The sequence below is a fragment of the Hyla sarda genome, chromosome 6, assembly GCF_029499605.1.
Source record: "Hyla sarda isolate aHylSar1 chromosome 6, aHylSar1.hap1, whole genome shotgun sequence".
Taxonomy (NCBI): domain Eukaryota; kingdom Metazoa; phylum Chordata; class Amphibia; order Anura; family Hylidae; genus Hyla; species Hyla sarda.
In genome coordinates, this window is record NC_079194.1 from 251215899 (window position 1) to 252092976 (window position 877078).

Below are 877078 nucleotides of genomic sequence, written 5' to 3' on the forward strand. Positions count from 1 at the left end.
ATTGGGGCTTCCTAAATGCGACATGCCCCCCAAACACCATTTCAGCAAAATGTGCTTTCCAAAAGCCAAATGTGACTCCTTCTCTTCTGAGCATTGTAGTGCGCCTGCAGTGCACTTGACGTCCACACATGGGGTATTACCATACTCAGAAGAGATGGGGTTACACATTTTGGGGGGCATTTTCTCCTATTACCCCTTCTAAAAATCTAAAATTTGGGGGGGAAAATGCATTTTAGTAAAGAAAAACTAAAAGAAAATTACACATCCAAAGTAGTCAAACACCTGTGGGGTGGTAAGGCTCACTGGACCCCTTGTTACATTCCTTGAGGGGTGTAGTTTCCAAAATAGTATGCCATGTGTTTTTTTTTTTACTGTTCTGGCACCGTAGGGGCTTCCTAAATGTGACATGCCCCCCAAAAACCATTTCTGCCAAATGGGACTCCTTCTCTTCTGAGCATTATAGTGCGCCCTCGGTGCACTTGACGTACACACATGGGGTATCACCATACTCAGAAGAGATGGGGTTACAAATTTTGGGGGGCATTTTCTCCTATTACCCCTTATAAAAATGTAAAATTTGGGGGAAAACCAGCATTTTAGTGAAATTTTTTTTTTTTTTCATTTACACATCCAACTTTAACAAAAAGTCGTCAAACACCTGTGGGGTGTTAATGCTCACTGTACCCCTTGTTACGTTTCTTGAGGGGTGTAGTTTCCAAAATAGTATGCCATGTGGGGTTTTTTAACTGTTCTGGCACCATGGGGGCTTCCTAAATGCGACATGCCCTAGAAAAACCATTTCAGCAAAATGTGCTTTCCAAAAGCCATATGTGACTCCTTCTCTTCTGAGCATTGTAGTGCGCTCTTGACGTCCACATATGGGGTATTACCATACTCAGAAGAGATGGGGGTTACAAATTTTGGGGGGAATTTTCTCCTATTACTCCTTGTAAACATTTTACATTTGGGGGAAAACTTGCATTTTAATGAAAAAAAATAAAAATTATTAACACATCCAACTTTGACATAAAGTCGTGAAACACCTGTGGGGTGTGAAGGCTCACTGTACCCCTTGTTACATTCCTTGAGGGTGTAGTTTCCAAAATAGTATGACATGTGTTTTGTTTTTTTTGCTGTTCTGGCACCATAGGGGCTTCTCAAATGTGACATGCCCCCCAAAAACCATTTCAGAAAAACTCACTCTTCAAAATCCCATTGAGCCCTCTACTGCGCCCGCCAAACATTTGACATACACATATGAGGTATTTCCTTACTCGAGAGAAATTGGGTTACACATTTTAGGAAGATTTCTCTCCTTTTACCCCTTGTAAAAATTCTAAAACTGTGTTTCCAAGAACATGCGAATGTAAAAAATTAAGATTTTGAATTTTCTCCTTCACTTTGCTGCTATTCCTGTGAAACACCTAAAGGGTTAACACACTTACTGAATGTCATTTTGGATGCTTTGAGGGGTGCAGTTTTTATAATGGGGCATTTGTGGGGTATTTCTAATATGAAGGCCCTTTAAATCCACTTCAAAACTGAACTGGTCCCTGAAAAATTCCGATTTTGAAAATTTTGTGAAAAATTGGAAAATTGCTGCTGAACTTTGAAGCCCTTTGATGTCTTCCAAAAGTAAAAACTTGTCAACTCTATGATGCAAACATAAAGTAGACATATTGTGTATGTGGATCAATGTATAATTTATTTGGGATGTCTATTTTCCTTATACGCAGAGAGCTTCAAAGTAAAAAAAAATGCAAAATTTTCAATTTTTTCATCAAATTTTGGAATTTTTCACCAAGAAATGAAACAAGTATCGACAAAATTTTACCACTAACATAAAGTAGAATATGTCACGAAAAAACATTCTCTGAATCAGAATGAAAGGTAAAAGCATCCCAGAGTTATTAATGCTTGAAGTGACAGTGGTCAGATGTTCAAAAAATTGCCGGGTCCTTAAGGTATATTTGGGCTGGGTCCTTAAGGGGTTAATGAGAAATTAAAATCCTTAACATGCTATTCTAGGGCTTAAAAAAAAAAGTTATAAAATAAATAAATAAATATAGTTGTAACCGTAAAAAATTTGAATACCCCAGAATACCCCTTTAACAGGACTAATAATGACAAGGACTAATAAAGTTTTTTTTTCTTTCCCACACCTTTTCCCAATATCTGTATGTAGCGTACCCGTAGCGTTCCTGTCATGTCACAGAAAAAATAAGCTTAATTATGTTACACACTAGGTCATGCAGATGCTTTATGTCTTTTGTCTGTGTCAAGATTCTCTATTTGGCTCACACATCCCTCTGTTCTGCTGCTCGCTCATTCTGACATTCACTGCTCAGTAAGGGGTGTGTCTGAGGCCGCCCTCACTCTCCATGCATTCGCTTCCCTAAAGGGATTTGCTCCTGCTCTGGACAGTTGCTGTCATGGGCATAGGTGGCAGCAGAGAGCACTGTGGTCAGACTGGAAAGAACTACAAAACTTTCTCTGGATCTTACAGCAGCTAAGTACATTTTACATACTTAACATTTTTAACCCCTTAAGGACCAAGCTAATTTTGACCTTAAGAACCAGGCCAATTTTCTTTCTGCAATTTCATTTTTTCCTCCTCTCCTTCCAAAAATCATAACGCTTTCACTTTTGCACCTTTAGACCCGTATAAGGGCCAATTTTTGCGCCATCAATTGTGCAATCATTTAATAACAAAATCTACTGCAAAACCAAAAAAGATATATTTGTGGGGTGAAACTGAAAAAAAAAACAAAAAAACGCCATTTTGCAATTTTCGGTAAAAATGACACCATATCTTTATTCTGAAGGTCCATACGGTTACAAGCATACCCAACTAATTTAGGTTTTATTTTATTTTACACTATTTTAATTAAATTAGAACTACGTGCACTAAAATTAGAATGTTTAAAATGTTTCTCCTGACCCCTAAAAATAACAGCATGCCTACTAAGACGGGCCCCTCCTGCAGCCAGTGGCGTACCGAAGGCCCCTGCAGCCCCCTTGGTGTGGGGGAGGGGGGCATCTTAGTAGGGGACCCCAGCCAGCCTGCAGTTTTTTGTTTAGTTAGTTAGTTTAGTTAGTTTTCACCTACCTGTCTGTGCCTTGGCCAGGGCCCTTTAATGTGGCTATAAGAGGGGTCTGGCGGCAGCAAGATCATCCACAGCAGCAGAGCAATCATCAGGGTTATCTGAATTGCTGCCTGCGGCTGCACCGCATCCCAATCCCTAATACACAGAGCGCAGGGGAGCAGCGGGGACGTCGCATCACGTGATTCCCTCAGTGTCTCCATGCAATGAAGCTCAGACCCGAGTAAGAACAGGAAAGATATGAGACCAAAGATAGGGTGCGGAGGGGAGGCTGCGGAGACCAAAGAACAGGTGCGGGGTGGGGGTGGTGTGTGTGTGTGTGTTGGGGTTGTAAGGAGACCAAGGATGAAGAGGGGGTGTATGTTTGTAAGGTGACATAGGATGAATAATAGGGGGGGGGGGGGGTGAGGAGACCAAGGATGAATAGGGGGGGGGTGAGAAGACCAAGGATGAAGAGGGGGGGTTGTAAGGCGAACAAGAATGAAGAGGAGGTAGTGAGGAGACCAAGGATGAATAATAGGGGAGGGGAGTGGGTGAGCAGACCAAGGATGAAGGGAGGGGGGTGAGCAGACCAAGGATGAAGAGGGGGGGGGATGAAGAGACCAAGGATGAAGAGGGCGGGGATGAAGAGACCAAGGATGAAGGGGGGGGGGTGAGGAGACCAAGGATGGGGGAGGTGACCAAGAATGAGGGGAGGTGACCAAGGATGGGGAAAGGGGTGAGGAGACCGAGGATGTGGAGGGGGAGGTGAGGGTGATATGTGACCGGGGGGGGGGGGGGTGAGGGAACCAACGATAGGGGTATTGGGGAGGGTTAAGGTGAGGGGACGAAGGTTGGGGGGGGTTAGGCTGAGAAAAAAAGAGGATGAGAGGGGGAGTTGTATATGTATGATAGATAGATGCATGCACGTATGTATGATGTGTGTGTGTATGTATGTATGATAGATCGCACATCTATCGTACATATATCTATCAGACACACATCTATCATACATACATATACTACTATATTTTGATGCGGAGGGGTGGGGGGCCTGGGAGTGATTAAGTGCGATTGGGTACAGTGTCTGGCAGAGTTAGAATGCTTATTGTCTTTGTTAGCAGATCCTAATCCTCTATATAAAGTGAGGAATCAATGATGTCCGGGTGACCGACTCTGCAGAGAAAATGTAGCTGGAAGAAGACAAGGACCAGATGAAGAGGAAAAGGAATGACAACAGAGAAGACATCACTCAGGTCACTGATATCATTGTGTATTCTTCTGACTTTCCCATCACTGCTGTTGTAATTTTTAAGTTCTGAAGTGATGATGGGTGACACTGAACCCCAATCTGCGGCTCTGCAGCTGTTGCAAAACTACAACTTCCATAATGCCTGAGACTCTCCAGACATGATGGGAGTTGTAGCTTTGCAACAGCTGGAGAGCCACTTGAACCGCGGTGATCAGTCAGGGTCCCAGCATTTGGACCCCCACAAAAAACAAATGGACTGCTTATTCTACAATGCCAGGGCCTAATTTCGGTCCCTGCTTACCCCTTGCGTGAGAGGCACTTTTTTTTTTTGCATCAGGGCCCTGTGGTTTCTAGCTATGTCCCTGATGGGTGGTTCACCGTATATAATCTAAATAGGGCAGTTACAATATCTAATCCATACAAGAGGGCAGAGTATTTAACCCCTTAAGGAAATAGCCCATTTTGGCCTTAAGTACCAGAGTGTTTTTTTGCACATCTGACCATGGTCACTTTAAGTATTAATAACTCTGGGATGCTTTTACCTTTCATTCTGATTCCGAGATTGTTTTTTTGTGACATATTCTACATTATGTTAGTGGTAAAATGTCGTCGATACTTGCATAATTTCTTGGTGAAAAATTCAAAAATTTGATGAAAAAATTGAAAATGTTGCATTTTTTTTTTTACTTTGAAGCTCTCTGCTTATTAGGAAAATGGACATTCCAAATAAATTATATATTGGTTCACATATACAACATGTCTACTTTATGTCTGCATCATAAAGTTGACATGTTTTTACTTTTGGAAGACATCAGAGGGCTTCAAAGTATAGCAGCAATTTTCAAATTTTTCACAAAATTTTCAAAATTGGAGTTTTTCAGGGACCAGTTCAGATCTGGAGTGGATTTGAAGGGTCTTCATATTAGAAATACCCCACAAATGATCCCATTATAAAAACTGCACCCCTCAAAGTATTCAAAATGACATTCAGTAAGTTTGTTAACCCTTTAGGTGTTTCACAGGATTAGCAGCAAAGTGAAGGGGAAAATTCAAAATCCCAGTTTTTGAATTTTTGAAGGGGTAAAAGGAGAGAAATCTTCCTAGAATTTGTAACCCAATTTCTCTAGAGTAAGGAAATACCTCATATGTGTATGTAAAGTTTTCGGTGGACGCAGTAGAGGACTCAGAAGGGAATGAGCGACAATGGGATTTTGTAAAGCAAATTTAGCTTCAATGGTTTTTGTGGGCATGTAACATTTAGGAAGCCACTATGGTGCCAGAACAGCAAAAATCCCCCCACATGGCATACTATTTTGGAAACAACACCCCACAAGGAATGTTACAAGGGGTACAGTGAGCCTTAACACCCCACAGGTGTTTGACAACTTTTCGTTAAAGTTGGATGTGTAAATGAATTTTATTTTTTCACTAAAATGCTTCTTTCTCTATCGGCTCCATTGGGGGACACAGACCGTGGGTGTATGTTGCTGTCTCTAGGAGGTGTGACACTATGGTAATAAAAAAAGTCGGCTCCTCCCAGCAGGATATACCCGCCTTCAGGCTCTGAGCTAATCAGTTTAAGCTTAGTGTCTGAAGGAGGTGGACATGGTCTGGAATTCTCCAGACCAGGTCTTCTGATTTTTTTTTTCCTAGTATAGGGACGTGTTAGTTTTTATTCCTTTTTCTTTTCTGTTTTCAGGTGGGGGCTCAGGGACTTCGGTTCCCTGTTTCCACATTGCGAGTAAGGGGGCACAGACATTGCGTAAATGCGCTGTTCACCCCCCCTCGCCAACGGTCAGCACCTGGGTTGGTACCTCATGGGTCCGGGTACCCCTATTTCCCTGCTCGCCTCGCTCGCGCATAGCAGCCAGGCGTGATGCAGGTAACTAAATACTCACTGAAGACTCCATTAGGTAAGTTCTTCTGACTGAGGTAAGTACTTCCCCCCCCCCCCCCCCCTTTTCTCCATAGGTATGGACTTGCAACCTCTGGAGACCCCCTGTTTTTGGCCCACCTTTCAGGTTATGGGGCTGGCTTATACAGGGGCGGCACTTTTATTCTGGGGGAGCAGTGGCACCTGAGGGGGCATGTAATATATGGGGCACTTCACTTTATGTGTGTGTGTGTTTGGTGCGACTATGTCCACAGCGCCTTATATGCGGCTGTCAGCCGCGGCGCTGTTACGGGCCGGGCGCTCTCAGCGCCGGCTTGCTTTCACTTTGCCGGCAGCGCCTTATACGTGGCTGACAGCCGCAACGCTGGTACGGGCCGGGCGCTTCAGCGCTGGCTTACTTTCTCTTTCTCCGGCAGTCTCTGCCGGCGTTTAGGCCGCCCGCTCTATTCCCCCGAGCGCATATGCGGCTGACATGTACGCTCGGGACAAGGAGCGGGCGCCATTACAGTTCTTCTCGGCCGGTCTATAGCTCCGCCCACAGGGCTGGGAGCTCTCAGAGGCGCGAAGCAGCCTCCTATTTTCAGTAAGAAGGGGTCAGTTAGTTAGTGCCTTGCTTCAGGCACACCCCTCTTTTCCTCTTGGCTGCCCTGTTCCTTCACTTTAGCTGCACGGAGCGAGTGCTCCTCACTGCAGATGACAGGGGACACAGACTAGGGTGAGAAAGTTCCTGTCTTTTTCCACATAATGTCCGTGCCCAGAGCTGTACCTCCCTCTAAACAGAAACCTGGAACTTCAGTGACTTATTTTGCCTGTAAGCACTGTAATACCAAGATGTCTGGCTCTGCTGAGCCCACATGCCCTGCCTGCTCCACTGCTCCCCCAGACCCACTGGTACCCCCTGATGCCCTTTCGGTCCCGGTGGGTTCAGCCGCTCCACCAGCCTGGGTTTCTTCCCTGACCCAGTATTAGGCTGACTTGACCCAAGTCTCCCGTTCGGTGGCTGAGGCCTCCCGGGAAGTGGTGTCCGTCTTAAAGGAGTCTTCCTTGCGCAGGACCTCTGAGAGGGCCCGCTCCTCGTCTCCACATACTTCACGCTCTCACAAGCGTACTAGGGGTGCCTCGTCTGACTCTTCCATGGAGTCTTCAGATAGACGTGAGCGTTCCCCTCGTGGGTCCCGCCCCCCCATTATCTGGGCACAAACATCGCTCCTCCAGAGGACGTTCTCGGAGTCACCGCGTACCCGGTCAGGGTCGCCCCCCTCCAGGACTGCCTCTACTCATTCACATTCCCCTGGTGAACTGGTGGACGAGGTTTCCGAGCCGGCATCTGACTCAGAGGATTGCTCGGACTCAATTGCAACGGTGAACTCCTTGGTGACAACCATAAGAGACACCTTGCACTTAGAGGACCCAGGATCTTCGGATGTCAATCCAGGAGTATCCTTTCATCGTGCTAAGCCAGCACCTCAACGGTTCAGCTCTCACGCTGACTTTGACGACATTCTGGAATCTGCATGGAAACATCCAGACAAGAGGTTCCCGAGAATCAAGACAATTAAAGAACGTTATTCATTTGACAAGGACTTTGTCGCTAAGGTGGTTTCCCCTCCCTCAGTGGATCCTTCAATCTCCCGGATCTCTAAGGCGACTACACTGCCTCTGGCAGATGCCGCTGCCTTCACGGATCCCACGGACAAGAAGGTAAAATCCTTAGAGAAGTTTGCTTCTGAAGCAGCTGGCTCTTCTCTTCTTCCCATCTTCGCCTCGACATGGGTGTCCACGGCCCTGTCGGAGTGGTGCCAAAAGCTCCATGAGGATATCTTAGCGGGATCCCCCCCAGAGGATCTATCTGCTCTGGCTCTCCAATGCTCTAAAGCTGGGGACTTACTGTGCGCAGCTTCCATGCAGTTAGCCCGTTGTTCTGCCTTTGCTGTGGGTCACCTAGCGGCTCTCCGCCGCTCTATGGCTTAAAGCTTGGAATGTGGATGCCACTTCCAAAAGGTCTCTCACTGAGCTTCCCTTTATGGGTGGCCGTCTTTTTGGCAAACACCTTGATAAGATTATCTCTGAGGCAACAGGAGGTAATAGTTCCTTGTTACCTCAAAATAAGGCTCGCCCTACTTCTCAGAGGAAGTCCTTTTCCTTTCGGTCCTTTCGGACCTCTGGCTCCAGCAAAGGGTCCGGGCAGGCGCCCTCGCGGGACAAGAAGGCTCCCTCGTTCCGGGCACGCCCGTCTGGGAAGTCGGACTCCAACCGGTCCGGCCGTTTTGTGCCCAAATCAGGCAACCGCAAACCCACTTCTGCATGAAGTGAGGCCCCCACCCGCGGTTTCTTCTCGGGTGGGAGGTCGTCTCTTGCTTTTTCGAGACGTCTGGACCTCACACGTTCAGGACTCTTGGGTCAGGGACGTGGTGTCCAACGGTTACCGAATCGAATTTGCCTCCCTTCCGAGGGATCGCTTTTTTCGATCCCGGGCCCCCCGGTCTCCTCCTCTGGTGAAGCAATTTCGAGCGGCTCTCCAGTCTCTGCTTCTCCAGGGGGTTATCGTTCCCGTTCCTCCAAGGGAACGGTTTCGGGGTTTCTTTTCAAATCTTTTTGTGGTCCCCAAGAAGAACGGTTCTGTGCGACCAATCCTAGACCTCAAGCGTCTCAATCGTCACCTTCTCATCCGCCACTTCCGAATGGAATCTCTCAGTTCGGTGGTGGCGTCCCTGGAACAAGGGGAGTTCCTTTCATCGGTGGACATCAAGGATGCCTACCTCCATGTGCCAATATTTCCAGGCCATCATCGGTACCTCCGCTTTGCGGTTCCGGAGGGGCACTTTCAATTCGTAGACCTCCCCTTCGGTCTAGCCTCGGCTCCTCGGGTCTTTACAAAGATCCTTGCGCCAGTGATGGGCCTGTTACGGTCGAGGGGAATCTCGGTGATACCCTATCTGGACGACCTTCTCATCAAGGCTCCAACCAGAGCCCAGACTCTGGAGAATCTGGACGTCACTCTCCACACTCTGACTCGCTTCGGGTGGATGGTCAACCGGGACAAGTCAGTCCTCCGTCCTACCCAGTCTCTAACCTTCCTGGGACTTTGATTCGACACGGCCTCTGCCCGAATTTGTCTTCTGCCGGACAAACGTCTGGTGCTCCGGTTGGGGGTCCGCTCCCTTCGGACCCAGTATCAGTCTCCATCCGCACTTGTATGGAAATCCTGGGTCGAATGGTGGCAACTATGGAGGCCATACCCTTTGCCCAGTTTCATTACCGCCCCTTTCAACTGGCGATTCTCTCTCAATGGAACAGGTCTCCTCTGTCCCTCGATCGTGAGATTGTTCTCCCTCGTAGGGTCCGTCAGTCTCTGCTCTGGTGGCTCCGCTCCCCCCTTCTTCTACAAGGGCGGTCGTTTCTTCCCCTTCACTGGTAGGTTGTTACAACGGATGCCAGCCTGTCGGGCTGGGGCGGTGTGTTCAGGGTTTGGATGGTTCAGGGACTCTGGTCTCCCCAGGAGACCCTTCTTCCGATAAACATATTGGAATTACGGGCGATTCTTCTTTGTCTTCTTCATTGGGAGTCCCGTCTTCAGTCCCGTCCTGTCCGCGTTCAGTCGGACAACGCCACGGCCATGGCGTACATAAATCGACAGGGCGGCACTCGCAGCTCGGCAGCCGTGGCCGAGGTGACCAAGATTCTCACCTGGGCGGAGAGCAAGGTTCTGGCCATTTTGGCGATTCACATTCCGGGAGTGCTCAACTGGGAAGCGGACTTCCTCAGTCGGTCCTCACCCGACCCCGGCGAGTGGTGTCTACATCCGGAGGTCTTCGCGCAGCTCTGCGACCTCTGGGGCATTCCGGACGTGGACCTCTTCGCGTCCCGGCACAATCGGAAGATCCTTCCTTTTGTGTCCAAGTCCCGGGACCCTCAGGCTCTGGCCGTGGACGCCCTAGTGATTCCTTGGGCAGGGTTTGCCCTACCCTATCTGTTCCCTCCTCTTCCGCTCCCAGGGTGCTGAGGAAGCTCAAGGCAGAGGACGTCCCCGCCATTCTGTTAGATCCAGATTGGCCCCGAAGGTCATGGTACGCCGACGTAGTCAGGCTCCTGGACGATGCTCCACTGCGCCTTCCGCTCCGCCCGGACCTGCTCTCTCAGGGTCCTCTTTGCCACCCCAATTTACAGTCGCTGCATTTGACGGCGTGGCGGTTGAGACCGCGGTTTTGAGGGCCCGCGGGTTCTCTTCCCAAGTCATTCACACCATGCTCAAGGCTCGTAAGCCCTCCTCCGCAAGAATTTACCACCGTACTTGGCAGTCTTATTTTCGTTGGTGTGAAGCTCAGGACTTCTCCCCGGTAATCTTCTCGGTTCCCCTTCTTCTCTCCTTTTTGCAGTCGGGGTTGTAACTGGGGTTGTCTCTCAGTTCACTTAAAGGTCAGGTGCCCTTGCTGTTCTTTTCCAGCGGCCCCTGGCTTCTAATTCTCATGTCTGGACCTTCCTTCAAGGAGTGGCGTACCCTGTTCCTCCTTATCGGTCACCCTCTCCCCCTTGGGACTTGAATTTGGTTCTGAGTGCCCTCCAGGGTGCACCCCTTGAGCCCCTTAGTGAGGTGTCTCTCCACCTCCTTTCTTGGAAAGTGGCGTTTCTTGTTGCTATCACCTCCATCTGGAGGGTGTCTGAATTGGCAGCTCTTTCCTGCCGTTCTCCGCTTCTTGTGATCCACCAGGACAAGGTTGTTTTCCGGCCAGATCCTTCCTTTTTGCCTAAGGTGGTCTCAGCCTTTCATCTCAATGAGGACATTGTCCTCCCGTCCTTTTGTCCTGCTCCTTCTCATCCTAAGGAGCGCTTACTACACAAGCTGGATGTAGTTCGGGCTGTTCGGTCTTATCTCTCCATCACTTCTTCATTTTGTCAGTGTGATTCCTTTTTCGTCCTTACGGAAGGACGTCGCAAGGGACAACCTGCTTCCAAGGCCACCATTTCTCGGTGGATTTGGTCCGCCATTTCGGATGCCTATCGCTGTAAGGGGAAGATTCCTCCTTTCAGGGTTGTGGCTCATTCTGCCCGTTCTGTTGGGGCATCCTGGGCTCTCCAGAATAGAGCCTCGGCCTCATAGATTTGCAAGGCGGCTACCTGGTCGTGTTTGCACACTTTATCAAGGTTTTACCGAGTTCATACTTTCGCATCGGCTAATGCTAGTCTGGGTCGTAAAGTGTTGCAGGCAGCAGTGGATCGGCCGTCTGCCTGACGGCTTATCTGCCCACCCAAGGGACGGCTTTGGTACGTCCCACGGTCTGTGTCCCCCAATGGAGCCGATAGAGAAAAGGAGATTTTTGTTTACTTACCGTAAAATCTCTTTCTCGAAGGATCCATTGGGGGACACAGCTCCCGCCCCTTTTTGGGATTTTCCTTTGGTTCTCTGTCATTGTGTTCAGTTATGTTTTTTCTTCTGGTTCTCAGCCAGTTTTGGATTTTTGATTGACCTGTTGGTCTTCTCCTATTGCTCTGGAACTTAAACTGATTAGCCCAGAGCCTGAAGGCGGGTATATCCTGCTGGGAGGAGCCGACGTTTTTTATTACCATAGTGTCACACCTCCTAGAGACAGCAGCATACACCCACGGTCTGTGTCCCCCAATGGATCCTTCGAGAAAGAGATTTTACGGTAAGTAAACAAAAATCTCCTTTTTCCCACAAATTTTACATTTTTACAAGGGGTAGTAGAAGAAAATGCCCCCCAAAATTTGTAACCCCATCTGTTCTGAGTATGGAAATACCCCATGTGTGGACGTCAAGTGCTCTGCTGGCGCACTACAATGCTCAGAAGAAAAGGAGTCACTTTTGGCTTTTGGCAAGCAAATTTTGCTGAAATGGTTTTTGGGGGGCATGTCACATTTAGGAAGCCCCTATGGTGCCAGGACAGCAAAAAAAAAAAAAACACATGGCATACTATGTTGGAAACTGCACCCCTCAAGGAACTTAACAAGGGGTACAGTGAGACTTAACACCCCACAGGTGTTTGACGACTTTTCGTTAAAGTTGGATATTTAAATGAATTTAAAAAAAATTTCACTAAAATACTGGTTTTCCCCCAAATTTTACAAGGGGTATTCAGAGAAAATGCCCCACAAAATTTGTAACCCCATCACTTCTGAGTCTTGAAATACCCCATGTGTGGACGTCAAGTGCTCTACGGGCGAACTACAATGCTCAGAAGAGAAGGAGTCACATTTGCAAATTTTGCTGAAATGGGGGGGGGGGGGGGGGCATATCGCATTTAGGATGCCCCTATGGTGCCAGAACAGCAAAAAACGTAACAAAGGGTACAGTGAGCCTTAACACCCCACATGTGTTTGATAAATCTTCCTTAAGTGGGATGTGAAAAGGAAACCTTTTTTTTTTTTTTACACTAAAATGCTGGGGCTACCCCAAATTTTTCATTTTCACTAGTGGTAATAGGAGAATGTTACTGTAACAACTGTAACATGTTACTGTAAATTTGTAAATACATTTCTTTGGAGTAAGGGCATACCTCATGTCTGGGCGTTAGCAGCTCTGCGGGTGCACACCGGTCTCTGAGGTGCAGGAGCGCATTCAGGGGCCTTGAGCTTCTGCATTGCTGCCTATGGAGCCAGAACAGTGGGACCCCCCTCAAGGGAAATTACATGGGGTACACTGAATAACTAAAATGGGGTACAGTGGGATGTAAAATAATAAAACAGGTTATGTTCCCAGAATGAAGACCCAGAGCATAGCCAAAACTAAAAAATATGCCCACCCCAAACCCTAAGCTCTTAATCATCATTCTGGGAACCCAAAATCGACACCTCCCCATAGATACAGGCGGTGATCCTACACCCCCAATCACCATGTATCTCCGAGTCAGCGTCGCCGGAATTGCCGCAAATCGTAAGTGTGAATTTACTTACAATTTGCGGCGATTGCCGACTTGGGGGGGGGGGTGGGGTGTCGATTTTGATGAGCCCTCTGGGCATTTACGCGGGGTGCATGCTGATCGATATCAGCAGTCACCCCGGTCCGGTCCCCGCCCAAAGCACAGCAGGGACCGAAGTTCCCACGGGCGTACAGGTACCCCCGTGGCCCTTAAGTGCCAGGGAGCGAAGGCGTACCTGTACGCCCGTGGTCCCTAAGTGGTTAAGGACGCAGCCAATTTTATTTTTGCATTTTCATTTTTTCCTCCTCGCCTTCTGAAAATCATAACTTTTATATTTTCATCCACAGACCCATATGAGGGCTTGTTTTTTGCACGACCAGTTGTCCTTTGTAATGACATCCCTCACTTTACCATAAAATGTATGGCAAAATAAATAAATACTATTAATGTGGGAAATTGAAAAGAAAACCGCAATTTTGCTAATTTTAGAAGGTTTTGTTTTCACGCTGTACAATTTACGGTAAAAATTAGATGTTTTCTTTATTCTGTGGGTCAATACGATTATAATGTTACCCATGATCGCATACTTTTCTATTATTGTACCGCTTTAAAAAAAATCTCAAACTTTAACAAAATTTGTATGTTTAACCCCTTGCAGAGAAGAAGCCCTCATATGGATTTTTAGGTGGAAAATTTAAAGTAGTTTTTACCTCCTCACCTTCTAAAAATCATAAAGTGCAAAAATGAAAAATGGGGTTAAAATCACTCTATGTTGACCCCTATAACTTTTTCATATAAAGGGATATATCAGGGCTCATTTGTGCCGTGATCTGTAGTTTTTATTGATAGCACTTTTGCATATATGTAATGTTTTAATCGCTTTTTATTAAAAAAAATTGGGGAATGTGACAAAAAATGTTGCAACTTTTTTTTATGTTTACAGCGTTCACTGTATGGGATATTTAACATTATATTTTGATCATTTGGACATATATGGATTCAACAATAATGAATATGTTTATAATTCTTTTTTTTTGTTTTACTCTTTTTGGGATAAAATGGGAAAAACGGGTGATTTACATTTTTATTTTATTTTTTATTTTTCTTTTTCACATTTTTTACACTTTTTTTTTTTACAGTCTATGATGGGGATATATCAAGGGATTTAGAGTTTTTTTTTTTTTTGCTTACAAAAGTCGCATATGCGCCTAAGCAATTTTTTGTGCGACTTTTGTGGGTAAGCAAAAAATACACTATCTAAGCAATTTTCAGTTTTCACTTTGCAGTGGTTGGGAATTTATCACGTGCGAAAATCACACGTAAGCAAAAAAAAGAAAGTTGCAAAACCCCTTCAAAGAATCGCAAGTGTAAGCCAGGTCACCTTTGACAGCAATTTTTGTGCGACTTTTTGCGCAGCGCCGCTCCCCGGCCACCCGCCCGCATCTATCACCCACCTGCTAGGTATTGCAGAACTACAACCCCCAGTTTGCCCTTACAGTGAGGACATGCTGGGAGTTATAGTTACAATAGCTTGCAGGCGGGTGGCTGGGGAGCGGATCCGGCCGACAGAAATATGAAATTACACCACTGTAATTTCATATTTAACGGGCAGACCTGTGATTGATCCAAACCTCCTGGCCAATCACAGCTGTTAGCAGGAAATATGAAGTTACAGTACCATAACTTCATTTTCCCTGCTGGGAAGCCAGGGAGCAGAGCACAGTAAAGATATGCTGGGAGTTGTAGTGGTGCAGGGCGGGCAGAAGATGTGCGGGCGGGTAACAAGCTTGTCACCTGCCCACAGATCTCTCGCCCGCGCTGCACGTCTACAACTCCCACCATGTCCTTACTGCAAGGGCATGCTGGTAGTTGTAGTCATGCGGCACGGGTGGCAGGAGATGTGCAAGCGTGTGACAAGCTTCCCTTGCTTGCTTGTCACCCGCCTGCACATCTCCCACCAGCCTGTCATCGTATGACTAAAACTCCCAGCATGTCCTTACTGTAAGGGCATGATGGGAGTTGTAGATGTGCAGCGGGGGCAGGTGACAAGTTTGTTTATTTGCTTAGGGTATAAATCATAGATAATTGTAGTTTTTTTTTTCTCTATGCTATATATTGTACATTACACTGATATTTGAAGTATTACGTACAGATGTTCTTCATACGTCCATAAAAAATGCTGATGGGCAATGCATACCAGTATGGGCAGAGCAATTTGGTACTGGTGGAGTATATTGACATGGGTGTGGCATACCTTGTGGGGAGGAGCTAAGTGGCCGCCTCATTGAGGCTTGCAGGGGGGCCCCCAAATTCATTGTTACTCCACTGCTTCCGCTACACCACTGGGTACCTCCACATGCTCTCCCGGGCAGGCGCTCATCTGGCATTCTCGGTGTATACACTGGAGTTTGAGGAGCTGGATCTGCTCTGTGTACAAACTGAAGGTTAGCAGGAATAATGAGGCCTGAAAGCATTGATCACAGTGCAGTGTGAGGAGTTTGTCAGATGAAATGCATCTCAAACACACCTTGCGAACGTTTAATACGCCTGTCAGCCCACTGAATAAACACGTCTCCTCCAACCCAGAGGAATTCATACCCTCTGTATGATACTAGTAACTCCTTCTCTGCCAGAATCTGGCACCACCACACACATTGCTGCTTTTCCAGCTTTGTTTTAGAGTGGGAAATTGGCAATGCAAGAGTTATCTTGCAGGTAGAATAATGGATTTGGTTCGTGCTCAACAAATATGTTGTCCAGATGGTTGAACATCCTCTATTTTCTGAAGCCTAAATACCACAAAGCTTTGTCTATGACAGCTTGTGCCCTATTTGTGGCATACAGAATAAAGGCGCCAGCAGGTTCCATTATTCTCCCACTCCAATCTAAATGTTTCAGTGCTAGTATTGTTTTCTCTGCAGTATCTACAATGTTTTAAGCAGACGTGTTTGTCTTGTGTGGAGAGAAAATACTTGTGTGATTCATAGATTAGTAGCTAGGATCCCTCTCTCACACATTCTGATTAGAGATGAGCGAACTTACAGTAAATTCGATTTGTCGCGAACTTCTCAGCTCGGCGGTTGCTGACTTTTCCTGCATAAATTAGTTCAGCTTTCCGGTTCTCCGGTGGGCTGGAAAAGGTGGATACAGTCCTAGGAAAGAGTCTCCTAGGACTGTATCCACCTTTTCCAGCCCACGGGAGCACCTGAAAGCTGAACTAATTAATGCAGGAAAAGTCATCAACTGCCGAGCCGAGAAGTTCGTGACGAATCGAATTTACTGTAAGTTCGCTCATCTCTAATTCTGATCACTGACCCTCTTATCAGAGACGTCATGAACCTTACACCAATATAGCCAGTCTCTATATTAGGAATGTTGGGAGATCCTTGTGGACGTTCTTCCCTCCATGTCTTAGCTTCCGTTTATTTATTTCTATGAGCAGCCCCCCTTATTAGAGCTTCATATCACAGGGAATGTCATAAAATGTCAGAACCATATGTACATAAAGTGGATATTAAAAGTCTACACACCCTTTTAACTCCTTAATGGGGTACTGCGGTGGAAATTATTATTTTTTTAAATCAATTGGTGCCAGAAAGTTATTTATACAGATTTGTAAATTTCTTCTATTAAAAAATCCCAATCCTTCCAGCACTTATTAGCTGCTGAATACTTTTTGATCACTTTTTCTTATTTTTTTTTCTGGCATATTATGTGATATAAAATCAGTATTTTTGGTGTTTGGTATTTTTCTTACATTTACGCAGTTAATATTTTAATAGTTTGGACAATTACGCATGCAGTGATACTAAATATCTAAAAAAAAATTGTAAAATAAGGGTCATTATATTTTTTATTTGTAGGGAGGTGGTTTTAAAATTTTTTTATTTTACACTTTTTTATATTCAATCATTACATTACAGTGATTGCATTCACTGTACAATGTTATGTCTATGACATAGCATTACATAGTGAGATCAGAATCCACTAATACATCGGTGTCTCCCCCGTGATCACTGAGATATCAGCAACCTTTAGTTTCACTTTAGACGCCTTAATAGGCATTGATCGTCAGGATCGCTGCTGCCTGTCAAAAGGAGTGAGTGTTTGGCTACTGCTCTTGCACTCACTTCATAGTTAATTAATGTTCCAGGGCATGGAGGTATGCTCTGGTACGTTAAGACCCCAATGGGTTAAAATGCCAGGTTCTTGTGATGTAAAAAAAAAAAAAGACAAAAAAGATATAAATTGTGTCATAACTTTCTCCACCTTTAATGTGGCATATAATGTAAACAATTCAATTACAAAACAAATCTAGAAAGAAAAAAACAACACACTATAACCTGGTTGCATAAGTGTGCACCCCCCCTCTTACAGCCATGGCCGTAAATGTTGGCACCCCTGAAATTTTTCAAGAAAATGAAGTATTTCTCACAGAAAAGGATTGCAGTAACATGTTTTGCTATACACATGTTTATTCCCTTTGTGTGTATTGGAACTAAACCAAATAAGGAGGAAAAAAATTGGACATAATGTCACACCAAAATTATTGGCACCCTTTCAAAATTGTGGAAAAATAAGATTGTTTCAAGCATGGGATGCTCCTTAAAACTCACCTGGGGGCAAGGAACAGGTGTGGGCAATATAAAAATCACATCTGAAAGCAGATAAAAAGGAGAGAAGTCCACATTCTTTGCAATGTGTGTCTGTTTGTGCGACACTAAGCATGGACAACAGAAAGAGAACTGTCTGAGGACTTGAGGACCAACATTGTGGAAAAATATCAACAATCTCAAGGCTTCTAGTTCTAGTCCATCTCCAGAGATCTAGATTTGCCTTCGTCTACAGTGTGCAACATTATGAAGAATTTTGCAACCCATGGCACTGTAGCTAATCTCCCTGGGCGTGGACGGAAGAGAAAAATTTATGAAAGGTGTCAACGCAGGATAGTCCAGATGGTGGATAAGCAGCCCCAAACAAGTTCCAAAAATATTCAAGCTGTCCTGCAGGCTCAGGGAGCATCAATGTCAGTGCAAATTATCCATCGACATTTAAAGGAAATTAAACGCTATGGCAGGAGACCCAGGAGGACCCCACTGCTAACACAGGGACATAAAAAAAGCAAGACTAAATTTTGCCAAAATGAACTTGAGTAAGCTAAAATCCTTCTGGGAAAACTTGTGGACAGATGAGACCAAGATAGAGCTTTTTGGTAAAGCACATAATTCTACAAAGATAAGAACACAGTACCTACAGTGAAATACGGTGGCGGTTCAATGATGTTTTGGGTTGTTTTGCTGCCACTGGCACTGGGTGCCTTGAATGTGTGCAAGGCATCATGAAATCTGAGGATTACCAACAGATTTTGGGTCACATTGTACAGCCCAGTGTCTGAAAGCTGGGTTTGCGTCAGAGATCTTCCAGCAGGACAGTGACCCCAAACATACGTCAAAAAGCACCCAGAAATGGATGGCAACAAGCGCTGGAGAGTTCTGAAGTGGCAGCAATGAGTCCAGATCTAAATCCTATTGAATACCTGTGGAAAGATCTTAAAATGACCTTCAAAAATGCTTTTGGGAAAAAGCGCCCTTCTAAAAAGAGAGACCTGGAGCAGTTTGAGTGGAAGAGTGGTCCAACATTCCGGCTGAGAGGTGTAAGAAGCTTATTGATGGTTATAGGAAGCGACTGATTTCAGTTATTTTTTCCAAAGGGTGTGCAACCAAATATTAAGTTAAGGGTGCCAATAATTTTGCCCATTTTTGGAGTTTGGTGTGACATTATGTCCAATTTGCTTTTTTTCCTCCCTTTTTTTTGGTTTAGTTCCAATACACACAAAGGGCATAAACATGTGTATAGCAAAACATGTGTTACTGCAATCCTTTTCTGTGAGCAATACTTAATTTTCTTGAAAAATGTCAGGGGTGCCAACATTTACGGCCACGATTGTTTATATATATATATTATATATAAACATTAAACCATTTTCTAACACATTCAACAATATCATGCAGTATCATATCTCAAAGAAAATGTATGTATTGTTCTGATACTTTTGGTTTGGGATCAGACTTATGGACACACTACTGAGTCTGTACTACTGCTGCAAGTCCAGAAGCAACCACAATATAATGACCTGAACAGATGCATTTTTGAATCCGTATTAAGCTGCAAGTCCTAAACCGGCCACAGATATAATGACCTGAACAACAGGCATCATAGATCATTAGATCTATGGCTGGGCAAGGACTTGACTGTATTATGCTTATCTGAAACCAGGTGGATTTGTAAAAACTATGCTATTCTATAAGCTTAAAGGAGATGTCCGGTGCTCACTTTTCTTATTTTATCCGTTCCGGGCTGAAAAATAAAAGAAAATAAATGTTCTCTTATCTGCCTAGGCTCCCCCGGTGCTTTAGTACAGGTGTTCGGTCCCCGAGCTGTATTCTTCTTACTTCCTGTTAGCCCGGCACGTCACACGGAGCTTCAACCTATCACCGGCCGCAGCGTTTTCCCGCCTCGGCCGGTGATAGGCTGAAGCTCCGTGTGACGTGTCGGGCTAACAGGAAGTAAGAAGAATACAGCCCGGGGACCGAACGCCTGTACCGGAGCACCGGGGGAGCATAGGCAGGCAAGAGAAAGCTTATTTTCTTTTTTTTGCAGCCCGGAACGGATACAATAAGAAAAGTGAGCACCGGACATGTCCTTTAAAGATCAGCAGTGAAATCCACATGTGATGCAGATTTTAGTGCGGATATAGCATAGAAATAAGCAATAAACAGAAGTGGAAACAAAAAGACACTGGAGGCACCATTAAGGGAAATACACACCTAATAAAATTGACTACCAGATGAAACAGTCCAGAAAAAAAATCATATTCCCATAATAAATGCAGTGGTAGGATGGTTCTGGGACTGGAAAAAATGCATAAGATACTGGACACAAAATGTAAAAATTAGATGTTCCTGCACTCACCACGATCCACTGTTCACTCTAGAGGAAGCTGTCATGGAGGTTTGGGAATAGCAGGGGGGCTCAGAGGCAACAACCGGTGGTTTCCTAGGGAGGCCGGAAGAAGTGCATTTACTGCACATAACCACCAGTTGTTGCCTTTGAGCCCCCATGCTATACTCATACCTCCATGATGGCTTCCTCTATCGTGGTGAGTGCAGGAACATCTTGTTTTTACATTTTATAGTATAGATATGTTGTGAAAAATCCATAGCATTTAACCAAAAGATAGGGTATACTGTGGATGTTAAAATTCACAGCATGCCTAGAATCGGATGAATATTGTTAACGCTGTTTGTTAAAACCCCATTCTAGAGCACATTTTAAGGAATTTTGGTATATTGATGAGGCACAGCAGTACTGTCATAGCTATACTTTGTTGTACCTGGTAGAAAATGTATTTTGCTCCCTCAGCCACCTTTAATACTGGTCAATGGTACGTGGCTGGTTGGTGCCCGCTGTAACTCAGCCCACATGTGCTGCCCGCATCTTCCTTTGGCTTAGCTACTCAGCAAGAGATTTTTTTTAAATGTAAATGTACATGAAAGTACAGCTGTAAATATGTCGGTGCTCTTTGTCATTTTTAGAAATGCAGCATCTATTAGATGTGAAAGTCCCCTGTAGGTAAGAGCACAAATATATGAAAGGCTTGAAAACCAGCTGAATAGAATATCACAATAATATACTGCGGACGGCCCAGACCAAGGACAGCATGCTGAATGGCAAAGTTGAATTAATAAAAGTCGTCAGCGTGGGAAGGAAAAAGGTTATCAAGAGTCTAACATTGCAGAACTGGATTTATTTGGTAATACCGGCAGATAAACCTGAGCTGTGTATAATATGCCAATTCAGCTGCATTCCCCTGCATTCCCCATAACGCAAGCAGCCGCAGATAGCTATCTTGGCATATCATATCCTGCATTTACATCTCCCCTAATCCTTTCAGCTTCCAGGCTTGCATGTCTTGACAATATCCGCTCAGTTTTAATGTGAAACAAAAATCTTTCTGTTTGATGTGTTTTGAGCTTTTACCACAGAGAATCCTGTGACTGAAGTCGGTTATTTCTTCTCGATCACTAATAAGCAGCAGAATAGTAGAGGCCATAGAAAAGGTTTGCATTAATTCTGTGCACATAGGCACCCCGGTCATTATCATTGCCTGCTTTCACGCTGCAGACAAACCAGTTAAGAGCTGAATGCGTTAGTAATTGGTGCAGCCATATATAGCGGTAATGAGAATATTCATACCCTGCGTCTGATGACATCACACAGGATTGGGACAGACTGGACTCTGGAGCACGGCTTTTACTACCAATCACAGCACATATTGTAGGATTTACGAGCAGTGTTCTAGAGCAGATGTCTGTGTCTAATACATCTATCTTCTTGAGACAGGTCTGCGGCACATTACACCTGTGTCTCTGCTCTATACTCATTACCTGTCAGTAGTATTTACACTGCTGCCTCCATCCTTTTACTTCTTCAGCACAGCTACAGTAAGTCTCCAGCGGCAGCCGTCTGCTGATGTGGTTCTAAGTTCATTAAGTGCAGATTTTTTTTTTTTTAACCATAGTATGTCACCCTATAAAATCAAAGGCATACAGAGTTACACAAGAGTCCCCATGCAAAGTCCCTCATTCAAAGCCCTATTACAGCAACTAACAAAACTGAGCCAAAATTTGACCCTTTGCAAGAGCCCCTACACAGCAGTTAATGAATATGAATGGACAAATTTGTGTAACCTGTTCCTATCTCCATCAAAGAGGAGATTGCAATAAGGCTAAAATAAATGTATGTATGTTCACAATGCGTTCCCTGCAGGCTGTGAGCATCATGACATTTTTTTTTACTGTTAGAAATAACCAAACCACCAGAAAAGTCCAAAGACAGTTGTAGGAAATAAAGTTTATTAGTTGTATAATGAAAAGTGATGTAATTTCCCCACTCACATTTTGTATTTCCCCCACATAGAGTGGTACCTCCTTGCTGTCATTCAATCAGAACCTTCAATGTTTACTTCAAGAGGATGAAATCATTGATGGCGTCACAAACATTTGATGACATCATGGGCACATAACCATGAGTGAGCAGGTCCCGCACCTAAGGGAAGCGCAGCAAAGTCTAGAGCAGGCATAGGTAACCTTCGGCACTGCAAATGTTTTGGACTACATCTCCCGTGATGCTCTTAAAGCCAAAATACTACCAAAGCATGATGGGAGATGGTAGTCCAAAACATCTGCAGTGCCGATGGTTGCCTATGCCTGGTCTAGAGAGTGCAGGAGACTACAGGTGAGCTGCAGATGAGGTAGGACAGCTCTCCTATCTTTCTTCACTTCCAGTTTTTACTTTGCAGTTTTTTTATGTATATGCATTACAAAGAAACTGATCCAGTTCACTTCTACCAGTAATGGTGTACTGTGGTATTTAGTGCTGCTGGAGAGGTATTTTTTGCTGCACTGTTGTAATAACTTGGCCCTGTTGGAGACAGGAGATTCTGTGCTACACTGTGGTTTTTGGCGCCACATTGGAGGTATTTTTTTCTTTATGCACTTTAGTATTTGGATGGTGCTCTTTGGAATAATGTGGATGCTGCATTGTGATATTTGGCACTGCACTACAGTATTTGTTTGCTTTTAAAGACCCCAGTACCACCATGGATTGGCAAGTGAGGCCTGAGCAGAGAAACTGTGAGATGCCCTGTTCTAGACTGTTTCACTAGGATATTTCATAATTTTATGATCGATGGGACTCCATCCTCTGGTACCCCAACCTATCTAGATATTGAAGGGCCACAGTGCTGGTATAGCGATATGTCAATTTTACTTTTGTCCCTAGGCCAGCCACTTATGCGGTGGCAGCTGCTATAAATGTGTGGATATCGCTTTATATGCTAAACAGCAACTTACCTGAAATATGTCAAGGCATGTGACTTACTGCCAGGGCATTGTGACAAGGCTTTATACATGAGTAGTGCTACATAGAGTAGTGTAGTAGTCATTCATGGAGTTTAGCAGGAGTGTGGTCAGCTGTATGGCTCATACACATGTCAGAGCTGAGTGTTCTCACAACATGCACCTCATTCAAAGTCCTATTACAGCTACATTAAAAATTGCGCCATAATACGACCCTGCATGAGCCCTTACACAGCTGCTTCATAAAGACTGGTAAATTTGTAGAGTTATATTGGAGACATATAGGGAGTGCTATGAGTAATTTCCCTGTAGATATCAATCCACACATGATGTCATTAGCTCTGCAATGGCCGGAGATGTAGTTTGTCCATGTACTCAATATACACACACACAGCATCTGATAAACATTTTTATTAGAACAAATTTTCACTATACTTCTTGCATAAATTATGTATATACACTGAAAATAGGGAAACATAGTGAGAAACTCTGCAGGGATCTTACAGGAAGCAGTCATCATTGAACCTACAATGTGGGTGAAGGGAATGATGTCCAACTTAAGCCTTACCCCTCGGGGCTGAGGCAGGGTTGTGCCTTCATATAAACTGAACCATAAGTGCTTTAGTATGAATGGAAACATTGAGAAGGAGGAAAATCTCAGTAGCTGCCTTTATGTTTTTGGATAGTGTTGTCTGGTGTCACTTCCAGGTATCCTACTGGGAGAGGTGGCATGAAGTGTAAAGGCTCTGAAAATGCTTTAGAGCTATGCTTGGCAGACACTTCGGAAGAGTTTCAGCATCGAAATGCATAGTCTTTTCACTGTAACACTCTCTATACAGATGTTTTTTTTTTTTTTTTTTTTGATAGACATTGTTTCTATATACACATTAACCCGGCAGCCTCCCAGGGTGACGTCTCACTGACTTTAATCATGCCTGTAATGGGCAGAAATGCTTTTTCTAGTCCTAAAAATATGTGATTGGTAATCCCTGCCTATAACATTGACAGATAATTTCAGACTGGAAAAAAAATCTAAAAAAATAAATAAAAATTATAATACAGAGTGAAAAACACATTAGGCCTGTAAAGGAGGTTAGCGGAAGATGGCATAGTCCAGCCAACTAGCTCCTCTACTGGGTCATACAGAAATAAGTATCCTCAATGTAGATTTCCATGCATGTTTCTGCATAGTTTAACTATTTTATGACAAGATGTGGAGTTACAGAAGCTGCATGTAAAGACGACTCAAGTACTATACATTCAGATGTAGGGAACAAAATATTGTCCACCTGACCTGTAAGCATTATGCTGAGCAGAGAAACCACATATGGTGACATGGCTCCAAAGAAAAGTAGTCTTAAAAGCCAAAACCTGAAACCAATGATAGACTCCACATATACTACAGTTTACACAATGCAGAAGTGCATTCTGGGATTTGAAACCTACATTTTTTTCACAATGTACTGAAAGCCAGGTGGCATTGACTTTAGCTTGACTAGTTGGCAGCTTAAAAGTTATCGAAGGATGTTCACTTCAGTGGTATATTATCAGGTTGTCGTTTAAGGACACATTTTCATAGACAAGGCCTTTTCCCCAACCAATCTCTGTATACATAGGCTGCATTTGATGGTATATGATCACATACTGATACCTTCTGAATATAGACCCATAGTCAGTATTACTGTATATTCCAGTAATACAGCAGGTAGAATGTTAGGCTTTTGTAATTATGTTTAAACAACTCAACCAAAAGGTAAGCACTAGAGGCAGTACAGTTCTTGTATAATACAGTATTGGTTGGAGAGAACAAGTAAAGATGTGCTTCCATTGATCATGTGGTGAACATTAGAAAACCCACTGCTCTCTCCCCCCCCCCCCCCAAAAAAAAAAAAAGAGCACATAGGACCCTCCCTGGAGTCTTGGCTTCTGCAGACCATGTGGCACTGTTCGTTTCAGGGCCTGTCTTGTAGACTTCTCAATTTCCCACCCACTGTCTATCCTCCATACCTGGAGAAAGTTGTGATGTTTCAGAGGGCTCTTGTACGTTTCGAGGCTGTATGTGGTGGTTTCAAAAGAGGAAGAACAGAACTAAGGAAGATCTGCTTTAAAAACCTCATAGGTTCCTCCCGGGTATGTCTCAGTGATGAGAGCAGGGAGCTGACGGGCTGGATATCTCAGGCGTAGTATGTATCGGTTTTTGCCATCTGGCAGTACATAGTCATGGCAAATGTAAGTCCAAGGATCTAGAAAAGGAAGATAATTTCAGTACTTGAAGAGAAACAAGATGTTATGTCACTTAAATCAGAGCACATGATTTATTTTCTGTTTGTAGCAAAAATTTTAATTTAGAACAGCGGATCGAGGCGTTAGATTGTATTATTTCCCAACAAGTACATATTTGGCATAAATTTTCTTTGTATTTTATACAACTTTAACTTCAATTTATTAAGGACTTTGTTAATTTCCGACATTTTAAACACATTTAATTCATAACTGTAGCATAACTGTAATTTCAGATGATTTCTTAAGATAATCTGTGTATACAGTAGCACCTTAATGATGTCCCCCATACACACACACACACACACACACGGTGCTTTTTTCAAATTTTGTTATGTTTTGGACTTATGCTAAAATAAAGTATAAATTAAGTTTTTCCTCATTTTGCACTCATTTCACCATAAAGACAGTTAAAACAGGATTTTAGACATTTTTGCTAACCTAGGGCAAAGGAAAAACTAAAATATTGCATTGACATAGGTAGAAGCACCTTTGGCAGTCATTACAGCCTCCAGTTTACTTGGCCGGTGTGCACACCTGGATTTGGGGATTGTCTGACATTGAGATCCTCTCAAGCTCTGTCAAGTTGAATGGCCACTCCAATGTTGTCTTGGCCATATGCTCAGTCTTATTGTCTTGTTGGAATGTGAACCTTTTATTCAGAATATCTCTGTACTTTGGTCAGGATTGAAAGAAACTTAAATTGATCAGTCTCTCTGTCCCAGCTGCTGAAAAACACCCTTACAGCATTATGCTGCCACCACCATGCTTCACTGTAGGGATGGTATTGGGCAATTAATAAGCAGTGCCTGGTTTCCTTTAGACATGATGCTTAGTTTACATTTTTAGTTGCCCAAACTTTTAGTTTAACCCCTTAAGGACACATGACGTTCTCATACGTCTCCATTTCCGAGTCCTTAAGGACACATTACGTATGAGAACGTCATGTGTTTTACCGGCCCCCCGCAACCATCTGGAGCGGAGCCGGTGCCCAATGCCTGCTGAAATCGTTCAGCAGGCATCGGGGCATATCGCCCAGGGGGGTCATGATGACCACCCATGTCGGCGATGGCCGCAGATCGCTGGACAATTCAGTCCAGCGATCTGCAGCGGATTCCGGGTCAATCGGGTCTCCAGTGACCCGGCCCCGAACAGCCAGAGCCAGCAGGGGTGAGGTGGCACTGGTGCCACCTCACGATCGCCCTGATTCGTCGGCCAGATTACTGGCCGACCAATCAGGGCGCCTGCTGCGGGTGTCACTCCCGAAACCCGCTCCGCCCCTCTTCCGGAGGACGTGAGCGGGTGCGGGACGTGCACCCCAGGTGCTGGGGACCCTGATCCCCGGCGTCCCTGTTGGGATCGGGGCCCCAGGAGCAGCGGCGGCGGCGACGACGAGGGACTGACCTGTGCGGCGAGGATCGTTGGAGGTGAGTGACAGCCTCCTGCTGTTGCTTAGCAACAGCTCCCAGCATGCAAAAAGGGCATGCTGGGAGCTGTAGTTATGCAACAGCAGGAGGCAGACCACCACAACTCCCAGCATTCCCTTATGGGCATGCTGGGACTTGTAGTTTTGCAACAGCTGGAGGCACATTTTTTCTATGGAAAAGTGTACCTTCAGCTGTTGTATAACTACAACTCCCAGCTTGCACAATCAGCTAAAGTGCATGCTGGGAGTTGTAGTGGTGCATCTGGTGGTTGCATAACTACAACTCCCAGCATGCCCGTTGGCTGTCGGTGACTACTGAGAGTTGTAGTTTTGCAACAGCTGAAGGCACACTGAGTTAAGTAGCAAACCAGTGTGTCTCCAGCTGTTGCATAACTACAATCCCCAGCATCCCCAGCCAAAGTAGTATGCCTCCAGCTATTGCATAACTACAAGACCCAGCATGCCCTTCCGCTGTCCGTACATGCTGGGGGTTGTAGCTTTTGCAACAGCTGAAGGCACACTGGTTGCAAAACACTGAGTTTGTTACCAAACTTGGTGTTTCACAATCAGTGCGCCTCCAGCTGTTGCAAAACTACAACTCCCAGCATGCACTGATAGACCGTACATGCTGGGAGTTGTAGTTTTGCAACAGCTGGATGTCCCCCCCCCCCCCCAATGTGAACGTACAGGGTACACTCACATGGGCGGAGGCTTACAGTAAGTATCCGGCTGCAAGTTTGAGCTTCGTCAAATTTTCTGCCGCAGCTCAAACATGCCAGCGAGAAACTACTGTGAACCCCCGCCCGTGTGACTGTACCCTAAAAACACTACACTACACTAACACAAAATAAAATAAAAAGTAAAAAACACTACATATACACATACCCCTACACAGCCCCCCTCCCCTCCCCAATAAAAATGAAAAACGTCTGGTACGCCACTGTTTCCAAAACAGAGCCTCCAGCTGTTGCAAAACAACTACTCCCAGTATTGCCAGATAGCCGTTGACTGTCTAGGCATGCTGGGAGTTTTACAACAGCTGGAGGCACCCTGTTTGGGAATCACTGGCGTAGAATACCCCTATGTCCACCGCTATGCAAGTCCCTAATTTAGGCCTCAAATGCGCATGGCGCTCTCACTTTGGAGCCCTGTCGTATTTCAAGGCAACAGTTTAGGGCCACATATGGGGTATCGCCGTACTCGGGAGAAATTTTGGGGGGTATTTTCTGCTATTACCCTTTTTAAAAATGTAAAATTTTTGGGAAAACAAGCATTTTAGGTAAAAAAAATATATATTTTTTGACATATGCAAAAGTCGTGAAACACCTGTAGGGTATTAAGGTTCAAATTACCCCTTGTTACGTTCCCCGAGGGGTCTAGTTTCCAAAATGGTATGCCATGTGTTTTTTTTTTTGCTGTCCTGGCACCATAGGGGCTTCCTAAATGCGGCATGCCCCCAGAGCAAAATTCGCTTTCAAAAAGCCAAATGTGACTCCTTCTTTTCTGAGACCTGTAGTGCGCCAGCAGAGCACTTTTCACCCCCATATGGGGTGTTTTCTGAATCGGGAGAAATTGGGCTTCAAATTTTGGGGGGTATTTTCCGCTATTACCCTTTTTAAAAATGTAAACATTTTGGGAAAACAAGCATTTTAGGTAAAAAAATAAATAATTTTCTTACATATGCAAAAGTCGTGAAACACCTGTAGGGCATTAAGGTTCACGTTACCCCTTGTTACGTTCCCCGAGGGGTCTAGTTTCCAAAATGGTATGCCATGTGTTTTTTTTTTGCTGTTCTGGCACCATAGGGGCTTCCTAAATGCGGCATGCCCCCAGAGCAAAATTTGCTTTCAAAAAGCCAAATGTGACTCCTTCTCTTCTGAGACCTGTAGTGCGCCAGCAGAGCACTTTTCACCCCCATGCGAGATGTTTTCTGTATCGGGAGAAATTGGGCTTCAAATTTTGGGGGGTATTTTCTGCTATTACCCTTTTTAAAAATGTTAAATTTTTGGGAAACCAAGCATTTTAGGTAAAAAAAATATATATTTTTTTTACATATGCAAAAGTCGTGAATCACCTGTAGGGTATTAAGGTTCACTTTACCCCTTGTTACGTTCCCTGAGGGGTCTAGTTTCCAAAATGGTATGCCATGTGTTTTTTTTGCTGTCCTGGCACCATAGGGGCTTCCTAAATGCGGCATGCCCCCCAAAAACCATTTGTCGCTCCTTCCCTTCTGAGCCCTCTACTGCGCCCGCTGAACAATTAACATAGACATATGAGGTATGTGCTTACTCGAGAGAAATTGGGTTTCAAATACAAGTAAAAATTTTCTCCTTTTTACCCCTTGCAAAAATTCAAAAATTGGGTCTACAAGAACATGCGAGTGTAAAAAATGAAGATTTTGAATTTTCTCCTTCACTTTGCTACTATTCCTGTGAAACACCTAAAGGGTTAATACACTTACTGAATGTCATTTTCAATACTTTGGGAGTGTAGTTTTTATAATGGGGTCTTTTATGGGGTCTTTCTAATATGAAGACCCTTCAAATCCACTTCAAAACTGAACTGGTCCCTGAAAAATAGTGAGTTTGAAAATTTTGTGAAAAATTTCAAAATTGCTGCTGAACTTTCAAGCCCTCTGGTGTCTTCCAAAAGTAAAAACTCATAAATTTTATGATGCACACATAAAGTAGACATATTGTATATGTGAACCCAAAAAAAATATATTTTGAATATCCATTTTCCTTACAAGCAGAGAGCTTCAAAGTTAGAAAAATGCAAAATTTTCATTTTTTTCATCAAATTTGGGGATTTTTCACCAAGAAAGGATGCAAGTTACCATAAAATTTTACCACTAAGTTAAAGTAGAATATGTCACGAAAAAACAATCTCGGAATCAGAATGATCACTAAAAGCATTCCAGAGTTATTAATGTTTAAAGTGACAGTGGTCAGAATTGCAAAAAACGCTCCGGTCCTTAAGGTGTAAAATGGCCTGGTCCTTAAGGGGTTAAATTTTGGTTTCTACCAGAGAATCTTGTTTCTTACAGTCTGAGAGTCCTTTATGGCTTTTACATGTCCTTTACCAAGGAGAGGTTTCTTTCTGGCCATTCTCCATAAAGCCCAGATTGTGGAGTGCTGCAGTGATATATATTTTTTGACATATGCAAAAGTCGTGAAACACCTGTAGGGTATTAAGGTTCAAATTACCCCTTGTTACGTTCCCCGAGGGGTCTAGTTTCCAAAATGGTATGCCATGTGTTTTTTTTTTTTGCTGTCCTGGCACCATAGGGGCTTCCTAAATGCGGCATGCCCCCAGAGCAAAATTCGCTTTCAAAAAGCCAAATGTGACTCCTTCTTTTCTGAGACCTGTAGTGCGCCAGCAGAGCACTTTTCACCCCCATATGGGGTGTTTTCTGAATCGGGAGAAATTGGGCTTCAAATTTTGGGGGGTATTTTCCGCTATTACCCTTTTTAAAAATGTAAACATTTTGGGAAAACAAGCATTTTAGGTAAAAAAATAAATAATTTTCTTACATATGCAAAAGTCGTGAAACACCTGTAGGGCATTAAGGTTCACGTTACCCCTTGTTACGTTCCCCGAGGGGTCTAGTTTCCAAAATGGTATGCCATGTGTTTTTTTTTTGCTGTTCTGGCACCATAGGGGCTTCCTAAATGCGGCATGCCCCCAGAGCAAAATTTGCTTTCAAAAAGCCAAATGTGACTCCTTCTCTTCTGAGACCTGTAGTGCGCCAGCAGAGCACTTTTCACCCCCATGCGAGATGTTTTCTGTATCGGGAGAAATTGGGCTTCAAATTTTGGGGGGTATTTTCTGCTATTACCCTTTTTAAAAATGTTAAATTTTTGGGAAACCAAGCATTTTAGGTAAAAAAAATATATATTTTTTTTACATATGCAAAAGTCGTGAATCACCTGTAGGGTATTAAGGTTCACTTTACCCCTTGTTACGTTCCCTGAGGGGTCTAGTTTCCAAAATGGTATGCCATGTGTTTTTTTTGCTGTCCTGGCACCATAGGGGCTTCCTAAATGCGGCATGCCCCCCAAAAACCATTTGTCGCTCCTTCCCTTCTGAGCCCTCTACTGCGCCCGCTGAACAATTAACATAGACATATGAGGTATGTGCTTACTCGAGAGAAATTGGGTTTCAAATACAAGTAAAAATTTTCTCCTTTTTACCCCTTGCAAAAATTCAAAAATTGGGTCTACAAGAACATGCGAGTGTAAAAAATGAAGATTTTGAATTTTCTCCTTCACTTTGCTGCTATTCCTGTGAAACACCTAAAGGGTTAATACACTTACTGAATGTCATTTTCAATACTTTGGGAGTGTAGTTTTTATAATGGGGTCTTTTATGGGGTCTTTCTAATATGAAGACCCTTCAAATCCACTTCAAAACTGAACTGGTCCCTGAAAAATAGTGAGTTTGAAAATTTTGTGAAAAATTTCAAAATTGCTGCTGAACTTTCAAGCCCTCTGGTGTCTTCCAAAAGTAAAAACTCATAAATTTTATGATGCACACATAAAGTAGACATATTGTATATGTGAACCCAAAAAAAATATATTTTGAATATCCATTTTCCTTACAAGCAGAGAGCTTCAAAGTTAGAAAAATGCAAAATTTTCATTTTTTTCATCAAATTTGGGGATTTTTCACCAAGAAAGGATGCAAGTTACCATAAAATTTGACCACTAAGTTAAAGTAGAATATGTCACGAAAAAACAATCTCGGAATCAGAATGATCACTAAAAGCATTCCAGAGTTATTAATGTTTAAAGTGACAGTGGTCAGAATTGCAAAAAACGCTCCGGTCCTTAAGGTGTAAAATGGCCTGGTCCTTAAGGGGTTAAATTTTGGTTTCTACCAGAGAATCTTGTTTCTTACAGTCTGAGAGTCCTTTATGGCTTTTACATGTCCTTTACCAAGGAGAGGTTTCTTTCTGGCCATTCTCCATAAAGCCCAGATTGTGGAGTGCTGCAGTGATGGTTGACTATCTGGAAGTTTCTCTAATCTGCTCACAGAATTTTTGGAGCTCAGCCAAAGTGAACACTGGGGTTTTTGGTCATCTTTCTTACCAAGGTCCTTTCTTACCAATTACTCCATTGGTGGGGCAGCCAGCTCAATGAAGAGTTCAGTTTTTTCAAAACTTCTTTCACTTATGAATTATAGAAGCCTACTGTGTTCTTGGGAACTTTCAGTGCAGCAAAAGTTTTTTGTATCCATCTCCAAATCTGTGGCTTTACACAATCCTGTCTCTGATCTCTACAGGCAGTTCTTTCTACCTCATTATTTGATTTTTGCTTTCTCTCTGATAAAACATCTCTTTAAGGGTGGTTTCACACCACGTTTTGTACTTACGGTTCCTGTATACGGCTGGGAGGAGGGGGGGGCGGGGCTTAATCGCGGCGCCCACACTCAGCCGTATAGGGGAACCATATTTAATGCATGTCTATGAGCCGACCGGAGTGAACCGCAGCCTCCAGTTAGCTGCGTTTTCGGCCGTATGCAGTTTCCCGACCGCAGGCAAAAACGCGGTCGACCACGTTTTTGCCTGCGGTCGGGAAACCATATACAGCCGAAAACGCAGTAGACCGGAGGCTGCGGTTCACTCCGGTCGGCTCAAAGACATGCATTAAATATGGTTCCCCTGCTCCCAGCCGTATACGGGAACCATAAGTACAAAACGTGGTGTGAAACCACCCTTATACATATACCAAAATATAAAAGTGGCTCCATTGAATTAATGGGCATTGAGAGACCCCCATCCTTTTTCAGAAGAGTTAAAAAAGCTAATTTTTTTCTGACACATTTCCCTTCCCATATTAGTTTAAACCACTTATCTGGAATATGAACAGGGGCTGCGGTTAGGAAATATAACAAGATAGGAAGAATCTTACTAAGGGAGATACGATCTGCCATAGATAGGGGAAGATTTAACCAAATATCACTACGCTTTTCTATGCCACTGATTGCGGGAGCAAGATTTAATTTAATATAATGCTTGATTTGCAAAGAAATTTTAATTCCCAGATATTCAAGATGTTCATCTTTTTGAAGAATGCGTAATTCACACATGTTAAGGTGAGGAGTTTCGTCTAGGGGTAGAAGACAAGACAATTTGGTACAATTGATTTTTAATCCAGAGATAGGAATAACTTTTTCAAACCTCATGCAAATTTTATCTAATTCTTCTTTGGGGTTATTTAAAAAAAAAAAAAAAAGTAATATATCACCTGCATATAGCAATAGGTTAGTGGATACCCCCCTAGGACCAAACTTCTCTAGTTGGGCTCTGTTTCTAATGTATATTGCCAGAGGTTCAATAAACAATAAAAATTAAATATGAAGATAGAAGGCATCCCTGCAGAGTTCCTCAAGATAAAGAAAAAAAAAATTGGTAAAGCTCCATTGATTCCTACTCTTGCTCTAGGTTCAGCATAAAGCATGTGAACCATCCCTAAAAAGGCCATAGGAACCCCCACTCCACCCTGTCGAACGCTTTGGCTGCGTCAAGTGACAGGATGGAGCGGGAGCCCCCACCTCCGAACTGAATTGCTACAAAGGTTTTATGGATGTTCTCAAAGACAGATCTACCCGCAGTGAGTCTACACTGATCCGGATGGATAACTTCCCTCAAGCAAGGCTTGAGATGGATAGCCAAAGCTTTTGAGAATAACTTCATATCTGTGTTTAAAAGAGAAATGGGCTGGTAGGATTCTCTCTTTAATGGATCCTTATTCTTTTTCAAGATAATAATTATAATTGCCTCTCTCATGAAATACGGAAGGACACCCTCTTTGCAGGATTCATTCAAAACCTCTGTCAATATAGGAAGCAAAATATATGTCCCAACCATCTATAAATCTCGAAAGGGAGGCCATCACTTCCCGGTGAAGAATTATCTGAAAAAGATTTTAACGATTGCTCTCGCTCATTTAATACTATATTTTCTTCTAGACCTCAAATCCTGGTTCAGTTTGGGCACTTCAAGAGAGTCAAAACATTTCTCCATCTCCTGTCATTTCCCCTTCTATCAGAGCTATAGAGGTTGTGGGAAAAAAAAAAGAAAGAAAGGCATCTTGAATATCTTCTTCTTTGTATAGCAGTTCTAATATTGCTGTGAGTGCGCTGTTCTTTTACTATATTAGCTAATAAACTATTGGGTTTCCTCCCTTCGGCAAAATTCCTACTTCCTTGAAAAAAGATTTGATTTTGTGCCTTATCTAGTAAAAAATGGTTCCTTTTGATGAAAATTTAGTTTTAACAAATTCTGAGGTGAGGCACTCAGAGTGACTTCCTTCATGCTATTTTCAACTTGTTCTAGCAGAAAATTATCCCTTTTTTGACATTTTTTTTTAAGGAGTAAAAATTCCTTGAAAAGGAGCCCACGAAGGAAGGCCTTTAAGGCATCCCAGACAATTCCTATAGCTGACCAGCCTCGTTTAATCTGCCAAAACTCTTTGATCTTTTCCACAATCTCTGACAGGTCACCATTTAAAGATAGCCAGTGAGGATTACATTTGAAATAGGAAGAACAAGGCCTGTGCGAGGGGCACTATCAGAGTATCGTGCGGTGGTCGACACGTCCCCTTCCATAGACTTGCATTGAGGGGGCGTGGTGTGATGTCACAAGGGGTGTGGCTGTGACGTCACAACCCACGCAGCCCGCACCCAGAGTTCGGAACAAAATGTTTCAAACGCTTGAGCAGTGGAGTACCCCTTTAAGTACACAGCACAGTTCCCCCACATTAAGTTGTCAGCATAGTTACCCCCACATTAGGTTGTCAGCATAGTCCCCCCCCCCACATTAGGTTGTCAGCATAGTTCCCCCCCCCACATTAGGTTGTCAGCATAGTTCCCCCCCACCCACATTAGGTTGTCAGCATAGTTCCCCCCACATTAGGTTGTCAGCATAGTTCCCCCACAATAGGTTGTCAGCATAGTTCCCCCCCCACATTAGGTTGTCAGCATAGTTCCCCCACATTAGGTTGTCAGCATAGTTCCCCCACTTTAGGTTCTCAGCATAGTTCCCCCACATTAGGTTCTCAGCATAGTTCCCCCACATTAGCTTGGCGGTATAGTTCCCCCACATTACGTTGTCAGCATAGTTCCCTCCAGATTAGGTTTGCAGTATAGTTCCCCCACATTAGGTTGTCAGCATAGTTTCCCCACATTAGGTTGTAGTTCCCCCACATTAGGTTGGCAGTATAGTCCCCCCCCCCCCCACATTACATTGTCAGCATAGTTCCCCTCACATTAGGTTGTCAGCATAGTTTCCCCTCATTAGGTTGGCAGTATAGTTCCCCCTCATTAGGTTGGCAGTATAGTTCCCCCTCATTAGGTTGGCAATATAGTTCCCCCTCATTAGGTTGGCAATATAGTTCCCCCACATTAGGTTGCAGCTCCCCCACATTAAGTTGGCAGTTTAGTTCCCCCCACATTAGGTTGGCAGTAGAGTTCCCCCACATTAGGCTGGAAGTTTAGTTCCCCCCACATTAGGTTGGCAGTATTGTTCCCCCCACATTAGGTTGGCAGTATAGTTCCCCCCACATTAGGTTGGCAGTATAGTTCCCCCCACATTAGGTTGGCAGTGGCCCCCACAGACATACAGCCTTCAGCCATATACAGTGTATGGTTGGAGGCTGTATGTCTGTGTACTGCCCCACTTCAGTGCTCCGACCACTGCTCCTCTGGTCAAGGTTCATGATCTACTACTAGGTCCCGGGTCCGGAGGGGCGGTGGTCGGAGCACTGAAGCTGATTTCCCGCTGGTAACTTACCATGCAAGCGTCCTCCTCCTAGCTGCTCCGCTCTGTTTCTATGGGCACAAGCACCAGACGACAGTGACGTCCCTGTGTGCACTACCTCCTGGCGCCCCACCCCAATCCGCTACTGGCCTGTGCATGGGTTTCTGAAGTACCATAAAAAAGGAGAGAGTGATCTGAAAGTGATCTTGGAGCATATTTCAAACCTTTAACCATACACAAAGAAATGGAGCTACCCAAATCTATTCTAGAAGTGGCTTGGTGCGTATTGCTAAAACAAGTGAGAACTGTTTTGTTGGGGGCGTGGCCTGGCTGTCAGGCTGAATGGTCACGAACTAGTTGAGCTCCACTTTCTATAGCCCTTTCTAGCGACCTCACAGCAATTTCCAGAACCCACCTAGCACCCACAGACGTGGGAACCCTTCGTCAACATGCCTGTCCGAAGAAATAGGCTCAACAAACACAGTTCCCTGGCTAAATTCAAATTTTCCCAGCAACGGCCTCCCTCCCAAGATGGCGCAGATGGAGCAGACTTGGAGATGCAGCTGTCCCAGCCTGCACGCACCTCGCCTTCACTACACAGGCGCTCCACATCACATCCTGCACTTCAAAGTGCTCAGCTTCTGCCTGCCACAGGATCAGCGGCTTCAGCACCCCCATCACCAGCTTCCTCACCATAATGCAATCTTCAGGTACAAGCTATCTCCCCTGTGCCCAGGCCCCCCGTCCACCTCGGGTCTGACGGGGACATCTCCTCCTAGCCCATTGCCACAACGGCAGTCTAGCGGCTCCCAGCTGTTTATAGCACAGCCTCAGATTGGGGTTCTGACCCCTTCCCTCCCGCAGAGGAAGATGATCTGCAGTGTATTTATGTTTGTGATCAAGCAGTTACTGACACTCAAATAAAACACATGCTCCTCACTCTGCAAAATCCTTCTGGAGAGACATAATGGCTATAATTAGCCCTTTGCACACTACTGTAGAAGATCTCACCGCAAGGGTGGATCTTATTGAAGTTAAATTTGGGGAGTTCGATGCCTCTCACAATGAGGTTATTGATTCTCATCATGCTGCAGAAGATGATATTGGTGCACTTAAAGCAAAAGGTACAGATCTAGAAGATCGCAGTCGGCGCAACAATATTAGGCTGCGTGGAGTGCCAGAATCTGTTGGGACGGCGGACATTCCCAACTATGTTTGCTTGCTCATACAAACTGTCCTACCAACCAGTTCTCCTCAAGAACTTGAAATATATCAGGCTAACAGTGTACCCCGCCCTAAGCATTTGGACGATTCAGTGCCCTGCGACATCCTGGCGAGAGTACTTTTCTTCTCTGTTGAAGAAAAACAAATGAACTTTTTCACACCTCAACAGGTCTGCGTGCACCGTACCTCTCTTTCACCCCTCTCAGGTCTGCATGCACCGTACCACCATGTTGCCATATATGCAGATTTATCTGCGGCTACACTACAGGTACGTTAAGCCCTGCAACCACTTACCTCTGCTCTCCGATTAGCAAACATCCAGTAAATATGGAGTTTTCCTGTGGGTCTGCTTATCCACCACACAGATGCAACACATGTAATCCGTTCACTAGAAGAAGGAGAAGCTCTTCTGTGTCGATGGAACCTTTCCGTGGATCTCAACAAAGGACCTCCTAAGCCTGTTCGCAAGGTTCAAGACAACTGGTCCTCAGCCCGCTGACTCTGGACTTTGAAGATTTTAATCTCCTTCTGGGCTGTTCTGCTGTGAAGTCTGGTCCGGCTTGGGCATGGACATTTCCCCCACTCAGGAAGATAGGCTTAGGCCTTCACCTTCCATATCATTTACTATTTTTACAGTTTATTGGTTTGCACTGTTTTATGTGTACATGTCTGTTGTAAGGTGGCATTTTGCCTGTCTGTCCATGATGCACTGCTCAGGTTCCTATGACCCAGGCATGCTGGCTGGGAGGCGCTTGTGATGAACCCCTTATGTGACAATATCGTCCATTACTATGCTTTTTATCTTAGTTTATGGTTATTAAATTTATGTGAACGTTATGTGAACGGTCTCAATAGCCAGCATAAGCGCGCTTTCATGTGGAAAGTGGCTGTGACATTGGGAGCTGATGTAGTCTGCATACAGCAGTCTCACCTCCTTAGTAAAGATGCCTTTAGGATTAAACATCCATCTTACCCACACATCTTTCACTCACACTACAATACTAAATCTAGAGGAGTGTTGTTGGCATTCTGGAATACAGCAGCTTTTATGGTACATGACTCAATCTGCGATCCCAATGGGCACTTTATCATAATCTCCTGCTCGATAAATAACTTACCTTATATCCTCATGTTATTATATGCATCCAACTTAGGTCAGCACCGCTTCCTCCGAAGCACTCTAACGATTGCTACCCGCAATTTCTAATTCGATTGCTAACCTCCTATTTCAATATGAGAAAAATCTCAGGCGTTCTAAAACTAGATACTACTCTCAAAATGATAAAGCGGGAAAACTATTAGCTTTATGCCTTAAAAAACAGCATGAAGGCTCCTGCATAGCCCACCTCATGCATCCTGTCTCTGGGTCTCCAACGTATACACCGGAAGAAATAGCCAACAGCTTCCAAGACTTTTACTCTTCCTTATACAACTTAAAAGACTCCATACCCTCCCCTCCTTCACTATATAAGTGATAGCCAGCATGGGTTTACTAAGGATAGAAGTTGTCAAACCAATCTAATTTGCTTTTATGAAGAGGTGAGTAGAAGCCTTGACAGAGGAATGGCTGTGGATATAGTGTTTCTGGATTTTGCCAAAGCGTTTGATACTGTCCCTCACAGACATCTAAGTGCCACAAGATAAATCCCCTAGGGGTTTCTGGGCCAATTTAAGTTCCACAAAACCTACTTGGGGAATGAATCCCCTCAGGATTAACCCTGACTAGAAATCCCCCATAAAAATTTACTTTTAATTACGCTCATTAAAATAGTGTCCAAACTAGGAGGTTGCACATCAATTGCTTCTAATTAGCAGTGGTGTTTAAAATTATCAGTACTGTATCCAGTTAAATCCTATAATATCATGCAATGTCTGCCATGCAGACTATGGGTTTATCGTTACTATCTAGTGTACCACGGTGCCGTGCTGCAGCTTGGGCACTCGGTGTACTAACTAGAAAAGGTCTCTGGTACAGTCTGTGATTAAAACATTAATCCTCTCTTCTAAACGTTTTCGCCATTCTGAATGGCTTTCTCAAAGAAATGAGACATGCCTCATTTCTTTGAGAAAGCCATTCAGAATGGCGAAAACGTTTAGAAGAGAGGATTAATGTTTTAATCACAGACTGTACCAGAGACCTTTTCTAGTTAGTACACCGAGTGCCCAAGCTGCAGCACGGCACCGTGGTACACTAGATAGTAACGATAAACCCATAGTCTGCATGGCAGACATTGCATGATAATATAGGATTTAACTGGATACAGTACTGATAATTTTAAACACCACTGCTAATTAGAAGCAATAGATGTGCAACCTCCTAGTTTGGACACTATTTTAATGAGCGTAATTAAAAGTTAATTTTTATGGGGGATTTCTAGTCAGGGTTAATCCTGAGGGAATTCAATCCCCAAGTAGGTTTTGTGGAACCTCACAGACATCTGACAGGTAAGTTAAGGTCCTTGGGCTTGGAAACTTTAGTTTGTAACTGGATTGAACACTGGCTCATGGATCGTACCCAGAGAGTGGTGGTAAATGATTCGTACTCTGATTGGTCCCCGGTTATTAGTGGTGTACCCCAAGGTTCAGTACTGGGCCCGCTGCTGTTTAATTTATTTATCAATGATATAGAGGATGGTATTAACAGCTCTGTTTCTATCTTTGCAGATGACACCAAGCTTTGTAGCACGGTACAGTCTATAGAGGATGTGCATAAGTTACAAGATGACTTGGATAGACTAAGTGTCTGGGCATCCACTTGGCAAATGAGGTTCAATGTGGATAAATGTAAAGTTATGCATCTGGGTACTAATAACCTGCATGCATCGTATGTCTTAGGGGGGATTAAACTGGCAGAGTCACTGGTAGAGAAGGATCTGGGTGTACTTGTAGATCACAGACTACAAAATAGCATGCAATGTCAGGCTGCTGCTTCCAAAGCCAGCAGGATATTGTCATGTATCAAAAGAGGCATGGACTCGAGGGACAGGGACATAATACTCCCCCTTTATAAAGCATTGGTACGGCCTCACCTGGAATATGCTGTTCAGTTTTGGTCGCCTGTTCATAAAAGGGACACTGCAGAGTTGGAAAGGGTGCAGAGACGCGCGACTAAACTAATATGGGGCATGGAACATCTTAGCTATGAGGAGCGATTAAAGGAGTTACAATTGTTTAGTCTTGAGAAGAGACGTTTAAGGGGGGATATGATAAACGTATATAAGTATATTAATGGCCCATACAAAAAATATGGAGAAAAACTGTTCCAGGTTAAACCCCCTCAAAGGACGAGGGGGCACTCCCTCCGTCTGGAGAAGAAAAGGTTTAGTCTAAAGGGGCGGCACGCCTTCTTTACCGTGAGAACTGTGAATTTATGGAACGGTCTACCTCAGGAACTGGTCACAGCAGGAACAATTAACAGCTTTAAAACAGGGTTAGATACATTCCTGGAACAAAATAACATTAAAGCTTATGCAGAATTATAAAACTACATCCCTTTCCCTTATCCCCTTACATCCTTCCCTTCAATCCCCTGGTTGGACTTGATGGACGTATGTCTTTTTTCAACCATACTAACTATGTAACTATGTAACTAGATGACTCCATAAAGGATTTCCTCTCCGGTCTCGAAGCTCGCTGAGATACAATTAACTTCCCTTAATTTTCCTATATCTGTGACTGAAATAGTAAAAACGGTAAAAGCCCTTCCCTCTTAAAAAAGCACCAGGCCCTGACTGTTTCATTAATTTATATTATAAAACATTTTGTGATACCCTCTCCCCACTCCTTAGAAATTTCTGCCAAGCAGCTATATTGAGGAGTACTTTCCTAACTGAAAACCTTCAAGCCCTAATAGTAACTCTTCCTAAACCTGGGAAATCCCAAGATCTTCCCCAAAATTATAGGCCAAACTAATTGCCTCCCGGTTGGCAGCGATATTACCATCTTTAGTTCACGCAGACCAATCCGGCTTTGTGCCTGGTAGGCAGGCATCAGACAACACCAGGCGCTTCCTGAACATTTTCCATCATATTGAAAAAAAAACATACCCCTGCCCTGGCCCTTGCATTGGATGCCGATAAGGTGTTTAACTGGCTTCGCTGGTCGTATGCCTTCTCGGTTCTATAACATATGGGCTTTAGTGGACCAATTTTACAAGCAATCACCGCGCTATATACTATACGGCTGTGTTCACAAACGGGTCATTATCTGAGTCCTTGAACATCACCAATGGTACGAGGCAGGGGTGCCCCCTTTCCCCCCCTCATTTTTATTTTGTGTTTAGAGCCCCTTGCACATGCTCTCCGTGCGGACCCACAGATCCCAGGAGTATGCATTGGAGATAGGCAACACCTCATCTCACTATACGCAGATGACATCATCCTCACCCTGACCCATCCATCTATCTCTGCACCAGCTGCCATGGAAGTTATTCAGAGCTTTGGGAATCTCTCGTATTACTACCTTAATATCTCTAAAATACAAGCTCTGTCTCTCTTTTTGAGCTCTGAGACAGTACACACTCTCAAATAGTCCCATCCATTTGACTGGCGCACATCTGAGTTGACTTATTTAGGGATCAAACTCACCTTCCCCCATAAAATCCTATACCAGCTTAACTACAAACCCTTATTAAAAGATATTGAAGAAGAGATCCGAAGGCTGTCCCAATATGATATATCTTGGGTGGGACAGATAGCCATGTTTAAATTGTTTCTACTACCACGATTTTTATATTTATATAGAACCTTACTGGAATACCTTTTTCTCTGAAGCACAGAGGATATTGTCGAGCTTTGTCTGGGCGGGCAAGAAACCTAGAGTGGCAGCTCCTATCCTAAATAAAGCCAGGGAGGCGGGAGGACTGGGTGTACCAGATTTGTATGGGTAATATATAGCCACGCTGGTTAGCTCCATGCGTGGATGGTGGAAGGGGTTTTGGAGGTGCCTTGGGTGCACATAAAAAACACTTACACTTCCCCATACCATATTGCAGATGTAATCTGGTCTCCCTTTTGGAACTCCACATCTTCACTTCCACTTTCTAACCCTGTTGTGAAAGCATCATGTAATGCCTGGTTGAAATATCTGGCAGGAGCTGTCTCTAGCAACACCGCTGTCTGCATTTCTCTTTCTCTTACTTATTCAAGCCTCTATCCCACACCTGAATATAAACACATGGGCGGTTAGGGGGATTAGGGGGTTAGTCACTTATATGATGCTGGGAGGTTATTGACTTTTCAAGAACTGCAGATAAAATATTCAAAAGAGATTTCTACATGTACCTATAGATTAGACATTTCCTCAGCACTTTGTCCCCCTCAGGAATCAACCCACACACAGCGACGTTTGCTTTCTTGAGTAGCAATCTGAAAGGTCTAAATCTCATTTACTCTACCTATTTATACTCCACCACTTTCCATAAATCCCATCCTTTTCACTCCTGGGAAAAATCATTAGGCAAACCAATAGAGGAGCAAGATTGGAAACAGGCATTCCAAGTGGCACATAAGGCATTCCAATGTGTTTCTCACAAGTGATGGTTTCTTGGGTGAGATGAGTCTCCAACAGGCAAACGACCGCTGGGAAATCGTTATCTACACAGTTGAAAATGGCCCTAAGTTTAATTCTATTGCTTATTCCACTAATGTTCCAGGTAAGTATTCGGGTACTCACCTCTTTTCAGGAGAAAAAAAAAAAAAGAAAACCTATGCCCGGAGTAACCTTCCCCAACAATCCCCCGCCCCCCGTCCCCCTAAAGATGTCTCATGGCCTGAAAGCAGAGCAGAAGACCCTTATCCTGTTATCAAAGGGCCCCTCACCTCTACTCCACCCCTCCAATTACATTTTAAATACCCCTCTGTTCCAGCCATCCTCCACTGCTTCATATGTTAATCTCAATTTGGCTGGGAACAGTAGGGAAAAGTTTATGGCTGCTTTGCTCAGCAGCTTTTTGACCTCTTTTCATGAGGATCTACTTTTCTGCGTATCCCTTGAGAAGTCTGGAAATTTTTTTTTTTTAATCTATTGTAAGTGAGGTCTTTTAGCTCTCTGGCCCATCTCAGAATTTTATCTCTGTCTATAGAGCAGAAGATTTTTGCTAACAGATTTCGTGGTGGGGAGCCCGATGGTGGTTTCTTGAAAGGAACTCTGTAGGCTCTCTCTATTCCAAACATACTTGACAGCAGAGAAACATCAATTGTATCATTTCAGGGGTTCTCCAGTGCTTAGACATCTTATCCCCTATCCAAAGGATAGGGGATAAGATGCATGATCGCGGGAGTCCCGCAGCTGGGGAAGCCCGTGATCATGCACGCGGCACCCCGTTTGTAATCAGTCCCCGGAGCGTGTTCGCTCCGGGTCTGATTACGGGCGACTACAGGGCCGGCGGCGTGTGACGTCACACCTCCGCCCCCGTGTGACGTCACATTCCGCCTCTCAATGCAAGCCTACGGGAGGGGGCTTGATAGCTATCCCGCCCCCTCCCGTAGGCTTGCATTGAGGGGCGGAGCGTGACGTCACACGGGGGCGGAGGCGTGACCTCACACGCCGCCGGCCCTGTAGTCACCCGTAATCAGACTCGGAGCGAATACGCTCCAGGGACTGATTACAAACAGGTTGCCGCGTGCATGATCACGGGCGTCCCCAACTGCGGGACTCCCGCGATCAGGCATCTTATCTCCTATCCTTTGGATAGGGGATAAGATGTGTATGCACCGGAGTACCCCTCTAATCCATGTATCCAAGAAGCCCACTGGATCTGAGTGTTTTGCTTCCTCAGGGAAGCCTATAAACCGGATGTTACATCGATGTGATCTGTCTTTCAGATCCTGGACATTGTTTTTAAGAGTCTGATTGTTAGCTGTGACACCTTATATAGACAGGGCTGTGTCCTTCTATCGCCTGTCCAATCTACTGAATTTACCACATGTGACACAAATCAAGGTGTAGAAACATCTTAAAAATGATTAAGAGAAATGGTAGGCTCCCTGAGATATATTTAACCAAGGGTCTGAATACTTCTGTCCATGCAAAATTTTATTCATTTTAAATAAATATGCAAAGCCTATTTTTTACACTCTGATTATGGGGCATTAAGTACAGAATGATGGCAAATTTTTTTTAGCACAAGCAAAATATGAAAAAAGTGAAAACTTTCCAAATGCAGTGTAGAAGATGACCTTTTCTCTATAGGTTTATAGTACACCCAAAGAAGCAGCAGCAAAGAGGACATTTTAGAACAGTGGTGAGTTTTCTAAGCTATAAATTAAAGTGGTACTCCGGTGGAAAACATTTTTTTTTAAATCAACTGTAGCCAGAACGTAAAACAGATTTGTAAATGATTTCTATTTAAAAATCTTAATCCTTCCAATACTCATCAGCTGCTGTATGCTCCAGAGGAAGTTGTATAGTTATTTTCTGTCTGACCACAGTGCTCTCTGCTGACACACTTGTCCATGTCAGGAACTGTCCAGAGCAGGATAAGTTTGCTATGGGGATTTTCTCCTGCTCTGGACAGTTCCTGACATGGATAGAGGTGTCAGCAGAGAGCACTGTGGTTGGAAAGAAAATAAATTTTTTAATAAAATAACTTCCTCTGTAGCATACAGCAGCTGATAAGTACTGGAAGGATTAAGATTTTTTAAATAGAAGTAATTTACAAATCTGTTTAACTTTCTTGCACCAGTTGATTTAAAAAAGAATAGTTTCCCACCGGAGTACCCCTTTAAACTTTGGGTGAGAGCTAATACCTTCAATAAACTTGTGTAGTCTCTTTGCAGTCTCTGTATCCTCTCTGCCTCTGCTCTCTAAACTCACCTCTTCCCTCCCAATAGACTTGTGTTTGTTCAGAGCACATTAAAGTTTAGCAGGGTGAGAGAAACTTGATAAGTAGAGAAAGAAGCATTTTTCAACAACATTACATTAGACATTTTTCCCCTCATTTTACAAAATTGGCATGGTTTGGTGCAGTTTAAGACAATCAATACTTGGTCTGAACTTTAATAGACCTGTTAAACTCTTAGATTGTTTGTATAATTAGTTTTAGTAAATGTGGGCCATTATTCCTCATCTTTGTTACTGACCTGTACAAGAGCTGTGCAGAGTCCAAAGATCCCGACCGCCAGAAGATTCTCATGGAGCCAGATCTTCACGGTTTCATAACAAGGCTGAAATAAAGTAAAGCATATCCGTAAGCAGCTTCAGTGTAGCATAGTCTGTATTGGTAATCGCTTACATCTGGAATACTAGAAATTTACACCTACATCATGTCTCTTTATAGCTAAAGATTTAAAGGGATACTCCACTGCCCCAGCGTTCTCAACATTTAGTTCCGAAAGCTGGGTGTGGGCTGCGGGGTCGTGACGTCATGGCCACGCCGCCTCAATGCAAGTCTTTGGTAGAGGGCTTACGCCACCTCCCATAGACTTACATTGAGGGAGCGTGATGTCACAAGGGGGTATGGTCGTGATATCACGACCCCGCAGCCCACACCCAGCTTTTGGAACTAAATGTTCTTAACGCTGGGGCAGTGGAGTACCACTTTAAAGGGCTTGTCCAGGACTACAAAAACATTTCTGAACTCTGCTACAAACAGTGCATTACCTTACCAACTGTTGCTTCTAGTAGTGCAGCTCAGCTTCTCCAAAGTGAACAACGCTGAGCTGCAATAGAACACACATCCTATGGATGGGTGCAGCACTGTTTTGGGAGAAAGCAGCCAGGTTTTTAATTGGAGAATGGTGCATATTTTCACAGCGCATTTTACTCTTTTAGGGTAAATTCACACATACTGTATCCATTGTGGATTTGATGCCAGTGTTAAAGTCCAGATATTTTACAAGAACATTTACATTTCTCTAGCACAATAAATCCCTGAGGTTTCAGTCCGTATTACCAGTTTACAGGCTATGATCATAATCGCAGTGGAGATGGATTTGGAAAATTCTCTGAAATGATAGATCTTGTGGGGAACTCCCAGAATGCAGTGGTCAGTACTCACCAAAAATGGCCCAAGGAAGAACAACCAGTGTTTACAGGAAATGATCATGCGCGCCTATGGCGTTTTAATGCATGTTGGGAGCAAAGGCTATCCTGTCTGGTCTGATCCCACAGAAGAACTACTGTAGCACAGACTGCTGAAAATGTAACTTCTGGTTATAATAGAAATGTGTCAGGGCACACGGGGCATTTATCTTGCTTTGTATGGGGCTACGTAGGCACAGTCCCGACTGCTGTTCAATGTCAAAAGAATAGGCACAGATTAGGCATTTCATACAATCATTGGATACTCACTCACAGGGAACAGACACCAGTATTTTTCCCTTCCTTTCATCTAGCCTTAAGGGTATGCTGCCTATCTATATGACTCTTATAAGCGCTTTACCAAGAGTTACCCTATAAGTCTGTGGGAAAGAGATATGGGACATAAATTTGATGAGCAAACCTGGTGTCAAGCGTTCAAACGCATTCATAGAGCCTTTCAATGCTCATCTCATATAGAAAGTGTTTATGAGACCATATTGAGATGGTATTACACCCCACACAAGTTGGCTAGAGCATATCAAGGAGTTTCACATATGTGTTGGCGTAATTGCGGACAGAGGGGTTCCCTGTATCATATCCTTTGGAACTGTCCAGTAATACAACTTTTTTGGGTGCAATGTAGGAGACTCATACAGTCTCTAATACCATGTTTTCTTGACTGGTCCCCGCAGTTAGTATTACTGTTTTTGAATATGGACCATATCCCTCCCTGCATAGTATATGTTGTGGTGAAAATAGCGTTCACAAGTAAATAGAAAACTGACTCTGTACCTAGTATAGAAACAATTATAACTAAACTAAATACCACATATTGTTTTGAAAAAATAATAGCCTTAGGTAACGGTAGATACAAAGCTTTTTCCTCCCGGTTTCTACCTTGGAAGAATTCCACTCACTGCATTGATCTTTAGATAACGTATTCAGGTTCTCTGTAAGGTTCCGATAGACCCTTCCACATCTTCACTATTAGCAAATAGCTGGTATATAATAAAGATGGCTATAGGCTATTACCGGCCTTTTATGAAATGCTACATAACCAAATCCCTTCATGACTACTTTCATTATGGCTAATGGGTAATGTTTCTTTCATTTAAATATATATTTCCTTTCAATACATCATGGTCCCATTTCCAACGATTTGTATTCTTTGTTATGTTTTTCTTATAGCGCTTTGTCATGCTAAATGTTTGTACTTTTTCCTCTGTTGATATAAAAAAACTCAATAAAAAACTATTGAAAGTAAAAGAATAGGCACAAATGCAACATAAGGAAGCCTAGTGGGATTATCTTGTGGGCATAGATGCATCTTTTCATAATATTTTTTTGTTTGGTGATTCCCTGACTGATCTTTCTGCCATACAGCTATGACAGATACCACTTTGTAGCATGTTCCATGTAACATTTGTTTCCCCCCCAGTTTCCAAGGTCTTAGTACAAAAACTACATTCTGTCAGTGAATTAAAAAAACACACATACTGCTTTCCACCATGTCCCAGGAGAGTGTAGTCCACAGTTCTCACTGAACTCCAGGCAACAGGAATCCGGGACCCGACTCGTGTTATATACCTCAAACCAGTCTGTGTAGTTTGCTACTCCACAGCATCGGAACTGCAGGGGGAAAAGAGAATATTATATCTGTATTATCACCACTCCATAGCTGAGATTATGAGATATTTAGTGACAAAAAACCTTTTGCTATCATAGTTTCACATTCGCTATACTCCATTCAGGAAGAACACCATTTTCTCCATACAATACACCTTGTATAAGTAGCAGTGTGATTTGTCCCTGACATTATATGTCAGCACTAGCTCGCTTCTAGTGTTGTGTCCTTGTTTCTGTACTTACAGTACATTTTATCATTTATAGTGGGTTTACCTGCAGTCCAACATAAAAAAACATATTTTCTTTTTTAGTTATTCATTAAGAAGTCTTTGTTAGACCTCCAAGTATATTTCAAGTAAGTACAAAAAAAAAAAAAAAATACCTGGCTAGGCTGCTGTACATAGAGTATATATTGGATGTTGTGCAATCTGAAATGTTGAGTGTAACGGTCAGACTTTGGGTTTGCATGCCATGATTAAAGGGGCACTCCGGTGGAAAACTTTTTTTTTTTATATATCAACTGGTGGCAGAAAGTTGAACAGATTTGTAAATTACTTCTATAAAAAAAATCTTAATCCTTCCAGTACTTATAAGCTGCTGAATACTACAGAGGAAATTATTTTGTTTTTAGAATACAGAGCTCTCTGTATTCTGTGGGGGGGGGGGGGGAGGGGGGGTCGCCGCCCGGTGCTGCGCCATTTTATGCTCGGGACATTAGGGACCCACTCTAAATAGGTGGCCTTGATGTGGCAGGTGGGCCTGTACTTTTTGATCAAAAATGTATACTAACTACCTGTTAGTTTTTGATATTATGCTGAGAAGCAATTAGATCATTATACAAGATTGTAGATGTGCACCGTGTCTGTTTTTTCTACCTGAATTTAATTTACAAATCTGCTTAACTTTCTGGCACCAGTTGATTTAAAGAAAAAAGTTTACCCCTGGAGCACCCCTTTAACGACCATGGACGTTTATGCTCGTCCAGTGGCCGTTAACGGGGTATGAAGCGGGCTCCCGACCATCATACCGGCCAGCCCCCAGCTGATTCCTGTAGCAGGGGGCCGGCATTAATAGCCGACATGTGGCGATTGCCGCGGCTGGCTATTAACCCTTTAGATCGCCGCTGTCAAGGTTGACAGTGGCGTCTAAAGGTGCCTTTATCCTGTCCCTGGTGGTCCAGTGGGGTGGATCGCCGCCCCGCAGCCATGGCCAGGCTTTATCAATTGAGTGCATTGATCTGAATGAGGAATAAAATGATTCCTCCTAAAAGTCCCCTAAGAGGACTAAAAGTGTAAAAAAAAAAAAGTTAAAAAAAGTTTAAAAACACACCCATTAACCCCTTCCCTATTAAAAGTTTTAATCCCCCCCTTTTTCCCAAATTCCATATAAAAAATATATAAACATAATAAAAATAAACATATGTGGTATCGCCGTGTGCATAAATTGTTCGAACTATAAAAATATTTAATAAATTAAACCGCACGGTCAAAGGCGTGCGCGCAAAAAAGTTCCAAAGACCAAAATAGTGTATTTTTGGTCACTTTTTATACCATAAAAAAGGAATAAAAAGCGATCAAAAAGTCCGATCAAAACAAAAATGGTACCAATTAAAACTTCAGATCACGGCGCAAAGAATGAGCTCCCATACCACCCCATACGTGGAAAAAAAAGTTATTGGGGTCAGAAGATGACAATTTAAAATGTATAAATTTTCCTGCATGTAGTTATGATTTTTTTTCCCCAAAAGTGCGACAAAATCAAACCTATATAAGTAGGGTATCATTTTAACCGTATGGACCTACAAAATAAAGATATAGTGTGTGTCATTTTTACCGAAAAATGTACTGTGTAGAAACGGAACCCCCCAAAATTGTGTTTTTTCTTAAATTTTGTCGCACAATAATTTTTTTTCCCATTTCGTTGTAGATTTTTGGGTAAAATTACTGATGTCATTATAAAGTAGAATTGGTGGCGCAAAAAATAAGCCCTCATATGGATTTTTAGGTGCAAAATTGAAAGGGTTATGATTTTTAAAAGTTAAGGAGGAAGAAACAAAACTGCAAAAACAGAAAAATGCTTGATCCTTAACGGGTTAAGGTCTATTAACACATTAAAAGGTTTTGGCATTTCTTTATGTAACATGTTCCATTTTTGAGATTTTAAATTTGTCTACAATAAAGCTTTAAAAGATTTTTATCAGGAGTTGGAAAAAAACATTGCTTTTCTTCTTTGCATTGTGCAGGTAATAATACATTGAGAATGAGCTAATTGGACATTTTGTCCGTGCTGTCAGTGATAGTTACCAAACAAACAACTAATCAAATGTAGCTAAAATTTTTACTTTATTAATTCACATATAAAAACCTATTACAAAAGGCTTCTAACAACAAAAAATATATAAAAGGATCGTCACTAGGTTTGGCTATAATTACCAGATATCCCTAATGAGAACCTCAAGCTTCCATTAGTGATATCTGGTAATTAAAGCCAAACCTAGTGACAGTCCTTTTATATATTTTTTGTTGATGCCTTTTGTAATAGGTTTTTATATGTGAATTAATTAAGTAAAAATTGTTGCTTGTTTAATACATTGTTAAAGGGGTACTCCGGTGGAAAAACATTTTTTTTTTATGAACTGGTGCCAGAAAGGTAAACAGATTTGTAAATTACTTCTATTAAAAAATATTTACCCTTCCAGTACTTATCAGTTGCTGTATGCTACATAGGAAATTCTATTCCTTTTGAATTTCTTTTTTGTCTTGTCCACAGTGCTGTCTGTGTCAGGAACTGTCCAGAGCAGCATAGGTTTGCTATGGGGATTTTCTCCTGCTCTGGAGAGTTCCTGATACGGGCATCAGGTGTCAGCAGAGAGCACTGTGGACAAGACAAAAAAAGAAATTCAAAAAGAATAGAATTTCCTCTGTAGCATACAGCTGCTAATAAGTACTGGAAGGGTAAAGATTTTTTTAATAGATGTCATTTACAAATCTGTTTAACTTTCTAACACCAGTTGATTTAAAAAAAAAAAATGTTTTCCATCGGAGTAACCCTTTAAGCTGCATCGGACATGTGCTCAATTTTGAGTGGTTACCACATTAAACACACTGGTGTCCACATTCAATGTGATGAATGTTGTATTACCTGCGCAATGTTTGAATAAAGTATAAAGATTAGAACAAGACTGTTGCAACACTTTCTTATCTCAAGTTTGCCATTTGGATGTTGGACTATTTGTTCTCTTAACCCGTACAGGACCTAGGACGTATGGATACGCCTTCTGTACCTGGGTCTTAAGGACCGGGCCGGGGTGACTGCTGATATCGATCAGCAGGCACCCCGTGCAAATGCCCAGGGGGGTCATCAGACCCCCCATGTTGGCGATCGGCGCAAATCGCAAGTGAATTCACACTTGCGATTTGCGCCGATTCCGGGTCATTCGGGTCTATGGTGACCCGGTGACCCGAAATAGAAGGGGGATCGCGGGTGTCTAAGACACCCACGATCCCCCTGTTGCCATAGGAGTGAGGTGGCAGAGTTGCCACCCCTCCTATCTCTGCTATTGGTGGTCTAAACGCGACCACCAATAGCAGATCAGGGGCGGGGGGGGGGGGGGTTTACTTTCGTTTTCCCCCTTCTGCCCACCCACAATAGGCGGGGCAGGACGGGGAAATGACGGGGACCGAACGCCGAAGATCCACTTACCCGTCGGTGGAAGCTGCGGGACCAGATCGGCGGCGGTGATCGGCGCGGGCGGCGATGTCGTGCGGCAGAAGAGGACGGCTCCCTGGATTCGACGGAAGCCGGTAAGTTGCCTAGCAACATCTAGAGGGCTACAGTCTGAGACTGTAGCCCTCCAGATGTTGCAAAACTACAACTCCCAGCATGCCCAGACAGCTGCTGGGCATGGTGGGAGATGCAGTTTTGCAACAGCTGGAGGTCTAAAGTTTAGAGACCACTGCACAGTGATCTCTATACTGTAGCACTCTAGATCTTGCAAAACTACAACTCCCAGCATGCCCACATAGCTGTTTGCTGTCTGTGCATGCTGGAATTTGTAGTTTTGCAACATCTGGAGGTCCACAGTTTGGAGATCACAGTGCAGTGGTCTCTATCTGTAGCCCTCCAGATGTTGCAAAACTGCAAATCCCAGCATGCCGAAACAGCTGTCTCGGCATGCTGGGAGTTGTAGTTGCAATCCCTCCAGCTGTTGCATAACTAGATCTCCCAGCATGCCCTTGGGCGATCAGTACATGCTGGGAGTTGTAGTTTTGCAACAGCTATAGGCACACTGGTTAGAAAATACTGAGTTAGGTAACAGAACCTAACTGAAGGTTTTCCAACCAGTGTGCCTCCAGCTGTTGCAAAACTACAACTCCCAGCATGCACGGTCTGTGAGTACATGCTGGGAGTTGTAGTTTTGAAACAGCTGGAGGTTTCCCCCCCCCCATGTGAACGTACAGGGTACATTCACACAGGCGGGTTTACAGTAAGTTTCCTGCTTCAAGTATGAGCTGCGGCAAACTTTTCGCCGCAGCGCAAATTTCTAGCGGGAAGCTCACTGTAACCCGCCAGTGTGACTGTACCCTAAAAACACTACACTACACTACACATACACCCCCTTACACTGTCCCCCCAATAAAAATGAAAAATGTATTGTACGGCAGTGTTTCCAAAACGGAGCCTCCAGCTGTTGCAAAACAACAACTCCCAGCATTTCCGGACAGCCACTGACTGTCCAGGCATGCTGGGAGTTTAGCAACAGCTGGAGACACCCTGTTTGGGAATCACTGGCGTAGAATACCCCTATGTTCACCCCTATGCAATCCCCAATTTAGTCCTCAAATGCGCATGGTGCTCTCTCACTTCGGAGCCCTGTCGTATTTCAAGGAAACAGTTTAGGGCCACATATGGGGTATCTCCGTAATCGGGAGAAATTGCGTTACAAATTTTGGGGGGCTTTTTCTCCTTTAACCTCTTATGAAAAGGAAAAGTTGGGGGCTACACCAGCCTGTCAGTGTAAAAAAAAATTTAATTTTACACTAACATGCTGGTGTTGTCCTTTACTTTTTATTTTCACAAGTGTTAAAAGGAAAAAAAGCCCCCCAAAATTTGTAAGAAATACCCCATATGTGGGCGTAAAATGCTCTGCGGGCGCATAACAAGGCTCAAGAGTGAGAGTGCACTATGTACATTTGAGGCCTACATTGGTGATGTGCACAGGGGTGGCTGATTTTACAGCGGTTCTGACATAAACGCAAAAACAAATACCCACATGTGATCCCATTTTGGAAACTACACCCCTCACGGAAAGTAACAAGGGGTATAGTGAGCCTTAACACCCCACAGGTGTTTGACGAATTTGGATGGAAAAAAAAAAAAAATTCACAAAAATGCTGGTGTTACCCAAAATTTTTCATTTTCACAAGGAAACATAGGAAAAAAGCCCCTCAAAATTTGTAACCCCATTTTTTCTGAGTAAGAGCATACCCCATATGTGGATGTAAAGTGCTTGGCGGGCGAACTACAATGCTCAGAAGAGAAGGAGCGCCATTGGGATTTTGAAGATAAAATTTGTCCGGAATTGAAGGCTACGTGTGTTTACAAAGCCCCCATAGAGCCAGAACAATTGAACCCCCCACATATGACCCAATTTTGGAAACTACACCCCTCACGGAATGTAATAAGGGGTACAGTGAGCATTTACGCCCCACAGGTGTCTGACAGATTTTTGGAACAGTGGTCCGTGAAAATGAAAAATGTAATTTTTCATTTGCACAGCCCACTGTTCCAAAGATCTGTCAAACGCCAGTGGGGGTGTAAATACTCACTGCACCCCTTTTTAAATTCTGTGAGTGGTGTAGTTTCCAAAATGGGGTCACGTGGGGGGGTCCACTGTTCTGGCACCACGGGGGGGCTTTGTAAACGCACATGGCCCCCCGACTTCTATTCCAACCAAATTCTGTCTTCAAAAGCTCAATGGCGCTCCTTCTCTTCTGAGCATTGTAGCGCGCCAGCAGATCACTTGATGTCCACACATGGGCTATTTCCATACTCAGAAGAAGTATTACCCCTTGTAAAAATATAAAATGTGGGGGGAAACCAGCAATTTAGTGAAAAAATTTTTTTTTTTCATTTACACATCCGAATTTAACGAAAAGTCATCTAACACCTGTGAGGTTTTAAGGCTCACTGTACCCCTTGATGTGTTCCTTGAGGGGTGTAGTTTCTAAAATAGTATGCCATGTGTTTTTTTTTGCTGTTCTGGCACCATAAGGGCTTCCTAAATGCAACATGCCCCACAAAAACCATTTCAGAAAAACTCACTCTCCAAAATCCCATTGTCGCTCCTTCCCTTCTGAGCCCTCTACTGCGCCCGCCGTACACTTGACATACACATATGAGGTATTTCCTTACTCGAGAGAAATTGGGCTACACATTTTAGGAAGATTTCTCTCCTTTTACCCCTTGTAAAAATTCAAAAACTGGGTCTACAAGAACATGCCAGTGTAAAAAATGAAGATATTGAATTTTCTCCTTCAATTTGATGCTATTCCTGTGAAACACCTAAAGGGTTAACAAACCTTTTGAATGTCATTATGAATACTTTGGGGGTGCAGTTTTTATAATGGGGTCATTTTTGGGGTATTTCTAATAAGAAGGCCCTTCAAATCCACTTCAAAACGGAACTGGTCCTTGAAAAATTTCGATTTTAAAATTTTGTGAAAAATTTGAAAATTGCTGCTGAACTTTGACCCTCTGGTGTCTTCCAAAAGTAAAAACATGTCAACTTTATGATGCAAACATAAAGTAGACATGTTGTATATGTGAATCAATATATAATTATTTGGAATATTAATTTTCCTTATAAGCAGAGAGCTTCAAAGGTAAAAAAATGCAAAATTTTCAATTTTTTCATCAAATTTTGGAATTTTTCACCAAGAAAGGATGCAAGGATCGACAAAATTTTACCACTAACGTAAAGTAGAATATGTCACGAAAAAACTATCTCGGAATCAGAATGAAAGGTAAAAGCATTCCAGAGTTATTAATGCTTAAAGTGACAGTGGTCAGATGTGCAAAAAATGGGCGGGTCCTACAGTGAAAATTGGCTGGGTCCTTAAAGGGTTAAAGGGCTATTCCGGCTTTATACATCGTATCCCCTATCCAAAGGATAGGGGATAAGATGTATGATCGCAGGGGTCCCGCCGCTAGGGACCCCCGCAATCTCTGTACATCCCCCGGCATTCTGTGAATGAGATCGCTGCACAGAGATCGCGGGGGTCCCCAGCTGCTGACCCCTGCGATCATACAGTGGGGCAAAAAAGTATTTAGTCAGCCACCAATTGTGCAAGTTCTCCAACTTAAAAAGAAGAGAGGCCTATAATTTTCATCATAGGTATATACCTCAACTATGACAGACATAATGAGAGAGAAAAAAAATCCATAAAATCACAGCCACGTTTCATCTTCAATGCCCTTGCTGATAGAAGGAGGTTTTCACTCAAAATTTCACAATACATGGCCCCATTCATTCTTTCCTTTACAGGGATTAGTCGTCCTGGTCCCAAAGCAGAAAAACAGCCCCAACACCCCCATGCTTCACAGTACGTATGGGTGTTCTTTGGATGCAACTCAGCATTCTTTCTCCTCCAAACACGACAAGTTGAGTTTTTACCAAAAAGTACTACTTTGGTTTCATCTGACCATATGACATTCTAGCTCCCAATCCTCTTCTGGATCATCAAAATGCTCTCTAGCAATCTTCAGATGGGCCCGGACATGGGTATTGGCTTAAGCAGGGGGATACGTCTGGCACTGCATGATTTGAGTCCTTGGCGGCGTAGTATGTTACTGATGGTAACCTTTGTTAGGCTGCATTCACACCACGATTGCAACCTACAGTTGCCGGATCTGGCTGGGGAAGGGGAAAACTGGGCGCTCCCGTACCCCAGCCGTACTGGCGCTGAAATCCACTCACTTTAATGAGCCGATCGGAGTCAAACGGTAACGCCGGTCGGCTCATTTCCGCCCCGTATATGGTTTTGTGACCAGACCTAGAACCGTAGTATACTACGGTTTTAGGTCCGGTCACAAAACCGAATACGGGGTAGAAATGAGCCGACCTGAGTCACTGACTCCGGTCGGCTCATTAAAGTGAATGGATTTCAACGCTCGTCTGGCTGGGGTACGGGAGCGCCCGGTTTTCCCTTCCCCCATCCGGATCCGGCAACTGTAGGCTGCAATTGTGGTGTGAATGCAGCCTTACTTTGGTCCCAGCTCTCTGCAGGTCATTCACTGTGGTTCTGGGATTTTTGCTCTCCGTTCTTGTGATCATTTTGACACCACAGGGTGAGATCTTGCGTGGGGCCCCAGATCAAGGGAGAGTATCAGTGGTCTTGGATGTCTTCCATTTTCTAATAATTGCTCCCCCAGTTTATTTCTTCACACCAAGCTGCTTGCCTATTGCAGATTCAGTCTTCCCAGCCTGGTGCAGGGCTACAATTTTGTTTCTGGTGTCCTTCAGCAGCTCTTTGTTCTTGGCTATAGTGGAGTTTGGAGTGTGACTGTTTGAGGTTGTGGACAGGTGTCTTTTATACTGATAACAAGTTCAAACAGGTGCCATTAATACAGGTAACGCGTGGAGGGCAGAGGAGACTCAAAGAAAAAGTCACAGGTGCTGTGAGAGCCAGATATCTTGCTTGTTTGTAGGTGACCAAATTTTCCACCATAATTTGCAAATAAATTCTTAAAAAATCAGAAAATGTGATTTTGTGGATTTTTTTTCTCTCATTATGTCTCTCATAGATGAGGTATACCTATGATGAAAACTACAGGCCTCTCTTATCTTTTTAAGTGGGAGAACTTGCACAATTGGTGGCTAACTATATACCCTACTGTACATCTTATCCTTTAGATAGGGGATAAGATGTATAAAGCCGGAATACCCTTTTAAGTAGAGCACCACCAGTCTGGACGTTAAGAAGCAACCCTGTTAGTGAAGCAGTGGCAATTTAAGGAGAGGCGAGCATTGTCGACCACATTTCTTTATAGTTGATTTGCGGTTTTACACAAGACAGTCTTTACTTTGTGGAGTTGGCAGACAAGGAGGGGAGAAACTACAGGCTGCTTTACTGTGAAGAAGATTCTACTTTTCTCTTAAAAGATATACCACAAGACCTTTCCAAGAGACTACATCTATAAGAAGAGTCCCTGTTTTTTGAGTGGGCCATCTCTCTAGAAGACCATTTTTCAATGCAGTATTCACTATAGAAGAAAATGATCCATAGAAGACCAATATATGGAGGGTTAATCCAAGCTATTCACCAAAAGATCACCGCAGTGATCCACTGATTCCCTAATTTCCCATATATTAAAAAGGTATAACTTTAATGATTTATATTGGTTCACACACAAAATAGATTAAAAAGTCAGGGTGTCTCTCTTTCCATATGTGAGATTGTCAATGAGTACTAATGTAACTCAGTTATTGAGATACTGTATGCACCTGCAGTGTGCCATACAGATAGGAAAGGACACCACTGTGTTTAAAATCAATTGGCAGCCCCCCTCGACATGTTTCACCGTTCACACGGCTTTGTCAAGAGGCAATGGGGCTATATGACCAATATAAATCATTAAAGTTATACCTTTTTAATATATGGGAAATTAGGGAATCAGTGGATCACAGCGGTGATCTTTTGAATACACTATAGAAGAAAAGTGCCAAGAGTGCATATTTATACATGTGACCAGCCATTCTGGTCACTACATCTGGAAACAGGATGATGTGGTCAAGGAAAAGGTAGAGTTTAGATTGTTAGGTAAGCAGTAGGCAGATCTGGAGAGGAACAGGTATGGGCTTGCATCAGTCATGTCTTCCTGTAGGAGTGACGTACTACAATGCACAGATACATTTTAAATGCTTCATAAGGCAGATTTAGCTCTTCAGCATCACCATGCATCTGTTACAATTTAAGACTTTATAGCTATTAAATTACTTTCCAAAATGCAATGAATATTTCTAGCAGGACACTACTGGACCAATATATGCAGTCTATTGCCACACAGAAGAACAGCAGCAGGTATAGGACTGTCACAGCAAAACAGCCTTTTTGTCTCCTGGAGTCTTTTTTGTTTTCCCTGCCAAATTCAACCACAGCGTCACATTATGCCATTATTTTCTTCCAGGTGACATACTTCTCATAAAGACCTGGCATTTCAATGACCTTTTCTTCTTTTTGTGAATGCTGGTGAAACAATGTGGCATAAAATTGCACAAATCACTCTAACCTCCAAAACCAGTCACATTCCCTGTTTAACAAAGAACAAGTTATCATAAACATTAAAAAAACAGTAGTGTTGGGGCTGGTTCCATTATGGTGTCCCTTTTAATAGCACAACATGCAGTAAAAAAAAATTCTGGTATAATATTTAGCTTATTTTTTTAGCCTTTTTTTTATGTCTTTCAAAGAAGGCTCCTAACAGCCTCTAACACAGATATGGACCTAACCTAATACCTAAAACACTCTGGGGGAGATTTATCAAAACCTGTGCAGAGGAAAAGTTGCTGAGTTGCCCATAGCAACCAATCAGATCGCTTCTTTCATTTTGCAGAGGCCTTTTCAAAAATGAAAGAAGCAATCTGATTGGTTGCTATGGACAGCTAGGCAACTTTTCCTCTGCGCAGGTTTTGATAAATGTCCCCCTCTATGACTAATGAAATACATAAATATGACACCAGTTAATTGTGTTAATGTAGATACATGGCGTATAATGTGTTAGATACTTGTTTACCACATTATATAGGGAATGCTGAATGAACCACTATATATGATCCATCATGTGTGAGAGTTTCACAGCATATAAGGGGATGTCTAATTTAGAAAATCAATTTTCAGTTAATCTTAGTTGAGAGAGTTGGATCCCTGTTCAGGATCCTCATCTCTTGGCTAGAGCTATGAGCCGTTATATAGAGGGCCTCAGTCATGTCCAATATTACACAGACAACACACTGATACACATAGAATGTGTGTCCAGTCCTGCGCACAATACTCCAAGTGATGCCTCACCAGTGATTTGTACAGCCTTATGAGCACTTCCCTCTTTCTACTGGTAATACATCTCCCTATACACCCATGAGCACTTCCCTCTTTCTACTGGTAATACCTCTCCCTATACACCCATGAGCATTTCCCACTTTCTACTGCTAATACCTCTCCCTATACACCCATGAGCATTTCCCACTTTCTACTGCTAATACCTCTCCCTATACACCCAATCATTCTGCTAGCATTTCCTGCTGCTCTATTACATTGTCTGCCTACCTTTAAGAACATCCCTTTCCTCAGATATTGAGGACAGGACTGTCTCACAGATTCTATATTCTGCCCTTGGGTTTTTACACTCAAAGTGCATTATCTTGGATTTAGCCACATTAAATGTCAGTGTTCAAAGTTCTGACCATTTTCCTAGTTTACCTAAATCATTTTACATTTGGAGTATCCCTCCAGGAACATCAACCCTGTTACAAATCTTACAGTACGTTCGCTACTTACGTCAGTCTGAATGATGCTCCAAGCATTAGTGAGGCCTATGTTTCCCTCGGTTCCGTACAAGTGAAGACCCTTCTTCAAATCTTGTTGTGCATACCTATCAATCTGAAAAGAATTGTCTCAGTTAGCACATGCAATGCAATCTGACATCAAATGTAAACATATCTGAGAATGTGATCTAAAGATTTATTCTTGTGCTACTGATCCCTTGGAATGATGGGATTTTCTCAGATCCTAAAGAATTAGTTACAGTCAGCCTGTTGGATATCGGTGCAAGTTGTGTAGCAATCTTAGGCATCAGGTTTTCTTTATGCAGCATGGAATTGTGCAACTTCTGGGTAATATGAGACGGCCAAGGAGCATTCTATTACTATCCTCAAACTACTTTGAGTTGCAGCGACCATCACTGCCCAGTGCCACATCATTATTTTAGGTTAGGGACCCACTTGAATTAGGTGACCGTGAAGCGGTAAGTGGGCTTGTACATTTTGATCAAAATGTTTACTAACTACCTGATGTTAGTTTTTGTAATAATGCTAAGAAGCAATACATAAAAGTACAACATGTGGATGTGTGGCCATGTATTTTTTTTTCTAAATTTGTACTAAATAAGAATGCCATCTGTCACCTAGCATACCCAAGACCTGGGGCAGTACCCACATGTACTACCGATGCCAATTTCCCAACAAAATAATATTTTCTTGATTGTGCCATACATTTAATGGTAAAATGAAAAATGTCATTACAAAGTACAATTGGTCACACATTTAAAAAAAAGCCCTCAGTTATGTCTCTTAGAAGGTGAGAAGGAAAAAACTAAAATGCTAAAATTAAGCTGGTCATCTCCTTAAGGGGTTAAATGAGATATTTGGAAAAAGGTTCCAGAACAAGCCTAAATGGATAACAGATGCATGGCTATGTAGGGAGCATAATGAATCTGTCTTGCCACCGATAACACTTTGTTATCATCAGGTAGGATGAACAGGTCTGATGAGAGCAATATTATCCAGAACAAAGGCGGTAGAAAAGGACAAAAGCTGCACATGGCAACGTGAAGGAAAGCAGATCTGATGGTGATAGGGAATCAATGCGCTTTGTGTGGAAACAAACAGAGAACAACCATTTAACCGCTCAGCTCTAATCTCCCATCACATCTGACACTGAACACTCTGCTATTATCAGCAGTCTCAAAGATGAACTTGGCCAAATACACATTGTGCTGTATATAGAACATTAGCATCAACAGGCATGGCTGTGAAGATGCCCTGCTGCAGCATAGTAAACAAGACACACAGTTTTTAACTATACAGTTGCCTATAGACTACAATTGTATAAAAATGTATACTGTGCAGTATGTTTTTTTTTTGTGGTTGCCAACTGTGTTTACTATACAACGGAAAAAAAACAAATACTATCTGGCAGAAAAATCTTCACACAAACATCTGGCACATAAGCCAGGCCTACACATTGAAAATGGTGTGCACATAGCCTTGGTACATTTGTAAGCAGTGCCATGGGCATGAAGCAGAGTCACCTAAGCGAAGCCTATGGCTTCTACACTGTAGGTACTCTATATTCCAGAATATGGTAGCTCTCCCCTAGAACCAATGTTTTTTTCTTCAGCTTTTGTGTGAATCCACCAGTGAAAAGCATTGTATGCCTCAGATTTCATGGAATCAGAGGTACAGAAGGGCACATTGACTTCACAACTCTTTGGAGCCATAATATTGCTGTGTGCATGACCTAGAAGGATTTATAATTTAATATATTTTATAAAATGTATTTACTTTACAAATTCCTATTTCCTGTCATATACAGTGGGGCAAAAAAGTATTTAGTCAGCCACCAATTGTGCAAGTTCTCCCAGGAGTTTTTCCACTTTCATTTTTTCCTCCTTACCTTTAATAAATCATAATGCTTTCAATTTTGCACCTAAAAATCCATATGATGGCTTATGTTTTGCGCCACCAATTCTACTTTGTAATGACATCAGTCATTTTACCCAAAAATCTACAACAAAACGGAAGAAAAAATCATTGTGCGACAAAATTTAAGAAAAAAAAACATTGTAACTTTTGGGGGCTTCCATTTCTACGCAGTACATTTTTCAGTACAAATTGCACCTTCTCTTTATTCTGTAGATCCATACGATTAAAATGATACCCTACTTATACAGGTTTGATTTTGTCATACATCTGGAAAACATCAGAACTACATGCAGAAAAATGCATACTATAACCGAAAATAAGGGCTTAAATAATCACAGATTTAATAGGTTTAATAGAACGTCAATGGGAAACGTACATGTATACAGTTTCATACGGGAAACCATATACGGTTTTTAATTTGCACATGCACATTTGCATCCTAAAGTCCCCACCCAACATCCCTCCCATTAAAAATGGACAACATTTTCAAAAACAGTTTAAAAATGCATACGGTTTCCTTTTTGCCTTATGGTTCCATCCATTTTTTTGGGCCTTCCGGTTTTCTTTAGAAAAACTGATTGAAAACAGTATGGCAAAAATGTGGTATGAACCCAGCCAAACAAAGGCTACCATCAGTAACACACTACACCACCAGGGACTCAAATCATGCAGTGCCAGACATATCCCCCTGCTTAAGCCAGTACATGTCCAGGCCCGTCTGAAGTTTGCTAGAGAGCATTTGGATGATCCAGAAGAGTATTGGGAGAATGTCATATGGTCAGAAGAAACCAAAGTAGAACTTTTTGGTAAAAAAATTCAACTCATTGTGTTTGGAGGAGAAAGAATGCTGAGTGGCATCCAAAGGACACCATACCTACTGTGAAGCATGGGGGTGGAAACATCATGCTTTGGGGCTTTTTTTCTGCTAAGGAACCAGGACGACCGATCCGTGTAAAAGGAAAGAATGAATGGGGCCATGTATCGTGAGAGTTTGAATGAAAACCTCATTCCATCAGCAAGGGCATTGAAGATGAAACGTGGCTGGGTCTTTCAGCATGACAATGATCCGAAACACACCGCCCTGGCAACGAAGGAGTGGCTTCATAAGAAGCATTTAAAGGTTCTGGAGTGGCCAAGTCAGTCTCCACATCTAAACCCCATAGAAAACCTTTGGAGGGAGTTGAAATTCTGTGTCGCCCAGCAACAGCCGCAAAACATCACTGTTCTAAAGAGATCTGCATGGAAGAATGGGCCAAAATACCTGCAACAGTTTGTGGAAACCTTACGAAGACTTGCAGAAAATGTTTGACCTCTGTGATTGCCAACAAAGGGTATATAACAAAGTATTGAGATGAACTTTTGTTATTCACCAAATACTTATTTTCCACCATAATTTGCAAATAAATTCTTTAAAAATCAGACAATGTGATTTTAGGGATTTTTTTTCTCATTATGTCTCTCATAGTTGAGGTATACCTATGATGAAAAGATGAGAGAGGCCTGTAATTTCCAAGTGGGAGAACTTGCACAATTGGTGGCTGGCTAAATACTTTTTTTGTCCCACTGTACCTTTATAGAAAGATTTCAGACAGGCAAGTTACCGTGACATCATTTTTTCCAAAGGATAGGGAGATAAGATGTCTGATTGCGGGGGTCCCACCGCTAGGAACCATTGCGATCTCTCCTGCAGCACCGCAGTCATCTGCAGCATGGAGTGAACTTCGCTCTGTGCCTGATGGCGGGCTATACAGGGGCCGGAGTATTGTTCTGTCATGGCCCCGCCCCCTGTGCCATCACGCCTCATCCCCTCAATACAAGTCTATGGGAAGGGGCGTGACGGCCGCCATGCCCCTCCCATACACTGGTATTGAGGGGGTGGGGCGTGACACATTAAGGGGTGGGGCATAATGACATGAAGGGGCGGGGCCGTGATGTCACGTTACTCTGGTGTGAGGTGCAAATTTGCGTCCCGTGTAAAATTGCTTCTGCTCCGCGCCTCAGCTCTCTGAGAGCTGGGGAAGGGCAAAGCGAAGACAGAGCAGGGGAAGAGAGGAGGAACATATGACTCCCTCCTCATCCCCAAATGCAGGTTTGCACGGGCTGCTAGGGGGAGGACAAACTCCAGGGGCTGGGGCTGATTGCTATGAATGTGATGTACAACACTGCTGGGGATGATTTCTAGCCTGCCTTTGGTGAACGCAGGTTTGCACGGGCTGCAAGGGAGCGGGGCTGAGAAGGGGAGATGAGGAGGGAGTCATATGTACCTCCTCTCTCCCTCTGCTCTGCCCGTGCAAATCTGTGTTCTCTGAAGGCAGGTGGAGCAAAGGAAGGGGAGATGAGAAGGGCGTGTACGTCCTCTCTCTCCCCCTGCTGTCTTCACTCTGCCCTCCCCCAGCTCTAGCTTCAGAAATTTTTGGAGAGCTGAGGGGAGGAGCAGAAGCAATTTTGTGCGGGACGTAAATTTGCACCTCACACCGGCCTGTGTCGCCTGTCACGAGGCACAGAGCGAAGTTCACTCTGTGCAGCAGATGACCCAGAATGCTGCAGGAGAGATCGCGGAGGTTCCCAGCGGCGGACCCCCTCCTATCCAAAGCATAGGGGATAAGACATCTAGGGGCGGAGTACCCCTTTCTATTGTATACATTTGATGTCCACAATCTTCGTGCAATACCTGCTATAGTGCCGACCACCTACTCTGGACTGTTTCTGTTCCTTAAGCTGCTGTGACATCACAGAAATATTTCAATCTCGTGACATCCTGTGATTTCCAGTCAGATAACCCAATGTGACATCACAAGTCTAATTCTGTTAGATAAGATACTTTGACAGGTAGATTTTAGGCATATGTCCTCGTTTGCTAAGGAAAAAGAAACTTGCACCAGTTCACCTGCACCCTTACCATCTGGGCATCACAGATATGTGGACTTGTTAGCTCCTCATGAGAATGTGAATTTATCCAGCGCCACAGACAGACTTGTTGAAATTGTATTCTTTATGGTAAGTGGTTTCAGTGGGTTTCAGTAAGGCAAGGTATTGACACGACATAACAAGTAATTTATAGTCAATTACACTTTTGGTCAGAGAGGCTATTGTGGAATCATATTTATTTGCCACACATTTATCCTAAATACTGAGAGTAGGAGAATGATGGATGACAACTCATTCTTCCACACAAATTTAATGCTTTCCTACACCATTATAATTATTCTGCAGGATTCAGGACCCATTAATACTGTCCACTGAAGGTCAGGAATGAAAATGACAGACTTAATTTTTTTTTTTACTCTGCACATGTCGAGGAAGTGGTATATTCAATGCAGGTACCCCAACCAGTACATGTTCCCCATCTGGTATGACCACTTTTACCACTCATAACATCCTCACAAACAAAATTCAAACCTGCTTTGAGTGAGCAACCTGGCTCGTACATGACTTTCTCTGGTAAAAATGTTTTAAAAGGAACTTGTCATCACTTTATTGCTGCCTGATCCCCAAGTCATGGGGGGATGGTCCCTGGCAGCTATACTTACTCAGCCAGCCTTGACTAATAGATCTCTTTGTATGGCTTGGGAGAGATTTATTGGGAGAGATTTACCAATCAAGGCCGGTAGGGCAGGGAAAAGCTGCTGGGGACCACACTCATGACTTGTGTTCAGGCAGCATAAAAGTGATGACAGGTTCCCTTTAACTGCTCTCCTAAAGGCCCATTTATACTACGTTTTTCCTGAGCGGAGTTCCACTTCAGAAAATATGGTGTGGCAGCCTACCATTCTTTTCAATGGAAATCTGCTGCACCATTCACACTACAGAATTTCTGCAGTGGACATTCTGACGTTCAATCATTCAGTGGAATTTGCATGGAAATGCATTGCCCTCTATGAAGATGGCGCATTGCAAATTTGTCCTATAAAGGCAGAGATTCCATAGTGTGAATGAGCACTTGCTGGCTGACCTGGCATTCTTGAAGAGGTTGTTATATTTAATTGTAAAATAAAAACATACAATCATGGCCGTAAATGTTGGCACCTCTGAAGGATTACAGTAACACATGTTTTGCTATACGCATGTTTATTCCCTTCGTGTGTATTGGAACTAAACCAAAAAAGGGAGGAAAAAAAAGCAAATTGGACATTATGTCACCAAACTCCAAAAATGGTCTGGACAAAATTATTGGCACCCTTTCAAAATTGTGGAAAAATAAGATTGTTTCAAGCATGTGATGCTTCTTTAAACTCAACTGGGGCAAGTAACAGGTGTGGGCAATATAAAAATCACACCTAAAATCAGATAAAATGGAGAGAAGTCCACTTAGACACACAATGCAAAGACTGTGTGTGCCACACTAACCATGGACAACAGAAAGAGTAGAAGAGAACTGTCTGAGGACTTGAGAACAAAAATTGTGCAAAAATATCAACACTCTGAAGGTTACAAGTCCATCTCCAGAGATCTAGATATGCCTTTAGCTACAGTGCCAAACTTCTTGATAATGTTGCTCACTGTGTACAATCTCCCATGGCACTGTAGCTAATCTCCGTGGACGGAAGAGAAAAATTGATGAAAGGTTTCAATGCAGGATAGTCCGGATGTTGGATAAGCTGCCCCAAACATGTTCCAAAGATATTCAAGCTGTCCTGCAGGCTCAAGGAACATTAGTGTCAGCGCGAACTATCCGTCGACATTTAAATGAAATTAAACGCTATGGCAGTAGATCCAGGAGAACCCCACTGCTGACACAGAGACATAAAAAAGCAAGACTACATTTTGCCAAAATAAACTTGAGTAATCTAAAATTCTTCTGGGAAAACGTCTTGTGGACAGATGAGACCAAGATAGAGCTTTTTGGTAAAGCACATCATTCTATTGTTTACCGAAAATGGAACGAGGCCTACAAAGAAAAGAACACAGTACATACAGTGAAATATGGTGGAGGTTCAATCATGTTTTGGGGTTGTTTTGCTGCCTCTGGCACTATGTGCCTTGAATGTGTGCAAGGCATCATGAAATCTGAGGATTACCAATGGATTTTGGGTCGCACTGTACAGCCCCGTGTCAGAAAGAGTTTGCGTCTGAGATCTTGGGTCTTCCAGCAGGACAATGACCCCAAACATTGTCAAAATCACCGTGAAATGGATGGCAACAAAGCGATGGAGAGATCTGAAGTGGCAGCAATGAGTCCAGATCTAAATCCCATTGAACACCTCTGGAGAGATCTTAAAATTACTGTTGGGAAAAGGCGCCCTTCCAATAAGAGAGACCTGGAGCAGTTTGCAAAGAAAGAGTGGTCCAACATTCCAGCTGAGAGGTGTAAGAAGCTTATTGATGGTTATAGAAAGCGACTGATTTAAGTAATTTTTTTTCCAAAGGGTGTGCAACCAAAAATTAAGTTAAGGGTGCCAATCATTTTGTCCAGCCCATTTTTGGAGTTTGGTGTGACATTATGTCCAATTTGCTTTTTTTCCTTCCTTTGTTGGTTAAGTTCCAATACACACAAAGGGAATAAACATGTGTATAGCAAAATATGTTACTGCAATCCTTTTCGGTGATAAATACTTCATTTTCTAGAAAAATTTCAGGGGTGCCGCCAACATTTACGGCCATGACTGTAGTTGGTTGGGCTCTTTCCACAATATATTTTAGTCTACACAGAGGTAGGCTTCATATGTTTTTGTCTTCGCTCCATGCAGCTGAACAACGGGGGTGCAGCAGGAGAGATCGTGGGGGTCCCCAGCGGCGGCCCCCCATGATCAGATAGGGGATAAGATGTCTAGGGGCGGAGTACCCCTTTAACTGCCATCTGTGGTGGACTGGTGGCGACAGGCAGCAGCAGGGCTCTGCGCATCATGAGTCATGATGACACAGAGGAAACTTCCGAAGGAGGGTGAATTAGCTTCTGCTCCTGACTGACGTGTGCATGTCACGTTAGGGACATCGCTGCTCAATGTTCTGTGATAAAGCTGTCATGTGACCAATAGAGCAAAGCAGCAGCAAGTGACATCCCTTGCCTGACTGGAGTGCAGTGGAGCAGTGCAGAGGATGCTGGTCTGAGTTAGTAAACAAGGTCAGAGTCAGTCAGGACTGAGAGGAAAGAGGGCAGAGACGCGTTTCAGTGTGGATCGGTGCAATGTGATTCATGGTGCACAGTGTAAGGTGGTAAAGTATATATGGGTGCACAGTAAGATGGCACTGACACAGGAATCCTGTTTTAGAGCCACCATGTATACTGTGCCCCCATATAGTTTAACAGGTCACCGGATATAATATATGAGGCACAGTATATACAAATGGCACAGGCTATAGGGGCACAGTATATATGGTGGCACAGAATATTGGGGCACAAATTTGTTATGAATATAGGGGACAGCGAAAAAAAGGTTAGGAGCCAAGATTTGGGCTAGACAGGCGATTGGGGGGGGGGGGGGTATGAATGATGTGTGTATGACAGATGTGTGTACAATAAATATGTGTATGTATAATTTATCTATCATATATACACACACATCTATCATACATCAGTCATATAGAAATCTTTCATACACATACATACATCCCGTTCCAAATTATTATACAAATGTTATTTTTCTCATTTACCTACATAATTGATGTAAATAACAGTCAGCATAATTCTCATGTTATCAACAATTCAAGATTTTTTTTTAAATCAACTGGTGCCAGAAAGTTAAACAGATTTGTAAATTACTTGTATAAAAAAATCTTAATCCTTCCAGTACTTATTAGCTGCTGAATACTACAGAGGAAATTATTTTCTTTTTGGAACACAGACCACAGTGCTCTCTCTCTCTGCTTAATCACGAGCACAGTGCTCTCTGCTGACATCTATGTCCATTTTAAGAACTGTCCAGAGTAGGAGAAAATCCCCATAGCAAACATATGCTGCTCTGGACAGTTCCTAAAATGGACAGAGAGGTCAGTAGAGAGCACTGTGTTTCAAAAAGAAAATAATTTCCTCTGTAGTATACAGAGTATACATTTCATTTTTTGCAGGTTATACTATGCTGCAATACATTTGTATTGCATCACAGTATGACCTGTTGAGCTGCAGACACTACAGCCTGTGTGATCCAGTGATATAGCTGGACCCCACAGGCTTCTGTAGCAGGCAGGGATTAAATATAATTTGCACAATAATTTGGAACAGATTGTATATCCATAAATTTACTGTACATCAATGCGGAAAGGTGGGGGCCAGGGGGGCCATGGGGCACAGGTAAGCCTAGGGCCACACAAAACTTGAGGACTTAGTGGTCTGGGGGGGGGGGGGGGGGGTCTAACAGAAGAGCCGGGGGAAGAGTGAAGGAGGACAGATGGGTCGGGAGGAGGAAGACAGTGCAGGGGTGGGATTCAGCTGAACTGTGCAATAGTGTTCAATTGTATAATTATTATTATGGGCACAGTGTGTGTCAGGGTTATATTCAAAGTTTTCAGTGTGATAGTATGATATTCAGGGGGTACAGTGTGTGACAGTATAATACTCAGAGGGTACAGTGTGTAGCAGTATTACATTCAGGGGGTATAGTGTGTGGCAGCATTTTATTCAGAGGGTACAGTGTGCAGCAGTATTATAATTAGGAAGTTCAGTGTGTGGCAGTGTTATAATCATTATTGTCTTCAAACAGAGGATCTGCTGACAAAATGAGGAGCCAATGAGTCTGGGCATCAGAATCTGCAGAGGAAGATGTAGCTAGAAGAAGTCACGGCGGTATGTACCAGATGAAGAAAAAAGGAAAAGGAAAGACACCCGGAAGATGTCACTCAGGTCATTGTATCATTGTGTTTTATCCTGACTCTTCCATCAGAGCTGCACCACAATCTGTGGATCACCAGATGTTACAAAACTACAACTCCCTGAGGCTGTCCAGGTATGATGGGAGTTGTAGCTTTGCATGAGCTGGATAGACACTTTAACCAAGGTGATTGGTGGGGGTCCCAGCAGTAGGAACCCCAGCAAAAAAAATGGGCTGCTTATTTTAAAATGCTCAGGCCTATTTTTGGTCCCAGTCCTGGGGGTCAGGACAATTTTTTAGCATAGGGCCCTGTGGTTTCTAGCTATGCCCCTGTTAATGAGGGTCCTTTTTGGGAAAACCGCTGAAAGGAGACCACCAACAGTTCTGAGCTATCAAAACTGCGGTCAGCCCTATGCAGTGGTTGGGTTGAGGAGTGGAATGATAATGTTCCAGATGCTTTCCTTCTCCTAAGCTGCCCTGAATGAAATACCTGTCTTGACAGCTTCTCAGCCCCTCCTCTCTACTTTGATTGATAGTTTGAGCAGTCTCCTGATTGGTCACTAGAGCTGTCAGTCATAGCTAAGGAGAGGGGTCAAGAAAACCCAAATACATGGAGCTCCATGCTCTAACAAGAAAAGCCCACCTTCTGGATGTTTGCTGTGGCAGTAAGTTGGAGATTAAATAGCATTTCTCCTGGTCACGCAAACTCTATAACCATACCATCAGATATCTGTATCTGTGTAGGGCTGTTAGCAGGTTTTGATAACTCAAAATTGTTTACTCCTTTTAAGGTTGTTTAGAGGCTAGTTCCCCCCCCCCCCCCATCCTCTTACATTCCAAGGTAGCTGGGGTGCTGATTACTGGACAGTCATCAGAACAAGTGTCCAGCTGAGGGTAGGGTCACACGCGCTGTATTTTCCTACTCATTGACTTCAATAGGTAGGAAAATACGCAGCAGCAAATATGCAGCAAAATACGGCACATGTGACCCCACCCTAAAACTGTTTATTTCTTGGCTATAGGATGAATGTAAAGGGGACTCTACTAATTTCACCGTTTCTCATCTATGTCTTACTAGTGTAAAGTCCTTATGGACAAATATCGAAGGGCTGTGTTCTTCTATGCTCCAGCAAAGAGAAAAAAAATAAGAAAGAGAGAACCTATATAAATGTAAATAACGCCAACTCTGTGATGAATCACTAACACTAGACACCTGGAATATACTTGAAAAGGGAGATGTAAAAAGAAAATCAGACAGAGTAACAAACTAAAAATATAAACTAGGCCCAGGGTTCTGTCCATAAGAGCTTACAATCTTCATGTGCTTTAAATAAGGCAAGAAAAACTAAATACCGAAACAGTCCTACTAGGCTAAGAATGATAGAAGGGAAGAAGAAAGAGATATAGGGATATGTCCAATAAATAAATGTATTATACAATGTTAATAGAAAATATAGTATTATATGCTAAAGTGTCTTCTGCAGGGCCCTTGCATCAGACGGATAGCATGTTTAAAAAAAATAAATAATAATGAAAAATACAAAACATTCATATGCACCATTGGAAAATACTGTTCCCCTACTTGGCAAGCATTTGCAATAGCTTTATAATCTTTTCGTTGTAATTGGCGTAATATGACAATGAGGCAACAAGATTATGTCTTTTCCGCAATGCAGGGTAAAGTTATTCACAATACAGTTCGTAAGTTGTTCCTTATGGTGATGGCTCGGGTGGTGCCGTGATGTGGACTGTGAATGTGACTGGCAAGTGTTCAGTATGAGCCCTGATTTGGTGCCCCTATTTGCTGCCAACTCTACCCTGATGGCACAGGGCTAGTGCGTATATTTTCTTTAGTGGGGTGGGGGTTAAGGATAGATGCCGGACAAGTTCGCTATGGGATTATCATATAAAAGGGCCCAAATGGGATAAGGGGTTGGCACCTTGTGCCTCTTACCGGTGGTACCGATATCAGATGAAGAGATAATCGCTGCGGGGCACGTTATATTTCAGTTTGCTGGCCGGCAAGATGGATAATGTTCGTAGAGCGCACGCTCTGCTTCTGGATTCGCAATAGTAGTTACAGTAGTGCGGATCCTCTGGTTTCGCCAAAATTGGGGTATAGGTGCATATAGTATAATATCTAGACGCATTTTGGGGAGCCAGGTCCCCTTTTTCAATTGCTGCTACAAGTAGTTGTGTAAGTAAAATGCCTGGGAAAGTTATGGCATTTTATAACTGATGGTTCATTACGTCAGATAGGTTTCAGGTGAACATCAGACTGAATTACCTGAACCACACCTGGTAGTAGAATTCAAACTAAAGTCTACATAATCATTGGACAGAAAAGGGAAGAGGGGAAAAGAGAAAGTGTGGAAACGTTGTATGCATATTATAATGAATAAACATTGTATCAATAAATAAAACATAATTGTTAATAGGATGAAAATAAAATAGGGATAAGTATATTTAAAAAATACACTTGTGCTAATGTATGTACTGAATGTTTAATAAAGAATGTATATATATATGTATATATATATATATATATATATATATATAAATAGAATAAATGTATAGATGAACTGTGTAATAATGAGGAGTGTGATAGTGATGTTATGTATGGCCTGTATTGTTGAAAAGTCTTGATAAGGATGAATGCAATATAATTAAACAGAATTGTAAATAGGTTTTGAACATAATTCATATGACTGTAAATGGTGGGAGTACTATACTATTCTTGTGTAATAAGAAGTGTTATACTATTCTTATGGAAATAGAACATCATTAGTTGCAATAAATAGGTAGGAAAAGGGGGAAAAGGAATATAAAAAATGTATAATATACTGCTGGTGCGTATAATAATGTTTGATAGATTATGTAAACATGGATAAATTGTATATAAAAAATATAAATAGGAATATGTACATACATGTAGCATGTATAGAAACAGCAGCACACCCAAACTGCGTATGGTGAAGAATAAACAGAGCTTTATTGGCCCATGTTTACAAACCATTGAAATGTTGCACTGTAAACATGGGCCAATAAAGCTCTATTTATTCTTCACCATACGCAGTTTGGGTGTGCAGCTGTTTCTATACATGCTATACTGATGGACAAGGTCTGCGACTGGGACTTCGCTTCCCCCCCCCCCCCCCTACCTATTTGATATTACTACAGAGGTTGTGCTGCCTTTCCTATGGTTTTGGATGTACATACATGTAGATATTGAATGTGCTATATATGTGAGCTATACATGGAAGAAAAAATTTAATAATGATGATGTGCATTAAAATACGCATAAAAAGTATACTTACCATATATGCCGGCGTATATGACGACTTGGCGTATAAGATGACCCCCAACTTTTACAGTTAAAATATAGATTTGGGATATACTCGCCATATAAGACTACCCCTCCTACCACAATGTACGGTACCTTGTAGTTCCCCCCACATTAGGTAGGCATCATGTTCCCCCATATTAGGTAGGCAGTATAGTTCCCCCACAATAGTAGGCAGCTCCCCCACAATAGGTCGGGAGTTACCCCACATTAGGTCAGCAGTTACCCCAGATTAGTAGGCAGCTCCCCCACATTTGTAGGCAGCTCCCCCCACATTTGTAGGCAGCTCCCCCCACATTAGGTCAGCAGTTCCCCCACAATAGTAGGCAGCTTCCCCCACAATAGTAGGCAGCTCCCCCCACAATAGTAGGCAGCTCCCCCCACATTTGTAGGCAGCTCCCCCCACATTTGTAGGCAGCTCCCCCCACATTTATAGGCAGCTCCCCCCACATTAGGTCAGCAGTTCCCCCACAATAGTAGGCAGCTCCCCCCACATTTGTAGGCAATTCCCCCACATTAGGTCAGCATTTCCCCCACAATAGTAGGCAGCTCCCCCCACATTTGTAGGCAGCTCCCACCACATTTGTAAGCAGCTCCCACCACATTTGTAGGCAGCTCCCCCCACATTTGTAAGCAGCTCCCACCACATTTGTAGGCAGCTCCCCCCACATTTGTAGGCAGCTCCCCCCACATTAGGTCAGCAGTTCCCCCACAATAGTAGACAGCTCCCCCCACATTAGATTGGCAGCTCCCCCCAACAGACATACAGCTTCCAGCCATATACAGTGTATGGCTGCAGGCTGTATGTCTGTACTGGTCTGCCCCCACAGTGTTCCGATCACCGCTCCTCCGGCCCAGGTCACCATCTACTGCTATGGCCTATGGACCATAGCAGTAGGTGCCGGGACCGGGGAGCGGTGACCGGATCACTTAAGAGCACGGCCGGTCACTCACCAGGCCCCGGTCGGCGCGCGTCCTCCTGGTCCTGCGCTCCTCTGCCTCTATGGTTGTAGGCACGTGACATCACTGACGTCCCGTGCGTACAACCATATAGACGGAGGACCGGACCGCAGGAGGACCGAAGGAGGACACCGGGGAATGGTAAGTGACCGGCGGACATCCTTATGTCCCGAAAAGATTTTTCGGGACACAGGGATGTCCAGCATAGGAATACCTATGATTATCTGCCCAGGCCGGCTCCCGTGTGTGGCTTCAGGCGGGGGCCGGCCAGAGCAAGTAAAAACTAATACTGTATACTAAAAACCAGGGGGCCTCCAGCTGTTGTAAAACTACAACTCCCAGCATGCCCGGACAGCCTTTGCCGTGCTGGGAGTTGTAGTTTCACAACAGCTGGAGGCACCCTGGTTTTTAGTATACAGTATTAGTTTTTACTTGCTCTGGCCGGCCCCTGCCTGCAGCCACACACGGGAGCCGGCCTGGGCAGATAATCATAGATATTCCTATACCGGACCTCAATACCCGGTGTATAAGACGACCCCCGACTTTTCAAAAGAAAATTCGGGGTTAAAAAGTCGTCTTATGCGCCGGGATATACGGTAGTCCTTCCTCCCTGATGGGGATAAATCTAAGGAAGGGCCGTGCAGCCGAGCCCCACATGTCTATCTCATAAGAATCCAAACAACTCTATTTCTGCGTTTAGTCCTTTCGGTTCCAAACTCCCAAATTCATAGATTTTTCTTGCTTCTGCTCTAGACATCTGTAACAAGTCATCTCCACCTCTCCAATTCTCCAAGATGAGGCCGGACAGATCTGGATGTTTATCATTACTTTTTTTTACATTGTAAATGTGTTCTGCGATTCTGGTTTTTAGCTGGCGTTACGTTCTCCCAATATACTGTTTGTGACACATGAATGTTAATATATAAATTACTCCCCTTGAGTTGCACATTTATAATTGTTTTATCTCCCACTGAAAAGCATTAGATGTAGATATGATTTTTTTCTGTCTTTAATGGGAATTTGGTGGTTTTGCAACATGAACAAAGGCCACATTGGAAAAAACCCTTTGTGGATAACAACATGCCTGATCTATTTTCTTGTCTATTGCGAATGGTTGGGGTAACTTGGATGCCAAAATTGGGAGCTTTGGTAAACATGATGGGTGGTGTGTTTGGTAACAATGTACCTAAATATTATATCTTGCTGTAGTAAGTGCCAGTTTTTTTGTTGCATATTTGTTTCAGTTTTTTGTAATCTTGATAGAAAGGTAGAATTAAATGTATGGAGTTGTCATTGGTTTGTGGTTGTGTCTTGTCTTGAACAAAATCATATCTATCTAATTTTTGGATTTTTTTCTTTGGAGATTGTTAAGGTTTTGGGAGTAATTTATATATTAACATTCACGTGTCACAAACAGTATATTGGGAGAACATAACGACAGCTAAAAACCAGATTCGCAGAACACATTTACAATGTAAAAAAAGCAATGATAAACATCTCTTATCAGCACACTTCCACACTTACCATAACTCAGATCCCGTCCGGCCTCATCTTTACAGCAATTCAGTCAGTCAGGAAGAATTGGAGAGGTGGAGATTACTTGTTACAGATGTCTAGAGCAGAAGCGAGAAAAATCTATAAATTTGGCAGTTTGGAACCGAGAGGACTAAACGCAGAATTAGAGTTGTGTGGATTCTTATGAGATAGACATGTGGGGCTCGGCTGCATGGCCCGTCCTGAGCCTGGTCGTGTTATCGACACCAGGACGGTCCCTGCGACCTAGTCCACTTGTCAGTCTGGTACTTCTATAAATTACAGAAATATGAGATTCGGTTAGTTTTAACATGTGCACACATCCAATATGAATACAATTTCACTATGACATTATCCAATTCCTCATTACCCCTTTCCTTACATTTAACCCCATCAGGGAGGACTAAGTACACTTTTTATGTGTATTTTATTGCACATCATTATTATTAAATTCCCCCCCCCCATGTATAGCACATTCAATATCTACATGTATGTACATATTCATATTCATATTTTTTATATACAATTTATCCATGTTTACATAATCTATCAAACATTTATTATATGTACCAGCAGTATGATATTATAAATTTTTTATATGCCTTTCCCCCCTTTTCCTACCTATTTATTGCAACTATATTTCCATAAGAATAGTATAACACTTCTTATTCCATATGTGACTGGGGGGGGGGGGGATGTGACAAGGAGGTGGGAATGTGATATGGGGAGAATGTTCTAAAGGAGAGAAAAGGGAGAGCGCTTCTTGGTGTGATAAAAGAGAGATAATCAGTATAAAAATGAAATAAGACAGCAGCTCACCATATTTAGTTGTGTAATGTCATACACAACAATGGTAAGCGCATCAAGAGGTAGTGTATCCGCAGCACTCTGGCTAGACAAGGTATTCAATCGGTCTGGCTTCAAGGAGAATGCCGACTCCACGTGGTGCAGGATACAAAAGGAATGGAGATCAGATAAAATCGAGGTAGTTTATTTCCCAAGATGCACCGCGTTTCGTTGCGGGAAAGCAGCTTCTGTCACATACCTGGATGTGGATGTCACGGAGCAGGTAGTGGATCCTCTACCTGTGTGGCTGATGACTCGGACCGTATTGGGGAGCTGAGTCTAAGGTGCCACTGGTCTTCACCAGAGCCCACCGCAAGGCAGGATGGATTTGCTGCGGCAGCCGACACCCAGATCGCTACCCCCCGATACGGCTCGACCACACAGGTACTGGGCTAGGCGAGCTACAGGAGGATGAGACAGAGGCGTAGTCAATGTAGCAGAAGGTCAAGGCAGGCGGCAAAAGTTTGTAGTCAAAAAACGTAGCAAGTAAGTCTGGTAACATGGGTAGGCAAAACAGGCAATGGGAACCCTTTCTCTTAGGCAAAGTGCACTGAAGATCCGGCAGGGAAGTGTGGGAGGTGCAGGGACTTTATTAGTTAGTGTCAGGTGCATACAGTAATTAAGGGCATACTGGCCCTTTAAATCTCAGAGCTCCGTCGTGCGCGCGTGCCCTAGGAGACGGGGGCGTGCGCGAAAGGGCCGAGACACAGGAGCGGAAGCGGCAACAGTACTGGGTGAGTGACGGGCCAGGATTCGCATACGTGCACGTCCCGCGATGCGCATCCCGGCCCTCGCCGGGAGTAGGAACAATGCGCTCATGGCCGACATGTGCAGCCGGAGCGCAGGCAGTAACAGTACCCCCCCCCCCTTTTGGTCTCCCCCTCCTTTTGCGGCACAGGAATTTCTTGAGAAGATCTTTGTCCAGAATATTTTCCTGCGGCTCCCAAGACCTCTCCTCCAGTCCGAAACCTACCTAATCAATCAGAAAAAAGCATTTTCCTCTGATGGACTTAGGATCCAAGATTTCCTTTACAACATACACATCAGAGGTTCCGGAGATTGGGGCAGGAGAGAGGTCCCTTGGAGAGAAACGGTTGAAGATGGCTGGTTGTAGGAGAGAAGCATGGAAGGAGTTCGAGATCCGGAGAGAGGAGGGAAGATGGAGGGAATAAGCCACAGGATTGAGCCGTTTCTTGACTTTATAGGGACCCACATAACGAGGACCTAGTTTATAACTGGGTATCTTAAAGCGGATATATTTAGTAGATAGCCAGACTTTGACACCAGGAGAATATTCAGGAGGAGGACGTCTCTTCTTGTCTGCCTGAACTTTCATATGAGCAGTAGCCTGTAGAAGTGAAAGACGTGTTTTACGCCAGATGGAAGAAAAATTCCGTACTTGTTCATCAATGGCAGGAACTCCAGAGGAAGAAGACAATGGATGAGGAGGACGGTGGTGAAGTCCATAGACCACATAGAAGGGAGAAGCACCTGAGGAATCGGAATTATTGTGGTTGTAGGAGAATTCAGCCCATGGTAGCAGATCGACCCAGTAATCTTGACGCGCAGAGATAAAATGGCGTAGATAGTCTCCCAACACCTGATTCACCCTCTCGACCTGTCCATTGGATTGGGGATGGTGTGCTGAGGAGAAATCCAACTTGATTTGTAGACGTGAACATAGGGCCCGCCAGAATTTAGAGACAAACTGAACCCCTCGGTCGGAAACAATATGGGAAGGGAGTCCATGCAAACGAAAGATATGATGAAGAAAAAGCTTGGCAAGTTGTGGAGCTGATGGGAGGCCAGGTTTCGGTACAAAATGAGCCATCTTAGAAAATCGATCTACTACCACCCATATGACAGTATTTCCTTGGGAAGATGGAAGGTCTGTAATGAAATCCATGGCAATATCAGACCAAGGAAGCTCAAGAACCGGTAAGGGCAGAAGCAGACCTGCTGGCTTGGATAGGGCACAGATTGAGCAGGACCGAACAAAATCAACGACATCCTTTTTCAAAGTAGGCCACCAGTAATGTCTTGAGATGAGCTGTAGGGTCTTACAAACACCTGGATGGCCGGCCAAAAGAGAAGAATGTCCCCATTTCAAGACTCGGAGTTTCATACAAGGTGATACTTAAGTTTTTCCAGGAGGAAGCTGTTGGACACTTGCTGGTGCTGAGAAAATGAGACGCTCTGGCGGGATAATATGCTGTGGAAGGATTTCACCATCGTGCACATCTGAAGACCTGGAGAGAGTGTCAGCTCGGACATTCTTTTCTGCAGGACGGAAGTAGATGAAGAAGTTGAACCTGGAGAAAAATAATGACCATCGGGCCTGTCGTGGGTTGAGACGATGGGCTGACTGAAGATAAAGTAGATTCTTGTGGTCAGAATAAATTGTGATGGGATGTACAGAACCTTTCAGGAGGTGACGCCACTCTTCTAAGGCCAGCTTGATGGCTAGGAGCTCGCGATCTCCGACAGTATAGTTTCTCTCAGCAGGGGAGAAGGTTTTAGAAAAAAATCCACAGGTTAAAGTTCTCCCTTTGGTAGACTTTTGTGTTAAGACTGCCCCAGCACCTACTGAGCATCCACTTCCAAGAAGAATGGCTTGCAAGGATCGGGTCTGGATAAAACAGGAGCAGAGGCAAAGGTGGACTTCAACTGTTTAAAAGCTTCTTCAGCCTCTGGTGTCCAAACCCTAGGATTAGCCGTCTTTTTGGTTAGGGAGACGATGGGAGGTACCAGAGTGGAGTATTGAGGTATAAATTGCCGATAGTAGTTGGCAAAACCAAGGAAGGTAGGTAGGTGGGTCAGACGGTAGAGGCCAGTCCAAAACTGCAGACAACTTGTCGGGATCCATTTGGAGACCTTCACTTGTAACAATATAGCCCAAGTAAGAAAGACTGGTCTTTTAAAAGTGCATTTTTCCAATTTGGCATAGAGATGATTTTCACGGAGACGATGTAAGACTTGGCGGAGAGGAGAGCGATGAGATTGAGGATTGGGCAAAGAGATGAGTATGTCGTCCAAGTAGACTACGACATAGGAGTAAAGAAGATCTCGGAAAAGATCGTTGACGAACTCCTGAAAGACTGCTGGAGCATTACAAAGTCCAAATGGCATGACAAGATACTCGAAATGTCCATCACGGGTATTAAACGCAGTCTTCCATTTGTCCCCTTTACGAATGCGAATCAAATTATATGCCCCACGTAGATCAAGTTTAGAGAAGATTCTGGCACCTCTCAGGTGATCAAATAATTCCGAGATTAGAGGTAGTGGATAGCGGTTCTTCACAGTAATTTTATTTAAACCACGGTAATCAATACAAGGTCGCAAGGAACCATCTTTCTTCTCAACAAAGAAGAACCCAGCACCGGCAGGAGAAGAGGACTTCCTGATAAACCCCTTGCGCAGATTTTCTTGGATGTAGTCTGCCATGGCCTGGGTTTCTGGAACAGACAAGGGGTAAATTCTGCCTCTGGGAGGGGTGGTGCCGGGCAGGAGATCTATGGGGCAATCGTAGGGACGGTGTGCAGGCAATATTTAAGCTTGCTTTTCGCTGAAAATGTCTGCAAAGTCCTGGAGGAAAGAAGGCAGTCCAGGCAAGGGTCTAGAAGTTGGTTTCTGCTTAGTAACACGGACATGGATACAGTGACTGTTACAATGTGGGCCCCAGCGTAGAACTTCTCCAGTTTTCCAATCTAACTGTGGGGCATGGAGCTGCAACCAAGGTAGACCAAGCAGGAGAGGAGAAGTACAATGTGGGAGAACGTGAAAAACAGGTTCTCCTTATCTGAAACTCGACCTGCATCGACAGGATTTCTGTGCGGTATAGCACGGTACAGTACAGTCTTTCTCCATTTACCGTAGAGATGTACAGGGGTTTCTGAAGGCGGGACACAGGCAGACGATACTTATGCACCAGGGAGGCGTCAATAAAGTTTCCCGCAGAGCCAGAGTCCAGGAAGGCCAGAACGGACATGATCTCTTTGGAGGAAAGAAGTAGCTGGACCGTCAAATTGAAACGTGGAGAGGAGGAATTCACACCTAGGGCGGCCTCTCCTACAAACCCCAGGTGCGAGCTTTTCCCTGTGGCTGAGGACGCAGAGGACAATCCTTAAGGAAGTGGTCTGCACTGGCACTGGCACAGTAAAGACAAAGATTTTCACTTCGTCGGCGAGTCTTTCCTGCTGGGTCAAGCGAGACTGTTCCACCTGCATAGCCTCCACTGCGAGAGATGGTTGGTGGAAGACTTTGTGCCAGACAAGGAAAGCGCCGAGGTCGTGCAGAATCCCTTTCTTGGCGTAGTTCCTCAGGTCGCTCGGAGAAACGGATATCTATCCGGGATGCCAATTGTATCAGTTCATTCAAGGTAGACAGCAATTCCCGGGCCGCGAGGACATCCTTAATTTGGCTAGATAATCCTCTCTTGAAGGTAGCACAGAGAGCTTCATTATTCCAGGACAACTCCAACGCCAGGGTTCGGAACCGGATGGCATACTCGCCAACAGTGGAGTTGCCCTGAGAAAGATTCAGCAGGGCCGTCTCTGCAGAGGAGGCTCGAGCAGGTTCCTCAAAGACAGTGAGGAATTCGGTCAGGAATGCCTGGAGATTAGTAGTGACGACATCACTGCGATCCCACAGCGGGGTTGCCCAGGCCAAAGCCCTTCCAGACAGGAGACTAATGACGAAAGCCACCTTTGCACGTTCCGTGGAGAACTGGTCCGCCATGAGTTCTATGTGCATGGAGCACTGTATCACAAAACTAGAACAGAACTTGGGATCCCCCTCATATTTCTCTGGAAGCGACAAACGGAGTTTAGTTCCGGAGGAGACTAAAGCAGCGGGAGGTTGTACTGGAGCAGGAGACGGAGGCTGTGGCAGTTGCTGCTGAGCAGAAAGCAACTGCTGCATAATGGCGGTTAGCTGGTTGAGCTGCTGTGCCTGCTGGGCCAACTGCTGGGACTGAAGCGCCACGATAGGTGCAAGATCCAAGTTGTCAGGCAGAGGAACCCCAGTTGGATCCATGGCCGGATCTTGCTGTCACGTACCTGGATGTGGATGTCCCGGAGCAGGTAGTGGATCCTCTACCTGTGTGGCTGATGACTCATACCATATCGGGGAGCGGAGTCTAAGGTGCCACTGGTCTTCACCAGAGCCCGCCGCAAGGCAGCATGGATTTGCTGCGGCAGGCGACTCCCAGGTCGCTACCCCCGATACAGCTCAACCACACAGGTAATGGGCTAGGCGACTGCCACATGCGGGCGCGTCCCGCGATGCGCATCCCGGCCCCGCCGCGAGTATGAACAATGTGCTCATGGCCGACATGTGCGGCCGGAGCGCAGGCAGTAACAGCTTCATCAGGATGCCTGATAAAGCTGCTTTCCGCAGCAAAACACGTTGCATCTTGGGAAATAAACTACCTCGATTTTCATTCCTTTTGTATCCTGCGCCACGTGGAGCTGGCATTCTCATTGAAGCCAGACCGATTGAATGGGGAGAATGTGGCAGGGGGAATGTGACATGGGGGAGAATGTGGCAGGGGAGGGGGAATGTGATATGGGGGAGACGCCCCCTGACGAAGCCCATACGCGAAACGCGCGTTGGGGTACAGGTAGTGATCTCCCTTATTGGTGTATGGCAGGTATTTGTTACTTTTTGCTGTTTTTCATGCTCTCCTCTTTTCTATTATATAATGCTGCTGATTTACCTCTGAACAGGGCTAGGTGCTATATAATTTGTTACGTGCACTTTACTCATAGCCCGTTTGAGGATATATACCAGCTCTGTACACTCATTATATGTATGTTCCATTATTTAATTTTACTATCTATGGGCATGTTGCAATTTGACATCTGTGGACTGTATTCCTGCCGTCTGTACTGTTTACCATTGTGGATTTAGTATCACTACCTCTTTCTGTAGCTTTCATCTGTATAGTACCTTGTATTTTATGTATGATTTTATGATGCACTTGAATAAAGATTATTCACTATTTTTGTATTCAAATCAGTATACTGGTATCTTCTTTTGTTGGTGTAGTTAGTTCATGATAGGATCCAGTTTACGCAATTGCCTGTTAGCCAATTGTGTTTGTTCAGTGACAATGGGGGAGAATGTGGCAGGGGGAATGTGATATGGGGGGGGGGGGGAGAAAGTGGGGAATGTGACTGGGGGGGCGAGATGTGATATGGGGGGGGGGAATGTGACATGGGGGAGAATGTGATATGGGGGGTGACATGTGATATGGGGGGAGAGAATGTGGCAGGGGAGGGGGAATGTGATATGGGGGGAGAATGTGGGGAATGTTACTGGGGGGGTGAGATGTGATATGGGGAGAAATGTGACATGGGGGAGAATGTGATATGGGGGGTGAGATGTGATATGGGGGGAGAGAATGTGGGAGGGGGAGTGTGACAGGGGGAGGGGGAATGTGACAGGGGGGAGAATGTGGCAGGGGGAGGGGGAATGTGACATGGGGGAGAATGTGGCAGGGGGAGGGGGAATGTGATATGGGGGGAGAATGTGGGGAATGTGACTGGGGGTGAGATGTGATATGGGGGGGGGAAATGTGACATGGGGGAGAATGTGATATGGGGGGTGAGATGTTATATGGGGGGGAGAGAATGTGGGAGGGGGAGTGTGACAGGGGGAGGGGGTGAATGTGACAGGAGAGAATGTGACAGGGGAGAGGGGAATGTGACATAGGGGGAAAAGTGATGGGAGAAGATGTGACCATGAGTGGAGAATGTGACAGGGGAGATAGAAATTAAATGGGGAGATGTGAAATGGGCGGTCTCCATAAAATGGGTGGATAGTTGTAAAATGGAGGAGATTGGACATGAAATGGGGGGATTTCACCATTTATTTATTATATCGCATCGCATATCGAAATCGCAGTATTTAGGCCCATAATTGCAATCGCACATTTTCCCATATTGTGCAGCCCTACATATAAGTATACGAACCTGAGCGATTATTTCTCTTAACCATCAGCTATCTGTTAATAAAGAATACGTTTATACTGTATAATATTTTATTTACAACAAAACACTATTTCTGATGTAGGGTAAATAGGATGCACCCTTAGTTCCCAATGTACCACAGATTCTGAATAAGGTAAGGTATTATTCTCTTACTATGGTCTTGCTATATCCTAGTATGCTATTATGTGTTAAAGGGGTACTCTGGAGGGAAAAAATTTTTTTTTAACTGGTGACAGAAAGTTAAACAGATTTGTAAATTACTTCTATAAAAAAATATTAATCCTTCCAGTACTTATCAGCTGCGGTATAATACAGAGGAAGTTCTTTAATTTTTGAATTTCTTTCCAGTCTGTCCACAGTGCTCTCTGCTGACAACTCTGTCCAGGAACTGTCCAGAGCAAGAAAGGTTTGCTATGGGAAATTGTTCCTGTTCTGTAAACAGTGACATGGACAGAGGTGTCAGCAGAGAGCACCATGGTCAGACAGAAAAGAAATTCAAAAAGAAATGAACTTCCTCTGTGTTATACAGCAGCTGATAAGTACTGGAAGGATTAAGATTTTTAAATAGAAGTAATTTACAATTCTGTTTAACTTTTTGGCACCAGTTGATTTAAAAAAAAAAAAAAAAAAAAAGTTTTCCACAGGAGTACCCCTTTAAGAAGGCTGCAATTCAAAGCACTATTTCATCTTCCATTTCCCACACACAAAGGTTTTTGGCATTCAGCTCTGCTATTTAGTCCTATCAATTGTATGCATAGGTGAGCATGCCCCAGGCTGTCACGGTAAGCTGAAGGGCCCGTCTAAAACAAACAGCTGCTGAGAATTATACAGAATAGACCGAGCACAGCTCAACAGGCCGGTGAACCTGGAGGCGAGGGATTGCTGTCATAAACAACACGCACTTTAAATCTGACTAAACACTAAACACACATCCAAAACCCTGCGGCACCATCCCTTATGAGACATAAGGAGAACACTCATGCACAGTGAGGGGAAGCTGTGGGTTTTATACAGAGGCAGTCTTGCACTCCAACACACAGTTCACTTTAATATAGTATATATATATATATATATATATATATATATATATATATATATATATAAAGAGAGAGAGAGAGAGAGTATATATATATATATATAAATATATATATATATATATATTTTTTTTTTTTATAGTAATTTTTTATTGAAGTTTTACAAATATACAAACAATGGCGAAGGAAATTGCAATATAAATCTGAACAGAAAGCGCAAAAGCGCCAGGAAGCGTCATGACAATAATAACCTTGTCAAAAATACTAGTAATAGCATGAGGAACATTAAAGACACAATGTATCAAGAGTCAAAAGCAGTGTCCCCATTATTAACTCGTTAGGTAGCTGTTAGGGCTCTGGGAAACCGTAAGTACATATTTTATACAAAACGTTTGAAAACATTTATATAAATCAGGTCCATGTACTATACAGATAGCCACAAGGAGTTCAGAGTGTGCCTGGTGTTCCCTTTTGCCACAATAAACACAAATTTATAGGAGGAGGCTCCCTATTTTTTCTGGTAGATAAGCCTCTGGCTACAGAAGAATACACATTCATATATCAGGCTTCATAAGACCAGGTACATAAATACTCCTGAATGCAAAAGTAAAAAGTCTAAAGACACAAACACAAAACAACTCCCATACAGTAGTTTTCTAAGTTTCATCTGCATGGAAAAAGCCAATGCTGCTCCCAGAGACTAAACAAACTTTAGGGGTTTTCAGCAGGTACAACTTACACTTCTAAGCCAAATATTTGTGAACATTGGGAAAACTGGATGTGATAACGGTTGGCCGAAAACTATACTCAATCTGCAGATTACTGCACCATTAGATCTATGTTTGTATTATTAGATAACATACATATACTAAACCAGTGAGGTTGCAGCACATTCTATTCATTGCCTGTCCGCTCCTCTGCATGTGGCATTGCTCAGCACAGGGCAGCATGGTAAAAACACACCTTCTCTCCCCATTCACAACGTTCAGAGCTAAATTTTTATGAGCATGGGGTGAAAAAAAGAGAAAGTGGATGGCCAAAAAAATGACCAACAGCAATTAAAGGTGCATGGGGATAGATTTTTGCGGTAAGTACTTACCGGTACTTTCATTGAAAAGATCAGTGGTATGGCTAGGATCATAAATTTTTCTTTCTTCTAGAGGACAGTGAATTTGCAAACTTTTTTCCCCATAGAGCATAATCTGGAAAATGTGTCCATACTATTGTTCTCTTTAATGAGAGTCTGTACGTCCCTCTCGTAGCATTTCTTTAATATATTCTTAATATAGCTGAAAGGCTGTTCTGCTATATTTGTTAACATTGATTTTTTTTCTTTTCCCGTCATATCCATTTTTGTCAAATAAACACTTCCAAGCAGTGGACGTGTAGATGAAAGGTGTGTAATGGTGCTATTAACAATATATAGCACCAACCCAACATAAAGAACACAAGAAGGATGCAAAACCAACATGGTCAACTTTACAGTATATGCATCATTAAGACACCCATACAAATGAACAGCTACAGCCCAGAGCAAGGGATCTCTGCACGACTAGTAGCGGCCAGAGCAGCGCAAGACCTGGGACAGAGAGACAAAATTCTCAGGTGAAAATTTGTGTTCCCCCACCTGTGACTCTCCAGTTGTTGTAGAACTATAGCTCCCATCATGACCTTCTGTCTGTGCATGATGGGAGCTGTAGTTTGCAACAGCTGGAGAGTCATAGTGGCTTCATGTGGAAGCACCGTTTCTGTAAACACAGTGACACCATTCATTGTGGGCACAGTGGCATCATTCATTGTGGGCACAGTGGCATCATTCATTGACAGGCCACAGTGGCATTCATTCTGTGGGCACAGTGGCATAATTCATTGAGAGGGCACGGTGGCATAATTTCTTCAGTGGGCACAATGGTATCATTCCTTCTGTGTGCATAGTTGCATCATTCTTTCTGTGGGCACAGTGGCATAATTCATTCCATGGGCACAGTGGCATTATTCATTGACAGGGCACAGTGGCATCATTAATTCTGTGTGCACAGTGGCATCATTCATTGTTTTAAGGGACACAGAGGTACAATTAGTCGGTACAGGCCACAGTGTTTGTCAAAATCATATTTGGGGCATAGTGTGTGTCAGTAATATACTAGGGGCATAGTGTGTGGCAGTAATATACCAGGGGCACATCATGTGGCAGTAATATACCAGGGGCATAGTGTGTGGCAGTAATATACCAGGGGCATAGTGTGTGGCAGTAATATACCAGGGGCACAGCATGTGGCAGTAATATACCAGGGGCACAGCTTGTGGCAATAATATACCAGGGACATAGTGTGTGGCAGTAATATACCAGGGGCACATCATGTGGCAGTAATATACCAGGGGCATAGTGTGTGGCAGTAATATACCAGGGGCATAGTGTGTGGCAGTAATATACCAGGGGCACAGCATGTGGCAGTAATATACCAGGGGCACAGCTTGTGGCAATAATATACCAGGGACATAGTGTGTGGCAGTAATATACCAGGGGCACATCATGTGGCAGTAATATACCAGGGGCATAGTGTGTGGCAGTAATATACCAGGGGCATAGTGTGTGGCAGTAATATACCAGGGGCACATCATGTGGCAGTAATATACCAGGGGCATAGTGTGTGGCAGTAATATACCAGGGGCACAGCATGTGGCAGTAATATACCAGGGGCACAGCATGTGGCAGTAATATACCAGGGGCATAGTGTGTGGCAGTAATATACCAGGGGCACAGCATGTGGCAGTAATATACCAGGGGCACAGCATGTGGCAGTAATATACCAGGGGCATAGTGTGTGGCAGTAATATACCAGGGGCACAGCATGTGGCAGTAATATACCAGGGGCACAGCATGTGGCAGTAATATACCAGGGGCATAGTGTGTGGCAGTAATATACCAGGGGCATAGTGTGGCAGTAATATACCAGGGGCTCAGCATGTGGCAGTAATATACTAGGGTCACAGTGTATGGCAGTACTATACCAGGAGTACAGCATGTGGCAGTATTATACTCAGGGGCACAATGTGTGGCAGCATTATATTCAGGTGGTATAGTGTGTGGTGTATTATATTCAAAACGTACAGTATGACAGTATACAATTCAGGGGGTACAGTGTGTGGCAGTATTATATTTAGAGGGTATATTATGAGGCAGTATTATATTTATAGGGTACAGTGCGTGGCAGTATTCAGTTTGACATATTTCCTTCATGGCACTAAGGCCACTAGGTGTGAACCAGGCCTTAGTGTTCAGCTCGGCCCCTTACCGGATTGCAGACATCGATAAGCGGACCCTCACTAAAAATAGTTGAGTACCCCTGCTCTAGATAAATGTCTAAGTAATGTGATACGTTATTAGTAAAGTCTAAGTTATTGTATTACATCTGCAAAAATACATCCTATAGTAGAGATTTTATTAAGACAATACAACATTTTTATTCCAAGGGTCATGTCAATACGTCTAGTATTTCAACAAATAAGCATGCATGAGGATTTTACTTCGAGGCTAACAAAGCCAACTAGTGAGAAGCCTGCTGTGCATCATTCTTCCATTAGGGGGCACAGGATATAGATGACTCGTGCTCAGTCAGCACTTCACATCTCGCTGTAACGGGGTTATGGATGCATGTTTAAAACATACAATTGTAAGTAGAGAGCCAGGGGTCCATTACATATAACATGAGGCCCACCCTCCTGGGTTTACTTGCTTTTCATATAGTCCTATATCAAGACAAACTCGCTAAAGGATGAGGGCAGCATAAACTGTAAGGAGGAGATCAAAACATATGCAGAGGAAACGTTGACCAGTTGCCCATAGCAACCAATCAGATCGCTTCTTTCATTTTTCAGAGGCTTTTTTTTGTGAAAGAAGCGAACTGATTGGTTGCTATGGGCAGCCGGTCAATATTTCCTCTGCACAGGTTTTAATAAATCTCCCCTCTAAATGTAGTCCTGATCTACCAAACTAGGTCCACATTGTGTGGAGACGGTTAACAAGAATGACCTATAACACACTCTACAAATATGTCTCTTATTTCATATTACTTCTCTCTATAACCACAAAGATTATACTATGGAGGCATATAGGGTCATTGTGGAGAGGACACCTATTGTATGAAACCATCTGCACTGGAAGCTGCTTACTGGAGCAAGGCCCATGTAGAAAGAACTTTTAGTGTGCGATGATGGTGATCCAGGCTGAAGTGCTGTCAATTATTCATGGAGGTCATTTCTAAGACAACCCAGAACGGCAAATGCATACTGCTGGCATATGTCAGACAGTCTTTCAGGTGGGTGCAACATACAGAGATGGTTTGGATCCTAGTTATCCATTCAGCACTTCAGAATCACATGGGGGCGTGAATATACTGCGCTCCACTTAAGGGCATCACTCTTCTAAGCACCCTAAGGGTGGGGACCCTAATTTTGTATTTCATATTACAATGAAGAAGACAAAATTTTTCCCACATAATAATCTATGATCAGTAGATTTAGACATATGATAAGAACCCCGGTAGGAATTCATGGAGGTTGAAATGGGATTCACATGTGGCAGATTTGGTGTAGAAATGTACATTTACCTGAATAGGGCTTGCAGAAATCTGTGTGCTTGCTGCCAAACCCACCCAACTCAAGGATTTCAGTTACATAAAATAATCAAGTGAAACAATAGCCGTACTTCTTATTGCAGTGCCATGTGCCAAACAATATGTCTGAATGGAGCTAAATGTAACAGAGCTGGGCTACATCATTAGGCATGGTTGTTAACACATACTAAATACATGAAAGGTACTCCTACTTAGAAGTGTGGCTATCTCAGCCTCAATGAAAGGTGACAGGTGCATAAAGTATAGCACACAGCTATGCAAAGAACATACGTGTATGGTAGTCTGGGGAAGGGGTTGCCCTTTTATGGGTGAGTGCCCCGATGGTGAAAAAAACTTAAAAAAAATCTCTATTGATATAAACACACTACAATACCAAAAATGGGCAACCCTTTCATTAAAATCTCCCACTTCTGAGACCCGATGCGATCAGAAGTTATTAAACAGGGGAGCGGGCGGCATGCTGTGCTCCCCTGCTATGTACGATGTACATTCAGGGTTATCCGCAGGTTTTGTTTTGAAATAGAAGCGCTGCAGTGGGAAAAGATATATAGAATCGCTGGGGGGGGGTATATATCTGGCCCCCACAGCGCTTCTATACATGTTCCCCCCCCCCCCCGTAGCGCATTTATATGTTCCTCCTCGCAGCGCTATTATAAGCCCCCGGCAGAACATATATATATATATATATATATATATATATATATATATATATATGTTCCTCCTTGTAGCGCTATAATAAGCCCCCGGCAGCGCATGTATATATATTCCTCCTCGCAGCGCTATTATAAGCCCCCGGCAGCGCATATATATGTTCCTCCTCGCAGCGCTATAAGCCCCTGGCAGCACTATGAATGAAAAGTGTTCTACAGCAGCGCATCTGGCCGGCGCTTGTCATTTATAGTACTGCAGCGGCATCTGTATATAGATGCGCTGCAGGGGTCAGACATCCATATGTCTGGCTCGCACAGCGCTTCTGTAATCAAATGCCTCTGCAGCGCTATGTATGAAAAGTATTCTACAGCAGCGCATTGCGCCGGCCAAATGCGCTGCTGTAGAACACTTTTCATTCATAGCGCTGCCGGGGGCTTATGATAGCACTGCGAGGAGGAACATATATATGCGCTGCGGTGGTAACATATAACTGCGCTGCGGAGGGGAACATATATATGCGCTGCGGTGGTAACATATAACTGCGCTGCAGAGGGGAAGATATATAAATGCACTGTGGGGGCCAAATATATAACAAACCCCCCCCCCCCCCCCCAGCTTTCCCCACCGCAGTGCTTCTATTTGAAAACCCCGCAGAGAACCCCGAATGGATCCTCAGTACCGGCCATTCAGACGGGGAATTTAAAAATGAAAGATTGTACATCGCAGGAGAGCGCAGCATGCTGCCCGCTCCCCTGTTTAATAACTTCTGATCGAACCGGGTCTCAGAAGTGAGATCCGGAGCGATCAGTCCCTCATCCTTTGTACTACAACCCCCATCAGCTACCGGCAGACTTCCATCATGAAAACAAGTCTGTTCCATGATGGGAGAAGTAGTAGTCCCTCAGCACTGCAGGAGTCTGCGGATGTCACCTCTTCTGAGCATGCTCAGAAGTAATAACAGATATTATAAACCAGGTGCAAACCGATGACATAAAGGGCTCATCCGTTTGCCATAGACTTCAATGTTAAAAATAACGGCCGTTAACTTACCCGTTTCTTGTGACTGAAGAAAAATTAGTGCATGTGCCGTTTTTTCTTCCGTCACAATTAACGTCCGTTATTCGTGACAAGCCATAACGGGTCATAACGGATAATCAAAAAATCGCATAGACTTGAATGGGATTTTGTAACGGACGTTTAAAGGGTACCTCTTATCAAAAAAAACTTTTGATATATTATAGATTAATGTATGCAGAATAACTTTCCAATAGCATGTTATTAAAAAATATGCTTCTTTCTATTTAATTTTCCACTTTGAAAAAATGACCACTAGGGGTCTCCCTACCAGTCCTTTTTTTTATAGATTTCAGACTCATGCAGGAGTCCTAAATCTCAGACTGCAGCCGGAACACAGACAAACTCAGCACTGCTCATTGCCAGGGAGCAGTGCTGTGCTTGTCTGTGTCCCAGCTGCAGTCTGAGATTTAGGACTCCTGCATGAGTCTGAAATCTATAAAAAAGGACTGGTAGGGAGACCCCTAGTGGTCATTTTTTCAAAGTGGAAAATTAAATAGAAAGAAGCATATTTTTTAATAACATGCTATTGGAAAGTTATTCTGCATACATTAATATATGTTACACCTAGCGCTCCGGGTCCCTGCTCCTCCCCGGAGCGCTCACGGCGTCTCTCTCCCTGCAGCGCCCCGGTCGGTCCCGCTGACCGGGAGCGCTGCACTGATATGGCCGTCGGGGATGCGATTCGCACAGCGGGACGCGCCCGCTCACGAATCGCATCCCAAGTCACTTACCCGTCCCGGTCCCCTGCTGTCATGTGCTGGCGCGCGCAGCTCCGCTCTCTAGGGCGCGCGCGCGCCAGCTCTCTGAGACTTAAAGGGCCAGTGCACCAATGATTGGTGCCTGGCCCAATTAGCTTAATTGGCTTCCACCTGCTCCCTGGCTATATCTGCTCACTGCCCCTGCACTCCCTTGCCGGATCTTGTTGCCTTGTGCCAGTGAAAGCGTTTAGTGTTGTCCAAAGCCTGTGTTACCTGAACTCCTGCTATCCATCTTGACTACGAACCTTGCCGCCTGCCCCGACCTTCTGCTACGTCTGACCTTGCCTTTGCCTAGTCCTCCTGTCCCACGCCTTCTCAGCAGTCAGCGAGGTTGAGCGGTTGCTAGTGGATACGACCTGGTTGCTACTGCCGCAGCAAGACCATCCCGCTTTGCGGCGGGCTCTGGTGAACACCAGTAGCCTCTTAGAACCGGTCCACCAGCACGGTCCACGCCAATCCCTCGCTGACACAGAGGATCCACTACCTGTAAGCCGAATCGTGACAGTAGATCCGGCCATGGATCCCGCTGAGGTGCCGCTGCCAAGTCTCGCTGACCTTACCACGGTGGTCGCTCAGCAATCGCAGCAAATTGCCCAACAAGGACAGCAGCTGTCGCAGTTGACCGCCACGTTACAGCAACTTCTGCCTCTGCTACAGCAGCAACCATCTCCTCCGCCAGCTCCTGCACCTCCTCCGCAGCGAGTGGCCGCTCCTAGCCTCCGCTTGTCCCTGCCGGACAAATTTGATGGGGACTCTAGACTCTGCCGTGGATTTCTGTCTCAATGTTCCCTGCATATGGAGATGTTGTCGGACTTGTTTCCTACAGAACGGTCTAAGGTGGCGTTCGTAGTGAGCCTTCTTTCAGGAAAGGCCTTGTCTTGGGCCACACCGCTCTGGGACCGCAATGATCCTGCCACAGCCACAGTCCAGTCCTTCTTCGCTGAAGTCCGTAGTGTCTTCGAGGAACCAGCCCGAGCTTCTTCTGCCGAGACTGCCCTGCTGAACCTGGTCCAGGGTAATTCTTCAGTGGGCGAGTACGCCATCCAATTTCGTACTCTTGCTTCCGAATTATCATGGAATAACGAGGCTCTCTGCGCGACCTTTAAAAAAGGCCTATCCAGTAGCATCAAGGATGTGCTGGCCGCACGAGAGATTCCTGCAAACCTGCAAGAACTTATCCATTTGGCCACCCGCATTGACATGCGTTTTTCTGAGAGACATCAGGAGCTCCGCCAGGAAAAAGACTTAGATCTCTGGGCACCTCTCCCACAGCATCCTTTGCAATCTACGCCTGGGCCTCCCGCCAAGGAGGCCATGCAAGTGGATCGGTCTCGCCTGACCCAGGAAGAGAGGAATCGCCGTAGGGAAGAAAATCTTTGTCTGTACTGTGCCAGTACCGAGCATTTCTTGGTGGATTGCCCTATTCGTCCTCCACGTCTGGGAAACGCACGCACCCAGCTCACGTGGGTGTGGCGTCTCTTGGTTCAAAGTCTGCTTCTCCACGTCTCACGGTGCCCGTGCGGATTTCTCCTTCAGCCAATTCCTCCCTCTCAGCCGTGGCCTGCTTGGACTCTGGTGCCTCTGGGAATTTCATTTTGGAGTCTTTGGTGAATAAGTTCTGCATCCCGGTGACTCGTCTCGTCAAGCCGCTCTACATTTCCGCGGTCAACGGAGTTAGATTGGATTGCACCGTGCGTTACCGCACGGAACCCCTCTTAATGTGCATTGGACCCCACCACGAAAGGATTGAATTTTTCGTCCTCCCCAACTGCACCTCTGAGGTCCTCCTCGGTCTGCCATGGCTCCAGCTTCATTCTCCCACCCTTGACTGGACCTCCGGGGAGATCAAGAACTGGGACTCTGCTTGCCACAAGAAATGCCTCTCCCCCCCTCCCAGTCCCGTCAGGCAAGCCTCAGTGCCTCCTCATGGCCCCCGTCCTGGTGTCACCCTGCCCCGTGCCAAGCTTCACCCTCTGCCCTCCCTCCCCATTCCCACTCCTGCTGTACTGCCTGCCGTTGAGGAAACCCTCCATTCTTTCCAGGTGTCCTCGTCCCAGGTAAAGCAGTTGTCGGACAAAAAAAGGGGGAGACCTAAGGGGGGGGGGGGGTACTGTTACGCCGAGCGCTCCGGGTCCCTGCTCCTCCCCGGAGCGCTCACGGCGTCTCTCTCCCTGCAGCGCCCCGGTCGGTCCCGCTGACCGGGAGCGCTGCACTGATATGGCCGTCGGGGATGCGATTCGCACAGCGGGACGCGCCCGCTCGCGAATCGCATCCCAAGTCACTTACCCGTGCCGGTCCCCTGCTGTCATGTGCTGGCGCGCGCGGCTCCGCTCTCTAGGGCGTGCGCACGCCAGCTCTCTGAGACTTAAAGGGCCAGTGCACCAATGATTGGTGCCTGGCCCAATTAGCTTAATTGGCTTCCACCTGCTCCCTGGCTATATCTGCTCACTGCCCCTGTACTCCCTTGCCGGATCTTGTTGCCTTGTGCCAGTGAAAGCGTTTAGTGTTGTCCAAAGCCTGTGTTACCTGAACTCCTGCTATCCATCTTGACTACGAACCTTGCCGCCTACCCCGACCTTCTGCTACGTCTGACCTTGCCTCTGCCTAGTCCTTCTGTCCCACGCCTTCTCAGCAGTCAGCGAGGTTGAGCCGTTGCTAGTGGATACGACCTGGTTGCTACTGCCGCAGCAAGACCATCCCGCTTTGCGGCGGACTCTGGTGAACACCAGTAGCCTCTTAGAACCGGTCCACCAGCACGGTCCACGCCAATCCCTCGCTGACACAGAGGATCCACTACCTGTAAGCCGAATCGTGACAATATATAATATATCAAAAGTTTTTTTGATGAAAGGTACCCTTTAACATCCGTTTTTAAAGCTTGTCTAACGGACGTTTATAACGGATCTTTTAACGGATGAATTTTATAGTGTGAAAGCAGCCTAACTGTGGTCAGGAAAAAACAGAAACCTATATTTACACTCATTGCTTCTCCGCTTCCACTGCTGACTCCGTATCTGCCCCTTCTGTGCTGCACTTTCTTGTGTCTATTTCGGCATAGAGACTTTGCCACTTAGTAATTGCAGTGGTGTCCCATCTCCGTCACTGATTGCCTGAGTGAAAAGGTCATTTTACCAACATAAACAGGAAGTGCAACATAGCAAAGACCAGCACGGAGACAGCAGACAGATTGGAAATGGTTTTTCATAGTTGGTAGCTATGCTATGATGTATACAACGGACTGAAATGCTTCAGATTTGTTGGCAAATTTGATTTCCCTATTGAAGCTAAAGCGGGTAGTCTGGACAGTTATTTACTGTGTAACTGTGCTTAGAGCACAGATAAGTTGTAAAGAACTATACTTACTGTCTCGTGATTCGAGAGCATGTTCCTCGGCAATAACAAAACAAAAAAACTACTGGCATCGCTGTTCAATGATGGCAGCCATGATGACAGTAGTACGGCACATGTCCAATGAGGCCACCGACAATGAAGGACTAAGGCACCCACTGGAGATTATGCATTGTATCAGCATAGCATCAGTGAGGTAAGTAAAGGTTTTTAGGTTTACATTTTATTACATTTGATCCTCCTATTTCTTCATGGGGTGCATAACTCTTTGACATTCATGAACAGAGCAGTCAGCTATGCTGTTCAAAACCAATGCATCCCACAAAAAGGCAATATACCATTCAGGCAATATTTGTCTATAGTCCTGGCAAAAGTTTTGAGAGTAACACCAATTTAGCAAAAAGAAAAATTGCAAAGTCATTCCTTAATCAAAAAGACATTTTCCACTGAATTCCAGCTCAGCCACAAAATAACCTGCTAATATAATTTCAAAGGTCTTCTCCTTAGCTCAGGAGAAATTTTTAACAAGGAGCTAATATCACAGTCATGCTGACTACATTATAAGACAAGGGGATGATGCTTGATATCATAGTCTTCTTCCATTAACCATGGTTACCTATAAGAAAAGACGTGCATCCATCATTGCTTTGCCTCAAAAAGGCCTTACAGGCAAGGACATTGCTGCTTATAAGATCATCCTAAATCAACCATTTACCAGATCATCAAGAACTTCAAAGACTTCAAGGGGTTCAATTGCTGTAGAGAAGCTTCAGGGCACCCAAGAAAGTCCAGCCAGTGCTAAAGAGGGTTCAGCTATGAGATTGGTTTAACACCAGTACAGAGCTTGCACAGAAATGGCAGCAGGCAGCTGTCAGTGATTCTGAATGCACAGTGAGGTGAAGACTTTTGGAGGCTGGCCTGGTGTCAAGAAGGCTGCAAAGAAGCCACTTCTCTCCAAGAAAAACAACAGGAAAACACTGGGATCCTGCAGTAAATAAAATGATTGGACGGCAGAAGACTGGGGTAGAGTTATTTTTTCTGATGAAGACTGTTCGGGACACCTAGAAGAATGATTGTCCAGAGAAGAAAAGGAGCTCTATCATGAGTCCTGTGTCATGCCAACAGTAAAGCATCCTGAGACCATTCATATGTGAGGTTGCTTTTACTCCAAGGGAGTGGGCTCACTCACAATTTTGCCTCAGAACACTGTCATGAATTAAGAATAGTCTCTATATATCATCCTGGAGCAACTTCTCCCAAAGATCCAGGAATAGTTTGAACAATGAACAAACAATGAACACTGCTTTTATCATGTCACAGGCTAAACTGATAACTATGTGCTTTAGTAAACAAAACTATTTTTTGGGTCCAAATCTCCATCCCATTGGGAACCTGTAATGAATCCTCAAAAAGCGGGTGCACATATTGAAAGACATAAATGGTGATAAACTCCAAGCAGTGATTAGGTAAGAATGGACTGTCACCAGTCAGGATTTGGCCCAGAAGCTGATATCCAGCACGGCAGGGTGAATTACAGAAGTCTTAAAAAAGAAGGGTCAGCACTGAATACGGTATTTGCATAAGGTTTATGTTTTTGTCAATAAAAGTTTACACATTTAATAAATGCTTCTAATTGTGCTTAGAAACCATATACTGTAATTGTATTTGTACTATAGAAACATCTGAATAAAAGATCTGAAAACACTGAAGCAGAACACTTTGCGAAAACTAAATTTGTGTCCGTCTCCAAACTCAATCTGAATATATGGAGAGTACTTCATGACATCTACCTATAACACACTGTGAACATAGTGTAAACCTGGGTAGAAGTATGGACATTATTGGCTTTAGCCACAATAGACTGTGAAGTCAGAACAAAATACTAATAGGTGTGAAGCTTAGCTGCCACCCCAGTTACACAGTTTCTCTCCAATGCTCAGTTTACATTTTCGGAGAACAGTACAGGCCGCGCTTTAGTTAAATGTTATGCTTTTACAGAAATCAGCTGGTAATTACCTAATGAAGAAAAGTGAAGTGATCCTGGGTATTAATAGTAATGTGGCGCAGTAAATTGCACCCGCGTTCCTGAGAGGCTAATTGGATATTGTGGATTAGTGTGGGCACGAAGTGGACAGGTAGTCGTCAGCCGTGTAATTATTACATTTCGCTGCAGTGCAGACTGGCATCATCACAGCAGTGGGTTAGGCCTCAGCAGGTACTTTCATAGAATGATTTTTACTCCTGTATAGAGGTCAGGGCAGAGCTTTACTAGAGAACAGTGAGGGGTGAAGGCCATCTTACATTTCATCCTGAAATCTGTATCATCACACAGAAGGAGAATAATAGCTTTAACCATGGCCATGACCATGCGCTGTGACTAGAAAAGATTATGGCCCTCATTTACTAAGAAAATCGGGTTGTAAGTCTATGTTGCTTTCTTACCCGACTGCTTTTTCCCCCTGGTATTTATTATTATGTCGCATCCTGTTTGTCGCACGTGGGTTTTACATAGTTACATAGTTACATAGTTAGTACGGTCGAAAAAAGACATATGTCCATCAAGTTCAACCAGGGAATTAAGGGGTAGGGGTGTGGCGCGCTATTGGGGAAGGGATGAGATTTTATATTTCTTCATAAGCATTAATCTTATTTTGTTCCAGGAATGTATCTAATCCTGTTTTAAAGCTGTTAATTGTTCCTGCTGTGACCAGTTCCTGAGGTAGACCGTTCCATAAATTCACAGTCCTCACGGTAAAGAAGGCGTGTCGCCCCTTGAGACTAAACTTTTTTTTCTCCAGACGGAGGGAGTGCCCCCTCGTCCTTTGGGGGGGTTTAACCTGGAACAGTTTTTCTCCATATTTTTTGTATGGGCCATTAATATACTTATATACGTTTATCATATGTAGGTTTTGGTTTCCAACTCCTCTGAGCTGTCGGGAAAAAATCCACAACAATTCAACAAATTCGGGTTGGAAACCTTAATAAATACGTGGGAAAGCTCAGAAATGTCGGGTTACGCCCCTTTTTCGGGTTTGGGAGAATCCACATCGGGTCTGTCGGGAAAAAATGTCGCATAGTGTCGCAGACTGGCGCACGATGTCTGCGACATGGCGCAGACAAAGATGCGCCAAAAAAACCCGACAAAAGAGGTCGGGTTTAGAATAGTAAATGAGGGCCTATGAGTGGGGCAGTGTGGTGACAGAGCAGGGACCACTTTACATAACACAACCCTGGATGTATAGAAACCTGCTGCCAGCCTTCTATGTACATTAAGAAGAAAGAAATTAATTAATCTTGGCTTTCTTTAATGGAAATGCCGCTTATTGGTCTACGTATCTGTCGCTAGACGACTTCAAGATCTCTTCTTACTGCCTGAATGGAAACATCGCTGTCCTGATCATCCAATGAAAACATCGCTGTCCTGATCATCCAATGGACACAATTGGGTAGTTAGAAGAAAGGGCATTAAAGGGGTACTCCGGTGGAAAACTTTTTTTTTTTTTTTTTAAATCAACTAGTGCAAACAGATTTGTAAATTACTTCTATTAAAAAAATCTTAATCCTTCCAGTACTTTTAAGGGTCTGTATACTACTGACAGAATGGTTTTCTTTTTGGAACACAGAGCTCTCTGCTGATATCATGACCACAGTGCTCTCTGCTGACATCTCTGTCCATTTTAGGAACTGTCCAGAGTAGGAGAAAATCCCCATAGCAAACATATGCTGCTCTGGACAGTTCCTAAAATGTACAGAGATGTCAGCAGAGAGCACTGTGCTCATGATGTCAGCAGAGAGCTCTGTGTTCCAAAAAGAAAACCATTTCCTCTGTAGTATACAGACCCTAAAAAGTACTGGAAAGATTAAGATTTTTTAATAGAAGTAATTTACAAATCTGTTTAACTTTCTGGCACCAGTTGATTTAAAAATAAAAGTTTTCTACGGTAGTACCCCTTTAATATATTCTAACGTGTTGTGCCTAGGGTTGCCACGTGGCCAGTATTTTTATATTAGAAATACCGGCAATGCAGTGCTTGGTATATATATATATATATATACTATACCAGTGTTTCCCAACCAGAGCGCCTCCAGCTGTTGCAAAACTACAACTTCCAGCATGCCCGGACAGCCATTGGCTGTCTGGGAATTATAGGAGTTGTAATTCAGCAACAGCGAGCCTCCAGTTTAGCAACAGCTGGAGTCTCGCTGTTCCTAAACTACAACTCCCATCATGGGAGTTGTAGTTTAGCAACAGCTGAAGGCACCCAGTTTCTAAACTACAACCCCCATAATGGGAGTTGGAGTTTAGCAACAGCTGGAGGCACCCTGAGGGGATTAAGTAATCAGTTTAGACAGCTTTTTTCGTCTAAATTTGTTGTAGGAAAAGTCGCAGGCTGGCTCTGTGTGTCTTTTTCTGTGAAATTTCATTTAGACCGTTTACATTTCCTGACCATGAAGTGTTCTTATTTAGATCTCCTTGTGCAGCGGTCACTAATTTATCATGTGCAACTTTTTGTGAAAAGTCTCAAAAAAATCGCACAGGCCAGATTTAGCAGTTATTACAGGGTAGGTCAACCCTACCCTATATAATTCTATGCGACAATTGAAATAAGGTCCATGCGACATTTAATACAATTGTGGCATGGCCGCCACTCTCTGCGACATTTAAGGTAGAACAGTTCTGTGGTCATTCAGCAAAGTCTGTGTGCCATTTGATGAAATTGTTTCACGACCGCAACTAATTCTGCAACTTTTCAGCAAGAAAGCCAGCAAAGGACAAAGTACAGATCTGATAAATCCCCCTCCCTGTTCATAAACAACAACTCCCATCATGTGAGTGGTAGTTTAGCAACAGCTGGATACACCCTGTTCCTAAACTACAACTCCTATTATGGGACCAAAAATCAGCAGTCCTGGACTTTGGTGTAAATCTAAAAAAAAAAATACCATTCACCATACTAATGCCCAATATGTTGTTGTTGTTTTTTTTGTTTACATTTTTATTTATAAATGGGAAAAGGGGGTGATTTAAATCTGTATGAGGGGAGGGGCTTATGCCTGTATAGATTTTTAAGGGTGAAAAACAGAACCTCTTTTAAGGTCCTCAAACGCATAGAAAATATGTTGCCTGGACCCACCTATTTTAGCGGGACTGGCTGTCTGTCTAATGTGTATGATGAACAGATATGGGAGAGAAGGATCGGACATGTTGGCTTTCAATTGCCCGAGTTTTATTCTTGGAGAAATAAGCTGCTCCCAGACTCATCTGATCCTCCTCCTTCCATTCAGAGCACATGAATGGTAAACTGAGCCAAACATTCTGTTCTTTATAGGGATCGGGAGACTTTTAGGCCGGATTCACAGGGAAGAATGTCTGCACTGAATTCTGCATGAATTTATAGCCCATTCACTTCAATGGAATTCTGCTGTGTTGTAGTGATGGGACAGCGGAAGTGTATTGGCTATAAATTCATGCAGAATTCAGCGCAGAAATTCTTCCCTGTGAATCTGTCCTTATTAGAACAGGCCAGGTAGGTCTTGTGTTGAGAAGTCTCTGGGGAAGACTTATCAAAACCTGTCCAGAGGAAAAGTTGCTGAGTTGCCTATAGCAACCAATCAGATCGCTTCTTACACTTTTGAAAAGGCCTCTGAAAAATTCAAGAAGCGATCCGATTGGTTGCTATGGGTTAACTCAGCAACTTTTCCTCTGGACAGGTTTTGATAAATCTCCCCCTATATGTTCATCATTAAAATATCTCCATTCAGATAACCGGAAGTGATACCAGCTACAAAAATGTTGTGTACATACTTTCACTATTATACAGTTCTATATGCAAAGTGCACAATTTCCAGCTCTGGACCCCTCATCCAGGCATCTTGTGTCCTTCTACAGGCAGTTTATGTGCAGGTTGTTTATTATATTTTATATTGGGATTTAAGGGCTCCCTGTGTCAGGTTGATCGCATGTGAACTCTAACACCCCCCCCCCCCATAAGGCGATTAGCTCCATGTCTGGGGATTTTCCTTATTTACCAGGTTGATCCTATTGAAGATAATAGATAATTGGTGGGGATAATGGGATCATCCTGTCTGTACAGAGGCTCCAATTGCAATCTATTGTGTGCATAACATTGTGAGCAGGCTAGGCTCTCATTGTGAGGTAGCTGTGAATAAAGGATGGACTTTAGGATCTCTATAGGAAGGATGTGAGTTGCCAGTGGTAAATCACTACTATAAAACCCTCAGTCATTATCTCCAACACCTTACCTCACCCCCTCCCTTCCTTCTTTCCCACTCTCGGAATAGAAACAAATCAATGCTCCCTTTTTTATTCCTGTCCCTGAAGAGGGGGCAACCTTGAAATGTTCTTCCCTGACAACAAACAACCCATCAGCCATGAGCCTGGTTCACACTGCGGAGAATGGTTCTGCAGATTAGAGGTCTACGGGACCTACTCAACACATGGATCAGCCCCCAAAGCCTTCCATGAGCCTGTTTCTTCACACATTTCCCCTGCAGTATGCCTGTCAGCATATCTCCTATTGTTCTCAATGCTGCTAATCTTCATTCTTTATGATATCCTCTACAGAGAGAACAAGCTGAGCGCTTACACAGACAGATATTCTCAGTGCAATTACTTTCGCTTTTATCAACAATCAGGTAGTAAAAAAAAAAAGAAAAAAATTTGTTGGCGTAACTATATGAATAAAAATATTCATCCAAACTGCAATGTGTCCAAGTGGAGATTGTTTAACCTGATGAATTGTTTTTATTTTTAATTTTTTTGCTAATTCAGCTACCGTATATACTCTAGTATAAGCCGACCCGAATATAAGCCGAGGCCCCTAATTGCACCCCAAAATCCCAGGAAAAGCTATTGACTCGAGTATAAGCCTAGGGTGGGAAATACATCATCCCCCCCTGTCATCATCCAGACCCCCGTCATTAACATCATCATCATCATCATCAACCTGTCATCATCCAGACCCTCATCATCATCACCCTGTCATCATCCCCTTGTCATCATCCCACACCCCCCCTTCATCATGCCCTTGTCATCATCCCCTTATCATCATCCCCTTGTCATCATCCCCACCCCCCTTCATCATCCCCTTGTCATCATCCCACACACCCCCTTCATCATCCCCTTGTCATCATCCTCTTGTGAACTATCCGCCCTCAGTGGTCTTCAACCTGCGGACCTCCAGAGGTTTCAAAACTACAACTCCCAGCAAGCCCGGGCAGCCATCGGCTGTCCGGGCTTGCTGGGAGTTGTAGTTTTGAAACCTCTGGAGGTCCGCAGGTTGAAGACCACTGCGGCCTTCGACATCATCCAGCCCCCTCTCACCCCCTTTAGTTCTGTACAGTACTCGCCTCCACTCGGCGCTGGTCCGGTGCTGCAGGACTGTCCGGTGGGGAGCTTGTCTGGTGGGATAGTGGTTCCGGGCTGCTATCTTCACCGGGGGCGCCTCTTCTCCGCGCTTCGGGCCCAGAATAGAGGCGTTGCCTTGACGATGACGCAGAAGGACGTTGGTAATGAACGTACCTCTGCGTCGTCGTCAAGGCAACGTGACTATTCTGGGGCCAGGCCCGAAGCGCTTAGAAGAGGCCTCCCCGGGGCTGGATGATGTCGAAGGCCACAGTGGTCTTCAACCTGCGGACCTCCAGAGGTTTCAAAACTACAACTCCCAGCAAGCCCGGACAGCCGATGGCTGCCCGGGCTTGCTGGGAGTTGTAGTTTTGAAACCTCTGGAGGTCCGCAGGTTGAAGACCACTGCGGGTGGAGAGCTCACTCGAGTATAAGCCGAGGGGGGTGTTTTCAGCACGAAAAATCGTGCTGAAAAACTCGGCTTATACTCGAGTATATACGGTAATCTAATAGAAAACAAGTATTTGGAACAAAGCATTTCTTCCTGACTCATTCTACCAGTATCAATCAGGATGTATGAAAGAATCATTTGTGTTGGATGCCCTCAAAGCAGGATGAGAAAAGAAAAAACAATGGTGACACCACAAGAGACTACAACATTCACATGAATATACCCTTACACTGTTCAGTAAGGTGACATTTTATTGTTTGCGTGACTATTTACAATTGGTCTTAGAAGTAACTATACAATCTGTGTCTACATGAGTTGATTTTGATGTTGCAATGAAGTTGTAATTGTAGTCACGCGATAATAAGTATGGATGGGTGAATTAAATGACCTTACTAGCAAACAATGCATTTACATACAGTGATGTGCGGCTCTTACACTACAGCTGTGCTTGCTACCATCCACTGGAGAGTTGTGAGTGGCTGAGTGTAAAAGGTTTGCTTAATGCATAATGAGTATATCAGGTACTGGAGAGTTTTGGAAAAAAAAAATCTAATGCATACACTAAGGTGTTAAAAGTGTCAAGGGTTAATATTTCTTGCCTTCCTCTTCTGGCAAATGAAAAGACCTTATATTACAACCTCTTAGTTAGTCTGTCCCTCAGCTCTTCTCTTACAGAGGAGACACATAAAGTGTTCTTAGGTACTGCTGAGCATACATTACATATAAGTCCCTATTTCTAAGTTTTCTTCCTGTCTGCGCTGTGATGTTCTGCTATATTACAGTCTCTGAGAGGGAGGGCTTTATACTGCAAGAGAGCAGGAGATGAACAAGAGCCTCTCTGTATTACATCAATCTTTTGTGGGCCTTTGGTCATGTCAGGGCTGCCTTTCTGCCATGTCAGGAGGACTTCCCCGGATGTGTCTTTCTGAGTATTGTGTCACAGATTGCCACCAAAAAGTGAGTAAATGAAGTCTACATTTCCACCATGCACCACAGTGAACCAATCTGTAAAGATGCTCATCCAGCAGTTTCAGTAATTTTGGACTGAGTACTTTAGAACCAGACAGCATGGATCTCCTATATATGCACATACATCTGTAGCTCCCAAAAATTACTAAACTTACCCAAGCTGCTATGAAGGGACAGTGACCAAAGCTTTATTCTCCTGACTCATTGGAATTGCGAAAGTAGTTCAGTAAAGTTTACAAATCGTTCCACAAGATCCTATTGTTCAGGGGTCTCACACTGACAAAAGGTTGTGGGTCACTGAGGAACATTGGGTCAGCTCTATAAAAAGAAAATTGTTTTGGGCCACCAAAAATGGAGGTCTTGTGAAACTTAGCTATTATTATTATTTAAAGGAAAAAAAACAAAAACACATTTGATATCTGTTGGTGTTTTTTTTTTTTTAATAATAATATTTAAAGCAAATTTTTATGGCACATTCATTTTTGGCAGCTCAAAAACCATTTTGTCAAATGGTAGGCATTGTTGATGCCGGTTTAGTCCCATATAATACTGCATCCCAATTTAACCTCTTGAGGACGCAGGGCGTACCAGTATATAACGTGGGGCTAATAAAAGTCAGGACCCTGTGCTAATAGCGTGCGGCACCGATGGTTGTGCCGCGCGCTATTAACCCTTTAGACGCGGCATTCAAAGTTGATTGGCGCATCTAAAGTAACAAAAATAAACTCCCGGCAGCTCAGTCGGGCTGATCGGGACCATCGAGGTGAAATCTCGATGTCCCGATCAGCTAGAATGCAAGCAGAGGGTGCCTTACCTGCGTCCGATCGGCGATTGATTGCTCTAAGCCTGAAATACAGGCTTGATCAACCAACCCGTCGATAACACTGATCATTGCCATGTTAATGCATGGTAGTGATCTGTGTAGCAGATCAATATGTGCAGTGTTATAGCCACTAGAGGGGGCTATAACACTGCAAAAAAAAGTGTGGAAAAAAGTTAAGATCATTTAACCCCTTAAGGACTCAGCCCATTTTGGCCTTAAGGACTCAGACAATTTAATTTTTACGTTTTCATTTTTTCCTCCTCGCCTTCTAAAAATCATAACTCTTTTATATTTTCATCCACAGACTAGTATGAGGGCTTGTTTTTTGCGCGACCAGTTGTCCTTTGTAATGACATCACTCATTATATCATAAAATGTATGGCGCAACCAAAAAACACTATTTTTGTGGGGAAATTAAAACGAAAAACGCAATTTTGCTAATTTTGGAAGGTTTTGTTTTCACGCCGTACAATTTCTGGTAAAAATGACATGTGTTCTTTATTCTGAGGGTCAATACGATTAAAATGATACCCATTATTACGTACTTTTATATTATTGTTGCGCTTAAAAAAAATCACAAACTTTTTAACCAAATTAGTACGTTTATAATCCCTTTATTTTGATGACCTATAACTTTTTTATTTTTCCGTATAAGCGGCGGTATGGGGGCTCATTTTTTGCGCCATGATCTGTACTTTTTTTTGATACCACATTTGCATATAAAAAACTTTTAATACATTTTTTATAATTTTTTTTTTAATAAAATGTATTAAAAAGTAGGAATTTTGTACTTTTTAAATTTTTTTTCGTTCACGACGTTCACCGTACGGGATCATTAACATTTTATTTTAATAGTTCGGACATTTACGCACGCGGCGATACCAAATATGTCTATAAAAAATGTTTTTTACGCTTTTTGGGGGTAAAATAGGAAAAAACGGACGTTTTACTTTTTTATTGGGGGAGGGGATTTTTCACTTTTTTTTTTACTTTTACTTTTACATTTTTTTACATTTTTTTTTACACTTGAATAGTCCCCATAGGGGACTATTCATAGCAATACCATGATTGCTAATACTGATCTGTTCTATGTATAGGACATAGAACAGATCAGTATTATCGGTCATCTCCTGCTCTGGTCTGCTCGATCACAGACCAGAGCAGGAGACGCCGGGAGCCGCACGGAGGAAGGAGAGGGGACCTCCGTGCGGCGTTATGAATGATCGGATCCCCGCAGCAGCGCTGCGGGCGATCCGATCGTTCATTTTAATCGCGAACTGCCGCAGATGCCGGGATCTGTATTGATCCCGGCACCTGAGGGGTTAATGGCGGACGCCCGCGAGATCGCGGGCGTCGGCCATTGCCGGCGGGTCCCTGGCTGCGATCAGCAGCCGGGATCAGCCGCGCATGACACGGGCATCGCTCCGATGCCCGCGGTTATGCTTAGGACGTAAATGTACGTCCTGGTGTGTTAAGTACCACCTCACCAGGACGTACATTTACGTCCTGCGTCCTTAAGGGGTTAAAGGAAATCTGTCATCAGAATCACCCGCACTAAACCTGATACACAGGCTTGTAGTGCGGGTGATCCTGATTAAAATGCTCCTTACCTGGTTAAAAATGGTTCAGCGGTTCTTAAGATATCTATATCTTTAGTTTTCTGTTATTCCCTGGCTTGGGACTCAGTGGGAGGTGTTATCATCTCGGACTCGGCCACACATCATTCTAGCTGGGCGGAGCTGCCTCCCGGCTCATGAATATTCATGAAGTTATCCACACAAATATATCTATATATAACCTGCTTGTTCCTTCAGTTTGTGAATAAAAACACCCTCCGTCCCTCCCTTCCTCCCACCCCCAGCTTTTCACTCATGCAGCCCGTCTTCTTACTTGTATAGGGCCGCTGCTCGAGTGAAGCCGGGGGGAGAACGCCACTTCCGGGTGTACGGAACGCGGCGCATGCGCGGCCCTCCCCACCAGACCGAGAAAAAGGAGTTAGACCACGAGGATAAGTTCATGAATATTCATGAGCCGGGCGGCAGCTTCGCCCAGCTAGAATGATGTGTGGCCGAGTCCGAGATGATAACACCTCCCACTGAGTCCCAAGCCAGGGAATAACAGAAAACTAAAAATATAGATATCTTAAGAACCGCTGAACCATTTTTAACCAGGTAAGGAGCGTTTTAATCAGGATCACCCGCACTACAAACCTGTGTAACAGGTTTAGTGCGGGTGATTCTGATGACAGATTTCCTTTAACCCCTTCCCTAAAAAGTAATAATCACCCCCTTTTCCCATAAAAAAAAAAACTGTGTACATAAAAATAAACATATGTCATATCGCCGCATGTGGAAATGTCCGAACTATAAAAATATATCGTTAATTAAACTGCACGGTCAATGGCGTACGCGCAAAAAAATTTTTATATAATGAAAAAATGAATAAAAAGTGATCAGAAAGTCCAATCAATACAGAAATGGTACCGATAAAAACTTCAGATCACGGTGCAAAAAATGAGCCCTCATACCGCCCCATACGCTGAAAAATAAAAAGTTATAGGGGTCAGAAGATGACAATTTTAACCCCTTAAGGACGCAGGACGTAAATGTACGTCCTGGTGCGGTGGTACTTAACGCACCAGGACGTACATTTACGTCCTAAGCATAACCGCGGGCATCGGAGCGATGCCCGTGTCATGCGCGGCTGATCCCGGCTGCTGATCGCAGCCAGGGACCCGCAGGCAATGGCCGACGCCCGCGATCTCGCGGGCATCCGCCATTAACCCCTCAGGTGCCGGGATCAATACAGATCCCGGCATCTGCGGCAGTGCGCAATTTGAATGAATGATCGGATCGCCCGCAGCGCTGCTGCGGGGATCCGATCATTCATAACGCCGCACGGAGCAGACCAGAGCAGGAGATGACCGATAATACTGATCTGTTCTATGTCCTATACATAGAACAGATCAGTATTAGCAATCATGGTATTGCTATGAATAGTCCCCTATGGGGACTATTCAAGTGTAAAAAAAAAAAGTAAAAAAATGTAAAAGTAAAAAAAAAAGTGAAAAATCCCCTCCCCCAATAAAAAAGTAAAATGTCAGTTTTTTCCTATTTTACCCCCAAAAAGCGCAAAAATTTTTTTTCATAGACATATTTGGTATCGGTGCGTAAATGTCCGAACTATTAAAATAAAATGTTAATGATTCCGTCGGCGTGAACGGAAAAAAAAAATGTCCAAAATTCCTACTTTTTTAATACATTTTATTTAAAAAAATTATAAAAAATTTATTAAAAGCTTTTTATATGCAAATGTGGTATCAAAAAAAAGTACAGATCATGGCGCAAAAAATGAGCCCCCATACCGCCGCTTATACGGAAAAATAAAAAAGTTATAGGTCATCAAAATAAAGGGATTATAAACGTACTAATTTGGTTAAAAAGTTTGTGATTTTTTTTAAGCGCAACAATAATATAAAAGTATCTAATAATGGGTATCATTTTAATCGTATTGACCCTCAGAATAAAGAACACATGTCATTTTTACCATAAATTGTACGGCGTGAAAACGAAACCTTCCAAAATAAGCAAAATTGCATTTTTCGTTTTAATTTCCCCACAAAAATAGTGTTTTTTGGTTGCGCCATACATTTTATGAAATAATGAGTGATGTCATTACAAAGGACAACTGGTCGCGCAAAAAACAAGCCCTCATACTAGTCTGTGGATGAAAATATAAAAGAGTTATGATTTTTAGAAGGCGAGGAGGAAAAAATGAAAACGTAAAAATTAAATTGTCTGAGTCCTTAAGGCCAAAATGGGCTGAGTCCTTAAGGGGTTAAACGTATAAATTTTCCTGCATGTAGTTATGATTTTTTTCAGAAGTAATACAAAATCAAACCTATATAAGTAGGGTATCATTTTAACCGTATGGACCTACAAAATAAAGAGAAGGTGTCATTTTTATCGAAAAAAATGCACTGCTTAGAAATCGCCGTGGATATTTGGGTAAAATTACTAATGTCACTGCAAAGTTGAATTAGTGGCACAAAAAAAATAAGCCATTATATGGAATGTTAGGTGCAAAATTGAAAGTGTTATGATTTTTAGAAGGTGATGAGGAAAAAATGAAAATGCAAAAACGGAAAAAACCTTAAGGGGTTAAAATAAACTCTTGTATACTATTCCATAGCTACCAAGCACAATGTTATCTAGAACAATTTCAATGAAAAAGAAGGCATTTACTGGAGGACATAGATCAGTTAGTGGAAAGGGCAAAAAAAAGAATTGCTGAAAAAAAAATCACGGCAACGAAAGGTCTGTATCATGATTGATAAAAGAAAGGATCGAGCATCAAGAAGCTCTATTAGATACAGTCTGTTAGGAAAGACGATATATCAGAGGAACAGAATTATCAAAGTGAAGTCATCTTCACAGGTCAGAAAGACTGCTGTCAACATTTCATGCTAATTCATTAAAGAACATTTTGAGGAGATAGGAATCATGGTACGGCAGAACATTGTAAGACAATGGACTGTGATGGGTGAGTTCTTCTGGAAAAAATAAACCAGCTAGAAAAATCATAGGGGTTGAATTAAGTTTACAAAAGCGAACACTGGGGACATAAAGAGGCCACCGATGCCCTTATCGATGATAATGTTTTTTTGATGTTTAGCAGTCACCCAGTGTCAGTTCTCTAAAGCTCAGCATCAGAAAATGGAATACAGCATTGTACTATGTAAAAAGTATGCTGTCTTACTGGAATGGAAATAGATAATGGCCTGTGGTAGTAATCCCAACTGATGGTAACACTTTGCCAAGATATTTCCGGACTACCGTCAGCTTGATAGGGAGTCCATTCCTGACTTTTATACTTGGCCCCATGAATTCTAGTTATGTGTCTATTTCTAGTATCAGAAGTCAAAAACCTTCTTGTAGATTCACTGTTCCACAGGAGTAAATGTTTCCTATGGACATTAACTTAAAGTTCATGAAAATGGTCTATTCAGCCAAAAAAGATCAGTTCATTTTAGCTGATAGACTTTCATAATCCAGAAAGAAATCAACAATGTTCAGCATTTTTGTTTGAAAGCCAGTGCGGTGGTCAACATACAGTTGTGCTCATAAGTTTACATACCCTTGCAGAATTCATGATTTTTTTTTAACCATTGTTCAGAGAATATGAATGATAACACAAAAACTTTTCTTTCACTCATGGTTAGTGGTTGGCTGAAGCCATTTATTGTCAAGTAACTGTGTTTACTCTTTTTAAATCATAATCACAACACAAACTACCCAAATGACCCTGATAAAAAGTTTATATACCCCAGTTCTTAATACCGTGTATTGCCCCCTTTAACATCAATTACTGCTTTAAGTCTTTTCTGGTAGTTGTGGATGAGGCTCTTTATCTTCTCAGATGGCAAAGCTGCCCATTCTTCCTGGCAAAAAGCCTCCAGTTCCCCTAAATTCTTGGGCTGTCTTGCATGAACTGCACGTTTGAGGTCTTCCCAGAGTGGCTCAATGATATTGAGGTCTGGAGAATGAAATGGGCACTCCAGAACCTTCATTTTATTTTGCTGTAGCCAATGACAAGTTGACTTGGCCTTGTGTTTTGGATCATTGTCATGTTGGAATGTCCAAGTACATCCCATGCGCAGCTTCCTGAATGATGAGTGCAAATTGTCCATCAGTATTTGTTGATACAGCACAGAGACAAGTCTCAAACCTTCTGACACAAAGTCATTTGGATAGGAGTCAACAAGGCCTATGATCAAAGGTATACCATTCCTACTGTGAAACATGATGGAGGATCACTGATGTTTTGGGGATGTGTGAGCTACAAAGGCACAGGAAATTTGGTCTGAATTCATGGCAATATGAATGCAGTAATGTATCCATAAATACTACTTGCACTCATCATCCAGGAAGCTGCGCATGGCACGTACTTGGACATTCCAACATGACAATGATCCAAAAGACAAGGCCAAGTCGACCTGTCATTGGCTACAGCAAAAAGTGAAGTAAAGTGAAGGTTCTGTAGTGGCTATCTCAGTCTCCAGATCTCAATATCATTGAGCCACTCTGGGGAGACCTCAAACGTGCAGTTCATGCAAGACAGCCAAAGAATTTAGGTGAACTGGAGGCTTTTTGCAAGGAAGAATTGGCAGCTTTACCATCTGGGAAGATAAAAAGCCTCATCCACAACTACCACAAAAGACTTCAAGCTGTCATTGATGTTCAAGGGGCAATACATGGTAGTAAGAACTAAGGTATGTAACTAAGGTATGTAAAATTTTGATCAGGGTCATTTGGGTAGTTTGTGTTGTGATTATGATTTAAAAAGAGTAAACACATTATTTTGACAATAAATGGCTTCACCATAAATGGCAACCACAAACCATGAGTGAAAAACCTTTTTGTGTTATCATTCATATTCTCTGAACAATGGTTAAGAAATCATAAATTCTGCAAGGGTATGTAAACTGACGAAGCACAAGCGAAACGTACGTTAGGGTTGGAGTGGGTAGGTAGGCAATGCATGGCAGGATGTTATGGTCTTTCTTTACTTGTGGCTTTTTATTAACCTTGTGAATGCTATTTGTGTACTTCTTATCTGGTTACTTATTATATACATTCTGGTCTCATAATCTCTTATTGTGATTTATGACATATTTTTCCCTGAATTCCGTGTTTCGTGCCTGCTGTACTTCCTCCACTCACCTGCAGTTGTTCTTGTAGTGCCTTGTTTTTACTCTTCCATATTTTAAATGTTTGTCATTCTTATATTTGTTAAATTAAATATATATTTTTCACTATTAGTTTTCTTTTTGTTGGGGTGTATATATATATATATATATATATATATATATATATATATATATATATATATTATGAGTACAACTGTAGCTCCGTGCATGGAGTTGGTCAACATAGCTCCAGGCACGGAGCAGTGGTCCCTCTGGGGCATGGGGAGAGCTGGGGTACTGGGCGGGAGTTCCCAGGGGGTCTTAGCGTTCAGACCCCCCGTGATCAGAAACTTATCCCCTTTCCAGTCAATAGGGGATAAGTTGTTAAGTACAGGAGTTCCCCTTTAAGGCTGGAACCCAAACAAGGTCTAGATGTAAGGCTTGTTAAAACATTGTCAGTGTATGGAAAAATATTATGCACAGAAACTACAATTACTTATAGTAAACATTTTAGGTGGGACACCTGTACTTGAACAAAGAAACTGTATTGTTTGATTTGTCTAGTAAAAGTTATCCTAATAGGAGTAACCACCATAACTGTGGATCATGAAAGGCAAGAGTGGGAAAATAATAAAAAATGATAGGAGACCCAGGAAAGGAGGACAGAGACCAAAATAATCATAAACCTATCTTGAACTGATAAAGTAGAGGCCCCTTATAAAACTTAGGTTATAGTTACATAGTTCATAAGTAGAGATTAGCAACCCGCACCCTCAGAGCCTGAGTTCAGTAAGAACTTTGCTAAAAGTTCAGTTTGGCAGGGACACTAAGCAGAGAACAACACAGATAGGAGAAAGACCACAAATATATAATAATTGTAGTAAGGCAGCAGAGAGCGTTCTGCATCTATTCTGTCAGTGCTAAATCCTTCTTAATTGGAAGTTGTGGGCGGGTTTTTAAAAGTTGTTTTACACTAATTGTGAAAAAGCAGCGTAGAAGGTTTTGTCACTTCTATGCACTTTCTAGGATACCAATCCTGTTGCTATGCCCCAAAATGGGAATATATTGTCATAGCTTGTAACCAGTCATTGCCTCTTCAGTTTTCAGGAAAAAAAAATTAGGAGTAGCAACAAACCTGTTGCTACTCCTAAAAAGGGTAATTTCTGGACCCCTTGGAAAAAGCCATTGCTTCATTTTTTACCTCTCTATTCAAATAAACACCGGCAGACATCTGTCTCCAAAAAGGGATCATTTTTGGACATTAATTTTAAACTGCATAAAAAATCCGGTAGTGTTGTGTGTTTTTGGTTAACCTGTTAGCTACCACTGGCTACCATCTGTTTACCCATAGCCATACAAGTTGCCATAACTTTGAAATAAACTTTGGCCTTAAAACAGCTCAAAAGTACATAGATACAGTCCTAGGAGACCTAACAGTGTTATACACACTTTTTTGGGCTACAGGTTTGGACAGAACTAGTTTAGTCAGAACCAGAAATTTTTGACAGAGTTTGGCGAACCGGCAGAACTGAACTTTTTTATTTATTTATTTTTAAATATACTTTATTCACGGATCCAGAACATGTACAAACCATATATGGCAAAGTTGCATTGGAAACAGTCAGAATAGTATACAACAATACAATATCAGAATAATAAATCAAAGAGCTTATCTCTGGATCCATTTTCATAATATGGAGGACTCTCGTCCAGAATATAGGAAATAACATAACAATAACTGTTAAACAATAACTCAAATCTCCCGAGGTAAGCTGCACCACTCACCACACAGAAGACAGTTTCTTGCCCATATAGTATTCTGGCCACCTAAGGTCAAACTATTGACTATGCAGACATAGATTTCTAGGAGTGGGACCTCAAATGAGACAAATAATGCAAAGAATCCTGCAATATTATGACGGTAATTCCAAATTACCAAGTGTGCCTTTAAGAACTTTAGTTAAATACCATGTGGTATGTTTAAAGTACGCCACTATCCTATGTCGTTTGTCTACATCTGGTAGGTATTGCAAATAACGTTTCCATTTATTAAAAAAAGACTTTGCATGTACTTCTGAGCATCTTATGGACAATAACATCTCTCTGTGTAGTACAGAATGATATTCCTTTAGGATTTCCGAGATCGTCGGCACTGTTGGTTGAAACCAATGTCTAAGCAGGCACAATTTAGTAACCAAGATAAGTAAGTGTACACCTTTGGGCATTTTGCCTCTATCAGGAGGATTCAATTCTCTTGCAGGTATATAGTGAAATATGTATGGTTCTGGGGAGAATGGCAAGTGTCTATCCCAAATGGTCATTATTAAGGAAGATAGGTCGGACCACAATCTCGACACCTGTGGGCATTCCCATAAACAATGCCAAAGGTCCGCACCCTGTAGCTGACATATCGGACAGTTTGTGAGGAATGGAGGGGGGGTTGGGGTGTACCTCTCCAGTTAAATGCATACGTAGCCTTGTGCAGAATACGCCACTGAATTTCTCTTAACTGTGCATTGGGGGTAGAACCATTAGCTGCCAATAGACCCTCCAATAAACAGGGGGCGATATCCGTGTCAACCAAATTTGGAGGACCACTTGGCAAGAGCCTTGTCCCCCTGTCCCTTTAACACTATATCCCTGGTGGTTGCTTAGATCAGCGAAATGGAACGGTGGACTTGTGTGCACCCCAATAACTTATCAAAATCATTAGGCTTCTCCACCGTTGCATAACCTCGCACCATGCTATGAAAAAAGGAGCACATTTGATTATATAAACACTGGTGAGAGTCGGGAAGGGTATATTTGCTCTGGAATTCCCCCCAGCCCATGATCACCCCAGTGGAGTCAGACAAGAAATCCTTAAACTTGGTTATACCAAGCGACTTCCAATGTTTACCCACTGGACTATTGGCACAGTGACCAAGCGCAGGAGTGCCCCACAGCTGAAAGTGCTTAGAAAGACACCAAGGCATCCCACATAATTTACGAAGTGCTTTCCATGTTGCTAAAGTATCACTAAACAATACATTCCTTCTTAGTGAGCTAGGGATATCTTTATAAGGTAGGTGGAACAGAGTGGACAGTGAGCCCAATGGACAGAGTCCTTTTTCTAAGGGCGTGTTGGAAAAATAAGTGGTATCAAAAATCCAGTCTCGGACATGTCTAAAAATAGCTGACAAATTATATAGACGAGCATTAGGCATTTGCAATCCCCCCTTTTCCCTTGCTAGACAGAGTGTCATAAGCCACTCTTGGGCATTTACCCGCCCAAATAAACCTTGTAAAACTGGCATGAAGCCTTCTAACATCAGTATGGCGTAACAACAGGGGGATTGTCTGCAGCGGATAAAGTATTTTCGGGAAGCTCATCATTTTGATTAATTGAATCCTACCATAGAATGAAAGAGGCAAGTTCTGCCACCTTTTCAGATCACCCTCGATCTTTGCGAACAGAGGGGGATAGTTTAGAGTATACAGGGAGAGTGGAGTGCGGCCTAGCTTTATACCCAAGTAAGAGATGTATTTCTGAGCTACTTGGACCAAGGGTACCCGGGCAGGGTCATGAGATCCTGTACCCAAAAACAGCAGTTGACTCTTATCCAAATTCACCTTATAGCCCGATAGAGAGCCAAAAGTGGACAAAGCCCTAAAAACAGCCGGCAACTGAGTCTCTGGTTCGTTTAGGTATAGCATTATATCATCAGCAAAGCAGCTAATTCGAACCTCTTCTGACCCCACCGTGATACCTTCATAGATACTGTGCTGAAGAAAATACTGTTCCAGCGGCTCTAAAGCCAAGTTAAAAAGCAGGGGCGAAAGAGGGCACCCCTGTCTCATGCCCTTCTGTAGTTGGAAAGGGGTGGAAAGATACCCCAGTAGATGTATTCTAGATATAGGATTTTTATATAAAGCCAACAAAAACGTCCTAAAACTACCCGTCAATCCTGTCTTGTTTAGTACCAACTCCAGCCAGGACCAGTGAACATTATCAAAAGCCTTTTCGGCATCTAAAGACAATAGTGCTGGAACCCGGCTGGAGTATGGACGAGACGCCACTGCCCCCTGAACTGCCAAAACCGTCCGTATATTGAATACTGCTGCTCTATTTTTAACAAAGCCAACCTGATGTGCCCCTATCAGAGATAGCAAATAAATCGCCAGCCTGTCTGCCAGGATTTTGGACAAGAGTTTAATATCTACATTTATTAAAGATATAGGACGGTAGGCTCCAGGTTGAGAAGGGTCCTTCCCTGCTTTATGTAGGACTTTTATATGGGCCAAGTTACCAGATGGGGGAAACGCCCCCACCGACAATGTATGATCATACACTTTTTAACAATACTGGGCTGAGCCTCTCTCGCTAAACTCCCCCGTAAAGCCGTCAGGGCCAGGCGCCTTGCAACTTTTCAAGTGAGAAATCGCTTGAGAAACCTCCTCCAGCATAATAGGAGCATTAATCAAGTCTCTATCCTCTGCAGACAATGTAGGAAGTGTAATGTTATTCAAAAATTGATTCCCTGCAGCAATATCTATATTTTGGGCAGTATATAGGTCTTGATAAAACTGACGAAAGGCTTCCACCACTCTCCTAGGTTGTTTATGTAGTGTACCAGATTTATCTCTAAGAGGTCTGATGGGTTCCAGGGGTCGCTGACCACGGGCCATATTGGCCAATAGTTTTCCAGACTTGTTTCCAAACCTGTAAAACTCTGCCCTAAACTGGTCCCTGTAATAGGAATCAATCGCAGCCTGAGAGAGTTCAAAATCACGCTGCGCTTAGACCCATGTGTTTTTCTTGACTGGAGTCGGATCATCTAAGAAGGAAGTGTAGGTTTGTCGTAGCCGTGTAGTCATGCAATCATATTTGTCCCTAGCCAATTTCTTATGGTAAGCAACATGTGCTATAATTTTCCCCCTTAATACTGCCTTACCAGCCTCCCAATGAAGCATTTCCCTCAACTGCTGCTCTCAAATTCAATGCAGCCATAGCATCTTCAAGTTTTTTGTTTTTAAAAGACAATAGTCCATTATAATGGAGCTCCACTGTTACTTGCCCCTAACTAAGCTTTACTATTGTACTGTATATCCATCATTGTGGCACCTACATTCTAGGAGTAATTAAATTTCCTTCCATACATTCTATTGCATGTGTTGTATATTAAATATATAGAATACTGAGAAATTCTGAACCTTAGTAGTTTATTATGATAGGGATTGATCAAGATAACAATGTCACTAATATCTGCATCAGCATTCATACCCCAATACGGCAGTAAATCAGCCATAAATAAAAGCACACATTGGATCAGGCATTCACATTAAAATAAAATGAATCCCAGTCTGGAACTAAGCCTGCTTGTCACTAAATTTCCCAGGCGCATCAATTTATAGTCATCCAGGCACTTGAGATGTAAATATTGAGTGGCAGCTACTCATGGCTCTGCAAAGTCTGATAAAGCGATGGGTCACTGCAGTGCGGATGACAGGACACCAAGTCCCCTTTTTTTTTTTTTAATAAACACAAACTTACTGCAATTTAACTGAATCACACACCACTTCATAAAGCAGAGATCATACATTCCTGAGACTGTCCCATTTATTTAAATTGGGGCCTGAAGAAAACCATGTGCTTACTGCTGAATATCCCCAGGGGTCTGTGCCTGACCTAGCTGACTTTATAAACTTAACAGTATTCAGTACCACAGGAAATACAGAGTATACACTGTGATACAGGAATGGTTGTAGGGGATCACTAAATTTCTCCAAGGTACATGTCATACGTAGCTATCAGGTTTAAAGGGGTATTCCAGGAAAAAAAATTATATATATATATAAACTGGCTCCAGAAAGTTAAACAGATTTGTAAATGACTTCTATTAAAAAATCTCAATCCTTCCAAAAATTATCAGCTGCTGAAGTTGAGTTGTTCTTTTCTGTCTGACAACAGTGCTCTCTGCTGACATCTCTGCTTGTCTCGGGAACTGCACAGAGTAGTAGAGGTTTGCTATGGGGATTTGCTTCTACTCTGGACAGTTCCCGATACAGGTCTCATCAGAGAGCACTTAGACAGAAAAGAACAATTCAACTTCAGCAGCTCATAAGTACTGAAAGGATTAAGAATTTTTTATACAAGTAATCTACAAATCTGTTTAACGTTCTGGAGCCAGTTGATATATATAAAAAAAAGTTTTTCCTTGGATAACCCCTTTAAGAAGGCGCATATCTCATCCAGTAAAGCTGGGTAAGTTATATGAGAAATCCAGGAATAGATAAATCCCTAGCTAAACAAAACTGCTGAGAAGTTTGGTAAAGTCTGTTTTAAGGCCTGGGTTTTAATGGAATGAAAGGCAGATTGGTAGTGGGGCCTATTATGTCCCTTCCTGGCCGCTCCAGGTTTTTAGTGTGGCCAAATTCAGCATAGGTGCTGAACACAGCTGGATAATGGGCTTTAAAGCAAGATGTAGTCTACGGGCCTAGACTATAAGGATTCTGTACCTATCATAGGAGTTGGAATCCTAAGGTTTGCAGCCTTAAAACGCTTGGTTTGGCAGAAGTTGAGGGTTGGTGTTGTGGAGCGTTTAGGAGAATCATCGCCCAGAGGTGAGAGACAGGGCTTCATTTGTGAGATTGCGGGTGTCAGTGAGGTCACCACATAATGACCCCCCCCCCCCCCCCAAATCACTTTTCTTCAATCCTGTGGATGGCAGTTAATCTAAAGTGTAGTACCCCTTTTAATTGTGCAAAAAAGAAAATAAAAAACATTTTTATGTAACAGGGTGGTATTGCATATTGTCACAACTTTGGTTTGGGTGTTCAGGATTTAGATAGAAATTGCAGACAAGTCATTGTGGACTAATTTCAACTAATAGAGGATGTTAAACATCATGGTGGCGAACAGGCTGATCTTTGGAAGTGGTAAGCCTTAAAGGGGTACTCCGGTGGAAATATATATATTTTTTTTAATGAACTGGTGCCAGAAAGTTAAACAGATTTGTAAATTACTTCTATTTAAAAATCTCAATCCTTTCAGTACTTATTAGCAGATATATGCTACAGAGGAAATTCTTTTCTTTTTGAATTTCTCTTTTGTCTTGTCCACAATGCTCTCTGCTCAGACCTCTGTCCATGTCAGGAACTGTCCAGGGCAGCATAGGTTTGCTTTGGGTATTTTCTCCTGCTCTGGACAGTTCCTGATACGGACATCAGGTGTCAGCAGAGAGCACTGTGGAGAAGACAAAAAAGAAATGTAAAAAGAAAAGGATTTCCTCTGTAGCATACATCTGCTAATAAATACTGGAGGGGTAAAGATTTTTTAATAGAAGTAGTTTACAAATCTGTTTAACTTTCTGTCACCAGTTTAAAAAAAAAAAAAAATGTTTTCCACTGGAGTACCCCTTCAAGGATGTTGTAATGTTAACTTCATCTGGGTGCAGGCACGGTGGCCCCCTCTGCCACCAACCCCTACTCTCCTCGATCAGATTTTTATCTCCTATCCTGTGGATAGGGGATATTTTTTAGGGCTGGAATACCCATTTAAAGCCCAAATAGGCTTGGTTATTAAGGGGTTAAAGGTTACTGGCTCTGGGAGAATCTTGCATGGCATGCCAGAGTGTGCCGCCCCTTTATAGCTGTCTGGCCAGGTGCTGTGTATCAGACGGCTGGTGATCTCACAGTACTTGGGGATGCCAATGCTGACTGTATGCAGTGCGGACACTCACTTATGATGGGGAGCAGCAATCCCGCTGCTCCTTGCTGTAAACCAGTTTTCAGACGCCGTGATTGGCATTAATTATGGAGTCTAAATTATTTTTTTTTAAATCATTTAAAGGCCCCTCCCCTTATAAAAATAAAAACACTCTTGTTTTCCCATTAATCCCCCCCTCCAAAAAAAAAAAAAAAAAAAACAAGACCAAAACAAAACATAAAAATAAATAAAGTTATAGGGGTCATATAAGGACAGTTTTAGCCATACCGATTTTATTAAATTAAACAAGTCATCAGATTTTACCATATATAACACGTGGCAACACAGAGATGGCGAGTAAATGTCATTCAAAATCATCCCCCATTGGCCCCGTAAGTGGTACCCTGGACAGGGAGCTATTTTCACATAGCCCTGGCTCCTCAGCCCGCGTCACTGCTCTGTTCCCTAAGCTGACGGAGCAGACCGATGATGCAGGCCATGCCCAGGCTGTCAATCACACTGAGGAGGCATGATTGCAGCGGACGGGACTAGGTGAGTATAGCTCCCCACCCAGGGGACTAGTCACAGGGCCGGCAGGGTATGCTTTTAAACTATATATCCTCACCATCCCTGTGGGCAGGTATATCAACCGAGGATGGTGATTTTTATTATACATAGTGCTTTGCCATGACATGTTCCCTTTAAGTTACATGAATACAATAATAGAAATTCTCTATAATTTAGGTATTATTTTAATCGCATTGACCTACAAAGAACATGTCATTTTTACCATAAAGTGCACTGGGCGCGCAAATAAATAAGCCCTCATATGGTTCTGTGAATGGAAAATGGGTCCGTCATTTCTGCACCAATACGCCCCCTCCCATAGACATGAATGGAGGTGGCATGGCGTGACATCACATCTTCGGCTGCGGAAACCCAACATTCTAAACCTTCTGTTTAGAATGCTGGGTGCACGGAGATCACGGGGGTACCAGCGGTGGGACCCCTGCACGATCAAACATGTAAGCCCCTATGCTTTGGTTAGGAAATAAGATATCTGTGGGCGGTGTACCCCTTTAAGATATTCCCTGCACAGCATCACTCCCAGCATTTGCAGCACCCACTCTTTATTATGTCCATATATCCTAATAGGACATATGCACAGAGTTTGTGGTAGTGGGACAACCCCTTTTAGTAGTCATTAACCTGGTCCTTATGTTTATGTTTTGCATATGCCATATGTGTTTCATAGGCGTAGCACCCTGCGGTGGAATCCCACCTATAAAGAGAATTGGGTCCCGTGTCTCTTATTATGTCTTAACATGCGGGCAGACTTGTAATCCATGGAAAAACAGTAAAGAGGGAAAACAAATATAATCAATCTTTCTACTTCCTCTTCTTTGACTTCGTGGAATACTTTAGGACTGGATTTGTTTTTTACAACTTTGTAAATTTAGGCACGTAACAGATATTTACTAATTTTTCAGGGTAATATATTCTAGGCAGAAAAAAATGTAAAAGACACAACTTTAATGAATTTCATTACCCAGAAAAATATTCAGCCAAATGGGAGTGACTCACTTGTCTAGAAAAATGAAATTCTTCATTACAAGTCTGATAATTAACATCTGTTAGACTAACCACATGTATAAATATTACTGGAAAAAGAACAATCATCTGTGCTCGGTAGGGCATGGAGAAGAGGGAACCTCAATGAGTGCACAATAATGAATGTACATATATAACAGGCAGGCACATCGCTTACTAACAACAAGCAAATTCTCCCAGCAGTGATGTGAATCAAGTACTGACAGTAATATCATCTGCACCACCTGATGACAAAACAGAAGGTAGAATGCAAAGTAGGAAGAACGCTGCTTTACAGAACTCTACATCTACACTCACGTGTATCAGAAAACAATAGGGATGTGCATTAAAAACTGGATTGCTTAAAGGGGTACTCCCGTGCCCAAGCCTTGTGAACATCGGGTTCAGAAGGCTTGAAGCAACGGTCGTGACGTCACGGCAACGCCCCCTCCATTGATGTCTATGAGAGGGGGCGTGGCAACTGCCATGCCCCCTCCCATAGGCATCAATGGAGGGGGCGTGGCCGTGACATCACGACCATGGCTTCAAGCCTTCTGAACCGGATGTTCAGAAGGCTGGGGCACAGGAGTACCCCTTTAAGAAAAAGTGCCGCACCTGTTCATAGGTTTTTTTCAATATTACAGCTCAGATCCATCCACTACAGTAAAACTGAGCTGCAATAACAAACACAGGCCATAGACAGGTGTGGCACTATTTCCGAAGCAGTCATGTTTAAGGCATGTGCTACTAGGCAACTGAGGTACAATACAAAGGACGGGACCTTGACATGAATCTGTGTTAGCTAGCAGTGGAATTTGTTTTTAATCTTTTTGTTTAAAAAAAAAAAAAAAAGCCCCAAACAATAATCTGGGTGTTTTACTAGTGGCACCTCTGAATTGTGTGTGTGTGTGTGTGTGTGGGGGGGGGGCTTGATGGCAGATGTTCCTTTTTTTTTTTTTGCCGCACCCTCACAATAGAAAAATGATTATATATTTACTATTGAAAGCAATGAGCTGCCCGTGTGATGTACAGACATGCCGGGTCCTCAAGAGTCAGAGATGATATTTGCAGTCAATCTTCACTGTAGGCTTCAGATGTTAGAGGAACACTTATTAATTCAGAATACCCTAAGTGGGTATGTGACAAGAGTTTTCTTAATCAGATGGCGCTTTTAGAGAGATTTTCTCACTGGGGAAAAAACTATTGTAGTGGGTAATCTCCCTACTAAAGAACCCCTCTATGAGCCAAAATAGGAAGTTGTTACCCACAGAATCAGCAGTTTGTTGGGAATGTCAAGAGCCAGACCAGCAACTAACCATTGATAATATGACTGGAAAAAAAATATCACTAGTTGTGCCGCAGTCACATACATTGGCTGAGATTCCTATTACAGTCTAATCACAAACCAATGCAAACATTAGATTAGACAGTCCACAAAACACAGTGGCTCATGTGTGATACATCTGGCTCACCTGAAGACTGTGGAGTCTAGCTTTGCACTGTCTAGTTTATTAGTTGGTTTACTTTAGCCAAAATCTGTGTGTCAAAAAAGGTTTGATTTTTTTGGCACCCAAGGTTGCATTTCAAGTCAGGCTCTCTTGCTGTGCAGGACCCCTTTTCTCATAGGCTTTCAAATTTCCTGTTCTTTTTGTGCATAGTGTATAATAAATGTGTCAAAATTGCCCCATCCCACAATTCTAGCACATTTGGAGCCAAAATTATTTGGGTGCGGCAGCCATAGCTAGTTTGGGTGATTGTGATTGCTGACAGCTCCATCTTGTGATCTCCATATACACATTCATGTTATTGTTTTTAAATTCGGAGAGAGGTGTATGACACTGCTGTCACAGTAAATACACTTTCTAGAGAACAAGAGGATAGAGCATATTGAAATGGCACTGCCCAAACCTTCTCCAACAAACATTAAACTCATGTGTACGGTGAGCTTTGGAATCAGTGGCAAACATTCATAAAACAGTAGAAGTGATTAAAAAAATGAAGAAAGGTGCAACTAAAATGCAGAGGGACATAGGTAGTTCACAATGGGAGTATAATTAGGAATGACCTTTTCTATTGCCTGATAACTAGTGCCAACTGATCGGTGGTCATATAATGAACATTTCCAAGGCTCACAGCAGGCTGCACAAACCAACTCTTTAAAGTCATCATTTGTCATCCTCACACCTACACGACACAATGTGTTGCAATAAAAGTTATATAAATGGATTTGTTTTCTTATTGATCGCTGGCCCTTTTAAATGGACAAATGATCTGCCATACCAAAAATAATCTAATATATGTAACAGATCCAACACATGTAGCCGCAAAATATCAACAAGAAGAAGAACAGCGCATATATGGGTCAAATAATAGCTTTATTGGTACATAAATACAAAAAAGACATTTAAAATATTTATTTACCTTAAAAGCAGAAATAATTCACTGCTAAAACAATAAAGACAGAGAGTAAGGGATGCCAAGAATGGGACAGACTAAAGGTGAGGGCTCACAATAGTGACCAAAATACAAAATAATAAAGCAAAGTTGCTTATGTGATACATAGTAGTAGTACTAGCAGCCATTGCTGCTCGTCATGTAAACATAATACCACCCATAAAAGTGATGGAACCAAGTACAAAAACACAACTGTATTACCAAGTGGGAGAATGGTAATCTGGTGTGTCACCAGTCACCACCCACCCAGTGGTGGCTGCTCTGCTCAGCCCACTACCATTTCCATTAGACCTGGTCTGTTTGGGCCGGAACCACGATCACTATATGATCTACAGAGGATGGCACGACACGTAGCAGAGTCTTTAGATCCCACTCCCTGCCACCGCTTCACCTTCTGTCCTGATCGGCTGTGATATGATAGCTGAATCCTGTGTTGTGACAGCGTTCTCCTCCTCCTCACTGTGATTATTCTTGCTGCAAATGGCTAACACAGCCATCCATCATCTTTGGACATACGGGGCAGTTCCTTCCCTTCATTTGTTACGTGGCTAGCACGTCATCACCTGATCGGTACTGTGAAATGACGCTGTATCAGCTGTTCATGCTATCGGCCATTCATTGGTATGTGGGTCAGATAAATAGGAGGGTTGTACCAAGCCTGATCACGCCCTGGCAGAAGCCATTCTGTGAGAAATGTTGGGTGGTGACAACTTACAATTGTGTTTTTTGTACTTGGTTCCATCAGCAATGGCTGCTAGTACTACTATGTAAATTTTTTTAGGTATCACATAAGCAACTTTGCCTTATTATTTTGTATTTTGGTCACTAGTGTGAGCCCTCACCTTTTAGTCTGTCCCATTCTTGGCATCCCTTACTCTGTCTGTATTGTTTCAGCAGTGAGTTCTTTCTCCTTTTAAGATGTATAAATATTTTAAATGTATGTAGTTTTTTGCATTTATATACCAATAAAGCTATTATTTGATCCATATATGTGCTGTTCTTCTTCTTGTTGATATTTTTTAATTATCTGCCATGTAAAATGGCATTAAGATGTGAGGTACAAGGGTAAAATGTGACATTCAGAGGAAGGGTTAAACAGAAGTAGTCTTTTGTATTAACTATAGAATTGTCATAGCCTTGATGTAAGCATCATCCTTACACTACCAACATTTCAGGGTCATACGGCCCACACTTTATCTCATCTCCTTACATCGAAGGTTATTAAGGTCAGGTTTTCTTCTGTATGTTATTGTAACATCTATTTTTGTACTTATTATTATAATCATATGATTGGAATCGTGTTTTCTTTCACATTCTACAAGCACAGATGTATGTGCCATAGTAATTTCTGTCTTTTGCTGATTGTATGGGTTCATCCTTGACCAATAAGCTTGACACTATCACATTCTCTATTATTTCATGTACAATAGCTAAACACGTCCTGTACACAAATGCAGAATAACTAGTGCCGATACAGTTGTAATGGTCTAAAATATCCCCATGGGGACCCAGCAGTGATAATACAGTGCTCATGGCCTGAGTCATTTACATGGTAAATCCCTGTCAACCTAATGTAATTAATAACAATAATAACCACCTCCTATTACTACATGTGCAAATGAGCCTGTAATGTGGGGTCCCACACGGCAGGACGCTGGCGATGGTGAGGGATGGCCTGTCAGTGGTAATGTCACAGAAAGGGCTTGTGCATTTGTAGCCAGAGAGGAAAATTAATGTTGTCTGCTTTGTAAGTCCATAATTCACTCCTGAATCCTTTACGTTGCACAGCGGCAGATAAACCTGATGGATGTTTCAGCAGAGGGACCGAGGTCTACATGACACCAGAGGACTTTGTCTCCCCTGAGTTTAATTGCCAACAAAAATATGGCCACTGTCTCAGAGTGGCTGTCCTGACACAATTTATCTTAGTTACACTACAAATAATTGGAACAATGGTGAAGGGCTCAGTTCTCCAAATTATCTTTCCTATTCCAAAATGCAACAAGCATGCCAAAGCTGAAAACAATAAGGACACAAAACCCATACAATATAATACACAGCAGCTTCTTGTTTTAGTACAATGGTGCACGTAACATTACCGTCCCACATTTCTGGCCTTAACGGGACAAACAAACATCAAAGAGGAGTCCTTGTCCAGGAACCCCACATAAGCCAATGGTGGGAGTGCCCTGACCCATCCATGTTATTACCCTGACCAAATAAATGGCTAGCATGTAATACTAGACATTCCAATACTACAGTGGTATAAATGTATGAAGTGACACATGGGGTCCCCACCAATCAGTAAAAAAAGGAGACAAATAAAAATCTGAGAAAATCCCTTTGAACAATGTAAAAAAAATCCTAAATGAACAATTCTACCTAAGGCCCCTATTCACTTTACACAAAGTTGCTGATATCTGCAGGACCGGACAACTCTCTGATGTGTATCTAGGCCTCCAAACTCTTCCCCAACATACCAGAGGAGAAAAGGAGAGCGCTCCATATCGTAAAACCGCCTTCAGGTAATCTGGTATAATAACTAGGAACTCTTACCATCGGTGGTTGCGTGACCCCACACACAACAATGGTAAGCGTGGAGGGGTAATAATGTCCGGTCTGCAGCCTTCCCAATCACAGAGCTAAAATGGAGAAAGGACTTCCAAGGGATGAATGACTCGGAACAGTGCTGACCTGGTCAGCGCCGTTCAAAGCCATTCATACCTTGGAAGTCCTTTCTCCAACATACCAGAGACAGGGGTTGGGCAGGTTGGCTTTAAACTCCCCGAAAATGTTGTTCTTTAAGAATTAAGCCACCTAATTCCTCCTCTCTTCATTCAAAAAAACATGAACATTTGGCCGAGCTGAACAATAAAATAAGGTGTATGGAGGGAACAAGCGCTGGGCTGACAACAATCCCATGGGGGAAATGTATGAAAACCTGACCAGAGGAAATGTTGCTGAGTTGCCCATAGCAACCAATCAGATCACTTCTCTTATTTTTAAGAGGACTTTCCAAAAATAAAAGAAGTGATCTGATTGGTTGCTATGGGCAACTCAGCATCTTTTCCTCTGGACAGGTTTTGATAAATCTCCCCTCATGAGCTTACCTTTACTTTAGCTCCAGGATTGTTCTTATATAAGAACATAGGGCTGGGTGAGGGGAGTTTACTGTGATAACCTAATTCCTATGAATCTACTTTATCCAGAGACATTACATTAGTGACACTAACCGGACTTCAGCCATTTTTAATGCAGATTTGTACTTGTAATAGTCAGAAATGACTTTGCCCAAATAGTTGTAATTCCCTGTTACTATTAGCTGTAAATGGAGAATTGGGCTCATTATAAGAGATGGAGTGTTTTTTTTGTTTTTTTTTACCAGTTGTGAGATTGACTGCTCAGTTACTTGCCTGGTGTTTTAATTTTTTATTTTTTTTCCTTTGTGGAGTAAAACTATTTTAATCCATCTGAACTTGGCTCACTGTTCAATAAAATATGCTTTATTGGGTTTCATATATTCAAGGCTTGATTCAATTTACTCGGTTATGTTCTTTTTATACCGGGGAAGGTACTTTCAGCTGTAATCCAATTCTACGTTTTTTTTTGTTTTCATGGTAGATGAAAGGGGAGGAATATCTACAGCATGAAAAGAGGGAGAGAAAACCCTGCACCTATGAGCAAGGCTACAGCAGATCATAGTGTGGTGGACCACCAGGTGAATGGCGGGACCACGGGTGTTGCAGTGAGAGTGCTGGGATCTGATGTTATTAAAGGGGTACTCCGGCGCTTAGACATCTTATCCCCTATCCAAAGGATAGGGGATAAGATGCCTGATCGCGGGGGTCCCGCTGCTGGGGACCCCCGTGATCTTGCACGCAGCACCCCAGTTAAAATCAGACCCTGGAGTATGTTCTCTCCGGGTTTGATTACCGGCGACCATGGGGCCTGCGGCGTGTGACGTCACACCTCCGCCCCCGTGTGACGTCACGCTCAATGCAAGCCTATGGGAGGAGGCGCGACAGCAGGAGGTCACACGCCGCCGGCCCCGTGGTTGCCGGTAATCAGACCCGGAGCGAACATGCTCCGGGGACTGATTTTAACTGGGGTGCTGCGTGCAAGATCATGGGGGTCCCCAGCGTGGATAGGGGATAAGATGTCTAAGCGCCGGAGTACCCCTTTAACCCCAGGGGTCAGATGGTATTAACCCCTATGTGTTAGTGACGCAGTGTGGTTTCGGGTTCTGGAACACCACACGCCCAGATTCTCCGTTATCCCACAGGCTAGTAGTGAATAAAGAGTCCACAACCAGTTATGGTTAAACAAAGGCTTTACTGAATAGAAGACAGGTGTAATTATCTTCACAGCTAAGGCCAGATTTCCCAGAGAGGTGGCCAGGACCCAGAGGAACTCGCAGCTTGTTGGAACAATAATAAACTTGATGGACCTTGTAATAAACTTGACTTGTAATTAGACTTGACTTGACTATGTGCAGGACTTGACTAGCTTCAGTGACAGCAGACGTAGACTGGAGACTTACTGGATAGACTTCCGCTTCGTGGTCTGCCAGATGGTGAACAACAATTCTATGTCGGATGGAAAATTTGCAGATTTATTTCCAGATTTTTCAAGGCATTAAAGAAATTGAGACCAGTCGTACGACCTACAGTGGCCTCATGGGATTTAACTCGTCCTAAATGCCCTCACGGAAGCTCAGTTTGAACACATTGCAAAAGTTTATCTAAAATGGCTATCCATTTCTCATTGCAGTCACCTCAGCCAAAAGAGTAGGACAATTGCAAGCTCTCTCCTCCAGGGAACCATTTCTCACGATTCTTCCGGAAGGTGTAAAACTCAGAACTGTTCCATCATTTTTTCATTTCTACCCAAAGTATCATCCTCTGTAAATATTAATAGGGAGACTTTTCATCCGGTGTTCTTTCCCAATCCAGTGTCAGAAGAATGGTAAATGATCTCTGTCTTGTTATGTAGATGGTGTCCAACAATTTCGTAAGGAGGAAAATCTTTTTATTCTTCCAGCAGGAGCAAGAATGGGCTACAAGGCTTCTAAAGACACTTTTGCCAGATGGATCCACTCTACCATAGTGGAAGCTTACAAAAAAAAAAAAAAACGCAAAGGAGCCACCTCATCCGTTGAGAGCCCATTCAACAAGAGCCACATCCACTTCATGGGCAGAGAGGGAACAAGTATCCTTGTTAGAAATCTGCAACGCTGGTTCTTGGTCATATTCATCTACTTTCACCAGGCATTACAAACTGGATTTGCAGACCTCGAACCCAGCCTTTAGCACCAGAGTGTTGTCTGCTGTTGGCAAGAATTAAACCAATACCCCCCTCCCAACAACCCCCCCCCCCCATATCTTTGTTATTTATGTTAGATCCCTTCTGTGCTGCTGGAGGGACTATGAGGAAAGTCGGTATTTTACTTACCGTAATTCTACTTACCTTGAGTCCCGAAGGCAGCACATCACCCTCCCAATAAAGTAGTGTTTTGCATTATTTGATCTATCTTATTACACAATGAGGTCTAGATGCTGGGTACCTTTATGGGACCACTGGCCCGTCCCAGCAATTAATGAATTAATTCATTAGTATTTATTCTAGTGGACGGTCCTGGGATAAGATCGGGAATCTGGAATATCCCTTCTGTGTTGCCTTCGGGACTCTAGGAAAGTAGAATTACGTTAAGTAAAATCGACTATACACAGACCAGTATCACTAATATCACCACTATACACAGACCAGTATCACTAATATCACCACTATACACAGACCAGTATGACTAATATCACAGTTGTACACAGACCAGTAACACCACTGTACAAGGGACAAACAATTGCACCAAGCCATGACTACCAGTACCACAATATAGTGAAAGGATATAACTACCATACTGAATACAACCACTATACACAGACCAGTATCACCAACAACACCACTTTAAAAGGGCCAATTTCTTCCCATTGACTTCATTGGAATTCCTCTATTATCTGATTCCTTCCTCTTCCATACATGTTGCATGTATACACGCATACATACTGTATACTCATACTACATATATGTATACCAGATTGCACACACAGATACATATGTACATATACTGCATTTATGCATACATACATACATACTGTATGCTCCTACTACACACGTTTATAGCAGATTGCACACAAAAACATATGCACATACATATACTGCATGTATACACACATACATACTGAATGTTCCTACTACAAACCTGTTTACCAGACTATATACAGATATATACACTGCATTTATACACTCACTGCATTTATACACACAAACATAATGCATACATACACTGCACACGTGTGTATACCAGACTGTAAATATACACACATGCTGAACACATACAAATCCACAATGCACACATACTGCACTGCCAACAGACATGGTACACATGTCAACAGGTGTATATATACACACTTATACATAGCAACACATGCATACACACACGGCCTAAAAACATGCATACACACATGGCCTAAAAACATGCATACATACATGGCACCTTTACTTTAAAGAGGCTTGATCCTTGGTTTCTTGCAGCTTCTGGTGTGTGTGGACAGCAGGGGAGGACTCAGTGGTGGCAGCCTGAATGGGAGCAGAGGATGGAGAGGAGCAGGAGTGAAGGGCCATCACAGGGAGCCCTCAGCAGGAAACAAGGAGGAAGAGCCTTCAGTTCACAAGAGACTGCACTAAACTGCCTAGGGAACACCAGTGACATCATCAGCTGGAGTCCAGGACCTACGCACTGCGGACCCGCTCTAATGTAATGCAGAGCGGGACTCCAGTGAGGATTTTACTACTGTACAGGTCAGCAGCCTGTCAGTCCTGCTCTGTACCTCCTCAGTGTCATGTCTGTGATCCCCTCACTCCACCCCTGCTGCTGCCAGTACTGAGGGAGCTTATAGAACGAGCACTGCACTTGGTGGTGTCACCTGGCCGTACTCCTGCACCTCCCTAGCAATGCCACTGCCAGTCAGGGTGGGCGAGTTAAGCGGCTTTGAGGCCCCTTCCAGCACGAAGCCTTAGGCAGTATATATTTTTTTACTAATAAACTGTAGGGCTGCATTGCTGCTGCAGGGCCAGGATACCTTGTTATTATTGAAAGAACAATGGATTCAAAGGTGTATCAAAACATTTTGAAGAAGAATAAAAGGACAGCAGTCTATGACTTCAGGGTGAAGAGACACTGACCCAATGCAATGAGATGAATTAACTAAAGAACAGTTAAAGAAAGAAGATACTTGTTTTGGAATGGCATACCATATTTGCAGTTTTGATGGACATTAAGTGGGATCTACAGGTACTAAATACTAATTAAATACTCTCTGCACTGTGGATGTTTACCCATTGGTGCTCAATAAAATACATAACCAGTACAACTATTTGTGTGCTATTAGTTTAGTTAAATTTTATCTGTCTATAGTTGTGGTTACAATTATTTCATCAGTGATCAATTCAGACATCCAGATTATTTCACAGGTTACTTATTCTTGCATCTATTATGTTAGTTAGCCTGCACTCATGTTTTGTACTTTTGAGCTTTATATCAAACCCAGTATTTTGCATTTCTCTAAATGGTTTACTTCAATAAAAGAGGCTTTATGCAGATTGTGACTAATTGCCATAAAAGTCACAAATCCCTTTAACGTGTTAATTGTAATCTTAACATCATACAATCTTCATCTGAATAGAATGAGTAAAATAATATCTGTCCCTTCCAGGAACAAGCAACGCTACATGAAGCTTATTAAGTATGGAACATTATATAATATCCTGAGAGTCTTTCCACGCTTGCTGACTCCGCACATATATTTCAATACATTTTTTTGTGATGCTCAGTTGGCCTTAAACTGACAATTTCCCTTATTTGTATCCAACAAATGCAGGGCTTATTTCCATTTTCCTGAGGTTTGCTGAATTTATGCAGATCAGCCACTTATGTCTCTGTGTTTGACTAATGCCGGCTTTATAATTGCTTTGCAAACAACGAACAGCATTAAAAAAACAGCAGCAAAAAACAACAACATCAATTTACCTGAAGACGTGCGCATAAAAGAGATGGAGGGGGACCGCCGCCATGTAATGCATTAGTTCATGGTGTCACATACTGAAAGGCAGGGGAGCGCTGTGCTGCGGCCTCTGCAAACTTCTACTGTTCTAATGACATGTGACAGATGAAAGCTATTCTCATGGTGATGACATATGTCCGATGCCACAGTGCAAATACAGGAGCTTAACACCAGGTTTATGATGTCAAGTGCACACATTGATGGGACTTCACTGTAATGCACGGCTGCTGATGACAGGTTATACAAGGCACTTTCTACTTTACACAGATGGTCATAGAATCTGCTTTGTGCCAGTGTCAGGGGACTATAATAGGGCAAGCATAAATGTGTAATGTCCCAGTACACGTACATGATCCTATACTACCTGTAGGCCCTTTCAGGTTGAGTCCCTCAGTGACCTGGGGGCTCCCCTGCAGGGTTTCCCTTTGTTTTCACCCTGTTTTATATGGTGTGTATATCCCTTTAATGCATAGACAGGATCCCTATGTAAAGCTAATATAAAGGACCTGTGGGAGGTCTCAGGGACCTGTGAGTAAGCCTGTCACATGTTATTTTATGCAGTCACATGATTTGTTGTCACATGTTCTCCCAGAGTGCACCAGTTTAACCTATGACCTACAGTTTGACCAATGGGCTTTAGTCCAGCCCCCCACTATATAAAGGGGCGGCCATTTGCTACCAGTTCTTGTACCGTCCCTTTCTTTGAGAACAAGTCTTTGCTGAAGCAGCTACCAGAGATCTCAGCACAAGTGTTCATCGTCTGGAAGGCCACAAAGCTAAAGTATATCCAGTAAGTCTAAAGTCTATGTCTGCTGTCACTACAAATAGTCAAGTCCTGCACAAAGTTAAGTCAAGTCTAATTACAAGTCAAAGTCAAGTTTATTACAAGTATTGGTCCAGCAAGCTGCGAGGTCCTCTGGGTCCTGGTCACATCTCTGGGAAATCTGGCCTTCTTCTACTCAGTAAAGCCTCTGTAACCCAAACTGGTTGTGGACTCTTTATTCCCTAATAGCCCGTGGGATAGCGGAGAATCCGGGCGTGTGGTATTCCGGATCCCGAAAACCACACTGGCATCACGAACACATAGGGGTTAATACCATCCGACCCCCAGGGTTAATAACATCTGATCCCACCAACCTACACTGCAACACCCGTGGTCCAGCCATTTACACCAGTGGTCACCACAAATGTATACCCCAGTCCAACCAAATCACATAACTCATGAAGAGGCTGCTAAGGTAAGACACAGTCATCTAATATCAGAGGGACCCATGACCATTATGTACAATGCAGTGGAACACATGACAATAGAAGACAAGGCACAATACCTTATCATCTCACATCTGGACTTCCAGGTATATACAAATATTGGGAGTAAAATTAAAGGGGTTATACATCAAAAAATAACTGGGGAGGAATCTGGCCGCTGGCACCCCCTGTGATCTCCAGAAGGGGGCCCAGACTTTCTTAGCTTTAAGGAACAGTAGATGGCACGTCTGCCACTCCGTGCATTGTCTAATCGAGCATCAGAGATTCCCAAGTACAGCACTCAGGAATCTCCAGCATGTACTGTCTACCGCTCCATAGAACTAAGAGAGCCGAGGCCCTTTTAGCAGAAAATAATTTTTACACATAGGTTTGGTTTTTCCACAGTTTCCACCTCATGAAAGTCATTTTTTAAGGTCAAGACAGGTTACTGGGGAAACTTCTTAAGAAATCCTCTCATAAAAGAAACCTGTCACATTGAATATTTAGTTTGATATAACATATTATAGAGCAGGAGGAGATGAGAATATTAATATATAATTTTGTGTGAAAAGATTCAGTGTAACTTGTCATTTATTAATTGAAATCTCTGATCTTTCCATGTTTAGGAGTCCAGTGGGCGGTTCTATCATTGAGCGACACTGTCCACAGGACTCCTAAGAACAGAAAGAGCAGGGCTTTTAATCAATAAATTACAAGTTATATTGAATATGTTCCCAATCAGCTCAGCTCTTCCTGATCTATAACAGAATGCCCAGAGATTTGAGCATTTTCAAGGTGATTGCTTCCTGTTAATGGGGGATTGAAAATATGATCATTACATACTGAACAACAATGTAGCACTAATCCTACATCCTATGTATCTTTGCCTTTTTTTGCCATGTTACTACTTCTCAGCACAGCAGGAGTGGGTGGGCTTCAGCATCAGTTTTCAGAGGACAGTTCCCATCAGGCATTGCTGTCATCTATTTCAGACAGTTTTCCCCTGTATTTCCATGGCTGTAGCTCAGGGTTTTATTTATCAAAACTATCATTATATATTAAGGATTTTTATTTTGTGCTGAATACTTTGAAAGGAAATGAACATTCACATAGTGGATTAATTCTTTATGTCTTTTTTCAGTAAATCTTAAAATGGACCTTAGAACTGCAAAACAGTGACCGAAAGGATTTTTATCTCCCATTGGGAAAAAAAATGCAGGATTACAGTTTTTTTTAACACACCAGAGATATAGGTTCTAGCATATTTTATGGGATCATGAGATTATATTTTTTAGTCTCAAGCTTCGTTTGTAGAATATCATTTAGACTAGGGCATTCATAGGTCAATGTAAAATTTACAAAAATAACCTAAAATGTATTAGTATGAAAGAAAAAAAAATCATGCGGCTACAAGTAGTAAGCAGCAGTATCTCTGCAATACAATTATTGAAAGCATATAAAAGGCTAAATAAGTTAGAGATAAGGATTACCTTATCTGTGTAGATGAAGAAGAGAGTAACAACAATGAACTCCAGTAAGAAGATGATCAACAGCACGATGAAGAACTGAGGAAAAAAAGATAATAAATTATTATTAGTAGTAGTACTATTTGACAAAGACATATACATAACTGAGACATCTTATAATGTCACAATTTATTACATTTCCCTTTTATCTTGGACATTTGCTTTACACCACTCAGATGACTGGTACACTCTTTTCCCTATTGGACTGTTTACAATCTGATTTCGAGCTCTACATTGGAAAGGAACTGTTCTTACTGCAGTTTTCAACAACCTCTTGTCTTAAAGGGTATCTCTCATCAAAAAAAACTTTTGATATATTATAGATTAATGTATGCAGAATAACTTTACAATTGCATGTTATTAAAAAATATGCTTCTTTCTATTTAATTTTCCACTTTGAAAAAATGACCACTAGGGGTCTCCCTACCAGTCCTGGCAGCAAGCATTTCAGACTCATGCTGGAGTCCTAAACACTACGAGCTGCCAGTCTGCTTTGATCACAAAGGAGAACACTCAGAGCTGCCAGCCTGCTTTGTTCACAGCCTGTTTGGCTGTGAACAAAGCAGGCTGGCAGCTCTGAGTGTTTAGGACTCCAGCATGAGTCAGAAATGCTTGCTGACAGGACTGATCGGGAAAAATACAATAGAAAGAAGCATATTTTTCATTAACATGCTATTGGAAAGTTATTCAACATTCATTAATCTAAAATATATCAAAAGTTTATTTGATGAGAGGTACCCTTTAACAACATAACAGACATGACTCAATCTCAGTCCTTCCTATTGATTGCATTTGGCACAGATGATACCACTTACTACTGAACACTTAATAATAATAATAATAATAATAATAAATGTAAATTAGCCAGCATAAATAAGCCAGTGATTACCTGATGAACAAGCAAATGCTCATTTGGGGTCCGATTGGATCTTTTTCCAATAAAATCATCATCACAGGGGTAGTGCGGCCGATAATGACACAACTGACTGACCGCACGATTGATTGTGCCTAGTGAAGACCCAGCGAAAGACTGCCCATCTTTTTTTTAATATAAAATTATCGCACAAAAAGTCTTTGCCAGTTCCCATGCGAGTTTTGTGAGACTTTTGCTTTTGATCATATCTAAAAGTAAACCACCATTTGCAGTGCTTTAGAATAGTTTCATGCAGTGGGCACCAATTCATTATGTGAGACTTTTCTCTGAAAGTCTCAAAAAAGTCACAGCGCCGTGATTTACACACAAACTCACAGATGTCACTTCAGCCCCTGAAAACAGTCCAAACGGGTAGCATGGGCGTCAGTAAAGTTGGGGACAGGTGGAAAACATCCCCCAGATGAACTGACGCAGTGTTGGTCCTCTAATACCCAAGCCACCCACCAACCCTCAACTGTGCCCACAGGATCATTTAGGATAACAGGCGGCAGGGGGAGGATGATGATGCCAAGCAGGCAAGTGGGGCAGCCTGTTTCCATTCCCTGACGCGTGGCTGCTTAGTTTATTTCCAGTGCCACACGCTGACTGAACAGGTCGGAAAAATCTGAGGTAATGCTCCCGTGTGCCAAAATCATGAAATGGTGTGCGACTTTTGGTGTATTTGGTGCAGGAAGGTGTATTCTTAGGTGACTTTTCTCATTTATAATAGCACATATACTAGTAAAATATTGATGAATGCCCCTCTTAGGGTTTCCTTTGTAGCTAGTCTAACAATAGGGAAGGTAGCAGTTACAGTCACTGCCATGAGGCCATACACTTAGCGGTATTCAGTTAAATTCTCATTTAGCCGACAGCTATTTTTCTTGAAACCATCCCCCCCATCCCACATACAAATATGCATGCTCAGTTTGAATGAGCATGCATGTGTTCTCAAGAGACGGGAACAAACTGCTTCCTAATAGCTCTGGTGGCATCTTATTTCTCTTGAGAACAAAAGGGTTCATCTTTTAACATGCCCCGACCTTCTTTCCCCCAGCAGATGACATTGGGGGAAAGACGGTTGGGGCATGTTAAAAGTTGAACCCTTTTGTTCTCACCAGCACCAAGCACCTTTAATGGCTTTTCTGCCACATAAGACACCTGTATTGAAATTAGCAAATTTGCAGGCCCTGTTAGAGATATACATTGGGACCAAGGATTTTCCATTATGCCTCTTCTTTGCTGATTCCATCTTTACTCTTCCTCTCACTAGTGAGTCCCCATGTTGCCTCTAGTACCATGTCTATGCCGATGATACCCAACTGTACATCTCTTTCCATGTAATCTCTCCTGCACTACCACGTCCCCTCTTTACCTAAACAAACTCAATCTTCTACCATACTTATGACATATACCATATGATATCTTACTCAGTGTGAGAAATTCTGTGAGAGCTTCAAGCCTACTGTCTTAGGACTTTATGTCAGTTAAATTCTCTTTTATTTAGTCACTTTCCTAATTGTATCTTAAAGCGGTACTCCAGTGGAAAACATTTTCCAGAAAGTTAAACAGATTTGTAAATTACTTCTATTTAAAAATCTTAATCCTTCCAGTACTTATCAGCTGCTGTATACTACAGAGGAAGTTGAGTAGTTCTTTCCAGTCTGACCACAGTGCTCTCTGAGATTACCATAACACTGTGGCTAGCTTTTTTTGCCAACTTGTATTTCCTGTTTGACTTTTCTTTTTTTGACTACAAATCCCATAATTCCATTTTCCTCCCACACATCAGCCACCCCACCCATTGAAACATAAATGAGCTGCATCCATTCAAAAGACTTGTGACCCAATCAGGGTGCCTACAGCTGTTGCATTAGTTGCAGATTGATCTCTCTCCCACCAAGTGATCGCTCCACCCATTGAAGCAGACAGACTCCCTGTCATCAGCTGACTGGAAAAAATCTGAGACAACAGTCATTTTGTATGCTGATAAAAATAAATATTGGAGTGAACATCACAGAATAATTGTGAGGAAACTGTCACACACAGGTACAGACACTATATTATGAACTACACTAACTTAACAGCCCCTGTAGCATAGTCAAATAAAAAAAATCCTGGAATACCCCTTTAAATACTCTCCACCATACTGCACCTACAGCATCACTTCTGTAGTCTCTGATCACTCTACCTGTACTTTCCGATTTGCAGATAAATTGCATTTATTTTCTTCCATTATCTAAAACGTCAAGTTCAACAATGAGTCAAGTTTTCTTATATTTCTATACTATGTGCTTGTTGATCTCATACTTTAAACCACACATTGAGTTAAATATCATTTTCTTTTGAAGAAAACAGACCCTCTCCACACAAGGGGGGTAACCTCTGGCAACTCCGCACAATCTGTTCTTGAAAAGCAGGCAGGGGATTTTGTACATGATTATATTAGGTAGAAAAGCAATAAAGACATAATATGTTCTCTCAATGCCCTTGTTCTCTTACTTCTTCCATCTAAAAATTACATTTTACATGATCCAAGGAGTTTCATTAAGAGAGGAAAGAAATCAGCAATGTGCTTCCTTATTTCCAATAACTACTTGTAGGCGATTAGATGGTTGGAAGCACAGACAGAATATCCTACTGTTGAGAAGGAACAACTCTTTATGAGCTTCTTCCAGGATAAAAGACAGAGGCCATTAAATGGCCAAGAGATTTCAGACAGCAGGGTAACAGAGAAAGACACACCTCACCATACAATACACCTCAGAGTATTTATAGAGTACAGCTTTACTGACAATAAAGAAAGACTTTGGTGGCTGATAACAATGCTGTGCCATGGGGTACTTTACTACTCACACTTTATTACAGTAAATATAGTTGTAAGCAGTTTTACACTTTTTAGAGATAAAGCACCATAGCACAATGTGGAAAGATTCTCAAAGATAGAGCTAAGGGACAGTGATACATTTAATTAAGGTGGGAATACATTTTCAACAACTGTTGGCTGAAGCAACCGAACGTTCATGTGTTGTCTATGGGGTTGGGAGGAGTAAGCTGCAGCCAGACAGATCTGGTACCAGTTTATCCCTTTTAGAACAATAGGATTGGGTGGAAAAATTCCAACATGCCAGACCCTTCTCTCCACTGGGATCAACATCTGTTGGGAGTTCGCCATGCAACCTAGATTGCGTGCCAAAGCTAATGTGAATGGGACTGATGTGAATGAGGACATTCCCTGTACAGAGTTATGAAATATGTGGATGCTATAAAAACAATGGAAAAATGTATGTGTCACAGTCACACCCTATCGGTCCAGCAAAGACGCTAGAGAGAGTGTGATGGTGCAAGGGTTAAAGCTACCAGACTTTATCCACTACTAGTCCCAGCAAGTCACCAAATTAACCCTTTGATAAACGTGTTTCACCAGAGCTGCCTTCAGAAAGGTGAGCTCCTATATTTAGAGATCAAAGACCAGAGCTGATTAATTAAACATTTAATCTGATAAAAGGTATCATAGTGCTATGCATAAAAATAAACAAATGACTCACAGGTACAAAAATATACAAAAGTGCAGCAAGACAAGTTCAGAAAACAAAGACTTGAACCCTCACCCATGTCTTAGATTATACATTATACACAAATACAATTATAACACATGTATGATTCTATAATCAGGCCTTGGGCCTGACATTATGCTTGTGACAAAATCCTATGTATGTTATAGAAGTAATGTGTGAAGCATTATAAAACAAACAATCTTAACCACTTAGGGACCAAGGGCATACAGGTACGCCCTGACACTTAAGGACCAAAGGCGTACATGTACACCCGTGGGAAGTTCAGTCCCTGATGCGCGTGGACCGGACCGGCATGCCTACTGAAATCATTCAGCAGGCATCCCATGACAATGCCTGGGGGGGATCCTGAGACACCCCATGTCGGTGAATTTACACCGGCGATCTGTGGCGATTTTGGTCATACGGGTCACGTGTCACCCGATGACCCGGAACTGGAAGGTGATTGGCGGTGTACTATACGGCCAATCACCTCCTGTAGCTGGGGGGAGGTGGCGATCCCGTCACCTCCCCAGGAGCGCTGCTATTGGTCAGACAAGAGCAGCTGGCACAGAAGGGGTTAATATTCTGCAAGGGACCAGATCTGCGCCCCTCAGGGCTGAAGAAGTGTCCTCCAGTGTTCAATAGCTCAGGGTGAGTTTCCAATACAGGGACATTTTTTTTTTTTTGGTCGCAGTGTTTTTTTTTAATATTTTTTATTTATTATAATGGTGTGTGATTTCTAATCACAAGCCTTCATATAAAGTTTGCACCAAGTACATACACTACACACTCTCCCCCCCCCCCCCCCCACCACCACCACCACAGAAAAAAGGTGATGGCCCGCCGGGCATTTTCGGGGGAGGAGGCATATGCTTTACTTGCCTCCAACTCCAAATCTGCCAGTGAGTATGAGGAGGATCCTACTTTTCTGTGTTCTTCCTCGTCCTCCCCATCATCTAGAACTGATGATGATCCCCCTGCACGGCGGCGGAGACACCGCCAGGCGAGGCCACCCCCCCATGATAGTGACCCAGTGGCCGACACTAGTATGAGTGTCCATGCCGCTCGTAATAAGAGTCCGTCCCCCCAGACAAACGTACCGGAGCCCCCTTCCGGTGAACCTGTCTGGAGCCCCCCAGAGAGATATCAGCCATGGATTCCTGAGTTTGTTGGCGACTCAGGAATCCGAATTGACATGGCCGGATACACTGAAATAGACTAGTTTAGTTATTATTTCAGTGACGACTTTGTCAATCATATGGTGGAGCAAACAAACTTGTACGCCCAACAGTTCATTGCCCACCACCTAGATTCGTTTTTGGCTAGGCCCAATGGATCGTACACCATCAATGCTGCCGAAATGAGGACATTTTGGGGCCTCGTGCTGCATATGGGCCTAGTCAAAAAACTAAGTGTCAGGCAGTACTGGAGTGGGGACGTCGGCTTTACAGTATGGTCACGGCACGAAGGTGGTTCAAGGCCATTCGGAAATGCCTGCATTACACTGATAATGTGGCCTGTCCCTTCCCGAAATGACCCAGCCTATGACCAGCTTCACAAAGTGAGGCCAGTTATAGATCACTTTGGGGGACACATTTTTGGAGGCCTACGTACCCCTCAAGAGACTCATCTACAGAGAGCTCCCTATCAATTTTAAGGGGAGACTCATCTTCTGCCAGTATATTCCCTGAAGGCGGGAGCGGTATGGCGTGAAGCTCTACAAACTTTGTGAGAGTACCTCTGGGTACACTTACAAGTTTAGAGTATATGAGGGACGAGATTCCTGTATTGAACCCCCAGAATATCCCCCCACTCTGGGTTTTATTGGGAAAATCGTTTGGGACCTTGTGCACCCATTGCTGGATAAGGGTTACCAGCTTTACGTTGACAACTTTTATACCAGCATCCACCTCTTCACATCCATTGCCACCAGATCTCTGCTTTTGGGACCGTGCGAAAGAACCAGAGAGGCCTCCCTCTAAATTTACTCAGGACACCTATGCCCAAGGGTGAGTCCCGTGCCCTTACCCATGAAAATCTGTGGCTGGTCAGGTATAAGGATAAGAGGGATATCCTTATGCTGACCACGATTCATGGTAACGGCAGCTCACCTGTCCCTGTGCGAGGTACCACAACACCGGTCCTCAAGCCCGATTGTATTCTGGGCTGCAATCAGTATATGGGGGGAGTTGATCTCTCTGATCAAGTCCTCAAGCCATACAATGCCATGCGCAAAACATGGGTATGGTTTAAAAAAGTTACGGTTTACTTGGTACAGGTTGCCATGTACAACTCTTTTGTACTGTCCCAGTATGCTGGCAACACAGGGACATACCTCCAGTTCCAAGAAGTCCTAAGGGCCCTGATCTTCGGCGACCGGGAAAGAGCAGGCCGAAGTTCCCAAGGAACTGGTGTTATAGGTGCCAGGATTGTCACAGGCCAGCACTTTCCCCCACACTGGAACATAAAAAATGCAGAGCGTGTCACAAGAGGGGGATATGGAAGGACACCACCACTCAATGTGACACTTGCCCCGATCATCCGGGCCTCTGCATTAAAAACTGCTTCAGGGAATATCACACTTCCATGGAGTACTAAATTTTCCCTTTTCATTTTAATTTCCTATAATTTGACCCAAAAAACTTCAAAAACAAACAAACAAAAAAAACCTTATTAGACCTCTGGGGTCATGGGTCACTTTTTTATGTTGCCTCAAACAGGCACAGAGTACCCCACTTTACTAACTTAGTGTACCCCATGTAACGCTTCTTGAGGGGGGTCCTGCTGTTCTGGCTCCATAGGTAGCTCAGTAAATGCTTAAAGGAGTACTCTAGTGCAGAGTATTCCTGCTCCGTTCTGCCCGGGCTGCAAAATAAATGAATATGAACCATCACTCACCTCCCTGGGTTCCCGCGGAGCGCCACTACAGCTGTTCGGTCCTCCGGTGCATCTCCTTCATACTTCCGGATGTAACGAAGCATCACATGGCGCTCAGCCTATCACCGGCCGAGGCTGAACATCGCGGCGGCCGGCGATAGGCTGAGCGCCATGTGACGCTTCGTTACACACGAAAGTATGAAGATGATGGACCGGAGGACCGATCAGCTGTAGTGGCGCTCCACGGGAACCCAGGGAGGTGAGTGATGGTTCATTTTCATTTATTTTGCAGCCGGGGCAGAACGGAGCAGGAATACTCTGCACTAGAGTACCCCTTTAAGGCCCCTGACTGCGCTCCTGCTCTTCCGAGATCCGATGTGCACCTGCAGAGCAGTTTACATCCAGATATGAGGTATGTCCTTACTCCATTGAAATGTATCTACAAATTTATGGTGACATTTTTTCCTATTACCACTTGTGAAAATGAAAAATTTGGGGTAACCCCCAGCATTTTAGTGTAAAAAATCTAATTTTAATGAACATTTATCAAACACCTGTGGGGTGTTAAGGCTCACTGTACCCCATGTTACATTCCTTGAGGGGTGTAGTTTCCAAAATAGTATGCCATGGGTTTTTTTTTTTGCTGTTCTGGCACCATAGGGGCTTCCTAAATGTGACATGCCCCCCAAAAACCATTTCATCTAAATTTGCTTTCCAAAAGCCAAATGTGACGCCTTCTCTTCTGAGCATTGTAGTACGCCCGAAGTGCACTTGACGTCCACTCATGGGGCATTTCCATACTTAGAATAGATGGGGTTACACATTTTGGGGGGCATTTTCTCCTATTAACCCTTGTAAAAATGTAACATTTGTGGGGAAAAAAACAGCATTTTAGTGAAAAAAAAAGAATAATTTACACATCCGACTTTAACGGAAAGTTGTCAAACACCTGTGGGGTGTTAAGGCTCATTGTACCCCTTGTTATGTTCCTTGAGGGGTGTAGTTTCTAAAATAGTATGCCGTGTGTTTTTTTTGCTTTTCCGACACATAAGGGCTTCCTAAATGTAACATGCCCCCCAAAAACCATTTCAGAAAACCTCTCCAAAATCCCATTGTCGCTCTTTCCCTAATGAGCCCTCTACTGCGCCTGCTGAACACTGTACACACAAATATGAGGTTTTGGGGGGGATTTCTCTCCCTTTACCCCTAGTAAAAATTCAAAAACTGGGTCGCATTCAATATATAGTCCAGATACAGATAAAGTTCACCCAGGTGCAGCTAGGGAAAGACAGCTATCAGTCAGCAACCGGAGCGTAGTAAAACGACAACGCGGTTTAGCGTCAGTAACACATCATCCGGTTCCTCAAGGAACCAGATGATGCGTCACTGACGCAAAACCGCGCTGTTGCTCTACTACGTTCCGGCTGCTGGCTAATAGCTGTCTTTCCCTAGCTGCACCTGGGTCAACTTTATCTGTATCTGGACAATATATCGAATGCGTCCAAATATGTTATATACATGGACATCTCTTCATTCAAGATGAAAAAGATTTGGACTTTATTGGTGAGTACAGACATTCTTTCTTTTGTGGATTTACATGTGGAATTGCTGGTTCTACTAGTGTCTAGCACCCCATTGATGTTATCATTGTTCACCAGGTGCGCTACTGCTGTGCTGCACTAAAGCTGTCTCATAAGTGTGCAGTGCCCATCCACCACACTCTTGTTATTTGTATTACAAAGTAAAATTGTTGGCACAAAGGACAAGACCTCATATAGGTTTGTGGGTGGAAAATTGAAAGTGTTTTGATTTTCAGAAGGTGAGGAGGAAAAAAATGCAAAAATGAAAAATTGTTGAAGATTTAGAGCTGGGACAAGTGATATAGAGCTGGGACAAGATATCCCGAGACAGTGGGCCTGCTGGGCTTATCCTGTGGCACGTAGGCATCATGCTATGACTTATCACAAATCTGGTCTCCGAGTGTCCGAGAAGCATTGCTATGCCCCATTTCACAGGTAAGGCTTCCTGACTCTCGTGTTGTGAACCACTGAGAACTAAACTTTAGATGAGAAAACAATATTGTTCTGTGTACTCTCTAACCACTGATGGCTTCTGACTAGAAAATGAAATGTTTCATGGAGAATGGGATGGAAGCTGCATGGCTGTTATTTAAAGACGTGTCACAAAATAACCACACTTGCGCTGCCGCCATCACTGCGGTGTACACAAAGATAGTAAAATCAATTTGAGTTTCTGCTCAAACTGACATGGTAATTTTGTAGAATTCAGGGGCAAACATAATTCACTACATAAATACACCATGGGCTTTGTGTAATGCTCCCTATAGAAGAGATAAAGAGCTGATACATCGCCTCCCACAGATGGACAAAGGGCCTGATGGGGTACACAGGGTATTACCCTAACATTTTGGAGGAGGCGTACACGGATCTTATTGTGTTTATAGGGGCACTCGATAAGCAACCCCAATATGGGCGACCAGGAACTGCATAAGAAATGGATAGGTAAGGTTAATGCTTGTAACAAATGGCTTCCTGCTAGTCTATGTTGGGTCTGGTATTGTCTCTATGTAACACAATGGGATTAGGATGTCCGTTCTGTGATGCTGTATAAGTGTCTCTGATGTACATGCATGTGGAATGTGGAATGAGTAAGATGAACATGCTTGTGTAGTGTGCTTAGTGCCATGGTATGGGTAAGAATGATTGAATGCAATCAAATGTACAGGAAGAATTTGGCATTAGTAGTGAGAAGTCCTGGTTTACAATAATTGAGTGAAAGGTGTAGCAGTTAAATAAAAAAAAAATATTTAAGGGGATTACTATGGTAGTACTTTTATAAATCCAGTGGGCAATCAGGGGGCTTTTTGGAAAAGTCTAGTAAATTCTGTGTGCTGTGTGGAAGACATACCAAGGTAAAACTTGACACCTGGTGAATAATTGAATATTAAGGTAAGACATTGGCCCTCATTTACTTAGAAAATCGGGTTGTAAGTCTATCTTGCTTTCTTACCCGACTGCTTTTTTCCCCTGGTATTTATTATTATGTCGCATCCTGTTTGTCGCACTGGGTTTTGTTGGTTTTGGTTTCCAATTCCTCTGAGTTGTCGGGAAAAAAATCCACAACAATTCAACAAATTCGGGTTGGAAACCTTTATAAATACGTGGGAAAGCTCAGAAATGTCGGGTTACGCCCCTTTTTCGGGTTTGGGAGAATCCACATTGGGTCCGTCGGGAAACATTTTTGCATTGTGTCGCAGACTGGCACACGATGTCTGCGACATGTCCCAGACAAAGATGTGCCAAAAAACCCGACAAAAGAAGTCGGGTTTAGAATAGTAAATGAGGGCCATTCTGTGTGGTCTGGTGGATATTCAGTTATTAAAAGTAAGGTGCGGGACTATAATGTATGTTTGGCGGGTGACGTTACAGGGGCTGTGTCTGGCAGGTACTATAGCGTCAAACTATAAAGTTGATAGAGTACTATAGAGTTTATTGGGACTGTGTCTGGCGGGTGTGATTATCAGAACTTTGGGAAGTCTGGTGGACAACACAAACATTGTCAGGGCTTCTTGCGAAAGTTTGATAAATGACGTTGGGAGATTGATCAACTCCTGAAGTCAGACGGGAACCATCCAATGAGGGATGGGTTATTCACTGACTGCTGCAGAGGTAGTGAAAAAGGGAACTGCTGTACAAAGTTTGAAACAGGATATTGTTAACTTGGCTTTGAAGAAGCTTGTAGGAATGTCAAAAGAAGGTTAATGCATGGAAACATGGCTGAATGTCTGTGTGGAGAATAAAAGAAAGGCTATGATGGGAGTCGTAGCTGAATTGTGTCTGAATTATAGTCTGAGAAGCTGAGTATGATTGTCAATTATCTCTCTAAATATATAGACTTCCGTATTCGGTTGTCCAGAAAGCTGGAAGTTAGCAAATACCTTCAAGTAAGAGGAACAGCATGGGGGATGGGTATGTCTAAGATAATTGACAGAAATATCCTGATGCGGTGGACAGAAGTAAATAACAGTGTTATTCTTGAAAAGCAAAGTATTATCTAATTTTGAATTTGATTGAAGATTTAATTGAAGTAGTCCTATGCTATGAATGAAGAGAGTGAATAACTTAGGACTGAAGAAAGTTGTGTGTCTGTACTTTAGAAAAGTTGTGTGGCTGTATTTGTTGGTGAAGCTATATGATGTGTGTTAAAGGATGTTAAAAAAGAAAAGATAATTAGATCTGAATTAAGGCATTGGTTTCCGGTAATGTATTAAGTAATATAGAATATTAATAAATGAACATCAAAATTAAAGAATGTTTGTTTAGACTATGAAGATCACTACTGTAAAAATAATAACAACAATGATTGTATTACACCATGCAATGTTTTCTAAAAATGCTAATTCAGTACAACAAAATGTAACTAACATTAACATAGCAGAAAATGAATTAAAAACTAATTATACTCACAAGATTTTGTGTGTAGAATGTGTAAACTTGTGAGTATTGTGAGTTAAGTGATTGATAACAGATGCCTGGAAGTCATGTGATGTACGTATTTATATTAATGATTGACAGAAGACAAATGCATGAGAGAAAAATGTTGTAGGGATTCTTTTAAATTGGTATACAGTATAGGAAAAAATATCATGCGGTATTAAGGTTATTCGACTTTATTTAATTAATTTTTTCATAAGATTGTTTCCACAGATGTGCAGAATGGAAATCGGAAATGCAATTAATTTCCTTATTATATTTAGAAAAGAAAAAAAGAGAAACCTTAAGAAGTTTGGCCAAAGGAATAAATAAAATAAAGCAAAAAGAGAATATAAAAATGTTATCACTATAAATTAATAGTATAATGTTATTTTACATAACCACCTAAAATCGCCAAATGTTTTATATGAGCATTGGAGGGGAATTTTATACCGTATATACTCGAGTATAAGCCGACGATTTTTCCTGCTGAAAATACCCCCCTCGGCTTATACTCGAGTGAACTCTCCGCCTGTCAATCCCTTTCAGTGGTCTTCAACCTGCGGACCTCCAGATGTTGCAAAACTACAACTCCCAGCATGCCCGGACAGCCATCGGGAACCCAGGGAGGTGAGTGATGGTTCATTTTCATTTATTTTGCAGCCGGGGCAGAACGGAGCAGGAATACTCTGCACTAGAGTACCCCTTTAAGGCCCCTGACTGCGCTCCTGCTCTTCCGAGACCCGATGTGCACCTGCAGAGCAGTTTACATCCAGATATGAGGTATGTCCTTACTCCATTGAAATGTAGCTACAAATTTATGGTGACATTTTTTCCTATTACCACTTGTGAAAATGAAAAATTTGGGGTAACCCCAGCATTTTAGTGTAAAAAATCTAATTTGAATGAACATTTATCAAACACCTGTGGGGTGTTAAGGCTCACTGTACCCCTTGTTACATTCCTTGAGGGGTGTAGTTTCCAAAATAGTATGCCATGTGTTTTTTTTTTTTTTGCTGTTCTGGCACCAAAGGGGCTTCCTAAATGTGACATGCCCCCCAAAAACCATTTCATCTAAATTTGCTTTCCAAAAGTCAAATGTGACGCCTTCTCTTCTGAGCTTTGTAGTGTGCCCGAAGTGTACTTGAAGTCCACTCATGGGGCATTTCCATACTCAGAATAGATGGGGTTACACATTTTGGGGGGCATTTTCTCCTATTATCCCTTGTAAAAATGTAACATTTGTGGGGAAAAAAACAGCATTTTAGTGAAAAAAATAATAATTTACACATCCGACTTTAACGGAAAGTTGTCAAACACCTGTGGGGTGTTAAGGCTCATTGTACCCCTTGTTATGTTCCTTGAGGGGTGTAGTTTCTAAAATAGTATGCCATGTGGGTTTTTTGCTTTTCCGACACATAAGGGCTTCCTAAATGTGACATGCCCCCCAAAAACCATTTCAGAAAACCTCTCCAAAATCCCATTGTCGCTCTTTCCCTTCTGAGCCCTCTACTGCGCCTGCTGAACACTGTACACACAAATATGAGGTTTTGGGGGAGATTTCTCTCCCTTTACCCCTCGTAAAAATTCAAAAACTGGGTCGCATTCGATATATTGTACAGATACAGATAAAGTTCACCCAGGTGCAGCTAGGGAAAGACAGCTATCAGTCAGCAACCGGAGCGTAGTAAAACGACAACGCGGTTTAGCGTCAGTAACACATTATCCGGATTCCTCAAGGAATCAGATGATGCGTCACTGACGCAAAACCGCGCTGTTGCTCTACTACGTTCCGGCTGCTGGCTAATAGCTGTCTTTCCCTAGCTGCACCTGGGTCAACTTTATCTGTATCTGGACAATATATCGAATGCGTCCAAATATGTTATATACATGGACATCTCTTCATTCAAGATGAAAAAGATTTGGACTTTATTGGTGAGTACAGACATTCATTCTTTTGTGGATTTACATGTGGAATTGCTGGTTCTACTAGTGTCTAGCACCCCATTGATGTTATCATTGTTCACCAGGTGCGCTACTGCTGTGCTGCACTAAAGCTGTCTCATAAGTGTGCAGTGCCCATCCACCACACTCTTGTTATTTGTATTACAAAGTAAAATTGTTGGCACAAAGGACAAGACCTCATATAAGTTTGTGGGTGGAAAATTGAAAGTGTTATGATTTTCAGAAGGTGAGGAGGAAAAAAAATGCAAAAATGAAAAATTGTTGAAGATTTAGAGCTGGGACAAGTGATATAGAGCTGGGACAAGATATCCCGAGACAGTGGGCCTGCTGGGCTTATCCTGTGGCACGTAGGCATCATGCTATGACTTATCACAAATCTGGTCTCCGAGTGTCCGAGAAGCATTGCTATGCCCCATTTCACAGGTAAGGCTTCCTGACTCTCGTGTTGTGAACCACTGAGAACTAAACTTTAGATGAGAAAACAATATTGTTCTGTGTACTCTCTAACCACTGATGGCTTCTGACTAGAAAATGAAATGTTTCATGGAGAATGGGATGGAAGCTGCATGGCTGTTATTTAAAGACGTGTCACAAAATAACCACACTTGCGCTGCCGCCATCACTGCGGTGTACACAAAGATAGTAAAATCAATTTGAGTTTCTGCTCAAACTGACATGGTAATTTTGTAGAATTCAGGGGCAAACATAATTCACTACATAAATACACCATGGGCTTTGTGTAATGCTCCCTATAGAAGAGATAAAGAGCTGATACATCGTCTCCCACAGATGGACATAGGGACTGATGGGGTACACAGGGTATTACCCTAACATTTTGGAGGAGGCGTACACGGATCTTATTGTGTTTATAGGGGCACTCGATAAGCAACCCCAATATGGGCGACCAGGAACTGCATAAGAAATGGATAGGTAAGGTTAATGCTTGTAACAAATGGCTTCCTGCTAGTCTATGTTGGGTCTGGTATTGTCTCTATGTAACACAATGGGATTAGGATGTCCGTTCTGTGATGCTGTATAAGTGTCTCTGATGTACATGCATGTGGAATGTGGAATGAGTAAGATGAACATGCTTGTGTAGTGTGCTTAGTGCCATGGTATGGGTAAGAATGATTGAATGCAATCAAATGTACAGGAAGAATTTGGCATTAGTAGTGAGAAGTCCTGGTTTACAATAATTGAGTGAAAGGTGTAGCAGTTAAATAAAAAAAAAATATTTAAGGGGATTGCTATGGTAGTACTTTTATAAATCCAGTGGGCAATCAGGGGGCTTTTTGGAAAAGTCTAGTAAATTCTGTGTGCTGTGTGGAAGACATACCAAGGTAAAACTTGACACCTGGTGAATAATTGAATATTAAGGTAAGACATTGGCCCTCATTTACTTAGAAAATCGGGTTGTAAGTCTATCTTGCTTTCTTACCCGACTGCTTTTTTCCCCTGGTATTTATTATTATGTCGCATCCTGTTTGTCGCTCGTGGGTTTTGTTGGTTTTGGTTTCCAACTCCTCTGAGTTGTCGGGAAAAAAATCCACAACAATTCAACAAATTCGGGTTGGAAACCTTTATAAATACGTGGGAAAGCTCAGAAATGTCGGGTTACGCCCCTTTTTCGGGTTTGGGAGAATCCACATTGGGTCCGTCGGGAAAAATTTTTGCATCGTGTCGCAGACTGGCACACGATGTCTGCGACATGTCGCAGACAAAGATGCGCCAAAAAAACCCGACAAAAGAAGTCGGGTTTAGAATAGTAAATGAGGGCCATTCTGTGTGGTCTGGTGGATATTCAGTTATTCAAAGTAAGGTGCGGGACTATAATGTATGTCTGCCGGGTGACGTTACAGGGGCTGTGTCCGGCAGGTACAGCCATCGGCTGTCCGGGCATGCTGGGAGTTGTAGTTTTGCAACATCTGGAGGTCCGCAGGTTGAAGACCACTGAAAGGGATTGACAGGCGGAGAGTTCACTCGAGTATAAGCCGAGGGGGGTATTTTCAGCAGGAAAAATCGTCGGCTTATACTCGAGTATATACGGTATAAAATTCCCCTCCAATACTCATATAAAACATTAGGCGATTTTAGGTGGTTATGTAAAATAACATTATACTATTAATTTATAGTGATAACATTTTTATATTCTCTTTTTGCTTTATTTTATTTATTCCTTTGGCCAAACTTCTTAAGGTTTCTCTTTTTTTCTTTTCTAAATATAATAAGGAAATTAATTGCATTTCCGATTTCCATTCTGCACATCTGTGGAAACAATCTTATGAAAAAATTTATTAAATAAAGTCGAATAACCTTAATACCGCATTATATGGGAGTTGTAGTTTTGAAACATCTGGAGCTCTGCAGATTGAAGACCACTGCCAAGCCTTCGTCATCATCCAGACACCCCCTTTAGTTTTCTACTCACTTCTCCTCGGTGGGAAGGAAGGGTGAGCTGGTCCGGGCCATCTATGCTGCAGGGACCGTCTGGTGGGGAGGGTTAGTCGTTCCGGGCTGTTCATCTTCACCGGGAGGCCCTCTTCTCCTTGACAACGATGCACAGGGACATTCATGCGCAGGGATGATGAAGGGGGGGGGGTGATGAAAGGGTGATGATGTCGGGGGTCTCAATGATGACAGGGTGATGATGACGGGGTCTGGATGATGACAGGGTGATGATGAAGGGGGGATGATGACAGGGTGATGATGACGGGGGTGTTAATGTTGGGGGTCTGGATGATGACAGGGGGGATGATGACATGGGGGGGGGATGATGTATTTCCCACCCTAGGCTTATAGTCGAGTCAATAACTTTTCCTGGGTTTTTGGGGTGAAATTAGGGGCCTCGGCTTATATTCTGGTCGGCTTATACTGGAGTGTATACGGTAATTTTTCTAAGAGCTCTGTGTATTTTTGAGTTTTGTTTACATTATTTATGATAAAGTTGATGGGCCCATTGTATATTGTATGTCTTGTAAGTTGAGTTATTGAAGCATGTCTGAATGTTACATGTTATGGGTGTATGGTATGTCTCTTGATGCTGAGACCCATGAACACAACCAGTTAGTAGATGTTTAATTTTATAAATATAATTTTGTTAAATTTTAAAGTTGGTGTTAGGCAACAACCCAAGACTAAGAATTTGTAAAGACGCAGACTCAAAAGGGGTGGTGACCAGTGATGTAGAGGAGTGGGAGGAGAAAGGTGGGGCCTTATAGGGATACTGACAGCCTCCTCTCCTGAAACACCAATTCATAGTAGACTTGAAGGAAACATATATACTGATTAAAATTGAGTATGTTTATGGTATGAGTATATGCAAGGTAATCCATCTAAAGTTTATAATAAATCTATTTATGTAACATTAATTTAAATGGCTATTGCACCCTACAAAAATAAGATAATATAAGATAAAGATTCTGAAAGAAAAGATTGATCTTAGGTAGATGTGCTTTCCTTGACACTATGAATAATTTTGTTAAATATATAAGGTTTAAAGTTTAAGAGCCTGATAGAATATCAGATAATCTATGATGGTTAATGAAGAGTGTGAAATGTTAGCTTACTCCAAGTTATACAAAAATGTAATCCATAAGACAAGATATATATGGTAATCACACAGAATGATGTTCCAATACAAATAAACCAACTTCTCTCTCTGAGCTGTGAGGTCAGAGAGCAGAATTGAGGGTATTCACTGAGATGAGTAAGATGGCGGAAGGTAAATGTGTAAACTGATTATAGGTACACTTGAGGTCGCTCGACATGTATGGGCCTATTGGTGAAGTAGAAATTTTGTTGAATACTTGGGTTAACCAATGAAAATGTAGAACCTAGTATTCAAATGTTCAAAATCTTACAGCTTCCAAAGAAAGTGGCCATCATGAAGTTTAGGCCTATATGAAGGAAACAACCCCAGTAAAGGGGGACCAGATGGTGGAAAAGGCTGCCAAGGCTGCAGAGCTCCTGTCCTCCCCACAGTTATGATACAGAGTGTACAGGTGGATGGAGAAGTGTGGATCTGTCTGGTTAGGTCTCTTACAGGAACCCGCAATGCATGCTGAGAGAGACCAATGGAAGAAGAAAGAGGTGGTACAGGGCAAAGACGGCATTTAGAGAGTTGGTAAGAAACTGTGAGTGCCAACAGTCTTGTACCCCAAGATGACTATGGTTACTTATACAGCCATGTACAGTAAGCGAGGGAAACTGTGTGTATATAAAGTAATGTCCTTACATTGGGTGGCCTCACGATTCAACAATGCAGAAAGAAGGTTTGCACAGACTTGCATCTGTTATGACATAGGTAAAACATTAAAAGGTACCTGTGACATTCTATGACCATCTTACCTGTTCCATGAGTAGACTTCATCTTCCTGCCTAAGGTGGACCAATATAAGTATGTCCTTGTCTGACTGTACATAATAATAGACAATTGTATAATGATATGAAATCTTGGATATCCAATTTTTGTATATGTTACTCATTCCGTAAAGTCTAATTATTGAGTGTATGAACAAATGAAGAAAAAGACACCCAGATATAACGATTCTGTCCAAATGCATTCAACTGCACCATAGATGAAAAATATACACCAGCCATTGGAAAAGACTTCTTCAGTTGTTATAATCTAATTGTATGGACTATGGACTTGATCAACTATCGAAGACGATGTGGCAATATGTTTATAAACATCATGAATGATTAGAAGGATGAATAATGAATGAAATTGTTGGTTCTTTACATAATTGATAGATCTATGTTGTATATTGCAATTCAGAAGAGGGGCTAATATCCAAAGTGAAATTATGTTTAAAAGGGGGAAATTACATGGTAATTTTGTAGTATTCGGGGGTATACATAATTCACTATATAAATACACCATGGGCTTTGTGTAATGCTCCCTATAGAAGAGATAAAGAGCTGATACATCGTCTCTCCAAGAATAGTCTTGTTGTATTGAGCCATTACCCAATAAGCTGTGTTTGCACTTCCCATAAGAGAAGATGCTATATATATATATATATATATATATATATATATATATTTGTCTGTCCTTAGAAGGTTTTGTCTAAACTGTTTAATCTGCTTTACTGTAAATGGAAACACATCATTGTACCATCGGTTGACATATTACTGAGGACATAAATAAAAAGGCATGGGCAGCAGTCAAGTGAGCAGAGCTAAGGTTGCCACCATGGTAGAATGAGCTGTGTGTGGTGTGTCTTTCCTTGTATGAATGTATGTATGTATGAATGAATGAATGTATGAAAAGTGCCTGATGGGGTACACAGGGTATTACGAACAAAACCCTCCTGAGTTGAGCTATAAAGTGTGATTTTATTTCCTGCTCTGCCCTCGGCTCCTGACTTCTCTTCTGTAACATTGCATGCTGCAGTTGCTCAGTATTTGAGCACGGAGGATTGAATGTCACACAGCTGGCATCCTCTGTAAGATCACTGTTAACCTTTCTGCTCTGTGTACTGACACTACACATAAAGGGGCAAACTTTGGGTAACAGAGGACAACTGTGTCTTTTCTAAGAGGATCAATACTGAAAAATATAGGACTTTATTAACCTGAACGCCAGCTACAAACCTAAAGAAATATTTATACATGTTAGGCCACAGGGTGAATTTCCATTTTTATGGTGGATTTCAGCACATTAGAGTCTTGAGACAAAACGTGTATACACTCAGAAAATAGTCACTAGCTGACTACATTCAGGTCACTGAAATGAATAGGGCCCTTACATCTTATTTTGCTGATGTATCCACTCCAGGGAGGAGGGCACAAATGTGATGTGAATGAGACCTTAAAGATCCCAACAAACTATAAGCAATATGCCACCCACAGGAGTCATAGTGTATCCAATTTCACAGTTTAATTTCTATTGGATCCTGTATGAATGCTCCATCTGATCCCATGAAGTATTCATTTTAGGCAAGAATATGACCATCTAATAGTGAGCCTTATATTGATACAACAAAATGATTTCCTGTCTTGACAGAAAGAAGATGATCTGGAAGTATAAAAGCAAAGGAACAAACGGAGGAGCATTATGTGTCATAAAATTACTTTAACTTAAGAGAATAATTAAAGGAACAAACAAAGGCCGGCGTGCATTAAACAATATAAAATGGGATAAACAGAACACCATATACTGCTGCCCTGGAGCGTATATAGTATATGCATATATCTTGTAATCAATGGTACAAAGATGAAATCCACTATGCTGTTGTCGTAGGATAGCGATGATCGTTGGGCCCTGATCCGCAGTCAGTTAAGAAAACGTTGTTGTCGTTTACAAGTTTAATAATCCAATAACACATTTCGAGTATGGAACCATTTGTCAGAAACCAATCTGACGAAGGGTTCCATACACAAAACGCATAATTGGATTAATAAACTTGTGAATTACAACAAAGATTTCTTCTTGCACTCCACGCCGATGTAGCGTCTTTTTCTTGCCTACTTGATAAAATTACTTTCGGATGAGTATTGACACGAATGATAATCTGCTCACTTTTTGGTGCTCTGGGCACATCACCGCTTTTTAGTAATTTCATTCCTGGAGCTGCCTTTATCCACAGTCTATTTCTCCTGACAAATTCCTGGAGAAATAGCAACAAGAACAGATGCTTTTGAGGCAATATCTGGCTGGAGACCGTCAAGAAACCGGGCAGAGAATAAGAAATAATAAAAAGCAATTTATTTTAAGATAGCAGACAAAGCATTTCGAGAGCCTGCTGCTCTCTTCATCAGGTCCTCTCTGCGCCTCAGAAACCTTCATACTTGTTGCGATTTCTTTAGATCTTTGCCTCAACATTGCTTGACAGAAACAAGATGATTTTGAGACTTATCAATTGGAAATACCTTTTATATGACAAATTCAAGAACTTGTACCTCCTTGTACCTTTATAAATGTATAACAAACACAGAAAAAACTAGTGGCACCGGTACCTTACTGTACAGCTCCACAAGATGGACAAAGTAGGTATGCCGGAAAGCAGCCAGAAATATTCAGAAATCGGTGGTGCTAGGACAATGAAAGACGTAGTAAATGCAATGTAGTACACAAGAAAAACTGACGTCCTGCACTCACCATGTAGATTCTGGACCTTCAGCTCCCAACTCGGGCTGCTAATTCGGCATCGGAGACGAGGTAGCGCCACACTACCTTGTCTCCGATGCCGGATTATCAGCCCGAGATGGGAGCTGAAGGTCCAGAATCTACACAGTGAGTGCAGGACGTCAGTTTTTCTTGTGTACTACATTGCATTTATAAATGTATGATAATAGCCCTATAATATCTGGCATTTATATTTTACAGCTTTGCTGCACTTCAACATTCTCATTTGTAGCTCGTGACAGATCTCTTTAAAGGTATTGTTCACTGTGCCTTGTTTTTCTTTATTATGAGGATGTCCAGTACTATACAACTCCCACCAAGCCCCGAACTTACGCTCAGCAGTAGGTATTTGTTCTCTTTTATAGCACCGATGCAGCCCAGGAATCCCACGATCATCACGATAGTTCCTGTAGCTATTAACAAGTTGGCAGCAGACAGTGAAGGGAAAGAGGAGGAGAGCGTGGCAAAGTTCCCCTGCGTGACAGCCAACCAGATACCGACTCCAAGGATCCCACATCCTCCAAGCTGCCAAGACACAAGAGAAAAAAAATGATGATGAACAATTTCTGTATGTAAGAACAGTCTGAAACAGCCTTAGACTCACTGCGGCCCCTGCTTAATCATTCATAAAGGCCCAGTCATTTTATCAACACATATTTTTTGGATTGGGGGAACAAAAAAAAAAAAAAAGTGAAGCGTTCTCTTCTGAGCCAAGTACACTGCTTGCTGCAAAGCAAACTTGTTATTCCCACGATGTTTGTAAAAGTATTTGCTACAGTTCAAAGAGAAGCACCAGGGGCCCAGCAGTAATATACAGCACATTCACTTTCCGAGGCATTTACAGCTGTCTACTAAAAGCCAAGGTGATCAATATTGTGCCGTCCAGGTGAAATACTGAGGGGGATTTCTGACATCAAAGGGGGATAAGGGCTACTCAAAGGCGTGAAACAAAAATGCAGCAGAATAACTTTAGCGGTGAAGTCATTTTTTACTTTAAAAGACAAAAACAAAGCTGCAGTGCTGAGGGCAGAAAAGTGTAGTACAAGACATGCTTTACATTTACTATGCTCTGTAGACATGTTTATGTGGCCTTGACAGCTTAAAAGGGTACTCCTGTGAAAACCTTTTTTCTTTTAAATCAACTGGTGGCAGAAAGTTAAACATATATGTAAATTACTTCTATTAAAAAATCTTAATCCTTCCTGTACTTATTAGCTGCTGAATACTAATGAGGAAATTCTTTTCTTTTTGGAACACTGATGACATCACGAGCACAGTTCTCTCTGCTGACGTTATTATAATAATAATGCTTTATTTATTGTTGTCCTTAGTGGGATTTGAACCCAAGTCCCCAGCAGTGCAAGGCAGCAGTGCTAACCACTGAGCCACCATGCTGCCCTTAGCTTACATCTGCTATGCATGGTTGCTAAAATGGACAGAGATGTCAGCAGAGAGCACTGTGCTTGTGATGTCATCAGTGTTCCAAAAAGAAAGGAATTTCCTCTGTAGCATTCAGCAGCTAATAAGTACTGGAAGGATTAAAGGGGTACTCCGCCCCTGGCATCTTATCCCCTATCAAAAGGATAGGGGATAAGATGTTAGATCGCCGCGGTCCCGCTGCTGGGGACCCCGGGGATTGCCGCTGCGGCACCCCGCCATCATTACTGCACAGAGCGAGTTCGCTCTGTGCGTAATGACGGGCGATACAGGGGCCGGAGCAGCGTGACGTCATGGCTCCGCCCCTCATGACATCACGGCTGGTCCCCTTAATGCAAGTCTATGGCAGGGGGTGTGACGACCGTCACGCCCCCTTCCCATAGACTTGTATTGACGGGGGCGGAGCCGTGACGTAACGATGCTCCGGCCCCTGTATTGCCCGTCATTGCGCGCAGAGCGAACTCGCTCTGTGCAGTAATGATGGCGGGGTGCCGCAGCGGCGATCCCCGGGGCTCCCCAGCAGTGGGACCGCAGCGATCTGACATCTTATCCCCTATCCTTTGGATAGGGGATAAGATGTCTAGGGGCGGAGTACCCCTTTAAGATTTTTTAATAGAAGTAATTTACAAATATGTTTAACTTTCTGCCACCAGTTGATTTAAAAGAAAAAAGGTTTTCATCGGAGTACCCCTTTAAGAAAGCGTCTAAAAAAGGAGACTTGGATAAAAAAAAATAGTTGTAAACTGTGACAAATGTACTAAAGATGTCTGCCTTATTCAAAATATGTATTGGAAAAATATTTATAGATTCAGAGATCTCATGACAGTAATGATAAAACCAATGACTGACTAGTGTAATACCACACTAATCTAATGGCCAGAACTGAAAGTACTATACGGATCTATTAAGAATGTAATTAAGGCAATTATGTGGGGACCAATGTGGTGGCTTGTCTGTCTGGAGAGATCTATATACACCACAGTAAGAGTCTTCTGTCACACTTACTCTGTGGGGGAGATTTATCAAAACCTGTCCAGAGGAAAAGTTGCCGAGTTGCCCATAGCAACCAATCAGATCGCTTCTTCCCTTTTGCAGAGGCCTTGTTAAAAATGAAAGAAGCAATCTGATTGGTTGCTATGGGCAGCTCAGCAACTTTTCCTCTAGACAGGTTTTGATAAATCTCCCCCTATGTGTTTAGGACACTCTGCACCAAGGCGTATTTCCTCCCTCTATGAGCAAGGCTATGATGGTCTTTACAGTGATCCCTCAACTTACAATGGCCTCAACATACAATAGTTTCAACATACAATGGTCTTTTCTGGACCATTGTAACTTGAAACCAGACTCAACATACAATGCTATGGAATCTGCGAAACATGTCAATGACTGGAAGAACCAACCAATCAGAATGGATATTTCACTGGTAAAACCCCTGTATTCCTAAAGTGCATGCACTGACCGGTGTCTGGTAGCGCCCCCTACAGTACAGGGAGGTATTACATGTTCTGTACTACTCTTTACCTCTGCCAGGGTTAGCTGCTCCTTTGGGCATCAGGTGAGGGCGGCTCCATTTTCCTTTTTTTTTTTAGGACACTGCGTGTTCTGTACAGGACCCTGAAGAAGCTCCTGTCCTCTACATAGACCAGTGTTTCCCAAAGAGGGTGCCTTCAGCTGTTGCAAAACTACAACTCCCAGCATGCCCGGACAGCCTTCGGCTGTCCGGGCATGCTGGGAGTTGTAGTTTTGCAACACCTGGAGCCACCCTGGTTGGGAAACACTGAAATAGACAGCTCCCAGCTCCCAGCAGCTCTTTCTTACTTTTATATGTAAGGACTTACTTTATCTATATTAGTTATCTACTTATTTTTCTTTAATCCTCGCTTTTTCCTATTTTTGGATGACATTTTGGTGGCTTCAGAACCAATTACCAGGTTTCCATAGAGTTCTGGTCTCAACATACGATGGTTTCAACATACAATGGTCATCCTGGAACCGATTAATATTGTAACTTGAGGGACCACTGTATTTCCTAACCAGGTAAAGACTCCCCTGACTCTTATCATTTCTCTATGGACATCAGATATGAGGTTGTTGGCAAGAACCTTTGCAGACAATCTGACCTCATCTCTTCCCTAATATATCTTGTCCAGTCTGCCCTTATGCCTAATAGATTCCCTTCCCATAACCTTTGCAGAGTTTACATCACCTTACAAGCACGCAGAGCTGATGATGGTAGAGCTGCGGTCCTCTCACTTGACACGGCCAAAGCATTTGACAGCATTGAGTAGGAATATTGATGGGGTGCTATGCAGCTTTGGCTCAAATTTTATGGCCTGGGTACACCTTTTATATGTGAGGACCGATGTGTTTTGTGCCACATGTGGCATAGCAGGTGGCCACTAAGGGGCATAACTGACCTGAAAGAGGTGTGGCCTCAGAGGGACTTAAGGTGGAAAAAAAAGGTACCCCAGAATTTTGGTGCACATTAATAAGCCAAAAATATCTCGTCTAAATTTACTCTACACAGTCCATGAATGGAAGAGATTTATGAAATAGCATGCACCACAAATCTGGCACACTTGTAGACTGTCTACGTTTACACTGTCAAACAATGACACCACTTTTATATCTCTGGGCCATTGAGTGCTGGCCAAATGGTGGGATTGGGTGTTGAGATATCACGGCTGAGGAGGAGCTGTTCAGACTATGCACTGGAGGGGGTTAGCAAACCAAAGACTCACCCCTACTCCATGTCTCTTCTGCTTCTGGCTCTCTTCCAGAGCACAATTGGTTTCCCCTCTGATGTCAGGTGGTTTTAAGGTTTATATATACAGTGGTCCACCAACATACGATGGCCCCAACATACGATCATTTCAACATATGATGACCTCTCAGAGCCTATTGTATGCTGAAGGCAGCATCCAAATACGATGCTGCTGTGTGTCGGGGTCATCGCAAAAACGGCTATCCGGCAGCGCTGACTGCTTCATGTGCCCATTTCTGCCTGACTGAGCTCCGCCCACAGTATAATCGTGTGTTTTTCCTCCCCGGCATACAGGAGGAGGAGGAGACGCTGTCCATGCAGTGATCACTGAGCGACTCTAGAAGCAGGCGGGACCTGGGCACTCACTGACAGCAGCTGGATTCTATGAGTACCTTCCTCTGTCCTCCTCTCCTGGGACTAAGATTCGCCTGGATACACAATACACCCCATACATCAATGTTTCCCAACCAGTGTGCCTCCAGAAGTTTCAAAACTGCAACTCCCAGCATGCTCAGACAGTCAATGACTGTACAGACATGCGTGGAGTTTTAGTTATGCAATTGCTGGAGGCACACTGGTTTGTTAAACACCCCCCATACACTCAACATACAATGGTCGTCCTGGAACCAATTACCAGTTTTCCATACAGATATGTACTCAAAATACGATGGTTTCAACATACAATATTAATTGGTTCCAGGAGAACCATTGTATGTTGAGGGACCACTGTGTATGTGTATATGTAGATATATATATATACACACACACACATTTTTTCCTTGGTCCCTACATCCCCCTGTAGTTGACTTTGGAGCAGATCACTTACTCCTCCTCCTTTATTACTACAGAGTTATAGTCACTGTAGCGATGTTTATCACATATAGTAAACTCTGCTCTATGCACAAATCCGGATGAATCCTTTATGTATCTTTAAACAACAGGAAAACAAATTATGAGTTTACACAACCCAGCTATCCCCTTTCTCTATAGACAGCTGAGATCTATATATACGGCTCGCAGCAAGAACAATAGCTAATTGTGAGCGGTAACACCCAGCGCATTACCCGCTAATCCCTCATGTCTCCTCACAAGAGGACATGGCTACTGTTTGCATCTAATGCCAGGATTTGGTCTTCAGCAAGATTTTCAGGAAAAAGGATTATCGACAAATCCGAGATATAAGTGACTACAGAAGAGAGAACAATGGAAACAATCTAGAGGAAAACATGCATCCCCTACTATAGACAAAGATGTGTGCTGAGCCTGGAACATGAAGCAGGATACCTGAGAATATTGGATGGCATATAACAGGACTCTAGATCTCAAGAGGTTAAAATGTAATATTTGCAAAGCAGGAAACAGCTTGCCTATAAGATCAGTGGTCTACAATGTAATCCTTTATATCCAGCCTATTCCAATTAATATTCAGTCCGTTTTATGGCTGACAGTTCTCTTCATATTAGAAAAAATAAAATAGCGTGATATGTAAAAGTACCCTTAATAAAGAAATGATTTTATATGTACATTTTGTTGCAGTAACACTGGATCTGCAGGAAAGTCTTAAAATTAAACTCAACCTGTTTGCAAAAACTTTTAATATAATAATACTTTTTATGTATATTTGAAATATATAATGGTTAAAAAGTGTGTATAATATGGGGGAATAAAATACTGTCCCTGCAGCTATTACCTTTATTTCTCTGTACAAAGACAAAATACAGTAAATGTGGTCAGGACAAGCAGGACTCTGTGCAGGCGGTTTACCGGTGCTTACACCATGCGCAATTCACCCACATATATTATACAGGAACAAGTTAGAGCTGTTTTGACTCCACCCACACTACTTATTGAAAAAAATGTAAATAAATGTTTGCACATTTTACCAATAGCACAACCATTTGATACCACAATGATAACCCCTCCTCCCATTGCTCCTATTTATCAGCCATACCTATTACTACATAGCTAGGAAGATTTGCCATCTAGGATTCAATGAAAGCTCGGTAACACCTACTAAGACAGCTAGCACCGTACTAGCAACATAAGTCACCCTGTTCCTAAGAAATAGACAAGCCGAAACTAAAATATTACTAAACAGTCATTCTAACAGCTTCCCTAAAGAAGAGAAATTAAATACGTACAGTGACCATGTGTTAGGTCACGATGGATGAGCTACTGTAACATTACATTTCTTTATCGCTCAAGGGTACATTCACACATCCAGGATCTGCTGCATATTTTTGCTGCATACTTTGTGCAGCTGATTTTGATACCAATTAACTTCAATGGGTAGCAAAATCAGCTGCAGAAAATATGCAGCAGATCCTGTACGTGTGAATGTACCCTAAGGGTGCGTTCCCACCTGGCGTATACACAGCGTATTTCACGCTGCACAAAATTTACGCCAGCAGCGGGAAATATGCTGCATATTCCTTGCTCACTATACACACAGGGCTTTCTGGCGGCAGCCCTGTGTGTGCAGTGAGTTTTGGAGGCGGAGCTGCACGTCACAGTCACGCCAGCACACGGCCCCGCCTCCAAAACTCACTACACACATAGGGTAATTTGCGGCGCTGACCAGGAGAAGACACGTCCGGTAAGTAAAAAGGATTTATTCAAATGCAACGCGTTTCACCACGCTACCAATTAATCCATGTAAATAGAATTAATTGGTATATTTTAAAAGGAATAAAAGCCATACTTGATGTTGCAAATGAGATAAGTCGTTCCTTTTGGTGAAAGTACATAGTATTTGTTAAAATTAGTGTTATATATGGGTGAGTTTTGAGACACAGGACTATTGTAAAAGAGAGGTGGTTACTGTAATAAACAATAAGTACTGAGGTAAAGTCACGTGTGCCGACGTGACTGTGATGCGCAGCTCCGCCTCCAAAACTCACTGCACACATGGGGCTGCCGCCAGAAAGCCCTGTGTGTATAGTGAGCAAGGAATATGCAGAGTATTTCCCGCTGCTGGCATAAGTTTTGTGCAGCGTGAAATACGCTGTGTATACGCCAGGTGGGAACGCACCCTTAGGGTACATTCCCACGTACAGGATCTGCTGCATGTCTTGTATATCCTTTGCTGATGCCTATCTATTGAAATCTTACTGATCCAAGTATTCTATTATTAATACCTCTTAGATTTTTTTCTCCCCTGTATGAGAGAATGCATGTATCACAACCTGTTGTTTAAGTTCTGGCGCATGCGCAAGATGGTGCGCAAGCGCAGTACTAACAATTTATTCATGGTCTTTCAAAGTTCTTGCTCATGTGCTAACTTGCAGCGCAGCACAGAGAGGATTCACGAGAGAACAATCACAATTATCAAGTTCTTGCACTTGCGTGGACCAGGACTTTCAAGATGACGCAATAGGTAAGACTGACAGCTGGCAAGTCCCATAACCCAGGGCGTTTTATATGAAATCAAGAGGCTTGGATCTTGTTGGACAATATAATGATGACCATGGTAGGCAGGTTAAGCTGTCAAACTTAAATTATGCTTTTGATTTGTCACTCAATTGTGTGTGTGTGTGTGTGTGTGTGTGTGTGTGTGGGGGGGGGGGGGGGGGGGCAATTTGAAAGAGTTTTTAAGTTCAGCACGTACCCCATAACCTGGACATCCACTGCAGGTATGCCCAGGTATCCACTTATGTATGCTGGTATAGCAATGTGAAACAGTTTTATTACAGGTGGCCATTAGTGCTGGGTTTTTAATTCACGCTCCAAACTTTAGCTCACAAGATAATGAATAATTATTAATAAGAGTTAATGTTTAACTCTTCATAGAGAGGGTTAAAAAGTGGGCATGTTACCTAGTCTAATACAGGCTAGGTTGCATAACAAGTACCTGCTGTTAGCCCACCCCTCATTTGGGTATTTTCTTTTGATATCACATCTGTAATATAGCACACAGTATAGCATAGTCTAAGGAGAGGAAGTCCCTCCTTATAGTGCTGGTGCTTGCACCGTGGGCAACAGACTTTAGTCTTTGAGTCCCCCATGCCATTTCCATGTCAGCAATGCATTTTCTATGGATAGGAGAGTCTGGAACAGGTCCTTGACCCCTGTACTAACTAGGTCTTGGCCGCCTCTCTGCAAGGGTTGTATGGCAACCATATGGTCTGCCTCTATAGTATGTATGCCCTTGCCTATAGATAGATATTGCCATATTTGTAAATTACACTGTATTACAAGTTTGGCCAAATCTCCTGACAGAAGTGTAAAAGTGATGGTAGGAGAAGCAGCAAAGTCATGTGACTGACTGGTGCCTAGGAACCATAAGATGCTGACAACTTTTACGTTCCTTGGCAGATAAGGTGTCTACCACTGTATGGCTACCAATGAATAGACCATAAGACTTTTCTACTATGTGAGCTGACTATGTGGTTTGGGCTTCTATAAAGCTAAGTGATGCTTGGGGATCACAGACCTCACAGATATAACTATAAACATGTCAGATCATTGTCTTTCTCTGAGGATTGTTCCTTTAACATTTACTTCTGCCTTTTCATTACTCCCCATATTGTAAACCTCCTGACAACCCACAGCAGCTCATTGTCATGTTATTAAGTCCTATCTGAAAAAGAAACATTATTAAATGAAGACGACGGCTCAATGAGACATATTGAACACATTGCACATAATTAAGTGAAATGAGATGAAAATGAAATCGACTCGGTGAATAGCAGGGAGAATTAATATGTATTCATGTAAGTACACTAATCCTATGTATCATGTAAGGCAATTTGGTCAGCACTCTGGGTAATGCCACCATTGTAAACATCATGCCAGATCCATGCAAATCATACCAGATCCTGTAAACTTCAGTGAGATCCATCAGTCGGACTAAAACACTAGTTTTCTGGGCTAGTTTTCCATATACATAACCCTCCCTGATTGCGTGGCAGCGTATGCGCCGTACAGTAGCACAACCGAACATGCCAGGAGGGGGTTATGCATATGGATGAGCAGGGCGCAACGCCTGCGTGGCCGAAGATTACGTCAGAGTGCCCGGAGCTCAGGTCCATGCTCCGCGCATGCCCCAAGGACCTAATCTGCATACCCCGAAAATTATCAATAACGGCGGAACGACATGGTGGTTCCGGACGCTGTAAGTATAATTTTGATCAGTATTACCCGCACTACAAGCTTGAATGACAGGTTAGTGTGGGTGATACTGATGACAGATTTACTTTAAATCTAGCAGACCATAGGCCCAGGGCTGTTTCCCAAACCTCAGTCCACCTTCATCACCACTCTACAATGGGTTTATAGTGACACCCCTTGAGTATAGGAGAGGGAATTGCGTACTGTTTGCAATTCTTGAGGTCTGGAGCAGTGAAGGGGTTAAATTCATTATCCCTGATGGTCTGTACCAGAGAATGGATTGAAGCCAGCAACCTAGGGCAAACAAGGGGTTTATTATCAGCATCCCCATATGTCTAATGCACAACAAGGGTTAATTACACCAGTCCTGCTGATCTAGGGAAGAGACAGTGGTTATAACCAGAATCCATTGAAGTCTAGTGCAGGGAAGGGGTTAAAGTATGTGTTATTGTTTATGACATGTGCTGTAAGGCTATGGCCATAATCACTGGGAAAGACTAATTCCACAATAAGTCTAAATGTGTTGTGGGAATTTCTGCCGATCCGCACCACAGCAAAAGCCACAACTGCCCATTTAAAATACATAAAGGGGCAGAGGCTCTTATTTATCCCCTGTACAGTACTTAACAGGAATGCCTCATGTATCACCGTGCACATAACATTTGCTGTACCAGGTATATGAGCACCAGTCTAACCAATCACTGTGCATATAGAGAGCTGTCAATCAATGAGTAGGACCGCCCACTTGACTACTTAGCCCAAAATGAGCAGAGATTTTTAAGAATAAATGACAAGTTATCCTGAATCTTTTCCCATAAAACTGCTCAGCTCTTCCTTTTGTACATCTCGGTGCCTGCAGATTGGACTGCATTTTCAATTTGATGGGTTCCCTGTAAAGAGGTACTCCGGAGAAAAGAATAATGTTTTCAAATAAACTGGTGCCAGAAAGTTAAACAGATCTGTAAAATCTTACTCCTTCCAGTACTTAGCTGCTGTATGCTCCAGAGGAGGCTGGGTAGTTGTTTCCAGTCTGACAACAGAGCTCTCTGCTGCCATCTCTGTCCATGTTGGGAACTGTCTGGAACAGGATTGGTTTGCTATGGGGAATTTCTTCTGCTCTGGACAGTTCCTGACAGGGACAGAGGTGTCAACAGAGAGCACTGTGGTCAGACTGGAAACAACTATATAACTTCCTCTGTGGTATACAGCAGCTGATAAGTACTGGAAGGATTATTTTTTTTTTTAAATAAAAGTAAATTACAAATCTGTATAACTCTCTGGCACCAGTCCATTTGATAACTTTTCTCCCTCTGGAGAACCCCTTTAAGCTTTAGGACCATATTGCTAAGAAGCCTAAATGAAGCAGTGTCGGATGATGAACCATTTGAGTTGCCATGGTCTCTCTAGAGCCTTAAGCCCCTGGAAGCTGACCACACCATCCATATTACTGTCTGCCTTTGTACCTCCCAGATTATCGGGGGATCAGGCTGCTGCTCTGCCCACCCCCCACAACTTACCTTACAAGTACAATTCTAACATGTTTTAGAATGCTTCATGAGATAACAGCCATAAAGATGACGGTATGAGATCCCAAATGATCAGATGGAGGGAAAACATATTTCTTTAGAAAAGACTTATTTTCTATTAGCTATATGGCGCCAAATATTCTGTAGCACCGTACAGGTCAGTCCCTGTCCCCAGTGGGCTTCCAATCTAATTTTTCTCTTTCACACCATATCAATATGCCATCAATGTCTATAGACAGACAACCTCTTCTCAGACATCTAGAGATAGTACAACCCTGCAAGTCTCTACGGAGCGAGAGACTGTTCAATGTAATACTAAATAGGTCAGTATCTATTTTATTGCCCTAATAAAGCAGCTGTTTTCGGCCGCCCTAACTACATTAACCCAACCTGGGTGCTATGGATCAAGACCAGATCCCTGGCAGACAGGCGGAAACTATTTCCGAGCCTGAGCTTCTCTGTACAGAACAAGGACGAAACGATAAACCTATCAAGACTACAAACGCGGCTGAGCATAAAAAAAAACAAGGTGATGCTGCATGGAATCACAGGCTGCCATATTGGGATTACGGTCATGGTTTTAGAAAACGCTGCAGAGTTCTGGGCCCCTGGAAAGCAATAGTTCGGCAGGACATTCTGTGGATGTGTACAAGAGGATATATTGGTAGCAGTTGTTTAAGGGTACGTTCACACTACGGAATCCCCCGCAGAATTCCGCAGTGTGAACTTAACATTAGTGTGAATGGGTCTCCGCGAGACCCCTTCACACTGTGGAATTTCAGCGGCGGACAATTCCGCCGCTGAAATTGTTCCGCGCAAAGAAAGAACCTGTTCATTCTTTGCACGGAAGTCCGCGAGCACTGCATAGCCGTCAATGGTGACGGCACAGTGCCGCGCAGTCCTCCCGCCGCCGCCGGCTGCCTGGCTGAATCTCTGCTCGTTAAATTCAGCGAGCGGAGATTCCGTTCACACACTGTAGTGTGAACATACTCTAACCCTGAATTATAATTTAAAGGGGTACTCCGGTGGAAATCTTTTTTTTTTTTTTTTTTTTTAAATCAACTTGTGCCAGGAAGTTGAATAGATTTGTAAATTACTTCTATTTAAAAATCTTAATCCTTCCAGTACGTATCAGCTGCTGTATGCTCCACAGGAAGTTATTTTCTTTTTGAATTTCTATCTGACCACAGTGCTCTCTGCTGACACCTCTGCCCATGTCAGAAACTATTCAGAGTACAAGCAAATCCCTAAAGCAAACCTCTCCTGCTCTGGACAGTTCCTGACACGGACAGAGGTGTCAGCAGAGAGCACTGTGGTCAGACTGAAAAGAAATTCAAACAGAAAAGAACTTCCTGTGGAGCATACAGCAGCTGATATGTACTGGAAGGATTAAGATTTTTAAATTGAAGTAATTTACAAATCTGCTTAATTTTCTGGCACCAGTTGATTTAAAAAAAAAAATTTCCAACGAGGACCCCTTTAAGCCAGGTTTTCACAACCAGTGTGTGCCCAGCTGTCGCAAAAGTACAACTCCCAGCATGCCCGGACAGCCGAAGGCTGTCCGGGCATGCTGGGAGTTGTAGTTTTGCAACAGCTGGAGGCACACTGGATGGAAAACATTGATTTCAGCTTTACTAACATACATATGCATGTGAAATATAGGGAATGAGCCATGACTTGGATATGACTGCTGTCCATGGTGCTAAACTATAGTCACAGTACATCCCCTTGTTCGTGGGTTTACTACCTTGCCAAGATCTTTTAAAAACTTTCTCTTCCTGCAACTCTTGCGTCTTGGTATCTTTTGAAGCATGTACAGCTGTCTGGTCATGGAACAAGAGTATGAATAATATATGGGCCAACGTTTCCCCTAGAGTAATCATCATGGAGTTCTACGGCCATATAAAACCACACGACTAGTATTGCTAATATATTTTATTAGAAGCTGGATTATTCCTTAAAGGGGTTATCCAGAATGAGAAAAACATAGCTGCCTACATAACAAAAAACACAGTGTCACACCTTATAGTGTATAGTGTTCACTGGAACTGCTATATCACACACAAACTTTGGACAGGAGTGGTGTTTATGTTTTTTTTTTTTTTTTTTTTTTTTAATCCCGGATAACCTCTTTGAATTATTTCAACTGCTGCAGAACCTCTTTTGACTGGTTGCTATAAAAAGGGATTATAATTTATAAAGCCTACCCGTCATGATGCTAAAGGGGTACTCTGTGGAAAAGTTTTTTTTTTTAATCAACTGGTGCCAGAAAGTTAAACAGATTTGTAAATTACTTCTATTAAAAAAATCTTAATCCTTCCAGTACTTATTAGCTGCTGAACACTACAGAGGACATTTTTTTTCTTTTTGGAACACGGTGATCTCTGCTGACATCTCTGTCCATTTTAGGAACTGTCCAGAGCAGCATATGTTTGCTATGGGGATTTTTTCCTACTCTGGACAGTTCTTAAAATGGACAGAGGTGTCAGCAGAGAGCACTGTGATCGTGATGTCAGCAGAGAGCTCTGTGTTCCAAAAAGAAAAGAATTTACTCTGTAGTATTCGGAAGCTAATAAGTACTGGAAGGATTAAGATTTTTTAATAGAAGTAATTTACATATCTGTTTAACTTTCTGGCACCAGTTGATTAAAAAAATAATTCCACCAGAGTACCCCTTTAAATCTTACGGCAATTTCATAGCCAGAGACATGCCTCAGATTGACGTGACCAGGAGACGTAGGTATGGAATTCCCATTCAAGTCTAAAGGTTGTGTCATCACAGAGCAAGTCTCCAGCTACGAGATTGCGTGGTAGTTTTCACACAGTATTTTCTATCTGTGTATTCTTATGGGTATTCTATGCTGCAATTGGTGTGAACACCACATTTAATACATTTTCCTTCATTCGAAAGCCAATAAATAAGTGATATGTCGCTTGCTGAAGGGTTTTTCGCATCTATTCCATGCAGTGAATGTGTCTGGGAGTGATGACAGGAGTGTATGCAGAGGGTATGCAGAGCGTTTCATAATGCGTATTTATAACAAAAAATACATTGTGGGAACACAGCCTAAAAAATCAGTCTGCGTCATTTGGGAGCATGTATAGTATTATCTAGCAGGTTACATATAGCATTATCTAGAAGGTTACGTACAGTATTATCTAGCGGGTTGTGTATAGAATCATCCAGCAGGTTGTGTATAGTATCTAGCCGGTCATATACATTATCATCCAGCAAGTTGTGTATAGTATCATCTAGCAGGTTATGTATATTATCATCATGTGGGTTATGTATAGTATTGTGCAGGTTGTGTATAGTATCATCTAGCGGGTCATATATATTATCATCCAGCAAGTTGTGTATAGTATCATCTAGCAGGTTATGTATATTATCATCAAGTGGGTTATGTATATTATCATCCAGCAGGTTGTGTATAGTATCTAGCGGGTTATATATATTATCATCCAGCAGATTGTGTATTGTATCATCCAGCAGGTTGTGTATAGTATCATCTAGCAGGTTGTGTATTGTATCATCCAGCAGGTTGTGTATAGTGTCATCTTATCTAGCAGGTTGTGTATAGTATCATCTGATCTAGTAGGTTGTGTATAGTATCATCTGATCTAGCAGGTTATGTATAGTGTCATCTGATCTAGCAGGTTGTGTATAGTATCATCTGATCTAGTAGGTTGTGTATAGTATCATCTGATCTAGCAGGTTATGTATAGTATCATCTGATCTAGCAGGTTATGTATAGTGTCATCTGATCTAGCAGGTTATGTATAGTATCATCTGATCTAGCAGGTTATGTATAGTATCATCTGATCTAGCAGGTTATGTATAGTGTCATCTGATCTAGCAGGTTATGTATAGTGTCATCTGATCTAGCAGGTTGTGTATAGTATCATCTGATCTAGCAGGTTATGTATAGTGTCATCTGATCTAGCAGGTTATGTATAGTATCATCTGATCTAGCAGGTTATGTATAGTATCATCTGATCTAGCAGTTTATGTATAGTGTCATCTGATCTAGCAGGTTGTGTATAGTGTCATCTGATCTAGCAGTTTATGTATAGTGTCATCTGATCTAGCAGGTTGTGTATAGTGTCATCTGATCTAGCAGTTTATGTATAGTGTCATCTGATCTAGCAGGTTGTGTATAGTGTCATCTGATCTAGCAGGTTATGTATAGTATCATCTGATCTAGCAGGTTGTGTATAGTATCATCTGATCCAGCAGGTTGTGTAAAGTATCATTGTGCAGGTTATGTATAGTGTCATCTGATCTAGCAGGTTGTGTATAGTATAATCGTGCGGGCTGTGTGTAGTATCATCCAACGGGTTACGTATAGTATCATTTAGCGGGTTATGTTTAATATAATTTAGCAGTTTATGTATAATATCTAGTGGGATGTGTATAGTATCATCTGATATATGTTTTAAGTTACTTTGCAGCAGGGAAACACCACATTCCAATCCATACTTCAGCTGCTGAAGAATCTCTTTGTAAATCACCTGGCATATGAAAAAACAAGTGAAGCAGTACAAAATAGACCAGTTCTTCAGGATGGGAAGAGCCGCGTAGATGTGCTGACACTCACCCCTATATAACCGTCAGTCCCTGACATCGGAATGTGTGGATTGTACAGAGATTATTTACAAACATGTCGAAGGGAAAATGTCAACTTTAATTAAACTATCTTCACACCCCGGGGATTTGTGGTTGTAACACAAAATAAGAAATAAGAAGTAGGAAAGAAAGATGTCCATCAATGCTGTGATTTATCACAAAGATCACTGACATCGCTCACAGTTCACGAGTGCAACTACTTCCCAGCATACAGTGCATCCGACCAGAAAAGACACTAGTATTTCAGTCACTGGATTAAGAAAAGTCCTGAAGAGCACTAACACATTGCCCAATTGAATGGATTAAACACTACTTTTTTTTTCTAGCTAAACAGACAGTCAAGGGTGTAAATACAGGGGTACAGAGATAACAGCTGCACTTGGGCTCAAGGAATCTGCGCCAGGTGAGACAAGATCAGTATTGTAAATAGTACATGGTGGACAGGGGGACACTAAAACATATCTTTCACTGAAGTCCGGGACCTATAAGTTACTACATCTCTGGTTAGACAAGTGTAAATAAGTGAAAAATGAATACCGTATATACTCGAGTATAAGCCCCCCTCGGCTTATACTCGAGTGAACTCTCCGCCTGTCAATCCCTTCATCAGTGGTCTTCCACCTGCAGACCTCCACATGTTGCAAAACTACAACTCCCAGCAAGCCCGGACAGCCATCGGCTGTCCGTGCATGCTGGGTGTTGTAGTTTTGAAATCTCTGGAGGTCCGCAGGTTGAAGACCACTGCGGCCTTCGTCATCATCCAGACACCCCCCCCCCTTTGTTTGGTACTCACCTCCCCTCGGCGGGAAGTTAGGGTGAGCTGGTCCGGGCCATCTATGCTGCAGGGACCGTCCGGTGGGGATGGTTAGTGGTTGCGGGCTATCCATTTTCACCAGGGGGGGGGGCCTCTTCTCGACGCTTCGGGCCTGGCCCCGGAGTAGTGACGATGCCTTGACGACGACGCACAGGGACGTTCATGCACAACGTCCCTGTGTGTCGTCGTCAAGGCAACGTCACTAGTCCGGGCCCGAAGCGCGGAGAAGAGGCCCCATCGGTGAAAATGGACAGCCCGTAACAACTAACCATCCCCACCGGACGGTCCCTGCAGCATAGATGGCCCGGTACAGCTCACCCGAACCGCCGAGTGGAGGTGAGTACCAAACAAAAGGGGAGGGAGGGGGGGGCACACTTTGGATGACGAAGGCCGCAGTGGTCTTCAACCTGCGGACCTCCAGAGGTTTCAAAACTACAACACCCAGCATGCCCGGACAGCCAATGGCTGTCCGGGCATGCTGGGAGTTGTAGTTTTGCAACTTCTGGAGGTCCGTAGGTTGAAGACCACTGATGAAGGGATTGACAGGCGGTGATGATGAAGGGGGGAGGGAATGATGACAGGGGTCTGGTTGATGACATGGGGGAATTATGTATTTCCCACCCTAGGCTTATAGTCGAGTCAATAACTTTTCCTGGGTTTTTGGGGTAAAATTAGGGGCCTCGGCTTATATTCGGGTTGGCTTATACTCGAGTATAAACGGTAAGTGAAAAATGAATAAGTGGAAAAAAAAGTGTAAATAAGTGACAAAAGGATGGACAGATAGAATACTATTGTATTGTATTACGTGTGATGCATAATAAAGCATAGTAATCCCCCCCCTGCTTCATCGTGTAGCAGCGCCGCACAGTAATTAAAACCTTTTCATTTATCTGATGCTCGCATCTAAGTCCAGGCAATGACGGGATGGATAACATATGTATGCAGAATCATTGTTCCCAGCACGGTCTCATGGGAGACATAGGATACTTGCTTTCCTAATCTGTCTCACACACCTCAATGCTCTGTTTTACCCAACTTCACTGCAACTCATCCCTAGAGTCCCCCCACAATGGCAGGCTCAATCTATGTCTTCTGCATTTTCTCCCGACAATCTCTCCATATCCCTCCATCCAGCTCCTCTCCCTCCTTCCCACTCCCTTTTTGCCTCCTCCTTACATTTCGGCTCCCGCACAGTAGTAGTCGTCCCTTAGCATGATTAAACTTTCTGCTGCCTGCAGTGCTTGGGAAGCTGTAGGAATAATATTTATTTCTATGAGGCAGATATTCTCCCCAGTCTGCAGTACAGACGGGATATGGATAGAGCCCTGAAAGAACCAACGGTGGGAGAGAGAAGAGTAGTCACACAGCTGCTGACACATACATATTTATGGCATGGTGCCACCAGGGCTATTAGATTGTAAGCTCTGCAGGGCCGGAGACAATTGTATTTGGGATTACATATAAGGAAAGAGCACTTAGGCTAGGTTCACACTTACACTAAGGAGCCATTTGGGGACTTCATCGCAGATTCTGCTTAGTTCCACAAATTTTTAAGGAATAAAGTAATTGGTATGGAAGCATAAATCCCCATTTACGCAAAATTATGCGACATGTAAACAAAAAAGCTGTGTAAATGCAATGATCAATTCCCCTTATTATCCTGAGGTAGCATTCAGAAAATGTCAGCTTATGATCGAGAATAAAAGTTGACCAAGAATACTAAGCTGCACTGAAAGATGTCCTGTAACTACTGAGCACCATGGAACCTACATTCACACTACAGCCTGGAGATATTATGGGGGGAGATTCTGTAGTCAGCATGGGCCGCCAAGATCAATCGGAGCGAAGACCGTGCACAACTGTGCCGTCACCATTGACTGCTATACAGTCCGTGTGGAATTCTGATGTAATAATAACCATAACCCTACCTACAGAAGGGTCTGGAGTCCGGAATTTTCACAGTGTCAACGGATCAACAGAACAGATAGACAGATAGATAGATATGGCAGTAATATACTGTAGTAATAGGGCTATAACAAAGCAGAGTACTCCCCACATTTAGCCCCTTTCTTAATTAAATATTGCATCAGCTATTGTGATGGACAGAGAAGACCCTGGTCACACTTCTGTGTCATTAATATGTATTTCATACTGCAGTACCTGTCTATGTGACAGAGCCCTGCACCATGTAAAAATCAATTAAAGCAGTTTTCTTGGAAGGACTACTTACTGCATAAGACGTTTAATCATTTCTCTGGTCTGAACATCGGGATCCTATTGTCAAGATGTCATCGTCTACAATAGCGCCGGCGACAAAGAATTTCTCCTTTTCAATAAATTTTTATATCGTGAATGTTTTGCAGCTCTGTGATGTATTAGAATGGGATTTCTTGTAGCAATTCTGAATATACATCTAGTCCTAGAAATAGATGCTATGGGTGAAGGGAGAAGCCCAAATTCCTGTGGTATATTCACATGCGACAGATTAGTTGCACTAATTTTAATGACTGTCCCATCTTATAGAAATCCTGCGGAAACAACCACATTCAGATGCATGGAGCAGAATTTTCAGCTGTAGAAAATTCTAGTACAAGTGACGTGTGAAATTAAACTCCATACAACTTTATGTCTGGTGATTTCCATCTGATGTGTATGGGGACCTCACTACTATTCCTTGATGGAGAGAAAAGGTTCAGGCAAATGAATGACAACATGCTATTTTTTTGTTCTCAGAGGAGATGAGCATGTCTGGCAGCAGCTTACTCCTATTTAGAACACATACAAGCTCAACTGACTTAAGAATTCAAATGTATTAGATGAGTCAAAAGGTAAGGCTGGTTTCTATGATAATGGCAGCCATCTGAAGCGTATGGCCAACTTAAATGGGCCCTGTCAGATTCAAAAACGTTTTATATGTGGTAACTGGCTAAAACTAAAGACCTTTTGTAATATGGTTGTTTATTTTTTTTTTGAATATTTAATAAAGAAAATGTCTCCTGAAAATTTCACCACTAGGAGTCCCCATACCTACTGGGACACTAATCAGTCTTGGACGAGCCAAGGACAAGGCTGCATGAGCAGACACACCGGATCACCTCCCACCACCACTAGGGAGGGACCCCCCCCCCTTCTCCTGAGAGGATTTCTTACACTGTGAACTAATGAAAAGACATATTTTTATAATAAAAATTGGTGATAGAGTATTGCTACTTTCATCAAATGGTTCTACTCAAAATTCTTACTTTTATTCTTCCTCAATACCACTATAGGACAATACTACAAGAAACAAACTCTGCAGGACGGCATTTCCTGGAGTGTACTGCGGATAATACATTGAATCTAATCTGTAACATATTTCTAAATCACTTTATTTACCAAACATTACACTTTAGCCCAGAAAAAAACCTAAGGTCTTGATCATTAGGTGCCATATGCTGTCCACAACTTGGGCTCAGTCCTTCTGTAGTAACAAAGAAACCAAGGCAAAAACACAGAAAGCGACAGTGGGATTTAGCTGCTGCGCTGTGAAGGAAAGCATACAAAAGCCTGCTAGTTGTGAGCATGTCTTGATCCTCCATAGGGTTCACACTGTTCTTGAAAGGTAAATCAAGGCTTCTCTTTCATTACTGTAGCAGAAGTTCAGTGCTTAATACAACCCTTTCCTTGCTGTAGTTTGTTTCCTTTAGTGTGCATAGTGTATAGTAGTGTGTAAATCCTCCCCCGCATAGTACTGACCTCTTCAGCACCATGTCATGGTATAGCAGCGAGCAGAGCTGCTCTTCATGCTGTGACATGGCTGGCCTGGCCTATGGGAAGGTGTGGCAGCCAGGCCAATCAGCAGCTCCAGCGGTCACACCTCCCAGGGGCAGGATAAATAAATCCCTGCTCTGCTCCCAGCCATTGCTTGTGATTGTGGCTCAATCCTCTTTCACCAGCGTTTGTTTCTGCCTGTTTGCTATTTGTTTCTCTCTTTTGCTTGCACTTGACAATTCTTTGCCTGCCATTTTGTACATTGTAATCCTCCTGGCCCTGACCTTGGCTTGCCTAACTCCACTTGTTTACCTTGTTTGCTGTCTTCCTGGTTCTGTAACCAAGCTTGTTACCTGATTAACCCTTGGTATCCTGACTGGGTCCCTGGCATGTCTAACTGTTACCGTGTTGCTTGTTTGACCATTCGTACGCCAAGCACTGATTCAATATATATAACATAACACAGTTGTGGGCCCATCGTCTACAATGGATCATCAGGTAGGCAGGGACAGGGGCTGTGGGCAAGCTCAGGGCTGCACTTTTCCCTGCCCAAGAAGACAAATGGAGAACAGAATGGAAAAAGGGACAAACAGGAACCAGAAGTGTGGGACCTTCACAAACTTACTACACTAAGAACTATTATAAAATGTGTATTTAATAAATTAGATGATAATAAATGCCAGTGTAAATGCGTTCACAAAATACAACTAAAATCATAAATTTACCGTAAATCATAAATTTACAGAATTCCCTGCAGGTTTGCAAACATTTTTGACATATTGCTGGGTCATCTGTTTGCAAAGAAGTGAGCTGTTTCTTTAACAACCATACATTATCATACAGTATGACTTTATATGCCGATCCAATGTTCCTCTGCAAATGGTGGACAGAGACAGAGAACCTCATCCTTAGGATGGTGGGGGTTTAGCAGTCGGACACTCAGATATTCATAATTTATAAAAGTTTGGAGCAGAAAATATAATTTAGGTCCTCTAGTTGTAGAGATAGTGACTAATGGTCATAGTAACAAACGTAAGGCTGTTTGGACAAGAAATAAAAACTGATGATCTATCCTATGCTATGTGATTTATGGGGGGACAGATTATTAACTTGCTTAGTGCTGAGCTGTATGCAACCAGACACTGTTGCCTGGAAAACATTGTGTGAACGGAGGCTGCTGAGCTTACCACAACCCCTTGGTTCTGCTGGTAGTGGGATTCCTGGGAAACCCTCATCAGTAAGGGTCGGTTCACACTACAATTTGGCAATGCGAGAACCGACTACGGCTGGGGGGAGCGAAAACCGTGCACTCCCATATGCCAGCCAGGCACAGCATTTATGTAATGCATTTCAATGAGCCGACCGGAGTCAAACGCTGACTCCGGTCGGCTCATTTTTGCCCCATTTAGAGTTTTCTAACCGGATCAAAACCATGGTATACCACAGTTTTAGGTCCGGTCAGAAAACCGTATATGGGGCAAAAATGAGCCGACCGGAGTCAGCCTTAAACTCAGGTCAGTTCACTGAAACGAATGGGGTTCAGGCCGGATCTGGCTGGGATACTGGAGCACCCAGTTTTTGCTCCCCCCAGCCGTATCCAGTTCCCGTACACTACAATCGTAGTGTGAACCCAGCCTCACTCTTAGGTGGATTACCCATTATTGTGTATTCCTGGAAAAACAAAACCTATAGGACAATGTTTATGGGTGCTAATTTTATATTTTGTAGAAAACAACATTATATGTATATTTATATGATACAATGGTTAAAAAATATGTATATTTTTTGGTGAAAAGATGCTTTCTTGTCCCCACAGCTATTGCTTGTGTGCAGAGACAATATACAGGAAGTGTGGGTGGGACAAGCAGGGTTCTGTGCAGTGAGGACTTGCAGGGCTCTGCAGTAAAGACAAGCAGGGCTCTGTGCACTGAGGACAAGCAGGGCTCTGGGCACTGAGGACAAGCAGGGCTCTGTGCACTGAGGACAAGCAGGGCTCTGGGCACTGAGGACAAGCAGGGCTCTGTGCACTGAGGACAAGCAGGGCTCTGTGCACTGAGGACAAGCAGGGCTCTGTGCACTGAGGACAAGCAGGGCACTGAGGACAAGCAGGGCTCTGGGCACTGAGGACAAACAAGGCTCTGGGCACTGAGGACAAGCAGGGCTCTGGGCACTGAGGACAAGCAGGGCTCTGGGCACTGAGGACAAGTAGGGCTTTGTACACTGAAGACAAGCAGGGCTCTGTACACTGAGGACAAGCAGGGCTCTGTGCACTGAGGACAAGCACGGCTCTGTGCACTGAGGACAAGCACGGCTCTGTGCACTGAGGACAAGCAGGGCTCTCTACACTGAGGACAAGCAGGGCTCTGTGCAGTGAGGACAAGCTGGGCTCTGTGCAGTGAGGACAAGCTGGGCTCTGTGCACTTAGGACAAGTAGGGCTCTGTACACTGAAGACATGCAAGGCTCTGGGCACTAAGGACAAGCAGGGCTCTGTACACTGAGGACAAGCTGGGCTCTGTACACTGAAGGTCTATGACATGCTCCTGGCTCACACAGCAGGATGATTGACAAGACAGGAGCCTGCACAGATACCTACTTGTACTGCCCTCAATTCCTGTATTATGTCTCTGCACAGAGACACACAAGACAGCATTTTTGCCCAAAAATATACCCATTTTAATCAATGTAAATTACAAATACACATATAATGTTATTATTTACATAGTATAAAACATTTTTTGCAAAAGGCAGGTACACTGAACGATTTTTCAGGAAAAAAAAAGCTAAAAGAAATTGCTGGAAATACCAATTAAAAAAAAACAGACGGGAAGAGGCCATGTCAATTAATTTTAAGGACATAGGAATTATGGCCATAAACTTAATGTGTACGCACTAATAGATGTAAAAAAGTAAATTTTTAAGCAGTAAAACCCATCCAGTCTATAAAAACAGGCAAAAACACATGTTGTATGAACATGGCCTTATCCTTCAAGCAAAGCAGCTGATATACATTTGTGGGATTCAATCACCCCAGTCACTTATCTCTGTTTAGATTGTATATGGTTTAATTGGCCACATTCCCACTATGAGGAACATGTACAGTGGAGAGAGAAACAATTCCTGGATCCCAGAAGGTGCTGCCTGCCCTGAGGCATCCATTATTAAACAGGACCTAATGACCCCGTCCTGTGCTTACACTCAGCGCTGGTGATAAATAGGTAAGCAGCGTAATTTTTACTTCTTCCTGTTTGCTTAACTCAGTGTGTAAAATTCCTCAGCGCTGCTTATTGCACAATTATCTTTGCCTGAACAATTTAACTATGAAACTGTTGAACTAATAGGATAATCTCGGGGCTGCCCAGCGTGTGTGTTCATTAAAGTACATTTGGTGCAGCGGTGGGTACCGACACAACCATTTATCACACCAGCTCCATGCCGACAACGTATGAAGGAGTTTCCCAGAGAAACAGTCGAGAGTGAACTGGGAACAATTTACCTGGCTTCCTTTGTTTGCAGGGACGGGGCAAAAATGGAGCAGTGATCCATCTCCAGTACCTTGTAGTGGCATCGATTCCATTGCACAGTGGAGGCAGCTTATAGCCATACAGTTTTAACAGTAGCCCTGTGCATTGCCATGGTTGAGCTCCTGTGATGTCTGGGCACAGGAGCAATGTGCTTTTCATTTTTACACTACTAAGGAGAATGCATTATTTTAGATGTGCAGAATGTGCACTGAAGCTAAAGGTCTGGTTGCTTTAGTAGTCCTGTACAATACTGTATGTATCTTTCTTCATCATACCCCATAGAAACCCTGAGGCCTGTGACTACTAAAAGAGATGTCGAAAGTTGGAAACATGGGATTTTTATTTTGTGGGGCATCTTTGCCCCAAAGATAAAACACCTATCATATTATAGATTTGCATAAAACATCATTTTGTGGTTTAAGGGACAAAAAACAAACCAACAAACCTGGTCTGTTGCCAGCCCTCAATGTCACCTAGTGGGCAACGTCTAATGCCATACCATAAGTATACAATAATTGGACAGAGAGCATCTATAGCAACATAGTTATCCTCCTCAGTCATGCAACTAGTAAGACATGGAGGTTGTAACGAATAGAAATCAATGTTAATCTAATACACGACACATATAAATACTGTGGTTGTAGAAGTGAGAGAAATGTACATAGTGCAGCACAAGTCATGTGAACCTCCTATGCAGGTATTGTACAATCGATGTAGCCATCTAGCCAAGGTCTCAGAATTATTGCTGCTATGGAACTTATACTTTGTTTTATACACCTCAGCTAGAAATGAACACTATCATACAGCGGGTAGAATGAGTCAAAGATTCTAGCGATTCTTCACTAATAGAAGGCAGTCACGGCCCCTCCCATAGACATTAATGGAGAAGGCGTGCCGTGATGTCACCACCACGGCCGCCTGAACCCAGCATTGTAAACATAATGTTCAGAACGTAGAGGTGCCAGCAGGGAGATCATCAGGATCCCAGCCCCCACCGATTAGACATCTTATCCCCTTTGGATAGGGGATGAGATGTCTAGGGGCGGAGCACCCCTTTAATGCCCTTTTACATGCCATACCAATCTGACTGATCAACGCTCATATGCTCAATCAATCATGCGGTCCTTTCAATCCATCATTACTGGCCTGTGCAAAGAGAAGATGTGCAGACCATGACCATAATTTAAATGTCCGCCACAAAAGATCCAGTCAGCAAACACATAAACATTTGCTTGTTAGTCGGCTGATCTTTGGTCCTTCCTAGGAACACTCATTTGCCTTATCCTTTGTCCATATTGGCCATTACATGATCAATACCATCAAGTGGTATTAAACTGATGGTCTTAAACTGGGATGAGGACTTCACCTAAAACAATAGTTCCTTGCTAAATTTCACCTGACAAACAACCATAGTCAACAATATGGGTACTTTTACAACCCAGTCTTAACCCATTTGGACTTTGCTGTATTTTCTCCTACCGCTGACACATTGCTGTCTTTAGCCCGCTTTCTCTGATGTCCCAATGACTTCTCTCACAACCTTGTTAATTCTACTTTCATATAGGGACATTGTGCCCCCCCCCCCCCCCCCACCCTGTAAAGTCATATACATTATTTAGCCTGGAATATTTTCCTTTCTGTTATCTAGCTGGTAGGTTCTCACCCTAAAACAAATGATTCTGACATAAGGTCACAAATGATTTAGCTGATACTAAATGCTATGAAGAGGCCATATTGTAATGAGGTAAAGTGAGATAAGTGACTGTGAAGGGGCTAATTTCTGACTAATCCTCTCCTTGTGATAACACTCACGTCTGCATCATATGACTTCTTGTTCTCTACTGACTTAACATACTGAACCAGCCACACTTCTAGCTCACATATGAAAAATATATGGAGATTTATGAAGAGAATACCCAGATGTAATTTGTATGGTAATGAGAGCTGTGTGCTAAATGCTGATCAGAGGTCACCATCCTGCCCTTCTCGCCTGTGCATCTTTTATGGATTATAGCAGAATAATTATTTATACCCTGATGGGTCAAATAGAGAATTTAATTTCTGACCCCATAATACAGCAGATTCATCAATGAGACTACTGTATAAGGCTATGTTTACATGCCAGAATTTCTGCATGGAATTCTGCATGTAAATTCTGCATGATTCTGAATTTCTAGTTCAGAATTTCCACTGCTGGAATTCTAACAAAGTGAATTGGCTATAAGTTCATGCAGAATTTTCATTCAGAATTCCGTGCAGAAATTCTGCTGTGTGAACATAGCCTAAAAGGCTCAAAAAACATAGGCTGCATAATAAAAAAAGATTTCTGTCCAGCTCAGACCTAATGTAGTTTTATGACCATAGTCCATAGTCATAGCTAGGCTTTCTGTTACCTCCCAGAACCTCCACAATCAGCTGTGTGAAGAAGTCGCAGCACTTATGTGAGTGTTGCTGCTTCTTCAGTGTTTACTGCTGCTCCTCCTTACCTTCATCGTAGCAGTGGCGGTGCAAGGTACTGCCGCTTTGCTCCACCAATCTATTATAAAGGACCCATCCCACGGATAAACTTTCTCATAATACTTTTCAACTATACTGTTTTGCTTTGCACAATGTGTTTTGAGCTCTTTGTCTGTTTAGTGCAATATGGACAAAATAATGAGTATAGTTTACTACTAGTTTACGCAGTCCAGAGAACAAAGTAAAGTTCTATGCACATGAGCAGTGCTGCACAAGAGATGCCAATTTTCTTTGTCTGGTAGTTGGTATCAGGATTCTTTTTGCATGGATCGAATACATTCATGGAAAACCATAGGCTGCAGCTCCTCAAATTATATTCTGTATTCAAGGTGATACAGAGTGATGTGCTCCAGGCGCAACATCAATAGGTAAGTGCACCCACCTTCTAAACCGTTGTTTTGAATAATTCCAGGATCTGCACATGAAGCATTCTGGGCATTTTGCATAGATTGAAGACTGGTAATCTTAGCATAGTAAGTAGGGAAGATCATTGTATGGGTGACTACATTAACATGGTGAGCTTTTAGCTGGGTTCACACAATGATGCCCTGGGTTACGAGTGTGCAAGTACAGGTGAAGCACATAAGAACATGTACAAGAATGCATTAATTCATGGTAAACCATGTGACATTTTGTGATGCAGTTCTCAGCCACATGCGACAATCTCACCCTATGACTACAATATGTGAACCCAATGTCTTTACTACATAATTTATAACTTAGGTCTTAAGTTCAAGTAGCAGAAAGTAACCATCACCTGCCCAATCCATCCATTTTAAACAAACAATGTGAATCATATACGTGGGTGCACGCTTGTCTTTCTCGGTGACTGGTTAAGAAGTGCAAGGACTCATGAGACAGTATAGTTTTAGACTCACAATACACTACATAAATCCTTAACAATGTATGTTGCAACCACTTAGGGTTTCCTAAAATGTGCCCCTTGACACAGGGGGCGGTGGCTCCAGAAATGTTGCTGAACACTTAGATCCAGCCGTCTAGTTTGCAGATCACTGTGGACTATGAGGCTCTGTGTGAAGTGAAGGAATCCGTGATATGCCGTATATGAATATCTGCTGACTTCAACTGGGTGACCATTTGCTTATGTACAAGACATTAATGGAATGTATTGTTCCTGATGAAAATTGGATAAACCCTGAACTATCATAGGCTTATGTATTCTTTAGTGTAGCCAACACAACATCCAGAGTGTCTACCATGGATGCCCTTTCCTGCAACAGATGACCCCTCTTTTTTTTTTCAGTCATGTTCCATGGTGGTCCAGATGTATGTATACCAAGAGATTGATACTTGTAGTTTATGGCTCCACAGATTTATTTTTAGGACAATGAGAACTCTGTGAGGAGTTACAGGTGGTATTCCAGGCAAATACATCTTATCCCCTATCCAAAGGATGTCTGATCGCAGGGGTCCCAACAGGATGTCTGATCGCAGGGGGACTCAACCACAATCTCCGTGCAGCACCTATGTCTTGGAAACCTCTTTGTTTCCGGGACTGGAGACGTGACGTGACGCCACCCTCGTGAAGTCACGCCATGCCCCCTCCATTCATGTCTATGGGAGGGGCCATAACGACCATGCAGGGTTGCGTCTCCAGTCTCGGAAACCTCTTTGCTTCCGGGACTGGAGATGTAACATCAGGCCACACCCCCTCCATTCATGTCTATGGGAGGGGGCGTCACGTTCCCTCGCATAGACATGAATGGAGGGGGCATGACGTCACGGGGGGGCATGGCGTGACGTCGCGTCTCCAGTCCCCCAAAAAAAAAGAGGTTTCCGAGACTGGAGATGCAGCCCCGCATAGAATGTGGTTGCTGCACGGAGATCGCAGGGCGTACCAGTGGTGGGGCCCCCCGCAATAAGACATCTTATCCCCTATTCTTTGGATAGGGCATAAGAAGTATTTGGCTGGAATAGCCCTTTAACAAGGACACATATAGCAATGGGGAAATTCAGTACAGCCGTAGGGAAAAGAACATTGGTGGCAATAACATAATTTCCCCAAGAGATAATTTTAGAATAGTTGCTGTAAAGTTTGCAGTTTTATTAATTTCCCGTCATTAGTTAAACAATTGCATTTTAATTTGGTGTGTTATCTGACAAACCTTTCCAGCAAGTGCCCCGTTGGTTATTATCGCAGTATAACTCCAGCACACACAGCTAACTCTAAATACTGATTATAATGTGGAATAATGATGGGATTTCAACACATAAACCCCCCATCTGAGTATTAGCCGAGATATCAGCTGAAAAGCAGCTACAGTAAACATTGCTTTATTGGGTTTGTTTGGCTTAGAATACACCTTTATTCACTCTCCTCAGTAAATAAAGTGAGTGAATAGCAGCTACAAAGAATCTCTCATTTTGGAGGTCCCAGCACTCCTGTGTCTTAAACCAGCCATACACATGAGTATTATTAGTCATGTGTCGGATAATTCATGTCAACCATCAAACCATCCACATGCCAGACAATCAGGGAGATATTTAAAGGGGAACTACGGTGGAAATTTTTTTTTTAAATCAACTGGCTCCAGAAAGTTAAACAGATTTGTATGTTAATAAGAAAGGTGCAATGTCCGGCACTGCTGCTGATACCCGCAAGGACCAAGGTGCTGGGATGTGTTGGAGTGTTTTCCCGAAGGTGTGGTGGTGCTCTGACTTGTAGCAAATCACATTTATAGCACATAAGGTTAATGAAACAGCCGGCAGACTCACCAAAACTTCTTTTTCAGGGTTGCTTCTTTATTCCATACTCACATACAAAACATTGTGCAGGGGGGAGAGGGATCACAGTGGGGGGGCATTCACTGCCCGACAGAGAATGCCACCCACCGTGATCCCTCTCCCCCCCCCCCCCCCCCTGCACAATGTTTTGTATGTTACATAGTTACATAGTTAGTACGGTCGAAAAAAGACATATGTCCATCAAGTTCAACCAGGGAATTGAAGGGTAGGGGTGTGGCGCGATATTGGGGAAGGGATGGGATTTTATATTTCTTCATAAGCATTAATGTTATTTTGTTCCAGGAATGTATCTAATCCTAAAGAAATTGGGGTATGTGCAGCTCACAATATAGATTAGTCGAGGCTAAATGGAAAGTATTTACACCAAAAAAAATACCAGTACAAAATAATATATAAGGAAAAAAGAGGGGTACCAAATGCCTCTAGACTAATACCATAAAATGGTACATGATGATGGAATTACAGAAAAATAGAATCGGACTGTGCTTCACTTTAAATGATGTACAAATTTAATATAAAATATTACAAATAAGACATAAGATAAATAATGCAAATCTAATACATAAATGCCTCCTACCACAGGGCCCTTGTGGGGAGGTATGGTATTGAAATACAAAAAATATATTAAAAAAAAAGTGTTTAAAAAATAGCATGTAAACTATATTCTACCGCTATCCCAATATTGTGCAAATCGACATAATGTACTTTTGTAAGGTACACTCCGTTTTCATGTGGTTTAGAACAGTTCGCAAAATGATATAGTTACCAACTTCTAAAGGTGGTTTTTGGCTGGACGTCCGAGAGATAGATGTGTGGAGGCTGTGTCCAGCGCTAGTATGCGCTTACGGTGACAGGCCCGGATGCCACAGGCCAAAGAGAAATCACCGGTCACGGAATAATTCTGGAGATGAATGCAGGCTCGATGACAGATGTAGTGGAGGCTGTGTCTAGCGCTGGCATGCGCTTGCGGTGACGGGCCCGGTTGCAGCAGGCCGAGGAGAAGTCACCGGTCACGGAGTGGCTCCGGAGATGGAGATATACTCGGAGATAGATGGATCTTACTCCGGAAACAAAGGAAGGAAAGCCTCGTGGAGGATCTCTTGGCGTCTGGTAGAATGGCGAATGGAATGCAGCCAGGTGTGAAAACAGCAGATGATGGAGTTGTATCGGAGGTAAGTGATAGCGGTTTGTGGATTGCGGTGGTCATGCGATAAATATTTCTTTCTCTAGACGCGTTTCAGGGTACTTTATATATGACCCTTTCCTCAGTAGAGATATCTTTAACAGTGAAGCTCAAAGTCCGAGGTAATTTCTCCCCTCATATTCAGGACATCCCTGTGTCCCGAAAGATCTTTTCGGGATACAAGGATGCCTCGGTTACCTTTCTTCGGCCCCGTGTTAACATAAAAAATGCAGGGGCCTCCTGGAGGTAGCGCACGCAGGGACGTCCCATGCGTGCGCCCATAGGAACGGAGGAGTGGAGCATCGAGAAGGAGTACGCGCGCTGGCCGGCATGGTAAGTTACCAGCTGCACATCAAGTTCGGTGCTCCAACCACCACTCCTCCGGTCCGTACTGCTATGGCCTATAGGCCACAGCAGTAGATTGTGACCCCTGACCGGTGGAGCAGTGGACGGAGCACTGAAGTGGGGCAGTACACAGACATACAGCCACCAGCCATACACTGTATATGGCTGAAGGCTGTATGTCTGTGGGGGAACTATACTGCCAACCTAAAGTGGGGGAACTATACTGCCAACCTAATGTGGGGGAACTACAACCTAATGTGGGGGGATAATACTGCCAACCTAATGTGGGGGGAACTATACTGCCAACCTAATGTGGGGGAACTATACTGCCAATCTAATGTGGGGGAACTGCAACCTAATATGGGGGAACTATACTGCCAACCTAAAGTGGGGGAACCATACTGCCAACCTAATGTGGGGGAACTACAACCTAATGTGGGGGGATAATACTGCCAACCTAATGTGGGGGGAACTATACTGCCAACCTAATGTGGGGGAACTATACTGCCAATCTAATGTGGGGGAACTGCAACCTAATATGGGGGAACTATACTGCCAACCTAATGTGGGGGAACTATACTGCCAACCTAATGTGTGGGAACTGTGCTGCCAATCTAATGTGTGGGAACTATGCTGCCAATCTAATTAGGGGGAACTGTGCTGCCAATCTAATGTGGGGGAACTACAACCCAATGTGGGGGAACTATACTGCCAGCCTAATGGGGGGGAACTACAACCTAATGTGGGGGAACTATACTGCCTATCAAATGTGGGGGAACTATGCTTCCAACCTAATGAGGGGGAACTATACTGCCAACCTAATATGGGAAAACTATACTGCCAACCTAATGTGGGGGAACTATACAAAAATAGAAAATTGTACTATTCTGATCTATAACTCTTATTTTTCTGTATATGGGGATGTATGAGGGTTATTTTTTGCGCTGTGATCTGTAGTTTTTATCGGTACTATTTTTGTTTTGATGGGACTTTTCAATTGCTTTTTAGATATTTTTTATGGTATTTGAGGTGACCAAAAATGTGCAAATCTGGTTAGTGCATTATTGCGACTTTTGGGGCACCACTTTAAATTAAGCCTAAAACCGGCCCAGACTACAGAGAAATTTGTGAAGTTCTTTCCAGTCTGACCACAGTGCTCTCTACTTACACCTCTGTCTGTGTCAGGAACTGTCCAAAGCAGGAGAGGTTTTCTATGGGGATATGCTTCTAATCTGGACAGTTCCTGACACGGACAGAGCTGTCAGCAGAGAGCACTATTGTCAGATAGGAAATAACTGCACAATTTTCTCTGTAGTATACAGCAGCTGTTAAATACTGGAAAGGTTAAGATTTTTTTTTATTGAAGTCATTTACAAATCTGTTTAACTTTCTGGCACCAGTTTATTTGAAAACATTTGTTTTCCACCGGAGTTCCCCTTTAATAGGCACCACTAAATACTCAAACGGGTTGTCCTACTAACAACACTCCTCCCCGAGGATAGGGGATTACTGTACGGTCACTGTTGGCATGGCTGTATAGAGCCACAGCAGTCTTCAGTACAGGGGGTCCCAAGTGTAACCTTATGGGGCACCAGTTATGGATGTATCATGGTCAGTCCATTGACAGCTTTTGGGACTGCTGGAGATAGCCAAGTATAGAGCTTAAATGAGAACAAAATACTGCAGGAATCCCATATTGTGAAAAGGAGATGTGTAACATTTATTTCATCTTATATTAAGCAATGTTTCAGTTGGTCAATTGCTGCCTTTCTCAAACATACAGTGAACCAGCAGTAGTATATATATATATATATATATATATATATATATATATATATATATACAACAGGAAGTGATTACATAAATGAGCGCAAATTATTACAAATTACATAAAGGAAGCATTTAGATAAATACTTTCTGGGACCACATGTTCTATGAAAACGTGGACTGTAAACAGTCCAGAGAAGTAAAATTGTATAGATCTAATACCATGAAATCCAATGTATAGCAGCGAATATTAGGTCCATATTCTGCAGCATTAAACTTATATCAAGAGGTGGGGTTAAGGACATGGACCATCATACAGGAATAAATGGAAGCTAGTTGGCGCCATTACAGTAGCAGCGAGACAGATACACAGAGTATGCCCATAGAGGATATGAGCTGGAAATACATCAGTCAGAAGGCAGCAATATCTAACTCCTGATGCACAATCACACGCACCCCCTAAGAACAGCCAAGGGATAACTTTATAAGATGGCGATGAAGGAAATGGAAGCACAGAAAATGAGGGGGTTCTGTCTCCCAAGCGCTACTGGGAAAATGAGTCAGGATGCCAATGGATACACAGGATTCTTTTATTTTATTCATACGTAAAGGGTACAGCGCGTTTTGGCGTGTTCTCACGCCTTTCTCAGGTCCACAACAACAATTTTGAGGTGTCCTGTTTGTGGGTTCCTGTGTATTGGCAGCCAACAGAGTTGTGCCCTATTCGTCGCACAACTCCTGGAGGTCAGTGCCACTGCACAGGTGTGGTGGTGGGTTTTCTCCTCTTTCCTTTAAACCATCAAAAATCCAACCTACTTGCTGTGATGTTCTCCCACTGACTAGTCTAGGATGTTGACTTGCTGTAATTTAAAGCTGCCTTAATGAGTATTACCTCCCTAGCTGAGTAGGTATTTTCTGCACCATATATATGATCCTGCTTTGTGCTATTATTTTGCCATGCGAACAGACTTGTACCCTTTCTTTTTTCTTCCTTTGTATGGAAATGTTATTTATGTATACTTTTTTTGTTGTTTTCTTGTTATAATACAATAAAACTTTTCAATGTAAAAAAAATAAAAATCCAACCTACTACGCCAGAGAGCGCCCCGCACCTTTTTTTTCCGTTTTCTTCCCTCCTTCTTTATAAGATGTCAAAGCCCCTTTACTGCATTAGCAAAATCCAATCGCTGATTTTACTAAGGAACAATGTGTAATATAAAGTTTTCAATAAATTCCTCACCATTTGCAAAATAATATACTCTTTAATATAAACAGCCTGGACTGAGACATCAAAGCAAACCAGCAGTGAGATTTGTGAAGCTGTTGCTGTTGTATTTAGCTCAAACAGGTTACAAATAGCAGCTGCCTGGAAGCTAAGATGCAGCTGAGATGCCGTCGAAAAGTTTGCAGACATGCAGTTTTACCGTAAGTTAGGACAGTTTTCCAATTTATTGTTAATGGCTCAATAAAATCTGATAAAACAATTTCACAGTCATGTCTGGGCCACTATGGGAGAGATTTATCAAAACCTGTGCAAAGGAAACATTTCATTTTACAGAGGCCTTGTTAAAAATAAAAGAAGCGATCTGATTGGTTGCTCTGGGCAAATCAGCAACTTTTCCTCTAGACAGGTTTTGATAAATCTCCCCCTATGTGCTTTAAAGGGGTACTCCGGTGCTAAGACATCTTATCCCCTATCCAAAGGATAGAGGATAAGATGCCTGATCGTTGGGTCCCGCCGCTGGGGACCCCCGTGATCTTGCACACAGCACCCCGTTACAATCAGTCCCCGGAGCATGTTCGCTCCGGGTCTGATTACTGGAAATCACGGGGGCTTAAGCATTGTGACGTCATGGCCTCACCCCTGTGTGATGTCACGCTCTTCCCCCTCAATGCCATGCCCCCTCCCATAGGCTTGCATTGAGGGGTCGGAGCGTGATGTCACACGGGGGCGAGGCCATGACGTCACAATGCTCCGGCCACCGTGATTGCCAGTAATCAGACCCAGAGCGAACGTGCTCCAGGGACTGTCCCGTCATCAGGCATCTTATCCCCTATCCTTTGGATAAGGGATAAGATGTCTTAGAGCCGGAGTACCCCTTTAAGATTAGTTAACTTAGTCTGACATCTGGTTGTAACCATTAGGCACTGGATGATTTGGAGAGTCAGGCTGGTGATAGCATCACCAAGTTACAGTAATGAAACACATGCATGCAGCTGCACTGAAATACAACAAATGTTGCAGTAGGACTAGTGATGGTGAGTGCGTATGATAAAGGAAACAAAAAACTGAGTGCTTCTTTAAAACTTGCGTACGGTATATAGCTACTCTGGTCTTCTCCTGGATGAAGGGCTCTCCCTGCTCTGTGGAGGGTGGATAGGAGTGACTGGGTGCTAGTTTGTATATTTTGCTTATTTATGCCCAAAGTCTGCACTTGAAGCAGTAAAGCTGTGTTCTGATTGGGAAGCAGAACAGCTGGATACACCTATAATAAAGAAGATGGACACGGTCAAGGCATGTGTGATGTCAGGCAGGGGTGTGGATGTGCGCATAACTGAGACCCAGACTTCATTACTATTGATGGCAAAATATCTGTAGGCATTTCTTTCCAAAAGTTAGTGAGCATGAGAAACAATGTTTTGCCAAAGACTGTGAACCCGCAGAGAATACACAGCCAAGTGCATGGATCACTGCATTGTAATTGAGTAGAGACAGGCAGACTGGATTTCCCATCAAACATTGCTTCATGATATTATGGCCGTACCGAGTATGCGCATGTAACTACACAGCGGATATTGATATGTCGTAGATGAAGACTTTTCAAAGGCCATTACTATTTAATATTACACGGGGGCCACTTGTTTCTTTTCAATAGTTTTAAAGCAGCAAAAAAATCATTAAAACCAAATGTCACCCCCTGATGTTTTGTGTTGGTAATATAAGGGGGTTAGGAACATTGTATTTATGGATCCTAAGGTTTAAGAAGTGATGAAGAAATTACAAGACTCCTTATAATAATAAGGCTTCTTCTCAGCTATCCTTCCATTAGATCGATGCAGTGAAGCATACACTGTATTGTTATCCGCTAGGCCCCATAGCTGGTAATCAGGTTGGTTTTCATCTTCCACTCGGTGCTCGGAGCACGACGGGCGCGATTTGACAGCTTAGTTCTAGTTACAGCATATTTGTTCACACATATTACCATCATAATAATACATCATGTCTGAGCTATTGTCTTCAACCTTGGCTCTACAACAATTGCAATACTACGTCTCCCAGCGTACTGAACGTGGGGAGTGGTTGCTTAGTATTAGAGAATTATTTATTAACCAATTATCTAACATACACTTGTGACTGATAACAGCACAGACATTGTAAAAAAAATCTACTGTTCTATAGGTAGAAAAAAGGCTGGTGTAAACTGTAGCCTGTATTGATGGATTTTACAATTGCCCTGCAATCTGATTGGAATATGCTTATAAAGGGAGCAATTCCAGAATAAATATGTTTAGGAACTGATGTTTTGTCATTGTCAAGTATTTATCTTATTATTTTCGAACCAAGGTTTCCAAGAACCCTAGAGTTCCTTGAAGACCGGTCAACCAGGGGGATAGCAAAGTAGCACTAAATGCTGATATATATGGGTAGGGCACAATGCATTTTGAGGTTGAGGAGACATCTTTTTAGAGTTATAGAATGTTGCATAGTTCAGTTTCCCCGGAAGACAGCAACACAAAGAAATCCAAGAAGATGGTCCAGTAGGCTTAAAGGGGTACTCCGGTGGAAAACTTTTTTTTTTCTTTTTATCAACTTGTGCTAGAAAGTTAAACATATTTGTATATTACTTCTATTAAAAAAATCTTAATCCTTCCAGTACTTATTAGCTGCTGAATACTACAGAGGAAATTCTTTTCTTTTTGGAACACAGAGCTGTCTGCTGACATCATGAGCACAGTGCTCTCTGCTGACATCTCTGTCCATTTTAAGAACTGTCCAGAATAGAAGACAATCCCCATAGCAAAAATATACTGCTCTGGACAGTTCCTAAAATGGACAAAGATGTCAGCAGAGAGCACTGTGCGTGTGATTCAGCAGAGAGCAGTGATTCAGCAGCTAATAAGTACTGGAAGTAATTTACAAATCTGTTTAACTTTCTGGCACCAGTTGATTTAAAAAAAAAAAAAAAAAAAAAAAGGTTTCCACCAATTTTTCAGGAGACTACCAACGCACCAATATATACCTTGCGGACATGGGCTCTTTATACAAGAGAATAGCCAATTCTGTACCATCTGCCTAATATGAGTCATTTTGGATAATGCTTTTATAATTAAATGGACTATACTGAGGATGCTTATATAAATAACTGTTACAAACAAGAATCTGTGATTGTAACTATAGGTTGTTACATTCTATATCTTCCAGCAGTCCATACAGACTTGAATAAAAGCCTATAACTGGTTACTTTTAAGCAATATCTTTATTGGTGACATATGAACAATCAGTGGCATATATCACATTAGATCTTGACATTTTTATTTATTATTGAAATATGTACAGTAATTTATGTGTAGAACAATGTAGATCACAAGGGCCCTGTCACATACTAGATTGGTATATATACATTAATAAATTGTATTACATATTGTGTTCTATATCCATATTTTAGAAAAATGCCATGTGACTTTTTTCTTTTATATTTACATATTGTGCACCAAAATCCACTGAAAATCTGCATTATTTGGTGCTGATTTGCCAAATCAGACTTACCTGCCTCCTTTGTCATATCTGTATAAAATTGGTGGTAACATCATTCACACCTCCTCATGGCTTACCCTGGTGGAAGGGCTGCCTAGCGGTCAAAAAAGATTTCATTTTTAGGGAGTTTCCCAAGTCAACAAGTTTGTGAATCTCTGATATAACAGATAGATCACGATAGGAACAACCTATACAACTTACTTCTTTACTCCAGATATCACAACCAACCTCTGTTTAAGCATAAATAATATAGATGAGTAATTATCTCTCATGCCTTATAGCCAGGAATACGAAATAGTATTTTCTTCCCAATAAAAGAAAATCTAAGAGAACCTTATGTTCATCAACATACTATACATACACACATGGGTCTGAGTAATTTCCACCTGTTAGTATAGTACAAGGCAAACAATAAAGGCTAATGAAGTGTAAACACATGGCCAAAAAGTTCTGTATACTCTCACTCCTGTCATAAACTATCCCACAGCCTCTTAAATGAAAGAAATTAATATGTTGAATATATGAATGGAAGAGACGCGCAAAGTCTCTTGTGTGTACGAGGTCATTGCTCAATGCACTTTGATAAACAATTCAATTTATCCTGAAACACGAGACGTTCCGAACTGTATCTCATCATAGGAAAGGTCTACAGGAAAGAGTAATCTCAGCCTATGAACTAAGGGATATTGGTGCTCCTCAAGACGTGGAAGAAAGGACAAGAAGTCACAGTAAATGCTCCTTTATTACTGAAGGATCTCGGCTGATAATGTCCTACCAGCTTTGTCTTCTGTAAGTCGCCTCCACCTCATCCTTCAAGCCTCCCTATGCCTGTTCTGTAGAAGATAAATCCGCATGTTTGTTCCATATGAATAAATAAAGCATTCGTGATTGTTAAGGAAATGGCTGGAGAGCCCAGATGACCCTTTCTTATCGACACAGCACAGGCACTTTATTAAAAAGAGACATTCATTGGAGAATGGTCTCTCTTGTACCAGTGAGGAGATACAAAACACTATACATCTACAGTACATAATATACAATGGCCCTGCTCAGAATTTATTAGAGATCTGGAGAAGCCAATGCATATTATAACAGGAGAAGCATTAGAGACAATGTTCAGGACCTGCTTTACTACACATTCATTATATTGTTTTGCAAATTCAAGTCGTAATAGTTCTTTTATATCACCTAGAATAACCAAATGAAAGCTGAGCAATAATGTCATGGAAAATGAGGATTATTGATCATAAGTCGGGGACAAAAAGTTATTTTATTTACAACCCATTAATAACACAAAAAGTATAGGTGAGAATTTTGAAAATTCCCATTAATATACAGTATTAAATACACATCCAGAAAAGATGAAATGGTTAAAGAGACAGGAACATTCCTCAGGATCCAGTGAAGTAATATTTTAACCCCTTAATAACTTTGGACATAAATGGTAATTAATGCACCAGGACGTACATTTACGTCCTATACACATAGGATTGGTGTTCGCATCATGCACGATCGCGCTGATGTCCACCATTAACCCCTCAGATGCCGTGATTAATACTGATCAAGGAATCTGCGTCATTGCGGCACTTTGAACGGATGATGGGATCGCTCGCGGCGCTGAAGTGGGGATCCAATCACCCAAGATGACGGGTGGAGGTCTCCTCACCTGCGTCCCGCTGTCATCCTGGTGTCTTTTGCTCTGTTCTGCAATCGAATACATCAGAGCAGTAGATAGCCGATAATGCTGATCAGTGCTATGCCTATGCCCAGCACTAAACAGTATTAGCAGTCAAGTGATTGCTATAAATAGTCCTCTCTGGGAAAGTGTAATAAAAGTAGAAAAAAAGTTAGAAAAGTAAAAAATAAAAATAAAAAAATAAGCCCCTCCCCCAATAAAAAAAAATCTCCCTTTTCCCTTTTTACAAACAAATAAACATATCTGGTATTTCTGCGTGCGTAAATGTCCGAAATATTAAAATATAATGTTAATGATCCCATACGGTGAACTGTGTAAACGTTTAAAAATTTAAAAAGGTCCGAAATTGCTGCATTTTGGTTACATCACACCCCAGAAAAATCTAATAAAAAGTGATCAAAAAGTCATATATACACACATATGGTACCAATAAAAACTACAGATCATGGTGCAAAAAATGAGTGTCACTACAAAGCACACTTGGTCATGTAAAAAATAAGTCCTCATATGGGTCTGTGTGACTTCACATTTTATTTTCATCCCTCCCTCTCTCTTTTTTTTTTTTTTTTTTTTACTTAGTCAGCACTCTGCTCCTCCTCCTCAGCCCAGCCCAATATTAATTTGGCAGGAAGCTGCATAGGGCCCCATTCTCCCTGGCAGTCTCCCATTCTCTGACGTGGCTAGCGGGCTTGCACTTAATAAGCAAAAACTACACTAATGACCTGTTAGTTTAATAAATGTTGCTGAGAAGTCTTAGATCATTGTGCATGTTGCAGATGTGCGACCATGTTTGTTTTCTCTATTTGAATTCACCTTTTATTAGGTTTAAATAGGTGGTTTGTGGTTTAAATAGGTGAAATGTACTTTAGCTAGCAGTAATGGGACTGTCCAGGATACCATGTCTCTTACTGTTAGCATTGGGGCAAGGACTGGGGCTGAGATCGTTTACGGGGCACTGCTGACTAGGATTCAACATTATAAGCTCTGGCATAAAGTATATCATTGATTTAAGTGCAATGATATAATGCATTACCTAAATATTCTCTTCACGAACTAGAATACAATGTAAAGTAAAACTTGTGTGCAGAAAATTGAAATGTTGATTGCATCGCCTCCACATCTCTGACTAGTGAAATAATACCTGCTTAATTTAAAAAGTATGCAAAAAAAAAAAAAACATTCCAGATATGATAGTAAAGTTGATTAGATTACCCAGATTTGGCAGCTCTTAGAATAAACCAAGGTTTCTTCAATCCCCTTGAGAGGCGGCTTCTACCTATAATCAGATTATCTCTTCGACAGCATTAAGATGGGTGCATGTTTTCCTCTTGGCAACCCTGGATGAGATTTTTTACTATTTAACTACTTTCTGGTTGTGTTTTATGCTTTGAAAACGGCAATGCTAATATAAAAGTATAAAAACTCAATAAAGGATCGTTAAACAAACATGAGAATATGAGACGATGGAAGCCATAAACATTGTGATGAATGACCAGAATTAAGACTCTGTTTCTCGAGCACATCCTAATTATACGGTGGTGTTTTGCTAGGCAGCGCTCAAAGTGATACTGTATACTATTATGCTTCTGGCTTCTTTTGTGGCATTGTTTCATTTCTGTGCCAATTAAACCCAGCTGTAAAATAGCTTAAAAAAGTGTCAGTATATAATATGGCAGGAATAGCCATGGCAGAAATAATTACAGGAAACTTTCTCAAAAAATTATAACTACCTAGGTAGAGGATGATGGGGAATTGTCTTCTTTTATAGGACAGTGAACCAAAAGTCGGTATACTCTGAATTTATTTTAGAGCTAAATATACAGTGGTCTGTTGTATGTGAACATTAATTTTAGAATATGGATAATGCGGGGGTGGGATTCAGCCTGTTCTCTCTGGTTCAGGGGATTAAGAAAATTGTGGAAAAGCAGAATCCCCATACTAGTTCCCTGGCTGTAATCGACTAAAAGAGCTTCCTTAGGACGCGCTTACAATTGAATTATCACTGTCCAGTCATGTATGAGAGGCCTAGACTCTCAACACGACCGCTTGGAACTCTATGCGGGATGTAGATAGTGGGATTACATAGAAACCCTGGCTGCATCTGTATCTGAGTGCCAGACCTGGCTAGCTAAGGCTTAGTAAGGACGACATGAGAGCAAACATAGGACATAAAACTTATACACAGTGGTGGTACATTGAATGTAATTCATTCATTTATGGGGCACAGTATGTATTTAATTCCTTTGTTGGGCCACAGGGTATTAAAATAAATTTAATTGAACACAGTGAGCAATAAACTTTAGGGGAATGTTGCATATTAAAAGACATTTCTGGGAGGCATCAGTTCAGGAGCTACAGTATGTTGGAGTATTGTATTTAGGAGGCACAGTCTGTGGCAGTTTTATATTTTAAGGGGACAGTGTCTGGCATATGCAGGGGACATGGTGTGCGGCAGGGTAACATTCAGAGGGTACAGTGTGTGGCAGTACTATATTCAGAGGGTAAAGGTTCTGGCAGGGCTATTGTCAAGGGGCATGGTGTGTGGTGTTATATTCAGAGTTGTGTGTCAGGGTTATATTCAGATGATACAGTTTGTGGGGAGGTTACATTTAGAGCAGTTCCAGGGTTTGGCAGAATTATACTCAGGCGACACAGTGTGTGGTAGATTTATATTTAGAGGGCATAGTATATAGCAGTATTATATTTAGAAAACACAATGTGTGACAGTATTATATTTAGGGAGCACAGTGTCTGGCAAGGTTACGTTTATTATTGTCTTCAAATAGAAGATAAGGATCTGCTAACAAAGTGAGAAATCTATGATGTCTGGGTATCTACAAAAGGGTCAGATGTAGCTGGAAGTAGTCATGGCAGTATGGGGATACGCCCCTTTTACAAGACCATGCCTGATTTCAGGCTGAGTAAAATGGAGAGTTGGTCGGGTTTTTTTTTTTCCGGTTACAAATTCTGGCGCAGACACAATTTGTGGCGCAATGCACCAAATTCTGGCACACTGTGCCACATTTTGTTGCACAACTCAACAAAACAGGTCGGATTTACAATAGTATTGGTCAGGTTCACAATAGCATTGTTGAGGAAAAAAGTGGAATTATTGTAGGATTCATCAAAAATTTGCCATTCTTTTTGACCCCAGAAAACTTGAATGCAGGCCTTAATAAATCCATTGCATCGATCAACTTACATTTTGTTCTAATACATCAGATTCCTTCTTCAAATGATTGAATGTTAATACATTTGCAAGGAACTTAACAATTAAAGGGGTTATCCAGGAATCGAAAAACAGAGCCAATTTCTTTTAAAAACAGCTTCCTGTCTGTCTCCAGGCTGTGTGTGGTATTTCAACTTGGCTCCATCCACTTCAGTGGAACTGAGCTGCAGAACCACACCCAACCTGGAGACAGAGGAGGATTGGTTTTTAAAGGGATTAGCTCTGATTTTCTATTCCTGGATAACCCCTTTAAAAAAATGTTTGCAGGTACAACATGCTGAGACTCCTGAAACCAATGGACTTTCTTCTAGTGTGCCATAGGTTTCTGATGTTACTTCACCACAGGTTATGCCTAATACATCTGTGTGTCCCGAAATACAGGATAAAAATAATCTTGTTACCCTCAATGTACTGCTTGTGGAATATAGCCCTATTTGTGACTAAGTTGTCTTCCTTGGACTTCATGCTAGGAATCCTGGTTTCTATCCAGTATCCTCCTGGTGTAAGGCGCTGGATAGAATTCAGGATTTGGTTAAACAGGATCTCTGTCAGCTCCAATGTGAAATTAGTCATGGCAGCTCATGTCCAAATTTGACCCACTCTTAATACCGATCCATCATAGATCTGAAGGCTAGCAGAGATGTTTTTTTCTTTAAAGTGGGCAAAGCTGGGGTGGTAGTGGCCCTTGATTCTGGTCATTATGTTAAAGAAATAGTGTAATGAAAGATAACTTATCCCCCCGGCAGTTTCCTGGAAGAGCTGCGGCCGACACGCCCCCTCCATGTATCCCATAGATAAACATGGAGGGGGCGTGTCGGCCGCGGCTTCCTGGGGGGGGGGGGGGGGTCACAACAGCCACTTCTGGCAGACTGCTGGGGCCACGTTCAGGAGATTGCAGGGAATCCCATCGGTTGGACCCCTGCGATCTATGGCTTATCCCCTGTCCTTTGGAAAGGAGATAAGTTATTTTTCACTGCACTACTCCTTTAAGCTCAATTTAAAGATGTTATGTGACACAACCACCTATAAAAAAAAAACCACCTACAAAAAATCCTACTATGAAATATAAGAAAGATCTCGCAAAAGTGCTAAAAGAGGGATTGGCACTAGGTAGTATAGATTAAAAAATATATAATTTTTTTTTACTCCAATAAGACTGATCTTGACAGGTATTGGCTTACTGGGGGAATGTTTGGGGTATTGGATGGATCATTTTCTTCAGCCCAAAATTACTCCTTTACATCTTCATGACAGATTGTAAATATGGTAGAAGGCATAGAGTAGGAAAACCCCTATATGATGTGGTAGGTCTACACTCTGCTATCCCACATGAGCTAGGTTTGCAATGTGTGAGCTGGTATCTAGAAAATTACAGCACCTATAGCCCGGCCCTATAAGAGTTCCTTGTGCTTGCCTTAGAATTTCTACTTACATCTATTTTATTTTTGATTCAAAGTTTTATCTTCAGATAAAAGACACAAGTATGGGGGAAATTTTTCCTTTCGTACGTGAATATTTTTATGTCTTACTAGGATGTACATTATGTCTTCACTGTCCGCAACCCGTACATACAATACATACATACAGACGACCTAATGGTTGTATGAAGAATTCATCACACATTAGAATTCCACCCACATGCAATCGGCAGTCACTGGCTCATTTGGGACTCAATTCAGTTTCTAGATAATAATACTGGTCACCAAGGTTGTAAAGTAACAGTTGCACCATTCAGAATGGATTGTGCAGGGAATACGATCCGCCTGGTCACATCTTGCCATTCATACAATGTATAAAAACATTCCATATGATAAATGGTCTTTGCAACATTTATTTCTTAATACTATAAATTATATGACAGATTGCAGAGTAGAAATTATCATCCCAAAATCCTTAGTCATGCTTACGAAAGAGCCAAGACTTTCTGTGATAAACCTACAACCCGTTACACTCTGATGCCAGTGAGGTTTGTCACAATTATCTATATATATATATATAAAACTGAATGGGGTAGATTTATGAAAGTTGTCTATTTTCCGGATCAATATAGACCAACCTACAGAGGGTTAGGTTTATTGTGTGCCCAATTTATCAAAAGTTGCACGGCTCTTGATAAATTTTGTGCATGGACTTCAGGATCTACGGTTTAGACTGTATTTAAACCTGCTTCAGTATGGTATGACATTTTAGCGTATTTTCGCACAATGCAAAACCGGGCAGCGTCAGGTACTCAGCTAGTAAACAATAAAATCTATCTTTTTGCATAATCTGTGCTCATATTTCTGTTGGATGTGTGTGCTGGCTTTTAAATGAACAAATAAAGCTTTACATTTTTACAGGACCCTATTTAAGTTGGGCATTCCTTTACTTTGACATACTGAAAAGGTCTGATGGGTTAAAATCTAACAGGTTACCTCATGTTTTCCCTGACTGTAGGCAGTGAAGAAGCCAGACTGTCCCTTAATACAATACATTGAAAGAATTGGCAAACATCTATCAAGGTGACCTTTAATTTGACTGCTGACTTTAGGATAAGCATTTCCTTAACAATAAAGTCTTATTTTTTTCTATCATAGGCCGCTAAGTAAAATGGAAAGTTAATAGTGACAATACCTACTTTTATTGCTCCCTAAGGTATTAGGTAATAGTGTCATCACACCAGATCCTACAAACAGAAAGTTCATGAAGATATGGTTTAAGTAAAATAAGCTACTTGCCTTCTTGTGGAGCTAAATGACCAAAGCTGTCCACAAAAACCGTAAGGAAAAATTTACATTTGCGCCATTACATTTTGCTAAGAGAACCATTGGTGGTATTTCGCAGTGCTCTAAGATCATGTGTTCATGCTTCTGCATTGTGTCTGAGGGTAAGGAAGTGACAACTGTTCTGACTGCCATAAAATGGCACTTAAGGCTTTGAAAAACAGCTGGAATTGCTTTTTAACTATTCTGTATACCAGCAGTCAAACAAAGAAGTCATAAACATACATAGATTATACCTAATGAAATGCCAAATGCCAGGCTAAGGAAAGGCTGCAGACATATTCAATTTTCCTGTCACTGCCTAGAACAAATCCACGTAAAAGGAGAAAATTTGTGGACGATGCCTGAAGCGAATGTCATACTGATACAATTCATTATAGATGAGCATGGGTAGTAAGAGCTGACAATGTAAAGGAAACATACAAACAAAATTAAAGACAAACTGTGTGATATTGATTGAACAAAGGATGTCACATCTTTACTTCTCTTTCTCCATGACACTTCCTGTACTGTATGCCATAATCTGGTGCATTCCATGAGGACACTGTGTGAATACAATAAATCACCCACATTACACACTGGCATAGCACTGCAAGTTACATTGATTGTGTACCTCCTGGAAACCAAATTTACATGATGGAAATGCCCCTTTAAGGTAATGATATGGGTAGAGATCTAGATTCAACAAAATGCTCCAGCAATTGAACCCCCACCACTTCTTGAGATTGGAATACCCCTTTAAAGGAGTGGTTGCTGCCATCCTAATGGTAGGACATTCTATTTACACCCCACTGACTCAAGACCGATTAAAAGGAATGAACGTTTCATAAAGCAAAGGAATGAACGTTTCATGAAGACATGAAAACTTAGGCAACATACAGCCCCATCCATGCACTTTAGGGAAGGGGGCACTACTTCACCTTCTGCTTCAAGAATATGCAGGGTAATTTGTATTATGGGTGACAAGCAAAAGCTAATGCAACACTAAAGGACCTGAGCCTAAATCTATTGTAAACCTTTTTTGGATAATATAAAATACTTATTCTCGAGGGATAATAGAGTGGTGGGAAATCCTGAAGCAAGCAAAATGGAGAAAATAATAAAAGCAGTAAGAAGTGCATATATAGAAAGCACAGGTAGAAACAGCATGGAGGCAAAAGAGCAAGGTCAAAGCAATTATCGAGAGAACAAAAAGAATATGAGGAAAACCGAAGGTAGAGAATGAAGAATTAATAAAAAGCATTAGAATCCCCGCAATTACACAGATCTGGGCATAGAATGGGAAAAGAGCAGGCACACTGGATACAAAGAGATAGATGTCACCAGAGGTTAAGCTCTATACAGGTGAAGAAGAGACTGAAGATGAAGGTGATCAACATAAAATAACTGAAGGACATCTGGGCACAAAGCAGTAGGTTAACATAAATAATGAATAACAAGGCCGGATGAGGCTTAAAAATTAGATAAAATAGTAAAGGATATAAGAAAATAACGTTGTTATTCAAGTTATTAAAAAAGATGACATGTTTTTCATTGAAAAAGATCCTCAACATAATTCTTCTATAGAAACTGTATTTTTTCCAGTTCCCCTGCTTGAGGCATCCTACATATATTTCCTTTTAACTCAACCAACATTGATTTCCCGTCTGTACAAATATATTTACATATGTGGCCAGTCCACAGCCTCCGGTGTTCATTTCATGCCCAACCGAAAGATGACTAAATATGAGGAAGAGAAAGATTTTCTAAAGAAATTTTGGGAAAGCATGTGTTCTTAGTATTTTCTAATATTTTTACTAAGGTTTTTCAGTACAATATAAACAAAATCTTAGGGCAAAATGTATGCAATATAGGTAAGGGCATTGTAGGCTGTTCCGTTAGAGACATGTATATCGCTAAAGAAACGTAGGAGAGAAAGGAGGAACTTCTGCTCCAAGGGAGAGATTTGTTGGGTGTTGGGACTTCCATTATGTTTGTTTACTGGAAAAAAAAAAAAACACCATTATTTCTTCTTGACATTGTCAGTTACTTGAGGATGGTATTTTTTGTGCATACTCATTTTTGTCACTGACTAATTATTTGTATTGTTTTATTGGTGATATAATAAAAAAGGAACTACTGTTCCGATTCACAGATCCCAGTACCATATATATAGAACTCAATCAAGGACTACATAGAACTGAAACCCCTGGAGTTCCTGAAATAACAAACAATGAACAAACACAGAAGGAAAGACAAACCAGACCAATAAAGGAGAAGACTGGGATAGGGGACAATAATTTAGCAGAAGCAGTCAGTTAGGGAGAGTTATTAAGTTAGTTACTCATGGCTGCCAAGAAAAGTCAAAAACTTTGTGCAAATCGTTAAGAAGGCTGATCAACTTATCAAATGCTATAATCCAATTTAATTTTGACTTGATCAAATGGAAAGGTATCGCTTGCATCTTCCAACTTGTAGCAATGATGCCTTCGCCTTGGGCCCCAATGCAAAGTCTGTTACAGCTCCCACTTAGCAAGTGCTATTTAGATTACCAGTGTCTTTTTGTGACCACTAAATCTACTTCAAGCATCTACCACCAGAAGGTCCAACCATTAAAGGGGTACTCCACTGGAAAAAAAAAATTTCACGTCAACTGGTGCCAGAAAGTTAAACAGATTTGTAAATTACTTCTATTTAAAAATCTTAATCCTTCCAGTACTTATCAACTGCTGTATACTATAGAGAAAGTTATTTTCTTTTTGAATGTCCTTTCTGTCTGACCACAGTGCTCCCTGCTGACACCTCTGCCCATTTTAGGAACTTTCCAGAGTAGGAGCAAATCCCCATATCAAACCTCTCCTGCTTTGGACAGTTCCTAAAATGGACAGAGGTGTCAGCAGAAAGCACTGTGGTCAGACAGAAAGGAAAATCAAAAAGAAAAGAAATACAGAGCATATAGCAGCTGATAAGTGCTGGAAGGATTAATATTTTTAAATAGAAGTAATTTACTAATCTGTTTAATGTTTTGGCACCAGTTGATAAAAAAAAAAAGAAGTTCATATAGGAGTGAATCTGACATAGCTGAAAAAAGGTGAGTTTGAATGTATAATGATATTACAATGTATTATTTGGGGGCTTTGCAGGACTGCTGGTAAGCCTATTACATATCAACATATTAAAAGACAAACTTGGGACATCAAGACCCAAGTTTGCTTGATGTCCCAAAAGAGCCACTTTGGGAAGGGATTACATGAACCCCACCCTTTAGGGGCCTAATTGTTCTAGATTAGACAACACTAGATTGTTCTGCCTAAATTGGCACTGTTGCAAATACCCTAATGGATTATCCCTGAATATAAAATCTATGTGATGGTAAATCCATTTGTTATCAAAAAGACCAAATACCAGATATAGTATATTTGGAAGCTTTCTGAGCCCTTCATCAGGCAAGTTGTAACTCCTGACTCCTGTGACTCCATTGTACTCCAATTCCAGTTGACTTTTTTGGATTGTACAATATTCATTTGAGTCATCTTACAGTGTTTGTATTAATGGGTCCGTGTTAGTATTGGGCTCTGCTGGCTTCTAGTCTACAAATGTGGACTCTCTGTTTCTGTTCTCAGCAGCCACAAATAAAGAACCTCTGAAAGCTGATGCCTGCAAATAATAGACAATCAAGGCTAAACCTGCTTCTCTATTAAATAACCTTTAAGGAAAGCTATTTCCATCCACTACCTGTGATACAGTGCAGTGCACGTGTAAAAAATATTACAAGATAGTATTGTCTATTATTGTTTCTAATATTCTAGTTTAGATAAAGTCTTATCCTTAGTCTGAATTAAACAGGTTTCTGTGGAGAAACCCTTTTTTGGCCTAATTTCATACATGAGACACATAGGTCATACTATAGGATGTGTTCTTGTTCTTCAGTTTAAGCTGTATTCACACGTTCAGGTTTTTAATTGCAATTATTTACTACAAAATGGAAAGGATTTGAAAAGTGAAGTCTCAGTCTCACCTTTATAAGTGTCATCCAGTTATGATCTGTTCCTGATTATAACTTCAATAACTGCAATTAAAAACCTGAACCTTGTGGCCATTAAATGAACTATAAATACAGTACGATAACTGAAGGTTAATTTATTCCTCATAATAGATGAAGGTGGATTTAACTTAAGATGAAGCAAATGTGAGAAAAGTAGAACATTGCTTAAATTATAACACTTTACAGTATGTGGAATGTTCTTTAACTCAATGGAAATGTAATAAGTTCTAAAAATTCTAAAAATAAGTTGTTGCTTAAGGACATAGGTCATGCACTGACGCCGAGTCATATCTGTAATAGTTCTACATTACATTGAATGTGGTTTAAATAGATGAACAAAACCAAATTAGGCCTTGAAAGGTCTCATATCTAACACTCGTCTTGGACCGAAATAAATATGTCAGGAAGAATGTTTTTAAGTAGAATAAGACAACCGAGTTTTCCCACAGAACATAAATAGCACAACGTACAAGCTATATATTATGCATACAAAAATGGAGCTGTCTCGAGGAAGTGAAAATCCATAAATTGTTCTTTTTTTTTTTTTTTTACAAGATGAAAAAGAACTTAGGTGTATGGACCTGTGCAGTCATGCACTGCATTGATTGTGACTGAGCCAAAACAGACACAGGAAAGGCTTATAAAAAAAAACAGCCTCAAAATGCACTAGGCAATCTGGTTAGTGCTAAGTAATGCAAGGACATCGTAATATTGCTAATAAAAGGAGACAATGGTCCCACTGAGAGGTCATTGCCAGCAGAAAATCTCACAATGGTACCATCAGCTAAGTAAACTGTGGGAAACAACCTTACTAAAAAGATTTGCTTTAAAAAATCATGAATGAAACGGATGACTCAGTTTATACTACAAAGATGCCATTGTTTAGATCGTCCGCCACGAACTATTTCAGTAATAGCTAGTGCATCTCAGCACTTTGCATTAACATTATATGTCAATTTACATTAATGGCCTATCTTTAGGTGCATCTTCAGGCCATCAATGCATCCATGTCAAGTCCTGTGGATCCTTCACGGCAACCTATCTGACACAGCACCATCTAGATACACTTAGTTGGGGCTGAGCTACAGTAGCTTAGTGTATTCAAGTGACTGGGGTTGAGATACAGTACAGACCCAGTTACATGGATAAGTGTTGCTGTGTTGACACTCTAAGTGAATGTTAGCACCCCTTTATAGTGCTTATCATGAGGGTCCTAGGGGCGGGACTCTTGTTAATTGAACATTGATGCCTATATGAAGGATCAAAGTAAAATTCTGGAAATCCATTATAAAGGGTTCTCCACTAATTAGGCACAACACAAAGTGGGACTTTCAGCAGTAAGCTGTTACCCTTGGAGAAACCTAGTAGAAAACATTGAGTTTTCCTGAAGCACCCCCACAGGCATTACATGGTAGTGCCAATTCAAACCAATAGGCTGTCTGTGTAATGTAGGTCAGGGAAGGTCGTCCAGAGGGGGTAACTCTTTGTAACCAACTTCAAATATGGAAAGAGATGAGGATCAGGAACAAGATCATACTCTGTATTAACTCTGAATTATAAAAAAAAAGTCCAGTACTGGTGTTTCTAAAACAGACAACCCCTTAACCCCTTTAGGATGCAGGGTTTTTTCTACTTAAGAAAAATGATAAATACATGCACCAAAATTAGTATGTGTAAAACTGTCATCTTCTGAACCCTATAACTTTTTTTTAATTTTTCCATATATATAGGGATTAGAGATGAGCGAACTTACAGCAAATTCGATTCGTCACAAACTTCTCGGCTCTGCAGTTGATGACTTTTCCTGCGTAAATTAGTTCAGCTTTCAGGTGCTCCGGTGGGCTGGAAAAGGTGGATACAGTCCTAGGAAAGAGTCTCCTGGAAGCTGAACTAATTTATGTAGGAAAAGTCATCAACTGCCGAGCCGAGAAGTTCGTGACGAATCAAATTTACTGTAAGTTCGCTCATCTCTAATAGGGATGTATGAGGGCTTTTTGCGCCGTGATCTGAAGTTTTTATAGGTGCCATTTTTGTTTTGATGGGACTTATTGATCGCTTTTTATAAATTTTTTAAGGTATACAAAGTGACCAAAAATACGCAATTTTGGTCTTTGAAATATTTTTATATGTACACCATAGACATGTGGTTTAACCCCTTAACTACGAAGGACGTATATTTACGTCCTCCGCCGGCTCCTGCGATATGCCGCGGGGTCACGCGGTGTCCCTGCGGCATATCGGGTCGGTCCCGGCGGCCATCAACGGCCGGGACCCGCGGTTAATACAGGACATCACCGATCGTGGTGATGCCCTGTATTAACCCTTCAGACGCGGCGATCAAAGCTGACCGCCGCGTCTGAAGTGAAAGTGACCCAACTGCTCAGTCGGGCTGTTCGGGACCGCCGCGATTTCACCGAACAGCTTACAGGACACCGGGAGGGCCCTTACCTGCCTCCTCGGTGTCCGATCGACGAATGACTGCTCCGTGCCTGAGATCCAGGCAGGAGCAGTCAAGCGCCGATAACGCTGATCACAGGCGTGTTAATACACGCCAGTGATCAGGATGAGAGATCAGTGTGTGCAGTGTTATAGGTCCCTATGGGAGCTATAACACTGCAAAAAAAATTTTTTTTAAAGTGTTAATAAAGATCATTTAACCACTTCGTTAATAAAAGTTCGAATCACCCCCCTTTTCCCATATAAAAATAAAACAGTGTAAATTAAAAAAAATAAACATATGTGGTATCGCCGCATGCATAAATGTCTGAACTATAAAAATATATCGTTATTTAAACCGCACGGTCAATGGCGTACACGTAAAAAAAATTCCAAAGTCCAAAAAAGCGTATTTTGGTCACTTTTTATAACATTAAAAATGAATAAAAAGTGATCAAAAAGTCCGATCAAAAACAAAAATGGTACCGATAAAAACTTCAGATCATGGCGCAAAAAATGAGCCCTCATACCTCCCTGTACGTGGCAAAATACAAAAGTTATAGGGGTCAGAAGAGGACATTTTTAAACATATACATTTTCCTGCATGTATTTATGATTTTTTCCAGAAGTGCGACAAAATCAAACCTATATAAGTAGGGTATCATTTTAACCGTATGGACCTACAGAATAATGATAAGGTGTCATTTTTACCGAAATATGCACTGCGTAGAAACGGAAGTCCCCAAAAGTTACAAAATAGCGTCTTTTCTTCGATTTTGTCGCACAATTATTTTTTTTTCCGTTTCGCCGTGAATTTTGGGGTAAAATGACTAATGTCACTGCAAAGTAGAATTGGTGACGCAAAAAATAAGCCATAATATGGATTTTTAGGTGGAAAATTGAAAGGGTTATGATTTTTAAAAGGTAAGGAGGAAAAAACGAAAGTGCAAAAACTGAAAAACCCTGCATCCTTAAGGGGTTAATTAACATTATATTTTTATAGTTCAGACCTTTACGCATGCGACAATACCACATGTTTATTTTTATATACTTTTTTTTTCATGGGAAAAGGGGGATGATTCAAACTTTTTATTACTGAAGGGGTTAAATCACATTTATTAACTTTTTTTTTTTACACTTTTTTTTAGTCCCCATAGGGGACTGATACATGCAATCCTTGGTTTGCATACACTGTTCAATGCTATGCCATAGCATAGCATTGGTCAGTGTTATCGGTGCTCTGCTGCTCCAGCCTGGATCTCGCAATGATCGGACGGTTGGAAGCAAGGTAAGAAGCCTCATGCTGTCCTCTCAGCTGTTCGGGATGACGCGTTTTCACCGCGGCGATCCCGAACAGTCCACTGAGCTAACTGGCAACACTTTTCTCCCGTTTTAGACACTGCAGCGTCTAAAGGGTTAATTCCAGACATCAGCCTGATTGGCGATGTCCGGTATTAGCCGTAGCTCCTGGTTGCTGACAGCAACCGGGACCTGCCAGGTATGAAGTGCGCTCAGCTCCTGAGCACGCTTCACATAACGGGAGCATAAATATACGCTTGTGGTTGTTAAGGGGCTAAAATACATGCTACTACTAAATATGTATCAAGATAAACCAAATTCACCACAAGCAGGTTCCTTAGTTTAGTCAATTGGATGTGTGATTAGTAGATGGGTATAAACATCTCAGTCAGTGCTTATTCTACGAAAGTATGTTGTTGGCAAGTTACACGCCACTGACAGACTACATGAGGACAATGCTCATATCTCCCAGTAGTACACCCAGGAGGATCAAGACTATTCCAATTCATTAAAAAGAGTAAAGCTTATTTAACACTATAGAAGCATTTGTGTTGCTTGTGTTCATTTGTTAATGTGCACGTCTGAACTGGTTTCACAACCTTTATGTTCTGTGCCATGCTGCCTCTCACTGTTCTCTATGCAAGTCATTGATATGTTTTGATTTTCATTTCTGTGATGGGATTTGACCCTGTTTTTGTTGAAGATTTTTTTATTTAATTTTCTTAAGTAGCATCTGAATCACCTGTAAAGCTATGGTACCAAAATATGCAGCTCATGTTGCTACCCACTGACTTCAATGGGTAGGAAAATACGCAGCAGCAAATACGCAACTCAATACAGCATGTATGACCCTACCCTAAAACCAAAAATAAGGACAAATCATGATACTGTAAGGGGATGGTGTATGTTTGTCCGAATGCCCTCTTTGTAATGTAACTGTAATGCAGATACCAGCTAAGAAAACCAAAAAAGGCTGCTCATCTAAAGGGATGAAACTGCTGTCCATGGAACTCATGCATTCAATTCATTCATTCAAACCACACACTAGTCAGCAAACTATAACAAATTTAGAATTGAGAAGTTTTGAAGTTTATTCTGTCACAGCCCATGAAAACACGAGAGGTGGTTTGTTCAGCATTAAGGTATTTTATTCAAATAGGAAAAAAAACAGTACTCACTAGTCAATGCCCGATGCTGTTTCGATGCTCACTGGGTCTCTATTTATATAATTCATGCTTTACTGGTTGTCCTTCTTTGGACCCCTTTAGGACCCTTGTAGGTACTAGCTGTCTAGCCGCCATCATTTTGTTACTCAGATCCTTAAACCTGCCTATTCCTTTTGCTTCCAACACACAAATTCTGTTTTTGCCTCCATAACCATCAGAATGTAATTCCATGATTTCCGTTTTAACACTGCAACACAATATATAAAAAAAAAAAAAAAACTCTTAACATATCCCACCTTTGACCCCTCACACCTGGCTTGTGAATTGGTTTCCTCCATCGATTTCATTTAGCAGTCTCTAGAGTAGTCACGGCACAAGCACATTTCATATCACAAGGTGAAGCCAGATGAATTTCATGGCTCATTAACATGTCTACATTGATTTTACATTCATGTTTATGTATGATGACATGTATATCATCTCGCTTTGGGTTTTATATGTCAGGTAGGAGATAATCAAGGACATTAGTCCTGCAGTGTGTGACAGTCAGGAGGTGGCAATAAAGGAAGCAACACAACTGATAACCTTGCTCCAATGACTTTCCAAAGAGGAACATTAGCATCTTTATCTACCTAGGCAGAGATGATAACAATATTATACAGAATATGATACAACAAAAGTAAATGTTATTTACTTGGCGATCTCTTCACATTTTACGGTTAGAAAAGTAGCAAATTATGGCACACACCATCTTTGAGCTATATTTTGTATTTTTCTTGCAACAAGGGATAACTGTGAGGTATTTATAATGGCTTAAATTACAACACAAATCTAAGCATGTTACATAGTTTGTAAGGCTAAAAAAAAAGACATGAGTCCATCAAGTTCAACCTTATGGCCTACTGTGTTGATCCAGAAGAAAGAAAAAATAATAAAATAACCATGAGGCTGATGCCAATTGTCCCATGAGAGGAAAAGTTCCTCCCCCAACTCCAATAGGACAATCAGAATAAATCCCTGTATAAATGTTCTATCCCCAATAATTCTAGTATTCATAACCTGTAATATTATATTTTTCCAGAAAAACATCCAGTTCCCCCTTAAATGTGTTTATTGAGTCAGACATCACCACGAGGCAGAGAGTTCCATTGTCTCACTGCTTTTTCAGTAAAGAATCTCTGTCTGTGATGATGCTGAAACCTTGTTTCCTTAAGACATAGAGGATGCCCCTTTGTCATGGTTATTGGCCTAAGTAAAAAAAGATCACTAGAAAGATCTGTGTACTCTCCGTTCATATATTTATACATTGTAATCCGATCACCCCTAAGACATCTTTTTTCTAAACTAAATAACCCCAAGCTTGATAACCTGTCTTGGTCCTGTAATCCTCCCATACCATTAATTATCTTTGTCGCTCTCCTCTGCAGCCTCTCCAGTTGTGTCATATCATCTTATATACAAGTGCCCAAAATTGGACACAATACTCTATATGTGGTCCAACTAATGATTTATACAGGGGCAAAACTATGTTCTTGTCACAAGCCTCTATCTATCTCTTGATACATCCCATGACGGTACTTCTCAAAAAGAAAAGACGCTGCACTTCCCAAGAACTCCGATTAATGTCTTCTTTATTCTTTAAGGATAAAAGACACCAGCAGGTACAGCGGGAGAGCGGGTACACAGACGTGCGGGGGGAGTGGCGACGGACCGTTGCGTGCTTACAGCATTTCCTCAGGCCTGAGGAAGTGCTGTAAGCACGCAACGTTCAGTCACCACTCCCCCCGCACGTCTGTGTACCTGCTCTCCCGCTGTACCTGCTGGTGTCTTTTATCCTTAAAGAATAAAGAAGACATTAATCGGAGTTCTTGGGGAGTGCAGCGTCTTTTCTTTTTGAGAAGTGTGGACTATTGTTGTTGGCTGTGTTACGCTTGCACCACTGTTACCGATAACCAGCAGTAGTACACCCGATTACGCCCCACCTGGTGCGAATATATTAAACAGCCGTGCAGTGGAGATTCTAGTGCCGGTGACTGTTCGCTCTCGTTGAGAAGCATCCCATGACTGTAGCCTTGGCAGCCACTGCCTGACACTGGTCACTAAAGTAAGTTCAACAGTTCCTTTTCAGTAGAAGTTTTACCCAATGGCAGATTATTTAGCACATAACTGTACTCTATATTTTTACTACACAAGTGCATAAACTTATATTTATCCACATTAAATGTCATTTGTCATGTCTGTGCCCAAGCCTCCAGCTTCCCCAGATCCCTCTGTAATATTATATTATCCTCCTCTGTGGTGATCCCTTACCCAGTTTAGTATCAGTAATCCCTCTAAAAGAAGTGGCCCGAATACTGACCCCTGTGATACCTCACTTGTAACTCTTACCCAATCAGAGTTTTGATACCCACCCTCTGTTTCCTCTTACTGCTCCAGCTGCTAACCCATTTACATATATCCTCCCCCAGTCCCAGCATCCTCCTTTTATGTACTAACCTTTTGTGTGGTACCCTATGAAAAGTCCAAACTGATCAGATTAGTCTGACAGGACTGATCCCATTTGGGCCATATATGCTATTTTCAGCAGACTCAAAAGCATTGTCTGCTGTGTTGTCCAGTTCATTTAAAATAACATTCATGGCCTGATTGGAGTTACTAGGTGACTCCATTCGGGCCATTAAAATAAATGGCATCTACTGCTCTCCACTACAGTATAAGTTGGCATCACGTTCTGACAGATACCAGTGAGCCCAAAATGCAATATGAATCTAGTCTGAGTGGTAAAAAATATGGGAAATGAATAAGCTTATGGATGCCAATATTCCATCTGCTATTAACCTCTTACACCTGGTAAGCATTGTAGAATGTTTTTTTTCTCTTGGAATAGTGAAAAGTGTGTTTCTATTTCGTTATATAAGAATAGACCTTGGCATTTTTTTATTTGCACCATAGAGACAGTTATTTTGCTCACAATAACTTGTTTTCGTTGCAAAGTGATGATACCTCCTATTATTTCTCATAATGCTCTGTAATAAGCCAAATCCTCTGTGTTAGGTACACAACATCCCTGTACAGAAGCTATTAACTTCCAGTTATGCCATGTTTTAACTGTGTGCAGATGTGTGTAAGATACTGCTAAGTGCTCCTGATGTATAATTCCGCCAGAGTCTTTTGTGTACGTGGCAGCATCTCCCGAGCTGTTAATCCATCGCTGCATTATATGATTTGTTATTCAGTCGTTTGGCTAACATGGTCGCATACTATGATAAATATGCTTGAGGTCATGACAGACAAATCTGTAATGAGAAAGTCTGATTTTTAGGATTACGGCTTAGGACTCACCACATACACAGGTCATCCTGCATTGTAGATGAATGTCACCTCTCTATCCCATATTTACATCTAGTGTAAGGAAAGAACATCTGTGCATGGCTATAGTACAGCGTGAGGATAGGCACTTTCTTTTTCTTCTCATCATGCAGAGACCAGCACCCCCTCCCCCATTGATAAGCTTCTCCACTGGGTACTTAAGAGTCAATTAAGTTTCCACAATCAAATCAGTTGGTTGCAAAGTGAGCAACAACTCTCAGCATTACAGGATGGAGAACATTACAGGATGAAGAACTTTTGGAAAATCCCCCCATAGTCTCAGCTAAAACATATTATTCTACAGTACATAGAAACTATTGAGGGTTATCATATGTGGAATATACTGAGCTCAGGGAAGATCTTCACAAGTCAAATACTTTATCCAAGACGACTGTCTGCCCTATTATCCATTATTTACACCATAAACACTGTACATTTTATATATTGTGTATATTTCTATCTATTTTTTTGTTTAGTGTGCACTATGATATTTGGATGCACTGAATGATTTTCCGTGTCTGTCAATCCCTTTGACAAAAATGAATGAAAACCTCTGGAGAAGTAATTCCTTGCTCCCTGGTTTAATATAGGTTTTCCTCATACTTAAAGGGGTACTCCAAAGGATAGGGAATAAGATGCCTGATAACGGGGCTTCTGCCGCTGGGGACCCCCGTGATCTTCCACGCCACACCCCATCAGAATCAGCCCCTGGAGCGTGCTCGCTTTGGGTCTGATTACTGGCGATCACGGGGACAGAGCATGGTGACATCACGGCTCCGCCCCCGTGTGACATCACGCTCCGCCCCCTCAATGCAAGCCTATGGAGGGAGCTTGACAGCTGTCACACCCCCTCCATAGGCTTGCATTGAGGGGGTGGAGCGTGACATAACACGGGGGCGGAGCCGTGATGTCACTATGCTCCGTCCCCGTGATCGCTAGTAATCAGAATCGGAGCGAGCACGCTCTGGGGGCTGATTCTAATGGGATGTGGCTTGGAAGATCACAGGGGTCCTCAGCGGCGGGACCCCCGCAATCAGGCATCTTATCCCCTATCCAAAGGGGTTTCCTAAGATGTCTTAGCGCCGGAGTACCCCTTTAAACATTAGAGGGGAGGAATAGCAACAATGATAATGAATAAAAAGAAGATGCTCACTCTCAATTTTCGCATACATGTCAATGATAAACTGATGAAATGATTGTATGCAGTTTAATATGGGATACAGTTCGTTGTTTTTGTTTTGCACCATGAGCCTGTATGCATAAAAAAAACTTCTTGCTGACCATTTCCTCTGTTTCTGGGTTGACCTGCCTTAAAAGGGGTATTCCAGGAATTTTTTTTATTTGACTATGCTACAGGGGCTGTAATCTTAGTGTGGTTCATAATATAGTATCTGTACTATATTGTAATATGTGTGATGGTGGTCTCGCAATTCTTCTGTGATTTTCGCCCCAATCTTTATTTTCAACATCATACAAAATTACTCAGGTCTTGGAATTTTCCAGATTGCAGTGCATCAAGACATGACATCACTAGTCAGTTGTCCAAAGGTAACCTGTCCTGCGTCTGCTGGGTGGGAGAGAGATTATTTTGCAACAGCTGTAGACCTCTGGTTAAAATGGATGTAGTTTATTTGTGCTGCAATGGGTGGGGTGGCTGCTGTGTGGGAGGGACGAATGTAATATCACACTTACAAACATGGAACTATGGGATGTGTAGTTTAGGAGACCGAACTCCAACAGGAAATACCCAGTTCACAAAAAGATAGCCAGGCAGGTATGTACTAAAATCCCCTTATGATGGATAACCCCATTTAAGTTAAACTGATATCCATCTTTACCTTAAGGGGAATATCTTTGGGTAATGTTAAGTATGGTCCCTATGCACTCCTACAATGAGAAGTACAGGGAGGACAAGCAGCCTATTACTCTTGGGGCTTCAGGAGACTGTGTTCCACCCAGCTTTTCCAGTGTTCTGAAGCCCCAGCAGTAATAGACTACTTGCCCTCCCTGCATACCCCACTAAAGCTGTGCTGCCATGGCCACTCCCTGCCCCCCCAGTGATGTCTTCTCTTCCCCCTCACTCTTCCAGCCCGCAATAGATAATCTCTTTCTTGTCCATCCCACATGCAGAAATCCAGCAGGTTTGGATTTCTGCTGGCTGTCATGTTGCAGTCGCAATGAGATCACTTTCACTATCATTACTTGTGATGCAGCAGCACAATATTGTGATGTTATGTGGCATGGTCAGCAGTTGCCTTGTATCAAGCCTAAGAGTGTAATGTTTTTGCACAACATCTTTAAGATTGTAATCTACTGCAGAAAATCTGCTACAAATGACTTCAATGGGTCAGCAGAATGTCTGCAATACTGGCAAACTTTCCACTGGCACATTGAAGTCAATGGTAGCAAAATCCATTGTGGATTTTCTCCAGCAAATGGTCTGTGGAAAATCTGTTAACTAGCCCATAGACATGAATGGAGGAGGCCTAGCGTGACACCATGAACACGGAAGCCCCAAGCTTCTGTGTTCAGAATACTACAGTACCGGCCCAGAGATCGTGATCAGACATCTTATCCCTTTGGATAGGGGATAAGATGTCTAGGAACGGAGTATCCCTTTAAGGAGGTTTTCAAATTAACATGAATATAACAAATTCACTAAATCTTGATAGATAATTATAAATGTCTGTTTGCATAATGTCATGCTGTGAAACTGTGACACCGTCATCACTCTGTGTGAAATGTGTAGCCTACTCACGTCATCAGGAGAAAGCCTGAAACTAAGTAGATCCTACAAGGAGGCAGTAATATATAAGAAGCAAGGGTTTTGTCACAAAGAAAAAATCCTATTGGTATTAGAATGTGCACCAAGTGTAGTGACTGAGCTGGGAAGACAGAAGAAATCTGCAGAGAAAAAGTCAGTGCATCTGAGAATGTAACTGCAATGTTCCAAACTTGCAGACCAAGCTATTGTCAGAGTGCATATGCAATGACGCTGTCAAAATAGCTCAATACATTACATGGTGTATTCTGGACCTCAGGAAGGTGCAAGGGTTAGCACCGAAACATGCTGTCCAATGAAGAAGTATACTGATTTGCTTCATGCCAGAGCTGGGTTAGTGAATCCTTGTATGTTAATACCTGCCAATAAAGAACTGTCTGCAAACTAGTGATGGAGTCATAGATGCCAGGCTGGGCGTCAGGTTGGTCGTCTAACGGTAATGATTTATTGAAGAACTGGAAACATCGAACAATAATCATTTCAGTGTAGGAAGGACAGGCGTGTAGCAGCAGGGCTAACTAGGCAGGCAAAGCCTGCCTAGTTAGCCCTGCTGCTGCACGCCTGTCCGTCATGCACTGAAGTGATTATTTTTCTGTGTTTCCAGTTGTTCAATAAAGCATTATTGTTTGAAGACCAGCCTGGTAAGTGCCCTTTTTTGGAAGAAAGGAACACATTGTGATGTCTAGATACCTGGTAATAAGGTTATGGGTTTTATTCTGGTCCCATCTGCCACACTAGGTGTAGTCTATCCAGCACTTAAAGGGGTACTCTGGTGGAAAACATTTTTTTTTTTTATTATCAACTGGTGCCAGAAAGTAAAACAGGTTTGTAAATCCATTTTAGGAGCAGCATATTTCTCCTACTCTGGACAGTTCTTAAAATGGACAGAGATGTCAGCAGAGAGCACTGTGCTCGTGATTCAGCAGAGAGCTCTGTGTTCCAAAAAGAAAATAATTTCCTCTGTAGTATTCAGCAACTAAAAAGTACTGGAAGGATTAAGATTTTTCAATAGAAGTAATTTACAAATCTGTTTAACTTTCTGGCACCAGTTGATAAAAAAAAAAAAAAAGTTTTCCACCAGAGTACCTCTTTAAAGAAAAAAAAAAAAAAAAAAAAGTTGGAATAGTGCCTAAAACTTAGCTTTTAACAATACAACTAAAATTCACCAAATACCCTGAGTCCCTTTCTCCATAAAAAATGTGTTATAGTAAACAAAAGTATATTTGTCCGTCACAAACACTATGCTCACTATGATAAACACCTGAGTGACTAGAGTACAGCTCAGGATTTACGAGAGATCAAGCAAATCATTTATCAACATCGCCCTTTTCATAGTGAGCATAGTGGTTTTCCCGTGACGGACAAATATACTTTTGTTTACTATAAAATATTTTTTTATGGAAAAAGGGATGGTATTTGGTGAATTTTAGCTGTATTATTGAAAGTTTTAGGCACTATCCCAACTTTTTGTTTTTTTGTCTAGATACCTGGGTCAGAACATCTCCAAAGTGGCAGGCCTTAAGGGGTGTTACCTGCATGCAGTGGTTAATACCTGCCAAAAGTGGGCCAATAAAGAACTGCCTGCGAACTAGTGATGGAGTCATAAATGCCAGGCTGGTCGTCTAACGGTAATGCTTTATTGAAGAACTGGAAACACCGAACAATAATCACTTCAGTGCAGGACGGACAGGCGTGTAGCAGCAAGGCTAACTAGGTGGGCTTTGCCCACCTAGTTAGCCCTGCCGCTACACGCCTGTCCGTCCTGCACTGAAGTGATCACTTTTCTGTGGGTCCCGGCATTCATGTGGATGCTACTGCGACATGTACCACCTACCTAAACATTGTACAGACTAAGTACACCCTTTCATGGAAACTATTCCATAATGGCAAAGCATTTTACCAGGATTAATCCCCAGCCACAATGCAAAAATTCTTCAAGGAGTTCAAGGTTTTTTCGCCTCTCGGTTCCCCAGATCTCAATTTGGTCCAGCATCAGTGAAATGTTCTGGGAAAAACCCTCAGATCCACGTGCTTCATGCCAAAACTGGGTTAGTGAATCCTTGTATGTGTATCACTCTAGCAGACATTTTCTTCTTTTAGCATACTTTATTACAAAGCTTCACGATGAGCGTTTTACCATAGAAATAGCAGAGAGGGCTCTTCATGTGAGCGATGGAAGGATGAGAGCTCAAGAGCAGCATTCAGGCACTTGCTCAGAATTATTGCAGGTTTGCAGTTGGCTTGAGCTTGCAATTGGAACTTAATGGATATTGATCGCTCCCAATGACAGAGAGAGACATGAGGGGTAATGGAGCTTGATGCTGCCCAATTGGGGGCGTGATATATAAAATATATATAGCCTGAAGAAGGTTGTTTAGATTCTTTCAGTTATATTTAACATTTTACTCAGCTGTACTATCCATAACGTGATTAAGACATTTTATTGCTATTAAAGTGAGTTACAGTCTTTAGTGGCACAGTACACAATATAATCGATAGAAAGCCTCTGGGGGAGAGGGGAATCGCAGGAAATGTAGTTTATCAACAAAAGTTTAACTGAAGGTTAGCTGCAATAAAGATACGGTAAGCAATGTGCACTATATACAGTAGGGGTCTCAACTCATTATCTGGGGGCCACTGGAGGTAGAGGCTGGGCCGCATGCGCCCCTCACATATAATGCCCCCATCATGTGCCTCTCACGTATAATGCCCCCATCATGTGCCCCTCACATATAATACCCCCATCATGCGCCCCTCACAAATAATGCCCCCATCATGGGCCCCTCACATATAATGCTCCCATCATGAGCCCCTCATATATATTGCCCACATCATGCACCCCCACATATAATGTCCCCATCATGGGCCCCTCATATATAATGCCCTCATCATGCAACCCTCACATATAATGCCCCCTGTGCTGTGCCCCTCACAATAATGCCCTCATCATGCATCCCTCACATATAATGCCCCATCATGCATCCCTCACATATAATGCCCCCATTATGCGCCCCTCACATATAATGCCCTCAAAATGCACCCCTCATATATAATGCCCCCATCATGTGCCCCTCACATTTAATGCCCCCATCATGCATCCCTTACATATAATGCCCCCATAATGCGCCCCTCCACCCCTCACATATAATGCCCTTATCATGCATCCCTCACATATAATGCCCCCATCATGCACCCCTCACATATAATGCCCCCATTATGCGCCCCTCACATATAATGCCCCCATTATGCGCCCCTCACATATAATGCCCCCTGTGCTGTGCCCCTCACATATAATGCCCCCATCATGCGCTCTTCACATATAATGCCCCCTGTGCTGTGCCCCTCAGTCTGTAAACATTGTACAGACTAAGTACACCCCTTCATGGAAACTATTACATAATGGCAAAGCATTTCACCAGGATTAATCCCCAATCACAATGCAAAAATAGTTCAGCACTAGTCTGAGGACTATGACAAGGAGTTCAAGGTGTTTTCGCCTCCCAGTTCCCCAGATCTCAATTTGATCCAGCATCAGTGAAATGTTCTGGGGGAAAAAAACTCAGATCCATGGAGGCCGCACCTCGTAACTTACAGGTCCTATAGGAGCTGCAGCTAACATCTTGGTGCAAGATATCACAAAAAATCTTCAACTTTTATTAAAAGCAGGTAAAAACATGGATACATGTGTGAATGACTTTTGTGTTTCAGAACAAGTCCTTAGACATAGTTATGACCAAAGATTCATTCTGAAATGTGCACCCAGCTCCCTGTACTCTGTACTCTTATAGCAGTGTACGCATGTATTCAATGTGCGTGTGTGTTTTGGCTGTATGTAGTGAGTATGCACATGTATGTAGTGTGCATATGCCTGTATCTAGTAAGCGTGCTTGTGAATTATGAGTGTGCATATACACCCGTGCCTGTACATAGTAAATGTCACACCTGTATGCATTCGTGTAGTGAGTCTATGTATGTTTAAGTAGTAGGGAGCGTCTGTATGTGCATGTGCCTGTGGGTACTTGTACTTTATGACATGACTGATTTTATCTTGTGACCACAAGTGTGTTCCTGTGTATTATGCATGTGCTGATGATGTATGTGTTCCTGCATCATGAGATTATACACACGCCTTGACACGGAAAAACTGGAGGATATAGAGTACACCTAACCAAATACAAAAGAGCATACAAACTCCATGCAGATGTTGCCCCAGTGCTAAAAACATCATAAGACAAAATGTCTTAATATGAAAAGTTTGTATCAAAATATTAGCAAAGTTTCTTATCTTTTCTTGTAAATTTTAACTATGAGATGTTATTTAAGGGTAGGGTCATACGTAACGGATCTGCAGCCTATTTTACGCTGTAGATCCGCCGGTGACCCGATCCATTTTGTGTCTCCAGCTGTTCTCCTGCCTCGCCTCTGGCCTGCTTGCAGTGGCAATCCGTCGCTACGAGCAGCCAAACAGGGGGCCTGTGCGAGTGCACTGTGACATTGTGGAATGCCGCTGCGAGCAGGCCAGGGGCGAGGCAGGGGAACGGGGGGGGGGGGGGGGGGGGGTCAATAGCTGGAGGCATAAAATGGGTCAGGTCACCGGCGGATCTGCAGCTTAAAATATGCTGCGGATCCATTACGTGTGACCCTACCCTAAAGTGGAATGATGATACATTATTGGTCTACAGGTGCCTTTCTACCAAGGTGCAGATGCTAAAAGCAATCCCTTATTTTAAGGTTACATCTAATGATGATGGAGACAATAAAGATTCACCTCTTTTTGCCTTTTGCTGAATAAACAGGCCAGAAAATGATATGCCTACTATAAAACACAGTTTGTACCACATAGAAGAACATGAAAAGAATCATGAATTGTAAGCCTGGGATTCTTGATTGACAGCTTTGCTTCCATAGACTGGAGATAGACTTCCAAGGAGTGGCGGGTATCCACGGCGCTGACCAGGAACGGACACGTCAGGTAGGTATAAAGTAGCTTTATTTGGATAATGCAACGCGTTTCACTGCGCTTGCGCGGCTTCATCAGGCCTGATGAAGCCACGCAAGCTCCGTGAAACGCGTTGCATTATCCAAATAAAGCTACTTTATACCTACCTGACGTGTCTGTTCCTGGTCAGCGCTGTGGATATCCGCAACTCCTTGGAAGTCTATCTCCAGTTGCTGTTTACTTGGTTGGGAGGCTGCAGACCGGATCTATCTGCTCAATCATGCTTACCATTGTTGTGTGTGAGCTCGCACAACCACCTGGGGTAAGAGACTTGCACAATCCATTCTCTTAAATATATTCACCCAGGTGGTATTACGCTATGGAGCGCTATCTCTCTTGTTTTTATTGCTTCCATAGAGGCCAATATCTTTCTACTGAAAAGTCACATTCCTTTGATTTTCCACTTCTCAATGGGGACTTTTACCCATTCTGCCGGTCTTGTCATGACTGGATTCATCTCACAGAGCGCCTCCTGCTTTAGCACTATTTTTCTTAGGGTGTTTCTATGTAAGTGAAAGGACAAATGCTTTCTCACAAGGCTTGTTTCTACAAAACTGAAGAAGTTTTGTGCTATGGTCTTAGACAGTTATTTTGTAAGCTTTACCCTTGAGCCCTTGATTTTCTCTTTATTTTGAGGTGAGGAGGCCAGACAGACACTAATGGGCAGATAATCCCATTCACAGCATTGCCAATCTGAGTGCAAATAGATTCCTAATGCTCTCGAGCCGACAGAGACAACCTCAGGATAAACCAAACCTTATGGGCTCCATGTAAATGCTGTGCAACCAAATATTTTATTCAGTATCGATCATCCAACAGTCCATTAAGATCTTGTATAACTGACTACTGACAAAGGCCAAAAAGAATTATCTAAGTTTATATCACTTTAAATTAGTTCAGAGCTGTGGTGTCTGCCATTGTGGTACATAGTAAATTTCATTAACCCCTTAAGGACCAGAGCATTTTTTGCACATTTGACCACTGTCACTTTGAGCATTAATAACTCTGGGATGCTTTTACTTTTCATTCTGATTCACAAATAGTTTTTTCGTGACATATTCTACTTTATGTCAGTGGTAAATTTTTGTTGATAATTGCATCATTTCTTGTGAAAAATTCCAAAATTTGATGAAAATTTTTATAAGGATTATAAGGAAAATAGACATAACAAATAAAAGTTATATTGATTCACAAATTCAATATGTCTACTTTATATTTTCATCATGAAGTTTAAATGTTTTACTTTTGGAAGACATCAGAGGGCTTCACAATTCAGCAGCAGCAACAAATATTCGTTCTTTTTCCGCTAAATCTGCATATTAGCTATGTTTGTTCACTATTTTTCCCATGCGGAAATCGGAATGAAATTTGTATAGTGCGCATGCGCGGGTCAACAGTATGCGGTTTTCCCACCACACCTAAAACCGTAGTCAACTACGGTTTGAGGTGCGGTGGAAAACCGCATACGGGGCAAAAATGAGCCGACTGGAGTCAGCTTTTCACTCCTATCGGCTCATTGAAATGAATTACATACGGGCGGCATACGGCAGGGATACGGGAGCGCAAGGTTTTAGCTCCCCCTAGCCGTATGCGGTCCCGTATTGGTAAAAATGTGATGTGAACCCAGTCTTAGCCTCCAGAGATACATAATGTGGGCTGTGTATCCAGATATCCCAGTGTTTCAAAAAATATAGATCTTATTGATTCGACAATGCGAACGTGCGTTCATAGTCGCAAGTAAGGTTTACATAAGACAGAATTTCTGACAGAGTCGGAACTACTGGGGATTTCCATTTCCTAGTGATAAATAGTTTAGTGGTCATAAGGAGATGTGCAGTTCTAGACACAGAGGGAAGCTAATCTAGATCCAACATTAGTAAAGCAAGAGACGGAGATAGTGTGAAGCGCATACCCATTAGTCTAGAAATTACTAGTTCGATGCCTTTCCAAATCAATCGTAATGCGGGACAGTCCCATAGTGTATGTAGCAGGGTACCCACTTTTCCGCAGCCTCTCCAGCACAGGTCAGAACAGGAGGCTTCTATTATGTGCACCTATAGGGAGTATAGTACCATCTGTGGATAGTTTTAAATATTACTTCTTGATGGTTGGCACACTTGAAAATATTGCGTATATTGGGGAATGCCGTTTGCCATTGCTTTAAAGTGATAAAAATACTGAGGTCCCTCTCCCATCTCCCCATGTAAGGAAATGTTGCTATGCTTGACTTGTCACCCAGAAGGTTATAGAAGGAGACACCTCACATCGTTGAACTAGAGGTATTCAAGGTACCTAATAGTCGCGTGGGCAGCTTAAAAGAGTTCAACCAGCCCGTGGTAAGTAAGCTCCTAATCTGTAAGCTTTTATAAAACTCCCTATGGGGGATACGGAACCTTTACCTAATGGTTGGGACGCGATTATATCTTTCAACTAACACACACTATACCCTAGACTAGAACCTGCTAAACTAACCCACCCTATCTAAAGCTAAAAGAAGTGAGGCATCAGTGTCCTCGGAAAGTGGCGATATTCGCGAATATTTGCATATTCACATATACGAAATATTCACGCTCCACACCGACTCACACAGTAAATATTGGAGCCTTCTTTGGACCACAAGTTGGAAGCAGGGAGGGATGATCACTTTCTTTCTTTTTTTTTTTACACAGTACACATCATTATTACTGTGAAGGAAGAAAAAAAAAACGAATATTCGTCATTGCGAATATATATTGCTATATTGTAAATATTTGCGAAATTGCGAAGTGCCAATATTCGCGATCAACACTATTGTAGACTATTAACAAACCCTGTGTATAGTCTGATCCTGCAGTCATGCAGTGAATACTCCCCTCAATCTGCTCTCCTTCTGGGGGATATGAAAACTGTTGTTTTACCTCAATAAATCATTTCATGTTCTGAGTTCACATGAACCAGAGGTGTGTGATGTCTTCTCTGAGGTAAGGGGACATAAGGATCACATAATCTCAGGACAACACAGAGCTACCCAGGGCTCTGTTACCGCATGATTATGAAAAAAAAGTTTACCGCTAGAGCACTCCATTAATTTAACTCTGAATACCCCTGTAAAGAAACACTTCTTTCAAATTTTATTCCATATATTTGTTTTACAGATTAACAGGCTGTGCGTGGCTATATGTATTATTTTCCCAAAATGTCCCTTTATTATTTTTCCTCCATGTAAATGCTGGCTTTTAGGATATTTACAGCATATAGATTAGGGGACTATTTTAGACTAATGCCAGGCCAGCTAGACTACATTAAGTTCTGTTAAATGGAAAACAAGAAATAATTCTTACAGGAATGTGCATTACTGTTTACAATGAGCTCTACCATCATGACTGGTAACAAGACTAGTAAGTATAGGCTTGATATATAATGGAGTATAGTAGATTATTCTGTATAGAGAAGTCAATAGCTATATAAGTCTATGTTCACATCAGTGTTAGGAGCTCAGCTAACTAGCTCCATTGGCTTATTCCGTTATAATGACCGACATCTACCGGGACCCCGATAGGTCCCATTCAAAGTGATCTGTTGGTGTCCAGTGTCCCACCTTCCGTCTAGCCCTGTTATCAGCGTGTGTAATGGAGTTCCCGAACTTCACAATGCAATCTATGTATGTAATATATTTCAACACATCTTACACTTAAAATAAAAAAGCTAATAAAAACAACCTGCACCAGCCACGTAACCTACTCACCAGGGGTCAGACGCTATTTTTTAGCAAGAGAAATAAAGTCTTGCTTTCTCCATGCCAGCTGGATTGCTACGTGATTTGCCGATAATGAAGTATGTTAAAAGAAATAAGGGTAATAGTTCTCACACCTGCCTGAGTGATAGCAGCATACACTTCATTTGTAAATGACCTGGAAATTGGAATACGGTAATGCAGAATCCCTGCTGTGAATGAATTCTGTCTGTAATATAACTGCATGGCAAAACTTTCTGTGTGTGACAGTAATGAGGCTGTAGAAGGTGCAAGTCTATGACAAGTAGCCTTGCCATGTCCTCTGGTGTTAAAGTTTCCTGCCATCTCCGGAGAGGCTGTTGGACATGCAGGAAACTTATGTATCGGTGGTACAGTGCCAGCAGGCGTTAAAACATTTTAGCAGGTAAATTGCTTGTGGAAAAGGGCAGCAGGGGACTCTTTTATGGGGGCCGTCAAAAATATTAAAAATATTTAGGAAGGACAAGCAGAGTGCTTATTCCAGCCCCTGGGGAAAGTGTCAGAGCAATGCTGAGAAAAAGACACAAAAGCCGGAAAGTAAAGAAGGGCTTACAGATTTAGCAGTACATTCTAGGTATGTGTTGTACCCTACTGAGCGGCGTGTCAGTGTCTGTCCCAGAGCAATAACAGCTAATGAACTATTGGAAGACGCATCTTTATAATACAGAGTAAAGGAAATATTTGGGCTATGTAGAACACACTCAGGCGCAGCAGTTTTCTATCATTGCTGAAGGATGCAACATTTAGCAGGCGTTTGTGCAATGGGCAAAAACAGGTGGATGTATGGGAGGTTGGAGCATGTTCTGTGTTGGAGCAAGCTTACTTAAAGTGCTCCTGTCTGTTCAAAAACCTGTATAATTTTGTTAGTTTAACCCTTCAGCATGGTGACAAGGTGGTTTCAATGCTCCTACTGCTGTTATTGATCCCCCTTCATAAAGCACAGATATTTCTTATTCTCTACATTTCAGGGAGCAGGACTAGAGCTGAGCTGTTTGTCAGTAGTACACAGATGGATCAGGGGTGTGGAAATTAAAAAAAAAACTACTTGTCCAAGGGACTAAAGCGGAACACAATCTACTTGTCCCTCAAGAAAATCCACTTGTCCTGGTAGATGAAATAATTTCAACCAAAATAGTCTGATCCCCCCCACTAGACCACCAGGGATGGATAGAAGATCCCTTTAGACACTGCTGACAGCGCTGATCTAATGGTTTAATAGGCGATCGCAGTATGCCAGGATATTAGAGGCCGGAGAGCTGTAGCTCCTCTTACACCCGAGGCAACCACAGAAAAGTCTAGATGTAACTTTTTGATCACCTTAAGAAAAATTTCTAATATGAAGTGACCAAAAATGAGCAATTCTGGACTATTCTTTACATTTACACCGTTCACCGTACGGTTTAATTAACATTATATTTTAATAGTCTGGACATTTCCACATGCAGCGATAACACTTATGTTTATTTTTGTACATTATTTCTATTTAAAGAAAATTGGAAACTTTTATTAGGAAAGGGGCTTATTCACATATATACACACTTTTTAAAATATTTTAATCACTATTTTTCAGTCTCAATAGAGACTTATGTTACTGGGGGGGGGGGGGGGGTTCTGCTTCTCCAGTTTATGTGGTGCATTTTGTGTCAGAAAATGCTGGAAGTTGCATTTAGTTACTAGACAACTACATCTCCCAGCATGCCCTGATACAGCCTATGGTTGTGTGGGTGTTGCAGCATGTTGCACTATATAGTAGTACAATTAAGGTTATTGTGTAACATGCTGGGAGTTGTTTTGGTTTGTGTCAGCTGCAGAGCCATAGGATGTGTCAAGGAATACTGGGAATTGCAGTTAGCAACTACAACACCCAGCATGCCCTGATGCAGCCTATAGCTCTGCAGCTGACCCGAACCAAAACTACAACTCCCAGCATGTTGCACTTTATAGTTCTACAGTTTAGGTTATGGTCCAACATGCTGGGAGTTGTAGTTTTGGTTTGGGCGTGTTTGTGTGCATCCGTGGGGCTCTTGGTCGGCGGGTGAGTATGAAGGGTGGGATTCTGGGGGTGCAATTTAGTGCGGGGGCCACTAAAAATAAATAAAATGAGATGGCACAACTGCCCTAATGCCCGACGTGACAGTCCGCTCCTATACAAAACATTCATGCATACACATATCATACATGCACCAGCCACTGCCCCCATATACATACACACCCCCCGCCACTGCCCCCCCCACACATCATACATTACATACACACATACACTCACACCATACATATACACCATACATATGCACACATCATACATACACCTGCCGCTGCCCACCCCACATCATACATCACATACACACATCATACATTACATACACATAACACAGACATCATACACACATACACTCACACCATACATATCCACCAGTGTTTCCCAACCAGGGTGCCTCCAGCTGTTGCAAAACTACAACTCCCAGCATGCCCAGGGCATGCTGGGAGTTGTAGTTTTGCAACAGCTGGAGGCACCCTGGTTGGGAAACACTGATATACACCATACATATGCACACATCATACATACACCTGCCGCTGCCCCGCCATCATACATTAGATACACACATCACACATACACTCACACCCTACATATACAACCACCCTTCCCGCCGCCTGCATTCTCTGCCTCCTCACCTGAGCCGCCATGAGTGGACATCAGAGCTGTAGTCCCGGCCGGTGTGAGATGAGATTTCCGTCCTCACCTCCCCCGCTCTGTGTTTTCCCCGTGCAAACTAACAACCGCCCCGTGATGGATTAGGTCCTGTGAAGAAAGAACAGGGGCAGGGGGAGGAGCTGAGTGCGGGGGATGGAGCTGTGCACGGAGCTGTCTACATCCTTTCTCTCACCCTGCTGTGTCTTCTGAGCTCCGTCCATCCTCTGGGAGGGAAGATAAGGGGGCTCTGCAGTCAGCTGGAGGCCGCCGCCCCCTCCATACACTCAGAGCTGGTGTGAGGTGTAGACTTCCATCGGCTCCTGGGCCTCACACCGACATTAAAGAAAAATAAGGGGGAAGTCTGTCTGTCCCTGCTAGCCCGATACAGGGCTAAATCTATAAACAATTCACCTGCCCGGCGCCCAAAACTACTTGCCCCAGGCGTCGGGCTATAGGATTTCCACATCCTTGTGGATACTTCCTTTTCCTTAGTTATTTGACCACACTACACCTACTCCTGCAGGTCACATAGGGGGTTACAGTGGGGCACAAGAACACAGGACTAGCCTTCCCTATCTTCATGCACTCACCCTCTATGAGGTTTGCGGTAGCTTTTCCTAACTCTGCTTCCTGTCGCACGAGGCTGGTCACACAAGGGAGGACAGCTGCTTTTTCATACATAGCCATTGCTGGGAGCTGCTGCTGATTTCTACATCCCTTGTACTGTTAAAGGGGCATATGTGAACTCTGTAATAAAGAGGAGGATTGGATGCTGTCAGATCTGTAGACAGTTCTCCTTACTGCAGCAGGAAATTGCATTTTTTAAATCTGAGATGTTTAAATTATCTGTTAAACTCAGACTGGGACTGCTGCAATGCCACTGCCACAGAGGACCCCTAGAAATGGCAGATCGGTTACTGTAGGTTCTGGAAGACTTACAGTCTGTGGTTCTCCATAATTCATTTGCCGCACTCTCAGAATGTAAGGGCAACATGGATATTGACCAAGGACAAAAAAGATAAAGTAAAATCTGAAAGGAAGCAGCTGTTGCTGGGTGATTCAATCATTAGAAGTATGGAGCTTAAGGAAAATGGTTATGTGAGATGTCTCACAGGTGCTACTGCTAGAAGAGATAGAAGACGTATTCTTAATATTGTTAAGCAAGCAAAGCAGGAAGGGGACGTGGATGTTCTTGTCCATCTACGGACAAATTACCTGGCTTGCAATGAAGTTTCAGAGGTGAAGGAATCTTTTATTACACTCGGTAATGATGTACAGGATTTTGCATCCACTGTTTCATTTTCTGAAGTTCTGACTGTGCATCATTTTCAGAATGACAGGAAGAGACGCATTAAGGAGTTCAACTAATGGCTTAGTAAATGGTGTCAAGAGCAAGGATTTGGCTTTGTGTATCATGATAGCTCTATTTTGAATAGAAAGGAACTGTAAAAAAAAAAGATGGTTTGCATCTTTCTCTCAAAGGAACGAATGTACTCAGTGAAAAATTCCAAGAATTTGCTAAGAAGTATTTAAAATAGGAGGGGGGAAGCAAAAGAGTAAAAATCCTTGAGTCCAATTGCCCCCCGAAACAATGCCAGAGCACGTCAGTAGCACAGAGGTTAAGAAATTACAAGCTCAGAGTCCTGTCTACAAATGCTCGCAGTTTAGGTATTAAAATCAATGAACTTGGGTCAATAATGGCATCTGAGAATGTAGATTTAGTGGCTGTTACTGAGACATGGTTTAATGACAGTAATAACTGGGACATATCCATACTAGGGTACTCTTTATACAGAAGAGACAGAGAAGGCAAGAAAGGAGGAGGAGTGGCCCTATATGTGAAAGATAACATAAAATCTAACCTAATACAAGTTAGTGAGGCAAACATAGAGTCAGTTTGGGTTACGTTGCAGTTTGGCAATCAGACAGTAACTTGTGTAGGTGTGATATATAGACCACCTGGCCAAGTTAAAGAATTAGATGATCTACTAGTTGAAGAAATAGCTAAAAGGACAATGAAAGCAGAAGTTGTCATTATGGGAGACTTCAATCTTCCGGATATATACTGGAAAACTAAAATAGCTAGTTCTGCCAGGAGTGCAGATATTCTAAATTCCCTACTGGGATTATCTTCACAAAAAATGGTTGAGGAGCCAACCCGGAGGGAGGCTATTTTGGATTTGGTATTCAGAAAAGGGGATTTGGTATATGATGTTATTATAGGCAAAAGCTTGGGATCTAGTGATCACCAGTCAGTGTGGTTTAATATAAGAACAGTGAAAGAGTCACACCACACAAAAGCAAAAGTTTTAGATTTTAGAAAAAACAGACTTTTCAAAAATGAGATTAGTCATAAATGAGTCCCTATCGGACTGGAACGGATTACATGGAGTCCAGGAGAAATGGATTACTTAAAAGACGCATTATTGAAAGCAACAGAAAATTGCATTAGACTTGTCAGTAAAAGCAGAAAAAGGAAGAGACCAATGAGGTACTCCGCAGAAGTGGCCAAAATCATAAAAAACTAAAAGCTAGCATTTAGTAATTATAAAACAACCCAGAGCAATGAAGATAGGGAAATCTACAAGAATAGGCAGAAAGAGGCCAAGCAAGTCATAAGAACTTCTAAAGTGCAGGCAGAAGAAAAACTAGTCCGTGAAAAAAGGGGATAAAACATTCTTCAGATACAGTGGGGGAAAAAGAGAGGCCTGTCATTTTCGTCATAGGTACAGTGGGGGTCAAAAGTTTGGGCACCCCAGGTAAAAATTTGTATTAATGTGCATAAAGAAGCCAAGGAAAGATGGAAAAATCTCCAAAAAGCATGAAATTACAGATTAGATATTCTTATAATATGTCAAAAGTTAGATTTTATTTCCATAATTTACATTTTTAAAATAACAGAAAACAAAAAATGGCATCTGCAAAAGTTTGGGCACCCTGCAGAATTTATAGCATGCACTGCCCCCTTTGCAAAGCTGAGACCTGGGAGTGTCATGGATTGTTCTCAATCATCATCTGGGAAGACCAGGTGATGTCAATCTCAAAGGTTTTAAATGCCCAGACTCATCGGACCTTGCCCCTACAATCAGCACCATGGGTTCTTCTAAGCAGTTTTCTAGAAATCTGAAACTGAAAATAGTTGACGCTCACAAAGCTGGAGAAGGCTACAAGATGATAGCAAAACTTTTTCAGATGTCAATATCCTCTGTTCGGAATGTAATTAAGAAATGGAAGTCATCAGGAACAGTGGAAATTAAAGCAAGATCTGGAAGACCAAGAAAATATCCGATAGAACAGCTCACAGGATTGTGAGAAAAACAATTCATACCCCACGTTTGACTGCACAATCTCTCCAGAAAGATCTGGCAGACACTGGAGTTGTGGTACACTATTCCACTATAAAGAGATACTTGTACAAATATGGTCTTCATGGAAGAGTCATCAGAAGAAAACCACTTCTACGTCCTCACCACAAAAATCAGCGTTTGAACTTTGCAAATGAACATATAGACAAGCCTGATGCATTTTGGAAACAAGTTCTGTGGACCGATGAGGTTAAAATTGAACTTTTTGGCCAGAATGAGCAAAGGTACATTTGGAGAAGAAGGGGAACAGAATTTTATGAAAAGAACCTCTGTCCAACTGTTAAGCATGGGGGTGGATCAATCATGCTTTGGGGTTGTATTTCAGCCAGTGGCACATGGAACATCTCACGAGTAGAAGGAAAAATGCCATCTGTAAAAAAGCTGAAGTTAAAGAGAGGATGGCTTCTACAAATGGATAATGATCTAAACACACCTCGAAATCCATGGGGGATTACATCAAGAGGCGTAAACTGAAGGTTTTGCCATGGCCTTCACAATCTCCTGACCTCAACATAATTGAAAATCTATGGATAGACCTTAAAAGAGCAGTGCGTGACAGACAGCCCAGAAATCTCATAAACTGGAACTTTTGTAAGGAAGAATGGGCAAAGATACCTCAAACAAGAATTGAAAGACTCTTGGCTGGCTACAAAAAGTGTTTAAAAGCTGTGATACTTGCCAAAGGGGGCAGTACAAGAGATTAACTCTGCAGGGTGCCCAAACTTTTGCAGACACCATTTTTTTGTTTTCTGTTATTTTGAAAGTGTAAATGATGGAAATAAAATCTAACTTTTGTTGACATATAAGAATGTCTAATCTGTAATTTGATGCCTTTGGGAGATTTTTCCATCTTTCCTTGGCTTCTTTATGCACATTAATACCAATTTTTACCTGGGGTGCCCAAGCTTTTGATCCCCACTGTATACCTCAGCTATGAGAGACATCATGAGAAAAAAAATCCATAAAATCACATTGTCTGATGTTTAAAAAATTTATTTTCAAATTATGGTGGAAAATAAATATTTGGTCAAACGTTTTGTGTAAGTCTTCACAAAGGTTTTCACACACTGTTCTGGTATTTTAGCCCATTCCTCCATGCAGAGCAGTGATGTTTCGGGGCTGTCGCTGGGCAACATGTACTTTCAACTCCCTACAAAGGTTTTCTATAGGGTTGAGATCTGGAGACTGGATAGGCCACTCAAGGACCTTGAAATGCTTCTTAAAAAGCCACTCCCATTGTTGCCCGGGCAGTGTGTTTGGGATGATTGTCATGCTGAAAAACCCACCCACGTTTTAACCTTAATGCCTTTGCTGATGGAAGGAGGTTTTCACTCAAAATCTCATGACACATGGCTCCATTCATTGTTTTCTTTACACAGATCAGTCGCCCTGGTCTCATAGCAGAAAGACAGCCCCAAAGCTTGATGTTTCCACCCCCATGCTTCACAGTAGGTATGGTGTTCTTTGGATGCAACTCAGCATTATTTCTCCTCCAAACACGACAAGTTGAGTTTTTACCAAAAAGTTCTACTTTGGTTTCATCTGACCATATGACATTCTCCCAATACTCTTCTTGATCATCCAAACGCTCTCTAGCAAACTTCAGATGGGCCCCGGCATGTACTGGCTTAACCCCTTAACGACGCAGGACGTATATGTACGTCCTGGTGAGGTGGTACTTAACGCATCAGGACGTACATTTATGTCCTATACATAACCACGAGCATCGGAGCAATGCTCGGGTCATGCGCGGCAGGTCCCGGCTGTGATAGCAGCCAGGGACCCGCCGGTAATGGCTGACATCTGGGACCGTGCAGATTTCCGCCATTAACCTCTCAGATGCCGTGATCAATACAGATCACGGCATCTGCAGAAGTTCGGGACTTAATGTGGACGATCGGATGGCCCGCAGCGCTGCCTCCATCCGTCTCCCGGCATCTTCTCCTCTGGTCTGAGCTTGAGCAGACCAGAGCAGAAGATAGCCGATAACACCACGGGATGAGATCTTGTGCGGAGCCTGGTGCAGGTCTACAATTTTGTTTCTGGTGTCCTTCGACAGCTCTTTGGTCTTGGCCATAGTGGAGTTTAGAGTGTGACTGTTTGAACTTGTTATCAGAATAAAAGACACCTGTCCAAAATCTCAAACAGTTGCCATTAACACAGGTAATGAGTGGAGGACAGAGGAGACTCTTACAGGTCTGTGAGAGCTAGAAATCTGGCTTGTTAGTAGGTGACCAAATACTAATTTTCCACCATAATTTGCAAATAAATTCTTTAAAAATCAGACTATTCTCATTATCTCTCTCATAGCTGAGGTATACCTAGGAAAAAAAATTACAGGCCTCCCTCATCTTTTTAAGTGGGAGAACTTGCTCAATTGGTGACTGACTAAATACTTTTTTGCCCCACTGTATATAAATGAAAAAAGGAAATTAAAAGAAGGAATAACTAAATTAAAAACAAAGGAAGGAAGGTATGAAGAGAATAAAGGGCTAGCCAACTGCCTTAATGAATACTTCGGTTCAGTTTTTACAGAAGAAAAAGAAGGAAAATGACCTCCATTAGGGAGGAAGACTAATGAATCGTTTGATGCATGTGTCTTTACAGAGGAAGGGGTTCTATGTTTGCTGTCTAAAGTGAAGACAAATAAGTCCCATGGGCCTGATGGGATACACTCAAAATTATTAAAAGAGCTTAGTGGTGAGCTAGCAAAACCGTGGGTTTACTTCAGGAAGATCATGTCAAACAAACCTTATTGCTTTTTTTGACTGGGTGACTGAGGGGCAGTAGACATCGCATATCTAGATTTTAGTAAGGCTTTTGACTTTTGACACTGTCCCACATAGAAGACTTATCAATAAACTACAGTCATTGAGCTTGGACTCCCATATTGTTGAGTGGATTAGGCAGTGGCTGAGTGACAGACAACAGAGGGTTGTAGTCAATGGGAGTATATTCAGAGCAAGGTCTTATTACCAGTGGGGTACCTCAGGGATCTGTACTGGGACCAATTTTGTTTAATATCTTCATTAGTGATATCGCAAAAGGTCTCGATGGTAAGGAGGAGAAACACACTAAGAAATCTGTGTGCAGCAGAGCAGGCAGCCCAGGAGCAGTGTTCCATCCTGGTCAATATATTACTATATATGGACTAAGCCTAACAACTAGCAGTGGACAGCAGATTGCAGAGAAGTGCAGTAAGGAGTAATTGGATGGAGGGACCCAGCAGTCATGGTACATATTGGCACCAATGACAAAGTAAGAGGTAGGTGGAGTGTCCTTAAAAATGATTTCAGGGACTTAGGCCGCAAGCTTAAGGCAAGGACCTCCAAGGTAGTCTTTTCTGAAATACTACCAGTACCACGAGCCGCACCAGAGAGGCAGCGGGAGATCAGGGAGGTAAACAAGTGGCTCAGAAGCTGGTGTAGGAAGGAAGGGTTTGGGTTCATGGAGAACTGGGCTGACTTCACTGTCGGTTACCGGCTCTACCGTAGGGACGGGCTGCACCTCAATGAGGAGGGTGCAGCTTTGCTTGGGGAGAAGATGGCTAGAAGGGTGGAGGAGTGTTTAAACTAGGGACTTGGGGGGAGGGAACCTACAGCAAAGAGGGGGAAGATAGTGTAGATAGAGAGGTGGGAATTATAAATGTACCTGGGGGTGGAGCGGAGGGAGGGGTTAGAATAGTTAATAGGAATAGGCTTCATAGGAAAATAAAACTTACACCCTTGAATCCCATTAACCCCAATAACATAAAGGATGGAAATGTAAAGTGTATGTTCACAAATGCCAGAAGCCTAGCAAATAAAATGGGGGAGCTTGAGGCCTTGATACTGGAGGAACATATTGATATAGTTGGGGTCACTGAGACATGGCTGGACTCCTCGCATGACTGGGCTGTCAATCTGCAGAGGGTTTACATTGTTTCGCAAGGATAGAATGAACAGAAAAGGTGGTGGAGTCTGTCTGTATGTAAGAAGTGGTATGAAAGTCAGTGTGAACGATGCCATAGTGTGTGATGATTCTGAGGATGTGGAATCATTGTGGGTAGAATTACAAAAGGAGGGAAATACTGAAAAAAATGTATTTGGTGTAATCTACAGACCCCCTAATATCACTGAAGAGATAGAAGTTCGGCTTCATAAACAAATAGAGAGGGCCGCCCGGGCAGGTACAGTGGTAATAATGGGAGATTTTAACTATCCAGATATAGATTGGGGTCCGGGGTTGGCTAAAACTACAAAGGGGCGACAATTCCTAAATTTATTGCAGGATAATTTTATGGGCCAGTTTGTGGAGGACCCAACAAGAAGTGATGCCTTGTTGGATCTGATCATTTCCAACAACGCAGAGCTGGTTGGTAATGTAACTGTGCGGGAAAACCTTGGTAATAGCGACCACAATATAGTTACTTTTGACTTAAAATGTAGAAAACAAAGACAGACGGGGAAGGCAAAAACATATAACTTTAAAAAGGCAAATTTCCCTGGGCTGAGGGCTGCACTACAGGACATAGACTGGGGGGAGGTGTTGTCAAATACTGATACAGAAGGTAAATGGGACATCTTTAAATCAACTCTAAATAACTATACAGCTAAATATATACCAAAGGGGAACAAATATAAACGATTAAAACTAAATCCTACATGGCTGACACATGATGTTAAAAGAGCAATAAACAACAAAAAAATAGCCTTCAAAAAATACAAATCTGATGGGTCAGCTATAACATTTAAACAGTACAAGGAGCTTAATAAAATCTGTAAAAATGTAATAAAAACAGCAAAAATTCAAAATGAGAGACAGGTGGCCAAAGAAAGCAAAACTAATCCTAAATATTTTTTTAGATATATAAATGCAAAAAAACCAAGGACAGAGCATGTAGGACCCCTTAATAATGATAATGGGGAGGTTGTCACAGGCGATCAAGAGAAGGCGGAGCTACTGAATGGGTTCTTTAGTTCTGTATACACTATGGAAGAAGGAGCTGACATTGGCCAGGTCAGTGCTGGTAACACATGTAATGTACTGAACTGGCTTAATGTAGAGATGGTACAAGGTAAGTTAAGTGATATAAATGTAAGCAAATCCCCAGGACCGGATGGACTACACCCAAGAGTTCTTAGAGAGGTAAGTTCAGTAATATCTGTACCCCTGTTCATGATATTTAGAGATTCTCTGGTGTCTGGTATTGTGCCAAGGGACTGGCGCAAGGCGAATGTGGTGCCAATCTTCAAAAAGGGCTCTAGGTCTTCCCCAGGAAACTATAGACCGGTAAGTTTAACGTGCATTGTGGGTAAATTGTTTGAAGGACTTATAAGGGATTACATACAGGAATACATAGGGGATAATTGTATTATAAGTGATAGCCAGCATGGGTTTACTAAGGCTAGAAGTTGTCAAACCAATCTAATTTGCTTTTATGAAGAGGTGAGTAGAAGCCTTGACAGAGGAATGGCTGTGGATATAGTGTTTCTGGATTTTGCTAAAGCATTTGATACTGTCCCTCATAGACGTCTGACAGGTAAGTTAAGGTCTTTGGGTTTGGAAATTTTAGTTTGCAACTGGATTGAACACTGGCTCATGGATCGTACCCAGAGAGTGGTGGTCAATGATTCGTACTCTGATTGGTCCCCGGTTATTAGTGGTGTACCCCAAGGTTCAGTACTGGGACCGCTGTTGTTTAATTTATTTATCAATGATATAGAGAATGGTATTAACAGCTCTGTTTCTATCTTTGCAGATGACACCAAGCTTTGTAGCACAGTACAGTCTATAGAGGATGTGCATAAGTTACAAGATGACTTGGATAGACTAAGTGTCTGGGCATCCACTTGGCAAATGAGGTTCAATGTGGATAAATGTAAAGTTATGCATCTGGGTACTAATAACCTGCATGCGTCGTATGTCTTAGGGGGGATTAAACTGGCAGAGTCACTGGTAGAGAAGGATCTGGGTGTACTTGTAGATCACAGACTACAGAATAGCATGCAATGTCAGGCTGCTGCTTCCAAAGCCAGCAGAATATTGTCATGTATCAAAAGAGGCATGGACTCAAGGGACAGGGACATAATACTCCCCCTTTATAAAGCATTGGTACGGCCTCACCTGGAATATGCTGTTCAGTTTTGGTCACCTGTCCATAAAAGGGACACTGCGGAGTTGGAAAGGGTGCAGAGACGCGCGACTAAACTAATATGGGGCATGGAACATCTTAGCTATGAGGAGCGATTAAAGGAGTTACAATTGTTTAGTTTTGAGAAGAGACGTTTAAGGGGGGATATGATAAACGTATATAAGTATATTAATGGCTCATACAAAAAATATGGAGAAAAACTGTTCCAGGTTAAACCCCCCCAAAGGACGAGGGGGCACTCCCTCCGTCTGGAGAAGAAAAAGTTTAGTCTCAAGGGGCGACACGCCTTCTTTACCGTGAGGACTGTGAATTTATGGAACGGTCTACCTCAGGAACTGGTCACAGGAGGAACAATTAACAGCTTTAAAACAGGATTAGATACATTCCTGGAACAAAATAAGATTAATGCTTATGAAGAAATATAAAATCCCATCCCTTCCCCAATATCGCGCCACACCCCTACCCCTTAATTCCCTGGTTGAACTTGATGGACATATGTCTTTTTTCGACCGTACTAACTATGTAACTATGTTGTACGGTGATCATATGAAGACAATCTGTTAGCAGTTTTAAACCATCAGTTCTCTGTAGTAAGTTTCTTTGTCCCCTTTTCTCAGCTATGACTGAAAGCTCTAGAATTGTCATTTAGAGTGAGGAAAAGCTCTTAGTATGGAGATTTAAGGGCACCAAACCAGGAGAGCCCACCCTTTGGACATTTGCTGTGTCAGCGAAAGGGAGATTAAACAATGTTTTTCATGGCTACATAACCGAAACAGCTGTCAGACTCATACACAGGTACACCTGGTTTAGCTTGACTTTAGCTTTTTAGAACAAAACATTCTTTACAAAGTAGGCATAAGCTTGTGAGAAATTCAACTATACCCTTAAAATGATTAACCAGCAATAGCAAAACAGAGCTCTCCTCAGGTTGCCTAAGGTATTACAACTTGCCTCCATTTACAACAATGGATCTTAACTGTAAAACTACTGTAAAAAACAGCGCTCCGGCCGGACATACCGGCCGTGAGCACCTCTCTCCCCGAATGTCGGCTCCCGGTGGGGCGGGACGCGCCCACATGCAAGTCCCGGTTCGTCACTCACCTCCGTCCCCGATATCTGTCTCTCAGCTCCAATGCGTGCGCCCCCGCCTCCTAGCACGCGCGCGCCGGAGCTTTGAAATTTAATGGGCCAGTGCGCCCGTAATTAGTATTAACACCTGAACCATTATTATAAGTTTTAGCACCTCCCTAGTACCCTTGCTGGATCTTTGTTTGTCTTGCGCCTTAGAGAAAGCAGTCCTAGTGTTTCCTTGCCGTGTACCAGACCTTTGTATTCCGTGACCCGACCGTGTTTCTAGCCGCCAGCCTATTGACCTTCTGCTTCCCTACTGACTATGCTCCTGTGCCGCCTGCCCTGACCTTTAGCCAGCCCTGACCTTTAGCTATTCCATCGGTGCCACGCATCACCTCAGCCGCCTGTGTGGTCGAGTCGTACCAGGGGTAGCGACCTGGGTGTCGCCTGCGGCATCAAGTCCAACCCGCTTGGCGGCGGGCTCTGGTGAAAACCAGCAGCACCTTAGACTCCGCTCCCTGGCACGGCCCGCGTCATCTGCAACACAGGTCCAGCGGATCCACTACATCACCCGCTCCAGACTACCGTGGAACTACGGATCTACTATTACCTGGGTAAATGCCGTCTGCGATGAGTCTTACAACCACAACCAAGCTGCAGACAAATGTCGTGAAGTTTATTGAGCTCTGTTTTTTGAAATGCTGAATAACCTTCTTAAAAAAGGGTGGTCACATGAAGACAACCCCTGTCTATATGTATTCTTTGACTTAATGGACCTCATAGAGCAAGGTCCCCCATTGGAGAAGTGTCACTCACTTGGGCACTGTACCCATGTGGCAATATATTACACGGTTGACCACTCATTTACATGTGCAGCACGAAAAACTACATTTTCCCTGCAGTGGCCATAAGTTGACCTTGGCAATAACTAATTGTTGCATATTTTAGGGCCGAAATTGGTGGCCATCAGCTGATTTCCTTTGGTCAGAGTGGTCACGAAATGCTTGGTGGCACAAATTATGGCAACCTCTCCTGTGCTATTTGTCTAATATTCATGCGATACTATAGGATTGTGCAATAAAGTATTTCACAGCAATAAAGTGTAAAGCAGTCAAGCAGGTCAATGAAGTTATCAAATCACCATTCGTACATTGCCGAAAAAAATCTATGCAGATTTGAGGGATTGCTGCGGATATTACATTTTGACGATTTTGCTTCTTGCTGCAAAAAAAAAAAAAAAGAGGCAGGTTTGCAGTGAATTTTATTCCTGCCATTACATTTTTTTAATGTTTCATATTATTTCAGTTGTTCTGTGCAGAAATATAAAGAAAATAATCCTGCACATACTCTAGACAAAGAGTAATACTCTTAATGACATTTTATTATGTTGACTATTATATTAAGTCTACTTTTTATACACTTATATTAGAATTTTTCATTGGGAGGCAAATTTGTATACAATATTTGTGCTATGTGACTTCACAATAATTATATAAAACATGCATAAAAGGACTAGTACAAGTACAAACACATCAAAACACCAGCCTGTGCTAAGCATCCATCGAAGCCCGCTCACTATTAAGATCCCAAATACACTATGGGGGGATTTTTCAAAACCTGTGCAGTGGAAAAGTGGTGCAGTTGCCCATAGCAACCAGATTCTTTCTTAAATCTTTATAAAAATAAAAAAAAGCCTGTGAAAAACAAAAGAAGCAATCTGATTGCTCCCACAAACTACGCAGCCCTTCTATTTTCAGACTTTTTTTTTCGGTTTAAGGCCAAAAAAAACATTTTCACCCAATACAGCAACATCACAGGTCTTCAACCACAACTCAGCTCCACTTTACTCCATAAGCTCCACATCTCCAGGTGAATGTGTCGATCTGGCTTGCAAGCCATGCCCCTCCCCAAAAAGCCATGCCATCTTAAAGGGGTACTCCGGTGAAAAATCTTTTTTTTTTTTAAATCAACTGGTGCCAGAAAGTTAAACAGATTTATAAATGACTTCTATTAAAAAATCTTAATCTTTCCTGTACTTATTAGCTGCTGCATACTACAGTGGAAATTCTTTTCCATTTGAAACACAGAGCTGTCTGCTGAATCACTAGCACAGTGCTCTCTGCTGACATCTCTGTCCATTTTTAGGAACTGTCCAGGGTAAAAGGAAATCCCCATAGCAAACATATGCTGTTTTGGACAGTTCATAAAATGGACAGAGATGTCAGCAGAGAGCCCTGTGCTCATGATGTCAGCAGACAGTTCTGTGTTTCAAAAAGAAAAGCATTTCCGCTGTAGTATTCAGCAGCTAATAAGTACAGGAAGGATTAAGATTTTTTAATAGAAGTAATTTACAAATCTGTTTAACTTTCTGGCACCAGTTGATTTAAAAAACAAAAGTTTTTCACCGGAGTACCCCTTTAATTTTGGCCTACAATCTCTTCATCATCATAGCTCAGCCCCATCTGAGGACGTGATATGAGGACATGATATAAGGTCCCGATATGAGGACATGAGCGTTATAATTGCTTTTCCTCTCCCACTACTCTGCTAATACTATATAAAACATATACATATACTGGCTACTAGTTTTATATAAAAAATATTAAATTCACAGCTGGAGAAGGTGCCGTGAGCAAAAAATGAAAGTCAAGAGACAAATGGTAGAACATTTCAATGACCTTAAGAGTAGAGAAATAAGTCTATCCTGATGTTGGAGAATAGCAGGGCTCATCCACCGGACCCTCTGCTGTAGTCCTCCTGGCAAAGTGACAGCTCAACTACAGCTGGGGTCATTGACTATTCCTTTTTTTATTTCCTTTTTCTGACAGCAGTCAGCCCAGAGCTATCTGGGTAATTCAAAACAGTGTCTGCAATTGTTAGGCTTCTTGAATCTGCTGCTTCTTTGGATAAAAGGATTGGAACGTAAAGAAAGGCTACATGTAGTACATTTTTTGCTAAATTATCAAGATTTGGAAGTATCCTAGATATTAAGAAGCCCGCCACAACAGTAAGGGAATAATTTGTCAAATTGATCACATTATTTACACCATAAGCTTTGAAGGGGTTGTTCCAACATTTACACTTGTGCTGCTAGAGACAGAAGTACATACACATGTACAAAAATGTGTATTTAAACCTTTTAATTATTTTCCTGTTGCTTCCAACAGTAGATGGTTTGAAAAAAAAAAGAAAATATTTTCCAAAAGAAGTGTGGTTTTTAAGTTTAGTTTACATCTAAAGTGAGGTTTCCAGCCCTGGAAAAGAATATTAATTTCACTCAAAATGACATAAACATAAAAAAGAAGTCATACTCATCTGCCCCATTCCACCACAGCTGCTGCACTGACACTCTGGTCCCTTATTCCTGGTTACTGTTAGGTGGCAACCCTGCAGGAACTGCGGGGTCAGCAAAGGACACCACGGCAGCTAGTGATTGGCTGAGCAGGCAGTTCCTGAAGGGTCGATATCTGACAGGAAGCAGACTAGAGCGACTGGGACTGGAAAGGCTGTTGCAAGAGGATTGAGCAGGCTGTTGCAAGAGGATTGAGAAGGTGAGTATGGCCTTTTTTTTGTTTTTATTTCTCCCTTAGTCAATTTTTTTTCTGGGAAAACCCCTTTAAAGCCTTCTTCTCTTTTTTAAACTCTACAGACAATACCACTGTACTGCCTAAGTTAATGGCCCACAACCATGCTTTTCAGTTCTTTCCTAGTAAAGACCTGTCAGGTTGAATCTTTCTCAGGAGGCATTGTATTGCATGAATATATTCTACCTTTTTTGTTTAGCAAAACTTTTTTTCTCAAATGCTCTTTAATCTTTTAACAAACTTTGTATACATTAATAGTAGAAAGGAAAATGCAAAATTCCATCTTGGAAACCTGTCAGCAGAACTGATGCCATAAAAGCAAGGGCAGGGCATGACAGACATCTTATTAAGATTTCCCACCAAGCAATTGGAACAGAATGTCCCAAGTCCCATACTGCCCCTAGAAGTATATTAAGAGGGGAAGGGGAGGAAAGAGGTCATGAACAAGGCAGAGAGAGACTCTGTTAAAAAGAAAAAAAAAACTCTCTCTTGCCAGTGCTGGATTCACAGCTAATACTGCTCAGTACTGCTCTAAAATGTCATCCATCAGATTGCTTCTTTTTTTGGGCAACTGGTCAACTTTTCATTTACACAGGTCTTCCTCTAGTTGCCTTTATGCCACGTATCCTTTTTATCTTACATGATGTTTGTTTTACTGTGTACGTCACAATGATTAAGAACTTATATAGATAAAAATGTGTTAGTGTTCTTCTTTCTCTCTCTCATATCCATGGCCTGCTTTTATGCCTTAGCCCTGTCACTGGAGGATTCCGCAGATTGGCTATTGCTTGTGCTTTTACTGGGGTTTGGCACAACTTGCTTCAAACTATGTACAGCCTCTACATCCATGGTTATAAAATATGGCGGTTAACTAATTTTTTCTTGCTTCCTGTGTTTGCAAGCAATATCTTTGTCACGCGGTGATTTTTTAAGGTGTCCCAAAAACAGATGTAGCCAGATCACATCTATTGAAAGTTATAGGAAGAAACAGGAAAGGGACAGGAGAGGTTGCAGACTGCATCCTGAGCAACAACATGCATGTCCCAGGCAGTGAGAAAACTCAAGCCCCTGCAAGTAGTGACAGATGTCTTACATCATCAACCGTATTAAGACTGAAAAAAAATCATAAACAACAGAATAAAACACATGACTAAGAATAATTTAAGTTGTCACCCAGTACAATCCTTGAATCTTGCTAAGCAATGGTACAGACATATTCTTCCTAATATTTTATGGCTCAGTAGCCTACAAGAAAGATCAGAGATATCAGACAACATGATCAAAAGCAAGGATTTAATTTAGATGGCAGCATCAACTCCAAATGCATCAGTGATAATTCCTAGTCATGGAACAGCAGGTGTCCTTCTCCACAGAGCACGTGCCTCTTGTGACTAATGGAAAATATGTCTCTTTAATGAGACATGATCTACATAAATAGCTGAGTGATACTGTGACTACACTGCTTTACTTATTCACACTAAGCTGTATTACAGCTCAGTTCACATTTCTGCCAGTTGCTACAGGAAATAGTTAATAAGCTTATAAATACCCACAATCTTACAGGTTAAGTGATTCACGATAATGCTGTGGGGTTGTCCACAGGACATACATTTTTTAATATATGGCTGGGGGAGTGTTAAAAATAAGCCATACTCACCACCATCGATCCCCCAAAGCTGCCCTTCCTCCTTCTGCTCTTGGCCGGTTCCTGTACAGTCAGTGTGTCAAAAGAAACACGAAGTGAAGGTGACAAGCAGGGATGACAGGGGTTGGAACGGCAACTGCAGGGGACTGGAACAGGTGAGATGACTTCTTTTTTTTAACATAACCCCAGCCATATATAAAAGTGTTGCTTCCTCGGACCACTCCTTTAAGACACATGGATATATGTTTTAAATAAGGGTAACATTGAGACAGATAACCTAAATGCTTGAACACTGATCATACATTTAAGTCTGAAGTCTCTTCTTCATTACCCATGAGCCAATGAGTAACAGAGCAGATGATAGTCACCTAGCCACTAATGTATTACAACTAATTCCACTACCCTAGTGCAGCATCTTACCTTGGAAAATGAATGTTATCACTATTGTTATTATTATTATTACTTTGTCAATAGGGTTTCCGAGTAGTCTGCCACTGTCAGCATTGACTGGACTGTGTCAAATGTACATTCCATTTAGAAGGGGAATTTATTTCTACATTAACAGAAGAAATAGCAGAGCAGTGGCACAATGAAAAGATAGAATATGAACTGTTATACAATTGTTTTCCCAGGGGGATACATATATTTACTGAAACAGACACATCAGGAGAGCTGACAGCTCCTCTTTCATTTGAATTCATTTGGATTTGTGGGAGTTTAATTTGTACATTTATCCCTCAAACACCTATATGAATCATGATGCCTCAATTAAACCACATGGGACAATGAATATGAATAGGTTTTACACAACATTGATGGACATGTGCCATTACGACTGATGAGTCAACACATCTGTTCTATAATGCAATGCTGAACACCAGATTACTGCATTATGGGAAGAATTAGCAGGCGACATTCCTTGAGATGAGCAAACAAGACAGACATTTTTATGCTGAATTCAGGCATATTACATTGGACAAATAGTACAAACAAAAGTCACTGAACCTTCACAATCACAATTACCTGAAGAATTATGGGATTTAGAAATGGTTACTATCTGCAGGGCAATGATCAATCACAATGTAAGAAGCATCAGACACTCGCAATTATGTTCCCACCATTATGATTTTTACTAGATAATAGATTTATGGGGATAGAACATTGTTCCAGGAATTTATTATGATTCCCATATTTAGAGTTATAAGGCTTGTTTTGCCTTTCTCTGGATCAATTTAGTAGAGATACAATAGGCATAAAGGTTGAACTTAATGGCTCTGGTCTTTCTTCAACCTTATGATCTATGTAACTAAATAATTTGTTCATTTCTTTAGAGCTCCGTAGATCTGCCACAATAAGAAGATTTGTCTTCCCTATAGTAACCAAATCCCAACAGTCATGTATACAAAGTTTACAAAATGTTCTTTCTATATACAGTAAGAAGGTCTATTGGAAGGCAACCACATGTCAGGTGTAGAGCTGCTCTTCTCATTAACTCAGTGTGGCTGCTGTCATCTATTAATACTGCCCAACAATCCCTGTCTTGTGCCCATAGATCGATCTCCGAAGCCAGACAATAGCATTACAGGGATCAGTCATGTATTTAGTTACATTTGATCTGTGCTGTACAGTGCCATCTTCTACTCCTTACTAAGCGTCTTCTTCTATATTCCTGCAGAGCAGGAGACATTTAGTGAGGAGAAGAAGATGGCGCCGGGCAGCACAGATCAGATGTAACTACAAAACAGCAGCAGGCCAGTCTCCTTCAAGTGGTCGCGGTCGCAGCTAATAGCCTGTGGCAGGTGGGGTCGGAACAAACTGGGGCGCAGGATGTACTTCTTCCCGGGTTTGCATTTTAAAGACAGCAGATGCCTGTGAACCAGGGAGAATGGTCATAATCCCACCACTGTGGACCTCCACCAATCAGACACCAATGGCCTATCCTGAGCATAGATCATCAATTAAAAAGTCCAGAAAAACCCTTTAAAAAAGGCAATAATTTTACAGGACTGAAAACTATTTAAATAGTAATAATGGTCAACAGGGAATGGGTGCTATCACCAGGTATTTGCTATTATTTACCATTGCCCATCCAGCATTAAAGGGGTACTCCATTGGCCAGCATTCAGAACATTTAGTTCCGAATGCTGTGTTCGTGCTGGGGGGGGTTGGTATCGCCCCATCATGACGTGGCGTCATGAGGGGGCATGGCCAACCCCTGCAGAACGCGCACAAAGCGTTTGGAACTAAATGTTATGAACGCTGGCCAGTGGAGTACCCCTTTAAGGACTGTGTAAAAAAATTAAATACTGTTACATACAGCACTGATGATTGGGAACCAACTATTGCTTATTTAGAACTTGTTCTATATATGTCAGCAATATTCGTAAAAGCCAATGTACAGCCAGGCTTTTGTTCGCTCAGCAATCATGCAACCCATAATATAATGCTTCAATCATATAAGGATCTGTTGATATCTGCATTAGGGATTTCTGTTGCTTTGCTCTGTCACTGGAGCATATCATAGACAATAAGGAGGTGATATATTTCTTCCATGCCACACACCAATGATATGTCTTGGTATCAAATGTTTTACCGGACAAAATGGGCTTACATGTTGCACTATTTATCCTGCCATTTTTCAATGGATCTGTGGTGGAGACCCTAAAAGGTACACCTTATAATGATAAAGGAGAACTGAAAATAAGACTAAAAAATACAAGCTAATTTACTCCAGCCCAAGAGGACCCTTAACAGAGACTACGGTGGGAGATTTATCATTGCTTTTAGGGCATTTTGTTTGTCTATGTTTTGGCGCAGTTCGGGTGCAAGCAGTATATTTAGCAACTTTTAATGCATCTTTTGATATAGACAGTTTCACTCTTTTTTCCTACCCGTAGAACTTTTTCTTTTTGACCATGTAGTGGCCATGTATTTATCATTCGCGACTTTTGTCAAAAGTCGCTATTTTGTGCGCAAAAGTACTTTAAGGCACAAAGCTACACCACCTACCAGTAGGCGTGAGAATCACTTCTACCTTACACAATTCAACCTTTAACCTCTTGTGGATGACAGCGTCCCACTCCCCTTCTATGACACGTGCTCAGGAGCTGAGCGTGGGTCATAGCTGGGTGGTCCTGGCAGCTATCTGCCACAAGGACCCATCTCTAATGCCAGACATCACCAATCACAGTGATGCCCGACTTTAACCCCTTAAACACCGCAATCAAATTACTAAAATGCAAGTATAAATGTCCCGACAGCTCTGTGAAATTAAGTAAAAACACTTAACCTTCTAAATTCAGGACCCAGGAAAGTGTCTACTTCCCTCCCTCACAAGCTTCTAGAAAAAGTGTATGTAGTAGAGCTTTTCCCACCACAGCAGAGCTGTGCAAAATTCATTATCCTGCTGCACCTTCTTGATAAATAAGATGCACGCTAGTCAAACCCAACACCCAAATAAACGTGGGAAAATAGCTCTACTGTAGACATTCTTTGATAAATCTTGGCCTACATGTTTATAAGAACACTGTCACCACACATATATGAAGGGAAGCCAAAGCTTGTTTCTCTGGGGCAAATGCACAATGGAAAATGGATTTCTTTTACATTTGTAGTCTGTCCCCTTTTCATAGCCAGCACTCCATTCCACTAATTCGGCCCAGGTGTTTTTAATTAGCAGGAGACTGCGAGGCAGTGGTCGCCACCCGGCCCTATGCCAGTGCCAGGTTAGGGACCCACTCTGACTAGGTGGCCTTGACGTGGCGATCGAAATGTATATGAACAACCTGTTAGTTTTTGAAATTATGCTGAGAAGCAAGTAGATCAAAATACAAATGGCTGATGTGCGGCTATGTTTCTCTATTTTTGTTTTACAATGGAAAATGGTACAGGACATAGGAATCAATACTGAATAAAATTATGTCTACAATTGGTCATCTAAGTCTTACAGTAAATGTTATGTGGCTTAGTAGCATAATTTAGCTATACTTTTCCAGGAGTAACAGCAGAAAAATATAACCTCAATTTAGGGACAGTCAGCTATGGTCAGGGTAAAAGTCCCCACTGTATATCATCCGTAAGAAATGTGACTGTTGACCATAATGCCGTTTATTTTGGAGTGATATGTATCAAAGAAGGAAAAGGATTTCCATCTTGATTTGCTATTTATTCCAGTCTTCTGTAGACCTAGAATCTAACCTAAAGTGTGATACACACTGGAGAAGCCCAGATTGATTTCTTACACCAGACAAGAGAGAATGGGTCAATTCACTGAGCTGTATTCCTTGTCATTGTTAAGCACTGTTAAGATTAAGATGGCTCAAGATATTCTTAACTCCTTTGGAATATCCAATGCTCTGTCTGCACAATGTCCAGAGATAGTGAATATCTGACTCTTCAAAAGTAGCATCCAATAATCCATACTATACATAAGTGGCTTCCAATATGTGTTTGAAGCTATAGGATATGTAAGGACAAGTCATTGAGTATAATGTGACATTACCCTCCATGAGATACTTTAGAGAATACAGTACAGTATTTTAACTTCTAGCTTCCCTTTATTATTCAATATAATTTCTGATCTTTCAACAAATGGATATCTATAAAACCACAGTAAGAACCAATATTATTCCAAGGAAATAATTCAGAAAGTCAAGAACATACAGTACCAAATGAACGTCTATAGCACTACAGGGCTCTAAAACAAGATGCAAACTACTTCTTATCTAGGAGAATGCCAAGAATACAGGGCTGGCAGCCAGAAATTTCAACATCATGGAGCTGTATTATTTTGTCATACAACCATATTCTATCAGCTGATGCAAGTGTAGTGTGAGACAGTAAAATACATTAAACATACCAAAGCAGGCAGAGTGTTCCTTATTTATTGACTCCTCCACTTACATTATTTAAAATATGTCTTTCATGCTTTACTCTGGTCCGCTCCTCACACAACCATCTCCAAGATTTCTCTAGTACATCCCCCCAAATAGGGAACTCACTTTGCCATTACATCAGACTCTAACCCATCAGAACCTTAACAACATCCTGAAACCCCATCTCTTCAGAAAAGCCGCCTACATCATTTAATGACTCTTGTTCCATCACACTGCTATACAAAATTGTTTTATTCTTTTTACTAAGTATTTATTATACATATTTCTTGAGATTTATATTTTTTTATATGTATAGTCCCCTTGAATTAAATAATTCAATATGTTTGATGCACCACTATTTCTTTAGTCAGTTTTCCTACTCGGGTTACCCAGGATTAGAAAATCAGAGCTTATTTCTTGCTAAAACAGTGCCACGTCTGTCCCCAGGTTGTGTGTGGTATTACAAGTTGGCTCCATTCACTTCAATGGAACTGAGCAGCAATATTACACACAACCTGTGGACAGACGTGGTGCCCTTTTTGGAAGAAAGTGGCTCTGTTTTTCTACTCCTGGATAACCCTGGGTAATCCCATGAGAACTATTGGAGGTAATTTATTGAGGCTTAACACCAGGAAAGTTGCATATTTTTGCACAAGCCTACTTACTTCAGAATAAAACATGCCACTTTTTTAGTGTTTTGCAGAAAAATTTGCGACTTATTACACTAGTTTTCTGGTGTCAAGAATTGCTAAATTCCCCACATTGTGTGTATTTTCACAGTATGTATGAAAATAAGCATCCATAATGAAACCAGAACAGACATCTCTAATTAAATAAATGTATTCAAAAACAAGAAATAAACACAATGGAATCGAAACTATGCATTTAACTAGATGAGAATTATATAGAAACTGTGCCCCTCATATATTAATAATGCCCCCCCCCCCCCCCCCCCCCCGTGCCCCTCAAGTGCTTATAGTGCCCTTCGTAGTCAAACAGAAGAAAATAAACCAAAAATACTTATCTAGTCCAGGTTCCAGTGATGTATGGAGCTCTTCTCTTTAGCTGTGCAGCCAATGAGCCACAAGGACAGGATCCCCAGGCCAGGTCAATGACATCATAATAATGCACCAGCCTGCCGGTGGATCGTATTGTAGCCACTTATAGGATGCAGCGCTAAAGTTCCTACAGCCTGTGACAGTGAATGTTGGAGCAGGAAGCTAATGCCCCCCGCTCTGCCATTGTAATGCACTGCATCTGCACAGTGACGGATGGTCAACAAGCCCCCTCCATGTATCTCTATAGGAGAGCCGGAGATACATGAACGCTATATTCTATCCCATAGAGATGCATGTAGGGGGTGGGTCGGTCACCTCTTTGTGAGGGGGTCAACACCACTCTGTTCATGGGGAAAGCCTGGCACCGGACAGGAGATCCCATCGGTCGGACCCCCAGCGATCAAACACTTATCCCCTATCCTTTAGCTAGCACCAGAGTACTGCTATAAGCCAAGTCAACACCACATGACATAAAAACACTACACAGCAGGTCTGACGTGTCTTGGTCTTATGACCTTAATCATAGACCATATGCACCTGGACGGTCAGCATATATATAGGTAAATTGAACAAGACATGGAGTTGTAAACCTGCACATAAGGTTCTCTTAATGATCACAAATGAAGATGGCAATGCCTTTCTATAATTCACACATTAGTGCATAGTGCTGTCCAGATGTCTGGTCTGCTGTTATTTTGGTGTAAGCGGCTGAAACAATCTGTATTGTCACAGAACAGAAGGGACTGAGATTTCACAATTACAAGTTCGGAGTTGCCAACATCTTAATATAATTTCGAGGGACTAAGCAGCTGAGTCAGTTAATGTAAACGTATTGCCCACAATACTAACACAACAAAAATCCCCATCATAAAATGGTTACAGAATACAATTTATTTAATGAAACTGGTTTACTGAAAGAGATATTTTCAGTGGAGCCTGCCAAGACTTATTCCTAGCGATTAGGGACAATAAACCGCTATACAAGCCATCCTCAATATCCTGCATATATGTGGGATACACAATGACATATTTGACACCAGGCAGTTGTGAGTGGCAGAAACTTTTCTGATTCATTTGCTTTTTATTTGTTTTACTATAGCAGCTGCAGTGGAGGATGACTGGTTACAAATCTGCAGAGCCATCATGTGTGTTTGTGCTGTGAGTGTGCATTTATGCCCATGGCAGTATTATTTGTGAACTGTATTAGCAAAGGAAGTATTATAGCACTGTTTGGTAGTATTATTTGACAATAATAACTGGACAGTGCATGACATGTCCACGTGAAGAACGGGTAGCTGTATTATTTGAGTACTGTATGATTGTGTGATTACAGCACTTAGAACTGTTATTTAGATGCTTTATGTTGGTATTACTGAAGGTGGTAAGTAGTTTACTGTTACAGCCATGTAGTGGTACAAGCCAAACTAGGGCATTGAGTCTGAGCATTCCCCTGGATCAAACACATAGGCAAAGTCAGGATTTGTAACGAGGAGTAGCAAGACAGATACAAAGTCTAGGCAGGAATTTAGTCTGGAATAACCAGGTAGAGATAAGGAATAGGATCAGAACAACTGCAACAAATAGCAAAAGTACAAACAACTGAGAAAGGAAGACAGTACCTGGGTAGCTCCCACCATCCCTTTTTTCCCTCTCTGTCCCTGCCTATTTCCCATCTATCCCTAACCCCCTCCCTGCCTTTAAATTTTTTTTTTACTATATAAAAAATGCAGTTTTGTCTGCCTGGTAGTGTGCTCACCCTTCCCCAGCAGGCAGACGTCACTGATGCCTGCTGGGGCTGACTTCCGCCCTTAGTTCACCTGTACAGGGTGCCTCCAGCTGTTTCACCACTACAGCTCCCAGCTTGCCCTGACATCTACTGGCTGTCAGGGCATGCTGGGAGTTGTAGTGGGGAAAAAACTGGAGGCACCCTGTGTTAAAAACAATACATGGCCGCGGAGCAACCCGAACCCCGCCCCCCTCTGAACCCCACTACCCGAACCCTGCCACCTGAACCCCGCCGCGCAACCCGCTCCTCCTCCCCCCCCAGACATACCAGGACAGCGTAGCAACGGGGCCGGCGTGAAAAGTAAGTGCAGGAAAGCAGCGTCGAGATGCCGGGAGGCGGGGCCGGCATGCGAGGCCAGGCAGCAGGGGAGCCAATGCGCGCTGCTTCTGTTCTCAGCGCTTGCTCCCTCCTGTCTGATTGATAGGCAGGGAGCGAGTGCAGCCTGAATGAATTAGGACCGATTGCCTGGCCGGCATCGTCACGCCACGTGACGTCACGCCAGGCTGCAGCCGTCCACTAGGAGGGAGACCCCTAGTGGCCGGTTTTCAAACGTAAAATACACTGTGTTAATTAAAAAAAAATTCAACTATATTAGAGATATGTTGTAGTACATAAGTACTACAGCATATCAAAAATAAAAGTTGGTGACAGTGCAGCATTCTGTAGCAAATAAATGGCTGGACTCAAACCATCAGGAGGTGATGTTGGCTATAGCAATGCCAAGGACCATGAAAAGGAAACGGCACCTAGAACACTTTAAACTGTGAAAAGGGAGGAAGAAGCCTGTGACCACCCAGCAACCCATTGTAATGGTAAACCGCAACTGCGGCTGCCAGCAGAGACCAGATGTTACTGAAGTAGTGTAAAGCAGAATTCGTACAATGGTTTTCAGGGAAAACTTCACAGCACTGTATTGTTGAGATTGTATAGGTGGTATTATGTGGAAAGCATTATGTGAACGGCATGTGTGCACTATTGTTTGTATATAATCTAAAATATAAGTGCTGCACATTGGCTACATGGCATATTTAGTCTTCGTGTGTAAAGCAGCAGGAGCTGTAACTGTGGCTCAGAGGGAATCTACATTAATTTCTATTGATGTATATCACCTCTGTACATAAATCAAAAACCTTCTATTGAACTGCAGCTTCTACTTCGTATCAGCAGGTATGAAGAGCACTTCTAGGTCTCAGCTGCTTCTGCTATTTTTATGTTCTCCCCATGAACTCCCCAGGATTCAGTTTTAACCTACATACCAGAAAAAGAAAAAAACTAAATAGGACTAAATAAGACTATTCAGCTTCAAATGGGACTATAGAACTGAACTCCCATTGCCCTGTACAAACAGGATACATAACAATGTATAGACCCATCCACACATACTATAGTAAGTCAGAAACATCCTGCTGGGTAACTCTGGTGCTGTCCTACTTATCTCCTACACACCAATTAAGATGACATGAAATAATACAATAAGCCAGAAGAATTCCATCTATATACAGAGGAGACATATGGATGTCAATGACAAACACTACGATTCCAAATGAATGTCTGAGACAAATATTGCATTAGGACAACAAAGATAGTCATCTACCAAAATGGTAATAAGAGCGTGACTAGAAACAAACAGTCTTTGTCATACGATATTTAAAAATGTAAATTACCGTCATATCATGATTGTGATGTCTGATAAGTGCGGATGGCAGAAAAATATACAAAGCAATATATAGAATCATGCACTTCAGGGTCAGGTAAAAGCATTGTGATGCTAAGAGTAAGGCGTGAATGGGCACTGTCAGATTCAAAAACATTTTATATGTTTTACATCTTGGCAAAACATTAACCTTTCTAATATACTTCATAAGAAAATGTTATTTCCTTTTTATATAAATCATGGCTTATAAAATCATGGCTTTGTCCAAGCTGAAGAACAGGCATGAACAAAGTCAGGTAAGTGAGGGTGGGCTAAAACTCCTCTGTGCCGTCTCCTGTCTAATAGCACTCCTCTGTGCTGTCTCTCCTGTCTGATACCACTCCTCTGTGCTGTCTCTCCTGTCTGATACCACTCCTCTGTGCTCTCTCCTGTCTGATAGCACGCCTCTGTGCTCTCTCCTGTCTGATAGGACTCCTCTGTGCTCTCTCCTGTCTGATAGTACTCCTCTGTCCTCTCTCCTGTCTGATAGCACTCCTCTGTGCTCTCTCCTGTCTGATAGCACTCCTCTGTGATCTCTCCTGTCTGATTGTACTCCTCTGTGCTCTCTCCTGTCTTATAGGACTCCTCTGTGCTCTCTCCTGTCTGATAGTACTCATCTGTTCTCTCTCCTATCTGATAGTACTCATCTGTTCTCTCTCCTATCTGATAGCACTTCTCTGTGCTTTCTCCTGTCTGACAGCACTCCTCTGTGCTCTCTCCTGTCTGATAGCACTCCTCTGTGCTCTCTCCTGTCTGATAGGACTCCTCTGTGCTCTCTCCTGTGTGATAGCACTCCTCTGTGCTCTCTCCTGTCTGATAGCACTCCTCTGTGCTCTCTCCTGTCTGATAGCACTCCTCTGTGCTCTGTTCTGTCTGATAGCACTCCTCTGTGCTCTCTCCTGTCTGATAGCACTCCCCTATGCTCTCTCCTGTCTGATAGCACTCCTCTGCGCCCTCTTCTGTCCCATCAGAGTTCTAGCCCATGGTTTCTATAAAAAGGAAATAAAATGCTCTCATGAAGTATATTACAAAGATTAATGTTTTGCCAAGATGTACAACATATAAAACGTTTTTGTAACTGACAGTGCCCATTTAAATGCTGAAATCATACAGACTTTGGAAGCTTTTATCCATGTCAATGTAATGTTTGTATGTTCCCTACAAGAAAGACAAATAAGATTTTACCTGACACTGAAGTGCTGAATTCTACTTAAAGGCGTTTTCCAGGTTCTAAGCTTTTATCCCCTCCCATTCATGTCTATGGGAGGGGGCGTAATGGCTGTCACGCCCCCTCCCATAGACATGAATGGAGGAGGCATGGCGTGACATCACGGAGGGGGCGTGACGTTATGTTACGTCTCCAGTCTTGGAAATCGGGAAGTTGCTGACAGAGACAGAGACAGAGCCCTGCATACAATGCGGGTGCTGCAGGGAGATGGCGGGGGGTCCCAGCCGAGGTCCCCCCCGAGATCAGACATTTTATCATTTTATATAAAAGCTTAGATCCCGGAATACCCCTTTAATTGTTTTGGATAATTAGGCTGTTGCTTTCAGCCATCCGTACACTATGGGAGATAACAGAGAGAACTTAAAGGGGTACTATGACATCAGAAAAAATAAAAACGCTGCAGATGCATAAAGCATTGCTCACATGTCTGCCCCAGTTCTATACCCACCATAAATCTACTTGTTTTGTGGTCTTAGTCTGAACTACCTGGTTGTCATTTCTTGCTAAGCAGTTGCTCAGTACTACAATTCCCAGTATGCACTGCTTTCTCCTTTCACTCCTCAGCATCAGTTCTCAGATATTACTTTGCAATCCCAGTGTCTCAATAACACCTTCTCCTTCTACATACCATGTAGTACTGTACTATGTAAATAGCCCAGCTTTAGCCCTGCCTCCTTAAATGGAGAGAATTATAAATATTTGTTTACCATGGAGGGGGTTAATATCTTTTGAAAGATTTAGTAATATACAAATAGTTTCAAGTTTTTACCATTTTCAAGGTATCTAATTTGTTGTCAGCGAATTAGAACGTCATTGTTTACATTGACTGTCTACAACCCTATTCATAGCTATATCCAGTTAGTCCGAGATACTAGATCCAAATATTTATTGGAAGTAGAAAATCAGAGCAATTGCCCTCTTTCATCTAAATAATGTACAATGAAGAAGAGTCCCTCTGGAACTTCTGTCCCCAAGCCTAGTTCTAATCCAGTAATGCACACTTGTAGGGAATGAGTTAAAAGAAACCTTTTGCTATTTTATCCTCCAAGTGTCTCCTTTTATCTGCAAGGAAAAAGCCTGTTCCTAAGCAAACATTTCTTGATTTATAATGTCACTGCCAGGCTGCAGAGAGACAGATCTCTTTTCATCTGCTGCGCTGGTGAAGTGGTGTTATGACACCTGAAGGAAACAGTTTAAAGACAAGAATACATATACACACACACACACACACAAACCTCCCACACTTCACCCTCCCAGCACATTACCGTAACAGCATGCCCTTTAAATGCCATTAAAGCACATACATGCACATGTAAAAAAGTGAGGAAAAGGTGAAGCATACAATTTTCAGGTCAACTGTCTATATTAATACATTAACAAATTGTATCACTGCCCGACTATATATAAAAATTGTGATGTTAAGAAATAAAAACAAAAATAGAGATTAAAAAATAAATAAATAAATACAAAACAAAAAAAAGTTTAATTGGAGTCTTGTGGAGCCTGGTACGTTTTAAAGGACCCTTGGGAAACGTGCAAATCCAGGACTTCATATGAAGTCTGTTTTTCTGTTTTAGACAAAGAAATTGGACTGTGAGCTTAAAGGGGTACTCCGCCCCTAGACATCTTATCCCCTATCCAAAGGATAGGGGATAAGATGTCTGACCGCCGCTGCGGCACCCCGCTATCATTACTGCACAGAGCGAGTTTGCTCTGCATGTAATGACGGGCAATACAAGGGCTGGAGCAACGTTATGTCACGGCTCCGTCCCTTGTGACGTCACGGCCCGCCCCCTCAATTCAAGTCTATGGGAGGGGGCGTGGCGGTCGTCACGCCCCCTGCCATAGACTTGCATTAAGAGGGCAGGCAGTGATGTCACGAGGGGCGGAGGGCATGACGTCACGCTGCTCCGTCCCCTGTATCGCCCGTCATTACGCACAGAGCGAACTCGCGAACTCTAGGGGCGGAGTACCCCTTTAACTGGGGACAGAGACTGATACAATTGATAAATAAAAAACAGAGAAAATATTCCTTAAATATTCCTAGGACTACTGAACACACTTTTTGGAAAATGTATCATTCCCTACACCAGTGCAGAGTGGCAAAATTGTGCAAAATTTGGGCTTCAGATACATTTTTGTGCAAACATTTCTGCAAACAGTAGGAGTTTGTGCAACATTTTTTAATAATTCACTTACGCATATACAGTAAACAATGCTACAGAAAACAGATCTATTTATTACACCTTTAGGAATACGGACAAACTAACCTGGTAACTAAGATACAAGCCAGGAAAAAACAGGAATGACCTATACAGCCACAATAAATGATACACATAATGCATACTAAATTCTGAATGTTTCTATTAAACATCCATAAGGGAATAATCAGAAACACAAAAAATCAATAATAAAGATTATTTTTATCTCAATAAATCTTAATGTGTACATAAAAATACATTACTCAAGACCTAATCCTGACCATGTACATCAAATTTTTAAGCCTCTTTCACCAATATTTATTATAATACTCCCTCTTCTCATTAGCTCACAGTGTTAGAAAGCCACTCAGGTGAAGGGGGTGTGTCCCTCCCTTGCGGTGGTGGGAGGTGATTGGTCTCCTCATGCAGCCTTGTCCGTGACTCATGGACAAGCCTGATGCTGTTGCAGGACTAGTTAATGTCCCAGTAGGTACGGGGACCCCTAGTGGTGGAATTTTCAGTAGCTGTTTTTTTAAATTAAATATTCTAAACTTTGGAAACAATCATATTACAAAAGGTCTTTAATTTTTATGAGTAATAACAAGTTTTGAATCTGTCAGTGCCCATGGCACCTGTCATCAGAATTATGCTGCCCAAACAGTGCAATTCCAGACATTCAGAAGTTTGCAGCTTCTCCTCCTAAACATTGTTAGGGAGAGATGTGTTACTCAAGCCATCCGGATGGGAATCAGCTGCCAGTACCTGCTTCAAGGACTAGTTACCAAGGTCCCAGGGGTATTTTTATGCTGCTTGCAGTCTGAGCAACATAAAACTAGTGACAGGTTCTCTTTAAACACCAGTCACCAGTTTAATGCTGCCCAAACCGGTGTAGGAAGCATGATCCTGACACAGGGAACCTGTCATTACTTCCCTGATCCACAAGTCATTTGGTAGGTCCCCAGTGGCTTCTCCCCACCCTATCAGCTTTGATTGTTAGATCTCTTCCTGTTTGGGTATATGGAGAGATCTATTAATAAAAGCAAACAAGGAAGGCAGAACAGTGGCGATCTAAGGGGTTAATAGGCGTATGTGGCGATCGACGCATGCTGGCTATTAGCGGCAGCCCCCAACTACTGAAAACAGCTCTGGGTCACCGGGTATGGAGCAGGCTCAAGTCAGGAGCCTGCTCCATACACCCTGAGTGGCACCATGACGGACTAGGTCCATCATTGTTTCAAAGGAAGGGGTCAAAAATCCAATGTGAAGGTTCTGCCTGGGTCCAATAGACCCAGCGAGACCAATTTTAGGGCTGGCCCTGTTCTGATAGACAAGTGGACTGTTTAAAGTCAATCATAGATTGTGAGACTGTGTTCCCACTGAGCAGTTGAATTTTAGGCGGTTTTATGGGTTTATTAACTGCATCAGGTACTGCATTAGAAAACTTTTTAGTTTTTTTTTGTTTTGCCTAACAAAAAAGAGGCCGCAGCAATATTATACTTATCGGTTTATTTTTTAAAGGGTACCTCTCATCAAAAACACTTTTGATATATTATAGATTAATGTATGCAGAATAACTTTACAATTGCATGTTATTAAAAAATATGCTTCTTTCTATTTAATTTTCCACTTTGAAGAAATGACCACTAGGGGTCTCCCTACCAGTCCTGGCAGCAAGCATTTCAGACTCATGCTGGAGTCCTAAACACTACGAGCTGCCAGTCTGCTTTGATCACAAAGGAGAACACTCAGAGCTGCCAGCCTGCTTTGTTCACAGCCTGTTTGGCTGTGAACAAAGCAGGCTGGTAGCTCTGAGTGTTTAGGACTCCAGCATGAGTCAGAAATGCTTGCTGACAGGACTGATCGGGAAAAAAACAATAGAAAGAAGCATATTTTTCATTAACATGCTATTGGAAAGTTATTCAACATTCATTAATCTAAAATATATCAAAAGTTTATTTGATGAGAGGTACCCTTTAAAGCCATTACCAACTAATCTAAGAACACAGCTCGGCTGCTCATGCAGACTCATCCTTAAAGGGGTACTCCGGTGAAAACCTTTTTTCTTTTAAATCAACTGGTGGCAGAAAGTTAAACATATTTGTAAATTACTTCTATTAAAAAATCTTAATCCTTCCAGTACTTATTAGCTGCTGAATGCTACAGAGGAAATTCCTTTCTTTTTGGAACACTGATGACATCACGAGCACAGTGCTCTCTGCTGACATCTCTGTCCAATTAAGCAACCATGCACAGCAGATGTATGCTAAGGGCAGCATGGTGGCTCAGTGGTTAGCACTGCTGCCTTGCAGTGCTGGGGACTTGGGTTCAAATTCCACTAAGGACAACAATAAATAAAGCGTTATTATTATTATTATTATTATAATAACGTCAGCAGAGAGAACTGTGCTCGTGATGTCATCAGAGAGCATTCCAAAAAGAAAAGAATTTCCTCTGTAGTATTCAGCAGCTAATAAGGACAGGAAGGATTAAGATTTTTTAATAGAAGTAATTTACAAATCTGTTTGACTTTCTGCCACCAGTTGATTTAAAAGAAAAAAGGTTTTCACCGGAGTACCCCTTTAACCCCTTTTTTTCTATGGAGTACACTGTGTGGTAAAAGTGATGTTATGTTTATTCTGTGGGTCAGTAGGATTATGACGATACCCATTTTATATAGCTTTCTATGTTCTTTTTCCTTTTCTGAGCAAAATTCTCAACAGCCGTAACTTTTTTATTTTTCATCCAACACCATTGAGTGAGGGCTTATTTTTTGCGGGCTGAGCTGTACTTTTTATTGGTATCATTTTAGCGTTACGTGCTACCTATTGATCATTTTTATTTCGCCATTTGTACCAAATTGTACCACATTTCCCCCCCCCCCAGCATTCACTGTGCAAGATAATTTACATTATAATTTTATAGCACACGTCATTATCTATTATGCATAGGATTTGTATTTTTGATCTCTTTCAGTGATAATATAGGGCTTTTATTGGGAAAGGGGCTTTTTTTTTACGCTTCATACTTTTATTGAAGAAATTTTTATTCAATTTTTTACACTTTTTACAGGTTATACTATGCTGCAATACATTTATACTGCAGCACAGTATGACCTGAATAGCTTCACAGAGTACAGCCTGTGTGATCCACAGGCTGGAACAGGCTTCTGTACCAGGCAGACAGGAGGTCATGATCTGAGGTCATGATAATAGACAGAACCCTATTTTTAATATTTAGGGACTCTATAGGAACAGGAACTTTTCCCCAGGACTGGCGCATGGCAAATGTGGTGCCAATATTTAAAAAGGGGTCATAAGGTGACCCCGGGAATTACAGACCTGTTCGTTTAACCTCCGTTGTATGTAAATTGTTTGAAGGTTTTCTAAGAGATGCTATTTTGGAGTACATTGATAAAAATAAATGTATGACCCCATATCAGCATGGCTTTATGAGGGATTGGTCCTATCAAACTAACCTGATCAGCTTTTATGAGGAGGTGAGCTCCAGACTGGACCAGGGGCAATCGCTGGATGTCATATATCTGGATTTTTCCAAAGCATTTGATACGGTTCCACATAAAAGGTTGGTGCATAAAATGAGAATGTTTGGGCTGGGGGAGAATGTGTGTAAGTAGGTAAGTAACTGGCTCAGAGATAGGAAACAGAGGTTTGTTATTAATGGTACTTATTCTGATTGGGTGACTGTTACTAGTGGGGAACCACAGGGGTCCGTCTTGGGTCCTGTACTATTTAATATATTCATTAAATACCGTGTAGAGGGGTTGAATAGTAAAGTAGCAACCTTTGCAGCTGATACTAAGCTCTGTAAAGCGGTAAAACACTATAGAGGACAAGGCACTGTTACAAATGGATCTGTATAGGTTGGAAGTTCAGGCTGGGAAGTGGCAGATGAGGTTCAACACTGATAAATGTAAGGTTATGCACATGGGGAAGAAAAATCCGGGCTGCCTAAGAATATGATAGTGTTAGCAAACCTGGGTCACTCTTATACTGTATGTAGCATGAGTACACAATAGTAACTAACAGCCTAAAGAATAAAAACTTTTGCTGCATTTTATAGAAAAAAGTGAAAAATAATGCAAAGCCCCATGGTAACTTTTGTTCATTCAACAGTTGCAACACCAATGTTTCCTTAAAGGGGTATTCCAGTGGATAACAACTATTTTAAATCAACTGGTGCCAGAAAGTTAAACAGATTTGTAAATGACTTCTATTAAAAAATCTTAATCCTTCCAGTACTTATCAGCTGCTGTTTACTACAGAGAAAGCTCTTTTCTTTCTAAGTTTATTTTCTGTCTCACCACAGTGCTCTCTGCTGACACCTCTCTCCATATCAGGAACTGTCCAGAACAGGAGAAGTTTGCTATGGGAATTTGCTTCTGCCCTGGACAGTTCCTGACATGGACAAATGTGTCATCAGAGAGCACTGTGGTCAGACAGAAAAGATATTCAAAAAGTAAAGAACTTCCTCTGTAGTATACAGCAGCTGATAAGTACTGGAAGGATTAAGATTTTTTTTTTAATAGAAGTAACTTACAAATCTGTTTAACTTTCTGGCACCAGTTGATTAAAAATAAATTATTTTCCACGTTAGCCATGCAAAGAAATTCAGGACCTGCTAAGTGTAGAACAGCAATCAATATCCTACAGAATAGGCTTTTTGCTAATCTATACTAATTTTAATCCAGGACAAACATCAAAATGGACTTGTTCTCTAAAACATGTGTTGAGAAATCCTGGGAAATGTAGGGCTAAACCACCTTGTCTCCTTTTTGTCCTCAGCAGGTTAAGCTTGGGTAGAATGACTGAGTAACCTAAGACTTACTATCTGCCAGAGAGATGACAACCCCATTTAAAAAAGCTGCCTATCCACATGTCAGGGATTTGCACAAATTGACCACAACGTGTGAGTAAATTCTCAGTATGTATGTTTAGTTGCTAGTCTGTCCCAAATGACTCAAAGCTGAACAGTCATCATTTTGGCTTCAGAAAGGGAGCTTGGCAGCAGTCAAGTTATACCATTCTAAATCTCATCTTGTGAGATTCTCTATAAATAAATTAGATATAGAACATCTTTAAAGGCAAATAACACCATCACCTGAATTTTATCAGGCATTCTCCAATTCAGTAGGCACCTTGGATATTCCAGTGGTGTGCACACCATGTTATAAATGCAACAGCTTTGAGTGAATACAGTTCTTTGTGCATTTCCCCCAGGGCCAGAATACATGGGTGGAAATTGCACTCTGAAGTTGGAGAGTTTGTGAAAAATTGGAGAGGTGGCGAGGAGCGAGACCAACAGTTTACCAATCCTCTGGGCTCCGTGCCTCAGTCTCCCATCTTATTACATACACATTAAGGACAGCGAGACATCTGCTCTCTGCACATTTGGCTTTATTTCGATTTCTTCCTTCCCAAATACAAATCATTTCCCAAATGTCTGACAGCGAAAATTACTGGAGGATGGGAGAATAAAAAGACCTATCTGTTTTAGGAGGATATGAGAATAATAAGAACTATCTGTTAAAGGTAAAAAAAAAATACATATATATATGTATTTTTCATGCACCAGATAAAGAAGGGAAAAAACAATAGGAATGTGACAGTGGCAATAGATCAGTGTAATGGGACTGCAAAGAGATTTTTATTTATTTGTGTATGTTTAACGGGACGCCTTAGGCAAGAGATGTGATGAACAGATAGAGGAGCGCAAGAAGCTTTTGGAAATGTAGTTTCTTTGGGGCTCAGAGGAAAAGGAGCTTGCTAATGAAATGCCACATCTTGACCCCTAATTCAATGCACTTGGGTTTACAGGCACGATGTGTGATCGGGGAGGGGGTGCGTAATAGCTTCTGAACAGTTGTCAGTGATTAAATTGCCTCTCTACTGATAGAAGAGTCTTGTCTTAATATGCAGGTGCTGCAAGGCAAGCAAAGGAGGTTTAACCCAGTGCAGCTCGAAAGAATCGATGAGTGCTCGGAGTAAAGTATTGTTTGGGGACTTGCACAGAGAAGTAAGAAACAATAAATATAACATGCCTATTGCCAACTCTTATAAAAGAAGGCAGTTTGTAGACAGTAACAAAAATATGATCGCTGTTGGTTAAATACAGATCACCAAGCCACAAGAGGAACTACGTTTTCCATCCATCCTGTACATCATATGCAGCATCAAATGTAGCCTCTGCAACTATATAACTTACACTCTGCACTGGCAACAGGGGAGTAGGTTGATGCCTCTTTTCACACTGACAACCACATGACCTACATGTGCCAAGAAGGCTTTTTTAGGTTGGAATCACACTTAACATTTACGTGGCAGTGTTTCAAGCTGTTTTATGAGCCAAAGTCAGGAAAGGATCCAAAAAGAAGCACAGTAGAAAGGAACTCTTTTGCATCTACTCTTGGACTTGGCTCTAGAAACTGCATGTGAAACTTTAGCCTTAGGGTATGTTCACATTGCTTTTTGGCCTTCCAAGGCATAGATATGTTGAAAAACAATCTCAGAATAGGGTGCTGACATGTTAATGGTTAGACCGGCAAGGGCCCCATTAATTTTAATGGCCTGAACATGGCAAGTAGCTGTGTTTGGTCATTTACAAACCATGTGACAGACTGAAAAACATATTTTCTTGTACTTTAAAGTATTAGACAAAACTGGAAACTGTTGCACAGTTTACATATATCAATCTAATGACTATGGTTTTCAGAATGCTATGGTTCCGATCTTTGAATATAATTTTATATTTTACTAAAGCATGGGTGTCATACTGTTCCCTTTTCAGTTTAGCTCATATTTGTCTTCTTCAGATTTTGACAATACCTACTAGTGTGTAAAACATACAAACATTTAAAGCCCATCAATAAAGGAACCAACTACAAAAATGCAGTAAAATACATTTTATTATGTAAAAATGTATCCAATTTAGAATAAATAAAAACAAATTATGCAAGATATGCTTGCATAATAAAAATAGAGGGGTACTGGGGTGAAAAATCCTATATAGATACACGTAAAAATACAATACAAGGGCCACAAACTGATGCATAAAAAAGTGCAAGTGCTTAAAAAAGTGCTATCAAGAAAACAAAGTCAAGGTGCAACAAAGTGCTATAGTGGATCACTATTGGTAAAGTGCATACATGCAGAAAATCTAAATACAAGTACATGGAATAGTGAGAAAAATAAAAATGCAAACAAGTAGGAAACAAGATATAGCAACAGGTAATACCAGTAGCCAATGTCTGTGTTGAGAAAGCAGGACTCACCCCAGCCCCATAACTCTGACGCGTTTTGCAAGCGGCTTTATCCAGGAGGCCGCTCCTGGCGAAACGTGTCAGAGTTGTGGGGCTGGGGTGAGTCCTGCTTTCTCAACACAGACATTGGCTACTGGTATTCCCTGCTGCTATATTTTGTTTCCTACTTGTTTGCATTTTTATTTTTCTCACTATTCCATGTACTTGTATTTTGATTTCCTGCATGTATGCACTTTACCAATAGTGATCCACTATAGCACTTTGTTGCACCTTGACTATATTTTCTTGATAGCACTTTTTTAAGCACTTGCACTTTTTTATGCAGCAATTTGTGGCCCTTGTATTGTATTTTTACATGTATCTATACAGGACTTTTCACCCCAGTACCCCTCTATTTTTATCTATTTTTATTTACCAAGCATATCTATATAAATATTCTGTTTTTATTTATTCAAAATTAAAAAAAAATGTTTATAATAAAATATATTTTACTGCATTTTTGTAGTTGGTTCATTTATTGGTAGGCTTCACATGTTGGTATGTTTTACACACTAGTAGGTGTTGATGTTGTTAGCTTTGGTTTTTTGTGAACTCCCATTTATTTACAATACTATATATTCTCTTGAGCCTACATATAGGAAGGACAATTTTTTCGTTGGCATTCTTCAGATTTTGCTCAAATGTCCATAGTTTTATCCAGACAGGGAGGTCATGTTATTGCAGCTGTAAAGTGATAGCTATTATAGTGATATAGTGATATAGTGATATTATGATAGTTATTAACCATAACTGGATAAAAACTAATTATATGTTGTACATTACTTTTTATATGTTGTACTTGACAAAACAATAGTTTTTTTTTTTAGTTGTTTTTTTTTTTCACATTTCATTTCAAGAAAACTGCCTTTGAAAACCCCATTACTAAGGGTCCCCATACCTCCTGGGACGCTGATGAGTCCCACAGCAGCATAAGCGTGTCTAAGGGTCATGTACACAAGATGGCCGAAGGAACACAGCTTGCAGCAACACATGTTTTACCAAACATGTGTCTCCAGCTGTTGCAAAGCTACAACTCCAAGCATGCCTGAACAGCCAAAGGATGTCTTGGAATGCTGGGAGTTGTAGTTTTGCAAAAGCTGTAGGCAGAGTGAGGGCGGGAGAGGAGTCATCACAGGCAAGAGAGGGACAGCTGTAATATGCTATTATTTTTGTGAAATATTGGTGAGAGAGACATATAAATTACATGTACATGATGAAGATGAGGTACTGAGTAACATATAACAGTTTTTTTTGTGTGGGATCTGACAGGTACACTTTAAATAACAATATGCCAGTGATAAACATTAAGATTACTAATACAAACACAATGCATTACACAACCAGTATGTACAAGTCAATCATAACTGTGTTGTCCCATTATAAAGACACAGAACATTATATCACTGACTGTGACCTGAACACTACAGCAATGACAACATAGACATAATGTATAATCGCCAGCTACCAGCAAGAGACCTCTAGACAAGAAAATACAGCAGCATTAAAATGCTCTAAGGAAATGTCACTTGTTGATTTTCAGACACAATGTAATGATTGTACAATACACAACCCGTAGGCCCTGACCACTAGGTATGATCATACTGGAATTGGGAAGAATGGGAAGAAAACATGAAGCCTTCTGAATAACAGTTAACTACCAACCACCACTCATCTGTAACTACAGAATCAAAAGGGAACAGTCAGTAGGAAAATGGTGCCTGATCTAAGGACACTATTTCATAGCTGTAGAGATGTATAGTGATGTACATGTTTGATGACGGTAGGCTTTCTATAATCTGCAGCACCATGCTGAGCTGTTGACCATGAGCAAGAATCTGGTGGATGTGTCTGTCTGGGAGCAGTGGTTTGCTTGTACCTCTATGGATGACAATTTAAAGTAGCCTTCTAAAGAATTTAAAAAACTGCATTTTATTTTAATAAGATTCATCTTTCTGAGTGATGACAAGGTGATTTTAGTGCTCTTATTGTAGTTACTGAGCTCCTGAGAGTCCCCTCTAAGAAGTACTGCAATTCATCATTTTCTCCAATTTAGGGGGCAGGACCAGAGCGGTGCTGTTTGCCAGCATTACACACACAGGATTTCCTTTCCCTTACTCCTATGACCAATTAAAGGACAGCACCTACTGCTTACTGCTATGACATAACATAGTGCTGGTGAAAGTGCCTAGGCTGAACAGACTGGCACTGTGCTCTAGGGCATCATTTACAGTACACTTCTATCAGGGCCAGACTGGAACTAGAAAGCAGCCTTGGCACACCAAAGTTATCAGCACACATACAATATCAACTCCCCCCCCCCCCCCCCCCATTACCCCTTGCTTTAATATTGGTGGTAAATAGAAAAAAAAAAACCTCTCTCTCTCGGGTTTGCACGGTGCTATGTGAGCTGAAAGGGAATAAACAAACAAACAGCAGCACAGCAAGGAAATGGTTACATCATAAAAGCAGCCCTGGTCTACATACTTACATAGTCTTGAAAAAAGATAAGAGTCTATTACGTTCAACCTTTAAAACCCATGTGTTGATCCAGCAGGAGGCAAAAACCTTTATGGGGCAGATTTCCATCCTGATTTCACAAATGGTCAACGGTCATAGCAGTGAATCTGAAACTGATCAAGTCGCAAGGACCCTGTGGCATAGGAAGATTGACCTATCAATTTTGCCATCTATCAGCTTATCTCTCCTTTTATTTAAATATAAACTCCTTATACAATATGTTTACATTTTAGGGATTACCAAGAGGACTGAACTATTTTTTAATATTCCATTTGAAGGGAGTCTGCCGGAGATATTTGCACAAACTAACTACAGTGTGGACAACATTATTAAAATAAGCCTTTCATCTTGGTTCACCTCAAATAAAGACATTTTTACTAAGTAAATCGCTACAGGTGCTCACTGTCGTCTCCACTGTCCAAGCCCAGCCCCATACCCTTGACCTGGTTGACAGCCCCCTTGCAGTACATGATCTAGTGATTGTGAATGCTCGGAAAGGGGACTGTTGATCAGTTCACAGGGGAAGACATAAAGCTTAGTTAAAAGGATATTTTTGACCCCCACAACAGGCAGTGGCACATGAACCCTAAGTTTGCGCAGGAGGCTGTCTCTCATGCAAAGCATGCTGCGAGGCACAGTTAAAATGATTTGTTTGACTTGCAGAAATGTCAGCTCCCCAAGCAACCTCATCCCTAATTGTCCCAAAGACCTCTGGCAAATAGGACAAGATGCAATGACCTTCCTTTAGTGGGTCTCCCAGAATTCCTGAAACCATAGGAACATTTGAACATCTGCAGTACTGGCATGCTGATTGGGCCTGGTTCCCATTGGTTCGGAGCTGTGTCATTCACAGAGCAGCCAGACCACAAACCGACCTCAGCGCCCAAGACATGAAGTTGCTGGATTTTAATGATAAAATGGCCATGTTGTGGTCCGATTGTCCAGGAATCTCATGATCAGGAGGACAGAGGAGTCAAAGATGTTTTAGATTATACGGTTGAGTTAAATGATACCTTTCCCAAGGTCTCTGTTATATTATGAGGTTCCCTACCTTCCTGCTCCATAATGATAGGTTTGTGGACACCTTCAGAGAGTGGTGGTTGGAATTTAAATGGTCACTGTCAGATACAAAAACTTTTGATATGTTGTAAAGCATGTATAACCAATAGGTTTTGCAATTGTTTTCATTAGAAAAGGTTTAGTATTTCATACTGAAAAAGCCAGTCAAATAACTGCCCCCCTGCCTGCCTGGACACATACTAGTCCTGCTGTGTCCATGTGTCATCCCCTACGACATGGACACACTTGATTGACAGCTTTGAGTGCAGGGCTCTGAGCTAAAGGAAAAATCCTTCCACTGTCAGCTTGTGTCCCGCTACTGTCAGTGAGGACAAGCTGGGAGTTGTAGTTTTGCTAAGGCTAGGGGAGATGTGAGCAGACAGCATACTGAGGGAGGGGGTGGAGACCTGCACAGTGAGTCCACACCCCCTCCCTTTGAGAGGAATTCAGACTAGTGAGCTAAATTAAAAGTGTAATAAAAAAATAAAAATAAAGGTGCTAGACACAAAAAAATTTTATGTACATGGTCAGGATTAGGTATATATATATATATATATGTATATATATATATATATATATATATATATATATATATATATAAAAAGTTTTCTTTGTTGTATCTGACGGGTACGCTTTAAGTATACTAATGGTGAGCATGGAAAACATAAAAGCAGTGTTGCAGGGTTGAGTGATTGGTAATACGATTTCCCTCCACAGAAAATTCTGGTGTCAATATGCTGAAGCCAGTGCTAAATTGTCCTTTTGCCAAGTGCTGATGCCTCTTTGTTTATGAAGTACATGTAAATTATTCTTTGTAATATATTTTATAAGAAAAAAAATGTTACCTTTTCCTCTTATGAGGCTACTTTCCTGCTTCCCCTCCCTCCCTCTCTTGAGAGGCATGATGGACTAGTAGCTCAATAAGGGATCAGGTAACATCCTTTCCATAAAAGTCTATGGAGAGAGATGGAAGAGGAAGAAGAGGGGGAAGTAACTGGAGGCAGAAAGAGGGAATACAGAGAAACGTAAACTTATAGCACTAAAACAGTGAGCATTATTTACAGCTTAGAGTCCTCAATACTGCTTTATAATTTCCTCACTGCTGCTGCTTAGAGATTGTACCTCTGTGTCTCTAAAACCCTATTATTTTCAATCGTGGTCCGTGATGAACAGGTGTGGGCCCTTTAACTAGCCCGTTATAATAGAGGTTCTTTTGGCATCCCTTTTGCTTTTGAATTTACTGACCGCTAGGACAGCAGTTCGGGATGTATAACGCATACTGATACAACATTGTTATATGTCAATACAAGTGTTGAGTCCTCAGCCCAACACCCAAGTGTGAGAATCTTTCTTTTTTCACATCAAATACATACATCAAAGGTTATTGAACCAAGGAGCGCCCTATATGTCCCTTTTTTCAAGCACCACATTTGCAGTTTACAGGAGACACAACAGATGCCAGATTTCATCCACTAGCTCAGAAAAACTGAAAATTAGAGACATATATAAGTGATATATATTTGCCATAAATGGTACTTCTTATGTATACATACACACAACAGCTTATGCTGAACAGTTGCCTGAAAGGACAGGTACGCTTTGAAAGCTAATTTATGCTACTATCCTCCATCCACAGTAATACACAGCCATTAATGTAATGACTTGCTTCATAATGTCAGTATTGTGATCAAGTAAATTCCTATATATAGAGATAGGCACATATGTTGTATCATTGTGAGGCTCATCCAAATCACTCCCTAGTGGCTTCCTTCACCAGGCTGCCTGCACAAGGCGTTCAGAGTATCTTATCAGAACAAATATGATTATCTCAATCTCCTCACGCAAGGATTTCTGTTAATGTCCCAGAGAGGAGATTAATAACCATGCTAATTGAGGTTTTGGGGCTAATCTACTTAAAGTCTACCAATGTCACCGAATCAGACGGGATTGACAGTTGTATAACCCTTACTGTCGGAGGTGCCAGCAACACATTGCAGTCAATTAAATGCTACACCTTGACTCCTAATTCTGAGCACTTGGACGTGTAGTCTTCATAGGGTATTACACGTTCTGCAATAAAGATCAGTGGTTGCCAGAGATTAGATATTTGTCTGTGTTAATATTCACCTTGTGGTGAATTCACCTGCAATTGAAAAAGGGAGCTGTGACTCCCGAAATGTGTCTTGCTTTATTTATTTATTTTCTTTGATTTCTTTATGCTGTAAAAATAAATTATTTACTTTATACCTATACCCCGACTTTGGGTGAATTTCATTTTTCTACATTTTCTGCAATTCTACATACGGATACACCTCTGGGCTCCGTCCTCATGCTGCAGGCCTGCATACCAAGCTACCATCACCGGCAAGGGACACGCTACCCTCTACCCGGGTACCCACCTACACCGGCTAGAGACCTACAGGCACCCGGCGCTACCTCCGCTTTTTTCCGCTATATACTGCATTTTAGGAACTGTCCGGAGTAGGAGCAAATCCCCATAGAAAACCTATCGAGCTCTGGACAGTTCCTAAAACGGACAGAGGTATCAGCAGAGAGCACTGTGGTCAGACAGAAAGGAAATCCAAAAAGAAAAGAACTTCCCGTGGAGCATATAGCAGCTGATGAGTATTGGAATGATTAAGATGTTTAAATAGAAGTAATTTACAAATCTGTTTAACTTTCTGGCACCAGTTGATTTAAAAAAGGTTTTCCAGCGGAGTACCCCTTTAACCTTTGGCTGCCACAGGTGCTTCATACTCATCACTTGATGGGATATTCCCAGAATGGACATTCTTGCTGTGCCATGCTCTGCAACTCATGCAGCCAACATTATCTGTCCATTACCAATGTCACTCACTGCAATGAGTGGTGATAGCCTCTAGTACCCAATATGCACCTGGGTTCTGCAGCTTTGTGTTCATGTTCTGGAGTACAAGAAATATCGACAAATCATCTAAACTTTATAAAAGAGTGCAGGAACCAGGTAGGGTTGCCACCTTTCTTGCCCAAAAAATACCGGCCATGCTAATTTGCATAATTAATTCTATATGTGTAACATCACAGGATACACATATGCGGGGGGAAATTTGTGCTATTCTGACCCCCTATAACTTTTTCTATTCCTCCTTAAATGGGCCTGTATGAGGGCTCATTTTTGCGCCCTAATCTGTAGTTTTTAACGGTACCATTTTTGTTTTTTATGTGACTTTTTGATCACTTTTTTTTTTTTTTATTAAATTCGGGAGTTGAAGTAAGTTACTAACTACAACTCCCAGCATTCCCTGGTACAGCCTGTCGCTCAGTAGCTGCCCTAAACAAAAGCTACAACTCCCAGCATGTTGGACTATATAGTAGTACATAGTATAGGTCAGTGTTTCCCAACCAGGGGTTCCTCCAGCTGTTGCAAAACTACAACTCCTGCTGGGAGTTGAAGTTTTGCAACAGCTGGAGGTGCTCTGGTTGGGAAACACTGGCATTGTATATGGTGAAACATCCCGGGAGTTGGAGGACTGGTTGGATAAATGCCGGACATTGCATTGCTGGTATTTTTAATATAAAAATACTGGCAGAGTGGTCAAAATACCGGCCGTGCAAACCGGTAAAATACCCTAGAACCAGGATAGCCAGGCCTATTATCTAAACAGCCAATTGCCCTTCCGATTTACTTTCTAAACCGAATGATGATTAAGACGATCTCTGAATATTATTTTCTCTTCGTTCTGATATTCATTCAGAATAAATGTCTCTTGACCTTTGTGCCTATTACCAATATGCGGTGTACACAAGTAGCACTAGACCCTTGTCCACTCAGATTGACCTTTCCTCTGTCGGCTCGTAGTAATCTGAGCCCAGTTACATGGGCAGCTTCTCTCTCCGCCACGCTTTGTACATGACATCTCATATTCCCTTCTCTATGCAGGTGTCGTCTTTAAACAGTATTATGTAAATTGTTGCTGGTAACAGAGGGGAAGAAAAGACGTCTTCTGGAATACTAAAATGATGACTGTATATATCAAGCAGAATAGAAATATTCTAAAAGGAACACAAAAAGGACGCAGAAGAATAGTGAGCCCACAGTGTTTCCAGTCTGCAGGCTTTTCCCCACGTTCCTTGTAAAGATCTTACAAATACAACAGGTGTTATTTTCTGCTTGATCTCCTCCATTTCCATCTGGCAGATGGGTGCAGGGGGCAAGCTTGTTCTGTCTGGTCTTCTGCAGCATACAGACCAGGGGGGGGGGGGGAGGCTTGTTCTGTCTGGTCTTCTGCAGCATACAGACCAGGGGGGGGGGGGAGGCTTGTTCTGTCTGGTCTTCTGCAGCATACAGACCAGGGGGGGGGAGGCTTGTTCTGTCTGATCTTCTGCAGCATACCGAGAGGGGGAGGGGGAGGCTTGTTCTGTCTGGTCTTCTGCAGCATACCGAGAGGGGGAGGGGGGAGGCTCCTGCTGCCTTCAGGGTTCTTACAAAACCATATAAAAGGTCTCATCTGAGGAGTGGGAGCAGGAAACTGATCTTTGGGGACACATACAGGAGAAAGGCACTGTAAAATTTGGTGCATATTTTAATTTACACACCAATTTTTCGGAAAATGGGCTCATAATACTCACATTTTGCAGGATACCCACTCATTAAATAAAATACAGGCAGAAAAATTGACATGGTGTAAACCCAGCCTAGCAGTCAAAGTTGCAATATGACAGAATATGAAGAAAGGATAGAAGGACATTAATGGAAGAAATTTCTATCTGCGTATTTTCTATATTTAAAGCTACACTGCACAATTTGAGCAGATTTAAAGGGGTACTCCGCTGCCCCTGCTTTCGTAACGTTTTGTTCCGAACGCTGGGTGTGGGCTGCGGCAGTTGTGATGTCGCAGCCATGCCCCTTGTGACATCACACAACACCCCCTCAATGCAAGTCTATGGGAGGGGGTGAGACAGACACGCCCCCTCCCATAGACTTGCATTGAGGGACACGCCCCCTCCCATAGACTTGCATTGAGGGAGCGTGGAAGTGATGTCACTACCCCCACTGCCCGCACCCAGCGTTCAGAACTGCTGCTACTATGGGGGAACTGCTGCTACCATGTGGAAAACTGCTGCCTACTAAGGGGGACCTCTGCCTACTATGGGGGAAACTGTTGCCTACTGGGGGAAATCTGCTTCCAACTATGGGGGAATCTGCTGCGTACCTAATGTGGGGGATTTCCGCAGCCTACCTGGGGGGGGAGGGATATCTGCTACGTTCAAGCCTAGCAAATATGGGAGGCTATCTACTACCTACAAGCTATTAGGAGACTAACTACCAAGCTAATAGGGGGGATAACTACTACCTTTATATGACAGATTTCATACAGGGGGCAGCTATCTGGGGGATTAAGCTACTGAGACAACTCTCTCTGGGGGGCCCCTAACTACTCGGGGAACCTATGTGATGGGGGAAACTACCTATAGGGACCTGTCTACTTACTGGAGCAACCTAACTATGCAATGGGAGGGACTTCCGACTACTAAGGGAGGCATTATTATAGTTTAGGGCATTATAGTTATAGGAAAAGTGCTGAGCCTAAAATGTTTTTTTCCCGCCATGTTCTCCAGAGATGAGTCGTAGCCGGAAGATATCATCATAGTGGTCTGATCTGAAGTAAAAGGAAGTGACTCCGATCAGAGAAGACGTTACCTAATGTAACTGTATGTAATCTCTTACATGGTCTGTAGTTGTAATGATGGGGGCTGTTGTCAGTCACCTGATATAATGTATGTCATCTCTTATATGGTCTGTGGTGGTAATGATATTAGGTGACAGACAACATTATTGCTGTTAAAGAGGTACTCCCACCCTGCAGCTGCAGGCGTGGTTAGGTCGTGACTGAGGGTGTGGTTAGGGGTGTGGCAATGGGTGCAGTTAGGAGGAGTGGCTTGTCCCTCTATGCTCTCAGCACAACTTGGAAGGTATGTTTTTATGTGGAAATCGAAAGGATAGCACACCTTGCCATTTTCATCAAATAGACCAGACATAGTCACTAGTAGATTCTGAAAAAAGAAAATGGTGAAAATCAGCTTATCACCATATGAACAATGTCCTATGTAGAATGCATAGAGTCCATGAGGAGCACAGAGAAAGATGGTCTGGATCACATTTTCTTCTTTTTTTTTTCTTTGCAGGCAGGCTCTCCAGAAATCTTTGGAGTCCGATTTTTAATAAACCATCCATTTCAGTTTTCTTGCACCAAATGCATGATGAAGGCCCTGAAGGAAGCACTGATGCAAATGTGTCATGCCCACTTCCATAGACATGAATAGAAGGGACGTGGTGTGATGTCACTAGGGGGTGTGACATCACGACCACAGCTGCCCAAACGTGAAGTTCAGAACGCCGGGTGCCTGCACAGAGATCATGGGGGGTCCCAGTGGCCGGACCCCCGTGATCAGACATCTTATCCCCAATCCTTTGGATAGGGGATCAGATGTCTAGGGGCGGAGTACCCCTATAACAAGGCTATTCCATGTCTGGTTAACTGATACGGTTTCCGCATAAAGAGGTGTCAGCACTGTCCTGTCACAGTGGTGACCCACCTCAGCCAGTCAAGTGGGCATGTTTTTAGTATTTTTTTTTCCTGACCTCTTGAACAATTTTAAGTTTAAAAATATTTCTCTAGAACAACCCTTTAAATAAAAAAACATGAGAATGTATTTTACAGAGATACAGATAAGGAGGCTGTCCAAAAAGCCAGCATGTGAACTAAGAGATTATGATAAAAACAGGTTATTGGGAAAAACATTTTTTTTTTAAATAGAATATTAATATATAAATGTATACAAAAAATAAATAAACATACTGTGTTGTTTAAGGCAAAGACAAGAAAACGCTTCCCTTTTATATATTTTTCATTTTGCCTTTACAACATTTTTTTCTTCCATTGATCTGAACGCGCGCAGATTGTGTAGTAGACTGTCCATGTGTTTTATGAGATCCATCAGACAGTTTTATGTGACTATTATATAACACAGAGGCATATGGGAAATCAGCGTTAGAAAGTTTGTCAAATGAGCAAAGTATCCCAGAAGTAATCTGAGAACATTCTACCAAAGCAATGCAGGAGAACACAATACAAGGCGCTTCATCGTGTTAAACAAGGTTTACATGTCCTTGGTAAAACGCACGATACATCAGTATATGGATTTATATTTCTACAGAAGTTAGGCACTAAATACATGAAAGACAAACTTTATTCGACTTAAATCTGGAAGAACGAGAAGACAGGCTGAGCGGTAAATAATTCTTGGTTGTCACAATGTCTTATGAACCATAGAGTAATACAGATAAAGTAACTGTGGTTTTTACAACTCATGTAAGATATCACATTAGGGGACACGCTGTAATTATTCAGTGACAGATCCGCTACTCACTAATTTTCTGTGAAGTAACAAATTCATATTGCAGCGCCATAAAGCGATACTGGTGGCAGGTTCCAAATGGAAAAAGTGCAAAATAATTTAGGACTTGAGCCGTATTATGGCTCTTTAAAGCATCCAAGATGAAGTGTATGAGCCCTTACTGTACTGCTGTACACCTTCGATATTATATAGGGGATCTTTACTGCATTATGAATCAGAATCCAATAGAAAAATTGAGCACACTCCCTTGAACGCTGTATGTGGAGCTATTTTACCCAACGGGAGAATTTTTCCTTTCATCCGGCACCAAGCTGAGCCTATGGAACAGTGCAAAGAGGCCTATGGCAACTTGATTCATCGCTCTAAAGCTACGTGAACTGTATGTAGCACAGGCTCCATGCATAGGGCTGTATTATTTACATGAGCCCTTAGGCCATAAAAGTTACATTTTTTGGGGGATCATCTCTAATCATGTGACACAATATAAAGGATAGAGAGAAGTCTCTAAGAACAAGATTACTTTCAAGTAAAAAAGTATTCATTTACACTGTTTTGCTTACATACAACAGACTGGATCCACAGCATAACAATGTATCTATCTATAAAGCAGCAGAAGTGTACAGGAAAAGTTATTGACTCAACTATAAGCCTAGGATGGGAAATACATCATCCCCTCCTGTCATCATTATGACCCCCGTCATTAACACCCCCATCATCATCACCCTGTCATCATCCCCCTCGTCATCACCCCCCCCCCCCCCCCTTCATCATCACCGCCTGTCAATCCCTTCATCAGTGGTCTTCAACTTGCGGACCTCCAGATGTTGCAAAACTACAACTCCCAGCATTTTGAAACATCTGGAGGTCCACAGGTTGAAGACAACTGCGGCCTTCGTCGTCATCCAGACCCCCCTTTAGTTTTCTACTCACCTTCCCTCGGTGGGAAGGAAGGGTGAGCTGGTCCGGGCCATCTTTGCTGCAGGGACCGTCCGGTGTGGAGGATTAGTCATTTCTGGGCTGTCCATCTTCACCGGGAGGCCCTGATCTCTGCTCCGGGCCGGCTCCGGAATAGTGACGTTGCCTTGCCTTGCTAACATACAACATCTTTATCATACCATTGCGGGGGGGGTTGATAAATTTGCTGCACGAAAGCAAAAAACAATAAATCCCTTCAGAACACCATTTTGTATGATTCCTTACACTTTTTGGGTGTAGGCCATGTCTGGGTTGGTGTAGATTTGTGGTGTTTTGGAGGGGTGTGCAACTTTTTTTTTTTTTGCGCCATTTGCACTTGATCAATCAGTTACCACTGCAAAGTGAAAACTGAAATTTACTTTTGTAAGATCATTGGTAGCTTTTTGCTTACAGTCAAAAGTTGCAAAAAATAAAAAAAAGCTTTCCTATATCAACCAAAGGTGCACAATTTTGGGGGGGTCTGAGGGGCTACATGATCACTCTATTAACCCCTTCCCACCCCAGGATGCAATAGAATGCTGCCATACCATTTTGTCATAGTGATGGCAGTGGAAAAAAATAGTTTGTAGGACTAAGACCGCCAATGGACCTAAACTTTTGACCTGTCTGTGTGACAAGTCAAAAGTTTATTAAAATGACAGTACCGTATTTATCGGCGTATAACACGCACTTTTAAAACTTAAATTCAAGGCAAAAAGTCTGCCTGCGTGTTATACGCCGATAAATCTTTTTGTCACTGATTTAAAGTGGCCGCAGCAGCGTCTGCTTTGATAAGGATTAGCAGCCTGGCCGCGGTCACTTTAAATCAGTGACCAGCGCGCGGCTCCCGCTTTCTCCCCCCCCCCCCGCCCCCCGCTTTTTATTGTATATTTTTTTTTTATCTTCCTTACCTAGCCGCGCTCTGCAGGCCAGATCCAGTGTCAGGTCTTGCCGGCTGCGGTCAGAGAAGCAGGATGAGTGACGTCCTCTGCCGGCTGCACAGCATCTGGGACGTCACTCATCATTCACTGCAGCCACCGCTGGTCAGTGTGGTCGCAGCAACCGCAGCCATTAGAATAGTCACAGCAGCACCATTGAATGAGTGACGTCCCTGATTGTGCAGCGGAGCTAGCAATCAGGGACGTCGCTCATTCAATGGTGCTGCCGGGGGGGGGGGGGGAAGGGCATGAGGAGCAGGGAGGCATGATGAGCAAAGGGGCCATGATGAGCAGGGGGGCCATGATGAGCAGGGGGGCCATGATGAGCGGGGGGCCATGATGAGCGGGGGGCCATGATGAGCGGGGGAACGATGAGACAGTGGGGGAACGATGAGGCAGTGGGGGAACGATGAGGCAGTGGGGGAACGATGAGGCAGTGGGGGAACGATGAGGCAGTGGGGGAACGATGAGGCAGTGGGGGAACGATGAGGCAGTGGGGGAACGATGAGGCAGTGGGGGAACGATGAGGCAGTGGGGGAACGATGAGGCAGTGGGGGAACGATGAGGCAGTGGGGGAACGATGAGGCAGTGGGGGGAACGATGAGGCAGTGGGGGAACGATGAGGCAGTGGGGAAATGATGAGACAGTGGGGGAATGATGAGGCAGTGGGGGAATGATGAGGCAGTGGGGGAATGATGAGGCAGTGGGGGAATGATGAGGCAGTGGGGAATGATGAGAGGGTAAGGGGGGGGGATGGGTGTAAATGTGGCACAGGGGCTGATAAAAGGGGAGGAATGATGGGGAAGGGCATGAGGAGCAGGGGGCCATGATGAGCAGGGGGCCGTGATGAGCAGGGGGCCGTGATGAGCAGGGGGCCGTGATGAGCAGGGGGCCGTGATGAGCAGGGGGCCGTGATGAGCAGGGGGCCGTGATGAGCAGGGGGCCGTGATGAGCAGGGGGCCGTGATGAGCAGGGGGCCGTGATGAGCAGGGGGCCGTGATGAGCAGGGGGCCGTGATGAGCAGGGGGCCGTGATGAGCAGGGGGCCGTGATGAGCAGGGGGCCGTGATGAGCAGGGGGGCCGTGATGAGCAGGGGGGGCCGTGATGAGCAGGGGGGCCGTGATGAGCAGGGGGGCCGTGATGAGCAGGGGGGGCCGTGATGAGCAGGGGGGCCGTGATGAGCAGGGGGGGCCGTGATGAGCAGGGGGGCCGTGATGAGCAGGGGGGCCGTGATGAGCAGGGGGGCCGTGATGAGCAGGGGGGCCATGATGAGCAGGGGGGCCATGATGAGCAGGGGGGCCATGATGAGCGGGGGGCCATGATGAGCGGGGGGCCATGATGAGCGGGGGGCCATGATGAGCGGGGGGCCATGATGAGCGGGGGGCCATGATGAGCGGGGGGCCATGATGAGCGGGGGAACGATGAGCGGGGGAACGATGAGACAGTGGGGGAACGATGAGACAGTGGGGGAACGATGAGACAGTGGGGGAACGATGAGACAGTGGGGGAACGATGAGGCAGTGGGGGAACGATGAGACAGTGGGGGAACGATGAGGCAGTGGGGGAACGATGAGGCAGTGGGGGAACGATGAGGCAGTGGGGGAACGATGAGGCAGTGGGGGAACGATGAGGCAGTGGGGGAACGATGAGGCAGTGGGGGAACGATGAGGCAGTGGGGGAACGATGAGGCAGTGGGGGAATGATGAGGCAGTGGGGGAATGATGAGGCAGTGGGGGAATGATGAGACAGTGGGGAATGATGAGAGGGTAAGGGGGGGGGGGGATGGGTGTAAATGTGGCACAGGGGCTGATAAAAGGGGAGGAATGATGTGGCACTGGAAGGGGGGGACCAAACTGAAGTTCAGGCAAAATCAAAGTTAGAGGGATGATATGGCATTTAGTCTGTTATTTATCTTATATGTATTTTTTTTTTTACTTTAATTTCTCTATTAAAATGGGGGTGCGCGTTATACACCAGTGCGTGTTATACGCCGATAAATATGGTAATTCTTTACACAGGACCCATACTAAAAGTATACACAAATCCTCCCACCTTTGAAGAGTTTGCATGGTTTTACAGTGTTTGCATAGGTTTACTGTGGGGAATCCTGTTCCCTCCCATATTCCAGAAATATACAGAGGTTAGATTACGAGCCCCAAGTCCAAAGAGATAATCTCTGTACAGCACTGCGGAATATCTGCGCACTGTATATAATAAATTAAGCTAAATATCTAACTTCAACCCAGACTGGACTGTGGAAGACTGAAAACACATTGCCTGGCCTGAGAAATCCCAATTTCTGTGCATTGCGCAGATGGCAGAGACAGAACTTGGCCCTTGAGCCTTGTGTAAACAGCTCGGGCCTGTGATGTAACGGTGTGGGAAATGTTTTCTGGGCACACATTAGGCCCTGTAATAGCAAACAAGCATTTTTATGCCATAACACAGTATTGCTGCTGACCTTCTATATCCTTTAGCTTCTTCAGGACTTAACCTCTTTTGGTATTAAAGGGATACTCTGGCAAAATCTCTCTTTTATTTCCATATTCCCAGGCTGCTGCCATTTAAAAAACAACAACTTTGACTTACCTCCCACCGCACTCCCGGTACGGTCAGCTCCTGTGTCTGGGGCCCGACACACAACAATGCAGCTCAACTAATCACCAGCCGCATCCAATGTCCTGCCTCGGTCGGTGTACCTGAGGGGCAGTGGGATGTACTGAACCCCAGCCCCGGTCTTCACAGGCCCAATATGTCACACTGCCGCTCAAGGCCACTTGCCAAGGCCAAACATTGCTGCAGCTGGCGAGTAGCTAACATGCATTGTTGCATCTTGGGCCTCAGGAGCAGGAAGAAGACTGCGCCGAAGAACAGGACAGTGCTACTATTAACACTGTGGGAGCAGCAAGAGGTAAATTAAGGGGTTTTATTTTTTTTTTAATTGCGGCAGCCTTTTTTTTTTTTTTTTTTTTAACCATTGATGTAGTTAAATAGAAGGTTTTTTTTCCCAACAGGATAACAATTTCTCCATGGCACTATTTTCTTTATTAACCCTCTATGGGTAGGAGACAGAAAAAAGTCAATTCCAACTGTCTGTGTTTTCAAGGCCTACATAAAGGGTATATAAATAAGTTTAATCAAAGGAGACTATGAAAGGGTGGGGTGTCCTCCTGCTTCCCACCCAGCTGGAAAGTTAATATATGTAAAAGGGGGAAGGGAGGGGGGAAGGGAGGTGGGAGGGTAATTTTGTAAAATTATTGGAATGTAAAATGATATTCTTGTAAATTTATACATGGGAAAATAAAAGTAAAAAAAAAAAAAAAACAGGTAGTGACAGGGTATGCAGTTATCCATTGTGCCAGCTCTTCGAAGCATATTTCTGACATATAACTATCATGCATCACGCCATTCCGCCATGATGAAACTAAGGCCAAAATGACAATATTGGCCTTCATCAGGTATTGAACCTATTTAACATACCGTATTTAGCCTAAAGTCTATCTGCGTGTTATACGTCGATAAGTCGCTGCAGTTCAATGATTTAAAGCGGGCACTTTAAATCAATGAACTGCAGAGGCTTTTGCAGGTCCAGAGACCTGCCGTCTTCTCTGCCCCTGCCTATCCTGGGGTCCAGAGACCGCAGCCGCCACTGCCCCATTGCCTCCCCCATCCCCGGTTTTATAATTACCTGTTCCCGGCGGTCTCCTGCGTTATTGCTATGTGCTACGCAATGACGAGTGACGTCTTCAACGCGACATCACCGTCAGTGGCCCGGCGCACAGTGACAGCTAAGGACGCCTCCGGAGCCAGAAGTAGCGCGGGCCCCGGGAACAGGTAATTATAAAACCAGGGATGGGGGAGATAATGGGGCAGCGGCGGCGGCAGTCTCTGGATAGCCAGGGGGAGAGAAGCGGCGGCAGCAGGACTCTAGACCCCAGGAAAGGAAGGAGGAGAGAAGCGGGCAGCGACGGCGGTCTCTGACCCAGCAAAAGTATACGACTGACGGCGGTCTCTGACCCATCAGAGTATACACATGCACACACACCCTCATTTTACCAAGGATATTTGGGTAAAAAACTTTTTTTAACCAAATGTCCTTGGAAAATGAGGGTGCGTGTTATAGGCTGGTGCGTGGTATAACCCCGATAAATACGGTATATACCAGGAAGTAAGAGCCAAGGGGCAGAATGTGTAGGACCCCTTTAAACACACACTGTGTAAGGCAGAGTGAAACCAGTCTTATAAATAACCCTATTCTAGTGCAATATTTGTTATTTTTTGACAATATTCTTCATAATGGGATCATGCTCCAAGAGATGTTCTTTCAGGGAGGTTTCATAAAACACGTAATAACTAAAGACAGACATTCTTCTAATGAATTCCATAGCCATACAATAGCCAGGAAAAAATATACAATGACCATAAAGCCATTTCTTCTTAGAATGAGAAATAATTACAGCCAGGATTACTCCACGCTCACGTCACGACTTCAGAATAATGCATTAATTCGGCTTTAATGTGACACCATACCATGCCCGGCTCATGGACCTCTAGCTTATTACTCCAAATGCACCAAGGACGGCCCTGTTCTGCTGCTGCTAATAAATTCTGTAAGAGCAATTCTTAACATTTCTCCTCTAAATCTCAGCATCTGTTCTGATTCAAAGCCTGCTATTTCTCCTCTCAGCAAGACGTCTTACTGTATTTCTATGAATTCCTTTCAGGGAGAACTATCTGAAGAAATAAGCAACATTATATGGAAAAAACTGAAGAATACCAGAATGCCTCACATAGTCATATTCACATTTAAATGCAGCAATGGCTATTGTGATGGGAAACATATAGAATTTTATGATTTTTTACTGTTTATATGGAAAAAATGTACTTATGTGCAGAAAAAATATAAGATAATTGTAAGAGGACTTTGACGTGATCCAGCAATCATGGCGGTCTCTCAGCTTCTGTCATCTCTTTCAGCAGGATCAGTGTGGGATGTCACTTTTAGGGTGATTGAAGTTAAACAATACATTAAAGGAAAGAGCTCTAGAAAGCACTCTGTATAGAACTGTCAAACAATATCGTTTCTTCTCGTATAATGGATCTCAGTGTAAGAAACAATCTGGGAATGTCAAATAGAGATTTATGTGACTCTTTACCTATTAACATTGCCTATGAAGTCAGCAGATGTAAAATATTGCATCTTTGTAATTTCTTCTGCGACTTTTTTATCTTAAAGTAGCGTAGAAAGAAATGTGCTGCAACGGGAAGACTGTCAACTATCAGGCGAGATGCCACTGACAGATCGGATTACTGCTTTATTTTATTTCTAAAGATTGCCTAAGTATTCATATTGTAGGGATATATATATATATATATATATATATATATATATATATATATCCACACCCCCACCTAGCCTGAAGATACGCCATGATTTCTTAAGATGAATATATTCCTTTAAAAGAATAAACAGAAAAAAGGCAAAAGCAGATGCATGTTAATACGTGTTCTTTGTGTCCTGGTTCTGCGGTAGTTAATTTAAATGAACATTTCTAGAACAGCTTTTATGGGAAAATGAATCACAGAACTGCATGTAAAGCCACAATGGATGGCGTGCCTTGAAAACCATCTCATTCAATAAAACAGCACATCTGGCTGCTGCTAAAACATACTGAAACATTATAAAGGAACCTAATATACCTGATAAACAGATTGTAGAGAGGAAACTGTGGCAATTCATGAAGGAGAAATGTAATGCAATGCATAGTGACACCAAGTACGCCAGGTCAGGCCTAAAGGAAGAACACGACTATGACACCCATACACCCTAATACAGCATATAGACAGGTCTCACCAAGAAGGAATTAACAGATTAGGAGGTAAAACTCTTTAAATAGGGGCACCTACTGTACAGTACATACAGCGGCTCAGGCTCTCTGTTCTCTTATCTCTCATGACAGATACATTTTGAAGGGAACTTCCAGGCATCATGTAATACAGCAGAAAGAGCTAAGCAGATTGATGTATAGGTTTGTAGGAAAGTTTCCAGAAGAACTTAAATGTATTACTTATAATTTATTCATGTAAATCTCTGCTCATTCTGGGCTAAGCAGTCAAATGGGCGGTTCTCTACTTTTACAAACCTCCCACTTGACTAACAAGCCAATAATGAGAAGACATTAACATTCAGAAATAATTATTGTGGAACCTTTCCTACAAAACTATATATATGAATCTGCTCAGCTCCTCCTGCTCTATAATATGTGCCTACAGATTGGCCAGCATTGTCATTGTGGCGGGCTTCCTTTAAAGGGAACCTATCACCTACTTCATACTGTCTTCTCTTGAGATCAGCATGCCATAGTGCCAGACATGAATACAAAACCTGTTATATAACAATACGCTCTAGTAGGAGCAAACTGAATTTTATTCACTGCAAGGTCTATGAGCCAGTCTGACATATTTATATGCTGTGGGCTTCATTCACCCACCCATCTCTTTATTACTGCACATAGGAGGTGACAGGTTCCTTTTCAAAAGCTTTACCAGTAAGACTTTGTCTCCATTTATTGTTCCCCTCCATGACATACAGAAATTGTACTCTATTGGAGTGTGTTTGGTTTCCATCATGGTATCTGGTATTTCACCGGACAAAAGATCATTGCCTGCCGAACTATTTGTGATGGAATTTGCGACGGACGGAGCCCCTAATGGAATCTCTAATGCAGAATGAGTGAGCCTAACCATCAATACATCAATAATGTAGCAAACATTTTCAGACTGTTTTACTAGATACATTTTGTTTTATTCTGTTGCTCCCATTAAGCTTTAGGATGGAGCACAAATCTAGTGTATTCTCTTTATTCACTCTTTGGTTGTATGGCTGCCTAGTGCAGATGAGAAGTAATAGCCATTTCAAACACATTTCACAGAAAAGTGACTGTCGCTTCAAACCATTCACTGGCAAACAAAGGTGACGATCTATACTACATCCCTTACAATGGAAAAGTACATACATGAGAACGATGAGGGAAAAGTGTATAAATGGAGGTCATCTCAAAATAGAAGGAGACCAATCTGCCTTCATAGTATCATCTAAGCCTGTGACACTGGTGGGGTGGGGGGCTCACTATTGGAGGATTTCACATTTCCCACACACAGAACGTTCCCTTCTCTCCTCTCATTCTACCCTAGAGATGAACACGTTTTAATGTTCACTTGATAATTACATCAATGTTTTCCAGATAGTTGAACATTTTTGCCCTGATGACATTGACGTATCTACATAAGTGATTTACTAGTGTGTTTATAACCATTCTGACACTCTGGTAATTGAAAATACTTGTTTGCACCATTTCAAGGATATAAATGGGCAATTATAGCAAATTTGCTTCAGCCCCTTAAAGGGAACCTGTCACCACAAAAATGCTAAGCAACCTATTGGCATCATAAACTAGAGCAGGAGGAGCTGAACATATATATATACTCTTTCTGCTTCATAACACGCTGATGTTAGAGCAGATAGTATTTTGTTATACTTTATTATAACCAAAATATTTGTCTTTTTACGAGAACCTGTCCGCACTTCTAGACTGCATGAACCATAAGTCACTGGGGTGGTCCCTGGTGGCTTCTGCTTGCCCAATAAGCATGGATTGATAGATCCTCTCCTGCTTCGGTCTAGGCGAGATCTATTAATCACGGCAGGAGGGTAGCCAGAAGCTACTGGACACTACCACCACGACTTAGGGATTTGGCACCAATACAGGTTTCCATTTAAAAGACAATTCTTTCTATACGGCCTAGAACAGAATGGGTCATCACTATTGACAAGCCAGAGCAGTTCTCACTCTTTTAAACCTGGCCTGTTCATGTATTATCTAGTTGTCCAGTTCTACTGCAGTGACCACAACAGGGAGAATGTATGGTCAGACATAACTTCTCCAGATGATAACAGATTCCTTGGGGTTCCAAAAAAGAGTTATCCTAACACAATTTTTAATAAAAAGTTTTCAATTGAAATTAAGTTTAAAAAAAGGACACTTGTGGGAGATTTGCTCCCTTGAATTGCTCACAGCCTCCCTGAATATATCAATTCCCCAGTTCTTCTCAGTTTGGGAACCATGGGATCGTTTCTCCAACAACCTCCATGAACTCTTTCAATTTTGCACCTAAATATCCATATGATGCTTATTTTTTGCGCCACCAATTCTACTTTGTAATGACATCAGTCATTTTACCCAACAATTTACGGCGAAATGGAAAAAAAATCATTGTGAGCCAAAATTTAATAATACAAAGCAATTTTGTAAGTTTTGGGGGCTTCCGTTTCTACGCAGTACAGTAAAAATGACACCTTCTCTTTATTCTGTAGGTCCAAACGATTAAAATGGTACCCTAATTTTATAGGTTTTATTTTTTCGTACTTCTGGAAAAAATCATAACTACATGCAGGAAAATTTATACGTTTAAAATTGTCATCTTCTGACCCCTATAACTTTTAAATTTTTCCATGTATGGGGCGGTATGAGGGCTAATTTTTTTGCGCAGTGATCTGAAGTTTTTAGGGCTACCATTTTTGTATTGATCAGACTTATTGATCGCTTTTTATTCATTTTTTCATTATATAAAAAGTGACCAAAAAAACACTATTTTGGACTTTGGAATTTTTTTGCGCGTACACCATTGACTGTGCGGTTTAATTAATTATATATTTTTATAATTCGGACATTTCCACACGCGGCGATACCATATATGTTTATTTTTATAAACACTGTTTTTTTAAATGGGAAAAGGGGGGGGGGGGTGATTCAAACTTTTATTAGGGGAGGGGTTAAATGTAGGGATCGACCGATATCGTTTTTTTTAGGGCCGATACCGATAATCTGTGGAGGTTAGGGACAATAGCCGATAACTTATACCGATATTCCGGTATAAGTTATCGGCTATTTATCCCCCCGTGACACCGCTGAAGATCATTGATTTAAACCGGGCACTTTAAATCAATGAACTGCAGCGGCTTTTGCGGTGCCATAGACCGCCGTCGCCGCCGCCACCACCCGCTTCTCTCCCCCTGCCTGTCCGGGGTCCCGAGTTCTATCGCCACCACCGCGTCCGCCCCCCCCCCCCCCAGCGCCGCACTGCTCCGCGCTCCCTACCGCCCCACCGCACCGTGCCGCACCCCCCACCGGGGTCCACTCTACATCTGGCTCCGGTGGCGTCCTCCTGAGCTGTCACTGTGCGCACTGACGGTTATGTTGCGTCACGTCACTCGTCATTGTGCACAGCGTAACGCAGGACGCAACAGGAGCCAGAAGTAGAGTGGACCCTGGGCCCCGGGAACAGGTAATTATAAAACCGGGGATGGGGGAGGCAATGGGGTCGGGGCGGTGCAGTAGGGGGTGCGATGCGGTGGGTCTGTGCGGCGGGTCGTGGGGGGGCGGTCGCGGTGCGGGCGGGGCATTATCGGATTATTGGCAAGGTAATTGCCGAAACAGATAATGCCCAAAATCGTGATTATCGGCCGATAATATCGGCCAAACCGATAATCGGTCGATCCCTAGTTAAATGATCTTTATTCACTTTTTGCAGTGTTATAGATCCCATAGGAGGCTATAAAACTGCACACACTGATCTTTTACATTGTTCAATGGTTTCTCATAGGAAACCATTGCTCAATGATTCTGCCGATTGACTGCTCATGCCTGGATCTCAGGCACTGAGCAGTCATTTGGCGATCGGACAGTGAGGAGGCAGGTAGGGACCCTCCGGCTGTCCTGTAAGCTGTTCGGGATGCTGCGATGTCGCCGCGGTGATCCCAAACGGCCCCCTGAGCTAACCGGCATTGTTTTACTTTCACTTTAGACGCGGCATTCAAAGTTGAACGCCGCGTCTAAAGGGTTAATAGCGCGAAGTACTGCGATCAGTGCCGAGTGCTATTAGCCATGGGTCCCGGCCATTGCTAGAGGCTGTGGCCCCGCGTTATAGAACGGGAGCAGACTCAGGGCGTACAGGTACGCCCTGGGTCCTTAACAGGTTAAACAGATATATAGATCACTTCTATTAAAAAATCTTAATCCTTACAGTACTTATTAGCTGCTGAATACTACAGAGGAAATGGTTTTCTTTTAGGAAGACAGAGCTCTCTGCTGACATCATGACCACAGTGCTCTCTGCTGACATCTCTGTCCATTTTAAGAACTGTCCAGAGTAGGAGAAAATCTCCATAGCAAATATATGCTGCTCTGGACAGTTCCTAAAATGGACAGAGATGTCAGCAGAGAGCACTGTGGTCATGATGTCAGCAGAGAGCTCTGTGTTCCAAAAGAAAACCATTTCCTCTGTAGTATACAGACTCTAAAAAGTACTGGAAAGATTAAGATTTTTTAATAGAAGTCATTTACAAATCTGTTTAACTTTCTGGCACCAGTTGATTTAAAAAAAAAAAAAAAAGGTTTTCCACGGGAGTACCCCTTTAAGATCACCCCAGAAAAATAAGTCAAGGAGGCTAAGCTCGAGTGGCCGAGGAGACCATACCACATAGCCATGTTATCCAATCTAGTTAGGCAAAATGCATTTTCTTCCCGACATATGACAATTTCTCTATTTATCCAGACTTTAGAGAGACCCTGTTCCAGACCAGCCAATAAGTGTCAGCACAACATCAATACTGATTTCTCACCTCAATACATTTGGTACTGTCATTATACAGGAATATAAGAAAAAAAAAAGGGGGGGGGGACCATGAGAAGCATCAGTAATACCTAGACCAGTGTTTCCCAACCAGGGTGCCTCCAGCTGTTGCAAAACTACAACTCCCAGCATGCCCGGACAGCCTTCGGCTGTCCGGGCATGCTGGGAGTTGTAGTTTTGCAACAGCTGGAGGCACCCTGGTTGGGAAACACTGACCTAGACACAGGAGCATTTTTTTAAATATTTTAATTCCATTTTAAGACTTCTTATTATTTTTTGCTCATTTCTAACAGGGCAGATAAATATTTCAAGCACTTTTAAGGTGATAAAACAACTCAGCTTTGGTTTGTTACTTGTTAGCATTATATGCATTACAATGAATGCATTGAGCAAACTGCTTTTAAATCATCAGGTACAGTTCAAGAAGAAATAAATTGTTAATTGTATCAAATTAAATTATTCATGTAGAAAACGGGTGAAATCCAATTCAATAGAATAATGCTCCTGCCTGGGACATTTCATCTGGCTCTGGTTCAGAGGAGAGGCAGAAGTTAATTAAGAGCAATAATAGGGCATTCTGCAGTACACAAGATAACTGGCTCCTACCTACATACTGATCGCAACAATCACATCACAAGATATTTCCAGCAGAGAACACTAAGCTGAGGTATAATTTGAAATCAATATTACTGTCATATGAAATGTATATCAGTCAGACTTCAGATCAGTTGGCATCATACAGTTAAAGGGGTATTCCAGGAAATGTATATATCAATCAAATGGCTCCAGAAAGTTAAACAGATTTGTAAATTACTTCTATTAAAAAATCTTAATCCTTTCAATAATTATCAGCTGCTGAAGTTGAGTTGTTGTTTTCTGTCTGGCAACAGTGCTCTCTGCTGACATCTCTGCTTGTCTCGGGAACTGCACAGAGAAGAAGAGGTTTGCTATGGGGATTTGCTTCTAAACTGGGCGGTTCCCGAGACGCGTGTCATCAGTGAGCACTTAGACAGAAAATAACAACTCAACTTCAGCAGCTCAAAAGTACTGAAAGGATTAAGATTTTTTAATAGAAGTCATTTAAAAATCTGTTTAACTTTCTGGAGCCAGTTGATATATAAAAAAAAGTTTTTTCCTGGATAACCCCTTTAACACTGAACAAATGGTAAGAGTATGACTCACCCCTAAAGTTTAACCTCTTCAGGACGCAGGGCGTATGGATACGCCCTGCTTTCCGAGTCCTTAAGGACGCAGGGCGTATCCATATGCCCGTGGGAATTCCGGTCCCCACCGCTAGCCAGTTGGGGACCAGAGCCGGATGCCTGCTGAAATCGTTCAGCAGGCATCCCGGCATATCGCCCAGGGGGGTCATGATGACCCCCCATGTCGGTGATGGCCGCAGATCGCTGGACAATTCAGTCCAGCGATCTGCAGCGATTCCGGGTCAATCGGGTCTCCAGTGACCCGGGAACCCGGAATTACTGGCTCATCGGGGCCGTCTCTGACGGCCCCGAACAGCCATAGCCAGCAGGGGTGAGGTGGCACTGGTGCCACCTCACGTTCGCCCTGATTTGTCGACCGGATTACCGGCCGACCAATCAGGGCGCCTGCTGCGGGTGTCACTCCCGCAGCCCGCTCCTCTTCCGGAGGACTTGAGCGGGTGCGGGACGTGCACCCCGGGAGCTGGGGACCCCGATCCCTGGCGTTAATGTTGGGATCGGGGCCCCAGGAGCGACGGCGGCGGCGAGGGACTGACCTGAAGCGGAGCAGCAGCAGGAGGTGAGTGACAGCCTCCTGCTGTTGCTTAGCAACAGCTCCCAGCATGCAAAAAGGGCATGCTGGGAGCTGTAGTTATGCAACAGCAGGAGGCAGACAACCACAACTCCCAGCATTCCCTTATGGGCGTGCTGGGACTTATGGTTTTGCAACAGCTGGAGGCACATTTTTTCTATGGAAAAGTGTACCTTCAGCTGTTGTATAACTACAACTCCCAGCTTGCACAAACAGCTAAAGTGCATGCTGGGAGTTGTAGTGGTGCATCTGCTGATTGCATAACTACAACTCCCAGCATGCCCGTTGGCTGTCGGTGACTGCTGAGAGTTGTAGTTTTGCAACAGCTGAAGGCCAAATGGTTGTGAAACTCAGAGTTTCTTTTTACCTAACTCAGTGTTTCACGACCGGTGTGCCTCCAGCTGTTGCAAACTACAACTCTCAGCAGTCACCGTACAACATGCACCGTACATGCTGGGAGTTGTAGTTTTGCAACAGCTGGAGGCACACTGGTTGTGAAACACTGAGTAAGGTCACAAACTCAGTGATACATAACCAGTGTGCCTACAGCTGTAGCAAAACTAAAACTATCAGCATGTACAGTCTGTCAGCGCATGCTGGGAGTTGTAGTTTTGCAACAGCTGGATGTCCCCCCCCCCCCCCCCCCCCCCCAATGTGAACGTACAGGGTACACTCACATGGGCAGAGGCTTACAGCAAGTATCCGGCTGCAAGTTTGAACTGCGGCAAATTTTCTGCCGCAGCTCAAACTGCCAGCGAGAAACTACTGTGAACCCCCGTCCGTGCGATTGTACCCTAAAAACACTACACTACACTAACACATAAAAATAAAATAAAAAGTAAAAAACACTACATATACACATACCCCTACAGAGCCCCCCTCCCCAATAAAAATGAAAAATATCTGGTACGCCACTGTTTCCAAAACGGAGCCTCCAGCTATTGCAAAACAACAACTCCCAGTATTGCTGGACAGCCGTTGACTGTCCAAGCATGCTGGGAGTTTTACAACAGCTGGAGGCACCCTGTTTGGGAATCACTGACGTACAATACCCCTATGTCCACCCCTATGCAATCCCTAATTTAGGCCTCAAATGCGCATGGCGCTCTCACTTTGGAGCCCTGTCATATTTCAAGGCAACAGTTTAGGGTCACATATGGGGTATCGCCGTACTCGGGAGAAATTGTGTTACAAATTTTGGGGGGTATTTTCTGCTTTTACCCTTTTTAAAAATGTAACATTTTTGGGAAAACAAGCATTTTAGGTAAAAAAAAATTTTTTTTTTACATATGCAAAAGTCGTGAAACACCTGTGGGGTATAAAGGTTCACTAAACCCCTTGTTACGTTCACCGAGGGGTCTAGTTTCCAAAATGGTATGCCATGTTTTTTTTTTTTTTTTGCTGTGCTGGCACCATAGGGGCTTCCTAAATGCGACATGCCCCCCGAGCAAAATTTGGTCTCAAAAAGCCAAATATGACTCCTCTTCTGAGCATTGTAGTTCACCCGTAGTGCACTTCAGGCCAACTTATGGGGTACCTTCATACCCAGAAGAGATGGGGTTACAAATTTTGGGGGGTATTTTCTGCTATTAACCCTTGCAAAAATGTGAAATTTTGGGGGAAACACATTTTTGTGAATTTTTTTTATTTTTTTACGTATGCAAAAGACGTGAAACACCTGTGGGGTATTAAGGCTCACTTTATTCCTTGTTACGTTCCTCAAGGGGTCTAGTTTCCAAAATGGTATGCCATGTGTTTTTTTTTGTTGCTGTTCTGGCACCATAGGGGCTTCCTAAATGCAACATGCCCCCCAAAAACCATTTCAGAAAAACGTACTCTCCAAAATCCCCTTGTCGCTCCTTCGCTTCTGAGCCCTCTACTGCGCCCGCCGAACACTTTACATAGACATATGTGGTATGTGCTTACTCGGGAGAAATTGGGCTACAAATATAAGTATAAATGTTCTCCTTTTAGCCCTTGTAAAAATTCTAAAATTGGGTCTACAAGAACATGCGAGTGTAAAAAATGAAGATTGTGAATTTTCTCCTTCACTTTGCTGCTATTCCTGTGAAACACCTAAAGGGTTAAAACGCTTACTGAATGTCATTTTCAATACTTTGGGGGGTGTAGTTTTTATAATGGGGTCATTTGTGGGGTATTTCTAATATGAAGACCCTTCAAATCCACTTCAAACCTGAACTGGTCCCTGAAAAAAAGCAAGTTTCAAAATTTTGTGAAAAATTGGAAAATTGCTGCTGAACTTTGAAGCCCTCTGGTGTCTTCCAAAAGTAAAAACTCGTCAATTTTATGATGCAAACATAAAGTAGACATATTGTATATGTGAATTAAAAAAAAAATATTTGGAATATCCATTTTCCTTACAAGCAGAGAGCTTCAAAGTTAGAAAAATGCTAAATTTTTAAATTTTTCATCAAATTTGGGGATTTTTCACCAAGAAAGGATGCAAGTTACCACAAAATTTTACCACTATGTTAAAGTAGAATATGTCACAAAAAAACAATCTCGGAATCAGAATGATAACTAAAAGCATTCCAGAGTTATTAATGTTTAAAGTGACAGTGGTCAGAATTGCAAAAAACGTCTGAGTCCTTAAGGTGAAAAAGGGCTAAGTCCTTAAGGGGTTAAGAGGCTAATATACTCAATCGCAGTATGAACCCCTTGCTCAGATAGCAAGTGGATGCTACATGGACAAAGGAAACAATAAACTGAAAGGGAATCTGTACAGAGGTCACTGTGCAGGGAGGGTGGAGGCTGAGCTCTAACCATCACCTACTGTGAATGACTTGATCCTGTTTTATCTAGATTCTGGGGTTAGATTAACCTGTAATCTTGTGATGGTAGGGAGAAGACTGCTGAGAAGTTTTCTCTACAAAGCAGTAAACAATGCAGCTTGGATTAGTGGTCAGAATGAAAACTGCTAGATTTAATGGCTTTACAACCTTAGTAAAATTGAAAACTAGAAAAACTTCACCAAAAATTACTTAAAAATATGTTTTACATTAAAAAACATGATTTTAACAGTAGGTAATTTTCTGATGGCACATTTAATTTAATGAGAAAAACTAAAGAACTGGTAGGCAGTACCCTAAAAGTCCAACATCCAAAGGATTAGTACTAAAATATACATCTATAGCTGGGCAGATATCCAATTTCACATTTGTGGGAGAATAGGAGGGTTAATCTAACTTGTAAATGTATAGGGCACTGCTATGGTTGCAACCAGCTCTCCTTCAAAGAGGGGCAAGAATCTATTTGAGCGGTAGGGAGGGCTCATACCTTGTAGAGAATATAATTATAATCACATTGTGTTTTCTATCCCCCTCTTTTTTTGTTTTCACTAGGTCAGCACTCTGCCCCTCCCCCTCAGCCCAGGCCTATATAAATTGGAAGGAAGCTGCATAGGGCCCCATACTTTGTGGCAGTCTCTCAGTCTTTGACTGGGAGCACATGGTAAGTGAGCTTTTACACCTGTTCCCCCTGGTGCTGTGCGGTGTCCATTGCTGCCGTGGCATGTGTCTGTGGGGAGGCGCAGCATTGGGGCTGCTCTGCCAGTGGGTTGTTCCCCCTGTGGGCACTGGTGTTGCGGTTGTCGCCGTTCAGTTCAGCGCCATTTTATGCTAGGGATGTTAGGGACCAGCTACTTACAGATGGCCGTGACGTTGCTAGCGGGCTTGCACTTCATGATCATAAAGTACACGAACGACCTGTTAGTTTAATAAATCTTGCTGAGAAGCATTAGATCAAGGTGCATGTTGTGAATGTGTGACCATGTCTGTGTTTTTTCTCCTCTTGAATTAAAATAATTATAAACCCCTCATCAAAAATAGCAATCTCATAGTAAACCGAACTTTAAAGAAGATGTGGAGAAGTAAGAATTGTTTCCCCTGTATGTGATGTTTAGTACCCAGCAAGTCAGCTGGTCGAAACACGCCCCCTTCATTCATCTCTATAGGAGAGGCGGAGACACAGGATTCGCGTGTCTGCCTCGCCCATAGAGATCTAGAGAGAGGGAGGAAGGCGCCTCATGTGCGGGATCAGTAGATCTTGTTGGTGGGGGTAGGGGACGGTATTTCCCAAACCGCTTACCAAAGTTGGTTGTGCGCCCACACACAACAAGGTAAAGTGCAGAAGGAGTAAAGAAGAAGGTCCACTGCAGCCCTCCTGGGTAAGAGTAGAATCAAAACCGAAAGACCAGGGAGTCAGGAGTTTGTCTGGCGCAGAGAGGAACCATCAGGCAGCCGAGTAAAATCAATGGATTTATTAGATGCTAATCTAATAAATCCATTGATTTTACTTGGCTGCCTGATGGTTCCTCTCTGCGCCAGACAAACTCCTGACTCCCTGGTCTTTCGGTTTTGATTCGCCCATAGAGATGAATGGAGGGGGCGTGTTTCAACCAGCTGGCATGCTGGGTATGAAACTCGCTCTAGCAGAGCAGAACTGGGGCCCCGTACAGGAGAGGATGAATGGAAAGTTGTTGCTTACGTCATGCTGCTAAAATCAACATGTCTTATTACCACATCCTGTTCTTAGAGGGGACAGTATGATGTTAGGGACATGTTCGCACTTGCCAGAAATGCATCAGATTTGCTGTGGATTTGCTGCAGATTTTGTCTTTCCAAATGAAGTTAAAGGAGTAGTCCAGTGGTGACTCAGTGGTGAGCAACTTATCCCCTATCCTAAGGATAGGGGATAAGTTTGAGATCGCGGGGGGTCCGACCGCTGGGGGCCCCCTACGATCTCCTGTACGGAGCCCCGACAGCCCGCGGGAAGGGGGCGTGTCGACCTCCGCACGAGGCGGCGGCCGACACGCCCCCTCAATACAACTCTATGGCAGAGCCGAAGCGCTGCCTTCGGCAATTTCCGGCTCTGCCATTGAGATGTATTGAGGGGGCGTGTCGGCCGCCGCCTCGTGCGGGGGTCGACACCCGCTATCTCGGTGGAGAGCCGGGGCCCCGTACAGAGAGATCGCAGGGGGCCCCAGCGGTCGGACCCCCCGCGATCTCAAACTTATCCCCTATCCTTAGGATAGGGGATACGTTTTTCACCACTGGACTACCCCTTTAATTAGGAAAATCCCTAACAAATCTTCAGCATATCTGCCATGTGTGAACATACCCTAAAAAAAAGCTTTCTGAATGCTTAAGGAGGGGTCACTAAGGGCCCATATACAACTGGCGTCCTCGTTCTATAAGGACATAATTGAGGGGGACAGTAGATGCAATGTCCCCATATATCTAGTGAAACATGGAAAGACTGGGATGGAGCATACTGGTGTACAGGGAACATAGAGGAAGTACATAGTTACATAGTTACATAGTTAGTACGGTCGAAAAAAGACATATGTCCATCAAGTTCAACCAGGGAATTAAGGGGTAGGGGTGTGGTAGTAGTCAGGGATATACATATAGTAAACACAAACTGAGGGGAAAACGGTATATGCTCCGGTATATGTTCGGTACAGCACACTGCTAATTAAAATAGCATAGTTAGCCTGTCCAACGTTTCGCCGGTGGGACCGGCTTTGTCAAGGACACGGAGGCTACTGCTGGCGTTCGCGTCTGCTGGCTCTTATATAACCTCGGTTCTGCATCACATCTTGATCGTGATTTGGCCAATCAGAGCCCACTATTTATGATCTTGTGAAATCCCAAGCATTAAACACTTTGATGTATTGCGTTCCATGATCTGATATATTCACGCGCATGTTTTTGGACTTAAAAGAAATTTCAATGCGTACTTTTGCGCATGTTCCCGACATCCAGGAACTCCTGTAGGGTTCTAATGCGCATGTTACCGGACCTGGCATTAAGAGCTGTCTCTTCCCTTTTTTTTTTAAGTCCAGTAGCATGCACATTAGAACCCTACCGGAGCACCTGGATGTCGGGAACATGCGCAAAAGAACGCATTGAAATTTCTTCTAAGTCCAAAAACATGCGCGTGAATATATCAGATCATGGAACGTAATACATCAAAGTGTTTAAATGCGTGGGATTTCACGAGATCGTAAATAGTGGGCTCTGATTGTCCAAATCACGATCGGGATGTGACGCAGAACTGAGGTTATGTAAGAGCCAGCAGACGCGAACGCCGGCCGTAGCCTCTGTGTCCTTGACAAAGCCGGTCCCACCGGCGAAACGTCAGACAGGCCAACTATGCTATTTTAATTAGCAGTGTGCTGTACCGAACATATACCGGAACATAAGCCTATTATTCAATGCATGTCCCTCTCCTTTGTGACTGCTGTGATAACACAGATATATATATAGCATGTCACATATGTACAAAAGGAGTGATATGCATTCTTCTATGTGTTAATCAGTGCAGCTGCACGCTATCGGAAGCACACTGTGTTTTTAAATAAGTTTGCATTAATTTGAGTTACACACTCTACGGAGTATAATAAAGTTTACTAATAATTTTATACTAATGTGGGGGGTTTCCTAGTTTGGGGATATTATTCTGAGGGTTTTTCCCTCAGTTTCCCTAAGTATTAACCCCCGGAGCCTCTGGGAGATTGTGTTTTGTGGATATGCATATATAAATATATATATATATATATATATATATATATATATATATATATACATATATATATATACATATTGGACTTTTTTTCACTTGTTGCCCCCAAATTGTCAATTTTTAAACCAGAATCAGTAAACATTTTTATTGTATTACCACAATCATTCTTTAAGATCACCAGTGAAGAGTATGAGCTTTACTCTCAGGCATTTAAATCTTGAAAAATTTTACAACAAGGAAAAAAATAGAGGCAGTGGCGTACCAGTGGGGGGCTGTCCCCCCGGGTACCACTCACAAGGGGGGTGCCATGACGGCGTCACCCCCCCAGGGCCGGACTGGCCACCGGGCACACCGGGCCATCCTCCTGCCCTGTACAGTAACATGGGCCAGACTGGCCTATTGGGCAACCAGGAAATATCCCTGTTCGGCCGCTCGCACTGTCGGCCGGCCGGTCCGGCAGTGCGAGAGCCTGTCGCTGGAGTAGGAAGCAGAGAGTAAAAACGATTGGCCTCCGGCTCCCTTTTTTGTGCCTAGCATTTGTTCTCCGGCCCACCCAAATAAGAGATAGCAAAGCTACTCGCGTCAACCGGCCGCTGCGTAATGACGCTCACTCATGTCACACTCCCAGAATTCAAGGGCTGGCGTCCCTACGTCCTGACGCCGGCCCTAGGTATTCTGAGAGTGTGACCGAGCGTCATTACGCGGCGGCCAGCCAACGTGCGTAGCTGTGCTGGCTTTTATCTGAGGGAAGGTGCTGCCCTGAATCTCTGGTAACTACAAAAAGGTACCAGCCGGGGGTGGGGGATTGTCTAATCTGGGGGTACTACCGATCTAATCTGGGGGTACTACCTACCTACTGGGGGGTCTAATCTGGGGGTACTACCTGCCTATTGGGGGGGTTAATCTGGGGTTACTGCCTGCCTACTTGGGGGGGGGGGGGTTAATCTGGGGGTACTACCTGCCTACTGGGGGGGGGGGGTCTAATTTGGGGGTACTGTCTACTGGGGGGGATTCATCTGGGGGTACTACCTGCCTACTGGAGGGGAGGGGGTTAATTATAGAATACTACCTGTCTATTTGGGGGAAGGGTGTTAATCTGGGGGTACTACCTGCCTACTGGGGAGAGGGGGTTAATCATGGGGTACTACCTGTCTACTGGGGGGGATTAATCTGGGGCTTCTACCTGCCTACTGGGGGAGGGGGTTAATTTGGGGGCACTATCTGTCTACTAGGGGGGGAAGGGGGTTAATCTGGGGGGTAATTCCTGTCTACTGGGGGAAGGGGGTTAATCTGGGGGTACTACCTGCCTACTGGGGGGTTGGGAGAGGGGATAATCTGGGGGTACTACCTGTCTACTTGGGGGATTAATCTGGGGGGGTACTGTCTACTGGGGGGTCTAATCAAGGGGTACTACCTGACTACTGGGGGGAGGGGGTTAATTTTGGGGTACTACCTGTCTACTGAGGGGGATGGGGGTTAATCTGGTGGTACTACCTGTCTACTGGGGGAGGGTCTCATCTGGGGATATTACCTGTCTACTATGGGGGTCTAATCTGGGGGTACTAACTGCCTACTGGGGGGGGGGGTTTAATCTGGGGGTACTACCTGTCTACTGGGGGATTGATCAGGGGGTACTACCTGTCTACTGGGGGGGAGGGAGTTAATCTGGGGGTACTATCTGCCTACTGGGGGGGGGGTCTAATCTGGGGGTATAACCTGCCTACTGAGGGGGCTAATCTGGGGAGACTACCTGCCTACAGAGGGAGGGGGGGGGTCTAGTCTGAGGGGACTACCTGCCTACACACCTTCCAACCTAACTACCAGGAGATGAGCATAGGGGGAGGAGAATGTGGCATGGGGTGGAATGTGACATGACATGGGGGGAGAATGTGGCATGAAATGGATATGTAACATAGGGGGAGAATGTGACATGGGGGGGGGGGGAGGAGAATTTGACTGGGGGGATAGAAATGAAATGGGGGAGATGTGAAATGGGCTGTGGACATGAAATAGGGGAATGAATGTAAAATGGAGGGAGATTGGACATGAAATGGGACGATTTAACCATTTGTTTATTATATCAAAATCGCAATATTTAGGTCCATAATCTCAACTGCAGTTTCCCCATATTGTGCAGCCCTACTAGCTATGTACCTGGTTACCTAACTGCCTACATCAGTGTTTCCCAACCAGGGTGCAAAACTAAGACTCCACAGCCAGAAGCTATCTGGGAGCTGTAGTTTCGCAACAGCTAGAGGCACCATGGTTGGGGAAACGGTGACCTACCTACATACCTGGCTACCTGCCCTTTTACTGAGTGGGACACCAAGGGGGACATTATTACAGGCCTATAGATGGGAAGATTGTGTAGCATTAAGGAGAGCACTAGAAAAATGCAGAGTCTAAGATGTTTGTTCTGCAGATGAAGAGAGAAAGTATTGGCTGGAAGAAGACATCATGGCAGTCTGAGTCAGACAGGGAAGAAAAGGAAAGAGGACGACGCTGATCAAAAAAGACGTGACCTGTGAGTTCCTTCATGTAGCTGTAATCACTTAAATGGTATATATCCAGTGTACAGCTGGTATGTACCTCGATATGGTCCTGTATATAATCACTTATATGGTATATATCCTGGGTACAGCTGATATGTACCTCAATATGGTCCTTTATATAATCACTTATATGGTATAGATCCTGTGTACAGCTGGTATATACTTCAATATGGTCCTGTATATAATCACTTACAGTATATGGTATACAAATCCAGTGCATAGGTGGTATCTACCTCTATATGGTGAATGTATGTGGGGATATTGGTCATTTGTATAGTCGATTTTATTCAGTAACAATATAGCGGTATTGGTGGTCAGTGGTAATGGTGGTCATGGTGTGGCAGTATTATTTGTCCCTTACTGGTAACACACAAAACTAGCACTGTGCACGCATTTTCATTTCGTTTGGAGATGCCCTGGGAAATATAATAGCAATGTCCTGCAGTAGTGTGGTGCCTATATTACCACAACTACTGTAGGTGAGTTTCCTAATCCACATACTACTCTATTCATTCATATTGGCCTATGAGTGCCTCTTCTTCTGTCTCTTAGGTTATGTTCACAGGGTGAAATGTCCGTGCAGAATTCCGCAGGAATATTCCACTGCAACAGAGTCCCATTGATTTCAATGGGAGTCTGCTGCACTGTTCTCACGGTGAAATCCCAATTCCGTAGTCCGCAAAAAGGAATAGATTTATCTATTCTTTTTGCAGATTTCACACGGAAATGCATTGCAGTCTATGAGATGGCACATTTCCAAGCGGTCCTAGTGCCCAATGGATTATTCATGTGTTTTCCGTGCAGACATTCCATACATTTTACGTAGTGTGAAAATTACCTTACACGACAAGTTCTGCAAGTTAGCAATCTAAAAACAACCCTAATTCCTTCATTACTGGGTGTCCAATATGAACAATGTGTGACGTAGGTCAACCCAACTCCAGGTGAAACTGGTGGTAGATCTGGTTGGGCCAAGAAATAAAGAAAAATCTTCTGCAAACTTTAATGCTTTGTGGTATCAATTTAATGTAAATTACATTTCAGTCCATGTCCCACACAACTCCGCCAACAACCTCTCCTTCCTGTCTTTAGAAGGACTCCCACAACAAACAATTGGATCCAGCAGGAGCAGTTAAGTGTCTGAATATCAAAGGTGGAAAGGGGAGAGCACTCACAAACAACCCATCCAAAACGGACTATATCTTAGTGATTGACATCAACTAGTAAGGGAGCAGTGATACCTGTGGGGTGCATATACGTACAGCTGAAGTATCAAGGTATATAATACAAAGGGGTGTATATGCACTCACCGCACGGGGAGTGAGGTTTCTTGTACAATTATCATCTTTCGTAGTTTTTACGTTTTTTGTTAGATGTTTCAAATGATCTGTGATAGTTTTATTTTTGCGATCATGGGACGCTGCTTCGCGGCATCTTTCAAGTCACTATAGTTTTCGAGAATGTTCCAGTGTAACATTATGCTTTTATTTATCCGGGAGTTCGTTTGGGAGTTCCCGAATGAGAAGATGAATCTTTGTTTCTTGTCATGGTCTTTGAGTCTTAATCTTTTTCTGTATAGGATGTCATTATGGTTCATGTTTTCTACTTTTTCGTAGGTTGTTTTGATGACTGTAGAGGGATAACTTCATTCGGTTAATCTATTCATGAGCTCGTTGGCTTGTTGTTAGTATGTGCCAGGACCGCTGTTCAATCTTTTTAACCGAATAAATTACTTAGGGTATCCCCTTTCTTATAATGCCCTGTATTATATTGATATTATATTAGTTTTATCCTAGGTTTTCTCTAGATAACTGTTCACAAAACTGGTGATCCGTTCTAGCATTTTTGTTTTTGTTTGTCCTACATCACGCTCCATACCTTAGTTGAAACATTGTGTTGGATACCGCTCTAGTTACCGGATGCATGCACGATGACATTGATCTGAGGCCAGAAGAAGTACGTTCTATCGTACGAACCAGCTGGCGTTGCCTCTGAGCGCTCCATACCATCGAGACCTGCAGTTAAATGTTTCACTTTATTAGAAATATCCACACATTACAGAAAATATCGCTTAGCGGCCAGAACACTTTTGGCACATTTCTGGCACCTAGGCACCCTTAATCATAAGCCGTGATAAGGGGGCCTAGGCACCAGAAACGCGTCAGTGTTTCAGCTGCTAAGCAATATTTTCTGTAATGCATGGCTATTTTTTAATAAAGCGAGATGTTTTACCTACACCTGCTGGATCCAACTTTTGTTCGTTGTGGAGTTTGCTATGTGCCCCGGATCGAGGATATAGGATCCGTGCAGCAGTCAGTAAAACCATTATCTTGTTTGCTTTACATGATAGGAGGAATCCCTATAGGGTTTGCTACTGCCTTTTTTTTTTTTATTGGGACCCAGAAGAATTTTTACCATCAGCTTCAGAGACTGAATCTCACTAAATTCTGTTCTAGTTCTCTCTAAAAGCCACCAAAAACATCCAGACACAGAGTAACACCCCCAGGTAAGAATTTAGTCATACCTATAATGATGGGTAATAATGTCAAAAATAATTGTGTACCCCCATTTTAAAGCTCAGAAGGCAATTTTAGTCTTAAACAGACATTTTCTGTCATTCAAAAAACCTGTTTGTTCACTACTATAAATACTTATATCTGCCTCTATAGGGAGTATTGTCTTATACACCTTAAGTGGCTGCAGGGGGTACAGGTACAGATATACTGATACCTTAAAGGGGTACTCAGGTGGAAAACATTTTTATTTATTTATTTATTAAATCAACTGGTACCAGAAAGTTAGGGTCAAAAGGAGAAAATTCATAGACATGAGAAGTAAATGTGTACAAATGTACAAACAATAAGGGAACAGCAAATAAGGAACGTAAAGTAGCAACATAGGCTACAAAATATGGGAAGAAGAAACAAAAAATGAATAAATACAGTGATCAAAAACTAAGGTCCTGAGGGGGATAGAGAGGGAAGCGGGGGTGGAGGGGGGATAGAGAGGGAAGCGGGGGTGGGGAGGGGGGTTATGGGGGTAGGGGCAAGGAGTGCAATAGATAAACCGAAGGGAGGTCTAGGTAGCAAAATTAAGGGAGGTCTAGGTAGGTCACCATAAAAAAATTTTTTGTGTTAACTAACTCACAAAGACAGATAATAGGACATATCAAACGCATATGAAGATGAGATCCAAGGGTACCAAACCCTATCTAAGAGTGTCATAGTATCAGCCCGAATCGCATTTAATCGTTCAGATAACATAATATTGTTCACACGGGATATCACTAATGTTAAGGAGAGACCAGAAGACCTCCTTTTGGTGGCGATATGAATGTGGGCAGCTAACAATACAAATTGAACTAGGCGGAACACTGCATAGGGCAGTCTCAGGTTTAAGACCCAGAAGGCACATCGTTGGATCAAGGGCATAGGGTCTTCCTGTTACAGAGGAAAGCAGGTCAACAACCTGTCTCCAAAAGGTGGAAACCAGTGGACAAGTCCACCAGGTATGAAGCATAGTACCAACCTCCGCGCATTCCCGAAAACAATGGGGAGACACAGAAGGAAATATAGCATGGATTCTGGTGGCAACATAATAAGCCCTATGTAAAATTTTGAGGGCAGTTTCTGTCAATGAGGCTTGCCAACTACCCTTGCTCAGGTGAGTACAGCAATCATGCCATGAGGAGAGAGGGAGATCAATCTGTAGATCCTCCTCCCATTGTGTCATGAAGGGCAGTTTTATACCTCGAGGGGGTTGATTAAAAGTAGAATACAAAATAGAAAGGGTACCAGGACGAAGAGGATGTAAAGTGTAAATATCCATGGCTTCATAGGAGGTGGAGTCAATTAAAGTAGTAGGAGAAGCTAAAGAATGTAAAATGTGGAGAATTTGAGTTAAGAGGAAGGACTCCTCAGGCAGAGGGTGATACCTTGAAACGAAAGTGGAGCGTGAGATTAATTTCTTCCCCACAAAAAAAAGGCGTTAGGAGGTCAACCAAGAAAAGTCAGACCTTCGAAGACCAGGAGGAAAAGGGGGTTATGAAAAATGTGACAGGGTACACAGGGGATTGCAGAAACAGACAGAGCAGGTATCTCCAAAGGATAGGGGATAAGATGACTGATTGTGGGGGTCCCGCCGCTGGGAACCCCCGCAATCTTTCATGCAGTACCCCGCCATCACTCCAGGTCTGATGAATCACGATCATGGGGCCAGAGTATAGTGACGTCATGCTCCGCCCCCTCAATGCAAGCCTATGGGAAGGGGTGTGCTGCACCCCACTATCATCAGCCTCCAGAGAGAACATCGTTCCGGGTCTAATGAATCACGATCATGGGGCCAGAGTATCATGACGTCACGGATCCACCCCCGTGTGACGTCACGCTCCACCCCATCTATGCAAGCCTATGGGAGGGGGGGGGTGACAACCGCCATGCCCCCTTCCATAGGCTTGCATTGAGGGGGCGGAGCGTGATGTCACGATACTCCGGCCCCATGATCGTGATTCATCAGACCCGGAATAATGATGGGGTGCTGCAAGAAAGATTGCGGGGGTTCCCAGCTGCGGGACCCCCGCGATCAGGCACCTTATCCCCTATCCTTTGGATAGGGGATAAGATGTCTTAGGGCCGGAGTACCCCTTTAATACAGTGTTTCCCAACAAGGGCGCCTCCAGCTGTTGCAAAACTACAACTCCTAGCATGCCAGGATAGCCAACGGCTGTCCGGGCATGCTGGGGGTTGTAAGTTTTGCCACAGCTGGAGGCACCTTGGTTGGAAAAACACTGCCTTAATAAATGAGGAGCACATTTAAGAATACATAACAGACAGCAATAGAAATGTTTACAATGGTAAAAGCTTAGAAAACTTTTAAGCCTAGTGTTAACTCTTTAATATGCATAGGTAACAGTAACATAGTTCATAATGTTGAAAAAACCCTCATACTAGAGGTAAAAATTCCTGAAGTTGCTGCAATTCACCTACAGCACATCAGTCTTTATTGTAACAACCTGATGGTGGAGCCTTAGACGAGGCTTATGGGGATTGGACAGATCCAAGCTACGTTCTACATGTCCCGACTGCTGGGATACAGAATGTAGAATGACTTATTGGCAGAAATAATTATTTGGAGCCTTTAACGCATCATACAGATAGCACTTCGGTTAGCGTTGTTTCTTGTTACATATGTTAAGACCTATCTCGCCGTTTCAATCACAATATGTTTATGAGCCAAATGATCCAGCAAAGCTGGGTAGTCATAAACAAAAATGACAGGTTATATAAAGGAGAAGACATATACGATTGTTGATAGGCTGGATTCCACATCCATCAGCTCTAAAACCCCCGGCATTAAAACCCTGACAGCTCTTATCGGGGCCGGTGCCAATCTATCCTGTGCATGTATCAGAGCCTGGAGAAGACGTATTACTTGCCTGATATTGCAAACACAAACAGCTTTGAAATTGAAGGGCAGTAAACTCATTTACACCTAAATGTAGCAGAACACTCAAGGCTACGGCACAGCGGTGAATGCGGCTCTCATTGTACACACAGGGAGTTTCTGCCGGGGCAGGTTTATCTGACACACACAGGAACACAATGGATGGCGGTAATAGAACCAAGGCTCGCCGTGCTGCAAGAATAATATTAGCTGGAGAGTAGACACAGGGTTACAGAGCAATGAAAAGCAACGACATACGGCACAAGTTTGGGGCACGCAGAGCAACATTGTAAAGCTTGGAACCAGAGAAGCAGCAACACGCCACCTCCGGGGGATACAGATTTATTTAGGGGGGAAAATGAAATAATTTATAACTTGTAGATTTAGTTGCAATGTTTTTAGGTTAGTTGTCACTGTCACAAGCCTTCAATGCAGGACAAGCCCAGTACAGTCTTCTAGGCAATGAATATTTAGTGCTGGGCTTATTGCCCTGGGGCATGTGCTGGGATCCAGCTTTTATGTTGGAACTGCTCAAGTGCTCGCTCAGTTTTTAATGAGTTTGTGGCCATTTTATGTTATTTTCACGAAACAGGTCATTGATGGGTCTGATGGACTAGCTTATGTATCATTGTCTTCAACAGTGTTTTCCAAAGAGGGTGCCTCCAGCTGTTGCAAAACCAAAACTCCCAGCATGCCGGGACAGCCTTCGGTTGTCCGTGCATGCTCGGAGTTGTAGTTTTGCAATAAAATTACATTTTGCAATAAAATGACATTGTCTTCAACAGTGTTTTTCAGAGAGTGTGCCTCCAGCTGTTGCAAAACTACAACTCCCGGCATGCCCGGACTGCCTTCGGTTGTGCGGGCATGCTGAGGGTTGTAATTTTGCAATAAAATTACATTGTCTTTGAGTCTGTTTTCCAGAGTGTGCCTCCAGCTGTTGCAAAACTACAACTCCCAGCATGCTCGGACAGCCTTCGGTTGTCCGGGCATGCGGGAAGTTGTAGTTTTGCAATAAAACGACATTGTCTTCAACAGTGTTTTTCAGAGTGTGTGCCTCCAGCTGTTGCAAAACTACAACTCCCGGCATGCCCGGACTGCCTTCGGTGGTGCGGGCATGCTGAGGGTTGTAACTTTGCAATAAAATGACATTTTGCAATAAAATGACATTGTCTTTGAGTCTGTTTTCCAGAGAGTGTGCCTCCAGCTGTTGCAAAACTACAACTCCCAGTATGCTCGTACAGCCTTCGGTTGTCCAGGCATGCTGGGAGTTGTAGTTTTGCAATAAAATGACATTGTCTTCAACAGTGTTTTTCAGATTGTGCCTCCAGCTGTTGCAAAACTACAACTCCCAGCATGCTGGGAGTTGTAGTTTTGCAACAGCTGGAGGCTCACTCTTTGAAAAACACCAGTCTCCAAGTTTACTGCACTTATATCTCTTATTGTCTACTGTAAACTCAAAGGCCAAAACTCTGTGAGCAGTGCAGCTGGATATGAAGATGACCCAACACAGGTATACAGGTTACACTTACGTTAATATATGCAAACTTTGCAGACTATAACCAAATAACTTAACTAACATAGTCAGCAGATGACAATAAAGAGACATTTCAAGCAATTGAATAAAATGACAGTATAAGTCACATTGGCATTTCAGGTCATTACAGAATCCCGCTCCCATTTGTGCCCAGAAACTTACCCAAAAAAGGAGGTTGAAGACAAACATGAGATATTTCATACACTGCAGGCAGTTCTGTGCCATCCTGCACCTCTTCAGCTCTAGGAGGAAAATGAAGGAGAGATCCAGGTAAAACACCACGTACTTGTTGCCCTTAGGGGATGTATACTTTGATTTTGTAGCTTTCGGACCAGGGTTAGTGTGAAACCCGAAAAAAGAGCCACCTCCAGATGCCCCAAACTGCCCCCCGTAGAGGCTGCTATAACGTCGGAAGGCACCCCCCTGGGGAAGTGAGTAGTCTTTGCTGTCCAGGGATGGACTGCGATGGTAAGTAGATTCATCCGTACTTGACCGTCTCATGGCGCAGGTGGGTGCACAAGTTTAGGGGGCAGGGATGGGGAGGGATACAACTGGCAGGTAGAGGGGTTTACCCCTAAACTTAATGATCAGGATCAATCCATCCAATGGCAAATGTGTCCCATTATCACAACTGAGAAGGTGAGAAGCAGAAGCACTTTTTTTGGGGTATTTTTTTTTTTTCTTTTCAAAAGACAGAGTTAGGAGTCAGAGTGCCACTCTACCCACCAGTCTTCAGCAAAAGCGGCCATTCTAGTAGCTGCCCCAAACAGAGAAAATCCCTAAACCAGTGACTTAGGAACATCCCCTCTGGCCTCCGCCACATGTCTGCATGCAGGGCAGCTGTGCTGATGGGTGCCTGAAGGGTGCAGGTGGCATGTCCCCCGTGCCCTGCTGCAGCAGGCAGGACTAATCTGCTCTTCTCCTGCACAGTCCTGTCTGATCCTCTCTCGCCTGCGCACACTCGGAGTGAGCTTCATTCACACTGCTCTAATCTCTCAGTGATAATGCTTCACTCTCTCCTTGTAAGTCCCCCTCCCTATTGACATTTCCCTGTCTCCCTCTCTCTCCATTTGGCATGCACAGAAGCGGTTTCTCTGCGGTCCACTCAGAAGAAGAAGAGGAGGAGGAAGAAGGGAAGAGATTCCTCATACAGGCTTATTTATGCATGCTCAGCACTCTCACCCTCCCAAGGATGCTTCCCCCTTCCCGACCAATCACAAATTTATCTCAGTCCATCATCACAGTTTCCAGCAAAAAGGGGCGAAAGAAACTGGAGAAGCTTTGCAGCGGACTCTTCTCCTACCCCCCCCCCCCCCCCCCCCCACCCACCTAGCAATTATTTGGTTAACAAATCGATAAGGAACCCTGAGCAGATAGAACTCACAATAGCCTCACTTGCTGGTTGGCTGTTTAATACAGTTGACTCTTTGATAGCGTCAAATCTGTGGACGGAGGCTACACAAAGCTGAAATTAACACTTACAATTACCATTGATGGCAACATTATAAGAATGTGCTATAATCCGGAGAGAGAGCGAGAGTATTTACGTAAGACCAGAATTCCATCTTCACACTTCAGACCAGAAGACGTAGGTTTTATGCATAATGTGCACAGATGATCTAAATGAGGATATGGATGAGATTGATCACTGTGAGTAACCTAAGGGGAACACGAAGTCCATGTGTGTGTGTGTGTGTGTGTGTGTGTGTGTGTGTGTATATATATATATATATATATATATATATATATATATATATATAGTGTTTGCATAGCTACATCTACATGGTATGGCGAAAACTGATACATGTTCATCAAGTTTATTCAGGGTCGTGGCTGAAAGCTCGAGGGAATAGATTTCATTAGGAGAGACTTTTACCATAGGAGCTTTTGTGTGGCAGCCATGTTCATAGGAATCTACAGAGATCCCAAGTACATACAAACCAATATGTCTGTAAGGCAGTGTTTCCCAACCAGTGTGCCCCCAGCTGTTGCAAAACTACAACTCTCAGCATGCCCGGACAGCCGAAGGCTGTCCGGGCATGCTGAGAGTTGTAGTTTTGCAACAGCTGGAGGCGTGCTGTAAAGCATCGGTCACAAGAAGTTGAAGAAGACTGCAGCCTCCAGCCTTAGTGTGACAGCCATACATCAGAAGAAAAGCAAGCGTCACACAAGCCTAGTGTGCCCTCTCCTGTATGTACATTGTCCTATAGTCCTATATATAACCCTTTAAAGGGGTATTCCAGGAAAAAACTTTTTTTATATATATCAACTGGCTCCAGAAAGTTAAACAGATTTGTAAATTACTTCTATTAAAAAAATCTTAATCCTTTCAGTACTTATGAGCTTCTGAAGTTAAGGTTGTTCTTTTCTGTCTAAGTGCTCTCTGATGACACCTGTCTTGGGAAACGTCCAGTTTAGAAGAGGTTTGCTATGGGGATTTGCTTCTACACTGGGCGTTTCCCGAGACAGGTGTCGTCAGAGAGGACTTAGACAGAAAAGAACAACCTTAACTTCAGAAGCTCATAAGTACTGAAAGGATTAAGATTTTTTAATAGAAGTAATTTACAAATCTGTTTAACTTTCTGGAGCCAGTTGATATATAAAAAAAAGTTTTTCCTGGTTGTAAGAGTGCATGCTTTTTTCTCTCTCCGTTTAAAATGCCCATTGTTCCAATGGACTGGCCGGCAGAGCTCCATTTAACGGAGCACAACGGCAATGTGAATGAAACCCTTACCGGATTGCTAGATGTGCTTAAACAGTAAGTGACGGGCATGGATCAATGGAGCCACGACTGCAGGATTCACCTAGTGCATCCACCTTGTTACCTGTACACTGTTCTCTATCAATGCACCACATTAGGGTGATAAACTGGGGTGGTCAGTGGGCATACAACAGGACAGTATGACATGGCGAATTACCTTTCCCGCTTTCTTTAGCAGACTGGCATGACCAAAAAATCGTGGCCAGTATACGGTAAGTATAACAGTTCCCACTGGAAGGATTCCTTAGGGATTACGGGATTACAGATATTTTTGAAGATTGGCTGACTTAAAGAAAAATGAGCAAAAAGGTAATTCTGCAATTAAACACAGTGGCCCAGATTTATAAGACTATCAGGTTTTAAAAATCCCCTCAACATTAGGGTTTTGCCTTCACATTTCCTTTTTATAAAAATCATGGCTTATAAAAAGACCACTAGGGGTCCCCATACCATCCAGAACATAATCCTGTCTGGCTGCATCATCACTTTTGTCCCAACTGAAGCACAGGCAGGGGACAAAGTCCAGTAAGTGAGGGTGGGAATAGCACTCATCTTTGCTCACTCCTGTACTATTAGACTGCAACATGAAAAGGGGGAAGGGTGGGGGTACAGAGCAGCCTGCAGTGATTGGATGAAGAGACCCAGCACAGTACAGCAGACTCAGGGAGGAAGAGGAGTCATGCACAGTGAAGGTAAGAGACAAGGCACACCCCCTTATAGTATAGGATGGAAAACCAAAAGTGAACAATAAGAAGGTATTTGTGATAGAAGTATAAGTGCTAGACACATCAAAGTTATATGTACATGATCAGGATTAGGTATTGAGTAATATATAACTATTTTTGTGGGATATGACAGGTACTCTTTAACCACAGGAAAATTTGCAATAACAAATCGGCACAAGTTGTGCATACGAAAAATTTTCTGCAGCCAGTCTGACCCAAGTGAACTCCAGGTAACTTCAAGTAACACCCCAAGAGCCTGCTTATAGCAGCATGGGAAGTAGGACACAATGAAAGCATGTAATGTAGTATACAGGGCCTTATGTACTATTGGAGTTCTGTGTAAATTTATGTGAAAAAGTATACGGAAATGCATTTTATGATTTATTTATTTTTAACCCAAGGAAAGTGTTACTCCCATCAGGAGACAAATCCAGCACTCACAGAGAATTTATGTCCATGGGCTACAAAAATACAATATAAGACCAATGCATTTTGATACATATTTTTCGAAGCTTGAAAAAGATGTATCGAAACGCGTTGGTGTTTTTATTATATTTTTGTAGTCCATGTGGATATTTTAATGGATTTTTGAAAAAACATGGATCATTTTCAAATTCTCTGAGAGTGTTGGATTTATCTCCTGATAGGGCGAACACTTTACTTGGATTATTTGCCACAGGGCGGCTGTGTATTGTCCCATGGGCCTTGAAGAAAGAAACTCTGAAGCTGGTCTCCTAGATGTGGTGAGCTGGAAAAACTTTTTCTTTTTTTGTTCCTAAATTCTTTTTTAACATTGTGCTTGTGCCAAAATGTCCTTATTTTTTCACCCAGACATTCCAGACATGCTGGGAATTGTAGTTTTGCAACAGTTGGAGATGTACTGTTACGAAAACACTGTTCTGGACAAAGCTATCTCATCAAGTTACCATTCATAAAATATGGTGGCATGTAAAGGCTCTCATTTACTAAAACTAAGAGGGTAACATGTGCTTTCTACCAAACACATCAAAACTCACCCTCCTTTAAATAAACCTGAATAACTAAAGCTATGCCTGCGGAGGACATGCTACGCTTAAGTCACCAATTCTACATGATGAATCTGGCCTAGTCCAATATCCTTTGAAGAATATAGAAGTTCTTATCTATTTCTGTATGTTACAGTAGACAGCAAACCAACATCATAGTAATATAAAAGACATAACACTGATACACATTAAAACACCTAGTGCAAGACCAGGAGGGCAGCGCAAGACACAAACAATCTTTCTTCAAAGTTTCTTGTATTCTTTAGTCATGCACTTGCCCCCTCAGGTCTTGTGCTAGTCATAGAAAGAAGATCTGTCCGGCACCAGGGAAGGTAGCATTAAATCTTTATTACCATATATTAAAATCCAATTCAGAATGAGTTGCGCTGGCACATTTACGCTTACGTGTTTCGACTGCCAAATGTGTTCATAATACCTAGGCCAGGCAAAACACAGAGTATCAGTTTAGCCCAGAATGCTTCTTTAATTATGTGAACATCCAACTTTTGTGTAGGTTAGAGGTGACCTTAAAGGGGTACTCTGCCCCTAGACATATAAGATGTCTGATCATGGGGGTCCTGCCGCTGGGGACCCCCGCGATCTCGGCTGTGGCACCCCAGATATCCAGTGCACGGAGCAAACTTCGCTTCCGTGTCGGATGACTGGCGATGCGGGGCAGAGGCTCGTGACGTCACGGTCACACCCCACTCGAGAAATCACAACCGTCACGCCCCCTCCCATAGACTTGCATTGAAGGGGCTTGGCCGTGACATCATGAGCGGGCGCGGCCGTGACATCACGAGTCTCTGGTGCAGCACCCGATGCTCTAAACGAACGCTGGGTGCCACAGGGAGGTTGCGGGGGTCCCCAGCGGCCGGACCCCCACGATCAGACATCTTATCCCCTATCCTTTGGAAAGAATGTCACTTTAGAAAACAGCAATGGAAGAAAAAAAACTAAGATAAATGGCAGAATAGAAAGGTGATCTTAAATAGTACCTGTCATATCACAGAAAAAATAATGCTTATATATATTACTTACTAGGTCATACAGATTATTTACATTTGTTGTGTCTAGCTTCTGTATTTGGTTCACAAATCTCTCTGTTCTGCTGCTCACTCATTCTGACATCCACTGCTCAGAAAATGTGTGTTCAGGGCAAGTACTGAGCCTGCCCTCACTCACCATGCATTCACTTCCTCCCTGAGTCTGCTGTGATGTCTTTTCATCCCATTACTGTTACTCCCTTCTCTCTGTTTTCAGACCGGAGTCGAGTGAGCACCAAGGAGTGTTAGACCCCCCTCACTTGCTGGACTTTGTCCATGCCTGTGCTGCAGCTGGGACAGAGATGATGCTGTACAGGATTATGTTCTGGATAGTATGGGACGCCAATGGTCTTTTCTATAAGCCAGAAATTATTTAAAAAGGAGACAGCACTTTTTTATTAAGTATATTAGAAAAGTCAATGTTTTACCAAGATGTAAAACATATAAAGATTTTTTTTAAGTCTTTGAGATGCCCACTTAAGTCATGTTCACCTTAATCTCAGGTGTAAAAAAAAATGGTAACAGGGCCATTTAGATGATAGACATTAAGGGTTTATTACTAGAATAAGTCATTAACATGTAATAAGCAGATGTCTAACATTTTAACCAGACAATTACAACAATGAAGTAACCATCTTCTATTTTACTAAATGGCACATGGCCAGAAGACTCTAATGGGCCTACAAAACAGCCTACCAGGCCAAACCAACAGGAGACTGAATGGTAAGAAAAAGATGGCATTTCTTAGTGATGTCTGTCAACATAAAGCCCACTAGAAAGAAGACTATTCAGCACCATGGACAGCTATACAGAACCATTGCTATACTTCTTCCACATATAAGGACTGGAATCTTATTACTTCCCGTTCTCAGAACAGTTACTGGACCTTAACAGATGAATTCTGAACAGAGAACCTTATCTCTTTGCTTGACTGTATCAATTTACACAAAAGGTTCAACTCGGGTTAAAAGAAAATTGGCAATACGGTCGTGCAGAGTTTTTGTATCTTACAAACTTTAAAAGAAGTACATTCAACTCAGATGTTTTTGGCCAATCTCCAAGAGATAGATGCATCTGGGCCATTTTGTGAGGTAGCCACTGGCCCCTGCATTCAGGAGTAGACTAATACTAATAAAGGGGGCCACTCATATGCACAGCTCTTTCCATTCACTGCTATGGCATTTACCAAAGCTGGGACTCAACACTCCGATATATTTATAGCATATCTTATGGATACTGAAGTCCAGGCAAAATAAAATAAAACTCCTCCAGTGAGTGTGGAACATTTGGAAGAGCTAAAAATCACTGCGTCATTTGTCATGCTTGAGCCTAGATCAACAATGAATAAGCTGTGGTTCACTAACGTCCTCAAAAAGAACACAAAAACAAAGAAAGGCTCTCTAAGGCTTCTTTCACACTGCCATTAGTGCACAGCACAGCTTGTGCCATTTTTTTTCTCCCACTATTCCTAACGGCCCCCGGTGGCCCCCATAATAGTAAATGGGAGCCGCCAGGACCCGTTTGTCGTTACTCCCCATCATGAGAACGGCTGTTAAAGTAAGGGGGAAAAAAAGAGGCTTTGACGGCCCTTCTCGATGGGGAGCAATGGCAGTGTGTAAGGGGCCTTAGTGTAATATCTCAGATAAGGGTGTGTGGCCCGTGCCCCGTTTCACAACTGTACCCCCTAGATAAATGCACTCACCTCAAATGGTTGTGCTATAGGAGGGCTCAACACTCTAATTCATTTACTGTATAGGCTGCACATAAAATGGAATTGCTGTCTCAATGGGTAAATCTTATTAGAGGTTTGGAATGCAGAGGATGCTAATGCAAGTGTATCCCTACCAAAGAAAGTCATCCAACTTTCCAAGGATACAGTAATGATACTTGTGCTGACTCCTGTGGTATTGGAGAACAGACCCTCACTGACCTAATATGTGTTACATTTGAGATCAATAAATGGATTTAACTATCCTCTTCTACTCATTCTCCTTGTTGAGAAGTGTTAACCCTGAATCTCTCCTCCATTACTATCCTGAGGATAGATCATCAATGCAAATTAACACCAAAACACTTTACGCTTAAATACAAATATCTTACCACAGACTATTGCATAATTTAGTTCAAGAAGTGGAGGATTTAAATGGGTTTTCGGCATGGATTCTATACTGAATATCCACAACAAAGTAGGAACGATTGGAACTTTACAAAAGCCTATTCACAAACATTACCTGAAATTCCACGAAGAAATCTTTCGGTAGAGTTATATTTTTTTTGCTCCTGTTGAACGTATAGGTCAGGACTAGAGCACTGGAAGATTATAGTATGAGCGGCAAGAGTAGCCACCGACACTATTAAGCCAAAGCACCATAATTTAGTCTGCAACTGTTCTGATCCCCCAATTAGGAGAAGTCTTCTCCGGCTGAACCCTTGAGCGCTCCCCTTTAATCACTCCTGATCATAGAACTGTATGGCCATAAAGTTACAGCTGCACAGCCTTCTCCATATCCTCCCTGCATTCATATGCAAATGCCCAGTATCCACAAAGTTCAAAACATTGCTGACATTTGAAGCTTATAATAAGCAGGATGGCATAAAAGATGCTGGGATTAAAATGTCACTCCTGAAACATCTTTAAAACCCGGATTAAGTCTTCATAAATTTGGGCAGTCAAACCCTTTTTTGATTAACTAAAAATAGATACTGCATTATTTACATACTTTTATGCCTGCAGACTATTCGAATGAGATGGCTGCAGGGAGGCGTATTTTGGGACTAATAGGCCTGGATCACTGTAACAAACCTTAAACCACATATTAAGCCATTTCCTTTACCACCATAACAAAATTTTTTTTTTACTGCAACCAATTGCCGGGCACTGATTGGTCTGGTATAGAAGTTTAGATTCTGCACCACCCAAGTGTACAAACTTTTGGATAAACTTAGACATCAAGTTTTGCTTTGTATTGATTTGTATATATGTAAACCAGTGGTCTCCAAACTGTAGCCATCCAGATGTTGCAAAACTACAACTTCCAGCATGCCAGGCAACATCTGGAGGGACCAAAATTTGGATACCACTGATGTAAAGCAAAGAGTAGATATTGCACTCGAAGGGAATTTAATGAGATATCTGTTCAGATCTTTGCAGAAACTGGCTAATATACTTAACGGAGTCATCACTTCAATCATTCATCCTGACCAGACTGTGTTCATGCCGGGTAGGGCTATGGACATTAATGACGGTGGCTCCAGATCAATATTGCTACAGCTGGACGTGATGCTGCCCCGGGATTTGTCGCTAGCCTGGATGTTTATAAGGCTTTCAGTTCTGTGGAGTGGCAGTACCTCTGGAGTCTGCTGCATGTTCTCCGTTTTGGTCCTGGTTTTCCCCTCCTGGGTATGCCTCCTATATGATTGGCCTAGGGCTCGGATTTGCAGAAATCTTGATGTATCTGACGCATCTTCCTTGGGTAGGGAGACCTGCCAGGGATGCCCGTTGTCCCCTCTTCTGTTCGCACTTGTGGTGGAGCACTTTGCTGCGGCTGTCCGCGCGTCTTCCTCTATCCGTGGTATAGGTAGTGGTTCCCTGGAAGAGAAGGTTTCTATGTACGCAGACAATACCCTGGTCTATCTGGCAGATGTGGGGGGGTTCCCCGAGTTTGTTGTTTGGCCTCCTTGATCAGTTTAGCTCTTTTTTGGGCCTGTGGGTCAACTGGGCTAAGTCATCCTTGATGCCTCTTTCTAGTGGGGCAGCCCTCCCATATTCCCTCCCTCCAGGTGGTGGACAGGTTTCGCTACTTGAGGGTGGAGGTTTCCGCCTCCCTGGCGGACTTTCTCCCCTCTAACATGGAGCCCCTCCTGTCTAGTACTGAAGTCCGGCTTCGGTCCTGGTCTTCCCTACCTTTGTCACTGACGTTTAGGGTAAACATATTTAAAATCATCTACCTCCCGAAATTTCTCTACATGTTTCAACTATCACCTACTATCCCTCCCAAACATTTCTTTAAACAACTAAACAGTGCTCTGAGATCCTTCCACTGGCAAGGCAGGCCTCCTAGACTTGGTCAGTTTCTTCTTCAGGCATCAAAGCAGCAAGGTGGGTTGGTGGCTCCGAATATGCATAATTATTTCCTTGCTTCTCAGCTGGTGTATGCGACCTGGTGGATTGACCTAGATCTTTCTAATGTTGCAACAGCTCTGGCTGGGGCACTCATGGGCTTGTACAAAACCCCTTACTAGTACAATGTACAGGTATTCTCCCTCTTCCTCTTTCCCGCAAATGTAGCTGCTGTTTGGTCTGTGGTGTCTGGGCGCTTCCTACAACCCGCTGTCTCTCCTAGAACACCCCTGTGGGTGAATGTACATTTACCTCACCTTCAGGAGTTGGCGGCAGCAGGTTTCTGGGGCACCCATGGGTTTAAGTTTGATATTCATTTGTTTGGGGGGGGGCATTTGTTTCCTTCATTTTCTGACATGCAAGCCAACTTTAATGTCCCTCAGGGCGCCTTTTACTAGTACCTCCAGCTGTGACATGCACAGTTTGGCTTTTTTTTGGAGGTTGCTCCTGCATTTTCGGATGTAGAGTTGCTCCTGAGCATCGCGGACCTCTCTAAGCCACTAATGCAAGGGTATGCTTTCCTTCAGTCTGTGGGACCCAGCCCATTTGGGCATGCTGATTTGAAATGGGTGGAGGATGTGCCTACTTTGTCTGAGGATTAGTGGTGGAAGGAGGCTCAGCAAACTTACTATGTTATGGTAGTTGCCCGAGTGTTGTCCCATATTGGAGGAAGGTGATGCAGTTTCTGGTGGACCACTTAGACTTTCTGTTTCTATTGACCCCTGAGGTCTGTTTGTTGGGTTTCATTAATGGGGTGGTAGTAGGTTCCCATAGATGTATTCGCTTTTTTGTTCTGTGCTCGTGAGGTGATTGCTATGACCTGGAAGGACACTAATACTCGTCCTTTATCACGCTAGACTAATTTGGTTAATAAGTACATCCCGCTGAATCAGGCCCTATACATTAGTAGGAAGTGCCCTAAGAAGTTTGACAAGGTTTGGATGCCCTGGTTGGTCCTAGAGGCCTCGACAGATTCTCCTGGACATGTGTTTCCGCCTGTCTAGTTTTGTTCTGGGTTTGCTCTATTGTGCTGTATGGCAGGAAGGGGGGGGAAGTTCCAGGGGTTAAATGGTGTGCCTCTGTGTTTGTTTGTCTGGTTGTCGTTGGGCCAGTTCTACACCAGGGGTTGTGCAGTGTATGCCTCTCTCCGGAATCACTGTTATTGTTACTGCCTTATTATATGTATAAACTGTTATTGCTGTTTTGTTTCCCGATAGCTGCTTCCCTGTGGCCCATGTTATCCCTGTTAACTTAGTGATCGGGTTTCACTGTTGTAGCTGCCTGGAGTCTTGCCTGGCTCTTTATTTATAAAATGCAATATAAATACTTATTTATAAATAAATAAAAAGATCTTTGTAGAAAAATCAAACATACACATAAAGTATTCACAATCATAGAATGGCAAACCGTACACAAACATTGTCCACAAATGTAGAACAACCAACTGTACATGGACAGTGTCCACAATTGCAACCAACCATATATCAGTGTTCACAACAAGAGAATTTAATAGTAGAAAAATGCATTATTTTTAGGTATTACTATGAGGCAGCCCTGACTTAGACTTGTGTGACAGCCACAGTCCATTAGTTAGTGAAGCACATATGTGGTGCCGTAGTGTTCAATCTTGTCACAGGTTTTTATTTTGAGATGTTGGGGTAGTAAATAAGTTTGAATGGCTATCCATTCTGGCAACCTCAAGAAAGAATACCTGACAAAGTTTGGAGAGAATTAAGTTGTTTTTAAAATGAATAACACTGAGAAGACTCTGTTCCCTGAAGAATAACATAAGCTTGGGGATCCTCAGCGCCCATAACCCCATGTTCTTGTTACCAAATCTGGGTTGTTGTAGCAGAACTTAAAGGGAACCTGACAGCAGCATCCCCAGCAATAGCCTGAATATATAGGGTTATAGTGCGGGCAATGCTGATTCATATCCGTGAAGGCGGCAGAGTTATCGGCTGAAGGGAACCAAGTGATCGTCCGGAGCTGGCGGGTGAAGCATTGCTAGCACAGCATAAAGAACGCCACCTATACTATTACCCTGTATATTCAGGATAACACAGGTGATGCTCCTGTCAGATTACCTTTAACCCCTTCAGGACACAGCCCATTTTCACCTTAAGGACCAGAGCATTTTTTGCACACCTTACCCCTGTCACTTTAAGCATTAATAACTCTGGAATGCTTTTACTTATGAATTTGATTCAGAGACTGTTTTTTCGTGACGTATTCTACGTTAAGATAGTGGTAAATTTTCGTCGGTACTTGCATAATTTCTTGGTGAAAAATTCCAACATTTCATGAAAAATTTGAAAATCTTGCATTTTTCAAACTTTGAAGCTCTCTGCTTGTAAGAAAAATAGATATTCCAAATAAATTATATATTTCAAAATCTGAATTTTTCAGGGACCAGTTCAGTTTCGAAGTGGATTTGAAGGGCTTTCATATTAGAAATACCCCACAAATGACCCCATTATAAAAACTCATACACCCATCAAAGTATTCAAAATGACATTCAAAAAGTTTGTTAACCCTTTAGGTGTTTCATAGGAATAGCATCAAATTGAAGGAGAAAATTCAAAATCTTCATTTTTTACACGCATGTTTTACAAAGCCCCCATGGTGCCAGAACAGTGGACCCTCCCACATGTGACCCCATTTTGGAAACTGTGTGTTGTGCGTCCACAGAGCATTTTATGTCCACATATGGGATATTTCCGTACTCGTGAGAAATTGCGTTACAAATTTTGGGTGTCTTTTTCACCAGCATGTTAGTGTAAAAAAAATTTTTTTTTTTTTAACACTAACAGGCTGGTGTATACCCCAAAAGGGGTAAAAGGAGAAAAAGCCCCCAAAAATTCGTAGTTCAATTGCTCCTGAGTACGGAAATACCCCATATGTGGCCGTCAACTGTTTCCTTGAAATACGACAGGGCTCCAAAGTGTAGTGTAGTGTATTTAGGGTACACTCACACAGCTGGAGGTTTACGGTGAATGTCCTGCTAGGAGTTTGCACTGCGGCGGAAAATTTGCCGCAGCTCAAGCTTGAAGCAGGAAACTCACTGTAAACCCGCCCGTGTCAATGTACCCTGATTCACATGGAGGGGGGGGGGGGGGGCAAACCTCCAGCTGTTTCAGAACTACAACTCCTAGCATGCACTGACAGACCGTGCATGCTGGGAGTTATAGTTTTGCAACAGCTGGATGCACACTGGTTGGAAACCTTCAGCTAGGTTATGTTACCTAACTCAGTATTTTCCAACCAACGTGCCTCCAGCTGTTGCAAAACTACAACTCCCAGCACAAACTGATCGCCGAAGGGCATGCTGGGAGATGTAGTTATGCAACAGCTGGAGGTACAAAACTACAACTCCAAACATGCCCAGACAGCAGTTTGCTGTTCGTGCATGCTGGGAGTTGTAGTTTTGAAAGATCTGAAGGGCCAGAGATTAGAGACCACTGCACAGTGATCTCCAAACTGTGGCCCTCCAGATGTTGCAAAACTACAAATCCCAGCATGCCCAGACAGCAAACCGCTGTCTGGGCATGCTTGGAGTTGTAGTTTTGCAACATCTGGAGGGCTACAGTTTAGAGACCACTATATAGTTTTCTCCAAACAGTAGCCCTCCAGATGTTGCTAGGCAACAACTCCCCGGCTTCCATAGGATCGCCGCACCAGGGAGCCGCATCGCCATCCTCTGCCGCCCACCGCCGGTAAGTGACCTTCCGGCGCCGGTCACATCACGGTTCCCCTGCTCTGCCCGGACTACAGTGGGTGGTCAGAGCGGGGGAACCGAACTTTATCCCCCGCCAATCACGGCGATCATCGGCGGCAATCAACGACATGGGGGGGTCTCAGGAACCCCCAGGGGTTTGCACGAGGTGCCTGCTGAATGATTTCAGCAGGCATCCCGGTCCCCGCCCGGTGAGCGTCAAGAACCAGAATTCCCACGGGCGTACAGGTATGAAAAATGTTTTATATTTTCTAGTACTACTGATAAGATGACTTATTTATAAATGTATTTAAAAAAGAATTCAATTTTACTAAAAAATGAAAATAGCCACCACTAGGAGTCATCTATCCTTATGCAGACAGACTACTCTGTATTTTGAAGCATACCTGAGACCGGCTGTAAAGTGTGTTGGTATCCAGTATAGGAGATCACCATTGCACAACTGCAACCCCAGCTGGAGGTACAATCTTTGTAAAACTGTTGTGAGCTGTGTATTCTCCAGCTGTGTTCCTCCAGCTCTTGCAAAACTACAGACAAAGGATGTGTGGGCATGCTGGGAGTTGTAGTTTTTACAACAGCTAAAGGCAAAACTGCTCTAACACAGTGCTTTATAAACGACATGGGGGGGTCTCAGGAACCCCCAGGGGTTTGCACGAGGTGCCTGCTGAATGATTTCAGCAGGCATCCCGGTCCCCGCCCGGTGAGCGTCGAGAACCAGAATTCCCACGGGCGTACAGGTATGAAAATTTTTTATATTTTCTAGTACTACTGATAAGATGACTTATTTATAAATGTATTTAAAAAAGAATTCAATTTTACTAAAAAATGAAAATAGCCACCACTAGGAGTCATCTATCCTTATGCAGACAGACTACTCTGTATTTTGAAGCATACTGGAGACCGGCTGTAAAGTGTGTTGGTATCCAGTATAGGAGATCACCATTGCACAACTGCAACCCCAGCTGGAGGTACAATCTTTGTAAAACTGTTGTGAGCTGTGTATTCTCCAGCTGTGTTCCTCCAGCTCTTGCAAAACTACAGACAAAGGATGTGTGGGCATGCTGGGAGTTGTAGTTTTTACAACAGCTAAAGGCAAAACTGCTCTAACACAGTGCTTTATAAACACTGCAGCGCCAGCTCTTGCAAAACTATGACTCCCAGCATGCTTGAACAGCCAAAGCTTTCTCTGACTTCTGAATGACAAAGAAGCTGATCAGACATTCAGGAGTCTGTGAAAGCTGAATGACACACACAGTGAAAGCTATGTTGTATAGCATCCAGCTTTACTAGGAACATATAGAAAATGTATGCACAAAAAGTATTGTGCAGTGATTTGCAGACTGCCAGGCTGCTCCTAGACTCAGAGCAGAGGAGTCATCCACAGTGAGGGAGAGAGATGGACACGCCCCCTCCATAAGGCAAGAACAAAAAGCAAGTGAGCAACCTATAAATGCTATTTGTTAGGGATATTTGTCCTAGACACATAAATTATATGTACATGATCAAGATTAGGTACTGAGTAACATATCACTTTTTTTCGCACTATGACAGGTACACTTTAAGAAAGATTCTGCTTCAGAAGGTGTCAGTCTTGTCAGCCAAACCACACCAACCTACAAGGAATAGGAGATTTTAGGATTTTGCTCCCTACTTCAAAAAAAAATAAAAAATTGAAAGGACAATATCTAAGCACAATTTATCTCAGGTCCTCATAAAATCCAAGGTGTCTACCCCACAGTCTATTAACAGTGAACTATTAATAATGCCCTAATACATGGAATTGCTGAACTTTCCATATACATAGCTGTACTGTTATCATGGCACATGTGGTCAGACCAGTAAGTCTGGTTCTAATATTAATCTTTTAGATTTTGAACTCTCTGCACCACAGTATTTGCTGACATTACATAAATGATTACAATTGACATCTATTTAATAATGAATCGGTCTTGGGTAACTCCAGAACTGTGGTTCACAGACCGAGCATTCCCTGAATAAATAAAAACATCTCCATTGATTATTGGACCTAAGGAATGAATACTCTTTGGCCTTTGGGTGAGTTCAGGACATGCTGGCTATGCAGTCAAAGCACATACAGTATATATTAAAGGAAAAATCTATAAAGAATGAATAGAATAACTGTATTTATTAAAAATTATATAGGTTTACAACTTCTGACTATATAACAATATGGGTTTCATTTGAAAACATCATTGTATCTCAGCTATTAGAGGACACTGTCAACTTTCTATCATTCATCGTTCAAACATTTTTCTTGCGTCCTGTAGGTTGTGAGGTTGCCTTCAGGGATCAGACCCCCCCTTATAACTCTATGGGAGAGCCGTTCGGCTATTTTGGCTCTCCCATAGAGATATAAGGAGGGGGCGTGGCGACCCCAGTTTCGGGTGGGGGTTGTGATGCGCCACTCCAGGGGAGAGTAGAGGGCCCATACAGTAGATCACAGGGGGCCCAAGCACTCCTGCGGATAGGGGATACGGTTTTATTCATGAGACTACTCCTTTAATGGTATGGGAGGATTACAGGACCAAGACAGGTTATCAATCTAGGGGTTATTTAGATAGGAGTAAAGGCGTCTTGGCGGTGATTTGATCACAATGTACAAATATATGAACGGACAGTACAGAGCTCTTTCTAGTGAACTTTTTATACCTAGGTAACCATGACAAGGAGACATCCTCTACGTCTAGAGGAAAGAAGGTTTCACCATCAATACAGACAGGGATTCTTTACTGTAAGAGCAGTGAGACTATGGAACTCTATGCCACATGATGAGCTAATGTCTGACTTAATAAACAAGTTCACGGGGGTCTGGATGATTTTTCTGGAAAAATGTAATATTACAAGTTATGGATAATGTCATGGCTTATCATTGTAGACTGATTAGATAGTGTGTGAGATAAGCAGCAGAGTCTGGCAAATAGCATGTAGATACATAAGACAAGTAACCACAGAGCGCTCCGTAGTGCAATAAATTAGGGTGAAAATCTCAAACAAATTAGTAAGAAAATTGCTCACCCCGTAGGTTGTGCTACCAGTCAGGCACAACACTGATGTTAGCATATAAGTAGAGGTTCCACCATGCAGCCGATCCCACCACCAGGAATTAGGTGTCAAGATTAGGGATCGACCGATATCGTTTTTTTAGGGCCGATACCGATAATCGGACGGAGGTTATGGCCAATAGCCGATAACTTATACCGATATTCCGGTATAAGTTTTCGGCTATTTATCCCCCCGCGACACCGCTGCAGATCATTGATTTAAAGCGGGTGCTTTAAATCATTGCATTGCAGTGGCTTTTGCGGTGCCATAGGCCGCCGCCGCCACCCGCTTCTCTCCCCCTGCCTGTCCGGGGGTCCTGAGACCTATCACCGCCACCGCTCCCCCCGCCGCACCGTGACCGCCGCCGCACCGCACCCGCCCCGCCGCACCGCAACTGACCCCCCCGCACCGCACTGGCCCCATTGCCTCCCCCATTCTCGGTTTTATAATTACCTGTTCCCGGGGTCCGCTCCACATCTGGCTCCGGTGGCATCCTCCTGAACTGTCACTGTGCGTACTGACGGTGATGTCACGTTGCGCACGTCACGTCACTCGTCATTGCGCACAGCATAACACAGGACGCAGCAGGAGTAAGAAGTAGCGTGGGCCCCGGGAACAGGTAATTATAAAACTGGGGATGGGGGAGGCAATGGGGCCGGGGCGGTGTGATCGGTCGGGGGGGGGGGGCGGTCGCGGTGCGGTGGGGGCGGGGCATTATCGGCTTATCGGCAAGGTAATTGCCGATACCGATAATGCCCAAAATCGTATATCGATAATATCGGCCATACCGATAATCGGTCGATCCCTAGTCAAGATACAATATTAAAGCCTCACACCACTCAGGGATTTAAATGTCGCAACAGGTGAATAGCAGCAGTAGTCCCATGGACACTCAGGCAGTAGCGAGATACAGTAAAAAGAGAAATTTATTCGAACAACCGGTTGTTCGAATAAATTTCTCTTTTACTATATCTCGCTACTGCCTGAGTGTCCTTGGGACTACTGCTGCTATTCACCTGTTGCGACATTTAAATCCCTGAGTGGTTGGAGGCTTTAATATTGTAAATAGCATGTAGAGACAGGGACATGGAGATAACATTTCAGTTACACTCAGGCATAAAAACACAAAAGAAATCCTGCTTGTCCTGCACTAGCTATACAGAAAATGTCCCTGTCTATAAAGTTAGCTTACTGCCAGCTACCAAACAAAATAGACAACAAATTCTTGAGGCAGCAACCGCTGGATTCAATCTAGAACCAGTGGTGCAGGTTTTTGCAGCCTCAGCTTGCGGACTGAGTTGTTCCTTGTTTTAAAACCCAGTAACTAGCTGTCTTCAGCACCTGTGCTTATCTGGACCACACTGAAAACCTGGACTGTCCCTAGAAGGGGAAGAAAGGCCTTACTATTAACCTGTCCTTGATCACATAATAATCAAGGCCTGAAAATAATACTTACTTAGCCTTAGTCCTTAGCAAGCTAACTCTGGCCAGGGGTTTTAAATGGGCGCTCTCATTAAAGGGGTACTCCAGAAAAACATTTTTTTTTTATATCAACTGCCTCCAGAAAGTTAAACAGATTTGTAAATTACTTCTATAAAAAAATCTTAATCCTTCCAATAACTATCAGCTGCTGAAGTTGAGTTGTTCTTTCCTGTCTGGCAACAGTGCTCTCTGCTGACATCTCTGCTTGTCTCGGGAACTGCACAGAGTAGAAGAGGTTTGCTATGGCGATTTGCTTCTACTCTGGACAGTTCTCGAGATAGGTGTCAACAGAGAGCACTTAGAAAAGAACAACTCAACTTCAGCAGCTCATAAGTACTGAAGGATTAAGATTTTTTTAAAGATGTAATTTGCAAATCTGTTTAACTTTCTGTAGCCAGTTGAATTATTAAAAAAAAAACTTTTTTTTTCCCCTGGATAACCCCTTTAAAATTTTTTTTGCTATTGCACTCCCGGTTTTATAATTACGGTACCTGTTCCCGGGGTCCACGCTGCTTCTGGCTCCGACAGTGTCCTACGTTGTTGCTATGCGCCGTGCAATTACGAGTGATGTTTTCAACGCGACGTCACCGTCAGTGGCCCGGCACACAGTGACAGCTAAGGACGCCTCTGGAGCCAGAAGCAGCATTGACCCCGGGAACAGGTAATTATAAAATCGGGGATGGGGGAGGTAATGTGGCAGCGGCGGCAGTCTCTGGATAGCCAGGGAGAGAGAAGCGGCGGCAGCAGGACTCTAGACACCAGAAAAGGCAGGGGGAGAGAAGCAGGCAGCGACGGCGGTCTCTGACTCCGCAAAAGCCACGCTTCTGCGGGGTCAGAAACAGCCTATCAGGATATACACATGCACACACATGCACCCTCATTTTACCAAGGATATTTGGGAAAAAAACTTTTTTTTACCCAAAGATCCTTGGTAAAATGAGGGTGCATGTTATAGGCTGGTGCGTGGTATACCCCGATAAATATGGTACTTTGTTTAAAAAAATAAAAATAAATGAAGCTTTCTATGTTTTATTTGTGTTTAAAAAAGCTGCCACAAAGTGTCTCCCTACTTGTCCAGAGCACATTGTACCCCATCTCTTGCACAGTCTTTGGACTCCTGCTGGCCTGGCAGAAGTCCAAAATTAGAAAATGCTGAGGGCGGGGGGGGAATGCACCCTTAGCCAATCATAGCTCATCCCACACTGAACTGCTCTAGTTAGTTCAACTGCAAACTAACTACAACTCCCAGCATGCCTTATACAACCTGTGGCTCAACAGCTGCCCCAAACAAAGACTACAACTCCCAGCATGTTGGACTATATAGTGGTATATAGTATAGGTCAGTGTTTCCCAACCTAGGGTGCCACCAGCTGTTGCAAAACTACAATTCCCAGCATGCCCGGACAGCCGCTGGCTGTCCGGTTATGCTGGGAGTTGTAGTTTTGTACCAGCTGGAGGTGCTCTGGTTGGAAAACACTGGTATAGCATATGGCAGCGGTACTCAACCAAGACACCGATACAATTGAATAGCTTAGCGCTGCCGGAGCAAGGGAACGCTCTGAGAAGATAGGGTTGAAAGAAGACAAGGACTGGATGAAGAAAAAAAGTAAAGACAACAGAGACGACGTCTCCTGTGAGTCATTATACAATTGTGTATTCTCCTGACTGTCCCATCAGAGCTGGAGTCACTTGAAATTTCTGCAGTGATGATGGGTGACTGTACCCCAATCTGTGGCTGTCCAACTGTTATAAAACTACAACTCCCATAATTCCTGAATCTTTGCAGGCATGATGGGAGTTGTAGCTTTGTAACAGCTGGAGAGCCACATAAACCGAGGTGATTTTAGAGTATGCAACTCATTTTATTTTAATGGGAGTCTGACTGCTGCGACCCCATTGTAAAAAAAAAAAAAATAGGCGGCATTGTCTAATATCCCTGGGCCTATTTTTATTCCCAGTCTGGAAGTAAGTGTATTACAGTATTTCCCAACCTTTAACGCTACAGTTGTTTTACATCTACAGCTCCCATCATACTCTTCTGTCTGCATGATGGGAGTTGTAGTTTTGCAACAGCTGGAGAGTTCACAAGGGGGTAGGCATAGTTTATATGGGGGGGAAGCATCGTGGCACAATTCATGTGGGGCATGAAGGCATTGTAGCACAGTTCATATAGGGGGCAGGCTTAAATGGCAGTATTATACTGAGGCAGCACCAATTTCTGGCATGGCACTGTGGCCGCTAGGTGTGAATCAGATCTTAGCTTTTAGCTCGCACCTTCACCGAATGGCAGACCTGGATAAGCGGACCCCTACTAAAAGTAGTTGAGTACACCTGGCATGTGGTGTAACATTCTGGGAGTTGGAGGATTGGTAGGATAAATACCGGCAATTGCACTGCTGGTATTTTTAATATAAAAGAACTGGCAGGGTTGCCCAAATACCAGCTGTGACGGTAAAATACCGGCCAGGTGGCAAACCTAGACACTTCAGGAAGTCCTTCAGGAAGAGGTCCAGTCAGGAAGAACCATTGCAAGGTGGGTTGCACCTGACTTGGAGGGGTTGAGGTGCACCTCTATAATTGTCTGTTTTTTGGACCTTAGAGCAGTGTGTGTAGCAAGACTATGAAAAGGAGCGAGGAGGACTAGAGCCTGGTGTACACTGATCTGCAAGATCCTGAAGAGAAGAGCCCTCAGAGGGGCCACTCAGAGATAGTAAGAGATATGCACAGGTTGGTGAGGTTGAAAGACATCTGCAAAAGGAACTGTGGCTGTGCACTGCCCACATCACTGTAGAAGCCCCAACAAGTTACCAAAGACACTGGTTATTCTGTGGCCTTGCACAGACCTATATAGTGGGAGAGCAGGTGCTGTGAATGGAAATAGAAGAAATTGTGTGTACAAGTGGCCATGCCAGTAAGAGATATTAGAAACTAGGTCATCATATGGAAGTGGTCCCAAACAACACCTGGGCATTCTGTGGTGGTGGGCATATCCTTTCTTGGACCTGCAGCACACAACCTGATTATTCTGATGTTCCAAAGACCAGGGAGGTCAAAGGGGGCTAAAGGCCCTGCCCTTTTAAAGCAGCTGCCCTATAATGCCCTCACAAGCTGTTAGAAGTCATTGAAACTTCCTGGCTCAGAAGTTAATAAGCAGCTGGGGGCAGAAGGAGGAAATGGAGGATACCGCAGCAATGTTTACTTGCACTCTGTCCCCAGGCTTCCTTCTCAGCTCCTCCCTTCCTCATGTTCCCTGCACTGCTCGTCTGGGCTTCTTTCCCGCTCCTTCAGGTCCCAGGGCGAAAGGAGGGAGAAGGGTGCACAGCACAGGGAGAGGAAACGGGGTTGTGTCCCCCTCCTGCCCTTTATGGGCTAAGCTGCCTCCACCCCAACTGCTGCCCTGGGGGAATGATGGAATGTGGGGTGACTACTGACTAGCCTAGGAGGTAAGTGTGCATATAGTGTGCATGTGTTTGTGCATAACGTGTGAGGTCCATATTTTATGCATATAGAAATGTTTCCCAACCAATGTGCCTCCATCTGTTACAAAACTACAACTCCCAGCATACCTACACAGCTTTTGACTGCCAAGGTTTCCCAACTAGTAGGCCTTCAGCGGTTGCAAAACTCCCAGCATGCCTACACAGCCTTTGGCTGTCCGGGCATGCTGGGAGGAGTTGTTTTGCAACAACTGGAGGCACCCTGGTTGGGTAACACTGTCATATAGTGTACGTTTCCCACTCCAAACCAGTTACCTCTCCAAGCCCCATTACCTCTTTAAACATTCCATGGAGAGCCCGTCCCCTTTCAAACTCACAGCTGGAAACACGCTGCGCATTTGAAAGAAAATCAAAGGTTTGTGTGTTGGGGCAGTGGGGGCAAATATTGACTATTAGAGCCTCACAGCTTTTTTTTATTATTGTAAAGCAGCATAGATTGCAATGTCCCTCTGTGGCGTCAGTTGCTGCAGCCAGGTCCTGACCGGAATCCTAGCACCATTGGTGATGCCCCCTATGCCCCCTCAGAATGCAGAGGAGGATAAAGCCTGACTGAGCATGCTGTCTGACTGAGGTGATTCCTTCCCTGCCTCCCCCCCATCGCCATCCTTCTTACTCCTACAAGTTTCCAGAGTCCACACAGAAATTCTAGGAGTCAGGACTCCTAACTGTAAGCAATGCAATGGGTGACACTGACTTCAGAACATTTTATATATTTATATACTCACAACAGTCTCTCATGGAAAAAGCAGAACTCCAGCAGAAAAAAAACAGAACACATTTCTTCATTGTCGTGTCATTGCTCATCAATTGGGACTTGTATATAATGTACGTGTCTGCCTGAGATACATATATTAATATTCTTTATATATCTTGAATCTTTGAAATGTTTTTTATTGTTACTTTGCTTTTTTAATTAACTATCTAATGACACTTGATTGACATGTATGTTGTGTGCTCGCTAAGGGACTTTGAAGCGAGCTCAGGAGCAGTGCATTAAGACTTTAGATGCTGCGATCAAAGTCGATGTGATCATGCTGGTGGGTTCTCGGGGCCTAATTGGGACCTCTGTGGGGTGATGCGGGATCCCATTCAGCTAACCTGACTGTGCCAGAGGTTCCTTACCTCAGAAATTGCATTGTATTAACATATGTAAGGTCTTTACAAGCATTTTTTAAATTAATAATAAGTGCCTTTTTTTTTTTTACATGAGCCTCCCCCCCGCCCCCCAAAATGTCTGTGCACATACCTGCCAAAGACTGTACCTACTAAGTGTGAAAGAAAACCATGTTTACTGCTCCTGCACAGTTGATCACAATGTCCTAAAGACAGTGAACTGAGCTGTGGTCATACAACCTTTTACAGGAATACCATTATCGCAATAGTGGTGAGAAAACCCCTTTAGGGAAGCTGCTAGGTCCAGATATCACAGGACATCTCTAGAAGTCTTGTGGAGCCCAAGCTTTCATGGGTCACAGCTGTTTTGGTGGCACGAAGGCAACCTACACACATTAGGTCATTGGCGTTAAAGGGGTACTCCACTGCCCCAGCGTCCAGAACGTTTTGTTCCGAATGCTAGGTGCGGGCTGCGGGGGTCGTGACGTCACGACCAAGCCCCTCGTGATGTCACGCAATGCCCCCTCAGTGCAAGTCTATGGGAGGGGGCGTGGCGACTGCCACGCCCCCTCCCATAGACTTGCACTGAGGGGGCGTTGCGTGACATCACAACCCCCGCAGCCAGCGTTCGGAACAAAATGTTCTGGACGCTGGGGCAGTGGAGTACCCCTTTAATGTTATGGCTGATCAGTTTGTGTAGAATAGAGAAAAGATCAAATTTAATTAATGAACCACAAATGAACTTGAATTTCAAAGACGCATACTAGTATAGAAAGGAAATCTGTTCAGCTCCTCTGGCCATTTAGAACGTCATGAGATGATGCATATATCTTTTTGACTTGGCATATGGCACGCTGTATGTGCAGCACGAAGCTCACTGAAGCATACCTGCTCCATACCTTGACAATATGTTTTCACTTGTTGTTTGATGAACTGTAACAATACACTTGAACACTAGATGGCGCACTAAAGAAATCCAATGTTTTCAATTTACATGCCGTACCTCGCAGAAGCAGCTTTGGTGCTGTCATATTGCTTACAAAGCTATAACATGCCAAAGCAGTAAAGAACAATACTGTCCAATTTATGCACCCTGTTTTATGATACGTATTACAGGATATGCACTGGGTTCTAGTAAGACATAGGTCCACAACTTGGTCCAGTGTGACCACTTAGCTTTCTTGCCTTACATATAAAATATAGTACAAACACCATGTTTTGCATTTCTATATATTTTATTTTATTTTTTTACAATTTTAGCATTTTATTACACGCCTGCAGACAACTGGAAAAACTAAAGACTCTTAAGAGCTGGAGCAAATTCTAATACGGTAGCATGCTATAAAGCATAACCTACTGAGCCCTACGAGATCAGGCCTCACAATAAGTCAATTGACTATTTGTGCATGGAGGTCAGAACTAGAAGTTGACAGAATGAAGTGCAGAAAGCTTTCATATAAAACAATATCACAATATAAAAAGAAAAATGATTGCTTTTTTATATGAAATGCTTTAAAGTTTACATTTCAGACAAATATCACAGCTGCAAAAAAGCCGTCATCAGAAATGTATATAGACAGATCATACCGAGGAAGTCAAGGGTGGCATTAAAGGGGTATTCCAGGAAAAAACTGGCTACAGAAAGTTAAAGGGGTACTACCGTGCTGACAACTTATCCCCTATCTAAAGGATAGGGGATAAGTTGCCTGATCGTGCGGGGTCCCGCCGCTGGGGCGGGGTCCTTGCACGCAGCACCCCGCTCTCATCAGGCCCCGGAGTGAACATTGCTCCGGGTCTGATGACTGAATATCACAGGGCCGGAGTATTGTGAATTCACGCTCCGCCCCCTCAATGTAAGTCTATGGCAGCGGGCGAGACAGCTGTCACTTGGACAGAAAAGAACAAATCAACTTCAGCAGCTCATAAGTACTGAAAGGATTAAGATTTTTTTAATAGAAGTAATTTACAAATCTGTTTGACTTTCTGGAGCCAGTTGATATATTAAAAAAAGTTTCTTCCTGGATAATCTGTGGCTATGGGAGTACAAAGAAACAAGTTTAGAGGCTGATACGGACACATCTACAAGTCACAAGGTAAAAGAAAATCAAAGATTACACTGAGAATAGATCACAGCAGGCAGCGGGTGGACAGATCGAATGGGTCAAGTTTTCTATTCTCAGTACCAAACTCCTCCATGTGCATCAAATTGTAACTTCTGAGAGCGTGGCACTTCACAAGTTAGCAGGACCCGATTAGCATATCGAGGACACAAGCTGCCATGCAACTATAATTTATGGTTGTAATTATCTATTCCAGCTCGTCAAAAGGAAAAAAAAAACCTACGCCACAAGTTCTGTAATCAAAGAAATCGCAGAGCGTGCCAAGCCGGGAGATTAGCACTGATTTTATGGGCATCCAGCGCCTGCCAAGATGTAAGGATCTTTTAAAAAAGCAGCACAGGAAGATGCTGAGAATTAAAGAAAAATTTAGAAAATCAAGAAAACTTTAAGAAGATAAAAACAGTAATAAAAAACTGTACAGATCCTGGGACAGGATACCAATGCTGGATGTTGCGATGAAGTGAGGTCACAAGACTGCCAGCGCTGAGCTATCAACCGGAAGAGGCCTGTAGACTGCTGTGCTCTGTTCATCGCGGGATGGGGCTACTGTATGCAAGTAGAGGTTTTGTTATGTATGGAGGAACTAAGTGGGTACTAGAACTGCACGATTTGGGGAAAATGTGAGATTGCGATTATGGAGGGAAATATTACGATTTCAATATGCAATTGCGATAAAATAAACAAATGAAATGCCCCCCATTTAATGTCAAATCCCCTCCATTTCATTACTGGCTATATGAAATGAGGGGAATAGCTATATGAAATTCATTTCTCTCAATTTATATAACCATTTTCCTATCATGCCATTCCCCTTATTTCATATAGCCATTCCCTCATTGCCCATTCCCATAATTTCATATAGTCATTCCCCTTATAGCCCACCCCCTCCAATCCCTCAATTTTATGTTTATTGAGTAAACATGAAATGGAGGGGATTTGATAAGAAATGGGAAAAAATTTACTTAATTCCTCCTCCCAATTTCATGTACTTGCTTGGCCTGAGTACAGCGGGTTTGTACACTCTCCCACGTTATTGCTCACCGGCATGCGGCGGCACTGCACATTATAGAACGCTTAGAGCAGTGTTTCCCAAACAGGGTGCCAAAGGCTGTCCAGACATGCTGGGAGCTGTAGTTTTGCAACATCTTAAGGCACCCTGGTTGGGAAACACTGGCTTAGAGGATCAACTCACTTGCTCCAGTGCTAGGCACTGCCTAGTTCAACCACTCCGCGGCCGACAATCAGCTGGGACACGGGAGCAGGGCTGAGCCGCTGTTGTCAGCGTAGTCAGGCCGAACTGCTGCCGCAACTGCAAAACAAGTGACATGCAGGCCTGAGGTAACTGCAGGATTTTCCTGGGGACATAACAGACATATAACAAAACCCAAATATTACAATGCAATTACAATATATCATGCAGCCCTAGTATGTACCTATGCTGTCATGGAGTGCCTATACTGTAAGGAGGAACAAAGGGGATAACTATACTGTAGACTGCATTAAAGGGGTATTTCGGCCATAGACATCTTATCCCTTATCCAAAGGAGCTTTGGTCCCCGTTTTCGCTCATGAGTCCGCCTTTGGTATGACTGTCCTCGGACTCCCATCCGTACGAATCTGGATGTTTCTGATCCCTTTCCCCTGAGTAGGGGGACGAGGCAGGGCTTCCTGTTGTCTCCCCTCCTTTTCGCACTGGCGGTCGAGTCTCTGGCAGTGGCTGTCTGTGCATCATAAGTAATACAGGACATTCTTGACAGGTTTGGCCTTTTGGGCCTACAGGTCAACTGGGCCAAGTCCTCCTTGATGCCTCTCTCTGGCGCTAGTCTTCCAGCTAGGCTGTAGGTGGTGGGGAGATTTCGGTACCTGGGGGTGGAGGTTTCGGCTTTCCTGATGGAGTTCCTCTCCCTCAATCTAGAGCCTCTCCTGACTAGTACGGATGAGAAACTTAGGTCCTGGGCCTCTATCCCCTTTTCATTAGCGGGCAGGATAAACATTTTTTAAATGATCTATCTCCCCAAATTCATATACTTGTTCCATTTGTCACCTCACATTTCCCCCTAAATGTTTCTTTCGGCAGTTGTATAGCATTCGGAGATCCTTCTACTGGAAGGGCAAACCTCCTAGACTCGGTCGGGCTCTCCTCCAGGCAACAAAACGTCAAGGTGGACTGGCTGCTCCTGACATGTATAACTATTTTCTTGCCTCTCATCTGGTTTATGCAGCATGGTGGATCGACCTAGATCTCTCAAATGTAGCTACTACCTTGGCTGGGGCACTCATGGGGTCTTACGAATGCCTCACCAATACGCTTTACAGGTACTCTTCCTCTTATCTTGCTCCAATTAAAACTGTGGCTGCGGTTTGGTCGGTGGTGTCTGGGTGGTTTCCGCAACCGATTGTCTCTCCTAGAGCACCCTTGTGGGGGAAGGTCCATCTGCCCCACCTGCAGGGGTTACAGGAAGCCAGTTTTATGGGTACCCATGGATTTGTTGCCCATCTGTTTGGGGAGGACCAGGCATTCTTGTCCTTCGCTGACATGCAGGTTCTCTATCATGTCCTTAGGAGTGCCTTTTTCTGTTATCTCCATTTGCAACATACTGTCCAGGCGCTATTTAGCTCTCTGGTGGTCACCCCCGTTTTCTCCGAGGTGGAACTTCTTCTAGGCACTACTGACCTCTCTAAGCCCCTTACTCAGGCTTATGCTCTGCTTCAGACTCTGGGGCCTAATCCGTTTGAGCTGGCACTTGGGAAATGGGCAGCAGATATCTCTGGATTGACTAGTGAACAGTGGAAGGAGGTGGAACAGTCGAACAATCCTACTGTAGTTAGCGCTAGGGACATGCTGATTCAATCCCGATTCATTTTACATCCCTATTATACCCGGAGAAACTCAAGCACATTGGTGTGTCTCCCTCAGATGTTTTTTTTTTTTGATGTTCTGCAGAGGTGGGAACGTTTATGAATGCAGTGTGGGACTCCCCCGCGATCTCCGGGCCGGCACCCTGGCGTTCTGAACATAAATGTTCAGAATGCCAGGGTGCCGGCCTGGAGATCGTGGTGGTCCCAGTGGCCACACCCCCCCGCAATCAGACATTTTATCCCCTATCCTTTGCCTATGGTATAAGATGTCTAGGGGCTGATTACCACTTTAAGATATATATGTAACATGTACGTATGTTATGAGCTTAGTTTTGGTGCTGCAGTTAAAGGGAAACTGACAGGATGTTTACAAATTGCGGCCACAGTAAGTAAAGGTACCGTATGTCCCACCTTCTTATGCCCTGAGGTGACAGATTCTCATACTGTATTTGTACCTTTTGATTTGGGAGCTGGGTGTTATGGCAGAAAGATGGGAGATTTATTGCTGCTCACAGCACATATCTCCTATATCTTTTTAAATTGAATGGAAACTCGCAGAAGCAGATATTGTCTGTTACGGGCAGAAACAGACAACAAAAGGCTTCTGTTCAAGAACAATGCAGAGCACACTGCTTGATTTTTCACTAAAAATGCCATGCCCATTGACCAACACTTGGCTGAACACTCTAATTTCCACTCCCAGCAGATGTTTGGGGTAAAGAAGGATTGGGCATGTTTGGTTCCACCAAGTCGATCTTTTGTTCCTATGGGGGATTTGGGATTCCATTGGACAGATATGTCTCAAGATCATAAAGACATGTTGTATCCATTTAAATACATAGGTTTCAATTATAAAATGTGTGTCCAAAATGTGTCTGTTTTTTTTTTTTTAGGTAGATAGAATAACACAAACCTCTGTTCTATTCTGCCCAGGTAAAAACTGCATGTGTTGCTTTCCGTCTGAATCAAGCAAAAAAAATCTATTTACGTATAGGAGGGCGGATTGTGCTGGATGGCATCAAATCTGATTTTGCTCACCATTTTACATATCCTTCTTATTTACGAAAGAAAACATGTCAATACCAAAGCCCTCCCACGGTCCCTTCCCATGATCCCGCTGGATAAATAGTGTCAACTTTTGTACACCTTTTTTTTGCTGAAAAAGAAAACAGATACTCTGCTAGAATGTGGCATAAAATGGTGCCAAAGATTTATGCAGTAATATCAGGAAGTATTACTTTACTGAGAGAGTAGTGGATGCATGGAATAGTCTTCCTGCAGAAGTGGTCGCTGCAAATACACTGAAGGAGTTTAAGCATGCATGGGATAGGCATAAGGCTATCCTTCATACAAGATAGGGCCAGGGACTATTGATAGTATTCAGATTATTGGGCAGATTAGATGGGCCAAATGGTTCTGATCTGCCCACACATTCTATGTTTCTTACATGTGATCTCTAGAAGGTAGGAAGCTGCTTTTATATTTGACCTAGGGTCATCTAAAAGTAAAAAAGAAACCACACTCATCTACCCCAATATCTCACCATTGTCAGTCTAATTACTCCTGATTCTTATCCCAGTTCTTGCTACTTCCTTTACATTAGGAATCAACATCCATGTTAAGCCAGTAACCTGCTTTTTTCTCTTAGCTACTTCATTTCTTTTAACCCATTCACCAGCGATCCATGCCACTAGTTTCAATGTCTGATATCCTAAGGAGTACAGTATATGGATTGTCACCTAGGTGGTCACCAAAACTCAGTGTTCATTGAGAAAAGCCTTATAAGACCTGAGGAGTGGTGACTGCCCCCTTGACACTCTACGCAAATCACTGCAGTCAATGTAACAATGGCACCAATTACTGAGGAACATGGGGAGATGAGAGAAGAAAAATAACAACACAAACATTACTAGCTAAACATGGATGACAGATAAAGTTTTTTTTTTAAAGACACTAGAGATTATTTTTAGCAGAAAAGACTGATTCTATTACGGATGAGAACTGTATTAAATATTATTCAACGCTCTCTGAGATTTTAATTATACAAAGCAGAAGACTTTTATTTAATTTGTACTTTCTTTGATCATCGCATTCAACCACTAGTCGGAGCAATGAATGCGATAAAATACAATACAATGTTTTTCATTAAAGGAAATCTGACAGCTTGTTCAACCGCACTAAACCGCATACACATGGTTATAGTGCGGGGAAACAGGAGTAAAATGGTGTTTTACTCCCCTTGATCGGTTATCCCATTAGTGAGATAAAGCCTCCTTTGCTAATATGCGAATGAGTGCTTTCACGCAATGGAGGCCGGAGCCGGCATTGCAAGCATCCCTTCCTCTGTCCTCTCTTCTACCCTATTCCCTCCCACCTCTTCAATATTCATTTCCTCTTCAGCACTCAGCAGTATAACCAGAAGAAGGGTGTCTAGCTGGCCAGGATGATGTTGGCAAGCCCGTAATTTTGCTAGTAGTTTTGAGTTGAGGGGCTCACGCCATGCATGAGCAGAGTGGAAATGAATATTGAAGAGGTGAGAGGGAATAGGGGAGAAAAAAAGGACGAAGGCAGGGATGCTCGTAATGGCAGCTCCCACCTTCATTGCGTGAAAGTGCTCATTTGTATATTAGCATTGGGGCTCTCTCTTACTAATTGGACTGATCGAGATGAGTAAAATATTATTTTATTCATGTTCACCGGCACTATAACCACTATAACCCTGTTTATGGGATTTAGTGCAGGTGAACAAGCTGTCAGATTCCCTTTAAAGCATTACGGTCATTTAAAACAACTTGTCTTCCAGACATGTCAGTAGTTGAGATGAAACAAATTCCCACTGCGATCACAAGTTGCAAAGCTGGTGAAGTGTGCAGCCCACTCCACTATGCAGCCAGCCACTCTCCTGATATCCCCATACCGTGATGCCTGCAGATCAGAGAGGGCCACGGCACAGCGCTGCACATGAGCGTGGATTATGCCCGTGTACACATGCCTTAATACAGATATTTTAACCGATTCCTTGTGATTATTAACAATTAGCCCCATTTAAGTGAACTGGGCTAAGCTGCAATACAGCCTATGGATAAGAGTGGAACTGTTTCTAGAAAATAAGCTGTCCATTTGTTTCTAATCATAGAAAACCCCTTAAAAACATATATTGAAATAAGATGCAAGCAAGCATATTTTTGTACAAATACTTTTGTGACTGTCAATACAGCATGAAAAGCCAATTCCTCCACACACACAAAAAAAAAAAAAACATCAAAAAAATAAAATAACCTTTATTCCATACGGTTTACTGAAATTATAAGATTATTGTGAAATGTTTAAGTAAGCGTATTAATACTATTACTCCATCCAAAAGGGATTATAGGGTCAATAACCACAGGCAAATAACGTGTTCAGTCATTTCATGATTTTAGCGTTTCCAAGTATATTACCAAGGACACTTGAGGGTTGAGGTCCTTATTTGCATTTAACTTCCTACTAAATCTTACATCATGGTTTCTGTGTAGCAGATGTTGGACGGGAAGGTTCAGTAAATCATACAGTAAAATTTACCATTCTCTAGGGCAGGCATAGAAGTTTAAATGCACAGTATTACATTCTCTATTGAAGCATATCCTACAAATCTTGCACCTATAATAAATATTATTCAAAGATTTATAATAATGTACCATAAAGAGGGAGTGTAACGCTCAGCACCATAATAACACACAGCCAATGTGCATTAACCCCTTCCCCATCTCACCATTTTCATGGCTAAATGTTAAGAATAACACATTAACCACGACCAAGTTTTTTCTCCCTTAATGCCCTAGGGATGAAGACAATTTTAGAGTTAAGGTCTACATACAATTTTTTACTGTCTGCTGTGTCAGTCAAAACATTTATAGTTAACAGGCAACATTGCAAGACAGCCCTGGGGGCCTTTTTGTCATCACAGCTGTCATTACATAAAGAAGAGCCCTGGAGTTCATAGTGCCAAAGGGATGTAAGCTTGTGACTGGAGGTTTATCTGATGCCAACCATTAGTAGAGCACTGCGGATGCCAATCACAGCTCCTCTATGTAGGTATAGCTGCTGTCATCAGGACCTACTGTATATACTCGAGTATTAGCCGTTCCGAATATAAGCAGAGGCCCCTAATTTCACCCAAAAACCCAGGAAACCCTATTGACTCGAGTATAAGCCTAGGGTACGAAATACATCATTTCCCCCCCCCCCCCCCCCGGTCATCATCCCAACTCCCACTGTCATCATCCAGACCCCCCCATCCCTCCTGTCATCATCCAGACCCCCCTCCTCCTCCCATCATACAGATCCCCCTTGCCTCCCATATCATTATCCAGATCCCCCTCAAACCCCCTGTCATCATCCAGACCCCCCTCTCTTGTTCTCTACTCACCTCCCCAGTTGCAGCTCTGTCGTTCCTTCTCTAGCAGCCATCCAACATCGCTGCAGGGACAGTCAGACTTCTAGTGGGGAGGGGGGTGAGCCGGTTTGGACCATCCATCTTGACAGAGAGGCCCTCTTCTCCGATGAGGGCTGGCCCCGGACTAGTGACGCTGCATTGAAGCCGCCGCGTAGGGACGCCCCTGATGTCACAGACGTCTGCTGCGTACGAACGTCCCTGCACGGCGGCATCAATGAAGTGTCAGTAGTCCAGGGCCGGCCCGGAGCAGAGAAGAGGGCCTCCTGGTCAAGATGGACGGCCCAGACCGGCTCACCCTCCCCACTGGAAGTCGGACGGTCCCTGCAGCATAGATGGGCGACGATGGGTGGCCCGGCCCATCCCCTCGCCACCCCCACCGGTATTCCTGTGATTTTTCTTTTCCCCATCACTCGAGTATAAGTCGAGGGGGACGTTTTCCGCATGAAAAATGGTGCTGAAAAACACGGCTTATACTTGAGTATATACGGTATGTATCAGTGCCGAGGTTGTAAAGGTAAGTCCTAGGGGAAGGTCTTCATGACCGAACACAACTGCCTATTTAGGGAATCCATTATTTTTTGAATATAACAAGCCAAGTTTTACTTCTTTTTACAGGTGGGTGAAGGGAATTTAGGTGTAGAACATAATTGTAGAAATCGTACATTTGATGTATTAAAAAGTTAAGTGTAAGAAAAGTTTAAAAACAAATAAATGCATTCATAAACGCCACTGTACAGAACAAACACTTAAGGATGCGCCAGAAGGTCCTCTCCTACTGAAAATGTCATGACTGTATTCCATAGGAATTTAGGAATACTTCTTTCACTGTAGGTCATCTAGAGGTTGTGCAAGTACAGAAGTTAAAGGGGTTTTCCAACCACTAATTATTACATTTATCTTGTTTTATTATAAATAATTTTTTTCATAAGGTACCTCTAAGTACTAAAATCTCAAGATCTTCTGAGATCATTTTAGTGATTGGTGGGTGTCTGAATACAGGGACCCCCACCAATCACAAGAACTGAGGTCAAATGTCTCCTAAGTAAATAAGAGTGCCAATTATCTCTAGGATAAATCTATAGGGCTTCTATAGGACTTTCGAACAGTAGTTAAGAAACAGTTGAACAGAATGTTTAATAGAGTGGTCTCATCCAGACAACCATTGAAGTTGCCCAAGTGATCCAGTGATTGTTAGGCAGAGTTCATACCACGGAAACCAAGAATTTCATTTACAGCATGGGATTCTGCTGCACCAAAATGTCTGAGCACAATTTTAAAATTAAAGTCAGCTCAAAAATCTCGTAGTATGAACCTAGACGTACAAGTCTGGCTTCTCCCTGGGAATCAGCTTCATTGCAAAACTTCCACTCACATTTAACCCCTTCCCGCAAATGGACATATAGTCACATCAACTGCAGTCTACCGCTATATGAAGCGTGCTCAGCAGCTGAGCGTGCATCATACCCGGTGGGTACCGATTGCTATCAGCAACTGGGACCCACGGCTAACACTGGACATCGCCGACCAGGCTGATGTCCTGCATTAACCCTTTAGATGCCATGATCAAAGTTGATCGCGGCATCTAAAAGCGGTAAATTCCGTTCCATGCTAGCTCAGTGGGCTGATCGGGACTGCCGCAGCAAAACCCCCTTTTCCATTTTTCAATAAAAAAAATGTAAAAATAAATAAAAACTAAAACATGTGTGCCATCGCCGTGTGCATAAATGTCCAAACTATTAAAATATAATGTTATGTAAACTGCACAAGCATAAAAAATTCCAAAGTCCAGAAATGCGTATTTTTGGTCACTTTATATACTTGCAAAAAATTAATACAATGTGATCAAAAGGTGCCATCAAAAGAAAAACGGTCCCAATAAAAACCACAGATCACGGAGCAAAAAAATTGCCCTCATACATCCCTATATGCGGAAAAATAAAAAAATTACAGGGGTCAGAAGTGGACAACGTTAAGCATACTCATTTTCATACAAAGTTAGAATTTGTTTTGTAGTAAATTAAAACAAAAACTATATAAATTGGGTTTCATTTAAAATTTTTACAGAATAAAGATATTGGCCCTGATTTACTAAGAGTAGAGTGTAGTTTTCTTTGTGGGCTTTAAAGGGGTTATCCAGGAAAAAAAAAATAATAAATATTTTTATATATCAACTGGCTCCAGAAAGTTAAACATATTTGCAATTACTTCTATTAAAAAATCTTAATCCTTAGTACTGACAGTAACTGTCCAGAGTAGAAGCAAATCCCCATAGCAAACCTCTTCGACTCTGTCCAGTTCCAGAGACAAGCAGAGATGTCAGCAGAGAGCACTGTTGCCAGACAGAAAACAACTCAATTTCGGCATCTGATAATTAATGGAAGGATTAAGATTTTTTAATAGAAGTAATTTACAAATCTGTTTAACTTTCTGGAGCCAGTTAATATAAAAAAAAGTTTTTTTCCTGGAATACCCCTTAAATTCCCTACAATTTTTTTCCACGGTATTTACAAAGGTTTCCCTACATTTTGCACTTTTCCCTACATTTTGTTTTTTTTTTCACGCTCTGATCTGTCGGGTTTTCCTCAGTTCAAATCCACCAGATTATCTGTTGAAACCTTAGTAACTATGTTTTTTTTTTTTTTGTGAAAATGTTGGACATGCCCCCTTTTTGCAGCCACACCCCCTTTTTCTGGTTCGCTTAGTAAAATGGAGAGTTAGTCGGGTTTATTTCAATGCTGGTGCAAATTCTGGCACAATGCGCCAGAATTTGGCACACAACACGACAAAGCATGTTGGATTTACAATATTAAATCAGGGCCAATGTGTCATTTTTATGCACTGGGTATAAACGGAAGCCCCCAAAAGTAGCAAACTGGTGTGTTTTTTTTCCAATTTTGCCCTAAATTATTTTTTTTGTTTATTTCACTGTATATTTGGAGGTAAAATGAGTGATGTCATTACAAAGTACAATTGGTGATGCAAAAAAGAAACAAGAACTCATAATGGTATTTAGATGGAAAAGTAATATGTCTATTAGAAGGCGAGGAGGGGGGGAAAAAAAAAAAAAAAATGGCCCAGTCCTGAAAGGGTTAAAGGTGACCATATAAAGCATGGCTGCTTTAAGCATGTCAGAGCTAGAGCAGCTCTATGCAGCAGAATAGCAGATCATTAATCTGGCTTAAAGATGAGGTCCTGAGATGGGTTAGTCCTTCTACAAGACCCATATGCCCTTAAATATCTTAAAATATAGGCTATGTATTTAGAACAACCCCTTTAGCAGTACTCTGCTTTCTTTCCCACTTTAAGGAGTACTCTGGCATCAGGTAAAAAAAAAAAATGCAGCAGAAGTACATAACATTGTTAGGCCCCTTTCACACTACTGTTATGATCCGGTAGTGTGACGGCCGTCAGGACCGCCAGGGTGAATAGCGGGAGAAAAAAATAGTGCTTGCACCATCTTTTTCTCCCGCTATTCTCACTGAAAATAGCGGCGTCCGACAGACCCCATTGACTATAATGGAGTCCATTGGGATCCGTTATTGCTCGTTGTGCCCTGTCAAAATGACGGCCATCAAACACAGACCTCACACTTACAAACGAGGGATTCTGGGACTTGTAGCTGAAGGGAAGGAACTCCAACAGGAAATACCCATTTCATAAAACGAAAGCAGCAGCGTTATATTGGACTCACAACACAGCTATTTAGCCCCTATACCTCACCTTATGTCGGATAACCCCTTTAATATGCAATGGATTGAAAATCGCACCAAATAACATTTGGTTGCAGAGAAACTCAGGAGCATTTGTAAGATTTCATCCACATGCCTGATAATAAAATACAATGTGGATTGTACTTGCTCAGATTTGAAGGAAAAATCTGCAGCAATTTACCAGGAACTGCAATATGAACTAGAAGAAAGATTGTAAATAAAACATAGGCTCTGCCGTACTATGATCCTACATTGTAATTCTTCCCCAACATGCCATAAAAAACTGAATATCATTTCACTAAACTCAAGTTCAGAGTAAAATATGTATTTGCCATTGAAATGTCCTGACATTATGCAAAAAGGACGTTGTGCTCAAAAACTCCGGAGAAGTGCTAAATTGGCATCAGTGAGTAGTGGCAGCCCTGGCTTCTCCATGCCATCCTTGTCCTCATGCTGTAATGTTCCCATCGGTGCCAAGATGATGGGCTGCACACACCATCTGTTGCCTCAAGCACTTAGCTGCAGGCGACACCGAAGCGTATGCACACATTTATAGATCAGGTATATATATACACCAATAGTAATAACAGATATCCCCATATTCATTTAGTTACTCTGGTAAACTACAGATAACACTTTCCTCCTTGAGCAGGTGACAATTATAGGAGACAAACCAAGAATTGTGCTGTGCAGACAAAACACTCTTACAGGAAGATGATTTTATCTAACAAATATCTCTTCTTCGAGAATTGCATTACTAACATATTTGTCAAAAATAAATAAGATGCATCATTTGTACTATACCTAGGGTTGCCACCTGGCTAGTATTTTACATTTTACATATTTTTATATTAAAAATACCAGCCATGCAATGGCCAGTATTTATCCAACCAATCCTCCAACTCCCGGAGTGTTGCACCATATACTATATACCAGTGTTTCCCAACCAGGGGTGCCTCCAGCTGTTGCAAAACTACAACTCCCAGCATGCCCCGACAGCCAACGGCTGTCCGGGCATGCTGGGAATTGTAGTTTTGCAACAGCTGGAAGCACCCCTGGTTGGGAAACACTGACCTATACAAGGATCCAGGTTCGATGCCCCTTTTCGCCGAGGCTACTAAGGGGCTGAAAATGCTCCTGGCTTCAACCTAGGCGTTGACCAAAGCCAAGATGCCCAGGGGTTGCAGGGAGGTGAGAAACCTAATGGCCACACACACCTCGGGACACCCAGAAGGGCTACCGCATCCTGACAATCCTGTGTACAAATAAAGACACAAACGTGGCACAGTGACAAACAAAATAAATTATAAATAAGTGGACGAGTGCAGATATACTGCCCGGGCGGATCTATAAAAATCGCCCTGATCCTAGCCAGAAGACCGGGATACCAAGGGTGAGTGCCAAAGGTGAAGAGTAATGGTGCAGTGCGATAACACCCAGCGAGTTTCAGCACCTCAGTGTCACTACTCCCCGAGGCACAGAAGTACCTCGGCTCTACACCACTCTACCTCATGGCGAGACCCGGAGGAAAACAGGTCACATCAGGGCATACATATAGTCCAACATTCTGGGAATTGTAGTTATCGTCTGGGGCAGCTACTGAGCCACAGGCTGCATCAGGGCATGCTAAGAGTTGTAGTTAGTAACTAACTGTAACTACCGGAAAAAAAAAAAAAAAAGCAATCAAAAAGTCACATCCAAACAATGACTTGTTAAAAACTACAGATCGAGGCGCAAAAAATGAGCCCTCATACAGGCCCGTATAAGGGGAAATAAAAAAGTTATAGGGGTCAGAATAGGACAAAAATTTCCCTCACATGTGTATCCTGTGATGTCACGCATACATTATTAGTAATGCAAATTAGCATGGCAGGTATTATATTTCAAGAAAGGTGGCAACCCTAACTATGCCATAGAACAAGAGTGTCCCTACAGACACCAAAAATGAGAGCAACCTCATAGACCATGGTACGGAGGTGAAGAAAGAAAACCCTTCTGAGGTCAGGAGCTGCTTACCCCAATGTAATGGATCCCAAGTCCCGAGTAACGTTCAAATCCAAAGTGGTTTATTTGCAGTACAATAAAATAATACAGTAAAAGGAGAAACTACGTGTTTCGGGGTGCACTCACCCCTTTCTCAGATTGTTAAGGTACAACAAGTATCAACAACACAACACACAATGGGACCCAGAGTGAGTGGGAGGGCCAAACAGTAAAGTGCACATAGTAGTGGGTGCCATTTTATGTTATGTAATAAAATGATGCAAACCTTATTTTCTTACTGTTAATTGTTGGTTCACACATATACTTTTAATGTGTTGCTTTTTTAAGTGCGTCTATGAAAAATGATGCATCTAGCCATGCGGGGGCTGAGCAGAAGAGTGGCTTATGTGACACCGGCATCTCCAGAACATTTACTGAATATGTATTTTATTATAACATGCTTGATTTAATTTACATTATGTTTGCTGGTAGAAAGATAGATGACTAGAATAGATTTATTTTCATGAAATCTCTGGCCAGCATACGATGTCTCCTTCCTCTCTTTATCTCCGCACTTGACCTAGGAGTGTGTGGGTGCACTTACATGCCAACACAATACCCACAGTATCGCTGGTGTGGAGCACAGGCAGGGGGCGGAAGACAGCAGTGGCCCGAGCTGCATATGTTGACTGAGCTCTTTCCACAACAGCCAGGTTAAAGCTAATCTGCCAACAGCTTGGAACTTACTCATTTTTTGGCTGCATAATAGAAGCAGCCTATACGTTCTGTTCGAATCACACACCCCTCCCAGCATGGCAACCTGTTACTTCAAGTGATGACACGATGCGCATAAGACATACAGCATAAACTATCCAGTCATTTTATACAGACTATTCTGCTTGATAAGCCCCGTTTAAAGGGACCTGACACCTTACATACTGGATGAGACACCATTAATATCACATCAGTCTGATAATGGGGGGAATCTATCCCTACATTCCTGGAACACACTATGGCAGACTGTATTTCCTATTTAGCTAATATTTTCTTCTACATGGCTGGACAAAATAACTAGAACACATCATTTTTACATAGTGAAACTGAACCCTTGACGTACCAGCCGTCATGTGTAGCACCCCTTTTCTTAGTCACGTAGCTTATATGGCTGTTGACAAATATATCTGTTTTAGGGGTGTGTTATGTCATACCTCACAGAGCTTCAAAGGGGAATGATTGTTGGTGTACGCCTAGTAGGGGAGTCTGTGACCTAAGTAATTGAGTTCATGGTTAAGTCTAGGTCTACTGTTTATTTGACTTCCTCTTAGTATAAAGAGACCGAGAAAACATCAGTAGACAGGGGTAAAAAGTGGTCAAAGTTTGATATATGGCGCAAGAAAGTACTTTGTCGAATGATAATCACAAAATACAAAACTAAGGCTCCTCAAATTACTGCAGAGATGAATGCACAAAAAGGTGTACTCCACACCTAGACATCTTATCCCCTAGCCAAAGGATAGGGGATAATAGATCTGATCACGGGGGGTCCCGCTGCTGGGGTCCCTCGCGACCTCCGTGCTGAACCTGGCATTCATTTAGAGCACTGGGTTCAGCACCAGAGGCTTTAGACGTCACGGCCATGCCCCCTCAATAAACGCCCCCTCCCATAGACTTGCATTGAGGAGGCACGGCCGTGACATCACAAGCTTCCTCCCCGCATCGCCAGTCATCCGGCACAGAGCGAAGTTCGCTCTGTGCACCGGGTGTCTTGGGTGCTGCAGCCGAGATTGCGGGGGTCCCCAGCGATCAGACATCTTATCCCCTATCCTTAGTAAAAAGTATAGGTAATAGGAGGGGAGAAAATTGGTCTTAAAGGGGTACGCCAGCTAAAAAAAAAAAAAAAGTATCCCATATCCGAAGGACAGGGGATACGATGTCTTATCGCGGGGTCCCGCTGTTACGGATCCCGGCGATCTCCAGCGTGGCACCCAGGTCACCCGTGACATCATGAACATGGAAGCTTTAAAGGCGTACTCTGGTGGAAAACTTTTTATTTAAATCTATTAAAAAATTACTTCTATTAAAAAATCTTAATCCTTCCTGTACTTATTAGCTGCTTAATACTACAGAGGAAATTATTTTCTTTTTAGAGCACAGAGCCCTCTGCTGACATTACGAGCACAGTGCTCTCTGCTGACATCTGCTGTCCATTTTAGGAACTGTCCAGAACAGCATATGTTTGCTATGGGGATTTTCTCCTACTCTGGACAGTTCGTAAAATGGACAGAGATGTCAGCAGAGAGCACTGTGCTCTGTGGTCCAAAAAGAAAAGAATTTCCTCTGTAGTATTCACCAGCTAATAAGTACTAGAAGGATTAAGATTTTTTAATAGAAGTAATTTACAAATCTGTTTAACTTTCTGGCACCAGTTGATTTTACAAATAAAAGTTTTCCACCGGAGTACCCCTTTAAGCTTCATATTCCGGATGCCAATGCTGTTGGGACGGAGATCGCGAGGGTCCCCAGTGGTGGGACCTCAGCGATCAGACAGGATAAGATGTTTTTAAATGAGTGTTGCTGTATGTGTCCCACAAAACAATTCTTAAGTCACCACAGTTGCAATGAACAAGGATATATTTGATATGTATAAAAGTGGACAACACATTTTGGAACTCACTTGTGCCTTCCTCAGGTCAAAAAAAAAAAAGTAGTCAATTCTGTGCTGCATCAGCAAACACGTGCGACTTTGGTGCATCACACTAACTCACTTTAAAGGGGTACGCCTCCCCTATACTTTTGATAGGGGATAAGCTGTCTAGGAGCAAAGATGTCTGATCGCAGGGGTCCCGCAGCTGGAACCCCCGCGATCTCTGTGCAGCACCCAGCATTCATTTAGAACACTTGGAGCGGGTGGTGGGGTCCTGACATCACAGCCACACCCCTCGTGATGTTACAAGGGGTGTGGCCGTAACGTCACAACCCCTGCCGCCCGCTCCAAAATGTTCCAAACGTTGTGGCAGCAGAGTACCCCTTTAAATGCATTTTTCTGGATTTTTTGGTTGTTATTTTGTCCCTCTCTGTTCAAAACCATTATTATGGACTGATCATTTCTTTGCCAGTGGGCAAACGTACAAAATCAGCAAGGGATCAAATAATTTTTTCCTTCACTATATTTATGTTTTGTACACTGACACTATGTTTTCCTCATAATTATTACATTGTGCAATGCTTCATGTGTATGCTTATTTGTAACATTGTGGTAACGTGTTGTTATTGTGGTAACGTGTTAGTTATTATTACTATGAGCCTTTAGATAGATGCTGCAGCACCATGTTTGATGAGCACATTTGAGAAGGGCTTCAGAGCAACCCAAAATAAATCATATGACTTGCTACACATCAGTGCTGGACTTAATACTTACCTGAGATACAGTAACCTGAGATATGTAAATGAATGCTTCCTTCCTCCCATAAAAAGGGTTCTTCAGCAGCTGCAGTATATAGTGTATTGCACATGACTGTGTCTGAGATGCTGCACACTTAACCTGAGCTCATGCATAGTATTAGATCAGCATTTGGTCATTTGTGCTCACTATTTTTAGCCCAAAATGTGCGTGGAAAACACTGAGAAAAACTGGAGGATGATTTTTTTTTAAATAATTTTTGTAAACAGGAATTACTGTAAAATAGGAGGTTCTGCAGCAATTGAGGTGTGTATTATATTGGTAATGTACCCCCCCCCCCCAATATAAATTGTTAAAACTATGCCATAGCAGAGCCCTGTGCCCTTGCTTCTAATATTCTAAGAATGTATAGTAGGAGGTACATTATCACATATATAACACAGGAGGTAATAATAAACCCTCATCCGCACCACTAGCTAGAACAATGGTAGGGGGGATGCTTAATTACTGTACACATAGGTCATCGTGTTTTGCCTCTTCAGTACCTACTTTTGCATTTATTTGTGGTCGTGTCTGAAGAGTCTTTGCTGGGACCACTTCACGGTGCACTCTCAGCAGAAGAGGCACTATAAACACATTTTAGCAATAAGTACTTTCTGAAGAGCCAGAACACATCTATTTTACACCCCTTGACCTCACATCTACGACTCACAGCAAAGCTGCTAATTCGCAGTAATGTTCCAGACTTGTGTGCTGCACGGCCTTTGTCTACCTACGTTATACAACGTAATGAAGAGTTTATCAATCTTTATCCCACTTACATGGTCAGGATTAACAGAAAACTGGCTGAAAAAGAAAAAAATAATAAAAGGGCTAAAAAATACATAATGTTGTGTAACACTGATGTAATTACTTTCTGAAAAAATACATAAAGTACTCTGTCTAGAGACTGTTTATCCAAACACACAACAAACATTTCTAACAATATATAACAATACTATAGGTGTCGCAGAATGTATATATTTATTTCAAAAACCTCAAACAAAGCCAAAGTAACCTGGCAGTGGGAGTGCTGCACAAGTTTGCTCATGAACTCCAAAGAAGAACCAAACCTTTGGTGTTCTGGACAGATGAGGCAAAGATGGGTTATATGGTAACAGTAGTTAAAGGGGTACCCCAGTGGAAAACAATATTTTTAAATCAACTGGTGCAAACGGTTAAACAGATTTGTAAATTACTTCTATATAAAAATCTTAATCCTTTTAGTACTTAGCAGCTGCTGTATGCTCCACAGGAAGTTCTTTTTTAATTTCTTTCCTGTCTGACCACAGTGCTCTCTTCTGACACCTCTGTCCATGTCAAGAACTGTCCAGAGCAGGATAGGTTTGCTATGGGGATTTGCTCCTACTCTGGACAGTTCCCGACATGGACAGAGGTGTCAGCAGAGAGCACTGTGGACAGACATGAAAGAAATCCAAAAAGAAAAGAACTTCCTGTGGAGCATACAGCAGCTGATATGTACTGGAAGGATTAAGATGTTTAAGCAATTTACACATCATTAATAAAAAAAATGTTTTACACTGGAGTACTACTTTAACCCCTTAAAGACCACAGATGTAAATGTACATCCTGGTGCTGAGGTACTTCGCGCACCAGGACGTACATTTATGTCCTGCACATGACCGAGAGTATCGGAGCGGTGCTCACATCATGCAATGCAAGTCATCATGCACTGCGGCAATGCGCGCGTTTAATTGGATGATCGGATCGCCACGGTGTTGCCTCGGTAATCCGACCATCTAAAATGGCGACCTGAGGTCCCCTCACCTGCCTCCAGCCATCTTCAGGGCTCTTCTGCTATGGTCTAAGATCGAGCAGACCAGGGCAGAAGATAGCCGATAACACTGATCAGTGCTATACCCTATGCATAGCACTAAACAGTATTAATCAAATGATTGCTATAAATAATAGTATATATAGGACTTGTGTAAAATAAAAAATTTGAAAAATCCACTCCCCAATAAAAATTTAAACTGTCCCTTTTTCCCATTTAACCCCCAAAAAGTGTTAACCCCTTAAGGACGCAGGGTTTTTCAGTGTTTGCATTTTCGTTTTTTCCTCCTTACTTTTTAAAAATCAAAACGCTTTCAATTTTCCACCTAAAAATCCATATTATGGCTTATTTTTTGCATCACCAATCTACTTTGCAGTGACATCAGTCATTTTACCCAAAAATTCACAGCAAAACGGAAAAAAAAAATCATTGAGCGACACTATCGAAGAAAAAATTCAATTATGTAACTTTTGGGGGCTTCAGTTTCGAAGCAGTGTATACTTTCACTTTCGCTTCAGACGCAGCGGTCAGCTTTGATCGCCGCATCTGAAGGGTTAATACAGGGCATCACCGCGTTCGGTGATGTCCTGTATTAGCCGCGGGTCCCGGCCGCTGACTGCGTGACCCCGCGGCATATCGCGGGAGCCGGCGGAGGACATAAATATACGTCCTTCGTCGTTAAGGGGTTAAAAAAATGATAAACATATTTGGTATCACCGCATGTGTAAATGTCCGAACTATCAAAATATTATGTTAATGATCCTGTACAGTGAACGGCGTAAATGTAATAATAAAAAAAAAAGTCCAAAATGTATGCTTTTTTGCCACATTTAAGAAAAAAAATCTATTAAAAGTGATTTAAAAGTTTCATATACACATATGTGGTGTTGATCAGAAGTACAGATCATGGCGCAAAAATGAGCCCTCAAACAACCGCGTAAACGGAAAAATTAAAAAGTTGTATGTGGTCCAAATAGGGTGAATTTAAACATACTAGCCCAGATTTATCAAAGAATGTCTACAGTAGAGCAATTTTCCCACGTTTATTTGGGTGGTGGGTTTGACTAGCGTGCATCTTATTTATCAAGAAGGTATAGCAGGATGATGAATTTTGCGCAGCTCTGCTCTGGTGGGAAAGCTCTACCACATACACTTTTTCTAGACGCTTGTGAGGGAGGGAAGTAGACACTTTCCCGGGTCCTGAATTTGGTAGGTTAGGTGTGTTTATTTAAATTCACAGAGCTGCCTGGACATTTTTACTTGCATTTTATACACTACAATCAAATTTGATTGTGGTGTCTAAGAGGTTGAAGCCGGGCATCATCGTGATCGGTGATATCTGGCATTAGAGATGGGTCCTTGTGGCAGATAGCCGCCAGGACCACCCAGTTATGTTCCTGCGTTCGGCTCCTGAGCATGTGTCATAGAAAGGGAGTGGGACTCTGTCGTCCACAAGAGGTTAAAGGTTGAATTGTAAAAGGTAGAAATTATTCTCACGCCTACTGGTAGAGGGTGTAGCTTTGCGCTTAAAAAAGTACCTTTGCGCTCAAAATAGCGACTTTTGACAAAAGTCGCAAATGATAAGTACATGACCACTGCATGGTCAAAAAGAAAAAGTTCTACAGGTAGGCAAAAAGAGTAAAACTGCCTATATCAAAAGGTGCATAAAAGTCTCAAAATATGAACTGCGCTAAAATATAGACAAAAAATGCTCTAAAAGCAATGATAAATCTCCCCCACTGGTTTTGTACAAAAAGTTTGATATTTTTTAAAAGCAGTACAATAATAGAAAAGTTTTTTCTACCGTTAAGTGATGGTACCCTCCAAAATGTGCAAAAATTATTTTGGGTTCGCCGTATATTTTATGGTAAAATGAGAGGTGTCATTACAAAGTACAATTGGTCACGCAAAAAACAAGCCTTCATATGGGTCTGTAATGGAAATCTAAAAAGAGTTATGGACTTTAGAAGGCAAGGAGGAAAAAATGTAAACGCTAAAATTAAATTGGCCTGGTCCTTAAGGTCAAAATGGGCTTGTTTCTTAAGGGGTTAACCCATACCTCCCAACTGTACCGTATCGGGAGAGGCATTCCAGTTTTTGCCTTGACCTGTGTAAGGGGGCCCCAAAATTTCTGATGACAACCTTATGAGGCTTCAGCTACGTCCCTGGGTCTGACTGCTGGGACCCCCACAGATTTAGCAAGCAGAAGACAATTGCCCCCCCCCCCCCCCCCTCTAGAACACCGCCAATCTCAGTGTGGGGCAATGTTTGGAAGCCCCATAAAGAATGAATGGAGCTCTGGCCACACTTGCATGATGTTGCACCACTGGTTCAGGGGACAATTGTCTTCTGTTCTCAGGATCTGTGGGGAATAAATGTCTGATAACAACCAGTCTGACCACTGAGACCTCACGTGATCACGATTACATGGTCCCGAGGCTCCTTTCAGAATGAAGCGGTGGCCATGTGAGCACAAAAGCACTCCATGCATTGTTTATGGGAGCAGATAGATAGTCGAGTACAATGCCATGAACAATTTATTAGAATTGTTCAATTATTAGAAAGGTAATTAGAGTCCAATTTGCAGTTGAGCCATATTTTTCCTTTTTTACATAAGAAAAATTACATTTCTCCCAACCATTGTTGTCTTACAGTGTTCCTGCTTTGCATAGAACATAAAAGACAAAAAAATTAGGATACAGTAAACAACTGAAGTCACACATCTGAAGCCACACAAAGAAGAGCTGCTAATGGTATATACAAGCAAAGAAGCATAAGGCAAAAGTCAAGGACTTGGCTCATACATGGTGCACAATATGTGAACTTAATTAACCACCTTCGTTAGATCAGTGGCCGCTACATAAAGACAATGCAATATCATGGGTAAAAAGCCTTTATGTGAACACATTATCAGCATATATGCTGCAGTTTTGCTGTCTCCCAACGCTGCTAAAGTGGGCGCTAATAGGCTTGGCAGGACTTGCTGACGTAGCCCTGCATGATCATCACCTTCTCAGGTCTTTCAGACGTAATAGTTCTCCTAATGCAGCTGTTCCCTATCACTTGGCTACAATGCTGTTGCAAGGACTGATGAGTGGCCAGGGGGCGCTGTAGCCACATCCTGTGTTAGGTGGTGACACTGAAGGAGAAGGAATGAGAATCATATAGGGGGCCATGAACCCAGTTCTAGCAGAAGTGAAGAGCCGGAGTCATTGTAATTGAAGGCTGAGGTGCATCGATATAAATGTCTCTTTTCATGCCTCATGTGTAGTAATGAAGGAGGAGAAAATCTGAGGCTGAGATCGCGCTGTTGCAGACAGGTTTTAAGGATACTGGTAGATGTCTTAAATTCTTTTATTCTATTCTATTCACACAACGCGTTTCTGGATATTAATAATCCTTACTTCACGCCTGAAGTAAGGATTATTAATATCCAGAAACGCGTTGTGTCAATAGAATAAAATAATTTAAGACATCTACCAGTATCCTTGAACCTATCTGCAACAGCGCGATCTCAGCCTCCGATTTTCTCCTCCTTCACTGTCTCTTACATGCCGGTGGATCCAGCGTGGGAAGCCGCAGCAGTTGCTATACCAAGCTTACATCAGCGTTGTGCCTGGAGTATGCACAACCCGACCAGGTGAGTGCGTTCCTCACTCACCCACATAATCCGACCTGGCCTGGAAGATCGCAGACAGAAGCGCTCTGTTGTCTTTTGTCTCATGTGTAGTAGGACACCCCTGTCCATCTGCCTTTAAGACTTGATGCAGACCAGCATGACGCAATGTGGTCAAACCGGTCTTCCCCATGCCACAGAGAAGACATAGGCTAAAAAAGGTTTGCAGCTTGAACTGCTCCAAATGTTGTGGGAGCAGGGGGATTAAGATAACTTTTTTTTCAGGGACATGAGGCTCTTTAACTGTGTGGAGACATTAAAGGAGTTGTCCAGCCGCCCAAAAGTGAATTCCCTATTCACAGGATACGCTATAAGTTTCTGATTGCAGGTTAGACCTTTCCCCCACTAGCGATCTCCAGAAAAGGGGTACAGCTCTTCGCACATCATCTAGTAATTTTATTGGGAGCACTGGAGATATTCATGTACAGGTAGTGACCCTCCTCCTCCTGCAAATGGTGCGCTTGACACCTAGTGTTCAGAGTGATGAAATAAAGTGAACCTGTCAAAGTTGTTAAGTGTGTTGTTACAAGATATCGGTGATGCAGTAACTTAGAGGGGCTGCTAGCCCTACAAAAAACTTTGGATTCAAATTGTATTGACTATTTGTGATTGAGGACCACTCTCTCAAAATGCACATGTGAGCTGCATACAAATTCTACATACAAATTCTACACAGTAGGGTTTGGCCAAAAGGAGCAAATTGGTCACAAGGGTCATAGAAATTGATACGACATAGATATTCAAGAGGTCATCAAAACTCCCTGAACAATGTCGAGACAAGAGATGCTGTAATATGGCTAAAGACTTCCTTACACTCACACAGCACAGAAGATATAAGAAACAGCAGAAAAACTTGACCTCCTGGAAGATTTGTGGTGTCATCCAAAGACTTCTAGGCCCCAGTGAAGGATACTTTGTGTTATTATTTTGGCAGTGTAGGGAACTATTTTTGGTTTGTATGATGCAGGGGTGTGGATTTTTTTTTTTTAACTACTTGTCCAAGGGACTAAAACTGAGCACAATCTACTTGTCCCTCATGACAATCCACTTGTCCTGGCACATAAAATAATTTCAACCAAAATAGTTTGTAAATAAGGTCTTTATTAATAGAAACTTAATAGGCAGACCAGTATGTCACCCCATTAGGTGGATAGAGCCCTTGATAAGTAAGTCCACCCCATTAAGTAGGTAGTCCCCCCTTCAGGAAGATACATCCCCTAATCAGGTAGGCAGGTAGGGCTCCCCTTGTAAGTAAATAATTCCCCAGATAGATATGTCCCCCCCCCCCAGTTGGTAGGAAGGGTGGGCTCCCCCAGTAGGCAGAACCCCAGAAAGATTTGTCTCCCATTAGGTAGAGCTCCCCCATATGTAGACAGGTCCGCAGATAGATATGACCCCCATCAGGTAGGACTCTTCAGTAGGTAGAAAGGCCCCCAGATAGATATGACCTCCATCAGGTAAGGCTCCCCAATAGGTAGTCAGACCACCAGATAGAGATGATCCCCATCAGGTAGGGCTCCCCAGTAGGTACACAGGCCCACCAGATAGAGATGACCCCCATCAGGTAGGGCTCCCCAGTAGGTAGACAGGCCCCCAGATAGATATGACTCCCATCACTGATGGGGTCAGATCTATCTGGGGAACTATCTACCTACAAGGGAGCCCTACTTGATGATTAGGTGGGGCTTCCCAGTAGGTAGAAAGGATACCAGATAGATATGACCCTGGGTAGGTAGGGCTCCCATTTAAACAATTATACCCCTTAAGTTTCAACCAGGGAGCCTCCAGCTGTTGCAAGGCTACAACACCCTGCATGCCAGGACAGCCAAAGGCTGTCTGGGCATGCTGAGATTTGTAGTTTTGCAACAGTTGGAGGCACCATGGTTTGGAAGCGCTGTCCTAAGTAGATAGGTTAGCCCCTTTTGGTAGGCAGGTCCTCCCTTATATAGTAAGTATCCAAGTTTGAGTAAGTAACTCACTGCTAATTACATCTCCCTGTTCCCTGGGGGACTTCCTGGAGGAGGTGCTCGCAGTAAGTGATGCCCGGTGCCCGGAACTGCGTGTCCTGGGCATTGGGCAAAACAATTCCCACATCCCTGTGACGGTACTTAGTATTTAATGGAACTGCTACATTACTTCATGGTCTCCAGTGTTAAAGAGTACCTGTCACGGTCTTGATAAATTCTTTAATCCTCCCAGTTAACTCCCCCATCATGATAAACCACCCCCTGCCTTTATTTTCATTATGCTTTAGTTTTCTACCCTGATATTGTGCTGTATATTCTGCTCAGTCAGCTCCACGGACTGGGAAGGGGTGCTCCCCAGCAGGCATGACATCATCTGAAGCCTTGCAGGGGAGAACTCCCTCCCCTACGCTACAGTGCTGCTCTGAACACACAGCCTAGAGCAGATCAGTGTGAGATGGGCTGTGATTGGTTGAGACGGCACAGACACCCTTAACTCTGTGCACTGAACTTGCCTAGCAGCTGCAAAAGGGAGCAGAAGTATTCAGCACAATATTTAGCATTATATTTAGCACTATGCACTGGAGACAACATGACTCTACAGCAGTGTTTCCCAACCAAGGTTCTTCCAGCTGTTGCAAAACTACAAATCCTAAGATGCCTGGACAGCCTTTAGCTGTCCAGAAATGATGGGAGTTGTAATTTTGCAACAGCTGGATGCACTCTGGTAGGAAAGCCGTGCTCTACAGTTTAGCTCAGCTCAAAGGGAAAGGGAGCTGAAATATTCAACTCTTTACATTCTATACGCTGTGCTGAGCTGAGGTCCCATATGCATTTCCTGACTTTTATCTATGCAGGAGACAATCTGCTAGCAGGACTGCAGGCAGTACCATAATAAGGACCCTTGGTGGCCAAACTTTTAGGGGTTCATTTACCACAAGCTCTAGAATTTTATAAGGAAGTACATTAGGAAAGTACTTCAAAAAGGTAATATATAACATATTAAATTTCATTGATGGTGACAGGTACCATTTAAAGAAGCCTCAGGTGTGATGTACGGATTTCACTGTCCTCCCACCAGATAGAAAGAGAAATATAGGAGTGCTGAAATGTCGAGGAATGGAGAAGAGGCAATGGACAGTATAAGTTACCATACATAATTATCATAGGCTTTCTATTTGTATAATTCCTCTACCATTGATTGTGGTATAGTGGAATGGGGTCTTGATATTTAGTTCCATGATCAGTAAACTCCAGAACTATGTAGGTCACTTAGTGAGATATAAGACTGCTGAAGGCCTTTGCCGCTAATTCTCTAGGAGGCTGCTGCAGAGTATTGTAAAGAGCAGTAAAGTATATAGTGAGAGGATTTACAGCAGCATGGGGACAGAGTGCAAATTGTGCCTCTGCAGTCTTGCAATATGCAAAATAAAACTAACCTTTAATAGTTTGTGCATCAGCTTTTTTATACAGATGTCTAATGCTCCTTCATCCCTATCCTCTCAATACATTGTTCTTTTGATCACATAGAAATCGCACCGAGGATTTACGATAATCTCAAAAGAAAGGAAATTCATTTACTACGGAGCCACAAAGTGCAGATATGCAAATATAATTCTCTATTAACTGGATTTGGATGCAGAGCTGCCAAACGAAAAGCTATGTTCTGAGATGAGAGTTTTTCCTCAAGAAAGAAAATCTATCAATGAATCGATTTACTATGCTTTTACTCTAAGCACCTAGGCAAAGAGGTGAGACGAGAAACATGAAGAGAACTGTTCTGTTTTAAGTGTATGATCACACTCTGCAGATTTTTCACAGAATACAATCTTCAGTATTTCTGCTACAATGACATATGTTAAATACAGTTTTTTATGTACTTATTTTTTGTGTGGAAATGCTGCAAGTTTTCTGCTGCATGATCCAACCAGTACAGATTATGCACCAAGTAAGGCAATACAGTCCATTAAAGAAAATCAGTCAGCTATATTTGCTGTACGAGCTGCAAACACCATTGGATAGCTGTTAGGGTATAAAAGCAAACTGTATCTGGGACGGTCTGGACGTCGATGAAGAAGAGGACTAACGCCTCTCTATTTCCCCATCTCCCCATATGTTTGCTGAGCAGTTTGGCCCGATGATCCACCACTCTGTACCCCAAAAGACCCCACACCCCTCTCTTTGCATCTTTGTTTCTTTTATAATGAGTGATGGAGCGGAATGTTAGTGTAGCATATGGTATATGTATAGCTTAGGGAACCTGTGCTGTATAATATGCTGTCATGCTTTTTAAGATTGTAATTTATTGTATGACTTGTAATGACGACTGAATGATCAATAAAGCTCTTTTAATAAAAGTAAACTGTAACTTTCCTGGAGCTCAAAATTGCCCTTTTATTTCTTAGCTAAGTGTCAAGGGGTGGAGTTAAGCTACCCAAGTGCCAGAGTCTGGCGCATTTTCTTACTAGAAGGATAAATGTAAAGAAAAAAAAGGAAGGAGGGCAGCGCATCACGTAATTCCGTGGGCTAAGAATCCCGAAATGCCCTTAAATTGAAAAATATGCGGACCTTGTGTGAACCTTGGTTTCATGCTTATCACCCCTCTTTGTGGGGTATAATTGTGGAATCACGGGCTGCAGCCTGCAGGAGTAGACCGATCTCCTCTTGGGGGTCGGTAACGGGCCAAGCAAATTAAAGTAGAAAAAAGTTCTGCAATGGCGCTGCCTTGTAGATTCACATTAGGATTTGAGTCTGAGTAAAAAGTAACAGTGTATTTATATTTAACACATGAAAATGTGGCAACCACATTATCATAGCGTAAACAAGTATCCAAGGGGGGGAAAAATCATATGAGCAGAAGGACTGTGGTACAACAGATCTCAGCAGTTTGTCCCAGTGGCACCCATAGAGGCACACACTAGAACAAGTCCCAGAGCTAGTAGCAAGTTCCATAAGATATGCTGTCATAAATTAAAGCTGCTACATCTAAGTCAGGATCAATCGAAAGGCTGTGTGCCATGGGGGGATATTGCAAAGTAATAAGTGTATCACAACCCTATAATGGCAATATCGTTGTGTCTTAAGTAAGCAGCATAGCAGCTGACTAACACAGCTTCCTGTCAGGACATACAGGACAAGACACATCATATACAGGAACATACAGAAGCAAAGCAAAAGGCAAACAAAAAAAACAAGCAGGGCAAAAAAGGCACATACGTGAACAAACTACAATGACCCAGTGGAGACCCACCTCCCTCTGATAGACAGATATGGCAGGCCTGTGAGGACTTATAAGGGAGCTTCTCTCCTTCAAATAGATGGAAATCGCAGTGAGCTGTAGAGTGAAGCCCCGAGCCTCGTTTCTCCATGCCCATTCTAAACCTTTAAATGTTTTTGTGGTATGAAAAGCTTTGTTAAATGACAGGTATGCTCTTACAGGGTTTTACCCAGAAGGGCACTAACCACTTATTCCCTGGAGAGGTGATGAGTGTCTGATCACTGTAGGTCTGACAAATGGGACCATCACCAATCACCAGAATGAGGGTCCTGTGTGCTCCTGGCTGAATGAAGCAGCAGTCAGACATGCACATTGCCACTCGAGCCAACTCTATCGGCCTGACAATGATAGCCAAGAACAATGATAGTAGAACTGAATGGAGAGGCAGCATGGATGTTTGACAGCTTGGTATACATTTTCACTGCATGTAAAAAAACGTACAACAGATGGTTACACATAGATGGTCCATGTCCACCACAGCTAAAGCCACTTCTTTGTAGCAGTTCGCCTTTCTGGCTCAAACAGAAAGGGCCCCAGCAGAGGGGCCTCCTCTACAAAATTAATATGTCCTAAGAGGAATATGCACAATGGCTATCCTGATACTGTAGGACACCCCATTTATATCCTAGGACCAATTATGTAACACTGCAGCTTATTAATGTAACAAAAAGGTAATATTAACCGCTCAGTATTATTTCCATTTCTTACACTGAGTATTGCTTATGAGTGTCAATTTGCATTTACTAATTGCAGAATTCCATGTATCATTGCTAGTCAGGTCTTTATAGCATGTTTCTGCATAACTTAATGTTCCCGGGTCAAAGCTATTATAATGTCCTTTTCTATACAGAAGCCTATTGATTTCTCATAGCCCCGAAATGACTGCAGAACTTCTCTCTGAAATGTTACTCATGTGTATTGATCAGGATATGTAGTGACTATTGGGAGATTTATCAAAACTTGTGCAGGGGAGAGGTTGACTAGTTGCCCATAGCAACCAGAGTGCTTCTTTTATTAAAAACCAAAAATCCTCTGAAAAATAAAAGAAGCCATCTAATTGGTTGCTATGGACAACTGGTCAACTTTTCCCCTGCATGGTTTTGATAAATCTCCCCCATGTCCTTTCATTAGACTGCTGACAAGAAAATCACACAAAAATGATCAATGGAAAATCAAATTTATCTACCCATGGAGGTCTGGATATGAAGTCACACTCAAAATCAAAGTGGAAAACCACACTACAGGCCACACTACAATTTTTATGTAATGTCCTTAAAACAAGTCAACATGAGGTTCAGTAGTGTGTGTGGCCTCCACGTGTCTGTATGACCTCCCTACAATGCCTGGGCATGCTCCTGATGAGGTGGCGGATGGTTTCCCGAGGGATGTCCTCCTATACCTGGACTAAAGCATCCGCCAACCCCTGGACAGTCTGTGGTGCCACGTGGTGTTGGTGGATGGAGCGAGACATGATGTCCCAGATGTGCTCAATTGGATTCTGGTCTGGGGAATGGGTAGGTCAGTCCATAGCATGAATGCCTTCCTCTTGCCGGAGCTGCTGACACACTCCAGCCACATGAGGTCTAGCATTGTCTTGCATTAAGAGGAACCCAGGGCCAACCGCACCAGCATATGGTCTCACAAGGGGTCGGAGGATCTCATCTCGGTACCTAATGGCAGTCAGGCTACCTCTGGCAAGCACATGGAGGGCTGTGTGGCCCCCAAAGAAATGCCACCCCACACCATTACTGACCCACCGCCAAATTGGTCATGCTGGAGGATGTTGCAGGCAGCAGAAGATTCTACACGGCGTCTCCAGATTCGTGCTCAGTGTGAACCTGCTTTCATCTGTGAAGAGCACCAGTGGTGAATTTGCCAATCTTGGTGTTCTCTGGCAAATGCCAAACATCCTGCACGGTGTTGGGCTGTAAGCCCAACCCCCACCTGTGGACGTCGGGCCCTCATACCACCTTCATGGAGTCTGTTTCTGACCGTTTGAATGGACACATGCACATTTGTGGCCTGCTGGAGGTCATTTTGCAGGGCTCTGGCAGTGGTCCTCCTTGCACAAAGTCAGAGGTCTCCTGGTAGCGCCTCCATGCTCTGGACACTACACTGACAGGCACAGCAAACCTTCTTGCCACAGCTCGCATTGATGTGCCATCCTGGATGAGCTGCACTACCTAAGCCACTTGTGTGGGTTGTAGATTCTGTCTCATGCTACCACTAGAGTGAAAGCACCACCAGCATTCAAAACATCAGCCAAGAAGCATAGGAACTGAGAAGTGGTCTGTGGTTACCACCTGCAGAACCATTTCTTTATTGGTGGTGTCTTGCTAATTGCCTATAATTTACACATGTTGTCTGTTCCATTTGCACAATAGCATGTGAAATTTATTGTCAATTAGTGTTGCTTCCTGAGTGGACAGTGTGATTTCACAGAAGTGTTGACTTGGAGTTACATTGTGTTGTTTAAGTGTTCCCTTTTTTTTTTTGAGCAGCGTATTTAGAGATTCTCTGGTGTCTGGTATTGTGCCGAGGGACGGGCGCAAGGTGCCAATCTTAAAAATGGGCTCTAGGTCATCTCCAGGAAATTATAGACCGGTAAGCTTAAGGGGGTACTTCACCCCTAGACATCTTATTCCCTATCCAAAGAATAGGGGATAAGATGTCTGATCGAGGGGGTCCGGACCCCCGCGATCTCTCCTGCTGCACCCCCGTACATCAGCAGCCAGGAGCTATGTTTGCTCCGTGGCTGATGACGGGAGATACAGGGGACGGGGTATTGCGATGTCACGGCCTCGCTCCCTCGTGATGTAGCGCCCCACCCCCTCAATGCAAGTCTATGGGAAGGGGGGCATGGTGGCCGACATGCCCCCTCCCATAAGCTTGCATTGAGGGGGCAGGTGTGACGTCATGTGGGGCCGGCGCCGTGCCGTCACCATACCCTGTCCCCTGTATCGCCAGTCATCAGCCACAGAGCAAACATAGCTCCAGGCTGCTGATGTATGGGGGTGCAGCAGGAGAGATCACGGGGGTTCCCAGCAGCGGGACCCCCACGGTCAGACATCTTATCCCCTATCATTTGGATAGGGGATAAGATGTCTAGGTGTGGAGTAGCCCTTTAATGTCCATTGTGAAAAAATTGGTTTGGGGGCTCATAAGGGACTACATAGTATTATAAGTGATAGCCAGCATGGGTTTACTAAGGATAGAAGTTGTCAAACCAACCTAATTTGCTTTTATGAAGATTTGAGCTGAAGCCTTGACAGAGGGATGTGGATATGGTGTTTTTGGATTTTGCAAAGGCATTTGACGCTATCCCTTATAGACATCTGAAATTTAGTTTTGTAAGTGGATTAAAAACTGGCTTAACCCATCCAGGACACAGGGCGTACAGGTACACCCTGGTGTCCTGGGACTTAAGGACCCAGGGCGTACCTGTACACCCGTGGGGATTCCAGTCCCCGCCACTCGCCGTGCGGGGACCGGATACCTGCTGAAATCATTCAGCAGGCACCCCGTGCAAACCCCTGGGGGTCCCGAGACCGGCAAATAGTGGCAATTCTGGGTCAATCGGGTCTCTGGTGACCCGGAAAAAAGGGTGATACCAGTAGGAGTGAGGTGGCACTGGTGCCACCTCACGACCCCGTGATCAATCGGTCGGAACGACCGACCAATCACTTTCCTGCTGGGTGGTAATCACTGGGCGATCAGGGCCCTACTTCTGTCTGGAGGTCGGCGGGGGTCCCTTTAGGTGGCAGCAGCGGCAGGCGCAGCGAAGGCGGCAGGATACAGCAGGAGGTGAGGCCCGTTCGCCTTCTGCTGTTGCTTAGCAACAACTCCCAGGATGCAAAGCTGAAGGGAATGCTGGGAGTTGTAGTTTTGCAACAGCTGAAGGCACAACTACAACTCCCAGTATGCCCTTTGGCTGTCTGGGCATTCTGGAAGTTATAGTTATGCAACAGCTGGAGGCACATTTTTTTCGATGAAAAAGTGTGCCTCCAGCTTTTGTATATCTATAACTCTCCGCATGCGCGGACAGCCAAAGGGCATGCTGGGAGTTGCAATACTGTGCCTCCAGCTGTTGCAAAACTACAACTCCCAGCATACCCTTTGGCTGTCCATGCATGCTGGGAGCTATAGTTTTGTAACAGCTGAAGGCACTCTGGTTGGGAAACACAGAGTTTGTTACTTATCTCAGTGTTTTGCATCCAGGGTGCCTCCAGCTGTAGCAAAACTACAACTACCAGCATGCATGGACAGCCAAAGGGCATGCTGGGAGTTGTAGTTTTGCAACAGCTGGCTGTTTGCAAGTTTGAGACGCGGAAAATTTTCCGCTGCAGCTCAAACTCCCAGCAGGAAACTCGCTGTGAACCCCCGCCCATGTGAATGTACTCTAAAAACACTACACAAAATAAAAAGTAATACACTATATATATATATATATATATATACACATACATACGCCTCTACATAGTTAACCTTCCCCCCCCCCCCCAATAAAAATGAAAATCCTCTCCTATGGCACTGTTTGCAAAATGGAGCATCCAGCAAAACAACAACTCCCTGTATTGCTGGACAGCCATTGACTGTCCAGGCATGCGGGGAATTTTGCAACAGCTGTGTTTGGGAAACACTGTCATAGGGTAATGCTTGCATCTGGGTCCGTCCCTATGCAAATCCCTAATTTAGGCCTCAAATGCGCATGGCGCTCTCTCACTTCGGAGCCCTGTTGTATTTCAAGGCACATATGGGGTATTTCCGTACTCGGGAGAAGTTGCCTAACAAATTTTGGGGGGATTTTTCTCCTTTTACCTCTAATGAAAAGGTAAAGTCGGACCCTCAAATACACTTCAAAACTGTAATGTCCCTGAAAAAGATTCAGAAAATTTTTGAAAAATTGGAAAATTGCTGCTGAACTTTGAAGTCCTCTGATGTCTTTCAAAAGTAAAAACATGTCAACTTTATGATGCAAACATAAAATAAACATACTGTATTTGTAAATCAATATTTAATTTATTTAGTATGTCTATTTGCAGAGAGCTTCAAAGTTAGAAAAATGCTAAATTTTCACGAAATTTAGGAATTTTTCACCAAGAAACTATGCAAGTATCGACGAAAATTTATAACTATGTTATAGTAGAATATATCATGAAAAAACATTCTCTGAATCAAATTCATAAGTAAAAGCATCCCAGAGTTATTAATGCTTAAAGTGACAGTGGTCAGATGTGCAAAAAATGCTCTGGTCCTTAAGGTCATAATGGCTTGGTCATTAAAGGGTTAAGGACCATACACAGAGAGTGGTGGTCTGTGACTCATACTCTGGTCCCTGGTTGTTAGTGGTTTGCCCCAAGGTTCAGTACTGGGCCCACTCTTGTTTAATTCATTTATTAATGATATAGAGGATGGTATTAACAGCTCTGTTTCTATCTTTGCAGATGACACCAAGCTGTGTAGCACGGTACAGTCTACAGAGGATGTGCATAAGTTACAATATGACTTGGATAGGTTTAGCGTCTGGGCATCCACTTGGCAAATGAGGCTTAAATAGGTACTCCCCTGGAAAACATTTATTTATTAAATCAACTGGTGCCAGAAAGTTAAACAGATTTGTAAATGACTTCTATTTATAAATCGTAATCCGTCCAGTAATTATCAGCTGCTATATGCTCCACAGGAAGTTCTTTTCTTTTTGAATTTCCTTTCTGTCTGACCACAGTTCTCTGCTGACACCGCTGTCGATTTTTATGAAATGCCCAGAGTAGGAGCAAATGCCCATAGTAAACCTCTCCTGCTCTGGACAGTTCCTGACATAGACAGAGGTGTCAGCAGAGAGCACTGTAGTCAGACAGAAAAGAAATTAAAAAAGAAAAGAACTTTCTCTGGAGCATACAGCAGCTTATAAGTACTGGAAGGATTAAGAGAAGTCATTCACAAATCTGTTTAACTTTCTGGCACCAGCTGATTAAAAAAAAACTAATAAATTGTGACAATCTGCTAATTCTCATCACGAACCCTGAAGTGGCTCTTCACGCCGTCCAGGATTTAATTGATCACTTTGGTACCATGTCCAATTTCAAAGTAAATTACTCGAAATCTGAGCTATTGAACGTGACCTTACCTGGACGGCAGGCAGACGCTCTCAGAGCGGGCTCACCATATAAATGGCCGTCGCGCTACATCTCTTATCTGGGCATTGCCCTTACTGCTTCGCTGTCCGATTTTTTTGAGTTAAATTATACCCCCCTCCTCCAAAGGATGAGAAAACAAATCGAGTCTTACAATCTTCCCTTCCTATCGTGGATTGGAAGGAAAAGCCTCCTACAGACTTACATCATGCCCGCCATATTGTACGTGCTTAGGATGGTGCCAGTTACGCTGCCGCCCTCCTATCTCTTACAATTGGAAAAGTTGTTCACCTCCTTCCTATGGATGGGCAAGAAGCCCCGTCTCCCCTACAGCTTACTTACCAGAACCAGAGCTCAGGGAGGCCAAGGCCTGCCTGACGTGGAACAATGGTATAAGGTGGTCCACCTTAAGAGGTGGGCGGAGATGGTGTCCTCCACTAGTCTGCTACAGGGCAGCTCATTGGAATCACTCCAACTCGTCAACCTAACCATTCTCTTAGAGAGGGCGCTTTGGCTCCCAGCAAAAGCCTTACTCTCCAACCCCTTATTGCGAGGCACCCTAGGAGTTAAGAAGGCCTTTAACAGAGGCAGCCACCCCTCCGCTGATCCCGCTCCTTTCCTTCCTATACTTTCACCCCTGCTTCCTAGCTCACTAGTTCCCTATGTGCTCCATCCCGATGCAAGAGAAGTGGATGGGGTATGACAACACCTTAGGAATATACCACTACAGGTCTTATGGTCTGACGGACATCCCCCGACGCAAACTACCCTGACGGACTTACTGCCCTCGACTTCACTTAACTTCTTTCAATTGTACTTAATCAGGAGGGCATGTACCTCCTTGTTGAGGAATTATAAAATAGGAGACAATCCGAATTGGCTAGAAACCCTGGCCATGACGACTACTCCCACTGGAAACCACGCAAAATTGGTGACATACCGTTCCCGCTACATATCTGACACTCCTTGCTCCCCCCTTCCCCCCACTCTACTTATCCTCATGGGAGAAGGAACTGGGATTGAAGCTTACGGCTGAGAAGTCTAAATGTATTCCTCAGAACTCCCACGGTATGTCTCGGTGTGTTAGGCTGCAGGAGGGTCACTACAAGCTGTTATCCAGATGGTACAGCACCCTGGAACTGCTACATGCTTGGGGCCTGACCCCTGATGCCTCCTGTTGGCGATGTCACACTCATACTGGGTCTCTCTCCCACATTTGGTGGTCGTGCCCACTCATTTCTCCCTTCTGGAGGGATGTCACAAAAACATTGAAAGCAGTAACGGAATGTGACATTCTACTCACCCCAGCTCAGATGTTTCTAGGACTTCCCACCCCCACTTGTCCCCCAGCCTACAGACAGCTACTGAATCACCTGCTGTCGGCTGCAAAAGCCCTTATCCCCCTCCATTGGAAACAACCTTCCCCGCCCTCACTACAGGAGTGGACTTGTAAGGTCTCTAATTTATGCAGGATGGAGGAACTCTCTAGCTGGAGCACTCATAGTTACGACTGCTTCTCCAAGATCTGGAAGCCCTGGAAGGCTTACAATGCTCTACCTCTCACCTGTCCATCCCATTCCCCCCTTCCCCCCTCTATATCTACTACTTCCTTGGGGTTCTGGGTGGCCAGGGAGCCCATACATTTCACCCCCCTCCTTCACCTCCGGGTCGCCGACATCCTGCGTCTGTCCCCCTGGTAGGCCCTGTCTGTTCGACCCCCCCCCCCCCCCCTTCCTTCATCCTCTTCTTCTCTCTATCTTTTTGTATCTTTTTCTTTTCCATCTTCCTTTATCGCATACTAGTTTCTGTCCACTGTGACTTTATACCGACTCCCTACCTGTATTATTGGTGGATAACAGGCCCTGCATCTATGGCCTCTACTATTCTGTCTCTGGGCCTGTTGCCCAAAAGTTGTTAGTGCTCGGGTACTGCGATACCCGCCTCATGTTCTTGTTTGTATGTTCGTGTTTGTCTGTTGTGCCAACTTCTTTAAAATGAAAATAAAGAATTAATAAAAAATATATATATATTTTTCCAGTGGAGTACCCCTTTAATGTGGATAAATGTAAATGCTATGTTATGCATCTTGGTACTAATAACCTGCATACATCATATTTTTTGGGTGGAGTAAAACTGGGAGATTCACTGGTAAAGAAGGATCTTCTTAGAGATCATAGATTACAGAATAGCATGCAATGTCAAGCAGCTTCGCACTTTTTTCAACCAATTTTCTTACTTTCTCAATGAACACAGGAATAATAATTACCCAAACTTGATTATGTAATTTCTTCTGAACACAGCAGTATCCCATAAGGGGGTCATATGAATCTACATTAAAGAAGGGAGGGAAAGATTGCCTTCTTGAATGCAGATTTTGCTGAATCCATTTTTGACACCATGTACTTTTGCAGTGTCCACCGTGGTACCAGTACAGAGGAAACCCCCCAAAAGTGACCCCAAAATAAATTTTTATGTATGATTGCACTTCTAGCACCAATTTTCTCACTTTCACAAATAACATAGGGATAATAGTACACCAAACTTTGTTATGCAATTGCTCCTAAACATGCTAGTACCTTATATGTGGTATGCTGATGCCACAGCAGATGGCAAGGCTCAGGAAATTTTAGGTCTACTTTTATTGGATTGTGCTTTAAAGGGGTACTCTGGCGCTTAGACATCTTATCCCCTATCCAAAGGATCCGCTATCCCAGAGGGGGACCCCCGCGATAAGCCATCTTATCCCCTATCCTTTGGATAGGGGATAAGAAGTCTAAGCACCGGAAAACCCAAGAGAAGTGACCCCTTTTTTAGAATCTGCACCCCTCAAAAAAAGTCATATAGGGAGTTTTAACCTGACAGAGGTTTTTCAAAAGCTAATGCTTTTGAAGATTGTGCAGAGCTGCATTTTTGATTCTCCCAGAAATATGCAATGGAGGACAAAGGTCCCCACACCAGCCACCAGTCTCCCAGACTCTTCTCTGGTCTCACATCAAGCAGACCACAGAACAAGATCGCCGATAATACTGATCAGTGCTATGTCTATGCATAGCACTAAACAGTATTAGCAATCAAATGATTGCTATAAATAATAGTATATATAGGACTTAAAAGTTTGAAAAAAAATTGAAAAATTCCCTCCCCCAATAAAAATGTAAATCACCCCTTTTTCCCATTTTACCCCTACAAAGCTGAAAAAAAAAATGTAACAAACATATTTGGTATCGCCACGTGCGTAAATTTCCTAACTATCAAAATATAATAATGATGATGATCCAGTCCGATGAATGGCGTAAACGTAAAAAAAAAAAAATAATAAAGTCCAAAATTGCTGTGTTTTGGTCACATCAATAAAAAATTAAATAATAATTAAATGCGATCAAATAGTCACATACGTAAAAGTTGTAAAAAAAAATACAGATCATAGCACAAAAAATGAGCCCTCATACAGCCCCTAATACCGAAAAATTTGAAATTTATCAATTGGTCAAAATAAAGTGATTTCAAGCATACTTATTTTTATAAAGAAGTACAATAATAGAAAAGTACGTAAACATGGGTATCATTTTAATCCTATTGACCTACAGAATAAAGAAAACATGTAATTTTAACCATAAAGTGTACAGCGTGAAAACGTAACCCTCCAAGATCTGCAAAATTTCAGTTTTCTTTTTAATTTCTTCACGCAAATAATAGTTTTTTGGTGTTTGCCATACATTTTATGGTAAAATGAGTGATGTCCTTACAAATTAAAATGAGTCACGCAAAAAACAAGCCCTCACATGGGTCTGTGGATGGAAAGATAAAAGAGTTATGATTTTTAGAAGGCTCGGAGGAAAAACTAAAACACAGAAAAAAATCGGCCCAGTCCTTAAGAATAAAATGGGCTGTGTTAAAGGGGTACTCCGCTCCTAAGACATCTTATCCCCTATCCAAAGAATAGGGGATAAGATGTCTGATCACGGGGGTCCCGCTGCTGGGGACCCCCGCAATTTTGCATGCAGCACCCACCTGTGGGAGCTGCACGCAGCGCTGCAGCCTTCGAGTCTGCCGGGTCACGACTATGGGGCCGGAGTATTGTGACGTCACGACTCCACCCCCTTGTGACGTCACGCCCCACCACTGCAATGCACGTCTATGGGAAGGGGCGTGACTGCATCATAGACTTGCATTGTGGGGGCGGGGCAAGACGTCACAATACTCCGGACCCGTAGTCGTGACCCGGCAGAGTCAGAGGCTGCAGCGCTGCGTGCAGCTCCCACAGGTGTTTGCGGGAGTCCCCAGCGGTGGGACCCGCGCGATCAGACATCTTATCCCCTATCCTTTGGATAGGGGATAAGATTTCTTAGGGCCGGAGTACCCCTTTAAGGCAAAGTATAGCCAAGAAAATGACGACACATAAAGGAATATATACTATAGGCAAAGCCACATAAACAGCAGTACCAAGGGATGTACACACAACATTTTCCTGCATACAATCCCGCTCTGATATTAGTATGGGCTAATGGCATTTGAAAGCTGTAGAAATATGCCGTGAAAGCACTTATCAACACGCGGCCTGCTCTCCAGATATTAAAAGCATTACTTACCATTACAACAGCCACTTCCCTGTGGAAATTGAGAGTGATTTTGCCACTTTGCAACATGGCAATATCTTTGGGCTTTGATCTAGCAAATCTCACTACTCCTCCAGCAAAAAAAAAAAAACATGTGGAGTAAAGCATTCTTTTTGCAGCTTAAAAAGTCCCAAATCACACAGCAAGAGGAAGGTGTGGGCACTTTATTTCTTACCAATCTTGCTAATGGCACCTATTATATATCTGTCTTTTAAAAGTCCCACAAAAGCATTTGATATTCAAAGGAAGGACAGCTAAGTGGGGCGAGAACCTGACAGGCTCTGTGCAACAGGTATAAGCATTAAAATGAACCACAACTGTTCCACTTATCTAAACAGACCAATATGCATATTCCTTAAAAACTCAGCCAGATATGTAGCAGACCTGATTAGGTCATTTAAAAGGGGTACTCCACTGGCCAGCGTTCGGAAGTAAATGTTCCGAACACTGTTTTCGTCCTGTGGGGGTCGGCCACGTCCCTCTCCACGTCACGGCCAGGCCCCTCAATACAAGTCTATGGGAGGGGGCATGACGGCCGTCACATCCCTCCCATAGAGTTGCATTGAGGGGGCATGGAGTGGAGTGGCTGACTCTCGCAGCGCAAAAAAAAGCGTTCAGAACATTTACTTCCGAACGCTGGCCAGTGGAGTACCCCTTTAATGCTTTGAAATTACTCCCTTTATACATTAAAACCTTAAAGGGTGTATTCTAAGCTGTTATCCCCTATCCAGAGGAAAGGGGATTAAATGTCTGATCGTGCGGGGCCCGCCGCTGGACCCCCCCCCCCGATCTCCCATCAGCACCCGCATTGTATGCAGGGCTGAGTCTCCAGTGTCGGAAACTCCCGGGTTTCTGTGACTGGAGACGTGACGTAACGTCCTGCTCCCTCCGTGATGTCACGCCCTGCCCCCTCCATTCATGTCTATGGGAGGGGGCGTCCATAGGGGTACATTGTCAAGGCATGCTTTTGGCCTCCATCTAGCTTGTATACTTTGGTAGATCCCAAATAAGGTATGGATGTTACTCCATACCTCAGCATCCTTTAAAATAATAACCTGTGACAGATGCCAACATATTACATCTGTCACAGGTATCCAGCTAGTAGATATGTCACAAGCTTTTCAGTAGCTTTACACAATATATCTGTTAATCGGATACCATTATAGTCTATGAGAAGAAGGAGAATGTCCAGCGCAGCAGAAGCTCAATTGCAGATAATATTTATTCTGACACGGCAATACAGGTAAAAGAACAGCAGTGACGCGTTTCGACCGCTTAAGCGATCTTAGTCATACTGGCATTATAGTTTATGGGTATGAATAGGGGAATCCATCACCCATAGGCTATAGTGACATCTGTTTATTGGATCATCATGTACAAGCTCACTAGGGATCTGTTAAATGGAAATAGAAAATAAAATTCATACTTAGCATGCCCACAACTGTCCCTCAGTACTCCAGTTTGGCTACTGGAGCCGTTGCCCGGCTCTTGTATCTTCTTTCTGCCTCGGAGGCAATGCTGCAGGATCTGCCAGCTCTGTCAATCACTGACCATCTGGGCCAGTGATTGGCTGAGCCAACGGGTCCTGCAGCGAACCTGCAGCAAACCATTCATCTTAAAAGAAGGGAAAAGAGAGAAGACTGGAGGACTCTTTTTTGTGTGGATTGGATGGGAACTGTGGTATTCCAATAATGTGTTTTTAGCAATCGGTTTACGGAAACCTTGGGTGGTGATAGAGTTGTGGTGATAGAATTCTAGCTGTTGATCTCCAAAGTTGGATGTGAAAAGCATGTTGATATTACTGAAATTTAGATATGCCACAAATTCCTCAAACCTTTCACGAGTGCCCTCCCAGACGATGAGGACATCATTGACGTACCTAATAAAGAGCTTAACGTTACTAACATAAGAATTTGTTATGGAAAAAACATAGTTACGTTCAAAAATGGAAAGAAAATTATTGGCATAGGTACAGGAGGCGGGCATGCCCATAGCAGTGCCGGTCTCCTGACTATACCATCTGTCCTCAAATGTAAAGGAGTACTCTAGTGCAGAGTATTCCTGCTCCGTCCTGCCCGGACTGCAAAATAAATGAAAATGAACCATCACTCATCTCCCTGGGTTCCCGCGGAGCGTCACTACAGCTGATCGGTCCTCCGGTCCATCCTCTTCATACTTCCTGGTGTAATGAAGCGTCACATGGCGCTCAGCCTATCGCCGGCCGAGGCGGAACATCGCAGCGGCCGGCGATAGGCTGAGCGCCATGTGACGCTTCGTTTCACACGGAAGTATGAAGGAGATGGACCGGAGGACCGATCAGCTGTAGTGACGCTCCGTGGGGAACCCAGGGAGGTGAGTGATGGTTCATTTTCATTTATTTTGCAGCCCGGGCAGGACGGAGCAGGAATACTCTGCACTAGAGTACTCCTTTAACCTCATTGTGGGAAAGAATAAACATAAGGGCTTCACTCACAAAGGAAATTAATTCAGAGTTTTTTCCCATGTCGGAAAGGAGTTTGCGAGTAGCCTGTACACCCACATCATGAGGGATGTGGGTGTACAGGGATTCGACATCGATAAATGCAAGATGGTAGCTATCACTCCAGGAAAAAAACTGTAACTGCTGCAACAGGTCACCTCTGTCTTTTACGTAAGTGGGCATAGAACTTAATAAGGGTTTAAGTAGCCACTCAAAATACTGGGACAGGGGTTCTGTCGCAGAGCCGATCCCCGCGACAATGGGTTGCCCAGGGGTTTGGCTCTGCGACTTGTGACCTTTTGGGCAGAATTAAAAAATAGACTTCTTGCCAGAAATTATCCAGAAATTTTTTATTGATGATGCCTTTGCACATAGTGAGCTGGTCCCTCGTGAAAAACTACTTCAACTAAACGCACTATTCATAGATCAGATACTAATACCTCATCAAGATTTTGTTTCTCTTTTGCCAATTCCAACCTAAACTCTAGGATATCTTCAGCAATTTTCAGGTTCTGGTCCATACTTGAATCCGATCCAAAGATTGGAGGTGTAGCTGTCAGAAAACCCTAATCACCCATCGCTGGTGTGATGCACTAACGTCACCTATGTTAAATGTTAATAAACACTCCACATGGTTGGAGAAGAGCACCCCCAGATGAAACTTCGCATGTGGTCACTGTAAATTCTGTCCACAGAACATCAAGTCCAGAACAGTTAAACACGGAGGTTATACTCATGTTATTAATCAATTTATACCTGTCGATCCAATTAATTAGTAGTGTATGTTATCATTTGTCCTTGCGGATTCTTTTTCTTTATGTGGGCAAAACCATTAGACACCTTTTTACCAGTGTATGGGGGAAATTTTTATTCCGTCAGTTCTGGACATGATGCCCCATGACTCATTGCCCACATAAAAGAATTCCACAATGGAGATTGTAGTTGTTTAAAGTTTGCCGGCCTGCAAATTATTAACCCTCCCAAGAATGGAGGAGATCGTGGAATTCAATTCTTGCAATGCGAGGCAAGATGGATAATTAAATTAGAAGCCTTGGGTCCTATAGGACTCAATGATAGAAACGATTTGCGTTCATTTTTGCAATGTTTTATTTATTATTTGTTTGCTATTTTTTGTATCATATGTTGTAAGTCCCACCTGTGCAGGTGTGGATACAGTCTCCTCCCCCACGCCCAACTATGAGCATCGGGAGACTAAGTGTGCTCAGCACACGAAACGGATACCATCCGTCCCGTGGGGATGCTCCCACTAGGCTGATCCGTACACCCGTGGACTAGTCTTCAATAAAGAAGTTTTTTCTTGGACCGGTGAGTGCGACATTCTTTGTTCCTCCATGCATGATATTTGCCTCACTCTATCAGCGTCAGCACCGCTGCAGGTCCCGTATTTGGGTCCCACCGTGTCAGCTTGGTCCGCATGCATCTAGCTACAGCTGTGCTCCTTATGAAGTTTTTGAAGTGCCAGCCACTGAACTCCTTCTGAGCGCTGAAGTTTAATTAAACCATAATGCAGTTACAGTGTTCTGATCAGCTGCATCGGCAAAGTGGCAGGCTGAAAATTAAAGAGGGTTCCACTCTTGGAATTTCATTATTGTCGTAAAAGACTAACAGCTTTGCTGAAATAAAGGGATTCTGCAAGCTCGACACGGATACTGAGGCCATGTTAAAATATGCTTGTTATATTACACCAGCTAGGGCCCAACGGAAGGCTTCCCAAGCTGCATTAATCCATAAACTGCAAACTGGCACTGCTGAGAAACGAGGAATATGTTCCAGAATAACGCCAGATAGTATAAATGGCCCATTCACTTCATGAGAGGCATATTTCGGATATCACTAGGCATTCCTTCCCCCAATCCTATTATTACTTGGTTATGGCTTAGAGGGAAAATATACTGGGATCCAAATTGTGCTTTATTACCTTACTGTAATCTATGGCTTACTCTCTATCCGTAGTTTTTCATACGCACATACGGAATCCCAAGAGACTGATTAGCAATGCCGCTTACATGAGGTTACTGGAGCATCCATTTTGCTTGCCTGCAGGTCTTAATACTCTCAATACAGAGCTCATTTCTTTTTTATGTTGTATAAAGAAAGCGATTGATATAATGATCTTACGCGCATGATACGTTACAGCCAAATGCTATAACAAACATTATTTTCCTTACTTTATGTGCATTGCTTACGAATAACTATGGCTATCACTGCAGTGAAAGCAAATTATAGATCAATATAAAGTAAATCAGACTGGACACTTTCCCGGTCTGGTTTTTAGCGCCCCACACCAGACACAAGTGACCTCTGGGCTTTTCACTCTGTAACTATTCACTTGGCTTGGCGGCACCTGCCCAAAGAGATGTTAATCTTAGATGGAGTACCTCCAGCTTAGACTCCAATAAGCTCTTGCACTGAAGACAGGGACCCCTGTCTGTCTCTCTCTCAGTATATCACATTGGCCATGACTTGGCGAGTTCTACTAATCTTGCATTTATGAGGTCTTTCGAGAGTGACTTAGATGTTCAGATAACTAAAAAGGAGCAGTATACAGCTTTAATTCTTAGGGTGCGTTCACACTACGGAATTCCCGCGGAATTCCACGAGCGGAACTCCGCGAGCAGAATTCCGCGGTGTGAACTTAACATTAGTGTGAATGGGTCTCCGCGAGACCCGTTCACACTGCGGAATTTCTGCCGCTGAAATTGTTCCACGCAAAGAATGAACATGTTCATTCTTTGCGTGGATTCCGCGAGCACTGCATAGCCAACAATGGTGACGGCACAGTGCCCCGCAGCCCTAGCGCCAAAGAACCTCCGGCGGCTGCCAGTCAGAATCTCCGCTTGCGGAATTCAGCGAGCGGAGATTCCGCAGTGTGAACGCACCCTTACACAAAAACGTCAGCTAGCTTGTGATGCACAAGAGAAAAAACTACAAGAGCATAAATTGTCATTGTAAAAAATGTAATATCTCAAAGAGACACGTCAAAAATTTTGATCAGTTGGGGTCTGGGTGTTCAGACTACCATCGAACGAGGGAACAAGGCAGAAGAAGAGATCAGCTAGGCACTTTTCTTCCTGTCTCTAAAGATGGTCTCCATAAACTTACTGTGGTCTTTGATTCATAGATTGTAGACCAAAATTCTTTGTTATTCAACACCGTCACTAATGGCCAAATACCTATACCATGACTAAGGATACCAAGTAACAGGTCTGAAATCTGTTTGATTCTATGACTACCACCTGGTACACATAGTTGTTTTTATAGTCTATCTGTATGTCCATTTAATGGATATAATTAAACATTGGGGGGTTTTAACCAGGACATGTGCTGGAGACATCGGATTCATTCCCCTCATACTTTTCCCTCCAAAAATTTTCCTGTTATCTATTATACTAGGCCCTCTTCACTGCATTGAAAATTATCATACCTCATCAGTGGAAAAGCCACATCTCCCCTCTATATATATATAATAGATTAGCCTATTTGAATTACTTTCCTAATATACTTCTCAATAAAATGTTGTCGCTTTATGTGTTAAATTACCTGTAAAAGGTTGGCCACCAGGGGTCCTGCTCCTGGTTCTGTCTGCTGTCTTACTTGCAGAGTGTCTCCTGCAGCAGCCTTGCAGAATCAAGAAATGCATATGGGACCTCAGCTCAGCACAGTGTATAGAGTGTATATAGTGACCAAAACATCAGCCAGGAACCATAGGAACTGAGAAGTGGTCTGTGGATACCACCTGCTGAACCACTCCTTTATTGGGGGTGTCTTGCTAATTGTCTATAATTTCCACCTGTTGTCTGTTCCATTTGCACAACAGCATGTGAAATGGATTGTCAATCAGTGTTGTTTCCTGAGTGGACAGTGTGATTTCACAGAAGTGTCATTGACTTGGAGTTACATTGTGTTTAACCCCTTAAAGACGCAGCCCTTTTTCACAAGTCTGACCACCGTCGCTTTACTCATTAATAACTCTAAAACACTTTTACCGAATATTCTGATTCGGAGACTGTTTTTCGTGACATATTCTACTTTATTTTGGTGGTAAATTTTCGTCGTTACTTGCATCCTTTTTTGGTGAAAAATCCCAAAATTTCATGAAAATTTTGAAAAAATTTTGCATTTTTCTAACTTTGAAGCTCTCTGCATGTAAGTAAAATGGATATTCCAAATGGGCATGCTGAAGGTTGCAGTTTGGCACCCACTAGGAAGGGCAGCAGTAAATATCGCTTACTGCCCCCTTCCCCAAACCCCCCCCCCCACTGTCGTTTCCCTACCTGCGCCTGTCTCCAGCGACGATCGGTGCGATCGGTGGTCCCCACGCATCTTCTTTGCAGGTAACGGCCTCCATCTTCTCCCCCCGTTCTGCCCGACATCCAGGGGTGGGCAGAATGGGGGTTGCCATGGCAACCGACTGTCCTGCGCTGCCATTCGTCAGAATCAGTTCTGACTAATGGCAGGGGATAGGAGGAGATCGCAGCACTGCGACCTCGCTCCTATCCCTCAGGATGATCGGGGCTGTCATTGACAGCTCCGATCATCCCTATTTTCCGGGTGATCAGGTCACCAGAGACCCGATCAGCCCAGAATAGCAGAAAATCGCATGTCTGAATTTTCTGCGATCGCCGACATGGGGGGGGGGGGGGACCCCCCTCGGCGATGTGCCGGGATGCCTGCTGAATGATCCCGGTCCGGTCCCCAACCGGCTAGCGGCGGGGACAGGAATTCCCACAGCCCACGTCCTTAAGGACTCGGGATGCACGGCATATGCATACGCCCGGCGTCCTGAAGAGGTTAAGTGTTCCCTTTATTTTTTTGAGCAGTATAGCTTTAAATCTTCAGCTTCAAATCCTGCGCATCAAATATGACCCTTAATGTGGATTATTTTTTTTTTTTATTGTCTTACCACTGGAAATTTTAGCAGACTGTTTCTTGTTTATGTAATTTTTTGTACTCTCTGTATACTGAAAAATGCTTTATAAAAGATTTAAAGAAAGAGAAAAATGTGAATGTAATATGAATACTTCTACTTGACAACAGAAACACCTTTATTGTACGCACCAGCGATAAATATGCAATTGAAAAATGGAGGAATTGACATCAGAAATATTCCATATCCACTAGAAGAGACAATGATTGATACCTTTAAAAGGAATATCAGAAATGTGACTATTTCCGGCAAGTGGCTTGCGCTCTGTTAATCTCCCACGAAATGACAGCAGAAATTACATTGGTGTTACTGAAAGTCATTGTTATGCACAATTTCAGCTTTTGAGTCATCTGGATGTGACCGTGAATATGCCATTTTATTTCCTATATACCAGTGAACGCACATGAATCGGATAAGAAGAAGCACAGGGCAGACCATCACAGATTACAGGTCACAACTTCTAAAAAGGTAAATTTTTATACACTGGAGGTTCCTAAAATTTCAACTTTGCTTTATCCTGTGTTCTTTCCTCTTTAATTCATTATATATGTGGTGTGCTGAATGATTGATTGCCCTTTATGATGTTTGCAAGCTTTGGCCTTTGGCTGGGATCTTTGAAGAACAAATATCATGGGAAAAAATGCATCCCCTATTCGAAGGATAGGGGATAAGTTTTAGATTGCGGGGGGTCCGAGCGCTGGGCTCCCCCCTCGCGATCTCCTGTTTGGAGCCTCTCCTTCGCAGTGGCGTGTCACGACCACCACCTGAAGCGGGAGCCGTCATGCCCCCTCCATATAGCTCTATGGGAGAGCCAAAGATTGACGAGTGGCTCTCACATAGAGCTATATGGAGGGGGTGTGGCGGTACCTTTATTAATAATAATAATTAAGAAAAGGTTTATTTTTTCCCACAGAAAGAAAACCACTCTTGGCTGTGTCTAGTATTGCAGATCATCACATTTTTACATAAATAGTCACTGTTGTTTTAAACAATTTCCCTCTATCTGATATGATTCCTAACATATTTGTAAATCATTTTATTTACTATAAAATAGAAAAAAAAAAACAGACCTAAATTCTTTTCCCCCCCACTTTATAAACTGTGTTGCTATTTAACTTAAACCTATATCCATACTGTGTCCCTTCTGTGTTGATCCAGAGAAAGGCAAAACCCCTCATGAGGCTGATGCCAATTGCCCCATACCAGGGAGAAAAAGTCCTTCCAGACACCAAATATGGGAATCAGAATAAATCCCTGGATCAACGTTCTATCCACATAAATTTTGTGTCCATAACCTGTAATGTTATTACTCTACTGAAATGTTACTAGGCCCTTTTGAACTCTTTTATTGAGTTCACCATGAGCACTTCTACTAGCAGAGAGTTCCACAGCCTTACAGCTCTTACAGTAAAGAACCCTATTTCTGCTGGTGTAGAAACCTTCCTTCCTCTAGATGTAGAGGATGCCCCCTTGTTATAGACAAAGTATTGGGTATAAATACATCATAGGAAAGATCTAAACTAAATAACTCTAATTATGATCATTTTTCTGAGTGATAACTGTAGTCCTCCCATTCCTTATTATTCTGGTTGCCCCTATATGAACCCTCTCCAGCTCCACTATATCTTTCTTGTACACTGAAGCCCAGTGCTGTACACCATGTGTGGTCAGACTAGAGATTTCTACTGAGGTAGAATTATTTCCTTGTCGTGGGCATCCATGATTTATTTGCCTTGGCAGCAGCTGCCTGACACTGGTCACTACAGTTATATTTACTGTCCACTAAAACTCCCAACTCCTTTTCCACGTCAGTCGTCCCCAGTGTTTTCCAATCTAGAACATATTCCCAGCCTGGGTTTTTCTCCACATATACACAACCTTACATTTATCTCTGTTGATTCTCATCTGCCACTTCCCAGCACAAGCCTCCAACCTATCCAGATCCATCTGTAACAGTGACCTGTCCTCTATTGTGTTAACCACTTTACAGAGCTTAGTATCTTCTGAAAATATTGTCACTTTGCTCTACAATCCATCTAAAAGGTCATAAACTAATGTATTAAAAAGAATAGGACCCTGTGGTCCACACTAGTAACAGTGACTAATCTGAGTATGTATTATTAATAACCCTCTGTTTTATATCACTGAGCCAGTTACCCACTTACACACATTTTCCTCCAGCCCAAGCATTCTTATTTTATGTACCAACCTTTTATGTGGCACCATATCAAATGCTTGGGAGAAATAAAATACAAATACAACACCTCCTCATAAAAGCCGATCAGGTTAGTTTAACAGGAATGATCCCTCATAAATCCATGTTCCTATGTGGTCATAGATTTATTTTTACTGAGATATAGCAATAAAGCATCTCTTAGAAAACCCTCAAACCATTTATACACAATGGAGGTTAAACTAACAGACCTTTAATTCCCGGGGGCACACTTTGGCCCATTTTTGAATATTGGCACCAGATTTGCTATGCGCCAGTCCTGGGAAACCGACTGTGTCCTTGAATAATAGATATAGGGCATGGAAATTCACTAAGAACAACTTTTTACAGGTTGATCCAAAAGTGGTGATAAAAGGGGGTCAATGAGAGCTGCAGCACAAGGTCAGCCACAACTGTATCAGGCTTATTAAGAGGTGTGTGTCTTTTTATAAATTGAAAAGCAAAGCCAAACTTCAGGGGTAGCAGGAATGAAGTGGCGCTGACTGAGACAGACACAATGCAGGAACGGTGACTTGAAGTAAAATTCTTTATTAACAAAGATACAACACGTTTCACTGCACATGTGCAGCTTCCTCAGACATAGCAAGTATGGGTAGTTAACAAGGTTATATACCGAGGGATTAACCCTTACGTATAAACAAAAATACACTTATAAAATATAATGCACATATCCAAAACACAACTTAAAATAAAAATATGTATACTATTATAAACAATATATGTTACAACAAACAAAAAACTGTAAAAAATAAAAAAAATAATTCAGAATAAAGACGGTCAAGTACCGCTGGGGAGAGGGACAAAGCGATTCAACGCTGGTTCCCGTACACACTGCAGCACCATCTATCACACACTCAATTAGGTGTTCCATTGCATGTAAAATAAAATATTTAGCAAAAATAAAATATATTGCATTATAAATGTTGTATAATAGATAGGATATACAGCAAATAGAAAATATATAGAATATAACAAATTATGTAAAACGCTACATATAAATAGATTACCGAGTATTTTCTATTGTTTCATTCAAGCCCAAAGGCGCTAAAGTAGCAAGTTTGTGAATCCAAAAGGATTCTCTATTTATTAATTGCTGATATTGATTTGGTGAATCCCTGTGAATAAACTCAATGATTTTTAAGTTCAGTGAATCTAGTGAGCTCTGGTGTATGGTGGTGATGTGTCTTGATACACTATGAAGAATAAAACCATGTTTAATGTTCCACCTATGTTTGTTAATACGGGACCGCACTGCTTGAACACTGCGGCCCACGTATTGTAAATAACAATTGCAAGACAGGAGATAGATTGCATATTTAGTTTCACAAGTAACATTGCCTTTAATCTTAAATACGTTTTTTTGTTTGAGAAGAGGTAAAATCATATGTTTTATTTTTAATAAGTGTACAACACAGGCAGCGACTCATACCGCATGCGGCACAACTAGACTCAGACTGAATAGTATCATACAATGATTTCTTAAGTCTACCTGGGGTAACTAGGTTATGAAGGATTTTGGAACATCTAAACGTAGAATTGGGGGTACTAAATCTTTCAGAACGGGATCATTAAGAATGATGGGCCAATCTTTATTTGATGCCTCACTATTATAACCAGTTATGAAATTGGATTTTAAATTATGTTAAGTTTGTAGATCAGTTGTTAATTTATTATTTTCCGCAACCACCAGTTCTGATTATAATTTTTTACTTTTTTATAAGCATCATGTAAAATATATTTGGGCTATCCCTTTTCCAAGAAGCGACCCCTCAGGACAGCAGCCTGCGCATCAAAGTCGCAATCTAAAGTGCAGTTTTTCCGGATGCAATTTAAATTGCGACCTTGATGCACAGGCTGAAGTTCTGAGGGGTCGCTTATTATATTTATAATACATTAATAATAATAAGTTAACAAGTGATCTACAAACTGAACACAATTTTAAATTATAATTGTGAGGCATCAAATATTGAAAAAAAATTCTTAAGAACAATTGCCCCATCATTCTTAATGATCCCATTCTGAAAGATTTAGTCCCCCGAATTCCCAATGTTATGTTTAGTCGTTCCAAAAACCTTCATAACTTAGTTGCTTCAATTAGACTTAAGAAAACATTATATGATACTATTCAGTCTGAGTCTGGTTGTGCCCCGTGCGGAAAGAGCCACTGCCTGTGTTGTACAGTTATTAAAAATAAAACATACTGTTTTACCTTTTCTCAAACCAAAAAAGTATTTAAGATTAAAGGCAATGTTACTTGTGAAACAAAATATCCTATCTCCTGTCTTGCTATTGTGTTCAGGCAGTGCTGTCCCGTATAAACAAACATAGGTAGAACATTAAACATGGTTTTATGCTCCATAGTGTATTGAGACACTTCACCACCATACACCAGGGCTCACTAGATTCACTGAACTTAAAAATCATTGGGGGATATTTATCAAAGTTGTCTATTTCCCGCATCAATATAGACCAAACTACAGAGGGTTAGGCCGGTCTATTGTGCGCCTAATTTATCAAAAGTCGCACGGCTCTTGATAAATTCTGCGCACAGACTTTGGGATCTATGCTTTAGACTGTATTTAAACCTGCTCCAACATGGTCTGATATTTCGGCGTACTTTCAGCCGATGTGACTTGTCGCTGAAAAGTCGCTTTTGATAAATTCAGCACCAATGCATTTTCCAATGCATTTCTGTCTAAAATAGACTAGAATGCATCATGTTCTAAAAATTCTTTAGAGCAAAAGTCGCACATATTTAGACTGCGACTTTTTGTGCGACAAATTTAGATGGGTAAAACCAGTCTAAATCCTTTGATAAATATCTCCCATTGAGTTTATTCCCATTGATTCACCAAATCGATAAACAATTAATAAATAGAGAATCCTTTTGGATTAACAAACTTGCCACTTTAGCACCTTCGGGGTTGAATGAAACAATAGAAAATACTTATTAAACCATTTATATGTAGCGTTCATTTGTTATATTCTATATATTTTCTATTTGCTGTATATCCTATCTTATATTATACAACATTTTATTTTTGTAAAATATTTTATATTACATGCTATGGAACACCTAATTGAGTGTGTGATAGATGGTGCTGCAGTGTGTACGGGAACCAGCGTTTAAAGGGGTATTCCAGGAGAATTTTTTTTTCTTTATATCAACTGGCTCCAGAATGTTAAACAAATTTGTAAATAACTTCTATTTGAAAAATCTTAAACCTTTCAATAATTATCAGCTGCTGAAGTTGAGTTGCTGTTTTCTGTCTAGCAACAGTGCTCTCTGCTGACATCTCTGTCTCGGGAACTGCACAGAGTAGAAGAGGTTTGCTATGGGGATTTGCTTCTAAACTGGGCGGTTCCCGAGACACATGTCATCAGAGAGCACTTAGACAGAAAAGAACAACTCAACTTCAGAAGCTCATAAGTACTGAAAGGATGAAGATTTTTAATTTTTTTTAAGCTCCAGCAAAAGCCAGAGCGTGCAAAAGTTGCTACGAAACTCCGTTTCATTCCTCTCCATGGAAATCTTTAGTAAAAGGCGAAAGATTTTTACAATATGAAGAGAAACATAGGATGAAGATTTTTTTAATAGAAGTAAGGGTGCATTCACATTACGTTTTGCACATACGGGTGCCGAATCCGTATGTACAAAACGTGGTGTGAATGCACCCTAATTTACAAATCTGTAACTTTCCGGAGCCAGTTGATAAATAAAAAAAAGTTTTTTCCTGGATAATCGCTTTATCCCGCTCACCTGTGGTACTCATCCGTCTTTATTTTGAATACATTTTTTTTATTTTTTACTGTTCTTTGTATCATATATTGGTTATAATTGGTATACATATTTTTATTTTAAGAGGTGTCTTGGATATGTGCATTATATTTTATAAGTGTATTGTTGTTGATATCTAAGGGTTAATCCCTCGGTATATAACCTTGTTAACTACCCTTACTTGCTATGCCTGAGGAAGCTGCGCTTGCGCAGTGAAATGCGTTGCATCTTGGTTAATAAAGAATTTTACTTCAAGTCACCGTACCTGCATTATATCTGTCCCGGTCAGCGCCACTTCATTCCTGCTACCCCTGAAGTTTGGCATTGCTTTCTAAGATACACCAGGAAGGCTAGCAGACGGAAACTTCCCATATTCACTACGTGCTGTCCATTGTTGTGTATGTCGGTACACAACCGGAGTCTGTAAGCAACCATCTATATACCCCCTCCGATATTCCTTCCACTACAGCACGTGTGATACCCTACATGGAGTGCATCTTTCTTCTTTTTTAATAAATTGGGCACTCTGATGTCCGCTGGCTTTTATTTAAAGGGGTACTTGCTTTTCCTGGGGGGAGCATAAAAATAAACTGTATACTTTCCTTCCTTTGTACCCATTGCCACTGCCGTTTTCCTGGTGCCAGTCCAATTGCACAACACTTGATGTGTTTAGGATCGGGGTGTGCCTTGATTCACTGAGCAGGCAGTGCAGACGCTGACCCAAACCGCTCAGCACTGGCTCCTTCCCCTGAAATGTCAAGAATGAGTAATAGCTGTGTGCCCTAAAGGGGAATCTCAGGGGCTCGGTGACAGCATTGAGAACACTCAAATTACCTGGTTACTATTCTAAAGAGTTAGAAAAACTAAAACATGCAGGTTTAAAAAAATATATTTTTAGCTCACAAGTAAGATTTAACAGTCTGCTTTTTCTCACAATATATTTTTTTCTAAGACAGTTTTCATCCATTTGATCCATGCACATATGACCCACATTTTCTAAACAAATATTCAAGATAAAAGACAAGTGATACTGTCTCTTTAAATCATCTCCGGTCTTTACCACCTGTTAAACAGTGAGAACATAAGAATCCACTGCGCACAAACACTCGCCTCTTCTATGCTCCGCGCCACACTATGAGATGATTCAGCTTCTGTATGCAAAATAACCTGTGACATTTACTACAGCAATATAAAAAATGTGCTTTATAATGATTTCAATGACATTTCCAAAGCTGCTGTTTTGGGTATGCCACATGTAACAAGCAGAAAGGCGTCTTGTTTGCCAAGTATTATTAGGACTAAGTGGCTAGCAAGACTATCGGACACTCGTGCCCCAAACATTGTGGTTTATTCATAAACATGGATTATATACTGAGCGAGGTCACAGTTTACTTTACAGAAATTCCTTTGGATAGTTGAAAGTGTTAAACACCATAGCAAAATCTCATCAACCCTCTATAAATTACCATTTCCCTTCCTCGCTAATGCCTGGAGCCGGCCTCCTGAGCCTGCAGTTTATTCATGAATGAGCTTGAAGTCATTTTCAAAGCAGGTGCATCTTCTATTCTGAGGCAGCTCTGGGGCATACAGTAAAATCACCAAATTATGCAGATACCGAGACAGTACACCTGAATATCTGGCAAGGAGCATTAGGCGGGGGCATAAAATCAATCAGTGCCTGTGTTAGGATGAGGTGGGGGTCCCCATGAAAGAATAACTAAAGCTGGTAAATTTATATTAAAGGTAGAAAAGGTATAAATAGATGCATGGAACAAAAAAAAAAAGCACTGTCTACATTGAAGAGGTAATGTACAGTTTGTATATGAATAGTAGACTTATAGATAAGTACAACATACAATCCAGAAACGGGGCACACAGTTCTCCTCACCTGTATACTTTAAAGTTTGGTGGCAACAGTTTAGATAGCTGTACTAACCTAAGTATCCGAGGAAAGGGATTTAGGGGACATTATTTCAGAAGACTTAAAGGGGTACTCCAAAGGATAGGGGATAAGATGTCTGATAGCGGGGTCCAATCGCTGGGACCCCCCTCGATCTCTGTGCTCGCACCCAGCATTCTGAAAATTATGTTCAGAACGCTGGGTTCGGGTGGCTGTGGTCGTGACGTCACTCCACATTCCCTTGTGACATCACGCCACGCCCCCTCCATTCAGCAGCTTGACCCCCGCGATCAGACATCTTATCCCTTATACTTTGGATAGCGAATAGGATGACTAGGGGTGGAGTACCCCTTTAAAGGTAGGCAGACAATGTCAGAGTGTAGCAGGAAATGGTAGCAGAATGGATTGAGGAGCGCGACGTCATGAGCCTCCGGCGTCGTTCTAAACAAGCTCCGGGTGCTGCAGGAAGATCGCGGGGGGTCCCAGTGGTGGGACCCCCGTGATCAGACATCTTATCCTCTATCTTTGGATAGGGGATAAGATGTTTAGGGGCATGTGCCCATTTAACATGTATAGCTTGGAAGAAAGACGAGACAGAGGGGATATGATAGAAACTTTCAAATACATAAAGAAAACTAGCTACCGGCACTGCCTGGTTTTTCCTACCAAATCCTTGTGGGGAGGAAAAGCAACAAAAGAGAAAACGTTTGTCCTCATATCCAGTCCTAAAATCCTGACCCCATATCCCGACCCCAAATTCCCTCCTCAAATCCCAACCTCATATTCCGTCCTTTTATCCCATCCCCATATCCTGACCTCATATCACGTCCTGATATCCAGTCCCTATATCCGACCTCATAACCCTTCCCCGTATCCCGTTCCCATATCTAATTCTTATCTCATCTCCCTTCCTCAGGTGGGGCTGAGTTGTGATGAAGATATTGTAAGCTGAAAGGTTAAAGATTAAAGGGGTGTGGCTTAAAGGGGTGTGGCTTAAAGGGTGGGCATGTATTTTCAAGATGGGGCATGGAATGCGTGGCGGTCCTGGCTTGCCAGCTGGACTGACACATACACCAGAAGATGCAGAGCAGAGCTTGTGGAGTAAGGTACCAGAAGTCCTATATACTTGGGGTAGGTTAGGGTTAATTTTACTATTATATATTCTTATTTGACATATATCCCCCATTGTCGGCGATCAATTCAGACCGGCGATTTGTGGTGATTCCGGGTCATTCGGGTCTCTGGTGACCCGGAAAAAAAGGGGTGAATGGGGCTGTCCAAGACAGCCCCATTCACCCTTACCCAGCAGGAGTGAGGTGGTACGGGAGCCACCTCACGATCATGTGATTGATCGGTCGGAACGACCGACCAATCACTACCCTTCTGGGCGGTGATCGGGGCCGGCGGGGGTCTCTTACCTCTCCCTGGCTTGGCGGGGGTCCCATGAGAAGTGATGGTAGCAGCAGCGGCGGCAGGATATGGCAGGAGGTGAGGCCTGTTCACCTGCTGCTATTTAGCAACAACTCTAGCATGCACAGCCAAAGGGCATGCTGGGAGTTGTAGTTTTGCAACAGCTGGAGTTCCAACTACAACTCCCAGCATGCCCTTTGGAAGTCTGTGCATGCTAGGGGTTGTAGTTAAGCAACAGCTGGAAGCACATTTTTTCTATGAAAAAAGTATGCATCCAGCTGTTGCATAACTACAACTCCCAGCATGCACGGACAGCTGAAGGGCATACTGGTAGTTGTAGCAGTGTGCCTCCAGCTGTTGCAAAATTACAACTCTCAGCATGCCCTTCGACTGTCAATGCATGCTGAGTGTTGCAGTTTTGCAACAGCTGGAGAAACATCGGTTGTGAAACAGAGTTTTGCAACCAGTGTGCCTCCAGCTATTGAAAAAATACAACAACTCCCAGCATGCACTGAGAGACTGTACATGCTGGGAGTTCTAGTTTTGCAACAGCTGGAGGCACACAGAGTTTGTTACTTAACTCAGTGTTTCGCAACCAGTGTTTCACAACCAATGGGCCCCCAGCTATTGCATAACTACAACTCCCAGCATGCTGGGAGTTGTAGTTTTGCAACAACTGAAGGTTTGCCCCCCCCCCCCACGTGAATGTACAGGGTAAATTAACACAGGTGGGGGTTTACAGCGAGTTTTCTGCTGCAAGTTTGAGATGCGGCAAATTTTCCGCCGCACCTCAAACTCCCAACTAGAAACGCCCAGTAAACGCCCCCCCCCCCACGTGCGAATGTACCCAAGAAACACTACACTAACAAAAAATAAAACCCTACATATACCCTTACACAGTGTCTTCCCCCCACCCAAATAATTTTTTTTTTTTAAAAAGGCTTGTACAGCACAGTTTCCAAAACGGAGCCTCCAGCTGTTGAAAAACAACAACTCCCAGTATTGCCGGACAGCCACTGAGTGTCAAGGCATGCTGGGAGTTTTGCAACAGCTGAAGACACCCTGTTTGGGAAACACTGCCATAGGGTATTTTTGTGGTGGATGCAAATCCACAATTTAGGCCTCAAATGCGCATGGCACTCTCTCGTTTTGGAGCCCTGTCGTATTTCAAGGCAACAGTTTAGGGCCACATATTGGGTATTTCCATACTCCGGAGAAATTGCATTACAAATGTTCGGGGGCTTTTTCTCCTTTTACCCCTTATGAAAAGGTAAAGTTGGGGTCTACACAAGCATGTTAGTGTAATTTTTTTTTATTTTTTACACTAACATGCTGGTGTTGCCCCATACTTTTAATGTTCACAAGCGGTAAAAGGGAAAAAAAAAAGACCCCCAATATTTGTAACGCAATTTCTCCTGAATACCGAAATGCCCCATATGTGGGTGTAAAGTGCTCTGCGGACGCACAACATGGCTCAGAAGTGAGAGCACACTATGTACATTTGAGGTCTAAATTGGCGATTTGCACAGGGGTGGCTGATTTTACAGCAGTTCTGACATAAACGCAAAACAATAAATATGCAGATGTGACCACATTTTGGAAACTGCACCCCTCATGGAACGTAACAAGGAGTATAGTGAGCCTTATCACCCCACAGGTGTTTGACAAATTTTCGTTAAAGTTGGATGTGAAAATGAAAAGCTGTCACACGGGGCGGAGCCTTGACATCACAACGCTCCGGCTCCGTGATCGACAGTAATCAGACCTGGAGCGAACACACTCCGGGGACTGATTTTAAACGGGGTGTGGCGTGCAAGATCACGGGGGTCCCCTGGTACCAAGATCAGGCATCTTATCCTCTATCCTTTAGATAGGGGATAAGATGTCTAAGCACCGGAGTACCCCTTTAAGGCTCCCTGTACCCCTTGTTACGTTCCTTGAGGGGTGTAGTTTCCAAAATAATATGCCATGTGTTTTTTTTTTTTGCTGTTCTGGCATCATAGGGGCTTCCTAAATGTGACATGTCCCCCAAAAACCATTTCAGAAAAACTCACTCTGCAAAATCACATTGTTGTTCCTTCCCTTCTGAGCCTTGTAGTGTACACGCAGAGTACTTGACATTCACATATGAGGTATTTCCTTACTCAAGAGAAATTGGGTTACAAATTTTGGGGGGCTTTTTCTCCTTTTACCTGTTGTAAAATTTCAAAAACTGGGTCTACAAGAACATGCGAGTGTAAAAGATGAAGATTTTGAATTTTCTCCTTCACTTTGCTGCTATTTCTGTGAAACACCTAAAGGGTTAAAGGGGTATTCCAGGAAAAAAACTTTTTTTATATATATCAACTGGCTCTGGAAAGTTAAACAGATTTGTAAATTACTTCTATTAAAAAATCTTAATACTTCCAATAGTTATTAGCTTCCCTGGAAAAATTCCAATTTAGAAAATTTTGTGAAAAATTGGAAAATTGCAGCTGAACTTTGAAGCCCTCTGATGTCTTCCAAAAGTAAAACATGTCAACTTTATGATGCAAACATAGAGTAGACATATTGTATATGTGAATCAATATATAATTTATTTGGTATGTCCATTTTCCTTACAAGCAGAGAGTTTCAAAGTAAAAAAAATGAAAAATCTTCAAATTTTTCATCAAATTTGGGGATTTTTCACCAAGAAAGGATGCAAGTAAGGCAAAAAATTTACTACTATGTTAAAGTAGAATATGTCACGATAAAACATTCTCAGAATCGGAATGAAAAGTAAAAGCATCCCAGAGTTATTAATGCTTAAAGTGACAGTGTTCAGATTTGCAAAAAACGCTCTGGTCCTTAAGGAGAAAATGGTCTCGGTCCTTAACCCCTTAAGGACACATGACGTACTGGAACGTCATGTGTCCACTCCCGATCTATAACGCGGGGCCACGGCGTGGCCCCGCGTCATAGCGGTTCGGGCCCGGCCTCTAACAACGGCCGGGACCCGTGGCTAATAGCGCGCGGCATTGATCGCTGTGCCGCGCGCTATTAACCCTTTAGACGCGGCGTTCAAAGTTGAACGCCGCGTCTAAAGTGAAACCGAAAGCATGCCGGCTAGCTCAGTGGGCTGTTCGGGATAGCCGCGGTGAAATCGCGGCATCCCGAACAGCTGACAGGACAGCGGGAGGGCCCCTACCTGCCTCCTCGCTGTCCGATCGCCGAATGACTGCTCAGTGCCTGAGATCCAGGCATGAGCAGTCATGCGGCAGAATCATCGATCACTGGTTTCTTATGAGAAACCAGTGATCAATGTAAAAGATCAGTGTGTGCAGTGTTATAGGTCCCTATGGGACCTTTAACACTGCAAAAAAAAAGTGCAAAAAAAAAGTGAATAAACATCATTTAACCCCTTCCCTATTAAAAGTTTGAATCACCCCCCTTTTCCCATAAAAGAAAAAACACAGTGTAAATAAAAATAAATGGTATCGCCGCGTGCGGAAATGTCCGAATTATAAAAATATATCGTTAATTAAACCGCACGGTCAATGGCGTGCGCGCAAAAAAATTCCAAAGTCCAAAATAGTGCATTTTTGGTCACTTTTTATATCATGAAAAAATGAATAAAAAGCGATCAATAAGTCCTATCAATGCAAAAATGATACTGTTAAAAACTTCAGATCACGGCGCAAAAAATGAGCCCTCATACCGCCCCATACACGGAAAAATAAAAAAGTTATAGGGGTCAGAAGATGACAATTTTAAACGTATAAATTTTTCTGCATGAAGTTATGATTTTTTCCAGAAGTGCGACAAATTCAAACCTGTATAAGTAGGGTATCATTTTAATCATATGGACCTACAGAATAAAGGTAAGGTGTCATTTTTACCGAAAAATGTACTACGTAGAAACGGAAGCCCCCAAAAGTTACAAAATGGCGTTTTTTTTTTCAATTTTGTCTCACAATGATTTTCTTTTCCCGTTTCACCGTAGATTTTTGGGCACAATGACTGACGTCATTACAAAGTAGAATTGGTTTGCAAAAAATAAGCCATCATATGGATTTTTAGGTGCAAAATTGAAAGAGTTATGATTTTTTAAAGGCAAGGAGCAAAAAACGAAAATGCAAAAACAGAAAAACCCCCGGTCCTTAAGGGGTTAAAAAAAAACTTTGACAAACGCAAATGACGGTAGGCTAGGGTTCAATTAACTATCCTATATTTTAAGTGGACATATAAGTAACATGTGACTGAGTATTATTGAAATGTCTCCAGCTGATTGGAAGTCATGCAGTAACATATATTTCCCATAGACTTGTATGAGACTATAAAGGATAGGGGATAAGATGCCTGATCGCGGGGGTCCTGCCGCTGGGGACCCCCGTGATCTTGCACGCAGCACCCAAGTTAAAATCAGTCCCCGGAGCATGTTCGGTCTGATTACCGGCGACCACGGAGCCGGCGGCTTGTGACGTCACGCCTCCGCCCCCGTGTGACGTCTCGCTCCGCCCCTCAATGCAAGTCTATGGGAGGGGGCGTGACAGCCACCTGCCCCGTGGTCGCCAGTAATCAGACCCGGAGTGAACATGCTCCGGGGACTGATTTTAACTGGGATGCTGTGTGCAAGATCACGGGGGTCCCCAGCGGCGGGACCCCCGCGATCAGGCATCTTATCCCCTGTCCTTTGGATAGGGGATAAGATGTCTAAGCGCCGGAGTACCCCTTTAATGACCAACAAGCAACGCCTTTCGCTGAGCATGAGCAGCTTCTATATATAAAAACAACCATAAACATACAATAAAATTTGATATTCTCAATACTGTCTTTTAATTCTCACGGAATCAAAGTTGCTAGTTTATAAATCCAAAAGGATTTGCGGTTAATCCGCTGATATCTGTTTGGGGCGCTAACAGGGATACATTCTAATAGAACAGTAATGACTCAATCTTATTTTGATGAGCTATGCAAAAAGTATCTGGAGACACTATGATGGGCAACACTATGTTTAATGCGCCACATATGTTTATTCATGTGGGATCGCAGTGTCTGCACGGTGCGACCCACATACTGGAGACGATAACTACGGGATAACAGATAAATAGCAAATTGTGACACACAAGTGACGATATTTTTTATAGAAAATAATTTTTTCATCTGAAAAGATTCGAACATGGTTAATCTGTTACCTATCCTAGTGCAACATAAACAGCTATTTTTTTCCACAGGGGGAACAACCAGACTCAACTTCAACAGTTAGGGTGCATTCACACCACATTTTGCAATTTAGTTCCCGTATACGTTTTCAATTTGAAAACCGTAAGGAACCGTATTGAAAACTGTATGCATTTACTCTCCATTGAAAACCGTATGGCAAATGATGTATCTGGTTGCATCTGTTTTGCGTCTTGTACGGTTTAGTCCGTTTTTTTCCTGTACCCAAAATCGTAGCCTACCACGGTTTTTGGTCCAGGTGAAAAACCGTATTGAAACCGTATACTGTTTTTTTTAACATGGGAGTCAATGGGAACCATAGAGAACCGTATGTGCATACAGTTCCATCCGATTTGCCCCATACGGTTTTTGACTATGCACATGCACAGTGCACGACAAAAGTTTTTTTTCTTGGAATTTCAATCAAACAAGTGAAACTTTATTTATAATGAAGTGAAAAGTTAAAATCGCATACATTTATTTCTTCAAAAACCGAAGCAACCGCACATAATTTTTCAAACCGTATACAGGTTAAATTTTGTTTTGATACAGTTTAGTCAGGTTTTGAGGAATCCGTTTTTCATCAAAAACCTGATACGGGAACTGTATTGCAAAAATGTGGTGTGAATGCACCCTAACAAAAGAAGAATTATTTTTATCTTCATTTTATTTGTTTTATTTTTATTAGAAAATCTACTTGGGGCAACCAAATTATGTAAGATCATTGGCCGTCTAAATGTAACGTGAATAGCTAAAGGCAGGTTTATAGAAATGACCCAATAGGCCAGTCTTTTAAGTATTTGTTTAATCTGGGAATATATTACTGTTATAGGTTGTCAACTTCACCCTGAGACATATTCTTTTGTAATTGTTTTTGCTCATTTGATTTTTTGCTGATTTGACATGATCCTTAACTGTACAGTATGCTTCAGGAAACAAAGCTCTAGGATAACCCTTGGCCAAAAAAATGCCGCAAGAATGGTAGACTGTGCATCAAAATCTGCATCATTACTGCCCCAGGTAAAAACTGCATGTGTTGCTTTCTGTCTGAATCCAGCAAAAAAAATCGATTTAACCTATAGGAGGGCAGATTGTGCTGGATGGCACCAAATCAGATTTTGCTCTCCATTTTACATATCCTTATTTACTAAAGAAAACAGACTTCCAGTAGAAGTGGTGCTGCAAATACAGTGTTAAGCATGCATGGGATAGGCATAATAAGGCTATCCTTTATATAAGATAGGGACAAGGACTATTTATAGTATTTAGATTATTGGGCAGACTAGATGATCCAAATAGTTCTTATGTGCTGACACATTCTATGTTTCAACTGCAATGTAAGTCATTAGAAAGTCAAATGTACATAATAATACAGCTCTATTTCCATATTTCATTCTTGAAGTCCCCCTCTAGGCCTAGGCATATACTAGACATGAGTGGATTAAGTAGTGTTACCTCACTGCACCAAACACAGGTATGGGACCTTATATCTTTGTGGATTATTTGCTATGTAGGTATAAAGCATTACATGTCATGGTTGCTCACTCCTGAGACCCGCTGAGATTGTAAGTTACAGTTGGGTAAAGTCCACAACAGCACGTGCATCACTCCCTGGCTACCACTTAAAGCAGAACTGTGGCACAAGACTTTTAACTTCCCCAGTACCCGGGCTGCAAAAACTCCAGTGCTGCTCTGCTTCCTGTTGCTTAGGCTCGGAACAGGAGTAAGCAGAGTACTAGAACACTAAGCAGGAGAGTAGTCAAAAAGCCGAGCCAAAGGTCATGTAAGGAGCTTGGGCCCCAACCTTCTCCCTGCTGCCCAGGCTCCTTACATGACAGTGCGCTCAGCCTATCACCAGCCAAGGCAGGACATCGCTGCGGCCGGCGATACACTGACTGCAGTGTGATGTTCCGAGCCTACGAAGCAGGAAGCAGAGCAGCACTGGAGGAACGGATATTTACACCTATAGTGTGCTTCTAGTCCTTGCCAAGGAAAGACTCTGTTTAGTAACCAGCAATCTTATAGTGTTTCTGACTTCAGGTTTTGATCTTTGGCTCAGCTTTTTGACTACTCTCATGCTTAGTGTTCTGGTACTCTAATTACTCTTGTTATCGACCCCGGCTAGTCTGACCTCGCTTTACAGTGTGTTTGTCTACATTATTTCTGTTAGTTTTGTGTGCCTCCAGCTGTTTCCTAACTCAGACTGTTTTGTATTTTATTGTTTTGACAACACTGCCCCAGCACTTAGCAGGGAGGGTTTGTCATACTAGTTGTTGATCCGTCACTTAGAAGGGTAGGCAATAGGAAGGGACAGTGGCTGTGGGTGAGTTAGGGCTTCACTGTTCCCTTCCCATACGTGACAAGGATAAGGTAAACTCCCCAGTATGTCAGCTGTCTAACCCAGGAAGAAGTACAGTGCTGCCTAAAATTAATCAAAATAGACAAATAACCAGGTCCAGATGGCATTCACCCGCACATTCTACAGAAGTAATGTAGTAGACAGACCCCTTTTTCTAATATTCAAGGACTCTAAACTGGCAAATGTGGTGCCAATATTTAAAAAAGGTACTTAAATGTGCCCTTGGGAATTATAGGCCTGTTCGTTTAACCTCCCTGGCGGTATGATTCTGTCTGGAAATTTGTACCAAAAGCGGTACAATTTTTTTTAACTGAATTTCACATCTCCCTTCGTCCATTTCACATCTCCCCTGTCACATTCCCCCTCCCTTGTCACATCCCCCGAAACATTCTCCCCCCTCCTTGTCACATTCTCCCCCCTCCTTGTCACATTCTCCCCCCTCCTTGTCACATTCTTCCCCCTCCTTGTCACATTCCCCCCCCTTGTCACATTCTCCCCCTTCATGTTACATTCCCCTCCCCCTGTCACATTCCCCCTTCATGTCACATTCCCCTCCCCCCCTGTCACATCCCCCCCTGTCACATTCCCCCCCCAGTCACATTCCCCCCCCAGTCACATTCCCCCCCAGTCACATTTCCCCCTTGTCACATTCCCCCCCTGTCACATCCCCCCCCCCAGTCACATTCCCCCCCTTGTCACATTCCCCCCTTGTCACATTCCCCCCTTGTCACATTCCCCCCCTGTCACATTCCCCCCCCCCCTCCTGTCACATTCCCCCCTTTGTCACATTCTTCCTATCCCCCCCTTGTCACCTTGTCCTGCAGCAGGATACACTGGGTTTGCCGGCAGATTTCAAACCTAGTGTATTTGCTGCAGAACAAGTCCTTTTCCCTTCAGCCAATCACAGGCTTTACACCACTGCGGCCTGTGATTGGCTGAAAAGTGAAAGGTCCTAGAAGATGAATAGTGAAGAGAGGACACCCCGGACCGCACGGAGGGGAACGGCATCTTCAGGGACCAGGACTAGGTGAGCAAAAGGTTTTTTTATTTTAATACTTCTTTCTTTTACACTTATCTCAGTGTTTTTCTAACAGGGGGCCTCCAGCTGTTGTGAAACTACTACTCCCAGCATGCCCGGACAGCCTTTGGCTGTTCGGGCATGCTGAGAGTTGTAGTTTTGCAACAGCTGGAGGCCCCCTGGTAGGGAAACACTGACTTTTAGTATTTTTCTTTACCTGCTCTGGCTGGCCCCCGCAACGGGAGCCGACCAGAGCAGATAATCGCATGTTTTCCCGGGGGCCGCATCGCTATATCGCATTGCTTTTGCGATATATCGTGCAGCCCGGCCGGTAACTCTGTAATTCTACCCCGAGCGTGACTCGGGGTTACCGATCCTGGCAGGGAAAATTAACCCCGAGTCACTCTCGGGAATACCGCTCAGGAGGTTAACCTCCTTTGAATTTAATTTGTTTGAGGGTTTTCTTAGAGATGCTATATTGGAGTATCTCGATATTAAATGTATAACTCCATATCAGCATGGGTTTATAAGGGATCATTTCTGTCAAAATAACCTAATCAGCATTTATGAGGAGGTGAGCTCCAGACTGGATCAGGGTGAATCACTGGATGTTGTATATCTTGATTTTTCCAAAGTATTTGATACTAATCCACATTAAAGATTGGTACATAAAATGAGAATGCTTGGTCTGAAGGAGAATGTGTGTAAGTGGGTAACTGGCTCAGTGATAGGAAAGAGAGTGGTTATTATTGGTACATACTCTATTTGGGCAACTTTTACTAGTGGTGTACCACAGGGGTCAGTTCAGGACTACAGTACCAAAAAAGATTATCAGAATTTGTGTTTTTGGTTGAGAAAAAAAAAAGTCAGTTAAGGGGCGGCCATATAACTATGTATAAATATATCAGGAGGCAGTACAGAGATCTCTCCCATGACCTATTTATATCCAGTACTGTATGAATAACAAAAGGTCATCCTCTATGTCTAGAGGAAAGAAGGTTTCTACAACAACACAGACAGGGATTCTTTACTGTAAGAGCAGTGAGACTATGGAACTCTCTGCCAGAGTAAGTGGTCATGGTGAACTCAATAAAAGAGGTCAAAAGGGGTCTGAATGCATTTCTGGAGAGTAATAACATTACAGGTTATAGATAATAGATATATAGGGATTTATACTCATTGCAATATTTGGAGTCGGAAGAACTGGCATCAACCACATAAGGGTTTTTGTATTCCTCTGGATCAACTCAGTAAGAACACAATAGAGATATAGAAAGAAATTACTGCCACAACGGCTCAATGATAGGAAACAGAGGGTGGTTATTAATGGTACTTATTCTGATTGGGTGACTGTTACAAGTGGGGTAATCACAGGGGTCCGTCTTGGGTCCTGTTCTATTCAATATATTTATTAATGACCTTGTAGAGGGGTTGAATAGTAAAATAGCAATATTTGCAGATGATACTAAACTCTGTAAAGCAGTAAACACTATAGAGGACAGTGCACTGTTACAAATGGATCTGGATAGGTTAGAGGTTTGGGCTGGGAAGTGGCAGATGAGGTCCAACACTGATAAATGTAAGGTAATGCACATGGGGAAGAAAAATCTGGGCTGGGATTATGTATTACATGGGAGCACAGTTGGGACGACTGACGTGGAAAAGGATTTAGGAGTCTTAGTTAATAGTAAATTTAGCTGTAGTGACCAGTGTCGGGCAGCTGCTGCCACTGCAAATAAAACCATGGGGTGCATCAATAGGGGCATAGATGCCCATGACAAGGAAATAATTATACCGCTGTACAAATCACTAGTCAGACCACACATAGAATACTGTGTACAGTACTGGGCACCAGTGTGCAAGAAAGATATAGTGGAGCTGGAGAGGGTTCAAAGACGGGCAACCAGAGTAATACGGGGAATGGGAGGACTACAGTACCCAGAAAGATTATCAGAATTAGGGTTATTTAGTTGAGAAAAAAGAAGGCTTAGGGGAGACCTAATAACTAAGTATAATTATATCAGTGGACCTTACAGAGATCTCTCCCATGATCTATTTATACCCAGGACTGTATCTATAACAAGGGGGCATCCTCTACGTCTAGAGGAAAGAAGGTTTCTACACCAGCACAGATGGGGGTTCTTTACTGTAATAGCAGTGAGACTGTAGAATTCTCTGCCTGAAGAGGTGGTCAGGGTGAACCCTGTAAAAGAGTTCAAAAGAGGTCTGGATGCATTTTTGGCGAGTAAGAACATTGCTGGTTATGCATATTAGATTTATAGGGACAGAACGTTGATCTAGGGATTTATTCTGATGCCATATTTGGAGTCCGGAAGGGATTTTTATCTCTAGTATGAGGGTTGTTTGCCTTCCTCTGGATCAACTCAGTAGGGACTCAATAGGGTTATAGGTTGAACATGATGAACTCTGGTCTTTTTTCAACCTTATGAACAATTTTGGAGAAAGAGTTTCTTGTTACACAATAAGTTCAAAGTGAGAATAAAAAATGCTTTTCAAAGTTGTCCTTTGCATTTAAACAGCAGTATGGTGGGCTATTAAGTAGGGATCGACCGATATCGTTTTTTTAGGGCCGATACCGATAATCAGTGGAGGTTAAGGCCGATAGCCGATAACTTATACCGATATTCCAGGATAAGTTATCGGCTATTTATCCCCCCGCGACACCGCTGCAGATCATTGATTTAAAGCGGTGCGCTTTAAATCAATGCACTGCAGTGGCTTTTGCGGTGCCGTAGGCCGCCACCGCCACCACCCGCTTCTCTCCCCCTACCTGTCAGGGTGGTCCGGGCCATCCTTCCTTCCTGTAGTGTCTGGCGGCATTCCGGGTGGAGGGAGAACCGGTCCGGGCTGTCCTTCTTCTCCGGGGGTCATCTTCTCCACTCTGGGCAGGCTCCGGCCTAGTAACGCAGCATAGACGCCTCTGCGCAGCGACGCCCGTGCGCAGCGACGCACCTGACATCACGGCGTAGCGGCGTCTATGCAGTGTACTAGGCCGGACCCTGCCAGGAGTGGTGAAGATGACCCCCGGAGAAGAAGGACAGCCCGGACCGGTTCACCCTCCACCCAGAATGCCGCCGGACACTACAGGAAGGATGGATGGCCCGGACCACCCCCATTACGGTTAAGTTACATTATTTTTTCAAGGATGGATTGTATCTTTATATTGTTGGAAACATATTTACAATAACTGATATTTCAAAACTGTATAAACTAAAAGGAAAATCCGTGATGTATTATACTGAGGTCATTTGTTATATTATTGTGCAGACATTTTGGCTTAAACAAATATCTTTTGCTTCTAATTTCACATTTCACAGTTGCTATAAAGAATATATCTAAGGCAATGCTCACACCCCAGTGACACCATCCGGTGTCATGCCATGGCTGCGCCCGCAGTCTGCAAAATGTCCGCACAGAGATTTTCCGTGCGGACATTCTGCAGACATCGGCATGACATGACACCGGAATTTCCGCGCCAGAAACATTCGCTGCGTGCACAGTGCAGCAGAATCCTATTAAAATGAATGGGACTCTGCTGCTGCAAAATCTGACATGTGAACATAGCCTAAGGGTCATGAATTGGAGATTTTAAATGAAATGGGGTGATTGTACATGAAATGGGGGAATCGGTCATGAATTGGAAGGAATTATACATGAAATAGGGGTACTGGGTATAAAGTGGAGGGAAATGTACCTGAAATAGGGGGACAGTACATAAAATGGGGGGAATAGTCATGAATTGGACATTAAATGGGGGAATGTTCATGAATTAGAGGGGATTGCACATGAAATGAAGGGAATGGTCATGAATTAGAGGGGATTGTACATGAAATGGTGGGGGGATTGGTCATGCAATAGGGGGATGGGACATGAAATGGAGGGGATTGTACATGAAATGGGAGAAATGTACATAAAATGGAAGAATTTTATATATTTTTTTTATTATACTGCAATCCCATATTGAAATTGTAATATTTACCTCCATAATGGCAATATGCCATTTACCCATATTGTGCAGCCCTAGTCAGAATACAAGAGGAGATCAGCTGAAAGAGTGTGTGCTTATTTGTCATCAGATTGCTGGGCCTTTTACATGGGGTAATAATCGGTTGATATCCATCCCTACTAACTTATTTTTGCTACCTTTTTTAGATTGAATACTGCAGCTAACCAAGTGACAATGAAAGAAAATCAGAAACAACATTTTTGCTTTAGTGCAGATTTTTCGGAATAAAACAGATCAGATTTCCGTCACATTTCCTTTGCTTATTGATGCAAATTTATATGATCTTTTGTTTACAGCTCCAGTCCATGCTAAGAGCTCAGAAACACTTGAAACGTGTGCCCAAAAATTATGTTCATAATCATCAAATTCAGGAGTATCATTCAGCCAGGTGTGAGAGGCTTCATTGATGGTAGAAGCAGTTAGAAACCAGAGCAACTCCACAAGGCGCTGAGGAGAGAAGTGCTGAGGTGCATAGTACTCAAAATTTTCCAACGAACTGATGAAAATTGCAGTCCTGAGCTCATCGGACACTAAAATCTGCACAAAAATTGTGCCCCCTACAAAAGATTATTGACATGACTAAGAAGCTGCGTGCAAACCTTACATCACCAAGCACAATACCAAGCATTGGATCGAGTGGTGTAAAGCTCCATGGACTCGCAGCAGTGGAAAAGTATTCTTTAGAGAGATGAATCACACTCTATTTGGCATCTGATGGAGGAATCCAGGTTAGGCAACATTACCTGCCTGAGAGCATTGTGCCAGCTGTAAAGTATGGTGAAGGAGGAATAATGCTTTGCAGTTAAGACCTTCCTAGCAGTCACTACTACTTTCCACTGACATCTCCCAAGGGCTGTTCAAGTGCTTCATGACTGGGGCCACACCTACTTGATTTTATCACATCTCTAATGCTCCACTCAGCTTGGTGGCACAGCGCATCACCATGTGTATCCTCCCCCTAGCACTGGATGCTTACACAATTCCTGCCAGTAACTGCACTTTCCCCATGACTGCAAGCCCAGAAGATTTCTGTTGCCATGTTGCCACCAAGAATCATGGCTCACCACCAAGTAGTTAACATACGTATGGAAATATAAATGTAAGGTGTTAACATATTGTAAGTACCAGGTATACACTAAACCACATAGAACAAGTGCAAAGTCAACACAAACAAAAGTATTACTAAGCAGTCTCTCAGGTGCAAAATTATTTAGATGATGCAGATTTATTTAAAGGAAAATGGTCATCCTGTTCACCCACACTAAACCTAATACACCAGGTTATAGTGCAGGTGAACAGAAGACCGATGCGGGTTCTCTGGCTAAGATATGTACCTGCAGCCCGAAGAGGTGTCCCTTTGAAGGTCCGCTTCTTTCGTAGGTGAATTGCGCACAGGAGGCGAGCCCGCTGGGTGAATTTGAATATACATGGGCTCTGGTTACGTGACCCTAGGGAGAGCTCTCATGACCAGCACCCATGAATATTCAAATTCCCCCAGCGGGCCCGCCTCCTGTGCGCAATTCACAGAATAAAGAAGCGGACCTTCAGAGGGACACCGGTCCGGGCTGCAAGTACATATCTTAATCAGAGACCCCGCATCGGTCTCCTGTTCATCCGCACTATAACCCAGTGTATTGGGTTTAGTTTGGGTGAACAGGATGACCGTTTTCCTTTAAAGTGATAGGTAACTATTCATATATCTACACAGTTCAGCTCCTCGGCTCTGAGCTGAGGAGAAGGGAGTGTGGCATTGCAAAGTGAGGTGTCACGCCCAGAAAACTGGTGGCCGACAGTCATGAGGTGTGATAAGAACTACTGTACTTAGCGATTGGAGAAAAAGCAGAGAGAAACAGAGTATGTGCTCAGCAAAGATTACCCTTGTGCATTAAAAGGTTATATAACTAACGTACAGCTATATAAAAGGTAATTTTATTTGGCTGGGGTTCTCATTTTATATTTTTTATTTGTCACCAATAAAGGTATCTATTTACTTTTTATGTGTGTTGATATGACAGGACATATACTATATAAATAAACATTCTTGCTAATAGAAACTTGTCTGTGTCATAGAAAAACAAAATGGAAAGGTTACTCTGGGCAAAGTTACTGGAAGTAAATATGGACTAAGAGCATTATAATGTGACATTTGTTCCTTTGTTTTATTCATTTGATGTAAGGTGGTGAAAAGTAAACAACATACAGGACCCAGGAATGAGATAATACCTAATTTTGAAAGTCTTCTCACATAGACTAGCACCACGACCTAATATTTAGGACTTATTTTAACATAATTATGCCACTCAAAATATTGGGAGGTTTTCAAGTTTGGTTTACTTTGGCCCACTCCTAAGGGCAATGTCTAATCCTCCTCCCTCCCCGGTTTTAACCCTTTAACTCTCTCCTATGAGGAACTGGCCTTCTCTGTAGGAGACTAAAAAGTCGCTACCTCTGGGAGTATTAATGATATAGGTGAGGCTGGTCCTGTAGGTCCAGACAAAATAGTGCAAAGCACTGAGGGGCGTGGAAAAGACGAGTCCAGACAGAGACAGATATCTTGCTAGCAAGGTATGTGTGCGGAAAGAGATAGGTAGACCGGTCATACATGATTCAGAACAATAGTAGAGAGCAGGCAGGAATGGGAGGAGACTGAGGTCATTTACTCTCTTTATACGAAGAACACCTTTGCTGGAACTGTCAGAACCTATAGGGTTAAAAGGTTCTGACATGTTCTTTGTTTTTGTTGCCGGGTTACATTTAGCAGTCTGGCTGGTCAGCTGACCTTTTGATGAAAGCACTTGCAGGGTTGCCTATTTAACCTTGCAGTTTGCTCTCCTTCAATGCATGTGAAAGAGTCCAACTCCAGTAGCTAGCAATTTACCCTGTTTATTCTTGTTTACCCGGCATCTGTGACTTTTGAATAAAAAATGGAAGAAAGAGTGCAGTCCTCAGGTATTCACCAGGGGATATCTGTGTGTGATGAGGGTGAGGTGTAGGCATAAAAAGGAGGGAGAAGGGGGGGATGGATAGGAACAGAGTGAGGAGGGGGGGGGGGGGAATTAGAAGGAAAGGAAAGGAAAAGAAAGAAAGAAGGGGGATAGAAAAAGGGCGGAGGAGAAGGGGATAGTGTGTGGGGAATGATAAAATTGATCAGACTCCAGTTAAGTCTCCAGTAAAGACTAAATAATTTATTTAAATTAATGTTTGTGGTGAAAAAATGTGGGGAGGTTCGCTTGGCCCTAGCGACCACCCACCTAGTCACCTGTTACAAATAAAATCAACAGAAGTAAAACGACATGCAAAAATCTCCCCCTATGCTGCCAAAAGTATGGTTGTCACCAACAAACGAAAGAGTCAGTGTTAGGCAGGCACAAATCTCGAGAGCCCCCGCCCCCCCCCCATAAATAAATAAGCCCTACCCTGAAAATAAGCCATAGTGTGTTTTTTGTGACCAAAATTAATACAAGACCCGGTCTTATTTTCAGAGAAACACGGTATGAGAGCAGGGTTTTTCCGTGTGGCAAAGAAGGACGGAGGATTATGGTCTTGTATGGATTACCGGGGTCTGAACAAGATTACAGTCAAAAATCAATATCCATTGCCTCTAATTCCAAATTTGTTTTCTCAAATTCAGGGGGCTTGATGATTCTCTAAACTGGACCTTCTAGGGGCTTAGAACTTAATCAGAAGAAAAGAGGGTGATGAATGGAAAACTGCTTTTAATGTCCCTGAGGGTAATTGTGAGTATCTGGTAATGCCTTTTGGTCTCAGTAATGCCCCAGCAGTTTTTCAGAATTTGGTCGATATTTTTCGTGAATTTTTGGTTAAATTCCTAGTATTTTATCTAGATGATATTCTGATTTATTCTCGAGATTGGTCATCTCATGTTGACCATGTAAGTTCTGTTCTTCAAGTACTGCGTCAAAACAAATTGTTAAACAGAAGTGTGTCTTTGGTGTCAAAGAGGTACACTTTTTGGAGTACATCTTAACTCCAGGACATTTTAAAATGGATGCTGAGAAGGTTAAGGCTGTTTGTGACCAGGTGTGCCCTACTTCTTTAACCCCTTAAGGACTCAGGGTTTTTCAGTTTTTGCACTTTCGTTCTTTCCTCCTTACCTTTTAAAAATCATAACATTTCAATTTTCCACCTAAAAATCCATATTATCGCTTATTTTTTGCGTCACCAATTCTACTTTGCAGTGACATTAGTCATTTTACACAAAAATTCACGGCGAAACGGAAAAAAAAATCATTGTGCAACAAAATCGAAGAAAAAACGCCATTTTGTAACTTTTGGGGGCTTCCGTTTCTACGCAGTGGATATTTCGGTAAAAATTACATTTTATCATTATTCTGTAAGTCCATATGGTTAAAATGATACCCTACTTATATAGGTTTAATTTTGTCGTACTTCTGGAAAAAATCATAACTACATGCAGGAAAATGTATACGTTTAAAAATGTCATCTTCTGACCCCTAAAACTTTATTTTTCCACGTACAGGGCGGTATGAGGACTCATTTTTTTGCGCCGTGATCTGAAGTTTTTATTGGTATGATTTTTGTTTTGATCTGACTTTTTGATCAATTTTTAATGGTATAAAAAGTGACCAAAAAGACACTTTTTTGGACTTTGGAATTTTTTGCGCGTACGCCATTGACCATGCGGTTTAATTAATGATATATTTTTATAGATCGGACATTTACGCACGCGGCGATACCACATACGTTTATTTTTATTTATTTACACTGTTATTTTTTTATGGGAAAAGGGGGGTGATTCAAACTTTTATTAGGGAAGGGGTTAAATGACCTTTATTAACACTTTTTTTTACTTTTTTTTTTGCAGTGTTATAGGTCCCACAGGGACCTATAACACTGCACACACTGATCTTTTACACAGATCACAGGCGTGTATTAACACTCCTGTGATCAGTGTTATCGGCGCTTGACTGATCCTGCCTGGATCTCAGGCACGGAGCAGTCATTCGTCGATCGGACACTGAGGAGGCAGGTAAGGGCCCTCCCGGGGTCCTGTAAGCTGTTCGGGACGCGCGATTTCACCGCAGTGGTCCCGAACAGCCCGACTGAGCAACCGGGATACTTTCACTTTAGAAGCGGCGGTCAGCTTTGACCGCCGCTTCTAAAGGGTTAATACCGTACATTGCCGCGATCGGTGATGTGTGGTATTAGCCGTGGGTCCCGGCCGTTGCCCGGCCGCTGATGAGTGCCGGGACCGACGAGATGTGATGCGGGGTCGCAGCGCGACCCCGCTTCATATCGCAGGAGCCGGCGCAGGACGTAAATATACGTCCTGCGTCGTTAAGGGGTTAAAAGGCATTACAACGGTTTTTGGGCTTTACGAACTACTATAGAAAATGTATTAAAATATTTTCTATTGTCACAAAACCATTGACAGATTTGACTCGTAAAGGGGTTAACTGGTCTCTGAAGGTGGAGGAAGTATTTGAATATCTAAGGACCAAGCTCATTTTGACCTTAAGGACCAGGCCAATTTTATTTTTGTGTTTTCGTTTTTTCATCCTCGCCTTCTAAAATCCATAACTCTTTTATATTTCCATCTACAGACCCATATAAGGGCTTGTTTTTTGCGAGACCAATTGTACTTTGTAATGAATCCTCTATTTTTTACCATAAAATGTACGGCGAACCCCCCCAAAAAAATTTTAGGAAGGAAATTTTAATGAAAACCACAATTTTGCACATTTTGGAGGGTTTTGTTTTCACACTGTACATTTTACGGTAAAAATGACATGTGTTCCTTATTCTGTGGGTCAATATGATTAAAATGATACCCATGGCTAGATACTGTTATATTTTTGTACCACTTAAAATAATCTAAAACTTTTTGTACAAAATCAGTAATCTAAAATCGCCCTATTTTGACCACCTATAACTTTTTCATTTTTCCGTATATAGAGCGGTATGAGGGCTCATTTTTTGCACCATCATCTGTACATTTGATCGATACCACATTTGCATATATAAAACTTTTATATGTGACAAAAAAAGCAGAATTTTTGGACTTTTTTATTTTTTACGTTTACGCCATTCACCGCACGGGATCATTAACATTTATCTATCACAATCATTTGATTGCTAATACTGTTCAGTGCTATGCATAGGACGTAGCACTGATCAGTATTATCGGTGATCTTCTGCTCTGGTCTGGTCGATCTCAGACCAGAGCAGAAGACCCCGGGAGATGGCCGGAGCCAGGTGAGGGGACCTCCGTCCGGCATGCTGGATGATCGGATCGCAGCGGCAGCGCTGCGGGGGGCTACGCTATGTCAGACATTGGATCTCTGGGGATGTTGGGACGACTTCGGAGCATTCTCTGGCCATGTTTGTACTGTCGTTGACCTTGCGGATGGTGTTGGATATTCCTACGCTGGGTGATCGGGCTTATCTTCCCCTTCACAAATTAGCTATAAAGGTTTGGAGGGCCGTTAAGGGGATCTATGGTTATATCGATGTTCCTGAGGACACCCCACTGTGGCATAACCCTCACCTCCCACAGTTGTGCGTTGCTCTGGACCCGTTTTTTTGGCAAGGAATGGGGGTACTCAATTTAGAACACCTATACACTGACAATGTGCTTTGTTCATTTGATCAATTGCAAACCAGATATGCTTTACCGAGAAACTGCTTTTTTAGGTTTCTTCAGCACCGCCACACGTTGAATGCCCAGTTTCCCATGGGGAGCCCTCCAATCTCGGCTTTTCCTCTTATTGGTATTTTGAAATCGCAGGGACCTAGGGGGCTGGTGTCCATCCTCTACACACATCTTATTCAGGCAAAGAACTCCCGTTCCCCATTGCCGGCAGTTCGGCACTGGGAATCCCATATCCCTAATTTGACCAAGGAAAATTGGGAGGATATTTTTTCCTATCACATGCTTGTATCCCCGGCAGCCAATAACAAATTGATCCAACTGAACATTATTCACTATAGTTATATTACTCCCCTTCGACTGCATAGAATGGGTCGTTCTGACTCTGATACTAGTCATCGTTGTGGGGCGGCCGGGGCTGACTTTTGGCACCTGATATGGGCGTGCCCTTTTATTGTATCATTTTGGCAGGAGGTTCTCCAACTTTTGGCCTCGATTGTCCAACCTTCCATATCTCTTGATCCCTTGATTTGCCTCTTTGGTGTTATGGATGAGGAGGTATGGACGCACCATGTCCGCACATTTCTACGGGAAACATTGTTCATGGCCAGGAAGGCTATTGCCCTCAAATGGATGGACCCCCGCTCCCCTACCCTGTCTCAGTGGAAGGCTCTTGTTAATGCCATACTACCCTTTTCGCATTTGGTGTACAAGAATAGGAAGTGCCCGGGTAAATTAATTTCTGTTGGTGTGGGGTGGCTGGTGCTCCTCTCCGTACACTCAATGCTCTTATTCTGTGACCTCCTCTCGGGCCCCGTAAAAGCCCTTCTAGTGTTTAGCATGTTGTCTATTGTGCCCTTCTGTCTGTGTGTCTCTTTCGGTTTGTTCCTCTTAGTCCTCTGTCTTTTCTTTAGGTGCATGGGTCGATCGTTTCTCTCTGTCTACATACCTCCTTGACACAAGGTGGTCTGTTTCTATCTCGCTGTATGCTTCGTGAGAAATGTTTAAGGGGTCGTTAACTTCATGTTTAGTTTTTATTGCCTAGGTTTAAGTACACATAGTGTATACTTGAATCCCTATATATATGATGTAAGATGGACTATTCTGTCGTTTACATTCTGTTCACATGTACTGGGTTTCATAGGCCTGTTCAAGTGTATTTTTCTTTGTGCACTGTGTTTATTGTCCTGGGCCTGCAAGCTGATACTGTTTTTTTTTTTAAACACGTTTTATTAAAAGTAAAGGTTCATACTGTGTTCCACTGCTCTTTGTTAAAACTGTATGTTCCTACTCAGTTTCCAGTCTCGGTGCCACCTCCTAGAGTTGAGATCGACTGAGAACTGGAGTATGAGGTCTCCAAAATACTGGACAGTCAAAGGGTTCACTGGAAAGGTTATGGCCCAGAGGAGAGGTCGTGGGTTCCAGCCTCTTCTATTCATGCTTCCACTTTCGTAAAAAGGTTCCACGATTCTCATCCGGACAAACCTAAACCCAAATTTAAGGGTCCAGTGGTACTGTCAGAACCTATAGGGTTAAAAGGTTCTGACAGGTTCTTTGTTTTTGTTGCTGGGTCACTCTTAGCTGTCTGGCCGGTCAGCTGACCTTTTGATGAGAGCACCTGCAGGGTTGCCTATTTAACCTGGCAGTTTGCTCTCATTCAATGCCTGTGAAAGAGTCCAACTTCAATAGCTAGCAATTTACCTTGTTTATTATTGTGTACCCGGCATCTGTGACTTTTGGCTTATCTTCTTGACTTCTCTCTGGTATTAGCAATTTTGTACTTTGACAACTCCTGGTTTTTGATGCGGATAGAGGAAATGTACTTATTGTGTGAGTGTGTTAGTTTTGCTTCTGTTAGGCTGTCTGCTCCCTACTGTAACTTGACCTGTGTCTGTAGTATTGTACTTTATTATTTTGACAATTATGCCCCTCACTTGATAGGGAGGGACTGTCACCATAGTTATGGACCAAAGTGGAAGCATGAATAGAGGGGAGTGGGCGAGAATAGTGTGCACTCCTTCCCTGCCCATACATGACAGGAACATTATGGAACCTTATTGCTCAGGCAGCATGGTTAAAGTAAAGCTGTCCAATCCAGTTCCACCAAACAGGCAGCATGGTGAAAGTAAAGCTGTCCAATCGAGTTCCACCAAACAGGCAGCATGGTGAAAGTAAAGCTGTCCAATCGAGTTCCACCAAACACCTCTAAGCACCAACTATATCAGAGTTTGCACGCTGGTGCTTTAGCAGGCAGAGACAGCACACATGCACATATTAGGGGCAAAGTCTGTGGAAATGGCAACAGGAGAAGTGTTGTGGGGAGAGGAGGCACAGACTGGACCACATGGACAGAAGGGAACCAGGTGACAGTATCTTCTGGAAGATGCAGGATGTTGGGGGAAGTGGACTTCTGGTATTACACCTGTCTCATTGGAGAAATACCCAGGCCATGCACTAGCCAACCAGAAAACTGTCGGAGGGAGGGAGAGAGACAGGGGGAGAGAGAGGGAGAGAGAGAGGGAGAGAGAGGGAGAGAGAGAGAGAGAGAGAGAGAGGGAGAGAGAGAATTTTTCTAGTAGTTAAAAGGTGGACATAATTATACTAATATGAGATTGGCTAATTTAAATAGTGATGTATGTCCAAAGGGACTTTTGGTGATACTGATATTACCTATTAACTTACAGGACAACATGCAATTGATCTTGCTATAGTAGAACTGGAGACCTCAGGGCACTGGAAATGAAATTAATGCCCTCTATAACAGCAAGAAAACAGATCTCTTATCTCTCACATTCCTGCAAGACCTGAGTTTTGTGATATATACATATGAACTGTTAATGCAAGGTCAGGCAGACTATGAAGAGGAAAAAAGTCAAAGAACCTCCAAGACACCATTTTTACACTAGTTTTTCAGTCCTTATTTTGTAAGCCAAAACTAGGATTTTGGAAAACACCCAGGGTTTAACCCCTTAACGACAAGCGCTGTAAATGTACGTCCTGGTGGCGTGGTACTTAACGCACAAGGACGTACATTTACGTCCTAAGCATAACAGTGGGCATCGGAGCGATGCCCGGATCATGCGCGGCAGGTCCAGGCTGTTGATCGCAGCCAGGGACCCGCCGGTGATGGCGGACATCGGCGATCCCATGGATGTCCGCCATTAACCCCTCAGATGCCTTGATTAATACAGATCACAGCATCTGCAGCATAGCGGTCACTTAATTGGAAGATCGGATCGCCCACAGAGCTTCCGCGGCGATCCGATCATCCTGCACGGCAGCCGGAGGTCCCCTCACCTGCCTCCGCTGTCTTCCGGGAGTCTTCTGCACTGATCTGCCTTCCTGTAGACCAGAGCAGAAGATGACCGATAACCCTGATCAGTGCTATGTCCTATACATAGCACTGAACAGGATTAGCAATCGAATGATTGCTTTAAATAGTCCCCTATGGGGACTATTAAAGTGTAAAAATAAAAGTAAAAGTAAAAAAAATTTGAAAAAAACCCTCTCCCAATAAAAACGTAAATTGCCCCATTTTCCCTATTTCACCCCAAAAAGTGTTAAAAAAAATATTTTATATACATATTTGGTATCGACGCGTGTGTAAATATCTGAACTATTAAAATAAAATGTTAATGATACCGTACGGTGAACGGCGTGAACGTAAAAAAAAAAAGGTCCAAAATAGCTGTTTTTTTATAACATTTTATTCCCAAAAAAATTAATAAAAAATGTATTAGAAGTTTTATATAAGCAAATATGGCATCAATAAAAAGTACAGATCACGGTGCAAAAAATGAGCCCTCATACCGCCGCTTTTACGGAAAAATGAAAACGTTATAGGTCTTCAAAATAGGGGGATTTTAAACGTACTAATTTGGTTAAAAAGTTTGTGATTTTTTTTAAGCGCAACATTAATAGAAAAGTATGTTATCACGGGTATCATTTTAATCGTATTGACCCAAAGAATAAAGAACACATGTCATTTTTACCATAAATTGTACGGCATGAAAACAAAACCTTCCAAAATTAGCAAAATTGCGTTTTTTTAATTTCCCCACACATATAGTATTTTTTTGGTTGCGCCATACATTTTATGGTAAAGTGAGCGATGGCATTACAACGGACAACTGGTTGCGCAAAAAACAAGCCCTCATACTAGTCTGTGGATGAAAATATAAAAGAGTTATGATTTTTTGAAGGCGAGGAGGAAAAAATGAAAACGTAAAAATAAAATTTTCTGCGTCCTTAAAGAAGATATCCCATGCAGGAAAGAAAAAAAAAAATACCTAGCCATTCCATAGTATATTCACCTACCACCTCTCTGACATGTCTGTGATTTTTTTCCGGACCCCATTCACCGGCTATTCAGCTCATAAATTCCAGTTACTTCCTGGTTATGGTGGCTATGCCTGTGATCTCAAAGACTACATTTCCCTGCATGCACTGCTCACATTTCCTGCTCTCAGCTGCCTGAGCAAAGAGCTTGTTACCACCCCTAACTTATGTTAGTCACTCCCACAGCTCTGCTAGCTCACTCCCACATAACACTGAGCTCCAATCATAGCCCTATACAGCAGGGTGGCCACGAGGACACAAACTAATCTCAGTGCTCAGAGAGAGGGACCCTGGAGTTGAAGCTGCAGTTTTACACTGTAAAATCACTCCCTCCCCCTCCGCCTCTCAGTGAAACAGCTTTACACTGGCACAATCACCTCGCCCCTTCTCTGCCCTGCACTCCTCTCTCCCCAGTGCTCAGTGTGACAGCTCTACGCTGGCAGCTCCCTCCAGAGAATCAGCCTGTTTGCTGGGGCTGCTATGATCTGAATCAGCCGACATATAGGCAGTGCTGCAGAACAGAGGGAGGACAGTGTGAATATTAATCAGATGGGAGGGGTTAAGGCCGAGCACAGGGAGCTCTCTGCAGCACAGGTGTTTTCTGGGTAATTGTCACGTCACGGCCCCAGGATGCTGCTGATAACAGCTTGAATAGGGGGTCGCAAGTCATGAAAACCTGGAACAGCTGAATTTCCTGTCAGACAGAAGAATGCAGAAAAAGCTTGTTTCTAAGCAGCATTGGTAATGGAAGTGATTTACAAACCTATATAACTTTACCTTCTGCACTAAAAGCTGAACAATTTTTTCTGTGAGACTTGTCATTTAAGGCCAAAATGGGATTCGTCCTTAAGGGGTTAAAGCTGTGGAGTGCCCACAGATTTGATGTGCACTAATTTAGTATTTAAATGGGCACTGTCATTAAAGTTATTTTTTTTGCATATGATAAAGCAGGTAAAAAATATAAAATCTGCAATTTACTTCCTGTAAAATAAAAAAGTATTTTTAGGTCACTTTCATGGCTTTATAAATATGCCCACTAGGGGTCTCCCTTCTGGTTTAGACTGCATTTTGTCTGCTCAAAAGCACAGACTTTGGTCTCCTGGCAAGAGACCAAACTCAAGAAGTGCTGTCTGACCATAGGCAGTGGCACATGCTCTCCCTGTGTTATACACAGGGAGAGAGCGAGTACAATTCGCTGCCTATGGCCAGACTGCACTTCCTGAGTTTGGTCTCTTGCCAGGAGACCAAAGTCTGTGCTTTTGAGCAGACAGAATGCAGTCTGGACCAGAAGGAAGACCCTACCTAATTTTTGCTGGTCAACTTTGCCTCTGAACAGGTTTGTATAAATCTCCTCAATTGTGTATGTATTAGCTCATGGGGTCTACATTTATTTAGGTGGTCTGGTTTGAGGGTGGCTATTTAGAGGGTCTGGTTAAAAGTCTGCATTTGTTTGGTGGGTGGTCTGGCCTCTGCATTTATTATAAGGTTTGGTCTGAGGCCTGAATTTGTTTTAGAATCTGTTTAGGGGTCCAACTATTAATAACATTTCCCCCATCCACAGGATAGAGGATAAGTGTCTGATTGCAGGATGTTCAAGCACTGGGATCCCCCCCCAGCGATCTTGAGAAAGGGCACCAGAGTTGCATCTTGGCTATGTTTGGCAGTGCCATAGGCAATTAATGGAGTAACAATGAGCATGCTCTGCAGTCAGATACTCTTTCTTTTGATATTGGAATTTGGAAAGTTTCTCTGTAGAAAATTATAACCACAAGCATTCATTTCATAAGGCACAATTAAAGAAAATTAAGATTTTATACAATTTTATCTAATTAGGAAACATTTTGCTTAATCTGCCCATGGGTAGTCATCTGCTGGAAGACAATAATGGATTATATCAAGACTCGCTGGTCCATGAAACTCTTATTAGAACTGCAGGTTACATCCACAGGAGGCTACCCGTGAAACAGTGAAGTCCATATGTAAAATAATCCGATGATCCTTTTAATAGCCAAGAGAGAGTGTGTGTCTATATATACCGTATTTATCGGGGTATACCACGCACCGGCCTATAACACGCACCCTCATTTTACCAAGGATATTTGGGTAAAAAAAGTTTTTTACCCAAATATCCATGATAAAATGAGGGTGCGTGTGTGCGCGTGTATACCCCGATATACCCCCAGGAAAGGCAGGGGGAGAGAGGCCGTCGCTGCCCGCTTCTCTCCCCCTGCCTTTCCTGGGGTCTAGAGCGCTGCTGTCGGCCCTTTTCACCCCCTGGTTATCGGCGCCGCTGCCCGTTCTGTCTCCCTGACTATCGGTGCTGGCGCCGATAGCCAGGGGGAGAGAAGCGGCGCCGACAGCCAGGGGGAGAGAAGGGGCAGCGGCACCCATTGCCTCCCCCCATCCCCGGTGGCATAATTACCTGAGTCGGGTCCGCGCTGCTCCAGGCCTCCGTCGTGCGTCCCCAGCGTCGTTGCTATGCACGGCGTGGCGCTCTGACGTCATGCGCTGCGCCGTTCAGCGCATAGCAATGATGCCGGGGACGCACGACGGAGGCCTGGAGCAGCGCGGACCCGACTCAGGTAATTATGCCTCCGGGGATGGGGGGAGGCAACGGGGCAGCGGCGCCGGCAATGGGTGCCGCTGCCCCTTCTCTCCCCCTGGCTGTCGGTGCCGCTTCTCTCTCCCTGGCTATCGGCGCCGGCACCGATAGTCAGGGAGACAGAACGGGCAGCGGCGCCGATAACCAGGGGGTGAAAAGGGCCGACAGCAGCGCTCTAGACCCCAGGAAAGGCAGGGGGAGAGAAGCGGGCAGCGACGGCCTCTCTCCCCCTGCCTTTCCTGGGGGTGTATTGGCGTATAACACGCACACAGACTTTAGGCTCAAAATTCTAGCCTAAAAAGTGCGTGTTATACGCCGATAAATACGGTTTATATATATATATATATATATATATATATATATATATATACACACACACACACACACACATATATATATATATATATAGAGAGAGAGAGAGAGCGCTGAAGCAGCACTCTCAAAAAAGAGAAAGTAAATCTGTGGGTCCAGGCAGTCCCAGGGACCCCGGTCCTGGTCCATAAATTTGTAGAAAGAAGGAAATGGCTGCAGCACACAGGAGTATCCAAAAGTGCAAAAAAGTGTTTTATTCCAGCTAAAAATAAGACAACGTTTCTGTGGTCTCACACCACCTTTCTCAAGTGACAGAAATGTTGTCTTATTTTTAGCTGGAATAAAACACTTTTTAAAGCCATTTTCTTCCATATATATATATATATATATATATTGTGAGAAAGTGAAAGGTATCGTGCTGGATGGGCGATATGTGTCATCAAGGCTCCTGCCTTTGGTAAAGTAAGAGCTGGTATTCATTCAGTGTCTGTGCTGCGATGCAGACTGACACTATGGCCGTAGTATGGCTGGAAGGCCAATCCGGGACACTTCTTACTGGGAACGATCAAGTACAGGGTCGGGGTCATTCCCCACAATCCAGGCCGCCTTTTTGTTGGCCTTTAAGGCAACCTGTTTCACCAGCTGAGGGGGATTTGCTAGTTGCAGCTCACACTGCCAGAGAGAGCTGACTGTGGAGTTCTTTCCTGCATATGCTCCAAGGTTGGAAGCTGGTGAGCAGCCTGCCTGTAGGCCTGGAAAAGACTTGCTTGATGCCGCATATCAACTGGCTCCAGAAAGGTAAAAAGATTTGTAAATTACTTCTATAAGAAAATCTTAATTCTTCCAGTATTTATCAGCTGCTGAAGTTGAGTTATTATTTTCTCTCTGAAAACAGTGCTCTCTGCTGACACCTGTTTGTCTCAGGAACCATCCAGCGCAGGAGAGGTTTGCTATGGGGATTTGCTCCTACTCTGGACAGTTCTTGAGACAGACAGAGGTGTCAGCAGAGAGCACTGTTGTCAGACAGAAAAAAACAACTCAACTTACGCAGCTGATAAGTACTGAAAGGATTAAAGGGGTACTCCAGTGGAAAACATTTTTTTTTTTTAAATCAACTGGTTAAACATATTTGTAAATGAAAAGTTTGTCCGTGTAGAGGTAGGATAGTTCGGCACTACTACAGGATACTCCCAAGCAATCACACACAAAATCCTTTATATATCGGGCATAGCTGCAATGTGAACGGAGGCTAATAAACTGGTTTCGTGATGGTGCTATCCACAGATAATGCACAAGCCGAGGTACAGTATTGTAGAGAGGAATGCACTCACCAGTGGTGAGTGCATCCCTCTCTTCCTCTCTACAATATTTGTAAATGACTTCTATTAAAAAATCTTTACCCCCAAACCCCCACCCCCCCGGTCACCTGTTTCATACCCGGCATTGTCCTTCTAGTATTACCTCTGCGCTGCCCCTTTTTTTCTTTTTACCTCCCCTGTTGATAGTTATGATGCATTTGTAGAGTTGACAAATGATGGCATTTCCAATCCAATCGCAGAAGATGTCATAGTGCCTTACCGTTGTTTAAATTTTTCCCTCTCAGTGTGGCTTATTTTATTTTACTGGGCACTTCCTTTCTACTGACACTATCACTGTATGCCTAATGATTGTGGAAGATAAAAAAAAATTAATCTTTACCCTTCCAGTACTTTTTAGCAGCTGTATGCTATAGAGGAAATTATTTTCTTTTTTAATTTATTTTTTGCCTTGTCCACAGTGCTCTCTGTTGACACCTCTGTCCGTGTCAGGAACTGTCCAGAGCAGCATAGGTTTGCAATGGGGATTTTCTCCTGCTCTGGACATTTCCTGATACGGGCATCAGGTGTCAGCAGAGAGCACTGTGGACAAGACCAAAAAGAAATTCGAAAAGAAAATAATTTTCTACATACAGCTGCAAAAAAGTACTGGAAGGGTAAAGATTTTTTTTAAGAAGTAATTTACAAATCTGTTTAACTTTCTGGAGCCAGTTGAAATGGAAAAAAAATAATTCTTACTGGAATACCCCTTTAATGAAGAAGGCTCTGCTTCCCCCTGCTAATGTGATAACATAAATAAATGTATGACCCCATATCAGCATGGCTTTATTTGGGATTGGTCCTGTCAAACCCCGCATCACATGAGAAACCTTGGCGTGGTGTGCGGGCTCAGGTATGTCCTTTATATAAGGATATACTGACTAATGTCTCAATTTTACATCAGTTTTGAGGATTAGCTAATATCATTGTATATATTTACCACAGGATTGAAACCCCACTCTTGTCCATAGGTGCGGGTCCTCTACCCCACTGTATGTGTGCACAATTGCACTTGGGGTTGAGCACCTGTTATCACCTTGAGACTACGTTGTTTTGTTTTTCTGTTTAAAGTTAGTCATGTTGTACGCATCCATATACACATTTATCAGGTGTCAGGATGTGATTGTGGTACTTGTGACCGTCTGCCGGCATTCTCCATTGTATGCAATTTTTGCTGGGGATATCGCCCTTAGCAACGGTTGACAAGTGCAGGACCTCCACCCCAGCGAAGGTGCACAATTGCACTTGGGGTTTAGTTTCCTGCTATAGCCATGTCCATGCAAATGTAAGCCGGCAAGTGTCTTTTAAGGCTTATACCAATGCGCCCTTTTATCTTATTGGGTAGCGTTGGGGGTTTCACCTGTGAGGCCTGCTATATATAGACCAGCAAGGGTGGGGCTTGTAACCTGTCTCCCCCCTCCCATTGTATGTGTGCTGAGTTCACACTGGAGGCGACTGGGGAGCAGTCTGCAAGTTGGACCTTAGGCTGCTGTATATCTGGTTCCTGGTGCTATGCATCTGGCCAGGTAAAAAAGGTTAGTGGTTAGGTCCCGCATAACATGAGAAACCTTGGCGTGGTGTGCGGGCTCAGGTATGTCCTTCATATAAGGATATACTGGCTAATGTCTCATTTTTACATCAATTTTGATGATTAGCTAATATTATTGTATATATTTACCACAGGATTGAAACCCCACTCTTGTCCATAGGTGCGGGTCCTCTACCCCACTGTATGTGTGCACAATTGCACTTGGGGTTGAGCACCTGTTATCACCTTGAGACTACGTTGTTTTGTTTTTCTGTCTTGTCAAACTAACCTGATCAGCTTTTATGAGGAGGTGAGCTCCAGACTGGACCAGGGGCAATCGCTGGATGTCGTATATCTGGATTTTTCCAAAGCATTTGATACAGTGCCACATAAAAGGTTGGTGCATAAAATGAGAGGGATTGGGCTGGGGGAGAATGTGTGCAAGTGGGTAAGTAACTGGCTCAGTGATAGGAAACAGAGGGTGGTTATTAATAATATTAATTAGTACTTATTCTGATTGGGTGACTGTTACTAGTGGGGTACCACAGGGGTCAGTCTTGGGTCCTGTCCTATTTAATATATTTATTAATGACCTTGTAGAGGGGTTGAACAGTAAAGTAGCAATCTTTGCAGATGATACTAAACTCTGTAAAGCGGTAAACACAATAGAGGACAGGGCACTGATACAAATGGACCTGGATAGGTTGGAGGTTTGGGCTGGGAATTGGCAGTTGAGGTTCAACACTGATAAATGTAAGGTTATGCACATGGGGAAGCAAAATTTGTGTTGGGATTATGTATTAAATGGGAGCACACTTGGGACGACTGACGTGGAAAAGGACTTGGGAGTCTTAGTTAACAGTAAATTTAGCTGTAGTGACCAGTGTCAGGCAGCTGCTGCCAAGGCAAATAAAATCATGGGGTGCATCAATAGAGGCATAGATGCCCACATCAAGGAAATAATTCTACCACTGTACAAATCACTAGTCAGACCACACATGGAATAATGTGTACAGTACTGGGCACCAGTGTACAAGATAGATATAGTGGAGCTGGAGAGGGTTCAAAGACAGGCAACCAGAGTAATACGGGGAATGGGAGGACTACAGTACCCAGAAAGATTATCAGAATTAGGGTTATTTAGTTTAGAAAAAAGAAGGCTTAGGGGAAACCTAATAACTATGTATAAATATATCAGGGGGCAGAACAGAGATCTTCCCCATGATCTATTTATACCCAAGACTGTATCTATAACAAAGGGGCATCCTCTACGTTTAGAGGAAAGAAGGCTTCTACACCAGCACAGACGGGGGTTCTTTACTGTAAGAGCAGTGAGACTGTGGAATTCTCTGCCAGAGGAGGTGGTCATGGGGAACTCTGTAAAATAATTTAAAAGGGGTCTGGATGCATTTTTGGAGAAAAATAACATTGCTGGTTATGTTTATTAGATTTATAGGGACAGAACCTTGATCCAGGGATTTATTCTGATGCCATATTTGGAGTCGGGAAGGAATTTTTACCTCTAGTATGAGGGTTTTTTGCCTTCCTCTGGATCATTAGGGTTATAGGTTGAACTTGATGGACTCTGGTCTTTTTTCAACCTTATGAACTATGTTACTATGATGCCCCACAATGGGTGCACTTACACCTCCTGCCACCATTAATTTGAGTGGTACAGGCATTGACAAACTGTATTTTCCTGTTACTAATGTTGTTAAGATTGACTATATTTGAAACATTTGCATAACATTTATGGAATAATAATAATAATAATAATAATAAGACAATTTAAACAATTTTAAGTGATATCTAGCAATGTTGTAAAGACACTGGTGTAGTAAAGACCCCAGCATGACTATCTGGAGGTCTGGAGTATAATCACGATTTGCCCTATACTCTACAGAAACAAATACTCCCTTTAAAAGTTATTTTAATATCTAGAAGAAGAAACACCTATTAATAAAACAATATTAAGGTGTCATGCTCCAGATGAAAAAAAAAATATTTAACATGACCAAACTGAAAGTCATCATATTTTGGATGGAATATCAAGCCTAAGGATCTGTTCATACTGTATTTGAGTCATCTTCTAGTGGTATAAATGTGAAGAGCAGTCCAGAGCTGACCGTGACCATCAAATGTACTTTTAATATATGAACTTGCAAAAATATTTTTACTATTTTGGTTAACACGACTTACTAATATTTTTTTGTTGCCCTAGCTGTATCTTGTCGGTAAATTATTATTGTAGCTCATTCCTATGCCAGCGGACAAGAAAGTAAAATACAATTTAGCAAATATTGCTAACGGCTGAAAACTAAACATGCAAAGCTGCAGATATCTGTATTTAGGTAAGGCTATGTCATTTTATCTGTCACAAGGTCAGTAGGAAACCTATAAACAAAGGCAGAAGACGTGGTTGTACGTATATATTACAGAAGAAAATGGATTGTGAAGTATTTCATTATCTTCTAACGGGAAGAAATGCATTAAAATTCCCTCTATTTTCAAGTACTGTACGTCTTAACACTGTTGCACAGCAACTGGTATGGCGCTATTATTGGCATATGAATAAACAGGGTTTCCAATGTGTACTTGAGTCTCGGCATTATTTTATTTATGTGGAAGTCTTTTAAAATGATCTAGTTTACTCAAGACACTTATAAGACCTGTGATGTTAAATACCAGTTTCCACTCCACCGGTTTAAAAATAAAAAATACATAGACACAAGTAATAGCCAGAGGTTTATAATAGAATGCAGGAACATCCCGCTTTGTGATAGGACACAATAGTCCGTATTGTTATTAGCACCTTAGTGTAGGAATCTGTCTTGTTAGGCTTCCCTACCTTACTCAAGACTGAGCCATAGGGGGATTTGCTAGGATTTTTGTGCCAATTTGGTTTGGATTTTGCCCTACAACACATCATTTTTTAAGATGTGTGGTCTTTTTTTTTTTTTGTTTGTTTCTTTGGCCTTAAAAAGGAAAAATGGAATATGGTTAAAATGTTGTGGGTTTTTAGATACATAGGTGGGCATTTATCAAAGGATTTAGACTGCCATCTAAAAAAGTCGCACAGAAATTCACAGTCTATATTCGTGCAACTTTTTTGCGACTTTTGGTATAGAGGACTTTTAGTTCACTACAGCATAGTAGTCTATAATAGTTCAAAAAATGCAGTGGTCTGGAATTTATCAACTGTGAAAAGTCGCATTGGGCAAGAATATGCCTTAAATAAAATCTAAACTACAGTCCGTGCGCAAAATGCGCAAATTTTATGAAGAGCCGTGCGACAGTTCATAAATTAGGCGCACAATAGACCGGGACTAATGTGCTGGACATTGGTCTATATTGATGACTATAATAGACAGGGATGATAAATGTCCCCCATAATGTGCAATTCCACATATTAGGTTGCATAACAACCGCGCCTTGAATTTTTTTTTTCAAATTTATCATACATTGTGTAACAATATGATACATTTTGCTCAACTGAAACTGGCATAGAGGGGAAAATGGGGTTAAAAAGTCACAAATAATAAATTCTGGGAAAGCATGAACACTGCTGCCCCTTCTTTCTCAGTATCAGTGGGGATTCCTAAAGTCAGACCCCAACTGGTTATTGAAAATCTAAAGGGGTTGTTTGGGCTTTAAAAATTGATGGCTTATGCTGCGGATCAGCCATCAATGTTAAAATCGGCTAACTTTAATGGTGCAACACCGCAGTACCTTGACCACCACAACTAAACTTACAGAGATTGAAGGATGAGTAAATGTTAAGGACACTGCAGTGTTGGCATAAGTGCTGCGGCCCATTCAAACAATTAATCAGGCAGGTGGGTTCCAGGACCCCAGCAAATCTAACATCGATGTCCTATCAGTTTTACAAGCCTGTAGAACTTCCTTAAAAGGAGTACGCTGGCATTATTTTATTTTTTTATTTATTTTTAATCCCCAAATTCTGAGGCTGGTGCAAAAAAAACAAAAGAGCCTTAATTTACCTCCTGCCGCTCTCCCACCCTCCAGTCCTGGTACTCTTCCTGCTTCTGGGTCCCGACAAGAAACACTGCAATCAGCTGTGATTGGCTGTATGGCAATGGGATGTTGTGGGCCCGGCCTTCACGGGCTTGATAGAACACCGCTCAGCCAATCACCGGCCGAGACAGGATGTCAATGCGGATGGTGATTAGGCGACAGCAGTGTGTCAGAGTACCCCTTTAAGGCATGTCATGGCAATATGCAATCACTTTAGAAGATGGGAATATCTAACCTTAAATTCTACCGTTCATGTTATACCGCTGGATCGATTTTTCCCTCCACAAAAAATTTGACAGATTTATAAAACCAATGATAATGTAAGTCAACAAGTTCTTCAAATCTTTGTTCTCTAATGACTCCAAGGATCAATTCTATACCGATATCTAGTTGCCATTATCTTTTCTATTAAGCGCACTTGAATGAAGATGAAAGTAAGAATGTAATAGAATATATTTTTTCAATTTCAAAAGAAAAAGAAAGAAATTACAGACAGAAGGAATTAGGTGAACATTTGTTATTCTGCAGAGAGTTGGTCCAGGGGTCGTCACACAAACAAATTACATTTTTAAATAGGCACGTAGGAGACATTTTTTCCATTTTATTTAGCTTAAAGAAGATCTGAATTTAACAAAGGGAAATACACTTTCCAAAGCAGATCTATTAATATCTGTTCTCATTTCTCATATGTATATAATAAGTGAACACAGGCATGCAAATAAATAAACTGATAAGAATTTTGGTGCTATTCCAGCAAAAGAAAAACAGATAATTAAGATAACTTTTAGAGATGAAAGAGTTTGCTGCCCCGGCTGGGAAAAGCACTTAACAGTGCCACTTATGCTTAACCTAGAAAGGGCAGCGGACGATATGAATTTGCCTTCTTCTGGAGGCACAAGTCAGGCCAAAGGCCTTGTACACACCTGCACGGAGGCTATAGAGGAGCAAAAAATGAAGCTAGATGATCTGTTGCAGAATGGAAACCAAAGGATCCCATTGTCTGTCTGATTAGGCCTGGAAAGTTAACTGAATTCTGTGATGGAGCTCCATCAGTGCCATCAACTGGGCATTATTGCAATAGATACTGGATTTTATATAGCTACCTATAAATGGTATTATAATAGTCCATAAAACTGCTTATCCTGCGACTAATTAAAATCTGCTTAAGTAATTTCTTTTCTTGTTGTCATATTAATGCAATCTTCTAGGCAGACCTCCATCAACCAGTTGTGTGCTTATTCTTCCCTAAAATTAGACAAATGTGACCAAGTTCTCCTACTGTTTCATTTTTATGCTGAGGCCTTCAAAACCACTGACTGCCTCCATATATTAATGGCACTATGTTGCCTGCATACATCGGAATACCAGCACTGTTTGCCATATTTTCTCCAATATATTTTATTTGTTGGATAAATCAGCAAACACTTCAACACTCTTCTCTCCCACACATAAAACATATACCACCCTGAAGCAGACCAAACTTAGCCTCAAATAAGGTAAGTATGATCTATTCAACCCTATGGGCATGCCGCAGGTAGATGTAAACTAGGTCTAAATTACACAGAAATCTAAAGACATTCACACCATGACTTTAACAGTGATGAGCACAAAAACTTGTGTTTAAACAAAATTTTTCACCTTTCTATTCATTTAGCCCACTGCTTCCATTTACTCAGTTGCTTGCTACAATATCGCTGCACATTATTAATATTGCAAACTGACTAATTTTGATATATTCTTCTTGGCTCTGGGAGTGACTGAAGGTTCTGGAGATAAAGTCACTCCCTAACTCTATTTCGGGTGTGTGTTGGAGTCTTAAACCTGATCTCACAGGTCACAGGGCGGCAGAGAGGAGTTGCTATCAAGCAGATCAGCTTTTCTGTGGTATGCTGGATACGGATACATGGCACATTCAGTATGAAAATCAGTCTTTGTTTGGTGCAAAGTTTTGCGTGATAAAGCTCAGAAGTTCATGTTTATGTAAAGAACCTGACGTGAAAGATGTTTAAGTTTCTGTTATATTGCAACCTGCAAGTGGAACTTATTGCTGTATGTAAATTATTACAATAAACCCAGGACTACTCAACTGGGACACCTGCCTGTTTCATTCTGTTTGCTTGCTGCCAAGACTTAAAGGGTACCTCCGCCCCTAGACATCTTATCCCCTATCCAAAAGATAGGGGATAAGATGTCTGATCACGGGGGTCCCACCGATGGCTTTGATTCCGTGCCAGATGACTGGAGATGTGGGGTGGAGGCTCGTGACGTCACGGTCATGCCCCGCTCGTGACATCACAGCCATGCCCCCTCAATGCAAGGCTCCCATAGACTTGCAATAAGGGGGCGTGGCCGTGACATCACAAGTTGGTGCGGCCGTGACGTCACAAGCCTCCGGCGCTGCACCCGATGCTCTAAACGAATGCCGGGTGCAGCAGGGAGATTGCGGGGGTCCTGCTGCTGGGGATAGGGGGATAAGATGTCTAGGGGCAGAGTAGGCCTTTAAGGGTCCATTCTATAAAACATACTAAGAAATTTTTATTGTTTGTTAGTTATGACATTTTAGCTTAAGGGTCTATTCACACGTACAGTATTCTGTGCAGATTTGATGCACAGGATTTCAAGCTGTGTTCAGTTTACATTGAAATCTGCAGCAGAAAATCCAACGCATTAAATCAGCATGTCAAATCTGCACAGAATACTGCTACTACGTGAGAATAGACCATAAAGAGGTTTTTCCACTAACATAGCTTACCTATTTAGTTTTGGAAAGATAAAAACAACTCCGTAGTGTGATACCTTGGGATGAATGGTAACGCTGAATATGAACTGCTCTTACCAAAGCAAGTTGTACTCTGAACAAGTACAATAATGGGATAGCAGGTCTCTGCAGCCGCTCCAAGCCAATAATCAGCATAAGACCACAGTGACTCCTCCAACACACGGCGGGATCAATCAAGTGCTGAGAGCAAAGTAAGATGAGGTAATTTTACTACTCACAATGCAACGTGTTTCTCGGAGAATCCGCTTCCTCAGGCATGTAGGACTGGACTGAATACAGAGGTTATATAAGGAGGATTTTTAACCCCTAAATGGGATAAAAAATTTACCCTTTACAAGTAACTTCACAATATGTTTTACACATAATAACTGATTGCAGGTCAATCAAATAAAGAGTGACAACTGAACAAATGAGAAAAACATACAACACTAAGAATTATTCACATTAAAAAGTATATATACCTATACAACAGTAGAAAATATAAAATTGATAATAAAAATACTGAAATAATTTAATGAGCATTTTCTAATGTCTCATTTAGTCCGTCCAGAAATAACGTAACCAGGGAGAATATCCAAAAAGCTTCTATATTAATTTTTGCACGCGGTTATGAGTATGATGTGGAATGGTGTCAAGTTTTGTAAGTTTTAAATCATTGATGCATTTATCTTGCTTTATGGATAGATGACTGGAAATGCTGTGGAGCATAAACCCATTTTTTTATATTTGACTTGTGCTTGTTGATATGCGACTGCACTGTCTGAACAGTGCGACCCACGTACTGAAGTCCACAAGCACAGGTCAAAAGATATATAGCAAAAGAGCTTTCACAGGAATGAAGTTTTTTTAGTAACATGGAAAAAGAAAAAAAATGGGATTTCCTATCATGAAACAACACATCCCATTCAGGGGTTAAAAATCCTCCCTATATAACCTCTGTATTCAGTCCTATCCTACATACCTGAGGAAGCAGATTCTCCGCAAAACGCGTTGCATTGTGGGTAAAAAAAATTCCCTCATCTTACCGTGGTCTCATCGATTGATTGACCCCACCATGTGTTAAAGGGGTTACAATGGTCTTATGCTGAATATTGGCGTGGAGCAGCTGCAGAGACCTGTATCATACATATGCTATCCCATTGTTGTACTTGGTCGGAATACAACTTGCTTTGGTAAGTGCAGTTCAAATTCAGCATTACCATTCATCCCAAGGAATCACACTACGGAGCGCATACTGTTGTTTTTATCTTTTTAGTTTCCATCAAGCACCTCCGCTTGGATTCCTAAGGAATATTGCCACCTTTGGATTGCTGCACTGTGTTTTAACTATTTTCTATTGCCTGGAAATCCTTTCATTCATTAAAAAAAGAACAAATGGAAAAACCAGCGCTCGGAGGCAGTATAAAACATAATAACAATCAAACCAAAATATAGCAGATTGTCACTGAGATCAACTTACTTCACTAGGGGAGATGTGTAGGTACAATTACCTTTCACATCATCCCCTTCCAGGAGAGTATGACAAAAAGGCCCGGAGGTCCGTGGATAGATAAGGTAGGGTTTATTGCGACGCGTTTCGGAGGGCTTACAGGATCGCCTCCTTCCTCAGGCATATATCATAACAAAGTAATAACAGCCCCCTTAAATACATACCATGTCCGGGGTAGAGGCGTGTTAATTGGCTCTTGTGTTCTAATGAAAAGATGGTTTGAGGACCTGTAGATCCGGTTCTGCAGGTCACGTGTTCCAGGGTCACGTGATCATAGATCACGTGATACCCAGAGGTATAGTGATTACCTCCTAAGGGGAGGAAAACCGGAAGTCTCGGCAGTGTGACCCGCGACCATGTGACGTGAATCACCACGTGATCGAGGATGACACGCCGGCCCTCCGGACAGGTGCGTTCCACGCTGGAGCGCACCAATGCGCAGGCGGAGATGGGTGGAACGCACCTGTCCGGAGGGCCGGCGTGTCATCCTCGATCACGTGATGATTCACGTCACGTGGTCGCGGGTCACACTGCCGGGACTTCCGGTTTTCCTCCCCTTAGGAGGTAATCACTATACCTCTGGGTATCACGTGATCTATGATCACGTGACCCTGGAACACGTGACCTGCAGAACCGGATCTGCAGGTCCTCAAACCATCTTTTCATTAGAACACAAGAGCCAATTAACACGCCTCTACCCCGGACATGGTATGTATTTAAGGGGGCTGTTATTACTTTGTTATGATATATGCCTGAGGAAGGAGGCGATCCTGTAAGCCCTCCGAAACGCGTCGCAATAAACCCTACCTTATCTATCCACGGACCTCCGGGCCTTTTTGTCATACTCTCCTGGAAGGGGATGATGTGAAAGGTAATTGTACCTACACATCTCCCCTAGTGAAGTAAGTTGATCTCAGTGACAATCTGCTATATTTTGGTTTGATTGTTATTATGTTTTATACTGCCTCCGAGCGCTGGTTTTTCCATTTGTTCTTTTCTCATACACGGACCACGGCACTGTGATTCCGGCTTACCCTGCGCCCTCCCTAAGGGATGTCTACATGACGGAGATTGTTTCAGTGTAAAAGTGACAAGAGGACTCCAGGTGTTAGTGGGGGATCACTGTCCTGTGACCTCCCACATACATCGGGTGAGTACAAACCTCTTCTATCTTCAACTGCTTTTGGGATCTGAGCGCCGCCTTTTCTGTTTTATCTATTATATTTTCATTCATTAAAGGATCTTTCTTTAAGGAACATGGAGTTTCTTAACAATCGTGAATCGACCCGGGATAACCAGTTGATTGGAATGACACCTGTGTATCGCTGCACTGCGGACACATTACATCGGACATACTCTATGAAGCTGACCGTAACTATATGAATGACGTATTTAAACAATATGAGGGCTGTTGCAAAGCTGAGATTCAACATGTTATAGATGTTTTGTTTTTAGCTAGATATATTGCTAACCATATTACCCCATGGGGTTTTACGTCCCCCCCCTTGAATCTTTTCCCGACGATCCAGTATTTACCCGTGAGTGGGAGGATTATTTGTAATCCTGCTCTAGGGGCATGATGGAACGTCTATATGTTAAAAGGACTAATTTGGTATCTGAGTTAGTAACTAAAGCTTGTGATATTAGAGATAAAATATTCAGTTTTTGTGCCTCCACGGAGTTTACTAAACTTGATAATACTGTTTTAAATCGATTAAATTTTTTTTTTTTAAATGGATATTATAAATAAGAAGGTTCATAAGTATAACCGGGATAAAAACAATTATGTATGTGGACGAATACGTAAATGGCCGAAGTATTATCAGCTATACCAGCAAACTGAAATTAAAAGCTCAAATAGCAATATGAATGTTAATACTGCAGATGTCTCAAAATCTAAGACCATTGTTCCTAATACTATGACGATCCCTCTACAGATAGATATTGCAGACACTGGGAACCGCAGCAGACCATCAGAGGTCCCTGTGTCTGCTTTAAATAAAATACTATCATATTCTATGGTTACCGCAATTAGGGGCACACAGCCTAAAATATGCCACTCCCCCTATAGTGGTTGTATGGTTTATAATTCTAGCTACCACAAGCATAGTAAGAAAGTATCTGAACATCATACTATGCAAAACAAAACTAACAGTAATAAAAACACAACTATAGACCGTGTTATAAGTCAGCATGCGGTTTCTGTGGACTGTAAATCTCCTACCAAGTCTTTTCCCACCATTGTTAGCCAAGCTGATCTTGAGCCCTTGATATGTGAGCATTCAGACCGGACTCTGCATGTCTCCAGTTCATTGTCAACATCTTCTCCCCAGATTCCAAGTGCAGCAAATCTGTCATGTACAACGGTTTCTTCAGACGAGGAAACTCTTACACTGGATATCACAGTTCATGAAGCTATGGATGAAAGTCCCATTTCTGTCGATATTCCACTTGATAATTATTCTATACATGGGGACTCTTTGTTTAAAAAAAACGTATGCAGTTGCAGTACGGTTTTTAAACCGGAGACAAAATCGTGGTCAACCACGGTTTTGACTCCGGTTTAAAAACCGTACTGCAACCGCATACGTTTTTTAACATGGACGTCAATGGGAAACGCACATGTATACGGTTCCATACGGGAAAAACGTGTACGTTTTTACTTTGCACATGCGCATTTGAATCCTAAAGTCCCCACCCAAGCCCCCTCCCATTAAAAATAGACAACATTTTCAAAAACGTATGTTTTTTTTTTCTATAAAAACTAACGGAACTGTATGCACTTTTAAAAACAGTATACTGTTTAAAAACGCATACAGTTTACTTTTTCCCATACTGTTCCATCCGTTTTTTTGCCATACGGTTTTCTTTAGAAAAACAGATTGAAAACAGTATGGCAAAAACGTGATGTGAACCCAGCCTTACCTAATAACTTTCAGCTATTCTTGGACCTTAATACATTTATTTGCAAGCTCACTTTGGGGCGACACTTTTCTTTGCAAAAACTTGATGCCGATAACGCCACTTTTGTGATATACAGTTCAGACCAAAAGTTTGGACACACCTTCTCATTCAGAGTTTGCTTTATTTTCATGACTATGAAAATTTTAGATTCATATTGAAGGCATTGAAACTATGAATTAACACGTGGAATTATATACATAACAAAAAAGTGTGAATCAATTGAAAATGTCATATTCTAGGTTCTTCAAAGTTAGCCACCTTTTGCTTTGATTGCTGCTTTGCACACTCTTGGCATTCTCTTGTTGAGATTCAAGAGGTATACATGGTTTACACTTCACAGGTGTCCTGGTGTGGAGGAGAAGGTGTGATGGTGTGGGGGTGCTTTGCTGGTGACACTGTCAAAATTGAAGGCATACTGAACCAGCATGGCTACCACAGCATCTTGCAGCGGCTGCTATTCCATCCGGTTTACTTTTAGTTGGACCATCATTTATTTTTCAACAGGACAATGACCCCGAACACACCTCCAGGCTGTGTAAGGGCTATTTGACCAAGAAGGAGAGTGATGGGGTGCTGCGTCAGATGACCTGGCTTCCACAGTCACCGGACCTGAACCCAATAGAGATGGTTTGGGGAGCTGGACTACAGAGTGAAGGCAAAAACGGCCAACAAGTGCTAAGCATCTCTGGTAACTCCTTCAAGACTGTTGGGAGACCATTTCAGGTGACTACCTCTTGAAGCTCATCAAGAGAATGCCAAGAGTGTGCAAAGCAGTAATCAAAGCAAAAAGTGGCTAGAACCTAGAATATGACATATTTTCACACTTTTTTGTTATGTATATAATTCCACATGTGTTAATTCATAGTTTTGATGCTTTTAATGTGAATCTACAATTTTCATAGTCATGAAAATAAATAAAACTCTGAATGAGGTGTGTCCAAACTTTTGGTCTGTACTGTACCTGTATCTATTAATACCCCCCATACATCTAGCGAGAATAAGTATATTAATTCTGTTAGCCGCTCTATTGTAAGACATGTAAGATCACACCAGTTTCCTCTTTTTACCCTCTGCAACACAGGGGTTCTCATATAGAAACATTTTATTCTCTGGTATCTAAAGAGATGTGTAACCTACACAAGACCAGATTTTCTGGTTTCATTGATAACTTACTAAGGAGGAACGCAATGCAATTAAATCATTGCAAAACAATACTGAAATCATTGTCCGCCCCGCCAAAAAAGGGGGGTTGCCATTCTAAACAGGGATGACTACGTCAGGGAGGCTCCGAATATCGTGTCTGATACTAACTAATATGAGGTCCTTGATATGGATCCCTCTCATACAGTCATGGCCGTAAATGTGTGCACCCATTACATTTTTCTAGAAAATGAAGTATTGACATAATGTCACACCAAACTCCAAAAATGGTCTGGACAATATTATTGGCACCCTTAACTTAAAATTTGTTGCACACCCTTTGGAAAAATAACTGAAATCAATTGCTTCCTATAACCATCAATAAGCTTCTTACACCTCTCAGCCGGAATGTTGGACCACTCTTCCTTTGCAAACTGCTCCAGGTCTCTCTTATTGGAAGGCGCCTTTTCCCAACAGCAATTTTAAGATTTCTCCACAGGCGTTCAATGGGATTTAGATCTGGACTCATTGCTGGCTATGGCGATTTGTTGCCATCAATTTTTGGGTGCTTTTTGACGTATATTTGGGTCATTGTTCTGCTGGAAGACCCAAGATCTCGGACGCAGACCCAGCTTTCTGACATTGGGCTGTACTGTGCGACACAAAATCCGTTGGTAATCCTCAGATTTCATGATGCCTTGCACACATTCAAGAAAAAGGGAGAGAATTAGCGCTCCATAGTGTAATATTGCCAATAATGACAAACGCCAAATGTGAATAAGCACTTACCAAAAAATGTTGTGCAACGGTCAGCAGAACATGGAGAAAGGTGTATATCAATAGCCCACTGCCATTCCACAAGTAACCAGAAATACCACAATCCACCTCCAAAAATGGAACTTCAGGCGCTGAGGGACCAGATAGTAGTAAAGGGAAATAGCTTTATTCCCAGCATGCAACGCGTTTCGCGCATCAGCGCTTCATCATGCCTGATGAAGCGCAGATGCGCAAAACGCGTTACATGCTGGGAATAAAGCTATTTCCCTTTACTACTATCTGGCTCCTCAGCGCCTGAAGTTCCATTTTTGGAGGTGGATTGAGGTATTTCATGCACACATTCAAGGCACAAAGTGCCAGAGGCAGCAAGACAACCCCAAAACGCGTTTCATTTCATTCAAATGTCGACGGATAGTTTGCACCGACACTGATGCTCGCTGAGCCTGCCGGACAGCTTGAATATCTTTGGAACTTGTTTGGGGCTGCTTATCCACCCATCTGGACTATCCTACATTGACACCTTTCATCGATTTTTCTCTTCCGTCCACGCCCAGGGAGATTAGCTACAGTGCAATGGGTTGCAAACTTTTTGATAATGTTGCGCACTGTGGACAAATCTAGGTCTTTGGAGATGGACTTGTAACCTTGAGATTGTTGCAATTTTGGTTCTCAAGCCCTCAGACAGTTCTCTTCTCTTTCTGTTGTCCATGTTTAGTGTAGCACACAGACACACAATGCAAAGACTAAGTGAACGTCTCTCCTTTTTATCTGCTTTCAGGTGTGATTTTTATATTGCCCACACCTGTTACTTGACCCAGGTGAGTTTAAAGGAGCATCACATGCTTGAAACAATCTTATTTTTCCACAATTTTGAAAGGGTGCCAATCATTTTGTCCAGCCCATTTTTGGAGTTTGGTGTGACAATGTCCAATTTGCTTTTATTTCCTCCCTTTTTTGGATTAGTTCCAATACACACACAGGGAATAAACATGTGTATAACAAAACATGAGTTACTGCAATCTTTTTCTGTGCGAAAAACTTAATTTTCTAGAAAAATTTCAGGGGTGCCATGACTGTATGAGTTTGAATATAACACACTAGTTAAAAAAGCTATAGATCTTTCTTTCCTAAACAAAAAGGAAAAAGATTTTTTTTTATTAGTTAAGCACTGTTCACTACCTATCTTCTATTACTTACCGAAACTCCAAGTCCATTACACATCCCCCTGGTCACCCCATTATCTCTGGTATAGGTTCCCTCACTAGTAATTTGTCCCATTATATTTATTTATTTCTTCCACCTTTTGTGTTACAGTTACCTTTATATTTAAAGGATTCCACACAGCTCATTAGAGAATTACCGTACATGATATTGTTTTACCCCCCTATTTATCATTTATCACGTTAGATGTATGTGCACTGTATTCGAACATCTCCACATAGATAGGCTTAAAAGCCATTCATGACACTAATTCTCTGCTTCAATCCAGTGTCTGTTCTCCCTCAAATTTTAATTTTCAGAATAATTGCAATTGATAAAGCTCTTATTCTTCAATGTGCTGTTGGTAACATAGGATTGAAATTAGTGTTTTTTCCCATAACTGTACATGTGACATACCTGTTGGGCCCCCAATTAAAATTGCCTGCACATGACCGTCTTGTTGGGGCCATTTCTGGCCGATAAGAATAAGCTGGGCAAAAAGAAACCCCCTTGAAGTGGAAAGCTACAATGTCTATGGGGGAGATTTATCAAAACTTGTGCAAAGGAAATGTTGCTGAGTTGCCCATAGCAACCAATCAGGTTGCTTCTTTCATTTTGCTGAGGCCTTATTAAAAATGAAAGAATCGATCTGATTGGTTGCTATGGGCAACTCAGCAACTTTTACTCTGGACAGGTTTTGACAAATCTCCCCCTATGTCCTCCCTTATTACCTGCTTTAGGATGTCATCCTGTGGATGTACTTCTGAAGAATGCTTTTCATTTCCCTAGTTTATTTGCTGGATGGCGTCACCAAGCAGTATTGATTAATTTGATTTACTCTTCCCTGTTTCTTTGATTAGATCAGCTGCTGATGTGACGGCTGCATCAATACACCAGTGTGAATAACCCCTAGTGAGTAGGCGTAGAATAGTTTACTCAGTTCAGAAAAAAAAAGAAAAAACAACTTTCATTGTCTGTTCATCTCAGGCGAAAAAATCCACCATATGGAATGTTGTGAAACATGAGTTTCAGGTGGCAGGGACTGGCCTATAAAACTGAGTTGTCCCCAACCCCCTTTCTATATCGGCTCAGTGGGACATGGCACTCTCTACTGCGGAGTCTGACGTCAAGAAAAAATAAATATTTTGCCTTAAAACTCTGAGGGAATGAAAAATTCAAAGTATTCCGATTCATATACAGAACAAAATTATGACAATCCAATTCCTCCCTGTGACGGATTTGGAGGGGCCTGGGAGCTGGATATATGCTGGATGTGTCGCTCGGGTACCCAACACCCAATTAGGACCATGCTTGGACTAGAGATAGTGGGGACCTCAAGCATAAAATAACACCATGGCTGGGAGTAAGCTCCCTTGGGGAGACACTGAGTGACATAATTTATGTGCCCTTGACTCCATCCCCACAGGGTCAGACACCAGAGGACAAAGCTGTCAGCAGAACTTGTCACTATGCTAATGTTAATAGGCTTGCACCTGAAGGAGAACTGTATGTTTTACCTGTTGCTATTGTCATTTTTAGTAGTTTCATGTTAGGCACTGAGCTGTCTTGACCTAACAGAGATAGCTTCAAGAGAGCAGCGCCAGAGAAGATGCCATTGTGTTTTATGTATGCCCCCAACTATTTTGTCCCTATATAAGCTAAGTTGGAGTCACTTGTTCCTTTAAGGGAATGTATCCCCAAAATGTTTTTCTGATTAGAGATAGATACTGAAATATGTTATTTGTTCTAATCTGTTTCTATTTTCTGATTGTAATTATTTTATATCATTTTTGTGATCTTTTGAGAGGCCATTCTTCAGGTAGGGGAAATGCTAATATCTGCTGTAAATTGTGGTGGAACCAGTGTTATCTCTCAGGTGGTGCCCCCTTTTACTGTACTCCTGGATTGTGGTGAGAAGAAAGGCATTTCCTTTAAATGTGTGTCATCAAGTTATTTGGACAAGAAAAAAGCTACCTGGCTGTCATTAAAAAGGCAGCAGCTAAAATCTCAAGACACCAAGGGAAAGGAGGGATCCTGGATGAGTATTTATTGCTAACCCACCATGGTATACTACAGCGTCATTGCGGATTCTGCAAAGCGTTGTTCCTGTTGGATTCAACAATGGTTCTTCTCCATATTACCGGGAGGTCATCTAAATAACACCCTATCCATTATTTATGTTGTAAGAATGGAAAAGATCAAGAATCAAGATATGCTTATATAAGAGAAGGCTACTGACTATACATAATATTTACAATATCGGGCAGACTAAAAGCCAAATGGTTTTTCAATGTTCTAAATGGTTTTTCAATGTTCTATTTTTTTTAATGTTTTTATATTCCTCCTAGACATGCATCTATATGTTTGCAATATTTCTGAACATATAACATATTGGGCTACTAAGTGGATGTACATGAAATGTCTAAATAAACAAGTAGCTTTACAACCACAGGCCGTGCCATGAAGAAATGCAATTTTGTCTTAATAATTACGTTCCAAACTACACTTATTTGTTGTGGAGCATCTCCTGCTGTTCTCTGAATTGAGGCAGCAAAGCTTCAGTGCCACTGTCAACTTATTTTACTCTTAATAATCTCGGTGACCAGTTGGCAACATTCGTGTGTATGTCCTCTTTGTTGTCATTCACTGAAAGCAAAGACTCCTAAGGCAGCCCAGTGGACAGATGCTCTTCTCAGGAAAAAACAAGAACAATGATAAATAAATTGCAGAGGTTATTTTCCAGGTAATAGAAACAGGATAACAGATAGAGGTGTGTCAACATTACCGGAACTGGGGTGACACAATCGGAGCGCCAGAGTGACAGAAAGGCATATACGTCACAGAGGGCCTAGGTATATGCCACATTTAGGGTGTTAGTATGATAGATAGCAGGTCACCATCTGGGAGGAGAAGGAAAAGGTATGGAGATAGCATTGTGTGTCATTACTTGGAGAACAGGATGATGGATGACTGTGAATGTCTTAGAGAGTGGCTCTGTGTGAGAGATATCTGTGTGTGTCACGGAAAGATTAGCAGTCATTAAAAGAGCAGGTTAAGGGGTGACAGATAGCTCCACATTGCCACCTGTTACAAGGCCAGCATGATAGATCGGTGCTGACGTCACCGGGGGACCAGGCAAAAGATACCTAATGGGAAATTGCTGTGATTAAAAAACGTTGCAGAGAGGCACGCACGCACAGAGAGAGGACAGACGTCTGTCTTTGCCTGACCAGACCTAACAAGCTGGGAGATAACAACCGCAGCTGCAATATCCTCTAAGCAAAGCACCGTCATACCATTCACACAGTTTATTATTACCCTGCCTTCACCATAAGGCACCTATGATTTAAAAGGGTACTCCGTTGGCCAGTGTTCGGAAGTAAAAGTTCCAAACGCTGGTTTCGCGCTGTGGGGGTCAGCCTCGCCCCTCGTGACATCACGGCCACGCCCCCTCAATGCATGTCTATGGGAGGGGGCGTGACATGTCCAGGGTCTGCAATAACTTTGCTAAAGCAGTACCTTACCACAGATGTCTTTGTCAGGCACAGGCTCATCACAACCTACATATTAGGATATTTGTCACTAAAGAGACACAGGAAATTCAAAGGCACAAAAAATGTAATAGAAGGAAAGGTATATATGATATATATCATTTTATCACAACTAAGCAAAAGAACAAATTCAAAGAGAAAATGTTCATGTGTCCGAGCATTTGAAATAGTAGGTTACATAGTCTGGGAGTTTGGCCATACTGTGATATTTCTTTTGATACAAACTGCTTTAATCTTACTTTTTTCTTTATTTTTTTTTTATTCCTCCCATTGGCTTAACCTTGGGATTTACACTGCAAGAAGCATCTTTACTTTGAGTTACTATTGAAATACTAAAAGTTAACCAATTAACCACAATAGCCATTTAAAGGGGAATTCGGGTATTTTTTTTATTTTTATTTAACTGTACAAACTACGGGGGGCTGAAAAGATGGTGTAGTTCATTATATAGTAACATAGTAAGGCTGGGTTCACAACACGTTTTCAAACATACTAGACCGCATACGGCAGGGAGGAGCTAAAACCGGGCGCTCCCTTATCCCTGTCGTATGGCGCCCGTATGAAATTCATTTCAATGAGCCGACCGGAGTGAAACGCCGACTCCAGTCGGATAATTTTTGCCCCTTAGGCGGTTTTCCACCGGGCCGACTCATTGAAATGACTTAAATATGGGTGGCATACGGCAGGGATACGGGAGCGCCCGGTTTTAGCTCACCCCAGCCGTCTGCGGTCCCGTATGTCTGAAAACGTGATTTGAACCCAGCCTAACATCATTCATAAGGTTAAAAAAGACCAGAGTCCATCAAGTTCAACTTATAACCCTAATGACTCCCTACTGAGTTGATCCAGAGGAAGGAAAAAAAAACTCATACTCGAGGTAAATATTCCTTCCCGACTCCAAATATGGCATCAGAATAAATCCCTGGATCAACGTTCTGTCCCTATAGATTTAGAATCCATAACCTGTAATGTTCTTATTCTCCAAAAATGCATCCAGACCCCTTTAAAATTCTTTTACCGAGTTAACCATGACCACCTCCTCCTCAGGAAGAGAATTCCACCGTCTCACTGCTCTTAGTAAAGAGCCCCCCATCTGTGCTGGTGTAGAAACCTTCTTTCCTCTAGAGGTAGAGGATGCCCCCTTGTTATAGATACAGTCCTGGGTATAAATAGATCATGGGAGAGATCTCTGTACTGTCCCCTGATATATTTATACATAGTTATTAGGTCTCCCCTAAGCCTTCTTTTTTCTTAACTAAATAACCCTAATTCTGATAATCTTTCTGGGTACTGTAGTCCTCCCATTCCCCGTATTACCCTGGTTGCTTTGTCTTTGTCCCCTCTCCAGCTCCACTATATATTTCTTGTACACTGGTGCCCAGTACTGTACACAGTATTCTATGTGTGGTCTGACTAGTGATTTGTACAGTGGTAGAATTATTTCCTTGTCATGGGCATCTATGCCCCTATTGATGCACCCCATGATTTTATTTTCCTTTTCAACAGCTGCCCAACACTGGTCACTACAGCTAAATTTACTATTAACTAAGGCTCCCAAATCCTTTTCCATGTCAGTCGTTCGTCCCAAGTATGGTCCCATTTAATATATACCGTATTTATCGGCGTATAACACGCACTTTTAAAACTTAAATTCAAGGCAAAAAGTCTGCCTGCGTGTTATACACCGATAAATCTTTTGGTCACTGATTTAAAGTGGCCGCAGCAGCGGCTGCTTGTTAAGGATTAGCAGCCTTGCCGCGGCCACTTTAAATCAGTGACCAGCGCGCGGCTCCCCCTTTGTTTTTTTTACATTTTCCTTCTTTTCCCCTCTGCTTTTTATTGTATTGTTTTGTTTTTTTTATCTTCGTTACATAGCCGCGCTCGGCAGGCCAGGTCCGGTGTCGGCTGCGGTCAGTGAAGCCGGATGAGTGATGTCCTCTGCTAGCTCCGCTGCACAGAATCAGGGACGTCGCTCATCATTCAATGCTGCTGCCGCTGTGACTATTCTAAGGTGGCTGCGGTTGGGCTGCCAGCGGCGACCACACTGACCAGCGGCGGATGCAGCGAATGATGAGTGACGTCCCTGATGCTGTGCAGCCGGCAGAGGACGTCACTCATCCAGCTTCACTGACCGCAGCCCGCAAGACCCGACACCGGACCTGGCCTGCCAAGCGCGGCTAAGTAAGGAAGATGGGAAAAATATATATATCAAAAACGGAGGGAAAGGGGATGATAAAAAGGGGGCATGATGAGAAAGGGGCAAGATGAGAGGGGGCATGGTTAGAAGGGGGCATGATGAGAGGGGGCATGATGAGAAAGGGGCAAGATGAGAGGGGGCATGATGAGAAGGGGGCATGATGAGAGGGGGGCATGATGAGAAAGGGGCAAGATGAGAGGGGGCATGATGAGAAGGGGGCATGATGAGAGGGGGCATGATGAGAGGGGGCATGATGAGAGGGGACATGGTGAGAGGGGGGCATGGTGAGAGGAGGCATGGAGAGAAGGGGGCATGATGAGAGGGGGCATGATGAGAGGGGGCATGATGAGAGGGGGGCATGGTGAGAGGGGGGCATGGTGAGAGGGGGCATGGTGAGAGGGGGCATGGTGAGAAGGGGGCATGGTGAGAAGGGGGCATGGTGAGAGGGGGCATGGTGAGAGGGGGCATGGTGAGAGGGGGCATGGTGAGAAGAGGGCATGATGAGAAGAGGGCATGATGAGAAGGGGGCATGGTGAGAAGGGGGCATGGTGAGAAGGGGGCATGGTGAGAAGGGGGCATGATAAGAGAGGGGTGGGGGAATGATAAGACAGTGGGGAATGATGAGAGGGTAAGGGGGACAGGGGGGGTGTAAATGTGGCACACGGGCTGATAAAAGGGGAGGAATGATGTGGCACTGGAAGGGGGGACCAAACTGAAGTTCAGGCAAAATCAAAGTTAGAGGGATGATATGGCATTTAGTCTTTCATTTATCTTATATGTATTTTTTTTTTTACTTAAATTTCCCTATTAAAATGGGGGTGCGTGTTATACCCCAGTGCGTGTTATACGCCGATAAATACGGTAATCCCAGCCCGGATTTTTCCTCCCCATGTGCATAACCTTACATTTATCAGTGTTGAACCTCATCTGCTACTTCTCAGCCCAAACCTCCAACCTATCCAGTTCCATTTGTAACAGTGCACTATCCTCTATAGTGTTTACCGCTTTACAGCGCTTAGTATCATCTGCAAAGATTGCTACTTTACTATTCAACCCCTCTACAAGGTAATTAATAAATATATTAACGTGTAGAGAAGAATGAATCGGAGCACTCACCCAGTAGAAGTATGCAAAATCTTCAGGCTTTATTCAATATTGGAGCAGGTAACAAACACAGTGTTTGTTACCTGCTCCAATATTGAATAAAGCCTGAAGATTTTGCATACTTCTACTGGGTGAGTGCTCCGATTCATTCTTCTCTACACGCTATTGCCAATGTTATATATCAGTTCGTGCAGCACCACCCTTAGCTTTACACGAAGAGTTGAGGATACTCACAGCTGTTGCAGTGGGCATTTAAATTAAGGAACTCCAGCGGTGCCAAGGTGCTTTCTCTCTCTCATGTTGCATAATAAATATATTAAGTAGAACAGGGCCCAATCGGAATAAGTACCATAATAACCAGCCAGTTACTTACTCACTTGCACACATTTTCCCCCAGCCCAATCCCTCTAATTTTATGCACCAATCTTTTATGGGGGACCGTATCAAATGCTTTGGAAAAATCCAGATATACAACAATCAGCGATTGCCCCAGGTAGTCGGAGATCTCCTCCTCATAAAAGCTGATCAGGTTAGTTTGACAGGACCGACCCCTCATAAAGCCATGCTGATACCGGGTCATACATTTATTTTTTTCAAGATACTCCAAAATAGTATCCCTTAGAAAACCCTCAATTTACATACAACGGAGGTTAACCTCTTCAGGACATAGGGCGTATGGATACGCCCTGCATGCCGAGTCCTTAAGGACCGAGGGCGTATCCATACGCCCGTGGGAATTCCGGCCCCCACCGCTAACCGGTTGGGGACCGGAGCCGGATGCCTGCTGAAATCGTTCAGCAGGCATCCCGGCATATCGCCCAGGGGGGTCATTATGTCCCCCCATGTCGGCGATCGCCGCAGATCGCTGGACAATTCAGTCCAGCGATCTGCGGCGATTCCGGGTCAATCGGGTCTCCAGTGACCTGGTGACCCGGAATTACTGGCTGTTCGGGGCCGTCTCTGACGGCCCCGAACAGCCAGAGCCTGCAGGGGTGAGGTGGCACTGGTGCCACCTCACGATCGTCCTGATTCGTCGGCCGGATTACCGGCCGACCAATCAGGGCGCCTGCTGCGGGTGTCACTCCCGCACCCGCTCCGCCCCTCTTCCGGAGGACGTGAGCGGGTGCGGGACGTGCACCCCGGGTGCTGGGGACCCCGATCCCCGGCGCCCCTGTTGGGATCGGGGCCCCAGGAGCAGCTGCGGCGGCGGAGACGACGAGGGACTGACCTGTGCGGCGAGGATCGTTGGAGGTGAGTGACAGCCTCCTGCTGTTGCTTAGCAACAGATCCCAGCATGCAAAAAGGGCATGCTGGGAGCTGTAGTTATGCAACAGCAGGAGGCAGACCACCACAACTCCCAGCATTCCCTTATGGGCATGCTGGGACTTATGGTTTTGCAACAGCTGGAGGCACATTCTTTCTATGGAAAAGTGTACCTTCAGCTGTTGTATAACTACAACTCCCAGCTTGCACAAACAGCTAAAGTGCATGCTGGGAGTTGTAGTGGTGCATCTGCTGGTTGCATAACTACAACTCCCAGCATGCCCGTTGGCTGTCGGTGACTGCTGAGAGTTGTAGTTTTGCAACAGCTGAAGGCACACTGGTTGTGAAACTCAGAGTTTTTTTTTTACCTAACTCAGTGTTTCACGACCGGTGTGCCTCCAGCTGTTGCAAACTACAACTCTCAGCAGTCACCGTACACCATGCACCGTACATGCTGGGAGTTGTAGTTTTGCAACAGCTGGAGGCACACTGGTTGTGAAACACTGAGTTAGGTCAAAAACTCAGTGATACATAACCAGTGTGCCTACAGCTGTTGCAAAACTGCAACTCTCAGCAGTCACCGACAGCCAACGGGCATGCTGGGAGTTGTAGTTATGCAACAGCTGGATGTCCCCCCCAATGTGAACGTACAGGGTACACTCACATGGGCGGAGGATTACAGTAAGTATCTGGCTGCAAATTTGAGCTGCCGCAAACTTTCTGCTGCAGCTCAAATTGCCAGCGAGAAACTACTGTGAACCCCCGCCCGTGCGACTGTACCCTAAAAACACTACACTACACTAACACAAAAAATAAAATAAAAAGTAAAAAACACTACATATACACATACCCCTACACAGCCCCCCTCCCCTCCCCAATAAAAATGAAAAACGTCTGGTACGCCACTGTTTCCAGAACGGAGCCTCCAGCTGTTGCAAAACAACTCCCAGTATTGTCGGACAGCCGTTGACTGTCCAGGCATGCTGGGAGTTTTGCAACAGCTGGAGGCACCCTGTTTGGGAATCACTGGCGTAGAATACCCCTATGTCCACCCCTATGCAATCCCTAATTTAGGCCTCAAATGCGCATGGCGCTCTCACTTTGGAGCCCTGTCGTATTTCAAGGCAACAGTTTAGGGCCACATATGGGGTATCGCCGTACTCGGGAGAAATTGTGTTACAAATTTTGGGGGGTATTTTCTGCTTTTACCCTTTTTAAAAATGTAACATTTTTGGGAAAACAAGCATTTTAGGTAAAAAAAATTTTTTTTTTTTTACATATGCAAAAGTCGTGAAACACCTGTGGGGTATAAAGGTTCACTTAACCCCTTGTTACGTTCCCCGAGGGGTCTAGTTTCCAAAATGGTATGCCATGTGGGGGGTTTTTTGCTGTCCTGGCACCATAGGGGCTTCCTAAATGCGGCATGCCCCCAGAGAAAAATTTGCGTTCAAAAAGCCAAATGTGACTCCTTCTCTTCCGAGACCTGTAGTGCGCCAGCAGAGCACTTTTCACCCCCATATGGGGTGTTTTCTGAATCGGGAGAAATTGGGCTTCAAATTTTTAGGGGTATTTTCTGCTATTACCCTTTTTAAAAATAAAAAAATTTTGGGAAAACAAGCATTTTAGGTAAAAAATTTTTTTTTTTTTTTACATTTGCAAAAGTCGTGAAACACCTGTGGGGTATTAAGGTTCACTTTATCCCATGTTACATTCCCCGATGGGTCTAGTTTCCAAAATGGTATGCCATGTGGGGTTTTTTTGCTGTTCTGGCACCATAAGGGCTTCCTAAAGGTAACATGCCCCCCAAAAACCATTTCAGAAAAACGTACTCTCCAAAATCCCCTTGTCGCTCCTTCCCTTCTGAGCCCTCTACTGCGCCCGCCGAACACTTTACATAGACATATGAGGTATGTGCTTACTCGAGAGAAATTGGGCTACAAATACAAGTAAAAATTTTGTCCTTTTACCCCTTGTAAAAATTCAAAAATTGGGTCTGCAAGAACATGTGAGTGTAAAAAATGAAGATTGTGAATTTTCTCCTTCACTTTGCTTCTATTCCTGTGAAACACCTAAAGGGTTAAAACGCTGACTGAATGTCATTTTGAATACTTTTGGGGGTGTAGTTTTTATAATGGGGTCATTTATGGGGTATTTCTAATATGAAGACCCTTCAAATCCACTTCAAACCTGAACTGGTCCCTGAAAAATACTGAGTTTGAAAATTTTGTGAAAAATCGGAAAATTGCTGCTGACCGTTGAAGCCCTCTGGTGCCTTCCAAAAGTAAAAACACATCAATTTTATGATGCAAACATAAAGTAGACATATTGTATATGTGAACCAAAAAAAAATGTATTCGTAATATCCATTTTCCTTACAAGCAGAGAGCTTCAAAGTTAGAAAAATGCAAAATTTTCAAATTTTTCATCAAATTTACGGATTTTTCACCAAGAAATGATGCAAGTATCGACAAAAATTTACCACTATGTTAAAGTAGAATATGTCACGAAAAAACAATCTCGGAATCAGAATGATAACTAAAAGCATTCCAGAGTTATTAATGTTTAAAGTGACAGTGGTCAGATGTGCAAAAAACGCTCCGGTCCTTAAGGCCAAAATGGGCTCCGTCCTGAAGGGGTTAAACTAACAGGTTTATCATTCCCGGGGTCACATTTTGACTGCTTTTTAAATATTGGTACCACATTTGCTATGCGCCAGTCCTGGGGAACAGTCCCTGTTACTATAGAGTCATTGAATAATACATTACTTAATTCCTTTTGAACTCGGGGGTGAATGCCATCAGGACATGGCGATTTGTCTATTTTGATTTTTTGTAGGCGAAACTGCACTTCTTCCTGGGTTAGACAGGTGACCTGTACTGGGGAGTTTTCCCGATCTCACTGTATTTCACCTGGCATTTCATTTTTCTCGATGAATACAGTGGAGAAGAATTTGTTAATATATTTGCTTTTTCCTGATCCCTGTTTATAATTTCCTCCTCCTCATTTTTTTAAAGGGCCAACACTTTCACTTTTAACCTTCTTGCTATTTATATAGTTAAAAAACATTTTGGGGTTAGTTTTACTCTCTTTTGCCATGAGTCTGTCTCTATTTTTGCGGTTTTTATCTGTTTTTTACATATTTAAAATTTTTCTCTATAGCTTTTTATTGCTTCTTCATTGCCATCCTATTTTAGTAGTTTAAATGTTTTATTTTTGTCATTTATTGCCCCCTTAACATTTTTTTCTTCCATACTGGTTTTCTTTTATTTCTGACCCTTTTATTCCCATAAGGTATATACATCTTACATGTAGAATTTAAGATATTTTTAAAAGGCTCCCATTTAGTGTCAGTATTTTTGTTTTTGTGGACATTATCCCATTTTATATTGTTAAGGACTTCTTTGAGTTGATCAAACTTTCCCTTCCTAAAGTTCAATGTTTTAGTGGCCCCTTGAGAGATCACCTTATTGAAGAACAAGTTATAATGTATTCTATTATGATCACTATTTCCTAGGTGTCCTTCTACTTCAACATTAGTTACTCTGTCAAGTCTGTTGGTTAATATTAAGTCTAGTAGGGGGCCCCTATGGTTGGGCCCTGCACCATTTGGGACAGATAAATGTCTTTAGCTATAGTCAGAAACCTGTTTCCTTTATGAGATCCACAGTTCTCAGTCTCCCAGTTTATATCAGAATAGTTAAAGTCCCCCATTATTATCACCTCATTCTGATTTGCTGCCTTGTTTATTTGCCTCAGTAATTGATCTTCTGCCTGTTCCATTATGTTTGGTGGCTTATAGCAAACCCCTATCAGAATATATTTTTATCTTCATATATTCTACCCATAATGACTCCACATTATCGTTTCCTTCTCATATATCCACCCCCAGTGCAGCCTTCAGGCTCGATTTCACATAAAGACAAACTCCTCCCCCTTTCCGTTTTGTCCGATCCTTCCTGAATAGACTATAACCCTGTATGTTGACCGCTCATGTAACAACTATCGTCCAACCAAGTCTCTGTTATACCCACTATGTCATAATTTTCCTCAGACATCAATCACTCCAGTTCATCTGTTTTAATGGACAGACTTCTGGCATTAGTCAACATGCAATTCAAAGGTGTATGTTTTTTTTTCCTATGAAGCCTATCCCTATTAGCTATTATATCCCCTCCCTCCCTCCGCTCCACCCCAGGTACATTAATAAGTCCCCCCTCTCTATCTATACTATCTTTCCCCTCTATGTTGTAGGTTCCCTCCCCCCAGTCCCTAGTTTAAACACTCCTTCACCCTTCTATCTATCCCCAAGCACAGCTGCATCCTCCCCATTGAGGTGCAGCCCGTCCCTACAGTAGAGACGGTAACCGATGGTGAAGTCAGCCCAGTTCTCCATGAACCCAAACCCCTCCTTCTTACACCAGCTTCTGAGCCACTTGTTTACCTCCCTAATCTCCTGCTGCCTCTCTAGGGTGGCTCGTGGTACAGCATTAAGCATTGGAAGTCCTTGCATTAAGTATTTGCATTAAGCTTGCGGCCCTGAAATCATTTTTAAGGACTCTCCACCTACCTCTTACTTTGTCATTGGTGCCAATATATACCATGACTGCTGGGTCCTCTCCAGCCCCACCCAGCAACCTGTCAACCCGATCCGCGATGTGCTGAACTCGAGCGCCAGGAAGACAACACACTGTTCGGCGATCCCGGTCTTTGTGACAGATCGCCCTGTCTGTCCACCTAATAATTGATTCCCCCACTACCAGTACCTGACTGGCCTGCCCTGCTCTCCTCCCTCCCTCCTTACTGGAGCAGACACCTCCCTGGTGGTCAGAGGCAGAGTCCTGTTGCAGTACTGCTAGCTCTGATATGGCATCCCCCTCATCTGCCAACCGGGCAAACTTGTCGGGGTGTGCCAGTTCAGGACTAGCCTCCCTGACACTTTTCCCTCTACCCCGTTTTCTAACTGTAACCCAGCTAGCTGCCTGACTGTCCTGCACCTCCGTCCCACTATCCTCCACCACCTCTACCCCAGAGATTACTTGCTCAGTGAGCAGGAGACTCCTCTCCAAGTTGTCAATGCATCTCAGTTTTGCCAGTTGCTCCTCTAGATCCAGGATCTGGGCTTCTAAATGAACAACTTGCACACATCTCGCACAACAATATGTACCCTCAAACTGCTGTTCAAGGATTGCATATATTGTGCAAGATGCACACTGGACTGCCTTTTCCAACATGGAGGCCATACTAGATTTGGGGATTGCAAAAATTTAGAGTAAAAAAACAATCAAATATTTCAATTAAAATCACTGAATTTAAAGTCCCTTAATTTTAAGCCCCTCTCACTTTTATACTTACACTCCCTTATATACTTCACTATATACTAAACTTTCTTTTATAGTTACCAGACACCACCTCTCTCTTCCACTGCCTGGAAGTGAATGCAAAGGCTGTATCTGTGTTTGTTTACTGGTCTCACAATTCTTATGTGATCTTTGCCCTGATGTTCATTTTTAACAGCATACAAAATGAGTGTTGTCTCAGCTTTTCCCAGGTTGCAGTGCAACCCGAGACATTACGAAAGCAACCACTGGGTGGGAGTGAGATAATTCTCCAAAGGGCTGTCGGGAATTATAGTTTACAGCACAGCATGCAAGAAAGCTGCAATGGGTGGGGTAGCTGATGTGTGGGAGGAAGAAAAGTGACCTTACACTTACAAATAAGGGATCCTAGGACTTGTAGTTGGAGGGATGGAACACTTCACAAAAAGAAAGCAGCATTATGGTGGAATCACAACACAGCAATTGAGCCCCAAGACAAGCACAGATCTTTCCCAAGCACGCCCATTACCGTCTAACAGGTAAGTACTAAAATCACCATATGCTGGATAACCCCTTTAAGGGCCTTTGAATGCACTTTATTATGGTTTCTTAATTAAAGATTTTGCTTAGTTTCACTACTATGGTCTCATTATTTTGCCAAATAGTGCTATTAGCTGTGTCCTGTTCTGTCAGGGAAATTGTTCAGGAAATGGGAGATATGGGCTGGAGACAGCAGACTGTTTCTATGACAGAACATGACACAGCAGCAAGCAAAATATGTGACAACAAAAAGGCAGTAGACATGAAACAAAGAAAAATATTTCATACAGACCTATGGAGCACCATAAGTAATAATAAGTACAAAGCAAGTATTAAAAAATGCATGAATTAATTATGTCTATAGCATTTGATCCCTAGATGTATGCCCTTGTTACCTGGATCAAAATTTACCAGGATGCACATGTATGATCTAGAAAGTTTAGGGTCTATGAAGCGAAGGCACTTCAAAGGAGCTGCACTCCCTTCATAGGTAGTGAGTGGCGGCTGCTATCAGCAGCTGATAACTCACTGGTAATAACAGACATTGGCAATACCATCAATGTCTGCCATTAACACTTTAGAGGTTCTGATCAATGAAGATTAAGGCATCTAAAGGAAGAAAAGACAGGTGCCTGTGGGTTTGCGGTGCTCCTTAGACCCCACAGCGCAATCTTGGGGGTCCAATGAGTTAAAATGGTGGTCGCAGGTTCCTTACTATTCTACATGGCACCCTGGCACCCAATCTTTGCTCCTGTGATACCATAGGGAATATATACACTTTGTAGGAGCAGTATGTATGAAATGTGCATGCAAAACCAACCCACAGGCGGGTGTCAATGGACACACAAATCAGCTATAAAGCAGTGTTACTGGAAAAATTGTGCATTCATTGGCCTTCGCATATAGGAAGGTTTTGTTTGCTTGCATTTCTCACCTTGGGACCCCCATCCCTAAATTAATAAACAACTGTACAGTATATTTTCAACAGAGCCACAGGTTGGGGACTAGTGTTGCAGACAAACAGGTACACAGAATATGACACAAAAAAATATGAGCAGTCCTCAAACTTATTATTTATAGACTTTCTACACTCATTGATCCCACACAAGAAATAACAGTTGCAGATATCGCATAACACAAAACAAGAAAAAGTTCTCTTTATTAGGGTGCATTCACATCAGGTTTCAGAGATCCGGCACGGAATCTCATTCATTTTAATGCACCGACCGAAGTCAGGGACTTAGGTTGGCTCATTTTTGCCCGGTATCCGGTTTTGTGGCCAGACTGAAAACCACGGCATACCATGGTTATCAGTCCGGATATAAAACAGGATACGGGGCAAAAATAAGCCAACCGGAATCACTATCTGACTCTGGTTGGCGCATTTAAAAGGATGAGATTTGGCGCCGGTCCGACTGGGATAGACAGCAGCCTGCTTTGAAGTTTCCCAGCCAGATCCGGCAGCTGGATTTCCGAAACATGGTGTGAATGCAGCCTTACTGTTACTTTATTTATCTGAGACAAAGTGGTAAAAACTACAGCTCTATGCAAAACAAATTAAAGAGCCTCTGCCTGCCCAGAAAAACCTATACAAGTGGTCTACCGGACTATGGACCTCTGTATTTAGCAAAACTACAACTCCCAGAATGCCTGGACAGAACGCCCGGATGTTGATGGCACAATGTATGTTTATAAATAGGAAAACTTGTCAGAGAGAGGGACACTGGTTGGTGCTTAGAGAGTGAAATGTATTAGGGGGCCTGTTAGAGAGGTGCAGAGTACCTGAATTCTACACTCTGCCAAGATCATTCTGGAAGTGTGCCCAGTTCACACATATGCACATCACCACAGGCCCGTGAACGAGGTGAATGGATGTGCAGTATCAAGGGCCCACCTGCTGGTCTGGGCTTGGTCAAGGGTCACATCCTCGGTGACCGCCCCTGATATGACATTAAAACAGAGTCTTCATCATTTCTTAACTATGGTAACTGGCAGACCTTTTATAGAAAGAATCCTTGAATTACACTCTTGTTTAGGCTACAGTCAAACAGGCAGGTGCCTGATGCAGGTTTTCTGCAGCCAAAAATCTGCTGCAGATTTTATTGCTACCCATTGACTTCAATGGGACAAACTGTGGATTTTCTATTGCGAAAAAACTTTGATGCGGGTAAATCTGCAGCAAATCTGCCCATGTAAACGTACCCTTAGAGAGGACATGTCTGCACTTTGTGCAAGCTTCGGCTAAAAAACCTGATTAAAAGCTGCAAAAAGTTATGTATAAACCCCCCTTAAGGAATTTTTGATGTGAAGTAAATGAGGAGTTTATGAGGGGAAAAAGATAAGGAGTCTGATAAGAGGAGAAAGAGGCATTCTTCTTTAATAAGATACATTAAAAATGTATCATATGTGCTTGAACTATTGATTTATATAATGTTTGCTAAAACGAAAGTGACCATTTAATAATATTTTATGCCCAACCGCACTATACCAACTATATGCAGTAATTGTTATAAGACATTTGACGCAATACGTTTGTGTTCTACAGTACAGTCATGGCCGTAAATGTTGGCACCCCTGAAAGTTTTCAAGAAAATGAAGTATTTCTCACAGAAAAGGATTTCAGTAACACATGTTTTGCTATACACATGTTTATTCCCTTTGTGTGTATTGGAACTAAACCAAAAAAGGGAGGGGAAAAAAGCAAATTGGACATAATGTCCCCAAACTCCAAAAATGGTCTGGACAAAATTATTGGCACCCTTTCAAAATTGTGGAAAAATAAGATTGTTTCAAGCATGTGATGCTCCTTTAAACTTACCTGGGGCATGTAACAGGTGTGGGCAATATAAAAATCACACCTGAAAGCAGATAAAAAGGAGAGAAGTTCACTTAGTCTTTGCATTGTGTGTACCACACTAAGCATGGGCAACAGAAAGAGGAGTAGAGAACTGTCTGAGGAAAAATATTAACAAACTCAAGGTTACAAGTCCATCTCCAGAAATCTAGATTTGCCTTTGTCCACAGTGCGCAACATTATCAAGAAGTTTGCAACCCATGACACTGTAGCCAGAGAAAAATTGATGAAAGGTGTCAATGCAGGATAGTCCGGATGGTGGATAAGCAGCTGCAAACAAGTTCTAAAGATATTCAAGCTGTCCTGCAGGCTCAGGGAGCATCAGTGTCAGCGCAAACTATCCATCGACATTTAAATGAAATGAAACTGTATGGCAGGAGACCCAGGAGGACCCCACTGCTGACACAGAGACATATAAATGCAAGACTACATTTTGCCAAAATGAACTTGAGTAAGCCAAAATCCTTGTGGGAAAACATCTTGTGGGCAGATGAGACCAAGACAGAGCTTTTTGGTAAAGCACATCTTTTTACTGTTTACCAAAAACGGAATGAGGCCTAGAAAGAAAAGAACACAGTACCTACAGTGAAATATGGTGGAGGTTATATGATATTTTTGGGTTGTGCACTGGGTGCCTTTAATGTGTGAAGGCATCATGAAATCTGAGGATTACCAACGGATTTTGGGTGGCACTGTACAGCCCATTGTCAGAAAGCTGGGTATGCTTCCAAGATCTTGGGTATTCCAGCAGGACAATAACCCCAAACATCAAAAAGCCCCCAGAAATGGATGGCAACAAAGCGCTGGAGAGTTCTGAAGTGGCCAGACATGAGCCCAGATCTAAATCCCATTGAACACATGTGGAGAGATCTTAAAATTGCTGTTGGGAAAAGGCACCTTCCAATAAGAGAGACCTGGAGCAGTTTGCAAATGAAGAGTGGTCCATCATTCCGGCAGAGAGGAATAAGAAGCTTACTGATGATTATAGAAAGCGACTGATTTCAGTTATTTTTTCCTAAGGGTGTGCAACCAAATATTAAGTTAAGGGTGCCAATAGTTCTGTCCAGCCCATTTTTGGAGTTTGGTGTGACATTATGTCCAATTTGCTTTTTTCCCTCCCTTTTTTGGTTTAGTTCCAATACACACAAAGGGAATAAACATGTGTATAGCAAAATGTGCTACTGCAATCCTTTTCTGTGAGAAATTCTTCATTTTCTTGAAAGATTTCAGGGGTGCCAACATTTACGGCCATGACTGTATATAGACTGAGAAGGGTCCACTTAAAGGAGCATTCCAGGCTATTTTGTACCCATATCATGCCTACTTACCATCACTTATCTCCTACAGTACAATCTGCTTTTTTTCAAACAAAGCTGCATACATGTGTTTCATAACTGTAACTGTGTCATGTGATCATCAGTCTGTTTCACAAAAAAATTAGTGTTTAATGTGTCAGAGGAAGTTGTCTGCCCTGGGTCAGCTGACTTTCTGTGAACTACAGGATGACATCATCACATATGAGACTCCTCCCCTCCACACCAAACCCCAGTCTTTATTCTGCTGCTGATATATCTATGGGATCAGCATATATAGTAGTTATACACTTCCCATTAAACTGTCTTTACATGTTGCATTTTTGCTGTGATTTTCCAGAAAATGCAAAAATAGCGCTATTGTACTGCGCTTTTTGTTTTTTTTAACCCATAAGTTTCACAGCAATTTTGTAAAAATCACAGCAAAAACATGGCCAAAACATAGTAAAAAATATACACAAATTGTTAAAAAGCAACATGTGAACAGAACCTGAAGACTTCAAATGCATCCAAACTACCCATTTATGAGTGTCAGCAGTTAAGATTTGGGCATCTAGCCAGGTTCTTAGATCATCAGATGATCTCATTAGAGGAAATGCAGTGATAAGACTGCACCCTCTCTTTGCAAAGCCAACTGATTCATGGGAAATGTAGGCAGCCTTATAAAATAATTTCAGTGTGGAAATATAAATCAATATAGCTGAAAACCTATGCATGCCACATCACCTAAAACAGGTAAGCACAAGCCATACACAAGAACCTCTACATTACCCTCTTATAATAGCCTATGCTGCAACATATAAGCAATAAAAAAAAAAATTCCCAAAGTGCTTCTTTAAAAAAACAAATCCTGCAGTATTTATAAATGGGATCAATGATCCTTCTACAGACTGTAAGTTGTTCTCATTGAATCAACAATTATTGGAAATCTTATACACTAGAATATACAGTAATGGTTTCACCTGTCATGTAGGAATTTACTCCCTATAGCCTGTGTTTTTTTTTCGGTGGACATCAGCTCCTACAGGAAATCGATGATCACCACTGATTCCCAAGTCAATTACTATACTTCAAAGAGATGGAATATTGGGCAGAACAGTATAGACCAGTTTTCTTTAGTAAAGCATATACACACTGTATCTAAGGAATTAGGAAATATTAGACTATGACAGACAAAAAAAGGCTATTGAACTCCGATCTAATCACATCATCATTATTCTAGGTTTGCTGCACAGTAAGCCAGAACATTACATTGGTACATTACTGACTATAGTAGGATTCTCACTCCTGTAATCTTATATGTAAGTAAATGCTTAAATTAAATGGCAATATCCTGTAAGTCCTTCATAAACTGTGTATATAAAAAGGATTCATGGTACACATTTTACACTGTATATATTGCTATAATAGGAGAACATTATGAGTAATAATGAACAATTTGCAATCAATAACAATGATTCTTATGGTCGTGCGATTGATGAAGATCCGGCTGCTTTTATACACAGTGGAGATTTTGTTGTAGCTTTGAAGCCAAAACCAGATGTGGATCATAAGGAATTATAGAATATAAAAAACAGATGCTACTTCATCTCCTTTTCTCTTCTTTTTAAAGCCATTCTACACCAGAAGTGGATTTAAATAAAGAGCAGAAGTAGCGTCTGTTGTTTATATTATCAAATATAAACATATATTATATATATATATATATATATATATATATATATATATATATATATATAAATAACATATATTTTAATAATAAATAAATTCCTTATGATCCAAACCTGGATTTGGCTTCAAATCTGCTGCAAAAACTGCATCAATACTGCACAGTGTAAGAGCAGTCTAAAGAGGTTCTATAGATAACATTCTCTGGTATTTGTGAATAGTTGAAGGGGTACTCCGGTGTAAAACTTTCATTTTTAAACCAACTGGTGCCAAAAAATTAAACAGATTTGTAAATTACTTCTATTAAAAAATCTTAATCCTTCCAGTACTTATTAGCGGCTGTATACTACAGAGGAAGTTCTTTTCTTTTTGGATTTCTTTTCTGTCTGTCTACAGTGCTCTCTGCTGACACCTCTATCCATGTCAGGAACTGTACAGAGCAGGAGAAAATCCGCTGCTCTGGACAGTTCCTAAAAGAATTTCCTCTGTAGTACAGCAGCTAATAAGTACTGGAAGAATTAAGATTTGTTAATAGAAGTAATTTACAAATCTGTTTAACTTTCTGGCACCAGTTGATTTAAAAAAAAAAAAAAAAAAGGTTTTCCAGTACCCCTTTAATATACCTTTATAGTTGTTAGAGTATTTGACTCAAATAGTCATATTGAAAAACTTTTTATATGTAGTATATCTTGGCAAAACATAAACCTTTTAAATATACTTCATAAGAAAAGGCTATTTCCTTTTTATAGAAATCATGGCTTATAAAAAGAAAAAAAACACAAAAAAAAAAAAAAACACAAAACACCACTAGGAGTTCCCCATACCATCTAGAACATAATTCTGTCCAGTTTCAGCATCATCTTTGTCCAAGCTGAAGTACAGGCTGGGACAACATCCAGTAGTGAGGGTAGGACTAGCACTCCTCCGAATTTACTCCTGTCCTATAAGACTACAGTATAAAAAAAAAAGAGGGATACAGAGCAGCCTGCAGTGATTGATGAAGAGTCCCAGCACAGCAGAATGAGGGAGGAAGATGAGTCACGCTGCATACAAAGCACAGAATTAGAGATGAGCAAACTTACAGTAAATTCGATTCGTTACGAACTTCTCGGCTCGGCAGTTGATGACTTTTCCTGCATAAATTAGTTCAGCTTTCAGGTGCTCCAGTGGGCTGGAAAAGGTGGATACAGTCCTAGGAGACTCTTTCCTAGGAATGTATCCACCTTTTCCAGCCCACCGGAGCACCTGAAAGCTGAACTAATTTACGCAGGAAAAGACATCAACTGCCGAGCCGAGAAGTTCGTGACGAATCGAATTTACTGTAAGTTCGCTCATCTCTACACAGAATGAAAATCCAAGTGAGCAACAGAAAAAAAGGTATTTGTGTGCGCAATATAGGTGCTAGACACATAGAAATTATATGTACACGATCAGGATTAGATACTGAGTAATATTTCACATGTTTTGTGGGATATGACAGAAACTGTTTATAAAAGGATTCCTGGGAATTCAATATTGATGGCAGCATTCTCACAACTGGCCCCCATTAGTAGACAAATGGGGGTCTGACACAATAATAAGCTGACTGAGCACTGTGGTCTATCCCATACCAGACACAGTCCTGGGTACTGCAGCTCAATTCTATAGAACTAAGCTACATATAATACCAAGCACAGTGTCTACAAAATGTATGTAGCTGTACCTGGAAAAGAAGAGGTCACAGCACTCTTGTCAGCTTACTGGTGGGGGTTCCAGATGTTGGCCTCCACACAAATCTGATAGTGATGGTCTATTTTAAATAGAGGATCCACAACACCTATAAAGGAGTCAATAGTTCAAACTATATAGTCCATGGGACATAGCCTTGCCCACCATGCTGCACAGCGGTGGCACACAGCACCTATGAGCCTTTAACCAAAGGTCCAAGCTTAAAGGAGATCCGCAGGATCCGAACACTGGGACCCCCCGCAATCTCCTGTGCGGGCTCACGGCTCTGCCGCAACTCTCCAGTGCAGGAGGCGTGTTGGCAGCAGCATGACGCCGCAGCCAACATGCCCCCCTCCATGTATCTCTATGGGAGAGGTGGAGATGCTGTGTTTGTGCATCCCCACCTCTCCCATAGAGCTGTATGGAGAGGGCATGTCTCAGTGAGGTCGGTGACACGCGCATAAGCCGTGCAGAGCCACAGTAATGCCGGGTCCCTGTACGGGAGATCGTGGGGGGTCCCAGCGGTCGGACGCCCCAGTGATCAGACACTTATCCCCTATCCGCAGGATAGGGGATAAGTGTCTAAGGCTGCAGTACCCCTTTAATGAAGGTCCAAGCTGGATCAAAACGGTGTCAATAATATTTGGGATTGATACTTTAAGCAGTGGATACCAACTACCAACACCTTTATATGTGCTGTGGATATTCTCATTGATGTTCCTGGGCCTCTGCTTACTTGAAGCATGTTAAAAACCGAAGTGTACAGAGTTAATTATTTGTTTTTCAGTATCCTATATACAGGCCATCAATAAATGAATTCACATGTAATATTTTTCTATAAAAAAAATCTCCAGCCAAGTATGTGGCAGAAATCCGAGATATACCTGTGGCTATCTGTTGCTCATTTCTTTATCTTCTGCTGGATGTTTGGCCGCAGATAAGCCCCATTCAATGCAATTCCACACAGAATATGCACAAATAAATGACATGCCACTTTTCCATACATATTTCAAACCCACACCACACAAAAAGGCATGATGCAGTTTATGGTGTGAACTACTTTGTTTTTTTCACATTGAATACAAAAGATGCTAAATCCCAGAAAATCCTTTAACACTCTCCTAATCAATCTTTCAATGGTGCTTCAGGAAAGTTGTCAAATTCACTAAGTTGACCCAAGAGATCTGATAAGACGGCAAGTGGCTGTAAACATAACAGTAGTTCGCCGAGTGATTGCGGAGCGATCGCTAATGATAATTGTTCTATCTGTTGTACTAAAATGGTTGGTCAGGATTGCGATGTGTTCCATCAGTGAGAACAACAAGTATGGGAATTATTGTAAAAATTCTGACAGCCTTTTCCTGAAATAAACTAAGACTACACTATTTATTTAGATAGACAAAATACATTTGGATCATGTCTGTTCATGGTTTGTGTCTTTTATTACTACAAACAATACCCCGAGATGGGTTAGGGTCAACATTACCAGAACACCTTTGACCAAGGGACTAGCCCTAGGTCACTAATACCCTTATTTATATCCCACCCCCAAAAACTTAGCTTTTCTTAACCCCTTAAGGACACAGCCCATTTTCACCTCTAGGACGCAGCCCTTTTTTGCACATCTGACCACTGTCACTTTAAACATTAATAACTCTGGAATGCTTTTACTTATCAATCTGATTCCGAGATTGTTTTTTCGTGACATATTCTACTTTAACATAGTGGTAAATTTTTGTGGTAACTTGCATCCTTTCTTGGTGAAAAATCCCAAAATTTGATGAAAAAATTGAAAATTTTGCATTTTTCTAACTTTGAAGCTCTCTGCTTGTAAGGAAAATGGATATTACAATATGTCTACTTTATATTTGCATCATAAAATTGATGAGTTTTTACTTTTGGAAGACACCAGAGGGCTTCAAAGTTCAGCAGCAATTTTACAATTTTTCACAAAATTTTCAAACTCGCTATTTTTCATGGACCAGTTCAGGTTTGAAGTGGATTTGAAGGGTCTTCATATTAGAAATACCCCACAAATGACCCCATTATAAAAACTGCACCCCCCAAAGTATTCAAAATGACATTCAGTAAGTGTTTTAACCCTTTAGGTGTTTCACAGGAAAAGCAGCAAAGTGAAGGAGAAAATTCAAAATGTTCATTTTTTACACTTGCATGTTCTTGTAGACCCAATTTTTGAATTTTTACAAGGGGTAAAAGGATAAAATTTATACTTGAATTTGTAGCCCAATTTCTCTTGAGTAAGCACATACCTCATATGTCTATGTAAATTGTTCGGCGGGCGCAGTAGAGGGCTCAGAAGCGAAGGAGCGACAAGGGGATTTTGGAGAGTACGTTTTTCTGAAATGGTTTTTTGGGGGCATGTTGCATTTAGGAAGCCCCTATGGTGCCAAAACAGCAAAAAAAAAAAAAAACATGGCATACCATTTTGGAAACTAGACCCCTTGAGGAACGTAACAAGGAATTAAGTGAGCCTTAATACCCCACAGGTGTTTCATGACTTTTGCATATGTAAAAAAATAATAATAATGTTTCACTAAAATGTGTGTTTCCCCCCAAATTTCACATTTTTGCAAGGGTTAATAGCAGAAAATACGCCCCAAAATTTGTAACCCCATCTCTTCTGAGTATGGAGGTACCCCATAAGTTGACCTGAAGTGCATTAAGGGCGAACTACAATGCTCAGAAGAGAAGGAGTCATATTTGGCTTTTTGAGAGCAAATTTTGCTCGGGGGGCATGTCGCATTTAGGAAGCCCTATGGTGCCAGGACAGCAAGGAAAACCCACATGGCATACCATTTTGGAAACTAGACTCCTTGAGGAACGTAACAAGGAATAAAGTGAACCTTAATACCCCACAGGTGTTTCACGACTTTTGCATATGTAAAAAAAAAATTTTTTTTTTTACCAAAAATGCTTGGTTTACCAAAAATTTTACATTTTTAAAAAAGGTAATAGCAGAAAATACCCCCCAAAATTTGAAGCCCAATTTCTCCCGATTCAGTAAACACCCAATATGGGGATGAAAAGTGCTCTGCTAGCGCACTATAGGTCTCAGAAGAGAAGGAGTCACATTTGGCTTTTTGGAAGCAAATTTTGCTCTGAGGGCATGCCGCATTTAGGAAGCACCTATGGTGCCAGGACAGAAAAAAAAAACACATGGCATACCATTTTGGAAACTAGACCCCTTGGGGAACGTAACAAGGGGTAAAGTGAACCTTAATACCCCACAGGTGTTTCACGACTTTTGCATATGTAAAAAAATAATTATTTTTTTTACACTAAAATGCTTGTTTTCCCCCAAATTTTACATTTTTACAAGGGATAATAGCAGAAAATACCCCCCAAAATTTGTAACCCCATCTCTTCTGAGTATGGAAATACCCAATAAGTGGACGTGAAGTGCACTGGGGGCGAACTACAATGCTCAGAAGAGAAGGAGCACCATTGAGCTTTTGAAGAGAGAATTTGGCCATGTGCATTTCCAAAGCCCCCCGTGATGCCAGAACAGTGGACCCCCCCACATGTGACCCTATTTTTAAAACTACACCCCTCACGGAAGGTAATAAGGGGTGCAGAGAGAATTTACACCCCACTGGCATTTGACGGATCTTTGGAACAGTGGGCTGTGCAAATTAAAAATTTTATTTTTCATTTTCACAGACCCCTATTTCAAAGATTTGTCAGACACCTGTGGGGTGTAAATGCTCACTGTACCCCTTGTTACATTCCGTGAGGGGTGTAGTTTCCAAAATGGGGTCACATGTGGGTATTTATTGTTTTGCACTTATGTCAGAACCGCTGTAAAATCAACCACCCCTGTGCAAATCACCAATTTAGACCTCAAATTTACATGGTGCACTCTCCCTTCTGAGCCTTGTTGTGCGTCCCCAGAACACTTTGCGCCCACATATGGGGTATCTCCGTACTCAGGAGAAATTGCGTTACAAATTTTGGAGGCTTTTTTTCTTTTACCGCTTGTGAAATTTTAAAGTATGGGGCAACACCAGTATGTTAGTGTACAAAAATGTTTTTTTTTTACACTAACATGCTGGTGTAGACCCCAACTTTACCTTTTCATAAGGGGTAAAAGGAGAAAAAGCCCCCCAAAATTTGTTAGGCAATTTCTCCCGAGTACGGCGATACCCCATATGTGGCCCTAAACTGTTGCCTTGAAATACGACAGGGCTCCAAAGTGAGAGCGCCATGCGCATTTGAGGCCTAAATTAGGGATTTGCATAGGGGTGGACATAGGGGTATTCTACACCAGTGATTCTCAAACAGGGTGCCTTCAGCTGTTGCTAAACTCACAGCATGCTTGGACAGTCAATGGCTGTCCGGAAATGCTGGGAGTTTGTTTTGCAACAGCTGGAGGCTCCGTTTTGGAAACACTGCTGTAGGATACGTTTTTCATTTTTATTGGGGGGGAAGGGGTGGTGGTGGTGGGGGGGGGGGCAGTGTACGTGTGTATATGTAGTGTTTTACTCTTTATTTTATGTTAGTGTAGTGTTTTTAGGTTACATTTACACTGACGGCGGATTACACTGAGTCTCCCGCTAGGAGTTTGAGCTGCGGCTGCTGCAGCTCAAACTTGAAGCTGGGAACTCGCTGTAATCCGCCGCCAGTGTGAATGTAACCTGTACATTCACATGGGAGGGGGGGGGGGCAAAACTACAACTCCCAGCATGCACTGACAGAACGTGCATGCTGGGAGTTGTAGTTTTGCAACAGCTGGAGGCACACCGATTGGAAAATACTGAGTTAGGTAATAGAACCTATTACCTAACTCGGTATTTCCCAACCAGTGTGCCTCCAGCTGTTGCAGAACTACAACTCTCAGCATGTACTGATTGCCAAAGGGAATGCTGGGAGATGTAGTTATGCAACAGCTGGAGGCACGCAAGTACAACTCCCAGCATGCCGAGACAGCCATTTGCTGTTCCTGAATGCTGAGAGTTGTAGTTTTGCAAGATTTAGAGGGGTTCAGGCTGGAGATCACTGACAGTGGTCTCTAAACTGTGGCCCTCCAGATGTTGCAAAACTACAAATCTCAGCATGCTAAGACAGCAAACTGCTGTCTGGGCATGCTGGGAGTTGTAGTTTTGTAATATCTGGAGGGCTACAGTTTAGAGACCCCTGTCAGTGATCTCCAGCCTGAACCCCTCTAAATCTTGCAAAACTACAACTCCCAGCATGCCAACACAGCAAACAGCTGTCAAGGCATGGTGGGAGTTGTAGTTTTGCAACATCTGGAGGGCGACAGTTTAGAGACCACTCTCTAAACTGTCGCCCTGCAGATGTTGCTAGGCAACAGACCCCGGACACGCGGCGTCATACTCACCTCCACCGCCGCCGTGATCACAGCCGCCGCCGGGTAAGTGACCGCCGCTGCCGCTACTACACGGTTCCCCCAGCTGTGCCTGGACACCGATAGGTGGGCATAGCGGAGGGGAACCGAACTTTAACCCCCCCCCCGCCCCCAGTCTGCTATTGGTCGGTCGCTCGGCCGATCAATAGCAGGGATAGGAGGGGTGGCAACCCTACCACCTCACTCCTATCTCTTCAAGGGGGATCGAGGGTGTCTTGGACACCCTCGATCCCCCTTATTTTATCGCGGAGCCGCCGTTGATGGGCAGGGGAGAGCGCTCCCCCTGCAAACACCATAGATGCCGTGATCAGAACTGATCACGGCATCTATGGGGTTAATGCTGCCGGGACCGGCGCGATCGCGGCCCCGGCAGCTGCGGTGGGACTCCGGCTGTGATTGACAGCTGAGTCCCACCCGCGATCTCCTGCGCTGCCCGCGGCAGAGCAGGAGATCGCTTGGACGTATGCATACGTCCATTTGCGTGAACGTGTAATTCGCCTGGACGTATGCATACGTCCAATAGCGGGAAGGGGTTAAAGGGGTATTCCAGGAAAAATAATATATATATCAACTGGCTCCAGAAAGTTAAACAGATTTGTAAATTACTTCTATTAAAAAATCTTAATCCTTTCAGTACTTATGACCTTCTGAAGTTAGGGTTGTTCTTTTCTGTCTAAGTCCTATCTGATGACACGTGTCTCGGGAAACGCCCAGTTTAGAAGAGGTTTGCTATGGGGATTTGCTTCTAAACTGGGCGTATATATATATAAAGTATTTTCCTGGATAACCCCTTTAAGCTTCCATAAAATGTAAACTTATATATAAAAAAAAAAGAGAGTGATTAAAAAACACAGCCTCCTTGTGTGTTGTTATTCTGGTCAATATTCCACTGATAGCAACAGACTATACTAAATATGCATAGACAACCAGTGCTCTGTGTAGCTTTCAGTGAGGCTCTGTGCAGCTGTCAATAAAGCTCAGTGCAGAGAAGCACTTCCTGAGTTTGGTCTCCTGCCAGGCCAGGAGGAGACACCAAACTCACTGTAATGATTGTGTCAGGAAACAGAACAGTGCCACCTAGTGGCTGTTTTTCTATTACATTTTAACCTCCTAAGGACGCAGGGCGTACCTGTACGCCCTGCACCCGGTATATAACGTGGGGTCACGCCGTGCCCCCACATCATACCGGGTCGGTCCCAGCGGCTAATGAAAGCCGGGACCCTGGGCTAATAGTGTGTGGCACCGATCATTGTGCTGCACGCTATTAACCCTTTAGATGCGGCGTTCAAAGTTGATTGCTGCATCTAAAATGAAAGTGAAAGCTTCCCAGCAGCTAAGTCGGACTGATCGGGACCATCACGGTGAAATTGCGATGTCCCGCTCAGCTAGGACGCGAACGGAGGTCCCCTTAACTGCCTCCGTCGTGTCCGATCGGCGATTGATTGCTCCAAGACTGAAATCCAGGCTTGTCAATGCACGGCAATGATTTGTGTAGCAGATCAGTGTGTGCAGTGTAATAGCCACTGGGGGGGGGGGGCTACAACACTGCAAAAAAATTGTGCGAAAAAAAAGTTTATAAAGATCATTTAACACCTTCCCTAATAAAAGTAAGAATCACCCCCCTTTTCCCATAAAAAACAAAAGAAAAACTGTAAATAAAAATAAACATATGTGGTATTGCCACGTGCAGAAATGTCCAAACTATAAAAAATATAGCATTAAGTAAACCGCACGGTCAATGGCGTACAGGCGAAAAAATTCCAAAGTCCAAAAAGCGTCAGAAGATGACAATTTTAAACGTATAAATTTTCCTGCATGTAGTTATGATTTTTTCAGAAGTACGACCAGATCAAACCTATATAAGTAGGGTATCATTTTAATTGTATGGACCTACAGAATAAAGATAAGATGTAATTGTTACCAAAAAATGCAATGCGTAGAAATGGAAGCCCCCAAAATTTACAAAATGGCATTTTTTCTTTAATTTTGTCGCACAATGAATTTTTTTTCCGCTTCGCCGTAGATATTTTGGTAAAATGACTAATGTCACTGCAAAGTAGAATTGGTGGCGCAAAATTGAAAGTGTTATTTTTAGAAGGTGATGAGGAAAAAATGAAAATGCAAAAATGGAAAAACCCTGCGTCCTTAAGGGGTTAAACATATTTATGTTGATAATTTTAAAAGCAAGTGAATGGGAAAGAGTCTGCTAACTACACAAGAAACACTATATTAAAAGTTTTTGGTGACAGGTACTCTTTAAGTGATATCTACCATTGGTGAAGTTTAGTAGTGTTATATATGAAATGGTCTGGTATAACAGATCTGTGTATAGCAACCCTTCTGACTTTTCATATATTTGAAGTTTTATCTGTGAATGTAGTGTTTCTTTCTAAAAGTTTCTGTACTATAGAGGTCAATCTCCACTTGACTTCTTCTCTTATGACAGTAAGAACGTCTCTAGACTGGCAAACAAGGGTATGGGGAGTTTTCAGGTAGTTAGAGGTGTAGTAAAGGTATTCAGCACCAAAGCTGCCAATTTTACTGTTGCTATTTGCTCCCCTTTCTTGTTTTCATAAGCACTTTAATAATAAGCATTTAACACATTTTCAACACCGAATTTGCTGACCATACATAGCACTGAATTGGCAGTATGGTCCATAAGAAAAAATCATAAAGTTTTTTTTTGGGGACCTTTATCCTTAGAATAGGCCGTCAAAATCTGGTCGAATGGTGTCCAACTCACTGAACCCCACCACTTCCCCTTCAGGCTGTGACAATGGTGCAAGTGCTACAGGTTCTTAACCCCCTCCGTACATATGTACCTTGTATTGTAGCTCATCCCATTGATGTGAGAGAGACACATAACCATGTGCAGCCGCCACAGACTATTTGGAGCTGCATTGTATTGACGCCTCTCCTGAACCTACAAGTCCCCAAACACCTCTTTATCATTGTTATACACATTATTATAAGTTCTTTTTCTATTGAATAATGGTTTTCAGCACGGACCTAAACAGGCAAACTTACAATTGGACAGTATGCTAGGTTACTGTGTGTGTGCAGCAATTTCCTACCATAGATTTATTACTGGAATCTCTCTTTAAGTCGGCAGAGATTCCAAAATGCAGTCTATAATAAACAATGAGGATATTCTGAGGACAGATTCACAGCACAGTCCCAGGAAATGTTATTTCCACAATTTATTATCATTTTGCTTCCAATCATGAAGGGGCAGTTCCTTTAATAGAGGTAAATTAGAGACCCTCCGTATACATAATTCACCATTATATACTCTGGCTGACAATTCAGTATCTCATTCAATATTTCTTGGCTCCACGGCTTTAACAGGGAAAATGTGTTTACTGCACTTGATTGTTGTCAACAAGAACTGTATGGCTTGTCAAATACATTGCCATCACAGGGGTCTATAATGGAAGCCACGCATATGTTTATATATAGAGTCCTAGGTAGACAGGCACATTTACAACTATAGCTTTGAGGGATTAAAAATGGTTTCCTGCCATTGTTTAGAAGAAGCTTCCTATGATTTATAGAAGTAAAATGTCATCCATATTGTAAATTAATCACTGCAATGTATTCTGCGCTGAAAATGGGTCAGATCACACTGTGCTGCATTAAAGACAGCTCTGTACAATACATTCCCAAGGTCGGTGACAGCGCACGGAAACCAAATTGGATGTTTGGAAACACTTTCCTTTACTCTGACACTGTACGGTCTTTCTGCTTGTTACAGCCTATTGGAAGCATGTTCAAACATAATGAACCCGCACACGTAAACCACAAAATATGAGAGTGGCACCACGTTCACTAGGTGGTGAGCACCAGAAGGACGTTCAGCAAGTGTTGGAGGTGAAAAAAAACAAGTGCTCATCTGGGACCAGTTTTCATGAAAAGGTTTCCGCTGAGAAGCGGAGAACCCCTTTAAGGTATAGCTCACTTGATGGGCAGAATCTGAAACTGGACATTCACCTGTAATACCTTTTAGGTAAATGTTTGTTCCACTTACAGCTATCTCTCATGATCTTTCAATACACATGAAGTTTGGCTTGTCAAACATTCATGTGTTATTGGGGAGAGGGGTTGTATGCCAATGCCAGGCAGCCCTGGTTGTGGCTTATCTGCCAGATAAGCTATAGTTGAGATCCAATAAGCCCAATCCTTGCCTACCCCATTATCATCTGTCGGGGGTGAGACAGGAAGCTTCCATACACATTAGTTGGTTGGCCGGTCCTGCCAAAAATGGAGAGTTCAACATACTTTTAACTAATGTGTATAGGGAGCCTTAAAGGGGTACTCCACTCTGGAAAATGACCTTAAGGACCCCAATTTTATTTTTTACGTTTGAGTTTTTTCCGCCTTGCCTTCTAAAAATCATAACTCTTTCATATTTTAATCAACAGACTAGTATGAGGGCTTGTTTTTTGTGTGCCCAGTTGTCCTTTGCAATGACATCACTCATTTTACCATAAAATGTATGGCACAACCAAAAAAATACTACTTGTGTGGGAAATTGATAAGAAAACCGCAATTTGGCTAATTTGGGAAGGTTTACCCATGATTACATACTTTTCTATTAATATACAGCTTAAAAAAAATCACAAACTTTTTAACCAAATTAGTGCATTTAAAGTCCCTCTATTTTGCTGATCTATAACTTTTTCATATTTCCGTAAAAGCGGTGGTATGGGGGCTCATTTTTTGAGCGGTGATCTGTACTTTTTTTTATACCAAATTTGCTTATGTAAAACTTTAAATACATTTTTTATGAATTTTTTGGGAATAAAATCTTGTAAAAAAAACAGCAGCAATTTTTGAATTTTTTTTTTACGTTCACGCCGTTCATTGTACGGGATAATTAACATTACATTTTAATAGTTTGGATATTTAAGCACACGGCGATACCAAATATGTTTATAAAAGAAAACATTTTTACACTTTTTGAGGGTCAAATGGGGAAAAAGGGACAATTTACATTGTTATTGGGGGAGGGGATTTTTCTAAAAAATTTTCTTACTTTTATTTTTAACTTTTATTTTTACACTTTAATAGTCCCCATAGGGGACTATTTAAAGCAATCATTTGATTGCTAATACTGTTTAGTGCTATGCATATGACATAGCACTGATCAATATTATTGGTCATCTTCTGCTCTGGTCTGCTCGATCTCAGACCAGAGCAGAAGACTCCATGAGATGATCGGATCGCAGCTGCAGAGCAGTGGGCGATCCGATCATGCATTTTTCTAACCGCACTACTGCAGATGCTGTGATCTGTATTGATCACAGCATCTGAGGGGTTATTGGCAGACATCCACACAATCACGGATGTCGACCATTACCGGCGGATCCCTGGCTGCTATCAGCAGCCAGGAACTGCCGCACATGACCCGACCATCGCTCTGATGCTCGCGGTCATGTACAGGACGTAAATGTACGTCCTGGTGCGTTATGTACCACCACACCAGGATGTACATTTACGTCCTGTGTCGTTAATGGGTTAACTCAACTGGTGCCAGAAAGTTAAACAGATGTGTAAATTACTTCTATTAAAAAATCTTCATCCTTCCACTACTTATCAGCTGCTGTTATGATCCACAGGAATTTTCTTTCTTTTTGAATTTCCTTTCTGCCTGACCACAGTGCTCTCTGCTGACACTTCTGTCAATTTTAGGAACTGTCCAGAGCAGGATAGGTTTTCTATGGGGATTTGCTCCTACTCTGGACAGTTCCTAAAATGGATAGAGATGTCAACAGAGAGCACTCTGGTCAGGCAGAAAAAAATTCAAAAAGAAAAGAACTTCCTGTGGATCATAAGAACAGCTGATAAGTACTGGAAGGATTAAGATTTTAATCTGTTTAACTTTCTGGCACCAGTTGATTTAAAAAAAAAAAAAAAAAAGTTTTCCAGTGGAGTACCCCTTTAAGGCATCTTGTAATCTCCACCCATAGGCTCCTGAAAATACTGGTACTAGATGACCATGTAGTATACAATAAATCATCTATATTTTGAATATTGTCCCAGCCAGGTTGATCTTTAGCTTGTATACAAATGAGTGCAAAGAGTTAAAGCGCTAGCAATCATTTTAGAAAATCCTCCACCCATATGATGGTAAAAATTAAGTCTTTATGACTGCTTCATGCGTGCAGCTAGAGAGCGGGAGAATTCTCCATCACTTACCTGGCAGTATTTTACACTTCTCTAACTGTACATCTACAGACTCAAGTTTTTGTAAAGAAATAATTTCCCAAACCCTCACCAGTGTGAAATTAATTCATATGCAAACTCCAATAAATTATTCAGGATTATATAGAGAAATGTACTAGAAAATGCATTTATATCCTCTCCAGTCCCTATCCAACCAAAGATTTAATACATTTCTAAGCCACTGAATAGGATTTTGTGAACTAAATAACTGCTAAATGTTTATATAAAAAATAGTTTTTATATATTCTGACAGTGCTACTTGCAGATCGAAAGTAGTTAAAAGGTTTGTCACATACGGTTGCCCCTATACATACATACATACATACAATAGAGAATGAGGACATAGCAGTGGGGGGTCCAGTGTACAGTCCATCTATAGGTCAGAGTGAAGGGCTCTTCCGATTCATCTAAATACTATGTGATATATATTAGGGTAGGTTCACACCACGTTTAATCCGACCCGTATCTAATGCAATTCAATGTGGTGCACCATGGTTTAGGTCCGGTCAGAAAACCGGATATGGGGCAAAAATATGCCGACCGTTTTCGGTTCACACCACTGAAAACGTGGTGTGAACCTACCCTTACATAGTCTTAAATTAAATTGTATTGGCACCATTAAATACTATAGCCTTCCCGGAGCAGCACAAAAGAAGAATGATAATTGTGGGAGGTTAGACAATCCAGGCCTCTAGGAAAAAAGAGGGGAAGTCTTTCTTTGTAGCAAACAGGAATCAGTTTTTTATTTTCTCTTGGCCACAATGGGGCACAGGAGAAATAAACATTTTATGAGGGCACAGCAGACATTACTATGCTATAGGGGCAAAGGAGGATATTATTACAGAAGGGGGGCACATGAGACATTATTACTATATGGGACACAGGGGATATTACTACTATATAGCGTCACAGGGGGCACAGTGGTGGTATTATTACTGTATGGGGAAACAGGGGACACTTACTGTATGCGGACACAGTGGTGGCATTATTACTGTATGGAGGTACAGGGTAGAATTATGGGAGCACATGGGGTATTAATATTGTTTGGAGGCATTATTAACAAGTAAGAGTATAGTTGGGGCATTATTTGTGAATGGGATCACAGTGGGGGTATTGTTAGTGAGAGGGGGCACAGTTAGGGTAGTGTTAGTGAGCAAGGGGACAGTTGGAGTATTATTAGCGAGTAGACACAGTTGGCGCCAATATTAGTGAGGAAATTGTTACTGTATTATGCACTAATGGGGTCATCATACTCTGTAGAGACAAGTTGCAATTGGTAGAAGTCTTTTAGCCATCTGAGTAAGGGAAAAGATGGAGAAAGAAAGACAGAGAAGAAAAGCTAAAGAGAACTATTCTGATCAAAAAAGACGTAATCTGTCAGTCACAGGATATTATCACTTATACAGGCTGCAGATTTTCTTTATGATACTAGTATCTACCAATTTGTGGGCACTTTATGGGGTTAATATTGGTTATATTGGTCTTTGCAGTAGATACAATATATGTGGTCATGGTATGGAGGGAGTATTTGTTTAGTGCTAAGTGTAGGACTGTATTATACAATTTATGTGGGTCAGAGCTAACGTATCTATGGGTACAGGTTTCATAATTTACTTGCAATGGGGGTTGAGTCGTTGGCTGTGTGACAGTCACCCACTGACACATTATCCCTACCTAAACCTACTTTGTTGGATGCAGTAGTCCCAAGGTGACACCTCTCCAGTCAGGAATCTTGATTTATGTTTATAGAGCAGCTTGGCATAAGACTTTGAAACGGACTGAAAGAGTTTTCTCAGTTGGATTACAGGGATAATGGCATGAGTATAATTTAGTCTATAAAACATGTACAACTGAATATAAGATATTATTGGGTCCTCCTATAGAAAGAATACAATAGATCACAATAAAAATAATTATCAGATCTTTATTCCTAAACTACAAAAAAAAAAAAAAAGTTAAATGTAAAAACTTTTCACTATACAAAGAATAACATTTGTTTGCTAAAATTTAAATACCTCTTTATAATACTGTGGTATTCACTATATTTATATAAACACATTGAATACTTACATTTAATTAGCAGTTGACTCTGTAGTGCTCAACAAAACTGCCGTCAGTGAAGTTATTTTCTTATTCCTAAGAAAGAAATTGTCTGGTTAATAGGTCTGTTTTTATATTTTTCCTTATTGTGTCTGAAAATAGCAATATTAATGGGTTTGTAAAAGATTTAAAGACCATGGCTACTTTCTTCCGGAAACGGTGCCACTCTTGTTCATAGGCTGTATCTGGAGCTGCTGCTACCGTTACAATAAAAATTATGCGCACGCGCACACACACACACTTGGAACCCCTTAAGGACTCAGGTTTTTTTCATTTTTGCACTTTTGTTTTTTCCTCCTCACCTTCTAAAACTCATTACACTTTACATTTTCCACCTAAAGACCCATATGAGGGCTTGTTTTGCGCCATCAATTGTACTTTGTAATGACATCAATCATTTCACCATTTCAGCAAAACCCCCCCAAAAAAATTTTGTGGGGCAAATAAAAAAAAAACTAAATTTTGTAACTTTTGGGGCCCTCCGATTCTACACAGAGCAATTGTATTAAGACCCCTTATCTTTATTCTGCAGGTCCAAAGAATTACAATGATACCCAAATTATATAGTTTTTATTTTGTTTCACTTCTTTTTAAAAATTATAACTTTTTGTAGGGAAATTAGCATGTTAAAAATGTCCTCATGTTATGAAGGCTATGATACCTTTTCCCCCCACGGCAGCCCTACTTGAACTCCCATGTCTAGGGTACTCACCAGGGAAAAACTCCCTTGTCACCCATCTGTTAGCAGCTGCTAAATCGTTTATTCCCCCCCCATTGGCTCCAAACCAAGCCGCCCTCCATAGAGGAATGGCTCTCCAAGGTCCACTCGGTGTGCAAATTCGAGGAGATGCACCATAGAATACTCAGAACACGACAAGTTTCTCAAAACTTGGAAACCATGGTTGGAGTCCCAGTTTTGTGAAGACAGGGATACGTGAAGCTTACTGTGGGTCTTACGGGCTTATGGTGTGACTGTAGTCCGCTCAGTGGCCTCCTATAAGATTAGATTTCTTAGCTTTAATGTCCTACAAGAGACGTTTTATATTCCAGCAATGACCTCTTTCCCAGAAGCCCCTTTCCCCCTCCCTCAATATACTCCAAGTCAATCACACTTCTGTGAAATCACACTGTCCACTCAGGAAGCAACACTGATTGACAATCAATTTCACATGCTGTTGTGCAAATGGGACAACAGGTGGAAATTATAGGCAATTGGCAATATACCCCCAATAAAGGAGTGGTTCTGCAGGTGGTAACCACAGACCACTTTTCAGTTCCTATGCTTCCTGGCTGATGTATTGGTCACTTTTGAATGCTGACGGTGCCTTCACTCTAGTGGTAGCTTGAGACGGAGTCTACAACCCACACAAGTGGCTCAGGTAGTGGAGCTCATCCAGGATGGCACATCAATGCGAGCTGTGGCAAGTAGGTTTGCTGTGTCTGTGCAGTAATTTTTCCCCCACAATGTCCCGTCACTGTATCACGTCCGTACTGAATTACGGGCATATACGGGTGCAAACGGGCAGTTACAAAACTCCATAGGCTGCAATGCGATTTAGTCACGGCCGTCAGGGGTTTTGTAACGGCAGGTTTTCCCCGATATAGTGACGGAACTTGTGACAGAAGTTCCTAAACGGAACTATTTCATAGTGTGAAAGAGGCCAAAGTTCACATCTGAAACAGAGCTCCATTCACAAATCTGTACCAATGCGGGACATGAGGGGAGGAAAAAAAATACTGAAATCTGTTAGTTTTTTTACACTTAAATCCTGCAAATAAATGGACACCAGACTAAACCTATTAAAAGTCAATGGGATCTGTTCAGGCAGTGTTCATTGTCAATGGACTGTTGAGGGACTCCAAGTCAACACTAAATGCCACTTTAACCAACTACACCAGTCACAGAATTATGAAACCTTTTCATGATTAGCATCTGTAATAAAAGGTAGACCACCTTTTTTGTCATAAACTGCTGAAAATGTGATGTATAGCCAGTCACCAGCTTCTGAAAGCATTCTTGAGGAATCCAAGACCATTTCTCAGGAGCCTCCAGGTTATTTATATCCTTGGGTGCTGCAACCTCCTTTAAATTCTACCAAAATTTTTCTAAGATGTTCAAGTCAGGAGATTTCTAAACTGGTGTACTTCGAGGGATACTTGGGAGCACTGTCCTGTTGGAAGGTCCAATGCAGCGCATGCTTCAGCTTCCTGGTGACACTCGGAAGTAACCTCCTCAGTGTAGTCAGTGTGCCCTTAACTTTGAATTTTAACCAACAAACCCATTGGCCGAAGCCCGGAGTCACTAACTCCCCTCTTAATATAGCCCCCTAAAATATAACTTTTATTGGTTTTATTTAAAATTGAAAATATATATATATATATATATATTTCCCAAGATGTGATTTAAAAATGGTACCACAGCAGTGCAGGCAACAGTGCTAAATGTAACAGCAGAGACCTCTTGTTTGTGCACATAAGGAATGAATGGTGCTGCAGTACACCAATAATGAGCACTGTTGTGGTGTGCAGTTTAAAATGTTCCCTGTAAAGCCACCCTCGACATGTCTCGCTATAACAACAGCGTTGTCAAGATAGCGTGGCTATGGCGGTCCCGCCGCAAGGGTGGATCTATTTATAGATCCCCCATATGTCCTCATCAAAGATCGTCCCATGGATTTACCAATCCGGAATGTTTGCCGGATTAACTTCCGGATCAAATATGGAGTGGACCTATCCTGATAAAGGTAGATAAACACACAGGTGCCTTCCTACCTGTATGACGTGGTCACCATGTGTGTTGTTCTCTTCACGTCATCTACAGGTGTCCAATTCTACTGCATTATCGTTCCCGATGCACACTCTGGAGATGCGCATGCGCAGTACTAAAAATTCTGGCTCAAAGCACATGGACCCGAAGGCAGGTTTGTGCGCATGTGCCAACAAGGTCAGTGGTGAGTTTCTATGTTTATAATAGACTTAAAGGGGTACTCCACTGGAAAAAAAAAATCAACTGGTGCCAGAAAGTTAAACAGATTTGTAAATTACTTCTATTAAAAAATCTTAATCCTTCCAGTACTTATCAGCTGCTGTATGATCCACAGGAAGTTCTTTTCTTTTTGAATTCCCTTTCTGCCTTACCACAGTGCTCTCTGCTTACACCTCTGTCTATTTTAGGAACTGTCCAGAGTAGGAGCATATCCCCATAGACAACCTATCCTGCTCAGGGCAGTTTCTAAAATGGACAGTGGTGTCAGCAGAGAGCACTGTGGTCAGGCAGAAAGGAAATTTAAAAAGAAAATAACTTCCTGTGGAGCATACAGCAGCTGATAAGTACTGGAAGGATTAAGATTGTTTAATAGAAGTATTTTACAAATCTGTTAAACTTTCTGTCACCAGTTGATTTAAAAATTTTTTGTTCCCCAGTGGAGTACCCCTTTAAGTTATTTCTCATGATAAATTAATGAAAGGCACGTATATGAAACAAGGGAAGTGATTGTGGTATCTTGGGTACAATATCATCTTACAGCATAATCAGATTAATAGCAAGTGAACGAAATAAAGAGACCCAAAAAAAAAAAAAAAAACTTGTCATATATGTTTGTTACAACATTTGTATAATATGATACAGATGAATATTCCATAATCATAATATGAGGTTATGAATAGGTTTAATGCTGTTGTTATTGTTCTATATATATCCACAGGTCTCTTATTACGCCAATAGTAGAATGGACACTGATGATTACGTGTGGAAGCCACAAAAATCTGAAATTAGCAGGAATTTGCGGAGCGTTGAAAAAATCTACACCTATAATTCAAGTGGCGTGAGCATGTAATAAATAAAATACATGAATGACTTGCGGGACCTACCATGTGTACAAAGCATTATATAATTCTATGTGTCGGGGATTCAAATATATGGGTGCATCCTGAATTTAGATGCATCCATAATATGTCGGGAATAAACTCATACTTCTAAAGTGACTCTGTTCATTGTAGTCTGGCGACAGAAAATTTAAGCTGAAATGGAAAACCCTTCATTAATCCCATTAGGGGCTTTACTTTTTAACAGGAATATCCATTTGGCCTCTTTCTGTAAAAGGTGAACATCCACATTCCCCTTGCGTGGGCCTAGTTTGATCTGACATAGTACATAAAAGCGGAGGTCATCCATCCTTCCATTGTGTACGTATTGTATATGTCTGGCCAGAGGTGTGTCTGATTCAGTGCGGATGTTACTCAAATGTTGTAACATCCTACGTCTTGCCTATGTTGTGCCACAATTAATAAACTGGCAAATTTGATATACTCCTTGGTCCACTGGGTTAATGATCGCCTTAGTTTTAGGGACAAAAGGGCAAAATTTACAATGACCACATGGGTATGAGCCCACAATGCTATGATGTAGCCACGTAGGGGGTCTGGTCTCAGTGGTGAGGTGACTGTGGACCAGTTGGTCCCTCAAGTTGGGTCCTCATCTGTATGTCACACTTGGTTTCATGCCTATTACAGTCAGTAGATCTTGGTCTCTCGAAAGGAGATGCCAATGTCTACGAAAAATGATTGGTTCAACTATCGTATGTAACAATGCATCGAACCTTCTTCTGGGTACCTCTTGTCTGAGATTGAGAGAGAAGAGTATTTCTCTCACTATCACTGGCTCTTTGGTAAGCAGCCTTAAGATGCTTTTGTGGGTAGCCTCGTTGTCTGAAGCGCTGATACAGATTTCTACTTTCGTACTGAAACTTAACCTCTTCGGAGCAGTTCCTTCTCGCTCTAAGATACTGGCCGACCGGGATGCTCCTCTTGAGAGGATCCGGGTGCCAGCTGTCCAAATGTAAGAATTAACTGGTCGACTTCCTGTAGATGTCCGTCTGGATATGGTTATTTTCATCCACATAAAAAGGCCATCCCTATCTCGTTATTGTTTAGAGACTAAACAAAATCCTCAAAAAGTGCACGTGAACCACCCCATAAAATGAGGATGTCATTAATATAACGTCCCCAAAATAAAATACTTCCTGTAATAGGCAAGAAACCAAGTGTGACATACAGACGAGGACCCAACTTGAGGGACCAACTGGTCCACAGTCACATCACCACTGAGACCAGACCCCCTACGTGGCTACATCATAGCATGGTGGGCTCATACCCATGTGGTCATTGCAAATTTTGCCCTTTTGTCCCTAAAACTAAGGAGATAATTAACCCAGTGGACACACGAGTATATCAAATTCACCAGTTTATTAAAGGGGTATTCCAGGCAAAAACTTTTTTTTATATATCAACTGGCTCCGGAAAGTTAAACAGATTTGTAAATTACTTCTATTAAAAAATCTTAATCCTTCCAATAGTTATTAGCTTCTGAAGTTTTCTGTCTAACTGCTCAATGATGATGTCACGTCACGGGAGCTGTGCATGATGGGAAAATATCCCCATAGGAGCTGCACAGCTCCTGGGACGCGAGTTATCAGAAAGCAGTTAGCCAGAAAACAGCAACTCAACTTCAGAAGCTAATAACTATTGGAAGAATTAAGATTTTTTAATAGAAGTAATTTAGAAATCTGTTTAACTTTGTCAGTTGATATATAAAAAAAAAGTTTTGGCCTGGAATATCCCTTTAATTGTGGCACAAGTAACATTGTGTACATAGCAAAATGTAGCTGTCCAAAGCTATATGTCGGAAAGACTACTCAGGAGTTCCGACGTAGGATGTCACAACATTTGAGTAACATCCGCACTAAGTCAGACACACCTCTGGTCAGACATATACAATACGTACACAATGGAAGGATGAATGACCTCCGCTTTATAAGGGCTATGTCAGATCAAACTAGGCCCATGCAAGGGGAATGTGAATGTTCGCTTTTTACAGGAAGAGGCCAAATGGATATTCCTGTTAAAAAGCAAAGCCCCTAATGGGATTAATGAAGGTTTTTCCTTTTCAGCTTTTTTATAATGCTTTTAATTTTCTGTCGCCAGACTACAATGAACAGAGTCACTTTATAAGTATGAGTTTATTCCCGACTTATTATGGATGCATCTACATTCAGGATGCACCCGTATATTTGAATCCCCTACACATAGAATTATATAATGCTTTGTACACATGGTAAGTCATCCAAGTATTTTATTTACCGTATATACTCGAGTATAAGCCGACCCGAGTATAAGCCGAGACCCCTAATTTCAACCCAAAATCCCAGGAAAAGTTATTGACTAGAGTATAAGCCTAGGGTGGGAAATACCTCATCCCCCCCTGTCATCATCCAGACCCGTCATTAACATCCTCATCATCATCCCCTTGTCATCATCCCACACATCCCCCCTTCATCATCCCCTTATCATCCCACACATCCCCCCTTCATCATCCCCTTATCATCCCACACATCCCCCCTTCATCATCCCCTTATCATTCCGCACATCCCCCCTTCATCATCCTCTTATCATCCCACACCCCCCCCTTCATCATCCCCACCCCCCTTCATCATCCCCACACCCCCCCTTCATCATCCTCTTCTCATCATTCGCCCTCAGTGGTCTTCAACCTGCGGACCTCCAGAGGTTTCAAAACTACAACTCCCAGCAAGCCCGGGCAGCCATCGGCTGTCCGGGCTTGCTGGGAGTTGTAGTTTTGAAACCTCCGGAGGTCCGCAGGTTGAAGACCACTGCGGGTGGGGGAGTTCACTCGAGTATAAGCCGAGGGGGGTGTTTTCAGCACGAAAAATCGTGCTGAAAAACTCGGCCTATACTCGAGTATATACGGTATTTATTACATGCTCACGCCACTTGAATTATAGGTGTGGATTTTTCCAACTCTCCTAATCTAATTTCGGATTTTTGTGGCTTCCACACATAATCATCTGTGTCCATTTTACTATTGGTGTAATAAGAGACCTGTGGATATATATAGAAAGATAATGCAGGAGAATTGGACGCCTGTAGATGACGTGAAGAAAACAACACACGTGGGAACCACGTCATTCAGGTAGGAAGGCACCTGTGTGATTATCTACATTTTCCAGGATAGGTCCACTCCATATTTGATCCGGAAGTTAATCCGGCAAACATTCCAGATTGGTAAATCCACGGGACGATCTTTGATGATGACATATGGGGGATCTATAAATAGATCCACCTTGCGGCAGGACCGCCATAGCCACGCTATCCTCTTGACAAAGATGTTACAGCGAAACATGTCGGGGGTGGCTGTAGAGTGAACATTTTAAACTGCACACCACAACAGTGCTCATTATTGGTGTACTGCAGCACCAATTATTCCTTATGTGCACAGACAAGAGGTCTCTGCTGTTACATTTAGCACTGTTGCCTGCACTGCTGTGGTACCATTTTTAAATCACATCTTGGGGAATATATATATATATATATATTTTTTTTTTTTCTATTTTAAATAAAACCAATAAAAGTTATATTTTAGGGGGCTACATTAAGAGGGGAGTTAGTGAGTCCGGGCTTCGGCCCAGGGGTTTGTTGGTTAATATTTGAGGACCCCTCACCCTCCTTTGGGGGCTTTTTCAAGTGGCCCTTAACTTACAAATTATTCTTCCAGCTGTACCTCTAGGAAGATTCAGTGCCTTTGCCCAATGCAATAGAGCACCAAGCAATATCACTGTATGACCACCACGGAGTGAGAAAGAGAACCATATATTTGCTTATCATAGGACTTAAAATGCTTTCCACACAGGGTATAAGTGCAAATGAGTAAAAATGTGCAAAAAAATCAATGTATCACTATAACTGGATTAGATCATGTATGTTTATGTAAAGTAACAACAAAAGTAGTAAGGATTCTCATCATGTTCAGGCAGTACATCAGAGAGATATGGTTGGATACCAGCATTAATGTTTATAGGTGTATACTGTATTGTACCAGAAGTAAGGCTATTCACTGTAAAAGACCTGACATAGTCTAACATTAACTACATTTGGTCACTTTCCAAAACTTATACTTTTATTTTACAGGACTAATGCATGGTCTTCTGTATTTCTGAGTACAGAAAAATAAAAATGTATAGTGATAAAGCCGAATGTGGCCACTAGTAGACTACGTTCTGTACTTTAAAGTGAATGGGACCACTGGAGTACATGTCAGCATACCCCTATGCCGGTAGCCTGGTATACCTCCAACATAGCTGTGTATCCGATCTCATTTGTATATTTCAACTTTACTACTAACAAACAATTACAAACCTACAACTCCTAGAAGTTACACCACCTACAAAATAAGTGTCAGTAAAGAACAATAATAAACCTATAATCCAACACCACTAAAAATACCAAAAACATCTAGTATAAGTCTAGTATAAGACTAGTATAAGTATGGCTATATGGCCTTTTCTTCTTGACTGGTGTTGTTATGTACATTCGAATCGTATACTGTATTTTTGTAAAATTTTATATTTAAAAGAAATAAAAAATATTAAAAAAATAAAATAAAATACCAAAAACATCAATGAATATCCAAAATGTACAAAGCCTTTATTGATAGCCACATAAATATACAATTAAGACAGCATCCCCCCCCCCTACTTAAAAACAACCCACCCTTAAAATACAAACACCCACAAAAAGGTGAGGGACAACCAACCAAAACAATGCAAGCCTGATATAGAGTACCTTTGAGTCTATATGTAATGAAATCATAAATTACTTGGTCACATGGTATTACCTGAAGTAGTCATGCTGGACTTAAAGGGGTACACCGGCGCTAAACATCTTATCCCCTATCACAAGGATAGGGTTTGATATGTTCGATCGCGGGGATCCCACCGCTGGGGACCCGCGCAATCTCTCCTGCAGCACCCCCGTTTTTCAGTTGCACAGAGCGAGGAACATTCTGTGGCTGATGATGGGCAGTGCAGGGGACGGAGTATCGTGATGTCACGCCCCGCCCCCTCAATGCAAGTCTATGGGAGGGGGCGTGATGGCCATAACGCCTCCTCCCATAGACTTGCATTGAGGGGGTGGGGCGTGATGTCACAAGGGGGCGGAGTAGTGACATCATGAATCTCCGGCCCCGTAGTAGTGACCCTTCAGACACGGAGCGAACATCGCTCTGTGCAACTAACACAGGTGGGTTTCTGCATGAAAGATTGTGGGGGTCCCCAGCGGCCGGACCCCCGCGATCAGACATCTTTATCCCCTATCCTTTAGATAGGGGATAAGATGTCTTAGGGCCGGAGTACTCCTTTAAACAGGATCAGCTGCTCCCCACCACCGCCTCAACACGTGTTTTGCTGTCTTCCTCAGGCGGTCCTCCTGAGAAAGACAGTGAAACACGAGTCAAGGTAGTGGTGGGAAGCAGCTGATCCTATTTAAGTCCAGCATGACTACTTCAGGTAATACTATGTGACCAAGTCATTTATAATTTCATTACATATAGACTCAAGGGTACTCTATATCAGGTTAGGACTGTTCTGGTCGGCTGTCCCTCGCCTTTTTGTGGGTGTTTGTATTTTAAGGGTGATTTGTTTTTAAGTCGGAGGGTCCCGTCATAATTGTATATTAATTATCAAATAATGTTGTACATTTTGGATATCCATTGATGTTTTTGGTATTTTTTATAGTGTTGGATTATAGCTTTCTTAACAAACAATTAACAGTAATGGTTCACAGCAATGCTTATAAAGGACAGAGTTATGAGCAAGTCATCTAATAAGGATCTCCAATGACCAGATCTCCATAATACAAATAGCACCGTGTACACAGCTTTTGGGTTTGTTACTATGCATTGCTAGTTTCTATAAAAATTAGGACAAAGGAGGTAGAGACTGAGAACATCTATAATTTATATTGCTGCATCTTAGCGGCATTAAGGGTAGTAACAGGAGCCGATGTTGTCACGAGCCACACCAAGACTGTCAGAGGAAAGGGACTACAGAATTTTTTTTATTTTTTTAGCTTTATATATATTTTTATTATTTCATATATAAACACAAATAAATAAATACAAACATACCAAAACAATCACTTGTACATACTAATAAACATACAATAGAATAATTTGGAGCTGGGAGAATGATTTAAGAAGATTATTATGAAATAGGGAGGACATTCGAGTTACCCCTTTCCTAACACAACTTTCTATTTTCCAGACCTAACCAATCTCAGGATATATCTGATTCGGCCATATTGGTGTATATTTTGTTTAGCCTTCCACTTCAAGCAGCTGCTTAGTTTTAGCCCATATTTTTTGAATGGCCAATAATGTATGCAATTGGGTTGCTTTATCAGTGAAGGCCCCAATTTCAAGGGCTTCTATCAAATTATCTGCTCCCATCCAATACATTAATAATTTAGTAATTTTTGTTTCCCTACCTCTCAAATGTTGCATCTGAGAGACTACAGAATTACAATGCTTGAGAAGGGAGGAAAAAGTTAAAAATAGGATTTGAGAGAATGAAATGTCAGGAACATCACACACTGCATTAATGTGGAAGGAAAAGCCTACAGATTGAGGAACGACAAGTGATATTTTGTCACTTTCCGACAGGAGTGCAATTAATTTTCAAGAGCTCGTTTCAAGTGCAAGACTGTCTTCATGGAGTAGAAATCTCGCTGGAATACGGGATTAACATGACACTTTTAGAACTTGAAAACATATAACACGTGAAACTGCCAGTTCTTTATTGTATGTTAAACGAGTGGCATAGGTATGAGACTATTCCCTTGTACCTCATGGGAAAAAAAGTTCTTATAATCCCCAAGTCTATGGACAACGTTGTAATTTTTAGCCCCAATGCTAAACTGTGACAAGGTCCTAGCACCTACCATTGATTCTGATATGTTATGTCACAGAAGAGGCTTTGTGTCCATCAGACAAAAGGTTCAACCTTTGAACTCCAGTAGTCACTAAGTCTATAGAGTCACTGAGCTAGTACAGTTAATAAAGTAAAGAGTAAAGAGTTAATAGTGGGGTGTCTGTTCAGGATTCTCATCTGTTAGTAAGCCTGTCCGCATACCAACTGTGTAATGCTGGATTTCTCCTGTGGCGGAGCTGCAGGGAAAATAAACATGTACTACTAAATTTCCACAAAGTTGATCACTGGGGGTTTCAGTAGTGGGAGACTTTGTGATCATGTTATTGTGATCATCTCCTTAGCAAACCTTCAAGTATGGATTGCCCAAAGTAGAAACCGCTTTAAAAGCTCAAACTATGGATAGGCATTTGGTTTCAACTATGACCTTATTTACTATTTGTTTACAAACTACAATTTACACACAGTCCTCATCCATGAAAGTGTGAAATGAAATAAAAGAGTAGAGAACAGCAATAGCAAATTAAAGGGGTTGTCTGGTGAAAAGTGTGTTTTTCTGTGCTGTACAAACTGCTTTTCTGGCAAAGAAATTCAGTTTTCTGTGGACTCCATCAGTCATTTTCAGTTACTCTTTCCCCGACACCCTTTACGGCCCAGACAGGTGTGCCCCCACAGCCAAGTCCAACGCCTCCAACATCGAGGAACCTTTGTCCGTTCCGGAGACCCCCGTCAGGAGCTTGGAATGTGGAGCCGCTACTTCTTACCGGTCATGGACCATTCCCAGGCTCATGGATGAGCACCCAAAAAAAGGCATCCCCTTTCCAGCATCAGCCCGAAAGGCTGAACTGTGTAAATTATTAATGTCAGCACCTGAGGCCAGTGGTAGTCAGGAAGTTATGTCAGGCAAGACCATATCTACATCCCTGGCTCAGCTCCATGTGATGATGAATAAGATTATGTCCTCATTGTTTAGCCTGCAAGCAAGAGTCGAGGCAGTAGAGAAGGGTAATTGAAGGCAGTCGCTTGAACCACCATCCCCAGTCTTACCGGTGGTCCCATCCACTTCCCAGGCTTCTGGCTGAGGTAGAGTTGTGGGGGGTGCCTAAGATTACGCCATCGTACTTTATCCCTGCAGCCATATGTAAAGGTATCCTTGATGGGAAAGATGTCAACCTGGCATCCCTGCTTATCAGAGACTAAGACAGTGGCGTGCGGAGAGCTATCGGTTGTTTTCAAAAGTAAAGATGCCAAGTTGAACCACAAATTGACTATTGTAGAGTTCGTTATGGCATTCAGCTTATATAGGGATGTTATATGTTTGGTGAAACCGGACAGGAGGGAAGAACTTGATCTCTATCTATACAAGTTATTGGAGTTTGCATACAAGTACGGGGGATCATATTTTACGACTACCACAGGTTGTTCTCGGCTAAGGCGGCAATCAGTCAGTTCTGTCAATCCATTTCCCACACTGCACCTTGGTGTTCCAATGCCAGTCACATATCGGAGCCTAGTACCAGCAAAGGCGTCACTTCGACGCCTGCCCCCCCCCCCCCCCCCCGGTCAGGAAGACATGCCTACAGTGGACAAGTTGGGGAGCCCAGTGAAATATCTGGAAAAAAGCCATATTTGTAAGAATTACAACTTGTTCAACTGTAGGCTGTTACATGTTTGCTTCCTGTGCTACCGGGCTCATCAGAGTTCCATTTGTTGGCAGAAGTTGCAGCAGGCATGAATAGACGGGGTACAGGTGGAGACGCTGCCTCAAATTTTAGCTGAGCATTCGGACCCGGGCTGGGTGCAGTGGCTTTTGAGCGGTTTCAGACTGGGCTTCCACACAGGTTTGAATGTACTGCCACAGGCCATATTCGAGTGTGACAGTCTGTTGTCAGCAAGTAAGGAGCCTCAGGTGGTCTCAGAGTTGTTGCGTAATGAGGTAGATAAAGGATATATGATTGGTCCGTTTCTTTCTACCCCTTTTGAGATCTGGAGAATAAGCCCAATTGGTGCAGTAACTGGAAAATTTAGTAATAAAAAACGCTTGATCTACAACTTTTCTGCCCCATATTCCTCCGTGGTTCCCAGTATCAACTCCTTGATCCCTTCTGATGAATTTTCCATGAAGTACTCTTCCATCGATCACGCCATACAGGTGGTTCTTCAGCTGGGATCAGGCACGCGGTTGGTAAAAGTAGATCTCACAGACGCGTTTAGGTTGCTACCTGTGTGTCAAGAATTGTGGAAGTGGCACGGGGGTGAAATGGCAGGAGTGATACTACTTTGCCAAGAAACTTACCTTTGGCTCGAAAAGTTGCAATATTTGACCAGATAGCACAAGCATCACACTGGGCACTGGTCAATGTTGCAGGTTGCAAATACGTGATTCACTATCTGGGCGATTTTTTTTACTGTTAGAGCCAAACAGAGACCTCAAAGCTGCAAGATTATAAGGATGTGCAGTGGGAGGTTCTGTGTGCCAGTGTCACCTAAAAAGATGGAGGGTCCCACGGTCAGACTTATTTCTTGGCATAGTCCTGGACACAGTCAAGATGCAGGCGAGTCTGCCAGTGGACAAATTAACTAGAATTAAGGAGACCTTACATAGATTTGTAATGATGTAGGTCACGTCCAAAGAGGAGCTACAAAGTTTGTTAGGCATGCTGGCATTCGCAATGTGCATTTTCCCGCAAGGCAGGTTCTTTGTCTCCAGGTTGTTGGCTTTGCTGCCGGACGCCCCTAACCCTAAAAGTGAGGCTAGTCTAGGTCCTGAAGCCCTTGCTAACTTAATGGGGTACTCCGCTCCTGGACATCTTATCCCCTATCCAAAGGATAGAGGATAAGATGTCAGATCGCCACGGTCCCGCTGCTGGGGACCCCAGGATCACCACTGCGGCACCCCGCTGTCATTACTGCACAGAGCGAGTTCGCTCTGCACGTAATGACGGGCAATACAGGGGCCGGAGCATCGTTACGTCACGGCTCAGTCCCCGGTGACGTCACGGCCCGCCCCCTCAATACGAGTCTATGGGAGGGGACGTGACTTGCATAGGCTTGCATTAAGGGGGCGGGCCGTGATGTCACGAGAGGCAGAGCCATAACGTCACGCTGCTCCTTCCCCTGTATCGCCCATCATTACGCACAGAGCGAACTCGCTCTGTGCAGTAATGACAGCGGGGTGTCGCAGCGATGATCCCGGGGGTCCCCATACGCGGGACCGCGGCAATCTGACATCTTATCCCCTATCCTTTGGATAGGGGATAAGATGTCTAGGGGCGGAGTACCAATTTAAATATATGGCAGCAGCACATCAGTCAGTGGAATGGAGTCTCTATGTTCCTGCCAGAAGTGAATATTGAGTCCCTCAAAGTCTATACGGATGCTGCTGCTGCTACACACGGTTTCGCTGCCATTTATCAGAGTCACTGGATGGCAGGCCAGTGGCCTCCAGAGGTTCTGATGATTCGGGATTTCAGCCACACTTTGGCATTGTTTGAAGTGTAGCCAATTGTGGCAGCTGTGCATGTTTGGGGGCTATATGGTCTAACTCCACAGTGGTCTTTATTTGAGACAATATGGCAACGGTAGAATTAATCAACAAGGGTAGGTCCAAATCCTCTCAGGTAATGTGGTTTGTTTGCAGGTTGGTGTGGCTCTCGTTACAGTTTAACTTCATGTTTATCTGTCAACATGTCTCTGGTTCTTGCAATGTAGTGGCTGACGCGTTGTCCAGAGCTAATTTTAGTGTCTTTTTCCAGGTCATGCCAGATGCAGATCCAGTAGGCACCCCGGTTCTCCTATATCAGGTGTTGACGCTGGATTAAGACGTTAGTCTGAGATAGCCGGGCCACTAGTTGCGGATTCTTTAGCACCAGGAGAGCGTACTCAGCCGCTATGAAATTATATTGGTCCTTTCTGTCTAAACACGATTTGTCCCTTACTTTCAGTGTCACCACTATCATACAGTTCATCACTTTTGCCACTGTGACCTCCAAATTTCACACTACACTGTCAAACTCCAACAGTCTTGTATTCAGCATTATCATTCTATTTCTTTCCCTGACAGACCCTCTATACTTTCAGCACATGTGGTGAAAGCAGCTCCAAAAGGTATTCGTTTCAATAGCGCATGTGGGTTTCGGCTCGGCAACCAATCACAGGAGAGATGTTCAGGGCAATGTCTGGACTCCTCTGCTTTCGGTGTACATCGTAGCCTAGTTATCAAAGTTGGCATGTACCTAGCCTTTTACGGAATTCTGAGGCCGGGCAAATTCTCCTTTTCATCTAGCAAATCTCCATATCTTACTAAGTCCCAACTAAGAGTCACTAAGGGGTGTATAGAGCTTTCCATTACGGTCACTAAAACCTGCAAGCAACGCACGGTGGTTCGCTACTATCTGTCAGTTAACTTATGGTGTCTGGTTAAGGTGCTTACGGAGTGGCTGCTTGTGTTTAATGGGCAACCGGATCTCGGCCCTTTACTCCCGTATGATTCAGTCCCTCTGACTACGGCCCAGTTTGTCAGCCATGTTCGCACGTTGCTTAGAATATTAGGGTTCAACCCGCTCAGTTACTCGGGGCATTCATTTTTCATAGGAGCGGCCTCAGCAGCCTCAAAGCATAAGGTCCCGGTTTCAGGGTCTCAAGAAACTCGGCAGGTGGAATTTGGCGGCCTATGCGACTTATATTCTGAACCCCCAGTTTGAAATTGGGGATGTCTTTAAATTCTTGGTTCTGTAATGCACAATAAAAGAAAATTGCTTTACTCTAACCTAGCAGTGTGCTATTTGCCCACTATAGGCATGCCCTCGTTCATGGTCATGGGCACAGTTTAACCGCTATTTAGTTAATGTGTGTAAGTGCGCAGTGCAACCAAGGTCAAGCAATTATGTGTTCGTTGTCATGTCTTGGTTGGGTATGTGTTTTCAAGTTCTGGTTCTCGTATCAGAGGTTCCGAGAAGTTGTAGGCGGTCTGGTCCAAGGTGTTGGTAAATACGTCTATTATGTTTGTTGCCACGACCACAAGCATTCTATACACAGAGTTGCTGTGTACCATTTGTATCCTATGAGTGATATCTGAAAATAAAGGAAAAATCGCAGCACCAATTTAAATGAAATAAGAAAAATGCACTTATATGAGAATTTCTCAAGCTTAACGGCTTACACTAGAGATGAATTGCTATACAGGCTTTTTGTTTACTGGCTGTACTGGCCTTTCCTTTATTTTTCAGAGCTGGATCTGGGACATTGATCCTGCTCCGTTGCTGCTATGCAACTATTTTTATCTGAATGGACTGATCCATACACATTGCTGCTGCCCTCCCTGAATAGTTATTATTAGATACTTCCAATAGGTTATTTTCTCACATGTAGCAGTAAAATGAAAGATTCAATAAATCCGTGTTCGTTGACTGGTTCACGGCCTCTACAATAGGACGCCGGGCTAAGCAAACACTGGTTTGATTTCTATGAAGAGTATAAAATAATGGTTTTCATTCTAATACAGTAGAATCTCCCAATAGTGGACACTCACGGGGGAATAAAAAAATGTCCACTATTGAGAGATGTTCCTTATTGGGAAAAAGGCTAAAAATTCTTCCTAAATTACTCCATGTAATTACCTATAAAACACAATAAAAAGCAATATTACAGTAGAATCTCCCAGTGCCGTTTAATCTCCCCTTATCCCCCCAATATCATTTCACCCCCTTTATACGCTGTGCCACCTTATTCCCCCGTGCCTTGTGCCAAAATGTCCCCCCCTTACCCTCTGTACCATATCATTTCCCCTTGATCCCCCTCCCCGTGCCATTTCTTTTCCCCTTCATTACCTGTGTAAATTCATCACCCCCCTCTTTATGAAATGGTACATGGGAAAAATGGGGAATAAAATGGCATATGGGGGGGGGGGGGAGAATCAAGAGGAAATAATGTGGCACAGGGGGTAATAAAGGGGGGGATGATTTGGCACAGGGGAATTAAGTGGCACTGGAAGGGGGGGGGAAATCAGGGAAGGAGGGGGTCGAATGATGTGGCCGGCGGACGTACGGAAGCAGGAGACCACTGTCTAAACGTTGGTCTTCTGCTTCTGTGCCTCCCTCCTCCCATTGTATGTGTGCTCAGCCACACTGGAGGGTACCTGTGAGCAGGCTGTTAGTCGGCCTAATGCTTCTGTAATTGCCCACTGGCCCCTGGTTTTGCTTATCACGCACAGGTAGGTTTAGTGTTAGGTCCTGTGCCACTTGAGAAACCTTGGCGTTGGTGTGCGGGCTCAGGTATGTCCTTCATACAAGGATATACTGGCTAATGTCTCAGTTTTCATATCAGTGTTGAGGGTTAGCCATATGTCACTGTTTACATCTACCACAGTAGTGCACCTAAATTCTTGTATTATTCTAATTGATACACATCCACACCGTTTATCTGGTGTAGGATTCTATTTTTGCACTCATAGTCTGCTGCAGGCATCCCCCATTGTATGCATTTTTATGCTGGGGATTGCCCCTAGCAACAGACCACAAGGGCAGGTTCTGCTCCCCCAGCATAAATGCACAGCTGCATTAGGGGTTGAGCACCTCCAGCTATTTGAGACCAACGTCTTTGTTGCTATTGCAGTAGATGCCAATAGGCAATAAATTGAAGTTTATACATTAAACGAATGAAGACAGCAAAATATCTCATATACATGGTAAATGCTACTTGTTTATTTTGCATGCTTGGTCAACAGTCATTTGTTTGTAAATGGTACAAAATATGTAACAAAATACAGAATTTTTTATTAGATGAAGATGGCCCAAAAGTCATATCTTGAACTTACTAGGTGGGAGAAGACAGAATTTTTGGATGTTTTTTGAGACATGAAACAGGAAGTCTTTAGATGTTTGACCCCATAAGGACACAGCCCTTTTTCACCTTAACCCCTTAAGGACCCTTGACGTACGCGTACGTCATGACACCCTGGAACGATTTCAGCAGGCATCCCGTACGTCATGGAGAATTCCGGCCCCTGAAATCGTTCAGCAGGCATCCCGGTCCAATCCCCACCCGGCGCGCGGCAGGGGCCGGAATTCTCCATGACGTACGGGATGCCTGCTGAAATCGTTCAGCAGGCATCCCGTGCAAACGCCCAGGGGGGTCATCAGATCCCCCCATGTCGGCAATCGCAGCAAATCGCAAGTGAATTCAAGCTTGCGATTTGCGCGATTCCGGGTCATTACGGGTCTATGGTGACCCGGAATATAAGGGGGATGGCGGTTGTCTAAGACACCCACAATCCCCCTGAAGCAATAGGAGTGAGGTGGCAGGGGTGCCACCCCTCCTATCCCTGCTATTGGTGGTCTAGACGCGACCACCAATAGCAGATCGGTGGCGTGGGGGGGGGGGGTTAACTTTCGTTTTCCCCGTCCTGGATCCGACGGAAGCCTAGCAACATCTGGAGGGTACAGTTTGAGACCGCTATACAGTGGTCTATAACTGTAGCCCTCCAGATGTTAAAAAACTACAACTCCCAGCATGCCCAGACAGCTGTTTGGGCATGCTGGAATATGTAGTTTTGCAACAGCTGGAGGGCTACAGTTTGAGACCACTATATAGTGGTCCCTAAACTGTAGCACTCCAGATGTTGCAAAACTGCAAATACCAGCATGCCCAAACAGTAAACAGCTGTCTCAGCATGCTGGGAGTTGTAGTTGCGTACCTCCATCTATTGCATAACTACATCTCCCAGCATGCCCTTCGGCGATCAGTAGATGTTGGGAGTTGTAGTTTTGCAACAGCTGGAGGCAGACTGGTTGGAAAATACTGAGTTAGGTAACAGAACCTAACTGAAGGTTTTCCAACCAGTGTGTCTCCAGCTGTTGCAAAAGTACAACTCCCAGCATGCACGGTCTGTCAGTACATGCTGGGAGTTGTAGTTTTGAAACAGCTGGAGGTTTGCCCCCCATGTGAACGTACAGGGTACATTCACACAGGCAGGTTTATAGTAAGTTTCCTGCTTCAAGTTTGGGCTGTGGCAAATTTTTCACTGCAGCGCAAACTCCTAGCGGGTAACACACCAGTGTGAATGTACCCTAAAAACACTACACTACACTAACACATAATAAAGAATAAAACACTACATATACACCCCTTACACTGTCCCCCCAATAAAAATGAAAAACTTATTGTATGGCAGTGTTTCCAAAACGGAGCCTCCAGCTGTTGCAAAACAACAACTCCCAGCATTTCCAGACAGCCACTGACTGTCCAGGCATGCTGGGAACTTAGCAATAGCTGGAGGCACCCTGTTTGGGAATCACTGGTGTATAATACCCCTACGTCCACCCCTATGCAATCCCTAATTTAGTCCTCAAATGCATATGGAGCTCTCTCACTTCGGAGCCCTGTCGTATTTCAAGGAAACAGTTTAGGGCCACATATGGGGTATTTCCGTAATCGGGAGAAATTGCACTACAAATTTTGGGGGGCTTTTTCTCCTTTTACCCCTTATGAAAAGGAAAAGTTGGGGGCTACACCAGCTTGTTAGTGTAAAAAAAAAAAAAATATGTTACACTAACATGCTGGTGTTGCCCCATACTTTTTATTTACACAAGCGTTAAAAGGAAAAAAAGACCCCCAAAATTTGTAACACAATTTTTCCTGAGTACAGAAATACCCCATGTGGGCATAAAATGCTCTGCGGGCGCACAACAAGGCTCAGGAGTAAAAGCGCACCATGTACATTTGAGGCCTAAATTGGTGATTTGCACAGGGGTGGCCGATTTTACAGCGGTTCTGACAAACGCAAAAAAATTAATACCCACATGTGATCCCATTTTGGAAACTACACCACTCACAGAATTTAATAAGGGGTGCAGTGAGCATTTACGCCCCACTGGCGTTTGACAGATCTTTGGAACAGTGGTCCGTGAAAATTAAAAATGTAATTTTTCATTTGCACAGCCCACTGTTCCAAAGATCTGTCAAACGCCAGTGGGGTGTAAATACTCACTGCACCCCTTATTAAATTCTGTGAGAGGTGTAGTTTCCAAAATAGGGTCATGTGGGGGGGGGGGTCCACTGTTCTGGCACCACGGGGGGCTTTGTAAACGCACATGGCCCCTGACTTCCATTCCAAACAATGTTATCCCAAAAGCTCAATGGCGCTCCTTTTCTTCTGAGTAGAGATGAGCGAATTTACAGTAAATTCGATTAGTCATGAACTTCTCGGCTCGGCAGTTGATGACTTATCCTGCATAAATTAGTTCAGCTTTCAGGTGCTCCGGTGGGCTGGAAAAGGTGGATACAGTCCTAGGAAAGAGTCTCCTAGGACTGTATCCACCTTTTACAGCCCACGGGAGCACCTGAAAGCTGAACTAATTTATGCAGGATAAGTAATCAACTGCCGAGCCGAGAAGTTCGTGACGAATCGAATTTACTGTAAATTCGCTCATCTCTACTTTTGAGCATTGTAGTGCGCCAGCAGAGCACTTGATGTCCACACATGGGATATTTCCATACTCAGAGAGATGGGGTTTCAAATTTTGGGGGGCATTTTGTCCTATTACCCCTTGTAAAAAATTTAAATTTGAGGGAAAACTAGCATTTTAGTGGAAAAAAAAAATCATTTACACATCCAACTTTCACGAAAAGTCGGCAAACACCTGTGGGGTGTTAAGGCTCACTGGACCCCTTGTTACGTACCTTGAGGGGTGTAGTTTCCAAAATAGTATGCTATGTGTTGTTTTTTTTTGCTGTCCTGAAACCATAGTGGCTTCCTAAATGGGACATGCCCCCCAAAAACCATTTCAGCAAATTTTGCTTTTCAAAAGCTAAATGTGACTCCTTCTCTTCTGAGCATTGTAGTTTGCCCACAAAGCATTTTACGTCCTAACATGGGGTATTTCCATACTCAGAAGAGATGGGGTTACAAATTTTGGGGGTCATTTTGTCCTATTATCCCTTGTAAAAAAATTAAAATTTGAGGGAAAACTAGCATTTTAGTGAAAAAAAAAATTATTTTCACATCCAACTTAAACGAAAAGTTGTCAAAGATCTGTGGGGTGTTAAGGCTCACTGGACCCCTGGTTACGTGCCTTGAGGGGTGTATTTTCCAAAATAGTAGGCCATGTGTTTTTTTTTTTTGCTGTTCTGGCACCATAGGGGCTTCCTAAATGTGACATGCCCCCCAAAAACCATTTCAGAAAAACTCACTCTCCAAAATCCCACTGTCGCTCCTTCCCTTTTGAGCCCTCTACTGCGCCCGCCAAACACTCGACATACACATATGAGGTATTTTCTTACTCGAGAGAAATTGGGTTACACATTTTAGGAAGATTTCTCTCCTTTTACCCCTTGTAAAATTTCAATAACTGGGTCTACATGAACATGCCAGTGTAAAAAAAATGAAGATTTTGAATTTTCTCCTTCAATTTGCTGCTACCGTATATACTCGAGTATAAGCCGACCCGAGTATAAGCCGAGACCCCTAATTTCAACCCAAAATCCCAGGAAAAGTTATTGACTCGAGTATAAGCCTAGGGTGGGAAATACCTCATCCCCCCCTGTCATCATCCAGACCCGTCATTAACATCCTCATCATCATCCCCTTGTCATCATCCCACACATCCCCCCTTCATCATCCCCTTATCATCCCACACATCCCCCCTTCATCATCCCCTTATCATCCCACACATCCCCCCTTCATCATCCCCTTATCATCCCGCACATCCCCCCTTCATCATCCCCTTATCATCCCACACCCCCCCCTTCATCATCCCCACCCCCCTTCATCATCCCCACACCCCCCCTTCATCATCCTCTTCTCATCATTCACCCTCAGTGGTCTTCAACCTGCGGACCTCCAGAGGTTTCAAAACTACAACTCCCAGCAAGCCCGGGCAGCCATCGGCTGTCCGGGCTTGCTGGGAGTTGTAGTTTTGAAACCTCCGGAGGTCCGCAGGTTGAAGACCACTGCGGCCTTCAACATCATCCAGCCCCCTCTCACCCCCTTTAGTTCTGAGTACTCACCTCCGCTCGGCGCTGGTCCGGTCCTGCAGGGCTGTCCGGTGGGGAGGTGGTCCGGGCTGCTATCTTCACCGGGGGCGCCTCTTCTCCGCGCTTCCGGCCCGGAATAGAGGCGTTGCCATGACAATGACGCAGAAGTACGTTGGCAATGAACGCACCTCTGCGTCGTTGTCACGGCAACGTGACTATTCTGAGGCCGGGCCCGAAGCGCTTAGAAGAGGCCTCCCCGGTGAAGATAGCAGCCCGGAACCACTATCCCACCGGACCACCTCCTCACCGGACAGTCCTGCAGGACCGGACCAGCGCCGAGCGGAGGTGAGTACTCAGAACTAAAGGGGGTGAGAGGGGGCTGGATGATGTTGAAGGCCGCAGTGGTCTTCAACCTGCGGACCTCCGGAGGTTTCAAAACTACAACTCCCAGCAAGCCCGGACAGCCGATGGCTGCCCGGGCTTGCTGGGAGTTGTAGTTTTGAAACCTCTGGAGGTCCGCAGGTTGAAGACCACTGCGGGTGGGGGAGTTCACTCGAGTATAAGCCGAGGGGGGTGTTTTCAGCACGAAAAATCGTGCTGAAAAACTCGGCCTATACTCGAGTATATACGGTATTCCTGTGAAACACCTAAAGGGTTAACAAACCTTTTGAATGTCATGTTGAATACTTTGGGGTGCAGTTTTTATAATGGGGTCATTTGTGGGGTATTTCTAATAAGAAGGACCTTCAAAGCCACTTCAAAACAGAACTGGTCCCTGAAAAATTTTGATTTTGAATATTTTGTGAAAAATTGGAAAATTGCTGCTATACTTTGAAGCCCTCTGATGTCTTCCAAAATTAAAAACATGTCAACTTTATGATGGAAACATAAAGTAGACATATTGTATATGTGAATCAATATATAATTTATTTGGAATATTCATTTTCCTTATAAGCAGAGAGCTTCAAAGTTAAAAAAAATGCAACATTTTCAATTTTTTCATCAAATTTTGGAATTTTTCACCAAGAAATGATGCAAGTATCGACAAAATTTTACCACTAACAAAGTAGAATATGTCACGAAAAAAAAAAACAATCTCGGAATCAGAATGAAAGGTAAAAGCATCCCAGAGTTATTAATGTTTAAAGTTACAGTGGTCAGATGTACAAAAAATGGCCGTGTCCAACAGTGAAAATTGGCTGGGTCCTTAAGTAAGTTAAGGACTGAGCCCTTTTTCGCAATTCTGACCACAGTCACTTTAAAGCATTAATAACTCTAAGATGCTTTTACCGAATATTCTGATTCTGAGATTGTTTTTTGGTGACATATTCTACTTTATTTTGGTGGTTACTTGCATCCTTTCTTGGTGAAAAATCCCAAAATTTCATGAAAATTTTGCATTTTTCTAACTTTGAAGCTCTCTGCTTGTAATGAAAATGGATATTCCAAATACATTTTAAATTGATTCACAAATACAATATGTCCACTTTATGTTGGCATCATAAAATGGATATATTTTTACTTTTTGAAAAAATTAGAGGGCTTCAAAGTAGAGCAGCAATTTTCTAAATTTTCCTGAAAATTGCTAAATCTGAAGGGACAGATGTTACAGAACTACAACTCCCAGCATGCCTGGGCAGTCTAGGCATGCTGAGAGTTGTAGTTTGGCAACATCTGGATGGCTACTGTTTGGGCACACTCTAACAGTGGTCACCAAACTGTGACCCTCCAGAAGGGCAGCAGTAAAGATCGCTTTACTGCCCCCTTTCCCCCCCCCCCCCCCATCGTCATCTCCCTACCTGCGCCGTGATCTCCGCCGTCTCCACTGATGATCGGCGGTACCCACGCATCTTCTCCCCCTGTTCTGTCCGACATCCAGGGGTGGGCAGAGCTGGGGTTTCCATGGCAACCCACTGTCGTGCGCTGCCATTGGTCAGAATTCATTTCTGACCAATGGCAGGGGATAGGAGGAGATCGCATAGGACCTCGCTCCTATCCCTCAGGATGATCGGGGCTGTCACTGACAGCTCAGATCATCCCTATTTTCCGGGTGATCGGGTCACCAGAGACCCGATCAGCCCGGAATAGCAGAAAATTCAATTCAGACATGCGATTTTCTGCAATCGCTGACATGGGGGGGGGTCTCAGGACCCCCCTCGGCAATGTGCCAATCCCGGTCCGGTCCCAAACCGGCTAGCGGCAGGGACCGGAATTCCCACGGGCGTATGCATACGCCCTATGTCCTTAAGGACTCGGGATGCAGGGCGTATGCATACGCCCCACGTCCTGAAGAGGTTAAAGTCTCAAAATAAGTCACAGTGTTTGAGTTAACCTCAATATACTGTACACAAGCGGCTTTCAATAGAGGACCTGCACTACATGTACAGCATTGCAACATGGTACTTGGTACAGCACCAAATATTTAGGGAGCAGCTACGAAGGGAAAGCAAGGCCTGCGCTGTGATCAGTACTTATTTAGTACCTATGTTATTACATAGTACTGAACAGTACATGCAATGTATTGCTTGCATATAATAGAACCCTATTGGGGCACCATGGAAAAAAAATAAAACATTTCAAAAATAGCTGTCAAAGCTAACAGCGCCATCTAAAGGGACCTTTAAAAACAGTTTCTGGTTGTCTAGTGGAGTTTAAAGGAGATGTCCGTTGCTCACTTTTCTTATTGTATTAGTTCCGGGCTGCAAAAAAAAGAAAAGAAGCTTTCTCTTGCCTGCCTACGCTCCCCCAGTGCTCCGGTACAGGCGTTCGGTCCCCGGGCTGTATTCTTCTTACTTCCTGTTAGCCCGGCACGTCACACGGAGCTTCAGCCTATCACTGGCCGAGGCGGGACATCGCTGCGGCCGGTGATATGTTGAAGCTCCGTGTGACGTGCCGGCTAACAGGAAGTAAGAAGAATACAGCCCGGGGACCGAACACCTGTACTGAAGCACCGGGGGAGCCTATGCAGGTAAGAAAAAAATTGTTTTCTTTTATTTTTCAGCCCGGAACGGATAAAATAAGAAAAGTGAGAACCGGACATCTCCTTTAACTTCCTGCACATCTGTGGCTAAGTCTTCATTCGATAGAGTCTGTCTGCCGAAGGCTCTACCAATAGAGCACAGATTACACAGTTCAATGCAGTTTAATAGAACTGCATTAATTCGTATGAGGAATCTAATGATTTCTCCTAAATGTCCCCTAAGGGGACCAATAACGTGTTACATAAAAAAAAAAAAAAGTTTAAAAAACACAAACTAACAAAAACACCTTCTCTTTATTCTGTAGGTCGATACGATTAAAATGATACCCTACTTATATAGGCTTGATTTTGTATCACTTCTGAAGAAAATCATAACTACATGCAGGAAAATGTATATGTTTATAATTGTCATCTTCTGACCCCTATAACTTTTTTTTATTTTCCTGTGTACGGGGCGGTATGAGGGCTCATTTTTTGCACCATGATCTAAAGTTTTTATCAGTACCATTTTAGTTTTAAATCTGACTTTTTGATCGCTTTTTATCCTTTTTTTATGGTATTAAATTGTGACCCAAAATGTTATTTTGGATTTTGGAATTAATTTACGTGTACACTATTGACCATGCAGTTTAATTAACAATATATTTTTATAATTTGGATATTTATGCACGCTGTGATACCACATATGCTTATATTTATTTTTATTAACATTTTTTTTTCATCGGAAAAAGGGCGATTTAAACTTTTATTCAAGAGTAGCTCCCCCCATTCCTTTTTTTTTTCTGTCCCTGCCTATTGCCCATCTATCCCTAACCCCCTACCTGCCTTTAAATTTTTTTTTTTTTTTTTACTATGGTGGAAATGCCTTTTTGTCTCCCTGGTAGTGTGCTCACTACCAGGCAGACTTCCCCAGCAGGCACGACTTCACTGATGCCTGCTGGGGCCGACACTTCCACCCTTAGTTCACCTATACAGGGTGCCTCCAGCTGTTTCACCACTACAACTCCCAGCTTGCCAGGCAGGGAGCGAGCGCAGGCTGATTGGCTGACTGAATTAGCACAGATTGCCCGGCCGGCATCGGTTCTAATTTAGTCGTGACGTCACGGCAGGGTGTAGCCGGCCACTAGGAGGGAGACTCCTAGTGGCCGGTTTTCAAATATAAAATAAAGTGTTTTAATAAAAAAAAAAAAAAATAATGAAAGTATATTGTATATATATTGTTGTAGTACTTACATAAGTACTACAACATATATAAAAAAAAAAAAAAAAAGGTTGGTGACAGTGCCCATTTAAGGAAGGGGTTAAATCACATGTATTAACTCTTTTTTGACACTTTTTTTTTTGCAATGTAATAGCCCCATAGGGGGCTATAACATGCAGTACATTGCTGCCAGCACTGTTCGATGCTATGCCATAGCATTGCATTGATTAGTGTTATCGTCGGTCGATTGCTCAAGCCTGGATCTCAGGCTTGAAGCAATCAATCGCTGATCGTACAGCTTTAATCCTGATCAGCCGACGGAGCGTCAGGGAATGCTTTTTTTTTACATTTTAGACGCGGCAATCAACTTTGATCATCGCGTCTAATGGGTTAATAGCACGCGTCACCGAGATAGGTGATACACACTATAAGGCCCGGGTCCCGCTACCATTAGCTGCCGGACAGACGTTATATTGCGGGTGCAGGAGGTACAGGTACGCCCTGCGTCCCCAAGAAGTTAAAGCACCTCTTCCCCTCCATTTTCCTATTTTCTATATAAAAAAAACATGTAAACATAAAAATAAACATATTGAGTATTGCCCCATGTGTAATTGTCCTAATTATTAAAAAAAATAACATTATTTATCCCATAGGATAAATGGCGTAAACGTAAAAGAAAATACAGAACCCCAGAATTGCGTTTTTGTTTTTTTTTAAACACATCATATCCTAGAAAAAATAAAGTAAAAGGCGACTGGAAAGTCTGCTCAATCCCACAATAGTGGCAATAAAAAACAACAGATTACGGCGCAAAAAATGTAAATTTAAATGTTTTAAAATTTGTAAAACATGACGAAAACAAGCCCTCATATGGGTGTGTAGATAAAAAATACAGGGTGGGCCATTTATATGGATACACCTTAATAAAATGGGAATGGTTGGTGTTATTAACTTCCTGTTTGTGGCACATTATTATATGTGAGGGGGGAAACTTTTCAAGATGGGTGGTGACAATGGCAGCCATTTTGAATCCAACTTTTGTTTTTTCAATAGGAAGAGGGTCATGTGACACATCAAACTTATTGGGAATTTCACAAGAAAAACAATGATGGTTTTGACGTACCGTATATACTCGAGTATAAGCCGACCCGAGTATAAGCCGAGACCCCTAATTTCAACCCAAAATCCCAGGAAAAGTTATTGACTCGAGTATAAGCCTAGGGTGGGAAATACATCATCCCCCCCCTGTCATCATCCAGACCCGTCATTAACATCCTCATCATCCCCTTGTCATCATCCCACACATCCCCCCTTCATCATCCCCTTGTCATCATCCCACACATCCCCTTATCATCCCACACATCCCCCCTTCATCATCCCCATGTCATCATCCCACACATCCCCTTATCATCCCACACATCCCCCCTTCATCATCCCCTTGTCATCATCCCACACATCCCCCCTTCATCATCCCCTTGTCATCATCCCACACATCCCCTTATCCCACACATCCCCCCTTCATCATCCCCTTGTCATCATCCCACACATCCCCCCTTCATCATCCCCTTGTCATCATCCCACACATCCCCTTATCATCCCACACATCCCCCCTTCATCATCCCCTTGTCATCATCCCACACATCCCCTTATCATCCCACGCATCCCCCCTTCATCATCCCCTTGTAATCATCCCACACCCCCCCCCCCTTCATCATCCCCACCCCCCTTCATCATCCCCACCCCCCCCCCCTTCATCATCCTCTTCTCATCATTCGCCCTCAGTGGTCTTCAACCTGCGGACCTCCAGAGGTTTCAAAACTACAACTCCCAGCAAGCCCGGGCAGCCATCGGCTGTCCGGGCTTGCTGGGAGTTGTAGTTTTGAAACCTCCGGAGGTCCGCAGGTTGAAGACCACTGCGGCCTTCAACATGCGGACCTCCAGAGGTTTCAAAACTACAACTCCCAGCAAGCCCGGGCAGCCATCGGCTGTCCGGGCTTGCTGGGAGTTGTAGTTTTGAAACCTCCGGAGGTCCGCAGGTTGAAGACCACTGCGGCCTTCAACATCATCCAGCCCCCTCTCACCCCCTTTAGTTCTGAGTACTCACCTCCGCTCGGCGCTGGTCCGGTCCTGCAGGGCTGTCCGGTAAGGAGGTGGTCCGGTGAGGAGGTGGTCCGGGCTGCTATCTTCACCGGGGGCGCCTCTTCTCCGCGCTTCCGGCCCGGAATAGAGCCGTTGCCTTGACAACGACGCATCTGCGTCGTTGTCAAGGCAACGTGACTATTCTGAGGCCGGGCCCGAAGCGCTTAGAAGAGGCCTCCCCGGTGAAGATAGCAGCCCGGACCACCTCCTCACCGGACCACCTCCTTACCGGACAGCCCTGCAGGACCGGACCAGCGCCGAGCGGAGGTGAGTACTCAGAACTAAAGGGGGTGAGAGGGGGCTGGATGATGTTGAAGGCCGCAGTGGTCTTCAACCTGCGGACCTCCGGAGGTTTCAAAACTACAACTCCCAGCAAGCCCGGACAGCCGATGGCTGCCCTGGCTTGCTGGGAGTTGTAGTTTTGAAACCTCTGGAAGTCCGCAGGTTGAAGACCACTGCGGGTGGGGGAGTTCACTCGAGTATAAGCCGAGGGGGGTGTTTTCAGCACGAAAAATCGTGCTGAAAAACTCGGCTTATACTCGAGTATATACGGTAACTTTATTCTTTCATGAGTTATTTACAAGTTTCTGACCACTTATAAAATGTGTTCAATGTGCTGCCTATTGTGTTGGATTGCCAATGCAACCCTCTTCTCCCACTCTTCACACACTGATAGCAACAGCGCAGAAGAAATGGTAGCACAGGCTTCCAGTATACGTAGTTTCAGGTGCTGCACATCTCGTATCTTCACAGCATAGACAATTGCCTTCAGATGACCCCAAAGATAAAAGTCTAAGGGGGTCAGATCGGGAGACCTTGGGGGCCATTCAACTGGCCCACGACAACCAATCCACTTTCCAGGAAACTGTTCATCTAGGAATGCTCGGACCTGACACCCATAATGTGGTGGTGCACCATCTTGCTGGAAAAACTCAGGGAACGTGCCAGCTTCAGTGCATAAAGAGGGAAACACATCATCATGTAGAAATTTCACATATCCAGTGGCCTTGAGGTTTCCATTGATGAAGAATGGCCCCACTATCTTTGTACCCCATATACCACACCATACAATAAATTTTTTGTGTTCAAACAGTCTTGGAGGGATCTATTCAATGTGGGTTAGTGTCAGACCAATAGCGGTGGTTTTGTTTGTTAACTTCACCGTTAACATTAAAGTTTGCCTCATCACTGAACAAAATCTTCTGCGTAAACTGAGGGTCCTGTTCCAATTTTTGTTTTGCCCATTCTGCAGCACCTGAAACTACGGATACTGGAAGCCTGTGCTAGCATTTCTCCTGCAGTGTTGGTATCAGTCTGTGAAGAGTGGGAGAAGAGGGTTGCATTGACAATCCAACACAATGGGCAGCACATTGAACACATTTTATAAGTGGTCAGAAACTTGTAAATAACTCATGAAAGAATAAAGTTACGTTAAAACCAAGCACATCTTTTTTTTCTTGTGAAATTCCCAATAAGTTTGATGTATCACATGACCCTCTTCCTATTGAAAAAACAAAAGTTGGATTTAAAATGGCAGACTTCAAAATGGCCGCCATTGTCACCACCCATCTTGAAGAGTTTCCCCCCTCACATAAACTAATGTGCCACAAACAGGAAGTTAATATCACCAACCATTCCCATTTTATTAAGGTGTATCCATATAAATGGCCCACCCTATAAAAAAAGTTATGGATATTAAAGGAAGAGGAGGAAAAAACTAAAGTGCAAAAACATATTTGGTATTGCAGCATGAGGAAATATCCAAACGATTTAAATATAATGTGCTTTATCCCGCACTTTAAACGTTGTAAATGTAAATAAAATACCCAATGCCAGAACTGCTAAATTTTGGCAAAATCGTATCTCAGAAAAAAATAAATAAATAAAAAGCTATTAAAACAAAAAATGGTACTGATAAAATCTAAAGATAACAGCACAAAAGTGAGCCCTTATACAGCTTCATATACCATATATACTCGAGTATAAGCTGACCCGAATATAAGCCGAGGCCCCTAATTTCACCCCAAAAACCCGGGAAAAGTTATTGACTCGACTATAAGCCTAGGGTGGGAAATACATCATCCCCCCCCATGTCATCATCCCCCCTGTCATCATCCAGACCCCCGTCATTAATACCCCCGTTATCATCACCCTGTATTTATCACCCCCGTCATCATCACCCAGTCATCATCACCCAGTCATCATCACCCAGTCATCATCACCCAGTCATCATCACCCAGTCATCATCACCCAGTCATCATCACCCAGTCATCATCACCCAGTCATCATCACCCAGTCATGGTCTGCAGGTTGAAGACCACTGCGGCCTTTGTCATCATCCAGACCCCCCCCCCCCCCTTTAAGTTTTCTACTCACCTCCCCTCGGTGGGAAGGAAGGGTGAGCTGGTCTGGGCCATCTATGCTGCAGGGACCGTCCGGTGGGGAGGGTTGGTCGTTCTGGGCTGTCCATTTTCACTGGGAGGCCCTCTTCTCCGCCCCGGGACGGCCCCGGACTAGTGACGTTGCCTTGATGACGACGCACAGGGACGTTCATGCACAGGTACGTCTGCTGCATACGGACGTCCCTGTGCGTCGTCGTCAAGGCAACATCATAGATGGCCCGGACCAGCTCACCCTTCCTTCCCACCGAGGGGAGGTGAGTAGAAAACTTAAAGGGGGGTCTGGATGATGACCAAGGCCGCAGTGGTCTTCAACCTGCGGACCTCTAGATGTTTCAAAACTACAACTCCCAGCATGCCCGGGCAGCCGAAAAATTGTGCTGAAAAACTCAGCTTATATTCGAGTATATAAGGTATATGGAAAAATAAAAATAAAGTTATAGGGGTCAGAATAGAGCAATATTAAGCATACTGATTTGTATATATATCACAGTTTTATATGCCAGTATATAGGGTATAGTGTTATTTGAGCACTATATAGCACTGTTTCTTATGCCATAACATAGACAGTATTATTTTAGCACTATATGGCACAGTTTCTATGCCAGCATATAGGTAGTGTTATCATAGCACTATATGGCATTTCTTTAGGATTTACATAGGCTGTATTTGGCAACATTTTAGTTGATATCATATAGGAGATATTGTTTCTTTCCTGTAAGCCTTTCTTATATTACTACTACACTATTAGTTATTAGACACAAAAATGCACCCCAGCTAGTAATTCCCATTATCACTACAACCTACACATATTATGAGGGTGCCTAGGGTCTTAAATTATGTATACAGTATAGCTCCAAGAACTATATGATACAGAAAAAAAGAAGGCGCAATAGCTACTGAATCAAAGCACCTTTATTATATTCACTTAAAATGCAGGGAAAGTGGAAAACTTTAAAAACATCAGAATGGCTATATACAAGTAATATGGCATAAATTACAATGATATTATAAGATGGGAGAGATGCCAAAATATCATGTATAGCACACAAAGGTCATAGAAGTAACTCGGACCTGACGAAGGAGGGAGCCCCTCCGAAACGCGTTGTCCATCATAATACTGATCCTTTTTATGACAATTAATAAAAAGTGATCATCACCTTTTGCGCTATCTTCGACTGCTTATTCCACTCAGCCGGTGTAGCGCTGCAGCTCCACAATTTTCACCCACGGGAAGAATAGGAGACCCTTGCCGGGATTCCTACCTCCCATACACGCTACAGGATTGCACCAACCGTCTCCGACGGGACAGACGGCCAGCTGCTCCCGGCGCACCTACAGAAAAGATACCTGCTCAAGGCTCTTATTCAGCGTTGCGCCTGACATTAGCGCAACCAACTAAGGTGATAAGGCTCTTATCTACGACCTGAGCTTACTGACGCCCAGACATCCCCGTGCATGCGCACCGAGCGACCCGGGCACGAGATTGTAAACATTAACCCTCTATAGCTGCCATATCTCACTTGGTGCATTGAACTTAAATGACAATAACAATATATTATACAGGTAAGTTTAAAGTAACAGCATGGTAATATGAAGTTAATACTCCAATACAAATAGTCACTAAAAATTAAATTGACAATTTTATGGTTAGATTCACATCAAATATGCTTATTGTCTATCTGGAAAGTATACATGCATTCTACATAATGCAAAATGTCATAAATACAGTGAGAGTGTGAAGTGGATACTTAAAAATTGGACCTCTTTTAAACAAGAAGAGTATTTAAGAAATACATGTAAAGTGATAATATACATCATTGTGTGGATGACTCAACCAGTAATGTAGCCATACCCCACATTATGAAATAAATACTATAAGTGAATAAACACCATATTCCATTTAAATAATGGAGTATGGTTTAAAGGCAATTATGTGTGTTATACATACCAAACCTCAACTACTGAAATAAACCCAGAACCCAGCACTGACCCAGCATTACTGCAATGGGCACCGCCTGTTCCCCCTCGTACGCAAACCTCTTTCTCAGATATTGGGAGAGGGGTTTGTTTCAGTGTGGGGGGGGGGGGGGGGGGACCATGTGCAGTACTGGATCTGGTATATAGGTGATGTTTTGTTTTTTTGGCAGGGGTCGGTGTCCCAACTGGAAAAATTCATGGAGGGTCTCGATGATAACAATATCAACGTAAAATTAACATACAAGTATAGTCAACAATCATTGGACTTCCTTGATATTAAAAAAAAAAAAAATTATATATATGTATGGCTTTCTCTCGACAGACATTTTTAGAAAGGCTAAGGCTACTAATTCCCTCATGCACGCTAGTTCAGCACATACAGCTTCCACCATAAAAGCAGTACAGATTGGTCAATTCCTACATATATGGAGAATTTGTTCTAGTGATGATAATTTCCAAAAACAAAGTCAGTTGTTAACTGAAGGATTCCTACAATGAGGATATAGTAAGCGTGGTGTCAAAGGGGGCACAGGCGGCACCCATTGAAGTAATGCTGGGTCAGTGCTGGGTTCTGGGCTTATTTCAGTAGTTGAGGTTTGGTATGTATAACACACATAATTGCCTTTTACCCATACTCCATTATTTTAATGGAATATGGTGTTTTGTCACTTCACATATAGTATTTATTTCACAATGTGGGGTATGGTTCCATTACTGGTGCACACAATGATGTATATTATCAATGTGAATTCAAGTAGAGAAAACAGACATGGTCGCACATCCACAAATTGTATTTTGATCTACTTGCTTCTCAGCATATATTCAAAAACTAACAGGTTGTTAGTATACATTTTGATCAAAAAGTACAAGCCCACTCACCACGTCAAGGCCACCTATTTAGAGTTTGTAACTAACAAAATGGCATAGCACTGGGTGGCGACCACCACCGCCGCAACACCAGTGCCCACAGGGGGAACGACCCACTGACAGAGCAGCCCCAATGCCACTCAAACCAGCCACTGGGCCGCACCTCCCCACAGACACAGCGCCGTGGCAGTAATGGATGCCGAACAGCACCACACCAGTGAGAACCATGTTTAAAAGATTACTTACCATGTGCTCCCAGTCAGACTGGAAGGCTGCCAGAAAAGAAAGGGCCAATTTATATAGGGCTGGGCTGAGGGGTGGGACAGAGTGCAGACCATGTGAATTTAAGTAGAGAAAACAGACATGGTTGCACATCCAATATATTATCACTTTACAGGTATTCCTTACATATTCTGCTTGTTAAAAAGAAGTCCAATTTTTTAGGATCCACTTCACACTCTCCCTGTATATATGACATTTTGCATTATATAGAATGCATGTATACTGCCCAGATAGACAATAAGCATATTTGATGTGAATCTGACCATAAAATTATCAATTTATCTTTTAGTGACTATTTGTATTAGAGCATTAACTTCATATTACCATGCTATTACTTAAAATTTACCTGTATAATATAATGTTACTAGCTGAGTACCCGGCGTTGCCCGGTTTTTCCTTCCTAATCCTTGTTGGAGGAAGCTTTTGACTTCATATCCCGTCCTCATATAATGTTGTCATATCCCAACCCCATATCCCGTCCTCATATGCCGACCTCCTATCCTGTCATCATATCCCATCCTCACATCCCGTCCTCCTATCCTGTCATCATATCCCATCCTCACATCCCGTCCTCCTATCCCGACCGGTAATATGTGTACCAGGTATTGAAATATCTCCAGCCGTACGTAAGTTATGTGGGAACATACATTTCCCATTGATTTGCATGGGACTTTAAACAAAAACCCCTACCCTCACAAATGGGGGTATTTAAGGGTTAAATTAACTATCCTATATTTTAAGTGGACATTTAAGTAACATGTGACCAAGTATTAACAAAATATCTCGAGCCGTTTGGAAATTATGCAGTAACATATATTTACCATTGACTTGTATGGGACTTTAAACATAAACCCCGCCCCTGGCAAATGGGGGCGAGAAAGGGTTAAAGGGGTACTCCGGTGCTTATACATCTTATCCTCTATCCAAAGGATAGGGGATAAGATGCTTGATCACGGGAGTCCCGCAGCTGGGGACGCCCGTGATCATGCAAGCGGCACCCCATTTGTAATCAGTCCCCGGAGCGTGTTCGCTCTGGGTCTGATTACGGTCGACCGCAGGGCCAGCGGCGTGTGACGTCATGCCTCCGGCCCCGGTGTGACGTCACGCTCCGCCCCTCAGCCGGCCCTGCAGTCGACCGTAATCATACCCGGAGTGAACACGCTCCGGGGACTGATAACAAATGGGGTGCCGTGTGCATGATCACGGGCGTCCCTAGCTGTGGGACTCCCGCGATCAGGCATCTTATATCCTATCCTTTGGATAGGGGATAAGATGTGTAAGCACCGGAGTACCCCTTTAAATCACCTACCCTATGTTTGTTGACATATAAGTAACATGAGTGCCAAGTTTTATGTTAATATCTTTAGCCGTTTGGATGTGATGCTGGAACATACACACATACACACACACATACATACACACATTGAGTTTTATATATATATATATATAGATTGTCATTTAAGTTCAATGAGCCGAGTGAGATATGGCAGCTATAGAGGGTTAATGTTTATAATCTTGCGCCCGGGTCATGCGGTGCACAATGCGCAGGTCCAGAATTGCTTTTTTTGTGTCCTGCACTTTGTTGCTGTGACGCAGCAGGGGAAATAGACGGATATCCGCCCGGAGTCCTGGCGCATGTGCCGATAGTCGCGGCTCCGCCTCGAGTCGGCGCCAAACGCCAATAGCATCAGCATACAAATAGCAGAGCTGGTTGTGTGAGATTAGCGTCCCTTGACAAAGTCGAGTTTGACGAAACGTGCGTTGGGGCAGGCAGCGTGGTGTACTCTATGGGTGAGTTGCTATGATTTAAAACCTTTGCACTATTAGCACGGCCAGGCACTTTAGATTAAGGATGTTCCGATACCATTTTTTTAAGACCGAGTACGAGTACCGATACTTTAATTCTAGTTCTTGCCGATACCAGGTACGAGTACTTATATTTTAAAGGGAATCTGACAGCAGGGTGACCCGTTTTCTGGCTCTGCTTACCATGCCGATATGTGGGTTCCTTGTTGTGTACAATGGAGGCGGCTGCTGTAGTATGAGTCAAGATTCCTCTCTTCTCCATTGGGCAGAACAGGGAATTTGCATTGGCGGTGAGACCGATGTACACATGGTGAGCAGCGGTAGAAACCAGGTCACCTGCACTATCTACATATAAATTCAAGTTAGTGTAGGTGACTCTGCTGTAAGATTGCCTTTATTAGTAGGTAGTATCCCCTTGCAGACATTACCAGCAGCCCCCCCCCCAGCAGTCATTAGTAGCAGGCCCCCTTGTAGACAGCAGGCCCCTTGTAGACAGCAGCCCCCCTGTAGACTGCAGCCCTCCCCCTTGTAGACATTAGTAGCAGCCCCCCTTTAGACAGCGGGCCCCATTTAAACAGCAGCAGGCCCCACCTTTAGACAGCAGCAGGCCCCCCCCCCGTTTAGACAGCAGCAGGGCCCCCCATTTAGACAGCAGCAGGGCCCCCCCCCCATAGGCAGCAGCAGGGCCCCCCTCCCCAAAGGCAGCAGCAGGGCCCCCCCCCCCACGTAGACAGCAGGTCCCCCTCTTTAGACATCAGCAGGCCCCCCTGAAGACATTAGTAGAAGCCCCCTCCTTGCAGACAGCTCACCTGCGGCTGTCCTCTGTTGGGTGCTGCCGCTCCACTGCCCCATTCTCCCGTCCGCATCATGGCGTACTATGGAGGAGCACGTGACATATATGTCACTCTGCTTCCTCCATAGCGTTACGCTGGACGCAGGGGAGGAGGTGGAGTGATGTGTGTGTCACATGCTCCTCCATGGAACACTATGATGCGAACAGGGCAGCAGAGCGGCAGTAGGTATTGGACATGGTATCGGGGACATTAAAACAGTACCCGATACCATGCAAATGTGTAGTATCGGCCCTGATACCGATACTAGTATCGTATCGGGACATCCCTCCTTTAGATTAGAGACTGTTAGTCAGAGTTACTCAGTGCACTTTACTTCTATGACCTTTGGGTGCTATACATGATGTGGTGTCCCGGTACAGGACTTGGTCCTGTCCCTGTCTAAAGTCCTCTCAGCCAGAGTCCCTTGATTCCCATAAGGCTCTCCTGCAGGACTTACCCCTGGTCGCCTCATATAAATTGTATATTGTTTAATATATAAAGATAATATAAATGTATAGGATATATATGTATAGGATATATATGTATAGGACCTTTCTCGGGTCACGTGAGGTACAGTTGTAATGTATATTGCTTAAGGACCTTCCAGGGTCATGTAATGTACCCAGAGTTCACTGGGTTCAGGACTTACAGGTTTGCTGACCAATGAGCTTAGTCCAGTCCCTTATTATATAAAGGGCTGTAGTCTGTAAATTCTCTCTCTCAAGCAAGCACAAACATCTCAGCAGAAATCTCAATTAATCTAGGCCAAAGCCTAAGAATCCTGCAGCCACTAAACCATGAGTTACCAAGCTCAATCTATCAAATCCTGTGTGACTACTATCAGCTAGAATATTATAATTAGTAGCACAGTGGCCTGCATCAAAGCTCATTGCTTCAAAGTCCCAGCAAAACCTGTGAGGAACCTGCATTCCAGTTACCTCTGTTATGTTTAAAGACTGTTGCATAAAATCTTCAAGTAAAGTTCTTGAGTTTATTCATAAAGTCTGCTGTTGGAAATTGTGTTATTTTCCCTACCGCTTCTGGGACGGTTGGTGGTAGGACCATTAACACTAAGGAAACCTCACCCTGGCATCACGACATCAAAGGTTTAATACCACCAGACCCTGCACTTACATCACCGCAACACCCCAGACACCACAACTCTCCTGGTTCACCACAATGATATTTTTGCATCTCTCCCATCTTATAATAACATTGTACTTTATGCCATATTACTTGTATGTAGCTATTCTGATATGTTTTTAAAGTTTTCCACTTTCCCTGTATTTTAAGTGACTATAATAAAGGTACTTTGATTCAGTAGCTATTGCTCCTTCTTTTTTTCTTTATCATACATTATTAGGGTACATTCACACGTACGTAGATTTGATGCGCAGGATTTTCTGCCGCAGATTTCAATGTAAACTAAATGACTGAGCACAGCTTCTCATCTGCAGTTACAGATCCTGTGCATCAAATCTGCGCAGGATCCTATATGTGTGAATGTACCCTTAGTTGTATACAATATTACATAGAAAACAGCATATGGACTAAATGGGACAAAGCAAGCCTAGGAAAGTATGAGATGTCAATATAGTCCTGTTCATAGCTAACTTTCCACATCCATACTGTACACATCATAAGCTATAAAACTGTATATCTGACTTTCTCACTGTACTCCATTATCAGCTTATGTTATCTCTGCTTTCCTTTACAATTTCCCCTTGTTACTTAGATCTTGCATTTCACTTTATCTCACTTTTGTACCATTTTTCCACGAGTCACTGCTTTCCCTCTGCATTTTGTTTCATGTTAAACATTCACTTATCTCCTCTTTCCCTCCTGAAAAGAAAGCCTAGTGAGTCTGCTTTGGCAGATGTGTCAGCGCCGTCACAGTCCAATGCTACTGTTTTCTTATGTAATTCCACTCTATATTTATACATACACACCGATCAGCCATAATATTAAAACCAATAAATGTGGATAAGGAGATGAAAGATGGCACCACCTAATAGTATAGGGTCAGAAGTATGATGTGTGAGCCTGTAGCAATATAGTAGTCATCCGGACCAATGATACCAAGTCGAATACGGAGGTGCTAGGACGTATACAAAAAGATGTATGAGTGATGGTTCAGTAAGAAGAAACAAAGAAAGCATCCGCACTCACCGCTAGTAGACTCTAAATTCCTCCACGGGACTTAACCGGGGACGCCGGGTAGCAGAAGCTGTGCGCTCAGAGGCAAACGATCGGTGGTTTTTGCGCAGCAAAGCGATTCTTCCGGCCTCCAAGGCCGGAAGAAGCATTTTACTGCGCAAAAACCACCGGTCGTTCGCCTCGGAGCGCACAGCTTCTGCTACCCGGCATCCCCAAATAAGTCCCGTGGAGGAATTTAGAGTCTACTAGTGGTGAGTGCGGATGCTTTCTTTGTTTCTTCTTACTGAACAGTTAATAATATTAAAACCACTGACAGGTGAAATGAATAACATTATCTTGTTACAATGACACCTGGCAAGGGATGGGATATATCAAGTATCAGGGAGGCAGTCAGTTGTTAAAGCTGGTGCATTGGAAGCAGACAAAATTGGCAAGGGCGACTCGACCAATGTGAACGTCTAGACCAGTGTTTCCCAACCAGTGTGCCTCCAGCTGTTGCACAACTACAACTACCAGCATGCCTGGTCAGTTGGAGGCAAACTGGTTGGAAAACTCTGATTTAGACAAAATGACTAGTAGTCAGCTGGGTCACAGCTTCTCTAAAACGTCAGTGGTGTGTTCTCTGAATGTAGTGGTTAGTACCCACCAAAAGTGGTCCAAGGGAGGACAACCAAGGCATTGGCAATAACAAGGGAATCGGCTTGCCCATCCTGTTTGGGATCAAAAGCTAGTATGGTCTGATCACACAGAGAAGCTACTGTAACATAATCTGCAGAACTGGTTACTCTCTGCTACCATCAGGAGGGTAAGTATTCTAGGCCCACTCTATGGTAGAAACTGCTCGCTGACTCACTTCCACAGAAAGGCAGCTGAACTGCAGAAGTGATATAGGAGAGCCCTTTGGGGATGGGGGCTATATGTTAGCCATTTACCCAAAACACCCCACCCCCACCCCACCCATGCTCCAACATCAACCCTGATAGTGATACTAAGCTATTAACTTCATTTAGCAATCACAGGGTCTTATGAGGCTGAGCTCAGTAATGTTCCCATTAAATCCTGGTGTTTGGTAATTGGTGGATTTGATGTTAATTGATGTATTTTCTACTAAAATTATTTTCTCCTCTGCAGTGGTGTCTACATAAATAGGGATTAGTGGTTAACTCATTGCACCCGTGGTTCATCGTTTAACCACCAGCGCTGTAGTGATTGCTTATAATTGGATTGATCTCAGAATGCATTGTATTCTGTGTGGGCTGTAATGCCATTTTTTCAGACTGAATCTAGACGCTTAGACTGAGTGTGAGTTGTTAGCTGCTTCTACCTGCGTCATTTTGATAGGAAAATATTCCCCTGTGGTAATGAGAATTCAAATGTTACTATATACAACAAATATCTTTAGAAAACTATATTTTGTATACCTGTGCTCTACAGAATATCTTTAACTTACCATATACCATGGAGTGCGTGTGCCACCTAACTGCAAAAGCGAAAACCAACCATGCCTCCCAATGCTGATTTACAACACCCCTACTTAGGGTGTTTACTGCTTGCTGGCCTTCCTGTCATTCAGGTATAAGAAGAAAAAAAGGCTGTGGGACCTTTCGGCTCTGCTGTGTCCATGGAGTAGTGGAGCCCTGTGTAGGTTTACATAACTCACATACAGAGAGGCCAAAAGTAAGTTCCTTCTCTGCAGCTGTACCAATTGCTCTATGGTACATGTACTAGTTGTACAAAGATTTGGAGCCCCCTTTATTCACTGTCTATAAGTGCCCCCTGACACACACTCCTGATTTCCACTCTGCTGTCCATGGCACTGACCCATGCTAAGCCCTTGCTGCACAGCCCAATGTTTGTAATAGCAAAGTGATCATATCTGAATTATTTGAAAGTTGTTATATTAAAACATATATGTCACGCTAGTGATGAGTATTGAAGACAGACATGACCAGCTCAGATTGGGAATACAGTGCAAACACCACAGCTACACACAATTAATTCAACCAAACAATGAAGAATTTACGAAAAGGAGAATAACTTTACTGGCAGGGCCGGAGAGGATTCTAACCCTGCAGCCCTAGCTGAGAGAAGAAAAGCCTCTTCATACAATAAACTAAAACCAATGTTTATACATTAAGACAATGCAAAAAAAATAAAAAGTATATATTTGACTAATGCTATTGTCAAGTCTGCAGAGGCAATTTACCATATGCAACTGGATGTTTCCTGTATCCATAGACCCTCATTGCTAGATCAGAAAATGAATCACATTTGCTGTATAGAATAACACAGAAAGCGGTACTATTCCATAGAGAAGTATACATTACGTAAAAGATTGAATGCACTTTGTAAGATGTAGTGTGAAAATAGCGTAACTTAAAGAGCCACTGTCATTGTTGAAAACCTTTTATATGTTATAGATCTAATGATATGATGGCTTTTTGCAATATAAATTCAATATCCCCAGAAATTAAATCTAAAAATAGCCACCACTAGAGGTCATCTGTCTTTAGCCAGACATACTAGTGTTAATTTTGCAGCCGGTATCCAGTATAGGAGATTTGTGCTGTAGGAATACAGCTTATGCCCGGGCACGCACTGCCTGTGATCGAGCACACACGGGCAGTGCTGGGTAAGAGCCCCCCCCGTCTTCAGCTGCGCCCACTCCTTCATGCTTGCACAGCCACCTCACCCCCGATATTCGGCTGCGCCCGCTCCTTCATGTAACCCTTCATGTATGTCTGTCTGTGTGTGTGTCTCTGTGTATTGTGACCTAATGTGGGGGAACTGCTACCTAATGTGGGGGAACTGCTACCTAATCTGGGGGAACTGCTACCTAATGTTGTGGAACTGCTATTGTGGGGGGAGCTGCTACCTAATGTGGGTGAACTGCTATTGTGGGGGAGATGCTACCAAATGTGGGGGAACTGCTACTTAATGTGGGGGAACTGCTAATGTGGGGGAAACTATGCTAATGTGGGGGAATTGCTACCTAACGTGGGTAAACTGTGCTGTGGGGGAACTCTGATGCCTTTAGTTACTATGGGGGAACTCTGGTGCCTGTAGCTGCTGTGGGGGAACTCAGGTGCCTGTGCCTACGGTGGGGGAACTCCAGTGCCTGTACCTACTGTGGGGGAACTCTGATGCATTTAGCTATTGTGGGAGAACTAGGGTGCCTGTACCTACTGTCTGGGAACTCCAATGCCTGTACCTACTGTGGGGGGACTCTGATGCCTACAGCTATTGTGGGGGAACTCCAATGCCTGTAGCTGCTATGGGGGAACTCTGATGCCTACAGCTATTGTCGTGGAATTCCAATGCCTGTAGCTGCTGTGGGGGAACTCCTATGCCTGTACCTACTGTGGGGCGGGGGAACTCTGATGCCTGTAGCTGCTGTGGGGGGGGGGGGAACTCAGGTGCCTGCGCCTACTGTGGGGGAAATCCGATGCCTGTGCCTATGGTGGGGGAACTCAGGTGCCTGCGTATACTGTGGGGGAACTCCGGTGCCTGTAGCTACTGTGGGGGAACTCCGGTGCCTGTACCTATTGTGGGGGAACTCCGGTGCCAGTCAGTGACAGCTATGTTGATTAGCATCCAACTTTACTAGGAAAAGATAAACAGATAGAAAACATATTCATAAAAATGCTGTACTTTTATCTATAAAATCCTTGCAGTAATTTTATAAAGATCTATTCTTATATTTATACATTTTATCCTGTTATAAACTCGCCATAATGTCTTAGGAATACTGCAGGCAGCTGCAAGCATCTTCCTCTGTGTAACATGCACAGCATGAAACCAGAGAGGAAAGGGTTACAGAGTAGAGTGCGGTGATAGGCTGACAGCTCAGAGCAGAGGAGTCATAACTCTGATGGAGACAGACTGACACGCCCCCTCCAGCCTGAAAGATGGAAAAGTAACTGAGCAGCAGATAAATGCTTTTATCTCTGGATATAAAGATCCTAGAGACATAAAACATATATGTGCACGATCAGGATTAGGTACTGAGTAACATTTCACTTTTTTTAAATTTTTTTTGGAACCATGACCGGTACGCTTTAATGGAAAATGATTCAAAGGCAATGGAATCCTTTGAACTTAATTTTTTTTTATTGTTGATTTGTTTCCTAAAGAAATTTTCTTAATAGTCCTTTTTTTAAAAATTTCCTTGCAAAGGCTATTGAAAGAGAGTGGAGAGCCGATACAAAACCAGCCAGCCAGGGAGAATCATATAAACTGTGTTCAAGTAATTGTAAAAGTTGTAAAAGAAAAAGTGAACTAAACATTTAATAAGGACCTATGAAGAAGGTGTTTTTGTACTGTAATAAGTGCAAAGCAAAAAAAAAAAATATTTCCTTTTCAAAGGTGTCCATAGCCTATAAAGGTCTGGAGTAACATAGTTCTGATACACATAAAAATGCTGTGATGGGTCAACAACTCGGCAGGAAATCTGCAGCATATCTGCCACATGAGGACATACCCTAACAGTATTGTGAAGCTGCAAAAATAACGCAGGAAGATACGCAGGATGATGCCACCAAAAAAGTGTAGTGACACAGGTGGTGCAAGTTATAATTGTCAGGATCATGACGCCAGGGCACCGTTTGCCTATACAGGATCCAAGGTGGAGACAGCTTCTCCTGGGTCAGGCACGGGGGCAATAAAACACACTGACACCAGGTTACGGATAACTGTCTTTTACTGAGGCAGGAGTAGATGGTATAACACTCGCAGTACAGAGCAGAGTAGAAGGGATGCAGTGTAACCTTTGGGAGCCCTGTTACCTTGCTGGGATTTATGGTGCTTTTCACCCATTTGAATTAGATTGACACTAGAGACTTGGAGATTAAGAAATATCCCAGACTGACTAGGGTTCTGCTAAGGCCCAATTTCTGACACCGCCAGGGTATGACTCACCAACTCCCATATGGGGAACCCTTGCAGAATGTCAGGACTGACTTGACGGGAGGTTTTCTTTAGGCTTCCTTTGGAATCACCTCACACTTCTTCCACCTCCTTTCCACACTGCAGCTCATATGAAGCTCTGCACCCAGCAGCAGCTGAACTGGAGCTCAGCTTGAACCAAACTTAACTGGGGCAGCTCCTCCTCCCCTACACTATATACAGGGCAATTTGGGTGTTCCCATTGGGTAACAAGGTCACCTGATTACTCTGTATCTCCTCTTCTTAAAGGTACAATACACAGATAACATTATACAGTCAATACAGCAAAGTGCATTAACACCGTAAACAATAGACCAGTGGGCCCATCACAGGAGAAGCAGGCTTGCCTGAGGAGATCCGTAGCCCACAGGAAAGCCTCTGGTGCTGGGACACCACAAAAGGATGATCTAGTCCATTATTTGATGCCCCTTTTACTACTGTCCTCATACAGTTAAAATACACCCCTCTCTCTACATGAACTATACCTGTGGACTACATAAAACACAGAGGATTCTGTAAGATATTGGATATAGAGGGAAGATTTAAGCACTTTAGGTGTCTGTAAGCACTGGAGCTGCCACAGTGACAGACGGGATGCCATTAATCTGTAATTACAAGTCACCAGGGGGCTACCAGCCTGTGCAGAAGACTCATCCCACACAAGCTAAATGAAGAAATGTTTTTTGATATTCTACAAAGCACATTGCAGAAAAAAAATGGAGCAAAGAAAGTGATAAATCTAGTCAAAAGGTAGACTCCCGCAGAGTGGGAAAATTGACTATAACGCATTTACAACACCCTTTTTTTCAATGTGTAAAGTATGCAAAACTAAAATGTACTGCAACACATACCGGCTGAAAAAAAGAGTTCTGGAAATGTCATGAATGACCAGATTTCAAGGAAGTTAATGTTAAAGTCATAGTCAAATTTTAAGAGGTAATAAAAATGCAGGTTTCTATGGAGCACTGTATACTATACAGGGAATAATAAAATAGCTGCACATTGATGTACCTAACAGGTGAGGTTGCCTCTTTCTCTTAGTGCTCTATAGCTATACATTCCAGCTGAACCTTGCAGACTCCCACCTCTTTCCACCCATGTAGAGACACTGAACCGAACGCTTTCTTTCTGCTCTCTCCTTATTTTTTATTTCCTACATGTGTGGGTTCATTATCCTCCAGATTGAGTCAATGCAATGTCAGTGCATGTTTAAAGGGAACCCGTTATGTTGACTATACAGCCCGATCTGTGGACATCATGTAATAGAGCAGGAGGAGCTGAGCAGATTGATATACATATTTATGGGAAAAGATCTAAACGTAAATGTGTTTGTTCAGCTCATCCTACTTTATATCATGTCACACTGAACAGAACTTTACAGGTTCCCTCTAAGGACAATACTGCACCTTTTATGCTGCTAACTCCTCTATATTGACCAGAAAATAAAAAGAATTACCTGAAAGGGAGCAGACAGCACTTCGTATTACCAATAGTATTTGCAGAGTGACTTCAGGATATGGTAGCACAGGGATGAGGAGAAGCTTTATTTTGGTAACTTCTTTTAAAAGGACTAAATCCATTTTGGAGCTACACATCTATATAGCACATCTACAAAATCTGCAGTCTAAGGACCCGAGTAAAAGGATCCATGGCCCTGGTATGTTAAAAGGTTATCCCTTTAGGAGTATTCCTTCATTGGTATTTCGTATTGAGGACTTTACATCTTCTAGTCTTCATTCTTATTTACAGCCATATTCCCAGTAACACAGAGGCTAGGTAAGCTGCTAGATTTCACAACTTGCAACTGTTATTACAGTAAATATATACTGTACATGCTTAGTATTTATTTTCCTGCAGTGTTTATGCCCAGTTTTATAACCATGCATTACGTAATACTAATAATAACATATTCTGTACTTTGCCTCCTCAAGTCATTTTAGTAAGGACCGGCCTATTGTGGAGTATGCAGCTTTGTCTTGTTGTTCCTTGAGTTGTTGAACCTTTTACAGAAGTCTCTTTTATGGCACTTCTGTTTTTTAACACATGACTAATCTTATGATGTCTCCCATATACTACAAAACACAAAGAAGAGTGGATTTTGTTCCCCTATATTTCTACAGTACTCCCTCAGAAACAGTAAGGAGGAAATCATAGAGTAATACTGAGCGGTCAACTGAAGCCCAAGGGTGATATCTAACACTCACTGTAAGCTTATGTAGTCGCTCTTTTTGCTTTCATATTTCTTCAACCTCCTCTTCCCCCTCCCCTTTCTGTAGACTTGTATTGGCAACATGTAATCTGATCCTTCAGTCTTTCAGGAGAGATTTTAGTTGTTTTTCAGAGTGAATTATATGTTTATGATGGAGGGGTCAGAAAATGAGCCTGATGAGAGTAGAAAGAGGTGTTTAATAAGGTACATTACATTGCATCTTTCAGAACCATGGTTTGTGGATTCAGAACCCTCTGTTCACTGTGTAGTGCTCAAGTCGGGTTTCTGCAGTTCAGCCTCCTGTAATTTCAATACTGAAATCTAGGCATAGCGGCATTACCAACAGTTGATTGCAAGAATGCCAGTTGTTGGCACCCCATTGATCAGATATTGATGGACTATCCTTAGGACAGGACATCAATTAAAAAGTCCAGGAAAACCTCTTTATTCCCATTAGTTTTTGTAGTCTTATGTTGCTGTTATGTGTTTTTTTTTTTTAGGTAAAGTAACAACTTAATTTAGAAAAAACTCAGAGCACATTCAGGGTTTAATGATTTTGTGAAGCAGCACTGCCCTGGTACAGAAGCACTGTGTCAATGGCATATTTTTCTCTGCCTCTACCGCATTGATGTTGATTATCTTAATGACATAAGTACTGTTGTAGGGAAGAAGAATGGATTTGTTAAATTGTTAGAGAGAGGAGATAATTCAGAGCTCACTAATGTCTCTCTTAAACCATCGGCTAATTAAATGCCAACTAGAGTTATCATCTTGGTCATCGACAGTCAAGTACTGGAGCTCCTCTGTCTGTCTGATCAAGGGGCCTCTTTCTCGAGTGTTGTCTTTATAGTGCACATTGTGTGTGACTGACAGGCACCAAATAAAGAGAAATAACAGAGAAATGTACAAAGTCCATCACTTCTACTACTACAATCTCCTGTATAGGTAGAGCAAGTGAAGGGTCTGGACTCGGGCAGATGTAAACCGGGAAAAGAAAAGCATCCAGCTCCAATAATTCTTTATTAGAAGTCTTGATAAAAATGCATTTTGGACATGTTGCCTTCCTTAGTCACGATGGCAGTGCATGGTACCTTTTGTAGATGTACATTTAATCATATCCTGAAACATATGACCTCATATCTGCTGTGTATATGAAAAAAGGGAGAAGTCAAAGACATTTTCCAATGCTAGTTCAGAAAATAGCTAAGGATACAGCCACAGATAGCACTTTTGCCACGTGGGATTGGAAGATGCTGCCAGGATGTTTTATTCCAGGTTGTGGAAGTACAAAACTGTATTGATTAAAACATAAATATAGTGTTAACTATACATTTTCCCCACAAATTATGTTATTATGACCAGCGTTCCACACACCAGTCTGAACCCATGCCAGTGTATAATAATGTCAAATTAAAAATACAGTCCCAGCTAATGTTTTCAGTTATTGCGGTCCTCTGCTGCTGTGTCTGCTACAGAGAAGAGAGCTCAGAGCAGGACCGGCAGTGCAGTCCCATCTCGGATAGTGATTGGCTGAGCTGGTAGGTCCTGCTCTGTGCTCTAGTCTCAGAATCAGGCTAAAGACAGGAGTAGCCAAAGACCGGAAGCAGAGGAAAGGGGAGCTGTAGCAGGGCATGTGGGGAACTGGGGGTAGGTAAGTATAGCTTTTATTATTTCTTATTTTTTTTATTGCCCCAGCACTGTGACTTTGTTTAAAATGCCAGAATACCTTTTTAGGGTACGTTCACATGTGCATATTTTTGCTTCAGATTTTGCTGCCCATTGTCTTCAATGGGTAGCAAAAGCTGCTGCAGCAAAGCTGCTGTAAAAAAATATGCACATGTGAACGTACTCTTAACCCCTTAAGGACCGAGGGTTTTTCCGTTTTTGCATTTTCGTTTTTTCCTCCTTGCCTTTAAAAAATCATAACTCTCAATTTTGCACTTAAAAATCCATATGATGGCTTATTTTTTGCGCCACCAATTCTACTTTGTAATGACATCAGTCATTTTGCCCAAAAATCTACAGCAAAACGGAATAAAAAATCATTGTGAGACAAAATTGAAAAAAACAAAAACCGCTGTTATGTAATTTTTGGGGGCTTCCGTTTCTACGTAGTACATTTTTGGGAAAAATGACACCTTATCTTTATTCTGTAGGTTCATACGATTAAAAGGATACCCTACTTATATAGGTTTGATTTTGTCGTACTTCTGGAAAAAATCATAACTACATGCAGGAAAATTAATACGTTTAAAAATGTCATCTTCTGACCCCTATAACTTATATTAGGGGTACCATTTTTGCATTGATTTATTGATGGACCGAGCGGTTTAATTAACGATATATTTTTATAATTCTGACATTTCCGCACATGGCGATACCATATATGTTTATTTTTATTTACACTGTGGTTTTTTTTCTGGGAAAAGGGGGGTGATTCAAACTTTTAATAGGGAAGGGGTTAAATGAGCTTTATTCACTTTTTTTTCACTGTTTTCTTGCAGTCTTATAGCTCCCATAGGGACCTATAACACTGCACACACTGATCTTTTACATTGATCACTGGTTTCTCATAGGAAACCAGTGATCAATGATTCTGCCTCTTGACTGCTCATGCCTGGATCTCAGGCACTGAGCAGTCATTCGGCAATCGGACAGCGAGGAGGCAGGTAGGGACCCTCCTGCTGTCCTGTAAGCTGTTCAGGATGCCCCGAACAGCCCACTGAGCTAACCGGCATACTTTCACTTTAGACGGGGTGTTCAATTTTGAACGCCGCGTCTAAAGGGTTAATAGCGCGCGGCACCGCAATCAATGGCGCGTGCTTTTAGCCACGGGTCCCGGTCGGGCCGGACCCGCTATGACACGGGGGCCACGCCGTGGCCCCGCGTTATAGATCAGGAGCAGACACATGACGTTCCAGTACGTCATGTGATCTTAAGGGGTTAAAGGAATACTCCGTTGGAAAACATTTTTTTTTAAATAAAATCAACTAGTGCCAGAAATATTAACAGATTTGTAAATTACTTCTATTAAGAAATCTTAATACTTCAAGTACTTATCAGCTGCTGTATAATACAGAGGAAGTTCTTTTCTTTTTGAATTTCTTTTCTGTCTATCCACAGTGCTCTCTGCTGACACCTCTGTCAGGAACTGTCCAGAGCCGGAGAGGAATTAAACAACAAGAAGAAAAAACGAGGTCTCAAAAAGCAGGAGGTGCCCACCCCAAATGCAGTTGTGCATTTATGCTGGGGGAGCAGATCCTGCGTTTGTGGTCTGTTGCTAAGGGTGATCCCCAGCATACAATGGAGGATGCCTGCAGCAGACTTTAAGTACCACAATGGCATCCTACACCAGATAAACGGTGTGGATGTGTAACATATAGAATAATACATAAATTTAGGTGCACTACTGTGGTAGATGTAAACAGTGACATATGGCTAACCCTCCACACTGATGTTAAAATTGAGATATTAGCCAGTATATCTTTATATGAAGGACATACCTGAGCCCGCACACCAACGCCAAGGTTTCTCAAGTGGCACGGGACCTAACACTAACCTACCTGTGCCGTATGGGCAACAAATTAACCAACTTTGGTGGGGCTTATAGCCTGCCTCCCTCCTCCCATTGTAACTGGGAGCAGGCTGCTGCTGAAATTGCCCACTGGCCCTGGTATTGTCCATACGGCACAAGTAGGTTTAGTGTTAGGTCCCGTGCCACTTGAGAAACCTTGGCGTTGGTGTGCGGGCTCAGGTATGTCCTTCATATAAGGATATACTGGCTAATGTCTCAATTTTAACATCAGTTTGAGGGTTGGTCGTATGTCACTGTTTACATCTACCACAGTAGTGCACCTAAATTTATGTAGAGCAGGAGATGTTTGCTATGGGGATTTTCTGTCCAGAGCAGGAGCTTTGCTATGGGGATTTTCTCCTATTCTGGACAGTTCCTGAGATGGACAGAGGTGTCAGCAGAGAGCACCATGGACAGACAGAAAGGAAATTCACAAAAAAATGAACTTCCTCTTATTATATAGCAGCTGATAAGTAGGGGAAGGGATAAGATTTTTAAACAGAAGTCATTTACAAATCTGTTTAACTTTCTGGCACCAGTTGATTAAAAACAAAAAAAAATGTTTTCCACTGGAGTACCCCCTTTAACCCCTTAAGGACAATGGACGTACTCCTACGCCCCCGTTTCCGAGTCCTTATGGACCGAGGACGTAGGAGTACGTCCTGTCCATTCCCGGCCCCCCGCCGCTAGCCGGAGGGGAGCCGGTGCCCGATGCCTGCTGAAATCGTTCAGCAGGCATCGCGGCATATCGCCCAGGGGGGTCATTATGCCCCCCCATGTCGGCGATGGCCGCAGATCGCTGGACAATTCAGTCCAGCGATCTGCGGCGATTCCGGGTCAATCGGGTCTCCAGTGACCCGGTGACCCGGAATTACTGGCTGATCGGGGCCGTCAGAGACGGCCCCGAACAGCCAGAGCCTGCAGGGGTGAGGTGGCACTGGTGCCACCTCACGATCGCCCTGATTCGTCGGCCAGATTACCGGCCGACCAATCAGGGCGCCTGCTGCGGGTGTCACTCCCGCACCCGCTCCGCCCCTCTTCCGGAGGACGTGAGCGGGTGCGGGAAGACGACCCCGGGTGCTGGGGACCCAGAATCCCGGCGTTAATGTTGGGATCGGGGCCCCAGGAGCAACGACGGCGGCGGCGAGGGACTGACCTGTGCGGCAAACAGCAGCAGCAGGAGGTGAGTGACAGCCTCCTGCTGTTGCTTAGCAACAGCTCCCAGCATGCAAAAAGGGCATGCTGGGAGCTGTAGTTATGCAACAGGAGGAGGCAGACCACCACAACTCCCAGCATTCCCTTATGGGCATGCTGGGACTTATGGTTTTGCAACAGCTGGAGGCACATTCTTTCTATGGAAAAGTGTACCTTCAGCTGTTGTGCAACTACAACTCCCAGCTTGCACAAACAGCTAAAGTGCATGCTGGGAGTTGTAGTGGTGCATCTGCTGGTTGCATAACTACAACTCCCAGCATGCCCGTTGGCTGTCGGTGACTGCTGAGAGTTGTAGTTTTGCAACAGCTGAAGGCACACTGAGTTGAGTAGCAAACCAGTGTGTCTCCAGCTGTTGCATAACTACAATCCCCAGCATCCCCAGCCAAAGTAGTATGCCTCCCGCTGTTGCATAACTACAACACCCAGCATGCCCTTCCGCTGTCCGTACATGCTGGGGGTTGTAGCTTTTGCAACAGCTGAAGGCACACTGGTTGCAAAACACTGAGTTTGTTGCCAAACTCTGTGTTTCACAACCAGTGTGCCTCCAGCTGTTGCAAAACTACAACTCCCAGCATGCACTGATAGACCGTACATACTGGGAGTTGTAGTTTTGCAACAGCTGGATGTCCCCCCCCCCCAATGTGAATCTACAGGGTACACTCACATGGGCGGAGGATTACAGTACGTATCCGGCTGCAAGTTTGAGCTGCGGCAAATTTTCTGCTGCAGCTCAAACTGCCAGCGAGAAACTACTGTGAACCCCCGCCCATGCGACTGTACCCTAAAAACACTACACTAACACAAAATAAAATAAAAAGAAAAAAACACTACATATACACATACCCTTACACAGCCCCCCTCCCCTCCCCAATAAAAATGAAAAATGTCTGGTACGCCACTGTTTCCAAAACAGAGCCTCCAGCTGTTGCAAAACAACTACTCCCAGTATTACCAGACAGCCACTGACTGTCCAGGCATGCTGGGACTTTTACAACAGCTGGAGGCACCCCGTTTGGGAATCACCGGCGTAGAATACCCCTATGTCCACCCCTATGCAAGTCCCTAATTTAGGCCTCAAATGCGCATGGCGCTCTCACTTTGGAGCCCTGTCGTATTTCAAGGCAACAGTTTAGGGCCACATATGGGGTATCGCCGTACTCGGGAGAATTGGGCTTCAAATTTTGGGGGATATTTTCTGCTATTACTCTTTTTAAAAATGTAAAAATTTTGGGAAACCAAGCATTTTAGGTAAAAAATTAAACATTTTTTTTTTTTTTTTTTACATATGCAAAAGTCGTGAAACACCTGTAGGGTATTAAGGTTCACTTTACCCTTTGTTACATTCCCCGAGGGGTCTAGTTTCCAAAATGGTATGCCATGTGTTTTTTTTTTTTGCGGTTCTGGCACCATAGGGGCTTCCTAAATGCGGCATGCCCCCATAGCAAAATTTGCTTTCAAAAAGCCAAATGTGACTCCTTCTCTTTTGAGACCTGTAGTGCGCCAGCAGAGCACTTTTCACCCCCATATGGGGTGTTTTCTGAATCGGGAGAAATTGGGCTTCAAATTTTGGGGGGTATTTTCTGCTATTACCCTTTTTAAAAATGTAAAAATTTTGGGAAACCAAGCATTTTAGGCAAAACATTTTTTTTTTTTTTTACATATGCAAAAGTCGTGAATCACCTGTAGGGTATTAAGGTTCACTTTACCCCTTGTTACGTTTCCCGAGGGGTCTAGTTTCCAAAATGGTATGCCATGTGTTTTTTTTTTTTTTTGCTGTCCTGGCACCATAGGGGCTTCCTAAAGGTGACATGCCCCCCAAAAACCATTTGTCGCTCCTTCCCTTCTGAGCCCTCTACTGCGCCTGCCGAACAATTAACATAGACATATGAGGTATGTGCTTACTCGAGAGAAATTGGGTTTCAAATACAAGTAAAAATTTTCTCCTTTCTACCAATTGCAAAAATTCAAAAATTGGGTCTACAAGAACATGCGAGTGTAAAAAATGAAGATTGTGAATTTTCTCCTTCACTTTTCTGCTATTCCAGTGAAACACCTAAAGGGTTAATACACTTATTGAATGTCATTTTGAATACTTTGGGGGGTGTAGTTTTTATAATGGAAGACCCTTCAATATGAAGACCCTTCAAATCCACTTCAAACCTGAACTGGTCCATGAAAAATAGCGAGTTTGAAAATTTTGTGAAAAATTTCCAAATTGCTGCTGAACTTTGAAGCCCTCTGGTGTCTTCCAAAAGTAAAAACTCATTAATTTTATGATGCAAATATAAAGTGGACATATTGTATATGTGAACCCAAAAATGTTTTATTTTGAATATCCATTTTCCTTACAAGCAGAGAGCTTCAAAGTTAGAAAAATGCAAAATTTTCATTTTTTTCATCACATTTTGGGATTTTTCACCAAGAAAGGATGCAAGTTACCAAAAAATTTTACCACTAAGTTAAAGTAGAATATGTCACGAAAAAAAAATCTCGGAATCAGAATGATAACTAAAAGCATCCCAGAGTTATTAATGTTTAAAGTGACAGTGGTCAGAATTGCAAAAAACGCTCCGGTCCTTAAGGTGTAAAATGGCCTGGTCCTTAAGGGGTTTAAGAGGTTTTTAAATTTGCCTGGGTCTCCTGCATGCAGCTTTCTATCGTGCTTTTACTTCCTGGTTTTGGAGTGCAAAAAGTTCAAACTTAACCCCTTAAGGACCCGGGCTTTTTCCGTTTTTCATTTTCAATTTTTCCTCCTTAACTTTAAAAAATCATAACTCTTAAAAATTTTCACCTAAAATTATATATAATGGCTTAATTTTTGCATCACTAATTCTACTTTGTAATGACATTAGTCATTTTACCCAAAAATCTACGGTGAAACGGGAAAAAAAATCAATGTGTGACAAAATTGATGAAAAAACACTATTTTGTAAGTTTTGGGGGCTTCTGTTTTTACGCAGTACATTTTTTGTCAAAAATGATACCTTATCTTTATTCTGTAGGTCCATACGGTTAAAATGATACCCTACTTGTATAGGTTTGAATTTGTATCACTTCCGAAAAAAAATCATGAATACATGCAGGAAAATTTATACGTTTAAAATGGTCATCTTTTGACCCCTATAACTTTTTTATTTTTCTGTATTCAGGGCACTTTGAGGACTCATTTTTTGCGCCATCATCTGAAGTTTTTAGCGGTACCATTTTTGTTCTGATCAGACTTTTTGATCACTTTTTATTCCCTTTTTTGTGGTATAAAAAGTGATCAAAAATGCGCTATTTTGGACTTTGGAATTTTTTTGCGCGTACGCCATTGAACGAGCGGTTTAAAAAGCGGTATATTTTTATAATTCGGACATTTCCGCACGCGGCGATACCACATATGTTTATTTTTATTATTATTTACATAATGTTTTTTTTATTTTTGGAAATGCCGGGTGATTCAAACTTTTATTAGGGGAAGGGATAATTGAAAGGGTTAATGATTTTTTTACACTTTTCTTATGCAATATTATAGCTCCTATAGGGGGGGGCTATAACATTGCATGTACTGATCTTTTACACTGATTGATCCATCTCCAGAGGAATGGATCAATCAGTGTTTTCGGCGATTGAATGCTCAAGCCTGGATCTCAGGCTTGAAGCATTCATTCGGCGATCGGACAGCACAGGAGAAGGTAAGAAGACCTTCCTCCTGTGCTACAGCTGTTCGGGATGCCGCGATTATACCGCGGTGATCCCGAACAGCTCCCTGAGCTAGCCGGGCACTTTTACTTTCGTTTTTAGCCGTGCGGCTCAGCTTTGAGCGCGCGGCTAAAGGGTTAATAGCGCGTGGCACAGCTATCAGTGCTGCGCGCTATTAGAGGCGGGTCCCGGCTTCACTATGACGCCGGGACCGCCGCGATATGATGCGGGGTCACCGTGTGACCCCGCGTTATATCGCAGGACCGGGACTCATGACGTACGCATACGTCATGGGTCCTTAAGAGGTTAAAGGGGTACTCTGGTGGAAAACTTTTTTTTTTATTAACTGGTGCCAGAAAGTTAAACAGATTTGTAAATTACTTCTATTAAAAAATCTTAATCCTTCCAGTACTTATTAGCTGCTGAATACTACAGAGGAAATTCTTTTCTTTTTGGAACACGGAGCTCTCTGTGGACATCATGACCACAGTGCTCTCTGCTGACATCTCTGTTCATTTTAGGAACTGTCCAGAGCAGCAAATGTTTTCTATGGGGATTTTCTCCTACTCTGGACAGTTCTTAAAATGGACAGAGATGACAGCAGAGAGTTCTGTGTTCCAAAAAGAATATAATTTCCTCTGTAGTACTGGAAGGATTAAGATTTTTTTAATAGAAGTAATTTACAAATCTGTTTAACTTTCTGGCACCAGTTGATTAAAAAAATAAAAAGTTTTCCTCCGGAGTACCCCCTTAACCGGCAGTTCAGCCCAACAGGCCTCTAGTGACGTCTGTGCTGTAGGTCTGACTCTGTGTGCCCTGTGGTGCTGTGGGAAGCACTGATAGCAGCATTGGGACTTAGCAAAGTGTTACTGCATGAGTGCCACCTCTCTGAGTCTGGCAGTGGTAAGGTCTGTTCTGACAATGCCTTGTTCTTCCTATCACATGCTTTGGGCACTGCAAGGTGCGCGAATTGTGTCATACAGCATCTTTTATCAGATAGGACTCCCCTGATCAGTAAATTATGGTGAATCCTAGTTTTATGTCAGAACTTATATTTGTCAACATGTTTCAAACCTATTGTCTAAAGGGCAATGGCTGATACAAACAAGTGTTTACTCGTTATTCGGCTGGTCACTGGCCCTGTACGGAATATTGGCCTGTTTGAATAATAATTGCCCCATGTAATAGGACATTGACTTAATTCCCACAGAGGTCAAACTATGTAGCACTCCCAGCTGTGCTGTTACCATAGCTCAGTGCTGCTTGCGGTGCTATGCTGTTTGCCTACCTCCTATTAACATTAATAGGATGCGTGAAATAGCCGTCTCTGCTGCTTTTGGCTTTCCCACCACCTCCTGGGTGCTGGGAGGCCATCAATTTCAGAAAAGGTCCTAGAGACGGGACCTGCATCTGTCAGACATGTATGGCATTTCCTGCTATGGCATTATCCAGATAGGCTCTACTCACCCGAGAAACCAGCAAATGCATATATGATGGCAGATTGTATACTATATGCAATCCTAGAAATCATGGTTATTTGGCCGCACACCTGCTTGTGTACACAGGGAATGTACTGCAGACAATGATATAAGTGAATGGCTGCAAGAATGATCCAGTGATTGTTCAGCCGACCATTCAGTGCAAATTATTGCAGTGTTTCCTAACCAGTGACTCCAGCTGTTGCAAAACTACAACTTTCAGCATGCCCGGACAGGCAAAGGCTGGAAAATAATTCTCTAAGGCTATGTATATGATTACAATAGGATTCTGCTGCGCTGTTCACATGGAAGAATCTCGCCAGAAAATCTGTCACAGAAATTTTGATTCTCCGTGCGGACATTCACCCGTGTGAACATAGCCTAAGTGGTCATCTTGACAAGTGTCAATCAACTTGTACATAGTCGATCAGCACTTACATCAATCAGGAGTCTGTTCATATAAAAAGGTCCTAATAAAGGGTAAAAGAAAACATTACAAGGGTGCAGACATTTTCTAATTTGCTGTCTGCAAATATCTTTTCAGAATTGAAAGACAGAATTAGGTAGATGGAGAGAAGGTGTCGGAGTGTCTTAATTTTACTCAAGGTAATACATGCAGTACCAGAGATATAAAAACTACAGCTGCTATACATAGTAACATAGTTCGTACTGTTGAAAAAAGACATGTCTATTAAAGGAGTACCTGTCATGATCTTGTTAAATGTTATAATCCTCTCAGTTCACTGCCCCCCATCATGATAAACCACCCCCTGCCTTTATTTTTATTATTGTTTAGTTTTCTACCATGATATTGCTCTGTATTTTTTGCTCAGTCTCAGATTCACAGACTGGGAAGGGGCATTATACAGCAGGCGTGACATCATCTGAAGCCATACAGGGGAGAACTTCCTCCCTCACTCAGCTCATCTCACACTGAACTGCTTTGGGCTGTGTGTAGCAATGATTGGCTGCTCACACCCCCCTCAGCATTTCCTGAGTTTGGACTTTTGCAAGGCCAGAAGGAGTCCAAAGTCTGTGCGAAAGATGGGGGAAAATGTGCTCTGGACATGTAGAGAGACACCTAGTGGCAGCTTTTTAAAACACAAATAAAAGATAGAAAACTGTTTTTTTTTTTTTTTAAACAAAGTAGAATAGAAAGATTTTTTATTTACTATAAGGAGTGCAAAAGCAAAAATTATTATTTTTAATGAGAGTCCCCATTTAAGTTCAACCAAGGAGGTGAAGGGAAGGAGTATGGGTGAATGAAGGGAGCGGATGCTATGTTTCTGCATATGCATTAATGTTACTTTGATCTAGGAATGTATCTAACCCTGTTTTGAAGCTTTCAACTAGAGATGAGCGAACTTACAGTAAATTCGATTCGTCACGAACTTCTCGGCTCAGCGGATGCTGACTCTTCCTGCATGAATTAGTTCAGCTTTCCGGTGCTCTGGTGGGCTGGAAAAGGTGGATACAGTCCTAGGAAAGAGTCTCCTAGGACTGTATCCACCTTTTCCAGCCCACGAGAGCACCTGAAAGCTGAACGAATTTATGCAGGAAAAGTCCTCAACTGCCGAGCCGAGAAGTTCGTGACATATCGAATTTATTGTAAGTTCGCTCATCTGTACTTTCAACTGTTCCTGCTGTGACCAGTTCCTGAGGTAGACTGTTCCATAAATGCACAGTTTTTAAAATGAAGTTTTTTTTGCCCATGGAGACTTTAACTTTTCTTCTCCAGACGGAGGGAGTGCCCTCTTGTCTTCTAAGAGGGTTTTACCTGTAACAGTTTTTCCTCATATTTTTGTATGGGTCATTTATGCAATTAAATATGTTGATCATATCCCCCTTAACCTGTTGGGGACGGAGGGTGTATGGATACTCCCTCATGTCCCGGTACTTAAGGACGGAGGGCGGTGATCGGACTGGGAAAACTGCTGATATCTTTTGCCATCACATCGCCATCAATTCTTATCGGCGAATCACAGCTTTTCTGGGTTGATCTGGTCTCTGGTGACCCGGTCACCCAGAAAATAAGAATGCTCGGGGCTGTCAGAGACAGCCCCGATCATCCTAAAGGATAGGAGCGAGGTGACAGGAATGCCACCTCCCCCTATCCCCTGCAATTGGTCAGTCAGGACTGACTGACCAATGGCAGGAGGGGGGTGGGGGTTAAAGTTTAGATCCCCTGCTCTGCCCACCCACAGAAGTCAAGGCAGAGCAGGGGGGTGCTGAAAAGGGCACAGGGGTCTTACCCAGCAGGCTGCGGTGGCAGGCAGCTCAGGAGCAGCGGCAGGCACAGGAAGAGCTGCGGCAGTGACAGAGGAGGAGACTGCTGGCGACAGTGAAGATCCTCTTTGGTGAGTGATCTTCACTGTGGTCTGCTAGAAGTTGCAAAACTACAACTGCCAGCATGCACAGACAGCCTTGGACTGTCTGGGCATGCTGGGAGCTGTAGTTTTGCAACATCGGGAGGGCAACAGGTTGGAGACCACTGTGCAGATAACGATTCTTATCTTAGAATCGTTAACTTTCCTTATTCTTCTATATGTGGCCCAGGCCGTCATGATGATTTCGTCCAGCCACAACTCCTCTTCACAGAAACTGCCAGACAAACATTTTAGACTCTGCACATTTTAAGCGCATATAGAGCTCCATACAGTAATAATAACCCCTTGGTGTTTCACACAGTAGAGTGGGTAGATAAGTGGATTAGGGGAAGAGTAGGTAGGTCATTCCAGTAAATAGATCCCATTACATGGTTTTCCCATTACAGAGGTGCCCCGAGTAGGTGGGTGTCACCTGTCGTTAGGTCCCCATGTAGATAGCTGTAGGTATTTACTCCCTGTAGGCAGTAGCAGGCTCCTATAAGTAAGGGTTACTCCCTGTAGGTAGATCCCATTGTAGATAGTTGCATACTTTAAGTTGCAATCCTCAGTATATAGTTGCTGCCCCCATATATCGTAATAGAATCCCCCCATATGTAGTAGTAGCAGCCCCCCATTTAGGTACTAGTAGCAGCAGCCCCCCTAGGTAGTAGTAGCAGCAGAAGCCCCCTTTAGGTAGTAGTAGCCCCTTTAGGTAGTAGTAGTCACAGCCCACTTTAAGTAGTAAGTAGGTAGTAGTAGTAATAGCAGCAGCGCCTTTTATGAAATAGTAGTAGCAGCAGCAGCGCCTTTTAGGAAGTAGTAGTAGCAGCACCAGCCCCCTTTAGGCAGTAGTGGCAGCAGACTCCCTTTATGTAGTAGTAATAGCAAGAGCCCTCTAGGTAGTAGTAGCAGCAGCTCCCTTTCAGTAGTAGTAGTAGCAGCAGCCCCTTTAATGTAGTAGAAGTAACAGCCCCTTTAGGTAGTAGTGATAGCAGCCCCTCTTAGGTAGTAGTAGCAGTCCTTTTTATGCAGTAGCAGTATCGATTATACATACACACATCATTTATACACACATACATAAAACAAATATACACACACACACACATCATCCATCAATTTATCATACACATCATTCATCATAAACACATCTCTCATACATACCACTCACATCATACATGCACACACATCGTACATACATTACATACATGAACACGCCATACAGACACACATCATACACACACACACATCATACATGCACCAGGGGTGTGGAAGTTTTATTTAAAAAAACTACTTGTCCACGGGACTAAAATCTACTTGTCCCTCATGACGATTCTCTTGTCCGGGCCAATTTTCGCTTTTACACTCTAGTTTTTTCCTCCTCGCCCTATAATAGCCATAACTACCTACTTTAATGATACCTTTTAATTGTTCCATAACATATTCTCTGGACCAAAAAAAAAAAATAATTATATATATTAGGGATCGACCGATTATCGGTATGGCCGATATTATCGGCCGATAATCACGATTTTGAGCATTATCGGTATCGGCAATTATCTTGCGGATAAGCCGATAATGCCCCGCCCCCCGCACCGCCCCCACCGCACCGCGACCGCCACCCCCTCGACCCGCCGCACCGCACCTCCGACCCACCGCACCGCGTCGCACCCCCCACCGTGATGCTAGGCGGTATACCGGTATGGACTTTTTCCCATACCGCTATACCGGTCGGGCCCCTCCCCCACCCTCCGAGTGAATAAAAAAATTAAACTTACCCGTAATGGGGGTGGTCCAGGCCATCCTTCCTTCATGTAGTGTCCGGGGGCGTTCCGGGTGGAGGGTGGTCCGGTCCGGGCTGTCCTTCTCCCACGGTCTTCTTCTCCACTCCGGGCAGGCTCCAGCCTAGTACGCTGCATAGACGCCGCTACGCCGTGACGTCAGGTGCGTCGCTGCGCACGGGCGTCACTGAGCAGCGACGTCTATGCAGCGTACTAGGCCGGAGCCTGCCCGGAGTGGAGAAGAGGCCCGCCGGAGAAGAAGGACAGCCCGGACCGGACCACCCGGAACGCCCCCGGACACTACAGGAACGATGGATGGCCCGGAGCACCCTGGCAGGTAGGGGAGAGAAGCGGGTGGTGGCGGCGGCGGCCTATGGCCCCGCAAAAGCCACTGCAGATCATTGATTTAAAGCGCCCGCTTTAAATCAATGATCTGCAGCGGTGTCGCAGGGGGTTAAATAGCCGATAACTTATACCGGAATATCGGTATAAGTTATCGGCTATCGGCCCTAACCTCCACCGATTATTGGTATCGGCACTAAAAAACCGATATCGGTCGATCCCTAATATATATTATATATATATATATATATATATATATATATATATATTGGGTGAAGTGAAATTGAAATAGTAAAAGATAATTTAGCAGATTTGGTGGTTTTCTTTTCTACGCCATTTACCTTGAGGTCAGATAACATGTTAGTTTCATACTTTACTGATTACAGTAATACCAGATTTGTATAATTTATGTCATGTTTTACTAATTTAAAAAAAATTCTGAAATTGCCATTTTTTGACTCCTGTAACTTTTTTTTTTGCACACTAATTTTTTGCACCATAATCTTTATTTTGTATCGGTACCATTTTGGTATTGATCTGACTTTTTAATCGCTTTTTTACTTTTTTTCTGGGGATATTATAAAAATTGCAATTCTTTGGTTTGGTATTTTTTTTTACATTTACCGTACGGGATACATAATGTTATATTTTAATAGGTCGTACAATTATGCAAGCAGCGATACCAAATATGTTTATTTTCATTATGTTTATATGTTTTTATATAGGAAAAGGGGGTGATTTGAACTTTTAACATGAAAGGGGTTAAGGTGTGTCTTTTAAACTTTTATAAAATTTATTTATTTATTTATTTATTTTTTTTACACTTTATTAGACTTTTAGGAGGAATCATTAGATAGAGTTCTATTGAACTCATTGATCTGTGAGCTCTGCGATCCATTGATAGAGCCTGGTCCAGCCAGGATCTATCAATGACTGAGCCGGACAACAGGAAGCAGAGGTAAGTCCTCCAGCTACCTCTACAGTGGATCGCCCCCCTGCGATCACGCTGCGGGCGGGGCGATCCACCCCACTAGCCCACCAGGGAGCATACACATGTCCCTTTAGACGCCGCTGTCAGCAACATCTAAAGGGTTAATAGCCGCATGCTGGCTATTAGCGCCCCCCCCGGTCTGACCCTGCTTGCCCAAAGCCGAGCTAAGGGCCGGGAAAATTCACCTGCCCGGCACCCGGAACTGCATGTCCCGGACATCGGGCGATAGGAATTCCACATCCCTGTGCACACTTCAATCATACACACACTTTATACACACATCATTCATATACACATAAAATATACACACACCACACAAACACATACATAACATCCCCAAGATAATAGCCCATTCAACCAACTCAAGCTTAAACCCAACCCGCAACCCCCCCTTGGTTTCCTCACCTGCCACACTAGGAGCAGACATGCATGCCTGAAGCAGGGCACATCTGCACGCACGTCTGCAGCTGTTAAAGCGGCAGTGTCCCTGCCCCATCGCACTGAGGTAGGCAGACGGACCAGGCCACCGGGCGAATGCTGGCCATGGGGTCGATTAAATTGCAGGGGCACATGGGAGGCAAAGCAGCACCACCAGGTTACAGCACTCACAGGTTCGGGGATTCATGTTCCCTGCTCCTGTACAGTAATGAGTGGCGATGTACATTGTGCCCATCAACTCATTTTAGGCCTGTGATCCGAATCCCCTGCCGGTGGCTGCCTTGCTGCCTTAGGCTTGAGCAGGCCCTGATTAGATACTGCCCCCTATAAAGGTTAGAAACTTTCTCTATGTCCCCTTATGTGGAGTAGATACTCACTGTGTCCCTACATACTAAAGTCTCTAAATTCTCAGAGGGACTCACAGGTTCCTCTGCCTATGGGCTGGTCCACTCTCAGCAGTCAGCGCTGCTCCCCCAGTCCCTGCACTCCTCAAGCAGATGTAAGGCATGCACGCTCCACCACAGACCCCACGTGTGTGGCATCAGTGCTGTATTAGGTACTGATTACATTATTTAGTGGTGCGGCAGCCAGATCTGTTTGGTGGCCTGTGCCCCACCACCACCACCTGGGGCACAAATCCTATTCTGTGATTTGTGTCTCCTATAATTTTTTTGCAGAGCTCTAGAGCTTCTTTTCCAATTCATGAAACATCTGGCCTGCTACAGCTATTGTGATTGAATATTGACATTTTGTGAAGGTTTCTTCCTATAAAAATGGAACAAGATCTTACTACTTACGTTTCTCAGTATGAGATTGCAAGGCTGGGTGCTTTATTTTAGTCTCCCTAAATAGAAGGGCGTGCACAGTATATTGATATACATGATTTAGACGCCTCACTCTTCAGTGAAAGCAGTGAAGGTGCAAGTGACATTATGTTAACCTAAACTTGAGACCATTTATAAAGTCAGAATAAAGAGCCTTCCAGAAATGAGCTATTGTTTGCCGCCCATAATTATACAGGAAACACTTTGTTGAAATAGCACAAATCACAATTTTTGTTCTCCCTTTCAAGGACTGATATTTTTTGGAGATTTTAATCATCTCCAGAGACTCGCTGCCTGATTATGATAAATGGACTTTTCTTTAAACTGACTGCCAGAAGAGAACAGTAGTGTTGTGTTTTGTGTAATACATTTTTATAGAGAATGAAACTTCAAGATACCATTACAGTGTGACAACTCATTCTACCTTCTAGTTGGCAAAAAGGAAATAAAAGCACAAAAAGAAGGATGTGATATGTGAGGTTTATTTTTGCTGTAATCTGTGTGAGTAAAATATTATGAGTTATGAGATGTATTTTTTTAATGTACAATATCATTGTAATCTGTGGGTCAAGGCAGGGGCGGACTGACACCACCCAGGGCCCCCGTCCAAATAAAGCAAGGGCACCCAGCAAAACTCCACCCTGGCCCCACCTCTACCCCGCCCCTATTCCCGCCAAGTATGCATATGAATATTTGCCATAGAAAGGAATAGGGGGTGCAGTGCGCTTGAGGCTATGGGGTACTTTGAGGGATGGCAATGCCAATCACCTTAACTACACCGAGGGGGAGATTTATCAAAACTTGTGCAGAGGAAAGGTTGTCCAGTTGCCCATAGCAACCAGTCAAATTGCTTCTCTCATTTTTCGGAGGCCTTTTCAAAAATGAAAGAAATGATCTGATTGGTTGCTATGGGCAACTCAGCAACTTTTCTTCTGGACAGGTTTTGATGAATCTCCCCCAAAGTTCCTTAAAACACTGAACTCCTCCTTTTTGTGCCAACTTGGGATCTCTGTCTGTGATATCCAGTCCAACTTGGCTCCAGCCTCCACTCACCATTAAAGGGGTACTCCGGTGGAAAACTTTTTTTAATCAACTGGTGCCAGAAAGTTAAACAGATTTGTAAATTACTTATATTAAAAAATCTTAATCCTTCCAGTACCTATTAGTTGCTGTATACTACAGAGGATATTCTCTTCTATTTGGGATTTCTTTTCTGTCACAACCACAGTGCTCTCTGCTGACACCTCTGTCCATTTTGGGAAATGTCCAGAGCAGCATATGTTTGCTATGGGGATTTTCTTAAATGGACAGAGGTGTCAGTAGAGAGCACTGTGGTCGTGGCACAAAAGAAATACCTTAAATAGAAAAGAAATTGTTCTGTAGTATACAGCTGCTAATAAGTACTGAAAGGATTATAACATTTTAATAGAAATAATTTAAATATCTGTTAAACTTTTTTTTTTTTTTTTTTAATCGTCTGGTACCAGAAAGTTTTTCACAGGAGTAACTTCCTTTCACCGCTCACTACATGATGGCACAGTAAGATATATAACTCATCTCTGACTGTGCCATCATATAGTGAGCGGTGAAAGGCAGGTAGAAAATAGCAACTAGTCCATTCATAAGCCACACACTTTACCTTTTTTGCCTCCTGCTTGGCTGAGGCCTCTTAGATTTATTACAGAAATAGCACAGCAGCATAGAGTATTTCTGTAGAGAACTGTAGTGAGGCAGACTGTCTGAAATACTCTGTGCTGCTGGGAAGTCTATTCCATCTTCTATCTGCCTTTTACCGCCCCCTACATGATGGCACAGTCAGAGATATAAGTTATATTTCACATATAACTAAGTCAGACTGTTCCATCATGTAGGGGGCAGTGAAAGGCAGGTAGAAGATACATACAATTATACAATTCATAAGCCACCCACCTGGCCAGGCTACCCTGTTTATGTGTCCATGCAGATGCCGACTGAGAAAGCTGGCAGAGAGATCAGGGCACTTCTTCGGCAGGGCTCTGTACACTGAGGACAAGCAGGGCTCTGTACACTGAGAGGGCTCCATACACCGAGGACAGGCAGGGCCCTGTACACCGAGGACAGGCAGGGCTCTGTACACAATGTACAGATTTCCGCTTATCCTCAGTGTACAGAGCCCCGCTTGTCCTCAGTGTACAGAGCACCGCTTGTCCTCTGAGGACAAGCAGGTCGTGTACACTGAGGACAAGTGGGGCCCTGTACACTGAGGACAAGTGGGGCCCTGTACACTGAGGACAGACGGGGCTCTGTACACAGAGTACAGAGCCCCGCTTGTCCTCAGTGTACAGAGCCTCGCTTGTCCTCAGTGTACAGAGCCCCGCTTGTCCTAGGAGGACAAGCAGGCCCTGTACACTGAGGACAAGCGGGGCCCTGTACGCTGAGGACAAGCGGGGCCCTGTACACAGAGGACAAGCGGGGCCCTGTACACTGAGGACAAGCGGGACACTGTACACTGAGGACAAGCAGGGCTCTGTACACTGAGGACAAGCAGGGCTCTGTACACTGAGGACAAGCGGGGCCCTGTACACTGAGGACAAGCGGTGCCCTGTACACTGAGGACAAGCAGGGCCCTGTACACTGAGGACAAGCAGGGCTCTGTGCACTGAGGACAGGCGGGGCTCTGTACACAGTGTACAGAGTTCCGCTTATCCTCAGTGTACAGAGCCATGCTTGTCCTCAGTGTACAGAGCCCCGCTTGTCTTCGAAGGACAAGCAGGCGCTGTACACTGAGGACACACGGGGCCCTGTACACTGAGGACAAGTGGGGCCCTGTACACTGAGGACAAGCAGGGCTCTGTGCACTGAGGACAGGCGGGGCTCTGTACACAGTGTACAGAGTTCCGCTTATCCTCAGTGTACAGAGCCCTGCTTGTCCTCAGTGCACAGAGCCCTGCCCCGTGTGTCCTCAGTGCTCGGAGGACAAGCAGGCCCTGTGCACTGAGGACAAGCAGGGCTCCGTACCTGAGGAAAAGAGGGGTTCCGTACCTGAGGACAAGTGGGCGCTGTACGAGAGAGCGATGCGAGCAAGCGAGCAGGGTGGCGGGCGCACATTGAGCTCCGACGTTGCGCTGCAGCGCTTAGACGTGAGAGGTCACGTCACCCCCCACGGTGATGTGACCTCACGCGCCACGCCGGAGTTCAAAGCGCATCTCCCAGGCAGCCACTGCGGTTCCCTTACAGGGCTGCCGTGGCTGTTTGGGAGATCCCAAACAGCAGCCAGCAGAACCGTTCTCCGGGTGTGTGCCGGGTCCGGGTGTGTGCCGGGCAATTAGATAACATTTTTATTTTATTTAATGTGGCAGGCGGCGGACAGCGGGCCCTTTCCCCCCTCCGGGCCTTTGGACGAGGGCCGAATGGACCTGCTTGTCAGTCCGCCCCTGGGTCAAGGTAATTGTGCAAGGGTATACAAATCAAGATGGATGAAATGACCTTTGAAACAAGTTAAGTTGAGCTAGCTAAATCCTATAGATAGAATTGCTAAGCCAAGAAGTATTTCATGACACACTTTATACTATTTCAGGGGAATAGTCACGTTGAAGTACCATATATGTAAGGTTAGAAGTATCCAATCAGATAATGTAACCATGACATAATGTATATACTCATGATATTATATATATTCAGCCAACCCACTAGGAGGAGATATATACTATATAGGTATATTTATGGATAGTAGAAACAGGATTAGTTAGGATAAACATGCCCACATAAAGGACACACTTCAATCATAGTAAACACACCAATAGTTTTGTTATATAAGGTTGGGGCTTCAAAGCTAATGAAGGAAGCCAAGCCAACGAAGGAGGTATCTAAGCTAACCAAGGAGGAAGGAAAGCGGGGCCAAACCAGACCAAGCCAGCCTGATGAAGGATGACAGCTAATAGGATGCTAACAGAGGCGGAAATCTTAAAAGGACTCCAAGATGGATACAGCAAACAGAAACCCCAGCTGGTGAGACAAGTCTGAGGACATGCCTACATAACCTTCCAACGGTATCTACTGTATGCTAAGAACTGTCTTTACATGAAGAGGACTTGTTTTATGTCTGCTATGATGTCAAGAAGATTACAATAAATATATGTTTTTAATACAAGTGAAGAAAAGTAGCAGCACTCCAGGTTCACATAAAAAAAAGTGTAGGCCTTATTCACCACACATCAAAGCGATGTTTTGGCCGTCTCACACAGCCATTGTCAAGCAGTAAGTGTTACATTGTGTCAGGTATAAATAGAGTGCACAATTACAGCATCATTAATTACATAGTTATACAAATATTCATAGAAGTACAGTGTACAAAATGATTAAGATTACATTCCAGGGGTTCAGACACACTTGAATACACATTTCTGGAAATGTTTTTTATACAAGCAAGAACTCATTTGTTCTCCATGGTTGACCGTGTCATATTGGCCAATAATATTTAACAATATGCACACTTCACAGGGGTTTTAGCAGTTAAAAATGTTGATAACACCCTAAAAAGCACATTTGGTTGGGGTTTGCATAAACTACACCCCTCTGGAGTTACCTTTATATGATTGTCTAAAAAAAATCTGGACTGTCAGAAAGCATGTGATCTGCACAAATTAGTCATGGATATTATAGATCAAAATAGACCGGCTTATCACACACAGATTTCAAAGCACACTCTGCATCAGAATCTATGTGAAAATCACAAACCATTCAATGGGAATCTACACTACAGTTCACCGAACATAGATTATGACACGGAATCCACAAAGTTTTCACGTCAGCCACAGCCTGGATCCAGAGACCCACCGAACAGAGATAACCCACTTCTAAAAGCCTGTCTCTTACAAGATGTATATTCATGGCAAAAATACGAGGGTATGCCTTAGATTTGTGGTGCAGATGCCCACTCCCCCCCCCCCCCCCCACCACCACCAAAATTGATTTTTCAGATGCAAAAATCTATTGTGCAAACAAACCCAAAGAAGTTTCCAGAGAATAAAACATCTATGATCTATATGAATGAATTTGTCATTATTTGGTGGGTTTCTGCTCCTCCCCATTAAGAATCCCTCTTCTCTGCAGAATGAGGTTGACTAGACTGTCATAGCCACTTGTTTAGTCAGGCACTGCAACTTGACTATATGCACCTACGCCTTGCACTGCAGCTCAGCTCCATTCACTTGAATGAGGCAGAACTAAAGTCTATGTCACAACTACACATACATACGAGCCATCCTGCCTGGAGTCCAAGGTTAGCCTACCATGAATTAAGGTAGGTCAGCAATATTTTAATCATGAAAAACCTCTTTAAAAAAGGTTATCCAGGAATCAAAAAACAGAGGTCATTTCTTTTAATGACCCCTCCCTGTCTGTTTCCAGGTTGGGTGTGGTTCTGCAGCTCAGTTCCATTGAAGTGAATGGAGCCAAGTTGTAATACCAAAGTAGAGACAAACAGGAAGCGATCTTTGAAAGAAAAAAGTTCTGTTTTTTTTTTATTCATAGCTAACCCCTTTAAAGTAGTGTAGACCAGTCAGCAGCTAAATATGGGTAAAAATTAAAGGGGTTATCCAGCATAAGGTGATTTTAGTACGTACCAGGCAGGCAGTAATGGACATGCTTAGGAAGGATCTGCTCTTGTCTTGGGGCTAAATGGCTATGCTGTGAGATTACCAAAACACTGTGGCTAGCTTTCTGAGAACTTGTATTTCCTGTTTTCAGTTTTCTTGTTTGCCTACAAATCCCATGATACCATTTTCCTCCTTCCCACACATCAGCCACCCCACCCATTGAAACATAAATGAGCTGCAGACCTGTGGTCTTCAATCAGGGTGCCTACAGCTGTTGCATTAGTTGCAGATTGCTCTCTCCACCCATTGAAGCAGACAGGCTCCCTGTCATCAGCTGACTAGTGAGTCAGGTCTCGACCGCATTTCAAGCTGGGAAAAATCCGAGACAACAGTCATTTTGTATGCTGTTAAAAATAAATATTGGGGTGAAAATCACATAAGAATTGTGAGAAAACCGTCACACACAGGTACAGACACTATATTATGAACTACACTAACTATACAGCCCCTGTAGCATAGTCAAATAAAAAAAAATCCCGGAATACCCCTTTAAGCCCAATAGCAAGATAGAGCTTATCATTGGGATTCTAGGCATACTTCCTAACTTTTATAGTCCTTTTCAGTGGTGAGACATAAGGCTTTTTTCATAATATTTAAATGAGGCTGAAAGTGCCTAGGGGATGTTCCCCAGATGGCAAGAGCCCAGGGTTAGCCATCCCATGTCCTCTTATTCACAACCTCCATGACTGCTTGCATACACATACTAGAGGCAGTGAATAATAGGAGAGAAGCTGGTAACCCAGGGCTCTTGCAGTGTTTGGAAACACCCACTTGGCATTTGAGCCTCATTTACATATTAACAAAAAGGCTCATATTTCAGCACCAGACAGGACTATGAACATATGCCCAGAATCATGATTGGCGCTATCAAGCGCTAAAACCCTACTGTGTTGATCCCGAGAAAGGCAAATAACCTCCCATGAGGCTGATGCCAATTGCCAAGAGTAAAAATTTCTCTGCAACTCCAATATGGCAATAAGAAAAAATTCCTGGATCAATGTACTATCCCCAGAAATTTAGTGTCCATAACCTGTAATATTTTTTTTCCAGAAAAACATCCAGGCTTCCCCTGGAATTAGTTTATTGAGTCAGACATCACCACATTATGTAATCCAATACAATACCAGAATAACACCAGAAGGAAAATGCATTGTTTGTGGAGATTTTAATGTTTCACAGTAGACTTTTGCTAAACATTTAGGCACTGTATTTTTAAGTAATGAAAAACACACAAAGAATGGCAAAAATAACAACCTCAATAATGATTTTTCCATAAAAACATGTGCGTGAAACCACCCTAAAGCTTTAAATGAAAGCTATCCACACATTCATAGACTGCGCCAATAACTGAAATGGCGAGTTAATTCTAGTGGTACCGTTCTGCAATTATGATATTATGAGATCTTCCAAACAATAATTCAATCTCATGCAGACTAACAAGCAATTCAGAATGAAGCGGCAGCAGAGTGAACGACCAAGTAAATAAAGACTGAAAGGCTTCTTGAAAAGAAAAAACTATAAAAGTCTTATTATAATTCATTGATTTTCTTAGCATTACAGCTTTGTGTGGAGATGGGATGGAATTATCCCTTTTTGGAAGCTAAACTAGCACATGGCTCACTGGGGTTTGTTTTGCCTTTCTCTGGCCTTTCCAATTTATAAGAGGTTAACCTGAATTGGCATCTGACAAAAAGACAAATTTTATGAACAGTATTAATGCCATGGTCCATCGGCTCCTTTTACAGTTCAAGTCGAAAAAAATTGGTCTTTAAAATGGTGGATTTTACAGTTATTGGTTTTGCTATGATAGCAAAAAATAAAATAAAATCCCAAAACAGGGTTAAAACTGATATCAAACAATAGCTATTTCTAATGTTATACATTCAGCTAGGCATCTAAAGCAAGGCCTTGACTCCACAACCTTATCTCAACGTTCCTATGACTATTTGTATACGTCACTTAAGCGCGGTGTTCATCAACTTACCGCATTCTAGTTACCGGCATATCAGACACAGCCCTTGACCCCCTTAGAAACCCACACAGTACATTCATATTCCATGTCTCCTGTTTACAGCAGAGAGGAAGAAAACACAAAGGGCACAGGAACAGCCAAATGAGTGTAGCTCAGTAGTTGAGGCCCCATCAATTGCACATTTTTGGCATATCAATAGAACCCTTGAACAATGCTAATGGTGACCTCTGAAAAGGTCATAGCTTTCCCATTACCGACTGGAGTCCAAACAATATTTTATTATACACTACGTAAAATAAATCTGTATTTATGTGCTGTGTGTAAATACTTAAAGGGGTTATTCACCATAAGGTGATTTTTGTATGTACCTGGCAGGCAGTAATGGACATGCTTAGGAAGGATCTGAACTTGTCTTGGGCTAAATGACTATGCTGTGAGATTACCAAAACACTGTGGCTAGCTTTCTGTGAACTTGTATTTCCTCTTTTCAGTTTTCTTGTTTGCCTACAAATCCCATGATACCATTTTCCTCCCTCCCACACATCAGCCACCCCACCCATTGAAACATAAATGAGCTGCAGACCTGTGGTCTTCAATCAGGATGCCTACAGTTGTTGAATTACTTGCAGATTGCTCTCTCCTTCCATTGAAGCAGACAGGCTCCCTGTCATCAGCTGACTAGTGAGTCAGGTCTCGACCGCATTGCAAGCTGGAATAAAAAATAGAGCAGGAAGCGCTCCCTAGTGTGATACCGTAATGTGTAAAGGTAACGCAGAAGTGTGAATGTGCGCTTACCAAGTCGGGTTGTACTACATCCAAGTATAACCATGGATAAGAGTGCATAGAATGTGAAGTTTCAGCAGCCGCTCCACCTTTCACAGACAACAGATCCAGGAAGGCGCTTGAAACCAAGGTGAGGGTAAAACTTCTACTTTATTCCCATAATGCAACGCATTTTGCGGAAGTTCCTGATGCCTGATGAAGCGGAACTTCCACCAAACGCGTTGCATTATGGGAATAAAGTAGAAGTTTTACCCTCACCTTGGTTTCAAGCGCCTTCCTGACTCTGCCCACTTTGGAGGAAATTGGTCTGGATGCATTGCAAGCTGGGAAAAATCCGAGACAGCAGTCATTTTGCATGCTGTTAAAAATAAATATTGGGGTGAAAATGACATAAGAATTGTGAGAAAACATACATACAGGTACAGACACTATATTATGAACTACACTAACTATACAGCCCCTGTAGCATAGTCAAATAAAAAAAAATCCCGGAATACCCCTTTAAAATACTTGACACAGTACAATACATGACAGCATAGGACAGCAGAGCATTGGTCAGTAGAGCAGATCTTAAAGTGAACCTGTTATCACTTTTATGCTGTCTGAACCACAAGTTATGGGTGCGGTGCCTGCAGCTTCTCTCCACTCCAGCAAACTTGATAGTTCTCTATCTGTTTGGGTAAAGGAAGAGATCCACTACCACAAGATGACATAGTGAATTAGTTTAATACTAAATTAGGTTTATGCAGTAATATCTGGAAGTATTACTTTACTGAGAGAGTAGTGGATGCATGGAATAGCCTTCCTGCAGAAGTGGTCGCGGCAAATACGGTGAAGGAGCATGCATGGTATAGACATAAAGCTATCCTTCATACAAGATAGGGCCAGGGACTATTGATATTAGTAGGAAATATTGGACAAAAAGGAAAGAAATATACAACAGCACTACAGGTGGTAATTTAGTGAGAGCTGTATGGCAGACAAACCATGAACTGTAACCCAACTGCTTAGGTGCTAAAGATCCCATACACAGTCTTGAACAAAGAATAAATGAAAAGAAGAAAAAGGCATAGCACTTACCGACCCATAGGATGGATGGGCCAGTGAGTGCTATGTCCTTTGTTTTCTTTTCAATAATTGTTTAAGAAACATTGGGTAGACTATTGGGCCTAATAGTCCTTAATTCTTTGTTTAGTGTTTAGCCGAGCAGGCATAAGCGACTGGCAACCACCCCAATTTATTTTGGTTTAGGCTGCATGAAAGAGATAACAGATTGGTTTTTAAAAAGGCTGGACCACAAACAAAATGTATCACTTATATATATCACATAGAACAGTGGTCCCAAGCCCTCATTAGGAATGGAGCAGTGCGCACGCATGTGCACTACTGCACCATTTACTGTCTATGCAACCAACACAAAAGGCAAAACAGTTAAAAGGGTTATCCACCATAATGTGACTTTAGTACTTACCTGCCTGTCTGAGTTCTCAACCTAAAACTACAAGTTCCAGGATCCCTTTTTTTTTTTTTTTTTTTTTTTTAAGTGTGAGTTCAATTTTCTTCCTCCCAAACATCAGTCACATTTTTTATGGGCTATCGTCAAAAGTTCCATAGTGAATAAATGAAGCAATGGTCAAGCATGTGTGCTGCTGTGCCATTCACTTAGGGACAAAAGGACTCTGTTTTAATGATTAGTGGAGTTCTTGGTGGCCAGACATCCACTGATCAACTAAGTATTACCTAAGCTGTGAATAGACAAGTAAAAAATCTGGGATAACACTTTAACAGTGTTATCAAAAGCCTTATCAAAAGTCAAAAGCCTTACATTGTCTGGCAGAGGCTGAAAGAGTCTAGCCAGTATACATCAGTAAAGACCAGTGGTCTTTATACTGTGGAACTCCAGCTGTAGCAAAACTTAAACTCCCAGCATGCCTGGACAGCCAACAGCTCGGAATTGTAGTTTTGCAACAAATGCAAGTCATGATGCATCCAAATGGATGCTTTTATAACCTAGAGGTGACAATTCCTACAGAGTTGGCACATCATTGGAAGCCAGAAAAAGCAGAGAGCACCGAGGACTGGGAGGGGTCACAGCAGCAGCGAGGGATTGGGGCAAGTGAGTATGGGCAATTTTTTCATTTTTCAGCTCTAAGCCTTGTGCCATAGGATTCAGGTTTCCGTTGGTTACCGGGGGGCTTTTGTCTCTCGGACCTACCTTTTCAGTACCAACTCCTCCTAACTGATGTTGTTTTTGTATTTTTAGGTTTTATACTTTATTCAGTTGTATATGTCATTCCGGGTCGTGCACTTGTAGATCTGAGTAAGTTTATGCTTTTTGTATTATGAAAATTATTTGAATAAAAATATATAAAAAATAAAAAAAAATGTGGGGATATACATTAACAAAATGTGGGATTTATGATCTGCCCCAATATAAATATATATAGAACAACCTAATCTTCCAGAGCAGGCGAGTTATGATGTCTATATTATATTACTATGTCATATATAATTACATTTGTGGAAAGTTCATTGCTGATCACCGCTGGCCGACAATTATTACATACGATGTAATCAATAGCTCATCTCAATATATCACACAATGCTGCAAGTCCCTAGAGTTCATAGAAGACAGTGGAAGAATTTACAGTGCAATCCTCATCTCTAGTCCATCGCTGACCCTTACTAGATTTACAGACCACAGAGGACTTGTTTCCTTCAGATACAGCAGACAACAATGATAAATTAGAGGAAAGTAAATCCTTGCATTTTGGCTATCCAGCTGTGTGCACTAATACTAGGTAATCCTCACAGGACGACAGCGCAATCCAAAGCCATGATTTATAGCGGATTGCATCTGTCTTCACTATACTGCCACTGCTTCACTGTATACACTGTAGAACACTATTATTCTGAGGGTTTGTGAATAAATTAGTATTAGTACAATTGACAGAGTAAACCTTGTATTGACTAGTCACCATCATGAGGACGCACCCACTGGGACCTGACTTGTTGTAAGCCGGGGAAGTGTGCAGCATCGTACAACTCTCTCACTGGCTGTTAACCAAATCCGATCTTTTCTTTGCATAAGTCTAAGCAGAGAAAAGGTGCTTGATGCTGGCATTCCAGGGAGTCGAGCGGCTGATGGCAAATTTCCCCAGCTTATAACTAGTGATCACTGTGGGTCTTAAGACTGAGATCTGATGCGGTCAAGAGGAAAAAAATAGCTCTCCTCCAGAAGGGAGAGATGTGGATGTCTAGTGCCACCTCCAACTTGGGTGCCAGGCCTTTCCCTTGCATGCTTGCACACTGGTTTGGAAACGCTGATCTAGTGCAAATTCCTCTATTAACAAAAGAGTTACATGGATTCACAAGGAGATATATCAGGTTAGCCAGACCACACTGTCACATATATTGCACCTGGGGGACCACTACTGCCAGATAGACTGACTTACTACTCTCATCCTTTATTTGGGCACCACAGTGGTGCTTGGACTATAGCTATGTAGGGGTTCCAATTCAACTGAATGAAGTCAACAGCAGATCCCGCAGGTCCAGGTGGCCAGGATCCACGTGCAGGAAAAACAGTGTGGTGGGGTTGCATTGCTGATGCAACTCTTATAAAAGTTACTGCATAATCTAGTGATATGCCCTCACATTGTTCTCTGTTCACACAATTTCCTTTTTTACACTAAGAATAACACTGTATAGTTCCCTATTATATTCAGTAAAACCTTAGTAAACCTTTATAAGGCCATGATCCATAATCTGTCACCAAAGGCACCATAACAATTTTAATCTGTCATCCTATAAAGATGTTAGTCATAACACCAGTGTGAACAGAGCTTAATTGAAAGTCTTACCATAACACACATACCACAAACTAAATGATATGTAAATTCATATGTAAATATTGTTACAACTAGTCATCGTTGTCCCCTAGAGAAAAAAATTATGAGCTACAGACTAGGAAAAAAAGAAAGTTCCATCCATTTTTCCCCCTAAACTTTTCTTCATGGAATTCACTTCCCATCATCAACAATGCAGTCTCAAAACTAATGAGGCTGTTCGGGTTGCTGGCATCTCCTTCCAAACTGGCAACAGCCTGGTCAGGACAACACCTCCGAGACAAGGCAAACACTAACAAAGGCCTTTTATTGACACTGTCTGAATTTGCGTCGCAGAATGAGAGAAATGGATTTTAATGGGAGCTCATAATTTCTATTGAAGTGAGGAGGAAAGATATGTATTCACATGAAAGAGACTGTTCCTGCTAAGACCAATCCAGAGACTAGTGTATTATATTGACTATTATATTCATATGCAAAACTGCTGGCACAGGCATACTAATGTAGGAAACAACAGAAGTGGCTTTTCCAAGGTTCTCTCTAACAGCAGCTATGTAGAAATAGCAGTGTGCTAAAACTGGCCTTGTGCCGCCCCTACAGAACTGAAGATGTGGTCCGATAAAACAAACCTTTAGTTCTATTACTTCCAGTAAGAGAGATACATGAGATGGCAGTCAGCTAAATGTTGTTTGGCTTCAGCTCATTCCTTCTGCATACATATTTATGGGGATCAGGAGAGCGAGCTGTTAGCCAAAAGACACCTTAAAATTACCCAATCCTTCTTTCTGTTGTCAAGCTGCCACCATACACATTATATAATTGGTTGGTTCAGCCAACTATAATGGGTATGGTCCATTCAGGATTTGTTCACAATGAGTTTTCTATTTCTATTTGCTGTAAGCCCCAGAAACCTACTGATACATATGTGGGATGTATTCAAAGGCCCCATTCAACCAAAGAGTGTTCTTTTGACTTCTGGCATGCTGGTACATGTAGGCAGAAAGTAGGGATCGACCGATTATCGGTTTGGCCAATATTAACTCAGGAGGTCTCTATCGGCCACAGATTATCGGTATCAGCCCTAAAAAAACTCTCTAATAGAAAGTATACCACAACTACTGCAAGAGGATCATCTCTACTTATGCATAGACTAATGTTGGGAGTCCCAGCTGTATGCAATGGACAAGGGGATATGCCCAGCACAATGGAGTAACTTCCTTATTCTTTATTTATTGAAGATAAAATCAGCTACAGCCACATAGTAGCAAAATATACAATTGACGCATTTCAGTTATGGAGCCAATTGAAGCGCCTATCAGAGCGTGCATACATGTGTCCATCATAAAACACGCAGCAATGGACAAGTCAACAGTCATGGAAGGCCCTGCTTCCTCTTGACAAAGCTACGGCTGTAGTGAAACATGTTGAGGGGGGCAGAGATGTAAAAAATGTTAAAAAGTGCTTACTCCTTTATCCAGCTGTACACTGCAGGTACGCATGGAGACAGGTTGCATACCTGAATGATTTGAGATCGCATAGATCCTATACATATTGCACTTTATATCAGCAGGAGTATTAGCACTATATTTTTTAAACCTTTTTGTGTGTGTGTTTTTTTTTTCAATAAAGTTAATGTCATTTTGTATATGTGGGAAATTGGAGTTCTTTTTGGTGGTCTATGAGTAATTCAGTCATGGAAGGCAGCACAAGGGTCCGATACTGTTGCCTGCTGTAGGTATGGCATCAAAAGGAGAGAGGAAAATAAATTGTATTTCTTAGTTTAATTGTAAAATGCATGCCTTAAAAAAAAAATAAAAAAATTGTTGTATCAAGTCATTTTCTCTTTCTACCAGAGATTTCTCAATATCATGGGCATAATGCCAAGAGAAGCATGTATGGCACCAGATATAGTGCCCAGTTAGAGATGAGCAGCGGATAATGAGGACTACGACTGATGAAAGGGGAAAGCACTGAACACTGACTGCAGATCACTGGGAGACCGAGGAAAGGGAGTGATGCTGTAACATCACCATGTGCATTATCACTGGGGTTTGACATCAACAGGTCCCTTATTCCTGTTCATTGACATCACCTTGTGTATTATGTCTACACAGTCCTGTACAATATATCACAATTGTGTGACACTGTAAAAAGATAATGGGGGAGATTTATCAAAACCAGTGCAGAGGAAAAGTTGCCCAGTTGCCTATGGCAACCAATCAGATCCCTTCTTTCATTTTTCACAGGCCTTTTCAAAAATGAAAGTAGCAAGCTGATTGGTTGCTATGGGCAACTGAGCAATTTTTCCTCTGCACAGGTTTTGATAAATCTCCCCCAATGTTCACATTTATAGAAGTGTATAATCCATTATACATTATACATGTGTATATGCATTGGCTCTATAGAAAAATCCTTTGCTCCATCTAGTCTGCCCAATATTGTGAATAGTCCTTATCCCTACCTAATATGAAGGATAGCATCATGCCTATCTCTATCTTATATGAAGGATAGCCTTATGCTTATGCATGCTTAAACCTTCACTGCATTTTCAGCGACCACTTCTGCAGGAAGGCTATTCCATGCATCCACTACTCTCTCAGTAAAGTAATACTTCCTGATATTACTGCATAAACCTATATCTTACAATGTGCATTATATGTCACACATGCCAAAGACTGGAGACCAAAATAACCACAAGCTGATCATATTCTATGGGGCCACATGACTACTTGTTACACTCCAGACAAACAGAAGGACAGTAGGCTAAAGAGTCGGTCATGCTCTCTTCTGGTAAATGTGGTGCAGAACAGAAAATTTTCAAGCAATATCTGAAAATCTTTTTCTAATCTGTTTACCCAGATGTTAGCGTACAATTAATGGCTATTCAGGAACAGCGCGTTCTCCGCCGTTATTTGTCTGCTGATTGAATTCAATGTTCTACTAGTAATTGTTTGTAAATTGTACAGTAAGTACTCTGAACCCCACAGGGAAAGAATAGACGCAAACTCATTACTTAATCCACTGACATGGACAATGTGCCGAAATATATATTTCCAGGAAAAGCACATAAAAGAGCCACAAGCTCCATATGTAAAGGCTAATAAAAATGTTCACCAATAGATAGAATAAAACGTAAGAACCATTTATATTAATGAAACCTCTAGTATCTTGAGATTAGTGTTTAGCAAAAGGTTAACAAAGCGCTGCATGTACTCTGATGAAAACCCCACAATGCAATGCTTTAATATTGTGCTCAAACATACTGGCTAGTTGTCAGTACAGAATAAGTAATGTTTTATTGCAGGACCTCTATCCCTGCTTACCTAGTAATAAATCAATAAATCGCAGCTAGTGTATTTTTTTTCTACTACTAGTCAATCGCATATACAGTTCAGGCACTTGGATTTATGTCTTTAGAGCAACCTGCTCCCTGAGACTTTTCTTTATAGACAGATCGTAAATCCCGATATGGAGCAGTGACAAAAGGAAAAAGAAAAAGAGTGAGAAAAAAAAAAAAAGGAAATGAAAACTCCATATATAAATCGTAAACTTTAAATAACACAGAGGAATTAGCAGCTAAGCTAGGAATTTTCACTTTTTCTGTGCTATAGAAAGCTGTGCATAAGCTACCTAAGCTGTCCAATGATAAAAAGCATTAACTCTTTCTATCTGTTCATGTTGGTGCTCAATATTTATATATTATTTTATAGTTGTATTTCATGAACCCTTCATAGTGGTGACAACGTGATCTTAGTCCCCTTACTGGTGCACAGCTATTTCTCCTTTTCAGAAAGCAGGACCAGAGCTGGGCTGTTTGCCAATATAAACACACAGGGACTTCCTTTGCCTTACTTCTCTGGCCAATCCCAGGAAAGCACTTACTCCTTCCTGCTATGCACCTGCACTGGGCAGAAAAGAAAGACAAAGTTCCCACTGGATAATTTACAGTACACTATTAAAGATAGCATGGGGGTGTTATTAATGCATTTCCTTTGCAAAAAATCTGCAGCAGGATTAAGCAGTGTACTACTGCCAATGATCTTGGGGACAAACTATTTCTCAAAGTCTAAGGTCTACACTCCCATATCCCATATACACAGCCATATCCTCAGCTAATGCTGCCTGCCGCTCTATCAATGTGCTGCTGTGCCTGTCCCCAGGAGGGCACCCCTATCCCACCAGCCTCTGACAATGCCTAAGGAAAAGTCAACACAGCTGAAGGAGAAGAAAAAAATGGAGGCTGCAGGGGCTCAGCGGCACCCACCCCAGGACTAGCCCATCACCACTCCCACTGGCTTAGGCCAGCAGGAAACCTTATAACACCACTGCCGGCCCTGCTTCCTATGTTCCAGCCTGGCCTCTTTGTTAACAGAGACAGAATTTTCCTAACTGGTTGAGAACATCAGTTTGTAGGGAAGTAAGACACATACTGGCCAAAACTTTAGGACTTTTTTTTTTCTGGCGTAAGGAGTAATTTTTAGCAACTTTGGCAACACAGACACATCAAATGGAGAAAAATTGCTTGACCAAACAGTGACCATTTAAAGGGCAAGTCTACACCCAAACACCTAAGCCTGCTTTCACACTGTGAAAAGTACCCGTTATATAACACCCGTTCTAAAATAGCGGGCGATCGCGGGGTTAAACCGCCATTAGAAAATCCCTAACATACGTTAGAAAATCCTATTTTAGTCTATGGGATTTTTCTAATTGCCGTTTTAACCCGTTATCACCTGTCATTCATAACGGGCATTATTTTGTGACGGGCAATTGAATGGAAGAAATAGTGCATAAAATAATGCCCGTTATGAATGACGGGCGATAACGGGTTAAAATGGCTATTAGAAAAATCCCATAGACTATAATGGGATTTTCTAACGTATGTTAGGGATTTTCTAATGGGCATGGTCATTAACTTTTGTTTTTGATATGTTGTAGTACTTATGTACTACAACATATTTCTAATATACTTCACTTATTTTTTTGGTGGTTAAAATATTGTATTTTGCATTTGAAATCCAACCACTAGGGGGTCTCCTTCCTAGTGGCCAGCTGCAGCCTGCTGTGACGTCACAGCTGAATTCGGATAGATCCCGGCCAGGCATGGGTCTGAATACAGTCAGCCTGAGCTCGCTCGCTCCCTGCCAATCAGACAGGAGAAAGCGCTGTGAATGCCTGGGCTGCACGCATTGGCTCCCTGGCCTCGCATGGTGGCCCCGCCTCCCGGCATATACGCACGGCAGTGCGCACTGAATCTCAGTGCTGCACTGCCTCAGGGCTTGGGTATGTCTGATCTTATAGTTGTTTCGGGGGGGGGGGGGGGGGAGCGGGTTGCGCCGCTGCCGTAACAAACATTGTTTTTAACACATTGTGCCTACAGTTGTTTCACCACTACAACTCCCAGCATGCCCTGACAGCCAATAGATGTCAGGGCAAGCTGGGAGTTGTAGTAGTGAAACACCTGGGGGTACATTGTTTAGGAAAACAATCATGGCCTGTATAGATAAGTTAAGGGTGTATAGATGAGCTAGGGGCAGAAGTCGGCCCCCAGCAGGCATCAGGGACGTCGCGCCTGCTGGGGAAGTTTGCCTGGTAAGTGTGCACACTACCAGATAGACAAAAAGCCATTTCTAATATAGTAAAAAAATAATTTGAAGGCAGGTAGAAGGTTAGGGATAGATGGGCAATAGGCAGGGACAGAAAAAAAATAAAGGATGGTGGGAGCTACACTTTTAAATAAAAATTGCAAGGAGTGATCAGAAGGAATAATGTTGTAGTTATTAACAGTGTTTGTACTACATGACGGTGGTTTGGGGGCCCGACATCCACAGGTGGGGGTTGTGCTTACAGCCCAACACCATGCAGGACATTTGGCATTTGACAGAGAACACCAAGATTGGCAAATTCCTCACTGGCGCCCTGTGCTCTTCACAAATGAACGCAGGTTCACACTGAGCATGTGACAGACATGACAGAGTCTGGAGAAGCCTTGTAGAACATTCTGCTGCCTGCAACATCCTCCAGCATGACCGGTTTGGTGGTGTGTCAGTAATGGTGTGGGGTGGCATTTCTTTGGGGGACCGCACAGCTATTCATGTGCTTGCCAGAGGTAGCTTGACTGCCATTAGGGACAGAGATGAGATCCTCAGACCCCTTGTGAGACCATATGCTGGTGCGGTTGGCCCTGGGTTCCTCCTAATGTAAGACAATGCTAGACCTCAAGTGGCTAGAGTGTGTAAGCAGTTCCTGCAAGAAGAAGGCATTGATGCTATGGACTGGCCCGCTCGTTCCCCAGATCTGAATCCGATTGAGCACATCTGGAACACCATGTCTCGCTCCATCCACCAACGCCACGCTGCACCACAGACTGTCTAGGAGTTGGCGGACGCTTTAGTCCAGGTATGGGAGAACATCCCTCAGGAGACCACCACCTCATCAGGAGCATGCCCAGGCATTGTAGGGAGGTCATACGGGCACGTGGAGGCCACACACACTACTGAGCCTCATTTTGACTTGTTTTAAGGACAATACATTAAAGTTGGATCAGCCTGTAGTGTGGTTTTCCACTTTACATATCCAGACCTCCATGGGTTGATAAATTTGATTTCCATTGATAATTTTTGTGAGATTTTGTTGTCAGCACATTCAACTATGAACTAATCGTATGAAATACTTTCGTCTTCACATTCATTCAGATCTAGGATGTGTTATCTTGGTGTTCCCTTTATTTTTTTGAGTGGTGTATTTTCCCCTCACTGTTGACAACATGCAGCAGATTTCTGCTAAGAGCCCCAGAAGTTAACAAGATGCCTGTTTGCCTGTTATAAGATACTTCCCATTTCCAGAGGGGGAGGCCACCCACACTTCTGCTCTGCTCCGCCAAAAATTCTATTAAGAAAAGAGACAACCCTCTCCACGCTTAATTTACATTTAAATAGAACTCCATGGCGGAGCAGATTACGTGTTGGTCGAGTTTACCGTATTATTTCTATCCCTTTTATGACTTGCTGATTTCACAGAATAAGTAGTTTTTTTTCTCCTCATCACCATTTTTTTTTCTAATTAAAACCTTTATTTATATATTTCTTTCTTCATCTTTCCGGAATTACATTTCATCCTGTGATTGGGAAAGGCAATTTTAACCACCAAAGCCAAGGGGAAGAGAATTAGGTAAATACATATTATTAGTCGCTCTGCCGACTAGGTTCTTGCTCTTTGCACTATGCGCGTTCATAAAATGTTTTTTTTTTTTTTCAGTAAAATGGAGAGTAGGTCGGGTTTTTGATTTTCTGGTACAAATTTTGGCACAGACAGAAGCTCTCTAAAATTGAAAGGGGGAGGAGTTTGTCTTTATGTGAAATCAAGTCTGAAGGCCGCAGTACGGGAGGATACTATATTGTGGAGTCATTATGGGTAGAAAAATATGGAGATAAAAATAATAAAATTCTGATAGGGCTTTGCTATAAGTCACCAAAAATAATGGAAGATCAATTATCGAGGCAAATAAACAAGGCAGCAAATCAGATAGAGGTGATAATAATGGGGAACTTTAACTATCCTGATATAAACTGGGAGACTGAGACCTGTGAATCTCATAAAGGAAACAGGTTTCTGACCATAGCTAAAGACAATTATCTGTCCCAAATGGTTCAGGGCCTGACCAGAGGGGGCGCCCTACTAGACTTAAAGGGGTATTCCAGTGCTAAGACATCTTATCCCCTATCAAAAGGATAGGGGTTAAGATGCCTGATTGCGGGGGTCCCGCCGCTGGGGACCCCCGTGATCTTGCATGCAGCACCCCATTACAATCAGTCCCCAGAGCATGATCGTTCTTGGTCTGATTACTGGCGATCACGGGGCCGGAGCATTGTGATTTCACGCTCCTCCCCCTCAATGCAAGCCTATGGGAGGGGCCGTGACAGCTCCCATAGGCATGCATAATTTAAGACATTATAGCTTGCTCTTCAAGAAGGGAATCTCTCGAGGGGCCACAAAAACATTGAACTTTAGGAAGGCAAAGATCAACTCAGAGAAGCCCTCAAAGGGGTTCTCCCTTGTTTATAAATTTTTTTGTTATTATGTGTGTGTGTTATGTGTGTATAAGTATGTGTTTTTTTTATGGGAGTTGTGATTATGTATATATGTATTTTCTTACCTTTTGTGAAGATCCGGAAGCTGGCCCCTTTTCTTCCAGTGGCTTGCAGTGCACCTCGGCCTCCGCCATGTTGTGTTCGGTAAGTGTGATGTCGGGGGGTGTGTTCTTGCTTCTGTCCTTCCTATCTTCTAATAGCGTAGCTTCGCGAAAGCGCAGACAGTTTGTCAATTAGACAAAAAAAACTTTATTGGTAAAAAAAAAAAAAAAACTACCTGCGCATGAGCCGGAAGAGGTCGCAGAGTCGTCGCTGAGCCACGGAAGAAACAGGAAGAAAAGATTTGCCTCGGACGTCAGAAGATAGGAAGGACAGAAGCAAGAACACACACCCCGACATCCCACTTACCGAACACAACATGGCGGAGGCCGAGGTGCACTGCAAGCCACTGGAAGAAAAAGGGGCCAGCTACCGGATCTTCAACAAAGGTAAGAAAATACATATATACATAATCACAACAAACATTAAAAAAACACATACTTATTCACAAAACACACAAACATAATAACAAAAAACAGTATAAACAAGGGAGAACCCCTTTAACAATATAAATTGGGATAATGTCCTCAAAAACAAGAATACTGACACTAAATGGGAGACTTTTAAAAATATCTAAAATTCTCACTGTAAGATGTATATACCTTATGGGAATAAAAGGGTAAGAAAGAAAACCAATATGGATGAATAAAAATGTTAAGGGGGCAATAAATGACAAAAATAAAGCATTTAAACTACTAAAACAGGATGGCAGTGAAGAAGCATTATAAAGCTATAGAGAAAAATGTAAAATATGCAAAAAACTAATAAAAGCCGCAAAAATAGAGACAGAAAGACTTATTGCCTAAGAGAGTAAAACTAACATCAAAATGTTTTTAACAATATAAATAGCAAAAATGTTAAAAATGAAAGTTTTGGCCCTTTAAAAAATGATGAGGAGGAAATTATAAACGGGGATCAGGAAAAAGCAAATATATTAAACAAATTCTTCTCCACTGTATTCACTGAGGAAAAGGAAATGCCAGGTGAAATACAGCGAGATAACGTAAACTCCCCAGTACAGGTCACCTATCTAACCCAGGAAGAAGTACAGTGCCGTCTACAAAAAATCTAATTAGAAAAATCACCATGTCCAGATGGCATTCACCCCCATGTTCTAAAGGAATTAAGTAATGTAATAGACAGACCCCTATTTTTTTTACATTCAGGGACTCTATAGTGACAGGGACTGTTCCCCAGGACTGGCACATGGCAAATGTGGTGGTAATATTTAAAAAGGGGTCAAAAAGGTGACCCCGGGAATTATAGGCCTGTTAGTTTAACCTCCGTTGTATGTAAATAAGAGTTTTCTAAGGGATGCTATTTTGGAGTATCTTGATAAAAATAAATGTATGACTCCATATCAGCATGGCTTTATGAGGGATCGGTCCTGTCAAACTAACCTGATAAGCTTCTATGAGGAGGTGAGCTCTAGACTGGACCAGGGGCAATCGCTGGATGTCGTATATCTGGATTTTTTCAAAGCATTTGATACAGTGCCACATAAAAGATTGGTGCATAAAATGAGAAGGATTGGGCTGGGGGAGAATGTGTGCAAGTGGGTAAGTAACTGGCTCAGTGATAGGAAACAGAGGGTGGTTATTAATGGTACTTATTGTGATTGGGTGACTGTTACTAGTGGGGAACCACAGGGGTCCGTCTTGGGTCCTATCCTATTTAATATAATTAATGACCTTGTAGAGGGGTTGAATAGTAAAGTAACAATCTTTGCAGATGACACTAAACTCTGTAAAGCGGTAAACACTATAGAGGACAGTGCACTGTTACAAATGGATCTGGATAGGTTGGAGGTTTGGGCTGGGAAGTGGCAGATGAGTCAACATGGATAAATGTAAGGTAATGCACATGGGGAAGAAAAATCCGGGCTGGGATTATGTATTAAATGGGAGAACACTTGGGACGACTGAGGTGGAAAAGGACTTGGAAGTCTTAGTTAATAGTAAATTTAGTTGTAGTGACCAGTGTCAGGCAGCTGCTGCCAAGGCAAATAAAATGATGGGGTGCATCAATAGGGGCATAGATGCCCACGACAAGGAAATAATTATACTGCTATACAAATCACTAGTCAGACCAAACATAGAATACTGTGTACAGTACTGGGCACCAGTGTACAAGAAAGATATAGTAGAGCTGGAGAGGGTTCAAAGACGGGCAACCAGAGTAATATGGTGAATGGGAGGACTACAGTACCCAGAAAGATTATCAGAATTAGGGTTATTTAGTTTAGAAAAAAGAAGGCTTAGGGGAGACCAAATAACTATGTATAAATATATCAGGGGACCTTACAGAGATCTCTCCCATGATCTATTTATACCCAGGTCTGTATCTATAACAAGGGGGCATCCTCTACATCTAGAGGAAAGAAGGTTTCTACACCAGCACAGATGGGGATTCTTTACTGTAAGAGCAGCGAGACTGTGGAATTCTCTCCCGGAGGAAGTGATCATGGTGAACTCTGTTAAAGAATTTTAAAAGGGGTCTGGATGCATTTTCGGAGAATAATAACATTACAGGTTATGGATTTTAGATCTATATCAACTCAGTAGGGACTCATTAGGGTTACAGGTTGAACTTTATGGACTCTGGTCTTTTTTCGACCTTCGGTTACTATGCAACTCGTTGGGTTTACAATAGTAAATCAGGGCCACAGTGTTAAAAGTGTAATAGATTGTTGGTGTTTTCCTTCTGGACAGCAGAGGGAGTAGGAGTTTGCAAAGGGGAAGTATGTAAAGGAAAACACCTATAACTATTGGGGAGAAAGAGGCCTAGCTGAAAATATCGGGGGAAAAAGGGGGGGGGGAAATATCTGCTGTCAGCCCTGCTGTAATTACTGGGAAAGGGGCTCTGTAGTTTTCTTTGTGGCCTTTTCCCCCCTGACATTTAGTTTTCCATGGTATTTACAAATTTTCCATAACAAGTCTTAAATTTGTTGTAATTTTTTCAAATTTGCCTGGGGCAGGCCCCATTTCCCGTAGGCCACACACCTTTTATGGGTTTTCTAAGTAACGCCATGTTCACACCCTAGGAAAATATGCGGAATATCCACCTAGAAAACACGGGCGGACATTTCACACATTTGAAAGTCCGACGGGTGCTAGGACTGCTTGGAGATGCGCTGTCTCATGGCTGCACTGACATTCCGCCGTGTGAACATACCCTAAAACCATTTTTTTGGAAGGAAAATCTGGCATGCCACACAATTTGGACGCAAAACCAGTTTGGAGTTTTGCAACAGCTGGAAAATGGAAACTGATTACTATGGTAACTGCTCCAATTTTCTCCCACTACTTTTAATAAATCACCTTGTGAAAAAGAAACATCTGAAATGTGGCTCTATTTTAGTCAATAGCTATTATTTTTTATGAAATAGACTTTTATTCTATTGATCTTGCATGCCATTTACTTTTACACTTTACGCTTTTTTCCCCCCAGACAATGCCCATTGTACTGACAGTTCAATGACCTGTTGTCCGGAGTGGCCAGTCCTTTATGCATACGCTTTATACGTTTTGCCATATTTTTAGGCATTGTCCCTAGTTTGACCACAATTACGGACCCAAACAACTAGTAAAGGAGTCAGCATGGTGCCAGCCCTGAATGGCCTCCTGGTGCACATGTCCAATAAACGCTAAACTATTTTTCCATTATACTAGTCCTATTACTGGGAGAGAGAAAAAAATATTCACTTCCTACCCTCTCATGTGTTGCTGGGATAAAAATGTAACACTCTGTGAAAGCTTTTATCGCAGCCGAGAAAGAAAGCAGCATACAAAGAAGCCAAGGGAGCGGAAAAACTGAGAGCAGCCCTGCGATTTAGATAACTAGATAGCGGCTGCTGCCAGCACTTTATTGTCAGCCTGTCCATACATACACAGCGTCTACACGGCAGCACTGAAAAACACCAGCATGCTTCTCATCTACATATCTGAAACAAGCCTAGGATGGGTATTCTGGATCACGGGAGCCGGGGCCACAATATAGGGGTACACAGGCTACCAGAATACTGTATATGTGAGGTATACAGGGGTTGTGAAAGGTGATCATCACTTCGGAGCCAACAGATCAGATAGATAGATAGATAATGAGAGAGCGAGAGAGAGAGATACACATGGATAGATGAAAGATAGAAAGAAAAATAGACAAAAACAGATAGCTGGATAGATAAAATTGAGGGAAAGAGAGGGAGGGGAGATATGAGATGATAGACAGATAGATAGATATGAGATTAGACATCTAGGAAGGATGCCGCAGCACACGGAAGATTCAAGTGCAAAAACAGTGGTTTATTCCATGGTAATACAGGTTAGCAACGTTTCTGCTGCCAATGCAGCCTTTGTCAAGCCTTGGCTTGACAAAGGCTGCATTGGCAGCAGAAACGTTGCTAACCTGTATTACCATGGAATAAACCACTGTTTTTGCACTTGAATCTTCCGTGTGCTGCGGCATCCTTCCTAGATGTCTAACTTGCCTTGACCGGGGCTCTACTCGCTGCTTGCACCGCCATCATATTACTGTGGGACGTGCTGCTCTACCTTTTCTTGTGCTGTATGAGATTAGATAGATAGATATGGCAAGTGGTAAATTTGGCGCAGATTAAACAGAATCTAATAACTGGTCTGCACGGGCACTTTTCTAATTGTGGGCAGGGGTTGCAAGGACTGTTTGTGCCAGAATTATACTACTTTTTAAAAAGACGAACTTTGTAAATCTATAACTACTGCACACATCAATCCAAAAAACGGACTATTTCTCTATTTCCAAAGGCGCACACTTTTAACGCAAAAAACTGCTGCGCCAAAGAACTGTGCCAAAAATTAAACACCCTCCCCCCCAAACATAATGATACATTCTCCTCTATATCCCTGCCACAGAAAGCCATGCACGAAGTGGAAAAAAAAAAAGAGTTCTTGCAGATATTCCTTCTAGCTCTGCAAATAATAAATGTAGCAGAAGCAACAAATTAGCATACAGCCATAAAGTGGAAATTCATTACATCTCAGCAATGTTCTCTGCTTCCAGAGTGTAACAATTTGTGGTGTGTTTAACTATGCACGCAAGATTACCAAAACATATAGCATTAGTAAAACTTATTCCTGCATAATTCAGGTAAATAAAAAGCCAGGGAGTGAGCTGGGATAGATTGTAAGCTCATAAGACACTTCCTTGCTTCAGATTCTTTATTACCATCCACTGCACAGGGCTGATAATTAATATTAAATCCTTTTTATTGTGCTCACTGGAAGAAGTGGCTTAATACAGACGAAAAAAAACCCTCATCCGATTCTGGCACTCAACAATGTGATTTATCAGATGAGTGGCCCAGTGAAATTCCTGCAGTAAATTTCATTAGCACAGATAAACCAGGAAACAGCGCCATCTTCTGGTACTTTCTTGGAATTACAACAGTAATATAAAACTGCAGAACACCAGGTACAGCTCAAAGCCGTCTATGACCTAAATATAGGACACTTTGTCACAAACTCTTACATATCGTAAAGCTACAATTCACTCATTTAAGAGGGACCTTACATAAGGTTGGTTCATATATTGTTTGCTTTGAATGCAAGGGATTGTTCACTATACACATAAAAGGACAGAGAAAGCCTCTATTAAAAAGAATGTACAGTGATTCCTCAACTTACAATGGCCTCCACATACAATAGTTTCAACATACAATGGTCTTTTCTGGACCATTGTAACTTGAAACCAGACTCAACATACATTGCTATGGAATCTGTGTAACGTGTCCAGGGCTGGAAGAACCAACCAATCAGAATGGACATTCACTGGTAAAACCCCTGTATTACTAAAGTGTACGCACTGACTGGTGTCTGGTAGCGCCCCCTACAGTACAGGGAGGTATTACATGTTCTGTACTCTTTACCTGTGCCAGGGTTACCTGCTCCTTTGGACACCAGGTGAGGGCGGCTCCATTTTACTTTTTCTTTTTTAGGACATTGTGTGTTCTGTACAGGACCCTGAAGAAGCTCCTGTCCTCTACATAGACCAGTGTTTCCCAAAGAGGGTGCCTCCAGCTGTTGCAAAACTACAACTCCCAGCATGTCCGAAGGCTGTCCGGGCATGCTGGGAGTTGTAGTTTTGCAACAGCTGGAGGCACCCTCTTTGGGAAACACTGACATAGACAGTGATTTACAGCTCCCAGCAGATCTTTCTTACTTTTATATGTAAGGATTTGCTTTATCTATATTAGTTATCTACTTATTTTTCTTTAATCCTCACTTTTTCCTATTTTTGGATGACATTTTGGTGGCTTCAGAACCAATTACCAGGTTTCCATAGAGTTCTGGTCTCAACATACAATGGTTTCAACATACAATGATCGTCCTGGAACCAATTAATATTGTAACTTGAGGGACCACTGTATCTTCAGCATATCAGCAAACTCTGCAGTGGGTAACAAATAATACATCCAAACAACTCTGGTGTCAAACTATTGTGTCCTAAGTGTGGATTGGCTATGGATGAACCAGTTCTAGGGCCATTGCTGTCTAATGGAAACAGAAAGGAAAGAGTGAAAAAAAAAAGTTAAAAACTTCTATAAATAAGCAGTAAAAGAAACATTGCCTGGTAGGAAAAATTCTAATTTCTGTCTCACCATACTGATGGCAGGGTCAAGATTTGGCACAAGCAGCAAGAATGAACCCTTCCTGTTGGTATGTGTAAACAATTCAGGCTTACGAAAGTGGCATAATGATGTGGGAATTGTTTTCTTGGTACACCCGGGGTCATATCTATGGATGAAGGTCGGGACAGGAGGGCTTATCTAAGACTTGTGGTTGACCCAGTTTATGCTTCATAACAGCGGCCTCCTCGGTGGCAGAAGGCCACTTTCAGCAGTACAATGCATCAAGCCCCAAGGGTGGCGTAGTCTTGGATTGGTTCCAGTAAGGTTTTCTTGCTTCTGTGGCTTTCACAGACCCAATATCGGAATCCTATAAAACATCTCTGATATGGTGTATAACTGGGAGTTCACAGCATGTTTGCAGCAACAGCATTTGTTACCGTAATAATTCTCCAGAGCAATTTCAACACCTAGTGAAATCTATGTCATGATGAATTTCTGCGGTCCAGCACTCCAGGATTTATTTTTTCTCAGTCTATTATTAGAGAATAGTATAGATATTCTTGTGCATGCCTTGTGAACACCTGTTTTAGCTCATGTGGCAGGCATGGAATATGCTCCATATTGGATGTAAATCCATCACTAAAACAACTTTATCATGTTTCCTACATTTCCCATGAAATGAGAGATTGGATGTGGCATTTGATCACTGCACCTGGTCATCTAATGAGACTGCTGGTGCTGGAGTCGACTAAGGTGAACTCATTAGACTCTTAAAGGGGTACTCCGCCCTTAGACCTCTTTTCCCCTATCTGGTCGCATTGGTTCTGGCCACTGGGACCCCCGCGATTTCCAGTCCTGCACGCTGGTGTTCTGAACATTTATGTTTAGAACGCCAGATTTGGGCGGCCGTGGTCGCTCAACAAAGCCAACGTTCTGAACATAAATGTTTAGAACATCTGGGTACCTGCCCAGAGATTGCATGGGGTACTAACGGCCTGACCCCCTGTGATCATTCATCTTATCCCCTATACTTTGGATAAGGAATAAGATGTCTAGAGATGGAGCACCCCTTTAAGAGCATTGACGTCAGGTAAAGTTTTGTACAATTTTGATGCATTTTTTAAAGTTTATTTTTTAGCAAAATATTTCCATGAGGTCAAAGTGATTTGACCTATAATCACAAATTATGTATTTTAAGAAGATTTTAAGGCTTTAGGCTGTGTTCACACAGTTGTTACTGTCTATTTTTCACAAATTTTTGCTTCATTTTGGGAAAATCATCGCACAAACAGAAAAAAACTCAGCAGGAAACATGTGTGAATGCAGCGTCAATGGAGTTGTATAACTACTCTATATCCTGATTCCATAGAGATAGCAGCAGCAGTATACAGATAACCCTGGAATGGGAGGAGAGGGATCTGTGAAGTAGCGGGAGCAATTTAAAGTCACATGAACCATGACTGACTTCCTTTTGACACATTAATGGGGTACTCCAGCATCTTTACACTTATCCCCTACCCACAGGATAGGAGATAAGGGTCTGATGTTGGGGGTCTGACAGCTGGTGCCCAGACACTCCTTGTGCACAGAGCGGGGTTGACATGTCACTCCAAACATCTCTATGAGCGAGTTGGAGTACAGCACTCGTGAATCTCCAGTGCTACCATAGAGATGTATGGAGGGGATGTGTCCACCCCACATGAAGAGAGCTGAGGAGTCAGTGGTCAGACCCCTAAGACCGGACACTTCTCTCCTATCCTGTAATACTTTAAGGATTATGAATGGCATACAATAGGTTAGAGGCTCTCTTAGGGTATGTTCACACTGAGGAATTGGGGCGGAAATCAAGCAGAAATTTTCTGCCTCAAAATATTGTTACTTTTCCACAAGAACTCACAGAGATTTTGCGCGGAATTTCGCTCGGAATTCGCACGGAAATGCAGGTTTCATGCGGAGGAGGAGTATCAAGTATTTCTATTGATAAAAAAAATTTTCATGCACAAATTCCACGCAAATTCCGTGCCAATTCCGTGAGGAAATGCTTCTGACTCCAAAAAAAATAATAACATTGATCTCTATGGGAGAACGACGCTGATTCCGCCTGAAAGAAATAAAGAACATGTTCTTTCTTCAAGCGGAATAGACTTCCTCGTCAGAATTCTGCTTGAGGAAATTCCTCAGTGTGAACTGAGGGGCAGAAATTCTGCACAACTCTATGGGGGTTTTCACTGCTGAATGATTTGGAGAGGAAAAAGCAAGCAGAATTACTCGTAGAAATTCGTCTCCAATTCCTCAGTGTGAACATACCCTTACAGATTTTGCACTGGTTGCTCCAATTACGCCCCCTGGCTGCCATTAGAGCTCTTCTACCTATGCCTCGACATCAGATCAAGAAGAGATTTTTTTATGTGTGAATAAGACATTAAGCAAATAAAGTATTCAAGCACTCGAATCACACATAATGGCGCACATTTACTATTGCAAACCTGACAGGTTTTGTAGAGTTGTGCGCCAGAAATTCTGTCTGACCCAGCATTGAAAAAAACCAACTAACTCTCCCTTAAACTAAGAAAACCCCAAAAGGGGGCGTGGATGTCTGGGAAAGGGGGCGTGGCTGTCTGGGAAAGGGGCGTGGTCACAGAAAAGAAGGGTGTTCCCAACATTTTCACAAAATTCCAACATATTTACTAAGGTTTCCACAGAAAATGTGGTGGATTTCAGCTGAGGAAAACCCGACAGATCAGACAGAACATGTGTAAAAAAAAAAAAGGAAAATGTAGGGAAAGTGGAAAAAGTAGGAAAACCTTAGTAAATACAGTGGAATTTTTTTTTTAGGTAATTAAAACCCACAAAGAAACCTACACTCCACTCTTCGTAAATCAGGGCCATTGTGTATGAAATGTCCATCACAGAAGCTATCTAAGCTCTGTCAGGATCTATAAACAACAATTTACTAAGTCTCCAGTAGGGAGCACTAATAACACTATAAAGTTGCACAGCAGGTCAGAAGTAGCAGAGGCAAATAAGAGAAGCTTCAATTAACCAGCGAGTAATAGAGCTGAACAGCAGTCCCCTATTGGTAAGATAATCTAGCCGTAACCCTATGTGATGTGTCCACTATAAACTATCAGCTATGGAAGACAAGCGAACTGGGAAGCTTCCAGACCATTTTAAGCAAATCTTTCAACTTACTTTTGTAACTTCTTAAAAGCTTTGTTTGCTTGGTGTTTTTTGTTTGCTCTTTTATTCCCACCTTCTGAGAGCCATAACTTAGTTTCATTAGGAACAATAGTGAAGGCTTATATTTTATAATACAAGCTGTAGTTTTCTTTATGTGCAGCTGTTGCAGCGGCCAACGTTATTGGTGGCGCTTTACACTGTTGGCGTGGGACGATAGGCTATTGGTGTAGTGCGCCGCGCAGACTGTGGCTCTCAAGTCATTGGCCTGAAGTGCTTTTGCTAATTCAGTACTGTATACATTGCTGCTCAACTCTCAGCTATCTACACAATGTCATGCCACCACTAGTGTGTTCGCACGTGCTATATTTGTATTGCTTTGTTTATTTATTTTTGGGAACCATATTTTTCATTAGGAAGTTTTTATTCTAAAAATAAAAATACAAATTATCACGATTATTACGCACTAACTAACCTCTGAAAAGGATTCACAGAAGTCAATCATAACATTAAAAGCCAACGGTTTAGGGGACAACAGGACAACAGAAACATTAGGGGAGGTGAAAAAAGAGAAGGGAAGAGAAAAAACAAAAAAGAAGAAGAGAGATGTGACACTGGTGCATCATAACCCCTCTAACTCACAGAAACTGTCCCAGGGATCCCAGAGTGCAAGGGAAGGTGTATTAAGTATATTACTGAGGGACAATGGGGGAGATTTATCAAAACCAGTGCAGAGGAAAACTTGCCCAGTTGCCCATAGCAACCAATCAGCTTGCTTCTTTCATTTTTATGAAGGCCTGTGGAAAATGAAAGAAGCTATCTGATTGGTTGCTATGGGCAACTGGGCAAGTTTTCCTCTGCACTGGTTTTGATAAATCTCCCCCTATGTGATGTAGTAAAGAGATCTAAATTATTTTGTATTACTACTTTTTGATCTCTTTATATTCAGTTTTTTGGGAGGAAAGATAAACAATTCTAGCAATTCTGCCATTGTTTTACCTTTTCTTTGTTTGATGAGGCTCACAATACTGGATTGCAAAGCAGGGGTGACACTGGGCAAATAAAAGTGTCTATTTATTGCGGCATCTAAGTAGTTGAAAAAAACTGGAATAGGAGCTAGCGTGGATCCCAAAAAATAAAATAAAAAACTAGATTGTGATTGGTGACAACCTCTGTAAATAGCTGCAAAATGGTGCCATATAAGCAGCAGAAAATAAGTATATATTGATAGAAAACACAAAAGCAAATTCAAAGCAGGTCTGAGAAATTGGAGTTATTCATCAATTAAGGAGCAGGATTTGGTTTGTGAATAGAACCAGAATATACAGCTTGGGAAAGAATCATACAATTAAAGATATGTCATGGCGAATGGCCACAGGATAGGGGATAAGTTTTAGATCGTGGGGTGGTCCGATCGTTGAGACCCCCAGTGATCTCCTGTAAGGGGCCCCAGCTCTCCCCTGGAAAACAGCATCTTGATCCCCACCCCCATGACCCCCTCCTAGAATGGCTCTACCGTAGAGATATATGGAGGGGACATAGAGGCCCCGCTTCGGACAGGGGTCGTAGCGCTGCATTCCCAGAGAGAGCCAGGGCCCCTTACAGGAGATCGCATGAGGTACCAGCTGTGGGATCCCCCGTGATCTAAAACTTATCCCCTATCCTGCGGACTAAACAAATTCACAATAGTCTGTGTAGTGTCATCATACGATACATATTTTAATAGACGTTAACACACAAAGTATAATGATGGAATACTTCTCACCAGACTCCTTGAGAGGACTGTCTTTTTACTTTCCTTTCCTCCCCCTTCCGTTCCCCACCCCTTCCTTACCTTTTCCTCCTTCCTCCCACCTCTCCTCTGACGTGCCCTCTCACCATCCTGATAAATTCACCATCCATGTGTCTCTTGTTATGCCTGATGAAGCTGCAGATGCAGTGAAACGCGTTGCATGCTGGGAGAATAAACTACCCTTGCTTTTACCTACCTTGATTGCCCTGTGACCTGCGCCTCTCAAAGCCGGCACCCCTGTTGAAGTCTATCTCTACATTGCCTCTTCCTCAGGCGGCTCGGCTGCGGACACTTTATGTGCTCACCATTGTTGTGTATGGGGGTACACAACAACACCAGGTGAGCCTCCTTATTAGTATACACTATTCCACCTCACAGGTCTCTCCTTTATTACACCATGGAGCGCTGTATCCTTTGTCTTTTCTGTGTGTGTGTGTGTGTGTGTGTGTCTGTGTGCGTGTCTGTCTGTCTGTGTGCGTGTCTGTCTGTGTGCACGTCTGTGTGTCTGTCTGTCTGTGTGCGCGTCTGTGTGTCTGTCTGTCTGTGTGCGCGTCTGTGTGTCTGTCTGTCTTTCTGTCTGTGTGTCTGTCTGTCTTTCTGTCTGTGTGTCTGTCTGTGTGTCTGTGTGTCTGTCTGTGTGTCTGTCTGTGTGTCTGTCTGTGTGTCTGTGTGTCTGTCTGTGTGTCTGTCTGTGTGTCTGTCTGTGTGTCTGTCTGTGTGTCTGTCTGTGTGTCTGTCTGTGTGTCTGTCTGTGTGTCTGTCTGTGTGTCTGTCTGTGTGTCTGTGTGTCTGTCTGTGTGTCTGTGTGTCTGTCTGTGTGTCTGTCTGTGTGTGTCTGTCTGTGTGTGTCTGTCTGTGTGTGTCTGTCTGTGTGTGTCTGTCTGTGTGTGTGTGTCTGTCTGTGTGTGTCTGTCTGTGTGTGTCTGTCTGTGTGTGTCTGTCTGTGTGTGTCTGTCTGTGTGTGTCTGTCTGTGTGTGTGTGTGTCTGTGTGTGTCTGTCTGTGTGTGTGTGTGTCTGTGTGTGTGTGTGTCTGTGTGTGTGTGTCTGTGTGTGTGTGTGTCTGTGTGTGTGTGTCTGTGTGTGTGTGTCTGTCTGTGTGTGTGTGTCTGTCTGTGTGTGTGTGTCTGTCTGTGTGTGTGTGTCTGTCTGTGTGTGTGTCTGTCTGTGTGTGTGTCTGTCTGTGTGTGTGTCTGTCTGTGTGTGTGTCTGTCTGTGTGTGTGTGTCTGTCTGTGTGTGTGTGTCTGTCTGTGTGTGTGTGTCTGTCTGTGTGTGTGTGTCTGTCTGTGTGTGTCTGTCTGTCTGTCTGTGTGTGTCTGTCTGTCTGTGTGTGTCTGTCTGTCTGTCTGTCTGTGTGTGTGTGTCTGTGTGTGTGTCTGTCTGTGTGTCTGTGTCTGTGTGTCTGTGTGTCTGTGTGTCTGTGTGTCTGTGTCTGTGTGTCTGTGTGTCTGTGTGTCTGTGTGTCTGTGTGTCTGTGTGTCTGTGTGTCTGTGTGTCTGTGTCTGTGTGTGTGTGTGTGGGGGGGGGGGGGAGGGGGGGGGGTTGAAACTATGCTACCTAATGAGGGGAATCTGTGCTACCTAACGAGGGGAATCTGTGCTACCTAACGTGGGGGATCTGTGCTACCTAACGTGGGGGATCTGCTGCCTCCCAGCATGCACTGAAAGCTGAAGGGCATGCTGAGAGTTGTAGTTATGCAACAGCTGGAAGGGCTCATTTTGGAAACCCCACTCTAGTGGTCTCCAAAGTGTGCCCCTTCAGATCTTGCAAAACTGCAATTCCCAGCATGCTTAGACTGTACAGGCATGCTGGGATTTGTAGTTTGGCAACATCTGATTGGGTGAGATGTTGCAGAGCTACAAATCCAAGTAAGCCTGGACTGTCTGGGCATGCTGGGAATTGCAGTTTTGCAAGATCTGTAGGGGTACAGTTTGGAGACCATTGCACAGTGGTCTCCATACTGTTGCCCGCCGGATAATGAAAAACTACAACTCCCAGCATGCACTGACAGCTAAAGGGTATTCTGAGAGTTTTTTTTTTATTCAACATATGGAAGTGCACGGTTTTGAAACCACTGTGTAGTGGTCACCAAGCTTTTGCCCTCCAGATGTTGCAATACTACAACTCCCAGCATGTCCACACTTTACAGGCATGCTGGGAGTTGTAGTTCGGCAACATGTGAAGGGCCAAATGTTGCAGAACTTTAACTCCGAACATGCATGGACAGTCTTGGCATGCTGGGAGTTGTACTTGTGCAGCATCTGCAGGGGCATCGTTTGTATGGTGGTTTCCAAACTGTAGCCCTCCAAAACTACAACTCCCAGCATGCCCGAAGAGCCTATGGTTGCCTAGTCATGCTGGAAGTTTTAGTTTTGTAACAGCTGGAGGCACCCTGGTTGGGAAACACTGATTATATCTAATATAAAACATATTTTATATGTATATATAAAAGATATCTAATATGCACAATTACTTGTATGGAAAAAAAAATACATACGTGTGTATATGTATCTATATATATTTAAACTACGTAGCAGTGTTTCCTAAAAAGGGTGCATTCAGCTGTTTAAAAACGTTAAAACTTCAACTCGACGCATGCACAGATGGACTGACTTTTTGGGAATGCTGGGAGTTGTAGTTTTGCAACAGATGGAGGCCCCCATTTTGTGAATCATTGTTCTATAGTACAGTAGATAAAAGCAGGATGGGAATGGTTGCTTAGTAACATTCCAAACGTTGAGGCTGGTCAGGTGACTGGGGGAGAAAACGGCAGTGAGGAAATGAACACAGAGGAGCAGCAAAGAATGCTGGGACCTGTAGTTTATAGACAGCATGCGGGGAAGTGAACAAACAGGAGGGCAAAAAAGGTTTATTAGGGCCACGTACAGGAGATAAAAAGGTCACAGCATAATAATAGATGCAAGGTAAATGTTCTATGCTGATCTGAGGGTTTTTTTTTTTTCTTATTCAGTTTGTTGGATAACCCCTTTAAGTCACAATCAAAGGAGTCAGGCAGCAACTTTCCATTCACAAAAATAAATGCTCAGCTAAGCTGTTTGAATACGGAGGCATCAGCAGAGATAGGTGAATGGTCCATACCATGTGTATGGAAACCTTTGGACTTGCATGGAAAGTGCACATCTTTTCAATGTACAGTGAAACCTCTCCATAAGATCCCCTCTTCAAAACCCCCCTTTTATCTATACCAGAAGTGTCAATGTATACACAAACCAACCACCAACATCACAATTACAGCTACCTACCTGTGTTAAAAGAGCAAGTTCTGAAAGAACCATAATCTGTTCAGTCATTTTTGTGCCACTATAAAAAAACTGTACAAGGAATAGGTTTGTAAAGGTAACATTTACGTTATAAGATAGAAATTGCAGTAGCTGTACTGCCGTGTTCCGTAGTTCCAAGCTAGTTCTGGCATTCATCTATAGACACAAGGTCATCTGGTGGAGAAACCTTAATTAAAGTATCCAGCACCATATGTCATTGATTCTCCTGCCCCTTCTGCTCTTGTCTATCATATGAAATGGAATATTATAAAAGCTTTTCTGAATCAGATAATTATACAGTGTATCAATATTTTTAACTAGCTCTTTATATGGGAGTTGAGTTTGAGGCTATATCTGCAGTTTAATGGTTATTGATCAGGAGAAATGAGAGCTGGAGTAAATAGAGAAGCCTCAGAGACATTGTAATAAGGGTTCCTATATCCAGCATACGTTATCATGACCAGGTCATCTAGACACAAATTGCTGAACTTTAAAGGGGTTATCCAGCTATTAAAAAGGTATTCCCTATGAATAAGACAAGGCCTGATTCTCCCCAGCGAACCCTCTGGCCCCCACCTTCTAAGGTGTACTTATTTTGGCAGTGGCAGCCCGCTCAGCCAAATAACGACTGAGGCAGTACACCATTCCGAACTGTGATAGGCTGAGCAGGCCGCCAGTGCTGAGATGGGTACGTCTTGGAAGGTGGGGGGCAGAGCGTTCAGCAGGGAGAGTCGGGCCCCATTCTGGAAATAGAGGATACATTTTTTTAGCAGCTGAATAACCCATTTAAAGGCATTGAAAAAATATATTATATTAAATGTGAAAAACCGCAGTTAAGAACTTAAAGTGTACTTTAAAAAGTAACATCTTCATCCTTGTGCCCCAAATTTAGCTTTCTATGATAGTCAGGAACCACATTAAGTGGAGAAGATATACTATATATTAAATGTGGAGAAACAAGAAATCACAAATATGCAAACACTAGTATTATGCTATCCAAGTTGGTATTTGGTTTATTTGATGGATACAGTAAGTTGCCTGTGCATAGTGTCACAACTCAAAGCTGCTATGTAGAGCAACACAGTATGTGGCATCAGGCCTCTTGCTGGGATCTCTTATTCTCCTAAAATGCTGTTGTGACATGTGTAATGCGATATTGGGGTCGACTAAGGCTATGTTCACATATCAGAATGTCCACACGGAAAACTTTTGTGCGGACATTCCCCCGATAGCGGAGCACTGGCAGAGCTAAGACGGCTCAGATATGCACAGTCACATAGACGGCAAGCAATTTCCGTGCGGACTCCAAAGAAAGAAGAGATATGTCTAATCTTTCTGCAGACTCTGGAATCTGTATTTCCGCTACAGAAACATCGTCTGAACATACCCTAAGGGTACTTTTACACGAGCGTGCTGCATATTTTACGCTGCAGATATGCCGCATGGTGGCTTCACATGTGCCTGCCCGTAGCGGCAATACGCCGCTACAAGCAGACACACTGCGATGTGCGAGTCGCAGCACGAATGCGCAGTATACTCGCACATTGCAGCAGCTCTCGGCCTAACTCATGGAGCAGGGGGAGCGGCCGCGATGTGTGCGAGCACACCGAGCATGCGCGGCAACTCGCACATTGCAGTGTGTCTGCTCGTAGCGGCGTATTGCAGCTTCGAGTAGGCACATGTAAAGCCACAATGCAGCAGTCCGCTTGTGTGAACGTACCCTTAGAGTATCTTCACATTATGGAATTTCCATGCGGACATTCCATTGTCTGAACATAGCCTTAAAGTTTCCTAGATTCTCAGTATTTATATGAAATTGGGAACCTAGAATAAATTGGAAAATGTTTTGATATTTTGATTAAAGAAGCACTCTGGCAAAACTTTTTTTAAAGTGTAAATTTGTTAAACCCTACATCAGTTGCATCCACACATACAGAACCCTTTTTTTATTGCTGCTGGGTCGTATGATCAACACCCAGGGCACTCATGTGAGGCTGTCTTCCTGTGAAGTACAATAATATATCATCACTAACAAATCTGTCCTGGCAGCTGCACTTTAGTGCTACTAAAGATATTATTTGCGCCTTTCCCAAGGGAGCAGGAGAGCAGTAATATAGTAGGTGAATCCCCACAATGATTAGCTGCAGAAGAAAAAATATGTTTATAAACAAAACCCTGTTATTTTAAGTAAACATGTTGGGCCTTCTCTACCATTGTTTTATGAATATCCTCGCAAAAGCCTGTTCTGCTCTATGTGGCCTCCTCCTAGAAAAGCTTACTTTACAGAGACATGCCTAAAAGCTGTTGCTTGAGATTGAGCATAACTAGCATCTGAACAAGACAAGATGTCCTGTCTTGAGTGGAGCATTTGGTCAAGTGCCTTGTTAAACTCAATGGCAGGCAGCTGTTTTCCTGCAGGTTTATTGCAGAAGGTGAAGTTAGAGGCCTCTCTGGAAAATGGTAATCCCTTTAAACCTCCCATGGTTGCCATCAAGCAGCAGCTATGTGCAGTCCCTTCACAATTTCTCTTCTCACACCAGGTTATTCCATTTTGCTGACAGCTGAAAGGAGATCATGAATAAATTAAGACTTAATATTTGCAGACAGCAAGGGCTACCAACCACAATTGGTGACAAAGTAGGAGCGGCTGCTTCTAGAATCTTTGGCAGAACCCCAGTTACCTTGGTAATAATGTACATGCTGCAAATTTTGGCTTGGCCTTAGTATTAAAATACAGGACAACAAACAAAGCCCTTGGCCCAGGAAAATGAAGCCAAGTTAAACTTCTGTTAATGCCTACTAGAGCAGAAGGGTTTTCATGTAAAATGGCAACCATATTCGTAGCTGATAAGACTATGGCACTGGACACAAAGTGTAGCTTATCAAGCACTTGCTAATGTTAATAATTATAGTTATTATTTATAGTTAATAATTATAGTTATTATTAATAATAGTTATTATTGCCGCTATTATACAGTATCATTGAGAGACTTCTTTTAGCATACCAATATCAAAGACACCTATGAGCCTTCAGGATTTTTTGGTGAAAAACAAAAACAAGAAATGGAGCCTGTTTTCTATTATACCTGAAATTAAAATCTGTATAAAAAGCTTTTTTCCTGGACAGAACCATCAGCTTTGACCTTACTGAAATATCCCGGCAGGAGATTTGGTACTTAAATGCATTTAGCAAAGTGTAATAAATAAACTAACATTTGCTATTAATTCATTAACATGAGAGGCATCCAGGAGGTGCTCTAAAGTCATAAACAGCAACTGCGGCGGCTCTAATTCATTCTATAAAAGCTAAAACATAATTGGAATCTGAATGAGGGTTTCATATTACAGTCCTTGACTGAAGTTCTGAAATATGTTGTCCATGTTTAACTACATTAAGACAAAAAGGAAATGGATTTAATTTTTTCCTTAGGTTGATACAACCCAGTAAAAGTAGTCACTCCCTGGCATTTCATACAAATACACTGAGGTTCACTCAAACTAAACCCAATACATACAGGGTTTTAATGGGGATAAATCAAATGAAAACAAGGTAAAACTTACTATGGATCCGTGGTCCAGTTCTAGTGCGGGTTTACTGCGGGTGAACAGGCCATCAGATTTACTTTATAAATGGTCCTCTGCTGAGAGCAAAGTCCTCTATATTATCCCAACCATATCTAAGAGTAGGGTCACACATAGTGTATACGCAGTGTATTTCATGCTGCATGAAATCTTCTGTACTGGGGGTAAAACACTGCATATTCTCCTCTCTTTCAGAAGACACATAGGGCTACCCGGTGGCAGCCCTGTGCAGTGAGGTTTGGAGGCATCCCGCGTGTCACAGTAGTGTAGGTGCGCTGGGCCTGCCTCCAAACTTACTGTGCACACAGGGCTGGCACAGGTAACCCTGTGTTCCTGCTCATAGGGCAGCGGATTTCACGCTGCGTATACAATAAAAAGTGTGAAAAGTTTGATCAGTAAGGGTATGAGTGTCCAGAACCCCACCCACACAAGATAGGGCCTGGAGAAACTTACAGCTGAGCACTTCACTCGCTGCTCTCCTTTCTCGTTGCAGAAGTTGGGCTCTGGAGACTTACTATACAACCATATGGAGAGAGCAGTGAGACAGAGAGTAAAGCAATCGGACATACGTTTGGCTGTATCTAGAGATTGGTGAGGTCTATACCCCTTTCAATCAAAAGTTTCCACACGTTTGTGGACATGTCAAAAATTGATCATCCGTTTCTTCTTTTTTTTCTACTGTTTTACAAGAGAAGTGTTTTTTTTTTTTTTTACAAATCTAGCAAACAAGGAATGTTAAACTATGGGGGGGCTAAAAGGTGAAAAAGATACAACTTACCCCGAATAACATATTACAGGTGTCATGCTTCCTCATGTACTACATTAACATAAAACATAATAAAACTAAGAACCTCCAACTTCCTATCTTAATGTTTGATATAGACGGCCGTAGTGTAAATACTGTAGTTTTAAGTGAGTTAGAACCTTGTTTAAAGTTTCTTAAGCTCTGTAAATGTCACACACTAGATGTATTCAGAGCCCGTCACTTTTATAGGTTTAATATTTATAAGCGTATCATAAAAATGAATCATGAGTCAGAAATTCCAAAAATATGGCTATTATCTGATGTGATTCATTTTAGATGTGTTTACAGCTTTTCACTATGATATGTGGTTATGGTTTTTACAGTAAATAAAAGGCTCCTCTAGGTCCATTTTTGAATATTCTAACTCATTCACTGCTGGACAAATGGAAACAGTCTAAACTTCTCTATATTTTAATAGATTGCACTGTAAAGTGAAGGTTTAAAGGCCACGGACACCTTTGCACTGAATTTTTTATTATTCATTCCTTAAATTAAAAATGAAGCAATTTTCTGAAACTGCAGAATCTATGTCAGTCCTTCACACAGCTGATTGTCCTGCTGAATCCAACAAAGATCAAACAACACATTGCTCCTGGCTCACCCCTTCCGTTAGGTGTTCTAGATAGAAGCAGGTAGGGGGACAAGATTGCACCCAATGATTTTGTGGAGAGGGGGAACTGAATTTAAGTTATCAGAGAGGATAGAAGTAGAGGAAGAAAAAAAATGACCCCTTCTTCTCCAATCAGTCTTTTAGATGCTTCAGAATGCCAGTGAGTTGTGTCATGTAGATTTGGGCCATTTTTGGTTCCTCTACATCTATCCTCATCATCAGACAGGATTGTACCTTCACCGGGAGGCAGTGCTACTTCTATAACTTACATGCTCTACAGAGCAGCAAATGGTGAGAGGTCATTTACTAAGTACCTCTATCCACCGATAAACCACAAACGTACTACGCAATGGGAAGCTCTGCTCTGCTATTTTCCATTTTAGACATATAAAATTATCTGAAAGGGCAACTCATACATGCTGTAGATAGGGGAGAAGGCACACACCATTTTACAGTGATTGTACAAATCGCTGTAAAGTTGTGCAATTTTATCCTGCCGCCCGCAGACACTCTTCATTTCATTCACAGCTATTTATTAAAGGGAAACTATATGGCATCTTCTTTGTAAGTTTTGTTTTTTGCAATATACATGTGTTATATGTTTTGGCAGCATGTGTGTGTTTTGCTTACCTGTTTGTTGGGCAGAAAGTTCTGTAGTTCAGAGGGTTTTCTTTTACTGTTGTCCACAGTTCTGAGTCTGTTGTGGACAAGATGTCATAGCTTTTTTTTTCTCTCTCTCTGTCTGCATGAGAGGAATAAGCCACGCCCCCTCATCTCATCCAGCTGAGTACACAGCTCCTCACCTCCCCTCCCCCTGCTCTGTATTCTAAGGACGCAGGTCTGCACAGGAGAATATAAATGTGTTATCTGAAGGGGAGGATGATAAGGTGCACGGGCTGGGGATGTATGGACTGCAGAGGAATAAATCTCATACTGGGAATGATCTCTATATGTGAAGGGGGAGGGGGGGACTCCTGAATGACACATGCTGGAAGTTGTAGTCCCTGTTGTGTGTGTGTATGCTAGTGTTCACACACCAGTGTGCCTCCAGCTGTTGCTAAACTATAACTCCCAGCAGGCCCTGACAGACTTTGGGCATGCTGGGAGTTGTAGATTTGAAACAGCTGGAGGCACACTGGCTGGGAAACACTATTCTAGCCTATTCAGCATACACATCATGTTACACCAGTGTTTTCCAACCAGTGTGCCTCCGGCTGTTGCAAAACTACAACTCCTATCATGCCCAAAGGCTGTCAGGGCATGCTGGGAGTTGTAGTTTTGCAACACCTGGAGGCACCTTGGTTGGGAAACACTGGTGTATGCCCTACAGAGGTGTGGTGAACTACAACCCCCAGGAGACTACAGAGGCAGCATGCTGGTGTTATACCACAGACTGAAGACTCCTGAATGACACATGCTGGGCGTTGTAGTCCCTTTTGTGGGTGTAGGACAGTGTATCCCAACCAAGGCTGATTTATATTAGTGTGCTGTGTATAAGGGGGCCGACCCAGGAAAATAGTAGGGTGGGTAAAGGGCGGAACAAATAAAAATTTTTTTTTAAAAGGAGCCGCCCCAAACCAGCAAGGCATGTGGCATGCTGGGATTTGTAGTTTTCCGCACAGCAAGAAACAGGAAATAGAAGCAAAGATAGGAAAACAAAGTGGGGGATAAAAAGACAACAAAGAACGGAAACAGATTAGGCTAAACAACAAGAATAGAAATGAAACAAAACAAATAGGGTAAGTCACAAACGGAAAAACACGTTGACCACCGGAGTACCCCTTTAACTCCCAACCTCTGCCTGAAGCCACCTGGTCCCCAATACTGTTGACTATATGTAAAAAGCATCCTGGGCTAGGATGTTTCAGCGGAAAGCAGGACATATGAGGACCTTCCATCTGGAATGGTTGTGAGGTATGAATTACTTGGAGAGCAATCACTAAGGCTGGATTCACATTTTTTATCTATGTTTAGGGTCTACATCAGGAAAGCTCCCTACTCTTAAAGAGTAGCTCCCACCATCCCTTTTTTTTCTGTCCCTGCCTATTGCCCATCTATCTCCCTCCCTCCCCCCTTTTTTTTTTTTACTATATTAAAAAAGCCTTTTTGTCTGCCTGGTAGTGTGTTCACTACCAGGCAGACGGCAGACTTCCCCAGCAGGCACAACGTCACTGATGCCTGCTGGGGCCGACACTTCCGCCCTTAGTTCACCTGTACAGGGTGCCTCCAGCTGTTTCACCACCACAACTCCCAGCTTGCCCTGACATTTATTGGCTGTCAGGGCATGCTGGGAGCTGTAGTGGTGAAACAACTGGAGGCACCCTGTGTTGAAAACAACATCTTTTGTTACGGCCACTACCACGAACCAAGCCGCACTACCCACGAAGCCCCCCGTCGCCGCTGCTCAAGCCACACAAGTACTACAACATATCCAAAAAAAAGGTTATGTACTACAAAATATCAAAAAGAAGGTTGGTGACAGTGCTTTAACTATAGAAATATGTTTTTTAATTTGCATGATGAATGTATGTAACCTAAAATGGTGGTGTTAAAAATACAACTTAGAATGTGAAAAAAAAAGCTTACATTTAGCTACATTAAAAAGGAACTTTTCAAACTGGATCTCAGAAGACAGGAATGGGTAAAGAAAACAAATGTAGTTGGTTACAATTCAATTCATACACTGATTGAATAAAGCCACTGCTCAAGAACCAAAAAATAAAACAATACAAGCACAAAAATACCAATAAACACTATTGAATACTATTATATCATGATATTACCAAACAGGGACTATTAATAAAACAACTGTACAGCAATAGAAAAACAGCATAGCACTATATCATGACCAATATTACCACCAATTAGTGCAAGTGCAAACCAACACCATACCGAGACTTAAATGGGCACTGTCAGAAACAAAAAAAATTACGTTGTACATCTTGACAAAATATTAACTTTTTTAATATTCATAACTTCATAAGAAAACTTTATTTCCTTTTTATAGAAATCATGGCTTATAAAATCATGGCTTTGTCCAAGCTGAAGGACAGGCATGAACAAAGTCCAGTAAGTGAGGATGAGCTAGTACTCCTCTGTGCTCTCTCCTGTCTGATAGTACTCCTCTGTGCTCTCTCCTGTCTAATAGCACTCATCTTTGCTCTTTCCTGTCTAATAGCACTCATCTGTGCTCTCTCCTGTCTGATAGCACTCCTCTGTGCTCTCTCCTGTCTGATAGCACTCCTCTGTGCTCTCTCCTGTCTGATAGCACTCCTCTGTGCTCTCTCCTGTCTGATAGCACTCCTCTGTCCTCTCTCCTGTCTGATAGGACTCCTCTGTGCTGTATAATAGGACAGGAGAGAGCACATAGGAGTCCTATCAGACAGCACAGAGGAGTACTATCAGACAGGTGAGAGGACAGAGGAGTACTATCAGACAGGAGAGAGCACAGAGGAGTCCTACCAGACAGGAGAGAGCACAGAGGAGTCCTACCAGACAGGAGAGAGCACAGAGGAGTCCTACCAGACAGGAGAGAGCACAGAGGAGCCCAATCAGACAGGAGAGAGGACAGAGGAGTCCTATCAGACAGGAGAGAGGACCGAGGAGTCCTATCAGACAGGAGAGAGGACAGAGGAGTAGTATCAGACAGGAGAGAGCACAGAGGAGTAGTATCAAACAGGAGAGAGCACAGAGGAGTGCTATCAGACAGGAGAGAGCACAGAGGAGTAGTATCAGACAGGAGAGAGCACAGAGGAGTGCTAGCCCATCCTCACTATACAAGACCTTCTAAATAATGTGACCCCCCTAGGACTGGGACACTAACCAGTCCTGCAGCAGCATTAAGCTTGTCCATGGGTCATGCACAAGAGATGACTCGTGGACAAGGCTATATGTGCAGACACACCAATCCCCTCCCACCACCACAAGGGAGGGTCACCCCCCTTCTCCTGAGAGGATTTATAACACTGTGAGCTAATGAAACGAGGTATTTTTATAATAAAGAAATGTATTAGAGATATAAAAATTAGATGTACATGGTCAGGATTATGTACCAAGTACAGGTACACTTTAAAGGGGGTTATCCACCATGAGGTGATGTTAGTACATACCTGCCAGGCTATCTGGGTATTTCCTGTTGAAGTTTGGTCTCTTAAACTACACATCCCATAGTTCCATGCTTGTAGGTGTGAAGTTAGATTCCTCCTTCTCACACATCAGCCACCCCACCCATTGCAGCACAAATAAGCTCAAAAGATCAGTGTTTTCTAATCTGGGTGCCTACAGCTGTTGCTAAATTATCTCTCTGTCGCTACACCCATTGAAGCAGGACTGGTTCCCTTGCACAGCTGACTAGTAATGTCAGGTCTTGACGCACTGCAACCTGGGAAATCCCAAGACAGGAGTCATTTTGTATGCTATTAAAAATAAATATTGGGGTGAAAATCACAGAAGAATTGCGAGACCACCATCACACACAGGTACAGACACTATATTATTAGCTACACTTACTTTACAGCCCCTGTAGCATAGTCAAATAAAAGAAACTCCTGGAATATCCCTTTAAGCTGTTGTGTACAAACCTCCATGGGTACCTCAAAATCTCTTCTCTGTGCATTATGCAAGTTTCAACCTTCCTAGATTCTGCACATATCAATCTATCTTAATGTCAAATAGGTATCTACAGTAAGGAATGGAATAGTGCAGTGTAGCGACAACTGTGCAGTTACAGAATTTGTATCAGACAGGAGATCCCCAGTATTTACCCATGTGCTATTTTTCCTATTTTACTCAAATGTTTCCTTCTTCTCAGGTAATTGTAGAACAAATTGAAAAGCTTCCATCAACTACACATGACAGCACTTCTGCGTAGCCTTTTCTAACATTAGAACACTCTTTTTATAGAGTGAGTCTGAGTCTTTTTAGCACTGGCACTCCTTGGCTGATGAATAGGGCATGATTGCCCATTGAGACTTATTCCTGAGGACAGTTTACATTTATAGGTCTGATATTCTGTGCAGCTTAGGTCCTTAATATACTTTAAAGCAACCATAGCTCTGATTTAGATACTGTACTGCAAATTCCAGTACAAGCTATATATTAAATGTTTAAATTCAGACTATGTACAACCACCACTAGAGGGAGTCTCAAAGCTTACTGCATATTTACTACACTAACCTCAATAAAAAATAAAAAAGCAGTACAGGCCCAGTGTGAAAACATACAGTGAGGGGAATACTTTATTCTGGAGCACAGTGTGGGGCCTATTTAATTCATGGGCACAGTGTGTGGAATATTTTACTTAGGAGCACAGTGTGGGGAATTCTTCATTCAGGAGCACAGTATGGTGTATATTTAATTCAGAGACACAGTATGGAGAATAGCTTATTCAGGGGCAAAGTGTGAGACTTTTTATTGAATGGCAATATACAGTATGCGACACTGTTGTTTGCTTTGGCACAGGGTGGTGAAGTACTGCAAAGCAAAAAGCAGAAAATATCTGTGCAGAAAATATCTGTGCAAAAAACTCTGAAGACAAGCCATGAAGAGAAATGGTCACGGCGGCCTGGACTGGCTGGAGCAGAATAAAGAGTAGGACATCAAAGAAGACGTGTGAGTCACTGGATGTCTTTGCTTTTTCTGCTACTGACGGGGCCTGATCTGTACGGTAGTCACTACTTTACAATGAGCTAATAGTTCTTTTTTTTTTTTTTTTTTCGATATAAATTGCATATATTATGAGCAAAAATAATTTGTGATGTTTGGCTAGAGCAGCTTACAATTATTACAACACATAGCAAGCTGCCCAATTCAGTGTGAATTCCATCAAATGGGCTCTTGGGTTAAGGTCCTTTTACACAGGATGATTATTTGCCGGAATAAACGTTACAAGGAGCGATTAGCTGGCGAACAACCAAACACTCGATCATTGGGTAACCACATCTTTTGCGCATCCATTTAAATAATGGTTGTTGGCCACACATCGCCTTGTGTAAACAAGTGATGTGCAGGCAACAACAATGAATTTAAAGGCCCACATGATTGAATGAACCTAGTGAATGCTCAGCAAACAAGTGCCGATCAGGGCCTTTAGTCTCCAGCTAATCCTGTCTTCTTCTGAATGTTCCTGTAAGCGAAATTCTAAACTAAACTGTGAATGGTATTGAGCTGCCTGCTATGTCTTGTAATACGTACAAGCTGCAGATGCCAAAGAACAAACCAACATTTTTAAATATAAAGAGTACAAAGAAGTTCATTAGGGTAGAGTCACACGTGCCATATTTTGCTGCTGTGTATATTCCCACCCATTGAAGTCAACAGGTATCAAAATCAGCTGTGTATTTTGCTACCCCCTGACTTCAATGAGTAATAAAACATGCAGCAGTAATTACACAGCAAAATACGGCACGTGTGACCCTACCCTAATGGAATATTATAATTATGATGGACCCTTTTAGTTAATAATCTGTAATTATATTATTTGGTTACAAAAGTAGTAATAATTTCCATGGGCAATATATGTCACAAAGGAGGAGTAAAACCCCATGACTACAGGCACTGGCCAGGTTGTTGGACAGCAAGGAAATAGGAATGTGCGGCTTGCTTGAGGAGGACAGAAGCAGGAGAAAGATTAGAATATCACTGTTTTCCCTCAGTTAATTTTTTTGGGTGTGTCCTGTAACGCATTGATGAAATGGAGGATAAATTAGGGAAAAAAAACTTTAGGGAGAAATCCTTCCATTTTGCACTTGATAATAGAGCGGTGGAGGTTAAGGGTTCTATTTACTAAACTTTACCCACTTTGTTGATAATGCACTTTATGATGTGGTGGAGGTAGAATACTAAGCCATCAATTTCCGATCTACAAATTGTGCTCTAGTTCTCACTAACTTTTAACTTAAGGGTAGGGTCACACGTAACGGATCCGCAGCGTATTTTACACTGCTGATCCACCAGTGACCCGAGCCATAGTGTGTCTCCAGATGTTTCCCCGCCCCCTGGCCTGCTCTCAGCGGCAATCTGCCGCTCAGAGCAGCCACACAGGGGCCTGCAAGTCGCAATGTCTGAGTACAGTGCAAATGCATACGGCGAATAGCAGGTCCCGGTGTGGCTGCTCGGAGCGGTGGATTGCTGGCCAGAAGCACACTAAGGGTCGGGTCACAGGCGGATCTGCAGCGTAAAATATGCTACTGATCAGTTACGTGTGACTCTACCCTAAAGGAGTATTCTGGTATTAAAGTATATATGTATATAAAGTAGTGATGGGGCCAGTCACATAATATTAAAATATATATATATATATATATATATATATATATATATAGAAAAAAAAGCTATCCTTACTTTCCTATAGTGCCCAGCTGGTCCTGATGAGGCTCCAGTTCTTTTGCTTTCAGTACACTGCTACTCATCTCTTTAGCCTGTTTCCACAATGAGCACTCAAAGCAGGACCCGTCCATTCCGCCAATCACTGGTCAGGACACCACTGCTGAAGAGATGAGCAGCAGGGGACCGGAAGCAAAAGAATACAAGCTGGTTCTGGACTATCTAGGGATAAAGGGTAGATAAGTATGATTTAAAAAAAAAAATGTAAACAGCCCAGCAATATATCGTTTTTTTTTTTTTTTTATGCCGGAATGCCCCTTTAATACCTTAAGGACTCCAATTACAATTTTTGCACTTTCATTTTTTCCCTCCTCCCCTTCCAAAAATCATAACACGTTTTAATTTTGCACCTACAGAATCATATGAGGGCTTGTTTTTTGCATCACAAATTGTAATTTGTAATGACATCACTTATTTTATAACAATCTGCAGCAAAACAAAACAAAAAAAAAAACACAACGTTTATGGGCTTCCTTTTCCATGCAGCAAAAAAAAATGACACCTTATCTTTATTCTATAGGTCCATACGGTTACAATGATACCCAATTTATGTAGGTTTTATTTTATTTTACTACTTAAAAAATTATAACTGCATGCACCAAAATTCGTATGTTTAAAATGGTCATCTTCTGACCCATATAAAAACTTTTTTATTTGTCCGCATACGAGGCTGTATGAGGGCAAATTTTTTGCGTTGTGGTCTGTAGTTTTTATAGGTACCATTTTGAACGCATTTTATAAAAATATTTTATGGTATATGAAGTGAGCAGAAATGCACAATTTGGGACTTTTATATTTTTTGTGTACACCATCGGTTTAGCTAACCTTATATTTTAGTAGTTCGGACATATATATGCACGCAGTGGTAACATATATGATAATTTTTTATAAAAAAAAATTTTTTAAATCGGAAAAGGGGGGTGATTAAAACTTTTATTAGGGAAGGAGCTTATTCGCATTTATTAACTTTTTCCTATTTTTTTTTCTTTTTTTTTAAGCCCCCATGCAATCTTTTGACTGCATACACTGATCAATGCTATGCCATAGCATAGCATTGATGAGTGTTATCGGTGCTTTGCTGTTCCAGCCTGCATGGCTGGCTGGGAGCAGTAGAAGACCGATTGGATGGCGAGGAGGCAGGTAAGGGCCCTCTCGCCATCCTCTCAGCTGATCGGGACATCGCGATGGTCCCGATTAGCCCCGCTGAGCTGCTGGGATGCTTTCACTTTCATTTTAGATGCCGCGATCAACTTTGATTGGTTAATGAAGTGATGCCCGGCATTAAGACTGGGTCCTGGCTGCTGATAGCAGTCAGGACCCACAGTGTTTAGTGCACGCTCAGCGTTTTAAATGCCAGTAATGGGAACCAGGCATACCTGTATGCTCTGCGTCCTTAAAGGGATACTCCGCCCCTAGACATCTTATCCCCTATCCAAAGGATAGGGGATAAGATGTCAGAGATCGCCGCGGTCCCGCTGTGGGAGCTCCGGGATCGCCGCTGCGGCACTGCGCTATCATTGCTGCACAGAGCGAATTTGCTCTGTGCGTAATGACGGGCGATACAGGGGACAGAGCAGCGTGACATCATGGCTCCGCCCCTCGTGACATCACGGCCCATCCCCTTAACGCAAGTATATGGCAGAGGGCGTGACGACCGCCACACCCATAGACTTGTATTGAGGGGGCGGACCGTGACGTCACGAGGGGCGGAGCCATGATGTAGCGATGCTCCGGCCCCTGCATTGCCCCTTCATTACGTCCAGAGCAAACTCGCTCTGTGCATTAAAGTGCGGTGCCGCAGCGGCAATCCCCGGGCTCCCCAGCAGCGGGACCGCGGCGATCTGACATCTTATCCCCTATCCTTTGGATAGGGGATAAGATGTCTAGGGGCGGAGTACCCCTTTAAGAACTCTGGCACAAGGGTGTACCTGTACGCCCTGTGTCAGTGACAGGTTAAAGACCCCCTAAAGGGGTATTCTGGGATTTTTTATTTTATTTGACTATGCTACACAGGCTGTAACGTTAGTGTAGCTCATAATATAGTGTCTGTACCTGTGTTTCATGGTGGTCTCACAATTCTTCTGTGATTTTTGCCCCAATGGTTTTTTTTTTTAACAGCATACAAAATGCACAAAATACCGTTTTCCCAGGTTGCAGTGCGGTCCAATACATTATATCACTAGTCAGGTGTTCAGAGGTAGCCTGTCTGCTTCAATGGTGGAGCGACTGTTGGGTGGGAGGGAGATCATTCTGCAAGAATTGTAGTTTTGCAACAGCTGGAGGCAACCTAGTCAGAAAACACTGGTGTATTGCATAAAAGGGAGCACAGGTGTGTTTAAATGGGTGGGGTGGCTTATGTGTGGGAGGGAGAAAAGTGACCTCACACATACAAACAAGGAATTATGGGACATGTAGTTTGAGGAAGCGAACTCCAACAGGAAATAGCCAGTTCACAAAAATATAGCAACAGCGTTACGGTAATCTCACAACATAGCCATTTAGCCCGAAGACTAGCACAGATCCTTCCTAAGCATGTCCATTATTCTCTGGGAGGTATGTACTAAAATCCCCTTATGGTGGAGAACCCCTTTAAGCTACTAAATTCACCTACGATGAACAGTTCTGTATTTCTATATCTTTTCAAATTTACCCACAATTTTTTTCCAGGACCTGTGAACATCTCCCCAACAAGAGAATCAAAGCAGAGTTATTCTGTAAAGATTTTGGACCCTTAGATGTTTCTCTGTGGCCCACTTTATACCACAGATTTGGCAGTGTATTAAAGCCTGTGAACTATAAAAACTGAGATAAAATAGAAGAGAAACACAAAGACTTTGGAATTGCAGTAAAAAAAATTATAGCTCATGTGTGGGTGATATGTAGCATATATCTTTCTTTGCCAAAGACAAATTTTGACATTTGAAAGGAAACGTAAAGTCTCTTATACTTTTAACAAGATGGTATATGATTTATAAAGTAACTTTTTTCTTTGTAGCAATTGAAAATAAAATCATAATTCAACATTTGTAAACTAAAAGTGAACCCATCAATTTGAAATGCAATGTAATCTGAACAGCATGCTACAGAGCAAGAAGAGCTGAACAGATTGATGTATAGTTTTATGGAAAAAGGTTCAGCAGAAATTGTGACTTATAGACCTAAACCCCTCATTCTGGGCCTAAGAGTCCAGTGGGCGATCCTTATCAGTAATTAACAGCTACCAATATATGCATGCTCATACAGGGAGGGCTGTCAATCACAGAATAGGACCACCCACTAAAGAGCAGAGATTTAGATCAATACAGTTGTGCTCAAAAGTTTGCCTACCCTGTAAGAAATTGTGAAATTTTGGCATCGATTGGGAAAAAAATAAATAAATAAATCGCAAAACATGAGGATATATAAAGCAATTATTACATAATTGTTTGGCTCCTCTTTAAATCCCAAGAATGTCAGAAATCATCCAATGTTTACATACCCTTCAATGTTTGGTCTTGTTATAAACACATAAGATTGCAATTAGTGTCTGTGTATAAAAGTCAATGGGTTTGTTATCGCTCACCTAGAAGCACTTAACAGGCGAGATATGGAACCATTGGGAGCAGAAAAGAACTGTCAAAAGACCTGCACAGCAAGGTAGCTAAACTTAATAAAGATGAAAAAAGATATAAAAAAAAATATCAAAGTCTTGAAAATGACCACTAATACTGTTTAATTTCTCATTAAGGGGAAAATGCTGAGATCTCTTAAAATTAAGGTCCGGTAAGACCAATAAAGCCACAACTGACAGAAGAATTGTTCGGGTTACAAAGAAAAGCTCACCAGTAACCTCAGGAGAAATACAGGCTGCTCTGAAAAAAACATTGTGGTTGTTTCAAGGAGCACAATACGACAATACTTGAACAAAAATAAGCTGAATGGTCTAGTTACCAGAAAGAAGCCTTTACTGTGCCAATGCCACACAAAAGCCTGGTTGCAATATGCCCAACACCACCTTGACACTGCTCACAGCTACTAGCACACTGTAACTTGGAGTGACGAGACCGAAATAGAGCTTTATGGTCACAACTGGCACTATGCTTAGAGAAGGGTCAAGATGGCCTATAAGCTAAAGAATACCATCCCAACTGTGAAGAATGGTGGTGGTCACTGATGTTTTGGGGGGAAAGTTATCAGAAAATACTGACAGACCATTTGCATTCTTCAGCATTAAAGCTGTGCATGGGACAGAGTTGATGCTCTCCAGTGGTTACAGCAGAAAAAGGTGAAAGTACTGGAGTGGCCATCACAGCCTCCGGGCCTTAGAAGGGTTATCTGACAGGAGGTGGGTTAGAAGAATGCACATTTTACAGCATATGTAAATCGCCTGGAGTTACATTGAAAGCACCAGGAAGAAGACTAGGGCCAGGGCTAAATTCGCCTGATTGTGGCGTAACAATCACTGGGCGATGGGGTTCATTGCAGTGATTTCTGAGCCGCAGCACAATGTATTGACCACAGGGAACCCAGAAGAGGAGAGGACCACAGACCGCAGTGGGACAACAGAGGCACCAGGGGGACAGTGGAAGGTAAGTAGATGCCCATTTTTGTTTTTTATACCTGACAGAATGGTAAATTTGCTAAAGAAAACAAATAAAAAAAATCCCTATTCAAGAGTACTACTTTAATTATTTCCTTTGTGAAACAAAGCGAATACTACCCTAACAACTTTAATATTCTTTAATGTCTCAAACTAGAGCGGCAAAAGTTTGAAAAAAGAAAAGTGTTATTTCTGACCTTACTTTGTACAGTACCTAAAGTCAGTTTTACTTTCAATGTCACATACTCCTCTACAATCTTATAAACCATAATACTGAGATTACATGAATCAACACTACTTTTATTTAAGCATTTTTAAAGGTAACTTTGTGGCACAGATTTTGAGTATAGCATCCGTTTTGCTAGATTAGCTCGACTTTATTTTGTTCATGGATTTCCCACTGAAAACTATTTCCAATTCTTTTTGGCAAGATTACCTTACACACACACAACATACAATTTGTCTTAAATTGTACAAAATAAGTATGTAATGGAGTTGTATTCAGTGTATAATAACAGATAACTAGATTCAGATAATCACGGCATGCATACAAAAAGCCCTAAGTTTTATTTTTCTTTAATATGGGTCATCACGACAGTCACGTTAGTGGCTTCAGCAGTAGTCCACCATCACTTGTCTGTTCCATCTGCCTTGATTAGAGATGAGCGAAGTTACAGTGATTCAATTTGTCACGAACTTCTCGGCTCGGCAGTTGCTGACTTTATCCTGCATAAATTAGTTCAGCTTTCTGGTGCTCCGGTGGGCTGGAAAAGGTGGATACAGTCCTAGGAAAGTGTCTCCTATCAGGACATCTGTATATGAGGCTATGGAGAACGTGTACCTTTATGCTCCTATTAGTACCCACGTTGTGTGAGCATATTTTGTACTAGTTCTTTATATCTTTATAGGCTGTACAAGCAAAAGAAAGCACAATTGGTAATGAAGACCTAAGGAGAAAATGTTTTTGCACCATAATATGCAAAACGCAAAAAAATGCTTTTCAAAGCAGGTGAGTAAGATATATAGATCTTTCCCTCTGTAGAATAAAGCAACAATAAAACAAGTGGCTCTTAGTTATAACAATACTAGATAATAAACCTCTGACCCTCTACCCCCTTCCAATGTTTTCACTTTGGAAAAAAAAAATGCTGAATTTCAAGCTTTTTGAAACTTTCTCATAGGATTTCAGTGACTTTAGAGAATTCCTTTGAGAGAGGTTAGCCACAAATTCAGCTTCCAGGCTTGCAAGTTTATTTTAAAATGAATCCTACATTCTATTTCTTAAAAAAAAAATACCCCTTAGAGATTCCTTAATGGCATCTCAAGAAGATTTTACTTTGCAGCAAATCTCCCCTCATTAAGTGATGTGGGTATGGTAATTCTGTTACGATGGTATTTCTACCAGGTACCAGTCATACTTCATACCACAAGAAAGGTGGTGAGAAAAACATGAATATTACATAACCCTGAATTTTATATTCTATAAACCAGAACTTAAAAACACCCTTATAGGTTTACATTGTTCTATGTCAGTGTTTCCCAGCCAGGGTGCCTCCAGGTGTTCCAAAACTACAACTCCCAGCATGCCTGGACAGCAAAAGGCTGTCCAGGCATGCTGGGAGTAGTAGTTTTGAAACATTCGGAGGCACCCTGGTTAGGAATCACTGTGCTATGTGAAGGCAGCATAAACTGGTGACAGAGAAGTTGATTATAATCATGTATTACTTACATTGTATAATGTAGACATTCTTTAGATATCTTTGCAGATATCGAAGACACTGAGCTCAGGGAAGTAGTCCTTCCCATTATGTATACAAGCTCTGTAGTTCTTGATATTTATGAGGTTCTGTTCCCTCCCCCCCAATGGCCACTGTATGACAGCTAACTGACTATACGCACATGTGAGGTCATGGCTGCATTACAAGATATAAGCAAGTTTTAGGAGATCTCCAGCCACACCCAACCTCCTTCACATATTCAGTATACCCCCACTGTGTATGGAGCAATGTGTATGGAGCAGTGCCTCTCCATAAAGAATGAATGGAGCACTGATCAATTTCCTTCATTTCAGGGGACATTTTGCCTCCATTGTGGTGATTGGTGGGGTCCCAGTGGTCGTATCCCTATTGATCACCTATTTATCCATTTTCCTATGGATATTGGATGCTTTTAAATGGTAGGAATACCTCTTTATCATCAACAATATTGCCAGCATGTCACTGAAGTTTAGAAGAATCTAAACTTTGGTACTCAGGTGACAGACTGACAGCAACTGATAAGGATGACCCTTATGTTTATGATGACTGATCAATATACTAATAATACTAATATGCCATTGCTGATGCTGGAGAAAGATATTTGTTAAACTACCCTTAACCCATAAATCAGCTTGCAATCTGCTCGTGACTAAGAAAAAGACCTAGGAATGATGCCAGAAGGACAAAGAAAAGACGTCGGAAGACAAAATAATTGAAGAGGATACAGATTGTATAGAAAGGATCTGGGATTTTCCAGTATGAGAGCGAGAGGGCCGAATAAACGAACTTTGGTCAAGAAAGAAATGGATGCTAAATATGCTAATTTATACAGAGATAAAGCTCAAAAAACCTATCAAAATGTAACATGATGATTTTGACTTCATAACTAAACCTCCCTATTTTGTTTAATGTAAAAGCAATGTACTTCCGTGTAATTAAACAGAACTCCTTGGGCAGCTCTTTAGGCAGTATGCTGAGAAGGAGATATGATGCCAACATTCTGTCTGGTGTGTATTCCTTATGCCGGCACTCAGCAGTATACAACAGCAATCACTCACATTTTAATGCCTCACCTCAAGCCATTCTTGACACAACCACTATCATTACCATGAAAGACCATGTAAGTTATTTCAGTGAAGTTATAGCCAGCAATGCCCCTACATAATACCTAAATAATACTCATAACACATACCACATACCACATCATAACCGCTATCATGATAACAAATCAGTCATTTTCCTTTTACTTTCCGTTCAGACTATCATGACGATTTCTTCCTACAACAACTTTGTCTCTGCAGAATGTGCCGAACAAACATTTTATTCTCTGCACTTTTTCAGCACTTATAGTGCCCCAAACAGTAATAATTCCCCCCTTAATGTCCCACACAGTAGAGAGGGTAGATGAGTGACTTGGGGAAGAGTAGCTAGGTCTCCCCATAGATAGCTAGGTGGGTTCCCTATAGATGTAGGTAGGTCCCATGTGGATAGATACACCTCTAGGTAGGTCCTCTGTAGATAGTTGCTCCCTTTAGGTAGACCCCCTTAGATAGTTGCTCCTTGTAAGTACAATGCCTGGACATAGTTGCCCTTGTAGGTAGACCCATCCCCCCATTCCCAGACAGTTGCACCCTGTAGGTAGACCCCCTGGAGATAGTTGCCCCCTGTAGGTAGATCCCTCCAAAATAGTTGTTGTTAGAGACATAAAATTACTTCAGCCACTCATATTGCAAATATTACAATTGGGGTGATTACACTATCTGGGAAATAATATGTTAAAGGGGTTCTCCACCAGAAGGTGATTTTAGTACGTACCTGGCAGACAGTAATGGACATGCTTAGGAAGGATCTGCACTTGTCTTGGGGCTAAATGGCTATGTTGTGAGATTACCATAACACTGGCTAGCTTTTCTTGACTACAAATCCCACAATTCCATTTTCCTCCCTCTCACACATCAGCCACCCCACCCATTGAAACAAAAGACCTGTGGTTTTTAATCAAGGTGCCTACAGCTGATGCATTAGTTGCAGATTGATCCCTCCACCCATTAAAGCAGACAGGCTCCCTGTCATCAGCTGACTAGTGAGTCAGGTCTCGGCAGCATTGCAAGCTGGGAAAAATCCGAGACAACAGTCATTTTGTATGCTGGTAAAATTAAATAGTGGGGTGAAAATCACATAAGAATTGTGAGAAAACCGTCACACACACACAGGTACAGACACTACATTATGAACTACACTAACTTTACAGCCCTTGTAGCATAGTCAAATAAAAAAATCCTGGAATACCCCTTTAAGGAGCGACCTAGCTCTTTTAGCCACACATCTGGACTCTACAACATAGGATGGATACCAGAGTGGAATTTTGGTGAATAAATATTTATGTAAAATGTCCCTTATTTTATCAAAATGTTAATTGTAAGGGGTAAAAAATGTGGACAAATACATATTGTTCTTTGAATTAATCACCGCATTAGAAAGATATTCATTCTGCGTTTTGGAATTTGCTATATTGAGAGCTCTTTTTAAAAGGTACCCTTTTTATCATCCCTCTGTTGTAACCAATTTTTTTATATCAAGAAAAATTATTGTCAAAGACCGGTGGGCATGCACACCTTTTGCCGTAGTTTAACAGTCATAGGCATATATCAGGTATAGAAGCATGTTATCTTTGCTTATAATGTATGCCATGATTAAGGACCCAGCCAATTTTCACTGTAGGACCAAGCCATTTTTTGCACATCTGACCACTGTCACTTTAAACATTGATAACTCTGGAATGCTTTTACCTTTCATTCGGATTCCTAGATTGTTTTTTTGTGACATATTCTACTTTATGTTAGTGGTAAAATTTTGTCGATATTTGCATCATTTCTTGGTGAAAAATTCCAAAATTTCATGAAAAAATTGAAAGTTTTGCATTTTTTTTTTACTTTGAAGCTCTCTGCTTATAAGGAAAATGAATATTCCCGAAAAAATTATATATTGATTCACATATACAATATATCTACTTTATGTTTCCATCATAAAGTTGACATGTTTTTACTTTTGGAAGACATCAGAGGGCTTTAAAGTAGCAGCAATTTTTCAATTTTCAAAATCGAAATTTTTCAGGGACCAGTTCTGTTTTGAAGTGGATTTGAGGGGCCTTCATATAAGAAATACTCCACAAATGACCCCATTATAAAAACTGCACCCCTCAAAGTATTCAACATGACATTCAAAAGGTTTGTTAACCCTTTAGGTGTTTCACAGGAATAGCAGCAAATTGAAGGAGAAAATTCAATATCTTAATTTTTTACACTCGCATGTTCTTGTAGACCCAGTTATTGAATTTTTACAAGGGGTAAAAGGAGAGAAATCTTCCTAAAATGTGTAACCCAATTTCTCTCGAGTAAGGAAATACCTTATATGTGTATGTCAAGTGTTCGGCGGGCGCAGTAGAGGGCTCAGAAGGGAAGGAGCGACAGTGGGATTTTGGAGAGTGAGTTTTTCTGAAATGGTTTTTGAGGGGCATGTCACATTTAGGAAGCCCCTATAGTGCCAGGACAGCAAAAAAAAAATAAAACACATGGCATACTATTTTGGAAACTACACCCCTCAAGGCATGTGACAGGGGGTCCAGTAAGCCTTAACACCCCACAGGTGTTTGACTAAAATGCTAGTTTTCCCGCAAATTAAATTTTTTTACAAGGGATAATAGGACTAAATGCCCCCCCAAAATTTGTAACCCCATGTGTGGACGTCAAGTGCTCTGCTGACGCACTACAATGCTCAGAGAAGCGAAGGAGTGCAATTGAGCTTTTGGAAAAAAAAAAAGTTTGCAATGGAAGTCAGGGGCAATGTGCGTTTACAAAGTCCCCCGTGCTGCCAGAACAGTGGAACCCCCCCCACACATGTGACCCTGTTTTGGAAACTACACCCCTCACAGAATTTAATAAGGGGTGCAGTGAGTATTTACACCCCACTGGTGTTAGACAGATCTTTGGAACAGTGGGCTGTGCAAATGAAAAATTACATTTTTCATTTTCACGGACCACTGTTCCAAAAATCTGTCAGACACCTGTGGGGCGTAAATGCTCACTGTACCCCTTATTACATTACGTGAGGGGTGTAGTTTCCAAAATGGGGTCACATGTGGGGGGGGGGTCCATTGTTCTGGCACTATGGGGGCATTGTAAACACACGTGGCCTTCAATTCCGGACAAATTTTCTCTTCAAAAGCCCAATGGCGCTCCTTCTCTTATGAGCATTGTAGTGCGCCCGCAGAGCACTTTACATCCACACATGGGGTATGTTCTTACTCAGAAGAAATATGGTTACAAATTTTGGGGGGCTTTTTTCCTATTTTCCCTTGTGAAAATGAAAAATTTAGGGTAACACCAGCATTTTAGCGAAATTTTTTTTTGTTTTTCTTTCATTTTCCCATCCAACTATGAAGAATTTTCATTAAACATCTGTGGGGTGTTAAGGCTCACTATACCCCTTGTTACGTTCCGTGAGGGGTGTAGTTTCCAAAATGGGGTCACATATGGGTATTTTTTTTTTTAGAGCTTCGGGTGCAGCGTTGGAGGCTTGTGACGTCACGGCCACGCCCCCTCAATGCATGTCAATGGGCCATCACACCCCCTCCCATAGACTTGCATTGAGGGGGCGTGGCCGTGACGTCACAAGCCTCCGCCCCGCATTGCCAGTCATCCGGCACGGAGCGAAGTTCGCTCTGTGCACCGGACGTCTGGGGTGCCGCAGCCGATATCGCGGGGGTACCCAGCAATCAGACATCTTATCCCCTATCCTTTTGGATAGGGCATAAAATGTCAAAGGGCGGAGTACCCCTTTAAGACTGCACTGTAGTAAGGGTCATAAAAAGGTTTAATAATATTCCTTTCGTTCTGATCTGACAAGAGGCACCATGTGTCACAGTCACAACGCCCTTGGGCATGTGCTGCAGACACATACAGACTGTGCTTTAAATCCGCACCAGGAAGACTTCGAGCCATCGTGATTAGTTTGCTGCTATATTTTTTAAAACATCTACGTGATGCTGTTACCAAGACAGGTCTGTCATGGTGACAGGTTTCCTTCAAGGCTTATCAGACTTGGTTATGTTTTCAGTTATGCTTTTGACACCCTCTGAAAAACAGATCTGGAACATGGTAAATGATAACACTTTGAAGGCAATTATGCTCCGGCAACATTTTTAGTGCAACAAAATTTTTCTGGTGTAAATCTCTATGGCTTACTACTGACATCAAAGTCATATGGGGATAATTGGAGCCATTTGCTGAGGTTTTCTTCAATATACGATCACAAGACTCTGTTTACCCAACTTGAAGCAGGTGTGCTGAAAGTTCAGTATATAAATGTATGTAAATGAGATGCACACCTGCTAAATATTTAGGTTTTCATTTTGCAAAGCACAAACTAACCGCACACTGATAGCGTAATTACGGCGGCAACGCAAATCATACCTAATCCTCTCATGTATTTCAACATAAAGGAGCAGACATTGCTGTGCCGAATCTTCTCACTCTTCAATCTATACCTTTACTCACTTTGGCCTTTAATTGCTTTACATTATATTCCTTAATATTTGAATTTGTAGTTTTCTCTGTCATAGGTGCTACCGAACAGTTAACTCAGAATAGAGCTTCTCTCCACTTCTCGATCTGCTCTCCATCAAACTGGTCATGTTATGACCAAGAACTACAGGTATTTTATATTTATTACTATTTGTTCCTATGAGACTTTGCTCCTCTAGGTAAACAAGAAGCAAATGTTAAGGTGACTGAGCCACAATCCATCACGATATATTAAAATCTTCAGAGGGACTTGGTCTGGAGACAGATTATGGGATCATAAAGTGATTTAGGACTCAGCTATGTCATGCAGATGGCCACATGTGAAGGCTTAGGCTCCTAAGCGCCAATTTCACAGCAGCCAAGAGACAATGAAATACCCAAGGAAAATATTACATAAGAGCTGGGCTTATCTGTACTCAACCATGTATGCGACAGTGCAACAATATACAAGATTCACAGCTGAAGCGACGCACATATTATTACGGTCTTCTTGTGCATACTTCTGGGATGTGCAGTATAACATACAATATACTTCGTGGTTTTTAGTCCTATTTTTGTTAGGACAAAATGAAAAGCTACATAATACCAACCATTTGTACTGCACATTAGGTTTCTTGCACGCTAGCAAGAAAGGTCATACTTGTAAAGTCCTGGCATAAAGTGTTACTCTGCCCCTAGACATCTTATCCCCTATCCAAAGGATAGGGGGATTAGATGTCTGATCATGGGGGTCCCCTTGCGATCTCTGTGCAGCACATGGGGATCCCCCCTCAATCTCTGTGCCACGCCCCGTGACATCATGCCATCTCAATGCAAGTCTATGGGAGAGGGCATGGTGTCCGCCACGCCCTCTCCCATAGACTTGCATTGAGGGGGCTTGGTGTCGCATCATGAGGGGCGTGGCCGTGATGTCACGACCCCCGCACCCAGCGTTCTTAACAAAATGTTCCAAACGCTGGGGCAGTGGAGTACCCCGTAAAAAGATTTTTTGAGACGTATCTTGTAGCGGTGGGAACGCATGCACAAATGAAGGCACATAAGAAACCAATGGGAGATAGAGCAGCAAGGTCAGTCCTATTTCAATCATTGATATTTATCAACAATACACAGTGCTGACTGTTAAATCAGTAGATGTCTCGCCTCTGGGTCTGTCGGGTCACCATTGGAGAGGAGGATTGTATGGATTACTATAATAAGGGCTACTTCTGTGTACGGTTATCATTATAGTTTACCAAATATATAAGTATTTATAGTCAATGTACTTAGCTATTGTTTTACTATAGCTGCCCTAGACCACTGCTGAACAAAACCCAAGTAGCCAATGCACTCACCCACCTTTTTAAGTTCCCAGTTCTATTAAACTCAATAGAGGGAATTCATCAAACTGCTTACCTTGATTTTTTTGTTGCATAAATTGTCGCAACCAGTTTTCGTGCGACTTTTCTGCGACTATTTACTTAGAGCATTTTAGAACCATAATCACTATGTGGACTGCTTTAGAACAGTTTTTGCAGTGGTTAGTGATTTTTCAATTGCAACTTTTAGCAAAAAGTCACAAATTTTTCGCACATGACCTCTTTTACACAGTAAGGCTGGGTTCACACTACGTTTTTGCCACACAGTTCCCGTATACATTTTCAATTTGAAAACCATATAGGGAACCGTATTGAAAACCGTATGCATTCACTCTCCATTGAAAACTGTATGCCAAACAATGCATCCGGTTGTGTCCGTTTTGCATCCTCTACGGTTTTGTCAGTTTTTTTTTTTCCCGTACCCAAAACCATAGCCTACCACGGTTTTTGGTCCGGGTGAAAAACCGTACTGAAACGTATACTATTTTTTTTTTAACAAGAGACTCAATGGGAACCGTACAGAAACCTATGTGCTACGGTTCCATCCTGTTTTCACCATACGGTTTTTGACTTTGCACAGTATTTTCCTTGGAATTTCAATCAAAACAAGTGAAACTTTATTCATAATGGAGTTAAAAACGTATAAATTTTTTTCTTAAAAAACTGATGCAACCGGACATCATTTTTCAAACTGTATATGGGGTTTTCAACAGGTCAGGTTTTAAGGAATCCGTTTTATATCAAAAACCTGATACGGGAACTGTATTGCAAAAATGTGGTGTAAATCCAACCTAATTCAGACTTACACCCACCAGTCCTACAAAAGCATCTGAACTAGCACCATGCTGAGGTGATTTGGCCATGTGACAAATTTATCACGTGCCGCGAGACATTGAATAAATTTGTCCCACGCATGTCAAATTCACTGCGACATTTGTGTTCTAAACAGAGGTCAAGTCCTGGCAAAAAAAAGTGTGGGAATTCACCCAAGATTTACTCAAGGGCTGGCCCTGCAGGACTAAGTTCCCATGCGTTCCTGCAGGACTTAAGCCCTGGTTCTAAACCTACACAAAGGGTAGACCATAAATGATGAATTTCCCCATATGTTTTTATTGCCTTGCCATTCAAGAAAAAAAACACTAATTGCTGGAGTGATGTGCCCTGCTCCCAAAGTCTATAATGCTTTGTCAACCCTGCACTAGAAGCTTTGTGACACAGAAGACTCCACAAATATTCTAAAGGCACTATTACACGGGCCGATTATAGGCCAAACAGGCTGATATTGCGCTGTGTATGAAGGGTAGTGATCAGCCGATGAAAGAGCAAGCATTAAGGGTACGTTCACACATGCAGGATCCTGCGCAAATTTGAGAAGCATATGAGAAGCTGTGCTCAGTCATTTAGTTTACATTAAAATTTGCACAGGATTCTGCATGTGTGAACATACTCTTAGGGTCTATTTTCACGTACAGTATTCTGCGCAGAATACTGTACGTGTGAATAGACCATTAAGGTTTAAATCATTTTGACACACTGAAAACTGATCAGCCCTTGGCCGCACATCTTCCTGTGTAATAGGGGATATGCAGCCAACAGCTGATTACCGCAAGGAGACACACAACAATCCAGTGACCATTCATGTGGCCCACCTCTGTAAATGAGTGACGATCTAAGAGATCAGCATTTATTTACAGGGCAGGTCAGGCCATCTCATAGGGCCTTTAGTTTGTGTTTAAATTAAAATAACACATTAAATAAATAATCTTAAAAAGGAAAAATAAAGGTATAAGTTAAAGAGTACCTGTCATGATCTTGTTAAATTTTATAATCCTCCCAATTCACTGTCCCCCATCAAGATAAATCGCCTCCTGCCTTTATTTTTATTAGTTTTCTACCTTGATATTGCTCTGTATTGTCTGCTCAGTCTCAGTCAGATTCACAGATTGGAAAGGGGCGTTACTCAGCAGGTGTGACATCACCTGAAGTCATACAGGGAAGAACGTCCTCCCTCACTATGCTACACACAGCCCAGAGCAGTTCAGTGTGTGAGATGAGCTATGATTGGTTAAGGCTGCACACACTGCCCTCAGTATTTCCTTTTTTTGAACATCTGCCAGGCCAGCAGGAGTCCAAAGTTTGTGCTAAAGATGGGGGAAAATGTGCTCTGGACAAGTAGGGAGACACCTAGTGGCAGCTATTTTAAACACAAACAGCTATTTTAAGCACAGCTATTTTAAACTCTAGATTAGAAAGGAGTGCAATAGCAAAACATTTGTTTTAATGAGAGTGCCTATTTAAATGGGTGCTATTTGCTGGACACAATAGCACAGACTACTATGGTATTCTTAAAAAAAAAAAAAAAAAAAAAAAAAAAAAAAATTTAAAACACCAAACATTGTGTAAACCCGGCCTAAAATAATATGACTACTTGGAATCGAGTGTCCAGCTAACAAGTGCTGTATTGCTCACGAACAGATGAAAAACAGAACAGGTGGAAACCCAAGTCAAAACTACTGTTGCATTTTGTAGTAAGTTTTACCCCTTAAAGAGAATCTGAGAGCTGGTGCACCCGCACTTAACCCAATACACTGGATTATAGTGTGGGTGAATAGCTGTAAAATAAGGGGTCACTTACTTTAATCCATGGTTTATGTGCTGAGAGTTATGCTAGTCCTGTGCATGTTTCTTCAATAAACATACCTTTTACCAAGTTTGAACTATCCTTGCTGAGCGCACCATGAGAGGTCCGTCTTCTGTGCCTTGGAGGTATCTCTTCGCTCTGATACCGGTGTCCTAACCGTTGGACACTGGAGGGACCTGGTAACAGCTTACAGCATATAATGCGCTTGCAAATATTATGCTCTCAGCATAACAAGCCTAGGTAAGGTGCCATCATACACTTTTGATCAACTACTCTAGGTGCGCACCTTTTTTTGCATCCATTTCTATTGAGTTAGAGTGGGGCAAAAAAGTGTTTAGTCAGCCACCAATTTTGCAAGTTCTCCCACTTAAAATGATGAGAGGCCTGTAATTTTCATCATAGGTATACCTCAACTATGAGAGACCGAATGAGAAAAATAAATCTATAAAATCCCATTGTCTGATTCTTAAAGAATTTATTTGCAAATTATGGTGGAAAATAATATTTGGTCACCTACAAGCAAGCAAGATTTCTAGCTCTCAAAGACCTGTAACATCTTCTTTAAGAGTCTCCTCTGTCCTCCACTTGTTACCTGTATTAATGGCTCCTGTTTGAACTTGTTATCAGTGTAAAAAAAACACCTGTCCACAACCTCAAACACTCACACTCCAAACTCCACTATGGCCATGACCAAACAGCTGTCGAAGGACACCAGAAACAAAATTGTAGACCTCCACCAGGCTGGGAAGACTGAATCTGCAATAGGCAAGCAGCTTGGTGTGAAGAAATCAACTGTGGAAGCAATTAGAAAATGGAAGACATAAAAGACCACTGATAATTTCCCTCAATCTGGGGCTCCATGCAAGATCTCACCAAGTGGTGTCAAAATGACCACAAGAACGGTGAGCAAAAATCCCAGAACCACATGGGGGGACCTAGTGAATGACCTGCAGAGAGCTGGGACCAAAGTTACAAAGGCTACCATCAGTAACACACTATGCCGGCTGTCCCCCAGCTTAACCCCTTAAGGACCGGGCCATTTTTCACCTTAGGACCAGAGCATTTTTTGAACATCTGACCACTGTCACTTTAAACATTAATAACTCTGGAATGCTTTTAGTTATCATTCTGATTCCGAGATTGTTTTTTCTTGACATATTCTACTTTAGCATGGTGGTAAATTTTTGTGGTAACTTGCAATCTTTCTTGGTGAAAAATTCCAAAATTTGATGAAAAAATTGAAAATTTTGCATTTTCCTAACTTTGAAGCTCTCTGCTTGTAAGGAAAATGGATATTCCAAATAAAAAACATTTTTTATTCACATTTCCAATATGTCTACTTTATGTTTGCATCATAAAATTGACAAGTTTTTACTTTTGGAAGACTTCAGAGGGCTTCAAAGTTCAGCAGCAATTTTCCAATTTTTCACAAAATTTCCAAACTTACTATTTTTCAGGGACCATTTCAGGTTTGAAGTGGATTTGAAGGGTCTTCCTATTAGAAATACCCCATAAAAGACCCCATTATAAAAACTGCACCCCCCAAAGTATTCAAAATGACATTCAGTCAGTATGTTAACCCTTTAGGTGTTTCACAGGAATAGCAGCAAAGTGAAGGAGAAAATTCACAATCTTCATTTTTTACACTTGCATATTCTTGTAGACCCAATTTTTTAATTTTTACAAGGGGTAAAAGGAGAAAATGTATACTTGTATTTGTAGCCCAATTTCTCTCGAGTAAGCACATACCTCATATGTCTATGTAAAGTGTTCGGCGGGCGCAGTAGAGGGCTCAGAAGCGAAGGAGCGACAAGGGGATTTTGGAGAGTACGTTTTTCTGAAATGGTTTTTGGGGGGCATGTTGCATTTAGGAAGCCCCTATGGTGCCAGAACAGAAAAAAAAAAACACATGACATACCATTTTGGAAACTAGACCCCTTGAGGAAGTAACAAGGAATAAAGTGAGCCTTAATACCCCACAGGTGTTTCCCGAATTTTGCATATGTTAAAAAAAAATAAAAAAGTAACTAAAATGTGTGTTTCCCCCCAAATTTCACATTTTTGCAAGGGTTAATAGCAGAAAATACCCCCCAAAATTTGTAACCCCATCTTTTCTGAGTATGGAGGTACCCCATAAGTTGACCTGAAGTGCACTACGGGCGAACTACAATGCTCAGAAGAGGAGTCGTCATATTTGGCTTTTTGAGAGCAAATTTTGGTCAGGGGGCATGTCGCATTTAGGAAGCCCCTATGGTGCCAGAACAGCAAAAAAAAAACACATAGCATACCATTTTGGAAACTAGACCCCTTGAGGATTGTAACAAGGAATAAAGTGAGCCTTAATACCCCGCAGGGGTTTCACAACTATTGCATATGTAAAAAAAAAAAAAAAAAAAAAATCACAAAAATGTGTGTTTCCCCCCCAAATTTTACATTTTTGCAAGGGTTAATAGCAGAAAATACCCCCCAAAATTTGTAACCCCATCTCTTCTGAGTATGGAAATACCCCATAAGTGGACATCAGGTGCCCTGCGGTCGAACTACAATGCTCAGAAGAGGAGGAGCGCCATTGAGCTTTTGAAGAGTGAATTTGTTTGGAATGGTAGTCAGGGGCCATGTGCGTTTACAAAGCCCCCCGTGGTGCCAGAACAGTGGACACCCCCCCCCCTCACGTGACCCCCATTTTGGAAACTACTCCCCTCACAGAATTTAATAAGGGGTGAAGTGAGTATTTACACCCCACTGGAATTTGACAGATCTTTGGAACAGTGGGTTGAGCAAATGAAAAATGACATTTTTCATTTTCACGGACCACTGTTCCAAAAATCTGTCAGACACCTGTGGGGTGTAAATGCTCACTGTACACCTTATTACATTACGTGAGGGGTGTAGTTTCCAAAATGGGTTCACATATTGGGGGGTCCATTGTTCTGGCACTATGGGGGCTTTGTAAACACACGTGGCCTTCAATTCCGGACACATTTTCTCTTCAAAATCCCAATGGCGCTCCCTCTCTTCTGAGCATTGTAGTTCGCCCGCCGAGCACTTTACATCCACATTTGGGGTATTTTCTTACTCAGAAGAAATGGGGTTACAAATTTTGGGGGGCTTTTTTCCTATTTGCCCTTGTGAAAATTAAAAATTTAGAGTAACACCAGCATTTTTGTGAAAAAAAATAATTTTTTTCATTTTCCCATCCAACTTTAACGAAAATTTGTCAAACACCTGTGGGGTGTTAAGGCTCACTATACCCCTTGTTACATTCCGAGAGGGGTGCAGTTTCCAAAATGGGGTCACATGTCGGTATTAATTTTTTTGCGTTTATGTCAGAACCACTGTAAAATCAGCCACCCCTGTGCAAATCACCAATTTAGGCTTCAAATGTACATAGTGCACTCTCAATCCTGAGCCTTGTTGTGCGCCCGCAGAGCATTTTACGCCCACATATGGGGTATTTCCATACTCAGGAGAAATTGCGTTACAAATTTTGGGGGTCTTTTTTTCCCTTTTACCGCTTGTGAAAATAAAAAGTAAAGGTCAACACCAGCATGTTAGTGTAAACATTTTTTTTTTTACACTAACAGGCTGGTGTAGACCCCAACTTTTCCTTTTCATAAGGGGTAAAAGGAGAAAAAGCCCCCCAAAATTTGTAGTGTAATTTCTCCCGAGTACCGCGATACCCCATATGTGGCCCTAAACTGTTTCCTTGAAATACGACAGGGCTCCGAAGTGAGAGCGCCATGCACATTTGAGGACTAAATTAGGGATTGCATAGGGGTGGACATAGGGGTATTCTACACCAGTGATTCCCAAACAGGGTGCCTGCAGCTGTTGCTAAACTCCCAGCATGCCAGGACAGTCAGTGGCTGTCCAGAAATGCTGGGAGTTGTTGTTTTGCAACAGCTGGAGGCTCCGTTTTGGAAACACTGCCGTACAATACGTTTTTCATTCTTATTGAGGGGGGGGGGGGCAGTGTAAGGGGGTGTATATGTAGTGTTTTACCCTTTATTATGTGTTAGTGTAGTGTAGTGTTTTTAGGGTACATTCGCACTGGCGGAGATTTACAGTGAGTTCCCTGCTAGGAGTTTGCACTGCAACCAAAAATTTGCCGCAGCTCATACTTGAAGCAGAAAACTTACTGTAAGCCTGCCCGTGTGAATGTACCCTGTACGTTCACATGGGGGGACAAACCTCCAGCTATTTCAAAACTACAACTCCCAGCATGTACTGACAGACCATGCAGGCTGGGAGTTGTACTTTTGCAACAGCTTGAGGCACACTGGTTGGAAAACCTTCAGTTAGGTTCTGTTATCTAACTCAATATTTTCCAACCAGTGTGCCTCCAGCTGTTGCAAAACTACAACTCCCAGCATGTACTGATCACCGAATTACATGCTGGGAGGTGTAGTTATGCAACAGCTGGAGGGATCGCAACTACAACTCCCAGCATGGCGAGACAGCTGTTTGCTGTCTGTGAATGCTGGGATTTGCAGTTTTGCAACATCTGGAGAGCTACAGTATAGAGACCACTGCAAACTGTGGCCCTCCAGATGCTGCAAAACTACAAATCCCAGCTTGCCCAGACAGCAAACAGTTGTGTGGGCATGCTAGGAGTTGTAGTTTTTCAGAGACTACCATATAGTGGTCTCAAACTGTAGCCCTCCAGCTGTTGCAAAACTACAACTCCCAGCATGCCCAAACAGCTGTATGGGCATGCTGGGAGTTGTAGATTTGCAACATCTGGAGTGCTACAGTATAGAGACCACTGCAGCCCTCCAGATGTTGCTAGGCAACTTACCGGCTTCCGTCGGATCCAGGGAGCCTGCTCCACGACATCGCCGTCCGCCGATCATCGCCCGCAGCCTCGGCCGCAGGGTAAGTGGACTCCGGCGCCGGTCCTCTGTTGTTTCCCCGTTCTGCCCCGCCTATCGGGTCTAGACCACCAATAGCAGGGATAGGAGGGGTGACATATTCTACTTTAACATAGTGGTAAATTTTTATGGTAACTTGCATCCTTTCTTGGTGAAAAATCCCAAAATTTGATGAAAAAATTGAAAATTTAGCATTTTTCTAACTTTGAAGCTCTCTGCTTGTAAGGAAAATGGATATTCCCCCCAAAATTTTTTTTGATTCACATATACAATATGTCTATTTTATGATTGCATCATAAAATTGACGAGATTTTACTTTTGGAAGACAACGGAGGGCTTCAAAGTTAAGCAGCAATTTTTACATTTTTCACAAAATTTTAAAACTCACACTTTTTCAGGGACCAGTTCAGGTTTGAAGTGGATTTGAAGGGTCTTCATATTAGAAATACCACATAAATGACCCCATTATAAAAACTGCACCCCCCAAAGTATTCAAAATGACATTCAGTAAATGTTTTAACCCTTTAGGTGTTTCACAGGAAAAGCAGCAAAGTGAAGGAGAAAATTCAAAATCTTCATTTTTTACACTCGCATGTTCTTGTAGACCCAATTTTTGAATTTTTACAAGGGGTAAAAGGAGAAAATGTATACTTATATTAGTAGCCCAATTTATCTCGAGTAAGGACATGCCTCATATGTCTATGTAAAGTGTTCGGCGGGCGCAGTAGAGGGCTCAGAAGGGAAGGAGCGACAAGGGGATTTTAGAGAGTACGTTTTTCTGAAATGGTTTTTGGGGGGCATGTCGCATTTAGGAAGCCCCTATGGTGCAAGGACAGCAAAAAAAAAAAAAACACATGGCATACCATTTTGGAAACTAGACCCCTTGAGGAACGTAACAAGGGATAAAGTGAGCCTTAATACCCCACAGGTGTTTCATGACTTTTCCATATGCAAAAAAATAAAATAAATAATTTTCACTAAAATGTGGGTTTTCCCCCAAATTTCAAATTTTTGCAAGGGTTAATAGCAGAAAAGACCCCCCAAAATTTGTAACCCCATCTCTTCTGAGTATGGAGGTACCCCATAAGTGGACCTGAAGTGCACTGCGGGCGAACTACAATGCTCAGAAGAGAAGGCGTCATATTTGGCTTTTTGAGAGCAAATTTTGCTCAGGGGGCATGTCGCATTTAGGAAGCCCCTATGGTGCCAGGACAGCAGAAAAAAACCACATGGCATACCATTTTGGAAACTAGACCCCTCACAGAATGTAATGAGGGGTACAGTGAGCATTTACCCCCCACTGGTGTCTGAAAGATCTTTGGAACAGTGGGCTGTGCAAAATTTTTCACTGTTCCAAAGATCCGTCAGACACCTGTGGGGTGTAAATTCTCACTGTACCCCTTATTACATTCCGTGAGGGGTGTAGTTTCCAAAATGGGGTCACATGTGGGTGTGTTTTTTTTTTTTGCGTTTGCCAGAACCGCTGTAACAATCAGCCACCCCTGTGCAAATCACCTCAAATGTACATGGCGCACTCTCCCTTCTGCGCCTTGTTGTGCGCCCCCAGAGCACTTTGCGCCCACATGTGGGGTATCTCCGTACTCGGGAGAAATTGCGTTACAAATCTTGGGGGGCGTTTTTCCCTTTTACCTCTTGTGAAAATGAAAAGTATAGGGGAACACCAGCATGTTAGTGTATAAATTTTTATTTTTTTTACACTAACATGCTGGTGTAGACCCCAACTGTTCCTTTTCATAAGGGGTAAAAGGAGAAAAAGCCCCCCAAAATTTGTTAGGCAATTTCTCCCGAGTACAGCGATACCCCATATGTGACCTTGTTGCCTTGAAATACGACAGGGCTCCTAAGTGAGAGCGCCATGTGCATTTGAGGCCTGAATTAGGGATTTGCATAGGGGTGGACATAGGGGTATTCTACGCCAGTGATTCCCAAACAGGGTGACTCCAGCTGTTGCTAAACTCCTAGCATGCTTGGACAGTCAATTGCTGTCCAGAAATGCTGGGAGTTTTTGTTTTGCAACAGCTGGAGGCTCCATCTTAGAAACACTGCCGTACAATACGTTTTTCATTTTTATTGGGGTGGTGGGGGGGCAGTGTACGTGTGTATATGTAGTGTTTTACTCTTTATTTTATGTTAGTGCAGTGTAGTGTTTTTAGGTTACATTCACAATGACGGCGGATTACACTGAGTCTCCCGATCGGAGTTTGAGCTGCGGCGGAAAATTTGCCGCAGCTCAAATTTGTAGCGGGGAACTCACTGTAATCTGCCGCCAGTGTGAATGTAGCCTGTACATTCACATGGGAGGGGGGGGGGGGGGGGGGGTCAAAACTACAACTTCCAGCATGCACTGACAGACCATGCATGCTGGGAGTTGTAGTTTTGCAACAGCTGGAGGCACACTGGCTGGAAAACCTTGAGTTAGGTTCTATGACCTAACTCAGTATTTTCCAACCGGGGTGTGTCTCCAGCTGTTGCAAAACTACAACTCCCAGCATGTACTGATTGCGGAAGGGCATGCTGGGAGATGTAGTTATGCAATGGCTGGAGGCACGCAAGTACAACTCCCTGCATGCAGAGACATCCTTATGCTGTTCCTGAATGCTGGGAGTCGTAGTTTTGCAAGATTTAAAGGGGTTCAGGTTGTAAATCACTGTCCAGTGGTCTTAAAACTGTGGCCCTCCAGATGTTGCAAAACTACAACTTGCAGCATGCCCAGACAGCAAACTGCTGTCTGGGCATGCTGAGAGTTGTAGTTTTGCAACATCTGGAGGGCTACAGTTTGAGACCACTTAGTGATCTACAACCTGAACCCCTCTAAATATTGCAAAACTACAAGTCCAAGCATGCCCACAAAGCAAACAGCTCTCTGAGCATGCTGGGAGTTGTAGTTTTGCAACATCTGGAGGGCCACGGTTTAGAGACCACTGTAAACTGTGGCCCTCCGGATGTTGCTAGGCAACAACTCACCTAGCAGGACCCGGAAGTATTGCTGCCGCCGCCGCCGCCGCACGTGGGGGAGGATCGCAAACGGGGATCCAGGATCCAGGTAGGGACCTTCGGCGCGGACCTTCCCTGGACGGTTCCCCCGTTTTGCCCGGACACCGATAGGTGGGCAAAGCGGGGGAACCGAACTTTAACCCCCCCCTCCCCCGGTCTGCGATCGGTCGGTCGCTTGGCCGACCAATAGCAGGGAAAGGAGGGGTGGTACCCTTGCCACCAAACTCCTATCCCTTTAGGGGGATCGAGGGTGTCTCGGACACCCCCGATCCCTCTTATTTTCCGGGTCACCAGTGACCCGTATGACCCGGAATCGCGCAGATCGCAGGTCTGAATTGACCTGCGATTTGCACGCATCGCGGTCATGGGGGGGGTCTCAGGACCCCCCTCGGCGATGTGCCGGGATGCCTGCTGTTAGATAACAGCAGTCATCCCGGCCCGATCACCGCTACCGGTGACGCGGCGCTCCCGGAACCCCGCGACGTACATGTACGTCGCCGCACGCCAAGTGACACTTCGCGGCGACGTACATGTACGTCGCTCGTCGTGAAGGGGTTAAGAGGTTAAAGGGGTACTCCCGTGGAAAACTTTTTTTTTTTAATCATCTGGTACCAGAAAGTTAAACAGATTAGTAAATTACTTCTATTAAAAAATCATAATCCTTCCAGTACTTTTTAGGGGCTGTATACTAAAGAGAAATACAAAAAAGAAATGCATTTCCTCTGATGTCATGACCACGGTGCTCTCTGCTGACCTCTGCTGTCCATTTTAGGAACTGTCCATAGCAGCATATGTTTGCTATGGGGATTTTCTCCTGCTACTGACAGTTCCTAAAATGGACAGCAGAGGTCAGAGAGCACTGTGGTCATGAAATCAGAGGAAATGCATTTCTTTTTTGGATTTCTCTTTAGTATACAGCCCCTAAAAAGTACTAGAAGGATTAAGATTTTTTTTTAAAGAAGTGATTTACAAATCTGTTTAACTTTCTGGCACCAGTTGATTTAATAAATAAAGTTTTCCACGGGAGTACCCCTTTAAGCCATTACATGTCCGGGCCCATCTGAAGTTTGCTAGAGAGCATTTGGATGATTCAGAAGAGGATTGGGAGAGTGTCATATGGTCAGATGAAACCAAAGTAGAACATTTTGGTAAAAACTCAACTCGTCGGGTTTGGAGGAGAAAGAATGCTTTGGGGCTGTTCTTCTGCTAAGGGACCAGGACTACTGATCTGTGTAAAGCAAAGAATGAATGGGGCCATGTATCTTAAAATTTTGAGTGAAAACCTCCTTTCCTCAGCAAGGGCATTGAAGATGAAACGTGGCTGGGTCTTTCAGCATGACAATGATCCCAAACACACACTGCCCGGGCAGCAATGAAGGAGTGGCTTCATAAGAAACATTTCAAGGTCCTGGAGTGGCCTAGCCAGTTTCCAGATCTCAACCCCATAGAAAACCTTTGGAGCGAGTAGAAAGTCCACGTTGCCCAGCAACAGCCCCAAAACATCACTGCTCTAGAAGAGATCTGCATGGGGGAATGGGCCAAGATACCAGCAACAGTGTGTGAAAACCTTGTGAAGACTTACAGAAAACGTTTGACCTCTGTCATTGCCAACAAAGGATATATAACAAAGTATTGAGATGAACTTTTGTTATTGACCAAATACTTATTTTCCACCATAATTTGCAAATAAATTCTTTAAAAATCAGACAATGGGATTTTATGGATTTTTTTTTCTCATTATGTCTCTCATAGTTGAGGTATATACCTATAATGAAAAAGACAGGCCTCTCTCATCTTTTTAAGTGGAAGAACTTGCACAATTGGTGGCTGACTAAATACTTTTTTGCCCCACTGTATGCTCGTTAATACTTTTATTCATAATGCACTCCTGCGTGCATTGAGGCGGGGAGCTGGCTCGATGAGCTCCCTTGCCTTATCTATATTCCGACTATATTCCTATGTCACTAGGATGTGAGAGCCACTGAAAGCAGAGCGCTCATCTTCCCCCACAGGCTCTCATCTTAATCCTTCCAGTACTTTTTAGGGGCTATATACTACAGAGGAAATGCTTTTCTTTTTGGATTTCTCTGATTTCACGAACACAGTGCTCTCTGCTGACCTCTGCTGTCCATTTTTGGAACTGTCCAGAGCAGGAGAAAATCCCCATAGCAAACATATGCTGCTCTGGACAGTTCCTAAAATGGACAGCAGAGGTCAGCAGAGAGCACTGTGGTCATGACATCAGAGAAATCTAAAAAGAAAAGCATTTCCTCTGTAGTATACAGCCCATGAAATGTATTGGAAGGATTAAACATTTTTAATAGAAGTAATTTACAAATTGGTTTAACTTTCTGGCACCAGTTGATTTAAAAAAAAAAAAAAAAAAAAAAAAGGTTTCCACGGGAGTACCCCTTCAAAGTTGCCATATTCTGACCCCTTTAACTCACCATGGGCTTAAGTTTTTATTAGAACCATTTTTGGTCTGGCTTTTGGTAATTATGTTTACGCTGTTCACCATGTGGGATCATAAACACTATATTTTGATAGTTTGGACAATTCTGCACACGTTGAAACCAAATATATATTTTTAATGGTAAATAGGAGAGGCCTATTCTAAATTCTATAATTTTTAAAACACTTTTTTATTTTACACTTTTTAAGTCATTGTCAGTAGCGCACACAGTCACATGGTTGCCATATACACTTCTGAGTTTTCGATGTTTTGGAATACAGCCCTCAGTTGGTTGATTTTTGTTTTCCATTGACCATTGATACTTTATTCTGTTCTTAAATGAGCACTTTCAGATTAATTTTTTTTTTTATATGTGATATATCTTGCAAAACATTAACCTTTCTAATATACTTCATAAAAATGTTTATATTCTTTTTATATAAATTATTTAAAAAAAGACCAATAGGGGTTTTCATACCATCCATAACATAATCCAGTCCGCCTGCAGCATAATTTTTGTCCTAGCTGAAGAACAGGCTGGGAAAAAGTCCAGTGAGTGAGGGTGGGACTAGTACTCCTCCGTACTTATTCCTGTGCTGTCTGAAAACAAAAAGGAGGGGGTTACAGAGAAGCCTGCAGTGATTGGATAAAGAGACCCAGCACAGCAGACTCAGGGAGAAAGTGAATGCATGGTGGATGAGGGCGGGCTTAGTGCTTGCCTCGGACACGCCCCTTCCAGATCAGGAGATGTCAGACTAAGTCATCAGTCATCAAGTCATCAGTATTTTATCACTATTTCTTCAGTGTTGCATCTGTATTTTGTACAGTAAATACTGATGGGCCGATTCTCCTAGACAAGAAATTGAATTACACTTCCATAAAGGAATGATATTCTACCCACAAAGAAGGTTTTAAAATATTAAGTGTATTTTATACGGCCATGTGAACAGCTCTGTAGATAAACATTAGCACCGTATTACAGACCGCAAAAAATGGATGTAACACAAACACAAAATGCTGTGTTAAAGAGTCCTTCATCAGGAGCCAATGTGCGATTTACATGATCCCTTAATGCTATAGACAGTTATTGTTAGTGTCATTCATTGTCACCCCTGCTATAAATGTAATAATATTGTCAGACAAAATGAAAGGAGTTTCTTTTACCCATGTATAGGGGACCACTCAGATCGCTGTTGTTCTCTAGAATGAACAAACATAAGGGCACTGAATGAATAGAGAAGGCTGCGCATGTGCGGCCACAGCTCCATTCATTCTCTAAAGACTTTCTCGATATTGCCAACCACTGTGCTCTCAAATCATTCAGGGCCCTAATGTTACAGCATTCTGGGAATCAACAGGGGTCTGAGTGATCCCCTATGGATAGAGGATACCGCTATTTAAAAAAAAAAACGCCTTTGTTCTGTCTGACAATATGTATTATGAGAGACTTTGTTCATATTTTTTTATTTAGATATTTAGACTTGGCAAGCTGCAACCACTGTTTTATTGTAGGATTGTAGCTGTTTTATTGGCTGTTTTTGCTATGTGCGTGCCTTTTAATAAACTAAATTTTATTTGGATGATGCACAAAGCATATTTTAATAAAGAGAAATATTCTTTATGGTTACCGAAGTTGTTTTTATTGCTTTGATATAATTTTTTAATAAATTAGGTTTGTACAGAAAAAGCTTACTGAGATATAAAAAAAAAAAAAAAAAAAATCATTGTAAGAATTATTGTTGTATACTTGATTTAATTTTAATATTCTTTATTTTATGATTTATTCATTCAGTGCTCACCTTATAGGGTCATGTTCACATGCCAGAATTTCTGTGCGGAATTCCACAGCAGCAGAGTCCCAATGTTTTTAATGAGACTCTGCTGCGCTTTGTGAATAGCAGAATTTCTGTGTCAGAATCATCTGCCACGGAAACTCAAATTCTGATGTCTGCAAAAAGAATGGAAATATCCATTCTTTCTGTTGATTCCACACAAAATGCATTGCTATCTATGAGACACGGCATTCCCGAGCGGTTATGCCTTCACCCGCAGTATGTCCACACAGATTTACCATGCAGATATACTGACACGTGAGCACAGCCTTAATGCAATGTTGTATTATAAAATAACTTTGGTTTATACACATATGTGATGGTTAAAACCGATAAAGGTTTTTTCTTGTCTCTTATTACAGTAACAATATCCCACATATAATGTTTTATTGGAGAAATTATATAGCTAGTTTGAAGCTGCTAAAACCACAGGCAACATGAGATACCAACAGGCTTGATAATCCCAATGATCTATATTATTCACTGTTTCAGAGTAATCATTGCTGTAACTTTGACCATGACAGGGCTCTGAGCCATCATTGCAGTCCAATCGCCTTGACTGACAGATCTCTCACTGTACACAAGAAGGGAGCGATCTGTCAGTCAGGAATAGGCACCGCTAAATGTTATGAGCCCTGTTCCTGGTAGAAGTTACAAGCTGCACAGCCATTCAGAGTAAACCTATTAGTGGTCCATATAGCCTGTGGATTAGGCAGCATGAAACTAGCGACAGGTTCCCTTTAAAATACTGATTAAAAAAATGTAACATCTTGTTCATCTGAAAAAATTAACGGTTTCCAATTCTGAAAAGGGTATTGCTAAGTCTGCTCATATGTGATCTGCTATACAAGACAAATTGCCCAGTCTTTTAGGTTTGGGTAATGTAAAAGTTGGAAGTGTTTTGCTACTGGAGATGGTGGGAATAGTTTGCCTGGCTGTGTTGCTTCCAGTTACATTTTATTAAAGTTTTTGATGCCAACAATGTGTTCACATACTCTGGACTAGCTCATGGCTAATTTAGCATATATAATATAGGCCACATTTGGTACCATGCACTAGAATTGGCTGGTTGCATAAGTTGTATTAGTTAAGCAGATGACACTCTCAGGTAGATCTGATCTACTCAGATGTCTGGTTCATTTAACCAAGTTTCTTGTTAATTCACATTATGCCAGTGAGATAGTATCACAAAGAAGGGGAAGGGTCAGAGTTTATTCTATAAACCACTTCCAAAAGAAGGGAAAATGGGCAAATGCTTGGGATGGGATAAGACATACCAGTATTTTACAGTAAGTCCAGTTTACTGATGCATCCAATTTTGAGATTGATGGAAGCAACAGAAAGTTTTATGCAAGTAAACAAACAGAAGAGAAACACCAAGGTATAAAAGCAACAATGAAACATGGCGGTAGAAATATTTAAGCCTTGAGATCTCTGGACTTGTATTCAGACACATGCTATACCTATTCAGACACATGCTATACCCTCTGGTTTGAAGAAGAATAATGACCTACAAAATGAGGTCTCCTTCAAAAACAGACACATGAGCACACTGTAAACAACTTTTGTCAGCCAATTGTATTCTGCTTCTTTTTGTTACTCTTTGCAGAAACTTTTTCTGTTGGACCAGGGAATAGAATGGTAAAACAAAAGGCATTTTGATATAAATACCATACTGCAGGGCTAGACACATTTTTTAGAAGCCAGCAAAAAAAAAAAAAAAAAGTTCGGGAGTCAGGATTTTTTTACCGACATGTGCAATTTTTCATTTTTTGCACAATCAACTGTATATTTTACCAGTACCTTTTGTATGCATAGTATTTACTTTTTGATCAATTTTTATTAAACTTTTTCTGGTATGTGGTGTAACCACAGCAATTTTGGCATTTGGTATTGTTCTGCCCTCTAGGAGCCTATTATAAGCAATTGTTTGCTTACATAGATCAATGTAATAAATAAGCACTGACCAGACCCTCACCAGACCCTTGACATACATGTACATCATGGGTCAGGAAGGGGTTAACCCATATAACAAATGGCTGACAAAAACATAGGTGTAAGGATGAAATTCTCAGTCACCATGTTGACCTAGCACTTGGGATTTGTAAAGCCCTGCCATACTGCAATATGTACTGAGTTCTGCCTATCGCAGACCTGATATGAAAATACATTACACTGTGATTCATTCTTTAAATGTTCGTTAACGTCCTGTCTCCTGCACCAGCCCCTCAGACCTTGTGCTAGCCAAAACACTTTTAGTTTAACCTGGAGTGTTCCTTTAATGTCCAAGTTTACTTTTCTAAAATCTTACAAAAGTCATCTAGTGGGAAAAGCATTTGTTTAATTGGGTAAAATTAGATTTAGTTCGGGTTGATTTCCTCTGGATATGAAAATCTTATGATTAAACTCCAGCAAAATTGAAAGGAACTAAATCCCAGTCAACATCCAAGTACAGAGCTCATCATCCAGAAATGCAGCAAAGCGTCAAGTTCTAATAAGAAAATTAGGAGAATCTAAGATTATCTTGTGGCAGTATTGATCACGGATATTTGGATAAGTGTGGGGATGCAATATCATCCTATCCCACCATTCAGCATTGGAAAGTCATATGTATTCTGAAAATGACAGGTATTCAGGCTGCAATGAATAACTTACATTTGTCTTATTTAGGGTATTTACAGTTGGTTTTGCTCAGTATTTAAAAAGAAATGTTGCTCATTAGGTTAAAAGGTTAAAAGCATCCATGCCCAATCTGGAAAGACCAATGGCTAACCAGCCATCTTGTTCACCACACCGTCATAAATATTAGGCCTAATTCTTCCATATTACCTCCCAGTAACCTGTGTGCATGTTGATTATAGCTTGTTCTTTTTCTTATTCAATACATATTGAAACCTCATATCCTGTCCTCATATTTTGTTCTCATATCTCGACCCCATATCCCGTCCCTATATCCCGACCCCAAATCCCATCCCCATAGCTAATCCTCATATCCTGTCCTCAAGTGGGGCTGCGTTGTGGTAAAGATATTGTAAGCTTAAAATAAAAGGGGTGTGGCTTAAAAGGTGGGCGTGTCGTTGTGAGATGGGACATGGTATGCAGGGAGGGAGTGGCTTACCAGACAGAATGACGCATTCACCAGGAGAAGCAGAGCGGTGCTTGTTGAGTAAGGCACCAGAAGTCCTAAATACTTGCATGGTACTTGAAACGAAAATCCCATCCTTCACATATGGGGGCAGGTTAGGGGTTAATTTAACATGATATATTATTATTTGACATATAAGACACATGTGACCAAGTATTATCGAAATATCTCCAGCTGTTTGGAAGTTATGCATAACATATTTCCCATAAACTTGTATGGGACTTTAAATAAAAACCCAATTCTCGCTAATGGGGGTGGGTAAGGGTTAAATTACATATCCTATGCTTGTTGTTGACATATAAGTAACATGTGTGCCATGTTTCATGTTAATATCTTTATCGGTTTGGAAGTGATGCTTGAACATACACATACACACACACGTACACGTTGAGTTTTATATAAATACTAGCTGAGTACCCGGCGTTGCCTGGTTTTTCCTTCCTAATCCTTGTTGGGGAGGAAAATAAACAAAGGAAGAAGCTTTTGACTTCATATCCAGTCCTCATATATTGTTGTCATATCCAAAGCCCATATCCTATCCTCCTATCTCGACCCTTCTATCCTGACCTCCTATACCATCCTCCTATCCCGACCACCTATCTTTTCCTCCTATCCCGACCTCCTATCGCAACCTATCGCAACTTCCTTTCCCGTCCTCCTATCAAGTCCTCCTATCAAGTCCTCCTATCCCGACCTCCTATCCCAACCCGTAATATGTGTACCAGGTATTGAAATATCTCCAGCCGTACGGAAGTTATGTGGGAACATACATTTCCCATTGATTTGCATGGGACTTTAAACAAAAATCGCTATATTTAAGGGTTAAATATCCTATATTTTAAGTTGACATAAGTAACATGTGACCAAGTATTATCTAAATATCTCCAGCCGTTTGGAAGTTATGCAGTAACATATTTCCCATTGACTTGTATGGGCCTTTAAACATAAACCCCGCCCCTGGCAAATGGGGGTGAGTAAGGGTTAAATTACCTATCCTATGTTTGTTGTAGACATATAAGTAACATATGTGCCAAGTTTCATGTTAATATCTTTAGCTGTTTGGACTTGATGCTGGAACATACACACATACATACATCCATACATACCCACATTCATTGAGTTTTATATATATAGATGCTAGCTGAGTACCTGGTGTTGCCAGGTTTTTTCTTCCCATCCTCACATATTGTTGTCATATCCCAAACCCATATCCCGTCCTCATATCCCAACCTCATATTCCAGCCTCATATGCTGCCCTCATAAGCCAACCTCCTATCCCGTCCTCCTATCCGAACCTCATATGTAGACCTCATGTCCCGTCCTCATGTCCCATCATATCCTGTCCTCCTATCCCGACCTCAGGTGGGACCGATTTGTAATGAAGATATTGTAAGCTGAAAATAGAAGAGGACGTGGCTTTGTGGAACTGGGCGTACTTTGCAAGCCAGACCGATGCACAAAAAAAGTAGAGAATAAAGAGGTGGGGCTTAAATAGTGGGCGTGTCTTTGTGAGATGGGGTGTGGCTTGCCACTCAGACTGACACATTCACCAAGAGATCCAGAGTGGAGCTTGTGGTAAGGTACTGGAAGTTCCATAGACTTGCATGGGACCTGAAGCAAAAACCCATCTTTTATATAAGGGGGTAGGTAAGGGTTAATAGAAACATAGAATGTGTTGGCAGATAAGAACCATTTGGCCCATCTAGTCTGCCCAACTATCATATATTTTTAATTGTCATATAAAAAATATATGTACCAGGTATTACTGAAATATCTCCTGCCGTACAGAAGTTATGCCAGAACATACATTCCCTGTAGATTTGCATGGGACTTCATACAAAAACTAAATTAAATTAACTATCCTATATTTTTTGTGAACATATAAATGACATGTGACTAAGTATTATCAAAATATCTCCAGCCGTTTGGAAGTCATGCATTAACATATATTTCCCATAGACTTGTATGGAACTTTAAACAAAAACCCTGACTCTGGCAAATGGGGGTGGGTAAGGGTTAAATTACCTATCCTATGTTTGTTGTTGACATCTTTAGCCGTCTGGACGGGATGCTGGAACATACACACAAACATACACACATTGGAGGGGATTTATCATTGTATATAGAGCTTTTTTTTGTCCATTTTTTAACGCAAAAATTTCTGCAATAATTTTTTTGCGTCAAATCTGAGAATTCTTCATAGCCATGTCTATTTTTAAGTTTACCATAGAGCACTTTCTACTGTAGAATCAAATTAACTGCACGTTTGTTTTTTTCACTTAAAAAAAAAGCGCAACTGCATTTTTCTTGCACAAATATACACCTCCTTGGAGGACACATACCAAAGTATTCTAAAGCATCTGAGAATGTGAAACTTGTGTTCCCCTTTGTATTTTGGAAACATAATATATTAACTATTTTGGGACAGTTAGGACTACTACTCCCATCATGGACAGACTCTGAGGGGCTGAGGTACAGATCGCACTGGGTCATTCTCCAGAGACCTGCTGCGATCTGCATTTATTAACTGTAAAAGCCGGCGGCACATGCGGATACACTGCGCTGCCCGCTGGCTCCTGTATACGCTGTCACATCTCATAATCCCTGCCGGGGAGACGGGAACTCTGATTGGTAAATAGCTATTCACCAGTCTCCTGGCAGCAGCGATTATGAATTATGAGCGGTGTATACAGGAGCACGCGTGCCGCCGGCTTTTACAGTTAATAAATGCAGATCGCAGCTGGTCTCTGGAGAATGACTCTGTGCCATTTGCACTTCAGCCCCTGGACTATAACTCCTCTCATGGGCAGAGTCTGTCTCATGATGGGAGTAGTTGTAGTACCACAGCGCTGAGGGATGGCACTTGCACATTACCCGGCTGCGGGACTTTTAGGACTACTATTCCCATCATGGACAGACTCCGTCCATGATAGGAGTTATAGTCCAGGGGCTGAGGTGCAGATCGAGCAGGTCATTCTCCCAAGACCCGCTGCGATCTGCATTTATTAAAGAGCAACTGTCATCAACAAAAACTTTTAATATGTTGTTCATAATCATTAATGAAGAGATATTGTAATATATCTTCATTAAAAAATATTAATATTTATACCAGTTTTTTCATTTTATACTTTTGGCCACTAGGGGTCACTCTTCTATGCCTGGTCTGCAAGCAGCATCCTATGCTTTTCATAGTAAGTGTACAGCTTTTAGGACTAATGCTGAAGGGCTCTGGTCCTTCCACAGGAAGTTCAGTGCTCTCAGCTCAGGACTCGCTCCCAGCCTGTGAGCTACAAGCCTGCACATGCCTCTCATATAACAGCCAGTCACCTCCCCCTTCCCCCTGCTCTGTGTTCTCCCTGCCCCTCACCACACGTTATCTTATACATTGTATCATCTCACTGCACTCCCTGCTCTGTGCCCCCCCCCCCCCTGACATTCATCTTAATCACTGCCTCTGTAATTGCTCCCACTGCCCCTGGTTCTCAGCATTGACTTTTTAGTGCAGAGAGACACAGGAGAGAGAGAGAGAGACAGAGCTGTTGGCTGTCTGGGCATGCTGGGAGTTGTAGTTTTGCAACAGCTGGAGGTGCCCTGGTTGGGAAACACTGCTGCAGAGGGAGAGCAGCATACAGGAAGACTGGCAGAAGCAGAGTCCCAGCCAGGCTTCATGTGACATCATGCCTGCAGGGACCCACCTCCTTCCAACCCTCAGAAAGACAGTGCTCCTGAGCTAATGAAGAGGGATAAAAAATGGTATTTCCACAGCGTTTTAAACCTCAATAAACACAGGGATAGGCATAGTTAGAGTAAGGGACAGATGGGGAGAGGGATCAGGGAAAGTTTAGATGATGACAGGTACTCTAAGTTAACAAGCCGGCGGCATATGCGGCTACACTGCGCTGTCCGCATATGCCGCCGGCTTGTTAACTTAATCGCCACTGTCGGGAGGCGGGAGCTCTGATTGGTGAATAGCTTTTCACCTATCAGAGTTCCAGTCTCCCGGCGGCGGCGATTATGAATTATGAGAGATGTATACAGGAGAGTGGAGCCGGCGGGCAGCTCAGTGTAGCCTAATGTGCCTCCGGCTTGTTAACTTAATAAATGCAGATCGCAGCAGGTCTCTGGAGAATGACCTGCTGTGATCTGCACCTCAGCCTCTGGACTATAACTCCCATTATGGATGGAGCCTGTCCATGATGGGAGTAGTAGTCCTAAAATCCCGCAGCCAGGGGATGTGCAAGTGCCAACCCTCAGCGCTGCGGTACTACAACTACTCCCATCATGGGACAAACTCTGCCCATGATGGGAGTTATAGTCCAGGGACTGAGGGGCAGATTGCACCGGGTCATTCTCCAGAGACCCACTGCGATCTGTATTTATTAACTGTAAAAGCTCCGCGCTGGCTCCTGTATACACTGCTCAAAATTCATAATCCCCCCTCCGGGAGACAGGAGCTCTGATTGGTGAATAGTTATTCACCAATGAGAGCTCCCGTCTCCCAGGCGGGGATTATGAAATGTGACAGCTGTATACAGGAGACGGTGGGCAGCACAGTGTAGCCGCATGTGCCGATGGCTTTTACAGTTAATAACTGCAGATCGCAGTGGGACTCTGGAGAATGACCCGGTGCAATCTGCCCCTCAGCCCTTGGACTATAACTCCCATCATGGATGGGGTCTGTCCATGATGGGAGTAGTAGTTCTAAAAGTCCCGCAGCCAGGGGATGTGCAAGTGCCATCCCTCAGCGCTGCGGTACTACAACTACTCCCATGATGGGAGTAGTAGTCCAAGGGCAGAGGGACAGATCGAGCTACACAGTCCAGGCCTGACTCTGTTTTTATTATGTGTTTTGTATATTGGGAACAGAGCCTTTCTGGCAGTGTTTTCCCAAACATGGAGACTCCAGCTGATGCTTAACTACAGCCCCCATGATGGGAGTTGTAGTTTAGCAACAATTGGAGGCTCCCTGTTTATGAACACGCTGCATTATGTGTACTCTCCCCAGGGGAGAGCGCAAAAAATTTACTAAACCATATTTGTTTTTCTTTTCTTCTTTCTAAATGCAGAGGACTACGTCAGATTCGGTGGACTGTTACCAGCATTTTTTAAATTTCAATAAAATGGTTAACTAGGGCTGTGGGGGAGTGTTTTTCAAAATAAATTTTTTTTTTCAATGTGTTGTGTTTTTTAGAACTGAATTTTCAGGCTTAGTAGTGGAAGCCATCTTATTGACGAAATCCATTACTATGCCAGGGCTTAGCGTTAGCCCCAAAATCTAATTATTACCCTGGTACCCACCGCCACAGGGGTTCCGGGAAGAGCTGGTACCAACAGGCCCGGAGCATCAAAAATGGTGCTCCTTGGCCTAGGCAGTAACAGGCCGGCATTATTTATGCTGGGGAGGGCCAGTAACAATGGTCCTTGCCCATCCTGGTAACGTCAGGCTGTTGCTGCTTGGTTGGTATCTGGCTGATACTGAAAATAGGGGGAATCCTATGCATTTTTTTATTTTTTATTATCTTAAAAAAAACGTGTGGTTCCCCCAATTTTTCATTATCAGCCAGATACCAACCAAGCAGGAACAGCCTGACGTTACCAGGGTAGGCGAGGACCATTGTTACTGGCCCTCTCCAGCCAAAAAAACGCCAGCCTGTAACCGCCTAAGCCCAGGAGAGCCATTTTTGACGCTCCAGGCCTGTTGTACCGGCTCTTCCCGGCACCCCTGTGGCAGTGGGTACCGGGATAATAATTGGGGGTTAGCGCTAACTAATTTTAGGGCTAACGCTAAGCCCTGCCTTAGTAACAGATTCTGTCTATAAGACGGCTTCCACTAAAAAGCCGAAAATTCAATTATAAAAAACACAACACATTAAAAATAATGTTTTATAAAAAGAAAAAAAAAAGAACACACTCCCCAACAGCCCTCATTAACCCTTTTATTGACATTGAAAAAAATGCTGTTCATCATCGCAAACCACCAAATCTGATGCAGTCCTACGCATTCACGTATCTAAAATGAGAAGAAAACAAAAACAATAAAAATACAACCATTTCTGTGATTTCTACAAAAAGCTGGTGTGAAATTTTTGATGTAAACTGGACTCTCACCCCTTCGAAAATATCATGTAAAAGCACATGCCCACTTTTACAAAACTGACGTGAACAGTGTAAACTGAGGAACAAAGCTCTTTGAAAATGTGGTCGATACTTTTCGCGCCAAAATTTTTTTTTTTTTTTTTTGGGTGCTAAAATTCTTTGAGAATCTCCCCCTCTGTGTACTTTATAAAGATTTATGATTTTACTATTGTGTAGAGTTTTGTTCGGCACACACTGCTGCTCCGGCACTTCTAGCTATGTGAGCAGTGTACAGGGGAACAGCTCTGTGTACAGCTCTGTGAAGTGTGAGGTAGAGAAGGAGTGCATGGAAGAGCAAAGGGGGGGGGGGATCTTTCTATATTTGCACAAAATTTATCAAAGGAGTGACAACTTCAGTAAATCTTGAGCAAGAGTGTAAATTAGACAAGCAGTGTAAAGGGGTAGATCTGTGTCTACAATAGACACCTAATGATAAATCTCACCCATTGAGATATATATATCAGAGATGTGGAATTCCTATCGCCCAACGCCCGGGACATGCCGTTCCGGGCAACAGGCAGGTACATTTTTCCGGCCCTTAGCCCGGCTTTGGGCAAGCAGGGCTGGACCTGACAAGCACTGCGGCGCTCTGCAGTCTGTATGTAGCGGGCTCCCGACTCCTGCCCGCTCCGTACTCTGCAGCCCCCGGCTGTAAAAACTTGCGTCCTCCGAATGCAGAGCAGGGGGAGGGGAGATGAGAGGCTGTGTAAGTCATCTTTCCCCTGCTCTGCCTTCTTTCTCCCCGTACAGACCTGCGTCCTCTGCCTTCGCTCCACAGCTCTAAGCTTTGGAGAGCTGCGGGGAGGAGCGGACGCAAGTCTGCACGGGGCGCAAGTTTCCAGCCAGCATGCGGCACTTAGCAGTCTGTATGGAGCAGGCACTGGACTCCTGCCCGCTCCATACTCTGCAGCCCCCTGGCTGTTTTCAGTAGCCGGGGGCCGCCGTTAATAGCCAGCATGCGGCTGGCTATTAACCCTTTAGATCGCCGCTGTCAAAGCTGACAGCGGTGTCTAAAGGGACCTGAGAATGCTCTCTGGTGGGCTAGTGGGGTGGATCGCCCATCCCCCCCGCAGCATGATCGCGGGCAGGCGATCCACTGTGCAGGAAGCCAGAGGGCTTACCTCTGCTTCCTGCTGTCCTGTGGCTCTGTCATTGATAGAGCCTGGCTTGACTAGGCTCTATCAATGGATCGCAGAGCACACAGATCAATTGAGTTCAATAGAACTCTATTCATCTGTATGAGGAATCTAATGATTCCTCCTAAAAGTCTAATAAAGTGTAAAAAAAAAAAAAAAAGTTTAAATAAAAGTTTAAAAGACACACCTTAACCCCTTCCATGTTAAAAGTTAAAATGACCCCCTTTTCCTATATAAAACCATGCAAACATAATAAAAATAAAACATATTTAGTATCGCTGCGTGCATAATTGTACGACCTATTAAAATATAATATTATGTATCCCGTACGGTAAATGTAAAAAAAAAAATACCAAACCACAGGATTGCAATTTTATAATATCCCAGAAAAAAAAAAGTTAAAAAGTCAGATTAATACCAAAATGGTACCGATACAAAAACAGATTATGGCTCAAAAAATTAGCCCTCATACAGCCTGGTATGCGGGAAAAAAAGATGCTACAGGGGTCAAAAAATGGCAATTAAAAAAATTCAAAAAAGTTCAGAATTTTTTTTTTAATTAGTAAAACATGACAAACTATAGAAATCTGGTATTGCTGTAATCAGGCCGGCCTAAAGTGTAAAACTAACATGTTAGCTCAACCACAAGGTAAATGGCGTAGAAAAGAAAAACACCAAATCTGCAAAATTATCTTTTACTATTTTGACTCGGAGAATATGTTATTGAAAAATTTAAAAAGGTATCATTATAGTAGGTATTTATGGCTATTATAGGGCGAAGAGGAAAAAAATTAGAGCGTAAAAGCAAAAATTGGCCTGGACAAGTGGATCGTCATGAGGGACAAGTAGATTTTGCTCCATTTTAGTGCTGTATGAACAAGTAGTTTTTTATAAAATTTCCACACCCCTGTATATATATATATATATATATATATATATATATATATATATATATATATATATATATATATATACACATACTGTATAGCTAGATAGATAGATTTAGGTGTTAACCATAAGCTTTAGGTGTTATGTACTATAGCACAGCTCCTGCCCCAAGTGATCCATGAACACATTTCTCTCAGTAGTATGGTAGGCTGTCTGCTTCTTAAAGGACAGTGAGATATTCCTGTCAGCAATTTGGCTGAAAACCTACAGCCTGCGGAGAGCCAGCTGTTAAAACACAGAGCATGTAGTGAGACGAGAACAAGTAAACACCACACGTAGTGGCACTGGGAGGATACGAGGGGAGCCTGAAGTATCCTAAATGTTGGTTGTAATATGTTGCTGCATACATACAGATCTGATGGTCCTAAACCAAACATGATAAACCTATAAAGAACAAGCACACTTTAGGCTGCTTTCACACTATGAAGTTCACCCGTTAATAAACGTACGTTTGAAAAATTATTAAACAACCCCATTCAAGTCAACGGGTTTTTCGTTTACCCATTATCACACGTTATAGCTCGTCATGACTAACGTACGTTAGTTGTGACGTGAGAAATAACGGCACATGTACTAATTTTTCTTCCGTCACAAGAAACGTGTAAATTAACGTACGTTATTTTTAACATTGAAGTCTATGGCCGACGGACATTAGTAAATACATCCATTAATGCACGTTATTATAACGGACGTTATTTTTACTGAGCATGCTCAGTACAGCTTTCATACCCCTGAAGTCACATGGGAATGGGGTCCCACCCCCTCTTTTCTTCTGGACCCGGCAGGAGGCAGCATTTGTGTTCCTCAGCAAACCTGAGCAATCCGGAGCAATCCGACCACATTTGCCATCATCTGCCAAAAATAACTATTACCATAAGGTGGGTACATTGATGGCTGCTTTTATTTCTGCCTTTTTCTGTGTTTTTTGAAACATGTACTTTGCTTGGTTTTGGTAGGGAATAGTGCATGATCATTTTTGACCGTGTGGTGCAAGTCTGCAACAGCCAGTCAAGATAGTTAGATATTGCAATTGTGATGATTTAATGGCTTATACAGTACAGTATTCCATTGTACACTAAAGAAAATGTAGAGCTTACACTTCAATTGGTATGTAAAACAAAATTTTATTAAACACTATTAAAACATATACATTTTCAAGAAAATTAAGTATTTCTCACAGAAAAGGATTGCAGTAACACATGTTTTGCTATACACATGTTTATTCCCTTTGTGTGTATTGGAACTAAACCAAAAAGGGAGGAACAAAAGCAAATTGGACATAATGTCACACCAAACTCCAAAAATGGTCTGGACAAAATTATTGGCACCTTTTAAAAATTGTGGAAAATTTAGATTGTTTGCAGCATGTGATGCTCCTTTAAACTCACCTGGGGGCAAGTAACAGTTGGGGGCAATATAAAAATCACACCAGAAAGCAGATAAAATGGAGAGAAGTTGTGCCACACTAAGCATGGACAACAGAAAGAGGAGAAGAGAACTGTCTGAGGACTTGAGAACCAAAATTGGGGAAAAATATCAACAATCTCAAGGTTACAAGTCCATCTCCAGAGATCTAGATTTGCCTTTGTCCACAGTGAGCAACATTATCAAGAAGTTTGCAACCCATGGCACTGTAGCTAATCTCTCTGGGCGTGGACAGAAGAGAAAAATTGATGAAAAATGTCAACACAGGATAGTCTGGATAAGTGGATAAGCAGCCCCAAACAAGTTCCAAAGATATTCAAGCTGTCCTGCAGGCTCAGGGAGCATCAGTTTCAGCGCAAACTATCCATCGGCATTTGAATGAAATGAAACAATATGGCAGGAGATCCAGGAGGACCCCACTGCTGACACAGAGACATAAAAAAAGCAAGACTACATTTTGCCAAAATTAACTTGAGTAAGCCAAAATCCTTCTGGGAAAACTTCTTGTGAACAGATGAGACCAAGATAGAGCTTTTTGGTAAAGCACATCATTCTACTGTTTACTGAAAATAGAATTAGGTCTACAAAGAAAAGAACACAGTACCTACAAATGAAATATGGTGGAGGTTCAATGATGTTTTGGGGTTGTTTTGCTGCCTCTGGAACTTGGTGCCTTGAATGTGTGCAAAGTAGGGATCGACCGATTATCGGTATGGCCGATATTATCGGCCGATAATCACGATTTTGGGCATTATCGGTATCGGCAATTACCTTGCCGATAATGCCCCGCCCCCCGCATCGCCCCCACCGCACCGCGACCGCCCCCCCGTAGTGCTGGGCGGTATACTGGTATGGATTTTTGCCCATACCGCTATACCAGTCGGGCCCCTCCCCCAACCTCCGAGTCAATAAAAAAAAAATTAAACTTACCCGGAATGGGGGTAGTCCGGGCCATCCTTCCTGTAGTTTCCGGCGGCATTCCTCTGCATAGACGCCGCTACGCTGTGACGTCAGGTGCGTCGCTGCGCACGGGCGTCACTGCGCAGCGACGTCTATGCAGCGTACTAGGCCGGTGCCTGCCGGGAGTGGAGATGACCGCCGGAGAAGGACAGCCCGGACCATTTCATCCTCCACCCGGAATGCCGCCGGACACTACAGGAAGGGAGGATGGATGGCCTGGACCACCCTGACAGGTAAGGGGAGAGAAGCGGGTGGTGGTGGCGGTAGCAGCGGCGGCCTATGACACTGCAAAAGCCACCGCAGTGCATTGATTTAAAGCGCCCGCTTTAAATCAATGCTCTGCAGCGGTGTCGAGGGGGGATAAATAGCCGATAATTTATACCGGAATATCGGTATAAGTTATCGGCTCTCGGCCCTAACCTCCACCGATTATCGGCCCTAAAAACCCGATATCGGTCGATCCCTAGTGCAAAGCATCATAAAATCTGAGGATTACCAACAGATTTTGGGTCACACTGTACAGCCCAGTGTCAGAAAGCTGGGTTTGCGTTCGAGATCTTGGGTCTTTCAGCAGGACAATGACCCAAGCATACATCAAAAAGCACCCAGAAATGGATGGCAACTAATCGCTGGAGAGTTCTGAAGTGGCCAACAATGGGTCCACATCTAAATCCCATTGAACACCTGTGGAGAGAGCTTAAAATTGCTGTTGGGAAAATAAGAGAGACCTGGAGCTGTTTGCAAAGGAAGAGTGGTCCAACATTTCGGCTAAGAGGTGTAAGAAGCTTATTGGTGGTTATAGGAAGTTATTTCAGTTATTTTTTTCAAAGAGTGTACAACCAAATATTAAGTAAAAGGGTGCCAATAATTTTTCCCAACCCATTTTTGGAGTTTGGTGTCACATTATGTCCAATATGCTTTTTTTCCACTTTTTTTTGTTTAGTTCCAATACACACAAAGGGAATAAACGTGTATAGCAAAACAGGTGTTCCTGCAATCCTTTTCAGTGAGAAATACTTCATTTTCTTGAAATATTTCAGGCGTGCCAACATTTACGGCCATGACTGTACATATGAGACTCAACGGACAGTATGTACCAATACACAAAATGAAGCTTAGGGCATAAAATATTATGCACAATCATTTGCACTACTACCATGTAATAGAATATCCCGGGATGTGGAATTCCTATCACCCGATGCCTGGGACATGCAATTCCGGTCAGGTGAATATTTCCGTCCCTTAGCCCGGCTTCTGGCAAGCAGGGCAGGACTTGACAAGCGCGGTGGTGCTCAGCAGTCTGTATGGAGGGGGCTCCCAACTTGTGCCCGCTTCATACTCTGCAGCACCTGGCTGATTTCAGTAGCCGGGGGCTGCTGCTTATAGCCAACATGCGGCGATCGCCGAAAACTGCCCTCCCCGCAGCTCAATCGCAAGTGGGCGATCCACTATAGATGTAGCAGGAGGGCTTACCTCTGTTCCCTGTTGTCCCGTGGCTGTCATTGATAGAGCCTGGCTGGACTAGGCTCTATCAATGGAGTGCAGAGCACACAGATCAATGGAGTTCAATAGAACTCTATTAATCTGTATGAGGAATCTAATAATTCCTCCTAAAAGTCTAATAAAGTGTAAAAAAAATTAAAGTTTTAATAAAAGTTTAAAAGACACCCCTTCCATGTTGAAAGTTCAAATCACTCCCTTTTCCTATATAAAAAAAATGTAAACATAATAAAAATAAACATTTAGTATCGCTGCGTGCGTAATTGTACAAACAATTAAAATATAACATTATGTATCCCATACGGTAAATTATGTAAATGTAAAAACATTTTTTATAATATCCCAGAAAAAAAAAAGGTAAAAAGCGATTTAAAAGTCAGATCAATACCAAAATGGTACCGATACAAAAAACTTATTATGGTGCCAAAAATTAGCCCTCATACAGCCTGGTATGCAGAACTTTTTTTTTTTAACCTGTTGGGGACCACAGGCGTATGGATACGCCCTTGCGTCCTGGTACTTAAGGACCAAGGGCGTACCTGTAGGCCCGTGGGAATTTCGATCCCCACCGCTAGCCGGACAGGTATCAGAACGGGATGCCTACTGAAATCATTCAGCAGGCATCCCGTGCAAATGCCTGAGACCCCTCCCATGTCAGCGATCGCCGCAAATCGCTGATCAATTCAGATCGGCGATCCACGGCTTTTCCGGGCTGATCGGGTCTCTGATGACCCGATAGCCCAGAAAATAGGGATGATCGGAGCTGTCAGAGACAGCCCCGATCATCCTAGAGGACCCGATAGCCCAGAGCCCGGAAAATAGGGATCCGATATCTCGATAGTCCGGAAAATAGGGATGATCGGAGCTGTCCGACAGCCCCGATCATCCTAGAGGATAGGAGCGAGGTGGCAGGGTGCCACCTCCTCCTATCCCCTGCGATTGGCCGATGCGGCCAATTGGCGAATCGCAGGGTAGGGGAAACGTTCATCGTGGATGTCGAAGCAGAGCAGCGGAAGATGGCAGCGAAGTGCGGGGGCCGTTGCGGGGACCGCGGCGACCGAGGACCAGGGACAGGCTGACAGGAGGCTCATGCAAGTGCAGGCGGCGGCGGTTTCCTAGATACAGCTGTGAAGATCGCCGTAAAGTGATCTTCACTGCTGTATCTGGGAGTTTCAAAACTACAACTTCCAGCATGCCCAGACAGCCTTTGGCTGTCTGTGCATGCTGGGAGTTGTAGTTTTGCAACATCTGGAGGGCCACAGTTTGGAGACCACTGTCCTTCCAGATATTGCAGAACTACAACTCCCAGCAAGCTTGGACAGTCTCAGCATGCTGAAAGTTGTAGCTCTGCAATATAAGGAAGGGCACAGTTTGGAGACCACTATACAGAGGTGTCCAAAGTGTAGCGCTCCAGATGTCAATTCAAAGCATGCCAAGACTGTCCAGGCATGCTGGGAGTTGTAGTTTGGCAACATTTGGCCCTTCAGATGTTGTCGAACTACAACTCCCAGCATGCCTGGGCAGTCTGGGCATTCTTGGAGTTGAAGTCTTGCAACATCAGTAGGGCTAAAGTTTGGAGACCACTACACAATGGTCTCCAAACTGTTCTCCTCCAGTTGTTGCATAAGTACAAATCCCAACATGCCCTTCGGCTGTCTGGGCATGCTGGGAGTTGTAGTATTGCAACAACTGGAGGCGCACTAGTTGGGAAACATTGTCTGTTTCCTAACTCAGTGTTTCCCAACCTGTGTGCCTCCTGCTGTTGCAAAACTATAACTCCCAGCATGCGCTGACATACCATGCATGCTGGGAGTTGTAGTTGCAACAGCTGGAGGCACATGGGTTAGGAAACATTGAGTTAGGAAACAGACAGTGGTGCGGAAACACTGCGGTAGTCTGTTACCTAACTCAGTGTTTCCCAATCCCAACCAGTGTGCCTCCAGCTGTTGCATAACTACAACTCCCAGCATGCATGGTCTGTCAGTGCATGCAGGGAGTTGTAGTTTTGGTGGTTTTAGGTGACTAACAGATTTTTGAAACAGTGGTCCGTGAAAATGAAGAATGTAATTTTTCATTTGCAGAGCCCACTGTAACAAAGATCTGTCAAACGCCAGTGGGGTGTAAATGCTCCCTGCACCCCTTGTTACGTTCCTTGAGGGGGTAGTTTCCCAAATAGTGTGCCAGGTGTTTTTTTTTTATTTTTTTCTGTTCTGGCACCATGGGGGCTTCCTAAATGAGACATGCCCCGCAAAAACCATTTCAGCAAAATTCACTTTCCAAAAGCCCAATGTCGCTCCTTCCCTTCTGAGCCCTCTAGTGCACCCACAGAGCACTTTACATCCACATATGAGGTATTTCCTTACTCGAGAGAAATGGGGTTTCAAATTTTGGGGGACTTTTCACCTATTATCCCTTGTGAAAATGAAAAATTTGGGGTAACATCAGAATTTTTGTGAAAAATGTAAAATTTTTCATTTTCACGTCCAAATTTATTGAAAATTTTTCAAACACTTGTGAGGTGTTAAAGCTCACTTGACCCCTTGTTATGTGCCTTGAGGGGTGTGGTTTCCCAAATAGTATGCCATGTGGGATGTTTTTCGCTCTCTAAAATGCCATTGTCACTCCTCTTCTGGGCCCTCTAGTGCACCCACAAAGTACTTTACATCCACATATGAGGCATTTCCTTACTCGAGCGAAATTGGGTTACACATTTTGGGAGGCTTTTTCTCCTTTTACCCCTTGTAAAAATAAAAAATATGGGTCTACAAGAACATGTTAGTGTAAAAAATGAAGATATTGAATTTTCGCATCCACTTTGCTGCTATTCCTGTGAAACACCTAAAGGGTTAACAAACTTTCTGAATGTCATTTTGAATACGTTGAGGGGTGCCGTTTTCATAATGGGGTCCAATATGTGGTATTTCTAACATAAAGACCCTCAAATTCACTTCAAAACTCAACTGGTCCCTGAAAAATTCAGATTTTGAAATTTACTTGAAAAATTGCTGCTGAGCTTTGAAGCCCTCTGAGGTCTTCCAAAAGTAAAAACATGTAAACTTTAGGATGCCAACACATAGTAGACATATTGCATATGTGAATCAATATATAATTTATTTGTTATGTCTATTTTCCTTACAAGCAGAGAGCTTCAAAGTTATAAAAATGCAAAATTTTCAAATTTTTCATGAAATTTTGGAATTTTTCACCAAGAAATGATGCAAGTATCACCGAAAATTTACCATTAACATAAAGTAGAATATGTCATGAAAAAACAATCTCTGAATCAAATTCATAAGTACAAGCATCCCAGAGTTATTAATGTTTAAAGTGACAGTGGTCAGAATTGCAAAAAATGCTCTCGTCCTTAGGGTCAAAATGGGCTCCGTCCCCAAGGGGTAAAAGTTCAGATTTTTTTATTTATTTGTAAAATATGACGGAAACTATACAAATCTGGTATTACTGTAATCAGGCCGGCCTAAAGTTTCAAAAAACACGTTAGCTCAACCACAAGTTAAATGGTGTAGAAAAGAAAACCACCAAATTTGCAAAATTATCTTTTACTATTTCACTTCACCGATTACATATACATATATATATATATATATATATATATTTTTTTTTTCTTTTGGTGCGGAGAATATGTTATTGAAAAATTAAAAGGTATTATTATAGTAGGTAGTTATGGCTATTAGAGGGAGAGGAGGAAAAAACGAGAGTGTAGAAGCGAAAATTGGCCCGGACAAGTGGATCATCATGAGGGACAAGTAGATTTTGTTCCATTTTAGTCCCGTGGACAAGTAGTTTTTTTTATAAAATTTCCACACCCCTGATATCCAATATGATACCTCTAATTACACAACTTATTAATAATATTCCAATTCCTTCACTGTTTTGTGACGGTAGTACTGATGGGTTATATGTCAATATATAGTCTAAATTTATGTCACTAATACTATATACCCAAGTAATGGAATACATGTTTTACAATAATCAAAGCAGTGTAGAACTAATTCCATGGACTTCTATAATAACATGGAGATAGTTAGTGCAGTAATGTAAACGGTGCTGGAATATCCTTACCCATTGTACTTTGTGCCTTACCGCTCCACAACACATTGGGGGAGATTTATCAAAACCTGTCCAGAGGAGAGGTTGCCGAGTTGCCCATAGCAACCAATCAGATCGCTTCTTATAATTTTGACAAGGCCTCTGCAAAATGAAAGAAGCGATCTGATTGGTTGCTATGGTCAACTTCGCAACTTTTCCTCTGCACAGGTTTGGATAAATCTCCCCCATTATGTTTATTTTATGTCCATACCTACTTAGATACGTGTATAATTCTGTCCAGCAGTCTGAGCAAAATTAGTGTAAAACAACAAATGTAATCACCAAGGTAATCAAGTTCATTAGAATATTTGCCTACCCAAACTGTGACTAAGGTATAAAGACCTTCTAATGTTTACTGCAGATGTTATGCATGATCTGCATCTTTAGTTGGTAATTTAGAAGAAGAGATTTTTAATGCATGCTCTGGGATTTATCATTTAGCAACAGAAAAGAAACAATTTGTACCCACAGTAAAATAATCGGAGAAAATAAACGGCAGTCTTCCAGATCACAGGAATTTGTATTCTAAGTTTACACCAAAATATCCACAGTATAGGTGATAATATATTCTAAATATATATATAACAAGCTGAGTACCCGGTTTTTCCTTCCAAATCCTTTTTGGGGAGGAAAATAAACAAACAAGGAAGCTTTTGACTTCATATGTAGTCCTCATATATTGTTGTCATATCCCAACCCCACATCCCGTCCTCCTATCCCGACCTCCTATCCCGGCCCAATTAAAAATCATAATCCTTCCAGTACTTATCAGCTGCTGTATGCTCCAGAGGAAGTTCTTTCTTTTTACATTTTTACTGTCTGACCACAGTGCTCTCTGCTAACACCTCTGTCCATGACAGGAACTGTCCAGAGCAGAAACAAATCCACATAGCAAACCTATCCTGCCCTGGACAATTCCTGACATGGAAAGAGGTGTCAGCAGAGAGCACTGTGGTCAGACAGAAAAGAAATTCCTCTGTGGTATACAGCAGCTGGAAGTACTGGAAGGATTAAGATTACATACAAGTGATTTACAAATCTAACAGTAAGGAAGTTGCTAGCTCACTGGGGGCGGGGTGCACGGTCCAACTCTCATCAAGCATTTCCCATGAATCCTTTGGCATTGCAGAGAGAGAGGTGGAGTGTTTTCACTTGGTCATCATATCAGGCTGCTGGTGCTAGAGGTCACCCAGGTGAACCCATTAGACTCATAAATGGGGTTGAGGTCAGTTCCCAGCATGTGTATTTTCGATGAGTTTTCCTTATTTTGAAGTGCATTTTAAGAGAACTATTGCCATGAACTTAACCCCTTAAGGACACAGCCCATTGTGGATTTTTTTTTTTAAATCAACTGGTGCCAGAAAGTTAAACAGATTTGTAAATTAGAAGAAGGAAAAGTGGAACGGCCGAGACACTTAAAACTCCAAGTTTATTGCAGCTTTAAAATCGTCAGGCACAAGGTGAACAAACAGTCAGTATGCACGGTTGACGCGTTTCGAGTCTACGACTAACGAAACCTATAGCATGTACAAAATTGTAACCTATTTATAGTCAGGGGGCAGGAGGGGGAGTGGACAGTGATGGTCGACACCTGTTGGGGTGTTTGTCATATACCATGGCAAAATATATCCATGTTGCAGGGTGATTGTTGTCATTTGTGATATATGTCCTGTAAAATATCCATTTGTATGTACATCTTGTAAATTCAATTACCCTTACCTGTGAGTTTAGCATTTCAACAATAATTAATTCTCTTTTGATCAGGGCACCATGGAGCCTACATATCTATCCAGCCTGGGTATAGGTCTGACTAATCCTAGCAGGGGGGTTCAGTAACACAGCTGCTCTATGACAGGAAAGTTAACACCATTTTAGCCAGCAAGGCACCAGCCTGGGTGTCAATAGATGAAAGAGATGTATGAAGTTGACCCAATTGGAAAATCCTATATTTTTCAATATTAAATATGGGGGTTAGGGAAGTGCATCCCTGGCCCTATTATATATGGTTGGATTCTCCATCATACTACCTTTAAAATGAGTCCTCACATGACCCTTGTGTATTGATCCCTTCCCGAACTGTATGCACTGGGTAAATCATACACAATAAGGGGGTCATGTCAGGTAACCCTAGAAAGAGGATTTGATGGAGAACCCAAATATTAGAAGATTATGTGGGTGCCTGACCCATGATAGAAGACATTCTCTATTCTTCGGGCATAAAGGTATCATAAGGGAGTGGCAACATCTACCTCTCCTCCTTGTCCCTGAGCGCTCTCACACCTCTTACACATAAATGCCAATATTAACTAGTAAAACCGCATCATCTGAACACAAAAAATATGAAACAAACATAAAAACAGTAATAGCTGGAAAGATTTGTTGTTACAGAGACATTTACAAAGACACAAAGCTGCAATTTCTAAATAATGGAAAAATAAATCTGCATGGTTATTCAATCCTTTAGGCTGAAAACAGTCAAATCTGTATAACCACAGGGTCTCTCGGTCTCCGATTGCCTTCAACAAGTTGCCTTCTCTAATTTGTTTATGGACTCTTTCGATGGCAAAAAAACGCATGTAGGATACGTCACCAGCATGAACATCACCAAAGTGACGAGATACATTGGACGCATTCACATTAAGTGAATTGACTGCATCCCATATAAATTCCTGAATGCGTTTTTTTTTACACTTCTTTTAGTATAACCAATATATGTCAAATTGCAAGTGGAACATGTTGTCTTATAGATTACAAAACAAGAATCACAATTAAGAAAGTCTCTGATCTTATAGATTTTGTTAGAACGTGCAACAGAAAAGGAAAACGTTTTTTATGGCATACTGGCACACTACACATCTTGCCTGTCCACATCTATGGAAACCCTGCGTTTTGATCCAGTTTCTTGCATTTTCAGGGGTTGATGGAGGTAATAAGCTTGGGGAGAGAATACTGGCTAGTGTCGGGGCCTTTTGGGAAGAAAAATTACACCCTTCTTTCAAAATAATATCCAAAGTAGGATCCTGTCTGAGTATTGGAATGAATTTATTTACAATGGCTTTAATGGCATCAAATTCTACACTATATGTAGTGACAAAAACAAAATTTTATTCTGGTAGTCCAACTGATTGTTGGTTTGTGCCACCTTCCGAATCTAGAGCAGGGTTGTTCTTGATCTATCCTGAATTTTGTGTTTAGCTCTCTCTAACATCTAAGTTTTCTAACCTCTAGCTTTGAGACGACTACATTCTGTGTCACGTTCTGTAATTGTGTTGTCTCTGCTTGAGCAGTTTCTTTTCGCCCTACTTAATTCACCAACCAGTATGCCTGTTATTGTATGGTGGGGATGGCAAGAAGTGGCATGTAAAATGGTGTTGCCAGTGAAAGGTTTACGTTAGGTGCAGGTGTCGATTCTGGATAATGGCATGTAGCAGTTAAGGTGACATCAAGGAATGGAACCCGATTCATATGCCACTGGTAGGTGAAACGGAGATTGTGGACATGTTCATGTAGCTGACGAAGTCCGAAGCTTTGGATTCCGTACCTGTCCACATAACAATGTCGTCCACATATCTATCGAACCACTTTATGTGGTGCAAGAATGGATTGGTTTCACTGAAAATATAGAGATTTGACTGATTCCAGCCTAAAGGATTGAATAACCTTGCAGATTTATTTTTCCATTATTAAGAAATTGCAGCTTTGTGTCTTTGTACTTGTCTCTGTAAAAAATCTTTCCAGCTATTACTGTTTGTTTCATATTTTGTACGTGTTCAGAGGATGCGGTTTTACTAAACAATATTGGCATTTATGTGTAAGAGGTGTGAGAGCGCTCAGTGAAAGTTCACAGGGAGTTAATACCCCAACACGACCATCACTGTCCACTCCCCGACTATAAATAGGTTACAATTTTGTACATGCTATAGGTTTCCTTAGAGTCGTAGACTCGAAACGCGTCAACCGTGCATACTGACTGTTTGTTCACCTTGTTCCTAACGATTTTAAAGCTGCAATAAACTTGGAGTTTTAAGTGTCTCGGCCGTTCCACTTTTCCTCCTTCTAATTTACAAATCTGTTTAACTTTCTGCCACCAGTTGATTTTTTTTTTTTTTTTTTTTTTATTTCCCCCGAAGTACCACTTTAACCCCTTAAGGACCAGGAGTTTTTCCGTTTTTGCACTTTCATTTTTTCCTCCTTACCTTTAAAAAAATCATAACTCTTTCAATTTTGCACCTAAAAATCCATATGATGGCTTATTTTTTGCGCCACCAATTCTACTTTGTAATGACTTCAGTCATTTTACCCAAAAATCTATGTGAGACAAAATTGAAGAAAAGAAAAAAAACACCATTTTGTAAATTTTGGGGGCTTCCGTTTCTACGCAGTACATTTTTCGGTAAAAATGACACATTATCTTTATTCTGTAGGTCCATACGATTAAAATGATACCCTACTTATATAGGTTTTATTCTGTCGTACCTCTGAAAAAAAATCATAATTACATGCAGCAAAATTTATACGTTTAAAATTGTTAAGTTTTTAGTGATACCATTTTTGTATTGATCAGACTTTTTGATAGCTTTTTATAAATTTTTTCATGATATAAAAAGTGACCAAAAATACGCTATTTTGGACTTTTTGGAATTTTTTGTGTGTACGCCATTGATCGTGCTGTGTAATTAACTATATATTGTTATAATTTGGACATTTCCGCACATGGCGATACCACATGTTTATTTTTATTTACACTGTTTTGTTTAGTTTTTTTAAATGGGAAAAAGGGGGTGATTCAAACTTTTATTAGGGAAGGGGTTAAATGATCTTTATTCACTTTTTTTTCTTACTTTTTTTTTTTTTTGCTATTTTATAGCTCCCATAGGAGGCTATAACACTGTACACACTGATCTTTTACATTGATCAATGGTTTCTCATAGGAAACCATTGATCAATGATTCTGCCGCTTGACTGCTCATGCCTGGATCTCAGGCACTGAGCAGTCATTCGGCGATCGGACACCAGGAGGCAAGGTAAGGGACCCTCCTGCTGTGTCACAGCTGTTTGGGATGCCGGATGCCCTGAGCTAATCAGCAATGATTTACTCTCACTTTAGATGCAGCATTCAACTTTGAACATCGCGTCTAAAGGGTTAATAGTGCGCAGCACCACGACCAGTGCCGCACGCTATTAGCCACGGGTCCCGGCCGTTGTTAGAGGCCGGGCCCAACCCAGCCCTGCGTTATTGAACAGGAGCAGACTCAGGGCGTACAGGTATGCCCTTGGTCCTTAACAGGTTAAGGCCACAATGGGCTGTGTCCTTAAGGGGTTAAGTTCATGGCAATATTTCTCTTAAAATGCACTTCAAAATAAGGAAAACTCATCGAAAATACACATGCTGGGAACTGACCTCAACCCCATTTATGAGTCTAATGGGTTCACTTGGGTGACCTCTAGCACCAGCAGCCTGATATGATGACCAGGTGCAATGAAAAAACTCCACCCCTCTCTCTGCAATGCCAGAGGATTCATGGGAAATGTAGGCAGCATTAGGAAATCATTTCATGTGATGGATTAGCAACCAGTATGGCTGAAAATTCATGCCTGGCATTGGTGGCATAGCGTAAGCTATAAACTGTATGTCATAAATAATTGTTGGAAAATTGCTTTAAAATATTTCCCAGGAGTCCCAAAGGAACATAAATACGGAGATATGCAAAACAAATATTTCTTGTTTCGACCTCTCTTTGACATTGTAAATATTGCCACAAAAATATGTGAAATGAAAAACAACCCTGTTAAATTTAGTCTGAACATGCACTGGAAGTTCTTATCCAGAACTGAAATAAGGCTGGCGCTGTTTATTTTATCTAGGGCCAATAAACTGGGAATCGTTCGTTCTTGGCTGTGGGGGGGCAGAGGAATCAAACGCCTTACATGGTAAAAATGTCAAAAGCTTCAGAGGCTAAGAGAGGTCAACAGCAAAAATGCAGGGTATAAACTTCCTAAGCCAATATGTTCCCAGCCAGTCTAAGACTATATTAACCTGTCACATAGACGTCCAAGCTGAACAGTTTGTTTGAGCGCGATGTGTCATACAGGAGGTGATAAAATAAACCTGTCAATGGAGTTGGTGACTTTGGAGAGATTATATTACATTTCATCTGCTTTTATTACGTCGCTTTACACTTGTAGGGGAACAGCCTTTCAAGTAGTCCATTACAAGGGTTCTTGTTATAGAGGGATATTGGTTCTGCATGACTTGAACAATTCTCTTCACGTTTATTGCATACAGAAAGTCACAACCTTGCATGTTAGGACTATACCTGAGAGTAGAGAGACCTTAGAAAGGTGGTAGTTTTTCTTCTTTTAAATATGCTCTCCTCCTTCACCATGTCGATTCCCTTTATGTATTCAAAACATTCTATCATATCCCTTCTGTATTATTTTTCTTCCAATCTAAAGGTCATTTAACCTTTCCTGGTAAGTTTTATCCATTTGTACTAGTTTAGTATCTCTTTTCTGAACTCTCTCCAAAATTTCTATATCCTTCTGGAGATATGGCCTCCAGTACTGTGAGGTCTCACCAGTGTTCTGTACAGCGGCATGAGCACTTCTCTCTTTCCACTGCTAATACTTCTCCCTATACACCCATGAGCACTTCCTTCTCTACTGCTAATATCTCTCCCAATACACCCAAGCATTCTGCAAGCATATCCTGCTGCTGTATTACATTGTCCGTCTACATTTAATCCCTTAAGGACACAGCCCATTTGAGCCTTAAGGACTCAGCCAGCTTCATTTGTGCGGTTTCGTTTTTTCCTCCTTACTTTCTAAAATCCATAACCTTTTTTTAATTTTTTCATCCACAGACCCATTTTGTGTGACCAATTTTACTTTGTAATGACCCCTTTTATCATAAAATGTACAGTGCAACCCAAAAAAAATTTTTTTTGTGGGGAAATTAAAAAAAATTGCAAATTTGGAGGGTTTTGCTTTTACGCAGTGCACTTTAAGGTAAAAATGACATGTTTTATATTAGGGATCGACCCTTATTGATTTTTTTAGAGCCGATACCGATAACCTGTGAACTTTCAGGTCGATAGCCGATTACTTATACCGATATTCCCCCTTATAGACAGCAGGCCCCCCCCTCCTCTTGTTGAAAGCTCACCTGCGGCTGTCCTCGGGTGTTGCCGCTCCACTGTCCCATTCTCCCGATCGCATCATGTCGTCCTATGGAGGAGCATGTGACATACACATCACTCTGCTTCCTCTGTAGCATTACGCTGGGCGCAGGGGAGGAGGAGTGATGTGTGTGTCACATGCTCCCCCATAGGACACCATGATGCGATCGGGAGAACGGGACAGCAGAGCAGGGCCACACAGCAGCAGGTATCGGGTGAGCGGGGCAGCATAGGACATGGTATCGGGGGAGCACGCGCTCGACACATTATCAGCAAGCTTAGATGCCGATACCGACAACTTAAAAAATCGTGAATATCGGCCGATAATATCGGCCAAACCGATAGGTCGAACCCTATTTTATATATTCTGTGGGTCAATACGATTAAAATGATACCAATTCTAACACCCTTTACTATTATTGTACCAATAAAAATATATACCGTATTTATCGGCGTATAACACGCACTTTTTAGGCTAAAATTTTTAGCCTAAAGTCTATGTGCGTGTTATACGCCGATACCGCCCCAGGAAAGGCAGGGGGAGAGAGGCCGTCGCTGCCCGCTTCTCTCCCCCTGCCTTCCCTGGGGTCTAGAGCGCTGCTGCCGGCCCTTCTCACCCCCTGGCTATCCTCGCCGCTGCCCGTTCTGTCCCCCTGACTATCGGTACCGGCGCCGATAGCCAGGGGGAGAGAAGAGGCAGCGGCACCCATTACCGGCGCCGCTGCCCCGTTGCCTCCCCCCATCCCAGGTGGCATAATTACCTGGGTTGGGTCCGCGCTGCTGCAGGCCTCCGGCGTGCGTCCCCTTCGGCGTTGCTGCGCGGCGCATGACGTCAGTGCGCCACGCCGTGCATAGCAACGACGCAGGGTACGCACGCCGGAGGCCTGCAGCAGCGCGGACCCGACCCAGGTAATTATGCCACCGGGGATGGGGGGAGGCAACGGGGCAGCGGCGCCGGAAATGGGTGCCGCTGCCCCTTCTCACCCCCTGCCTTTCCTGGGGGTATATCGGGGTATACACGCGCACACACGCACCCTCATTTTACCATGGATATTTGGGTAAAAAACTTTTTTTACCCAAATATCCTTGGTAAAATGAGGGTGCGTGTTATAGACCGGTGCGTGGTATACCCCGATAAATACGGTATATATTTTTTATGTTTTTATATTTTAAGTTGCATTATTATGACCATTATAACTTTCTAATTTTTTCGTATACGGGGCTGTATGAGGACTCATTTTTTGCATCATGATCTGTAGTTTTTATTGGTAGCTTTTATTTTCTGGGATGTGATGTGACAAAAATCCAGCAATCACTATTGATCATGGCGTCTGAAGGGTTAATGGCGGACATCAGCACAATCGCTGATCTCTGCCATTACCGGTGGGTCCCTGGCTGCTGATAGCAGCCACAACCCACCGTGCACAATGCTCGCGTCATGTATAGGACGTAAATGTACGTCCTGGTGTGTTAAGTACCACCGCACCAGGACGTACATTTACATTCAAAGTCGTTAAGGGGTTAAGTCTTCTGAAATAACGACCGACTGAGGTTAGGACTGTATCACTGATTCTATATTCTGTCCTTTAGTTTTTATTTTGCTCTTATCCACATTAAAATTTAGTTGCCAGAGTTCTGATCATTCCTCTAGTTTACCTAAATCCCTCCATTCCATTTGGAGTATCCCTCCAGGAACATTAAACCTATTACAGATCTTTGTGTCATCAGCAAAAAGACCAACACCTTACCATCAAGACCTTTTGCAATATCACTGGTAAAGATATTAAACAAAATGGGTCCCAATAAAGATCCCTGAGGTACCCCACTGGTAACAAGACCTTTCTCTGAATATACTCCATTGACTACAACCCTCTGTTGTCTGTCCCTCAGCCACTGTCTAATCCATTCAACCACATGGAGTCTAACTAACCTTACTAAAATAAGTGATATCTACTGCACGTCCGCCATCTATTATTTTAGGCCCCCAATCATAAAAATCAATAAGATTGGTTTGACATGATCTCCCCAAAGTAAATCCATGTTGTCTTTGATTTTGCAACATATGGTATTTCTGATGTTCCACAATCCTATTCTTTAGTATGAGGCCTTAGAAAAATATTTAAAAAAAAACAAAAAACTATACTTAATTATCCACTTTCCCCTGCTATTCCCATTCAAGTCTTTCCAGTTCAACAATGCTTCTGGCTTCTTCCTGCTTCTGAGCAGAGAGCTCAGTGTATGCCCTGCTGGCTCAGCCAATCACCCGCCATAGTGGTGTTTTATCTTGGCCAGTAATTGGCTGAGCGGGCAGGAAACAGGAAGAAGATAGAAGCATCGGGGGATCGGAAGTAGCCAAATGAGAGCTGCAGGGGATTGGAGGTTGATAAATCTAGGTTTTTTTCCTAAGGCCTCAACCGTTTAATAAATTTTTTACAATGTCAGAAAACCCGTTTAAGTTTGCACAAAATATCTTGGTAAGGATGGTGTGACACAATGGGGGGAATTTACATTGTTGACACTAGTTTTACGCCATATAAACACAGTAACCTAGTTCAAAAGGTTGAAAAAAGACCAGAGTTCATTCTGTATTCCTATTGGGTCATACATTTTTGCATAAACTGAAGTTTGGAGGAAAATTCTATTTTTGATTCTATTTTCCTGAAGTTTAATTTCCCTTCACTAAAAATAAACAGCATATCTATTTATACAGTAGCCATGGAAAATGCCACAATGTTGGGTACATCTGGAACTGGTGCTGGGTACTACCACCAATATTAAACTTGGAAATTGTCCAAAAATAAATGAAAATGGTGGGGTTCTTTTCCAAGTAAAATACATTTGTGTTAAATTACAGTCTCTGCTACACTCCATCTATTGAGTAAACTGAAGAAAGCAGCTACACTTCTAAGTGAAGAATAACAATGATTAATAGGCCTCCACCTCCTGATCTGTTATCCTGGAGGAGAGGAAAAGGTGGATTAAATATCACTTGTCTACAGTCTCTCAGAGGTACAAGAAGGGTACAGTATTCTGGATGCCTCCACAGCCATGGTAATAAAGGGACTTGGGAAGGAAAGTGTCCCAGACATTTGAAAAAACGTTGAATATGGTGTAGAGACATATCCAAAGTTTTGATCAGTTTGGGATAAACTTTTGTGTGCCCTTCTCATTCTTATCGCTCAGGGAGTGAACAGTTTTCAGGACATGTGAAAAGTTTTTATAATTGACAAGATTTCTCTTATAATAGTTATTTGGAATATTGCTTCTATTTTGGAAATCTATTAAGAATTCACATTACAAATTTTAAACTAATCTCCAAATCTGCAAGACTTCCCTTAAGAATATGGATCTCCACGAAAATTGTGCAGCATATCTGACATTTAGCATGGAGATATGAGTCTGCACACTTGACGGTATACCCTTTTTCCCTGAAAAGAAACCCTACCCCAAAAGTAAACCCTAGCAGGATTATCAGGGTGGGCTGCAATATAAGCCCTACCCCGAAAATAAGACCTAGGCCAGGGGTAATCAACTGGCAGACGTGTCCCTGCCCCCGGCTGCTAAGCAACAGAAGGAGATTCCGCCGCCGCCGAGAGCTGCAACTTCCGTACAGTACAAGTTGCGAACGCTACCGTAAGAAGGTAGGGAAGTGCTGGTCTCTGCTGGGGATGAAATGTGTACCGTAGTTAATTATGGCAGAGGGGTGGGGACACTGTAGGAGTGTGGAGGACAACGGGGGAAGGGGAGGATGGGGGGCTGTAGGAGTGTGGAGGATGGGGGGCTGTAGGAGTGTGGAGGATGGGGGGCTGCAGGAGTGTGGAGGATGGGGGGCTGCGGGAGTGTGGAGGATGGGGGGCTGTGGGAGTGTGGAGGATGGGGGGCTGTGGGAGGATGGGGGGCTGTAGCAGTGTGGAAAATGGGGGGGGTTCCGCATCCTCCACATTGCTACAGCCCCCCATCCTCCACACTGCTACAGCCCCCCATCCTCCACACTGCTACAGCCCCCCCCCCATGTTGTTCAAGGTACATACCATAAATAAATAACCCTACCCTGAAAATAAGCCCTAGTGTGTTTTTTGTGACTAAAATTTATATAAGACCCGGTCTTATTTTCGGAGAAACACGGTAATTGACAAGGCAGAAGAGACCAAGCAGGTATTGTCTTACTAGAACAGGGTCACGCACTTTGGTTACTCCAGTGGAAAAATATTAGAAGGCCATTTAAATATATGTTATTATGACCAAGACCTTACAGGGAAACTTTGTGAGCCAAGCAATTAACATGTTTTTTAATATATGCGAATAAGGAGCAAGTGCCCATAGGGCTGAGACAATTGCCTCAAATGCCCAGCATTACCATCGCCTACAGACTGCAGCACAGAGACTGACAATCATATGCAGGAAATGACACAAGCAGCAACAGAGGATGGAAGTGCTGGGTACTCAAAGTGATCAACTACACTCTGGGCACTTGCTGCTCATTTCTAGATCTGCAAAAATGCAAATGTCTTGGCTCATAAGTAGAAGTACACAGATCCAAAAGGTATGCCTGTGAAGGTATTTTAAAGGGCTATTGCAATGTGGCCAAAATGTACATGTTACTTGGGTTGTAGATTTAACAAAATAAAAAATAAAAAAATGCTATACTTACCTTCCCCTGGTCCCCCGCAGGAGCTTCCTGCTTCTGGTCCCCTGCTGCTTATCTCTTCCGTCTGCTTCCAAGATGAGAGTTCAGAGAAGGACCTGCCCACTAAGCCGATCACTGGCCACACCGTTGTATGGGGGCATTTGGAAAACAGCCATCTTATGTGTAAGGCACCTTAATAGGTTTTGTTATTCAGTTTATCATCATCTTCAAGATATGTTTGCTGTCAGAAAATGAGAATACTCCTGTTTAAGTACAGAGGCAGCAAATCTTTAAATATTTATTCTTGCTCTCAGCTGGGCGTTTGCCACAATTCTATCCGATCAGCCAACTAAATGCAGTAACACAAACCTCTCTGGTAATCTGCTACAATGTAAGTGTGGCCCAGGCAGTAAGATTTAGGCTAGGTTCAGACTACGGAATTTCCGCCGGATTTTTCGCTTTGAAATTTCCGGCAGAAATTCCACTTACTATAATGCATAGTGTAGTGAATGGTTTTCCGTTCACAAATTCACACTTCGGAATTTGTGAAGCGGGAAATCCGGATGAAAAATCCGCTAGAAAATTTCCGCCTGAAGAAAGGGGTTGCTCTTTCTTCAGGCGGAAATCCTAGCGGAACACATAGCAGTCTATAGGAGACTGCAGTGTCCGCGCGGTCCTAGCGCCGACTAATTCAGACGGCGCAGGCGGAACTCGGAATCTCCGGGCGGAAATTTTCTGCCTGGAGATTCCGTAGTCTGAACCTAGCCTTAGAGCACTCATGGGCTAGTCTGAATACAAGTGTATATACTTCTCAGCAATCTCTCTCAAATTGGGGGATTATGTACAGTATGTAGAATTCTGCAGCCTCAGGATATAAACAAGAATGTGCTCATTCACTAGCAGCAAACAAATATTGTGAAAATGTTAAAGTATGATACAAAATATAAGTTGATTAACTTTTAATTAAAACAGTTTAAGCTTCATTTAGTTAAAACCCCCTCTAATAGGAGCAGTTGGTTCAGGACAACACATTCTTAAAAAGGAAATCTGTCATCAGTTTTACCTGCACTAACCTGTCCGAACTGAAAGGTATTGCAGGTGACACTGATGACGATACTTACCTGATCCCCTTCTGTGCTCTGGTTCCCAGCTATCCTTTTCTGTATCTTCCGTTTCGGGGCCAACTTGGAGCATGGACAGAGCTTTGTGATGTTACTGCTGCTGTTTGCTAGCAGTGGGACCCATCAGAGAACAGCAGCGGTGACGTCACAAGGCTTCAGGCTGCACAATGATCACCGGATTGCTTTGTGCAGCGCTTTAGTTTTATAATTATTGACTGCACATTCTCCATATCCCTTTACATGGGATAAGGTGCAGATGATAATAACAATTTTTTTCAGCTCCATAAATTATCTGATTACTTGACGTACATGCGCTTTCCCCATTTGTTGGCTGATCACTGGATCACGGCAAATTATCGGGAACAAATGCTCCTATGAATGCTTATTCAGCTGATAATCGGCTTCTTGATAAACCCTTCTTGTTTTCATTTTGACGTGAAGAAGAGCCCACTCGTCCAACCAACCACCATAGCAGTGTCTGTCAGTGATTGGTTGAGCAGGCACTTCCTGCATGTCAAAAAGAAAGCAGGAATGGATGCTCAGCCAAAACTAGGCACAATGGGAAAGACATAGTTGGGGACTGGGGCAGGTCAATATACATAGTTTGGTTTATTGCTATGGGACGATCTCTGGGCTATCAGCAGTTATTAGCAGGGGAATAATCTGCAGAGACACATTGTAAATTAATTTTTATATGGCACCTACTCTTTACAGTAACTCTCCGGCTAGGCCCAAAACAGGATTCATTAATGATAGCTTCCCAAATAGGGGAAGGAGACGATCAGATTGGACCACACCTTTATTCACTGGATTTTTTTTAACCTATTTTTCCAATGAAAGCAGAACTTGCATTCAACTAAGAACTTTTAACTGTTATTAAACATAAAATAAGATGCTATCCATGTGAACATTTCCATTCTGTAGAACCCTTATTACATGTATCCGTATAATACTTATTATAGCCTCATTCACATTATGTTCAAGCTCTCATATGTGCCATCCGTATACACCAGAATGGTATAAAAACAATATACCGCAACAGGCCCACAACATAATCGTAGGCATCAGTAGACCAACAGTGTGACTACATTTGGTCTATTCTACGCTGGCATTTATTTTATTTAACAGATATAAACTTATTGTGGTACTGTACATAAGAACATCACTGAGACCAAAGTCATGGAGGGGAAAGTGGCACAAACATGCCAGGGATAAGATACTGGTGAACTGAAGAATAGAAACTGTGATGCCTGTCACATCTGGCCATAGAAGCAGAAACAAATGCATGCTTCCAAGCCCCAGTCTACACAATACTTCATTTGTTAGGGCAGCACTTTGAGCTCCACAGCTGCTCTTCCTGGTGTATCTAGGACAGGAAATAGCAGCCCCTCAGCTATCTTGATGAGAAATTCTAAATAAATAACTGGACATATGATCTTAGAGGGGTGGTCCTTTGTGTAGACTGGGATAGAGGTATTAAAAGAATACACATGCCAGGTGTATATTTTTATAATATATATGGATAATATTAAGATGACAGTCATAGGGCCAGTTGGGTTAATTGTAATTTATTGTTTTTCATACAGCGGTGCCCTGACATTGATAAACCACCAATAATTAAGAAGCCATTTACTATCTAGATGCATTTTATTGGGGATAGGGACGATTTTTCATCTGCTCTATCTTATTTCTCATCAGAATATTCATCAATTTCAAATAGACTTTCCTTTATAACTCTCGCTCTTTCACCCTCCTCCAGGCTGTGTTCCTTACCCATTCTTAGTAGAACGGCTGCCAACAAATCTTACACTGCAAAATAATGTGAAACTCTGATATAAAGCACACTTAACAAACTACATTCACCAAATCTAAATTCTCTATTAACACGGAGCAGCTACAACATATATCATTACTCAAGCATTCCCTTCTGGAGCCTTTTACAAAGCAATCTAATTTTCTATTGACTATAAGGGGATTAAGGCTATAAGAAACAGTAGACACATCTGAGGTCATATGTACATTGCTTTAAGTGCCCATATAATTATGTCATTTGGCATGTACTGTACCTACTAGGAAGGGGGTTTACCGTATTTTTCGCCATATAAGATGCACATTTTGTTCCCCAAAAATGGGGGGGGGGGAAGTTGGTGCGTCTTATACGGCGAATACACAAACCTATCATGGCGGTCCCTGCGGCCATCAACGGCCGGGACCCGCGGCTAATACAGGACATCACCGATCGCGGTGATGCCCTGTATTAACCCTTCACACGCGGCGATCAAAGCTGACCGCCGCGTCTGAAGGTAAAGTGACACTAACCCAGCTGCTCAGTCAGGCTGTTCGGGACCGCCGCGGTGTCCCAAACAGCTTGCAGGACACCGGGAGGGACCTTACCTGCCTCCTCCGTGTCTGCTCCGTGCCGGGATCCCCTTCAGGGACAGCGCTCTCCTTCGAAGCCATCACGTTGTCGCGCACGCCGTCCCGTCATCCAATAGGAGCGGCGTGCGTAGCGACGTGATGACGGCGAGGGAGAGCGTGGATCCAGGGGAAGAAGACATCCGGAGCATCCGGGACACCACGGCGACTGCGATGGAGGGAGACATCCAGGGCAGTGGTGACGGGTCCGGAACAGCGGAGACACGTGAGTACTACCTCCTATCCAGTGGTCTTCAACCTGCGGATCTCCAGATGTTGCAAAACTGCAACTCCCAGTATGCCCGGACAGCCAACGGCTGTCCGGGAATGCTGGGAGTTGTAGTTTTGCCACATCTGGAGGTCCGCAGGTTGAAGATCACTGTTGGGTTCAGAATCTTTTTTTTTCTAGATTTTGCACCTTTAAAATTGGGTGCGTCTTATATGCCGGTGCATCCTAAAGGGCGAAAAATACGGTATCTATGGCAAGGACTTTAAGGGAGAAAAGGTTTCTGCTATTCATAGAATAGGGGAATAAATAGCTGATTGGTGGGGGGCCAAGAGGCTGTACCTCCACCAATCACTTGAATAGAGGTCAAATGTCCCAAGTAAAAGGAACAGCAGTGCACGTGCTCAGCCAACACTTGAATCATTTGAATCATTGCTAGATATTGAACTCCGTTATGGTTGAAAATCCCATAGGGTTTGCGGATGTCAACCCCCTAGATCTATTTGCTTGCCGCTTAGTGTGTTTGGTTGCTTTTTTCTTGGGAGCTTTGGTGGGCCATTCTGCACAACCTGCGCCAATCACTGACCAATTTAAAGTTGGTCGGATAAGTGCAAAGTAAAGGCACCAGACTCTACAGAGAAACCCATGGGAAAGCAGAAAACACCGAGGCCATTCTAAATGGGATTTTGGAACATTTCTGAGCGTGGAATTCCGCTGGCTGAGCGTGGAGTGGTGGCTGAGCATGTGAGCAGTCCCTCAATATTCTCAAGGAACAACTGATCTCCATTCTCTTGACCACAAAGGTCTCAGCAGCTGTACCCCTACCAAACAGCTAGTTCTGTGGATAGGGAATAACCACTTTAAGCTGTACTTTCAGACAACTTATACATGTCAGTCTAAGGGTGCAAGCCAAAAAAAACGCATAAGAGGATAACGTTGTTCGATATGTGATTTTTTTTTAAGAGCATTTAAAAAAAAAAAAAAAAAAAAAAAACTGTTTTTAAGGGGACGTTTATTTTTTCTGACTTTTTTAATTTTTTTTTTTTTTTTTTTTATAGTTGGCGTCAGATTTGTTACTTTAACTCCCTGTGGATATTTCTGTGCATGCAAGATTCTTCTTTGTGGACTAGGCCTAAGCTTACATAGCCCTGTGGCTACATGAGACTTGTGAGAAGTTTTTAATCTGCTGGGGTCCAGGTGCTAAAACAAAGCTAAAATGAATTGGCAGAGGCATTATGCTGAGTGCTGCATCCTCACCTGCTGAAGACAGGCACCTAAAAAGTCTTTAAGCTGATTTCAGATAGCAAGGAGATGGCTCTCTGAAGGTGGGGTCTTAGCCTGGGCTTAAATCCTGCAGGAACGCATGGGAAGGCTACGTTCATACGGATGGACCCGCAGCATAGTTTACGCTGCAGATCCACCAAGGATGGACCCTTACGTTGTGCCTCCATCTGTGCCTGCTCATAGCGGCAATCCACCGCTATGAGCAGACACACTGCGATGCGACTCCCACACATCGTGGCAGCTATCTGCCTAGCTCAGAGAGACGGGGAGTGGCCGCAATGTGTGTGAGTACACTGCGCACGAGCGCCGCAACTCGCACATCGCAGTGTGTCTGATCCTTGCTTCGAGTAGGCACAATGTAGGGGTCGATTGTCAGCAGATTCGCAGCTTAAAATATGCTGCGAATCTGTCCGTGTGAACATACCTGAACAGAGTTTCTGCACTTTTTACACAGCAGGAACACTGTTCCCATTAGAAGGAGCCCTGCAGGACCAGTTCTTCAGTGGAAATCTTGGGTGAGTTCCCACACTTTTTTTGTCTCAGTAAATCAAAACTTCTATCCCCCACTGATCAAAACTTCTGAGGTGTCTCTATGATACATCAAAAGTTTTCTTAAAGTAAAGACACACCTCCATGTTTGTCAGGGGGCACATTGCTGGGGTAGTGATGGAAGAAAATCTTTGACTGACACAGACCAGAGCGAAACATCACTGTCATAGCTATTTTTTATACTACATCACGAGTATCTCAACGTGGACTAAATTCTCTGAGAATTTCACTTGTACATTCAGTGGGACACAAACATGATGGGCCCCAGTGTATTCTTACATGTGGGTACAAAGTAATGACACCTTATTATAAGCCCTGGGCATGTAAATTACCACATTGCTTTACTTCAAAGAGCAGAGGGCATGCATGTCTTTACTTTCTGTCTGCAGCTGCTGTTATTTTTGCTGTTAACCATCAGCAAACATGATCTGTATTTACATTGGAAAAAAACATCCATTTTCAATTTCAAAGACTTCTTTGGCCTACCTTCCAGACGCCGCACACACAGGCAGCAGGCTGTCTGAAGGGGTTTACAGTATTTGCACTAAAATTCTTTTTTTTCTGCTAGATTTACAGCATAGGGATAATCCAGGGAATATTAACTATTTGTTGAGACCAAAAGAAAAAAAATAATTTCGCATTTAATGAATTTATCATCCATAAATATTGTTTTAGATAGTATAAAGAAATACAATTGCAATTTAGCTTTCAGCAATGGCAAATTGTTGTCTGGAGCAATATAAAAAGAAACACCATGTTGTGTTTAGGTTCAACATTCTGAGTTGATCAATTGTATATTTTAGATGATATTTTGTTGTTGTTTTTTATGTTGTTTTCTTTTAATGCATATAAAGCCAAAGACTTAATTGATAAAACGTTAACTGAGTTGAGGAGCATACTGGCACAAAAGGAGGCACTGGTGCTGTGTGGGGTCTATTACTATGTAGGACCTCAAATTATGGTTAAACATACCTACAGATATGCTCAATTAATTTAAACAGGGAAGTCAAAATACCACGTTTGAACATACCCAAACTCTGCAGCATCATTTTGTGCCACTCCTATGACAAATGTGAAAAAAGGGCAATTTAAAGTTGGTCAGATAAGTACAAAGTACAGGTGCCAAACTCTGGTGGGAAACCCATTGTAAATTGGGTAAGTAGAAACTACCAAAGCCATGCCTTGATGAAGTAGGTGCAAGTTCCTTAAAAACTGATGGGAAATTATGGTAAATCTGAAGGGGATGCCATGCAAATGCTTACTGGGCAAAAAATAATAATAATAATAATGTCAAGTAACCATAGGAAAGCCTAATCAATTTGGGCCAATACACTGATTGCACAATTTTTACATTTTTGTTGCAAAATGTCAGCAGTATAGCATTCGAGGATGGTAGAAGGAGGAGGAGTTTGTGTAGAGGATGAGGAAAAGAAGGGGAGGGTTCTGCAAATATTGAAAGCCAAGTGCAGCAAACTCTTCTGACACACATAAAAGGGAATGTGTCACTTTTTCATTTTCAAATAAATGTAATTGTGTTATAATAATATAGCATTATTTGTCTGCTTAGTATGTAGCTACTGTATTAACAATAATATAAACTATATAAATAATGTGTGCACAGGGGGCTGCCATTACAGTAGCATCTGTGTATGACATCACTTTTCAGCACTTACACAAATGCTTTATGGCAGGCACAGGGCATAGGAATATTAAGATGGAGAGTGTCTGGTAGCTTTCCTTTAGGCCCCTGCAGGCTCTGTATGGAGGATATGCAGAATACAGGGAAAAGAAAAATTAGGGGGAGCTGGTGGCCATTTTACTGAGGTCCGGAAGCCACCACTGTGATCAGAGCGAGACTTCCAGACATAGAGCAGCGGAGGAAGGCTCAGGACTCCCCTCATTGACTGCTGCACTATTCTGCTGTTATATAAACGTCTTATCCTCCAGTCACCTCCAAAGCAGTATGCATTATTCTGCTGCTATATAAAGGTCTTATCCTCTAGTCACCTCCAGAGCTATACTCAATATTCTGCTGTTATATTACTTCTTATCCTTCAGTTACCTCCAAACTTGCAGTCCGTATACAGCGGTTACATCACGTTTTATCCTCCAATCACCTCCAAAGCTGTACTCCTTATTCTGCTGTTATAATATATAATGGCTTATCCTCTAGTCCCTTCATGAGCTGTACTCGCTATTCTGCTTTTACATCATGTTCACACATTTTAATTTCTGTGGCAGATGTTTCCGGCATGGAAATTCCATTTTCCGCGTCAAGAATGAACGTGTTCTTTCTTACTGCGGATTCCGCACGGAATGCATAACCGTCACACAGTGGAACTGAAAAAAAAAAAAAAAACTACAAAAACCCCTCCCCCTCTCCTTATGCAAACAGACAAAAGAGGAAGGTAGGTGAGCAAGACCAGATTTGCCGCAGTCTATTCACAAGTTGATTGCCTTCCCCAGATTCCTCAGGTTTGCTACCTCTGCTGGTCAACAGTGGGAAATATGACAAGTTATTATTTAATTTTTCATATTTAGTGACAAGTACATTTAAAATATATATATATATATTTCCAAAACATATTTAAAAAATGTAAAAACATTATCTAACCTCTAAACACATTCCCTTTAAGGCTGAAAAGGTCTTTATCAAGGCCTGAGGGGGTTGGGGGGTTAGGGAGTGAACGATCAGAGAAGTTGTCACCTATGAGACAAAGCCTTTCCCATTAATGTGTCTAAACAATTGTCCCACTGAATATATATTATTGTCTTATAATGTTTATCTGTCTATGTAGACACTGGAAAACAATGAACAAAATGTTAAGGGGAAGCTGTAATTTCTGTTCTTCTCTTACAGTTTAATGGAGCAGAACAAAAGAAAGCATAATGCAGATGTGAACAAACCTATCAACTACATTTCACTGACGTGTGCGCATGTACAGAATGTTCATACAGAAATACACAGATATTCTTGTTCAATCAATAATATATTTTAAAAAAAATACTAAAAATATTATATTTGCTACTTTATTAACAACTCACATAAAAAGGAAAAATTTACATGGAAATTCCATTTAAAAAAAAGTAACAAATACAGTGCAGCAAATATTGTTGGAGATCACCTCAAAACATCTTAAGTAATAAAACGTGGGCAAAATAGGGCTAAAATATAATTTTTACACTATACAGTAAATTGGAAGCTTTTTAACATAACAGCTTTTTACTTTGCAGAAGACTTGCTAAGACACCTTTAGTGTAGCATAGAGGGGGGACTACTCTAAGCCAAAATAGCTTTACTGTACTCTGGCTCCCTTTTGGCATCCGTGGTCTTTCTTCTCTGATACAACGCTGTTTCTTGTACCTACTGCTCACAAGGTGCCTAGCTGATCACCACAGAGCTTGCCTGCAAAGCATGGAGAAAAAAAACTTTTTCCGGAGTGCTTCTTCAAAGGAATTTGTCTATTTTGTTAAATTTGGATTGTGAATTAGGCACTTGCTTAAAAAATAAAAAATAAAAAACACCCCAAACAGCTCACTCATATACTTCTACTATATACACTAGTGGACCCCAACCAGAGGCTTAGGGACCACAAGTAGCTCACATTCCTGTGCTGTATGGCCCACCATAAAACTATCATATCATTTAACCCTGCAACCCCTAATAATAATGGGATGACTTTCCAAACCATACCGCAGTCTAAACAGCAGAGTCAGAAAGTAAGCAGCAGGAAATATCAGACATTGGCTTTGATTTACTATTGTAAACCCGACCTGTTTTGTTGGGTTGTGCGCGAAAATGTGTCGCCGTGCACCAGAATTTGGGACCCAAAAATGAAAAAAACTCGACCAACTTTCCGTTTTGCTTAGAAAACCCGAAAAAGGGGGAACAGCCCCTTGTCGGGGTACAAAAGCCACAAAGAAAACTCCATTCTACTCTTCGTAAATTAGGGCCATTGTGTGTGATCCTTGTAGATAAAGTGAAAACTGAAATATTGCAGAAATTTCATATACAGTCATGGCCATAAATGTTGGCACCCCTGAAATTTTTCTAGAAAATGAAGTATTTCTCACAGAAAAGGATTGCAGTTACACATGTTTTGCTATACACATGTTTATTCCCTTTGTATGTATTGGAACTAAACCAAAAAAGGGAGGGGGAAAAAAAAGCAAATTGGACATAATGTCACATCAAACTCCAAAAATGGGCTGGACAAAATTATTGGCACCCTTTCAAAATTGTGGAAAAAGAACATTGTTTCAAGCATGTGATGCTTCTTTAAACACGCCAGGGGAAAATAACAGGTCTGGGCAATATAAAAATCACACCTGAAAGCAGATAAAAAGGAGAGAAGTTCACTTAGTCTTTGCATTGTGTGTCTGTGTGTGCCACACTAAGCATGGACAACACAAAGAGGAGAAGAGAACTGAGAGGATTTGAGAACCAAAATTGTGGAAAAATATCAACAATCTCCAGGTTACAAGTCCATCTCCAGAGATATAGATTTGCCTTTGTCCACAGTGCGCAACATTATGAAGAAGTTTTCAACCCATGGCACTGTAGTTAATCTCCCTGGGTGTGAAAGGGAAGAGAAAAATTGATGAAAGGTGTCAACGCAAGATAGATGGTGGACAAGCAGCCCCAAACAAGTTCCAAAGATATTCAAGCTGTCCTGCATGCTCAGTGAGTATCAGTGTCAGCGCAAACTATCCATCAACATTTAAATGAAATTAAACGCTATGGCAGGAGACCCAGGAGGACCCCACTGCTGACACAGAGACATATAAATGCAAGACTACATTTTGCCAAAATGAACTTGAGTAAGCCAAAATCCTTCTAGGAAAACGTTTTGTGGACAGATGAGACCAAGACAGAGCTTTTTGGTAAAGCACATCATTCTACTGTTTAACGAAAACAGAATGAAGTCTACAAAGAAAAGAACACAGTACCTACAGTGAAATATGGTGGAGGTTCAATGAGGCTTCGGGGTTGTTTAGCTGTCTCTGGCACTGGGTGCCTTGAATGTGTGCAAGGCATCATGAAATCTGAGGATTACCAACGGATTTTGGGTCGCATACAGCCCAGTATCAGAAAGCGAGATCTTGGGTCTTTCAGCAGGATAATGACCCCAAACATATGTCAAAAAACACCCAGAAATGGATGGCAACAAAGCGCTGGAGAGTTCTGAAGTGGCAGCAATGAGTCCAGATCTAAATCCAATTGAACACCTGTGGAGAGATCTTAAAATTGCTGTTGGGAAAAGGCGCCTTCCAATAAGAGAGACCTGGAGCAGTTTGCAGAGGAAGAGTGGTCAACAATCCGGCTGAGAGGTGTAAGAAGCCTATTGATGGTTATAGGTTTTTAAAGAGTGTACAATCAAATATTAAGTAAAGGATGTCAATAATTTTGCCCAACCCATTTTTGGAGTTTGGTGTGACATTATGTCCAATTAGCTTTTTCCTCCTTTTTTTGGTTTAGTTCCAATACACACAAAGGGAATAAACATGTGTATAGCAAAACATGTGTTACTGTAATCCTTTTCTGTGAGAAATACTTAATTTTCTAGAAAAAAATTTCAGGTGTGCCAACATTTACAGCCATGAATGTAAATAGTCACATAAAATTTTGAAACAGGAAAAAACACATTTGAAAAATCAGACATTTTAGTGCAAATTACCATGAATCTGGAACACTTTTTTATTTTTTTAAATGTTTCACCAGTACAAACTATGCAGACTACAAACACATCTAAAAACTGTGCCCCCACACAAAAAAAATGCATGTACTTAGTTGGATGTATGTGCCTGAGATTGGAGATTGCTTTTTACACTAGTTAACAGCATAGCTTTTCTCTCTGGTAATATCTAAATGTACATGTAAAAGAGGCAATAATGGAATAATGTAATATTAGAGAGAGCTGAAGGACTCTCCAGTGCATAGTACAGAAGGCTGCTACACATGTAAACGCGTATATAGCCTCCAGAAGATCCCTATAAATACAGCCAGGTTCAGAATTAGGAAAATGATCTTTTTTTGTGTCGTTTTGCAGGAGGCATGAACATTAATTCATTCAAGTCTTTGTACAGAGAAAGAAATGCTCACATCTCCGCTGCACCTGCACAGTTGACATTTTGCTCCCTGTTTAAGAAATATTCTTCCCTCCTGTACGTTAATGAGCCATTAAATGCATGTAAAATCCAAGCCCCACAGCCCGCAGATGAACCGTTGTATTATTTAAACTTTCAATCATAAAGTGTAAAAATTACATGTGGGATTATGAAAAGAGCCGTGACATGAAATATTGAACTTGTAATAGAATATCTACTAAAGTCTAGAACCACGCTTCTCACCGGTGAGGCACCCCCCACTTTTGGTGAGGTGCAGATGGCCAGACGGTATTTACAGAAGGGATTGTTATGCAAAGGCCTATCTCATAGCAGTTGCTACTTTAGAAAAAGAAAGGACTCCTTTTGTGCTCATTTTAATGTTTCATTGGGTTAAGGTGACATGTTACAAAGATTGAAAGTTTTCTCATGGACTACCACCGATGGTATGGTCCATGTATTGCCATGTACTGGCTGATGAGGCCCTTGTAGAATTAGGTCTAAAAGACAGCGGCAATTATGACCAATAGAACATCTAGGTAAATCCCCCTCTGTCAGCAGTTTTTTTGCAATCAAAACTACTATAAAGAAGTTGAGACTGAGTGAAACCTTATGACATGCAGCTTGCATGCCTGAGATAAACACTATTTAATCTACTGATCTTTACCATGGGAGGTGTGGGAAGTGTCCAGCAGGCTCACTCTCTTTGTATTACATTTTTCTAGCCCTTCCTCAGGAGTTTACTAGAACTACCTTTCATAGCCAAGAGGAGGGCCACAGAATATCTCAATGCAAATAGTTTAGGGTACTTGAAGAGCCTGCCTCCACGGCACTTGCAGGGCTATTAAAGGGTTTGCGTGTAGATATTTACCCTGGTCCCCCACAGCTCCCGTTCCCATGGTCTCCAGTCCGCCACTCTTCACCACTTTAACAAGATATCTCAGGACTAACTGTGCACTCAGCAAAACACTGTATGGGCATGACACTGCTGTGGCCAGTGATACACCCAGTGGACAGGTCATGCTGAGACAACCTAAAAGCAAGAACAAGTGGTAAGTAGGCGACTAGAAAGTATGAGAATGGGAGCTGCAGGGGCCGGGGGTAGGCGAACATGACTATTTATTTTTTATTTTTAACCCTGTCCCCATTGACATTTCAAAGCTTTTGTGAAACCAGACAAGCCCTTTGCAAGTTGCATAACTGAGACTCCAGGTAACATTTCACTTCTCTCCTTAACCCCTGTACAAGACTCAACAGTTTTGATGGTTTAAAAAATGAATTAGCAATAATTGTAATGGGCCATGTGATGTAGCTCAAACCCCTGTCACATGCTGCCATTGGGCTATAGCCTCAGCTTTGCCACATGACTAGCCTAGCTAGTTACCTAGCCACTAAAGGTTCTCTTAATGGACTGCACAAGTTAAGCAGTTTATGCTCAGTCAGTAACTAAGCATTTTCTTAACTTTAAGGCCGGGTTCACACTACAGAGTTCCTGACCTGAATTCCGGTTAGGAATTTTGGTCAGAAATACTGACGCAGCAGAATTCTATTGCTGGCAATGAGATTTTGCTGCACAGTGAAATTCCACCGTCAATAGAATGAACGTGTTCATTCTTTAGAAAGAATCCGCTCCACACACATTGCCATGTATGGAGCAGCAATGTCCGCTCGGTCCTATGTATCTTGATTTGTAATACCACTTGCAAGTTATCACCAACCATCATCAGAGTATAGTCTGGGCATGCAACCAGGGATGTCTGTGCAATGTCCATAACCCTATGAGAGATATTTACTGGTCTTAAGCCTAATATAATATCAACACAGAAGATTTATTTAGTCCTTAAGCCAGTAAGCAGAGCCTTGTGCGACTGCTGCCTCTGTGCCTCATATAGCTATGTCGCTAAAACGTTTACATTTTTAAACATTTCTCCTCACTCGGATTAGGTTATCACTATGATCATTGAGGGTCCAATGGGTCCTATGGGAATCCCACAATCAGTAGAATGAAGCAGACACAGCGCTGAGTTCTGCAATCATTGGAAATCCCAGAGGTCTCACCCTAATGATCATATTGTGACATCATCATATGAGATAGAAAAACTCCTTTAACCCCTCAAAGAAACAGCCCACTTTTGCCCTTAGAACACCAATTTGCTTTCTAGCATTTTAGTTTTTCCCTCCTCGCCTTTTAAGAGATATAACTCTTAGGCCTGGTTCACACTGCAGAATTTTCGACCGACGGAAATTATGGTGCAGCAGAATCCCATCGCTGTCAATGGGATTCTGCTGCACAGTGCACACTAAGGGATTTCAGCAGCGGAGGTTCTGCCACTGAAATTACGTGCTTGAAAGAATGAACTTGTTCATTCTTCAGGCGAATTCCTCTTCCCAGACGGCAATGCCTGCGCAGCCCTAGTGCTGACTGAATGCCTGCGCTGGCCACATGCAAGAATTTCGAAGTGTGAACAGGCCCTTTTTTCCACCCACAGACCCATATGATGCGTTTTTTTGTGCAACCAAATGTACTTTGTAATAACACCTTTAATTTTACCGTAAATTGTAAAAATGTTTGGGAGTGCACTTTACGGTTAAAATGACATGTAATATTTATTCTGTGGTTCAATACAAATACAATTAAATCAATGTTTACATGCTTTTCTATTATTGTCCTGCATTGAAAAAGTCAAACAAGATCAGTATATTTAAAATCGCCGCATTCTGTCCCCTATAAAACTTTATATACAAGGCTGTATGAGGGCTCATTTTTTGCAAAGTGTTCTGTAGTTTTTGGCAGTACAGAATATCCTAGCTGATAAATTCCGCTTGAAAATTCTAATGCAGCAGCCTTCCATTGTCTTCAAAGGGATTCTGCTGCACTGTGAACACTGCAGCATAACTTAAAATTCCGGACTTCGCAAAAGAATTCCACGCAGACTGCATTACAGTCAATGTGATGGAGCAGATCCTCAATGGCAGCATCCACTGCAGATGGATTCTCTGCTTGCAATATTTTAGGGCAGAGATTCTGTAATGTGAATGGACTATATAACTCTACACACAGAGACTCACTGGTGACTTGCTCAACCACCTTTACTCATACTATCCTATTTATAGTATAAATAAACTTATACCTTTCATCCAACTTCTTTCAACCTATTTCTTATAGATTGTAAGCTTTTGTGAACAGGGCCCTAACACCTCATTTGATTGATAAGTAGTTATAAATAGCTGCAGAATATGTTGGTGCCATATAAATATTATTCATATTATTATGCACTGATATTCCACAATTCTGTTCCAAACTTCTGTTTCTTTTGGTACTCTCCACTTCCCTCAGGAAAGATGAGGAAGGGCAATGAGTATGCACTTTAGTCTATGCCCATCTGTGAATGGTCCAGTGCCACAACCTCACCACTGTTGTCAACTTCCACAGCTGACCATATACGCTAGATAAATGTTGGATGAACTCATCGATTCCAGCAGGACCAGCTAGCCATGTATAACGTATGATGGCCACCTAAATGCAGATGTTGTGGAAAGGTGGACTGGGAATCAGTCTGGCAGCAGCTTTCTTCCCTTTTCTCAAGCCATGCATGCATGAGTATAATGGGGTTAGGAGAGAGAGTTTTTGGCCGACAGCTATGTTATGTGTATCACCTTATGACCACTGGCCAAACCAAAAACACTCACACTCTATATTGACGTTGTTGCTGCTTTATAATTATTATGTTAACTATGGTATATATGATTCATAATGCAAATTCCAGGATATTTCCACCCCAGAATCATGGTACACTAAACAACCTAGTCTTTGCTTTTATATGGTCCTCTGCCTAGATTTTACATTTTATTGCATTCTTGATTGACGACTACTTCATATTTCGCTTTAGCTTGTGAAAAAAGCTATTCCATTGGAATATAATGTTGCCTATTTATGTATGAAAATGGCTGCCTGCAGCACAAATGTCATTTTGACGGGAAGCCTGGTTGTCTACGCACTTCGCACTCGGGGGAAATAGAAATTATCTAAAAATTAAACAAAATGATGTGTGTATTATAATATTACAAACCATTGTCTGGTTGAGTGCATGAGCAGCAGTACATTACTTAAACTAACATCTAGTTGTCAGCATTGTGATCAGAGCAGCGTTTGTCACTTCTTCCACTCCCCACCCCAGGCGCTACCCAGAGGGATCAGAGCTGCAGTTCTGAAACTGTCTGGTACTGATCAAGCAGTAAGAATTTCACTTCTGGGTGGAGATCGGTTCTGAATTTTATAGATATTTGAAAGCACCTTTAACATATGGAAAATGATGCATTCATTCATGTTTCTTGCATTTTAGATGCAGATCTCAGAAATAGGTTTAAACTAAAGGTCTTTAGGAAGAAGGTTTATTAACGTCTTGGTGTTGTTTCCAAGTGAGAATTTAAAAAAAAAATAAGGGAAAAAAAAAAATCACTGAGGCATCCTTTATAATCACACAAATCTAGGGGAATGCCGAGAGTTTAACTGTGCCTAGCAGCAGATTCTCCTAGCAATAGAGGGAGGAATTAAAGATTCTACAAAAAGATAGAAAATAGAGAATGATAAATGTTAGAGATGAAGAGGCATAAAGAAGGGGTGGGAAGGAAAATGGCACCACAAGAAGGTAATTAAAGCAAAGGGAGGCGTAGGAAGTGACTGGTCTATGATATACACCGATCAGCCATAACATTAAAATCACTTTCCTCATATTGTGTACATCTGACAACTTCTAACTGATAGACGGTTGAACTCCACAAGACCTCTGAATGTGTCCTAGGATATCTGGCTCCAAGATGTAAGCAGCAGATCCTATAAGTCCTGTAAGTTGTGAGGTACGGCTTCCATGGATCGGGCTTGTTTTTCCAGCATATCCCACAAATGCTACATCAGAATAAGATCTGGGGAATTTGGGGGCCAAATAAAAAATTATTTGTCACATTCGAAAAACTATGTCTTGTAGTGTGGCAAGACACATTATTCTGCTGAACAAGGCCACTTTTGCTATGAAAAGTGTTCTTTCAACAGGAAAATAATAGGAGATAAAGGAACACAGAACTGATTGCCATAACCCAAAATTACCAGCAGAACAATGACCAGACTATCACGTTGCTATTGAGTTTGGGGTAGTGGGAAGAGCAGACTGACGCTTGCCCAAACCCCCATGAAACAGAAGAGGTCTTCTGGCTTCTGTCCTTGGTAGACAAGAGATCATTATTTGGCCTTCTGGTGCCATTGCAACCATTAAGATCCCGTGATCGCATCACTGGGTCGACAATGGGGTGCCCTCTTCCCCTGTCAGTAATGAACACGGCATCTATGGGGTTAACACTGCAGAGACCAGTGCCATCTCGGAAGCGGCTGGATCCTGCTGCCGATCTTCTGTACCATGTCTGGCAGTGCAGGGAATATGCAGGAAGTATGGGTACATACCGTGGGAGGGAGGGGTTAAATATCCTACCTCCAGGAGATGTGATTAACAGTGTTGCATCTGAATTGCCCATCTCTCCCACCTGTAGAGCCATTGTCAGGATGTGTCAGGATGCCATTGCTAGGTGTGTCTAACAGAAGGTAGAGCCGGGTGAGGCACATAGTTAACAATTGCTTTCCCTGTCTTGTCTCTCTATTATGCATCCAGGTGTCCTGGAAAGTAATGCACATGCACTAGGCCTTTTACATGATGTAAGGGAAAATGTGATTCAGACTAGGGCACAATCTTAGTTGCTCTATGGTCCAGTTTTAATGCACATATGTCCATTGTAGGCAATTTCAGCTATGTACAGGGGCCAGCAAGGGCACTCTGACCAGTCTGCGGCTATGCAGCATCATACAAAGAAAACTGTTATGCACTGTGTGTTCTGGCACCTCTGCATAACAAAAACATCTCGCAAGATGTGCCATTTCAGAGATTCCCCGATTCATATGTCATGGCATCACAATTTAGCCTAACAGAGACTGTTCACTTGCTGCTTAAAATATCCCACATCATAACTGGTACCATAGCAGCGTGTTGGATCGTTTTTGGCCTTCAGGACCACAGCACATGCTCTGAACAGCTCATTCTACATTGTCACCTAAATGCTGTACATGATTAAGGGAACTGTAAAGGCTAAGGAAGCCGGGGAAACTTGCTGGCCTGTTCCTTGAACCAATTTATAACTATACAACCCTTATAAGACAGTGTATTGTCCTGCTGAAAGTGTCATCTTGCCATTGGGTTAATGGCTGCCACGAAGAGTTAAACTTTGTCAGCCACAATGCTTAGATAAGCCCTAATGTCCAAATGTAAATCTACAGGTATCAGAGGATCCAGAGTGTGCTAAGAAAACATTCTCTACAACTTTAAACACCTCCACCAGCCTAAACTGTTGATACCATACAGGAAGGGTTTATTCATTCATGCTGTCTGACCTAAATTCTGACCCTTCCATCTGCAGGATGCCAAAAAAAAAATCTAGATTCACCTGAAAGGGTAACATCCTTGCATTGCTCAGCTAAGCAATTTATGCTCTCCCTTACCCACTGGAGTCTTGCTTTTTGGTTCCCTTAAACTGTAAAGGCCACAAGGATCCTCAAACTGTTCATCTGTGGTATTGCCCATCCCTGACCATCCTCAATCACACAATTCTCTGTACACTCAATACAGTTGTTTGAGAAAACCCCACACAGTTGACAGAGTTTGAAATAAAAACCTATTCTAGCACTGACGACCATGCTACTTCCAAAGTCACTCAGATTATTTGACTTTCCCTTTTGCTATGCTGCACTCTGGGTCATACTGGAAAGATCCAATTATGTTTCTAAAACAGTGGCCATTAAGTGCCTGTACAATTAGATGTTTGCGGGGAAAAAAGGTCCCAGTTTTGGAATAAGCCAATGCTGCTGAACGTGGGTAAATAAAGTCTACATTTTTTTCATGTCTAAATTTGGGATTGCTGCAGGCATTTTTTTGGTTTGGACTAAAATGTGAGTTTACTGGCACCATCAGTTTTTATTTTTGAAGAACAAATAGATCTAAAATAGCGCAGTTTTAACCCCTTGCTGCAGAACATTGTGTTTACACAGCGCAGCGGTGCGGCATTGGTATGAAGTGAGCTCAGGAGCTGGGTCAAGATAATAGATAATAAAACTACACCCTGTTCCAAATTATTATGCCAATTCTACTTAAGTGTCACAAAGATTAATATATTTTATTTTTCAGTTTAACTTATGGATGGCCTTGTGTCCCAGGGCTCTTTTGATCACAGAAAACCATCTCGGACACCTGTGATAATTAGATTGCCAGGTGAGCCCAGTTTAAGGAAAAACTACTAAAGGTTGGTGTTTCATATTATTAAGCAGAGCACCATTTTCAAGCAATATGGGGAACAAAAAGGATCTCTCCTGCCGAAAAGAGTGAAAAAGTTCAATGCCTTGGGCGAGGTATGAAAACATTAGATATTTCACAAAAACTTAAGGGGGATCTTCGCACTATTAAGAGATATGTGGCTGATACAGAGCACAGACTGGTTCGTGCAGATAAAAAGACACATTGAGGAAGATTTCAGCCAAATCCATGCATCAGATCAAGAGAGCAGCTGCTAAAATTCCATTACACAGCAGTAGAGATTTGAAGCAGCTGGTGCCTCTGGAGTCCCACGGACATCAAGGTGTAGAGTCCTCCAGAGTCTTGCTACTGTGAATAAACCTTCTATTCGGCCACCACTAACCCATGGTCACAAGCAGAAATGGCTGCATTGGGCAGAAAAATAGATGAAGACTAATTTTCAAACATTCCTGTTCACTGATGAGTGCCGTGCAACCCTGGATGGTCCAGATGGATGGAGTAGTGGATGGTTGGTGGACGGCCACCCTGTTCCAACAATGCTGCGATATCAGCAAGGCGGTGGTGGAGTCATGTTTTGGGCCGGAATCATGGGAAGAGAGCTGGTCGGCCCCTTTAGGGTCTCCGAAGGTGTAAAGATGACCTCTGCAAAGTATATGGAGTTTCTGACTGACCATCTTCTTCCCTGGTACAGAAGGAAGAACTATGCTTTCTGTAATAAAATCATCTTCATGCATGACAATGCACCAAAGAATACCTCTGCATCAATGTCTATTGGGTTAAAAGGAGAGAAAGTCATGGTGTGGCCTCCATCCTCCCCTGACCTCAATCCTATTGAGAACCAATGGATTTATGAGGGTGGGAGGCAGCATCTATGGAAGGCTATTCTGACATCTTGCAAACAAGTTTAAGCAGAAACTGTTCAAAACTCACAAGTTCAATGGTTCAAGTTCAAAGACTTTTGAAGCAGCCATCAAATAAGGGGTCCTATGATAAAATGTAACGTGACCTGTTAAAATGTTATCATTAGGAGGTTTGTGCAATAAAATTTGAATTGTACTCTTAATAGTTGATAATTTACATTAATTATTTAGGTAAATGAGAAAAATATAATTTGCATAATAATTTAGAACAGTGTGTAGAGCTAGATGCCCCTTATGTCATGAAGCTGGGCAGAGTTACTGTGCCAGCACAAGGTTTTACTGAAGCCACTTCATGTCCTCAGTGCTGAGAAGTGGATCGTTTTACTGGACTAGGCGTGGCGTATTGATGAGAGGTGAATGGCAGTGGTCTGGGCAGCAATGGCAGTGCTCCAAGACCTACAGCCTTGTGCACCAACTACCTCATTTACATCAGCACAGCACTAAAATATAAGCACGGTATAGTCAGTTACACTGTCACATCTTCTATATAGTGGTTTATAAGTGGTTTTATTGTTGGGGTACTGGTGGTAGACTCTCTTTAAACACATTTGTCCTTATTGTGCAGATACTCCTAAAAATCGGTGGTAACAATTGAAGTCCTTAGAAGTTTTAATGTAGGTTACCACTGCTTTCTTTTTACTTTTATATTAAACAGTTTGTGTCACACCACTGTCTATATTTATCAAATTATTGCACTTGGACCTCACAGAGTGGGTCCCCCTTTATAATTCAAAGAGCAGAGTAGCTAACAAATAGTAGCTTTGACTCTGGTGAACATGAGACATCTACTTATTACATTGTCAGTCCGTCCTCTAAATGGCCATATGTAAGGAAGATCTGTGAGCATGGTAAGGTCTCCCCAAGACCCCTCTATTGCCCCTAGTGCACAGGATAAACCACCAACAGCCTTGCTCTAATCTTCATAAAAGTTTTAGAGTAACTTTTTTACCAATTTAAGGGCACCCAGATTTATGAAATACTGATCAAGCATTCTTTATTCCTTATGGGAAAAGTAGAGCAGCGGGAAAGGTTAGAACAGCTCACACAGCCTTTTCAGCTTAATGCTACCCCTCAACCTGGTATCTACGAATTGGAGGCAATCCTATCAGCCTTTTTTAAAAGTCCACGAAGCAAAGCATAGCAAACTCTTTCATGAATAAGAGAAGAAACAATAAAAGAAGACGGTCACAGGTCATCTTCCGTGCCTGCCTGGGCTCAACCTGATTTTATTTTATATCTGTCTGACGCCAAGCCCTAAATGTTCTTAATACCACGGAAAAATAAAGCCAACTTCTTGGAAAAACAGTTCACCAGATGTTTGGATATATTTTTTTTTTTTCTTTTCAGCTTCTCAAGACAGCATTGGCAGATCTTCTAAACAAAATAAAATGTGAGTGTTACAGGAAGATTGTGTAACTCCTCGCAGCAAACAAGCTTAACAGGCAAGATCTTTACTCCTCCTTAACCATTCCCCAGCTGGAAAGGGATAGGCAAAACCCTACAGGAATATAACTAGGCTTACTTTGAAGTTTTTCCCCTGGTTAAAGGAAACCTGTCACTATGGTGGTCCCTGGTGCCTTCTTCCTTGACAGAGAGATCCCCCCCTATAACCAAAGAGGTAGAGATCTATTAATCAAGGATGGTGGAGCAGACAGGAACTACTTGGGACCAGCTTGATAACTCATCATAGGGGCAACATGAAAATTATGTCTGGTAGAGCCCTGCATTGGGATTGGGATCCCATGGGACTCAACCCAAAACCTGCGGTAAGGAGGCTTCTGCGATCGGTCGGTCAAGCACTATGCCTGCCAGTCCCGCACATCCCGCAAAATCCGGCAGCAGCCTCAGTGACCCAGCGGCAGCCCCTCCCTCTGAGTACATTCACCAATCACTCACTAGGGTGGGTCTGCTGCTCCTCCTAACTGTCTCCTCCCCACCGTCTACGTAGTTGCCGTCATTTCCTCTGTGCCGGCGCCATTCCTTACCCCGCTCAGCCTGCCTGTCCTGGAGGATTTTTCCACTGCCACCCTCTCTGCCGCTGCCCAGGCCCCTTAAAAATGCAATCTATACACAGCACACACTCATTGTGCGCTGTGCTACAGCCCCGGCGGTCGGCGATCCTCCCAGGGCCTCCCTCTGTGTTTGCTCTGCACTGCTGTACACATGGGGGTATATGCAGAGTAGACTGCAGACAGAGCATTGCACCCTAGTGTCTTCTACAGACATTAGGGTGCAATGCTCTGCAGTCTGCACATACCCCCCATGTATATAGCAGTGTGTGTGTAAATTACTATACAGATGGGGGTATGTGCAGAGCATTGCACACTAGTCTGTACTACATACAAGGGTGCAATGCTCTGCACATACACCCACCTGTATAGGAATGTACATACATACACACACACTGCTATACACATGGGGGTATGTGCAGACTGCAGAGCATTAACCCTTAGGCAATAAAAAAAAAGTGTAAAAAATGTATAAATAAATCAAATTAACCCCTTCCCTAATAAAAGCTTGAATCCCCCCCCCCCCTTCATAAAAAAAACATACTAAAGTCCAAAATTGTGTTTTTTTGGTCACTTCATATGCCATAAAAAAAATTATAAAGAGATCAAAAAGTCCCATTTAAAACAAAAATGGTACCAATAAAAACAACTACAGACCACTGTGCAAAAAAATTAGCCTTCATACATCCCCGTAGGCCAGGTATGTGCAGAGTCACCCAGAGCCTCTGAGTCTGCACAGTCACTGCTATTCACATCTGTACATACATACCCCCCATGTATAGCAGTGTATATGTACTACACACACCGCTATACATGGGGAGTATGTACGGAGCATTGCACCTATAATATTATAATGTGCTGCCATTTATTTTCCATCTACTAACAATGACTCAGTGGAGAGATGGTAAAATTTTTTATTTATGATGCTGCACAATGAACAAAAAAATACATTTGTAAAACCCCTGTGCAAAGCGATCACTAAGGCTAGGTTCAGACTACGGAATCTCCGGGACGAAAATTTCCGCCCAGAGATTCTGAGTGCGGCCAGTGCTGACTAAATCAGTCGGCGCTAGGACCGCGCGGACACTGCAGTCTCCAATAGACTGCAATGTGTTCAGCGCGGATTTCCGCCTGAAGAAAGTGCAATGCCATTGTTCAGGCGGAAATTTCCAAGCGGATTTTCCATTCACAAATTCCGAAGTGTGAATTTGTGAACAGAAACCCATTCACTACACTATACATTTTAGCAAGCGGAATTTTTCGCCTGCAATTTCAAAGCGGAATTGAAGGCGGAAATTCCGTAGTCTGAACCTTGCCTAAGGGTCACTGACTGCTCTGACGTTGGAGGTTTAAACTTCCTAAAAACAAGAAAGACTAGAATAAGAAGTTTCTTCCACATTTGTTTTTAAATCATTGCGCACTGACACAGCCTTAATTATTAAGCTGGAAATAAATCATTTACCTTGCTTCTGTATTGTTGTCAAGCAAAGATCAAAAGAACAAGACTTCATCTCAATTTCAATACTGAAGCAAGTGAGAAGTATGATAACTAGTATCAACAAGGTAGAAAAAGACAATAGTAAGTGTATAAACAACAGGAACAACCACACAAATACACACCACAACAAGAACCACCAAAGTGGAAAATTGCTGGACCAAAAGCTTGAGAATTGACCTACTAATGTGAACAGGGTACAGGATCAACAGAAGTTCTACTCTGGCAGAGGCAGGGTGAAGGGCGTATCTGAAAAAGTTAGCATGATAAGAGGATTTAGAAAAAGATAGCCAAAAAAAAGGAGCTGCAGTATTGCATGCTGGGCCCTAGACACAGGAAGAGGATTTCAGCAGACAGGCCGATACCAGAGTCACTGGGGGCGTGGCGGGAGATTTAGGCCTGTTTTTTTGGTGCCATTCTGGCTTTATTTAAAAAGAAAATATTTTCCCTGTAGTACGCTTTTAAGTAATGCCACAGTTTGTCATTGTCATTGCCAAAGGATATTCAATAAATGCCTAAAGGATGCAGGACAACTGTGTCAAGAACATGGGTCCTGTAATGTCCGTCATACTTGCAGGCGGAGGATGAATACAGGGATGTTGGTGGCCATATTTTTCTAAATTATCTCATGAAACTAACTTTTTCTGATATACTCTTCACCCTGCCTCTGCCAGACTAGAGCTTATGTTGATCCTGTACTCTGTTCACATTAGTAGGTACATTTTCAAGCTTATGGTCTAGCAATTTTTTACTTTGGTAGTTTTTGTTGCAGTGTCTATTTTTGTTTATCCATTTACTATAGTCTTTTTCTACCTTGCTGATACCAGTTATTTCTCACTTGCTTTGGAATTGGAGGGGGAAGTTATCAATGGTCATGGGGGGGCGGGAGTTCTTAGTTTGACCCTGGTTTTGTGGGGTGAATTTGTGGCACAGTTTGTATCAGATGCTGTTTAGAGACTTTTCATTGAGGCTTTTGCTTTAGAAGACTTTTGAAAAAAAAAAAAAAAAAAAAAGAAGAACATACCTAGTCCTGATTTCAGTTGATATCATGCAGTGGTCATGGATATATAGTTGAAACCTGAAGTTTACATACACTATATAAAAAGACACATATGCCTGGTTGTCTCATTATCTCAAATGAAATCAGAATAACCCTTACCCGTTTTAGGTATATTAGGCTTACCAAAATTATTTATATTTGTCAAATGCCAGAGTAATATAGCGAGAGAGAGAGAATTGTTTTAAGGTATTATTATTACTGTCTGTAAAGTCAAAAGTTAACATACACTAGGATTACTATGCCTTTAACCTGTTAAGGACTAAGGGCGTACCTGTACGCCCTGAGTCTGCTCCCTTTCTATAATGCAGGACCACGTCATAACAACGGGCAGGACCCATGGCTAATAGCGCGCGCCACTGATCGCGGTGCCGCGCGCTATTAACCCTTTAGACGCGGCATTCAAAGTTGATCGCCATGTCTAAAGTGAAACTAAACTACCCTGGCTAGCTCAGTGGGCTGTTCGGGACCGCCGCGGTGAAATTGCGGCATCCCGAACAGCTGTAGGACAGGAGGAGGGTCTTCCTACCTGCCTCCTGGTATCCGATCATCGAATTACTGCTCAGTGCCTGAAATCCAGGCATGAGCAGTCAAGCGGCAGAATCATTGATCTATGTTATCCTATGCAGTGTTATAGCCCCCTATGAGAGCCATAACATTGCAAAAAAAAAGCCAATAAAGATCATTTAACCCCTTCCCTAATAAAAGTTTGAATCACCCCCCCTTTTCCCATTAAAAAAAAAAAGTGTATATAAAAATAAAAACATATGTTGTATCGCCGCGTGCAGAAATGTCCGAATTATAAAAATATATTGTTAAGTAAACCGCACGGTCAATGGTGTATGCGCAAAAAAATTCAAAAGTCCAAAACAGCGTATTTTTGGTCACATAAATACAAAAATGGTACCGCTAAAAACTTCAGATCATGGCGCAAAAGATGAGCCCTCATACCGCCCCGTACGCAGAAAAATAAAAAAGTTATTGACAATTTTAAATGTATAAATTTTCCTGCATGTAGTTATGATTTTTTTTCCAGAAGTACGACAAAATCAAACCTATACAAGTAGGGTTTCTTTTTAACTGTATGGACCTACAGAATAAAGAGGTGTCATTTTTACCGTTTTGTCGTAGATTTTATTTCCCGTTTCGTCGCAGATTTTTGGGTAAAATTACTGATGTCATGACAAAGTAGAATTGGTGGCGCAAAAAATAAGCTATCAAATGGATTTTTAGGTGCAAAATTGAAAGCGTTATGATTTTTTTTAAAGGTAAGGAGGAAAAAATAAAAGTGCAAAAATGGAAAAACCCCTGGTCCTTAAGGGGTTAAAAAATTTGGGACAGCCCATATGATGATGTCATGTCTTTGGAAGCTTCTGATTTGGTTTAATAGCAACATCTGAGTTAATTAATCTGTAATAAAAGACACACCTGCTTCTGTGTGTAACATCATGTCCGCCATTACCGGCTGGTTCCTGGCTGCTAACAGCAACTAGGGCCAGCGTTCTATGATGCCAGGGCGTCATAGTCGCGGTGGGACTCAGGGCGTACAGGTATATCCATGGGACACTACTGAAATTCAGACATTTTTTTTCCTACAGCAACCTATGCATCTGATATACATGCCACAAGGGTCTTTCAGCTCTTGAGACATATGCATTCAACAGCAACATGGTGTGAAAAGAGCCTAAGGCTAAGTTTCCACTTGTTTTTTTTATTCTGGCAGTTTTTGAAGTTGATCCATAAGGGAGGAGAAGTGTAAGTTCTTCCTTTATATGCTTTATATAGACGCAATGCATCTAAGTCTGTAAATAAATTATTCTCGGCTGTTATTTCTATACAACACATTACCTACACAATTATGACTGCACTAAGTCTATTTTCCAGTGCGCCTTGTGTTGGCTCTTACTGTACGTAAAGTGGCGCACCCTCTCGCACAGCATTACAGATCGCATTAGTAGGATTTCTGCATTCAAGTCATGTTGACATCACAAATTGTTGCCTCTCGTCGGGATATCTGCTTCAGAGATGACATTAAGTGTTGGAGGCGCCGGCTCTTTCCTTTCCGCTGAAGACTCCTATAAAAAATGGCTTGCAGTAGAGGGAAAATAAGTGTTACATCTCCGTCTCCTGCTCAATGCAAGATTACTATCTGAAATACAGTTCACATTTTAATAAAGTGTCAGGAAATGAAGCCACAGCCCGGCCCGACAGGATCTTTTTCATATTTTGCAACGCAGCAAGAAGTTCTTTGGTGATTTCGTGTGCGATATAAAAGGTTTGTGTATTTGTTGCTTAATTGTTTTGTTTTACAAAGGCAAGGCATGAAACATTTGTGCCGCCAAGATCAACCCAAGCCCCCCCCCCCTCCCCCCGATTTCTCCTAATTAGTTTTTTGAATTAAGATCTGGGTACTATATCACAGCTGAGATGTCAGGCTTGGTTTACCTGCTAAAAGTGACGCTGTGGACAGTTTAACCCCTTGTGGACACAGACAATTTCCTTTTTTGCATTTTTGTTTTTTTTCCTCCTCATCTTTTAAGAGACTTAACACTTATTTTTTCATCCACAGACTATATGAGGGCTTGCTTTTCTGTGACCAATTGTAATTTGCAATGACAATTAAAATTTTACCATAAAATATGCAACGCAAAAACAAAGTTATTTGTAGAAAGAAATTAAAAAAGAAAAACCGCAATTTTGAAACATTTTTTTTTTTTTTTTTGCCACAAAACACTTTATGGTAAAAGGACATATTTTTATATTTTTATTCTATGGGGCAATATGATTAAATTGATACCCATGTTTACATACTTTTTTAAAATAATTTTATGACTTTAAAAAAAGGCTAACCTTTTAAACAAAATAAATGTAAAAAATCGCCCTATTATGACCCATATTACCATTTTTTTAAATATATATACTTGCGTTAAATTTGGAGTAACATAGATTTACTTTTTACGATCCTATAGTAATGAGGCCGCTCCGGGTAAAGTCTACTGGCATCCAAACAACCCGAAACATTACATCTGCTGTTTCATGGAATTGAGGACTTCTATCAAGTCTGCGCGCAGGGGAACCCGCGTTGTCGCATTGCTTATATACTGCCAACAGTCCTCCTATCCCGACCATCCAGACCTCCTATCCTGTACTCCTATCCTGTCCTCCTATCTCGATCTCATATCCCATCCTCCTAACTCGACCTCCTATCACGACCTCCTATCCCGATCATCCAGTTCTCCTCTCTCGACCTCCAATCCCGACCTCCCATCCCGTCCTCATATCCCGACCTGTAATATGTAATATGTGGACATATAAGTAACATGTGACCAAGTATTATCGAAATATCTCCAGCCGTTTGGAAGTTATGCAGTAACATATATTTCCCATACACTTGTATGGGACTTTAAAAAAAACGAAAAACATTTTCACCCCCTTAAGGGTGGAATTATGAAAAATCCTTTCTTATTCCTTGTCTACGTCTTAAAAACAACATCTGTGTTGTTCAGGTTTCTAGGTCCAAGGGTTTAGGCTGGACGTTGATGAGTCAGTGAGTCAGGTCTTCTCCTTTTATATATAAGATATATATACATATATACACACACACACACGGGGCTGTATGAGGGCTCATTTTATGTGCCACAATCTGTAGTTTTTATTGATAATACTTTTGCACATTTATTACGTTTTAACACCTGTTTTTAACACTAGTCTAAATGCAAAGGCCTCTGACTGTCCATACAGCACAATGAAATCTACACCAGCTATGAGCTGCCTTAAAGTACTCCAGTGTAGGTACACTTATCCCCTATTCAAAAGTCGACACACTCCCTCCATGTATCTCTATGGAACAGCTGAAGATACAGTGTTCGGGTATCTCCAACTCTTCCATAGAGATACTTTGTGCGGGAGTTGAAGCACTCCGTTCCTGGGGACTGCCAGTGATCCTGGTGAATCCACGCCTGATAGTAAATTTGGCACAAATAGTTAATAGGTCTGGCACTCTATCCCATTTTAGCTTATGGTCCAATGGATGGGATGTTGGATGCACAAATCCAGCTTGCAGTATCTGGTATTCCTATGCTTTTCCAACTGGGCTGGTGTTGGATCACCGAATAGGTGTGTACCCATCCTTTTTGGTGTGTATTACAGTAAATATGTCAGGCCACTGGATCTCATGCCTCTTCCACTCAATCTCACCCAATTTTCACTTTAAAAAAGTTACAAAAAAAAAAAGACTCAAAAATGGTGCAAAAAGTTGCATATTTTTTCCTACATTACATGGGCATAAATTTTTTTTTTTTGTACAAACCGGGTTCAATGATGAATTACATAACTAATGGCAACAACTAACAATGCTATCATGGGGGAAAAAAAAGTTTCATAAAAATGTTAAATCAGAAGGTGTTCCATTTTATACTCCATGTTTAAGGCAGCTTTAGGCCAATATTGGTGCAGTATCTAGACAAAGCATGCTCTGCTTATGTAGTCTAAACAGCAGGCAATGTACTCCTAGAATTCAGTGCAGCCGCGTGTATTGTGTTACCGGAGCAGAATTCTTAATGCACCAAACTTCTCTGCAACTAGAGACCATTATATTACTCTAGCCCACTTGAAGATAAACTACAAAGATTATATAGATTTTCCATGTGCTGACAATATAATCAATTTCAATCCAAGATGACGCTTCACTGGGAGTTACAGATGGCAGGATTTTTCTTTGCATGTACAGGACTCTGACAACTTTTTGCCTTGCCTTTATTCTTTGGAAGAAATGCAAAACATAGCATACTTCAGTGAATCATTTGTAAATTACAGTAAATTAAAGTTGGTGTGAGTACTGCATTTTAGCGCCACTTAAAGATCACAGATGGGTAGGAAATTATATGCTTATTATAATTGCAATGTACTCTTAAATATGCTTAAATGATTGTATACAATTATGGTACAGGGAATAAAGTGAAAAAATACAGGACTCATGAAGAAAGGAGGTACAGCTGGAGTAGTATGGAGAAAGGCGCAGAAAAACCCAAACAAATAAATACAATGCTTGGCTCAGGAAACCAATGTAATAGCAGGGGTATATTGCAGGCCATAACTTCATGTAATAATGAAGCATGATTTTAAGAATACAACCGCGGTCCCACAGGTTCAGCATCATAGCTGTCGGATGGATCATTAACTTTTAAAAAGGAACCTGTCAGGTTTAAAATGCAGTCCAATCTACAGAAATCATGATATAGAGCAGGAGTAGTTGAGTAGATCAATACATAATAATGTAGGGAAAGTATCACATGTCCTTTATTCATGTAATTCTCTGCTCATATAAGTAGTCATGTGGTAGGTATCTGTGTGTATTAATGTGCATGTTAACAGCTGACAAGGTCACTAAGTAGGACCGCCCACAGTAGTCATATGGTTGGTCCGACTCCGTGATTGACGGCTCTCTATATGAACACTTATACACAGATAACTGTCAATCACTGATTAGCACCGCCCACTTGACTACTTAGCCCAGAATGAGCTGAGGTTTACATGATAACACTGGTCTACACTCAAAATCTTTCCAAGTCAAACAATTAATTCCTATTCACTTTGATGTGAAATAAACAAAAATGATGTTTAAAATGTTTAGTTAGCTCTCATTCTCCTGCAATACAGGATCTCATTTTATGAATTTTTATGATAGAGGGACATATTAAAGTTTTTTTTATTTTGTTACAAATACAGGTTGGTAACACTGAGTACACTATATATTGTTAATAGAGAAGCCATTTTGTTTACATAAGCCTTGTTTGTTGTACTTAGAGAAACCTGTCTGCTCTTATTTCTCAGTGAATTGCTGTATTTGAAATTCTAATGAACTTCTGAGGACATACCAATAGATGGAAGCGCTCTCCGTGTTCGTCACAATTGCTTAAAAAGAATTTGAGATAAGAGTGCAGAGTGGTCATCACGCTTAACACTCAGAGCCTCCAGCACTGCGGAGAGCTCACAAAGGTGGGTGCGGAATGATAGATTGGGGGGTCCCCAGCGGTCATACATCTTATTCCCTATCCTTTGTATTATATAAGGGCCGGAGTACCCCTTATCCCCTATCCTTTGTATTGTATTAGGGCTGGAGTACCCATTTAATATCCACTTTCTGCACTATATTCTTTTCAAGCAATTGTGGCACTTTGAGTGACGAACACAGAGAGCGATTCCAACAAGACATTTCAGCAATGGAAAGGTATCAGAGCAAGTGGAGCTCATCTGTGCTTGCAGACTAGTGTTGTAATATCATGAGAGATTCCCCAGAAGTAGACTACAAACGAAAACCAAAAAAACTCAAACGCTCCAGTGAATAGTTAAATAGGTATGAGTCTGAATGGAAGTGTTCCATACATACATTGAAATATCTGAACAAAGAGCTAAGAACATTTTTTCTGGTGTGATATTCTTGTTCCTCGACCCCAATTTGGTAGGAATTACTATTTTTGTAAATAAAAGAAGACAAATAAAAAAAAAAATTGTAGACCAGAGTAATTGACAATTTATCCTGGAACTTTTCTCACAAAACTATGTATCAATCTGCTCGGCTCCTCTAAAACACGATGCTTTCAGATTGGATTGCCTGTGACCAATTCCCTTTAAGTGCTCATCATATATTTAGACATCTAAAGCATTAGACAGTGCCCAATTGGTTATGCAAAGGGATATAGAATCAGCTGATTTTTTTTATAAATCTAATATCTCCACAACTGCATCTTAGGCAGCCACAAACTACTTTCGCCAATCTCTGGTATATCACTTTAAGTTCAATAGTAATTGACCAACCAAAGAACCTTCTACAGTTCACAGGCACAGTTCTATGGTCGACCAAATCAGAAAAATACACTTGTTAATCGGCCTTACCTTTACAAGCGCCTGGAAAATGCTGGGTGTGTATATAATCCGATAAACTGACCTCACAGCACGTTAGATTCTGTTTATGGTCCTGAAACAGTGAGATGAAAGCACAAGACTGTAGAAACTGTAAAAGTCATGTGGTTTTCAGGAGACGAGGACAGAAGAGAAAGTTCATTCCCCGGTTTAATGCCAAAGCACTAAGCGGAAGGGGTCAGACACAGATCCAAAATAGGAACTTCTTAAAAGCCACAGAGTAATTGTCTTCTGCTTCTAACGCACTTACAAGTGTCCTCTATTAGCAACAACATAAAAGGGATAGAAAAAAACAACAACCCAACCCAAGCAGATGCATAGACATTGTGCTTTATGAGAAGAAAAAGAAAAGTTTTTCTCCCTTTTTGTTTAACATTATCCTGACCAGACAATGATCCAATAAAGGTTACGGCAGTGAAAATTAAAGTGTCACATATCATCAGGAACTAGTTTTCTGTATATTCAAAAATTGAACTTGGAATGAGGGAAACCCTGAGTATTTATTCTCCGGATGTTATATTCATGAATAACACTGGAAGGTCGGCATTGATTCTGTGGCCGATATAATTCAGGGCAATGTGACAGCACTCAGCAAAGTCATATATAATACCGGAGAAAATGTCTCCTGCCCAACTTCTCACAAGTGCAAATCAGTAACTGAATCATTTATACACTCTTCTGGTGTCTGCGAATAAAGGCTTGTATAATGGAAAGTTAGTCCATTTTTTCAATATTCCTTCTGTAATAATTTCGCAACATTTCAAGATCTCAAATCAATCAAAAAGGACACTATTGTAACTTCCAGGGCGTAAAATGTCTTGGTCAGGATATAGAACGGCTGGGCTCTGTTAAAGGACATCTGCAGCGTGATTAACACTTATCCCCTATCCACAGGATAGGGGATAAGTGTTTGATCGCGGGGGGTCCGACCGCTGGGACCCCCTGTGATCTCCTGTACGGGGCCATGGCTGTGCAGCAGCAGTATGACACTTATCCCCTATCCATGGCTCCGCCATTAGCGCTCATGGGGAGCGCTAAGGCGCGTAGCATCAACCTAGAGGTCGACGGTGATGCCCCGTCTCCATACAGTTCTGTGGGGGAGGCGGGGAGGCACGAACGCTGCCTCCCCGCCTCTCCCATAGAGTTGTATGGAGGAGGCGTGCCGGCTGCAACATCACCCCGGCACGCCTCCTCCATACAACTCTATGGGAGAGGCAGGGAGGCAGCGTTCGTGCCTCCCCGCCTCCCCCACAGAACTGTATGGGGACGGGGAGGAGACGGGGCATCACCGTCGACCTCTAGGTCGACGCTACGCGCCTTAGCGCTCACCATGAGCGCTAATGGCGGCGCCATGGATAGGGGATAAGTGTCATACTGCTGCAGTTGTCCTTTAACGGTACCGGGTTGTGCACCTGTATGATCTTCACATGCCCAAAACCAGTGGTCTCAAACTGTGGCCCTCCAGATGTTGCAAAACTTCAATTCCCAGCATGCCCGGACAGCAGTTTGCTGCAGCCAATTTCTGCCCAGGCATGCTGGAAGTTGAAGTTTTGCAACATCTGGAGGGCCACAGTTTGAGACCACTGACCTAGACAGATATTTTGTATTTGTTAGAAGTGAACAAAGAAGGTCCTCACTGAACAAGTGTGCAGCATCAGGTGTACAAGTATGTCAGATGTACACAGGAAACCTATGGCGCTGGGCGTACGCCATATGCAGAAGGTGCTGGCTGCTATCAGCAGCTGATATTAAAGGGAATATGGAATAAGATGTCTGATCATGCCATGCCCCCTCCGTTTATGTCTATGGGAGGGGGCGTGAGGACTAGTATGTAGCCATCACACCTCCTCCCATAGACATGAATGGAGGAGGCTTAACAGCTGTAGCTGCCAGTCATCCGGCACTGAGAGGAGTTCACTCCGTGCACCCGATGACAGGGGTGCCACAGTGGAAATCACAGGGGTCCCCAGCGGTGGGACCCCACAATTAGACATCTTATCTCCTATCTTTTGGACAGGGGATATGATGTTTTCCTGCAGAGTACCCATTTAACAGTAAGCAGCTGTCATCTGATGTAACTGCAATCTCAGCTATTTAAACATCTAACTGCAGCATTAAAGGGGTACTCCACTGGCCAGTGTGGAACTAATTGTTCCGAAGGCTATTTTTGCCCTGCGGGGGTCGGACTCGCACCTTTGTGACATCAAGGCTACGCCCCCTCAATGCAAGTCTATGGGAGGGGGCGTGATGGCTGTCATGCCCCCTCCCGTAGACTTTCATTGAAAGGGCGTGGCTGTGATGTAACAAGGGGGCAAGGCCGATCACACACGCTGGCTGGTTGAGTACCCCCTTTAACCGTTGTCACAATTACAATTTTCTGACAACCAAAAAAATAAAAAAAAACACACACACAGCTTCATGAATGGATAAACAGAAAAGTTTTTTGGGGTCAGAGTATACAGAAATACTTCTTTTTTTATTTATTAATTTTACAAAAAGTTCCTAATTTAAAGTTGTAAATCATAACAACAAGAATATAAACTAGGTATCTCTTAACCCATAAGGATCGGCATAATGTTATCATGTCAATTTTACAGCATGGTGAACGGCATTAATAAGCCGGAATAAAACCAAGAGTGGCAAACTCCTATTCCATTATATAGGAACATACAGTGTGCTATTAACCCCTTAAGGACCCAGCCCATTTTCACCTTAAGGATCCGTCCATTTTTTGCACATCTGACCACTGTCATTTTATTTCCTTAAGGACCGAGGGTTTTTCCGTTTTTGCGTTTTCGTTTTTTTGCTCCTTGCCTTTAAAAAAGCATAACTCTTTCAATTTTGCACCTAAAAATCCATATGATGGCTTATTTTTTGCGCCACCAATTCTACTTCGTAATGACGTCAGTCATTTTGCCCAAAAAATCTATGGCGAAACGGAAAAAAAAAATCATTGTGAGACAAAATTGGAAAAAAAAACAAAACGCTGTTTTGTAACTTTTGGGGGCTTCCGCTTCTACGCAGTGCATATTTCGGTAAAAATGACACCTTTTTATTCTGTAGGTCCATACGTTTAAAATGATACCCTACTTATTTGTTTGATTTTGTCGTACTTCTGGAAAAAATCATAACTACATGCAGGAAAATTAATATGTTTAAAATTGTCATCTTCTGACCCCTATAACTTTCTTATTTTTGCGCATATGGGGCGGTATGAGGGCTCATTTTTTGCGCTGTGATCTGAAGTTTAGTGGTACCATGTTTGCTTGATAGGACTTATTGATCGCTTTTTATTCATTTTTTCATGATATAAAGAGTGACCATAAATGCACTATTTTGGACTTTGGAATTTTTTTGCGCGTACGCCATTGACCATGCGGTTTAATTAACAATATATTTTTATAATTCGGACATTTCCGCACGCGGCGATACCATATATGTTTATATTTTTTTACACAGTTTTTTTTTTTTATGGGAAAAGGGGGGTGATTCAAACTTTTAATAGGGGAGGGGTTAAATGATCTTTATTCACTTTTTTTTTCCACTTTTTTTTTTGCAGTGTTATAGGTCCCATAGGGGGCTATAACACTGCACACACTGATCTTCATCATTGATTACTGGTTTCTCATAGGAAACCAGTGATGGATGATTCTGCCGCTTGACTGCTCATGCCTGGATCTCAGGCACTGAGCAGTCATTCGGCGATTGGACAGCGAGGAGGCAGGTAGGGACCCTCCTGCTGTCCTGTAAGCTGTTTGGAATGTCGCGATTTCGCCGCAGCTATCCCGAACAGCTCCCTGAGCTAACCGGCATGCTTTCACTTTCGACGCAGCGTTCAACTTTGAACGCCGCGTCTAAAGGGTTAATAGCGGGCGGCACCGCGATCAATGCCGCGCGCTATTAGCCACGGGTCCCGGCCGTATAGATCAGGTTATAGATCAGGGGCGAACACATGACGTACCGGTACGTCATGTGTCCTTAAGGGGTTAAGCATTAATAACTCCGGGATGCTTTTATCTTTCATTCTGATTCCAAGATAGTTTTTTCGTGACATATTCTACTTTATGCTAGTGGTAAATTTCCAAAATGTTATGAAAAATTTGAAAATGTATCTTTTTTTTTTTTTTTTTTTTTTTTTTACTCTGAAACTCTGCTTATAAAAGGAAAATGGACATCTCAAATGAATTATATACACATATACAATATGTCTACTCTATGTTTGCATCATAAAGTTGAGATGTTTTTACTTTTGGAAGACCTCAGAGGGCTTCAAAGTTCAGCAGCAATTTTCCAATTTTTCACAACATTTTCAAAATTAGAATTTTTCAGGGACCAGTTCAGTTTTGAAGTGGATTTGGGGATCCTTTATATTACAAACAATTTCATAAATGGCCCCATTATAAAAACTGCATCCCTCAAAGTATTCAAAATGACATTCAGAAAGTGTATTAACCCTTTAGTTGTTTCACAGGAATACCGTATATACTCAAGTATAAGCAGAGTTTTTCAGCACGATTTTTCCTGCTGAAAACACCCCCCTCGGCCTATACTCGAGTGAACTCTCCGCCCTCTGTGGTCTTCAACCTGCAGACCTCCAGATGTTTCAAAACTACAACTCCCAGCAAGCCCGGGCCGCCATCGGCTGTCCAGGCTTGCTGGGGGTTGTAGTTTTGAAACATCTGGAGGTCCGCAGGTTGAAGACCACTGCGGCCTTTGACATCATCCAGCCCCCCCCTCACCCCCTTTAGTTCTGTACTCACCTCCGCTCGGCAGGACGTTAGGGTGAGCTGGTCCGGGCCATCTGTGCTGCAGGGACCGTCCGGTGCGCAGGGATAGTCGTTCCGGGCTGTCCATATTCACCGGGGGGCCTCTTCTCCCCGCTTCGGGCCCGGCCCTGGAATAGTCACGTTGCCTTGACGACGACGCACAGGGACGTTCATGAGTAATGTCCCTGTGCGTCGTCGTCAAGGCAACGTCTCTATTCCAGGCCCGAAGCGCGGAGAAGAGGCCCCCCCCCCCTGGTGAAGATGGACAGCCCGGAACGACTATCCCTCCACACCGGACTGTCCCTGCAGCGGAGGCGAGAACAGAACTAAAGGGGGTGAGAGGGAGGGGGGGGGCTGGATGATGTCTAAGGCCGCAGTGGTCTTCGCCGATGGCTGCCCGGCCTTGCTGAAAGTTGTAGTTTTGAAACATCTGGAGGTCCGCAGGTTGAAGACCACTGTATCAGACATTGACAAGCGGTGATGATGAAGGGGTGGGGGGGGGGGGGCTGATGACATGTGGTGATGATGAAGGGGGGGTGTGATGATGACATGGGGATGATGAAGGGTGGGGTGTGGGATGATCACAAGGGGATGATGAAGGGGGGGTGGGATAATGACAAGGGGATGATGAAGGGGGGGTGTGGGATGATAAGGGGATGATGAAGGGGGGTGGGATAATGACAAGGGGATGATGAAGGGGGGGGGGTGGGATGATAAGGGGATGATGAAGGGGGGGTGGGATAATGACAAGGGGATGATGAAGTGGGGGTGTGGGATGACAAGGGGATGATGAAGGGGGGGTGTGGGATGATAAGTGTCATGAATCGGCTGGCTGGAGGTGGATCCTCTGTGCCAGAGAGGGATTGGCGTGGACCGTGTCGGTGGACCGGTTCTAAGTTGCTACTGGTATTCACCAGAGCCCGCCGCAAAGCGGGATGGTCTTGCAGCGGCGGCAGCAACCAGGTCGTACCCACCGGCAACGGCTCAACCTCTCTGACTGCTGAGATAAGCGCGGTACAAGGGAGTAGACAAGAGCAAAGTCGGACGTAGCAGAAGGTCAGGGCAGGCAGCAAGGATCGTAGTCAGGGGCAACGGCAGGAGGTCTGGAACACAGGCTAGGAACATACAAGGAAACGCTTTCACTGGCACAATGGCAACAAGATCCGGCGAGGGAGTGCAGGGGAAGTGAGGTATAAGTAGGGAAGTGCACAGGTGAAGGAACTGATTAAACCTCATGCGCCAATCAGTGGCGCACCGGCCCTTTAAATCGCAAAGACCCGGCGCGCGCGCGCCCTAGGGAGCGGGGCCGCGCGCGCCGGGACAGCACAGACGGGGAACGGGTCTGGTAAGCGAGTCGAGATGCGCATCGCGAGCAGGCGCGTCCCGCATCGCGAATCGCATCCCGGCTGGGAACATTATCGCAGCGCACCCGGTCGGCAGGTCTGACCGGGGCGCTGCGAATAGGAGAACGCTGTGAGCGCTCCGGGGAGGAGCGGGGACCCGGAGCGCTCGGCGTAACAATAAGGGGATGATGAAGGGGGGGATGTGGGATGATAAGGGGATGATGACAGACGGTGATGATGAAGGGGGGGTGGGATGATGACAGGCAGTGATGATGAAGGGGGGGATGATGACAGGTGATGATGATGAGGGTGTTAATGACGGGGATCTGGATGATGACAGGGGGGGGGGATGATGTATTTCCCACCCTAGGCTTATAGTCGAGTCAATAACTTTTCCTGGGTATTTGGGGTGAAATTAGGGGCCTCAGCTTATATTCGGGTCGGCTTATACTCGAGTATATACGGTAGCTGCAAAGTGAAGGAGAAAATTCAAAATCTTCATTTTTTACACTCGCATGTTCTTGTACACCCCATTTTTTAATTTTTACAAGGGCTAAAAGGATGACCCCCCCCCCCCCCCCCGCAGCGTGATCGTGAGGGGACGAATCACTATAGAGGAAGCGAGAGGGCTTAGCTCTGTTCCCTGGTGTCTGTGGCTCTGTCATTGATAGGGCCTGGCTGGACTAGGCTCTATCAATCAACCACAGAGCACACAGATCAATGGAGTTCAATAGAATTCTATTGATCGGTATGAGGAATCTAATCTTAAAAAAAAAAAAGTTTAAAAAAGTTTAAAAGACACACATTAACCCCTTCCATGTTAAAAGTTCAAATCACCCCCTTTTCCTATATAAAAACATGTAAACATAATAAAAATAAACATATTTAGTATCGCTGCGTGCATAATTTTACAACCTATTAAAATATAACATTATGTATCCCGTATAGTAAATGTAAAAAAAAACAATACCAAACAACAGAATTGTAATTTTTATAATATTCCAGAAAAAAAAGTTAAAAAGCGATTAAAAAAGTCAGATCAATACCAAAATGGTATCGATACAAAATGGTGCAAAAAATTTGCCATCATTCAGCCTGAGATGCGGAAAAAAAATAAGCTACAGGGGTAAAAAAAGAAATGGCAATTAAAAAAATTTGAAAAAATTGAGAATTTTTTTAAAATTTGTAAAACAAGACGTAAACTATACAAATCTGGTATTGCTGTAATTAGGCGACCTAAAGTATCAAAATAACATGTTATCTCAACCACAAAGTAAATGGCGTAGAAAAGAAAACCACCAAATCTGCAAAATCATCTTTTACTATTTCAATTTCCCTTCACCTAATATATATATATTTTTTATTTATTTTTTTTGCTTCAGAGAATATTTTATTGAAAAATTAAAAGGCATCATTATAGTAGGTAGTTATGGCTATTATAAGGCGAGGAGGAAAAAATTAGAATGTAAAAGTGAAAATTGGCCCGGACAAGTGGATCGTCATGAGGGACAAGTAGATTTTGCTCCATTTTAGTCCCGTGGACAAGTAATTTTTTTATAAAATTTCCACACCCCTGATCTCATGTCAAGTGCTCTGTGGGTGCACTAGAGGGCTCAGAAGTAGAGATGAGCGAACTTACAGTAAATTCGATTCGTCACGAACTTCTCGGCTCGGCAGTAAATTAGTTCAGCCATCAGGTGCTCCGGTGGGCTGGAAAAGGTGGATACATTCCTAGGAAAGAGTCTCCTAGGACTGTATTCACCTTTTCCAGCCCACCGGAGCACCTGAAAGCTGAACTAATTTATGCAGGTAAAGTCATCAACTGCCGAGCCGAGAAGTTCGTGACGAATCGAATTTACTGTAAGTTCGCTCATCTCTACTCAGAAGGGAAGGAGCGACAATGGGATTTTGGAGAGTGAGTTTTTCTGAAATGGTTTTTGGGGGGCATGTCACATTTAGGAAGCCCCTATGGTGCCAGAACAGCAATAAAACCGCCCACATGGCATAATATTTTGGAAACTACACCCCTCAGGGAACATAACAAGGGGTCCAGTGAGCCTTAACACCACACAGGTGTTTAACGACTTTTCGTTAAATTTGGATGTGTAAATTAATTAATTTATTTTTTTCACTAAAATGCTGTTTTTTCCCCAAATTTTACATTTTTACAAGGGGTAATAGGAGAAATGTCCCCTAAAATTAGTAACCCCATCTCTTCTGAGTATGGAAATACCCCATGTGTGGACATCAAATGCACTGCGGGCGCACTACAATGCTCAGACGAGAAGGAGCTCCATTGATCTTCTGGAGAGAGAATTTGGTTGGAATAGAAGTCAGGGGCCTTGTGCACTTACAAAGCCCCCCCGTGGTGCCAAAACAGTGGACCCCCCACCATGTGACCCTATTTTGGAAACTACACCTCTCACAGAATTTAATAAGGGGTGCATTGAGCATTTACACTCCACTGACATTTGACAGGTCTTTGGAACAGTGGGCTGAGCAAATGAAAAATGACATTTTTCATTTTCACAGACCACTGTTCCAAAAATCTGTCAGACACCTGTGGGGTGTAAATACTCTCTGTACCCCTTATAACAGTCCGTTTGGGGTTGTAGTTTCCAAAATGGGGTCACATGTGGGGGGGGGGGTCCATTGCTCTGGCACTATGGGGGCTTTGTAAACACACGTGGCCTTCAATTCCGGACAAATTTTCTCGCCAAAGGCCCCATGGCGCTCCTTCTCTTCTGAGCATTGTAGTTGGCCCGCAGAGCACTTTACATCCACATATGGGGTATGTCCTTACTCAAATTTTGTGGGGCTTTTTTTCCTATTTTTCCTTCTGAAAATGAAAAATTTTGGGCAACACCAGCATTTTAGTTAAAAACATTTTTTGTTTTTGTTTTCCCATCCAAATTTAAAGAAAATTCGTCAAACATCTGTGAAGTGTTAAGGCTCACTATACCCCTTTGTCACGTTCCGTGGGGGTGTAGTTTCCAAAATGGGGTCACATATGAGTATTTTTTCTTTTGCGTTTATGTCAGAACCGCTGTCAAATCAGCGACCCCTGTGCAAATCACCTATTAAGGCCTCAAATGTACATAGTGCGCTATCACTCCTGAGCCTTGTTGTGCGTCCGCAGAGCATTTTACGCCCACATTTGGGGTATTTCTGTACTCAGGAGAAATTGTGTTACAAATTTTGTGGGTCTTTTTTCCTTTTACCCCTTGTGAAAATAAAGTATGGGGCAACACCAGCATGTTAGTGTAAATTTTTTAATTTTTTTACACTAACAGGCTGGTGTAGACCCCAACTTTTCCTTTTCATAAGGGGTAAAAGGGGAAAAAGCCCCCCCAAAATTTGTAGTGCAATTTCTCTCGAGTACGGAAATAACACATATGTGGCCCTAAACTGTTTCCTTGAAATATGACAGGGCCCCGAAGTGGGAGAGCGCCATGTCCATTTGAGGACTAAATTAGGGATTGCATAGGGGTGGACATAGGGGTATTCTACGCCAGTGATTCCCAAACAGGGTGTCTCCAGCTGTTGCTAAATGCCCAGTATGCCTGGACAGTCAGTGGCTGTCCGGAAATGCTGGGAGTTGTTGTTTTGCAACAGCCGGAGGCTCCGTTTTGGAAACACTGCCGTACGATAAGTTTTCATTTTTATTGGGGGAGGGGGTAGTGTAAGGGGGTGTATATGTAGTGTTTTACCCTTTATTATGGGTTAGTGTAGTGTAGTGTTTTTAGGGTACATTCACACGGGGGAGGGGGGGGGGGTTTACAGTGAGTTTCCCGCTGGGAGTGTGCGCTTCGGCGGAAAATTAGCCGCAGCTCAAACTTGAAGCAGGAAACTCACTGTAAACCTGCCCGTGTGAATGTACCCTGTACGTTCACATGGGGGGGGGAAACTATCTCTAACAGTTTAGAGATAACTGCACAGTGATCTCCAAACTGTAGCCCTCCAGTTGTTGCAAAACTACAAATCCCAGCATGCCCACACAGCAAACAGCTGTCTGGGCATGCTGAGAGTTGTAGTTTTGCAACATCTGGAGGGTTACAGTTTAGAGACCACTGTATAGTGGTCTCCAAACTGTAGCCCTTCAGATATTGCTAGGCAACTCAGTGGCTTCCATAGTCTGCAGCACGCCGCACCAGGGAGCCATCTGCACGTCATCGCCGCCCGCCGATCACCGCCGCCGATGGTAAGTGGGCCTTTGGCGCCGTTCACAGTCAGTTTCCCTGCCCTGTCCGGACTACAGTGGATGGGCAGAGCGGGGGAAGCGAACGTTAACCCACCCCGCTCCTGATCTGTTATTGGTCGTTGCTTCTGAACGACCAATAGCAGGGAGAGGAGGGGTGGCACCCCTGCCACCTAACCCCTATCCCTTCAGGGGGACCGGAGACCCGTATGACCCGGAATCGCCGGTGTGAATTCACAGGCTATTTGCGGCCATCGAAATTCCCACAGGCATACAGGTACACCCTGGGTCATTAAGTACCAGGGAGCAAAGGCAAACCTATACGCCCCGGGTCCCTAAGTGGTTAAAAAGTCCAACTGGCCATCTTGACTAGTAAATAAAAAAATCATTTTTGGCTCTTTGAAGGCGATAAGGAAAAAAATGGCTGCATCCTTAAGGGGCTTATGAAAACAAGCAGAGATTGGAAAATTGTAAGAAACTAATACAGAAATTATATAGCAACACTATATCTTATACAATAAAACGCTATTTTCTTGACACCTACGCCTCTTTAAAAGTAGTTTCACAACATCCTTTGCCATGAATATCTGCAGAAAAAACTTGAGCAAAACACCCCATGTGAATATACACCTATAGCATAATAATGGCCCTATGACATCAGTGTGTGCTTCATAACATTGTGACATCACTGTGTGTTTTAACCTAGTACTGTTACGTCACTGTGTTCATTACCATAATAGTGTTACATATTTTACTGTCCTGTCTGTAAGCTACCGAAAAGCTTTTTATGTTTCGAGCTCCCTTTCTGCTGAAGGAAGCCATAACAGTTCAACCTTTCTCCAAATTTAGATTTGGGACTCCATGTTTGCCTGGCACACTTCACTTTATAGAGCCATTAGGACCAACTATCCAGATTTCAACCAAAATTAAACCGCACCACGTGCACAGTGAGCTGTAAACATGAACAAGCCCCGAACGTGGCATGTATCTTGTGGCATTATATTTCAAAGTAATTCAAGGAAATGTATTTTGTAAGTGCTTCTCCCCTGTTAAAGCACACATACTCTAATCTTCTGCTGCACTTTCAAGAATCTCAGTTTTCTGCTGATCTGCCTTGCTGTCAATATGTAATGGATTTAATAAGATTATATATATATATATATATATATATATATATATATATATATACGAAAAACAAGGTGGTTTTGCAGCACTACTTAGCTTGATGAAAAAAATAGTCGGGTGCCAGCTCCAAATGAACTTGATCAAAGTCCCAAAATTAATCCATCCAAAGAAATGGTGCAGCACTCCATGAGTAAATCCAAGGTGCAAAAAAGATTTATTCACTTCACATCATAGCATCGCAACGTTTCAGATCACACAGGATCCTTTTTCAAGCTCGGAAAAAGGATCCTGTGTGTAAGAAGCTCTGGCCGGCTTCTTACATGACAGTGGGCTCAGCCTATCACTGGCAGGGCCGGGACATCGCTCCGGCCGGTGATAGGCTGACGGCTGTCCTCCCCAGTCCCTAGCGTGTGGCCCTGACAGTAGGTGAGTTTAAAGTTTATTTTCTTTATGTTTTGCCACCCGGGCATAGGGATACAGCAGACAGCAGTGGTCTCCAACCTGCGGACCTCCAGCTGTTGCCAAACTACAACTCCCAGCATGCCCGGACAGCCAACGGCATGCTGGGAGTTGTAGTTTTGCAACAACTGGAGGTCTGCAGGTTGGAAACCACTGGCGTACAGCGAGTTCCAGCGCCAGCGTCCCCCCAACAAAGAGGAGGAGGGCAGTGTTTGAACGTGATATCTGTGAGTAGTGCCCCGCTGGGCTGATCATTATTCGGGGGGGGGCAGAACAGCGCTGGCGGGTCACATAGGATTAGTACCCCCGATGTGGGGACAGCGCAGTGCTGGGTTGATAATACATTCCCGAGAGGGAGGGGCCCAACCGGTATTGCGGTATGGGGGAAAATTCATATCGTGCAGCCCAAAAAATTTGGTATTCGGTATGAACCGGTATACCGCCCAGCCCTAATACATATATATATATATATATATATATATATATATATATATTGGTATAAAATGTCATATTTTACATCTGCTTAGTTCTTTTGCTCAATACTAGCTGATCTGACAAAAATCATAAGTCTCCCCCCCCGTGTAGCCCGACAAACAAGATTGAACTGTTTGCAGAGAGATAAGGTTATGTAAAAATGACAATTGGATATTTGGGGAGAAGAACAAAGTAAATAATTGCTTAGCACTAAGCAAAACAAGTCAAACTTGCCCACGACAAAAAACTATGTACACGTATCTTAAACAAACACACGTCACTAATAATTAATCAATAATGTGGGTGGTAATTTATGTTAATTCTCAAGTTTATATAAACCTCTGTGAAATGCTGTAATAAAGGAAGAATGAATTTCTGTACTGAACAACGTGTCAGTGTGTTATTCACTTACTTCGATGCATGCATCAAACAATAATTGATTTGGACGGGAACAGATATCCACTAGGTCCTGAAGGAGAGTTCCACTTCAAATACACAAAAGGATAGCAATAAATCATGGATATTGCCAAGCTGGTCAGCGGATACACAGAGCCTAAGATGAAGTCGAAGGCAATAAGCTGTATTTGTCTAAGTAACAAAAAGTAATTTTCGGAAGCTCCGGAGTTCGGTTTTTCATCTTGTAGGCAGCAGCCTCTGCTTGGAGTCGGGTGAGATTAGGTGAGTAGAATTGGGGGCTGGGGATAAATTGCACGCTATGCACATCGGTAATTCACGTTATTTACGAGATACCAGGATGGATACCCGAGAACTGATAATACCATGCTGGCTTCTAATTGTCAGCAACAGGCTCTCTGGGGAAGGAGTTCTGCAAGACTAGAGACAGGTGGAGATAAAGGAATTCAGCACACGTCTTCCCTCCCCACAGATCAATAGGTGAAGCATCTTATGATAGACACAGACCTGCTACTACACTGCTCAAAAAAAACTTAAGGGAACACTAAGATAACACATCCTAGAGAATGAACTAATCGTATGAAATACTTTCGTCTTTACATAGTTGAATGTGCCGACAATAAAATCACACAAACATTTCTGAGTAATAACCCCAGGTACGATATGCCAGTGACACCCAACCAGGAGTCCAGCAGATTCATGTTCGACTTAAGCAACATCACCGTCCATGATGATCCAGAGAACCATCATGATCTACCAGAAACAAATGGAAAAACCACACCAACAGCTACCAATCACAATTCACCGGCTTTTTTAGAATTACCTCAAGTTTTGACACAGATTCCCACGTACCATTCCAGAACAGAATCACTCACAACACTAATCACGGAGTACTACAGTCCATCCCGTCTAAAAAGGAAGGCCCCGAAAGGAGACCCACCAAGAGAGGGTGCAGAGGGAAAGGAAGGAACAGAAAGATCCAGCTCACAGAAACCAAAGAAAAACAAGAAGCTCCATTAAGGATTTTTAAGCTATTGTCTCATATACTCTCTGGAACTGAAAGGGAGGTTCTTAACAAAGGACTGTCCTTTTGTCCATCTGATAAGATCAACGAGTTTGAGCTTTTTGTTGATCTAAATACATATGTGAGAAAACTCACTCTAGCGCGGCACTTTAAAATATTGAGTAAAAATCTTACGAATGCCACCGAATCAACCACCAATATCACTACCTTGGATCCTCCCCCAATCAATACAGTTGTCAATCCCCCTCCCATAGGCTTGCATTGAGGGGGCGGGGCTGTGACGTCCCAATGCTCCGGCCCCCATGATCGCCAGCAATCAGACCTGGAGCGAACATGCTGCATGCAAGATAACGGGGGTCCCCAGCGGCAGGACCCCCACGATTAGGCATCTTATCCCCTATCCAAAGGATAGGTAATAAGATGTCTTCGCACCGGAGTACCCCTTTAACTTCATTACCCACTACTCAGCCAGACATCAGAAAATTAGAGAATCCATAGAGAAACACTGGGACATCTTACAGTTAGATCCGATTCTAGGCAAACTAATACCTGGGAAACTAAGATTCACTTAAAGACATGCTAGAACCATAAAAAGCAAGATTGCTCCCAGCCGTCTGAAGGAGCCAGTAGAATTTATCTGCAACGGCAGTGGCACAAGCCATAACAGTTATAGAGATAAAAAACCTGGTTGTTACAAATGCAGTTTGAAAAAAAATTGCAAACTGTGCATGAATATAAACCATGGAGCCACCATGTACGTAAGCAACAGTACTGGAGAAAGCTTCAACATCAAGACCAAATTATGCTGCTCATCTACCTATGTGATCAACTGGATCGAATGAGACTGCAAATTGCAGTACATTGGAAGGATGATGCAACAACTGTGGACCCGAATGAACAACCATCGTCATCAGGTCAACCGTAAATTTGCTAAACATAGCGTATCACACCATGCCATGGAAGTTCACAACAGCGACTTTACCGTATTTAGAGTGACAGCGTTGGAAGAAATACCTCCAATTGCACAAGAACCCTTTGAAATTCTTAGGAGACACGAATCGTACTGGATCTTTAAGATGAATACGTTATATCCATCTGGTTTGAATGAAAAAATTGACAACATCTAGGAGCAGTCAAGCACACATTTTTATACATCCATCACATCCATACCTGTGGGGAAAAAAGGTTTTATGGGCCATGACTTAATGTTCTAACACATTCGGATTGGCTCAGCAGAAATCACCGTTTATCAAGAATTCAGAGTACTTGGAACCTATATATAAAAAATCCATGACTTACTCAGCACATGGAATAACATCAAGCCCTATGGAATATCTTACCTGTTCCACCGTCAAAACCAAAACCATAACATGATACAGCATACAATTTCTGAATATACATGACAAAATACACAGGATACATAACCGTGAGTATCCTCTTTTTACCTTCTTAGGATGGGTTCACACCATGATTTTGCTGTAAGGTTTTGGCATATGGTTTTATTAAAAAAAAAAAAAAAAAAAAAAAAAAAAAAAAAAAGTATGCAACCGTGCAGAAAACCGTGGCCTACCACAGTTTTTGGTCCGGGTGAAAAACCTGTATTAAACCGTATACTTTTTTTTTTTTTTTACAAGGGAGTCAATGGGAACCGTACAGAACCGTATGTGCGTACGGTTCCATTAGGTTTTCACCATACGGTTTTTGACTTTGCACAGTTTTTTTTACTTGGAATTTCAATCAAACAAGTGAAACTTTATTCATAATGGAGTGAAAAGTTAAAAACTTATACGTTTTTTTTTTCTTAACAAACTGATGCAACCGGACATCATTTTTCAACCGTATACAAATAAAGATTTGTACACGTTTTGATACAGTTTAGTCAGGTTTTGAGGAAACCGTATTTTTGTCATCAAAAACCTGAAAAGGGAACTGTATTGCAAAAACGTGGTGTGAACCAAGCCTTAACCATGAAATAAGTTGCTCATTATATAATTACAGTAAATATCTTTTTTCCCCACGACCAACACAGACCGTGCGGACATTCTGACATGTGAACATAGTCTTCCTGTTAAACTCAGATTCTGCAGAGTGTTGTGCTACACATTGTGGTGAAATCTGCAACAAAGCTACAACAGAATGTGCAGGGATGTGGAATTCCTATCGCCCGACACCCGAGACATGCAGTTCCGGGCGCCAGGCAGGCTAATTTTTCAGGTCCTGAAAGCCCCTGACAAGCACGCTGAGCTCAGGGGTGTATGAAGTGGGCTCCTGACTCGTGCCCGCTCCATACTCTGCAGCCCCCAGCTGTTTTCAGTAGCTAGGGGCCAACGCTAATAGCCAGCATGCGGCAATCTCGATCGCTGCGGCTGGCTATTAACCATTTATATTGCCGCTGTCAAAGCAGCATCTAAAAGGGACATGTGAATGCTCCCTGGTGGGATAGTGGGGTTGATCGCCCCCACCCCCTCCACTATAGAGGTAGCCAGAGGGCTTACCTCTGATTCCTTGGTGTCCGTGGATCTGTCATTGATAGACCAGCCAGGCTCTATCAATGGATTGCAGAGCACACAGATCAATGGAGTTCTATGGACCTCCATTGATCTGTATGAGGAATCTAAAAGTCCCCTAAGGGACTAATAAAGTGTAAGATAAATAAATGTTTTAATAAAAGTTTAAAAGACACATTAACCCTTCCATATTAAAAGTTCAAATCACCCCACTCACATCACCCCTATATAAAAAACATATAAACATAATTTAAAAAAAACATATTTGGTATCGCTGCGTGCACAATTGTACCAACTATTAAAATACAACATTAAGTATCTCGTGTATACCAAAATGGTACAGATACAAAAAACTGATAATGGTGCAAAAAATGACAGCCCCGTATGCGAGGGGGGGGGGGTGTTGGGGGTGCTACAGGGGTCAGAAAATGGCAAAAAAAGTTAACAAATGTTCATTTTTTTCTTTTAATAAGTAAAACATGATGGAAACTATACAAATCTGGTATTGCTGTAATCAGGCCGGCCTAAAGTATCAGAATAACTTGTTAGCTCAACAACAAGGTAAATGGCGCAGAAAAGAAAACCACCAAATTTGTAAAATTATCTTTTACTATTTCAATTTCCCTTCACCAATATTTTTTGTTTGTTTTGGAGCATATATTATGGAAAAATGAAAAGGTATCATTATAGTAGTTATGACTATTATAGGGCGAGGGGGAAAAAACGAAAAAAGTGAAAATTGGCCCGGACAAGTGGATCCTCATGAGGGACAAGAAGATTTTGCTCTGTTTTAGTCCCGTTGACAAGTAGTTTTTTTTAATAAAATTTCCACATCCCTGTATGTGCCATGTTTAAAAATACACAGCAAGCTCATCTCTTTGTGCACACTTGCTTTGCCTAATCCACAGGTAAAATGTACTGCTGATCTGTTCCAACTTTAGCAAAAGACAACATTTTTACTAGATTACACAAGGGCTGTGGAGTCGGAGTCGGACGACAAACAATGCACCGACTCCGACTACTACAAAATTTTGATTGTGATAAAAAAAAAAAAGCAAGTTTAAATGTCCCAATTCACAAAAAGTTATAATTAATGACTTCTCTACTGTAAGAATAAAGACAAATGCATGCAAAACAAACACGTTAAGTGACCGTGAAGAAGCATGCTTTTCACGTGCTTCACTATATGGCAAGCAATGCACAATTAGGAGCTGCAATACTTATACTTTCCATAGTGTTGTGTTCTGCTGTTACAGGGAACCCATGGGTAACCTAGCCTAATAAGGGATTAAGTAAATATGTTTTTTGCAAGACTAGAGACACTTGTATAAGTGAAGGGAATAGAGGGTCAATAGTTCAAGACTGAAGCTGTAAACCATTGGAAAAACTGCTGCCATTCAGCTAAGGCTATAAAAACTTGTAAACTCCAATTGTTAGCTTAAACCTTAAACATGACTATAGGATTCTACTAAGGAAATCATGTTTTATAATAAATGCCCCTTCCTGGATCCACCCACTGCCCTATCTTCAGCAGCAGATCAGCACACAAAAAGGCAGCAGCTTCTGCCCAACTACCTCTCTCTGCTAGAAGAGCTTAGAAGAACTTGGTGGAACAGCGTCTTGGATTCAGCTGTAAGTGTTTATAAATACATTCCCATATTAATATAGAGGAGTCGGGAAGTCAGAGTCCGAAGTACAAAAAACTGTGGTGTTGGAACATTTATCTACCGACTCCACAGCCCTGGATTACACCCAGGGGTCAAGTCCTGGAAGAAAAAGTGTGGGAACTCACCCAAGATTTCCACTCAAGGACTGGTCCTGCAGGACTCTTGATAATGGGAACAGGGTTCCTGCAGTGGAAAAAGTGCAGGAACTCCGTTCCCATGAGTTCCTGCACAACTTGAGCCCTGATTACACCCAACAGGCTGATTTCAGTAGGATCAGTTAACTATTATTAAAAGGGGTATTCCATGCAAAAACTTTCTTTTATATATCAACTGGCTCCGGAAAGTTAAACAGATTTGTAAATTACTTCTATTAAAAAAATCTTAATCCTTCCAATAGTTATTCGCTTCTGAAGTTTTCTGTCTAACTGCTCAATGATGATGTCACGTTCCAGGAGCTGTGCATGATGGGAGAATATCCCCATAGGAGCTGGACAGCTCCTGGGACGTGAGTCATCAGAAAGCAGTTAGACAGAAAACAGCAACTCAACTTCAGAAGCTAATAACTATTGCAAGGATTAAGATTTTTTAATAGAAGTAATTTACAAATCTGTTTAACTTTCCGGAGCTAGTTGATATATAAAAAAAAGTTTTGGCCTGGAATACCCCTTTAACTCACTGACCACTTTATATTCCTAGTTTCACAGGTTAAAGCCAGTTCGCACTACCACAACTAATTAGCGCACGCGTTGTGACCAAAATCAAAGTAAACTCAATAAAACAAGGCAAAACCGCAAGGAGTACTTAGTTGGGGTACCGCAAATTATCTGCAATGTATGAAAATTGCTTGTTAACACAATAAGTTAAACAGTTAATCACATGGCAGCAACATGGCACCCATTTAGGCATGTGGATATGGTCAAGACAACTTGCTGAAGTTCAAACAAAGCATCAGTGTGGAGAAGAGAGGGGAATTAAGTGACTTTTAAAAGGTGGCATAGTTGTTGCCGCCAGATGGGCTAGTCTGAGTATTTCAGAAACTGCTGATTTAGGGTAGGGTCACATGTAGCTCATCCGCAGCATATTTGAAAAATACTCCTATATGCTGTGGATGAGCTACATGTGACCCTACCCTAAATCAGCAGTTTCTGAAATCCTACTGATTGTCTCTAGAGTCAGCCTCCTACTTTGCCTGTGTGTCCTGCTTTTTCTGTTCGTAGAGATATGCTGCTAGAAGCAGACACAAAGGGATCTGGGAGTCACACGTGTGCATGCACAGTGTACTCACGGACATTGCGGTCACTCCCTCTGCTGGGCCAAGCAGCCACCATGTCTGTAAGTACACTGTGCATGCACAACACGCAGCTCTGCCTGTTTCTGCTCGTAAAAGGAGTAGTGGTCAGTAGTGCACCTACAGCATCAAATATGCTGCAGATGTGCTACATGTGATCTTACCCTTACTGGGATTTTCACACTCAATAACCACTAGGGTTTACAGACAATAGTCTGAAAAGAGAAAAAAGAAAAAAAAGAAAAACAAAGTGAGCGGGAGTTGGGTGGATGAAAAAACCTTGTTGATGAAAGTGGAGGGCAGAATGGTTTGAGATGACAGAAAGGCAACAGTAACTCAAATAACCTCTTGTTAAAAACATGTTGAACCATGAAGCAGATGGGCTACAGCAGCAGAAGACGACCACATAAGATGCCACTGCTGTCAGAAAACTGAGGATAAAATTTGCACAGGCACACCAAAATTGAATATTGGAAGAATGTTAGAACGTTGTCTGGTCTGATAAGTGTTGATTCCAGCTCCAAAAATCACATGGCAAGGTCAGAATTTGGTGTTAACAACATGAATATTCAAAAAATCGGCAGGCGTTGCACTGCATCCAGGAGGAGGCTGGGAAACATGACCAACCTCCATTGCGCATTAGTTCCTGCCCTGCATTCAAGCTAAGGGGGACAATATCTTCTAGACTACTGGAGGAATATATGTCAATTATCTGCCATTCTACTCCTGGTCACCCACACTATAACTCAATGTATTAGGTTTAATGGTTGAGAAGGCTGTCAGTTTCCCTTTAAAAGCACAGAGATGCTGTAATGTCATATTAAATGCACTGGGATGCTGAAGGGTCACTATAATACTGCCTTTGACACAAGTAAAGAGAGAAAACACTGGATCCACCACCATTCACAGCAGAGATCAGCAGCCCCCTCCCTGTAGAATAAAAAGGTGACAAAGAGGCTCAGTAACATCTACAATCCATCAGAATAGGACAGGTCTTGTCTTGCTGTAAAGCATTACACGTAATGTTGTTGAAAACAGCTAAGGCAGGACGGCAGCCCCCGTAATGCACAAAAAATTACAAAATTACAATCAGAAAATAGAAACAGATGAGAAAAAAAGAATGTTACAGTATCTGGCTCTTATTAGGAAAACATTATCTAGGTCATACATTTCCTTTACTTTGTACTGTACATGAAGGAAACCCACTCAAACATCGTACAGATATACATATTTTTTCATGGCAGAAGAGAAAACGTTTTCTTATCATCCAATGTATACACAGTATCTCATATAAATAAGTACACCCCTCACATTATTGTACATTTAATCATATATTTTCAGGTGACAAAACTGGAAAAAAAAGCACAGCCTGTTAATCAATGTTTAATGTCATGTTCCCTCAAAATAATTAAGAGAAAATGTAAAAACTGAGTCCAATTAGCCATTTTTCCTCCCAGATGTCATGTGACTCATTAGTGTGTTAGAAGGTCTTAGGTGTAAATGGGAAGCAGGTATCATAAAATGTGGTGTTATCGCTCTCACACTCTCTAATACTGATCACAGAAGGTTTAACACGGCCCCTCATAGCAAAGAAGGTTCTGAGGATCTGGAAAAAATATATATTTTTGCTCTATGTAAAGATGGCCTAGTCTATAAGATTACCAGGCCTCTGGAACCTGATCTGTGAAACCACTGTATCATCTTGTCCACCATCGTATTGCTCAGTTTCACTCAGAACAGGCCACTCCATGATCGACCAATGGAGTTGAGTGCACATCCTCAGCGTCATACACCGCACTCTGCATCAAACTGTTTTGCATGGTTGTCATCCCAGAAGGAAGCATCTTCCAAAGATGAAGCACAAGAAAGCCTACACACAGTTTGCTTAAAACAAGTAGACAAAGAACATTGATTACTGGAATCATGTCCTGTAATCCAGTCCAAGATAAACATATTTGACTCAGATGGTGTCAAGTGTGTGTGGTAAAGAGTACAAAGACAAGAACTTCTTGCCCATAGTCAAGCATGGTGGTGAGAATGTCATTTTTGGGGCTATATGAGTGCTGCTGGCACTGGGGAGCTACAGTTCATTAAGGGAACCATGAATGCCAACATTTACTATGACAAACTGAACCAGAGCATGATCCCCTCCCTTCAAAGACTGGGTCACAGGGCAGTATTCCTACATAATAACAACCCCAAACACCTCCAAGACGACTACTGCCTTACTAAAGAAGCTGAGGGTAAAGGTGACTGTCAGGATTCGGCAGGCTGGTGGTGGATCCTCTGTGTCAGTGAGGGATTGGCGTGGATCGTACCGGAGGACAGGTTCCAAGTTGCTACTGGTTTTCACCAGAGCCCGCCGCAAAGCGGGATGGTCTTGCTGCGGCGGTAGCAACCAGGTCATGTCCACTGGTAGCAGCTCAACCTCACTGACTGCTGAGACAGGCGTGGTACAAATGGGCAAGGCAAGAGCAAGGTCGGACGTAGCAGAAGGTCAGGGCAGGCAGCAAGAGTCGTAGTCAGGGGCAACAGCAGAAGGTCTGGAAACACAGGCTTGGGAACACAGTAAACGCTTTCACAGGGCACAAGGCAACAAGGTCCGGCCAGGACAGGAAGGGGAAGTGGGTTTTTATAGGCATGGAGCAGGGAAGCTAATAGACACTGATTGGGCCAGACACCAATTAGTGGTGCACTGGCCCTTTAAATCTCAGAGAGCCGGCGCGCGCGCGCCCTAGAGATCGGGGCCGCACGCGCCGGGACGTGACAGACGGGGAACGGGACAGGTGAGTAGATTGGGATGCGACCCGCGGGCGGGCACGTCCCACTACGCGGATCGCATCCCCGCCAGCAGTGACAATGCAGCGCTCCCGGTCAGCGGGTCTGACCGGGGCGCTGCAGAGAGGAGACCGCTGCAAGCGCTCCGGGGAGGAGCAGGGACCCGGAGCGCTCGGCGTAACAGTGACGGACTGACCAAGCATATCTCCAAACCTAAACCCTATGAAGTGTCTGTGGAACATCCTTAATCAGGAGGTGGGAGGGAGCGCAAGGTCTTTTACACCCACCAGCTTCATAATGTCATCGTGCAGAAGAGGAAGAGGACTCTCCAGTGGCAACCTATGAAGTTCTGGTAAACTTCATGCCCAAGAGGCTTAAAGGGTAGCTCCCACCATCCTATTTTTTTTTTTTTTGCTAGCCCGTTCACCCCCCCGCTACGGCACTAGCCCGTTCACTTCTCCCACGCCCAAAACCCCCCCTGCCCCGCATACCCAGTTCCCTCATTACACTTGCTGTTACTGCAGAGTCCGGCAGCGGGCGTGCAGGGACAGCGGCGGCAACGAGGCGGCGGCGGCGATGTGCGGGAGGAGTGGCCTCCCAGCCAGTGGCCGGGGAGCCAATGAGCTCGCTCCCGCCTGTCTGATTGACAGGCAGGGAGCGAGTGCAGCCTAACTGAAAAAGGACTGATTGCCACTCCAAAATCAGTCCTTTTTCAGTGGCCGGTTTTTAAATGTAAATTAAACCTTTTTAATGAAAAAAAAAATAATAAAAGTATATTAGAGATATGTTGTAGTACATAAGGACTACAACATATCAAAAAATAAAGTTGGTGACAGTGCCCATTTAAGGCAGTGGTGGAAAATATTAGTGGCCACTATATATTTACATTTTGGACCCTACTTTATATTCTAGCAAAGTGTCATTTTATTAGTGATTTTAAACAAACAAATGTCCCAGGAGTTGTGCTAGGATACTATAAACCAAAATAATATCCAAACCCCACACCTAGAGGCTTGCTCCAGGTGGGGGTGCAAACCCTATTTAAAGCACCCTCCCTAAAACTTCACTTTTATTTCAAATGCATATTAAAATGTATTTGGGGTGTACAGAAAAAAAGTTTTAAAAACCCAGCTGATCTTGTCCAACTAATATAATTATATTGCTATTTGGTATTCCAAATCATGTATCTCCTGTGCCTGCAGTGCTACAGGATCTATATTGTGGATACTCCGCTGTATCTCAAAACTAAACAAACAATGCATCCCCTACATGTTTCGTGACAGCAGTCACGTCATCGGGGGTATATGAGGCATCATACCTCATATACCCCTGATGACGTGACTGCTGTCACGAAACATGTAGGGGAGGCATTGTTTGTTTGGTTTTAAGATACAGCGGAGTGTCCACAATATAGATCCTGTAGCACTGCAGGCACAGGAGATACATGATTTGGAATACCAAATAGCAATATAATTATATTAGTTGGACAATATCAGCTGGATTTTTAAAACTTTTCTGTACACCCCAAATACATTTTAATATGCATTTGAAATAAAAGTGAAGTTTTAGGGAGGGTGCTTTAAATAGGGTTTTGCACCCCCACCTGGAGCAGCCTCTAGGTGTGGGGTTTGGATATTATTTTGTTTTATTTTATTAGTGATGTCACATGAAAAAAATGTAATAAAATATTTACAAAAATGTGAGGGGTAGACTAATTTCTGTTTTTTTAGCCTTCCATGTGACTATATGCATTCCCCTTACCAAAGAGCATTATAAGGATGTGGATCCCTCTGCAGAAGCTATAGAACAATTAGCTTTCAGCCCGTGCTACTTGTGGAGCATAAATATATTTTCTTCAGTATTACACAACTCACAAAGAAAAAACAAATAAACATGACACAGAATGCAGTTCTACCATAATATGATGAGATAACCAGCTACACAAACACACAGATGGCAGCAGACATATACACACGCAGAGTCCAGCAATGAGTCGCAAATAAACATTAGCATTGTGCGGCAAGAAAGCTGATCAGCTGGCTGGGAAATGAAGCCACGCTACCCTATAATCTCACTGACAACGCTTTACAGAAGAGAGACTCCGACTTTGCTTCACTTCCTCACCCGAGTGACAGCTTCACATTTGTTCCACGCCTAATGGCGGATAGTAATTACCAACCAAACACTGTAATACCAAAATTAACTCCCTGTTACAAGGCTAGGCAAAGATGCCAAGTGCCCTTTAGCTGCCCACACTTAAAGGTTTGGGTTACTGACCAATACATGGTGACCCTTGGAGCTGTTTTAAAGAATATTCAAGAAAATAGCTGAAATAACTTTCCAACACTACTAGAAATATTCCTTTTAGGCACAAGAACAGTCTTACAAATAAACTGAACCCTTTAATTTAGTCTCGTAGCCATGTATTTAACAGTCACAGAATATATGCACTGCAAATTTAGGTGTGAAGTTGGGGTAAGGCTCTTTTTACACCATGTTCTTGTGGTGTCCAGACAGGCGTAGGTCAGGAGAATTCTTGATGTATACCTCCCCATACAGCTATGACGGATGCAACTTTGTTATCCACACATGTGGCATACATCTTACCAGGCCCTCTCAAAATGCCCTCCACCTGTGTAGACGACAATCCTTGCACCGGCTCTGCATCTTACAGGACCCCGCTCTATGGATTTGGACAGACCTGAGCTAGGTCTGCACTATATCATCCAGCAGAATAATGCAAACCCCGCAAGAAGCCAAATCTTGCTGAATCTCCGCTCAAAGAATTCAGCAAGCAGAGATTCATAACTGGCAGCCGCCGCCGAAGTACTTCGGCGGTAGGACCCTGCAGCACAGCACTGACAACATTGACGGCTATGCAGTGCTTGTGGAATTCCGTACAAACAGTGAACGTGTTCATTCTCTGTGCGGAACAATTTCAGCGGCAGACAATTGTCCACCGCTGAAATTGCTCAGTGTGAACGGGTCTCGCGGAAGGACCCATTCACACTGGTGTTACAGTTCACAGAGTGGAATTCCGCGGGAATTACGTAGTGTGAATGCACCCTTACACTTTTCTGGCGTGATCAGAGTTACTTCAGCTACTGCATGTGCTGTGGCCCTCCTCAGCTTTAACATGATCAGTGGAATGATGGCAGGGCATACAACTGGTGAAGCTTCCCAAACACTGGATGCCATCTGCAATCATTACCTCTCTCAGAGGAGAGAGAAGAGTGACACCAATGAAGTGCCGCTCATCCCTGTATAATCGGTGCATTAGGACATCAGACCGTGCCGATTACACATTTATTCTTTGCAGATACCTTCATAGCAAGAACACTTTGACGTGCAATATTTGAAGACATTAGCTGAAAAATTCATTTCTTTAGTTCAAACAAAAAATAAATAAATAAATAAAAAAAACAACAGAAAAAATAAAGAACTCTTTTACCTGGGACACGTACTATTGAAATAATGTAATTATTGACACAGAATATATTAACCTTCTCCATGATCCTGACTAAATCTTAAAGTAGATATCTAGGATCACCCTGAAGACTCCTTTTAGTTTTTCATTCTTATGGTTTTTGGTTTGTAGATTACACCTCTTCTAATCTCACTAGTGGGATAGGTTATCGGAACATGAAACAATTCACAGCAGATTACAATTCAGTAAATACAGTACAGGTGCTTGAGATTTTTATGGAGAAATTGACCTGTGTTGCAGAGTTATATGTTAATTTCTGCTGAGGAAGGTGCACATACAGTCATGGCCGTAAATGTTGGCACCCCTTAAATTTTTCTAGAAAATTTAAAAAAGCAAATTGGTCATAATGTCACACCAAACTCCAAACATGGGCTGGACAAAATTATTGGCGCCCTTTCAAAATTGTGGAAAATAAGATTGTTTCAAGCATGTGATGCTCCTTTAAACTCACCTGGGGCAAGTAACAGATGTGAGCAATATAAAAATCACACCTGACATTTGAATGAAATGAAACGCTATGGCAGGAGACCCAGAAGGACCCCACTGCTGACATAAAAAAGCAAGACTACATTTTGCCAAAATCCTTCTGGGAAAACATCTTGTGGACAGATGAGACCAAGATAGAGCTTTTTGGTAAAGCACATCATTCTACTGTTTACCGAAAACGGAATGAGGCCTACAAAGAAAAGAACACAGTATCTACCGTGAAATATGGTGGAGGTTTAATGATGTTTTGGGGTTGTTTTGCTGTCTCTGGCACTGGGTGCCTTGAATGTGTGCAAGGCATCATGAAATCTGAGGATTACCAATGGATCTTGGGTCTTCCAGCAGGACAATGACCCCAAACATACGTCAAAAAGCACCCAGAAATGGATGGCAACAAAGCGCTGGAGAGTTCTGAAGTGGCAGCAATGAATCCAGATCTAAATCCCATTGAACACCTGTGGAGAGATCTTAAAATTACTGTTGGGAAAAGGCGCCTTCCAATAAGAGAGACCTGGTGCAGTTTGTAAAGGAAGAGTGGTCCAACATCCGGCTGAGAGGTGTAAGAAGCTTATTGATCGTTATAGGGAGCGACTGATTTCAGTTATTTTTTCCAAAGGGTGTGCAACCAAATATTACGTTAAGAGTGCCAATAATTTTTTCCAGTCCATTTTTGGAGTTTGGAGTGACATTATGTCCAATTTGCTTTTTTTCCTCCTTTTTTGATTTAGTTCCAATACACACAAAGGGAATAAACATGTGTATAGCAAAACATGTGTTACTGCAATCCTTTTCTGGGAGAAATACTTCATTTTCTTGAAACATTTCAGGGGTGCCAACATTTACAGCCACGACTGTATTTGTTGCAGATTTTCCCCGCTGAATTTAATGGAGGAAAAAAAATTATATTTTGGTGCATTTTGCTGCAGATTACTTTTTAAATTGATAAATTCAGATAAAAGTTCACCATAACAAAAAACAAAACAAAAACACACACACTATACTCCCCTATTTCTCCAATGCTCCCATGGCAACTGTACATCCGGCTCTCCGATGTTGAATAGTGTTAAAAATGTAACTTCTACAGAGGAACGAAGGCAGGCTGCAGTAATTGTATGTGTTGACGCATCATTGCTGAAAGCAAAATGTGAACAGAGCCATAGGGGACAAGGAAACCATTTTAAAGTTTATCTAAAAAAACTTTTTATATAATGTAGTTAATACCACAAAAATACTATCCATGCAGCTATTGTATGTGCGTCTCTGTGAGACAAACAAATACAGCAAGTGAGGGCAGGACAATTAGGGCTCTGTGCAGGCTTGTCAATCATCCTGCTGTGTGAGTCAGGAGCATGTCACAGAGCCTCACTGCACACAGAGCCCTGCTTGTCCTCACTGCACACAGAGCCCTGCTTGTCCTCACTGCACACAGAGCCCTGCTTGTCCTCACTGCACACAGAGCCCTGCTTGTCCTCACTGCACAGAGCCCTGCTTGTCCTCACTGCACAGAGCCCTGCTTGTCCTCACTGCACAGAGCCCTGCTTGTCCTCACTGCACAGAGCCCTGCTTGTCCTCACTGCACAGAGCCCTGCTTGTCCTCAGTGCACAGAGCCCTGCTTGTCCTCAGTGCACAGAGCCCTGCTTGTCCTCAGTGTACACAGCCCTGCTTGTCCTCACAGCAGAGCCCTGCTTGTCCTCACTGCACAGAGCCCCGCTTGTCCTCACCTGCACAGAGCCCCGCTTGTCCTCACCTGCACAGAGCCCCGCTTGTCCTCACCTGCACAGAGCCCCGCTTGTCCTCACTGCACAGAGCCCCGCTTGTCCTCACTGCACAGAGCCCCGCTTGTCCTCACTGCACAGAGCCCCGCTTTTCCTCACTGCACAGAGCCCCGCTTGTCCTCACTGCACAGAGCCCCGCTTGTCCTCACTTTTTCCTCACTTGCAGGGAAGGTCTGTGTCATTGAGGCTGGTCCTATGTTGCCACTGCTGCATGTGACGGATCACTCACAAATGTGGCAACATTACGTGGCCATTAACTACCACATGCAGGCGTGGTTTTTTCACACATTTGTCGGATGCCATATGGGACCATCCTAGTGACACAGCCTTTCCTGTGCAAACAGGGAGAAAGAAAAGGTTCTGTGCTGTGTTAGCATGCACCCTGCAAGTTGAGTCCCAGGGAGCGAGGACATGATGAAGGATTTTCAGCACCCAAAAATGAAGATGAACTTATTATCATAGTAGAAAAGCAGGAAACGTCCCAAAGGACAACTGATGCCGACGTATTTTGGGCACTTCCTGATCTAACAGCCATACGTTTCCCTACAGTGGCACTACAGGATAAATGCCGTATTACATGATAGTCATTCAAATAAATGCCATACAGGAACAAGTGCAATCCACCAAAGTTAGAGCAGCTTTCCAGAGCAGGAATCCCGTTCTATGACGTCTAGATGCTCTGACAAGACTCGTGTATAGACAACTCACAACATTTTTTGTCAACTGGTATGAAATAATGGATCATTTTGTGTCAATTCCTGCTTCCAACAGGAGGATGAGATAAACAAGATAATAAAAAATAAAAAAACAGCAAAAATAATATCGATTTAAAAGAAGAAAAAAAGCTTAACTCACACAAAGGAGTCACAGATATCTTATAAAGCAGGATTCATCATGTTCATTTTTCAGCCATTTACCTTCATTCCTATAAGCAGAATTTTTCCAGCTCAGTGGGTATTTTCCTATGTGTTGAAAAGTCAGAGAAAAAAAAACCCATAAAAGATCACGATGAGGCGGACATTGAATGATCAGAGGTAATAAATGTTTGCAAGTGGCAGATATAATAAACAGAAAAAATATCCGCTAGTTGGTACTTACAGCGGAGGACAATAGGAGGATTTAGTAAAAAAATATCCCTATTATAGGGATGACAGAAGTTGTACAGTATTTGTGAGCACAGCAGGGAGGGAAGAGAGGGATTTCTATTGCATGTTAACGCATAACTCGCTTTGATCCTGTTGATTTATCTTACTGACATTAAAGATTAGAGTCAAAAGACAGTACAGAGTCATCATCTGTACAGAGCGAGACAGGACATCCATCAGAGCGCCGTGTAATCCGCTCCTAAAGCCAACTAGCTGTGCAACTTAACACATTCAAGGCAGTCAGTATTGCCCTTTAAAATTCATCCCTATTCTCAGTAGGAATTCGGATCTAAAATTTTATTGTAATGAAATTCTCTATGGCCATCAATATTAAGATAGTTGAGGATTCCAAAAGTAGGACTCACATCTATAGTACTCCCTCAACTTACAATGGCCTCAACATACAATAGTTTCAACATACAATGGTCTTTTCTGGATCATTGTAACTTGAAACCAGACTCAACATACAATGTTATGGAATCTGTGAAACGTGTCAATGGCTGGAAGAGCTGACCAATCAGAATGGGCATTCACTGGTAAAACCCCTGTATTCCTAAAGTGTATGCACTGACTGGTGTCTGGTAGCGTCCCCTACAGTACAGGGAGGTATTACATGTTCTGTACTATTTACCTGTACCAGGATTAGCTGCTCCTTTGGACACCAGGTGAGGGCGGCTCCATGTTACTTTTTTAGGACATTGCGTGTTCTGTACAGGACCCTGAAGAAGCTCCTGTCCTCTACATAGACCAGTGTTTCCCAATGAGGGAGCCTCCAGCTTTTGCAAGACTACAACTTCCAGCATGCCCGGACAGCCGAAGGCTGTCCAGGCATGCTGGGAGTTGTAGTTTTGCAAAGGCTGTAGCCACCCTCTTTGGGAAACACTGACATAGACAGTGATTACAGCTCCCAGCAGATCTTTCTTACTTTTATATGTAAGGATTTGCTTTATCTGTATTAGGTATCTACTTATTTATCTTTAATCCTCACTTTCTCCTATTTTTGGATGACATTTTGTTGGCTTCACAACCAATTACCAGGTTACCATTGAGTTCTGGTTTCAACATACAATGGTTTCAACATAAAATGGTTGTCCTGGAACCAATTAAAGGGGTATTCCAGGCCAAAACTTTTTTTTATATATCAACTGGCTCCGGAAAGTTAAACAGATTTGTAAATTACTTCTATTAAAAAATCTTAATCCTTCCAATAGTTATTAGCTTCTGAAGTTGAGTTGTTGTTTTCTGTCTTACTGCTCTCTGATGACTCACGTCCCGGGAGCTGTGCAGTTCCTATGGGGATATTTTCCCATTATGCACAGCTCCCGGGACAAGACATCATCATTGAGCAGTTAGACAGAAAACTTCAGAAGCTAATAACTATTGGAAGGATTAAGATTTTTTTAATAGAAGTAATTTACAAATCTGTTTAACTTTCTGGAGCCAGTTGATATATATAAAAAAAAGGTTTTGCCTGGAATACCCCTTTAATATTGTAACTTGAGGGACCACTGCATTTAGAGTAATATCATTACTGGTTATGAACAGTATTACTCTGATGCCATATTTGGAGCCGATAAGGAATTTTTTCTCCCCATCAGGGCAATTGGCATCAACCTCATATGGATTTTTTGCCTTCCTCTGGATCAACACAGCAGTGACACAATAGGGATATAGGTTGAACTTGATGGACTCTGGTCCTTTTTTTTTTATCTTATGAACTATGTAATTTCTCACATATCCTGTAGATACACCATAAATGCCCATACAGGAATATCCCTTTAAACCTCTGTGAACTGAGACAAACAATCTTTGTAGGCTTATGTTTTGTGAGAATATACACAGGCAGCTGATTTTGCTAGGGTCAGTCAGGCATTAGTGCTGCAGGGGGAATTTTGTATTACATGGCATTATATTATACACAGACGTCTCTCGGTTCTGGCTTACAGGGGACAACCCCTTTTATGACGTCCCTATGTTTTTATGAGACAACCCCTTTAACAACAGTCATTTATATGGCATTAAAGTACAAAAAAAATGATTCATTTCTCAATAACAACCATATATAACAATTCTACTCTGCTATTTACCCACTTCAACCATAATTGCTTAATAAAATATCAACACAGACAAGTACACACACCAGCTGTTAAAATGTAAAAAGGAGGAATTCTAATGGAAAAAACATACAATAAAATGTTCCGTTATGTAAATCCCAGTTCATGAACTTGAAAGTGTTTAGAATTTCTTTCAATAAAAACCCTTCATACACGAAAATGGGTCTTCAATCTAAACACCTTTTGTTTAATGGATTTCAATCCACTTACACAGAAAAACAAATACAATTTATACAAGGCTAGAGGGACACACAGTCAGTTCTCCACATACAAACAGCGCAGCCGAATGAACGCCATAAAACATCCAGAGAAGACCTTGTTATGTGCTATCTGGACTTATGCAATGTCAAGAATGAATGACGTAGCAGTGTACTGGCCATGGATACTAATGCAAAAATAACAGATTATCTCAAGAGGATGTTATAGGAGACATTTTTAATTTACATTGCCTGTCAATTATACTTCGGCAGAAATGTTACCCTTGTTATGGTTGGACAAATGTAAGAATCCCACTCCTACTTTTTATCAGATACAAAGTACAACTCATTAGCATATACCATTTATCAAGCCAAGGATATCCAGTTTAGGTTTTGATAAATGTTAATTTATTTTTGTCCCAAAGGAAACATTTCAGAACATATGGAAATTATAATAGAGATTTACAATCTGGCCGTATTTGACATGAACATTCTAGAGACTTGTAGTGGTTATTGTATCAGGGTAAAACGGGTAAAGGAAAACTGTCACTAAACTCCCCCTGCACTAACCAGAGGTACTGGCTGGTAGTGTGGGGGATGTGAAGGAAATTAGAAGGTTAATCCATATTATTTGTAATCTCAGTAGTAGTCATCATTTAAGGATTATCTTCTCTTCTATATTCTATAGACAGTATACTCCTATAGGCTTAGGACATTGTATCTGACCCCAAACAGATTGTAGTCAGCAGTATTGAACAATGAATGGTAGGTTTATCTACTTATTGTGTGTCTTGAAATAGGAAGTTGGAAAAGGTGAAATACGTCAAGACGTGCAATTAGGGAGAGGACATGTAGCCATTTCCTCCAGACACTATGACATCTCAATGCACATATGAAATGTATATGGAAATGATCGGATGGGAATGTGCAGATAACATAATTTGCTGATTGTTACATTATTGTCTAGGTTGGTATTGTAGTTGGCTCAGTGCAAAATTTTGCCTTTAAAAGAAATCTCTTCTCAACTAATAAACAGAACATTTATTTCACTATTCTGGTGCATAGAGTCAGTATTTGTTCTCCAGTCCTGAATTAACTTCTCCATTTGACTCACAGCAAGGATGACTCTGGGATTTTTCCCTAACAGGGACTCTGATCAATATGCTGCCTGCAATGTCCAGATCCGTCCCGTCGTTCACCCGCTATCTTCATTATTCTTGTTATGCAAAATCATCTAACTGGCACAGGCAGGGTTACAAGGCTCCATCTGGCACTGTGAAGTCAGCGCTGCTCGTCCGCAGCACCGCCCGGCTTATGAATATTCATCGCCTCAGCCTCTCCCTCTCCTCCCGGCTCTGTACAGGACTCCACTGTGCTGAGGCTGCTTCCTGTGTACACAGGAAGTGGCACATGCGCAGCGGAGTCCTGTAAAGAGCGGGGAGGAGAGGCGGAGGGAGGGGATGAATATTCATAAGACGGGCAGTGCTGAGGACGAGTGGCGCTGACGTCACAGTGCTAGATGGAGCCTTGTAACCCCGCCCGTGCCAGTTAGAAGATCATTGGCATATCAAGAAAAATGAAGATAACGGGCGAACGGTGGGACGGAACCAGGCATTGTAGGCAGCATATTAATGAGCGTCCCCTGCACTACCAGCCAGTACCTCTGGTCAGTGCAGGGGGAGTTTAGTGACAGTTTTCCTTTAAGCTCAATCATGTGTAAAGTGATATCTGTTTAGTTATAGTGCAGGGATGTGGAATTTCTATCGCCCGACGCCCGGGACTAGCAGTTTTGGGCGCCGGGCAGGTGAATTTGTCCGGCCCTTAGCCCGGCTTCGGGCAAGCAGGGCCGGACCTGACAAGTGCGGCGCGATCTGCAGTCTGTATGGAGCGGGCTCCCGACTCCTGCCCGCTCCATACTCTGCAGCCTGTGTCCTCTGAAGCAGAGCAGGGGAGATGAGAAGCTGTGTATTTGTCTTCTCTTCCCTCCTCTGCAGACGTGCGGGGGGAGATGAGTGGCGTGGCTTCTTGCTCCCCGTGCAGACCTGCGTCCTCTGCCTTCACTCCCCCCAGCTGTAGCTTTGGAGAGCTGAGGGAAGGAGGCGCGTCTGCACGGGGAGATGCATGCGGCGCTCTGCAGTATGTATGGAGCGGGCTCGGGATTCCTGCCCGCTCCATACTCTGCAGCCCCCGGCTGTTCTCAGTAGCCGGGGGCCGCCGCTAATAGCCAGCATGCGGCGATTGCTGCGGCTGGCTATTAACTCAAAGCTGACAGCGGCGTCTTAAGGGACATGTGAATGCTCCCTGGTGGGCTAGTGGGGGTGGATCGCCCCCCCGCAGCGCGATCGCAGGGGGGCGATCCACTATGGAGGTAGCCGGAGGACTTACCTCTGCTTCCTCCTGTCCCGGCTCTGTCATTGATAGATCCTGGCTGGACCAGGCTCTTTCAATGGATCACAGAGCACACAGATTAATAGAGTTCAATAGAACTCTATTCATCTGTCAGAGGAATCTGATGATTCCTCATATAAGTAAGTGTAAAAAAAAAAAAAATTAAAAAAATTAAAAAGTTTTAATAAAAGTTTGAAAGACACACATTAACCTAGTGGTCTTCAAACTGTGCCCCTCCAGATGTTACAAAACTATAATTCCCAGCATGCCAGGACAGCCGTTGGCTGTCCGGGCATGCTGGGAGTTGTAGTTTTGCAACATCTGGAGGGCCACAGTTTGAAGACCACTGCATTAACCCCTTCCATGTTAAAAGTTCAAATCACCCCCTTTTCCTATATAAAAACATGCAAACATAATAAAAATAAACATATTTGGTATCGCTTCGTGCGTAATTGTACAACCTATTAAAATATAACATTATGTATCCCGTACGGTAAATGTAATAAAAATACCAAACCACAGATTTGCAATTTTTATAATATCCCAGAAAAAAAAGTTAAAAAGCGATTAAAAAGTCAGATCAATACCAAGATGGTACCGATACAAAAACAGATTATGGCGCAAAAAATGAGCCCTCATACAGCCTGGTATGCGGAAAAAAAATAAAGCTACAGGGGTTAAAAAATGGCAATGAAAAAATTTGAAAACTTTCAGAATTAGTAAAACATGACGTAAACGATACAAATCTGGTATTGCTGTAATCAGGCGCCTAAAGTATAAAACTAACATGTTACCTCAACCACAAGGTAAATGGCGCAGAAAAGAAAAACCACCAAATCTGCTAAATTATCTTTTACTATTTCAATTTCACTTCACCGATAATTATATATATATATATATATATATATATATATATATATATATATATATATTTGGTTCGGAGAATATGTTATTGAAAAATTAAAAGGTATCCTTATAGTAGGTAGTTATGGCTATTATAGGGCGAGGAGGAAAAAATCAGAGCGTAAAAGCGAAAATTGGCCCGGACAAGTGGATCGTCATGAGGGACAAGTAGATTTTGCTCCATTTTAGTCCCGTGGACAAGTAGTTTTTTATAAAATTTCCACACCCCTGTAGTGTAAGAGGATCGGGGAGACGCTGACATGCAAAGGGTCCCTTTATTATCATCTGTCATTACTAAACCTTGCTTGTTGTCTATCCTTGGGTCTTTGATCAGACCTGATCACCTGGACTAATCTAACTCAATACTCATTAAAAAAGCTACATTAAAAGTACTCATACACATTAGAACAAAATTTATGAAAATGCTTCTGTTGGTTTGGACGCTCAGAGATCGGCCTAGTTGGACTTAATTTTTGGTTGATACCTTTCACTCAACAAGGATCTTTCAGCAAAAAAATATTCTATAATGGCCAATTATAGCAACTATAATGGTTAATATAATAATATTAGCAAATTAGCAAAATTATAGTTTATCAGACAATTGTTTATTCAACAATTGTTCAACCATCAACCTAGTAATATAGTTACTTTTGACTTAAAATGTAGAAAACAAAGACAGGCGGGAAGGCAAAAACATATAACTTTAAAAAGGCAAACTTCCCTGGGCTGAGAGCTGCACTACAGGACATAGACTGGGGGGAGGTGTTGTCAAATACTGATACAGAAGGTAAATGGGACATCTTGAAATCAACTCTAAATAACTATACAGCTAAATATATACCAAAGGGGAACAAATATAAACGATTAAAACTAAATCCTACATGGCTGACAAATTATGTTAAAAGAGCAATAAACAACAAAAAAAATAGCCTTCAAATAATACAAATCTGATGGGTCAGCGATAACATTTAAACAGTACAAAGCTTAATAAAATCTGTAAAAATGTAATCAAAACGAGAGACAGGTGGCCAAAGAAAGCAAAACTAATCCTAAATATTTTTTTAGATATATAAATGCAAAAAAAAACAAGGACAGAGCATGTAGGACCCCTTAATAATGATAATGGGGAGGTTGTCACAGGCGATCAAGAGAAGGCGGAGCTACTGAATGGGTTCTTTAGTTCTGTATATACTATGGAAGAAGGAGCTGACATTGGACAGGTCAGTGCTGGTAACACATCATGTAATGTACTGAACTGGCTTAATGTAGAGATGGTACAAGGTAAGTTAAGTGATATAAATGTAAGCAAATCCCCAGGACCGGATGGACTACACCCAAGAGTTCTTAGAGAGGTAAGTTCAGTAATATCTGTACCCTTGTTCATGATATTTAGAGATTCTCTGGTGTCTGGTATTGTGCCAAGGGACTGGCGCAAGGCGAATGTGGTACCAATCTTCAAGAAGCGCTCTAGGTCTTCGCCAGGCAATTATAGACCGGTAAGTTTAACGTGCATTGTGGGTAAATTGTTTGAAGGACTTATAAGGGATTACATACAGGAATACATAGGGGATAATTGTATTATAAGTGATAGCCAGCATGGGGTTTACTAAGGATAGAACTTGTCAAACCAATCTAATTTGCTTTTATGAAGAGGTGAGTAGAAGCCTTGACAGAGGAATGGCTGTGGATATAGTGTTTCTGGATTTTGCTAAAGCGTTTGATACTGTCCCTCATAGACGTCTGACAGGTAAGTTAAGGTCTTTGGGTTTGGAAATTTTAGTTTGTAACTGGATTGAACACTGGCTCATGGATCGTACCCAGAGAGTGGTGGTCAATGATTCGTACTCGGATTGGTCCCCGGTTATTAGTGGTGTACCCCAAGGTTCAGTACTGGGCCCGCTGCTGTTTAATTTATTTATCAATGATATAGAGGATGGTATTAACAGCTCTGTTTCTATCTTTGCAGATGACACCAAGCTTTGTAGCACAGTACAGTCTATAGAGGATGTGTATAAGTTACAAGATGACTTGGATAGACTAAGTGTCTGGGCATCCACTTGGCAAATGAGGTTCAATGTGGATAAATGTAAAGTTATGCATCTGGGTACTAATAACCTGCATGCATCGTATGTCTTAGGGGGGATTAAACTGGCAGAGTCACTGGTAGAGAAGGATCTGGGTGTACATGTAGATCACAGACTACAGAATAGCATGCAATGTCAGGCTGCTGCTTCCAAAGGCGGCAGGATATTGTCATGTATAAAAAGAGGCATGGACTCAAGGGACAGGGACATAATACTCCCCCCTTTATAAAGCATTGGTACGGCCTCACCTGGAATATGCTGTTCAGTTTTGGGCACCTGTTCATAAAAGGGACACTGCGGAGTTGGAAAGGGTGCAGAGACGCGCGACTAAACTAATATGGGGCATGGATCATCTTAGCTATGAGGAGCGATTAAAGGAGTTACAATTGTTTAGTCTTGAGAAGAGACGTTTAAAGGGGTAGTCCAGTGGTGAAAAACTTATCCCCTATCCTAAGGATAGGGGATAAGTTTGAGATCGCGGGGGGTCCGACCGCTGGGGCCCCCTGCGATCTCTCTGTACGGGGCCCCGGCTCTCCGCCGAGATAGCGGGTGTCGACCCCCGCACGAGGCGGCGGCCGACACGCCCCCTCAATACATCTCTATGGCAGAGCCGGAGATTGCCGAAGGCAGCGCTTCGGCTCTGCCATAGAGTTGTATTGAGGGGGCGTGTCGGCCGCCGCCTCGTGCGGAGGTCGACACGCCCCCTTCCAGCGGGCTGTCGGGGCTCCGTACAGAAGATCGCAGGGGGCCCCAGCGGTCGGACCCCCCGCGATCTGCAACTTATCCCCTATCCTTAGGATAGGGGATAAGTTGCTCACCACTGAATCACCACTGGACTACTCCTTTAAGGGGGGATATGATAAACGTATATAAGTATATTAATGGCCCATACAAAAAATATGGAGAAAAACTGTTCCAGGTTAAATCCCCCCCAAAAGGACAAGGGGGCACTCCCTCCATCTGGAGAAGAAAAAGTTTAGTCTCAAGGGGCGACACGCCTTCTTTACCATGAGAACTGTGAACTTATGGAAAAGTCTACCTCAGGAACTGGTCACAGCAGGAAAAATTAACAGCTTTAAAACATGATTAGATACATTCCTGGAACAAAATAACATTAATGCTTATAAAGAAATATAAAATCCCATCCCTTCCCCAATATCGCGCCACACCCCTACCCCTTAATTCCCTGGTTGAACTTGATGGACATATGTCTTTTTTCGACTGTACTAACTATGTACCTATGTAACTATTTCTATCTGATAGGTATGGCCGCCTTTAGAGGTTATAGTAGGAAATAAAAGAAGTACCACTAGGATTCAGTCCATCCAAACAATAGGTAATTTCATGTATGCAGGGTCAGGTTCCAGCCTTCACAGACCCCCCCCCCCCCCCCCCGACACATTATAGCAAAAATAGAAAAAAAATTATGCTTTTATTATTATTTATTTATTTTATCCTACCTTTAAAGACCATTAACGATCTATAGCCAGTTTCAATAAACAACAACATTGTTATTACACTACATAAAAGCAGCTCAAGGACATACTATGTCATGATGTCTGTCTTTACAGTGCATGCACTTAGGAGGACACTGTGCTCTGTCTCCTCCAGGACAATACGAAAACCATTTAAAAATCTTTCTAGGAATTGTATTATTTATCGTAGCAAACAATCACCGTTGTTCAGCCCTGGATTGGATGATGAATAGTCTCTGAACTGAATGATGAACATACTCCGTAATACTGCCCTTGTACATAGTCACGTTTACCAGGGAACATGCTCTTCAAATTTAAATATGTTTAACTGCACTTGTCCAGCTTACAGAGGGTGGGATATCCTGAATGTTTTGGACTTTGGTAGAAGAAATCCCACCTCATTGCTGTAAGCTGCTGTTTGCAATCTGTCTGTCACTTGGTAGACACCAGGGAAAATCACTCCCAGGTCATGATGCCTATGGGTCCACTACCTGGAAGGGAGTTCTGTAGCACATATTTCCCATTGTTAATAGATTGGACTTTTCTAAGGCATTTAATACTGTGCCACACAAAAGGTTGGCCCACAAAATGAGGGTGCTGGGACTAGGGGGGATGGAATGTAAATAGGTTAGCAAATGGTTCAGTAATGGGAAGCAGAGGGTGGGAATCAATGGAAATTACTCTGGTTTGGTGACAAGTGAGGACCACTGGGGTCAGTACTGGGTCCACTTCTATTCAACATGATTATTAATGACCTTGTAGAAGGATTACAGAGTAGAATCTCAATATTTGCAGATGGAACTAAACTAGGTGATCACCACATAGAAGGATAACATAATATTACAGAGGGATCTGGTGAAGCTGGAGGCCTGGGCCAGGTGCCGGGGCCGAAAACATCACACTACCGTTCAGCCCATCGTCTGCTGAAGCGGGACTTCGCTGCATCTGGTGATTGGAGTGCAGTATGACTCACCGATCACCAGAAACCAGGAAGAGTATCGTGGCAAGCAGGTTACCGGAGGAGTGATGGCAGGTACGCATCTCTATTTTTTTTTTTTTTTACTGCTGGCAATCTGAATGAAAATTTTTACATCCTGGAATACTCCTTTTATCCCTTAAATAGGCAGGGATTTTTCATTTTTGCACTCTCATTTTTTCATTCTCAACTTAATAAACTTTCTTTTTTTTTTACCTACAGACACGGATAAAGGGCTTGTTTTTGCAACACCAATTGTACTTTGCAATGACATCCTTCATTTTGCCAAAGCTACAGTGAAACAAAAAAAAAAAAATGTAAAAAAAATTACACATCTTTATTTTATAGATCCATATGATTAAAATTGATATAGTAAAATATGAACCCAATTGATATAGTTTGTTTTACTTCACTACTCTGAAAAAATTATAACTTTATGTATGAAAATTAGTATGCTTAAAATTGTCATCTTCTGACCCCTAAAACTATTTAATTTCTCAGTATACAGGGCTATACAGGGCTCATTTTTGCATTGTCTGTAGTTTTTATTGGTACCATTTTTGTTTTAATAGGACTTTTTGATCACTTTTCATTTAATTTATTTCTACTATATGACTAAAAATACACAATTCTGGACTTGGTTCACATTTATGCCATTGACCGTGCGGTTTAATTAACATTATATTTTAATATTTTGGACCAGCATAAGAAAAATACTGCATCACTTTTGCAAAAACAGCAGGAGTCTTGTCCGCAAGTCATGTTTAATACTGCAGCTCAGGCCCATTCACTTTAAAGGGATTCTCCGGTGGTTACACATCTTATCCCCTATCCAAAGGATAGGGGATAACATGCCTGATCGCGGGAGTCCCGCAGCTGGGGACGCCCGTGATCATGCACGCGGCACCCCGTTTCTAATCATTCCCCGGAGCGTGTTCGCTCCGGGTCTGATTACGGGCGACTACAGGGCCGGCGGCGTGTGACGTCACGCCTGCTCCCCCGTGTGACGTCACGCTCCGCCCCTCAATGCAAACCGACGGGAGGGGGCGTGATAGCTATCACGCCCCCTCCCATATGCTTGCAATGAGGAGCGGAGCGTGACATCACACGCCGCCGGCCCTGTAGTCGCCCGTAATCAGACCCGGAGCGAACACGCTCCGGGGACTGATTACAAATGGGGTGCCGCGTGCATGATCGCAGGCGTCCCCAGCGGCGGGACTCCCACGATCAGGCATCTTAACTCCTATCCTTTGGATAGGGGATAAGATGTGCAAGCACCTGAGAACCCCTTTAATGAAGCCAAACTGCAACCTGTAGACAAGAGTGGCTCTGTTTTTGCAAAAGAAAAGCAATATTTTTCTTATCCTGGACAACACCTTTAAATGGGCACTGTCATGAAATCAAAAAATTTATATGTTGTAGTACTTAAGTACAACAACATATCTCTAATATACTTTAATAAAAAAAATGATTTTAAAATCACTTTTAAATTCGGCCACTAGGGGTCGCCCTCCTAGTGGCCGAATGCATTAGGCAGTGACGTCACTAATTAATTTTGACTTGTTGAAGCCTGGTTACGAGTCGTAATTCATTCACTGCGGTGCTCGCTCCCGCCTGTCAATCAGCTTTGAAAGAAGAGGACGCGCGCAGGCTCCCTGGCAGGCCCCGGCGACAGGTAAAAATATCTATGTTGTGTCTGTTTTCAAGGTGTTTTTGTGCTTTTGCGGGGGGAGGGGAGGGGGGGTAGTGGGTTGGCGCAGAGGGGCCAGGGGGGTTGCAGGCTGCGCGGCGGGAGCGGGATGTGCGGCCATTCACCTATACAGTATGCCTCCAGTTGTTTCCCCACTACAACTCCCAGCATGCCCTGACAGCCAATAGATGTTAGGGCAAGCTGGGAGTTGCAGTGGGGAAACAGCTGGAGATACACTGAATAGGTAAACTAAGGGGGGGGGGTGGGGAGTGAGTTGAGCGGCGCAACGGGGGGGGGGGGGGTTGCGGGCTGCGCGGCGGGGAGCGGGATGTGCACAGCGATCACAGATACTGTTTTCAGCTATACAGTATGCCTCCAGTTGTTTCCCCACTACAACTCCCAGCATGCCCTGACAGCCAATAGATGTCAGGGCAAGCTGGGAGTTGCAGTGGGGAAACAGCTGGAGGCACCCTGTATAGGTAAACTACGGGCGGAAGTGTCGGCCCCAGCAGGCATCAGTGACATGGTGCCTGCTGGGGAAGTCTGCCTGGTCGTGAGCACACTACCAGGCAGACAAAAAGGCATTTTTTAATATGTAAAAAAAATAAAATTAAAGGCAGGGAGGGGATTAGGGATAGATGAGTAATAGGCAGGGACAGAAAAAAGAAAAAAAAGTGATGGTGGGAGCTACCCTTTAACCCCTTGAGGACGGAGCCCATTTTCACCTCTAGGACGAAGCCCTTTTTTGCAAATCTGACCACTGTCACTTTAAACATTAATAACTCTGGAATGCTTTTAGTTATCATTCTGATTCTGAGATTGTTTTTTCGTGACATATTCTACTTTAACTTAGTGGTAAAATTTTGTGGTAACTTGCATCCTTTCTTGGTGAAAAATTCCCAAATTTGATGAAAAAATTAAAAAAATTTCATTTTTCTAACTTTGAAGCTCTCTGCTTGTAAGGAAAATGGATATTCCAAATATTTTTTTTTTTGGATTCACATATACAATATGTCTACTTTATGTTTGCATCATAAAAGTGACTAGTTTTTACTTTTGGAAGACACCAGAGGGCTTCAAAGTTCAGCAGCAATTTTCCAATTTTTCACAAAATTTTCAAACTCGCAATTTTTCAGGGGCCAGTTCAGGTTTGAAGTGGATTTGAAGGGTCTTCATATTAGAAATACCCCATTAATGACCCCATTATAAAAACTGCACCCCCCCAAAGTATTCAAAATGACATTCAGTAAATGTTTTAACCCTTTAGGTGTTTCACAGGAAAAGCAGCAAAGTGAAGGAGAAAATTCAAAATCTTCATTTTTTACACTCGCATGTTCTTGTAGACCCAATTTTTGAATTTTTACAAGGGGTAAAAGGAGAAAATGTATACTTATGTTTGTAGCCCAATTTCTCTCGAGTAAGGACATACCTCATATGTCTATGTAAAGTGTTCGGCGGGCGCAGTAGAGGGCTCAGAAGCGAAGGAGCGACAAGGGGATTTTAGAGAGTACGTTTTTCTGAAATGGTTTTTGGGGGGCATGTCACCTTTAGGAAGCCCCTATGGTGCCAGAACAGCAAAAAAAAAACACATGGCATACCATTTTGGAAACTAGACCCCTTGAGGAACGTATCAAGGGATAAAGTGAGCCTTAATACCCCACAGGTGTTTCACGACTTTTGCATATGTAAAAAAAAAAAAAAAAAATTCACTAAAATGTGGGTTTCCCCCCCAAATTTCACATTTTTGCAAGGGTTAATAGCAGAAAAGACCCCCCAAAATTTGTAACCCCATCTCTTCTGAGTATGGAGGTACCCCATAAGTGGACCTGAAGTGCACTACGGGCGAACTAGAATGCTCAGAAGGGAAGGCGTCATATTTGGCTTTTTGAGAGCAAATTTTGCTCGGGGGGCATGTCGCATTTAGGAAGCCCCTATGGTGCCAGAACAGCAAAATAACCCCCACATGGCATACCATTTTGGAAACTAGACCCCTCACAGAATGTAATGAGGGGTACAGTGAGCATTTACCCCCCACTGGTGTCTGACAGATCTTTGGAACAGTGGGCTGTGCAAAATTTTTCATTTTCACGGACCACTGTTCCAAAGATCCGTCAGACACCTGTGGGGTGTAAATTCTCACTGCACCCCTCATTACATTCCGTGAGGGGTGTAGTTTCCGAAATGGGGTCACATGTGGGTGTGTTTTTTTTTTGCGTTTGTCAGAACCGCTGTAACAATCAGCCACCTCTGTGCAAATCCCCTCAAATGTACATGCGCACTCTCCCTTCTGGGCCTTGTTGTGCGCCCCCAGAGCACTTTGCGCCCACATATGGGGTATCTCCGTACTCGGGAGAAATTGTGTTAGAAATTTTGGGGGGCGTTTTTCCCTTTTACCTCTTGTGAAAATGAAAAGTATAGGGCAACACCAGCATGTTAGTGTAAACATTTTTATTTTTTTACACTAACATGCTGGTGTAGACCCCAACTGTTCCTTTTCATAAGGGGTAAAAGGAGAAAAAGCCCCCCAAAATTTGTTAGGCAATTTCTCCCGAGTACGGCGATACCCCATATGTGACCCTATTCTGTTGCCTTGAAATACGACAGGGCTCCAAAGTGAGAGCGCCATGTGCATTTGAGGCATGAATTAGGGACTTGCATAGGGGTGGACATAGGGGTATTCTACGCCAGTGATTCCCAAACAGGGCGCCTCCAGCTGTTGCTAAACTCCCAGCATGCTTGGACAGTCAATTGCTGTCCAGAAATGCTGGGAGTTTTTGTTTTGCAACAGCTGGAGGCTCCATCTTAGAAACACTGCCGTACAATACGTTTTTAATTTTTATTGGAGAAGGGGGGTGGGGGGGCAGTGTACGTGTGTATATGTAGTGTTTTACTCTTTATTTTATGTTAGTGTAGTGTAGTGTTTTTAGGTTACATTCACACTGGCGGCGGATTACACTGAGTCTCCCGCTAGGAGTTTGAGCTGCGGCGGAAAATTTGCCGCATCTCAAATTTGCAGCGGGGAACTCACTGTAATCTGCCGCCAGTGTGAATGTAGCCTGTACATTCACACGGGAGGGGGGTCAAAACTACAACTCCCAGCATGCACTGACAGACCATGCATGCTGGGAGTTGTAGTTTTGCAACAGCTGGAGGCACACTGGCTGGAAAACCTTGAGTTAGGTTATATGACCTAACTCAGTATTTTCCAACCAGTGTGCCTCCAACTGTTGCAAAACTGCAACTCCCAGCATGTACTGATTGCGGAAGGGCATGCTGGGAGATTTAGTTATGCAATGGCTGGAGGCACGCAAGTACAACTCCCAGCATGCCAAGACAGCCTTATGCTGTTCCTGAATGCTGGGAGTTGTAGTTTTGCAAGATTTAGAGGGGTTCAAGTTGTAAATCACTGTCCAGTGGTCTCAAAACTGTGGCCCTCCAGATGTTGCAAAACTACAACTCTCAGCATGCCCAGCCAGCAAACTGCTGTCTGGGCATGCTGGGAGTTGTAGTTTTGCAACATCTGGAGGGCCACGGTTTAGAGACCACTGTAAACTGTGGCCCTCCGGATGTTGCTAGGCAACAACTCACCTAGCAGGACCCAGAAGCCGCTGCCGCCGCCGCACGTGGGGGATCCCCGCATGGAGGATCGCGATCCGGGATCCAGGTAGGGACCTTCGGCGCCGACCCTCCCTGGACGCTTCCCCCGTTTTGCCCGGACACCGATAGGTGGGCAGAGCGGGGGAACCGAACTTTAACCCCCCCTCCCCCGGTCTGCTATCGGTCGGTCCCTCGGCCGACCAATAGCAGGGATAGGAGGGGTGGCAACCCTGCCACCAAACTCCTATCCCTTTAGGGGGATCTAGGGTGTCTCGGACACCTACGATCCCTCTTATTTTCCGGGTCACCAGATAACAGCAGTCATCCCGGTCTTATCACCTCTACTGGTGACGCGGCGCTCCCGGAACCCCGCGACGTACATGTACGTCGCCGCGCGCCAAGTGACATTTTGCGGCGCCGTACATGTACGTCGCTCGTCGTGAAGGGGTTAAGGACCAAGGGCGTACCTAAAAAAAAAAAAATAATAAATAAAACAATGGCCAAGTGTATGGATCTAAGCCACTTTGAGAAGAGCCAAACTGTGATGGCTAGATGGTCAGGTCAAAGCATGTCCAGAATGGAAGTCTTGGGAGGGGGGGTTCCTGATATGCAGCTGTTAGTATCTACTTAAAGTAGAGAAGGAAAAGCAACCAGTGAACTAGAATCTGTGGCCAAAGTTCACTGCTGCAAACTGGGAGAGAATGCTAGTCAGTCTGGTCTGAAAGAAGAGCTACAGTAGCACAAATTACTTTAAAGTAAAAATACACTAATTTAACAAAAACAGAAGGTCATGTTGTCCAGTGTCCATGTTGTCCCCTATCTACCGACAAAATACATCTACAACGAACAAGGTAGTTTCAGAACTGGACCACAGAGGAATGAGGTTGTCTTATCTTATATACCATGTAGGCACCTAAAGAATAGATATCACAAGCATGCACTATGGGAAGAAGACAATTCAGCATTGTGGCAGTGTGATGCTCTGGGCAAGGATATACATTGGGTCTTAGAATTCATGTTGATGATACTTTGATATGTACAACCTGGTTTCATGGCACCAAAATACCATAACAGCAGTGGTCTCTGTCAGCAGAATATCACCCTGCCAAATGGTAAAAATTGTTGACTAATGGAACTAAAGAACGTGACAATTTCAAGTTCAAGGTGTTGTCTTGGCCTCCATGTTCCACAGATCTTAGTCTGAATGACTGTGGGATATGCTTAAAGGGGTATTCCTGTCTTCGACATCTTATCCTCTATCCAAAGGATCTTCGAGATCTCGGTGAGCTACCGGCATTCTGTGCTGGGTGCTGTTACAGAGATGGAGATGTGACGTCGCGCCAGGCCCACCTCGTGATGTCACCTTCATCCATGTTTATGAAAGGGGGCATAACCCCTGCGATCAGACATCTTATTCCCTATCCTTTGGATAGGGGATAAGATATCTGAGGCCAGATGTCTAATCCATGGAAGCCCCGTCTCACAACCTATAGAAATTAAAGGATCTGCTAACGTTTTGGTGTTAGATACCACAGGAGCATGTATAGTTGTTGCTGAGAGTATGCACAGAAGCAGCAGCACAGTATTAAAATGTTGTAATGTTTTGGCTGGCAGATTGTTCCCACTGGTCTGCAGCCTGTCATGACATGCTGGGGGTATAGTTTTACCAGGACTGGACAGAGACAGAAGAGGCCCATCGGCAGGTACAATATATGGTTCCCTTGCTCTCCAACTTCTAATAATGAGGGTGGAGTAGCATAATATACATTGCCTCACCAATGCACAATCCATCAGTAGTTAGTGGGAGCCATGCAGAGAGATAACCATCTTCACCAATGGCCTGCGCTCGAAGTCCCCAGACACTGATGTGCGCTGTTATAAGACTTTGGAGGGCTACAGACTTAATGATGACTGAACAGGCAGAGACCTCTATTCCTTAACTGATGTAGTCATGTAGACCATTAGCTGTACTTCTTATCTCTTCTGGCAAGGTTTATACTTGTGCATAGCCCCATAAGACACAGCTATTTCTCTCCATCATATGTTGTGGTATCATGCTTTATCCTTTCTTAATTTTAATTTGGGTGGAAGTGCTCTTTATGGAGACTATGTTGTGTTACATGAGTGTATGGCATACTATGGGACCACAAGGGACTATCAGATAAAAACCAAAAGTGTATTTGTAATATATTTATACAGTTAAGTCTGTCTGTGAACAAACCAACAGCTCCACACATTCCCGTCAGTATATAGGTTATTGCCTTTATTACAGTACATACATTTATAAGTGAGCTTTACTTGCTTCCAGCAATCCTCTCTTATTTGTTTGTGGTTCCTATAGGGAGAGAAGTCCACAAAAGCTTGACCTTTTTTTTTTTAAGGGGCCCCATATAAAACGGGTAGATAGTTACTTAATAGTTCATAAATAAGGTTGCACATGAAGTATAACCCATTGTCATAACACGCTTATTGTTGTAAGTCTTATGGTTTTTACTATTATCTAAGGTTTAAATAATCATTTTCTGCATCGCATACATCAGATATATGAATATAGTCCTACAAATCTTTGCCTTTCTGACCTACTCCTTGTACAATTAAGGTTTTGGGGCATTAGCAATGTCACCAGGAAGCTTTACAGAAACATAAAATTCTGTATTGCAGGAAATCAAAAAAAGTTGCATGTAAAAAATTCCATACAAAAGTTTTCTCAATGTGAAGAGATGAACCTGGCACAGAGCTCACAAGTGCTATGGGTATAAAAGTGGCGTTGGCTTATAAAATAAAAACACTGTTTATTATAATTTATTTGTCAAGTAGAAGCTAAAAGCTTTCCAAGCTCCACAAGGTCAAGTGAACTATGTACACTGCGATAAAAGTATCTACTGTGTTAGTCTATAATTCTAAGGCAGGAGTGCACAACCTGCAGTCTACAATACCGTTCTGTGCAGCCGTCACCATCAAGACCCAGACATGCTAGTTTACAAATAAAAGGCTGTCAAAAGATAGAAATAGACATAGAAACATAGAATGTGTCGGCAGATATGAACCATTTGGCCCATCTAGTCTGCCCAATAATTTGAATCCTATCAATAGTCCTTGTCCCTATCTTATATGAAGGATAGCCTTATGCTTATCCCATGCATGCTTAAATTCCTTCACTGTATTTGCAGCGACCACTTCTACAGGAAGACTATTCCATGCATCCACTACTCTCTCAGTAAAGAAATACTTCCTGATATTACTGCATAAACATTTGTCCCTCTAATATAAAACTATGTCCTCTTGTGGTAGTTTTTCTTCTTTTAAATCTCCTCTCCTCCTTTACCGTGTTTATTCTCTTTATGTATATGAAAGTCTCTATCCTATCCCCTCTTTCTTCTATACATGTCAAGGTCCTTTAACCTTTCCTGGTAAGTTTTATCCTGCAATCCATGTACTAGTTTAGTATCTTCTCTGAACTCTCTCCAGAGTAACTATATCCTTCTGGAGATACGGCCTCCAGTACTGCGTACAATACTCCAAGTGAGGTCTCACCAGTGTTCTGTACAGCGGCATGAGCACTTCTCTCTTTCTACTGCTAATACCTCTCCCTATACATCCAAGCATTCTGCTAGCATTTCCTGCTGCTCTATTACATTGTCTTCCTACCTTTAAGTCTTCTGAAATAATTACTCCTAAATCCCAGATATTGAGGTCAAGACTGTGTCAAATATTCTATATTCTGCCCGAGGGTTTTTACGCCCCTGGTGCATTATCTTGCACTTATCCACATAAAATTTCAGTTGCCAGAGTTTTGACCATTCTTCTAGTTTGCCTAAATGCTCTTCCATTTGGCATATCCCTCCAGGAACATCAATCAACCCTGTCACATAACTTTGTATTATCAGCAAAAAGACACACTTTACCAATGAGACCTTTTGCAATATCACTAATGAAGAAATTAAACCAAAAAATTGGTCCCAGTAAAGATCCAGGTAAAACTATAAGGGTCCTACTACACAGGGTGATTATCGGCTGAACAAGTCAACATCTACCTGTATAATAGGGCCTGCGGGCAGCCAACAAATGTTTGCAAGCTTATCGTGTTGTTTTGACAGATCAAAAAATCATTGGCCCTCGGCTGAACTTCCCATTGTGTAATAGGGAAAGTGCAGCCAACGATTTATAATAGCAAAGGGTCGTACAAATGATCTAGCTATTGTTCGTCCAGCCCTCCCTGCGTGGTGCTCGAGTGCAGTAAGGACTCTATAAACAAGTACCGATCTTGTAGGTTTACAGCACAGGGTTTGGCTGTGTAACAGGTAAGTTCACAAGAAAAAGGCATGCTGTGGATTTTCTGTCTGGATGTTGAAAATCTGTACAATATTACAGTACTGTACAAGCAAAATGAATACAATGTTCACAAATCTCATTCACATGCTGCAGAAAACAATCCCACACAGAATCAAAATGGCATTCCGACTACGAAGCGAGCACAGGAGCTGCGCTCACTTTATAGACGGCAGGTCCTGGCCTATATCAGTAGCCGGGACCCCACTGATATCCACCATTTACCCTTTAGATCAAACTGATAATGCCATCTTAAGCACTTGCAGTGCTTAGATACACTCATTGGACCACCCACAGCGCGATCGCAGGGGTCTGTTAAGTGATGTTGGTCTAATGATTGCAGATTTGCAGCAAAATCTGCAATTGTGGATTTTAAAAACAGTGATTAAGTTTTCTAATACACAGGAAATTCTGCACCTTTTGATACACATTTGCCACTGTGGATTTCCTGAGCAAAACCGCAGATTTTACAAATGCAAATTCGGATGTTAAATCTTTAATATCTGCCCCATGTAAACATATCTTACTGTGTTATGCCCTCATGCAGGACTGAAAGGTATTGCATGACTAATATTCCCACTTTAGACCTCTATACTTTTTTTTGGTGTAAAAGCTATCTAGAACCCCCATTTATTGGGGAAATGAAGGGTTCTTTAACTTATTTTTCAGCACTCCTGCTGTATCCCACCTAGTAAAACATTTACAGTCACAAAGAGCTACTCCAGTGGTTAAAGGGGTACTCCAGTGGAAAACAATTTTTTTTTAAATCAACTGGAGCTAAAATGTTTTGTAAACAGATTCGTAAATGACTTCTATCTAAAAATCTTAATCCTACCTGGTACTTAGCTGCTGTATACTCCAGAGGAAGTTGTTTAGTTTTTACTGTCTGAAAACAGCGCACTCTGCTGACACCTCTGTCCGTGTCAGGAGCTGCCTGGAGCTGTCCTGCTCTGGACAGTTCCTGACACGGACAGAGGTGTCAGCAGAGAGCACTGTGATAAGACAGAAAAGAACTATACAACTTCCTTTGAGAGTATACAGAAGCTGATAAGTACTAAAAGGGTTAAGATTTTTAAAAAGAGGTATTTTACAAATCTGTTTTGCTTTTTGGCACCAGTTGATTTAAAAAAAAAATTGGTTTCTACCAGAGTACCCCTTTAAGTTTTATTTTTGCCCTTAGGAGTGTAGCAATCTGCCAAAGTGGCTCTGCTCTTGGGCTACAGAAACCACCACAGTTAAGATTTAACAGTGGAATCTGCCATTTTGCTTGATCTTTGAAAGATAAAAGGAAAACACTTGAAAAAGTGACGAAAAAGATGTTGTTAAAGAGACCGTAAATGAATGAACAATGAATGGAGCAAATCAATTTATCCAAAAAGTATTCCTTAGATCTGCATAAAACTTATAAGAAAATAAAGACTAACAGGCAATAGTTGATACTTGACATACCTTCTTATTGTATTCGGTGACTATTGTCTCTTCCTCCGACACTCTCTGCCTCTTCACATCAAACGCAGATTCCACTTACAGCCTGCTCTCAGTTTGTCAGGGACCAATATGTAGAAGATTTCTTTATCCTCCACGTTTGACAGATTCTATCAAAAACAGAAATCTGAAATTCAAAATATGTAGAGGAAGGAAAAGCTCGGATTTCAGTGTTAATCCATGATGTAGTGCAAAATGCTAGCAGCTGTACTGGTCTCTCCAAGGATGATGTTCCAATGCGAGATTTCCTTATAATAGACCAAGAATGGGACTCTTTATATGAGTATGGGGGAGGATGAGTAGAACAATGAGGGGTGTTCAATGAACAATTATATGGAGTACAATGTGGAGCAATGGAGAACAGTAAATTGCGGCTATATTGGCTGAGTAGATCACACATCTTCTCAACAGTTTACAGCATTTGGAGAAATGCACGGTGTGTGTTCAGCCTATAGAGGGGACCTATACCTATAAAAGCATTAGTTACAAAGAATCAGTATTTAGCCATAGCCTTGTTATAAACCAGTGGTCTTCAAACTGTGGACCACCAAATGTGGATCCTACAATATGCCCGATTATTACAGTAGCAGGCAGGTTGTTAAAAGGAAACTTGTCACATCTAAAAACCGGTCTGATCAACCAGCATCATAGCAGGAGGAGCTCAGCAGACAGATAGTGGTGTGGGGAAAGATTCAGTACAACTTATTTATTACAATCCTTGCTCTTCTGGGCTTTGCTGTCCAGTGGGCCATCCTAATTAGTGACCATCAGCCATTTCTGTATGCATCCTCATCCAGAGAAGGCGATCAATCTTTGAATCAGACCACCCACTGGATTCCTAGGCAATGAAAACAGAGGCGGCTCTTCCATTAGGCAACTTAGGCCTAAGACCTCGCTAAGGCGACAGTCGGCCTAAGTGGACTAAGTAAAGAATCGCCTCTAAGCCCCTCTGCCACTTTAAGAGTAGTGGCTGCTGGAGCTGGGAGCGTGCTTTACGCAGGCACGTTTCCTAGGTTCCAACCCCGCTCCTGAAGCACAGTGGAGAAAGAAGGAGCGCTTGCAGTCTCATCAGAGTCCATGGCTGCATGCATTCAGGTGCATCCACCACTGTCCATTACACAGATGGCACTCGCCAGCAGCTGCACAGGCACGCAGCCTCCGGTGCCTGGGACCCCACCATCAGCAGGTCGGTAAGCATTAAGGGCCGGCTGCAACAAAATTACACATAATGTTAACACAGACCATGCTCTTGCCTGTGCCACCCATCATGCTACTGCTATGCGACTGCCCCCTACCTACTACTAAACCCCGTGTGCAGTGCCATCACAGACAGTGTGGTACACATTGAGGCTTTACTGTAACACAATATAATACACACAGTAATGTCACAGTACAGGGATAATACATACAGTGATGTCACCGTACAGGGATAATACAAACACAGTGATGTCACTGTACAGGGATTATACAAACAGGGATGTCACTGTACAGGGATTATACACACAGTATACAGGATTAGGCAAGTAACAGTATGATGGTAATATGCATGGTGATAATATTCCTCCTTGTATACTGGTATTATTGGTAACATAGGTCAGTATACAGGATTTGGTCAGTTACAGGTATTACAGTTATATGTATGGTGAGAATATTTTCTCCTTTTTGACTGGTTATATTGGTCTTAGTATACAGTATTTGGTCAGTAACAGTATGGTGGTAATAGGTATGGTGATATTATTTCTTGTATTATTGGTAATATTGGTCTTGGTATACTGAAAAGAACTTGCTGTGGGGTCCACGGGACACTAGTTTTGGCCCTGAACATATATCTGTCGCCACTTGTAACTGGTGCTGCGGTAGCACAACCATTCCACAGCCAATCAGATCACCGTGACTTGAAGAACATGATGCAGGGCCTCATGTTCAGGTTTAGCCTAAGGCCTCACAAAGTCTAGAGCCGCCTCTGATTGGAAAGGCAGATAGGTTACAGGTTATCCATTCTTTAACAGGACAAAATGCACATACATACCATAAAAGCAGACCATTCAGCTGCTATGGGACCTTTAAAGAGAGGGGACCCAGCCATACATGGTCCCATGCCTATGCTACTGGGTGGTAAAAAACTGTGCAGCACTCAACGTTTTTACCAAGCAATCGGTAATGAAAAGAGTAAGGAGGTGAAAACTCCCATCTGCCCTCAGGAAAGCCCCCTCCCAACCTGAAAACCTGGCCAAGATTATAATAAGGATATTCGCTTTCGAGGTACAGAAACTCCAAGAAATATGCCTTCTTTAAACATTTAAAATGAGTATTAGGAAGAACAGTCAAAAAGAATTTCTGTGTTCCACACAGCCAATGAGTCTGGGTCACCAGTACATTTTTTTTTCTTTTTTTGAAGAATTTTCCATTAAGCAGAGCTCCTGAAATCAAGGTATGCTGCGCTGATTATGGTCCTTGTATTAGGAGTCAGCATAGAAGGCAGTAGACAGTGGCTTTGCCATGTATATTTCAAGGGAAAGGAAATGGACATCACTGTGTAAATGATAAGGGCTCCAAGCAGTGGGACACCTTCTATAGCAGAATAGAGGCTGCATCCCTCAAATAGGAGCACAGTGATGCCTATGGAAGTACATGCTGCTGCAGCTCAATCTCCCTGCAAGCTCTGTGGATCCCGTGACGGCCAGGATTTAAACAGTACATTGGATATCCTCAAAAAAGGAGACCAAGAAATCACAAAAAACCCACACAATAAATCTCGACCCCCCCCCCCCCCCCCCCCCTCCCACCTCATATTAACAGATATGACGATACATATGTTGGACTTGATGGCAAGCATGTTAGATGTAAGCAAATCATTTTTTTTCTCTCTTTTGAACTTTTATTAGCGTCTTTATTATTATAGTACTTTGGGATGGGTTAGTTTGTTTTATGACAGGAGACATCTAAAATGGAGTTACAAAATTGGAAATCTGTAGGAAAGGATATAAAAGTCCTTACATAGGAAAAAGGACACAGTTATGTCTGATCAAAAGACAATATAGATGTGTATATAATAAGGCATGTAGGATAATGTTGGGTCAGCTTGCATGGTTCTTCGTATGTTCCCCAGCAGGACTATGCTCCTATAGTATGACATATAATGAATACCACACTCTTCTTGTCTACAGAGACATTCCTATATTTCATACTTCTCTCCCATGTATGCTGATTTAATTTCAGACATTTCCGTGGGGCAAACCTAAATGATTGCCCATTATGGATTGGCGCGGTGCATATTTCATTTTGTGTTGCTGGAGGATCTCCAGGGGACAGTAAACAAGTCCAGCGAATCTTCGGTCTGCGTCGCACGCACAATGTTGTAGTGTGGAGAATAACTAACAGTAACAGCCTATGATTAGGATTGTGTTTGGCTCGGTTACAGACGTTCAGTGTGGTTTGTTTGGCTTCAAGCCCCAGCTGTAAAGATGCTGGGGAAGATGATATAAGCATTAACTAGTTTATGGCTGTTTTATGCACTGCAGAAATCTCTCAGCACAGAGAGAGAAAACATGAGTTTTTGTAGGACGGTATAAAAATGACTTCATATGCTATACATTGCTACATCTGTTATACGGAGAGAACATCCAACTTGTAGCTTCCTAAATTTGTAGGTTTGTCTTCTGGATAGAGCTTTACACAAATCATCTAATGCCTTATTTATAACCATCGGAGTGCCTAGTTATGGTATTCTCCTGCCTCTGCTGCAATTTGTGTAAAAGCTGGGCCTAGGAGAAAAAGCTCCAACATCCTCCATGCTCTGCCATATGACATACAAATAGACATGAATAAATGCACTTTACATATAAACATGTATTATAACACTACTTACAATATCAGCCCGCCTAATCTGCAGTGGCCAGAGGTATCTTTATTGCCCAATGTTTGGATGGGTTAATTCAATAGTATATTCTACAGCATGTGTCTATCTGGTACATCGGGGGTTTGTCCAGGGGTGTGGAAATAAAAAATTAAATAAATAAAATACTTGTCCACGGGACCAAAACGGAGCAAAATCTACTTGTCCCTCATAACGAGCCACTTGTCCGGACCAATTTTTGCTTTTACACCTCTCATCTTTTCCTCTTCACCCTATAATAGCAATAACCGACCTATTATAATGATATATATATATATATATATATATATATATATATATATATATATATTTTTTTTTTTTAAGTAAAAATAAAAAATGTAACAATTACCGTACATATATATATAGTAATTACGGTAATAGTATATATATATATATATTATAGATAATTTTGCAAATTTGGTGGTTTTCTTTTCTACATCATTTACCTTGTGGTTGAGCAAACATGTTATTTTGATATTTTAGGTCAGCCAGATTACAGCAATACCACATTTGTATAGTTTCCGTCATGTTTTACTAATTAAAAAAAAAAAATCTTAACTTTTTCAAAAAAATGTTATTGCCATTTTTGGACCTCTGTAGCTTTTTATTATTATTTTTTTTATTATTTCGCATACCAGGCTGGATGAGGGCTATTTTTTTGTGCCATAATCTGTCTTTTGTATCGGTACCATTTTGGTATTGATCTGACTTTTTAATCGCTTTTAACTTTTTTTCCCTGGGATATTATAAAAATTGCAATTCTGTGGTATGGTATTTATTTATTTATTTTTTTTACATTTACGTAATAGTTAGTACAATTACGCATGCAGCGATACTAACTATGTTTATTTTTATTATGTTTACATGTTTTTATATAGCAAAAGGGGGTGATTTGAACTTTTAATATGGCAGGGGTTAATGAGGGTCTTTTAAACTTATTCGATTCTCTCTCTATCTATCTATATATATATATTTTTTTTTTTATATATTTTTTTTTTTACACCTTATTAGACTTTTAGGGAGGAATCATTAGATTCCTCATAGATAAATCGAGTTCTATTGTACTCCATTGATCTGTGTGCTCTGCGATCCATTGATAGAGCCTAGTCCAGTCAGGCTCTATCGATGACAGAGCCACGGACACAAGGGAAGCAGATTTAAGCCCTCCAGCTACCTCTATAGTATATCGACGCCGTCCCTCCACCCCCACACGCGATCAACCCCACTAGCCCACCAGGGAGCATTCACATGTCCCCGATCTAAAGGGTTAATAGCCAGCCGCACCGATCGCCGCAAGCTGGCTATTAGCGGCAGCCCCCGGCTACTGAGAATAGCTGGGGGCTGCAGAGTATGGAGTGGGCATGAGTCGTGAGCCTTCTCTATACACTCCACCTCCCAAAATCTAACTAAAACCCACGTACACTTTTTAATCAAAATCTACAGTCGTATACTTTGGAGGCATCTCTGGATGTGAGATTACTACTGTGGAGTCAGGTAAGGTTTCTTTATTGGTCATTTAAATCCAACAAACGGATGCATCTCCTATATAAAACACAATGCTGTATAACTGAACAATTTACATACTCGTATTGTCCATGCTCATGTGATTCCACCTACCTCCCAGCTACAGTAATCTTGTGGCAATAAAAAGCCTTTTATCATGGTATATGGGATGGTCCCTACCACATATAATTACAGAGTAATTCTCATCCATACACATGGTAAAAACCTACCATTTGTGGACAAAATACCAACAACAAACTCACTACAAAGGAAAATGCCACGTACATACTGGCACATCACTAGAAGGGACATTTTAGCCAAGTAATGTAAAAGTTAAATAGGTTGCCTGAGGGTTTAAGAACAAACATAACGCCTTTTCCTAGTGCATAATGTACATACTATTATCACCAATAAGGCTAGTAATCGACTGCAGTGATCACATGTCATAACTCCAAGAATGTGGGGGACCATGGAGGATCACTTCTAGGACAGATGGGGAGTTAACTTATGGAGGTAAATAATGACTGTTTTTTATTCTAAAACATTTCATGCAGATAGTTTCATTTGTTAAAGAACAACTCCAAATAAAACTTCCCTCTCCTTCCTGGCATTAGCATGGCAAGGGTACCGTATACAGCCCCTCTGTGCCGCAACCCCACCCCCTATCGGGTGGCTTTTTTCCCCCCGATATAAAGAGTTTTGGGACCAGAACCAGCATTGTATTGGAAAAAAAATGACATCTGGTAAAGAAAAAAAAGGGGGGGGGGGGTAGCAGGACAGGGATTTACCCTCACCAAGTTAATGCCGGGAGGACTAAAAGATAATACCAGGAGGATGAAAAGAGTTTAGTCCAGAGTGGTTCTTTAAACTCTCAGTAAATTACAGTGGTCCCTTAGTTACAATATTAATTAGTTCCAGGACGACGATTGTATGTTGAAAACATTGCATCTTGAGACCATAACTCTATGGAAATTAGTATCTGGTCTGTCAACCCAAAAAAGGAAAAAAATTAAGATTAACGGGGTATTCGGGGCAAAAACCTTTTATCCCCTATCCAAAGGATAGGGGATAAGATGTCTGATCACAGAGGGCCCGCTGCTGAGACCCCCTGCAGCACCCACATTCTATGCGGGTGCTGAATCTCCAGTTTTGGAAACCTCAGGGTTTCCGGGACATGACATCACGCCACACCCCCTCCATTCATGTCTATGGGAGTGGGCGTGACGGCATAGACATGAATGGAGGGGGAGTGGCGTGACGTCACATCCCCAGTCCCGGAAGCCCGGACATTTCCGAAACTGGAGATTCAGCACCCACATAGAATGCAGGTGCTGCAGGGAGATCGCAGGGGGTCTCAGCAGCGGGCTCCCCGCGATCAGACATCTTATCCCCTATCCTTTGGATAGGGGATAAAAGGTTTTTGCCCAGAATACCCCTTTAAAGAATAATAACCTGATAACTTATACAGGTAGAGCAATACATATAAGAGAGAGAACTAGGTGATAGAAGCTATGAATTACTTCATACATATAGGCAGGTGCACTATAGAGAGGCGCTACTAGACAGCCAATCAGCACATGTGCTAAAATAACAGTTGTTTTCTGATTGTTTGAATCATCTAACTATTCCCCCCAGCCACATATCAGGACTGTCTGTACTATTGTATGTCGAGCATGGTTTCACGTTACAAATTAGGGATTGACCGATTATCGGTTTGGCCGATATTATTGGCCGATAATTATGATTTTGGACGTTATTGGTATCGGCAATTACCTTGCCGATAATCCGATAATGCCGCGGACCCCCAGCCACCCATCACACTGCACCACCACCGCACAGCGCCGACCATAGACTGTGGCCACCGTCGCTGCCCCGTTGCCTCACCCATCCCCGGTTTTATAATTACCTGTTCCCGGGGTCCACACTACTTCTGGCTCCTGCTGCGTCCTGCGTGCCGCTGTGCACTGCGGTGCGCAATGACGAGTGACGTCCTCAATGCGATGTGACCGTCAGTGTGGACAGTGACAGCTCAGGACGCCACTGGAGCCAGAAGTAGCGTCGACCCCGGGAACAGGTAATTATAAAACCGGGGATGGGGGAGGCAATGGGGCAGCGGCGGTCTCTGGCCAGGGCGGTGCGGTGGTTGGACTAAGGACCGGCAGGGGGAGAGAAGCGGGCGGCGGCAGGGTCAGGGGTGTGTGCTGAAATAGCTGATAACTTATACTGGAATATCGGTATAAATTATCGGCTATCGGCCTTAAAGTCCACAGAGTATCGGCCCTAAAAAAAACAAAAAATCGATATCGGTCGATCCCTATTACAAATACCATTGTATGTTGGGAATATTGTAACACAAGGCCTTGAGAAAAAAAAAATGATAAAATGGAAAAAAAAATTATCATTGAATTAAAAAAAGTAAATGCCACTACCGACTGGACAGCAGGCAGGTGAACTGAAGTGTAAGTATAGTTTTTTTTTGTTTTTGTGCTCCCATTTCCTACCCCTGGGTAACTTTACCAAAAGCCCAGAAAACCCCTTTAAATAATTCTTAGCAGCAACAGATCATAGTAAAAGTGGATATATGATCCATGGGTTTTGGCAATTTAGATTTAGTTCTGATATTATTAGGTGCCCTGACCCTCAAGTTTCAGACAAGTTAATTTGGTGGTGGAGTGTAGGGGACAACATCCCAGGACAATAGTTTTCATTTTTTCCTGGAGTTACACTTTGTAAGTTTTACTGTGTTGTGTCTAGGTCCTAAATTCAGTCATAATTGGTGAAATACTGGAGAATGCTCTGGATTTTTACACAAATTGATATATTTTACGCTTGTCAAATCTGTTCTATTGCGCAAACAAAACATTCAGAAATCTACTAAATAAATTTTAACGCTAAAATACAGTTTTAAGCAGCAGAATGGCTTATTGGCTAACAAAATATTTCAATAATAGGATTTTATGCCAGCTATTAACAAATAGGAATAAATGGGCTTTTCAGACTGTTTGCTGCAGAACATCACGGAGCGATTCTGACAAATGAGTATTTATATCTCCTCACATACAAATGATCTTTGCTTTATGTAAAACAAATGTTTACTTCTGGCAACTAATGAATGGTTCAGAGGGAAAAAAAAAAAAAAAAAAAGGACGGATATAGGGAAACATTGCCAATTTTTAAGCATTTGAAGGAGTTTGTTATTGCATATAAAAAAGCAGTAAGTTTTGGGAAAAGTAAAAGGTCCAAGCTAATAAAAAACCTGCTGCTGCGAGAGATAAAAGTACAAGCATGATAATATATGCAAGATAACCTCACACACTGTTCTATGGATTAGTCTAGAGGGTTATCCTTTCAATTGCTGGGGAGCTCCACGTACTTTGTGGACAAAGTATCACTTTCAACTTAAAGGGGTATTCCAGGCCAAAACTTTTTATATATATATATATATATATATATATATATATATATATATAATCTCAACTGGCTCCGGAAAGTTAAACAGATTTGTAAATTACTTCTATTAAAAAATCTTAATCCTTCCAATAGTTATTAGCTTCTGAAGTTGAGTTGTTTTTTTCTGTCTAACTGCTCTCTGATGACTCACGTCCCGGGAGCTGTGCAGTTCCTATGGGGATATTCTCCCATCATGCACAGCTCCCGGGACGTGACATCATCGTTGAGCAGTTAGACAGAAAACTTCAGAAGCTAATAACTATTGGAAGGATTAAGATTTTTTAATAGAAGTAATCTACAAATCTGTTTAACTTTCCGGAGCCAGTTGATATATATATATATATATATATATATATATAAAAAAAAAAGGTTTTGCCTGGAATACCCCTTTAAAATCTGTGCTGGGGACTTGGCTTGGACGTGTAGAGGAGCAGACATGTGATTCATCTTCTACCTATGTCTATAGTATGTGACCAGATCACCTGGTTGTTCTAAAATCCAGCTCTTCATTGCTCGCTTGAACTGTAGAAGACTAAGGCCTTGCCAGAGCTCAGAGCCTGCAGGGTCATATAAAGGTGCCACCAGCGGTAACACCAAGTATTATTTTATTTTCTTTAGGTTGTAAACATGTGCAGAGAAAGTTTCCATGCATTGCTGGAATTTAACACCCGTTTGCGTGTACCAGGAGTAGTTGTCCCAGAAGGACACCAGCCACAGCAATCCCCTTCAACACCGCCTTCAGAACCCTTTGGCATGGAGCAGCATACTTGCAAAAGAATTACACAGTCATCCCTTTGGGGTACAAAGGTCAACCTTAAGTGTTATATTTTGTAACCTGTCACTTGCCTAAACTCATTTATAAGACTCCAGTTGAGTTGCCCAAAACTGCATCATAACTTAGAAGCCACTTGCTCCATACAACTCCATTCACCCTTACAGACTACTTTGGGCTTGTAGCCTATGAGAGGACACCTCTACAGTGTAGGTGTGAATGAGGCCTTTTACTTGCAGGGTTAGTACCTCTGCTTTAGCACAAATATTTTTATAACTACCCTTGTTGCAAGCAGTTTGGAAACACTTCGTGGCACAGTAATTTCATAAAGCACTCTGACAATATTATTGGGGGGGGGGGGGGGGGGGGGAATACAATGTGGGCACTTTTTGTTAGCAAAATTCATCATAGCATTAGATAAAGTTCATGGCACTAACCCTCTCAGTGTTTTTCAAAGTTATTTTATTCCAAAAATCCAACAAAAGTGCATAGTGCAGGACGTTAAAGGCAGGCAGACACCCTTAAAACAGGAGTTACAGCTGTTTCACGCTTAGTGCACTGAATCAGACTCCACAAGGTACATTGATTTCGTGAGCATAATTACTGACAGAGTAATATCTAAGCATACACTTTTAGTTCGCTCTATGAGGCACTATTACTGTCAGTGGCAATATTTGTTAGGGTTATTGCCAGGGAAGGAGGGTGAGTAACCAGAAAAAGAGAGAGAGAGAGACCGATACACACAGACTCAGCAAAAGTACCTATTAAGTGTTACATCTCGTCCCTGCACTGGAAATATATCTTAGACTATACAAACTGCTCTACAATGTGCTCCATGCTGCTGTTGCTTCTGAGTGTGTTCTACAGAAATATAGGTGGCGAAAACCCCGTGTGTATATGTGTGCGTGCAGTGTATGGGAGACATAGCAGCTACTCTTCACCTACTAAGGGATAACTGAAGTCTTTCCACATACGGGTAATTATCTGACATATACATGGATTTCCAGAATACAAAAATTTTCAGATTTGAGAATAAGGATCCAGGCATCTCCAGGACAAGATATCGATTATCCTGTCATAAAAGTCCTATTACTCTTTAACAATAAAGATCTTCTGGTGGAGAGGTCTCATTATGGCTGCTGCACAAAGGATTTCTATAATAGTTGATTTTTTCTTTTCTTTGCAAACAAACAATGTCATTTTCCAATATGATTTAATCCTTGGGGATCAGAATAACTACCTGTTAGGCACAGGCAAAGAAATGGACAGGCGATATAACAAGTAGAAATCCACAACAAAAGAAGCAAAAGTAGTGGCACCGGTACCTGTATAACTTCAGCTCCACAACATGGAAAGTATAACACTAGGGCGCAAACCAGATGCACTCACCGTCAGAATTCTGATCAAACAGCTCCCATCTCGGGCTGGTCAATCCGGCATGTCAAGCAAAGATAGTGTGGGGCACTCAGAGGCGACTGCCGGCAGTTTCACGCACACAGGTGCGCTTCTTCTGGCTGGAAGAAGCGCACCTGTGTGCGTGAAACTACCAGCAGTCGCCTCTGAGCGCCCCACACTATCTTTGCTTGACATGCCGGATTGACCAGCCCGAGATGGGAGCTGTTTGATCAGAATTCTGACGGTGAGTGCAGGACGCCTGTTTTTCTTTTTATCCTATACTGATATAACAAGTAGCACCATCATTTATTGATCATACATACAAAAATACAAAAAGCTTTGATGTATATTCAATTTACACAAGAATTGTGATACATTCCTGACCCTATAAAAGATGCCCTAGGGTCAGTATATCATCTGAGAGTACGGCTTCTGTATGTCATTGCTGGCAATGCTGCAGGTGCCAGGACAGGCATACAGGTGCACACTAAAAATAATTCTAAGAGATGCTTATGGTAAACTGCAAGAAAGAAATTGAAGCTGGTACACTCGAAATCAACATGAGTTTAACAAATACAAGCTGCAAATGTGATGGAAACAAGAAGAAGCCAAGACAGCACTTTATTTCTACAATTTTACTGTATATACAATCAGAAGTAGCAGGTTTCTGATGTCTAGTAAAGACAAGTTAGACATTTATCACAACATTATTATTATTATTTTTAATATTATGCAATGTAAAGATTCTTAACACAACAACCATAGCCTGCTTTGGGCCAACACTTTGTCATGTGACACTTTTTTTTCCCACACAGACGCACTCAAGGGTCTATTCACACAGCAGAATTTCTGCTTGCGGGATTCCACCTCAAATTAAAGCCCATAGACTTCTATGGGATTCCGCATTCACACAAATTCAGAAGTACGAATGGCAGTGCGGAATCCCATAGAAGTCTATGGACTTTAATTTGAGGCGGAATTCCGCAAACGGAAAATATGCTGTGTGAATAGACCCTCAGAGGTTTTTTCACAGCTCTCATGTTGCATGCTGTATTACAGAGGTATTCCACACCTGAAGCACTAGGGAAGCACACAATGCCTCACAGAGGCACCAAATGTTACTACAGACCTATAGCCCTGCCATATACTGCTGTATAGGTTCTGTGTCCTGTATGCTTTTTTAGTACTTCGTAAACCACCTTTTGCACATGTGAGTCATAGCTAGACACCTGTCTCTTGCAGCATTCCTAAGAAATCCTGGCTCTTGGTTCTTATGGACAGTTGCTTGCCACTTACCTTGGATTTTGTGCTTCAACTACCATCTTCAAAGATTTTCTATGAGTGTCAAGTCAGGTGAATATGGTGGCCACTCCAGAACCTGGTACTTGACTTCATCCATCTTTCCTTCCACATGCTGTAGATTTCTAATTCTAGACGAAGCAAAGTAGCCCCAGAGCATCACTAAGTCGCCAACATTGTAGGTGAATACTTTTCAACGTATGCTTCATTCTTCTTCTTCCTCCTGACATATCACCCCAATCCATAGGCCTGAAAAGTTCCAGTTGAGTATCACTTCACACTAGGGATCGACCGATATCGATTTTTTAGGGCCGATGCCGATAATCTGTGACCTTTCAGGCCGATAACTTATACCGGAATATCGCATAACCTATCGGCTGTTTCCCCCCACCCGGCCCTGCAGAAGCCGCTGTAGATCAATGATTTAAAGCGTGCGCTTTAAAATCAATGAACTGCAGTGGCTTTTGCGGGGCCAGAGTCTGCCGCCGCCACCCGCTTCTCTCCCCCTGCCTGTCCTGAGGTCCTCCCTAGTCCAACCACCACCGCCACTGCCCCATTGCCTCCCCCATCCCTGGTTTTATAAATTACCTGTTCTCGGGGCCCAGGGTCCGCACTACTTCTGGCTCCGGCGGCGTCTTGAGCTGTCACTGTGCGCACTGACGGTGACATCGCTTTGAGGACGTCACTCGTCATTGCGCTGTGCAGGATGCCGCAGGAGTCAGAAGAAGCGCGGACAACGGGAACAGGCAATTATAAAACCGGGGATGGGGAGGCAATGGGGCGGCGGTGGTCTCTGGCCGGGAAGGCGGGGCATTATCAGCATGGTAATTGCCGATACCGATAATGTCCAAAATCGTGAATATCGGCCAAACAGATAATCGGTCGATCCCTACTTCACACAACAGAATCCCAAAACTTCAGTGGCTTATTTCTTGTGTTTTTTGGTCAGCAGAAGTGTATGTTTCAGAGTGCGGACATGAAGACCTTGAGTGTTTGGTATGGGCTTTACTGTGCAAATGGAAACCTCAGTGCCTGCTGGCACCAAATCTTTTGAGGAGTCTCCTCAGGAATCTGGTGGCAGCTGAGGTAAGGCCGGGGTAACATCAGCATCGAGCACTGTTCAGAGGAGCTTCATTCACTATGCCAAATGAAATGACAGGAGCTGAGTGGGGGGGGGGGGGGGGAAATACTGCAGGGCCCATTGGTGATCATAGTGCAATGGACCGTCCAGATCCACAGTTTGTCACTGAATTGATCTCTGCAACAGAGCTATTCTGAATGGAGCTCACAGTTGATGGGAACCTGGCCTTCGCTTCCTCTTTCTGCCACATCCATGTGGTATAGCCAGTGCTCCTTTATCTTTGAACTTATAAACTATGCTTCCATCTGTATTTATGGAACTTTCAGTGCCTTTACCTTGTTTTTGCAAGGTAATGATCTCTTCTCTTAATGTTTTTGGCCACTCTCTTCCTTTATTTCTAACACACCATCAAACATCACAGTCACTAAAGCCTTTGCCAGTGCGGGTGTTGGATGTGCTTTATCTCAAGCACACTGGATACAACTAATGAAAAGCTTGATGCTGGAGATGGTATAAAATATAATGTGTGTTCTTATGTGGGATTCTTTTCAGGTTTTCATTTTGAAACCGCAGTAGTAACTGAAAGTGACATTTTGTAGTGAATTTGGAGAAACTACTTGCTACACTAGTTGTATTAAGCTATTTACATTGTTTAATTGATTTTTGTTTTGTAGCTAAAAGTTTGTATGTTTTTTTACATGAGCGTTTAACCCCTTCATAGAATACCAAAAGTACTTCCTGATAAATCATGCCAGTTTGAAGGATGTACAAAGCAGTTTTGGAAGCAAAGCCTGCTCTATACCCAGTGACTGCCAGCTGCTTTAACCCCTTAAGGACGCAGGACGTAAATGTACGTCCTGGTGCGGTGGTACTTAACGCACCAGAACGTACATTTACGTCCTAAGCATAACCGCGGGCATCGGAGCGATGCCCGTGTCATGCGCGGCTGATCCCGGCTGCTGATCGCAGCCAGGGACCCGCCGGCAATGGCCGACGCCTGCGATCTCGCGGGCGTCCGCCATTAACCCCTCGGGTGCCGGGATCAATACAGATCCCGGCATCTGAGGCAGTGCGAGATTTGAATGAATGATCGGATCGCCCGCAGCGCTGCTGCGGGGATCCGATCATTCATAACGCCGCACGGAGGTCCCCTCTCCTTCCTCCGTGCGGCTCCCGGCGTCTTCTGCTCTGGTCTGAGATCGAGCAGACCAGAACAGAAGATCGCCGATAACACTGATCTGTTCTATGTCCTATACATAGAACAGATCAGTATTAGCAATCATGGTATTGCTATGAATAGTCCCCTATGGGGACTATTCAAGTGTAAAAAAAAAATGTAAAAAAATGTAAAAGTAAAAAAAAAAGTGAAAAATCCCCTCCCCCAATAAAAAAGTAAAACGTCAGTTTTTTCCTATTTTACCCCCAAAAAGCGTAAAAAAAATTTTTTATAGACATATTTGGTATCGCCGTGTGCGTAAATGTCCGAACAATTAAAATAAAATGTTAATGATCCCGTACGGTTAACGGCGTGAACGAAAAAAAAAATCCAAAATTCCTACTTTTTTAATAGATTTTATAAAAAAAAAATTATAAAAAATGTATTAAAAGTTTTTTATATGGAAATGTGGTATCAAAAAAAAAAGTACAGATCATGGCGCAAAAAATGAGCCCCCATACCGCCGCTTATACGGAAAAATAAAAAAGTTATAGGTCATCAAAATAAAGGGATTATAAACGTACTAATTTGGTTAAAAAGTTTGTGATTTTTTTTAAGCGCAACAATAATATAAAAGTATGTAATAATGGGTATCAGTTTAATCGTATTGACCCTCAGAATAAAGAACACACGTCATTTTTACCATAAATTGTACGGCGTGAAAAGGAAACCTTCCAAAATTAGCAAAATTGCGTTTTTCGTTTTAATTTCCCCACAAAAATAGTGTTTTTTGGTTGCGCCATACATTTTATGATATAATGAGTGATGTCATTACAAAGGACAACTGGTCGCGCAAAAAACAAGCCCTCATACTAGTCTGTGGATGAAAATATAAAAGAGTTATGATTTTTAGAAGGCGAGGAGGAAAAAATGAAAACGTAAAAATTAAATTGTCTGAGTCCTTAAGGCCAAAATGGGCTGAGTCCTTAAGGGGTTAAAGCTGACACAACTGATAAAAAAAAAAAAAAATAGTAAGGAATTTTATTTTAATAATAAATAATATGTTTACAACATGATATTCAAACTATATAAAATTTAGACCATTTTTAAAAGACATCTGACAATCGTTGCAAGTTCTCTATTCACACCTGAAGACAAGCAAATCCTAGAATACTATTAAAACACTGAGAATGCAATTTTTAAAGAAGCGCAATATGCATTTCTGTCTCTAGGGGCGCTGCAGGGGAAAGGTTTTTAGTTTAGTTGTGGCTGGGCTCCATCTTGTTGGTATTATAGTTGTTTATGTGTTTCTTTCCCCTCCTATTAGCCTTAAGTGGGTACTCCGCTGCCGGGTAAGTTTGTGCACAACAGTTTCTCCCCTTATGTTTTACTAGAGTACTTTAGGATTCTGTCTGTAAAAGGTTTTTTTCTCTTACCGTCGCTGTATGGAGGAAGTGTTTTTTTGCCATTCCTGTGACTGGCACCCACTGTTTTTTTCCTACCTCGTCGGCCATATTGTGATCATAATGTCAGGATGAATGCGACTGACGTGCATTGAGCCGCCCATCAACTAAATATTTAGATGGTCGTAAAGGGATCCACCATCTTGGGTTGTGACCAGCTGCCGTGCCCTTTCTTTTTTGCTGCTCCCATACCAATTACCTACCGTGTGGAGGATGCAGGCGTGTTTCCCCTGATACTGTGGTTGGAGCAGATTACTGCGCATGTTCTGCTTAGGTAAAAAAAAAAAGTCATTGGCGACGGAAGGAGCATACACTGTTTTTTGTTTCCTCTGCAGCGCTTTCGGCACTGGCTACGTGCCCAGAGTTATTTAGTGTTTTTTTTTTTTTTCACATCACACAACCAATTTGCAGAAGGTGGAAAAGGGGCAGAATACAACAGGAGAAGGAGCAGACACTGGGCAGACTATGTATTGAAGGAGGGCGTGGCAGGGGCGGAAACCAACAGGTAGTGGGAACGGGCAAAGCTAAATACAAGGCGTACACTTAAGGGCAAAAGAAGCTGCAGGGACGTGCTGGGAACTGTAGTTTGACAGCAACAGGAAGGATTAAAGCAAAACATTATGCAGGGTATAGAGGGTAGTTTGATCATTTTAGAACGGTCTGTTCTTTATTTGTACATTTCATGATCTGTGGATAGCTTAAATTAACATCAGGGGATTGTCCCAATGACAGCTGATTTGTATGTAAACTGTCAAAAACTAATAAAAATAGGTTTACAAAAAAAAAAAAAAAAAAAAAAAGTCTGGAGTTGTCTGGTGAAAAATAACTTATCCCCTATCCAAAGGATAAGTTGTAGATCACGGGGGTGGGTCTGAGCGCTGGGATCCCGGCAGTCGGCCGACACTGAGATTTCTGGGCTGTCTGTCATGCACTGCTCTTTGAAGGTCTATCCATAGATTTTCAATTATGTTGAGGTCAGGAGATTGTGAAGGCCATGGCAAAACCTTCACTTTAAGCCACATGATCTAATCCCCCGTGGATTTCGAGGTGTATTTAGGATCATTATCCATTTGTAGAAGCCATCCTCTCTTTAATTTCAGCTTTTTCTCAGATGGCATCAAGTTAGCATCCAAAATTTGCTGAAATGTTATTGAATCAATTTTTCTTTCTACTCGTAAGATGTTCCCTGTGCCACTGGCTGCAATACAACCCCAAAGCATGATTGATCCACAGTTGGACAGAGGTTCTTTTCATTAAATTCTGTTCCCCTTCTTCTCCAAGCGTACCTTTGCTAATTCGGGCCAAAAAGTTCAATTTTAACCTCATCGGTCCACAGAACTTGTTTCCAAAATGCATCAGGCTTGTCTATATGTTCATTTGCAAAGTTCAAACGCTTATTTTTGTGGTGAGGACATAGAAGAGGTTTTCTTCTGATGACTCTTCCATGAAGACCATATTTGTACAAGTATCTCTTTAATGTGGAATAATGTATCACAACTCCAGTGTCTGCCAGATCTTTCTGGAGAGATTGCGCAGTCAAATGTGGGTTTTGAATTGTTTTTCTCACAATCCTGCGAGCTGTTCTGTCAGATATTTTTCTTGGTCTTCTAGATCTTGCTTTAACTTCCACTGTTCCTGATAACTGCCATTTCTTAATTACATTATGAACAGAGAATATTGACATCTGAAAATGTTTTGCTATCTTCTTATAGCCTTCTCCAGCTTTGTGAGCGTCAACTATTTTCAGTTTCAGATTTCTAGACAACTGCTTAGAAGAACCCATGGTGCTGAAGTGTAAATGATGGAAATAAAATCTAACTTTTGTTCACATATTATAAGAATGTCTAATCTGTAATTTGATGCCTTTTGGAGATTTTTCCATCTTTCCTTGGCTTCTTTATGCACATTAATACAATTTTTTACCTGGGGCGCCCAAACTTTTGATCCCCACTGTATCTCCATCCTCAGCGCTCGGACCCCCCCCCCCCCCCCCCCCGCGATCTATAACTTATCCCCTATCCTTGGATAGGGAATAAGTTATTTTTCACTAGACTATTCTTATAATAAACTGTGCCACTATGCTCCCCATATGAATTGTGCCATTATCGCCCTTGAAACTGTGCCACTATGACCCCTCATAATTGTGCAACTATGCTTCCCCATGATCTATGCCACTATGATCCCCTATGAAATGTGCACTTAAATAATTTCCTGCTACTCTCCAGCTGATGCAAACTACAACACTTATCATGCACAGACAAAGTCATGATGGAAGCTGTAGTTCTGCAACTACAGAGACCTAGAAATTGGGGAACATGACATTTCACCTGAGAATGCTCCCCTGTCCCAGATCCCGTACGGATACTCTGATCCTTAGGACATTTATGGACAAGGCGATACCAAATATGCTAATGTTTATTTCTGTATACATTGCTTTATTTGGAAAAGAAAATTGGGAAAAGAGCGGTGATTTAAACTTCAGCCTCCCATAGACTTGCATTGAGGGGACGGGCATGACATCACACGGGGGCGGAGTCCTGACGTCACCGACTTCCGTTCCCGGAGTCACGACTCAGACCCTCCAGCGGTTCCGGAGAAAAAACAGGTGGGTGCCGCATGCAATAATGCAGGGGTCCCCAGCGATCAGACATCTTATCCCCTATCCTTTGGATAGGGGATAAGATGTCTAGGGTGGGAGTACCCGTTAAGTGTATTAGCTATAATTTCATGTGAATCTGGCCTATGGGTGGAACCTTGACCTCTCTTGTATGACTTTCTGCCCTGGGACCAATAAGACCGACACTTAGAGCAAAAGGGTCTCAAACTGGTAGGGAGGCCTTTTAAACTCTGAAAAAGACTTGTGGGCGTGATATCTGCCCTTGACGTCCTGTATAAATACCGGGCCAAATAGATTTAAATCGCGCCCATGCACAGGAGAATCCTGCACTTATCCTGGCCCACTTCTCGGTCTGGACCCGATCTCAGGCACTGGGGATGCCCCCTAAACTGGACCCAGCCCGGAACAAAGGCGGGACTTCCGCGGAGAAGCTCCGGGAGTTTGCCCGGGAACCGCACCAAGATGGCGCCCGCTCCGCACACTCCTCAGCAAGGCACCAGCCGGGGTCCTCCCCTTCCAGCCCTGGGACTCCTGCTGCAGGGGAGAAGGCTCCTGACTTAACCCTGAGAGAGGTAACCACTCAGTTGCTGGCAGCGATAACCTCCTGCCAGACCACGCTCACAGGCAAGCTGGAGGAGGTGAAGATTTGGGGCTACTCAGGCAAGATATGCAGGCCCTGAGGGAGAGGGTTACCCATGCTGAGGGCAGGATTTCCACTATAGAGGACACCCTGGCACCTGTACTTGCCTCATTGACTGATATGTCCTCGCAGCTGGAATTATGCCTGCAAAAGGCAGATGATCTTGAAAACAGGCTGAGAAGAAATAATATAAGTATCATTGGGTTGCCGGAACGATCTGAGGGCACTAACCCATGGGACTTTGTGGAGCGGTGGTTAAAGGACTCCTTCTTTGATGCACCTTTCTCTATTGCCTTCACTGTGGAGAGAGCACACTGTGTCCCTGCAACCCCCCCCCCCCCCCCCTCCTGGGGCCCCCCCATGGCCCTTGCTTGCCCGTATTCTGAACTGTAATGACCGTGATTTAGTCCTACGGATGGCACGGAGAGCTCCTGACCTGAAATACGACAATGCCAAGGTTTCCAGATCGGTTTGGGGATTTTTCTGGCCTCCGCATTAACTGGGCGAAATATGCTTACATGCCTCTCCGGCACCTGGTCCCTCCACTCTCTGTGGTCTGACTGTAGTCTCCCAGTTTAAATACCTGGGTATTGTCATGCATTGAGACCCTCTCCTTGATCTCTGGGTTAATGTTTTGCCTCTTCATAAGTTCCACGTATGGGGGGCCCTCCCTTTGGCCGTCCCTGGTAGAATAAACTTGGTGAAGATGATTGTACTCCCCAAACTACTTTATATTCTTGAACACTCCGCTAATCCTGTCCCTGTGTCCTTTTTAAATCCATAAATTCTCTCCTTCCCTCTTTCATCTGGGGATCCGGTAGGTCCAAACTTAAACTTTCCACCCTGCAGCAGCCTAAGGATTTGGGTGGGACTGCACTCCCTGATTTTAAGGCATATTATTTAGCGGGACAACTGCGCTACCTCCGGCATTGGGTCTCTTCGGATTCCCAATCGACCGCGGAACTTAACCTTGCTTCCTTCTTTAGGGCTCACTTCCATGCGCTCCTTTTTGAGGGTGCCCTCCCCTCCCACATGCAAACTCCTTCCCTTACACAAGTTAGCATTGCAAGTATGACGCCAGGCACAAACAATGACCTCCTTCACTGACATTAAGGCTGACCTTCCCCACTGGCACAATCATCACTTCCCCCACCTGACAGATGCTCTGGACCCTCCCTTTTGGATAACAAATGGGGTGGCCCAGATGGGTGACCTGTATCAGCAGGACATCTTAAAAGCGTTTACTCAGATCCAAACTATGGGGTTCCCCGTGAGGCCTTTTATAGATACCTATAGCTATGAAATGCTTTGGCTGCCCAATTCTCCTCCCCGAGACCGCCCATGTTTACATATCCTCTCATTGGCATTCTACGGTCCCAGGGGCCGCGAGGATTAATTTCTGTACTTTACACACAACTCACCAGGGCTAAAATTGCAAATGTCACTGAATCGGCGGAGGCTTATTGGAAGGCATGCGTCCCTTCACCTACTTCGGAGGATTGGTCGGAGGTTTTATCCTCTCATCTAGCGGTTTCTCCAGCTGCTAATAAATTAATACAACTCTATATAATTCATCATTGTTATCTTACTCCGGTATGCTTACACAAAATGGGGCAGATGCCTTCTGATGCCTGCCACAGATGTCATCTGTGGCAGACTGACTTCTGGCACATGATGTGGTTATGTCCCCTCTTACAGGCATACTGGCAAGACATTATAGATTTCTTGTCCTCTCTCATCTCTATCCCAGTCCCCACAGATCCTCTGATTTGTTTGTTTGGTCTTCTCCCTGAAGAATCTTGGCAACACCACATGAGAATTTTTCTACAGGTCTTGTTTTTAGCCAGGATGGCAGTAGCTCTGCGCTGGATGGATCCCCGTCCACCTTCTCTCTCACAATGGAAGAGATTGGTTAATGCCATTCGTCCCTATGAACAACTAATTTTCAAACATAGGAAATGCTCAGACAAATTCCTCAAGGTGTGGGGTGTCTGGTGTGGCTCTTCTCTCACCAGATACTCACCCTCAGCTTTCACATCCTTGCATGTCCTCTGGTGCTCTTGGCTCTCCCTTCTAACTCCCTCTTTTTCTTTGCTCCTTTCATATCTTCCTATCCCCTCTGTGATTGTGTTTTTTTCCTTCATCTCTGTTCTCTCTTACTGTGGGGTATTAGCGGAATTTGGTATTCCCTCCCTCCTTCTCTCTGCTCCCACTGTAGCAGGTCTATGATACAGGTCCCTAGATATGTACCATTACAATATGAGGCAGTGCTTTAAGTTTTGTTTAGAGTTATTTGGTTGGGTTATTCCATGCTGCTGCTGCTGCTCTACACCGTTGGAATTGTCTGTCTTTGTGATCCTGTGGGATTGCAATTTCTTTTCTATACTATTTTGTCATGCAGATGTCCACTCTGTGGAGCTATTGTATATGCTATTATTCAAACTTCAATAAAACGAGTTTAAAAAAAAAAAAAAAAAAAAAAAAAAGAAACCCGCAGGACAGTCAATATGGAAAAAAATAAAACATAAATCCCACAAAAACATGACTGACAAAGTATTCTGGTTCTGAAATAACTGCATCACACTCCAAAAAAATATGTGGCTCTTTTCTGTGAAAACTAGGCTTCTAAAAATCTCATCCAAAAACATGACATCTCATAGATGTGTCAGCCAGGGAGCTAAACAGAGCCTGTGATGGGGTTATGGCATAAGGAAAGCATTTCTAAAATTGCAACTACTATCTGGCTGCACTTTATGCTTGACAGCAACATTCAGTCACCCATGAGCTGCGGTTCAGAAATCACCTCAATACTTCTTTCTGGGAGACACAACTGGTTATAGACTTTTTGTGATGTCACAAGATTATCCATGACCTTTAGCTACTCTAGCTTTAGTTTCTAGTAAGGCTAGGCTCACACCAAACACCAACAATGCCTGATAAACCTCATTGACTTAAAGGGTAGCTCCCACCATCCCTTTTTTTCCCCTCTCTGTCCCTGCCTATTTCCCATCTATCCCCAACCTCCTCCCTGCCTAATTTTTTTTTTTTTAGCTATATAAAAAATGCAGTTTTGTCAGCCTGGTAGTATGCTCACTACCAGGCAGACTTCCCCAGCAGGCGTGACGGCACTGATGCCTGCTGGGGCTGACTTCCGCCCTTAGTTCATCTACACAAGGTGCCTCCAGCTGTTTCACCACTACAACTCCCAGCTTGCCCTGACATCTATTGGCTGTCAGGGCATGCTGAGAGTTTAGTGGGGAAAAACTGGAGGGAGGCACCCTGTGTTAAAAACAATACATGGCCGCGGCACCACCTGAACCCCGCTACCAGAACACCCCCGCCCCCCCTAACCCCCCCACCCCCCAGACATACCAGGACACTGCAGCAACGGGCAGGACAGCAGCGACGGGATGCCGGGAGGCGGGGCCGGCGTGTAAGGCCAGGGAGCAGGGGAGCCAATGCGCGCTTCTTCTGTTCTCAGCACTCGCTCCCGCCTGTTTGATTGACAGGCGGGAGCTAGCACTGCAGTGAGTGAATTCCGACTCATTGCCAGGCTTCAATGAGTTGAAATTCACTAGTGACGTCACTGCCGAATGCATTCGGCCACTAGGAGGGCGACCCCTAGTGGCTGAATTTAAAAGTGATTTTAAACTGTTTTAAAATCACTTTTTTTTAATTAAAGTATATTAGAGATATGTTGTAGTACCTAAGTACTACAACATATACATTTTTTTATTTCATGACAGTGCCCGTTGAAATAAGGTCCATTGGACTTCTATTACAATACCAAATGCCATTTTAACAGACCAAAAAGCTACACTATTTTGTCCAGCGTTTTCTATTGAATTTACAATGCAGGTTCCCAGGGGTACCACAAATGTAGATCTAAACACAGCTTAAAAGTGCCCATACACCTTAGACAAAAGTCAGTCGAGCACTCCAAAAAGTATCGGAAAACAGAAAGGTCAGGTGTGTTGGATTTTCAAACATTCACGTGTATCAATAGGACGGGAAAGATAACAGTCTGCAGAATACTCTTTCTAATAAAATAACACATCAGCAAATAAAGTTATTTAACTACCTTTATGTGGTCTTTCATGCTCTCCTCCTGCTTTTGATGCATACTCTCTTATCTGTCTGGTGTACATCCTGTAACAAACTGTCTGTTCCTGTATACACTCAAGCCAGGACTTAAACCAACTCTATCTCCCTCCCACTATGTGGAAGGGGTTATAGACAAGAAGGTGTTATGGGAGAGAGTTGGCTGAATTCCCAGCTAGAGGGTCCTGATTAGTCAGAAATTTGGGCTGATGGAGACAACAGAGCAGATAATTTGCATCAGAAGCAGCAGGAAGGCATGAAAGGTAGTAAAATAACTATTATAATATATATATATATTTATATTGTAAGGTTTCCACCTTGGGGATAGCTCTGGGATCGTCCTGGACACTGCCACGGGACATGTTTCCTCTCAATAAATTGGCAGACAACAGTTCAGGATAGAAGTCTGGCACCTCGCCAGCTTTATTTATACAGGTTGCCGTGAAAAACAAACACAGGAACAAAAATAAAATACTAGACCTGACTACTAACTGGTGAGCTACCCTGAACCAGTAAAACATGTGCCTCCTGCAACCTGTTACTCACAGTTCACACCAGTACTTGGACCACTCACAGCTCCGGTTGTTTGTTTCCTCAACAGGGCCGTGTCTCCCCCTTACAGCCAGCCTGCTGTTTCCTAGAAGGATCCTGGCTCACACGGAGTCTCTTCCTTATAAAGACCTCCCCTCTCTGCTGACTCATTAATTAGGCCCCAGGTGAAGGTTTCTCCAGTTTACAAATCTTCCGCGGGATCCGGGAAACCCAGTGTGTTTGCAGCCGAAAAAGACCTTTTACCATCAGCCAATTACTGACTTGACACATGACACCACCGCCGCCAGTGATTGGCTGGAAAGGGAAAGGTCCTACTGCTTGTGTGGTAGACGAACGGCATCTGCAGGAACCGGGAGTAGGTGAGCAGAAGTTTTTTTTATTTTTCTCCCAGCACCCTTTTACTTAGCTCAGTGGTTTTCTACCAGGGTGCCTCCAGTTGTTGCAAAACTACAACTCCCAGCATGCCCGGACAGCCTTTAACAGCCTTTGGCTGTCCAGACATGCTGGGAGTTGTAGTTTTGCAACAACTGGAGGCACCCAGGTTGGGAAACACTGACTTAGTATTTAAATTTGCTTTTACCTGCTGTGGCCGGCCCCTGTCTGTAGCAGCACACTGCAGCCGTCCCGAGCAGATAATCGCATGTTTTCCCTAGGGGGGGGGGGCATATCTCGTTATCGCAAAAAGCAAAAATCGAGATTCGATTGCTTTTTCGATATATCATGCAGCCATACTGAGAACGTACCGGTTTCTCTCAGCTTTTCCTCAAACCAGAAAATCCAGTAGCAGACGAGTGTAGACAACACATCACTTTCTAACATTACACTCCTTCTTAGCTCTCAGAGAGCCATGAGCGCTTCAGTGTATAATTGTACCTGATTGGCTGAGGTGCGCACACCTCCCTCATCTATATTCACTGCCTGTGTAACCATGTGACCTGCTCAGCAGTTGGAAGGCAGCTTACACAGAAAACAAGCACAGGGGGTGATGGTCTGTGTAGTTTTCTGCAGCTCTCAGCTCCCTGCACAAACAGGAAGTACCTGGATTTTAAAAGGCTGTTTATGGGGGATATGGGGGTCTGATTTTAAAAACAATTCAGCATGCATACCTTGTGGAGTCATGGTGAGCACATATATATCTTATTCAAGTTTTTATTTTTACCACTTTTAGCAGGATAACACCTTTAAATAGTCAAATGGGTAGTCCTAGTGATTGGCAGCTCTCAATCACTGAGTAGGACCGCCCACTTGACTACTTCGCTTATAGTGAGCGGAGATTTACGTGAATAAATGCTAAGTTATCCAGGAACCTTTTGTACAAAACTATAGATAAATCTGCTCAGCATCGACCACTCTATAAGGTTAGGTTGAGATCTGCTTCAGAGCTCTGTTCGCAGAATCCACTGAAATATCGCAACAAGAGTGGACAAAAAAAGAAATACTGCAGGAAGTAATTTTTTTCTGCTCCAATCCTGCAAACATACACAAAATGGAATCCATACAAACCCCATTAAAAAAGTCAACTGAACTCGCTGGAACCTGTTGTTGGCGTCTGTTGTACAATAGACCAACCAGTTTAGTTTTTTTATGTCGGAAACGGATTCTGTGACGGAGATTTGAACCGACCCTAACATGATGCCTGCAGACTGTGGCAGTGTCCCTTTAAATGGGCACTGTCGGAGTTAGAAAACATTTTATATGTTGTACATCTTGGCAAAACATTAAAGGGGTAGTCCAGTGGTGAAAAACGTATCCCCTATCCTAAGAATAGGGGATAAGTATGAGATTGCGGGGGGTCCGACCGCTGGGGCCCCCCGCGATCTCTCTGTACGGGGCCCCGGCTCTCCGCCAGATAGCGGGTGTCGACCCCCGCACGAAGCGGCGGCCGACACGCCCCCTCAATACATCTCTTTGGCAGAGCCGGAGATTGCCGAAGGCAGCGCTTCGGCTCTGCCATAGAGTTGTATTGAGGGGGCGTGTCGGCCGCCGCTTCGTGCGGAGGTCGACACGTCCCCTTCCCGCGGGCTGTCGGGGCTCCATACAGGAGATCGCAGGGGGCCCCAGCAGTCGGACCCCCGCGATTTGCAACTTATCCCCTATCCTTAAGATAGGGGATAAGTTGTTCACCACTGAGTCACCACTGGACTACTCCTTTAACCTTTCTAATATAATTCATAATAAAATGTTATCTCCTTTTTATAAAAATTCAGCACTAGGGTTCCTCATAACATCCAGAACATAATTCTGTCCATCCAGTAAGTGAGGGCGGGATTAGAAGTCCACTGCTCACTCCTGTCCTATCAGAATGTAGCATGAAAACAGAGAGAAAGGGATTACAGAGAAGCATACAGTGATTGGATGAAGAGACCCAGCACAGCACAGCAGACTCAGGGAAAAAGTGAATGCATGGGGAGTGAGTGATTGCCTCACTGAGCAGTGATTGTCAGGATCAGTGAGCAGCAGAACAGAGAGATTTGCGAGCCAGACACGTAAAAGAGAAGCCAGAGAAGTAAAAAAGACAAATAAAGAAGCTGCATAACCTAAAGAGTAACAGATTATATATAATATATATATATATATATATATATATATATATATATATATATATATATATAAAAATTTTAGTAGCCGTTTTAGTCCAGTGATGCAGACTACAAAAAACTGTTAGTCCAATAAAAAAGGTATTATACTACAATTTTTTTTTTTTACTTTGTGTGTGTGTGTATATGTGTATATATATATATATATCTCATTGTTCTTTCTATAAGGGTAGGGTCACACGTGCCGAATTTTGCTGCTGCATATTTTCCTATCCAATGACATGGCCATCATGTCACGGCCGTAAATATTGGCACCCCTAAAAAATTTTAGAAAAGTATTTCTCCCAGAAAAGGATTGCAGTAACATGTTTTGCTATACACATGTTTATTCCCTTTGTGTGTATTGTAACTTAACAAAAAAGGGAGGAAAAAAAGCAAATTGGACACAATGTCACCAAACTCCAAAAATGGACTGGACAAAATTATTGGCACCCTTTCAAAATTGTGGAAAATAAGATGGTTTCAAGCATGTGATGCTCCTTTAAACTCACCTGGGGCAAGTAACAAATGTTGGTAATATAAAAATCACACCTGAAAGCAGATAAAAAGGAGAGAGGTTCACTTAGTCTTTGCATTGTGTGTCTGTGTGTGCCACACTAAGCATGGACAACAGAAAGAGAACTGTCTGAGGACTTGAGAACCAAAATTGTGAAAAAATATCAACAATCTCAAGGTTACAAGTCCATCTCCAGAGATCTAGATTTGCCTTTGTCCACAGTGCACAACATTATCAAGAAATTTGCAACCCATGGCACTGTAGCTGTAATCTCCCTGGGCATGGACGGAAGAGAAAAATTGATGAAAAGGTGTCAGGATAGTCCGGATAGTGGATAAGCAGCCCCAAACAAGTTCCAAAGATATTCAAGCTGTCCTGCAGGCTCAGGGAGCATCAGTGTCAGTGCGAACTGTCGACATTTAAATGAAATGAAACTGTATGGCAGGAGACCCAGGAGGACCCCACTGCTGACACAGAGACATAAAAAAGCGAGATTACATTTTACCAAAATGAACTTGAGAAAGCCAAAATCCTTCTGGGAAAAGTCTTGTGGACAGATGAGACCAATATAGAGCTTTTTGGTAAAGTACATCATTCTACTGTTTACCGAAAACAGAATGAGGCCTACAAAGAAAAGAACACAGTACCTACAGTGAAATATGATGGAGGTTCAATGATGTTTTGGGGTTGTTTTCCTGCCTCTGGCACTGGGTGCCTTGAATGTGTACAAGGCCTCATGAAATCTGAGGATTACCAATGGATTTTGGGTCGCACTGTACAGCCCAGTGTCAGAAAGCTGGGTTTGTGTCCGAGATCTTGGGTCTTCCAGCAGGACGATGGGGGAGATTTATCAAAATCTGTGCAGAGGAAAAGTTGTCCAGTTGCCCATAGCAACCAATCAGCTTGCTTTTTTCATTTTTCGGAAAGCCTGTGAAAAATGAAGCAAGCAATCTGATTGGTTGCTATGGGCAACTTTTCCTCTGCACAGATTTTGATAAATCTCCCCCAAAGACCCTAAACATACGTCAAAAATCACCCAGAAATTGATGGCAACAAAGTGCTGGAGAGTTCTGAAGTGGCAGCAATGAGTCCAGATCTAAATCCCATTGAACTCCTGTGGAGAGATCTTAAAATTACTGTTGGGAAAAGGTGCCTTCCAATAAGAGAGACCTGGAGTAGTTTGCAAAAGAGGAAGAGTGGTCCAATATTCCGGCTGAGAGGTGTAAGAAACTTATTGATGGTTATAGGAAGCCACTGATTTCAGTTATTTTTTCCAAAGGGTGTACAACCAAATATTAAGTTAAGGGTGACAATAATATTGTCCAGCCCATTTTTGGAGTTTGGTGACATTATGTCCAATTTGCTTTTTTTTTCCCTCCCTTTTTTGGTTTAGTTCCAATACACACAAAGGGAATAAACATGCGTATAGCAAAACATGTGTTACTGCAATCCTTTTCTGTGAGAAACACTTCATTTTCTTGAAAAATTTGAGGGGTGCCAACACTTATGGCCATGACAGTAGGTAGCAAAATCATCTGGGTATTTTGCTAACCATTGGCTTCAATGGGTAGGAAAATACGCAGCAAAATACGGCACATGTGACACTACTCCAAGAGCCAGCGACTTCTTCTGTGCCTTTTTGGTATGTATTTGGGGATATAAACAACCCCAAAAAAAAAAAAAAAACCTCTGCTTGACAAATGGCCCCAAAGATCTACTTTATCCCAAAAATAGTCTTTAAAAAATAAATAAATAAATTGTCCAAATGCAAAAAGAGTCTGGAATACAGAACCCTATCCTAAACTGGCATAAAAAAAAGGACCGGTTTCCCAGTTTTGCTCAATGTTTCCCAACCAGGGTGCCTCCAGCTGTTGCAAAACTACAACTCCCAGCATGCCCGGACAGCCGATGGCTGTCCGGGCATGCTGGAAGTTTTAGTTTTGCAACAGCTGGAGGAACCCTGGTTGGGAAACACTAGTATGGAGCTACATCAAACATAAAGACATCATTCACACAGAGAATTTTTGTTGTTTTTTTTTTTACATGTTTTTTGTTTTTGGAGGGAGAGAGATTATAATTTAAAACACATTGTAACAACGCAACGTGAACATGTTAAAAATGTACAATTATTAACAATAAATTGTATAAAAAGACCCCAAACAAACAGTCTTGTAACCATAGACCTCAATAATCAATATACTCATCCCCTACAACCCTGTATAGCAACGTTTACAGACCCCACCAGCTGTTAAACACTACAACTCCCAGCATGACTGGTTATGCTGAGACTTGTAGTTATGCAACAGGTGGAGGCACTCTGGCTGGGAAACCCTGTTTGAATACAGTATGGCAGTGTGCCTCAACCTGTAGCTCTCCAACTGTTGCAGAACTACAACTCCCAACAAGCCCTGACAGGCTCCGGCTATCACAGGGCACGATGGGAGTTGTAGTTCTGCTACAGTAAGGAATGCAACAGCTGAGACTGCTTGGTAACTACAAGTCCATAGACTACACCGAGCACCTGTAGTAGACTGTGACAGAAAACTGAGATACACGCGGGAAAATGCTTGCAGTACATTGTATCTAAGCACTGACCTGACAAGGCTTAGATACACGCAGGTATTGAAGCCGCTTCTCCCGGTAAAACGCACACAGCTGCTCTGTGTGAACTTGTTGATTAGTGTAGGATAGAACTAGTTTTCACATAAACACCCGGCACTGACATACACACAGTCCAGTATATAGTGGACAGTATATAGAGAAGACACAGGACACTACCTGCTGCTGCAGCTGTCTGTCTCCTCAGTCCTGGCGCTATGATCATCCTCACAGCAGCGCTCTCCGCTACGACTGTACTGCAGCCTCCCGTACTCTAGAGGGCGCTCCACCGAACACAGCGGCATAGCTAACAGACGGCGGTCTCCGGGACCAGGAAGACGCCGGCGAGTGCGTGAGGAGTCACGTGTGTGTGGAGCTCGGGAGAGGTGAGACGCTGCTGTGTATAAGTGATTTATATGTGGATATAGTTATATATATTGTTATTTCAGGCTTCGTGTGACGTCACTTCATGTCCTGGATAGAGGGACATGTGTATGTGCTCCGATCACGTGGTTACAAGGCTGTCCCCGCACATTGGATGCAGGGCTACATGGGGGGCACAGACGGGGCCTAACAACTTTATGGGGGCGCAAAGAGGATACTATTACTGTGTGACAATAAACATGGGGAGTTTGTGAATAGGTGGGTATTGTACCGCAGAAAGGAGACTAAAATGTTTGGCTGGTTCTGTGGAGAAGACTTGTAAGGGAGAAATCTTAATGGCTGTCTAGGCCAGACAGAGAAGAAAAGTAAACAAAGTTTAGGCTGCTTTCACACTATAAAATTCATCCGTTAAAAGATCCGTTAGAAAAGTGTTAAAAAAGCATGTTAAACGTCCGCTACAAAATCACATTAAAGTCTATAGGATTTTTTGATTATCTGTTATGACCCGTTATAGTGAATAACGGACGTTCATTGTGACAGAAGAAATAACGGCACACGCATTAATTTTTATTCCGTCACAAGAAACGGATACATTTACGGATGTTCTTTTTAACATTGAAGTCTATGGCAAACAGATGTGCCTTTATGTCATCCGTTTGCACACAGTTTATTATATCTGTTGTTACTTCTGAGCATGCTCAGCAGAGGTGACATCAGCAGACACCTGCAGTGCTGAGGGACTACTACTACTCCAATCATGGAACAGACTTGTTTCCATGATGGGAGTAGTAATTCCCTGGCTACGGGAGTCTGCAGACAGCTGGGGAGGCTACATTAGTGTTTGTACTACTACCCCCATCATGGAACAGAGTCTGTTCCATTATGGGGGTTGTAGTACAGGGACTGAGGGATTGATCACACCGGGTTTCACTTCTGACACCCGATGCAATCAGAAGTTATTAAGCAGGGGAGCGGGCGGCATGGTCCGTAACCCTGCAATGTATCAGTGTGTTTTAACTTTAATTTTTGAATCCCCCGCGGGGAGCCCTGAATGGCCGGTGCTGAGGAACCATTCAGGGGTCTCGGTGAGAGATTTAAAAATGAACATTGTGAGTAGCAGGGGCCATATGTATATTAAAAGTGATGTGGGGGGCAGTCATATAGCAGGGATGGGGAAATCCTATCGCCCGATGCCCGGGACAAGTAGTTTTGGGTGCCGGGCAGGTGAATTGTTCATAGATTTAGCCCTGTATCGGGCTAGCAGTGACAGACCGACTTCCCCCGTATTTTTCTTTAATGCCGGTGTGAGGTGCAGGAGCCAATGCAAGTCTGCACCTCACACCAGCGCTCAGGGTGTATGGAGGGGGCAGTGGCGGCCCCCAGCTGATTTCAGTAGCCGGGGCCGCTGCTCAGAGCCCCCCAGCCGGTGTGAGGGGATCTCACCTCACAGCTGAGCCCAAGCAGAGCCCGAGGTCGCACGTCTGCTGGAGATGATTAAGCCGCTCACCGCTCGACTGGTCCTGGCACCTACTGCTATGGTCCAGTGGGGGCAGCACACAGACATACAGCCTCTAGCCATACACTGTATATGGCTGGAGGCTGTATGTCTGTGGGGGGGGGGGTGCTGCCAACCTAATGTGGGGGGAACTATGCTGCCTACCTAATGTTGGGGGAACTGTACTGCCTACCTAATGTGGGGGGAACTACAAGGTACTGTACATTGCGGTAGGAGGGGTAGTCTTATATGGCGAGTATATCCCGAACTACATTTTAACTGTAAAAGTTAGGGGTCGTCTTTTACACCCAGTCGTCTTATACACCGGCATATACGGTATGTGGGGGGTCCTACAGATACAACCGGCCCTTTGAGGGTGACCAAACTGCTGATGCAGCCCCTGATGAATTTGAGTTTGACACCCCTGGTCTAAAGGATATTATATCCATCCCTGGTGGTCTAGTGGAGTGGATCAGACTATTTTGGTTGAAATTATTTTATCTACCAGGACAAGTGGATTTTCTTGAGGGCCAAGTAGATTGTGTTCCACTTTAGTCCCTTAGACAAGTAGTTTTCTTTTTAATTTCCACACCCCTGATATAGCCTATATATCTAGCCCCCCCAGCGCATTTAAAATATGCCCCCTGCAGCGCATTAATAAAGAAATGACCCCCGCTGGCGCATTTATAAATATATACCTCCAATGCTGCTGATAGAAATATTTTTCACACATAGCGCTGCGGTAACATATGTATGTAGATGCGCTGGGGGGGGCATATAACGCGATATGTCTGCCCCCCCCAGCGCTTCTATATACATATACCCCTGCAGCGCTATGATTGAAAAGTATTTCAATTATGTCTGCTGGCACTATGCGCTGCTAATAGCAATACTTTTCATTCATAGCGCTGCAGGGGTATATTATACATGCGCTGCAGGGTGTATATATTTAGAAATGTGCCGGCAGGGGGGCTATATATTTATAAATGCACCGGCGGGGGGTATATATGTATTATGCGCTGGCAGGGGTCATATCTTTATTAATGCGCTGCATGGGGAATATTATAAATGCGCTGGGGGACTAGATATATAGGCTATATGTCTGCCCCCCCCCCCTCCTGCAGCACTAAATATCTTGCCCCCACAGCACTTTTAATATACATATGATCCCCTGCCACTCACAATGTTCATTTTTAAATCTCCAGCTGAGAGCCCTGAATGGTTCCTCAGTACGATTAATCCCTCAGCCCCTGTACTACTACTCCCATCATGGAACAGACTCTGTTTCATGATGGGGTTGTAGTACAAACACTAATGTAGCCTCCCCAGCTGCCTGCAGACTCCCGCAGCCAGGGAATTACTTCTCCCATCATGGAAACAAGTCTGTTCCATGATGGGAGTAGTAGTAGTCCCTGCTGTGGGAGTCTGTAGGCAGAGGTGTTATGGCCATACATGAGGGATGTTATAATGGGTCCTAACGGATGAATATTTATTGAGCTGTTAGCACCCGTTATTTCATCCATGGTTATTCATCCCTTTTTACACAGAAAACGGACGTTTAATAGCGGATGAATACTCAGTGTGAAAGGAGCCTTAGAGAAGACCTCACCTGTAAATTGGGGGACTGGGGAGATAGGGAGAGGAACAGGGCCTGTTATAGAGGAAAGTAAAGCATATGAATTATACAATAATCATTACAAAATGTCTCTAATATGGGGGTACAATATTTTTATTATATATATATATATATATATATATTTTTTTTTTTGAATGGGCTATCAAGGATGTAATACTCACCGCTACCTGCTCCTATACTCGCTACACTAGGGGATCAAATACTCACCGCTACCTGCTCCTGTACTCACTACACAAGGGGATCTAATACTCACCGCTACCTGCTCCTGTACTCACTACACTAGGGGATCAAATACTCACTGCTACCTGCTCCTGTACTCACTACACTAGGGGATCAAATACTCACTGCTACCTGCTCCTGTACTCACTACACTAGGGGATCTAATACTCACCGCTACCTGCTCCTGTACTCACTACACAAGGGGATCTAATACTCACCGCTACCTGCTCCTGTACTCACTACACTAGGGGATCAAATACTCACTGCTACCTGCTCCTGTACTCACTACACTAGGGGATCAAATACTCACTGCTACCTGCTCCTGTACTCACTACACAAGGGGATCTAATACTCACCGCTACCTGCTCCTGTACTCACTACACTAGGGGATCTAATACTCACCGCTACCTGCTCCTGTACTCACTACACTAGGGGATCAAATACTCACTGCTACCTGCTCCTGTACTCACTACCCTAGGGGATCTAATCCTCACTGCTACCTGCTCCTGTACTCACTACACTAGGGGATCAAATACTTACCGCTACCTGCTCCTGTACTCACTACACAAGGGGATCTAATACTCACCGCTACCTGCTCCTGTACTCACTACACTAGGGAATTAAATACTCACTGCTACCTGCTCCTGTACTCACTACACTAGGGGATCTAATCCTCACCGCTACCTGCTCCTGTACTCACTACACTAGGGGATCTAATACTCACTGCTACCTGCTCCTGTGCTCACTACACTAGGGGATCTAATACTCACCGCTACCTGCTCCTGTACTCACTACCCTAGGGGATGTAATGCTCACTTCTTCCTGCTCCGGTCCGTATTCAGGCCACAGCTGCCTTTAGTGAGCGATAAATAGTCACTAGACGGTGCAAAGAAAGATGCAAGTGCATGTCTGGATACAGAGCTGAGCAGGAATTATTAACCCCTTAAGGACCCAGGGTTTTTCCGTTTTTGCATTTTCGTTTTCTCCTCCTTACCTTTAAAAAATCATAATTCTTTCAATTTTGAACCTAAAAATCCATATGATGGCTTTTTTTGCGCCACCAATTCTACTTTGTAATGCCGTCAGTCATTTTACCCAAAAATCAACGGTGAAATGGGAAAAAAAAAATCATTGTGAGACAAAATTGAAGGAAAAAACATAATTTTTTGGTAAAAAATGACACCTTCTCTTTATTCTGTAGGTTCATACGATTAAAATGATCCCCTACTTTTATAGGTTTGATATTGTCGTACTTCTGGAAAAAATCATAACTACATGCAGGAAAATTTATACCTTTAAAATTGTCATCTTCTGACCCCTATGGGGCGGTATGAGGGCAAATTTTTTTGCGCCATGATCTGAAGTTTTTATCGGTACCATTTTTGTATTGATCAGACTTTTTGATCGCTTTTTATTCATTTTTTCATGATATTAAAAGTGACCAAAAATGCACTATTTTGGACTTTGGAATTTTTTGCGCATACGCCATTGACTGTGCGGTTTAAATAACAATACATTTTTATAATTCTGACATTTCTGCACACGGCGATACCACATACGTTTATTTTTATTTACACTTGTTATTTTTTTTTCTTTAAAGGGGGGTGATTCAAACTTTTATTAGGGAAGGGGTTAAATTATCTTTATTCCCTTTTTTTTTTTTGCAGTGTTATAGGGGACTATAACACTGCACACACTGACCTTTTACATTGATCAGTGGTTTCTCATAGGAAACCATTGATCGATGATTCTGCCGCTTGACTGCTCATGCATGGATCTCAAGCACTGAGCAGTCATTCGGTGATTGGACACCAGGAGGCAAGGTAAGGGACCCTCCTGCTGTGTCTCAGCTGTTCGGGATGCAGCGATCCCGAACAGCCCCCTGAGCTAGCCGGCAATGTTTTAGTTTCACTTTAGATGCGGCGTTCAACTTTGAATGCCGCATCTAAAGGGTTAATAGCGCGCAGGGCCACGCCGTGTTATAGAACGGGAGAGAAACAGGGCGTACAGGTGCTCCCTGGGTCCTTAACAGGTTAAGGAATCATTTTTGTTTTTCCCTCCTTCCCTATTAAAAATCCATATTATGGCTTATTTTTTGCGCCACCAATTCTACTTTGCAGCGACATCAGTCATTTTACCCAAAAATCTATGACGAAATGGGAAAAAAATCATTGTGCTACAAAATTGAAATAAAATGCCATTTTGTAATATTTGGGGGCTTCCGTTTCTACGCAGTGCATTTTTCGATAAAAATTACACCTTATCTTTATTCTGTAGGTCCATACGATTAAAATGATACCCTGCTTATATAGGTTTGATTTTGTCGTACTTCTGGAAAAAATCATAACTACATGCAGGAAAATTAATGATTAAAAATGTCCTCTTCTGACCCCTATAATGTTTATTTTTTTTTTATTTTTTTTATTTTTTTTCTGCATATGGGGATGTATGAGGGCTCATTTTATGCTCCGTGATTTGAAGTTTTTATCGGTAGCATTTTTTTTGATCGGACTTTTTATCGCTTTTTATTCTTTTTTTATTTTTATATTTTTTATGGTATAAAAAGTGAGCAAAAATACGCTATTTTGGAATTTTTTTTACGCATACGCCATTGACTGTGCAGTTTCATTAACAATATATTTTTATAGTTAGGACAATTACGCATGCGTAACTACCACATATGTTTAGATTTATTTTTATTAACTTAGTCTTTTGTCTTTTTTTCATGGGGGGGAAAAGGGGGGTGATTCATATTTTTATTAGGGAAGAGGGTTAAATCACATTTATGAACACTTTATTTTCCCTTTTTTTTGCAATGTTATAGTCCCCATAGGGAACTATAACAGTGCACACACTGATTTCCTTCACTGATCACTGCCATGCAATAGCATGGCATTGATCAGTGTTATCGCCATTCGACTGCTCAAGCCTGGATCTCAGGCACGGCGCAGTCATGCGGCGATCGAATATGCAGGAGGCAAGTAGGGATCCTCCTCGCATCCGGCATACTGCGATTTCACTGCGATGGTCCTGAACAGCACCACTGACCTACTGGGAAGCCTTTACTTTCAGTTCAGACACGGCGATCAACTTTGATCACCGCATCTTAAGAGTCAATACCAGGCATCACCGCGAACGGTGATGTCCGGTATTAGCCGCAGGTCCCGGACGTTGATGGCCGGCGAGACTGACCTGATATGACGCGGGGTCACCGCGTGACCCCGCGCTATATCGCGGGAGTCGGCGCAGGTCGTAAATATAAGTCCTGCATCTTTAAGGAGTTAATTGCCCAGCAGGGACTCCTATCAATTTGACAGGAGTCCCTGCTACACTACAGCTACAGTCATGGCCATAAATATTAGCACCCCTGAAATTTTTCTAGAAAATTAAGTATTTCTCACAGAAAAGGATTGCAGTAACACATGTTTTGCTATACACATGTTTATTCCTTCTGTGTGCATTGGAACTAAACCAAAAAAGGGAGGAAAAAAAGCAAATTGGACATAATGTCACTCCAAACATTGGCTGGACATTATCTGGACATATACCCTTATCTTAATATTTGTTTTCACACCCTTTGGGATCATTGTCCTGCTGGAAGACCCAAGATCTTGGACGCAAACTCTTTCTGACACGGGGCTGTACAGTGCGACCCAAAATCCATTGGTAATCCTCAGATTTCATGATGCTTTGCACACATTCAAGGCACCCAGTGCCAGAGGCAGCAAAACATGATTGAACCTCCACCATATTTCACTGTAGGTACTGTGTTCTTTTCTTTGTAGGCCTCATTCTGTTTTCGGTAAACAGTAGAATGATGTGCTTTACCAAAAAGCTCTATCTTGGTCTCATTTATCCACAAGATGTTTTCCCAGAAGGATTTTGGCTTATTCAAGTTCATTTTGGCAAAATGTAGTCTTGCTTTTTTATGTCTCTGTGTCAGCAGTGGGGTCCTCCTGGGTCTCCTGCTATAGCGTTTTGTTTCATTTAAATGTCGACGGATAGTTTGCGCTGACACTGATGCTCCCTGAGCCTGCAGGACAGCTTGAATATCTTTGGAACTTGTTTGGGGCTGCTTATCCACCATCCGGACTATCCTGCGTTGACACTTTTCATCAATTTTTTGCTTCGGTCCATGCCCTGGGAGATTAGCTACAATGCCATGGGTTGCAAACTTCTTGATAATGTTGTGCACTGTGGACAAAGGCAAATCTAGATCTCTGGAGATGAACTTGTAACCTTGAGATTGTTGATATTTTTCCACAATTTTGGTTCTCAAGTCCGCACACACAATGCAAAGACTAAGTGAACTTCTCTCCTTTTTTACCTGCTTTCAGGTGTAATTTTTATATTGCCCACACCTATTACTTGCCCCAGGTGAGTTTAAAGGAGCATCACATGCTTGAAACAATCTTATTTTTCCACCATTTTGAAAGGGTGCCAATAAATTTGTCCAGACCATTTTTGGAGTTTGGTGTGACATTATGACCAATTTGCTTTTTTTTTTTCCCCCCTTTTTTGGTTTGGTTCCAATACACACGAAGGGAATAAACATGTGTATAGCAAAACATGTTACTGCAATCCTTTTCTGTGAGAAATACTTAATTTTCTTGAAATATTTCAGGGGTGCCAACATTTACGGCCATGACTGTATGTGCTAGGCATTGCTGTTTACTATATGTACATCTGGAGATAAGTGGTGATCCTTTGCAATTCCACTTAACTCCTTACAGTTGCACCTCGCTCAGGGAGTTTAGGGCCAAATATGACCTTCAGATTCAAGGAGAACCTCCCAAAACAAATCTGGATGTTTTTTGTGTCACTAGTGATAAGTATCTGGTTGTGGTCAAGCCAGCATTGAGAAGAAAGGCGTCCCTTGTCCCCCAGGTGAATAAAGTAACCTCCTACATGCTCTGAATCAGTTCCATTCTCTCTATAGGGGTCTCTGAAGAGATCTCAGCAGTCCCATAGTGAGTGGATGGTATGGAGGGACCTCCTGTTTTATATATATATATATATATATATATATATATATATATAATATCAATGGGGGTCTCAGTGGTCCAACCCCACTGGTCAGATATTTATTACCGGGTTAATGTTTCCCAACCAGGGGGCCTTCAACCATTGCAAAGCTACAACTCCTCATCATGACAAAAGCTATCTGGACATATTGGGAGTTGAAGTTTTGCATCAGCTGGAGGCACCCTGGTTGGGGAACACAGGGACAGTGCAATAATTTCTTTAAATTGACAAAATCGAGAAATTTTTGTACACCCCACAACAGCTTAAAATGCCCTGACTGCCCACTCTTGGGTGGGGTTTGGATCTACTTGCCCCTTTGAGGTGGGTATACAGGATACCTTATAGAGTTCTGTAAGGAGCCCTGCACTTGTTTATAAAAGCAAGCGATTGATATAGATCAGTGTTTCCCAACCAGGGTGCCTCTAGATGCTGCAAAACTACAACTCACAGCATGCCCAGACAGCCTTTGGCTGTCTGGGCATGCTGGAAGTTGTAGTTTTGCAATAGCTGCAGGCACCCTGGTTGGGAAACACTGATCTAACCTGTAAAGGGGCATTCCAGTTATTCTACAGATGATGATAGGGGAGAGAGGGGTCAACATGTTGGATTTCAGTAACTTGATCCTTTTTCTCAGAGGGAGATAAGCCGCTGCCAGAGGAGGGAGGTGTCTTGCAGCGGCTTAAGTCTCTTCTCAGTAAAGAACATGTGGAGTCTCAGACGATCGTTCATACGTGTAGAGGGATCAGAGAGTGGTGCTTAAAAGTGGATACAGTTGTATTCTAATGTAGACAATGCTTGGTGAGCTCTACATTGTAGGGTCAGGGAGATGTGTGACCCTGCTGTTAGCTGTCTAGGGTAGAAAGGAGATATTCAGCGATAGAAAACCACAGCTAATCTCTGCTTAAAATAAAAAGCACCACACCTGTCCTCAGGTTATATGTGGTATTACAACTTGGTTCCTTTCACTTCAACGGGTCATCCACCCACAACATCTTATCCCCTATCCAAAGGCGCTGGCACCACCCGCAATCTCCAGTGCGGCACCCCGTTCATCTGGTGCAGGGAGCGGACTCTGCTCCGTGCCAGATGAGGGGCGACCACAGCCGTCAAGCCCCCTCCATTCAGGTCTATGGGAGGAGTCGTGACAGCTGGTACTAGACATGAATGGGAGGGGGCATGGCTCAAAGCTTCTGTGTTCAAAACACTGTGGTGCCGGCTCGGAGATCACGCAGGGTCCCAGCGACTGACACCCTGCAATCAGACATACTGATGTACAGAAGTACCCCTTTAATGACCCTTATTCTGGTGGTCAGGGATAAAAAAAAAAAAAAAAAAAAGAGCTTAGTGTTAGCTGCCCTAGTGGTCTAGAGTAGAGGAGGGATTAAAGGGGGTTATCCGGCTTTTCAAAACAGATTTCATTTCCACAGGGAATAGGCTTTAAAATGCAGATGACCCCTTTAATGCCAGCTTCCATAGTGTTGTAGGATATTTCAGATGTTAATGCCAGTTTCCCTGGTAATTTATTGCAGTAAAAGGGTTGATGCCAGTTTCTCTGGTGGTTCAGATTAATACCAGTTTACTTTGTGGTAAGGATCGACCGATTATCGGTTTGGCTGATAATCACGATTTTGGACATTATCAGTATCGGCAATTACCTTGCCGATAATGCCCGCCCCACCTCCCGGCCAGAGACGACCGTCGCCACTGCTGCCCCATTGCCTCCCCCCATCCTCTGGCCACATACCGCCGCTGCCCCATTACCGACGAACCCCCCCCCCCCCCCAATCCTCTGCCCACATGCTGCCTCCGCCCTATCGCCTCCCCCCATCCCCGGTGTGATAACTACCTGTTCCCGGGGGGACCTCGACGGAGCCAGAAGTATTGCGGACCCCCTGGAACAGATAATTATAACACCGGGGATGGTGGAGGTGATGGGGCGGTGGTAGTATGTGGGCAGAGGATTGGGGGGGGGGGAGGCAATGGGGCAACTGTGGTGGTTAGACTCAGGATCCTAGGACAGGCAGGGGGAGAGAAGCAAGTGGCGGTCTCTGGCCTGGCAAAAGAAGCCGCTGCAGTTCATTGATTTAAAGCGCCCGTTTTAAATCATTGATCTGCAACGGCTTCTGCTCCGCTGGGGGGATTGAAATAGCCGATAACTTATACCGGAATATCGGTATAAGTTATTGGCTATCCGCCTGAAAGTTGACAGATTATCGGCCCTAAAAAAATCGATATCGGTCGATCCCTACTTTGTGGTGTAGTGGATTGGTTAAATTCAGTTTCTATGATTGTTTGGTGTAGTTAGAAAGTAAATGCCAGTTCCTCTGTTAGTGTAAGGGGCGTAATGCTGGTTATTTTTAGCTCCCCTGGTGGTCTGGAGTAATGGAGTGGTTACAGTCAGCCTCTCTGGTGGTCTAGAGTAGTGGAATGGTTACTGCCAGCCTCCATTGTTGGCTGCTCAAAAGGGATGTCACAAAACTAAAGGACTCTGCCAGCACAGGGCAATAGATATTTTATTATGGACGATGTGTTTTGGCACATAAAGAGTGCCTTCCTCAGGTCCAATAATGCAATGCTATAAAGACAATACAAAGCTATTCAGTTGTCAATGGGTACAAATGTAAAAATTATTTTGAGCTTAAAGGGGTACTCCCGTAGAAAGCTTTTTTTTTTTTTTTTTTTTTTTTTCTTTTTTCAATCAACTGGTGTCAAAGTTAAACAGATTTGTAAATTACTTCTATTAAAAAATCTTAATCCTTCCAGTACTTTTTAGGGGCTATATACTACAGAGGAAATGCTTTTTCTTTTTGGATTTCTCTTATGTCATGACCACAGTGCTCTCTGCTGTCCATTTTAGGAACTGTCCAGAGCAGGAGAAAATCCCCATAGCAAACATATGCTGCTCTGGACAGTTCCTAAAATGGTCAGCAGAGAGCAATTTTGTTGTGACACAAGAGAAATCCAAAAAGAAAAACCTTTCCTTTGTAGTATACAGCCGCTAATAAGTACTGGAAGGATTGATTTTTTTTTTTTTTTAATAGAAGTAATTTACAAATCTGTTTAACTTTCTGGCACCGGTTGATTAAAAAAAAAAAAATGTCTTCCTAGTATCTTCCAAATGGGTACCACTATCGGACATTCATGTACCCATTTGTTCCCCCAGCCATACCTATACTTACCTAGTCTACACCCTACTGTTCACTGTGAGCCACAACTCCTAGGAGCATTGGGCTGTGGTCTAGGGTATTGGAGAGGTTACTGCCAGCCTTCCTGGTGGTCTTGGCTGTGAGGAGGTTACTGCTAGCCTCCCTGGGGGTCTAGGCATGGTATTACATAACCCAAAATTGCTGGTAACATTTGTAATATGGCTTTAGCTGGTGCCACCAGGAGCTGAACCAAAGTATTCCCCGGGTTCAGTGTCACCTCTGAGCAGGAGTAAAGGAAAAAAGACAAGTAAATATCTTAATAGAGTAGTCCTTGGGTATTGTAGGCAGGGGGACACCTGAGAGCAGGAGTTTATATTTTCATATTTGTGAGCTCCTGAAAGGTACAATAGCGATGCAGGCTTGTGGAGGGGACCTTCAGGGTTTACATGTCGCTGGAATCCCTCACAAGACAGAGCGGATCTCAGTGTATAGCAGATGGATGAATGACCGCTTCTGTATGAACTGAACTCCCAGAGAATTCAAAGAACTCCCTTTATTATTAGAGTCTCCTCACAGGTAACACAATTTGGGGCTTGTTTCCTTCTCTTCAAACAAATCAGAGATCTGAAACAAGCTCCAAAACGCGTTAGCGTCGGGAGAATCTGTTTGCTGTCAGTGACAAGGAGCCGCTCCAGATCACATTGAGTCTTAATTATATCTTACTGTATTTCATATCTGTTCTATAGTCGGGACACTTCTGCCTGTTGCATTATTTGTTGTCTTCCCAGCTGATCTTAGGAACCTTTTATATAAAATTATCCATTTACTTTGTTAAGCGATCACGGCTGCTAGTCGGTAAATGATAAGATGTGGAGAGCCGCACACGGCCACGCTCATTGATCACACCATTACAAGCTCATACACCAGCTTATTATCTGTAAGCAGTCTTGTCTCCAGAGTTCACCGTAGCCCCGAGCAAGGGCATCGAGAGGTCCCGGCGGAGCATTTGTTATTATTTAGCTGGATATTATGATGGCTTGTGACCTAATTTCATGTCTTTTCTTCCCGCAAGGAGTTCAGCAAAATGATTATCCCTGTCAGATGCTTCACGTGTGGGAAGATCGTCGGAAATAAGTGGGAGGCATACCTGGGGCTGCTGCAGGCCGAGTACACTGAAGGGTATGTTCACCGTCTTCATGGCCTCCTTGTGTTATAGCTATAGATCAACTCGATGGCTTTCTTATTCCAATTATTACGTCTTACTCTTATGGTGCCTGAGCAGTTCCAGCAGAAATGGAAAAATAAAAAATCATTGAGTCCCTCTCTTCTATTAAGCCGGGTTTAGAAGAAGTTATACCATTTTCCAGCAGACTCTGCTAGTCACTGAGCGGAAACCTTCACATTACATTTTGTGTCCATTCACACTATGTATTTTCTGAGAGGAGTTCTGCAGCCTGCTATTGTTTTTAAATTGGGATCTACTGCACTATTCACACTACAGAAATTCTGGACCCCAGACTCAACTGAAAGGATGAACATCTTCATTGTTCCTTTTTATACAAAAATCAACCAAGTATGGGTTTTTTATTTTTTTTTTATTTAACCTCTTAAGGACCAATGACGTTGTGGAACGTCATGGCACCCTGGGCTTTAAGGACCAATGACGTTCCACAACGTCATGGCATTTTCCGGTCTCTGCCGCTCGCCGGGCAGAGATCGGAACTGGATGCCTGCTGAAATCCTTCAGCAGGCATCCAGGGCAAACGCCGAGGGGGGCCATGTAGGCCCCCCATGTCGGCGATCGCCGCAAATCGCAAGGGAAATCGCCCTTGCGATCTGCGGCGATACCGGGCTGATCGGGTCTCTGGGACCCGACCGCCCGGTAATTTCGCATGATCCCGGCTGTCACACACAGCCAGGACCATGCTGGAGCCTAGGAGCGAGGTGGCAAGCCTGCCACCTCCTCCGATCCCCTGCGATCTGTCGGTTAGTTAACCGACCAATCGCAGGAGGGGGGGCGGTTACTTCCTCCCGTCCTGCCCGGCCCCTTGAAGTCCGGAGAGGACGGGAGGAAGACCGGAGGACGCGGCGGGGGACGGGGGAGTGCTGGGGACCGGCCCCGGTACTTACCTCGTCCCTGAAGACCCGGATCCAGACGATGAAGATGGCGGCGGCGGAGACAGGTGAGTAGATCTTCAGCCGCGGTCGGGCCCTTTACAGCAATGCACGTCGCCGTAAAGCGACATGCATTGCTGTAAAGGGACCCTGTAAACTACAACTCCCAGCATGCCCAGACAGCCCTTGGCGTCTGGGCATGCTGGGAGTTGCAGTTTTGCGACATCTGGAGGTCCACAGTTTGGAGACCACTGTGCCCTTCCAGATGTTGCAAAACTACACATCCTCAGCATGCCCTTACTGTCCAGGCATGCTGGGAGTTGTAGTGCTGTAACATCTGGCCCTTCAGATGTTGCAGAACTACAACTCCCAGCATGCCTGGACAGTTTTGGCATACTGCGAGTTGTAGTTTTGCAACATCTGGAAGGGCACAGATTGGGAACCACTGTATTAGTGGTCTGCAAACTGTAGTCCTCCAGATGTTGCAAAACTACAACTCCAAGCATGCTGGGAGTTGTAGTTCGGCAACATCTAGCTCTAAAGATGTTGCCGAACTACTACTCCCAGCATGCCTGAGAATGCTGGGAATTGTGGTTTTGCAACAACAGCAACAACCATTTTCCCTCCTGAGGACGCTACGGAAGTAGTGAAACATGTAGAGGGGGCATTTTCAGCATTTTAACATTGTCAGCTTGTGCGTGCAATATATTGTGGAACTGCAGTCCACATAGGGACCAATTCACCTACCAGTGACAACTGGATGAAATACAAAACAATACTATCAAGCACACACAAGCCTATATTTTTTAAGTTATACACTCACTTTATTAATTCTTTTAATAATATATGAATAAAAGTTAAATTTTAGGGGTGGGAGATAATAAGGGTTTCAGTGACCCTGGGCTTCCCAGGGTCAAAAGTTCTTTGCAACAACAGGAGGCACACTGGTTGGGAAACATTGTCTGTTTCCTAACTCAGTGTTTCCCAACCCGTGTGCCTCCAGCTGTTGCAAAACTATAACTACCAGCATGCACTGATGGACTGTGCATGCTGGGAGTTGTAGTTTTGCAACAGCTGGAGGTCCCCCACCCCCCCCCCCCCCCCCCACTGTGAATGTACAGGGTACATTCACATGGGCAGGGGGCTTACAGTGAGTATCAGGCTGCAAGTTTGCGATGCAGCAAATTTTGCGCGGCAGCTCAAACTCGCTGTAATCCCCCGCCCATGTGACTGTACCCTAAAAACACTACACTACCACAAAATAAAATAAAAAGTAAAAAACACTACATATACACATACCCCTACACAGCCCCCCTCCCCTCCCCAATAAAAATGAAAAACGTCTGGTACGCCACTGTTTCCAAAATGGAGCCTCCAGCTGTTGCAAAACAACAACTCCCAGTATTGCCGGACAGCCGTTGACTGTCCAGGCATGCTGGGAGTTTTGCAACAGCTGGAGGCACCCTGTTTGGGAATCACTGGCGTAGAATACCCCAATGTCCACCCCTATGCAAGTCCCTAATTTAGGCCTCAAATGCGCATGGCGCTCTCACTTTGGAGCCCTGTCGTATTTCAAGGCAACAGTTTAGGGTCACATATGGGGTATCGCCGTACTCGGGAGAAATTTCTTAACAAATTTTGGGGGGCTTTTTCTCCTTTCACCCCTCATGAAAAGGTGAAGTTGGGGTCTACACCAGCATGTTAGTGTAAAAAAAAAATTTTTTTACACCAACATGCTGGTGTTGCCCCATACTTTTCATTTTGACAAGAGGTAAAAGGGAAAAACACCCCCCAAAATTTGTAATGCAATTTCTCCCGACTACGGAGATACCCCATATGTGGGCGCAAAGTGCTCTTGGGGCGCACAACAAGGCCCAGAAGGGAGAGTGCACCATGTACATTTGAGGCGATTTGCACAGGGCTGGCTGATTGTTACAGCGGTTTTGACAAACGCAAAAAAAAAAAACCTCACATGTGACCCCATTTCGGAAACTACACCCCTCACGGAATGTAATGAGGGGTGCAGTGAGAATTTACACCCCACTGGTGTCTGACAGATCTTTGGAACAGTGGGCTGCGCAAATTAAAAATTTTGTACAGTCCACTGTTCCAAAGATCTGACAGACACCAGTGGGGGGTAAATGCTCACTGTACCCCTTGTTACGTTCCTCAAGGGGTTTAGTTTCCAAAATGGTATGCCATGTGGGGGTTATTTTGCTGTCCTGGCACCATAGGGGCTTCCTAAATGCGACATGCCCCCCGAGCAAAATTTGCTCTCAAAAAGCCAAATATGACTCCCTCTCTTATGAGCATTGTAGTTCGCCCGTAGTGCACTTCAGGTCAATTTATGGGGTACCTTCATACTCAGAAGAGATGGGGTTACAAATTTTGGGGGGTATTTTCTGCTATTAACCCTTGCAAAAATGTGAAATTTGGGGGGGAAACACACATTTTAGTGAAATTTTTTTTTTTTTTTTTTTACGTATGCAAAAGGCGTGAAACCCCTGTGGGGTATTAAGGCTCACTTTATTTCTTGTTACGTTCCTCAAGGGGTCTAGTTTCCAAAATGGTATGCCATGTGGGTATTTTTTGCTGTCCTGGCACCATAGGGGCTTCCTAAATGCGACATGCCCCCGAGCAAAATTTGCTCTCAAAAAGCCAAATATGACTCCTTCTCTTCTGAGCATTGTAGTTCGTCCGTAGTACACTTCAGGTCAACTTATGGGGTACCCCCATACTCAGAAGAGATGGGGTTACAAATTTTGGGGGGTATTTTCTGCTATTAACCCTTGCATACATGTGAAATTTGGGTGGAAACACACATTTTAGTGACATTTTTAAAACATTTTTTTACATATGCAAAAGTCGTGAAACACCTGTGGGGTATTAAGGCTCACTTTATTCCTTGTTACGTTCCTCAAGGGGTCTAGTTTCCAAAATGGTATGCCATGTGGGTATTTGTTCCTGTTCTGGCACCATAGGGGCTTCCTAAATGCAACATGCCCCCCAAAAACCATTTCAGAAAAACGTACTCTCCAAAATCCCCTCGTCGCTCCTTCGCTTCTGAGCCCTCTACTGTGCCCGCCGAACACTTTACATAGACATATGAGGTATGTGCTTACTCGAGAGAAATTGGGCTACAAATATAAGTATACATTTTCTCCTTTTACCCCTTGTAAAAATTCAAAAATTGGGTCTACAAGAACATGCAAGTGTAAAAAATGAAGATTGTGAATTTTCTCCTTCACTTTGCTGCTATTCCTGTGAAACACCTAAAGGGTTAAAACGCTGACTGAATGTCATTTTGAATACTTTGGGGGGTGCAGTTTTTATAATTGGGTCATTTATGGGGTATTTCTAATATGAAGACCCTTCAAATCCACTTCAAACCTGAACTGGTCCCTGAAAAATTGTGATTTTGGAAATTTTGTGAAAAATTGGAAAATTGCTGCTGAACTTTGAAGCCCTCTGGTGTCTTCCAAAAGTAAAAAATCGTAAATTTTATGATGCAAACATAAAGTGGACATATTGTATATGTGAATAAAAAAAATAATTATTTGGAATATCCATTTTCCTTACAAGCAGAGAGCTTCAAAGTTAGAAAAATGCAAAATTTTCAATTTTTTCATCAAATTTTGGAATTTTTCACTATGAAACGATGCAAGTATCGACAAAATTTTACCAATAACATAAAGTAGAATATGTCACGAAAAAACAATCTTGGAATCAGAATGATAGGTAAAAGCGTCTTAGAGTTATTAATGCTTAAAGTGACAGTGGTCAGATGTTCAAAAAACGCTCTGGTCCTAAGGTGTAAAATGGCCTGGTCCTTAAGGGGTTAAAAAAAAATTTTAATGGTATTTTTCCATTGGTCTCTAGAATCACATATATTATACATTTTCAGAGTTAAATATAATAAATGCATAGAAAACTTACAGGAGATCTGCAGTTTTAGACACTTTTATACTTATAAATGTCTGATCACGGGGGGTCCGAACAATGGGATGCGTGTCACCCGCAGCATGACATGATGGCTGACACGCCCCCTCCATGTATCTCTATGGGAGAGGCGGAGATACAGCATTTGTGCATTCCCGTCTCTCCCATAGAGCTGAGGGGGGGCATATCATCCACTTCAGTAAGGTCAATGACACGTCCACAGCCAGAACCTCACGTTCAGAGCCGGAAGTAAACTTCGGTATCGGCAGTTTAACCCTTACAGCCGCGATTGGAAGTGACCGTGGCTGTAAGTGTTTTGACAGAGGGAGGTAGCTCCCTCTGTCTTCCCTGCAGCACCCTGCAGCGCGATCGTGGGGTGCTGTGTGTGTGTGGTCGGGGGCCTGCCGCACTACCGGGAGTGAAGTAAACTTCAGTCCCGGCAATTTTACCCTTTACAGCCTCGGTCGGAAGCGACCGCAAGCTGTAAGGAGTTTTGACAGAGGGAGGGGCTCCCTCTGTCTCTCTCCTGTAGCACCCCGCAACGGTTGTGGGGTGCTATTAGTTACCTGAGCAGCCAGGGGTCTTAACAAGGACCCCCAGGTCTGTTTTTTTGCCTCTGGCACGTCCTGTCAGGCAAAAATAACGGGCAGCCAGCATATAACTGCAATGCTTTGGAATACTAAGTCAAAGCATAAAAAAAAAAAAAAAAAAAAAAAAAAAATTATATATAGCAAAAAGATAAAGGCAGCACTTCAGTCGTCCAGAGTAGGAGAAGAAAATGAAAAAGAAGATGGGGTGCACGCTTTCCTGGAACCTGGGTCCACTGGTTCCTCAATCCAGAAAAGTAAAGATGATGCAGCACTCCACAATTATGCATAAGGTGGTATTTATTCCAGCATGTGCAAAGACAATGTTTCACCAGTCTCTCACTTGAGAAAGCCAGTGAGAGACTGGTGAAATGTTGTCTTTGCACATGCTGGAATAAATACCACCTTATGCATAATTGTGGAGTGCTGCATCATCTTTACTTTTCTATATATATATCTATATATCTATATCTATCTATCTCAAGGGGACGAGTATTTACCTCAGGGCGAGGCCACCACTCCTAGTGTAACGGAGCTTCAGAAGGCGATTAAGCACTTCGAGGGCATTCTGAGTAGGGGAATATGCAAAGCAGCTCATTACATCACCTTATATAATAAATATGTGTAAAAATACATTTATTAAATTATAATGAAAAATAAAAATGCATAATGTGTAGGATCACACGATGCACATCCGCAGCATATTACATGCTGCGGCTGTCCGCCAGCAGTCACCAAAATGAGCTCCCTGCTGCAGCCGGGTAGCTTTGTGTGTCCACTCATGGTGGCGGATTTCCCGTCGGCAGTCATGAGCGGAAACATTGAGCTACCCAGCCGCAGCAGTGATCTCACCCTTGTGAGATCACTGCTGGCATCTTTTTTTTCTTTTTTTAAACATGACAACCAACATCTAAACTGCAGAAATGCCCAGTGATGGATATATCCGTCATGTTGTGGGAATAAGCACCCACTCATGGCCAATATGTCCAACAGGAACTTTAACTGTCACAGACAGCTGACCAAGGAGCGATCAGAGCAGTCCCTGGTCCAGCCAATACACTTGGAGGGGTGCTGTATTGTTCTGACAGCTCCGATCCTCTGCAGGCATGGGGTGGGGTCTATAATTCATATAATTATGCCCTGAAAGCCAAAGGGGCTCCTCTTCCTCTTGGTCCTACCAGGCGGTCAGGCAACCAGATATTACCTAAGTAGGGCTACTGCCCAGCCTGGGACTAACAGCATGACAAAATATGGGCGCATTTCCTCCATTTCAAAAGCGACTTACCAAAATGATGTCCCACAAATAATTTGGGGAAAATAGGGCTAATTGCTCTATATATATATTTTTTTTTTCAAAGTAAATAGTTTTTTATTTATTGTTCCGCATAGAAAAATATTGTCAGTAACATAAGCCGAATGACCTAATTGCTATTTTTTTCCACTGACTCTAGCCACACAATAAGGGCTCAACATACTCACTTTTGCCCTAGGTGAATACTTTAGGGGGTGCAGTATATAAAATGGGGTCACTTCTGGGGGTGCAGTATTGTTCTGACAGCTGGAATGCTTTGCAAGATGAAGTGCGGCCTATAATACAGTGCCTTGTGAAAGTATTCGGCCCCCTTGAACTTTTCAACCTTTTGCCACATTTCAGGCTTCAAACATGAAGATACAATGGTCCCTCAACATACGATGGTAATTCGTTCCAAACGACCCATCGTTTGTCGAATCCATCGTATGTTGAGGGATCCGTGCAATGTAAAGTATAGGAAGCTGTACTCACCTGTCCCCGCCACTTCGGACCACGTCCTCACCGCTCTTGATGCTGTCCAAGGGGCTCCCGATGCTGTCCCGCTGCTCCGGTGTCTTCTTCGCGATCCTCCGGCTTCTTCCGCATCTTCTGCAGGGTCTGGGCCTTGCTTTCTGGTGACGTTATTATGCTGCTGTGCCGGCGCGGTGTGCGTAGTGACGTAATAACTATGCCGGAAAGCGAGGCCCGGACCCCGGAGAAGATGCAGAAGATGCTGGAGGATCGCAAAGTGGACCCGGAGCAGCGGGAATAGGTAGGCAAACCTGCCCGGGATGCTTAAACTGCTATCCAACAGCAGCTTAAGCATTTTGTGCTGTCGGCTAGCAGTTAATGCGATGGCCCCGACATATAAAAGCATCGTATGTCGATGCTGACATCGACATGCGATGGCCTCTGAGAGGCCATCGTATGTCGATTTTATCATATGTTGGGGCCATCGCAGGTCGGGGGGTTACTGTATAAAACTGTAATTTTTTGTGAAGAATCAACAACAAGTGGGACACAATCATGAAGTGGAACGAAATGTATTGGTTATTTCAAACTTTGTTAACAAATAAAAAAAACAAAAAAATTGGGCGTGCAAAATTATTCAGCCCCTTTACTTTCAGTGCAGCAAACTCTCTCCAGAAGTTCAGTGAGGTTCTCTGAATGATCCAATATTGACCTAAATGACTAATGATGATCAATAGAATCCACCTGTGTGTAATCAAGTCCGTATAAATGCACCTGCACTGTGATAGTCTCAGAGGTCCGTTTAAAGCGCAGAGAGCATCATGAAGAACAAGGAACACACCAGGCAGGTCCGAGATACTGTTGTGGAGAAGTTTAAAGCAAGATTTGGATACAAAAAGATTTCCCAAGCTTTAAACATCCCAAGGAGCACTGTGCAAGCGATAATATTGAAATGGAAGGAGTATCAGACCACTGCAAATCTACAAAGACCTGGCCGTCCCTCTAAACTTTCAGCTCATACAAGAAGACTGATCAGAGATGCAGCCAAGAGGCCCATGATCACTTTGGATGAACTGCAGAGATCTACAGCTGAGGTGGGAGACTCTGTCCATAGGACAACAATCAGTCGTATACTGCACAAATCTGGCCTTTATGGAAGGGTGGCAAGAAGAAAGCCATTTCTTGAAGATATCCATAAAAAGTGTTGTTTAAAGTTTGCCACAAGCCACCTGGGAGACACACCAAACATGTGGAAGAAGGTGCTCTGGTCAGATGAAACCAAAATCGAACTTTTTGGCAACAATGCAAAACGTTATGTTTGGCATAAAAGCAACACAGCTCATCACCCTGAACACGCCATCCCCACTGTCAAACATGGTGGTGGCAGCATCATGGTTTGGGCCTGTTTTTCTTCAGCAGGGACAAGGAAGATGGTTAAAATTGATGGGAAGGTGGATGGAGCCAAATACAGGACCATTCTGGAAGGAAACCTGATGGAGTCTGCAAAAGACCTGAGACTGGGATGGAGATTTGTCTTCCAACAAGATAATGATCCAAAACATAAAGCAAAATCTACAATGGAATGGTTCAAAAATAAACATATCCAGGTGTTAGAATGGCCAAGTCCAGACCTGAATCCAATCGAGAATCTGTGGAAAGAACTGAAAACTGCTGTTCACAAACGCTCTCCATCCAACCTCCCTGAGCGTGAGCTGTTTTGCAAGGAGGAATGGGCAAAAATTTCAGTCTCTCAATGTTCAAAACTGATAGAGACATGCCCCAACTTATTTGTTAAAAAAAGTTCGAAATATCCAATAAATTTCGTTCCCCTTCATGATTGTGTCCCACTTGTTGTTGATTCTTCACAAAAAATTACAGTTTTATATCTTTATGTTTTGAAGCCTGAAATGTGGCAAAAGGTCGAAAAGTTCAAGGGGGCGGAATACTTTCACAAGGCACTGTATGTAAAATGATATCCTGAAAGCCAAATGGTGCTCCTCTCCTTTTGGGTCCCACCATGTGGCCATGCAACCAAATATGGCCTAAGCAAGGGTATTACAGAACACTGCGCACAAAGCGTAAAAAAAATTTGGGGCACATTTCCTACTTTTCAGATGCAATTTACAAAAAATATGTCCCACAAATGATGCATTTGTGAAAGAAAAAAAATTAAATAAAATTTTTTCCACTGACTTTGTAAACATTCCAGCCACACAAAAAGGACTCAAAATACTCACTTTTGGTCTAGATGAATACTTTAGGGGGTGTAGTTTCTAAAATAGGGTCACTTGTGGGGGTTCTGTTTGGTTCTGGCAGCTAAAACCCTTTGCAGGCATGAAATGCGGCCTAAAATCCATTCGGCCTAAAATGATGCCCTGAATGCCAAATGGCGCTCCTCTCCGTCTGGGTCCTACCACGCGGCCAAGGAACCAAATGTGGCCTAAGCGGGGGTATTTCCAAACACTGGCCGATCATCTTAATAAAACATAGGGGGCATTTCTTCCAATATCAGAAACTATGTACAAAAAATATGCCCCACAAATTATGCAATTTTTAACATTGACTTTGTAATAATTCGATGGTGTTTGAATAAATTTGGCGTATCTTGCGGAAAGTTTCCAGTGAGCGTGTTTTTGCGTCTGTGTTATGGACATCTGTTATCATACCTGTGGTCAGACCAGGACTTTTATCCGTTTATATAGACACAAATACATGCTCGTGTGAAATGGGCCCCAGGCTGTGCTGTAAACAGTGAACTTAGATGTATATTTGCCCAGAAACTTGCACTATTTTCTCTGTAAACTTGTCAGGACACCTCCTTTTATTTTCTCGCCACCGTCCAGGTAGACAAAAGTATTTCAGAATTTGTCACTTTTATGCCAAAAACACTGGTAGTTAATATGTTACCTTTTTACATTTAAAGGAAGACTTAGAGCAGTGGTCTCCTATCTGTTGACCTCCAGATTTTGCAAAACTACAATTCCCAGCATGTCCGGACAGCCTTCGGCTGTCCGGGCATGCTCGGAGTTATAATTTTGCCCACTGCTGCCTTAGGGAATAAAACCTGTCCTGATCATACACATATAGTGCTGGGCGGTATATCGGTTCATACCAAATGCAGGTGTGTTTTTTCTTTACGATATTAACTTTTCACATACCGAAATACCGTTTCCATAGCAACCAACTCCAATGCATGATGACGTAGAGAAACGGCCGGCCACACAGCGTCTCTGGGTAGTGTAGTCCAAGCTTCACTGAACTGGCTGGGAAGGGAACTACAACTCCCGGCGGACACGGGAAACTCAAGCAGAACTGTGGAGACATGGAGGAGAGTTACCGGGCGGCCTGACCGAGACCCTGGGTACCATGGTGAGGGCCCTCCCCAAATACTGTGAAGCCGCCATAATTTAAAAGAATACAGTGCTATTCATTTTTAGTCATACTGCCCAGCAGTATACACGTATGTATCTAAAACATGACCCGGACTGATTCCCATTGTGTAGCTATAAACAGTGAAGCCTCCATTCAGTGACCTCAAGCAGAGATCATGAACACCGTAGAAATAAAAATAAATTGTATGACATGTTATACTATTTTTATAGGTGTTTTTGCTGATCCTCGATTCAATTTAAAGGAGTTCATTGATGGCCGCCAGTGTTTGAATACTGGGGGTCCAACCTCAGGATCCTCCTGTAGATCAATATGAATGTACAGTACCGGATAAACCCATAGTCCAGGTTCACTTGAGGGCAAAAGTGTGACCAGTTTGCACTCCCTATAGCTAGATAAAACCAAGATACTGTACAACACCCTTTAGGGCGACACAGATTTTGTGTAGTCCCTGTGTGTTATTTGGGGGGGCCCTCATGTCTCTTTTACTTTTACAGTGACGCACTGGACGCATTAGGCTTGAAGAGGTACTGCTGCCGCCGTATGCTTCTTGCTCATGTGGATCTCATAGAGAAGTTGTTAAACTACGCTCCCTTGGAGAAATGAGAAGACATAAGGGAACATGGTGTTTACCGATGGTGCCCATTAAGGAGAGATGGAAGAAGCCCATGTGTCACAGAGCACATAGATGGAGTGAACCAGGACATTCCTATTCATGTATTACTTCAACAACATTGACTCATTTTGTGTTTAATAAAGTTATTTTTGTTTATAATTGATAACGGTGTGTCATTATAGCATGGGTGAAGCATCACAAGCTTGACTTCAATGGTAGCTTCGGCAGTAAAAACTAGTGACAATAATTTTCAGTGCGTTTTTCCTTCTCCTATCAGTCAGTTGAGTGGGGTTTTGAGCAATGAGACCACACAGTTTTTTTTTTTTTTTTGTTTGTTTTTTTTAAATTGTGGGACTGTACACCCCTTAAGGACTGAGGGTTTTTCAATTTTTGCACTTTCGTTTTTTCCTCCTCACCTTTTAAAAATCATAACCCTTTCAATTTTGCACGTAAAAATCCATATGATGGCTTATTTTTTGCGCCACCAATTTTTTTGCAGTGACATCAGTCATATTACCCAAAAATCTACAGCGAAGAAAAAACGCCATTTTGTAACTTTTGGGGGCTTCCGTTTCTATGCAGTGCATTTTTCAGTAAAAATGACACCTTATCGTTATTCTGTAGGTCCATACAGTTAAAATGATACCCTAGTTATATAGGCTTGATTTTGTAGTACTTCTGGAAAAAATCATAACTACATGCAGGAAAATGTCTAGTTTTAAAATTGTCATCTTCTGACGCCTATAACTTTTTTATTTCCCTGCGTATGATGGCTCATTTTTTGCGCTGTGATCTGAAGTTTTTAGCGGTACAATTTTTGTATTGATCTGACTTATTGATCGCTTTTTATTCATTTTTTTCATGATATAAAAAACGACCTAAAATACGTTATTTTGGACTTTGGAATTTTTTTGCGCTTACGCCATTGACCATGCGGTTTAATTAATGATATATTTTTTATAGTTTGGACATTTACGCACTCGGCGATACCACATATGTTTATTTTACATGTTTTTTTTTTTTTTTGTAATAGATCAACTTGCACCAGAAAGGTAAACAGATTCGTAAATTACTTCTATTAAAAAATCTCAATCCTTCCAATAATTATCAGCTGCTGAAGTTGAGTTGCTCTTTTCTGTCACCATTCTCCTGTCCTGTGTGTTGGATTATTTATATTGCAATAAAGCTGGAAGTTCATAAGAGAAGCTGCCGTGCTGGAAACTCTTGTTTACAGTTTGTTGGGTGCGTCCACACACTTTCCTTGCGTTGGCCGGACGTGGAGGTGAGCTGGCTGACCACACCTGCTGCACATGCAATAACACTGTAATGTTTTGTGGGTCAATACGATTACAACAATATCTGTTTTTGCATAGTTTTTGTATTTTACTACTTAAAAAGTATACTTAAAGAATTAGTCCAGTATCACAAAAACGTATCCCCTATCCAGAGATACCAGAATCATGTTTCTCCGGCATCTCCCATAAAGATGCATGTAGGGGGCATGTCAGCCACAGCTTTGTGCAGGGGTCGACACTCCGTACCTGTCGGGGTGCCATGGGGGAGATCGCAGGGTGGTCCCAGCGGTTGGACCCCCCCAGCGATCGGACACTTAATCTTCCAGATGGGGGACAAGTTTGTTTTGATACTGTATAACTACTTTTTAAAATCACCCTATCCTGTTGTCTGTAACTTTTTATTTTTCTGTCTATTTTTGTTTTACGCCATTCACCCTGAAGGATCAATAATGTTATGTATTTTAATAGTTCAAACAGAATAGGGAATTGGTGTCAAATGAACAGAAATAGCTGAATACAGCAGTCACGGCTCCCATAGAGAATAAAAGGAGAGGTGGTGTGTATGCACGACCTGCTACACCATTCTATGGGGAAACACTGAGATTGGGGGGGCACCTGTTGTCAGATTGGTATACTCTATCTACCTTTTAAGAGTTGTCATGGTAAAGTGATGCAAATCGGATCTGCCTGTGATGTCATTTTGTTACTTTGATAATCGGTGAGATTTGGAATCCAGCTCTCGGTGGTTGATCTTGGTTTCTACAATATAATACATTCCAATACATTTTGTTTAAAAAAAAAAAAAATTTTTTTTTTTTTACTTCAGTTATTAGGGAGGGCTACATCACACATGTAGAGAACAGGTAACTCACTTTTCATTACAAACCACACATTACAGCCTTATCAGAGGAGCAGTGTTCCAGACATGTGAAGCACCAGCTAAAAATAGGCATAAACAAGGTGATGGGTGACCGTGGCCTCCTTGTCATCATCTTGCTTAGAATCACAGACAAGAGGCCATACTCATTAGTCCCTGGTACAAGAGCAGGTTCAGAACCTATTCCCACCATAATGTAGACCAGTACATTTATTAGGGAGGTGCAAAATACACTGCTCCAAAAAACCCTTAAGGATGCAGGGTTTTTCAGTTTTCGCATTATCGTTTTTTTCCCTCAGCACCTTCTAAAAATCATAACACTTTCAATTTTGCACGTACAGACCCATGTGAGGGATTCTTTTTTGAGCCACCAATTTTACTTTATAATGACATCACTCATTTCACCACAAAATTTACAGCGAAACCAAAAAAAAAAAATTTGTGGGACAAAATAGAAAAAAAATGCCATTTTGTAGCTTTTGGGGGCTTTCGATTCTATGCAGTACACTTTTCTGTAAAAATGACACCTTATATTTATACTGTAGGTCCATACAGTTACAAGAATACTTTATTTATATAGCATACCTTATTTATATAGATTTTATTTTACAAAAAAAAAATTATAACTACATGCACCAAAATTAGTATGTGTAAAATTGTCATTTTCTGACCCCTATAACGCTTTTATTTTTCCAAATACGGGGATATATGAGGGCTCATTTTTTGCGCCATGATCTAAAGTTTTTATAGGTACCATTTTCCTTTTGATGGGACTTTTTGATTTTTATACGTTTTATAGGGTATACAAAGTGACCAAAAATATGCAATTTTGGACTTTTGATTTTTTTTTTACGTGTACGCCATTATCCGTGCGGTTTAATTAACATAATATTTTCATAGTTTTGACATTTACGCGTGCGGCGATACCACATGTTTGTTTTTATTTTATTTTTTTATGATAAAAGGGGTTGATTCAAACTTTTATTAGGGAAGGGTTTTGACATTTATTAACAATATATTTTTACACTTTTTTTTTTTTTTTTTTGCTATGGTATAGCCCCCATAGGGGACTATAACATTGCAATACCTTGATTGTAGACACGGATCAATGCAAAGTCATAGCATTGCATTGATCAGTGTTATCGGTGCTCTGCTGCTCCAGCCTGGATCTCAGCCACAGAGTGGCAGAGTGACGATCGGACGGAAGGAGACAAGGTAAGAAGCCTCCTGCTGTCCTCTCAGCTGTTCGAGACGCTGTGGTCCCGAACAGCCTACTGAGCTAACTATCAACGATTTTCTAAAGGGTTAATACCGGACATCAGCCCGATCGGCAATACCCGATATTAGCCGCGGGTCCTGGCTGCTGATAGCAACCGGGACCGGCCGGGTATGAAGAGGGCCCAGCTCATGGGCATGCTTCACATAACGGGAGCCGGCCATGAGCGTAAGTTTAGGCTCGTGGTCGTTAAGGGGTTAAACAACACAATGTAACTCCAAGTCAATGACACTTCTGTGAAATCACACTGTCCACTCAGGAAGCAACACTGATTGACAATCACTTTCACATGCTGTTGTGCAAATGGAACAGACAACAGGTGGAAATTATAGGCAATTACCAAGACACCCCAATAAAGGAGTGGTTCTGCAGGTGGTGACTTGATGGTGCAAAGTTAATATTCACATGTGAAGGATTTAAATGGACTACAGTGCAATCACTGCAAAACACCTAAAAGAGGTTTATGCACAATATACACACAATGAAAAGGTTTTCAGGTTGCAGATGCTCAGTGTGACCAAACACATAAAGTCATGGCTGTAAATGTTGGCACCCCGGAAATTTTTCAAGAAAATGAAGTATTTCTTACAGAAAAGGTTTGCAGTAACACGTTTTGCTATACACATATTTATTCCCTTTGTATGTATTGGAACAAAACCAAAAAAGGAGGAAAAAAAGCAGAACGTCACACTAAACTCCAAAAATGGGCTGGACAAAATTATTGGCACCCTTTCAAAATTCTGGAAAAATAAGAGCATGTGATGCTCCTTTAAACTCACCTGGGGCAAATAAAAATCACACCTGAAAGCCTAAAAGGAGAGAAGTTCACTACGTATGGACAACAGAAAGAGAAGAGAACTGTCTGAGGACTTGAGAACCAAAATTGTGGAAAAATATCTACAATCTGAAGGTTACAAGTCCATCTCCAGAGAGATCTCTGGAGATGGATGTGTAACCTGGAGATTGTTGATATTTTTCCACAATTTTGGTTTTCAAGTCCTCAGACAGTTCTCTTCTCCTCTTTCTGTTGTTCATGCTTAGTGTGGCATACACAGACACACAATGCAAAGACTAATTGAACTTCTCTCCTTTTTATCTGCTTTCATGTGTTTCATAATGTTTTGCACTGTGGACAAAGGCAAATCTAGATAGATTTGCCTTTGTCCACAGTGCGTAACATTATTAAGAAGTTTGCAACCCTGTAGCTAATCTCTCTGGGGGTGGAAGGAAGAGAAAAATTGATGAAAGGTGTCAACGCAGGATAGTCCGGATGGTGGATAAGCAGCCCCAAACAAGATCCAAATATTTTCAAGCTGTCCTGCAGTCTCAGGGAGCATCAGTGTCAGCACAAACTATCCATCGACATTTAAATGAAATGAAACGCTATGGCAGGAGACCCAGGAGAACCCCACTGCTGACACAGAGACATAAAAAAGACTACATTTTGCCAAAATGAACTTGAGAAAGCCAAAATCCTTCTGGAAAAACATCTTGTGGGCAGATGAGACAAAGATAGAGCTTTTTGGTAAAGCACATCATTCTACTGTTTACCGAAAATGGAATGAGGCCTAGAAAGAAAAGAACACAGTATCTACAGTGAAATATGGTGGAGGTTCAATGATGTTTTGGGGTTGTTTTGCTGCCTCTGGCACTGGGTGCCTTGATTTTGTGCAAGGCATCATGAAATCTGAGGATTACCAATGGATTTTGGGTCGCACTGTACAGCCCAGTGTCAGAAAGCTGGGTTTGCGTCCGGGATCTTGGGTCTTCCAGCAGGAAAATGACCCTAAACATACGTCAAAAAGCCCCCAGAAATGGATGGCAACAAAGTGCTGGAGAGTTCTGAAGTGGCCAGCAATGAGTCCAGATCTAAATCCCATTGAACACCTGTGGAGAGAACTTAAAACTGCTGTTGGGAAAAGGTGCCTTCCAATAAGAGAGACCTGGAGCAGTTTGCAAAGGAAGAGTGGTCCAACATTCCGGCTGAGAGGTGTAAGAAGCTTATTGATGGTTATAGGAAGCGACTGATTTCAGTTATTTTTTCCAAAGGGTGTGCAACCAAATATTAAGTTAAGTGTGCCAATAATTTTGTCCAACCCATTTTTGGAGTTTGGTGTGACAATATGTCCAAGTAGCTTTTTTTTCCCCTCCCTTATTTGGTTTAGTTCCAATACACACAAAGGGAATAAACATGTGTATAGCAAAACGTGTTACTGCAATCCTTTTCTGTGAGAAATACTTAACTTTAAATTTCTGGGGTGCCAACTGCTGGTGCACGTTCTTGCAAGAGGAAGGCATTGATACTATGGACTGGCCCGCCCGTTCCCAAGACCTGAATCCGATTGAGTACATCTGGGATATCATGTCTCGCTCCATCCACCAACACCACGTTGCACCACAGACTGTCCAGGAGTTGGCAGATGCTTTAGTCCAGGTCTGGGAGGACATCCCTCAGGAGACCATCCGCCACCTCATCAGGAGCATGCCCAGGCATTGTAGGGATTTCATACAGGCACGTGGAGGCCACACACACTACTGGGCCTCATTTTGATTTTGAGTGTGACTCCATATCCAGACCTCCATGGGTTGATAAATTTGATTTCCATTGATAATTTTTGTGTGATTTTGTTGTCAGCACATTCAACTATGTAAAGATGAAAGTATTTCATACGATTAGTTCATTCATTCAGATCTAGGATGTGTTATCTTAGTGTTCCCTTTATTTTTTTGAGCAGTGTATTAAGAGTTGCATATGCTCTAGAAGTTAACTTCTTCATAAAAGAAAAAAAACTGGCACAAAAACTCATCAAGGATAGGTTCACTATCCATTAAAGGGGTACTCCGGCGCTTAGACATCTTATCCCCTATCCAAATTATAGGGGATAAGATGCCTGATCGCGGGGGTCCCGCCGCTGGGGACCCCCGTGATCTTGCACGCCGCACCCCGTTATAATCAGTCCACGGAGCGCGTTTTCTCCGGGTCTGATTACTGTCGATCATGGGGCTAGAGCATTGTGACGTCACAGCTCCGCCCCGTGTGATGTCACGCTCCGCCCCCTCAATGCAAGCCTATGGGAGGGGGCGTGACTGCTGCGCTGAGGCCGCTGTCACGCCCCCTCCCATAGGCTTGCATTAAGGGGGCGGAGCTGTGACGTCACAATGCTCCGGCCCCATGATCGACAGTAATCAGACCCGGAGCGAACACGCTCCGGGACTGATTAAAACGAGGTGCGGCGTGCAAGATCACGGGGGTCCCCAGCGGCGGGACCCCCGCGATCAGGCATCTTATCCCCTATCCTTTGGATAGGGGATAAGATGTGTAAGAGCCGGAGTACCCCTTTTAAGGCTAAAATCAGACTGTGATTAGTGCTTCCACTACAGGTATAAGTCAGCATCCCACTGAGACTGGGATGCCAACATATACTGTTGTGGAGAGAAACAGATGCCTTTCTTTTCATTGGCCTGAGGGTAGCTATTAGAGATGAGTGAACTTACAGTAATTTGATTAGTCACAAACTTCTCGGCTTGGCGTTTGCTGACTTTAGCCTGCATAAATTAGTTCAGCTTTCAGGTGCTCCGGTGGGCTGGAAAAGGTAGATACAGTCCTAGGAAAGAGTCTCCTAGGACTGTATCCACCTTTTTCAGCCCACCGGAGCACCTGAAAGCTGAACTAATTTATGCAGGCTAAAGACATCAACTGCTGAGCCGAGAAGTTCGTGACGAATCGAATTTACTGTAAGTTCGCTCATCTCTGGGAGCTATCTAGGAGATTTATCATTCTTTTCAAACATATAGCTTTTATATGACAATTTTTAATTTAATTTTTTTGCTTACATGCGACCTATTTATCAACCTTGATAAATAAATCGCACGTAAGCAAAACCCAGGAAACCCGCTTATAAAAGCATTTTTTTAAAGCAGAAAAGTTTTCCCTTATGTTAATAGCCGAAGTTCTTTATCTACCCTTTATTACCAGTAGCGTTGCTAGAGAGTGACGAGGGTGGGGGGTGGTGGCATACCACATTGGGTGACACCCTGACTGGCCGGCCTGGCACTAAATAGCTGCACTCCAACTATCCCGCAACAACCCATCCATAGCATGTTTTAAAAAAATATAAAAAACATACTATGCCGCACCATGAATATCCGTACTCTGGAGGCTTTTTTGTTTAGTTTTGAGCCCGCATTTTGTGACGTTGGTCGGCGGAGTCTTGCGGCGCTGAGGCCAGAGTTTACGTCAGGAAGGAAGACAGCGCAGCACCAACAGGCACATAAACAATAGTGAAGCCACGGAAAAAAATAAAAACAAAACTGCTCAGTACGTTACGGCATGAAGCTGTATTAGGCTAGGTTTCCACTTTTCTTAGGTTTCCACTTTTCTTAGGTTTCCACTTGTTTTTTTTCTGGCAGTTCTTGGATATCTGCCACTGCAGTTTTTGAGTCAAAGTCAGAAGTGGATCCATAATGGAGGAGAAGTGTAAGTCCTTCCTTTATATGTCCTATTCCTTTTGAATACACTTCTGGCTTTGGCTCAAAAAACTGCAGTGGCAGATATCCAAAAACTGCCAGAAAAGAAAAGTGGAAACTTAGCCTTACTATGGATGTTTCTTTTTTTCTAAGGAAAAGTTTTTGTGCCACATATGGGTTATTTACGTAGTCTGTAAAAATTCTTAAACAATTATTTTGTTCCTTATTCTATTTCACACAACATTAATTTTAAAATGTAGTGGGTACGCCAGCATGTAAGTGTCCTAAAATGAAAGGGGTTATCCACCATAAGGTGATTTTGTACGTACCTGGAAGACAGTAATGGACATGCTTAGGAAGGATCTGTGCTTGTCTTGGGGCTAAATGGCCATGTTGTGAGATTACCATAACACTGTGGCTAGCTTTTTGTGAACTGGTATTTCCTGTTTGTTGTTTGTTTTTTTTTGTTTTTTTGTTTTTTTACTACAAATCCCATAATTCCATTTTCCTCCCTCCCACACATCAGCCACCCCACTCATCGAAACATAAATGAGCTGCATCCATTCAAAAGACCTGTGGTTTTCAATCAGGGTGCCTACAGCTGTTGCATTACTTGCAGATTGATCTCTCTCCCACCAAGCGATCGCTCCACCCATTGAGGCAGACAGGCTCCCTGTCATCAGCTGACTAGTGAGTCAGGTCTCGGCCGCATTGCAACCTGGGAAAAATCTGAGACAACAGTCATTTTGTATGCTGATAAAAATATATATTGGTGCGAAAATCACAGAAAAACTGAGAAAACCATCACACACAGGTACAGACACTATATTATGAACTACACTAACTTTACAGCCCCTGTAGCATAGTCAAATAAAAAAAAAATCCTGGAATACCCCTTTAACAAGGTGTGCAGTGTTTATTTTCAACCTTAAATTTTATAGTTATTCGTTATATACGGTAATTCATTTTTTCTATAATTAACATTAATGTAGTAGCTTTGTTTCATGATGCAGAACCAGAACAGTTGATAAAGTGGGTGTTAATGTCCTTTTCTGCGGACGTATGCACTTTCTGTAAGTCAGGTTGGACCTGGAATACATATGCGACTTTTAAATAGAGATGCGACTTTTTTTTCTTCATAAATAGCGACTATCGCATTTGATAAATACATGACCACTGCAAAGTAAAAAAATAAAGAATACGTGAGCAGATTTCAGAAATGTGCTTTGAAATAAGCAAGAATCAAAAAGTTGGAGCATGTATGGAAAATTGCGCACGTTCTACTACGGAGCTTGATAAATCTCCTTCCTAGTGATTTAGTTCTGGCCGTATATAATATTTTAGGCAGAAAGAGAGGCATAGTTTGCTGCGTTGACCAGTCTTCTTAAATTAGTGGATATGGCCCGAACTCAGTCACTAGGTGCCATTGAAATAAATACCACCTGCTGCCCTCTGCCACAGTATTTTTCATCATCCTGTTCTCATCGGATGCCCATGACAGAAGAACTAACTGTGGTATGGACCCAGCCTAAGGCTAGGTCCACTCTGCTGTACAATATCTCTTTTTAGATGTATGGAAATCAAGATGCTGATGTCATTTCAATGACCGAATAGGGTCACCGTACGGACCACATGCACTCTTTAGCAGACCCCACTTTTTAGTTCACCTGAAAAAGCGCATATGGCCTGAATAATGACTCCGCTCTGCCATTGGAATGAATGTCATCCGCTGCCCTTCATTACAGTATACACTAGCATCCCGTTTTTGTTGGTGGTAATGCAACAAGGACCCAGCCTAAATGAAACATATCCAACTTTGCATAGGGGATGCGTATAATGTAAAATACACAAATCATCTACCATTTATTATTACAATCAGTATTCTACCATTAAACATATCTGTATTAAATATAAATAACATCCTAATCAAGTAAAGAATACAATTATTAATTTCAGTTTTATTAAGAAGTATAATTTAATAATATAACTCGTATTTAATGAAGACCCTGGGGCATTGTGGGATTTAATCTAAATATCCAATAAGCCTCCTGTATTCAGACAACGCTGAATATCTCCTCTATGTGAGGGTTTGTGACCCTTTTAATGACCCAAATTTTAAAATGATTTATCAAATCTATTATTGCACTATATAAAATGTCTGGAAGATTGTGAAATATTGCGACCACCATTACGTGCTGTGTCATTTAAGTGTTCCAATACTCTGGCTTCTAATTTGGGATTAGTACATCCTATATACATCAATGAGCTGAATGTGTAATCACAAAGGTCTCACTGTCTCTGCTATCCTGGAACTCCTTACATGGAGTAACATATAGACTTCTTCTACATGGGGATAGGGTTGCCATGCTATGGCCGGTATTTATCCAACCAATCCTCCAACTCCCGGAATGTTGAACCATATACTATACCAATGTTTCCCAACCAGGGGTGCCTCCAGCTGTTGCAAAACTACAACTCCCAGCATGCCCTGACAGCCAACAGCTGTCCGTGCATGCTAAGAATTGTAGTTTTGCAACAGCTGGAGGCACCCCTGGTTGGGAAACACTGACCTATACTATATACTACTATATTGTCCAACATGCTGGGAGTTGTAGTTTTCATTTGGGGCAGCTGCTGAGCCACAGGCTGTATCAGGGCATGCTGGGAGTTGTAGTTAGTAACTAACCGCAACTCCTGAATTTAATGTAAAAAAAGTGATAAAAAAAAGTCACATCAAAGCAAATATGGAACTGTTAAAAACTACAGATCGGGGCGCAAAAAATTAGCCCTCAAACAGGCCCGTATAAGGAGGAATAAAAAAAAAAGTTATAGGGGGTCAGAATAGGACAAAATTTCCCCCGCATATGTGTATCCTGTGATGTCACGCATTTATCATTAATTATGCAAATTAGCGTGGCCGGTATTTTTTGTTCAAGAAAGGTGGCGACCCTACATGGTTAATAACCAGTTTCTATGTATATTAGTTTCTACGTACTTTATAGCAGTGGGTAATAAAACACTAGACAAATATCAACACTTCCTAAACAATGGCCCTGATAAACTATTGTAAACCCAACATGTTTTGTCGGGTTGTGCGCCACATTGTGGTGCATTGCGCCAGAAATTCTGTCTGCGCCAGAATTGATAAAAACCCAACTAAGACTGGGTTCACATCACGTTTTTAGCAATAAGGGACCGTGTACGGCTGGGGTGAGCTAAAACCTTGCGCTCCCGTATCCCTGCCATATGCCGCCCGTATGTAATTCATTTCAATTAGCCGACCGTAGTGAAACGCTGACTCCAGTCGGCTAATTTTTGCCCCGTATGCGGTTTTCCACCGGACCACAAACCGTGGTCGACTACGGTTTTAGGTGCGGTGGGAAAACCGCGTACGGGGCAAAAATGAGCCAACCGGAGTCAGCGTTTCACTACGGTCGGCTAATTGAAATGAATTACATACGGGCGGCATATGGCAGGGATACGAGAGCGCAAGGTTTTAGCTCACCCCAGCCATATGCGGTCCCGTATTGGTAAAAACGTGATGTGAACCCAGTCTAACTCTATATTTTACTGAGAAAACCTGAAAAGGATGTGTCCCAACATTTTCACCAAAAAAACAACATATTTACTAAGGCTTTCACAGAAAACGTGGTGGATTTGAGGTGAGGAAAACCCGAAAGAAAAAGAAAAATGTAGAGAAAAGTGCAAAATGTAGTAAATACCGTGGAAAAAAAATTGTAGGGGATTAAAACCCATAAAAGAAAACTACACTCCATTCTTAGTAAATCAGGGCCAATATTTATTAAACTGTGTGAGGGGGAAAAAGTGGACAGATTTTCCCACAGCAACCAATCACAGCTCAGCTAACGAGTTCTGGAAAGTGAAAGCTGATTGGTTGCTGTAGAGAAATCACTTCACTTTTTCCCCTCACACAGTTGGATAAATCTGGGCCATATATATAATGACCCTGAGCTAAAATTTACGGACACTTCAGGAAAAAATGAAAAACTGTTATGCCTAGTGCCTTTTAGGGTGCGTTCATACAGGCGTATTTGTCAGCGGATCCGCAGCTGCGCATCCGCTGACAAAAGCCCCTAAAGTGCTGCCCTCTTTGTACCTGCTAATAGCGGCAATCCGCCGCTACCAGCAGGCACACTTTGATGTGCGTGTTACCCTGCAGTGTACTCGCACACATCGCGGCCGCTCTCTGTGTCGCTCAGGGAGCCGGGGAGCGGCCGTGATGTGCAGGATGTGCGGATACACTGCGACTCGCACTTCACATTGTGTCTGCTGGTAGCGGCGGATTGCCTCTATTAGCAGGCACAAAGAAGGCAGCACTTTAGGAGCCTTTTTCAGTGGATACGCAGCTGCGGATCCGCTCACAAATACCCCCGTCACACGCCCTTAGGGTACATTCACATGCGGCAAATCGGCTGTGGATTTTTTTGCAGCTGATCTGCAACTGATTTTCAATACATAGGCCCCGATTCATCAATCTGTGAGAAAAGGAAACGTAAACGTTCTGCCAGGATCTAAGTACACATTCCTGTAATACCCTTCATCCCTCCACAAAACTGAGATGATAGCTTCAGTTTTTTCCTCTAGATTTTGTGATGTTTTTCCTCCCATAGATCGGCAAAAAACAAACAGAAAAGCAGTGTATACATGTTTGTTTTATTTTTTTGGCATTCCTCACCCCCCAAAAATCATTGAGTCACCTGAAAGAATTACATGACCTGTAATGGCAAAATGCAGGGAGGAAAAAACACCACCTAAAAATGCCTGTACTAATATACAGTGGCACTGTAATAGTGTTTCAGACATGTGATTCCACTCTATTTTGTTCTGACCATCTTTTTGTTGGTTGGAATTCTCAGCCATTTATTCACAGGATTTTTTGTGTTCCCAGCCGGGCACTCCCCTTTTAGGGTTTGTAGACTTATTTTGGCACAGTGCACCACAAATTCGCAGTGAGCAATTTTGGCACTTAGAACACATTTTGCAGCCAAATCTGCAGGCATCATGTTATAGAGCAGGAGGAGGTGAGCAGATTAAAATATATAGTTTTGAAATGTTCCCGGATAACTTGTCTTTTTGTTTTTTCATGAAAATCTCTGCTCATTCTGGGCTAAGTAGTCAAGTGGGTGGTCGAACTATCTGTGTATATGTGTGCATTAAGAGAGCTGTCAATCATTGATTAGCACCGCCCCCTTGACTACTTAGCTCAGACTGAGCAGACATTTACATAAATAAATGACAAGTTATTCTGTAAATTTCCCCACAATACTATATATCAATCTGCTGAGCTCCTCCTGCTCTATAACACACTGCCGGCAGATTAGACTGCATTAGCACTGGGACAGGTTCCTTTTAAGTTTTATGTAGTAGAACCACAGGGTCCAGGTTTTACATCCAAAATAAGTCCATAAGCCACGTACCCTGTTCACACTGGCATTATGGCTCAGTTCTATCAGGTTGAGACCGGCATGATAGAATATTTATTTATATTCATACTAATAACTAGGGCTGGGCGGTATACCGGTTCATACTGAATACAGCACATTGTGCTGCACGATATGAATTTTAACCCATACCGCAATACCGGTTTGGCCCCTCCCCCTCGGGAATGAATTATCAGCCCTGCGCTGATCGGAGAACTAATCATATGTGGCCTGCGAGCGCTGTTCTGCGCCCCCCCCCCCCCCCCAATTAATTATTAGCCCAGCACTGCGCTGTCCCCATCGGGGTACTAACCACATATCACCCGCATGCGCTGTCCAGGCATGCTGAGAGTTGTAGTTTTGCAACATCTGGAGGTCCGCAGGTTGAAGACCACTGCTCTATACTGTATCCCTATGCCCAGGCTGCAAAAGGTAAACAAAATAAACTTTAACTCCCCTTCCCCGTCGGTCCGGACCTTCTTCCTGGAGACGGGGACGTCGGAGAGCAGTCAGCCTATCACCGGCCGCAGCAATGTTCCGCCTCGGCCGGTGATAGGCTGAGCCCACTGTCATGTAAGAAGCCGGCTTCTTACATGACAGTGGGCTCAGCCTATCACCGGCCGAGGCGGAACATCGCTGCGGCCGGTGATAGGCTGACGGCTGTCCGACGTTCACGTCCCAAGTGTATGGCCGACGTAGGAACATGCGGTAAAGTTTTAATTTTGTTTACATTTTGCAGCCCAGGCATAGGGATACAGTATAGAGTGTCAGCACCGGCGGCCGCAACAAACAGGAGGACGAGGAGGGTAGCGCTTGTGGGTGACGTGAGTAGTACCCCGATGGGGACAGCGCAGCTCTGGGCTAATAATTAATTTGGGGGGGGGGGGGGGGGGGGAATACCGTTATATACCGTGGAACCGCCATAAGTTACAAAAATACCGTGATACACATATTTGGCCGTACCGTCCAGCCCTACTAATAACCCAATTCTCCAGTACCAGAACAGTTGTTGGCGGGCTGATCTCTTATGCATTCACATAGAAGCCATATAAATACAGGCTCGCCATCTCTCACTGCAGGATAACCAGCAGAGTAATAGAGAGACTGTCTCCTTATAGCAGATAATGGAATGGACTTTTAAAGCATTAAACTCTATGTAGCACCAGGATTAATCGTTTAATTCCGTTCTAGTCCTATGCTTGAAAGGGATTCCCCCGGGTCTTTAATATGTCAGATAAGATAATGCATCAAACTGTTATTTAATGAGGTGTTAGGAGGATTGTGCCCCACAGAGCCGCACAATGTGTATTTAATCTTTCTATGACATGAATGAGGACAGGCCGGGCTGGAAGCAAAGCTATAACTCCTGCTAAGCCACTGTGCTGTACACTTATGGTGAGATCGTACGTAGTGACTACAGCTGACGTATGGCGGAAGACTGCGCAGATGTGGGGTTTTAACACAACTTGACACCGTTTTATACAGACTCTTAAAGGGCGTGAGTTTTGCAGATAAGGCTATAACATAAAATACAGCGGAGAAATGTGAAACAAGTTACAGGCATACCATTCTAACACAAACGTGAACACAGTACTAGACAACCTGATAAAGGGGTATTCTAGTACTTTTAAATGTTTCTGCTTAAAGGTGTACTGCAGTACTTTAAAACATGTCTGACCGCGGAGAGGTTTTGTTCTCCACCATGATCTCCAGAACAGGGACTCAGCTTTCTCCTGCACTGAGTGGTGCAGTTGGCATATACTTCATGCACTGTCTATAAGCGCAGGAGATATACCCAAGTACAGCGCTTATGTATCTCCGCTGCTTCCATAGACAGTGCATGGAGCACGTGCCAACCCCACTGCTCTGTGCACAGGAATATTATAGAGATTGCAGGGATCTCATCGGTCAGAACCCTCTCCTCCCCTCACTGTGATCAGACACTTACAGACAGACAGACAGACAGGGGATACATTTTTTCCACTGCTTAATTTTCCACCTCTGATATTCTGCAGTGTGCACAGTGTAGCAGAATCCCATTGAAGAAACGGGAGGCTGCTGTACCAGATTTTCCAGACGTAATTTCTGAGATAAATTCCGGTCGGAAATTCCATAGTGTAAATGCACCCTAAGGGTCTGTTCACATGGCGGAAAATTATCGGAATGTCTGCCCAACACAGCCAAACATTCCACAAATAGCATTCTCCCCAGCTGCTAGGACTGCTCAGAAATGCGCTGCCTCCATAGATGGCAATGCAATTCCAAATTTATTCTTTTGACAGACCCCGGAATCGGAATTTCCTCAGTGGAAACATCTGCCGCAGAAGTTTCGCCATTGCAAAGTGCATCAGAATCCTATTGAAAGCAATGGGACTTTGCTGCAACATAATTTTTGATATGAATTTCTCTGCTGGATTCCACCTGGAAATTCCATTGTGTGAAAAAGGCCTTGAATTGCTTATAATGGGAGGGAGTCTGGTAAAACCTACATGTTACAGAACTGCTGTGAATACAATTCCATTGGCTATGTGAACTCTATGTGCATCTTTGCGTTTCATTACTCTTGCTTGGTCATGTGATCACCTGTCTGACCAGCAGAAAGTTACATGGCTTAATGTGTCAGCAGAAGTCAGTCCTGGCACCGCTGACTTTCTGTGAACTACAGGATGACATCATCACTTCACTCCTGCTAGCTCACAGACCCCTCCCAGCTGTATCTGTATACTGCTGCTATCTCTTAGTGATCAGGATTTATAATACCCATACTCCTCTCCTGAGGCTTTGTTCACACACTACATTTGCTGCATTTTTTCGGTTGTGATTATGTCAAATAATTTTCTCCTCAAGGCGATATAGCACTAAAAACACATTTTGAATAAGAAAATGCATCAACATTGCACATAATTACAAAGCCTAATACAAGCACAAGGTATACACAAGAACCTCTACCTTATTTCCTAATAACAGCTAATGCTGCACTATAAAAGCAAAAAAATAAAAATCCCATAGAAATTTTTCTTTGGAAACTTACTATGTAAAACTGCTACACTTTTTGTCTGTAGACTGCACTATATACCACCCTGTATAGGTTTATAGTTAAAAAAGGATGTATAGAATTGGCTGACATTTAAAGGGGTACTCGCACCCCTAGACATCTTATCCCCTATCCAAAGGATAGGGGATAAGATGTCTGATCACAGGGGTCCCGCCGCTGGGGACCCCCCGCAATATAGCACGCGGCACCCACCTGTTTCTGCTCCAGAAGGCGCTGGAGGGTCTGGGTCCCGACCACCGGAACGGAAGTCCGTGACGTCACAACTCCGCCCCTGTGTGACATCACGCCCCGTCCCCTCAATGCAAGTCTATGGGAGGGGGCGTGACGGCAGTCATGCCCCCTCCCATAGACTTGCATTGAGGGGACGGCGCGTGATGTCACGGACTTCTGTTCCGGTGGTCGGGACCCAGACCCTCCAGCGCTTCCGGAGCAGAAACAGGTGGGTGCCCAATGCTATATTGCGGGGGTCCCCAGCGGCGGGACCCCTGCGATCAGACATCTTATCCCCTATCCTTTGGATAGGGGATAAGATGTCTAGGGGTGGAGTACCTCTTTAACCAAACTATGATGCGGGGGTGTGGTGTGACATCACTGGGGGCATGGTCATAACCTCATGTCCCCGTCTCAAAGGCAACGCCCGACACAGAATGCCAGGTGCTGCACCGAGATCACGGGGGTCCCCAGCATTCTACTGGGTAACACAGCCGCTAGTGTTTAAAGTGTTTATTTTTTAGATAGGGGGATAAGATGTATAAAGCAGGAATATCCCTTTAAACACTAGGGGCTGTGCTACCCAGTAGAATGATACATCCAGCTGATCACTGGAGATCCCAGCAACAAGACTTCCTATAAACTGCAAGATCCTTCTAAGGCCGGGTTCACACCACGTTTTTGCAATACAGTTCCCGTATACGTTGTCAATGTGAAAACCGCACAGAACCGTATTGAAAACCATATGCATTGACTCTTCAGTGAAAACCGTATGCCAAAAGATGCATCAGGTTGTGTCCATTTTGCGTCTTGTACGATTTTGTCAGTTTTTTTCCCGTACCCTAAACCGTAGCCTACCACTGTTTTTTGGTCCGGGTGAAAAACCGTATCAAACCGTATAGGTTTTTTTTTTTTTTTTTTTTTTCTTTAAACATGAAAGTCAATAGGAACAGTACAGAACCATATGTGCGTACGGTTTCATCCGGTTTCCACCATACGGTTTTTGACTTTGAACAGTTTTTTTTCTTGGAATTTCAATCAAACAAGTGAAACTTTATTCATAATGAGTGAAAAGTTAAAAACTTATACGTTTTTTTCTTAAAAAATGGATGCAACCGGACATAATTTTTTTTTTTTTAAACCCTATACGGTTTTTAACTGTATACGGATTAAAATTTGTACACACGTTTTGATACAGTTTTGTCCATTTTTGAGGAATCAGTTTTTCATCAAAAACCTGATACGGGAACTGTATTGCAAAAACGTGGTGTGAATGCAGCCTTACAAAACAGACTGTCCACAGCTCGCGTCACCCTAATGTATTATATTGTTGTTACATGGAGATAATGTACTATTTACCACTATGAACACAGTCACCAGCTTGTTAAGTAAAGCTGAAATCCATCTCTTATCATGTTAAAATAAATGCTCAGGCCCCTGGCGCATACAGATAAGGTTAGGACATGGTTCCTGTGTCACAGCGAGATGCCATGGCATGTGTACCAGCGGAGGGATGGATTTAATAACTCACAGATAATCATTTCTCTTTCTGCTGGATATTTTCATTGCTGAGCAATTACATTCAGCAAATGAGCCTATATAGAAAGCACTAACAGATTGTGAATGACCAGGATAAGCATAGGAAAGCAATTCGGAACCATATATCACCCCTTTGTGGTTAACACAATTACAAAACGTCGCACCAATTGGCTTATAAAATCGAGGAAATCATAATTTAGTTCATTTGTCAAAGGCACCAGGGAGAACAGCTGGTAGATAATGGGACTCCCAGCTCTGGGATGTTCAATAGGAAAGTAAATTTAGGATATTGATTTAAGGGATGCGGTCAGCGTAAGGTTACGTGTAAATATCTGCTTTATCGCTGAGACTGGAATTCCACATGTAACCATAAGCGGCCTTGTCTAGCCAATTATTCTCCTGTATAACACCAGTTCTTTTAATAATACAGTGGTCCCTCAACATATGATGGTAATCCGTTCCAAATGGACCATCGTTTGTTGAAACCATCGTATGTTGAGGGATCTGTGCAATGTAAAGTATAGGACAGTGGTCTTCAACCTGCGGACCTCCAGATGTTGCAAAACTACAACTCCCAGCATGCCCGGACAGCCGTTGGCTGTCCGGGCATGCTGGGAGTTGTAGTTTTGCAACATCTGGAGGTCCACAGGTTGAAGACCACTGGTATTGGAGGTTATACTCACGTGTCCCCGCCGCTCTGGACCGTCACCGCTGCCCTGGATGTCGCCTTCCATCACTGTCGCCGCGTTCCCGGGGTGTCCCCGATGCTCCGGCAAGGCCTCTGCTTCCCTGACATCCTCACTCTCCGTCGCCGCGATCATGTCGCTATGCACGCCGCTCCTATTGGATGACGGGACAGCGTGCGCAGCGACGTGATGACGACGATGGAGAGCGCCGACGATGCAGGGGATCCCGAAGAGGACGCGCCAGAGCCCTGAGGACAGGTAAGTGATCATCAGCGGACCACACGGGGCACCGTAAACTGCTATCCGGTGGCAGCTGAAGCAGTCTGCGCTGCCGGATAGCCGTTTATGCGATGGCCCCAACATACAAAAAGCATCGTATGTTAATGCTGCCTTCAACATGTGATGGCCTCTGAGAGTCCATCGTATGTTGAAATGATTGCATGTCGGGGCCATCGTAGGTCGGGGGGGGGGGGGGGGGGGGGTCACTGTATTATAACAATACAACTACCCTTGTTCTGGCTGCATGCTTACTACAGATCTCCAGACTCCTTCATATCAGACTTGTTTTACATGGAGAAGATACAAAATTGCAAAAAAAGAATAAACTTGGCTGTAGACATCACATGCCTTTTACTAGAAGGCCCCAGAGTGTGTAGAAGGTTATAGACTAACATTTTCTATACGTGTAATGGTAGGAAGCAGTAATCCTAATGTATGTTCACACTTCGGAATGTCCACACGGAAAATATGTGCGTGGACATTCACTGCGGACGGAAGCATAATATGCCGCCGCTAGGACCGCACGGAAATGTGCCGCCTCATAGATGGCAATGCATTCTGTGCGGAGTCCGCAGAAAGAATGAACAGGAATTTTCGCCATGTGCACATTTCAACGGGACTCTACTGCTCCGCAATCTCCATGCAAATACCTCGGAAATTCCGAGGTGTAAACATAGTCCTAAAGGGAATCTGTCAGCTCTGTATTGTGCTTATAGGGAAATAAAACAAATGATACCTGTCTCTTAGCGCATGACCGTTTGCAAAGGTATAAAATTGTTTGTGCCGTATTAATCAAAAAAAATTAAAAAAACGGTGCTAGTTTCCCTGCTGCTGCTATTCTGATGGTACCCAGTCACCACTGCTACCCTTCCTGTTGACTTAATGCCATTAAAGGGGTATTCCAGTTTCCAGAAATTATATATATGTTGCTGGGGCCACAATGACAATTAAAAAGAACACACCTACCTCACTCCCTCAGGGATCCCTCTAAAGTCTTCCCGCCCTCTGCAGAACGCTCTAGCTGCTACTTCCGTGAAGGACTGATCTTAGAGCGGGGTGGTATGGCCAAATATGTGTATCACAGTATTTTTGTAACTTATGGTGGTTCCACGGTATATAACGGTATTTCTTTCACCCCCCCCCCCAAATCATGTGACCCGCCAGCGCTGTTCTGCTTCCCCCCCCAAATCATATGACCCACCTGCGCTGTTCTGTTCCCCCTATCAAATCATGTGACCTGCCAGCGCTGTTCTTCTCCCCCCACCAAATCATGTTACCCACCAGCGCTGTTCTGCTCCCCCAACCAAATCATGTGACCTGCCAGCGCTGTTCTGCTCCCCCCACCAAATCATGTTACCCGCCAGCGCTGTTCTGCTCCCCCCCCCCCCCACCAAATCATGTGACCTGCCAGCGCTGTTCTGCACCCCCCAATTAATTATCAGCCCAGCGGGGTACTACTCACATATGTCACCCGCAAGCACTGCCCTCCTCCTCTTTGTTGGGGGCCGCTGTACGTCAGTGGTCTCCAACCTGCGGGCCCCCAACAAAGAGGAGGAGGACAGTGCTTGCGGGTGACATATGTGAGTAGTACCCCGCTGGGCTGATAATTCATTGGGGGGGAGTAGAACAGCGCTGGCGGGTAATTTATGATTAGTTCCCCCGATGTGGGGACAGCGCAGCGCTGGGCTGATAATTCATTCATTCCCGACGGGGAGGGGCCCAACCGGTATTGCGGTATGGGAAAAATTTATATCATGCAGCCCAAAAATTTCGGTATGAACCGGTATACCGCCCAGCCCTAACTGATCTCAGCAGTGACGGGCCCCTTCAGCCAATCACCGACTGAGGTTTGACACCACAACTTGTTAAAAATGTTCAGGAAGCCAGAAAACCCTTTAATCAAAGTTATGTAACGCGTAAGACTGCATTTCAGCTTCGTGACTACCCTTAGGAGCAGCAAGCAGGCTAGAGGATGCCAGGGGGCTCTTAAATTTAAAATATGTGCAGGTCACAAAGGTTGGGACTTATCAATCAGACATACAGAATGCCATAAATTACCTACATAGCTATAGACCAGTGGTGTATTCGGTTGTGGTAATAATAATAATAATTCGATATTTATATAGCGCACAGAGATTCTGCAGCAAATGAGACTCATAACATTTTTGAAAATCACTTAACTATAAATGACTCCCCCCCCCAACCCAAAAAAAAAATACAGCTTTGAGGTCTTGATCACTGGGGGTCTCCCTTCTCGGCAACCTATCCCTTGCCTGTTGTTAGGTGAAAGCCGTCTAGTAACAGAGAAACCAAGACAAAACGTAGGAAATAGGAATGGTTCTTAGCCATGTGCTCTGAGCTGGAAAGATGAGAGAGAAAGATTCCAGATTTCATTTTTCAGAGGCCTTTTTAAAAATAGAGACATCTGGTTGCTATGGGCAACTGGTTGCTATGAGACTTTGATAAATCTCCCCTGTATGTCTGCATATGTGAGTGTCAAAAGATATTATCTGTCCATATCAGGTAAATTAAGGATTTCCTCTCATCTCAGCAGCAGTGCTAAATGTAACCCCTTTCTTGCTGCGCTGCTGTTTATTTCCTTTCTGGTCACATTGCATAAATCCAGTGCCAAATCAGTAACCCCTTCTCATTTCCCATGCCAGCTGTAGTAGTGTACTGTGTAAATCATTCCCCAGCACAGTGCCAGACTCTTTAGTGCACTTAGCAAAGAGGAGTATGTGATTAGTTGTACTGAACTGTGATTAGCTAGAGAAGTAAGGAAGGAAGTCCTGTGTGTACTACTGTCAAACAACATAGCTGTTGCCCTGCCCAATGAAATGAGGAGAATGAGAAATAGCCCTGCAGCATGGAGGGAGCCCTCAGGGGCTCTATAACAGCAGCGAGAGCATTCAAATTCCCTTGCTAAAACCATGCAGGTATGATAGGTATGCTTTAAGGATAGAGCCAATTAACATCGTATCGTTGTGCCAAGGGACTGTGCCAAGCCAAGGTGTGACTTCTTTATTTCTATTTAGAAATCTCTCCATTGTGTATGAAAGTGAACTGTAAGTTTTGGCAGCTGCTTTACTATTCACTGCTCTTCATTGTTTCATTTAGAAAATGAACCAGGGAACTAAGGTCAATCTCACATGGCTTGGATTTTCTGCGGATAATTATGTAGCATTTCTGTACAAGGATCCACAGAGAAATCCCCAAGAGGGATTTAATAGTATATTGCAGTAATTTATTTTATGGTGTTAAAAAGTCCCTATTTTTTGCTTTCAGTGGGATTCTGCTGCACCGTGCACACGACAAATACATCTGCCGAGGAAATTCCTATTCCAGACTCCCCTAAAACAATGAACTTGTCAATCCTTTCTGCAGAATCCACTTGTAAATGCAATGCCATCTCGGTGCTAGGACTGCTCAGAAATCTGTTTGCTCCATAGAAGGCAATGCATTTCCGAGTGGATTCTGCAGAAAGGATTGACATGTTCATTCTTTTCGCAAATCGGAGTCCGAAATCGGAATTTCGATGGCAGATGTTTCTGCCATGTGTGAAAGGTGCAGCAGAATTCCATTGAAAACAATGGGAATCTGCTAAAAAAGATTTTCCAAGTAGAATTCCAGGCAGACATTCTACTGTCTGAATTGGGCCTTAGGCTGAATTTCAGCTATTCAGGTATTGGAAAACTTCCACTGCAGTTTTTAGATTAAAGACAGAATTGGATCCAGAAGGAAGTAGAAGTCTTTCCTGTATATTACCTATTCCATTTAAATATACACTTCTGGCTTTGCCTTAAAAACTACAGTGACAATTATCAAGAAACCCAGCCATTACTATCATGTGGCAGGGACATGCCAAAAGTTTTGATCGGTCGGGGTCTCGGACCCCCATCAATTGCGATAAATAGCTGTGTAAAGTGTACAGCAGTAGGGCATGTCACTCACCAACTTGCCGCTCAGCCCATCTGATTGGAAGTGATGGCGCCATCATAGTCTAAGGAGCCGTCACCTGCAATCAGACACACTGAGCACCGAGTTGTGGAGTGAAGCATCCTACTGCTGTGCACTTCACTCTATATCTCAATATCAGTGGGAGTCTTAACACTGAGGCTCGCCCGATCAAAACTTTTGATATGTCAATTTTTTTTTATAATGATAGAAATGTTTTAAGGTGGCCATACATCTTCAGGAGCTGTTGACTTAACTTTTATTCGTCAAACAGCTATTTCTTCCAGTTCCCCATGAGATTAGCCATGGCCCAACGTTCACGTGTTCATGATGGAGAAAGTAAGGGTAAGCTCTGCTGGCAGGTAACTAAGAATAATGGTTCGGGCTGTTGAAATGCACCATGTCTGATCCTTCTCTTCCCTGACATCATCTGGAGGAGAATTGGGAAGCCCAATATACTTTAGATCAGTGGTCTCAAACTGGGGCCCTCTAGATGTTGCAAAACTTCAACTACCAGCACTCCCAGTCATTGGCTGTCCAGGCACGCTGGGGGTTGAAGTTTTGCAACATTTGGAGGGCCACAGTTTGAGAACACTGCTTTAGACAGTCACCCAGGTCCTGCTTAAGTCAGCTGCTTCTATTTTTGACTACAGTGTAGGGGGACCTTTAGTTGCTGTACAGGAACATCAGACAGGCTTCCAATCCAGAGACCTGCAGTGAAGACGTAGCAGAGTCAAGTCTGCAAAACCAGAACAACAGCCAAAAATGCCAGGGGATCCAGAGATCAGGCAGTATAGATGGGTTAGCAGTATGGGTCATTTCAAGCTTTGGACAGGAACAAATCCCAAAAAGTTTTAGTTCAGGAACCAACAGGTTATGGTAAAGAGACAGGTTCAGAGAACAAGTTCAGAGAAACATCCACTAACTAGTACAAAGCTAGATTTGCAAAAATTGTGCCAGCAGGACAGTGCTGTTCGGCATAATATACTGTTAGTAAAGGTAAAGAACATGAGAAACCATCTGCTCCATCTGGACATTGTGTGGGGTTTTGCTGCACACTGCCGCCCTGTGGCCTTTTTCCTATGGGGCACCAATACAACATAAAGATAATATAAACACCAAATTAAGGACCAGCTACAAAAGGTTAATACAAACACATGAACATACTTTATTAAACATCAAAAATAAACATTTGATAAAAACAAGAAGAAAGGAGAGGAAATGAGGAACTTTGGATACATATGCAGAAGATGCTGGTGGTAGCAATGACAGGTGCTAAATGGTTATCACAGAAATATAAAATAATAGTAACAGCATATAAAACTGAGCAAAAACAGATAAAGGCTACAACGTAAATGCTACAATGATATAAGGGTATCTGACATACAATAAAGCATCACAGAAGACAAAGTCATAGACATGGACGCCAGAAGCAAAAATATTCCTGCCATGTACCCAGTCAGAGACCAAGCACCAGACACCCGAGCGTACGTTTCGCGTACTTGCTTCGTCAGGGGGCGTCAAATAAAGATACCATTAAAGGAAGTGGATGCAGGTGTCCGGAGAGTTGAGGCTTCTGAGAAATAAAACATCTAGTGCCCCGTGTTATGCATCACCAAATGGAGATACAGTACAGCCTGGAAACAACCAGTTTAAAAATTTGTAATAAATGATTATTTTCTGTAATTTATTTTTACGGCACATTGTTTAATTCATTGTGCGGCAGCAGATGCTCAGGTTAATACTATACACATTTATACAAGGGTCATATGGAGGTAAAGATGGAATCTGTTTTGCAGCTGTTCCTATAACTTTGTAGCATGGAGAGGTAAAGTAGCGATGCAGCGTGACAAGTGGAGCACTGGCGCCCTCTTGAGGACAAATGTCTAATCATACCATACCTGATAAGGGTCCGCCTCCCCCCCAGAGAACAGCTGTGAGAGGCAGATTGATAGCTATGGAAACTATTAAAAAAAATGTCAAGCATCCTCAAATACCTTCTTAAGAAACTGCACACAATATGACGTGTATTCTGAGATGATATATGATTTCCTTTTTATTTAAATTTTCTATTTAAAAAGATTACAGTAGCACAGAAGATTTTGAGAGATAACATACAACAGCAATGAATTGACAGAGGTCAGTGAATTTACAGTATTTCCACCCAAATTGCCTTTTAGTGATTTGTTTCTTTTAGCAAGATTTGTCTAGCTGTCAAAGTGCCACAATTACACGGAAAAATCAGGTGTGACACTGTGAGGTCTCTGAGCACCTGGGATACAGTCCCAAGAGACCTCACAGTGTCATACCTGATTTTTCCGTGCAATTGCAGCATATTGACAGCTGAAGGAATCTTATAAACGGATCATCTGGAGATTGTACACCGACAATGCATGCAGCTCTCGCTCATATGTCCCAGGGCCTCCGTCATGGTCCTATTACTGCAGAGGAAAAAAGTTGAATGGTCCATTGCACGACAGACATAAACAGATCCTGGCGCATCCCACTGACTTCATCCATAGTTTGTTGGAGTTAGGAAATTCTAGGCTGTTACAACAAATAGGGCCAGATTTACTGAAACTGACACATTTTTTGATAGTATAACCTTACATAAAACTGGAAATAAACAATGGAGGCGAATGAAATGGCACAGGGGCTGATGAAGGGGGGTGATGAAATGGCACAGGAAGTGATGAAGGGGGTGATGAAATGGCACAGGAAGTGATGAAGGGGTTGATGAAATGGCACAGGAAGTGATGAAGGGGGGTGATGAAATGGCACAGGGGCTGATGAAGGGGGGTGATGAAATGGCACAGGAAGTGATGAAGGGGGTGATGAAATGGCACAGGAAGTGATGAAGGGGGGTGATGAAATGGCACAGGGGATGATGAAATGGCACAGAAAGTGATGAAGGGGGTGATGATATGGCACAGGAAGTGATGAAGGGGGTAATGAAATGGCACAGGAAGTGATGAAGGGGGGTGATGAAATGGCACAGGGGCTGATGAAGGGGGGTGATGAAATGGCACAGGGGCTGATGAAGGGGAATAAAACATATCGCATCACACAATATAAGCAAACAGTCCAGCTCACCCGAAAGCCCTGTTGCTTCTTGGACAGTGTGGGACAGCACCCATCCAATGGTACACAAAATAATGAATGTCCAGCGCAGAGTAGATGCAAAACCGGGATCCTTTATTAGTAAAAGTCCAACATCAGGACATGGTAGTAAATGTGAGGCATTTCAGGTGTCTTACAAATGAGCTCCCTTAGTCATACAAATCATGTATGACTAAGGAAGCTCATTTGTAAGACACCTGAAACGTGTCACATTTACTACCATGTTCTGATGTTGGACTTTTACTAATAAAGGATCCTGGTTTTGCATCTACTCTGCGCTGGACATCCATTCTTTTCTATATCGCATCAAACGTATCACATCCGCAGCATATTTGACACTGCGGAAATGCTACTGACCGCCCCTAGAGTCAACCTCAAACTTTTCTTGAGTATTCTGGTTTGTCTGATTGTAACAGCAATGCACCGTTATGAGCAGTCACATACTCACAGACATCATGGCTGCTCGACCTTGGAAGAGGGAGCAGCTGTGATGTGTGAGTACACTGAGCATGCTCCCAGCTCAGTCTGTGTCTGCTCGTAGCAGTGTATTGCTGTTACGAGCAGACAAACCAAGACAGTCAGTAGCTCATCCACAGCATCAAATACATTAGTTATCCAAGAATAGAAAAACAGGGCTAATTTATTCCAAAATCAGCACCACCCTTATCCTCAGGTTATGTAGGTATTACAACTTGGACAACTGAGGACAGGTGTGGAGCAGTTTTTTAAATGTATTTTTAAATTTTTTTTAGAAATCAGTTTTCTACTTTTATAATCCTGCTTAAGTCCTTTAAGGGTACTTCACATGTACAGGATCTGCTGCATATTTTGCTACGCATGACACAGGGAGCGATGAAGGGAGGAATGAAATGGCACAGGGGGTGATAAAGGGGGGGTGAAATGGCACAGGGGGTGATGAAGGGAGGAATGAAATGGCACAGGGGGTGATGAAGGGAGGAATGAAATGGCACAGGGGGTGATGAAGGGGGGTGAAATGGCACAGGGGTAGATGAAGGGGGATGAAATGGCACGGGGGATGAAATGGCACAGGGGATGATGAAGGAGGAATTAAATGGCACAGGGGATGATAAAGGGGGGCTGAAATGGCACAGGGGTAGATGAAGGGGGGTGAAATGGCACAGGGGATGATGAAGGAGGAATTAAATGGCACAGGGGATGATAAAGGGGGGCTGAAATGGCACAGGGGTAGATGAAGGGTGTGATGAAATGGCACAGGGGGTGATGAAATGGCACGGGGGGGGGGGGGTAACATTTAAAATGCTGATACTGGAAAATGGTATCAAGTCGTAGGACACGCAATGTAATATATGCAATTGGCGGTCTCTGCATGTTAGAAAAGAATGTCACCAACATATAGGCCCTCATTTACTAAGAGTGTTGTGTAGTTTTCTTTGTGGGTTTTAATTCCCTGCAATTTATTTTCCACGGTATTTAGTAAGGTTTCCCTACATTTACCACTTTCCCTACACTTTACTTTTTTTTTTTTTACACATGCTCTGATCTGTCTGGTTTTCCTCAGCTCAAATCCACCTTGGAAACCTTAGTAAATATGTTGGGTTTTTGTGAAAATGTCGGGAACACGCCCCTTTTGGAGACCACGCCCCTTTTTGGTTTTCTTAGCAAAATGGAGAGTTAGTCTGGATTTTTTCAATTCTGAAGCAAATTCTGGCGCAAAATCTGGCGCAGACAGAATTTTTGGCACAATGCGACAGAATCTGGCGCACAACCCGACAAAGCATGTCGGGTTTGCAATAGTAAATGAGGGCCATAATGTTTGGAAAGCTCTGATCTAGAGGGCTATAACACTATAACATACCAGTAATTTAAAAAAAAACACTGCATGCAATATTTTCATCCCTTTTGGGGATGGAGTAAGTCTATTAAAGTCTATGTAGGGGCATTGTCCATTTAGGGGTATTAAAATATAAGCACATTTGTATTTGATTAGAATTGTTATTTATATTTTCATCTATTTTTCAAAGTCTAATTCAATTTCTTGTCTAGAAATTGCCCATCAGGATATACTGCACAAAATACCCAGAATACATCTGATCATGTGAAACCAGCCATCGGGTGTATTCACATGTACAGTATCCTGCGCAGATTTGAAGTGAACTGAACACAATTTAACCCAGGTAAGTCTGGGACCACATTACTGTATATACTCGGGTATAAGCCGAGTTTTTCAGCACGATTTTTCGTGCTGAAAACGCCCCCCTCGGCTTATACTCGAGTGAACAAAAAAAAACGTTTCTGGCTTTAGCTGTGAGGGGATTGTCCCAACCGTCCATCTCCGCCTGTCAATCAGTTGTCTTTAACCTGCGGACTTCCAGATGTTGCAAAACTACAACTCCCTGCATGCCCGGGCATGCTGGGAGTTGTAGATTTGAAACATCTGGAGGTCCGCAGGTTGAAGACCACTGCGGCCTTCTTCGTCATCATCGAGACCCCCCCCTTTTGTTTTCTACCCACCTCCCCTCGGTGGGAAGGAAGGGTGAGCTGGCCCGGGCCGTCCATATTTGACCTCCTATGCTTCAGGGAGGTGGGGAGGGTTAGTCGTGTGTGACGTCCCTGCGTGGTGGCGTCAAGGCAGCGTCACTAGTCCGGGGCCGTCCTGGAGCGGAGAAGAGGGCCCCCCCCGGTGAATATAGACAGCCCGGAACGACTAACCCTCCCCACCGGACGGTCCTTGCAGCATAGATGGCCTGGACCCGCTCACCCTTCCTTCCCACTGAGGGGAGGTGAGTAGAAAACAAAAGGGGAGGGTCTGGATGATGACGAAGGCCGCAGTGATCTTCAACCTGCGGACCTCCAGATGTTTCAGAACTACAACTCCCAGCATGCCCGGACAGCCGATGGCTGTCCGGGCATGCTGGGAGTTGTAGTTTTGCGACATCTGGAGGTCTGCAGGTTGAAGACCACTGAGAAGGCATTGACAGGTGGTGATGATGAAGGTGGAGGGATGATGACGAGGGGGGATGATGACGGGGGTCTGGATGATGACATGGGGGGATGATGTATTTCCCACCCTAGGCTTATAGTCAAGTCAAAACAATTTCCTGGGTTTTTGGGGTGAAATTAGGGGCCTCGGCTTATATTCGGGACGGCTTATACTCGAGTATATACGGTAATTAACTGATCACAGTTGCTCCAGGGTACAAAAACCGGAGCACAAAAAACGTTTGACCTCTGTCATTGCCAACAAAGGGTATATAACAAAGTATTGGATGGACTTTTGTTATTAACCAATTATTTTTCATAAATTTTCCATCATAATTTGCAATGTGATTTGATGGATTTTTTTCTCATTATGTCTCTCATAGTTGAGGTATACCTATGATAAACATGACAGGCCTCTCTCATCTTTTTAAGTGGGAGAACTTGCACAATTGGTGGCTGACTAAATACTTTTTTGCCCCACTGTATGTGAGAAGAAAACATAATACACTATATATTACCCAACAATTCATTTCACCTTTGACTGTCCATATGCTACAATCTAGATGTCTGTAGTCTATAATTTACATCAATTCCCTGGTGTGAATTATAGTCTATCTGTCAGGCTGAAGATCATACCCCCTTCGCTAAGCCCAGACAATTTTCTTTGGCATTTTTTTTTTTGAGTGATGCCAAAATGTAGAAAATGTTGCAATTTCTTGTAAAAAATTTTACATTTCAGAAAACAGGCCTATGTGGAATGATAACTTTTGTTCTGCATTTTATCTGATTGAGTGAAAACTATCTCCTTAAAGGGGTACTCGACTGCTCAGTGTTTGGAACAAACATCATAGACCCGCCCCTTATGATGTCTCTCCCCTCTATGTCGTCACAAGCTCCCGATGCCTGCTCCAGCGATTGGAACAGTTTGTTCCAAATGCTGAGCAGCGGAGTACCCCTTTAAGGCTGTTTCCACACTGTTTTCTTCTGGCGGTTTTTGGAAAACTGCCACTGCAGTTTTTGAGCCAAAGTCAAAAGTGGATTCATAAAGAAGGAGAAATAGAAGTCCTTCCTGTATATGTCCCATTACTTTGAATACTGAGATAATCTTCAGCTTCTATGAGGAGGTCAATTATAGACTGGACCAAGGTGAAGCTGTGGATGTTCTAAGGTATATGATACTGTTAGTACATATAATGAGGAAGAGTAGAATCTCTGTATTGGCAGATGATAGCTGGGTAAGGTGATCACCACAGAGGAGGATAACATAATATTACAGAGGGATCTGGGGAAGCTGAAGATTTGGGCACAGACATGGCAAATTAAGTTTAATGTGGATAAATGTAAAGTTATGCACTTGGGTCATAAAAACAACATGTACAATTATGTGCTAAATAATAAGACATTGAGTAAAACTACTACCGAAAAGGACTTTGGGGTACTGGACGACATTAAGCTTAACTTTAGTGATCAGTGCCAGGAGGCCAAGGCTAACAGAGTAATGGGATGTATCAAGAGAAGCATAGAGGCTTGTGATAAGGACATAGCTTTGCCTCTGTATAAATCATTAGTCAGACCACATATGGAGTATTATGTCCAATTTTAGGCACCTGTATATAAGAAGAACATGGCTGAACTGGAGAGGGGGTAGAGGAGGGCGACAAAGATTATTAATAAAGTGTATAGTATTCCGGCGCTACAAAAGTAGGACTTATATATCTATATTTACTTACCAAATGAAAAATAATAGTACTTACATGCGAGTATCTAATGGCATTCTAATTGAGAAATGAGAATGAATGAGAAGTGCTGTATAATATAACTGTAGGAAAAAACAATACAATGATGTTACCTCATGTGGTATAATTCTTAGGTAAGTTGAATCTTAAAATAGTTGTAAGAACATTTCCCATATCCATGTACCTGTTTGTCCAATTTTTGAAGTAAAAACTCCTCTGTATGTGTAAGTTCCGGATTGCCGGATCACCGATCCGGTTGTCCGGTATACTGAAAGGAATGATTGACCAATCCTGATGGGGCTATCTATAGTACTGTAGTTCGAGACTATCTATGTCAACAGTACTGGGATCCCAGACGAAGGACGCCGCATAGCTTCCGAAATGCGTCGGAACTCTTTTTGTCCTCAACGAGCTATAGTAGTGAAGTCACTCAGCTGCTCCAACTGCATCCGAAAACTTCAGGCAGGATAGTGAGGTAGAGACGCCACCGGCCGGGGCAGTCTCCCTCCTAACCGAAAAACATCAACACAACAGGATCCGAATACATCACCACTGCGGAACACCTAGACATCTGTTTTATCCAACATCTCTAAAATCAGGTACTGTTGGCATAGATAGTCCCATCAGGGACTGGTATCATCCACTCATTCATTCGATCATTCCTTTCAGGCAATCTGGGACTTACACATACAGAGGAGTTTTTACTTCAAAAATTGGACAAACAGGTACATGCATATGGGAAATGTTCTTACAACTATTATAAGGTTCAACTTACATATGAATTATACCACTTAGGTAACATCATTGTATTGTTTTTTCCTACAGTTATAATATTATACAGCACTTCATTCATACTCATTTCTCAATTAGAATACCGTTAAATACTCGCATGTAAGTACTAGTGTTGCTCGCGAATATTCGCAATGCAAATTTTATTCGTGAATATCGCATATTCGCGAATATAGCACTGTATCCGCAATTACGATTTTTTTTCACAGTACACATCACAGTGATCATCCCTCTCTGCTTCCAGCTTGTGTGGTGTAAAGAAGGCTCTAATACTACTGTGTGAGACTGGCTTTCGAATTTTCGCATATGAGAAAATTTACATATGCTATTTTTTGCATATTCAAATTTCCGCATATGCTAATTTTTCTCATATGCGCATTTTTACTTATGCGAAAAGAAACGCGAATATTACGAATATGCGAATTTAGCAAATATATGACGAATATTCGGCCATATATTCGCGAAATATCGCCAATTCGAATATGGCCTATGCTGCTCAACACTAGTAAGTACTATTATTTTCCATTTGGTATGTAACTATAGATATAAGTCCTACTTTTGTAGCGCCGGAATACTATACAATTCATTCAATATATTAGTGTTCCACTAATTTTTTCTGGTGTAGCAATAGGGGGATCCACCCGTATTCCTCGGCAGCTGTAGGTTACTGTCAGTAGCGCTTGTGTTTTAGTATATTTCTTAAACATGATTAATGGTATGGGAGGATTACAGGACGAAGACAGGTTATCAAGCTTGAGGTTTGGAGAAAAGATGTCTTAGGGGCGATCTGATCACAATGTACAAATATGTGAATGGACGGTACAGAGATCTTTCTAGTGATCCTTTTATATCTAGGCCGGTAACCATGACAAGGAGGAATCCTCTACGTATAGAGGAAAGAAGGTTTCAGTTTCATCGCAGATGGGGATTCTTTACTGTAAGAGCAGTGGGAATATGGAACACTCTGCCACATAATGTGGTGGTGTCTGACTCAATAAACAACTTCAAGGGGGTTTATGTGGATAGAACGTTGATCCAGGGATTTATTCTGATCACCATACTACCAAACTATGTTACTATGTTTACTCAAGTAGAAAACAGACATGGTGCACATCTACAATCTTGCACAATGATCCAATTGCTTCTCAGCATCATTTCAAAAACTAACAGGTTGTTAGTATATACATTTTGATCTAAAAGTACAAAGCCCACTCGCCACGTCAAGGCCACCTATTTAGAGTGGGTCCCTAACGGCGACCACCACCGCCACGACACCAGTGCCCACAGGGGGAACGACCCACTGGCAGAGCGGCCCCAGCGCAACTCAAACCAGTCCATCGGACGCCAGCCCCCCCCCCAGACACGGCGCCACGGCAGCAATGGACGCCGCACAGCACCACACCAGTGTGAACAGGATGTTATAGCACACTTACCATGCTCTCCCATTCAGACTGGGAGGCTGCTAGGTAAGAAAAGGCCCATGTGTAGCTAACTACTACTTATATAGGGTCGGGCTGAGGGGGTGGGGAAGAGTGCAGACAACATGTTCAAGCAAAAAAAAAAAAGAGGGGACAGAAAACACAATGTGTACTCAAGTAGAAGACAGACATGGTGCACATCTACAATCTTGCACAATGATCCAATTGCTTCTCAGCATAATTTCAAAAACTAACAGGTTGTTAGTATATACGTTGGGCTTTGTACTTTTTGATCAAAACGTATCTACTAACAACCTGTTAGTTTTTGATATTATGCTGAGAAGCAATCAGATCATTGTGCAAGATTGTAGATGTGCACCATGTCTGTTTTCTACCTGAATTCACATTGTTTTCTATCCCCTTTTTTGTTGTTTTTTTTGTTTGAACATGTGTCTGCACTCTTCCCCACCCCCTCAGCCCAACCCTATATAAGTAGTAGTTAGCTACACATGGGCCATTTCTTTCCTAGCAGCCTCCCAGTCTGACTGGGAGAGCATGGTAAGTGAGCTATTACACCTTGTTCACACTGGTGTGGTGCTGTGCGGCGTCCGTTGCTGCCGTGGCGCCGTGTCAGCAGGCGGGTGCGGCCCATAGACTGGTTTGAGTGGCATTGGGGCCGCTCTGCCAGTGGGTCGTTCCCCCTGTGGGCACTGGTGTCGCGGCGTTGGTGGTCGCCGCCCAGTGCTACGCCATTTTATGCTAGGGACGTTAGGGACCCACTCTAAATAGGTGGCCTTGATGTGGCGAGTGGGCTTGTACTTTTTGATCAAAATGTATATACTAACAACCTGTTAGTTTTTGATATTATGCTGAGAAGCAATTAGATCATTGTGCAAGATTGTAGATATGCGACCATGTCTGTTTTCTACTTGAATTCACATTATGTTACTATGTTACTTCTGGCTTTGGCTCAAAAACTTCAGTGACAGTTGTCAAAAAAATGCCAGAAAAAACCTGTGTGTAAACCGAGCCTATGGTTGATTTCAGACACAGTTTTCATTGAGACAAAAACGCTCTGGCTCGAATATAATAGTGAAATATAAGGCACTACATACAAACATCTTATTTTTGGTGTTTTTTTTCCCATAGGCTTCTCTATAGGATATATTACAAAACATTATGGGGGAGATTTATCAAAACCTGTGCAGAGGAAGAGTGGTGCAGTTGCCAATAGCAACCAATCCGATTGCTTCTTTCATTTTCCACAGGCCTCTTTAGAGGCCTGTGGAAAATGAAAGAAGCAATCGGATTGGTTGCTATGAGCAACTGCACCACTCTTCCTCTGCACAGGTTTTGATAAATCTCCGCCTATAAAAATGCCTAGATTTCATGATATTTTTCAAAGCTTTTAAAAACACTGAAGTGTATGTGTGTGATAGAGTCTGTAAATCCAAGTAAGTGCTCTGAAATCTGTCTAAACAGTAGACTGCAATATAAAAGATGAACAATACCGGGGTGATGTAATAGGCAAACACCATAGCTGCCGGGCAGTGCCGTATCTTTAATCCCATGTCTGCTGAAAGGATCAGTAATAACCCATTACAACGGCTGACGAACACACATGGAACTCACCCATATGAGTCACAAAATAAGAGACACGCCATCATTCTGGAGAGTTCAGTCAGACTTAGTATAGTGTGTGAAGCTTGTGCTTACATGCATATTAGCAGGGCCGTATTAAAGGAGAACTCCAGCAAAAGTTAACCTATCACAGAATTGGGTATAAGTAGCTGATCGCAGGGGGTCCCACAACTGGGACGTGATCTCCGGGACGAGACCCCAGCTCTCTCAGTGAGGAGCGCGTGACATCTACCAGTAGACGACACACGCTCCATTTATTTCTTTGGGAGTGCCGATGATGTCTGGTTGCTGAACCCGAGTCTTTTTGGACCTCCTATAGAAATGAATGGAGAGTGAGCCGTCAGTAGTAAGCACTCCTCACTGAGCACCAGGTTCCGTCCCGGAGAACGTGGAGGGTCCCAGCAGTCGGACCCCCACGATCAGCTACTTATCCCCTATCTTGTGGATAGGGGATAACTTAAAGGGGTACTCCGCTCGCCAGCGTCCGGAAGTTTATTGTTCCGGACGCTGTGTGCAGGCTTCTGTGTTCAGGGCTGCCCCTCGTGACGTCACGCCCGCCCCCTCAACGAAAGTCTATGGGGAAATGCTTGCTGACAGGACTGATCGGGAAAAATACAATAGAAAGAAGCATATTTTTCATTAACATGCTATTGGAAAATTATTCAACATTCATTAATCTAAAATATATCAAAAGTTTATTTGATGAGAGGTACCCTTTAAACCTAAACCATACTGTACAGATCCAGTGTATATCCCCCTTGACGATAGATAAGTCACATACAGTGTACAGTCACTAGGACATCTTTTATTAACACTAAAGACAAAATAATTATATAGACAACACTGCAGGTGCAGATGATGTATATACCACAATGATGCTGAATAGGTACATACAGTGCTAATGTATCAGTGTGTAATGTTACAATTCAGTATCCAAATATACATCATATATTATCCATATATGCTAAAGCAAAGAACCACAGGGTACAGTACAATCCTTGGCAAAATAAACCTAACCAATTAAATACAATCGTAAAATCTTCTTGCCACCCCTTGGAATCTTGTTCTAGTCAGTTTTTAATATGCAAACATATAGGAATTTACAAAGGTTGTCTGAGATTAGAAAATAATTTTTTTATTTAAAGGGGTATTCCAGGCCTAAACTTTTTTTTATATATCAACTGGCTCCGGAAAGTTAAACAGATTTGTAAATTACTTCTATTAAAAAAATCTTAATCCTTCCAATAGTTATTAGCTTCTGAAGTTCTGTCTAACTGCTCAATGATGATGTCACGTCCCGGGAGCTGTGCATGATGGGAGAATATCCCCATAGGAACTGCACAGCTCCCGGGACGTGAGTCATCAGAGAGCAGTTAGACAGAAAACAACAACTCAACTTCAGAAGCTAATAACTATTGGAAGGATTAAGATATTTTAATAGAAGTAATTTACAAATCTGTTTAACTTTCCGGAGCCAGTTGATATATAAAAAAAAGTTTTGGCCTGGAATACCCCTTCAAGTGTTTTTTTTTTGTCTGCTATGGCAGCTCAGCTCCATTAAAAAAATAGAACAGGAAAAATTGATTATTGCTAATTTAAAGCAAACTTTTCAAAGGGGTATTTCCATCTGGGACATTATGGCATATCAACAGATATCTAATAGACGTGGGTCCCTGCCTTTTAAAATCAACCTGCTGGTAACTGACCCCCTCCGGTTCGGAAGCCGAAAACCAGCCAACTGTTTAATGCAGTTTGCTTAAATCCCATTGACATAAACAGCGCAACAGATCTTTAATCTCCATAAGAAATTACATGAAAATTGGGACCAATGGCCACAGATGTTGAAGGACTGTGTAGCATGGGGTCAGCCGTACGGTACCTACAGTGTCCGAGCCATATGTTTAACAAAATACATCAACTCCATTCACTCATTGATTACAAAAGAATGTCCCTTTGTCCTCCATCCTGCTGGTATACATCACATATCACATATATATAAGCGTCACATTACATGTCATTTATTTACGTGGCTGTAAAAACATTTTTATTGTAAGAACAAACAACAACTTTCACATAGATTTACATAGAGTACATTACTGGTGAAACTACCGATGCAAATTTCGGCATTTTTATGGACATTTTTTTTTTTTAAACAATAAAATAAGTATTGTACATTGTGTAACCATGGCCTTATAACTGATGATACTAGAAGTGCTGCTCCCTACCCATCTGGAACTAAAGTATGGATTGTATAAAATAACAGAAGGAAAGCTGAAGAGCCTATGGATACGCTAGAATGCCTACAAACTATAATGTTCTATAGTCACTTAAACATTAGCGTATACATCAAAAGGGAAGAAAAGAAAAACACTGTACATTTATAAAATACAAATGATCTGTAATATACATCATATATAATAATACAGAATATATATATATATATATATATATATATATACACACAGTGATCCCTCAACTTACAATGGTCTCAACATACAATAGTTTCAACATACAATGGTATTTTCTGGACCATCGTAAGTTGAAACCAGACTCAACATACAATGTACAGACAGTCCAGATATGTGATACCTGTCAATGGCTGGAAGAACCGACCAATCAGAATGGATATTTCACTGGTAAAACCCCTGTATTACTGAAGCGAATGCACTGCCTGGTTTCTGGTAGTGCCTCCAACAGTACAGGGAGGTATTACATGTTCTATACTCTTTACCTGTACCAGGGTTACCTGCTCCTTTGGACACCAGGTGAGGGTGACTCCATTACTTTTTAGGACACTGTTTACTGTACAGCTCCTGTCCTCTACATAGACCAGTGTTTCCCAAGCAGGGTGCCCCCAGCTGTTGCAAAACTACAACTCCCAGCATGCCCGGACAGCCGTTGGCTGTCCGGGCATGCTGGGAGTTGTAGTTTTGCAACAGCTGGAGGCTCCCTGCTTGGGAAACGCTGACATAGACAGTGATTACAGCTCCCAGCAGATCTTTCTTACTTTTATATGTAAGGATTTGCTTTATCTATATTAGTTATCTACTTATTTTTCTTTATTTCTCACTTTTTTCCTATTTTTGGATGACATTTTGGTGCCTTTAGAACCAATTACCAGGTTTCCATAGAGTTCTGGTCTCAACATACAATGGTCGTCCCAGAACCAATTAATATTGTAACTTGAGGGACCACTGTATATAGGAAATACAGGGTGGGCTGCACCTCAGAAATATGAAGAGGTGGGTGCACGCAGCAGCTGGTCCCAGGTCTGTAATGCTAGAAGAACAGATTTGCTGCAGCACACGAGGTAGTGACAAGTGGTTTATTTCATTCCAATTGCTACGTTTCAGCCGCGCATGCGCGGCTGAAACGTAGCAATTGGAATGAAATAAACCACTTGTCGCTACCTTGTGTGCTGCAGCAAATCTGTTCTTCTCTCTCTCTCTATATATATATATATATATATATATATATATATATATATATATATATATATATATATATATATATATATATATATATATATATATATAGATAGATAGATTCTATACGAAAGTGTTCCTCTTCAAGGGTATAAAAATGATGAGTGGTTCAGTAGTTGCTCTGCATCAGTAGTAAGAAATCAGATTATATACACTTAATCTATACTCTGCCGTCAACCCCAGCTCATGTATACATTGCCCTCGAGGGGCTCCCCTGCCCCCTTCCTAACTCTTCATCACTCATTGTTCAGTATCTTGTTTTCCTTAATGGAGAAATCGTATTAAATTGAATCTCCAGGAAAGGGGCCGATGAGTAGTGAAACCAATACATTATTGGGGTCTGAACAGATAAGAAATATGGTCTATGAACAGCATTATTCTTATTAATGGACTCAACCTGGTTATTATACTGGCCTAGATATCAGATCTGGCGAGGTGAAGGACACTTGGATAAATAACCAAGCGAGGCCTTACTGCACTGTAAATCCATTTGACTGCATGTAACATGGATCATACTCCCTTCACTATAGCAATATAAAAGACATATAGGCACAGTATGAAATATAAATGGTAACATTACTATAACAGCTCTTCTACACAGTTAGGGGATAGGATACTTACATTCCCTCAGTGCCTATGATATACTGAAGTACAGTCCATGGGGGAAATGTAACATGCTCGCGCTAGTATTTTTATTTAAGAAGAAAAGTTGCACATTTTTCAGCAAAAGTCAATTAGAGCGTCTTGTGTAATTTACATGTAGCTGGTGTGGATCTCTAAGTCTGTCGCACAGGCAGCCACAGATATGATGGACTAGCTGCAACATAAACCAGAGCGATTTTAAAGGCGTTTGAAATAACGGTATATGTAGCAGACACTTAGAGGTTAAAGGGGTTGGTCAGTGTAGAAACCCCATTGTCATACACTCTATTAAAGAATTCTACGTTAAAGAGGTACTCCCCTGCCCCAGGGTTCGGAACATTTTGTTCCAAATGCTTGGAGCGGGCGGTAGTGACATCACGAAAAAACCACCCACTCCCCCCCTGAGGTCTCGCCATGCCCTTCAATGCAAGTCTATGGGAGGGGGCGTGATGACCTCCATGCCCCCTCCCATAGACTTGCATTGAGGGGGCGTAGCTGTGACATCACGAGGGGTGTGGCCGTGACATCACGACCCCCCCCCCCCCGCTCCATGCATTCTAAACGAACGCCTGATAAGAAGGGGATAGGGGATAAGAAGTCTAGGAACGGAGTACCCGTTTAATGTTCGGGATCCTCATCACTTGGCCAGAGACTTGGCCTTTTTTCTTGTGCTCATCTTATAGTCAAGGAACCCTTCATATAAAGAGTTATTGTCTTCAGTAGAAATTCCTGCTTCAGTACAGGTTACTACAGTCAGGGTCTCCATCTATCCCAAAGACCTAAAAAAGTAGAAATCCGCACTCTTTGTGTGGTGGAGAAAAGTGACACTTCTCTGGCGCTCGCTGGGTAGAGTGAAGGATGCTAATACACTCCAGCTAGTTTAGAACAGCGTTCTTTAATTGTGGTAAAATAGTAGACAATGCGTTTCGAGGGGGTCTGCACCCCTCTTCCTCAGGTCAGGGAGGCTTTTTGCCTTTGCTTCCCTGACCTGAGGAAGAGGGGTGCAGACCCCCTCAAAACGTGTTGTCTACTATTTTACCACAATAAAAGAACGCTGTTCTAAACTACCTGGAAGTATTAGCATCCTTCACTCCACCCAGCGAGCGCCAGAGAAGTGTCAATTTTCTCCACCACACCAAGAGTGCGGATTTCTACAATTCTACACCGCCCCAGGACGCTGCGCACGGAAAGACACAGGCTGCTGCTGTTTCCTCCTATTCAAGGCACACTACAGTGTTGCGCTCAGAGCACAACACAGGAAGGTGAGTAGTTCTATTTACACACCTTTCTCATACCCACCAACGCGAGGTAAAGGCACAGGGTGCGCTGGTGTTTGTCCCCTTTCTCTTTTCATACAAAGACCTAAAAAACACACAGACTAATTACTAATCTTTATGAGTCAACATCCTCAGTCTTATACCCAGCCTTTACTTTGTGAACTTCTGTACAAACCTTTGGCAGGCTGCTAGAATAATGCAGAGTGCCAGCTTCTCATACAGTAGGTCTATGAGTTTATGTAGGCCAGTGTTTCCCAACCAGGGTGCCTCCAGCTGTTGCAAAACTACAACTCTCAGCATGCCCGGACAGCCGAAGGCTGTCCGGGCATGCTAGGAGTTGTAGTTTTGCAGCAGCTGGAGACACACTAGTTGAGAAATGAGTATGTATGCGCTGTGTTAATTGGTTACGTATAGAGATGAGCAAACTTACAGTAAATTCGATTCGTCACGAACTTCTCGGCTCGGCAGTTGATGACTTTTCCTGCGTAAATTAGTTCAGCCTTCAGGTGCTCCGGTGGGCTGGAAAAGGTGGATACATTCCTAGGAGAGAGTCTCCTAGGACTGTATCCACCTTTTCCAGCCCACCGGAGCACCGGAAAGCTGAACTAATTTATGCAGGAAAAGTCATCAACTGCCGAGCCGAGAAGTTCGTGACGAATCGAATTTACTGTAAGTTCGCTCATCTCTAGTTAAGTACATTCAGGTATATACTGGACAAGGCAGCAAGGTCAGATCCTAATGCCAATGTGTCAGTACAGCAGTGCTGAATGTTTTGTTCGCACGTCAGAATCAATGCCTGTTAAAAGCGCCCGTCTACGTGGCCAAATGAAGTAATGACTTGGCAAAGACTTTTATTTCTTCTTACCAGCAACACTGTTTTCTTTTTAATGACATTTACAGAACTTTATACTTAAGATTTGGAAAGAAAAAAAAAAGGAAAGATCTGGCTTCCCAGCTTACACATTGCTTCCATTCTTTTCCCTCTTTTTTTTATTATAATTTAGGATTGGAAACATTTATTTATACAGTGAGGATCCTAACATGGCGTTCTGAATAAAATAATGTATCTGACTATTGTAATTCCCTTTACAATTACAGGACTTGTGATGGCTACACATCACCAATCCATCTTACGATGATTTTAGAATAGATCTGTCAGTCTGATCATGGCGTCCCATCTGCGTCGATTAGGGATAGATTCAGTATAATGTAGTTTATTGACTCAAAACTCAGCTCTCTTTGATCTTCTAAGTCTGTGTGGGTAATATGGTTTGGGAGATCGGTCAGTGTAAGGCTGCATTCACACCACGTTTTTGCAATACAGTTCCCGTATCAGGTTTTGATGAAAAACGGATTCCTCAAAACCTGACTAAACTGTATCAAAACGTGTGTACAAATTTCAACCTCTATACGGTTAAAAACCATACACGGTTTGAAAAATGATGTCCGGTTGCATCCGTTTTTTAAGAAAAAAATGTATAGGTTTTTAACTCTTCACTCCATTTATAATAAAGTTTCACTTATTTGATTGAAATTCCAAGAAAAAAAACTGTGCAAAGTTAAAAACCGTATGGAACATATGGTTCTGTACAGTTCCCATTCACTCCCATGTTAAAGAAAAAAAACGTTTAATATGGTTTTTCACCCGAACCAAAAAATGTGGTAGACTACGGTTTTGGGTACAGGTAAAAAAAAAAAAAGAACGGACAAAACCGTATAAGACGCAAAACAGACTAAACTGGATGATGCGTTTGACATACGGTTTACAATGTTAAGTCAATGCATACGGTTTTCTATACGGTTCCGTACGGTTTTTAACTTGAAACGTTATACGGGAACTGTATAGCAAAAACATGGTGTGAATGCAGCCTAATACAGTTCCCGTATATGTTTTTAAATCTGAAAACCACACGGAACCGTATTGAAAACTGTATGCATTGACTCTCCATTGAATACCGTATGGCACAATGTGCATCAGGTTTTGTCCGTTTTGCATCCTGTACGGTTTTGTCAGTTTTTATCCTATACCCAAAACCGTAGCCTACCACGGTTTTTGGTCCGGGTGAAAAGCCGTATTGAAACATATACGCTTTTTTTTATTTATTTATTTTTTTTTAACATGGAACATTTTTTTTTTTTTCCAATGGAAACCATACAGAACCGTATGTGCGTATGTTTCCATCAGGTTTCACCATGCGGTTTTTGACTTTGCAGTTTTTTTCTTGGAATTTCAATCAAACAGTAAAACTTTATTCATAATGGAGTGAAAAGTTAAAAACTTATACTTTTTTTTCTTAAAAACAGATGCAACCGGCCATCATTTTTTTTTTAAACCGTATACGGATTAAAATTTTTACACACGTTTTGATACAGTTTAGTCAGGTTTTGAGGAATCCGTTTTTCAGCAAAAACCTGATACGGGAACTGTATTGCATAAACGTGATGTGAACCCAGCCTAAGCATGACTATCGGGCCCAGAATGAGCAGGGATTTATAACTAAACATAATACATTACACTCACTCTTTTCCCATTAAATTATATATGAACCTTCCACCTCTTTCTGCTTTATAATAAGACGCTGACAGATAGAGATACAGGTTCAACATGACTTACAACTCTATGAAGCTGCAGCCATCACTGCGCAATGCAGGAGTTAAAAAGGACGTTAAAGATACATAGTAGAGGTAAATAAAAGGACATGTGTCTACCTAACAGGAAAATAAAAGTATTACCAATAGCTGACATATAGTCTTCCTTAACTCTGTTCTACCCAATATTAAAAAGTAAATGTATAGAAGTGAGGGTCTGCTTGTATCTACTCCAGTGGAAAACTTTTTTTTTTTTTTTTTAAATGAACTGGTGCCAGAAAGTTAAAACAGATTTGTAAATTACTTCTATTAAAAAATCTTTACCCTTCCAGTATTTATTAGCAGCTGTATGCTACAGAGGAAATTCTAATTTTTATTTATTTTTTTTGTCTTGTCCACAGTGCTCTCTGCTGACACCTCTCTCCGTCTCAGGAACTGTCCAGAGCAGCATAGGCTTGCTATGGGGATTTCTTCTGCTCTGGACATTTCCTGATACGGGCATCAGGTGTCAGCAGAGAGCACTGTGGACAAGCCAAAAAAAAAAAAAGATTCAAAAAGAATAGAATGTCCTCTGTAGCATACAGCTGCTAATAAGTACTGGAAGGGTAAAGATTTTTTTAATAGAAGTAATTTACAAATCTCTTTAACTTTCTGGCACCAGTTGATTTAAAAAAAAAAAAAAAATGTTTTCCACCGGAGTACCCCTTTAATCTGACTGGTTTAGCACTGTCGAAAGACAGCTATTCCTTCCCTATAGGTGCACACTTGGGAAGGGTGGGATTTTTAAAGTGTATGGTCTCTTTGGGGAGCTTGTACAGAGGCACATAGAGTCCCCATGGCTTTGCTCTTCAGCCTGTGGCTCCCCAGCATGCTGTTAGTTGTAGTTTTGCAACAGCTGGAGATCCACAGGATGGAGATTACTGCCCTACGGTTTTGCACTAAGAAGCAATAGACACTCCATGTGCTGCTGTATTCTATTTACCTCTGTAACAATTAACACATCTCTAGGCTTCTGTATGAAAACCCACAGATTTCTACATGATCTCTTAGGGTATGTTCACACCGCAGAGTCCATGGGTCTCCCACGAGACATGTTCACATGGAGGAATTCAGCAGCGGACAATTCCGCTGCTGAAATTGTTCAGCGCAAAGAAAGAACATGTTTATTCTTTGGGCGGAAGTCTGTGAGGACTGCATAACCATCAATGGTGCCGCACGGTCCTACCGCTGAAGTATTTTTGGCGGCAGCCGCAAGAGGAATCTCCGCTCTTGGAATTCTGCGAGATTCCGCAGTGTGAACATACCCTTACACAGACATTCTACTTTCTGCAATACAAAGACTAAGTAAATGTCATCTTCTTCTTTGCCGGCAAGATTTTCAGGCTTAATGTCCCCTTTACCAGTACTGTGTGATACTTAATTTATGGTAGTGAAAAGTTAAAAAAAAACTAACAAAAAACATTAAAAATGTTAAAATACAGTAACATGCCTATTGCTTATAAAAACAGATACTTGTGATGCTCAGGTCATGGTCTCGCATTTTTCCTGCTTTGATAGGTGGCTGACAATGGTGGTCAGGTCACCTGCATAGCTTCATATTTGGCTTGGAATTTGGTTTTTAAGGCCATGATGGTGAATTTCAGAAGGCAGAGTTGAGGGGACCACAAACAAGGCATCTCTAGTAGTTAAAGTAGAGGGTACGTTTCCACCAGGTGACCAACAGGATCCATCAAGGCATTAGGTGAGAGAATAGGAAGACGTCCATGAGAAACTATGGCTTCTGATATTTCACTTATTACCTTGGCACATATTAATAATCTGATCAGTCGTGATGGGTCGCGTATACATATACACTCAAAACATGGCAGTCAGTAATTCTAAGCAATTGATGTCATGAGTTTTGCTGCTCCAGCAGCTTTTCAGGTGAGCAGGATGCAATAGGTGAACAGACTGAGTGCAATAATAGAAGTCCACAGACATCTTAGTATGGTTCAGCCTTTAGACTCTTGTAGAGGCAACACGTGAAAATCATTCCAAACACCTAAGGAGCAAAGACAAGACAGAAGAACCAAGTATTAAATAGGGACTTTTTAAATAGGGACATTTTAAATAGGGACATTTTAAATAGGGACATTTTAAATCGGGACATTTTAAATATCCATGAACCTTATACAGCAGTGGTCTTCAACCTGCAGACCTCCAGATGTTGCAAAACTACAACTCCCAGCATGCCCGGACAGCCGTTGGCTGTCCGGGCATGCTGGGAGTTGTAGTTTTGCAACATCTGGAGGTCCGCAGGTTGGAGACCACTGGTATACAGTATATTTTAGATATTAACCATTCTGTACCTGGCTACTGACTGAACAAAGACAAAGTAAGCAAAAGGAATTGTACTATATTAGTGGATAGGAAAACACTACCACATTTGTGGAGCAAGTTACCTGTAGGGATCAGGAAATGTCCTAAATCGAATGGTAAACCAATCCATAGGCCACCTTTATCAGACAAATAGGGTCACTTCACCCTCTGTAGAGATGTGTGAATGTGACCAACCACTACAAATCCATATTAGATATATGAAGGAATGCTTGTCCAAAAGACATCCTAGCAGGAGGCACCACTGTAGGAAATGAATAATACTGTGGTGTCAGCATAGGGTAGGGCTGCTCGATGTGGGAAACGTGTGTGATTGGTAAATATTGTGATTCTGATATGCGATTGGGATTGAGATATATCATGCAGGCCTAGCCTACACTGGAGTCTGTTTTTTCTTTCACTTCTTTAACCCCTAACGACGCAGGGCATATATTTATGTCCCGCAATATAACTAGGGGTCACACGGTGATCCCGCGTTATAGTGGGTCGGTCCCGACGGCCATCAACGGCCTGGATCCGCGGCTAATACCGGACATCACCGATTGCGGTGATGCCTGGCATTAACCCTTCAGATGTGGCGATCAAAGTTGATCGCCGCATCTGAAGTGAAAGTGAAACCTTTCCGGCAGCTCAGTCGGGCTGATCGGACGTCCCGATTAGCTGCACGGACACGAGGAAGGTCCCTACCTGCCTCCTCGCTGTCCGATCGCCGAATGACTGCTCCGTGCCGTCAAGCGGTGATAACACTTATCAATGGCATGCTATTGCATAGCAGTGATCAGTGTAAGAAATCAGTGTGTGCAATGTTATAGTCTCCTATGGGGACTAGAACACTGCTAAAAAATAAATAAATATGATTTAACCCCTTCCATAATAAGTCTGAATCACACCCCTTTTCCCATAAAAAAATAAAATAAACGATGTAAAATAAAAATAAATATAAACATATGTAAAATAAAAATAAATATAAACATATGTCGTATTTTCGCGTACATAAATGTCCAAGCTATAAAAATAGATCATTAATTAAACCGCACGGTCAATGGCGTACACGTAATTTTTTTTTCCAAAAGTCCAAAATAGCGTATTTTTTTTGGTCACTTTTTATACCAGAGAAACTGAATAAAATGCAATCAAAAAGTCAGATCAAAACTAAAATGGTTCCAAGAAAAACTTCAGATCACGGCGCAAAAAATGAGCCCTCATACATCCCCTTAGGTGTAAAAATAAAAAAAAGTTATAGGGGTCAGAAAAGGAAATTTCATTTTCGTGCATGTAGTTATGATTTTTTCCAGAAGTACGACAAAATCAAACCTATAAAAGTAGGGGATCATTTTAATCGTATGGACCTACAGAATAAAGAGAAGGTGTCATTTTTACGAAGAATGCACTGCCCCCAAAAGTTGCAAAATTGCGTTTTTTTTCTTCAATTTAGTAGCACAATGATTATTTTTTTTTGTTTCACCGTAGATTTTTCGGTAAAATGACTGATGTCACTGCAAAGTAGAATTGGTGGCGCAAAAAATAAGCCATAATATGGATTTTTAGGTGGAAAATGGAAAGCGTTATGATTTCTAAAAGGTAAGGAGGGAAATACAAAAATGGAAAAACTCCTTAAAGGAGTAGTCCAGTGGTGATTCAGTGGTGAGCAACTTATCCCCTATCCTAAGGATAGGGGATAAGTTGCAGATCGCGGGGGGTCCGACCGCTGGGGCCCCCTGCGATCTCCTGTACGGAGCCCCGACAGCCCGCGGGAAGGGGGCGTGTTGACCTCCGCACGAGGCGGCGGCCGACACGCCCCCTCAATACAACTCTATGGCAGAGCCGAAGCGCTGCCTTCGGCAATCTCCGGCTCTGCCATAGAGATGTATTGAGGGGGCGTGTCGGCCGCCGCCTCGTGCGGGGGTCGACACCCGCTATCTCGGCGGAGAGCTGGGGCCCCGTACAGAGAGATCGCAGGGGGCCCCAGCGGTCGGACCCCCCGCGATCTCAAACTTATCCCCTATCCTTAGGATAGGGGATAAGTTTTTCACCACTGGACTACCCCTTTAAGGGGTTAAAGAGGTTCTGTACTGCCCAGCTGCCTGCATTACAACACAAATATCTTGACTTTCATCCTGACACTCCGCGGGTGCCTTTGGTATCCTGCCCCCGTCTTCCAGCGCAGTCCTCTTCCAGGGGTCAATACGTCAGCTGTTTGCTGTCCGCAGTGATGTCCCGCAGTGTGATGTATTCAAACTCATCCCTTGTGAGTCCCAGGGGAGGTTGGAGATCTTTTAGACAGAGATCCTCTATAGCAGCAAAAAGAATTGCTAGATAGAAGTATGAACTGAGCCAAAATGAGTCCCTCTGTTGAGTAAAGCACCTTAGGCATACATTGGAGGGTGTGAGAGACCCCCATTCATGCCCAATGTGCACGGAAGCAACAATAGCACTTTATAGAATATGGTGCATGCGAGAGACCCACCATAGCGCTATTAAAGGAGTACTCCGGCGCGCACTTTTTCCTTTTATCCCATCCGGGCTGCAAAATAAAAGAAAATATACTTTCTCTTACCTGCCAACGAGCCCCCAGAGCTCCGGTACACTCCGGTACAGGTGTTCGGTCCCCGTGCTGTATTCTTCTTACTTCCTGTTAGCCCGGCACGTCACACGGAGCTTCAGCCTATCACCGGCCGAGGCGGGACATCGCTGCGGCCAGTGATAGGCTGAAGCTCCGTGTGACGTGCCGGGCTAACAGGAAGTAAGAAGAATACAGCCCGGGGACCGAACACCTGTACCGGAGCACCGGGGGAGCGTATGCAGGTAAGAGTAAGTGTGTTTTCTTTTATTTTGCAGCCCAGACGGGATAAAAGGAAAAAAGTGCGCGCCGGAGTACTCCTTTAACTGTTGATACAATAAATGGAGGGAATGCGAGACCCCCCGATTGTGCTTCCTTATAGCATATTGAAGCATTAGAAGGGCACCTCAAACGGAGGGTGTGAGACCCTCATAGGTGCAGTTCACTCAGCACAGGAAAACCCCAAACTGTAATAAACAGCTACGGAAGACAATATTGTTCCACTTTATACAGAAGATATATTTATCTCCAATAAAGAGCTCACAGTAGAGCTCAATACTAGATCGCTAATAATAAGAGATCTCTTGATCATTTCAAATCACCATTTGTTTCAGTTCTTTTCATTTCACATCATTTTAATGTATACCAATAAAGGTTGTTTTTAGTGGGACCCTAGTACAGTGGTCCCTCAACATATGATGGTAATCCGTTCCCAATGGTCCATCGTTTGTTGAAACCATCGTATGTTGAGGGATCAGTGCAATGTAAAGTATAGGACAGTGGTCTACAACCTGCGGACCTCCAGATGCTGCAAAACTACAACACCCAGCATGCCCGGACAGCCGTTGGCTGTCCGGGCATGCTGGGTGTTGTAGTTTTGCAACATCTGGAGGTCCACAGGTTGTAGACCACTGTTAGAGGAAGTTGTACTCACCTGTCCCCGCTGCTCCGGACCGTCACCGCTCGTCACCGCTGCCCTAGATGTCGCCTTCCATCGATGTTGTCGTGTCCCCGGGGTGTCCCCGACGCTCTGGTAAGGCATCTGCTTCCCCGGCATCTTCGCTCTCCGTCGCCGCTATCACGTTGCTACGCACACCGCTCCTATTGGATGAAAGGACGGCGTGCGCAGCGACGTGATGACGACGATGGAGAGCACCAACGATGCAGAGGATCCCGAAAAGGACCCGCCAGGGCCCCGAGGACAGGTGAGTGATCATCAGCAAAGGGCACGGGGCACCGTAAACGGCTATCCGGTGGCAGCTGAAGCAGTCTGCGCTGCCGGATAGCCGTTTATGCGATGGCCCCGACATACAAAAGCATCGTATGTTGATGCTGCCTTCAACATGCGATGGCCTCTGAGAGGTCACTGTATAGGGTTTTGTCCCTCCAAAGGGTTATTGGTAATGTATTGAGCCTCGGGGCTGGGGCCCAATATGTCAAACTGCCGCTCAGCCGATCACTAGGTGACGCAAAACAACTCTGCGACAGTCTGATGTGTCGACCACAAGAAGCGACGGGAATGGGATACTGGAGGCACCAGGGGAGAGGTGGGAGGTAAATCCAGATTTTTTCGTTTTAATGCCGGTAGCTTTTAAACAAAAGTCTAATGCCACATAACCCCTGTACTCCATTTCCTACGGATGGAACTAACCCACCTTAGAAGTGGTAGGTCAAGTCTTCAATATCCAATTCTGCCCAGTAATTGTGGAATGAGTAATATACGAATACATACAAACAATAGGTAATTACATGTGCAGATTTACTAGAAGAGTGGAGTGTAGGTTTATTTGTGGGTTTTAATTCCCTAAAAAAAATTTGTGAAAATGTTGGGAACACACCCCTTTTCTGTGACCACACCCCTTTCCCCCAACAGACACGCCCATTTTTCGCCCCCCCCCCCCAGTAAAATGGAGAGTTGGTTGGGTTTTTCATTTCTGTCGCAGACAGAATTCTGCCGCAAATTTCTGGCGCACAAGCCGACAAAACATGTTGGGTTTACAATAGTAAATCAGGGCCAGTATATCAGTGTAAACTAATGTTAGAAATCAGTCTTCCACCCTTAAGTAAGTGCGTATACGTCACCTGTACAAAGCCAATGCCTAAGCCCACTGCTCCGATGATAAGCAGGTGAGATCGGATAAAGGCTTCTAGTTTGGTGATGCAGCCACCCTGTGAAGAAGAGGAAAAGGTCATATTTATCCATCTGTTTCCATACATACTGGAGGTGAGTAGGGATATCTGCTCATCCTAATAGTGGACTAAACATTATACAGTGGTCCCTCAAGTTACAATATTAATTGGTTCCAGGATGACCATTGTATGTTGAGACCATAACTCTATGGAAACCTTGCAATTGCTTCTGAAGCCCCAAAATTTCATCCAAAAATAGGAAAAAGTGATGATTAAGGAAAATTAGTAGATAACTAATATAGATAAAGCAAATCCTTACATATAAAAGTAAAAAGATTTGCTGGGAGCTGTGATCACTGTCTATGTAGAGGACAGAAGCTTCTCCAGGGTCCTGTACAGTACACAATGTCCTAAAAAAGTAACATGGAGCCGCCCTCACCTGATGTCCAAAGGAGCAGCTGACCCTGGCACAGGGAAAGAGTAGTACAGAACATGTAATGCCTCCCTGTACTGTAGGGGGCGCTACCAGACAGCCAGTCAGTGCATACACTTCAGTAATACAGGGGTTTTACCAGTGATTGTCCATTCTGATTGGTCAGATCTTCCAGCCATCCATATCTGGACTGTCTGTACATTGTATGTTGAGTCTGGTTTCAAGTTACAATGGTCCAGAAAACACCATTGTACATTGAAACTATTGTATGTTGAGGCCATTGTAAGTTGAGGGATCACTGTATAGATATTATATATATATATATATCTTATTTACATATTATTTACTTGGGCATAATCAGTGTTTGGAACAAATTGTTCCGAACGCTGGAGCTGGGAGCTCATGATGTCATAGCCCCGCCCCTCATGATGTCACACCCCAGCCCCTCAATGCAAGTCTATGGGAGGGGCGTGGGTCACGCCCCCTCCCATAGGCTTTCATTGAGGGGGTGGGGCGTGACATCATGAGGGTGTGTGGCTATTATGTCACCAGCGCCGGCTCCAGCGTTCAGAACAGTTTGTTCCAAACACTGAGCAGCGGAGTACCCCTTTACATTATTTTGAAGACAATTTAATTCTAAGCCTAACAGATGTAAACATGTGACAGTGATTCCTAACCTCAACTCTGTAGATGTTTGAGGGATGTTCTCGGACCCCACATCTTGGGGTAACAGTCTTGCAGCAGCTGTCTGGAACCAGGCGCCCCTCAGATTCTGCGGAATTTATCCAAGCACTTTCCTTCCAGTCCTGGGAATTATTGCTGCCACAACACTTAAACTAAAACAAGAGAAAGCAACAAGTCAGGAAATCATGACCAATGCGAGATCTGCGAAATAGGAAAGACTTAAAATGAAAAGAATGAATGAATGTTTGGGAGACAAGGCAACAGTTGTACCATGAATAGAGTTTACTATAACACAGCTTGCTAAACCCCCCTTATTTCAATTAACCCATAACTTATTTACATATCTGCTTCCATTAATCCTTGTTGAGGCTAAACCGCATCATGTCCTGCTTACATAGGAAACTATCTTGTATATATATATATATATATATATATATATATATATATATACGTATACAATTGTATCACAGCTCCTTTTTTCTAACTAGCCATGCATTTTTGTGAACAGAACATTATAAGAATTTTTTTCCCCCACTCTAAAAAAAAAAAAAATAAATAATTGAATACATGGATGTAGAGGCACGTGAAAACTTTTGATTGGTCAGGGTCTAAATTAGAGATGAGCGAACTTACAGTAAATTCGATTCGTCACGAACTTCTCGGCTCGGCGGTTGCTGACTTTTCCTGCAAAAATTAGTTCAGCTTTCAGGTGCTCCGGTGGGCTGGAAAAGGTGGATACATTCCTAGGAAAGAGTCTCCTAGGACTGTATCCACCTTTTCCAGCCCACGGGAGCACCTGAAAGCTGAACTAATTTATGCAGGAAAAGTAATCAACTGCCGAGAAGTTCGTGCCGAATGGAATTTACTGTAAGTTCGCTCATCTCTAGTCTAAATGTTCAGACCCCCACCGATCGCTAGATCGAGAGACCAGGAAGTAAAGCCCAGCTAAGGCTGCATTCACATCTCATTTTTGCAATACGGTTCCCGTATTAGGTTTTTTGTAAAAAAAAAAACGTATGTCTCAAAACTGGACCGAACCGTATACAACCGTATAGACCTCTCTACGGTTTTAAAACAGATGTCCGGTTGCATACGGTTTAATACATTTTTTGAATGAAAAAAAAAACAGATACGGTTTATGTTTGTCCTTAATTAAATAAAGTTCTTCTTGTTCTATTTGTGGGAAGAACTTTCGGCATGCACTGCGCATGTGCAAACTATCAAAACCGTATTGTGCAAACCAGATGGAACGGTACGCACATATTGTTCAGTACGGTTCCCATAGACCACCATTTAAATAAAAAAACGTATGCGGGTTGTATCCGGTTTTTCAACCGGACATAAAACCTTAGTAGACTATAGTTTTGGAGATGGGTAAAAAATGGATAAAACCGTAAATGATGCAAAACGTACACAACCAAATGCTACGGTTGGCATAAATTTTCTATGAAATGTCTATACATACGGTTTGCAATACGGTTCCATGCGGTTTTTTAACTGAAACCGGATACGGGAACCGTATTGCAAAAACGAGATGTGAATGCAGCCTAAGCGCTTCTCTTTCCTCGCTGTGGGTGATGCATACTATAGAAAGTCTAAGGAGCTCATCTTATGCAGTGAGGTTAAAGTGGTATTCCAGGCCAAAACTTTTTTCATATATCAACTGGCTCTGGAAAGTTAAACAGATTTGTAAATTACTTCTATTAAAAAATCTTAATTCTTCCAATAGTTAGTAGCTTCTGAAGTTGAGTTGTTGTTTTCTGTCTAACTGCTCAATGATGATGTCACGTCCCGGGAGCTGTGCAGTTCCTATGGGGATATTCTCCCATCATGCACAGCTCCCGGGACGTGACATCATCATTGAGCAGTTAGTCAGAAAACTTTTCTGTTTGAAACACAGAGCTCTCTGCCGACATCACGAGCACTGTATTCTCTGCTGACATCTCTGTCCATTTTAGGAACTGTTTTAGGAAGGGTAAAAGGAAATCCCCATAGCAAACATATGCTGTTCTGGACAGTTCCTAAAATGGACAGAGATGTCAGCAGAGAGCACTGTGTGCTCGTGATGTCAGCAGAGAGCTCTGTGTTTCAAAAAGAAAAGAATTTCCTCTGTAGTATTCAGCAGCTAATAAGTACAGGAAGGATTAAGATTTTTTTTAATAGAAGTAATTTACAAATCTGTTTAACTTTCTGGCACCAGTTGATTTAAAAAAAAAATTTAAAAAAAAATATGTTTTTCACCAGAGTACCCCTTTAAAGACGGAGAGAAACGCTTAGCTGCTCGTTCTAAAGATTGGTGGGGGTCTCAGACCCAACTTATCAAAACTTTTGACGCATCTTTAGAACATGTCAAGTTTTTGGAAATTACAGTAACTTTTTAAGTACAAAGTAGCACCATATTTTACTGCTTGATTTACCTAAAAGATGATATTTTAAGCTTTTCTTCAAGTAATTAAACAGTGAGAAGACAATGTCGATACCTAAACGTATGTGTAAAAATGGAAAGCACATGTTGTTCCTCACCTCCTGCTGCAGCTTGTCCACTGCATTGGTGACTTTTTCCTCTCCTGGCTGCTTGTACTTCATGGTCATGGTGTTCTTCAGGCTTTGCTTCAGTTCATCATTCAGCTGCAAAGACAAGAGGACGCAGCTCAGCATCATAGAGAACATGTCCGCTTCTGCCAGTTATCTCGTAATACGCTTCGCCATTCAATCCTTTGTCTACCTACATCAGTGTTTCCCAACCAGGGTGCCTCCAGCTGTTGCAAAACTACAACTCCCAGCATGCCCGGACAGCCGAAGGCTGTCCGGGCATGCAGGGAGTTGTAGTTTTGCAACAGCTGGAGGCACCCTGGTTAGGAAACACTTATCTACATAAATGGTCAGCGCATAGGGTCCAAAGGCCATCACGTTTATACCATATACTTCTTACAGTCTTCCCAGCACATGCGAGCATCACAATAGATGAAGCGGCTAGTAGAGATGAGCGAACTTACAGTAAATTAGATTCGTCACGAACTTCTCGGCTCGGCAGTTGATGACTTATCCTGCATAAATTAGTTCAGCTTTCCGGTGCTCCGGTGGGCTGGAAAAGGTGGATACAGTCCTAGGAAAGAGTCTCCTAGGACTGTATCCACCTTTTCCAGCCCACCGGAGCACCTGAAGGCTGAATTAATTTATGCAGGAAAAGTCATCAACTGCCGAGCCGAGAAGTTCGTGACGAATCGAATTTACTGTAAGTTCGCTCATCTCTAGCGGCTAGACTTAACTGTCTTTACAGGAGATCAGCACATAACAATAACAAATATCATTAGAGATGAGCGAACTTACAGTAAATTCGATTCGTCACGAACTTCTCGGTTCAGCGGTTGCTGACTTTTCCTGCATAAACTAATAACTAATTTATGCAGGAAAAGTCATCAACTGCCGAGCCGAGAAGTTCGTGACGAATCGAATTCACTGTAAGTTCGCTCATCTCTAATTATCATTAAAGATCTAAATGATTGTAAGACCAGTAAGGATAATCTGTCAGTCTATGGTACCAACACTGAATGGAAATCCGATTTATGATTCACAAATCTTTGGTTGTTTGCTCTTTTTTTAGTATTGACCAGGTAGGAAAAAGGAAAATGGGAAAACCAGAGGTAAAGTGAAGGTGTAAATAAAGACTAGACAGTCTATAGGTGGTGCGTAACTGACAGCTATCTTGCTCGATTTCCTCATATATATGAACATTCAGCATGGCTGAGCATTTATGTGTTCTCTGTTTAGAGGGGAGGGGTAAGCCACAGCCAGACAGCTCTGGCACCAGCTTATCCCTCCCAGATAGGGTCGGGCAGTTGAATCCCCATACAGTTGGTTTTAGCTGACTTTTGTCTAAGGCAGTGTTTCCCAACCAGGGTGCCTCCAGCTTTTGCAAAACTACAACTCCCAGCATGTACAGACAGCCAACGGCTGGAGGCACCCTGGTTGGGAAACAATGGTCTAAGCTAAGGTGTACAGGCACCTTTAGATTGCTCCATTTCTATTAAAGTGGCTCAGGCTCCTAAATCTGCTATGTTCTTAAAGGGGTATTCCAGGAAAAAACTTTTTTTTTTTTTTTATATCAACTGGCTCCAGAAAGTTAAACAGATTTGTAAATTATTTCTATAAAAAAATCTTAATCCTTTCAATAATTATCAGCTGCTGAAGTTGAGTTTTCTGTCTGGCAACAGTGCTCTCTGCTGACATCTCTGCTTGTCTCGGGAACTGCACAGAGTAGAAGAGGTTTGCTATGGGGATTTGCTTCTAAACTGGGCGGTTCCCGAGACACATGTCATCAGAGAGCACTTAGACAGAAAAGAGCAACTCAACTTCAGCAGCTCATAAGTACTAAAAGGATTAAGATTTTTAATAGAAGTAATTTACAAATCTGTTTAACTTTCTGGAGCCAGATGATATATATAAAAAAAAAAGTTTTTTCCTGGATAACCCCTTTAAACTGTCACATTTTTGCATTTTAAACCCCATCCCCCTTTAACCAAGGTTATGCCCCTTTTTCAGGCATGGCTGAAAAGTGTCAAACAAATAGTAAAACTCAAATTATATAATTCATAAATGTGGTTAAAAAAGTTTTTCAGTGCAAATGATGCCAGGATTCTAGAACAATTGCAGGAGTAAATGTGTCCAAGTGTTTCCTATTATACAATTTACAAAGGCAGAACAATTCAGATCAGAAAATGTGTTTGTTTTTGACCATTTCCAATGAAACTTTAAAGAGAAAAAAATAATAATAATAACGAATTGTATATAAATGTAGGGGAGAAAACCCCACAAGAAGATCAAGCTTATTCACAGCTCAGGTATTGTTTCCCATTAAAGAGACCCAGGTCGTGTATAGAAACGTATTTTTAGGCAACGCTCCATAGGGAATCATATACACACTAGCTCTCCTCCAGAAAGCAGAAGATTTCTCATATCAGCCAAACCAAAGTCTCCTAAAAAAAAAAAAAGTTACTCATCTGTAGGCAGCTGTTTTGGTTTTTTTGCCCCTCATCAGTACAAAGCAGAGTTCTGGTTGGCTAGAGAGATGCCTAGGATGTAGCTTATGGGAGGTACAATGTTCTTTCTGAAAAGACTCCGCTGGTCTATGAGGTACAGAAAACACAAATAAGATGTCTACAGATGCAGCACTGCCTGTTAATATATATGGCGGCAGGTTAATGAAAAAGTCCCTCTATAGGCACTAAACCTCGGTAAGGAAATCACGATTGCAAGCTGGTAATAGTAAATGTATAAGTTTATTCGCCAATGACGCGTTTCGGTCTGGGCACCCTTCCTCAGATTGGCATACCTCAGATGTTGGCATCATTGGCAAATAAACTATATGTTTACTATTACCAGCTTGCAATCATGATTTCCTTACCGAGGTTTAGCGCCTATAGAGGGACTTTTCATTAACCTGCTGCCTGATTATTTAGACCGACTGCCATCTGTCTGCACATACCTACGGCCCAGCAATTCCTCTGGACTTCACTGCTACTTCGTACCCACTTAGTCTGGGTGATATGTGCATTTGTATTGCGCTCCAGGTGGGCAAAATACGTTTTGCCTACTTTTTCATTATTGGGGTAACACACTAGGCGCCTTCTGTGGTACCTTTTTCTCTTCTATTTGTTTATATACAGGGTGGGCCATTTATATGGTTACACCTTAATAAAATGGGAATGGTTGGTGATATTAACTTCCTGTTTGTGGCACATTAGTATATGTGAGGGGGGAAACTTTTCAAGATGGGTGGTGACCATGGCGGCCATTTTGAAGTCGGACATTTAGAATCCAACTTTTGTTTTTTCAATAGGAAGAGGGTCATGTGACACATCAAACTTATTGGAAATTTCACAAGAAGAACAATGATGTGATTGGTTTTAACGTAACTTTATTCTTTCATGAGATATTTACAAGTTTCTGACCACTTATAAAATGTGTTCAATTTGCTGCCCCTTGTGTTGGATTGTCAATGCAACCCTCTTCTCCCACTCTTCACACACTGATAGCAACACCGCAGGAGAAATGCTAGCACAGGCTTGCAGTATCCGTATACACTGCTATATACTACTATATACACCGCAGGAGAAATGCTAGCACAGGCTTCCAGTATCCGTAGTTTCAGGTGCTGCACATCTCGTATCTTCACAGCATAGACAATTGCCTTCAGATGACCCCAGAGATAAAAGTCTAAGGGGGTCAGATCAGGAGACCTTGGGGGCCATTCAACTGCCCCACGATGACCAATCCACATTCCAGGAAACTGTTCATCCAGGAATACTCGGACCTGAACAGTTTCCTGGAAAGTGGATTGGTTTTCGTGGGCCAGATGAATGGCCCCCAAGGTCTCCTGATCTGTTCCCCTTAGACTTTTATCTTTGGTGTCATCTGAAGGCAATTGTCTATGCTGTGAAGATACGAGATGTGCAGCACCTGAAACTACGGATACTGGAAGCCTGTGCTAGCATTTCTCCTGCGGTGTATATAGTAGTATATAGCAGTGTATATGGATACTGGAAGCCTGTTTCTCCTGCGGTGTTGCTATCAGTGTGTGAAGAGTGGGAGAAGAGGGTTGCATTGACAATCCAACACAATGGGCAGCACATTGATAACATTTTATAAGTGGTCAGAAACTTGTAAATAACTCATGAAAGAATAAAGTTACATTAAAACCAAGCACATCATTGTTCTTCTTGTGAAATTCCCAATAAGTTTGATGTGTCACATGACCCTCTTCCTATTGAAAAAACAAAAGTTGGATTCAAAATGGTCGACTTCAAAATGGCCACCATGGTCACCACCCATCTTGAAAAGTTTCTCCCCTCACATAAACTAATGTGCCACAAACAGGAAGTTAATCACCAACCATTCCCATTTTATTAAGGTGTATCCATATAAATGTCCCACCCTGTGTATATATATATATATATATATATATATATATATATATACACACACACACACACACACACACACACACACACAATAGGGGAGATTTATCAAAACCTGTGCAAAGGAAAACTTGCCCAGTTGCCCATAGCAACCAATCAGATCGCTTCTTTCATTTTGCAGAGGCCTTGTTAAAAATGTAAGAAGCGAGCGGATTGGTTGCTATGGGCAACTGGGCAACTTTTCCTCTAGACAATTTTGATAAATCTCCCCCATTAATATCAATATGTATCTATCTATCTATGCAGGATCTCTCCAATGAGAAACAACACCTCCCACAAGCTGCATCAAAGCCAACTCTGTAGCCAACTCTGACTAAGGCTGCATTCACATCACGATTTCTCCAATTTCTCCATCCGACCTGAGTACACGATTTTTATAACTTAAAATCGTATGAAATCGTATATTAAGTCGGATCCATTGACCTCCATTAAAAAATCGGATCCATTACACACATCCGATTTGATCCCCATCCGATTTCACACGATTTTTGTTCGGGTCTGAAATCGTGGTCAACCCCGATTTCAGACCCGAACAAAAATCGTGTGAAATCAAATGCGGATCAAATCGGATGTGTGTAATGGATCCGAATTTTTAATGGAGGTCAATGGATCCGACTTAATATACGATTTCATACGATTTTTAGTTATAAAAATCGTGTACTCAGGTCGGATGGAGAAATCGTGATGTGGATGCAGCCTAAGTAGTGTCTCATCCTTTTGGCAAAGGCTCTACTTTAAGACAACATAAGATTCTGACTAAACTGGTGTAACATAAGTGAGGTGGTATTCAGTACCAAGATCACTGCCTTTATTTCTCCAAAGAAACAAAATGGTTTTCAAATCAATTTGTGATAGATAGTTATACAGATTTGTAAATTACTTTTAAAAAGGTAAAAATCTCAGGCCTTCCAGTACTTATCAGCTGCTGTATGCCCTGCAGGAAGTCATATAGTCTTTCCAGTCTGACCACAGTGCTCTCTGCTGCCACCTCTGTCCGTGTTAGGAACTATCCAGAGCAGGAGAAAACCTCCATAGCAAACAGTGGACAGTTCCTGATACAAACAGAGATGGAAGCAAAGAGCACTGTGTCTGACCGCAAAGACTACTGAACTTCCTCCAAGGCACATGGCCGCTGAAAAGTACTGGAGTGCACGAGATTTTTAAATACAGTGATCCCTCAACTTACAATGGCCTCAACATACAATAGTTTCAACATACAATGGTCTTTTCTGGACCATCGTAAGTTGAAACCAGACTCAACATACAATGCTACGGACAGTCCAGATCTGTGAAACGTGCCAATCAGAATGGGCATTCACTGGTAAAACACCTGTATTACTGAAGTGTATGCACTGACTGGTGTCTGGTAGCGCCCCCTACAGTACAGGGAGGTATTACATGTTCTGTACACTTTACCTGTACCAGTGTTAGCTGCTACTTTGGACGCCAGGTGAGGGCGACCCCGTAACTCTTTTAGGACATTGTGTGTACTGTACAGGACCCCGAAGAAGCTCCTGTCCTCTACATAGACCAATGTTTCCCAAGCAGGGTGCCCCCAGCTGTTGCAAAACTACAACTCCCAGCATGCCCGGACAGCCTTTGGCTGTCCGGGCCTGCGGGGAGTTGTAGTTTTGCAACAGCTGGAGGCTCCCTGCTTGGGAAACACTGACATAGACAGTGATTTACAGCTCTCAGCAGATATTTCCTACTTTTATATGTAAGGACTTGCTATACCTATATTAGTTATCTACTTATTTTTCTTTATTTCTCACTTTTTCCTATTTTTGGATGACATTTTGGTGCCTTCAGAACCAATTACCAGGTTTCCATAGAGTTCTGGTCTCAACATACAATGGTTTCAACATACAATGATCATCCTGGAACCAATTAATATTGTAACTTGAGGGACCACTGTAGAAGTAATTTACAAAGCTGAATAATTTTCTGGAGGCAGTTCATTTAAAAACATCCTTTTTCTCTGGAGTCCCCCTTTAATAGTTCTTACAAAAAGGAGACCTGGGATCTGGTTATCTGCACTAGTTTCCTTAAAGGGGTACTCCGGTGGAAAACAATTTATTTTCAATCAACTGGTGCCAGAAAGTTAAACAGATTTGTAAATTACTTCTTTTAAAAAAAAATCTTAATCCTTCCGGTACTTATCAGCTGCTGTTTACTACAGAGAAAGTCCTTTTTTTTTTTCTTTTCTGTCTGACCCCTCTGTCCATGTCAGGAACTGTCCAGAGCAGGAGAGGTTTGCTATGGTGATTTGCTCCTACTCTGGACAGTTCCTGACATGGACAGAGGTGTCAGCAGAGAGCACTGTGGTCGGACAGAAAAGAATTTCAAAAAGAAAAGAACAGCAGCTGATAAGTACTGGAAGGATTAAGATTTTTTTTATACAAGTAATTTACAAAATCTGGCACCAGTTGATTTAAAATTAATTGTTTTCCACCGTAGTAACATGGATAATGCTGGAAACATGGTACACTGTTTTTTTTTGCAATATATGTCTGTTCAAAGTGGCAGGGACCGCAGCCATTTAGGAAAGAACATTTGTTACCTGTGAGCAGAACGGAGCACACTGCAGCATGGAAAGAGACAGGGACAGAGCAAGAGTTACACACAGGTATATACAGTGAATACACATGAGCAGCATGCAAGCGCAGAGAGAGGGGGGAGAAGCTTGTCATTGTGATGGGGGAACACACACACATCTATTCTCTCTATAAAAAGCTGTGATCCCGCAAGGGCTTCCATGGGAAGAGAATGAAGGGGGCAAATGCCCTCGTGATAAGCAGCGGCGTAGTGGGCATCATTGAGAAGCTGGCAGCGTTCAGACACAGATAGCCCTGAAGGAGCAGCTAGAAATTAATCTCTAGACTTGTCCGAACCATATGTACCAGTAAGGTCAGGATCCAATGACACTGTGCGGCAATCTATCAGCTGTTGTGTATCCCTCTCTATAAAAGGGGTACTCCCATGGAAAACATTTTTTTTTTCTTAAATCAACTGGTGCCAGAAAGTTGAACAAATTTGTAAATCACTTCTATTAAAAAAAATCTTAATCCTTCCAGTACTTTTTAGGGGCTGTATACTAAAGAGAAATAAAAAATAAAAAATGCATTTCCTGTGATGTCATGACCACAGTGCTCTCTGCTGACCATTTTAGGAACTGTCCAAAGCTGGAGAATATCCCCATAGCAAACATATGCTGCTCTGGACAGTTCCTAAAATGGACAGCAGAGGTCAGCAGAGAGCACTGTGGTCATGACATCAGAGGAAATGCATTTCTTTTTTTGTATTTCTCTTTAGTATAAACCCCCTTAAAAGTACTGGAAGGATTAAGATTTTTTTTAATAGAAGTAATTTACAAATCTGTTTAACTTTCTGGCACCAATTGATTAAAAAATAAAAATAAAAATAAGGTTTCCACGGGAGTACCCATTTAAACCAGTTTTTCCCAGCCAGGGTGCCTCCAGCTGTTGCAAAACTACAACTCCCAGCATGCCCGGACAGCCGTTGGCTGTCCGGGCATGCTGGGAGTTGTAGTTTTGCAACAGCTGGAGGCACCCTGGTTGGGAAACACTGTTTTACACAGTTCAAGGATGCTGAATAATTCATCCAATTCACATTAATAAGAATCCATGCTGTGCAAGGAAAGAGCATTTACATGAATAATACCCAAATGAGCATAATGTGTATTATTCTATCATGTAAAAAAAAGTTACTTTGACAAGTAATGAATCCAAACTTTTGATCTCTCTAATATGCAGAAGCTATTTTACCTTAATATTCTTTTACAGACCCAAGGGCTGTTTTTACAAATGAAAGCCTAAAATGCCTCCCATTACCTCAAATGAGAGCGTATTTATTGCTATTAATAAGATATACACTAGAGGTGTGATTAGAGATGTCATTTTTTGGAAATTTTGAAGCCATAAATAAAAAAAAAAATAAAAAAATAAAAAGATTCCCTGCCTTCCCCCCCCCCCCCCCCCCCACAAAAAATTATAATTTGGAAACAAAATTGAGTAGGTTAGCAAATTTTAAATAATTCCAATGCTAGATGTTGGTCTCTCCATTTTATTGAGAGGAAGACATTTAAAGGGGTACTCCACTGGAAAACATGTTTTAAATCAACTGGTGCCAGAAAGTTAAACAGATTTGTAAATTACATCTATTAAAAAATAAATCTTAATTTAATCCTTCTAGTACTTATCGGCTGCTGTATGATCCACAGGAAGTTCTTGTCTTTTTGAATTTCCTTTCTATCTGACCACAGTGCTCTCTGCTGACACCTTTGTCCATTTTAGGAACTGTCCAGAGCAGGAGCCATAGAAAACCTATCCTGCTCTGGAGAGTTCCTAAAATGGACAGAGGTGTCAGCAGAGAGCACTGTGGTCAGACAGAAAGGAAATTCAAAAAGAAAAGAACTTCCTGTGGATCATAACAGCAGCTGATAAGTACTGGAAGGATTAAGATTTTTAAATAGAAGTAATTTACAAATCTGTTTAACTTTCTGGCACCGGTTGATTTTGAAAAAAAAAAAAATGTTTTCCAGTGTGGCATGAATTTAAACATTAATAGGGGCATTTTTTGTTTAGTTTTTATTTATTCTGTCTGGGCTGCTGCAAGAAAGATACCAAACTTTACTTTACCTGCCGCCACTCCCCCGATGCCCTTGGAATCCTTCAGCCCCAGACTTCTTCCACATTCTGGAGCCCAACACATCACACTGCGCTGAGCTTATTGCTGGCCACAGTGATGTCCGGTGATACACCGAGAGGCAGTGTCATGTTAGGGGTCTCCTTCCCGGGGCCTGGGCCTGTTACATGACACTGCCGCTCAGTGTATCACCAGCAGAGGTAGGACATCACTGCGGCCGGCGCCCAGAATGTAGACGCTCAGGGCAGTGTGATGTGTCAGGCTGCCGAATGTGGTCCAGAGGATGGGAGACCCATTCCAGCAGCATTCTAGAGATCCACAATTTGCTTGTCTTCAGGTGAGACTGGAGAACGTGCAAAGATTCTCAGATGTCTTACATAAATGGTCTAAATGTTATATAGTTAAAAACAATGTGTTTCAGGAAAAAAAAAATCCCAATTTTCTGTTTTCCCCCCCATAACTTTCTATCTCTAGGTGTGATCAGTGAGGTTAATAGAGGGAGCGGGGAGTCGGCACTGGTATCCGTGGTGTGGTGCTCGCGGACAGGTAATCGTCAGCAATAGGTAAAAGAATCCCGGCACTCACCATAGATGCTTAATCACCTCGAGTGTTTATTGGCACATTAGGCAGAGATGTAGCAAAATAGCGACTCGCAGGATGCGTTTCAGCCAACAGGTGGCCTTCATCAACTGATCTACCTCAACAATGAAAACAGCTGTACTTAAATAGAGGAAGCCATCCCCTTCCGATAGACAGGTGAAGACATGTCAAAGACCGGAAGGTATCTTCATCTTACAATAATATAGTAAAAAAGCAAAACACCAACAGATCATCACATAAAGAACATAGATAATGAAGCAAATATCACAAATATGTCAGGGTATAAGACCTGTACTGAGGCTATATATATATATATATATATATATATATATATATATATATATATAAAAGATATAAATAAAGAAGAGGTTAAAATGTGATAATCAATATGTACATGTTCACAAAATCTGGCTCAATTCTTAGTCCCTGTTGAGACCCCCTGGGTTCTATGGTTTTCAGGCGGTTAATCCAGAATGCCTCTTTCTCCACACAGGGGAGGTAAAAAAAACTACTTAAAAAAGAGGCATTCTGGATTAACCACTTGAAAACCATAGAACCCAGGGGGTCTCAACAGGGACTAAGAATTGAGCCAGATTTTGTGAACATATTGATTATCACGTTTTAACCTTTATTATATCTTCTTTTAGATACACCGCTGAGATTTATGCTCACCTACCTCTGCAAGTTTAGAGCACAGTCAGAATGATTCCTCATGAATCTCTATATAGCCTCAGTACAGGTCTTATACCCTGACATATTTGTGATACTCTGTTCATTTGCTCCATTATCTTAGTTCTTTATGTGATGATCTGTTGGTGTTTTGCTTTTTTTACTATATTATTGTAAGATGAAGATACCTTCCAGTCTTTGACATGTCTTCACCTGTCACCCGGAAGGGGATGGCTTCCTCTATTTAAGTACAGCTGTTTTCATTGTTCAGGTAGATCAGTTGATGAAGGCCACGTGTTGGCCGAAACGCGTCCTGCCAGTCGCTGTTTTCCTACATCTCTGCCTAATGTGTGAATAAACACTCACGGTGATTAAGCATCTATGGTGAGTGCCGGGATTGTTTTACCTATTGCTGATCAGGGAGGTTAGACTGCTACGCTTCCTCCCACCTGGTCACCTATATGACGTCTCCCAACACATGGGGCCTATATGCCCTGTAACAACGTTTCAGGCGACCATGCTCTCCCAGGATGCAGCAGTATGTGTGAAGCATATTTCTATGTTGCAGACATGGAGCAACAAGAGCCTATTCTAGAATTCTCAAGTCTTAGGTCTCCTCTCCATGGGGGAACGAGACTATGCACTGGGGAGACTATGTTTAACACATTTCTTCAATTTTATTAGAAAGTAAAAAAGTTAAATAAAAATGTGCAGCTCAAAAAAGTACCCCCCCCCCCCCCCCCCCAATAATCTCACTTTTGCCCTCTGCCAACCTTGCAAATAGATACTAGGCATTTCTTTGGGATAACACAAGTCTGTATGTGGCTTTTCTTTAAGGAGCAATGTGAAAGCTCTGTTACATCTTTGTAGATGACATCTCCTGATCCCTGGCAGGTGTGGGTGGTGTGCCGTCTGCAGGGAAGCCTTCCGTGAGCCATGTAATTACTGATTTACCATGCATGAGCGTGCCGCCACATGTGCCCGTTTACTTAATCAAATATAGCTGAATTACACCCCTGCTGCCTGGGGCTGTCTGCAGCCATGACTACAACCAATAATTACATTCATGAGCTAAAACCATACAGAATAAAGCACGAACAATCCAGATACATGGTCACATCACGTACAATTCACCATTCCTTACGTTTCACAAAAATCTTATTTAACCCCCTTTTTTCATTCCAAGAGTTCTAACTAATTCTAATATTCATAACTATTTCTCTGTCAACATAGCCATATACCGTATATACTCGAGTATGAGCCAACCCGAACATAAGCCGAGGCACCTAACTTTACTACAAAAAACTGGGAAAACTTATTGACTCGAGTATAAAGCCTAGGGTGGGAAATGCAGCAATAGACTATCAGAGTATTCTGGGTGTAGCAATTTCTAACTTCAAACGGTTTGGGTCAGCTGCATAGGTTGAATCAGGGCATGCTGGGCGTTGTAGATACTAACAACACCCAGCATGCTCTGATACAGTTTATGGATAGCAGGATTGCAATGAGGAAAAAATCCTGGTTTCTTAATCCCCTTCTTCATGTGTGTAAAATGGCTACACATCTGAAGAAGGGGCGTTGCATGCCCAGAAACGTGTTATGTTGTATGGCTAGTAAGGATTGATAATTAATAAATACTTTTTGGTGTGAAACTTCATTGCAACAAGCGGTTTCGTGCCTTAGTAATCCGGGATTTTTTCCTCATTGCAATCCTGCTATCCTTGGCTGTTTTCCGGTGGACCTGTGGATCCAGATCTTGCACCTGGTGGCTGCACCGTTCATTATCATAGTTGAAAGCTCTATAAGCTGTTCCGCCTTTGCTACATAACAGTAACAGGTGAGCGGCCACCTGATGATGTTGAGAAATACTACGCAATGAGAAGCTCTGCTGTCATTTTTACAGATATCTGATACAGCCTATGGCTCTGCAGCTGACCCAAGACTACAACTTCCAGCATGTTGCACTATATAGTATTACAGAATTGGTTATGGTGCAACAAGCTAGGAGTTATAGAGCTATAGGCTGTATCAGGGCCTGCTGGGCATTGCAGTTACTAACTACAATGCCCAGCATGCCCTTATACAGCCTATGCAGCTGGCCCAAACATAAAACTCACGTTGTACCATCGAAATATTTTTAAATCAAACATTTTCGGAAGGCTTGTCACCCCCTTACACTGTGTGGTGGCTGCGGCAGCCTGGAAGTTATCCTATCCTAAGGATAGGCCCTCAATATTTGATCAGCGGGGGTCCAACTCCTGGCACCCCTGACAATCAGATGTTTAAAGGGTCACAATGCTCATGTGCAATAGCCCCACTTTAATAGCAGTGATGCAAGGAACTGAAGAACAGCCCTTGAATGGCACTATACTGCAGTACCTTGCACCCCTGTTACTAATAGTGTGCAAGGACAATCAGAAATTAAAGGGTTACTCTGCCCCTGGGCACCTTATTCCCTATCAAAAGGATAGAGGATAAGATGCCTGATCGCGGAGTTCTGGTTGCTGGGACCCCCAGCAATCTTTTTTGTTCAGAACGCTGGGTTCGGGCGGCTGTGGTCGTGACGTCACAACCATCGGCTGTCCGGGCATGCTGGGAGTTGTAGTTTTGAAACATCTGGAGGTCCGCAGGTTGAAGACCACTGCGGCCTTCGTTATGATCCAGACCCCCCCTTTAGTTTTCTACTCACCTCCCCTCGGTGGGAAGGAAGGGTGAGCTGGTCCGGGCCATCTATGCTGCAGGGAGCGTCAGGTGGGGAGAGTTAGTCGTTCCGGGCTGTACATCTTCACCGGGAGGCCCTCTTCTCCGCGCTTCAGGCCTGCCCCGGACTAGTGACGTTGCCTTGACGACGACGCACAGGGACGTCCGTCCATCCGTGACGTCCCTGCGCATGGACGTCCCTGTGCGTCGTCGTCAAGGCATGCTGGGAGTTGAAGTTTTGCAACATCTGGAGGTCTGCAGGTTGAAGACCACTGATGAAGGGATTGACAGGCGGTGATGATGAAGGGGGGGGGGGGTGATGACAGGGGTGTTAATGACAGGGGTCTGGATGATGACGGGGTCTGGATGATTTCATGGGGGATGATGTATTTCCCACCCTAGGCTTATAGTCGAGTCAATAACTTTTCCTCGGTTTTTGGGGTGAAATTAGGGGCCTCGGCTTATATTCGGGTCGGCTTATACTTGAATATATACGGTAAATCACTGAAGGTGAAGTCCAGCTCAGACTCGGCTCCAATGCAAACATGTGGAAAACACAATTTACTTGCATGGAACATGAAGAGCGTGCTTACACTTGGAGGTATAAGCTGTGTGAGACCATGCACTGCGGGTGGCACTTAGACTTACCGCTTCATGGTGCCACCTGGAACTAGCAGTAAACTACAAGTGCTAGTGGTTGCAGTAGACCTTTCAGACATTAATCTATTGTTGTAGTGGCTTTCTACCCTGACTAACAGTGATACTGATACTGGATCCCTTTATTACCTGCATCCTCACAGAACATATAAAAAGAGGTTTTTCTCATCAGGAAACCACATAATAAAAGAACAGAACACTCCTCCTTAAAGGGGTACTCCGGTGGAAAACTTTTTATTTTTTAATCAACTGGTGCCAGAAAGTTAAACAGATTTGTAAATTACTTCTATTAAATTTTTTTTATCCTTCTAGTACTTAGCTGCTGAATACTACAGAGGAAATTATTTTCTTTTTGGAACACAGAGCTCTCTGCTGACACCACGAGCACAGTGCCTGTCCAGAGTAGGAGAAAATCCCCATAGAAAACATATGCTGCTCTGGACAGTTTCTAAAATGGACAGAGATGTCAGCAGAGAGCACTGTGGTCATGATGTCAGCAGAGAGCTCTGTGTTCCAAAAAGAAAATAATTTCCTCTGTAGTATTCAGCAGCTAATAAGTACTGGAAAGATTAAAGGGTAGCTCCCACCATCCTATTTTTTTTCTGTCCCTGCCTATTGCCAATCTATCCCTAACCCCCTCCCTGCTTTTAATTTTTCTTTTTACTATATTAAAAAAAACTTTTTGTCTGCCTGGTAGTGTGCTCGCTACCAGGCAGACTTCCCCAGCAGGCACCACATCACTGATGCCTGCTGGGGACAACACTTCCGCCCTTAGATAATCTACACAAGGTGCCTCCAGATGTTTCACCACTACAACTCCCAGCTTGCCCTGACATCTATTGGCTGTCAGGGCATACTGGGAGTTGTAGTAGTGAAACTGCTGGAGGCACCCTGTGTAGATAAACTATAAGTTAGTGCCATGCGGCACTACAGCACTAGCCCGTTCCCTCCGTCAAACCCCCCCCCCTCCGGCGCCATACCCAGTGGCCGGGGAGCCAATGCGCTCGCCCCCTCCTGTCTGATTGACAGGCAGGGAGCGAGAGCAGCCTAAATGAAAAAGGACTGATTTCCAGGCCAAAATCTGTCCTTTTTCAGGCGTGACGTCACGCCAGGCTGCAGCCGGCCACTAGGAGGGTGACCCCTAGTGGCCGGTTTTTAAACATAAATTTCACCCTGATAATCCCCCCAAAAAATAATGACAATATATTAGAGATATGTTGTAGTACATAAGTACTACAACATATCAAAAAATAAAGTTGGTGACAGTGCCCATTTAAGATTTTTTTATAGAAGTAAATAGCAAAATTGTCAGCTCACCAGGTCACCGCATGGCAAAAATAATCCTCCAAGTTTAGAAGCAGAAAGCAGGTAGATGCCAGCATGTAAGAAACTTCACCTTTATTTTCATCACATTAAAATCGTAGACATGGAGAGACTTCAATAAGACATGTAAATAAAATCCTTGGAATAAGCGCCAGGCATGATGCGTTTCAGGTCATGTGACCTTTCATCAGATGCATAACGTGATGAAAATAAAGGTGAAGTTTCTTACACGCTGGCATCTACCTGCTTTCTTCTTCTAATTTACAAATCTGTTTAACTTTCTGGCACCAGTTGATAAAAAAAAAAAATTTCCACCGGAGTACCCCTTTAACACATTGGTTGATATAATTGTGCACTTACCTGCTGGTAGTATATATAGGCCAGGATACCTGCCAGAATCTCCAAGATGAAGATGCAGAGCAAGAGGATGAAATACTATAAAAAAAATATATATATTATTATAAGATCATATGATATTTAGAGTCCTAAACGCCGACTCAATGCCTGAGCAATCTGTCTGTTTATACCTTATATCTGTTTTTTTTTAAATCTATACTTCAAGATTTCCTATAAAAATGGCTCCCAAAAAAGGGTTGTCACCCAGCTTTCTTGGGCACCTAAACTGTAAATCTGCTTAGTTATTGAGGGAAACAGGCCCCAATCCTATATTTCTACATAAGGAAACAGATTTGCCATTCAGGTGTCTGGGAATACAACTACAGGGAAATTAATGTAAGCCGGAAGACAGCAATTCAAATAATAATATTTAGAAATCACGCAAAAAATGACAAAAAAAAAAAAATCACACAAACACACACACATACATACTGACACAAAAACACAAATGCAGCCACTTCAAACTAACACACACACACGCACATACTTGAGAAAGCCAGTGTGAGACTACTTTTTCTACTCTGTGGTCTGCTGCATCTATTTTTTCTGTTTGGATTGTGGAACCAGAGGACCGAGGTTCCGGATATGCTGGCACTCCTACACTTTTGCCTTTTTTTTCTGGACGTGCTGCTTTTATTTGGAAGTTATATTATATATTAAAATAAATCTTGCAATTATTCAGTCTAAAATATTCATTGAGCAAATGTGGTAGCTGCCAGTCCACTGCCTCTGTACACAGCCTGCTCTTTCTATAATACAGCAAAGATTGCTGGGGAGGAAACGGAATGCGGAGCCACACCATACTCATTACTACCACTAGGTGGCAGTGTGATGACCTACCACATGTAGCATCTAGAAGAAAGAGTGACTAATAGCAGTGTGTGGGGAGGAGAGGGGGAGACAGATCACATTCCTGACATTACACTGGCATTACACAGACCCCGCTCAGGATACAGACTCGCTCTGTAAACACACTCGCACTTCTATACACCTTACCAAATGCTGCCTGCCACACCACAACTTCATAGCGCTGCTATATTTTATAGATACCCTGCTGCAAAAACTACAAGGTTTTACCAAAGCCATTTATTCATGTTATCTTCTAAAGAGCATTATGAATGAAAAATAATATATGTATATAATAAAATGTATTTTGTGCCCCCTACAATATATAATCTAACCCTTTTATATGCCTATAGATCAGTGTTTCCCAACCATGGAGCCTCCAGCTGTTGTAGTTTTGCAACAGCTGGAGTCACCCTGGTTAGGAAACACTGCTATAGATTATGGTGCTGTAGTTTTGTCCATCTTAGTACTGAAAAACTACAAATCCCATCATGTGAAGACATGCTGACATCCGAGCAGGCTGGGAGTTGTAGTTTTGCAATATCTGGAGGTTCACAGTCTGGAGACCACTGATCTGGGCATTCACTGTAATATAATACTTTGTCGAGTGTCTGGAGTTTATAATATACTTCTAGAAGACAATGCAGGTCACAATGTAATAAGGATGTGCTGTATTTATTGGAGTTTTATATATATATATATATATATATATATATATGCGTGTGTGTATATTTTTGTATACTTTGTATTTGCCACACCAGCGGGCACCCGTGTATTAGGTAGTTGTGCTGGCTATTTTTCTTTTTCTGTTTTTGCTGTGCAAGTTAGGGGGAGTGGCACCCTCTGTGCCACCCCTCCCTCCGTGCCACCCCTCCCTGTTGACAGGATTTTTTTTTTAAATTGATAGTGGATCCTGCATGTCACCCAGTCAGAAGCTATATGCTCAGCAGAGGTGAGTTGATTAAGTGTGTTAGGGTCCCATCCGAAGTGAGGCCACCTCTGCGTGGTGGATGGGGGACACGTTTTGATCAAAAAGTGCACTAAGAGCCTCCATTTTTTGACCAAGAGTGCTGCTGCAACCTTCTTTTTTGTGTATAATATATATATATATATATATATACATACACACCATATTTATCGGCGTATAACACGCACTTTTTAGGCTAAAATTTTTAGCCTAAAGTCTACGTGCGTGTTATACGCAGATACCGCCCCAGGAAAGGCAGGGGGAGAGAGGCAGTCGCTGCCCGCTTCTCTCCCCCTGCCTTCCCTGGGGTCTAGAGCCCTGCTGCCGGCCCTTCTCACCCCCTGGCTTTCGGCGCCGCTGCCCGTTCTGTCCCCCTGAGTATCGATAGCCAGGGGGAGAGAAGGGGCAGGGGCACCCATTGCCGGCGCCGCTGCCCCGTTGCCTCCCCCCATCCCCGGTGGCATAATTACCTGGGTCGGGTCCGCGCTGCTGTAGGCCTCCGGCGTGCGTCCCCTTCGTCGTTGCTATGTGCTGCGCGGTGCATGACGTCAGTGCGGCGCGCCGTGCATAGCAACGACGCAGGGGACGCACGCCGGAGGCCTGGAGCAGCGCGGACCCGACCCAGGTAATTATGCCACCGGGGATGGGGGGAGGCAACAGGGCAGCGGCCCCTTCTCTCCCCCTGGCTGTCGGCGCCGCTTCTCTCCCCCTGGCTATCGGCGCCAGACCCCAGGAAAGGCAGGGGGAGAGAAGCGGGCAGCGACGGCCTCTCTCCCCCTGCCTTTCCTGGGGATGTATCGGGGTATACACACGCACACACCCTCATTTTACCATGGATATTTAGGTAAAAAACTTTTTTTACCCAAATATCCTTGGTAAAATGAGGGTGCGTGTTATAGGCCGGTGCGTGGTATACCCCGATAAATACGGTGTATATATATATATATATATATATATATATATATATATATACACACACACACACACACACACACACCTGTGGTGGCCCCAACATACGATAATTTCAACATACGATGGCCTCTCAGAAGCCATCGCATGTTCAAGGCAGCATCAACATACGATGCTTTTGTATGTCGGGGCCATCGCATAAACGGCTATCCGGCAGCGATGACTGCTTCAGCTGCCACCGGATAGCCGTTTACGGTGCCCCGTGTGGTCCGGTGATGGTCACTGACCTGTCCCCGACGTTCCGGACCGTCCTCTTCGGGCTCCGCTGCATCCCTCTCCTTCGTCGTCATCACGTCGCCGCGCACGCCATCCCGGGGACGCAGCGACAGCGATGGAGAGTGACATCCAGGGCAGCTGTGATGGTCCTGAGTGACAGGGACACCCAGGGGACGCGGTGACAGCGATGGAGGGCGACATCCAGGGCAGCTGTGACGGTCCGGAGTGGCGGGGACAGGTCAGTATAACTTCCTATACTTTACATTGCACGGATCCCTCAACATAGGATGGTTTCAACTAACGATGGTCCATTTGGAACGGATTACCATCGTATGTTGAGGGACCACTGTATTAGTTTGCACTGCCCAGTAATAGTTTCTGGTAACGATTTCCTTTTTTAAAGAACTGCTGATACTTAGGAACTTATTACACAGGACTATTATGTGCCTAAGAGGCCAATACGACCCTAAGTAAACGGGCCAGATATCGGATGATTGTATCATTTTCATTTGTCAAGAAACCATTGCTCTTCAGCTGCACATCTCCCTATGTAAAAAGAGATATGCAGCCTAATGGGCTCAACTAAACTAGTGCCAATCTGCCGGAACGGAGGGTGATCAGCGCATGTACAGAACTAAAACTCCATCTACAATTCACAGAAGTACAACTACTCACCACTTTCAGCAAACTTTTTCTTTCCTTAAAGGTTGCACAGCATCCGAGGAAGCCAGTTACCATGACAACAGCCCCAGCAATGACGAGGATGTATGCAGTGGCGGCGTACATGCTGGATGGTAACAGGCTGATGTAGTCACTTTTCTGCACCAGTGTCCATATTCCTACAGCCATGACGGCAAGGCCTGCCAGCTGTTAAAAATTAAAATAAAAAATAGAAATGAAGAAACTATTATACGAAAATATCAAATATAATTATCACGTTACACAAAGCTTTTTCCAATCATGGCCGATGGTATTAAGGTGCTGATGGTATATCTCCTGGTTTATCCTGATTACTTTGCCCATACACATGCACTGTGCGTTCATGTGAGGGGGGGGAGAGCCACTGCCAGACACGTCTGGTAAAAACTTATCTGTTGAAGGAACAAAAGGATCTTCAACATAACCGATCCTTATTTTCCTCCCAACATGATCACTCTGGGGAATCAAGAGGCCCATACGTAGGATAGTCACTCCCACCAAAATGTTAAAGGTCCAGCTGACTTTTCTTTAAAGCGTACCCGTCAGATCCAACAACATTTTTTTTAATATGTCACTCAGTACCTAATCTTGACCATGTACATCAAATTTTTTTGTGTCTAGCACCTCTATCTTTTTTTTATTACACTTTTAATTTCGCTCACTAGTCTGAATTCCTCTCAAAGGGAGGGGCATGGCCTCACTGTGCAGGTCTCCGCCCCCTCCCTCAGTATGCTATCTGCTCTTATCTCCCCTAGCATTAGCAAAACTAAAACTCCCAACATTTCCTCACTGACAGTAGCGGGACACAAGATGACAGTGGAAGGATTTTTTCTCCAGCCGTGAGCCCTGCTCTCACAGCTGTCAATCAAGGAAGTGTGTCCATGACATAGGTGATGACGCATGGACACAGCAGGACTAGTATGTGTCCAAGCAGGCAGGGGGGGCAGTTGTTTGACTGGCTTTTTCAGTATGAAATACTGAACATTTTCTAATGAAAGTAATTGTAAAACCTATTGGTTATACATGCTTTACAACATATCAAAAGTTTTTGTATCTGACAGTGCCCATTTAACGTGTATGGCGGGCTTCAGCTTCAAGTCTCTACAGTCTGTAGTGAGAACAATGCAAGTTGTCATATAGAAGACTGGTCTACAAGCAACAAATAGGGAGCCGCACCTCTGCACATATTATGACGCCCATGCTAAGACTGGCATAGTCACTTACCCAGAAAAAGAAATTAAAAGTGAAGAGCAGGTACTTCAGACATATTGTCCCACAGGTCTCTTTCTTCTCATTGTACTCGCCGCCCATGGTGAATCTGAAAGACACAAATGATTATAAGAAATACTGCGGCCTGGGAAGTCCTTGATCGCTGTGCACCCTTCACTAGGTCTACAAGAGGGTTGTGGAGTCACTAATTCATTGTAGCCTATACAGATTCTAAAGAGAGTGGAATTAAAGGGATACTCTGGTGGAAAACATATTTTTTTTTTTAGGTCTTTTTAAAGGGGTTATGCAGGAAAAAACTTTTTTTTATATATATCAACTGGCTCCAGAAAATTAAACAGATTTGTAAATTACTTTTACTATTAAAAAATCTTAATTCTTTCAGTACTTATGAGCTTCTGAAGTTAAGGTTGTTCTTTTCTGTCTAAGTGCTCTCTGATGACACGTGTCTCGGGAAACGCCCAGTTTAGAAGCAAATCCCCATAGCAAACATCTGCTATACTAGGCGTTTCCTGAGACAAGTGTAATCAGAGAGCACTTAGACAGAAAAGAACAACCTTAACTTCAGAAGCTTATAAGTACTGAAAGGATTAAGATTTTTTAATAGAAGTCATTTACAAATCTGTTTAACTTTCTGGAGCCAATCGATATATAAAAAAAAAAAAGTTTTTTTCCTGGAATACCCCTTTAAGTCAACTGGCTTCAGAAAGTTAAACAGATTAGTATATTGCTTCTATTAAAAAACGTTAATCCTTTCAGTGGTTAGTAGCAGCTGTATACTTCAGAGGAAATTCTTTTCTTTTTGGATTTCTTTTCTGTCTGACCACAGTGCTCTCTACTGACACCTCTGTCCAGAGTATGAGAAAATCCCCATAGCAAACCTCTACTGCTCTGGACAGTTCCTAACATGGACAGAGGTGTCAGCAGAGAGCACTGTGGACAGACAGAAAAGAAATTCAAAAAGAAAATAACTTTCTCTGTAGTATACAGCAGCTGATAAGTACTGGAAGGATTAAGATTTTTTAATAGAAGATTTTTTAATAGAATAGATTTTTTTTAAAGATTTTTTAAGTGGCAGAATAAGAAAAAAATCGAGTGATAGAAGAACAGACTTATATATCCTGCAATATATACCAGCAAAAAGGCAAAGTGAATAAGGCCTAAGCTAAAAGGAACTAATTCAGAAGCTGGGTTGGTGCCAGGTAAGGTTGCCACCTGGCTGGTGTTTTACCGGCACAGCCGGCATTTTGGCCACCTTGCCAGTATTTTTATATTAAAACTTCCGGCAATGCAATGGCCGGTATTTATCCAACCAATTCTCCAAATCCCAGAATGTTGCACCATAACCTATACGAGGGTTTCCCAACCAGAGCACCTCCAGCTGTTGCAAAACTACAACTACCAGCATGCCCGGACAGCCAACGGCTGTCCGGGCATGCTGGGAGTTGTAGTTTTGCAACAGCTGGAGGCACCCCTGGTTGGAAAACACTGACCTATACTATTTTCTACTAAATAGTCCAACATGCTGGGAGTTGTAGTTTTCATTTGGGGCAGCTGCTGAACCACAGGCTGTATCAGGGCATGCTGGGAGTTGTAGTTAGTAACTTACTGCAACTCCCAAATTGAGTCACATAAAAAGTCACATAAAAACAAAAATGGTAGTTAAAAACTGCAGATCGGGGAGCAAAAAAATGAGCCCTCATACAGGCCCGTATAAGGAGGAATAAAAAAAGTCACAGGGGTCAGAATAGGACAAAATTTCCCCTGCATGAGTATCACGTGATGTCACGCATATATAATTATGCAAATTAGCATGGCCGGTATTTTTTTTTGCAAGAAAGGTGGCAACCCTAGTGCCAGCCAACAAATAGTGGATTTCTTCAATGTTAGATTGGGCAAGACATTGTAGTCATCGTGGCCCACCCAAATTTCCCATACAGAGCTATAGGAACTTCAATTAATGAAGTTCCTAATAATTAATCAATTAAATAAATGAATGACTCTTCTAACCGGAACTATGAATGGTCTGAGTCACTACTACAGCCGCCCTGATCCATATAACAATAAGACAGTAGCACGTGGTCTCCTCACCCACAGAATAACTCATTTATATCCCTAATCCAATAAAAAGGACAATATAGAAGAAATCTAACAGAACAGTAAGGCTTAACACAAATGTGTGTGTGGATCAAGTCTTTGGCAGCTGAGAACTAAGAGCTTCTTTTCTGTACCAGATGAGGGGTACTGTAAATGGGCAAGAAAGGATGTATTTACAGTATTTCTCACAGAAAAGGATTGCAGTAACACATGTTTTGCTATACACATGTTTATTACCTTTGTGTGTATTGGAACTAAACCAAAATAGAGAGGAAAACAAAAGCAAATTGGACATAATGTCACACCAAACTCCAAAAATGGTCTGGACAAAATTATTGGCACCCTTTCAAAATTGTGGAAAAATAAGATGGTTTCAAGCATGTGATGCTTCTTTAAACTCACCTGGGGCAAGTAACAGGAGTGGGTAATATAAAAATCACACCTGAAAGCAGATAAAAAGGAGAGAAGTTCACTTCATATTTTCATTGTGTGTCTCTGTCTGTGTGTGCCATACTATGCATGGACAAAAGAAAGAGGAGGAGAGAACTATCTAAGGACTTGTGAAACAAAATTGTGGAAAAATATCAACAATCTCAAGGTTACAAGTCCATCTCCAGAGATCTAGATTTGCCTTTGTCCACAGTGCGCAACATTATCAAGAAGTTTTCAACCCATGGCACTGTAGTTAATTTCCCTGGGCATGGACGGAAGAGAAAAATTGATGAAAAGGTGTCAACGCAGGATAGTCCGGATGGTGGATAAGCAGCCCCAAACAAGTTCCAAAGATATTCAAGCTGTCCTGCAGGCTCAGGGAGCATCAGTGTCAGTGCAAACTATCCGTCAGCATTTAAATGAAATGAAACGCTATGGCAGGAGACCCAGGAGGACCCCACTGCTGACACAGAGACATAAAAAAATCAAGACTACATTTTGCCAAAATTAACTTGATTAAGCCAAAATCCTTCTGGGAAAACTTGTGGACAGATGAGACCAAGATAGAGCTTTTTGGTAAAGCACATCATTCTACTGTTTACCAAAAACGGAATGAGGCCCATAAAGAAAAGAACACAGTACCTACAGTGAAATATGGTGAAGGTTCAATGATGTTTTGGGGTTGTTTTGGGTGCCTTGAATGTGTGCAAGACATCATGAAATCTGAGGATTACTAATGGATTTTGGGTCGCACTGTACAGCCCAGTGTCAGAAAGCTGGGTTTGCGTCCAAGATCTTGGGTCTTCCAACAGGACAATGACCCCAAACATACATCAAAAAGCCCTCAGAAATGGATGGCAACAAAGCTCTGGAGAGTTCTGAAGTGGCAGCAATGAGTCCAGATCCCATTGAACATCTGTGGAGAGATCTTAAAATTACTGTTGGGAAAAGGTGCCTTCCAATAAGAGAGACCTGGAGCAGTTTGCAAAGGAAGAGTGGTCCAACATCCGGCTGAGAGGTGTAAGAAGCTTATTGATGGTTATAGGAAGCGACTGATTTCAGTTATTTTTTCCAAAGGGTGTGCAACCAAATATTAAGTTAAGGGTGTCAATAATTTTGTCCAGCCCATTTTTGGAGTGTGGTCTGACATTATGTCAAATTTGTTTTTTTCCCCTCCCTTTTTTGGTTTAGTTTCAATATACACACAGGGAATAAACATGTGTATACAGGGGTGTGGAAAATAAAAAAAAAACTACTTGTCCAAGGGACTAAAGCGGAACACAATCTACTTGTCCCTCAAGAAAATCCACTTGTCCTGGTAGATGAAATAATTTCAACCAAAATAGTCTGATCCCCCCCCCCCCCCCCACTAGACCACCAGGGATGGATATAAGATTCCTTTAGACATTGCTGACAGCGCTGATCTAATGGTTTAGTAGGTGATCGCAGTATGTCAGGATATTAGCGGAGGGAGAGCTGTTGCTCCTCTTACGCCCGAGGCAACCACAGAAAAGTCTAGATATAACTTTTTGATCACCTTATAAAACATTTCTAATATGAAGTGACCAAAAATGAGCAATTCTGGACTATTATTTACATTTACACCGTTCACCGTACGGTTTAATTAACATCATATTTTAATAGTCTGGACATTTCCACATGCAGCGATACCACTTATGTTTATTTTTGTACATTATTTTTTTTTAAGAAAATTGGAAACTTTTATTAGGAAAGGGGCTTATTCACATGTATTCGCACTTTTTAAAATATTTTAATCACTATTTTTCAGTCTCAATAGGAACTTATGTGTTACTGGGGGGGGGGGGGGGGGGGGGGGGTTCTGCTTCTCCAGTTTATATGGTGCATTTTGTGTCAGAAAATGCTGGAAGTTGCATTTAGTTAGTAGATAACTACAACTCCCAGCATGCCCTGATACAGCCTATGGTTGTGTGGGTGTTGCAGCATGTTGCACTGTATAGTAGTACAGTTAAGGTTATTGTGGGACATGCTGGGAGTTGTAGTTTTGGTTCGTGTCAGCTGCAGAGCCATAGTCTGTGTCAAGGAATACTGGGAATTACAGTTAGTAACTACAACACCCAGCATGCCCTGATGCAGCCTATAGCTCTGCAGCTGACCCGAACCAAAACTACAACTCCCAGCATGTTGCACTTTATAGTTCTACAGTTTAGGTTATGGTCCAACATGCTGGGAGTTGTAGTTTTGGTTCAGGCGTGTTTGTCTGCATCCGTGGGGCTCTTGGTTGGCGGGTGAGTATGAAGGGGGGGGGGGGGATTCTGGGCGTGCAATTTAGTGCGGGTGCCACTAAAAATTAATAAAATTAGATGGTACAACTGCCCTAATGCCCGACGTGACAGTCCGCTCCTATACAAAACATTCATGCATACACATATCATACATACACCAGCCACTGCCCCCATATACATACACACCCCCCGCCACTGCCCCCCCACACATCATACATTACATACACACATACACTCACACCATACATATACACCATACATATGCACACATCATACATACACCTGCCGCTGCCCACCCCACATCATACATCACATACACACATCACACTTAGACATTATACACACATCATACATTACATACACATCACACATAGACATCATACACACATCACACATACACTCACACCATACATATCCACCAGTGTTTCCCAACCAGGGTGCCTCCAGCTGTTGCAAAACTACAACTCCCAGCATGCCCAGGGCTGGAGGCACCCTGGTTGGGAAACACTGATATACACCATACATATTCACACATCATACATACACCTGCCGCTGCCCCCCATCATACATTACATACACACATCACACATACACTCACACCATACATATACAACCACCCTTCCTGCCGCCGCCTATATTCTCGGCCTCCTCACCTGAGCCGCCATCAGAGCTGTAGTCACCGCCGGTGTGAGGTGAGATTTCCATCCTCTCCCTCATCCCCCCTGCCCGCGCCCGCTCTGTGTTTTCCCCGTGCAAACAAGCAACCTCCCCGTGGTGGATTAGGTCCTGTGGAGACAGAGCAGGGGGAGGGGGAGGGATAGAGCTGTGTGCGGGGGATGGAGCTGTGCACGGAGCTGTCTACATCCTCTCTCTCCCCTGCTGTGTCTTCTGAGCTCCGTCCTCAATCCTCCGGGAGGGGAGATAAGGGGGCTCTGCAGTCAGCTGGAGGCTGCCGCCCCCTCCATACACTCTGAGCCCCGGTGTGAGGTACAGACTGCGCCTCACACCGACATTAAAGAAAAATAAGGGGGAAGGAAGTCTGTCTGTCCCTGCTAGCCCGATACAGGGCTAAATCTATAAACAATTCACCTGCCCGAAGCCCAAAACTACTTGTCCCGGGCGTCGGGCTATAGGATTTCTACATCCCTGTGTGTATAGCAAAACATGTGTTACTGCAATCCTTTTCTGTGAGAAATACTTCATTTTCTTGAAAGATTTCAGGGGTGCCAACACTTATGGCCATGACTGTATCTACACAACCATAAAGAGTTAAAGTGTTTCTGCAGTTTAAGGTGACTTTTTAGGATAAGCTGTCAAGTGTGTACATAAGGAGAAGCAGCACTATTTCAGACTACATTATATAACTTTTATATGAACATCTGCAAGGAGTTTGTAGGTTCTCCCCGCGTTTGCTTGGGTTTCCTCTGGGTACTCTGGTTTTTATCCCACATTCCAAAACATACTGGGAATTATGATTTTGAGCCCTAATGGGGACAGGGACCAATTTAAGTGAACAGTGCAAAGTGCTGATTTCAGTTTTCCATCTTTAATCTCTGATGTCCCTGAGCTGGTAGGTGAAGATTAGCAGCAATGATGTCTCCTATACACATAGAAGAGGGGATCCAGCTCCCTATAACTCTATCACACAGCCTTTAAAGCAGCATCAGCATAGAGGACATTATAAAGCAGTAATGAGTGTTATAATCTGTAAATACAGTCTGTTTGCAGCATTTGTCTGCTTTTGGCTCTCTCCATCTATTTTCCCTCTCCATAGACATGTATGGGCAGAATATAATCTTATCCCCCTTATCACTGAGCTGCTAGCCCGCACTTTTTCTCTAATAAGGTATATTACAGATGTTTTAACATTCCCTTTTACAATTGATTAATGCACATTTTCTTAAAACTACAGGACAAACTAAACTCTGCTACATGTATAAGCAAGAACAGAATGCAAAGACCTTCATATGGGTCCTCTGCCAATGTAGACATGATTTAGTAGGCAGTAAAACTGCATATAGAGGGCAGATAGATACCATGCTGGTGTGTTTACTACTTCATTTGGCTACCCATAATTTTCTGCGGCATGGAGTCTGTCCACAAATGTTACATGTTGACTGTAGTCATAACTTATGAGATACTTACATTGTATTCTGAGATTGATGCCTAGAGTTTCATACTGGCTTTCCAGCTGAAAGAAATGACGGGAGTTGTAGGTTTGTAACAGCTGGAGGGACACAGATTGGGAATCTCTGGCCTAGAGTAGCATTCTGTGTATAGCACGGAGGAATTTGGCTTTCTGATGGGTAAAGATTGTCTCACAATCCATTGTCCTCCCCCCGTCCCTGGCATTCAATATCCCCCAGAGAATTTATACAATGTGAACATTTCTTGGGGAACAAAGCCTGTTGTGCTTGCCCTTCTATGCTGACATATAATTGGAAAGGCAACTTTGGCACATAGAGACTGGCATACAGAAAAAGAATTGTTGAGGGCACAGAGGACCATGGTGCATTACTGTATAACAATGTGCTCCCTATTCAATGCTGCCAACTTGGAAAATGGGACAAAACTGGCATTATGTTGACATACAATGAAACATATACATCATTCTTACCTAGATACAGTGATAGCTGTAAATGTTGGCACCCCTGAATTTTTTCTAGAAAATGAAGTATTTCTCACAGAAAAGGATTGCAGTAACACATGTTTTGTTATACACATGTTTATTCCCTTTCTATGTATTGAAACTAAACCAAAAAAGGGAGGAAAAACAGCAAATTTGACATAATGTCACACCAAACTCCAAAAATGGTCTGGACAAAATTATTGGCGCCCTTAACTTAATATTTGGTTGCACACCGTTTGGAATAAAATACTGAAATCAGTGGCTTCCTATAACCATCAATAAGCTTCTTACACCTCTCAGCCGGGATGTTGGACCACTCTTCCTTTGCAAACTGCTCCAGGTCTTTCTTATTGGAAGGCGCCTTTTCCTAACAGAAATTCTAAGATCTCCCCACAGGTGTTCAGTGGGATTTAGATCTGGACTCATTGCTGCCACTTCAGAACTCTCCAGCTGTTTGTTGCCATCCATTTCTGGGGGCTTTTTGACGTATGTTTGGGGTCATTGTCCTGCTGGAAGACCCAAGATCTCGGACGCAAACCCAGCTTTCTGACACTGGGCTGTACAGTGTGACCCAAAATCCGTTGGTAATCCTCAGATTTCAGGATGCTTTGCACACATTCAAGGCACCCAGTGCCAGAGGCAGCAAAACAACCCCAAAACATCATTGAACCTCCTCCATATTTCACTGTAGATACTGTGTTCTTTTCTTTGTAGGCCTCATTCTGTTTTCGATAACTAGTAGAATGATGTGCTTTACCAAAAAGTTCTATCTTGGTCTCATCTGTCCACAAGACGTTTTCCCAGAAGGATTTTGGCTTTCTCAAGTTCATTTTGGCCAAATGTAATCTCGCTTTTTTATGTCTCTGTGTCAGCAGTTGGGTCCTCCTGGGTCTCCTCCATAGCGTTTCATTTCATTTAAATGTCGACAGATAGTTTGCGCTGCAGGACAGCTTGAATATCTTTGGAACTTGTTTGGGGCTGCTTATCCACCATCCAGACTATCCTGCGTTGACACCTTTCATAAATTTTTCTCTTCCGTCCACGCTAAGGGAGATTAGCTACAGTGCCATGGGTTGCTAACTTATTGATAATGTTGCGCACTGTGGACAAAGGCAAATCTAGATCTCCGGAGATGGACTTGTAACCTTGAGATTGTTGAGATTTTTCCACAATTTTGGTTCTCAAGTCCTCAGACAGTTCTCTTCTCCTCTTTCTGTTGTCCATGCTTAGTGTGGCACACACAGACACACAATGCAAGTGAACTTCTCTCCATTTTATCTGCTTTCTGGTGTGATTTTTATATTGCCCCCACCTGTTACTTGCCCTAGGTGAGTTCAAAGGAGCATCACCTGCTTGAAACAATCTTATTTTTCCACAATTTTGAAAGGTGGCAATAATTTTGTCCAGCCCATTTTTGGAGTTTGGTGCGACATTATGTCCAATTTGCTTTTTTTCCTCCCTTTTTTGGTTTAGTTCCAATACACACAAAGGAAATAAACATGTGTATAGCAAAACACGTGTTACTGCAATCCTTTTCTGTGAGAAATTCTTCATTTTCTAGAAAAATTTCAGGGGTGCCAACATTTACGGCCATGAATGTATACCCACATTATAATGTAAGGCAAGAATATGATAGGCATGATAAAGGGGTTGGCACACCCAAAAGGGGCCCAGTTCAGTGAAATGGCACGCCCAAAATTGACACATTTGAGGAATGGATCAATGCTGTGTATGTGTTCACACCCATCTGGCAGATTGTCGTCTATGCAAAAAGAATCTGCATTGACAGACCTTGATGTATATGTGCTACCCTCCAAGGATCAATAAGAACTGATCCAATATTCCATGCCCAGAATACTCAATAGAGCTTCTATGGGTACATAATACTGTGCCACGTGCCAGACCACTGGGCAGCATTGTGCATGCTGGGTCATGTAGTTTAGTTACAGCTAGACTTTCCTTAACTGGGGTAACTATACATTTCACAGCCTTAGGGCCAAGGCCAGAGCGGCCCTGTAAATGAGCACCAAACTTGTAGATCGGCACTCGTTCGCATAGCCCAGTGTTTCCCAACCAGGGTGCCTCCAGCTGTTGCAAAACTACAACTCCCAGCATGCCCGGACAGCCAACAGCTGTCCAGGCATGCTGGGTGTTGTAGTTTTTCAACAGCTGGAGGCACCCTGGTTAGGAAACACTGGCATAGCCTATCAATTGCCAGATCCTTTGTACAACTCAGATGGTCCCATACACTTACAAAGCAGTCTCAGTCACAAGATCTAGAATTTACCTGCGTTACCCCCAAAAAACTGATGGAAAATAAAGTGACGAGCACCGTCACTGGGCTGAAGTCGCCCTTAGGTAATGGTCACTTACCATGAGCGAATAAAAAATTTCCATGTAGACCCAACAAGTGGGTTGCCAAGGTGAGAAGAACGAGCTGCTGAGCCCGGGTCCCAGGAGAAGGAGTGAACCAATCCCGATGGAAGACTGTGATATTTTCAAAACACGAAATGGTTTATTTGAGCATAAAACAATAAAAGTACATACATGACGCGTTTCAGGTGAGCCACCCCCTTCCTCAGATCAGTGTCTGAACTGAGGAAGGGGGTGGCTCCCCCGAAACACGTCATGTCTGTACTTTTATTGTTTTATGCTCAAACCATTTCGTGTTTTGAAAATATCCCCAGCTTGGAATTTGCTTTTCATCAAACCAGGAGCACCATTTCAAGGGTCGTTTTTCTTCTCTGCATTATGATATAGAATTGGGATAGAATGCTTAGCACTCTTATCTCCCAGCTCATTCTAGTCTCCTTGAAATGTCAAACATTTTTAGAGCGACAGTGCCCATTTAAAAATAAAAATCCCTTTCACCACTGTATTATACTTTGAAAACAGCAAATGGTGTAGCATGGATAGAGGAGTGCCATGTGTGTAACCTATGTACGTGTATTTTCTGTCACATTATCCAACGATCTATTTCTGCACAGACGCTTTCCATTGTGAGGCCAAGAAAGAAAATAACTTGGGCATAAGAGAGGCAAAAATAAGAAGTGCAGCACAGGAGCTCGTGTGTGCTGGGAATAGCAATAAAATACAGAAATAGAGAAGGACCCTCACGCAGTCAATATGTGTAACCAGGGCTCAGGTCCTGCAGGAATGCATGGGAACGGAGTTCCTGCACTTTTTCCACAGCAGGAACACTGTTCCCATTAGCAGGAGTCCTGCAGGACCAGCCCTTGAGCGGTAATCTTGGGTGAGTTCCCACACTTTTTTTCCCAGGATTTGACCCCTGTGTGTAAGTAACATACTGCCATCAGTGTCCGCACTTTTCTAGAGGAGCTTAGAAAATCAACATTACTTGTGTAGACAAGTAGGTGACAACTATTATGCGCACCATCAAAGTACCTACTAAGCATGTACTTCAGTCATGGATGCAGTGAAAATGCGGAGATTCTGCTTTACATTAGATTTCCAAGTTATTATCAAAACTGCAAAGTCAGGATGGAAACTGGGCACGTAAAAATAGCATAATGTTACTTTTACTTTTCTCCTGGGACCGCCTTCTCCAAGCAGAATTATTAAGGAGCTGGGTTCTCAAGTAGATTATTTTCAGTTTCTTTTTCTTCTTTTAGGGCAGGGTCACACGGGGCACATCCGTAGCGTATTTCTGGCTGTAGATGCGCCAATGGCAGTCACAGAGGGACTGCATAACAAGCTCCCAGCCGGGAAGCTCTGTGTGTCTGCTCATAGCTGCGGATTTCTACAGCTCGCTCTGCAGTCCCTCTTTGACTGCCGTCAGCGCATCCGCAGCGTGAAATATGCTGCGGATGCGCCTCGTGTGACCCTGCCCTTATTAAAAAATAACTTATTTTGCATTTTAGCAAGCATAACACAAAACATAATAAAACTTGGGGCAGAAACAACAGCAAAAGCCCAGGTAGGGAAATACATAGAAGAACATGGCACAAAAAAGTAACCACCAACCAAAATGACAGAAAAAACAACATAATGTTGAATCCCAGATATCAAGGGTGGTATAGGGTAAATACACAGGCATGTACTGAGTAACCCCCCCCCAGAGAAGAACTGGCCCCACAACAAGCACATACATACACCTTTCATTTCCCAGAAATCCCCCCCCCCCCCCCCCCAATCAGCATAGGAGAAGCCTAAGGAACATTACTTACCAAACTTCTTAGGGCATTTTCTACTGAGGTACAGAGTCTGGTACAACAGAACATATTTATTGACCAGATTGTTCCAGTGAGAAAGAGGGGGGGGGGGGGGTAGTAGTGACTTTCATGATGACCACCTTACGGGCGCATGATATTAAAAATCAAGAGACGCCTGTGAGGACCTGACACCACCCCATTGATAAGACCCAACAGGCAAATCTCAAGAACCAGGAGGAATGGGGAGTCTAAGTGGTCTAAGCTGCATTACCTCCCTCCAAAATGGGGCAACACACGTACAATTCCACACTGCAGGAAAAAAAAGTACCCTCCTCCCCCTTACACCCGAAACAAGGATCCAAAGGAGATACCTGTATTTGATGCCTGGTCTGTCAATTTTTATGTGATTTTTGCCACAATGTTCATTTTTAGCAGCATACAAAAGGAGTGTTGGCTCCAGATTTTTTCAGGTTGCACTATGCCACGAGACATTACATCACTAGTCAGATGCTGGAAGGAAGCATGGCAGTGCTTTAATGGGTGGACCAACCACTGGGTGAGAGGAAGATCATTCTACACAGGGCTACAGGGAATTGTAGTTTACAGCACAGCATGCTAGAAAGGGAGCTCAGGTGTGCTGCAATGACATGTGTGGCAGTGAGAAAAGCGACCTCACACTAACAAGGGATCCTGGGACTTGTAGTTGGAGGGAGGGAACTCCAACAGGAAATAGCCATTTCATAAAAACAAAACAGCCATTTAACCCAAAGACAAGCATGTCTGTTACTGTCTGGCAGGTAAGTACTAAAGTCACCTTATAGTGGATAACCACCAGGATGCCTCCAAGTGTTGCAAAACTACAACTCCCAGCATGCCTGGACAGCCTTTGGCTGTCCGGGCATGCTGGGAGTTGTAGTTTTGTAGCAGATAAAGGCACCCTTGTTAGGAAACAATGCCTTAAAGGAGTAGTCCAGTGGTGAACAACTTATCCCCTATCCTAAGGATAGGGGATAAGTTGCAGATCGCGGGGGGTCTGACCGCTGGGGCCCCCTGCAATCTCCTGTACGGAGCCCCGACAGCCCGCGGGAAGGGGGCGTGTCGACCTCCGCACGAAGCGGCGGCCAACACGCCCCCTCAATACAACTCGACACCCGCTATCTGGCTGGAGAGCAAGGCCCCCTATCCTTAGGATAGGGGATAAGTTTTTCACCACTGGACTACCCCTTTAAGGAGACTGCAATGCAGTGAAACATGCGACAAACACTGCCAGGGCACTGACATAAGGATCAGGCATGTTCCTTGATCTGCTGGGAGATGAACAGATTCGCTAGCACAGTTTAGTCACTTGCAGTTTTTTTGACAGCCCTTTCAGATAGATGGGACCCGTGTGACTTCACCATAAAGAATCCACTACTGTAGGACTCGCTTTGTGTACTTTCTGATGAGAGGAGTAACAGGAGGCATTACTAGTCCTCAGGTTATGGTCTCTATCCGCCACACCCACCTGACCTCACGACTTTTCCTGAGTAGTCATGCCGCCTGCAGATAATATCTCGGCTCCTGGCTACGTCTGGCTGCTTTCCCGGCATGCTGACACTTAAGAACCTAAGCTACATGGGCTTTTTATGAGAAGTATTTTCTGAATAAACATACCATGAAATATATATTTATGGCCATTTTATGCCTGAGTTGGACACAACAGGCGACATTTCGGCACACTTTCGCACTGATCCGGCATTCATAACATGTTGGGAGATCTCCATGGGGTGCAGAAGTAAAGAAGCGTTGTCCCAGAAGAAGGTCCTTATTCACACAACATTTCCGGGCAGCTAAGACTGCTGGGAAGTGCACCGTTTCCATAGATGCCAATGCATTTCCGTTCGGATTGAATGAACATGTCAATTTTCTGGAGTCCGGAATTTGAATTTCCGTGGCATATGTTTTAACCACCGAAATTCTGTCATGTGCACGGTGCAGCAGAATCCCATTTAAAAAAACGTACCGTATTTTACGCCGTATGTGAATACACACCTATCGGGTCGGTCCCGGCGGCCATCAACGGCCGGGACCCGCGGGTAATACAGGACGTCACCGATCGCAGTGATGTCCTGTATTAACCCTTCAGACGCGGCGATCAAAGGTGACCGCCGTGTCTGAAGCGAAAGTGACACTAACCCAGCTTACATGACACCGGGAGGGACCTTACCTGTCTTCTCGGTGTCTGCTCCGGGCCGGGATCCCCTGCTTTGTCGGTGCTCCCATCACATTGTCGCGCACGCCGTCCCGTTATCCAATAGGATGCGTAGCGACATGATGATGGCGACGGAGACCGTGGATCCCAGGAAGAAGATGTCCGGAGCGTCGGGGACGCGGCGACATCGATGGAGCGACATCCAGGGCAGCGGTGACGGGTCCGGAGCGGCGGGGACACGTGAGTATTACCTCCTATACCAGTGGTCTTCAACCTGCGGACCTCCAGATGTTGCAAAACTACAACTCCCAGCATGCCCGGACAGCCGTTGGCTGTCCGGGCATGCTGGGAGTTGTAGTTTTGCAACATTTGGAGGTCCACAGGTTGAAGTTCACTGTTGGGTTCAGAATCTTTTTTTTCTAGATTTGCACCTTTAAAATAGGGTGCGTTTGTTCATTACACAATCTTATATGTAGAGATGAGCGAACTTACAGTAAATTCGATTCGTCACGAACTTCTCGGCTCGGCCGTTGATTACTTTTCCAGCATAAATTAGTTCAGCTTTCAGGTGCTCCGGTGGGCTGGAAAAGGTGGATACAGTCCTAGGAAAGAGTCTCCTAGGACTGTATCCACCTTTTCCAGCCCACCAGAGCACCTGAAAGCTGAACTAATTAACGCAGGATAAGTCATCAACTGCCGAGCCGAGAAGTTCGTGACAAATCGAATTTAATGTAAGTTCGCTCATCTCTACTTATATGCCTGGTCTCGATGGTTTGCTAATGAGACTGCTCTTGACTTGTTATCGTCTTTTCTATTTTTATTATTGTTTTGTATATTACAAAAACCTGATGAAAACAATAAATAAAACAGTTATATATAAAAAAAAAAATAGGGTGCGTCCTATAGGGCGAAAAATACGGTAAGTCTGCTGCAATGGAATTTCCAGGCTTAATTTTCCCCCCAGGATTGCGCTCGGAAAATTCCTCCGTGTGAATGGGGCCTACAAGAAAGTACAGGCAATGCTTGCAGAGGAGAACCGCATCAGATATCTATTCACTGGTGCAAAGCCAAAAAAAACGGATCTATTCGAGCCACAAACTAACATCAGGATCCATGAGGGAAGATGTGAACTGACTCCATACTAGGAGAGGCCGCAATACTTCCCTTCCTGGACCTTTTACACATTAATGTGTAACACTGGTGTGACAAGAAACAACTCAAGCAGAAACAGATTTAAAAGGGTCCTCCGGAGGTTCAAGAAAGTTGCTCCAGAGGAAGTTGTGTAGTTCTTTCCAGTCTGACCACAATGCTCTCTGCTGACATCTCTGTCTGTGTCAGGAACTGTCCAGAGCAGGAAAAAAATCCCCAAAGCAAACCTCTCTTGCAGGAAGTAAAAGCAGAGAGCAATATGGTCAGACTGGAAAGAACTACACAACTTCCTCTGTAATATACAGCAGCTGATAAGTACTGGAAGGCTTAAGATTTTTAAATAGAAGTAATTTACAAATCTGTATAACTTTCTGGCAACAGTTGATTTGAAAATACGTTTTTTCCACAGAAGTACCCCTTTAAAAAGATCCATTTCTGAATTTGGCTTTGAAAGCTGCATAAAAAAACAGAACAAAATACATTAAGTTATGCAGGATAAGGCTGCGTTCACAAGGCTTTCTAGACCCGTCCCATTCTTCTCCCTTCAAAAATAAAAACGGACTTTTAAAAAAAGTGGACAATAACGGATGCAAACGGATGTTAAGCGTTTGTATCCGTTATTGTTCAGTTAATAAACAAAAACTTTTTTTTTTCTTCTGAGCATGCTCAGAAGTAAAAACAGATGAAAAAAAGGAAAGAAAAAACAGATGCAAACGGAAGACGATAAAGGCTCATCCATTTTCCATAGACTTCAATGATAAATTTACTGTATCCGCTTCTTCTTCCTTATTTTTTTTTTTTACGGAAGAAAAAATACTGCATTTGCCGTTTTTTCTGCTGAAAAAAAAACGGAAATGAGTACTAATGGATGTAAACGGATTTTTTAAAAATCCCATAAACACGATTGGGATTTTGTTTTTAATCCGTTTACAGCCATGTGAACGCACCCTTAGAGGCATCTGCTGGAAATAAATGAGTTATTTCACCATAAACAATCCTTTTAAAGGGTCATCCGCTGATCAGCGTTCGGAACAAAACGTTATGAACACTTAGAGCCGGCGCCGGGGCTCGTGATGTCATGGCCCCGCCCCCTCCCATAGACTTGCATTGAGCGGGAGGGGCGTGACATCATGAGGCGCCAGCTCTAAGCATTCAGAACACTTTGCCCGTACGCTGAGCAGCGGAGTAATCCCTTTAATATATAAGTCAACAAGCCAATGAGCTCACCACTAGAAGTCTCTCTGCCCAGTGATCTGACTGTGCCGGGAAGAGGGGCGGCCAGCCATACATTTCCCACTGGGCCATTCAGATGAATGGCTTACCATGTAATATATTGACCCCTATAGGACAGCCCCTTTAATGTTGGCAGCTTTAATAATTCTTATAGGAAATGTGTTGTGATGGCAAATGTCAGGAAAGCAAAGACAAGGCATCCTGTATCTAACCCCATTTGTCTTAACAGCAGATAAATGAAAATGTGAATAGTTCCCACACACAGACACCATAATAGGAGATGCAAGTACAAACAATATAGAGACAGTCCAACACCCCTAACTGCAATACAGTGGAGCAATCTAGGGGCAACAGACTGTTTCCTGCGCCCAAGTGCTTGGGCACAGGAAACAGCCTGTTGCCCCGAGTTTGCTCCACTGTATCTACCCACTGTACGATGTTTGCTTTTATGGAATTAAGTTCTTCAATCAAGTTATTTAGGGGTAATTACATTGTGTTCATCTTCTTGATTCGCATTCTATACTAGGAGAAGCTGTACTACTGCCCCTTCTGGACCTTTCACACAAGCAACTTGGGCTCTGTTCATACTGGAGGAATGAGTTCTGTATTAAAGCCTCCATGATAAATATGACAGAACATACAAAACTCTCTGTAAATCCTAATATTGTCTCAAGAACTGAAGCCCCAATCGTACACCCTGCAGCACTCCAGTCCCCATGTCACTTAAGGTGGGAGAATGGAACTGGAGTGACACTTAAAGCGCAACTGTCATGAACTCTGGGCTATATGACCTACCCACAGACTTATTACAGCGTGCAGATGGTGTTTACAGTATAGTTTATACCATATTTCTGCCGCCTTATATAACCCCAAAAAACACTTTTGATACCAGCCACACACAGTCAGATAGGCGTGGCGCAGGGTACGCTATGCCCCAGCGGCGCCACGCCCATCCCTTGTACGTCGGCGCTGTGTGATTGACACTCAGGTCCCAGCACATGAGCCCCACAGTGTGTTATCCAGGCAAGCGCTCACTCCACTAACGAGTGCTCGCTCCCGCCGTCTGCCTCCTCGGTTCACCTGCGCAGTGCTAGAGGCAGAAAGCGCGCTTCTTCTCTGCCTCTAATAACAGGACAGTCCTGCATGCGCGTCTCCAGATAGACACTGTAGAGAAGAAAGAAGACTAGATAGCACACAGGTTAGGTGAGCTGAGGGGCGCATGCGCTGGGACCTGTGTGTCAATCACACAGCGGTCCCAGCACTGAAGTACAGGGGGTTGGCATGGCAGTGGTGGGGCATAGCGTACCCTGCGCCACGCCTATCTGACTGTGCGCTTCTGCTATCAAAAGTGTTTTTTGGGGTGATAAAAGCCAGTGGAAATAAGGTAGAAACTATACTGTAAACACCATCTGCACACTGTAATAAGTCCGTGTGTAGGTCATATAGCCCAGAGTTCATGACAGTGGTGCTTTAAAGATAAAAAGCCAGAGGGAAAAACTATTGCACATAATAGTATTGAATGGTAACAACAGTACTGTATGATGTACACGGTTAACCCTATACAGAAATGTTACCCATTCTCCCTCATCTTATAGGTTGCATCTTTATCTTACATGTAATGGCTTTTCTGGCCGTTCCCTAGTGTACACGGTGCTGAGTACACAGACACATCAGTGTGGATATTTACTGTCGAAGAGGAAGAGCGGAGTGAGAAAGTAGAGAAAAACTATGAAAAATCAACACGGAAAACTAAGGGGGGAGGCAAAAGGAAAGGGCACTGAGATAACAAAGCCTGAGAAAGAGAATAGAAGCAGCTGGAGGGAGCTGGCAGCGCTGGGCGGGTACCCAACAGGAAAAAAAGAAAATTGTGAAACGCTGGGGACACCCATAAAACACATAATGTGCCTTTGTATTCTTATGCTGGCAGGCCCACCATGACAGACAATGCGCTGCAGGTACAGGCTTGCCAGCCCAGCTGTCTTCCTCATTCTGCGGAAATACATGCACGGATACGGTACTACCCAGTCATACATAACGCTGCCCCACCACCTACTGACATATACACATTCTTAGTCTGCTAGGGAGGAGAACACAGGGCGGAGAAAAGGTTTGTAGACATGAAATATAAGAGAACTGCAGAAAGGTGTTCCTATACCCAACATAACGTCAGCCACCGACCACGGTCAAGGGCCCAGGCACACTGCGGAAATTCTGTTCAGAGTTATTCCGAGAGGCATTCTGCTTGCACACCTGTGGAATCAGCACTTATCCCCAGAAATAAGCGTCGGCCCGCTGACAAGTGGATTCCACTGGCGGATACTGTGGAAAGAATGAACAGGTTTATTCTTTGGTCAGAATTCGCACATGTCAGGGATGTTCCTCCACGGAACTTGTAAAGTGTGCACAGAGCAGAAGAATTCCATTGAAAACAGTGGGAGGCTGCTGCACTGGAACTCCGCTTAGAATAACTACGGATTTTCCATAGTGTGCATGGCCCTTATTGCAAACCACAAAGAGGGGAATCTGTGAGCTGCAACACATGTTCCAAACTGCTGACACTGTTCGATAGCTGTTAGGACAGGGAGACACATGTGGGAAGGGGATTAGCAGGGGCTTTTGTCTTTATTTTGGTGTATATTTTTAACATATTTTTCCACATGTGCCATTTTGCAAATCTTAAAGGGGTACTCCGCCCCTAGACATCTTATACCCGATCCAAAGGTAAGGGGATAAGATGACTGGGACACAGTACCTAGGGCTGGGCGGTATGACCAAATCTGCGTATCACGGTATTTTTGTAACTTTTGGCGGTTCCACAGTATATAACAGTATTTCCTCCCCCCCCCAAAAAAAATTTATTATCAGCCCAGCGCTGCGCTATTCTGCCCACCCCCCAACAAAAATTATCAGCCCAGCGCTGCCCCCATCGGGGTAAATACTCACATGTCACCCGCTGCCCTCCTCGTGCTGTTTGTTGCCGGCGCAGACACAAGGTAAACAAAACAAACTAACGCATGTTCCGACATCGGCCTTACGCTAGGGACGGGAACGTAAGACAGCCGTCAGCCTATCACCGGCCACAGCGATGTTCCGCCTCGGCCGCTGATAGGCTGAGCCCACTGTCATGTAAGGAGCTCTGGGCGGCTTCTTACATGACAGTGGGCTCAGCGGCCGAGGCGGAACATCGCTGCGGCAGTTGATAGGCTGACGGCTCTCCGACGTTCCATTCACTAGGAAGCAGATGAGGTCGGTACCGGACCAACGGGAGGTGAGTTAAAGTTTATTTTGTTTATTTTTTGCAGCCCGGGCATAGGGATACCGCACAGTATAGAGCAGTGGTCTCCAACCTGCGGACCTCCAGATGTTGCAAAACTACAACTCCCAGCATGCCCGGACAGCCAACGGCTGTCCGGGCATGCTGAAAGTTGTAGTTTTGCAACATCTGGAGGTCGGCAGGTTGAAGACCACTGGTATAGTGTGTCAGTGCCGGCGGCAGCAACAAACATGAGGATGAGGAGGGCAGCGCATGCGGGTGACATATCAGTATTTACCCCGATGGGGACAGCGCTGGGCTGATAATTAATTGGGGGGCAGAAAAGCGCTCGCGGGTGACTTGTGATTAGTTCCCCGATGTGGGGACAACGCAGCGCTGGGCTCATTCACTCATTCCCGAGGGGGAGGGGCCCAACCGGTATTGCGGTATGGGTTAAAATTCATATCGTGCAGCACAAAAATGCTGGTATTCTGTATGAACCGGTATACCGCCCAGCCCTAAGAATACCCCTTTAAACCTGTATCTCAAGTGAATTTTGCAGAGCTGACTTGGCAGATGTTTTTTAGTGGTTGTGCATGCAGTGGTCATAAATGTATGTAATCGGAATATTTCAAAGCACAGAAATATTCACAGGTCTACACCACCCCCAGCAAAGCTCTAGAAAAACATTTTCTTACATGTTTCCCCATCTCACAGCCTTCTTCAGTGTACTGGTGGGAATTACTGCCTGCGGGTGGAACGCCTCCTCAGCATCATGAGAAATGTTATAGCTTTTTATTTATAATAAATAATATTTGTTGAAAACATAATGACCTTTTTCAGCCATGCCCAGACGCGTAGGAATTGTTGCATATTTTCGGTTTTCGGTGTGGGGACAATGCATGTCTGCACGTTGTGAACGCTGTTTAACACTTTCCTATGTAGACGGCCTTCAGGAAGCACCATAGATTTTCCATCGGTGATGACTAGAGCTGAGTGAACTTACAGTAAATTCGATTCGTCACGAACTTCTCAGCTCGGCAGTTGATTACTTTTCCTGCATAAATTAGTTCAGATTTCAGGTGCTCCCGTGGGCTGGAAAAGGTGGATACAGTCCTAGGAGACTCTTTCCTAGGACTGTATCCACTTTTTCCAGCCCACCGGAGCACCTGAAAGCTGAACTCATTTACGCAGGAAAAGTCAGCAACCGCCGAGCTGAGAAGTTCGTGACGAATCAAATTCACTGTAAGTTCGCTCATCTCTAGTGATGACCTTAAAGTCATGATTCATTCCTACAAGTGATTCATTGGAATCACGCTTCCTGTATATTACTGCATGTATACGGTTCTCTACAGTAACATAGGAAGCGGAGCTCCAACAAGTCCTATCTGTTCACATGTGACACATTTGTTGTGGAGTAGACAGTGGAAAATAACATTTCTACACAGATTAATATCTCACTATATCTTTATAGTGGGCAGAATATTGCTTACTTGCTTTATTTTATGCTGTAGTGTTTAGTAACTGTTTAAGAGGTTTTTTTGGACTTTAGTATTGTCTGCCTATATTTAGGATTTTGGCCGTCAGTATCAGACTGGTGGGGATCTGACTGATTGCCACAAAATAACAATGTTGAGGACTCTTTCTATAGAATTTGTGCTGTTCCTCTGTTATTCCTCCTGGAAATGTATGAATAAGCTGATATCTGGTCTTATCATTCCCCTAATTAATTGGGTGTTTAAAGGTTGGCGCTGACTGGACAGATTGTCTTGCACTGTACAGTGCATGCATTATTTCTTCCGTTCATTCTGTCACAAAATAACCTCCGTTATTCATAACGGACTAGAACGGATTAAAACGGATAATGTAAAAATCCCATAGACTATAATGGGATTTTCTAACGTGTGAATAGAATAACAGCAGACATTGAGGGTTAAAACAGTGTGTTAACATAGCCTAAAACTATATTCCAATGGCCCTTTTTTTTTTACAAGTATATCCTTAGATTTCTGCAGCATATTTTGACACCTGGACCATATATTTGATTAAAGGGGTACTCCACTGCCCTGCTTCTGGGGCTCCGCTCACCAACGTCCGGAAGTTTAATGTTCCGAACGGCTGTATTCAGGGCTGCCCCTCAATTTCCTCAGCGGATCTGCGTCGCCTGCAATCGGTGCTTAATTCATGCAAAATTTTACAGCGGAAATAAGCATCAGAAATTGAAGTCCCATTATCTAAGTAGATGAAAACAAGAGGAAATTTCAAATATAATATAACCTACACCCAGCCTCTGTACTGTGTGCAGATTGTGTATTAGGCAGTGTTTTTACCTTCTGTCTGCCGTTCTTTATTACTCCGAAAAAGTGTTTTGATGTAAGCCGCACACAGTCGGATAGGCTTGGCTGGGGTTCGCAATGCCCCGCCGCCACCATGCCTATCCCATGCACGTCAGCGCTGGGACCACTGTGTGATTGACACGCAGGTGCCAACGCATGTGCTCCTTCGCTTATCCCCTGTGCGTGCCACGGCGCGTGTCATCATGCTCTGCTGGTCAAAAAACTTTATTCAGATGTGCACCTTTATTATTACTGAATATCTAATAGTGTCCGCTATCCTCTTCTTTCTTCTTGCTGTGCCGGTGACCGGAAATGCGCGCTCTGTTGCTTCTATTCTCAGCGCCTAGAGGCAGAGGGAGCGCGCTCCCTGCCTCTAGGTAGGTGGCGGGAGCAAGCGCTTGCCATGACGACACGCCGCGGCATGCACAGGGGATGAGTGAAGGAAAAAATGCGCCGGGACCTGTGTGTCAATCACACACCGCTCCCAGCGCTGACGTGCAGGGGATAGGTGTGGCGGGACATTGCAAACCCCAGTCAAGCCTATCCGACTGTGTGCGGCTTACATCAAAACACTTTTTTGGAGTAATAAAGAACGGCAGACAGAAGGTAAAAACACTGCCTAATACACAATCTGCACACAGTACAGAGGCTGGGTGTAGGTTATATGGCTAAGATTTGAAATTTCCTCTTGTTTTCATCTACTTAGATAAAATTCAATAATTATCAGCTGCTGAATTTGAGTTGTTGTTTTCTGTCTGGCAACAGTGCTCTATGCTGACATCTCTGCTTGTCTCGGGAACTGTACAGAGTACAAGAGGTTTGCTATTGGGATTTGCTTCTAAACTGGGTGGTTCCTGAGACAGGTGTCATCAGAGAGCACTTAGACAGAAAAGAACAACTCAACTTCAACAGCTCATAAGTACTGAAAGGATTAAGATTTTTTTTACAGAAGTAATTTACAAATCTGTTTAACTTTCTGGAGCCAGTTGATATATATATATATATATATATATATAAATGTTTTTCCTGGATAACCCCTTTAAGCAGAATTTCCTTAATGTGCATGGGCCCCTAACAGAAATTGCTCATAGGCAAAGAAAAGACGTCCATCTCCGTAACCAGGGTTGTGGAGTCTGAGTCGGACGAAATTTTAGGTACCTGGAGTCAGAGTCGGCAAACAATGCACCTGCTCCGACTCCTACTAAATTAAGATTGGAATAAAAAAAAAAGCAAGTTTAAATGTCCCAATTCAGAAAAAGTTATAATTAATGACTTCTCTACTGTAAGAATAAAGACCAATGCATGCAGTGCCTCACGTAACCGCAAAACGAACACGTTAAGTGGCCGTGAAGGAGCATGCTTTTCATGTGCTTCACTATATGGCATGCAACGCACAATTAGGAGCGGCAATACTTATACTTTCCATAGTGTTGTGTTCTGCTGTTACAGGGAACCCATGGGTAATCATGGGCAGGACTAGAGACACTTGTATAAGTGAAGGGAATGGAGGGTCAATAGTTCAAGACTGAAGCTGTAAACCATTGGAAAAACTGCTGTCATTCAGCTAAAGCTATAAAACTTGTAAACTCTGATTGTTAGCTTAAACTTAAACTATGGGATTCTACTAGGGAAATCATGTTTTATAATAAATACCCCTTCCTGGATCCTCCCACTGCCCTATCTTCAGCAGCAGATCAGCACACAAAAAGGAGAAGGCAGCAGCTTCTGCCCAATTACCTCTCTCTGCTAGAAGAGCTTAGAAGAACTTGGTGGAACAGCTTCTTGGATTCAACTGTAAGTGTTTATAAATACATTAATACAGGGGAGTCGGAAGTACAAAAAACTGTGGAGTCGGAACATTTATCTACCGACTCCACAGCCCTGTCCGTAACACAGCATATAGAACAGTGGTCTTCAACCTGCGGACCTCCAGATGTTGCAAAACTACAACTCCCAGCATGCCAACTCCAGATGTTGCAAAACTACAACTCCCAGGCTGTCTGGGCCGTTGGCTGTCCGGGCATGCTGGGATTTGTAGTTTTGCAACATCTGGAGGTCCGCAGGTTGAAGACCACCGATATAGAATATGGAAGTAAAAACAGGATACGGGTGCCATACTAAGATATCATAAAAAGTTTCTCTAACACAGCCATGCACCAAGGCTCTAATACAGACTATTCTGCAACGTCACATAAGTAGCTCAGACATAGAGCCCCATTGTATTCAATGTTATTTGCTTTGCTCATTCAGTGCTGCGGTTTCTGCTGTCACCTCCTTATCCTTATTAACATCCCCCACAATCTGGCCATGAAGGGGTTACAGCTATACAAACAGCCTCCTGCATCTCTTCTGTGTTCAGCAATTAATTAGAGCAAAGAATTCCGACCTCAGCAAACGTTTTCTGGAGAAACCCCCTGCTCATATGGATCCGATACACGCTGCCATCGAACTGCGCTTTATTTTGGCTAAATCTACGCCAATAAACTCCAATCTACCGTACTGTGGAAATGTTCCCTTTCCCTTTGCGTTTTTGCTGTAGGCTTTTAGTTAACAAGGATTCTGCAGTCACAGCCCCATAATCCACCTGTTCCATTTTTTGCCACAAATTTACAGAAATTGCAACAAAAAGAAAAACACATCTTACTGCAATTCTGTAAAAAATCACAGGAGGAAACACAAAATGACCGCGACGTGAAGAACCCTTAGAATGCTGAATGTTGTTGGGTCGAATTACACCTGTCACACCCACTTCATAAGAAGCTTCATCCTGCGTGGACTTTGGATATAGGTGAGGAAAAAGTGTTCATGCGCCAAGAACAAAGAACTTATCTTGCCTGGGAGACACAAACACTGCTGGATACCAGCCAGTGACTACAATAACGCGAGGTAATCCGATATACTGGGGGCAGTCAGTAAACTACCTGTTAGGGGCCACAGAATAAGAAAAAGAAGAAATATACAATAAATAGAAGTACAGTACCGACTATATTCACCTATAGATTAACCCATAAAATTGTGCTAGCTATACACCCCATATAGGCGGCATCAGCTACAGCAGTACCCAAAGTACCTGGCAATGACAGTGCCCTCTCTATGACAGGCAGTAAAGATGTTGGGGACAATGCAGTATTAAAAAGGTTATCACACAACAAATCCTTTAAAAAGGCGCCGGCTCCAACTCTGTAAACTCTGTAAAAGGAGAAAGCCACATCTGGCTACATTTTCTGTGGAACCTGCCAGACATTGAAACAAATGGCCATCCATGTAAGGCTGGGTTCACATCACGTTTTCTCCCATACGGGAGCGCATACGGCAGGGGGGAGCTAAAAACTCGTGCACCCGTATGCTTTCGTATGCGCTCCCGTATGTAATTCATTTCAATGAGCCAGCCGGAGTGAAACGTTCGGTCGGCTCATTTTTGCACCGTATGCGCTTTTACAACCGGACCTAAAACCATGGTTGACCACAGTTTTAGGTCTGGGGAAAAGGCGCATACAGCGCAAAAATGAGCCGACTGGACCGAACATTTGACTACGGCCGGCTCATTGAAATGAATTACATACGGGACCCAAGGATGTGGAATTCCTATCGCCCGACGCCCGGGACAAGCAGTTTCGGGCACCGGGCAGGTGAATTTTTCCGGCCCTTAGCCCGACTTTGGGCAAGCAGGGCCGGTGTGAAGTGAAAAATTCAAACCCGTGAAAAAAATCAGACCGCCCCTCCCCTTCGCGAGGAGCGAGGGCAGAGCGGGGAGGAGCGAGGGCAGAGCTATGGGTTTGATATTTTCACCGCACGTCTGCAGGAGATAACACGCCAGACCTGACAAGCGCTGCGGCTGTGGAAACTTGCGTCCTCCGAAGCAGAGCAGGGGAGATGAGAAGCTGTCTCTCCCCTGCTCTGCCTTCTTTCTCCCCGTGCAGACCTGCGTCCTCTGCCTTCGCTCCCCCCAGCTCTAGCTTCGGAGAGCTGAGGAGAGGAGCGGTCCCACGTCTGCACGGGGCGCAAGTTTCACACCGCCGCTAATAACTAGCATGCGGCGCTCAGCAGTCTGTATGGAGCGGGCTCCGGACTCGTGCCCGCTCCATACTCTGCAGCCCCTGGCTGTTTTCAGTAGCCGGGGCTGCTGCTAATAGCCAGCATGTGGCGATCGCTGGCTATTAGCTCTGTCATTGATAAAGCCTGAGCACACAGATCAATGAGTTCAATAGAACTCTATTAATCTGTATGAGGAATCTATAAAAGTTTAAAATAAACACACATTAACCCTTCCATGTTAAAAGTTCAAATCACCCCCTTTTCCTATATAAAAACATGCAAACATAATAAAAATAAACATATTTGGTATCGCTGCGTGCGTAAATGTACAACCTATTAAAATATAACATCATGTATCCCGTACGGTAAATGTAAAAAAAAAATACCAAACCACAGAATTGCTATTTTTATAATATCCCAGAAAAAAAAAGTGATTAAAAAGTCAGATCAATACCAAAATGGTACCGATCCAAAAAACTGATTATGGCGCAAAAAATGAGCCCTCATACAGCCTGGTATGTGGGGGAAAAAATAAAGATACAGGGGTCAAAAAATGGAAATTTAAAAAAGTCAAAAAAGTTCAGAATTTTTTTATTTATTTGTAAAACATGACGTAAACTATACAAATCTGGTATTACTGTAATCAGGCCGGCCTAAAGTATGAAACTAACATGTTATCTGACCACAAGGTAAATGGCGTAGAAAAGAAAACCACCAAATCTGCAAAATTATCTTTTACTATTTCAATTTCACTTCACCTAATATATATTTTTTTGTTCAGAGAATATGTTATTGAAAAATTAAAAGATATCCTTATAGTAGGTGGTTATGGCTATTATAAGGCGAGGAGGAAAAAATTAGAGCATAAAAGCGAAAATTGGCCTGGACAAGTGGATCATCATGAGGGACAAGTAGATTTTGCTCCATTTTAGTCCTGTGAACAAGTAGTTTTTTATAAAATTTCTACACCCCTGGGGAGCGCATACGAAAGCATACGGGAGCACGAAGTTTTAGCTCCCCCCTGCCGTATGCTCCCGTATGGGAGAAAACGTGATGTGAACCCACCCTTACAGAAGCAAGCATGGTGTACTTCGGAGTGTCCCTCTATTCAGCTTACAGAGCCCATAAGCCCCCTTAATAATAAATAAATATATAATCTATGTGGGGCCATTTCATGAGGGTGACATATCTGGGTGTTCAGGAGATGGGACCCCCACAGATCTATGTTTCCCTAAGATTATGTTCACATATGCATTGGAGCTCCTCACAGAAACTGTTCACTTTGTAGGACCTAAGCACACAAAAATATTTTTTGTCCAGTTAGATCATGCTAAATAAATGGACACCAGATGTTCCCATTAAAGTCAACGGGGTCCCTCATTGACTGTTGTGCAACAGTCTATTCGGCTAAATTTTCTGGCCCCAAACACAGATGTGAACAGGGCCTAAATGGCACTATAACACAATAGATGTTTGTCTTACTGTTGGGTCCACCAGTCACTAGAACGCAGAGCAGAAACCCCGCTTTTTTCCACATTTAAGTGAAACAGTCTTTGGTGTACTGCCACTCCTGTCCATATCTATGGTGCTGACAGAAACTGAAGAGCCCTGTACCATCGACACGTCATGTTATACAAACATAGGCCTCATTTCCACTGCATCACTCTTCATGATGGCACCAAAATGGAGGTTGCAGGAAATAGAGAGGATTAAAATGGCCCCTTCCCAAACACACCCCCGTGTTTTTCCTGTCCCTACGGGGATAGAGATGAGAGGGTGATGCACCGAAAATGCGGAGACCGGTCGATCGGGGCCTCCCTTGGTCTCCATCCTCCGGGACAAGAATCCCCCCAGGCCAGTACCCTCATCTTGGGGGTCCCCTGTCCTGGGATCCAACATCCCCGAACCAGCGTGGCTGCTCGGGGGGCTCTGCAAGTGGATGAGCGGCTGCTGGTCTCTCAAGGCTTCAGCAATGTGCGTCCTAAGCTGACGGGCTCACGTAGAGGGCACCAGTGTGGCCTGTAATGGTGGGCCTTGCTCACATGAAAAAAAAATGGAATGTCACTGCAGTTTGCCTCTCTAAACATGTGCTCAGACCATGCAAACCCTGCAGAAGTCCTGTAGATGTCTGAAACAGTGAGTATGGTGGTTTTCCACCTATTCCCCTACTTACCACTGTTTATTTCTGGGGTCTCTCTGTCCCCTTTGTTTAATTTTTTTTTGTAAGAGTTCATGGAGCCTCTAAGGAGGGAGAAAGGAGATAAGAGGATGCCAAGAGTTGTGCAATGTGCTGTATTCCTCTACTTAGCAAGTACAGGTGCTAAATCAGTGTGTGGGCCATAGTGATGAGAAGTCTGCTAGGGTACAAGACATTAGGCCTTGATTAGGGAGGAGATTTGCTCATCTGGCTGGAAACACTCCTTTATCAATCAGGCCCTAGTGCTGGGACCTAAAATCTCCTTGGGCAGAATTCAGAGTCTCATTGGGGGGCATTTACTAAGGGGTTTAGTCATTTTTTTCTGACTATTTTTGGCGCAAAATTGTCGCAATTGCGCCTACCCTATAAATTGTGCGACTTTCCCTAGCAAGAGCTAGAAAGTCAAATTTTTTTTTCCCGCTTAATTTACGCAAGTTTTCAGTTTTGACTTGCAGTGGTCAGGAATTTATTAACTGAGACAGTCGCAGTTGCGCAATAAACTGTCGCAACGGCCGTAAAAATTGACTAAATTTACTCCAGCTCCAACATGGAGCAGGAAAAGCTGCTGCCGCCCGGGCTCCGACATACTTTCTCCCCGCTACCCTCACTGCGCTACCAGGACACTACAGTCACTACAGTGATTTACATCCCACCCCTCTCACCTGCCAGCGCCACACAACTCCCATCTGTCTGCTGTTGCAAGACTACAAGTCCCAGCATGGCCTTACAGTGAGGACACGCTGGGAGTTGTAGTCTTGGAGCAGCGGGAGCTGAGCGGCGCGGGCGGGAGACAAGGGGGGGGGGGGGGTAGCGGGGAGGCCGTATGAGGAGCCCGGACGGGAGACAAGGGGGGTAGCGGGGAGGCCGTATGAGGAGCCCGGGCGGCTGCACTGTAATGTCAGCCCGGGCTCCTGCCCTGAGAGCCATAGGCTTTGGCTGTCAGGGCATGCTGGGTGTTGTAGTTTTGCAACAGCTGGAGGGCCACAGTTTGCAGACCACTGGTGTGTGGTCTGTAAACTGTAGTCCTCCAGCTGTTGCAAAACTAAACAGCTGAAGGGGACCGGCGAAGAAGTTCACTTACCCTTCCGAGGCTCCAGCGACGATCGCTGACGGAGATCGTCGCGCGGCAGTGTCGCGCGGCAGTGTCGTGCAGCGCTGGATCCTACGGAAGCCGGTAAGTTGCGCAAGCTTCCCAACCAGGGTGCCTCCAAATGTTGCAAGACTACAACTCCCAGCATGCCTGGACACCCTTTGGCTGTCCGGGCATGCTGGGAGTTGTAGTTTTGCAACAGCTGGAGGCACCCTTGCTGGGAAACACTGGCCTAAAACAGTGTTTCCCAACCAGGGTGCCTCCAGATGTTGCAAGACAACTCCCAGCATGCCTGGACAGCCATTGGCTGTCCGGGCATGCTGGGAGTTGTAGTTTTGCAACAGCTGGAGGCACCCTTGTTGGGAAACACTGGCCTAAAACAGTGTTTCCCAACCAGGGTGCCTCCAGATGTTGCAAGACTACAACTCCCAGCATGCCTGGACAGCCATTGGCTGTCCGGGCATGCTGGGAGTTGTAGTTTTGCAACAGCTGGAGGCACCCTTGTTGGGAAACACTGGCCTAAAACAGTGTTTCCCAACCAGGGTGCCTCCAGATGTTGCAAGACTACAACTCCCAGCATGCCTGGACAGCCATTGGCTGTCCAGGCATGCTGGGAGTTGTAGTTTTGCAACAGCTGGAGGGCCACAGTTTGCAGACCCCTGGTTTGTGGTCTGTAAACTGTAGTCCTCCAGCTGTTGCAAAACTAAACAGCTGAAGGGGACCGGCGAAGAGGTTCACTTACCCTTCCGAGGCTCCAGCGACGATCGCTGTCGGAGATCGTCGCGCGGCAGTGTCGTGCAGCGCTGGATCCTACGGAAGCCGGTAAGTTGCGCAGGCTTCCCAACCAGGGTGCCTCCAGTTGTTGCAAGACTACAACTCCCAGCATGCCTGGACAGCCTTTGACTGTCCAGGCATGCTGGGGCTTGTAGTTTTGCAACATCTGGAGGCACCCTGGTTGGGAAACACTGTTTTAGGCCAGTGTTTCCCAGCCAGGTTGCCTCCAGATGTTGCAAAACTACAACTCCCAGCATGCCTAGACAGCCTTTGACTGTCCAGGCATGCTGGGACTTGTAGTTTTGCAACATCTGGAGGCACCCTGGTTGGGAAACACTGTTTTAGGCCAGTGTTTCCCAGCCAGGTTGCCTCCAGATGTTGCAAAACTACAACTCCCAGCATGCCTAGACAGCCTTTGACTGTCCAGGCATGCTGGGACTTGTAGTTTTGCAACATCTGGAGGCACCTTGGTTGGGAAACACTGTTTTATTCCAGTGTTTCCCAGCCAGGTTGCCTCCAGATGTTGCAAAACTACAACTCCCAGCATGCCTAGACAGCCTTTGACTGTCCAGGCATGCTGGGACTTGTAGTTTTGCAACATCTGGAGGCACCCTGGTTGGGAAACACTGTTTTAGGCCAGTGTTTCCCAGCCAGGTTGCCTCCAGATGTTGCAAAACTACAACTCCCAGCATGCCTAGACAGCCTTTGACTGTCCAGGCATGCTGGGGCTTGTAGTTTTGCAACATCTGGAGGCACCCTGGTTGGGAAACACTGGCCTAAAACAGTGTTTCCCAACCAGGGTGCCTCCAGATGTTGCAAAACTACAAGTCCCAGGTTGGGAAACACTGTGCCCGGCCTCCGCCCCACCTTACTGTAAGGGCATGCTGGGAGTTGTAGTCCTGCAGCTGGGGGCAGGGGACAAGCTTGTCACATTTATTATCACCTGCTCACACATCTCCTGCACCACACAACTACAACTCCCAGCATGTCCTTACTGTAAGGGCATGCTGGCAGTTGTAGTCGTGCGGGGCGGGAGATGTGTGAGCAGGTGATAATAAATGTACTAACCCATTTTTTTTGTTTTCTTCTCATTTCAGATCCGTTTATCCTGTGGACTCCTTCGGATTCGGTGGACTACTTCGATGACCAGCGTTTTTCTTTGTTTGATTTTAATAAAATGGTTAACGAGGGCTTGTGGGGGAGTGTTTTTTGTAATAAAAATTTTTTAAAACCTGTTGTGTTTTTTTCTTACTTTACTAGACAGGCTTAGTAGTGGAAGCTGTCTTATAGACAGAGTCCATTACTAACCTGGGCTTAGCGCTAGCCACAAAAACAGCTAGCGCTAACCCCCTATTATTACCCCGGTACCCAACGCCACAGGGGTGCCGGGAAGAGCCGGTACCAACAGGCCTGGAGCGTCAAAAATGGCGCTCCTGGGCCTAGGCGGTAACAGGCTGGCGTTATTTAGGCTGGGGAGGGCCAGTAACAATGGTCCTCGCCCACCCTGGGAACGTCAGGCTGTTACTGTTTGGTTGGTATTTGGCTGAGAATGAAAATAGGGGGGACCCTATGCGTTTTTTTTTTTTAAATAAATAATTAAATATATTAAAAAAAAGCATAGGGTCCCCCTATTTTTATTCTCAACCAAATACCAACCAAACAGTAAGAGCCTGACGTTACCAGGGTGGGCGAGGACCATTGTTACTGGCCCTCCCCAACCTAAATAACGCCAGCCTGTTACCGCCTAGGCCCAGGAGCGCCATTTTTGACGCTCCGGGCCTGTTGGTACCGGCTCTTCCCGGCACCCCTGTGGTGTTGGGTACCGGGGTAATAATTGGGGGTTAGCGCTAGCTGTTTTTGTGGCTAACGCTAAGCCCGGTTTAGTAATGGACTCAGTCTATAAGACAGCTTCCACTACTAAGCCTGTCTAGTAAAGTAAAATAAAAATAAAACACAACAGGTTTTAAAAAAAATTTATTACAAAAAACACTCCCCCACAAGCCCTCGTTAACCATTTTATTAACATCAAGCAAAGAAAAACGCTGGTCATCGAAGTAGTCCACCGAATCCGAAGGAGTCCACAGGATACACAGATCTGTAGAAGAAGTAACCAAAAAAAAAAAAAGTGTAAGTACATTTAGGGAGAAAAAAACTGTTAAAAAAATGTAATAAACACACACACACACACACACACACTAAACGCCGTTTACCACTTCTGAGCCATGACTACAATTTACAGTGATCCCTCAACTTACAATGGCCTCAACATACAATAGTTTCAACATACAATGGTCTTTTCTGGACCATCGTAAGTTGAAACCAGACTCAACATACAATGCTACAGACAGTCCAGATCTGTAAAACGTGTCAATGGCTGGAAGAACCAACCAATCAAAATGGGCATTCACTGGTAAAACCCCTGTATTACTGAAGTGTATGCACTGACTGGTATTACATGTTCTGTACACTTTACCTGTATCAGGGTTAGCTGCTCTTTTGGACACCAGGTGAGGGCAACTCCATTACTTGTTTTGGACATTGCCTGTACTGTACAGGACCCCTGAAGAAGCTCCTGTCCTCTACATAGACCAGTGTTTGCCAAGCAGGGTGGCCCCATTTTTTGCAAAACTACAACTCCCAGCATGCCCGGACAGCCTTTGGCTGTCCAGGCATGCTGGGAGTTATAGTTTTGCAACAGCTGGAGGCTCCCTGCTTGGGAAACACTGACATAGACAGTGAGTTACAGCTCCCAGCAGATCTTTCTTACTTTTATATGTAAGGATTTGCTTTATCTATATCAGTTATCTACTTATTTTTCTTTGTCACTTTTTCCTATTTTTGGATGACATTTTGGTGCCTTTAGAACCAATTACCCTGTTTCCATAGAGTTATGGTCTCAACATACAATGGTTTCAACTTACAATGGTTTTCCTGGAACCAATTAATATTGTAACTTGAGGGACCACTGTAGTAATTGAATTATTTAGATGTGGTGAAAAAGCTAAAAAAAACTCAAAAACAAAAGATCCAGAAGGAAACCAGCAGCCAAACCTATTCAGACAGCAGGAAAAAGGAACAGACTATTTTTTCTACTACATGAAGTAAATTTCCCACTTTTGCCTATGTGTGCCAAATTTATTAATGCCGTGCAGCAATTTAGTAAATTTGTCGCACATAGTCAAAAATGAAGTAGAAAAAAACAGGGTAAAAACCAGACTACATAGTAAAAGATTAGTAAATGCCCCCCATTGACTTCAGTGGACTCTGCTGAGGAGTTCTGCTAAATCTAGAGAACCGGTTCAATGTTTTTGCAGAACCTGGAACGCAGACTTTCTGCAGCGGAAAAGAGCAGGAGAAAATCCCCATAGCAAACATATGCTGCTCTGGTCAGTTCCTAAAATGGACAGCAGAGGTCACCAGAGAGCACTGTGGTCGTGACAGAAGAGAAATCCAAAAAGAAAAGCATTTCCTCTGTAGTATACAGCCCCTAAAAAGTACTGGAAGGATTAAGATTTTTTTAATAGAAGTAATTTACAATTTACACTCGGACACTCGCAGGTACCTGGAGAGACATCACTTACATTGCCAATAGGCTTCATCCTGGTTTGTTCCCTATCCCACTCACGCACGCTGGTAGTAGACGCCGCCGGCCAGGGCGTCTCCTAGCGCAACTCCATCTTTAGAAGCAGGTCTGGAAGATCATATCAAAGCCGGTACTCACATGGAGGATACAAGGTACAAAATATCATCCATTATCCACATCAAGCCACTACCCACACGATTGGACACAACTATTTAGAACAAGCAGGACTCAATCAGCTGTCCAATACAGGCCTTTACATCCTCATCAGAATATACAACTACAAGGTTTTTCTCTATATTTCTATAGATACTCATGGTAATATCAATCCATTTATTCATACTCACCTAGAAGCGCTCACAACCCCTTAGTTTATATTTAGTTTCCAAATTAATTTGATGGTATATCAGAGAGCCATCTAGGGTTGTACTTCAGCAGCTACAATAATCCATAAGCGCCGGTGTTGAAGACAATTAAACACATTTAATTTACAAATCTGTTTAACTTTCTGGCACCGGTTGATTAAAAAAATAAAATTAAAAAATTAAAAGGTTTCCACGGGAGTACCCCTTTCATACTTCATCATTTTCTATGTGGCAGGACGCTGTCTCACACCTTCAGACCTCCTCTAGTTTAGCCGCGCCCCAGTATGACATCACTATGTGAATGAAATACATCTCAGGTAACAAAGGTCCCCAGTGACTGGTGTGTAGGACATTCTTCCTGTGTGTTCACATTACTTCAGTGTCTCCTGAGGCGACATATTTTGCCTCTTACCGGAGCGGCCTGAGGGAAGCCATTGTAGTGACAGTCGCCAGTCATAGCATTCCTAGCATGCCTCCCACTACACGGCCCATATCCTGTATCCATATTCCAATACATACTACAAACGCATTTAACTAATGCAAGAAGAGGAGATTCCAACATGATAAAGATACTGCTACAGTCACAATCCTCATGTATAACATTTGTGCCTGTACTACACACAATATCAAACTACACTATGGAGAAAATGGACCAAGAAACCAGATTCCAGCACTCATTTTCTTCAAGGATTTGTATAATCCCCTCACACTACGGCAGTAGGAGGTAACCAGATTCTCACGTGAAGGCATGTCAAGTAGCCCCCCTCTTATGGTGACAAGTCAGAGCACGCACCTATAGTCGCCATCTTGGATTTCATGTTTGCCAACAAGAGAGATGTAGATTTTAGCTTATTGACTAAACTAGACTAATGTATATGTAACTATACTAGAACAATGATCTTGTTTACAGGTGTCCCCCAGTATCACAGACTGTGGCCACATAGCTGTACAAAGGCTATGTTCACACAATGGGGTATTTTGTGGTGGGGTTTTCATTGGAAAACTCATTGAGAAACATAGGAGTTCACCAACCAAAGTAGAAAATACAAGAAAAAAAAAAAAAAGAACCGAGCCTAAAATGTCCTTAAAAAGTATAGAAATGTCCACACCTCCATGGGGAATAAGACAATGGGGGAGATTTATCAAAACCTGTGCAGAGAAAAACTTGCCCATAGCAACCAATCAGCTTGCCTCTTATTTTCATGAAGGCCTGTGAAAAATGAAAGAAGCAATCTGATTGGTTGCTATGGGCAACTGGACAACTTTTCCTCTGCACAGGTTTTGATAAATCTCTCCCAATATCTCCACACCACACTAAGAGTTAGGCCTGCGTCCATTCAGATAAGATGTCTGATCGTGGGGGTCCCACCGCTGGGGAACCCCGCAATCTCCCTGCTGCACCCGGCATTCATTCAGGGTGTCAGATGCAGCGCCAGAGGCTTGTAACATCATGGCCGCTCCCCGCTTGTGACGTCACGCCCCCTCCCATAGACTTGCATTAAGGGGGCATGGCCGTGACGTCACGAGTGGGGCGTGACCATGACGTCATGAGCCTCCACTCTGTGCACCGGATGTCTGGGGTGCGGCAGTTGAGATCACAGGGATTCCCAATGGTGAGATCACAGGGATCCCCAGCGGCGAGATCCCCGCAATCAGACATCTTACCCCCTGTCCTTTGGATAGGGGATATGATGTCTAGGGGCGGAGTACCCCTTTAAGGCCAGTTTCACACATTGTGTAATCTCCGGCTGGATTAAATCAGTGCGGGCAGGACCGGGCAAACATTGCAGTCCAAACAGACGGCAATGTCTGCGGAGCAGAGTTCTGCCCTATCCTGCATATAGGGGATACGTTTTTCTGCAGGATACTTCTCCTTTAGGGTGCGTTCACATTACGGAATCTCCACTCGCTGAATTCAGTCTGGCGGCCGCCGCCAAAAACACTTCGGTGCTAGGGCCGCGGGGCACTGAGCCGTCACCATTGATGGCAAAATCCTCGCAAAAAATGAACATGTTCTTTCTTTGCGTGGAACAATTTCAGCGGCGGAATTGTCTGCTGCTGAAATTCTGCTGTGTGAACGGGTCTCGCAGAGACCCATTCGCACTAATGTTAAGTTCACACCGCGGAATTCTGCAAACGGAGCTCTGACGCAGATGTGAACCTATCCTGACAAGTTACATATGGAGGTATATATAAAGCTGGGCTCACACAGAGTTTTTTCCTGTGTCCCATATATACAGGTAAAGGGTGATGAACATCCCTAAGGCCAGGTTCACACTACAGAATTTCCTTGCCATTACTGGCAAAAGGATTCTGCTGCACAGTGCACCCCACGGAATATTTGTGAGGATAATCTGCCGCTGATATTCCGATGCAAAAGAACAGTCATTTCCAATCTTTAGCCAGAATTCTCTTCGCAGACATTACAGTCTATGGGCATGGCAATGTCTGTGCTGGCCGCACTCGGAAGTTCTGGACGGAATTTTTCTATCCAGAGTTAACCGGAATTCATAAGTGTTAACTAAGCTTAAAGGGGTACTCCGCCCCTAGACATGTTATCCCCTATCCAAAGGATAGGGGATAAGATGTCAGCTCACTGCGGTCCCGCTGCTGGGGAGTCCCGGGATCCTTGCTGCAGCACCGCGCTATCATTACAGCACAGAGCGCGTTTGCTCTGCACGTAATGACAGGCAATACAGGGGCCGGAGCATCGTTACATCACGGCTCCACCCCTCGTGACTTCACGGCCCGCCCCTTTCAATACAAATCTATGGGAGGGGGCGTGGCAGTCGTGACGCCCCCTGCCATAGACTTGCATTAAGGGGGCGGGCTGTGATGTCACGAGGGTCGGAGCCATGACGTCACAATGCTCCGTCCCCTGTATTGCGCGTCATTACGTGCAGAGCGAACTCACTCTGTGCTGTAATGATAGCGCGGTGCCGCAGTGGCCATCCCAGGGGTCCTCAGCAGCGGGACCGCGGCGATCTGACATCTTATCCCCTACCCTTTGGATAGAGGATAACATGTCTAGGGGCGGAGTACCCCTTTAAGGAGTCCATACAATGGAATGTCTTTTTGGTAGGAATCTATTCAAGGATATGTTATGCCAATATTATAACCTACGATGGATGTGTAAAGAGGATGATTGACAGCAGTATCCGGCAGCCATTGGCTATGATGACGAACTTCACACTGTATCTGATATAAGGGTTAACCAAAGGAAAGTGCAAACCTAATTCACCTACAGCGTCTCATCAATAGAGACAATAAGAAGGGGAAAAATATCAAGGACCCCAGATCCCTGTCTATTAGTCAGTGCAGGTGCCTCGCTGTAAGGACCCCAGATCCCTGTCTATTAGTCAGTGCAGGTGCCTCGCTGTAAGGACCCCAGATCCCTGTCTATTAGTCAGTGCAGGTGCCTCGCTGTAAGGACCCCAGATCCCTGTCTATTAGTCAGTGCAGGTGCCTCGCTGTAAGGACCCCAGATCCCTGTCTATTGGTCAGTGCAGGTGCCTCGCTGTAAGGACCCCAGATCCCTGTCTATTGGTCAGTGCAGGTGCCTCGCTGTAAGGACCCCAGATCCCTGTCTATTGGTCAGTGCAGGTGCCTCGCTGTAAGGACCCCAGATCCCTGTCTATTAGTCAGTGCAGGTGCCTCGCTGTAAGGACCCCAGATCCCTGTCTATTAGTCAGTGCAGGTGCCTCGCTGTAAGGACCCCAGATCCCTGTCTATTGGTCAGTGCAGGTGCCTCGCTGTAAGGACCCCAGATCCCTGTCTATTAGTCAGTGCAGGTGCCTCGCTGTAAGGACCCCAGATCCCTGTCTATTAGTCAGTGCAGGTGCCTCGCTGTAAGGACCCCAGATCCCTGTCTATTAGTCAGTGCAAGTGCCTCGCTGTAAGGACCCCAGATCCCTGTCTATTAGTCAGTGCAGGTGCCTCGCTGTAAGGACCCCAGATCCCTGTCTATTAGTCAGTGCAGGTGCCTAGCTGTAAGGACCCCAGACCCCTGTCTATTAGTCAGTGCAGGTGCCTCGCTGTAAGGACCCCAGATCCCTGTCTATTGGTCAGTGCAGGTGCCTCGCTGTAAGGACCCCAGATCCCTGTCTATTGGTCAGTGCAGGTGCCTCGCTGTAAGGACCCCAGATCCCTGTCTATTAGTCAGTGCAGGTGCCTCGCTGTAAGGACCCCAGATCCCTGTCTATTAGTCAGTGCAGGTGCCTCGCTGTAAGGACCCCAGATCCCTGTCTATTAGTCAGTGCAGGTGCCTCGCTGTAAGGACCCCAGATTCCTGTCTATTGGTCAGTGCAGGTGCCTCGCTGTAAGGACCCCAGATCCCTGTCTATTAGTCAGTGCAGGTGCCTCGCTGTAAGGACCCCAGATCCCTG

The 877078-nt window shown here is 42.8% G+C and overlaps 3 protein-coding genes, 1 long non-coding RNA gene and 1 other non-coding gene across 10 annotated transcripts in view; 2 read left to right on the forward strand and 3 right to left on the reverse strand.

The window, feature by feature from the left end:
• Positions 1–21997: 21997 nt before the first annotated feature.
• Positions 21998–741063, reverse strand: TSPAN4 (tetraspanin 4). 5 transcript variants are annotated; one of them, XM_056526919.1, is made up of 11 exons: positions 740932–741063; positions 711101–711246; positions 689671–689715; positions 460339–460404; positions 302249–302328; positions 153956–154147; positions 132653–132727; positions 58918–59019; positions 47234–47365; positions 44797–44880; positions 21998–25267 (listed from the first exon to the last, which is right to left on the reverse strand). In XM_056526919.1, exons 5-11 carry the CDS (start codon positions 302309–302311, stop codon positions 25199–25201), a joined length of 717 nt encoding a protein of 238 aa, XP_056382894.1. In that variant the 5' UTR covers positions 302312–302328; positions 460339–460404; positions 689671–689715; positions 711101–711246; positions 740932–741063; the 3' UTR covers positions 21998–25198. The 5 variants fall into 5 exon arrangements, with proteins under 5 accessions (XP_056382894.1, XP_056382893.1, XP_056382891.1 ...); XM_056526918.1 differs by having other exon boundaries at positions 689609–689715; XM_056526916.1 differs by lacking the exon at positions 689671–689715.
• Positions 79423–152758, forward strand: LOC130276915 (uncharacterized). The gene is made up of 3 exons (XR_008845295.1): positions 79423–80353; positions 82347–82397; positions 152501–152758. It is a non-coding gene; the product is annotated as an uncharacterized LOC130276915 (long non-coding RNA).
• On the reverse strand, positions 377787–377903 carry LOC130278338 (U5 spliceosomal RNA). The gene has a single exon (XR_008845986.1). It is a non-coding gene; the product is annotated as a U5 spliceosomal RNA (small nuclear RNA).
• Positions 741000–766270, forward strand: POLR2L (RNA polymerase II, I and III subunit L). Its single transcript, XM_056526920.1, has 3 exons — positions 741000–741137; positions 753729–753835; positions 764947–766270. Exons 2-3 carry the CDS (start codon positions 753741–753743, stop codon positions 765053–765055), a joined length of 204 nt encoding a protein of 67 aa, XP_056382895.1. The 5' UTR covers positions 741000–741137; positions 753729–753740; the 3' UTR covers positions 765056–766270.
• A 41886-nt stretch (positions 766271–808156) lies between these two features.
• The window catches only part of CD151 (CD151 molecule (Raph blood group)), a 78662-nt gene continuing 9740 nt past the window's right edge, over positions 808157–877078 (reverse strand). The window contains exons 2-9 of one of the 2 annotated variants that reach the window (XM_056526921.1): positions 838894–838987; positions 837646–837837; positions 833937–834011; positions 825523–825543; positions 818509–818613; positions 815979–816137; positions 814821–814907; positions 808157–809843 (exon numbers count right to left, since the gene is read on the reverse strand). In XM_056526921.1, coding sequence (XP_056382896.1) covers positions 809784–809843; positions 814821–814907; positions 815979–816137; positions 818509–818613; positions 825523–825543; positions 833937–834011; positions 837646–837837; positions 838894–838980 — 786 coding nt within the window. In that variant the 5' untranslated portion in view covers positions 838981–838987 and the 3' untranslated portion in view covers positions 808157–809783. The remainder of the gene's footprint in view (positions 809844–814820; positions 814908–815978; positions 816138–818508; positions 818614–825522; positions 825544–833936; positions 834012–837645; positions 837838–838893; positions 838988–877078) is intronic. The other variant, XM_056526923.1, reaches the window with a different exon arrangement.

Bases quoted from the DNA above. Each gene is read 5' to 3' on its own strand.
- TSPAN4 (XM_056526915.1), bottom strand. From the start codon at position 302,587: ATGAGACGGTCAAGTACGGATGAATCTACTTACCATCGCAGTCCATCC. The intron at 154,148-302,248 runs GTAAGTTTCTGG...GTGTCTTGGCAG, and splicing joins TCTTCAACCTCCTTTTTTGG to CTTGGAGGATGTGGGATCCT. The intron at 44,881-47,233 runs GTATGTGTGTTT...ACTTTATTTCAG, and splicing joins CTGGGACATGGTGGAAAGCA to CCTTGTTATGAAACCGTGAA.
- POLR2L (XM_056526920.1), top strand. From the start codon at position 753,741: ATGATTATCCCTGTCAGATGCTTCACGTGTGGGAAGATCGTCGGAAAT. The intron at 753,836-764,946 runs GTATGTTCACCG...TTACTTTTACAG, and splicing joins CAGGCCGAGTACACTGAAGG to TGACGCACTGGACGCATTAG.